The sequence below is a fragment of the Pezoporus flaviventris genome, unplaced genomic scaffold (genome assembly GCF_033815535.1).
Source record: "Pezoporus flaviventris isolate CSIRO_AGI_PZ_B2104156 unplaced genomic scaffold, CSIRO_AGI_Pfla_v1 ptg000001l, whole genome shotgun sequence".
NCBI classification, from domain to species: domain Eukaryota; kingdom Metazoa; phylum Chordata; class Aves; order Psittaciformes; family Psittacidae; genus Pezoporus; species Pezoporus flaviventris.
The window spans coordinates 32,125,419-33,278,851 of NW_026892549.1; the positions used below are offsets into that span (position 1 = coordinate 32,125,419).

Here is a 1,153,433-nt window from a genome sequence, read left to right on the forward strand (position 1 = left end):
AGAAGTATTTGCCACTGATACTGAAAAGTTCTGCTTATATGAAACTGCCAGCATTCAGAGCAAAAACATAAACTACTTTCATCTGGTCTCTTAGCACCACCAAAATATCCATCTAAAGAAAGGCTGTCTGTATTTATTTTCACTCAAATAGAAGCACATGAGCAGGAAGCATTCACAACTAGAATTTGAAACTTGCTATACAAATCTAGTATCAACAGCTGCTACAGGACAATGTTCTATTTCCTCTGTGTAGGAAACTAACAACATTAAAATCAGTTTTGTACAGGAACTGACCAGAATATTACAGTCAAGTTAATTTCTTTTTACTGCTGCAAATAGATTTGCTAGTGACCCACATACTTTATTCCTAACATGGCTCATTTTCTATGAGCAATGAGAAGCTACACCAATCTTTTATCCTTCTGCCTATGAGTGCAGCAGTCTTTTCATGGTATACTATGCCTCACTTATTTCAAGCCACTGACAGTATTAGCGTAATTTCTTTCCCTAAACAGTTGTTCTTAAGCCTGTTAGAAGCTGCTCCCTAGACAAAACCACCGCATTGCCCAGGTGATGCCAAATTTTAGCATCTTTCATCTGTATCACAGTTGTAATTTTCTATGACACCAAGACACTAATCTCTGCTCCTCCAATCAGACTCTGCTTCCCTGGTAAATCTTTCTTTTCTGTAGTTTATTTTGCCTTATAGACTACAACCACCTTCAGACAGAAGCCACCAATACCTGGCTGTGCCTTATATATTGACCTGAATACAGAGGTGGAACCTCAGGAAGGTGGACTGCTTGATCCAGGTAAGTCAAGCCTTAAGGCTTCTGCACAGCTTTTTAAGTATTTCAAGGGAAAACTATACTAGTCTAGCTACACAAGTTTCAGTCCTTCCTATAGGGGAAAAAAAAAACCCAACCAACCCAACATCTTCCATAGTAATTATAACCTCCATAAAAATCCCATACCATTCAATTTCTAGCTATTAAAAGTAAATAGAAGTCTTTCCATATATATCAATTTGAGATTACTCACTGATTTAGTTTAGAAGTTCCTGCTCCAAAAAGCCTTCACAGTCTAATTTGGGCTCCAAACTTGTCATCAAATAGATAAAATACCTGGGATATTGAAATAAGAGGGCCAGGCCAAAGTCTAAAAGCAGACAACAGTGACAAAAACTATTACCTACAGATGATGGAATGTGCCAAGATCAGCAGGAAATAAAAGGATACCTTCAATACACAGTAGGGGAAAAAAAGTGAAGATTCCTGTTCATCAATGCTTTCCACTTGATTGGTTTAGCTCCCACAGTAAAGAGGATTAACCTAGAGTCTTCACAGTATGACATGTGCATTAAACTTGTGAATTACAGAACACCTGCTACACATTGCTTGTATCTGTAGTGTATGAAGGCAAAATGTTGACAGAACAGAAACTCACACACAGAGCTGTTTATGTCTTCAGACTGTTGAAGCACCAAGATTTCAGATGACAACTACTCAATTGCTTGGCATTTTCCAGGTGGAATTATAGGACAAAATAGACACATAAATATATAATACTGCAGAATAGTGGGGGAAAAAAATCAGTATTAGGTCATCCGATTTGATCAGTTAATTCTAGATCACTTAATGTCATTTTGCCCCCCTCCCTGTTTTTTGTATTTAATGCCTCATACTGCACGACAAGAGTATGGCTTATAGATACGTGGTTATAGCTGAACCCTGCATCAAGGAACAAGTCAATTGTTCTGTGGATTCACTAGGTATTTTTTGCTGTCAATCTTATCACCAAAACAGGGCATCAAATACCAGATCACAGCACCAAGCAGTAAGACAGCCTATTTCATTCCATCTGCTTCAAAAAGTTCCTGTACCTCAAATGGGCCTGTAATGAACAGCATGCAAGACATTACAGAATTGAAGAAAGCAACCTTTATTGCTGCAACTCCAGAACTAAATTCTGTTTGAAGAGGTACATGCTCCCTTATAACAGTAGCTTTTACTATGTAAAGTCGAAACATCAAGACTATGCAAGGCCTATACCTTTATGCAAGCACTTATTTATAAATCCCTTGCTGACTGCTTAAAACTAAGGTAAGGAGGCTTCTGAAAAGAGCAACTAGAATTTGTGCCAGCACTCTAAAGCTTTAAAGTAGCAAACATTTGGAAAACACTAACTGTACAGTCTTCACTGAAACAGATGGTTTCCATTAAATTCAAAAAAAACCCATAAAAATAAAAATATCATTTAAAGCCTCAGATCCTAAACACAACTATTTTTGATGCGTATTTTCAAAGGAGTTGACCTCTTTGGCAGAGGACAATTTGGCTTTCTTTCAGCCTATTTTATGAAAACATGTTATCCAAGTCCTACTTGTATTGCTGTGTTCACATCACCCTCTAGTGATTGTTCAATTACATTTAATAGCATGACTCCTCTCTTTTAATGTTGAAGATTATGTACAGAAAGGATTTACTGAAGGTATTATCTTTAAAGCAGATCCAGTTTCTAACTCTATGCCTTACATGCATTACATTTGTTCCACATCCCTTACTATCTTCTCAGTTTCCAGAAATTTAGTCACCTACTCCGAACACATCTTTAGACTCAAGAGTTCAGTGCACATCCTGTACCTAAGCACACAAATCCCACTTTTAATACCCCTCTAGCAATTAATTCTTCAGAATTTAATATACTTAGAAGCTTTGGGAAGAAGATCCAAGAGGTACCTATCTTCGAAGGTCTGCCAAGTAAAAAAGCCTTTAACATCCACAGGACTTCAGAATCTGTTATTTCAGAAGAAATTACTGCTTTTCACCATCCTAGTCTAACACCACTAGTTCACATATGCTTAAGAAGAAACTGAAGCACCTACCCTTTCACAAGGGCTACTGCTTATTGATTCCAGTTACTAACTTCAGTGAAGGCAGAAACACCACAGCACAAGGTACTGAAAATTTACTGTACAGATAAAAGTGTGATGCTGCTGAATGCAGAATACAGCAACCTCACTAGTCCAAGACTCAGGCTGTAGTCCCCTTCCAAACACTTTAACTTCTCAGGGTTTCTTGGTTTTACCAAAAACACTAGAAATGCCCTGTGTTAAAATATGCTACCTTAGTACAAAGGCAAATACTGTACTTAGATAATAATCAAGTCAGAGCCTTCATCAGTTCAGCTGCTAGAGCCACACAGTCTGTTTCACAGCAACCTCACTAGTCCAAGACTCAGGCTGTAGTCCCCTTCCAAACACTTTAACTTCTCAGGGTTTCTTGGTTTTACCAAAAACACTAGAAATGCCCTGTGTTAAAATATGCTACCTTAGTACAAAGGCAAATACTGTACTTAGATAATAATCAAGTCAGAGCCTTCATCAGTTCAGCTGCTAGAGCCACACAGTCTGTTTCAAGTATAAAACTTCTATTTTGCTTGCTACTCAAAACACCTGCACCAGAATGCCCATACTTCTAGCATAGAGCATGCCTCACGCAGCCACTATTCCAATCTTAATGACTTCTTTAACACTACCAGATGAAAACTAAATGTATATTGCAGTTTGCAGACCAGAGGCAGACCCTAGAGCCTGTCCTCACAACACACGAACAAGGGACGTGACTGACTGACCCCCTCGTTAGCAAAAATCTTCACTGTGGAAGTATGCAGCTCTGAGTGTCTGTCTACATGTTTTGCCCTCCCTTCAGCTCCTTCTACAGGTCTACATAATACAGGTAATGAAACACGCAGAACTTAAAGGACCTTCCAAACCACAGTTTGAACACCAGGTGACTAAAGCATACCTATCTCCATGAACTTACACTGCCTACTTAGAATTAGGTTATACTACTACCTGCAGAAAGCTCTGATTCACTTAAAATTGATACTCAAAACAGGAGTCATTTAATTATGAAAAGATTTTAATATAGTGCCAGCAATGCACCAATCTTGAATTTCTCAACCTTTACAAAATGGTAGCTTCCAAATCAAAATTAAAGGGCAAACCAGCATTATATTGACAGTTTATTTGATGTTAATCCCAGATGAACATATTCTTTCCAGAGCAGTTCTTCATAGAATAATGTAGTCTGTAAAGAGAAAGATATATCAATGCCACATAATTAAAACAATTGTTACAGTCATACCTTTACAAAACCTGGCTCCCAAACAAGTGAACCACACTGTCTTTCTTGAAAGAACACGGGGTTCAAAATTTCACTGTTGTGAAAACAAGTGAGAGCCTGTATTACAGCATTTCTGCAGAAGAGCTCAACAAGCTCAAACTGCTTTGACAACTTCATGTTTGAGACATTATACTCAATCTATCAGCTCCGAGTTTAATTTTATTGAAACTGAGTCATTCAGACCATTTGTAGTAAACCCAGAGTTTTGTCTGTGACAATTACTGCCCTCAACATGTCCAACTCACTTATGATTCTGCAGAAAAGACATAAAAATATAGTCTAAGACTTGTCTACAAGTGTGATTTATTAAATAGGAAATTTACTTGAAGTATCTATGAGAAATTTGTGCTCAAAATAGAAATCATACTACTTCAAACTATTTGAGATAATAAAAACCAGGGTTCACTATCCTTTCCTTAGCATACCTACATCAGTGTTGGAAAAATATAAGCCTTGTTTACAATAAAACTAAATAATCAACAGTTTTAGCAACAATATATCTAAACTGCCCAATTTATTATTTCAGTCTTTATACTAATCAGTTATTTCATGTAAGTGGAAGCCACATAAAGTATCAACTCTGTAGCAAGCACAGTGAGTACTTACTGTACTTATTGCAGTAAGTGATTTGTAAATACTTAAGTCTTCCTTAGTCTTAAACTCTTACACTGGTCTCTGTATCAGCACAAATACCATGGTCTTTGCAGAAATGAATTAGACCTGTGTCATTGTAATGACTACAGACTACTCAATGTCTACCCTTACAAAGCATTTTAAAGTCATACCTGTTGTCCATTTTCCATTTGAAGGATGTTCATTTACTGAAAAAGAAATGACATTAATTAGAGAATAGTTTAATCTAAATCCTACTACTGCAGAAGATGGAGCTTTGAGGCCTTTTATGGACACTAACAATATGATTTTTTCAATTATTACAGTGAAATGTCACAGGAAAACCTCACAGTTTTGACACTGTAGAGAGGCTGAATACTTAGATTTCACACACTCCCTCAAACTCAAGATAGGACCTAGCAATAGTGTTTAGAGCTTAAATAATGCTCAGAATGCAACTGCATGTTCAGTTATACCTACAGGCTACAATGGCTTAAAATGCCTATCTGTCCACACTTCTGTTTGATCAAGCTGGGTTTTTTTAAAAAACATTTCTGACTGGGAGGCTCCCATGTCAAAGACAGTCATAACTACAGTAGTGACATTAAAAGGTAGGGAAGGGTTTGGGTTTTTTGCATTTCAATATTCCAGAGTATATGGGTCACTGCTCTGAATACAAACGCTACATTCACATCTACTTGCTGCAAACTTACGCGAGTGTTCTGCAAACCCTAGAGCTACGTAACATTTTAGGTAACACAAACTACTTTAAAATACTGTTCTTGAAACTACAGGAGAATGGGAATTCTGAAGTAGTAAGTGGAAGGAGACACCAAAGAAAAACTTTAACTTAAAACTTCAAGAAAAACTATTAAAATACAATTCACCATTTCAACAGTTTTCATGTCTATGTGGTAGTTAACTCTTACAAGAACACAGTCTTGCCTGAAGACATCTCATAAACAAGTGCCTACACATTTCCAAGATAAAGAGTTTTCAGACTGTACAGATGGAGTCCAAAACACACTCCTGGACTCCTATTAAAAAATCCTCCACATGGCTATGATAAAGGAGGTCACACCATTTTGTTTAAACACGCATTTTTCAAAGACAAAGCTTTAACATGCAAGTGGATTGCACAAGCTTTTTTCTGGGATACAGCACACAACTTCTCTCAATCACGCTTTCCAGAATGCACATAAATTATCTTTAATGTGAGGACAGAAAGACTATCAAAAATTGCAAACAAGATCTAAGCCATGCATGATTATCAACTAAAAGATCATTTTCAAAGACATTAAAAAAGCCTCTAATCAAAGCACAACTCACTACTGAGACTGCATGCTAGTTTCAGAAGCACCTGATACAGAAGCCGTATCTGCTCTATAATTATTGCAATGCTGATCTTAAATTTCTGAAGTCTTTATATGGTTTAAGATAATTTCGATGAACTGGACTGGCTTCAGTAATTCAAGGACAGTCATTTGACCATTCTGCATTAACGCTCAAGAACAGCTACCTTCAAATGCAAAAGTTCAAAGTGCGGAAGTTCCTCCATACTACCAGTATCAGTGCAAGATTAAAGTACTCCCTTGACATTGACAAGAGGGTGTGTATTAGTGTTACTACTATACTAAGTGCTAATTTCTGCTGTTATACTGTAAGCACTTGCATAACTTTAAAACCATATTAAAGTAGAAAGGAAAAAGTCTCCAAATCTTATGTAGCATAGAAGTTCTCTCATCTAGCAGTTTGCACTGGTTTATTTCCATCCAGTGATGGCAAGAATTTCACTTAGACCTTAAGAATACAATTTCAGAGACTTCCAATTTCACTGTAATTTGTCTTAACTTGGAATACTGCAGGGCAATAGTTAAACAAATTTAATGCTGACAATTGTCTTGTTTCCAGTCATCATCTCAAATGCACTAAACTGTGATGTGAGTTAGTTCTCATAATGATGCACATCTACTTTCACACAAAAGGTCAAGTTACACATGCAACGGCACTGTACTACTTTGAATCAGAACCTGGGGCATTCTAAACCAATGCCTCAAATCAGTAACTTTGAGTTTCCTGGATTTCTCCTCACCGAGAATTCCTTATTTTAATGTTGTTTCACTACTTTCAGAAAGTCTTGTTCACTACAAGCCAAATCTTATTTCTAGGTTGCACAGGATAAAGCTCATATGTGGTTATGTGAACCCTTACAGGACAGAAGCAAGTTTAAAGCAAACATGCACGTATGCAAGGCAGTACAGTGCTTTGATCAAAAGGATGAACACACATTTCACTGATGTACAATTCAGTCACCACATCCATGCTCTTTTTCAGTACCTGCTAGATACTTCATTTCTGATGGAGAATTCCAAGAAAGTAGAGAAAAAGCAAAGGTGAGGATTATGAAAATTCAAGATATCAAGGCATTTAAGCAGCTACAGAAATAAGGATCAAAACACATCACTCTCTCTCCTCATTAAAACACTTTTAAAAACCTACTTAGCTGCACAGCTTACTCAGTATTTTTCAGACAACGAAAGGTGCTAAGAAAATTACTGTCTTTACATTCAGGCTACTTTGGGTGGGCTTTTTGTTTAATGATTGAGGAACTCTGCTTCCCTCCAAGCTACTTGTATCAAGTTCCAGCCACAGCACAGGAAGCTCTCACCAGAAGGTAACTCCACTTAAACCCAGGATAAAGGTGGCATTCTACCTTTTTTTTATCTATATACAGTCCTCACTGCCTACATCACCACATTATTCTTAACAAAATCTTCTCTATAAGTAACACCAGAAATAGCAGTGGTGGAATAAGCACAAGAGTAACTTGCAGTGGAGTAACTTGGTGGAATAAGCATTATGTATCTAGGTAGTCTGAGTAACTAGTGTTAAGATTATCTAATGTGTATATTGTAAGACTAAGTTATGTGATTAGAGCAATACTGTTAGATTTATGAAAGTTTAACTTTAGCTCAAGTGACACATAAAAATCACATAAGAAGCACTGTTTTGTGTTATATCAACTAAGCTTGCAGCAGTGAGGAGCAAAACTAAGCTACTGAGCTGATTAACTATATGACACCACACAGATTACCTTCTGTTATCCAGTAGAACAGGTAAAAGAAATGGAAGAAAAATAATATTAATGTGTTGAAGAATTTCTGATCAACATTTCACAGGCAACACACTCACTCTAGCTTAAAGATATTCTCATCCTACCTTCTTGCCAGCACCAACATTTGCCTTGGCTGTTCCCCTCACTTTCTTCATTCTGTTCTTACGCTCCTTTCGCTGCTTCCTGGAAGTCTTCTTCTTTTCATACAAGCCATGCTATTAAAAAACAGTTAAAAGTTGCATTTAACATTGCTTCACTGATACCAACTGAATTTAAGTTCCACTTCTCGACTCTTCAAATACTTTTCCAATTTAAAATTTCAATTAAATAGTGAGACAAATTCACTACCTTAATGAGCTACTCGACACAGAATAGAAGCACTGAAGTAGCACATGGATCAGCCTCATCTCTCATCCTTCTTCAAGACCCTTAATAGGGGTCAGTTATTTATTACTACTAAACAACACTGGTAACATCAGGTTTGCCTTCCCAATTCCCCTATAGTACACAATAAAGAAAAATTAGCCTTTACTGCAAGCAGAAACTAACCTATGCTACTTTAAGAACTCCTATATAACTCCAAATGCACCAACAGTACTTTCACAAAGCTTCAGCTTTTACATCTGCACATCATGAATGACTAAAAACTTCAAATCCATCCTGACTGTTCTCAAGTTACTGGAAAAGAACCTACCCTGGCAAGCCTGTGCTTTGGTTCATTTTTCTTTGCATAGTCCAGGGAATCATAGATCATGCCAAAGCCGGTTGTCTTGCCACCACCAAAGTGAGTTCTGAAGCCAAAGACGAAAATTACATCAGGGGTTGTCTTGTACATTTTTGCCAGCTTTTCCCTGATTTCTGTTTTGGGGACTGTGGCCTTCCCAGGATGAAGAACATCAATCACCTAAGAAGAAAGGTTTACAAGTTCCATAAAAGGTTACTCTCTAGTACAACAGCCACATGTTACAGCCCCACCACAAGCTTAACACTTAAACTGCTTTACCTTAGGCGTATTATTAGTTTGATACAAAAACATTCTTAAGATTCCTGCTTCACAGGATAACTTAAACTGGAAGAGGCCTTTAAGAACATCTAACCAATCACTGCCAAGTCCACCACTAAACCATGTCATTAAGTGCCATATCTACATGTATCTTAAATACCTCCATGGATGGTTGACACCACCACTTCCCTGGGTAGCCAGTTCCAATTCTTGACAACCCCATCAGTCAAGAAACTTTTCCTAATATCCAGTTTACACCTTCCCTGGCACAACTTCAAATGACAATACAGATCTCTAGATCATCAAGACTTACTCTCACTATATATCACCATATTTAAACCTATAAACTCTAACAAGAATTCTGGAAGTTTTAAGGGCCCCTTATTTACAATGGCTAAAAACCCACCTGCAGCCCAAAATCAACAGACATATAATGAAAGACAAATTTCTGTATTATTTTACCATCTGCTTGCGCTGAAGAAGCCTGTTTGTCATGAACTTCCTGGTTCTGATGGTCACTGTGTCATTCTGCAAAAGACGATAAAGTAAAACAAAGCAACAGTTACACATGCAATCCAAGCTTAGTAAAGAGGTACAGCAACAGCCAGTAGCCTTTCAGAATAGATACTGACAGTAAACTAACAACCAAAGATGGACTGATCCTGGGCTACCAAAAACACCTATACACTGAAAACCTGGCAAACTCACCTCCACTTTCCAGGCCATACAGCAACATACCTCTACCATGCTGAAAATCTGCAGCAGCTTTTAATGAAGCACAGAGATTACAAGCCCAAGCAACACAGCACTATACATAAGTTTCCTTAACCAACCTATGTGGTACTACTTCCTTAATGCAGGAATTTCCTAAAAAAAAACTCTGTAAGTTATTGTTTCAGTAATGCTTTCAAACAATAGGCATAAAATTAAGTCGAGTATGATAGGTACATAAAAATACACAAGTGCTTTTAACACTGAAAGAGAAGCACGTTACCCTCCTGTCAAAGCCTAGGACTGCTCTTACAAGTCAGGAGCATGAACACGCAGCAGACCAATCATGCGTCCCGCCCCACACCCCGCAGCTCGCCACTGTGGACGAGCCCCAGCACACCTCAGCCAGGCCGCAGGAGTGCTGGCTCAAAGAGGTGGATCAAGCCCCCACTGAGTTTTACGCATACTCCCCCAACCCGCTACGGGGAGAGCAGCGTGGCAGTGCCCAGCACCTGGGGAGCCCCTTGGGGACAGGATGGCAGCAGTACAGGGCGGATTCCCCCAGATCCCCGTCAGATACTCACCATCTTGACAGCAGCCGCTCCGCCAGCGAGCAAGAAAAAGGGCGGACTTAGTCACGGCCAATCATAACGCAGTGAGGGGTCCTTCGACTTGGGGCGGAGTTTTGTATGGGGATGTCTGTCTCAAAGCCAGACCCAGAAGAAAATGGTGATGGTGGTGGGTGTGATTCTGACGGGTACTGAGGTGTCAGGCGGTTGTCTCTAGGCTGGTTCCACACTGTCTAGCGAGGCGAGCTTCCCCGCTGCGTGCTGCTGAGGGCTTGGTTTTGCTGTCTTCTCCCGCCTGCTGTTAGCTGAAGCCAGGGACAGGACTGCGATAGAGGAAACCCACTGTAGAGCTCTGAAGTGAACCAAGCGGCAGCAGCAGCGCTGGGGGAGTGGTGGTGGCCGGACTGTATCAGTACCATGGTGCGCAGCGAAGTGCTCGCCGGCTCTGCTGTAGGTCAGTGTGTGAGCCAGCCTTGAGGGACGGCCTGGCGCAGGCGGCGCTGCTGGCAGCGGGGAGGCTCTGCCTGCCTCCCTCAGGGAAGGAACCGGGCGGACCCTAGTCTTGTCCCAGCAGGCGGCGCTGCAGGTAGAGACAGCTCTGGCCCCCTGACGCTCTGTGCTGGCGGGCGGGCGGGCCCCCTTTGCGCCGCCGCGTGTCGCCCCGCCGGAGGGTGAGAGTCCGTGTTCGCGGCCGCGCAGCTCCTGTGCATCGCCACCATGGTGAAGGAGCAGTTCCGGGAGACCGATGTGGCCAAGAAGATGTGAGTGGGGTTGTTCGTGGGGCATTCTGCGCGGTAGGAGGCTTGTGGGCGGCGGCCGCTCCGCTGCCGGCTGGCAACACAGGGGACTGTACAGCTCCAGGGGAGCGGGTGTTGTCGTGGGTTGACCCGGGCGGCTGTGATGCTGAACCCCAGCCGCTCCAGAAAGTCCTGGAAAGAAGTTTAGTGTGCCGGGGAGCGGAGCCTGAGTGGTGTTATGGCTTGTGGTGTTACAAGCACTGCTTGTTGGGCTTGGTTCGAGCTGCTGGCCAGGGTCGGAGGGAAGGGGTGAAGTGGGCAGAGGATGCACGGGCACAACCGTAGGGCTGCCCAAAATATCCCAGATAAGAACCGCGAACTGGCTGCAAACAGCACCATTTTTAAAGTAATTGCGGAAGAACCTGCTTCGGCAATATTGTGAATCAGCCACCTTTGCGTTGCTTTTAAATATATATGTGTATGTATGTCCGCAGTTAAAAGTGTATCTGCATATATATGTGCACTTGTGAAATTTCCCGTTCTAGAAGCCACATCTGTTTTGGCATGAAATCTCCAGAAGAGATGCGTCAGCAAGCTCACATACAAGTGGTTAGCAAAAACCTGTATAGTCAGGACAACCACCACTCTCCACTGCAGTATGGAGTACTTGACCATCGCATGGTGAGAAATGTTTTGAGTTTTCTTCATACTCTCTTTGTAGAATTATTTTAAATTATTATAAATAAATTGGGATGGCTGAAATTTACTGCTCATCCAGCATAGGTGTAAATGTGTTTTTGCTTCATTTGCACAGTGTTAGTTGCAGTGGCAGCTGCTTTCTTCATGCTTTTGGAGAGTTCAGGAAAGCATCCTTTTGATGCAGGTGATAAGTTCTTCCTGTCAGGTTATTGGGAGGGTCAGGGACATCCATCTACAAAATGCCATAGTATAGACTAGTGGGCTGTAGATCGGTTGCAAGAGCTGTACAACTTCTCTGACATCAGTAAGGGCTGTGTGTGGAAGACATCCTTGCATTGGAATGAGTGTAATGCTACTGTCAAGGGGTAATGGGTTCAAACTTAAACAGGGGAAGTTTAGATTAGATATAAGGAAGAAATTCTTTACTGTGAGGGTGGTGAGGCACTGAAATGCGTTGCCCGAAAAAGTGGTGAATGCTTCATCCCTGGCAGTGTTCAAGGCAAGGTTGAATGGAGCCTTGGGGTGACATGGTTTTAGTGTGGTGTCCCTGCCCATGGCAGGGGGGTTGGAACTACATGATCGTAAGGTCCTTTCTAGCCCTAACTATTCTATGATTCTGGTGCTAGGGAAAAAGGAGTGAGTCTGCTGTGAGGACATTTGACTAGCTTAAAAACTCTTGTATTTTTTATGTGTTCAGTTGGTTACCGCTAATGTGTTTTGGTTTTGTTTTTCTGTGTGTGCATTCCTCTTCTCACAAAGGGAACCAGTGAAAAAGACCGTCCCTGTGAAACCTGTGGAAAAAATCTAGCTGATTGTTTAGGTCATTATGGATACATTGACTTGGAGCTGCCATGTTTTCATGTTGGATACTTCAAAGCTGTGATAGGGATCTTACAGGTAAGCGTGAATTATAATTTGTTGTCAGTTTCTAGCCTAGAAAAAGGAAATTATCAGGAAAGATGGTGCTTCAAAGGGAAATCGAGGAGACCAAATTAAAGTTGTATTATAAACTTTGTATTTACATACCTTGTATTTTATAAAATAGATGTTTTAAAATACCAGAGTTAGTGAAGTAACTACCTCCATTTTTTTAATGCAATCTCAGACTGGTTAATCTGTTCTTTTTCGTTAGGACTTTGAATTCAATGTATGCAGTATAACTTGCCTTTTAGGACATTCCAGTCAAGCAAAGCTGTTTTCTTTATATGGATTTTTAAGATCATGCAGAAGTTAAATAAGGATTTGTCTCATAGACTGTATTTTTCTTTTTCCCATGTACTTTTCTGTGTGTTAAAGTATATGAATTGGTCTTTCATCCATACAATATTATTTCACTTTAAAAAGCTGCACTCTTCTGAAGAACTTAAGTTACAGTAGAAGAGGTGAATGTGTCTGTTAAACAACTGTGTTTGTGTGTGTTTACATTTAAGATGATTTGCAAAACCTGTTGCCGTATCATGCTGTCAGTGGAAGAAAAGAAACAGTTTTTGGATTACCTCAAGCGACCCGGCCTTACATATCTTCAGAAGAGAGGACTAAAAAAGAAAGTGTCTGAAAAGTGCCGGAAGAAGAACACTTGTCCTTACTGTGGTGCCTTTAATGGTGAGTGCTGACATTAGCGGTTAGTGAAGTTGTCTACTTTGACAGTCTTTACCTTGGCAGCATCAAAATTATGTGCTTAATAGATGTGCTTGAATGTGCTTATTCATTCCACAGCTCATGGATATTTTCTCTGGCCTTCATTAAGAAACAGGTAAGGGCATTCTTAATGCCAGGTTATGTTTGTTTGCATCTAATTTATGTGGCTATAGACATTGTCCTATTTACTTGTTTTGTTTCATGGTAGTAGCCAGTATTTGAAATCTGAATAATGGCAAAAATACCCATTTTACATGTTTTTAAACATCTTGGGAGCTATTGTCAGTGATCAGTGCCTTAACATAGAAGTATTCATAGACTTTCTAATTTTGAGTGAACTTAATTTTTCATCATTGTATAAAGTTACCTTTCATAACATTAGCTGTGCTTGTCATCCTCTAGGAAGGTATGTTCTGCAGTTTGGCATTTTTTGATCTGTGATAATCTTGGATTATGCTGGAATTTGTTCTTCAGGGCAGAGTAACTTAATAAAAAAATCACCTTTGTTTTTCCAAATATTTTAATTTTGTTCACTCGTGTACACTGATCAAGTTATTCTGCTGTTAAAGGACTTACAGTGTTGCAGTTTCATAGTAGATAGTTAATTAATAATTTAAAACTTTGGGTTTAACTCATGAAAATTTGGTGTTGTTTGTGATGATCAACAGCCTGAATAGAGAACAAGCTGCTTCGTTCTAAGTGCAACTGCTACATGTAGGAGACACAAACAATAGGCATTTACAAAATTATGTGGTAGGTTAACATACTGCAGTAAAAATAGAGGTTGGAAAGCACTTGTACTAGTCTGTGATAGTTCTATGAATAAAGTCACCTGCATGACATGAAAGTATTTCTCAGATTTTTCTGACAATTCACTTTCAAAATTACTTCAGAAGGCAGTGGGATGATGTAAAATGGCACATCTTAGTCTTGGGTTTAGTGTGGGAACTCCTACTTTAAAAAAAACAACCTGCTGTAATTGAGATAAAGCTGAATTAGTGTAGGCAAAACTACCTGTATTCGGCTTCAGAAGCCACATTACAATCTAGGCACACCAAGCCAGTTATGCAAGGAAACATGACCTGATTGTCCTCTTCTTTTCTGAATTTCGGAAACTGGTTAATATAGCTGATGAAGTTTTATTTTGTTCTGTTTGTTGAAGGTTTAACTAGTTTTGGAACTGTAGCTTATTTGTTTTAAGTTCTGGGGGTTTCATTTTTGTTTGTTTTTTTTTTGTTTTGCTTTGAGTTGTTAAAAAAATCTAAACAACCTACCAAGCAAACAACAAAACAACCCATTTTTATTTGCTTTCAGGAACTGTGAAGAAGTGTGGTTTGTTGAAAATAATACATGAAAAGTACAAAACCAATAAGAAAGTTGTAGATCCAGTCCTATCTACTTTTCTACAGTCCTTTGAAACTGCCATAGAACATAACAAAGAAGTAGAACCCTTATTGGGAAGAGCTCAGGTGAATTTTATTATGACCTAATTTATCTGATGGTTTTTGTGTGTGAAATAAAACTCCTCAGAGGTTTTCCATGTAGCATCTTAAGCTTGTGGTGCTCCAGGATTTTCATATACCGAAAGACACTTGAAGAATATTTGCATTTATTGCAGTAATGTTATATCTTGCTAAAATGAAAATTTCAGTTTTAGCATGAAACGATACATATCTTTATGGCATAAACAAAGGGGTGCTCATGTGTTACGCTTCAGAACTAGGTAAGCATGTACATATAGGTTTACTGTCACTTCAAGATGGTTATAATACATGTTACGTTTGTGTTTTTTTTCCTTCAGAAGTACTTGATGTTGAAAAGGAGAGGCAAGATTTAATTATCTAACCTTTTTGTCTCATTTAACTTTGCAATGTGTAGTTTATTTCCTTCTGCTCTTTTCAGGCTGGGAAAATCTCAGGATATGTATTTAACAGAAAAAGTAGTGAATATCTGTAATTTCTTATATAGCAGTAGCAGCTGTACTAATCGAGAAACTAAGTTTTGAAAAATAGTCTAGAAAGTACTGTAATGAGTGTGAGTTTGGACAAATAAAATTATTACAATATACTGTAAGTTTGTTGTAAGAAGTTTTGAGATGCTTTGTCAAATAAGTATGAAATACTCTCTTTAGAGATAGTAGCATGATGAGAAGTAAACACTGATGTATAAGCAAAAGAAGGAAGGAAACAGTAAAGCAAGCTGTTATCTGAGACACTAAAAGTACTGATTTGGAATAAATAGACCAAAACTGTGTTTTGTTTGCATGAATAGTTTTACTGATTTGTCTTAAGATATTTTATTTCTGGGCAAACAGTAAATGAGAGGAGGAGGGAAGCACTGGAACTGTTACGTGATGGCTTGTTCTCCCCTTTCTCCAATTGATTTTACAGGAAAACTTGAACCCTTTAGTAGTGTTGAACCTCTTTAAAAGAATCCCAACAGAAGACATCCCTCTGCTTCTAATGAACCCAGAAGCTGGTAAACCTTCAGATTTGATCCTCACAAGACTCCTAGTGCCTCCACTGTGTATCAGACCCTCTGTTGTGAGTGACTTGAAGTCTGGCACCAATGAAGATGACTTGACAATGAAACTGACAGAGATAATTTTTCTCAATGATGTAATAAAAAAGGTGAGCCATTCTTCAAGCTCTCAGAGACTGTTGCCTTAGAACTGAATATAGCAAGAGGTTTTACTTCTCTTACTGCTTACAATCAAGCAGGTGGACTGTTGCCTTAGAATTGAATATAGCAAGAGGTTTTACTTCTCTTACTGCTTACAATCAAGCAAGTGGTCTGTACTCTACTATGTCATTTGGTATTTTGCTGAAGGAAGCTACCTTCAAATGGAGCTGGCTGACTGGCTAGAGATCTGTTGGTGGATTATGGGAAATGTTCTTTTGTATGAGTTCTGATCTGTAAACTTATCTCTTGGTTTGTTTCTTCTTTGGTTGGTTGGCTTGGGGGGGGATGGGGTTCCTTTGGTGGGTTTTGTTTGTTTATTTGTTTGTTTTCTTTTTTCTCTATTACTATCTCTTTTCTTTTTTCCCTTCCATGACAATGGCACTTAGGTCACTTATATGAAGACGTTATACCTATTTGCTTTTGTTTGGGGTTTTGTTTTTTTTTTTCATGTAGACCTTCCTCCTCTTTTACTGATCTGTAAATTCTTTTTCTTTCTTTATTTCACCATCTGTTCCTAAGAAATCAGGTTTCCGTTAGCATGGTTATCAAATTGAGACTAGAAGTAAATTTGACAATTTATCACTTGTTCAGAAGAGCACTTCTGCCAGACTCTTTTTAGGCTTTTCAAAAACTGGTCTTTTGTCAGGCAAACAAAATCAAGAGAGTACCAAGTCTTCCATGACTGAAAAATCTGCTAGCGATTTTCCTGGCTGTGAAGTTATATTAGCTTAACTTCAGTGGTTTGGGAAAAATACAATTTAAACAAACATGCAGTTTTGTGAGCATTTGTCTCAAGTCCATGCTAGTCAAAAGAATTTTTTTTGTTGGGTTCTCTTGTGAATGGCCTTATGCTGTAGCATATGCATTGTGTTACCAAGTTCTTGCCTTGTTCATTCCAATGTATGAAGGTTTCTTTAATGTTATTTTCAAAATAAGAGTTGTATCAGAAAAATTCTTTGCTAGTTTAATATGTGTTGTAATGTTTGCTTTCTAACTGTATGACTACTTTGTTTAGCATAGGATATCAGGAGCCAAAACACAGATGATTATGGAAGACTGGGATTTTCTTCAACTACAGTGTGCCCTGTACATTAATAGTGAGCTCTCAGGAATTCCTCTTAACATGGCACCTAAAAAATGGACCAGAGGTTTTGTTCAGAGACTTAAGGGAAAGCAAGGTGTGTCCAGAAAGTTGTTTTTAATGTAATAAAGCCACATATAGGCAAAGCGTCTCTCCACTACTACTGTATTGCGCTTAAGTGATGTACCTTGAAAGATATTTTAATGTGCTATCTTAACAGATAACATTTTGAAACCAATTTTTAACCAAGATTTTTCACTTGCTTATTTTGTTAGGTCGGTTTAGAGGCAATCTGTCTGGAAAGCGAGTGGATTTCTCTGGCAGAACAGTCATTTCACCTGATCCTAACTTAAGAATAGATGAAGTAGCCGTGCCTATTCATGTTGCTAAAATACTAACCTTTCCTGAAAAGGTAAGTAGTATAGAACCAAAACTTTTTCTATGCCCCCTTTTTTTAATTTTAGCCAGACTTCAGTGCTGGCCTGCTTTATAGCCTTGCTATGAAAAGGAATTAATGTAATGGGAATGAATGTTTTGCTTTATGTTCAGAATGTCACTCAGTGACACTTAGCCGGTTCAGCAGCTGCTGCTAAATGAATATATGTGGGTGCTGTGAAGGCATATAGTGTAATGTAAAGAAAAGAATTTTGCTTGTTGCTTTTTGAACTTACACATAGCTTCCCTGTTTGTTGATGTACCTGTCTGAGGAGTAGTTGGATATATTTATTTTGGAACTTACTTCCAAGATTTTTAATATAATTTCACACTGATGTTCAACTCTATGATTGGCTTAAATTTTCTTCCTGTATTCCCTCCTGCTTGTTCCCTTCAGCAGCTGGAGGCTGTGAGGGGAATTGTCAGTTGAGCCTAAAATTTGGAAATGCAAAAGCCACCAGCAAAAACAGGAGGTCCTGAGCCATGTTTCATTTGTTTCTGATTAAAATCTTTATGCAACAGGTGAACAAAGCAAATATTAATTTTATGAGGAAACTTGTCTGTAATGGTCCTGATGTTCATCCCGGAGCCAACTTTATACAGCAAAGGCACACACAGATGAAAAGGTATCATGTTTATCTGCAATGATTTGCTTTTTATTTCTCCTCATCAACTTGTTCTTACTGCTGTGTGAAAGTTATGTCTGCAAGGATTAAAATTTATGTTTAGAATCTTTGATAAAGAATAGGAACAAAAAAAATTACATCTGGTTTAGTATACTGTTTATTTTTAGGTAATATTTGGACTTAAGTGTACATAGTATTGATAATGAACTGCAATTAGATCGTTTGGTTTTTTTTTTTATGACGGAGGGTGTAGTATAGACATAAAAGAAAATGGGTAGTTAGGGGCACATTATACTATGTGTATTCATAGGGGAGCTAATCTGTAGTCAGTTAGTGTATGATTTAAATTTCCTATACTCCCTGATACAATTGAAGTAAGTTCTTTGGTTGTATAAATAGACTTTTTCCTTACTTGTACTTATAACTGTAGCTTTGTTAACTAATGTCATAAATACGTTCATTATTTAAAATAGCAGCAGGGCTGATGTTTAATGATGCAATCCACACCAGTTTTGTCTTCTAGTTATTGCAATATAAATGCTCCAATATCTAATGAAAGCTCTTGCACTACAAGCATAGAATTTCTTTTCAGTTGTCTTTGTCTTTCTAACATTATTTCTTCCAACTCCATTATTATGTGTTACTACATAAGATTTTTGAAATATGGAAATCGAGGAAAGATGGCCCAGGAACTGAAGTTCGGTGATATCGTGGAGCGACATCTTATAGATGGTGACATAGTTCTGTTCAACCGGCAGCCTTCTCTTCATAAGCTGAGCATCATGGCTCACATTGTAAGTGCACACACATACAGGTAGTTCTTCCCTGAATGTGAGGTGGATTCCATTTGCTATTGTTTCTCTTAAATGCATGAAAGTAAACAGCATTTTCTGCAACATTTTGTGGCAATGAGCATGAGTATGGTGCTATTGTGCTTTTGCCTGAGAATTGATGCTTAACTGGGTGGTGTGTCTGGGCAGTTCTGTTTATAAGCTGTTTGTGTGTGTTCTTGCATAAACATTTCATTTTTGTATAGTTGATGTGATGTCCAGAAAGCGTGTTTTGTTCTACGCTTTGTATAAATTCTTCATGTTCAAAGTTATTGGCTACATTTGTATAACGGAACCTGAGTACCATTTCTGTCAGTTCTTGGTTGAGTTAAAATCTATAATAGGAAATTTTGAGTCATGTCTGTAACAAAAAGAAAGGATAAAGCCTACAAGGAAGCACTTGGGTATGGCTTTTTGTCTTTTAGCACGCTTGGCTGCTTGTGCATCACATTTTTTGGTCTTTTTTCAGGCTAGGGTAAAACCTCACAGGACATTCAGATTTAATGAATGCGTCTGTACACCATATAATGCAGACTTTGATGGAGATGAGATGAACCTTCATCTTCCTCAGACAGAAGAAGCAAAAGCAGAAGCACTTGTTTTAATGGGGGTAAGGTAGATAATGTTGGGGTTGAGATTTTGCTAGTGACAGATGGGCTGAGCCCTATATTTCTGAACTTGCATGTGAAATATGAAACATTATCAAGATAACTGGGTATGGCTTGTGTGGCTGTGAAGCTGCTTAAAAGCTTTGCAAAGGGGAATTTGTACTAAATTAGGACTGTTACATAAAGTCAGTCTAATAGACATAGCATCTGTGGAAAAAACAGCAGTTTTAAATAAGTAATGTCACTAGTATGTTTGTGCTTGTCTGTCCTTAGTGATTGCTACCACATGGCTTTGTTACCAAACAGATACATACTCTGCTTTCTGGTCTGACAGCCCAGCAATTGCAGGTGGTCAGACCAACTGGAAATGAGGCAGCAATAGCGTGCTTGTACCAGAAAAAAACAGTTTGCCAGAGAAAGTAGGAATCGGTAGATTTTTAAAGCAGGGGAAAATGGGAGAAGGGAGGGTAAATAAAGAGGGATCTGTACTATGAAAGTAAGGCTGGTAGCATCAATATGAGGATTTTCCAGTACATTGCTCCTTTAGGGAGACTGAATGCCACTGCTACTTCATACGTACCAGCACAGCTATTGGCAGCAGCATGTATTGGCTTGCTGACCTGATTTGCAAGCTTAAAAAGAATCCATCCCCACTCCACCCCCTACCCCCAACTGTGTGATTTGGGTTTGTGCAAGCCTGTGAACAGTTCAGGAAATCTGTGCTGCGTAGGTGAGGTTGATTAATTGGAGCAGTATGAGAAAAATGTAAGAAAATGGGGCTGGTAGAAGAAGCTAGCTTAATTATTTTGCATCAGTAGGGACCACACAACATGCAATATTTCAGTGGCTCCCATGAGTGAGTGTAACCTCTTTTGTTGCTTCTCAGGTTCTCAGAGCTAGCTTCTTTTCCTTTCACTGTCATGTTTGAGAGGTAACTTCCCAAACACGTGAAGTTGATTGCAACTTCTGCTTTGGAAGTAGAACATGTAATATCCAGTAACTATTCTGAAATTACTCCTTAACTGTCAATACATTTTTATGGACTGTAGTGAACTGAAACTTCTAGTTTACTTTTCCTGTCTTTTTGAAGACAGCTCTACTTTGATTTCAAATAAGCTAGGACTGTTCTTGCTAAAATATCTATCTTAAATGGTAAGCTTCCTGCTGAAATGGAATATCAGTGTCTTCAAATGTGTATTTTGTTTGTTTCCTGTATAACATAGACTAAAGCAAACTTGGTAACACCCAGAAATGGAGAACCTCTTATCGCTGCTATTCAAGATTTCCTCACAGGTGTGTATATAAGTTTATTTTAGAACTGTGTGATTTAAAAGTTGTTCCTTCAAAATTGCTTCCCTCTTTTCCAGAATTTTTCTACATTAATTAAAAAGCTTTATTCACAAGTCAAAATGACATTATGAAAGTAAGGCCGTTGTTAGTCTAAAATATGATGTCCTTAGAATCTCTCCTGATACTGTTTACCGTAGTAGCTGCAATTATTATTACCTTTGTGTATGTTTTACAATGTTTCTGTGGCAGAAAATGGATGCTTGGGAATACAAGGAAGAAAGTGTACAGAAATTAATGCCAAAGCCTTATTTTTAACTATGGGATAGAGTCTGAGAGAGACAATAGGTTGTAGAAATGCACTTGTTTCAGGTTTTAGAAATTTGTGTGGACCAATAAGAAAAAAAAGGCAACTCTGGTAAGGATTTGCAACTGAAGCTGTCTAAACTATTATCTTTTTGCATAATAAGTAGGTAACTAGTGTTAGAATTAAATTGATCCTGAATATGCAATAGCTTTGAAATTTAGTCTTATTTTAGTCTGTCACATTAATAATTTTTTACATTCTAGGTGCCTATCTTCTTACATTAAAAGATACCTTTTTTGATCGAGCCAAAGCCTGCCAAATTATTGCTTCTATTCTGGTTGGCAAGGATGAAAAGATTAAAGTTCGTCTTCCACCTCCAGCAATTCTGAAGGTGTGTCAAACTATATTTTCTTATGTTAGTAAGACCTTCTCTCTTGTGTGCTCTTGACCCATGGTGATGTTCTGAGCAGAGACAGTTCTTGTGTTCTCTGACATTAGTTTTGTGTGAGATCTTTGTAAAGTGCAAGGATCAGAATTCAGGGTGAAATCTATGCGGAAGGCTTTTGATGGTTCATGTTGCTGAACAAAGCCAAACCTGCATGGGTGTAGTCCAGGTGCACAGTTCCTTCAGGGTTCAAACATAGCCTTGCCACTATCTAGGTGCAGTGACTTAGACCACTTAGCTTTTAGCAGTCAGAAGAAGATACATTGTTCTTAGTAACTTCACTGTTACTGGCTGCTCAAAATAATGGGGGTTTGTGCAGATTCATACTGGAGAAACTACCTTCTACCTTGGGTGCCTGTAATGTCCTGACATACTCAACAGTACCAGGCTTCAATGTCCCAGATTTTGGAGATATTAAACCTGTGAAATAATATGCTTTAGTTGTTAATCTGGCAATGTGTTAAAGAGGATGAGTGTTATGTGATGTGATTTTTTTTATTTTTTTTTTTTTTTATTTTTATTTTCTGTTTGGTTTTGGGGTTTTTTTGTTTGCTTGTTTGTTACATCATGTAGACAAAATATGTATTTTGAATGGCAGAATATTTGTGTATTTGTCACAAACTTTGAAGAGAGCTGTAGTATCACTTAATCAATTAGGGTCTGTTAAACATTAATTCACATATATTTTAGGGTGTCTGGATTTGATTTATTTTGTATTTGAGGCAAACAGTATTGTTTGGAAAGAGTTTGGGACATTTTTAAATGTATTAAATACTTCATACTGGTATATGCATTTTTATATGTTTTATTTAATTTCAAAATAACAAGTATAATAGGGAAATTCAGAAAGTCAAATTGAAATACTAGGGAATAATATTAATTTAAAACAAGGTCAAAGCATTTATGGGCGGTATCTAATGTGAATTTTATAAGCTGATATGAAATTTTGCTAATAGCCAAGAGCAGTGATTCTTTGCTGCTGTCACTGCAAATGAATAATTCTAGCACAAGCTGTGACAGTTACTTACATTTAAATACAGTTGAGGGGAGTACATAATTATATGAATTTAATCTCCTCAAAAAATCAAACCAAAGGCACTCTTTTCTTTTTTTTTTTTTTAATTTCTAATCAGGGAAGCATGGCAGTAAGAGGGAGCAATAGACCATGTTTCTCTAAGTATATGCACATACCCTTATGTAAAGGATAACCACACAGCAGTCAGTGGTTTTCTGTGTATAGAAGTGCATAATATTTTCCTATTCCAAGGAATGTTACTATGCACTTCTACAAGTATACTTCAGTACAGAAAGTTTCTGTTATAGAAAACAATTTTACAATTCTTGCTTGCTGTTTTACTGTAGTTGCAGTATAACCACTGTAATCCTAATTCTTGTCTTTTTGTTTTTCTAAGCCTGTAACACTCTGGACAGGAAAACAGGTGTTCAGCCTCATTCTCAAGCCCAGTGATGATTGTCCTGTAAAAGCCAACCTACGAACCAAGGGCAAACAGTATTGTGGCAGAGGGGAAGACCTGTGTTACAACGATTCTTGTGAGTGACATTTCTAAAGCTGTGTTTTGGAAGTCTTCAGAGAAATGTAGCTATTGTTTTGTTGAGTTTGTTCCCGTTGAGCTCAATGTAGAAATTAAAGCACTGCTTCACATAAGTATTCTTGAAATGAGAAATTAAATTATGCAGGGTTTTTTTCTCAGAAGTTGAAGTCATGATGCACGCTAAAGACATGTCTTGGGTGTGTTCTTGTAATAAAATCTCTTTTGAGTGATGCTAGGCTTGTCATGATATGTAGTATTTCAAGGTGGGAGAGAGATCAAAGCTTATAAAGTGGCTGCGCAGAGGACAAATGAAAAAATTTAATAACTTAAAGGGGGTAGTATTACTGTTAGTTTCAAGTCAAACACTGAAAAGAGTTATAGGTTATACAGATTATATATGGAAGATGGTAATACCTAAAATATCAAACCACCTGTATCCTTCCAGTTAGGGAAGTCAGAGTGGCAGATGGAATGCAAAGCGTCAGGTTTGAAGAGGCTATAGGAGATGAGCAAGGCTTTGCTTGTTGTTGGTTTAACATCCATGTGGTAACAGCTCGAAAAGAACTTCAGCAGGCAGGGTCAGCTTGGTTCCTTGTTGCTCAGAGGTGAGAGTTAGGGAGGAGCCATTGATATATAGTAATTTTGTCATGCAATGTTGATGTCATAAAGAATTTAACAAATAGGACTCAAATCCACTGTGCCAGTGGAAACTGTGCCATTTCTTTAGATTATAGCACAGCTCTGTGATTGTGAATTTAGTTATAAACATGGGGGCACAAGTAATGTGGAGTGAAAGGCAGCAAAGCAATCCTGTTCACGCTTGTGTGAACATACGCCATCTTCTTTAGTCTTTTCATCTTAGCAAGTATGGGAAGAATTTCTACATTTTGAGTTTGATGTGGAAAACTTCTGGATTTCATTGATGGCTCTGTTCTGTTCTGAAAAGCACCTGTAATTTCTGAAGCAACACTTACTCTCTTCAGAAAGTTCTCTGTGAATTCTCCAAAGTTTTAAGAAGTCCCGGTGTTCCATTTTGATTGTATTTAATAAGTGGAAGAACAATGACTTCTGGTTCAAGATGATGATTACTTAAATTCACATTGAAAATACTGAGCATAGAGTACACTGTGCAGACATCTACAGCGTTCTGCACAAAATTACTTAAATTGGATCCATCTACATATGCCAGTTCTTCAAAAGGTGCATAATGAAGTTCAGGATGAGCATATATTGTACTACTCTCATAGGAAAAATATGTATGAAGTTCAAGTCTAGAAGACATTTTTTAATTAGTTAAAGGCTAAAGCTTATAAGGAAGATTCAGTGCCTGAAATGGAAGGCTACTGATGAATCAAAAGGGAGTCATCTAAAAGAGGCAGTGAGTACAGGCCCACAGGCAAGGTGGATGTCTTTATTATAGGCCTGTTATTCAAGAAACATTTGAGTCCAGCATGTCTTCTAAATTCGCACTGTGCCTCCAGAGGTGATAGAGTTGAACTAAATGTCAGAATTTCTGAATAAGAGAACTGTAACTTCACTTCTGAAATTTTGTTGCGCTACTTCATTTATATATAAATAATCATAGAATCATAGAATCTTTAGGGTTGGAAGGGACCTTAAGATCATCTAGTTCCAACCCCCCTGCCATGGGCAGGGACACCTTACGCTAAATCATATCACCCAAGGCCTCTGGTTTACTTATAAATAAGTAACATCGGTTTATTATGTATGGTTGAGGACACCATTTCTGGACAGATAAGACTGATTGAAGACTTTATTCTGATTAATGAAGCCAAGGTTTGTTTGTTTTTCTTTGTTTGGGGGGGGGTGGGTTTTGTTTTTTTGTTGTTTTTTATTTCTTTTTACAAGAAGGATTATTCACAATGTTTCTTACAAGTCTTAAATTGGATACAGTTGCTTTTCTAAGGAGGCAGGGAAAAAAATTTTGAGTTCATAAGGTCAGGTTATAGGCTGTTCCCCTTACAAATTTACTCATGCGTTTCTACAGATACATTAAATGTGTGTTCTTCTAATGGAAAGAGCTTTTATTTAAAAACCTGCTTCATACGAAATTACTAGAGCTTAGGTAATGTTTCAGAAAACCAATGAATTTTTGTTGCCTTTTATTTCTAGATGTCACAATTCAAAACAGTGAGTTAATGAGTGGTAGTATGGACAAAGGAACCTTGGGTTCAGGATCCAAGAACAACATCTTCTACATCTTGCTGAGAGACTGGGGGCAGGTAGAAGCTGCAGATGCCATGTCACGACTAGCCAGGCTTGCTCCCGTCTATCTTTGTAAGTACATTTCCTGGAAAAATAGTATCTTAAATCAGAAACGGAACAATTGAACAACAATTTAGCTTCAAATATGATGTACAGTGTTAAACAAAAACAAAAAAAAACACAAAAAACAAAACAAAAACCCTCACACTAGTTGTGAAACTGATAGTGAAACATTCTATTGTGCTTATGATGGGAGGAAAAATAAAGTTCCCAATGATAGTATTTCCTGGGTTTAATCTGTTTTCTGTATTTTTTTTTTTTTAATAATAGCTAATCGTGGCTTTTCAATTGGAATTGGTGATGTAACCCCTGGGCAGGGCCTGCTAAAAGCTAAGTATGAGCTCCTGAATGCTGGTTATAAGAAATGTGATGAGTACATTGAAGCTCTGAACACTGGCAAGCTACAGCAGCAGCCTGGTTGTACTGCAGAAGAGACACTAGAGGTAAAATTTATATATTTAGACTAGAGACTTCATGAGTACATTCATGGAAACTGTGAAAGTCAAAGTTGTCTTTCAAAACCTAAACATACATGCAAATAGATATGCAGCTTTAGGCTAGTCTGTCTTTTCTTAACGTTTAGATGCTTGTATGCTTCTAAAAATGTTGGCTAAATACTTTACAACTGAGATCCTCCCTTTATCCTGGCTGGATGTATTGAGAGAATAAAGTCACATAGGTAGCTGGAATAGGATTAATTACATTTATCAATGGTCAAAGGTTAGGTGGAATTTGGTTATGCTGAGCTTTTTTAATTCTTTCTATAGAAATTTTGATGAAGAGCAGTTGCCATGCTTGCAGGACTTAATGAATTCAGCTGAAGAACATCTTTCATAGTCTTTAATGGTTTTATACATTGATCATCTTGACTAGTTTGATATGTTGATCATCTGATGTCTAGTTCTTACTGTTAAAAAAAAAAACAAACAACCAAAACAAAACAAAACCCCCAAAACAAACAGAAAAAACACCACCAACAACAAATGACCAGAAGACCCCACCCTGTGACGAAGTACTGTCACAGCTGTTCAGTTTGAAATGGTACTCTGGTTGAAAGAAGTGTTTTAGACTTTTCCATTCTTCCTCTTTTTGGACATCTGTGTATATCCTAGAATGTTTTTTTGATACAGTTGTTAAGTTCTTAACAATTGGATGTAACAATTTTTGGAGGTAATCTCTTGTACAGCAAGACGTAGGGCTTACGTAAGTGTTTAGTTTAGCTTAAGTTGGTGCTGCTGATGAAAGAGATTGTGATGTTCCTGGCTACCCTTGTCTTGTTGCAGCAGATTGGAAAATTAAGCAAGTTAAAAGTTAAACTTGTTTTTCCCAAAGCAACATCTAGTTTTCTTCTTTTATTATATTTTGAATTCCCTTTGACTACTGAAGGTGTTGCTGGTAGTGGTAGCGTACTGTTTCTGTATGGTATTTTTAACAAAAGCTGAATCTCTGAAATCTTGGATTTCAGGCCTTAATCCTCAAAGAACTGTCTGTTATCAGAGATCATGCTGGCAGTGCCTGTCTCAGAGAACTGGACAAGAGCAACAGTCCCCTTATCATGGCACTGTGTGGTTCTAAAGGTAGGGGTAGCTAAACTTTGGAAGTGGGATTGCTTGCTTCATCACTGTTCTCACAATTACATACTCTGTCTTTATAGGTTGTTTCATACAGTCAGCATTAAATGCATGCATAGATTTCAAGTGACCCTTTTCAGTAACTACGTGTTGTGTACAGGTAGTTAAAAGTTAATTCAAATAAGTTAAAGAAACTGTGAAGCGAAATATAAATCCTTAATACAAGACAGGATAGCATAAGGACTGTAGTTTAATGGTGGTATGAATGTCTATGACCCAAAGAAATATTATTTAGAAGGAGTTATTAGCTATATCGTGACTTAGTTGTCAGTATCTGTGAAAATGCAGAAATGCACAGAACAAGTAACAGAAAAGCTTCTTTAACTGTTGCAATTCTAAGTGCATTTTTGACAAATTATGAATCTAAATAACAGATCTTCGTAGAAGTGAAGACAGCTTACAAAAGGAGCAGCGATATTCCTCCATTGTGAGTGAGGTGTTTCTTGTTTTCAGGCTCTTTCATTAATATATCCCAGATGATCGCTTGTGTAGGTCAGCAGGCTATCAGTGGGTCCCGAGTTCCTGATGGATTTGAGAACAGATCCTTGCCTCACTTTGAGAAGCATTCCAAGGTAATTCTGTATGTTTACAACACACTGTAAAGAAAAGAGAAAGAAGTTGACTTAAACCATTTTAAGGAGGATGGACAATAGTATGTGTTGTTATAGAATAGTTAGGGTTGGAAAGGACCTTAAGGTCATCAAGTTCCAGCCCCCCCCTGCCATGGGCAGGGACACTTCCCACTAAACCGTGTCACCCAAGGCTCTGTCCAACCTGGCGTTGAACACTGCCAGGGATGGAGCATTCACAGCTTCCTTGGGCAAACCATTCCAGTGCTTCACTACCCTCACAGTAAAGAACTTCTTCCTTATATCCAAACTTCCCCTGTGTAAGTTTGAACCTCTGTTACCCCTTGTCCTATCACTACAGTCCCTAATGAAGAGTCCCTCCCTAGACATGGGGGACATGGTGAAGGAAAAGGATCACGTATGGTGATTTCGGAATTAACAGTAGTGTTATGAATTGGCATAGGATGTCTAGATAGCTTGAATTTTTACAGCTAAGCCTTCCTTAGACCTTTCTAATTTAATAAAAGTAACTCAGATGATACATTTTTTATTGTCTTGAGAGTTCTGAAGATAATTTGTTGGAGATTTTCTTTTGTTATGTTTCACTGCACTAAGACTTTTCAGGAAAATTTTTTGATGTGTGTTGGTATCTTTAGACAGGTGAAACATGCCAGGTAAACCATTGTCATGGGCTCAGCAGTAGCAGCCATCTTTCTCCTTCTTAGTAGCTGGTGCAGCGCTGTGTTTTTGACTTTCAGCTTGGGGACAACGCTGATAACACCGATGTTTTTAGTTATTGCTAAGTAATGTTTACTCTGACCAAGGACTTTCTGAGTCTCATGCTCTGTCAGGGAGGAGGGGAAGCCGGGAGGAAGCAGAGACAGGACACTTGACCCAAACTAGCCAAAGGGGTATTCCATACCACAGTATGTCATGCCCAGTATATAAATTGGGGGAGTTATCTGGAAGGCCCAGGTCATTGCTCAGGTTGGGCTGGGTATCAGTTGGCAGGTGGTGAGTGGTTGTATTCTCTTCCCTTGTTATTTCCCTTATTATTATTGGTGGTAGCAGTAGTGGTTTTGTTATACCTTAGTTACTGGACTGTTCTTATCTCAACCTGTGGGGGTTACATTCTTTTGATTCTCCTCCCCATCCCTCCGGGAGTTGAGGGGGGAGAAGTGGGGGGAGAGAGCGAGTGGCTGCATGGTTCTGAGTTACTGGCTGGGCTTAAACCACAACAACCATTCTGGAGGCTGCTGCTTTTTCTTTCTTTTTCCACTAAGACTGGTATCATGGGCTACTTTGAACATTCATATTTGAGGTTTGTTATACATGAAGCAATAAGGAGTCTTATGCACTTGTTAACATAATTAGTGAGATTCCTTTTCCATCGATCTTGTGTTGGTCAGATAACTCAAGTGTTGGGTGATGTCCATGACACTTGGGTTTGTCACTAAACATCCAAATTTCAACTTCTGTAATGTGAAATATCTTCTTTTCTGAATAAATTAAAGAAGAAATAATACTTCATGGATTAAATGAGAAGGTAAAAGTTAAATTTAACTCTAGATTTTTTACTGATTTAGAAAGCACTCACAACAAAAAGTGATTTAAGATGAACCTCTGTAGCCTATATGTTGATTTATGTGATCATGGAGACAGGTTGGCGTTACTTGACTTGAAGGGAGGACTGCATAAAGTTCATTTGGCAAGAACTCTTCTCAGAGGTGAGAATAAACCATTCAAAAGAATTAGTTACTTATATATCTCTAGTCTGTAGTCTTCAGCACTGCAGATACCTTTGCTGTACTATTGCGAAGTGACCATTTTTATTGCCTTTCCGTTTTTTGCGATTTTTAAGGGAGGCCAAAATGATGGAAGCTGGTGTAGTGTTTGCAAGGAATGGCTAGAAGCATGACAAGGCCTGTAGTGGAGGAAGAAAGTCTGTTACATTGGTTTGGAAGAAATAGGCAAGGGTTTTGAAGCCTTTATTTGGATCAGTATATAAAAGTTGAATTTCAAAACTAAATGCACCTGAGATGACTTCTCTTTGTTTGTGTATGCACTGAAGGAATTTAGATTATATACATGTTTTTCTGTAACATGAATATGCAAAATGTTCATTTCAACCTTTTTCTCCCCACTCTTCTCTGTAGCTTCCAGCAGCAAAAGGCTTTGTTGCTAATAGCTTCTATTCTGGGTTGACTCCCACTGAATTTTTTTTTCATACAATGGCTGGTCGAGAAGGTCTGGTTGACACAGCTGTAAAAACAGCCGAAACTGGATATATGCAGGTAACTGTCAGTGAAGTAGGGGATTTGTCAGCCTTGCAAAAGCAGGGTATTTCTTATGTGTATGTTGAGGTGAAGGGTGGGAGAGAAGTGCATACACTGGGTATGTGTGTGTGTTTAATGTAACAGCATAATTTATACTGTGATTTTGCTCTGTTCTCCAGTAGGCATGAGGTTTGTAAACCGGACCTCAGGCAGCGGTACAATAACATGCTTCTATTAAACTGATTCCTCTTGAATATGGGTGATAAGCCCTTGTTCTATGGAGTTATTGAGGACTACTATGCTATTGTAGCATGTGTTCCTAAAACCCAGGTGAATGATGGAAGTTTGTCCATACATGTAACATAGATTTGAGTTGTGAGTGCTTTTTCAGATACAGTATTTCAACAGTGAGAAGCAGAAAACACAAATCCTTTTGTGTTTGGGTTATTTTAAAAAAGACTGGATGACATAAATACAGCTAAAGCTCCCTTTTAGTATCTGACTTGGCATATAGACTTAAAGTTCTGTAAGACGTTAGTGTCTTTGGCTGTTTCTTTTGTGGAAATAAATGTCCCTCCAACAAAGCTTTTTGTATTATGAGCAGTCCTAAGACTTCAGTAAAGATATTTAAGTAGTATTTTAAGTATAGTCCTCTTCCCAGTGTAACAGGCAGTGGAAAAGCCAAGATAATTTGGGACTGTGCACACAGTCAGAGATAGACAAGTAAATCTGCAAAGACTGAAATAAATTCTTTTTGGGGTGGGTGACTAATTAGACCATTTGTTTCTCAAGCTAACAGAATAATGTTTGCATATGTGTAAGTATATAAAAGAATATATATAATAAGCAGTCTTCAAAACTTCTTTCCTTATCAACTTTCAACCTACATGAATAAATTGTAGCACTTGGACTTTGGAATTTCAAAACAAACAAAATAAAATGACATTTATTGTATTTTACCATTTTTCTCCTCAGTAAAAATAAGAATAAATTACCAATTTCTATTCTTTGCTGAGCTGTTTTACTGTTATGGAGCAATGAAGTACATGCTTAAAGTAAAACTGTTTTTACCACTATTGCTTCAAAGCATGCCTTCTTTTTTGGAGGCAGAGGAGGGAAGATCCTAGTAAACAGATTTCCCAATACAAGGAATTAATGTAAGAGAAGTAGCTAACACTGGTAAGAAACAGTACCTATGGGCTTTGACAGAAGAGCTCTTTGCTTTCCTTCAGTGAAAATAACCGTTGACTTTTTTTGCTTCTATATGAAAAAGGTATTGTAACCCTTGAGAAGTAAACCTCATTGGAAGAATGCAGATATTCTATCAAATTCTCCCCTGCCCACCCCCCCCCCCCCCCCCCCCCGGCAAATTCCTTGGACTGTAGTAGGTTCTTGCAGTTTAGCGTTAGCTTTCCTATATGTTCTAATTTCTAAATGTGGAGAATTGTGTTGTTGCATGTGAATTTTGTTATAGTTAGCTTTCATGCTCTGGGGAATGTACAGTAAGTCCCTAAAGATAATGTATGACTTAAAGTAGGTTTTCATGCCTGCTTGCTTCCTGATCAGTGTATAAAATTTATTTCCTGAGTTCAGTTTCTATACTTTTGTAATCCAAATCAATAGCTATTTTTGAAAAGTTCCAGTATACTTTCCTTGTAATTTTTTTTTTCCTTCCTTTTTCCTTCAGAGGCGGCTGGTAAAATCCCTTGAAGATCTTTGCTCACAGTATGATTTGACAGTCAGAAGTTCTACTGGTGACATTATACAGTTTATTTATGGAGGAGATGGCTTGGATCCTGCAGCCATGGAAGGGAAGGATGAACCGCTAGAATTCAAACGAGTTCTAGACAATATCAGGGTAAGGCTTACTGAAATCTGTTGGAAGTTTGAAAAGAGTATTAAGCATATAGATGAAGTAGTAAGTTATGGGGAGAATTGTTTCAAGTGAAGCATTTATTTTTAAATTGCCCGGTCAGTCATTCAAGCATGTATATAATAGGACTGAACTGTTTATAAGCTTTGAAAACAGAATTTTCTTCTGTGCTTAGACATAGTTCTATGACCTAATATCTAACTCACTAGATAACTTACTACTTAGTTGACTACTAGATTGGACTGATATTACACCAAGTAATTCCTTATTAAATGAAGACATTCATGTTCTTTGAGCTGTTTCTTAAGTTGGAGGCTTGATGTAAGTAATTCCAGATGTGATGTTTAAAGGACAGTATTTGGTTTTGTAGTTGGTTTTGTTGCTAAATACCTTTTGCTGAAAGAAGTATTCAGATTTCTGTACTATGAGTGTAATAAATTGATAGAATTAGAAATGTGTGTGTGTATATCTTCAGGTTTATGCATGTAAATAGAAGTGTATGTGGACCATCTCTTCCCATTAGTCTAGTATTATATAGAAAACCCAAAATAAACAGAAACCTCAAACTAAAACCCAAACAAAACTGACAAATGCTATTAATCCATGAAGTTTTTTGTGCGTATGGTTTATGTAAAGAATTAAATGTTTTTTCTTCTTAAGGCTGTATATCCATGCCATAGTGAACCAGCCCTTAGTAAAAATGCATTGGTGTTAACATCTGAGGCCATCATGAAGAAAAATGAATTTCTTTGCTGCCGAGACAGTTTTCTGCAGGTAATTACCTCATTTCCTCATCACACAGTGATTAACTTTTCCTTGTAAATTACAGAAATTAAGTGAAATGGTTTTATCAGTCTGTAGGAGCAATGTCTGAACTTCATGTGTTAGGAGTAGTAGTTTGTTCAGTAATATATTTGTGCAGCTTCAGGAGGTGGAGAGGTAGGGCTAGTTATTTTAATTCTTATTATGGTAGTTGTTCATGTTCACCGCAAGAACATAAGAAATGAGAGAAAAATGTAGTGATTTTCTGAGTAGAAGGTGCTGCTGCTCTGAAATATCTTGCTGGAATTTCTCCATAGCAAGATGGTACAGTAATTATGTGCTTCCCCCAGGATGTCAGAAACAAGGCGATTATGACTGTGTATAAAGGAACCACTAGCATTGGGTCTCATATTCTATTATTACCCATGTATTTTGATATTAACAACTTTCTGAGTGTCTGTTTTTACTCATTTGCTGGTTTTCCTGTAATAGAGCTATACACTTAGACCTATTTACCTTGCTTATGATACTAAACCAGCAAAACACTTGTATCGTATGAAAGAGCTTTGCTGGACAGGACTTATCATCAGAGGAGTACTTTTGAGCTTTTTAAGGATGAGTAAACAGTCACATGACTGCTTACCCTTTGAATTGTGGAAGTCAATTTGTGTGAAAGAACATTAAGCAATTTTAATATTTGAGAGCAGCCACACTTCAGACTGCTTTGGAAGACAGGAGTAAAAGCTGTAGAATTAACCTGCCTTTGGACATGTACAGTTGTTACTGTGATGAGCCTTCTGACTGCTGGCAGTGATGAGAATAATGTGAATTTAGTGACCTGCTTTTGAAGGGTTTCTTTTTGGTAGCTCAGAGTGCTTTGGAGCAGAAAGTGACAGAAATAATAACCCACTGTTTATAAACCTGATTTGCAATTCCATTGCCAGAGCAGAGTTGAAAAAGTAATTATATCCATACTTGAAATATGCTCTAACTTCTAACAGCATCTCTGAAAGGAAAAAAAAAAAGAAAAAAAAGGCAATATAATTATATCAAAGTTTGGAACTGAAAACTGAAGTTGTTCTTTGAGATTCACATATTTTTAAACATGTCGGGGAAATAATTGCTATTAATTTCAGAAACACAGATATGGCTACATCACCTTGGTGGTAATCAGTTTAACTTAAGATTTCTAAGTTTTAGATATTACTACATTTTCTTCTTTCCTTTTTTTTTTCTGTTCATCCTTGAAGACATTAACTGAGACAGGTTATGAAAAATATAATGAGGTAATGTAGCATGTGTGTGCACTGTGTGAGCATTAATGTTAGTGCTTTTTTAGCTAAAGATGTATGCATAGTGCTGAAGTAACTGATTAGCATATATATGTTACTGCCTGTTAAATTAGGATGTAGTCACTTATCACTAGAATTTACCCAATTCCTTTTTAATGGTGAAGACTGTGACACGTGAATAAATCTTCAGAATTCAATTTGAAGATTTTGAGGAACCTTTCTTTTAGTACACGATGTTCCTTTCTAAAACTCATTCTTTCAACCTTTAGGGATATTAGCACGTTATTCTGATGTCTTTCTATCTCTTCCTCCACTTTCCCTTCCAGAACAGAAATATTTCTTGTTGCTGTTATTTTACCAGGAGGTTCCTATAATGGGTTTATGCACTCTTGTCCAGAAAACAGTATGTCTAAATAGCCTCTTCCAAACAGACTGACATTCATTCTGCCTGCACTCTGCCCTCACTGTAATGAACTCAGCTGATGAAAAAGCAGATTGTTGGTTGGCACAATTTCAGCTGTGTTAATATTTGAACATATATGAGTATACTAAGACATAAGTTAAGGGATTTTTTTTTTTTTTTCTTACTGAAGTTGGGAAAATGTTTAGAAATCCTCATAATTAAAAAAGAACTCACAAACCTATCGTTTTTCTGTGGAGTGTTTTTTGAGATGATAGAATATGAGTGCTAGGCACTGTGGTGCAAACATGGAAAAGGGCTAGTGCTGGCATATGTGGAACTGACCTAATGGGTCTACCTGAACTTCAGGCAATTATTACTGAATCTTGTGGGATTGTCTACCACTCTGCTTAACTGTTAGGGTTCTTTTCAAGTGTATAAATGATCATGCTAGCTTAAGTGCTGGGAAATGTGATGCAAACATGCAACTGAGTAGGCTTTATACCCTGGACTGCTTGCTGCTTTGACTAATCACTGCTTCCGCATTAGTTGACAAGGCCCACAATGAGGCAGATCTTACTGAGTCAGTCTGATGCATTTTTGTGAAACAGGTCCAGAGTAAAAGACTCCATGGTTTAAACAATGTGAAACAAGCGATGGTTTCTTGAGCTTGCTCTGTAAATTATATTCCTGTGCTCACAAAGGACAGTGTTGCACTGAAGATCAGTCCATAGACTCAGACAGGGTCAGCAAAGAGTGAGTTACATTTTCATTCTGTTTGCAGCATAAATTAATCCATAGGTTAGATAAACTGCCAACACATAGTTGAAAGTTGAGAGGAATAGGTAATTTCCTCTTTTAGTTCTTGAGCATGAATAAAACTTTTGACAATGAAAAGTAAGGTCTTCAGAAATTTATTTCTCACCTTTTTTTGGCTCTAGCATGTGGAAATGTCTCTTTATTTTTACATTTCAGAATGTTATATAAATTTATTATGTTGGAGACTTGTAGACTTTCTCATTTTTCTAATACCACGTTATTTCTTAACACATATTTTAGGAAATAAGTCGCCAATTTTGTGCCAAGATTTCAGGGTCAAACCCTTTTAAAATAGCAAAATACTTCATTCATGAATTAATATGGCTTACTGTAGGGCACAGTGGGCAGAAATGTATGAATGTATCCTGTTGTCATCCAAGCAGGGAAACAACTTGAAGCATCCATTCCACCAGCATACTTCTGTTGTTGGTTCTTTCGTTTGAACTTTGTTCTAGTGGTCACAGAATATAACATACTGTCTGAAAACACATTGAATACCAGTAAGAATGTTGATATTAGGAGAATGAGGATTCTTTTGGGATGTAACAGAAGTGTTTTGATAATGATTTATGAATTCAGTTTGTTTTTTTTTTTAAAAAAAGGCAGTCACTTAAATATTTATTCAATTTTCTGAGTAATATTCAGCGCTGGGCTACTGTGGAAGGAGTCCACTACTGACTGAAGAAGAGATGATATATATGATCATCATCCTGGTTGTTATGCAGAACTAATGGGGTGGAAAGGGTTTAAAAAGACTCAAAAAATCAAGCTATTCACTTCTCCATGGAGGCTGTCTTAAGTCATTGTTTTAGTAGATCGGAAGGATTTCCTCTTCTTGTTTTCTTGTTTGTATTTTGTTTTTGATAACGTTGTGCTATGGTAATGAGTTGCACTGAGTCCACTTTTACGGAAGTTTAATCTTGGACCTTACATTTTGTGATATCTAATGTACCCATCTATATCCAAACAATAATGCCCAGATGATTTTTCATAGAAATGGTAGATATTTTTCTAACAATATTGTTTCAATTTATATTCCAATAAAGACTGTTAGAAGTAGTTCTGGGTAAATCTGTTACGAGAGTGAAAGGCTTATGTACTATTACATGTTATATGCAGTTATCTGCAAGACCTCTACACAGTATAGAGACGTTACTTGAACTACCTTAGGTAGAGACTGACAGGTATGTAGAAATTTTGAGAGATTTTTTCCTCCCAAATAAAGTACATCTTGAACCTCTGAAATCTATCCAGCAGGTGTTCTTTATATACTTTCTCTCTTGCCACAGTCTTTCCACGTGAACTTATTTTGAATACTGAGAAATGAGAGAGAGTGTGTTGCTATACTCAGAAAATACTATTTTATTTTTAATTATTTTTTCCCCTGATGGTAGAGTCAGGATCAACCAAGTCAAATACCTTAATTTTTCAGCGTGTGCTCAGAAAGGATGCTTTTATTCAGCATGGACAGTATTCCTCATGTACTGCTACTAATTTGTGATTATTCAAGAGTGACTCTGGTTTGCTGAATTCTGGTGTATGTGTGTGTCTAAGTTTTCCTGTTCCTCTCTTCATAATGTGTATTGTTAATTTATTATTGTAAGCATTCCATTTGGAGCTCTAAGTAACTTACTGCTGAAGACTTCAGTATGAAGGCAATGTCTTTACTTACTGTTTTAATGTAATTTCAGGAAATCAAAAAATTCATCAAAGGTGTTTCTGAGAAGATAAAAAAGACTAGGGACAAGTATGGCATTAATGACAATGGCACAACAGAGGTAAGTACCTTAAGGAGGTAATTATGTAGTTCTTTTCAGTCTTTGAAAGCTGTTGCTTTTTCAACTGTTCTCTTTTCAGCCAAGAGTTTTATATCAGTTGGATAGGATTACTCCAACACAAGTAGAGAAGTTTCTGGAGACTTGTAGAGACAAATACATGAGGTAAGTGTTTAGCCTGTTATTTTCTTAATTTATTCCCCCCCCCAATTTAGTGTTTGTTCACTTTGTTTGCAATCTAGGAGTACATTGTACTAATTTTACTATATGAAGGTTGATTCTGTTGTGAATGAAGTACAAATATAGAATAAGAAACAGCATTGCCTTGTACAGGTGGGCTTGTTAAGGCAGATTTGAGCCTCATATGGCAGTTCTATAGGTCTGACAGAGCTAAGGTTTTTACCTTTCTGTTTTGAATCATAATCAGATTCTTTCATTAGAAGACTCTTGGTAATTCTTTTGGTTCCCTTTTATATTTTAGAAAAAAAAATCCTTTATATTTCATTTTATATTTCCTGACAATGCAAAGCTATCTGCTTGGTTTTAGGCACCTCTTCTGAAATGGTAGTGAATGCAGTTTTCTTCTGTAGCTGTTTACTACTTAGAGCCACACATGGTTTTGACGGCAGAGTCTGGCAAAACCATAAGTGATAGGATTCACAGTGAGGTGAGAGAGGATATTGTTTAAACGCTTCTTTTTACACTCGCTGGCACACATGTTCCCTTCCTCCCCCTCTTGCAGGAGATTGTTCTAAACCTCTAAAGAGTCCATGCAAAATAGTGTCTCAATAGATCAGTTTTAAATCTATATGAATCGTTATAGTTACACTTGATCTACACAGTCAGTGAAGAGTTATGTCACATTTCATGCTAACATATTCTTGAATTTGCTATGCACTTGTAGGAGATTCGTGTTTGTAATTCTTGGCCTCTAACAAAGTAGTAATAGTATGGATACTTTCATCCCTTTATCCATTGAGAATTCTTTCATTTCTTTAGACTCACTGGATTTCATAATTGGCATGAAGCCATTCATGACACCTGCTTTGTGGCCTCACGCTCACCTGCATTGACTGTTCACTAATATTTTTTCTTTTTCTAGAAAATTCATGTCTATTTTAACTTCTTAACAGAACTACTTTAAAACAATTACCAGGTGTTTTGCTTTCAGTTACTAGCATTATTTGCTTGTGTTTGTCTTAAGCGTTCTTAAACATTAGTTGCCTATTTTACTGTAGTGAGTTGCTTTAGCATACTATATTATGCTGATCTGATAGCTGAAAGATGATACCTTTGGAAAGGAACTAATTGCTGTGATGTTTTTGTTGTAACAGTGAGAACAATAACCTCTACTTAAATATCTTTTTTACAGTCACCCAGAATTAATTCTTTAGACGTTACATGCTAAATCGCTGTCGGACAGCCATTTTACTTGGTAGGAGTTCATCATGGAAAATGCAAGAAGCTGCTATAAGTTACAGTCATTTAGGAAGTGGCATTGTGCCTTAAGTTCAGAGGTTACATTTGCTCTAGAAGAGCAGATCACATTGCACTCTGTGAAAGCTTTAGAATGCTTACTGTATGATCTGAACAAAGTCTATAGTCTAGGTATACCATCCCTCACGTTCTCATTGTGAAAGCACATATTATAGTGTAGTGGTCTTTGAGTTTTGTCCTGTAAGGACCACCAGTTCTTTGAGGATGTGAATTTTAGAAAAAAAAAACAAAATGTGGGAATGAGCACATTACATGCATAACTTGAAGGGAAAGTAGGTCATCAGTATAGGGCTTTTGAGTAAGATGAGAACAAGAAGGCATTAATATCTGGATTTTGCTCCAATTTAAAAGCAATCTGCGTAATAATTTTTGAAAGAAGACTTAATAAAGGTCTCTAGTGCTTAAACATGTGAAGGAGAGTTTTGGAAGTGTTAGCATATGAGATTTTCCTGAATGGAGAATCCTGAATCGAGTGCTTGATACTTTGGAGGAAGAGGACAAGCAGTTTGTCTCTATTATGGATGTTATACTGGATCTGTGTAATACCTTTGTGACAGGGAATCTGCTTGCCTTGCATGAGATCAGTCTTGAGTATTGGCAACCTCTTAAATGTTCTTCTGTTTGTTTATTTAAAAATAAAATAATTTTTTTTTAAATAACAGACTTCTCATCTACTTACCAGAATAGTTTCTGTCTTTGCTTACTTCAGATTTTATACCTTACTGAGCTCTATGTCTTTATTTTCTAATGGGAGAATTTCTTCATCAGGGCACAGATGGAGCCTGGTTCTGCAGTAGGAGCTCTTTGTGCACAGAGCATTGGTGAGCCTGGCACACAGATGACTCTGAAGACTTTCCATTTTGCTGGTGTGGCTTCAATGAACATTACTTTGGGTGTGCCAAGAATCAAAGAAATCATTAATGCTTCAAAAGCTATTAGGTACTAACATTTTTTCGGTTTGTTTTTTTTTTACCCCTTTGCCTATGTGAAACCTGGGGGAAAAAAAATATAGCATTTCCTAGTTCCCAGTAATGTATTAGACAACACTGAATGCATGGAATACCCAAACAAGAAAAATCTAATGTCTGTCTAACTAAGTGATAATTAAGGCCAGAGAACAGAGAAGTTTTATTTTTCTGAAACTCAAATGAGGTAGTTATTTATTAAGTTTAATATTCCATTAGGTGTTTCTTATATATTATGAAACTTTCTGGTGTTTAGCAGTATGCCCTAACCATTCTATGATTCTGTTCCGAAGTATCCATGAAGCTATACTTAAATAATACTAGAATAGTATATGTTATGAAAATAGTCACTAGTTGTTGTGTTATAATCTCATGTGTGTTTGCTTGGTTTTACCAGCCTGAAGCTGGTAAATGCATATTCAAAGCATTTTCTTAAATGTACCTGAGGAAGCTGAAGGTCTCTTTATCTTACGAAATACTGCTCTAGATAAGTTACATTCCATCAGGCAGGCTGTAGTTCAAATTGCTGTCTGTAATCTAGTTGAGCCATTTCCTAACTGGGCTTTTTTTGTGTATGTGTGTTTATTCTTTGTAGCACCCCTATTATAACAGCACAGTTGGACAAATCCGATGATCCTGATTTTGCCCGTCTAGTTAAAGGAAGAATTGAGAAAACTTTATTAGGAGAGGTAGGAAAAATTATAGTATTGTAATGTAATGTAAACGTTAGCCAATTGCTATGGGGCATTTTAATAATTTTCACATGCTTACTATTTCATCCTTATCTCTTAAAGATTTCAGAATATATTGAGGAAGTGTTTCTTCCAGATGATTGTTTCATCCTTGTGAAGCTGTCTTTAGAGCGCATTAGGCTACTGAGATTAGAGGTGAGTTATTCAGTTCTTATGCAGAATGTTACTTGGGTAAGATCCAAAGCGTCTCTTAATCCTGTCTCAGAAACACTAATCAGACCAGTGGAAGTTAAAAAAGAAGGTGAACAGAGGATGTTCTGTGGCTACATTATATCTGGATTTTACACCCCCCTCCTTTTTTTTCATTGTCAAGTGGATAATTTTTCTTTTATTTGGAAACAACATACATTCCTTTATTGCTGTCTTGCTAAATACAAGAATGCCACTTCCATCCATTAGTTAATGGTACCCTCACCAACTTATAAGAGTAACAATTTTTGCTTATTTTTCTACCTTTTGCATTTTTGTATTCTGTTGTAAGACTCTTGCATCTATGTGAGCAGATTTGTATATGTGAAGAGAGATACCCTGATGTTTACTGGCTTACTTTTTCCACAGGTGAATGCAGAGACTGTGCGCTACTCTATTTGCATATCTAAACTCAGAGTAAAGCCTGGGGATGTTGCTGTCCATGGAGAAGCAGTTGTATGTGTGACCCCTCGTGAAAATAGCAAGAGTTCAATGTATTATGTATTGCAGTCCCTGAAGGAAGAACTACCAAAGGTAAAAACAAAGGTTGTCTCATGCTTCTGTGGGAGGTAATCAGTAATAATTTGGGTTCTGTGGTGGAGGACTAAATTAATTCTTGTTAGTATTGACGGTGAAATAGGCTGAGTTTGTAACTCTTAGATTGCTATGCTACTACTTTACAGATGAAGCCCCTGTTACTAATCTTAATAAATCAAATTTAAGCTTCGATACTTTCCTTACAGTGTTTACTTAAGCATTCCAAATGCAGCAGTTACATGAAATAGTTATTTGTTCTTCCAGCTGCATCTAGAATTGTCAACCACATGACAGTATCTGCAATTTTTGCAGCTCTCTCCGAAAAGACTATCTACTTTGGGTTTTAAAAACAGTGATAAGAGAATCTGTTATTGGCAGGATGCCCTTTTCATTTGTGTGGATCTATCACCATTCAGAGACCCATGTCTGAGTGGGAGATGATCTGGCATCAAATATAAAATGCAGCTAGCGAGTAGGGTTTATAGTACAATGTGAATGTCACATCTGCACTAGCATATTTAAGAGCGGAAAATCTTATTTCATAAGTATTTTAATGAAGCATTTACTCCGAACTGGAGCTTCTAAATAGGTTTGAATGCTGATAAGGGTTACCCTTTTAATACTGCATTACTGTACACATCAAAGTTACTAGCATTTTTTTTGGTTTGTGAAGGTTGTAGTGCAAGGCATACCAGAGGTTTCCCGAGCTGTCATTCATATTGATGAACGAAGTGGAAAGGAAAAATACAAACTTTTGGTTGAAGGTGATAATCTGCGAGCTGTTATGGCTACACATGGAGTGAAAGGAACAAAAACGTCCTCTAACAACACTTATGAGGTAATGTTTAAATGGCTTCTGTGGGTTTTTTTTTCCCTGTAGCATCTTTATTACAAGTGCTTGTTTGTGCTCAGATGCAGTGGTTGATATCTAATTAAGCCTGATTTCATTAATAGTTGTCAGAATGCATTAACACAAGAGCATAGTTTGACTGGCAGCACTGTTCACTTGAAAAAAGCTTTTTCTATGAATATTTTTGAAACAGAAATGCAGAGGGATAGTAATGGAAATGAAGTATTAATCTGACATCAAATGGGATTTGTTCCAGGAATATATTTGCTCCAAGCATTCAATTCTTCATTAATCGAACATAGTCTTTTGTGTAGGTAGAGAAGACACTAGGAATTGAAGCTGCTCGGACAACCATTATCAATGAGATTCAGTATACAATGGTGAACCATGGTATGAGCATTGACAGGAGACATGTTATGTTGCTGTCTGATCTAATGACTTACAAGGTTTGTTCTGTGGGTTTTTTTTATATGTTACATGTGCTGTTTATAGAGACGAATTGCACCATGTTTGAGAAGAGTGAGTGAGCTAGGGAGATGGAAATCAGTTTTAAGTTTAAAGAATTGTGAGTTATATTGATCAAATACTGCTGTTTGCATATCAAACAGAATGCTTAATTTTGTTCTTGGGGGTGCAGGGGAGAAGGCTGTTTTGACTGAAAAAAACTTGAAAACAAGTTGATATAATGAGGTAAGGACTCATAATCTTGATTTTGAACAATGAATGCTAAAAATTGTGGTATGAAGATCAACTGTTTGGATAACCATGCATGCAATTCAAGGCTTGCTGTGCAGAAAACTACATGGGGTGTGGTTCATAGCAGCTGTGCTGTATGTAAGAGTCAAAAGATACAGAAATTAGAAATAGAATCAGATTACATGTACAGCATGAACAGTCTTCCAGAACTTGTTAGTAGAAAATCATATCCGTACTTTCCTTTTGGTTTTTTATATAAATACATTATTTACATTCATTATGGGTTTTAGATTTGATTGCACTTAGTGAAGTAATATTTTCCACTTTGCCTGCCAGAGTGCAAGGCTTTAATTTGGGTAAAATGAATGAGGGAGTTCTGACTTCGCCCCAGACTGTAGGGCTTTGTTGTACTGAGTTGCAGCAGTCCCCAGGGCTGGCTGTGTATAGCTGTGACACAATAGTGAAAAAGGGCATCAGTGTGCAGTGTTTTACACTTGTTGGGCTCCTTGCATGTTTTCTTTTGTCTGTACTTCTGACTTGTGCTTCTGTGCACAGTCTGTTATAATCAGGTTGTCTGTTAGAAACAGAGGCAGAAATAGTTTAAAAAGCTAATTTTGTTTGTTTGATTGATTTGTTTTTTTGGGGGGGTTGTTTTGTTTTTTTTTGTTGGTTGGTTTGTTTTTTTGAGAGTGGAAAAAAAGATTTAACATCTTCTGTAATGTTCTGGCAGCTTAAGTCAGTCTTATCAGTAGACAATAGGCAGTGGCTTCAGCATAATGCTGTCAGACCCCACTGAAGATTTTTAACTCGGCAACTCGTTTTTTAACTCTGCAACTTGTACTTGATAGTCTTTCTTTGTTTTTTTGTTTCTTTTTTCATCAATCCAGGGTGAAGTGCTGGGTATTACTAGGTTTGGGCTGGCAAAAATGAAGGAAAGCGTGTTGATGCTGGCTTCATTTGAAAAGACTGCAGACCATCTGTTTGATGCTGCCTACTTTGGACAGAAGGATTCTGTTTGTGGTATGTATTGCAAATTCTTTTGCATTTTGTGATTCCTACCCAGCACTTACAAAGATCTTCAGAGCACTGAAATGTTGTCCTTTTTAAGCATTCTGTTCAGTTTACAGGTCAAAAACTTCTTGATCTTAGAAGTTTGGTGATCTTTACGTATTTCTAATCTCAATCAGAGATCTTGCTATCAGTTGGACTTTGGTTGTATGTTTCTTAAGGCAGACTTTTAGTAATTGGTTTTACTTCTCATCACATAGCTCAGTGAAATACCAGGGAATTTATCTCGCTATCAGTAGTTCAGTTGTTTTTCAGCTGTAGAAGTTTGTGTATCTTCCAGCACCTAGAGCTGATTAAGGAATTTAGTACCCCATTCAGTATTCACGTTTCTTTTTCATTCCTACTAAGAAGTAAGAAGACTTATGTCTCAGCTATTATAGGTGGTGTACTGTGCACAGTGATTGCCTATGTGATTTGGCAGTTGTACCTAGAAATAAACAGGCAAAATTCTTGACTTTTTCAGTTGGTTCTAATCTAAATAGATCAAAATTATGTTTGGGTTTGTTTGTTTGTTAATTAGAAGCTGTGTTTCAGTACTGCATTCATTAACGTAACAGCGAAGATCCCTGTTAGGAGAATTTCCTTTTCAAAGGTATCTGTTCTTCAGTTTTAAAGTTAAGTTTTAACGTGCACTGAATCGTCTCACTGAGTTCATGTGAGAATCTGATAAGAGTTTAAAAGTACATGCGTATATGCACACAGTGCACGCATGCACATCTATGTGCAACCAAACTGAAAATTCAAATAACGGGTTTTGACATTGTTTGTCTCTTAATTTTGCATTTCTGACATGTACTCTAAAAAAAGAAAAATAATTTCAATTCCAAATATTAAACACCTTTGCTCCCATTCTTCCCAGATTTCATTCTCCTTTAAGCTACCTACATTTTGGAATGATTTTGTAAAAAGTCTCTATCTAGTAGGTTAAGCAGAGAAAAGGAGAAGTTGAGCAGGTTTCACCCTCATCTTCATTTGTTTATGTGAGACCTACCATCCTGGAGCTGTAACTGCTCATTGGAGTTTCTGGATGCTAATGAAGTAGAAAAATATGGATGTATTATGCTAAGGTTTACTAGTTTGTATGTATTTCTGGGTGATCTTAGAGAGTGTAGTCAATTTCAAAATGTGCCTTGTGGACCTTATATTTACTGAATTGGTGGAATCTGTTAGAAATGTTTGTATTATCAGCTTGTATTTTAAGAACTCTGCCACTTTCTGGCTGTCCAGCATTCCACATTAGTGGGATTTCCTTTATTTTAGTTTTATTTGTCCATGATTAAAGCAAAGATCCTATAGGAGACACTAAGGAAAAGAAAATGTTTTCTCAGAGTCCCCTCCGAGCTGGTAAAATCTGGTTTTGAATAATGTGGAAAGCAAAGATCTTTTCTTGTTGCCTTATAAATATTTTAGTTCAAATGAGGAAATGGAATGGACAAAACAGAAAATCATTGTCTGTCTTCCAAAACTGAAGAGATAATATTGGCTTGCTTATATGAAAAAGTGCTGTGCAGCTGCCTGACTTGGCCATTGCTAGTTATCTCTTTGAATTGCTATAAAAAGTCTTCTACACACTCATGGCTTTGCATCTCAAGAGCAGGAAAAAATTATGAACGTTGCCAAGAAAGATGAGTATGTACCCAAGATCAATTACTTTAGGTGCTGCACTGAATGGCATCTCAAATCAGTGCTTCTCCTGAATGTGTGGGTGTAGTTTTAGACCATGTAGCCTTTGAATCCCTTTTGTCTTGAAAGATGTGCTCCCCCATCAGGAGAGAATGGGGAACAGCTGTTTCCTGCTTTACCTACATAAGGGCAAGCATTTTCTGTTGAGAATTGCTGATGCCATCTTTCAGTGGGTGGAGTGGATTGAAACTAGAGGAGTACATCCAGTTTCAGCAGCATCCACTGGATTCTGGAAGCAGGATCTGCAGGAAGTGCTACTGTGTGCAAGCCAGTGCTTAGACATACAGTCAGTTTACTTGCCTGTCTCCTCTCCAAAAAGCAGCCAACAGCACTCTTATTCAAACTTATGAGTGGTAACTGAGAGCTACAGATCACTGCTGCGATGTTCATTTATGAGCAGGTGGTCTGGAAGGGAAGTGCCAAAAATTCTGCAGTAAGAGCAGTATGACTGGCTTCATGTCTACATAGCTTCTTCCAGCTGAAAGTGAGAGCAGCAGTTCCTAGCTGTCAACCAGATGCTTAAATCTGCAGTAGATTACAACTGGTAGCATTACAAGACTATGCACTGGAGGAGGCTTGGATGGTCATTAGAACGGAGTGTAGTGTTGTGGCGGTTCTTCTGCCATCAATCACATCGTTATCTTCACCCATCTGATATTATTGTCCTTGGTCTCTAGTATACATCAGTCTCAGCAGATATGTAATGTACACTTGGTTGTTAGTGGCATGTTCTGCCTGAATGTTTCCTGCTGTACATAACTGCTGTCAGATGCTGCAATCTACTACTTTGCCCATGAGGCAAAAGGGAGATGAGAGAAAGGCTTCTGGTTATACACATGGAAGTACTGTAAGAGAAGAAGGATCCCCAAAATTAAATGCAGTTTCCATGGTTCAGTGATTGGCTCAGGTTGAAAAGTTATTGTGCAAAATGAGCTAAGTTTTATTCTGCTGGGTGTTAGAAAGGTTATTTCTTTCATCAGTTGTAACCTGCGTGCTATAGGAGTTGTACAAAGTAGTAGCCTGAAATGTACGTTAACGCCTAAGAATTTTATTTTGTACAAGGTTTTATAGTGCACGGTGTTGGTAAATACATAGTAGACATGCAGCAATGGTCTAAGAGCAAAAATACAGAATCTTCATTCATAATATATTTAAATAACCAGTCAAATCTTGCCAGAATTTTAAGCAAATTTATTTTTAACCTTTGTGTGATCAAATGTACAGATATTTATGGTTACTTTCTTAAACACTTGTGTGAAAGACAGATGTTCTTGTACTCCTCAGGATGTGTCATAGTGTCATTTGGATTTTAACAGTATGCCAAGGGAAAAAATCCAGTGGTATCTGATAATTTTCTTTTAATGTGGAACGTTCTATAGAAAAGTTGTGTACATCAGTAGATCAGGAACATTAATGTGTCAGCATCTTGCTGTGAAAATGGTACAGCTGTCAGAAATAGCTGGGACAGACTAGATCTTTAAATTCAAAACAAGAACTTTTATAATCATGAACATGCAAAAAGCAGTATAGGTAAAGCAGGGGTATGCCTCTGTCACTGGGAAGGTGTAGGGCTTTCAAGGGCACTTGGCCAGATGTGACTGATTCTATGATTCTGTGGTTCTTAGCACTGGGTCACAGAGTGAGCATGAAGTAACTTTGCCTTACGTGCTCTGTTTGCACTGAGTGGAATGTGTCTTCTCCAAAAACAGATCTTCTGAAGCTCTCCCATTGCTAGATCAATTTTTCCTGTCTAGAATGTAAGTAACATACTGATCTGATGACCATAACATTTAACTTTATCTGGTAAGGAGCCCCTGGAGTTTACATGTGAGGTTCAAGGAGATTTAATAGGCAAGACATACAGAACAGACAAATGAAAATAGTTTTGTAAATCCATGATCTTTGGATGTTCAGCATGTTTGTTGTTTTTCCCTAGGTGTTTCTGAGTGCATCATCATGGGAATTCCAATGAATATTGGAACGGGACTTTTTAAGCTGTTGCACAAAGCGGACAAAGAATCAACCCCTCCCAGGAGGCCACTGATATTTGATAATAGTGATTTTCATATTCCCATTGTTACATAGCAGTTGGACATAATAGAAGATAGCAAAACAAGAAATAGTCAGAAAACATACATTAAGAAATGTGTATTATCAGTTCTGTGTGTCTCTAACTGTGAATTGGTAAATGAAACACTCTCAAAAGAACAGCACAGTTTACCGCCTGTTGTTAGTACAGACCCTGAAAGGTGAAGCTTCTTTGCACCGAGAGTGGAAATAAATTTCAAGTGGATTTCAACTGATGAAATTCTTTCAAGTGCTAAAATTGGATCTCTGCATTAATGGGTGGAAATTGGTTTTGACTCAGTATTAGACATGTGTATTCAGAGTTGGTTAAAAAAACAAACAACCCAAACAAACAAAAGCGAAATAGCAAGACTGTTGAGTGAGCTTGCACAGAGTGCAATGTGAAAATGGCCTGTAACAGGAGCTGCAGAGGTCAATCTGAGGCTGTTAGAAACTGCAGGAAGCTGAACTGTGTGTCTAGTTAATTCTTACTGAGTTAAGGAGTGCTGTTGAAAGTGTTGGAAATATTTGTTCTCTGCTTGTTGTTTGGGTTGGTTTTGTTGTGGGGTTTTTTTTAATTGCTTTTTCTTTTATCCCACATCTTTATCCAGTAAGTGGTCTTCCTCCCCAGGAATTCTGCTTTGAGACATACCTGCAGGAAGCTGCAGATTGTAAAGCTGCTACTAAACTCTGAGAAGACTGTTACAATAGCATTTGAAATAGTAAATAGCTTCTCATATTATAGCAGCTGTTAAACTGCTGGAATCTGTCATTTACAGCACTCTTAGTTTTGGCAAAGTTTTACAATTGAGCAGGATCAGCTGAAGAACAAGGTTTTATTTTAATATATAAAGTAGAAATAGAGAAGCTGTCTTCATACAGTGCCATGAAATTATTTCAAATTATTTTAATCTTCAGCCTACTAGAGCAGTTTTCAGAATGAATACAGGTCTTAAATTATTGCAGTATAGTATATTTAAATTTACTGTGGTGCTGTCGAGGGGAAGTATCTTAGTGTTTTCTTCTCAGCACGGTTCCAACATTCAGTGTGCTCATAGCATAGGTCAAGGTTAGAGAGAAACAAAACACAGAGTGAAAAGATGAAGTTGTGCACTCACGTAGTAAAAAGCAGGCTGCTGAGTGCTTATGTGATTTTCATGTGAAAATGAATGAGTTTGTGCTGCCATTCGTCTTTATGTAGCAACCAAAAGAAAAGGGCAAGGCTGCATTCAGAGAATGTAATTTGTTGGTTTAAGTCTTAAGGTGCCACTGTGTTTATTTTCTACGTCTTCCTTCCTGCACAGAAAATCTAATGTGAAATTCAACATAGCTATACTCAAATTATTTTGTATTTTCAATGAGATGCTAAGGTACACTTTTGCCTAGATTTTGGCAGGGTAATGACTGAGAATGTAATGCATTTAGCATCTGCTCTAAAAGCCATAAATATTTTGTTGTCTCCATTTTAACAATAGAAATGTCAGCATATATTATTTTGATCTCAGTGAGATTGCCACTTGCTGAATTGTCTGTTCAGAGGTTTGGCTTTTCTGAAATGTGTTGAGTCTGTATTGAAATGAGTAACCATCTCTTTTTTTTCCTTCTTTTTTTTTTAATAGAGTGAAGCTATTTAAATGGTGGGTTTACTCTCTTGTATGTGCTAAAAGTATTCAGTAAATTACATGTTACCATTGTCTTGAATATGAAATAAAAAGAGGCAAAGATAATAAATGTAAACCTTGTATTTGTTTATTGATGCATTCTATTTGTACATAATTAATAAACAGATGACCTAACCTCCATTTCCTCATTTGCTTGCTTATTAAGACAGTTCAGAATTCTTGAGAATTAAATCTCAGGTATTGACAACTTAAATCATAAGTAATATAAAAACTTCTTGCTTAAAGTAAATATAAACACCTGTTGGCCTCTAAGCGGGCTGTGTGCTTTGTAAGTATTTCAGCCAAACATAGATTGTTTACAAGAGCACTCCCAATTAGTAATTATTGTTTGGGCTTTCTGTACAGTCGGTAAAAGAATTAGCTGTTGGCTTCCGCTCATAAGCTGCTTGTTTCAAGGGTCAGTTTTAATGGTCAAAGAAGTGACACTTCAGGATATTTGATAAAATTTCGTTCATTTTCTTAGCCATACTGCAGGTTTCATTTTTAAGAAACAAATACTGTTTTGCACATTTTCCTCTATTATACTGAGTGAAATTAACTACTAAGTTACATGTCAATTTTCAAGCAATAATTTCATTTCTGAAAATCACTAGGGAGCAGAATATCCCAGACAGCCACCATGTCTTTGTGTGGAAAAGCATCACAGATTCATTTATGATGTCTCAAGTGTTTGTGGACTTACTACAGTAAAAACACTTATGAAGTTAACACTAAAATCTTTAGCCCTTAGGTTAGGGGAACAGTTAGGTACTATCATTGTAACTGATCACTAGATGCCCTTAAAATTGTACACCTCCAGTTCTTGTAGAGCATCGGCACTGAACTTGGAATAGTCGGCTTGCTGAAGAATCTCAAGTATGAACTAACATGAAGTAACCCCCCTAGGCTATGAATGGTGCAGCAGGCAGGCAGCAACACCAGCTGCAAGTGGGTGCCTCAGATGGGAGCTCCGGTTCAGGTTGCTGTTGCTGGTGGCATGTGTTGAAGTAAGCAAGAACTGGCTACCAAAATTCATTGTTAGTTGTGAATATCTGTATCCTGCTTTCTCATTTTCTCCATATTTTTCATCCATTTTAAAACAAATGTAAACTTCTCCTTAATTGTCAGGCTTTGAAACTCCTCCATGGGTCATTATTTATAAATGATCCTGGATTTATTTTTTTCCTTCCTCCATGAGATCTACTGAAAATAACTACTTCACTGTGGGACTTGCACTAAAACAGTTTTCTGCCTCAATCTCAAGTAAATGGCAAAGCAGATACATTGTTCATTCCTATTCTTTCAAGATCAGTAGTTCTGGATTTTTATGTGGAGTGGGTTAAAAAAAACCTTCCATCCATACATTTCTGTGTATCAACAGGAATGGCTAAATAGTTACTACTAAAAACACTTTCGTAGATCCTTGGAGTTGGGGTAGCTTTTGTATGTCTCTCTTTGCCCTAAAAACAAACAAATGAAAACCCACCTTGGGTCCCTCAGATTGGAACACAGAAAACGACCTGCTAGTTGGGTGTCAACTTGGAAAAGCCCAGACACCTTGCAATAGGTAGAAGGCTGTAGTTATGGCTGAAGTTCACTGTTCGGAGCAAGGGAACTGAGACTGGCGGCGAGGGCAGTATCTTTCCAGCAGTGGAAGAAGAACAGAACATGAGAAGAAGTGTATGTGAAAGTGGGGAGGACGATGAAGGAATCAAATGGAGAAGCTACGTGAAGATGTGCTTCTTCAGGCTGTTGCAGGAGGGTGATGTATTGGCTGTAAAACAGACTTCTGGGGCAGCCCTATGGATGGCAAGATGCAGCTACGAACGTTCAGGAAAGACAAGCACACATCGAGGGGCCAACAACTTCCCCCGCCCCTGCAGAGCTGGCCAGGGCTGTCTGGGAAGGGTGTGCAGCATCAATTGCTACTGGATGAAGTTAAGCTGGAGTGCTTTTCCAAGCCTGTATAATATTACTCTGCTCTGTATGTAACCTACCTGATTTTGACAGAAGACTTGAAACAGACCTGACAGGGTTGTCATTTTTACAGAAGAGGTTTACATTAATTAGCAGTCTAATTAAGTGACTGCTTAACCTCGATCCTTTGACAAATTACTGTTCTCTCCCCATAGTATTTGGATTTGATGGGAAGAGTACTTCAAGTGGGAGAAGTATGCAGACAAAAACTGTAGTTAAAAATTAATTAGTAGAAAAATTAATTAGTAGACCTAGAAACCAATTTTTTCAAAGGTACTTAATTTGAAAAAGTAATAGAGTACTTTCTTAGTATGTTTATGAGGAAACTACCTTACACATGTCTCTTATCTGCAGAGAGCTAAGAAAACAGGAGCACATGCTAGATAGGTTTCCTGTTATGAACATGGGAAGCTGAGAATATATCTAGAATTGTGCCTCTTTGGTCTGTAACTTGAAGAAATTTAGTATGGAGGGCTATTTCGGTATTTTTGCTTTAACTGCACTTTAAAAAGTAGGAAAGCAAATGAAAGCTGCATTTTATGAAGTAACTACAGGCAGGATTAAATTTGGTCCTCCAGGACAAAGACTCCTTGATTGGAGTTTTTTAACAGTAATTTGATACTTGTCATTGTTTCTGTATAAGCTGAAGGAATGATTGCAACTGCATTCCTCAATTTTCTAGCACTATGTTGCAGACAGGAATGGCTTTAGAAACCCATAGCAACAGGGTAAAGATTTTCATAGTAATTTTTTCTGTGAATGTAACTGATCAATGTTGTGTCTTCAGAAAAGGCTAGTTGAAGCTATGTGTTCAGACCTAGGAAAGTCTGTCAGTAATTAAATATGTGGAAAAAAAGTAAGAAAATTAGAAAAAATAGCCCCTGTTTTTTCATATTGTCTAAGAACAGAAAAACTAAAAGGGATCAAATTAGAAAACATGTTTTCATTTTAATGTACAAATACCTGGCAAGTTATTTAGATGCGATTGTGTTAGTGATATAAACACATAGCAAATTTATCTTGAGGAATAAATACCAAAATGTCACAGTACTATCTGAAAGATTGAAACAGAACAAACCAGCCCCACTACTCTTATATGTCAGTGCTTGTGAAAATTAATTAAGGTTTCCTGTAACTGTTCAAATGAAAATGAAGATTTTTCAAACATTTTTTTCTAATGAGATTATATCATCATCTTCCACTAGAGAGCAGCGTTTTGTTTTGGGAAAAGAAGTGTTTGGGTAGCAATTCTTTGGGTTTTTATTAAAAATGGTTTTTGAAATATCAGGGCTGAAACCACTACGAGAAAGAAGGTTACCTGTTAAAATCACACACATGAGGAAGGAGGTTATAAGGGAATTCATTTTCCTAAAAAGGAGAAAACAAGAGACCAGATATTCTTTTTCATGAATCAGTAAGGACTTGCTCATCTTTTTCCCTATCTGGCTCACAACAACCAAAACTAACTAACCAAACTAGCACTGAAGAAGAAGGCTATAGTAATTCCCACAGGAACATACTGAGTGACTCTTGACAAGTGGGGGAACAGCGTATCTGTACAGTGAAAGGAGACATCTTTTGTTGCAATGCTTCCACACAGATGTGATTGTTACAATCTGCATTCACTCTCTATAGTAAGTACTTAACCATAGTTCCAAGAGCATTATTGAAGCAAGAAGTTCTGGCAGCTTACTGAGTAGCATCTCATACTGTTCAGGTGCTGCAGAACCCAAAGCACAGCTGTATTGAAAACACTTGAAGGTGATGCTTTGAGATGCAAGAGACCAACGTTTAGGACTGAAAATAACATGAAACAGGTAGTCTCTGTGTACAGACTGCTGAAAACAGCATGATTGATGAAAGATTACTTCCACTTTAATGTCTGAAATACACAGAGATGCCTGCAGCTTTATTAGTTCCTATCATTTGTGCAACTCAGTTCACAGTAGTCTTTTAACTTGCTGTACTTAGAAATTCTGTTGGTCATGAGCTTCTTTGAATACTACATCATCTTCACCACCACAGTTTCTTCTAGTTATACATAAAGTGACTAAATGCATTACGTGGTCAAAGTTATTTCTTAATCCAAAGAGTCTGACATGTGAGTCCAAGCCTACAAGATCAGGACTTATTCCATGTTCCTTTTGGAAGCAGCAGTGGTAGGTGTAACTGACTGCACAGGAATATATTAGTTTCTGCAGGTGTTGAGGATAGAGGGAAGAAAGCTAAAAAGACAGGGAATGCAAAGGTAAACAAGGGGATATGGAAGCACAGTAGAGTTGATTTTGAACTTCGTATCTATTTGGAGGAGAAACAGAAAGGTGCCAGCTGGGTAAAAAGATGCATAGGCATTTGTAATCTCTGCACGAGTCCAGCTGAAATGATGGAAGTAGCTGGAAAAAGGATGCGTATTCCTGAGAACTAAGATTTTGTCATTTGTACTGGAGATTACTGTTACTGGCTGTGACAACTGATAGTTAAATCATCTTTCATCCACAAGGTGACTATAAATAGTGAGTAATAACTGAATGCTTTCTTTCAGTTATTGTATCTGGTTATAATACTCTTTCAACCAACTGTACAAAATTACACATCCTTAACTATAGTGATACGCTATAGCTAAAACTGCTGTGAATGCTGGGTTCCGGTCCAGTCCATGTGGAAGATCGTATCTTTAATTGGGGGGCAAATAGGAATTTGTCTTTTAGTGTTGATACCGTCAGATCAGAACTGTTCCTGGAAAATCCTTCTCTGAGGCGTTTTTAACATGTGAGTCCTACTACTAGGCCAAGGTACAGAAATGACAGCAATTAAATTGCTGGTGTTTCGTGTTCCACTAGAAGACAGGCTGCAATGTCTGTGAAGATCAGATGGATAATTAACTAAAGTTTGAAAAGGAAAGCTGTTCTTTACAGATTTATTTGTTGTTGTCAAAGAAAGAAGACTATTTGGAATGAATGTCTACTGCCATAGTGCTATGATCTTGTTGATCTCAAAGCCAGATAGTGCAGAGGAGTTTCAGTCAATGGATAAAAAGAGCATATGCAGGTGCCTCTGTGACAGTGGCTGGGGTACTGCATGGGATTTCATTTCAAGTTTGTTTCTCCTCCATGATGGCTAGATTCTGTCAGTTGGAGACACTGTTGACTAGAAATGAAGCTGTTATGAAAGCAGTAGCTATCTGGATTATTAATCACAAGCATTTTAATCTCCTTTCTGTGAAACTGGGTGTTGGTTGGCTAATCTTTTAATATGTATGGCAATTTTACCTGCATGCACCCCTTTTAAATTGTATAAATTTTTAAAGGCAAAATAGAGAAAATCAAAAGCCAAGAAAGACAAAACCGGTAGTGAGACAGTGCTGGTAAACTTTAGGAGTCCCAGAAAAAGCCAGAATTAGGTGTGAGAGTAAAAAATATTTGACTTGTTTTATTATTCAGATTTTTGTTGGTTTCTGGGAAGAATTAGTTAGCAGTGGTGTGATTCATCCCTATTTGTAATCCTGTGACATTATTTTCTCTTCCATTACTTCATATAGGAGCTACTCCCTAAAGTCCCCTTTTCTACAGAATTAAGGCCTTTAGCCTGAGCAATACACAGTCACAAATAGAGGATCCTTTGACTCAGGCTGATTCACAGCATCTCTATTGTAAACTGCTGATTGTCTTTGGAGAGATGAGGAAGGCCTTAGCCACATCATGGTGCAGTCTTGAAGCACCAGCAGTGACATTGTGTGACTTACTGCTGAAGGGCACAGTGGGTAGGGATGGGGCATCTCTTTCATGCACACACTGGAAGGAAGGAAGCATGGACGGACACACCTTGCTCCTTACTCTACCCTGACCCTTGCACTTTTTTGATGCAGTGATGCTATAGTGCTTGCTGTATGTGTAGGTACCTTGACAAGCCAACAGAACAACTCATTCCCTTTCCCATATGGCATTCTACCAGATTTTCAGCTCATGCAGCTATTTTCCAGCTACATCAGAAGCTTATTTTAAACTTCCATTTCTAAGAAGATATTCAGTACTTCTGAGTTGTGCCACTGCTGTGCATTTTCTAGTTTACATTTATTTCTTTGCCCTTGTCCTTGTTTCTCACACAGATTCCTCCCTCCTGGGCCTGCAGTGACTGTCACTGCTGGTGACACCACTTCCCCGCAGCAGTTCTGTGTCAACCATACTGTGCCACTGGCTGGCTTCAACTAGGCCGTGCAAGGGTACTGTTATCCTTTGCCTAGAGGATAATTTAATCACTCAAGGAAAAAATATCTCCTCAGCACATCTGGATGTGGAAATTTACTGCCATCAAAATTACAATTATGGTCAAATAACTCTGGAAAAACAGACTTTATATAAGGGAATGTATTCAGACTCTGAAAGGCATCCCTGCTTCATGTGGCTCTTTGTCAGCACTGAAAACTCTGTTCAGCTGTTTAATTTTCCTCTTACTTTTCTCTTTAGCCTGCTTCTGGTCCTTTTCACCTACCTGACACCTGATGTTGTCTCCCTTGCTTATATTTCTACCCTGTTGAGAATAAAAATGAGAAGCGATGAACAGTGCAGCAGCTTGCTGGGGAGTTGGCACACAGGGAATTGTTAACTATTGCTGCCACACGCTTGTGTGACTTGTAGAAATCTTTAGGCTCTCTGTACTTTAGAATCAGTCTGTTAAAAACTAGGAAATTTAATAGTCTCTCCTTAGCAGCATGGTTGTGAGATGATAGAATCATCAAGGTGAGCAGAGAGACTGTGCCTGTGAAAATTTAAATGCTGTACAGAAGAGGTAGTAAAAGGAATGTACTTGTCTTCCTAGGATTTTATTGCCAGGATGTGTAGATTAATGTGATTAGCATCTGCCATGTATAGTTCTTTTTATTCTTTCATCTTCCAAAGAAAGCGGAAAAAGGCTACAGGTTTGCTGCTCGTGAAGTCAGCTGCAAAACAGACACTGACTTCAGCGGGAAAAGGGGAGGGCAAAGCACTGAAGCTCTTTGCTGCCATTAATATTCTTGGAGGGGGAGGGTATCAGCTCTGAAGATGAGTTAAGGGGAAAAAGTTCTAACAGTACAAATAGCCCATGGTAAGAGGATAATATTTAGCTTGCCTTACTGATGCAGTGTGTTTATCCCTAGCAGACTTGGAGACTTTTTATTTCAGTTATTCTTTTGCACAGTATTCTTATTACCAAACTGGGACTTAATCCAAGTCCCCTGGAAACCAATTAGAGAACTCTAACTCAGTGGAACTGAATGAGCTTTGATATATGCATTATATTACATATTTCTATCTATCTGTCAAATAGCCACCAGTTAATGCATCTTTGTAAGTTTCAAAGAGTTATACCACTTCTCTAAACATCACTGCTGCAGACTTGATCCAGAAAGAATCATTTTAACCTAAATCTTTTTAAAGGCTTTCATGCTGCTTGGGACTTTGTCTCAGATGTTTATGCTTATTCTGGACCATGTTGTATATGTTATTTTCCATTTAGTATTGAGCTGGGGATTTTGTTTGTTTTGGGAGGGGTTTTGTTTGTTTGTTGTTCAATTCTGACAAATCTTGGCATTTATACCAATAGAAATTCTAAATTGTTTTTACGGCATTTTTCTTTTAAGAAACCTAATGAGCTTGAACTGTTGAATGTTTAATTTTTACATTTGTGCTATGAGGGAAAAAAAATACAGATGTGTTGAAGATTTGTAGCTCAGTTTAAACTGGATGACCAAACCTTGTGGAAGCTGGTAATGGACCTGCCACTGTGCCAAGCTGAGACATTATTTCATTCTGGAAGTCTTTGATGGCTTTCTGATCCCTGCCAAGGCATGTAGACTGGTGCAGAGACTGTATTCTTTTTGCCTTCTAAATTAGAGTGTAACTTAGGAGTTACTTTATTTCATGTTAATTACTTTTTTCAGAACTGATTTTAATTTTTAATGACTTCTTTGCCTCAGTCTTCACTGGCAAAGGCTCTGACTGCATCACCCAAGTCTTGGAAGGCAGACACAGGGACTGTGAGAATGAAGACCTTGGGCCCACTGTAGGAGAGGATCTGGTTCAAGACCATCTTAAGAGCCTGAAAGTGCACAAGTCCATGGGACCTGATGAGATCCATCCGCGGGTCCTGAAGGAGCTGGCGAATGAAGTTGCGAAGCCACTGTCCATCATATTTGAAAAATCATGGCAGTCAGGTGAAGTTCCTGATGACTGGAAAAAGGGAAATATAACCCCCATTTTCAAGAAGGGGAAAATGGATGACACGGGGAATTACAGACCAGTCAGTCTCACCTCTGTGCCTGGCAAAATCTTGGAGCAGATTCTCCTGGAAGGCATGCTAAGGCACATGAAAAACAACAAGGTGCTTGGTGACAGCCAGCATGGCTTCACTAAGGGCAAATCCTGCCTGATCAATTTGGTGGCCTTCTATGATGGTGCTACAGAACTGATGGACAGGGGTAGAGCAGTTGATGTCATCTACCTGGACTTGTGTAAAGCATTCGACACTGTCCCACACGACATCCTTGTCTCTAAATTGGAGAGACATCAATTTGATGGATGTACCACTTGGTGGATAAAGAACTGGCTGGATGGCCACACACAAAGAGTTGTGGTCAATGGCTCAATGTCCAGCTGGAGACCAGTAACGAGTGGTGTCCCTCAGGGATCAGTGTTGGGACCGGTCTTGATCAGCATCTTTGTTGCTGACATGGACAGTGGGATTGAGTGTGCCCTCAGCAAGTTTGCCGATGACACCAAGCTGTGTGGTTCGGTTGATACGCTGGAGGGAAGGAATGCCATCCAGAGGGACCTTGACACGCTTGTGAGGTGGGCTGATGCCAACCTCATGAAGTTTAACCATGCCAAGTGCAGGGTCCTACACCTGGGTCAGAGCAATCCCAGGCACAGCTGCAGGTTGGGCAGAGAGGAGATTCAGAGCAGCCCTGTGGAAAAGGACTTGGGGGTGTTGGTTGATGGGAAACTGAACATGAGCCATCTTCAGTGTGCCCTCGCAGCACAGAAACCAACTGTATCCTGCACTGCATCAAAAGGAGCATGACCAGCAGGTCGGAGGAGGTGATCCTGCCCCTCCACTCTGCTCTCGTGAGACCTCACCTGGAGTATTGTGTGCAGTTCTGGTGTCCTCAACATAAAAAGGACATGGAACTGTTGGAACAAGTCCAGAGGAGGGCCACGAGGATGATCAGGGGACTGGAGCACCTCCCGTATGAAGACAGGCTGAGGAAGGTGGGGCTGTTCAGCCTGGAGAAGAGAAGGCTGCGTGGAGACCTCATAGCAGCCTTCCGGTATCTGAAGGGGGGCTATAAGGATGCTGGAGAGGGATTCTTCATTAGGGACTGTAGTGACAGGACAAGGGGTAACGGGTTAAAACTTAAACAGGGGAAGTTTAAATTGGATATAAGGAAGAAATTCTTTCCTGTGAGGGTGGTGAGGCTCTGGAATGGGTTGCCCAGGGAGGTTGTGAATGCTCCATCCCTGGCAGTGTTCAAGGCCAGGTTGGATGAGGCCTTGGGTGGCATGGTGTAGTGTGAGGTGTCCCTGCCCATGGCAGGGGGGTTGGAACTTGATGATCTTAAGGTCCTTCCGAACCCTAACTATTCTATGATTCTAATTAAGTTCAGTATTTTTGTCATGTTAAACACTTCCCAGTCTTTAGTTGTATCTTGGCCCATAGTCTGTTTTGCCTGAGCAAACTGACTACAGGAAGTTGCACAAGCATTTCTCTTTGATTTTGTTATCATTGTAATCCCTGTCTTCTGTTTGCCTTCTATTAAAAGAATTCCCCTCTCCCACTCAGGGAATATCCTGCAATGGTAAAAGTAAAAACATCTTCTCAAATTGGAAGGACATAGAATTCATGCAGTATTTATGTAATCAGAAATCAATGCAGTACTGTCAAATAGCAGTTAAAGTCTTAGCTAAGAGTATGATGCACAGGATCTCTTAAAGACCAGCTTGTTTTTCAATTTCCTGACCATCTATATTTGTCCAGTTTTCACAGACATTTAAAATTTTACACACCTAATGAAAGTACACTAGAAATTTTTCTCCTGTATCATGAAACAGATGAGCTCAGAATGCTAGAGCATTTCATTATGAAGCAGTAATAATCCCCTCCAGCTAGATGCTCCCCACAACCCTGCTCATCTGCTGCCGTACATGATAAGCTTCTCGAGTCCAAATCAACCTGAGCACTGGTCTATTCCAATATGCAGATCTGCTGGGTACTAGGTTTTTTCAGGATCTGGGCTGCCACCTCTGTTCCCCCCTTAGCTTAAGCATCGCAAAATGGATGAACTGTGGGACTAGCTTTTCAGGTGAGGGAAAAGACAGCACTGCACGATATCTAGAGAAACACAGGGGCCCACAGTCACATAAATATCTGTCTCAATTTCCTCAGGGAGCTCTTTGGGCTTGGACTGTCCTGGAACTTTCAAAGATTACTTACTCTATTTACCACCAGAACCCTTTTTCATCAAGTTTAGCTGTCCCACAATTAAAGCACTGCCCCATGCTCATCATCTGTAAAAGTGTGTGGTTCTGTGTGTCTCAGTGTTTCCTGTGGCTCTGCAAACATTCTGCCCCTAAGCCTTTCTAAAACTGTGCTTTGTCATTTCTGCCTGCTAGGCATGATGAGATAGTTTTTTGCTCTTTCTATATCCATCTATATCCCATCTGACAGGAATGATTATCAAAACATCTTCCCTTTCTCTCTGGCTGCAGGTTTTCTTTTATAACCTAATACATTTTCTAACGGTAGAATAAAATGTGTATATTTTGGTAGATAATGAACAAGACATCTGAACCAAAGCTGTTTAAAATCAGTAAAGGATACTATCATCTGCAGAGCCTTGGATTACTCCTTAGGTCCTTTCACTGACTTGGAGACCCTGAAAAACTTGGCTTGTAACTGACATGTATTCAACTCTTAAACCCATGCCTGTCAGTGACCAGGGGAGCTACTTGCTATTATAAGTACATAGGTAATTTTTAGCAGATCTGAGGCTTCAAATAGGAAATAGAGCATAAGAAAGTATCTGTTCTTCTTCAAGAGCCTTTAGATTCAAATCCACTTTGAAAACACTCATTGCTGATAGAAAAACAATGAAGATGGTGAAACTGTGTCAAGGCTTACTCTGGAGTCCTTACTGTTACATTTGTCAACCTCAGTCAACTGCAGTTGTTTATAGAAGTTACCCGGGAATGCTTAGGGCACCCATTTGCTTTTATCTCCTCATTAGCGCTAAAAGAAATAAAAGCAAATGATTGGTATAAATAGTCTCTCTTGGCTTGACTTGAAAACTGACCTAGAAACTACATGAATAACAAACTGCAAGTAACAGCTTTTAAAGGGGCTCTTTAACATCTGCTTGCTTATAGAAACTAACCACATCAGAAACCAGCCCAGTCTCCCAAAGAAAATTAAGTTGCCCCCAGTTCTGTTCTAAACAGAGGGGTACTTGGGATGTGCTTGCCGGGTGCCTTCCCTGTGAAAGCTGATATTCTTACAGCCCTGTAGGATCACCACTAAGCTGCCTCTGTTGCATTGCTCATTTTCTTTTGCTGCCTGTTTTTGGAAGCAGTTGTCTGAGAAACAGAAGTGATTGCATATATTCACAGCCCCGGGAGGAGCCAATCTACCTTCCCTTTTATCTCTCCCCACCCCCCACCCCCAAAACAAACAAACACCCTTGCTGCCAAGTGTTCTACCCTACAGGAAGGCCTTTTCTTCCTCTTTTAGAAGGCAAATCTTTAGTTGCTGAAATAAACCAATACTTTTTAATTTGCTTTTTCAACAGCCCCGGGGAATTTAAAACCTTCCGCAGACAGGGTGTTTTCTTTCTGCTGAAGCTGACTGAAATAATTGTCTGATGGTCTTGATTTTAATTTACCCAGAGCGGGAATGGGCCAAAATAATTAATATGTGAAAACCGCCTACTGCAGTGCAGGTTGAAATGACTGATAGGGTTTAAGGCTACAGAAAAAAAAGCAATATAATTCTCTGGTCTGTTTTTCTTCATACTCTGTGTCACAGGAGCTCACTTAAGAAAGAGCTAAACCATTTCCTGGAGTTCACAGTTACAAGTTTTCAGGAAAATAAATGATCCTTGTGCTTCTGTGAGAGTCTGACAGTAGCTCCCTTGGACCACAGCTTCAGCAGGAGGGCTGAGGACCTTGGGATTTATAAGCATAGCCTGTTACTGAAGGTGATACTGCCAGCTGAACTATTTTGCTTTGGCAGTGCCAAGGCTACTCATGTTACGTTTGAAGATTTTTTTTCCTTTTTATGGGTAAATGAAATCCTTTCATTTGCTGGCCCATTAGACCAGCACCTTCCTATTCCAAAAATGCTAATTAATTGTCTGTCAGCTACATCAACCTGAAAAAATAATCTGCTGCTAGTGTTTCATATAACACCTATTACAAAATCTCTTTGGTGTTTACTTATATCTAGACAGCTCTAATCTTAACTTGACAATCACTTGTACTTTTTCCTATACCTGTTTTGGAGACTGTATAATCTTCCTTCCCCAGATCCATGCAGTAGTGTCAGCTTCCATTAGCTTACTGTAAATCTCAATATTTTTCTCTAAACCCTTAGTTGCTTGAATCATATGATTACATGAGAAGCTTAGCTTTCATTACAGAACCATTTCTAGCATACATGGATGCCAATGAAGCTTGAAGATCTGTATCCTAAGGGCTCCAAAACAAAAGGAAATAAAATTTCTCCCATGTATTTAGAAAAACTCCCAATCCTAAAGAAAATCCTCTGCTTTTGCCTATTAGAATTTCTGACTTATTCAGACTGATGATATTGAAGAGGGGATTTACCAGTAAAACTAGAGCAGCCGAGCTGCTGCTGTGACTTGGGCAACAGTAAGCATGTAGGTGCGGAGAAGGAGGAAGTATTTGAGAAGGAGTGACAGGTATTTTTTGCACAGAAGATTATTGTCCTATTAATAGTCCTATAAAAGTGAGCATAAGAAATCTCTTTAAAAGCCCAGATGTTCCTAAAGGGTGCCTTACCGGAAAATACCAAGCTGAAATAACACGACAGTGTCACTCAGTAGGTGGATGGCTGATGTAGAATATAAATCTCATCACCTAATGGCTTTTAGAAGCAAAGATTTTGCAAGACAAAGGCACAGTCACTAGGTGCAGTCCCTGCCATGGCAGGTGCAATGTTTTATACTACTTTATGGAAATCCATCTGGAAAGCAGGTAGGCTTTTCTTTTCTGTTTTTCTTCCGCTGCTTCCTTTTGCACTTCTTCCTCTTTCCTCTGCTCCCCTCCTTCCCTTTCCTTTTTCTGCTTGTCACACCTGTAATGATATTCAGTCTTCCCAGTTTCAAACAGAAGTTTTCTGATCTGTATAGAAGGCAGATTTCTATAGTGAGAACTTTGTGCTGGATTATGTGAATTTCAAGCTCTTTAGTTTTTAATGTGAACGTATGACAAAACATATTTCAGGACGTGTTGAGTTTGCATACACAAGCATGATGATTACTGCACAATAAAAGAGGTGTATTCGCAATCATGAGGAAAAAACCTTCACATAGTAAAGGTTGAATCCTGCATTTGCTGCTGTTGATTATGATCTCCCTGTTTTCAAAGGCTTGCATGTTTAATATTGTACAATTTGCTGGGATTTCATATACTGCACACTTACATGGACTTGTAACAGATTTCAGCTGCACAACTGTGGTTTGCTGAAACCTAATGCTTGTGCTGAGAATGATCCTGTCTCTCAAAACAAAATTCTGCAAGACAAGGACTTTGTGAGTACTTCGCTGATCCCATCTTAAATCTACAAAGGGAGGCTTTTCAGGGTTAGATATACCAAACAGACAGCAACTAGATTTTTCAAAGTCTGATTTCTGCTTTTGAAAATCATTCCCAAGGTCTGATACATTTTCAAGCCTTGAATATTTTATCTGTATTTGAAAGACTTCATTCCTGCAAGGCAATACTAGTGTTTCTCCTTTCCTTTCTGAAAAGAAGGTACAGAATTGAATAAAAATAACCCTCAGTTTCTGCCTGCATGTACCCACCTTCTTCCTCAAATCTTTCTTAGACTTCAAAGGCATAAGTATTGCAAGCTTAATATGCTCTCTTAGAAAGTCAGTGGCTTTTTTTTTCTAATGCCTTCAGCATACATTCTCAGTAGCCAAGTTTTCAAATCTTATAAAAAAAAAGTCCATCAACCGACACCCCCCCCCCCAAAAAAAAAAAAATTGGAAAACTTTTCCAAAGCTTAGAATTCTGTAAATTAGTCAAGTTGTGGTTTGAATTCAATTTTCCAAAAGCACCCATGACATTCTGTGTCAGAGCTCTGCATTTACCTTTAAAAAAATCCTTCCTTTTGTTATAAACAAAAAAAACTGCCTCCCTTTTGGCACTGTGATAAATACCAGTTTGATTCTTGCACAATCTTTTGCACAGCTCATAAACTTTAATTCATTTGGGGGATCTGTCTTTGATTAATTTACATTTTCATTCTGAAAATGCACTCACAGATATATTCTTTTTCTGAAACTTGGCAAGAGAACCAAAGGGGGTTGCCTATTTATTTATTTGTTTTCTTCTGGGGGTATGGGGAATTTATTGAAAATTGGTTTTGCTTCTTATTTTGACAGTAGGGTTGTAGTTTCTAGGTACTGTGACGATCTGAAATTTGGTCACTTCATAAACTTTAGGCATAATAAATTTGTATATGTTTCATCGTTTGAATCTTCAAAGATAACATGTATGCTCAAGTCTTCTGAAGACTTCCCCTGCACTTGCTGAGGATGGTCTATACTGAGTCAAGCAGCTGAGGTAACAGAAAGGTCCCTCTCTCATGCAGGTAATTGCCTGCCAGATGAACCTGTGAAAAAGAAATTTATCTGTGCAATGAAAAATGTATCTAAGAGCAAAGAAGACTTGTCATTTTCAAGAGAAACAGAGTGTAAAAGATTCAGATGTGAGAAAAAGATAGAAACTGCATTTCTGGAAAGAAAGAAACCTGATGTGACATGGATTTACCTGCTACCTGATACTATTCTGAGCAATGACAATGGGAGACGTGGATTGGCAAGCAAAAGGCAAGGCAGGCACTGCAGGATAAGAAGACTGATGTTTTATTTGAAAGAGAAGGCAAAGTATTATGACACACCTTTGGGAAAGGCAAGAGGAAATCGAGTCCAGAGCAAACACTTGTCAAGGCACACCTCCCTCTAGACTTTGGAATGGGACTCAGGATACCCGAGTTATGCCCTGCCCAAACGATGCCATTCCTGTGTTACTGCAACCTCTGGTGAAGAGCACATATCAGGCAGAAGGTGAAAACCAATGCTCTTTATTATTTCAAGCAGCAGAGGACTGCTGGACAGATCTGAACTGCAGCTCTTATAACGCTCTGTAAAGAAATTTGGTTGTGTGTTTCCTTAAGAGGTAACTACCTAGGCACACACACAATAAAACAATATAGCTAAAGGACTACTGATATTAGAAAATCTTAAAAACTAGGATATGCTTTGTGCAATCTTTGTTCAGTCTTCTTTTGCATTGGCTTGCAAGTTTTCAATTGTGTGATTACTTGTCCTACGTTCTGTAGCAGGCACAGTCGCGGACAACTGCCTTGGTGGCAGCCTAGAGCAGTGCCTGCTTTGGCTGTGCACTAGGTGACAAGAGGCAGGTTTCACTTCTTACCGGTAGTTTTGCATTCTGTTCTGTTTCAACTCAGTTTTGCTGAGATGAAGACAACAATGAATGCATACTGGTGTTAAGCAGTACTGATGGAATGTACAATCACTTTACTGGCTAAACTTTGCCCAACTTACTAGAGAGAAATAGGCAGATTTTCTGACACATTTTAATAGTCTAGAAAAAAAAAAAAAATCAGTTTGGAGGGATTTACACTATTAGTCATTAGCCAACAAAGCTAATCTCTCTGCATTTTTTTGTAGGAAAGAAAGTTGCTAAGAAAACCGTGGATGCAAAATTAGAAGAAATTAAGCTACAAAAGGATAGGTAACAATGGACCAAACATGAAAAAAACTTGTTTCAAAATCATGCCATACTTTCAGGAATTATTTTAAATAATGACCTTTATGACCTTTAAGGTTGAGAAGAACCCCTCAGTTCCTTTGTTTCTGCCTCCACTAATAGCAGCAGAACGCATGGCACGATTACGCAAGTAACCCAAGGCCACTTTCACATATGAGAGACATCATCATCATCTGTACAGCTACATAATGTGACTTGAAACTCACTTCAGCACCTAATTCTCCAAATGCGTGTGTTAACAGAAAATTTTAGGGAAGAATTGCTTCTCCTTACACCTCACTGAGCCCAGGTCTCTGGACACTAACAAAAGCATGCCAAGTGCCTGGACAAAAGGCTTTCAGACAATTTCAGTTGCTATGAGGTGTAACGGAGTAATCACAAAGACCAGCAATGCTCTTTCTGTGCCATGACAGCCACTGTGATTTGTGCAGGATATCAGAAACACACCTACAAGTCTTTCATACAAAAGGTGACTTAAAGATCATAATTCTGCAGTCTGTTCCCCTAGGTGTTTGCAAATAAAGGTACCATTGGGTGCAAGTGATATTGGTAGGCTGTTTACCTTCAGACAGGAAAGTTGATACTCTTTTTCTTTGCTTAATAATTATATCCTGCTGCTGCTGAGTACAGACACATCCATACTCCACTGGTAAATTACTTGGTCCCTGGTTATTCATGAAACACTGACGAAACTACGGGGGGGGGGGGGGGGGGGGGGGGAAGGGGAAGATGAGCCAACAGATGCTACGAATGTTTTGATCTCTCGTTTGAAAACTCTTTTTCCCCAAAAACTTCTAATGGGCAAAGCCCCAAACGCTCTGTTATTATTACTTCAATGTTTTGCTTTTTCCGGCTTTGGATGAAATAAACTCTGGCCTTGGAAGCTGGCCGGTGCAGACCCCGGCCCCTGCAGCTACACCACCCGCTCCACGCGGGGCTCCCACTCTCCGGGAGAGCGCAATGGCACTGCCCAGCCGGCTATGGACACACTCCTACCCGCCGCGGCCGCCCGACCCGCCCGGGGTAGGCAGGCAGCCCCCGTCCCCGCCGCCGGGGAGGAGCGCCGCCCCGCCCGCCGCGGCGGAGCCTTTGTCTCACGGCCGAGACACCCGGGGCTAGTTCCTTCTTCTTGCCGCGGCGCATCCCCGCTTCCCCGGGGGTAAGAACGGGACAAACCTCCCGCACGCCGCCCCACTAACGAAGGGCACACCGGGTTCTTTCCCACCAGCCTGCCCCAGCCGGGAGCCGGCGCTCCGCCTCTGCGCCCTACAGCCGCCGGTGGGGAGCCCTTGACTGACGGCCGGGAGGAGGGCGGCGGCCGCCACCGGGCCGGCCGTGGGGAAGGCTGCGGCTTGCCGGCGGGAGGAGAGAAGCGGAACGGGCGGGCAATGCATTGCTACAGCTCCGTCTCGGCGCAGGCGGCAGCCTTGTGCAACCAATATGGCTGCATGCGCCCGCGAATGAAAGGAGGTGCTTGGAGCTGAAGCCGTCTCCCCCCACCCCCTCCGCTGCCGTGTGGCCTGTAGCTAGCGGAGGAAAGAAGTTGTCTGGGCTGCCCCACGGGGGGTGAGGGGTGTCGGGGAGGTTGTGGTCCTGCCCTCGGCTTCTGCTCCGGGCTGTCCCCCTCCGGGGAATAGGGGAGAGAAGTTGTTTCACCGCCCGGGGGGGCGGAAAAGCGGCAAGAGGGGCGCCAACTGGAAGAAGAAGAGCAGCAGCAGCTCCTGACGCCGGCTTGCCCCCCGTCTGCCTGAGGGGGAACGCGGCGGCAGCGGCTCCCAGTTCGGAGAAGGAGGAAGAGGCAAAGCCGTCCTCGGCCCAGGTCCTACCCGAGCTCCGCGCCTCCTCACCGGGACGAAGTTTCGCCGGGGGCCACTGCGGGGGCGTCGGCTGCCGGAGGAGGGCGGCTGGTAGCGTTCCGCCTCGGCCCGCGCCTCCCCAGGGGCGGCGGTGGCGGAGCTGCGGGGTCGGGGGGCGGCGGCGGTGCGCAGCCCCGGCGGGCGAAGTTTGGCCGCCGGCGGCCTGCAGCGGCCATGGAGCCGAAGCACAAGGAGCTGCTCGCCCAGTGCCGCCAAAGCCTGGCGCAGGCCATGACCGAGGTGGACAAGGTGGTGGAGCTGCTGGAGGCCGCCGGCGCCCTCGGCCCCCGCGACCTGCGAGACCTGGAGGCTGCGGGCGGCGGGAAGGCCGAGCTGCTCATCGCTTTGCTGCTGGCCAAGGAGCGGGACCACTTCCAAGACCTGAGGGTGGCCCTGGAAAAGACACAGCCCCACCTGCTCTCCATCCTCTACCTGAACGGCGTGGCGGGCGCGCCGGCGGCAGCCGAGACAGCCGGTGAGTGGGGTCAGGGGCGCGGGGCCCGAAGAGGGTTGTGGTGGGGGGGAGGAGGAGGAGGGCAGCGGCTGCCCCCGCCCATCCCCACTGGGCCAGGGGTAGGGGAGCGGCAGGCAGCGCGGGCCCCTTGGGGGCCCCCCTCCTGGAGGTGGGCAGCGAGCGGGCGGTGGTCGGGGATTCTGCTCATTCGTAGTGGTGCGGAGGGGATATTCACCGGTGTTTGCAGTTGGGTTCTCGACTTGTGTTTTGTGCTCTCGACTTTTTCTTTCTCTTCTGGCGGGCGCGCTGGTCCTGATCCCTGATAGGTGTGTGGATGCTGCACGATGCCGTAAGGAGAAGCCACCCCAGCCCTGTTCTTGCTGCTGCTCCCACCCCCAGCAGCGGGGTGCTGGCTAGGGGCTAGGGAAAGCCGTGCCCGCAGGGGTCTTCCTTTCTTGAGCTCACCGGAGCTGCCGGCGGTGTTCAGTAGTCTCTTCTTGACTGGGCAAAACTGAAACCCCCTTGCAGCCAGCCTGCTGGAATAGGCTGGCTGGCGGGACCTCAGCAGATGTGCGTCTGAATAAATATTGTAACTGTTTTCCTCCGGACAGACATACGTTTGAGGTTGCGTTATTGTAACTCTTCGTGGTGGTTGGAACAGGAAAACCATTGATTACACTGCAAATCCAGACGAGAAGAATTTTATTCTAAATCGCCTTCTTAACTAAGTTGGGCTTTGACCCATAAGTCTTCCCCTATTCTTCTTTCAGAGCAAGCCACAGTCCACTTTTATGTGGACAATACCAGCTTTAAGATAATAACAATTCAGTGGTAATACGTGAGGCCTTGTAAGTGCAGCTGTGTTTCTGGATGAGTAATAATTCAATTGAAGGCAATGATAATTCTACATTATAGATTACAGATAAAGAATATGCAGTTGACCAAGTGATGTGTAGGTGTTCTATTCCAGTGTGTGTCCAAGACCCATTCAGAAATGTGGGGACACTTTTTGGTTTTACCAGATTTGGGGATTGCAGGTGACTACCTGTTTATGTGAGGAACTGCATTGGGAGGGCTTCCTGGCTGTTAAAAACTATACAATTTCTTTAAGAAAATAAAACCCTTTAAGAGCTGCTTCTGTTTGGAAAATAGTGCTTGCATGTGCAGTTGCACCATGTACTCTGCACTTTGAGTTATGCTGTTGGTGCTATGAGTTTGGTAAACAAACAAATACTTGAGGGTCTTATGTTTTGTTTCATATTACTGTATTATAGTGTATGGCCTTTCTTAATGAATATATGTCAGGACCTCCCAGGATGGGGAAAAATGGACTGAACAATAGACTTCAACACTTCTAACATTATGTGGTCTGACATCAATGGGAGATGAGGGCACTCACTGCCTTTCAGGATGGTACCCATGATGTTTTTGCATTAGGTTAGTGCTTGGTCTTATCTTTTTGAGAAGATGCATTAATGGTACTGGGCCACTCACATTCCCCAGCCTTAAAAACAAAAGTGTAAAACATGAATGGCAGGAAAAAATGAAGTAGGCGTTAGATATAGTTGTACTGTCTTTTTTTTAAAACACAAAATTGGAATTGCAGAATGTCTCACGACATTGAGCTCTCAAGGGAAAAATAGTTTGATTGGCAAAATGAGCTATATCCTCCTAGACAGAATGCATTCATGAGGTTAATCTGAGTTAAATTAACATCTGTCTGGGGAAGGATGTTCCCCTGACTAGATGGGTTTTAAAATTTTATTGCTTTCATTTATCAATAGTAGTAAAAAGCTAACTTTGAGAGTTATTTGGCTTTGTTTCCCTTGTGATAAACATGTTTACAAGTACACAGGAGATGAGATGGCTAACACTGAGTTTAAGAATAAACTGTTGTGCTGAGAAGAAGGTAAAGGACCTGAGCTTTCAAACACTGTTGTACATATTCCAACTTTCCTCCTCTGAGGAAGTCTCATGGTAACTAGTGGTGAGGCTGCTTGTGTGCCCCCTGAATACCCCTGAAAACTGGTGTATGTGCAAGTTTGTCCTGGATGTGTTGTGCAAAGAGTTAATGGGTGAGGGTAACTGCAGTAGAAAGTTTCTTGTATGAGCCTATGTTCACATGTAATTGGGTTTTACTCCCTCTAGGAAGTCTGACCACCCGCCTGCTCTCCTCGTGCCAATTAGGAGTTTTACTCCTTTTCACCGGGGATGTTGAAGGCAGATGAGTCAAATGGCTCTTTGTTCTTTGGGTGTTGTAGCAAACTGGAGGCACAGTAGCAAGGAGAACTCTTGGATTCTGTACTTAAAATACTAAGTGAAACAGTCCTCAGTGTATATTAGGTGAAATGCATCAGTTCTTGAAGACAAAAAAAAAAAATAATGCATCTTAAATACCCATTTAATTGAACCTGTCCAGCTGAATTAATTTTTAAAATTACCATTAGTATATGAAAAATGGCAATTTACAGTGATACACTTAATTTTGGTATTGTTTGTAAGAGGAGGCTGATATGAAGCACCTCCCTTGAGTGCTTGTTGGAGATGAAAATTATTTGTAACTGATAAGTTCTGGTAGTAATGTTTGTTAATTTATTTTTCCAGTGTACTGCTGTTGTGAGGGAAATGGGAATGTAATCAGAAACGTATTTTTGTTCACAGTTGCAGAATTCAGCATACAGTTACTATTTTAGTGAGCATATGCTCACTATAGTGGGAATAGCGAGTTTCCTTCCATTTTAATATATGCAATGTGTAGCCTTACTTTGTGTTTTCTTCCTTCATATTTTAAATATTACCTCCTATTGGACTTTAAAGGTAGTACTTAAACTGGAATGGAAACTCAGACTATTACTTGTCTGAACAGTTCTTGTGGGTGGCTGGACAGTGTAGAGCTGACACTTCTATAAGTATTTATCTACACAACACAGAGGGAAGTAAAAAGCTGGCCTGACTGTGGAAGGAAAAGAACTGGAACTTTCTTTGTAGAATGAACACCAGTTCAGTCCCCATTTAAATATATTTGTCTTGTTATAGTAGCTTCTCATTGCTTGTTTTAAATCTAAAACTGTAGAGTGGTTAGTTTCTCCAGTAAAATGTGTATTAAGCTAGTTTTGCTTCTAATTTGAGAGTAGTATGCCTAAGAGTGTTAGTAAACTGCAAAATCTATCGGGAAACTACCCTCTGTCAAAGCAAAAGCTAAACAAAGTGCAGTTAGCTCTGTTTCACTTAGTCATGTTCAGAGATTTTTCTTCTTCCTTGAGTGAGACCTTTGATTACTACATTGCACTTCTGTTTAAAATTCTCACTGAGAAATTAGCTCTATGTGAAGGTGACTGTTGGCTGATTTAAAATCTCCCAGTACTTTGCACATAGGCTAATTCTTAAGTAGTGTGCCAAGTGCTTTTTTTTATTTATTTTGGACTGAACTGATGGATGATTATTAACTACCTGATTTGGCAAATTCCTTCTATCATACATATGAGAAATCCTATATCCTGACAGAATAATGTATCCCTTCTAACGTGGAAATAAATGACTTTTGAGCATTCAGTTATCACTTAGATATCTTTCTAAGCAGATAATATTTCATTCTTATAGTTGATATAATGTGAATTTTGTGACATAAAATATGTCCAATACAAGAATATAATGGAAGTTACTTCACTGTGACAGGTACTATTAATGTGTACTTTAAGTGTAATTAAAGGGCTAGGGCAGAAATCTAATGAAACTATATAGTCTTTAGACTGCTTCAGATAATGTAGAGCTTTGTACTAAATTTTGGTGATACTAAAAAAGTGGGAGAAAGGCGGGTTTGCTTGTCAAGCTTGGAATTTTTTTATTTTAGATGAACTTGTGGGACTGCAAAAGTGCTTCTAGTGTTTTCTCCTCAAGCTGAGTGGACTGTTGAAGTTCAAAAACTTCACTGCTGGTTTCACAGCTATTAAACTTTTAGGTTCAGTGTTCTTTTATATTAGCAGTTGGTCTCCTTTTTTTTCTGTATCCATGCAGCAGCAATTAGTGAGTGCATCTGTAGGCTGAACCATAACATAATGCTGTCTTTAAGGATTTAGCACCATTTTGGAAGTGTTAGGCTTCAGAGGTGTTTTATTTAACAGCTTCAAGACGGAAGTTAAAGTTTTAAAACTTCAAAATCTGAAATTTCAAATTGATTGCATTTTTAAAGGTCTTTAAAGAGACAGGAAGGAAAGAAGGTAGATGATTGAAGATTGATTTTTAAAGTTTCCCTTCTATTATTTAATAAGGCTTATTTTTCTAATGGTGTCGGGTGTTTATTTCTAGTCCAAAAAGTAAATTTGGGCATATACAGGAAAAGGGAAAAACTAGAATTCAAACTTTTATAGCTTTTTAGAGGGATTATATCAACTTCCTTCCTCTGCTTTATAAGAAAAAGGTCTCAGGATTGCATTTGAAATTTTGACATTTGAAATTTGAATTCTGAAATTTGGAAGTTTACCTCTGAATATTGCAAAGTCTTTTGATGTATTTAAAAACAAATGCAAAAGGCAAGCTCTGTATTTATGAATTTAGGAGATGGAGAGCTGAGATCCACTTCTCTTGCTGGCAGCACTGAGGAGACCCATAAGAAATACCGTAATTCCAAGGCAATGGCTGCTCAGGGCTGATGCTGGGACTTCCACATTGTGCCCCCTCTTCTGTGTTTCCTAGAGTGTTGACTGGTTCCCAGAAACGGTTAATTGATGACTGGCTGGAGTGAGCACCTGAGCTAGTGAGGAGCTGAGAAGTGGTATGGAGGAAGGATGCGAGATGTGGTGTCCTGTAGGAGTAAGTGAGAAGAATGCCGGGCTCAGGAGGCTGTATGGTGAAGTAGGGGAAGAAAACAGTAAAAGTGCTGGGAGATGAGGAGAAATAATGCTGGAAGTATACATTCCCTGAGAAGCAGAGAGGGGAGAATGAGAAGTTGTAAAAGCGTAATTTACTGACTCAGGGACCGAACTGACAATTTTGCAATTAAGTACAATTTATACTCCCTTCCGTCACGGAAAATTGAAGAATGGGAGAAGTAGAGCAGTATGTCTGGGTTTTCCAGACCTGTTATTAGTTCCCAGGGTAGCTTCACAAGCCTTGTTACAGGATTTCTTAAACTGTGCAGATGAAAAAGCAGGCAACATTCAGAAGTCGCATTAGGAGAAGTACAGGTCTTCAGCAGCACTAAGCAGTAATTAAAGTTGATAATATACCAAGTGCTAGTTTTTCAGTACCTGTGTCTTCTCATGACCTCAGATTTGTGGTATCTTTTGGAACTGCCAGGGTAAAAACACGCGGGAGGTTTTCAGCAAGTGTCTGGAGGGGTATTCCTAATGTCTAATAAGTGAATGAAATCAGGCTCTCAATCCCAAAGAAGGAAATGCATGTTTTAGTAGTTCACAGATCCCAAGGGTGGTAGTTCTCAATTACATTTTTGCTGTGCTTGGGAGGGGGGAGTTGGGCACAGTAAACTCATGGGGACATAATTTTTGTCAGTGTAAAAAGAATAATAATAATTTCTGTGGTATTGGTGCCTACAGCTGTCCAGTTGCTTTGGACACGCACAGGACTTGGGGTCTTACAAAATTACTGAAAAGAAACTGACACGTTTTTGAAGGGTTCTTTTAACTTGTTACTTTTGTGAATGAATATCCTGAAATGGAAGCATAAATTTCACTTTCAGTCATGATCAGTAAGGAAAGGCAATAACTTTCTGTTATTTGTTCCTTATTTATTTAAGCTAAAGGTTGTTTGTCTCTGAGATTTCAGATATTTAGCTTGATTTAATGACTGTTCTCAATGTCTTAACCTATGTTGGCAGCAGTGAGTATTTTGGACCTCTGGTCTAGGTAGTGAAGACCGTAGCTACCACATGGGTAGTGACTTCTTTTTTTTTTTTTTTTCTCTGCTGCTTGGTTTTACCACTTTCTCTTTTTAAACTTCTTTGTTTCTGTCAATTTGCTTCCTAACTTCCCTTGCTCTTGTTAACTATCTTTTTCCCTTTAGTCCTAATTGTTATTTCAATCGTTATTTTATAACATTACAATTCCTTATTTAGAACCCTTGCCATTAGAAAGATACCAGTAAGTCTTGACAAATTCATTCTACTTTTCACATTTTACCTGACAATTTCTTATGCTCTAAAATTACAAGAGCAGAGGTTTCCTTTTTCAGAGCTGTTGAGTCCCTAGCTCGTTTTGGATGTTAAAGTCTGAGGCAATTGCTTCCTGTTGTGTTTTGGTGGTGTGTGGTATTTGTTGTTGTTGTTGTTTTGTTTGTTTTTGTTTTTAATTAAAATTTATTAAAAAGCAAAAACATTTCCTTATGTAAAGTGTTTGTAGTATTGATAGAGAGGGAAAAACTTGTTAGTACATATGACATTGTTAGAAAAGAGCTGTAGTAATGAAGTTGAGACATAAGGCTTCTGTGTCATTCCAAGTTATATTGAGAAGTCAACACCGAAGCATTAGACCTTCAAGGTACAAGTCATTGGCTGCTTTTTTTTTTTTGTGAATAGTGATAATTTAAAGCTTAATCATTCTGATGTAGGAGCTGGAAATTTTGTACCATCCGAGGTTTGGCTTGGAGCTAGCCAATGCTTTTCTAATGAAAACATCATAAAAGGGTGCTGTCCCCTGAAGAGATGGGCACTGATAGTACATCTTGAATGTTGGAGCCTGGCTTTTCCAAAAGGGCCATATTTTGGAGTTCTCAGTGTTACTCTGGTATATTAATTCTTGTCAATGCAAGACAGAAGTACTAAAATGTTGAGGGACACCCATAGTACTTTAGCTTAGAAACCAGTTCAGAATACCTAGCACACAGTGTTTGCTGTATATTTGTATGTGTGCCATAGTTTGTGATGCATCATCAGGTATGTTGTTGGTGATGGGGTAGTACCAGCATCTCTTGTTGCTGTAGCTAACAAATAAGGTTAAAACTGGGATCTCCTGTTCTAAGCTGTTGTGCAAGAGGAGTCTCATCTCCACAGAGCACCCTTTGCAGGCTTAAAAAGCTGGTGACAGCAGTCAGGGTACCTAGAATTGATGTATCTTGAAGAAGCTGATGGAAAAACTTGGCCATTTGGGGTGAACATTTAAGGATATTTTTCATGACAATGTATGATTACCAATGTATGATTACTGGGCAATACAGAGTAACTTACTACAACTGGAAGGTACTTGTTACCCAAACTGGTGTCGGAGAAGTTGAGCAGGCTCAGTTCAGGAGCCCATCTCCTCCTTCCTCACAACTTCCAAAGCCTCTAATTTCATAATTCCTCAGTCTAGTGGCTTAGCAGTTTGCTTGTTCACAGCACTAATAAGTTCTGGAGAGCTGCTGTTTGGGTTTTAGAATTTTTTAGAATTTTTTTTTTTTTTTGAGTTGGCTGATAAAGGAATTGAATTTTGAATAGGCCTTATCACATATCACCCTGATTCAGAAGCTTTCTACAGCATGGTGGCCTGAAGCTGGAGAAAGAAAGAAAATGAGAATCTAAAGCTAATAAGTGTTTCAGCTGGAGAGTTGTGGGGGTTGGGGAGGAGCAGTATCAGGGTTGTCTCTTGGCAGACTTTTTACATAGTTGACAATTTATTGTGTACCTGGATGATAAACCAAAGAAAGTCTCCTTCTCCCTACCTCCCTCAAAGCTAACATTCTTTAAATTTACTTCTAAGTTAGTTTTCCTAAATAGCCAGTTGGGAACATCGACTTTTACACCCATTAATAGCTTGTGACAACTTTCTTGCCTCTTGTACCATGCCCCCTCTCCTTCCACCTTAGCTTTTTATTCTGCCTGCACATAATTGCTGATTCACGAACATGCTTATTACTCATGTATTTACCTTCCAGCATGTGAGTAATCCAGTTTATATGCATCAGGTTAGGTGTGCGCAAGTGTTGACAGGATCCAGGCCTTGCATACTAAGCACTTTGGATTAGACAATGTCTTAAGCACCACTTGTATGCTTGGGCCTCAGAAAGTGAGGCTGTTGGCTGTTTGCTTATTGTTAGTGTTCAAAACAGTTTGTGTGGGAAAACTTAGCTGTAGTGTAGGAAAAGGTATTTTCCTTGGGTAAAATGATATAAAATGTAGTTGGAACTGTGGATTAATTTGCTGCAGGTGAGCTGTGTCCTGTTGATGTTAGTGCACCAGAAGCCTTGCTTTTCAAGTATATTCTTTTTTTTCCTGTGGTAGCCAACCTGTCAGATGTGTGCATATGTGGCTTTCTTTAAAAACATCCCGCTTTTGGGGTGGAGAAATAAAGCTGGTTTAGTAAATAAAAAAATTACCAAATACAGCTGTTACGTTGCTGCATAGATCTTGAAGTGTTATTTTAATAAGCATATTTATCTCCTTTATTGCTTCTGTTTCTTGTTTCTATTTATTTTTCTTGTGGATAGCTTTCTCCTGATGCATGCTTTTGTGGAAAAATAACTCTAGGAAGAGATAGTTATTAGGCTTGGGTAACCATGTGATCTTGCTCTTTTGGAGCGCTTACATAATTTGAGGTCATCTTCCTCATTTATGATCCTGTGGAAAGAGGGGTTGATTGAGTTGTTGGGAGCTCTTCAACTAGAAGTCGACAGAAGATTGACAGATGTGGTTTTGGCAATTCTTTCTTTCGGGAAAGCTTCTTGTTATGCAGTTTTAATGTTCTCTTAAACACTTCATACAATATCTTCTGAACATCTGCAGTGATTTTTCAGATCTACTTTGCATTTACATCATGATGTTCTGTTTTTCAGGCGGTGTGCAAGTGAGTGTTTAATGGTGATGAAATAAGGTTATCTAAAAGGGGTTATTTTTGAGGCTCTAGGCATCACCATAATGAAAATACTCAGGTATTAACTTCACTTCTTAATCTTTAAAATAGTCATCAATGTCTCTCTTTTCCCTTCTGAATGTTTTTATGAGAGAGTGATGTTATTTGAGAGCTCACATAACCTTTAATTGAAGATAGGGTGTGTTGTATTTTTAACAGATTTGCTCTTTTAGTTTGTTAAAGGCCCTTTGACTTAAGTAGGCGTGGTTAAAAATAAGATAAAAAGTTTAAGTCTTAAAACCAACACCACCCACACCTCCCCCTCTTTCCCCCAAGCAAGCCTTAAAGAACAGTAGGCTTTTCCTTGTAATTGGTCAACTGGCTTCTTGTCTTCTGCTGCTCCATCATTTAGTTCTTGGCTTGGGCTGGACTTGGAATGAGCTATGTAGGTACAACCTGAGTTTTACAAAGAATAAAATCACAAAAAGCAGTACTAAACCCCTTCCAAATCACAAAAGAGCTACTCTCAAGAGGGAATTTAGTTATATTGTTTTCATCTTATAGTGTTGGTGGTATTTTTTCCCTTTTACCAGAAGGGAGTATTAAAAATACAACTTTCTTGTTCAGCTCCTTCACCACTTTCTGTGGCCATGGTCCTTGGAATGCTCAGTCTGTCTCATTTGTTTTCTATTTGGATATGCAGCAACAGCTTTCCTTTGCTGCTCTGCCAGTGCACAGGCAGCCTTTGGTGGTGTTTTGTTTTTGTTTTTTTTTCCTGGAGAAATTTAAGTTTTTAAGGCTTCTAATTGCCGTTAGGGCATATTAGGAGACTTTCAGTAAGATGCATGGACTACTTCTTTAGGCTAAGGGTCCGATTAGTTTGCGTTAATGTGTTAACCATTGCCTACCCCATTGAGTAACATGAAGCTGACTTAGGTATAGACTGCAGATGTGAACTTTGAGATATTTAATGAGTTATTTTTCTAAAAATCACTGGCCTTGAAAATGTGTAGGCCAGTGTTTTACACTACACTACACTAATACAAATATATTAATTTGTTATCCTGGTTCATGAACCTGTCTTGTTTTTCTGACATCTTTGGACTAATCAGGAGTATTTCGTAGGCAGCACTGCTGCAAGTGGCAGAGCAGTGTGTAAACTGAGCAGGAAAATGTTCCTTGGTAATGCTGAGAAGGAGTTTCAGATACGGAGGTCAGATAATTTCTGCCTCAGTTTTTTAGGACATGGTATATCAGCGGTATTGGTATCAATTGAAAATTTGTGAATACATGAAGGAAATCTTTGGCAAGGCTGGTTGCAGTCCTGTTCTGTACAGCCTTGTTTGGCTGAAACCTGTGTGTAATGTGTGCTGGACTGGAAGAAAACACAATGTGTAAATGCTGAGCTGTGTCTCTGTCTCTGGCTGAGTTGATCTTCAGTGATATCCTGTGCATATATAACTTGCATAAAATTTTATTTGCCAGGGAGTGTCCCATTATATTGTCTAGAATGTCAAATCTCAATTTAATTTTAGAGTCAACTATGGCAAATTCATTAAGTGCTGCAAAAATCCAGGTGGTTACTATGGTTTTGGTACTGAATTTTTACTTTTTTTGGTCCCCTGATTTCTTACTTTCCAGTGATAACCAGAAGGTAAAGGCAGACTGGTGGAACTGGAATGCTTGCAGCACTGCTGTTACCTGCCTAAGTTGAGGAGCAGTTTCCTTGTAAGGAATTTCAGTGTGCTACACTGTGTTGCTCAGCATCTCTGGAAACTCAAGTTCTTTATTCCTTTGTCTGCAAGTCTGCATTGCAACAATAGCGTCGAGTTTATTGGTTTTGCTCTGAATCTGTTTAGCTTTCTCACGGGCACATGAGCCAGATCGTATCTGAGGGTTTTAGTAGCTGTTCTAGGGAATCCGTATAAAACGTTCTGTGAATTCATCTTATCAGATGCATTTGTAGGTGTACATTTATGCATGGAAATTTTTAATACATACTGCATTTTTAATGATAAATGCCTTTTTTTTCATGAAAAAAAACCCTTAATATTGAAAATTAAAGACCAGTTCTCTCCTATCAAGATAATTTGGCTTATTCCTACAGTGCATTTAAGAAAACAATAAAAAAAAGCGCCTAACCCAAAATAAAGGTTTTGCTGAAATATGATTGCATACATTATTATCATTGTTATGTAAGACACAAACCCACCATAATCACTAAAACCATTTGATAGTATGTTATGGTGAAATAATAGCTTGTGCAAGATAATAAATGTGCCATGGTTAGAGCTTTACAATTTTTGGGGAATACTTCGCTGGTTTTATGCCAGTGAGAGAAAGTGACTTTGGATCATTGATGCTTTAGGTTTTCTGACCTTGCAGATTAGATTGAGATCTTGGTTTTGGATCTAAGTCTCACTAGTATCAGATGTTGTGTAGTATCTGCATTTAGGTAGAATTTTTAGTATTAAAAATGTTTTCTTTTCTGGCTCTCTTTCAGAAGATCACTAAAGTGTGCTTAATTTTCTTAATGATTTCAACACAACTTTTTAGCTTATGGAGGGAAGTCTCATTTGGCTGCCTAATCTCTGTTCTCGATTTTCTGCTGTCCTCAGGTGTTTTTCTGTTCAAATGCGGTGTGTTGTTAAGTTGCTTCTTGGCTTTCCCAGCTGAGCACTCGGTAGCCTTTCTTGATAGCGGTGTAAGGGGATCTGTTGTCTATGTTACTATTCATGCATTAGATTTGTACATCTTAACAGGCAATAAAATGAACATACCATTTTAAGTGATTTCTTTAATATTGTTTAATGCTACAGAATTTTTATCTAAATACATTTTTGTGTTGGTCTGCCCACCCCTCTTAGCAGTGTGGTCTTAAATAGGGTTTATATATTGTAAAATATCGTATGACACTGTAAACTAAAGAACATAGGAGCCACGTCTTTGATCCCCTCTTTTGCTTTGTGGAAGATAAATGCATAAGAAAGTGCTTAACAGGAAAAATAACTCTGCATTCCCTTAAGAGATATCCTTATGTTAAGGACAACTTTTTCAATAAGACTCAAAATAAAGATTACAGTTTTTTCAGAATTAAATAAATTCTGATCTGAAGAACTGACATAAACCCTAGATGTCCAGTGTTTGTTATGAACTCATGTTTGTTATGATCATTATTATGAACTTAAAAACAAAGCTGTTCTGAGCACTTGAAAATAAAGGTAATAAATAGGTGCGGCATGTTGAGAGGTTGTAATGAATCATTTTTTTCTGGCTGTTGGATTGCAAGGTATACCAGTGGTTAGGATTTTTGAAAGTTTTTCAAGAAATGAAGTTGTTCTTCAATTCTGTTATGCTGGACAAAAGTGATTTAGGCAAGTTAGTCTTTCTACACCACAGTTTCTTTTGTGGTTTGTGGGTGTTATAATAACTGCTTCTCAAATCTGTGTATCTGCCGCCTTCTGAACATAAAATTTGGGCTTGTCAAAATGCTTATTCACATCACAGGTCTTGCTGAACTTATGATTTGCTTTTTCTCTTTAAAATATATTTCAAATCAAATGCTTTGTGGGTTTTCTATCTTAATTTTGCATCAGCCTAGAGAAATTTACAGAATTATTTCTAAACAGGAAGTACCCAAAGACTAATTTTCATTAAGCATGGATTAATTATCATGATGAAAATAATGAAAAATACATATAATTTTCCCTATAACTTTTATCAGATCAAGAATAGGGTTTAAATAAAGTCACTTTGAGTCCTTGAAAGTTTCATTCTGTTGTCTCTTGCACATAGTGTATCTGTATTTTTGGCTGGAAGTGACATCACAGGGAAAAGCTGCTATTCTGAGTCTTCTAGACAGATCTGTGCTCATTAAGAATTCTTTTGAATGAACCTACTAATGTTTAAGAATGCTCATTTCATGCTAGTATAAAAAGCAGTCTCTGCTTCAGGTAATGCTCTGAAAACACGACCTTTGAGAGAGATGTTTTCATTGCCAACTGCCTTCTGTATAATTTCGTTTCAGCCGTGTTGTGGATGTCAAAGCTGAATATGCAACATTACTGTCACGGTTTAAATGCCAAAACCAGGATAATTACTGATGTTAATTGCTCTGTCTCAGTTTCCTAGTGCAGAAATTGGGAATAAACATTGTGGAGGTAAGTATGGGAATGCTTTTAGCGGAATGATCGTGTCTGAAGGGCTTAGGGACTTGTGCCATGGAGAAGAGGGAAAATGATGTATATTCAGAGCAGAATGTGAATAATGTATTGTTAAAAAGGTATGAGGCAACTCATCGAAAGGACTCCCTTTGTGATGAAAATCAGGTGGAGTTCTGTAAGGGGGGGGGGGGGAATAGATCATGGGCAATTATATGTGCTTGCTTAAGCCCTGAGCTTGTTTGCAGAAGTAGGTGACCTTCCACAGGCATGAGCTGGGGCTAGAATTTGGCACTTTTTTCAACCTGCCGTGCAATTCAAGTGTTCCGGGAGCTCTGGGTCTGAGGAGAGCATTCCAGCCAGTCTGTGCTTGGGGTCTCTCTCTGCTTTGTAGTGATCATGAGCTTTGCAGAGGTGTAGGGCGGAGGAGTGGAGTGGATGGCTGAGAGAAGTGAAATCAAACTATTTAACTTTTTCTGTAGTGGTGGTTGTGTCAGCATTCCCTGTTTGCTTTGGTACAAAGTCAGTTGAATTAGCTAGGATGATCCTCACTACCAGTTAGACTTTGCATGAAGAATTCCCTGACACATATAAGAAATGGCTAAAAAAATTGTTGGTTTTGTTTTTGTTTTTTTTTTTTTACCAGTACTGTTTCAGTAATATTGCTGCTCTGGTAAAATGTATTTGGTTTTGCCATATCAGTTTGAACACAAAAAATAAAGGTCAAGATGCTTGTTGAACCAAAGTCATGGGCTTGGGCATGGCCAGATATACCGTGATCCATAACTGAAAATGTGTACTAATACCATAACTCTGGTGTGTTCTTAAATTTATCAGTTCATGACCCTAAAGTTAAGAATTTATCTCTGAACATTTTACCAGATTAGACTTCTGTCATGGTTTAAGACCAGCCAGTAACTCAGAACCACGCAGCTGCTCACTCACTCCTCTCTCTTCCTCCCCCTTGCCCCCCCCCCCCCCCCCCGAAGAGATGGGGAGGAGAATCAAAAGAGTGTAACTCCCACAGATTGGGATGAGAACAGTCCAGTAACTAAGGTATAACACAAATCACTGCTGCTACCACCAATAATAATAATGATAAGGGAAATAACAAGGGAAGAGAATACAATTGCTCACCACCTGCTGACTGATACCCAGCGGTGAGCAGTGATCTGACCCTTCTGGGTAACTGCCCTCAGTTTATATAGTGGACATGACATGCTGTGGTATGGAATACCTCTTTGGCTAGTTTGGGTCAGGTGTCCTGTCTCTGTTTCTTCCTGGCTTCCCCTCCTCCCTGACAGAGCATGAGACTCAGAAAGTCCTTGGTCAGAGTAAATATTACTGAGCAGCAACTAAAAACATCGATGTTATCAGTGCTGTTCCCAGGCTGAAAATCAAAAATGCAGCACTGCACCAGCTACTAAGAAGGAGAAAAATGGCTGCTACTGCTGAACCCAGGACAACTTCTATTACATAAGGCTAATTAGTGATTGCATTTTCAACTGCTGTGTAAAACTCATACAGGAAGACCTTTGCACTGCAATGGGAGATTTGTTTGATTTCCCCATCTTGGGTGGGACAACTGTGGTAAAATGGTTAGTGCAAATTTACTGGTAATCTTTACTACTACTCTGATATGCAAATGGTTCACATATGATGATGGAATGTGAATTGTCTGCATTATATGAAGACATACTTTTTTCTTTTTTTTTTTTTTTTTGCTGTGATCAAATGCCACTTGCAGATCTGAAATGGTAATACTAACATTTAAAATGTGCATCCTTAATACTACTTTCAGACATAAAGCAGAAAGTATGTTCATGGGTTTGCAGTTAGTTGAAAAATCTCAAATTAGATGTCATATGTCTTGCTGCTGGATATTCCTCTTCAATGCTGATGCTGTAAAATAAATAGGAAATTATAGACTTATAGTTGAGTAGTTGTTGCTATGCCTTGTTTAGACCTGGGATTGTCAATTGTGTTGTCTGAGTATAAAGATGTCAGTTCACTTTAATGTGAAAAGTTGATTCTGAGGTGGGACGTGTTATTTTTGCTTCTCCTCAAAACTGGCAAAAATTGCAAATTTCCATCAATGCATGGATTATAGCAACTGTACTGAATTGAAGACTTTTGGAGAGGTTTTCTGTCATGCAGAGGAAATGAATATATGAATGTGAACTTTATGGCAGAGCAGATCATGCATTAAGAAAACATTATTAATGACTTTCCCCCTCTAATATAAATGATTGTCCCCTGCTGCTCTTGTGAGATCCCACCTGCAGTGCTGCGTTCAGCTCTGGAGCCCCCAGTATAAGAAGGACCAGGGGTGAGTCCTGAAGAGGGCCACAAAGGTGATCAGAGGGCTGGAGCACCTCTCCTATGAAGACAGACTGAGAGAGTTGGAGTTGTTCAGCCTGTACAAGAGAAGGCTCAGAGGAAACCTTAGAGCAGCTTCTGGTGCCCAAAGGGGGGCTACAAGAAATCTGGAGAGGGACTTTTTAGAAGGGCATATAGGGATAGGACAAGGGAGAATGGCTCTAAACTGAAAGAGGGTAGATTTAGATACAGGGAAGAAGTTCTTCACTGTGAGGGTGGTGAGACAGTGGAACAAATTGCCCAGAGAAGTTATGGATGCCCAGTCCCTGGCAGTGTTCAAGGCCAGGTTGGACAGGGCCTTGGACGATATGTTCTAGTGGAAGTTGTTCCTGTCAATGACAGCATGTTTGACCTAGATGATCTTAAGGTCCCTTCCAACCCAAACCATTTTGATTCTATGACTTGCCAAATTACATCTTATTTTTTCTTGGAATTTATGTTCAAAATAATGGCTTTTTTTAATTTGGTAAAATGAAGTTTTTCAGTTGGAGAGGTATGAAGCAGAGAATGGAGGAGTTCCTCCCAAAAGACAGGAACGAAGCTGCGAATGCAGTACCTACTCCAGTTCTCTGTTGGACAATGCAGCCCTCAGAAATAGGAGTGCAATTGTCATTATTTTCAAAATTAGTGCCTTAAAATACATGATGCAAACTCAAGCCAATATTTAAGTGCTGTGATTGTATCCTGGTATATTTTGACAAAAATAGCCTACCACTCGGTACAAAGAAGAAATACAGGAAAGCCTGCAACCTCTCCCAGTGACTTACTGCTGATGGAGTTTGTAATTATATCTGTCTCACTCTATCTGTATCCTGCCTGGCTCGAGGTTGGATTTAAGATTAATTATATGATGGTAGATCCTGGCTTACAGCTGTATCTTAATTAGAATTTGCAATGTACTTTACATAAAAATACATGAAAACTCTTTCCTAAAAGAACACTGATTATAGGGCAAATGCAGACATTTTGATCTTTCTTTTTACATGATTTGGAAATAACTTAAATATATAAATATGTATTCCCATGCCATCTGGTTTATTTCTCTCTTCATCTTACCCTAGGCTTTGGTTGTCTCGCTTATTGCTCCTTGCCTTTTTAATTAGTAGGAAAAAGCAAGTAGATTTTACTTTTGTGTGACCATAGTAACATTTCCAAGATTATTGAATGCTATGAAAAACAGTGCTTTTTGATCTTTTGAGATTTACTGCTGTTGAACATAGCTCTGATTTGATACGATATACTAAATCCTTTTGAGTCGGTTATATAATATTGTCCTTATAGTTAATAGCTTTTTTTCTCGAACATAAAATGTTTTTCAGAAGTAAGTATTTCAGTTCTTGAACTACAATGCTAAGATAGAGCTATGATAGTAAGGTTGTTGCATTTAACTCTTACATTTTCATCATATCCTGTCTGGAATGGATCTGCTTTTAAAAGCTCTGATTTGGAAATACTTAATTAAATGTGCAGGAGCTAACATTTACTGTATCCTGGGAACTCTCAGGATGCAGTCTTGTGAAGACTGGTAAGTTCTGTCTGCTCTAATGATTTGGGTAAGAAAAGAAAAAGAAGGAAAATACACACTTTTATTTGAGTTAGTTAAATCTCAAATGCCACAGTGTAACTTTTAGAAGGTTTCATTTGTTTGTTTTAAAACTCTGTTTTGGGCTGAAGAGATTTTCTTCGAATGAAGTGAGTTTCAGTAAGATAAACTCTTATGGGCTTTTTTTTGTGTTTTTTTTTTTTTTGGGGGGGGGGGTGGAGTGTTCCTTTTTAACAAAAGCGGAAAGTGGGAAGGGAGAAAGTCCTAAGGATCTTCCTAAGCAGCATTACTTAAAAGGTTCACTTCAGTTAAACAAGGTGCATGAGCATATATGCTCCTTTTAGGAAGGGAGCACTTCCTCTTCTGGGTTTTATAGTGGTATTGATGGTTGCGTGAGTTAAGATGATTAAGCATGGCCCTGATGTTGTTAAACTGGTGCCTGAGTTCCTGATATGCTAATTTGCAAGCAAAATCTGCTTTCTCATGTTGTCAGTTGTGTTCCAGTTTGTTTGGCAGCATTTGAAAGTTAAATGTTGTAGGTTGGTTGCTTCCTTCCTTCTACTGAAGGTAGGAGGAATGGTCTGAACTGAAGTAAAAGTATGAAAATAATTTGAGAACCTATGGGTTTCTGTATTTTTCATTGAAACTTTTTATTAAGCACCTGAATCATGAGATCATTTCTAAAATTCCCTTAAAAATTAGGAAAATGAAGTTGCTTTATACCCAAAGCACAATGTACATTTTTAAAATGAAAACATGTGGCTTTGTATACCAATTGTGTTAACAGCTTTGTTTTCCTATTTATTTATTAATGTCATTCATAACACCAGGTTCTTATGCTTTTTGCCATTTGGTAGCTATCTACACAAGGCATTTTGCCACAGAGGAAAAATAAAGCCAATTAACGTTGATGTTCTGTCTGTTTTACAGCTGGCCAGAGGTGATCACTGTGAGCTTCCCAGTACAGGATTGCGTTAAGTTCTGCCCTAAGACTGTGTGGGTTGATTCTGTGACTGTTCAGAGTAGGGGACCCAGGCTAATCTCTGATTAGTGAGTGATCTTTAGCCTTACTTGGAGCCATGCTAAATGTTGGTGAAGAAGTAAGAAATCTGATCTGATTTTTTACTTCTGCATCATCAAAGAACATTTTATCTTTAGTTAATGAAAAAACTGGTGTGGTATAGAGGTGTCTTGACATCTTGGCCCTGTTTTTGCATGCTTCAGGTCTGTCTTCAGTAGTTTTGCACATGCATTTAGAACTGGTGGTTAAAAGATTAAGTAGTGTTTTGTGGAGCAGCGTTACCAAGAGAGGAAATAAACCTTCTGGGACAGCACCATGGGATTTGGGCTGATGGGAAGGGCAGTGCTGTGTGGTGGGATGGATGGTATTGACACCAGTGATCTCTTTAACACAGAAGAAAGCACAACTGTGTTTGTTTGTAAGGAAGTACATCTTGAATTGTTCTTTGTAGCCTATGTACAAAACTGAGAAGCTTTATTTTGTGCTGTTTGTACTTTTTACAGGGAATGTGATACTTTACTGGGGCAACTTGAATGTCTTCAGCAACAGGGTGATTTTTGGCTTTGCTAATTACTCCACAGCAGCTTCCCCCACCTCTCATTAGTGTCTCGGTTAACATTGGTGCCTGGATATTTAAGGGAAAGAACAATGGTATCTGTCCTTCACAAACTAAAATTACATTATACCCATGTTAAAGCTACTTAGCTTGTCTTAGGAGTTGCACTTTAATTTTGCAGTAACCTTAACACAGGAAAAAAAGACACAACCAAAAGCAAACAAAACAGTGTTGCAGTTATTTCTATATTTTGGGGAAAACCTGGAAGCTAGTTTTGCAAAGAAGCCAATAATACTGCTTTATAGAGAGGTTGTACTGCAGTAAAAATTAATTTGTGAGTGACCTCTTAGAACTCTACACCAACACATCCTAATTGTCTGCTCAGGTCACAGCCAGCCTTTGATGTCCCACACATCATGGTAGGGTGGGTACTGGGCCAACTGGTTCGGCTGCCGCCCTGGTGCTGGGTTAGAACAACAGCCTTTTGTAGCATGCTGGGCTTGTTGTGCTGCTTCAGGACTGGGGAACCTGCCGGCCAGCCTCCTGGTGACTTGTGCTTCAGTAAAGCGTGCAGCTTGGGTTATGTTTCCACTAGTAGCACAAAGTCTAGGGGATATCTATGGCGTGTTTTGTTTGGTTTTCGCTGTGAAGGTGTCTGCTCTGTGCTATATGCACAGCTTGTAGTGCCTGAAGTGTGGCAGTATTTCCTGGGTACCTGGGTGGGTTAGCAGCCTTAGACTTTTCAGTCTGTCTTCTTGCAGGTATTCTGCTTATGTTTTAGCTTATACTAGTGATGTTTCTTGTAAAAGCTTACTAGGAGGGTTATTTTTTTTCTTTTTTTTTTTTTTTTTTACTGCTTCTCTTCAGCAACCCTTGGACAAAGAAGACTTCTACTCACTTATAGCTAAAACTAATTTTAGGATGCCTTCTCCAGACCTTTGTGGATAAATGTCCTGGTATCAAGACTAAAATGCTAAAAAAGATTTTGATAAATGCACATTCTCTTATGATTCCAAGGATTTGGAAAACCAGTAATTTGGGTTGTTACGGAGATGTTGCTTTATGAGAATATTGCCATGCCAAGAAGCATGTGGAGTATTTTGAAACTGTATCTAAACTGATTCACATGAAAGACGCAGAATCATGGAATCAACTACATTGGAAAAGACCTGTAAGATCCAGGCCAGCCATTACCACTAAACCATGTCACTAAGGGCGTCCTAGCAAGAATAAAGTTGAGGAAACAAAGTGACATATTGTAACAAACCCAGCATTCAAGAAAGTACAGCAAGTTTAACGTAATCTTTGCATGACGACTCCCAGTTCTCTTGAGATGGATTTGACCTCATTTTTATTTAAAAGTACAACAGAGATATTTATAAACAGCCCCTTGAAAAGGTATTTAGGTGCTATTTAACTATTTAGCATCTATAGTGATTCTGGCTTGGCAGGTCAACATAAATGCATGTTGCATTTGTTGACACTGGTCCTAGGATTAGTGCTGATTTTATATCTTCTTACCACTTTTAATATAAATACATTCTGCAGTTTGACTAATGCAGTACCAGTAATACTTGGTTGTTCAGTGTACGTAACTATAATTTCTTCAGCCTCCCTGCCACGCTGCAGCATTAACTTGTAATTTCAGATCACAAGGACTAAGCTCAGCAGTTTGATACAAAGAATACATGATGGTCCATGTGCCGTGTTAGAAAAAGAGGTAATGATTGCTTGTAACATTTCCCTATGTTTTTTGATAGTTTGTTATTCTCATTTTCTTTTTCTCCCCAAGCTTGCATTAACCCAAACTAAAGGCTCATTCCATTCTATGGGCATTTGCTTACTGGTCTCAGTCATTCCAAAAACTATGCTGGAGTGTAACAAATACATTATTGCTATAACATAGTGAAAGAAGAAAAAAAAAATAGAATGAAATGTTAATCAGGCAGCATTTGAAACCAGGTGATAATGACTGTGATTATGAAGCACACTTGTCTGGCTTTAATCAGAGACCTGTTTGTGGACCACAGACTTGGTGAGGAAGACAATAGCAACGTGATAATGACAAAGCTTTGCTGGGTTGGGAGGGCTTGGGAGCAGCATATATGAGATACCATCTCTGTGATCAGCCTATACTCTTTGGTGTTGAGACAGAAGATGAGTTTCTGGAAGAGAGCAGAAGCAGAAATGCGTTACTGTAGAGCTGCACTGAAAGGTATTGAAAAGTTGAGTGGTTGCGCCGGTGCTGAGTAGCTGTGTGGGCTCTTTGTTGGCTGTTCTTTCGGCTTTCTGCTTAGTTTTGGAAAAGAAACTGAAAAAGAAGCTAAGAAATTTGTAGTAATGTGTTTTGTTTTGCTTTGTTTTTCTTCTTTTATATTTCATTTATGCTACTCTCTGAGGGATTTGATTATAGTATTGATCTGAATCTTGAACCAGTGGACTGATGGATTTCAGCCATTCTTTACAGTAGTTTGGCTCTTATATAGAGACAGTTCCTGTTTACATGCTAAACCTAATTGAAATAAATTGCCAAAGTTCTGTCAAAGAGAAGAAGCATTTTTACTGGCAAATCAAGGAATCTGATGTCCAATCCAGCCATTACCTTGTATGGTTCCTAGTGAGAATTGTGCAGCGTGGAGAAGTGAAACATTCTGAGACCAAAATCGGGGTTTTCTTGTGGTTTGAATGTGGCAGTGGCTTAACCCACTTCCCTCTTTCAGTGTTCAGCAGCATGGGAAGCTCTTCAGCTGGTCCCAACCACCAGCCTTCCTGTGGGTATTTGAAGACTAATCAAAAGCCACAAGAATTCTTCTGTTTGTTTTTTCATGTCACACCCCCCCCCCCCCATCCATCCGTCCGTGCCCCCCCCCCCCCCCAATATATGTTCTATAGAGTAATTTCTTCCTGAGCCATACTGGTTTTTTAGCTTTGTACAGAACCTGCAGCAGGCAATCCTGTTACATGTCTTTTCAGATCTTACGTTGGTTTCTACAGAGTCAGCTTTCCTAGAGACAAACTGTTAAATGGTTTCTGGTGGCAGATTGACAATAGTTAAAACTTCTTGTTGAAAAAAATTCAAGAACGTCATTGGTATGAATGTCTCTCATACCAAAATCATAGTTTGGTAGAAGGAAAAGATCCTCCTCAGTGTCATGGTAAAGTTCTGGATGTGCAAGTGTGATGTATCAATTTATACTTTTCTCCACTGATAGTCATGTATAGAGGGTATAGTCTTACTAGCAGCTGAGACTGGAAAAAACGACTTTTGATAAGTAGGGCTTTCTACAAGTGACTTCTGTGTAAAGGGAGGTCTTGCTAGTCACCATCCTCATGCGTGGTGTTTTCATTTCTGTATCTCCTCTTTCCCCACCCCCCCCTTTTTTTTTTTCATTCTTTGTTTTAAAGGTCTTGTAACTTCTCCTGGAGAGGCGACTGGGAGGGTTTGTGTTGGTAGTTTTTCTTGTTTGTAATGAAATCTTGAGTTTGCTGCTGTGGAATCAGTGGAAATTGCTGTGTTTTGGACATGCTACAGCTTATATTTTGGATGGAGTGAGGGGCATTAATGCATAGTTTTTCCTGTAGAAGTTAATTTATTGTCACAATGTTGGTTCTGCACAGTGTGTGTCAAAGGCGGCGCAGCTGAAAGCAGCAATTCTGAAACTTGCCAGATCTAGAAGACCTGACTGAAGGTGTAAGTGTGGCTGTAATTTGGAGCTTTTGGTTTTTCTGAAACCCTTGTTTATACTTAAGCTTACTGTAAAAAATACTTTTAATGAGAAAAGTGAGATGTTCAGCTGATGTTGAAACATTTTCCGGAGCTTTTTTGTACCTGCTCACAGATGTAGGTTGTTAGGTACATCTGTAACGAATAGCACTGCAGGACCTTCATATGGAGATTCTGTTTAAGCATTATTTAGTGAAGATATGAAATCTAAATACCACCCATTCTAGGTCCTTTTACTTCTGCAATAGTTAGTGTAATATTTCAGTAGTGACAAAGGATTTCAGAATGAACAAATAGCAATAAATTAACATGGTTCTAAGTTTTGAAAAGACAAATTGTGTTTAACCCTGTATATCAGCTACCTATTCCACACACACACACACACACACACACGCACAGAGTTACTGAGGATGAAAATAAGAGTTAGGTGGTGCACAGAAGGTTGTCTTCTGCTTCGGCTTTGCTGAGATGGCAGTATGCCTCCTGCAGGTCATAAGGATATCTTGTGACTGTTTTGAGGGAAGATAAGCAGAACGGGGACCACAGTCACCTCTGTGTGCAGACTAGGATTTGAACTGTCAGCAGCGTCTTTTTCAGTTCACAGGCAAATGTAGGGACAGAGTCCTAGGGCAGCATGAAGAATGCCTGGCTTTACTGTTTGCTTCACCAATATGGCACTTAAACTATGAGATGTGCATCTTACAGGGAAAATAAACTTAGCCTTTGCTATGGTTTGGTGTATCCTGTTAATGGATTTGGTAAAAGATGAAATGTTAAAAGATACATTTGTCTTTTAGTCTAGTAAGTTGCAGTTGCACCCCCTTGGGTGGCACCATTTGCTGAGCAGACAGGAATATCGAGACAAACAAACTTTGGCTTCAGCTGTAGCTCAGGTTTCTCCAGATTCTCAGTTTCATCCCTTTCTCCAGCAGTCTAAAAGCACTCTCAGTGCTCCTTATAAAATTTTTGTTACACCCATTCATCTGTAGTATTTTATTCAGACGGTAAGCTCAATTATCTAGGCCTGCTTTTTTAACAGCCAAAGTAGTGCCATACAGGAGCTTCTGTCTTGATAGAATAGCAGGCTTTAGCATTCCAGTTTTTTGTGTGTGTATACAAGCCATGATGACAGCCTTCCTGCCTTTCACAGCTAAACACAGAAGCAGCAGTACGTTTTAAAACAAAAGTTGTGGTTTGTTCTTTAGGATTTCTGAATCATGCGTCTTATTCCTCTTAAAACATGCTGTAACAGCTTCAATGTCACTTGACTACACCTGTGGAAAGTATAGGCATGCTAAATTGTAATTGTAGACTGTACCATCCAGGTAGTTTTTGCTTTGAGGTTGCTGACATTTTTTTTAGTGGGATGAAGATCATGTACCAACATTAATTTCTGGGTTTCAAGTTGGTGTTTTACTGTCTAGGTTTTAACTTTGTATGGGTTAACATAGTAACAAAATGCACAGAAAAAATGTCACCCATTTAGAGATTTATTGTCTCACATGTCCGTGATATATTTTCTGTATTTTTCTAGTACTGTACCTGCTTCTTGTTGTGGATATGTGAAACTGAGAACTCTTTCAGGCTGAGCTGTCATGATGAGATCAGCAGTTACAGTGGCAGGAGAGCTCTTGTACCGTAACACAGTTCAGAGTGCATGGTTGAGAAAACTTCCCCACTTATCCCTCCTACTCTTGTTCCTTGCACAAAGTTCACAACAGTTGAGGCTATCTGTGTTTATACCTTCTAGTCACAGCGACAAAAAAGGCTCCTTCAAATGCCCTGGAAGTTTGGCGTAAGGAGCACAACATTGAAGAATGTGTTGACATTCACATTGCCCCTCAACAGGTGAGAATTTCCTATCATGTCACAGGATTTTCTCATACTGGGGGAATAAGAAGGAGCATGGTTGCCTTTTTCCATTGTATTCCAGTATCCTAATGGACCAAGAATGACTTTACTGATGCCAGTTTGGATTTCCTTACCCTGTTTCTGCTAATGTCACTAATTGTTTTTCTTCCCTATGTGATGGGAGGGGAATGGTTTGTAAGGTCCGCTGTACTTTTAAGAACACAAAGGGGCAACTTCCAGCGCCTCTCTGATTGTGCTAGTAAAACATGATGGCCCAGTTGTTTCATCTATAGTCTTTCTATATGAATGTTTATCTACAGCATTTCTTTGAAATGTTGAGTCTTCTGTGCTCTTTATTTGCTCATTATCACTTCTACTTACTTGCTGCATGTTGCTTTTATTTATAGTTGCTGTTAGTTTGTGGAGACGATTAATGTGTGATTACTTGTGTGGGAGAAATCAGCCCAAGTCCAAATCTGTCAACATATTTCTGATGATTGCTGAACCTCATTACCTCATTGGCCACAGGGCACTTAGTTGCCCTGCAGGCACGTATCAGTGGATAGTAATTTCATCTGTGCAAATATTTTCCCTTTTTATGTTGCGCTGAGGAACAAAGGAGATACCATTTTGAAAGCATGTAAGTTGTGACTAGAATCCTCTCGTCTTGAAAACTAAATGATGCTTATCTAGTGTGTCCTAACATGATACAACTAATAGTAGTGGTTACTATTTTCACTTTTAGGAATGCTTATGGGGTTCAGCATAAAAGTAGCAGGAGGGAGCTAAGTGCTGTAACTAGACAGGACACCTTTTTTGTCTTGTTTAATAAAACATACTTCCCTAAAAAATGTTTCTGTACAGCAATGTTGCTCACATACCCGAAGGGCCACAGTAGTGCAGATACCCAAGATTTAGTTTTTTAGAACCTTCCTGATGGCTTCAATTTCCACATCATACCTGCTTCTGGATGTCCTCACCAAAAAGCACTCGAGGCTGTGCTTTTTGATAGGGAAACTTCTGATGTCTTTACAATGAAACAGGTTCCAGATCTTTTTGGATACAACTTGAGCTCCGTTTTGAATTGTAGAGCCTCTCCTGTATGCCTGGGAGGAGCTTGTGCTCACTTTATCTTGGATAGTTGCAAAGACTGAACAATCAGCTCCTGTGTGTAATATGTGTGGAGCTGGTGGCAAGTCACCAGCTTCATTTTTTGGTGAAGAGGTTAGATAGCTCAGGGGGTCTGCCTAGGCAGGGTGGAGAAATTAGCAACTCTCCCTTAATTTACGCTCTTCTTTCTCCTAATAGTCTACCTGAAGGTAGCAACTTTATCATTTATTGCATTGTAGGACTCTGATGCTTGTACTTGTTTTTAGGGCAGGGCACTGTGATAGGCAACTCGGGTGGGTGGGGAGGATTTGTGTGGGGTTTTGTTTGTTTTCCCAAGTGTTAATTTACATTTGTGGATTGAGTTCCTTCCTTCTGATAATTTGTTTAGGGAATGGACAAGAGCATACTTTATGAAACTTATAAATGAGTATGACCAGCCTCCAAACTCACACCTGTATCATTACTAGATACAGAGAATGTGCTAAAAAATGAGTGCTTTCTGGATTAAATTTTGCTGGTTTATCTCATTGTCCTTATACTGAGGATAGTAGCATGAAGATCTGAATTTGTCCTTGAGCAAAAAAGGCTGGACCTGTCTGTAAGAGCTGTAAATACTTAACTTGTTTCCAACCAGAGGAAATATTTTTCTTTTCTTTTTTTTTTTCCAGAAACTCTACAGTAGCTTGGATTTCTTTTTTTCTTCCCAATTAGCTCCTTTCTGCGCATTTAATTTTTAAGCACTGATTTTATTAAATATTTCTGGAAGTTTCTCTGCATTTTAAGGAAAACAGGATTAGCATAAGCATCACTAATTATAAAACAGATTCAGCCCTTCAAGTGAAAAGTTGCAGGATTAGTTTTCCCAGCAGGATAAAGTATAGCACAGTAAGGGAAAGCTGCGGTGAAAAGAGCTACATGCTATCAGCTTTCTTTTCAGTCAAAGAATTTAAATTTTTCTCTGAAGTTTTCCATTGATGTTATTTATGAAAGAAAAGAGATGGTTACATGTTTTCATACAAATTACAACCCTTTTGGGATTTGTTGCATTGTGGATTTTGAAATGTGAACCGCTTTCTAATAGATCAAAACTAGTCTTCACGCTTGTTTCTGACAGACCTTCTAATGTATTGAAAATACCAGTTTTTGGAAGATACTACCAAAGCAGAGAGAAGATACAGTACTTCACTTGAGGAACTTGTGGTTTATAGCATGATTAGAAGAGACAGAGCTGTTGCTTTGAGGTCCATTTCACTAGTTTCTTTCCCATATTTCAGTTTATACAGTTAAACTTCCTTTTTTTAAAAAAAAAACAAACAACCAAAAAACCACATGTATTCTTAACATTAAAATTCCACAGCAGCATAAGAACAGATGGATGTGGCAAAATTGTAATTGAATCTAACCTGGTTGTTTGTAATTTAAGTATCTTGAATTTTCTTGATTTATCTAGTGGAAATGCAAAATAAAAATACTTCTGTGACAAGAGATGATGCAGTGCTATATGACAATAAATTAAAAATATGATGAAAATCTTTTATAGAAAAGAGTTGCAGTATCAAAAGATTGCTGTAATATGTGAGAGTAGATTTTAATCTTGAGCTTCTAAACAGTGATCCATCTCAACCTTTGTTTATACAGTCATTTTGTAAGCACTTTTCATATTAAAGCATAGTTGAATTTTGTCTTTATTGTAAAGTGCTGCAAACATTTGGTGGTTATGGGTACAGTAGCATGCTTATTCATCTCAATTTCAGTCTTCTGGTTTTATTTGAGGGGAAGCCTTTTCTGACTGTACAAGAATTGCATGGTTTTAATTTGATCAATGCTTGTCTTTCAGTATGAAACACTGACATACAGTTATGTGTATTCAAGGAAAACTATGGATGTGATGCATGTGTCTTCTCCACCCTCTGCCCCCCTTTTTTTGTTTTTGTTTTAAATCCATTGCTGTTCTGATGCTTTTTTTGTCCCCTGCACACCCTTGACCTCACTTTTGCTCATATGGCTACTCCTGAAATGGGAAACAAGATGAAACATTTGATCCTGATGGCAGCTGCTCTCGGTAACACCATCTCCTTTAGGAACATTTGCAGTATCTTCAGAACCTGCTCAAGGAGGAAGGCTGATTCACTGGAGCCTAGAAGCAGAGAAGAGGTGTCAAAGCCTGCCTACACAGGCTACATTAAGCCTACACAACAAAGCCAGTGTCAAGGCTACATACAGAGGCACAATTTTTACTGCCTCTTCTGTTGCTGATGTGGGAACAGTAAAATGTGGATGTTTACATGGTTAAATGAGGAGGTTGCAAAGTGTTATGCAGTCTGTCTGCTTCTCTGGAACACCTGGCATGCTTATTTAAGGCACGTCTCTGCTGGCACCAGTAGCTGAACCTGAATGTTAAAGTTGTCCTCACTCAACCTTCATGCCTGAGAAGTGGAGCTGATGGAGAGGCAGCATTCTCGTATGCTCTTCTATTCCCAGATGTAGATGAGAGAAAGTTAAGGGAAAATCACAGCTCTGACAAGCAGGCAACTTTCCAAGCAGGACAGGTCTCGACTTGTATTGGCTTAGTCATCCCTCTCAGGTGGGAGGCCACTCTCTTCCCTCAACAGCCCTAGCTTGTGGTGTTCAATATGCCATGTTCTACTTCTTGAGTGTTGTAGTCTTGATTCTTTTGTCTTCTCTCCTGTCACTGAGTGGACTAGGTCATTGTATTTGCATTTGGAGTAGCATGCTAGACATCGAGTGCATTTGCTGAATTTTTAGTCTGTGTCTCTTCTAAGGCAGACTCAGGGATGTCTGCTGCACTCCATTAAGCTGAATATGTACTGTCATGTAATGCTAATGCTACTGCTTCCTGATAAGAGTGTGATTTGAGTCTTTTGTAGATATATTGTCAGTGCAGTGAGCTTTAAAGCCTTTTCCAGAATTGATGGAGCTGATACCATTTGGCTGCCTGTATTGCAGACATTTTTTTCCTCCTTATAATTGATTCTGTGGTGAATATTTGGCTTATAAAAATCCTCCCTTACTAAGATTTTCCTGTCACTAGTACCTCAAGTTCCCATTTATTCTTTGTATGCTTGCTCCAGTTGCTTGCTTGGCTTAGAAGGTCATAGAGAAGCCACCTTTTAAAGCCATTAGCCACTCTGTCACTTGCTAGAGTTGTAGTAGTTGCTTTCTCCCAAAATAATAACCTTCAGAAAGTCTAAGAAGTCCATATAGCATATTGATACTCTTTCTATGTAGGAAAAAAGTCTTTCTAGACTCTGAAATAGATTTAGTTTCCAAACAGGGTCTGTCATCAAGGAATTCAAGGTAAAAGATGAAGCCAGAAGAAGGAAGCCCTAGGAATATCTGTGCTAAGGGGGCAAATGCCTTCTGTGCTGCAAAGCACTATGCTGGACTGCCTCACCACTCTTGTCAAGCCGCAGTGGAATCTGATGCTGTCTTCTTGCCCTGTCCATGAAAGAAGGTAAAGTAGCAGCATTCATGCTCTGCAGAGAAGGGGCAAACAGGAGGGGGAGAGGAATGCATGCCATAATTGCTTCCAGATGATTTCCTTTTTTTTTTTTCCCCAGCATTCTCTGCTTTTAGCTCCCAGGTGGAGTGAACATTTGTATGCATGAGCATCCTGGTACATGGGGAAGATGTCTTTTTGTTGTATTTAGTTATTTATGTTGCCATTAGGAAGCATAAGCAACTTACTCCTTGTGTGTGCCAGGGAACAGTCTGCTCACACACACTCTGGCAATGCCTGTGCCAGGGGAGGTGGTTTTCAGACTGTTTCTGCCATCATCACAGCCGAAGGTTACTCTGGTGAGGGATGAAAAATTCCTGTGGGTGGTGCAGCTGTAACCAGAAGAGGCACGAAGGTTACCCCTGGGGATTTCTGCAACAAATTATTTTTGTAAATAGTTCATAGGGAATAGACTTCTGGAATAATCACTCAGTAAAGCAGAGCACTTAAGGACATACTTAATTGCGTTGTTTAAATGAGGGCGTAGGTGTGGTTTCTTCTTTATATCTCTGTTTGTCTTCTGAAAAAGTACAGTCTATGGTTCAAATATATTTTTAATTTATATTGTTACCTTCTCCACCCCCTCTTCTGAGGTCGTATCAGTGCTTGGAACTTTCAGAAGCTGTCTGGTTAAGTTACTACCTTTGTGAAAACTTGTATGTTTCTAGAAAGATCCTGGTTAGACACACCCAGAATATTAGCTTCAATTTGTCCAGATTTAGAGAGGGGTCTCATTCTCTTTGTTGTGGATTCAATGTTTCTTTTGTCCGTGGCACTTGCTGTGTGCTAGTAGCATTCACACAGTTTTGATGACCTTTCTGTATTTTCAGATGTCCTGAAGAGAACTCAGGCCTAAAGTCTGTACTTAACAGGGACTTACCTTTTATAAGGGATTTACCTGAATAAATATATACGTATTTAATATGGAATTACTGCTGGCAGCAGGGTTTCCTGCTCTACAGCACTTGGGGGTGGGGGGTGGGGGGGAAGCTATATGTTTTATTCTTCTTTACTTTTGCTTTCATGAATAGAGTGTTGGGGAAAAAAAGTAAACTTGCCAACGAGGCAGGAAATCTGATATTCGATGGTTTAGCTTAAATGCATCTTTCCTATTACCATTTCAAGTAATAATCATTAGTGTAAACAGAAAGAGGCTTGGATATGAGCTGTGTTCTATATGAAAGTGCGTGTAGTTTTTTCTATTGTGGCAAAACAACAAAGTTGAATTTGAAGCCCTTCTGTGACATACCTTGGTGAAACCATCTCAGGATGCTTTTTGGATTCCTCCCCCCCCCCCCGTTTTTTTTCCTGAAGGGGGCTTGTTTAGAGGCTGAATATTGAAGCACCCTATGAAAAGCAGCATAAGGAGAATTCATCTTTTAGGGCTTAGCTGGGGAGTATGCATCTCCCTTCAAGTTTGAAAGGAGGTTACTTGAGCATTAATCCAGGTTTCATGCCAAGTGAATCACTTTATCTAGAGGTGCACGGTTTGAAAAAGTCAAATCTCGTAACACCACTTGAATTTCAAAGGTGTATTGAGTTATTGACTCCTCCATAGTTCAAGTTCGAATGATTGTGTTGATAGGTCTCTTGCAGTACTTATGAGCAGTAGATGTGATCTGGTTTTTAAGTTTTAGGAAAAGCGGCAATTCAGGCTAGAAACAACAGGCTGATAATTTTATTATTTATAACATTTAATATAGAGAACAGCATGTAAGGAGATACTATGTAACCTTAGCTTTTTCAATCAGTTGCTGGTTTAATTCTTGACTCATAACAGGGGCTGCTTTTTGAGAAGAGTATTATAACTACTTTGTTCTATTTCATGTTACAAAAAGAAGTTTGGTTCCTGTCAGTATTCTAGGGCAGTAGAAATTGGAAAGATATACAAAGAAGATAGCTTCACAAGATTAAGTTGTATGTGGGCAAGTTTAGATAAGGCAGATGGTATGTAGAGAGGGAAAAAAGCCTTTGGACTTTGAAACATTACTTGTCTGCTTGGAGTCACAAAGGACTGGCCTAAACATGTCTGGTTTGTTTTGTTTTGTTTTTTCCTGAGCTGTAAACAGCACAACCCCTTGGTGTGATTGTGCTTGTGTTGAGATGCGTTCTTGTGTACCTAGTTCTGCTGCTGTGCAAGGGTAAGGTAACAGTGTGTTAAGCCACTTTGTCCTTGTTTAAAAGTCTCTGCAGAGTAGGAAAGCTATGTGGCTTTAACTGTACCATTATCATTGAAGCCAGTCAGTTCCTATATTTAGACTATGTTTATGGATGGATATAGGTACATGTATGTTCTTGATGACTTGTCCTAAAAACCAGTTTGAAACGTAATGCTTCTTTGTTATGGGTGAAGTTTGAATTGCTAAGAAAAAGCTCGGCCTAGGCACCTGAGGGACGCTCTTGTCCGCCACGGTTCCAGGAGTGCCCCCAGATGCTCCTGCAGAGGAAATACCTGATTGCAAGATACAGGGAGTTAATGAAAGGACTGGGTGCGTTAAGAGGCTAATCTTGAGGAGCTGCTGCTTGCTTTCCTTGTTACCTGGTAGATTTCTAGCCTTTTGAATGTCTGCGGTTTTAAATATCTGTAGTTGCTTTTCCCTTTGTTCTTCCCTGTAGGTTTTTTTTTATGGCTTGGCCTCTCTACAGACATAATTCGGTGGTTACTTTGATATCATTCCAAAATTTAAATTAAATTTTAAATATAGTTGTAAAGTAAATGCTAGTTTTCACATTTTTATTTTGCCATTTATATTAACTGACTCTACAATTATTGGGTGAAATAATATGCTACAGAGTTATATGTATATCTGTGCAAACTAAATGATGTTCAAATTTCTTAATTGTCACTGTTGCAGATTTAGTAAGGCAGCTGTTGCTGATTGAGAATGCATTTGTTGGGATGTAGTATTTACCACTTTCATCCTACAACAGTTTCGTTCTTTTGATTGCATAGCTTGGTGGGGTTTTTTATGAATGTGATCTCCTTTCACTGAAATCTTCTAGGGTTAGTTGCAAATGGCAGACATTGTCATCCTCCAGAAATCTCAGTCAGATTACTTGCAAAGCTTCTGGAATATAGTTTGATGTAAAGAATTGTCCCCAGATACAGAAATTATGTTGCAAAGTAAGCTTTCCCTGGAAGGAGGACTGTGTAACAAAATGGACAATCAGCAAGTCTTTCTCTAGACTTTAAGAGCTAGAATGCTGGGAAAGATAGATGTGAATATATTATTATCTGGGGTTAAAAGAAGCTAGTAAGGAGATTTGAAGGTATTCAGAAATACTATTTCTGAAATATTTTGTACCCCAGCATTAAAAGGGGTTTGGGTAGGCTTTCCTGGACAAAGTATCATATTTCCCAATTCAGCTTTTACCTTCAGTTGTAGTGAGCAATACCACCCTTCAGTCATGGCCTAGGAGGAGTCCAGATTTTATCTCAGCTTCCTCAGTGGCAGTGCATCAAGCTGCCTGGCTAGCTCTTCACATACCATACATTTACAGCCTGGAAGAGCTCTAGTAGTCGGTATCAGGTTCAGTGGGTTTGAAGTGTGAGTTCCTGTGGACAGAGACCATTCATAGCAAGAGAAATGTACTTGGACAGTTCCTTAACGTACATGCCAAGATGTTTTGTTATACCCACTATAATGGGCAGTAAAACTCAGAAAATGGACCGGAAAGACTGAGTAGTGGCCTTGAAAACAACATTTTTAAAATGTCTGACAGATCAAAACCAATCTCTTCAGATAATAGGGCAGATGAGAACCCTTTTAGAATTCAAAAGGCCTCAGTTACCACGGTCTATTTGGACAGTGCTGATGAATAGGCAGGTGGGACCAAGCTAGGTGTGAGAGCAGGCAGAATTGGGACGGACTTTGAGCACTGATACAGAGAACAAGAAATGAAGTTTACACCTGCTCCTTGGGTGGAGTAAGATAGGTGATGTGCCAATGCCTCTCACTGCCATGTATGTACAGGAAGAACAATCTGTAGCTACTCACCGTTGGAGATGGCATCTCATTTATTACTGTAGGGACAAAGATTACATGGGTCCCTGAAGGCCTGCTGCTTGCTGGTGACTGCTCAGCTGGACAAGCCTTGGGCCTTTCAGCCATACCTGGAATATCCAGTGAATGGTCAGAATGCCATTTTCCTGAACACCATGCACATGGAGTACTCAAGGAGCATATGCCTGCCAAGTGGATTTAGGCCCTAGATTTCTCTTCCTAGAGGGAAAGGGATTGGCGAACATCCTCTAAGGCATTTTAGTCACCTGGGAGGTTTAATGAAAATTTACATCTCTCTACCTTAATAAACAAAAGTAATTATATCATTTTATGTGTAATTTAGTGAGTAATGTAGATTAAGAAGATAACTTTGAGAGAAAGAGTTTGAGATTGCAGGAAGCTTGTTAAAGTGCTATTATGTTTTGGTTTTTTTTTTGTTTTTTTCCTCCTTTGGCTTATCACAGATAATGCAGCAAACGTAATGTTCCTGATGGCCAGAAGCAAGAAAAAATTAATGGATACACTGGGCATTTTACCAGTGAAACAATAGCTTTTCCTAGAATAGGTTAACTGGCATTATTAAAGGAGCTATATTAAAAATAATTCATAACATTTATTTCTGTATTTGTTTGAAAAGATAGTCAGTTGTAATATCAGTGTGTAGAACAGAAGATGACACTGCTGTATTGCTAATAATATGGGGACCAACTTTATAATCCATATGATCTGAAATATGCGACAATCTGTTTCACCTACCTGCATTTCAGTTTTGCTAAGGCTTGGCTTTGAATGCAGCTTCTTCCCATCTGCACTGAATGCTGAGGTTAAAGATTCTGAAGCAAATTATTCTTTTCTCTGCCTTTTGAGTGTCAGCCTACAAAAGTATGCCGTTTTCTTGTAAGAAAGTCAGCAGTGAAGGCAGTCTGTGCAGCTCTATAAACTGAAAGTTGTTCCTTTGCCAGAATCTGAGTAATAGAAGTTTGCATGCCGATATTTTCACAGTAGCTAGGTATGTTGCTGTTAGCCTTAAAATAACTGTTGAAAAATGATCGCCCATCTCATTGCACTACCTAATGGAAATTCAGGGCTGTAAGGGGAGGGCACGGTCATTTGCTTTTGCAGTTCTCCTCGGCTGAAATGGAGTGTTGGAGACAAATGACTTGTCAGGACAAAATGCACTCACTAAAGTAGAGTTAGCAGCCATGCCATTCAGAAAGCAGGAAGACAAAGGTAAAGCAGTTGTTTCTAGTTCAGAACCTGAATTGCTGCAGGACTTTCTGAATAAGTAAATAGCAGCAGCAATTATGATTGCATCTTTGGTCCTTCTGCTCCAGCAGATACATTTAATCACTTCTGATGTGGTTTCACAGAGTGCAAGAGTTAAAGTAGTCATTTTACAAATGACAAAGACAAGTGAAGGTTTGGAAGGTAGCAAAGGGTGTTATTTCTTGCTGACCTGATAGACTTGGGTGTAGGTTTGTTCAGTTTTTTTTAAGGAGTTGTAAGGTTTTGTACCTCTTCGCTGCCAATTCTAGTTGGTAATAGCTGCTATCCTGCTAATAGAACTTCATGATAATTTGGCTCTTAAAAATTGCTTCTATCTCTTTAAGGCATTAGAGCATCGTATCCATGGGCAAAATAGTTTGAACACTGTCAGCTGAAGCACTGTCATGTGTTTTGTGAATCAAATGCAAATTCAGATCTGAAAAGATTTTTAATCTTTTCTGAGCTGCTTTGTGAAAAGAGGATGATTTGACCCAATGCTCAAAATGCAGTAAACAAGAACAAATAATAAACAAGAACACATAATAAAGTATGTGGACAGCACCAAATGCATCCTAATGGTAACGTGATTAGATTATTGAGAAAAATGAACTACCTCATTTTCTTATCACTTGCCCTTTCCTCTTACCTTTCTCACTGCTGCTTTTCTGCTTTTTTTTATTGAAGGCACCACTGTTTTCTTCCTTGCATAATTCACATTGCAGTAAGATGCTCAACAGTACTCCAGTGACTTAGATTTCTCTTACAGATAGGTTGTAAATTCTTTTCAGTATAACTCACTGTATTGCTTTCTGCCTAAAAAAAAATAAAAAAAAAAAAAATCTCTATAGCAATGAGTGTGGAAGTTGCTAGAGAGGGTACACTTAGGAATGCATATTTGGAAATACTAATCTGTGGGTTTATTCTACTCTGAAGTATTCTGAACAGATGTTGCTAAGAAAATAGGCTTTTTTACAGGTATTTGTCTAGCGTTTTTAATAGCTGAAGATCAAATGCTGTTAATTCAGTGTATGAATGACAACTAGGAACTTAAGCATCTGACCTCAGGGCTTCTTTACTGATGTCACTGGCCTCCAGCAGGTTACTTAACTTTTCTGAATCTAATCCTACACAGAAATTGTTATATTTATTCAAAATCAGTCTGATTGTAATTCTGTCATCAGTACTGTTTTTTACTAAATGTCATGGAGAAAGGTGCCAAAGTCCTTGTTCATGTGTGAAGCACTCTGTCCATAACAAGAATATCTTCCTACTTGCTTAGAATTTAGAGATGGCTTAAGCACTAAAGTACCTATATTTTCCAAACCCACACTTTTAATATTAATATCTTAATATTTTATAAATAGGTTGTTGTAAAACATTGCATTGCAAAAGGAAAATAAAATTTTTGACACTATCTCTGTGAGACTGTTATAGACTGAGGTATTTTGGAAATAAAAATTCTAAATTTTTAGCTGCTTGATTATTTAAAAAGATGCTTAGTGTTAATTTGGTTTTCATAGTGTCCTAAAAGTGAAACGGGTTTATGCTGCAGGGCACAGTATTAACTGTAGGTGTGCAGAATAGCGATAAAGCCATGTTTAAAAGCAGTAGAGTAAGAGACAGCAAGCTTTTGCTGATATGACACTGTTTTACTGCTAAGTATGTACCTTTGTTCTTGGAGTTACTCATATATATGTATCCTTAAAGGTTAAATATCTGAAATAAATATGACATGGATGGAAGCAAATACCCAATTAAAGGTTTTGTATGAAGTCAGAATTTAGCACAACTTGCTAGAAATTACTTATGTCTTACAGTTTCTGACAAACCTGGCTGCACAGGCTGCCAAGAAAAGAATAGCTTCTGAGATAGAGCATGGCAAATCCATGTGATCTTAAGGTCCTTGGGAAGTTTTATTTGTTGTAAAGGCAATGGGAACATTGTAACCTGGGTCATTTCCAGTTTTAATCAAACTTTTTCACTCCCCCACAGCAAGTAGGAGTCATGTCAAAGTCAGTTTGCATGGAGATGTGGATAAACAAATGTTTGTCGTGCTGCCCTCTCATCCAGTGTGCTGGATCTCTATCAGAAAAACCATTCGCTGACAAGAAGTTGAAACAGCTAGCCGTCATTGCTCTGGGAAGGGAGGTGGGAGGAAGAGCAGCGTCTAAGCAGCAATGGAAATTCACAGCAGGAGAACATGGAGAGTTATTTAATGTCATCCTTAAAAGCACAGACATAGTGAAAAAAATTGTGCAGGCAGTTGCACCTACTAGGCTCAGTCCCACAGTGATCTACATGGTCCTAGTTAGGAAATATGCTTAGTTTAGGAGTCAGCCATACTGCAGAGCTTAACGCAACCCTTGAAGATGGGTGACGTGCTGAGAACCGTGCAGCTAAGATCAGAGCACTCCCCTAGTGAGATGAAACTAGTGCTCCCTGAATTAAACCCTGGTACTTCACACACTGAAACAGGTTCGTTTTCAGTGTGTGAAGTGTCTACTGCTTTGGCCCTGTGCTGAAGGTGTATATCTGAGGGAGCAATATTGGAAAATGAAGTAGCTTTCTTTTGCTTGAATTATACAATTTATTATTTTATTTTTTCAATATTTGAGAGTAAGATATATATTCTGGGGAAAAACAAAATAAATTTGTGAATTGAAAGCATACGTGGCATGAATTTTGGAAAGATGAGTTCCTGTGTCTTATTTTGTCACTGAATACACTCCTTCGGAGCCATGAGCGGAGCCTGCATACATACACGTATTTGTATGGAAGAGGATGAGGTTATTATATGCAGCCATGGTGATCCTGACATTCAGCTTATCTCCACATTATGAAATTTGATCACAGTGGTTTTTTTCTCAGATGTTATTCAGTAATTTAGCATTTAGTCCTGGAAGATATTTTACTTGATCCTTTGTGCTGCTTTCTTACAGAAGGTACCAAGTACAAGCTTGTTTTGGAGACTTTACATTGAGATTAACTGGCTTGTCTCTTTTAGTCTCTCCTTGAAGTACAGGTGATACCCAGTGTTATGAGGTGTTTCACAACGCAAAGGTTAGAAAGACAGATGAGAGAAATGTTCTGTTTTAATTTTGTGCTAATAATTTAATTCCATCAATCTGGATTTGGTATTGCTGATGAGGAACTTGCTTGGTTAGACAGTTGACGTCTTCTTAGATGATATGTAACTCTTATTTCAACCACCCTCAATCCCTGTCATTGTCTGTCTTAAAAAGGAAAATAAATATCACTGTGTCTCTGTGGACATTGTGTGAAAGATGGAGCAAACTAGAATCCACTTCCTCTGCTGTCCCTGGAGGTGGCTTCCATGGTTAAGCAACTAGTACCTTTCCTTAACCTGTGAGGTTTTAAGTGGCATTCCTGTCATCTGACTAATAAATACGGTAATAACTTAAGGAAATTTGACTTGCTCTAATTGTTGAAAATAGAAGGAAATGGGATTCTTAAGAATCTGAAATACATACTGTAACAGGTTCTAAATCCCTCTGGTCTGCCAAAGCTGTTTAATACAGCCAGGAACTGATCCAAAGTTTAAATCTGGATGAGCCAAAAAATACTCCAAAAGCAAGTCTGCAATGCACAGATAGGATGCTTATGCTCTTTTTCCTCTGTGTAAAAATGTGTATCTATAAAAAAAAAAAAACAGGTCACTTCTTTTTAAATTAAGTATAAGTAGTATCTACTGTGTTTCTCAGAATTCATAGAATCATAGATTCTGTAATTCCAGGTTGTAATTTTGAATTTAAAGTATATGTCAGCAATTTTTACAAGTCAATGAATTGAAATCAAATGTAGCAGGTTTTTAAACTGGGGGTCTTTGGCATGCAAGGTGAGTACTAGAACAAAAAAATGAAAGGCAAATATTTGGAAAAGTATGTTGAAAGGCGTGAACCCCTAGGTGTTCATTAACCTGAAAAAGTAGTCATGGCTTCCCCTTGGGTTTTATGTTCTGGTTTTTATTGTTATCTTTTTTTTTTGTACAATTTGACAAGATGGCACAGTAATCTTGTCAGCAATTTTTAAAAATTTGAGATAAAGTGGAAGATTTCTTAGCAAGGGGGGTGGTGGTTTTGCAACAGATTTGTTAAAATAGGGTGGTTGTGTAGCTCATGAATGAACAGGGTGTTCTGCTGCCTTTGGTTATAGAAACTAGCTTGTGCCTTTTTTCTTTTCATTTATGTGAGGAGTCATCTTACGGAGTAGGGTAATGCTGTCTTGGAGCATTTTTAAGTATTGCTAGTTTGATTGAGCACAATATGTCAAGTACGATGCTGCTTTAGCCTGAATTGAATTCCATGTATGTATATCAGTTCAGTACCTACAAATGAATGTTAATACTGTGGGAGCTGTGTAGAGTCCTCTGATTATTGATTCTGACATTTATTGATGTTGCTTCTGATGACAAAGGTGGCATGTGTTACAGATAATGGAATCACATCCTTTTAGTTTGAAAACAAACCAAACCCAAACATACCCACAAACAGCCTTGGAAGCCAGACAAATGCTACTAGATGATCTTATTCTTATTATGTTTTATTTGTAAAAGTAAGGAATTATGAGTGGGTCAGATGATTCCTCCTCTCTTCACAGTTGTATGTTTTCTTGTGATAACATGCTGTCATACCAGATCTTGTGTTTACAAATCTAAGCTAATGTTTAAGAACATTGCTGGGGAGTCATGTGTCTCCACTGATGAAGTTTGCTTCACAGCAGATCTTTTTTTCCTGAATCCAGTGTGTCAGTGACATGCTTGTTGTACGTATTATTAAAAATCAGAACAAAACAAAAAACTTACATCAGGTACAATAATTAGAATTATTTGTAACAAATATATTTTGAATAATTTTTCACAGGGAGTTTTCAGGTTGAACAGTATACTTCAAGATTCAGTTCCTTTTTGGTACTTATTTTCTGCTATGTCTGTCTGCTGATAAAACCAGAGGATTTGCTTGAAGGGAGTTTTCCTTATTTTCAAATACGTGTTGAAGTTCAGTTTTGCCTAGACATCACTCCTTTTATCAAATGTGGGACCCTTATTCTTTGCCAGGATAAATAAACACACCCCATTAAAGTTGGGGCAATGGCACTTTTACTAGTGGAAGATGGGGCCCTAAGTGTCTTTGCTTTTTTCGATTCACTTTGTTGTTACTGCCTGTGTTGTAAGTACATTTACTTTGCCACATGCTGTCTTTCCTTCATCTAACTCCATGGTAGTTGCAGATGTCATGTCTTTTCTGGTAAGCAGCAGAGGAGGTGAGCTCTAGGACATCTTTCTTATTTTCCAGCCTGTCCTTTAACTGATTTCAAAGGTAGATCAATTCATTTAATCTTATGCTGCTTTTCAGCTTTCATTTCTTAATTTCAAAGAGATTTAAGGAAACAAATATTGAAACATAAGAAGGAGAGCTGTAGGAAAAGTAGCTCCTGATACTATTGAAACTGTCTTTGAGCTTTTCTGAAGACAGGTTTCACATCCTTGCTAGTGCTGAAAACAGACCAGATTCCAAATCACTTTTGCACATAATCACTCCCTTTCTTTACGGTGGTGTTTTTCCTACTTGTGAGGGATGGTGCAGCTCTTTAGTTTTTCAATGTTTTGAAGTAGGACCTGTTTTTCTAGTTCTTCTGGTGAGTTAAATCTAGCATACTTCTAAAATCACTAAAATAAAAGGCGCCTCTGTCTATTGATTTATTAATATGTAAAAAAATCGCTATTTTTAGTAATGGCGGATAGCTTTGTAGGTCCTTTTTTAAGGTCGGATACTGAAAGTTGAAAATGGATGGAAGCAAATTTTTTTTTCAGTAATGAACTGAAATTTCTAAGTCTGAAGGAAGTTTGAGGATAAGAGTATGCATCAATTACAGAATGAATTAGGAGCTGGTACATGTAACGAGAAAAGCAAAAAATCAGATTCTGACTATTGTCACAGGTATTACTCATGATCTTCTTAGTGTATCTGAAGTAACGATTGTGTTCTGTATTTTCCTGAACTCATTTTTAGCATTTCATCCAAAATTATTTCCTACTTAGCACACAGTGCAATGTTAATTCACAAATTATACTTTTTTCTATTAGATTTTTGTGCATTAGTGACGTGTGTTCTCTCTAATTTAGTGTGTTTGGCATCTGTAATATCAGGAAAATAAATTGTTAGCTTGTTTTGGGGCGAGGAAAAAATATTAAAGTTTTTTTTTTTCTAATTTTAGGGTCTACTTACAGTGTGCTGTCCATAATGCCTTCTGATTCTGAAAGCAGCAGTTCTCTGAGTAGCATTGGTGAGTAAAGTATTAACCTTTGATTAATTAATGAGTGTGTCTTTTGGTAGCTGGGAGAACCAGATTTTAAGGTTGCCTTTGGAAAGGCTAAACGGATTCTGGTCATAAAATAAAAGAAGTTGAACTATAAGGTGCAACCATGCATCTTCATCTGGAAAGAGTATACCCATTTTGTGTGGTGCTAGTTAACCCATTTCATGGCTGTATGTAGTTGTTGCCAATAAAACCTGTTACAGATGTGAAAATAGTAGTCAGAGTCAAAAACATCATAGAAATTAAAAAATATTATTAGCTAAGGTCATAGCCTTTTAAACTTTAGGATGTTCCTGCAAGCTTCAACCCTTTTTTTTCACTGCATGCAGTGAATTGCTTTATCTTTTCTGTTTTTAAAGTCATCGTGAAAGGCAAAATACTATAACAAAAACTGAAAGTAAAAGAAATGTGGACAAAACACCTCTAAGAACAAGCTGTATTAGCTGTCAGCTTTTCTCTTCTTTACTTAAACATTTAATGTACTTAACCATTTAATTAACTTCTACTATGGAATCCATGTAAAAGTCATTTGCCTTGGATTGGGTATGTAGGTTCTTGCATATTTAAAGTTCCAATGTTGTGTCAGGCGTCTGTAGACTTCCCTGACAGCACCAGGCAAGTCAGTTATCTAAGGATGTGGGTAGACATATGTTGCAGTCGTTGAGTTGAACTTTTAACTTCAGCATGCAGGAACAAGATTTTAGGATTGACTGAACTATTTGCTGAAAATACGGGAAGCTGTGACATGTTAGCTTGATTTTTATCAAGATCATGCTTGTATGCTATTACCTGACGGAAGACTATGATTTAATTTGCTATGAACAGATTGGGGCTGGTAATAGGAAGAAAAAAGGTCCTAAATTTTTAGGACAGTCAGACTCAAAAAGTAACCTTCCAAAGAAGGCAGTTGTTCTAAGATAAAATCCAGTAAGTTTGTGGGATAATTGAATGAAGTGATAGCTGAGACAGGAGATAATCTAGGTGGTCCTTTCAAGTTCCATGTTCCTTATTTTAAAAAGGAAAGGTACGCTTAACACTCCACATCCTCCCCTCCCCCTTCCCAATGCTTGTAACTTTTTGAATGCACTGTGTCCGACCTTTTATAATTTTCTAAGTGGAGGTAGGTAGATGAACAGCTAGTATTTGACATCACAAAGAAGAATTCTGCTTTAACAGTGACCACTTGCAAGCTACAGGTACATGGCCTCTATTGTATTGATTTCTTGTAGCATAGTGCCTTATGCAAGTGCAGGATCCCTCTTTCTGAACACTTTTATTTAGAATTTGGTATGTTACTTCCGAGACATCCATTATTCCCATCATTACATATGAGTCAGAACTTAATTTTTGCTAAACAATGTTCTGTTCATGTTTTAAAATATCGAAGTGCATATTGAATTCTGATCTGTGTATTTTACCTGAAGGGCTGTCCTTGAAAGTGTTTTATGTCTTTAGTGTGTGCAGCGATCAAAGTTATTTATAACCTTAAAAATAAGTGATCAGCTATTAAACAAAACTTGTGATCTGGTATTCTCCATAGTTTTGTTTTATTTGATGATTAAAGTGAGTTAGGTATTTAATATTTAATACATTAACAGCCAGAGGAATTCTTCGTTTGAAGTTGGCATTTTTGTTTTATAGTCTGGTTATAAATTTGTTATTCATGAATATAATTTTTTTTTTCCCTGACAATTTTCTCTCCCTCACATCTTGTTTTGCAAGAGATAATATTTTTAATGTGATCTACTATCAACAGCAAAATTTCTTGGCCTAATAATGAACATATCCTAATAGACATGTTTGCAAGTCACTTCAAAGTTGCAGTCAGATTATTTTAATGCTGCCTAATTTTGTTGAATGACAAACCATCATAACTGAAACTGTTTGCATGCCAGCTCCCCGAAGGCTTCGTATGACTTCTTTGAATGGAATCCCAACAAATACTGAGTTGCTATAGCGTTTCAGGAATTTTGCATACATCTTGCCCCTGCTCCATCCCCATCTCATTGGAATGCATTTTCACAAGGGTAATTCTGTGCAGTGGAAATGGTAAATTTAGCCTGTGAAATGAATGTATCAGTGAAAAAAATAGCTCATGGTTTGGAGGCATTGTAAACTTTGGAATATGTTGAGCTTGACATTGATATTTATATGTACACATGTATATAAAGGAATATTTTCATTTCCTTACACAAACCTTCCGCATGGGCCAGATAAGGGATCTATTTTATTATTCCTGAGTTCTAAACACTGTTTTTCATTAATATTTAACACATTTTTTATTTCTGGTCTACCTTGCTTTTGTTTGTCAAGGAGCTCAGATTCGCATTAGGCACATTTGACCTTTCAGAAGAAATGAGAAAGGTATTGGGGCCACTAATTAAGCCCAGATAAAGAAGCAAAGAGTAAATCTTAGCATCTGTCTAATTAGGGAAAGATAATACAATTTTTCGTTTGCATGAACTATGGAGTCTTTGAACTCCATAGTTCATAAAAGTAACTAGAGATGGATATGTTCATGTGCTTCATCTTAACCTTAATCACCCTAGCCGTTGTTGGAGATGGCTTCTGCTACCTGCGTTGTTAATTAAATGAGCTTTTTTCTGAAATGCTTCCAAGTAAGCCAGGATGTTGTGAAATTGAGATGACTGTATGTATTCTAAGCTATCCTGGTTTCTGAGTTAATTTATGAAGCTGATGTATGTAACAATGTGCTTTTTGTCCAGACCCTGGTATAAGAACTAAGCTTGAATAGTACAAAGGCAACTGTTTTTTAAAATGTAATTCTAAGAAAATATGTGCTCAGTCTCAGTCAAATAAATAAAACATGGTGTTAGGATTTGGAAAGAAAGAGGGAAAGATGAGAGAACATAATTTTATCACTATCTAAACCTGTGGTGTGCCCCATTATTTGTACTTCTGATTCTCTCATTGAAAGAGAAGAGGGCAGCAAGCATGGAGAGCAGTGGCATGGATGAACAGTTATGGAGCAGCTTTTGTACAGGGACCAACTGGATATGCTGGAGTTAATCTCGGTCTTCAGTAATGTCATAGTCCTAATATAAGAAGAGAACAAGGAGTGATGTAACTTGCGTAACATGACTCATAGGAGAATTTAGGGCTAGTCTATCCTGGGTATTGTGTTGTCATTCAAGCTTTTTTTCTCTTTCCTTGCTTAGATGGACTCACAGGGCATAAGGGGGGCAACAAGAATGAACTTCCAGCCTCATCTGCAGGTGATAGAATAAGCAGTTGAGTTGGAAGCCAGTTTTCCTACCTATGTGGCAGCCTTGGAGAAGAAACTCCATACATTTATCTGTCTTGACCATAGGTGTATCTGCCTTTTTTCTTCCATGTCTGTATGTAAATAAAAATACAGTTATTGCTCTTTTTAGGTTTTTCTTGTGTATTTCCCTCACTATTCAAAATTGGTTTAGATGACAATATTTTTTTTCTTCCCCCAGTACTTTCTTCCTTTTCATTTTCCATGTATTAATAAAAGTCATGCTACATATTTAAAATAGGTAGCTCTGGTGGTACTGAGGGCAAATAATCAGTTATTTCCAAAAGAGGTACAATATAAACTGCCGTAATCCCACCATTGTGCTTCAGCTCCACCTTCTTCTCTCCAAAGGAAAACAAACGCTCATTAAATTGTCACGCGCTCTCTGTATTTCCTTTCTCTTTGCTCTTGAGTAATGACAAAGATTTTTGTGTGTAAATAGAAGCATCCTACATCTGCCCACTCCCAGTGCCCAGCAGACTCTTTGAATGGAGCTACAATCCCACGTCTGTGACATCAGAATAATTATTTATGGAGATTCAGTGCCTGGTGTGCCAAGCATGGAACAACAGTGTCACTTAGGATAGAAACCAGTAACACAGCTGTATGTGACAGTCACTGGCTAGTCTCCCACTTGACTGGTCATGATAACAGAAAGGAAAAGAATGCAGAATAAAGATTCCCTTTGAAAGAAAAAGGGAAAAAAAAAAGTGCCAGTTTTTATAGTGCACTCACTCATCTGATGTTTATCATTTTAAAGATAAATGTTCACCAAGCAGTGCACTGAACTTACATGACATAGTCATGGGCAACTGGCTCTAGGTGATCCTTCCTGAACAGGAGGGTTGGACCAGATGTTCTTTCTGAATTCTAGCAGATAATTTGCTGGACTTGTAAGGAAAGATGGAAGGGCTGTGTTTTGAAAGATTATCTGCAGAAAATGATGTATCAATCAAGTATCACCTTACTTATGCAATACTTCAGCCTGAAATCAAATTTCTTTGCTATGGAGAGTAGTCACAGAGGATCCCTGTTAGTTTCTGTGCATTTCTTGGTTGTCTACTTCCAATTTCCATCTCTTACGTTTATACTTTCTCTTTTCTCCCAGAATAAGTCTTCTTCCATCCTTTTCACAGTAGCTGTGTAAATTATTTTTCTGGCCCATGTCACATAAAAAAAAACCCTTTGAGAATTGACTTAAAAGGATATGTTTCAGGACTTGCGATACCCAATCTTACTTTTACAGCCTTCAGTAAGGCATTACTGACCTAAGATGTATGGTGCCATGACAGGATTATAGAATTGAGCTATTTTTTACCTACCCTAGTACCATAATGAAACTTTGGTTTTCCTTCAGTGCTTTAAAAATGTAATTCTTCCTCCCCTCTTGAATACACTTTCTTTTTCTTTTCTTTTTTTTTTTCCTTTTTTTTTTCCTTGAGAGACAGAGATGTTGTTTAATAGAAACCAGCAACTTGCATGCAGGAGTGAGGGTATAGCTCTGGGGAATAGCCTCTGTTACTTTTTTTCATGATGAGTTTTTAACAGAAAGGCGTTGCATACTCTTATGTTCTTTGAAAATGTACTGAGATCCTAATGAGAGGTTTTGGAATGGAAGAGACCTTCTGTTTTTTCACATGTATAATTTCCTTCTTTCCATAGCCAGATCTCTTTGCATTGTTTTGATTACAGCTATCAGTCTTGTAACTTCTTCACTCCAGATTGCATATCACCACCTTTAAGAGTCTATTATTGTTCCAGCTGTTCAGTTCTTTGCAAATGGCATCACTTTTTCAGTCATAAGTGTTTTTAATTCTTCTTCACTGTTCATATCCCAGTACTGCCTTTTCCTATGGAATTTACATACCAGTCTATAACAAACATGATGATTGTCACTACAATTTTATGACACTGCAGTCTGAGGTGGTGAGGTATGTATCCCCACCAGGTTTGTCCAACTTTGACTTGAACTCACAGTATCTCCTTGCTTAATGCTTAGTTTATCAGTTTGACAGACTATTTACAAGTAGTTTTTCCACTAATTGCAATTCAGGTAACTCAATCTGAGAGCCTTGATTCTTAATCCAGAGCAAAACATTACCCTCTCATCAGATAATAATTGTTTCCCAGCAATATGCAGTCTTTCATTCCCCATTGTCATGTTGACTGTTTTTTGACAACTGTCCTTTTATGTTGTTGTGATTTCAGTTTATTGCTTCACACTTTCTACAGCTGTGTATAATAAAGTAATTGTTTCCACTGTTCATAGGAAGAGCACAGTTGCAGGTGTGGTTTATGACACCTTTTCAAAGATAAACACTCTTTCTTTGTCCAAAAGAGTGATTTAATTCTTTTCCTCCTGACAGCCTGTAGGAATCTCTTGTTGTATTTTTTGCCTTTTTTAACTAACATAAAATTTATACTTAGTAAAGATACCTCACCAGTTAACACACAGGACAAAGGAACAAGTAACAATATTACACCTGCTGAAAGGCCACAAATGAAAAAAGGTACTAGGAACGCTACTGGTACACCACATCAGAGTTCTGTACTGCAATGATTGCCGTCAGTGTTCTGACTTCTTGCCAATCAGTGTCTCTATTCAGCAGTAATTTTCTTATAAAATTTGGCCTTGATGATTGAATTAAACCTTTCTAAAATACGTTTATTTCCTATGTAATTTTCTTGTCCTCTGACCTGAATAATACCTCTTTGATTTGCTGGAAGTAAGACTTTTAAGTTAGGAAATAAACACCTTCTTTCACAGACTTAAAGGAACTTCACTCTCTTTCTATGTTATTCTGATCATGAATCACATAGATGTCTCTATGATTGATCCTTAATTTCTGTATGTAATTTTTAGTGTGTTTATTAATCAGCCATCTTAAGTAATAAGCACTCTAAGTAACTTTAAAATGTTATCACTAATTTCTATGGTGTCCATTTCTAGGCAGTTGTGGGTTGACAGGTAGCCATGCAGTGTTCTCTCAACTCCTGTTAACTTAGGAAGTACCAAAGAATTATTCAGTGGCTGTGATGCCCTCATTTAAAAACAGCAGCAGTAAGAACAAAAAAGTTAACTTTGCTGATGTGTACTGATAAAGAAGGAGTTTTTTAACGTTTCCTGTAATGAATCAGTTTGACTTACTTCTTGGTCTCTGAAGGCTTCTGCATACAAAGGGCTTGAGAACCACTAATGGATAGCTGACCACTTCATGGTATTTTATTTGCTGTAATACCCTAGCATTTTGCAGCTCTCTGGAGCTTCAGCTGTGTTTTCCTTGGTCATGGTAACAGATTTTACTCTCCATTGTATTTTAGCTCAGCAAAGTTTTCGAACTGACATATCTGCCCCTTCCCCCCCCCCCCCCCCCCCCCCCTTGCTGTTTTTCAGTAATAGGTTGTAGATTTTTCTTCCATGTTAATCTTTCTGGAACCACTGTTCAGTTCCTTCTAAAATCTCAAACTTACTGAGCTTCAAAGTTTGTTTTACATGCTGTTAGGTTTGTTTATCTTGTTATATTCTGCATTAAAACAAATACTGAAGTGCTACCCATTCTTTTGTCCTTGCATGTTACATGATCCTCACTGCTTTCGTAACCTATTAGGTTTTCTGTCTCTCAGATGAAACTGTTTCAACAGTTCAGTATTTTACCTTTCTCAGTTTCTTTTCCTGAGTGTACTGCTGCTTGTTCTTACTAACGTTTTATTTCACCTGCATGCAGTTCCATTCTGTGCTCTCCACTATTTCAAGACCACTTCTAAAGGCATATCCAAATAAATGTATCTAAATGGTAACTTCTGATATGTAATCCTATTCTAGTCCTCATAAATTATTAAAAGAAAGTAAATATTTCAGTACACATTTTCCTACAGCAGCATAAGTCTTTACTTCCCATTGCTTCCTGAGCTTCATGAGAAATCCTGCTGGTCATACTTTGCAATACATTTTCCAAGTCTTTTTCAACTTTTTCTGTCATGATTTACGAGGCCATAAAGAAATAATACCCTGAGCATCCTTGTTAATTTTTTCTCAAAGAAAGCAGTGAAAAAGGCTTTACTGTACAACGAATAGCCTCCTGTTTGCATGCAAGAATTGGCACAAATTCATACAATAATTTAAAAAAAAATCACCATAAAATTGAGGCATTCTATTAGTTTGTAACATATTGCCTTTTGAATTAATTTGAATCTGTCATACAAGTGCATTTCACAAAAGGTAATGAGTTTATTATAATTCAAAATATATTAGTGGCATTTCTTAAAAGTTGCTGTTTATGCATTGTTACCCATTTTCCCACCTCAACATTTTATTAATTCAACATTATGATACACCTTGGTCTGCTTAACAACTTTCCCAGCTCTGTTTCTCTTTAAATGTTCTCTTTTTTTTTTTTTTTAATTCCTTAAAAAAAGAATGAAGCTAACTGAACAGTGGTTTCTGTGTGGCTGTATTATCTCTTCTATCATTGATCATCAGAGTAATCAGTAAGAATCGTATTAGGTATGTACTACAATAGTAAATCTTTGTGGTTTCTGTGAAGTCCAGTATTTGGACTATAATTATGGAAGATATGATTTCTCCAGCTTCTGTTTTTAAGGCTTTTCTTTTATAGATGTATGATGTAAATTCTGCAAAATCTTGCTTTGGACTAATTCAGTGCTTGCTCAGGACTTAATGTTTGCAAAACAAAATGTGTTTTGCCCACATGACCAACCCTGCTGTCGGCTCTTTCAGGAGTTGGTGGTGTGCTGCTTCCCTGGAGGCTGGCCAGGGAAGTGACTTCCATATGGCTGCCTTCTTGGAGCCCAAATGCAGCTTATGTGAAAAATGAGTTCTGAGGCTCACTGAAGCAGATGAACGAGTTGCACCTGGCAGGACATGCGGTAAATACATTTTCACAAATCCAGGTTGCCTGAGAAAGGGGGTGTAATTAGGATAATGGAGATTTAGCCTTTCAGCTTGTACATTTTGAGACAGTCTCACTAGTTAAAGGGCAGAAAGGAAATACTGTTGTGTAAAATATTCAGTCAGATGGAGAAGACTGCGAAGCTTGGAAGCACAGGTCACTTTCCTTCTACTGCATCAGGATGCCAGATGCAATAAAAGGCTTTTTTAGCATTCAGCTGTAAAAGCCCCTTTAAAGGAAATGGAGAGTATTGGATTTTTCTGATGAAAGAGGAGTTTACTGAAGTTTTTTTTTTTGTTTTTTTGTTTTTTTTTATGAATAGGCATCCACAAATCTGATTTAACATTTATGAGACCTTATGTACAGCTATTGAAAATGCAAAACTGTTAGTAAACCAAGCACTGATAAACTTTTTGGCAAGTATAAGAGGGGAATATCTGGATCATACCGATCTGTGTTTTTACAGCACTTACAAGGCGTTCATCTTTTTGCTTTTATTATGCTTTGACAACAATTAGCATTGCACGTGAGATGAAAATACTTGTTGATGTAAAAAGTGTCAAAAATAAACTTTTCTGTTACTAAGAGAAATGGCTTCACATTAGTTGAGAAAGCTTCTTTCATAAGGCTAATTAGCCTGTCTATCTAAAGCAGTTTTGTCTTGCTTGGCACAGTTTAGAGACAGCGCACAAGCTTTCTCCTTGCCTGAAGAAGATTGACGTTGTCAAAGCTAGGGGGCGAGGAGAGGTGGAGGAGGAGAGGGGTATAATTCTTGCCTCCTTCTACTGTGTTTTAGATTTCCAGAGCAGCCATTGTGTGCTTTTGTAGGACTTACGCAGCAGACAGGAGCAGACATTGTCCATGGAACTGGTACTAGAGTTAACAATGATGTTAGTGATGGACTGTTATTAATCCAGCGCCTTTTCCTCAATGTAAAGCACACCAGCATTCTTGATTTATCTCCTTTATACCCTTCTTCCTCTTGTGCCCCTCACATCCTGTTTAACTGGGCTCACAAACAGCCCCAGGATGACATATGAGCTTTTGAATATCTCTGTAAGGATGAGAAGGGGACCTTTTCAGTGTTATCCATATTCTGATTTATCAGTTCAAGTGAGAAGATGTTCAGGTTACCACTGAATTTACCCAAGACCATGCAGCCTCTCAGTATCTCAGTTAGGTTTGTCTGCCTTTACCTTTTTTTTTTTTTTTTGTGTTTATGAAATTCCCACTCACTGATCTAAGGCAAATTGTATCTTGGCTGCATCCAAAAAAAGTGTGGCCAGCAGGTTGAGGGAGGTGATTTTGCCCCTTGCTTTTGCTCTGGTGAGACTTCACCTCCAGTACTGGCTTTAGTCCACCTGATACCTGAGGACTGGAGTCCTCAGTACAGGAAAGATAATGGACCTCTTGGACAGGGCCACAAAAATGAGCAGGGGGCTGGAGCCCCTCTCCTATGAGGAAAGGCTGAGGAGTTGGGGTTGTTCAGCCTGGAGAAGAGAATACTCTGGGAGATGTTATTGAGGCCTTTGAGTTCTTACAAGGGCCTATAAGAAAGATGGGGAGAGACATTTTAGCAGGGCCTGTTGCAGTAGGGTGCGGGTAATGGTTTTAAACTAAAACGTAAGATTCAGGCTGGATGTGAGGAAAAAGTTTTTTACCATGATAATGGTAAAATACTGGAACCAGGTTGCCCAGAAAGGTGCTTCATCCCTGTAGACATTAAAGGCTAGGTTCTGAGCAGCTTAACCCTAGTTGAAGATGTCCCTGCTTACTGCAGGGGGTTGAACTAGATGACCTTTGAGGGTCCCTTCCAACCCAAACTATTCTATGATTTTATGATTCTATGATTCTATTCCAAATGGATATATGTTCTGACTTCTTTTATCTGTCCATTTAGGGTTTTTTTCCTATTTATTCCCTCCTGTATAATGAGCCTAGGATAGCATATTTGCATTATTACTGGATTTTGTATAACCTTGCCTTAAAAATTATGTAGAATGGTTCTTATATTGGAAAAAGAAAAGGTAACTGCATTTTGAAAGTGTGAGATCTTTAGTTCTCATGGATGAATTGGCTCCTTCTGGATGGAGGAATAAAACAAAGTAGTAGGAGAAGGCCCAAATGCAGCCTTCATGGAGAATTATTTTGAAAGATGTGAACTTGTGTCTTTCTAGAGAATGCATTCTGTTCCTGCAATTTTTTATTTCTTCAGTTAGCTATTAGTGCATTAACATTTATTATTGCAATAGTTAGGTTAAAAGAACAGTCTGTGCTCATAAAGTCTCATTACAGAATTACAGTAACAACTGAAATGAATAAGAAGTGGGATCCTATTATTTTAGATGCTGTATGTATGACCTTGAAGTTATTTTGGTGTGGGACTTTAAAGCACAGGTAGTTCTACTTAAAAGTTGGAGGAAGTTTTTGCATTTTGCAATACCTTCCTGAACTGGGTTTAAAGATAAAAAGCCAGTCCATGCAGCTCATTATTATTTGATCAGGTGCAATAACTTTGTTAGAAAATTCTTTCTCTGAGAAGACTGTGATCAGAGAACATTGTTTTACTGTTGTATCTTTTGTTTCTTCGTATAGAAAAAGGCGTAATACAGGTGCTTCCAAACAAGTTAACACATATGTCAGCAACTTGTTTCAATTGTATAATTATGCAGACTATGTCAAGAATAAAATAGTAGTCTGCTGTATACATTTAGGCCTTTAACTTTCACATCTGTGACCTATATCTTCGAGTTTGCTCTCATGGTCTAGTGTGGAAGCATCCCTACCAATGGCAGGGGGTTGGAACTAGATGATCTTAAGGTCCTTTCCAACCCTAACTATTCTATGATTCTATGTGTCTGGGATTAAAATAAGCAGAATTAAAATTACAGTTGGATTAATTGTCTACATGTTGTGAAACAACATACCAGACTTTCATCTCTCAGGTGGAATAAGACCTCTTTGTATTGGTATAGCTGTATGAGAAGACAGTAGGCATCATCATTTCATCTCTGATACTAAGAAAGGTGCGAACAAAAAGATCCCACAATACTCTTTAATGTATGACTGCCTCTTAGAGGAAATTTGATATGTAGTCCAGTTGCAGTGGTGTGCTTGTTTTAGCAAGTGTGCAGTGTTGTTAAACATGAAGCCCATTTCTCATGATTTGTTGACAAGTCAAATCTTTAACTTCACATACTGGACAAATTGAATTGCAACATGTGAAAGCATAGAATTGCGTTAAAAATAAATGTTAGCAGTAGCACATAGCAGAATAGAGCCTCTGTGGTGTTGCAGTTTCTCAGCAGTTGCAGGGGTAGGTTGTTGTCTGTGAAATTCACTGGGGTTTGTTTTTTTTTTTTTAGAAATAAGACATGATTCTTTATTGGAAATAACTTTGTACCTGTGGCTTCTGTCACTATGATAGTTTCTGAGGTCTTTACAGTTGTGACTGCAAACTGGCCTTGCCTTGCCTTTAAGGCAATTTACAAGCTCTTGAGTAAGTAACCTACTCATGCAAGCCTAACTTGCAACACAGATGGGGCCTTTCTGCCAGCAAAGGGTCTGACTGGATTTATTTTTGTATCAACTCACTGATGACGTTTCGTTTTTGAACAGGTTTTTTTAAATTAACTTTTTTGGTGAAGTTGTATTCTTTTGAGGAGTTGCTGACTGCCATTTATTTGTCTCTTGGTCAGGTACGACTGGTAAAGCATCATCTCCACCGCCTGTAATAGACACAAGACAGATGAGTGAGAAGCTGGAGACTATATTGTATCAGCTCCGTCAGGTAACTCGAGAGAGGGATGAGCTGCGCAAGCGACTTGCACTTTCATCTCCTGGATCAACTTTTGATGACTGCAGGTAAAAATAAAGGAAATATAACAATTTAGTCCTCAGTAGATTTTCAAGTGTCCTGTCTCCTGCTTGCCTGTAAAGCAGCAAGGATATTGCAATTCATGTATGTTGCTTATTAACTAGCATCCTGGTGGTGTGTGTGTACGTAGGTGACCCCATCCAGGTTTAAGAGCTGCCTGTTGAATGCCTGTTCCCACTTTCTACACAATTTTACTGTGAGAATGAAGGGAGTCAGGCTTATCTCTGTGTTGACAGAAGCAAGCAGAAAGTTGTTTAGGCCTCCTAGGCTGTGTTGTGGGAAGAGAAAGACGGCAGTGGCTGAAGCATTTGCTGTTTTGAAAGCAAGGAGAAGAAAGAGAAATAGCTCTGAATACTTGGCTGGAGGACAGAAATTAGGAGAGGAAAAAAAACTTCAGCTATGTCTGTGCCTCTGCAAAGAGAGAGGTTTGGATTTCCGTTGAGGGAATAACATGATTTCTAGGAGCTAAGCCTTCTATTATACATGTACTGGGGGACTGTGTAGCATTAACATTTTGAGAGTAAAGAAATACCCTCCACTGAGAAGTTAATGGGTGATGCCAAATTAAAATGTGTTCAAAGTCAGTTAATGGCCAGCAGCCTTATGCAGCTCATTCTGATTTGAGGGTTAATAAGATATGAGGCAAATAGTATGCAGGGAGAGTATGGGTTAATTGTAGATAAGAGTTTTATTGGGTAGTAAGCAGAATTGGTTTATTTTAGAGGGTTAAAGATCTGCTGGTGTTTATAAATGTGACTTTAGGCACACTGAGCAGGTACTTTTTGCCTGCAGTAAGCACATGTAAAATGAAATTTTTTGAACCTTGGAAAAAATTGACACTGAATCTTAAATAAAAGCAAAGATGAATCTGAAATAAAAACCAAAGATTTTCTGGAAGGTGTTCCCATGATGCATAATTTCTCTGAACTTCAGTGTTTTGTTTTTGTTTGTATCTTACTTCATCAGCTCTATCTGTTGTGTGGTCAGGTGGTTAATTAGGCCTTTTGTCTCTATGAGATAAGGTCAAGATTTGAGCCATTGAACTGGAATTAAGAGAATCTGGGCATTTTACTTACTTCTGAGATGGTCATCTTAATGCCCCTTTCCTCTCCACCATGAGTTCTGAAGGCTGCTTTTAAGAGCATTGTGTTCTATCTGAGGGTCTCCAAGTGTTGGGACAGGAGAGGAAAAGGTTGCCAAATGTCAACATGTTTTGCATAGCTTCCAGTTACTTACTTATACAGAGGGATTTCTTACTTGAAGTCACTAGAGCTTAGATATTGAGGATTTTATAGTTTACAGTAATCTGCATAATCCAGGATGCTATTAATAAAAGTACTGATGAGCTGTCCTCTAGACTGCCCTAGTTTTTTCTCTTTAATGGTCAAATCGATCTGCTGCTGCCAGTGAAGGATTTGTATGTTGTGGAAAATGTGTTTACAGTTTAAAGAAAAACTCATCAAAATAAACACTGTATTTGGGCAGTGCGTGCACAGTATGTATTAGATGGAGGATGCTGTCCTCCAAGCAATTAAATATTTGAAGAGTGGGAAATGAAGAAAGATTATTAGTTGATGTTTTTTTCCTTCAGTGTAAAAGCAACTACTACTCCCATCCACATACGCATCTATGGTTTTTGAAAGCTTGTTGGTGTTTTTTTTTGTTTTGAGTTTGCTTTACATTCTTTCCTCGTGTAAAATCTTCAACCTTCCAGGAGTCAGAGCCCGGATATTACAAACTATTATGATGAGCTATTAGCGGAAAGATCACTACTATTTAGGTGGTGACATTTATTACCCAAAAAAATCACACATCATAATGGCATGCTTCAAAACATTTAGAGCTCACAACACATTCATTGTCTGGTCTCTGCTGGCTGTGAAGACTGGCAATTGCAAAACCAAGCATTGTTTTCCAAACGCAAGTGTTGACTAAGTCTAGAGCAGTGGAAGAGGAGCCACAGCAGTGGACTGTGATGTGCTGAATCAGATGAATATGTGTCATCCTGTGGGACAGGAGTAAGATTGTTCATGCTGTGCTCGTGTCACTTGACAATGACGATGTGTACATGTGTTGTGATTTAAGCAAAGATTTGCGCAAATCATTTAGTGTGCTCAAGGTGCGTTTTATAGACCTAAATATCCTTATTACTTATGTAGTAGTAGAAGAGACCTGCAATACAAATGAAATCCCTGAAAATTGCTTTTGAGAAGAGACTGTTTTAGGTGTAGTCTGTAATTGTTGCTGGTGGTGCAGTTGCAATAGTATGTGATAACATGTTTCAAGTTGTTGCATAGGCATTGCCCACAAAGTTGGATCTGCTGCTGCGATTAGTTTTTACGTTAGCATCAGGTACATGTAATGTCAGTCTCACTGTGGCCTTGATTTATGCTCAGGGTAATTGCACTGGAACGTAAAGAATTTTTAAAGTTAGTATATGAATATCAGAAACGCTCTTGGACCTTCAATATTACCATTTTAAATTTGTTAACATTTGAATCACTGCTTCCAAAATAGTAACTGACACCTCTCCTTCATTGAAATAACTCTGTATTTTGTGAGGTATTTTAGCATAAAACCAATGTTCTTACTTAAACAAGACTCAGCCACTGCATGCATTTGAATGGACTATTTTGTTGCAACAGTTTTGATTATTTATTTTTGATCAGTATTTCTCCTGTGTGTATACCTGTTTTTCTTATAAAGCCTCGGAACCAGTGCTGTGGAATATATGGCCTTGGCTATCCAGATGGTTTTTATTTCATGTAGAATAACTAGAATGCAGGGTTGTTTTTCCTTCCTCATTGAATAGGTAGCTTAATTTCTGTGGTTACCTACAGCGTATACATACGTTTATAGGATTTTTTTTTTAATAGTGCTAGTACTACTTCAGCACTATGTGATTGATGTTAGACTTGTATAACAAATTCTCACCATAGCTTTGAGACTGACCTGATAGTTATCCTTTAGTATAAATTCATACACTGAATATTTTGCATGAATATGAATTTATGATTACAGGCTCAATATGAACATGTGTTAATGGGTCTCGTAAATGTAACACTTCAACTGAGAGTTAAACTGCGCTTCAAGCTAATGTCATTTTAATGACTGGGGTGGACAGATGGTGTCTAATTTTAATAATTTCATCCTAAAGTCTAGTTAAACCAATACTTGGGGGTTTAGAGTTTCTGTCAAGGATGTGAACATTTCAAATTGAGTTTTACTTAAGCTAACTAAGGTTGTATTTTAAAAGAGTAACACTGGTGGTAATATGTCTGTAACACGGTATTAATAATGTACTACTTTCAGCACCCTAAAGTAGTGAATTAAAAAAACTTAAAAGACATCCTTGCAGGTGTGACTTGAATATTTGTTTACATCATAGGAATCTGGCTTTTGATTGTTGTAAAAGTCTCTTAGTCAAGGGAAGTTTTTTCTGGTTTTGTTTTCCCCAGGAGTACTTCTCTGGAGAAAGGAGAAAAATAGGAATTACAATTGAAGGCCTTACCACTCAGCAGCCCACATGTAATTGGATTGCTAAAAAACACCTTCATATCATACACACACTGCCTAGAAGTGTCTAAATCAGAAGTGACTGGCATTTCTTTTTTTCTAACAACCCTCACCACTGCGGTAGTGTGAAACCATTTTCATTTTGTTTCACTTTCCAGCTGCATTTCAGTTCCAGCATCTGTGTTGCTGTTTTTGAAGCAAGAATTCTGATTGATTTTCAAGCTGTGCTTACAGTGAAGCCATTTGGGAGAGGATGAGGTGGGAGAGAGAAGGGGTGATCTGTGCAGTACCTGAGCAAATCTGATATGAGAATAAACAGTTAAATGAAAAAGCAGTTGTTTTTCTTTGGGTTTGGTTGTGTTTGTTGTGTTTTTTCTTTTCATTGCCTGTGAACTTACGAGACACCTAGGAGATGACGCAGGGACAGCTGTCAGAAGCTTCGTTTTGAAACTACAAGGTTCAATGGCACAAAGATTGTGTGACTGTGTAGGAGAGGAACAGTTTGATTTAGAGTCTTAAAAGCTTAGTGCTTCAAAATAAGAAGGCATAATCCTGCAAATTGTTTCCTGCATGATTTGTGGTTTTTTTTTTTTCCTAATAAATACACGAAGGCATCATGTGCAAGGACCACGCATACTATATATAATCTCTGTTGGTCAATTGTTAGACAAGGTAGATTATTTTAGAAAATTTATCCTCTCCCAATCATCACGATATACTAAAAAAAAAAAAGTCAAAAAATTTCTTTTGAATGATTTTGTCTTTCACTTTGTTCATCCTGCTGAAAATTCCTTACTGGAGTTTATATTTGATTAATAATTATTTGAACAAAATTTGCGATTGACTTGTTCTTATATCAAGTGACAGTTCTGCTCTGTGGTAACCTTCCTGCTCAGAAGAGAGGTACATGCACACTCATTACTATTTTTTGCAGTTTTGGAGATAGACAGAATTGTCTCATTATTAGATGATACGTTTCAGTACAAAACCTGAAGCTAATGGTGTGAATATGCATGAAGCTAACATGTATTATGTTAGCTTTATACTGAAGCATAGCATCTAATAAGATAATTCTGGTAAAGCAATTTTCGTGGTTGCATCTTAATGTGGTTTCATCTTAATGTGAAACAGTATTTAAATTAAACATAATATAGCTTAAGTGTCAACAGTTTTGTGATACTATTTTTTATTGGCTATTAATTTCCTAGACTTTCCATTCTTTTTAGGAACTGATGTTTATGTTTGACTTTATATTCTTTTTCCATGCTAGGCCTAGTCCAAAACCAAATCATGATTATGAAAGGCTGAAGATACAATGCATGAAGGCCATGTCAGACCTACAGTCTCTGCAGAATCAACACACCAAGACACTTAAAAGGTGTGAAGAAGCAGCAAAAGAGGCAGATTTTTATCAGTAAGTATGAGTAAAGCTGTACAAAGTAAGAATTTACCAGTCTGTGCTAGGTCATAAAGTATTAGAGCATGGTAATCAAATATTTTTTTTAGGTTTTTCCACTTTAATTGCAAGATTAATGTTTGCCTGAATCAGATAAAATATTTCTGGGCTATTTGAAATGATAAAGTATGGATTGCTTGTTTTACTTTTAGGAATTTGAGATAAGAAATCCCTGATGTCTTGATGGGACCAACAAGGAAAGCTTAATTACTGTCTTGCAATTACAGTCCAATAGTTTTACTGTCAGGCTGGAGAGCAGAGTATAATGCAAGAGAATGTAATGACTTACTTTTTTAATATGTTGTAATAGCTCTCATGCTGATTTGTGTAAATTTTAACACAGCTTTAGACCAATACTAAGAATTTATGAAAATGCAATAAAATAGGGAGGAGATAGTGAATACTCCTAGAATGTATTTCTGTTTAAAAAACAGTTGTTGATGCAAGTAGAAACATGTTTTTCCTTAAAGGAAGACAGCTCTGAAATTGAAATGCAGATAAATTTTTAGTGTGAAGTCAGTTTCACTTAAATCTACACTATAAAGTATGACTAGTATTTAATGACAGCATATGTTTTCATGGGGGCGCTCCTAGCTCTTACATAGTGCTTATGCCCACAATTCTTCAAGCCTGCCAAGATAGGCACTGTTTCCTTACAGTCTTTTTCCAAAACCTGAAATTAGCATTAAAGGTTGTCGACAGGTGCAGATGTAGCAAATTCTGTAGCATCTTTACAAAGAGCCTTATTCCTAGTTTTATTTGAGGATTTTCAAGTGCTTCAATTTGCTAGTGAGTTCTGTGCAAAGCATTAATGTTCTGTACCTTGTAGATGGATTGTTTTGAGAGCTGAATTACCTATAAATGTCCAGTGCTGACATGAAGCACTTGTATTCTTAATACAAAAAAGAAAAAGTGTTTTGCTCGCCTTTTTTAGATGTTCTGTAGTCCCTGAAACCATACTGGTTTACACTCTGACTGTATCAGTACTTCCATGATAGTGTGAAAGGATTTACCATCTCATATCCGGAGAAAAGCTCTAGTTTTAAAAGATAGAGCAATTGATTGAAATACTCAAGTATACCAAGAATATAGGCATATTCCTCAGAGACCAACAATTTAGGCTTCTGCAAAATGATGCATAGATACAAGTTTTTGCATTTGTACTGTTGTACAGCCTAAGATTATCTGGTCAGAAGACAGTATAGCAAATTTTAACTGATTCAGAGGTAGTTATTTTTAGTCTAAGAACTTATTTACTTGGATTGGAATAATTCAGTTTCCTACTTTAAACTTCAGGGATGCTGAAACTCACTGTTGCAGTTTAAGTGCCTGAAACATGACAACACATATAGAAATCCATGCATGCAGTTACTGTTTCTCCTATGAATAATTTATGGGGTAAAGAAAGGAATTGAAAAGTATATGCTATTCAAATATTTTTTCTCCTGCAGTAATTTTTAAAACCCCAAGATTTATTTTATTTTTTAAAAGTTAGCATTCCAAAGAATTTTATAATTTCCAACAAAACCTGAATAACAGCAGATTAATAACTACATGTAAAAACTATGTCCTTTTACAAGTAAAAAACTTTTTTTTTTAATGCTTTCGGTAGCACTGTGTAGGAAATGGTATTTCAGTTCATAAGAAAGGAATAAAAAGTATCTTAAAATGTAAACTGGTTCTATTAATTTCTGTCTTGTTATGTGCTGGGTTTTTGGTTTTTTTTGGGGGGGAGGGGAGGTGGGGTTTTGTTTGTAGGGTTTTTTTGTTGATTTTTTTTTTTCTGTTTTGATTTGGGTTTTTTGTTTGTTTTGTATGAACTTTAACTGTTTTACCAGCAGGTGTGAGAGTCCATTTTGAAGAATTCTGTTTCAATAACAAAAATATTTGTCAGTATCCAAATGATACTCTTTATTTGATCTGCAGTAGAAAATATATTCAGTTGATTTTTCTACTCTTTTTCAGCAGTGATCTGGTCTAATTTTGGACTGCTACCTTGATCTATAACCTGAATGATAGCTTCCTTATGTGGCTGTCAATTGTTTAATTTTTGATAGCTTTTTACCTGCCTGGATGTAGTTGAAACATACATCATGTATTTTTGTTGCATGTGGTTTTTTTTGTTAGTTTGTGTTTTGTTTTTTTCTTAAAAAAACGCAGTAGCATACAAGGAGATTTTTGAGTTTTCATCTGTAATTTGGCTAATTGCTGCTCAGCCAAGGGGCCCAAGAGAAAGTGGAGGTGATTAATGGAATAATTCCTATTATCTCCAAGATCATATTGCTCTTGCATTACACAATTTCTGTTTGTTCATCTGCTTGCTTTTGCAATGGCTATGAAATGGCATTGATGGGTAGCATAAATCCATCATCTCTTCTGACGCAGTGTAAGAGTATGGTGTAGTTTCGCGTATTTTCATGCTTATGTTCCTGTTTGTTTCTGATATATATTTTCCCCTGCTGTTTGGTGTATTTAAATATGCAAAATTGAGTTAGTTTGACTTGCTTTCTAGGTATGAAACACATCCTTGAAATTACTTAGTCCAGGACTTTGTCTTTGCAAATTGGCCCCTAAGACCATTCTTTTGTATGCCGTGACAGCACATTGCACAGTCGGCTGCTGAGTGACCAGTCGCAGCTGAAGGAGGACATGGATACCTTGAAGAGGAAAAACACACAGTTGGTACGAGAACATAATCATCTCCAGCAGTCATGTGAGGAAATGAAGAGGCTTCATGATGAGGATCAGAAGGAGATAATGGACTTGCGCACCCAGCAGCAGCAGGTAAGCTACAGCTTGTAGTGTACATGATAGAAGAGATCATGAACTGTTCCCTTTGATAAATAACTCAGTAAAACCAAACGCACGGTGTCGCTGACTTTTATGTATTACTGATTCTGAAACATCTGCCTTAAATTTTACAGCACTAGGGGAGAAAATAAGATCTTGCATACTAATTGATTTTCTGTGTCTAGCTGAGAAAGAGGATAAGAGATATAGCATATTAGATGGTATTAAAAAATTTTGATGCAGAGATGAAAAAACTGCATGAGGGAGATTGTATATGCATGATGGCTTTTTAAGTGGGTGGAGAGGCATCAAAAACCTAGCTTGAAGTTGCAAAGTGATTAAAAAGGTAACTATTTCCGTAGAGTGTTTTGTGGGACAGGGCTATCTTTAAACTTGCATGCTATTGGTTTTGGTTTTTTGAAAAGAATCACAATTAAAAAAAGAGTGACAGAGACTTGTTTTTTTTTAAATCATTATTCTAGTGACATTGTAAAGGTTAGGGGAATGACTGAGCTAAGTTTGGTTATTTAGACTTTCAGACACTATTCAGTTAGAACAAAACTACAGGTTGATGAATGTTTTTGAACTTCAAACAAGAAAAGACAAACTTTTCAGGACTGGAACGGGTGGACATATCAGAACTATATAACAAGCTGTCTCCAGGCCAACTTTGTCACATGTTCTGAAGAAAGATGATCAATACTAAGGAGCAACTGGTCATATCATGGTTCACCTATCGAAAAGTCTGGTAATTTAGTTAGAATAGTCACAGTAACATGGAATGGTTAAACAGAATATCTTGGTTAACAGTGTAGGCTGATTTACAGGTCAAACTTGCAAGTCAAACATTAGGCTTCAGAAACAAAACAAAAATAATCATTTGCTAGGGTAGGAAGGGCAAAGGTCATAGCAAGCTGGATATGCTGAATGACACTTTGGGAGGTGCTTGAGGGCAGTGCAAAGAGGAGTGAAGATTTCTATTTCCTTTTGATCCCTTCATCTAATACTTACCTTGAGAATTCTGCTGTAAAATGATTTAGTGGCTTGGTTTAGAAGATGGCAGAAATGGTTTGCTGTGTAAACCTGGGCATTCATTCTTCTGTGCCTCAGTTTCTGGGTCTGTAAAGCAGGAATGTAAAACCTCTAAGAGAATTCTGTTATATTTTGAGGTTCCGGTCTGAAGTTTGAAACTATCTGGCAGCACGAAAGGAGGCTGAAGTATCACTGTCAGTATTTATTTAAAGAAATTCAGTCTAGTGTCAACATCATGATTAAACTTTTAAAGAAAACTTGTACATGCCACTTGGTGAGAAAGCTGTCTAACGCCAATTCTCAGCATGTCACAGTGAATCATAGTGTCTTGAAGGGGCGCCAAGAGTCTTTATCTTGTCTGTGTCATTTCTCATCTGTATTAGTCTAACTCTGTGTTGATCCCTCTGATGAGTTGTTTTGTTTTAAGGCTGTAGCAAAACACAACATCTTGGTGGCTTCAGAGAGCAAAAACTTTTCATCAGGTTATTCTTCGTGTTGGATTGTCATGGAGTTGCTAGGTAGCAGCTGACCAGCCATTAGGTTCTCTGCTTGTCTATGAAGTTTCCTGTTGCCATGGCTGTCTTCCTTGGTCCAGTTGGGACTATTTACTTTTTCTCAGACTGGGATTTTGAATGGGACACCTTCATTACTACACTGCTTCCTGTTTATGGTGTTTCTGTCTTCCTCCATCAAATCTCTGTTAGCAAGTTTATGCTGAATTCCATCCAGTTTCTTGTATATTCATTTTTTTTTTCTTTAATTATTTTATGTGGTTTAAGCAAAAAAAAAAACATTCCACTGCTTGAGGCAGTGAGAAGTGGCTTGTTTGTGTTTGGATTCTCAAATCTTGGTTCTCAAACCTGTTCTCAAATTGCTTTGGGAAATAGTCTTCAGGAAAACTGCTCTCTTGACCTGGTTTAAAACAGCGTCTATTTACACTTTACGTATGCCTACAGTTATCACGTTTAGCCTATCTGAAATGGTTCAGTGAAGCATGCCAGCTAATCGTCGGTCCAACTCTGTGCAGATTATGCTGCTGAGTCCACTGAGGATAGGGATGTATACGGAAATTGCCATGCCCCATGAGACTCTAGCCAAAGTGCAGCCTTGTTCCAGGACAGTTTTATGAACAGTAACTCGCCCGTTTTACATGTCTTGGTTAGTTAAAGGAGACCACTGTTAGGTGGAAGAACTTTCTCTCTCTCACATTGCCTCTGTAGAGAAGTATTTTCCTTAAAGCAAGCAGGCAGTCTCTTTCAGTCTTCTTTCCTTCTGGTCTGCAGGCATCCATGTTCTTCCATGTTCAGGAACTGGCTCTTACTCTGAATATAAGACACAAGAGAAGATGAGGAGCCCATTTGTGCACACAGGGTAGTCGCTATGTGTTTGGTTTCAACATTTTATAAAGCTTATGGTTTCTGTCCTTTTCTTCCAAATTTTTTAATGCTGTTTATTTTCAGATAGTTGGAGACATAACTTTTTAGGCTGATGTTAAGATTATATAAATTCTTGTCACATCTTTACATAGAACATTCCTGTTTCTTCCCAGCACTCTATCAAGGCCAGATTTGAATTTAAAAAACAGAAGCAGGAAAAAATGAGCATAGCATTAAATATAAAGTGTGGGGGCAAGAAAAGGTAAAGCCTCATTTCAGGTACTTTTTTTACCTTTGAGAAGGAAGAAGGGAGAGATTTGTTGAAGCTCATTAGAGGCTTCTGTTCTTGTTGCTGGTCATTCATGATCAATGCTGCTATTTACAATAGGGTTCTTATGTCGGTGGAAATTAGTTTGAAACAGAGATTCAGGTCAAAATTTATTAATAATTAAATGGATTTTCCTCTTCCTGTTCATATTTTATGAATAGCTTTTGAGACACAAACCTCTGTGGGTAGTTCTCAGATGAAATATTGTATGAATATTAAAATATATGCGTGCGTGTGTAACATATTTAGCGTAGATTTTATTCTCCTGAAGTTTTAAATTATTTAATTCGTTCATGGAGGATACAGGCAACCTGTCGTGAATGCCACCTCGTGGTCACGTCCTAAATTACCGCTATAGTTTTGGTCATCAAATAACGATCACCTTTTGCTGAAACTGCCAAGTACTTTGAGAACAACGTGGGTTTAATAGCTGCTGTTAGCAATTACCATTAGAGAGATATTTTAGTAAACTTGTGCACTCTAAGTTGTGATAGAGCAGATTTTTTTTTTTTTTTTAATCCAGGTAATGTTAAGCAGATGTAGTATGCTTAGAGTAACATAGTGCTTAGAAAAGGCTCAGTGTTTCTTTGGTCATTAAAAAGAATGATCATTAAAATGCGTTAATATATTTTTGCTCTGATATTGTTTCTTACATGTATTTTAAATCAAATTTATTGGACTGATTAAAACCAGAGTTTATTAATACATTTCTGGCAATTTTTTTAGGTTATGAAGCAAAATGGATCCTCAGAGATATTAAATAAACTTTATGATACAGCAATGGACAAGCTAGAGGGTGTGAAGAAGGATTATGATGCCCTAAGGAAACGGTACAATGAGAAGATTGCAAGTCACAATACGGATCTGAGCCGTCTAGAACAGGCTGAGGAGGAGAACAGACGTCTTCAGAAACAGATTGACATGTTAATGAAGCAAAGGGACACAGCAATACATTTTCAGCAGCAATATTCGTCCTCACTTAGAAGGTATAATCAGTTTTTTTGAGGGATTTTGTGAAGGCAGTGTCAATTCTAATGTAGCATTTTACTTTCTCCATGGTAGAATTACAAATACTTTTCTAACCTTTTCTCTGGTGTGTTTTATCATGGTGCAATGAGTAAGTATGCGTTTCTATGTAAGATTTTTTTTTGGAAGGACCTAGAATGTGTGATTGGAATGTTTATTTGGAAAAACAATACTTTTTTCTTGAGAAAAGGATCTTCCAATTAGGGTTTGGAATTGTACAAGGAATTTTAACCATTGTTTAGTTGATGTGAGAAAGGGATATTCTGCCTTTCAAGATATATTTATTCTTAGGTTTAGACACAGGGGTCAAATACAGCAAAAGTTTTGTTGTATGTCAGACTTAGTGTTCCAAACAAACACCTTAATAGGTGGTGACCACAACAACATATATGTCTTTATTCAGGTATTAAAGACAAGTCAGTAAGAGGATATAATGTCTAAAAGGCATTTAGCAAATGAAAATGTTATCAAGCATAAGTTACCTTCTCATGATATTAGAATTGCAGACTGTGTGGGACTCCCAGACAGAGCTTTGGCCTGGCAGCAGAGTTCAGTGGATGCAGGTGTCTGGGAGTCTTGCTTCATTGAAAAGCATGGCTTCTGCAAGTAGCATAAGTGCCTAAACAAAAGGGCACAGAGGCTATGTCACACCACACTTAATCTCTCTCCTTGATACTAAGCCTACACATATGGAGTAGAAAGAATGCTAATGTACACAAGGACTCCAAAGAGCATCTGTGGGCATGCTGAGAATGGTTTTACTGATATAAGTTAAGTATAATACACAGCTCCCACAGACCGAAGCCAAAAAATGTTTTTTTTTAAATACATTCATAAACTTGTAGTAATTAAAAAAGATGAGATTGAACATAGATAGTAATGTACACACAAAAAGTATGTACCTAGTTGTGATACATCTGATCAAATTATGGGAGAATATGAGTAATAAGAGAATAAGTTATGTAAGTTAAACTGCCATGGATTTCCTGGAGTGAGGGAAAACCTAACATACACTACAAGAAACACTGCAACCTTCTAATACGTACAGAAGCTTAGCGTATTTGTATATTGGATTGTGATTTAGGTCTTCTTGAGAGGAAGGTGTGGTTTGATAATGAGTAGATGTTGGTTTCAAGAGTTTCATGGAAGTTATTCATGTTCCTGTGAATCCATGATCCAACTAAAACATAACTGAATGTAAGGAATTTTTGTATTCTACTCCTTTGGCTTTGGGTCTGGACTGTTTTTAACTTGCTTGTATTTATAGATATTTATAGAAACCTTTATTTGTCTCATGTTTTTACCCTTTCCTTATAACCAAAGCCATATTTCTCTGGGTGACTGATGAAGAATTTTTAAAATGCTTTTCAGATGTGTATACATTCCAGAATGTGAGTTAATAAACTTGCAGTTTGAGGATTAATGGGTCATAAATTGCCACACTAACTTTTTAATTAATGCCAAGTGTAAACAGTCAAAATAGGTTTTAAAGTGAACAGGAGTAATAAGACTCCAGTGATTGTCTGGGTCTCATTTTGAGTTAATCTTTGTCCCTAAAAAATATTGAAGAAGTGTTCAATCTATTTAATTTTCTTTGTAATGTTGTCACTGTAATGCACAGCATATGAATGCTGCGAGGACGATTTAGGTAGTGATTTGTTTGCAGATTACAAATTAGCTATATTGGTTATCCAATTCCTGTGTGCTAAACCTTATGCTACATGTGTGCTGCTGCATTTTGCATGTGGGCTGTGGTGCTCGCATAGATCTGCCAGTAGTTTGAAGTTGTGGTGGAGACAAAGCAGGTAGTCCTGGTAGGGTTCTTTTCAGAACTCCTTATTAAACTATGCTTGCTGCTACAGATCCATGCAACTTTGCTACTCATACTAACCTGTACTCTACACTTGTTATAAGTGGGCCTTCTCTACAGAAGGCATCTGCAAAAATGTGATCCATTTCCTTGTATTTCCTCCCTAGGAAGCAATGCAAGGTCAGGCAGGACCAAGGTATTTCAGCTGGATCACTGCTTTCATGTTTTCACAATTATCAGTACTTAATACATACTTCTATAGACAAACACTTTCCTTTCTCTCTCTGGTCACTTCCCCATGCAATATGCTTGTTGTGTTGGTTTTTTTTTTATTTTCTTTTCCCATGTTCTTCCTTACTGATGATAATTTTTTTGCTTGGCAAACATTGCATTAAATCTTTGCTCCTCCTTTCTCCCGTGTATCTTCCTAGTGTTGTCTTTGATTTTGAACGCCAAATAGTTTGCCAATGTACTGTGGGTTATCACATGGCTATGAGGTTTTTTGGCACAGTGTTTTAGATTTCTGATAAATCCTTGTATACTTCTCCTGTAGTATAATCTTGTCTTCATGCTCACAGTTCTGAAAAGAAAAAAAAAAAAAGAGATCCATATTGTAATATGTTAGATCTTCTGTACTGTCAGCCAGATGATCTCTTAAATTGAAGAATTCCCCAAAAGGAGCAAGGTGATAGTCTTGAAAATACTGGCAGATGCTTCAGTAAAGCTATGGCAATGCTTTGAATACACTGAGGCTTTCAAGGAAGTGTTTGAAATTGAGTTTACAACTCTCCCTTGGGAAAGGTCAGGCAACATGCTGGATTACAAGAAATTGTGATTTTAAACAGCATGAGGGGTATGTGCGAAATTTGAATTACCCTAAAAGTCCGTCAGCTTAGGTACAGTGTTTCTATCAATGGCATTTACCTGTGAGATTTTGGAAAAAGCATTCAGGAAAATTTTAGCTTCCAGTCGCGGAAGCTAAACACTGCTCTCAGGAGTTCTTTTTCAAACATAATTGTGAATTTGTGTGTGGAATTATATTTCCACTTTTAAGAATGCTTTGTCAATACAAACACTAAAGTTACGACTTACAAATTAAATTAAACTTTTCAGATCCTTTTTTGATTATGCTGTACTTCAGTAGATTGTAGTTATAAAATACATGTGTTTTCATCTGTGTTAACTATCAAAAATAGTTTTTAAAAATGTGAAGATACTTTGCATTTCAGTTTTACTGGATTAAGCTACTGATGAAAACAAAGAGTAATGTCTGAATTACCTGGTTTTAGTTCCATTGTCAGCATTTTTACTGTAATCACGTTTTTTTTCTCTAACGTATCCATTACCAACCTTGTGGCATATTTGAGCATGCGGAAGTTGTTCTGTTTGTTTTCCAGTTTCTGCATTTTTTTCCCTTCTTCCACATGCCTGAGAATGTACGCTGGGAGAAGGAGTTAAATTCTAAGATGAGCAGAGCTTAACAGTGATTAAAGTCAAACGTTTTGTGTTTTTTTTAGAATCATTTTTTCAACATTTATGTTTTACAATGAAACTAATTCTAAATTATTTCTAACAGTTTTTCAGTTCATTAAAGAGGTTCTGTAATATTTGTGAAGGCTTACTAATATTCCTGAAGCAGTAACTAGTCCAACTTTTATTTTGCAGCACTGAAGATATGTTGTCTAAGAAGTCCTCTCCAGTTTATTTTACCAATGGATACATTTGGTTATCCAGCCAAATCCTTAATGTATAAAAAAGGAAAATAAGGAAAAAGTATCTTACTGGCATTTCTGCTTGGTTTTAGATTTGAATCAGTACAGCAGGAACTAAACAGTGCCACAGCACAAAACAAAGAGTTGCAAAGAGAGATGGAGCGATTACAGTCAGAGGTGACAAGGTTCAAAACAATGCAGCTGAAAGCAGCAAAGGATGCAGAAAAATACAAGGAAGAAAGGGATTCAGTTTTCAATGAATACCGCCTTATAATGAGTGAAAGAGATCAAGTAATCAAAGAGGTAGATAAGCTTCAAACAGAGCTGGAGCTTGCAGAGTCCAAACTGAAGAACACTTCTTCTGAGAAGCGAGTGGCTAGTGAAGAGATGGAAGCTTTAAGACAGGTACTAATCTATTTTTCAGTGGAGAAGGGAAATGAGTATACATTGTTGACAGTAGAATCAGAAATGTATGACTAGTGGTTAATGGCTAATAGAAATGCACTGCAAAGAGGAAATTGTGTGCTTATGTTTTCGTACAGCAGTCCTTTTTACTGTCAATCTGTTAAGCTTTCATGTTTGAATATTGTACCTGTCAATTGAAATTTGCTATTCCCTTGACTTAATCCTGTTCTGCTGATTATAAATCCTTCCTTTACTGTGTTAGTTTTCTGTGCCTTCTCATGTAATGCTTTATGTAACAATACACCTCTAAATATTCATTTTTTTTAACTTCTAACCTCTACAGGAACCACTGGATACTATCTACTATGACTTAGGACGGTATATGATAAAGTAGTCTCAAGTATTTATGCAAAGCCTGTGCTGACATGCATGTTCCTACTCATTTGCACTCCTTCTGCCTTTGAGTTAGATGATATTTTGAAGATTTTTCACTAGAACTCAGGCATGCCTTAAAGTGTGTGAAACCAGAACTTTGTCTTTTTCAGCAGTACGTTCTTGAAATGCTCGTCTCGTAACCATGTTATAATGATGCTGTTAAGATTTCCAAAACACAATTTGCTGCTGGGTTTCATTTCAGCTGACATGCATTCATTTGACCCTTTGGTTTACAAATACTTATTTTAGCATGAAATAGATACAAGCAAATGTATCCCATTGCCTATAAATCTCATTTTACCTTTTTCACAGCATTACATCTGAACAAAGTGCCCTTTTAAGAAAAGTTAAGGTGTGAAGCTTTTTCTAAATAACCCCATGATTGATGGACATAATGTGGACTGTAACACATTAAAAATAACTAATTTCTGGATTTAAGCATTCATAGTTTTCAACCCTGCATATTTGTCAGCTAAGTAATTTAGGTCTTCAGCAAGTGAGATCTTAATGTGTGTTTCATACCTGTTCTGCTTTCATCAGAGCCGTTAATTCAATAGAAATGTCTGTTGATTTCAGTGGAAATAGGGTAGCTAATAAGGAATACTGATGGAACACAATTAGTTGTTCTTGCTCCAGTTTATTCTATCTGTCATTGTGGCACTATGAGTAATTTGCCAAAGTATTTTATGGGGCAGGAAATTAAAATGTTAAATACATGGGAAATTCTTCCTACGTATCTGATTTGAAGGGGTGTTTGAACAGGAACCAGTAAGAGGCTAGGACTCATGAGTGAGATGCTTGCAGGGCACAGATACGCATTTTTCTTCACCCAGAACTGGCACATCCGAAAGTAGAAATAATCTTTTCTGTTATGTACTAAAAGGTGTAAAATAGTGTAAATTTTGTTCCTGTTTTCTTTTCCTGTTACTATGACTCTTCTGCATGTGAGCAGGTATGTTCCTGTGTCTTGTCACTGACTCTTAGCAGCTGCATTCAGTGTGTCAGAGATATCATAGCTCTGGCAAGGCAAACGTTAGAAAGATTAAAAAAAAATATTGATCAAGTGATACAATCATTTGAAATAGTACCCTGAAAGGTGCCCTTACTTAAGTGGGATTGATCCTGTCGGTGAAGAGTTGGTCTGGTGCTTGCTAAAATGTAACTTAATGGTTTTTGCTTTCCTTGTGATGTGTAGCAGCTTTAATTGCCCTTATAGTCCACTGACTGGTTGAAACAGCACTGAATCCATTCAGGTTGTTTAAAAATGTTAATTTATTCCCTGAAGCTTGTGTTTGCTAGCATACTTTTTATATCCCAAAGAAATGTAAAAGCAACTGAAATGGGTGAAATGGGGGAATAGTTGATTCTTTAAGCATTATGTTGTGAGCAGTTACTGATGAGGTCAGTCAATTTCCTATTTATTTAAGCTTTATTGGTCACACGTGCCTAAACATAATGGATTAATTTCCATCCAAAATATACTAAGTGCCTGGCATTTACAGATGGTAGAAGGAATCTCAGGATGTTGCACTATGGATAGTTCTGGATTAAGTTCTCAGGAGTTTGGCCACTCAAACCTGGAGATTTAAATTTACCCCTCTACTTTCCTCAGTGGTGTTTTTGTTTGGCGTAATCTTTCGCTCCAGCAATTACTTAGAATGTCATGTTTCATCTCAGTGGTAGTCAGCTTTCTCCTCTGTTTAATAAACCTGTTGTATTTTATCTTTATTGCAGTATACTCAGATGCAAGAACTTCTTTAAAACATAAGAATTCTTCACAAATTCAGAATTGTTCTTCAAACCAAAACACTCTGATGTTTCCAAACAGAAGCTGTTCTAGTCAGTGCCAAATGGCACATTGCCCTGTGTTGTCATGTTGTGATTTTGTGCAAATGTCACAGGAAAAAGACAGAGGTGAAATTTTACTACTGACCACTGGAGGCAATGGCTGCTCTTATTCAGACAGTTTTTATAGAGCATGCTGGAATAAACAGTGGCAATACATATTTTTCCAGTCGCCTTAAAGTAATGTAAATTCTTGTTTAATGAAGGGCTTGCTGAGAACTTTCCCTCTGCTTTGATACTTGATGACTTTCATCTCAGCTGCATGCGGGAAAAGAGTTTAATATATTTGTGTAAGTTTTATACACACATTTGAATGCATATTTAATACAGACTATAGTTAAGCCGTGCAAAATGTTGCTTCCAGTACTAAAACTTGCTTGCACCAAAAGATGGGTCAGGGATTTCTCTCTTCAGAGGTACTGAGCAATGGAAGCTCTTACTGATGTTGAAGAAATTTGATTGCTCTGGTAATTGACAATCAGTGATATGTTTAAAGTTCATCAAGTGAGTTATTAATCTAGTGCCTTTCTGTTATTCTACAGCAAAAATAACAGTATCACCGCAGAACTGTTTTAACAGCCTGACTGGCCTTAGTAAGATGCTGATTGCAAAACCAGTTATGTTAGTACAGCAAAATGCAATTGCCATCCATGTTTTAAATACTCTTTGCAAATTGTAGAGGAAAATAGAATGTAAAACAGTGTATGAAATTTTGACTTTCTATCTTAAAGTATTTGGACCTTTTCTTTCTTTTGCTTTTGAGATGTCAGCTGTGTCTGGTAATCTTTTTGAGATCAAAATATCAATAATTTCCAGCTAGGAGCACCTGTATGTTGAAGGACTTTTTTGTAGGCATTGGCTGAATGCTTCTAGAGAGTTGGACCATTTAAAAATCTAGTGGCATGAACTTCAGCTGTTTCAATACCTCATTTTTCCAATAGGAAGTCTAAACTATTTCAAAAGGATAGATTGTATTTTAGAACTACATTTTCCTCTTCTTTTTTTATCATGATGCAGTTAAATTCCATTTAATGGAATTACATTTAATAAGATGTACTGTCATTCTGTTTTATGGCAAACTGTACTGAACAGCATAATGAACATGCTGTAGTTTGCACATTAGTATTTACTAGCATATGACTTGAATGTCCCTTTGTCATGGTTTAACCCCAGCTGGCAACAAAGTGCCAAGCACCTGCTAGCTCACTCTTCTTCCCCCACACCACTGGTAGGATGGGGAGGAGAATCAGAAAAAAGTAAAAAAAGTAAAACCCAAAAGTTGAGGTAAAGACAGTTAAAAAATTTAAATAAAGTAAAATTAACAATGATAATATAACAATACTAATAGTAAAAAGAGAGAAAGAGGAATAAAATTCAGGAAACACAAGTGGTGGACAGCACAATTGCTCACCGTCTGCTGACTGATACCCAGCCTGACCTGAGGAGTGATTGGTCCCTTCCGGGTGACTCCCACCAGTTTATATATTGGGCATGACATGCTGTGGTATGGAATACCACTTTGGCTAGTTTGGGTTAGGTGTCCTGGTTATGCTCCCTCCCAGCTTCTTGTGCCACTCCTCATTGGCAGAGCATGGAAAATTGTGAAGTCCTTGGCTTAGCATAAGCACTACTTAGCAACAACTGAAACATCAGTATGTTGTGAATGTTGTTCTCAAACTACATCCAAAACACAGCACTATACGAGCTACTAAGAAGAAAATTAACTCTATCCCTGCTGAAACCAGGGTACCTTTTAAAACTTATGAGGGAGGTATAAGATACTTACATAGCTGGGCTGTCTACATGATTTCAGTCATTTAAAACTGAGGCAGTTGCTTAAAACTATTTGCAATATATTTTTATCTGTTGTCATACTTATGTCCTTTTGTTAAAACACCATGTCTGACTGGTTAATAACCTTCCCTTATTCAGTTTCCTCAAAACTGTGAGTGCTCCCAGATCCTTGCTTACTTTTGACTTAGCACTGTGCTAATGTGATGTTGTGATATCTTTAGTAACAGATTTAATGTTCTTTACGAGTAATTAACTTATATGTAATGTGAGCACAGTCTTGTACTGCTCCCGTTTTTCAGAACATTAGTGGTAAACGCTCTAGGGTTTTAAGGTGTCAGTGTATATCCAGTTGGAAAGAATGATCTATTTTCTTCTGTACTTAAACTCCTGCAACAATGGATCTTGTTTTAGGAGCTAAACTCAGCTCTAGTGGAAAGAGATCGAGCAATTTGTGAGAGGAATGAGTTGCTGGAAAAATACTGTCATGAAGTGAAGGACAAAGCTGAGGCCCAGAAGGAGCTTGACCAAGCTTGCAAGGATATAGAGACAGTGAAGGAAGAAAGAGATGTTGCCAGGAAAGAGAGAACAGAAGCTATCATCCAGAGAGACCATCTACTAAGGGAGTATTATCAGGCTCGTCAGGTATTTCAAGTCTTCTTAAATGCCTTTTTCTTTACTAGCTTAAAAGGGTCAGTAATTTTCAAAAGATTCGTTAAAGATCTGGGCACATTGGGTGTCATCCTCCTTTTTCCTAAGTCACTGTACCTACATATAAATGCATGTATGTTCTTCAAGACATAGTGACAGAACTTGTTTGTAAGAAATACAGTCATGCTTCATATTACTTTTCTGATTATAAAAATAAATGGCAGATAAAATACTGTGTTCAAGCACGTGGCTAAGCGGTTTATTACTTGCTGGTAGGTCTGTTGCTATATATAATATGTTGTTCATGCCTATGACCTGCTCAGGATGTTAGCTGTTTCTTCCTTTATGATACTTCATAAATAAAGTTAATTGAAGTGTGATTGTAAATTTTCTATTCTATACATGTTCTTAGTATACATATGCTGTTCTGACAATTTATGTGTCTGTATGAGTAGTAACATTCTTACAATTCTGCACACTTACTGATGCTTGTCTTGTGTGCAGTACTAAGCCTGAATCCACTTACAACTGTGAATGCTTACATATAATGTAGTATGAAAATGCAGAGTATCAGAACTCTCATGAACTCTTGCTCATGAGATAATACAAAATTATTTAATATTAATCTAGATAGTTAGGGTTGTTTTCATAAAACTTGTGTTCTCCTTTCATTGAATACCAACCCTTTACCAGTACAAAAAAGAGTTTTTTAGTCTTGCCTACCATACTGATTTTCAAATCCCAAATGAGTGTGTGTGGAAGCAATTCAACTATGCTTTCAGTTTTACTAGAAATTGAAACTAGAAACTGAAAGAGGGTAGATGTAGATTAGATATTAGGAAGAATTCTTTCACTGAGGTAGTGAGACACTGGAACAGGTTTCCCAGAGAAGCTGGGGCTGCCCCATCCCTTGAAGTGCTCAAGGCCAGACTGGATGGGCCTTTGAGCAACTTGGTCTAGTGGAAGGTGTCCCTGCTTATTCCAGAGGGGTGTAACTAGGTCTCTTCCAACCCAAACTGCTCTATGATTCTGTGAAATAGATCTTTCATTGGTTTTGGTTCTTCATGGCCAACCAGTGGGATTTTGGAAACTTGGTGTTTTCTCAAGGAAGCTGATTAAGTTTGGGTGAGCTTTGCTTTGACTTAGCAGTGGACCTGCTCAGATGCTCACCTTTGGCAGATTCCAAGTTAGAACTGACATTTCAAATATAAATGTCTGTTTGATCCTCTGTTTGAGTGGGTTTTTTGATTGTCTTTTTCCTGCCAGTGGACCAGAGGAAAAGAAAGTGATCCTTGGAAATAAGAGACAATCAATAGGCCAGACATGACTCTTACTAGCCTTGGTTTGGTCTTGTTTGTTGCAATTTTAATGTTTTCACATTGAGATGAGAATGTAACCTGAGGTTTAAGGTTCAGGGCTCTCTTATTTTTTAATACAACTAATTTAGATGGAAAAAAAAAGAGCCCTTGAAGTGTATTAATGTGACTTTGTAGTCTCTGATATACATGCATTCAGGTCTTAAAAGCATTCCTCCAAAGTTTAATCAAATGACAAGTCTAATCAAATTCATAATTTTTTTTTTTTATAGTCTTAACATTAATCACACACAGTTGTTGCAAGCCCATGGCATTCAATACTTGTGATGGGCTGTACTGCTCTAGTTGCCTTCTATTTATTGTGCTGCAAGCTTGGAGTATTCTCTCTATATGTCTTACTATTGTAACTACCTCTCATGTTCAAAATAGAGAATATTAGAGGAACAAGGTAATTTAAGAAGAAACTAGTTCTTACCTAAACCAAGAAACATTGAAAAAAACTTTTTTGGAATTCCTTTGCTCTGTTTTGCAGTTAAGGGACCTTTGTGAATCACAAGTCTGTGTTGTGAACATATATGTTTGGTTGTCCCAAATGATGTAACTCATAGAATCATAGAATAGTTAGGGTTGAAAAGGACCTTAAGATCATCTAGTTCCAACCCCCCTGTCATGGGCAGGGACATCTCACACTAAACCATGTCACCAAAGGCTCTGTTCAACCTGGCCTTGAACACCACCAGGCATGGCGCATTCCCATTCCATTGCCTCACCACCCTCACAGTAAAGAACTTCTTCCTTATATCTAACCTAAACTTCCCCTGTTTAAGTTTTAACCCATTACCTCTTGTCCTATCACTACAGTCCCTGATGAAGAGTCCCTCCCCAGCATCCTTAAATAATGCAGACATTAATGCAGGAAATATGTGTTGTATCTGATACCTAAATATTCTTGAAGGTTTTTTTCTGTCTACTAAACAGAACAAGGTAAAAGAATGGAATGTCTTTTCTGAAATACAAAATGCTCACTGATGTTATTTCAAAGTGAGGATTCTTATTCATATAGATTATATTCAGAGGAATTTATGTGCCACCGGATGGAAAATATTGAAGCTGTTTTTATCCCTTTTTTTAATCCCTCAGAGTTGCTGCTAAGATAAATTAACATTTTCCATGAAAATATGAGAATTGAATATATCAGGCAACACGCATAGAGTAAAAGGTGTTTGTGCATACTTACCTAAAAGTCATGCCTAAAATACTTATCTATGTTCCTTAATTCCTAGATACAAGATTCTGCTACCCTTGACATAGAAAGAGCAAACAAAGAAATTGAAATGCTTCGGAAACAGTATGAGGCAATGTCACAAGAACTAAAGGAAGCTGTCCAGGAAGCAGAAGTAGCCAAGTGTAGGAGAGATTGGGCCTTTCAAGAGCGGGATAAGATTGTTGCAGAAAGGGAAAGTATACGGTAAAGGAATGCTAGATGGTACATGAGTGAACTTTTTAACACCTTGTGTGCAGTTGATGCAATTCTGGGACTTGGTGGGTTTTGCTGGCACTTGCTTCAAGTTCTGCATTAGCTTTCACAGGGTGATTTTAATTTTTTTTCTTTTTTTTTCCCCAAGTTGAGGGCACCTTGCAGGATACTTTTGCTTTGTCTGTGCTTTCATACCCGTAATATGTCTCTAGTAAATACTGTTGAGCCTAACAGCACTGCTATGTAGGAACAACGAATTGCATGTTCTTTTAGACATAATACAACTAATCCTGCTATAGCTATAGTCCTGTAGGGGACTTTTTGCAAAAGGTACCCAGTGTCTTTGCTACTAAACATATGTAAGAAACTAAATGAACATAATCAGATTTTTTTTTTCTTGATTGTTTAAAGAAGGTTAGTAGAAACAAAGTTTTGAAAGGGATGAAGAAAGTTTGTTATTATGACAAGCTTTTCCTTAAGACCTAGCTAGTGTAATTTTTTTCTTTCATATGCTTTTGGGTTTTATGGAGATGTTTTGAAACTGCTTTTTTGAATTTTGCATTAACTATACAGTGTGGAAAAAACTTTGCTAGGTTTTTAAGTAATTAACCTGAAACTTCTTTGCTTATGAAGGACTTTGTGTGACAACTTAAGAAGGGAGAGAGACCGGGCTGTGAGTGACTTGGCTGAAGCTCTTCGCAATCTGGATGACATGCGAAAGCAGAAAAATGACGCTGTTCGTGAACTGAAGGAACTGAAGTATGTTAAGAGAAATGATAAAATTGTATGGAAGCTAGTGATAAAAGCTTTGCTTTGTTAGCTGTGTTCGCAAGTGAACCATATGTTGTTACAGCTGTGGACAGCAGGTATTCATGATAATGTATGTGGAAACATTACCTTTATTTTTAGTTACTGTAAAAATTATTTTGGTGGGCAGGATTCTAAGTCTTGCTATCTTAACCTTTTATTTTATTAATGAGATACATATTCTAAGCTTTGAACTGTGGAGATACACTTAAACAATATGGGATTCTTTTGCTGGAGCTGGATTAACCGCAATTTAGTTCCTCCCAGCTGTATCTCACTAGTGTATGAGTGCAAGGAGGATATGCATTAAACATCATCTCAGTGGGTTATAGAATAGGTTTTGCTGTCAGTATTTATCATGCCTCACTTGTCCTGAGCATAGTGATGCAGCTCATCTGAGGGTAAATTAAATGCATTTTGGGAAATGGTAGAGACCTAGTTGTGCACTTCAGTCATGTAAAAATAATGCAAAAATTGTAAGACTATGTTAGGACAATGTATAGAAAAGACAAGTCAATTTGATAACAGCCCAAGAACATCGGAGAGTTGGAAGCATGAGATGGATTTTTGTCACAGCTTAGTTTTTTTGATTTACAAACCAAAATACTAGGAATCTCACAACAATAACATTATGTCTCAAATTATTTCAAAGGGTTGTCTGTGTCTTTAAATAATTATTTTCTTTGCCTAGGGAGAAGATGGAGAATCAGTTGGAAAAGGAGGCCAGATTCCGTCAATTGATGGCCCATAGTTCTCATGACTCAGCCATAGACACAGATTCTCTGGAATGGGAAACAGAAGTGGTAGAATTTGAAAAAGACAGAGTAAGTCAAAGCCACAAACTGCATTGTTTTACATATCTGATAACTTTGAAGTAAATTATTTTGATACTAGGTATGATTAAAAATTAATCTGTTTTTTGGGTGGGTTTTTTTTTTCTTTTTAGTTCAATTTTTTTTGTGAGGAGCCACACATATATGTAGCAAGTGTGGTAACATCTAGATGAGAGTAGTTGGCAAAACTAAGCTGTTATACACAAGCTTTGTATTTTTTCTTGATATGAATTATAAATAAAAATAGTTCCTCCATCTGATCTTGCAGGGTACTCAGGTCCATGTGCTATAAAATAATGTTTTGAGTTAAACATTTAGTGTTTTTGAAGTTAATGATTCATTGCAGAAATGGCGGTGCTGAGGCAGTCAAAACTTTGGATGGATGGAAACACTGATGTCAGAGAGCTCAGTCCTCTACCCCAACATTCAGCACCACATATACGTGTAAAATAGTTAAGCTTTTACGTGAAGTTATTTCTTCTACTTTTCTTCAGATTTGATGATGAGAAATTTAAAAGTATTTGAAGTATTTATTAATGATCAACATATGTTTCAGGGCAAGATTGCACTTCATCTTAAAAATCTGGGATGAAAAGAGATGCTAATCTTTCTTGCTTGTCTGTAGAGGAAGTTAAACCCCTTTTCCATTTTGGCTGATAAAATAAAGTCCTTAAATTTAGCTTTCAAGATAACCTTCACAACCTTTCATTATCCTAGTAGTACTTTTCTCCATTTAATTCTATTTTTCTTCATTATAGGCTAGAATTTTTATTTCAATTGCTTTGTGTGCAAGTCTTGTATGCTGTTCTATTTGAAGTTTTTGGATGACACATTTGCTCAAAATCTTTCTGACCACATACAACTCACACATAGCCTTCCAGATTGTGTTTTATTTATAACAGCTTCTGCATATACCAGAATTTCTTTGTCATTTCTGAATGACAAAGCTTGTGATTTCGTGCTATCTAATTAAGTCCCTTTTATTTTACTGCAATATTTAGGGTGGTGTATTTTTATGCTCTTCCAATCTGACTGTGTTCTGACAGTGCATCCAAACAAAATCGCTAATACGTTCCTTTTCTGGCACTAAAAATATTATTTAGTAGTATTATATGTTGAAATATATAGATTGAAAAGACTATATGAACTGAGTACCGATGCTGATCAATCAGACCACCATCTCTTTCTGGGATAACAATTTCCCTTTTGCCATGCTTTTTCACCATTTTTGACCAGGTCTTTCATCATTAGATTTTGCCCGTAGCCATCTTCTCCATTTTAACTGAGAACTAATAATTTTGCTTTTCCATTATCTGTAAAATTAGTTGGCCAATCTAGGTGTGGTAAACAACATTCCATCCTGATGAATTTTCCATTCGTGTACAGTTATTTAGTTATTCTGTACTTCGGAGATTGTTCTAAATGTTTGTATTACTGAGATCAAATGCATAAACTTTGTAACTTCAATATGTTTCTCTTTCCTGAACATGGGGATTATACTCGCTGCCATCAAATTATGGTAATAATATTGTGCTAACTTTGATTACATATGTGGGAAAATCCTTGTTGACCTACCAGCATCTGAAGTCCAGGATGGAGGTTCTAGAGTTGAATACATTTAAATCCTTTTATTTTTGTTTCAACTTCATCTGTCTCCTTAAGATCATATTCTACATAATTGCTCAGCTCAAAGCTTAGAGAAATAAAATTCACTTTTCAGCTGTGAGGCTGTGCAACGGGTCTGAGATCTCTACTTTGGTCTTTATTTTTATGGCAGCCCTGTGCTCTTCCCTATGAACCTTTTTCTCACATAGAACATTTGGAAGAATAAAGGGGTTTAGTATATTTCTGGCAGGTTTAGATCAGTTGAATTTCTGGTGTATATTCATATATTTGAATGTTTTATCTTCAGTTTTTATGAGGCATCTCTTGCACTCCCTGCAGATCTTATGCTCTGCTGATTTTAAGGGGATTAGTCATCAAACAATGTCTAGAACCATGCCTCACATGTCTTACTTAAGTTCAGTTTAATTTTTGTATGTTTTTAAATTACCATCTCCCTTCAGTATGCTGAGATGGTTGGTTCAGTTGATTTCAAGTAGAGTTCTCTAATTTTATAACTGTATTATTTAACACTGAAAATAGCAATAATCAGTTCGTGATCAGTTGCTCAGTTTCTTTTCTTTTTTTTTTTTTTTTTGCCATTTACCAAAGCAAATACTAAATTTCCTTAAATTTTGTGTTTCAATCACTGATTTGTTAAAGAAGTTTAGCACTTTTTACATTGAGGATGATCTGTTTGGGGCCAGGGTAGAATATTGTCTCTAATCTGTGTTCCCCTGTAATGTTAGAGCTTTCTGTTTACTTGTGGTCTCTAGCTATGTTAAAGTGGACAACTTTCCGAGTTCAGCGCTAAGACACAATGCTATTGTCTTACATTTAGAATTCGTCTTTTTCCCCCAACTAATGCCCATACCTTGTTCTCTCATTTTACACATTCAGCATCATACCTTAAAAGAGGTTATATGAATCTGAACAGGCTTTCTCACATGCTCTTCTGCTTTCCAGTGCCTCTTTGGTGAAATTCCCCTTCTGCATTATTTCAGCCTTAATCTGAGAGAGAAGGATAATTTTAATGCTAGAGAACACCTAATAACTAATGGAATTGCTCTCTTATATATTGAAGGACAAAATATAAAAACATGGCTAGAACAGGTACCCTGTGAGTGTAAGTGCACAATACAAATATGCAGTAATGCTTCCTGCTAACAGAGTTAGCAGCAAACAGCAGCATAATGGTTGCCAGTGCAGTTAAGTCACTTATTAATAATATTTATTAGGAAGATATGGACTTGAAGGCACTTGGTTTTGATGTGGCAGAAGGTGTGAATGAACCGTACCTCCCTGGAGACTGTGGGATCTTCGTTACCAAAGTAGACAAAGGAAGCATCGCTGATGGTCGATTAAGGTAGAGTGTGACTTTTGAAGATACTTGTCTTTTGTTGATCATAATAAACTAAATATGAGCATTTCGTAAATTGTATTTTTTCCCTTTTTTAAAGTTCTTTTTTACCATTAGTCATGTGTATAATGCTGTTAATGTTGGTTGGGAAATCACACTGAGAAGACCGACGCCAAAAAGCATTGCAGAAACTAGGCACTAATTGACATCCCTTAAAACTCACTATGGTTTGAAATGTTTTTGTTTCTCTGTGTCTTATCTGCTTGGTTTATTATCTTCTCAAACTTTCATCTATTTATTTAAATTTTGGTAAAGACATGATTGTGAGCTAAGGGGGAGGGTGAGCAGAAAGGAGAGTAGAGTGAGGGAGAATTTGTACAACTGTTCCTGTTCTTAGTGCCAATAGAAGATTTTTAATAACTTCCCTCTGTCCAAGGCAGTGCTTTTAAATCAGGTGCAGGCATTAGTGATTTGAAGATATACTTTGTTTAGGTAAGTGCACACTGTGAGTCCTGGTTTTCATTTAGCTGCTGCTTTTTCAGGAATGGAGAACTCCAGATAATTAAGAATTAGTGCATTGACATGAGCTCTGTTGCATCCCTTCTAGTGAATGTTATTTATGTTCTGCATCCAGCAAAGTGTGCTTATAACACTGACCTGCTTATTTCTGTTTACCTACAGGGTAAATGATTGGTTGCTAAAGATAAATGATGTGGATCTTACTAATAAGGATAAAAAGCAGGTTATAAAAGCTGTTCTAAATGGAGGAGGTGTTATTAACATGGTGGTTCGAAGAAGGAAGTCCTTAGGTGGGCGAGTGATAACACCTCTTCACATCAATATTTCCGGACATAAAGGTAATGGCTCTAAACGATGTATGTAAATAGTATATGTTTGTTCAGCCAAAAATGACTCGACATAAAGGTACATGTTCTGAGCCTCTGCTTAAATCCTACTTAAACTGTTACTTTCTTCTAGATAGGGATTTTCATTAATTGTTAACTAAGTATGCTAATATTAATGATAATTTTATTCTATAAGTACTGGCTTTTGCCTTTTTTTTTTTTTGGTCTTTTTTTTTGTTCTTCAGTGGGTTTTGTTGGTTTTTGTTTTGCTTTTGTTTCTAATTTTAATACTTGGTTCTAGTATTTTCCCTCACTTTGTTCTTATTTCTTCAAAAGGGCTTCAGAATTTGAAATTCAGTTGGTTTCGTAGTTATATTTCTTTCTTGTGCAGGGTCAAACATGCTGTTTGAACAAGGTATTTGATTTGCAGGAGTAAATTACATTTTTGTGTGTGTGTGTGTGTGTGTATTTCAGATAGTGGGGTCAATCTAGAAAATGGAGTATTTGTTGCTGCTGTTGTGCCCGGAAGCCCAGCTGCCAAAGAGGGTTCCCTTAGTGTGGGAGATAGAATAATTGCTGTAAGTGTTAAGAATGCATTTTCCTCTTTGTTTTTGGTGTTTTTTTTATATTTTATTATTCATTTTAAAGTACTACAATTGTTGCTACTCTTTAAGATGCCAAACTTTCCGATTTATTTTTTTAGTTTTACTGTATTATACCATTTTTGTATATTACTTTTTATTATAAATTAATGTGTTTGTAGATTGAGTGATAAGTATAATGTGCAGGATATTTGCTACACTTCTCTCATGTGAATTTTTGGCAGTCGCTTGCTTACTCTTCACACTTGGCTTATATATAATGATACTTGTGATTTTTATACTGAGTAGGAAAGGTCACTTCCAAAGAGACATCCCTTGGTTGGACGAAAGGTTTCTTGTCTTTTAAATTATAGTATCACAGATGTCATTCTCCTGGAGAGGAAGTTTTTCCCTGTGTGCATTTGCAGCCTTAAACTCCTGTGTGATTTAGGAACTCCTGTGAAACAGAAGGTGGTTACTGTTGATGTGCAAATGCATAGAGGCTAATGTAGTGAAACAAACATTGTTACACTGTATCTCTAGGAGGACTAGAAGAACTGCAGTCAGGTGGGTTGTTTTTTAGCGGGGAATGAAAAAAGGACAAAGTCAACCGGACTTCAGTCAGCTATACATATAAAACTAGTGTTTTCCCTGACTCTGAGATGCTCCCCACCTGCTACCTTTGATTTACAGATGTCTGTTGTGTTTTGGGTTTTTTTTGGTGTGTAGATCAATGGCATTGCACTAGATAATAAGTCACTTACTGAGTGTGAAGCTTTGCTACGGAACTGTAGGGATTCCCTTACCCTATCACTGATGAAGGTGAGTAGGAGAAGCTAAATTTTCAGAATTTTCTTTGTAGAAAACTTGTTTAGTTCTTCAGGGAAGAGTATGTGAAATAATAATTATATATCATCATGGGAAAGTAGCTGCTAACAATAAGACCATCTTGATGCATGGTGCGTTCACTCAACAGTTATTTCTAAAGTAAAGCTATTGTGGCAGCTGGTGGGAAATTAAACTCCTTTATTACTCTTAACTTCTTTTCCATTTGTTTGCTGGCTACATGAAATGATTCCTAGCACAATTGCTTCTTTCTTAGCTTCTGCTTCAGAGCTGCAGCAGTTTTGTACATGAAAGATGCCTTCAGAGCACAGAAAGGTTTGCTTTTAGTCAGGAGGGAGTTGTGCTGAAAACTGAAGTCTGGCTATCATGAGGATTAAATACAAGGCTTTCTTTTCAGGGTTATTGAGTTTAGAATCCCATTATGCTGGTCCTGTCACATGGGCTTTGTGAGTGATAATTCCAGCTCTAGAGAGCTTGAGGTTTTAAGAAAGTAAAAATATGAAATGTTTGAGGGGAAACGGGCAATAAAAGATGATCTGTTAGAGTCACTTAACAGGTAAAAGTAGAATGCATGTTCCATTACTGTTAGTTCAGTACTTCTGCCACACGTAGTTGCCCTTTTGGAATTGTTCTAAATATGTTTCAAAAAATATCTAGTTTTCCTTTATCTCATGTTCTGTGTCTTGGATATGGAAGATTTTATTAAACCTTTCCTTACTGTATCTATACATATCTTGGTGTATATTCAGGCATAGGTAAATCAAGAAGGCTGGAATATGCCTCATGCCAAAGAGAAATCAGCTGTAATAATGAGGTGATCACATGTTTTTTTTTTGTTTTAGGTTTTTCCTCAAAGTTCATCTTGGAGTGGTCAAAATATATTTGAAAATCTGAAGGATTCAGAAAAAATATCAAACTGTAGGGTTCACACATCAGACATACAAGCCCAAAATAAAAGAAATCTAAAACTCAACAGCTCAACCCAAACTGACATTTTCAATCCAGATGTCATGGATGGCAAGAAGGACCAGAGTGATCAGGGCAGCAGTTCATTTTGTGATCACAAACCTTTCCCTAATAACACATTGCGAGTAGACTCTCACAGGAACACAGTGCACAGTTGCCACAGTAATTCAGAACACAGTCTCAGCTCCTTCAGCCCAGAGACATATGGAGACCGAGGCTATGGAGATGTTGACTTGGACAACACGAGGCTGCCTTATGAACCTACAGGAGCTGACTGTATGATGGTAGAGGCAGCATTTGACAAAGGACATGGAACTAAGCATAGTGGTGGTACCTGGCCAAAAGTCATGGTTAATATCTCAGCAACAGAAACAGAAAAGTTCTCTGTGTACAGAAAGCCAAAACAAAGGAAATCTATCTTTGACCCTGATACTTTCAAAAGACCACCAACTCCTCCTAAACTGGAGTATCTTTCCCCTAATCAGGTAACAGGCCATTCACCTCAGCCATCAAAAGCTGAAATGGCTTCAACTCCTCCAACTCCTCCTAAGAGGAGTGACTCTATCAAATTTAAACATAAACAGCAGGCCAGCTCTGCATCAGAGTCGACGGTAACAACTGGATCACCACCCACAAGCCCAGCCACTGCCCAAGCTCCAGTTTCCTTGGCACTTAAACAGGACTCTGCTACTCTCAAGGGGCGTGGCAGAAACACTGGGCATTATTATCGGGAGGAAGGAGTTGACTGCACTCATCTTTCTTCAAGGAAATCCTGTGAAGATGACATTGGCTTTCAAAGAGTTGAAGAGCCAGAGATTAAAAGACCAAGGCCAAAATCAGCTCCTGCTCTGAGGCATAAAATGACCCCTATGCCCATTCCTAATCCTGCACTTCAGGTAGAAGCTTGATACATTGACGCACAAAACTATAAACCTTAAAGTGTATTTTCAGCGTGGTTTTGGGTGCCCAGTTACATACCATAACAGGAGAAGCATGGCCTATTTTCAAAATACAGATCCCCTGAGCAGCTGCCCCAGATTTATGTCACACTTTGCCGTATCACAAAATACAGAACCAATTCATGGGGTTTCAGTATTTAACAGGAAGTGGTGGCTGCCAAACAGACTGATAAAGTTCTGCTTAGCAGCCACATCTTGGGTTATGAAGCTGCTCGCTGGAAAATCTGGGCTTGCTCTTGTAAGCTTTTGACAACCTGAAAAAAATTAAATAAAAATGCAAAGAGGCAGCTTTCCAAAAACTGAAAATAGGGGCTCCTAAGTTTTACCGAAGACATACTGGTTGCTCAGCTCATTGTACTAAGTAATGGGAAAAACATTCATGGCGGCTTTTTTTGTAAGCTTCTAAGGGTCTAAATAATTTTGTAAATCTAGTCTGGAATTCATAGGATGTTAGTCACATTACACTGTAAAGATGGTAAGTTTTTGAGAATATGATTTAGTGATACCATTAAAAATGAGAAAATAATTTATTAGAATAAAAACCTTGCTGGGGAGATTGTAGGTCCTGGCTTAACAGAGTGGATGGAAGAAATATTTTATGTGATCTAGGAAGAACCAGCTGTTTAGATGACTGTTATATAAAGTCACATAATCAGTAATGTAGTTTCAGGTCTACTGCCCCAGATCTGTCCAGCTGGCAGGTAGATTTTTGGTTTTTTTCCTATCTCTCCCCAACTAAAATCTGAAATTCCAAAAAGTGTTATTTTTGCTTGTATATAATGACTTAACATATCATAGTCTTTACCTGTACGTGTTTATACCTGGATAATCCCACACTCCTCGGGAATTTTTAGAAGCAACACAGACAGCAGAGCTGAATTGGAAGTAGTACAAGGTTTGGAGCTTTATTCTGCACAAGTACTGGTATAAGAGAACAACTGTCAATTTTGTTTGTCTTCTTCTGGCTGCTTCCATTGTATTTCTTCACATTCCGTTACATTTTTGGGGAAAAATAGTTATGGAGAGTGTTAAGCCTTTTTTTATAGCCATGTCCAGCAAATTCTGCATTATTGTTGTGTTTTAACTCCAGCTGGCAACTGAACACCACACAGCTGCTTGCTCATACCCCCTCTGTGATTCGGAAAGAGAAACAGAAGGGCAAAAGTGTGAAAATTCATGGATTGAGTTAAAAACAGTTTAATGGAAATAATAATGATAATAATTGAAATAGTGTTGATAATTGAAATAATAATAGTGAAAATAATTATGAAAAGGAAAATAATAAGAGAAATAAAATCCCAGAAAGACAAATGACACAAACAAAAAGAATTGGTCACTACCAACTGACTGATGCCCAGCCTTTCCCTTAATGCAACCCATGTGTTGGTTCAAGGTGAAGAAGAAAATCATATAATAGAATTACAAGATTGTAATTTTTGGTTGATGTTTTAATTTACTTTTTTTTTTGGTTAAATTAGGACTAGGTTCTGTGATTCTTTTTTCTTGATCCCTTAATTTTGCCCCCATTCTTCAGGAAAATAGAGTTTGTAACTCTGAAGTTGTTGACTGGAGAGCAGAAGTGATATTGTGCCTCAAAATGTGTATACCATTGTGTCTGAAAATTTCTCTCTGGTGGAATATCTTTGTGCATTATACCTACATACAGTGACATTCAGTCTGCAATGCATTTGTTCCTGAAGTAGTGTTTATAATATCAAAAATGTGTAGAGAACATGAAGTGTAGTTGAACTTGTAGCCCTATTAGGTGTTACCAATTTCCTTAGTCGTGTATATAAACAGTTAAGCTTTTGTATTTTGAGTTCATCAACTTCAAAGAACTTTCATCCCTAAGAGGTTGGTGGTACAATTACTAATACACGTGTGGTAGTGATCAAATACTAGTTCTGACAAGGTATCTCTGCATTTTAGAGTCTTTGTGCTCTCAGTAACTCTTCATGTAATTAAAATACTGCCATTATAGAAACTCTAAGTACCTTTTCAGTAATTATTTTTCACTAACTACTTACTTCAGTCTCATGTTTTGTGTTGTGCATTTCAGATGTGTAAATTCTGTGTGCTGAGCTCTCTAGCATCACTGTCAGTATCTGAGCTATTCTCCTGTTTCTTTATTGCACCAGTGCCTACTCATTATGTACAAAAGTTATGATGGTTCCAAAACCTGAATTGCTCTATTAAAGGGAATTTGCTCCACACATATCTGAAAATACAGGCTTAGAGGACAGCACTTTCTGGCTAGTTAGCTAGGTCTTCTTTAAAAAACACTTGCAGTAGTGGTTGAAATAACAGTTAAAATATGCTGTTAAAGTAGTATTTTAAATGAGAAACATAGCTAAATGCTGGGTGTTTTATTGTGAATGAAAGTATATCAGTTAAATGTCAAACATTGGCCTAAAAAGATTACAAAATAATAAAAAAATATAACGGAGCAGGGTGGAAGAAGAAAGGGCAGAAGTCAATAGCATCTTTGAAAGACAAAGGCACACCAAACATTATGATGGTGAGCGCATTCTGGAACCCATACTAGAAAGATTGAGGTAGCTTACTGCCTATGAAGTTTGGCTATTTTATTTTTCTCTTATGAATCTTCCTGTAATCCAATTTCTGTATTTTTGTAGGTACAGAAGTATGCTCCAGCTAGTGAGGAGCATCTCTCTCCAGAGCTACAGGAATGGGCACCATATTCACCCAAACGGTCTGCTAGGCACAGTGATGGCTTTGTGCCTGCTGCATTGTATGCTGGCAGCATGTCAGCAGGTGAGTTACAGAAGTCATAGTTAGTTACTTTCTGGGAATGCCCTAGGGAATTTGTCCATCTTTGATAATATTGGGTATTAGCCATAAGAGTAGAACAAACATGATTCACAAAACTTATTTCCATGGTCTGTTGTAAATCTGAACATGGTGAAACCTTTGCAGTTTAAGAACCATTAAAGAAGCTGAGAAATTCCTGGCTGAAGGGTTTGTGTTTCCTCAGTTTCTGCACAGAGGAGTTTTGAATATGTTAGTGGTGAACAAGGCACAGTTTATCCATTAGGGAGACAAGTAAGATTTCCAGTGTTTTTGAAAGCAGACAATAAGTGGAGGCATCCTGAGCTTTAGCGGCTTGATTTCTGAATACTTCAAAGGAGAATGATAGCATGTTCAGGAAGTGCAACATAGTAAGTTCTGCCTATTGGAAATCAGATACTTGGAATATCTCAAATTGAGTGCCCAAACTGTTTGTGATCTTAATCTAAATTATAGATTAAATGCCAGTGTGTTTAACATGCTAAGATGCTGAAGAGAGGACTCACAAGCAGCTCAAACAGAAATCAGTATAATCAGGTAGAACAGGAAATGGCATGTTGTCTCAGTTGACCCAAATAGTTGTTAGTGTTGAAATTCATGTTAGCAGGTTTTAAATTGGCACTGACTAAATGAAGTGCTTCAGGAATTAATTAGGCTATTTTACACTAGTTGCTTTGAACTAGTTGAGAAGCATTTAGTAAACCTATTGCCAAGTGGATTGTCCAGTCTTTAGTGTAGCTACCTTCGGCAGTTGCATATGAAACTTGGCTGTCGGAAAAGATAATACTGATTTTTGAGTTTACCCTCAATTCTTTGGAAAGCTTTCAACTCCTGTATATTTTAGAAATTATGGAAGACTTTTTCCTTACTGGAGACCACGAAGGAGGTAATGACTTATATCTGAAATAATGGACAGCTTCAAACCCTGTTGCCCCAGTCAATTTTTGGAATGTAAAGAGGTGCTCAAGAGTAGCTCAGATCAAAGAAGCTTTTGCTCTTCTTTGATTTCTTTTACTCTTTTCTCTCTCGCTCCTTTAATAATAGTAGAAAAAGTATTAAAAGGTATTACTTCTAACGAAAAGCTTTATCTTATGATACCTTTGCATAATAACCCAATGAAGTCAAACTTTCATTAGACAGTATGACTGTAGGTCTTGAAATGTGAACAAGTTTTTGCTCCTGTATTCTATACTACTGACTCATTTAAGAGAAGATGGTAGGACAGACTTTGGTTGAATACTGAAGGATGAGCGTACTTAAAAGAACAGCTTCCCTTTCCAACCCTAACGATTCTATGATTCTATATTAAGTTTCATAAATAAATATTGAAATACTGTAATTTAAAATTGTAGGACACACTAGAAGTGGGAATATTTTGAGGCAACAGAAGAAGAAAAAGAATCATTTTAGCTGCGGTCAGTTCAAGTACCAACTAAAAACTTGCATTCCTATTAGGTGACTGGAGAGAAATGTAGAATTTCTGTTGCTGTATAAAAAAAGTTTGATACTGGAAAACAGAGAAAATCTTTTACTTACCACTGCATATTAAAATGATGTACTAAGAATGAGTTTATTTTTGCTAATATAACCCACTTTTCCTGCCTTAGTACAAAATTATAAAGCAGATTTTAAATATGTTTGTACTACTTAAAAGGTGTCAAATGGTGCTTAACCTGTTTGTCATTTTGATGTTGTACATGAAAATGTTATAATACATATTTGTATTAATAAATATATTTAAAATATGTAGTTTATATTGTAATAATGTTGATAAGAATGTGTTTTTATCACCCTAAGCAGGTACGGTACCAAGAAGTTTAGCACCATGCCCTGCAGTAACTGCTGTCATGAGAAATCCAATCTATACTGCCTGGAGCCATAGAGTTCACACCAGCAATTGCCCGTCAGTCGCCAGCCAAATATGTCATCAGCATCTGCATCCCAGGTGTCTTGAAATTTATATCACCTTAAGTTTTTGTTTTCATTAGGATGAAATTGCTTCTGGTAGTTACTTTACACAGTGCAGAGTGAAACACACTGTTGTGTATTATTTTGACCCAGCATTCTCAAAACCATTATTGAGTAGAAGTGATGTGCCAGTTGCTTTCATGTCTTTCAGTAACTGATGGATTAGATTTCCTTCTGCTCCACTGGCTGATACTAACAAAGAAATTTAACTAATTTCTAATATTTTTTTCTCATCCTTGCCAAAGCAAATAAAGCCTTTCCCTTTTTTCTTATAACACTTCAGGCTATTTCTCCTCTGACTTCTCTTAACTTATAAAATGATGGAAAAACTGGGAAGTAGGGGCACATTCATTTTATTCAGTAACTCTGGAACAACCAAAATATTTTTGCTGGTCCAGTTTACAATTTGCTGAGGTGGTTTGCTGAGTTTTGCTCTCTTATCCTATTCTTTTTATGCAGTTCCCAGCATCAAGGTCGCCTGAGTTTGGACCTCAGTCATAAACACTCCAATGACTATCCTGAAAATTCACGTACAAGAGCATCTCATGGCTCAAATTCATTACCATCCAGTGCAAGACTTGGTAATTAGCTTTTCTGATTTATTTCCTGTGGGGCTCCTATACATTGCAGCAATACAATGTGTACAAAAGCAATCATGAAAGCTTGTGCATAAATTCAGAGGCTGTTTTAATGCCCATTGAAGAAGTAGAATCTAAATGTACTTTTTTGTTTGATGTGGTTGCTTTTACTTTTATCATTGTAATGTTTTCTTTTTGTAAAAATAGGTTCTTCAAGTAACTTGCAATACAGAACAGAACGAATTAAGATCCCTTTAACACCAAGATATCCAAGGTCCATGATGGGCTCTGACAGAGGTGAATTATTTCATAAGTAATCGTACTGTTTTCAGTATCACTAATCCAAAGCCTTTGCAGTTCTTAAATCAGGTTGTGCCAGATTCTAAATATGACTACAAAAGTCGACGGAGGCTTTTCATTAAGGCTACAAAATCTACATTTCACCACAAAAAGATAAAAAAAAAAAAAGAAACTTTCTAATGAAAGCTGATTTTTCTGTTAGTTGACTCTTGGATATGGCATGATAAAACACACAGCAATGTTACGCTTACGGTCTTGTACACTTTTACTTAAAGTTGTAGTTTTCTTCTACAATGACCTCTTAAAAGTTTTAACAGTGAGATGACTGGCTTTTTTTTTTTTATTCTTTAACTATGTTGTTTTGCATATTTTTTGTATTACTGGTTGAAAATTATATTTTGAAATGCAGTGAAATTATTTTAGTACTTCACTCAAAATTGCTTGGTGATGGAGGATATTTGAAGTCATGATACAAATACCAGTTAGGAGTGGCAGATAGCTGTGGAATTCAGAGTTTGATGACAGTAAACGGCAACTTTTTGCTACCATCATTGATCAAATGTTCTGTAGCCTTAATGGACCGCATCCAGTGGTTTTCCTATGTGGGCAAATATAGTTCTTACAAATGGCTTTAATTTGTAATTAGTAGTTTGAGAATTATTTTCTGTAGCTTTTTTCCAGAGGAAGCAAACTGAATGTTTCTGTCAGGCCACTTGTTCAGTAAATTACTCAGATAGGATACAACCACAGAAGAGCAGCAAACGGAGTCATGTCAAACTTGTTTGAAATTGCAGTGCTTTCCTGTTTATGTGTATGATTCATGCTGCTGGTTTATTGGTATTCTCAGGTGTTTCATAATATATCTCCTACCCAAAGGAAAGGGCTCTACATAAATAACTTTATTTGAAAATAAACCTACATATCAAATTTCTATTTTACTTCTCCTTTCCTGGTTTCCATTCTTTTTTTTAACTTTGCATTGTTAAATGTTTCCAGACATGCTTATAGCGTAGCTGGTTTGTAAGCTTCTCTGCTTGTTGAGAGTGGCAGTAGTTTTATGCACACTTAGAGAGGACAGATTTGGCATGTAGTTGTTAAGGACAGTACGTTTTCAGTGTCTGAAATCAGTTACCTCATTTCCCTAAGCTCCTTGCATGGTTAATGGAGTGCTGGTGAACAGTTGGTCCTCATTTTCGTCTCAGATGTGTATGGTGTCTCTCACTATGTCTGTGTAGGTCTCCAGACTATGACAGATGCAGGATACTAAAGCTCAGCTGTTGATTTTCCATAGGCTCCTTATCACAGTCTGAATGTAGCAGTCCCAGCTTGATAACTCCTCCACAGTCACCTCTCAACTTGGAAACGTCTTCCTTCGCCAGCAGCCAATCTCAGAACTCCCTTTCTACGTTACCTAGGATTTCCATTAGCCCAGTATCTATTGGAGAACGTAGAAAAGATAGGTAAGGTCTCCACATTATTTGTTTTTAATACAAATGTATTTGAAGTAATTTTCTACCTTTCTTTATTAGGCTGAAGGAATGTGAACTTTTAAATGACAAATATGTAGGCACAGAGGTGCATCTTGGATCCTGTTACTTAACGCTTTCATTTTCTTCACAAAATATGTAAGAGATCTTTGTGTGGATTTTTTCTTCAAGATTGAGAACTAAATTCTTGAATTCAGAAAATTAAGGAATTTCATAAGGGTTTTATTTCTTTCATATTAGATTAATGGCCACACAAAGTAAGAGTGGTCTATATTGGAATACAGTCCTTTAGCTGAAGTACCCCAGATGCTTGTTTGTGATAGGCTTGTTTTCTCCTCTGGAGAACTAATCAAGTGAAGACCTAGTAACATTTGATATAAATATCAAGTGCCTTAGTGTTACAGAATATGTGCTCTAACCACTGTTAGAGCCAGATAACATGGAAAATGGAGGGCATATCTGTGCAAGAATGCATTTATATGTACAGATGCAAATTTACTACTGTGACCAATCCCTTTGGCTGCACTTAGACCACTGCTAGCAGTAGCATTAAGTATATGTGTATCTGCTTAGCAGTAGCATTAAGTATATGTGTATCTGCTTGCAGAATTTGAACCTCATATGATAGCTTTCTTAAAACCATGAACTTTGTGTTTTAGCAACTTTCTATATCTCATAATGAATATTTTCAAGGTATGTTGCTTATGGTATGAGTTCTGGACATCTGATTTCATTTTATCCTGATCTGGCTAGACTGAATATATTAAAAAGTTTGAATGAATTCAAAGCATTGAACACTAAGACAGAAATCTGAATCAGGCTTTTATTTACAGTAAAGCAGCTGAATGCCATTGTGGGAATGTAAAGGAGCTATGATGTGTTGGAATAGATTACACATATGTGGATTTCAAGACCTCTTTGTGTTGCTTGATTTATGTAAAAGGACTGACTCTAAAAAATGTGAACGATAAAGTAATGAGGATATTCTGTATTCCAAGTTTTCTGGCAGCAATAAAAAAATGTTGTCTCATTTAAAGAATCCATAACTAAGTTATTGTAGGAACTCTAGAATATATATTGTGTACAAAGGACAGTGTTACTTTGAAAGGGAATATAAAGAGGTATTTGTGAATTTTCATTCTTTCTTAATTCAGTGTGACTTTTGTACTACATGTACTCAATTTGTGTTCTTGTATAAATGTTCCTCTAATTGTCCCTTGCAAATTCAAAGTCTGAATTTCTTTTCTCTTTCACGTGACTAATGATGTGTAATGTTCAGCTGAAAAAGATAGGGTTTTGACACCTCTATAACATGGTATCTCTGAGCACAAAATATGTGTTCTGATCTCTGGGAAGTAAAAACTTCTCTTACTGTTTAGTGATCAGACAATGGAAGTACAGTCAGGTTCCAGCCCCTTAACTCTCTCTGTGCATGTGTATAAAGTGTAGTCTGGACTGACTTTCTCAAAAGAACATAATTTGAAGTTTTGTTCTGTTTGGCTTTTTAAAAACTAAAACAAAAACCTGACAAATACAAACAGTTCTTAATTTAGGAAAGTAGCTAATTTAAGTTTCATCTAAGAAAATGTTTCAAGATACCTGGATAGCATTTTCAGTGGTTATTTAGTCTTACAATTCTTTCTGTTCCCCTTAAAATACAAGTAAATAACTTGCTTGGCTTTCCCCCAGATAAAAGTAATAACAATACAGATTAAAAAAATATTAAAAATCAGTGTTTCTGTTTGTTCTGCTGATTTTAATTTAACTTAAAAGATCTGATCAAGTAAGACTTTTTTCTAATTAGTGTTTAGTGGTTCTGGCAGGCAGTCTGAATGTAATAGAAGAGTGCACTTGATTTTAATAACGGTGCTTATCAAGTAAGACACCTTTTACATGTTATCATTCTGTTCTACTTCTTTATTGACTCTCTACTACATGCATTGCTAATTATCTTTCATTTTGTGTTTGCTAGAATTCTAAGATATGATCCTGTGCGGTTTGTATGGGTTTGATTTTTATTCCAATCACAAACAAGCGAACGAACCAAATTTAAAAATCATGTGGTAGATGGAAAATCAGAAAGGGTACAGTAAAGAGAGTTCAGAAAGATGTAGTTTTAATTCATAAAATCAGTCCTCAGGAAGTTCAGTTACAAAATGAAATGCACAAATAAAGATGGGCTGGTAATAAACTTACCTTGTATTCATTACATACATAGACAACCTCTGAGGGTGTCATGCCTAACAGGGATGTTGATGTTACAAGATTACTGAGCTCCAGAGTTACATTCGTATCAGCAACCAGTTTTTATCGTTAATGCATTTATAAGATGGTAAATTATTATGCTCCTGCTTCAGAAGGCTGCTAAGTAGCTGCCTTCAAAGACTGTGGCAAAAAGTATTTATGAATTTATGAAACCATGTCCTTTTCCCTCTGTCCCCAACCCTAAATCCTGCTTTTTCAAAAAATACTTCTCCTCAGCCTAGCTCACATTAGTAGCATTGAGAGAAGCCCAGTTAACTCATCTGGTCTCTGAACAGCACAATTAAATAGTTTCAGCATTTGGCACAATTTAGAGAATATCATATGGTATAATGAAGGGTTAGGAAAGAAAACATTCAGATTAGTGCATGAAAAATGTAGTATTTTATTAAAATAAAAAAATACAGCACACCTGGTACACAAGCTGCTTCATTCAGAACAAGCTCAACTGTTAGTATTTGGTGATGCCTTTTGCTATGTTGCCACTAAGTGCATAGTAATAGGAACCAGCACTTTTTAGTAGGCTACTATATGCTTACACACACCGGGGGTGGACCAGCCCTATTTGTACAAGTGGGTACATCCTAACTATGGGGGGAGGAAAATGGAATCTGTCAGGGTTTTCTTTTGTGTAAGCCATTCTCTTGTTATACTTACTTGTGTCTTACTACTGTGTGTCTTTTTCTAAGTGTTCTCAAATCTTCTACATCTTTCAGATATCTGTTCCGTAATAGGTCTTTTCTGAGAATCCCTGTGGCTCCTAGGCCTAGGTTCTCATCACTAAGGAGTTTGAGGTTGGCCTGATCTAAGGTTGTCCTTCTCAAGCATTATTGCCCACTTTGTGCTATTTTACATGTTTGGATAATTGCCCTGAGGAGAATTTGCATGGTAATTGTAATGCTACCATGCAAACTGCTGTCTTAATGGCTTGAGTTTGCAGCTGCTTAATTTTCATTACTAATTTATGTTTCCCCACTTACAAATATAAAATCTGATATTTGTGCATTGTTGTCCTTTGGTTTACCACCTTATTATTTATGATGTTTATTTTTACTGGCAATAAATACTCCCAGCATTTGTATTTGTAAAATACCTTTCTGGACTATGGTTTGTAAATGACATATGACATATTATATACAGTGGTTCAATTACTTTTATATAATATGCATCTGGAAGCTTCTTCCTGCCAACTTCACAACCATAATATTTATAATTCATATATACCATAATGTTTTAGAGCAGTCATGTACCTGGGATACATTTACTTCTGCCAATACATTGCATGATTTCAAAGGAATGCATTTAAGACAGTTAACAGTAAATTTTTTAAAAGTAACTGTGTAAACCTATTTTATTATTACATTTCAGACAGACAGAAAGTATTGCATGTAACTTTGACGTTGTAATGGTTCAAGTACAATTTTGTCCAAATCAGTTTTAACTATCTCCTCTAAAAGGCCCTACATGGAAGAGCCACGTCATGTTAAAGTGCAGAAGGGTTCTGAGCCACTAGGGATTTCCATTGTGAGCGGAGAAAATGGTGGAATATTTGTCTCTAAAGTAACAGGTGGGAGCATTGCCCATCAAGCTGGCCTTGAGTATGGTGATCAGTTACTAGAGGTAATTTTTGCTTACTACTATTCCTATGGCTTAATGAATCAGTTCAAATGAATCCAGCCATAACTACGTTCCCTAAAAGAGTATCTTGTGAAAGCTTGTGTACTGTGAGATGTAGCAAAGGGTACTCTGTATTGTGATATTCCAGTAATTGTGATTGTTGTGATATTTTGTCAGGCTTTATCATAAAATAATGTCTTTTGGTGGTAGATCTGCATTGCATCTTTTATAGATACAATTAAATTTTAAGCCTGTAAACAATATAGTCCCAACATCATACTCTGCCTGATAATGTGAGTAAATATTCATGTGACTGGCTTGTACCCAGTTTCAGGCTGCTGTTGCTGTGCCATATCCTTACCTGAGATACCTGGTTTAAAAAATACTCACCTGGGCTTTAGATTAGCTATTGTCGTGTTTCTGCTTACATATTAAATGTGTGGAGAAGCATTTTTAAAAGTACAGAGCTGCTTTGTAAATGTTAGGTCTGTTCATGCTTATGTATGCTAAAACATCATCTGTTTCACAGTGTGTGGATGATATTACAATGGACCTGAATGGATTATGGATCTGAATTTGTCTTCAAATCCTGAATTTATTCAGATCAGTGATCTGAACCAACTTGTGTTTAATCAGTGATACCAGCTATAGCACAGTTCTGAATATTTATGTCTTTCAATAGTAAAAAGATTTTTAAACTCACGGTCAGGTTACCAATGTTTTGAAATTATAATGATTCCTTCCAATGAGTAAACCCTAGGAATCATTGTATAGCAGCATTTTCATCTTCCTATTTACCCCAGTGGAAATAAGTCAGCATATAGACAAGAAACTAATTAGGAGAGTGAAAGAACAATTTTGTTAGTTTGCATCTGAAAACTTGACATCCTGGTTTACGCATTTTTTTTCCTTAGTTTAATGGAATAAATTTGAGAAATGCTACAGAGCAACAGGCTCGACTAATCATTGGACAGCAGTGTGACACCATTACTATTCTGGCTCAGTATAACCCACACATGTATCAGCTTGGCAATCATTCACGATCAAGGTAAAGTTGGCTAGACTTTGAAAAAAACCTACTCTGGTCCATGCTGTTAGATAACTTCTTTATAGTGTGCTTGCAAACATCAGCACATTTGTAGTGTGATTGCTTAGAAAAGTAAGGTGTGAATACCTGCTTGTCAAAAAGAAAGTAAAAATGCTTGGTGCACCTGCTAGATTTTCTTTCTTATTTGGGCATAATCTTTAGATACACTAAACTAAAACCAAATATTATGGATTAGGATTAGGATTATGAGATTCTGATAGTTCTGATTGGTTTTTGGGTTCGGTTGGGTTTTTTTTTTACTTGGAGTTTCTAAAAACTAACTGGAAAAGGCATATGACCATGTAATTCCATTTTGATGCGTGATCACACCTCAAAACTGAGCCTTATCTTTCTGTTAGACTTGGGGTGAAGATAGGTTATTTGGCATGTTGGTTTGAGTTTGTGGAATGGGTTTAGGGTTTTTTTTTTGCATGGGCTTTTGGGGGGGGGGGGGTGTTTGCTTTTTGTTTCATTTTGTGTCCTGTCCCACCCCTACCCCTCGCAATTTATGATCAAGTTAAATCTTTGACTGTGTGGAAAATATTTGGCATTGGTGAAATACTAACCCTCTAGTCTTTTATTCTTGTTTTCCCCTGCACCTCCTCCTTAGTTCTCGCCTAGAACCTGTGAGTAATCATTCCACCCCTCAAGGCAGTGGAGCTGCAACGCCTGACAATCATTCCGTAATCGATACTGTGAGTGAACAGGATGAAGGAACGATGACACCCCCGTCCAAACAAACCACACCAACTACAAGTCCCCGGAATTCTTTAAGGTCGAGAGTAAACTTTTTGCCTTAAGGAAAAAAAAAAAAAATACGGTCAGGGTGGGTGTGGGATGTGAAGGGTATTAAAAAACAAAGTCTTCTTCTGTGAATGCTTTGTCTGATTGAAATAAGTCAGCAGATAAGTAGAGGCCAGGATGCATGCTTTCAGACTGTTTTTGAGAGACAGGGTGTGCAAGGAGCAAAGAAAATTTTACTGCAAGATTGGTTTAGTTAAGAAGGTCAGCAAGGAACATGATGTTTGTCTTCAAGACTGTATTTGTAGGTGACCTATTTTGAAAAATGATGTAAATTCATATTCAGATGACTAGTTGATTGTATGCAGTGCAAGGTTTTAAATTGGAGTACATGTGCTATTTCTTCCTGTCTAAAGGGGCCCTGTGGACACAAACAAAAGGACCCCTGAACCTAGAACTGTTGTTGTTAAAAAATCCCAAGTTGATCTTGGGATACAGATATGTGGTGGAAACCTGTATGGAATATTTGTCTCAGATGTAGATGATGATAGCCCAGCCAAAGGACCTGATGGACTTGTCTTGGGTGACATGATACTTGAGGTAAGCTATTATGAAAAATCTGAAGTGTACTAACAAAATGTCTAGGGTGGTATAAAGAGGGATTTGTACAAAAAAATCATGTTGTCTCACAATGGGAGATGTTCTATGAATCTTGAGTTCCTGTCACAAAACGTGGGTAAGAATAGTGAGAATGCTGTGACATATGAAGAGCTGGATGATGTGGACCTGGAGAGCTACCACTGTTGACAGCACAAGTTGCCCACAGGTTTGAAGGACTAATGTATATCCACTTGGAATTGTGAACACCTACTGTCTTCATCTAAATAGGAAGCCTTGAACCTATTGCTGTACATAGGATAAAGGCAAGGACATGAAAGATACCGCAAAACAGGAAAATTCTTACAAGAGTTTTGGGAAATATGTCTTTGCAATATGTCTTTGTCTCTGATTTCTGTATCTGAAATGGGAATATTTATCTACTTGGCAGGACTGTTAAGGTTATAAACACATTTATTTTTATGACATTTCCAGGTAAAACTGAGGATTGATTCTCTCTGAGCACTGAGACTCTCCCATTGTGCATTACTATCCCGATGGAGACTGTGCTTTGTAATTGTGCTTTCTAATTCTCAGACCACTTGCTTTCGAAAAAAATACTAAATTCTTTCCAGTGTGAATTTTATGATTCTCAGCTTACACCTTGAAAACTATTTAAAGAATTGCCGACTGTCATGGTGCATGTCTGCTGTGTTCACTGTAGTTTGTTTTCCACCCCCATGTCTCAGTCTCCTGCTAGACATCTTAAGGTGCAAACTGTGCTAGAGTTAAGTAACAAGATTGCTTGTATATAGAGCGTGCCAGTGGTAAAAACAAACTTATTTTGCATGTTTTTCAAATTCACCTGATTCTGTTGCCCATTAAGATACAATTTCACACTAAAGGGTTTCCGCATTTTGTGTTTTGTAGTATGGGGCCATTGATATGCGAAATAAAACAGCTGAGGAAGCTTATCTTGAAATGCTGAAGCCTGGAGAAAACATAAAAATAAAGACTCAGTACAGAATAGAAGAGTTTAATAAGATAAAAGATCTTCCTGGAGATGGATTCTATATCAGGTATTTGAGCAAGACTGGTAATGACAGCATAAGACTTAGGATAATATGCTGACCATTATGAGAGAGATATTACATCAGTTTTATCACATTTTTAAAATTAAAAATTTACTCATTTATCCCAGGTAGTCTTTGACAGTGAATACACAATCTGTAGCATAGTGAGTCTGCAATGTTTCACTGTAAGCTTGTGTGCTTTTGAAATGTAACGTGCTGCTAATCTGTTAGCTTTTTTCAGTATAAATATGCATGTTCTTCCCTGGAGTTGATGGAGATCAGTTGCAGAGCCTCTTTATGTCTTCCTTTCTAGAGCACTTTATGACCGTCTGGCAGAGGTGGAACAGGATTTAAGCTTTAAGAAGGATGACATTTTGTATGTTGATGATACTCTACCACAGGGAAACTTTGGTTGCTGGATGGCTTGGCAGCTAGATGAGAATGCTCAGAAGCTGGAAAGAGGGCAGATTCCAAGTAAATATATGTGAGTGACCTCACTTATCTTACAGTCTTTAAAAGTCTGACTTGTGAGATGTGGTATAAAAGACTTGTTTGCTTCTATTCTCTCTGGGCGATACTAATTCTTAGGCATGATATTTTAGGGATGTCATATTTTAATAGCATTGAATTAAAAATACTGCTCTATCGAGTTGGTTTTAATGTTACTAAATAGTAAACTAGAAATGGAAATTACACATAACTAGTGTTGTGATAGATAATTCAATAACAAAAGTGAGGGTAACCACGGAAAAAAATATCCTTTAATCCAAGGTTATCGCAATCATTCTTGGGAAGTATCATGATATTAAGTTACTTGTGGACAGCAACATTGTTATAAGACTATGTATTCTCCACAATCTCCTAAAGATGGTAGAGCGCTTAAGAGGAGTATGCAGGAACTAAAATTTTTCCGTTGTTACTGAAATTGCATTAGTTACTACTCAGTGATTTTTAAAATTTTTTTTTAAGATTATTTGTTTGCTGTTTTCCTTTTCTTCTGTTAGTCTTCTCTCTGTGTCATAACTGAAAATCCATCCTAACAGTGGGACAGTGGTACCATGTGGAATGCATGGAAGTACAGTATATACATACAGACCCATACATATCATTGATAGGCTTCTTAATGAAGGTGGACATTAAAACCACCTACACTTTACATGTGTTATGTGGCCAAAATGTTTGTGCTCATTTAGAAGAAAACTTAATGTAGTTACTGTTTTGGATTGCTAATAATTAATTTGTAAGGATTAGTAGTAACTTTATAGAAATAATTGGATCTTCTGAGCAAGGCTGACTTTACTGGCAAGTACCTACTGCTGGTTTTGCTTTGACTGTCAGAGTGGTCACACTTTGTGCCATGCTGCTACTTATACTGTAAGAATCCTGAGGTAATTATGTTAGTGTGATGTTTTCAGGTGCTTGTTATTTGCTTTATGTTAATGTTTCTTTCTGATTAACTTTCTGTGATGAAGATACTCAGACTAAGGCTTGAGATGGTAATTTCCAGTGTGTTCCAGAAGTAGCAGTGATACTGTTTGTCAAAAAAATTTTAAAAAGTTAAGTTTAAATACCAACTCTTTAGTCTGTTTCATTATAGGATGGATCAGGAATTCTACAGGAGACACAGCTTATCTGAGACTAAAGATGAAAACAGCTCATCTAAGACATTGTCAGCAGCAGCACGGAGGTCGTTCTTCAGAAGAAAGCATAAACACAAGCGAAGTGGTTCCAAAGATGGAAAGGATCTACTGGCTCTTGATACAATCAGTACAGATTCAATTCCTTTCCTGGATGGCAAGTACCTTTGTTATACTTTGCAGGGCGTTGCCTTTCCTTCCCTTTTATTTTTAAGCAGTTGCAGCATGTCACAACAAATAATGTTACTTTCTGGTTGGTCTGAATACAAATAGTGATCATATGTCCCATGTACATTACTTTTAATAACAATTATTATTTTTTTAATTTAAATAACAGTTCAGAGTGTTTCAAGTTTGGGTTGCTTTTTTGTTTTTTTGAAGTTTATTCCTAGATCTATTAACAGTAATGTTTCATTTGCAGAGGGATATTGCTTTTTGATGCATGGTTTTGGTTTTCCTTTCAGCTGTTTAATTTCTGTCCAGGTTGCTTAGACTAGATAGAAAGCCTGGGCACCACTCAAATCTTCAATTCTGTTTCATTGCTCCCCTGCAAAAACCATGTTGGTTGCAATGCTTACTTCCTTGGAAAAGCTCAACAAACCGTTGCACAAGGAAACAATAGGAAGGATTGGTTTAAAGTGTGTGTATATGTGGGAAGCACCAGGTTCAATTAGAAAAACATCTATTTTCAGCTGTCGAGTGGAGAAAATTGCAATAATGGCTGGTGAATGTTTTTTGTTCTTGTCAAGACCCTTATCCCTTGCAAGAGATTTGTTTTCCTAATTACTGTAAGGGTGCTTCTCCTGATTTGAGGAATGTTGGGAAAATAATTTATATTTTTGTAAGTAAATCTTCTGTGTCTGTAGATTCTGCAAGTCTGGCATATCAGCGTGTACAGAAAGTGGACTGTACCTCTCCTAGGCCTGTCCTTATTCTGGGACCTTTACTTGATGCTGTGAAAGACATGTTGGTCAAAGAATCACCTGGAAAATTTTGCAGATGTCCTCTTGGTAAGTGTGCAAATATAACCAATTTATCCTTGCTTAGAATACATAGATAGTAACATCTATATACATAAACTAAACAGTAGCACAAACGTGGAAAAAAAACCCAAGAATCTGAATTTGCAAATGTTTCATTAGCCTTGCTCTGTGCCTAAGGAATAGTAATATCTCTATGTTTCTGTGAAATAGAGGTTATGAAAGCTTCCCAACAAGCCATTGAACGGGGTGTGAAGGATTGTCTGTTTATTGATTATAAACGGAGGAGTGGACATTTTGATGTGACAACTGTAGCTTCAATAAAAGAGATAACAGAAAAGGTGAGTGAATTTTATTACTGTACTTACTTGTACAGTTTGCAATATGTGGTCATACTATGTTTGCGGGAGTGAAAATTATGTTAGTATTGTCCTTCTTTAAGACATTCAGAGAATCAGTCTCTAGGCCACTGAGTAAAATAAAATTTACCTCACTTTGGCATGTAACTGCTTAAAGATTTAAATATTATGTTATGCAACCTCACCTTTGTAGAAACCAGGAATGTGCATATGCTTTTACAGTACTATTAAATAAAGTTAGAAATAATTTTCTTATTAAATATATTTTTCATAGATTCTATCCACGACCTCCTAAATCAGGATTTAAGTTTTCTAACCATTCCATTTAATACAGAGCATAAACATCATAATAATCCTGGAGACAGATGTTAATTAAAGTGTGTTCATTGCTTATAGTTTTCTCTCAAACCGCACAGAAAGTCTTATTACTTTGGCAGTTGTTTTTGATTACAGCTTCTGAAAGATGAAATTAATATAATATTTAAATTAAAAAAAAAAAAGTATTGCATATATTTCAATCGGAATTTTCATTTCATTAGTTTTTGAAATACTTTTATTTCTATCAGTGAATGCTTTTGATACTATGAATGGAATTTCTTGCACGTTTTTCATCTTCCGTGTTTTGTTATAAATCCTTCAGTTACAAATTGCTCAGGTAGCAATTCATAACTGAAGTAGCCCCAAAATGCTAAAGATGTAGCAAAATTCTGTTGGGTTGTTGTGATTTAAGTAGGGGAAGAAATGGGGGAATTGCACGTGTGCTTGTGCTTTTTAACTGAATGAGTGTTTTGCATTTACATTTGATCTTAGGATTGTCATTGTCTGCTTGACATCGCTCCTCATGCCATCGAACGGCTCCACAGTGTTCATATCTACCCTATTGTAATTTTTATTCGCTACAAAAATGCTAAACAAATCAAGTAAGTCTGTGAGGGGTATAGTTCAGGGATGTTTATTTTAGCTTAAAATAAGCTTGTTACCTCTATTATTTCTTTCATCCTAGTCATCTTAAATCTTTTAAAAATAATGTGGAAATTGACCATAGAAACTGCTGAGAGGTAAATGGTCTTAACTTCATTTTTGTTGCATGAGAATTAAGAGGATCTTTCAAAGAAATCAAAACAATGTACACTAACTGAATGTACTCCAGGCAGCACTCAGATCTTTCCTGCTCACCTTTGTATGAAGCCCTAATACAGTTAGGTGGTGATGATGCAAAGAGCCATTAATCCTCTCAATGGGTCCAAGTGTGTGAATGCAGTGCTTATTGATTTGTAACCTCGGCTTTCCCACCTTCATTCTTTAGTGAAAACAGCAAAGGGAAAGTTCCTTTTGCCATGGAGTTCATATACTGTGGTCTTCTCAGGCTGTGCTGTTTCAGCAATTGGGAATTTCCTGCTTAAAGAAAGCCAGGAGCAGAACGTGAGAGTTCCAAACCACAGTCTTTACCCTAATGTTTAAGTAAGCCTTCACATGTTTTGATAGATTGATTTGGGAAGAAGTGACATAATCTCCCCACAGAAATATTAAGAAAGTTTTGTTGAGAGCTCTTGTCCTATCTTCATTTTGCAAGTTGAAGACTTCTTATATTCTTATGTTACCTGTAGGTAAATTTGATTACTATCTATTTAATAAAGAAGATAGGTATCACCACTTTAAAGTAGAAGCAAGTCATAAAGCAGTGTAGTATATTTCATTACCACAGTAGGATCATGCACTTGAATGACAAATGGAACTGTCATGTCTTGCGCCCCTTTGGAAATGGAATGATGACATTACAGCTATTTGGTTTTTTTTGGAGAGTGACACAGAGTGAGTGAACTAGGCACACAAAGATTTCTAGCAGTCATCAGAATAAGATGCAGTGGCACATTGTCTCTGCCTGTTATGAGCACCAGAGGTTTTTCCAAACAGCCTTTATATAGCACAGGTCCTGTTGGCGTTCTCTGAAATACTACTCAGCAGTGATTGGTTAGTTCAGTGGTGATTTTTTTTTTTTTTAAATTTATAAAATCTGTGCTGCTTCTCTCACTGCTGTAATAAACTCTGTTTTTATTGTTTCAGTACCTATCTGTATGGCCCTACTGGTTGATATAAATTCCAGTTCCTTTTAAACAGAATCCTTTTCTGGGAACCCCAAGTCAGAATTGGAGGAGACTGTTACAAGCCTTGATAGGAATTAAAATATTTATTGGTTTCTTTTTTTCTTTCCCATTTGTATTTTGCCCTTTTTAAATTTTATTTTATTTTAGTAATCGAAAAAGTAATCCAAAAAAAGTGCCATATATAAGACAACATGGAAATATTCTATTTGCTTGATGCTCAATATTTCAAACCCATAAAAGAGCAGCACTTGAGCCCAGCTTTGTTTGGGAAGTACTGGAGTGTACATGAGATAACGATCTGATTCACATGAACTGGAAAAAGTACTCTTTCTCCCTTAACCCTCTCTCAATCTCCAAGACTTTAAATGAGAATACTGTCTTGATCTGAAAGCAGATAAACTTGTTAGCACTGCAGTGAATGTTTATTATGTTGATACTGCTGAAACACAGTAGATGGCACTCTATGCACAGTGTTACGCTTGCAAATTAGTTAGCCTTTCATATACACCCAATTGGAGGTAATAATTTCAAGTCCATTTAAAGAAAAAAAAAACAAACAACTCTTACATGAGGTTTTTCTTTTTTTCTTTCCTTTTTGCAGAGAGCAAAAAGACCCAATCTTCCTGAGGGACAAAGTTACACAGAAACATTCCAAAGAACAGTTTGAGACAGCTCAAAAAATTGAACAAGAGTATAGCAAGTACTTCACAGGTTAGTATTTCAGTAGGAATACAACGGCAATTTGAGCCTGCATTGTTATTCAGAATAATTAAATTCAATTTCAGAGGCCTTTTTAATGTCATAAAATATATGAATCTCGGATGAATGTAAAATATATGTCATAAAATACATGAATCTTGGATTATTGAAGTTAATACTTTCTTTTTTTACTAGAGGAAGATAACTGTCTTTGAAGATTGTCTCTGCTTATTTCAGAATGTATTACCACATGGTTCCACATACATTCAGAAGAATGGGGACAAAATTCTAGCCACCTTGATGTTAATGGCAGCAAAACTTAAAAGGAAAAAATGAAACAAAGCAAAAGATCCCCCTGAACAATGGGACTTTTGCAGAAATATTTTGAGGCATACCAGCCAAGTACAAGAGAGAAGAGGGGGGTGTATTTAGTATAGGGTTACCTCAGCACATACTTAGGGAAGCTGCACATTCTCAACAAAATCAGTTATGTGGTATCTAATAGCCATACAAATGCTCACTTAAATGTCACATACTAAACCTTCACAGACAGTGTGCATGGCCATCATCACATGTTATCTTCTGCCCCTTGTTAAGTCATTTGTTGCATTTTAATGTCACCCTCATAATGAAAGTAGCGCTCAGTCCAAGAGAGTCCTATGTGTATCTTCCCACATGCTCTATGGCAAGGACCTCCCTCTGTTAGTGCCAGGTACAATGGACTCCAGCTTTCAGCAACATTTCCAGATGCTGGTAGTCAGAGAGGACTGGTGTTCAAACTGCACTGACATTTAAGCTTGTAGAAATTATAATGTTGTGAATAAAATAAGCATGTAGATAGGTATGTTGGACAGAATCATAGAAAGATTTGGGTTGGAAGTTCCAACACCCCTTCTGCAGGCATGGACACCTGCCATTAGATCAGGTTATTTAAAGCCCTCTCCAGCCTGGCCTTGAACACTTCGAGGGATGAGGCATCCACAACATCTCTGGGAAACCTATTTCAGCGCTTCACCACCCTCACAGTAAATAATTTCTTCCTAATATCTAATCTAGATCTACCCTCTTTCAATTTTCATTCCCTGTGTCTTATCCCTACATGTCCTTGTAAAAAATCCCTCTCCAGATTTCTTATAGGCCCCCCTTTAGGGTACTGGAAGGCTGCTCTGAGGTCTCCCTGGAGCCTTCTCTTCTCCAGGCTGAACAAGCCCAACTCTTCTCTGTCTTCATAGGAGAGTTGCTCCAGCCCTCTGATCATCTTTGAGGCCCTCATCTGGACTCTCTACAGTAGGTCCATGTCCTTGTAGTAGGGGCCCCAGTGCTAAATGCAGTACTCTAGGTGGGGTCTCAGGTGAGAGGGAGTAGAGAGGGAGAGTCACCTTTCTCAACCTGCTAGTCATGCTCCTTCTTATGCAGCCCAGCTTATGGTTGGCTTTCTAGGCTGCGAGCGCACACTGCCAGCTCATGTTCAGTTTCTTGTCAATCAGCATGCCCAAGTCCTTTTCCTCAGGGCTGCTCTGAATCTCTTCTCCACCTAGCTTGTATTTATGCTTGGGATTGCCCCGACCCAGGTGCTGGACTTTGCATTTGGCCATGTTGAACTTCATGAGGATTGGACAGGCCCACCTCTCAAGCTTGTCAGGGTCCCTCTGGATGGCATCTGTACCCTCCAGCATGTTGACCACACCGCATAGCTTTGTTTCTGCAGCAAATTTGCTGAAGGTGCACTTAATCCTACTGTCCATGTTGCTGACAAAGATACTGCACAGCACTGGTCCCAGTACTGACCCCTGAGGAACAGCTCTCGTTACTGATTTCCACTTGGGCACTGAGCTGCTGACCACAACTGTTTGAGTGTGACCATCCAGCTAATTCCTTATCTACTGAGTGGTCCATCCATCAGATTCATGCCTCTCCAATTGAGAGACAAGATTGTTGTTCAAGGCATTTGGCAATGTCCTGCACAAGCCCAGGCAGATGATACCTATTGCTCTTACCTTATCCACCAGCATTGATAGAAGGCCACAGATTTGTCAGGCACAATTTTCCTTTAGTGAAACCATGTTGGTTGTCACCAGCCATGCCTTTATTGTCCATGTGCCATAGCATAGTTTCCAGGAGGATCTGCTCCATGATCTTGCCAGGCACTGAGGTGAGACTGAGCAGCCTGTAGTTCCCCAAGTCTTCCTTTTTTCCCTTTGTAAAAATGAGAGTTGTGTTTCCCCATTTCTGTTCATTGGGAACTTCACTGGACTACCACAACTTTTCAAATACCTTGGATAGTGGCTTAGCCACTTCATCTGCCAGTTCTCTCGGGACCTGCTGATGCATCTTGTCAGGTTCCATGGACTTGCGCATCCCTGGGTTTGTTAGATGATCTAAAACCAGATCTTCTCCTGCAAAGGGCAGTTCTTCATTCTCCCAGTTTCCTGCCTTTTCTTTCTGTGACTTGGGTGGTGTGGCTGGAGCTCTTGCCGAACACCGAAGCAAAAAAGGCATCGAGTATCTCAGCCTTCTTCATGTCCTTGGTAACCAGGTCTCCTGTTTCCTACTGAAGGTGGCCCACATTTTCCCTAGTCTTGCTTTTACACCCAGTGTACATACAGAAGCTTTTCTTGTTGCCCTTAATATCCCTGGCCAGATTTAGTTCTGTCAGGGTAATTAATTCTGACATGGCAGCTTTCTGATGAAGCTGTATGACACTCTTTCAGACCTGAGTTCTATGACTACTTCATTTTTTGACTCATGACCCTCTCGAGTTGGCTTTGTTTCCTGTACCAAGTTGTGAGCATGTTGTGTCATCTGAATCACTTCCCCACTGTCACTTGTCACCTTTCATAGGCCTTTTTGGTTACTGCGTTCTATATCCAAACTCATCTGACATGGTTAAGATCAAATTGCTTCTTTTCAGAAAAGTAAATAATACCTTAAGCCTTGTAAGTTTTTCTATATTTTTTCTGTTGTTAGTGGTAGCTGAGGCCAGAGGCTTCGCTGACATATTTCTCGAGTCGTGAAGTTCCTCCTTTTTAAGCCTTAAAGCTAAGTCTCCCCTCCTGTCTCAGTGTTGGCATTTTACTTTTTATGACTGTTACATTTAGCAAGGGTAGAATGCAAAGTGTTCCTTTATCTTCTGAACTGATTTTCAGGGAGTTGCTTCTTGTTGGCCTTTTGTTCCTTGAATGTAGTTGACAGTAAGAATCGGAGTAGGAACCACTGCTGCTTTATTTAGCTCAGCGATCTGTGAGCTGCCTCATAATTTACTTCTAATATTTGTAAATAGTTTCTAGTTGCTACAGCTATAGTCTCTATGTATATTACCACATAAATATGAAACTCCTAACACCACATGCTGAACAGAGAAGGTTTATTATAGCAGGTTCTGACCATCTTTAGACTTAAACTTTGCCACCTGATGCCTCTGAAAATAGTACATGGAGGCCTTTAACAAAACAGTTGCCTTAGTTGATTATAGCCATCAGTTCTGTGACTTCCCTGGCCTGTTTTAAGAACTAGCAGAAGAAGTTGTATATTGAATGCTTAACCTCTTTGTTATGTTTATTCTTTTCCTTATTTTAATAGAGTCATGCATCTGGCAAATATTGAATTGGGTAGATGAGTTCTGATTTGCTGATAAACATTTTGCAGAAAAATGCAAAAGACTGCTCATGTAATTAGAGTCACAACAGTTTGCTTCAGTCTCATTTGTGTGTGGGGGGGTCTTTTTCTCCAGGCATCGTCCAGGGAGGAGCCCTTTCAAGCATTTGCACTCAGATTATGACAACTGTTGATCAAGAACAAAACAAAGTCCTGTGGATCCCAGCTGGCCCACTGTAGATTTATTTTGCTGTGAAACTACTTTGCAGATATAAATAACCAACTAACTTTCTATCCAACGGACTCAGTCCATTTCTGTCTTTATAAAGATATCCGTAAGTGATTTCTGTTTCATGAAGGGGAATGATAACACTGAACACAAGGACCCAATGGAGGCATGTGAGAAGGGGTAGATCACTTCACCGAGCTTGTCTCTTACGTCATACGTGTACACATGACAGGTTGCCATGAGGGGTTGTGACCTGCGTGTACATGTCCATAAGTAAAGAATTTAACAATGCTGCAAAACCCTGTAGAATGGCAAGTTTACAAAAACCTTTTCGAAGTATTTGGTTGTTGCTGTTTACTTGAATGTCTTGTTTTGTTTGTTGGTTTTTTTTTAACTATGTCCTTTCATTTAATGAGGTAACTCTCCAACACAGAGTGAAATTTCTGAATATGAATGAATGGTTTATGCGCAACATGAATCTTAGTTACCATGTTGACCATTTCTAAGCACGTTGTTGACTTGACAAACAGTTAATAATAACATGGGATTGAATTGGTACGTCTTGGGAGTAAGCTCAGAAGGAAGTACACTCCTTTACAGGGCAGACCACTGTTTGTATCCTGTCAGCTCTCAGATATCGTTTCTTGTTTTATGCATGAATTTAATATTTAAACGTCATAATATCTCTGAACAATCCAAGCTTAATGTGTGTTGAAAAATAATAATTTTTGGTTGTTGGGCCTGGATTAAGTACTGGTGGGGAAGAGTCATAAGCTAGGCCTAGCATGCTGTGTTCTGTCACTTTTTAGATACTGTAAATATTGAAAGCTGATGTTGGTGCAATTTTGCAGGGTAATTCTTAAGCTTTGTACTTCAGTGTATAGCATTCACATAGATTGTTTTTATTTAAGAGCAGCCACAGTTTTAGGGCTTTGATTAAAAGCCTTTAGTAAGGTACTAAATTGTTAGTGTTCTCACTGTCAAAAAATAAGTGATCGTTTAGTTTTGGTTGCAATACCTACTTACATACTGTACAAACTCCATTGTATCAGTTCCTTTTTTGTTTTTTGCACTTCTGACTCTGTGTTCCTAACACAGGTTTTGTACCTGTCTCTTCTGTCTCTTGTGCCATGTTTCTTGGGTACTGTGTTTTAATTGTTTTTAAAATGTCATGTGAGTAGAACTGTTTCTTGGTCACTGTTCCTAACATTTCATTATGTAGGTTTCTAGTTTTACACTACAGGCTGTAGTTTTGCTTCTGTTCGCAGCTTTTTTAAATTGAAAAAAGGGATTCTTCTTGCACAATTCTTCAAAAGAAAGATCTGGTCTTAAATTTAAATTCTGTTTTACAGATGCTATTTTATTGTTCAAAATACTTCATATAGTGTCTATATAGTTATATCCTATATAGAGTATTTTGAACTATAATACATACTATATATATATAGTATTTTATATAGTAATGCCATACTATTATAATACTGTATATATATAAATTAAAAATAGAAAATTGTATGGATGAATTACTAGTCAAAGTACTTTTCATGGTGAGGGACAGAAGTTGTTTTTTTGTTTATCTCATTTTTTGTTTGTTTTTTAAAGTTTGAGGTCAGAGTAGACTCCAGTGGTACAACTGAAACAGACAGGTACTGTTCTGACATGGATTTTCTGTACTAAAATGAAAATGTCACTTTGTATCAAAAAAAAAAAAAGTTAAACTGATAACTAAATAAAGGTCAATTTCTGTAACTTGACTTGTGTATAAGAGGTGCATATAGCTAACGTTCTCTTTGTTTAGTTGAGTCCTCATATAAGGTTCTGCTTTCTGACTAAAACTGTCACATAGATTCAATTCCTTGACAGGAACAAGTTTCAGTTTTATGGTTTTGCCCAGCCTTGCATACATAAATACCAAAAACGTTCAAAAATCACAAGAAACAAGAAATAAGATTGAGGTGTTGGGTTTGTGTTAAGAGTTTTTTAAGATTCTGGCCCAGTGGTGTTAAGGATTTCGAGTGGAAATGAAATTGATTGGATGTAGGCTTTAACTGGAGAACTAGTCTATTGCTATTGGTTTTGAGTGAGTGTCACTGGAAAACAGGGAAAACAAAAATGTGAATTATTAGGCACATTGTAGAATTCTACATCTCATTACACTGCAGACAGAGCAGCCTCTTCCGTTCATAGAGTTACCTGAAAGTTTAGGGAAGCTAGTTATTTTGTATTAACTTAACTGCTTCATCACTTGCTGGATTCTCTCAGATGGCAAAGTCAGCTTCAGCAGGAACTGTGTTGATAGGTGGGCAGTTGTCATACCTAATAATAGCCTCCAGTTATAAGACAGGACTTGTACCAATCTGCTTTTCCATTGTTCCATCTTCTAATAGAGGATCAAGAAAATGAGAACAGGCAGGTTCTGGCAGGTTAGTAACAGCCATACCTTGCGTATCTTCTGATCTCAAGGAAGTAGAGTTGAAGTCTTGCTTAAATACTAGAAAGATACCTTAGTTCAGTTGAAGAGTTTCCTGATAAACCATTTTATTTTATAATACTACATGCTGGAGCTAGATTTGGACTTTGTTCCAAAAAGAGCAACTTTATCCAGATGTTTAAATAAAGAATGTAGTTATGTGGGTATTTAAAGATACCTTTTAATATAGCTAGCCAACAAAAGTTTGAAAGTGTCACTCTGATGCTTATAAGCCACCATAAATGCCTGCAGGTAAGGAGTTAGGTAGAAATCAGTATCTTTCAACTTTATTTTTCTGTAGATAAACTGACATAAAATTGCTTAAGATACTGAAGCCCATATGTATGATCTGTTGTTCATATGTTGACAAGCATCTACTTGCATTCAAATGTTTACATTCAGTCCACATTGATCTGAGTTGCAGGACAACTGTTTGCCGGATCCAGAATTATGCTCCAACAGCTGCCAAGCTTTCCACCTCAGACAAGGGTGCTTTTTCAGTGTCTGATAAATTTGGAGGCCATATCATAATCCCTCTTAATGAACCCAAACATTGCCTTAAGCAGTTGTGAACAGCTTTCCTAGTTGCATCTCGGATGTATTCATTGTTGAAGTACAGTCTTGTTATCTTCTCTACCCAACAAGGCTGACTTAGGTCTTCTGCAACAAGTAGTAAAGGTCCCAGATCTACAATAGAAACCGGAACTGTATAAAAAAAGGTTGCATGGCCTCTTCCAGTAAATTTTCTTATGGCTGCTGTGTCAGTATTAGAGTTTCTTATTAACTTGGTTGCTGTGGTGGGGAGGGGTTTTTGTTGGATTTTTTTTTTTTAATTTTTTTTTTTTTTTAGCCTGAATTCTGTGTCATTTTGCTTAGGAAACATCTTGGTGTTCTTTACTGAAAAAGTAACTTTTCATTGAACATTTTGTAGCAAATTGTCTATTCAGTTTGACTTCTTTCTGTGTTAGTATTCAGAAATGTTTTTGCTAGCACAACCCAAATGATGTGAGCGTAAATCCAAAACCCAGGTGAATAGGGGATCCTATTACTTAAGGGTAAATATGCTAGCTTTACTTGGGATTGTTCAACTCCATTTTAACAAACAATTCTTTCCAGGCTTTTATAAAAATGGTTTATTACAGTATAAATAATTTTAAATGAATGTCATAACTTTAAAGTTGTCTCACTGGATCCTTTTCTTCAAGTAATCTGTGCATTAAAAGCATACTGGACTAAAAAACCTGAAAACATTTTCCATACTAGAATTTATCTTGTAGACCTCCAGTATGGAAAATGTTTTTAACCTTTTTTGTTTTGTATTTATTTCATCTTGTACCTTAGTATAAAAAGAGGAGTTGTTAAAGGTATACTGATTTCAATATATCTTAATTTGTATTTAATTTCCCTCTACAAAATGCATCTAATCAAAGTGCAGTGTTTTTCTGCATGTGTAAAATATGAGATTCCAGATTATTTTTTTTTTAACTCACATTTTTAAAAGCCTTTAGAAGTTTTCAAAAGATGAGTCTTTTTTCTAAAAAAGTTGGAGGGAAAATGACAGAGGTTTAATCATTGTCTTAAGAAGCAAATCACCAAAATCTTTGTACAATGTAACTTAGTCACTTCATATTATGATGAATTATCTGTCATTGCTATGTTTTATTAATAGTATATTATATGCTGAATGTGTGTGTTCACTAGGTTAGTTTCTGTGTACATCATCTCAAACAAAATAATACCAATGGGTGAGAAAGCTTTCAGAGATGTGGTGTCTTGATCGGTGACCCTTTCCTTTGCTTGTTCACAGTACAGAGATCATGTCCAAGAGCTAGAATATTACTTCTAAACCAACCGACCTAAACCAAAAACAACACCCTGCCCCCTCAAACCCAATGCACAAAACAAAACAATTCCCTTTCCTCCCAAACCCTACTCCAGTTTGGACTTTTGTAGGATTTTAGGTTCTTCCCATCTTCCTAAACATCTATTAGAATTTCAGGCAGCAGTTTACTCTTAACTTAATTCACGTACATACTGCATATATAACATTACACTAATGTCTCAAAAACTGGAAACAAATCTGTCAAAACATTAAATACGTTCAAGAGCTTGGGGGGAGGGGGGAATAAATCATCTGTTTCTTGATAAAATTTCATTTATATTGGCAATGGCTTTTTTCTTTTAAATTCTTCAATGCAAATGTGAATGACATTTCTTATGTAATCTTCCCTATGCTCTTCCTCGGAAGGCAGAGGATGATTTGCTTTCTGAAGGCAGTGACTTGATCTTCAGAGGAAGTGACCATTTTCCCACAACTTTTGAATCTGGTTTTGCTGCAGGTTCATCTTACCTTATCATAAACCTTATCTGTTAAAATCGTCATGATTCCTTCATTTACCAAATCTGCCTGGCCCACAAATGCTTAGCATTTAACCATAGCATTTAGATGTTCGAATCATCTAAATATTAGGACCGTATTTGTGGCCCACCTGTCACAAACTTTAAGTTTCGAGCCTGTCTGATGACTAGCTAGTATAAGCAATAAAAGGCTGAAAATGCATTCTAAGTACCTGCAAGGGGTCTAAATGCAATTGTAAGTCTTATAGTTCTGTGATGAACTGTTCGTTATAGCATTTTGAGATGATAATTCTAGTGGAGTCAGCCAAAAGATCCTAAGGTAAGAGACAGAAACTTGTTCCCTTTTTTTGAGATTTGATTTGAGAGTGCTAGCAATTGCTCACATTATTACAGTAACAAGTAGGTTTGTGATGCAAAATTGAGTAAGTGCAGTTATGGAAGAAACCGAACACACAGAGCTGAATTCCAGGACAGTGATACAAGCTGCTTGTCCTCAGCAACCCTTAAGGTTGGTCCCACAGTGGCATATTTATCAGTTATATCTGAGGTTTGATGAACTGTGTGGCCTTCTGGCTGCAAATGTGCTTCTAACGTTCAAATGAATACTCATAGTTTTATACCCTGTCTTGTACTGTAGTAAAAAATGTGTGGTTAATAGCTGCAATTATAGTGTTATCTGTTAAGACCTGCTTTGACTGATTTGTGGTTCAGTTATTTAGAATTCATTTTTTCAGGGTGTTACCATGTATTTTGTGCCAGAATGACTATTTTACAACTGCAGAATAATTCAAATGGAGTTGTAAAAATCTATCACATATCCTCCTCATCCTCCTGGACTTACATGTCAGAGCTTCCCTCAGATTTGCATGGTTTGAACTCCAAGAGACACTTGAATTCTTATCTGATTCTGACACTGCTCTGTTGCTCTGCACAGGACATGAGCAGAGCTGTCTCGTGACAGTGTAGAGTAAGGACGTGTTGGGGCTGCACTGGCTTTCAGTCCACAGCTGTGCTTCTTCATGGTGTATTTCAGAGTGCTTCAGTCTTTGGATAAGCTAACCCTAGCAGGATGCTTCCAGTCCTGGCTCCGCATTTGTGGTTCTGTGCCTTCTGGAGCTGAAATGGGGTTTCTGATCTACAGTCGCTGCTGCATTTTTCTTTACAGTTGACATTTTTCTGCTGGGTAACCATGCACAGGTGTACAGTTTTGGCAAGTACTCCATGAAAGTACTGCACTGTTTCTGTGCAATAATTACTGATTTGATTCTAGACACTTGTTATATTCAGTGTTGATGATCTTGTGAACAGCAGTGGCTGATCCACTCCAGCATTCAGCAGCCTGCAGTTTAACATAATGCTTTAGCAAGGATTCCACGTCTGCAGTTTCTGAAAGTGATGCCTTGCTATGTTTCCAGCAGTGTCAGCGGTACATTTATAAAAGAACCTACTTGGTAAGCATAAGAAGATGACTTGAGAAAGTCCACACACCTGCTTTAGGATTTTATGACCTCTGCTGGGTTACAGAAGCTGCAATCTCTGAGTTAATTTGGATTTCCCTTTGTTCACTGTTCTGATTCTGTGGTAACACAGCACTGGTAAGGTATACAGAAGTGAACTGTAGCTGAACTGACTTGCTACAAATTATTGAAATCCACAAATGGTGCTTGACCTTCACTAGAAACAAACTGCCACTATTCAAATTATAAGCATTTTTGCTGTAACTTAGGATGTTAATGAGGTTATAAGAGGTGAGTTTATAAAAAGAGTTCTGAAATGCTGGAACTCAACAGAACTAGCCATATTTTTCTTCTTTCTTTCCCAACCTACTCCTGCACCAAATCCTAATTTTTAGTTTACAGTCTCTACTGTCAGTCATTTGAAGATGTAGGCAATCTGTAATGCATAATATGATGGAAAACCCAGGAACAGCAACAAACCAGTGTTGGATGTTGGAGGTCAGGGACCCTTAAAATGCTTTTCAGTTCTCTTAACTGCAGCAAGAGCTACTTAGAAACAGAAATCCTTTTGTGAAACAGTTAAGCCAAAGTTTGAAAGGAATTTTCTTTCTTGCTTTCAGTGCTCTGACTTTTAAAATCCAACTTCTTATTTTTAGAAATCATCTGATGCCCAGACCAAAGGCATCTGTGGCACCATAATACTTGTTCTTGTGAAAATAGTGTTTTAACTTCTTTGCTTCAGATGTACTACATGATGTAGAATATGTACTTTCAACTTCTGTTTTACTAGGCTAAACAAACTTGCCTCTTAGACTCTTAAATGGTAGGTTCTCCATTTCTGATGCCTCTTCTCTGCAGCTTTTCTAGATTGAATGAAGCTGCTTTGAATAGCCAAGGTTTACTGCCACATGAACAAATGGAAATGTTGCTTTCTAGGCATTAAAAGTAATGTTGGTAAAGGAAAAGGGCTTCTTTCTCCTGGCATAGAACAATTAAATTTATTGGATCAAGGAAGAATCAATTTACATAAAGTTTGTAGCTCTACCACAATCTTATCTTGCCCTTTAAAACAGAAACGGTTTGTTATTTTTCCGTTGAATTTTTTAAGGAGGTCTTTAATCTGGAGACAGCTTTCAAGTATGCCAGATATAAGCCTGGTTTCTTTCAGTAATTTGCTTTTTGTGGCTTCTTGTTATCCCATGCTACTTATCAGATACGTTTTTTGTTTAAATAAGGGTTTGTTCCATCATAATCCACTGAGTCCTCCTACTTCATGGTGTGAATTAATGGTTCTGTAGTGACTCCAAACTGAAGTACCCTACTCCTCAAGGTGGGGGTGGGGGAAGGAAGTTAGGTGAGCTGACCTACCCAGTGTGGGATTTCCCCTTGAATATATATTCCTTTGCTTTCTGACTGTGGTGGTTTGTTTTCTTTGTTGTTCTTCTTCTGGTTTTTAACAATAATTCTAATTCTGCAAATAACACACACGCCAAGAACACTTCCTGAAAATTAGTGGCACTACAGATAAGTAAATGACCAATATATGTTAGTCAATGTGAAATATGGCAAATTGTTTAGAATGAAGCTGATAAAAATCCTAAAAAACTGATGTTCTATTTTGCAATTATTTAGCCGTCTGTTTGATTTTTTAACATACCTACCTTAAAAAGGTATTTTGAGCCTGAAAATTATATTTGGAAAATATAATAAATTGGAATGGAATATTTAATTTGATAAACATTAAAATGAGGCATTAAGTTTCTGCAAAAGGATGGCTGTTGGCATGTTTTATCAAATTTCTTGGTATTCCCTGTTTTCAGGAAAATGTTTAGTAGTTTCTGGAAAAGTACCTTTTACAAAGTATCACAAGCCAGCTACTCACAACAGGAATTACATTATGTAATTACTCATCGTTAAAAGTTTGCTAGGGATTATTATTGCGTGTAGTTATAGAATGTAATGACTGGAGGGGAAAAAATATTTCTCGTATGTGAGACAGACTAAATCTGTCTTTTCCCAGTATATTAATATGGCCAGTACAAAAACTACAATGGATGAAGACATTAAAAATTATTTCTTCAGCAGGAACAATACTACATAGAAGATGACTTGCATTTACCAGTTTGTTCTTTTAAAATTTGAGAAACTCTTCCTTGATGCAACGGACATGTCAAATATTATCTCTGGCACTCTGTTTATTTTTCTAGTTACAGTGTCTCATTTACAGTCATTTTTAAGCACTGATTGTTTTTTTTTTGCAAGATTAAGAGCAGAGTTTTAAACTGTCATCCTCAAGGTCACAAGCCTGGCAGAAAATTCTTCTCTTGTTTTTTTGTAAAACATTAAGTACCTCAGTAACCAAAGAAACAAACTTAGGTTTAAGAAAATAGAAGGACGTGGATTCTATGACAATTTCTTCCATAAGACAAAAGTATTAGCAAAATGAATGGTGAGAACTTGCAGCCTTAGTGATGATTGTAAATCAACGTCTGCTACCTGTGGCATGAAAAACCGAAGCGACTTGAGTCTTAAAATAATGTATGCTGCAGTCTATAATGCGCAGTTAATGGGAATTCAAATAATGGTAGTTTTGAAGGGATTGAAAAGTATTGCATATTTCTTATCTGTAAATCCAACATTTCTGGTGTGTTAAATCCCAACACCTATTACGGGCTATTTTGTAACAATGACTCTGAATTGATGGAGGCATACTAAGCCTTGTATGGCCACAGATCTTTAGTTGAGACCAGACAATAATAATCTAGTCTCTAAAGTATGCAAAAAGCATGAGAGAGCATCAGGCTGACTGGCTCAGTGTCAAGTCCTACTTATAAAAGGTATGACTTAAAATGGAAAGCCTTTGTGACAGTTTATGCTGACTAACTCAATGTGTATAGCCTGTGCAGGGAGTTATTTTCCACCTATTCATGAACACACATGCAAGAAAATTGGCTTTAAACAGTGGGATGCAGACAGTTCTTTTGTTTAGTCAAATAAATATTTTCCGATGGATATTTAACTAGTTCTAATTTATGGGCAACAGATGGTTTTAGTTCATTAGTAATTGCTTTTCCAGAAGATAACTCTATTGAAATTTGTGAGGATTCATGGGCTCTTTTGTTGTAGGTAAAGCTCTTTGTTGAAACCACTTTTTTCTATTTTTTTAAAATGAAAAACCAAAGTTTTCAAAGCCCATTATTATAGTTTTCTCTTAGAGGCACAGGCTGTTAGATGTGCTGTTGCACTCTTCCCTATTAAGAAAATCCTTTAGCGTTTGTAGGATGCAGCCATAGTGGAAGTTCACTAAAACTCTCTCTGCTTTTAACTCTGATAAGATGCAGTGGCATCAGATCAAAATGTCAGGTGTAAGTCCTGAAAACTCATTTGAATCCACCTTGTGTTCAGAATTTACTGATAATGAAAAAGTTTTGTTCTTGTTTTGGGACTAGTAAACAATGATTTTTGTCTCTATCCTTTGCCCACTAAAATAGACACTTTTCCCTTTGCTGTAGGAACAGGAACTGAGTCGTCTCACATTCTAAATGCTTCTGCCAGAAACATAAAGTCCTGTTTGAAGCATATTAAGTGTTTTGAGTAATTGGAGCAATACCAGGAAGTTTCAACCTTAATAACTGATATTGCTGGTTTGACAAGCCTTTCACAGCAGAAGTCACTGTTGTACAAGCCTTCACAGATAGAACACTTTTCTCTATAGAAACACATGTACAGCCTTTTCCTTTTGTGACATATTCGGAGCTCTCTACAGTCCTTCAAGGTATATTCATATATGAATTTGTGGAGGAAGCCCTCTAAGAAACAGGTATTTGAAATAGCAGTGTCTTAGTTATGTTGACTTTGAGCTTTAAATTTTAGAGGTCCAGTATTCAGTGATAACAGTATTTTTTTCCCACGGACAGATGCATATTTTTAGGTACCAGTTTCCAAAGTTAGACATACAGAACTTCTTACTTGAAAGAAAATACAGATTTGCATATTTTTTTTTTGTTTAGGCACCAATGTAAGTAACACAGTCATTAACTTGTCAACAAACTCCTCTGCCATGTGTTGCTGTCTTGTATGCAGCATATGCAAATTGTCCCAGTGCCCCACGAGAAGTTGCTACATGTCTTTCCTTTTGCGATCCATGCATTGGGCCATGACCTTTCTCTTCTAAATGTCTTTATTCAAGTTACAGGCACCTCTGTGTATAGGTTTTGAAGCGTTCTGTGCCGTGTTGACAGTGCTAACCTCTACCATCAAAGGCCACAAGAAACAGTCTCACTCTGGCGTGAGCAGGAGCATGGCTGCAGTCCAGCTCTGCTTGCTCTGTGCTTGCTCTGTACTTTCTGGCTTGCTGTTTTTTAAGGGCTGAGGTGCTGGCTTTGTTTCTTACATCTCTTCTCATCCCGCCGGAGGCCTCAGATCCCCTGTTTGCTAACCTTTGTATTTTAATTTCCTTTGAGACCGTGGTCGTATTGTAAAACTGTTGTAATTACCAGGGTTTTACAGGTGGGTTACCTGTATGTATTTGTACAAAATCTATCAGTGTAGAGAGAGAATGAAACAGGAAGTTCAGTGAATGGTTAACTATTACTTGAAACAGGAAGATAATTAAAACACAGTGATCTGTGAGAGGCTGAGCACCACATTACTAGGTGTGATTGCAGGGACAGTGGTTCTTGGAAGAGCCTGTTTTATCCCAGATTAGAAAGTTCTTTATATGCAGTTTAACATCTTTTTACAGATGTCTTACAGGTAGGAAACTATCCTGTTTTACACTTAAGAAGTTAAGAGGCAAATAGACCAATTTTCTTAAACATACTAATATAATACTCTTACTGATGCTGTAAAGAGGAGAGGCATGTTACTCTAAGTATGTAGCTTAACAGGAGAACTGAGCCACACAGTGCTGTGTGAAGTTTCAAACTTCATCAGTGCTGCTGATGTCAGTGCACTCGGTGAGGCAGATAATTACTCCAGGAAATAACATTTCGGTATCTCACAATCAGCATTTCTCAGAGTTCACTCTGCACATCATTCTGTATCAGTTTATTCTGGTCTTCCAGAATGGACTTGAGCTCTTGCTCTGGTGCCACTGACAACAACAGTTTCTCCTGCAGTGGAGAGGCAAAACTTCTTGCTACCATTCATCATCGTTTATTAGCCTGATAATTCTCATCTTTGAGGAATGGAGGGGTAGGGGCACAAACATATTTTTTTTTAATTTTTATTTTTTAATGAAGAGAGACTGATGAAAGATAAATTGGGTGCTCTTAGTTGAGGGGTTTTTGCTTTGCTTTTTCTTCTTTTGAGATAAAACTGAGTTTATACCTGGGCAGTCCCCATAATGCATGTTGCTATGGCCTCAGCCGGAGTTGGAGGAGTCATCAGTCAGATTTAATCTGATGAAGGGCAGAGCTGGACATAAATCCCCCTCTCAAACAAGATGTAAACGTTTTTCTTTCAGACTGCTTGTTTTTTTTCTTTTGGTGAAACTTGTAAACAAAGGGAGCAGTTTGAAGGACAAAGGTCTGAACCACCCGAGTGCTTAGCGAATGCTTAGTTTGTCGATAGACTTCGTGCTGATTTACCACGCAAAAGATTAGTCTTTGTTACAGACACTATAGGGTCAGCTCTCCAGTGCTCTCCTCACTGTGTAAACGGGGCGTTCACCAAATTAAGCTTCTGTGGTGAGTCCTTTGTGCCTAGAAATGAGACGTGCTGGCTGCTCAGCTGCTGGTGTGTAGCAGCCTTAGACTGGGTGCGTGGCGCTTGTGACAATACGAAGGATATTAGGGTGCCTGCATTTACAGACATTCCGTACAAAGTCATTGCCCCCTCTAAGACAAGGATATTAATTACAGCTAGCGAGAAACGCTGTGACTCCAAGGTCAAGAGAGGAGAGCATGTAATCTGGAGTTTCCATCACAAGCTGATTATGCTTATATGCCTCAGCTATTAAAAGTTACAAGGTTGCATTTCTTATGTGGTTGCTTGCTTCTAATTACAGAAAATGCATGTGCTTTAACAACTCAAGAATAAATAGATTCCAATTTTTAACTTAATTTCTTAATACTCCTTTCATGTGAATGCTAGCTTATTCATTTTCTGTGCAAATGTGGTTTATGCATTTATTGGATGAATTTAAGACTGCATTTGTATTTGCCTGATACCTTTAGAGACAAGCCTTTCCTGCAGCACAGGATAAAATGAGCCGCCTTATAGTGTTTTCTTATTGTTTTCTTCATCTTTGGTACATCTCTTTTACCTTTCCCATTTACTGCCTGTCTGAATGGAGGTGCTTCAGACAGTTAATCTAGTCAGGTGAATTCAGCGTTCATTGCTCAAACCAAAATGGACAGTATGGATAGACTCATTCAAGAGCAGAGGCAGTTTGAAGTGAGTTACACTGCAGAAAAAAAAGCTCCTTGAATTCTGATGAGAGCTGTGAATGTGAGATGTGCAAGTACTTCAATTAAAGATAAATTCAAATTATTTTTCCCAAGTGACTCTTTGCAACCTAAGGGACTTGGTTCTTTAAACTCCAGCATCTTGATAAAAGAATGAGTCTATGCACAAACTTCACCTCAGAACCAGTCTCTTTTGTTGCAGGAAGATATGCACAATTTCCCTTATAGAAAATACCCTCTGCTTTCACCAGTAACCTTGCTGCTTTATTTGTGCTTCAGCGATATCATTTGTATTCCCTGCCTGCCTTCCTTATTGCTCTTGTATTTATGTTTTCATTATTTACTGTGGTTTACATATACCGGTTGATGGAGTAGTATTTCTTGACGCAAGCCTTTTATGATGTTTATTGATGAGACATTTGTGAGAACTGTGTCATTGTACCCTTTTCAGTTACCATTTCTGTTTTGTGTTAATATGCTGCTCTTCAGAAGCCTTTCTATAAGTTGCACAAAATGAGACTCCCAGCTGAGTACAGTTCAGAGTATCTCCTTTTGGCATAGTAGCTGCCTTTATATTTTAACTGAGATTCAGTGTATGTACTGAGACTTAAATAAATAAGCTACACTAGTTTAGGATGAAGATTACGAGGAATGTCATGTGTATGCTTCCAAAGTAATGCTCACCTATAGCTGTACAGTGTGCATAGTGTGTATATCTTATTGATATAAGGGGAGATACTCTTATCAGCCATGTGATTTTGAAATAGTTAACTTTTCTTCCATCCTTTTTGAAGCTCTTGATGGGTATCATGACTAGGAGGAAGGATAGAAGGTTATAGCCTGGTGTTCCTCTGTGTATAACTGCTGATATACTTTTATTCAAAGCTAAGGTTGCATTCAACGCACTGTGGTGTTGGAAGATGCAGAAATAAGGAAGGAAGTGATGATACGCTGCTAGGTGAGGACTCGGAAAATTACCTCCAGTTTCTGGGAAATGTTGACACTAATCCTAGGCAAGTCAGTTTGGCTTGTCATTAGGTATCCCATGACAATCTCGGGAGACTTGAAGGGGAAGGAGGAAAATATTACAGCCATAATATCCCTGAACTGGGGTAAATCTACCCCGACTTGAGAAACCTTGCCCAAAGTTGTATATATCTTGTTTAACTGCATTTTCTTTCTGGGCTATCTAGAATATCTAGACCTATCCCAAAGGAGTGACACTCTCTGCGTCACTTGGGTGAAGAATAATACTACTTAACGTTTCCTTGCCAGTCTTGTTGACTTCAGGTTGTAGCTTTTGATTTATAATGTTGTGTGGCACCTTGAAGAAAGAGGCTGTGATCTCATTTGTGGCCCCTGTGCAGCTCAAATAGGAAAACTTGTAAAACTGCTAGCTGTACATGGAAGAAAACATTAATGCAACAGCTTTTAGATAGAATGTCTATCTGGTGAAAGGGGGTGGTCTGGAGCTGCTGAAACAATTGAGACAAAATAGAGAGTGTTATTTATTGGTCACAGAATTTTCAGTGCTTTGCAGTACCCAGCTGAGGCTCAGGGATGAAGTGACGAGAGAAGTAGGAGTTCCCCCTGCTTTCCTCCCTGCCCTACCTTGCTGGTATTGAGTTCTTTGGGAGCCCGTAAGAATGGTCAAATGCATTTTCATTTTATTACTTGTGAAAATGCCTTACTATCAGTCTGCACCCACCATCTGTTATGAAATTTCAGTGAATAAAAATACTGCATTTGGTAAACGGACTTTAAAAGCAGAGGAAGAACAAAGGATGCAAGTTCCACAATGCAATTTCTGATTTATAGGGAATGAAACTTTGCAGGTGTATATAACAATTTCAAAGAGCTAAGCTGCAGAAAATTGTCTAATGGAATATATATAAATGTATTTAGTGCAAATTTTCAAGCACTTAAGGTAATTAGCTGTATGTCAGTCTTCCCAAAGTTCTGCTTTGGAAGTTTATTGCTTGCAGAGCAAAGACATGCTTCTTCAGTCTTTCCTAGTAAAGAACATAACTTTATTTGACATGCGAGAAAGTGGGAGTTGATTTTTGAAGAGTACCTAAAGCAGTGAAGGCAGAGGTCAGGTCTGCAGTGGTTAAGCTTTCCTGCCAGCTGCTGTCAAGTGACAATATTGACAGCTGTAGCATCACTGGAATACACATCTTTTGGCTGTTTCTGCCAGCATCGTGAACTTCTCACAAAGATGTTTCATACCTGCAGAGTCTGTAGGCATGTGCTGGAAAGAGCCCAGGGCTTTCACCTGTTGACCTTGCTATTGTGCTAGCTGTCAAAGGGCTCTGGTGATCCAAAAGGGAAGAAATCCAAGTGGTAGAAAAGTGAGCATTGCTGCTTAAGTGAGGAAAAAAAAAATACAGTAAGTGAAGACCATCCATGGTACAAGAACTTTGTAAGACAAATTAAAACAATTAGACTGCACACCTCGGACATCTTGCATGTAATTTTGGATAGTAGGTATTTATTTCAGGGGATGCTTCCTCACCAGGAAACCCAGGACATGGCAGGAAAGAGCACCCAAAGTGCTGTACACCGGTCCTGAACTCATGCTCCAGGCTCCCTGTAGGTGCAGACATCTCTTTCTTCGGAAGGCTCCTATTGCTTATTTACTTCTATTACTAACAGCTGTTCTGTTCCGCAAGTATGATATCCTGGCCTGCTATTCACACCAAATTCTAACTATAATCCTTACAGCCTGCTTGACTTAAAATAGCCCATACATTAAAATATGTCATTTCTCTTCTAACTGATGGTGGTGTTTTTAAACAATTTCCATTTTTCACCCCGAATATGGCTCTTTCAGCTTTGAATGTTTCTCTATTTCTAGCTTGTTAAAGTACTTGGAAGGCATTATGCATTGCATGCATAAGACAAGCTATTATAAATATTTAGCTAGTTAAAGCATTTGTGATTTTTTTAACTTCAAAGTTAGAAGTAAATGGGATACTTGTAAAGACTCTTGCATTTTTAATGGAAAGTTAACTCAGTAAATCTTTCGCAGTAGTTTGGGATGTTTCATGGTGTGCCAAAATACATCCTACGTCAATACTACTGGGATTCAGAAACTAGACAAAGTGTCAGAGACACTAAAAGACTTGTGCCTGGAATATTCCTAAGTCTCATGACAGCATCAATGCTCTCTGAGTGCCATTCAGAATGCTGTTGCATGTCCACTACTTTCTGCAGACCCTTCTCGGCTATTATCCTGTAACCTTCCAGGGAATGGAAGATGCAGGTGTGACCCCCACCTCTCTCAGTGGATCCTTATAGGACCTAGGGTTCCCATTTTCAGGATGAGAGTCCTTAATTGCTGTGGCACAGGAAACATGAATTCCACTTCTACCTTAGCAGCCTTGATTTAATGGGAAAACAGCTCAGTTCTTTCAAAGGACAGTGAGAGTTTACTGTGGATTGTGCTGAAGCTGAGTGAGCAGGACCCAGCAAACCAGAAAGACTTAACTCCAATGGGGAGTTTAGTTCAAGGAGTCACCCAGACATTCAGCATTTTTTCTTTTTCACTGACTATCTTTAAACAGCTCCCTTTCTCACGTTTGAAACCCCCTTTTGAAGCATCTGCCTTTCCTAAAGCACCGTGTCCTATCCAGGTTTTGTTTTCCATTCTGGGCAGTTGTCACCCAGAGGTCCACAGCATCTGTGCCTGATTACGTCTAACCATCAGAACTTCCAAAGTGCCAGGATGGTGTTCCTGGCTCCTATTAGTCCACTGAAGTATCTGTATATACTAAATGCAGAACACTACAGTCTGTGTTTAAGAGTTTTCACCCAACTTTTAAACACGGAGTATGCCACAGTAATCTCTTTTTTTCATTTGCTTCCATTTTGATGGTTTTGACCAAAGATATTGGTCTGTCTGGGTCCCTACTTAGTACTTGAATTGTATGTTTCCTGTTCGTCTGTGATTCTTGAAATACCACACCAGCCTCACAACTGGTAGTTTACCATTTGCACTCTGTTTATATGGCCATTTGCACTCTGTTTATATGGCCATTTTTGACAAAAGAAGAAAAAAAGCAGCTGTTGAGTTGTGCTGCTTGGAGAGGATCAATCAGTTAAAGTAGTTTTCATCTTTCCTCAGGAAAGAAGAGAGATTCTGGTGGACTTCATGGGTGTGTTTTCCATTCTGTCAAAAGCTCTGGGCTACCCGTAGAAGGCTGTATAACCTGTCCAGACCTTGCTACAAAATTGGAGCATCAGTACATCCTTTCTCTGTAGAAACATTTTCTGGATAAGATTGTGAGGTACTTAAATGCAGCAGTTCCAGAGTCTGCACAATAATGGAACAGATGCTTCTTGATTAATATCCTGTTAATACAGCTGGACAAATAACATTTTGTCTCTATTTTAAGAGAATGGAGAATTTTATCTATGTGCAGTATTCTCATCTTAACAGATATTTTAGCAAAGAGGTTTGAATAAATCTGTGCAAAGAATGTTTGTGAAACAGCTAATCTTAGACAAATAAAAGTAAAGTATTTAAAGAAGGCAAATGTTGAACTCTAAGGCATAACTATTTGCAAAAGGAGCCTGGTTTCACTCAAAGTAATGGAAACGGCTCACATGAGCTATTTATCAAGCTCTGCAAGGCTAAGGTTTCAAAAAAAAATCTAAATTGCGCAGTCTTTAGGCCAAAAACTTATTGCTAAAATTACTTAGAGAATATTAGTAAATGTGTAATGGCACTTCATAAACAAAATATTTTTCTAGTACCTTTATCTCCTAGATCATTATGCTATGTCTAAATGCTACTTTTTCCTTGTAGTCATGCACAAAGAGACAGGGAATAGATCTCTGGGAAAAAAAGTGTTCAAGATTATTTTACTTTCAGAATACGGCAAAGTTCCACAATAAAAGTCTTCCCCACTTTTCAGACCAGGTTTAGACCACAACCAACATACCCAGGATGGCATGAGCACTGCACATCCTCAAACCATCCTTATCTGCTCCTCCCTTTGTGCTAAAGGCACCACAAACCACTGAGAGAGCAGTTCACATTTTCATCATGTGTTTTTATTTTAATTGGACTGGATTTAAGCTATGTCTAGATGTGCTTTCAAGGAGCTGTGGCTTTCATATTTTTTCATTGAGGCTGACTAGAACTGATAATTTATGGCTCGTAGAGCTGATGACTTAGCACTTTCCAAGTTAGATCCAGAGCCAAGCACTGTGGTAATTATTTTGCAGTTGATTTCTAATGGACCTTTGAAAGCTCAGTTTGGGAATGGGTGAGGCTCGGAGGCAGTGCAGCAGACACACTGACAAAATGGCAAAGGAGGTCACTAGCAGTCTGTGCAAACATCAAATTTCACTTTTGCCCGTTTTCCAAGGGAAGCTTCCGGTCTGAGTGACTGATGTTCCTCTGTAGAGAACGGAGTAAAACTATAGCACGTATATACAGTTTGCTGAAAAGATGTGCTGAAATCATTGCAACTTAATCCATCATGTATTGCTGCTTGTTCCAATAACTGAAGATCCATAATCATGGTATTCAACAGCCTGAGGATCTCTGAATCTTTTTACTTTTAAGTGTCACTTCTTGATCATGCTATTAAGCTCAAAAGGCAAACTGAGATGAGATTTATTTCAGAAAAGAACAAAGGTGAAATGCACAAGGGAGTCAAGGCACTGCTAAAACTTGGAGCAGGAGTATATCAAACTGTGTGGTGTGATACTTATCTCTGATTTTTCCCTGGATCTCTGGCTGGGAGAAGACAAAAACAAAGGAGTTTCTAGCCATACTTGCATATAAGATGGAGTTGCCTGCCTTTCTGCCTCTGCTGTTTGCATTATATTCTAGGGTAGCTCAGCCAGTTTAATTTGCCCCATACTTCTCCTCAGTCATTTCATGGGAATGTTATTTCTTTTATAACCTGACAGCTTTTAAAGTAACAGTTACAAATTTTTCTCTAATTAGACATGAGCCACTGCCATCCCTCCTCTTTCTTTAAGTCACTTAAAAGTCAGCTCCCATACTGAGTTAATGCACCACTGACCTGTGTGTAGCTACACCAGAACTATACTATCATTTAGTATGAACAACAGTTTCAAAATACTGTGTATGTGCTGCTCAGCATGGCATGATGACTGATGGAGTTTTTCAAGTGTTCTTAAAAATTGCAGTCCTCCAGAACTGTTCAAACTCCACTGAAGGTACCTACAATAGAGTCATGGTAAGAAACCACGTATTGACATGGAATCATGACTTGCACCAGCACCTATGAAAAAATCTGAGATGCACATGAATGTCATATATTATATTGAGAAAGCTTAGGGGACCAGCTTCACATATACTCTAAAACAGTATATGTATATGCATTATATATATTCAGTAAGACTGAAATGCTCTTTGGCTGAGCCTTGGCATAAGGATCTATCTACTGGGTCCTGGGCTGCATGAAATGCTTTGAGAAGCTGGGAGTGTGAGTATGAAAGTAAGGAACAGATCTTTCAAAATGTCAGGTGCTATTTCATGCCTTTTAGGGTAATGCAGGGGCTACAAATCAAACTGTGATTGAAAAAGTCTTGAACTGCCTCTTTCCATGGAAGTCTGTATTAAAGTATTACAAACCTAAAAATAAGGGGGGGGGGAACCCCCTAAACCACAAAAAGCAACATCCACAAAAAAAAACAAAACCACAAAACCCCCCCAAAACAATAAAACAAACAAAAAATCCAGGAAAAATCTACAAAGTGTTGTAATTTCAAAGCCTTCTCATCTCAGGTCTATGTCCTGCTTCTGATGCACAGCCAGAATCAAAAAATGAAACTCGCCATCTCAGAACCCAGATCTTTTTGCCATATGTAGCAGAATACTCTTCACTTCCCTCTCCCCAATGCATTGCTTCCCCAGCTTCCAGTGTCTGTCTCTAAATCTCCTAGTGATATGTGTAGATTGACTTGTTTGGAGGTGTCTTGGTGTAGAACTTTTTCTGAAACAAGAGTTTATTCATAGTTTCTCTGTTGGTGTTAATGGTTACTCTTCATTGCTGTGTTTTTTTTTCCACCAAAGTAAGAGTTTTAGTTTTTTGGGCTTTTGTTTGTTTTAAAGTCCATCCTTCTCACCTGGAGTGTTTGCTTCTGGTCTTTGTCAGTGTTCCAGAAAGCATACTGTCATTTGTCTGCTACAGTTGACCCTTATTTCCATCTTTCCATGATGAACACTGACTTTACGTATAATTTCTCTTTTCTTGAGCTTTCTGTACAGCCTTCATTGTTTTTATCCTGGAGAGATCTGCTAGTTTGTTAAACTTCGCTCCTATTCTTGTCTGAGCAGTCAAGTAAAGGGAGGGGTTGATCTTTTTTCCCTTTTCTTAAAGGGGCTTGGTAGATATTGCAGCAACCAAAGAAGGGGTAGAGAGTGTAGTTGCCCTTTAACCCTATTCAATCCAGAAGTATCATGTTTTGATTCTTCTTGTGGTAGATATTTCCCTGTACGAGGATATACTTTCAGAGAGGAAGACATGCCTATGTGGCCACTTAGCTCCCCTAAGTGACTGCAAGCTAAAAGCTGATGATGTTCTCCCCAAATTTTCTTTTAATCTGGGTTTATTCAGTTGAAGCTGCTGCTTTCCCAGCCTCTACAGTGAAGCATCCTTATGTCTGCCAATCAATCTTATTTATGCCTGTCCCAATCTAGGTAGACAAAAAGGCATATATGGGGGAAAAAAAAACAACCCAGTCGTTTCCTAAGTCATGATGACACTATACTCCATCTCAGGTCTCTTTCTTACTAATTCTTGAATAGCTTCTTTCCAAAACCATCTCTGCTGTTGACAGACGCAGGACAGGAAGAACAACTCTCTTTCTTAGTTCAAGGCCCACTATATATACTTATTTTTTAACCTGACCCTCATGTTGCAGACTGTTTCCTTGCTTGCTTTCCTGGCAGTCTCTGTTCTTGTGCTGTAGGTCCCATAGTTTCTGTTGCCCAGTACCTCTGACATCTCCCCAGCTAAGAGATAGTATCTCATTATTATCCTTGTCTTCCATAGCTGAAAGCTGTGAATGTGAATGAAGGCCCCTTCCTCTTTAACTTCTTAGGCCACTGCTTCCCATGGACATCAATAGCACATCTTACCACTTCCTGGTTAGAAAGGCTATCATCAAGCTCTCTGCAGAGACAGAGTGCTGCTTTTTTCTCAGTGCACAGCAGGACTTTTATCTTCTGCACCTGTTCTCTGACAAACATGGAAGTGTGCTTAGGCTTATTAGTGACCTGACCATTATAGCTCTTTATGCCCTTTATTATGGCACTTCAGTGACTTCCATCTATCAAAATATAGCTGAGAATTCCTACTCTTCTACATACACTTAGGCTTGATGGGTGTATCATGCACGGACAATGAGCCTGCCTTGCTTAGTGAGCTGAATAATTAGTAATTTACAAATTCGGTAAACAGTAAATGTGCTCTTGACCTTCCACTTGCACCAGCTGCCTGATGAGGCACCCAGCTGACTGGTCCAGCTGCCTAATGCCTCCTCCCAGTGTAAAGCCCCCACTGAAGCTCTTGCTTGCTCTGTGCTGGTGTTTCAGAAGGCAGAGTGGTACTGCCTACGCTGCATTGTGCCTTCTGATTCATACTAATCTCCTCATCTTCCTATGGAACATTAAACATAATCACGATATTGAAAATGAAGGCGTTGCAGATTTAAAAGTGGGATCTGCTTAACTAAAAATAGCATTAAAGCAAACCATGTCCTTCTGTGCTGAAGGACTGGCTGGTATTTACAGTGCTGTACAGTCATCAGACTCAAGCATAGGAATAGGAAAGAATGCCAGCCAAGAGGGACCAGGAATTATAGGCTTGTCCTGGTTTATTCCAAGATCTGTTTCTCCTTTGCTGTGTGACCTTGAGCTTGTCACATAGTATTCCCCAAACCACCATGTATTCTTCTATAATGCAAGTATATGGCTGGTTTTGCAAGTCCTGGGTGTACATGAAAGAATTCATATTTGCAGGGTTCTTGAGGATCCTTACAGCTGTAGTAGTGATCAGAAGGATACCACAGATATATTTGCTACTCATTTTTTCTGAATTTTAAAAGAAAAATATTTCTTGCGTTAGAAAAGCTCAAATCATTCTTTGGGATGAACACATCTTTGTCTTGGCATACAAAATCAAGACACAGCTACAGTTCAGTCTTCAGCCTCTAATGCCAACTATCATGATTTCTAGATTAATTTTGGACAACACTATGTAATTTGAAGCTAGCTTTTAAATACTGTGTACCAAGGCATCTACAGTGGAAGAAAAACACAGTATTTTCTTCTCTTACTCTCATTTAGCCTTCTGCTATCCACAGTCTTGATGGTTCCTGTTATAATTCTATGGGATTCAGTCAAAATAGTACTGACTTCAAAACAAGACCATGTTTACAATAAGAAAGTTCTAGCTTTCAATAGCTAAACAGTATAAATGAAATGTCTCCTGAAGTTTTTCTCCATTTCGAAAGGATTCGCTATTTTCATTAAACTGATGTGTAAATTCAGGGAGTCTGTTACAAATTCAGTGTTGAAATGACCTGGTCAAGAGCTAGAAACCTTAAAATATTAAATCAGTCTCTCTTCTTAGTTCCTCAATTCTAAAAGCTGAGGCTCTAAGGAAAACACCAACTGTCACAAGTCTTGCCAATCTGCTTATGCATCTCACTATATCAGTTTTCTTTCCCTTCACTCTCCCTATTCTCTGCAGTTGACTCAGGGTTTTTTTTCCAGGTCTTAAAGCCTATTTAAAGCTCTACAGCTTGCCTCCTACACTGTCCTCTCTATACTAACAAGCAGCTACAGTCTGCATTCAAATGTCCTCTGATGTGCTTAGGGCCAAGGTCTGCAAAGCAGTCTGGATATCGTATCTGTGTATACTATGGCAGTACAGTCTAAATGCCCCAACCTTTTTATTCAAATCCAGTGAGAGTGTACTGGGTAAGCTAATTAGTGCAGGTGTCATTGGCACCAGTGAGCCAATTAAAGCTCTATTCCATTAGTTCCTTTTCCTGTTCTCATTTTTTAAAGCAACTAAAAAAGCTTAAGAAGGAGTTGGTTTTTCCTTTTATCAGAGCTAACCAGTCTTTCATAGACATCAGTAATCTTTGGGCTTTCAGAGCCTTTCTGATACTAGCTCGTTTGCTCAGCTTAGGCAAGCCTCATGATCAATTAGAATAGAATCATAGAATAGTTAGGGTTGGAAAGGACCTTAACATCATCTAGTTCCAACCCCCCTGCCATGGGCACAGACACCTCACACTAAACCATGTCACCCAAGGCTCTGTCCAACCTGGTCTTGAACAGCACCAGGGATGGAGCATTCACAACTTCCTTGGGCAACCCATTCCAGTGCCTCACCACCCTCACAGTAAAGAACTTCTTCCTTATATCCGATCTAAACTTCCCCAGTTTAAGTTTTAACCCGTTACCCCTTGTCCTATCACTACAGTCTCTAATGAAGAGTCCCTCCCCAGCATCCTTATAGGCCCCCTTCAGATACTGGAAGGCTGCTATGAGGTCTCCATGCAGCCTTCTCTTCTCCAGCCTGAACAGCCCCAACTTTCTCAACCTATCTTCATACGGGAGGTGCTCCAGTCCCCTGATCATCCTCATGGCCCTTCTCTGGACTTGTTCCAACAGTTCCATGTCCTTTTTATGTTGAGGACACCAGAACTGCACACAATACTCCAGGTGAGGTCTCACAAGAGCAGAGTAGAGGGGTCACCTCCTTTAACCTGCTGGTCATGCTCCTTTTGATGCAGCCCAGGATACGGTTGGCTGAAGATGGCTCATGTTCAATTTTCCATTAACCAACACCCCCAAGTCCTTCTCCACAGGGCTGCTCTGAATCTCTTCTCTGCCCAACCTGCAGCTGTGCCTGGGATTGCTCTGACCCAGGTGTGGGACCTTGCACTTGGCATGGTTAAACTTCATAAGGTTGGCATCAGCCCACCTCACAAGTGTGTTGAGGTTCCTCTGGAGGGCATTCCTTCCCTCCAGGGTATCAACCGAACCACACAGCTTGGTGTCATTGGCAAACTTGCTGAGGGCGCACTCAATCCCACTGTCCATGTCAGCGACGAAGATGTTGAACAAGACCGGTCCCAACACTGATCCCTGAGGGACACTACTCGTTACTGGTCTCCAGCTGGACATTGAGCCGTTGACCACAACTCTTTGTGTGCAGCGATCCAGCCAGTTCTTTATCCACCGAGTGGTCCATCCATCAAATTGATGTCTCTCCAATTTAGAGACAAGGATGTTGTGTAGGACAGTGTTGAATGCTTTGCACAAGTCCAGGTAGATGACATCAGCTGCTCTACCCCTGTCCATCAGTTCTGTAGCCCCATCATAGAAGGCCACCAAATTGGTCAGGCAGGATTTCCCCTTAGTGAGGCCATGCTGGCTGTCACCAAGCACCTTGTTGATTTTCGTGTACTTTAGCATGCCTTCCAGGAGAATCTGCTCCAAGATTTTGCCGGGCACAGAGGTGAGACTGACTGGTCTGTAATTCCCCGGGTCATCCATTTTCCCCTTCTTGAAAATGGGGGTTATATTTCCCTTTTTCCAGTCATCAGGAACTTCACCTGACTGCCATGATTTTTCAAATATAATGGACAGTGGCTTCGCAACTTCATTCGCCAGCTCCTTCAGGACCCGCAGATGGATTTCATCAGGTCCCATGGACTTGTGTGTGTTCAAGTTCCTAAGATGGTCTCGAACAAGATCCTCTCCTACAGTGGGCGCAAGGTCTTCATTTTCACAGTCCCTGCATCTGCCTTCCAACACTTGGGTGGTGTGGTCAGAGCCTTTGCCAGTGAAGACCGAGGCGAAGAAGTCATTAAGAACCTCAGCCTTCTCCAAATCCAGGGCAGCCAGTTCTCCTGATAGCTTCTGGCGAGGGCCCATGTTGTTCCTAGTCTGTCTTTTATTTGCAATGTACCTGTAGAATCCCTTCCTGTTATCTTTCACATCCCCAGCCAAGTTTAATTCTAACTGGGCCTTAACTGTGTCATCTTAAGCCAACAGGGTCTCTCTTGAGCACTTGTCTCCCATCTTCCAACCAAGACTTTAAAAATGGAAAAGTTAAAATATTAGGATATTTCTGCTTTGAGAAATGCTCAGTGAATAGGATGTAACTTTGGGCAGTCAAAACAATGTAGAAAGTAAGAATTGTCTTGACTGTGTTGTCATGGACAAGCCTGCACTGTGAAGAAATAAAACTGCAATACTTTTACCTTATGTAGAGCCAAAAGGAGTTAAGGTCCCGGCCATGCTTTTTATTGTGACTTGCTGGTTATTATTTTTGGGATGCTGCCCAAACTTCAAGAGACAGTATTGGAAACAAGGCTGTGCTTTTCGCTTCTCATTCTTGCTGTCCGCATTTAGACATGGAATGACCTGTAGTGATCATATGGGTTTGGTTTCTTTTTGTGTATGAAGTTGCCATTTGCCATACGGTGCTATTGTGTTTTTGTTGGTGTAAAAATAAAATTTTTGAGAGGTCATGTTTCATTTTGTGTTCTCTGCTGAGATTTTTTCTGGCTTAGGTATTTTTTAGGCATCTATCACTGCTGTCATGACTACAAAAGAGAGAGAAGGATAAGCAGACTACAGGAGATGTTTTTGAACTCAACGGAATTAGTATTTTTCCTTCTATCAGGCAGGATCTGCTCTCTTGGTAACATACCCGTAGTAATAAATCCGATTCTATATATAGTCATAGATGGCAACAGCCGACTAAATTGCATATAGTCATCACTGGGGATAGAATCTAGGATCCTCTATTTAAAAATCTACAGCTCTCAACCACTGATGTTAAAGAACAGCTCATGTTAGTTTATTGACTAGTAGTCCCTCTTCTATTAAGGGGACACTGTCACAGCCACATGGAGATGCACATGTTTTAACGGATCTGATGCCATCTGGCAGATGTATATACATAAGCAGACATTTACATAACAGAAGGTGGTAGAACTCATGTAAAGTTTGTGCTTTATCTCCAGTACAGTCAAGCGCACTCTTGGGTGTTCCTAGCTGAAACTCATATTTTCTGCTTCTAATTAAAAGAGCATCTGTTTTCAATATCCTAGAAAAATGATTCCAGGCTAAGAGACATATCCAGAAAATAGCTGCTCCCCTAATTAGTATGCTGGGTGCTTATCTGGTTTTCTTCTTCTTAGTGTTAAATGGTTTCAGTGTATTTGGTGTTCACTTGTATTGCAACCTATCCAATAAATCAGGTGGGATGTCAACCTGTACCGCATAATAAAATACAACATTTTATGTATTAGAAATGAAACAATGCAGTATTTCATGCTATATTATGACATTTTATATAAACAATGTGGTTAGCATAATGCAGCATATGCCATTCCATGCTATGCAGTGACTTGCCATTTTGTAGTGAGATGTACTAGTTCAAGATCTAATGGTAGCAGAGGTATTCTATAAGGAACTGCATTTCTTTCAGGGACAAATGTTGAAGCAAATCCACTGCAATAGAATTTTGTTTTGCTTTAATGACCTTCAAAAGCCAACATGCTCGCACAGCAGTGGAAAGGAAGTAATTAAGAGCTTAAAAAAATACATTTCATATAGAAATTATTTCCAAGTAAGCAACCACAAATAAGCCAAACTTTTTGCTACTTAAAGATAAAATTGGAGCCTCCTGTTTAAGATCTGAAAACTAGGAAAACCTGGTTTTATCACATCAGAACCTAGGAAGATTTTGGAGCTAACTGTTGATTCATGTGTAAAAGGAGCAGTCAGGGAAGAGAAAAGCCACTGCTGAAAATATAAATGTATTGGTTTTGTCAGTATTCAGGGAGTAAGTGATCAAAGATGTCCGTCCAGCAGTACCTTTTTTTTTTTTCTTTAGCCAGGCACTAATTGGAGAAATCTGAATATGAAGAAGCCGTAAAAGAGGTGCTTTTTACAGAAAATTGCCAGTCTTGGTAGTAAAAAGTGCTAGGATCTGTGATTATATACCTTCATGTTCAAAAAGGTGTTAAACTTGAAACTGCCTGTGTAGCACTGTGGTGTATTACCTGTTTCTCAAAACGTTGCCAGATGCACAGAAGCTGGGATGTCTACAACTTGGATACAGGATGACAGCAGGTTGAATTTTAAGTCTGACATACATACCATGCGTATCAATAGAAACTGTAATAGAACAATTAGTAGACACACAGGTAGTTATACCAGAGAAGAGGTGAGAATCTTTTTAAAAGGGATGTCAGTACCTCCAACCTTTGTTTGTTAACACTGTCACAGACCTCATGAGGAAAGGATGCTATATTATTAACGCATTTACAGAAAACATCTAAAAAGGTCCAAAGGTCCTTTGTGAGGTCTGTAAGGGCAGTTTAGTAACCCTGGGATGAGAGGAATAGTCGCCTTCCCAGCTAAAAGCCAAATAACAGAAAATAAGGTGGAGGACTAAGCACTTGGTTTTCCACCATAAGGATGTTGCCAGGAGCATACTCCTGTGTTATCTATAAGAGAGAAAAAGTGGGGTAACCAAAGAGCTGATTGACTCAAAAACTCTGTGCACAGAGTTGTGGGATGGAAAATGCAAAGCAATATACAAAAGAGAAAGGAATATGTGTGTGTGTAGCTAGTGTGATTAATATCTAATAGCTTAACTCTGTGTGTGTGTAAACTCTTGATTATCTATCACTACCTTTCTGAATGCTTTTGAACATTCAGTGTAATGTTTATTTTAGTTAAAATAGTAAATAAGGAAATAAAATAGAAAACATTTACTGTACAAATCCACGGAACACAGTCTTCAGCACTGTGTGCCTTGTCAGATGTCCTCAGCTTTATGAAAGGATATGTAAGTTTTCTAGTTCTAACAAGGATGATCAGAGATGTGTAACCACTGAGACACAACAGACAACGGAAATCTGTAGGGGAATACTGAGTGCCCCAAATTCATGAATGATGTAGAGAATGTGAATAGAAATAAATTGTCCTATGTCTCAAAATAAGAGTTAAGAGCCATCCTAAGGTATTTTTGTGTTTCAAGAAAACACAAGGAAGTACTTCTTTTATATAGCAAAAAAGTTACACTTCATTGTTACAGAATTTATGGAAATGAGAAACGTGGTTGGTTTTGCAAGCAGATCTTTGGAGCAGGAGTTCATCAGTGATTGTTGAATGTGAACTGCATGCACCTCCAAATCAAGAAGATCTTAAGCTACTAGTTCTTGGCAAAAAATGTATGGGGAAGGAAGCCCCTTTCTGGGCAGTGTTCTTTCATAAGCACCTACTTGCCTCTATGGGAGGGAGGATACTGTCTAGAGAGTCTGGTTACTGCTCTCGTCCAATATAGCCATTCTCAGGTTAATACTTCTGCAACAAATGTAATGAAATAACAAAGTCCTACAACATTAAAAATTAAATTCCTTGTGAAACAAGACATTAACCATTATTTCCTGGAGTAATTTAGTTCTTCAACTTTTTTTTCTGTCAGGACCTGGTCTGTGTTTAACTCATTAAGCACCTAGCAATGCGCCTGACAGGAGAATTACTTGTGTGATAAACTTTCATCCCACTGGTTCTCATCACAGGATTCTTCTACCAATTTCATACACGTACATGTCAGTATGTGCTAACTTTACTGCCATCCCTGTGGGCCTAGTAAACTCCACAAGTGGGTTTCCTGTATCATGTATCCCCAAGGCTTCTTGCTCTTATTTCAATGAGACAGCAGATAACTGAGCAGAGTTTCCTGTGTTCTGCAGAAACACCTGATGGAATGGGAAGAAAACAAAGCAGGTAAATATGAATTTGTGCACAGTATATTCCTTAGTAATAACAAAACACTATGAGACCAGCCCTTTGCAAACTGAATCCAACAAGTTTACATGCTGCTCTGCATAGTTAATAATACTTATGAGAATCACACATGGGCATCAAAAAGAAAAGAGCAGCTATCATGTTTAAATACTGTATGTGAGAAATATACCCATCCATGTACTAAAATAATTGCCTGCATATTTTATCTCAGCAGCCTTGTCAATTTGATAGCAGCTTTGACTCTATCTGGTTATGACATAAAAAAATCTTTGCACAAGGTTCATTGTCATTGCAGACATCATTGGTAGAGCTGTGACTATCTTTGTTAATGATAATAGATCCTTTCCAAGGTAGCTGAAGTTTGTTGATATTACTTGTTCTGGCTTGGCACACTAAACACGTACCTTATTAAAGGAGACTGAATAACAAAAATGAATGTAACTTTATGGTTGTCCTTTGCAGGTTTGCTGTTTTCCCTGTCTTTGATTAATGGGACATTTGGCATCTCCAGCTGGCATCATTGTAAATGATGACCCACATCTGCAAATGGCATGGGCTGATGAAGAAGGACCATACGCTTTGTATCTTTGTTGTAATAATGAACTTACTGTGGTCTTCATCAACAGAGAAAGAGAAGAACCTGAAGTGCCAGCAAAAGGCAAAATTTTGGTTATTTCACTCAGGATAACAAATCCAAAGAGTACAGAAACTTTAGCACAGAAATGGAAAAAATAACTTGGGTGAGAATAGGAGGAATTAGCCTTAATCAGTGCCTTTCTGTGACAGGGATAACTACATGAGAAATACTCATCATCATGGCCAAGATGTAAAATAATTAGCTTTATAGGCTTTTTTTTTTTCCTCACAGCTTCCCATGTATGTATATCGCTCCTTGCATCTTCCTTTAAAGCAGTTAACCAGAGTGCAACCTGAAACAGGATGTGTGTGTACATCTATATCAATCAGATGGCAGTTTGGATGAGATCCCAAATGGCAGATCCCCTGTAAACTTACGTAAATCCTATTGCATGTTTTTATTTAGAAGCTTAGGAGTTTTTCAATTTGGGAAGCACTTAAGGGGAGTGATTTAAAAAAAAATCTTTTTACTTTTTAACTCCAGGTTCTATTACAATTTTTAAAAATTATACTGTTTTGTGTATACCTGTGTTTGGTTACAGGAACTATAATATTGTGGGTGATCTTCCCTGAGCATGTAAGCATGAAAATGGGAAAATTTGCACTTTTGGAAAGGAACTGATGCTGACAGATAGGAAGTTTTGGAGTTCAATCTCTACATATGAACCAACCCAAAATCCCATTCTTCATACTCATAGAAAGCAAAAATAATGAGCAATAATTTAAGCAGCTTTACTTAAAAAATATGATAAAATGGCAAACAACATGCTTTATTTATCTACATGTAGAAAAGAGTCACCTCCTGTCTCTCCATGCCCTTACATGACAACTACTCAAAACAGATTTGTATCATACAAACAGAAATCATGGTTTAAAACATTGTCTAGTTTAAACTGGTGAGTATATTTCTATTTTGTATTTGTAGATCAAGATTTTTGATCTTGATTTAGCTAAAATAGGTTTGTCACTGGTCTTTATGAAATTCATCTGCTACCCCCAAAATGAGCATATGCACAGAGATTTACATCTAAATATCCATGTTATGTGCATTTTTCATTTGAGTTGGTATAAATCTGCGCTGAAGTCAGTGTTCAGATGGGAGAGAAACAACAATTCAAACAGTGGAACGTGTGTATTTCAGATGTGACCTTGTGGAGTGAGCTGGCTGGGGACATCAGCAGAGACTCATGCACTTGAAAAAAGGCTGAGCACTTGCTAGCAGCTGTTGATGTGGCAATGGAAAATACTAAGGGTTCCAGAAATTACAGAGGTATAATTTGGCCTGCAGTGAAAGTAAGCAGAAATGCTCAGTGAAATGAGCTGCTGTTGTAATCAATGAGGTTTTGCCATTAGCTATAATGAGAAAAGCACTAATGCTAATGGAGTTTTGTGTATATTATTATTCCAACAGCATTTTAACAAGAGGTGTCTATGCATAGTAGCATATGTGTTTTTATCAAGACAGAATTATATCTGGTGAGCAAAATTTCCCATTATGAGCTTTAGATATGTCTTAATTGTATTTAGAACATATCAGCATATAGTATATATTAGAACATACAGGTAAATGTTACATAGTTTACAATATCTTTAGAATTTATTAGTTTGGAATGCTAGTGAGATTTTAATATTTTATTTTTAATTTTGAGTTCACACTAAAGAGGACATTGTTTTAGAGAGCATTAACAAGCTCTGTAACTCATCATTTCATGCTATGTAAAGCATAGCATAATTAACACGAAAGCATTATTCCTAGTAGGTGTGATCCTGTGCTCTTTTGAAATAAAGAGATTTCAAAAATCTTGTTAGTAGATAATTAGATGCCACTCCTGAAGGATCCAGAACAATGATAGTTAAGGTTTTTCAACTTTTCATAATAATGCTCTCAACTATTGAGCTGTTTGTCAGGACTACGATCTGTATTGGCTCCATAAACTAGGTGGAACAACATTAATTCTAATATGTTTCAGGGGAAAGGGCAGGAGGAAGGGGTAGAGGGGTATCCTATCGTTAAATACAATTTCTGTGACAGTTTTTATGGATGTCTTTCTTTGCAACCAAAATGACTGATGGTAAAAAGTTAGATTTCTCCCACCGTGCTTAAATTAACCACATTGAGAAGCAGTATCTTTAATAGGCTTGAAGAATTAAGTTTGATGTGGCTTAAGCAGAACACTTCTTGAAATCCTGTCCTGCACAAATGTATAGTACAGCTGTAATAGCATAACTTATTTTGACAAAATATTTGACAGGCTGCATTGATGTGCCAGCTCAGCAAGGCTGTACAGGGAAACAAGGTTTCATGTTGAACTCAATATGGTCTACTCTTGTTTTGTTAATTCTACTCATTCTTCACTGGAGCCCACTCCTATTTTGGCCCTTTTCAGCAAAAGTTCAGTGTGACTTCCTTATGCCTAAGTTTGCTAATGGTATAGTTCTTAAGAACAGGCTGTAGCCAGACAGGGCAGGGGAATGTTGTCTCACCTCCATTCTGTGGAGTCTTAGTGTTTGTGTTGAGAAAGGTCAGCCAACGGACCAGTCCAAAGTAAGCCTATAATAGAAATTACTTATTTCATGGTGACTTTCCCCAACAGATAAGCAATAATGAAAAAAATGTTTAGGTTATTTTTTTTCTTACAAAATTTACTGCACCTTCACCATTACATCATTGTGATGGTGAAGTAGCAACATACCCACTTACCTCATGGTGTTTTCTATGGACTCATCCTATCCTTAAAATATCTCAACTATGTTTTAATATTAATTTGGCTTAGTACTGTCATTATGAAATAAAATGAATGCTTATAGTTCATAACTTATAGATGAAAACCCGAAGAAATTGGTTATTTATACTAAAGCTATCCCCTAGTTTTGACAATCTGGTTTTATATATATAGAAATAAAGTTTTTTTTCATAGCACTTAATGTTATGTAGCATTTCATGGTTTGACATAGCAAACAAATAAAATCTGAACTTCAGACCACAACATGTCAAATGCTAGATGAAAATAGCCCCTGCTTTTAAAGCAGTCACTTGGAGAGAAGGTCAATCAGCATGTAAAGAATTAAATGTCTCTTAATATGCCTACACTTTGAATCTTAGACTCTTTAAGGCCTAAGGAAAGAGCTTAATAGAGAAAAATCAGAAAAAGAAAGAATGAAGAAATCACTTAAACACCTGTTTCCCCAGCTGGGCTATAGCATCATACAGTTTAATTCCAATGGATTATAATAGTCATACCAGATTATCTGTATACTTTGTGAATGCCTTCAGGAATGTTTCCATTTGGTAAAAATACAAAACATTTAGGAAACACTAATCACAAAACTAATGTGTTTGCGCTAACCCCAAATAGTAACTAATACGTCTTTATTCTGCCTCTAATGATACGAATCAGCGTTATGGAAACAGCACTTCAGTGACATTTTCAAGCTGTGAGACATGAATTTTTATATCATGTATTATATAGTGTGATGTTTAAATGGGGCTTGGGGGGGAGGGCAAAAAGAGGTGTAATAATTGGAGAGAGACCCCAGCCAGCCAAAGAAGAGACCATTTTTAACCATCTTGTTACAACAGCTGGTTTCTTCTTCTAGCTCCTCTTCTCAGATATTCTTATAGCTAGCCGATGCTTACTTCCCAAACTTAATATCAGTATAGGAGCTGGTCTCATATGCCTGCAGCTGTTCTGATGCTCCAGAATGCATATACATTCTGCACATCTTTTTAACATCTAGACTAAAGTTTGGAGTAAAGAAAGTTAAAGTTCTTTCAATAGTTGCGTTGTCTTCCCACAGAAAACCCTCCAACAAACTCACACTGGATTCCACTACTGAAGCAGAAGTATCTCTTGACAATCAGAAGAATAGTGAACACCAGCTCTTTTTTTTTTTCTTAAAACTACCATCTCTGAGTCTCCAGCCAGAGGTTCTGCATCAGAAATACAGTACTTTCAGCCACAGTGGCATCAGCAGCAAGCATCAAATGAAAAGAGATTGAAATAGAGAATGAGTACTTTTATTTCTCATTCTCTTCTGTGTTTGTCATCATGCTGCCACTTCAGATATTGAGATCACTCAACCTTGGAATGAACAAAACCTGTCTCTGTGGACAATATGGCAAGTGAAAGAGCAGCTTTTAGATAGGAATCTTTTGAACACACATTATTGCAGGTGATTGTGAAAATTCAGCATCTGTGTTCTCCAACTAAAAGTTAAACATAATTTTCCTTCTCACTTGTATCATATAGGTGTATGCTCTTCCACCTTTGAAATGAGAAACAAAACAAAGCCTTGCAGCTTGTTTGAGAATATCTGCATGATCCAGCCATAAGTAGCCAATCTGTTCTTTGCTGGGAGTCAAATAGGATCATCCCAGAGATGGACAGAATCACACTAGATAAGGTACTGAAGCTAGTCAAAACACAGTCCAATTTGATTCAATATGATAAAACTTTGCTGACACTTAGAACCATCTCCATTCAAATAAACAGGAAGGTTCTCGTATATCAGGAGGCTCTAAACATATCTTAGGCTTCATTTCTCCTGCTCTTTTACTATTGTTATCAAGAGTCACTCACAGATTGGGGCAGACGGGGGGGGGGGGGGGGGGGGGAGGCACGAGGGGAAGAGAGAGAAAAAAAAGCTTTTTATGCACCAATGTTTCACATGGCATATTGAAATTTGGAAGAATGAAGCTGTTTTCCTCACTCTGCCAGTTTTCCTGAGCTCCTAGGTACAGCGTTAGGTGTCTTTTCTGTTACCTATCAATAGGCCAGTCATACCTTGACTGCATCCAAAGGAGCATGGCCAGCACTTCAAGAGAGGTGATTCTGCTATTCTCTGTTCTGGTGAGACCTCACCTGCAGTACTGTGTCCAGCTCTGTAGTCGTCAGTACAGCAAAGATATGGACCTATTGGAGGGGGTCCAGAGGAAGCCACGGAAATTATTAGAGGGCTCGAGCACCTCTCCTATGAAGAAAGGCTTAGAGAGTTGGGGTTGTTCAGCCTGGAGAAGATTCCATGAAAATCTTATTGCAGCCTTTCAGTTCTTAAAAGGGGCCTATAAGAAAGATGGGGAAAGACATTTTAGGAGGGCCTGTTGCAATAGGGTGTGGGGTAATGGTTTTAAGCTAAAAGAGGGGAGATTCAGGCTGGATGTGAGGGAAAAGTTCTTTACAATGATGGTGGTAAAATACTGGAACAGGTTGCCCAGAGAGGCGGTGGATGCCTCATCTCTGGAGACATTAAAAGCCAGGCCCTGGGCAACCTGATCTAGTTGACGATGTCGCTGCTCATTGCAAGGGGGTCGAACTAGATGACCTTTGAAAGTCCCTTCCAAACCAAAAATTCTATGATTAAAATGGGGAAAATTGTACTTGTGTTTGTTTGTCTGTTTGTTTCCCTGGGATATATCGATGATAAGTGCATTACAGATTTTAAGTTCCACAGTTACTTTAGTAATGGGCAGCACAGAAGAAAGAAAGACAACAGCTACCTCAAAAAAAGATGAAATTTAACAAGTTTAGCCAAGGCAAATTCTTAACCACAAGCAGACAAGAGTGAGGCTTAGATCAGTAGATGATTTTATAGTATATCAGCTTCCTGAAAAAATATTTTGAAGAAGGAGGGCCCTTTCTTGCTTTACAGAGCTTTAGTAAGTGCCCTTAATGTTGTTTGTGTCTTTATACTTTGACTTTGTTCTGCCAAGTGGGCTGTATTTGGGAGCAGTTTTCTCTTTACGCAGCAATACTGTGTGATATGTAGCGCAAGTGAAAACTCAAAACATTTCCTGTAGCTGTTTTTACCATCACCCGCTACATCTGAAAGGAAGACAAGAGCAAGTTTCAAGATCACAAGGATCACTGGTGTGCATTGTATGTCTGCCTTGCTGCACAGAGGTGATTTATTACATGTGGTAAAGCAGAAAGAACAATAAAGAAAGGGCAGGGAGACAATGATTTTTTTTCTTCTTTTTTTTTTTTTATTACCTTTATAGAAACAAGAGTTTCTGGAGATCAGAAGGTTTTGAGCCTTTCTTTGAGATAGAACAGAAATGTCTTGCTGAGACATTGAGCGATTTCTATCCAGACATGCTGCTTCTGCGTTAAGTTTCATGTGTCCCTGGGAGTGTTTTGAGAACATTAACGATAATGAGATTAGTTTCTGAGATTAAGAAAGGACAAAAGTTCTAAAACAAAAAAGTGCTATTGAAATTTCTGAAATTCACACTGAGAGCAACTTCAGCCTTTGACTGCACTTTTTATTTCTTTTAAATTGCAATTGATCCTGTTGCATTTAAAAATAAGATCACAAAGACTTTTATCCTGTTCAGTCTGGTTGATTTCTGTGTGTCAAGTTAGTTTTAATTGATTATTTCCTCTGACATTTTAGTAGCAATTGCTGATTGAAGAAAGAAATATATTTGGCCTTGCTAGACTGGTGCCAGGCTAGACATGTACTACTGCTACTGTCCAGAAAGATGAACAGAAAATCAGATATTTACATGGCTGGGGCCTTGGGAAAGTGCAGACAAAATTTACTTGAAATCTGGATCCAGGCTGAAATCAATGGTTAGTGAATTTGTCTTTCAGCTGGTTCAGTCTCCTGTCCTTTCTCTGTCTCCTGTTGAAATTAGGTTTACACGCTGTTTAGCTTTGAATTTCACAACATATTTCCTGTGTGGTATTGGACCAAACCATGGGGCAGCTCCTGAAAGCTAATCTATTTCTTCAGGGTCACACATCATCTCTGCTATCCCTTTGCAATTGCCACTAGATAAGGCTTTTAGTTAAAATAGCAGAAGAAAGGCTGTTAGACTTTGATTTCCAGTTTGAAGATCATGATTCTCAATAAATGTTAATGTGAAGGCAATGAAGGCAGCAGCAACTTCTTTAGTACAGTCTGTGTGCCTGCTCAGGTGGAGCTGTGTCCAGGCTCATCTGTCATGTGTAGCATCTCTGTAAATACCCAGCTTTATGCTCAGCCAATGTATGAGAGGATGGGATTGCTGGTTTTTGTAGTAAAAGAAGTGTGATGGGATAGAATGTTTTACATTTTTTTTAACCTTTGAAGCAATTTCTTTCCAAGTATACCAGAACAAATCATCAAAATCTCTTGTCTGTACTTAAAAGATACTAAAAATATTGGGACTTTTTCTAGATAGCTTGTTACATTGTTTAAAGACATTTATTAATTAACAGCTTAAAATTTTGCTCTGCTTAAGCTGAATTTTTTAGTCTTTCATTGCATGTCTTCTCAATGTTGGGATCCTGATTGCCATGTGGAACTGTTCTTTTTTTAACTGTTACAACTGTCTTATAACTGTTCTTTTTATGACAACATTTAAGGTTTTGAAAAATGACAATCATGAGTTCCTTTCGGTCTTTCAGTTTTTACACTGAACTCTTTCTAAGTTTGTCAAGGGTCCTGTTCCTCTAATCTGTTTGATGTTTTAATGTGGACTCCATGCACCTTGCTCACATCTTTCTCAGTGCATTGCTCCTGGCTCCTGTTTAAGACTGTACTCCACTCAAAGCTTCATCAGCATGAAGCAAGGAGGAGTATTTTATCGTGTAATGAATCTGGCCATTTTAATTCATACAACAGAGACCAGATCATAAAGTTCTGCTCACCCAGTTGTCTTGTTTCTCCTCTATTTTATTTCAGAGTTTCAAAACAAAACCTTTTTAAGCTCTAATTTATATTTCCACTGGAGCTCACGTTGCCAAGACAACTATAATAGATGTTCCCTTCTGGAAAAACCTCTTGTAGACATAAGAAGCTTTCCCAGATATATTCTTTAAGATGAAACGGTTGTAAAATGAAATGCACAGCGAAGTCACTAGCATTTTTGCATACGCTATCAATTTAATTGGGGATTATTCCCCACTCCATGTTTGCAGTGTATGTTATTCTTCATCTTAACTTGAATAGGATAAAAGAAAGAAATCCAGTATGTTTTCTTTTTCTGCTGTTTGTTGAGTTAAAAAGGAGAAGGAAGTACTTCTGGTCAAATATTTTAGGTAATAGAAATGCATGTTCTCTTTATCACTCTGATATTAATTATCAGTATCTTCATGAGGAAAAAGCGGGGGAGGCTTTGTTTCTGGCAGAAGTATGTTAGCTGCTAAAGCAAATGAAGAAATTAACAAGATTGTTGGGTTTGGTATTGATTTCTGGATTTTTAAAATAATTTTATATTTCACTTTCTCAGCACTATGCAACATAATGTATCTAGGGGTGACAGTACTAATACTAGTTAAATTCTGCAAATTTGAAAGCCCTAGGATAGAGAGAAATTATCTGCTGTCGTAATTTTTACAATTACATCAATTAGACCTGTGCTTTAGTTTACTAAAAGTTATTAGTCATTGATCTTCAGTTTGTTTAAAGGTTTGTACTTGTCTATGAAATAACCAAAATTATATCATATGAATTAGGTTACATATTGCAGCATCCATATTGAGTAATTTTATCACACTACATCTCAATTGTCATAGGAACAATGAGAAAATTCAGGTTGCACTAATGAAAACCACAGGAAGTAACCCATGTAATATTTTGAATGAAAACAGCTCTATTTCCATCTTGAAATGAATTTGTGTGCCTTTTGTACAGCTGGTATTGGATAAATTAAATCTGTGGTTGCACACCATAGTCTTTTCTTAATAGGAGGTCTTGGCCATTGCATAAAGACATAGTTCGGTGAGCAATCCTAGCTCGTGTAATCATAGAATCATAGAATACCAGGTAGGAAGGGACCTTAAGGAGAAATGAAATTGAAGAACACAAACTATAGGTAGTATGAAACACTAGAACAATGATTTAGAAAGACCTTCAAATGAATAATAAAAGGTATCCCATTTTCATATATATTTTTCAAACCAATCATAGGTCTTGAAAAAATTCTGTTTAACTGATTAGCTAAATTTTCCTGAACAGAATTGTTTGAATTGAAATAATTCAGCCATTCCTTTCTTTTCAATCAAGATAGAGACCTGAGGGAAAAAAAAAAAGGCAAAAAACAATGGACAGAACTTGTGTTCACAGGAACTATTTGGTCGACTAGTTTCCAAAATATTCCAAAACTATTCCAAACTATTTTTGCAAATGGATTAAGATGCAACTGATAAATGCAAAAAGGGCTTCAGTTCTCCATTGCGGGGTTTTTTGGTGGTTTTTGTTTTGTTTTGTTTTAACAATGGCTAATTCAGAAAGGTACAGAAATTTCAGAAGTAGAATCAGGAACTAAAGGGAGCAACCAGGAATGTATGTAATCCCTTCCTCCCACCAGCCCTCTAGAGGATACAGAATACCAAGAAGCTCATTTTAAAAATCTATCATTAGCCATGACTTTTCAAAAAGGCACAAGTCTTTACAATTATAGCTGTTCTTGTTCTAAACACGTTTCAGTCATCAGAATTTGAGAGATTAAGGGACATCTGAAAAGCTGTATAACATAATGGCTGATTAAAAATTCTGCATCCCCAAGAGCATGTGAACACTGCTAAGAGAGAATTTTCTTTCTTTTGTAAAAACACATACCAGTTCTGCGTTTATATAAAGTAACCATTTGAGATGGGTAAAAAGAGGTTCCTGGCAACAGCAAGGTCTTTGTGGAGGAATATGTTGCCTTCTGTAGAGTTCCATCAACATATTCAAATTTCCTTCCAAGAATCTTATTTTCAGAATTAGCATATTTTTTTATAACTCCTTCTCAGATACAGTATGTCACTTGCTCTGCAAAGTTCCCATTTATAACTGATATCACATGAGCTTCATTAAGGCTAGAGCACAGCCTGAGCTGTTATGACACAGGATTACATATATGGAAGCACAAACTCTTTGGTAAGTAGCTTCAAGATTTTTTTTTTTTTAATAATTATTAGTTGTAAGATCGCTATCTTTAAAAATCTATGCTAAATATAACTGCACTCAAGATTGAAATAAATGGGGTTCTGACAGTCATCAAGGTTTTGCTCCATCCTAGATCATCTTAGCAGATAGATATGGATGCAATTTCCCCCAAAATTGTCACTTTAAGTCCTAGGAACTAATAAGCTAGACACCAAACTGAAATATCTTCTATAGTAACCTGTATTCTCATTTTTAGGTAAGTCCCCATTCTTTATTTCAAGTAATTTTCTTCAATCAAGGTGGGGAGGGCCCAGGTCAGGCTGTTAAGTTTCACTGTAGGCTTCCACCTCCCTCTCTGCACAATCACTACTTCAAGTCATTGACAAGTTTTATTTATTGTGCTGTAGGTGTGGTTTCCCTTAACCCCTCCTGTTCCCTTCATGAGGCACATTCTGATTGAGACTGTCTTTTACTATGGTACCTTTATGGTGCTGTTCCGTGACCTATACCATAGGCATGGAATAGATGTGTGACTCTTTCTGAATTAGACAGACATCTATTGCATGGCTGCTTGAAACTGGGAGTCCTGGTTTGTGTCATGCACATGCTGCCCTACAGTCTGTACTTCTACACGCCGTGTGTCCCCAAGAACATTATCAATACTGCCGTGACTGGATCTAACACACAGGCGAAGAAACTAGCTTTAAACTAGACAAATGAAATACTGCTATCAGCAGTGGCAGACTGGAGCTTAGTGTGGGCTTGCTGCCTGAATATTTATTTAGCTTCCTGGGCGAGTTTTCTAGCTGATTCGGGCTGCAGCAGTACATGGATAGCAGAAGCTGAACTTAGCAGGGTGAATGCTTGCATTAACCTACAGTACAAGCTTAATGCTTGCAAATGAGCTGCAGGAAATGTAGAACAGAGATGATTGGCATGAACACAAGTATTGGATGCTCTTGGATGATCCCTCCTGTAAGGTGTTCTCCAGTAAATTACTGCATATGCTAGCTTTATGAGTTAGAAGGAAAAGCTTTCAATGAAAGTAAGGGGACTAAAAGGAATATGATAGATTGATGGAATGAGGCAACTTTTGATTTACTCTGGTGATTGTGCAGCTCAGCAAATCTGTATTTCTGTCATGTACAGGGTAAGATTCACAGCTTATATCCCTAACAAAATGTTGGGAATGTGAATCATACTAAACCTTGCTACTTCAAGCAAAGAAACTAATTCCAAAAGCCAGCTGTATTCCAGGAAAAGGCAAGAAAGAATTATATAATTACCTACTACTATCACATAGAATCATAGAATAGTTAGGGTTGGAAAGGACATTACGAACATCAAGTTCCAACCCCCCTGCCATGGGCAGGGACACCTCACACTAAACCATGCCACCCAAGGCTCTGTCCAACCTGGCTTTGAAATCACAATTGTTAAAATATATTATCTCTAATGAAAAGAAAAACCCAGTGCACCCTAATAAAAAGGAAAGGGATAAGCAAGTGAACATGAATGGGCAACTTGTAGATGGTGGTAGGCTCCATAAATCTTACAGCATAGTAGGAGCACAGTGCTGGGTAGTTATCAAAACCACCATGCAAGACCTGACCCATGCAGCCATTTGATTACTGATGCCAAGAGAAAGGGACAAAACAGCCTTTGGGGCAATTAGGATCTCGAATGGGCTGCAAATTCAGTAACAATCCCCCTCTTTCCTCAGTTGTGCTCTTATTTCTTCTTGTTTTCTTCAAACTCACGGAAGTAAAAAGTTCATGCAAGACAAGAAAGAACCCTTTCTGATGCCTTTTGCTCCTTAGATATTGCACAAAATGTATACCAGTGTTAGGGATTACAAGATTTTGTTGGCATGTGTTACTCTGGCACATTACTGTCTTTTTGGAAATTTTCCTTCCAGATATTCCAATAGCAAATGTTTACACAGTGTAAGATTAGAATGATAAATAAACATCATCCAGCTGGATCTGGAAAATCTCAGCTGCTTCACCAATGTGTGTATGTGTATATATGTACATATACACACATATATCAACAAAAAGAATGTCAAATGGAAACCAGAGACGTCAGTCCGAAACAAGCTGTATTGCTGGCTTTTTAGGTGGCTTCACAGAGTCAATTGCCTTCCTCTTTGAGTTTTAGTTTTTCTAGAATTTTTGTAATTCACTGTGGAATCCTTCTTGCTCAATTAAGATTTTGTAAGGTGCTTTTGCTTCATATAAATCTGTAGTTTCAATTTATCACCCTGTTTTCCCTGTAAGCAGTTTGTTTTGATGCTTTTGCTCACTGAATTCTCTAAGATTTAGGTAGAATGCCAAATACTACCTAGAAAAAGGTAAATCAGTGCTGTCTATACAGTGAGCAGTTTAGGGATTCCAAGGGGCTTCAGGGAGTGCTAGATTATATATTTGGACTGCAGGGCAAATGGAAAGTTTTGGAACAGCATGTATATCTTGATGGCTTTTTATTGACTCTATTCTGTAGGGGCCCAAGATCTTTGTCTGTTGCAATAAGGCCATAGAATAAAGTATTGTAGATAGATTCTAGAATGAGAAGAACTGTAGTGTGGTTTTCCTTTGCTGGCATAGCAAGAGAATCTATCAGCAGGAGCATTTCTCACATAGATTTTGCCACAGTCTAAAAAATATAAACTTTCATTTTAGCCGGAATGACAATACAGAACTGGAGCTGAAGAGTGAGTGTCTGGCAAAGAGCAATTCATCAGGCTAAAAAAAGGTAGAAAGAAAATATTTCTGTGGAAAAAATGCCATTTTATTCAATAATATGTTTTTTTTCATTTTCTTTTTAATCTGTACAGAAATTTATGAAGCACTAAAACAGTTGCTACAAAAAAGTGCAAAGCACTATCCAGATTTTGTGGAGCACTGTTGGCTGCCTGCCTGCCTTAGCCTCAGTGTGAAAGGAAGAAAAGGGGAACCTGGTAACCAGGAACCAAGTCAAGATGGACATTTTGAGTCTACATACCCTTGGGTCCAAGCACAGCTCCCATGCCTTGCCACATTCAGAGCTGTGAAAGGGGAAGCACAGAGCTCCACCAATATGTTTCTTATACGTCATTGTGCGAGTCTTAGCTTGATCTCAGAATTAAACTCAGATGCAGTGGTAGTGTGAAAGGGTAAGTTTTGCTAGACTTATGCCAGGCAGCAGAGAGTCCTGAATGACAACATTCTTTCCTGTTTGGTGCCTTTGTGAGAACTTAAACTTCTCTCTGTTTGATCTCAATAAGCCATGTGCAGCACAATTTGTCAGCAGGTCTCCAGAGCTTTTCCCATCAGAATGTGGAAAGTGGAGCTCAGGCCAGATCCAGGCTAATAACCACCAGTACAGGAAGCTGTTTAGGTTGCTGCCTTACGGCTGCCTTTGGACTAACTTTTAACCTTGCAACATATATCTTGAACATATTGATGTTACTGTGAAGGAAGTGGCAGAAAGAAGCTTATTGAAAGCTTGTCTAATTTCTCATACATCAGAGACTTCTGGCAGCACTGAGGACTAATCATCCATCAGTCCCATATGAATTACATAGATTTTCACTACACAAGGTTAGAATGACATCAGCAGACAGCTCATTTCACATACTAATAGCCTTTAATATCCTTCTGCCATATTTCAGAAACCAATTATTCATTTATTTAGCAAATCAAGCTGAAAGGCAGATGAAAAGCAATATGGTATAGAGAACCTTAGCCACAGAAATAACCTATATTGTAAAACCTGCCCCTTTCTCTCTCTATGTTTGTGTTTTTTTCTGTTTTTTCTGTTTTTTGTTTTTTTTTTTAAACAACTGGTGATACAACAGGTATAAAGTTTTGTAAGGAAGGGTCTTATCCGAGCGTGGCATCCTGCCTCGAATTCCTGTGGCCTGGCTGTTTTATTCAACCAGCCTCTTCCATAGCCTCTATTTTCAAACCCTCTCCTCTCTTTATTCCACGATGCTAGCAATATTCGTGCAGGCATTTAATCACTTTACTTGCTTAAGTCAGGTTTCATTAAAGTGACACATCAGAGACTGAGCTATGCTCAATGTAGTCATCCTATATATCCATTAGTTATGGGGCACTCTATCCTTTAGCTGTTCTTTTGCTAGATTTATGAGGTTCCAGGAGTGGGTTTCTTATTACCAAAGAGGTATTCTTCATTACCTTTAAGCTAATGCCTCCCTTTTAAAGTACGCTACAGCTTTTTTTTTTATTCAGCTTCACCATTCTGATACCTAGGTTTGGACCTGTTTGATAACTGTTCTGGAATAAATCAGCATCTTTCCCTCTCTCTATGAGAAGGGCACAGAAGGGAGCAAAGTGCTAGACAGAAAAATACAATAGCAGGTAAAACTTGAAGAATACCTTGCAAATGAAAATATGAAGAATAAGAACAAGATGATCCTGTTATTTCCTTAAGATTCACCACCAAGCAGAAGGCCAGAGAAACATGTTTTGGTCTAATTCCAAAATAAATAAAAAATAAAAAAATAAAAATAAATAAATAAAACCCCAATTCCTTCTCCCTATTTTGTCATATTTCTATGTGGAAGAGGGAAAAGAAGTCTGAAATCTCTTTTAGATTTTTTGTTGTATAATGATGCATGTGAAAAAGAAGTAAAACGCAGAGAATAGAAAATAAAATATGAATGCAAGTTTTATTGAGTTGAAGGAGAAAAATCTTAGACCCTTTCTGATTACTGTTATTCCTATCTATTACTAAGTGGAACAAGAGAATGACCACTGCTTGAATTCTGCTTTTGAATTGTTCATCACTTTTACTTTCATGTAAAATAACTATTTTTAAAGTCTTTAAACCTTGGGGTTTGGTTTCTTTTTCCACTAAATCATAGAAATCTAAGAAAGACTTTAAGATTTACAGAGACGTAACTCAGTTAAAAACCTTACCTAAATTGAAGAAAGTGAGAGAGACATCAAATAGAGCATAAATCCTGAAGTATGCCTGTAACTTCAGCATCACATTACTTTACAGTCTAAATGATCAGGAAGGTTACGGGGACAGAGAAAGAAGCATGAAAAGTGAAGATTATTATGATTATTGTAGGACAATGTCAAGGCCAGGAAGAGAACATTAGCTTGGGCCTATGACCCTTGTAGCTCATTCCCTTACATATGTATGCTCCTTGCTTCTGGCTACTGAATAGTTGGTGTTAAACAAAGAAATTACCTTTCTTTTCCCATCTATTAATTTAGAGTTGCTGTCAGCAAGATGGAGTGTCAGAATAATGTGAATTTTTTTATAAAATGTCTATGCATGTATTTTGGAAAATGCTTCACTGGCCTTCAAACATTTCCTTGTGCATTTTCATTTCAAAGCTCCAAATACAAGCAGTTATTGGTGTCTCACAGACTTCCAGTTTGCAGAAGATGTAGTCATCCACTGGTTTTATAGTCTGTTTTCCTAAAGGAACATTACTTACTATGCTGTTCATGTCCGCTTCCTGTGATGGCTGTCTCTCTCAAATCAGTTTGAAAACAGTTGTCTGATTTCACCCTCATTTGACAGAAGTGGAAAAAATTTAATTCCTACAAGTAAAAATATAGGGCTAAAAACAGAAGGGAGACCCTGCAAGTGCTCTGACCGATGCACAGACACAGAATAAAGATTTACTAGTTCTGCTACCCATAGAACTACTCCCCTAGCCTCACCTGTTATTCCCATTAACTCCCCTCAGGTGGTTTACTAGTGAGAAAGGAAGCCCTATGATGTAGGTGCTTTTCACATGAGCAGTCAGTATATTTGTTAGAAAATGTTGCTGGATTCCATATAAGCAGACCTACAGAGGGGACAAATTTTTTCTCAAACCTTGATTTTGTACTATTATTATTATTACTGCTATTATTTCATGGAACTCTTTTCGGCTATTTAGAACTCAAACATACTTGGCACTTAAGGTTTTAAAGCTGCTTTATTTCTTTTTCTCTACACTTCTTTTCTATAAGGGGAAAAATTAAACATATAAAAAAGGTGAAAAGAAACAGAAAATAACCCAAAGGTAATTTATTACTTTCTGCCATTTTTGTTGACATGTTCCCTCCCCCAAAATGTTCTAGTCATTTATAGAAGAGCCTTTAGTCATACCATAGTCTGACTCCTTGCATGGTTCAACCTATTTAATTTTGGAAGACCTGCTTGGCCAACCCAGCTTATTCATGAGAAATGACTATTATTAGGAAAGGTTAAAATTTTTACTTTTCCTCTGAGACATAAATTGGCAAACTCTCCAGTAATCTGTCTTGAGTATATTGATTTGTACTTCTAATTTGAGAACAGCTTTTGGTTAAAGTATTTGTTTTGTTTCAAATAGGATATATGGTAAAAGTCACTACATTTTGTTTTCTTCTCTGTTGCTAATGATGAAGTGTCCCTAATGCCTGAAATTTTTCTAGCAGAAATGAAATCTAAATCTGCCAGCTAATAACAACTCTCCCAGGGATTCGAAGCTTTTGAATCCCTTTACACAGTCTTTCCTCATATTATTTTGTTCTCTTCTCTTGGCAGGTGTTCTGAGGCTGAGATTTTACTTTTTAAGGTACTGTGAATAATGTTTGTGGAATCTAAATGACTTCATTTTGCTCAGGGGAAAGGGAAGCTATGGGCAGCAAGGCATCTTGTCATATTTTAGAGGGTCTGTGTTTACTATGAGAGTCATTTCTTTTTTTTCTAAGATGGATAAGATGTGACAGGGTATCCATTAGGGCTATCCCTTTTTAGCCTTCTTTATTGAATGAAAATGTGTAATGATCTTAACTGCTGTTTCTGACAGGAGCCTAGAAATCAAATAATACATCTCAGAGTATGCACACAACCCTTTTCAAGCATATCAAATGAATAATCAAATGTACCTCTGAAAATAGGGAACCATTAACTTTTATTTTTCTAGAAGAGGAATGCACTCCTATGTCATTGTAAAGATTAAAGGAGAAACCTTTTTTTCAATTAGGTCCATTACTTGAAGGAACAGATGCCTCAGAGTTTGAAATTGCATTGTGCAAAGAGCTCAGACATGCTGCACTGAATACTACCCGAATGTACAAAATGACCGAGTATGGTGTTTTCAGCTCTATTTTTTTATGACACAAGAAACCCTGAGAGAGAAAGTCTTTGTTTTGCCTTAGGGAGAGTATGCAGGCTTAGTGGAGGAGATTGCTAATCACACATAACACTGTAATGACTCTTGCCATAAAGTAGCTGGATCCACAAGATAATAGGATTAAAGCCTTCCCTTCTGGAAGAGCAGGCAGTGCACCAGAGCTGAACTGTCCTCTGCAAGTATGCAGTAAAAATTCAAGACTGTGTGGGTATGACAGGGGCACGTGGTTCCTGCTGCTGCAGTTGCACAGGCAGCTTTACTCTCTCATCACCTCTTACACAACCATGGAGTTTTCTGTAGCTTTTCCTGAGAAGTGCAGGGCTGGCTGCTGAAACCCTTCCTTTGGAGTGGGACAATAAGTGAAGCCTGTAAGTGAGTAAGCTTTTCTCCTACAGCAGATGGTTAGACCATAAGCCTGCATTGCTAACCTGAAGGGATTTGGTAATGGGATGTGGAAACTGTCACTCTCAATCATTGCTTCAGCTCTGGTCTAACGATTATTTCTGAAGATTTGACATCATTGACTCAGTAGTTTAAAGTCTGAGGTGCTCTGTGAGATGATGCTGTGGGTAAAGCTTTCCTAATAAAAGTAAAAAACAAAAAAAAGTCTTTGTTCCTTACCTCAAAAGAGGACCTTGAGTTAAATGGTCTCAAAGGACTGCATCTTTTGTAGGGAATACCACTCCAGGGCTTCCTTTGCTGCATCTTTTCAGTAGTTGGACAAAAGAGCTCATTTATTGTAGATATCAAATGTCATGTTTACATTTGTTGCAAGGCACTTGAGAAAGAAATGTGCTTGAAAACTGTATTTCAAAAGTTTTTCCAACACTGTAGTAATAGTTAAAATAATAAGGAAGGCAGAAATTAAAACATTCATACCAATAAAGCTAGTAACTTCCAAAGTCATCTTAAAAAAATCTGTGTGTGAAGACAACATTACCACTACTGAGATCAAGATGAGAAATTATTATATGTGAAATCACTTCAAGCCTGTAAGTTTGGGGTTTTGGTCAGTTAGTAGAAGGTAGCCATCAGAATCCATGCACGTTTTGCTTTGTAACAACGGGTCCCTGAATAAAAAGCTTGTAATAGGATGGATTTAACACAGTCAGACAAAATGCTCCAGACCCTTCCTACAGCATGTGGGTTGTCTTTTCTGCTTAGCACTATACTTCATCATTTGTTGTTATATTTTCCACAGTGGTATGTCAGGTAATGGGAACCACATAGGTCAGATATCAATGCATTACTGAGATTTTTAAAGCGTTAAACTGTTGAAATGTCTTTTGAAGAACAGGAGCCTTTAAAAAGGAGTAACTTCCATCTGCTATCTGGTCATATTCTGTGTCTTCTAGACTCAGTAATATTTTACTTACATTACCAGCTGAGAACAACTTGTCTTGACTATCAGCTGAGCAAATTAATACAAGAAATATAATTTGTCTGCTTCTGATACTATTTCTAACATTGATTACAGACGTAATGGAGGGAAGGGAGGATTAATTCACAAACCTTGAAGAAATAGGGAAATGCTTTATATTTACAATAGGGAGACATTCTTGTCCTCAGGTAATGGCTGGACTTGAAGATCTTAAAGATCTTTTCCAACCTAGTTGATTCTATGAGTCTATGATTCTAGGCAGTGATTAAGATAAACACTCCAATTTTGTGATATAGGCTGTCAGGTAAAGTCCTCAGGAGCATATTTTGAGCAATTGTGCTAAATGGAACTCTTTGTCATTAACCTGAGACCTGGCTCGTATGGCTTACATTGTGGACAGAAGACTGAGCCTAAACTCAGTACATAAATTTTCTGACACTATCCTATTTTGAAGGTAATGCAGTCAACAGCTGGGAGAAAGCCACATGGCTGAAAGCAGTAATTGCCTGCCTGGCAAAGAAATATTTTCTCTTCTTTGGTTAGAGGCATGCAGGGAGGAGGAAACAGACTGCAGAGAGTCAGTGATAATGTAGCCAGGGGCAAGATCTTCACCTGAAAGCGTGGGGTGACTCTGGCCAGACAAAGCCAGGCTGAAGCTGCCTTTTCTTTATCCCTCACAGTGCTAGTGCTACAGCTACGTTTTTTTCTAAGTGTAGCAGCTGAGGCGAGAATAAATGATGAGAGGATGTGAGGACGCCTGCTGTTGCCATTCAGAGCCTTGGTCACAGGACAGTGATGCACAAGTAGAGAGTTAATGGATCAAAAGTTTGTTGGCCATCCCCATTCTCTGTTGTGAACAGACCTGTCACCACTGCTTACACCTGCGTCAACAGCTGGTCTATCACCTACTACTTAACACACAAGGACTAGCAGAGATATATAATCTCTAAACCTGCATGGACTAAATTTAAGTTATACACAAGGTATAATTAATCAAAAGCTTTTTTTTTGTCTTGACTGAGAAACAGCACAGGCTGAGTCAAAAGTGAAAACCATCTTTTAGCAAAGAGCTGGAGTGTTACGCTGGCAAAACTTGAAAGCCAGAAGCTGCCAGGATGTGATTTCCATTCCCATTAAACAGTGAAACTAATCAATGTTTAAAGCAAATTAAATAAATGGATCAAAATCTGAAAACGTCTAAAATAAGCAAAAGCATTTTAATGTGTAGGCTAGTAAGACCACGGTGAGATTATTAAGGATGCCCTTTTGGACTGCATTTTATCTTTTTCTCTGGACATGGCAAACCTTTTTCAGCATTTCATTTGGCACAAGCTGATTCAAGTCAGATGGATGCTTCCACAAAGACAGTTACCTTTTAAATGCAAAATAAGGTTTTATTTTTTTTTTTACATTTGTTTCAGTCTAAATCTGCTAAAATTTTCATTAGGGCAAGAGTTTACAGAGGTTCTCTAGTTCTTTTTAGTCTTGGTAAGTTTAGAGTTCATATCAAAACTGAATGTTTAAAAGAAAATAGATGTCTGTGTTTCACTTGTAAATGTGTATACTTATGATAATGAAAAATATTCCCTCTTCTCATTAAAAAGATAGGACAGTTTTGCAGGGCTTAAAGAAACAAGAGAGCTAAAGTATTTGTTAATTGTTAATTTATTTTCCTTCTTATGTTAGTAATACTGGTATATGCTTTGCTGCATTTGTAACTAAAACATGCTAGAATTAAACAACAGATGTTATGTTTTGTTACTAAAATGTCTGAAAAATTATCTATTTCTTAGAAGGTACTTGGTAGAGGTTAATATTCACCATGTACTATTTTAAATTTCTTTGAAAGGTGGTAAAAATGGTGTTGACATATTCAAGATATATGAATATTTATCATAATTTTATATTAAGCTTAATTTGAACTTCTACATCAAAATTTAAATATAAGCTGCAACAAAGAATTGATGACAAATTAAGCATTAGCACGAAGTCTTAAAAAAAATATCATGTCATAATTTAATAGTTTAAGTTATTTTCATGTGCTAGACTATATTATCTTTCCCTACAGGAGTTTATATTTTTCAAAGACAGGCTGTAATTTCATACTCTGACTTTCTTGGAATAATGTCATTTCAAAACCTTTTTTTTTCTTTTCAACTCAATGAGCTAAGGTATATCACTATCTTTATACTTATTATTACAAAATCTAATTCTGTATGGCTGGAACAGACAGAAGATCTTGCCTGTAGGGAATATGTTGGTGGCCCAGTGACTCAACAGGATATTCTTTCTAGTAGAAATGTGTTGACTTAACTCTGCCCCAAAATGAAAATGCATTAATCAGTAAAGATAAATGTCAAGAAATCTAGACACAACCAATCAACTGGGCTGCTTCTTATTTTGGGGAATTTAGTACAAGATCCCATGAACTGATTTCTGAGGAGTTTACTGGAGGAGCAGTTGTCTCTTAACAGTGTCTCAGATTTGGCATCCTGAAGTGAAGGCATCCAGTCACTCTGGGGAACGTTAAGGTAATCTTTAATGTTAAATCTGTAAACTTTAAAGTTAAATCTGTAAAGTCTTTACATTTCAGATGGTGCCTAAAGACATAATTTTGTTTATCTTCATAAACTGATATTTTTGATGACACGACTTACCTTCATTAAAAACATACATGGTCTGTAAGTTTTACATGCGAACAAGCACTTCCTCCCACCTATATCTGCTTGAATTAGTATACCCTGCGTGTACCAAATACAAACCTTGAAGACTTGTAAGGACTCCACCCCTACAGCCATGCTGTAATGTAAACCTCTTGACATTTCTAAAACAGCAGTTCCACATATCAAGTCCATGCTTGCGTCAATTTGTTTTCAGATTTTTTCATCTGCTGTAACAGCTGTCTCTTAAGTAACACAGAATAGGCTCTGCAGAAAAATCTCACCATGGGAATTCTCCTCCAAGGGAAATCTTGTGCTGTGGCAATTAGCTCACATGTTTTGAGTGATGCATACCAAGCATGTCATGCTGGTGAGATGTTCGATGAACCTTCACATGGAAAGTTGACTTGCCTCAGTAATAGGTGTAGAACAGAAGGGTGTACCTCTTCTACATAGTAAAATATGCTAATACAGCACATAGAAAAATGTTCAAATAGGTTATCTACAAATGGAATTGAGAATTAGTGTTCTTAACTGCTTCGCTCACACTCAATTCTGTCATTTTGTGTAAGCTAGCTAACTCTCATTATTTTCCAACTGTGAGCAAGAGAATACTTCTCATAGTTTTGTACAGATGTTTTGGGTCACAGTGAGGCTTGGATATAGACACAAGTGCTGTTAGAGCTTTACTGAAAGCTCTAATGCAGGGGCTCTGAATGAAAGCTTTGATGTAGGGGATCTAATTTCAGAATGACCTTAACTTCTGTGTCATACTTTCCTTCTGATAAGCAAGTGGGGTTTTTTATTTTTCACTCTGTTCAGAAGCCATTGTCATAGCAACTTTCCCTTGAGTTATCTTCAGGTGGTTACTTTTCATCTTCAGGGCTTTCTGTATTACTGCTCTGATTTTACCTGAAATATTAAATGAGGACTTCAAGACTTAGCCTCCAACTTTGCTTACTTAGCTTTAGTGAACAAAGGAACTCCATCTAAAAAAGCATATTTGCATTCCTATACCCTGCAAAAGATAGGACTAGCTGCTTCTACTATGATATGATAAATAACTGAATACAACAGTCTTATTTAGAAAGATGTTATACTTCATGTAATAGTACAGGGCTAATTATAATTTTAGAATTTAAAACAGTTCTAAGCCACCGGAGAGTTTAAACCAGCTTGTAACAATCAAGGGTCCTTCTCCTGTCTCCCCACCTACTGCTGCTGCAGTTGTTCCTGCAAAAAGTTTGTTCTGCAGAAGTTGGAAAAGGAGACTAAAATATATTTGCTGTTATTAGACTAGATGAATTTCACATCTGTCTGTAAAAGAACCGGTGAGGCCAACAGCAGCCAAGTCACACATAATCCTTGTTTTGAGAATTTAAGGGAAACATAAACCCTGTGCTGGTTCTCAGCTGAAGAATAAATGCAGGGCAAATTCTGTCCCTTCCCTTTAGCTACGGGGATGTCTTGCAATAAATAGGAGGTAATAAAAGGCAATGCAATACATAGCAATTTGCAGATCATTGAGGCTGACTCAGCAAGGGCTTTTTCTGTATTACATGAAGTTCAAGTTGCCATTGATAGATGCTGTATCCTTTCCTCACCCATACGCAAAAGCGGGTGTTCAGGTTACTGTTCCTGCTGCTGCACTAAGGAGGTGAAAAGATCAGGCAGCACTGCATGGCCATAGAGTTCCCCAGTCCCTGGCTCACATGCTTGAACTGGTCTTATAGGGAGGATTTTGGCATGTCAGTTCAGGCTAATTGGCTTGACAGCTAATTAGAGCTAATGAGCCTGAAGCACAAAATAAACATGACATCTATGCTCTGCCTTTTATAATTTTGGCATTTCTCTCATTTTTGTGGAGCCTATTCATGTCAGATAGATTGAAATAACTAGTAGATCTTGTTACCCATATGACAGCCCCAAGCATGTGGTAATGCCTTTCCTAATGCCAAGAAATGTATGATGAATAAAACAATTTAAGTCACTGTAGTGTTAACATGGATCATCCCAATGGGGTCTCTCCCATTCATTGAGAAATGTGGTTGAGGGACCAGACTAAACCAATGGTTATTACTAAGTGGAAGGAGACACATAAGGAAGAACTGTCTTCAAAGAAACTGTAACATAGTGAAGTTTTGAACTGGATACAATGGGTATTGAAAAAGAAATAACTGCTAAAAATAATGAATAAAATTATGATATTTTAATTCATATGGCATTATGAAAGTATGAATGGATGATTCATGAGTTGTGGAAAGAATAATCTTAATACAGCTGAGCTGATTCTCCTGCACATTATGAAAAGAAATGCCGAGTTTTACTCTATCCTGCTGAAAGATAATAATTGTCATCACTGTTTTTAGCATGTAAAATTACTCAAATTAAAAAAGAAATATTAAATTTGTCCATCAACTCACTCACAATTGAGCTGCTTTTTTTTCAGGTCTAAACAGAATGCTTGAAAATGAAAAGGCTGACCTGAGGTCTCCTCATGCTGTTTTGGTGCCAAAACAGAGAAGGTGTACTGCATCACTACAGGACGTATTTGTTAGGCGGAATTGACAACCAGAAAGTTTTGGGGCAAGCATACTCCTGCAAGTCTTCTCCTTCTTCAGCTGATCTCCAGACTAGAATCTGTTTGAACATAATTGCACAGGCACTGCAGTTGTACGTAGGCTCATCTGTTCTGTTTCTGGTTTTAATTTTGCCTTGTAAGGGAAGGGTGGCTTTGGACATGTAATATCATCTCTTTGGCTGGGTTCTCAGTCTGTACAATGAGGATGGTTATCTTTCCATATTCAATTAATTATTTAGAAGGCTAGATGAAGCAGAACCACCTTTTCAGCTGTCACTTTTATTGTAGTAGTAGTGAAAATAATGCTACCATATCAGGTTCATTTTAAACTGTACATTGTTGGTATATAAATGACTACAAAAACTGCAGACAAATTAGAGCCTGTGCCTTAACTGCTCGTGAAAGACTCGATACCACAATGACAAACATAATAGAAAATGTTACAGTTACCAGCTTCCATTTCTTTACTTCAGCAGGTCCATCAGGCTTTATTTTCAGTGTATACGCTTTATTAAGTAAACTCATAAAAAGAATAGGAAATGCAAAATAGAGATTTTTGGATGCTTACAAAGCATTACAGCTCCCAGTTTAATGTGACTGATCCTGATTAGGACACCCAAGTCCCATAATAATACAAATAGATAACATATCTAGATATATTATCTATATAGGTATGTTTAATGTATCTTTCCAATCAAGATTCTAGAAAGAAATCCTCACTTATATACTTGTGTATCAGGGATGTACACACTCAGACAGAGGCCATAAAGAAGTATTAAATGACTTTTAAAAAAACCCAAACCTCCTTATTTTAAATGAAAATACTACAATTAAGTATGAAACAGCACCTTCCAAGCCAGCAAGTCACACTTCATGAGTTCACTTGCCCAGAAAAGTGTCATGCTTGTTCTTAAAACTATAGCTAGAAGAATGCAATGGAAAGATTTCTCCTATATGTTGATAGGATAAAGAATTGCTAAGGTTAATAAGAGCTTTTGAGGGGAAGGGAAGGAGTTGTCATTTTCTTGGGTAATTGTTCCATTCACAGAGATAAGAAGCATGTGTAAGAACCTACTAGGGATGAAGGATAGGTTAATCATGACCCAGAAAGCATTGTAAGTCTTTTATAGTGGAAAAAAATTGAAAAATTGCCCCACCTTTCCTTGAATTTGTAATCAGGGTTCCCATGAGCCTGGTTCATTCTACCACTGTAAGCAGGGTAGGAGATATTTGAAAATCATTTCTTTCATACTGCATGGCTCTTCCTCTTGGCATTATTCAACAGGACTTACAGTTCACATTACTGCCACAGCATCATAGCAGAGGTTATTTGCCCCTCATTCTTTAATACAGGATTGCATTGTTTCTGATGACATATTCGCTTTGATGTGTTCAACCAGTTCCTAAGTAAATGAAGGATGTTTGGTTTGTCCTTGTTTTCATTTATTACAATATATTATTAATTTTACCTACTAAAATGAACCCACCATTTCCTTGGATTAAATATGTAAAGAATGTGCAGGCCTGAAATTTAACAAGTTTTCTAGTGAAGAACCCTTCCTAAAAGTAGTAGATGCATATTTCAATGTTTTATATGGCATGCTTAAATTATAATAGTTTTTTGACTACTTTTCACAGTCTGTATGATTTTCCCTTTGTATGTTCATGCTCATGGAGAATGGTAAAATACTTATGATACAGGCTTTTTTGAGCCTTCGATTAAGCCACTTTGTTTCTAGTTGCAGAATTAAAAACGATTTATATGATATGGATAGGAAGATTCCAGAGGTCTATTTCAGGGCCTGTCATCAACCTGCAAACAAATTGTATTATTGTTATTATTCAGTATTGCCCTCCAATGATTCTGCAGTGCTCAGTTCATAAGCAAAAAAGACAAGACTTCATGCCAGAGATATTAAAGGAACTAATCTGTACGCCTACCTCATTAGAAGGAATTGCTCAAGAACATGTTGTCCTTATACACAGATTGCCCCTCTAAGACTGCCAATGTCAGCAAGACCTTGGGTGCATCTGTCATGGTAGTGACTGCAGACTTGATACATTTTCTTGTGTGTGTTTGTGCACGAGTGCAAAAAATTTCTGAACAATTTTTCTCCTGCAAGTTTATTCTCTTTGTTTCTTGGATCATATAAGAACAAGCAATCTGAAAAAGCAACTTTTTAAAAAGAGGTTTGATGTTAAAGTCTTTTTTCTTCTACCTACAAGAACCTTTTCTCATAACTGAGTTATTATTGAAAGTAATCTTTTTTTGTCTGAGATTTCAGCTCTTACATGTATTAGATAAATCAAACAATAAATTCCTTATAACATATTAATCAAGCAAAAAAATAGAATTTGCAAATGCAAGAACGATAATTATGCAGATTGTCAGGACCTGTTCTTTTACTATTTCAGTATATAAATGTCTTTCAGCTACTTTGCTAGAAAGGCTTCTTCAGGACAGGAGTTCTCTGTGGTACTGGTGGTTGCTTGCATTGAATTATTCACTGGTTCTCAAGGTAGTCAGTGACAGTTTTCTTCTCGCGACTGCTCTGAGTATCACTGCAGCAGGCTCAAATGCTCAATTTTGCACAAGAGTGATTCCACATTAAGATTGTTGACTCTGTCCAACTGATCTTGTGATCCTTCCTTTAATGGCTGCTATTGTCTTTTGCCACCTTCTATTTGCTTTTAATCTGCTTAATGTATGACTTATCCTGCAGTGTTCCAAAGTTAATAGTTTATGAGACATTTTTTTTTGTAGTAGGGCTACCTGACTGGCATAAATCTACTAAAATTGTAGTCTATTGCTTATTGCCTTCAAAATCTAATAAGCATCCAACTTTTTTTCTTCAGCCAGCTGGCAGACCTTTGTGATATCATTCTGATTTTATGATGAAACACTAATGTAAATCAGTGATAACTAATGCTAACTAAACTGAGATAACGAAACTGAATCAAGGAACCAAAAGCCAAGCAAAGGGTTATAGAGAATGACCCTAGAACCATGGAGAAAAATGTATGTGATGGCACCCATGAGGATACCACTTTGGGATCCCAGTCAAATCTGCTGAATTTGTGTACATTTATGTTCATTCTGATCACATGCCAGAAAAGGCTTGAGCACTAGCATTGTTTAATGTCAGTGTTTAGGGTGGTATCTGGGGTTTGCATGAAACTGCTGCTGTGGACAACACATGGGAGTTGAAATTATTGAGCCCTGAATCCAATGTCTCTGTTGGAGCTCTAGAAGCAATCTTTCAAAATGTAACCCATTACTCCCAGAGAGGATCCTCTCAACCAAACCCAAGTATGTATGTTCTTCAAATCTTACATTGTTAAATGTGTAAAAGGGAGAAGTCTTGTTCTTGAAAGAGGACAGACTAGTTGACCTAACAGATATTTTCCCTTGTTACTTCTGGACTTAATGAGAAAATGATAAATAATCTTTCCTAGCAATCCTATTTTTCAAATTGACATGCTGCTGCAGGAAAGAAACAAAGAGTCCCTTCAAAAATAGAGAAGCTGAGAGCTTTGTGATCAATGATATCCAGCAAGTAATGCCTGGAATACTAAGTCTATGTTTTCCAAAAGGTAATGGAAGAAAGCATAATGATAAACGGAAGGAAATACCATGCCTCACAAATGTAAATTCCCCCCAAGCAGGGTGTTTCAAAAGTGAGCCCTCAGGATGGCAGGTGTGTGCGCATTTTAATCAGAGTCAAATGGTTAATCACAGAACTGGTTCTCAGACATTAAGAGAATCAACACTGCATTCATCAGATTTCCAGCCAACCTAGTTCACAACTCCAGACTACTACCAGCGAGGGCTCTGATAGGCTGAACCTTGCAGGTTTCACAGAGGCAGTTCTGAATGCTATTAGAATGTTGTAATTCATAATGACATTTCCCTGTGCTGGATCAGCAAAGGTAAAGAGGAAATGTACCGCAATTTTGAATTTAAGAGTTACCTCACAGTTTTCTAAATCATCAAACAATTCTTTTGGCGATAAATAATAGCCATCCTTTTACTACAAAAGGGAAATGGATATAAATAAATGTCAGCCACTGAGATTATGCTTTGCTGTGTAATGAGAAGGTGTTGCTGGATTTGGCATTTGGTGAATGCTGTCTAAGTTTATCAGATGGTTAACCAAATTGAATACCTCTACTGGCACCATCTTCTGGGACAGTGATACCATCAGCCTTCAGATTGAAAGCAGCATCAACCCAGCTTTGCCACAGTGTTTAACTTCGATCTGTAAACTAATGTGGTCTAGAGTAGGTAAAAAGGCATTGCCATGATACCAAGAAGAGAAGAGCTCTTAGTCAGTGATATTGATTAAGCTCTGCCCTGCCACAAGTTAACTTTAAAAAACTTCTGGCAGTCAGATGTATTCAAATCGAAGTTAACTTGTTTCAATGCATGTGGGGGAGGGAAGAAACTAGTGTCCCTAGTGGGAAGGAGTGAGCTATCTGAAAAACAAGTGGTGTAATTAATTTCTGTATCCCCCTCCAAGACGGAACTGTTATACACCTGCTGAATTTTGTGCATCCAGAGATAGGCAGAGTCAACTGACTCTCAGACTTAGTGCTTTTCCTTTCCTTTTTTTCCCCTCTCTCCATCTGTTCGTATAGCACCTGTATCTCTATGCCTCGCTGACTCTCCATCTGTTTCTATAATTTGCATCTATCTTTCTCCTCTGCTCAAGGCCTTTAAAATTTATAATAGAGGTAGGGCGACATTAGCAATGAGTGCCTCAACATGTTCATCTTACAAAGTCTTTACACTAATGCTTTCAGTTCCTGCCTGCTGTAGCATCTCTCAAGCCTATTCCTGCTCCTCCAGGGCAGCTTTAGACTATTTCTAATAGTCCGCCATCTGGTTCCAATAAGCAGTTAAATCTTATTTCACCCAGCTGTTGCTGCTGATGCAATTTGTACCTTTATCCATATATGTTCTCTGCTAGAGAATACTATCAAGCAGCAGGATCACTGTAGACCACTGTGACCTGGTTTCTAGCTGCCAGTGACTGACTTAGCTCGTGGTATACTGACAAAGAAGATTTCTTTCTCAGCTAGATGTTACTAGGCCTAGAGAAAAAACAATTCCCTTTCTACACCAATATTGGCCAGTTAAGAAGTTTATCACCCATTGCCCTTCTTTTAGGAAAAAAAAAAAAAAAAAAAGCAAAAAAAAAAGCTGCCATTCAGCGTGAAAAATAGTGCTGGAAATTGATCCTGTAATATATTAAGGCTGCAACACATTAAGTGAAGATTTGGTTGCATTCATATCCTTCACAAAAAAAAAATAAAATTAAATAGACACACATAGGTGTATTAGAAATTTATATAGAGTGCAAATTCTCATGCTTAATAGTCCAGTAATATCACATATGCTGTATCAGTTAGACAAATCATTCAAATAAAATGATACTTTATTAAAAACCTGATAGTTGCTTAATCTTGACTAGAGAAATCCTTGAGACTGTACTTTGCAAACCCTCTTTATGTAGGAAACCAGCCAAAAAATGAAGAAAAGTAACCTGCTGTACCAACATAAAAACTCAGTGAAGTTTCTGTCATTTCAGCCTATCTTTCTTTGGACTATATCATCTCATGTTTGTTTCTCTACTTCTAAAGCTGCCAGTAGCAGCTTTGTCTGCTCCTGGCATTTTCTAGAAAATAGTATTTTTTATTTCTCTCCTTGTTCCACCTATATAAATACAGCATGAAAGACTTGTCTCTGATGCATGTTTCTATAAATGCTATTAAAGTAACCCACACACTTAGGTTCCGCATTGCGATACTCCAGAAGACAAGACAAGCTGCATAAATGGGTGGTGTTAAGGTCTTGAGAACTTCAGAACTCCAAATATATTTTAACACACATGATCTTAAATAAAGTCATTTATTTATTTAACACCTTAAATAAAGTAACAGTTAATTATAGGGTGGCACTGTATGTATCCTGGCCAGATGAAAGGTAGCTCATGTTCCTATATCACGTACGACCTGGTACGATGAGTATTTGGTTACAGCTGTTGTTGTGCTACTACTGGGAAAGTTAAGGATTAGATAATTTTTTAAAGAATGATCCAGGATCCATGAAAACCAGCAGAGCTGCAGATCATAACACCATTTTCATAAGGGTGAAACTATGTTAGATCACAAGGCTGTTTTTTCTAAACTAAAAGTCATAGCCATTTTCTTATCATAACCCCCCGTCAATCAACTGATTATCAAAATGGAAAATCTTCAAGAGTTATTATTCCAAAGGACTGAGTCTCTCAGCCATTTTTAGTTTATCATAATGCAATTCAATCTGTCACTGAATGTCATATACACTTCACTTGTAATGTTTTAAGTGTAACAAAATATAGTCGCTCCCACTATTTCTTAATCTTCTGATGGTATTCAGGCCATTTTAAGAAGGTGACCTACTATCATTCTCTCAGGCATTCAGTTAATCTGGTGCAAAAGAACTTTAAATAAGTAGCTGCTACAGTCTGTTCTATTGGAGAAGACTCGCAGCTCTGTACAAACACAAGTCCCCACGCTGGATACTTGAGACATAAACTGGAAATATATGTGTATATATATTATTAATAAGTCATACTTTGAGCCTTCACAGTGCCTCTCATCTAAAGCACTAAAAGTGCTGTAGAAATATTAACCCCTATAATACCATTTGCACAGAAGTGAACACGAAACCCATGGAATACATGTGACTTGCTCAAGGTAACACAGCCAAGGCTCTATGCACATCCTGGCTTCAGGGCTTCTGCTCTTATAACTAAGCTACAATCCCAAACCCTCAGGAAATAAGCAAATAAGCAAATAATCATTTTCAGTGGTCTGGTAGGACTGGCTGGAAATGAGGTGTAGTTCAGAAGAATATAAAATAACCTCATGCATGTGTGTAGATTTGAAATTTACTTTAATTTCATATGGAATTATAACAGTAATGAAAAGAGATTGAACTCAAACGAATAATGAATTCTAAATTGAGAAATGGTGTGATAATGCTTTCCATGGTTCAATTAGTCAGCCATCTGTAGTACTGTCTAGTAATAGTTACATTGCCTGGTTTAGAAGAGATTTAAACGCCTCTGTCTAGTTTTCAAGAACACATAGGCATTATACAAGAGATACTGGGCATCATGAGGAAAATATAACAGAAAATGTGTGTGCATTGACCCACATCCAATGGGTCTAAGTTTAATAGGAAGTCAGTCTGAATATTCAAACCATTAACTGGAAAAAAGATACCTGGATAGAACTGAACATGCACCATCTATTTCCTTTGTAACCATCTACTTAAAAAAATTATCTCATCTCAGACTTGAATATCTTTTTGCCTTCAGTCTCTGTTTCCATTGTGGAGCACCTGTTTGGGTGTTGCCTAGTATATTCCTGCTCAGTAAGGTTCAAGTGTAGAATAGTCTTCTGTCACACTGTAGAAGCATTGAAAAGCACTGACTCCTAACATACAGCTTATCCTCAGTATGGGATATTTTATCCTCAGTATCTTGAGTTCATAAGGATCTCATCCATCATCTAGTAGGGTTTATCTAGCTACAGAACTGGAATATTTTTATTATGCTTAGATGTAGATGATAAGAAAAGGCATTTTTGCACTGCAGAAGTATCAGTCTAAGATGAAAACTAGGATGAATTAGAGAATCAGAACTCCTGATGTGTTACCACGGGAGTTTTGAAGAAGTTGGAGCAATCTGAAGAAAGTAAAGCAAATCTGATCTGATTGTCAAAAGAAGAAATAGCTCTACCTTTAGTATTTCTGAACCCTGATATTAGTCCAGAGAAGACTGGAGAGATGACACTCCATGTTTTGAAATGGCTAATTCTGAATTTATTAGCATCCGGAAAGCAGGAATTCTTTTGCAAAAGGAAAGGTAAACCAACAGAAGAAGTTGGCTGAATGTTTTAGTTGGTGTTAGAAAGTAGTTACTGTACCATCTGGGAAAAAAAGCTGTGGAAATCCTCTCTTTTAAAAAGAAAGTTTAATATAATCTAGATTATGTCTTTCACTTAGTGATAAAAAAATGGTTAAATCTATTACTTTGTTATTCTTGCAATGCACACAGAAGTATGCTGCATTGACACATCAGTCAGGATTTAAATACATTCTAATTAGTTGGCAGTGCCTGTCACTGAAAGGGCACTAATCTGATGCACAATGAGCAAAGTGTATTGTCTAAATATTGTATATTAAAACAGTATTTATTTATATTAACGTTAACGTGCCCTTGACAGACTTTCATGGTCCTATTGCTCTGTTGCAGTTAGTAGATGATCATGATTACCTGTCTCTAAATAACTGAATCTTTCCGTAAACAAAAAAGAAAGTGTTTTATGAAGTTTTTCTTTAGATAAGGCAGGTGAACTTCCTTCTAAGAAAGAAAGTTAGTAGTGACCCTGTTTTGTCTATGGGAGTGAGTATAAGCATCCTTGAAATTCTAATTTATTTTTTTCTTTTTTTTTTAATTAAAATGAATACCCCACTACTAGAGCTCCTCCAGTCCCACATTCAGAACACTGAAATACTCATGATTCTACATTATAGCATCTTAATATGGCTGCATGGTTCTCTAAGACTTAAAATGCTGCCTTTTTAATTTTGCCTGATAAAAACCTTACACATCTTTGCAATTCACCTGTCTTGATCCTAGGAGGCGTAGATGCTTACAGAGGTACATCAGCTTACAAGCCTTAAAAAATTATAGGTGACTAGGTGGACATTTTGTGACTACTATGTCTTACATTTAAATATAATTTAGTATTCTATTCCTTAAAACTGCATGTTAATTAGTAATTAAAATAATCTAAAGATATCCACCTGTGAACACTTATGAAAATAAATGGTTTATTATGCTTTGCCCCAAAGATATTGCTACACTGATTACAACTTAGCCTGTGTCTAGCTATTATTAGATATGCACATGTAATTATTATTAGATATCCACATGTACTTTTCATTGATGCCACTACAAAGTTGTATTTGAAGGCAAAACTGTACTTACTGCACAAGACACAAACAATCCAAGTAACTTAAATATAAGATGAATTGCATTTAGCTGATGTCAGGAAACAGAAATTAACATCTGCCTGCAGATCAGATTAAATTAAAGTCATGAATATGTGTAGATGCAGCATATGAAACTATTCAGTTAACGCAGCTTCATTCCACCATGGAGGCTGCAGCTGAAGGCCACAAAGAGAGTTTCATTTTGTTGGTTGCCATTAAATATCCCAACATTCCACTGAATTTAGCATAAATAAAAAAAAAATCTGTCTTGTAAAATATTGCCTTTTAAAAGCAGCCATTCATTATGGCCTTGACTTCAATCAGCTTGAACTCAGCCTGAGGGTATTTTGGTTTATAGCCTGCTGCTGATTTAGTACTGCACATAAGACTGTTGCATTAGCAAAGCCCCGACATTTGACACGTATCTGACTCCTGATATATATTTGATCCTTAGCAGCACCATTGACTTGTGAGAAGACATATTTGGATCTATCAGTGAGAAAATAGAATATTATGTGTTTAGAATGTTATTCCAGGGATTCATCTTTTATCAGGAATAAAAAAACTAATGTCAGCTAATTACTGATACTTCCAAAATTGTGACCAAGTTCGGTATTAGGTTTTCATTATTTTCTTAATTGAAGAACATATAGTTTCAAACAGGAAAGCTATTTTCCTTCTGGAATTAAAGGTCACCTTTATTTTGCACACTAGCAAATACAACCTCAGTAAGATATAAGCACCGATGAAGTCAGCAAGCAATTAAGGACATGACTCCTACACAACCTCTTCAGCTTACTAGTCACTTAATCATACAAGGTGCTGAGCTTTGTCACCCTGGACCTAAAACACATGCTTAATTTTAAACATGTGACTTGGTTACAGGATTCTGTGAGATTACTTGTGCATAACATTAGACACCTGTTTAAACACTTTGCTGGATCAAAGCAGGAATGACTAGTATTTTGCAGGATTGTATGTTAACTGGATTTTGCCTCTTCCTCCTATTGGAAAAACTCTTTGGTGGATATATACTTACGCAGTGGGATGAGGAAAAAGTGTCTTGTGATTAGGTTGACATTTGGCCTTTCAAACCTTACAGTGTAATGATGGAAGTGGTCCTGATTTATTTATGTTCTAATTTATTTTCAGTTGAAAATTTTCTGTTCTCAGCTATTCAGTTCTAGCCAAGCATGGTAGACGAAAGAGCAAAGCAGATCATTGAAAATACTGCTTTTCCTGAAATTATGTTGAGGTTATTGTCAAATATAAACATCAAGTTCCTAAATGTGAATATGTCCTGAGGAGAACAAAGTGTAAGTGTCACAACGAGGTGCAAATAATGGAGTGGCTGGTTGTAAACATATGGTCTCCCCTTAATAGTTTTATTATGCCTGATGTCTGATTTTTCAGCATTAAGCAGATTTACACCTGGTGGACATTAAATTTGTTAGTGTTCAGAGCTGTTCTTCTCAGTGGTTGGTTTCAGTCCAGATACATCTCATTTTTCTTTGTTTTTCACAATTAGCTGACTTTTATGAAAATTTCTGTTGGCCTAACTGAAGTAGAGCAGCAGGACAGTTCTGCTACTATGACTTTGCTTCCCAAGTAATTTTTCTATAATTGTACAGCACAGACTCTGGAGCCCTACAGTCCTGTTCAGGCTGGCAGCTGGCTTCAGGAATGACTGGCAGTGCTTCCATTGTAGGGGCTCTGATTCTGACAGCAACACTTCTCTGCAAGTGCTACATGGCAAAGCTGGCTGCTGGGCTTAAAAGAGAATTGCCCAATGCAAACAGGCATCTTTAGCCACATCATATTTTAAAATTAAACTTCTTTCCCCCTCCTTTCCCTTTTAGTCATGTCTTAGAAGGACCTAGAGTCAAGGTCAAATGGTTTCTAGAAGTAATTAAATAAAGCTACCTGGCCTACAAACTTCCAGTATGCAAGATATCAGGTAAAGTGAATGGGAAAATATCAAAAGATGAGACAATAACCATTTAGTCCTCCAAATTAATTACATTTCCAAGAAAAATTAGCATTGGTCCTTGCAATCACTACGGCAACATCTGAGTAATTCTGGAATGCTTTGTTTGTAGCTAGTAGCCATAGCCACAGTGGGAACACCACTGTTGGAAACTGCAGTAAGGTATGGGAGACACACTTACACTGCTTTGTGTTTTCATGATGGTGGTACATAAGGTCTTAAGTATTTTCTGTACTACTTAAATATTTGCTGTATTACACTCATTATCATTCATTACACGGTGAGAGGTTTGCTGCTTCTGTCTGTGGTTTAGATGGGTGTCAGGGCCTAACCAGAAAAACATGTATTAATAGTTTAAGAGAGACATTTTAAAGGTATTTTTCTATATTTGATTTGATCTGGGTGTTGTTTTGACGCATTATCTAACTGCTATTTCTCTATCTCTTTTGTTAGCTTACCTGTGTTTTAACTACTGTGATACTCTGTCTTCAGAATATCCCCTGATATTTTCCTAGTCTCTTCTGTGGCAAAATCCCTGACTGGAAGGAAAAATCATTAGTACAAATGGTAATAAAAGCCTCTGATTCGCAGGAGTCAATAATGCTTTTAAGTATGTGGACTGATATTTATTAAATGCACTTACAGACCTCAGAGCGTATAATATGGCTTAATTAATATTGCTCCTGAAGTCATCATTTCTGTTGTCAACTTTTTTCAGATGCTAGCCATGTCTTCTTAACATTCCAGTAATGCACAAATTGTTCTTATTTTCCAATCAGAAATGGTCCTACTGGCAAGAAATACCACAGCTAACCAAATACTGTGTGATTCAGGACATTTGGTAAGAGGAAAATGAGGACAAGGAAATATGGTTAGGTCTAACTGTTAAACAAAATACAAGGATATCCAAGAATTACCTTATTTAAAAATAAAGTCCAAAGAAAATACTCTGTGTTTGCAATATTAATTTGTATTAAATTTATATTCATACCATATGGATTAATATGAACAAGGGATTTCCTTTAATATTTCATTTGGCTCGATTGAGTGAACAGGTTCCAGTACTCCGGAGACGATCACTCTGAATGACTAGGTGACCCATTAAGGCATTCTGCTGAGGTATGTTTTTCTCCTGCCAGCTGGAGGATTTTGCCAGGGTTAAGTGCCAGAATAGATCTCAATATGAAAGTTTTAACTAATTCAAGGGAATCGTTATGTAACTTCGCTGCCAAGAATAGTGGTCACGTATATGGTTAGAGATGTGATGAAGTTGAATGTATTCATATTTGCAAAGTGCTTTGCACTTTGATAAGAAGGTGTCATAAAGTGCAATATATTATCATACTAAATATGTATTCTAGTCTTTGAACGGGTATTGGGTAGCTGCAAAATAAGTTTAACAGGATTTTCAGTTAATATGCACTGAAATAGTTTGATTAAATTCTATGAAAAGGACAAATGCTGAAGACAAATTGTTATATGCAAATACATAGTTATATGCAGCCATGCTACTCTTATATGCACACTAGTATAACTTCCTGCAAATATTTCCTCTTTAGAATCTTTAAGACAAGGACAGCAGATCAATGCTTCCGTGTGTTTTACATCAGCACGGGATCTTCCTCAGCATCTCAGAGAGCAACCATAATGCATTACAAGAAAAATCTCACAGAATTTTACCATGATACGATTCTGTTTCCAGCATCTATCTAATCACTACTAATGCATTATTTTTCACCTTTCTCCCAGGTCAAAGTAGGAATAATAATAATATTAAAGTGAGGCTTTGAGTTAATTATTCAAGGCATCTGTGATTACATGTGAAATGCGGTTCGTATTTTGTTTCCATCATTTGAAGTCAAGACCAAATGCCCCACTGACCTCAGGAATACAGATCTAGCTCCTTGACTAGGAAACTATTTTGTTGTTATTTTATGGTACAGCTGTGTGTAAGTTCTTGCTCTGCCACAGCTACTGACACTGAGAGAACATTCTACAGGGACAACAAAGTGTAAAGAAAGAGGCTGCTGGTCACAAATAGTGGTTATTAATGCTGGTTACACTATCACACAACGTAATGTCCTGTTTTTGTCTGGGATAGAGTGGCTTAAACCATGAAAGGCAACAAAAGATTCCTATCAGGTGCTGGTTAACCTGAAGCCTGGTGTTTGCAGGGAGTAAAAATGTACCTAGGTGTTGGAACTTTGACTTTTTTACCTTGGAAAAGTATTTACCTTTAGAAAACTTTAAGCTGCTTGCTCAACATGTACTCTGTATCTTTAATCAAATAGGAAGGTTTTATATATAACCATTAAACAAATAAGTTGTGGCAAAAAAGTTTATGGTCTATTGGTAATATAAAGGCTTTTAGCCTTTTTTAAATATAATTTTCCTCAAGATAATAACATGCATTTATTTTTGATCATTTCCCCAGGCTCAGCCCAAATGCCTTCTGGCAATACTGGGGAGCACATGTCTACTCTCTCACTTTTCATTTCTTAAAAAATATAAATCTTTGTATAATGTAGTCATAATTTAGAGACCACATAAATCCTACACTGTTACTCCAGTCATACTTTTTTTCTTTTTTTAACTGTAATGCCAAAATAATCCCTGGTACGACACTGTTCCATCAGAAAAGCTGTGCCACTTACTTGCTTGGGCTTTTTACTTTTAATTGAAAGATTTATAATCTGTCTTCAGTACTCAGTGCATGAACCCTTGAAAATCCTGACCTTTTTTGCTGTAATTGGCTATTTTCTTTATATAGTGTGTTTTCCTTCTTTTTTAATCATGGTTTTCTTCACTGGAATGTGCAGAAGGTTTTCTTATATCAGCAAATTAAAAATATACCGTTGTGATTTATACTTGATTTATGCAATTTAGCTTTGTTGTGTTTACTGCACTGTAATAATTTGTTATCAATAATGAGTAATTCTGCACGTAAATTATACCTGATTAAATGCAATAGCTCATTCTTCTTTACTTGCATATTTAATTGCTAAACCCAAGATTATCCTGTGTGTTGAGATTATTGCTGAATGGAGGTTTTCTTTTTTTAAATTGCAAATATCCAGGTTTGATGAATATTTTAAATACTTTGTCTGTGATACTGTACACTGAATATCCACAAGAGGGAACTGTTTTACGTAAAGAGGAGTCATTCTCTTGCTACTGAAATACTGCTTTCTGGAACCAAAGTCTCTGGATTTATGTTGAGCTGGCCTGACTGTGTCCCAGGATATGCTATATGGTAGCAACAGGAAAAACACAGGTAAACATAGTGTTGTTATGTTCTGTAAATAGTATTTATTTAAATAAGTAAATTTTGAGCTCTTGTGTTGAGATATTAAATAGAAAACTAATCTGAAAACTAATCCACATTAAGTTTTGTGTTTGGAGTAGATCTCTCAGAAAACAGCTGGAAAACCTCATTTCATCTCAAATGCAGTTGTTGCCTCAGTAAATGAAGCATGCAGCCCCAGATTGCTTTTTCAAACACCACTTTATAAAACCTGTACTAGAAAGCAGGCCTTTCCTTATTCATAAAGGAGTAAGCTCAAATGGTGCTTGAGTAACACTCATACAAGTATTATTTGTATCTCTATGAATGTCTACAAATTGATGAATACAAAGTTACCTACTTTATATATTCTTTGTCTTTAGCTGGTAATTCCTATAAGCAAAATTTCCACTGGTAATGTTTCACCAGTTGATAGCAATGAGTTTACCTTTGTATATGAGTTTCATCATAAATATTTGCAGAACTGAAACCTATTTGTATAAATAAGAGCTTTGTTTATACAGATAACAGGAAAGGCTTTTCCCTGGATATATAGTGTGGAATGTATAAACTAGAACCTCCTAATGTATGTGTTGGTTGGTTTATGAACAGGCTTTGAGCAGCAGAACTTAATATCAGTTTTTTACAAGTGATCACAAATAAACCTCCTACCACTGTCAAAATCTGCATGTAAATGTTGTGTAAAAACATTCAAATAAAATTATTTTAAAGTATAGACTATATCCTGTGGTGCACTTGGTTTGCTTTAATCTGAATTTTTCTTTAGGACCATCCTTTGTATTTGTGGGTACAGTATTATGGGCTTGCTACTTTAGAAGTACCTAATGATCCTGTTTACACCTGGAATGCTTGTGAAACCAATGTCTGCAGCATCCAGCAGTACCTGGGGTCAAATAAATACTTTTCAACTCATAATTTCTGAATGTATAATGTGAGAAAACAATTTCCAGACTGTGATGTCTCTGTCAAGTCTTCTGAGCTTTCTCAACAGGAAGAGAAGATATAAGCCATATCTGTGGCTTCAGAGACCTCGCCTTGTTACCTATTTGACCAGAATACAGAAGAAGCTTCACCATGCAAAAGCCTTCCCTGGGACATGCTCTGCTACTGCTGTTCATTGCCAGGTCTTTCAAGGTGCACAGGGCTTGTGGTTTCCTTTAGCTGTAAGAGCTGTAAGTACCTGACACTTCCGAAGATCAGACACCAAGTGGCTGTGTTGTGATGCTAATGCCCTTGTTCCACTCCTGGTGTTTGCTGGTGGATAAAAGGGTCCATAGGTGTGTGTGCAGCTGTGTAAAGGGTGCTCCTTGAACACAAACCCAGGAATGCAGCACCAATGACTATCAGGACCAGATTCAAAGCCCAGGTTCTGAGGTGTGTGATCCTGTCATGACAACACTTTGTGGCCCAGGTAGTTTTCTAGCTGTGGGGAGGATCTGTAATGGAAGACATGGGAGCGGGTAGCAGCCATGGCAGCACGGTCTGGGGTGTCATGTGGCAGCTGTGACATGCAATGTCTTTTCAACCTGACTTGGTTTCTGCACCTAGAAATCCTCCATGTATTTCCCTCTTACAGTGGCCTCCTGGGAATGGGCTGCTTCAGGTGCACTATGTAATCGACTATCTGCTTTCCTCTGAGATACAGTAATGGAGTATTTTCTCACTTGCATATACCTCCATATTATTGTCTAGTGCTTTCTCTATACAGAGGTGCCTATTAATCCTTTCTTGAAAAAGGAAGCACTCTTGAAGGAACAGACTGGAGTGAGACATTGTGATAAACCCATGGAGTTCGGCAAATGGTGGTGTTGCACAAGAAAGTAGAGGCAAGAGGGCTAGAGAGCCCCACAAGAATCTTTGAGAACTCATTACCATCACTTAAGTAAAAAACAAAAATAAACCCATAGCAGATGCAGAAACAGTGACTAGTACTAGTAAAGGTTAAGAGACTACTATTTCACAATGGTGGCTCCGTGCATGTGTAATGACTAGATCAGATGGGGAAATGTCATGCTCACAAAGGATGTTGTATTTTACCCTTGGAAAGATGTCAAGAGATCCACATAATACTTCATGCAGACAATTGAGTGAGCAGACCATGTGCCAAATGGAAATTTTGATTCATATAAATATATAAATTCCTATGCTTTTCAATGGGAATCTGGAAAAAAAAAAGGCAGGAGGCAGCTATCTAGATTTTCCTGATGTCATTTTAACTTGCTATTATATTTCTAAGGGTTAATTTCAGGAATGTTCTTCGGATGTGCAGCAGTTCCCTGTGCGTTTGTAGAGCGTTTTCAGCATTTCCCCGTGTCAATTAAAGACAAACCAAGAATGCCTGGAGCGGAAAGACCCACGCCACGGTTCTCCCATATTTATTTCACCCTCCCTCACCGCATTTCCAAACCAGGCTCCCCTCTCCATCCCTCCTCCCCCCCCCCCCCCCCCCCCCCCCCCCCCCGGCACCTGCTGCTGCAACTCAGCCGCCTCCTGAAAGCCCCGAGCGCACCCTCCCTTCCTCTCTCCCTCCTTTCCATCTGCCCCCCATGTGCGAGCCCCGGTCCAGCCCGGTCGCCCCCGAAGGTGTTCCTGCTGTCCCGGCGCCGCCCCCCCTCCCCCCCGGTGCGCATCCTCCCCATCCCGCGGTGTGGGTGCGGGATAGGGAAGATGCGCACCGAGGGGGGAGCGCCGGGGCGGCGGGGGCCGGGGCCGTGACAGCGCCGTGCGTTAGCCGCTGCGTCATGACATCCGCCAAACCAGCCGCGCGTACGGCCGTGCACGGGGGGGTGGGGGAGACCGCTGCATCCTGCTCCCGCCCCACCGCGGCTGCGGGAGAGCGCTGCGCGGCTGCGATGGACCCGCCTGGGCCGGCGGGACTTGTTGGACCGACAGCTCCCCGGCGCGGCCGGGCACCGCCTCGCCGCCACCTGTGAAGCGCCTCGGCATCCCCCCTCCCCTTCACGTAATCCCCCTTGCCGACCATCCGGAGCTGTCGCTCGGTGCCTCGGCGGCACAGCGAGCGGAGTCGGGCGGCCGCGGGGCAGGGAAGAGCGGCGGCGCCGCACGGGGCTGTCCATGCGGGGCCGGGAGCCCTCCTGAGCCGGCGCCCCCCCACCCACAGCGGCGGCAGCGGCGTCCCAAGCCGAGCCAGCACCCCATCTCCGCGGAGCTCTTCAGTACCCCTGGCAGGGCCGAGTCTGCGGGGCCGTGGCGTCCCCCGGTGGCAGATAGGGAGGGGCGGGAACCGGCGGCAGCGGCGCCTCTGCGCGTGTGGGAGCAACAGCCTGAGCGACAGACTGGGCCCTGGAGGGAGCTCCCGAAGGATGGGCGAGGAGGCGGCGGCAGCGGCAGCGCACGCACAGATGGGCCAGCGGAGGATGAATTAGGAGCCACAGGAGGCTGCTGCCGGCATCGAGGGGGGAAGAGGAGAGGAAGAGGCTGGACTTGGAAGAAGAGGAGGAGGAGGAGGAGGAGGGTGCGCGGGGGGGGACTGAGTATCGCTAATAACAAGTTAAAGACTAATAACAATAATAAGAGATCACCTCCGGGAAGGTCCGCGGCGGAGGCTGAGAGATCCCCGCGGAGGCCAGCGGGGTTGAAGCGCTGGGTATCTTGGAGAGACGCTCCGAGGCATCAGTTTGTGGTGGTGGTGGATGATCTTTTTTAGGGGTGGGCGGGGTGGGGGCTGTGTATGCGGGAGAAGGAAGGGGTGGGAATCGTGAGGAGGAGACTACCTTTTTATAATTAATTTTTTTAAACATTATTTTCGCCGTGCAAGGAGGACGCTCGCAATTCACCGGCCTGGCTGCTCCCGAGGGGGACCCGGGGCTTGTTGCGGGCGCTTTTCTTCTTTTTTTGTTTGTTTGTTTGTTTGTTTTGATTTGGGGCTTTTCATTTCTATTACAATTATTTTTTTTTTCTCCGCTGAGCAGCGGCGGCAGCAGCAATATGGCTGGTGATGGGTTTTTTGGGGGGCGCTGGCGGCGGGAGGAGCTCTCGGAAGCCCCTGCGCGCCCGGCTCGCTGTTAGCTATGGCAAATGGCAGCGGCGGCGGCTCCTACCCGGGCGGCAGCGGCGGCGGCGGCATTAGAATGAGTAACAATATCAACGCCAACAATCTCAACACAGACTCGTCCTCCTCCCCCGTCAATGTGCCCAAGATGGATGCGCTCATCATCCCGGTGACCATGGAGGTGCCCTGTGATAGCCGCGGACAGCGCATGTGGTGGGCTTTCCTCGCCTCATCCATGGTCACTTTCTTTGGGGGACTGTTTATCATCCTGCTCTGGAGGACCCTCAAGTACCTGTGGACTGTCTGCTGCCACTGCGGGGTCAAAAACAAGGTAACTCCCCGTTCGCTTCCCCTCCTGCTGCCGGTGATGGTTTGGTGCGGTCATGGTGGTGGAGTAGTTGAAGCCCAGGCTGGTAAACCAGGACACCTGGGAGAGGTAGCACTAGAAGAGACACTGTGAGCTCCTGTTGGGTGGTGGTGTGCTGTCTGCTGTTGTGGTAGGATCGCCATGGACTGTTGGGAGCCGCAACTGGGGGAGCGTGGCTGGGGGAGTGAGGTGTTGGGTGCAGCCTTGAGACTGCCTCCCTGTCTCCCCCCGGGTCCCGTTGCCCCCCCCCCCCCCCCCCGAGGGGACACACTCGTTTTCATCTGGTGGCGTGAAAGTTATACCTAGTGTCGGCTTGCCCCCACAAAGAGGCACATGCTGGCATGGTGGGACAGCATGGATCAGAAGTTGATATACACCCCCAGGACTGTGTATGATGCAGAGTGGGAGTGGGTGTTTGCTGATCAAAACTCTCAATTCTCTTGTGGAATGACAAACTTTGGCAAAATTGAGAAGGTAAACTTCTCCAGTAAATCTTTTTAAAGCTAGTTCAACTCCCTGAGAATCTTTGACACTTCTGTTTGATAAATTAAATGTAGAGACCTAGAAATATTCAGTGCATTGGAAAATAACACACTAGAGAATTCCTTTAACCTAAGTGTGAAATCTTTGAGTCAACCTCTTTGCCCCTTTGATTTTTGTATGTTGCCAGCTGGAAGAAAGTGTAGTATGTGAAGTACGGTCGGCTCTTGGTTTGAAGGGTCACTTTTCAGACCAAAGGTAAGAACTTGCCCAGGTCCAGACTTCATTTTTGTTTGAGACAAATGGGATAGAAAGTGTTAAGACTCTGTATTTAGGAAAGTGGATTTTGACAGACCCCAAAATAGACAAGCAGCTGGAGTTTCTCCCCTTCCCTTTTCACATTTTTTGGATTACAAATGGAATAATATCAGCTTCAGTTATTCCTGGCACACAGACACCCACAAAAACACACACACCTTTTAATATATGGTTGCTAGGTTGCTGGCTTGCTTTGACGTACAGTGAGCTGTCTTCCCCTTTCTCCTGTCCCTTCCCCCCTAAACACACTTGATACAGCGCATAACCCAGCTGTATGAAGGATCTAACACTTTCGGGAAAACAGAAACAAAAGTTGGAGTGTGAAAAGTTATGGTACTTGTTTGTTTGTGTATTTGGGTTCCGTAAGGTAGGCGTCCAGTTTGGATTGCCTGAATGAACCTCCACGTTCCAGTTGGGAGTAGAACAGTTGCAGTGAACTTGGCCTATCTATGGAAGAAGTGATTGATAGAGATAAGGAATAAATAAAAGCTTTTAACTCAAACTTAAGCTTCAGAAAACCTACCAGGCAGCATCACTTCTCTACAGGCACTTTTTATTTTGTTCAAAACCAAGCCTGAACTTTTCTAGAGAGATGTTAGGTAGGTATGGTGACAAAGCTCAAATTAATTTGTGATAGTAAGCAAGCATGTCTTGTACCATTTCCTACAACAGTAAAAAGTGATTTTCAAGAATGGGTGGATAGTTAAGACGTACCTTCAGTTTCTTCTGTGTGTATTTAGCATTTTCTTCTCCACACAATGAGACAAATCTGCAAGGGATCTTGATGAAAAAAGAAAATCCCACAGGTTATCACCTCGTGTTTCTTTCCTTGAGAGAATGAAAAGTTAGAGACTTGCACACAGACTGCATATGCATGCTGTCTTGGTGGCTGTTGTTGGTTTGATAGTCCATTATTGGAACATAGTTAAAACAAATCATTCATTTCTTAACCAATGCAGAAAGGTACATCCAAATTGTCTTTAAAACCTCTTTGGCTATCAGTCAGCTAAATAGCAGGTATCATTGGGGGGTTACAACATTTCCAGTCTGAATGATTTGCCATACTGCAGCTATGTTGGATTGTAAGATATGAGTTTATTTCATGTTTGAGACCTGAAGTAGCTACGTCCATGAATATGATTGCCTGGGGCAGGAGGATAAAGGCCTCTGCAGGTAGGGGGAGGTATACATCTCTTTTTAGATTGTATTTGTTCCACTTGTAAGGCGTTTCAAGGCTCTGGTGAAGAACTTTCAAGGGCTGATACTGTGCTCCTTACATGCTAAAACAGGGAATTGGAGGGAATTCTGTGTGTGTAAGGAGTAACTAGTTACTGTAAAACACTTGTCTAGAATTTAGGGTGTAAAGGCTAATTGAAGTAACAACTGGAAATGCCTTAAACTTTGCTCTTACCAAACACATGCTTTGAGCTGCATGGTAACTTGGGAAAGGTAGCCGAGGCTGCAGGTGGAAAATGTGAATGCATATATATGTTATGTTGACTATATTGGACCTCATAGCAAAAGTGATTTTACAAGAAGTAGATCCTCCTACTGTGGGACTGATTAAGTTTTCTGCATGTTAGGATCTTTCCTTCTTTGTGCTGCCTCTTCTGCTGCTCCGCAGGTTGTAGCAGTTGTGTTATCCAATATTGTCTCACTATTTAAGTTTCATCCCCCCCTTGTCATTGAACTTAAGGTTTGAATTGGAAAACATGATATAAACAGTTTAACACTTATAAAATGTCACTTTTTTTATTTTCTTTTTCTGTGGAGATGGGAAAGTCGAGATACTGTAAGTCAAGAATATGAAATCTTCTGGTAACAGAATGATAAACATTGCTCCTTAAAATTCCATATCCAATTTATGTCACTGTATATGAATAGAACATGAATTTGAATAATGTATCCAAAATGATTGCTGTAGTTTTAGGATTTTTATGCTCCATGCTTGCTTTGTGAAATGACATTTTAAAAAATCTGTCAAAAAGAAATATGTAAGTCCTGACCTGTGTTGTCAGTCTTTCATGTAATGTAGGAGTCATTACAATTGAAGCCCTTGTATTCCTTTATTTAATATGGTATGCAATTTTAGATGCAAATCTTCCAAAATTAGCTACAGTCATATTGCAGAGACTTAACAAATGCTGTTTTTCTCTTCAGTGTTTACATCTACATATTTAGGAATTGTTAAAGAACTTGTCTTCTCTTTGTTTTTCATTTGTCCCTTGACCGACTCATTTCTCTTGGTGTATGAAAAGTGGAATGAGAGACTGAAATTCAGTAGGCTGGACTCTGACACCATTAATTGTTCTTGTTTCTGGAAATAACAGGAAAAATAGAACAAATATGCATGGTGAAGTACACAGTACACATAGTGGCTAGATGTGTATTTTACACTCTGCAATGCTTTTGATTATATGGATTTGCTGTTGCATTTTCTATGCTCCTAAAGGTAATTTTCTACAGATATTATCTGCTATATGTTTTGGGTTTGAACAAACTCTTAAACACAGAATGGTTTAGATCATCTAGTTCTAATCCCCTGCCATGGGCAGCGACGCCTTCCACTAGACCAGGTTGTTCAAAGCCCCATCCAACCTGGCCTTGAAGCAGCAAAATGAGAGCGTGCAAGTTTGGGGCACATCTGGCTGCTGAAGCTGGCTGGTGCCGAATGAAGTAAAATCAGTATGAAGAATGTGATACTGGACCATATATCACTTCTCCTTGGTTCCCAAACAGTAGTACCCCTGTGTACCTTATGCTTTCAGGGCTCTAGCAGGTAGAATGTATCTTTATCGTTGTGCTCCTGTTGGAATGATTCAAGTGTTTTGAACAGCTCCCCACAGCTCATATATGTATAAAATGAAATTACATTATGATTATAGATAGCCATTGACAGCATGAAATTACAAGCCATAATATTTATCTTTCTTTGATGTTGGACTGCGTATTTGGGAAGTTTAATAAGTTATACACTGCTAGATTTGGTCCGTGGAAACCAAGCAACATTCCCATTTGTTTTTAATAGAATTTTTTTTTTTTTTTTACTGGAAGTACAGCATTTGCAGACGCCTTCTTTCAAAAGTTAAGAATTTTCACTCGGATCTCAAAGGCCTGAGAAAATTTGTAAGTGGAAAAATTTAAATTTTCCCTAAAAGAAGGGAAACTGGCTCTTACATAACTAGGTTTGTTGGTTTCCTAGCAATACCTGTGTAAGCATCCTCTCCAAATAAAACTAAAGAAACGAAAGGCACCACTTACTGAAAGAAATCCTTAAGAGTGCATTGGAAGGCATGCGTGGACACATAACACAGGAGACCCTTTCATTTAAATGTGTTATGTGGGAACCTCACCTTGACTCTCTAGAAGATGTCCCAAGCAGAAGCGTATGAACAACTGGAAGGCTCAAGGGATTAGCAGTGGACTGCAATGCATTTTGCTTGTTAGTCACATGTGCAGCCTGGCTCAAGGCACTGAATCGTTCCTGTCTCATGGCTATCAGGTGGTCTGTGTGTAATTACTCTGTGAGCTTCCCACTGGACAGGTTGCCAGTTGAGACATGGACATGGTGGAGAGGTCAAAGACTGAAAGAAAAAGTCCTCGTAGCTCTTTGTGGATGGTGCTTCTGCAAGCAGAAAAAGGCATGGTATGGAGAGGTGTGTGCTGCTGTTTCCCATGCTGTGAGAAGGAAGACAGGTTCTGCTGTCTGGAGCTCATAATGGATTTCACATTTTATCAACACACAATAAAATTGGTTATGCATGCAGAAAAGAAAATATATAGACAAGGATTTAAGCTGTAAACCAAAATGTTATTTTGATACAGTATCATACACACTTTCAAGGCTTTGCAACACATACATTTAAGGAGAAAATCTGCACTCAGAAAGAATTTGCAGCTCTCACACGTTTGCAAATCTGTAAATGCTGGTTGGAAACCATTAGATTTCACAATATTTTCCAGTTTAACTCAATAGAAGAAATGTCTGTAATAGGGAACACAAAGCTTTTAAATAGCAGTGATAGATGTGCTCAGTTTTGATATGGTGGGATTTCTGAATGCAGTTTACAGCCCCAGAGATTTGAAACACTGAAAATTTAGAGCATGCTAGTCCTAAATATCATCTCTGCAGGGACAGGATCTCATGATTCTAATTAAAAAAGCAATGATGGTCCATTTCTATTCAACGATGGTCTTGTACTATTGCCAGAAAGTAGATTGCGAATCTTAGTCACTGAGCATCCTTCCTGGGACAGATCCTAAAATGAAGCAGTAATGTCTTGTTAGCAGGCAAGTTACAGAGAAATGGTCAGTGTTTGTTCAGTGTTGACACTACTATTCTGTGGATTCCAACTCAGAATTACAAAAGTTTATGTGAATTTCAGGGATAGCTGGTAATAATTGCTTGAAAAGATGAGGCTGTAGTTCAGCAGCTGTAAGGCATTCTGTAGTGTGAAGTTGTAGGGCACCAGTTCCACAGAAGCTGGTGAGATGTAAACATAACTCCAGGTGAAATTAGGAGATGGGGTATCCTTTTGGTTCTATTAAACATACCTAGTCACACTGCATAAAATTATGTATTTTGCATATATGAAAATTTGTGAATTATCAGAAGTCTGAGGAGGACACAGTGAATACACCTTATGGAGGTTTTCTAAAGGCAAGATTGCTGAAACATTATGTGTGGGTGTTAATGATTAAGAAATATTTTTTTTCCCCACATATCATTTCAGTGACAAAAGGTAGGGGACTACATTTTAAAAAGCTGTCATAAAATACGTGTTTCTTGTAATGAGTTCAAAAGCTAATGGTTGAAGGCTTAGAAGCATGGAATCATAGATTATCTCAAGTTGGGAGGGACCCATGAGAATCAAGGAGTTCATCTACCTGCTCCTAGCAGGAACCTGACTCTTCCCCTCAGCCTATGAACTGAATGCAAAACTCCGTTGGATCACAAGGCTAGGCTGGAGTTTATGGCAACTTTACACAGGGCTAAATACACGAATTCCACATTAGACCTCGTCATTTGTAAGTGTGAGCACTTTCTCTAAGGTAATTAGGTCACCTTTGATGGCAGTGGAAGGTGGAAATGCAGCAGAAGTTTGTTAGCGCTTCTACCAGTAATACAGCTGGATGAATAAATGAGAAAGAAAGATCTTCCATGCCTCTCAAAGATGCATTAGTCAGAAAGGGCCCATTTTGAATCCTGATGGTATTTATAGCCCGAGAATACATCGGGTTTGCATCTTTCAGAGGAACACTTTATTCCCATATATAGTATGCATGGTTCTGTTTAAATGAATGTGCTGCCACTGAAATGTGTTGGGTTCAGTTTGCTTTGAGATGATATATTGCATGTATTTGTCTGTTTGAGAGTTACAGAAACGGAGAGTGTTATCCAGAGCCTGTTGAAATAGAGGGAGGCAGGTTTTGGACTCAGGCCTAGATATTCAGAGTGTTCTAGATGAATCAGATATTTTTTTAAAAAATGATTCTTATGTTAACATTCTGAGCTTTTAAAAGCTTTTTTTTTTTTTTATTGTATTGACTTGGCTTGTGGCCATTATGTCTGGGATTTCAACATTATAAGCATAATATTTAAAAACCACACAAGGTGTGTTTCCATTCCAGTCAAGACTTACACCTTCTGCCAGGCCCCCGTTGGAAATCAAAATCTTAGTGCTTGAAATGCTGATAATAAATACCCTATCATGGCATCTCTCCTGCAAGCTGATGTGTAGTGGTAAATATTGGCTCTTTTTTTAGAACTGCAGTAAGTGCACATTTAGTGGAACTGGCAAAGGTCCCTTGCTACATGGATCACCTGCAGGACAGAGGCGCGTGTTCAGCCCTAAGTCCTGGAAATCCTTTTGCATGTCCTTAGCTTCACTACCTAATTTAAATATCAGAACTGCTAACATCCAATGGAGAAAAAAAAAACTAAATCTCATCACCAGACTGGAAGAGTGTTGGGAAGTACTGTAACATCATCAACAATTGTAGCGTAACACAACAGGGCCAGAATTTGAGTGGCTTGTCACTCTAACTGTTATACACCAGTAATACTGTGTTGCATTTTTTTTGCGCCTTATATACCTACAGTTATAATAGAGTTTTGTTTCCTTTTGTCCAAGCAAATGTTGAGTAAATATTTGGCATTTTCTTTCTTGTTACATTTAATACATTTTTCATTATATCTTTTACATTTTTATGTGATGGTTTAGCTCTTATTTGTTAGACTAAAAAGGTGACTCACTTTAAATTTGCTGTTATTAATGAGATTAGCACTACTGGTGTTGGATTAATTTTCTATTTTAAGTATAGGGGAAACATTTTATTTTTTCTGTTATTCCAGATAATGGCTTTTTAAAAAAATTGTTTGCAAATGGTGACTTTAATATTGCAAAAATAAAGTGAAATATATTGGAGTGTTTCTTTGTTTAAGGATCTTACAGTTTTTTTCTAGTATGAACTCTGTTAAACTCACTTTAGTTGTGATTATGCATGGGTATTCTCCTGGGCAGAAATAATTTGAAAGAGGTTATTAGCTTCTTCAACCTATAATGGTCATAGCTGGTGTGTAGCACTTCACATGCTTTCAGGTATAGTGAATCCTCTTGCTACAAGTGATTTGACATTTCTTTTTTGAAAGTGAGTTTGCTGATCAAGAGGCACATGTCGTGTGATGTTTTTACAGTTCTAGGTTATCGCACTGTAAATATTGTTTCATAAGATAGCTGATAAACCCTGCTTGGGTCTTAAGAACTGAAGGAAAACCCCCTCCTTTTTCCTTTTCCTTTTAGTCACAAGAACAGCCTAGTTAGGACAAAATATCTCAGGGTCTGTCCCCTGAGGGGTTTTTTAAAATACTTTGATTATATATATACACTTCTTATAAATTGATTTTGTTATGTGGGAAGTTTTTCCAACTTTTTATGTTAGTTTCCTTCATTCCTGATACATTTATATCCAAAGGCTGCTAATTGCTTTAGCATCAGAAACAGTGGACTGCTGGTTTTATGTTTGCATCATTTTCATATCACTTAAGGCTCTCAGCTATAATGCATACTCATTTCCTTGCATCCTTTACGGTAATGTTATTTTTCCGCTGTCTGCAGGATAAGTTTATAATCACCATTTGTTAATGTTGTGCTTTTTCTACAGAGACATGGATTACATGCTTAAGGAATGAGGTCTTCTTTTGAGAGAGGGTCTGGTTTTCGGTTTAAAGCCATACAAAATTTTAGCTCACTAAATGCTGGTTTTCCTCTTCTGGCCCTGTCTGATATGTGCAAGTTACAGTGTTGGCTTTTCATGAATCAGAAGAGGAGACTGTTGTTCCTAAAAGAAAATGATACTAAAAGCTTCACAGATTTGATACTTGCAAAAATAATTTTAGTTGCTTTGCTGGAATTTGTCCCACGTTTATAATAAAGTTTTAATTTACTAAAAGTGGAAAATGCTGTCCAAAGTGTGGAGCTTTGACTCTGCCTGTAAGATTTAAGTGATAAAATTTTAATGTCAACTTAAATGTTATGTACTGTAGGAAAACCTTGGTATTCAGTTGCCAACTGAATGATAAGATGTGATTCCAGAAATCGAACAAAAAACGTTATTAGATTTTTTTTTAATTTTTATTTCCAATTGATGGCATTATGTTTTTATGAAGTTATGCATAATATTTAAAGAAAACTCACATAGTTTAGGTTAATGAACAGTGAACAGCTAAAATCCAGGAACCTATTACTCTTTTTTAATGTTGACCTTACACATCATATTCTGGACTTGAGTAGGGTTTACCTAATCCCCTGGCTTCTCTTCTCTGTGTATATAAACATAGGAGAAGGTACTTCAGTGTCTGGAAAATTACATACCATTTTAAAGGTCTTTAAAGCAGCAGTGTCTCTTGCAGCTAATACTCTAATTTTCCTTTACCTAAAAGGTTGACCACCCCCCCCCCCCAATCAAAGTATTTCAAGCTGATTGCTCTTAGAAATAACTTTAATTAAAAAAAAATTCTTCATGCTCCCGTATTGAAATTGTGAGGTAATCAGAATACGCTACAATTTCTATGGCTACAGTTGCTTTAATAAAGCTGTATATAAACTTTTGTTTTCATTGACTATCCATGCGATTATTTGTCTTTATGTTCTTTAAAGTGAGAAATGCTAATGGCTTACAGTTAATAAATCTTAATCTTGCTTCTATACCAGCTGTGTACAAAAGTAAACTGTATTCTTACAATTGATTACAGAGACTATATTTAGAAACTTTCCTGTCTTACTGAAGAGTGGTTGAATGGGAGAACGGATATTCATAATCTGTAGAGGGGGGAAAATAGGTTGGCCTCTAGGGTAAAATGTTAACTTACTTTTTTAACTATTTTATAGGCTTGTCTGATTGCTTTTTGTACAGGAAAAAATAGAATATTCAGTTTTGAAACAGCCAGCATTTCTGCCTGCAATGGGTCAAGGCTACTGCAGGAAAGACTTGACAGACTTGCGTTGGACGCAGTAAGAGAGTAAACCTGCTGTGTTACTACTTGTTAAAATCCTTCACTAATGATCATCCAGGGTATGGCTGAGTCTCTTAAGGAGGTGTGTCACATCACACATGAGTTGACTTACAGGGTGTGGGTGGGTGTGTTGGAGGGGGATGGGGTATAGAGCACAAAGCTCCAGGCTCCCATTCAGTACTTACCTAGCTGCACCTGTGTGCAGGGGAACACCAGTTTGGTTTAGAACATACCTGACTGCATGATTATGTCTGTGACGGTCTGAGCCACATTATGTAGTGTTTGTGTCTACTTTATGACTTGGTATGAGGTGAAGGTGATGTAAACCATGCCAGATTTGACCAAATGCCTGTTGAAGCTAGTTTACATCACTTAACCACTTTTTAAAAATCAAGTTTTATCTGTCAGAGTGAGTTAAGTGTTTTGAGGCAGCAGTAATTTTCTTTAGTCTTCAAAGGCTGGACATCACCCTGAGGTGATGGTTTGACAGTACTAATAAATCCAGACTTTGAAGTCTGAGAGGTGACTTCCTTTAAGGTTATCTGAGCTGTGTTGAGACAGCCTGTGACTGACAGGTGCTAGTCTCTTCAGACCTTAAACCATTAGAATTGTTTTTAAGCATTTTTACTGAGCAGAAAAGATTTCAGAGGTAAAGGTTGAATACTGAAAAGTTTTTAAAATGAGTGTGTTTTGTTATGTCATTTGGTGAATATGGCTTTGTTTACTTCATCATTTTAGCTGGATGATGAATACACTGTTTAAGGTAAGCTCTAGCTTTTCCAGTGTGTTTAAGTGGATTCCCTTCAGGTGTAACTATGTAGGAAGAGGAGCTCCAGGAGCACACCTGATCTACTCCACCAGTTAATGGACATACAGTCACCACAGCTGGGCTAGATTAGTCTTGAGGGTATAAATGCAGAAGTACAGGACACTTGGAGCCCTTATGCTGTTATAGTGTATCTCACTCCTTGTAAATGTGAAGTTAGCCGTGTTTTTAGAGAAGAATCTTGGATGAGTTTTTTGGTAAGCTTCTGGCTTTTTTGTTTGCTTTTAAAACCATTGTACAATGTATGTACAGCTTCCTGTAACTGCCCTTCTAGAGAGCTCTTTCTTTTATTATGCTATAACTCTGACTTCAGTGTTAAGCTTGTGCTTGTAGGCTTTCTGTCTGTGCCCTTGGCAGGCTGCCTTGGGTGGGCTGGCTGGCTTGGCCTGGCTGGCTGGCTGCTGAGGATGGACGGTGACCCAGCAGGCTGGCAAGGATGATGGTAGGGTTGTAATTGTGAATTACATCTTATTGCCTTAAAATGTCACAGGTGTGGGGCTGTGATAGAAGTATTGATTAATTTCAGTGTAACCAATGCAAAATGATTCTTTTTTTTTATTGATTTTCTGAGAATCTTGGCAAGTGTCTGAATGTTTATATGGATAAAGGTATTATTACTTGTCTCAGCTGAAAGGGAGGAAAATGGGTTTAGGATAGGTTGTTTAAAGAAGTTGTTTCCTATATGATTTGGCCTGACGCAACAGGTGCCCAGGTTGTTTTCAGGGTGCCTTTCCTATCACAGAGAACTTGAGCTCTGGAGCTTTTTATTTTCAAAGCATTTATTAGAAGTGAGGAGAAAAGTAATGATAACTTTAATTAAAGGTAAAAGTTTTAGAAAAACTTCTGGCAATAAAATAAAATTCTATGGACTTTGTGGTGGGTTTTTATATTCTCTTAGCTCGATAAAAAATGTTTATGATCAGGAAGCAGAGGAACCATTTTAAGTGGGAGCTTTTTTCATAACTGTGTTTCTCAGATTGAATTGTCTTTCTGTTGGGAAAAAGTTTTCATTGTGGAAGTGGGTTGTTTTTAACAGTGTATGTAGGATTGTAACTTCTGCTGGTTTGTAAAATACTCTTCGGATTCTAAGTGGTATGTAAATGTAGGCTATTGTGTAACTCCAGTAGCAAAAACGTAAAACCTTTGAATTAAAATTGAAGCTTCTAACAGTTATAGGCAAATGAGCATGTGCTATGAGAGCTGAAGGAAATGATGGTTCACTTAATCTCAGAACAAATTATGTGTCGTAATACCATAGCAGTGTTTTGCCTGTTAATATCAGTGAAAGTAGAGTGTTCTCCTGTAGTTAAACTGATGCTGGTTCCTGGATTTTTTTTTTTTAACACAGTCAACTTAATTTGACTTAATTGGGCATGTTTCTAAGAATTTAAAGGAAGAATCTGCAAAACTGAAGTATTAGATCATACTTTTCTTAAAGAAAAAAGATTTTAAATTAAAATACTGGTTTAAATCAGTGCAGAACTTGTAGAAGATGCTGCATTGATGTAAAGTACTTTTAAAAAAATAATTAGATTCTTCAGAACTGAATTATAGATTGCTTCTATTTGTCTTCTGGCCTCAGGTTTCTGATTGGGATACGCAGTCTTGAGCTGACACTCGTTAACCGTTTCACCAGGCTTCTAAAGGCGAAAACCTGGGATTCTCGTGTACTTGAGTGACACCTGGAGCTAAAACTTTGAGAATGTTTTAGCATCAAGAGAAATGCTGTGTACCTGATATGGAAACAGACTTTAGACAGGTGGCAGCACTCATTGTTAACCTATTTTGTGTTTCATATTGATATGTTTAAAGTAAAATTCATTCCTATACTGTGTCAATGCTTCTGCACCATTTAAGTTCCATTTTGAGGGATTAAAGGCTTGTAGGTTTTGTAGTGTTTTCTGCAAGTAGGAGAATTCATTACTATGAATATATGTGATACTGTTTTAAAAGTGTTCTGCTCTATGCAGGGAGCATTGTGTATTCAAAATTGGACTTAGGAACTTAAAAGGTCTATCTGCACTATTTTTATTATCGTTATATTCAGAGGCCGGATGGTTTTGCAGGCTTAGTTATGCCAGATCCTATTACCGGCTTTGACAAAGGAGTGATTCTCTGCCTCATGTGTCTTATGATCTGAAAGCAGATAATAAGGAAGAAGCCAGGAGAGGGGAAGTGTTGTGAAAGAGCTGGTTTGCCCCAGTCCATATAAAGGAACCTAGTGATCAAGCTAAGCAGATGATTTCATTAATGTACATCCGCTCACCCCATTTGTTAAATTTATGAAGAGAACATGGTTTGCGAGTCCATTAGAGCAGTTACTATTTTTAAAGAACTACAGGTGGTTAAAACTTGTTGTGCCATACTAAGTTCCCTCCTTAAAGATTTATTTTTTACACAAGCAGAAAATAAAAGGAACAACAACTAAAATTTTGATTTTGGATGAAATGAAATACTAGTTGTAGTGTGTTGAGGAATTTGTAAGAATAGAAAAATAGAGTGGTAGAAGGAATGAAGACTGATGACAAGGTCATCTGTCTAGTTCAGTAGGCAGTGTACGGGATTCACTTCAAATGCTTGCTCCACTGCCATTTAAAAAAAAACCATCAGTTTGAATACACATATCCAAACTGGATTTAAAGAATAATGTTACTTTTATAATCTAGGAAAGTTACCAGTTACATATATGCTTGTTGATTGTACTATTTTTAGCTTCTTTGAACAACACGTGTTTGCCCTAGATACTTATTTGTGAATGTTGTATTCTGTTCTTAAAAGGAAAATCTGTCTGTGTCTAGATTCTTTTTCTGTATCCAAGAAAGGAAAGAATTGGGGTTCTTGTCAGGGCTTTACTACTTTGAAATTCTAGGAGATGAGGGTATTTAACTAAATCTAAAATGGACCCATCTGGTAGTGCTAACAGTGCCAGAGGAGAACAGGTGAAAGAACCTGAGCCAGAATAAACATATAGTGCGTTATATGGCATGTGGTGTACTTTGTAACACCTCAGAGGACTAATCCTGGAGTTAGGCTATTTAATATTTGTATAATGTTGTTTTTTAAGTCAGAGGGTTAATGTGGTAGTTTGAAATGCTTTTTTCTGGTGCACTGCTAAAAAGCTAAATATTTTTTTTTTCAATGTTAACACATTAAATTTGTTTAATCCATCCTTTAAACAACATAAAATTTCCTGTATGGGTTTATTTGAGAGTAAATGGGTCAACACTGGTGAAACAAAATGAAAACAAGTCACTATTTCAGAAAAATAGTACACCTGTTTAAAATTTGGAAAGCTACTATCCAAACTGAAACTTGTGAAAGGTATGCTGCCAAGCCTATTTTTGCCCCCAAATTATGTTTGTGTAAGAATATAAGATCTCTATGCAGATTTTTTTTGTTGTTGTTGCCAGAATTGCCTCCTTCTTTAAGTTTTCTGCAATACTTGCAATGTAGTCATCGCATCACTGGGAATAGGAATGTAAAAATTGACTGTAAAAATTGAATTATATTACCTGATTTGGGAGGCATACAGAAGGTAAACAATATAAATGCTGGGAAGAAGTGAATTAAATTAGAAAAGAAATGGCAATGAGGAGATTAAAAGATGGTGTCTGTGTGCAGTGCAGGGTTTATAGTTTGGCAGGGCCCCTCAGCACACATTCCCTTTTTATTATGGTACCAGTTAGACATGATTTCTGTGTCATTGACTATGTTACAGAGCATTTGTCTGATAGAAGACTTCTAAAGTACGATTACTGGGGAAATATAGTTCATGAGGGCAGGGCAGATGCCTGGACCTTTTGGCATGACTTTAAAATACGTGGAGAAAGTAGGCCATAGGGCTTTTTCTGAACTTAGGAGCTTAGTAGTTAGATCTTTATCCAGCTTAAGAAAAATAAATAAATCAATCTCATTATTTGCCTTGAAGTCAAATTCCATTGTCATCTATCAGTTTTTTCATCATCCTCTGTGCTTTTACTTGTAGTTTAAAAAAAAGGCCAACAAACCAAACAAACCACAACAAGAACACCTTATATAAAGGTTGGAAGGAGCTAGTCTCATGTCTCACTTGAATCTCCACCTCTCAAGTGAAAGATTCTCAGTGATTTTGTGAGATTGCGTAAATGTTGTTTGAGGACTGAATTTTGTTTTTAATAAATAATTTTCAGGAAAATGTAGTTCTGCCAAAGTTGGAATGCTAACAAAACTGTCAGTGTAACTGGGTTTTATTTACTGGGGGTAGGGATAACATGATTCTGAAACTTCCTTTATTTTTCTTTTTTGACAGGAAATCAAATGCTTGAATTTAGTCTCATATTTTATTTCATATTGTAAAGTGAAAGCCAAAGTGGGTTAATAATTTGACTCATATTCTTTCAGGAATATTATTTTAACAAGTCTTTATAGTTTTAGGGAGTTCTCCATATTAGAACTTAATTTGTTGATCTTAAATTTCTGTGCGATGCATCAGTTCTTAGCTCTGCCCAGCTGTATTCTCTGAATGTTTCTGCTCCTAGGGTATGGCTATATAAATATGTATATGTAAAATACATGTATTTATACATACAAATGTGACCAAATCTTTTATGAACAATTGCATGAAAGTTAGAAGTTTTTAAAATGCACTGTTCTTTTAGACTATGTGTGTTATGCTCCTTTTAATGCCATAATAGGTGGTGGAAAGTGTGCAAGAATTGGCAATTAAATATGTTTCTATTTGGTAGGGATAGGATAAATTCTACAAACCACCTCAAATCAATGTATTAGATGACAATAAGGAAGGATTTAGCACCTCAGAGACTATAAATGCCATGGTCAGCCATTTAATTGGCTTTTAATAATTCTTCTGTTTTCAAATAATTGTAGATTTGTTAAGAATTTTATGTGGCTTACTTGTTGAAATAGCTATTATAGCAGGGATGCGGAAGTACATTCTAACAGGCATACTTATTGAATGGTGAGCCTCTGGGAAATTTAGCAGAGGATTTTGAGACTGTACTGAAAGAAAGTGTCAAGATGAGAGCAATATACATCACAGAAGTAGCTGGTCTGTAAGAAGACAGCGAAAATAAAATGTTGAATATTACATAGGGTGGGCTTTTTTTTCTTTTTCTTTTTTTTTTCCCCTTCAAACCCCCCCCCCTCCTTTTTGTTTTTTCTTTCCTTCCCAGCTGCTTGGTGCATTCATGCTTTCCTAGGCCACTCCTACACTTGCCTTCAGTGCATAGTTTTTGGACTTAGATGAAAGAAAACAGCATTAAACAAACTGAAGTTCTATTCTGTCAACGCAGAATGAGGTATGCATGGCAGTAAATTACATGAGACTATCCTTGCATTACTATTTTTTAATTTTTTTTTTTTCCCCAAAGGTTAACGTTAGAATGTGGAAGCTGTTGCTATATCGAGTGTAATTTGTAGTTCCTGGTTAGTGGCAGAATCTTGTCAAGACTGAGTGCCAGAAGTCAGAGAAGGTTTGATGCTGTTTCTGTGTGCTTACATGAGAGATAAATTGACGATATCCCAGGCTATTCTACTTTGCAAAGAGAGCTCTTAAGTAGTTATTTGCAGTACCTATGGCAGGGTAAATGGGTAACGTTACTCAAAAATTTGCTACTCCATGGTGTTGGTCAGTTGATTTGGAAATGCATGCTACATTAAGTTGTGCTATAATGTAGCAGTCTTACTTTAACAATAGGTGCCTTCAGGTTTTGTGCCCACAAAAAAAGGGAAATACCTCACTTTCTTCCTTTGTTCCTTCCTTTATAAGCCTCGTGAGTACTTCACAGAGGTAAGTCTGAGCTAGACCAGAAATGGATTTAGGCCAAGAAGGAGGCTTCCAGGTTGGATCTGGTCGATCAGCGTAGCAGAAATTGACAGTGCCCTGTGGTTTAAAGGAACTTGGAAGTCTTTGACTTCTAAGAGTGCTGAGATGCCTGCAGTCTGGAGCTGTAAGTGCTTGCTTTTAGTGAGAAATTATACCTTACCTGGTTTTTTGTTTATCCAGATAGCTTTCTGATTACCTTTGTGCTGTACAATGTGATCTTTTTATCCTGTTTGAAAGAAACTCTGTTAGTGTAGAACTTAAGAAGTAAACATTCATTGTATAGGTACTTAAAATACAGCTCAGGGACCAGATAATGGTTAAAACCAGAAGTTTTCTATATTAACCTTTTCTGGTAAAAAATCGAGGCTAACCAAGTTCCTATAATAAATTTTACACACTGATAGTAACAACAGAGGTTAAAAAAAGCTAATGCTTTCTCTCTCAGTGCAGTTACTGGTAGAAATTGATTTTAAAAGTTATCAACTAATAGATTTTGGTAATTTCAAATAAAATGGTAATATCATTTCTTAACTTTTCCATATGGTCGCATGGAAGAAAAAGTAGTGTGCTGTTTTATCACAACCCACTAATGATACTACTTAAAGAACTGTGTAAGCACTTCTTGGAAGTGGCTGTTTCTATTAATCCAGAGTGAAATTTAACAAAATACCCACGTAGTCATGTGCTGGTGAAAAATGCAACTTTTGATAGCATTACCTGGAATGACTTTTATTCTTGGGCTCTTACTGAGATTTTAGTCCTCAGCGCCTAGTACTGTCTTAGTTGGGATCTTTGTGTGTGGCATTTGTACAAACATAACTGGCAAATTTACAGCCAAAACCATTCAGAGGGTTTTATTAGTGCAGATCTAGTATTTCCTTTTAGTTTGCTTTTATCCTTCATCTAAATTATAGTACTGTGGTATACTACAGTAAGAGAGACATGGTATAAAAAGCTGTGCTGTACTGATTGTGTTTGCCACTTCCTAGTATTTTTATTTTTCTGTTGCGGAGGCTACACACTTCTTTCTTTGTCTGAGTAATTTTCCAATGACATATTTATTTCATCATAGACTTAAAATCCCCACTGTTTGTGCAGCCAAATATCAGTTTGGTTACCCACCCTTTTCCTCTCTTCACCCTCTACTCTCTTCCTTTTGCAAATAAGAGCCATTCTGTGGCTTTGTACAAATACCTTCTTCTAGCATGTTGTTTTTGGATTATACTGAATGATCATCACACAAAGCTGTGCATTCTTGAAGTAACATACTCTCCCTGGGGACATTCAGGGCCAAGTTGGATGTGGTTCTGAGCAACCTGGTCAAGTGGAAGGAACCCCCCTTCCTGTGACAGTGGAGTTGGACTAGATGACCTTTGAGGGTCCCTTCTAAACCAAACTATTCTGTGATTCTGTAATATGCTGCTTAGTGCCAGCACATGCTTGTGTACAAGTCCGTCTGGTATTCTCCTAATGGTGTTGGAACCCTATGGGTAAATGATAAGTTCCAGGTAATGCATGCAGTGTGAAGGGATATCTGCCTGCAGGACATAAGGGTTTGGCTATGGAGATCTATTTAGCCTTGGGTGCATCCTCCTTGGCAGCCTGTGTATTACTTTGTCTAGAGAGTTGTAGGGTTTCTAATTCTTTGAATTTCTTCAATCATTACTTACTAATCTGACAGTTTGGTATGAAGTCTTATTATAATGGTGACTTAAGTCTCATTACTATAATAATAACTTCCCCAACAGTTCTAAGGTGGAAGTTCATCTTTGTGCAGGCTTCAGTAGAGGAGTCTTGCAGAGACCTTCTATGTTGTGCTGACTGTCTGAAGGTCTTTCTTGGGAACTGGAGGTGGTAAATAGAGGTATTTTCCTTATTCCTGAAGAGAAATAACTTTCTCTAGATTCAGAAGTGCTATTTTTTTTTTTTTTTACTGCATCGAGCAAGTATTCTTAGTCAAATCAGATTGAACTTGTATTGATTAGGACTGAAACACTTGTTCTGTGACGTTCTTGTAACTTTCAGTTCATATTGAAGACACTGTCAGTTGAGGTTCTTAAATCAGTATGAAATTCTTAACTACGTAATTTATTATTGTTAGGGATACGAATAGGTCAGTGCCAAAGCCTGAAATCCAAATACAGGGTTTTAGAATCCAGTCCAAGTATTCAAAGTAAATTCAGCAAATCCTTGGCCAGAAATGGAAGCTTTCCAGCACTCGGATCCAAAGCCATTCATTGTCATTGGTGACATTCCAGCATTTGAAAATGTTAGATGTTTAGATTTAAGTATTGAAAGTCCTCTGATAACAGGTGTAAGGAGGTTAAAGACCTTAAAGCCCCAAGAATGGCAGGGATTTTGTGATCTTCTGAGTAGACTGTTTCCAGAGATGAAATCTTCATTTTAAAGAGATTCTTCGGCAAATATAAATTTTCCACGGAGTTGAATAATGAAAGAAGGAAAAAAAAAAAAAACCCCGAAAACAAACCCCAAAACACAACCTCCAAACAAAATAGAAACCAAACCACAAACAGTAGTCTTAAATATGCCTTACAGGAACTGGCATTCTAGTAGTACCAGAAATACTGTAACTCAGTATTTTATTTTTAGCTACGTACAGATCCTGGAGGGTAACAAAGATGTATATGATGCTGGAATAGTTGTTTGGTTGGGGTGTGTGTGTTGTTTATTGATTTATTTTGTGGTGTTGTTGAGTTTGGATTTTTTTTTTATCTCTGATAACTTTTTTTTAACCCATTTTCCTTTAACGGTCTTAGTGAAACAACAAAATGGGTCCCATAAGCTTAGGAGAGATGTCTCAAATTTTGAGTAGCTGTATTTTTATTCTTTTTTTTTTTCCAGTTTGAGGGAGTCCCTGCTAAATAATTTCAAACAGAACATGTTTAATTAGTTCTAGGATCACTATAAAATACAGATCTAAACCACCCACATGTAATGCAACAGCAGTTGCCAAAATTTCAGTGTGTTACATAGGAAGTTAGAGCTGGGCAACAATAGACTTGCTGTCAATTTTGTGTGAGAGGGTGAAATGTGTAAGAGGGTGAAAAACATCAGTCATCAGTTAAGTGGAGCATAGCAGCTGTCTAATAACACATGAAGCCCTACAGGAAAGAAAGAACAGTAAGGAATATTATAGTTAACACAAATTTGGCTTCAGGTATTCAAGGGTGTTTACCCAAAATGAAATTTGTCAAGAAGCTCAAAATTCAAATAATCTCATACATACATGCACACACATAATTATTTAGAGTTGTAAATAAAACCTAGAAAGTAAGCCATTTTGGTATTTTGATGAGAAGTTGAGTTTTGGATAGTAAACTGGAGAGAAATGTCAGATCATGTAAGAGCCTACAAAACACTCTTTGCTTCTCCACCCTGTATCTATTTCTCACCCTATTTGTATCCCATAAACTCTGCCCCTTCAGCTTCTCTGGAGGCTTCCTTTATCTATATTACACAAGATCACATTTCTTTACTCTTCCTGTGTTTGCTCTTCTGAATGTGTGTATTGTGCAATGCACAAGAGGAGCAAGAATAACGAGAACATGCTTACAGAAAACTGAGATCCAGGGGTTATGCTTTAGCAGCAGGGTATGAAAGTCATCCAGGCATATGTGCTCCTATCCAACATCCCAGAAAATGGAGGAATACAGCAGTTGTATAGGGGGGCGGAGAATGCTGTAGCTTTGAAAGGGGAAAGCAGAATACTGTATGGAACAAGGAATGGCCTGAAAATAATCTTCAGGATTCAGTAAATGTAAAAATATCAGAAATATTAGTCACAGGTCTGATTGATAGAAAGATAAACTGCAATATACAGAGAAATTCAGCAACTTTTTTTCTTCCTGCGAGAATGACATCAAAACTTCAGTAGAAAAGTAGTGAAGAGCAGCTATAAACCTTCATGGGGTGGAGTGTTTTCATTAAAGGAGGTTGCCCTAAAGGAAGAGGAGTGAAGAGGGGAAAAAACCTAGCGGGTACCACATCATTCAGGATGATTAATTGCGTTAAAGAGGGTGGGAGTCTTGGCTAGACTGAAGGAAGCTTGTTGGTAGAAAAAAAGAACTCTTTTTAAATTTGCTTGGTCAGTGTCCAGTGCCCTGTTTTTATCCAGTGTAAATAGGAAAAGATTGTGGTATGTCACTATTGGTCTTGGTTTATCATCCAAACACTTCTTTCACTGACTTGAGTGGTAATTTTGTGTTCTATCCAAAGTCCAAATACTTCTCTCTGGTGTTAGAAAAACAGTTCCTTAAATAGATTGCCATTTATGTTTCTTTAGAGTATTTGAAGGCTAGCGGGCTGCTGTGAAAGTTCCTCTTTTTAAGGCAGGCCTGGAATACTAAAGGAATACTAAAGGGAACAAGTATTATATGTAGTAAAATGAGGGTAATTCAAGACCACCAGAGGAACCAGAAGTTTACTTCATAAAAATGGAAGCTGAAATAATGTAATCATTGTATGTCCCTTGAAAACACAGCTTTTTAAATGACACTTTTATAGCCTTTGAAAGGCCAGCAGTACAAGGAGGATATTTTTTCAGTTTGTTTTCCAGGCGTTTTAAATACAAATGACCTATGTAAATTCCAGGATAAAAGCATGAAGAAAATTGCTTATTTTTCTTCAAGCTTTAGGAAAGAATGTAAGAATATAGTATATCATGGAAAAAAGAGAAGCTTGTAGAATGCCAGAGTACATCGATGCTTCTACTTGCAGCTATCTCAACTTTAGTAGTTGATTTGAGTTCTGTTAAAAGAAGCTTGGCACAGCTGTGATCCCCTGCTGAAATATAAGTATCACAGTATCTTTTTTTCTTTATTAATCATAAATGTCAGTGCCTTACTTGCTTTTACTTTGAAGTAAGGTAATTAGGAAGTCTGGTGTGCCTTTTTGATTCAAATATCACATTTTCTGGCATTGGTGTGTTGGAGAGCTGCATAAAAGACTTTTCCATCTGAGATTTCCATCTTTTTCTGTGAGTTTACCACCAGTATCATTTAGACAAAATAAACACAGAGTGAATGAAAATCAAGCCTTCACTCCTATGTAGGCAGAGGCCTTAAGTCTTTAAAGCTTTGTGGTCTAAGAGATGAAGGGTAGATGATACAGTAAAACAAAGCAAACAAAACAACCCCAAACAAACAAAAACACACACAAAGAAATCCTTATTCACCAACAAACCTCACTCTGATGCCATGGGGAAATCTTAAGTAAAAGAGAGTGACAATTAAAAATCCTGCCTTACTATATGGAAATTCTTGGGTCACAATGCTGAGGCAGATGCTGCAGCTGTAGAAGGATGTAAGGTATACAGATGAGATTTACACTGTAATAGTCTAGAGCACTTTTTCCTGAGTGAATCACAGATGGTAGAAGCACTCCCAGCTCCATTTAAGGCCTCGAGCATGGAAACTGAAGTTTTAACTGTAGATCTGCAAGTGACCTTAGCATTTAGGAACTGGGCTATTCAGTATACCTATGCAACCAAAATAGCTGATTTCCACCCCCCCCCCCCCCCCCCCATTTCTCATAGGAATACTTCTAATGTGGTGGCATCTGCTGTTTTGTGGAGACCAAAAGATAAAATACTGGTGGTTCTGTCATCTGTAGCCCCCTGTAACAAAGTTTTTGTGTGTACAAAACATGAAAATGTGTGCTCCCATGAAGATCTTTCACAGCACATGTCTTCATGGATGAACAGTTACAGCTCTTAGCACTAGTTTTAGTGGGACAGTAAAATGGCATTATTGTTTCATTTATTGAGATATTACCAGCTTTTAAGTTTATAGTTATTTCTAATAGTTCATTTATTGAGTCATGCAAAGCCCACACCCAAGTCTGAGGCGGAGTTGTAGCACTTGTATAATTCAAACTATATTGAAAAATTTTAGATAGGTTTTTCTGCATTCAGTCAGGCTGAGATGATAGTGCAGTGGAAAACTAAATTTGCTTAAGTGGGGGAAAAGTGCAGTCTTAATTAAAGAAGGTGTAGGGTATTAAGTAGCTGAATATGATCGAATTGAGAAGTTGTCTTGAGTTGTCTTTGCCCATTCCCCTGCACCCATCTCCTGACTTGAGTGGACAAGGAGTTAATTTAAATGAGTGAAGCTCACACTCGCTTATATTGAGAAAAGAAGAGATCTGAGGTTTGAGTACCTGTACTGGTCTTTAATTTGTTCAAAATTCAGTTACCTCAAATATGAGTTTGGCTCAGTATGGTAAGCACTGATTGACCACAGTCTGCTACTGAGCAACATTCATCATTGCAGGAAATTTCCACTCTGCAAGAATATCTTAATAATAAAAAGCCTAAAGGTAGGGGTAGGGTGTTGTTGTTTTTCACTCCCTCTGTAAATGCATTACGTTGGGCAGCAGGTTCTGCCATATCTGTGACCAGCTCAGGGAGCTGTCCTGTAATGCTGCCTGAGTGACAGCTGGCGCTGCCTGTGTGACAGCTGGCATTGCCCAAATGAAATTTGGTGACTACTGTAATGAACCCACATGGGTCAGCGTGGATGAAAGCAAAACAGCTTGGACCCATAGCTGGGAAAGTGTAGTCTTGGTGTTCAAGGTTTTCAGGATGTAGATGCAGCTATAATGCAGAAATTCTTGCATTAGCTGGTTTATTTTGCACAAGGATGCTTGGTAATCTAAGTCATTACTAAAATTTAAGTCTACTTGGGACTGTATTTGGTGTTCTAAGATAAGCATGGATCTTATGGTTTGCTGGTCATATTTTGAATTCTTTCTGGTTTTGAAATAGAATCCAAACAATTCTGATGTTAAAATTGCCATTGTGTTTATTTTGTCTTCTCTTAATTTTTTTTTTTAAGTAATTTTCTAACCTCCTCAGAGTTTCTATTTCCTGAGGAAGATGTCTTTAAAATTTCTACAAAATTTCACAAAATAGGTTAAATATTGCCATTTTATTTTGGTAAACTTGGCTATAAAGGAGAGCTTCTTTCTGGCTTTCAAAAGACATAGAAGAGACATACAAGTGTAACCTTTCACAAACAAGATTAAAAAAACAAGTTTTGTAGAGTCTTACCTCTTATTGGCATTGTTAACTATTCCTCGCTTTATTTTTAATAGCGGCTTAATTGGGCTTTTTGCCAGCTTTATGTAGGAATATAGTAATTAATGACAGATAATGTCAGTAAATGAACTGTGGTGCTGGTGCTGTTTCTTAGCTTTTATAGTACCAGAAACCCAAGCTGATAACTTCCCTGCAGGAACTTAGAAGGATGTTCTTTGGCTCTGAACCACGTGCACATTCTCTACTCACTGTAACTAACAGGGATGAAGTGCAATTGGTGAATGTCAAGAGGGGATGTGAAAAGCTGGCTTGTTTGTGATTTGCCATTTTGATATAATGACTTGCATTGTGCTTTAAGTTCATACCAATTCCAGTGTGAAATGCTTACAGCCTGCAGGCTCATGACTCTCTCTGCTTCCAGGTCTTCTAGATGTTTATATGCTCTATACATGCTTGTCTAATAAGTTTTACTTAGAGGGAAGTGAAAACTCAGCTTTACAGATTTTGTTGGCTAAATTTTCCAAGTCTTAAAGCTGCCTCGCTAGCCTTTAGCGAATGAGTTATATTTTTTGGAAGGTCTATCCAGCACTGGGACATAGCTCACAAAGTGTATGTTTACCAAGTTTTCTTGAAAAGACTTATTTAAATGAGTAAAATACCCCCTTTCCATTTATTTTAATCTTATGTACTTGTATAGTGTCACTGTGAAGAAATGGCTTTGCTACTTCAAAGAGAAACTGCTGTTGTACATGTTGACTACATAATTGACTGTGGTGTGTGAACATCCTTCTTGAGTCTTTTTTTTCCATTTAAGGTTTTATCCTTTCACCCAGATGTTCTGTATACTGTTCAGTATTACTTAAGTAAACTGAAAATGACTCTTACGGAGATGTTTCAGAGAAATTAAAATTGACCAAGTACAACAGACGGGCAAGTTTAAGGATTACTGTAGTTCTCACTGTCTCTTATGTTCAAGAAAGATGCTTATGACCATAGAGGCTAAATCTTTAGGGCAGGTGCAGTAAATATTTATACTGCCTAGTAGGGCTGAAATTAATTAATCAGTGCAATATAAAGGTAAATACTAAACTAAGTTTGCTCCAACGTACAATACATCTTGAGGTTCCAACATCTTTTTACTTTTTTTTTTTTTTGGTAAGTTATTTTAGAGGAAAAAATTGTGTAATATGACAAAAAAGTAACTCAAAGAATAAAAAAGGTAAGTCTAATGGCATGGAAAGAAGAGAATCCGTATATTTTTCTTGCGGAGTGTGCAGTTCTTGCAGGCTAACACATTAAGTGTTCGTGTTTGTTTTGGAAGAGAATCCTTTGTTCTTGCACTTATGACAGTGTTGGATATACATGCATCCATGTAAAGATCTCAATTTCCTAGTCAGCAAAGTGTATTGGACCACCTTTGAAAAAATCTTAGGATAAAGTCTTGGTTTTACTGGAATCAGATTTTCATAGCAGCAGGGAAAGGAAATAATGATTTTCACCTTTGGTTTGATTCCTTGCTGCCCTGTTCCTCAGGCAGCTGTTGAAACTGTGGAAGAGCACTGAGTCAGAGGTTTGCACTGACTAGTCTGCTGCCGATAAAATTTCACATTAACTTTGCAGAAGTGTCAGCTAACAGAGAGTGGCATTTCCTGTTGGAGTGATCAGAACAAGGGCAGGAGGCAGGATTTCAGCAGCTGCCTAATGAATATTCTAAAACATTTTAAGTTATTTTAAACTGTGCCTCTGAAATTCCCCATTTAGCTTATGCACTTGAGGAGGTAAATATAACAGCCTGCAGCGCAGGTTAAACAATACTGAAAGTTGTGTCTCTCAGTTGAATTAGCATGTTACCCTCTGAGCCTCTGCCTAAAGGGAGTGGGTAATTGCTATTCACATGAAGGTTCCTGTCCTTACCCTGTCCCTTTTTTTAGTTACACATTGTTTTCTACTCTAAAACTCTTCCCATTTTATCTTCCACCTTTTGAAAAAATTTAATTTCTTCTTTTGCTAAATCCCAAACTCAGAAAAGATACTACCACTGGTTCCACTCTGTCATGAGAGGGTATATGTGATGCTGTTGCCAGTTCTTTTAATAACTCTTCATGACTTAAACTACCCAACACATAAGGGCAATTGCAGGTGGAGCAACCTGTGTGAAGGCAATGTATAGGTATATAATAAGGGGAGTGTGATCAACCCCAGACTTCTGCCAGTGCAGGAGAAAACAGTTTTTAGTGACACAGGTTAGATTTGATGATGAAAGGCAGCTGTGAGAAGTTTGGTAGCTGAAGCAAGAAGGATATTAAGGATGCAGACTAGCACTGGGAATACTGAAGAGGAAAGTGGTGGACTGATGTGAGCCTCGTTCTGAGGGAAGGGAGGAAAACATAAATAATAGTGCCACATACGGATCTTCAAAGTTTGCCAGTGTAGCAGGATGTGTGTGAATGGATGTACGCAAAAGGCAAACAGGACTGTAATGCTAAGCAGGGAGAAGAGGGCTGAGTAATGGGGTGAGTTTGCAGCTGTCATAACAACAGATATGCTGGGTAAAGCTATGAAAACATAGTAATGGGTGATACAGGGCTGCCTGTATAGCCTTTTTCTACATGTACTAAGTGGTAAAGTCTCATGCTTCATGGAGGTTCTTGTGTAATTTAGGCTAAGGAATTCTGGCCTAAAATATTTCCCTAGGTGCAAAATATGAAATAATTAGGTTGAATAAAAGTAATTTAGAAATATTTACTGTTTTATTCAGGGGAAGGGACATTTACAAAGCATGTAAGTGCTCAAGCTTTTGTGATTATGTAGTTAGGCAAAAGTCAAAATTGTCTAGAACCTTAATTTATATACACTAAATCATGAGTCATAGTATTTGGCTACATTTGATTTTTAATGCATGAAAATAGCATTAGTTAATATTTCCTTGAATATGTTCTTATTTGTATCTCATTTTTGCTTTCAGAATGTAATGTTATAAAAGTTACAGAAGCAAAGGGTTTCATGCATGATGTATGACTGGAAGTTGAGTAATTGAGTAGAAGGTTTAAAAAGGAAAAGCATGCTGTATAACCTTGGACTTGTTGATTTGTAGGATGTGTGTACCACAGTATATGGTTATGTCTGTCTTATTTTTTTTCTGTAAGTATACAGGTATTACAGGCAGATTTTTTTTTGTCTTTTTCTGTAGGTATTTGGCACTAGAATGTATGCTGATGAAGCACAGCTTTCTTAGTCCCACCTAGGAAGAAATTCATGGTGTTTTAAGGGTGCTCTTGTTTTTCTGTTATGCTTTTGCATTTGATTATATGCTGTTACACATATTTTACTTACAGAGCCCTAGATCTTTTGATGATCAGACAGTGGTTGCATGCTGAAAACTGTAACCTACAGCATCTAAAATGCCACTAGCAGCCAGGGTTCAGGTGTGCTGTTGGTGTTACCACTGAGTTGTGAGTACTCACCCTTGTTTTAGAAGGCTCCACTCACTTTTGCTTGCTGTGGATTAAGGGTGCCTGCTAGTTGCAGAAGGGTGGGAGTTCTTTCAGGAGGCTTGAAGGCAAAGCCATGCTGCTTCTAACTCTGGGTTACGTTGTCACAAATGTTTTCTGTATTAACGCAGCCTCTTGAGTCTTACTCCTTGAATCCAAATGGAAAAAGAAAAAAATGTATAGGGCAGACTAAAAGCATTGTGGGCTTTATTCATCTATGCAACGGGAAAACCACATCCACTCTGGCATGAGTTTGGAGAGGCTGTGGGCTCACATCCTGGTGAGATTTGAGTAACTGATCAAGAATTCATAGCCTGCTTCCTTATTACGCTTGAGGTGGGTACTGCTTTTATTCATGCTTTTCCATTAGATACCAGTTTGAGTCAGAGGGTGTGCACAGAGTGCTGGCTATGATGATATTTTTTTTTAAATTGAGACACTGGGCTACACAAATTCTTGATTGATTTCCTATGGACTATTTATTTTAGCATATTTTTGCAGTTGTAACCTGTGCAGCTTCCTATGTAGTTTTGTAGTTAGAGGGGTGTGTGAGGTGTTTCCCCCCACTCCTGTAGCTACACTGCTGACAACTCTTTTACTGTCTGCATTCACTGATACGTTTACCCTCCAAGGTGTAGTGGCTGGTTCTAGTGATTTGGAAGAGCAACTTGTTTACAGGGATGCTAGTCTCTAGATATAAGGCTTTATACATATTAGAAACCAGTATGATCACAACACACAAAATATGCAAAACCACACACACAGAAGCCCTCTCTTCCTATATGCCTATGCATTTCCCTGTTTCAAAGTGATGTTAATTTGCAGAATACAGCATAATCATTTGTGTTGCTATGGTTCTTTTTTTGCCTCCCTGATAGATTAGCAATTTTGAATATATGGGTGCAAACTTAATGAGAAAATAAATTACCAGTAATAGGAAAAGTGCAAACTACTTCTAAATAAATTACCTTTCCTGAAGTCAATAAAGTAACAGATACTGGACTTTCTTCAGGCAGCATGCATTTGTATCTGCTGTTGTAGGCTGGTCTACATTTTGGAAACAAACTAGAAGTTTTTGAGAGCTGTAGCATTTCAGAGCTGTAGAGGAAATCTCTTTATACATGTATGTGTAGAAGTAATTGATAATCTAAGCCATGAGCAATTGGAAGATGATGGAAAAGACATAAGTATTAAGTTACTTAAATAGCATCAATTTCTCACTAAAGGACATAAGGAGGACCACAGCCAAGGTGATATGATGTAACTGTTATTTTTGATTTTTATCAATGAGCATAAATGAGCAAGGAGAGCACTGATGACTGATGAGGTTGAAACCTCAAGTATGGCAGAATTAGAATAGGGTGTTAAAGGTTTGATCTGTAGTCTCACTTTTGCAACTGAGATTAAAAAAACAGTATATCATAGATAATCATAAACAAAAGCATTTTTTTAAAGGACTTGCATAACTAATAGCTATATGTTTAACTTATTTATTGTATGTGAAGGCCCTTTTTCATATTGTATATGCAACACAAGGCAAGGGGTAAGTTTGTGACAGGATACTGGGGGAAAGTGATCTCTGCTAATAATTTGGAGTCCAGAAAATCTTTCCTGTACATATAAAGAAATGGTTACAGGCCTATTTTTCCTTTCCTTTCTGGAGTATTCAGCACCCTTTATATTTTCAGTTGACTGGCTAAAATAAGAAAAATTACAAATCTTGGATCTTGGGCTACAAAGTTGGGGTAGTAAGGAACATCTGTAACAGCAGCAATATTGGCTACAAGCAGCATAATTCTTGTTATATGTATGGTGTAGTTTATGGGCAGCACTTTCTGGATTTTAATGTTTTCAAGTGTTCTGTAGTTGTGTCCTTTGCTTCTGCCTCTTGAGTTACTTCTGGTTTTCTTCCAGGATGTTTTTTTGCATAACTTCCTAGGAGTTTTTTTGTCCGGGGGGTTTGTGTGGGTTGTTTTTGTGTGTGTGTGTGTGTGTCTGTGTTGGGTTATGGTTGTGTTTGTTATTTTGTTTGTTTGTTTTGGTGTTGTGTTTGTTTTGTTGTTTGGGTGTGGGTTTTTTGTTTTTTTTTTTGTTTTACTTTTTTAAAAATTTTTTTGGTTGTTTCTTTCAAAATTGTGGCCCATAAGTCAAGTTTCTTTCCTATTGTTTAACAGTAATTATTCCTGAATAGACAACTACAAATAATTGTGCTAGGAATAAGTCTCTCGTCACAGAGTCCAAACTGTGTACTGCTGAACTTCTGGTTAGCATCATTAACTTTGTAATGTTATAGCTAAAATAATCTGTTCTGGCTCTGGGATTCAGCCTAATGGACTGTCTGAAAGTGGCTTCACAGTGCTCTTAAGTTTTCTGAAGTGTTCATTTTGTTAATAGCCTGTATTTACCTGATGATATGGAAAGTGAGGAATTAAAAGGTGTTTCCTTGGCCCCCAGAAAACAGTAGGACAAGGCAAAACTAGGAAGAAATCAACTCATGGCAATAGTAATGAAACAGCTTTGTCTTCAGAGCTTTATATACTAGAGATACAAACTTGTATGGAAGAACACTTCCATTCAGCAAGCAGAAGTATATATAGTCATCTGGCAAACTGCTTAAGATGGGCATTAATGAATCACCAACACTCCACCAAGGGACAATGATGATGGGGAAGAAAGTGCGTTGGAGGTGAGTCACAAGAGCCCCACCAACAAGCGTTTCTGAGTGGAAAGTGTGTATGTGGTGGTGAATCACCAAGAACTCCACCAGAAGTCTGTATGTGCCTGTCTTAATGTCTGTGGAATGGCAAGTATTGGTTATGAAAACCTCAGCTAGTAAAAATAAACACCTCTATAGAAACTGTAAGGTTCTGGGCCAGTGTTTGGTACTTGAATAGCTTGTTCTGTCTGGCTGCAAGAAAATGTACTTGTAGGAGGCAAAGTGGTTTGCTCTTTAATTCTTAAACTCTATTTTTTTTTTTTTTTTTAAGAGGTGTAGTAACTATCTGGCCAGGTTCCTGCCTGTAGAAGGCTTTTCTGCAGGATGGATGATACTTGAGGTTTGTAAAGAATTTGAGATTTCTGGTGTGCAAGGTGCTGTGGAAATGTAAGAGGTTTAGTTAACTCTCTTTTTGAAGAGGAGGAAAAAAAAAAAGAAGTGCAAAGTTCTATGTTCTGTTTATTCAGTGGAGTAAATCAAAATGATATCTAGATTTTTGGTCTGAGATTGTGAAAAATATATAAATGCTGATAAATATAAAGGGTGATGTAACACACTTATGAATCTATATCAAATTCAAAACCAGACTTGGGTACAAGAATTTCCTAAGCAAAGAGAGAATTGGTCAGATAAATACATGCCCCCAGCTTCCTCATTTGTCCTTTCTACTTCATAGGGCAGCTCTGTTGCTTCTCTAATAATGCTGTTTCTCCATTGAGTGGGAATCTTTATTCTTAAGGGCTGGATCTGTAGGAGGATTTCTTTCTGGCTCTGTACAATCTGGATACATGTTATTTTCCAAATTCTGAATTTGTAGACATATCTAAAAACTATAGTGTCATTCACATGATACACTTCTAGAAGAGCTGTCTGAAGAGTATGTTGGACTTGCCTCTTAATGAGTGGCGATATTGATGTTTTTTTCAGTTGTCCAGTGAGCTTTCCTATAGCTTGTTAAATGGGATGCTGGTGGAAGTTAGCCCCTTTGGGTCAAAGAAACAGAGTTTTGTTTTGTGTTTGTTTTTTTTTTCCTTATGGTGAGATAGAAGGTCTTGGATGTGTGAAATATCAACTATGTCTATTAATTATTGCTAAAATTCAGTAGGCCTTATTAAATTAAATTATATGATTAGGAATTATTACAAAAATTGTGCATGCTATACAATATTTCTTTCATGAGGAGGTACTGTCCTTAATATAAAAATTTTTTTTTGACTCACAGACCTTTTCCAGCAAAACATGAATTCAAATAAAGCTATGCTTTATGTCTACTGTTTTTTAATTAAAAACAAAACCAGCCAAAGAAGAAAAGGAATAGCTGCAACATGACCTCAATGAATCTCCTTTCAAGAGCAATGTGCTCATTATGAAAGATAATTTTTTTTGATCTTGGAAATTTTGGGGTTGTTCTTGGAGCACAGTGGGGGCTGCAAGGACTTTATTAATATCTAGAAAACCAAGAAGGAAGGATTATGAAGTAGAAGACTCACCAACGTGCATTTTAAGACATGTGACTCTCCTAGTGAGGACTTTGTTTTTACACAGAAGGGTTTCTGATAATCTTAGAGGTTTTGTAGTGTGACGTTCAGACAATTAGAGCTATGTCGTGCGCTGTTCAAAGGGAAGTTCAGTGTGACGATCTTTGTGCTTTTCTGTGAAGGCTGTCGTGAGTGCTGGCTGTTGAATTTTTAGGTGTGGGGAACTGAGAAGATGCACTCACCAAGTGTGCTACATTTTAGCTAGACGTGTAGCCTATGTTCTAATGAAAGTGATCTCAAAATCTAGGGGACAGTGGTGGTGATTCTCTTGTGTGTGTGTGCAATGTGCCAAATACTGCTTTGCATCACTTGCATGGAAGCCTCTTTCATCTTAACAGTCACCTGTTTCAGAGGCAGATGGATAATGCTTCCAGCTCTTTCAGCACCTCTGAGCTTGTGTAAACTGATTCTGGTTTGAACATTTCGCCAAACTAATTAGTAGACAGTGTCTGTCTCTTCTCATGTTTGGCAAGTGAATTATACTTTAGAACAAGTGGACCTGCTCTCCTGTCACAACAATTGTTTGTAGCAAAATGAGGGAATGGAGATGAACAAAATTCCTTTACAGGACACCTCCTTAAGGTGATTCTGCAAATGTGGAACATTTGTTTCAGCTTCTATTTAATATTTGAGTAATGATCTTTAGGTGTGTTTATGAGCATGGGGATATGAGCATAGCTGCACACCCACCCCCCCCCCCTCACTTTATATTCATGTATACATGCTGACTTTATATATATATATGTATAAAATGTGTATGTGCAAGTTATATATATATATATACACTGTACTTATATAATGTGTGGGGTATTCATTTCTATAAAGACAAGAGCTAATCCTACTAGCTAGCTTAGTTTCTTCTGAAGTGAGGCTTTGTGACACCATGCTTAGAAGTCTTTTGAAAGTTTTTGGGAAGAGGAAGCTGAAGAAAAAGATGGTTTCTATTTTCTTTTTTAAAGCATAGTTGTACAGGATAAAGACAATTTCTTTTTTCTTTAAAAAGAGAAGCCAAACCAAACCCAACAAGCAAAAGAGCAAAGTCACACAAGACTTGTGTTTGATCTCGTTTTACAATGATCACAGCTCGACTTTTTTTGAATTAAAAAAAAAAAAGTTTAAAAGACTGCTGTCTTTTTGAATGACTGGCATTGTATATTCCTAGCTTTATGTACCATAATGATTTATTTTCTGGAAATAGAAGAAAAAAAGTATGAGTATGTGAGAGATCACCATCTCTTTCTGTCACCTATACATATATATTGTTGAGGGAGTATTATTTGTAATAAAACTTTATTTGAAAACAGACAAGATAGAGTCAAATAATGGAGGTGATTTCTTTACACTTTCAATTGACACACAGAGCACTGAATTTTTAATGATTTCCCTCCTCTCTCCTTTGCAGTAAATTGTGATTAAATCAGCAATCTTTTAGTTTTTTTTTCTGTGCCCAGGTAAGATAATAGGGAAGCTTTTTTGAAAGCTAATGCAGGCTGAAACTCATCATGACCAACTGGTGAGTTCATATTTACATTCTTATTGCATAAACTAGTTAAAAACCACAAACTATGACATGCATTTTTATATCTATGCACATGCATATAAACCTTTCTTGGGCTTCAACACAGGTACTAGACCAGAGTACTGGAAGACAAAAGGTATCACCATTTCTGATGCATTTGCTTTGTGGGTACATTTTCCTTTAAGACCACAGTAAAACGACTGGTGTCTGTCACAGGCTACAAAGTGGCAGATACCAGATAATAATTTTCACTTGCTGTTGCTAGATTTAAACTGATAGCTTAAAGTGATCACATTTAGAAAGTGCCAAATTACATTTTTATAGAGCATGAATGCTTTTTCATTAGTGCTGCAGATCTGAAAAAAGTGAGTGATACAAGAGGTGGGAAGGATTTTATGAATTTAGAAGAGTAAGTTTACCTAGCCCTTTCAGGTAAAATGTAGAGTCTACTGTTGATTTGAAATTAATCTCAATCAGCAATTTTTATTTTTATCCTTTTAACTCAATAGTTTACTTTTATTCAAAATGCAACTTAACTGATTATATTCCCTGTATCCTAATTGAAGATGCTAAAAACGTTTGCCACCAGTGCAAATACCATCTCTGTCTTTCTCACTCCATTAACTTAGTTCTTGAGGGTACAGTGTAAATTGGGACACAGGAGCTTCTCTGTAGTCACTGGTATTTATCGTTTCCTGCCAGTGAAAGATAGAATCGGTGATTCTAAAGTTATCCTCAAGTCTTAGTGAAAGCTCTTTGCAAAAAAAATGCCCGTTTAGAAATAGGAACTTAAATAGTTCAGCATGCCCTGTCTGGGAGAGGTGAATAAACAGATGAGTTGCTCTAATTTCACTGTGTTTTTTTAGGTTGCTCTGAGCCCGTAGGTCAAACTGGTTGCCCTCTGGGTACTGCTTTGGTGTTAGAGAAGTTTGTGTAATGGGGCCCTTACTTTTTCACTTGTGATGCTGTTTCTCTTGGTACATCTTGGCACTGGACTGCAAGTCAAGAATCTAAATTCATTTACCAATGCTTCTGTGATATCTCTTCATCCTTAGCTGTAATGTACTTATTTCAGCTACCTCAAGAATGCTTTTGGAGATATTTGTGCAAGTCACTGGTGTTAGTCCAGCTAGCATTTCAGTATGAAGTCTAATGAAAACAGTGAAAAAAGAATGAAATAATGATTCAGAATGAGTAAACCCCTCACTAATCCAACAAAATAACCCTACAAAATAAAGTTGATAGCCACACTGGCATGTGGCTGTGTTTAAGAGGGAGGAAGTTACACAGTGTAACTGTCATGCATATAATATGTCCTTTAAAGATTTAAAGAATTAATAGATCTAAGAAGTTGTCTGGGTTGAATGCACTTAAAACAATATAAACAGCACAATACAACAGGCTGTATCCCTGTTGTCAAGAGCATTGTTGTAGTAGGCTTGTAATATTGTGAAGTACAAAATACACAACAATTATACTTACGGGATGCTTATGAAAAACCAGGTGTGAATGTGAGAAAAAGGAATGAAGGCTTGTAAACCAGCCTTGATCAGGGTTTCACCACCTCAAAAAAAAAAAAAATCTAAATTTTAATCAGAAATAAGCAGGTTGCACCTTCAGAGAAAATGAAGTGCTGGTCGTTTAATGGTTGTGCTGGCAAAGAACTGGTCATGGATGAGGGTAGTGCTGAATGCTTGTAGCCCTGCTCACTGTCAGCCTTTGAAAAGAGGACTCTAAAATTTACTGGTTAATTTATTTAAACCTTTGGGTTGGGTTTTGTTGATATTACTTGACTGACTTGTGGCAGGTTACCTTGGGAAGAAGCATAGTTTGGAAATGCTGACATGTTTTAGGTTTTTTGGTTAATATTTCATGTGTTAAAGCCTTTTAGGCTTTTTCCCTGAAGGCATAAGTATTGATTGATTTATTTAAACTAGAGATTCATGCAATCATGACTTTTTAAGGAAGTTGATGAAAATTTACCCAGATACCACCAATGCAGAAAGGTGACATGGCCAGACTGGATGCTCTAGATCATTAAGCCTCTCTAGATTGTAACACGTAAGTATAAAAAACAAAGTGCTGCCTCACAACTTCTTTCTCCAGTTACTGCAAAGGAGTATTAAGTCCAGTATCACTAATGGAGGGGCTGTGGAAGTGAAGTTACTCTCTAGCATAGTGGCTATAGAAGAATCTTTGTGCTGTTCTGGTTGCCTTCAATTTGTTCTTAAGGATATAGCTTTTCTTTTATGATTACTCTCAAAGTGGATCAGCAAAAGGCTAACTAATTTCTGAAAGACTATGCCTTAGCAACAAACATGAGAGGCATACTGTGATCTTCTGAATTGTTATTGTGGGTCATTTGTAAAGCATTTTATTTTATTGAGAGTAGGACAGGTGATCTGTCTGAAGCTTCTCTTCTGTATTACTGCTGATAGCAGGCATATTTTGACAATGGATTTTGCCCAGCTCTTGCATTGATGAGAAGATCAGGATTGATTAAAGAGCAGTAATTGATGCTTGCTCTGTGCTCAGTTCCCTCATATAGCTGTCTGCCAGCTGAAAGCTGCTTTGGCAGCTCTTGCTCTTTCCTGATCAGGCACCATTAAGCAATTAACCTAGTGTTATCAATCCTGCATATAATGTATGACAGGACAGAAACACACAGGTAGCCTGAAATGATACTGTTACAGAAATGTATCTCATCAATAAAAAAGTGTTAGAGCACTACTCTGGGCTTGATTTTGGCTGATACATTGCAGTGGGAGTGTTTGAAATAACAAAGACTTGTCAAAAAAGTGGAGCCAGCTTTAGCATAAGCTTGTTATAGCAGCAGTGCCAGCCTTTGCTGACAACCACCAGCAACCTCTAGCACAAGAACGCTTAAACAAATGCTAATGCCTGAATATCAGGACACTATTAATGAAGTTAGAAATAATAGTCTTCAAGATTATGTCCATTGGCCTGTTCCTAGTGCATTTTAGGAAGCATCAACACTTTATCTCAAAGGTTAGATCATCTTTATGGGAAAATGGGAAAAGTTGGTTTGTGAATAAAGTAAAGAGCATAATTTAGAAAACCAAAATTGCTGCTATTCAGAAAATAGGCTTATACACATTTCTACTTATATTGTCTCATTCCACTTAAGGTAAAATAAATATGCATATATGTATATGAATACTTATATAAAAATCTAGTAGCGGCAGCATTTTTGTGGGAATTATGAAGTGATAATCTAATCAGTGCATAAATCCTTCATGTTACATGTCAGTCTGTCTCAAGTGGTTTGTAGACCAATTGGAACAGGCAAGTGCAACATAAAGGGAAAGATCAGCAGAACGGAGAATGGTATTGCAGGCAAGTAGTGTGTTACTGCCACTTTGAGTTTTGGGGCAAACTTGTTTAGAAGAGTAAAAGCTAAAGGGGAAGAAGAAAGAAAGGATAAAAATAAAAGGTCTGAGACACCAGGCTGAGAAAGAGAGGCAATACCTGAATGCTGTCACTCTGATGCTGTGATTGAGCTATCCCAGAGATGAAAGGCCAGAGATGGGCCAGGGCTTGGTGGTTTGAGCTGGGGACTAGGAGAGGGAAGAGGTGGAAAAGGTGGGTGAGAGTGTGGGCTAGCACTGCTGTTGCTGGCAAAAGAGCAGGGTTAAGCAGTGGCTCCTGTTTCTTGGCTCTTCTCAGCAATATCTGCTGTTCTCTGTACTTGAACCTCTGTCACAGTAACAGATGGCAGTAGCAACCTGGTTTTACAGGGTCAAGCAGTCAGTCATGACTGTTTCCCTTCTCCTGTGTGTGTGCTGTTCAGTGCAGTTTGTCTGCATTGTTGCTGTCTAGAATTGACTCTCTCTTGGAGGAGGTTGATGCCCAGACTAACTTAGAGACTACCAGAGGCTCACTGATAATATAAGATTGAGATCTGTTTGAAAGAGTAGTGACCCTCTGTTTTTAGAAGCCATAAACCAATAAAACTTGGAAACCTTTTGCTTGCAAAAAATGATGGCAGTGTTCAGTGTGGCTGATGTGTAGTTGCTGCTGCTGGAATTTGAGCGTAGAGTGCTGGTGACAGTGTGACTAAAAGGACATGAATATTTAAAAAGTATTAAGAAAGATTAAGAATGTGATTTGTAAGTGCAGATGTCTTGAAGTCAATGTCGAAGGTATTGTAAAAGGCAGAAATGGGATTGCTTGGATATCAAACTCTCTGATAGTATGCCTTCAGACTTTCATGACAAGCTAGAAAATTCTCTTGAGGCAATGCTAGAACATCCAGGCTTGGTGAGTGAAAAGCAGTAAGTTATTTCCTGCCATCTTAAGACCTGCTTTGTGATACTGAGTATGACATAGTGAACTTGAGCTGAGAATGTGGTGACTGTACCTTATTTTACTTTAATTTGTATGAGATTCTGGATAAGATGTTGTATTGCATTTTCTGCTCCCAGTTTCTCAGCTGCGTCACATGTACCTGTTGAGGAAGAAGTGCCCTTGACTAAAAAGGTAAGAATGCACGTTATACTGCAAGCTTGCTGCAGTGATTACTTGATAATTTCTTGTGCACATCCATCTCTAAGGATTTAGTACCTTTATGTAGATCACCTGAAAAAAGAATATTGCTGGCAGGAGACCAGCTTAGCCAATGAAATATCTCACTGGATACTCACATAATGCTGCTAGTGTAATAGCTAAGGGTTTCTTCTTGTTATCTGACCTAGCTTCTTGCATGGCATATAGATTAGCTTTATCTGCACTGTGTGAAATTAAAAGTAACAAAACCTGAAATAAAAAGTAGCTTATCAGCTGCTGTTCTGCAGAGGCAGAAATAAAAAACTGTGTAAATATTGGCTATGTTTCAACATCCTGTATTACAAGCCATGTATTACAAGTATGTACAGGGAAAATGAATAGGGGCTTATACGTTAAAACACAAAAAGACTAAGGGAAGAGGCACGTATCTGCAAGAGTACCAGCTGGGAGGTGCAGCCATCCCCACTAGTGCAACATGGTGCCCAATCTTCAGCCTGTACCATTTGTGCTGTACAGTTTTTATGTAGGTTCCAAAGTTTCTAATGATCGGTGGGTTCAGCACTGTATTTTCAGCAATAATTCTCCCCTCACTTTCTAAAAGTATTATCGTCCTCCTGTAGAGAGTGTGATTATTTGCCATAAAGAAGCTTGTAAGGAGGACTTGGGCTTACGCATAGCTGTTGGATCAGAGAGAAAAGTACTGATCAGTGAACTGGGAAGTTAATGTTTCAGCAGTGTCCTTGCCTCTTATTTGGTTCTTCTAATAGGTTTCGCGGTGTTGGGGATACCGTTTCTGAACAGTGCTAGTTGCTATCTGGGTGTCTGCAGTTCAGGTGTTGCAGTGGTAGAGAAAGTGGTGCCTTTGAACATGATCAAATCAATTCTGTTTGTACCACTGCATACTTGTTTGTGATTGCTAGTAATCTTTATCCTGAAGATTCAGTGTAAATTTAGCATAATTCAGAATGAGGAAAGTCCTTTAATATCATTAACACCTACAGAAAAGGCAGCCCTGGGATAGTTTTCCATTGTAGAAGGTAGGCAGCTAGCTTCTTTTGACCCTTAGAAATGAACTGCCTCACTCTGCTTTTGAAAAATAAAATCTCTCATGATTTCTAATTATTTAAGTTTGTCATTCTTATCTCCTCCATAATTTCGAAGTAAGTTTGAGTATAGATCTCTGTCCTTCAGTTTGACGATCATTCTTCTGCTTGCAAGTTGAAGTTAGCCAATTTACTCCCTGGGATCTCATCATGCCACACCACTTCTATTTATACATGCACACCATCTTTAGAAGTTCAGTAGGGTGTTTTTAAGGAAATGACTGCTGCTTTGGCAGCTGGGTGGGGCGGAAAGGAGGAACTGAGCTGTGTGTTTCTGTAGATCTTGTGAAAATTACCCTTGGTGGGAGACCTGTGTGTTTTGTGTAGTTAGATTGTGTGTCACCGCAGCAGCCATAGGTGGGACTGGAGCTAGTGGGGACAGTGTTGCTAACTTTAAACCAGATAGTTTGAGTAATAACAGTGTAGCTATGGCAACACACAGCTCTGCTTGGATTAGCCACTTATTTTAGGCAGTTTTTGGAGCCCATGTTGAACTCCAGGCTGTCACAGTTATGTTCCCATCAGTAGTTGGCAGAGATGATTTTAAGCTAACTAGTTGCATATCCACCTGAGGGGTAGCTAAAACCTGAGGCAGTGAGCGGGGGATGATCTTCATACATTTGGGAGCAATTAGGTTTGTTCAGAGAGAGGATCTACTATCATTAAACCACTCCCCAGGCTGGAGGAGGGAAGAGGGGGTGGGGAACACTGTAAATGGTTACTTCTGGATATATTTCTTAGCTATTTCTTTAAAAATGAGTGTTTAATTTTTATTTTTTTTCAGGCCAAAATTTTTGGCTTTAGTTATTAAACTTTATTTTTTATAAAAATGCAAAAGTCAAAGGAAGAAAAATGTTCTCATTGGGAATGGGGAGTAGATTCTCAATCACTCTTAATACATGAAGAATTAAAATAAGTTGGAACTAAACAGGTTGTTCTAAGTTGAATTAGGAAATTTGTCTGTAGAAAGGTCTGTATCTTTGGTAATAGATGGTAGAAATACTGGTTATATCTATTTACAGTTTACTACTTATATTTTATGAATTGTTGGAAAGGGTATGGCTGGAAAGAAGGCAGGCAGCTGTTTTGTGCAGTCCAGCCTATGGTAATTTGGGTAGCTTGGATAGCTTAGCCCTTTGAGGCAAGGGAAGACTGTTTTTCCCTGGGAGCAGTGAGCTTGTTCAGGTAGGAAAAGCTTCAGAAGTACAAGGGGGAAGCAGAAAGACTGGAAGGACAGCTGCAGAGGTAGGAATTATAGATGCTGACTGCAGGAAAGCAAATTGGTAAAAGCTGTAGTAAAGAGGGACGTTGTCTTCCCATAAGCAGCAGACTTAGAACCAATTATAACACACTGTAGTTGGAATCCAGAGGCTTGGTTCAACTCCAGAAATGACCAGGAATAGATCAGTTGGAAAACAAGGTTAGCAAATAGTTTGTGACCTTTTTTTCCTACCTGGTGAAGCACATGTCAAGTTATCATCTTAAAGGGGGTAACTTTTTCCAATTTGTTTCAGTTACATCAAACAGTGCTTTAGTAGTTTTAAGCATCTTCCACAAATTCACTTTTGTAAATATAGTCATGAAGCAGTATCCATGGAAGCAGCCAATCTCAGTTGGGTTATATTTGCCTCTCCTGTGAAGTACTGTTAAAACCAAGGAAGAGACTGCGTATGATCAATGTTGAAAAAGCTATTTGTAATTTCTTGAGAGCTTTGGATCAGTGATAGGAAGCCTAGGTACCTTTGGTGCTGGTGAGGAAGATATATGCCATTTGGTCCATCTTACACTGTTGTTTTGCTTTCAAGAAAAGGGGCCATTCTGTCTCAAAGGTTGGACTAATTTCAGATCTAATCCTACTGATCTTCACTTAAATATTTTCTTGTAATAGTAATGTCATCTGCAAGGTTACTCTAGTATTACACAAGAAATGCAAAGGAGCAGCAGTTTTTGAAATACTAATTTCCACTGTATACAGCAAAATGGGAAATCCCTAGCTTATACATATTTTTATTGTATTGTCTCAAGGGGCATATGCATATTTTGTTTTACTTTTCCTAGCCAACTGGGAAAAGAAACTCCCATTACTTATTCAATTAAATTAGTTTCTATAAATTAATCAGGAATAATTGTGTTTTTGTGGGCCAAAACTTCCTCAAGAGGACATTAAATGGCAGGTGACTTAAAAGATATTTATTTAGAAATCAATGGTAGTGATTTGAAGCTACTCATTGAGATAAATGTGGATGGCAGTAGTGCAGCACTGTCAGATTTATTACAGAAGTTGCAATAAATCAAATGTTATTAATCTAGTTTAATAAACAACTAGCAAATCACAAGTGTGGTAGGTCTAATAAACTACAATATTGACTCTTGCTGAAACTAATGAAATACAGATATGATATTTTCATTAAAACACATATGAGTGGCTTTTTTGCCTTCTGGGACACAGAGCATGCAGTCTGAATTCAGATCACAGTTGGTATCACAGGAATCCCAATCCCATACTTATATCTGGTTTCTGTGTCAGTTTCTAGCAGTGTAGTTGTCCTGTTAGGTGGGTGTTTGTATGAAGGACCTAAAGCACACTTAAGGAAGTCAATTTTGTCATATAACAACAGTATGATAAATACAGCTTAATGCCCTAGATTCAGGGAATTGAGTTGTATCTGGTACCTTCTATTTTGCCTCTCCCTTTTGCTGGACAAGTTGCTCTTGTTCCATCTGATCCTCATGTGTTTCTCTATTATCCCTGCTATTTTTGCTGTCTGTCAATCACTCACACTGTTCTGCCTCGGTCTGTCATTTTGACTGGTGGGCCTCTCCTTTTAATAAATTGATGGTTCTACACAGTAAGTAACACTAAACTCAACTGAAGCCAAGTGAATTGGGTTATATTACTTACCTTATTCTTATGTACAATCAATACACATTTTAAATTATATCCAGCATAGAACAGAAAATATGAAATAAAAAGCAAGAAACTACATTCTATTTTATTTTTATCCCAAATTTATCTAGTCCTCTGACTTTACCAGAGGTGCTGTGTATTGGGAATTTGTTTGTGTTCTATTTCTTTTGATTATTGCCAGTTCATTAGGCTTAAAACATGAATTAGAGCCAACTTGAGCTTTTGGATTCATTCACGTGGCTCACACTGAAGTCTGTGAGAGGCACATGCATATTCACAAATCCGGAATTTGGCTCTTTGCCTGAGATTTTAGTACACCAGTGTTCAGTGAAGGCTCTGAGGTAGTAGATCATTTGTTATTTACAGCAGATAATGAAACATTACTCTGATTTTATTTGAAGCTTTGTTACAAACAGTCTATAAGTTGGTAGACGAAAAAATACTCTCCCAAAAAATTAAAAAATAAGTAAAAAAAGCTTTGTCTACTTTGTAAAGAAATTAAGATATATTTATTTAGTTATTTATTAATTTAAGAGATGTATTAACTCTAAAAACAGGATGAAAAAAAATGCTTGGAGTTGCATTGGACTCTGGCTGTATCTGTGTCTCAGGTTTAGTTGCGTTCCTTGCAGCAGCTGGCTGCTCCAGAAATGCCACTTGGAACTGGAAACTTTGAAAATACTTCACAGCTTTCTTCTGGCCAGAAGTGCATCTCTTACCACATGAACTTTTCAGATCACTGGGCTGAAGGATCTTACAGGAGTTTTCCTGTAAGGTGAAGCTGCCCTTGCTGATACTAGAAGCAGCACCTAGCTTCTTGCATGGAGAGTGGTTTTGAACCCTGCTCCTGTTACCTGTCCCCTGCATACCTTTAACTGTCCTTCACCCAGGCAGGGGGCTGTACACACCCCCATGGGAGAACCAAAAAGTCCCTGTATGCATAAGGGGATGTGTGGTGAGAGGCCAAACATTTCTTTTTCAATAAAACTCATTTTAAGTGTTTGAATTTTTCCAATTGCACTGCATTTCAGCAACTTTTTGGAAGTACAGATGATTGCAGAGAGAACAATAAGTGTTGAGCTGGGGAGGGAGAAAAGAGTGCACATTTTGCTGTCCCAATATGGAGCCCCTTAATGATTACTTTAGAAATAATTTGTTGATCAGTGAATGAAATCTGAGTAATTGTTCTCCATGGGTCAGCTCCAGTTTAAAGGAGAATTGATCTCCCTTCTGCCAGGAATGTTTGTGCCAAGTATGTTTTGAGTAATCTTGAAGAGGTAGTGCAGTATTTCATCACTTAGTACTGTGGCCATGTTATCTAAATAGGTGCTGAATCATGCATAATTACAGTTCAGCTTTCAATACACGCCATGCAACTGCAGCAGTAAAATTACATCATGCTCCTGTGTCAAATATAGCCAGTTATTTTCATGTGATGGGGATGTTTGTAAAAGCAGATGATTACTTCCAGCTCTTATGCAGGCAATTGAGTTATTTTTCAACAAAATGTATCATCTCCTTGCTACAACCAGAAATCATTTTAATGCTAAATGGCTTTAGTCTTCACTAGGTTTTCATTTAAGGAATTTCTCCCTCCTTGCCTGCACACTAGATAGAGCAATGCCCTAGAAATTAAAAATAGTAGTGTCCTGAAGGCAGTGTCTGTCTGCCAACAGTATGTATGGCTTGTTTGGTGGCAAGTGTTTTAGAATTGTGAGCATGAACTCAATTGGAAAAATGTAAAACTGATCTCCTAGCTTCAACACTGTCCTTCCTTTATTTTCATTCTTGCATTCTGCTCTATGAATTTTAATGGCTTTAATTCACATCCTGTGATAAGTGCATTTCTGGAGCTTCCTACCCAAAGTCAGGTTTTCTGCAGCAGATGTTGACAGACTTAGTGTTTTGCCCCGTGGAGATGTGCATCCTGCTATGCATTTATATTATGATCCAAAACATCCTTTTAGGATACTATTCTCAGTGCTGCTTTAAATACCAGTTGGTTGTCTTGAGATCTGTGAAAATGGGGAGATCCCTAGTTCCCCTGGCCCCACCAGTACTGCCTCTGAAAATGGAAACATTGACACAGGTAAAGCTTGTGACAGATGGAAGGTGACTTGGAATGTGTGGCTTTTTTTTAGGATGTTTCTCTTGGGGAGGACGGGTGGTGGGAGGTGGGTGGGAGGGGGAAGAGGGAAGAAAAAGTTTATTTTTGTGTATACTGTGTCTTGTATGAAACTTACTTTAACCGAAAATGATTTTTTTTTATTTTCATTATTTTTTATTTCATTATTTTTTTTAAAGAAGACCAATAAAAAAAACCTCACAAAAACAAATAACCAAAAAAACAAACAAACAAAACACAAACCAACCCACAAACAAAAAAAACAAAAAGAACACAAATATAATGCCATTTTGGGGGTCATCTGACTTGATATGGGTGGAAAGTCAATAATGCTGCCCTTCAAGTGTATGACAACCTCTGCATCCCTCATTAGACTAATAGCTGAGTCCAAACGTTAGTAGAAAGTTGACAGTTACTGAGAAACAGTGCAGGGTGATGGAAATGCTGGATGTCTTCTGTCTTTCTTCAGAGTTCCATGTTTCAGGTCATGGCTGGAGGGGGTGGGGGGGGGGACCCAAACCAAACCAAACCAAACCAAACCAAACCAAACCAAACCAAACCAAACCACAACCCATGGCAGCAGTTTTACAGAAACAGGCATGGTAATCTCCACTTACTAAATGACAATTTCCAAAGTTACAATTTGAGTAATGACAGATAAGCTAAAATTGTTTAAGAGGCAGTAATGCTAGACCAGGAGGCAGATTAATGCAAAAGGTAAGTTTCTTAAATGCAGTTGGTACCTCATACCAAAAAGCACAAGAACACCTATACTCTCCCCTTTCATGCCCTTTTTGTATTTTCTTTTAAAATTTAATTTGATTTGAGTGTTAAAAATTTTAAATTATACCATGTTGTTATTTAACTGAAAGCAAGAATCCCCCGAAAACCCAGCTTTTTAGTGAAAATGCTATTCACTGAAATGCTCAGAGGGAATTTATAACCTTGAAATGAATCTTTTCTTTTTCAGATGCAGTATTTGCATAGCACAGGAGCTGACAAATAATTTAAATTGAAAGGTAGCTTTAGTGTTGTTACTGGAGCTGAAATAATGCTCAGATTAAAAGTTTAAAACTAATACTTGTAAGACTGCTCCCTGCCTGACCTTTCCTTTTCTTATCTTAAATTGATAAGATCAATTATCAATTACAATTCAGGCTATCAGTAGCTAATGCATTGTGTGTGTGCTCACACTTCCATCTTCCAAAGAAATGTTCGTTTTCCCATCAACCGACACCTCCAAGTCCTGCAGGGGTGCTCTGAGTCTCTTCTCTGCCCAAGCTGTAGCTGTGCCTGGGATTGCTCCGACCCAGGTGTAGGACCTTGCACTTGGCATGGTTAAACTTCATGAGGTTGGCATCAGCCCACCTCACAAGCGTGTCTGGGTCCCTCTGGATGGCATTCCTTCCCTCCAGCATATCAACCGAACCACACAGCTTGGTGTCATCGGGAAACTTGCTGAGGGTGCACTCAATCCCACTGTCCATGTCAGCAACGAAGATGTTAAACAAGACCAGTCCCAACACCGATCTCTGAGGGACACCACTCATTACTGGTCTCCAGCCAGACATTGAGCCATTGACCACAACTCTTTGTGTTTGGCCATCCAGCCAGTTCTTTATCCACCAAGTGGTCCATCCATCAAATTGATGTCTCTCCAATTTAGAGACAAGGATGTCGTGTGGGACAGTGTCGAATGCTTTACACAAGTCCAGGTAGATGACATCAGCTGCTCTATCCCTGTCCATCAGTTCTGTAGCCCCATCATAGAAGGCCACCCAATTGGTCAGGCAGGATTTGCCCTTAGTGAAGCCATGCTGGCTGTCACCAAGCACCTTGTTGATTTTCATGTGCCTTAGCATGCCTTCCAGGAGAATCTGCTCCAAGATTTTGCCAGGCACAGAGGTGAGACTGACTGGTCTGTAATTCCCCGTGTCATCCATTTTCCCCTTCTTGAAAATGGGGGTTATATTTCCCTTTTTCCAGTCATTGGGAACTTCATCTGACTGCCATGATTTCTCAAATATGATGGCCAAGCACAAGAAAGAATTATTTACATGAAACAAAATACTATATGCTTGATATTGGATAACCTGCTGTACCAATTGCTTGCACTCTTCTGTTCTTGATTATAGGCCTCATTATGATACCATTCCTTTTGTGTTTTTTAGGGACTTTATTGAAAAATACTGCTTCTGCATATCTGTTTTTAAAATTTGAGGTCACTGGAAAAGGCTTCACTAGCCCGAGTTATAGTTGGTTCAGGGTTACCAGGGTTTCAAAGTTAAGCATGATGAAGTGATGCTTTAAGAATAAACTTTCAAAATTTACTTGTACAGTGATAAATTAAATAAAAAGAAATTTTGATCTGGAGTTGGAGGCCCAGAAACTTGTATACAACACTGTGTATACATTGTATACCTAACAAATACATGTAAAGTTGAAAGCGGCAAATACGTGAATCTCCATATATATATATCTATAAAAAGTAGTTTTGAAACTAAAGCCTAGAACTTCATACAAGCTATTATGTGTATTACTGCATTTTCACAGTGAACCTGTTAGTTTCTAGTGGAAGACTGGAAAATATCCATCTTGATACAGGTTTTTCCCAGGCATCATTAAAATCTGGATTCGCTACGTGTGAAAAATAGTGGTCTGCAAGGGAATAACTGACAAACTAGAGTGCTAAAATGTATGGGGCTTTGTTTTATTTGCCTGAAATGTTTCCTTTGGTCAGATCTGAACCATGAAAATAAAGGGAAGGCTTAGGGAAGATGAGATCTTGGCTACAGTTGACTGGCAAACAGCCTGCACGTTCAACCCCAGTTTATGGGTTATTGATTGGAGAGAAGATGAAGTGCAGTTCCTATTCTCAAGCCAGGCAGACTGCCTTACAGAGACTGCAGCTTAACTTTCTTAATTAGGTGGAATACGTAATGTGTGTGGAAAACAGGAGGGCTTAAGATCTTATTAACAGGTCAGAAGAAGTTAGGTTAGCTTCTGTATTGCCTGTCCAAATGAAGGTAAAGTCGGTGAAATGAACCTAGTTTTTTTTGCTTAGGGAAATGTATGTCATGAACTGCACATGTATATATACTGTGTATATGGATATATTTTTAGTGTAGTACCTCAGGTTTAAAAAATGAGGGGTTTATTGCAGAAGTCTAAATTCTCTTCAACAGAGAAATTCAAAGCACTGAAATACTCTAAACAGAGTGGGTTCTGCAGAGAACAGACATTAATACCTGGTTAAAATAACACGAACACACGCAAAAAACCCCAAATAAAGCACAACTCCCTTACACCCCTTCTACCCCCAAAGAAACATAACAGAAAGCAACCAAACGAGGTCTAAAAGTGATAAATTTGAATTTTATGAAAAGTAAATGATGAAGGGTTCATCTTGGGCAACATTTTGAAGTCATAACCGTTAAGGCAGTTTATTAACTAAATCCTTTTCACAAAGGGGACTAATGAGATGGCCCCGTAACCCTTAAACCTAGTCTTACTACTGTCAAGCAAGTGCATGTCTGTGGTTGCAACTTGAATATGTTACACTCTACATACTTTTTTTTTTTTCCCCCTATAATAGCCTATGGGATTTGAAATTACTTAAATCAAATTTTCATATATAGTTGGCAAAGAATTTGTGCAGAAATGAAATTAGAGGGCTCTGCTGGCTTCTGCCTGTCTGCTGTAGAGCAAGGGCAGGTAAATGCAAGATTGGTGATATGAAGATGATATGAAGTGGTGGGTTTCCCCTGCTCTGGTAATGCCAAAATCATGGGGTCACTCTTCTGGACAACTGCTGATTTTTTTTTTTTTTTTTTTTTTCCCTGTCATCCTGTGGAAGTCTTATGATTTTTGATATTTGTTAGCATGTTAAAAAGGCCTGTTTGTTTACTATCATTAAGATTTCAGAACCCAGTAGTTATCAGCTCTTGCACCTTATAGAAAAAGCTTAATTCTTGTATTGCAGTAAGGAAATTTTTTGAGCATGAGAAATAACGTAAATCACTGGCTAAAGTGCCAGCTGGCAAAGGAAGGAGATAGAACACAACACCTTATGTTTCAGGTTATAAACATGTGAGGGTTTACTTAGCAAGGGTGTATTTAAAAAAAAAACAAAAAAACCAAACTTACTTTCTTTTCTCATAAAGCTGCAACAAGAGGGGAAGGATGAGTTTCAACAATAGGACATGAAGTGTAATCAGGAAGGGAAATATTAAAGTATATAAAATATACTTTATAATAAAATATATTTAAATTTATTTAAAATATCTATTATTGTTTGTTACAGAATAAAATCTTGGCTGGCAAAGGAGAAAAAAGCCATTGGTCTGAAAAGTAAGAAAAGGTCAGGGAGTCATCTTCAATTTATGGAAATCATTAGAAAAGATATTCGCTTTATTTTGCGGCATCATGTTTTTAAATTGGTTAGTAATAACTTAAAATGATTTGACATCTGCAGGCCACTGCTGTAGGAAAATTGGTGGAAAAACTGTCAGGGAGGTTTATTTGGTGTCTGGCAGATTTGACAAGGGCAGATACTAGGTTCTGCTTTAAGCCTTATTTTAGCGTAAAGTCAGGGATAATTTGCTGAAGCTGACTGATCTAGAGGAATGTAGAAGCATGGTAAATGATACCTTACTTGCATTTTTACTAGTCCCCTCCCTCAAAAAAATCCCAACAAACCCACAACAAAAAGAAATATATTCTTTTTGTCATTGGAGATCCTATGGGAGGCTGTGTGACTCATTGAGGTTCAGCAACAGAAGTGGTTGTTAGCTTCCCAGCAACTTAAGCAGTAGTTATTTGTGTGAAGCGTAGCAAATGTAATGCATGGAAGGCCATAGGGACCTTTGCATAGCGCTTTTGAGTGAGCCAGTGAAGCACCTGGTCACTTCAGGAAGGGGTGATGGTGACTCCAATAGGAATAATCATGGTCTTCATCTAATAAGCAGTGTTTCTGTCAACTGAATGGCATGCACAGATTTTTCTGACTGGCTTGTACTGATTGCTAAAAGTAAACTCACATGACCGGTATTTCTGGACCTGAATAAACAAGGTGCTAGCCCTACCCTTTGCAATTAATATGGTGGTTGGTTCTTTTTAAGCTACTTCAGATAGATCTTAACTTGAACAAAGCTCATCAGGAATGCTCCAATGAAATGTTTTGACACAAAGCACCATTTTGTAAGAACTAAAATGTCTTGTCTTGGCCAGTGTCCCCTGAAAGACAGGATGACTTTAGAAAACCCATACCTTCTTTCTTGTCAGATTGTCAGGGCTCTGAAGATTTTGAATTTTCTAGCACCTGCAGCTCTGGGCTGAGAGCTGCAGCATTGGGAACCCCATAATATGTCCGGCTCTGAGGTATGCTTCAAGGTATACTTTCTAGCTTTGCATTAGCTTCTAGCCCACACTTGATATAAACCACAATGTTATTAAAAACCAAAACAAACCCAAAACAAAACTGTATGTAGAACCTTCCACAGAATCAAGTCTGAGTTTCAGATCGCTGCACATAATAAGTTTTTTGTTGATGCAGAATATATAGTGTTTGAGGGAATTTCAATACACCAAGAGGCTGTATGTTTTGAAGAGTGTGTTTATGCCTGCTTTGAAGAGTTGATATTTTAGTTTGAATATTTTGCATTTAGGAACAATTTAAACAAATGGTCACCTAATGTGACTTAGTTGCTACAAAGGCATGTAGGCATGGGAAGGAAAGCAAATTAAAAAGCATCAGGACAGTTGGACAGTTGTTCCCTCTGGTGCAGGGCAGAGACCTTTTATTAGGATGTTGTGTGGAAGAATATTTACTCTGTAGCCATCTTTTTTGTACTTGATCTGTAGATTAATAGAGGCTATATTTTCTAAAGCAAGCTTTTGATGTTCCTGTATTGCACTGGTTATATAGGCATTACTTTATACATATAGGCATTACTTTATACAAGCATCAAGAAAACACAGATTTTTCTGTGAACATCTTGAAGCATAATGGTGTTGAAATGACACCGTACAGCAATGGGAAAAGATTTCCTTTTTCCCACGCAGTGTGTGATTGTTGTTGTTGTTTATGTTTAGTACATTTGTGCATTAAAAAAAAAGCACACAAGAAAATGGCTAAGATAATTTAGGACAGCAGCTCATAAGAAGAAATCAGTAATTCAGATAATACTGTTTAAGTATGGAGAAGAGTTCTTTTAATGATAGAGCTAAATAATATATAGGTATTGAACTATTAATTAGTCTAATAACCTTTATAGAAAATGTGAGGCCTGGAAGGATGTATTTCTAGCTTATGGGATAAGTTTTGCCTATACACTGTGTGAGCCACAGTCTTACTTTGCTTTTACCACCTTTTTTCAGTCTATAATAACAATCAGTATGTCTAGAGCTGTACTGTCTCTGCTTGATTAATGCTGTGATAGTCAGCAGAATACATTGTTTTGAAATCTCTTTTGTATGGTTAAACTGTATCACTGACAAGGATTGACAGCTGCTGAGAATACAATAATGAGGATTTTGCTCCCACTGTCTGTGCAAATTTGTCACTGAAGTTTGTTTTCCTCATTTACCTGTGGAAGCATTTACCTCTGCTGATCCCCTTGTGGTGTAGAGCTCTGTTACTTCCTTTATCCAAATAAAATCAGTTTGCATAGTTTATATTCATATAAAAATGTACAGCTTGAGCAAGAAATCATGGTTATAAGGTAGAAAGGCACGGGAGGCAATCCTTAAAAATAGTTAGGATCGTGTTGCCTGTTCTGCAGTATTTTCCATAGGTTGATGAGACCTATGGAATGTGGTTTTAAAAAACCTGCCGAGCTTTGTGTGCCACTTGTTATTCATCGTGTCAGCAGCAGACTCTTTTTTTTTTTGTTTTCCCCTCTCACTGATACACATGTTGCAGGGGGACATCAGTAGCTGGGGTCGATAAACAGAAGGATTGTTCAATTCTAAATCATTTAGCTGATGTATGTACAGACCAACTTGTAGCACTTTGCTAGAAAGTATTCCAGATGCGTCTACACTTCCAACAGTATGAGTATGAATTTACTCGGTTTCAAGTGGCTTATAATTATAAGCTTTATGGAGCCTTTCAGAGGCTCACAGTGCTACAAAGGCACAAGCATTCCAAAGGTCATGCTGGTTTTCTTGGGAGGCTGTCATCCATACGTTTTCTCATTTCCAGGTTGTTACTGCCGCTGCTCCCTTGACTACACAGTAATGTGCAAAGCAAGGCTTCCTTTTGTCTTCATGTGGTTTGGGCTGTTAATTTTAATAAAGAAGGTGCAGTGTACAACAGAACATAGCTATTATTTTGCTGGAGTCACCTATCTTAACATAAAGCTTTGGATAGTCTACTTCTTTAGCACCTACTATGAGAAGACTTTTGTCTCTGCCTAGAATCCTACTAATGCTGTATATGGCATTACCTAAAAAAATCACATAGTGCTAGAAACATGTGTGACTTATAATTGTGGGAAGTAGAGCAGAAACCATAACAATATATGCAGAATTCTAGAAAGGAGGAGATGAACACACAGAGTAGCAAAGCCTTATTTAGCCCATAGACTAATCCAGGTAAATGAGTCATAAGGAGGAAAGAAAAACAGGAATCATAGTCAAAGGAAATTAGTCGTGGAAAGGGACCTGGAGTCATCCTAACTCTTGCTGAGCTGGACTTGCTGATTGGGCTTTTGTTTGTTTTTTTTTTTTAACGTTGGCAACTTCTTAGTTTTGTTTTACGTTGTCATTATGTCATGAGGAAAATCTTATTTTTATTTCCAGTTTTGATCCTCAAACACAAAGGAAAAATCCAGGGAACTTACCCTTCCTCACAAATAATTAAATGTTAAATCTTGTTAATGAAAGTCTATACAGGAAAAGTCGATATAAATCATGTATAAAGGAAGTATAGCTATATGGTACAGTTTTTCTGAATCTTATAGCTAAGTTCAAAAGCGTAGAAAGATTTCTTTTTATCATAAACTAGTAAGCATGCTGTTAACATGTACTTTTTTCTGTTCTTTAGTCTGGCTGACCTACTAATAGAGAACTCTTTCATATTTTTTATCACTTTTCCCTGTTTGTTTTCTTGTAGTGTGAAAACTTAGCTTTTGCTTATATCAATTATGTCAGTTTAAGCTAGTTTAGGTTAACATATTTGCTATAAAGTATTTCAAGGCCTACTCAAAATCCTTTAACCCCACCAAAAATTAGATGGCCTGATCTGGAACATCTTTCATAAACCAGCATGACTCATTATTGCTATGACTGCTTCACTCTGAAGAGCAGTAAGTGGAGAGATTCTGTTTTTTCTGTTTGATTAAACGATGTGCTTTAGCAATAGATTTGTAATGATACTTAGTTCTTTAAAAGTCTTTAGTTTTAGACTCAATTGGTATTTGAAAGGTAGATTGGTGGGAGTAACGGTTCTGCGAGGAAAATTAATGCTGACTTTTCAGAAGATATTTTGTCTTATAGAATACTGAAACTTAAATTTGATCTTGAATATTGCCTGAATAATATTGTTTTCAGATGCTCCATGAAGTTAATATTTATGAAAGCAAGAACATTTAATCACCTTTGTCTTAAACACTGAGATATTCCACTTCTATAAACAATCAACTTGCAGTTTCTTCCTGGGACCAAAAGAATGGTGTCTTTAAACATGGTAAGTAATAAAAATGGTGTCTGTAAAAAAGCTGGGATGGGGGAGCCCCAACAAAAAACCAAACCAAAAAAAAAACCCAACAAATGAATAAAGTAAAATTGCAACTAAACTTCCAGAATTTCATTTGGGATTGTGTCGTGGTTTAAGCCCAGTTGTAACTCAAAACCACGCAACCACTCTCTCACTCCCCCCTTCCTTCCCCCTGCTCCCGGAGGGATGGGAAGGAGAATGGAAAGAATGTAACTCCCACAGGTTGAGATAAGAACAGCCCAGTAACTAAGGTATAACACAAAACCACTACTGCTACCACCAATAATAATAATGATAAGGGAAATAACAAGGGAAGAGAATACAACTGCTCACCACCAGCCGACCAATACCCAGCCTGACTGAGCAGTGGTCAAACCCTTCTGGGTAACTGCCCCCAGTTTATATAGTGGACATGACATGCTGTGGTATGGAATACCTCTTTGGCTAGTTTGGGTCAGGTGTCCTGTCTCTGCTTCCTCCCAGCTTCCCCTCCTCCCTGGCAGAGCATGAGACTCAGAAAGTCCTTGGTCAGGGTAAACGTTATTGAGCAGCAACTAAAAACATTGGTGTTATCAGCGCTGTTCCCAGGCTGAAAGTGAAAAACACAGCACTGCACCAGCTACTAAGAAGGAGAAAAAAATGACTGCTACTGCTGAACCCAGGACAGATTGTAAGATGTACTTCAAGGTTTTGAGTAAACAGTTTTGCACTTTGTGCCTTTTTTCACTTTGTGTATATATTGTATACAAATGTATAATGTTGTCCAGGTGGATGCAGAACCTGCTTTCTCTGTGAATCTCTGGTTGGCTTCCATGGCATGTGTGATTAACTCCACCTTACTTCAGCTTTTCTTACCTGTTTGCAGAATACCAAATAACTTGTCTGTAGTGAATAAAAGGAATATGATATCAAGTGGTGGAAACTCCTTTGCATCTTCCACTTCACACTTATGGTCATCACTTCTTTCCTCTTGAAGTTGCACCTCTACCTAGTAAGCTATCTTACTGGAGTACTTTCTTTCCTCGAGAAGCATAAAGATACTTTCATGTGACTTGTAGCAGATTTAGAAATGCCACACAAAAATAGCATTAAAAAAATCAGAAATTTCATTTCATATTCTTAGTTTCACTGAATGATACTTTAATGCTTGTTAAGCTCTCATTAAGTCAAATTATGTTAAATGAAACTGTTCAGGGATGAAATATTACTTAGCATGGCTAAAGGTGGTACAATCTAGCCCAAATTCCAGTTTCCAGTTTGTATCAGCTGAAGAATAAAAATGAAATAGCTTAATTGGTACTTTTGGGATTCAATGAAAATATGCTACAGAGGGGTGGATTGAACTGTATTCAAAATAGTAAGACAAATATCTGTGCTGACATATTTAAATTTGTTATGGTTGGAGCTGAGGGACTGCTTTTCCCCTTCTTTTTCCCTCCTCCTCTTGGCTTCTCCCTCTGAAACTGTATTTGGGTTCTAGTGGGAAGTATGTACTTTATGATGGTAAATACTGTTTAGTGTGACTTGACATTTTTTCAGGGAGATAATGTACCCAGGAGTGTCTCTTCCTGGCCCAATGACTCAGAAAGCTCTGAAAATATACCACAGTGTGGGAAACTTCAGGAGCATTGCAGGAGGAATTGCTGGTGACTAATTCAGTGACAAAACAGTGGACATAAGATGCATTTTGTGCATGTTCATCCACACTTATTACATACTAACAGTGTATTTCTGATGGACATCAGTGTGATTTGGAATACCTGCTACCCCTCTATTTATAACATCAAAGTATATACCTGATATTTACCAATATTCATAATCTTTCTTTCATAATCTCTGTAATATCCTGTCTGTTGTATGTTTTCAAGAATCATACTGAAACTAACTTTTGCCTAATGTAAAATTTTTTTTTGTTTTTTTTTTTGTTTTCCCCTGAGATTAGCATTCTTTAAGTTAAATGGGAGTAAAGAATCTGCTGTTTAAAGTTCAAGATCTTAGTTGAAAAGAGAAGCACTGCCTCCTTTAGCAGCATGATCCAGTTCCATTTCCATGGAAGACTATAATTCGTGAATGCAAACTGAGGTGTAGGTTTGTATGAAGGCATGTAAAGACCCTCATTTAATCATTTTGTATAATTTACAAACCTGAGAACTGGATAAATTGATACAGTGGTAAGATGAGATCATCTTGTGAATTATGGCCCTGCTCTTTTGAAATATAAAAGCTCCATCTATCTGGCCAAATTAACCATATTATAAACAAGTTGATAAAGATGATAGTTCCATCCTGGGCCTTTTGTTGTTTTTTTTTTTTTGTGCTTGATGAAAACATTTTCCTTTCTGTTACACAGTTGGAAGCTGACATTAGGGTTCATTTTATGTTTACTTAAGTGTTTCTAAGAAACTTAATATTAGTTGAATTTTCTTTGGTTCCAACTCTTGAACAGACTATTGGAAAGAAGGATCTTTTGGACAATTGAAAGTCAGTGTCACACGCATGTAAAGAAGAAAGGAATAAATATAATAATAGTAGTAACTTGATTGAAATAATATCAGGAATTCAGTTCTAGCAATCACCAGTGAAATAATTTTAAGATGGACTTTGCAAAAATGTTTATGCTAGGAAAAAGGGTAGAAACCAAGAACTAGGTCTTCATCTTGGAGTGAGAAATTTTACATGGGATCTAAACCTGTCTTTGTCTTTCAGGAAACCAAAATTATAGCCTTAAGCAATACCTTTTACCCTCTGAATGTGTTAACCAAAAGGCTACTAGAAATGCTTGAGTCATGGCAGAATGAAAGAAGTTAAAATGGAAATTCTGAAAATATATCCAAGTAGGTGGTTAGCTATCATCTACAATAATAAACCATTACTTCAGGTGCATAAAAGCACAATGGTTTTGTAATTAACTTCACTCTTCCTGTGCTGTTTTAAGCATCTTGAGAAAAGCAGTCTCTGTTAATAAGTGGACAATGAGACATACATTTCATAAGAAGAAAACATTTGTCTTGGAGAAATAAAGTTGCACAAATGCATGTCTGGGTCAAGAAGCAAATCTTTGACTGCAGAGCTTATTTATGTTCAGATTTTAAATCTGCTGGAGCAGTCTCCTGAACTTGGATAACGCTTTCTCTATTAGCAGTTGTTATTGATTTCTGGAAGAGGCCTGCAAAGCTGGAGGAATTTAGCCTTTTATTTTGTCTGAACAAGTTGGTCGAAAAAAATAAAAAAAAAATAAAAAAAGAGAAATTCCTGTGTTAATCTAGTAGCAGATCCTTTTTAAAAGACAGAATTCCCTTAACAATTGTAAATGTCACTGTGAGGAGCAACACTTGGACCTGTACAGTGAGTTAGCTCAGGGTTAGTGCTCCTGTTTGACTCTTTAATTGAAAAGTATTGCGGAAACATAGTTGAAATGAGGTTGAAAAACAAGGGCTGTCTTTACTACCAGTGGTGGTGCCAGACAGGCAAACATTTATGTACCTAATTAAAAATGAGTAAATGTCATCAAGGAAAACTTACAAGAGGCAAATAATGTCAACTGAAGAAAACACAATCTCATTCTATTATAAAATAACGTGTTAGAACTGAAAACATGCACATTTGGAATAAAGAGCAGACTATACATCAGGTCATACCTCAGAGGTGTGTTGATGTTGATAAAATGTAGTTCTCACTGCTGTTGCGGTTAGAGACCAGACCCTTCAGTACATGTTCTGGGCCAGACTCTGGGAGCATTCCTAAAGGCTGTAGGGAGTTCAGCCTCAGTTCATAGTGGCTTTAGTGTAACCCACTGCAAAATGATGAGGGTATATAGCGTATTGTTTTGTTTTTACTTCTGAGGTGCTTGGAAAATACTAGTATGGAATCGAAAAAGCAAATATAAGGGAGGAGCCTGTAAAGTTCACAGTGCGTTGTCAGTTCAAAACCGAATGGTTTGGTAGCTGTATCTCAATACTGTTGATGGGAAGGGTATGACCCGTGTTATTATTTGATCAGTGTTAAGAATGTGTGTTACAACTGCCAGATAACTTGCTCTGTCATCACTAGAATTGCACTAATCTACTAAAAAGAGGAAGTAGCAGTAATATGTCAGGAGTATAGAGAAAAAATTTAAAATACGGAAATTGTAAAAGGTAAAAAGTGAAGATGTTTACTAGAACAAATGTCCATGTTGACCCTTCAGATTCTACAGAATTGACCTTCCTTGGTTTTTCCTGAATCAAAGGTAAAAGGTAACAGAACTGGGACGAAGCTGAATCCTTTGAGAGTCCCACTTCTACAAAGATTTCATTTCAAGCATTTTATAATTGATATCCTTATTCATCTTTGTTCCCAATCCTGATTTTTACAGTCCCTGTTTAGCAGAGGTCACTGTCTTTGTGTGGCTGGGATCCCAAATGTGCCAATCTTAAAGGCAAAGGAAGAAGAAATCTGATTGACAATGAAATAATTTGTCCCTCTTAAAGTCCTCCCTTTTGTTCCCCTGATACAGGGGAGTTTGGAGGTTAGCTGTAGAGGGCGGAAGCTTCCATAGTGTTTCTGGTAGATGAAGTCCTGAAGTGGCAGTAAACACAGCTTTTACTGTAGCTCTTTGGTACATGATAATGTTTCATAGGTTTTAGAATGTGTTTTGTTTTTTTTTTATTGAAAAGCTCTAAAACACTATCAAGGTTTCTCTAGTGTAATCACAGAACAGCTATGTACAAATTTCAGTGCACATGTCACAAAACTGTTAACCCTTCAAAGATGACTTTTTCCTCAGAGACAACATTATTTTGTTGCGTGTAATACAATGCTGGCAATAAATATGTACTGTTTCATTAGTGCATGGTGATCATTAAATTACATTTATGCCCATGAAGTTTGAGGTGTTTGTGGGGTGGTTTATGGTAAGTAAGTGAGAAGGCAGTTGTTTCTTTGAGAGATGATGATTTCCTTATTTACTTCATCATAAGCGCTATATACATTTGTTGTCCTCAACACATGTGACTGGTGGTTTAAATGGCATTTATTGGCTTGAGGAAAGGGTCCCAGGATGAATGGAAATACCCCATCAAACTCCAAAACAAACAAACAAACCAACCCTCCCAGCCCCCGCCCCCCCCCAACCATCACCACCAGAAAAAAACCCACAAGCCACCAGTGAAAAAAAACACACAACAGTAGGGAGGAGAAATGTGTCTAAAGTTCGTGCTGACAACAGCTATTATTCAGACCTGATAACTGTCAAACTTGAGTTTTGGTTAGTTTTAACTGTATTTTTGTGCATGCACATATATGTAAAGAAGCAGTAGCTTGTCTGTATAATTGAACCGAATTGTCTTTGAGGCTTGCACCTCTAAACAGTATACTTTCAAGGTTGGCTTTTCTGTCTAGATACCATTATTTTGTTAAGCAGAATGATTGAAATCCAAAAAATCCCAACAACAAAACCCACTATTTCCCCAATAAAGAAACTTCCCTCCAGAAATGCTTTGAAATTACATAAGAAATTTCCATTTGAAAACAAATCCATCCTGGATTCAGCTGAAACCAGGACAAAATCTAATGCATCTTCTGATTAGTGTTATAAACTTATGAAAATGGGAAGCATTTATTATACAAATGGAAGACTAGTTTGAGTTCCATAAAAACAGAAGTGTAACATAAAATAGTGATTGTTTGGGGTAGGTTGGTAAAATATACTGAATGTCTGCAAAAAGGAAAAGAAGTTACTTTTAAAAATGATTATTTATATGGGTATATATGGAAAGAGAGGATCCAAAAGAGTTAAAATTCCTCTCTAGGCTCCTCTATTTGAGCAGCACATCCTACAACTCCTGGGAAGAGCAACATTTTTCTAGTGGAACCTATTAATGTTAAACTTTTCATCTGAAGTTTTGAAGCAGATACAGGGAAAATGTTAGAAGCGATTTAAGAAACATGAGTTATGCCTCCTTATTTCATTCCAGAGTATTTCTGTGAGAACTGCTGTGAAACCTGTGTTTCATTGTATCTCCTACATTGGAGATATTCAAGGCCCGCCTGGACAAGTTTCTGTGTGATGTACTCTAGGTTACCCTGCTCTTTCAGGGGGGTTGGACTAAATGATCTTTTGAGGTCCCTTCCAACCCTTGGGATTCTGTGATTCTCCTGGCAAAATGGAGATAAGGTTGACCTATTTCACGGAGTCACCTCCAGGTACAGAAGCCTAATTCTTAAAAAGTGGGAGTTAAAAAAAAAAAACACAAAAACACCCAAAACCAAAAAAAAACCAACAAATCCAAATGAACAAAAAAAGAAAAAACTTGGAGGAAAAAAATTCCAGTGTAATGCAGCACAATATTTGTTGCACATTGTGTGGATTACAAGAGAACTACAAATAAAAACATCAGTAATTCAGAATTCTTCTGTTGCAACCATATCAGCAGTGACATGTTTTTAAGATCTTGACAGATGTTGTGGTGGCAACAGAAGCCTGCATACTATGTAACTAACATTAGAAACCACAAAATAGCTTTTGTTTAAAATATCTGGGAAGGAATCCTACTATAATTAAATGGCATTATTCGTCAGTGTTGTCAAAGACCCAGTTAAACTCGAGATTCTTCTGTAAATGTTGATCTGACTTTGAAGCTTCAATTAAAATAGTAGCAATGATTGGTCATAAAATGAAATTAGTAATTGCAGTGGAATGTCATGATTGTGTCAAGAACTATGCTATTAACCAATGAGAGACACAAATAACATGCTATTTGGCAGACACAAAATATTAATTATGTGGTTTTGCAATTATGTAATTTTTTTTTTGTGAGAAGATACAAAAAATTTAAAAGTTACAGCCACTTGGATTGCTATTACATCATATTAATGTATCAGTTTAATAAAAAAATACTTATTTTTAGCAAAACGTTGTTAAAAGCTTTCTTAAAAAAACCCAAGACAACACTATTTTTCTCTAGCGTAAAACCAGATCTTTCAGAGATTTTTGATTTCTGCATTAAAAATGACAAGAAAAAGTTGTTGATAAATTTATTTTTAGGCTTGTACTTCCCTTTCACTTGCTACTATTCAGAGCCTTCTTGGGAAACCTGTTTTTCATTTGAATTTTTAGTGCTATAGAAAAAAGCTTGTTTAGTAAATGCCAGCATGCATATATGTTAATGTTGACTCATGAGGACGTTATTTTGCTTCTCTTCCTTTCTATCCAGTTTCTTACTGGGTATGCGCAGTTTTGGACAGTGTATTTTCAGTAAGCTCCCAATTAATAAGCAAGAAATTATTTTGAACCCCCTGTTGCTTTTGCTACAGGAAAAATAGTGCTTAAATTTATCCCCATTAATTAACAATTTTCTCTCAAAAGAAAGAAGGCCCTCCCACTGTATAAAGAGGTGCTGAGTAATAGCTGGTAATGTTTCTCCATAGGATTTTATGAGCTACTTTATCTTTCATGTACTACTCCATTTTCGTGCTGCAAGTTATATTAAATGCTGATAGACTGAGTTTATTTTGTCCCTTTTAAAGTCAATTTATTACTTTGCTAATGGACCAGTTTTGGCAGTCTTGGAGACCTGACTCTCCAGGTCTATTAAGTTGTAATCTTTCTTCATGTTCATACATGTCTTTATGCTCTTCAAAGTTTGTGTTTTAACATTCTGAACAACTTATGTGCTTATTCAAACCTGGGGTTCTCTGAAGATGGCATTAATAGGAGTTTCCACTTGTGATTGCAGTTTCAGCAGTATTTTACTTAATAATTTTGGGAAAAAACTGATTTTGAACTGCTTTTGTTACCTGGTCTGGATATGTACTGCCCAGTTTCAGGGAACTGATTCTGAATTGTTTCTAAATCTTTGCGATAGCTTCACTCCTTAGTAGTCAGCATACCAGTGGTTTTTGTTGTATGTTTTGTGTTCTGCATTTCAGTTGTTATGCTATGGCACATCAGTTTTCATCTTTGATTTAGTTTTTATCTGTGTTTTTTCAGTCATTACTAAAACTTCTTAGCTAACTAGAAAATTATTAAGAAAAGTTTTGTAGGCTGAGCAATTTTAGATATAAGGCCAGTGGAGAAAGCATAGCTGTCCAGTAATGCCATTTGGGGAATAAGAATGGTTTTGTCCTTTCAAACCTCCTGGACACTTAGCATGCTCCTTTAGTAAATTACAGGTTTGCCATGGAGAAATAAACTTTATGCCAGTTTGGCTCTCCTGCCAGATGTCTTTGTGTAGTAATGGACTACATTAGAATAAGTTGAGAGGTACAGAAAAGATTAGTAAAGAGTAAGTAAATAGGGATTGTTGGAATCTTGGTAAACAGCACTCAAAGTGTCTGGTGGGGTAGGTGCCACAAAGAATCATGAATCTCTCCTGCTGTAGCTATTTAATGTCAATTAAAAAAAAAAAAAAAATCTAAAGACTGTCAGATTGGGCTGAGCTACACTCTTTCTGACTTGTTGGTTGATGTATACAGGTGTATAGAGGATGGCCTATTTTTAAATGCTAGATGAGCACTATCATCAAACCCTAAAAGAATATTTTTTTCATATTGTAGGTCATTCTCATGTTTTCCATGCAACTTGTGTGTCTGTGTAGTGAAGTTGTGAGATCTGTCAAATGGTTGAATTTACATGAATTTTCTTTTAAATACAGCATCTAATTTATTTTTGGGTGTATAGGTTACTAGACAAATTCTTGCAGAATCAATTTTTGTTTTGCTAAGTCTTACGCAACTGGTTTTATTGTTATCTGTTGTGTACTTTAAGATGTATTGCGGATATCTGCATGAAATAATATTTTATGTTCCTCCCCCTCCTTTTTCTTTGGTCATATAGCTCATAGACCAGGTTTAAGTGATAATTTAAGCAGTTCTAGAGGTGTGGGCTCTATGTTAGAGGCATAAGTACACCTTAGCCCTCAATTACAGTAAAAATCATAGTTGTGTTTCAGTAAAACATGCCATACATTAAATTATAATACTAAAATGCAGTTTTGCTGAGCCGGAAGGTGAGAAGGAGGAAGGGAAGAGACTGAAAAATACAACTGCTGTGTTGATCCTCCAAAATGTAAATTACTGAAAGGGAAAGGGGAGGATGTAGAAAGAAAGAAGAAATAGGATGGGGTAAAGAAAGGGATGAAAGAAATTGTAGGCAGGCCAGAACAGGGGAATTTAAATAGAAAGGTCCTTTTTACTTGATGGAAACCCCCCAGCAAATGTAGAGTTCTTTGTTTGGTTTTCTATATGTAGATAAAAGCCTGCATTAAAAACGGGGGAGGATTATTTCAGTGCGATAAAGTAACTTGAGCCCTGGTTACTTCAGAAGTCTTCTCCTCACCTTGGGCTGTATGACCATTTGGAGAATTTTCTGCTCTTTTGAGTTGTGAAGAGCACAATGAAGAGAAATCTATTAATAGTAAAGCTTAAAAAAAAGTCTTTGTATTTACAGAACCTTCAATTTGTTGGCTAAGAGAGGAACTTTGTATGTTAATGTATGACTGACCTTCTTTGTATCCAACAGTAAAAACTAACATTGTGAGATTTCTTCCTTTGTACTGTGTGTATCTGTATAAACTCAGATTAATTCACAACTATTAGGATTTCCAGAGTTTTTTGTCAAGTTCTTTATTAAACTAATACTGAAAATAAAGCTTCTAAGAACAAGGACGAAAAATCCTCTTTAGCTTTCATATTTGAAGGATATTTGTTTCTCAGCTTCTGACCATGATGAACATTTTAATACGTATAATTACCACACCATATAGTTTCCTACACACTGTCTGGTCTATCGACAGCAGCTCCATCAGCTATTAAGTATTTCTTTTTCTGAGGAAGCCTTTTGCTTAACATTTCCAAGAATTCTGTACCTTGCTTGTCAATGTCTTGATGGAAGAAAAAGTTTCTTAATATAGTAAGTATGTATTATTTAATCACTTTTAATTGGTAAGAAGGAAAATCTAACTTGGATTTGTACTGTGTCTGCACAGCTTTAGCTGGTGTCTGTTATTTTCCTCCCTCTCCTATTCCTCTGGAAACAAGAGATGTCTACAGAAGGTACTGCTGATAAGATGTAATGCATGTTTAATGTGTAACAAAAGTACTCTGCAAAACTAAAGGATTTAGAAAATGTTTAAAGGTACACAGATTGTGTGAGGGACAGCACTCAAGATGTTGGTAACTACAAGTGCAGCATGATTTAGTATAACCAGGTGTCGTGGTTTAAACCCAGTCAGGCAAGAGATTAGCTCAAAATAAAAAGGGGGAAAGCCATAATTTTTCCTTTCAAATTAGGCTGAGTGTTCAGAGAAAGGTAGAGAAAGGGTGGTTACAGATTTTAGAGTTGGGAATCAAACCAGCATGGTCTAACAAAACTGACAGTGCTTCTTGTGCAGAGGTGCACCAGGTTTGTGGCTTGTGCCTTGCGTGAACACTTCAGCAGGGGGGATTGAATGAGAATTAGTGTCTGAGCTTAGTGCTCAGTGTCCTCTTTTCACTCTCTCCAAGCTCCTTCAATGAAACAAACCTTGAGAGGGAAGAGTGGAGTTAACCTCATAGTCAAATACAATTATGGTGTTACTAAGAGGAGTCTTTAGTCTTGCTTATAGCTGTATCTTAATGTATCAAACTGCTCTTAGAGTATTCCTAAGTTTCACAGCAGGTTTCACAGAAATGCATGATAGCTTAAAGGGTAGTTTCCTGCCAGCAATATATTTTACCTTAAATACATCAAGGTGGCTTATACAGATTTCAGAGTTTTGTATATACCCAAGGCCAGGAGTTGTCTTTTTGCTTGCTCTTGTGTATAGTAAGTATAGTAATTTGCTGAAATGTTCAGTTCCTTGCTAGTGCTTATTCTTTTGTTATTGTTATCAACAAAAAACATTTGTCAAAACCTTAGTCATTGACTAAGCCTTCATTCCTCACTTGGGTAATTCTGCTGAATTTAACTGGAACAGGAAACTCATCAAAATGTTGTATTTTACAGCAAAGTCTAATTAAGAAATGCTGAGCCATGGATTATTCACGTAAGAGAGAGAACAGGCTATGGGCTACACAAAAAGGCTTTCTCAGGTTCATATTAATTTTAGACTGTATTTTGTTCCATAAAGTATAGGTGTCAACATTTTTATTTCTGTTTTATTCTGTAGCATGCTCTGAAACCCCTTTAAGAAAAGATGAAGTATCGTCTCCCTTTGGGCAATTAAGGATGTCAGTTATATCAGCTCTTACTGTTGGCCTTTCATTTTCTCCTGTAAATGGTAATCTCTTTTTGTTTGCTATGTAGTTAGTTCCTAGCAGTTAGGAGGAATCTTTCTCTGTCCCCTTGTATTAATATTTCTCTTAAAGATTATAAATAGGGTTTTCAGACTAGTTTCTTCTGGCTTTGAGACAAAGCGTATCAGGCAACTATTTTTCTTTTGCTCTTTCTTGAGAATGCTGCTTATTTCCAGTTGGAATAGCTGTAATAGGATTTCTCACAAGTTGGTTTATCATGCACTGTTTAATCCTTTACTTTGAAAGAACTCCTTAAGATTCAAACCTCTCCACAGGGTATTTCACATGTCCAAATGAATGATGTGGACTGCTGGGCTGCATAACTTTCATGCTGCTCAGAGATGTAAATTCTACTCTGATTTTTGCCTTATATGTTTCATCTCAGTTATTCTTCAGAGTAGCTTGAAGACTGAAGCTTGTATGAACTACTGGTTTTTTTTTGTTTGTTTGTTTGTTTGTTTGTTTTTTTCACTTAACACTCTGTCAATTACAAATAGAGTGGAGTGCGGTTGATAGGGTTTTTTGCATGGCATTTTCTGTTTTTTCCTATACTGTGTTTACATGCCTTTTTGTGATGCAATAAAACTCTAAAACACTGATTAAGATTATGAAAGGTCTAGGATAAGAGCCTAATTTTGATTTAAGAAGTGTGAGAAATTCTCTTTCTATTCTGTTGAAGGAGGGATTTTTTTCCTGGCTTGCCCTTTGATCAGATAGAAGTGTATGAGATACTTCATGTTTCATCCTTTCCCTTATTTTGCATTCCCCCAGTGCAAAATATTTAGGATTATGACATCAATAATAAATGCAAAATTCCCTTCAAATCCATTTGGCATTGTTTTTTCACCAAGCATTCTGGCTGCTCAGTGTGTTGTACACACCAGCTCCTGCAGATGGTGGCGTATTTCTGCCTCCAGCAGTGGTTTTGCTGGCTTTAGAGAGAGCAGCACAAAAAAATGTTTCTCAATCTAGGTCACAAAACAGGACAGAGTAAAGGAATAACCTGTGTATCTAGTATCTTGAATAGGCATAGGCCTTGCCTGAGGATTTATTGAAATATTTAGTCAAGGGAAGGAAATAAACAGGGAGAAAAAAATTATAAACTATTTTGTTATCCCAAGTTTTATAGGAAAATCTTTAATAGGGAAAGCTTTTTAGTTGTTGACTTTTTGTTTTAACTATCTCAAAATAACTTGGTGTTTTCTCTGTGGCTGAGAATAGATGCCAATTATAAGCTGTCTGTGAGCTCTGCAAACAGTAGTCATGGACAGTCATGAGCCTCCTTCAGCAATGTATTTCAATGTCTTGTTTTTATGACACCATAGTGCATATCTCTTGATGTTGAGTTACTGTCTCCCTATGCTATTATTTTTCTGACCTTTCTTTTTCTGTCTGTGTACTGTAGAACAAGCTGCTTGGGGGATGCAGTGGGTGCAATAATGTACACTGATGACTTCACCTCATTCAGTGTAGGTTGTGATTAAAGAGACTGGAAAGAAAAACAAGAGGTCACTTTTAGCTCATTCTTAAATTTTAGGCTTGATGATCTGCATGAGCAGTTTTATGCAATATGCACACTAGTTGGAAAAAAGAGGAGTTGCTCTAATTTTGATCCGACAATTGTGTTTGTATGTAAATTGTCTGACAGTTTCTCTGTGGGGCAAGGGAAGCCAGACAAAAATATTTACTTTATTATAACTTTGTTTCAAAGTTTCTTTTATTTATGGTTGCTGCCTTTCAAGGAAGAAAACCAACAAACTGGGTCCATACAGAATTTACAAGTGAATTACAATTTATAGCTTGGCTTTAGGGAAGGCAGTCACGGACAAGATGCCTTCTGGTATGATACTGCATGTTGCACAGCAAGACCTTTGTACATGAAATTTCAGCTTGGAACTCCTGGTTGCAATAAGTAGGAGTTTTTCTTGCTACTTAGAGTTAGTGATTTAATTTGTTTACAAATGCAAACTACAGAGTCGTTACAATATAAACATGTAAAACTCTGTTTTACAGGTGATAAATGTGGGCACCCCTGATCAAAATATCCTTTTAAAGAGCTTTTTGTGAAGATTCCTTTCTGAATGTAGCTCTATAATTTTCTATTGCTGTTTTGTTTTCTTTGGTGACAAAATAGTGCTCAGTAAGAATGGCCAGTATTTTAGATTATTCAGAAATAAAAAGGTACTGAAATTGAAAGTGAGTAATGAGGAAAAAACAGGATCTAAGCATCAAACTTTTCAGAAAAGTATCAACAGAAGAGAGTTCTGCATTTTTTTTTTCTGCTGATCTGAGTATTTGCTTGTCTTTAATGTAAGCAATACATTTTTAGTTGTTTGGGGTTGTTTTTCAGATCATAAATGTTAAAACCAATGTCTGTTAGAATTATTGAAAAGATGAAAAATGGTTGGAAGCAGTAATGATGGCTGGTAGACAGACTTTCAAAAGATAGCAAGTTGGTGTCATATAGTTGGGGTTTTTCCACTTCTGCTGTTGACAAGATAATAAGAATTCTTCCTTTTTTATATTTCTGTATATAGAGATGGTTCTTGAAATGTTTAATTCTTATAAATACAGAAGTGTAAGTGCATTTCTTGGTAATGAAGACTTACAGTGTTCAAGATGTTAGAACTATAGCATTTCTAATCTGCCATGACGTTTCTCTCTGAAGCTTAAAATACTTCATAATGAGGTGGAAAGAAGGTAAAGGTGAAGTAAGCATGGCAGTTCATGGTATCTGCAGTTTCTAACATAGATAACACATTCCAGATAACCTTGGATTACTGTTTCCAGTCGTTAAGCAACTGTTCAGAGCAATTGAGTGAGTTTTCGTTACCATATTTGTGTGTGTGCATATGCATGCTGTATTATGTATGTATGCATATATCGCTGTTCTGTGTATGAAGTGAAATTCAAAATTCAGACTCCCAACTTGGACAAAAATCATGGAGAGTTCAGATACACAATTCAGCAAACCATTCCCTGTCACTGCTGAACATCATAGCCATGTGACCGCATTGGCAGTTAAGGGATGGAGATGGGTAATAGTGGAGGGTGATTTTTCCCAGTTTCAAGGAAGGCAAGCAGAATTTGTGAGCAAACCCATTCTTTTCTCCAAACCCACTGTTTTTTCCTTGGAAAAACAAGTGTTATTTTTGTAGTGTTAAGTGGTAAATGTAGGAGAACTGCTTTTGCATTTGTACTAAATTTAGTTTGTTCTGTGTGGATATGTACCAGCCCCTTGAAAACATTTAACATGGGTAAACAGTGGTTTTGCACAAGCAAATAGAGAAGACACATAGCCATAGTTTAGCTGATCCTGAATTTTTTGAGAACACTAGGAAACCTGGTAGTGCACTTATTAATGTATATCAGTATTTTGACACGATCCGCAAGAAGTGATTTCTGTACATTACATCACATCTATAACAGAAATGCTGTAGCCTTATAGGATGTTGGTATTTTGCTTTGCTGGCAAAGCAATCACAAAGCTGGTACGGTTGTACTGCACAGTACTGTACTGTGTTCTGTGCTGACCACCAGCTATGATGCCAAAGCTGCTTTACTGCTGTGCTTCAGCAGCAGAGGCTTCCCTGATGCATTATGGTAGGGACTCTGCTTTTTCACATTACTCATTAATGTTGATTTCAGCTGTCAGAGGTGTGTAATATAGATCTTGCTGTTGTCTCAGCAATGCGTCCCAGGCCTCTTTTACACTGAGCTAGTTAAGTACTTTGGTGTTTCTGACCTGTGTAGCCACTGCATTAACCCAGTGCTTTCCTCTACTTGGTGCAATGGGAGTATTTTTCCTGGTTACTGTTAAAGATACCTAGTGGGCTAGGCTAATGCTTCTGACTTTCTTTAGAAATGTAGGGAGTTAATAATGAAAAGAAAGGAAGGACAACATGTTTATTAAAATGGTGCCAGCCAGGACACCAATATATTCTGTTTCTCCAGCATAATATGACTTCAAACTTTTGGGGGATACTAAAGTTTGTAAGTAGAAATGGAACCATATGCTAATGGTATCAAGTGTGGTTAGTAGTTTCTGTTTCCATATTGTCAGATGGCTACTTTAAAAATGTAGAAAGTTAGGCTGAAATATTTCATACTACCACTTCCAGAAAATTAAACTTCCAGTTCAGATTTGTATATAGTATTTTCTGTTTTCCACAAAGATACATCCTACAGAAATAGTTACATGGTAGAAAACTTGAAGTTTTACCAGGTTTGGAGCAGTATTAGAGTCATCCTTTGTCCTTGATATCTGCAGAGAGCTTGTCTATGACTGACTTGAAGACCGAGGCAGGGGATAAGTGGGTTAATATGCAAGTTTTAAGAAGTGCTGCAGTGTCAGCAACACATGAAGGATTTTGTTTGTAGTGAATGCATCTTCTGACTAGAGACAGACACGGGTAGGTAAGCTGACTGTCTGTGGCAAAAGAGATCTAGAGTAGAGCTGCTGATGAAGCTGCAGGAGGTGGGTACACTGCAGCCAGTGCATTTCCCTGCCTGCAGAATGACTAAAGATGAGAATGGATAGATCTCTGGTGGCACCATCTGGGATTCACAGCCATTTCACGGCATGCTCATTGCAATGTGGGAGTATGCACAAGCTGGCAATTTTGTATGTAAAAGGGACTGCAATATGAGGGCTAATACAGAGCTTTGAGTTGATTCAAGTGCGTAGCAACAAATGGTAGATATAATTACTAGTTCTAGTAGAAGAGAGTGGCTTTTGCCTTGTTCTTTGACATCTTCAATTTTTTAAATTGTCTAAACCAGAATATATTAATTGCAATATTTTGTTAGTTAAGAATATTGGTAAGGGATTTTTATTTGAAAGTATCCCTGTGGATTTAGCCCAATTTCCTTCTGTATACTTTTTCTTCCAGTTTGTGAACATTTAGTGCTCTTGGCATTATGACAATCTCCAGGTAGAAGCTCTTCAAAGTCTTATAGAGCACTGTGGTGGTGGCCAGCCTGCATCAGTGGTGTCATTTACTATCTTAAGTTTCCATTGGTCCACAAAATACCTGATTAGCAGATAGGTGATTCACTGTTAGTAAGCCCTCTCAGCCTTATATGTAAATTTATTTCTTCATGGGATTGCTAAAGATATAGCTTCATGTTACAAAAATGGACCATCATAATTCAGAAAAAGAACATTCTTATTTTCTCCATTTTGTATGGACATGTAATAGAGCATAGAATGTAATATAGATGGAGAATTCCCAGTGACATTCTGCAGTGTTTTTTAATTCTATTTACATATTTATTTTGAGGGATGCTCATTCACCTTATTTATTCAGTATTGACCTCTCTCACAACAGTTGTCCCAGTTTGACTGTGGGATGATCTGGGCGATGTTTGGAACTACGAACCTTCTGCACTGCTGAGCCCTTGTCAGGGGCTCTGTCTTCCCAGAAACCAGGACCTAGTGACACAAAGCCTATAATTTGCTCTTGCAGCTTGGCATGAGGCATATGCCTCCTGAATTCTTAAAACCCAATTTGAATTGTTGGTGCCCCAAGGTATTGCCCAACACCACACTTCAAATGGTTTCGTTATCACTTGGAAACATTAGTAGTGTGCTTTATATGCTGGCTTCACTTAAGCCACTCTCAGACTTAGACACGCTTAAAGGTAAAAATGCAATTCTGCTTTAGTAAAGCAAAAGATTTAATTTGCAAAGTTGCATGCAGGGTGTATGAACTAGAAAGCGGGATTACAGTAAAATGCAACCTCATGCTGTAGCTTGTCTCTGACTGTTTTTGTAACTGTCTGTTAGGAATCTTGGAAACTGGTAGAGTGACATGACAGCAAAATGCTACTTCTGAGAAGTAAATCTTTTAAACTGGATCAGAAAGAAATATATTTAAATTCCTTTTTCTTTATAAGCCATTTAAATTTGTTTTTAGGTAATTGAAGTAGTTTTGTATCTTAGATGTAGCTGTAAATTGTTGTCCTGGGTTCAGCTGTAAGTTGTTTTTCTTCTTGCCAGTAGCTGGTACACAGTTGTGTTTTGGCTTCAGTCTGGCAACAATGCTGATAGTGCACCAATGTTCTAGTTGTTGCAAAGTAATGCCTACCCTGGTCAATGACTTCAGTCTCTTATGCTCTGTCGGTGAGGAGGGGCACAAGGAGCTCGGAGGAAGCAGAGACAGGATGCTGACCCAAACTAGCCGAAGAGGTATTCCATACCACAGCACAGTATACAAACTGTGGGAAGTCACATGGAAAGCCCCCATTGCTGCTTGGGTCAGGCTGGGTGTGATCAGCAGGTGGTGAGCAATGGTATTGTGCATCACTTGTATTTATTTTTGTTCTTTTATTCCTTTCCTTTTTAGTTTTATAATCCTTTACCTTGCTATTTCCCTTATTAGTGGTAGCAGTAGTAATTTCATGTTATAGTTACTGGACTGTTCTTACCTCAACCCATGGGGTTTACATTCTTTAGATTCTCCTCCCCATCCTACAGGGAGCAGAGGGGAAGAAGGGAGAAAGTGAGAGGGCGACTGCATGGTTCTGAGTTACTGGCTGGGCTTAAACAGTTGTACTTTCTTCTTATTCAGCATACAGTTGCTTTATCTTGAGTTATTCACAGAGACTGTACACAGCTCATTAATACCCCTAAGTTTATACTTAGAGCACTTCATTGAAACTACTCCCCGCTTATTGATATACAGCTTCATAGAATCACATCTGGACAAATTACCGTCCTGTTCAGCTAGCCAGCAAACAGATAATACTGCCTTCAATGGAAAATCTGTGAAGGACTTCTGAGTTCTTGAGGTGTGCAAAATGTACAAGTGGTCTTTGAATATATGGAAGAGAATGGTTTATAACTTCTCTTGATACTTAAGTGCCTGATAACAGGTATCAAAACCTACTATATCACAGTTTCAGAACTAGTCTTGACAATTTCATAGATTTTTTATGGTATATGCTTAAAATGAATATGAAAGGATTGAACTGATAAGCTATGAAACATTTTGATCATTTTCTGCTGACTATTTAAGAATAATTTCCTTTTTATTCAATATGAGATATGCTAGTACAAAAAAAGTGATGAAGCTATACAACCCACACCGAAGCTGGATGATTTTGAATAAAGTAGCTGGCAGAGATAATGGCCTTGACTTTAGTGGGGGGCTGCTTCCCCTAGATAGTAATTCAGACAGTTATTTCTGTCACCGCTAGCTGAATGGCAATATAATTTTCAGTGAAACTATTGTAATTCAAACAAGCTGTGTGTATTGAAGAATTCAAAATGAAAAATGTGTATCTTTTTTTTTGACATAAGGTCAAATAAAAGATGGCAGAAACATGAGAAGGGAATACTTCAGAAGACGTTAGGTTATAGAAAATGTCATGAGCTGAGATGGTTTTAATTTTTCAGCTTTGTGTAAGCACTAACTGCTGTGTTAAAGGAGGTAGGTAGTTTTACCTAAAAACTATTGACAGATGATTTGAAGTAAAGTTGTCCATCTCTCTTAAGAATGTGTAGCTCTGTTTCTTTGAATTGAAAGTTCTATTCAAAAAGTACTTCAAAAGTATTTTTCAATATCTTTCCCTATGCCTCAATTTTACTAACAAGCAGCTAATATCCCTCTTTCATACATTCCAGTCAATGGAAACTCTCTGCCTGTGTTAAAGGGTTAGCCCAATTTCTTGAAATGGATTTAATTGAGGCATTGCTTGTCTTTTTGCTATACTTCCCATTACATTTACATCTTTCCATTCCTTAAAGAGCATCTGTAGCATTTGTCTGATTTATTACCTTGCTTGGGGAAAGTGAACTCCTGTAAAATTAATTTTTGTTCCTTTCCTCATGTGTCTGGTCTGTATATTTCACAAAGAGTCAGGTTAGGATTTATTTTTATCCAACTTTCTGAACTAGTTCGCTTGTTTCTTGATTTATCCTTAAATTGTCAGTGTTCTTTTCCCAGCTACCTAAATAGATTTGTGAATACTTTATTGCCTTTGACCCTAATGTATAGCAGCCCTTTGAGAAATATGTAAGCATACTATATGAAGCTAAGCATGTTCTATAACCTACAGTAAAATGAAGAAAAGGGAAAAAAAAAAAAGTTTCTCTCAAATCCCATATAACTCCAGTAAGTGAGACTTAAATACAATAAGCAGCCAAGCTCTGGCCAGGATAAATACCAGGAAACAAAGTGTGTGCATACAATAATTCACCAAACCTGTAGGCATGTAAATGTGGCCTGACTTTTGAGAGGATCACCTTCCTTGAAGTATGAGTGTCCATTATAGTGATGAACTCATCATGATGGTAGAGGAGTTAAACCTGTAAGTATTTCTCTTATTACCTATAAAGGCCTTATTGGGCAGAAAAGGGTGAGAGAAGAAAAAGAGAAAACTATGCTTACTGGGAGATCAGGAATTTTTTTTTCTGGAGCCCTACATTCAGTGGTAGGGATGCAAGAAGTTGGCCTGACTTAAAAATGTTGATATCATTCTCATGATTACCGTTGCTATTACACATGTAATTAGCAGGCCACTGACATCAAGCTTCCTCTTATTTTTGAGGCATCTTTTTAGAAGCCAGTTGGGATATATGATTTTTAATGCTGCAGTGGTTGGTACGTATATTAGACTGGCAAAATTTTCCATGTGGTTGAGTCACATAGAAGACTCTTAATGGTGTCCTTCTTTCTCTACCTTTATTTCTCTGGTGATGGTAATATAGGCACATTATGTGCATAGTGAATTTTAAGCAGTGCCTGAATGTGAAAGATTTGGAAATGAAACATTTGGGGACAGGAGCACACATTACTGTTCCCTTGCAAGTGTTCTTGGAATAGCTGTCAAGGACAAAGCACAGCTCCTTCTGGTGTCTGGCTTCTGTGGGGAAAATTCAATTTCAAGCATTCAAGAGCATGCTGCTTTAGTGAACAGTTTGGATTTTTACTGATGGCATTATCATTTGGTATGCATAAGTGGGATGTTTTAAGTGGGATCACTGTTAAGTTTCCTTGCTGGCTCATGACCGGTTGTTGCTAAGAGATGTTCACACGTATTTGCTGTGTGAGGGAGTTCATCTCTGTTATGTAGATTTTGATAGCACGATCCAGAAAATATGAATATGCTAATGATTGAGCAGTACAGAGTGGGGAAAAAAACATGCGGCTAAAAGCTCTGTGTTTTTTTAATAGATAATTTTATATTGTAATTGCAGCCATTTTCTCGAATGTTTCTTTGGTCTTCTGAAAGAGACCTTTCCAGACAACAGGTGAGGTGGCACCAACAAATCGGAAATTATTTCTGTATGAGATGATGGCGTCCAGAATGGCTGGTGCTGTGAGCCTTCAGCACTGGTGTGAACTGTGCCTTCACAACAAATAATAGTTCCGGAAACTATTAAGGTAGAATGGAAGAAATTGTTGAGTAGTTGCAGTGATGGTAAGGTATCTCTTATCTAGGGCGCAGTGTTTATCAGTGGTAAAATCCATGTGAAACCCCCACAACTTCAGTGAGTGTTGCTTACTGGATTCCATGTTACTGCATTACTTACCAGTGGGTAGCATTGGAAGGTTGTAGTATCTAACGAGGAAAATTAAGAATTGCTGGAAAAAGCATAAACCTTAAATAGTGGCAGTTTAGTGTTATTTGAAATGGAAAGTGGATAAATGAGAGGGTGCATTTTTTTCCTATACTTTTCACCTTTAAATATTGAAAAAAAGTAAAGCTGTGATGGTTTTTCGAAAGGGTAAAATGTGTTTACTTTTCTAACTTGGGACCTATCCAGTGAATGTCATGCCACTGTCAAGAATTTCAACAGGGCTTTCTGTATTCCTATAAACAGATCATGTTTTTCCATGTTCCTCAGCTCAAAGATGAGTTGAAATGGTTTATTTGAATTGGAACTAGCCTTCCTCAAACAAATGTTAATTGTGGCAATAATGGCAGTTCTTCATAGTAATTTTATCATAATGGATAATAATTTTAGTTCTGATTGTTGAGGCATGTAAATATTGCTGTTCAGGGGGTTACAGAGAAGGTTGTCCAGCATTGACCTTGTCTAATTTATGCGTACCCTTTCTTCTAGCATCTTTTTCTGAGTCATCAAAATACCTTTTCACTTCTGCTTTTCACTTAGAAATGCTTTCATGCTGGTTTTATCAATATAAATTCATTCAATTCCAGCAGTCAAGCAAAGCACTGTATTTTGTCTGTTAGTTTCAGGTAGGGAGAACAACTTTCTCATTGGAGGAGCAGTTTTTTGTTTCAAGGTTGCAAGAAGCCATCACAAACTGTACAGATATTGTTCTAATTAGGAAAAATTACTTCAGCTGTGTCCTTAATTATTCTCAGAATGTCAGATAGGTAATGAACAATGCAATACAGGCATAAAAATAACTTTTTACATTTCACTGGTTTGACTTTGAAATAATCCTGAAGTGCTTTGATTCTGGAAATCTTTTAAGTAAGAAAGGTCACTGCGGAGCTAGCCAATGAATAATGTAGGGTAACTTCAGAAGTAACAGGGAAAAGATGATAATTTACTTAGCTAGGAAAGCATTCCAGTATAATTTAAGAGTTGGGTAGGGTATTTTTGGTTTTCCTTTTTTTGGGGGGGGGGGGGAGGGGGTGTGTGTGTTAAAATTAGCTCTTTCTGTGCTGGTTCTGCTGAAATTCCAAAAAAGATTTAATGAAATTGTCATATTTTCTTGTGAAATTCTGTTAGACTAGAATAGATTATGGCTGCTAAGTGGACAATAGACTCATCAGTTCTGTATCACTTAGATGTTGCTTACTCATGGGGGTTATCCAGTAGGACTTTGACTTTAGTTTTAATAAAACTAACTGTAACACTGATACAGAAAAACATCTGAAGTGCTATTTTTGTTTCCATTGAACTGAGGGATTTAAACATCAGTTTGAGTTTTGTTCTGAAAGATGGCTGTCTTACACAGCTGAGGTATGTGTTGGGCAATATACAGTTGCTATGGTTTTAAATCTAGGGTGATTATAGGGCATTTGGTTTTTACATAGTCAGCTAATAAGTACACAAATCCTTGTGAGCAGAGTTGGAGCGGGGGAAGTGTGAATTTCAATCCTGCAATCCTGTGGAAATAACCATGACATACTCACTTAAAGTGATTGTAATGTAATAGTGCACAGAGAAAGAGGGAGCATTTGATCTACTTCAGTCAATCATATTGATCCTAATCTTGTGGACGATCTTCTAAACATCTGCTGTAGTTCTGGCATAATTTTAGTTTCAAGCCATTTAAGATCACAGTTTAGCCTGAACAGTTGCCTTGGTTCCCCTGATAGCTCAAGCTTCTGTTTTGTCCCCTGTGATTGGTAATTTGTGTTTGTAAGTGTCTACGCAAACTAATGTCCACCATTTATTCAGTTGCATGCATCAGAAATAGTGGTGCTTCAAACCCCATTCCTGAGATACGATGTGGTTTATTTGATAAATCGGTAGGCAGTACAGAGAACTGGGTACTTCGGCTCCAGAATCTTGTCAGTGAGGCAAGATATTGTGTGAGTAGTGAACAGATATTTGAGAGCAGTTAAAGGCCCGAATTCAGAAGCTGTCAAAAGTTCTTCAATCTAGATTGCTAGTAGAAAATTTCCAGTGTTCATCTTGGTGCACGTAGTAAGTTTTGAATGATGATCAGCATGGAATATCATATTAGACTGGATCAGAAGGTAGCATTCTTGTTCAGTAATGGAGGTCTGCTCAGGTCTACCAGCACAACAGAATGTTCCTAAGAAATACATATGATTAAAGATGATATTAAAAAAAAGTTGCCTTATTTTATTTTATTCTCCCTCCAAAGGTCTAAAGAAAAACCTGTTCTGTAAAACCTTAAGAATATTTGTTCAATGTTTTAATCTTCCAGTGTTACCCTAAGAAGGGAGAAACTATCGATGCAGTTCTGTTCTAACGTTCAAAGTGTGCAATACTAGCTCCTCCGGTAGATTCCTAAGGCTGGAGTCTCCTTATTGTTTAGAAAATGATAAGCGCAAGATGCCTTTATTCCTAATCTTAAATAAACTCTTACAGGTATTACTGTTGTTTGATTTTTGCCAAGATTAACCACATATATCTAGATATTAGAAAAATAACAGTACAACTGAGAATGTTATTTAAGGCAGTTCAACATAAATGTGATAACTCAAGCAAATGCCTTTCCAAGGGCAACTTCGTCTATGCTTAATACTACATTTGGAGGCTCAGTAACATTATGGTAAAAAAAATCAATTTATGTCAATATGGAAAGATCTTACATTGAAAGGTCTATGGGCCAGCATTGTTTTTGTATTTGTGCTTTGAGGTGCCTTGCTGTACAGCCTTGCGTTTGAAGCCACTCTATTACTGTATTTGGTTGCCTTGTATAATTGCCCCCCACCTCTCACTTTTTAGCTACACTATAACAAACAACTGTCCAAACCTAGTCCAGGGCTGTAACAATCCATCACCAAGAGGAAATTACACACTTGAGAAGATCAACTCCAAATCACCAGTGTGTGTATCTTCCTTAAAGCTAATCTTGAGTTTTCATATCTTTGCCACTGAATGTTACAAATGGCCCCTTCAAAAACTTATATCAAATATGCCTCCTGATTTACTGTGTCACCAAGACTTCTTGTTTTCCTTCATTATATTTTTTTTCTTGTGTGTGTTTTCCTTACCTTCTCTCCTGTAAACAGATTGGAGGCATTAAAAGCAGCTTATGGCATTATATGCATTTAAGCAGCTTTAACGCCTTAGGTAATTTTACATTTGTCTTACCTTCCTTGTCCTGTAAAATAAAACCCTGCCCTGACCCCAAAACCAAGAGCACAGTTCGAAAGTGAAACAGAAGCATGAATGCTAATGGATACAGATACTGAGATGAGGTCCTTTCAGGGCTTTTTCAGAGTATTATTCTTTTCATGAAGAGCACTCGCCTTGGTATTCTATTTAATTGTCCTGTGTTTATTGGCATCTTAAGATATCATGGAAAAATATAAGTTCATTCATATTAGCAAATGAATACTTTAATTGTTTTTTTTAAGGAAAAGCTTAAAGCATCGTAAGGCAGCTTTCTCTTGCACAACGTTGGTGTTAAAAATGAAATCATTTAATGGTATTATGTGAGGGGAATCAACAAGTATGCACATAGGAAAAGTAATTTGTACTTGCTTGATATATTATTGAATGTAATCTGTCTTGTTTTGGAAGGAACTTGAAGGAAACTTCAGCTTCAGGACTTGGGGAGCAATCTTGGACTCTGTTGAGTTTTTGCCAATAGTGGAAAGCTTCTGTGTGGATATACCTATCTAACAGAGTCAAATTAAATTGTAAGTGCAGAAATGAAGAAGAAAGGCCCAAGGAGCTACTGAAGTCAGAGAAAGGGGTGTTGGGGCGAGAAGAAACTCGGCTAGAAAAGAAAACTTAAAATTTCAGACTCTCCTAAGCTTTGCTGTATGAACAGCCATTGCTGTGGGACTTTGGAAACAGTGAGAAGTGACTGCAGGCACAGCTCCACAAACCTTTTGAGAGTTCTCCATAGTCTCACATGACAGTTAAGAAATAGCAAGAACTATTTATAGTATTCCGAGGTCTAGAAATAATATTTAGGTTCTGCTGAACTAAAGATGCAAATCCTACTAGATCAAAATTGTGTCAGCAATTAACTTCATACTCTTTCGCCAGGAGGAAGAAAGAATAGGTATGTGAGGGAACAAACTAGAAATAGCTAATAGCTTAATTTTCTTGCCATATCCTTGAGGATGTCCCAAAATAAAAAAGGTGGAATGTAAGGCATTATGGATTGTGACTCTTATGCAGTTTTACATCATTTGAACATCCTTACAAAGAAAGCTATTTCTCAGTCGTGTTAAAGCTATACTCTGAGGACATGTTACCATTTCTTTCTTCAAAGCGTCATGTAAATGGAGAATTCGTGCTTGCTCACCAGTGATTCATGATCTTTTAGTTCAACAGGGCCAATCTTTGTTAAAAAAAAACCAAGAAAACAAGCAAACAACAACAGCAATAAAAACAAACAAACAAAAAACCCAACAAAAAAAAAAAAACAAAACACCAAACCCCCAGAAGTGTTTTGTCTATTAAAATATAGAAGTTTACTGAAGGACATCATGTCAGACTGGAATGGAATTGAGAAATTCTTCATGTGTGGTTGCATATTCATTTCTCTCTTCCATGTAGAATGATCCATTGATGTCAAAAAGCAGTATTTGTATTTTATTGTCCATGAATAAGAGGGTTTTCAGACCTCCTTACAGCATTGTTCTTAGCCAAAGTGTCATTAGGATTTAGGTCATGTTTATTATATTTTAGCGTACACGTAAGGTTGTTTATGTGGTATGTTGATGAAATATGTAGAGACTACCGCTTTCAAGTTTTCATATTAATACAGACAAAAACATTTGTGTAGGATACTGTATACAGCAACTGAATCTTCTTAATCTTTGATCAAGACTTCTAGTTCCAGTTTTATATTTGCCAATTTTTATAACCCATTAACTAAATCAAAGTGGTTTTCTATTGAATAACAGCAAAGTCATTACTGTCATTTTGTGATACTAGAAATGCTTCTGTTAACATGTTCTTGTTTTTACTGTTTTCTGGAAGTTGAAGGCATTATAAAATACAGCCATATTCCTGTTGCAATGTAAGCTGATATGCTGCAGTTGAGCAACTCTTGTTGGGACATTTATTATGAATGAATGAGTAAAAGACAGTGCACTAAAGATAATTGCTTCAAAAAATCTGTTAAGGAAGATTACTGTGTAAAGCCCACAAGAATCAGGGCCAATAAGTGAGTGGTGAAATCAGTCGCTAAACTCTCAGTAAGTGGCCTAAATTTCTAATAATTGCTATTCAGTTGAGCAGACCAATGGCAACTCTTAACTTGAAGACTCAGTAAACTGTTCCTACATTATCCTCAATATGTTCAGCAGGAGTGTTTCCAGTCTTTTATGGTTCAGATATATAAATATTCTGATTTTGAAATCCACATTATGTCACAGTCAGATAACTGAAAGTGATCCACAGGAAACTAACACTGAATTGGTTTTATCTGATCAGAATTGTAAGCAGTAGCAGTTTCTAAGGAAGCATTTGCACAGTCATGTTTATGTCTCCGATCTCTTTAACATATATGGATCCAAGTGAAATTTAGAACTTTGTCTGTTTACTCCAACTTCGTGTACTAGATCCGCAAGCAAAACCACTGTAATAATACCTAGCTTGTATCTTTTAAATGTTGGTATAATAATGAATACCAGGCAACTAAGTACTGATATTATGAAACTTTGGCTCTCATTTGTAACTGTGACAAGAACAGAACTGCTGCCATAAATTACTAGATTTCTTGGCTGGTGGTTTACTTTGTCTTCTGTGGTCATTTTTGACCTGAGAGTGTCTGCAGCATTTTCCAGTTCTGTGTGTTTTGGCACTGCCAGGGAGTACAGATGGATTTCTCTGGCACCTGTTACACATTCTGCCTCAGCAACGTCCAAAAGGACTGATGTAACCTACTTGAAAAACAGTAATGGGCTGTGTTTTTCATCACATCTAAGCTACCCTTTCATTGCGACCCAAATGTGACTAAAGCTGGGGTACCAGTGTAACAGTGCCAGTGCAGGGAAGAACCTTTCAGATAAGGATGAACTTCCTCATGGTTGGGCAAACATACTCCTTAGTATGTAATGGAAGATTTCAAGCTGTAGTTAGTACTAGGCCCAAATATTGACTCAGAAAGGGATCTTCCATCTCAACCCCACATGCTATTTTATACTTCTGTTTTAAGCATTTCAGTAACGAACCCACTATATAATCATGATTGGCCTGAAGTTTTCATATTTTCCCTGGATCAAAGAGACAGGAGCTGCATTGTTGCTGTCTGATCACACCATTTCAGTGCTAAATTTTTCTGATATCTTCAGAAACATATAGGACTTTGCAGGCCCTGTTTGATACTGTATTATGGAAGAGGTTTTAATTCTTACAATGATCTAGACTATAATAAATAACTCATTTACTACTCTTTTAAGGATATTTTCTACTATAGAGACTTTTAATCTACTTTTCTGTCTTCTTCCTTTTCCTCACTTTTTCCATGGCAATTACTTTGTATCTGCCAGCTTGCTCAGCACATTGCTGACTTGAGAGCCTGTATAGTGGTCCCTCTTGCCATTTTAATGATATTAACACTGAAAACAATTACAGGCTTCTGTCTGTAGGACACCCTTTAACTCCAATTTCCTCATTCCCTGTCTCAGTTTCAAGTAAGATCCCACTTCTAGTGCATTTCCAGCCTAGCTATCCAGGATTCCTTCTCTAAGATGTAGACGTCCTGCATATACAGGCTTGTTTTAGTAAGAGAAGCACCAGTGGTCTTTTTAAAATACCTATTTGCATGAAAGTCATCAGTGTGACTTCTGAGTTTATTAGAGGATATTTGTGGTCAATCCTCACACTAGCCCTGGACATAAAACCCATCCTGAATGAGTTTGCTGTCCTTCAGCTGCCTTTTATTTCAGAGACATTTCTGTCACATGCAGGACAGTAAAAATAACATAGTGGTTAATAGCCATCTCAAAATAACAGCCAGCAAAGTGTTTAGAAAAAAGGAAATGAGAACTAAAATTATATTTCTGCAAAGTGTCACTTAATTACTGATTCATTTTAACTTCTGGAATGATTTCTGCTTGGCTGCTTAAATTTGCTGTGTGTTAACCTACCTCTCTTTTAGCCCAAGGCAGTACATCTAAGACTGAGCATACATTTGTCAGAGTTATATCTAGCTGACATCAGAGAACCATAGCCCTGCAAAATGTTGATCATGTTCTAGTGTGCCATTAGGCACAATTTTTCAGTATATAATATGTTTTTAGATTCCATTTAGAATATTTCTTCTATACTGCTGTCATCTTTTTTTATATATTTTTTTATTTTTATTTTATTATTATATGTCTGCAAATCATGGTAAAATTGAGGATTTAGTATGAGCCAACGTTGTTCTGTGTGGTAAAAGGATGGTAAAACAACAACCCAGTTAAAAATCCAGTCTCCAGAGTTTGAATGGTGTTTAGTTATAGCACGCTTTTCTTTGAAATGCATTGTGGCTTGAAAGTACCAACTGAAAAAACAGAATTTATAAATAGTAAAGACAGGCAATTTACCTGCAGCTGAACAAGCTTCCATGAGAAAACAAGCTTTCCCTTCATTCGTAATTCTAACTATACTCTGACTCGTTAGGTTTTTGATGAGGTATCTTGCACAGGGCTCATGTTCTTTCATTTACTAACTGTCTTATAGTTTTTGGAGCTTCATCTGCTTTTCCGCTTTGGAAAAAGTGGAAAAGTTTGGGCAAAGGAGAGAGTATTCTTAACTTGTTAAAACTCGAGCTATTTTCAAGAAGTTAGTAGTAGGAAGACTGGTGGAATACATGTGTCTTCAAAATGTGTATTTAATTTAATTGTATTTCATGGTTTTTAATGCACTGTATTTCAGCAAGCCCTAAAGTTTCAAGACCTAAGGATTAATGTTGAGGTTACGGAGTTTTGTCGTATGGTAAAATTTCTTCTTTTTGGATTTATTTTATCTCGAGTAAAAATAGCTCTAGCATGTAAAGGTTTAAGAATGGTATTGATACATATGGAGTCATTAGGATTATTCGATAGCCCTAATGCTGCTTTGATGTTTCTGTCAGTGGATCAAAGACAGGTAAGTTAAGGAAAATTCTTATAGTTGTACTGTGTGTTCTGAGCCATATGTTTCATTTTTAGTGTCCGTTTAATGAACCTTAAAGGAGTTTAATCTGTTTCTGGTTTTGACTTTTAAACTGGTCAGTCTTCGCAGGGGAAAAAACGGCTAACTCTGCCTTGAAAATAAATCTCTGCAAAAGCACAATATGATAGACATGGTAACAGTGCCCATTAATACATGCTCTGATTTAAATAATTCTAATCCTAAACAGGGTTGCAGTGGATTAAAATCGATACTGATATTTTCTCTGCAAGTAACACAGTAAAATACTCAGAAAAACATTTCAGCCATCTGTGTGATTTCTCAGTCTTATAATTCTAAGCCCTTTTGCTGTAGTTCAGTTGATTTTAAATGCTGTGCAAAACACTAGCTTTTATACTATGAAGTATTGATAAGGGTTTTTAAAAAATAAGAATTTACATTTCTCAGTGGTATCTCTGCTAAGTCTTTCAAGGACTCATTACTGTCAGTGGTCATCTGTCTTGCTGCATAGACTTTAATTTAAAAGTCACTCCTTGTACACATCACTTTTTCAGATTTGGTCATTTAATTAAAGAGAGTACATAATTGATATTAAGTGAATCATGTTAAAATAGTGGAAGCTATCATCATTTAGATTAATATTTCTAACTTAACTAGAAGAATGATAATCATGTACTGTTTTATTGAGTTTTTACTTCAGTGTATATCTAAGAAAATTTTGAGATCTGTGATGTTTAGACCTGGCTTGACTTTGCAAGAAACCCACCAAAATATGAGATCAAAACAAATGAATTATTGAATTTGGTAAACCTGGATGGCTTTCAAATTTGGTAAATAGACCTGTCACTTTACAAGAAGAAGAAGAAAGGTGGTGTGGTTGCTTGAGTTACTGCCTACTTCCTAGTAATGGAAAACATTTTAATGGAAATTTGCTTGTAACCTGATTGAAAATAGTTGCCTCTTTTTTTTTTTTTTTAGAGAAATGTTTTTGTACAACAAGCTTAGGAGGTCTGCACACACCTGGTGTGAAGGCAGATTATTACTTTTTTACTCAGTTTTCTTTTGGAGAGCATCTGAATATTGTGATCCAAAATCACGTTAAGAATCAGCTAGGATACTGATCTCCAAAATTCTTAGATTATGCACCCCTATCAGTAGAAATTTTCTAATCATGCATCCCAAATACATACATACTAAGTTTATAAATTATATGCATGTACTACTGAAGTGATAATATTTTTCTTCCTACGCTCCAGTGGATTGTCTTAAGACACTCCACTTTGGAGACCACTGAGCCTACAGCATTTACTGTTGGATGTCCACCCTTCCTTCATACAAGTTGCAAAAGAGGTTCATCACACTTTGAGTGAATGATCAGAGAAATGCTTTGTTTTGAGTTGGAGTTTCAGAAGATTTTTTTTTTACTTGTTTTCCAGTAATTACTAATATTATGAAAAAAATCAGTTTCATGTTTAGGAGTTGGGTTTATGCGTGGGCATATCTGAAAGTAAATTGGTATCTCTGTATCGCTATAGATCATAACCTGGGAAAGAGTCAGAGAAGCATGAAATTCTTTAAGCCCAATGCTCTTGGAGAAACTGAATCAAAGATGTATCTCAAAACTAGACATAGATTGTATGTGCTAAGATGTTGGTATGACACATCACTCATTACACAGTTCTTTTCCAGTAATCCATCTGTTACTTATTTGTTGTTCAAAATATACTGGCACTGCTCAGGGCTTTCAGAAATGGGATAGCGTAGTATGGCCCAGATTTGCCCAGCTTAAATGCCACGTAATTCTACCTAAGTCCTTTTGTCTAGTGTTTCCTACTGGCTACATGCCTTTGGAAGCCCAGAGCCAACCAATAAGAACCAACAGGCATGGCGCCTATTGTGGAATTATAGGGGATTAAAACTATGTAAATCTGAGCCATTGCTATGATCTTCTGTTTTTTTTTTTTTATTCTGGATGTACCAGTCAGTATCAGCCTTATCTGGCACTGATATGTAAACCGCAGACTGTATCACTCCAGTGAAAATTCTACCAAGTCTTACTGGGTAACTTCAACCACAATTTCAAGGTTTAACTGCTCCGTCAGCACCCGAGGTTGCTTTTTTAGTCCCACTTTGAGAGTATGGGGACAGATTTGCTAGGATACTTTCAACGGACGCAGGCAGCCTTAAGAAGGATGTTGTTTATATGTACACCTAGCTGTTGAAATATTATATGCAAAAATACTGTGTATAGCAAATAGTAAGATTCCTTTACAGGATATCTTAAAAAAAAAAAACAAGCCACAACACTGAACAAAACCAAAACAAAGAAAAACCACCACCACCAAAAAAAAACTGTTACAAGACAAGTCTTCCTTCCTACTTTGTTGGACGGTGCAAGAATTTGCAGAAATAGCTGACCTGTGGCTGGTTTTGATTTACAGCTAATGGAAATTAATTCTGCTATGTGTAAATATTGCGTTTTTGAAAGTTTGCACAAAAATGCATGAAATGCGTACTTGTGTAATACAAGATGGGCTGAATCTTTTCTGAGAATGCTAGTTTCATGTGTAGTATTTTGCTGGTGATACTGAGGAACTAGCAGTGCAGAAGTAACTCTTTAGTTGTCTATGGTAAAGGTTTAATTTTATGTCTATTGAGTGTAGTCTGTCTATATTCAGATACAAATAATGCTCCAGTATGGCAGGCCTTATGCATTGGGAACCAGCATGGTATCTCTCTATGGTACTGGGAAACCTGATGCAGTCCCTAATTGTTCAGATTTAGACATGTAAAATTCTTTGGTTCTTTAGCTTTATTATGGACTAAAAAGAGTAGAAAAACTAACTGCTAGTTTAGTGAGGAGACTATGAGGATGCTACATTTTGAATTCTATTAACATCACAAGCCAATGAAATTCTGTTTTTTCTTATGAAATACTAAAATTAATCCAGAGGTGTATGAACTGGAGATGTAAGTGTATACTCTCATTAGCTTTGTGATAAATTGAAACAGTAAAAAATGGTTGCATTCAGTTGTCTACTTCATAAAGCAGTCAACACCTACTGCATAGTCTGCTGCATATTCTGATGAGTTTCTGGAGAAACAGAGAAGGAGCAGGGATTCAGTATTTTCCTTGTTTAGAGTGGGAATTAGGAGGAGGTGACCTTCTGAAATGCCTGCCAGACTGAATGATTTTGTGAAAGATTTTGGAAGAGCTGGGACTTCAAAGATGCTTTTCGTGCATCATTAACACAGTGTTTAGTTTAAAACAACATAAAATGCAAATCTCTGCTATGTGAAAAAAAAACAAAAATGAACAAACAAAAAAACAAAGTGAACAAAAAAACACAAAACAAAACAAACCCAACCCCAACAAACAAGCAAAACCAAAAAAAAAACCCAAACCCCCCAAAAAAACCAACCCCAAATCTGAAACCAAACCAAACAAAAAAAAACAAAACCAAACAACCACAAACAACAAAAAACCCAACAACTTTTTTTATCATTTGGGCAAATTAATTAGGTAAATGCTGAATGGAGACTAGTGAAACTGGAAGCTTGTCAGAAAAATCAGACACATTTACCTCTGCTTCCTCTTCCTGACACCAAATAAGTCTATTTTGGGAGTAGCTGCAGTAAATACCATATAGAAGAAAAGAAATTTGACTGAGCTGAGAGACTGCTTTTTATTTCTTTTTAATTTTTATCTGTATACAGTCCATCAGTAAAATTGCATTTTTGCATACCATATTAACTAACTTGTAATAAGTTAAAGCGGATTTGACTTTGTAGATGGTAATTTGGTTGATAGGGCTACTGTGAGTCACAAACCTTGTAGCAGGTCCTTGTAGTAGGACATCTTAGTTCTAATGCAGTTTGTGTGACCAAGGGTGTCTTAGGAAGAGACTCCACAACTTTTTCAGGAGGTAAACAGGTGAAACAGTGAAATGCGAAGGTTAGATGCTTGTGTTGTGTCAAGTTCAGTAAATCTAAAATAGTTTTTGTAAATGTTTAATCTTGACGGGCCAAACATTTAATGCAAAAATGTCTGACCAAAAATGTCAATCAAAAGGTGTTCTTGTGATCTTCTGGGACTGTTTCTGGTAGGATTCTAGGTAAGAGATTATTTTTTTTGCATCAGGAATATATCAGATATTTCAACCCTCAAAATTAAATCTGGATATACTGTTAAGAAGGTTTGATTCCTGGATTCCATTTTTTGGTTCTGATAAGAATACAGAATATGCCAGCAGACTACTTTGTAAATACTCATGCTCAACCTGAAGTTTTGCGAATGTCCTGATATTCAGTATTATAAAGTAGCTGGTGTTTCTTTTTTGCCACTGTTTAGGCCCTTCAGTCTGGCTCACGGCATGGAAATGGGGAAGGCATAGGGCAAGCAAGTGAAAGAGCCATTATACTGCAGATCATTATGTTATGAAAAATTTAACTATAGCTTATCAAAAATTTAATTCAGTCTGATGAATGAACTGTGCAAATATAAAATGAATTCTTTGCTTAGATTAAATAAAGTGGAGGGACTTAAGAATTCATTCCAGTACTGTGGAATAAAGTGCTTTTGGACTTTCATAATAACCTCAGAGCTCTCAGTCTTTCTGTTGTAAGTGTATCGAGGACATGCATGTTCTTCCTCTCATTCTTAGATCAGATCCATCTGAAGTAGAGCTGAAATATTCTTGTTTTCAGTCCTGTATTCAAAGACAAAATGAAAAATGTTTAAATTACATTACTTGGGAAAATTGATTGTAATTTAAGAGTATTTTAGTTTTGGAATGCATCCTATTAAATTATTCAATACTTTGAAATTCAAGGTCCCATGATGCAGTTGTTTCTTACACTGCTGTGTGTGTATTTGCTATTTCATTAGCAAGCCACTGATTTAAGGGGAGGTCATTTCAAGACAGTAGTGCACTAATAGCTGGATCAAGTGCATAGTGAAGCCTTTAAAACTTAAAAGTGCCGTGGAAAGATAAATCTGATTATATGTACACTTTAAAAGGATAATTGCTTTATAATGAATTTAAACAGCTAAAACCAAGTATTTTGAAAGTGTTGTGTTAAATGATTTCATCATTAATTTCAATCTAGCAGATATACCTTCAAAGAATATGTAACCTATCATGTTTTTGGTATGACTGGTATGGAATGATTTGGTGCTGTCCAGTTGAGTTCATAGTGTATGAACTTCCACGTTACAGCCAACAGAAGTACAGCTATCCTATTCTATGTTCTCCCCAAAAGGTCACTAAAATGGGATGAAGTAGAAATTATTTTCTCTCTCTCCTTCTGTGTGTATTTTTCATATGCTAAGGTGCATTGGAAAATTGCTGACCTAGGTTACCCATAGGCTTATTAGATAACTGTTCTGGAGATAATACAGAGAAAATAGACTAAAAGTTAGTGCTGGCTTTTTGGTATCAACATAAATTGGAACAATATTATTACCATGTTGTCTGGCATGGTTCATCACTGAAATTTCCTGCATCATAGAAGGGATAAGAAGCAAAGGCCTAAGAGATCAAGGTAACATATGCAATTGCTTTAAAAAGAGATAGCAGATGGTATTGAGTTAGTAATGTTTTAAGAACAGGTGACACAGACCATTGAAAGAACATGAAATGGTGCTCTTTGAAGCAGCCTGCTGTACCTTTTCCTACTGCCTGAATTTGTCATATACGTCTAGTTGTCAATTCCATCCACTTAATAGTTAAGTGAAATTATGATTGTTCCTGGGTTTTGGTTGGTGGTTTTCTATTTTGTTTTTTTTTTTGTTGTTGTTGTTGTTGTTTGTTGGGGTCTTATTTTTGTTTGTTTTGGTTTGTTTGTTTGTTTAGCCTTTTTTGATAAAGATCACAAAGAAACATACAAGTCCCTGGGTGTATTACCATCTCTGTCCATTCTGTTTTTCCTTTTCTAAATCTGAGAATTTCTCAATGCTTATTGCTTCTATTGAAAGAAAAAGGAAGGAAAACATTCTTGTAGGACTATGTTGCCTTTCCATGCTGAACTGCAAAGCAGACTCTTAGAAGGGTGATATCTATTAATTGCCAATTTACTATGTTTCACTCCAATTGAAACCAACAAGTTCAGTATTCTAGATTATCCCATTTTGTCCTGCTATTAGCAGAACCTTTTTTTCTTGTGGTTTTTTTTTGTGTTTTTTTCCTTTTTTTTTCTCTTTGTTTTTTGTCAGTGGTAGCAAATAAGTTTCCCCACATTGCTGATGCCACCCCTGATGTTCTAAAGTAATCTCTGGATTAGTAATATGCTACTGTGTTCAGGGGACAAAATTAATTTTGTCAATAAATCATAGTAGATAACAGTAATGCTGGACCAAAAATGTATATCAGCGCTTGCAATGGAATGACGATCAGTGCTTACAGAGGAAAAGCTTACTCCTGTGAAATAGCAGTGTCTGGGGAATGAAATGGAATCAACAAAATGTGAATCAGATGACCTTCAACAGTCTGGAGGCAAGGGTTTAGGATTATGGAGCAGACAAGCATTAGAAATCTAATGAGAAGAAGCGTTTGCTGGATGGGAAATGCTGATGCCAACAGCTGAGTTTTAAAAATAGTAGTTAAGTTACTTTTCCTTGCATTCATAATATAAATTATTTTTTCTGTGTATCGCTGTACCTTTTGACATGTGATTAAATTTGTGATTAAAAAAAGTTTTGATGTCAACTTCTGTGGATTGCAGTAATTACAGTGTACATGTCTAGTCTACAAAGTCTGAGTGACATAAAACGGCTTTTCTGCAGAATATTGCTGGCAATAAGCTCTTGGTGTACCTTCAGTACCTTTGATGTACTTCCAAGAGACCTTTCTGTAGAATGCAAAGTGTATTTATCCTTTAAGACTAACCTGTTGAGGAACCTGCATGGCAGAAGAAGGATTTTGAACTAGAAATATCTGTGTTTAGAAAGACCAAGTCCAAGGTACTTTGGAAGCCCATTGTTTGATCTGGACCTGCCATTCTAAACAACAGTTCTGCTGTTGGTGATGCACATTAAGAACTTGGAAACAATTAAGGTAATTTTCTTGGGGTTTATTTTTTTTTCTTTTGTTCCTGCCTGTATTCCTTTCTCACTTCTAAAACTCAATGCATTTTACATAGACCAGTGTGAAAGTTTCAGTATGCTTGTTCTGGATACTTTGACAGCCCATAGAATCTGCATACATTTCTCAGAGGTGGGAGACTCCAGATGTCTAGCAATATTTAAACATAGCAGAAATGCAACCATGAGAACCTTGTAGGATTTAGTGTATACTGGATAGATATTTATTAAAAAATGAATAAATAAAAAATATAAGATTTTTCAAAGATTGTATATTAAAACTTACGACATACTACCAAGTGCTATTTGACAACTACTTTAGTAGTTTGTTTGAATGTATCATGCTTTGCAATTTGCATGTGTTCACATACACAGAAGTTATTTGAATTCTGATTTTAGTAGAATAATTCCAGTTGTGTCCCTTGCCAGAGACAAATTACTCCAACATGAGATGAGTTATTGTGCTTGCCAGCAGCTCACTTTACCCCATACCTAAAGACATAATTTGAGACTTCTGATCTAAATTGAATTCTTAATAGCTTGTCACAGTTGCTATAAATATATCTCCTTAAAGGCCAGTGAATATAATTATTTTAATTAGGAAATAGTTTTAGTGTGATTGCACTCCCTTGTTCTATTAATTGCTTATCACTGGCAGAACTGACTCCATTTTTCTGTAGTCCCTAATACTGTTATTTTCATGCTTTTCTCTTTCCCCTCCATCTACATCAGCAACCTTCTCAGATGTTGCAGGCAAATGGAAATGATGCTTATTGCCATGTTGCCTGCATAGGTGAAACAAACTTTCTCCTGTTGCCCCAGACCTGTGTGTTACTTTGCTACAGATAGTCCTGTCTTTTTCCTTTGTAATTCTTGGTCATCCCAGGAGATCTGTAGGATGTGCTGCTATTCACTTTCTGGTTCAACAGCTATGCCTAAAATGTAACAACTTCTTTTCACAGCATCTTTTGTTCACTGTATACTATCGCCTTGTGTACTGTCAAACTATGCCCAAACAAAATATATCATCTAAATGTGTGGCATGCTGCCTGGAACGTTTGTCGGTGTTTTAGAAGTGGCAACCGTGTAGTTATTACAGGTTGAGGAGGCAATGCTAGTTATTAGGCTGTGTCTTTCTGGGCTGAACAGCTACACTGCTGGTGTTCACCCTTGTTACAATATATGCACTTCAAGACAAGGACCATTTCAAAATCTACATCTACACAGGTAATTTATGCTGTTTTGTATACATGAAATGTCACATTTCTGATGGAGATTGGGGTGCAGAATGGACCAAAAGGAAATTCCCTCCCATGGAAGTTAATGACAGTTGATACTGGAGATTATTTTTGTCAAAGTTTATCAATAAAGCAGTTGGCAAGAAAGTAGTGAGTATAGATAACAGTCAGCATTGTGTTTTCCGTCCTGGAAGTCCATATGGGTTTCTGTTTGGTATTTAAGAAGAAAAGGTTTTTTCATTTTCTCCTCTGCTAGGTTCTGATCCCCTGGATGTTTCCAGAAGCTGTCCTTGTATTCCTGGAATACTTTTCCTCTTGCTCTGCTTATTTGAATTTTAAATTAAGGCAGTTAATTCTACTAAATGATGTATTTGGTGGGATGGGGAGGATGGGGGAGAGGAAGGTAGGGTGGGAAGTGAAGGTGACCCAGTTCTGGGTAGGGAGAATCTGCAAATAACCTTAAGGCTTTCAGAAGGAAAAGTTTAATCAGTTTTTATAATGAATGAATGTTCATACTGCTGCAATATTTCCCATGGGGTACTAACAGTTCAGATTTTGGAGCTCTGTTTGCATCTTGAATGAGGGTGGTATGCTAGCTGTGTATTTTGTTTAATGACTATGAAAAAGAAACTTCAACAAATTAAAAGATGTAGACATCTTTGGTGTGTACTTGTATATAAATATATGTTTGTATCCAAATATATGCAGAAGGGTGAAGGATAGAACGCAGTTGGGTTCTGGATTGTATTTGGAAGAAGTTATTATCATCAAACCCCTTGTGCTGTGTAGTTTCCGCAGAGAAGTGCTAATAGAGCTCATTCATGGAACTCTGTGTTCTAGGGTTTCTCCTTGTAAGTGAATCGAGTAAAATTAATAAAAATACAGGAGGATGAAAGCTTAATTTATTGTTGTATTATTAGAAAAAAAACACTGAAGACCTGCACGTAGGGATCTTAAAGGGTGAGGATGAGAGGTTTACCTGCAGGAAACTGAATTTTCAGAACAGCTTACTGCTGGTTGAACTCAAAATGATGTCAGCAATAAAGCAGACATTAAATTCTATATTTACTGAGTTAAAATAATTTCAAGTAGTTCTAGAAGACTTATCCTGAATTACTTAAAAACCTTTGAGGCCATTGAGCAAAGAGATAAAGATGAATGGAACACCAAAATGAGGAAATTGGGTTACACTGAGCAGGATTTTCCCTGGAAAAATGCCGGTGTCTGTATGCAACCTGCATATGGTTTGCCTGAAACATGACTACAGTATTTTCTGCTTGTTTGATTTTTTTTTTTTCCTACTTGCTAGAGCTTGCAGAGTGAGCACACTTTAGTAGTCTATGCAGTTTGAGAGGGAATTATGTTCGAAATAGTCCCTGTTGTTTAATATCTCTGGATTAAGAAAGTATTCTTTTTACATAATCATCATATATCTCTATTGCTTACACAATTTAAGTATTTATTCCTCATTTAGTATTTTTTAATTTTGTTCTTGTTGAAAGCAAAATATGAAAGATGAGGGAAGCCTCATACTTACAGTATAGTGTTGGACATGGGAGCCCTCAGTTAGAATCTCTGTTATGTCACAGGCTTCTCGTTGATGCTGGGGAAATCTGTATGGGTCAGTGACTCATTTGCAATTGAGTGTTACTATGATCTTCTTGCTGTTTTGTCAAAAAACATTTGTGAAGAACTGTAGAGTCATACCATAATGGAGGCCTTCCAAATGCCTGAAGTGAATGGAATTTGTATCAGATATTTGGCCAAGTAATTGATAATGGAAACATTGCTTCCAATTTGCTCCTGCAAATAGTTATCTGATAACAGCTCTTTAGAACAAGTTAATTTGCATATACTGTAGAATGCATGAATGGCATGTGTGCAGGAGAATTTTTATATCTTAGATGTGAAATGTAAACTTGAATAAAACTCTTTATCTACTTGTAACAGTAGACTGTCCTCTGGAAATCTGTATGGAATGATTTTGGTAAGGTTACAAGATGTTAATTATCACCAAAAGGCCCCTTGAAGTAGACTTATCTCCCTGTGTGGTTTGTTTAGGTGGTTAGGTGGTTTTTTTTTCCTAGGTTCTTCTTGTGTGTGTGTGTACCCACACATGTAAAAGTTAAGTCACTGATAAGCTTTATCTAGGTTTCTCAAAGCCATGCTTTATCCCTATTCTTTCCTTGACAGGCAGTTAAAGATAAGATTGATGGGAAAGATACCCATTGACTGGCAGTAAGTATGTTATGATTGCTTTGGTTTTCAGAAGACAGAACTGAGGAAGGAACACAATTCACTCAGTGATTCACTGTGACCAAACCTGGACAGAGCTAAATAGACTTTAAAAAAAAGTAAATAAAAAATAGGGTGTATTTTGTTCCTAATGAGCCTGAAAATAATGAAAACATTGTAAATAATATGTAGATTAAAGTTAGTTTATTTTCCTTGCATTTTTTAATTCCTTTGCTGTAATGAAAACCAAGTATGATGAGTGTTTCTGAAATCCTCAAATGCAGAGAAGTTTCTGAAAACTTAGAGCCGTGCTAGTAGGGATAAATATTGATCAGTCAGTATATGTTATTTTGTGGTTACTTTAACTTCATAGACAACAGAAAGGAAAAAAAAAAAAATCTTAGGTTTGACTTAAGAATGGAACCCCAAATTCTCATTTTATTCCTGGTAAATATGTCTGTCTTTACGAAAATGCACAGACAATGCTAGGGTTTTTTTCTATTATATAATCTGATTTTTTTTTTTTTGTTATCATACAGTTTTAATTAAGTGCTCCACAAGAGAACAAGTCCCTTACAGGAGAACTTGTCCCTCTTGTCGACAAGTGGACAAATCCCACTTTATCCTTACTTATTTTGGGATGAAGTGGCCCAATACCCAAAAGCTATCCCCAGATGTCCCTCTGGACATCTTTTACATGAAAAAAATGGTGTTTAATAGAACATGGGCCAGTAGGAAATATAAGCTGAACTTGGCAATTTAAGGTTGCCACTGTAAGGGATTCTTGGTGCTTATCCTTCAACACTTTGATACGACTAAACTTTTTGAACAAGATTACTTCCCTATGCTTTTCTGTTTGGTAATGGAAGTGATTTCTGAACTCTAAAAGTAACCTTGGTTCCATTTACTTTGTATGATTTTCTTCCTGCAATTCAAAATTGCCATTTAAGTTTATTTGGAGTTATTAAGCATCACTAGTCTTTAAGTGCTATTGTCTGAAATTATTGATTGTGGCTGGAGAACACTTTACCTTTCTTCTGGCCATAAATGGCTCAACAGGAAAGATCTGAACATATACGTAATTAGAGGGGTTTGGATCTCTCTTGGAAGTTGTTTTAGAAACATGAGCTATTATGAAGTTGTGTAACATTTCAATTCCTGCTTGGAGATGCCATAAAATAACTCTCATTTTAGGTGCAAAGTGATAGTGCTGTGGCAATGTAAATGACAATTATGAATGTAACAGTACTTATTTACAGTAGAATTAATTTGAAATATTGTTCCACTTAGAGAGTCTCAGCATGGAGCTTGTCCTGTTCTTGTAGATACTTTATTTTGTTATTCTAGTTTATAACTTTCATTGCTTTCTTCAGTGCTCATAAAATGTACACTTATATGCTACCTCTGTGCTCACTGACGTAAAAAATATTTTTTCAAAATTAATGCATAATTATTACTTTTCTAATTAGGTACAGCTGATCTGCATAAGTAAATGTGCAGATCATGCTAGCACTAATAGGACGTGACATGAGAACCTGTTAAGCCTCCTATTACTGTGAGTTTAATGCTTTCATTTGCCCCTTTCTCTAGTAATAAATTATTCTTACTACTAATTTAGTCAGATTTAGCAAGTATTTCTCAGTTCCATCTGAATTTTATCAAGTTGAAGAAATCAAAACACCTATTTTCTTGTATGTAATGAATACAATCATTCTAATGTAAAAGCCTCCAAAAATATAACAGACAAAAGACAAGGTTTTTTATGATTCCACAGGCAGCCATAGCACAGGCAAGTAGTTCTGAAAAATCCATAGGGTTATTCCCCTCATCACAAAGTAGTGCTTCCCAGTGTTCTGTATTTATCTACCTGTGCTAGCAACACAAGAAAAGCCGGGGAAAAAAGTCAAGTATGCATGGTCCTAACCACCTTTCTAAGGCACAGAAAAGTTTGGGCCTCATGGAAACCTGAAGGTGCACAAGGGTCCATAGGACCTGGTGAGATGCACCTGAGAGTGCTGAGGGAAGTGATGGATATAGTTGCTAAGCCATTATCTATCATACTTGAGAAGTTTTGGCAGTCTGATGAAGTTCCTGCTGACTGGAAAAAGAGAAACATAACCCTCATTTTTAAAAATGGAAACAAGGAAGACCTGGGAAGCTACAGGCCAGTCGCTCATCTCAGTGACCAGCATAATCATGGGGCACATCCTCTTGGAAGCTGTGCTAAGGGATGTGATCAGTACAGGGGTGGTTAGTCAGCATGAACACTAAGGGCAAATCGTGCCGGGTAAACTTGGCGGATGCCTACAACAGCGCCTTCTGGGTAAGGGAAGAGCAACTGACATCATCTGCCTGGATTTGTGCAAGGCATTTGACACTGGCCTCCATAGTATCCTTGTCTCTAAGTTGGAGAGGCATGGATTTGATGGATGGACCACTTGGTGGATAAGGCGTTGGATGGATGGTCACACTTGGAGAGTTGCAGTCAGTGGCTCGATGTCCAACGGGAAACCAGTGATAAGTATTTTTCTGGGGTAGGTACCAGGACCAGTGCTGTTCAGTATCTTTGTTGGTGACATGGACAATGGATTGAGTGCACTCGCAGTCTGATGATGACACCAGCTGTGATTAGCAAGTGAAACTACTTGTTAAGCAGCCAAATAATATGCCACAGAAGCAGTTCATATTTGGCTAAGAATTACCTACAAATAGAACACCTGAGTTGCTAACGAACTAAGGAACACAGAAAATGGATATAGTCCATGGATACGTCTACATGGTATGCTCTGTGGAAAGCCAATATTCCACATCCTTTCTTGTTTCTGTGCAAGAAAGACAGGAGTCTTGCAAAAATATTTTTTCATTTAATTCCTAGATGAGGTGTTTAGGCTGAGGGGGCAGGGAAGGAGACAACACTCAGATTTTGAGGATTTTCCATTGGAGTTATTCAACATCTGAGTCTCTAAAAATTCACGTTTCTGTCCTGTGCCCTAATTTGTCGCTGCTGGATGTTTGCCACTTTGGGTTTGATTCTTTAGAGCTTGCCAGTCCTATCACCAGGTGTCTCTAATTGAATTAGGTGATTCCACTCCTAGCCTTTTTCAGAGGAAGAGTTATTCTGGCTGTCATTTCAGAATATGATTTTGAACTATTTTTATATTAGGATGAAAGCTATTAGATACCTGCAAAATGGAAGGGGCTTTAATCCTGTCTCCATTGAAATATTTATGTGAAAGAAAAAATGTTTTTTAGAGCCTCTGAATCGCAGAAGCCAAGCTCTCAGTGGGATGCCAATTAAATCTATCCTGACTGGCTTTCCTGTTTGCCATTTGCCCTTGTTTATATGGACAATACAGATACACATGCTGCTTGGTGAATAAGTGCTGTTATTTTATTTATTGGGGAACATATATAATTCATTCTGTAGTTAAAAGTATCAGAGTATGGAGACCAAAATGCAGTTTTCATGCAATTTGTGATTACATATATATTCTTACTGCTGCTAATAATTTCTTCTGTGACTTTTAATATATGAAATTAACCTACAATTCTGGGATAATGCCCATGCTTAGAAATTCAGCTGTACATTTTGTTTATCATGGTATAGGCTTGATAATATTTTAGAAAGCTCAATTACATTTCTAGCTATTTAACAGGTATGATTCACATTTATTCTGCAGAAGCCTTATAGCATTTTCTTCTTTGTGACATAGCCAAGAATAAGGTTTTTTCCATCTTTATCATCCTGCAAAAAAGTACAAAGTTTCTTTCTGTATTTTTATTTTTTTTTTTAAACAATCTTTTGGACTAATTTTAAAAGACTAATTTCCACTCTATCACTAAGTGTATCACAGTGTCAGAAAGTCTGCCACAATAGCTAGATGGCTATGCTGTCATTATTACTTTTGCCTTGTTACTTCTGTTCAGATAAGCAGCAGTCTTTAGATACTTGAGACACTTACCTTGATCCATCTTTAGTAATCAACTACTAATACAAATAGGCAGTTTTTTAATCTTGCTTCTTAAGTAATTTTTAAGTAATTTTTTCCACCAATTGATGGCTTTGAATTTTTTTTTTCTGAAGGTCCTTTCTCTTTTGTCCCAGTTTAGGAAACACTCGAGAGGCAAAACATCAGGAACCTAAAAAGAAAAAGACGGAAAAGGCAGGCTTAAAAATAATTAACAGTTTTAAGATGCTTCATTCCTCTCTACCTCCCCCTGAAAGGTATATGCTTAGCTATTTCCATTTCTGAAAACCAAGGCCATTTAAAACATTACAGATTAAAACCTCAACTTTAGTGTACCGCTAATGGTTAGTACTTTGAAAATCTTAGCTAATAGTGGGGTTTGGGTTTTTGTGTTTTTGTGTTTTTGTTTTTGTTTTTTCCCCGTTGTAGGAGCAGAACTCTATAACTGTCCATCATCTTTGAAATAAGCCAAAGTTAATTCTGCTATCCTCAAGTTTTAGCTGATAATAAAGTAATCTTAGTGAGCTAAAGAAAATGAAGTTTTACTTTCTTTTGAAAGTGACAAAGCACTAATGACACTGACTGTAATACACTTGACTGTATTTCATCCAGTGTTAGTACTGAGGTTCTTGTAAGTTACATTAATGATTTACACAGTGTCAGTTTTACTTGGCAATAGAATAATTACACCTTTGACGATCACTCTTCAGTGCTATTCTGGAGAAAGTGGCTGTGAAATAGCCTACACCAGCTCCTTTTGTTGCAGCAATGTTAAGCATTGATTAGAAACTGGAAGACTCCTTAGACATAGTTTTGTTGTGAAAAAGATGTATTCTTGGCTTGTGTAAGCTGATGTGTTAATACATGTAGAGTTAAATTCTAATGAAGATAGTGCAGTTGATAGAATTTAATTGTGTTACAAGTTTAAGGCAAAGATTATGTTTAATCTTTTCTTGGTAATTAATTTTAAAACTACAGAAGACATTGTTTGAGGAGGTTCTATTGATTATTAGAAATCTTGAAGAAAGAATTTCTTTTTCTTTCAGTGGAGAAAATGCCTATGTTAGAAAAAATCAGAAGGGGGGGAGGAACCCCAAACCAAACCCAAAAGACTAATAAATAATGATCTCATGAAAGAATTGTTATAATACTCCACGTCTGTAACATTCTACACTTTGCACTGGACTTCTGATCCAAAATGGAAAGTCTTCTATTAATTGTTTCTTGAAGTATTAAGAAAAATGCATGTCATGTTGGTCGTTTTGAGGAGGACAATTGTTAAAATCAAAGGTGTTCTAAATAAAATACTAATCTGAGAGAACACGTAGTGGTAGCTGGGCATGAGTGGTTTGTTTGTTAGGTTGATGGTTTTTTTTGGTCAGTCTAGCATCAACATTCAAACACCTTTCAGAGGATTTTGTTTATAAATCATTTCAGACAGCATCTTTTAAGCTGCCAAATTTGAAAAGCTACGAAATCTTCAATGCAGCTTTTATTTTTGCTGTGGAGGGCCCATATAACATTGTGTGGTTTGTCTCTAGTTGTACTCTTTATTTGAAGATGCAATAACTATTAATTAGTTAAGCCTTGTGAAATAAGAGATTTGCATGCTACATTTCTGAATTGAGTGGTATTTAAATCTGTTTGAACTATGATTAAAAAGGTTTAGGTTCTGCTGTGTTCTGTAAAATAAGCTACAGTTACAGTGCTATGGACATAATAGTTTGCATTTATTTTAGGATCTTTATTTGGTCAGTAGACAGAAATAATGGAAATAGAAGAACATGGGCAAAATTAACTGTAGAAGATGATGCTGTGTTGTAATTCACCATTATAGTAAAGTTCAGTAAATAAACAATAAGCACCAGTGTCTTTACAGGTCAAGTAGGTAAAATAAGTTCCAACAAGTGTATAAATCTTCTGGCCTCAGTAATCTTAATTAAAAAAGTTAATCTCATAGTATCAATGATAAGGAGTAACTGCATCAACTGTTTGGGGTTTGTTGTGTTTACTGGTTTCTATTTGTTTGCTTGTTTGTTTCCTTGCTCTTTGCTTGTTTTATTCCTATTTTCCGATTTAGAATGCTGTCTATTCCAGTCTAGCTAGGCGATAAAATGATAATTCTTTACTGTAATGTCAAAGAGTGTAAAGTCCCTGACATTAGTGTTGACCAATAGATATAGTCGTATGTATGTCATTCTTAAATCTGGCTATAAAAAGAACACAGATGTTCTTCAGTGAACTGACTATTTGATAAATCATGTCTTAAAAGTTAAAGCTTCAACATATAATAAACTGAGCAACATTGAGTATTTAGTTTGATATCTTTAATATAAAAAGAAAACAACAAAAAACAAACAAGAACATCTACACTCTACTGTAGTTTTTAAAAAAGCTGATACCTCAGTCATTCAAGCCTGTACAGTCCATGAAAACTAGGTCAGGCCATGTAATTTCATTCATGTAATTCTGTTTTTCTCTTTCCATTCGATTTTTATTCTTTTGTGGCATCAACCCAAGGAAACTTCAAGGAAGAAATCGGAATGATGCAGTCTGATATTTTTTTTAAGTCTCTATGATTGGCTTAAGTACAAGCCAGCTTAAGCTCAGCAGACACAAGTTGTAGTAAATAGGGGATTCTGAATAAGAAAATAAAATACAAGGTTCTACTTAGCATTCTCCCCATGGGAAAAAAAAAGGAAGGATTCTAAGAAAGACTAGAGTACATGTCTCACCACTGTGCAGCTAACATTACAACAGCAACAGCAGGGGCAAATTGCCACATCTTCATAATCAAAACTTTCCATCAGGAGAACTTATAAAAGAATAAGATCTATTGATAAGAGTTTAAGGATTTGCTCACTAATACTTCTTCAGTTTAGGGAAGAAAATCAAATACTGCCTGCTGTCTAGCATAGGGAATCTGTCTTGCATTTTATTAGCTGAAATTCTAATTTTAATTTTAATTTATTTGTCTGTGTTTGTTTTGGCTCCTTGTCCTAGTCTCTCAATTGTATTTCTATGTTTTTTTTTAAATGGGTGATATGTTCTCTTAATACCCTTTACTTATTTTGTTAATATTTAGGAAAAGTACTGCCAGCACTGACCCACCATATTTGAGGACAAAAATAAACTTTAAAAGAATCAAATGACAATCTCATTATTTGCTTCTATGTAGGTTCATTGATTTTTCTAAGGCATTTTATTTCATTTCCCAGAGTATGACTGAACATGGTTCTTAGTTCTTCAGTGGTGTTTTCTATCAAACAGCATTTTCCTTTAAGTGCCACAGAAGGAACTAAATTTCAGAAAGGAACAGCTGATAAAACCTATCTAGCCTTAATCTATTTCTGAGCTAAGCAAGTTTACAGACTTTTATAGTTTTTAAAATAGAAAAGTTCTGGAGTTGGTCAGTTTTTATGTCATGCATACTTTGTATATGTCATAGTTAAGAAACAATTGCATCTGCCTTCTGATTTATCTACGAATATATGGAAATTACTTTCCAACAAAAAGGAAAGTAATTTTCCTTTTCCCTTTTATTTTTTCCAAAAAGTTGTGAAATTGGTATTAGCCAACTTCTGATTTGATTTTGTGCAGTCTTCTAACCACCCACATTTTTGAAATGTAGCATATCTTAAAGCTGTTAGATAGCTTCCAGTCCTGGAATCCATAAACTAAAACTCAGTTACCTGAGATTGTGTCATTGGGAAGTGTCTGAGCATTCTTGTGTTCCAGTTTCTTTGTTACTAAAACAGGAATAATGCTCACCTGAGAGGAACCTCTGAGTTTTTATTGTGTTAGGCTTCCTATTCTTACCTGAAAACGGCATAGAAGATGGTTGTACACTGTAACCAAAGCATATTGTTTGGTTGGGGAAGTGGTAAACTTGCCAGGAGAATGCTTTGCTGTAAGTTTCTGTATATTTCTTGCCTCTATGTACTGTTTATGGAAAATCATTGGTAAAGACTGTATTTTGGTTCATCTATCAGGGCTTTCAGTCTTGTGCATTTTCAGTTTATATAATGTCAACAGCTCTTACTATTTTTCATCATGAGAATTGCCATAGAGACATCTTTTAACTTCTGGTGCTATGTGGATGCATCAGGATTTCATCTTTCACTTAAAACGTATGTTCCTAGTCATTTCGATTCTGATTATTATTTTTTTTTAAATAAACCACAGAAACTGTTAAATCACTTCTGAGTTGATATGTGCAAGGAGATGTGGAAGATTATCTTCAAGATACCACAAGCAGTTTGAAAATGAAGGACCAAGTTTTTAAATATATATCTCTCCTATCTTCCTTATATATTTGCAGGGATGTTATTCTCATGTATCTAGTCTTTTCTTGTTGACAGAAACAAGCTTTGGATTTGATAAAGCAATATATATGTTTTTGGGGTTTGAACTCCAATCTGCTCCTCCATCATGGTTGTGTTATAATTCTTGTTAAGGGAATTTCAGTTTCAGTTAACTGTGCAAAATCTCAGTATACTAGTATTCATTAATTTCCCCTAGTGAGTTTTGTAATTAAAATGCAATACAAAAGTTTATAATATGCAGTAAAAGGTCTTTCATGTTCAAGACTGTACTGTTATGACTTAGCCCTTAAAATAAAAAAACAGTTATGCTACACACCATAACTCAGCTTTAGCTGCAGAGACCTTTTGTTATTGCATCAGAACCTACAGAAGGTTCTTAAAATAGGGAACATAAATTGCAGTAAACCATACCCATACATGGAATGAGAGGAGTGTTTGCTGAATAGTGTCCTTTTCTGTCACTTAGAATTTTCCTCAAACTTGCAGTTTATATGCTGAAATTTCCCTAACTTGGCTATGTGAAGGAATGATTTTTTGGTTTTGAAAAGTTCAAATGTCAGGAGTATGGGAGGGACAAATGGGAAGAGATGAGGTTTAAGTGATCTCCCCCACTCCCAAATCTCAGTAAAGACAGCTGAAATGTTGAATTATTATGGTTTGACATAAAAATAGCTCTGGTTGCTAGGCAATGATGATTTGTTCTATAGGAAACCAGATTTGTGTTGCCCAATATCTAAAATTGTCTGCCTTTTGTGTGTGTTTACTTTTATGTATGTAAATGCATATGTGTATTTATAAATTTGATAAATCCACGAATAAGGGTAAACTTGAAAGTCTGCATAAGCTAGGGCATTTTTTGCATTTCTTGGGTTTGATATGTGAGTATACCAAAGACTGACTTATTCCACGTCCTGTCATTCTTGACGTGTCTGGAGTACCTCAGTTCTAATTTTGTTCCTCATTTTCCATCTCTACCTCTTGTTTAACAAAATAGAAATTAAAGGGGAGGGGGGTGCAGAGCAGAGTCATTGCACTTAAATTGAGGAATGCAACAGTTATGGGTTCTTTCACAGCTAAAATATTACAGGTTATTTCTGGTATATCTGTGGTGTGAGAACATATAACCTTGCTGTAGTGTCTCAGTTGAAATAAATATGTATTTAAGTTGGACCAGCAATCTCCTCAGATTTTCTTTTTTGTTTTTTTCCCATTTATTTTTGATTTCACGACCATTCCTTTTTATCGTCATTCTCGTATGATCCCCTATTGTGTAATTATCTTGAATTAGATAGATTTCAGTACTCTTCGTCTCCTTTTGCTTTTTTTAAAGGTGAGATTAGAAATGTTGCTCTCACTTCATGGTGTTCAGATAATTCTTGGACCAGCCAAGCTTTATTTTTTTCAGCCATCCTTTAGGCAGTCCTACAATACTATATCTTCATCTCAGTCCTTAGAGCCAGGTACGTCTGAATTAACTACAGTAGCAATACTTGCTGTTCCTAGAAGGAATCTGAACCTCTGTTTACTCGTGCACATGAAAAAGTATGGTTTCTTCAGTGTTTATTTGTCCATCTGCAGAGAAATGTGCTGCTGTTATTCCCTTGATTTTTTTTTTAAATGTACAGCAGCGTGTACCCCCACCTCAAACCTAAATCCTCTACAGACACAGCTAATAAGAGGATTTCTATAAACAAGAAAATTAGAATTCCCTTTTGCTTACTGAATAAGCCAGGATGATATATAAATTTGGTTCAACAATGGCAAGAATAAGAGCTAAAATAGAGGACTCATTTAGACTTCATAATAGGAAAGCATAACAATAGGTGAGGAGTGTGTCAAACATTGCAAAGGGATGGAATACATATTTATCAGCCTATTTGAATGGGGTACTAGAGCTTCAATTTCATCTGCTGTTATAAAGAAGCAGTATCCAAGCATGAAATTAGCAGTCAAGAAATACATATGCTATAGCCAAAAGCAAAACAATTAGCTGCATGGAGCCACAGAGTTTATCTACTGATTCTATTGCATTTTCAGCTCCAGACTTGATGTTTTTTCACACACTGAGCAGTAAAGGCAGTAAAAAAAATTCATGTGCTGAAAAATAAGCACTATTCTAGCCTGCAGCAGCAACTCAGCCTTGTAAATTTAGTGGGCAATATGATGCATATAGCATCTGTAGTGAATGGTAAATATGTGGTGTTTGTATGTTACAGACTAAAATACATTAACTCCTGTTAAAATCGATTGGAACTTGTACTCCAACATGGATCTTCATTTGTGACTGTGATCGAGAAAACCATTCAGAAATTTGGGTCTGTGTTTGAAACTAAAGCTCATGAGCACTGTCTTGTGGTCTTCAGTTCCTTGGTGTGAACTGCATATAGGTAGGATTGGAATTTGCTATTTTTTAGATGTAGTGAAAGTATAGCGTATGATCATTTACACTGTGAACTATAAATATACTCTTAAGCACTGTAGGATTTTATAAAGTATCAAAATATGTTAAAAGACCAGGTTTGATTCCACTCTCCTTCCTATGCCTCCTGCTAAAATTAAAGCAGTATAAAATTGCAGTGATGGGTAAAGAAAATGCTTACTTTTGATTGCAGAAACACTGTTATAGAGCAGTACTTGTGAAAAATAAATATATGATGGCCAGTGGCATAAAAAGTGCCTAAGAAATCATTCTATTGCTGCAATCTTTTATATTAAGTAAGAAAATCCTAAGGCTTTTGGCGTTTTTCCAGTCATAGTCATTTTGCTAGACTGTAATAAGGTGCACAGCATGCGCTGTATCTCAGTTAACAACCATTTATGAAGATGTTCCCTGTAGCCATGTTTTTGTTATGTGTGTTTGCTCTTCTGGGCAGTTATACATTAGCATCCACCTTTGCGTGAGAACAGGCACATACGGAACACAAGTCTTAAGCTCAGGCTTTCAAATCCTTATGAATGGGGTTTTAATTCTGGGAATTTAACCTATAATCAGGGGTAGCAATATATTCCAAAGGAAAAGATCTTCATTTGGTATATGATTATCACAGTAACAGCCAGCTGTCCCTCAATTACAGGATGACACTTTCTGTTTCAGCCTTTCTAAAACAAAGTTAATTAGCATATTTCCCCTAGTGGTTGTCTAAGGACAATTTTAAAAGGGAGCCTACGAAGAATGGCAAATAAACCAAGAGCACCAGATTCAATGCAAATGTTTCGTGTGTTTCTTTTTTAAAGTAATCAGGCATAGACATTTCCATTCTGTAACTTTTATCCCAGGATGAACAACAAAGCAAATGTTAAGATAATGAAAACACAAATGTGTACATGCTAGATTTTGTTCATAGGCTTTAAGCCACTGGATTTCTTCAGCATTTTGTCTGTTGTCTTTTCTTTAGCTCTTTTGCTTCTACGTGTAAGCTAGATAATGAAATGAGCATACTCTTTGGCACAGCCATGTGTATAACTCGCAATTTTTGACACAATCCTTGTATGTGTGTTTTGTGGTGGTGACTGTAATCCTTTTAGCTTTGCTGATTCTTAGCATTTAACTTCTTTATGAGGGTTTGTTCACCTTCCTTTCTTCGTTTCTAATTTAGCTAAACCAAACCAAAACATTTTTAGTTATCTAAGTAACTCCCTTTTATTGATTAAGAACTTAACAAAAAGGTTTGTATCAAAGATTCACGTAGCCAAATATTCTTTTTCAACTATTAACCAAAACTGGATGTCTACACAAGAAATCTACACAAGACTGGTATATGTAATCATTCCTTCTATTCCTCTCCAAGACTTCAGTTGTTTGCAACTTTAGTGATTTTTCTGAGTCTAATCAAGTTGCTGTATATTAAACAAGTCATGGCTGATATCTCTTCTATAAGTTTATTCAGTTTCTTATTGAATCCAAATCAATTCATAGCAACTACAGCATCAAGCTTCATTTTTATTTATTTTTATTTTTTAATTGAATGGATTGCTGTGACCAAAAATACCTTCTATTTGTAACTGATCTACTATGTAGGTGTAGAGTTTGATTAAAAAAAAAAAAAAAATCAGGGCAAAGATAACAGGTACTAACATTCTTGAACACGAAGTTTAAACATTGAGAATTTAAGGTGGTTTAAAAAAAGTACATGGAATTTGTAGGTGATTCATAGACACATGGGTTTCCATGTGTGAGAGGAGAAAGTTTTGATTTTTCTCTTTTTCAGGGTGCGGAGATGCGTAAGATTTATCAGTGGTATGCAACTGTTTAAGACTTTAAGTTCAATATCTTCTTTACTACACAAACCAAATCCCCAAGGGTGCAATCAGACTAAGTAGGAAATTACTTTCTTCCTGCCCTTTTCTACACATGTATGTAGTTATTGCAGAACATCTGTTATCTATGCAAATTAAAACTGGATGGGATGGTATTGCTTGATCAATAAAATCCAACTGCTCTAGTTTTGGGGGTTTTGCTCATCCTATATGAAGAACTGTTTCAATATTTTCTTTATGTGAACCCAAATAAAATGAAATATGTTTCTTCCAGTATGTGTTAATGGATTTATCATGTCACTGTAGTATACTTTTCACTTAAAATTTCTGTTTGTCAAGTGAAGCTTCTCATGACCATTAGCTTACTTCCTTTTGATATGAATGCTAAGCCTGCTTTGTTAATAAAAATTAGAATTGTTCTGGTAAATTTTTAAGCACTTAGGTAAGTGATAGCTTGCCAACTGTAACTACACTGTATTATATAGTAATCTGTCACAGTTGTTGGGAAAATTTAAAACTGTTAACAGAAAATTTATATGTTTTCCCTAAAAATGTTCCTTGATGTGGAAATATATTCACAAAGAAGGCAAGGTACAGCTAATTATAGAAGAGGGAACTTTCAAGAATAGATGCACTTGGGTGGGATTTCTTTTGTTTGTTTGATAAACAGGTTCCTGAGTTGCTCATCAGAGAGAAAATGAACTAGAATCACTGTCAGTGTTCTCTCTACTTCATAGATTCCAAATAGGATTTTATTTTATTTTATTTTATTTTATTTTATTTTATTTTATTTTATTTTATTTTATTTTATTTTATTTTATTTTATTTTATTTTATTTTATTTTATTTTATTTTATAATAAAAAAGAAGGCTAAAGGGTTAATGTTCTATGATTTTTATGATCTAAGCCACCCATTGTTGCCTGTATGGCCAATGAATACAGATATGAGTAGAAGTGTGTTTTGAAAATGCTAAAAGAACGTAACTCTAGGAGAGTTCTCTGTACTTCGGAAGCATGAAATTCAAACGTGTTTTGATTTATATTAAAAAATGCATTGAAATGGTTCCTCAGTATTTTTCCCTATTAAGACATTCTTTATTGACTTCTCACAGACCCTAGTTTGTTTGTTTGTTTAATATTTACAAAGTAGCCATCATTAAGTGGAGTATCAGTGCTAGCTGCTGGGAAGGGGGTGGGGGTGGGGTGGAAACAAGCAACAAAACCAACAATAAACTCACCCCAAATAAAATCCTTTTGTTCATTAACTTTCTACATGTTGAGTGCTTGAGTTCAGTGAAGCAAATCTCAGCATGTGATTCAATCTGATGTAGATGCACTGTATTCCTGTATGCAGGAGTTTCTTAAGCATGAACTGAAGTAGCAGTTCTGGTTTTTTGACATAATACTTCTAGATAAACTTATCCCCAGAATGTTACGTATGTGAAAATAGATCTTCTCATAGCGGGGACAACTTTTTCTTGGGCTTACTAGTCTAGGATTAGTGTGTGTCATGGTTTTGAGCAGTTTTTGCTGTATATGGGAGTTGTCCATCTGCTCTAATTTTATTATAGTCAAAGATTGAAATGCTGCTAGCAGACACAAGAAATTAATCAAAGAATTATGTTGGTCGTCTGTTTTCTAAATGGCAAGTTTGCTGCAGGGATTCCTATGATGAGACAATGTCTTACAAAAACACTGCCAAAACTTGGCTAGAAGTACCTTGAAGAGGGGAGAAAAGAGGACATGGGCTAAATTTACAGCCCAGGGAAGTACTATGTTTTCTAGCCCAGGGGAAACTAATTAGAGCAGGAAATTGTCAAAGGACCCAGGCTATGAGAAACGCATTTTATGAATATATGAAGTAACATGAGGTTATTTAAAAAAGGTAGCCTCAAGGACACAAAAGATTTGTAAAAAAAGTAAGTTCAAGTGGATATATGGTTTATTTAGCAAAGAAAAGGATTCTGTTTACACATACCATGTGAAAGAGAAAGGTTAGTCCATTCATTAGTGCTCTAGCTTAAAACATAACACCTGATTTCAGATCTGTATTTTCTTACAGGCTTCTTGCATGTCTTTCAGTTTCTCTGTACCTGCTTTCTTAAATTGGAAAGCTGGGTCAAATAGCACTTCCCTGCTATTTTTTAAATAATCTGAAGGCAAATATTTCAAGGCTGTCAGTGTTCTGAGTAAATCCTGAAGTCTGTGAAGTCTACTAGTGTTAGTTTCAATGTGGTGTGGTTAGTAACATTAAGGTACTTCTTTACTAAAAGTAGTATGATGACATGCATAGTAGCAAAACATGTTTTTAAAAATCTAAGACTATTTTTTCTTATATAATGCTATATTTTTGCTTTGTATGTACAAGGAAATTGTCAGTTTTATTTTTATTTATCTGGTAGTTTCAGTACTGTTTTCTGCTTTACAACATGATGTTATAATTTGGGTTTTTGTGTGTGTCAAGGCAATAATTATAATAAATTTTTTATTCCTATGTAAGGGTGAGCTTGAATATGTACGTATTTATTCACTGAGAAAATAAAACCAGGCTCCAAAGTATTTTTCATGTTATCTTTTCTTGGTTTTCCTTTATAGGAAAAAAATATTTAAATTGTAATGATGCTTATTTTGTAGAGGTATGTGACCTGAGATGGATTAACAAACCTCAGCAGTTTGATTTGATCTCCTGACAGAGACTGAATTCAACTTCCCACATGCAAAATCCAAATATTTAGTTGAAATGCAAGAGTATGTCTTTAAGCTTATTTTGTCTCCAGATATGCTTTGTCTTCTATTTTTAGAAAAGTGAAATTAATTGAGTGCATACAAAGCTAGGCAGCTCAAAACAGAATAAACTGTCTTAAGAGGTCGAGGAAAGTAATCTGCACATTAGTTAATATGTATTTTTTCTGGATCCCAAGGCTACTGTTCCCATTCCTGTTACCAAAATTACAGAATCCTCAGACTCCTGTGTTTTCTCATCCATTCTGCACAACAGATCATATTGCTTAGGCTGATTTGAGTTTGTTGTAACTGTTTCAAAAGTGTCAGTTCCTTGACAGCTTTTTACCCTGGACATAAAATCCTTCCCCTAATATTGATCATACGTTAGCTTATGACACCAACTGCGGTTGAGTGAATGGTACCGTAACAGTGTATAGTATTGATCTTCTGTTAGCATTTTCAAGTGTCCGTTGATGCTACCAGGAGAAAGCTGTGTTCTGAAAGAATGAGCTCTTTCCCATATTCCAAAATCTAACAAAAGATCAGGTCATCACAATGAAGTGTCCAATTCTTCTGGTTACCTGTTCCTGGCAAGTGAAGTGAGTTATACATAATACAGAGTGAACTGAAAGACTGCTAAAAACTGGAAAGGTTTCCCTTATTCTTAAATAGGTTTTAGCATCTGACCTTTCTTTAAAACCAGAAATACAAGGTATTATGTAGTAAAACTTTTATTTATTATGAAAGAAAAGAATTCCCCATTGCATCTATCATGCTAAAGACGTCTGTGTTTTGATGCAGTTTTTTAAAGCTCATCCTTTGCATCTTGAACAAAACAAACTCAAATCCCACTCAATCAACCACAAGGAATTCGTGTTAGAGTTTCTGTGGATGTTTTAGGTCACAGGTAGCTATCGCTGACTTTTTTTTTTTTTTTTTTTTCCCCAAGCATGACCAGTTCCTGATCTGTGTTTGAGTATTTTTGTGCATGTTGATTGGCTAGGTATTTTTTGATAATTTTGTGCTTATGATATTCTATGTGTACTGGTATGGTATATGCTAGCAATCTTAAGAGAATATTCAGAAAATATATCATGAATAATGCTTTTGGATGAACTTCTGGTAGCTAGTTAACTTTATTAACTCCCTTTAACTCAGACATGTGAGTGAAAATGTGATAATTCTTTTTTTTACATATCTGTATACTGATAGCAGGAGAGGTTTTGCGGCTGTTCAAGCCCAGAGATGCTTGATTCAGTATTTTAAAATCATTTTTATAAGTAAACTTTGTAACTGGCTCCAAGTAACTTGGAGCTATTGCTGGCTGATTTGTTTGCTCTGCTTGTGACTACTTGAATGAAACTTAAGTCTTACATTGTTATTTGTTTTGATTGCACCATCATTTCTCTCCTGAAATAATTTGTTCATCATTTGTTTAAATACAAACCAGCTGTACTTCCGTGCCAGAAACAAATATAAATAGGCAACTCTGTTGTTATTTTCTCAGTGTTCTAAAAAAAAAAAAAAGTAAAACTAGTTATCCTATTTACAGCCCTGTTATTGTCCTACTGTCAGTAGTAACTTGTTGATAAAACAAGTAAATCTTGTTAATAATAGACCATTACTAAATAGAAGACTATGGGACCATTTGGGATATGGTGTTTTTGCATGTTAAAAATGTCTGTAAGGTTCTGGAGTGTGAATTAGCAATACTTTTGATATAATAAATGAACCGTAGCTTGTAGTTTTAGATTACTGGCAACTGAAGAAGAAGTTACAGCACAATAATCAAGATACAAGATGAGTTGTAGGGACTGGAGCTGAGAGGTGAAGAGATTTACCCAGGCTAAGGAAGTTTCCTTTTACTCTGCTATAGAGATAAGAGGAGAGGTACCCATTCTTAAAGGGTCTCTCCTCCTCATCCCTCCGGGAGCAGGGGGAGGGCAAGAAGGGGGGGTGGGGGTGTGAGAGACTGGGTGGCTGACTGGGGTTAAACCATGACATTAGGCAACAAGAGTGTTTATACAAAGTAGTGTGTCATAAAGGCTACACTTTCCAAGTAGCTTGCATTCTGTGAAACTGGAAATACCTTTGTGCATTGCATATATTTAAACATTTTCAGGGTTTTGGGTTTGTTTGTTTTTTTTTTTTTAAAGTTTTGTTTCACTAGGTACAGGTGGTAACTAGTGTTGGATTTGCTATAGCTTTATTTGTGATCTGTGTAAAGGCCGTTATTTATATAAATTAAAATCCCTCCTAAGACCATCCTAAGAAAGCGCAACAATTCTTCCCTCCAGGTTTTAACTCAGTTATCTGTTCTTGTTTGCACTAATAGCAATCTATCAGCTCTTGAATTGAGAAACAATGAAGCTGCCAAGTTATGCTTAATGAAAATTGGTCATGAGACTTGTGAATGTCTTCCAAACAGTTGTAGTAAAATTATCTAAGTATTTTAAATAGGTGCTGTGTGTAATAAGTAGCTGATTTTCCTTTGGAACTGAAATCTCTGTATTTAGTCACAGAACTTTTAAAATCATGTATACAAAACCAAAGACACTTCATTTACTTTAGTCCTACGGAAGTAACGTAGGCTAGTAGTCATTGCATAGCATTAGTTAACAGAACTACAGGGATTACTGTTGTAATTAGTATATACATTTCTGTTCCCAGACTGAATCCATGGAACTAAGTGAGCTTAATGATTGATCTGTTTCTATAAACTGGTGGGCACTTACTAATTTGAATTATTTTAGTTCTGAAAACACCAGAGAAAGAATATGGCAATTCTTTTGTGAAGTATTAAAACTAAAAAATTGAAACAATGTGAACTTTCTATATGATTTTATGACAGTGGCTTTTGTCCCATAAAAAAAGCGAAGCGGTCAGCAGAATAGATAGTTCTGAGTTGCAGTGGAAGAAGTCAAAATGCAACCATGTATATAATGTTTTCTGTGCAAAAAAGCAAGTAAATAGAATGCTTGTGATTTTCCTGTGGTAGAGATTGGGTGTATATTTTGCCCTTAGTATGTCTGTGTTGGCTCAAATACAATGTAGATAAAGAAAATACAGTTTATAAAGTTTTATGGTAGTTGCATGGAGTCATTTATTGAGCCCTACTCTTTGTCCTGTCTGGGGGGAATGTGCCTTTATACATCCTGGCCAAGATGTTCTATTATCTAATCTGTAAGTAAATCTATGCTAGAATCTCTTTTCATCCTTGAGAGTATCATGGTATTTTTATGGGGCTGTTTTTCGTAATAAGCACTTTTTGCAAGACTTGATTCAATAGGAATACCTTCTCAAAATCAGTCACTTCACTTTTGTTTAGTCATCAGTTACCAAATACAGAACTGGTGTTTTACTAACTTCAGGCTTAATAGAAGTCAGAAGTCAATTTTTGAAGTAATGTTTTAGTTTAGTAATGTTCTATTATGGTCTGTACAATTGGCAATAGCACCACTAGATTCTCTTTTGTCAGTTTTGTGCTCTGTATCTGTGGTTAGCAGCAAAGGTGATTGCATTTCAGTGAATGAGAGTGTTATCAAAAGTAGTTCATGTATCAGGATTTTTAAAAATCCCTGGAGAGTGCATGTATGTGAGAGTGAGTTAATTGTAAGAAAACTGACACAACCACAAACCCACACTGAAAGGATGAGGGAGAGAATGGTTGAAGTGACTTGGGACTTGCATGCAAGTTGTACATAGTTCTAGCCTTACGTTTTCTTGTGAAGTAGTCAGTTTATGTTTTTTCCACTGTTCAGCCTCTCATGAACAGCTTACCTAATAACAGTTTGAGTCTGGCTTTCAACAAGGCTCTCACTGTCATAATTAATATGTCTATATTGATGAAAAATTTGCCCCACTTGATTCCAGCAGAACTTGGTGATTACAAGGAGTGCAGAGCACATTAGAAAATCATGCATTTTTAAAAATATGGTTTTTTTTTGGTGACTGATGATGATTTTACTAGATATCACTGTTGCTAGGTTTCTGAGTAATGAAGGCATTCTTTTGAGCTTCAGAGCCTAGAGCACAGCAAGCCAGTCATGCCACCCTCACTGAGATGCTGGGTGTCGAAGACATCAGGAAGCAGACTCAAAGCTGTAGTCTAATAACCTAGAATTAACTGTTACAAGGTCTGTAAAATTTTTGCAAGAAATTGGCTCTTAATTTAGGTAAGTTAATTGTTAGTATGGGCTGTGGCGTAAGTTGGTAACCAGGAAGAAAATTGTATTCGCACCTCTGATACTCTTCCTACAAAGTGAATTAATTGTGTAATGTAGATAGGAATCTCTCTTGTGTTGGGAAGCTAATGCTACTTCTAAGATAAGTTTGTGGGGACTGATTATTCTATTGCCCTTAATTCTTCTAGCCATTTTTTGGCCTGTCTTAAAGCTTTTTTTTTAAGAATCTTTGAAAATGAAGGTCAAACTGAACTGAATAGACTGTTTGGAAAGCACCATATGAAAATGAAGTCTGTATGTAACTTAAAAAAAAACCACCCAAAACAGAACAAACATAGATATGCTACAGTTTGGTTTTAGAATAATACTGATTATCTGTTAGAAACTTGCTAGCATAGGAGTCTTTGTGGCTTGAAAAAATGTCACAGTGTATGAATCTTTCCTCAGTTTATCCCTTAGAATCACTAAGAAAATGTTTAATTTATTTTCAATAACATTGAAAATAGGGGCTATATTGAGTGTATGTAAAAGATTACAGTTTAATTTCTTCCAGAAATTGTCATTATTTCAAAATATATTTAAAAATTCAAGCTCAGTGCTGCATTAAATGTATCTTAAGAAAAACGTCCCTTCACCATATGAACTAAAACCACGTGCCTTGTAAACTGTGAGGATCCCTTTAGTGTTCAAGTTTCCTATTATGACAGAATTTGAATGCTGGACTTGCTAACTGAGAAGAAATCTTGCCTGTCAAAATGAGGCCTGAGTTTACTATGAAATTCTTATATTTTAAGTCTAAATTTACTAAGCAAAATTTTTTTTTTTTTCAGAAGTAGAAATTAAGCAGGCTTCAAATCTTACAAATTTGAATTTATTCAAATTTGATTTTACATAATTTTTAGAAGTTCAATTTTCTTCCTAATTCCTATTAGCTCTACATCAGCACACTGTGTCTGAGTATTTGTTTCAGGAATTCCCATACGTTTGCCTTTCCAGTTAAACAGTCAAAACAGTGCACCATTCATCATCATTCAGGAGTCTGGTTACTGTATCTGGTAGCTTTTACTATTCCAGTGTCCCAGTTGCCAAACACACCACTGGGTTTTAGACTCTTTCAAGTCATATTTCTTTATATTACAATTATTTTTTTTCTTTTTCCTACCAAAAAAAAAAAGAAAAAGTAAAGAAACCTTTTCATCAAGCTGAAAGGCTGTGTAACCTTTTTGGTAATTTGATGTGTATCCTCCCATGATAGCCTTATTTAGGTAAGTGGTGACTTTAGTGTCCATTGGACCATAATATTATTCCTGCTGTCATTCTTGCTTTCAGCTTTTGTCTCCTTCCCTGTGTATTAGTTCCTACAAGGTAGGAGAAATAACAAAAACACCTTCTGTCACCCCTAGAGGCTGGTGAGATTTCATCCAGGAGTATGTGTGCTACTGTTGATCGTATTTTCAGTACCCAGTACCACCACAATCAATGGCAATAATAGAAGATGCTCAAAAAGCAAGTGGAGGCTCTGAGCCAAACACCAAATGACAAACTGTTATGTATGTATTGAAGGTGGACTGGGGAGACAGAAAACCTCAGAAAAAAAACCCACACCCAAATAAGCAAATAGAAAGTACAGGATTAAGGATGATACCTTCCCATCTCCTGAATAAATGGTTTAGATGAAAAATGTGTCTCAGCATATTTTTCTTTGTTACAAGACACCTTCTACTGAACTAATGGGAAACTCAGAGGCTTCTTTCTCAGTCACTGCTGTGTTAAGATAAACATCTTAACAGGGTGAGAGGTCCTGGGTGTATAAGGAGAGCAGGATTAGAAAGGTGTATGAAATGTTTGGTTTAGAAAAAGGCTGGTTTAGATTGAAGATTAGATTAGTAATTGAATCATAGGCTCCTAGAAAATCTCAAGTTAGAAGGGACCCATAAGGATCACTGAGTCCAACTTCCTGCTTCTCACAGGAATCAACTGCTCCTTGAGAGCTTTCACCCTTTTGGTCACCTTACTCTGAACGCACTCTGATAGTTGATGTCCTTGTGCTGAGGCACCCAAAAACTGCACACCGTATTTGAGTTGGGGCTGTGCCAGTGCAGTGTAGAGTGGGACAATCGCTTCGCTTGGCCAGCTAGCGATGCTGTGCTTAATGCATTGCAGCATGTTGGTTGGCCCTTTGGCTGATTCATATTCAACTTGACATTAGTCCAAACCCTGTGCTTCCATAGTTCATGAAAATGTGGTACCACTGTGAATTTCATTTCACTTGGAGCTTTACCACACTTACAATCTCTTTTTTGAGGCTATAAACCTTTGAGATGGTAGTATCCAGAGAGGGGGCTAGTAGTGAAATTCATGCTCTTTTTTTTTTTTTTCCCACTTCTGGTTGGTGCTGTGCTTAAAAAAGACATTACAGACTTCACAGGGTTTGCTTTCATATGCTGTCAGGCGCTATAGCTGATTATTATAGGAAACAGACCCAAGACCTTTCTGGTGAGAGTAGAGCTGTGGGAGGTGGGAGTGTGAGGGTCCAGTTATTCTCTCTCCCCTTTCTCTTTGAATAGGATCTGTTTTCAGAAAGTTGTTTAGTGGCAAGAGGGAAACTGCATTTAGTGCCATTACTGCACAGATGGTGGTGGAGATCATAGAGCAGGAGACTTAATGAGGTGTTGTGTACTTAAATAGCCACTCACAAAAATCACTTTCTGACCTCGAGAGGCACTATGGATTTGTAGGTCTGTTGGTGCATGTGATGGACAAAGCTAATAGCTTTAGGAAAAAATCTGATAAAAAGGAAGATATCTCAATTACAGATTTGCTGCATGTTTTTCTTTTGTATTAACACTAGTTTCTGGTTTGGGTAGTTGCTTGGAACTTCATGTAAAACATTTTTTGCTTTAAAAAAATGGAGGTGGAGTTTGGAAAGCTTGTTTTTGTATAGCTTTGTTTCCTATGGTATGAGCAGAAATCAGTACAGGAAAAGATTTATGTGTAACTGAGTGATTCAAATTTAAATTCATATAGCAATAGTGGTAGGCTTTTAGAGAAAATAGAGTCGTTTTACCGTTTTTGAATCCTGTGAAAAAAAACCCACCCTGAATTAAAGCAACATATTTTTTCATTTGAATTTTTATAGCTCTTTCTGTTGATCCAATCTGTAATAAGGAGACTTTTTTTTCTACAGAGTACCCTTTAAAATAGATTTGAAGTCAAATTTTATTAAAACAGCACAGTACAAAAATATGATATATGACTTGGTTTTAGGTAAAAGCTTCCTTCTTCAAGGGAAGTTAATTTTATTGAAGGGAAGTCTTTTGCAACCTGTGGTGAGGACCACTAGATGCTTTTAGCTAGTAAAAGAAGGCAGTAATGGGTGTCAGTATGGGCATCAATAGTAATCAAAAGCAAGACTACTTAAGTATTACACATCACTTTTAGTATATTGAACATTTTACAGGTGTTAATAAAATCAAGCACTTGGATTGTTCACATTTCATTCCATTATGACGGGATTTAGAAAGTGACCAGGAAGAAAAATATCCCTGAATACTCTTCTTAGAGCTGTGTATCTGCAGAAAAACTGGGAATCATGTTACATATGACTTCTGCCTTTTTAACTTGTAGATCCCATTTTCCTTGATAGACTAGTCTGTGAAGATAAAACCCATACTTTTAACCGAAAAGAAAAATAAAGCTGATCTTACAGTTTGTGCTTTTTTTTGTTTTTTTTTTCTTCTGATTTCCGTAAGCTGAATCTGAAATACAGAGATATATTTATTTCTCAAAGTGCATTTCTCAAATGCATCCTCTTAGTATATTTATTACTTCAATGTCTTGTTACTGAATAAACTAGAGTTAGATATTTGGAAGATATCAATTAGTGATATATGAATCATTCCTTGTTTTTTCTTTACTAGGGCTTAATCAAGCCCTCTTCTAAGAAACAGTAAAGGTAAAATTTTTAGCTTCATGTAATACTTGGATGTGTTTGTCAATGAATCTCATTCACATTTAAATTATGGGAGACACCTGCATCTTTGGAAGCTGCATGAGATAATTGCTTGCACTGAAATGAAGAAAGACTAAAGCTTCAAGCTTATGAGTAGGTTCTGTAAAACACAGCTTGTGTATAGTGTAAAGTGTGACAACCTGCTTTGATGAGCTGTTTGATCTTTATGCTGCTTCAAACTCTTAATGGAATAATTTATGTAAAATTTAGAAGAAAAAACCCTGGAGTTCTAGGCCCTCAAATAAAGTTACCAGATTATTATAAAGTTGCAAGATATAAGCAAAAGGCATGGTTGGTTTCCACCTCTTTTTGAGATTGAAATTTCCATATTAGCATTAATTAATTAATTAATTTATTACTGATCATTGCCAACTTCTGGTCCCTTGAAGATTAGGCAAAATAAAACTCAATACTCTGTGATGATTTTAACAATTGTTATCCTTTAATTTGTTTCTTACTATTACTTAATTTTAGAAAAAGAGCTAAGAAGTTTAATTGACCTATCCTTTCACTTCTATTCTTTATCTGTCCTGATCAGTGGGCAGTAACTGCTTGCTATATCATGCATAAATTATAGAGAGAGTGACTATTCATAGGTAGCATATTTGTGCGACATATGCAGTATTTGCTGGTTGGATAAATCTTGAATCCCGAAACAGCAAATTCCTGAGATGGAACAAGCACTTCACCTGTGCAACTAGTGCAACTCTGCAAGGCCTTCTAATAATTCACGCCTCTGAGGAAACGAGCTGCTGTTCTCGTTTAGGAAATGACCTGTCAGAGTAGGAGATCCATCTGTAAGTTTTGGTACAGGCAGACTCAATCCTGCCAGGAGCATAAAGACTTAGATATAATTCTTTGTGTTATGAGAGCCAAGAATGGACACAATGTATCTTTATTTCCTAGCAGTCCAACTTCTGATTGCCCATAAAGGCTATGTTCAATGTCATAGTCATGCATCAGTTCCTAGCAGTGCATCACTGGTACTCACAGAAAAGGAGGTGGTGATCTCTGTGACAATTATTCCTGTTGCATAAAATGATGAGGTTAAGTCAAAGAGAATTCACTGGGCCTGTTCTCATTCTCTATGGCCTAAAAAAGCAAACCATTAATGAAACTTTAGTATGAAAGTCAAACAAAAATTTAGCTTTCCTCTCTTCTCTGCCTTAGATTTCAGTCTGTATGAAATTGCAGGAACTGGTATGTTTGTTTGCATCAAAAATGTATCAGCTGCTGTATTGGTAGTCTACAAGTACTAGCTTTGGATTATTTGGATGCCAATATTTAGTGTCTGAGAAGTGACACAAAACTATGTTATCTAAAATTATCTACAAGGAATTTTTCTTCTTTTAGGTCAAAAACTTTTCTGTATTAATCAATTATGCAAGGAAGTAATGAGATTCAGATTACACACAGTTTTTCCATAGCAGTAAGTGATGAATGAGGTTTTAGCAGCTTGATTAAATACTAGCACTTACACATTTCTTACAGTGTGACATGACTGGTCCTTTAGGGGAAAATGTTTAGTTTAATAGAATTATTACAAAGTATTCACTAAAACTGTTGTTTTGCAGTTAAATCTGCTGTATATATTTCCTCCAGATTCCTGCACATTTGTGTGCTTTCTGAATCATTCCCCTGAAAAGTTCTTCCAGCCTGAAAGCTGCATTACACTCTGTAATCTCTGTGGTGAGAAGTGTTGTATGTTATTAAGTATTTTTAATTACTTATTGGCTGACCTGCTGTTCCTCAAATATTTATCTGCTGCAGACTAGAATTTAATTTCCTACGTCAGTAAAGGCTTAGATGTGACTTTACATCATACAGAGAGCTGCCTTTAATTCACTGTGATTTCTTTTATAATTTTAATACTATAACAGTAAACAATACTACCCTTAAATCAAAAAAGGCCTTAGAGATGACTGGTTTGTCCAATTTGGCAGTTAACAGAATGATTCTCTAGCATTCTTCAAATTGTCATTGATCCATGTGTTTTGTGATATTACAAATAGTTATATTTGTGAATAGCTCAGTTATTTTTGTTCTGCTGTCTCCCACCTTCATCTTTTATCCTGTTAACTATAAAACCGTCTAAAAAATGATTAATCTCTTTATAAAGTTATAATTGCAAATAAATTCTATTTGGCAGGCTCAGTGTTGAGGAAGGTTAACAATTCCTACACAATATTAATAATATGTTATTTAGCGTAAAATAGAAACCACGACTGCTTAAGACTGTTCCTCCCATGTGAAAATATTTGATTCTAACCAAATCTGAAATTCCTGTCACCAAGTTTTCTAAGGAGTTCTGCACTTCAAGGAGGGGAGTAGTTAATTCCTTTATGCAAGGACCTAGATTCCAGTTTTGGAGTAGTTAGAATACCTTGTGCTTAGAGTCTCTGTCCCTTAAGCTGTACAATGCCTTTCCTAGTCCATGGAGACTTTTGTGATCTTGGGGCATCGGAGAGGTGATTTTGAGCAGCAGTTTTAGTCACTGATGCTAGCTGAATTCCTATCCTGTAATAAACAGAAGAGGGGAAGAATTTCCTTTCAACAATCCAGTCTGCATTTTTTTCAGATGCCTCTGATACTAACAAGTAAGAACATATCATGGAGGTAGTATAATGAAAGAAAGTGTACTGTTCGCTATGAGAGGAAAGCCTTCTCTTTTGTAATTGAGCAGGATGGAGAGAAGTATGCCACTGAAAAGATTTTTCAAAATTTAATTCTATTGACAAAGCAGTTTGATATTTTTTTTAAATATATTCTATTTGTATATATCTTATAGTGAAATAAACCTACTTTGGAACCTTTGAATGATGTTGAATATTCCTGGCAAAGAATAGTTTTTGCTGTAGTTTTCTTATTTGAGATTTTACCATGTAATTATTTTGCAAAGCTACTCACATAGTTTAAATCATATAGATCATAAAATATTTGCTGATGATTCTTCTTTTAAAACTGGGTACAATCAAGTGCATTATTTTTCAATGTATTTTTCATTTTTTCAGAGTAGTAAAATTAGTCCCTAGAGGTGATGATTGAAAACCTTGAAATGGAGTTGGGTTTTACTTCATGTTAACAACAACAAAATTATAAGCAATCAGCTAAAGTACTTCCTGTAATCAAAATAAATAACTTAGGTAATTTCCCCACTGTTGACTTTTTTTTTTTCTTTTCCCCCTTAATTTTTAAGACCTTTTACTCACATTCGTGATGCACTTTGAGCCTTTTGGATTGTAATGAATCATATATCATCACAAAAATGAGTGAAGTATGAAGACAGTAGGTGAAATATTGTCTTTATTTCTTTTTCAGGTTTTTTACTGAATATATATATTTAAAATGCTTTGTCATCTTTGACAGCAATTTCTCCTGGATTAATCAGTCAATAGGTTGTAGGTAATATGGAAGTGTTCATTTCATGATAATGTCAATTTTATTTTCAATTATATGCTTTCTTTTATTTATCTTCTATTCAGTGGGAAGAAACAAAATGCATGCACCTTTCTACTCTACTTTGTCCTTTTCCATTAAGGATCTCTTCCCTTTCTATAGTTTGGATAACTCATATGCTTTGGTTGTTTGTTTTTTTTTTGAGGTTTAGTTTCTATTATATTGAAGATTAGTGACCTCATATGGCTACCCTAAACTTCTTTTAAAAATATATATTGAAAGAATTCACTACAATATTTGAACTACAGAGAAGACAGGTAAAGAATAATATTCTGTCTTACATACTAATTGTCTAATCGTAAAATCATAGAATAGTTAGGGTTGGAAAGGACCTTAAGATCATCTAGCTCCACCCACTCACCCTCCCTGCCATGGGCAGGGACACCTCACACTAAACCATGTCACCCAAGGCTCTGTCCAACCTAGCCTTGAACACTGCCAAGAATGGAGCATTCACAACTTCCTTGGGCAACCCATTTCAATGCCTCACCACCCCCACAGTAATGAGCTTCTTCATTATATCTAACCTAAACTTTCCCTGTTTAAGCCCGTTGCCCCTTGTCCTATCACTGCAGTCCCTAATGAAGAGTCACTCTCCAGCATCCTTGCAGGCCTCTTTCAGATACTGGATCTGCCTGGCATACCTATTTTGACATTATGTAGGGACCACTGAATAATGACATGTCTGCTTTCCTTTAAACTTAGTGTCCCCATTAATAAAATGAAATCATATAATCATAGAATAGTTAGGTATGGAAAGGACCTTAAGATCATCTAGTTCCAGCACCCCTGCCATGGGCAGGGACACTTCACACTAGACCACGTCACTCAAAGCTCTGTCCACCCTGGCCTTGAACACTGCCAGGGGATGGAGCTTTCACAGCTTCCTTCAGCAGCCTATGCCAATGCTTCACCACCTTGTTTACCATATTATCTGCTACCTTATAATTGAACAAGGTATTCAGGGACTATTTAAATGTGCTAATTTGGTCTTTGTATAGGAAATTAATAAATAATGCTCTGACTGTAAAAAAGGAAACTAAATTTATGGATAGATGTTAGTTGGACAATTTGTGAAATATTTTCAGTGAATACTGTACATCAGTGGCTTGCCCTGTTTTAGTTTTTTATGTATTGCAGTGAGTTAACTTGCTATATAGTTTTATGACAAGTTCACTGCTTATTTCTATAAATGTGGTCTGATATAAAATGGGAAGTAACAAAGGAAAACTGAAGTTATTTATTTCTATGAATAAATGTAAATGAAATTATTCATAAAAACTTCTGAACATTTAGTCAAATCTTATGTAACTATTTCTGTGAACTGTTGTTAACTTTAATGAGGAATCATAAGTTACTGAAAAAACACCTCATTTATCCTCTTGAATGCATGCATGTTTGTAATGACTTTTTATCATCTGTTTTTACTTATCTGGTATCATTATTAAGACTAAGCTTTTTCATTCCCCTGTAATGCTTGGACTTCCTCATTGCTTCCCTTTTACACTTCCATCTTGTAAATTTAGTTATTTTGTATAACTAGTCTAACAATCTTTACCAGTATGTTTTTTGTGTCTTGCTTTATGATTCCTTACACTATACCTGCATCATCTGCCATTTGTGTAATACCAAAACACTTAAAATCCTAAATGTATTTGTCTTTATAAGGTCCCTATGCAACAGAATCAACTGTTTTTCTGTAGCTGTGGGGTGAAAACATGTAAAGAGTCTGAGGACTTTAAAAATTTGGTGGCAGAATAGGGGCTTCAACATGTCTCCCAGTTCTAGCATGGAAATCAGTCAGCCAGCTTTCCAGTTATTCAGAAATTGCTTTAGATCAATGAAGGTGTTAAATTGTAACACCTCAATTAGCATGTCTACATTTTTGAACTTTGAACTGAGTCATCTTATTTAGATTTTGGATAACGTGGGTATCTCTGTTCTGTATTCTTAAGTGAGAGCCATACCCAGGAACACTTCCTTAATTTCACGTATTTTATGTTGTTTGTGGGATCATGGCTGGAATACGTTATTTTACTAATCTAGTTTCCCTTGGCTCTTAGGTCAAGGTTTTAGAATTAATTCCTCTATTGCAGGAGTTTTTGTCAGTCAAACAATGACATGAAAAAGAGATTTTATACATGTGACCCATACCAGAAATGTGAAGGGCACAGGAAAAAAAAGTATCTGTCAGGATTACTGGAGTTATGCATAAATGCCATAGAGAAGCTGGTCACTGGTAAAAAAAGGGAATGTAAAAGGGAATCTAAAAAGGAAAGTCTCGGAACCTAGACTCTTCACAGTGAAGTATTTGTTTTTTTTTCCGATCAGCACAAAAAGTAAGGTTCTGCTTGTAAGGACTGGCAAGGAGCTTCTCAGAATTTCTGCAGGAATGCAGAAAACAAGAAGTTTCATAAGAGTTTACCATCTCAGTCTTAAGCTAATAAGAAAACTTTTGTAATCTATTTTGGGCTTAATTTGCCTTAACCTGCCAAATTTGCAAACACTAAATTACATAGGTTGTGAATATTTTATGAAAGCAAAATGCTTGGCTATTTCGTCAGCCATGTTTTCCACAGATCATTCTGTTTCCTTTTATTTAGTGAGAGGAATAATGTTTTTCTGGGTATCAATAATTAATGCTTTGAACTAGCCAAACCGTAGCTGCAGTGTAATAGTTGATGTCAATGTAACCTAATATTGACTAAGACCTAATATTCAAAGAAATGTTGTGGATAGGCCTGTTTAGAGGGAGTAGTTCTTAGTTCACATTTAGTTCTCTTAGCCTTTGCTTTCCCTTTCCTGTAAGACTGACTGTTTTCAAAGAGGTTTGTAAATCTTCATACAACTGTTTATTTCTCACATTCTCATCTGTTTCGTTTACTGTTATTCTAGTCAAATCCTGTGTTTTCTACAGTGTGGTAGAACAGGTGAACTGCTTCAGGTTTCTTTGTTTTGCTTGTTTTTAACACTGGATGAACTGGTACTTACTATTTATTAAGAGGAGAGCTACAGATGTTAACTTTACCTGATGGAGAACATCTGCTCTGGCAATGTATTCAGTTACCTGCCGTCTTGACATACACTGTACATTGCCAAGCTACTAAGAATGCAGCATAGTATTATGGTTTTATACAAATTTAAGACTGCTGTTCAGAGTTATCAGAATGGTGATAGAATGTATCAAGAGCATGTCATTGAATTACTGGTAGAAGTCTAGTAATTTTAAACTCGATGTTTTAGAGGTCTTAACAGAAACATATGCAAAACTATTCCTCTTCACATCATCTGTTGGTGGCTTTGGGGAAGCAGATGGATGAAAAGGAAAGGAACATAACCAGAGATTTCCAGTGTGTAAGACTGGACAGTATGAAAGTGTTAGTGATCTGATACAAAAAAATTTCTTAAAGCGCAGAGTCTAGGAATGCAATGCTATTAATTGAGGGGCAGTTAACAGAGATAAAATTTCAAGTTGCTGGCATCATCATCTAAAGTAATTCTTCCCTAACTTCCCCAAGCTATGTTTTATTACTGTATTATTACTGCTTCAAAACAGGTGCAACTGCTGTTCTGGCAGGCCCTTTCTCATCTCATCTCATGTTCTCTAGGCTGGTACTGGGCTTGCTCTGTTGGTATTACTGTTTTTAAACATATGCTTAAATCGAGCACACTGCTTCCTCTTGTATGATGTGGGTGTGACTGATGCCCTGTTATTATAGTTAATACTTCATGATTTTTAGCTATTCTTAACTACCTAAAGGTTAGCTCAGCAAGAATATCAGAAGTCATTTTCTTTGTTTCATCAGATGTTAACTTGGTTCTTTTCCCCCACATTAACTACTTGCTTCTTATGTTTTCTAACATGTCTTAGCCAGAGACCAATTGTTTTTTAGTACCATGTTTAGAGAGTGCTTACCAGGTTGTCTTCATTCTGTCCTTTTTTTTTATTTTTATTTTTTCTTAGGGCTTATAAAAAGGCAAATTATTCTCAGATGTTTTAAGTTTTCATAATAGTTACCTGATTTTATTTTGTTCTGCACTGTGTTGAACAGAGTATCTGTGCATTAGTTCTGTGTTTGCACAGATATTCTAGAAAGACATAAAGTGAAGCAGGCAGGACTACATTTTCAAAAATGAACTTCTTTTGGTCTGTCTTTTCCCTTTTTGAAATCTGCTTTCCTAAGGTAACTCTGTTTAAGCATCCCAGCACTTGTGTAATCTAAATTGATAATTATTGTTGAAAATATAAGGCGCAACACTGAAGTTTCTGGTCCAGGTCCATATCAAGCCATTCATAGAACAGTGAGCTCCTGATTCCTATACACTTCTTCTTATTATGCCTTTTCCTCCATTTTGTCATTAAGTTCAGGAAATATATATTTCACAAAATACACTGCTTCTCACTTCATATACATGAATGTTCTTGTCATCAAGTAATTAAAATAAGAAACTTTGTGAAGCAACAGGTAGGCAGAGTGGATAGAGGTAGTATTGCCTTACTTGTAGCAGCTAAGCCTGTAAATGATTAAACAATTACTGTCACTGCCAGGTTATTTTTTCAAGGTTGTGGTGTTGGTTACTCAGTGCTTTGAGGTGAACAAATAGGAATGGAATGGGACTACAGAGTTAATAACAGGACTGATTTGTACACAATGTGAATGAAAACAGCCTTTTTGAATCTCCTTTAGTGATATCTGCACAATTGTATCATGACTTGGGAATAAACTTTTCTTAATATTTAACTGCCTGTTTAGTAAGCTCAGAAGCTAGCAGTGTAGATGAAAAATAGAAAGTATCCCAACTGAATACAAATATTATATAACAGCAACTAATCTGCATATTAATTAGAGGTGCAGAAATGGCAAGAGTTAGGCTTGAAATGTAGTCAGTGATGTGAGTCTGCTCCAAATGATACTTGGCAGGAGATGATTGTTCTAGTTATATTTTAATTAAGAAATAATACGGATGGGAGATTTTAGTGGATTTAACTAAGTGATATAAATGCAGAAATACAACTGTACAATTGTATTACAGACTTTAATACCTTCAGAGAATCAAATATTGAATAGATCTGTTACATCTTACTGCTCTATTCTATTGACAACCAAAAGTCAATATAGCAAAAAGAACTCTGTGGTATTTGTGTTTTGAAAATACAAAAGCTAGTTTTCAACCAAGTGAATTGTGTACTAGGAAATTTTATTTGTATAATTGTGAATAATCATGTATTTAAAATTCAGTTTGTTATCTTGACAAGAAGGTTGGGGGTTATGTAAGGAGTATGTAAACAGTAGCAGAATTTTCCAACTTTGATACTTAAAAATTCACTACCATAAAACAAACTTTTCCATTCAGCTCTTTGTTTAATGATCACTAGTTCTGTGACTTCCTATACCAAAATCCAGGTCTATGAATCTTTTTAGCAAGGTATGCATCCCTGAAATTTTAAATAGGGGTTCTGGGTACAAAAATCAAGGGCTGTGGTTTCATCCTTGCTCTGGCAATGACTTCTCTGATGACTGAGTCACTTAATCACCATCTCAGTGTCTTATCTGAGGGAAAGAAGTGATTGCATCTCCTTTACTATGAAAACCACATCGATAGTATCTTGGAATGGTTTGGGTTGGAAGGGACCTTAAAGTTCATCTAGTTCCAAGCTCCCTGCACGAGCAGACACATGTCCCACTAGACCAAGGTGCTCAAGGCCCATTCAGCCTGGTTTTGAACACTTCCACGGATGGGGCAACCACAGGTCCTCTGGGCAACCTGTTCCAGTGTCTCACAACTCTCACAGTGAAGAATTTCTTCCTTGTATCTAACCTGAACTTCCTCTGTTTAAACCCATTACCCCTTGTCCTATTGCTACAGTCCTTGATGAAGAGTCCCTCTCTGGCATCCTTATAGTCCCCTTTCAGATACTGGAAGGCTGCTATGAGGTCTTCATGCAGGATTCTCTTCTCCAGGCCTTGTATAAAAGCCCAGTGTTATGCTGAGGACCTTTCAATAGAATCTGGCACGTACAATATGAAAGACAAGCTCTAACAGTTACAAAAAGCAGACAGAATGATTGCAGCATTGTGGCGCTTAGGGGCTCTCTGCAGGCTGGGGATGGCGAGGCTGGCTATGAGCCTTGTCGCACTGCCCCAGCTAAGGAGTGGGGCAGCTTGGGCCTCAGGAAACTCCTTAGGGCTAGGCTGGGCCCAGCCTGGGACGTGAGCCTGTGAGTAAGGACAAGAATCAGGCCCAATCAGGGGAACCAGCCACGTGTTGGCTGAGCTGGTGGGTCCAGCTCAGCAGGGCCTGTGGCTGGTAGGACAGGGCTGTGGGGAGCTGGTGGCCCTGGGCTTGGCTTAAATGGCATCCTGGGCAACAGGCAGGGTGTGAGGAGACTCTGGTGAGAGCGGTGAGCGTCAGTGAGGCCTGTGGATGCCCTCAGGGCCTTGGAGATGTGTCTAGGAAAAATCCAGGTTAGGTTTCTCCTTCCTTGTTTATATTTGAAACACTGATGATGGTAATTTCTTTGGGGCTGATCTGAATAGCCCCATGAAATGAGTCACAAATTATCCCTATTTAAGCATTACCCTTCTGGAAACATCACTGTCCTAAGCATTGAGCTCGTTTCTTTAAGTGTGCCATGCAGTACTCATCTTTTGATGCTGAGTGCAAAACATCTGATTCACTGTAGCTAAATTTGCCAGGAAATGATGTCCAGTTATGCAAATACAAAGTAGCTTTTATCTTCTGTCTGGTTATTTGCTTAGGAAGTACTGAATTACTGTTGCAACTCTGAATAATTTGTTGCTGTTGATATAGCCACATTATGCACTGTGCTATAATTGCTAGTAAGAAGATAGAGCCCACATAGAGTCTAACAGAGAATAATCTGATAAGCTAATTGAGTAGCAATACTGAGATTCTCCAAAAACAACTGTTGGTCTCCGTGTTACATTTTTAGTGTTACTCTGCTATCCCTTGCTGACAGATTCAGTGTGACTACTTTGTTAGTTCAGTACTGCTCTCGGGAAATGCCCTTACGTTTATGTCCATCTGTGTCCTTTAGACAGTCTCACAGCTATGTGTTTTGACCTTGATATTAGTAACAATCACTGAACCTGTGTCAAACATCCATTGCTTGTATAATGGATATCTAAAAGGGAATTAATGGCAATTAATTTCCTGCTTAGTGACTTGTAGGCAAATAATCTATAAATAAGATGTTTCAAGCTGTTGGTCCATACAGAGTGCTTGAAGAACTAATGTAAATCTATGGGTACAGTTCAAGTGCTTAGTATTTGCCTCAGCACCGAATTTTGCTGCCTCCCCTGTGCTTGTTTAGCATAACTAATCAAGTATTCAGGAAGTCATTACTATTATGCTGTTACTGAAGACATGGGTTATGGCACAGTCTGATACTTTTCTTATAATATGTTTTAAACACTGTACAATCTAGGCTGGCTTTTCCTATCGGTTCCAGTGACTTTTTCTGTGCAGCATCCATGACTGTAGGACATGGCAGGCAGTTAGAGAGCACAACATCCTTACTGCAGCATCCATGCAAGACTGATGTGAATTCCAGTGCATGTGACTCATCAGTTAGCTTAGTGCAGCTGAGGCTTCTTTTTAATTTCTACTTCTCCATTCTACAAGAGTCACTTACTGACAGAAGAATTCCTGTGATATATTAAACACTTTCATTGAAACATTGGCTCACGGATAGTGTGGAAGCTCCCTGCAGATTCTCTATGGTGTATTTTGTTCCCTTCACACTCGATAATTATTGTCTTGTGACATTGTACTTCTCAGTGAAGGTTTGCTCAGGTAATTAATTCTAGTGATAGTAAATTAAAGTTGTACATAGATTATGTTGATACCTAGTATGAACTGGTTTGAACTAATACATCAAAAGGTTCTTTAGTGTATGTGTGAAAAACTCATTTATATGTAGCTCTAAAATTGCATACATAGCTCTTACATACATAGGGACTGTATACATGGGCTGCATACATAGGGACTGTAGTGATAAGACAAGGGATAACAGGCTCAAATTTAAACAGGGAAAGTTTAGGTTAGGTATAATGAAGAAGTTCTTTACTGTGAGGGTGGTGAGGCACTGGAATGGGTTGCCCAAGGAAGCTGTGCATGCTCCATCCCTGGCAGTGTTCAAGGCCAGGTTGGACAGAGCCTTGGGTGAGATGGTTTTGTGTGAGGTGTCCCTGCCCACGGCAGGGGGGTTGGAACTGGATGATCTTAAGGTCCTTTCCAACCCTAACTGTTCTATGATTCTGTGATTCTTTTGGCAAATATGCTTCTTATATGGAAGAAAAGTACAGCCTATTGGATGCAAATATATGTTTTTAAGATGTAATGTTAAGAGGAGTATTATTATCTAGTAGACAGTATGGAACCTGATAGAACATTTCTGTTTCTGTTATTTCTAAAGAAATGTGGCCAAGTAGGTGCTTAATTTCATCTAGCAGTAATCCAGGAAGGCTTATTTGCTTTTTTCAGGGTATTTGATAACCACAGCTGTACACTCACTTTCACTGTCAAATTGCTTAAAATTGACTAACCCAAATACTTTGCAGGAGGCCCAGAAGATCAATGGTGGTGGAGATACACAGGCAGATGGGGCCTGCAAACCAACAGATGAAAAAGAGGAGAATGTGGCAGCAGAAGTGGGATGGATGACCTCCGTGAAGGATTGGGCAGGAGTCATGATATCTGCCCAGACATTAACTGGCAGAGTACTTGTAAGTTTTCTATGATTTTTTCTACATTCTTATTTTAAAGAACCTCTTTTTAACAAACATTATATCCCAGCAGATATGGATTGGTTTGATTTTTGATTGGTTTGTTGCCTCAGTGCTAAGTCAATCCCAATTTTCTCTTGTAGAAGTAAAATAGCAGACTAATTCCCACTGCAGGAGAAAAGCAGAGACATCAAGTAAGAGAGAAGCAGAGACAGCAAGTAAGAAAAACTGACTTCCAGCCCAACCCCCAGACTATTTCAGTATTCTGGCACCATGATTATGAGCTGTGCTACAAACACCGAGTTTAGTAATTTCGTATCATGTCACAAAAGTATAGGCCTATTTTGTCCAGAAGCAAAATTGTGCTAGCAAAAATGGAAGCCAACTTGGAAAATAGGCAGTGTTTGGAATGTAGGTAGTTGTCAGAAGTGCAAAACAAAGACAAGCTAGAATTGGCTATGCAGTGGGATTTGTGGTACTTTCAATAGATTAGTAATGATTTTATGTTCTCTTTATTTTTTCTTAACTTAGGAAGTCCTTCAAACATGTGAACAATTATGTAGTAAATAGTCAGAAATTGCATATTGATAATATGTGGTTTAAATTTCCACTGAAAAAACTTTATAGTTTTCACTTAATTTGAATATGATTATTTTATAGCATTGTCAAATCATACTCAAATTGTCAAGTGTTTTCTCTGGAGTTCACTGCATTAAATGGTGTCTCCTGTGTGGTTTTGATTAGTTTCCTTGTTAGAATGCATGTACTTACAAACTAACAGCTCAAGTGATTTAAATCTGATTTGAAAGTCCTAAGAATCCCAGTGGGACTTTGAAACTAGTTTGGGTTAAACTGAAAGCAGAATTTTTGTCCTTGATTGTTTGCTTTGGGGAGGAGATACATTAGTGTTAGTCATTTCTGTTCTATACAGTAATTATTTGGGCAGAGGGAGGCAAAGGAGGGAAACCAAAAGAAGACGCACCTCCCAGTCTAGTCTTTTACACTGAAAATTTGAGGTGGCTCAATTGCTACTGTCTAGTTTAATTCTGCGAGAATATTATTTTGATTTTTTTTTCTAAAAATACCTTTTGCCCATTTCCTAATGTTAAATGTTGTTTTATCAATATCTTGAAAGCATGCTCCATTGTTACAACTGTGTGACTTCTAAGTGAAACTGACATATTTATCATCTTACGAAAAGCAACATATCGATCTTTTGCATGTTTTCCTGACATCTTCAGCACTAAAATGACAAATCTTAAAGCCACACTTCTTATTCCAATTTAAGGTTTGAAGGCTAGAAATCACCCAAACCCATAGTCCCATGCTACCAGCTTTACAATCAGAAATTGGCCTGTGTTGTTTTTACTGAGTTGTATGTGAGCACACATGCAAACAATCAAGGTCAAATCCTAAAATATTGAAGACATTTTACTGTGTATGATACTGGGAGAACTTGCACAATTCCATCTGATGATCTGGTTATTACTTTTGGGTGTGTGTTGTTTAGGTTTGTTGGTTGGTTGTTTTTTTTTTTGTTTTTCTTTTTTTTGTTTGTTTTTTTGTTTTTTTTTTTTCTTACGATTTACTCTTGCATCTTATAAGGGACTATTTTTTTTCCAGAGTTTTTGTAGAGAGCTGGCCAACATCATCAGTCAGATTATTTCTGAGAGAATATTTATATTCTTTTCAAGGTATAATAGCAGGTACTGTACACATATGGGCTCATTAGTATGGGTAACCATCTGAGAAATAAGTAGTGTATGCAGTCATTTAATTTTACTCAGTTTAGAAAAGGAGGTGCATTTATTTTAATATAGCACTCATCAGTTTCAGGGTTTGAATTGACAGGATGTAATTTTAGGAGGACCATTTCCACTATGAACCTTGACTGTTCATTTTAATTTTACTTTATGGTTATATTTGCTAAAGGATAACTGCTTCAATGAACATTTGGCTACAGAGAATATTCACATAATTTGGAGATATAAAATGTAGCTAAGTAATATTTTTGTCAAAATATGTTTTTTGAAAATACTATGACTTACTCATGAATTCTTACTAACGTAACACAGCGTGTTCCTGCCAGCTATTAGATTTCTGAATCAATGTTGAGATTTTTCATTTCTTTCTTTTTTTTTTTTTTTCTTTCCATGAAGAAGAGTGAACTGGTGGCTTTACAGGAGTATGAAATAAAAATTTCAGTGTGAGATACCTGCAGCTAAAGAAATGATAGTTATTTACACTCTGAGAATTTAAAATAAGATCAATCTTATACATCCAGGGTTTACAAAAGAAGTTTTAAAAGCGGTCTTCTGAAAATGGTGAACTCTTGGGAAATGAGTTGTAATTGACCTTCATTTCAGCATAGTTACCTGAAGGCTTTTGTGTAACTGCTTCCTGGGTTTATTTGACAAGTGCAAGAGACAAATTACCTAAGTGTTGAGCAGATATCAGTGTAAAGTAGAATTTTATTTGTGTTTTCTGCTCATGGAAAAACCTCTCATTATTTCTACCTGGACAGTAATTTGCTCCAAAGAGAATATTAGTGGAATGTCAATTGTTTGTGGAACTGAAATGGAATATTTTTTTAGACCCCTCTCTACTGAAGTCTGTCACCATATCTTTGACATGTCTGGTAAAGCTTTTATTTCTTCCCCAGTAACCTTACAAACCAAGTTCCTAATTTATCAGATCAGTTTGTCCAGATGCTTTGTGAGTGTTGGAACAAATATTTTGTATAGTTGCTGCTCCTCTGGTTACCTCTTTAGTATTTAAACTTCATGGCTACCCACAGGTAAAGAAATTAAAAGCCATCAGTATGGAAAATACAGGACAGAATTTATTTTTAGGGGTCACAGCTTCACATCTGTGTAGTTGTAGAACAAAATTGGACTTTTCCAATACCATAAGACCATTTGCCTGATTCTGTTGTAAAATCAAACATTTTTTCTTTAGACAATAGGTGCAAATCAGTAGGCAGCCTTTAAAATGCAGACTGGAAGACGATCTTCAACACTGTAGCTGTAGAACTAATCCAAAATGTAAAAGTTTTTTTTTTTTGTTTTTTTTTTTGTACTTTGAAACTAATTTTGGAAAAGATATTTTTCAAATCATGTGTTTCATTTCATCTGCTGGAAAGAAAGGGATGTTGCTTGTTATTGAAGATCTGATCATTCAACTCACTACGGATAGTTAGTGAAATTATTAAACCCATTCCCAAGAACAATAGAGGCTCTGAAATCTTCGAAACAGATGATTTCCCTCCACACTAGTTTTCTTAAAACAATTTAATTCATTGGTGGTTGTAGGAGAGGGAAGAGTTCTGTAACTGACGTAATCATCTCAGTCTCCTCTCCCATTCCATTGATAAAAGAGAAAGAATTAAGTTTAAAGTCTAAACAAAGAGAGGAGAAATTAAAACTTTCTCAAACCTTGAAATATGTTGCTTTTGACTTCAATTAAATGTTCTGTTTCAAATAAAAATTAATCAACCAATTTAAGTGTCTGAAGCTTTCTGTAAAACTTGTGAATGATGTCTGAGCATGCCAGCAATATTTGCTGTGGAAAAGAACTGCAGGCTTGTCATTTAAATTTTGGCAGTAATTTTTACATACACATGTTAGAGCTAGCTAGGTGAAGCTAGTGGTAAGGGTATTGTGCAAATTAATCTCTGTATATAGAAAAAAGTCTCACACATTCTCTGTGGAAGTGATATTGAACACTGGAAGAATCACCTGTCTCTCTGGCACAGAAGCTTGTCATACTGGTGCTCTTCTGTAAAACACAGTACTTGTTTGCACCTACTCTTTCTATTTTTTTTTGAGCACAGAAAAGTTAGTGCTGCCAGTTTCAGCTCCTTAGAGTATCTCTGTATTAGTTCTATCAGAGAACTGTTAGGAAGCAGATTTCCATTTTTTTTTTTTTTCAGTCTCTGGGAGTAATTTTAATTTGTTTCTGGGGAAGGAGCCTCATGAGAAACAAGAATGGGAAATTTACTTGCTAAATAATTAAACTATTTTGAAACCAATTTTGGAAATTTTTTCAAACCATTTGACCATCAGTTATTTTATCATGATGCCAGCTACGTGTCTCATAGCATGTAATTCTTGTCTGTTAATGGCAGCACGATGAGATCGAATAGATATTAAAGTGTCATGCACATGAAATTGTGCTAATATTACGTTCTTACTGCTTTAGGAGCTAAATTCTACACTTGACATTTCAGAATTGGTTTATGCACAAAGGAATAGTCATACTACTCAGCTCTGTCTGAAGGGCAGGCTTTGGAGGAAGATGTTTGCAGTGTGATCCAGAATGTCATTCAGTTAGAAACCCTTTTGGTTTACTGAAGTAAGGCAGAAAACTGAGCTGGCTAGGCATGGTGCATACAGTTGTGTAGTCAGAATATCCTTTTTCTCCACGTTCTTTAAGTTTTAAAAGCACGACTGGAACTTAATGCTGTTGGTGGCACAGCATTTGAAAATATGACATTTGCTTTTAAGGAACGCAGATGAAGATTTTACATACTTTTAAAAAATGTGTCCATATTAAATTGCATAAGCGTATGATTTAAGAACATGCTAATTGAACTTATGCAGTTCTGTTTGCAGCTGATGTTGAGTGGCATAAATGTAATAACAATAAAAGGAAACAATGCACTTCAAAGTAAATCTGTATTTCCCTGAACAGATTTTAAGTGTTATATAATGCTGTAGATGGTGGAAATATCAGATAAAAATTTGTAAGCTGAGTTTCTTAAAGAACTGACGTATTCACAATAAATCTGAGGAATCAGGAAATTAAAGATGTTTATGAACTGATTTTGCTTCTTGAAATAACTTTTTTTTTAAGCATTTGAGTAAGAAGAGACTTCCTTAATTAGGTGAAGTGTTTACTAGATGAGGAAGTCATATATATATATACACACACACATTGTTGAAGTTACCACAGTTCAATCTATGGATAGTCCTTTAGACTGACAAAGAAAAATCATAATTTCAATTGCAAATCCAGGAGATAAAATGGTAGAGCAAGTTGTTCCATTTTTAACACGAACTGTATGATGAAAATGTTTTTAGATTGGGAGAATCAAAAGAAAGGAAGAAAAGCCGTTTTTGGGCGTTGGGGCAATTAGAAGAAAAGAGGGGAGGGAAATTAGTGGCTGTAGTACATTAATTTATTACTGTGTTATTTAATTAGAAGATCATTTAGATTCCTTTCTTAATGTTCTTAACACTACCTACATTGAAAAAATCTGAAGATGGGGAAGTGGTATATGAAGGTGCTTTCTTAAACTAACAAGTTACTGTAAGTTTCCCAGTATACATCAAAAATGAAGTAGAAATTTTCTGTAAGATCATTTGGTTGGAATGTATAATTGTTGCTACATTATCTTCATTTATAAAAGAAATAGAGCAATTATTTTTTTTTTTCCCACAGTTCTGACTGTCCACATGTTCAGAGGCTGAAAAATGCAAGTCTTACAAATGTTTTGGCAAGATAGAACAGGGTTTTGAAGCTCATGATAGAACCTGGAGCTAGCTTGGGACTTGTGACCCTGCTTGACGATTGATCTTATTTTCCAGGGTCTACATGTTACAGGTTCTGAGAAATTGGTGTCAGAACATTAGAACCATCCAGTGAACAGAGTGCATTAAAGGTTTACTGTTGAAAGAGTTAGAGCCTTGACTTCTGAACAGCTTGAAAATGCTGGAAGGCCCCACTGCTCAGTCAGGGAAAGAGAAGAGTGACATCTTTCTGTGACTCTATGAAAATATAAGCCTTCAGGTTTTCTAATCCGCCTAAAATGATCACAGTTCTATTTAAGTCCATGTGGTACTGAAAGACAACTAATTTGCAGAACTCTTGTTCAAACATTCTTAAGTGCAAGTCAGTTATTTTTACTTAGATGAGACAGGACTCGTCCATAAGTATGTCATAAAAACCGTATCAATTAAGAGTACCCTACAGGGAAAATAAATATGCATGATGCAATGGTATTAAAAGTACTGGTTGTTGGATATTTTTTTGCATGTTTTTGTTCATTTGTTTGTTTGTTTGTTTTTTAAATTTACATTCAAGTGAATTGCTTGAGAGCTGATGGAGTGTTTTGAAAAAATACAAATAAGGAAAACAATTGGAGTTTTAAATATATAAGTAATTATAGGAGATTTTCCTGTGAAAAAAGCAAGTGTGCTATATATACTGTGTGGTGGTTTTTTTTTTGGGGGGGGGGTGTTGTTTTTTTCTTTTTTTTTCATGAAGGAGAGGATTCACATTCTTGTAACACTGAAAGGAGAAAAAAAAAGCCTCCGCCACCTCTTGCAATAAGTTACAGTTGCCTAGCAGCCAAAGTGAAATTTAGCAGCAGGAATTATGTGGGGTTTCTGCCTGCTTCCAAAGGCAGTTCTCTTATGACTTTAATGAGAATAGGTGCTCAAAGGATAATTTGGTACACTCGACAGATAGGAATTTGGAGAGGACAGGTACATTTGTTATACATACAGATTTTTTCAGCAGTGTTCTTGACAATATTAGCTATTTTACTAGATTTGCAAATCGTGAGCAACCTTGAGTATGCAACATCTGTGAATTTGAATATGGAGTTTAACAAGCTTTCTCAAAGATAAACAGAGCTCATAAATTTTCTTTTTCTTTCCCTTGTGGGACCCTGTCATCCTGGTGATGTCTTGCAACCAGTCCTCTTGTGGAATCAACCTACCTATTTCTGTTCTTAGGATGCAGTTAATCTGAATAAGGCTTTATTTAGACTAAAATGTATTAATTGACTTGACAATAGAAATTGAATGTTTTCTTCAGTGATTTAGTCTTTCATACTCAAAATATCCCAAGTCTTTTACAAATTAAACCTGATATTGGTTTTTCAGCAATAAAGCATGTGCGCTATTGGAGAAGAGGATTTGTTTTGTAGAGTGCTGGTTATGACATTTTTTCTTGTATATTTAAGGAAAGTTTAGTGTGGCCTATAAACCTCTCTAGTGAGGCAAAAATAACTACTGCTATATTTTCCCTTGCATTGTTCTCTAGGTTTTTGAACTAGAGAAGGGAGGCTTTCTCAGCCTCCAGGTCTGACTGCACAGGCAGGAACCACAGGGATGTTCCACATCCTCAGTGATTTGGGTTATGTGTTTGACAATTTTACTACTTAAATCTGTATATACCCACATCTTAAGTACTGTGTGAAGTCCTTATTTTTATAACTTGAGTGAAATAATAAAGGGCAAAGAAAGGCAACAAAAGCAATAAGGACACAAACCAGGTGCCTTAAGTGAAAAATTGCCAGAGTTCTCATTTTGTAAAAAAGACTGGTGTGGGATATAGTCAGCATTCACACAATAAGTGGGTGGATAATCTGTGCTGAATTTATTAGCCAGATACAGAAAATAAGGGTGACTTACAAAAGTTGTCGGAGATCAACTTATGGGAGGTTTTGTCTTTTTTTTTTTTTTAAGTGGATTTTTTTGTTTGTTTGTTTACATGAGGATCAGTCAATGTCTGGATGCTTTAATTAATTTAATTTAGTTTTTATACAGGGAGACTGTGTAGACTCCGTCAACAGGTTAAACTGCATTGGTCAAATGTGCAACAGATACCAAACAGCTGTTATGGAGTATAGAAAGGGGTAGTCTCCCAAAATGCCTATTCCAAAGACTGTATGAGTAGAATGGGCTGCAGAAAGTTACCATTCTTTCCTGCTATTCCTAAAAAGCATCTCTTATTAAACATGGTCAGAGTTTTGCCTCTGTTCTAGACAGGCAGTTAAACTGATTCTGAAGGTCATTTCTTTTTTTTTCTTTTTCTTTTTTTTTTTTTTTCCCCCAAGTATTCTGAGATGGAAAGAGCTGCATATGCATTTTAGATTATAAATTATTACATCTGTATAAAAGTTTGCCTTTCCTCACCCTGGTTAACAAAGAAGAGAAATGTAAAGACTAAGTGGCATAGTCTTCTAAAGTTAGGACATGTATATAAGACATAAAGCTGTTGAGAATGTGCCTTTCAGTGTGTTAGTCTAACTGTTCAGCCCCATTAATTGCAATTTTTCAAAGATTATAAACTGTTTGTTAAATTTTTTTATTTACATACTGTTCATGGGGAATAGTTTGGATTTCTCTCTATTGAGAAATGGACTCTTTAAAGTTAATTTTAATCTTTCATAGGCCTTGGTGGCACATAAATGAATCCAAGAGATGTGTTCTAGATTGCTTTAATCTCTTGTGACAGTGATGTGGGCTATTTCCAGGGTTTCCATAGGAATGGGAACAATGCTTCTCCCTTTGAGTTCATGAGATAATGATAATGGAATAGAGTAGGAAGTGTTGGGTAAATCTTGCTGGTTTCTATGGTAACTGCAGTTAGTTTAAGTTCCATTTATGCATTTTCTTTTTCAGAATATTTATTCAGAATATCTGTTATTGACAATAGCAAGGATTGTTTTGCAGAGTGGACTTCTGCCTAAAGTCCTGTGAAAAGTTCTTTTAGTGTACATGTTTCTTTAGCACTGATCTATTCAGTTCTGTAGTGTAGCTGTAGCCTTTCTGGTTGTCACTACACCTTTAAGATAGCCACCTTGTGTTTGGTGAAACTGCTGTAATTTCAGTAAATCCTAAAGAAAAAAAAAAGCATAGTGGTTAAAATAATAATAATAAAAAAAAACATGCTAATTTGTCAGTATAAGGCAACATCTAAGACCAAGATATTACTTTATTATCAGCTATGAGATTGAACTATGTCAAGAAAGGTGGCATCAACTTGCATTTAGTGTTAATATATACTAATCTTAAACCTTCTTTTCTGTTTGGTCTCTCATGAAGTATATGTTTAGTCAAACATTAACAGTATTTTTTCTCTTGAATTTTACCAGTTTTAAATGCTGCTAAGTGGGAATGTGTTGAGTGAGCATAAGATAGATATACATGCTAAAATAAAGCCAGGAAAAGGATAAAAAGTATGTTTCATAAAAGAATGATATGAGCTATACTGAGAACTGGACTTAATTTGACTTAATTAGCTCAGGAAGTGGTGAGACAAAAAATTAAATGTATTCATCACGCATACAAGTAATGCATATTTAACCTTAGTTAAATTGCTATTTTTTAAAAGCCTTCTTGTAAATCAGATCTCAGTGTATTCTAATGTATGCAGTTTATGTCGTGTTTCACTAATTTTATAGCCGCTATTGTAGGAATTGCCTACTGTAAAGATATCTCAGAAACTGTGCTGCAGTGACTTCTGTGAGCTCCAGGTAGATTGCCATGTATGTAGAGTACATTCTGATATTATAATAAAGAATGCAACTTTTTCTACAGTGGGAATAAGCATATACTGCTAACATCTTTAACATCTACAACTTCCTTTTTTCTTTTTTTTTTTTAATTCTTTTAAATTAAGGTATCTTCATTAAAATGAAGAATAGCAAACACATTTAAAATTCGTGTTGTGTCAAGCTTTGAATGGTATGATTATTTGGAGGAAGTCAAGAGCATGGTTAGTATTCAGACAGTTACAGCAAAACTTGCTTGGGGAAACTGCTGTTGTAGGGGTTGACTTTCACTATGCAAGTCTTTTTTGTTGAAAAATATTTGTAAGACTGTATTGCTATATTAATGTAAAACAAGTTAGGAAAAGTCCTTACTACTTCTTTATTAGATACAGCTGGAAGGAAAATACATAAACACAGGAGCATTCTTTCTGATAATGCTGTGTTGCATCCTCATGATGAGAGTATGGTGCAGAGGAAGTTTGCCTTCCACCTAGGCTGCTGCCAATATTCAGATATCAAACAAAAAATGTGGACACAACTGTTGCAAAGAGAGCGTATTTCCAAAACTCACCAGAGACAAATGGTTTCCCCTTAAGGCATTTAGTTTGTTCCCATGTAAAGAAAGGGCTGCTCTGATGATGCAGTTGATAATACTGTTTGTTTAATGTTTTTTTTTCTCATTGCATTTAGAGTATTTGTGCTCATAGTCAAATCACTGATATGATAATGAATATTTTTGAAGGTAAGTCTGAACTGCTCTTTGTGCTCCTTTGCAATTAATGATTTGTCTGTGCCTTCTCATGAGCTGTAGAACTACTGACTATGGACACGGAGAGAGGGGCTCACAAAACTTAATTGAGGCAGTGTAGGTATAGAATGGAAGAGGAAACATAATCTTTCTCTATTTCTAGGCCAAACTTCAAGAAAATCTCATTTCAAACAGTGTATTTTTTACTGCTTAGAATGGGAATGCCGCATTAGGATCTAAGGTGAAAAGTGGAACCTTATCCTGCCTTGCATAGGGAGATACTCTTCACTGCATGGAAACTAAGCCTTCCAGTTCTGTTAGATGCCCACAGTCCTCTCATTGAAAAACATGCAACTCCTACGTACTGTTAAAAAAACAATTTATGCCTGTCAGGGTAAAATCTAGCAAAAATTACTTCTGTAGAGATGAGTAGATTTAGTAAGGCATCTGATTGTTCTGATACACAAAATGTTATACTGTCATAAGCCTGCTGCAGAGGGTAGCATAATGCTAGTCTTTTGCATGAAGATGCATTGTTTTCTTTGTTATTGTCAGCCATTATATTTCATCCCATAACATGCATTCTGAAGGCACTGAGAAAGTATAGCCCAGTATCTTGGTAACAAGCGAGAATATATTGTCTGCATTCCTGTGTAAATGCAAAATGCTTGCATAATCTTTTTGAGCTTTCAAATTTTATAATTTGTCCTTTTAAGTCTGTTCTTCAAGGAAAGGGATGAATTATGACCTTGTGGCTTTGGTTTCCTCGGTTTTGATTTTTAAAATCTATCCTACCCACATAATGTAAGGTTAAAGCTTGCATAGAGAATTTTGAACTGAAAGAATCAACAGACCACAGCAGGTGATCTGTATGTGTTTTGGATGTCATTAGACTGGACAGTGTTGCAAGCTGCCATTTTTACTCCATGCTACAGTTTAGCAACCACGTATATGTAAACAGAGTGAGTAGTTGGATCATTTTGAGTTTGCTGTTGTAGAAGGCTGTGAAAAGCAACTAAGAAAATCAACCCAGCAGTTTGTAGGTTTACAGTGCATATTTGGTGTTTGTAACTACAACAGAAATTTTTTACGGGTCTCCAGACTGGAAAAGATTGTCAGCCACTGACTTAATCCATTGGAGGAGTCAGTTGGGCAGAAAACTCTCTTCTTTATGAAAACGTCAGCTACAGGATGTACAATAGATGGTACAGTCCACAGTAGTAGCTCTTAAATTTCTAAGCATTTTCTGTCACCATGGAAAAATAATGTGACAATTTTCAAATATAAATACTCATTTTTGTCACACTTTTGAATTTGTATGCTAATTGTAACCAGCTTTATTACTTGCTGTTAGACTCATTTACAGGTACAGTGATTGGTGTATAGGAATCCTTCCCGTTTTAAATAAGAGATTTAAATAAAGATTTCAATGATATTTGAAATTTTAAAGATTTTTTAAATAAAGTTTACAGCAACATCTGACTCAGCATGAATATTGGCATTTCAGTGTTATTTAGGTATTTATAAATTTACCTTTATAGAAGGTAAAAATATAATATACTACAATTAGCATAAAGTGTGTTCACTGCAAATTAGGCATCACAATTTGATGTGGTTTACAAGGTTAGGATATCAAGAATGGCAGGTGTTTTTTTTTAAACAATTATGGTATTATGGTCAGGAAGTTCCACTGGTTTAATCAGTAACAGAGAAAGCATAGAAAAAACAGTTTAAGACATTGATGAAATACATACTTGTTTGACTAATAGAATTTTGAAACCATTGAGAGCTAAACTGATCAGTTTTCAACACTTTCCATAGTGTTATGTACTACAGTGGAAGGCTCCTTAACACTTCCTTCCTCTCCCAGAAGTAAAATAGAGGGGAAGTATTTTAAAAACATATACTGTAGTCAGTTCCAAGTGGTGTGGGTTTTGTTTGTTATTGTTTGGGGTTTTGTTTGTTTGATTGATTTTTTTGTTTGGTTGGTGTTTTTGTGTTTTTTTTTGTTGTTGTTTTGTTTGGGGTTTTTTTGTTTTGTTTGTGGGAATGGGGGGAAGTGTGGGTTGTGGTGGTGGTGTTAGTAATCTCTTTAAACTGGGCATCACCGTTTGATATTGTTGAATTCAGACTCCAAAATTCCCAAGCTTTCTTCAGCAAAAAATGGTAGCTAGAGGATTTAATATGTAATTGCCACCAGAATAACCTACATGAGAATTTTGTTAGCCATATAGAAAGCCCTGTGTTTACTGTATGGGAGGTTGGTATTGACACTATATTTCTCTAGACTTGTACATTACTCTTAATGAGTATTTCAACCAGCTTGCTTGTGTCAGGTTAACTACTTCACTTTTATTGTAAAATTGGTCTTTTAATTTACTAGTTTTTCTTATCTTAAATTTGTAATGATGAGTAAATTAGCAGCAGGGATTGTTGATTTAAACACTACTCCACAAAAGCATGATTCCTATAAATGTTGGGCTACCTCTGCTTTAGGAGAGCTGGTTGAGAGATGAGAAAGGGAGCTGCTTGTCAAGGAAACTTTTTTGTAGGGGATTCTAATCCACTAAAGTAGATAATCAAAGTTGTTTCTAGCTCAAAGGCAATAGCTGGATAGTGACTATTTTACTGTTTCCAAGCCTTCAGTTGTGGTGGTGTTGGAGGCTGGGAAAGAAGTAAACCTATTGTCTTGCATATTGTCTTAAACACTGGCAGACCCTAGGTAAGGACAACAAAAGGTACTACTAGCCTTGAAGATGCAGTTAATTTATGAGATTTATTAAGAAACCATCTATAAAAACTTGGAGAAACTGTGACTTGCTTTCATCTCTTGGGTTAGAAAGAAAGTGGTGCACCTTTGCTTGTCTTGCGCCTTCAGAAAAATATGTGCATGCCTGTTATTTCCTAACATAGTGAATTTTCTACAGATTTATTCTTGTGGATGATAAAAAGTCCTTCAATTTCTCTAAGCAAGTAGAAAGTCCAAGAGTTCTGTTTTAGACATTAAAAGATGTGATAACAAAGGAAGACAGTTCTAAGTGCCTTCTGATCTTCTTTTATTGGTCTTGGATGCTGGATTAGTTTCAGCCTGAGAGGTGTGAAAAGGTGGTTTAACACTGCATAAATGTGAATAACTGACTAGAAAGAATCCAGCTAAAACATCAGTTTGACTTGGGAAGCCTTCATTAAACATGAAGGTGTATACTTAGTAGTTCTGCTTTATCTTTCATGACAGACACATTATTTGAATTACCTTTCCATACCAGCGCTTACTGGTTTGGGTTAAAAAATGCATAGAGTGCTTCCATTAAGGAAATATCAAAAACTAGGTCAGAAGGAAAAAGAAAATAATTTAAGGACCTGTAAGACTGAAAGCATTATAAAACACAAAGTTAAATTTATTTCTAGCTTCTGGGTCAAAATTTGGTGTCATCCATATCAGTGTAATTTAATTGAACTTAATGCAGTCAGTGCACATTTACAGTGGTTTAATTGAGGACAGATGTAACCTGCTATTTTCAAGGATGGAGGTAACATATTTGGAAGACCCTGTCCTGTCAGGATGCCAAATGAAACTTTATTAGAACTAGAGACACCTGCCTTATTACAAGAAATTTAAAGACTAATTTATGTGCAGGCATGTTTTTCATGTAAAACTAATTGTGGGATCTTTCTTAAAGGAAGATGAATAGGCTTTAGAATTAAAACAAAGCAAGAAAGCTTGCTTTCCACAATCCTCTGGAGAATTTTCTGGGCTCAAGGTCAGATGGTATTGAATAGAAATGAAATACTGTCAAGACTTCCCCTTGGGAAGACCAGATGTACACAGACAATTTATATGTAACAGTAGCAACAGTTATAGGTTGTGCAAAAATTTGGCTGAAGCAACTTACATGTTTGGAGACATGTTTTTTATATGGTTCTCTATTGCACTTCCAGTTCTCCGGACATCTTTTCAGTTTTTGAATGCCATGCTTTTTATTTGCAGACTGAATCTGTATGAGTTTCATGATGGGAAAGTGATGCTGGAAACTTCAGTAAAAATTTTCAGACTTATCAGTGAGTTCTTTTCTCATGTGTGTCACTACAGAATTAGTTTCATTCCCAAGCTTTAATTGTATCTCATTCTGGAAGTCCTGCCATTTTTCTTCCCCCCCCCCCGGTAAATGTCATGAAATAAACAGTGAAATGTACAAATCTGCTTATATGGTAGTTATTCCCAAGGACACAAGTATATATACATGTAGTACTTCAGTAAGTATATTATCAAAATATAGCAAAGGAAACACAAACTCCTGTATATCTTCTATGATGCTATGATTCTTTTGATTTCCATGGGAGCAGGGTTTAGACATAATATTATCTGAACTGTGTGTATACATTTTAAAGTATAAGGATTCAGTTTGGTTAGTGTTCTGAAATGGTACTTGCTCATTTACGTTGAGACAAAAATACCTGCTTTTAATGCAGAATCTGATAATCTGTTTTTTGACTTGTTACACATTGCTAGATTTCTTCATTTTCCAATTATATATGTATAATGCAGAGATGATACATATAACTTCTGTGTTTCTGTAATGCACTTACTAGTTTGATAATAGAATACTCAACAGCAAATTTACTTGGATGAATAAAAGTTACTTTGAAGTTGCTCCATTTTAGAAAACTTTGTAGCTAATAATTGAATTTTAAAGTTTTTGAATATCTCTATTTTTGAATAATAGGTTGAAGGCAGGGTGTTGCTTTTCATTTACAGCTGTTAAAGGCATTGACATGAAATCACAGGAAGGAAGTGCTTTTGGAATAGCTTTAGTGCTTTACATCTTGCACAGAATTTTTATGTTGCATATCCTGTAAGAGTTGATATAGGACAGCAAGTATTTTTTTCTTTATTGCCATACCAGTTACTGTTAAACTGGCATGGATAAATGAATATTAGATAATAAATGAACAAAGATGTGTTTTTGTTTTGCAGTTTAAATGACAAAAACTTATTAGGTCTAATATCCCATGAGAACTTTTATTTAAAAAAAATGCAATTTTTATATGAAATATTGCCTACTTTTCTACTAGTGCACAGCATATTATCTATTGGTCTATAGATAAGATTTTTCCAGAAAACTTTTTGACACAGCCATTTAGAGAATTCAGTGCTGCTGTCTAATAAATCAATGTCAAAGGAAGTTGTAATGCAAAGGTTAATGCTTGTTTTTTGTCTTTTCTCAAAATACTTTCTTTTTTTACTTATACAAAACCTTGCTTTTAATGTGACTGCTGCAGCAATGAAGTCTCAAAGTACTTCACTGGATAAAGGCATCCGTTAGAAGTAAAAAGACTTTCTTGTGTGGGAGGCATGTTTTGGCTTTATTAATGGTAGTTGGAAAAGAAAAATTAAAATGATGTTTTGTTTCTCATCCTTCTGTGCTATGTGAGTCCCCCAGACTTAACCAGGTTGTTAAACCAATCTCCTGGAAAAGGTAATACAGTTTATAAGGAAAGCATTATGTTAGTATTAACGTTTTCAAATCAATAGAACTGGTAATGTATTAATTAACTTAGTAAATTGCAAAACATTTCTTTTGAGAAGTATTTTGAAATAGTAGCATAAAAAGACTATCAATTCACTGTTAATATTATGAAATATCTTGACAACATAATGATTTCAATTAACTGTGATTGGAAATTTAACTTGCACTGATGTAAAATGCTACAGAAGAAAAGTGGCATAACTTAATATTTTGACAGTTATGCAACACTCCTTTGAGTCTGTGTATGTAAGACACAACCTGGGAAATTGTTTCTAGATGGAGACAGCAACATTTGTCTTTTCAAAGCCACATTTTGTTGTATTCCAGCATTTATGGAACGTAGTAATCCACTGCATCTAGTTCAGCTGCTTGATGACAGCACACTGAGCCATCACTTTGGAATCACTGACTTTGTTATTTGTTTCCTTCTGCATCCCCAAATACAGGAATCAAGAGTATGATGGCTAAAATGTCTGTACTTACAGATGTCCTACTAGATGTGCATTAACTTTGACAAAAGTTGTCTTCCCAGGAGAGTCTATTTCTAATAACAAAACCTAGTACAAATGTGTTATTTTTTTTAACTAGTAAGGTATGCTAATGTAAGACTTGTTCATTATGGTAAGGATGGTTTGTTACTTACCTTCTAGATATTAACAATGATAAAGTTTTCTTGCATTCTTCATTTTGACACATGCTCATGTTAGATTTTAATTTGGAGGAGTGTAGAATGTTCAACAAAAGCAAAAATAAAATCCTTTTTCTTTTTCCTGAACACAAGGCTAATATCAGAATCATCATATGCAGGCTGAAAGTTCATATAAGAAGCAGAAATATTTACCAGCAGAAGAAAGAAAGAAAAAAAAACCCAACAGCTAATGGTTCGCAATAAAATAATTTCTTTCCCCATAGATCTTCCTTTTAAGTATGTGCTCAGAATGTAAAGGCTTCATTTCTTATTTATATTTTTTCTGCATATTTTTTTATTTATATATTATATAGCTACTCATTTATCATATCAGTCTTACTTAACAAACATTGAACTGTTGCTGTTCTAATGCAACAGAAATTTTTAAGCTCTTAATGGTTCACTAATGACCCATGAGCAAAAAAGGCCAGGAAAAGAAACTTTATCTAAGCTTAGGAAACAAATATATAAAAAATTTATAAGGTCTTCATGGTGTCTCATAAATCAGAGCTATGCTTTGTTAAGCACTGCAAAGACACATGCACATAAACAGATGCTTTCCTAGAGAGGTTTTAGTTCGATTAAGATGGAAAGAGGATGTGAGACCCAAACTCAAAGTCTATGCTGCAAGCTTACCCATTAAGTTAGTACCAACATTCAGAAGTGAATATTTATTAACACTCTACCTGACAGTTTAAAAAAGTTAAATTTCCCCTTTTAATGATCTTTTACTGCCCCAGTTTTAGGAGCTCATGACTATGTATTTAGTCATCTAGCCCCTACTAAGGGACAGAATCAGCTGGTAAAACTACTTAGCCAAATTGTGCTAATCAGAAGAAAAATCACATTTTGGTTGTTTTGTAATACTAAGGAAAAAGGAGTTATAAGTTCCTTTAATTTTGAAGGAGACCTTGCAGGGAAAAATAAAATCTGTGATACCCCCTTTCCAGCTTTGTGTGGCAGCAGTAGAACTTGAGAATAATTACTATTCTCTCAGTTCAGATCTCAGGTGGCTACTTTATGATTGACTTGGTGCGAAAATGACTTGGAAAGGGGGAAATAGGATCTCAGGATATAGATCTCAGGATCTATAGCTGAGGCATAACATCATAAAGGGTTTTTTTTCCTAGCCCTTTCAGAAAAGGTAACCTGCTTTCGAACAGTATTATGTCTAAATAGCATGCCTGGCAAGGTCCGCCAGATTGTATCAAGAACTCTTGTTTGACCTTTGTTTGGAAAAGTGATATTATTGCATAAGAGTAGACATGGTTCCTTTCTTGTGTGTGTGAAAAAAAACCTAATAAGTTTAGAACAAACAAAAAATATTGTTATTCCAACTGCTTAAATAATTTCTTAGGCTTTAAAATATAAAAATGAATTCTGCCCTAAAATGTTGTCAAATAAAAAAAACCCAACCAAAACCAAAAGAAAAAACCCACAAACCAGCAACCACCAAAATTCCCAGTACCAAACCCAAAACTTAAAAAAAACTTTGGAATATGAGCCATTTAAGCGAATCTATAAGTGTACTTTCATAGCTGACCTTTCTGCTTTAAGAATTTTATTCTCTTTCTATGCCTGCATTCTTGAGATGTTGTAATGAATTTAGCTCTGCTTGTAAATAATGTAGTAAAGGGTTTTAAGCAGTAGTTGTTATGACCATGAAGTAGAAATTCCAAGATTGTCTGTCAGGTTTTCATACCAGCTGCACAACTGATTTTGTGCTGTGTTGTGGAAAAGGAATGATATGATGGGGAGTGTACAATTAGTTTGAGTGGGTTGATGGGAGAATGGGAACTTTGTAATGTTTGCTTTGCAATACTCTTCAGCTTGGTTTTGTTCCCCTAGTTTTTGTAATGGTAGCAGTCCCTTATTTATCTTACTGGATGCTTCTTTTTAGCAGACTGTGTTTTAATGCTGAATTAAACACAGTGGAAGTGGAGAGAAATAACTGTCACCTTCTGTGTTGTGTCTATGTTAATGGGGAGGCTGTGGTCCTGACCCTGCTCTTGCCTAGAATTCCGGAACAGGAAACTTCAGGTCTTCAGGTTCTGGATTTCATGTTCCAATCTAGTTTTAATGTGAGATTTTCTTTTGATAGATTAGCACTCTTCAATAGCTACAAATTATTTTACTCAATTAAAATGCCCCTTTACTAGCAAGCTTGCAAGGCATATTTTGAAGAAGAGTGAAAACAATGTTATTTGACTTCTGCTCTCTCTACTTATAAGGAAAAATGAATCAAAGAAGATCTAGGGATGTTTCTTCTCTTGACCTGGTAAAGAGAATTTAAGACTTTCTGCCTGGTGTTTCTGTTCTTATTTAGCTGACATACTGTGATTGAAGACATGAAATACTGTGATTGAAGGTAATGACAGAAATATTAGTGGACTTTTCTGTCTGTTGGAACCACTTGCTAACTTCAATAAGGACTTGTCTGAAAATATTTTTTTTCCTGTGAACTCTACATCTGAACATGGAGTTACTAAGTAGCTTTTCGTATCTTTTCATATATAAAGTTGCTTTGTTTAGGCATCTCTAAATACTTAGGGCAACAGGTAATTCCTGAAAAGTGTGGATATAACTTTCATTTCCTTGTGAGAAATCCTGGCCTTCTTGGAAAAGTTTCATGATAATTTGTGAAGTAGATTTCTTCAGTTAGTCTCTTCTTTCTGCAGAAAAATCTTTTTACTGATCTCATCATTAAACAAAGTGATCTATTTTCTGCGGTCTAGTGGTTAGCATTGTAACAGAACTCTGTTGGTCAGATGTTTAATTATTCATTTGTCCCTTGGTAGGGTTTTGACTTCATTCAGGTATCCAGTTTCTTGACATTTATTGCAGGAGGATTGTATGGTTGTTTTTTTTTGTTGTTTGTTTGTTTGTTTTTTGTTTGTTTGTTTGTTTGTTTTTTTCCTTCACATGTGAAAGTTTAAGTTGAAGAACTGTTAAGTGACATCATAAAAAGGCACTTTTAATGTCTTTTTTTTACCTTTTACATCCTGTTTTGGAATGGTACACAGATTATACCAGATTTAATACTGGACACAGTTCAAATAGCGCAGCATGTAAAATGAAACACAAGACAAAGATTGTTTAGGGCACTTAACTCATTTATTTGTTTCTTTCATATAGATATACAGTATGACACTCTGGTGTCATATGCTCTATACTGATTAGACACTGGCTTGTCGAGCCCAGTTCAAATTACACAGTTCATGTCCATATTTCTTTAGGGATGTGATTCTGTAATTTAATAGTCTCCAGCAGAAGGATGGCCTTGTAATCCTCAGAATCTAAATTTTATCTGCTAGCTAAGAAATGTATGTTACCTGTAACTTTTTAATTAAAAGACTTAGTGGGTGTCCTGGGTTCAGCAGTAGCAGTCATGTTTCTCCTCCTTGGTAGCTGGTGCAGTGCAGTGTTTTGACTTTCGGCTCGGGAACAGAGCTGATAGTGATGTTTTGGTTTGGCCAAGGACTTTGTGAGCCTCATGCTCTGCCAGGGGGGAGGGGAAGCCGGGAGGAAGCAGAGACAGGACACCTGACCCAAACTGACCAAAGAGGTATTCCATACCACAGCACGTCATGCCCAGGATGTAACTGGGAGTTAGCCGGAAGGGCTGGGAGACGGCAGGGTTGGAGGAGGTATTGGTTGGAGCTTGGTCGGGCTGGGGGGGTGCGAGTTATCGGTCGGCTGGTGGTGAGGTGTTGTATTCCCTTGTTATTTCCTTTATCATTATTATCATTGGTGGTAGCAGTAGCGATTTGTGTTATACCTTAGTTACTAAACTGTTCTTATCTCAACCCGTGGGAGTTGCATTCTTTTCGATTCTCCTCTCCGTCCCTCCGGGAGCAGGGGGAGGGCAAGAAAGGGGGGGGAAGTGAGCGAACGAATTACCTGACTGGGTTTAAACCACGACAATGGGTTTGTATCTTTTCATCTTTGCATTTCTTCTATCATTGTCCTGGGTTCAGCAGTAGCAGTCATGTTTCTCCTCCTTGGTAGCTGGTGCAGTGCAGTGTTTTGACTTTCGGCTCGGGAACAGAGCTGATAGAGATGTTTTGGTTTGGCCAAGGACTTTGTGAGCCTCATGCTCTGCCAGGGAGGAGGGGAAGCTGGGAGGAAGCAGAGACAGGACACCTGACCCAAACTGACCAAAGAGGTATTCCATACCACAGCACGTCATGCCCAGGATGTAACTGGGAGTGAGCCGGAAGGGCTGGGGAGACTGCAGGGTTGGAGGAGGTATCGGTCGGAGCTTGGTCGGGCTTGGGGGCGAGTTATCGGTCAGCGGGTGGTGAGGTGTTGTATTCTCTTCCCTTGTTATTTCCTTTATCATTATTATCATTGGTGGTAGCAGTAGTGATTTGTGTTATACCTTAGTTACTAAACTGTTCTTATCTCAACCCGTGGGAGTTGCATTCTTTTGATTCTCCTCTCCGTCCCTCCGAGAGCAGGGGGAGGGCAAGAAAGGGGGGGGAAGTGAGCGAACGAATTACCTGACTGGGTTTAAACCACGACAGTTCTTTTTTGGCGCCCAACGTGGGGCACGAAGGGTTGAGATAACGACAGATTTGACTGGATTAATAGTCATTCATCACAATGCTGATTTATTGGGTATCAGAGTTGTTCTTCTTGATCTCACAGCTTCAGACCGTTGTAACTTACGTAGAGCCGGTATTTGCTGTGATAGTGTTTATCAAGTGTGGGGCCTGGGCTAAGGTTCTTGTCTCACTGTGCTTTATGGCAATGGCTTGTAATACGGGTGGGCTCCAGCAGCAGGGCGGGACGGACGTGGCCGTGGACTTGCACCTGGCCGTCCGGCTGCTCTTCACCGTCCTGGCCCTCACCCTACTCTCCATCTTCGTGAGGCTGCGGGGAACTGAGGGGGAGCGGTCCCGGGAGCCGGCGGCTGCTGAAGCGGCCCGGGAGAGCGGCCCCGGGGACCAAGCGGCGGCGGGAGCGGGGCCGGAGGCCCCCAGGGGACGGCTGCCGGTGGAGGAGGCCGGGGCGGTCGAGGAGCAGAAGGAAGCGGCTGCCGAGCAGCGGGAGAAGGCGGCGGAGGAGCCGAGCCCCGCGGAGGAGCTGAGCCCCGCGGCCGAGCCGAGCCCCGCGACGGCCGAGAGCATCCCCCGGAAGCCGCCTGCCGAGCCCCAGGAGGATGCAGGAGACCACGCAACACTTCCCAGCGAGGCAGAGGAGGAAGAGCTGGACTCAGGAAAAGAGAAGCCGGTGGTGGGAGAGCCGGCAAGCACAGCAGCTGCACCAGCCCCAGTGACAAGTACAGCAGCATCAACTGAGAGTTCTGAAGGCTCTGAATGGCCTTTGGGTATCCTTGGGACCTGCCTGCTGATTGTGATGGGGATCAGCATGTTGGCACACACACACACTGTGTTCTACCCACCACCATTTTGTCTGATCTCAAAAGTTAAGCAGAGTCAGGTTTGGGTCTTGTCTGGGGTTAGACAACAATATAGGGGGACCAAGAGATTTTCCCCAAGGCTGGAGAGTCATGAGTGGCAGGGTGTGTGGGACAGTATGGGCAAGTATCTAGTCCACTGGGCCCCTCCAGTGCTTTGGAAGCATCGGAGATGGAAGGCAGCTGTATGGAGTCCCCAGCAACAAGCTGCAGAAACTGCTTAAGGGGACAGTGAATTATTTTAAGCCTGGTGGGCCCATGGCACTTCAGGCCATCAGAGCAGAGATGCAACACAGAGATGGACTCATGACCGAGGGGTGGACTTAACAATGGACACTATTGCCCAGGTTATTCACGAGTGTGAACACTGCACACAGTCTCTCCTGCTCTGGAAGACTGTTACAAGAGATGGAGCCTGACATGGACCAGATGGACGCAGCAGCTTTATAGGGACTGGTCCATGCACTAAGATAAGAGTGCACCGAGATAAGAGTGATGGTATATTGAAAATGTGGGATCTGAGCATGACGTGAATGGTATGGAATAAGGGGTGGATAATGTCCTGGGTTCAGCAGTAGCAGTCATGTTTCTCCTCCTTGGTAGCTGGTGCAGTGCAGTGTTTTGACTTTCGGCTCGGGAACAGAGCTGATAGAGATGTTTTGGTTTGGCCAAGGACTTTGTGAGCCTCATGCTCTGCCAGGGAGGAGGGGAAGCTGGGAGGAAGCAGAGACAGGACACCTGACCCAAACTGACCAAAGAGGTATTCCATACCACAGCACGTCATGCCCAGGATGTAACTGGGAGTGAGCCGGAAGGGCTGGGAGACTGCAGGGTTGGAGGAGGTATCGGTCGGAGCTTGGTCGGGCTTGGGGGCGAGTTATTGGTCAGCGGGTGGTGAGGTGTTGTATTCTCTTCCCTTGTTATTTCCTTTATCATTATTATCATTGGTGGTAGCAGTAGTGATTTGTGTTATACCTTAGTTACTAAACTGTTCTTATCTCAACCCGTGGGAGTTGCATTCTTTTGATTCTCCTCTCCGTCCCTCCGAGAGCAGGGGGAGGGCAAGAAAGGGGGGGGAAGTGAGCGAACGAATTACCTGACTGGGTTTAAACCACGACAATCATGTTTAACAGTGACAAGAGCTGAAGCATTGACTGCATCACAAATTATATGTAAGCAAAAATATCCTAAAAGTTTTTACATTGTTGTAACTTCTAATAACACTTTATGAAATAAAAGTAACTTTGAATCTTTTAAAAATCTGGGGACACTGACAGTTTGAACTGAGTTTTTCTGTGCAGAACATCTGCTGTGTTTACTACCCATCTTTAAAGTTTTAGTAACAGATGAAGCATGAATGCAGTCTTTAGAACAACTTTCATTACATAGTCACTGTGAAGTAACAGCATACTATTTATCGCCTGAACTCAAAGAGAATTCAGAAAAGTTAATATCTAATTTTCTAATCAAGTAAAATATTTTAATGCATAAGTGCAAAAAAGACAAAGGTGTAAATTCAATAATATAATAGGAAAAGTTATGGACCACTAGATTTACGTGTTGGTTTGATTTTTTTTTTTTTACTGTGTTTAGTGTTCAACTGATGTTCAACAATAGCTCCATTGTCATTCTGTGTGGCAGGATGATAATTTGTTCAATTTACAGAAATCTTTGACAAGGTGTCTATTCTAAATAAGTAACAGAAATTTCCAAAAATCTTGGCAACTTGTCACTTTAATTTTTCAGCAGTCTAATATTATCTGTGAAGGATATCCCATCTGTGTAGTCTGAAACATTGACAAAACAACTAGGAGGAATCTCCTAGTTTTATAAGGAGGGGTCAAGTCAAGGTATTTTTTAATATCAGCAGCTTCATTTTGCAGAGGTTATCAGAGGTGCTTCTGGGTAGCTCTCTGCCTAGAGTGGTGAGGCAAAGTGACTAGTGCTCAGAAAATGAATACAGGTGCCTAATGTACTCTCATACATTGAGAACAAAAAAACTTCCTACCACATTTCAGTGGCTAAAAATTACAATGAAATATATTTCAAGCTTGTAATTTACATGCAAATACTAAACGTTGCATAGTCTTCAACAACAAGAAAATTGAAAGAATCAATTTTAACTATAGCATTTGCATTCCAGTTAAGTAATTAAATAATTTTGGCAGTATGTTTAGGACAACCTCTAATTAGAAAAAAAACTGTCTGCCTTACACTAAGGTTTATTTGATTTGAGTTCTGTTATTTTCAATTGTACAGAATTAATTTTGGTCAACAGGGCATAAAGCACATAATTTTAAAATTATTTTTATAATAAAGTTAGATATTTAATAACCCCTTATGTCCTTACATCTTTTTTTCAACATTTGATTTAGTTGGTAGTTCTCTGAGATAGCTGAAATGAGAAGAATCCCTCTATTGTTAAGTCCTGTACATTAAGGACATTAATGGTGGCACCTGGTATTGATAATACTATTTGCTTATTTCTTTAACCATATATTCAAATACTTCATTGTATACAGAGAGTTATGCTAGAATGTCTACAAGCAAAATGATCTAAACTTTGACAGAAATTATGGAAGTATAGGTGAGTTGTGCTCAAAACAAGTTCTTGAGTCATCAAGTCTTACTGTCTTCCATTAGCACTGTCATTCCCTCTTTACTAATCTAAGTACCCATCAAATATGTAATGACAGTAATCCTTGGACATACTTTACAAGTTTTCCGGCATCTCCTTTACTTTGCTGCAATAATTCTAACATTTAATTCTTTTGTTTCTGACCATTATAATTTCCATTACATTTTACTGTAAGGTGAGTCCTTATCTTTGTTATATTTTATCTTCTTTGGTGTTATGTTTAAGCTACATAACACAGTTTTTATGTTGTTTCTCTTTTATGAGTGATATATTTTTATAGTTTTTCCCTTAAAAAATTCTCTTTTTTTAATTTCTTGTAGAAGCTTCTGGATTAAAATGTGCTAAAAAGCGATAGCTCTGAAGCTGGATGATTTTAAAAATTCTTGCCCAATGTTTAGACTGAAAAAGAAGGCTTAATGAAGCTTGAATACTTTTAAACATTTGAGGTCCTGTTCTTTGTCTTGAGTGGGTATGGATGTGGGGAAAATGTCATGAAGAAAGGTGGTGGTTTGGACTTGCCAAAGTGGCAATACATCATGATTTAGTAAAGAATAATAAGTAATGGTTCTAGGAGGAAAAGCCTAACCTTATTTCTTTGGTCTTGATCATGTGCCTATTCACTGTGCTCTGCTGACAGAGCCACCAGCCACATCACTGAGCTGCACTGACCCTGAGAGACCTTTGCAAAGCTTGTGGCCAGTTACACAATAAAACTTGTCATGTTTGTCCCCTATTGCTTTTTGAAACCATCCACTTCTCAAAGGTAAGGAAAAGGGGATGGATTCTCCCAACTGAAAATAATTAATTAAAAAATACAAATGTAATCTCTTTTCTAATTCCATTATGATTTCTTTGGACTACATGCAGGTGATACCAAAAGCATGTAATACATACATGTATTTCTTCCTTTTTGGGGCAAATTAGGGAAGCTTGTGCAATTTCTAGAATACACTGCTTTATTTCCTTTCTAGTATGATTTCACGTCTTCAGTGGAACTAATTTTGGTTCGCAAACAGCTGGAGCATTTTATCAGTTCCAGCTTCTGTATTTCATCTTTCTTCTAGCTTGAAAAAAAATTAAACATTTTCAGCCCGTAATATTAGAGAAGGAAGGCAGAATTAGAATTTAGTCCTTAATAAGATTCTTAAAATTAAAAGTTTATGCTGTCACATTGTGTTTTCAATTCCTGATTAGCATTAAAAATTATTATGTCTCTGAGTTGGCAGAAAGTTTTCCCATTATGCTCTCTGGATCTTGCTGCTTGCTCTGGTGAAACTAAATTGGGCTTGATTCTTTTGATTATCAAAGCTGACGTAACTGCATGAAGGTGGAAATGCAAGTAATAGGTGCTGCTCAGAAATTCTTGAGTAGGAAATGACAACATCAAGACAGGATGTGTTAGAGGCTCACTGAGGGCATCTGAATGCATGTGTTTATCACACAGTATCACAGTATCACAGTATGTTAGAGATTGGAAGGGACCTCGAAAGATCATCTAGTCCAATCCCCCTGCCGGAGCAGGAACACCTAGATAATGTTACACAGGAATGCATCCAGGCGGGTTTTGAATGTCTCCAGGGAAGGAGACTCCACAACCTCCCTGGGCAGCCTGTTCCAGTGTTCCGTCACCCTCACTGAGAAGAAGTTTCTTCTCAAGTTTAAGTGGAACCTCTTGTGTTCCAGTTTGTACCCATTACCCCTTGTCCTATCATTGTTTGCCACTGAGTAGAGCCTGGCTCCGTCCTCGTGACACTCCCCCTTTATATATTTATAGACACTGATAAGGTCACCCCTCAGTCTCCTCTTCTCCAAACTATAGAGACCCAGCTCCCTCAGTCTTTCCTCATAAGGGAGATGCTCCACTCCCTTAATCATCTTCGTTGCCCTGCGCTGGACTCTCTCCAGCAGCTCCCTGTCCTTCTTGAACTGAGGGGCCCAGAACTGGACACAATACTCCAGATGCAGTCTCACCAGGGCAGAGTAGAGGGGAAGGAGGACCTCTCTCGACCTACTAACCACCGCCCTTCTAATACACCCCAGGATGCCATTGGCCTTCTTAGCCACAAGGGCACAGTGTTGGCTCATGGTCATCCTGTCATCCACTAGTACCCCCAGGTCCCTCTCCCCTACACTGCTCTCTAACAGGTCGTTCCCCAACCTATACTGGAACCTGGGGTTGTTCCTGCCCAGATGCAGGACTCTACACTTTCCCTTGTTATATTTCATCAAGTTACTCCCTGCCCAACTCTCCAGCCTATCCAGGTCTCGCTGGATGGCAGCACAGCCTTCTGGCGTATCAGCCACTCCTCCCAGCTTAGTGTCATCAGCAAACTTGCTGATAGTACACTCAATTCCCTCATCTAAATCATTGATGAATATATTAAATAATACCGGTCCCAGTACTGACCCTTGAGGCACTCCACTAGTTACAGGCCTCCAACTAGACTCAGCCCCATAGACTACAACTCTCTGGCTTCTCTCCTTCAGCCAGTTCGCAGTCCACCTCACCACCTGATCATCCAGTCCACACTTCCTCATTTTAGCCGCGAGGATGCTGTGGGAGACTGTGTCAAATGCTTTGCTGAGGTCAAGGTAGACCACATCCACCGCTCTGCCATCATCCATCCACCGTGTTATTTCCTCATAAAAGGCTAAGAGATTGGTCAAACATGATTTCCCCCTGGTGAAGCCATGTTGACTGCCCCTCATAACCTTCTTATCCTTGATATGCCTTAAGATGGTACCAAGGATAAGGTGTTCCATCACTTTCCCAGGGATGGAGGTGAGGCTGACCGGTCTGTAGTTACCCGGGTCCTCCTTCTTGCCCTTTTTGAAGACTGGAGTTTATGTATATAAACTGGAGTTTATGTATATAAACATATTAGAATATCTGTGTATATGTATATATTACATATACAGAGAAATTATCTGGCCTAAGGCTACAAACTGGGGTTGACTCTGCCACTGGTGTGCTATGTAACGTCAAAGTCTGATCTTGCTTGGCCTTAGTTTCCCATTTGTAAGTAGAAATTATTGCTGATTTCCACCTTCATCTTTGTTTTCTTGCTTCTCTACACTGTAAAATATTTAGGAGGAAAGGTTGATATAATGTGGGATATATATCTCCCATATAAAAGATGATATTTAGTGTCTGAAAGTCTGTTTTACTGTTTGCATGTGGTGTCGCATAGGAACTGAACATTTTTGCATTTCCTCTTAAATAAGTTCAACCTAGAATAATTTATTATTGTCATCATGTGCCTAAAAATATGTCTAAAATCTTTGAAGATTATGTGCCTTGAAGTACAGACAGTCATGGCAAAGCCCATTTGCACCTGTAGTCATGTCTGAACATACCTAAATGTTCAGAAGATTCTCAGCTTTTCAAAATTATGTAAATAATTTGAGATTTTTTTCTATAAATCAGAAGGAACACCACCTAATTTCACTCCAAACAAAATGTAAAATGTGATGATGTGAAGAGAATAGACTTTGGTTTGTGATGTAACTGCTTATATCCCTTATCTTTAGACTTCAATACATAATGTTCATGTTAAGTATCATTTATCATGTTGGAGTGACTCCAACTAAACTGTAGTTTAACTCAATTTATTTAACCATTTCAGACTTAGCTGGCAAATGAAGAAAGAGGAAGAAACCCAAGAAGTTTTCATGTTCAATGAAAATCCTATTTTTGTCCATTTTATGAAAAAATGTTACAAGGAAGACGCTGTTCTTTGTCATCCTTGTCAGATGAAACAAAGATGCATGGGCAAGTATAGCCAGCCATGCAACTTGTACTGTGATTTCTACAGGAGCCCTATTAAATTAATTTTGACTTTAGTCTGATTAGTCTTGTTTATATTTCTAATGCTACATTCACTGCTTTCCTTTCCACAAAACATTATGAATGATGTGAAAAAGAAATAAATTTTAATTGTTTATATCCCTGGATCAAGTAAGTTCATTTAACTTCCTTGATATTTAATTTAATTTGGGGAAGTCTGTCATGGTAATGATCAGAGAGTGTACATAGTTGCCTCATTATCTTGCTGTGATAGTATGTGGCTGTTGTATTATTTCTGTTCACTCATTTTCTTGATTCTGTTTACTCCTGGCCCTCAGGGAAAATGGTATTAAATAATTCTGCAATGATTTTTCCAGAAGAAAGAAATATCTTAATGTTTTCTTGTCAATGCTGACAAAACCCAGTGAAATTAAGCTACTTTATGGTATGACTTCAGCATAGCTGGGATATATTGTTTTGTATTTGAGTTGGAAGTCCCACCTTAAATTCTTCTGAAATATGGATTTCTAGAAATAACATCCTGGAATTCTCCATTTTCATGTAATGTATAAAACAGAATTTGAACTTTTTTTGTAAGTCATTAAAACCTGATGCTTTAAAGTTCCATGGGGAAGCTACAGCACTGTGCAGCAGCCGTGTGTGGGTGGCATGATGTGGGAAGAGAAAGCTGTAGCTAATGAAAAAGCTAATGCTGCATTAGTCCCCATGTGAGAAATCTGTGCTTGTGTATCTCTATAAGTTGCTGGTAGCCTAGTGTAACTGCTGCATTCCTATAATTTCTGTTGGTGTGTGACACAGAACAAAACCATTCAATATTTGGAAGATGTTGCCTGGTGTTTCAGGGTGACTCATAAACTGATTAAACAGAGACAGAGAGAGGTGTTCTACTGATACAATAATTTGGGTTTCCAGTTATTGCCGCTAAAATTTACAAAAGTCTTTCATGAGGTAAATGACAAGAGTTATTAAAAAATCCACTGGTTTTCAAGCGAGAGTAATACCACATCATTATAGAACAATTAAAGGCATTCAAACCTCAGTATTTGCTATAGACATGCATCACACAGACTTTTTTTACTGTATTAAGATGGATATTTTTAATTTCATGATCCTTTCAAGAGCTGAGGGTATGCTTTTCCTCACATCTTGTGGTACTATAAATCTGACTTAATTTAATTGATTTCAGTGGAGTTCCATTTATTTAAAACCAGGTCAATATTAGAATATGACTGTGATAACAAAATAAGACCCATATGTATAGAGAAATGCAATATATGCAGCATATGTGAATGAAGAGTTTGTAGCTTGAATTCACATGTGGAATTCAGAAAACTGAGGATGTTTAGCAGTTTGGTTTGGAGCAACTGAAGCTGCTTACTTTGCTGACCAGAATGGCACCTCATTTGCTTTAGCCCTTAGACATCTCATATGAGGTTTAGAGTCAGACCAAGAAATTTGGCAGATAACAGCATTTATTTTCATTTTGGAAGCTAAGACTGAAAGCTTGCACAAAATTGATAGTGTTGTGTTTCTATTGAATATTTTTTATAATAATTAAGAAATATAATGGTGTAGCTAGAGACCAGTTTCGAATTTCAGTGCTGACGATTGAACATCTGTCGCAGGTAGTCATGTATAGGTATCATAGTGTCAGTAATTGCTTTTGTAGTCCTAAGATAACATAAGATACATAACCCTAAGATACATAACCCTAATTTCAATTGGCCAGTATGTAGGGGGGTAGGTGGTAGAAAACAAACAAACAAACAAAAAAGAAACCATTGCAAATAGGTGAGACCAAACTTTATAGCAAATCAGGATGTGATTGTGGACTGTGGCAGAAAATTAATATTGTCTTCCAGACACTTTTGTTGGGTTTTGGGGGTTTTAGAGAGGTTTGCTTGTCTTTTGGTAACAATGCATTTCTTCTGCTGTGGTTTACTGTAATATTTGTAGGAAAACAGAACAAGTTTTTTCATATACATTTCCCAAATATGATTTTCCATTTAATATGACTCTCCTTCCTATACTCCCTCCCCCCAAAAAGAAAACCAGCTAAACCAGCAAATAACCCTAAACCAAACAAACACACCAAAATGCAAACAATTTCTCATTTTACATTTATATTGGGCATTAAACTATGGAATGTTTGAAAAGACAGGAAATCCTAGATCTTGCCTGATTTCTTTCATGATGACCTAAAATGGACTACATTCCAGAAGAATGCATGTGAGCATGATTGTCACAGAATGCAGTTTTGTGGCCTTTTTGTGGTCTTTAAAGGCACTGCATCCTGTCTGTTTCTTCCAGCTGGGAGTTCAGGAAATTAAAGGGTTTCATAGTTCTCTTGTTTTCAACAGCAATAAGTCGATATTCAATGAGAAGATCCTGTAACTACAATTTTTTGCAGCTCCTAGTTTCATCCCTAGTGTGGAAAAAAACAAAAGTTTGAAAGTTCTGCATATCCTGAATATGCTAGCTTTTTTTTTTTTTGTCATTGTAAGCTCTCAATTATCTTAAGAACAACAGCTGATACTGCAAAGGGTAACTAGATAGGACATGTACAGTAACTACACTTTATTCTTACTAGCTCTTTTCAGTCTTGTATTAGTACCATGAGGAAAATGCATCGCCTGCCCATCATCTAAGACTACAAAAATGTATGTATCTATCTTCCAAAAATCTGAAATCTTAAACTATTTTCACTTTCTAGAAATCAGACTAGAAATCAGTCTAGTTTGCATAGCTGTCTTTTTTATATATCTTCTAATATTAAGTGCTAGGATTTCAGTTCTTTTAAGAGCAATAATTACATCTCTGTATTACCTGTGTAATTTTTGTAAGACTATAATACAAGTTTGAGGACACTGAAAGGGGAGAAAGCCTGTCTAACCAATCTCGACAAAGAAAATTAATTCCATTCTCTACAACAGTATAGTTTTGCTACTAAAAGGAATATTGTTTCTAGTGTGTCATCCTCACAGACAGAATTTGATCATATCGTGGCTAGAGTAGTACCCAGAGATAATCACTCATGTCTACAGAATAGTCTTATTTTTTTTATTCTTAATTGCCAATCATCTGATTCTACTCACCATGTGTAAGTGTATAAACTTAGAAAAGGAAAAATTAGAAGCAAATAAAATGTCTTGAAAAGGGAGTGAATTTTCAATGAAAGAAAAAAAAAAGAAATATGTAAATTAGCACCATTTTGCAAAGCCTCAGTTTACATCATCATTCAGTTCAGGAATCTTTCTTCCCAACTCCCCCAACCCCACCTCTTCTTCTTTGGCCTTTTATGTCTTCCTTAAGAACTGTGGGTTTTTTCTAATACCTGTCATGTCAATAACAGAAATTATAGAAACATTTATTTTATCTTTTCCTTACTTCAGCGTTAGCATTATGATTCTCTACTTTTATTAAGGTATTGCAAAGGTGGGGACTTCTGCCTCAGTTAGGACATACACAGCATATTTTAGCCCTGTGTTTCTAGGAAGGAAAAACTCTCTGATGTTTTCTAACAGATTTGAGTATAGGAATATCGGCTGCGACTTCTCTCAGTCAGTACTTACATTGATGATAAATTCAATGTGGGATCACATGTATGCAAAGTCGTACACTATCAGGAGAGAGCTTGGTTTATGTGTACACACGTAAGGGTTCTTGTAAGGGATGAGTAACAATATTCCTTATTATGCTTGTGCCCCTAAATTTTGAATGCATTAACGTAAGTTGAGTCATGTACAAAACTTAGATGAAGGGACTGTAACAGATAATTTTTATCTATCCCACATTCCTATTTGAAAAATGAAAACGGACTGAAATACTAAGGGGCACATAATGGTTCATTGGCCGCACCCTTGGCCACCTCTTAATGAAAAATTAAATAATTCAGAGCGAATAGTGCTCTTTTTTACTTGGGTGTGTTCTAATAGACCTTTCTATTCATAGTGTAACTTTTGCCTTGGCATGCCCATGACCAGAAGAACATACGATAGCCTCCAACTGAGAGGGATATTTTGACAGATGTCTCATCTAAAATTGTGTTTTTAAATGAAAACCAGGAAAAAGCCCACCAGTTAAAGTTTTAAAGCCACCAGTGGTCAGCACTGTAAATCACTACTGTTATAGGGCTTCATGTTTTTTTTGGGGTGAAAGATTAGTTGTTTGTAAAACCTGTTCAGAGTGATTCAAACCAGTTTTTGGGGACTGGCCAATAGTGTTGCTAAGTCTGTGTATTTTTTGTATTTTAAACCAGGAAGCATCTAGCTGTAATAGCTAGTTGAAAATGTCTAACTCCTAAGACTCAATGCTAGAAATTGCTGTTTTGCAACTTGTGCAAGCTTTCCTAAGAGCACAAAATCTGCTCTGTTTTCATTTTCATATTGATTACAAAATAAGCAATTTCTTATGATTTAAAGATTTTTTGGCTTATATGATGAAGTACTGTTGATTGTTTGTTTTGTTTTGATAATTTAAAGCACCAACACTTTGAAGATCTCTCAAAATAACTCTATTGCTTCTATATGATCTGAAAATGTCCCCCATTGCTTGTTAAAATGTGAGGATATCTTTTAATATCATCCCACCAGGAGCATATTAGAGAGCATATACTAGTCCATAGGGTAATATGACACATATGGCAGTAAAATCTCACAGCATAAATGGTAATTTGAAGCAGTATTCACCCTTCATTAGCTCTATGTCAGTATGTTAGGACAAGATCAGTTGTTATTGAATGAGTGCCACAATTTAGTTCCTGCCTCCTTAGTCCTTGGTTACTGTCACTGGTAATTGTATTTAATCCAGCATTGTAGCTATATTATTTCGAAGGGAAGAGTGTTCCACTCTTGACACACTGCTATATATTGCATGCATATATATGTGTGCAAATCATCAGACATAACAGTTAACTTGGGGAAGGCTGAGCAGTGCTAATACTGCTATTCTTTCTGAAGATCTTCAGCAGGGGAAGAAAATTTTAATTGCTGAAAAGTCTTGTTAGGAGAGAATGCTTTGGAACTCTGCTGGACAACATTGAATGTACTGGTAGGACAAGATTTATCAAAACCTCAGTGATACTAAAGCAGGCATCCTCAAATATTCGGTTTTCTATCTTCTTCATTGATTTAAAGAAGAGTGGCATTCCTTGCAGAGAGACGTATAAGCCAAGTACCTTCGTTATGCTGCATGCTAACAAGCCTCTTGGTATTATGTAACATGGTAATGAATTATTACCTAGCTGCAGGGCAGCCTTTCCTTACCCGTGATATTAATATTGGAGTCTGTTGAGGCAATGTCCTGTTAATCAGAGCTGGGAATTTTAGATAAAACCCCTTATGAAACATAAATGTCAAAAAAATAAAATGAGTAGTGACACATACAGCTTAGAACCACCTTTGATAAGAAGGCTTTTGTGTATGAAAGTTCTCAGAAACTGGGTTGGGTTTCGAACTCCTATCTCTAATCGCATGAAGATTAGAGCCCATGGAGTGAGTTTTGTTTTGAATATGTAACTTCTTCTGCACTGTTTTCAATGTAGATGGCATTAAGCAGTTTAAAATACAGCAATTGCATCAAGAAGCCTTCGAAAATCTTTCCTGTGTATAACGTAAGTGAGAGCTTCTTCCAAAGCTTAGTTAAATTTACCAGACTGGAACCTATATATATCAGTGGTGTGCCCTTAGTATACTATGAATAGTTCTGATTGTGCTACCTGGAAAAAAGATTTAGCAGAAATCTAAAGCATGTAGAAACAAAAAACATACATAGAAACAAGTGCCAGCAGCTTGAGGAAAAAAAATAAATAAATTTATGGGTTAGTTATTACTATGTTTTTTGTAGAATTTCTCCTGAAGGCTTTGATGTTGTCAGACATAAAATAACAACCAGGTGAGATATGAAACTGACCACTAACCTAATCTGATTAATGACATGGTCCTTTCCTTATGTAAAATATCTGATTCTACGTGCTAGTTAAACCAATGTAATAGTAAATATGGATTGTGTGAAGCAAATGTAAAGTTACTATAGTTTAATAATAATAAAAGCATCGGCAAAGAGGCAACTGTGGCAGTGCACGGCTATAAATTCAAATGAACAAAAGTTTTTACTGAATAGGAAGGCAGTCATTTTGACTAGAAGGTCATTGTCTATTAATAGGGAACTAATAGGTTTTCCAAATGAATGATTCTTATTTTCAATTTGAGGAGAGGTGAGAATATGAGGTGATCGAACTGAGGTTGAATTAAGAGTTTAATCTATGTATCCAGAACCTTTGTCACTGAAAAGATAGGGAATAGGTGAATTCATTTACAAACTGTAATGAATTCTTACTGAGAATTAATTATCTTGGACTTAGTTCTTAAACTGAACACATATTTGACCTTTGAAATCAATCTCTTTTTTCCCCTCATAACACCATAAACTAGATTAATCTTCATAAGTTCAAAGTAATGAAACTTAGGGGTTGTTTTTCTTTGTTTTGTTTTGTTTTTTTTTTTTAGCATATTGTAATTCAATTGTGGATGTCCTTCTTACTTTTTAGTTTTAGTACACATATCTGAATTCTGATTGACGTTCTTCCTGAATATCCAGAGTGGACATTCCTGACTTAATTAAGTGAATGTATATGATGTTTTATACTTACTGAGAAGTGGAAAGCTCTGTTGAACCCTAATGTGGTTGAACACCTGAAGATGTAAAAGTAAAGAACATGGATGATCTCAGAAGTTAAGCTGGAGAACAACACTGAAAGGATAAAAGCCTCAGATATTGGCAGGAAGAGGAGGAAAATCGTGTGAGAACCAGTGTCAGTCATGGAGAGAGATTCAGAATAACAGATTAATTGGCCAGGGAGACTATCACTTTTGTGCATTTAGTTTCAAAAACATATGAATACAAGATAACTTTGTTGAGCATCACATACATTACATAAAGAGAGAAGCTCTTTTAGTGTCCATTTTACCTCTATCTTTTAATTTCTAATTCTGCATTTAAGATACATTACGGAATAAATCTGACCTTCTCTAGAAGTTTTTGAAAGGTTGAGTTACTGCTTTCTGAAAGATGTTACTTACATGGAAGAAGAAATATTGGTTATGACACTTTTGACAAGTTCCATTTTTTTGTAGGCCATCTCAGAAATCCTGTTGTTTTAGATTGTACTTTATTATAATTTCTTTTTATATTACTGGTTACTGAGCAACTGCAATGCAGCACACAACAGGGTGCAAAACTGGAAAAAAACTTCAGGAAAGAAAGAAGTACCTCTAGATGACCTGTCAGCATGTTCATCATAGGAAGAGTAAATTGTAAATTTCAGTATCCTTGTAGGAGGAAGTTGCTGAAATGATTATAACTATTTAATTATAAACTTACTGCTTGAGCCACACTTCTCAGAATAAATTCTGAAAACATGAGATTTTTAGTCAGCCTACAAAAACTAATGAACTTCTCACTAGCGTTTTTTCCTGAATGGCTAAATGTATACTATTTTAAACTAGCTCATTGGATCATGTAAATAGTGAGTGAACAAAAAAAAAAAAAGGACTTTTTAAACAGGTGACATCTGAGCTAGTCATGCTAATACTGTTTATCTTGTTTCCCTTTACTTCAGGTACACTGTGGTAGCTTCTAACAGAGAAGCAGTTAAAGATGCTTTGCTGAGGAATAATATTTCTGCTAGAAGATGCCTATAAGCATAATTGGATAAAAATTAATGAGGTTCTCTTACCAGATAAAAGTGATTTTTAACTGTAGACAGAAGGAAAAGTAAGGGCTTTTATTTCTTTTGGAGTTGTCAGTTTGATGGAGAGATCTTTTCCATAGACAAAACTAAACAGAATTAAGTAATAGCGTGCAATCTCAGGGGGTCGTTACTCTTGAAAATTGGGAATCTCTGGGCTTACAAAGCCACAGTGAGAAAACAGTTACATATGTATGCATTTTTATTTAGGAGTGGAGAAACCCTCAACATGAGAGGTTTGAAATCTGCTGAAGAATTGGAAGGCTCTGCAGAGGGATCTGGACAGGCTGGATCAATGGGCAGTGGCCAATGGTATGAGGTCCAGTAAGGCAAAGTGCTGGGTCATGCACTTGGGTCACAATAACCCCATGCAGCACTACAGGCTTGAGGGGTGGCTGTAAAGCAGCTCGGCTGAAAAAGACCTGGGGTTGCTGACTGATGGCCACTGAACATGAGCTTGTGCCCAGGCAGCCAAGACAGCCAACGGCATCCTGGCCCTTATCAGAAATAGTGTGGCCAGCAGGGCTAGGGCAATGATCGTCCCCCTGTACTCGGCACTGGTGAGGTTGCACCTTGAATCCTGTGCTCAGTTCTGGGCCCCTCACTACAAGAAAGACATTGAGGTGCTGGAGTGGGTCCAGAGAAGGGCAACAAAGCTGGTGAAGGGTCTGGAGATTAAGTCTTACAGGGAACAGCTGAGGGAACTGGGGTTGTTAGTCTGGAGAAGAGAAGCATCAGAGGGGACCTTATTGCTCTCTCCAGATACCTGAAAGGAGGTTGTAGTGAGGTGGGGGTCGACCTCTTTCTCCCAAGTAACAAGTGATAGGGCAAAAAATAATGGTCTCAAGTTGTGCCAGGGGAGGTTTAGATTGGATACTAGGAAAAATTTCTTCACTTAGAGGGTAATCAAGCATTGGAACAGGCTGCCTGGGGAAGGGGTGGAATCACCATCCCTGGAAGTGTTCAGAAACTATGTGGATGAGGCCCTGAGTGACATGGTTTGGTTGTGGTCTTGGCAGTCCCGGGGTAATGGTTAGATTTGATGATCTTAAAGGTCTTTTCCAACATAGCTTATTGTATGATTCTAAATATTTTTAATATTTTGTGAAATCTAGAAAGAGAGGGTGACAGAAAAAAAAAGAAAACAAAAAAACCCACCAAAAAAACCCCAACAAAACCAAAACCAGATATGATTTTAGGTATTTAGCTTGTCACTTTGAAAGAGCTTAAAAATTTACAGAGAAGGGATTAGCAAATCAAAGGATACTGCTGAGATTTTGCAATTTTGAGAGCCAATGTAATAATACACTTTTGATGGTGGAGAATCAAATCAATGTTTTTAGATTTTTATTGCACCCCCCCAATTCAGTTCTGGGTTGACAAGACAGCACTGAATATTCAAATAGATGTGTGAAATAGAGGATTTTGTTATGTGAATTCTGAGGCAAACTGGGCTGTTGCATCAAATTATTATTAGAAACTAGGTAGTATTTATAAGGGAGAAATTTTGGGTTTTGAGAGTTAATTTATTTCCTACCTGCCAGTTCACATCCTTACTTCCTCTTTTCTCTCTTGTGGTACTACTGTACTGAAGGGAAATTATAGCTGCAATTGCTGTGAATTCTATATAATCTCTTAAATGCTTTAATATTGGTTAAGCTTAAAAAATGTCAGCCCTCCAACATTTAGATTTTTTCTTATTATTATTATTAAAATAGGATTCTAAATGTATCTTATGTGTAGATTTTTTAATAGTTCAATTTTCACTGAAAGTTGTGGGTTATGCTCGCAGAAATTCAATTTAAATGTCAGGTGAGACTGATTTTCAGTATTGATTGCAAGCATTCTTCCTAAGTAACTGTGAGATATAATACACTTCAGTTCTTCATTTTTTTCCCCAAGAGTCTATAGAAAGTTGAGCAAAATTTGGATATTTGTGCAAACTTGGCTGTTTATGTTTTTATTGGGTTTTAAAGATGCAGTATTGAAGAAACTATTAATTTTAGCTTGTATGTAAGCATCTAATTTTCAGAGCTCTTTCAGAGCGTTCTTTGAATAGATAGCTTAGACTTCACAACCAGTAAGAATGTCACCTTATCCTGTCTTTGCCAAATTCATGAAATGCATTTCCAAAATATGTAGTAGATTTAGGAACTACAAGTGCTCAGTTTTTAAAATGGGTTCAATTGCATGATTGTCTAGTCAGACCTCATAACCTGGGAAACTTGCAGTGGCAGTTCTTCACATCCTGCTTTTCACTTTTTTCCTGAGTCACCAATTTGATGTATGTCCTCTGTCCTGATCGTTCTTAATTTCATATAGAACAAATTTAGTAGTTTTGATCCTGTTTTCAAATATGAAGGCAAACTACCATTAAAAATTGCAGAAATAATCAGTCTCATTACAGTGGGTAGTGTTTGAAAACATGAAAGCCTTGACTATTGTTTAATTCCTCTTAGCAATATCCAGATTAAGAAAATCTTTCAGAGTTTGCGTATTCTGTTACTGAAATGTTTGTTCAAATAGGAACAACTTTAATCTAATTGTGAAAGAACAGGAAGTTATGTGGTTGCCTGTCCAAGTTTTGTGACAAGTGGTGCTGGTGATAATCTGCCCTGTTTTCCCAAGTTAAAAATATGTGCAAACACTACAGTTGCCTAAAAAAAAAAAAAAAAAGGGCATTCTGGTTTCTTTTTCTTTTGTGGATGAAATTAAAGTCTGAAGTAATTGTCAGTTTATCAAATAGGTTTTTGCCATGTGTCTATTATGCTGAATAGCCTTCTAAAAGTGGAGAAAGACCTGTTTAAATTTTGGATTCTCCAGTTAGAATGCAAGTCAGTCTGTCTACAAAAAAACATTTTACCTCTGAGGTAATTGATATGCTCACATAAAACTGGGTAAGAAGGTGTATTTTCTATATAAACCCTGTGCAGGTTTATACCAAAAATTAAATTATTTTCTGACTAACAAGCTGAACTGCTAGAAAGGTCAGTATTTTACCAGTGTGTGTCAGTGACCATGACTAAACTGAAAATTGTGGTATTTTTAAAATATTTTTTAGTGTGGTGTTTGTTTGTTTTTAAAGTAGTTTCTGAATACCCATAGAACTAAATGTGAAAAACAGGTTATGGGATAATTAGCAAGGAAAAAAATGTTGAATATATTTCGATTTTCACATGGTTGAGATTCCAGTAATTTGAAACAAAAAACCCAGCCAAATACCTCAACCAAACCAAAACACACAAAACCAAAAAAAAGTGGGACTAAAGAAAATACAGATGTTGGTTCATACAAATGATAAATCACTTGGAGAACTCTTCAAGAAACAGACCCTTCCTAATGAAAGGACCAAACTTCTCTAACATTTTTATGAGGTTTCTTTAAGGGTAGAAATTAGAGGCATAAAAAAGTGACATACTATTGATATGTGAGATAGAGCTGATCAGAACATTTTGTATGATGCATAAGTACTTGTGAACACATACTTGCTTTGGGAAAAGTTTTGTCTGGCAAGATAGAGACCGTTTGTATTTTTCTTACAGTGTGGTGATTGGAGCATTGGTTTAGGATGTGGAAGACAGTGTTTAATTGGAATTATACACTGTCATTGATTTTGTAGAAGGGAATACAGTTCATGCAGATGCTGAAATTTGCTGTTTGGAAAACTCCCATTTAGGTTAGGATTTTTCAAACTCCCTAGAATGGCTCACTTTTGAATAGGTTATCCATCTAATCTCTTACAAACGACTGTGGAACTTCTCCTTCCATTAACCATCCATGATATGTCCAACAAGTATTAAAAGGAAAGATTGTATTTTAGTATTAGTCTGTTTTACAATGCAGCTTAGCAGTTGGAATCGAGGAATGACCTGTGACTGCGGAACCCTATGCAGAATGTTGTAAGAAGTTACTCCATAGCTACTAGAACTCAAATGAAGTAGAGTATAGAAATGTCTGATCTTGCAGGCATTTCCTTTAGTGAGGTTTAGGTAACAAAACTACTTAACTGAACACAGATCGCTTATTTCAGTGCTCATGTACTGAAATCTGTCCAACAGAATGAGCAAAACAATGGTGTCTTTCTTTCATCTTTACACATTGGTTCAAATGAAAGAATGTGTTAGTGTTTTTTTTAATTATATGAGTCCATTTTCAACTATTAAAAGCAATCTCAGCAGGAAGTGGAGAATATTCAAAGTGTAATGCAACAAACTAAGTATTTGCTGGGTTGTGCTAGGAGGCAGCAGCGTGATCAGGAGTTGAATCTGTAAATTGTCTCATGATCTAACAGTAATTAGTCTGCACTTTTTATAAAGGTAATATTTTATGTAATTTTAAAATTCCATTAAAACCTTTTCAGAGGATCAGAGCAGAGGTTGTTGTCCAGGAACAGGTACTGGGTTTTCCTTGTGCACGGTCTATGTAACCTTACTGTGTCCTTAGGTCTCTTGCAGCTGTGAAACATGCTTTCCACCCCTCCTGCTAGTTATACAACTGACGATCAAAACTGGTGGTTGAAGAAAAGAATTAAGATGTTCTCCCATCCACTGTGTCACTGGAATTATTAATTAATTTCAGTTAATGTGAATATATTTATTAGCAGTATTCCAAAATAGGTTTGCTAATCCTTGGTAATTGACATGATAGCTGAACAACTTCCCCAAAGTAGATATTGAAAGAAATATATTCTAGCTGCCTTGGGGATCCTGCCTGTTATGATGTCCATGCCTCATACTACTCTATCCTTTAAACTACTTTCTCAGTGGTCTGTTAAAACTTGTTGCACTGTGTTTTGAAATTTGCTTTTGCCAACCTGATAGAAAGTTTCAATTGAGAGGAGCAAAAGCTGAATTCAAAGAGGATGAGCATTGAGGCAGTAAATCCTTTGCAGTTTAATAAGCGTCTCTAGCACAGATCACTTTATTATAGCAACATCTGTTTGAAGCTGTCTTTAGATTAGGGATGACAAACATTTGCAGCCAAATGAATGCTTAAAAATAAAAGATATGTAAGTTTGAAAAGGATTAATGCTTTATTTGCTTGCTAATTTTTTTAAGATTTACAGTAGCACTTTCTGTGGGTATTTGATATGAATGCTCCTTATGTTTCTTGAAGTGTGTGATCTGCATCATCAATTTTTTCAACTTACCTTTTAAGTTTGATTAGTCTTTTGTCTGCTCTCTGTCAAAAGAAATCATGCGGGTCAGGGATACGATGGCAATATTTTTTCCATCAGGGAAGCACTTAAAAAAAAAATCAACTGGGTGACGAGGGGTTGTGTTTGTTCAGATACTTCTACCGGATCTACTGTCATTGGAACATCTATATCCAAACACAGCATGTTTTTATTCAAGATACCTGTGCTATTCCTATTTGCGCCCATGATCCTTCCTTTAATAAATTTAATTACAGATGGTTTGGTTATTTCTCAATTTATTTCAATTTGCTTCTCATTCACACCATTTCAACCTGGTAGGACATAGCAGTTGACTCCAGTGGCAACATCTGCCTACTGAACAGAGCAAGCATTATTTTGTTTCTATCTGCTCCAGCATCTACTCCTTTAGCTGTTTTTATTCCTTTTGCCTAGTCAAAGGAGGTCCATGTCTCAAAGCGTCACTCATATGCATAGATTTTGTAAGCGTTGGGGGTAACTTTTACCTGAGGAAAAAAGAAAAAAATTCTGATCAGTGCATATCAATAAATACCATGTATCAAATACAAACAGAAACCTAATGGTTTGTATTCCTGTTCATATTGGATAGATTCAGTGTGTTGGTTCATTTGGTGATAAATAGGTATTTTTAAGGCACATTTAAATACTGATGTGTTACAATTAACTCCTGCATCGACTCTATGGTCCTGCTCAAAAGCCACACTAGAGACTGGTTCCAGGTAGAAGCTTCAGAAAAATATAAGGAACTGTCTCTGCTCTGAAATGCCTTATATCTAAATATACAAAGCAGTTGAATGTTTGAAAGAAATAGAAATCCAGAAAGCTGTAATGCTGTGCTGGTAAGAGTGTCTTGCAGCAAATTCAGACAGAACAGTAATTCAGGTATTTCTGATATTTTTCCCAAACCATTGAAAGATGTCTGTGTTGACCTGGTATGAGATGTTTCCTCTTTTCACTGTTACTTCATTTTAAGTCCTGAGGCAGAAATCTTCCCTGTGTGAGCCAAGCTACATTATTGGTTGATGGGAAACTTAACATGAGCCAGCTTCAGTGTCCACTTGCATCCCAGAAAGCCAACCATATCCTGGGTCGCATCAAAAGGAACGTGACCAGCAGGTCGAAGGAGGTGATCCTGCCCCTCTACTCTGCTCTTGTGAGACCCCACTTGGAGTACTGTCTACAATTCTGGTGTCCTCAACATAAAAAGGACATGGATCTGTTAGAACAAGTCCAGAGGAGGGCCACTAGGATGATCAGGGGACTGGAGCACCTCCCGTATGAAGACAGGCTGAGAAAGTTGGGGCTGTTCAGGCTGGAGAAGAGAAGGCTGCGTGGAGACCTCATAGCAGCCTTCCAGTATCTGAAGGGGGCCTATAGGGATGCTGGGGAGGGACTCTTCACTAGGGATTGTAGCGATACGACAAGGGGTAATGGGTTAAAGCTTAAACAGGGGAAGTTTAGGTTGGATATAAGAAGGAAATTCTTTCCTGTTAGGGTGGTGAGGCACTGGAATAGGTTGCCCAGGGAGGTTGTGAATGCTCCATCCCTGGCAGTGTTCAAGGTCAGGTTGTAGGGAATCTTGGGTGAGATGGTTTAGTGTGAGATGCCTCTGCCCATGGCAGGGGGGTTGGAACTTGATGATCTTAAGGTCCTTTCCAACCCTAACTATTCCATGATTCTATGATTGCTCAAAAAAATCTGCCAAATAGCTTTCCCCCCACTTTTTTTTTTTTTTTTTTTTTTAACTGCTGAATGTGGTGTTAGTGTGGGGCTTTGGATATATTTTGTCTGATTAGTTTCTTCCATACACTTGCATGTTAAATGTCTGAACTTCAACCGTCATCTCAGTGTTCTGTTTGGGGAATGTGTTCCATTTGGAGAGTATGTTCCATCTGGAGAATTGTCAAGGAAGACATGATATAAATATTTTGCTATATAATCTCCAATCAACCATTGATACTCGATGCTTTTCTTGACTGATAGCATCTTGATAGCCTGTATACAACGAAATCTGTCCTTAAATTTCTTCTGAGCAGTGTCTGTATGTAGACCTTCCACCTTAAACTGGTACTGTTTAGTCTAGTATAATAATGTTATACACACTTAATAAAACAGTGTGAAATTTGTAAGGCACATTTATTTTTATCCTTTTCATTGAACTTTGTAAGTGAGCTTGGGCAAGACACTTAACCACTCTGTGTCTTTTCCCTCCTCCCAAATGTGTGTTATGGCATTTCCTTACCTTGTGGAACCTGCTGTTTCACGTAACTGGTGCTTAGATACTATGGTAACAGGGGCTATATAAAGTAAGTAGGATACTTAAATTTAATATGGGATTGCTGGTGCTAAAGCAAAGCTGTAGGACTGAAAGGAAGATGTGTCAGAAGAGGCTATAGATGATTCCTGGGGTGCTCTTTCCCTCCCTTACCTAACAATTTTTTTTTTCCCGTGACAAACTCCTCCTTGATTACGTGAAATTTTCCCAGAGGTTTTATTATTTCCCTAGTAATCCAAGTCTGGAATGCAACTTAATATCTGCCCTGAAATATTTCATGCTATTTTGCTCAGGTTTGTGCTCTATTTTTAGTTTGTCCTTCCAGGTGCTTCAAATGCTTTCTGTAAAGTGATAATCTTAACTGTGGAAGAAACCTAAAAACTAAATATACTTGTTCACTCAAAGATATACTTAACTAGACATACATGCCCCAACCCCACCTCCCTAACATCACTGTGATAGAGTGTTAGAAAAAATGATGGATTTCTCAGTTTTAGGTTTATAACAACAGGATCATGCCTCTAATATAGTTAATATCCATACTACCCCAAAATTAAGGCCTTTTTCTTAACTCCTTTTGTCTATCTGAGACACAAGAGGAGTGATGCCTTCATAAGATTTTTATATAGTCACCTGAATGCATTTTGCTTAATTGCTCATACAGAGTAGAAATGCTGCAGAGACTGAGTCGTCTTAATAACAGATGAGACTCCAGAGTGTTTGAAGCTAAGGAACATAAATATTGTAGCTTTTTGGATTAGTTTTACTTAAGTGTTTAAGGCATTCATTGTAGATGTATCTAGATCCTATACAGGATTATTCCTGTGTCCTGGGTTCAGCAGTAGCAGTCATGTTTCTCCTCCTTGGTAGCTGGTGCGGTGCAGTGTTTTGACTTTCGGCTCGGGAACAGAGCTGATAGAGATGTTTTGATTTGGCCAAGGACTTTGTGAGCCTCATGCTCTGCCAGGGAGGAGGGGAAGCCTGGAGGAAGCAGAGACAGGACACCTGACCCAAACTGACCAAAGAGGTATTCCATACCACAGCACGTCATGCCCAGGATGTAACTGGGAGTTAGCCGGAAGGGCTGGGAGACTGCAGGGTTGGAGGAGGTATCGGTCGGAGCTTGGTCGGGCTTGGGGGGCGAGTTATCGGTCAGTGGGTGGTGAGGTGTTGTATTCTGTTCCCTTGTTATTTCCTTTATCATTATTATCATTGGTGGTAGCAGTAGTGATTTGTGTTATACCTTAGTTACTAAACTGTTCTTGTTTCAACCCGTAGGAGTTGCACTCTCTCGATCCTCCTCCCCGTTCCTCCGGGAGCGGGGAAGGGGAGAGCCCCGGTGCAGGGAGGGGGGGGGAGACGGACACGGACCTTAATTGTTGTCAGCTCGGCACCACTCACTGGGAGTGAGTGAACAAGTTACCTGACTGGGTTTAAACCACGACATCCTGTAGTGCATATCACTCGTCTAACTCAACTACAAGTTATGGAGCTCTATTCTCGTCTAACTCAACTACAAGTTATGGAGCTCTATTCAGGAATGTGTGATGGATGAGGCTTGCATGGGTTATACTGATACTTTTGGATTTAGAGCATACATACTTGACTAAACATTTTTGAATTAGACATCGGAACTGTCTTAACACTTTTGCACACATGGTTCTACTGGAAAGCATAGGTAAGAGTAGACAGTGATATTAATGAGAGGACTGTATTTATGTTTGGAAAGAGATATTTTCTTGTGGTGGTAAAGAGCTAGCCGTTGGTTCCAGTCCTAGGAAATGTATGTATTAATGCCTCAATTCCAAAGAGAATTTGGCATAATACCTCTATGTGACAGCAGAAGAACAAAAATAGTTGCATCTTCTCATTTCAGAGTGAAGGAGTTGAGTTAAACAAAATCTATAGAATTTTAATCTACTATTGTATCAATTTATTTTGGGGAAAAACCCCTTCCAGCCCAGTTATGCTATACTAACGTATTAATTGATATCCTTTGATATGATAGTAAGTGATGATAACGTGAAATTCTTACCTCAGCCACTATGTCAATCAAGGAATTAGTACCAAGAAACTGCTAATCATTTCTCAGTTAAATCTTAAAAAGAAAATTCTTAAGTTGACCTACAGATTTTTATACTTTTCGCACAATATAATCGTGTTAATAAAGCCATCCTAATCTGATGAGTGTACGTAAAAGTCTCAAAATAAATTTACATATATTTTATAGTAATATTTTGTATTTATAAAATGCTACAGACTTCCTGGCATTCTTCGTTTATTGAGAACAGCAGCTTCTCTAGGGAAAAGTGTTATGCATCACATTTATGTAAGGCACAGGATTTGACTGTGAAAAGCTGATTAATCATGTATAGTTTTATGAGCAATATAAATGAATGTTAATTCTGTCACGTCATAGAAACACTTGTCTTACCTGGAGGGAAGGAACATTCTTGCTGGATTTCTGCTTTTGCCCTTGGGAAATTTAGATGCAAGACTAAGCTTACCTTACTTTGTATAGCGTACTGTTCTTTATAGACGTCAAATGGTAATGCAGTCAAGAAGAATGATAGACTTCTGGTTTTTAGAATTTTGCTTCATCAGGTATTTCAGTGGTTGTCATTACTGAAAACCCTTAGGCAAATACATACTCTTGAAGAAATATCATGTGAACTATTCCACTGTTTAGAAGATTTCAGTCCATGTAGTCTTCTATGTTACTGTAGTAGCTTGTCATCAAAATGTGAAGCTATTCCTATAACATAAGCAACCATAAATATTATTAAATCATTGCATAATTTTCATTCTCTAAAACCAGTTTTAGTTCAAACATAGTAACTTTTATCCCGTGGCCAACATAAGCATGAACTATGAAATCTACAAAGAAGTGTTTTGAATGCAGGTTGTTCTAGTGATCAGTGGTAACAGGGAAAATTAATGAATTCATTGTTACAGTCTGTTGTTGGCAAAGTTATAAGCATTAAACTATATTATGATTCATTTCCGTCTACATTAAAGGTTCTTTAGTTTATAAATTCTATTGTGCTTCAAAGAGGAGTAAGTCAAAGGTCTGAGATGGCTTAAAAAAATTGAAACAACATAAGGATATAAGGGTTGCATTGGATGTACTCTTGTAGTTTTAATACTGCTATCCTACAGGCTATTAAGCTGCGACCCTGTAATCCGGTGAAAGCCCAAGATAACAGCTTCATGTCCTCAGAACAAACTCTTGGTTGCCTAGTAATGTATTGAAGTCTTAGTATGGGCACTAGAAGCTTCTACAAGATCCTTTTCCTGAACCAGCTACTTCCTTGAAGTACACTGTTTTGAAAATTGCAGGTGAAATCAGACATTAACTAACGTCATTGATGTAATGAACATTTTGTAGTTAAAAATCTATAATTTTACAAAAAAATGCATATTACTAGCTCCCTTTTTTGTAATCTGTAATTTCTAGGTTATGAAAATCTGCTTTTTTCAGAATTTTCTAATTGACAAGTTTATATCTTGAATTTTTTTCTGGATCCTGTACTACAGTTTCTGCTACTTTTGTAAAATAGTAAAATCTTTTTTTTTTTTTTTTCTGATTAATGTTTTAGCTGTGCTGCAGCAGAACAAGATTGTATATGAGGTCACATCATTATATGTGCCTAGAATTCAAAGAAAGTATAAGCATCCACCCATTGTGAATTACTTTGATCTTCATCTCCGAGATGGCTTCTCTTAGCAGTTTTTGGTTGTTTTGTATTGCCTGGAGAGCTTGATTGAGTTGTGCAATTACCTCAGCACACTATTAAGAACTGGAAAGAGGGCAAGCAGCAATCTATGAATGTGTGTGTTTGCAGCTGGTGCTAGGAAGCACAATGATTCCAGGGTGCTGGCCTCGAGTTAATTATGAAAAAATCATATAATGAACTTGAAATTTAAGTATAAACCATCAAGTGAATTTAAAGGTTCTGACAAGGACTTTCTGAAACTGTATAGTCTCAGTTCTGACTGACTGACTACCATATTCTGACAGGAAAAAAAAAAAGTTGGAGGAAGAGCACCTTGTTCATCCAGAGCAAGAACTGGGAAGCTAAAAGCAGTGGTGTTGAAGCCTGATATAGAGGGGAGTTTGGCAGCTGGACTGAGTGTTTTAGCCTTGCTCTCAACCACAGATCCTTTTTGAAAATGTAAATACAGAAGCTGAGTTGCAGTGTAGGTTGGAGTTGTATGAGGAATTGTACAATTGAATGGTTAAGGAAATAATAATAACTGGGCCATTTTGCAGCTGATTTCTTTCTCTGTGATAGTTTAGATGCATCTCCTCAGTATCTCATGCTTGTTAATAGCCAAATAGTGGGCTGAATAGTGAGTTGATCTAAATTATACTGAAGGGAAGCCCCAGAAGAGAATTTGGCTTAACACCTTCCAAAACTGACAAGGGAGCAGTATGGAATATATAGCTTATGTAACAGTAAATCTTTTAATTATACACTTGTTTCAGCAGATGGATGTTCTATTTTGAGACTGAATAACAACTGAACATTCACTCTAGTAACTTGGTTCATGGAAGAAAAGCATTTTCAGTGGTGGCAATCTGGACAAATGTGCTGCAGCTTCAAGAAGCTAATGCAGCTGGTGGAGGCAGAGCTGCCTGCAGGCTTGCAGCCTGCTGTGTTCCAAGCCCACACCTTTTTGTGTGACTCACTTTTTGTGTGCTCAAAGCCCAGGGCAAATCACTGATCTGATCATGTAGTAGGAGCGGACAGAGCAGGTGCTTTCTGTTTTATCTGCACATCTAAAATACCAGACAAATGATCAAATACAAGAACATCCACCCATGTGTAATTGTTGGGTGGAAAACTTACAGACACTTAGGAATACTTGCTTGTATGATAAACTTGGCTGGAATGACTGTACGGTTTCACTGAAATCTGTCCTTGGTCTTACTCAATTTTACTGGTGAAAACCAGCAATACCCTTTTGAAATTGTTTGTAAATTACAATGACATTTGCAGTCTAAAATATCCAGCTAATTTTTATCTAATCTGCATGCTGATATCTTACTATTCTAGGTTTTTAATAAAGTGAAATCTAAATATCTTTGAATATGCTAAACTGTGTTATCAAATTTTGCTTTGGGAAAGGAAGGTATCTAGTTCAATCAAGTTTTGTATTATGAACTCATCATTTACCTTTCTTTTCAAACCATGGGCTTCACTTACATTTTCTTACATATTTTCAGTAACATGTTAGTTACGTTCTTAACTAACTTACGTTAGTTAGTTACGTTCAAGTCAATTTTGCAAGCAGCACTAAATAAAATCAAGGTAATAAAAAATTGCCTCTGTAAAGCAGTTAAGTGAATTCACTAGACTGGAAGGTATTAAGTCACTTCCTACATGTATGTTTTTGTTTAAGTCTAACCTGAAAAGTCATATAATGGTGGTCCTATTGCTTATTTGATTCTTCAGTTGGTTTGGAATTCTACATGACTGAGTGACTTCTAAACAATAATTAACCTAGCAGGTTTGAATGACAGTCTCAAAAAATTGACAGCCATATTTGTAGAATGTAGTTTTTCCTCCGTTGGGGTGGAGGGGAGTTCTTCCAAAAATAGATCTTAACAGGAAGTTAACTAGGAAGCTGTTGCAGAGATGTAATTTGTAGTGTTTTAATTTATCTGTGATCATTAATAATCACTTTATAATTTTTCATTATATGTCTTGGTGTCTCAGTTTCATGAATATTACAATATTTGCATGTACAGAATCCCCTTAATGTTCAGATTGTCAGTGATTTGCAGCTACTAAGTCCACAAGGCAATACTAAGTGTCTGTCAAAGATGGGAAGAGAGAGAATACAGTTAGTCACACTGAAAATTTTTCAGGACATCCGTGTCAACACCTTGATTTGCATGAAAATGGCAATAGCTTTTTCATGACAACAAGCAGTCAGGGTTGTGTTCAATTCAAAACAAAAAGCTCTTCAGTAGAGATTTCAGTATAATAATGCTACCCACACTGGGTAGAACTGGTCGAGTTTAGATTTGCAAGTGTGTGCCCTCCATCACAAGCACAAACAGGTTCACTGTTGGGTTCATTTCTTGTGCGTAATATTGTGATTTAGTGTTCCGGTTACCAGACAGTTTTTGAATAATTTTCTAATAAACCAAAATATTTAATACAGTATTTTGCAGAAAGAAAGGACCTACCTTCAAAGTTTAGCAGAATGAAGGATTTTTCTTTTGAATGGGGAAGGGCTACTTGTACTTTAGTGGCAAATCCAATGAACAATTCTGGAAACAATTTAAAAATTTCCCATAATAGAAATAAATCTGCCTCTCTAGAAAGCACAGGGGAAAAAGAAAATAATAATATTTTTGAAAAGGTAGTTTTGCATTGAATTATTAAAAGTTTTTTTTAAACCCACTTACTAATCATGATGGAGTGGCTGCATACAATAAATCTGCTGGATTGGGCAGCTTTTAAAAATACATTCACTTTTTATAGAATTATTTAATTAACTGTGCATTCTATGTTATTTTACTATCTTCTGGTGTATCATATATTTTGTGGGTATAATGTAATAATTTTGAGAAAGAAACTGTTTTCCCTAAAAGTAGGAATGTGGATAATCTGCAATCTCAAGATACCCAAGTCAGGGAGAAACTCTACTTGACAACATTTTCTTTCTGTCAACTACATGTCAATGTGATATATGTTATTGAGGTATTAAATGACTTTTCCAGTTAATTTGGTGGTTATCTGTACCAACATATATGAATTTTAGTAGAGTTTGATTTTCAAATTCTGGGTGTAGAAAGAATCCAGAACATGTCCTAATGGGCTATCAATGCCATCTTGATATGGAAAAAAATGATTTTTTTGTCACTTCTCCCTTCATAAAGTTTTGGACAACAGGACCGTTTTCCACAAAGTGCATCAGAAATTCATAAATTCAGTTCCCTGATTATTCTTATGAATTTTATGTCTACAACTGGAAGGGATGCAGTCTTGTAAGCACTAAGAGCAGTTCATCACCCTACATCTTTTAGTACTTCTCTGTAAGAGATTGGGAATTGCCATGATTTCTGCAGCCTTACTGGAACTTGGTATTAGGAAATAATTTCAGATAGCTAATTAGCTAAAGTTTAATTTTCCTCATTTTTTTACTGTTTTCTCTCATAGTGTAGACCCTGTAAGATATGGGTAGTTCCTTTGCTGTTCTTATATTCTGTAATCGTGAAAAAATACTATCTGTTCATATAAGTAAAAAAGTTTAGAATTTTATGCTGGATTTGATAGGTGACACAATTAAATAAAAACTCTTTTTAAATTTAGGCTTCTCTTTCATTTTTTGGTTTTCAGTAGTGGCATTTAAGTATGTTTGAAAGGCACTCCTTAAAGATTTTTATTGTTTGCTTAAAGTCTTCATTTTAAATCAGAGATATATTTCAGAATTGTTAAATTACTCAGGGTTTCTCTTTTCCATCTCTGTTTCAAAACTTTTTCGTGATAGCATGTATAGCTTTTAGAAATTAACATCTATTTATCATCACTTGTTTTGCAAGCGTTACACAGTCATGCTTTTGAAATGTAACAGTGTCTTTTATGCAGTTACTTTCACTCTTCTTTGCCGGGTTTTGATCTGTAATGATTCACACACAAATGAGTTGTCTATTTTACTCTTGGTTTGCTTGCATTGAAAAGTAGAGTTAATTTGCTAAGAAACAAAAGGAGAGCGTAAAAAGAAAGTGCATTTCACCTTTCTATTTATTGAATACTATATGAGAAGTACTTTAAATGTTTAATGCATCAAATTATTTTGACAGTATCTTCTTCTTGGATCTCCTTGCAGATGGATTTTGCTAATGTGTTTAACTTGCTCTGTAATTAGAGCAGTGGTCTCAAGTTTGTTCCCTACTCAGAGGTGATATTTATTTGGGTGGGGAAGCCAAAACTGTCATAACTTGTGGTTCATGATTTGCTTTCCATATACTTAGAAAGAACTCTAAGAGTGCCTTCATAGGCTCTATCTTGTTACTCTGTTTGGAGAATAATATCATAGCTTGAAATGTGGAAGAAGTGTGTGTGGAGGTGATTTTATTTATTAAATTTGACATTGATTTTCAAAGTGTATTTTTTTTGGATTTTAGTAAATCTTTTGGTACTGTCCCTCACAGTATTCTTCAGGACAAAATGTTCAGCATGCAGCTAGACAAGTCCATGATACATTGGGTGAAGAATTAGCTGATGGGTCATGCTCAAAGCATTTATAGTAAATGTGATTACATCAGGCTGCAGGCAGTCACCAGTGGCCTGGTTCCCCTGGGCTCAGTTTTAGGGCCAGTGGTCTTTAATGTTTTTGTACATTAGCTGGACACAGGAACTGAATGTACATTATGTAAGTTTGCCAATAATACAAAACTGGGAGGAGCTGTGAACTCCCTCTAGGGTGGAGAGGCCTTACAGAGAGATATATGGGAAGACTGGAGACCGGGGTGATCACCAACCATATGAAATTTCACAAAAGCAAGTGCTGGATTCTTCACCTGGGACAGGGTAATCCTGGTTATACATACAAACTGGGGAATGAGGGGCTGGAGAGCAGCCCCCACAAAAGAGATCTGAGGGTTTGGGTTGGTGGCAAGTTGAATATTAATCAACAGTGTGCACCTGCAGCCATGTCCTGCAGTGCATCAGGCACAGCATTGCTAGCTGGTCTGGGGAGGTGGTTGTCCTGGTCTATACTCCAGTGGTGTGCCATCACCTTGAGTACAATGTGCAATTCTGAGCACCTTAATACAGGGACATCGACTACTAGAGTGTGTTCAGAGGAAGGCAACCAAAAGGGTGAAAGCTCTCAAGGGCAGGACTTAGCAGGAGTGGTTGAGGTCACCTGGTTTGTTCAGCTTGGAGAAAAGAAGGCTGAAGGGTGAGCTCATGGCAGTCTACAACTTCCTTGAGGGGAGCAACAGAAGAGGAGGGCTGTTCTCCTCTCCATCATGACCAGCGACAGGGCACGAGGAATTGGAATGAAGCTGTGTCAGAGAAAGTTCAGATTAGACATTATGAAAAGGTTCTTCACTGAGAAGGTGGTTGGTCACAGAAACAGGGTCTCCAGGGGGAAGTGTTCACAGCACCAAGCCTGTCAGAGCACAAGAAGCATCTGGACAACATCTCTTAAATCATGTTGTGTAGTCCTGTGAGCAGCAGGGAGTTGGACTAGATGATCCTTATGAGTCCCTTCCAGATTGATTCTGTGATGTCCTGGTAATTCCGTGTTTAATATATTCCCAAATTAAATGCACTAAAGATTTTTCCAAATAGCCTATTCTGACAATTTGCATTTACAAAACCTCACTGTCAAAATCAAGTCACATTCTTTGTCATTAGTATGTGGTTTTGGCTTGAGAATAATATTCTCACAGCCTTTCCAAACAAATATAGCCTCTTTCTTTTCTGCAATATGCATTCAGGTTTTTTTTTCAGATTTTTCCAGTGTTTAGAATTACTTAGGACTTTAAATACGTTTATGGTCACTTTTCTTTCCTCAAGCCTTTTTTGCTTTTCTTTAATGAAGCTTCTATTCTGCTGGGAGCTAGTGTCACTCTACGCTTATTCTTAATCACCAGATGTATGATTGTACTGGAAATATACTTGAGTGCATAAACAAGCTCTGTCTACAGTTATTGATTAATGTGAAGTGTAATTTTTGGACTAATGTTGCTTAATAAATTAAACATAACTAAACTATCTGTAATAGGTATTTCTAGAATTTCCAAATGAGTAAGTGAATAAGAACTCGTCCACAGGACAAGTATGTCTGTCTTTGTTTTTCAGCTTGAATATTTGGCATCAACACTTGTTACAATAAATCTAAGTTATTTTCATCTTGTCACAACACTGAAAGGGAAGGCAACATTACAGCATCACCTATCCATTTGACAGACAAATTTGTTTTCTTAGAAGTCAGATACACAGAGATGTCATGATTTTCCTCTATATGTTGAAAGCTAGCTAGCTATGCATTTTATATTGCTTATATTAGGTACTTTTCAAATGCACCATTTTTAATAGAACTTTCTTAAATGCCTAATTATTTTCACTTAAATAGTGTATGAGAAATGGAAAATTATGGTATTTTAATGATTTTTAAAAGGGAAATGAACTCCTAGCTTTTTTGGTAAGTAAGAGTAGTCAGATACATTGAAAATGGTTTACAAGCATTAAGTGTGCTGAAGACAAGCTGACAGGACTGTTCCTGTCAAAAACTTTCCCCTAAGACTTTAACTTTTACTGCTTGAGAGGAACTTTCAGTACCTAACTGGAGACTCTCAAAAATGTGAATTAAATGAAGTACAATTAGTTATAGTATATTTTGTGGTGTATAAATCCCGTCAAAGACTAAAAGCATCTGATAACATCAGTTTTCCTTTACTCAGCTTGATCTCAGATGCTTAATTTTCCAAGGATCCAGAACTCCCAAACAACACTGACCCTCTTGTTCTGATTACAGTTGTGATATAAGTTACAATTTTTCTTTTTTTAGATGTTAGTAAAGCCGAGCGCCAACAGTAGCCCATTGACAAATCTGTTTTCTCCATACAGAAATACATAATTTAAATGTTAGAGTGACCTCTAAATCTCCTTATGAGTATTCAGATTGTGTTATGTTTACAAGAGAAAATACCCATCAATTTCTGTGTTTATACTGCAGTACAACCAATATCTAAGAATAATAAAACCAGAAATAGAGTTCTGACTTTTAGAGACCAATGGCAGGGAATATTTTTACAGAATAGTAATTGTCCGTCCTAATGGATCTAGTGCTGAAATTCTTATTTAGAAATATACCCTTAATATGATTTCATTAGTTTCTTGGTCTGTAAAAACTGATAAGGACTGGGATTGCAATGCATACAATAAAATAACCCCCAAAATGTGTATGACTGTAAAATATCTGTTTATCCAAAAATCTCAAAACACTTCCTAGGATAGCAAATACTAAAAAATGTTATGACAGTCTTTATCATATGTGAATAACCTTATGTTCAGAGGCTAAGGATTCAGTTGAAGATACAAGTCTTTATTTGTGCCATTTTTTTGAATTTGATTCTTGTGATTCTGGAGGGCAGTCTACCTTTCCTTCTATTTCTGCTGGATTCAGGTCAGCCAGGTTAATGAATGCTTGTAAAATCAGACATCTGAATACCAGCCTCAGAGAAATTTTGATTTCCATGTACTTGAGCCAAACTAAGATGGCAAGTGGATTTTGTGAAGTCTAGAGATATGCCACAAGCAGCATTATTTTTTCTGATTCAGAATAGGTTTGTTTGCAGTACTGAATATATAGTTTTTCTTGTATGATGTATATTAATTTGATTTGCATGAGATCAGCAAGCTTTTGATAAGCAGATTTATATACTAAGAACAAATGTGCAGCTACATTTAAGGTGGATTGGTCAGCAGTTTCACTGCTGTTGAGGAGGCAGAGACTACTCCTTGTTTGGTTTTAGTAAACAGCAATTGGTGTGATGGTGCCAATTCTGACCAGAAACAGTAACACTTAGGTGATTCCATTACTATGTGGCTTCACTTTGATTTGATGAAAAGGAATGGTAAGGGGAACTTGTTTGAAATGACTGATGAAGATGTGGATCTGGAGTAAGCTCATGGAGTCTCCATGTATGAACAGCACAGTGGAGAAAAAGCTACTGTGAAAGATGCAAAAGAAGTTGATGGGGCTTCCTCCACAGGGAAAACTTCATTTCCTGGTTTGACAGCAATGTCCCTAGGCTCCCACTGAGACAGCAAAGCCTCCCAATATAGTAAGCCCTGTCAATTTAAATACAGCATCAGGATGTTTTGCATCCTTTTACAGCATCCAGACACAGCAGCTGACATTGTGCATTTCATTATATAGGTCTGATGTTCTTTGTATGATGTGAAAAGAGGCACTTGGCATTCAAAACGCATGAATAAGTCTGGGCTTCTTGTTCTGTTCTGCACATGAACAGTATGGAGTTTTTATTTCAGTGTGTGACAAAGGAAATCTTCACAGATGTCTACTTTGACTAACAGTGTTGCATTGACAAAGATCTTTAGTGATGTGTATAATTAAGTACGTATTTGATATGAGGAAGCTAGATGCAGACATCATACTATTTTGCATCATTTTTCTTTGTTCTTAAGTGAATGTTCTTGTAGAGCATGAGATACACAACTGAGAAGAGTGAAGGCCTCATATCAGAATACAAATGCAATAAGGACATTGGCAGTGTATGCAGCTCAGTAACTGCTCCCAGCCATCTCTGGCTAATTTTCATGATTTGCGAGGATGCTAGTGAAAAGGTAGAGCACTAATACTTAATCAAAGATTGCATTCAGACAGGCAGTGTGTTTTACCAGAAAAGCTTAATTTGTCATCTTTTGTTTCCTTCATTCTTAAGAACTGAGTGAATACTGGGTGGGAAGTTTCCCAAATTTTTCTTTTATAATACCTTGTCGTGGTTTAAACCCAGTCAGGTAATTCGTTCGCTCACTTCCCCCCCTTTCTTGCCCTCCCCCTGCTCTCGGAGGGACGGAGAGGAGAATCAAAAGAATGCAACTCCCACGGGTTGAGATAAGAACAGTTTAGTAACTAAGGTATAACACAAATCACTACTGCTACCACCAATGATAATAATGATAAAGGAAATAACAAGGGAACAGAATACAACACCTCACCACCCGCTGACCGATAACTCGCCCCCCAAGCCCGACCAAGCTCCGACCGATACCTCCTCCAACCCTGCAGTCCCCCAGCCCTTCCGGCTAACTCCCAGTTACATCCTGGGCATGACGTGCTGTGGTATGGAATAGCTCTTTGGTCAGTTTGGGTCAGGTGTCCTGTCTCTGCTTCCTCCCGGCTTCCCCTCCTCCCTGGCAGAGCATGAGGCTCACAAAGTCCTTGGCCAAACCAAAACATCACTATCAGCTCTGTTCCCGAGCCGAAAGTCAAAACACTGCACTGCACCAGCTACCAAGGAGGAGAAACATGACTGCTACTGCTGAACCCAGGACATACCTGATTAATAAAGTTATACATTTTAATTTGTTCTATATGCCTCAGCTTTGTATCTGGATATTTTGAATGATCAGTGACTTTAAACACTGGATCAGTTAACTTTTTACATTTATTCTGTTTCTCCCTCTCTGTCTTAATTTTGTTTCTTGGATTTTATTACACTTGAGGATTGAATATCTCTGTAATGTTATAGCTTTTTTTTTTTTTAATCCAAGTTGTTAATGTTAATTAATTCTACTGCCTGGTATGAAGTGGCAAAAACTTGGTGTAAATAAACTTTGTAGTTGGATATGTGGACTAATATCAGATTAGAATTTTAAGATGATGTTTAAGGGATTAAGCATCCATTGAACGCAAGTAATTTGAATTATCCATGGACAGCTCTTAAAATCCCCACTAAGTCATTATTTGCATGTCAGAGCTTGTGGTTCCTGGAATCATGAGATGCTTGAGCCAGCACCATAAAGTAAATTCTTCGTGTTATAATGAAAGTGAAGAAACATTTCTCTTTGTAATTCCTCCCTCCTTCATTCCATTATGCTGGATACTGGCAATAGGTTTCTTGGATTTTTGAATCCAGATTATAGAATAAAGATAAGTCCAATGTAATACTAATATTTCTACAGTATGCTCCAAAGGGTAAAGCACTGCCTCAAGTGAAGGCAGGAATATGAATTTAGTCAATGAGATTTAATGTAATTTGCTTTTTCTCCATATACAGTGGATATTTACAGTTTAATTGCAATTTAGATTGCTTTCATGTACGAATAATGACTAGTGAAGAAGGTAAGGTTTATACTAGATTTTCAGTGACCATATATGGGCAGAGCAGGTGGTTGCTAGAGGCAATGAAATGTTTATTGGACTTTTTATTGTGTGAATGATTTTTAGGCTGTGCTAGACAGACATATTTCAGGTTGCCTTGAGCTTTAAAAATCCTTGAGCTGGGAGCAGTGGTGTTATCACCTTTGGCAAGGCCAGCCTTCTTATAAGTATTAGAAAAAACATCTAAGGAATTTTAAAACATTTAGACCTGAAAATACTAATTAGGGCGTCTTTATTCTAACTTGCAGAAATACTGAAATTCTTTCTTAAACAAGTATGTATATGATTAGAATTTGCAGCTCTCTCCCTCCCTTTCTCTTCAGGTTCTGCTAATGCTGTTTTAAAAAAGAGAATCTTCAAGGACTTTCTGTAGAACTTAGTACTTTGGGACTCAGCCTTGTTCTTTGGTTTTCCTGTGAATTTTTTTTTTACCGCGAGGCTCAATACATGTTGGGGATAATGTAATTATAAATGTCATTCTCTACTTTATGTAGTTTTTGGCACTTTTATTTTGGGAAAATAGATTGTCATTAAATACATGCCCTGCAGAGGAGGACCTGGGAGTGTTGGTCAATGAGAAACAACATGAGCCAGCAGTGTGCACTCACAGCCCAGAAAGCCAACTGTATCCTGGGCTGCATCTCAAAAGAAGCGTGACCAGCAGGTCAAAGGAAGTGATCCTGACCCTCTACTCTGCTCTCATGAGACCTCACTTGGAGTATTGTGTGCAATTCTGGTGTCCTCAACCTAAAAAAGACATGGAACTGTTGGAACAAGTCCAGAGGAGGGCCACGAGGATGATCAGGGGCTGGAGCACCTCCCGTATGAAGACAGGCTGAGAAAGTTGGGGCTGTTCAGCCCAGAGAAGAGAAGGCTGCGTGGCGACCTCATAGCAGCCTTCCAGTATCTGAAGGGAGCCTGCAAGGATGCTGGAGAGGGACTCTTCATCAGAGACTGTAGTGATAGGACAAGGGGTAATGGGTTAAAACTTAAACTGGGGAAGTTCAGGTTAGATACAAGGAAAAAGTTCTTTACTGTGAGGGTGGTGAGGCACTGGAACAGGTTGCCCAAGGAAGCTGTGAATGCTCCATTCTTGGCAGTGTTCAAGGCCAGGTTGGACAGAGCCTTGGGTGACATGGTTTAGTGTGAGGTGTCCATGCCCATGGCAGGGGGCTTGGAACTAGATGATCTTAAGGCCCTTTCCAACCCTAACTATTCTAAGATTCTATATATTTTCCTGCATTGCTCATTATATCAGCCTATATTAGTCCTACTCCATGGAGCCTGCAGGACACAACTGACTGGAAGGAGGATCCACCTTGGGCTTGTGCTAGATGTTAAAATGGAATCTAGCCACAATTATTTACTTTTTTTTTTTTTTAAGTTTAGAGAGCTCATTGGTCTGTAATCAATATTCTTAATAAAGTAAACATATATGTCCTTTCTGAAGACACACATTATTCAGTATAATAGCTTCCCCAAAATAAAACTTTTTATTACTGTACTTACAGTATAAGCATCAGGCATATGGGTTGATCTTTTCATTGTTTTGTGATTGAATTGTTTGTTGAGTGATTTACTTTGCAGTGATGCCTCACAAATCTTCCTAAAAGAGTTAAATATTTTTTTCTTTTTGCTTTAAAGTAGCTTCACTACTTTCATAGCAAATTGGATATTTAGTCACACAGTCACTCAAAAGAAGTATCGGGAGGTTATTGCTGTGTCTCTAGTACATGGGAAAACTAACAGCTGCTGTTGTGTTAGAGTCCAATTGCATACTTAATCCTTTGAAATCTTGAAAGTATTCTAATAATCATAGAATCATGGAGCAGTTTGGGTTTGGAAGGGACCTTAAATATCATCTGGCTCCAGCCCCTCTGCCATGGGCAGGGACACCTTCAGCTAGACGAGGTTGCTCAAAGTCCCATGCAGCCTGGCTTGAACACTTCCAGGGGTGGGGCATCCATAAATTCTCTGGGCCACATGTTCCAGTGTCTCACTACCCTCAATAATAACTATATTCTTATCACTCTAAGACATATAGAAATAGAAACACTATCTGAAAAGACCTGAATTATAGTATACTTTTAAAAGAATCAGGAGCTTCCTTCCCCCATTCTTATTATTTTTTTTAGCTGGTAATATTTGCCACTCAGCATTAGCTTAGCAAGCCAGACATAATGAACTTCCTAACACATTTCACGGTATATAGTGAACCGAACAGATGCATTAAAGGAAGAAATGGTAAGTTAGTAGAATAGCATCTGCAGGAGGCCAGATATTTTAGTTCTTTAAAGCCTGAAGCTCTTCTGAGCATTTCTTTTCCACAAAGCAGTGTTTTTTTTTCCACTGTGCAGTTATGTTTCACTCTAACCTATGTGGCAGGATTTATTTCCGGACCATGTAAAGAGTCTTGGAAGGACCAATGCTGATCATACAGGGGTTTGAAATAGAAACAGATCTACAGTCTGCCTCACACCCCGTTTTAATTGCTTGCGATTTATTCAAACCTCCAGTATCACCAAGTTCCTATTTTATGGAATAGATTTTAGAAACTTTTTAGACTTTATCACTGCTGTTAAAGGCATTATATAATTTCTGTTCCCAGTTAAAACATACTTTCAAGTTACCTTTTTTTTTTGAGGGTCAGTTGGAGTGCAGTTCCCAAGTTCTCTGAAGTACTTTGTTGCTGTTGCTTTGTTCTTGAGCACCCAGATAAACGGGGTGTGATAGGCAAAAACAAAACCACCACATAAAGATAAGAGCAAAAGCATAAAGGAAGGAAATTCTTTAGAGGAAATGAAATAAAATTCAAGAATTCACCCTTTTCTATTTCAGGATTTCCATATAAATAGACCTATGCATTATAAAACTTGACGTTTATGACTAGGATTTAAGAGATGTTTGGAATGGGTAAGGGATATTGCAAACTGTCTATTCTAGACTTGAAATTATGAATGGAATTCAAAACTTTTAATCCCCAAACACTAAATTGCAACTGAAGATCCAGTTATCTCACTGCTGCTAACTGACTAAACCAAGATGTAGCACTAACTGGAATGTACTGAAAAATTAATATCTATACACTTGAATATTTCTGTTGGCTATCAGGGTTTGTTAATGTAACTATTTGAGAAGTCAGTCTGTTTTCTGTGTCAGGTAGTATGGCATCATAGTGGAGTTGAAGTGATTGGCAGAGAAAAAAGCAAGGAATGAGAACAAGTATTGACCTCTGTTTTTTTAGGATCTGATCCATGGCCAAATGACATCAGTGGAAAGACTTCTGTTGAGGTCATTGGGCAATTAAGTCTTTAATTTTTAAATGTAAACAGTGTGTTAGCCAATTCAGGTATTGCATGGTGCAAGGAGAATCTTATGGGAAGAGTGTACTTTATACTGTATTTTCAGGCTTTTAAAAGTTTTTGCTATCTTTTGAACACGTTGTCTGACTGTACCTCAGAACTTCCAAGGTAGATCAGTAAGATATGTAAGACGGGTGGTACATATGCTGCATCAATGAAAGAATTTTGAGAGGAAGTAGGAATTTGATGGCGCTAAGGTTGTTTCAAAAAAAAAAAAAAAGGCATGATAAGACAGATGAGCTCTGATAACCACATCACTTTCAATAGTTCAAATTCTGGTTGTATAGCAAAGAAATATGAACAGAGAAGGATTGTATGTTAGCAAGGATTTTACCTTGCTGTTTCCTTTTGCAGGTGCATATACATGTTTTAGTTGTAAAAGTGGTTGCTAATTGCTTCTAGACCACTATCAGAGAACAAAATCAAAAGACTTCTATGTATTTAAAATACTATCTTAAAATAAACAGTATGTTTATCATTAAGGGACCTCTATTAATACTATTTTGTATAGAAACATGGAATAGAATCATACAATAGTTAGGGTTGGAAAGGACCTTAAGATCATCTAGTTCCAACCCCCCTGCCGTGGGCAGGGACACCTTACACTAAACCATATCACCCAATGCCTCATCCAACCTGGCCTTGAACACTGCCAGGGATGGAGCATTCACAACTTCCCAGGGCAACCCATTCCAGAGCCTCACCACCCTAACAGGAAAGAGTTTCCTCCTTATATACAATCTAAACTTCCCCTGTTTAAGTTTTAACCCATTACCCCTTGTCCTATCACTACAGTCCCTAATGAAGAGTCCCTCCCCAGCATCCCTATAGGCCCCCTTCAGATACTGGAAGGCTGCTATGAGGTCTCCACACAGCCTTCTCTTCTCCAGCCGGAACAGCCCCAAATTTCTCAGCCTGTCTTCATATGGGAGGTGTTCCAGTCCGCTGATCATCCTTGTGGCCCTTCTCTGTTCCATGTCCTTTTTATGTTGAGGACACCAGAACTGCACACAATACTCCAGGTGAGGTCTCACGAGAGCAGAGTAGAGGGGCAGGATCACCTCCTTTGACCTGCTGGTCACGCTCCTTTTGATGCAGCCCAGGATACAGTTGGCTTTCTGGGCTGCAAGTGCACACTGCCTGCTCGTATTAATTTTCTCATCAACCAACACCCCCAAGTCCCTCTCCGCAGGGCTGCTCTGAATCTCCTCTCTGCCCAACCTGTAGCTGTGCCTGGGATTGCTCCGACCCAGGTGTAGGACCATGCACTTGTCATGGTTAAACTTCATGAGGTTGCATCAGCCCACCTCACAAGCATGTCAAGGTCCCTCTGGATGGCATTCCTTCCCTCCAGCGTATCAACTGAACCACACGGCTTGGTGTCATTAGGAAACTTGCTGAGGGCACACTCAGTCCCTATACTATACTGTTAGTTCTGTGTAATTCTGTATCAGTGGTATATAAATGGAGTTACTTGGTAATGAAGAGCAGCTAAATGACTGAAATAACAACCCAACAGTGTTGCATTTTTATTAAAACCAGTCATATGCACCTGTTTACTTGAGCTTATATATAATATATGGATATTCAGTTTATTGCCAGTTACAGGCTTTTGAATTTTCTGCTTCTGTTTCATTTATGAGAGTTACCTTAGGAGGGAACTGTTTTAAACTCTTCCATTATGTTTTGCTCTCCTTCTTAAATTTGAGTTTTCTTCAGTTGATTTTTCTCAAATGTGAAAATATATCCATGTATGCATAGAGAAAGCATATCTCCATATGTATGGAACACTAATGTTCCAGTGTAACATGTTTTGATTTAGTTTACTTAAGATAGGAGGCTGGAATTTGAAAGCAGCAATGGCTAGTAATTCCAAAAGTACAAAAAAAAACCAGCTAAAGATGCTCTCGAAGCCAATTTATAATAGCAGGTATGATTCAAAAGATGTCAAAGTCCCAGTAGGGCAACCTGTTCTTGTGTGCTGTGAGGAATCTGTGAAATGTGATGTTAGGCACAGTATCAAGACATATTTCTGCAACTGTCCCAATTTATTTTTTTAAATAGGATGATAAGGAAAAATGTCTACATCTGTGCTATTAAATAATATTAAAGCTAAAAAAAGAAAATAAAAATAAATAGTTAACTGATGGCATACTCAGAGTGGAGATTTCCATCCTGGATTATTAAAAGCACAGGCATAACTTCCAGGTTACCAGTGCCTCTCAAGATCACCTGTTTGTTTTCTGTGACACTGACATGTTGAATCCACCTAATTTTACATTTGCTTTCTCAGTCCTGAAGGAGATGTAATTTGAAACCCCTTTCATATATCTCTGTATACTTATAGTTTGGGAATAGCAAAACTAAAGTTTTCTTCCCCTTTGGTTCCTCCACAAAAATTTTGTCATTAGCACTGACTTTGCTCTAGAAAGAACTCCCAACTTCTTTCATCCATCTAATTAACCAGCACACCTGTGAGACCTCAGTGTGTGACTGAATGATGAGCTTCTTGGAGTTTTTATGTGTGCAGTGTGTGAGGGTTCCCGTTATTCATTCAAAGTGCTATTTCATTATTATTCATTGTGCAGGTAATGGATATAGTGAAACATGTTTGCTATGGTGCATCTGTAATACCCTTCTCACTGCAATATCCTCTGGACCTCCCTGCTCCCCTTTTGACCCCAAACTCACACTCAATTTTTAGCATATCAGTGAAACTATCCCAGAAGTAATCTCTTCTGTTCCATATAACAGTCTCAGTGCTATCCCATTCTTCTTTCCCCCATGTTCCAAAATCTTTCTCAAATTTGTTTCATTCAGTTGTGTGGCCTATAGATGACATATATTGTGATGGTCTGGAATTAGATGTATGCTAATGGCCTAATTAGTTACTGCCTATTGCCCTATGAATAAAAGCAGCTAAAAGGTCAGCTTTCTGCTGTTTCCTCAGAAAGAGCACTTACAGGATTTCTACTGTCTCTCTAGATGTTGAGTATCAAGAATACAAGACATTAATAATTTTGAGATCTTAACTGTTTTGTCAAATTTGGTTGAACCTTGAAACACAAGAAGTTTTCGAAGCATGTAGGCTGGCGCTACTATAGTCAGCATAATGTCTTATTTAACTGATAACGGGATTAAAAATAAGATTGGGAAGGAATGTAAGCTTGGGTTATGCTTATTATCCAGAATTTCCAAAACAAAGAATAAGACTATAGTCCTAATGAATAGTTAATATATCTGCATGGAATTTTTAAAGAGGATAGGTAAAACAGTGCCTAGTTTATATAATCCTAAAAAAAACCTTCAGGGAGACAGGTAAACTGTTCCTTTTAATACCATGACATTTGGAAGGGTGTAAGGAGAAAAGGAGAAAGCAAGAGTGAGTTTCTCACTCCAGTGGTCATTTAAGAGTCAGAGCCTGGTTTATATGTCCTGATTTGTCCCAGGACACCTTAAAAATGTAAACCTTAAATGAAAGCATTTGAAAAAACATAAATATATTGCTAACTTTAGCAAAAAAGGTTCCTAAGTTCAAAGTTTTGAAACCTTTAGTTCAACATGAAAGCAGCGTAAAAATGCTTACCTTTTGGCCACAATCAAATGGGATATAACACCTTAGTAAAGACAGAAATGTGTATCTTTGGTCTATATATGATTTTTTAATGCTTTTTTTCTTAGTTCGGAACATTGAAATAAGCCAGTAACTTGAACATTGAACTTAGCCAGTAAGTCATGTGATAAAAAAAACAAACCAAAACAGTTTTAAGTAAAAATAATGTATGTTGCAGATCATTACATTTTTCCTTCAAAATAGTGAGCTAGGCATATGCTATGCCTCTCAGGAACAACATAGCCCATAATGATGAAGCAATCTGAAGGTCAGAATCTGTTGCAAGTCCAGTTATTCCTGTTTAATTATCAGTGACCTCTGCTGAGCATTAAAGTACAGTTAGTAAGTTTTGCTATTGAGCTACTTACCTTTTTATTGTACTTTTCCTATACTTTTGCATTCTGCCTTCTGTGACTACGTATGCAGTGTGCAAACTTCCCAAAATAGTCTTCAATTTTCAGTGACTTTTTTTCACTCCAGTAGATGCAGTAAAATGTAGGTTGACTTTTCTTGTTTATCTACTGGGATATACAAGGTAGTTGCTGGTGGTGTGACAGAAGTGGGAAACAACCTGAGACAGAAGCAGTGAATTTGTTTTTACTCCCGAGTGTCTCATTTCATGCCAGCATTTTGAGTATGCATTGTGTTTCATCATCTCTTAAAATTAGACAACATGTATCCTAAGTTTCCTCACAGTAAAAAATGGCCAGTTAGCTGCTTAATGATTTTTCTGGTCACGACCTCATTCTCCTGGGAAGGAAAAAAACAAATGTACAGTGAAACCCCAAGCATCTGTGTAAGCTCTGAGCAGACAGTTGTGAATGTTTGGCACTATTTTAGCACTATTCAAAGTACATACTTATGTTTATTTTGTTTATTGTTTATTATGTTTTTTGTTTTTTGAATTGTGTAACTTCAGCATGTTTTAGATATATTTCACTGTAATTGATGTAGACAGGTTGACAGATCTCGACAAGTACTGTCATACTTCACACAGTTCTAATATGAAGTAGTCTGTTCCACAAGAGTCTTTATTTTTGATTCTTTCTTGCTGCTACATTAGCCACTAGAAATTCTCATTACACTTCATTCTCCTCATTAATCAGGCTGGTGTCTGGGACCTTGTGTCTATTTCTTTTGTATAGTCATGTCACAGTGTTGACAAATCACCTTATGAATGTTATAGCAGAAGTACTGAATGCGTTGTAATGAGCCTAGATTCACTGGGGGAAAGGAAGCATCAGCAATGGAAAAAAGTAAGGTAGTATTTCATGACAAATAGGCAGTGAAGTGGAAGATACCTTGCCAGAAGCCCAAACACTTTGTAAGGCAGGAATGTTATGGGGAGAAAATTTACACATCACTGCAAGTCTTTGACTGTCACTATTCTTTATTATGTAAAATACAGTAATAGTTTATGCTTCGCACATTTTGCATAAGACAATTTACAAGCATACCATAAAAAATTGGACCTTTATCTGCAGAGCTTGTGATTTCTTATTGCAACTGTCTAAAAAGATTAGATGAGTGAATAGATACCATCACAAGAATCCTTTCTTTCAGTCTAGATATTAAGATTTCAAACAGTCCTATAGATACTTGTGAAATAACTGAATAGCTTCCAAGTAATTAGAATGATCTACTGAAAAAAAAGAAATGAAATCTCTTTCTGTCTATATTCCATAGTAATTTATTTCTCTACACTCAAAACTATGTTTCCCTTTAAATATTTTCTCTGCGTTAGGAGCATGACACTTGGGCTAGCTGGTTGCATTTTGTTTTGATATGATGTTTTTTACAAACCACGGGTAGAGTAAAAGGTGATAAGTTACACAATCAAACTGAGCTGATGAATTTGTAAATTCTGTTTCAAAATAAAATAGTATTATAAAATATACCCTTTAAAATGGAGGACACATGCATTGGGATTTGCTGAGATGGAGTTAATTTTCCCCATAGCAGCCCTCATATTGCTGTGCTTTGTATTGGTAATCAGAGAAGTGTCAATAAAACAGCAGTTTGGGCTACTGCTGATCAGTGCTCTCACAGCATCAAGACTCTCTCTCCAGCACTCCCCCTTCACCATTAGGCTGGGGGTGCGCAAGACCTTAGGAGGAATACAGCCAGGACAGAAGACCCAAACTGACCAAAGGAATATTCCACACCATATGACTTCTTATCAATAAAAGTTAAGAGAAAGAAGGAGCAAGGAAGAGGGGCATTTATTATTTCGTTTTTTGGAGCAACCGCTATTTGTACTGAAGCCATACTTCCTGGGAAGTGGCTGGACGTTGGCTGCTGGTGGGGAATAGAAGATAAACCTTTCTTTTTCCTTTGCCTCCATATGCAGCCTTTGCATTTGCTTTATTAAACTGCCTTTACCTTGACACACAAGGGTGTTTTCCATCGTATTTATTCCTTGCCTGTCTTGCTGAGGAGGGGAGTTTGGAGTGGCTTGATTGAGCTGCTGGCGTCCAGGCCAGGTCAACCCCCTGCAAAACATCACGTATTTTTTCAATAGTTTACTGCTGAAAAAAGTTAGAGAAATAATGTGTTAAGGGTTTTGTTGACCGCTGGCAGCAAAAATACAGATTATTCAGTTTTTGTTATTAACTAACATTAAAATTCCTCTGCTATTTGTCTCATCTGTTGTCTCCAAAAATTGAATGTGTCAGTTCATCCATCTTTACTGGCCTCCGATGATCTGCCTGTATTTTAGAGCTTTACATGTCATCCTTAAGTCATCTTTGATCAGTCAATAATTGTATTCACCTTTCAAAACCTGAGTTTTAAGGATATATAAATGATGGATTGTTTTAATCTCAGAATGCGCCTTGGGTGATATGGTTTGGTGTGAGGTGTCCCTGCACATGGCAGGGGGGTTGGAACTAGGTGATCTTAAGGTCCTTTCCAACCCTAACTATTCTATGATTCTATGCTTCACTAAAGAAGGCTTTACTTAAATACATATTTGTGGAAAAGCCATCCACAACTGTTTTACAAAATGACAATTTTATCATGTGTCTATGAATATTTTTTTTTTTCTTCTCAAGACATTAAAGGGAATTTAAGGTATATTAAAGAATCTCAGGGTCAAGCCTAGAAACATGATCTTTAGGTAATTCACCAGAAGATGACTACAAGGAACAGTGAATTAGATTTTAAAACAAGATCTTTTAGTTATAGATTAATTGATTTTAATTATAGACTTGAGAGGCTAGTACATTTGGGAAAGGTACTCTTAAAATGCTCAATATTGTTTGCCATACACAACATTTGTAAAATGAGTAAGATTTTAATGCTGACCATGTCACGTGATCATGTAATAAACTTATAGGGTGGCTTGTGACATTTTAAAAGTTGAAATACATATTTAATAACTCACAGGTAAGAGAAAATATAAAAGGAACAAAGGATATCTGTGCCCAAAGGGCTGTGTTCTGAAGAAGAATAATTTTGTGCTATGTAAAATACAGGTATTTTTTGTTAAAAGTTTTAAGGTATATTTGTTTATCTTGAGTACTTACTATGATTAGACTTGCTTAAAAAATTTTCAGCATATGTCTGCAAAGTAACTGTTGTTGTTTCTATATTCACTCACATAAAAGAGAGCAAAAAGGACTGAGGAGGCAAACTAGAGTTTTCACTGTGCTCTGTGCAAATGGCATGAATGCTTACATGTACAACAACATTCAGTAAGACATCACGGATAGAAATGCTTCCTTTTTTTTAAAAAATAGAATAATTTGAAGGCCCATGCGTCATGACTCTTTTTGCAGGTTAGAATCGTAACTATTGATTAAGGAAAAGTTTTCAATGATATGCCTTTACAGAGAGGAAGGAACAAATACCTTCATACACGCAGTTTGCCTGATCACTGAAGTTGGGAACCATAGATATGACTTCCTAGAGTGCTGTAAGACTCATGTTCATGGGAAAAGACCACAGTAGGATATGTGCATTTGATATGAAAAGAATTATGGAAAATGCAGTACACTCTTAATTATTTGCTCTCCTAAACCTGATAGGCTAATAATACTGTCTTTAACAGCCTAGGAGTCTAACCTGTGAGTAGAGTTTCTGGAGGCCACATTAAAAATTGGCCTGATTTTTTGAGAAAAAAGTATAGTTCACTCTATTAGAAAACAGTGGTGGTGCTCCTGGTTTTAGTTTGTTTGTTTTTTTCCTGTCTTCTTGTTGTGGTGGTGGTGGTGTAGGTTTTTTTGTTTTGTTTTGTTTTGTGTGTGTGTGTTTGTTTTTTTAATGGCCAAGTAATCCAACTCCCCTAGATTGATTTTGTCATTTTAATAGAATTAGGCATTACTTTGCATTTATCTTTTTCCTCAAGCCAATTATAATAATTGGTGCTTTTTACTTAATGAATATGTTCCAAAACAACCATTGTTCTGAGATTAATGGTATGAGTTTTCTGTTTTGCTCAAGACTAAGATTCTCTGAGTCTTCAAAAAAAAAAAAAAAATTGAGATGAAGGAGATATGTGTAATACTCAGCTGTCCATGCAATGGTGCCATGTTGCTTTAAATTCTATTCCTGAAGCAGGACTGAGAATTATCTGCTATTCATAACCACTGATTGAGAAAGATCTCACACCAAGCTGGTTTTCTAAACTTTTGCGAGTCTATATGTGATATTTTAGACTAAGTAAAATAATAGCTTCAAATCATACATATACTATTAAAATATATATATTATAACAAAAATATATGTTAATACAAGGAAAAGATTTTTCGCAATATTCTAAATTCAGGCAATTTGTAGAATTTTTGGCAGGAAGACCACCTGAAAAGCAAGAAATAAATAATCTGATGGTGCTGATGTATATGTGATACATGGAGTACATTCGTTCTCAGAATACCTTTACTGTAGTCTTCTTGGAGTTCTGAGGAGAAGATAAATGGTTAGGTGTAGCATTTCTTGCTATTCAAATATTAGACTCTGCTGGTCGTCTATCAAAATGTTGTAAGAGCTTTTCATTACAGCTGATCCCTAAAGGTGAAAGTAGGCACGGTGTAACTGGTGTTAATGGAGGTGCTTCTGCTTATGCCAGCTCTCGGTTTTGCATGTATTCCCCTTTAGTTAGGTTATTTTCCATGATCACGGGACACTGGTAAAATCTTTAACAAGCCCAGAGTGTATTATAAGTGTATAGAGGTGTTTGAAGTTGGACAGAACTTGAGTCAGAAAAGGCTATTGAATAATTACACATTTTTCTTTTCAACTTTATGAAAATGTTGAGATCTCAAATATTCTCTATGATCTTATAATATACAAATTGCAACTGTGATTATTTAAGAAGGTGAATTAGCTAGTTGCCCCTAATTTATCTGTTTATTTTAGTTATTTTTTACTGTGATACAGTCTTTCTCTGTAATGCATGTTATAATAAAAATGTATATAGGAAAATAGTTCTGGAGGATCTCAGGTCTGCTCATCATCCTGCCATTCCTCAGTTCTTGCAGTGCTATCCTTGATCTCCACAAAGGGAGAAGGGAAGGGAGTTTATAGTAATGTTCTATTACTTCACTTTCTGTCTCTTTTTTCTTAAGTGACCAAATTATTTCCTAAGCAACTAAATTTGTTATTCTAGATAAATTATTCTTCTGGCTCTCATGTCCGTTACTGTGTCTTGTTGACAACCTCCTGCTGACCTCTAAGAGCTAATGCCTGAAGTATGAACTGGTGTGTGATTATCAACAAGTTAGAGTAGGATGAAATAGAAGAAACAGAAAAAAAATTAATAAATTGGTGGACTTGGCTTCATCATAATCTGAGTTACTGAATTCTAATAAAACAAAAAAATATACATAGTCCCATATTTACAGAATAAAAGTGTTTACAAGCTCATAAATAGTTTTGGCAGCTTGTGTTTCCCCAAGCTATTGCTTCATGTTGTTCACAGTGACAGATAATCCTGTACTAATACACCTTTCTGGAGTAAATGGCAATGATAGTTAAACAAATCAAAGCTCAGATTTTTGGATCCTGGTTCAGCAACAAATGGTGATGCTAGGAAGCCATGAAATGCTCAGGCCTTAGTTAGAGTTGATAAATTTGCAAGTATTTTCAATGCTGTGTCCTCATTAATATAAAGTAGAATGGCCTACAAGTAAACAAATAGGTTTAACAGTATGTATTTAAATAGCCAAGTCCTCAACAGCCTTATTTTGAAAAACAATTTCATTTTCAAAGTGATTTCATAGTAGTAGTAGCTTTACTTTCTGTAATGCAGCTGGAGCTTCTGTAGCCTAGCTAAAACTTAGTAATTTCTCATCATGTTATTTTCTCCTCTTCCTCCATATTTTACCAGTGTTTTGCATCATATGTTGTTTACCCCTGTGCCCTATTTCACTTGCTATCCATGAAAGGATTTCTTTGTTTTCAGCACATATTCATGACAAATCAACATGGTTTGAAGCAAGGTGATTATGTTGCTTCTCTTCTGTGTCTGTGTCCAGCAGATTGATGCTCTAAAATGATGCAGTTAATCCATGGAAAAATAATGCAGCATTTTACTGACTCTGTTTACCATGATACAGTAGGCAACAAAGGGGGGGGGAGGGGGGATTAATAAATTTAAATAAATATTATTAAATTTAAATAAATATTATTAATTTTAATTCTGTTTTCTGATTTCTTTAGATTAAATTAGTTTGACATTCTCCAAACTCTAAATAAAAAGTGGTGCTTGGAAGATGAACAAAAATCTAATAATATGGAGATAAGGCAATTATTTTCTTTTTTGTGGGCTTTAGTTGGTGCTGCACACTAAAGCACAAGTACTATTGCAATCATTAAGTTGAATAAGAAGTGTTGAATAGGACTAATGAGTGTAATTAGGCTTCATTAACAGTGACAGAAGTTACATATGCATTAAGGGGAATACAGTCCTGTATATTTGTCTAGCTTTCCTATTCAGTGGAATGGAGCATAGCAAAGTTTCATAATACATGTCTTTATTAGGTATGGCACTTACTGAATGAAATCAAATATGCTGAGCCACGTGGTTTCAACCAGAGGAAGCTGGTTGGGAGGAGTGCTATTTTCCTTGTATGTATACCTTTCCTAAGTGAACATGACATTTGTGTTAGATGAAGGTCATAGCTTGGTATAAAATGTGACTACTTGTCTACTCTAATCCTCTGTAGGGAATGCTTTTAACTGTACCTCTTTAAAGGCTCACCTAATCTCAGGTTATATAGGTCAAGGTCTATTTATAAAAACTGTAACAAAGACATTAGGGCCACCAGCTGAAAAGACTAATTCAAATTAAAATAATTTAAGGTTGTGATTACTCGCAACTACCAAAAACCTGGATTTTACAGGAATATTAATATGCAAAGCTATGTAATACAATTTGAAAATATGAAACCACCCACATTACTGTCATTACCTTGAAAGGGATATAAAAAAACAAAAAAACCCCACCCCTAACTAAATCTTAATTTTTGGCCATTATCTTTTTGTTTCATTTTGTAGTCCATCTGTAGGGTAGTAAATTGGAGGTGCTCTGTTTTACTTTACAGTCATTTCAGTTTCTACTTATATTTTGCTGATACCAAATTCTCTTGGTCTCAGGTTTCAAGTTTATATTGTAAAATGTGTGCTGGTTTTGAACTGACTATGAAATTTGGCTTATCATGTTTGTTTTTGTTGTTTTGTTTTTTTCTTTTTTTTTTTTCATTTTGCTAAAACACAGTAACGTCCTAGTTCTGATATAAATGAGATGCAGACTGCAACTGTGTAATAAAATGAGCTTCAATTCTCTCTCCAGGTTAACTTTGATCATTGTGAGCTGTTTATAACCCTTCACTTAGCGGCACATTATTTTAATGTTTAAATTAGAGTTTCGAAAATTTTTGCATGAGTGAATCCTTGCAGTGGTGAACTACCAAAGAGATTAAGTCAGCTGTGGCTTATTTAACTGAGTCTTGAAAGCCTTCAAGTACAGAGATTCCATAATATTTCTGGGAAAACTGATCCAGTGCTGCGCTGACTTCTTATGAAAATTTTTTTCTTAATGACCCGCAGTGGCCATGTTAGAATGGTATTCAGCTTCCTGAATCAGCTTCCTTTCCATTTCAAACAGTATTTCAGTGTTTGAAAAGTAAGCAAAGTGCAGTAAGTGCCTAATTACTCTTGAATCATTCTTTTGTATGTATTCTAATCCTCTAAATGTAAATGTCTAAAAAACTGACAAAAGTCACAATTAGAAGGGAATTCCTATTCTGATTAATGCATGTTTATTTCTTCAGTATGTATATGTACCAACTGACATTATCAAACTCTAGAAAGCTAAGGTGTTCTATTGTTTTGAAGTAGTCTTATTTTTTCCCCCCTTAATGTATTTTCCTGTAATATGGATGAATGGTTGTTGAATTCAGTTAAATGTTGTGAGTATGGAAATCTGACTCAGCAATTAACGGCTTAAAATTCTCTTGTTAGAAGTTGGAATTGCAGTGTGGGTTGGAGGCGGAGGAAAAAAACACAGTGAAAAACATAGTAGGGTGAATGGAAAAAAGCCACCTGAGATTTTGAAGAAAGAACACAGAAGGAAAGAGATGCCAATTAAAGTGCGCACAGAATCAACATCATATTGTCTATAGGGGCATACTTTTTAAACTACTTCTGTTCCTCTAAAAAGGAATAAAACCACAAGCTTCACCTCAATTAAGAAAGCACAATTTTAATTGTCTGAAACTCAACAAAAAATAAACCAATAAAGGTGAGAAGCAAAGGCTTAGAAATTCCAATTGCTTTCACCAATCTATAGCAGTCTGCAAGAGTATATTTTCTTAAAATACATGCAGAAATAAATTTTACTGTTTTGTTTTGAATATCTGTATGTTTAAATACTTGTAAGTATATTGGGAGTTTGGTTTTGCAATTGTTCTAAGGCCCGTAATTTGAAATAGATTGAAGCACCTGGAAACTGAGGAGCTAACTTAGGATGTGTTATTTTTCTGCTTCTCTGGATATATGGGAGAAATGCTTTTCAGGAGAGACATTTCTGTCTCCATCCTCATATTTAACTTCACAGAGGAGAAGGTAATATTTACCTGTAAATAGATGAGGCATGTGTTTTCATTAAGAAATATGTTATACTTTGTTGAACAACTCTTGTGCAATAACTTTGTTTCTCATCAAACTTTTGTCTTCTAAGTGAAAGGCTGAAAATCACACTGTTAATTCTATTAGCTAGTTGATTTCTTAGTTTTAATCTCCATGTGATCTGATTCTGAGCATGTCCTTCTTCATGCTATAGAAAACTGTACAATAAATTTAAAAAGAATTGATTTCTTTAAAATTTCTTAAACTCAGTATAAATATTGTATGATGAACCATGACTCAAAGCTGTATGTCATCAATTGTATTATCATCTCTGGAATCAAAATTGTTTTCTTTCTGCTCTGGAAGTCATTAGACCACATTGAATCAGAATATCCACAGCTCACCCTAAAAGCTGTAAAATGAGTTACTAAAGCGGATATAAATTGAAATCAAAGTAGTGACACTCAAGAAGCCTGGAGATACGTTAGTGAGTTTATGTTTTGGCAGACATTTTTTCCATTAGTAAATGAAAATGTTCCTTTCTTCAATAGAAGAATACAGTAGAACAGAAATGATGGAGGCATGTGTGTGGTTAGAACTGAGGTTTTGGAAGAAACACTCATTGTACAGTACTTAGGTACAGATATGTATTGGGGCATGCTAATACAAATTTGTAAATACCGTGGCATCATCATTTTTCTAAAACAATCTTATTTCTCACTATCACATTTGTATTATTTTTAATGTGTTTTGAGTGATAGAAGCATAAAACTTTGCAGTGAATGTTCATGTAGGTTGAGTAGCTTTATGTGTGAACTTCAGACGTGCTGAAAAAATCCACATACACACCTATCCCCATCTAAGTCTTATGCAGCATCTTTCAAATAATTCTTTCTGTTTCAGTGAGAAATTTGGTATGTGAAGCAGTGGTAATAAGTAGGGTGACAGTCATCAGCAGTTGTTTGAGTAAAGATCTTTGTTGCTTTTAATTTATTCTGTATGCCGACTGAGACACACTACCATTATTCAGTTTGAGTAACACAAATAGAGCTGTACATCTATGTTACGTGCCCATTAGCACAGCTCAGATGTTATTTTCAAGTCAGAATGAATCAGATCTGTTCTTTAAAATTGGTAGTTTTAAAGTATCAAAGCTAATTTTATGAAAACCAGATGAGGTACTTAAGGAGAAAAACGACTGCTACTGCTGAACCCAGGACATGGCAGTAGAGAAAGAGCACACGGAGCTTAAAATATGTTAGGTGTCTGACTATTTAGCTTCTTGGGAAGTTTTTGTGTTGTGTATCATGCTGTTACGGACCTGCTGTCATCTAAAGCAATTTAGCTATACGAAATTGGCTTGGATATAGGCTTAGATAGGGTCTAGATTATTTACATATCCTGAAAACTGACATGTCCTACTTAGGTGTTGCTAATTAGGATCTTATTTTATAAAGGTTGATATTAGAGCACATCTGAAATGAAATCCTAATTAGTCTACTGCTAATCAACACTAACCATAAAAAGGTATACTAATATTATAGTTTTCTTTACCAGTAATTTCAGACTAGTCAGGGAAACACTCACCTGATTTCGCAACGCACTTGGAGATGTTTTGACAAAAAGATGATGGTAAGGTTCTTGTCTCTTCCAGTTTTCAGGCTGAAATATCAGGGTGCTTGGGAGGCTTAGACATGCTCCAAGGAGATTATACTGATGCCCTCACTTACATAAACATTCTTTTAAGGCAATTGGATCTCTGTGTACCAAAACTGAAAACCAGGTTTCATTTAATGGAGTACTTGTGCAGTGTCCACTGTAAAAGAAGCTGAAGTGCCTCCTTAGTGTTTCATAATCAATTAAACCAGGTCTTCAGATAAAATTTTCCTTAATGAAAATAAGAATTGCAAAATAAGTATTTGTCTATCAAAGTCCACAGCCTGTTTTACCTTTTTAAAACTTCATGGAAACCTCCTCTCTGCTTCTTTCATTTAAAGTTGCCTTTGTATCTTGAGTATGTTCAATAAAATAATCCTTATCCTCCAGTATTCTGTGTAATAGTAGAATGCCAATTTCTATATATTCAGCTTGCACAGAGACTGAAACTGAGTAGTGAGTGCTTAGCTTGTTGGCATTGGATGAAGTAGAAGAGACTGTGCTGAGATTGTTGTAAAGACCTTTCCTTTAAGAAGGCTGCCAGCTATTGACTTTTTTAAAAGGTGAAGTTCTGTTACTGTTCTGAGGTCAGGATATATCCATGGTAACCCATATGTTTTAGGGGTGAATAACTACATTCAGGCCTCAAAATCTAGTGTGATATATACTATTCCAAATGCTAGATACTTATTACTCCACTTTCCCAATGCGTTTATTAGTTATTCCATTCTCTTTTAGCTTGTTTTCTTCTTTAGGCTATATTTTATTTTTTCAGTAATTTTGCAGACTCTCATGAAGTTCTATTGGGAAGCATTTTAACATGATAAGATGTTCTTTACTGTGAGGGTGATGAGGCATTGGAACAGGCTGTCTGAAGAAGTGGTAAACGCTCCATCCCCTGCAGTGTTCAAGACCAAGCCTTGGGTGACATGGTCTAGTGTGAGGTTTCCCTGCCCATGGCAGAGGAGTTGGACCTAAATGATCTTTAAGGTCCTTTCCAACCCTAACCATTCCATGATTCTATGAAATGAAGCAGTTCATATGAGGTCATTTTAGCATAGCAAATGATGTCTGAAGAGCAGGAGACTTGACAGCTTGATTTAATGAATTTCAGAATAGTTTCAAATAAGGATTAGCAAATGTCATCTGCAGGGAAAATCTCATTCTCTTACCCACACTTCTTCAACAAACTACAAGCGGACCCTGTTTTCTTCCTTATCTTACTGCACACCTCCACATCCTCAAGTTAGGACCCTAGGCTATTCACCCAAAGCACACCTGGATTTCCTTCCTTATTTTCCCTATGTTACTATGTCTATGCATTCAGGTCCTTGCTTTCCTAACTGTTTACCTAGCCCTCTGGACCACAGAAAGGCAGGCTTGGGAGTAGCCATGCATGTGCTGCAGAAATATACCACTTCTCAGTTCAGGGCTAGTATCTATCTGTGTGCAGTCACTGATCCATGGCTCAGATAGGTATATGTACCCAAATAAATACTGTGGATAGGAGGTGTGTACTCCTGTCTCTTTTGTGAAAGGCAGAACAAGCACATTTGCCACAAGCAGTTATGGCCAGTAAACAGTAAACCAGGTTAGAATGTCCACACTGGGAGAGTCAAATGCTGTCCCTAGTCAGGCTGAGCAGCCCAGGCATACCTGTTTAGAGTGATCTGTATACATGGAGAACAAAACTTTCTTACCTAAACCTCTGAAGAACATCCTTCGTGAAGAAGAAAATGTCTGTGGAAAAACTTTGGAGAATGTAAAGGCAATAAAAGAAAGGAGAACAGAATCTGATAGAAAAAATACCAATGGGGGAGACAATAGAGAGTAGGCTGTCCCTTCCATCTAGCTCATGGAATGTAATTTAAGATGACAAGAAAGTTGCTAAATTATGTTGGTATGGGGTAAAATTCTGTAAATATTCTTTCTGTTTAAAGTTTTATCATTTTTTAGAAGGTATTTATTAGTGTATGCTTAAGTTAGATACTGCTTAAGAGGGTCATTACATTAGAAGAAAGACACAGTTGGCTATTCAGTCTAAATTCAAGTTGGATCTCTCAGGGGAACCAACACTTTAATGTCACTCCAAACATAAAAAAATCAAACAGTTATTTTCTCTTTGCCCCTGTATCAGCTATGCAGAGTTAATAAAAAGCTATGCAGAGACAGAATGCAGATACAGTTTTATTCACATAATGGAATGTGATCCTTTTGCTACTAATGCATTATACATTAATTGTCTTGTTATGCTGTGACACCATATTGGAACTAAGAACAATGAGCCAAACATGATAATGTGTTTTTTGTTTTGTTACTTATTCAAAAGATTCTCTGGAAGGTTTATTTTCCTTCCCCCAGCAGTACTTTCCAGTGTTTACTTTGGGAACAAAGGAGTAAGCCTTCAAAAACATGAATTTTAATGAGTGTCTTTGCAAAGTGGAAACTCTGTGAGGAGGTTAGTTATTGCTAGTTAGTAAATCAGCAAGGCCCTTGAGAGGAAGATTTAATTTCAGATGGACAATAACAGCAATAGGCAGCTGCACTTTGAAACAAAGCAGAGGCTATAAAAGAATAATTAGACTGATGGAAGTAGATAACAGGCCAGGTTATTTTTGTGACAGGTTGGTGCAATTAAAATTACATTTGATACTATTTTAGATTTTGCAAAAAGTAATAATTTTCTTATAAATTAAGATTTATCTTTGAACACAATAATTTCTGAAATAAAAATAAACCACAAATATATATATTTTTTTAAATGGTTGAAATAATACTTTGCCTTTTTTACTCCAAATAATAAGAAAAATACATAGAATCATAGAATAGTTAGGGTTGGAATACAGGTTTTCATGACTTTGGTTGCAGTAAATGCGTATTCTTTAAAGAAAAACAATAGTGGATGAACAGTTTATCCAGTTACTGAATGGAGAAGGACAGTACTTTATGCTGTGAGATTTACTTTAAACTATGGTTAAAATAAGCATTCTGAACTGATGTCTGTCTTATTTTTATTCCTAAGTGGACAAATAGCATATAAGTATTAATATTTTTGCATTAATTTTTCAAGGGTTTAAAGTGTTGTTGTGTTGAAAGTTCTGCTCTGTATCTGCTTCTGTTTTTTAGATATTTGGGAGCTTAATCTGTTAATTTATCTGAGCAAGTGTCTCATTTGTGCTGAACATGCACAGTTTCCATCATCTTCAGCACTAAAACTTAAACCACTTTGTTTTGTGTTTATTATTGTCATATCACTCAACTTTGCAAGCCTCTCCAAATTATAACTCCAAGAAGTCATTCAAAATTATAAATGAAAGCATGCAATATAATTTAACCAAAAAGAAGGGATATGATGAAGAAGTTCAGTTTTGATTGTCTGTTAATGAGTGACAAGTTGTTTCCATATAGTGTAGAAAATACACATGGATACATTATCAAGTCCATGAAATTGCAGCTAAGGGAGCTCTTGAACTCATGGCTAATGCAATTTTATTGTAGTGACATTAGAAAGCTGACTAATGCATGCTGCTACGCTGTTGGTCATTAAAGATCTTGAAGTTGTGAGGCCACTGAAAAATAGGATAATGAAGCTGGATGAGTGTGAGTTGTTGGTTCAAACTGGAGTTTGGTTTCATACAGGGAAAAAGATAATTCGGGTTCTCTTAAGTTCATTTTTTGAAATGGAAATTTAAAATTGTGGTGAATTTTAGACGAAAACACGATGGGCAGAAGAAATTAAAAATAAACATAAAGCTAATATTTTTTTTTAAATATTTGTAAGTTTTGAAAACAAGCTCAGTTTTCACACAATCAGCGTTACTTGTGGTCTTCCAAGAGGAAACAGATTCAAAAAATACATCTTACTGTACCAGGACCAGCAGAAAACAACCTGGCCCTTTCAACAAAGTGCCAGAAAAAAAATTTGAAGTATACAAGTCATGCAGCACTTGTATGGCCTACTTTTCAACTGTGTCAGCCCACATGGTGTGAAAGAAATAGAGGGAAGAAAATGTGCATGCTATAAACAGAAAACTTTGAGGTGTGTGAGATGTTCGTGTATACACTGGGCATCTTGTTTAGCTCTGTCTGTGCTTTTCTTCCTGCCTTTCCCCAGACACAGCCTTCTCCTTTCTGCACCACAGAACTATTTCGTACTTTCCCCTAACTACGCAGTTAGAAATTCAGCCTCAAAACTCTGGAGTCACTTGTGATACTGAAGCTCTAGTACCTGTAATGTTTAAATAGAACTGTAATTTGTGGAGAACTGAATAATACATTAGAGAGAATGTTCCGCCTTGTGCTAGAGAAAAGACATCCGGAATAAAATCAGAAGAAAGCATCTTGGAGAATTCTGAGATCTTGATACTGGAAGGTCATCATCTCGCAGAAATGGATGTAAACACAAGGGAATGCAGTAACTTCATTTTTGCTGTGAGTTGATCTTAGCTGGGTGCTAGCTGCTTACCAAACTTCTTTATCACTCTCCCTCCTCAACTGGACAGGAGAGAGAAAGTATAATGAAAGGCTTGTGGGTCATAATAGGACAGGGAGAGATCACTCAACAGTTACAGTCATGGCAAAAGAGACTTAACTTGGGCAAATTAATTTATTGACAATCTAATCAGAGTAGGATAATGAGAAATAAAATGTAAATCTTGAAACATTTTCCTCCTACCCTCCTTTCTTCCTGGGCTCAACTGCACTCCTGATTTTCTCTGCTCTTCCCTTCCTTGAATGGCATAGGAACATGGGGAATGGGGGTCGTGGTCTCTGCTACTCCTTCCATCTCCATCTCTAACACACGTTGTTTCTGCTACTCCTTCCATCTCGGGGGAGGACTCCTCACACTCTTCCTGCTCCAGCATGGGTCCCTTCCACGGGGTGCAGCCCTTCAGGAACAGACTGCTCCAGTACAGGTTTCCTATGGGGTCACAGCTTCCTTCAGGTATCCCCCTGCTCTGGCGTGGGGTCCTCCATGGGCTGCAGCTGGAGATCTGCTCCACCGTGGACCTCCATGGGCTGCAGAGGCACAGCCTGCTTCACCATGGCTTGTGCCACATGCTGATGGAGAATCTCTGCCCCAGTGCTTGGAGCACCTCCTTCCCTCCTTCTTCACTGACCTTGGTGTCTGCAGAGCTGTTTCTCTCACATATAATTACTCTTCTCTCCTGGCTACTCTTGTGCAGCAGTTTTTCTCCCTTCTTAAACGTGTTACCACAGAGGTGCTACCACCGTCACTAATTGGCTCAGCCTTGGCCAGTGGCTCTGTTGAACACAGGGGAAGCTTCTAACAGCTTCTTACAGAAGCCATCTTTGTAGCTCCCACCACTACCAAAACCTTGCCATGCAAACCCAATACAGTTCTATAGTGATGTAGGTTCTGAATTACCACATACAGTCTGAGCTTAAAAACCTACAAAAAGTAGTCCTTTGAATGCTGCCTCAGTCAGACAGCTTCAGTTGCTTAAGTTGAAGGCAAGAGCTTTTGTCCATGAAAATATTCTCTATTGGAGTAAAAAAGATGAAAGCTTAGGCTTTTCATCAGGCTGCTAGAGTGTCGTGATTTAAGCCCAGCCGGCAACCCAGAATCACACAGCCGCTTGCTCACTCACAGTATCACAGTATGCTAGAGATTGGAAGGGACCTCGAAAGATCATCTAGTCCAATCCCCCTGCCGGACCAGGAACACCTAGATAATGTTACACAGGAATGTGTCCAGGCGGGTTTTGAATGTCTCCAGGGAAGGAGACTCCACAACCTCCCTGGGCAGCCTGTTCCAGTGTTCTGTCACCCTCACTGAGAAGAAGTTTCTTCTCAAGTTTAAGTGGAACCTCTTGTGTTCCAGTTTGTACCCATTACCCCTTGTCCTATCATTGTTTGCCACTGAGTAGAGCCTGGCTCCATCCTCGTGACACTCCCCCTTTATATATTTATAGACACTAATAAGGTCACCCCTCAGTCTCCTCTTCTCCAAACCAGAGACCCAGCTCCCTCAGTCTTTCCTCATAAGGGAGATACTCCACTCCCTTAATCATCTTCGTTGCCCTGCGCTGGACTCTCTCCAGCAGGTCCCTGTCCTTCTTGAACTGAGGGGCCCAGAACTGGACACAATATTCCAGATGGGGTCTCACCAGGGTCCCCCCCTTTCCTCCCCCTGCTCCCGGAGGGATGGGAAGGAGAATGGAAAGAATGTAACTCCCACAGGTTGAGATAAAAACAGCCCAGTAACTAAGGTATAACACAAAACACTACTGCTACCACCAATAATAATAATGATAAGGGAAATAACAAGGGAAGAGAATACAACTGCTCACCACCCACCAAACGATACCCAGTCTGACCGAGCAGTGGTATATCCCTTCCAGGTAACTGACCCCAGTTTATAAACTGGGCATGACGCGCTGTGGTATGGAATACCTCTTTGGTTAGTTTGGGTCAGGTGTCTTGTCTCTGCTTCATCCCAGCTTCCCCTCCTTCCTGACAGAGCATGAGACTCAGAAAGTCCTTGGTCAGAGTAAACATTACTTAGCAACAGCTAAAAACATTGGTGTTACCAGTGCTGTTCCCAGGCTGAAAATCAAAAACACAGTGCTGCAGCAGCTACTAAGAAGGAGAAAAAATGATTGCTACTGCTGAACCCAGGACACAGAGACAGTATGTTGAGGCCATGAACAAATACAGAATAAACAAAACTAGGATTATGAAATCCTTATACTTTCAATCTATGTCAACATGAGAAAATGCTATTAATCTACTGAAAACACTTTAGTGTCACAGAGTAATAACAATTTCTCTTTTTTTTTCTTTTTTTCTCTCTATCAAACAGCAGTGCACTTGTGTAATGTCTTATGCTAGTTTGTGCATGCATTAGGAGACTACAGACTGAGCATCAAATATAAGGACATTGATCTGGACACAGAGTTTAAAAGCTTCAGGACAAAATGAGAAAATCCTGTAACTGAATCATTGCTGTTAAAGACTGTATTTTAATAAGTGCTCAGATACTAACTTTGCCAAGCATTTTTTAGTGTCAGGATTATTAAATGGGAGCTGATTCATATGAAAATCTTACTCCCTTTTTTAAAAAAGGGAATAAGACTTTTAAAAAGGTGGACTTTGTTGCTAACATTAAACATCTGGCCTTATGGCACCAGAGAGAGAGGGAGAGGTTGTTCTAGTCTACCTTTCTGTTACTGCAGGACTGATAGTTATAGCATATTATTTTCAGGTGCTTTGTTAAGCCAGCTTTAATTGTATGTATTTTAAAATACAGCTTATACTTTGTTAAATATGCTTCCTAGATAAAAATATCCAGAATATTTTAATTAATTAAATTAAAACCAAGGCCAAATATAATAAAGAGCATAAGTTCCATGCAAAATCCAGTACTGGAGGACACATGAATTAATGAGCAGTAGCTTGGTGAATCTTTAATTTGTTTGGCAATTGAAGGAAAAGCCTGTTAGCCAGGTCTCAGTTGTGCTTTTGCTAATCATTTTCCTACTCCCACACATGCATGTTCTTTGACTGATATAACTTCTCTAAAGTATTTAGAATCATAAAATCGCAGAATAGTTAGGGTTGGAAAGGACCTTAAGGTCATCAAGTTCCAATCCCCCTGCCGTGGGCAGGGACACCTCACACTAAACCATGTCACCCAAGGCTCTGTCCAGCCTGGCCTTAAACACCGCCAGGGATGGAGCATTCACAGCTTCCTTGGGCAACCCATTCCAGTGTCTCACCACCCTTACAGTAAGGAACTTCTCCCTTATATCTAATCTAAACTTCCCCTGTTTAAGTTTTAACCTGTTACCCCTTGTCCTACCCTTTAGACTACAAACATTTCATTTACATATGCAAAAGTTAGTTTATTTCAAACTGCAGTTATTTGTGATGGTAGTATCATTGCTTCCTTTTAGATTCTATGTGAAGATTAACAGAACACATTATTTAGCTCACAGCGTCTCTTTTCCTTTGCTTATTTTTATACCATATTATTTACTTCATTTATATATAATGTAAGTATTAGTTATTAATGTGATTTATTGTGTTCTGGAAAATCTGTTGCTGTCAGTAATGCAGTATTGCGAAACTGGAAAGTCTAGATTACACTGAAGCTTGACAGAAAGCCAGGGTGTTCAGCAGTTGGCTGGATACAGATAAAAATGAGAGAGGAGTAAATTCTGTGATGTGCCTCTGCTTCTCCATAGAAAGGCATAGTCGCTGTCCTTGAAGAGAGTAATTAAAAAAACCAACCAAAGCCAACAAAAAAAATCCCTTCTCAAAAATAACCCACCCACAACAAACAACCAAAACCCCAAACCCAACACGCCAATGAAAAATAAAGAAATTTAGAATCACAGAATGGTTTGTGTTGGAAGGAAACTTTAAAAATATATTTCCAACCTCCCTGCTGTGTGGTAGGTACATCTTTCATTAGATCAGGTTGATCAGAGCCTCATCCAACCTAACTTTGAATACTTCTAGGGATGGGGCAACCTGTTCCATTGCTGCACCATTATAATAGTAAAGAATTTCTTCCTAATGTATAATATAGTCTACCCTATTTCAGTTAAGAACCATTACTCCTTGTCCTATCACTACAGGTTCCCTTTTAGCATTTTTTTATTTTTTTTATCTCCTTGTAGAAACTCTTTTGGGCTGTCAGAAAACAGGCTATTTAGCAGTGAAGGTACTATGCTATTTTCTGTATTATAAAATTTAATATTACTTTTTAAATGATAAACTGAGAATTTTTTCTGGAGCAGTTTGATTTTTTTGATTGAAAAGATACAGCATAAAATAAATGTGACAGTGTAAAGGAAACACAAAAATTAAAATGCTGTAACTACCCAAATAATGCAGTTTGCACAAATCTGATTAAAATAGACAACTATGTATCAAAGCTTTATGCTGAAGGCATTAGACTTTTCAATTTGTTCCATAGTAAATGGAGTTGGGCTTAAGCTTCCTGTCTTTTGATGTGTAATGGATGACTTGGTTTTTGGCAGTTTTGTTGCAATTTGCTTTGATGAAACCAAGTTCTACATAATTTGCTAGCTTCAGCACAATGTCAGTGCTTAATTTTTGCCAGAGAAAATACAGTATAGTCCATTGCCAAAACCAGATAAATGAACAGAACTGTCAACTATAAAAAAAGAAATAAACTGTTTCTTCCTGTCACCTTTTAGGTAGTGCCCACAATTTATGCTTTGCTAATTATTACCTAATTTGAAACAACAGTTTGCATAAAGATCTACGTTTATAAAAGAACAAAATATGTACACATTCACATATATTTAAAAATTTAAGCAAAGTAGTAATGTTTGTTTGGAGATCTCAGAGAAGCAGCATCTTTCCTTTTGTGGGGGTGTTTGAAAATGTGGGATTTGGCCTGAAAGTCAGAACACTTACTGCTCAGCATTAGCTTCCCTGATACAGAATTGTCGTAGAATCCAGCGTGAGTCCTTGAAGTAGGGATACTCATATATCTTCAGACATTTTTGGTGAAAGTTATAAATGACTAGATACATGTCATATCTTGTAAAAGACTGCAACACATAAAATTCACAGGAGTCCCTACTTATGTTTGCGCCTGAATTATGCAAATCCCCCTGTCAAACCATAGAGGGTCTAATTGTAATGAGTTACCTTTGCACTGTCCCTAGGGATACACCTTTCCATAGGTCAATTTCATAGTAACTAAATAGTAGTAAAGTAAAAAATGTCCCAGTCTAAATGTTGACTATGCAGTCTTAAGCAAAAAATTAACCCAAAACCTGACAGGTTAGAAGCTAGAATCTCAGTAGTGAAGAGTTGAGCACTCGTGCAAAATTTCAATATGCTTTAGGCTAAATGGTATGACTTGAGAGTAATAATTCAAAATTAGAAGAAGGGAGAAAGGAGAGGGGAGAAAGGAGACTGTAAGAACTCTCAGGAGCAGACTAATTATAGCACATAACTTGGTTGTGGGAGATGTAGCATGTTCCTCTATCTGAAGGATATTTTATTATTTACACAAAATAGAACATCTTACATGAGAGGAATTGAGGGAGGTGCAGTGGAGGTTCATGTCTTCAAAAACAGATGTTAACACCCTCGTCTGATTTAATAAAAATAAAAATAAAAATAAAAATAATCTCATGCGTCTTACGTAAAAACTCTTCCTACTGACCATTGCTCTGAAATGGACTTTCCATCTCTGATAAAATTCTTATCCCTCTACATGTATGCTTCCACTGAAGTGTTTAATTAATAGATTTTTTTTTCTTTAAAATATAATACTACCACACATAAACAAAACTATTTTGTCTGGAAATTTCTAGGAGGACAAGTGGATTCAGTCATCATATATAATCATATATATTAAAGCATTCTTAATTTCTTGGTGTTTCTGTGAAGAAATGTACAAATTTATCATTGCAATCTGAAATATCTTTGTGCTATTCTCCTCCATTTTTTGGGTCATATGCATCTTTAGAAAGGTATGGATTATGTGAAGCAATATATATTGACAGTTGTTCTTCTGCTGAAGAGTTTGATTCTAAGTACCATTGTACCTTACTATTATAGTATATGTTGTTGTTCTTTATTTAAGCATGGAAAAAAACTACAGCCAGTAATTTACTGTGGTAAAAAAAGTGGTGGGAGGATTATTGCTATAAATTTAGCATACAGTACACCTGGTGGTAGATTTTGAATGTAGTAACTTTTTAGAGGTTTTTATAGTTTTATTTCTTTTTTTGTGTTTAAATTACTGTATAGACTGCACTATAAAAACTAAACGATCCTGTGAAAGTAGGCAATGATGTTCAAGACCACCAGCTTTGTAACATGTAATAACCGATTTTGTCAATAACACAGATTCAAAAACGTTTACCAGGCCTAAGTCTATATTCAAATTTAACATTTTAACACATTTTAACACCAGTGAGATTTCTTCATGCTAAACTCATGTTTAAACCATTAAAATGATTTATTTGGTCAGATTTTATTGCTTTCTAATTTATAGCTGGATGGGGTGAAAAAAATTATGGCGGTGATTTTATTTTTTTTTAATGAAATCAAAATGTTCATATTATCATGTCTCTGGAAACAGGGACATAAGCTGAAATGACAGACCAAGCTGCTACAACTTGTCAGGACTCATGATAAGCTACCCTGAAGGGTGAACTACAAATAATACAGAAGATATTAGTTTGATTTGTTTGGCTCTCTTTAATAATAATACTTGTTTCACTGAACATAGTTATGATGCAGTTGTACAGCTATAGCATTTCTAGCAGTTTACAGATGAGGGCAAAGTTTCTACAAGTCCATCAAGAGGCTCAGTAAGAGCTTAGCTCAAATACTTCTCGTCTGCATTTAATCTTTTTTTGAAAAGGCCATAGTTCCCAGATACCTATGTTTATAAACAATTTATGGTGCTCTCAAAAATAGTAACTCTGCCACACTTGGGTGCTTTTACAAGTGCTAGAATAGCTGCTTCAGGAGTCTTGGGGCCTCAATATAAAAAGAGTAATTTTCTCAAGCTAGTGGACTGAGAAATTTATAATTTAGAATGGTATTTGACCTTTTTATTACTTGGTACTTCTTGGATTGCAGTAACAAGCAAAAAAATCAGGATTATATATATAGGTTGTCCGTCCCCCCCCCCATTAAATAAGAGAGGAAGAAAAGCCCTTTTAAAAGCATGTAATTTTTTTTCTTTTTTAATTTTTTTTTTATTTTTCATTCTTCCCCCCCCGGGTTTCAGAATGCATTCCTTAAACTCTAATACTAACACAATAAGTTCTAGTCTTAAGTTTTGGGAGAAACCTTTAAAAACATGAACTCTGCATAAGTGAATGTACTGTCCCCTGTTGCTTGCAGGGAAGCAGAAAATGTTTAACGGAAAGTTAAAATTGTTACATTCTTAAATGAAGGGTAAGACATAAATTCAGAATTCCGAAGCAGTCAAGAGGAAATGTTGATAGGATTTCTGTTACATTTATATATAAGAAAGTTTTTGCTTAGAAAGTGTAAGATATCTCTAAAATGTTAAATTCTTGAAGGGCATTGGAGGACTTGATTTTTTTCCGCCTTCATTCTTTTTCATAGAATCATAAAATGGTTAGGATTGGAAAGGACCTGAAGATCATCTAGCTCCAGCCTCCCTGCCATGAGCAGGGTTGCCTTACACTAGACCATGTCACCCAAGGCTCTGAACATCCCCTGTTTAAGTTTAAACTCATTATTCCTTGTCCTATAGCTAGAGTCCCTGATGAGGAGTCCCTCTCCGGCATCCTTGTAGGCTCCCTCAGATACTGGACGGCTGCTATGAGGTCTCCACGCAGCCTTCTCTTCTCCAGGCTGAACAGCCCCAACTTTATCAGCCTGTCTTCATATGGGAGGTGCTCCAGTCCCCTGATCATCCTCGTGGCCCTCCTCTGGACTTGTTCCAACATTTCCATGTCCTTTTTACGTTGAGAACACCAGAACTGTAGACAGTACTCCAAGTAGTGTCTCATGCTGGCAGAGGGGCCTGGGATTGCCCTGGTCCAGAAGCCTGTAGCAACCGCCCACAGTAATGTCCCTAATTGCAGATCTCCCTGGCTGCACAGACTTGCTTTTTTTCAGATTGGCAGGTTTGAGAAGGTTAATTACTGACTACTGTTTTTTTGCAAATAAAGGGGCTGTGCTTAAATTCTGTTGAATCACACAAAGAGCTCTGTTCTGGGAAAATACGTAAAACAGAGTTAACATGGTCCAGACAAGTGCTCTACATGTTCAGCACAGTAGTCATTTGCTTCTAATCCACCAAGAAACTGGAAGAAAAATAAAACAGCTTGCTCTGTTAATGTACAGTTTGCGGCTCCACTGCCAGTGTCAAAGCACCTGTCTCAGGGTTGCCTTGTCTCTGCCACCTACTCTAACAAAGGCTTTGCTCATTCAAAAAAGCCTGTCCTTCTGGTCATGGAATAGCCCTGCAGCATGTACTTGTTATTAGTGACATCCTACAGTGGCTCTAGAAGTTAGGAAAAAGCTGCAGCTTTCAAGTCAGTTATGTAAGCAGATAAGGATGTGTGTTTCATCTTCCTGGTATTTAGTATACCTGGAACCATGGTAAGAAACCAAACTATGAATTGAGAAATTGCTTAAACAAGAGATCTCCAAGAATACATCGGTGCCGCTGGCAGTCATGTTAATGAATCAGTAGGTGGACTTCCTTTCTGAGTCAGTAGTGTTCAGTTGCTTTGGCACACTTTTACATAGGTCTTTGTCATAAGATTGTTTTGATCAGAGAGGCACTCTGAATTTTTAGGTAGTCAGCAAAAGGAATTTTAACTTAATTTAATGTTTGAAATTATGAATGCTGAAACCTCTTTCTCCCAGCTCTGTCTGGGAATCAGATAGGAAGCATGTTAACGAAGCTGTTGAGAAAACAATTTGTTAGTACTTGATACTTTTTTTTTCTTGTGCAGTGTCATCACTAGAATATAAATACTCTTCATCTGCAGATTTGGTATAAGCATTTGTCAAGTAATACTGGATTACATTTGATTTTCTTCTTGTGTTTTTCCACTTTTTGGTCTGGTGCAGCGGGTGCATGTATGTACAGTGAGCTGGTTCAGTGGAGGGGGGAGCCCATTGGCAGAGCCCGGGGTTGATGGGATCTTGGTTTGGTGCAAAACCAGATAGCCCACCGGCTGCTGGTACTCCTCTTTCATCTAGCACATTTTCCTTCACTCACTGAAATAGAACAACAGCAGTGTCTTTAGGGGAGGCTGAGCATCAAGGAAGTGGGTCTGGTGTTGCAGCTGGGCCTACAGCTGGGAGAGTGACACTTTTCATCCCAGACTTATACTGCTGTTACATCTAAAAAGCATGTGTTTAAAAGATAATTTCCCTGTGTCTTGCTTTCAATTTTTCTGCTCTAGAATCGATTCTATAAAGGTGACCTATTTTAAAATAAAACATTTTTTGAATAAAGCAACATAGGATGGAATCTGTGTAGAAGATCAATAGTAAGTAGAGTTAGAGGACAGAGGGTAGGAAAGCACACGGTAAAAAAGGGAAGAGGATTTATACTTCAGTGGGGTAATTTACTTGGCCAGAATATCAGTCAGATTCTGCACTACTTGCTCAGAGAAAACGTTTTTATTTCACAAAATCCGCTGCTAGATTTTTCCCTAGTTCATCCAAGGTATACTTTTCTTTTTTTTTCTTCCAACACCTAAAAAATAATTCCATAAATCCAGTATGTACTTGTACCTTCTGCTTATTCATTCTATAATATTTTAAAATGTGAACTAAAACTTCATACTAACATAAAGACTTGGAGTTGCAGCATTACCTCTTATAAATTTCTATGGCCAGGGTATGTGGTTACCTGGTGGTTTGTCCGATTTTGGTTTTTTGGTGTTTGCTGAATAAATGTCCTTGTAGTTCCTCAGAAAGAGAATATAGCCAGGCTGACTCAAGCATGCAGAAAAGGGGAAAAAATATGTACCACCTGACAGTTAATGAGGCAGAACATAAGCTGAAGTTATATGTTCCTCATTCTCCACCCTCTGTTTTTTATGACTGTGAATAAGACCATTCCAGAATGAAACTCAGTAGCCTTTACAGTCTTACACCTTCACAAGGGACCATGTAAAGCATGCAGGAAGACAGGCAGTTTGCTAGGTCTCCATCCTCAAAAATGTGTCAAGAAGCATGAGAATGCTGATGGGAGATACCACAGACTAGCAAAGCCAGGTAAAGAAGCAAAGACTCTGGACCCAGAGGAAGGGATGACTTTCAAAAGTCTTGGAAGGAGTCTGTAAAAATAAGAAGGACCTGACATAGCAAAAAAAAAGGTCAGGTGAGGTAACAGCTGGTTTCAAGGATAGATTTAGTGGTCACTGCTGGATCTTTTTTAAAAGCAAGGGCAGTAAACAAGACTATTAGGGAATGTAACACTGGAAGTTGGTTCTGCAAGCCTTTAATCATATGATTATATGATTTTTATCTTCAAACCATATTAAAAAAGCTCATAAAAATGCTTTCAGTGTCAGAATTATAGCCACATACCAACACAGAAAAAAATCCGTGTTTGCCGAATAAATCAGTCTTTGAATCCTTACAGAGAAACTGCTCTTTCCATCATACCCCTCAAAAAAAAAAAAAAGAAAAAGAAACCCCACAAGTAAAGGTTTGTTGTGTAAAAATAACTGTGTACCTTTGCTTGCTAAATCATTGTCTACGTCACTGCTTGCTACAGAATTTGTTTTCTGTGTTGGTCTTTAGTGATAGTTGCAAATCATTGATCCCATTTCATACCTCACATGAATTTCTCATCATTTGGCACATTACGTTGAATCATAATTCCAGATTAACAATACTCATACCATCCACATTTTCTTTATGATTACAGTATGGAGATCACCAGTGCCTGTAATTAATGGTATCAAAGGCTTCCATGCCTTTCTCTGAAATAATAGTGTGAAGAAACCTTCATGTAACAGTACAGCCTTGTAGCGAATTGTGAATCAAGATTTAACCTGTAGTAAATATAGCATTTAACTGTTTACACAGATTTTATATAATATAAAAGGAAAACTTATGCTCTCATTTTTAAAGGAGCAGAAACAACTATATGAACGTTTGTTCAGCTTGCTTCCAAAGCCTGTCACTCTTAACATAAGTGAATACTTCCCAATGAACCAAGACTGCCACAACCCTGAACACTTGTCTGCTTCAGTTTTATCTGCTCCAGTGAAATTGCTAAATTTTATCACCTAATTATGTAGAGATCTTGTATCTCATGATTAATGACTGTGTCAAAGAATTAATTGGCAGTCTTTTCAGTTCAAATTAGTCTAAAATCCAAAGAGCTCACATCGTCTATATTGCTGTGAGAAACTGAGAGTTCTGATTGGAATTACATTTTCAAGTAGCCACTGGAAAAGTATTATGATGGTCTTATTTTCTGTTTTCAGGTAAGCTGAGGTATATGCTCTTGTATAGAATTATCAGACAAGTCTGTACAATGACTAAAATTTAGTCAGTACTACAATTTACAGTCACTTCTTAGACTTGCTCTTTCTATAGTTTTCTTTGGTACACTAATTAAAGGCAGCTTTTTTGTATTCACAAATTCTCATATAAAGCTGGGTGATTACATAGGTTTAGATTTATTTCTAATGATCAAAAAAAGTCGATTTTTTTAGTCTCCAAAGCAGATTGCTATGAGAGATGTTTTCCTCTGGCTATCAGTCAAAACTATCAATTTTGTCAAAATGACTGAAGGACAAAACAATACCAGAGAAAAGGGAGAAAAAAACAAGTTTACAAAGGTGACTTTCAAAACTACTATGTTGTTTAACTTCAGCAACAATAGTTATTCCCCTTCCTATTTAGCATGGGTTCCTCACATTGATTTTGTTCATTGATGTCCAGGGTTTGAAATTTTGTTCAGTTGCCACAAAAAAGCCTCAGATGTAGTTAAGAGTAAGCTGTGCCTAATCACTGAGTAGACAGTGTGACTTGAGGTACAGTGAGCTTCTGCAAATTGTTGTGCAAATCTCTGAAGGTATAGTGGTCCCTATTAAACAGAGTCATGTTGTTGAAGGTTACCTCTCTTTAGAACAATCTGGAACAGTTACAGATTTTCCTAGACGTACAGTAGAATTAGACCGATGAATAGAAGGCTTCATTCACTGCCATGTCTCAGCAGTTGATATACTCTGTTCTGGAAAAGAAAGTAGAAATACTACAATTCTGGAAATGATCTTTACATTAAAAAAAAATTAAGGTAATGTTAAATGGAAGATGAGGGCTGTAGTGTTGAGTACTGCAGCAGAAAACCATTTTTGCAATTAGATGCATTTAGCAGTGATTCTTTTCCTTTCTGAAGACTGTGTGTTGTTTTCATACTGTTTCAAAGTACGTTTCTTGACAAGCATTCTAATGCTTGATTTTTTATGCTAAATGATTTGACCATCTCTTCTTCATTCAGTCTTTTTCTTAAATGAAATTTTATGAGGCTTTACTGACGCCAGGAGCTTTTGTTTTTGTTTCAGAGAATAATTCCACAGCTGCATCCTCCTTTGCTCTAGTGTGAGTTCTTGTGACTAAGAACCTAAACAATTGAAAGGGAGGTAATTTTTCTGAGTTTGTGGAGTTCTGCTATTTGAAAATTTAGGAATAGTAACAGCAAATCTGAGTAAACAAACTTACCAAACACATTCAATCAGAAAACCATAAGAAGAGAAAGTGTAGCACCTTTTTATTAGTACTTCTCTAATTCCTCTTCCAAACTCTATTGACATAACTGTCTGTCATGTAGGTTCATGTTAGACTCTAATGTCAAATGACAGGAATGTGGTGATTCCTTTCGTCTGACATATGATCTAGCATCAATTTGAATGTTTAAGGTAAATAATTTCATTAAATATAATTATTGAAGTGATCCATTCACAAAGAAATGTAGTTCCATTTAGTTATTTCTCATGACATGGCGATAAAGCTTGAAAGTTCTTTTTAGCAGTGTTAATATATATATAAAATAGTGTAACAAAAACTATGGATTGCAGGATAAGGCCTAAATTCTCCAAAAGTCCACATTTGCAACTTTATTCTTTCCTGACACCACTTGCTAGTCTCGTTTTACTCCAAAATGTCCAGAAATACGTTTCTGGTTTCGATGTTTAAAAAGCACATCATCTTCTTTACGCTATTATATTACTATTTTCTGGCATTTTTCCCACCGTTCTTTGGTTTCTGTCTTGTTTTTTCCTTTGATGTTCTTATATGTTGTTGTTCGTTTAACAAATTGCTCATGAGAGTACAGTATATTGAGGTAAAGAGAAGAGCAGCAGTGACATTAGTTTGCTTGGGATTGGGATTTTTTTTTGTCTTAAACAAATACCAATTAAGAGATAGAAAATAGCTAATTTAAAAAGACTGCATAGAATCATCATAGAGTCACAGAATGGTTTTGAAGATACCTTTAATGGTCTAGTTCCAACTCCCCTGTCATGGGCAGGGACACCTTCTACTAGACCAGGGTGCTCAAAGCCCCATCCAACCTGGCCTTGAACACTTCCAGGGATGGGGCAGCCACAGCTTCTCTGGGGGTTCCTGGAACAGGTGTGTTCCAGGGTCTCATCACCCTCGTAGTAAAGAATTTTTTTCCTAATGTCTAATCTAAATCTCCCCTCTTTCAGTTCAAAGCCATTCCCCTTTGTCCTGTCACTACAAGCCCTTGTAAAAGGTCCCTCTCCAATTTTTTTGTAGTCCTCTTTTAGGTATTGGAAGACTGTTGTAAGGTCTTCCCAGAGCCTTTTCTTCTCCAGACTGACCAAGCCCAACTCCCTCAGGCTGTCTTCATAGAAGAGGTGCTTCAGCATTTGCCCGTATATATATTTTTGTTACATTAAATTTCAGTTCTGCATTATGGCATTCCATATACAGAGGTGGATTAACTGTTGGCAAATGATTACTTTTTACGATAGAGACCTTATTTGATTTTTTTTTTTTGCAGGTGATTAATTTCCGTGATGTTGAGCTTTTGTAATTAGATTATCTTCTAATTTAATTATGCATATTTTGTTTATTATTTTGGGGGAATATCTTGTCACTTTTATTTTTTCCATAAATTAGTGCACTTTTGTGCTTTTTGGTGTTTTCTGCAGAGGTTGATATTTTTTTGTGTAGGCACTATGCAAGAAAATGCTAAAGTCTTTGCTTGCTTCTTTATCTCACTTACCTCTATCACGTTCTTTATCCAGAGGTGGGAAGAGGTATTACTATAACAAATTGTTCCACCTGAAGTTATTTATTTACAATTACTCATCTGGAGATAAAAAGCCTTCTGTCACAACTGAAACATGGGAACAGAGAAACAAAAAAATTAATTATCATATACTGCATTTCAGGGCATGAAACAATAAGCAGAGTCTTTCCCCAGGCCTAGCACTGGGGGTGGGATTGTGATTAATCAACCAGCATTATGAGTGCGGCTCTCCTGCTGTGTTGTATGTGACAAGAAGACCATGCTCTAGAGCTGTGAAAGAGAGCACATTGTGATAGAAAGTACTGCAGGTTGGGTGTTTTTTTTTTGTTTTTTTTTTGTTGTTGGTATTTAATAATGAAATTAAATACTGAATTGGAAAAGTTGCAAACACTTCAGTTGATCATATTTCCAGGCACTCTCCCAGCAAACCTAATTAACTTCAAGCTACAGAGTGCCATTAACAGATGGTACTTTTTGTCTTGTATTTTTTCACTAATTAGAAAATCTCAGTCTTTTTATTGATTGAAAAGAAATTTTCATTTTATTGTCAATATGTCAGTGGAAAGTCGAGGGGAAAAATACCACTTTGTATAAAGAAAAAATAGAGCTGAAATAGTAACATATATTACAAACATGTGCAGAAACAAACATAGCAAAGATACTTCATTTTTAAAAATTCCTTTTTAAAATTCTTTTTAAAAAATTTTTCCTCAAATGAGATTGGAAATGTGTGGATAACAAAAGTGCATTAAGATACTAATTTTCTTTAGTTTATTTTCTGCTTTGATTTTTCATATTCCTGAGTTTGATGTCTACTCTGATGGTTCCTGAATTTTGATCCCACCATACCCCTTTAATAAGAAAGACTCTTCTTAATTTCAAGCAGTCTGCCCAAATCAGAGGTAGTCCTTTAACGCATGCGTAAGGGAGTTGAATCTCTTATTGGAGAGAGAATAAAATGCAGGCGGTGGCAGAGAGGCTGAATTTGCTAATTTAGCTCACTGTGATTTTATTCAGAGATGCCACATATGCTACTAACAGTGACCTGTTATGTTAATTACTTACTGAGGTTATATAGTTAGGTACGCTCACAATGATTCAGGCCTTTACCATGCATCTTACCAGTACATTCCAGGTTAACACTCAAATTATTCTTCTGATGCCTAAATTCAATATATGGGAACTGAACATGTGGCTTAATACTATTATTGAGGCAACAGTAGAGGTTTCAGCTGTGCTAGATCCATTGCAAACACCTGTAATGAAAGATAGCTGTTGCCCTAATGAGTTGACATGCAGTATCCTTGACAAATGAAAGCAAGAGGAAGAACTGGAAGCCTGGAGAGGTCAAGTAACACCCTTTAGGTCACACACCATGTGAGTGGCAGAACTAGGGACAATAACCAAGCCTTCTGATTACTCATGATCATCTGGAGCTCATGCTGACCTATTTTAGTGCTACCTTTTGTTTTTAAAATGACCTCTGTGCTATGAATCTTCCTAGAGAAGTTCACTGGGACTTTACTGTGTATTGGTTTATCAAATAGTCACTTGTCACTTCCCTGCACCTCCTTTTTGGATAAACTTTAGCTTTTCTTGGTAAATGGTAAGTCTATATGAACTTTGCCAAAGCGAAAAATTTATATAGCAGAGTCTCTTAAAGCTTCCAAAGTTTTCCGTACTCTTTTTAACACATGTGGGTACCTAATTTAGTTACTATAGAATTTAATAGCCAGTTAACTTTTCAGTTAACTCCTTATAGTGTAACAAACATAAAGAAATTCAAAAAGTAGAAAATGTAATTGAAAGGATATATCTTGCATGCAAACATTTTCAAGTCTGCGTTTCTGAGAATTTTTTCAATGTGGCTATCAAAGTTGCGAAGTTTGGATTTAGTAATTTAATTGCTTCAGGGTCAAAACTAAGTTAGTAAAGGGTTTTCAGAGTTGTGTGCACTTGATTTCCCTGAAAGATGGGGTTGCTCACTATCTAGCTTGGAGGTGCTTAGTTCCTTCTAGAACTGGATCTTAAATCCTAGCTGACATTCAAAGTGTGGCAAAAATAGTAGAAATGTGGTTTTGAGGGAGGTTTTAAGTTTGTTTTTTTTTGGTGTGTTTTTTTTTTTGTGTTTTTTTTTTTAAGTCACCCTGGCACCACCTGCCTTTCTGTGTGCAAAATGGCAGGATCAACAAGTCATTGAGACAGTTTTTTTATGACCCATCAGGCAGAACCCTTAGGATTCATACCTGTTAGCATGTATCCTGTTGTTAACAGGTACTAACTGTAGAATTTGTTGTTTGCCTATACTTGCATAAGAACCAATACGTACATCACTGCTGCTTCCTCATAGTATGTTCCATCAAGCATGCCTCTTATATAGGGAATATATTAACTGCAAAATCTATTTCCCTGTATTTGTGAATAAAAGGTAAACAAACATAAAAAAATCACAGGTTTGTAGAATCCCTGTTTGAAATTTTCATTTATTATTTATTTCTAGTAGCAACAAGACAGAATCTTTTTTTATCTTTTTATTATTTTATCACTTTACCTTCTCCTGTTCACCCACTTCAGCCCTCATTTGATTGCATTTCCTGTTTTGCTCTTGAAAGGCCACTCATGACTAGTGGTGCATGGCTAGATAGGTTTCTTCAGAGAGAAGCTGGCATTGTATACAGTTATTCTGAAAGGTGCTAAGAGGGGATTTAATCAATAAGAAATGATTCAAAGCCAGTCTGGATGGAATCTTGGATGATGTGGTCTAGTGTGAGGTGTCCCTGCCCATGGCATGGAGCTTGGAACTATGTGATCCTAAGGTACTTTCCAACCTTAACTATTCTCTGATTCTATGATCTTGCAAACCTGAATGAGTGACCTTCTAAGAGTGACCTTCTAAGAGCACCTGGGAATCCATGACCTCATAGAGTAGGTGGTGGATCTTTTGTACTTTTGCCTTTATCGGTTTATTCATTGGCCTGGGAGGGACCAGGTAAAGAAGCGGAGGCAGAAGGACTGGAGACAAGACAATGTATTTAAGCCCAGAGAAAAGTGTGTGTACAGCTCCATCCAGAGTATAGTTCTAGCTCCTGCTGGAGGATTTTAGCCATCCTCACTCCTGCTTTACTCCTTGGTACCAGCAGGGTACAGTGGGAAAGAAATCTCCAAGCGGAAACTTACTATTGATTGCTATGAAAGTATTTATAACATTATATTTGTCTTAACAAATCACAATGTTCTGAAGACCATTTTGTTGGATCAGCTAATGAACTGTATAGTTTCATGTCTTGCAGCTCCTTTAGGTCACTGCAATATGTCCAAAGATAATGGTAATGAAAATATCTGAATGAAGTGCTACCAAAAACCCCAGTGTAGACCTCTAGGTTTAGAGCAAGAATCTATATTGCATTATAGTAAATATTTGTATTTATAGTAACCTAAGAGATATTTATTGTTTAGCTGTTTATATTAGCTGTAGTGCATAATTTCTTACCACTTATGTCTTTGCCTATATGGAATGCTGGAATTTTGTTGTTTGCATATAGGGTATCAGCTAGTGAGGCATCAATGTAAGTAAGCCATTTTGGCTCTTCTATGGTCTAGACTTGAGCAAGTCTTACTTTTGTTAAGTCTAAGTAAGTGCACAGATGCTGGTGCATATCCTAGAGTCTGCAAATTAACAGAGATTGCCCAGCAAGGATTAAGAAATTCCCACTTCTGAAATGTAATTTGCAGCTCTTGTGTTCTCAGAAACGCAGGTTTTCATTCCTAAGATGTCCAGAAAACTAAATTCTGTCTGTCTATAAAAGAAATGCAATTGGTATATATTTTTAGGGTTTAAGGAAGGTTGTGTTTTTTCAGTTTTATTTTTGTTTGGGTTTTTTTGTTTGTTTGTTTGTTTAAATATTTAAACTATATAAATTTTCATTCAGATTCTATCGAAACCTCAGGCTTTTGACATCTTACTAATGCAAACTAGTGCAAACTTTAGTGAAAATTTTAATGTTCTTTATGCAAATGCAGACTTTAGTGTTGTGAAGTAAGTGGATCCTGGAGGATGCAGCTTTATGTCATAAAAAATAATTTGTATTCGTTTTAAGTAATCTGAAATATAAAAGTTAATAGAGCTTTATTTTAAAGCATCACATGAAAAACCTGAGTAGGTCATTAACAAAATTTGCTGCATGGATGTAGAAATTAAAATTAAATTCTGCAAATGTTAATAATGAACAACTTAATACAGTCTAAGTACTGTAGCCCTAGGGCTGAAAAATTTAAACTGAGAATAATTAGAGTTTCAGTCACACATTTCTGAAGAGTGGTACATAACAACAGATTGTCATCAGATAACAGAGTAAGGATTCCCTGGTGCTGTGAAGTGTTAGGGGTTATGGAATTCCTGGAAGGTTTTTCTTTTCATTGTGTACTTTTTATTTTAATAATTAATGTTGAGAGAAAAATAACAATAGACACTTATTAATTTTTTATTTCTGGCTTTACCTCTTGAGATCTGTGCTACTTTGTATTAATGATGTTTAGATAGTTCAGTTTTTCAAGAATTTGCCTTTGAAACTAAAGCGAGTTCTCCTTCGTTCAGACGTTACAGAATAACCAGAGACTAAAGTTCCTGCTCTAGAGTCCTCGCATTACTCGTTAAGGGCGTATTAACTGTAGCTCACCTCTGTGACGGGAGCGGCCTTATCCCGCACCGGGCATTCTAAGCCCCGGCCGGACAGCACCTCCGTGCTGTGCTAGGGGAAATAGCGCCACCTCTTGGTCTGTCACGGGCAGCGTTTGACTGCATAGGCTCGATCCCGGGAGGTGGTCTCATCCGCTTTCGGTTAGGGTGGCTTATTTTTGAGAGTATTTTCTCAATGCCTGTACTTTCCCTGTATTTTTTAATTTTTTTGATTCTTCCTTTCCCCCTCCTTTTTTTCTGTCCTTAATATGGATGCATAAAGTTTGACTGCAGTTTGACTGCAACAGAGCAGTCAAAGCTCATCTGGAGCATCCTGCCAACAGTGGAGAGCAAAACTTTTTTACAGTTTTCTTTAAGTAGATTTTATATGCAATTTCTCTGACTCCTACCTCAAAAAAGCATTGTACACTTTTGTTGAAATATGTGGCTGGGTATGTTTTTTTTTGTTTTTGTTTGTTTGTTTGTTTTGTGGGGGTTTTGGTATTTTTGGAAAGATTTAAGAATATGCAGCAACTATTCTATGCTTTCCCCCCTCTGCCCTTTAATTAGATTGGTGTTTATTTTAAACTTGATACTAAGTGCTTAGTCAGTGTAGCTGTTAGCACATGACTTCATATTTCTCAATCTTAAACAAACAGTAAGTTATTATGAATTAAAAGATTCTTTCCTTCCAGAAGAAGAGAAATGATAATAGATGTGTAGCAATTGCAATGTTGTGCCAAATGCGTTGGAATTATAAACAGAGCAAGCAAGCTTCTCTCCATGGCCTGATTAACAAAAAAGGCAACAATTCACAACCATACATTTTTTTTTCAACTCTTAGATTCTAGTTGCTGTGACTTTGTCCATATCTCTTCAAGCACAGTCAATTCCACAAAATAGATGTTAACTCCCATGACAATTTAGCAAGGACTTTAATCTCAATCTAGAATAATTGATTGTTCCCTTGGATCTGAATAACCAGGATGTATTCAGCTTTTTTAGATGGTAATACAGCAAATAACTTCAATCTGAGACTCTATCAAATGTGTTTATATCGCATGGAAGGGTGTTAGTTTTCATTTTTAAAATTTTACTCTAACCTGATTGGTTCAGGCCTTGCTTTTTCCACACTCTTGATGTATTGAGGTTCAGCTTAATACTTCAGTCTCTTAGAAAAGGAAAAATAGGTTTCTCTGCAAGCAGGATAAAAATTGAGTTTAGGATTCTATTCTCTTCTGGTACCCTTTCTGTGATTTTTGGAGATGTTATGACTTGTGATGTTAGATGTGTGTTTTGGGGCAATAGAAGAGGAAATAAAGCCTTGATTTAAAATCAGATATTTATTATAGTGTATATTATATGGTATAGTTTTGCATACTTGTCTCACTCTTTGGTGTAGCATGGGAATCTGGAGCTTCTTGCAAAATTTAGATATTTGCATTTTAGTGATAGTTATATGAATTGTCATAGAACATCATAATTCCTTAAGTGTCTTGGAAGATCTTATCCAAAGTCTATGGAACATTATTTAGGCAGCACAAGCACAGTGATGATTAAGGGATTGGATATAATTAAAATGCAAAGCTGATTTACAGTCATGCTGGTTTTGTTCTAGGAGACTCCTAGGTGCTGTAACATTAGCCTTGTCATGTGAAATAGAAAATAAAGTCTAGATTTACTTGTGTACTTCACAAAATTTGAAAGAGTGAGAGTGTCATAGAGTCCCGAACAGATTACAAGTTTAGTTTCTCCAATTTCATTTTCAGCATTAAATGGTCATTTCAGCATTCTTCAGTTCAGTATATAAATGATTCCACAAAATGTAGGGTAAAAAAAGGACCATTAATATTTGACTTTAAACTGTGCAAGATTGAATAGCCATATTTAAAATTGGTTTGGGTCAAATCAGAATTTTCACCAAAAATATAAGCTCTGTATTCCCAGAGCCCACAACACCTTGTCTAACTTTTTATTTTATTTTAGTTTTTTTAATATATATGAAGACTACAACTGAAATGTATTGATAATACATTTAGAGCTAGGCAGCGGAATGGGTTTGATTCAGTTTCAAACTGTGGTTGTTTGTGGCTTGGAATACTGCAGTGAATGGGACGGGCTGTGCACAATCAATTTAATTTCCAGTAACTTAATTCAGAGAAAAACAGGCCTTGGGATGACTGCTGATCACAATTTGAGTATAATACCAGATGATAATTCACAAGTTCTAGTTCACCACATGAGTTTGTTATGAGATGGTGAGTCTCCTAATGGTTGATATGGATTTAATAGCTTTCACCTTGCACCACCTGTACACATCTGATCAATACTGTAGTTTAGTGAAATAAGATTCAAACTCTAGATGTTAACATTATTTTAGACTTTTGGTAATAAAACTGTTATTTGAAGAATTTCATGCTTCAGTCCTGACAGTCTGACTGTCATTATTTGAATGATAGTAGATCAGATAAGACAATGGATGCTTGTACTCAGGCAAAATACTCTTTCTCAGACATTTCACAAAGCAAAAACTTATGGTCAGCAGGATTTAAAAGGAATGAAAAATTAATTAAAACTTTCAGTCAAATACGATTTTTTTAACAAGTTCTAGTGATTACATTAAAAATAATGTTAAAAAATAAATTAGTTTCTTTTATTGAAAAACCTGTGCATGTTTGATTTTGGCCGTGCAGAGCTCCAGAATTTGGTTATATAATTATACTTTGCTTCAGATACTGCCATTACAGCATTGAGTGATAGCTGAGAGTAGAGAAACTTCTATATTATTGTTTCAGGAAGTCTACTTAAAATTAACACATTGAACATTCCCTTGCACTATAACTGTCAGGCTCCTTCATAATACAGCAGCTTCAGAAAAACCTCTAAAGCCTGTATTGAATGGAGAGTAATTTTATTTTATTTTTTTTTTTTTTTTTTTTTTTTGTTGCTTATCTGTTGCTTGAACAGTTGAGAGTGTCAAGAAAAGTAGCAATAGTGGTGGTAGTATGCATTAGTTATGGTGTTCATACAGATTAATAAATCTACTCATTTCAGAACTGGAATGGCACCACAACTTTATTTCACACATGCCGTTGTTTCGATAACATCTAATTTTATGTTTTAACTGGCAGTTTGAGGAGCTGCATGTCCCCTTAGTACTCTGGTTAACCCAATCTTAAGTGATCAGTTCTCTGGGTTTATTTTAAGGGTCATTACTTATAAGCAGCTACTTGAGATGTGCCTTCCAAAAGACTAAGGGACATTTTGTTTTGATTCTGTGGACCAGCAGATCAGATGAGTTGCAGGAGACAGTTTTCCATCTGTTACCCATCCTCAATGCAGCAGACAGGGATCTCTTCTGATTTCTTCCAGCACAATTGCATTCTAAGACACAAAAATAGCTTATTGGGTTCATGTTTTCGGATTACAAATTACCCAGTGGATGGCAGTATTCAAGAGAGAGAAATCTCGAGTAAGGATATCAGAAATCTAAGTTACAATGGATACAGAAACTGTTGTGTACTTCATGATTCCTCAAGCCAAAAACTGATTGCAGAAATTTCAGTTATGCTGTCCTGTGTAGATGTAGACCTCCTTTGGATAGGTTGTGAAACTAAATCTTCCCACTGTGTTGGAAAATCTTTGGGAGCAAGTAGAAGAGATGATTGTTTTGGCTTTATGTTCAGAAAAAAGAAATTAGAGACAGACGGAGATGTCATTAGTCCAGCTTCTGCTGCACTAGCCAGAAAAGCAAGTTCTGTCTTGCTAATGAGGGTTGGATGCCAGCCCTAACAAAATTATTTGGTTTGAAAACTGGATTCGGTGGGTGGAAATGCTGGGACTACAAGGTGCCCAAGGCATGTATTCATTGTATCAGGACATGCTGCATCAAGCCATTGTTTTAACCTGTTTGAAAGTTAACTATAGTCTCAGTGGACAGGATTGCAGAGTAAATATGTGATTTTTATAGAGCCTTACACTTCTGGATTTCACAGTCATGTATGTAAATGGTAATCCAGTCTAATCCATCATCTCTTGGTTTATGTACCAATGAGGAGGAATTTACTGCAGTCCTGAAGGATAGGTCTGATAAAGCTGTGGTTTGATTTGAATGCCATGTAGTAAGACTGCTTGCTGTTTGAAATGAAATAATATAGTTTAGAAGAGGTCAGGATCTAGGACCTAATTGTATACTGTGTTTCCCTGGTTTAAGATTAAACTAGTTTGTGTCTCTTTTTCAATGCAAGACAGCATTTTATGATAACATATAGCATTTGAAATTCAAGTAGGAGTAGCTTTCTAAGGAAAATGACAGCTGAAATTAAAAAAAAAAGTCTATTATATATTTTCTCTTTTTTTTATAGTGTAAAAGAATAAATGTTTCACTTTAACACTATTAAATAATGACTCTCTTTTTTCTTTTGTAGGTTGTCTTAGTCTTCGCTCTTAGTATTGGTGCTCTTGTAATATACTTCATAGATTCATCAAAGTGAGTATTCTAGTACATTTTCCTTTCCCTCCTTTCCTGCAGCAATTATACATCTTTAAATTGCTCCATTCATCTACATCAAATCAGTGCTTGGTGTTATCACCTGAGTGCAAAGAATTTTATAACAGTGCATGGTCTACCAAATAACTCGAGAATGGGAAAAATCTATAAAATGTATTGAACATAGTCATTGGATCTGTAGAATGAATAGAGAGAAACACTACTTTTGTTTGTTGAAAATATAGCTACTGTTACAAAATGATTGGGTTTATGTTCATTGTGCCTATGTGGAATCTTTAAAATTCAAGACTAGGATAAGTAATACAGAGGAAGAATATTTGCCAGAGGAAAAAGTGTCCTAGGACACTGACAAGAACACTTCTGAAAAGCTCTGAATATAATCAGACACTATGAGCATTGTATCACATATCTGTTCAGATTTCCAACTTCTGGGTTTGATAGATTTCTCCCAAGATAAGGTAAGTCAGTAAACATCTGCAAAGCAATCTCACTAATATTTTTACTTTTTATTTTTTTAGATTTGCACCAACTTTATCATACAGTATAATAGTTTTGGCCAGGCAATAGAAACTTTCTTCCTCACCTTTTGAGATATGTGATGGTTTGATACAAACTGGTGTAACTATGGGTATCTTCTCTTTGTTATCGTTCATACTTCACACTTGTTTTCATATCAAGCTGGAGAGTGTAAAGGCAAATGGGTAGCCTAACACAGAAGACTCTAAGAAAAGGGATTCAATAGAATATTGTTCTGTTGAATCCAGTTATTTTGGGAGGATTGGAAACAAATACTCTGAGGAATTTGCTGTGTGACAGCACAAGGGGAGAAAGTGTCATTAGCAAGTTCTCTTGGAATATTTGGCTTTACTGCTTGTTTGATACTGCTGCTGCTTTATCTTGTGAAAGGTATTTGATTTAGTGCAGCAAAATGATCTATAGAAATACTACAAGACTGATGAGGATTATTTATTTGAATCTTATTGCAGATCCAGACTGTCACTGCCCAAGAGAGTTCACATATTTCTCATACGTTTAGGCTATGTTAGCCCTTTTACAGATGTGTCTGAGATAGGATGTTTAACTGAGTACTTCAGTAAGTCTGTGTAAACACCAAAAATCAAGTATTTTTAGATACCAGTGTCATATTTTCATTACAAATCATCCAGCTTTTCCACATCACCTGAACTAATCTGCAGAACATTTTGACGAGTCTTTCTGTTTCACAGCCTTTAAGGGAAAAAGCAATTGAAATTTCAGTTGTAAATCAAACAATTCAATGCTGCTACATCTGAATTTTGATTGAATCCTATTAGCCTGATGTATAAAAAAATGAAAATCTGTCTAAGATGATCAGAAATACAGTTCTTAGAGATAGTTCAGTGGTTTGATCCTCCTCTCTACCCCCCTCCCCCAATATTTTAGCAAATTTTATTGTAAGCTTCAGTTTGTAGGGGGTTTTTTTGGTGTAGGGTTTGGTGTTTGGGGTTTTTTTGTTGTTGTTTTTTTTTTTTTCAAGTATTGTGAATCTATTTTTATTTTATATGTTGTGCAGTTTTAAACCAATTGGAGTTTCTGCTCCAGTAAACAGTTTTAGAGCTATACTGTATCATTTTGCAATTCAGGCTCCTATGCTCTAAGTATTGCATTTACCAGTATTTTAAGTGTGTACAGATTGTAAGTAGCATTTCAGTCTTCATATTTGAGGAGTTAAATAAGTAGGACTTAAATAGCACTAAGCTTTCTGTCAACCCTTCCTACTTACAGTGAAATTTACTCATGCAAAAGTATTATGTTTATAAAACTCTTCTTTGTATTACTACACTCATTGCCCCACACTAAGCAGCCACAGGAGCATTCCTTCATACTTTAAGTACACATTTGAGTTAATGTATATACTTCTTTTTATGATGCATGAATAGAGATGAAGAAGCTGACTTTAAATTCTGGGATCTGGTTCAAGGATATGTTGTTAGATGATATTTACCATTGCTGAAATTACAATAGTCTCTATCTTGGCAAGTAGATTAAAAAAGTATCATTCCCTCCATAATGAGAATTCTAAGGAAATAATACAGGCAGTCTCACACAGAGTATTCAAATCCACCATGGCACTCTGCAGAACCAGACTGCTTGTCAGTTTTGATTTTATTTTTAATTTTTGTTCATTTTAATTTTCTGTCCATTTGTGTGAGCTGATAAACCTTGTCCCAGGCTGAAGTAAATCTAGTTGGATTTGTTCTCTCCACCTCTCCTAAATAAAAAGAGGGAAAAATAGAGTTAATTCCAAAAAACAAATCTTGGTTTTAACTGCTCAGTAGTCAAACAGAGTGATAGGTGCCATTCTCCAGTATAAAGAAAATTCAGGTTAAATATGTGAACAAATGTCTTGAGTAGTTTTTTCAAATCACTTGGGGTTTACTATTATAACAGAAATATAACCTAAGTTGTTCCTGCTCCTGATTCTCAGCAAATGACAAAATGTGTGGTTTATAAGACTCTGTCACCACCCTTTAAACTGATAGAGCGTTAAATAAGGTTTTCAGTCATAAGTAAGGGTTAAATTTATCTTCACTGTGTTTGTAATAGATAACCGAGTGCACACAATTGTTGGTTTAATTGAAGAGCAATTTGCAGAAGGATGTCTGTTTTGTGGCAATGAACTTTAATTTTCTTCATTGCTCTGCAAAGTTTCATAGGAAAATGTCCATAGCTAAGATTCATTGCTTTCATAGCATGCTGCAGTTGAAGCCAGGTGGGTATGCAGTATAATGTATGGCCTCTACGGGCAATTGAATAGCAGTAAGGTAGAGGGCCTTTGTTAGGTATAGATGGAGTTAATTATCACTGAAATCCAGCAACAACAGGATTGTGAAAGAAACAAGCTGCAAGGGAGTGGGTGAGGGAATTAGATTATTATCCTCCATGTATTAGTATGCACTTAGCTGTCTAGGACAAAAAGATTAGGTATAATTGCATGTTTTCTATGTGTTTTGGTAGACATCTGTCCCTTAAGATACAGCAAGCTATCTTTTAAGTGTTACCTATCTTGAATTATTAAAAAAGTTGGATATAGTGGGGCATACTTGTATAAATTATATGCATGTTTTATGTGCTATCCATCTCTTAACGCAGTGATTCCATTTTTGATCTGACATGCTCAGAGCTCAAGTTCGCAAATTATACGCGGATAAAATTTGTAAAACACTACCTGAATAACTCTTCCAATTTTCTAAGTCATTGAGGAAGATTGTAAAACTCCTTAATAAAACTTTCTAGTATTCTTCAGCTAGATTATAATCATAAATAAAGATAATTCTCCTGTATTTATGATATTGATGAAACAACATTGGATTATAATTGTTTTCATTAGTTGTACATAATCACTAAGTAGGCGATATAAAAATACACTATTTTCTTCAGACAAAACAATGCAGTGAAGTTTCTATTAATCAATGCCAGGAAATTGTGTTTGCTTAATGGTCAAAATTAATTGTTGCAAATTAATTGCATGAGAAATACTATGAATGAGTTTCAGATAAAATAGCAAAAAAAAAAAAAAAGTTTTCTTCTATAATAACTGGCAACTCAATCTCTGGGGAAATTTTTGCCTACTGTTTTTGGCTTCTTGGTATTATGCAGAAATTCTTATCAAGCATGATACATAACCTTAATGAAGTGAGAAATTGTAATGGGATGAATTTTCTTAAGTGTTAGACCTTGTAAAAGATTTCAGTAAGGTCAAAATTTCTGGGAAACATCTCAAAGATGAAAAATTAATGAATTAATTTGTGGCATAAATCACATCTGGTTTCTACATGCAGTTCTGGAAACAAGCCATTATCTTCTGTTTGTGTTTTTTCTCAGTATTGTACTACTCAGCTTACATTTCAACATGTAACTTTATTTCAGCAGTCTTGGTGCAGAATCTCTGAATTACTGAGATTGGAAGGGACCTCAAGAGATATTTTTTAGTCCAGTCCTCCTGCTGCTAGCAGGGTTACCTAGACAAGGTTGCCAGGATTCTGTTCAGTAGGGTTTTGAATATCATGAAGAACAGTCCACAGTCTTTCTGGGCAACCTGTTCTTGTGTTTGATCATCCTCCCAGTAAAATGTGTGTGGGGGGGTTAATTATGTTTAGTTGGAATTCCATGTGTTTCAGCTGATGTAATTTCTTCTTGTCCTGTCATTGGTTATCACTGAGAGGAGTCTGGCTGCTTTCTTTACTCTTAAAGGAGGCTTCAGGAGGCTTCATCAGGTATGTATACATCTTGATAAGATCCTGAGCCTTCTGTTTTCCAGGCAAAACATTCCCATCTTTCTCAGCCTCCCCCATATGACAGTGTTCCAGTACCTTGGATCATCCTTGTGGCCCTTCACTGCTCTCAATCCTGTGTGACTATGACTTCATGCTGGAGACACATTTCCTTATGCAGCCTGGGATGCTGCTGACCTTCATTACTACAAAGGCTTATAGTGAACTTGTATATCAAGCCCCTCAGGTCCTTTTCTGCAAAGCTGCTTTCCAGATGCAGCCACTTTCATGCTAAGGAATGACTGAAGTTCAAGCTTGTGTAATTTTGCTTTTCCAATAATAAGTCAGTAATTTTAAATAACAAAACTTTTTACACACGGTGATATTTAGTGACTTTATTTTTATTAAAATATTGCCAGATAGGCCTTTATGTAAATATCTGTCACTTGAATTAATAGTGTTTATACTGAACATAGCAGGCTTAAGAGTTTGATCTTCAAGAAGCTGAGTCCTCATTTTTCATGAGGCAGTTCTTGCATGGTTTAATTTTTCAGTATCAGAATATTAGATGGACAAATAACGGTATTGTTTTTCAAGAATCTGAGATTTAGTTATTATTTTTTTTAGGGGCTAGATGGCTAAATTTCCTGTCGTTTTTTTTTCCATTAGTTTTCCCTTCCCCATGTCTACTGAATAGTCAGAAATTTGCTTCTGATATGGACACAAACATGAATTACTGACATGTAACATACTGCTCTCTAGTTTCTCTGTTTAAAGGATATATGGAGGAAATTCAGCTGTGAATAGTGTTTTCTAATTTGAATAGCCCGTTAGCTATATTTATATAACAAGGTTTTTCAAAGGAGCCAGATTTTTCGCTAAAACCTGGCTTCATATTTTTTGTGGAAAGGAAAATAAAAGTTTCACAGGGGTGAAATTTCTCAGCTAACAGCAGTAGAATAATATAAGCCTTGGTAAGGCCTCAAAGCACACTGCTTTTTCTACATTGTTTTGTCAGAAATATGTAGACAAAGTAATGAGAGGGTCTGGAGAAAAACAGGAATGATGAAAACTTCCTTGTAACAGATAAAGTAATGAAGAGTGGTTGTTAGAAAAGGATTTGTTTAGCACCTTGTTATGTAGGGAGGGGAGACGTAGGGGAGACATAGCACCATTATTTATGATGATAAACTCAGAGATTCTTGAAAGCCCGAAGTGGATCCAAGCACAAGAAAGATCTGTGACCCTTTCTGGCCCAAGGGAGACTCATTTTAGAAAATGCTGCTCTGCAGTTCAAGGTCACAATTACTCAGATTAGACTTTGGTCTTTCAGTGTAGCTGATCAGTGAGGGTTTTTTGTGTTTTTTTGTTTGTTTGTTTGTTTGTTAGTTTGTGTTTTGGTTGGTTGAGGTTTTTTAATATTTTATTTTTTTTTAACTAATCAAGAGGCCACAGGTAGGCACACAGGAGTGCTTCTGAGGATTTGATGTTAGATGTTAGCATTTTTAGAATTCTGAAAATGAATAACAAATCTAACAAATATGAGCAAAATGAACACAATTCATTTTTCCCTTACTGTGTCCTAAGTCAGTTCTGTCATCTCATGACAAGTGGTATTCATGGCAAGAAAGTTTATATCGGTGGTTCTGGGGCTGTTTGTAAGAAATGGGTTTAAAAGCATAGCTTTGCATGTCTGTTATAACCTGATTTTGAATCAAATTCTTTTGTCTCTGCTGGTTTGGTTTTGGATGCTGTTATGCTTTATGTGGGATACCTGACCCCTCAAGTGGTGGTGTAAGACAGTTGCTTGACAGAGACTGTAGCAGATTGTTGCCTCACCTGGCAGTTTTTCTCAAAACAAGTGCCTGTTGATTGAGTGCATTTGGGTACCACTAGCTGACATACAACACTCCTATGTGCCAAACTGCATTTTTTTTTCCCAGTGAATTATTTCTGCTTTTGTGTACAGAAAAATCAAAAGCCATGGGTTCAAAAAGGATTGCAAGTTGACAGCTGCCTTGTAGTTGGTACCTGGCAGTCTTTATTGCTTTCTTGCTCTGTTTTGGGAAGATTGTCCCTGTCTGCTCTAAATTCCATTAGTTTTTGTTAGGGCAGGATCTCAAAGTTTGATTTGTACAAGAGTAAAAGTCTTTCACCTGAAGGTACAGAGCAGATGTCAGGCATAATTAGGCATATATAGAAAATATATGCTTCTAAAATATGTTTTAAATTCTGTAGTTTATCCTCTGCTGCCCTGCTTGCATAAATCTTGCATTAGTTTTTATACCATGCTCAATTTATGTTTCTGCGTGAATTCATAAGTCTGTGAAGCCAGATAAATCAGAGTGGTGAAAGGATCTCTATTATCTCAAAACCCCAGAATCAATGTCCTTTTTAATTTCTATCCATGTCTATTCATTTCTTTTCTGATTGAAGGCAGGGACTGAGGCTACTGCTAGTTTTTTCCTTCCATAAATAGTAATATAAGATGTTCCTCCCTTGGTCACTTGAAAGTAGACTTAAAAATGCACTTCATGGAACAATTTTATGGTGTCTCCAGGAGATGAAAAAATTATTACAATAGATCTTCTCAGTTTCACATTCCTGTGGTTTGCTAGTCTTATAAAATTATTTTGGAAATGTATTCGATACTTGTGTACTACTTGTCACGCTGCATCTGAAGAGTAAATTGTTACATGGTGGTTTACGTTACAATCTACTAATTATTACTGTCTATACATCAAGAATAAAATTTTGACACCATTATATAATAATATAGAAAATACATATTTATACATATGTATACCTAAAATAAATTTTCATTGACACTATTATACTTACATACACATTCTTTTGATAGTGACTTGGATCTCAATTTAAGGAATATGGATTAAAAAATTTGTACTAGCATTTAATTGTGGCTTAAATTCCAGTAGCTCTCACTGGAAACAAGTGAGATTTCTCAAGAGAGATTTCTCAGGAAATCTGTCCTGTGTTTATTTTCACCACCTACTGTATGCATTAATTTGGCGGTCAGTTTGTGTAATGAAATTGTGTAATGAAACTGTATAGGTCACATTTATGGCTTGCTCAGTTCACTTCACTGTTTTTACAAACTTATACTGTGTTGGTTGATGTGTTTCCAGCGTTGCTGTGAGATTGTATTCTTCAATTGCTTCTAAATTCTTTTAAAAACCACGCCAGTATATAATTGATATACAGGTTAGAACCTTTCTTTAGTTTTCACCGTTTTCCTCTTTTCAAATTAATTTCTGCAGTTTTTGTTCTATCACAAAGCATCTGACAATGGATCTGCAAATATTTTCTTTCCATTTAGACAGATCATTTGTGCACACTGAATTAACAGAATTCTTGCTTACCACTGGACAAATTGACAATCTATCTAGTAAAAGAGGCGATAGCTCCGAGGAGATTTTTAAGATACCAAATACTATATAGCCATTATCAAAACATTGTTTGCATAGAAGATGGCCTTTCAGAGTGGAGTTTAAGGTACAATCAGCGTCTTACCCTCTGCCTCTTATGCTGTAGTTACAAATAAAGATGTGAGGTCTTTTCTTTTTTTTTCCTCCCTTTTCTCCTGACAGCTTGACAAATTGTAGCTTTTGGGACACCCCAGTAGTTGATGAGTCATTTCTGCTTAAATTAGAATTCCTTGCAGCAAGGACACTCTTTCCCCTTTTGACGCATATGTTGTTTCTGACAGAGTTGCAGGGCCAACTATGCCATGTTAATAAAGCAACCAGATTAAAAAAAAAAAAAAAGAAAAAGCTCTCTCTTCAGTAAATACGAGAGCTGGAATCCAACAACACTAGAAAAAAAAAGAAAAAGGAAATCCCATTTAAGTGAACATGAATACCTGCGTGCTCCCCATCCTTCCCCTGCTTTGTTGGCATTTTGAGTTTTTTTTTAGATAGGTGGTACAATTTAATGAACATCATTATCCCACCTTTCTTACCACCCTTCCCCCTTCCACCCCCCCGCCTTTTTTAAACCACTCAGACCTGACAGAACACCAGCTTCACAAAGGGAGTTGTAAGACCTGATTAGTGTGTACAGAAAGAAAGCTGTAATGGATCATTACAAAATTGTTATCCTTTTATTTGTGAGGCACTTGAAATACAGACAGGAAGAGTGCTTCAAGAGAACAGTGATGAAACGATTGCTTGTATTCAGCATAAGGTGCATGTGATAGGATACCCTATACAAACCTCAATAAGATACAGATGATAAAGTACAAATGTCTAATATTAAAAATGGCAATTTGTGTCATCATAGTAGACCTTGCTCACTTTAGCGCTCATAAAGTTTTTATTACTTGTATCAGACCTAGAGCAATTAGAGGGTGTGGGGCAGTCTCTGTTCTTTAGCAAAACTGGTAGCTCATGGCATGTTTATTCATCTGGTACTAACGGGAATTATTTGGCCTCAAAAATGAGGGCCTGCCACTGCTGTGGAACTATCTGATGGCACATAAATCCGTATCGACTGCAGACTTGATTTTTTCACGGGATCTGTACTAGAATAAGTATTACAAATAGTGGATTCTATGCAAGCTGATTTCTTTACAACATCCATAAAATAATTCTTAGAATTTAGAAAATTGCAGAAGTTTGCTAGAGACAATGTGATATCTGTAAGATTCATTAGGCAATTAGACAGTCTGATGCTAATAGTCCTAAAACATACTGCATTAGCCATATCTATTGTTTTCCTTAACATTTTGAATTTAATGTTTTCTCAAACCAAAGAATTTTTCTATCCATGTATAATTATTTAAATATCCATTAATTATATTTCATGTCTCCTGAAAAAAACTAAGATTTTTCAACAAAGATGGCTCAGGTTTTATGGATTGCCCTGATAAAATGGAATTATAAGAATAAAATTATATTGAGTATATGAAGTATGTTTTGATGTTTTTATATTATTAAACAGTATTGATTCTGACTAAAAGTCTACATAATGGAACTGAACTCAGATAAGTAGTTCTGCTATTCATAATCATATTAGTCGAAACACTCTTAGGTGACTTAGAGTTTGAAAAATAGAAGGCAGTATGGTAGTTGGTATACTATTATTTAAAGAAAATCCATTCTTTGCTGCCTATAATCTTTCTGAACCACACTAGTGCTTAAAAAACATTCTTTTAAAGCTCTTTTGATACCTCACTTTTTCACCTTTTATTTGAGACTTTTCAGTGGCATGCATTATGTTGTTATCATAAAGTTCAAGTGAAAAATAATTAAGATCCATAAACTTGTATCAGAGTTAAAAAAAAAATTCTATTCTGAGTATCAGATTATCAGTTACTAAACCCCTATAAAAATTTTACACTATTACATTTTTACTATAGATTTGAAATGTTGCAAACCTTTTGTGTAAAATTAAGAAAAAGACCAGAAAAAAGGAGGGGGAGGGTGAAAATAACTTCAGAGTTATCTTGGCTTGCTTTATTAAAATTATTTTGCAATCAGGGAAATTCATTGAACTGTGAACCCTAACTGGTGGAAACATCAGTTGAAATGGATTTTATTTTCATCCTGGTTTGATCTGGGATAGAGCTTTTTTTCTTTCAGACTATTAAATTTTACAAAGAAGAAATAAAACTAAGTTCCTCCTGACCACTACTGGTGATTGCTCATCTATTAGAAATGGGATTTTTAACATTTTTCATTTCATGCTTAAAATGCATTGTGATATTTTAGGTTAAGGATTTCTTAAATTGTTTGTTTTTTTGGTTTTCATAGAAACATAGAGTCAGCTAGGTTGGAAAAGACCTTTGAGATCATCAAGTCCACACATTACCTCAGGTCTGCCAAGACCACCACTAAACCATGTCACTAAGGGCCTCATCCACACCGTTTCTGAACACTTCCAGGGACAGTGATTCCACCACTTTCCTGGCAGCCTGTTCCAATACCTGATTGCCCTCTCTGTGAAGAATTTTTTCCTAATGTCCAACCTCTCCTGGCACAGCTTGAGGCCATTTCCTGTTGCCCTGTCGCTTGTTACTTAGGAGAACAGACTGACCCACACCTCACTATAACCTCCTTTCAGGCAGTTGTACAGAGCTAAGATCCCCTCTGAGCCTTCTCTTCTCCAAACTAAACAACCCCAGTTCTCTCAGCCTTTCCTCATCAGACTTATTCTCACTTATTCTCCAGACCCTTCACCAGCTTTGTTTCTGTTTTCTGGACCCACTCCAGCACCTAAAAAAGTGGAATTCTTCCAACCAGCATCCCAAAGAGGCCAGAGTCAGCCCTCCGGAATTCTTAAGAGTCAAAGGTGGAGGTTTTGCTGACCTTCTTCCTGACTTCTCCTAGGACTGAAAATTCAATCATTTCATGAGCACTTTGACTGATTTTTTTTAATTGCTGTGGTTGTAGACCAGTAAAAAGGGTAAATGAGATTGAGATTGTGATTGTAAAATACCACTGGTTTGGGAATTTAAGCCAAAGGGCCTATTGTGATCATTTAATCACATTTCTTAATGCAGCAGTTCCTACAGCATTTTCTTTAAACAAGTATCTTCTTAACAGAAAGATATTCAAACTTCATTTAAAAAATGTGATATGGTAGAAAGTCTTCCAGTTACCTAGAGAACTAATTGCAGTAGATAACTGGCGTTGCTGTTAAAAAAATGTATGATGCATTTCAAGGCAAACATTTGGCTTCATTTTCTTCTTAACCCTGTTTTTCCTGTTAGCAGTCTTTCTGCTGTAATATTCTGTAGAGCTATCTCAACATGTTTAATTGCATTTTAATCCCCCTTTTTTATATTAACTGACTTTACTAACCTCATTTTAAGTTTCTTAAAATAGTACTAGATTTTAGACCAATTCATTCTCACAGCTTTTTTTCTGAACTCTTTCACATTTCCATTTTATTTCTAACATTTCAGTTCATGCATTTTACACTCCCAATTGGATACTGTTGGACATCAATATTTCAGTGATTTTTGAGTACTTAATTTTAATGAAAACCTTGTATTTTCTTATTCTCTGGTTATTTATGAAAAGCATAATAAGCATTTATGAAAGATGAAGTTAATATAGCGTTCTCCATTTTTACTACTGCCTACTTAGCCAAAACAAAACCAATATCATGCTATTAGTCCTGAAGAAAAAAAATCCTTTAGTTTGCATTGTATTAATTGTGTATTATTTGAACTGAAGCACAATTTTCAGTTGCTTTCAAACTGGTAAAACCTTTCTTCAGGGATAGCTATAGTCATGCTCATGTATTATATGTATAGGTTATCACATATTACATAATACTTTATTTTTGTGTGTATGTGTGGAAATCCCATTTCTGAAAATATGCTCTTAAAACTTGAATTGATCTGAGTACTCTGCGTGCATAGATCAACACAGTACTTTGCTGAAGCTGCTTACATATTCTCTTTGTTCTCCCTGTTTGTGTCTCAACTCCTGTGATGTACAGAATATGAAGACAAAAGTACAAACCTTTTAATGAATAAAAAGACATTGTGTTTCTATTTTCTCTGAGCATTTTCACTGCAGTAGTTTGTGGCTGCTTGTAAAAGCCTATAAAAAGAAAGGAGCAAAATAGTAATGCACACTACAGTCAGAGAATGTACACATTGTCTTTGAAAAAAAAACCCAAACCAACAAATTTGGGGTTTGAAGTCCATTACAGAAATGCATATAACATCAATTTTTTCTAAATAATTTCACTTTCTAATCTCTTCTGAGAAATATTTATTCTATCTGCATTCATTAGTGTGTTTCAGTGCTACCATACCTGCCTAATAACAGCATCACTACATTAAGAAAACCTTTCAACTTTGTTTCATAGCCAGCTAATCCTACACATCTTTGTTTAAAATATTAGGGTGACAGAAAACAGAAACAAGTGCCTCCCTCCTGCTTAAGGAATTCAGTAGTTTAAGTGGAATATAGACTCATTTCCATTTATGTCCTGGAAAATATATCCTGTCAGTGTTCACAACCCTGTGACTTAGCAACAGTGTTTGGAGAACAAAAAATAAAAAACACCAAAACCCAAAAAACCCCTAGAGACAAAAAAAAAAAAAGCAACCCCCACAGCACACAGATTCTAAGCTGCAGTACTTTTCTTTATGTTCACTGGTCTACATCCCATATTATATTCGGTAATGACTGGTATAAAAGAAGAAAACCTGGTTCCTGTGTCTTAGTTTCTATAATACCGTGACAGCTTAAAGTGAGAATTACTCATTTGTACAGTTTGATGCTGTGAATGAAAGACATAACATGGAAAAAGGTGTGCAGCATTTAGGAAATTGTAATTAGGAAATAAATTTATCAATACAGAAATAATTGTTTGGTTTTTTTTTTAATAATGTTTAGATTAAAAATGAGAACAAAATAAAAAAAAAATATCGCTGGAACATTTTAATGTTGAGTGAGTGTTCTTTCTAAAAGCCTAAGTTCCCTTTCCTCTAGTTGCTCAGCCACTAGTAATGTTGGGACTTCCCAAAGAACTGAAGGGCATCTGTTTTGTGCTGCGCATTGTGACTCTGCGTGTGTATCTGTTGTAGCTTCCTTTTCCTTTTTTGTAGTGAAATAAAACTTCCCATTTTTTCAGTCTCTAAGATAATTAATAATAGAAGAGTATGAAAGTATTTAAGCTCTTGCTGCAAGCACTGTGCAGTAATGTAGCACCAGCTAGCAGTGAGTTATAACTAGTGCTATGTTGTCACCTGAAATATTACATAACAAAGAGTTATGTACAGTAGGAAGGGGGACAGAAATAAAGGATCCCTACTCTCTTGAAGACTGATTTGTGAAAAATGTCTGTGACAAGCATGTACATGTCTTCAAAACTTAGTTGTTTATTGGCCTCTGCCAGATGTTCTGCTGAATCTCCTTTTTCCCCTTTATTCAAACATATAGGTGAATCTTGTATTTCCTTGTCAAAAATGGGTGTTCAAACATAATTTTTATAGGATTTTTTTTCCTACTGATATTTCCTTTTTTTCTTTATCACCCTCTATTATCTGCCTCATGAGATACTTTAGAATTCATCACATAAGTATGTGACCTTGATAATCCAACGGTTCTATTTTTTTTTCAGAAAAAGAATAGTGGATCCTTTTTCTTTTTTCTATAAAGTAGCAAGGGACTTAAACTTTCCATGGTCCAGCAATGTCAGATAGATGTCACATGCAAAAGTCATTTAGGTAAAATCAAAATTCAAGTAAATAATCTACAACAGATTGATTTTCTATACAGCTATGACTAACTTACATAAGAGACAGTAATGAGAAGAGTGAATAAGAATCTCATCAAAACTTTATCCCAAATACAGCTATCATTTATGTATTTGTATGTAGTTTTATCTTATTTACAGACATATGTAGTATCAATGACAAATACTTGATAAATATTCTCAGCATCAATGAAGACATGAAAATTAAGTATTTACAGGTTTAGACATCTTACATTCATATAGTCACAGAGTGGTTATGGTTGGAAGAAACCTTAAAGATCATCTAGTTCCAACCCCCCTGCCATGCCTGTGTCCCATCTAGCCTCGCCTTGAACACTTCCAGGGATGGGGCATCCACAACTTCATGAACTCTTTATCGGAAATGAAGCAGTTAACCACATCTGCTAGATCAGCTTAGTAAGAGGAGACTTTACCACACTGAGTGCTTCATGCCTGATTTTGCAGAAATGTGAAACTTCTCTGTGTAGTTCAAAACCTAGAAAACTATTCATCTATAAAGAATGCGTAATTTTTAACATGATGCCAGTATGTCACATAAAACAAACTACAGCATGCTTTATATAATATCTTTATTCAGTTGTTTTTCTTCCGTGTGCTTAATTCTAAGTGTAATGTATAATCTCTCATTAAATTGTGCATGTTGAAAAGAATGGGAAAAATAGCAAATTTATTATGTTTAGTTAAGGCAAAATATTTTTACCAAAACGTTGCATTTGCACTGAGATACGTGATCATACAAATACTTAAATAAAAATTGGTTTGATTTACTCTTTACATCCCTATGGTGCTAGCCACAGATTCATGGCACCAAGAGAGTCTGCAGGAGCTTGGGTTTACTCCAAAGGTGAGACAGATGTTTCTTGTGAAAAGTCAGATTTAAGTTTTAGTAGGTATGGCATAGCAACTCTGGTGGTGCTATTCTAGAGGTATACACTAACCCATTAGCAACTTAGCTAGCCCCTGCCTCTGCTCATAATCGTGCTCCTTCCTGTCTCCAAGAGTTCAGGATCCTGTTTTCCTACCATATCAGGCATCATGTGAGCTTTACCTGACCATGGACTTGTTTTTATGTAACTCAAGATTAAAATGCAATATATTGCTGTGCTTTGACCAAAAACTGGTGATTTTGAGAAAAGTGCTGGGATGTTCTGTTCTCTAGTTGTGTGTTTCTCAGGATTCCTATCCTGATATTGGGTTCAGGGAAACTGTTGCTTGTCACAGCAGAATCTAGCCACCTTAGGCTGCTGTTTTATAGGAAACAATTTATTTTTAAATACACTATTCAGAACGTTCATAGCACATTATTTTATTGGCTTGATGTGATGTTTTCCTGCTTCTTTTTCTCTGCAATGCAAATTCTTGTTTGAACTGGCAACAAGGTACCATCAAGATGGCATGTGATGGCACTAAGACTCATCTGAGTTGTCTCATATTGTGATCTGTGATGGTGATTATGGTCACGTTAAAGCTGGTGCAAGGGCTGGATTATTAGATATAATTGTTGATCTAAACTCCATGCTCCTGAAGTGATAGAACTCATCTTTTATTTTCTTACAACTTTACAAAACTCAAAACTTTTGTAATAAAATTTCTGCGGTTGTCACTGACTGACACATTGGTCTGTGGAAAAAAGGAATGAAGATGCCATTTACTGAAGATGAGCTTCTTAGGTTAGTTGGCGAATTGGCTAGGCCAAGTAGGCCTCATTTAGGTAGCTACTCCAACAGTATATAGTTAGGTCCTTATTGCATGAAATGTTTTTCCACTCAATTCTAAACTGTGGTCAACTGGCACTACACAGAGCAAAATAGTCTGAAGATGTCAAATCTGAGGCTGCTCCATTTCTTTCTGAAGCATTGTAAATGTAACCAGATTTGCACTATGATAAACTTTAGGGCAAGTTGTGTGTTTTATTTAAAAAATGAGAGTAAACAACCTAATGCTCTTCCTTTCTCACTGCTTTATCAAACTTCAGGTAGTCTACTTTATAAGGAATATCCTGGAAGGTACAGTTTGTTTTTATGGAGATTGCTTCTTTTTCACCTGTTCTCAGTACAGTTCATATTAATGTCTCTCATGACCTATATTTTTTAATAAATAAATAAATTGGCAGATCCCAGTACAGTTTTAGGACAAGAATTCAAATGCTTTAGAAGGCTTAGCAATCATTTGGTGGACAAAAAGATGTACCTCATGTTTTATTATGAGATTCTAGTACATTCACATAAAAAATGTTGACAGAGTTAATGTTGCTGAAGCATAAGAGGCATTTGTGGTGTTGGGATGATTTCTGTTGTTGAGGATATCTTATACAGAAGATATAGGTTGATTAATTATTTTTTTTTTCCCAGTGATAATTATTTGCTCCTAAAGAAAAAAAGGTATAATCATTTCTAAAATGAGAAACTCAATTGACTAAAAAATAAAATGAAAATGAACACACTAGGAGATGTACAGAAGGTCAGGGACTGATTCTTCCCACTGTACAATATTCATATTTAATTACTAGGTGCATTACCACATTAACTTCCTCCTCTTTTGGCAAAAGAAAAAGTTACCTTGCCCACTCTAAAATGCCTGATGAGATTTCAGGGCTTGCAGATGACTCAAATAAACCCCCAAAGCCCCAGAAATCTCCAGCAAACCACCAAACTGTAGCAAAAGTCAGTTTAGAACACTAGAGTAAGTGGGAGAGTAAGTCTTAAAGCTGTGGGGTGTATATAGTTGATTGGGCTAGTTGATTGGGATGGGGTTTGGTTTTGTGTCACTGTTTCTTAGGTTTATTGTACTTCAGTGGTAATAAATCTGTTAGAATAGTTTCTGAGCCCTATAATTATTATCTTAACGGTATTATCTTAATGGCGAATTTGTTTATGCCCTCTTAATAGTAATAATAGTTTGCCTATGGAAAAGAAAGGTATGCTTGGAGACAATAAGGAGTAATAAATTTGAGCTAAAAATGAGTCAGGATATATATTGAAGGCCTGGAATTTTCTCTGTAAGCGCATGATTTCTTGATCAGAAATTAGCAGCCAAAATATCTAGTGTTAGTTTTATACTGGACAGAATTTTAAAGTATTAAAAGTTTAATATGTATGTCTAGTAATCTGTTTTCATGTACAGCTACTGTTTATACAAGTACGTAACTAAGTTTAAAAATGAAATTGATGTCATTAATTTTCAATGCATGATTGGTAAAATCTTACTGAAAAAAACCTCAAAGATTTTGTGTTTAATTTTCTTAAGTAAATATAAATTTGTTTGTAAATAAAGCTTAAGATAAAATGAGCTAATTCCTGAAGTTCTAAAACATTTGATGTGTGGTGTTGGGTGCAGGTACCTACTGTTTATTTCCTTACTTTGAATTTTTTTGAACCTTTGCTGAGCATGTTAAATTTGTTTTTAAGTGCAGTTTGATTTTTAAGTCATATTTAAAGTTGACTGGCAAATATGTATATGGGAGTTACGCTTCTAAGGATTATATTGGGTTTTATTTAGCACATACAATTTCATCAGTTAAGTGCTTTTTTTTTTTTCTCTTAAAAACGCTGTTAGCATTCAGCTCTGTTTTCATTTAGACTTCTATATAGTTCTTAGAATGACTGCAAACAATTTGATAAAAGCAGTGTTTCATTTTTCAAATTCACGTCAGACCATTTACAATTTCTTGTTTGTCTCCTTTGAAACTTAATACAGAGCCATGGGAAACATGGTGGGCTTTTTTTGGGGTGTGGATTATTTTTTTCTATTTTATAGGTATATAGATGATAAATAGCTATTCTGTTCTATATAGGTATATTCTATATAGGAATTATATTCTATATAGTATAATCTATAGATAGATACATATACATATAGGATAATATATATAGGTATAATATATAGCTGATGTGCCCATTATTTTCAGTTTCTTGATATTACTCTGGCTAGCTCTTTGTACAATGTATTATTCATTTTTCCTCACTTGCTATTTAAAATTATACAGCACAGGTGGAAAATACCTCTGGATATTAACCTCTGAGTGTTTTTCTGTTTAGAAATAACTATGTTAATATATTATTCCTACTCAAAACCAGTAAATACTTTACTGGAGTATTTGTGTAAAACGAATGACCCCCAGTGGTCATGTTGTAGATTACCTGCTGCCTTTTACCACTTTTCCTCCTAGCAGTGGTAGAAATTGTATTATTTCAGATGGGGCACCTTTGATAAATTATTTTTGTACTAAGAAATTACTTTCAATATGAAATTGCAACAAGGCTGTCCTGAAACACGTATTTTAACAGCTAAGGAGACTGCTACATAAAGAAGATAACGAGAGGACAATAAATATGGCTGGAAATTGTTCAGATAAGATTCATGTGTACAAAACCAAGATGTGTACTCAGTTACATTTAGGCATTTCACAAATATATTTATTTCTTCATGCTTTAAAATAAAAAATAAATGAAATGGCACCACGAGGACCCTATAGTAATAGGCAAATAATTTTGATGTCTGCACACCATAATGCTGTGTTAATGTTTTGAATTATAAAGTATTATTCCCTTAATTAGTTATCTATATTAATCATAGACACAGAACCAAGCATTTTCTCTGCAAACACTCCCTCATTTATATTAAAAGAATATTTTATGGTTCTGATTTTATTCAGATCAATAGGAATAAAAGATTATTGGGACCTTAGAGGCTCAGATGCTCTATACTTCATAAACAGATCTTCGCTTTGTAGGAATTTTCCCCCTACAACAAGTTCATTTAATGGGTCCTTAATATTCGTATATATGTTATGATACCTAAAGTATTGCTTTATAGAAATACAAAATATATATCAATACTTCTTTGAAAAAAAAACACAACAAACAGCTAAGCTTTTCAGCATGTAATACATAGAGTTTTCTCTTTTCTCTACTTCTCTAGTGTGTTTTCTGTAGTATGTGTGTTTACGCATACTTGTGTATATGTTTTAAGATCTTATGTATTCTGTAGGTAACCACTGAACACAAGTAAAGTAAAGAAGATTCACAGTCACTCAGCTCTAAATCAGATTCAGGCCTTAATCAAAAAGGAGAGGAACAATAAAACTCTTTAGGATGATAACTTTCCCTCCTTTTCCAGATATTAATGAGCCCCATTTGTACTAAATGTCAATTAACATCAGTGATGGAAGTAGCAGTAAGAAAGCATTGCAGGTTATAAATATAATTTTAAGCAGCACATCAGATGCTTTAGCAAACCCAGGCTCAGTTTCTGATAAAAATGGAAGTGTCATTCATTGCTGCATTTTGCACACTGTCCTTAGGCTGCTTACTCCCACTCATGCCAGCTGCCAGATCTTTTCCAACCCCCACTCAGCATCTAATGTAGGCTTTTTATATCAAATCCTGATAGAATGGAATATACTCTATGTGGACCTTAATCTGATTCAAAGGGAGATCGCCTCAAATTGTGGAACCTGAAATAGATTCCATACAACATGAGGAAAGAATCATGATGTAACTCACAAGGGATTGTCTGACATAAACACAGAGTCAGTTCAAAGGAACTAATGTAGAAGCACATTAAAGGGAGAAATAAATTCTTTAAATCCATATGTCTGAAAAGGCATTACAAGGAGAGGTGAAGGTTTGACAGAGAGATTTTATAGATGCAACAGAAACAAGATAAGCCCTAACACATTCTGTATGAGACATACAAAGCTATGAGAGGCCAACAGAAACAGGCAGAGGAAAAGGAGAAATTCAGGCCATACATTCATATAGATACATATACTGACAATTTAACCAGAAAGAGAAGAAAAGATGCTTCAGAAGGGGATGTATATATATGATATTAATTCCATGGTTTAAGAAGAGTAAGTGGTTACTTAGTGTTGATTGTATATTGGCTGTTAATTTATGTATTGCCAGTAGTGTGAAATGGGGAGCCTTTTACCTCTTTGCAGTAACCCAGAGAAGAATAACAACCCCTCCTCACCAGCTCCCAGTCTTTCCACTAGGCATGTGAATTTTATATATAAACAAAGAGGGCAACCTACAACTTGTAGCTCATTATGATGACTGGGGAGGAAGTCAGTGGTATTTGGCACACTAATATATAAATGTGAATTCATTAGAATATAAAAGTAAATTCATTAGGTACATTTCTGTAAGCTTTTTCCTGAAGAATATTTTCTGTGGTACAATTACAGTATTCATTACAGTTATTGAAGTTCTCTAGAGAATCCTTTGAATTATTTCTAGGAGACACTGTTGATGTTACAGTCATGCTGTACCTGTTCTACACATTAAAGCGTTAGAGGACTTGGCTCAATCTAACAACCAAATATTTTTCATAAACTCTATGAACAGAGAAAAGAGCTTTTCAAGGAATTATAGCTATGATTTACCTCAGCAGGGGTTTAGAAATACTTTTACAATATTTTCTTAAAGTTCTAGAGATATAAAGTATTTTCTTAAGTTATATAGATATATGTTATAAATATTTAACTTTATAAAAACTTATAAAGGATGTTAAGGGGCATTTTTAGTTTTTCCCTAGTCAGTTGACCTCAGTATAAAGCCAACATGCGTGCTGCTTGTTTTCCTAACACAAGTGACTTTAAAGAGAGCTAAAAATAATCATTTAAAGACGTAAACATTTTTGTATTACTCTCTTTAGTGTTATCCTCATCTTTAGTAATCTGAATGCTGAATGTACAGTATAGGAAAGCCGCACAAAACTCATGTACGTTAGTAGCAGCATCAGAAGGCAAGAAAAAATAATCTAGCCAGACCTACAGTGTTTATATAAGCCTTGATAAGTGAGCTATGGGAATTTTCTTTTACTACCTGGAGTTGTTATCATTCCCCTTGGGGCTATGTAGTCAACCACAGTGTGCTGCTGCTATAAAAATGCTAAACAAATATTCATAAAAGTGTAATAATAATTCACTTGTCATCTTCATGGGTCTCAATACATTTGCTTGATGGATTTTGAGTATCCAGATGCTGAAGTGTGGTTATGGCTCATCTTTAGTGATTGGAGTGCTCTAATAAAACTGATGGAACCTGACATCAGGCACAATAGGGTGAATGGCAACACAAAGCAAAGAGTTTGTTCTAGGAAGAAGCATCAAACATCAAAAGGAGGGGAGAAAGTCTGATCTGCAGTCTTTGTAGAGCTATGAGTGTTCAGACCCTAAGGGTCTGTAGGTATTTTAGGGGAACCTTCCATGTTTACAAAGGATTGTGATTTTTTTTTTTTTTAACCAGGTGATACATAATGTGATTCAAAACCTCCTAAATGCAGATTTCTTTCCTTATTGGGAAATCTAACCTGTATAATATAGACTAGACTTTGTAAAGTTGGTTATAATAACTAGGTTTGCTGAATTAATTAATTGATTCCTTTGTTTTTTTCACAATATCTTTGTGCAAAATTTGTGAAAGTGCTTGATAAATAGCTTCCCTACTTGGTAGTCTGCATTAATTATAAGGTTAGACCTTTTAAAACATCATATAGGAAAAGAATTAACTTAGAGTTTGTGAAGGGAATGTAGACTTATTAAAAAAGTTCATTTTGTTCTGGTCTTACATGAGATTTAATAGTTCTTAACATTTTATTTCCTTTGAGGCTTTACATCAAAAAACAAAGTTTGTGTATTTTTTTCTTAAGCTGTTAGACTGTTACAAGACTTTGAAGGTTTTTGCCAATTCAGATTATTAAGTTGTACTTTCACATTTCAATAAACTTGACCTGTTTCTTACTTAAAGAAGATCCTCTTTTTCCTTCTGTTTCTCTTTCTAATGTGGTAGTCCTTGTCACCCTAAAAAAAACCCAACATACGAAGTAATGCATGATACTCACTTTCCTCATTAGAATTATGAAGGGTACATTATCAGGATGTGAGTGAGGAAAAAGGACTTTCACTAGTATTTATTCTATATCTTTCACCTTTCAGTTTTATCCTGTTTTCAAAGGCTACATATTTCCTAACAGAAAAAAAAGGAAAGAAAAATGAAAAAGAGAGTGGACGAATCAGAGTGTGTTATAAGAGAGCCAGGCTGCAGTGGCCAAGGTTGGATATCAAATGGCCCAAAATGTCCAGCAACTACCAGTGTTTCCCAGTACAGAGTTCCTATTCCCAAATTGCTTCTCCCAGACCACTTCCCTGATCTTATGCTCTGATATTTCTTTTGGTATTCCCAGCATTTCCTACCATTCCCAACCACTTTGTGCCTGAAGGGAAGTTACCCATTTCTCCCAATTTTAGTTTAAAGCTGTCTGAGGCTTTACAAAGAAATTGATAAATTTTGGAAGTTAATTAATTGGTGACTAGAATATATACATGCATTAGTAATCAAATCAGTTCTGTTAAGTTCATTTTAATATTGAAGAATATTTACCATTTGAGAGTATCAAAACCTGCTTATAGATAAAAGCTTTGATGTAGTAATTTCCAGAAAGAATAAGAACCTTCAGTGGACTCTGGTACATGTGTGAGATTTTGTTTTTATGATTCCTGCTTTAAAACAATTCAGTAAAAACTTGTAATCTCTTTGCCAGTTACAATTTAAGTGAAAGCGTGTTTAGTGAGAATAGAAGCTAAATTCTTCAGAGCTGTAAGACCTTAAAGTTCATGGCAGTACTTTTTAACTCTCTCTTCCTAATATAAGCAGCATAGCAATAGAGTTGAGTCAAATCTAATGTAATTAGGTACTTTTCACAGCAATTTTTATAGCTGTCAGCGTAGGGAATTATATATCTCTATAATAAGAGATTCATACTGAGAATATGATACTACGGATCTGTTTGCTGGCAAAAGTATTATGTGAATTCTTTTTAATTTTTAATGTTGTTTTATAGGCTGTGTATTTTCAAGTGTTCTACTTACAATACTTTTCTTGTTCTTTTTAAGATGGTAGCTGACAGACTGAGCTTAATGTCCCTTTTTCAAAAGTATTTGAATAGTATTAATTTTTTTACGGATGCAGGAAATAAGAATTCACATACACATGTGCAAGTAACTTCAATTTTTATAGGACTGTGTCTAATTTTTTTAATTTTCTCTATTTAATGTTTGAAAGAGAGGTTGACTTATATCTATGTATTTATCCAGTTGTTGTGTAATAATTTTAGTCATTGAAAATACTTGTATTTCTCTGCCATTTCTGAAAAGTGCCAGAATGACTATAACAGAAGTACTTTATGCATTCCAGCTTATAGAGACAGATTTACTAGCCAGATCTCTAGTGTAAGATAGAAGCACCATAATGACCTAGCCAGTCATTTATTTTATTTACAACACTGTCAAAGGACTGCTGAGGTTCATGGGTATCTTTTCTTTAGAAACACTGGTATTTCTTGATTAGCTTCAGAGAGATCACCAAATGGCCTCCAAATGTTAACAGTATTTGGCCAAATGCTGATAGCCTATTTGTTCAGTAAAGTGCATGTTCTTTTCATTATTTTTAATTCACAGTGATCCTCCATGTGTGTATTATGTCTTTATATATATATATATGATGTTAATTTGTAATAATTCTTTTCAGCAAAGAATACATTTTATCTCTTGAAGTACCTTACAGGTTAATTTAACTGTAGAGTTCTGCAATCTCATCCAGTATGTAAAAAAAAAAGAAAACCCAAATCTGTATTTTCATGGACTTTGTTCTTGCTTCCCTGCTTCAAGCAACACTGGTGGAAACATGAGTCCTTTAAACTGCACATTAATAAGTCATTGTTAACATGGTAATCATTTCTTTAAGTCCTCTTATTTGAGTGTAGCTCAGTGTTGTTCTTTGTGTAAACTGTGTATCATTTAAAATAAAATCAACATCTGTTGTTAAATAATTCATAATATTGATCAGTCATTTCAAGACTGAAAATTTACCTAAGTATTTGTCAAAAGGTTACCATTGTAAACTAAGCATCATTCTTCAGTTTTTCAAAACTGTTAGCCTTTGACAAATTATTTCACATAATTAATTGTGTATCACACTGTAGAGCTTATTCATTATTCGGCTGACAGCCTCTAAAAATTGAATCTTTTCATTGTATGGAGAATGGAATATTTTTTAACTAGGGCAGTAGTGAATAATTCTCTTCTGGTGGGAATATTTTTCTTTTATGTGAATAGAATGTTTTCAGACAACTGCTACTTTCTGAAAAGAAAAAAATAGGAGAGCTATTAAGTTACTTGAATGCAGCTGACCAAATAGCTGTGTACATTTCAAAACAATACCAGCTAAGGCCTCTTAAATTTTTAAATGTGTTAAATGAATTATCTTAATAACTGGAGTGTCTTAGACTGTGATCACTTATGTTATGGTATTGTTGATCACTTGAGGTCTGGCATATATGCAAATTTACTACCAAGTATATTCAGAAAATTATTAAATAGATTGGAAGTTATTGGTTCCATTTATAAAAGGATTAGATGAACACATTTGTTTAAATGAAACAGAATTTCCATGCATTTGATAGACATATGGGTAGTGCACACAGATGTTTCTGATCTGCAAACACCCAATATTTCTTGAAGTTCAATGTCTGTGGTCTGGAAATCACACTAGAACATTTTCTTATGTATGCATGTGCTATGTTGTAGCACATGGTGGATTTCAGTTTACTGTGAGCTTTGATGGTTTCACATTAGCGCTATAGTTAAACTACTAGAGTCTAGCTAGGGAAGTAATAGGTCACCATATCCAGCTGCCCATTGTGATATATTCATGGGCAGGTAGGAAGGAACAGTCAGTGATCTGTTTTAGTGGGTTGTTTGGGGTTTTTTGTTTGGCTTGTTTGTTTTGTTTTGCATTTTTTGTTTGTTCATTTGATTGGTTTTGGTTTTGTTTTTTTCCAATCAAACCCCTTTCCTAAAGGCAAGTTGAATCAGTTCACTTTAAAAGTGAACTCTGAAGGAAACTTCCAAAGCAGCTAGTGCACTTAGACTGTCAGAATGGCTGTAAGGGACCTGCCTGCATAAATACATGCTATATATCTTTGGAGGGAAATCTGTCAACTGTAGAACACATGTGTTGGCTCTTCTTGATGCATTACGTAAGATGATATCTGTTGACACTGAAAGTATTGTTAACAGCAGAAACCAGAAAGACATGGCATGTGAAGGCAGTTGTGGCTGCCAGCAGTTCAGATTGTATTACATGGCAGCCTTGGAAATCTCTATTAGACTCTGTAGGGTGTCAAAATGTAGGTAACTTGACAAGACTGGCTGAGAAGTTTGTGGGTAGAGAGCTGAAGAGTTTTTGACTGCTGAATTAATGGCAGTTATTTTACAGTGAGAACTTCAAAGCTATGGACTTACAGCAGAGCTGTTTACTATTAATGGTGATATGTGTCTTTCATTCTTGGGGAACCTTTCAGGCTTCCATTATTTCACTGACTAGGACCAAGAACACTGTTATCAAGAGAACAGAGTTATTCCACTTCAGTAAGCTGTCACTGTGATGGTTTATCACCCTCTAAGCATCCGGGCAATCCTAATATATAAAACACTGACAGAGAAGGAAAGATGCCCCAACCATTGGCTAATTTCTTTGTAACTGATTTTTGTTAGCACATGTTGATAATGATGTGTTTGATCTTAAAAGGAGTATGATACTGAAAATTGGAAGTTGAAGGCCAGACTACTTGGAGAGCTAAAAATTTTAGGTATTTCAAGAAACACAGCCAAGGAGTTGGTTTCTGTAGGTTTAATTTCAAACACAGCCAAGGAGTTGGTTTCTGTAGGTTTAATTTCAATGCTTGCCATTTAGAGGTTAAACTTAGATAAGATTCTATAAAGATTCACAAATCAAGATGTTAGGAAGAAAAAAAACCCTAGACATCTATATGTCTTTATGCACCTATGTTAACATTACATCTATGATAATATTGCTATTAGATTTTAATTTTCTTAAGTTTAACTCTAGTATTTACATCCATAGAGACAGCATTGCTATAAAATACTGGTCTTTTCTATGCAGCAAACAGTGGACCTATGATCTTTTGTCAGTTATTTCCAAAGAAAACCGTGACATAATTTCTGCAGCCTAGTTGTCAGTCCAGGACTTTTGTAAACTAAATTCAGAATATTTTCTTCCCACATGTATTCATGTAGCTTTTCTGTGTTATCAAAGCAGTTTTCCTTGACTTTCCTCTCTTTCATAGTATTGTTGTCTTTTAATATTAGAATAACATTTGATGTTTGTACAAATGTGTTCTGCAAAAATGCACTCATATCTAAATCACAGAAGAATTACTTTGCTATAATCTTGGACTTCCTCTGAAACACATCAAGTTTGCTTTATATTTCAAGGTGGATCAGAAAAAAGCAGCCCCTCTTTTCTATTAATTTTGATGTACAAACTACAACTCTTATGTTTGCCTTCAGAATGCATAAAATACATTATAGGAAAGGCATTTTCTTCATTATACACATTTTTATAATTACTTTTTTTCTTTCATGGAAAAACAACATTAGGTAATGACTACAAAACTCATTTTAACTTTGTTCCATCTCATTTATGTCCGTAGCATAACAGTCATAAGACTATTTTTCTTGGCCTCCTTTTTCACTGCTTAAATCCCTGTAAATTAATTTTTAGTGCAGAGGGCAATTTTGAGATTGCTTACTGGAGAGGGCAGATTAAGAAATCAATTTCACAAATAATACTTGGCAGCTTTTACTTAAAAGTAAAACCAGCAATTTATAATCTTGCAGCTTCTGGCCAACTTCCTATATATAAGCCTGATATAATATTTCCATCAAAAAATTCCTCTGTATCTTAGCCATTAAAATTTTCCATAAGGTTAAATATTCACTTGCTAGGTTTTGGCCTAGCAGAAATTTTATTCTGGCATCAACAGTCTTTAATGGTCTTGACAGGCTGCCCAGGGACTTCCCCTGCACGTAGCTCAGAGGCCGCTTAAACTCAGCGCTGACCAGGCTGTAGAGGTGCTGCCCAGCCTGGTTCCCAACTTTAGCTGAGATTTCCTGGGCCCACCCAGACCTCCTCCCTGCCTTGCCCATCTCCTGAGGATCAGGACTGTTAGTGGGACCCATTTCCAGCAGCACCTTGCTACACTGGAATGGACCAGTGGCACTGCAGAAGGCCTCTGATGCGGGTGATGGTCCTCCCAGGGAGCAGCCACCTTCACTCATCCCCAGTGCTCAGTGCAGAATGGGGCTCCTGGGATGCCCAGGCAAGGTGCCCCACAAAGCTGGTCTAGGCTGTGAAGGCTTACTGGTGCCCTTCGACCAGTATGAAGGCAAGCCATTCATCTACTTTTGTGAGACATGCTGGTGACACAAACATGTTTTGAATGTTCAGGCACTTTTCAATAATAATTAAAATTAAATAAAATAAAAGTTAAATTCCCAGCCAATCCCAGGAAATAACCAAAGAGCTTGGCAGTGGTTCCAGTCATCTTAGCTGAGAAAGGAAACAGAAAAAAAACCAAACCCACCCTTCTGTTTCAAAATCTGGTGATCAGTTTAAAGCTGAACATGTGCAGAGGTAACAGAGTGCTTTCCCTGAAATTTGCTAGAGGGTCTGTGGAGACTTGATTGCTTAAATCAGATAAAATGAATTTTAGGAATATCCACAAGTCAAGGAGATCTCAAATTTAAAAATTAATTACTTCCTTTGAAAGGGAATGGTTTAAAGCCATTCCCCCATGTCTTATCACTACATGCCATAGTAAAAAATCCCTCTCCAGCTTTCTTGTGGGCCCCCTTTAGATATTGGAAGACTGTTATAAGTCTCCAGTAAGCCTTCCTTTCTCCAGGCTGAACAAGCCCAATTCTCTCAGCCTGTCTTCACAGGAGAGGTGCTTCAGTCCTTTGATCATATTCATGGCCCTCCTCTGGACTCACACCAACAGGTCCATGTCCCTCTTATGTTTGGGGCCCCAGAGCTGAATGTAGTACTGCAGGAAAGGTCTCACCAGAGCAGAGGAGAATCACCTCCTCCAGCCTGCTGGTCTAATGCAGTCTAGATAGAGTTGGCATTCTGGGCTGCAAGCATACATTGCTGGGTAACATCGCGCTTTTCATCAACCAGGTGCCCCAAATCTTTCTCCTCAGGGATGCTCTTAATCTATTCTCTGCCCAGATAATCCCACAAATACTTGTACTTGGGATTGCCCCAACCCAGGTGCAGGACCTTGCACTTGGCCTTGTTGAACTTCATGGTGTTTGTGCTGCCCTCCTCTCAAGCCTGTCAAGTTCCATTTGGATTGCATCGCTTCCTTCCAGTGTGTCAACCACACCACGGAGCTTGCTGTTGTTGGCAAAGTTGCTGAGGGTGCACTCAATACACTCTCCGTGTCACTGACAAAAATGTTCAAAATACAGTAATTCAGACTTTCAGCAACGTGTAGTGCAGTAGTATTAATTGTACAGATAAACTTTGGTCAGCTACAGTTTGCTACAGCACTATGACAGCATTTATATTGGAAAAACTGAGATTGTGAATTCAGGAAATTCTGGGCTTGTATACCAAAACACACCCAAAGGTTTCTAGGTCATCCAGGGGGAAACGGATAGTTTTCCTGCTGTTCTGTATTTAAGTTGCTGTAGGCACTATGTCCACAAGATCAAGGTTCTAACACATTGGTTGTTAAGTAAATGCAAGGTAAAGTACAGAATATGATATGAGCATAGAGTAAGATGAATAACAAATGAACAAAACCCCAAAACAACAAACTAGACCAAAACCCAAACCTATAAACACGCACAGACAGAATGATTTGAGGAGAAGCAACTATATTAATTTGCTTTTTAATCATATGTCTTACATGCAGAATCAATGTTTTGTCTTAAGTTTTCATAGCCTCAGTTAGCATTTTTTTATTTAGTACTAGGCATGTTCAATGTGCTATGCCTGGTGATTTAACCTGTCCCATAGCAAAACTACAGTTTTGGTTGAATATTGTAGCTCAGATAATTCTTCATGGTTCAAGCTTTGATTATGTGTGTGTAAGAATTGGTTTTGAATGATAAACATAGGAAATGTAATCTTTTGTATGAAGATACCGATACAGCAGCAGTACTGCAAGCTATTTTTTCCTAGTGGTGTTTGGAAAAACAATCTCTGGTAGAAAAGACAGTAAATTTTCAGTGTCCTTGCAGCATGTTGATCATTCCAGTGGCAGTTGGTGTGATTACAAAATTTATTTAATGGATTTTGAGATTGTCATTGTTATTGTTAGTGGGAAGCCTGAGGCCTGTGCGTCTTAATCTTTAGAACCTCTCTAAAGATTCTCTGTACTTGCCCTACATAAAAAAAAAAAAAAAAAAAAAGAGGAAGTAATCTCTTCTCTTCCAAACCCAGAAGTAGTGTCAAAACATATATGGGTGTACAGGGCAGACCAACAAGCACAAAGGGGAAAGAAAATAATTGAAAGAAATGTAATATGCCTCTTTACCACTTCCCCAAATGATGTGATCATGTAACCCATGGAAAATAAATTAAGATCATTAAGCTTATTCATTTTGGGCAATATGCCACACCTTTTTGGATTGAGAGCTCTGGCTTAACATGTAATGATTATTGTCTTACTTGCCAGACTCTCAAAATATTTGGTACTCCCATGACTTTCTGTCACTTTTTGGCAGCAGCTCACAATCTCTTGAACAGCTGCTGTTAGCCCAGGAATTTCTGGCTGATTTTCTTGTGAGATCACAGTTGAAGCTCCAGCTGGCAATTTTGGGTTGCACACCTCACCTGTCACCAACATAAGTGTCTGTTCTCATATTTTATATTTCCTGATAGCACCTCACTAACTCACTCCCTTTCCTCTTAATTTTATTTTTCTTTTTTTCTTCCTCGAAAGGGAAAGACAAATTGGAGTTCTCCAAGAGAGCTATTAGGGCTATCATAGCAAAGGCAGAAGGGACCATAGGGACCATCAAACAGTGGAGTGACATCACTAGTGTTCTTCCCCCAAAATTGAGCTAGTATCTGCTAGAAGACTTAGTTTATTTTTCTCTTTGGTCTTTTCACCTACTTTTGCCAAAATAGAGTTGGGAAGGACAGATAAACAGGTTAGAAGAAGATAGCATGCATGATTTATAATGACAAAAGTGGGGGTGTCAGTGTTGGAATCAGAATTTTGAAAACAGACTAAGGAAGAGAACAGCCTTTGAATTTTTTAAAGGTATCCTTTGGTGATGCTTTTGCTCTGCTCTTGCTTTTCCTTGAATTAGCAAAATTGATGTTCGTACTCAACTGAAAATCATCATTAAGTTAATAGTGATATATTAATTACTTCAGGTGATAATTGAAACTAATTTCTTGGCATTCACAGTAATATTTTGGATTTTGGGGGAAAAAAAAAACAACAACCCAACAAACACCAAAACAAACCAACAAATGCGATTTTCATTGGTCTGTATGAGCTTAAGAATTTTGCTCAGAAGGTAACTCCATTAAAGACATCAGGCTATGATCTTCAAATCCTGACCAAAGGTCAAACTAGTGTCTCTTGCTAAGCCATTGGGACCTCAGAATCTTCTAACCCAGGCTGTAGCCTTTAGCTTCCTGAATATTTATTTTTCATCTTTCGTACTGGCTTAAGCAGTTAGTTTACAAGTAGAGGTCATAGGCAATTTGACTATGAAGAAATTGTGCCAGTTGGGCACATCTGTGGCAATAGGAGTGATAATTTCAAAAAGAACACCTTTTGGCAACAACAAGTGAAAAATAAGCATACTGTTCTGTAAGCTGGCAGAAGAACGATGATTTTCTCTGCCAACGAAACACTGCCATGGCTGTTTAGTACCAGTTAAAACAATAATCTTCCAATATTTTGGGAAGGAGGCATCGTGTTGTAGGATGGAAAGATGACCAAATTTGGCAGCAGACTGGTCAACATGTTCTTTCACCACATAGACGTTCCCTCACAAAACTTGTAGTTGGTGCTAAAAATACATTTAACCACGTTTGTAGTAAATTTAAAGAAAATGGTAGTGTTTAACTTCACTGAGCCTCTCCTAATTCTTAAATGTTAGACCTACCCTGTAACTATAATGGAGCCTGTTAGGGGTGAAAGAAGATTGTTTTAACTATAAAAATATTGTTTGTGGTGCTTATATTGAATGTCATACTTCTGTATCCTAGTCACACAGAGCATTGGGCGTGCTTATTCCCTCCTTCTTCCAGTTTATGAAGATGAGTTTCAAAAGAACTTTTTAAGAATCATTAAATCTGTATATCTGTAGAGTTAAGAGTGTGGCAGCTGGACTTAATATATTAAAAAGGGTGATTTCAGTGTGTCTTCCTTTATTGTACTTTCTCTTGAAAAATTCTCTCAAATGTGAGGAAGGCTGAGAAATAATTAAAACCATTCTCTTTTTCCTTTGAGACTTTAAATATTTAATTGACTGTTTTTCTACACTGATACAAAGAGTTGTATAGGTTTATTTTTTTCTACTTCCAGTCACAAGAGTTTCTTCATATATCTTTCTTGTTCAGAAGGTGGCACCCACCTCCTCTCTCATCTTCCCCCACCCAAACCCCCATGGCCTTACCTGCACAATTTAGCAAACTGTGTTAGTGTTAGTTGGATTGAATTGATGGGGTGGATTCTTGCTGCTGTCATGGAAGTAGGCAAAATTCCCTTTTGAGTATTAAGTATTTTATAAAGTTTGCTGAAGACCAGTAATGTCTACCCTTCTAAATATTGTCGTTATCAAGTATATGTTGAAAAATCAGGCGAAAATTCACAAAACACAGCAAGGTCTGGACCAATTGCTTGGAATTTTTCTCATTGACAGGGGCAAGCTGCATTAAAAGAATTGTTGAGCTGATTGTCTTATTTTTTTATCCTTAGTCATAATTAATACAGCTGTCAAGCGCAAAAAGTTTTTGCACTGTAGGCAAAGTTTGTGCTTGTCAACTACACAATCTTATTAGTAAATGGAAAACACGGTATTGGGATGAGATGATGACCCCTGGTGGTACAAGAATGAACATGATAATGGCAGCCTTCTGGAATTTTTGCACCAAAGCTCAATAATGAGTGGATGACTTTGATTAATCCTCCACAAATAAGTTTTCTGACTGCTTGTAACATAGATAAAACTTGGGTTTATGGACAGACAGAGTTTTGTACGTAAGTGACTAACAGTGAAAAGTAAATCAGAATTATTTGTATTGACTGGGATTGTCACTAACAGGTTTGGAGAGATGAAAATGAACCTACCTGTGTAGATTAATCAGTGGAATAACCTCTCAGGCAGGAGATAAATGAAAATAAATGACTTGCCTGCAGAAGAATAAAATCTGTTGAGACTAGCCTAATATCAGAAGTGTCTCACTCAAAGGCTACTAAGTGATGAATATCTGGATCTTTCGTTTTTTTTTTTTTTCTGTGTGCAAACAAAAAACCAAACTAACCTCCAAGGCTGAATGCCTCCAGAAGACAAAGAGGACAGGAAGGAAAGAACAGAATATTAAGTCTAAAATTTTAGTGAACAAGCAGACAGCTATGGGTTAGTGGTAAAGAAATGCCACAAAAAAAAGAAAGGGGGGGGGGGAGGGGGAAATAGTATACTTGGCAGGTGGACAACATTTATTTAAAGACAGATTTTTCATTTGTTGAGTTTTAGATCTTAAAATTGGCAGACATTACACTGAAGATTGCTTTTTCTCACATTTTTCAAAAGCAGTCTTTGGATTTATATTCTTCTTGGCATCCAGAGAGGGCAGCAAGAAGGCAATACAGTATGAAGAAAAGTCTGTGAAGTACATATAAATGCATGTATAGTACTTAAAAAAGCCTTTCCCAAAGGAACAGTTACTTGCATAGAAACAAAATTACGCAAGGAAACATTTCCATGCAACAAAATGTGGTAACCCACAATGAAAATAGACGGTAGCATGGCAGTAGCCCTGCTAAGCAAATTAATATTCTGAGCATTAACTTCACAGCAGGTGCCTAGTAAAAGTCCATGCAGGTGCATAACTATTTATATAAATCTTCATCTTGATCATAAAGAATTCTTGAAAAGATATTTTAGTAGAGGAGGAGAGGAGTTCAATGGTGGTTTGGTAAAATAAATAAAATAAGCTTTAATTTTTTTCAAACTACTGATTTTGGTGAAGAACTGAAGCTCATAATGAAATGAAAAACAGCAGATGGGAACCTGGAGTTGGGAAGTACTAATTGCTGGCACCACCATCATGATACATTGATCAGGAGATCACAAGATGAGTTTTGAAAACTTGGAGTCTTACTAGCTTAAGCAGAACTATTAATAGACTGCCCCTTTCTGCACCTCCCTGTTTTCTAAAGGGTTGTTGCACTGCTGAAGGGGACGAGGGAAGTATTAGCCTTGCAGTATCATGCTGTCATTGTGGAGAGCATGGCACTGACTCTCTGAGTAGGATCTTGTCTGAGAAAATGAGAAAGGAATTGAGCTCTCTTGCTCAAAAGTATTATATCCACATTTTCACACATACTTCAGTACAGAGAAGAGTAGCTGATCTGAATTTTAGGTAACAAAAGGAGAAAATATAAGGGCTGTTTTTTGTTCTTTTTTTTCACAGAACAAATGATGATATTTGCAGTTAGTTGTGACATTACTGACATAAAAGGGGAAAATGCAGCGAATAGTTTCAGTCTAGTTTCTGCCAGGGAATTGAAGTAGGTAAGCAGTTTAATTATAGAAGAGATTTATTGCATGCAACATTCTTTCAAATGTTGAAGCTATCATGACCTTAAGTATATTTATACTAGATAACTGAATGTCTGCATGGTTTTGTTTTTGTGGTTTTTTTGTTGTTTTTTTTTGTGGTTTTTTTTGTTGTTTTGGTTTTTTTTTTTGTTTTTTTTTTCCTTGTTTTTTGTTGTTGTTGTTTTAAGGCTGTCTTCCTTTTTCAGGAAAAGGAAAGCTTCAAGGTGTGAAATCTGCAATGTTTCAAGTTACATAGGTATCTGGAAGATTCTTTAGAATCTTCCATGTGCTTGGTAGCACATGATTTGAAATGTATGTCTAAGGGACTGCAACAGTATTTTCTAATAATAATAGCTTCCTGAAGCATATGAGAAGATGAGGTGCACACTGTAAAAAACATGCTTTTGATATCAGGTTTGACAGCAGTCTTCCACTGAAAAAGTAACTTCCATCAAACAGCATTTGTAGTGTAGAGCTTTATAGCTCTAAATACCCAAAGCTCTGTGAGACTCAGCTTATCATCTCAGTTCTTTGGAAACTTATACTGAAGATTGCAGATACTCTGTAGTGAGTATTCAAACAAAAAATGAATGGTGGCAGACAAAGAAAACTTGGTGGCTGGGAAAAAAAGTCCTTAGAGTAGCAGATTTAAAGAGCTTAATCACTTTGGTTTGTCTAGAATAGGATTGATGTGCGATTTGATTATACTGTAGTAAGTATCTTTGTGGAGGAAAGTAAAAGGCTGTTTAATGTAATAAAGGCTTGACAAGGGTCAAGCTGATTCTGGACAAGCTGAAATCGAAAATAAGGTGTAAAATGTTAGTGTGAGTGACTGCCCACTGAAATATTCTATCAAGAGAAAATGAGGACTTCTAATCTCTGGGTTTTTCATGTTGGGAATGATTGTTGTGTTTTTTTTTTTCCTGAAAGATGTACTTTATCAAAACATAAATTATACTTCAGTTAAAATGCCAATACTTCCTTTAGAAGTAAGCTGATGAATTTCAGTGGCTTGTGGTGCACAAGACATCCAGCTAAATTCATTAAGAATTTCCAGTTGAATGCTTACCTTTGGATCCTACTGTCTTTTCTTAATACTTCTGTGTAAACAGTAATGACAATCTGTATGTCATGGAAACATCTATCTGGAACTCAGGTATCCAAGATCCCCTCCCTTTTCAGGATAGAATATCTAGAGGCAGGAACTGTAGAGAAGTGGAGCTTGTGCCTTCTAAAAAAAATTTATTTCCTTTTTTTATTCTACTCATAAAAATCAGAGGGGAAAAGCCTTACCTGCTCTGCTTGTTTACATATCTAGGGTAACTTGTAAATGTAGAGCTAAGATAATTATAATGTTTTGTTCCTGTTCTGTTTTAGCTTCTAAAACGCTTTTCCTCTAGTCTCTCAAATGTCTGTTGTATGGCAAGTACATATCATGCAAGGATAGTGCATATAGGCAGGACTAAACTGGTTGGTGTTCCAATGTAGCCCAAATTTATTTGAATATGTATTTTAGATAAAGAAATTACTATTTTCAGTCATATGTAGAATTTTTATTTTACAAGTCTCCAGATGCATTAACTGTTCATACATTTGTTTTCACAAGTACTAGTATCTGTGTTTATGATCTTAACATGTGAAATTTCTATATACAAGTCAATCTACTCATCAATAAAATTATAACAGACTATCACATCACCTTCTATGGACTTCCATCTGCCTTCTCATAAAGTAAAAAAAAAATAAAGAAAATTGAGTAACTTCAGCTCAACAGATTTTAACTTTGTCAAATTGATTGACGAAAATAAGTGAAATCCCTCACAGAAAATACTGACCATGAAAATTGCTACTCATCTGGATCAGTAACCAATAATGTTATATTAACATAATAGCAAAAAAGTCAGTCCATTAGTACATCATAAACCTTTTGTATAGTTTTTTTTACAGTAAACTGGAAGGTAATGCAGAACTTAGAGCATAGGTGATATATATTTCTATCATGTAATTTATAGTAACGTAATTAAAATTGTTAGTAAAATGTAGTTAATATAAAAAAGTTGAAACATATTTTAAGTAATTTTAAATACCTCGTAGGCTCTTTTATTCTTCAGCTAAATATATTTGCTTTAACTCTTTCATTTGTTTATCTTAAAACAAAATTTATATCTGTCCCTGTACATTCATAATACGTAGTGTAAAATGTCTAGACAGATAAGTTTTTTAAATATGCGTGATCCTGAAGACAGAGACACCTTTACAGTGAAAGAGACACCTTTACAGTGAAAAAATACACTTTTTTGAATGGAGTGTTTATCTGTTCATCCAAACATCTGTATGAAAATCCAAAATATTTTGATTCCTAATTATTGTACAATGTACTCTTTAACATAAAATTATCCTTCTGCTCATTATAACTGCTTGTTACTAGTAGGAGAGAAAGGCATAAACAATTATGGCAAATGGCCTCTATATGCGAGTTCAAAATCATTATGACACTCTAGTAACTGAAAAATTCTTCATACTTTTCAAGTGCACGGATTATTTTAGCTGTGCATGTCTTTTAAATATCTATCCCTCTTCAGTTATGCATTTCCATAGTATTAAATTCTTAGACATTTTTTAACTGGAGTGTTCCTTGGTGCATGTACAGCATAGTAATGCTGGCATGAAAACTTTTCTCAGTTTTTCTCAAATTGATCAGAGGAGGGGATTTAAGATATTTTATTTTTTTTTTTATTTTTTACTTTTGTCCAGAGCTGCATTAGTAATACTAATGCATTTTGGGAAACGGAATAAATATGTGCAAAACAAAAATATTTCTTGAATAGAGCTAGTATAGCTTTTTAAAGTACATGAAACTGCAAACCTTGATACTTACAGAAGCACAAAGGTTGTTCCATATCTGTTTATTTACTGGTATGGATCTGAAGTAATGTCACAATCAGCTGGAGAGCATGTATCATAGAATGGTTTGGGTTAAAGGGACCTAGTTCCAAACCTCCTGCCACAGACAGAGACACCTTCCGCTAGATCAGATTGCTCAAAGACCTGTCCAACCTGGCCTCAAACATTTCTGGGCTTGGGGCATCTAGAACTTCTCTGGACAACCTGTTCCAGTGTCTCACCACCCTCATAGTAAAGAATGTCTAATCTAAATCTACCCTCTTTCAGTTTAAAACTATTCCCCTTGTCTTATCACTACATGCCATTGTAAAAAGTCCTTTCTAGCTTTTTTTGTAGGCCTCCTTTAGGTATTGGAAGACTGTTACAACATCTCCAGTAAGTCTTTTCTCCAGGCTGAATATGCCCAACGATCTCAGCCTGTCTTCATAGGAGAGGTACTTCAGCCCTCTGATCATCTTCATGTTCCTCGTCTGGACTCACTCAGCAGGTCCATGTCCCTCTTACATTGGGGGCCTCAGAGCTGAATGCAGTACTGCACGTGGGGGCTCAAGAGAGGGGGAGTAGAGGAGGAGGATCACCTCCCACAGCCTGCTGGTCATGTTCTGTCTGATGCAGCCCAGCCTATGGTTGGCTTTCTGACCTGCAAGCTCACACTGCTGGCTCACGTTGAGCTTCTCACCACTTAACACCCCCAAGTCCTTTTCCTCAGGTCTGCAACAGTAATTTCACCAGACTGGCATGACTTCTCAAACATGGTAGATAACGGCTTGGCAGCTACATTGGATGCATCTCACCAGGTCGCAGTCTTGTGCACCTTCAGATTCCTTAAATGACCTTGAACGTGATCTTCTCCTACAGTGGGCAGTTCTTCATTTTCCCAGTTCATGCCATTGTCTTCTGCAACTTGGCAGAAGTGGAATACATCTATTTGTGTTTCAACTTGTGTTTCCTGCGGCCATAATTCACTGTCAGATAGGGTGAATATAAAGGCATGCCTGTCGTTTATAACCTCCAATATGTTACTGCCATTGTGTATAATAAATACAACCCATTTTAAGGCCTCAGGGATACATGCAAGCTGCTAGGAGAGGCTGAATGAATTACAGAACTTTAGTTCCAGGTAGACTGTGTTCCATTTCAAAAAAGTAGCTATAAGAGAAGGAAGCCCCTGTGGATTTATAAAGCCAATATAATTCTATTCAGCTAGTGCCAAGATTTACGGCACTGATAGGTTGATGATTCTGAGTAATGGAGTTTGGAGATGATTTTCTCTAGTATTCAAAATACTAATTCTTCTGGCTATCCAGAGTGTCTTCTTTTTAAAGTGCATTAATATTTTATTAATAACTTTAGCTTTCCATTAAGCAGTTAAAATAATTTGATAGGTTCTAATTGAGTTTTCTGTATTATAGAATATAGAGATAACTGATAGTGAACTCCTGTGCTGGCTACCTATTTTTCAAAGCAAAAAATCCTGTGACAACAGTTTTACAGTAATTTTATTTCTAGTATACCACATGATATAATGTAAATGTAATAATAGCGGTTGATACATGTTTTTAATGTTAGAATGGTTGCAAGTCTTCATTGTAATTGTCAGGCTTAAGTGCTTCCACCATAGGGAAAATAGATTATCCATAGTCTGTTTTTTTTTTTGTAATATCACTTTATGAGTAAGCTAGTTTTTAGTAAATAACAATGAAATTATCCCTTGACATTTTCTGGCAATTTATACTTTTCATTAGAAGTATAGGTGTGTTTTATTGAACTCCTTCTTGAAGCAGTATGTGCTACCATGCATAGTAAATATTTATCAGTCTCCTTGATATAAATCTTTAATTTTAAATGCAGTGAGCTTTAATGTTTTGACTGTTCTTTCTAGGTTTAGGAAAACGAGGGTGAATTTTTAATTATATCTTTGTACCTTTGTTGAATTGCAGTTTCACTTTAACAGCATATCTGACTAAGAACAAGGAACTGAATTTCTGATATGTCAGTACAATGTGCATAGAAAAATGCAATGTATACATTTCATAGAATATGGACTATGCAATGAATTCTTTTTTTCAAAAGCAGTCAGGAATTTCAACCATCAGATGTCTTAAAAAGCTCAACTTTTAGTTTTAGCAAACAAGCAAAAATCAAACAAACAAAAAAGACAGCAGCTCGCTAATGCAGTGTTCTCTAGATTCTGGAAGCTTAGATGTACTGAATTCAAGTGCAGGCCAGGACATCAACATGTTAGAAACCTTCCTCTCCAGTCAGAGACAAAAATTCTTGTTGCCATAAACATTTTCTTCAATACAAATGAGCAATAAAAATAATAAAGACTAAAGGTTAATTATCAACACTAATGGTGTTTAGGCTTTTCTGTATTTGTAAGAGCTATGAAGCATTTAAACAAGTGATCTAGAGATGTGAAATCATTGTTCATGCAAGTTTTCAGAGCAGGTTAGACAAAAGAGTTCTGAATACAAGTGAGCTTTCTATAGTAAGTTAGATCACTGAATTTTATTATATTCCTACCAGTTGTAAGTTTTTATGGCATTTTTTGGTCACTATTTATGCAAGGCTCCATCCTATATCCTTAATTCTGTATGTGAATATCTAGCTGAGATCCATGGAGTATATGAGCAGAAATGTTTACAATGTTGAGACTGTAGTTTTACCCATCTCATTTCTTTGCTGTGCATCTTAGTATGCTTAAGAGAAACAGAAAGCTAAAATCAGATGCCCTATTTTGCCAGACAAAACTTTGCCAGTAGTTGGTTTATTAAATGGAATTTCATATTCAGGGACTGGGAAGAACTAAACTCCAGGGCAAAATATCCCAGCAATTTAGTTAAATTTGATAGCTCTGGTCATTTAGTTTCAACAGTACAGTATGCTTTACAGTGATTATAATTTGCAACAGACTTGTACAAACTACATAAAGTTTGTTATGACTTTTTTCTAAACCAGAAGGGGGAAACTTTGACCGTTTTTGTTTTTTTTGAAATTAATGAGTTTGATAGCTTCTCTCAAGCTGAAGCAGAGAAACTTTTCTAATGTGAGGTTGGTTTGTAGCAACAATCTGAAAACAGAAGACTGAATCTGTTCTTGCACCTGTAACATCCTACCCTCCTTGTTAAATAGCATGTAGTGGCCAAAAGTGGTACGAGTCACGGCTATAAGTTCTGCCCTTGTGAAAAGGATGGAAGTGTTTGGCTGGAAAAAGGACATGTATTTTACTGTTTTAGTACAGCTGGGGGTTCTATAACTGGAATATATAATTTTTGTTTACGTGTCAAATTCAAAAAGTTCTGACAGGTTTTTCTACAAATCCTTTGTGATATTTCAAGAGGTTAGAAAATAATTTTTACTGTCAATTTAGCTGATTTTATTTTGATGTAAATTTCTGTGGCAATGTGCAAAATAAAAATATGAATATTTCAAAAAGCTATCAGCATATAAACCCAAAAATACTGAAAGCAATAGTTCTGCAACTGGAATAAAAATAGATTCTATTAAACTTTATGCAGTAACTGAAATTTTAGTTTTCTTGATAAAACTGTTTTGGGTGTTCCATGAATTGCCATCCTGCATAATTAGTTTATATATTTGGGAGCAGTGATAAAAATAACATGACCACTTACAATTAAATGTAATTAGGAAAAATTGCAAAAACCCAGCACAGCTGTTGAAAAACATGAGGCAAACATTTTTGTAATGGAACACATATAATAATGTGTTATAGTTACAGAATCATACTTTTTTCATTGTCCTTCTTCCAGGTCATGTAAAAGAGAGGGCTTACAATCAGACTGTAATTTGGGATGTGCATTCTCCAAAACCCCACAATACCTAAGAAAGCTTGTGTTTCTTTCTTATTAGTTGGTGGAGATGTTGTTATCTTGTTGATGTCTTATGTGAGTGTTGCATTAAAATAAATTACCTGGTCAACTATTTCTTTCTGAGCTTACTGGAATCAGGGTATGAAGTACTGGGCCTAATGTGCATGACCTACAGCAGGCTAGGTGGTCACTGTATTATTCATGGCAGTTTTGCATTCAGAACAACTATGAAGGTGAGTAAGGTAAAGGCAGTTCAGAATTACCACAATTTCTGAAAAAAAAACCCCTGCTTTATTCCGTAGAAAGATGTCTTTTACTAGAAAAGCAGCAGAAGATGGCTGAATAAATCACTGATATAAATTAATCCCTTATATTGCCTGTGTTCATTCAGTCCAATGCACTATGCATTCAAATCAGTGAAAGCTGTGTGGTTTAGATCCTGTGCACTGCATTGAAAAAATCACCTCAACATCTGTGTGTTTATTGTCTTCAGTTGCTCATCAGTTACTGAGCACTATGGACATTTTGAAATGACCCTGTATCTCATTATTTCATCCATTGTTGTGGGTATTTTTTTGCAAAATACATTGAAATTCAGGTTTGCTTTAAAAGCTCAAATGAGATTATTTTGAATGAAGTAACAAAATGCTTATTGAAAAAGGACCGATTGGATTTCAGACTTGTTACTGTAATCTATAATTCCTCTTCCCTTTCTCTTTCTGATCCTTTTGTCCTCCTCTACAAGCATATCTCCTCCTTCTAGTCCCCCGTTGTTCCCCTTCTCCCATCCCTCCCATGTAATACTGGTGCTGTGTACAGTATTTTGTTTGCAGTAGTATAAACATTTTCAGCCTGTGACCTCATTGCTGAAATAACTCACCTCTTTCATATCAACTCTTACCTAGGAGCCGTACAGCAGACTCATTGATGTAGGTTTTTTTCTGCATGGCAGCCCAGGCCAAGCTGTGGTTTCATTGCATGATGCAACTTCACCTTTTTTGGTTGTCAATGGGATTAATGATAATCTATTCTTGTATTGCCTGTGCATGCCAATGTGCTTACCATAATGGTGTATACACTGAATGCAGTCTAGAGCATTAAGTGCATGAAATGGAATTTTAAAAAGCCATAAAATTAGAAAGTTTGAGCAAATGTAAAGTATGCTTAGCATTTTATAGAATGAATAGGGCATATGTATCAGGCCTATATATTTAAAATTTACGGAGTATTACAGTAGTTTATTGACCAGATAGACAATTGCAGTGTGGTCAAGATGTGGGAAAGAGTGTACTAATTATTCTGTTGTGACAATGGCTGAACGATGCCAGTAGTGTTCCTAAAGATAAGCCTTTCCCTTCTGCCAACTTTGGCAGCTGGTGGTAGTGAAAAGATTACACATAACCATTTAATAAAAGTCAAAATTTGTGAAGAATTTTGAAATGCTTTTTTATGATATTAAATTAAATAGTCTGCAAAATAATTTAAAATGAATTGATTTGCAAAACAAAATGAAATTTCATATGAAGAATTCTTACGCTGCTCTAGATTTCTTTTATAAATGACACTGTGACCATCCTAAGCAACCTGTTATTTACATGTTCTTAAATGTATTGAAATAAATCTTTCATTGCCACATTAGAAGATATGATTAAATGCTAATCCTATAGTTATCCTGATGAAATGGCACTTTGGAAAGTGAGTTGAAACACTGTATCCGATCCGAACACAATTTTGTAGTGCTGTTGATGAGTGCGAATGTTGAGTGTATGTGTTCAGATGTTTCATTTCATGCTTTTGGGGGGTTAAAAATTTATTTACAGATTGCAAATTAATACATACATATATATATATATATAAAGCCAAGAGATGCTCTTACTGTATATTATTAAGCAGGTAACTGAAAATGTGCGCTATATTCAAAAGTATAAAGCAAGTAATTTCTATAACTGTTGTCATGCCACTCACATGCTAATACTGTGCTGCCTTGAGAATGTTGTTTTTTTTTTTTTCATGTTATTCCTATATTCCACATAATGACAGTTAATTTTTTTTTTTTCTTATAAAGTAAAAATCTTTTAGGGACTGTAAAACTGATCAGAGGTCTACCTATATGACAACATGAAGTCATTCCTTCTGAAATCAGTGCAAAATGGATTACTTCAGCAGTCCTTTTGACTGTCCAGTTGCTCAGTGTGTAAGATAACTTACACACCCCTTTTTATATGCACAGCGTCCAGTATAAAAATGTGTTTGATGATACAATGCAACCCATGTTGAGATAGTGTTAGAAAAAAAGGCCACGATACATTAATTTTTAACATCATTATAATCCTTTCCTTACGTTGATGTAAAGTAGTTTGATATCAGGCTTGGATAATTTGAGCAACTGTTGCAGGTGTTGGCAATACCTTATTCCATTTGTTAATGGAGATGAAGTGACTGCTCAAAAAGAAAGGCATAGTGTCAGTAATCTGCTGAAAGGGCTTTGTCTTTCCCATTTAGAAAAGCCACTGTGATTGAGACTGTCACTAAGGCTCCAGGCTAGTTTTCTTGTCTGAAAAGTGGAACTAGGAAAGAGTCGAAGTATTTCTTTAATTTCTTCTTTGTCCGTTTAAACTGTTTCTGTTCTTCTGCAAAGTAAATGTGGTTATACAGTGAGTCTTTCATAGTGTCAGCATTTTGCCTTGAGAATATGGTAATTTGTCATTAAGACAGTCCTGGTAAATAATCAGGCCCCACAGCTGGAGCAGCTGTCACATGAAAATTTCTAAGTGGGGAAATTACTAGATTGGAGTTATATGCATGTGGAAAGTAAGCTGAACCAGAGGAGTATATGGGTAGAGAAATGTGTACGTTTGCTTTTTTACTTTAAAAAGGTAGGTGCTATAAGGACTTTCCAGGAGTCCCAAGAAAGAAAAAGGGAAACTGATAGAAAAGACTGCCGTGTTTATAGATACTGGGAGTGAGTGTTACCTGGATCATGCTTGTAGTTGGTTTAACATCGAGGAATTCAAACACATATACTGTGATGCTCAGCATATAGTCAAACATCTCAGATGGTTAGTCTTGGTAGTTGCAAGAGGTTTTTTACTTCAACTCGCTTTTCCTATTATTCCTACTAAAGTGGAACAAGTTTAAAAATAAGGCTTGTGATAATTTACAGGGAGCTAGATGCGTAATAGTTTGGATTGGGCGTAGTTGAGTTGCATGACCTATGCACCCTAAATGTATCTTGCATATTTAACGACTCAAGTGCTTGAAAGGGCCCTTAAGCTGATGGGATACATGGTGCTATAATGTCCTCATGAGGAATAAGAGAGAATCTGATAAAAGTTTGCTCAGGACTAATATATTTCCTGTTTTTATGCAGATTGTTTGAAGGAGTGAAGGTACATGGTTCATGTTTACAGTTATGCTTTCATTGGAAATATGAAACAATATATATTAGGATTGCTTTAGAATTACCATCAACACAATATGGATAGCTTTTTATGGTTAACAACAGATTTGGATGCATGCACTAAAAAAGACTGATGAAAAAAGCTGATCCAGTAATGTAATTTCAAGTTTCTACCCCTTTGCAGTACTTCTGGCTTTTATTGCTCAGTTATCTACTGACATTAAAGTCAAATAATAAACTAGTTTATTACTACTCAGTAAAAACTAGGTAGTAGCCAGATATTTTCATTAAAGTATTGCAGGAGGGAATTCCAGAAAAAACAGTCAGCTGAATGAAATGGAAATATTTTAACACTCCAATTTATCTTGTGTTTATGAAATTTTCAGTTAGGGTAGTTGAATTTAGACTAGATTTCACAGGACAAGATTAGGTTTTTAATTACAGCATGTAAGAAAGCAAGATACATATGGAAAAAATACTCAAATTCACCTGGAGGAATTTGTTATGCATATCAAGCAGAATATTAGACCTCAACTTTAGGATGATATGCAAAAGAAAAATTATTAATAATCTTAATTCAGAGTCAAATAGGACTCATTTTTTAAGACCGTATGTGTTTTTTTCAGAGTGCAGTCATATGAGGGAAATTTTTAAAAGTATCAAGAGAAGGATAATAAAATGCTGAGATGAAGGACTAGTTGGAGTTGGCAACTGACTATAATGGTGGGCTGTTGAAAACTGAGGAAAGAGGATAGCAAATGTGAAAAAAACACCTTAGGTGTTTTTAACAGAGAGTAGCTGCAAAATAGAATCACATAAAATCAAGCAAGAAGGAATCTCAGGAAGCCACTCTTCATTCTTCTGCAAGGTAAGAGTGGCCATACATAAATTTGTTCAGACACTTACCTTGCATCAATGGTTTGTAGGTCCTTTCCTACAGAAGGAGGAGTGCCATGTGTGTCAATTGTTCTGCTGACATACACAAATGCAAAGACTATAAGTGGTCCATATCTCTTATACTTAAAAGCATTTACCGCTGTTTTAAAAATCTGAGGTTTGGCATTCTCCGTAAAGAACCTATTCCAGTGTTTAACTATATTGTAATTTAGGAAGTTTTATTTTTCTGGTATACTCCTCACTAACTTGATCCATTTCATTTTCTCAATTCAGTGTCAACATGGGAAAGGTATTAAGTATTCTTTTTCAGAATCATATGACATGTTTGCATTTTCATGTCACCAATTATTGTGTTATCTAGAGTAAACAGAACAATTTATTACTCCTTGATACAATTTGATAAAGAATATTCAAGAGCAATTATATTAAATAATGACTAAATAAATAAGAAAATAAAAAACTAAGTAAGAACTAATAAAAGGTGTTATTATGAAGTGATACATGCAAGAGTGTCAACCTTAGTAAACAGGGTATGCAGTTTAACAGAATCTTTCTGTAATGCAGTCAGCATACTAGATACAACTGAGGTGGCTTATTAAATATTGTTAAAAACGTAATATATTGGTTGAAACTGTATACTGGTGTTTCTTTCTTTAATATGATAATAGTTGCACACAAAACCCTTTGATTAAAAATATTATCTCTGGCTTTGTTGCTCTATCATTCTCTTAGAATTGACTTGTCATCATGGTGATTGTTTTTTTCAAGGTAATGGGGTACTCTTTACAGTTGCCAGTGTTCTCAGTTTATGGTAAGCAATTAGCAAATCTTATGCAAAATAAAATAAAATTTTCTTCCTACTTACCTATGTGGTTCTCATTAAACCTTTTCAAATGCAATTATCAAAGTAGGATGATAATCTTAATGGTGTATTTTGAAAAAAAGTGCATGCTCTGTCTTCTGTACAGTACTGAAAGAACTTAGACTTATGGAGATGGACTCTGGGCCATTAACTTATGCCTGTTGTAGCATTAAGTTCCTGGTCGTTTAGCAGTTCTGCAGGAATCCTCCTTTAGCTTTTGTTTGTGATATCAGTAATTAGAGAAGACATGCTGCAAGCAATAGTGAACATATACACCCTGATGAAATTAAGAAATATGCTATTTTCAGTATAAGCAATTTTTATGTGTGTATTTTCTGCATATTCCAGCAATTCAATATAAAAATGTAAGTAAAAGTTTATTTTTATCATACTTGTGTACCATTTTATGTTTGGGCTGAACTATGATGTACTTAAAATTCATGAAAAACTTGAAAATGAAAAGAAACCTGACAACATTATACTGATTTTTACCAAGTTGTATTAGATAAAATTAGTTATTTAGATAAAATAAGTACTAATGATATTACCTGACTGTCACTTGGTATGTTGTCAGTTGAAAATAGCTCTGTAAAAGTCTGTAGAGTTATGCCAGGCAAAATATTTTGCTTCTGAGATGGGCATCAGTAAAGTATGCCTTTCTTCTGCAGTTGTACCAACTTAATTTGGCTCTTTATTTCATACATGGATATCACAGAAACTAAAATTAAGAGTCTCTCTTTCTCACTGGAAGACATTCTCTATCTCACTTTCTAAACTGAATTAATTTTGCACTAAAAACTGTCAAGTCACATCACTTAAATGTATCTTTAAATTTAAAATAAGTTAACATTCAAAGAAAACAAAAAACCCACCAGAAAACAACAACTAAAACCATCAAATTTTTGTATGCCTGTTCTTTTGCACATGATCTAGAAATGTGAATTAATCATAAGGAAAACCAGTATCTCTACTATATGATACTGTTGCAATGTTGTAATGATCAATCTGGTTTTGTTGTTGTTTAGTTCTTCTGACAGTGGTTTCTTTTTATTGAAGGAGTCTGAGAAACCTGTTAATTCTACCCCAAATTAGTCTAAAGTTGTAGAAAGCATCTGTAGAACAGATGAGTCATGGTGCATTTTTTTAGTTAGGTTAGAAATAGAAGGGTAATAATCTAATACCTGCTTATGATCTGTCAGAGTCTGAAGAATAGCAGATGATTTTGTGATAGAAATTAGGAAAGGGAAATAAGGACAGGCACTTGCATTGTTCCTGCTTTTTTTCTGAAAAGCAGTACCTATGAGGTGCTTGCAATTTATAAGATCTAGATTAAGCAATAGTCTAGGAAATCTTGGAAGATAGCTTAATTTCATGTTATTTGGCAGTTCTGTCTTTTATTTTGATCAGTTTTATATTTTCTTTATTTACTTTAAAATTGAACAAAGAGAATACTGATAATGTATTTCAAAGATAGGTTCATGTGTATGAGCCTAAGACCAGCAAAGCATTTTCAAAAGCAATGTGAATAAGAAAGTTGCATGTTGAAATGAAGAAGGGAGGCCATTCCATATGTACACAAGGCAGGCATGGAGATGGAAACAAAAGACAGTAAGATAGAGTAATCCGAAACAAATTCATCGCATACTGAAGTTGGGAAGTTTTTGTGACTGGAAAGGCAGATACAGTTTAATTCATTAAGCAAAAGAGAGTCAGAATAGAGAATTAAAAAAGGGTACTTATCAAAATCCTAAGGAATTATGCAGGAATATATATCTGATGCCTTTCTTCAGGAAAAGGAGGATAAACTAATAGGCAATATGGATTCCATAGAGGAGGAAGGTACAATAAAAAAAGGTGAGAGACAGACAAGAAGGCATGGGCAGCATCTTATCTATTAGTATAAAAGAACTTGTGTTGGGAGCAGAAAATTCTTTGTGTGTGTATGTGTTGGTGTGTAGGAGAAAGTGTTAGTTAAGGATTTAGACATAGGAGGTTGAGTGGTCAAAAAGGATTTAAGTCTATCTTTATCTGTGACAAGATAAAAAGATTCAGGAAATACTCACAACATCCTCTTTGGCTATTGGCTCATAACTATCTGCAAAACTGAGTGAGAAAAGGATTGTTCCTCCTTCACTCACTAGCTCCAAGTGCACAAAATCTCAGAAAATATCTAACTCCCATGCAGTTGTGTGGATCCAGAAATTTAGGACTGTGATGGCAGATTGCAGTGTACTTCTACTATTGGCAAAGTGGGTCTTCCTCTTGACTTCAGTAAAGCACTGTTCTGATCCAGCTAGCTGCACTTCCTGTTTTTTGAAGGAAACCAACTTTTCCTGCATGTCCTTCAGTGCTGGCTGAAAATGCTAGTTACAAAACTTCCCTTGTGGTGAACCATTTAACGTTAGGGGAGGGTGAAGTAATTTAGAAGGCATTTGACATCAAAAAATTAATGAGCTTATTAATGTTATGACATGGAGGCCTTCTAAATTGAGTTAATTGCCAAGGCCTCTTCCATTTTGAAGATCACTACACATACTGCAAGAAAATACTTTTTGTTTTCATATTGTGGGGCTAGCTTGGTTAGTAAATGAAAGGCGTTGAAATAGGAAAAATAATGTTATGCCTTGTCATTCTCTGAGTTGTTTGACACCTTTGATTCTTACTTAGTCTTGCTGATTTTTTTTTTGATAACAGTGTTTGTTTCATGATGTTGACACTTGATAGGCCTCCATGTTTATAATTTTGCTGTATGTTCATGCCTGTTTCAGTAAAGAAGATTTTAATTGCTTATGCCCTTCTAAACTGTACATCTAAACTATAGTTAAAGAAACAGAAAGTATTCTGCATTGAATAAACATTGCTTTTACTAAATGATACATCTGGCTTTTCCCTTAGTTTTACTTTAGTACTGTATCACTTAGACACAATTAAAAAGCCTAACAATAACCCCCCTTTTTTTTTTGTTGTATGTGTATTAAAGGAGTATTGATGGACAGTGTCGTATCAAATTTGTGTCAAACTTGTTTTTTGCTCTAAACTTTTTAAAATTGGGTTTGATCTATAAATAAACTTGAGGGAATTCAGTATTACAGAAAAGCTCGTATTAAACAAAATAGTTTGGAAAAAAATAAAAAGACCACACAGTTTTATGAACAAAGAATATTGATACATATCAACTGCATTCAAACATAATTCAAAATTGAGAAGTGAATAGAGTGTTTTCTGATTATGAGGTACTAAAGAGCTTCTAAATATTGAGTGGATTCATTTATTCATTGGTGTTTATATTTTAGAAGCTTCTACTCATATTTCTATGCATAATTACAATTTCATTTTAAAATTCATTCTTATCAATGGACATTCCATCTGATAGAAAATGCACATTTTAGTGGTTTTCATATAATGCACTATTGTGCAATCTAAAAACTATTATGAGCAAAAGAAATGAAAAACTTGTGATCAGTTTGTCTCAGACACATTAATTTTGAAACAATTTTAAATTTGAGTTAATATTAAGAATTCAAATGTATTTTATCTAATTTCAATAGTAGATTTAGCTTTTACTCCACCATTCAGAAGACAAATATGCTTCTTTCCAAAAATTAGAGTTATAAATTAGGAAAATACTCTGAATTTCTGAAAGTTTCAATAATTTCTTAAAGAGCCCAAAATGTAGCAGCAGTGGTACGATATTTACATCAGTACTTTCCTGAAGTTACAATAGAGGTGATTTTCTTTTGTGGCAGTTCATGAATACTTTACACAGAACTTATCTTCAAAACGCTTGGCAAGAAGTAACTAAAATAATATGTCTTAAAATTAGCCTTTTACATTTTGGTATATAATTATGCATAGGTAAAAATTGGCATCCATCTTAGCCCTTGCAGGCCCTGCCATTAAAAAGAAAAAAGAAAAAGGGCAGAAACATTAAGAGCAGATTGTCATGACATGTGCCAGAAGTACAGGACTCCACTTCCTTACACAGAAAGAAGAACTGTAAATTGCATATTCAAGTTATTTCAAGAATGAAATGGGTGTGCACAGCCTTTCCCGTTATTGTGGGGAGCATTTTATGTAAAATCATCCAGATAGACATCACTATGATTGCAAAGCTGGCCTAAAGTCTGAACAAATGTAGAATTTTGTCTCCTTACTTCTGCTTGGTCATAATGACAGTGATTTCACTGTGGCACAGATTGATATGTGATGCCAAGGCTTTAATCTGAAAGTGGAAATGGACTTTACAGCTCCTATCAAGAGGTGAAATGATAAAGGCAAAAACATTCAAGATGTTTTCAACTCTGTTGCAATTTCAGAATCCTGGAAATATTCAATGAAGGCTTCGTCTTTGGAAAGTTTCATATTAATATACTCATAGAAATAAGTAATTTCAGAAAACATTAAAATGCATACTATTTTTTGCCCATTCATTTTATGACTATTCGAAGAATAATCCTAGTAAAACCATTTCAAAGGCATTAAAAGCATTTCAAATGAACCAGATATAAGTAAGAATAATAAATACACAAAATAAACTTGCGACAAAAATTGTTATTTAAGCAGCAGGAAATTCTTTTGAATTAAGCAACAAGGGGTTTGTTCTTTTGTAAAGCTGTAGTGAAAGTGTCATATAAAGAGTTGTCTTCAGTGTTGATTTCAAAAAAGATTTAAGTATCCTGGGAACACCTTGTCAAAATTTTTCCCCATCTGTGTAAACTGGAGTAATTTTGTTATTTCTCTTGTAGTTGCTCTTGCTTGCTGATCTAGTTTATGCCTATGATACCTGTGTAACTGGGCTTTATAGCTACTAGCATTGCTATATAAATGTTGTAATAATAAACAGAATGAATAAATAGAAGTAATGGGAAACTGAAATGAATAGTAGTTTTTAAAGAACAGGAGAGTGAAGAAGAGAATTAAGAGAGTGCAGTCCATGCCTGAAAAATCAGATATGGTTCTGTCTTTATTACAGAGTAGGCTATGTCCGCTGTTACTTCTCCAGATGTTACTTTTATATTAAACTGTAGTACAGTTTAATAAAAATGCAGCAAATGATTAACTTTGTAAATTGTAAGCTTAAACCACAACACCTGATATAAATGTTGACCTGAAGAAAACTGTCAGTCTCCCATACCTTGCATGTGTAGCCCTGCCACTGTTCGTAGCATTTTATGTAATTTTATTACATAACATAGATGGCAGGGCAAAGGGGAGTTATAGTCCTTGATAGATTATCAGCACAATATCTCTACATTAAGTTAAATAAATTTGGTGCTATGAGTTTTACTTTTCAAAACTCAAGAAGTCAGGACTACAGTGGCTGGTTTTAATTTTTGTGTAGCAAATTAAAGATGCTCTTTCAAAGTACAGATAAACATTATAGAATTGTAGAATCATTTAGGTTGGAAAAGACCTTTAAAATGGTCAAGGCCAACCATTCCCTGGGACGCCTGTTCCAATGCTTGACCACTCTCTAACTGAAGAAATTTTTCATAATATCCAGTCTAAACTTCTCCTGGCAAGTTCTTGGGGCTATTTCTTCTTGTCCTATCACCTGTTACTCAGGAGACCAACCTACCTTGCTACAACCTCATTTCAGGTAGTGCAGAGAGTGATAAGGTCTCCCCTGAGCCTCTTTTTCTGCAGACCAAAGTCCAGTTCCCTCAGCTGCTCCTTGTGAGACTTTTTCTCCAGACACTTGCTTCGTTGCCCTTCTTTGGACTTGCTCAGTGTCTCTCTTGTAGTGAGGGGCCCAAAACCGAACATAACATTCGAGCTGATGTCTCACCAGTGCTGAGTACATGTGGACAATCACTTCCCTAGTCCTCTGTGCCACAGTCTTTCTATTGAAAACTAGGATGCTATTTGCCTTCTTGACCACCTAGGCACACTGCTGGCTCATATTTAGACATTGTCATCCAATACTCCCAGCTCCTTTTCAGCCACGCAGCTTTCCAGCCACTCTTCCCCAATCTTGGAACATTGCATGGGGTTGTGGCTAAAGTGCGGGACCTGGCACTTTGCCTTGTTGAACCTCATGCAATTAGCCTGAACCATGAATCCAGCCTGTCCAGATCCCTCTGCAGAGTTTTCCTACCCTCCAACGGATCAGCACTCCCACCCAGCTTGGTGTTGTCTGCAAACTTACTCGATTCCCTCATCCAGATCATTGTTAAAGGTATTAAACAGAACCAGCCACACTGCTGTGCCCAGGGGAACACCACTTTGAGCTGTTGGCCATCCAGCCAGGTTTTTTGACACAGTAAGAGCACACTTGTCTAGGCCATGATCAGCCAGTTTCTCCAGGACAATGCTGTGGCAGTGTCAAAGCCTTCACTAAAGTCTAGGTAGACAACGGCCACAGCTTTTCCCTCATCCGCTAAGTGGATCACCTTATCATAGAAGGAGATAGATTAGTCAAATAGAACCTGCCTTTCATAATCTCATGCTGACTGGGCCTGATAACCTGGTTGATCTGTATGTGCCATGTGATTGCACTCAAGATTATCTGCTCCATAACCTTCCCAGCACTGAGGTCAGACTAACAGATCCATAGTTCCCTGGATTCTTCTTCTGGCCCTTTTTGTAGATGGGAGTCGCATTTGCTAACTTCTAGTCAACTGGAACCTCCCTGTTTCGCCAGGACTGCAGATAAATGATTGAAAGTGGCTCAGTGAGCACTTCCACCAGCTCTATCAGTACCTAGGTGGATTGTATTTGGTCCTATAGGCTTGTATGTGTCTTGCTCTGCAAAGAAGGACCTGGGGGTGTTGGTTGATGAGAAACATGATCCGGCTTCAGTGTGGTGCGCTCACAGCCCAGAAAGCCAACCGTATCCTGGGCTGCATCAAAAGGAGTGTGACCAGCAGGTCGAAGGAAGTGATCCTGCCCTTCTACTCTGCTCCTGTGAGACCTCACCTGGAGTATTGTGTGCAGTTCTGGTGTCCCCAATGTAAAAAAGACATGGAGCTTTTGGAGCAAGTCCAGGGGAGGCCACAAGGATGATCAGCAGGCTGGAGCACCTCCTGTGTGAAGACAGGCTGAGAAAGTTAGGGCTGTTCAGCCTGGAGAAGAGAAGGCTGAGTGGAGACCTCATAGCAGCCTTCCAGTATCTGAAGGGGGCCTATAGGGATGCTGGGGAGGGACTTTTCATTAGGGACTGTAGTGACAGGACAAGGGGTAACAGGTTCAGACTTAAACAGGGGAAGTTCAGGTTAGATATAAGGAAGACGTTCTTTACTGTGAGGGTGGTGAGGTACTGGAATGGGTTGCGCAAGGAAATTATGGATGCTTTGTCTTTGGCGGTGTTCAAGGTCAGGCTGGATGGAGTCTTGGGTGAGATGGTTTAGTGTGAGGTGTCCCTGCCGATGTCAGGGGGGTTGGAACTAGTTGATCTTAAGGTCCTTTTCAACCCTAAGTATTCTATGATTCTATGATTCTAAGAGGTGTAGCAGGTCACTGACCATTTGCCCTTGGATTATGGGAGCTTCATTCTGCTCCCTGTCCCTGTCTTTCAGTTGAGGGGGCAGGGGACCCTGAGAACAACTGGTCTTACTATTAAAGACTGAGTCTTAAACTATTAAATACCTTAGCCTTTTCCTCAGTCTTCATAGATGTTTCCTTCTGCCTCCAAAAAAAAATTCTCCTTTAGCCCTCCTTTTGTTGCTAATTTATTTATAGCAACCTTTTTTATTGTCTTTTACAGCAGTAGCCAGATTAAGTTCTAGTTGGGTTTTGGTGCTTCTAGTTGCCTGACCCTTCTTCCAAAGGTCATAAACTCCTTATTTCTCCTGAGTTCCAGCCAAACCTCTCATTTCAGCCAGTCTAGTCTTCCTCCCAGCTGGCTCACCTTTTGGCACAAGTCTCCTGTGACTTCTTGTTCCTTCTTTAAAAATGTCCCGCCTTCCTGAATTTCTTTGTCCTTCAGGACTGCCTCCTGAGAAAGGGGCTCTGTCAACCAGTCTCCTAAACAGGCTAAACTCTGCTCTCTGGAAGTCCTTCTCTTGTTGACAAACAACAGGTCTAGCTGGGAACCTTCCCAAGTTGCCTTCCTCACCAGCTGTCAGGAAGTTTTCTTCCACACATTTCAGGAACCTCCTAGATTGTTTCTTCTCTGCTCTATTGTATTTCCAGGGGATATCTGCTAAGTCCCCCATGAGAACAAGGGCTAGCTTTGCTCAGCTGCTTACAGAATATTTTGTTTGCCTCTTTGTCCTAATGTGATCATTAAGCACAACTAGAGCTCTGCAATGAATGACTATAAACTCTTCAGAAGGGATAGGCAATGAAGAAAAGGTGGTGGGGTAGCCCAGTATGCTAGGGAGTGTTTTAATTGTCTAGAGCTTAATGATGGTGATGATAGAGTTGAATGTTTATGGGTAAGAATCAGGGGATAGGCAGATGTCACAGTGGGAGTCTTCACCACAGGGACTACCCAACCAGGACAAAGAGGCAACAAACAGGAGCTAGAAGCCATTGGGCAGTAGGAAAACTATGACATAGCTGTCATTTCAGAAACATGGTGGGATGAATAAATAATAATTTCTTTAGCCTCAGTGACATGCTTTTCTGCCAAAATAATCATTTAAAATAATAAGGAAAGGACATAGTGTTTGCCTTTGAAATTGATAACTAAGAAATGGAGAGATATCTGAAATGGAGGATGCTTTAGGGGTATGATCAGCAGAAGTTCTGGTCTTAAGTAAACAAAAGTCTAAATCAGGATTGTGGTCTACTGTGCTAAGTGTATTGCAAACAAGATGAAGATTTATTATGTATTAACTAATTTGCCATATTTTTAGGCTTTGTAAAGGACAATGGTACAAAAGTACAGTTGTTAGCTACAACTTTTGCTAACCTTATCTAACAATCATGACAAACACCACGGAAAGGAAGGTAATGAAGCGCTCTCTAGCCTAGTTAGAAATCTGTGCAGTTTCATTAGCTGCAGTGAATTTCTTCTCCTTTTACAGAAACCTAACCTGGAATTAAGTGTCCAAGTCTCTGTACTGGTGCAGGGTTGTTCCTTCTGCTTCTGCTTTACTTCTTGTGATTTCTGTCGGTAGGGTGCATAGTGACTCAGTGTGTAGCCTACCTTATTTTGACAAAATTCTTTTCTCTCAATAATGCCATACAGAAAATGGTCCTGTTGTGGTTTTAGACTACATCCACTGTTTTTATAGCTAAAGCTGTATTTGTAAAGTATGAGGTGCTGTCTGCCGTCCTCATGTGCTAACATATGCTTCTCTTCCCTTCTGCCTGTTTTTGTGAAATTTTATTTGAACTATAGCAGAAATGTTTCATAACTTCAATGTCTTTGCAAATAGTTTTTTAAAAATCATTTAAATATAATTTCCTATAGCACTGAAGCTTCTTAAAAGATAAAGCTATTGTACATCAAGGAGAATTTTGCTGTATACATTCATGCATCTAAAGGCAGGAAAGGGCATGCTGTACTTACCTTGTTTGACCTGTAATGTATACAAGGAATGGAAAATTTGGCTGCATGTGTAATGACCTGGTAGCCAGGTAATTTTCCTTATGCCTTAAATTAGGTAACCAACATTCATAATGCATAGAATCTTGCTTGTTGAGCAGTCTAGCATTATATTTTTCAGAGCTACCACTATACTAACTGGTATGATGCTCACATTGAGTGATTTATTTGACCTGAGAAGCCAAAAAATTTCTTTCCTCAAAGGATGTTTTCTGGGGCTCCAAATGATCTAGGTTCTAGTTTTTCACTTTATTACAGTCATGATTAATACATGATCATTTGCAATATATGTATCTGTATATATGTATATATGGTGGGACATTATGTATATATAGTATATGCATCAGCATATATTGGAACATGGTTTTCACTTTGGTCTGTGATTTCAACATTGTTCTGTGGCTTCATCAACCTACTTTAGAGACCTCACAAATAAATCACTAATCATACTCATGAAAGTTATCTCTTTTCTTAGATAAAAGTATATTTATAAAGTACCAGTTTGTATAGAGTATGCTTTGGACATGTCCCACTGTTAAATAAAGCATAATATAATAAGCTAGAATTTGCAATGGCTGCCTGACATACACAAAGGTATTTTAATTAATCTGCATGCAGAAATTAACCCTTAGAGTACTGCTTCAAATACCTCAATTTATTTTGTTATTTAATTTTACCAGTGGGCTATGCTGCTTTTCTACTCAGTTCATAGTATTGTGAATAAAGTACAATAAATAGCCATACACAAAAAAGAAGTGAGAAAAAGGAGAAAAAAAAACCACCCAAAACCAACTTCTTATAAACAAGGGATTCTACAAGACTAAATACCACAGGTTGCTAATGGGTAATGTATTCCTCAGCAACTACTTTTTTTAAGGTGTTGTATTATGACATGAATTAAAACCATGTAATGTTTAGCTGAGGCTTGTTAGGTTTCCTCCTAAAGTATCATAGGTATGTCTCCTGTAGAAAGAAGTCAGTTCTTTAAGGGTTAATGAGAGGTTAAGGAATCCTGAGGTATTATCCCGCTTGTCCTTTCTTAAAGGTACCTGCATGTTAATCCTCCGATATTACCCAAACAGGTGAATATAAAGACTGTATGAATGACTAACAGAATGAATGAAATAATTCATTTGAAATGCTTGCTTGTATCTTGTAAAAGACTGGAAAACAGAAATGTGATTTCTGAATCAAGGTCTTTAATGAAATGCAGAAAAATCTCACGAGAGTAGGAGCTTGTATATTGACAATTTACTCTGGTTTCTTTTTCTTTCAAATAGTCCAATAGAATCCTGCCAGAATTTCTACAAAGATTTCACATTACAGATCGACATGGCTTTCAATGTGTTCTTCCTACTCTACTTCGGCTTGCGTGTAAGTAGTATGTCTTTGATGTCATGAGTCAGGGAGTGAATATAGCTGTTAGATGGGAGTATTTCAAAACAGCCTAGATTTACAATGGCTGGACAAAATTAAGCTGATTTCTAAAATGCATGAGCGAAGAATTTGCTTGAGGGAATTTAGGTAATAGTAATGAGCATCTAAGGTCACTAAGGAGACCAACAGTTTATAAGCTGTCTGTTCCAGAATATTCTTGTGTGGCAGAAAGGGAAAACTATTATAATTCAGTGATGTTGAAGCTAGTTTCAGTGTTCTCGATAGAGTGGTAACTACCTCAGCAAGCCTAGTGAATACTTGATCTATTCCTCTACTGCTAGATATGTCTTTGACAGTTGAAGGTTGAGATAACAGCTGGTAGAGCTGCTGTATTCAGTTTTATGCACATCTGCTTTCCCAGACTGGTAATGAATGTTTTGAGGAACTTGAAATACTAGCCAATATGCTAAAGTGTTTATCATTGGAATTAACACTTTCTGAAAATTAAGTAATGATGGTTTAGGATCTAAAAGTTGGGACATCTGAAAAAGGTAGGCACTGTTAAAAGTTTGGGCCAGTAACGCTTGGAGTTCAAGCTGTTGGGTTTGGGGAATTTTATTTGTTTGTGGTTGTTTTGTTGTTGTTTTATTAAAAAAAAATAAAAAAAAAATGAAAACTAAAAAAAACCTGAAACATAACAGGACTAGCAGGAAAACCTCATTTGAGCAGAAAGTCTGCCACAGTGGTCTTTAAATTTGGTACAAGTACTGCCTCCTGAACTTTGTCCATTTTGTTCCTGAATCATAGGAGCTTCTATGTCACAATGATAGTTGAGTTCCTCCTATTTCACTTCCAACCAACTTAACCATCCTTTTCTGATGATCCAATGAGGAATTTTGTTGCAAATCTAGGTTATTTCATTACCTAGTCTAGGTGCAGTCTTTGGCTAAATAGATAAATTCCCTCAGTATTTGCGCTACTACGTACACATTCTAAGCTGTATTTTAGAAGCATACAGTGTAATAGACCCTTATGCTTAAGGATCTGTGGGGCTTTTGTAGTGTCCACTAGGCCTGCAATATAGGTTAACTTTTTGACATCACAGGTTCAATGCATAGTACTTGTGAACTTCCAAGTACCCTTATTTTAGAAGTATCCAAATGCTCTGGAAATTTTGTGCTAGTGATAAGGTTGTATGTTCTTACTAAGAGAGTTAAAATTACATGCTGGCCACACTTACTCAAGGCAGTAACTTAGGCTACATTATCAAGAAGCAAAGCACAATAAGAGAATATACAGGGAGTGGATGCTAATACTGTGATGTCCACTCTGCATGTTTTTTGGAAGGGGGAGAGACTTATGTAAAGTCCACTTGGATCCTGTGGACTGAACTCACTTTACCAGTTACAGTAGGTGAGATGCACTGCCAGAACCCCTTTTTCAGTTTTAGGTTCAACCAAAACAAATCTTTGTGTTACCCAAAACCACTTTGTGATGCAAACTGAAGTGCGGTAAGTGGAGATGATAAGGATTCATTTCAGATTAGTACTCCTTATCTAAGTTAAAGTGCTAATATACATGTAACTTTAGTTCTCCAAGAGTTCTGCTGAAACAAACAGGATTTCATAAGGAAAAGTTGGTACTTTTGGAGTAAGTAAATATACCAAAAAAAATTGGTACTTTTTTTGAATAACTGGATCAATAATGAATTTGCTAGATATATAATAAGCATCCGTAGCTTTAGCTATTTTACATTTTAACTTTTTTTTTCCTCCTATAAATATCTCCTGTGTGGACTCACTTGCAAAGTGAAGATTTTAAGAAGTATTTTGAAATCTCATCTTTCTCCGCCTGCTCTCCCTGAAATGATGTTGCAACTAAAATCATATAAATATTACCTTATTTTCCGTTCTGAAAGATGTCTGTGTTCAAACGTACATATATCCATTTTAAAATTTTTATTGACTAGTATCCAACTATATGAGAACTCAGAAGTCAAGTCTGCAAGCTGCTGATGAAGAATAAGTCCAAATTGCAGGATTTAGCACATAATCAAGCAATAGTGTCTGGCAGAGATACGGCAAATGTAGAAGTAATCCTTATTTGGAAGTGACAGAATTGTACTAGTGCTTCTGGAAGTGCTTCTTCAGGCATTGTAGGATTTATTCTGTAATGAAATGGGCTTTTATTAATTGCTAATTACCTAAATGAGTAACTGTTCAAATACTTCCACAGAAAAGTGTGAGTGGCCTTTACACTCAACGTATTTTCATTGTTGAATAACACACTTTAACCTTTTTGAAAGCCTAAAGGTTGTGCCCTATAGAAAGATAAAATGCTGACTAGCACACATATTGCAGGTTATGAATGTATTGATCTGACCTCTTAGAAAGCTTTTAGTTCCAAATATACTAAATTCAACAGAATGGAAACAAAAGCTTCTGGGTGTTTTTCTTCAGTTTTCATGCTGTTAAGTTGGTGCAAAGTAATACAGACTAACAAAAAGTCAGTTAAGTTTTAGCTTTGGGTCTTCACTGAGGCAGATGCTGCTCATGTTGCCTATCTTTTATTTAAGTATGATTTCAACACTCTTGACATCAGTAGATTCCCCCTTCCAATACTATAGTTGGGATTCCAGAAAACTTGGTATGAACATTATCTGTTAAAGTTTTAAACTCATTCTAAGGCTAGGAGATTAAGAGAATATCAGTGTTTGCTTTGGAAGAAAGACAATGGATATTGTCTGTAGTTCAAAAAATAAAAACACTGTTTTGAAATATGTTTTAGTTTTGAAATAGTCCAGGGTTTAAAACTTACATGAGTAAAACTGCTCCATTAAATGTCCTCATGATGCACTAGGTTTTTATATTTATTTCTATGTTTAAATTTCATAATTATAGAAAGCATATGTTTTACTTATTACTTGCATGTGAATAGTAATTTGACCTTGTTTAAGCACATAGATGAATAGACAAGTTCAAACTATGGTAATCCTTGGCATCTAAATTTCCCAGATTTCATAGGCTGATTTTGTAGTCAGGAGAGAGAAATGACCTTACCCATGGCAAAATTCAAAGGACTACAGTCCTGCTGCAGCCCTGAATTATGCCATATAGGAGTTATCGTGGTGATTACCTCTTGATAGGATGATAATGGGACTGTTTGTAAACTATGATGTATTTAGAAACCAGTGAACAGCAAATATGTGATGAGAGTGTTACCAACATGTTTTGTGTGCCAGAGCAAAGGTGATAGACTTTGAAATATTTTATACTTACCTACCTTTGTAGTATTACTGATACATTGTTATTAAATGTGGAGAAATTTTTTTAAGCATGGCTATTACAACTCATCATATAAATGATCTTCTTACTTAAGTTTTCTGTCTTTGATTTTAATCATAATGTGGTTATAAGCAATGCACAGTACAACATCAGTTACTGCACCACTAACCGTTGGCATTTGATATTTTAGAATAAAAAATATTCCCCATACTTGCAGGTACCATGAGCATAATCTGATTCTTTCATCCCTCCCCCTCTTTCTTTTTTTCAGTTCATAGCAGCCAATGACAAGCTATGGTTTTGGCTAGAAGTTAACTCAGTAGTAGATTTCTTCACAGTCCCTCCAGTGTTTGTGTCAGTATATTTGAACAGAAGTTGGCTTGGTAAGTAAAATAGCTTTTCCTTTTAATAGATGTTACAAAAATACTTAAACTTTGCACATTTTGATGGAGAATTTCATCTTGTGGCATTGTGTAAGCAGAAGAATGTTGCCAAGCTGTTTTTGCAGTGAATTTCCCATTTCAGCAGATGGCTGGGTTATGTCAGAAAAAGCACTTATTAAGTCAGTTTTCTTGTTAGTCATTAATATAATCTCCTACACTAAGTGGTGGTGAACTCCAGCTTGGAAATACTGTGTAACATGAGGCTGTTTTTATAAAATGGGGCATTTGATGCAAGTGTCTCAGCTTACAACCTGAACAGGTGATCCAGATTGTTTATTTATTCACTGAACTGGATTGCCATGAATCATTGTCAACAGTGAAATCAACAAATGTTCTTCACATTTGTTAAATTTTAAATCCACTGAAACAACAAGTTTGGACGATTTGCTCAGACACTTACTGAGCTTAACATTTGTGTATGACTGCTAGGAGTGCATTAGAAAAGAATATGCCACATATAAAAGGGAGTACAAAATTAAGCAGAGAAGACAAAATAAATCAATTAAGCAACATGCATAATGTGGCATAGGAAGTATCTTGTACAAATTGTATATTCTTTCCAGTTACTTAAAGTGAAGGTCAAAATTTGGAAGTTTTTATTCAGGGAAAACTTCCTAAAATTAGATAACATATGAAAGCTCACAATTTAACAATTCATTTCTTCAGAAATACAGGCACTCATTGTTCCTGAAAACTGAAGAGAGTGGTCATGCTAAATGTTTGATATGGAAAGAAAAATAGAAGGTCTTTTATAGTATTACAGTGTTTTCAATTTTGTACATAAGTGCAAAGATGCTAAAATTATTAATGAATCGCTCTTGTACAAAAAGAGATTAATAAATGTGTAACTATGTTTGAGTTCATACTATATGCATCAGCAGTTAGTAATATGCCAAAGAAGAAAGCAGTAAAACAGCCAAAAAAGATCCCTACATATCCTCATACAATTGCTGTCTTTATCGCATACTTCTGTTGTGTATTTAAAACTAAGTAATGCTTTCTGAAGTAGAAAATGTTATATAGTTCCATATTATGATAGAAAATCAAATAAAAAAAAGAAGGTATGTAAATAAATAACAAGCTTATGTTTAAAAGACAGTTGATTTTACTATCTATAACTCAATCCCAGATTCTTTGTATTATATGAATTAAAGGGATGTATTTTCACACTTGAATGCATATCAGAGTTTCCTAGAACTTTGAGATCGAAATCATTGGAGATGAAGGATATCTAAGAGCAAGTACTAGAATCACGGGATCCATAGAAAAGCATTGTGAGATGAGAAAATAGCAAAACCACAAAATTTGGGAAATGAGGCAAAGAGATATTTGAGATGAAAAGTGACTGCATAACTGACTGACTCATGGTGATACAGCAGTCTAACAGTACCAACAGGAGTAATGAGTTTGCCCATTTAGCAGTTTCTGCTGGATAGTTTTACAAGACTTATGTCATTTTGCAGGCGGAGTTAAGCATACTTATATTTATTCATAAGGTTGAAAGGATTTCCATCTCTCTTAATTACACCAATGTCACTTTTTCTTGATTTCTTGTTTATAGTCCCTCTTTATCTGTTTTCTAACTGAGTCATCCTGAGACATTTATCACTGGCTGAGGTGCAGATTTTTTTTATGTAGTCAGCTTATTTACAATGTTTGAGTTTTGCACCTGATTCCACTGTGTTTATTCCAAAGGGGTTTTCACCTTAGGGAAAATCATCCTTAGTGAAATAATGAAGTAATTAAAAAATGTGAATTACTGGGGTCTCTAACATAGCTAAAATTCAGATCAGCAAGTTATTATTTTCATATACTGTAATGAAAGATTTTTTAAGCAAATACACTGAATTGTATTAATGAAGATTGTCTTTTCCTTTACACCATTTAAAGAGATGGCAAAAATTACTCTGCCTGTGGAGCTCATATATTTTGGACATAATATAGATAATACAGTGGCAGAACTGGGTGAGTGGAGGTGAAAAGAGGGTATTCGGACCACATTTACAGCTTCAGGCTTGATGTCTACTTTTCCTTTGTTGTGGTTTAAGCCCAGAGTGGTTTGGTGCCCAACATGGAGAATGAACGGTTGAGATAATGACAGATCTGACCAGAGTGTGTCTAATTGTATTTGTGATAAGCATTCATTTCGGATTAATAGTCACTCATCACAATCCTGGTTTATTGGCTCTCGAAGTTGTTGCTCTTGATCTCAGTTTCAGCATGTCATACCTTGCTTACAGCAGGTATTTGCTGTGTTAGTGTTCATTGGCTGGGGGCCTTGGTCTAAGGTTCTTGTTTCATTGTACTTTATAGTAGTGACTCGTAGTACAATAGAATTATTAATCATGAAACTGATCTGGCTTGCATTCCCAGTGTGGTCACCACCTCTATACTTTGGGAGGTATATAATAGAAGTGTCTAGCAATTACACATCTTTTTTCCCCTCCTTGGGTGGTCAACCCATGAAGGAGATATTCCCTTATGTCCTCAGCCCCCCACCAGACCATTTACAGCATCATTTGAGAGTTCTGAAAGTTTTGAATGGCCTTTAGGTACCCTTGAGACCTGCCTGCTGATTGTAATGGGGATCACCATGTTGGCACACATACAGAGTGTGTTTTATCCACGACCATTTCATCTGATCTCAAAAGTTAAGCAGAGTCGGGTTTGGTCCTTGTCTAGGGTTAGATGATGATATAGGAGGATCAAGACATTTTCCCTGAGGGTGGACAGTCATGAGTGGCAGGGTGTATAAGATAGTATGGGCAAGTATCTAGGCCAGTGGGCCCCTCCAGTACTTTGGAACTTCATGATTAAACAAGTGCAAAATCCAGAAAAATTAGTTAAGCACTTAAATGAGGTGTGTTGTTATTCTGGCCATACTGGAGAGGGACAAATCATGGCAACATGCCTGGGCTTGGCCTATGCTTATAGGGCCTTGTTCAACACTATCCAGCACCTTCAAAAGGAAAAAATTGTCCCTGGATCTGAGGGCAAAGCAAGTCAGCACAGCTACTCCAGCTCCAAGCATAGCAGCTACACCACCCCCAGTGACAAGTACAGCAGCTACCCAAACCCCAACAACAGATACTGCAGACAGTCCAACCACAGTGATAATCACTGCAGCTAAACCAAAGGACCAATTCATGCCAATATCAGTTGTCCATGTATGCAAGGGGAAAAGCAAAGACAAGAAAGATGAAGAAACAAGATGAAGAAGCAATGGCAGTGCACTTACTACCCAGGACAGCATCTGATCGGGGTCATCATCACATGAATAAGAGGAAGAAGAAGAGGTGACTTCTCGACCTCAGACTTCAGCCGAGCTATGGAGTATGCGAAAAGATTTTACCCGTCAACCAGGGGAGCACATCATCACCTGGTTGCTTCGATGCTGGGACAATGGGGCCGATGGTCACAAACTTGAAGGTAGAGGAGCCAAGCAGCTGGGATCACTTGCTAGAGAAGGTAGGGAATTGACAAAGCAATTGCAAGAGAGAAAAAGTCCCTCAGCCTTTGGAGGCAGCTCTTGGCATCTGTGAAAGAAAGGTTTCCATACAAGGACGATGTTATGAGTCATTTGGCCAAGTGGACTACTATAGAGAAAGGCATCCAGTCTCTGAGGGAATCGGCCATCGTAGAGATGATTGATCACATCAAGCCGAATGCCAGAGATGCACCCATAGATCCAGATGAAGGCGAATGCACACGACCCATGTGGCAGAAATTTACACAGAATGCACCATCATCATATGCCCATTCATTGGCAACAGTAACCTGGAATGACATAGTACCACTAACAGTGGATGAAATGGTTCATAAACTCCGAGAGTTCGAAGACAATCTCACCCCTTCCTCATCTCAGCTGTGGAAAAACTGTCCCAGGACCTCAAACAATTGAGGGGCGATCTATCTGATCTATCCAACTCCTCAATTTTTCTCCATTCCTTTGGCAGCAGGTTGCAGGTCACAGTTCGCTTTTACTTGGAGGGGCGTCCAGTAGACTTGGAACCGACTGCCCCAGGGCTGGAAACACAGCCCTACCATCTGCCATGAACTGATCCAGACTGCACCGGAACAGGGGCAAGCTCCAGAACACCTGCAGTGCATTGATAACATTATTGTGTGGGGTGATACAGTGGAAGAAGTCTTTAAGAAAGGGAGGAAAATAATCCAAATCCTGCTGAAAGCCGGTTTTGCCATAAAACAGAGTAAGGTCAAGGGACCTGCACAGGAGATTCAATTTTTGGGAATTAAATGGCAAGATGGACGTCACCAGATCCCCACAGATGTGACCAACAAGATAACAGTATTGTCTCCCCCAGCTAATAAGAAAGAAATGCAATCTTTCTTGGGTATTCTGGGGTTTTGGAGAATGCACACCCCAAATTACAGTTTGATTGTAAGCCCTCTCTATCATGTGACCCGGAAGAAAAATGATTTTAAATGGAGTCCTGAGCAACAACAAGCCTTTGAGCAAATTAAACGAGATAGTTCACGCAGTAGCCCTTGGACCAGTCCAGACCTGGCCAGATGTAAAAAATGTACTCTAGTAACCAAAGAGAATGGTCCTACCTGGAGCCTCTGGTAGAAGGCTCCAGGGGAGACTTGAGGTCAACCCCTCGGCTTTTGGATTTGGGGATACAGAGGATCTGAGGCTAGCTATACCCCAACTGAAAAAGAGATAACTGCTCGGGTCGGGCTGGGTATCAGTCAGCGGGTGGTGAGTGGTTGTATTCTCTTCCCTTGTTATTTCCCTTATATTATTATTATTGGTGGCAGAAGCAGTGGTTTGTGTTATACCTTAGTTACTGGACTGTTCTTATCTCAGCCTGTGAGAGTTATATTCTTTCGATCTCCTCCCCATCCCTCTGGCAGCCGGGGGGGGGGGGGAAGAAGGGGGTAAAAGGGGGAGTGGGAGAGAAGCTGGGCTTAAACCACAACACCTTTTTTATATATATATTTATTTTTTATAAATATATTTATATAGATATTTATTTTATTTTTGGTAATTAATGGCATATCCTTGTGCAGAGGTTGATTCAGAATATGTGATTTCTGGTTCCTGCACCGAGTGTTGCTGTGGAAATAGGATTCATAAGGAGCTTAGCCTTTTAACAAGCCAAATAAATAGGGACTGCTTAATGTTAGGCAATGCAAAAACCATTTAGCAGGTTTGGAATTCAGTGTATCACAATAATTTTTTAACACTTTAAGAATTTATTACTGTTTAAGGACCATACATTTCAAAATTATCTAGGAGCCAAAATACAATACATTGTCTGGAATGTATTGCGCGTCAAGATCTTTCCAATTTATTTCACTATTGATTCACGTTAGTTCAGCTGTAATAAGTTCATCTAAATACTAAACAGAAGGAATGTCACCAGAATGTGGCTCCCTGAATTCACGAGTTCATAAGAACTGTCCTGGTTTACCTAACTGACAATAAAGTACAAACACACAGTTTAAACAGTATTTAAAAAAAACCAAGCTATCCTAACTCAAAAATAAACTTTGCCTTCAGAGCACTAAATGCTTGTAGAAACATATGAGGTATAGCAGAGCACATGTGGTCTGAACATACCATCTTTTAATGTACTACGGTGGAAAGCCAGTGGGTTTTTTTTTTCTTTTCTTATGCTAGTGGAAAAATGCCACCATTCATCTCTTATGTATTCTAAGTATGCAAAGCCTTCGACTTTCCCTGCTACCCGTTTGTGTCCATAAAATGTATTTTTGTATCTTAAAATGCTGTATATGAATAAAATTTTCTATCAGTATTCATAAATCTAATCTTCCACCTAGATTTCAATATACAATCAAAATTCAATGTGCAAAATGGGCCAGATTATGCTTTTCCATTGAAAGGTTTCTAGGAATGCTCAGATGTTCACTGTCTAATGTACAATTAAAGAAGCAATAGTACCTTAAACCTGTAAAATATAAAATTTTGAGATCTGATAAATCCTTCAGAAAAGATTTCTAGGGTATAATTTTTACTAGCATAGGGTAGCATGAGAAAGGGAAGTACATGAGTAGAATACTGCTGGCACATGGAATGATCTATATATTATTGAAAGATTGGGGGGCAGTAAGGAAAGGGAAGAAAATTTTAATGAATCTGTAATTCAGTGATATACGTTACTTCATTGCTTTGCAGTCAAATAAAAATTTCTTACTCTCTGACTTAAAATTGTACAGTTACAAACATTGCTGTGTTTTCTGATGTTCATTTTCATTTAAATCCCCTCGACATTTTTCCAGCACTGTTTTGCGAACAGTAACATTTTTGTAGATGCTTACACATAAACTAAAGCTATGCTTTATAAAATCATAAATATTTCTTGCACAACACTATACAACAAAATTTCTGATAGTGATAGGAGAAAGGTTCTCCTTATTGTCCTATTTCAAGTGCAGGCTTTTGTGGAATGGAGATAATCTTCCAAAGGGAAGAATGATAACAGAAAGGATGGAATTTCTGGCTCTTGAGATTTTACAGGTAATTTTGACAGTTAATTTCTACTGAATTACTTCAATGCATTGCTGAGTCTGGGTACTGTCCTTATAGTGTAAGTGAAGGTAAGCTAAAAAGGTTGTCGGATGAAAATAAAAAAACTGCAATGGGAGGTGTAATGCTATGGTAAAACACATATGTTTTTTTTAACAAAAAGTCATTATGATCTTAGAATCATAGCTAAGTTTCAGATTCAGATCTTTGTTCCTTTGAATAGCTTGCAGTCTGCCAAGCTGGAGAGTCGTGCAAGAAATGAGCATCTTCCAGCTATATTCAGTAATGATATACAAACGTTCTACGCACCACTTAAAACTGTTATGCTATCTTCTGTGATAACTAAAGCAATTCAAATAACTGAAATGCCTTTTATCATGTGCTTTTATGCTTATTAAAAAGGAAATACTGGTTTTATGAGCAGGCTATATTGGAATAAATTGCCTTGGCAGGATGGTATTGTTAGAGGAAGATTAAACATGTAAAATACGATCTTGGCTTCACATTTACAAGGACATGCAAACATGGAACAATTAGCCTTGGAACTACAGGGATTAAATAAAGCCTAATATATGGGTTTGATAGTGTCTCATATTAGTGAATCAGAGAAGTTAAAGATTGAAAAGATTCATTTCCTGTTTCTGATCATGTGATTCATCAATTCTACTGTGCAAAACATCGAGTGAGAGAAACTGTTTGATTCCTAATACATTCCATTGTCATGAAGAATTTTTCATCATCCTTCCCTGACATCCCCTTTAATCTAGGTTGCCTCTGAAGCTGTGCCTTTTTTTTTTTTTTTTTCTCTCCAGAAAATAGTTCAAGATTTGCAGTGGGGAAAGAACACAGACAACAGATGCAAATGTAGACACATGCACAGCACAGAGAACAAATCTCTCTGTGTGTGGTGGTTAGCACACTTATGGAAAAGAGGAAATAGTTTTTTCCAGGTCTTGCTCAAATTCTGTCCAGGTCCCATTACAGACATCTTGATTAATTTTGGATGAAGCTTGTGGTCTCAGTATCAATTCCTGGTCTCAGAAGACTGTTTACAACATCTCTGGTCGTCATTCAGCTATATTTGCAAGTTGGAGAGTGAAATTGCTTTGCCTCTGTGAAAAGAGATAGATAGCTTTAGAGAAAAAACAGTTGTGTTTTAAGATAGTTAAGCTGATGGTGTGATTCCTTCCTGGCCATTCAACAAGTGTGCTTCAAAATGAAGCTTTAGCTAAAAATCTCTGATGTGAAAACATTTGTTTCAATACCCTGTAGACTTTTTTTGATACAAAAAAACCCATAGAACAGCTCAGCTTGAAACCACATTTGAATCAGCAAAACACTTTTCCTTTTGGAAAACATACATTTTAATGGTATACCTAAGTTATACTAACATAGAGCAGTGGTCTGGTGATTAAATTGTAAGAATAGCAATGTGAGAGAGGAAATATGAACTCCAGGACTTTATAATAATTTACTGGCTTTTGATGCATCCACAGGTCTCAAAACTGCACCTTAAATTTGCAATCATTTGCAATTATTTTGTTGGTGAAATATTGTGTATTTCTGCCATCTATTGGCAAAAAATTTGCATACACATTCAAATTCTACAATATTTTCTTACAAAGTTTATTTTCTATGGCTTTCATGCATTTTGTGTCATTTTACGTACATTATAAGTTATTTTATAGGTAGTGGATGCTAAATTCTGTAAGATTTCATAGGAGAATTGTATTTTATATATATGTGATGCAGTACTTCTGTGTGCATTAGCATTTCTTTGTTCATTTCAAATACCTTCAAATAAGTGAATGAAATTAATGAAAATAGTTCTGAATACTCAATCTGAGTGGTGATTTGTCAGTAATATGCTATTGAATGGACTGTATCACATTTTTATTATATTGAAGAGAAGAAGTTCTTGCTTTCTTCTCAATACCCTTATCAGTTCAGTTTTCACAGAATGTTTTGTCAGGGTACCAGTTAAAGTGGTACTTCACAACAGGCTTTTGAGTTGTTACAGTATTAATAGCAAAAGGTAACCTTGTGATAAATATGTATTTGTCGTAACATCTGCAGTGAATTCTTGGGAATAATGTTGCATGCAGTTGTGGTAATATGCTGCTTCTCATTTCTCCACTAATAAGTCAAACAAGTTATCCAAAGGACATTGGAGTATGGGAGCACAAGGACAGTACTACTCTCAATGTCATATGAGTTCCTGACATCTAGCTGACATTTGTAGAAACTGTGTGCTTGCTTCCCTACAACTCTGAATTCAGAGTAAACTGGAAAACATAAATCATCCTCTGTTCCCAGTCCATCACTGTGTGTGAGTGATACTGAACGCTGAATAGAAAACTGACTCTAAATTTATTCTGTTTTCTATTCTACTCTGATTGGGAGTGACCATAGGTAGGGGTGTACCTTGATTTCTCCTTTGTGAATGAGTGGCAGGTTTAGCCCAAAAGTAGCCATACTGTGTAAATGTTGAGGAGCTATTGCAAGTTAATATCATAGCTGCTACCAGTTACATTGCTTTAAATTAAAGCGCTTCTTAATTTATCTGGATGGATAACTGACATCTTGCATCTTTTCTCCTCTTATCTCCTTCAGAGAAGAAAAACTTGGTTGAGCAGATATACATCTTTAGTGGGGGGGGGGGGGGGGAAGTCTTATGTTTATAGTTACCTATAAATAAATGTGTTCCATCCTGCTTTATACGTGATCTCACACCCTGCTTGTCACTAGCTTGTTCTCTTCATTATCAAGCATTACATCCTCTAGTATCACTGGTTAGCTTTATTAATGTGGATTTTACTTTTCTTCCAGACTACTAATAAAAGTATTAAATAATTTAAGATCAAGAACATATCCCTGACAAGATTCTCAGGGAACATAGCATCATAGAATCATAGAATGGTTTGGGTTGGAAGGAGCCTTAAAGATCATCTGGTTCCAGTCCCTGTGCAGGGACACCTTCCACTAGACCAGGTGGCTCAAAGCTTTAATCCATCCTGGCCTTGGACACTGCCAGGGATCCTCAAATGAAGACTACCCAAACTCTACAGTTTTATCTTTAATAGAATGTAGAATCATGTTCTAAAAGAAAAAAAGAAACATTCTCTCAAACTGCTTCAGGAAACCATAATTAACTTATGCTGTCTTTTGGCATTTGTATTCCTTTGCAGAAGGGATATTTAAAAATACTACTTGTAGTGTCCAAAAAGATCATTGCGTTAGCATTAGTCCATGTTTTCTTGAGCTACCTACAGTGCATGACTAACCTGCATACTTTCCTTAATGGTAATATGAGAGATAAGATGAATTTTTTTATTTAACTATTTGTTCTTTATCTTCAAAAGTCAGCTGAAAGACCAGTTGAATATACAATTTTGTGGCTTGGCTTCAAGATAGTGTGTTAACTTATACTTTGCAGGCATTCAATCTATTCATTATACATTATCCAGTGACTTTTCCTCCTGATATCTTCTTTCACTGAATTCTTAGTAACTGTTTTTTTCTTAAATACATTTAGTCTGAATAATGTTGTTGCATTCTGATCTTCTCAACTTTGCATTTTCAGTGCTTGTTGCATACACTATTTTATACTTTGTAAGCAATCTAGTTAATATCTGCATAAGCCTCAAATAAGTCCTTAAACATGAGAGTTTATATACTGGTAATTTTTACATAAATTATATGATTTCTGGTGTCTGGTTTTGGACATTAGTTCATTTTGTATTTCTGAGCATCTGACTTCTGCAGCATGGCTTAAAGCATCTCTTATCATCTGGCCTAATTATACTCAAATGTCCATGTAGCTCTCATTAATTCAGCATCAGTTTTTCTCATTTGTTCTGTGGTGCATGAGACTTGGTTTATGTGGAATTAAGAAACGCAGTTAAAGTAATTAGAAAAACACCCAACCTAGCCATGGAACTCCTGACCGTTCTGTAAAACTGAATTAGTCAAATATATCCTGTTGAAACTGAAACTGATACAAACTAATGCAAAGATAATTGGAATTTCACTAGAAATATTAGAAGTTAGGAATTCCATATGAGACTTTAGAAAGTTCATATAATGGCTGTTTTTATCAACTATCAGAGAGCTGTGGATGAGCTTAAGTACTGAACTGACGCTGGAAGTTCATGTAAACAAGACCGTTCATATCCTTTCAATAATATTTTGTCAATTCCTTCACTCAACTTTATATATAAAGTCAAGAGATGATTTGAGTAAGATTTTCACTCTTATAATTCTGAACTCAAATGGGAAGATTTCATTAACAAATTCACTCAGATGCACTGCTTGACCATCACCTGACAGGCTCAAACCCCATTGTGATTAGGCAAGATTTCTTCCTGTGCTTCTGTGCTTCTGGTATAAATATGAGCAAAATTCTGACCTTTTGGAAGTGGATGGGTAATATTATAACAATGTATAACAATAACAATTATAACAATGCTACATCACTCCTCAGTCTGTTGCTTGATCCAGTTAAATTTTTGCAATTCCAGTAATTTGCCATGCAAAATCAGGTGACATGTAGAGAAGGAAAATTTGGGATATAGAGAGAACTGTTCTTTCAGCTAAAGTATTTAAGAATATTTCTGAGGATTTGGACCACAGAATATTTATACCATCTGGCAGAGCTTCATACAATATTGACTTAAGTCAAGAAAGCAGTATCTTTCATGGTTTTCTACTTTTTGCCACTTGTTTCACATTAATTTTTGAATGCCTAAGGTTCTCTACTACTTCTGTATTTATAGTGTCCATGCTTATGTTATGCAGGGCTTATTCTTGATTCCCTTCTTACCCTAGACATGTAGCATTCATTAATCTTGTTATTGCCTTCAGCAGTATTTAATTTCGTACTGTCTCAAATTCTAAATAATAAAATAAAAATAGAACCATGGCAGAGAAAATCTAGTCCATAAATGTAAGGACATTTCTCTGTACCACAGAAGCGTCTCTGAAGTTACTGACTCCTGTATAACTACTTGCAATGCAGTGGTGTACCTGATGGACTGCCAGAAAGTCTTTGCCAGTAAAGCTAATGATGCTCAGAGGTCACTATTTGCTTGTTCTTTGTCAGTACAGGCTTTTGGATCTTTCTGCGGCTTTCCCATTTCTTCTGTTCAGAGAACTTTTTAATCTGAAGCAGTGTTAAATAAGCTGCTACTAAACTTTGGAATATGCTTTCTTCTGGTCAGGCATTTAGTTTTTAATTCTTTTTATTTTTTTATTTTTAATTTTTTTAAATGATACAGATTTTATGTAGTCTTATGTTAGTTGTAAAACATTTCATTTTAAGTCTATCTACCGATCTTCTTTGATTTGTTAGGTATATGAAGCCTAAGAATTTGAATTTTCTTGTTATTTAGGTTCCAACTATCGGACCTTATCTTTTGCTGAAATATTGGAAAAGCAGCCTATTTGACTTTATAATCTCTTTTATAGTAAAAATATAGCAGATGGCAGATAAAGATCAAAACGCAATAATAGATCTTTTAATTTAAAAGTAGCATTTAAGAGTAGAAAAATGTGGGTTGTGGTTTTCTACATAACCAAAGCTTCTAATATATAAACCTTTTTCTTTTTATTTTTTATCTTAAAGCTATTTTATTATTTCAGTTGCAGGGAAATTATTTTGCCTTCTTTTTAAATCAGCTTCTAGAAGTAAGGCAGATGGAAGCATGCTGTACAGGGGCAGGTCTAGTACACAGCATTTTGTTCAGCATTATCCTGCAAGAAGTTCTATTTTTATTAAAAATAATAGTATTGTAGCATCACTGTGGATGCTTAGCGGAAAAGAATTGGCCCTGTAGTATCTTAAGGGTCAAGTTCAATTTAAAGAGGTATGCATTCACATCAGGGTATTTGGAGATGATAATCTGCATAATCAAAAGGAAACTGTTGTAGTCTTTCATAAACAAAGATGACTGAAGTCAAAAGGGTTTAGTCTATTGTAGTATGAGATTTACAAGGTGCTCAAAACTTTCCAGTAGTTGTTTCTCGTTTATCACCTAGTTAATCTGCTGCTCGGTATAAATTAGCTATTAGCTTTATTGTCTTCCTAATTGCTGGTTATGTCTTTCTTTGAACAACTCCTTACTGTGTGGAATATTTTCATTTGGAACTGTAGGAGGTTTTGTGTTCGGGTGTGCTCATGTGTGTATATGCACTACAGAGATACACTGGTTACTTTTCAGCCACTGTGCATCCTGCCAGTAATGCCAATCTCATTCATTTGTACCAGCCCCTTGGTCATTCAAAGTGTCATGTACTTGAAGATGTTGAATTTTTCGGTTGTACTGGACACAGGGGATGTGGATGCATACCTCCATAGCGTAGCAGAAAGGTCTTTTACTGCTGTGAAATAGCTGTAAAGTTAGTGGCCCAGTATGTCATTGATACTGTGTGCTAATGTCAGAGTGAATATTATTTTCATATTATATCAGTTTGCTCACTTTTACTGAATTCTGACCTGGGAGGTTTATCTCTGAGGTACCTCAAGTGAGTCAATGAAATTCAAGAATATAGGAACTCTTCAGCGTTATGACGGATGAAGAAATAATCCCAGTGGGATAAATGTAAAATTCTAATAATTTGAATGCCTTTCACAACCTTCATATTTATTGTTTTTTTCAAAATTCAACCTTTGCAACCCTTTTGTATTCAATATCCAAACTCTATAGTTATTAAAATTCTAAATCCTATGAGGATTCTTACCAATGTTCTGTTATGTAAAGGCTGATTATTTAGAAGTACACTTTTTAATTATGTACAGAAGGGATTAATTATGTATGTAATGAAAATATTTGTTATTATTAAGTATAAAAAATTCTGTTGTAGATATAAATTGTATATACCTTTATATAATCTAATTGTATAAAATGTGAAAACTTCTTAAATCATAGTTAATGAAGTGCTTAACAAGGGCCAGATATGCAGTTAGGACAATGCTAAATTAAAAATCCATCATTTTTATAGTAGTGAGTTTGCAGGCAATATATATCATGAGGGTATATCATGAGGGTATGGCAGTCAGTGAGCATCTGAATCTCTACATGTAAAATATTGCAAGTATATATTCAAATGAGATGGGATAATTTGTAAAGAAAATAGTGTGACCTCAGCTTTTATTTTCTATTAAGTTCTATGGTAACACAGAGTTTGGTTACTTTTGCATTGGTTCGCTCTCCTTCCTATTGTGGGGAAAGTGTAGATAACAGCACTGTAGAAGAAGAGATATCTACAAAATAAAAACAAACCAAGATAGATCCTCTTTTTCTCTTGAAGTTCATCTAAAGAAAATAATATACAATTGTATTCATGGCAGATTGTATGAGAAATACAGTGAAAAATAACAAATGATACGTAGATTTAGAGAAATGTCATCTAGGAAAATGTCAGACACCTCCTTTTCTAGGCACTGGTTCTAATCTGTTCTGATAGTGTTTAGAAAATGTCCTTCTCCATTCTTAGTCATTTGGTAACATTGACCTATTTAATACAAGCATTTGTGTGCACTTGAAACTCCATGAGAATTTGCTTTACAGTAGGTGCATCACAGACAAATTCTCTGTCTGACATGAAGGAGGTGATCCTGCCCCTTTACTCTGCTGTTGTGAGACCTCACCTGGAGTACTGTGTGCAGTTCTGGTGTCCTCAACATAAAAAGGACATGGAACTGTTGGAACAAGTCCAGAGAAGGGCCACGAGGATGATCAGGGGACTGGAGCACCTCCTGTATGAAGATAGGCTGAGAAAGTTGGGGCTGTTCAGCCTGGAGAAGAGAAGGCTGCGTGGAGACCTCATAGCAGCCTTCCAGTATCTGAAGGGGACCTATAGGGATGCTGGGGAGGGACTCTTCATTAGGGACTGTAGTGATAGGACAAGAGGTAATGGGTTAAAACTTAAACAGGGGAACTTAGATTGGATATAAGGAGGAAATTCTTTCCTGTGAGGGTGGTGAGGCACTGGAATGGATTGCCCAGGGAAGTTGTGAATGCTCCATCCCTAGCAGTGTTCAAGGCAAGGTTGGACGAGGCCTTGGGCGATATGGTTTAGTGGGAGGTGTCTCTGCCCATGGCAGGGGGGTTGGAACTAGATGATCTTAAGGTCCTTTCCAACCCTAACGATTCTATGATTCTACGATTCTATAATATGAAGAGAGAAGTTTCAAGTGCTACAATGTTGCTCCCTTTACTGGATCTGTTCTTGATTACATGTTAGTCCTGAACTGACACTTCAGTTCTCGGACTTTGTATTTAAACATGATACAAAACTGAATAGGTGAAGGTTATTTATTAGTACTAGCATAGGGTGAAATAAGGGATATTGATAAGTGGTATATGAACCTCATGACAGCTGTATTTCTGAAAAGCAGTTAAAACATCATGATCTTTGAATTCTGTGAAATTTTGTGCCTTAATCTGACAGTTGGTATGAAATATTCTGTTTGTTGTTATTACATTATAAATTTACACCATGTGCAAAGAATCATTCTCTACACTGACTGGAGAATGATCCCTTCTTTTGAACAGGCATACATATTTTGTGAAGTTTGGCACCCATCTGGTCAGAAAACAGATTTTTTTTTTTTTCACTAGTATTGTTTTGTGGTGTGTCATTTTCATAATAATTTTTTTCCATAATTAATGCATCTATATATATATCTGCTCATATCCTTTAAATATTTTCTTAGTGCAATACAAGGGCTAAGGAAGATTCAATGGCTAGGATGTATTATATCACACCAGTTGATCAAACTGAAATATTTGACTCCTTTTCAAGCCTTATTTCATAGTATGCTCATTGTTTCTTCAGCAGTTATGGCCTGTGTCTTGTGACTCAGAGTAGCAAAGACAGGCAGAATTGCAAGTCTTTTTTTAAACCAGCATCCTGCAGCATGAGTCAGGCTTTAGATCTGACTTTTGTCCTTCCTTTGCCTTTGTTTTTATCATTTGTCCTGTTTTATTGTTACTGCCTCTCAGAATTGCATATTCCTGATTTTAGTGCGGTTTGTTTCTGATGAATGCCAGGGAAAATGATACAAGATACTAACCTGTCATTCTTCAGGAGGCAAAACTATTTTTTATTGAGTTGTAATGGGCACTTTAGAAAACAAGCCCCAAGTTTCCAACCTTCAGTTGCAACTCTCTGCAAGGTTAGCTGGCTGAGGCATAACCACTTATTTCAGCAATCACTTATTTCATCTTAGTTTTAGTATCATCAGCAGTAAAGTGTCTAAATACTCTATTCTTCAAAACTCAATTTAAAAAAGACATATTTTGCACACTTTTTAAGTATAGGGTTTTGTATCTAGAATGGATTATGCAACTGTAAGAATAAAAACATAGAAGAACAATAGACAAATACATTCCTTTTCTCTCTAGCTCTTTTTTTCCATGAAGTATGTATGAATATTGTTTATCTTTCCATTCATGCTTTCAGCCTTTTGTTACAAAAAGGCACCACCATCAGTTTGGTGCGATAATACTTACTTTGAAAAATATGATGTTTGCAGTATAATACAGTCTGATTTTATGTAAAGATCTGCTATTCATTCACTACTGGATATATTTCTGCTTGTCTCATGGAATACAGCAAAGTCATTGCCTGAAGTGGTATAAAGTGGCAAAGTTAATGTTTGCATACCTAGTGACTGGTTTTGTTATTGCTAGTGCCAAGTTTTGGGTTTTTTTTTAAATGATTAATATTTTTACCCTTTCTGAAACAGAACCAATGAAAATCTTACTGGTTATAGGGAAGTACCTAGCTCCTGCGTAGCCAAAGGTGAAGTGGAGCTCAGCTGCAAAAAAGCCTTGCTTTCTTCTCCTGCATATTTGAGATTGCTAGTTTCATATTTGGATGAATTTTAAAAGGAAGCTGTCATTTAATTGTGGCAATACATCCATAAGTATATCAGTCCATTTTGTATGGCACATTCAGGGAGGGTCATGGAGGGATATGCTTCAAGGATACAATCCTCTTGAGAATATTGAAAACTTCACTTGTAACATACTTTAAATAGCTTGGGTTCATTGAAGGTACAATAGGGTTTACAACTTTGTGTGGCTCTGTGATGCTGAATAGTGCTTCTCAGGAAAATATGTCATCATCCTGCTGCTGCTGAAGATTCATATTCTTTAGCTTGTGGAACAGGTTTATTTTAGATTTATTTCCCATTATATCATTTAATTCATGTTTTCAGATTTATTTCCCATTATATCATTTAATTCATGTTTTCAGATTTTGATGGATGCAACGGATTTAGCAGTGCACTGACAGAAAAAAAAAAAAAAGGGGAAAATTGGTAAAAATGTGGCTGTGCCAGGGAGCTGAGATAGTTAAAGGAATACTGTCAAATTACTAAACCCTAATGTAGGTTATGTAAGCTGAACAGCTCGGCTCTTGCTCATGGACACTGTTTTTCTTTAGATGTTGCAGGCTTGCAAGGTAAATGGACTTTACACCCTAACATTTGCTCTATTAAGTACAAAGGACACTAATGGTAGGTTTAAAATTGGATATTAACAAGATTATAATACTATTCAAGATAAAATACAAAAAGAAAGAAAAGTATGCTTTATATGGTAGAAAAGAAGTAGAGCATTCTCTCAGTTTGAGCTGTGCAAGATGTGGTTAGTAACACAGAGAAGTACTACCTTGTTCAGACCTTTCCAATTTGAGAGGAATTATTCAAATGCTCACAGATATATTAGATACGTGTCTCCATGCATACGTAAAGAATCCAAAACTATTCCTACTAGACTTGGTGGAATTATACTGTTGTGACTTTTAGGAACGCAATCAGGTTGTTTGTAAGAACCTAGTGTAAAGGTTACAATGTAAAGCAGTCACGGAAGTGGTTTGCCTCTGAATCACTCACTGCATATTACTTGAAATTTGTGTGTACTGTTCTCCACATTTCTATATTTGGCATTATCACACTTTAATAACATTTCCAAAATACTTTGTGATTCTGCGCATTTCCTATAAGCACATGGTGCAGTCTATTTTTGTTTCTGTTTTGCACTATAGTCCAGATGGCATTCATATATATTTGGCATATATGTCTTTGTGGCTCCTCTGGAGACAACAAATAAGAATGGTGAGCATATTCCTCGAAATGAAGACAGCTATTCAAGATAAAGTTTGTATGTTAAAGCAGGAAAGTTCACTAAGAAAGCATATCATATATCATGGAAGGTAATAGCTCACATTTCCATTTTATTTTAAAGAGCTTTTTCTGATTGAATGAGATGGTAATTCACTGAACAAAAATCCAGTTTTGTGAATATTCACAGAGCATGTCTGTTTGAGGGAACTAATGCACACTATTCTTTGTGCTCTTGCTTGATGGCTAAATGTTTTGGGGTGTTTTTTTGTTTGTTTGTTTGGTTTTTTTTTTTCTTCCTTCAGTAATATAGCTGTCATTAACTGGGATTAGGTGAAGGGTTGTTGTGTGTGTGTAAGGTTTTTTTCTATTTATTTCATCTGGGATAAGTCCTGGAAGAGTTGGCAGATTATGTGACCTCTGCCTTCTGCATACTAGCTTTAGCTGAAAGACAGATATGTAAAGCTGCCAAAGAAAATAATACACAGTAAACATGTACATGAAGTGCAAGAACTATATTCTTTATGGAGTACCTGTTCATTCTAAGTGAACAGCATCATGTTTGTGGGTTTTGGATCAATGGGTGTGGTTCTTTGGTGTATCTGAAAGAAGCTTATGTGGTAATATCCGGATAGAAGGTGGCTTTTAAGCTCTAATACATCACAGATCAGAGGAGCATCTGCACTGCCCGCCTGCTTCTGTAATTTGTTTTGCCCATCCAGTTTATAATACTCAGTCTGTTTTGTGAGGCTGAGTTTTGTGTTTGAATTAATTCTGTTTGCTTCATGCTAACAGAAGTGGACTAGATTATATTGAATTATCATTTGATAACAACATGTAAAGGTGAACTTTGCATTGTCCTGTGTTCAGTTAAATAAATCTGCTTCCAAAGAGAAGTTCTCTTAAAGAAAGAGCTCTGAGCTGTCTCTCCATATTGATACTGAATTAGTGAAAAGAAGGGTAAATGTATGACTGTCTTCGTTATTAGTGGATGCTGTGACTGAAGAGTGGACCGCAATACTTATGTGCAGTGTTTCTGAAGCTGAAGATAGTCATGATTTCCAGCAAGATTTTAGTCTACCACAACCCTTCTGGGGGCACTCGTACTGAAACTTATAAAAGTACTAGAAGGCGTAAAAAATCTCTTGGAGAATTATTCCAAAATGGATATCGTGTCAAAGCTGGGCATAATATCCCTGAAAAGGAAGAGCAACATACTTTCCGAAACTCCTTGGTGTCTTGCTATAGGGTCGGCTCGTACTGGGGTAAGGTCCAACTCTAAACTTTTCTTCAAAATTGTAGTTTGTGAATTCTGCCTCTGGTGCTTGTGTTATTCTCTTCTAAAATATGTATTTAATTTTTCAACTTCAAGATAATGCTACATCATTATTTAGAAAAAATCTTCTGTAATGTGCTTATTTCTCCCTCATCAAGGGGATTCCCCAAGAATCAAGTAATTCAGTCTTTATTGATGGAATTATTAAGATTTTTTTTTAAGAACTGATGTAATTATTCACAGATGTAAAAGTAAGCTAAAGAAATGTGCAGTGGAGAGATTTATTAGCAAGTCTTTGGTACAGCATTTTTTGAAAGTAACTAGAAAACAATCTATGTAGATTTGGAACTTCATGCAATTTTACTGTCCTGGTTTGTAGGATATTGATGTTTTCATGCTGTGGGCTGGTTTCCCTGCTTGTACATTGGCATAACAGAATATTCATAATCAGAATATTCTGGCAGCATTGCTTCCAAGGCATGGCAGATTTCTTTTCCTCCTATGCTGTTTCTTCTTATTTTGTTCTTTGAGCTTTCGTTTTCAAATCTATAAGGAATGGAATCTCAGGTTGCTCTGCTGCACTGTGTGAAGACATTCAGGATAGGATTATTTTGCATCCTAAAAATGTCTCCTCCATTGTATGTGTCTCAGAAGAGGTTCTGATTTCCTAAATATGGATTCTGGCTTGTTCAGTCTTCAGTAAACCATACAGTCTTAATGAAATAGAGGGTAGAAGTAGCCGTTGGTAGGTTTGATGAAGATACCATTCTGATGAGTGGGTGAATGGTTTGTCAGTAATAGAAATTGAATACAGAATCTCTGTGTATTGAATCCTTCTACAATATTTTGGATCTACTGTTGTCAATAAGCAAGAAGCAGAATCGTGGCAATAATAAAGGGTTTATGTTTATCATTGTTGAGAAACAATGTAAGGATCGGAGCTATTCTGGTAGATTGACCTCATGTCGAATGAAGAATTATCACAATTCCTGTTTGTGTTTTTGAAATCTCGTTAAAGACAAATAAGTTTAGTTGTTATGATTTCTCCATTTAATTTTTTTTACTTTTTGTGAGGGGGATGGGTGTTAACCTATGGGTAATTCGGATTCCTGCTGTATATTAATCCAGTAGAAAGCATCAGTTTAGCAGAGAGACTGAAAAACTGACACAGGAAGATACCATGTTTCAGCACATTTAAGACTGTAAAGTCAAGGAAAGCTTGAAATAATGTTTGGGGGGTTTTCTGTAAACTCTGTAGAGAAAATAATTTTCTACTGTAGTTGCATTGTTACTGGCACGTAGTTTATCAGTCATGTTTATATCACTGTTCTTGTCTAGAGTATCCCTTTTACTGAGTCCGTAGTAAAGAGTCAGGAAACAATAGCTGGAGAATATTTGCACCTCACAGAACTGAACAAGTGCATAGTGAAATTAATAAAAATGCTTCTGTTGTATTCTAGGTCAGTATTTCAACATAGTATATGTTTCCTATTGCAGATATAATTTCTGCAATGTTTAAGGCTGATTTCATGGTTTTGAGCAGTATTTGCCCTCTGTTAGTGACCCTTCAAAACTGGCCTGCAAGTGGATATGTCAAATTTTCATATTCATTCATAAGTGTTTAGACTTTCAAGAGGTAGGCATTTGATCTCCACCTAAAATCAGGTGCATTTCTTGGAGGGAGGGAGAGTTGGTGTTTGTTTGGGTTTTGTTTTCAGTTTGTTTGTTTTTTTTAATTCCAGGTTGGACACTCAGAATCTGAAATAATATTACACCCCACATGTTATCCAGGACATTACCTAGTAAAATTAATGGAATGTATTACACACATATATAATATATATTACACATATATATAAAAATACAATATTTATATGTATATGTGAATATGTATAATAAATAAAAATACTATATATATGTAAAATAATATATATTACACACATATCTTACATTCTTTTCAGTGTACTTTGAAAATAGTCTGTTAACCCTACAGCAATGCAGATAGCTAAACAAATATTTTCACAGTAAAAAAGTAATCCTGTGGTATACTTGGAGATTCATTTGAATCATCATACCTACAACTCAAATTATACTATTAGAAGCAGAAACTATTAACTAAAATTCCTTGTCTCATATTGTTAAAGGAATTTGCTTTGATGATCGTAGGTTTTTTTCTGGTATAGAAATCTATGAATCTCGTATCTTTTTCCTGGACATGGTAGCTGAAATAAACTCCAGCTCAAAAGCATTCTTTAGTCATCCATTTAGAAACAAAAGACTGACAAACTGAAGAGGCCCTTTGTTATATCTCTGTATTTTTCCTATGATTAGAGAGATTTCCTAGGTAAATTGAAACTTTTGATACTTTTTTAAAATAAATTGTAATAGATTATATCGTATTCCAGTCAGATTCCATAGGAACATTCCAATATAAAAGTTCTTGCCAAGAAAAAAATGAGTGACATGATGGAGACAAAGCAACAAGCACTTCTTGAGCTTTCCATTCAACAGTGTCCAAATAACTTAAGCAGGCTGGATTCTATGAAATGTGCAAAATTAGAACAAACTTTCCTGTAATGCATGAGAAACCCTATCTAAACTATCAATTATAGAATTTAAATGAAAACCAGTTTTATGGTTATTTCATATTAAAAGAAATTATTTCCCCCACATATATAAAATACATTACCAAATATTGCTATGGAAAGAAATGTGCATATTTGTATATGTAGCTGAGACAGCTTTAGGAAAATGAGAATTTTTGTTAGTAGTCCTATTACAGAATTTTGCTTGCTATTCTTGATGCACAAACAATCATCAAAAATTTCTGGTCTTGGTGAGTTGTTGGGCCTGAAAGAGATAATATCTTCCTACTTGTGAGTTATGCTAGTTATGTTTGATTTGAAAACTATGAGAGAGCATAGCACAGGGCATTGTGTTACTGATTATTTTTGATCAATTTTCTGACAGGCTATTTTTTACAGACGCTGTGTCAATAATTACTCTTGATTTATACCCATCAAAATATTTTCTATTTAACTTGGTTTAATTTTGATCTTATGTGGATTCATAGTAAGCTATCTGAATAATTTAGGCCATTTTTAGTTTGACAACAGTCTCATTGCAACAAGGTTATTGCTGTGAGGATTACTGTGTCATCAGTTTACAGATCCGTGTATGTTTGCAAGCCCACTTCTGCGTGTCATTAATTCTAGTACTAGATTGAAGTGCTCTGTGGACTTTTCCTCTGGGAATTATTCAGTTGATTCATCATCCCCTTGGTAAGTTTAAGGTGATACAAAAAAATGATGCATTTAGGAGCAAACTCATGTCATCTGAGTTTTATGCTTACACTTTATTCTCAGCAGCGGCTTTTTGTAGTCTATTTGAAGAATAAGGCTGAAAGCTCTAAATTAGATGCAGTCTTCCAAAATGCACATAATTTTCTAGATGGTCAAGCAGCCAATGCTTTAAATGTTTTAGAGTGACAAACAGTTTCATTCAAAGACAGAACCCCTTAACTGCTTCACAGTCAAGTTTTAGAAATAACCGTTCAAGAATGGGAATTTCCCTTTCTCACTTGTTTGGGTTCAGCTAGAATTAGTGGATGTTGACAGTAGAGTGCACAAAGTTCTGTCAGGAAGGTGTGCACAATGCTGCATTGCAAACTATATTTTGTCCCTACTATGCAGAGTTGTTTTGGCTGACTGACTCTTCATGTTAATAGTGTTACAGGGAGTAAACACTGCAGGCATAGTGAGTTTCACTTGAAAACACTGAAGTAACTGACGCTTGTATGTTCAGCCCCTGAGACCAAGATACTCTTAAGTGCCTGGAAATAAAGTTACTTAAACCTACCAGCTGCAGCCCTGACATTGTCCAGTACTTTTATGTGTTTTGTTCAGATCACTTTTCACTTTTTCTCTTTTTTACACTAATTTGCAATACTGCGGGGGCTTGCCTAGATGACCTTTAAAGATCCCTTCCACCCCAAACTATTCTATGATCTTATGTAAACCATATAAAATGACATGATAGGAATCTAATAACAGATCTCTTTGGGTCTTGAAAAGTGTTGAATACTTAATTTTTTATTCATTTGCCATCATGACAAGGAAAACTGATTTTAATTTCATTTTTGTTCTTCATATTCGAGCCCACACAAAGCAGGTAATACAACAAGGTTTCTGAAGATCAAAATTTTTATCCTTTCTGTGTAATAATTTCTTTAGAGATAAAACACAGCCCCACAAGTCATGTCCTAGACAAGGTGATTGTAAGTTTTTACAATTGCAAACCACTTCTATTTGTAGTTCAAGTAAACTGTTCAGGCAGACTCTACAGTTTGGTTTCTTTCTTTATTTTTTTATTATTTTTCTTTTTTTTTTTTTCTAATTCTGTTCTCTGAAAGGGTTTCTTTAAAATAGTGTAGATTGTAGCAAATGCAGAACTTAATCCAAATGATTTTCTTCTTTCACAAAAAATACATTGAAGCTATAGTCTTTCTGCCGTATCATTTGATGTCTCATCAACTAAAATATATCTTAAGCATTTTAAGAGTTTGGAGATAGGGGTTTTGTTGCTAACTTTTATGTTTCTCAGGCTTCTTTTTGAAACATTGCAGTGGGTAACTTGACAATCTTATTAACTTTGGATGCGATGCAAAGTGTTAGAAAGGAAGTAATTTTTCAGAAAGTTCCTAGGGAGTGGAGTAAGGAAGGTAGCTGGATGGTAAGTTTAGGGTTGCTAGTAAAGGTACTCTCCATGCCTGTCCGCCATATGTCTTTGGGCAGGAATAGCAACTGTGAAAACTACTGCAAGTGGAGCAGAGGATCATGTCTCATGGTTTCAGCACTATGATCCAAAATGATCATCCTCTAATTGCAAATGGCTCTGAAGCTTATAATTATTAAGCATAATTTTACTGCTTTTTTTCTAGATCCCCAAATCCACTTTTTAACTTGCAATTAATCTTTAGAGTTCCCTACAGTTGGTAATTAAAAAGAAACTTTATATCCATGTAATAGAAAGGAGTGAATTTCTACTTTGTTAAAGCTACTTAATAAGGCTACTTACGAGTCTTAGCATGACTAAAGATTTTATTTAACAACTCTCCAAGTATACTGCGGAAATAAAGCCATGATTTAAACACATCTTGCCACGTGCATCTTTGCTCTTGAGGGGAACCTCTCAGATTCAGAGATGATGAAAGTTTTGACCATGTTTATATATTTGCCATGATCAGTCTTTCCTTAAGATTCTAGAAATAAAAAGTAGTTCATAGCACTGGAAGTGTGTGTAAAATAAATGTTGATAAAGAGGATGTATGAGAAGCTGCCCTGGACCTAACTGCAAGAGTTGCAATGCCATGTTACACAACCTTATATAACTCCTGGCTGCACTGTCTAGTAAAAATTATCCTCAAAGCAGTATTTTAATTTTATAAGCTCTGCATGTGTATAATACACAATGTACTTTTATTCATATGCCAAAGATCTGCAGCCAAATTTTTTAGTATCAGCATAAGTCTCTTTTAATAATTTAAGCCCTTAATCTTCTACAGTATTTTCTTTTGCGCACGCTCACTGTACGTTTTGGTGGCTTTCTGGTTGTCTGGGAATTGTTATTCATGCAACCTGATATCAGCACAAAAATGCTGTTTATTTGTAAAAATAGTTTTTTCTTTAATAGCCAAAGCGTCATCCATTCCTATAGTTATGGTCTAATAGAAAGAATTATAGTAGTTTTGTAATTTTTAAGAGTGAATGTATAGTTTCTCTCTTCTCCTGCTTGAGTTTTTTTGAATTAGGATGTACATAGGGACTATTATTGCAATAAAAGACTTAATGTCATCAAGATTTACCAATTTAATCAGGCATATACACAGTCTACTTTATCCAGGTTATCAGATCTCTTGCCAATAATCTCTTATTTTTCACTAAGCAGTGTGAGAGCTTGGAGGACTGAGAAGTTTCAGATCTGTATGTGTCTTTGGCAGCTTGGAAAAGAAGGACACTAGAAAATACCAATAGAACCTCAGTGAGGGTTTTTTGCCCTTAGCTTTTAGTCTGCATGTCTTCTCCCATGGCACCCTAGATAAACTAAGGCTTTCTGGTAGGATACTTCAGCTATTAAGGAAGTAAGTTTAAAAAAAACTTGAAAAAGACCTGGAAAGGATTTTGGCATCATTAAATATGGAAGAGCATTTCAAAGGTATTTAGCATTTTGTATGCTACCTATGTTGATTTAAATGATTGCTGTCATTGTAAATGAAATGCTATAATTTGAATTATTCTTTACTAGATTTTTTTTTTTCCCTTTACTACAGGTTTAAGATTTTTAAGAGCCCTTAGACTGATACAGTTTTCAGAAATTTTGCAGTTTCTGAATATCCTTAAAACAAGGTAAGACCTTTTCTTACATATTGAGTTAGTTGCATTGGTGACAGAACATAAATGGCTTAGATTTGTTGTTCTAGTAATATATGATTTTCTTTTCTGGAGTAAAACTCTTCTTACCTGTCCTTTAAACCTTTTTCTGCTGATGAATGATTTATCAGTGTCATAATCTTTTGCAGTGTGATCAGTAGATTTTACTTGGTGTGTTGTTATATTTAAAAGATCTGAACAAGACTGTGCTGATAAATGAAAAGCAGAATGAAATACAGAACTCTTCAGTGATTAAATGTTGCTTCTTTCCACATAATCAATCCATGTTCTGCTACCTTGGAAAAACAGAAATCAAAATTCATTCAACAGAATACAGTTTAAAAGTATTTTGAGAAATAATCATTGTTGCTCTTTTTCATTTTTTTTTTTTAACCTATCCTTTTTTCACAACAAAAACATATTAAAAATGAATTTTACACTGAGATATCTTTATGTTGTGTTCATTGGCATTATCATTTCTTTCAAAGAATAATTAAAATACTCCAAGTAACTTTCTGGCTTCCACCGATTTTTGGGGCTATCAGTACATGAAAGTTGTGCAGAAGCAGCACAACTTTGACCAAAAGTTTACTTTAAAGTAAATAAAAAGGAACTTTCCCCATGCCTCACAGTTGGATGACATATTCCAAAATCCTATGCTTTCTCTACCAGTTTAATCATGCATGTGTGAGGGCTTTATATGCAAGTGGCTCAGTTTAGTTGCTACTTATAGTAGTGATTGAGAAATATATCCTTAAAATTTGTACATAGCAATGTCTTCAACCCATAATCTTGAAACTATTCTTTTTTGCTGTAAAACTCTTGCATTGTCTTGAGATGTGTAACTGTAAGGAATCCAGTTCCTGTCAAATAAAGAAATCAAAGAATGTGCAGCAAAGCTGTAGTCCACTAGCTGAGAGTATGATAAAGGAGAGTCATTTTTGCAGGAGCTCAGGATACCCAATGGCTTTACATTGAAAACACAGACAATCCCACCAAAAGAAATGGTAGTCAATAGAGAAGCCCCATAAACTCAAAAGATGTTGGATAAAGGCTAGAAGTCCCTTCAGGAGTGGTGGATTTGCAAGCTTCCAGATTCATAAATAAAGGAGTGCTGCATTAATCACGTTCAGTGTATTCAGAGCTAGCTTGTTCAAGATTGGCCTATTCATTTAAATAGTGTTTCTCTAGTGCAAAATTTGCTCTTAGATTAGATATCATTAACTCTATGGTTATTTATATGAATGTCCAAATATCTGTAAATCCAAAATGTTGATTATTAGAAAGTCTGTAAAGCAAAGCTTCCTTATATGACTGTTTCAGTTTCCTCAGATGATTAATTCCCAGCAGTTCATCACTAACACCATTTCACTTAAAATCTGTCAGTGCCTCAAACCAATTCTTTATTTCTCTCCCTGTTCCTTATTCTTCAATAGAAAGACATGCCTGTTCTCTTTTGTATCGTTGCCCATAAAACATCTTTTTGTAAAATAGATGAGTCAAATTAAATTAGCAGAATGCCATTTATTTTAGAAAAGTTTTAGTTACACCTGACAGTGTGTTTTATTTATTCTCTTGCATGAATTTAGCTGCAAACTTCAGTGAAAAATTTGTATATTTGTGTATCCTTGAGTACCTTCACAAACAAGAACTCTTGCTTCTTGTGGTTGGTACGGTTTTCTGTTACAGTAATTACATACTTTTTAATTGAGAGTTTCTATTTCTGCATTATCAATCTTTCTTAAACAAACAAACAAACAAAAAGCAACCCAAAAAAGCTCCCCCACAAAAAAAAAAAAAATAAAACAAGCAATAAACAGACAAAAAAACAAAAAGCAAAAAAAAAAAAGAAAGAGCAGTGTGCTGAGCACTGTTGGTTAATGGACAACCTTTGGTAATTTTGCAAGAGTTAGAGCAGCTAAACTGGTAGTCTCAATAAATTTCTATTTAATTAAATAGGTGGCCATTCCAAACACTGGAATCCAAAGATCCAAAGGAAGAAGCTAAACAATGCAAAAACAGAGGCAGTGAGAAGACTTGCAAAGTCATGTGGGTGTGTTAGACAGTTATTAGAGTATATGAAAAATTATTAATTATATTTTAAATGAACCCATAGGGCGAAGAAAAGTTTTTACATATTAAAAGACCGTACTCTGCCAAGGACCTCTTTGTTTCCTAATTTGAAATTAAATTAATTTTATTCAGTGTTTTTTGTTCCTGTGTTTTATGAAATAGAATGAATTGTGTGGTGTTCAGATGAAAATTTCTCTCCTTCACTGTTTTCTAATATTTTTCAACAAAACTGCAGAGGCTTGGGCAGAGCTCACAGTAAGGGATTTTGCACAGATGTTGGAAAGAGCTTAAAGAGGAGGAAAATGTTTGTGACTAATCCTTCATCTATATTTAGATTCTGGCAGAAACCCAGGGTGTATTTCATAGAGGAGAGCTAAGGTAAAATGTTTAATAAGTCTGCAAAAATAAAATGTACCAAACAAGTCATGTAAGAGTTGTTCTTAAGTGCTGTCATTTGACTATATAGAGCAATATATGGAGACCAACTGGCCCATTTTTGTATCAGGAGCCTGTTCTAAGTTCAGGTGAAGGATGATATTTAGCTTTTCATAACAAGAGTTTTGCATCAGCATGATTTCTATGATTTTGTGTAACCTAGAAACCAATTGGTTAGGGTCCCATTCTATGACTGAATATTATCATCAACAGAATATGAACCCTAAATCAACCGTACATAACGGAAGACAGGAATGGGGAATATGTGTTAATGTAGGTCAGCACTAAGTAATTGCAGAATGCTGGTACGTTATCTTGTTTTTGAGTACAGCATTGAATACAGTATCCATCGTCTTACCCAATTGTATTTCTTCCCTTGTACCCATAGATGCCGTCTTGACTAACTGTAACTCTTAAAAATATTTCAGTGGAGCTGGTTCATGTCTCAATTTTGTTTAAAAAATAATGCATTTGTATTGTGCTTGTATTAGTTAGAAATATTAATTCTACTTCAAAACTACTATTGCTAAGACTGATAGTGAATTTTTCCTGATATTTATGTTTTCAGGATGTATTGCTTTAGGAATAATAGTGATTTTTCTGAGCCATTATTCATTCTCAGAAATGTTTTAAAAAACATAAGACAGCTATTTCCAATACAGTTCCATGAATGGATAAGATTATTTGGAGATAGCAATACATGGACTTGAGTTCCTTGTATAGATACTGAATATCCTTCTTAGGTTTTTGAATCATAACGAATTTTGTAATTAAAAAGGGAGCAGGCTTTACTTATATTTCTTATACAGGCTTTTAAGAATGGCATTTTCCTGCTGAACTGAGTGAGATCCTTGCTTCAAAATCACTTCTGGCTACAATAGGGAACATAACTACTCAGTGGGGCTGAAAAGAGTTTGTTGTGCTTGACTGTTAAGTTTCAATCTTTTGGTTGGTTTTTTTTTTTTTTGTTGGTTGTGGTTTGGTGGGATTTTCTGTTTGTTTATTTTTGTGGGTTTGTTTGGTTTAGTTTGTTTTTTTTTTTGCCACAAAGTGATCAATTGGAGTTATGCAAGTAGAATAATATGAAAATTACTTGGGAGTTTACACATGGACTGTAAAATACCTAAGTTTTTTTAATTTGTGAATCCATGATGACAATTGAAGCATCATGACATTTACAGATTGGCTGCAGTAGTTCATAATTTGTTTACTATAACTGTAGGAAAATAGTCTTTCCCTGTGGTCATGTATATAAGTGTTAACATGTGGTGAGTATGCAACAAAAAACATTCTCTTGTTGTTAACTTTTAGAGCCTTCACAGGCCTGGGGTCAAAAGCATAATGAATATATAATAACAATATGAAAAATTAAATATATATTTTTTTAAATCAGTCAATTGTTTATATAAATGCAGTGTTCAGCAGCTAATGCTAATTGGCTTTGCTCAGATTAATTTATTGGCCCTGCATAGATGTATTCCAGGGTACCAGAATATTTGCATGCAAATAAATCTGAGGTGTGTAGCAATGAAAAATGGTAAGCTGAGTGTTTTGAAAGGCAACTAATTTTCTTTTGTGAAAAAGTGTTATTTATTTCTATTTGTTTGGTTATGAGTACAGCTGTAGCTAGCGTTTCTCAAATGCATGGGAATTTTTCTTTCAAGCTATCTAAATTATGCAAACGTGACTTTACAAAGGCAAAAAAATAGCTATTTTGCATAGACTTTTAATTAAGTTTTTTAGGGGCCTGCTTCTCTTCAGAAATCATCATCAGACACTTTCATTCTAAAGTATGCAGTTGTATACAAGTACATCTTGAAAATGTGTGATAAATTCCAGTCTAAGTTCCCATTTGTTGTTGGGTTTTGTTTATTTTCAGTAATTCCATCAAGCTAGTGAATCTGTGCTCTATATTTATCAGCACGTGGCTGACAGCAGCTGGGTTCATACATTTGGTAAGTATATTTGAAAATACTTGTTTGACTTTTTCTTATGGATCTTCTGCTCTCTGAGCTACCTTATTACCTGAAATTGCCTTACTCTGACTGATCCCTTAATGCATCTTATAGCATAAGATAAACAGAGGCATCAAAGTTTCCCAGTTGTAGGCTTCTACTCAAAACTAATTCTGAACAGTAAGTAACACATCATTAGCCTCAGAAATACGAGACTTGGACTGCAGCAACTTCTTGAATGATTACAATTTACCAGTAGGTGGCAGCGTTTCCTAAAGAACTACCCAGGTGCTTCCTGGAAGGGGTTGGCAGAACTACAATGATACTGAGGTCCTGGGAAATCAATGGTTGTGCCAGGAGAAAACAATTCTGTATTTCCACGGGAAGTAGTGGGATTGCTAACATTCCAAATGGCTTTTTATTTCAATTTTTTTTGTGTAAATTTCAGTTACTGATAATAGAGTTTTGTAATAGATTTATTTTTTTTTAAATTCTGCACTTAATGATACCTGAAAAATTAAAGATAGATAGTACAGAAGTACATATGAGTTCATAAATGTTAATATGCATATATAGGATAGGTATATGTCAGTTGTGTCTTTTAAACATTTTAAAGTAATAGCTTTTACTGATTTGTTTCGTAAAATAATTAGATATGGTTAAGTGTTCTTTAAGTGCGCTTTGATTTTCTTCAGAACCATGAGTATTTCAAGGTGCTAGAAATAATAAGTTAGTCAGGAATTGTTTTGGACTAATACTAAAATTTCTTAATATCAGTGTTAGTCCAGAGCAATTTGATTGACTTCACTTGAACTACCTTGAGCTGCATCCAACTATACAAGATTAAATTCAGAATGTTCAGCTTCTTGGTTTACCAAATAGTAATTTAATTTTCACTCTTATGAAGATGCACCAGAATTTTTAATGTTTTAGTTTATGATATACTTCTTAATCACTTATGACCATATTTTTACACTCCTCTTAGCAAACATAGCATTTTTTAGAAACATTAGCTTTTTATATTTCTGAAGAAAAAAAAGAAAAAGGCATTTTAAAATTACAGTGGCAGAAAAGGATGCTATTTTATAGGACCTGGATTTTGTTTTGGGATTTATTTTGCTGTTCAGTTTAAGTTCCTCTGTTGTAGGAATTCTCAGTGGTCAAACTCTACGGTGGAATGAACTTTAGAGGGCACACTCCTTTCCAGATGATAAATTTATAACTTTGTGAGATACAGGAGCTGGCTTCTTGGAATAGCAATAGTGTGTCACTAAACATGTCACTAATGCCTTTAATAGGGGTTAGTACTAGATCTTAAGGTCCTTTTCAACCCTAACCATTCTATGATTCTACAGTAATGCTTTAAAACAAAAAACACTCAGAAGTATAATTGCATTACATGTAAGATTTGCTCTGAAAATGTTCTAACAAATTGCTATAAAATGAACTTACCTAACTGCATTAATATTATTTAGTGCTGAACAAAAAAATGCTTTCCATAAATAGTATGAGTGGCAAGGCTATGTGTATTGGCAAAAGAACCGTAATGCTGTAACTGGACAAGTTAGGTTTTATATTTGTTCAAAATAAATCACAGGAATGGATCCAGAATTTATACTATATGCCAAATTTCATTATATATATAAGCGTATGCACACACATATATCAGTAGAGTTAATTTGTGGTATAACTCTATTAATTCATTGCATGTTTTCTTGTACATTTTAGGTGGAGAACTCAGGGGATCCATGGGAAAATTTCCAAAATAATCAGCCGCTAACATATTGGGAATGTGTTTACTTACTGATGGTTACAATGTCCACTGTTGGCTATGGAGATGTTTATGCAAAAACAACTCTTGGTCGCCTTTTTATGGTCTTCTTCATCCTTGGGGGATTGGTAAAAACTCTTTTTTGTAATTATTATTATTCCAGTTACCTTAATACTCAATCCTGTGTATCTCAATGTTGTAATTAATGAAATAATATCTGAATTAGTGACTTTAATTAGAAAACATTTAAATATGTTTAAAATACCCCTCCCCCCCCCCCCCCTTTTTTTTTTCTATAGATAAATATTTTGGAAAAGCATGTCAAATTAATCCAGTTCAGTAGACTCAGAATTTCTGTAATCTATCTGAATGAGTAATACATGTGAATACATGAAGTGCCTTAATATTTAAACTTATAATGTTATTTGTAGTCCTTTAGTGATTGACCAGTAAATTTTTTTGATGCTGCTATTAATAATAGTTAAAGGCATTTTGCGGTTTCAGAAGTCCTACCCATCCACCCTTCTGTGTTCCTTCCCAGAATTCCAACAAACACTGTGGCTTTGGACTGCCTTAGAGAGCAGCTTGCCTGATCCAGATGATGGCAAACCACATTCTCTTTAATTTCAAACATCCTTTCATGTCATGTAGCACAATTTTAACTTGCAATTTATCACATAGCTATAAACATTATCCTTTTCAGCAAGTTCTCGTGTTCTTTGTCCTGCATGTGCATAGCACCAAAGTTACTAATTGTCTGATGTCAACTTTTCTATTTAACAGTCTCAGTAATATAGGACTATTGCAATGTTATTTTCTAAACCAGCAAAGTTTATTTTCATATTTACACTGTGTAAGGTAAGTGCATTATGGATATTTTAAAATATATATTGTGCACATACATGCATATGTATATTGTTACCTTACTCTCATATATTGATTTCACATATACATACATCTTAGAGGTGATATGTATATATCTAATGTTATGAATGCCATATATGAGAGACACAAAGATACATATATATGGGCATAAATATATGCATTCCCATCTATGTTTATTGCCATATGAAGACAAAGACCATGTCAACCGGCAGTAGCTCTTCGAAGTATCCAGCCACAAGGAAGATGTTTGTTGGACTAAACATGGCAGAATAATTTTTATTTTCTCCTCAAAACCTTTTTTTCTCTCACGTTATTCCAAACCTTTTAAAAACATGAACTTTTGGAAAAGTTGTTTTTTGTTTTTTTTTTTTCAGGCGGGGGTTGACTTTTTTTTTTCTTAACAAGGGGAATAACCCCTGATTTAATTTTGTTTTCTTCTCTTGAATCCCAATAATGGGGGAAATAAGCCTGTCTTTAAAATAGAAATGTAATGGTAATGATAATATCTGGTTTTGTTTTTCTGCAGTAGAGCTTGGATAGTTTTTTCCCTTCCCCTCTTCAGAAAGACTTCGATATAACTGGTTTTTATGATTAGATACCAGTTTGGATTATTTTTGGTTTTGTTTTGTTTTGTGTACCTATTTTTTGTCTTTTGACCATTTTCTTAATTTATAAGGTGTGCACCTTCTCCAAGACAAACTTTTACATTGAGTCCTCTTGTTTTGCTTGATGAGAACTTTTACGTTTTTTAAATTTTCTTTTTAAACAACTGCATAGATCTAATTCTTTTGCATTTTCAGATCTTAATATATATCTTCTGAAAATATTCATCATCCCCCTTTCTTTGGCCTCTCTTTTTAGTCTTTTCTTCTGTCTCCTATCTTCTTCTTAGGCCATGTTTGCCAGCTACGTCCCTGAAATCATAGAGTTAATAGGAAACCGCAAGAAATATGGTGGTTCCTATAGTGCGGTTAGTGGAAGAAAGTAAGTATCCCAAGAGGCTCTGCTGCCTCTGCTGCAGTAGAACACTCTCTGCATGCCATTTTCTTTTTTTTTTTTTTTTTTTGTTTTTGTTTCATGCATGTAGGCAATGTTTGCTCGCTACGTGCCAGAAATTGCTGCTCTCATCCTTAATCGGAAGAAATACGGCGGGACTTTTAACTCAACCCGAGGCAGAAAGTAAGTCAAAAAAGACCAGGTGTGGTTGTGTGACTTTAGAGCCCCTGAAGGTGGTAATAGCTGACTTACAGCTTATAAGGCTGTACTCCTTGACTTCAGGTGTTACCACTGGAGAGTTGTCACACTATAATTAGAGATCTGGGCTATGCTATGGTGCAAGTCACAAGGTTTTGTCCCTACTTCAAGAGAACCTGGATACCACTAAGACTACACTTACGTGTCTTGTGAAAAATGCTGCTATTGCATACGCACGTAGCTTCTGGAAAAAGGTTGACTTGTCACTTCACACTTTGGGGATCAGATTATCATATCTCATTAATTTTAATCTCTTAACTAAGTGACAGTGGTAATTCACGATTTTCAAACAGCATAGTTCTCTAGAAAACTAGGGTTTACTGGGGTGCAAAATCTGAGATTTATGTTGATTGAGTTATTCCATTAGACTGACTATGTCAGAAAACTGATAGTGCTGTTTCTTGTTCAAACAGCAGATTAGTTCTCATGCAGCTCTTTTTGACTTTTAATATTGCAAACAGTTGTGATTTTAGGATCTATGACCAGGATTTTTAATGTGATTCTCTTCCACACTTCATATAAAACCTATCCTAAGAAGAGCAAGTAATAGCTTAGTATCAATATAGTTTGGAAAAGAAACCAAACCCACAAAAAAATACTATTTTTACCTGGTAGCAAAAGTTAAATTTTATTGGACCACATTAGCTCATTACATTTTTATTGAAACCCTCCTTGTTTCCTTGACCAAGTTAAAACCAGCTCTTTCTGGCATTTCCAGCACCTAGACATGCCAGGATAAAGCCGTTAAGAGACTCAGTATGCTTGGCAATGTAGTAGTTTCTCTTCTATGTCACCTTTACTGTTGCCATCTTTTGTTTAATTGCATATTATTGTGACTTTCACTGGTAAAGATATATTTACCCTAAAAGACTAGTTGTATACAATCCTTTAAAAATAGCTTAAAGAGGGGACTACAAGGAGACATGTAGTTGATTGTTCTTCTCCTTACTTAAAGATATATTTTTCACTTTATTCTTTTCAAATTACCCATGCATAATTTTATGAATGTGGATTACGGTTTTATCAAGTTGTTTCTCCTCTCTGTGGAGCACAAAGAGTATAAATGTCCCACAGAACTAATTCTAGAGTACTACTTTACGTCACTGGCTAGATACATCAAAGTTTTTTTCGTTAGTTATATCTTATACTATTGCGTGTCCAATAATAATCAAGCAATTAGATGATACAATTGCAAATATTTTGGTACTTATATTTTTTTTGAGATATCCTCAAATGTCTGAAGCTTTTTTACTGTAAACACTGATGTTGGAAACTTTTATCATAATTGACTTATGCAAATTAACAAAATGTCATAATTTATTTCTGAGATAGGGTACTTATCTTTAATTTCCAAAAATGTTTATTTGTGACAGAGGCCTACTCAGTTTCATATTTGTATTCATACCTGGTTTCTTGAAGAGTGAAGTTTTTCAAACACAGAACTTCCTGTGTCTGACAACTTTAAACTTCTGTTTCTGAGGCTCCAGAGGAGTTATAGCAGAGAAGAATGTGCTTAAAAACTATTTTACATAGAGTTTTAGTCTCTCCCCTTCTACATTGTCACTAGTACCCAGCATTGCTCAGATGTCTCAAAATTTGGACGTGATCTTCAGTCAGAACCCCACATCCTGAAAAGCTCAACTCCAGATTACAGGCTTCTGCTAGCTTTGGGGCGTGCTTTATTTTATTTTGTCACCTTTTATTTTTGTCTTTATTTATATGCACTATCTGTTTTTAGCTCACTCTGTTGTCAGTGCTTTCTCTGCTGTTCTTTACTGCCCATTAACTTTTTTGAAACTCAGCTCTGTCATCAGAATGCAAACTGTTCAATTTACTTTATGCATTGTTTTCTGGTTCAGTTATTAATTATGAAGTACTTTAAAGATGTCCTTTGCTCACATGGGTCTTTCATCAGAGAATCTAAGCTTGGGAACTGCACAGAAAAAAGCCATTATCACCCCTTGTTTGATGTTGCTGTTGCAGTCAGTAGAACAAGATTGATGAAATGTTATGTTTGGCCAAAATTTAAGTTTTCATTTGGAATTCAGTGTTGAAAGAATGGATTGTCAGAACCAATAAGTTTTCCTTTGCTTGGGATATGTGCATGTGGTAGTAATTAGCAATATAAGGTCTTTAGTTGAGCAACCAAGCATAGATTCTGGCAGCAAATATAATGAGAAACTACAGTTGTTCTATTCCTAACATCAGAAAGTTTCCAGATAAAATTAAATACATGTACAAAATGAAAGCAGCTAATGTTTTTGTGTTGTTTTTTTTAAGACGTAGTTTCAGCTCTTAAAATAGCAAATGTATGTACTCTTTATCTTTCTCCAAAATAGATAAATACATGCTTTGTAGCATTTATATATATGTTTATACATGTTGCCCCATGAACCATGTGGAATAATGTGCTTCTATATGATTATTAAACATTTAGGTGGGAAGTTAAAATTAATATATGATTATGTGTGTTTTGAAGATTACACTGCATTGCTTTAGTAATAAAGAGAGCCTTGCTGTGGAACTGTAGCTGTCAAGGCAGCTGGAATGTATGCATAAAAATTATTTCTACTAATTCCACTTACTAAAGAAGAGAAACAACCAACATGCCAGCAAGTTTGATCTCACATTTTATTTTGATTTTCAGCCAATCCTCAAAGGACTCACACTATGTAAGAATCATTTTTGTACAATAAAATAGCTGACTTCTGTCTTAGTTAGGACACACACACACAAGAGTTTGGAAGTGAAGTAGTTTGTAGGCAGCGTGCAATTATCTCTAATTACCTTCACTAGATACTAGCTACTTACAAAAGTCCAAATTATAAATTAAATTTATAATCTCCCCTTGGTAATATATTCCTGAAATGAGACTTCTAAAGTCTCATAGAACATAAAGCAGGAATTTTATTATAGTCTGTGATTGAAGTTTCCTCTGTTAAATAAACAACAGTACTCACTGTTGCTTATATACCAAAATGCATATGAATATATCTATCAAATGTGACCTAGTCGAAATTTGCACATCTAATGACAACTAGGTTAATGAGTTTGGCACAATTACAACCTAGTGCAAAAAAAAATCAAGATTTTACTAAAAACAATCCTTGCCTTGAATTTCAGATTCGTAAACAATAAGATCTCTATAGGTACAGAGATTACTGCTAAACAGCTGTTTTGCTGCTGTTTACAGATCAGCTCATCAGAAGACTCTCTAATGTTTTTGCTATGTGTCCTGACAGACCAGAATCAGGTGGTCAGTAGACGAAATAAAACCTTGGCTGCCTTTTTTAATTATTCTCAGAACAAAGTAACAATTGCTTTTACCTATAGTCATCACTAAATACAAATGATACATAGAAAACCAGATGAGTTACAAACAGGAAAGAGTTTATAGTAAATATATAACTATGTTGTAACTGTGAAAAAAAATTCATGTGTGAGAAGCAATTAGAACTGTAAAAAATATTCTTTTTCTAATATGCTGAGAGGTCTCTAAACAGTGATGTGGCTTCCAGTATTTTTCACATTGAGTCCTATGTGTTTTTTCTGTTCTTTCACATGAGCAACTCAGTCACTACTGTTTGTCCTTCCTGTGCATTTCCCTGAATGAATTCTATAGTACATGATTTTATGTTTTGGGAAATACTTTTCGCAAAGCAGTTATTGCACATCATATTCTTACATACTAGACAATGTTCTGATGATTTCTGTACAATTAAGTAACAATGTAATTTACTTTTTCTGTAGAATATTTGGCATATTCTCATTATTAATAGACTAGTAACTACCTTACGGAGTTTTTGTGAGATTTAATGAAGTCAAGGTTATGCTTTCTGAAGATGAGAAATATTTATGAAATGCAAAGTAAACATTTATAATGAAGGTTAACTCTTATTAGCTGCTTCATCACCAAGCACTGTGTCATCACACTGAAAAGCATCTGCAGTATTATGTCTTTAGTAAGATATCTTACATATCTTACTAAAACATTGTGAAGCTTACTAGATCACTATGAAATAACCAATGAAAGCATATACTTAAAAGAAGTTATATTCAGGTAATTTCATAAAGTAACGACAAGCAAGTGCCATTATGAACAGATAAATACTGGATACAAATACTGGAGATAAAAGCTAGATGTAGCATAGTTGGGTGAAGGGAAAATCTGACTTTTTATTACATTATTATAAAAAGTCTATAGTCTTTAGAAAAGAACGTAGAATTTTATATATATATGGCAGGAAAAGTGCTACGCTTTTTTGCTTGACATTTTTTCATCAGTTACAAAATAAAATGATATATAGCTGAGCGTTACATAATTACTTCCTCTTATCCATTCTAATTTTTCTTAATAATTTTGAGACAAGCAGCTGGTTTTGTACACCCTATCTACATTTAACTCTTTTCTTCTTAAAGCTTTTAATTTAACTTAATCTGATTAGGCTCTTTCCGTGACTTATCTGTAGAACCTATGAGTTAGTATTCTAGGGGTCTTTTTAGAGTGATATTTTTAAAGTATCTGCCACTGTATCACCATATCTGGTAGACTATAATTTTTAGAATGTAGCAGTTAGTCTACAGGTTATTTCATGCATCCATAACTCTGGAAGGTTTGAAGATTCAGTGACTAATTTAGCTTTGGAAGATTTTATGAAGTGTTCCCACTAACCTCCTAACTATAAAGTTAATGCTTTAAATCCTAGGGGGTTTCTTCAAGAAATTCTTGGGTTTGGATAAGTAGAATTCTGCTGTTGCAGTCTTTTTGTGATATTTGGAACTTACACATTCAATCCTAGCCAAATCAGGACTTAGAAGATCATCTGTGTTATTCCTTTTAAGAAAAAAAAAAAAATTAAAAAAATAAAAATCAAGGTTCATTATTTATAACATTCGTATTACTCAGGTCTGGTTTGAGATTTGGTTAAAGGTACAGATTTATTTTACCTCTACTAATTTATAATTAGCTTTTTATTCTGCATTTACTAATTTACTTGAGAATCAAGATTATTCTTATTCAATTATTTCATTTCTATGTTCATGTATTAATATGGTCAAACTGGGTTTTAATTTTATGAAATATTTTCCACTTGAAGACATTAGCTTATTGTAAATCATCCTGCACAAAGCTCTAGAAGGCATATGGAAAGAACATTTGTAAACTGATGAACTGAAAGAGAGATTGGATAACTTAACTCAATGTTAGGGTTTTTTCAGACTTTACATTGAATTATTGACTTAATTCCACAGACTAAATTCTTTTTCCTTTTTTTTTTTTTTTTCCATAAGAAACTGCTGTCATATCCAATGGAAGCTCTTTATGAGAGCAGCTAGCAGAACACAGCTTCACATGAATAGATAGTGGTAGAGAGAGGGATGATTATTATGTTATATACATCTATGTCTGCATATAAACTGCTTACCTGTTCCCAATAGTAAATAGTTATGATAAACTTTGTTAGATTTTCAAAAGTTAAAAAAAAAAAAAAAAAAGGTCCACAGGCATTACTTAATATGTTAAGATCAAAAATTGTCTTTTAATGAAATAACAGTTCTTTACTGTATAAGCTATTAAACTTTCTTGTTTCTCATGTCTCGTGATCTGCTCTGCTTCACAGAGATTTCTTCAGATTTCTTAAATTTAGAAGCCATAAATTAGCAAATCATCAACATATCAACAGGAATAATCATCTGCTAGAGATTCCTTCCAGAAGGAAACATGGGATTCAATAACTAAACTTCACAGAGAAAAATAAAAACTGTAGACAGATAGATATGGTAAACAGAAAGACAAACAGATAATTTAAGTTGACAGGCCATCTTGGACTCATTAGACATTTGAATTTGATAAAAAATTAGAAAAAGAAAATTTAAGGCTTATTCAGATACTTTGGCAAAGGTCCATTTGCTGCAGTAATGAGAGGCATAGCTCCAAAGAAAGTGACATTAGATTATTATATTAAATAATTTGATGCAATATGTAAGATATTATTTTCCAGTGGGATGAGAATGTAATAAGAGAATGTGACATGGATTGCATTATGATCCCCAGGGGTGTCTCTGTTTCCCATCTGCTAGCCATTCTTCTAATCCCACTGTTTCAAATGAAGTCTCACTTAGTAATAAAGAAAATCTGATGAGTGTTAAATAGACTGACAGAACTAAAAGGACAAAACTTTTTTTTTTTTTCAATATTGCATGCCTATTAAATTATATCCATTCTTATGAAAGCAAGAAAGGAAATGTGGGAAGTAATAACTAACAAGATTATGACTTAAAAATATAAATAAATAATTGTATTCCAGGTCTCAAATCATATTCCTACAATAACAGCACTAATTTTAAATTTCTAGTTAAAATTGCAAAATTTTCAACTTTTCCTTATCTCTGGCTAAACTTTAAACAAGCTTTTGGGTTTGGCATTGAAATAGCAGTTGTTGCTTTCCATTTTTTTACCCAAGAAAGTCTAAATCTAGTTTATAAATATGCAAAATGCACAGGCCATGACTTTATGTATAGACATTCCGGGAAGTGCAATGTGAGTTGGCAGAAGGGGTGAATTGATCAGCAAGTTTTAGTGAATTAAGACTTTTAGTTTATACTCAGGTTCTGTTGCAGAAAATTAGTCATGACATTTTAGAGTGATTTCTATGGAAAGAAATGCCCTGGCTCAGGTCATGAATAAAATGCTCAAAAATCTTAAAGCCTTTGCTAAATCCTGAATTGCTGAATTTTTTTTTTTTTTTTTTTTGACTCATTGAGCATTTAAAAAATGCGTAAGACAATTTGAAAATGAGTAATAGTGGGAATATAGAGAGCAATTTATTTAAGGAAAAATATTTTCAATTTATTTCTAAAGTAATAACAGAATGTCTTGTGTTTGATATCTGCTGCACAAAATATTACAGGAAGGAAGCCCAGGGTTTGGAGGGGTCAGAACAGTAGATTAAGGTCTGTTTGCAAGTGAGATCCTAATGCTGGAGCTGTGGTTTACTGCTGCATTTTACTGTAAGCTTTCTAGTATGGAATGCATGTGCATGTCATAGCATTTAATAGGTTTTACTCTTTACTTACACTAAATGATTCACTTATTTCAAATGGTGATATAGCTGTGTTATGTGTAAATGTTCTGGTATTTTGTGAAAGTAGAACTACTCTAGATAGTATCACTGAATTCAAGGCTGAATGAAAGAATGAATATTAATCCTTTAAGCTATGGTAGAAGCCTCTTAAATAATACAAACCCTGGCAGAAACAAATCACTGTGCTTTCTTGTTATTATTGCAGTTTCAGAGGTATGCATTAAGCAAAGAATGCTTTTATTTCTTAACTTGCTTCATAGACAAGTATTGCACAATTCCTTAGATTATAAAAATTTAAGATAAAATCATTCAGCTTTAAATGAGCAAGGAAGTTGAAATAAACAGAACAGCTCACAGTGAATCACTTATAGCATGCTATTGCAAACAGATGAAAGCTTTAATATGCAGTTGAAACAAAGGAGTGTGCTATTTATTCAGAATTCAAGTATGTGAAATGCACTCTGTCAGCTTGTTCTGTAGTAGAAACCTCCCACAGATGGGCATAAACTGTTTGAGGACCTGTGCAGGTGAGTTCCTCTGTACTGCTTCTATTCACTTCAGAAACAATTTCTAACATTTAAAGGTTGCCAGTGACATGCCACCAGTATTCACCGAGAAAGACTAAAACCTGGATTTATATAGGTGCGCTTGATAGTTTCATAGCTGCAATTATTCACTAATTAGGGTCTTGTATGTGACTGTATGTTTTTTATATGTCAATTTAATGTTTAAGAGAATTTTAAATGATTCCTCCTTTATTCTTTTTTTACATAATTCTGTTGGCCACAAATTAATATCTGCATTGAGGTGACTTTAAAATGCCTAGTATTAATGATTTCCCATTTACTGAATCATAGAATCAACTAGGTTGAAAAAGACCTTTAAGATCATCAGGTCCAACTATTCCCCCAGGACTGCCAAGTCCACCACTAAGCCATGTCACTAAGGGCCTCATATACCTGGATTTTGTAGCTCTTGAGTGTTTTCTGGTATTAACTAATTCCTTTTCTTTACTCACAATATAAGAGAGATTCTAAAGAGTGTGGAAACTTAGAAAGAACAGATAGTGCTGTCAGGTCCAATTTACAGAAATTAAAAGTACCTCAGACATGTTCTCATATACTGCAATCACATCTCCAGTCACAGTGTAGTCATATTCTTTTATATGTTTAATATTAATACATATTTAAAAGTCAGCGCTTTTGACTTCTCCGTAACTTCAAAACTTGAAATCCTTAATCGTTCAGGAGTAAAGTGAATAATGAAAAAACTCAAAGAGAAAAATGTTAAAATAAAATTACTGGGACATTACACACTTGACAGACAATTTACAATTCGCTTGAATTTATTTGACTTGTCTCCTTTAAGTTATCTTTCTAGAGCCTGATTTGAAAATCAGAGTGAGAAAATAGCTTACAGTTGATTTCTTAAAAAATATCATGCCTTGATTTAGATTATTTTATGCTCTGTCTTCACAGATATGAATGGCTAATGCAAAAAGGTAACTTTGGGAGTAATACTTTTTAATTTAATACTTTCTAGAGTTATTTCTTGAAAACCAACTGGGTGTGTCTTGTCTTTTTTTTTTGTCCAGAAGTGACCATTCTAGATGGGATGTTCTTGGTCTTTGATTTTGTTGTATATGCAATACATAGGCAAGTTTTTTGAATGATTAAAATATTAGAACTTACTGTTCTGGATCACTATACACATTGGCTAAATAAATGGTCTTTAGAGGACAATCATTTGGTTCAGGTCTTCTGTGAAAAAAGAGAAAAATGTGAAATCATGACTGTATAGCACCAATTACTCTATCTGCATTAATCTTAGAGAAGAGTTTATATTGAAATAAGGCGTCTGTTTAAGCGATTGAGAGACAGAAGCACATGCATAACGTTTTCACTTAAATGAACTGAATTAATTGAGCATTAAGTAATGTTAGGTAAGTCGTGAAAAGCATGAACAACTAGAAACTGTAAACTGGTATATTTAAAAAATGCATACCACTAACAGATAAACAAGAAGACCATATGCACAGTCTTTGTTGATGTTTATTGACTTTTCTTCATAAGAAAAAGTGACTGAGATCCTTTCTTTGTTGAGGAAAACCAGATAAACTTTACAAGAACCTGTTTACTTCAACCACAGCAGCCTGCTACTGGTATGCAAAGAAAGAATTTATATGGTTGATAGATGAAGGCACGATCAGAACACTAAGCAGGAAGACCATAAAGAGATCTGAGCATATGTATTTGATATAAATATTATAGTTTTATGGAGACATCTAGATCAATATGCACGACACATCATTTAGTTACTTGACAAGTGAACACCATGTATTCAACTGAATGCTGAAGAGAATTTGTATTTATTATCTTTGATTTATTATGACAGACTAGTTAGAATGAGTTTTTTCAAGTTCTTTATACTTGTTCCACTAAAATGGGTGTAACTTCTTTCAAAATAAACAGGCGAAAGATTTGCCTTTCGTATTGTGTCCTCTGAAGGAAGAACCATGCAAAGATCGTTTTTTGAAAAATCCTATTCACAGTGGATCTGTTTTCATTTACAGTGCTATTTGCATGGATTAAGTGTATGTTCTCAATTACTTCATGTCGGAATTCTAGATGTTTAAGGTTTTGCTTATTTCATTTTTTTCTTCCTGAAGTTGCTTGTATCTGTGGTAGCTTTAGACCTTTTATCACCATTTTTGTTTATAAGAAGCTAGTGTGTTTTTAGCAAATGTATCATTATGTCAGTACGTAAGTGAAAAAAATGTACTGTTGAAAAATTCAACTGCATAGAATCACAATTGAAATTAACTTTGTAGAGCTGTAATAATTTTTCATACTTGGTCACTGTAATTAATTTTGAGAATGATAAGTATGCATGGGAGAGAATGGATTAGTCTGGCTTTATTGATTGAAAGCATATGGCTCCTGATAAGCTTTTTATTCTCTGTAAAGATTCTTTTTGCAGTATCACAGACACATAAGATGGATTCTCATTAGTATATTGAACCAGTTTCACTGCTTATACATGTTACCAATGACAAGTATTACTTAACAGAAAACTTAGTCCTCCTGAATACCTATCAACAATAATATCAAAATTCCTGGATTGTGATTTTCAGTATTGTAAGGGAACTTCTTAATTTTTTTTTTTTAAAGAAAAAAAAAAGTAAATAATAATAATTTAGCTGAATATTGTGCTGCTTTCGAGGTTTTTCATAAACAAAAGCTTAATGCAGGGGTTAAACATTACTGTTGACCCAAAATTATTAATAGAATATTTTCTTACAAACCAACTCTAGAAAATATCTAGCAAAAGATATCCAGTATGTTGGCTTTATTTAAAGTTTTGGTGCATGGAAAAAAGATGAGTGGTACACGGTGGAGGGATGGTTATTGGAACAAACAGAGGAAGTAATAAATCTTCAAATCATATACAGGACAGATTGGAACAGTATAAGCTCTCCAAGTTTTCTTAAATAATGTAACTAATAACTCTCTCTGGGCAAGTAGGAAATCTGTTTTCAATTTCTTCTACTTCTAAGCAAAAGTATAATTTATATTAAATGGAGAATATTTCCTTTTTTGGTGGGAGTTTTCAACCCAAAATTAATGTAAGTATCTGATCAGAAAATGTTCTTTGAAAACCAAGAGGTTTTGTTGCATTCACTGCTCAGGACGCTTTTATAAGAACAGCAAAGAGAAGAATAGAACATGTACAGCCCCAAATCAGAGCACTAAAATGAAACCATGGTGCAGACGCCTTCTGACACTTCTAAAAGAATAAGTTCTGGTGATGAAATGCCAAAGAGTATTTAGAATCATAGAATCATAGAAAAGATAGGGTTGGAAAGGACCTTAAGATCATCTAGTTCCAACCCTCCTGCCATGGGCACGGACACCTCACACTAAACCATCTCACCCAAGGCTTCATCCAATTTGGCCTTGAACACTGCCAGGGATGGAGCATTCACAATTTCCTTGGGCACCCCATTCCAGTACCTCACCACCCTCACGGTAAAGAACTTCTTCCTTATATCTAACCTGAACTTCCCCTGTTTAAGTTTTAATCCATTACCCCTTGTCCTGTCACTACAGTCCCTAATGAAGAGTCCCTCCCCAGCATCCCTATAGGCCCCCTTCAGATACTGGAAGGCTGCTATGAGGTCTCCATGCAGCCTTCTCTTCTCCAGGCTGAACAACCCCAAATTTCTCAGCCTGTCTTCATACGGGAGGTGCTCCAGTCCCCTGATCATCCTCGTGGCCCTCCTCTGGACTTGCTCCAACAGTTCCATGTCCTTTTTATGTTGATATAGAATTTAAGAATGTGTATGTAGGTATATATTGTGCTTCTACCTTGTAGGGTCAGATACACCTAGTAGTAGAAAAGCGAATCAGTAGAAACCTTTGTGACATCTCAGCCTCTCAAAACTTTGATTTTCTAAGCAATTTGTTGCAGTGATGCAATAAATATTTTTTTCTTATAGTGAAGTACTTTCCTTGTAGACCCTTCTCTGGACCTTCTCCCTCGTGGCCCTTCTCTGGACTTGTTCCAACAGTTCCATGTCCTTTTTATGTTGAGGACACCAGAACTGCACACAATACTCCAGGTGAGGTCTCACAAGAGCATAGTAGAGGGGCAGGATCACCTCCTTTGACTTGCTGGTCACGCTCCTTTTGATGCAGCCCAGGATACAGTTGGCTTTCTGGGCTGCAAGTGCACGCTGCCAGCTCATGTTCATTTTCTCATCAACCAACACCCCCAAGTCCTTCTCCTCAGGGCTGCTCTGAATCTCTTCTTTGCCCAACCTGTAGCTGTGCCTGGGATTGCTCCGACCCAGGTGTAGGACCTTGCACTTGGCATGGTCAAACTTCATGTGGCTGGCATCAGCCCACCTCACAAGCATGTCAAGGTCCCTCTGGATGGCATTAATTCCTTCCAGTGTATCAACCAAACCACACAGCTTGGTGTCATCAGCAAACCTGCTGAGGGCGCGCTCAATCCCACTGTCCATGTCAGTGACAAAGATGTTAAAGAAAACCGGTCCCAACACCGGTCCCTGAGGGACACCACTCGTTACTGGTCTCCAGCCGGACATTGAGCCATTGACCACAACTCTTTGTGTGCGGCCATCCAGCCAGTTCTTTATCCACCGAGTGGTCCATCCATCAAATTGATGTCTCTCCAATTTAGAGACAGGGATGTCATGCGGGACAGTGTCGAACGCTTTGCACAAGTATTTGACAGCCAAGTGTTTTATTTTCACTAGAGCAGATTGCTGTGAAACACTACTGAATAAGAATCATAACAGGATTGAATAGTTGTACCAAATGCAGCTTATTTTAGTGGGGGCTTTTGGAATAAATAGCTTCTGGAGGTTTTTTCCAACAAGAATTATCTTATGATCCTGTGAAAATTTCTTCTGCAATAGAGTAATTTGGGTTGCACACCTGTCTGGCTTGTAGTTTTTCTCTTCAGCTTACCCATATTTTTAAAATGTGAACTCTAATTCATAACAGAAAAGAACCCATGTGAAATGAAGTATCCCTGGAAAGTACATTTTCTGCACAAAGTATGAAGTGTAGTACAAGAGCATTCAGGAAGAAACCCCACTAAAGCTGACAGCACAGGTTCTGTACAAAGGAATTGCCTACAAGAGCAAATTATTTCTGTTATTAAAAATAATGCATCAACTACACAAATGGAAAGTTTGATTTCTTAGATGGAAACATTTTAAAATAATACCCATAGTTTAAAATCAGTCATTTTAGAAAACATGTTTGCAGTCCAGGGATTCAATCCTCTGTACACTTTACCAAAAACGTTGGTTAAAATTGAGAAAAATCTTACTGAAGCCAAAGCAGACTCACTGGCTAGCCAGTTTAGCAATAAAAGTTCATAGTATTAAGTCCCATGTTAAATAAAAACCAGCATGATCAGTCTCATATAACCATATATTCCTTGCCTGTTAAAAAGAATGAAACCATTAAAGTTTTTGACTGCTGCTGTATCTGAAATTTCATTTAAGTCCTGATGATGTGGCTAAGAACTCATGCAAAAGGAGTGTTTGAGTTTATCATATTAGTAAATAAAGTTTTAAAACCCTGGGTTACAGTACTTATAGAAGTGATAATAATAGACTAATTTCATAACATGTGCTGGACTGGTATAATAGTTTATTGTGTTTTGCTTTTCTAGTCATCATCTGAACCACTGCAAAAGTAACAGTTTGCGATGGTGATGTTTTACACTGCATGATGCATATCACTGATTTATTCTTTATTCTGCATAATTATCCCTTCTTCAATGAATTCTATGCACTGTTCACACACATTTCATCAAGGATCAAATTATCAAGCAAGAACAGTCCCCTATTATAGCCCATTACATAAGTAATTATTGCTGCACTATTGTTTTCACCCAATGCGTTTTCTGTGTTACCAAGTGTTCTACAGAAAAATTACAAAGTGAGACATGAATGCTCTGCTTTTGCCCTTGGAATTACTTTCTTTTGCACTTGGCTGTTCAAGTTTGAAATAATTTTGTGAAATTCTGAAACGGTGTGTTTGTAGCATTTTTGTACTTTAAATGACTGTATATGAAGTAATTTGTATGACTAATGAAGTTGACTTTTTATTAGTTCTTAGGAATTGTATCTATACCACTTTGTCCCTTTTCCCAACTTCTGTGAGCAGTGTGGTTATTGGAATTGTTAGCAACAGGCATGTCAAAATCACCATCCTCCTTAAACACATGAAATTAATGGAAGCTGGGGTTGAGTTTATTCTGTGAAGGAAATTGTGACGCAGTGTAAGATACTCTAACTGCAGGTTTTTGGACTTTGCTTTACAATAATAAAGGTGCAAGAATCCCTTAAGAAGAGTGCAATTTTTTAAGCCTTATCTTCAGCCTCTCCAAATTTAAGATCACAGAATCATAAAATAGTTAGGGTTAGAAAGGACCTTAAGATCATCTAGTTCCAACCCCCCCTGCCGTGGGCACAGACACCTCACACTAAACCATCTCACCCAAGGCTCTGTTCAACCTGGCCTTGAACACCACCAGGGATGGAGAATTCACAATTTCCTTGGGCACCCCATTCCAGTACCTCACCACCCTCACGGTAAAGAACTTCTTCCTTATATCCAATCTAAACTTCACCTATTTAAGTTTTAACCCGTTACCCCTTGTCCTGTCACTACAGTCCCTAATGAAGAGTCCCTCCCCAGCATCCCTATAGGCCCCCTTCAGATACTGGAAGGCTGCTATGAGGTCTCCACGCAGCCTTCTTTTCTCCAGGCTGAACGGCCCCAAATTTCTCAGCCTGTCTTCATACGGGAGGTGCTCCAGTCCCCTGATCATCCTTGTGACCCTCCTCTGGACTTGTTCCAACAGTTCCATGTCCTTTTTATGTTGATATAGAATTTAAGAATGTGTATGTAGGTATATACTGTGCTTCTACCTTGTAGGGTCAGATACACCTAGTAGTAGAAAAGCGAATCAGTAGAAACCTTTGTGACATCTCAGCCTCTCAAAACTTTGATTTTCTAAGCAATTTGTTGCAGTGATGCAATAAATATTTTTTTCTTATAGTGAAGTACTCACCTTGTAGAAGTTATGGTAAGAAAAATATTTCTTTTTTGTTGCTTATGGCCTATAATAGCAAGCCTTGTACTGCCTTCCTTGGCATAAATGTCTGCTTTCAACCATGGCAAAATATCAAATCATTTTAGGGAGATTTGCTCTCTCATTATGTCATAAACCAAAAATTTAAACAGCAAAACTCATGAGGGCAGGTGAAGATGTGGAGAAAGATGTGTAAAATAGAAGACTATGATTTTGAAAGAGACCGGTTAATACAATGTATAAACATATATATAAATGATGCCACTTACTGTTAAATGTATAATACAGCTGGGCAAATGGTTTAATAGTAGTCTTTGCAGATGAGAGTGTATGTGTATTTGCAATGCCAAAATGATTTTTCTGGAACTGATGTTCCCCTCCTCTGACTTCTGGAATAGGATCTAGAGAAATGTCAAGAAGAGACTAATACTCTGGTTTGGCACATAAATTATAATTGCCTTCTCTGCTTTCTTGCTTGTTTTACCTTCTTTGCAAGATTAACTCTGATTTTTCTGCAACAGGCACATAGTTGTCTGTGGTCACATAACACTTGAAAGCGTGTCCAACTTCCTGAAGGACTTCCTGCACAAGGATAGGGATGATGTCAACGTAGAAATCGTCTTTCTGCATAAGTGAGTAAACTTTCGAGATTACTCTTATCATCTGTTTCTAAATCTCAGTAAATTAAAGCAGATCTTTTTTTTTTTTTTTTTTGAGAGAGAGGATCTTTCAAGCTCCAACTTACCATAAAAATGTTTGCAGTTATTTTTGTTATTAGTGTATTTTGACAAAGTGTTGTTTTCTGCCTTTTTTTTTTTTCAATAACCCATTGCTAAATATAGGTGTTTCAAGCAGGCTTCAGACTCAGTCATGTCAATTGTGAGGTAGATATCTAAACATGTACTTGAAGTGGGAATGATATTATGAAATAAAAAATAGGGAAATACTAATAAATATATGTGGGAATTTCTTTAGTGGGAAATATTTCTAGTGAAACTACCAAAATTGTTAAAATCTATAAGATTAGTAAAAAATACTGTATGTCCTGTGAACTTTTGCTATCTGAAAACATGTTCTCACCTTTGATTTCCCTAGGAAAAAAATGCTTAATTCATATAGCAGAATGAAAAATGTAGGTGCATGTTTAGTTTTAATGTAAGTAACATTACAGATACAGCGATGGTAGTAATTGTTTTCATGCTGATAATTGGTATTGCTCTTTTACCCCTATATGCATAGCTACACACACATGGTCTTTTGCATTTTTCTGATGTGGGATTTGGAAAGGTTTTGTAAGGTGATTGCTGTTTTTTTGTATGCTCTGCATTACATGAAATACAATATCAAATAGGTGTGCCTATGGGAGAAGCTTCTAGAAATAGCCATGTGTTAGACAGTATGAAAGGTCTTTTCTACTCTGGAATAGCATCTGGTTGGAAGTGTTGAAAGCTATAAATGAGTAATATTTTTGCATTAGGCAGCAAGTTCTCCACTTCTTGTCAAAGAAAATTATTAGAAAGTTCAAGAATCATTTTTGGGTGATTCAACAAAGGAAGCTGAAAAACTTAAGAATCAGCAGCACTTGCACAATTTTTTTACCTAGTTCTTTCAAGTTGAACTAGAGATATCCTCAAGTAACAACGTTGTTTGCTTCTTTCCCCTCTCAAAGTAATAACAAGAACTGACTGAGAGGAAAGCAGAGATCCAGATTTACGCAGTGAAAATGCATGGCAGTAGGAATCAGGAAACTGCGTATTAACATGAAGACTAGCACCTGGCAGCTTGTTAGTGCCCGCTTTCTTCTGTGCCTTCACAGACAAATATTTGCTTTATTTATTTGTTTTATTTTCTTACTAAATTTAGCATCTGGCATGATAAAGATCTCATGCACTTACTATGTATGTAACAAATTCCTTCTGATTTAATGTGTGGCATAAGAAGAGGTATTTACGTGAATGGTGCCGCACTGGGTAATACATCATGATCTATTAAAATCTTTTTGATCATGGCAAAATGCAATGAGACAGAAAGTCATAGCATAATTATGTTTGTTTTGATTGTAGCTCATGTAGCTCACAGGATCCCTATACTGTTCATTTTCCAACTTTCAGTGATTTTCCACTGAGCTCTCTTGATGTAATTAGCTGTTTTGAGAATGGTGGGGACATACAGAGGATGAGTGTCTTATTAGAGAATTTCTGTGGAGAGTGAGTGTTGCGTGGGGATGTTTTCCAGTGTTTGAACCAGTTCTTCTGAATCCATGTCTGTGAGAAACTGACACACGATGAACATGCAGAGTAGCACAATGAAGTGGGCCAGAAGCGCTGTAGACAGAAATAAGGAAGTAAAAGCAGTTATTGTGTGTCTTTTGGGTACTGCACGCTGTTTCAAACCACAGGAGAAGCATCAGCAGAAGTCTCAATACCTAAAATAAATTAAGAGGTTGATTTATAAATTAAGGAAATTTATATATAAGGAAATATGGAAACTGACTTCTCACTTGCTCTTTTGTTTTTTCATCTTCCCAATGCAGTATCTCCCCTAACCTTGAGCTGGAAGCTCTTTTTAAACGACACTTCACTCAGGTGGAATTTTATCAGGGTTCAGTCCTTAATCCCCATGACCTGGCAAGAGTGAAGGTAACAGCTCTGTTGTTCTGTTCTCCTGCTAATTGACTTTTCAAGAAGTACTCATTGCATTATTTGGAAAAAAAAACTCCAGTAAACTTCTTCTTAATGTAACACCACAAGACTCTTTCCATTTCTATTAGCTTACTTAATAAAATATAACGTGTATCCTTATGAATTTTGTTTTCCCTATATCCTAAGATCTTTAAAGCTACAGTATCACTGTACATTGTCTGCCATTTCATTGAATTCTTACGAATTTTTAATTGGGTTTAGTTCAAGAATCTATTACATTAATATTTGATATAATAGAGATTAAAATTTTTTGTCTTCATCAGAATGATTAGAAAATAAATAGAAAACCCCTTTTTCTATTGTCTGGGAGGAAAAAAAAAAAACAAAACAAAACCAACAAAAAAAACCACCAAAACCCAACCAAAGCAAAGCAAAAAAAATTCCCAAACCCCCAACAAAAACAATTTAAAATTTTTGGTAGCTAAATGAGATAGTTTTGTTCTCTGTAATTCTCTATGGTAAATTATTTTGTACTCTTAAAGAAAAGCATGAAACTTAAAAAAAAAAAAGATAGTAAACTCTCAGATACAGCATTTACTTTTAAGGTTTACTCCCCTTCGCCTCCCCCCCCCCCCAACCCCAGTCCCCCCAGAATGTAAACTGGTTACTTAAGCCAGGCATATTTTAGTCCAATGTTAACACTTTCTGAAGTACAAATCATGTCTTTTGTCTGTTTTGGCTGCACAAATTGCTTAACCTTTTGTAATCCAACACACACTGTTTCATTTCATCAGAACAAAATGTTTGAATTATAACCATAAATGTCATAGTTAGTGTTTTACCATAATTACCAACGTGTGTGTTGGTATTTTGTGTTCTGTATTCCACCCTTTTTTGTGTTGGTATTTAGTTGTATACACTGAAAAATAGTTTTGTCATCTGCTTTGTGTTAAATAGAGCTAAGGTTTGTGAGGACATAGAGGTCCTGTGAACAGATTTGTTCTCTTCCTCACGCTTTCTAAAACTGGTGCTCAGATTCTAAATCGTCAGTTCAGTCACCTCTTCCTGTCTTTAATGGGAAGATACTGAAATTCCCAGAGCTGCAGGACTTGTGGGAGCACTGTACTGATGTAACAGGAACTTCCTATGGATTTAGGGGTCTAAATTTCAGTATCTGGTTACAAAAGATATGTCCGTTAACAACTGAACTATTGACCTGCTCTGAACATCATAAACGAGTTTCAAGAAATTATGATGTGTATATGAGAGCTGTTATAATCACTCACATTAACTCACATTGTAACATTTTTAATCAGCAGTATTAAGAACTAACATTCACAATTATGATGGCAGTGTTGAATTCCATAGTTCTTTATGGTGAAGGAAGAGCTAGAAAGAGATGTTGCTATTTATATGTGTCTTTTCTTTGGTGCCTCAGATAGAGTCAGCAGATGCGTGCCTAATCCTTGCCAATAAATACTGCGCTGACCCAGATGCTGAAGATGCCTCCAATATTATGAGGTAAACTCATTAGTTTTTAATAGGTTTTTGGTTCTTAACTGATTAGCTGACTTGGTACTGTTAGTCATTTTGCAAGATCTAGGGTTTGAGTATTCACAGCTGAATGCACTCCCTGTAGAAATGAGGAGAACAGGAATGTGTTCATGTTCTTGCACAAATATGCCATGTGCTGCCTGGGCTGCTGTTAATAATGGGACAGAATGACCCTTAATCAATTCATATGTCATTGTGATATATCTGCTCTTACAAGCAATAGTGCAGCTTGGGGAACAGGTGTACGCTTCATGGTGGCAAATATACAGTGGTAATCTAGCTTCAGCCTCCTTTTTGAGGCTGATGATCAAGTATTCTTATTTTGATTGACAAGGCACTTACACATTTGGAGCCACCAGATCCTGTCCTGCTTTCCTCCTTATGTTCTTTGAAGGAAGGAAATTAAAGAGTCTGTCAATAGACAGCAGTTAGAGTTACAGCATACGTAAGCCATTCCGTTTCTTGTGTTAAACCCTTAGCTTTAATGGTACCAGTTTCTCCTTTTTAGAATTAAAATGTCAATTAACTGTTAAAAAATCTCTAACACAGAAGTGGCCAGTATTATAAACCAATTTTATTGGCCTGTTAGATGTTTGCATGCTGTGAATTGAAAGAAAGGGAGAAATCAGAAAAACAAAAATAAAATTGCTCCTCTGGAAAAAGTTCACAGTGCACAGGAGATGTGGCTGTCTGTGGAAGATATAGGCCTTAAATATGCCTAATTTAATTTTCCAAATATGACATTGAATTGCAATGCAAGAAACTTTATTTTGACATTAATTGTATAAATGCATTAAAGATACTCTGGTTGCAGATTAGTGCATTCTTAATAGATATAATTTATTTAATATCATAAAATGCAAAAGTGTAATTTTGAGAGTGGAATTCTCTTGTGTTTTCTCACATTTAAATTAATTAAACAAAATTGAATGTTTAATTAACTAATTCAGCAAGAAATGAATAATTAGAAGGAAGACTCTTTTCTCTTCCAAAAGATAATATCAATTAAAAGCATGCATACAACTTTTCTCATCTGTTTTATGCTCTAGCTTTTATATACATTGAAGCATGAACCAGACGAGCAGTTTGCAAGATAATTCCTACAAAACACTAGTGTAAACAGTCATGGCATTCCACGTCTTATGAGACTGATGATTCCGTAATAATTAAGATTATTTTTTGTTTTGATTGGTTTTATCTTCTTTGTATAACTTTAGTTTCTGTATACAGAACTGATTTTTACCCATTTCAGTCTTTAATTTTTGTTATTTTTTTAATTTTAAAAATGCATATTCCTTTCTTCATAACACATTATCAATTCACTAGTTTCTTATTTTTCTTTACAGCTGCTTTTAATAGGTACACAGTTGAGTACATCTTAGTTTCATTAAATAATGACGAATGCAAGCAGGCAAGCTGCACATTATGAAAGTAGCCCCATATTCTATAAATTCAGTGTTCAAATATCAGTTTCAATATTGAACTTTGGAATAGCCCGTAAAAAAATCATATAATTTGCATGTGAATTTATGACAAACAAAATTATTATTTAAGTTCTTTGATGATGATGAATGTCTAACTATAAATAAACGAATTGCTAAAACAAGTCTTGTCTTCTGCAAATTTCATAAGAGCAAACATTCAACTGAATAAATCCTGAAGTTTGATGTTCTAGCATTAGCCAATGGTTATTAATTGAATTTGTCTAGGAGTAAATATTGCATAAGTCTGACATCAATCAGTATGCTTAACAGCCAGATGAATAAGAGGGTACAGTTTTAATTGTTGGACTTGAAAATCCAGTAAAGTAGATGTACTGGCATACATTATCCAAATATCTTACTAAACAAAGTTATTTTAATTGTGTCGTCTTTTATTTTTAGAGTAATTTCAATAAAGAATTATCATCCGAAGATAAGAATTATCACTCAGATGTTGCAGTATCACAATAAGGTAAGCTGATGACCAAGTGTCTCTCCCCAGAGTTTTTTGCTACATTGCATTCATTCATACACAGTATTTCAAAAAAATCCCATCATAATAAGCCTTGTTATGTAATCCACTTACAAGTTAATTCACTTTTATTTATAAATGTAAAAACCTTTTAAAAATCTGGACATTAATTAATTGTCGAGGCTGTAATTCTCAAAGCTACACTGTCCATAGCTGCTGTTGATTCCAGATGAATCTCAGCTTCTATAAGTTTTGCTCAGCTTATTGTACTAGAGCTACCCAAGATGAATTGGTGGCCTCTAAAGAAGTAATCTGAAGTAATTTTTTGTGGATACTTAAAAAAACACAATAAAACTCCTTTAAGATAATAACCGATGGCAATTTTTTTTTTCGTTTCTTGCAGCATGACAATGTAGACCTGAAATTGCCAAGTAGCAGCTACAAAATAAATACAATTACTTGGTTTTTCATATAAAACATAATTAAGTTGTGGAATTTGTTGCTAAAAATGTTATTGAGATCAGAATTATAAATCTAAATCAAAAAGGAATTTGGCAAAATTTTTTATGATAAATCTGTTGTCTTTAAACACAGTGAAGTCAATTCATGCACTCCTGAGGTGAGAAAGTCCATAAACTGCTGGTTAACAAGGCTAGGAGGAATAACTCAGAGGGCAGACTACTCATATGTGACCTGCTTCTTTAGTTATTTCTAAAAGCATCAACCATTGCCCAGTGTTGCAGAAAAAGCTTGACTGGGTAGCCCTTCATTCAGTGAAAAACACAATGATCCTGGTTTGACTTAGAAGGTTTGAATGCTAAGAATTCCTTATATCAGTAAACTTTGTCTAGAACAAGAGAAATCGGTGTTGCTTACACTGTCCTCTTTCTGTACATGAATAGAAGGAGCCTGTCTTTTTATAGAATAAAAGCAAGGTGTTTCTCTCCTTTAAACAGGTTCAGAAGGGAAGATCTTTCACTGCATTTTTTCATTTGTATTTCCAGTGAAATCATCTTCAAGAATAGCTGTTATCAAAGTGCTAAACTGTGATCTTCATTTATGAAGGGAAGCAAGTATGAAGGCCTCTGTGTTTCCTTATGTCTATAAAAATGTACAAGGTAGATGGAAAAGAGAATCTGATAGAGTTATGCCAGTAACTGAACAATATTAATAGCTATCTAACTGACCAGTGTCAATACTGGAGGTGTATCTTGATCAGCTGTTTTCTTTTTCTATCCTTGTAAACAGCAGTCTCAGCAAAAGGTCTGGATATTTATAAAGTCAAGCGCTGTCCTTCAGTGTGGCAGGAATGCAATAGAAAAGACAGAGGATGATGTGTACCTTACTAAACAGCAATGTCCTATAACGGTTTTGCAGCTTCACATGAGTTGTAATCTAAGTTATATTAGATTCGTGAGTACTGTGTATGTGCCTTATCAGTCAGAGTAGCTCCAAGTACTGTAAAAGGAACATAGAAAAGCTAAAAAAACTTCATAGCGTTGTGTGGTTCATTCAGGTGTGAGGATGGGCCTGGCAGAGTGTCACAGCCAGAATAGGGCTTGAAAAATACAACATTTTGTCTGTAGTAGGTAAGATTGGAACATGTTTTTGCATAGAATTCTGCCTCATTAGAAAAAGTCAAGACAGTAACAAAGAAAATAATTCACTGCATATGTCCTTCAACACTGTGCTGTATTTGAGGAAGTATTTCTGGTTCTTCACCTATGAGGTATTTTGTTTGCTTGTTTTTCAGGCCCATCTGCTAAATATCCCAAGCTGGAACTGGAAAGAAGGGGATGATGCAATCTGTCTTGCTGAGCTTAAGCTTGGTTTCATAGCCCAGAGCTGCCTGGCACCAGGCCTTTCAACTATGCTAGCCAACCTCTTCTCTATGAGGTCATTCATAAAGGTAATGTCTTCTTTCATTAGAATGTATTTGTCTGCAATTCAGTTTGTCAGAGAGTCAAGTAAAGAATGTGAATCAAATACGGAACAGATAGGAACACATTAAGAGAATTTGTAAGACAAAAAAAATGCAGTGCATGCTTCCATACAAAAGTTCTTTCCAGCACATTGGGCACTATGCCAGATTCTGTCAAGTTAATGTTTTCATTTTTATTCAGCAAGTGTTTGGCCTTTATATGACTTTTCAAAGCATCATCCATTTCTAGGTAGATATATCTGGTGTTTTGTGTTTTGCTTCGTTTTAGACAAACCACATGTTTATCTATGAGAAAAGCCCTGCTGCTAAAACAAAAATATGATTTATATATGTCCCATATAGCAACAAAGTATGCAGAAAAATGGACTGATCATTTTGGTCTTTCATGTCAGGTAGCTAGTGGACCTCTGACTGTGAGAGTAAGTAAGGAACATGTGTTGGAAGCCTGAACTTCCTACAACATCATTCCTGTATATGTTTCTCTTTTTTGTGTATTTGGACTTATATGGCAAAATTTTAGTCCAGTTAAATCTAGACCTCTATGGCAGCTGTACTAGTTCAATGGCCCAAGGCTTTGACTGCAGCAGTCAGTAATTCCTTCTTCCTCAGGCCTTTCTGGGGCACTGATTCCAAACATAAAGATGGTCAGTTTCCAATCCTGTGAGTGTTAGTGGGATGGGAAACACTGGAGTATAAGGTAGGCCATGGTCCACTTTAAGTCCATCATCCAAAGGGAAATGGACTTTTCTTGCATTAAGCAAGAAAAAAAAAAACAAGCCTAATGTCATCCAATGAGAAAGCCAAAACTGTTCTCATAGAAGTGCACGTCATTGCAGGACACCGAGTCTTTATTTACTTCCTAGGAAGTTCTGGAATTCTTATTAAGGTATCCTTTGGAGACTGCAGACTCCTGTGTGTCAAAAATATTTCAGCCTATTATAGTAAAAAAAAAAGTCAGTTTTCAATATGGAAACAAGCCTGAACTCTGCACTTCCATTATTTCATTGTAACTATCTGCAATCACGATGCCTACATCTTCATGTTCTAGAAAAAAAAAAAACAAACAACACCCAAACCTAAAAAAAAAAACAAACCCCAAAACAACTGTTTTGCTCATTAAAGCCAAACTTGGGAGCTGTCAGTGACTCATTATCATACAATCACTTTGACATTAATCCTTTCTGCTTATACCCCAAAAGAAGTCTATATGTCTTACGAACTTCATTCTTGCTCTTCAGTTTGGTCTCCCTCACTCTTGCTTAGTATAGTAACCCAAGACTGTCAGGAGTCTCAAACATTTATAACAGTCACACTTAGGTATCTGAGTTACTGAAGCAATCTATTCTGTGAACTTGCTCGTGACATCAGAAGTAGGCATGAAACTTTTGTTCAATTTCCATCTTTCCAAAATCAGAAGGGATCAGTTTTCTCTCAAGGACATCCAAATATATGGGTATCTTCATAAGCCCCAGTCATAATTCAATTCTTTAAACTTGCAGTGAGAAAATGAAGAGATTCAGAAAGTGATAAAGTGTACAAATGTCTGTCTATAGAGGGACTGTAGTAGAGCTGCACACATTTATGGCTAGATCTGCAGGTACAATGTTTACACAGGTCAGAAACTGCAAATGTAAAGGTAGAATCTTTCTAGAAAATACATCTAACCACTTATATCATCATCTTGCCCACCTTCTCTCCTGTATTTTCTTATTGTATAAGATATTCTTATAATAATTTCAGGACAGTGACAGATTGTACTATTTCAGCAATGAACAGTTTTAAGATGAAAGCTCAGCTTTGCAAGGAACTACTCAGATTACATCTGAGTCTTTCTATACGCACAGAGTAAGCATAAAAATAGCAATGAATTTGATTTCAAGGAAGCTATCAATATCAGTTTTGCTCTTGTACCTGTGATTATATATAAACAGAACAGTGTGCAGAAATACCTTGACTTGTGTTACTTCAGATGTCATCTTCAGATGGCAGTGGGAGATGAAATACTATAAAATAGTGCATTGAAAGACTGCAAGACTCTATTACTACAGGTTAAAAAGATGTCTTCCACTTAACTAAGAATGAATTGTTCAGGCAAGTAAAATGTGTATCATAATTTCCAAGGATCTCTGTGTATATTTAAACTTAAAGCAAAATAATTGTATGAGAACTAAGATATATTTATTCATGAGACACCAACTCAGTTGGCAACAACAGAAGACTTGTTTCATTATTTAGCTGGAAGGATATTCTTCCTCCAAGCTGTCTCACTCTAAAAATCTGTATTTGAAAGAAAAGTATTACTGAGCAGTTGGTATGTATCAGCAGTGTATTTCAGGAGGGCAACTACATTGATTGGAATTGTTAAAGAGGGTGCTATTGAAAAGAAAGTTATCCATTCCCTAAAAGTACTTCCACCCCTTATCATTTATAGTACTGAATTTAAGTGCTGTCAGGCCTTTATAAGCACCTTGGGCAAACATTATTAGTGGAGTCTCCCATAAGTTAGGGGGTTGCCAGGAAAATGTACTGAAACTTCTTTATTTTTTAAAGAAAGCTTGAAATGTGTGTTTCTTAATCCTCCTTCATAGTGTGATTAGAAAGTGATTTAAAATGCCATAAATATTTGGTCAGTCAAACACAAATGAACATGATTGATGGCGACATTGCACACATTTAACTCATTGTGTGTTACTTTATGGCAAAAAATTATTTGTGTAAACGGTCTGCCTGGTATTAGGGGTAAAACAAACTAAGAAACCTCAAAATATTATATTTGTTCCTAATATTTTCCTTTTGGTTTTAGTGATGTAGTCTCATATGGAATCTTTTATGTCCTCTTTGGCACCAAACTGAACAAAAAGGAAATCAGCTCAAAAAGGTTGAGGTTCTGTAAATACTTAAAGGAAGAAAGGTAGATTGCACAACAAACTATATGTTAAGGAAAAAAAAGCTTTACACTTGTAAACTGTATTTCAATAGTCCAGTCTTTTTATAGCACAGTTATTTTATTAATAAAAGAATTGGAACTCATTATTTACATAGTCTTAGAAAAAGACAGAAATACAATACTGTGCTGCAATTTCTGTATTGTTTGGATTAGCAGATGTATACCAGAAGTCTATCCATATGAAAAACATTGCAAAAAGTAAGTAAATGGAATAAAAGGCAGAGGTGGTCGAATTGTCCCTGTATACAAACATGCAAGCCAATGTAAGTTAGCATTGTTGTGTAAATTAATAAAATGTGGAATGTGATCCTCAAGTGTAACACAAGTCCACAAACAAATTAGTTTTCTCTTTGCTCTGTTGGTAAGACAGTACCCCTCATTCTAGATCTGAAAAATAATCTAGCGCAGTCTCCATTCTCCTCTAAGCTAATTTGAGAGCTGGAATGTTCTGTGGGTTTTTTTGGCAGCTGTTGCTCACACCCATACATATGCAATGCCCACTTTTCGCACTACATTGCTTTCCAGTCCAGGCTAAAAGAGAGACATAATAAAGCCATACAGATTTACATTAGTTAACTGCTTTCCTACTTATAAAACATGCTCTTTTCACACCAATTTTAAAAAACATTCTTGCAGAAAGAACTGTGGGAATAGTTTGCAGAGCAAAAAATTTTATATAATGCTTTGATTTAAGCAGATGATGGAACTGAGTGAAGAGGTAGTTGATAATTTGTAATACTTAAGAAAATTAAATTAAGAATGTAAATCTAAGAAGCTTCACTCTGCTAGGAATGTATGAACTGCTTTCAGCCAATTACTTATCTGTCAGATTTGGTATCCATATCTAAATGCATAATAAAACCAGACATTCACACAAGAAATTTGGATGGACTGACAGGACATTATAGGTGAATATGAGGAAATGTTTAAAATATATTGCTTTCAATGTACAACTTCTGTTCAAATACCAGTGAAGAATGTTCTGTCTGTACTTTTTATTCGCATCTGTGTTTGTAGAAATATATGCACAATTCTGTAGAGTATTGTAAGATTAAATGTCAGGAACCCCTGGAACCATTCTTAGCCTAGGGGGAGGCAGGAGTCTCTGCATTAGACGGAAGTAGATGAAAACAGATTGGCAAGGGCTCAAGAAAATTTCTCCAGTGAAGATGTTATTTTCTAGGTATTTTTCGTAAAACGTTTCTCTACAAGGCCTTATGGGCATCTTTAAAGAGTAAGTTTTATCTGTATTTTAGAAAGGAACTATGTAACAACTTTCATGTTGCTTACACAACACTTTATTTAATTTTTTGGTACAAACCTTATAATTTTGGGAAAACTGTTCAGACTTTCCAAATTGCATGCACTTAGACAAAATACTGCATAATGGGATGCACATGGTGAGCAAAAGAAAAACATAGGACATTAGAATAAAGCAGGATCACTTTAACAACAGAACTAAAATATTTAAGTACTATTCTAGAGGGATAATCAATAGAATTAACTCATTAATTTACTGTAGGTTGGTTTTTTTTTGGGGGGGGTATTATTCAGTTTGGATTGTTTATGAAAGTAAGTATGTGTCTAAAAAATCAAATGGATGATGTTCCAAGCATCTGAAACTATTCTCAAAGAATTTCTACTGTTCTTTTTTCTTTGCTTTGTGATGATGAACTGAGCTTGTTCAATGCTAGGCAGCAGACTTTATATCTGCTTTCATTGTGCTTTAAAAGAATTTTCATTCTGCCACTTCCTCAATATTTATAAAGACATCCCACCATCCTTTCCCTGTTTTACCTTGCAAAATACAGTAAAAGCTCCTAGGTCACACTACAACTCTAGCATTAGTTCTCTGTCTTGATAGTGAGACTTAGATCTTGACAAAAAAGATTATATAGCACTATCAGGCTCAGATATACTCAATCTCTTTCATGTTACTCCTGATAATTATACTGCCAGGGGATAGGGGTGGGTATATTAAGGGTTTAGGTATTTTCTGCCAATACTAATGGTTGTGCATGAAAGAGGTACATAATTTTTTCATATCTCTCTCACCACGTCTCACTAGGAAATTATTATATTATGTAAATATATCTCCCAATAATAACTTTCCGTCTATATACAGGTAGCGGAGAGTAGAGCAGCATTGCGACTTTAAAAAAAAAATACAGATGAAAATTATATTTCTTCTCTTGGGACACACTATGTCATTTTCCATCTATTCGTCACATAGGCTATTGAATCAGTGGGTAATTTGTTTTATGACTATCCAAGAGACACAATTGCAGTGTAACGTAGAATCTTAGAATGGTTTGGGTTATAAGGGACTATAAAGATCATCTAGTTCTATCCCCCGTGCCATGGTCAGGAACACCTTCTACTAGACCAGGTTGCTCAAACCCTATCCAGCCTGGTCTTGAATGTTTCCAGGGATGGGTCATCCACAGCTTCTACTAGAAACCTGTTCCAGTGTTTCACCACCTTCACACTTAAGAACTTCTTCCTAAAATCTAATGTAAATCTACCTTTTCTAATTTAAAGGCATTACTGCTTGCCCTATCCCTACATGCCCTTGTAAAAAAAAAAATCCCTCTCCTGATTTCTTGTGGGCCCCCTTTAGGTACTGGAAGGCTGCTATAATGTCTGGAGCTTCCTTCAGGCTGAACAGCCCCAGCGCTCTCAGCCTGTTTGACCATCTTCATGGCTGTCAATCCATTCTCCTCCTCCCAGACTGTATTTGTGCCTGGGTTGCTGTGATCCAGGTGCAGAACCTTGTACATGGCCTTGTTGAACTTCGTGAGGTTTCCATAGGCCCCCCTCTCAAGTCTGTCAAGGTCCCTCTGGATGGCATCCCTTCCCCTCCAGCATGTTGACCACACCACACAACTTGATGTCACTGCAGACTTGATGAGGGTTCACTCAGTCCACTGTCCATGTTGCCAACAAAGATGATCAACAGTGCCGGTCCCAATACCGGATCCTGAGGAACACCAGTTGTCACTGGTCTCCACTTGGACATCGAGCTGTTGACCATAGCTGTTTGGGTGTGACCATCCAGGCAATTCCTTATCCACCAAGTGGTCCATCCATCAAACCCATGTCTCTCGAGTTTAGCAACAAGGGTGTTGTGCAGGACAGTGTTAAATACTTTGCACAAGTCCAGGTAGATGATGTGAGTTGCTCTTCTGTTATCCACGAATGCTGTAACCCCATTGTAGAAGGCCACAAAGTTCGTCAGGTACAATTTTCCCTTAGTGAAGCCATGTTGGCTGTCACTAATCACCTCGTTATTTTCCCTGTGCCCTAGCATAATTTCCAGGAGGATCTGCTCTATGATCTTGTTGGGCTTGAGGTGAGACTCACTGACCTCTAGTTCCCCAGGTTTTCCATTCTTCCCTTTTTAAAAATGAGCTTTATGTTTCCCCTTTTTAAGTCAGTAGGGACTTCACTGAACTGCCACAACTTCTCAAATATGATAGATAATGTCTTGGCAACTTCATCCTCCAGTTCCTTCACGACCTGCGGATGCTTCTTCTCAGGTTCCATGGACTTGTGTATCTTCAGGTTTCTTAGATGGTCCTGAACCTGATCTTTTACTACAGTGGGTGGTTCTTTATTCTCAGTCCCTGCCTTTGTCTTCTGTGACTTGGACAGTGTGGCTGGAGCGCTTGATGGTGGAGACCAAGTCAAAAAAAGTTGAGTACCTCAGTTTTCTCCTTGTCTGGGGTAGTCAGATCTCGTTTTCCTCACATAGAAGGCCTACATTTTCCCTTGTTTTCCTTTTATCACAACAGAGTCAGGAAAAGATAATAATGGGCTTACAGTACTGGAGAGGAACTTGGAAGATATAGATTCAAGTCACAGTGGTGGTATGGCACATTCTGTGTGAGGTCCAGCAGTTACCTAAACTCTCTTTACCTTTCTTCCTAGCTGTGATTTGTATAACTTAAATTTTTGTTGCTCTTTGTCTTTATAAACATAAAATTGAAACTACTATGGTATATCAGCAGTTCTTTAGATTCATTAATCAGTATTTCATGGTATCCTAATAGATCTTAAAACATTTCAAAAACTTAATTAGGTTTAATTTAACATTAACCATTATCTATGAAGCTTGATCACTGCTTACTGAATGACTGGGTTTTTTTTTTCCAGTTCTGTCTTGGTCCTTGACTAAGGGTGGGTACTTAACTATAGGTCTGATCTGCAGTTCTTTCCTCCAAATAAACTCCATCTGCCTAAAGAAAAGAAAACAACAGAAGAAAGTAGAAAGGAGAAAGACATAATGTATTTGTATATTTCAGGTGGTGTCAATCTAAGAAAAATCCAGAAAACAGACCATCAGTTACAGACATATCCTTGCTATCATTACTCTTATTTGTTACCAAGCCTGCACTTTGTCTGTTTTATGTATATAAAGAGTTGCTGATCAACAACATTTGCAAGGTTCACATGAATCAGAGGCTTATAAAAATGTGATATGACTTCTCTGTGTGTGGTGGAGAATAGCACAATGCAAATCCCTTTTAGCATCCCACATGATCTCTGAATGGTGAAACAATTTCTATGGAAGAAATTTCTCTTGATTGTTTGCAGCCCACTTGTCAGGGAGTGTATGATTTGGAACATCTCCATATCGCAGTTTATTCTTGCAGTTGTTTACTTCTTCAGTGCTAAAGTAACTGTTTACTTGGCACCCTATCAACAGGAGAAGGAAATGTAAAAGAAATAAATTCATTGTAATTTATATTTCACCGGTTTCTTAAAAAGTTTCCAATTCTTGCGTTCTTTAGAACATTCTTTTGAAAGGGTGCCTTTTGGCTAGTTTAATCTGGGGAAAAGATTGCTGAATCACAAATTAATACTCAGGCGGTAGTATAACAGTTCAGACTTACATAAAATACTATGCAAGTCCTGTCAAGATAGCTGTGTAATTCAAATTTTTTAATACTAGATTCCTTTTTCCCCAGAAAGATTTGTGTCACACCAAATACCAATGAAAGTTATGTTATGCTATAACATAGCGTCTAAAAGAAATATTATTATTCAATAATGTAATATAGCAATATTAATTTTATTTTAATATAACATTATCACATTAATGATATAATCTGAAATTTATTTTTTATTTTTTCTAACTGAACTCATTATTTCAAAATACACTGTTGTTTCTTTCTGCTCTGTGCTGTCCAGACAATGATCTAAACATGTCAGAATTGGTAGAGGTGGTTTGAGTGATTTAAACAAGCTGCGGACCGGCCTATTACAGGGAAGAGATAGTTTTGATTTTTTAAAGAATTCAAAAAGCTCAGCATTATTATGATTATGGTGTTTCAATACAAGCCATGTATGGACATGGTATGAAAATGCTTCTTTCAGTTAGGCAATCAGCAGAGCTGTAGCTTTTGTATATGCTGGTAGGACAATGTGCTTCTGCCACTGTAAAGGCTAAGCTCTAATTCCCTTTTTGAAGCCTTTTAATGTGGCTGTTGCTTTATTTCTTGGTAATGGATAATATAATTCTGGTTTTGCTCAGTGGGCTTGGTAGGTACTGCATCCCTCACTTTTTTGGTACTGGCTATCCATAAAATGCTACTTCGACATGGAACTGGTCTTGATGTCTATTAAAGCTTTTAAAGGTGAATTTTCTTCTAACATGATTTAGACTTTGTTTTTGGTTTTGTTTGTTTTTTGTGGTTTTTTTTTCAGCTTATCCTGATTAGCAGGAGACAAGGGGTCTGTACAATTTCAGTGTAGAGTAAATTACAGGGTTGAAGCAGGCAAAGAAGATAACCACATTATGAGCCTGAAAGAGAAGGTGGAAACACTGCTGATGGGGAAGTAAGAAAAAGAACTCTATCAGAGACGGCACTGTCAGTTGGTGGCTCTACATCCTCTGGTACATGTCAGTAAGGCAGGCTACTATTTCCATTTGGGTAAAAGAGTTAAGAAGGAAATAGCAAGATATACAGGACATTAGCCTAGAGAAACAGTTCTGCTGGTATTGTGGGTGATGTTAGGTGATGATATGGTAAAGAAGAGAAATAAAGAGGCAGAGTCAAGGGCAGAGACTTATGGAACTGCAGGCAGGGGAAGTGGGAATGAAGGCAGCTCTCCAAGAGGAAAAGGATTAGAAGAGCAACATCACTGCATTTGTATGGAATCCTTATTTTGTGACATTTTCTGGGCTTCATGATTTGCTACTGGAGTAGGAATATGGAATACAGAACTATAACTTAATTTTTTTAGAAAATATAAAGTGTTTAATAAAAATGTCTAAGAAGGAACAAGAAAAATATATTCTAGACCCTTGGGGAATTAATTGGACTCTATAACTGTTACAGCTTTTGTTTTAAAAATTTAGTTTACAGCTTGTACTCATACAACATTATTTCATAAATCATATAAGATTTTAAAAGCTCCTAAAGATTTAATTTAAAATTAAAAACTATCAATTATTTAGCTTGAAAGTTTTGTTGAACATTTAACGTTTTCATCTGATTATGCCTTGTTTAGAAGCATAATTTAGAGTAGAATAAGTACAAATACTGAAACAACAATATAAACAAAACAGTTAAAGGAAAAATAGAATTAATATCCATAAGAAAGTCATGAGTGATATCTATGTAGGCTTGGGTTCTTTTTTAAATATAAGAGGCAGAAGCCAGTTACTGGATACATTATAAATGCATAGAGTATATTGTTGGTCACAGACCTGACTGTCTGGTGATTAGCATTTTCCCATCTTAAATTTTTACTGTTTTTTGAATTTACATAGTGAGATTTCCTTGTTATGCAAGAACTTGCTGCTTTAATACTGTTTTAAACCAGCTGTTGCTTTAACACTGTTTTAAACTACAGCTGGTTTAATACTGTTTTAAACCAGCTGTAGTTTGACACAACAGGCAAAGATAAATTGTTGGTTAGAGATGCTTTTCTCAATTTATTGCTGAATATCTGAAAAATTATTTTGGACACTTACCCAGGGCACTTACATCACATGTATTAATTTATTTTCTTGAATACTGACACAGACGTAACGTTACCCTGCTTTTTGGAATATACATTCACAACAAACCCCACACCCCTCCTAACATGCCATAATGCTTTTACCAGAAAGAATATACAGGCCTAAGTTTTGTTACTGTAAGGCATTTCATACCATTAAAATCACTGACTGAATATTATCAAAGGCATTTGACATAGGGGATTTTCCTCGGTTCAGGTGTAGCAGTTATTTTATTTTCCTTCCTAGTAGCTGGTGCAGTGCTCTATTTTCGACTTTAGTCTGAGAACAGTGCTGATAACACACTGATGTTTTTAGTTGTTGCCACGTAATGCTTACTCCGAACAAGGACTTTTCAGTCTCGTGCTCTGCCACTGAGGAGGAGGATGGGTAGCCGGGAGGAAGCATGCTTATTACTTTAAAGTAATTTTTTTTTTTTTTATTTTAAAATAAATTTTAAAGTAATAAGCTGTTTGTCTTACTGGACTGAATTGTTTGATAAGAATTTCTAAAATGCTGAGTTTTCTGTAGAATGGAAAAAAAATAACGTGGCTCATACTTAACTGGTTGCCGTTACACTGGCTCTAGGACTTTAAACAAGAAAGATCAGCAGTGTAGATTAAAGCACTTGAGCCTCACCTACAGTAATTAATGAGGATGGATGTTCCTGAAGCATCCTTTTTCCCACTTCACTGGGCCTAGCTACAGCTGTTTCCTCCAGGATTAGTATCGTCATCTCTTTAGACAATGTGAGCTGAGCTTTGGGAAAAGCTGGGGATACCAGAAAAAGAGAAGTTGTGAAATGTTTAAGGTATATATATTTATCTAAGTCCTTCTGAAATCAGTTGGTATTTGGTACTTCAGCCCTTCAGGTAGCTTGCAAAACTCTACCAATAGTTTTAAAAATATACTTTTTTCATTCTATCTAAACTCAATGATGTCTCTTTTTCTGCTCTGTATGATGAAGACCATAATGGGGCTACCTAAACAGTGGAACGAATAGTTTGTTGTCTTGTTGGTTTTGGGGGTATTTTTGGTTTTTTTTTTTTTTTTTTTGTTGTTGTTTTGTTTGTTTTTTTTTTTTCCAAAGAATTAAATGTAGCTATTAGAAATGGTTAAATTACAAGATAAATGTTTTCATGATCTTTCCTAAAGCACTAATGACCATTGAAGAAATTCTTTCAATATTTTTTCTCATATTTCCTTGATAGCTATAGCTGCAGAGAAGAAAAAAAAATACAGTTTTAAATGTAAATAACTTCATAATGCAACAATTGCACCAGAGAATTTTCAGAAAGAGAAAATTGAGAAACTTTTTTCCTCAAGCTGTCTACAACCTTATTTCACCTCATGCTGAATATGCTTGACAAGAATGGAGTGTATTATTTTTAAATAGGATACTTAGTTTATTGACTACATAGACTGTTTTTTTTTTCCCAGCATTCCAGGAAATCCTGTAAAAAAAAAATATTAATTGCCATAACAGTCTACTGACTTAATTATTAAAATCTGATGATTCATGTTTAAGCAGTTGTTTGTAAATTTTAAAGAAGGCTTTTGGTTTTACTCAGAAGTCTGCATCTGTGTTGTTTTGTTTTTTTTGTTTTAGATTGAGGAGGATACATGGCAGAAATACTACCTGGAAGGAGTCGCAAATGAAATGTATACAGAATATCTGTCTAGTGCCTTTGTAGGTTTGTCCTTCCCTGCAGTGTGTGAGTAAGTACAAATGCGTATTAATATACATAAGTATTTGCCTTCTCTCAAGTGAAATGTAAGGTTTCTGCAGGATACTTTTTCACTTTGCTACAGTCCTAATGTTGCTACATCAGATGGGATCCAATAAAATAGACATTAAAGCAGTCACTGCTTGGAAGTATTCCAAACATTGTAATGCCTGTTTTCAAAAGAGATTTAAAATTAAGTGATTGAAATGAAAGCATAAATGTTTTCAGTGAAAAAATTGAACAAATTCATCAGCAATCCATTTAAATTGAGTTATTTACTCATAAGTTCTGTCCTATCATTTCTTCTAATGATTCCCATTTTTGAATAGTGGTTGTCAGTGTCACCATCCTGGCTTTTGTCCCATTTTAAGGAAATTATTCATTAATTGAAACAGATGTAGTAGAGTCATATAAGTAGTCTGGCATCCAGAGCTCTGTGGGACTGCTTGCAAACCACTTCTAACAAGTGAAATATGTCAGAAAGAATAAATCTATTCTGTAATGAGAAAGGAGTTTTTGAAGGATATAGCATATAAGCATATGTAAGCATGGCATAAGCTGTGCTACAGCTTTATTTCTAGAGACTGAATATCCTTATATTTGTCCTAGAATGATTCTGTGAATAAGAGATATGTACGCACAAGATTTCTGTGATAATTTCCATGGGGCCACAAACGTGGTCCAAGATAGTTTAGCACAGTCATATTTCACAGAATCATAGAATTAGCTAGGTTTGAAAAGACTTTTCAGATCAAGTCCAACCATTACCTCAGGGCTACCAACTCCACCACTAAACTATGTCACTGAAGGCCTCATCTTCATGGTTTTTGAACACTTCCAGAGACAGTGATTCTGCCACTTCCCTGGGCAGCCTGTTCCAATTCCTGATCACCCTCCTGGTGAAGAAATTTTTCCTGATATCCAGTTTAAATCTCCCCTCGTGCAGCTTGAGGCCATTGCCACTTGTCATATCACTTGTTACTTGGGAAGAGAAACCAGCCACATCCTCCCTCCATCCTCCTTTCAGGTAGCTGTAGAGAATAATAAGATCACCCCGGAGCCTTCTCTTCTCCAGGCTAAACAACCCCAGTTCTTTCAGCTGTTCCTCATAAATCTTGTGCTCTAGATCCTTCACCAGGTTTGCTTGCCTTCTCTGGACCTGCTCCACTTTCTCAATATCTCTCTTGTAGTGAGGGTCCCAGAACTGAACACAGTATTTGAGTTGTGGCCTCACCAGTGCTAAGTACAGGGGGATTATTATTTCTTGTGGTCCTGCTGGCAGCACTATTTCTGATAAGGGCCAGGATGCCGTTGACCTACTTGGCTGCCTGGGCACAAGCTGGCTCATGTTCAGTGGCAGTCAGCACCCCCAGGTCCTTTTCAGCCAAGCAGCTTTCTGGCCACTCTTCCCTAAGCCTTGAGCATTGCATGGTGTTGCTGTGGCCCAAGGGCAGGACCTGACACTTGGCCTTGTTAAACCTCATACTGCTGGCCACAGCCTATTGATCCAGCCTATCCAGATCCCTCTGCAGAGCCTTTCTGGCTTTCAGCAGATCAACACTCCCAGCCAACTTGGTGTTGTCTGCAAATTTACTGAGAGCGCACTTGACCCCCTCATCCAGATTGTCAGTAAATGTATTAAGACTGGCCCCTGAGGAACACCACTAGTGACCAGTTCCCAACTAGATGTGACATCGTTTACCACGTCTTTGGGCTTGGCCATCCAGCCATGTTTTTTACCCACTTAAGAATGCACACATCAAGGCCATGAGCAGCCAGTTTCTCCAGGAGAATGATGTGGGGGACAGTATTAAATGCTTTTCTAAGATCTAAATAGACAATGCGTACAGGCTTTACAGCTGTATCAAAAGGTCACAAGAAGGATTGTTGAACAGCTTTTGCTTAGGGACTGTTCAAATGCTTGAAAAGAAACAGACCCACTCTGAAGTGTTTGGTGCCTAACTAACTAATAGAAACACTTATACAGACTTTATTCTTAGAGGAGGAAATAGAGGAAGTAAGATATCTCTTATGTAAAGGAGAATGATTTTGCTTTAACTCCTTGCACTTCTCTCACCTTTTCTGATATGTACAGTAGCAGAAACATATAAGGCATAAGAATGAGGGAGAGACAACTGTTAGACAAATATTACCCATTTAAAAATCTTTTTCTGGGATGTAGCTATGACAGAGCCCAGTCTTAATTTGCTAGTAAAACAAGCATGCTCACAATCCATCCCTCCACTATGTTAATAAGACTGTGAGTAGGTTATTGAGGGAAAATGTTCATTACTATAAGTACAAAACTTTGTCTGAATAGCTTGAAATAGAATCTCATAATGTATTCTATACATTTGTTTTATATTCAGAAAAATGGTAATTTGTGCTGCTTACACTAACTACAATCATGAAAACTAAATTTTCATGCAAAACCATTATCAAACATAGCTGAGTTTCTATAAAAGTTCTTGGAAACATGCAACTGAGACTGCGTTTGACATATAGCTGACATATATTTAACTGTGCTGGTAGAGCTGAGATAATTGATAAAGAGAGGGTTTTTATTGACATCTATAGAAGCATGTCTAAACTTCGGAACTCTCCTCAAGCATTTGATTATTTGGAGGCTTAACTGTGTTTCCTAGTTTAAATTAAAGAAGATGATCTCAAATTTCCCAACATTTAATTAACACTATTAAATTCAGATTAATTAAAGCACATTAGAAATTGTAATGTGATGTTATGTATTAATGAGTTTGGTGCATAGGTATTGTCATTACTGTAAAAACTGGCTATTCAATTTCCAGAAGAACTGAAGAGCAGCAAAAATCTTTTGCACTGGCTTCTGAAGGGGAAATTGGTGGACAGACTTAGTGTGATCAACTACACACGTGTGGATATTCACAAGAAAATTATTGCCGAAAACTTTGTTAGATCTATAGAGTGAGTGTTTAAAAGACCCATGCCACATTCTTAGCTTCTGCACATGACAGGGCTGCCAGCTTCCATCCCCTGCCTCCATCATCTGTTACCGTGTTGGAGACAGGAAGCTAGTATATTGTAACTTTCAGCCGGAAGATCATTAAAGCCTGGGGACAGGAACTTTTTTCCCATGATGAGCCTTCAAAGAATAAATAGGCTCATATCGTGATGTAGCAAAACAAAAGAAAAGAGATCAAAACTTGTATATTGCATTCAGATACATCAGGGGGAATGTTTACTGAAGTACTAAAGAGCACTGAAACTGTTGCCATGCAGGTGCTTTAGGCACTGTTTATATGTAGTACTTTTCATCAGTTTCAAATATCTCCCCAATATATTTGTTGGTTCCTGACTGACTAAAGAAATTAAAAAGTGCATTCTTCAGTGTTTTGGCAGTAAGCATGTACAATATTTTTCATGCACTGAGCCTTGCAATGAGTATTAATTTGTATCCAGTGATTCATAACATGCGAAACACAAAATTTAATTGTATTTCATTTTACTGGCCAGATGGGAATAGACTGGAAAACATACCTTGAATATGTACTAATCTCTGTGTGTCTTCACAGCTGAGATTATGGTTAAAATTGTAAACTGACATGGAACTGCCTGCTTAATTAAATCCTATCTAGTAAACTAAACTTCTCTTTGGTATTGTTCACGTTCCATTAAGTTAATGATTCCATGATTTTAGTGGAGTTACTTCTGCTCTGCATCAATGTAAGATTCACAGTAATCACATATCTAGAAACATCTGCATGATTAAACACACATGGCATAGCTGCATTTTTTTTCTTTCATTCTTCTGTATTTCTGAGCTGGCCTGTTAGGGTATCTTATCCTTTCAAAGAATGCTGAAAGTTTTTACTGTCTTTCTGAGGTGTAAATAATAAGTCAATAGTCATCCAATATAAACAATATTATAAGTGGAAATAACTGTAATGGCAGTTAAGTACTCATTTTGAGCAAATTTTCCAGTACTTTTAGCAATACCGTCAGTGCCTTCTGTAGTATGTATGCGATAGATTTTGGCTGCTGGCTTTCCATTGCTTAGCATCTCTAATTTCTCATCCCCTTGATTTGTGTTGTCATCTGCTCTTCCATAGCATACTTAAGATCCAGCAATTCTAATGCAATTGTGGAAGTGCTTGTAACGATATAGTAAGACGCTTGTAAAGTACATCTCACGTATTTTAACAAGACTCCCCAGAATCTTGCTGACAAACTTGTAATTTTATACTTGATCAGATAACCACTAACATCACGGCTTTTTTTTGCCTTTTTTTTTTTATTAATTCTATGGAATTCTACTATTGGAGTATTTACTATTTTTTGTGCCTGAGCAGTACATGAGTGCTCAGATTCTGGAAGAACCCAGCTGTAGGTTGAAAACAGAAGGTCCCCATACAATTTGCCAGCTGAGCCTGGGATTTGTAGGATGTGATGGGCTAATTGAGAATTCAGTAACTATCAGGATTTTTTCTGCCCATTTCTGATATTGGCTGCAGTTCCGGAGGTACTCTCATGGTCCTCCTCTAGACTTGTTCCAACAGTTCCGTGTTGTTCTTAGGTTCAGGACACCAGAACTGCACACAGTACTCCAGGTGAGGTCTCACAAGAGCATAGTAGAGGGGCAGGATCACCTCCTTCGATCTGCTGGTCACGCTCCTTTTGATGCAGCCCAGGATACGGTTGGCTTTCTGGGCTGCAAGTGCACACTGCCTGCTCATGTTCATTTTCTCATCAACCAGCACCCCCAACTCCTTCTCCGCAGGGCTGCTCTGAATCTCTTCTTTGCCAACCTGTAGCTGTGCCTGGGATTGCTCCGACCCAGGTGTAGGACCATGCCCTTGTCATGGTTAAACTTCATGAGGTTGGCATCAGCCCACCTCACACGCGTGTCAAGGTCCCTCTGATGGCATCTCTTCCCTCCAGTGCTTCAACTGAGCCACACAGCTTGGTGTCACTGCAAACTTGCTGAGTGTGCACTCAATCCCACTGTCCATGTTGCCAACAAAAGTGTTGAATGGGATCAGTCCCAACACCAACCCCTGAGGGACACCACTCGTTACCCGTCTCCATTTGGACGTTGGGCTGTTGAGCACAACTCAGTGTGCAGCCATCCAGCCAGTTCTTTATCCACTGGGTAGTCCATCCATCAAATTTATGTCTCTCCAGTTTAGAGGCAAAGATGTTGTGCAGGATGGTGTCAAATGCTTTGCAGAAGTCCCAAAGAAATATTCTGAAGAAATAGCAGAAATTATCTGATCACAGTGATTTCTGAAATCTGATATAGAAATTGAATAGTTCAGTTCAGCAGCCATTTCCTTGTTTTCTGCAAAGCATGTTTTTGATGCAAAGTATGCAGGGTGTTGCTAAAATTGCATTAAAAATATAAATATTGTTGAAATCTATGCAAAAATATTAATAACACTGAAGAAAGGAATTTTGTAGCGAAGCACTGAACACTGGAAAAGTTAGTGTATGATATAAAGATGCCATCTATAGAAGGATGAGCTCTAGAGTAATTTGTGACAAATGTGTGGAACAGGAAGCATTGAATTTGCATACGATTCAATGACAAAATTGGAAAATGGTTTCTAGTTGTTTAAAAAAAAGATGGTTAGTTTCTTGTTTATTCTCACATTTTCTGTTAGCTTGAAGCAAATAGTGGTGTGCTACATCACAGTTCTGCAAGTCTGTATCACCCTTGAGTTCTTTTAATAGTCACTTGTACAAACTTCTACAACTGCAAAGTGTTTATTACAGTATCAGAATATATTTCCCGTATATTGGTCAGAGATTGCTTCCAGTCATGCTCTACATCTGTGACAGTAGTGGGCATTATTGACTTACTAATATAGTACTCTCATTTTACTTCAGTACATATCTGTTTTCTAAGGAGTGCACACTACAATCTACATATGGCTGAATTCCAGCAAAGATTTGAAAATATTCCTCAACATGTCCAAAGCTATAGCCAACTGCAACTTTATGTTGTGTATTATGACCTTTGTTATTATTGGCTGGACTTAGTAACATAGTGTGTTGGTTCTTATGTCTGACACTAAAACACTCATCGGTTTATATTTTTAGGAAAATAATGTGTTCAATATCTTCCAAGTAGAAAGACCTTAATATATGTTCTGTGTATACCTAACTGAAAAAAATGGAAAATATTGTAGTGTAAGTTCTCAGAGAAAATATGTATCCTAAAGCGATCCCTACATATGTAATATTTGTTGTGAAAAAGGACTGACTTTTGGCTGCTTCTTTTCCTGCAGGCTGGTGTTTGCGAAACTAAAGCTGTTAATGATAGCCATAGAATACAAGTCGGAAAAACGAGAAAGCAGGTATGTCAAATGCCTACAGATTTTTCTGGAATGCACTGTCAAGAATTGTGCCTGCTTTTTTTTTCAAAATGTACATGGCTATACTTATACCTTTGAAACATTTTAGAGTATAATTAGCATGCCATCATGTTATACCATTTCACATAGCACTGAAAAGCTTTTATTTCTTCCCTATTGCTCTTCTCTAAGTTTAATTCAAGTCAGAACATTCAGTAGAAAGTGGGCGAACAGTGATAGTCCCATCTCCAGAAGTGCAATTCATTTTTACTTAAACAAAATCTTCAATGTTTTTGTTCATAGTGTATCAGTTTTAATTGGAGGTCCAATTACTTATTTTGCTGAAAATCAAAAAGTGGTAAATAGATGTGAGATCAAAACTTGTTATGGCTATGTGTATTCTCAATAATTCCATTGAAATGAGTTTGGAAGAATCAATTTAACTAGGATACAACATAAAAAGGCATATCAGATAAACAGTATTTATATGGTCTGTTTTGACAAAAATGTGCATGTTTTAATCACATCATGAAAACAGAAAAGATTAAAATAGCTTGAAATTAGCAACTGGCTGACCCCTTTCCTCAACCAAGTAGAAAAAAAATCATTATTATTAGTACTGATTCACAGACAAAAAAAAAAACAAAAAAAAACCTAGAAGTATTTCTTGCAGTTTTTTTATATAAAGATGTATAAAAATCCAGGTGAACATTGGAGTCAGTCTTCTATCAGCTTGTGCAATGGTGCTTTACACAACATTGATTTTTGTATTAAAAAAAAAAAAAAGTTATAAATTTGGTCTGCAAAATATAGAGGGACATGTAATAAAAATGTGATAATGCTGTCTCTTAACTGAATTTTATTTTGTTTCTGTCAAAATTATATTCTGTACTACTCTAGTAAGTCTGGAACTATACATACTAGTTCATCTTATTTTTGGCCAGAAATTACCTAAAACTTGTTTCTCACAATTGTTTCTCATCATAGGAGAACCAATTCTGTCATTTGAGCTCATGCCAAAATTTCTGAGGTTTTGAAAGTTCATTTTAATGTTTATTATTTAATGTTATATTTTTTCTTTATTAAAAATATCTATAAAACCAATGCGGGATGTGCATTGCAATGCAATACCATGTTACAACTACTTACAAGAGTATTTCTACACCTTATCATTGATTTTGCTTGATTCTTTCCTATGTTAAAGTGATATGTGAAGTGGTGTATGTGCTATTGCATATTATTTTTGTCCACAGTATGCTGATAAGAAATCTTTTTTGTTGTGGTTTTTTTTTTTTAAATAAATCAGGATTTTTTTTTTTTTTTTTATGTTTCCAGCTCTCAAGCGCTCTTAGAACACTTTTCCATTTAATGATCTCACTCCACATTAGCCAATGTGAAGCAAATTATTTATTCTTTTGTCTTTGAACAGTTTAATATCTTCCTAGAAAATTAAAATAGAATAGTGACAACAATGGAACTATTTGTCAGATTTTGTATTTCCAATATTAGAAAATACTTGGTTTCTATTTTTTTTTCCTAAGAAGTATTGCCCAACTTTAGGTTGTCATTACTTCAATTGTCATTTTCTTGCATAAGCGCTAATATTACAGTCTTTTTCAGTAAGAACAGATAATTCATGGCTTCCATATCATTCTTTGCACTAACTTCAGTGGAAGTTGGATTGAGTTCTTAATCACAAGGTGATGCAGAGGATCCCACAAAAAGTAACACAATGTGATACAATCTTATATTACTTCTTACTTAAAGCTATGCAGGTAACAGTTCACAACTAATTAATTGGTAGAAAAAAAAGAGCCTAAGAATTGCAGAAAACAATACTAAAAAAGGGATGATAACAGCTGGATTTGTAAACACAATGTAACAAGAGGAGAACATGTAAGCTAGATATTCGCATTTTTTATAAGCCTGATCCACAGTAATATCTTCTGGCTTTCTAACCAGTGGTAATTTTACAGTCACTGGTGTATCACTGAGCTATTTGTAGCATACCTTTGCTGTTCTACCTGTTCCTGTGCTCTTCAACCCAAATATCTTAATTACGTACTTGTGGTTTTCTGAGGTGGAGCCTTTCAGTCTAAATAGAGAGGTAATGGAACAAAACTTCAGTTTCTCACTTCTTAGGTATGCTCACATTTCCATGCACTTTATTAAATTAGAAGGTGGGGAACTATGTTATACAGGTGCAATCTGTCTTCGAAAAAGATAAATATGTCATTTTCCAATTATGTATATTGTTGTTGACTTTGGAAATATTTTACTCTACTCCATATTTTAAGTTCTTCATTGGTAATTCTTCATAAAGCTGAGGGGAAAACTGATTATAGTACCCTTTTAGCTTTCATGCTGTAAGTGTGACCAACAGTAGATATCTGCTAATTATTTTATTATAGTTTAGATCCATATTTTGTAAAACTTTTTGGAGGTTTTACATTGTTTACAATTTAGAGCAACAATGATATATATAAATACAAATTATCTAGGTGGGACCCTTTTATTAAAAGCTAGTATTTCCTGCAATAGCTGAGGACAGGTCTAGGGCCAGTATTTTCAGGGGCAGAGGAAATTTTCAAAGCATTGTTTTCGCCTAGGGATAAGAAGATCTTACTCCCACCAGTTTAATTTTTGCTGCTAGTCAGAATATCTGTGTAAGTAAATTATGTATCTGAATTTTTTCACTTGCACAAGGAGTTGCCTTTTAAGTTTAGCTTCATCTTCCTTCACCACTTTGCACTCAGACCTAAAGCAGCACAAAGTGAATTCAGGAGTGTGTGCGGCTCTCAAAAGTAGTAATGTGTGGGCATTGTAGGTTTCCTAATGCCTTCTTCAAATTTTCATCTTGGTGTTAAGGATAAATACTAATACCATTTTGAGTCAATGGCAGACTTTTAATTGACTTTGTTAATGTCTTCATTACATGTAGAATAGCATAAATACTCATTTACCTATGCATCTTTTTTCTTCTTTTTTCTTTTTCTTTTTTTTTTTACCCAGGCAGTCTCCCACATGCCAGTTTTCTGAAGCTTTCTGATTTTCAGCCAATTGCTGTTAAAAATACCATAGGGAATTTGAGCTTAATAGTAGTTATATATCATCAGAATGCTACCCAAGCTAATATTAATGTATAAGTTAGCAGTAGCTAAGTTTCCTGCTTGCAGCTGGGTTTTCTTCTTTTTTTCCTGACTCCTAATAAAACTACACAAAATAGTAAGCACACCTTGATAACAACTTTACACAGTATTAGATCAGTAATTATAAGCAATTTATGATTTTACAAGATTGCTTAAAAGCAGAATTTAAATGTTTTCAAGCCTAAATGTAGGTAATGTAGATATGATAAATACAAACTCATTTTCAAATAATCGGTGAAATACCTACAGTATGCTTATCTTTTTAGGCAACTCTTTCTCATCAGGTTATCTTAAAGATAGCCATGATTAGCTTTTCTACTACCCTCATATTTGTATATTTAATAATGGTTAAATTACTGCTCACTTATCAAAGAAACCTTTGAGTTTAGAAAATATTACTGAATTTAATGGGTTTCTGACGAGCTATAGAGGTCTGCACTTCAGTAGTTCCAGATCACAATGTGAGTTAGCCATTCCTTGATATCTAAATAGTATCTGGGAATATTATAAGCAGTTATTAAGAGCAGAAAGCACTTCTTAAATACATTTTTGTTTCTCTGAGATTACTTTAGCTTATAAAAATGGTCTTTCTTGGTTCATTTGTAGAGTGGTTTTTGTTTCTTATGTAGAAAAAAATGCTAAAGGAACATGGAGAACATCAACCTGAAAATGTCCCAACAAAGCTTACTAAACAGATAGCAAAAAATGTCAGTTCAAAATGCAGTTATTCAAACTCTTTATCTGAAATTCCTTTTAGAAATGGTTTTGCCTTCCTTTCCCCCCCCCTTTTTTTTCCTCGACATCAGTAAACAAAAAGGAAAGCTTAACCAGGGTTCTTCCCTCCTGCACCCCATGTTTACTCCTCTTGTTAAATTTGCTCCTTGTCTATCCATATATTTGTTCTCATTCTCAGCAGAAAAACCTTTGAGCCTTGAAGACTTGTAAATAAAGGGGTTTTTTTGCTTTTGCTTTGGTGTCAGTTGATTTCTTATCGAAGTGTTTGATTTGCAATTTTTTTCTTGTCGTTTGCAGAAGCCGAAAGCGGTATGCCCTCTTCGTTACCTTTCCTTCCAACCTCAATCCTACCTCCACTCCTTCTAACTTCAGGACTAATTCCTTGCCAAGAACACAGGAAGATAACATCTTTGTCTATCTTTCTCTGTATATACACACACATATATGCATATAGATATATTTTCATCTGTCTATGTGTGTGTGTATATATATATATATATATATATCTGTGTGTATATTTATATATGAGCCCCCAATCTCAAAGAGGAGAGAAAATAGCATTTTGTCTCTCCATTGGTTCTTGTGACTCACGCACTAACTTCTTTGCAGGAAGTACAAAATAAAACAGTAGTTTTGTAGGCTTTTTTTTTTTTATCTTCTCCTTTTGTGGAGTCATTGGTATATCAGTTTGTTGCATTTTAAAAGCAGACTTCACTGTTAACAACTCCTCGTCTCTTTTCTCATTTGTGCTGTTATCGTGACGATGTGTATTTTGTCTTTACCAGCAGTTGTGCTGCCATATTGTCTCCATATTCATTGATGTTCTTTCCCCAGAGTCTTCCTTCAAAACATGTCTTAAAATACAGTAGTTAATGTTTTCTTGTCTCACCTTCCATTAGCAACAAATACCTGATTCTTTGCATCACTGGTCCTGTTTTGAGCCCAGTTACTCATAACACAGTACTCATTAAAGCTATTGTACTGTTCCAGAGAAAGCGCCATGGATAGTCTCTAATGTGTCACGTACATTTTGATGACATTTATTAAGCTCATTTATGAAGATGTTACTGAGTGTATTTGTTTCTCAGTTTTGGTTTTAATTTGGGAGGGCATGTTTTGTATTTTGTTTTAGTATACCATGCTGTGAGTCACTCCTTAGTCTACATTCTATCTTGCTGCCATTGGTTTTGATGAAGTAAATAAGGCATGCTCTTCCATATCCTCTTCTCTCCTCAATTCTCTTATCACTACCAGCTTTGTTTTTCTACCTGCTTATAGAAGTCTGTCTGACTGTCAGTGACTGTCCGACTTATAGAAGACTGTCTGACTGTTTTCATTGTCCAGACATTTCAATTTCCTTCTTCATTATACTCCCCAAACTTTCATTTCCATGTCTATTCTGTTGAGTGTGTTGTGTGTGATATATTTATTTTTTAGTCTTACTGTCCTGTGGTTTCTGAGTAGATGTGTGAAAAGAGAGGTGGCTTCCTGTCAGTTTGGCATTATTGAGATGATCCAACTGCAGAGAAGTTACTGCAACACTTAGCATCTTCAAGGATATGCAGTTGTTGCACCTCTACTTTGCTTCTTGCTTTAAGTATATATTATCTTGTGGTGAAGGCATGTTACTGCTGGCATGATGAGCAACTTGAAGAAGTGTTGTACCAAGTGAAGTTGCTTGCTCCCAGAATAAAGTATATTGTGCTCCTTCATTGTACTGATAATCACTTCTGGAACCAGAACGAATAATTTGTATTGAATTTATCAGCATCGTTGCACTAGTTTGGACTATTCCCCAATAAAATACCTCATGCATATCCTGTAGACTATGACTTAGTAGTTTCTATTGTAAAGAACTCCTGGGAGCAACCTTTTATATGCTTGTAGTAATTAAGCTTTAAAATACTGTAGCATGTAATGTGCACTGTGTCTTTTGCCTTGTATTCTTTTTAGTGTCTTACTGGATTTTTCTGTGTAGAGCAATATGGATCTGAATTAATGTCAATGATTGAGCCCAGAAGAAAGAAGCAATACTTATGACTTATATTCAGTGTGAAGCTGGTACGCACGCAATTCCCACTGTGGGATTGTGCACCTACCATCACACTCCACTTCAAAACGTACCCTGAAACAAAAAATACTGTCTCAAACTATTTTTGTAGTTCTAATTCTATAGTTGTGTAAATGACATGATACATTTTAAAAGGCTGTTATGCTAATAGTGGTGGATTTCATCTGGGCATGGCATGAAACAATCAATAATAGCTGGGTTTATTTAAAAATGTGGTAGCTATGTTAGTAATACCACACAGTCTTATTTAGATAATGTATTAATAGTACTTAAACAATATTATATCTTCCTGATTACTAGATGATATTGCTACTGTTTCAGTCACATGGGGAATGGTACAGTACATCTACCACAAGGTTTAAAATGGAGTTATGGCTTTTGTAATTTCTTTAGTCAAAATTTTTCTGGTTTTATTCATTTAATTCAACAATTGATCTTTTCTTTTGTTTAGACAAGGATGATGGCAGTTATAAGGGTAGCCATAAATATGAAAGGAAATATAAATAAAAGAAAAAGGGAGTGTTACTGAATCAGACAAGTTTCCTTGATGCAGGGATGAACTGTTCAATTGCTCACTGACAATGGGATTCATATTACCTAACTTTATCCATCTACATTTTAGATGTCTAGTCTCTTTTCAGTATCCAGACTTAGTGCATGATTGCAAGGGAAGAGAGAGACAGTTTTTGAAAGCAGCTTCCATTCTAAGTCAGATGAGATGAATCCCACCTTTACTGCTGTCTAAAATGTAACCTTGAAAGTACGAACAAATGAGAATAGTACATAACTGAGGCTCTGACAAGGAAAATTCTTAAATGAATTCTCTGTATCTTCCAGTTTTTAGTCTTCACATAGTGCTATTAAAATGTTATCATTGCCTATTGTCTGTGCTGTAGTCGCTAAGCATTTCCACATGCCTTTGTCAGCACAGTTTTAAGACCTTTAAGCAACCTTCCATATTAATAACATCCCTAATTTTTTCCAGAGAATACAGACAGTTATACAACTCTGAGAGTCACCTACTGTATAAATGCTGTGTCTAGATTAAGGGTTCAAAGTTATGTCCATTTACAACTTAAGCAGTAATGGAAACCTGCTCAGTTTCAAGCTGTGCAAGGAAAATTGTGTAGCCATGTTACTTAGCAAATGGGCTAGCAGTAAATACATACAGTGTCATGGTAGTTCAGACTAACTCTGATAGGTTGTTTCTCCATGTAGTTCAGATAGAAGATAGTTGAATATTGTTGAAAGCTAGAGGAATTTCTTTTCATCTCCTACTGAAATTTTTGGACTCTGAAATTTTATTAGAAACAATGTTTTATATATTCTAATAACATAAAAATATAGCAGCCGTCAAGCATTCTAATGCTCTTTCAACCCATGAAATACAATTGGAGTCCCACATGTATTATTCTTTGAAGCGGGAGGCAAATAAAAATTACCCAACAGCAGAAATGAGTACAAAAAAATTAGTTGGAGGGAATAGTCCTGCCCCAAAGTGTCAATCCACAGATTGTCCTGCAGTTCAAACCTGCAACTACCAGGTTCTCCATCAACTATCTTGAAGTGCAGCAAAACCTGGAAGACCTGCAACTAGTAATCAAAACTTTAGCTCACTTAATGCTTTAGGGGAAGATATAATATGGTATTCTTTATCTAGGTCACAATATTGTTGTATTGTGCAGCCAACCATCCATGCACTACCAAAAGGGTATTGAGCAATATTGAACAGATAGTTACATATATCTGTACTTTACTGAAGGTAGCATATATACTTAAAACATCAGAAAGATATAATCGAACAAGTAAGCAAATTGATCAAAATTAACACACTGTCAGAGATATCTGTAGTCCACTGAGATATGAAAAAGTCATTATGTCCTATCTTAACTTTTAGTTGAATAATCCATTTAAAGAGATCCATAAGCATTTGTCTACAATTTTTCTAACCACATTTGGATTTTTCATTTTCTTAAAAATTCTCAAATGTGTGCTAATTCCCATTTGTGCTTCTTCTGCTTATATTTCAGTCAGTCTGGAAACTCATTTTCAACTGTATAGATGCTATTCTTTCTAATTCTTTCCAGAGCTTTAATGTTCAGTGTCAGGTTGGAAGGGGCTTTGAGCAATCCATTCTATTGAAAAATATGCTTGATCATGATAGGGCGGTTGAAACTAGACAATCTTTAAAGGCCCCTTCCAACCCAAAGCATTCTGCAATTCATTCTGTGATTCCCGAGAGTACAATTGAAATCAAGGGTGATTTTCACATTTCTGATGTGTGACATTTTCATTGCTCTTACATGTGTGATCTTCTTGAACAAATGAACTAACTTTTGCTAGGTAACTGTAAAGCCGAGGTTTCCATACTGCTTTCTGTTCCACAGCTGGCTTAGAAGTTGTATTATCGTAGACTACTGGAACTGACTTCTAAGTTTATGCTGATAAAGTACATTAAATTCCTATTAAACACATTAAATCATATTTAATTTACACATATTCAAATTAGATGGCTTTAATTGCTATGTGTTCTAGCTGTTCATGCTTGAAGGAGCGAGCAAGCAATCAAGATAATCTTGAAATGTGACACTTGTCATGAAAAGCTTTGTCCTGAGGAGCATATTTCTGGAGCTGGAATTTTTAAGGAAATTATAACTAAAAGGTTTTTTGGCTTACTATTACCTGATTAGTTTCTGAAGTAACCTTAAACTAGAAATGTTATAAAATTTGCTCAAAAACTTAGAAACTTTTGAAATTTTTGGCATTCCTTGCTTAATTTCATGAGCTAAATTAGGAGATTAAAAAGAAAAAAAAAATTAAGATTTATTATAAAAAAATACTTTAAAAAATCGGGTGTGATTTTCAACAGCATTTTCTCATTTTGTGGCACAAAATTTGTATGGATTAGCTATATAGATTAATATTAAGTATAAAGCATTTCTGTCTTTTTTTTCCCCTTTTCCTACATCTTCCTTTATCTGCAAAACTCCCTAGTTTTGGAGATACATAAAAATGAGACATTAGCTGAAACTTTCTCACTCAGAACTGCAGTTTACTTTGCCATGTACTTATCATCTCAACTGTGGGGATATATATGAATATTTTCATGAGCTGCTTAAACAGATGCATGCGTTCTCAATATCTGATGGATGCATTATTCTTGGAATGTTCATAAGACTGCTAAATTTTTCTCTGTCCTCTTTGTTCTCTGTATTCTATTCTTTTAATTCAAAACATTTCCCTTGCTGTACATATTTGAGTGAGTGCTTACCAAAGCATAACTTTAGCTAATGACACTACATGTCTTATAAGAAATAATTCAATTGCTGCTTTAATAAGCAGCATATGTAATAAATCCATATAGACCGGTAGAAATTGCTCGTGATTTTTCTCTGGTTAAATATCAGTGTGTAAACCTAAAGCTTTATGAGTTTTTGCTGTAGTTCTTTGCCAGTAGCAGTGATGGTGCAAATTCATTTTTATTCCCAAAAGAAGACTTCTGCTAGGGTCGTACTGCATTAGCTTCCATGACATCTATATTTTGTGGCTATCACTACATTGTATTTGTGAAAATAAATATATGTGAATGAAGTATTAGATATGACAAAAATAAAGTCTATTCACTGACCCATCTGAATTGATTTAACGTGTCTCAGAAAACCCTGAGACACAAAATAGTTGTCACAATACAGTACATCCTAAATGGAGTCAGTTACTCCTGATTTAGGATTGTGTTCACTGTCTCTTAAAAGAACTGCTTAATTTGCTCATTATTCTGTCAAATTTTAAATTTGAGGAGGTGGTGAATGTTTGCATATCTAGTGATTACCTCAGCTTGTGAAGTTTGGGTTGTTGAGCTTTAGGTAGCATTTTGTTACTGTTTTGGTATGGTTTATCTATCTCCAAGAATGGGATGAGGGGGAAAAAAGAGGTGAGTCAGTGTAAAGAAATCTGTTCATCTGTTTATACTGAAAAGTTGTAATACTTCTGTGATTAAGGGCAAAGAACAAAATAAGGGCAAAGGAAGTATTTTTCTGACAGCATACCCATTTGTACCTAAGAAAAACAGCCAACCCTAATCATATTACAAGTCTTTGAATATTTTAGAAGGAACGGCATAGTAGAAATGAGACTAGCATCTGTAGAAGTTTAACAGCTAAATTCTCAGCATAATGGCAGACTAAGGGCTAGCAGACAGTGAGAGGGAAAAGTGAGACTGAAACATGGATGAAGTTACAGACATGATAGAAAGTTTTGGCAGAAAGACTTTGGAGAGTTAGTGACAGGATTCTGTCCTCGTTCTTGAGAAGTGACTTATCTAGGCTTACATAGGCTGGCAGACGTAAGATGGGCCATTCTCGACTTTTTTCTCTGAGTATACTGGTAGAGTGTATGTCTCATCTCCCTTAGTGACGTTAAGGTATCTGCAACAGCTAGTAAGTGCTGTGTTGGCTCAAGTGACAAAAGTTTGTGCAGGGAATCTGAATTTTCCAACCTGCTTGTGACTTGAATGATTAGTTTCATACGAAGAAATTCTTGTGGTTTGTGTTTTTTTCTTTTGGTTGGTTGGTTTTTTTTTTTCCTGTTTCGTTCCATTTTAAAACCTGTGAAAATGCATTTTAAAAGTGCATTAGGTAAATGCTTTGGTTGCAAGTGCAATTATTAAGCCCAATAGACTAAGAAAAGAAATGCCAGATGTGAAAAGTTTAGTTGTGCAACTTTCATTCATCCCATTTATCTGCGTGCATAATGTAGGTGTTATTTACACCATCACATTTCATTTTTGCAATACTACTTAAGTGAGCTGTTTAGATGAACCTGCTTTCTGTGGTGATGACTTCTGTTTTCTGTAGTTCTCCTCTCCTTTTTTGTTGCAAAGCTTGAAACTGTGAATGAAGGAAAAAGGAAGGATGTCTGGGTAAATGCTTTCTTTTTGTTCCAGCCTCTGCCACAGAATACCTCTGTGAGAATGAGCTAGTAATTTAATCGAAACCTTTTACAGATGACCTCTGATTAAGTGTTTATTATTTTGGGAACCAGAGGCTGGGCTTTTGGAAAGGCTGAGCATTCTTAACACAAAAGTCCCTAGAAGATGTATGTGGAGAGGTGCAATGCTAAATACTTGCAAAAAGTCGCCTGTAGGCATCCCAAAGTAATAGCTACTATATCTCATAGTGACTTAATCTCTCATCTGTAAAATGGGCTAATACTATATCTTCAGTCTTTTTGTAAAATAATGTATTTGTGAATCTTTCGCATGCTATAGTGATGAACACTGCAGAAAAATACATAAGAAAAATATGATGCTGATTTTAAAGAAAGACAAGCTACATGAAGCCATGCCTGGAGTAATGGCATTAAAAGACCACTGAATGAAGTTCCAGACTGTGAGAAAAAGTACTTTGTGGCTATTAGATTAAGAATCGTATTATAAAGTCTATATAATGAATTATGTCTGCAATGACCAACCTTTAAACTCTTAACTCAAGAGCACTTTAGTTTGCAGCCTGCATATTCTTTTCATAGGGCCCTGTGAACATATATAATCACACAAAACAATTTGCTTATTATAAAGGTGTCAGGTATATTTTTTTTGTCACACTAATTTATTATGTATGGATAATAAATAACATCTTGAATAAGAAATCTGCTGAGACCCATTTTCCCTCCTAGCAGTAACATTATAGGATATTTTTCCTTCACATTTTAATAACGTGTATCTCTTCAGAAATGTGCTTTATTTATTTTTATTTATTTTCATATATATGTGCTTCCCCAAAATCAATCTTTGCTAAATCCGCAAGGGTTTAAATTGCTGTTAGGCTTTATTTACTGTAAATTGCATGTTTGTCATTTTGACTTACAAAGGCTGAGCCTTAATAAAAGACAAATGAGAGAAATTTTGGCAAGCTTTAAGTTTTAGCAAGTCAAAAACTTACTTGTCTAAATTGTTGTGATGATTATTAATAGTTGTAAATGAAAGTTATCAGAGAATATATTTACATCCGTACCTGTATATTCATATTTAGCTTGGTACTTTTCAAAGTACCTTACCTAAAATCTAGCGTTAAACTATTATGAAAGTAAAAAAGATATTCGTAGAGAGGCATGCAGTACCTCATTTCTTGGAAGCAATTTGTAATTTCAATCATTGAATATAGCTGAGGCTGTTCTGTCAGTGTGGTTGGGTTATTTTTGTTCCTCCATGGCTGATTTAAAAATTTTCTACTCATTTTATGTTTTTTCAGCTGTCATGACTGGTTGTCTTGTACCATTCCCCTTGAGTGTATGTGTGTATTTATTATTTTAAACAGTAACATTTTATGTCCATATAGGGGTCCCATTAACATTCTTCTTCACTAGAAATTGGCAAAAGTTTACATCAAAGGGTTTACCTTCATAAATGATATCTTGTATTGTTATTGAGTGGTGGTTGCTGGTTCTTCTCTTTTCACCATAATGGGAATTTCTCACCACTTTGCATGACAGAGCAAGAAAGCTGAAATGCTCAGCTTCACACATCATGTTTCTGAGAGGCTTTGTTATTTTGTATAGTCTATATTTAAAGCAAAAACATAAGAAAACATATGTACACAGTTAAATGATGTGATAATAGGTGAAGACATGTGACTGTCTCAAGCTTAAGTTTTTGTAAAAAGCATGTACAACTGTTATTTGATTGGAAATTTCAAGGAAGAATGGCTTAAAATTTCCTTGCAGCCTTTCCTATCTAGTGGGTCCCCTATAAATAAAGGTATTTTGGAACATTCAGTTAAAAGTAATTTAAATTTATGGTTTTGTTGTTTTTGTTTTTGTTTCACTGAGCAGTATATTAATCAATCCTGGAAACCACGTCAAGATTCAAGAAGGTACTTTAGGATTCTTCATTGCAAGTGATGCCAAAGAAGTAAAAAGGTAATTAATATATTTTAATTTTTAAATTTAAACATCTAGGATTTAATTTCTGGTTTTGTTTCTTTGCATGTAAGCACCTAATTTTCATTAGTATCTGTTTAAAGATTCTCAGGGGGAACTGAGTTGCTACTGTAGTGAAGCAGCCATGCGTGCCACCCATTTTCTTAACTACAGCTCTAAATATCAAGGAAATTAAATAATTTTGCAGCAGATATGAAAAGAAATGAAGAAGGTTTTTTCTTTTCTGAGTCTTTCTAGAAAATATTTTGGTCTGATTTCTCTATAATTAATTAGTCTCAGTCAAATTACTTTGAGAGAGGACAGGGATTACAGTTTTGTCCAAGTTTCAGGTTTAGAGTACTTTTTATTTACATAGACTTAAGCAAATATTTGATGTGAGCAAACTACTCATTCCATAGCTTCATTACTAGAATAATATTTATTCTTTTGTAATTTTTCTTTACTGGAACTGCATATTCTATAACAATAAACCATAATAATAAATCAAACTACAACCATGCAGTATATCTCAACCACTGCCGACAATTTCAGAGGTTCATTGTGCTTGGCTGGGTTAGGTTTGGGTTGAATGAAAGGGGGGTTTATGCTATTCTATTTAGGACCAAATGTGTTTACTCTTGTTTATTAGAATTATGATAGGAATAAAAGAACAATGTGAGAAAATAACTTTTTAAAGAAATAATTATTCAATGTCTGTAAGATTAAGGGAATACTTGCAGCTGAGTGATTCCTCATAATTTCTAATTTTGTTGCACATTATATCAAGAATCTGATTTTTACTTGTTCTGCTTGAGCTTGATATTTTAACTAAATCCTTTACTTAGCATGATAAAGTATTCAGATGATGACCTATACAAAGTCCTAAGGTTTTTATAATTAAATTGCAGTGAAAATAATATTTAAGCAATGCATGTTTTCCATGAATATTTGAAGAAATTCAAAACATCAAAACAGTGAAATTGCTGAGATCTTGAATTCTATTTTTATTGTAAGAGCTAAGATAGTTTTGGGGTAGGTGAAACATACAGGAAAGCACAGGAGTGCTTCCGTCCTCTCATATTTCTAGCACCATCTTTGGAGTATTTGCAACCAGCATTGCCTCAGGTATGATGTCTTTCAGCACATAGCCCTTTTCCTCTCTGGTGCTTTTCTCCAGTTGAATATAGAGAGCTGTCTTCAAAGTCCTTTACTGAGGTGCTATCATTTTTTTTATTTTATCTTTTTTTTCCATTTCTAAGGCATTTTACACTTTCTATGAAATTATTTTAGACTGTAAGTAAAAATTACCCAGCATAGCATTTTTAACAGGGAGAAGTTCATGGAATCAAGAATTCAATAGAATGGTATGTGTTGGAAGGGAACGTAAAGATCATTCGGTCCCATCCCCCCTGCCGTAGGCAGGGACACCTTTCTCTAGACCAGGTTGCTCAAAGCCAGTTAATATGTTTGGAGAAATTTTATACATCACTGATCTGGCATGTTTTATCTAGTATCAAGCTGAAACAAAATTCCCAGTTCTCCTCTGCTTTTTGCCGAAAGCTTCATTTAGAAACTTGCTGCCTCCCTTAACACATTTCTTAGATGTTCTGTACAAAACAAATGATTATCAGATGTGCTTCAGCTAACAAAACCGGTATGAAAAATCTTGATTCCACCCTCTTGAGCTACGAATCAGAGTCAAAAAAATATTCTGAAGTTGAGGTCTTTTGGATGGGGAGGGGTGTTTGTGGAAATAAAGCCAATTAAACATATTATATACCAGAAATTTATTTTTTTCTGTTTTTTTGTTATATACTAATAGAGAAATTTCAACTCCTTTAAGCTTAAACTATTTATCAAATACATATTTCACAATGAAATATAACATGCAACGTTCAATTACTCTTTCTGCTAGAATTACTTTTGCATTTTTAGAACAGTAATTTCATATTAGAAACAATTATACCTAGAAACAATTATAACAAAGTTACATCTGTGGCAAACGCTGCCTTATTAATCTAAAAAGAATTAGTGGTTCTCCTAACTGAACTGCCAAATGCTGTGTTTATTCAGAGGATGTGTATTAATATTGTTTATTTTTCTTTTTATATTTTGGACTGTAGATTGTTCTGTTCCAGTGACCTCCCTACTGCTGTAGCCATCTAATAATCCAGTAGTGTCAGCAAAATTCATGGGTGGTTGCAGTGGTTGGTTCTTACTGACAATTTTTATTGAGAAGCCGTTCCTGCCAGTCAGAAGGGGTTGGGAAGGTAGTCATGGAGCTGACATAACCTGAATGTGAATAAGTGGAGGGAAATTTTCAGCAGTTAAAAAGTATGTTTAATTTGTTACGCCAGTAATCCTGGTAAACTGTAACTGTCCAGCTGGAGGCCAGCTGTGTGATCCTCATGAAGTGTGTCACAGCAGCCTTACATGACATTTTGACTTTGCAGGCATGATTAAACTCTCCTGTGGGCAGTCCGATGCATATTTACTATTTTGGAATTTTGTTTTAATCTTATATACAGTCAAATGTTTAACCTTTCTCACTTCCTTATTTCTCCTTGTGCTTCATCTAGTGGTGAGGCATTTGATACAAGGTTAGAAGTTCATAAGCAAAAATAATAAATGGAAACCTAGGTGGTTTATTATGTTGTTGTATATTTTTGTTTGTAATTTTGGCTTTTGTCTGTTCAGAATTTAAATGGTTCTGCTGTATTCAGATATGAAGGGTGGAAAAATAGCTTGAATCAAGATTATTCCAGTTTCATTTAGATGTTGCTTTATGAACTTGTTTTGAGTAGATTGTCTGTTTATGGTTTTGTTTGGCCTTTTGTTTTTTTTCTTTTTTTTTTTTTTTTTAAATGGCATATCTGACGTTACTGTCACATTGATACGGTTGCGATCTCTTCTTGTATCCAAAATGAAGTTCTACTTGTAGCCAGGCTGAACAATTGGCCCAGGGTGCTAGACAGTCTTTAAAAAAAGAAAAAAAAAATCTGGTATACCTATTTTGGTATATTCATTCAGTATATATATATGTGTACGTTAGTGACAAAATTCATTGGTTGCTCTTTTTTCTAAGATGAAAGACAAATGAACTGATACACTGTGTCATAATTATCATCTCCCAGTTACTTTTCAAATAGAAGTATATTAAAAGAAACACTAATTTGGAGTCTTATGCTTGAAATTAATGGTCTTGTAGCAAATATTTCCTTCTTTACATGTTTAAACCTTTTCAAAGATTAAGGAAATTAGTGCTGGCATGTTTCATTAATTTGGCACTGCAGCAAGAGGAAACATGGGACTAATTTCATTTATATGGATTAAGAAATGTGTCAGTATTTCCATTCTGTCTCTCTAGGGCATTTTTTTATTGCAAGGCCTGTCATGATGACATCACAGATCCCAAAAGGATAAAAAAATGTGGCTGCAAACGGCGTAAGTAATATTTCTATTACTCTCTTCCTCTCTTTTTCATGAACTGGTCAGCTTTGAAGAATCTATCTTTACATGTTTAAACCATGATACAGAAAAGCTAAGAAATACATGCACAGCAACGTAGTAAATCCCATTTGCATTTCTGAAGTCCATAAACTTTTATTATATTTTGCAACACTCACCTGTTTCTTCATTTAAAAGTCCATTAGGGTCCAAAGATAACAAAACCTGAAGAGATAAATCGAGCTAGATTGTGGAGGTTTCTGAGTTAAAAATGATGTAACAGTGAAGTTCTGTTCTCATTCATACCAGTGCTCCTTCTACCAGTGGCAGAGATCCATTAATTTCTGTAGTTTTCTATTTAGTGCAAAATTTTTGTCTTGCTGAATATGATTCTGTAAAAGAAGCTGTAGAATAATATTCAATCATGTAACTATTGAAACAATTATTATTGACATAAATGATCGATTTTACTGGAGGAGGGGATTGTCTGGAAAAAAAACTCAATATGAAGCTATTACATGTATCCTTTCAGAAGATTCCATAGTTGTAATGCTAATATTTTGTTTGGTTAAGTTCTTAGGGCAGCTTTTTAAATTGTTTGGAGAGGTTTGCATGAAGAAATAATTGAGTTTTGGAATTGAGATCAGACATCCCATCTGTATATTTATAAATGTATAGAAATTAACATTTTATCTATCTACACTTGAAAGGACTTTTTGCAGGAACTGTCTCAACCATGTTTTGGCCAAGGATGTGTTTGACTTATGAGTATTTGTAATACTGATATCAAAAGGATGTAGGGATCCATTTCTCAATAATTATGAATATTTGTGTGCATTCCATGGTATTCTGCTGTGAAAAAGGTCATTCAGTTCAAAAGTGCTGATTAGGTAAATTGAAAGATCTCAGAAGAGTTTGATCATGTGTATTTTACCATTACTTTTAGAAGAGAAATCTCTTATTTATAGATCCAGTCATAGTGTTATCACTGTACTGCCTTAGAGAATGAAAGCAAGCCTGAACCAGACATTCCTGCCTTTAAGGGATCCCTGAAATTGATGAATTCTTGAAAATTATTTTAAATAAGAAAAAAATATGTCACTGGAGGTTTTAAACAAATTCCTCTCACCCAGAAAAACAGGAGTACAGTTGAGAGAAAGCAGCTAAATCAGTGACATAAAATGGTATTTATTCTTCCGGTAGCCACAAGGAGAGCAAAGCACATGGAAAAGCATGCTGGATGTGGAAGGAATGTATGCATTGCCTAATATATTGGAAAAAATTGTTGAAGAACAGTCTATCAATGTGAGAATGTGATCTTTGAACTGCTGCAAAGCCAATAAGGCTGCTGAGTGAGTTCTGGTAAAGCCAGTTACAGGTGCCTTAGGGTGCCTGAAATTCTCAAACCCAATTATTTTTCCAAATTACCCAACAATTAAAAAGCAATAAATTTATACAGGTAACATATCAGATTCTAGGGAAAAAAAAAAATAAAAAATTTTTACTTGTATTTTCTCCTCCTTCACATACATATGCTTTTCACAAGTGCGCCTAAAAAAAAAAAAAAAAAAAATATTCCCAAAGATCTGTGGTTTTAATGCAAGATCAACACTTTTAACTGAAATCTGTTATAAGATAGGATTCAGAAATTCACAGTATAAAGGGCAAGAGCCCTTTATTGTACATTAAGGAAAATCAATGAAACCTCCTCAGTACTAGGAAATCAGGGAGAAAATAGTATCCTGTGACTCAGTGAACACAATGGATATATTACCAGCAGTAAGGCCATGGAGAGGTAAGAGTGACAATTTTTGGGTTTGGAAGTGTTCCAAACAGCATGGTCACATGTATCAGTCAAAAAAACGAAACGGTGTTGGAAAGATAAGAAACAAAATGATGGAATTAGTGAGGCAGAAGGAGGCGGCTCTCAAAGCTGCTGCAGTGAGCACTGAGCACTAAGAAGGGAATCCTCTGAGTCAGGTGAAAAACAGAAAAAAGTGGTAAGAGTAAAATCTTAAATTTCCCTTTCATTGTCTCCCCTGTCCCTCTCCCCCACCTGCATTCTCCCCTTTCTTTTCCTACATACACACATGGTCACAGATGCCATGATAGCTGGCAGCAATCACTGCGGCCGAGAAAGTCTTCCACTTAGAAGCATGCTCACAACTAATAAGAATAATTGTATTAGCAATAATACAATTGCTTTGCTTTTAAAGTTCTGTCAAAAAAAAAAAAAAAGAAAAATTTCAACAGTAATTAGTGATTTTTGTCTGTCAAATTTTGATGACAGTCTTGAAATCCCTTTCATTGGACTGATTTTTTTTTTTTGTTTTGTTGTTAAGGTAAGTCTTTGTGCAGTCTGTTATTCACATAGAATGTCTTTAGCTTTCAAATCGCTAATCACTTTTGAAAAATCTTAACTATGTTATCCTTCTGAAAGTTACACGAATCATTGGTCTTAAAAATGCAGTCTAACCAAAATAAAGCATAAATTGAGAAACTCTTTTGCTATTGAATTAGGAAACTGTCAACTGATACGTCAGCAGCTAATATGCGAGTTTGATTTTCGAAGACACTGCAAATAGTCATACGTGTGTATATGTAGTCCTATATGATAAATATATATTTTAATTAGTGAGTAACATAGCAATTAGAGGCAGCTGAATGTGGAAAATGTGTGAGATGAAATGAAAGTTTGTATGTAAAAATATTGACACAGGTGAAGTAAATGTGAAAGAAAACTTAATTATGTGGCATTAATTAATGCAGCTTCCTGTGACACTTGAAAAACACATTCTTTAATAATGCATCTGAGCTTGCACATCAATTTAGATACTGTTTGAACATTAGCTTGTGGTATTGTTGGGGTCTAAATCTGAGTCTGACCTACATAGCCATTTGTCCAAACCTGTTAGGCCTAATATTAATAATTCAGTGTAGATCAGTACATTTTTACAAGGCCGGGGAAAATTAAAGTAACCTTGTTTCCTTTTGCAGTTTTTCTGCCATCCATTTCTCCTTACCCTTACCACTCCCTGAATAACATATGAATGTTGATGTCACATTATCCAGAGAAGTGCTTGTGAGGAAATTTTATTCACAGATTGTTAATATTTTTTGTAATGTTTTCAATCTCTTTCCTATTCCATTTAACTGTAGTTTTTGCAGCAAGGGGCCTAATACATGTATATATTTATATAAAATGCAGCCACTTGGGGATGAAACATCTAAACTGGATGACCTACTCTTCCTGTTTCTTTCATTTTGTGCAACAGTTATGGTCTAATTCTCTATATATTTTTTCCAGTGACAGTGCTTGCTGTGATCGGTGGGTGTTGAACCCCGCAGGGAACATATATCAAGTGTACGTTGATGTGTTTGAAGGAATTTCTTGTAATCTGTGATCATTGACAAACTTTTGATTTATTTTTCCTCTTGCTGCCTTGGAACACGGCCCCTACTATATTTTAACTTCACACTGATAGTGATCTATTGTGAGTAAAAATGGGTTCCCTGTAGCCCAGAGTGCGGTCCAACCTGTCTTTCTAGCAGAGAGTATTTTTGTTCAGTATTTTGGTTCTTTTCTTTATTTATGTTGCATGTAGCAGTGACGTCATACCCACAAGTTTCTCATCGTTTACACCAATGGAGATTAGGGTGACGTTGAAGAAAATACAGCAGTTTTCCCCTCTTCCACCTTTTTGCCCCTTTTTTCCACAGCCTTATTTTTTTATCACTATTTGAAAATGAGATCTTGGCAATAGTATTTCCTTGAAATTACTCCAGCAATATCTCATGAATTTTTAGAGATACCAGTTAGGCTGGAGTAATTAACACTACAGCACTGTTTGCTGGGTTAAGTGCAACCCATTGTCAGACCTGCGTTCAATTCTTTTTGTACTTTGTCTTTTCCACTGCATAGCTAACACAAAAAGCAACACAGCAGTCTTTTACTTTCCTTATCTAACCTCTTTCTCCCTATTGGCAAAAAAAAAAAGAAAAAGAAATGAGATGGGGGGAAAGCCAGGCAATGATTTAAATGTGTGGCGAGCTTTTAACGTACAGACCTTATAGCTATCTTCAACAGGAAACAAGCTACAAGGATTGTTTTCCCCAGCATGCTTGTTTTGAAATTAATTGCATGAGTAGAGCCACACTGATTTTTCAGGACTTAAGATGTAAAGTTTTACATTATTACATATAAAATGTAAACTTTATAGACCACTTCATATCAACCTAAGTGATACCACTTTAAAGTGTACGGAATCTGTGAAGGCTCTCATCAGCCACTTCTAGTGCATACAATCACAATAATTTAAATAAACACAACATTTGGGACATGGAAAGAATTTGCTACTTAGAAATGTAAGCACTGCAAAGATGTACTGGTTATAGGGTAATGTTGGGATTTCATGAGCTAGTTCTTTCAAACAGTAAGAGAGATCAAATATTTCATACCTGCAGTGAAGCATTACTGTACCACATTGAGGCTGCTAACCGTAGTGTATAACTGCAGCTGTTCTAAATAAGTGAGGTTATGAAGTTTGTTGAACTTTTCAGCAGATATTCTAAACTTACTGTATGATAACACTTCAGGTCTTAATCAGGGTAGAGATATTTTTCCCTCTCAGCCGTACACACCATAGGATCTTGCAAAGAATCAAGGAAATCTTGACACTCCTGGAGATGCATGATAAAGTGCTAGCCATCTTGGAATTGAAATGGCCTTCATTATTACTATTTACTATTTATCTTATTGTGGTGCCTACAAACTGCACTACAGGGTTGAGACCCTCTTGTGGTAGAAGGCATTGAGAAATTTCTCAAAAGATCTGTTTTCAGCCAATAGAATGAAAAAGCAGAAATATGGGTCAGCACAGAAAAGCAGATTGTGAAACAGGTCAGCATGATAAGAATCAATAATAAACCAGAAAGAAACTAATATGTATGGATGAAATGATGACTCCTATTGACTTTGAGGCAAAATACTGGAAGTAATTTGGATTTATTTGGAGCAATATATTTATTTAAAACATGTTTCTGTGTTGAGGCCTTTCTGGACCAGAGACATTAGTTAAAATAGTATTAAATGAAGAAACAGAAGAGCACTTAATGCTAAGAGAGCATTAAAAAAGAAAAGGTCATGTAACTTTGACTTTTTTTTTTGCATTTCTCCAATAGCTTCAGTTTGTTCAGCAATGCAGTTACCTTTGAGAGTACACTGACTGAGAGTCTTCTGTAAGATAATGAAGGAAATGTCATGATCAGATTTTAAAATTAAAATGAACTGGTCTATAAACGTGCCATTACTTCAAAATGTGTGAGTAATTCTTATAGTTACTAAAATAGGGCAAAATTTCCACTCAAGTCACCTGCTGTTTCTACAGTTCTGACAAAGAACAGCACTTATATTAATTATAGACAGCAAGTAACAAATTGCCTTTGATTGCAAAAATTGCAAGATATTGAACAAGGTGACTTGGTGGTCTTGAAGTTGTCCATAAAAATTAAATTATGGAGAAATACCTTTGCCTGTTGTGCTAACAGAAAGTAACTTCTCACAAACAGGGTAAAGTATGCTGCTGTGCTTTTCAAGAAACTGTGTTGGGGAAAGGCCTTTCAGTATTTTAGTATTTCAGTCTCATGATGCTAATCAGCATTGCTAAGAGATGATCAAAATGGTCTGGTCGTCCTTTAATGCTGCTGATATTTTACACATAGCGTGTATCATGAGAACTCAATGCATTGAAATGACACTGTACATTTCAATTCTTAAGTGTAGTGGGGCCTTTTTTACCATCTGCTGGTCAAGAAACTTCCAGTTCTTGTTAACCGGCTGTTACCTCATAGAGAGCCACTAGATGTCCTCGGAGTTCTACTTTTTGTTCCCGTCGAGGTCACAAGGAAAACTGCTATAGCGATGGGTGGAATATGAGAATTGGGTAGACTATGGCTAGGAAAAAACGACAACAACAACAAAAAAACAAAGACAGAAACAAACAAACAAAAAATAAACAAAAAAAAACACACAAAAAAACAAGCAACCACAACCAAAACAATAAAACAAACAAACAAAGAAAGCCCACCAACCGCAACCAAACAGCAAAGATTAAGGGATACTTCTTTCTGCTTGCTGTAAAAACAAAAGGAGCTGTTCCTTGACATTTTAGGTACACAATAATCTGCAGTTTCCTTTGCTTATTTTTGCAGCTGGAAATATTTCCCGTTTCTGTTTGTGATCTCTAACTAGCACCTCTGATCCAGACAATTAGAAATTTTGACTGGACTTTTTGACATTTTTGAGAGCAGAAAGCAAGGTACTGCCAGAAGCTTAGGCATGTAAAGCACATTCCTTCCCTATTAAAATAGAAGGCTATTGCCTTCTAAGAAAAAAAGTTGTTAAAAGTATTTATTTGAAATTAATGGAAATTTTACTTTCCTTTTGCTCCTAGCAATCAGACTAGTTCATATAAGCCTTGTTTTGTCAGCAACTCATCTAAGTAGTCTGACTTCTGTATCACTGATAACTTCCCCTGATATTTTTACTAATTCATTTTACAAATGTTGTCGGATTGTCACCATACTAAGTAGAAGGATCTAATCTTCCTTTTTTTTTTTTTTTTTTTTTCCATTTATCATTCCTTTAAAAATAGGGAAGTAATTTTCTTTATGTCCCAACTTACATTTTCAGTAGTTGCAAGTAACAGTTCTATTTAACATCCACAACATGTCTAGGAATAGAAATGAGTTGATTCTTACGCAGGTGCTACAGGTGTCAAATGAGTCTAACACCCATCCTGAGGCTGTTCTTAAGGTCCCCCTGTCTGTCTGATGATTCCCATTTTTTTGTTAGTGTTTATAGAACTTTTGTAGGAAACGGTATGTGTGTGGCTGAACCATTTAAAATCATTTCTGTCTTGTCTTTGATCTTGTCAATAGTCATCCCTACTAATCCATGTTTTGTTTTATTTAAAAGTAAATAAGTATTGTATCTGGTATGAATGTTAAAATGACTGTATAAAAGGAATGAATAGTAACAGCATGTTTTTGGTTTTGGATTTTTTTATTTTTTTTTTTCAAAAATGTATTGCTCTGATATGCAGTTGCTTATATACTGGTTGAAACCCTTATAGCAAGTCCTTTCTGCTAATTATATTTCCAGGTCCAAGCCTGTTTTGTGCATGTTAATGATTTGAAATATTAAAATGATGCATGATTTCCAGAACAACTGATAATAATAATTATTAAACAGTCCCTGAAAGGGCATTGCTTTTGAGAAGTGCTATGGAGTCCTTCCCCTGTTGAACAGAAAGGGCTTAAATTTCCCACTTCATTGGTTTAAGTCTGATGAAAATGGTACTAAAAGTTTTCCTCCCAACCCTCTTTTCCTTTAAGGATAATTTCTTCTAATTTTTGTAAATGCATCCTATCCTATTATTGACTGTTGACAAGATATGGCTACAAGTAATGAAAAACAGGGACTGTTACTAACCAACGATATAGTTGAGAATTTCTGAGCAGTGTGTTTTGCTACAGCATTTGATTGGAAAAAGTCCTTCAAAACAGCTATAATTAAAACAAAATGGGCCTGCATTTTACCTCACCTACTGTTACCGGGTCTCACAAATGCCTGTTATTTTTTCTTCATTTCCTTAAAGTGAAACTAATGAAATAGTCATAGTGGAAAGACTTACACTTTTTGGTAACATATTTCACTTTTCTTTTTCTACCCAACTTTTCAATTTTAAAGAATGTGTTGGGAAGAGTTAGACGGAGGGAAAACATGGGAAAACAAATGCTGTTTTGAATTTTCTGTGTAGTTTGAATGTGTATGCATCAAAAGCTGCAGTGGAAACCTTCTTTCTAAAGCCAAGCTCTGAGGAATGATGTACCATGCAATGAACAAGCCTGATGCTGCATGATGACTTTCTGAACAGCTGTAAGATAACTCTACTAGGATGCTAAAAGAACATGGCATTAGTCATGTGAGCAAAGTTTTAGACGAATGGAGTCGCTGCTGAAGAGATCACTCATTCATCTCCCTCAATGCCTGTTTTTCACAATCATAATGTTACCCTTGCTTGACAAATATACTGTATGGCAAGTCATCAAGGCCTTAGAACAACAGGACTTGACCCATTTCAGAGATTTCAATCCTTCTTCCCTGGTGACTGTGGCATTAAGAAACTGGGAAAAAAAAAAAAAGAAGGAATAAAAAAAAAATATTTTTAATTTTATGTCATTACCATAATGCAAAAAGACAACCTAAACTGAAGGTACAGGCCAGAGAAACATTACCTTTGTTCTACATTTGCTTTTAAGGTTTTGTTTTTGCCTGTCAGTGTTCTGTTTTGTTTTTAGTACAACTGAGTCAGTTCAATCTAAACCATTACCAAAAGTGTTGGTTCAGTGCAACATGTGAAACAATCTAAGTGGCCTTTGCACTTCTTCAGACTAAACAAACCTGTGATTCAGGTAACACAAAATTGCACAGTGGTAGTTAAACATGCATTTATAAAGTAGGATGCTGTACATTTCTAAAAATATGTAACAAGGACATTCAGATGACTGAAGGATAAAAATATTCTATTCTAAACTGGCACTCCCTTTGGATTTAGCCCCTAATGCTGTATTCAGTTATTTGGTTTGTAATATACCTATGCATCCAGAGCAGAAAACATGCCAATGATTGGTTCAACGTGTTTCAGTGGACCAATGCTCTGTGTGCTTTTGGTGATGCCTTATTTGTGAACTGATTTTAATGTCAAGCATATTTATCATTATTAGTTGTGTCTCTTATATGGGCAAATTTTAGTATGCTGTCATCAGTTAATTTGAATTCCTGAAGATACAATGTATTTTTCAGAAAAATTTATGAACATTTTGTAACTCTTTAGTAATGTGTAATTTACTGCAATAAAGGAGTTCCCTGGCACAGTTTAATACAGAAAAATGATTAGCATATGTTTAAGAATAGATATATTTATATATATGTATCTATGTGTGTAATGTATATGTGCGTGTGAGTGTGTGTATGTAAGAATATATGTGTATGTGTGCTTTTGTATGTGTATACATACATATATATATATATATATATATACAGTTTAATTTTTACAGGAAGCAGGATAGGTCAAAAATATCTAATGGATAAGCAACTTCAGAATTTTGCTTTCATTTTTAGCCCAGTAGTATTAATTGTGCCAAGGGAAAAATATATCCTTAGGATTCTGGATTCTCTGCTCTTACTATGTTCTTTTTTGATCCAAACACTTGACTGTAAACAGTTACTCTTCCCCATGTCTGCGGTCACCTTATAACACTGAACAGAAATAAAGAACAATTTATCTTTTGCCCTACTTTTAATGTACAGCCAAAGTGTTATCAATAATCTCATTGCATTTTTTTTTCCTGGGTCAAGACTGTTAACAAAAACTAAGGCCTGTATTAAATCCCTTAAATTACCTTCCAGCTGCCTTGTTATATCTATAACCTTGCCATTAACCTGCTGCTCTTCCTCTCCTCCCATCCAACACATGGTTATAGCCAAGATGTCCATCTACAAGAGAATGAAACTGGCATGTTGTTTTGATTGCGGACGCTCTGAGCGTGACTGCTCTTGCATGTCAGGCAGTGTACATAGTAACATGGACACCCTTGAGAGAGCCTTCCCACTTTCTTCTGTCTCTGTTAATGATTGCTCCACCAGTTTACGTGCCTGTAAGTTCAACACCAACACATGCTGTTCCATGTCTGTGGTGTCTGTGATATCATCCCCGTCTTGTGTCGTGCATCATAGTTCTGTGAGTTTTACTGGGCTGATGCTTGTTAAAAGAGTCAAACCCAAATTTTAATATAACTCCGTATTCATATTTCTGTTTTATTTTTAATACAAAACTGTAATTCGTTACTTTGCTTTGTGTGCTCTTTATGAAGCATGCTGTTGGAATAGCATGCAGGACCGTAGTAGTGCAATCTGGTGACATCTTTTTTATTTAATTCATACAAAATAAATTGTCATTAATTATGTAATAAGTGCTGCTGTGGTGGAACAGGCCTGTATTTAAATCTGTGATGAGTGCTAAGTGAACAGCTATAATAGTGCTGGCACTAGAATGGCATAAAATAGGCAGTGAATAAACATACAGGATACAACTTAGCTGAACTGTAGTATCTGGAGTTCTATTCTAGACTGCTGCCATTATCTTCAGTTTTGTTTGTAACCCTTCATTCTCAATAAGACAAGAGCTTCCATCTGACACTGAAAACACAGAAATCATTGCATAAATGGTTGTACTTTTTATAGTATCTTTTTTAGAAGGGCTAGTCTGATGCAAACTTCCTGATGCAAACTTTTTGAAATTAACTGTAGAATCTGTCCCATAGGACAGTACCATTCTGGAATATGCCCTAAAAGCTATTCTGAAAGATCAGAGTTGAGAGGAAGAAGAGAACTTGGAAAAACTCTGTGTAACTATTAGTTCTTTGGGCAAATGTTAGGGATTCCAAAGTTTAATTTATCAGTGTAATGTCAACAATTGAGGAACACTGTTAATTAAAATGGTTAATTTTTTATTATTATTTTATTTTATTGTCATCTTTAGATATTCAGAATAGGCAAAACTAGGCCTTGGGACAGGAGCTATTTTCCTTTCCCTACCCAAATGACAAAAAAACCCTGTAACATTATTCAGATACATATATAAAGAGTATTAGGCGATTTTATCAGGAAGCATTTTTACAAGTCAGCGCAGATAAAAAAGCCTTTCACTACTAAGAGTATAATGAAGTTAGTAGATTATGCATCTGGTTGCCTTTTGATACCATATGTGTACTGCAGCATATAGTTCAAGTGGTGAAGGACTTTGCTTTAACTATTTTGAAATTTGAACTATTTTTCCCGACACAAATTTGGAGTATGTAACAATACTATGATTCTTGTTAGCATTTTTCATCTGAAGACTGTGTCCATTAAGCTGCTTGTAATAGGATTTCTTAGAAATTTTACCAGAAATCGTCTAAGTGTATAAGCCTTCTGAATGTCCTTTCTATCTACTTGGTGGCAGCTCATGTATCACCTCAGGGGAAATTGTTCACAGTTTAAGTCTTATTTTGAGTTACAGGAGTTTTTATCCTTTAGAAGCACCTTTATCAGAGTAAAATATAGCAAAACAAATTTTGTTAAGAAAAGTGTATAAGAAACCTTCCTGGATTAAGAATTACTGCAGGCAGTGTTACTTACACAGCCTAACAGCCTCAGTAACACAGTGCCTGGTATAGTTTGCATTAATACAGACTAGTACAGAGAGTATGTTCTTGGATCCCAGCACTGGTGTTAACAGCAACCAGAGCAGGCTAAATGAATATGTCCCCTACAAATGGGTAAAATTTCTGCCATTAGCACTGTTTGGCAAGGAAAGAAAACCGTAATTTGTAGGTTTACCATAGCTTTCAAGTTCACTTAAGACTCTTCAGAGGTAGATAAAATAAACATTTTTGATTGTGTTGCCTGCTGAGCCAGAAACCACCACAATAATGTAGTAATTTCCACCAAAGAACAATGCTTTAGGGAAACACGTTAGATCTATGTTATATTTTGAAGGATAAGTGATATTGACAGCCTTGAGGATTTTTAGCATGTATCTTTCAAGGGCCTTTTCCCTCCTTCATCACTTCATCAAATCAAAACAGATCTCACTCTTCCCCTTGTGAGACTAGTCACCTTTGACTGTTAATAATAAGCACAAAAATCAATACCAATTCACAGTCTTTGCAAAGCAGCATAAGCCTTTCTTTTCCAATTAAAAAAGATATATATACACACATGCAACGTTTCACTGGCAAGGCTTCAATAGAAATCAGTGTGTTTTCTTTGCATTGTACAGGGGTCTTATGATGCCCATCTTGACAGAGCTAGTTAACTCAAAAGAATGGTGGTGAGAGTCAGCTTTTCATTAAATATGAGCAGATGTGAAATGTAGAGTGTTTGACAATTAGAAATGGCAGCAGCAGGGCCCCAGAATCAAAGTGAGGTCAGATTGGTGGATCAGATTACCTCTCTTACATTCTTTAGTTGTTCTGAAAATCATTTTGAATTAGTGTCAGTGGAGCCATGATGGGTTTTGCCCTTTGTCTTTTATTCTAGGACTGTATTGTTTCCCCAGACACTCATTAAAGGTCATTATACTATTACAGGGCTTGGTTTGGTCGTGGTGCCCCAGTTGGGCTGGCTTGCTTCTACAATTGCTTAATGCATTTCTTTCTTTTCTCCTTTTTTTTTTCTTTTTTTTTCTTTTTTTAACTTTTGGTTATAAAAGCAGGCTTTTTTTTTTCCAAGGTAAATTAAATCACAGACCATTGTAGGAAACTTCTAGAAACAATGAGTAACTTTTGTAAGAATTAATGCTGTTTATAAGAATCTGATGTCAAGTAGAAAATATCAATTTATATATTCAATGTTGTACACAGAATTTAGTGTACTAATTGTATAATATGTAGAGAAAGTAACACTTTCAGTATGTTTTCCACCATGGGTACGTTTCTCTGTATTTTATTGTTGTCTGCACTTCCAGGAAATGAAAATCGTATTTTGAATAAATATAATCACATTAAATAGCTTTTGAGTTTATAGGCAGTTAGTTCTCTGGAGAAAAAAAAAAAAAAGGATCGTTATAAATGTAAGAAAATAATTTTTTTTTTTGTGTATCTAGAATTTTTAGTATTTAGGTGCTTTTGGTAGATTGATACATGAACAGCAGTCAAATGATCCAAACATTTTTTGCACCAGAGTCTTGAGTGAATTACAGTGATGAGAGGCACTTAGCCACTGAAAATCCTGGGGTGGTTTATACAATGAAATTATGTTACTAATAAGTGTGATGTTTCTGCTTAGGTCTGTGCCAAGTCTTGGGGAGTGCTATTCAAATGATTAATCGATACAGACAGAATCTTAACCTGAACCATTTAATTTCTGTGTTTCTGTATCACCATATGGCTGTGCTTCTCACGAACATCAAAAGTTCACATTTCAGAAGGAAACCTTTTCTAAACTTGTTGCTGTGCCCACTGCCATGGGAATCTAAACTTCCAAGGACATACTTGATACTAGGTCCAGGGATATATAATTCAGGTTGTGAAAAAACATGCCTTGGCATGCACTGATATTTCGAAGAACCTTTATGTGAAGATCTTGATGATGGTGAAGTAATCAAAGCATGTACCTACCTGTGTGCCAGGCCCAGTTTAGAACCATATGTTCCGTCTGGTCTTCTAGTGCCATCACATGGTTTATGCTGAGCAAGCAAGTTAGCTGCTGAGTCTTTCTCAAAGGATGTAAATCTTTTCCTGCAGGATTAAATGAACATTTTGGGTAGCTTGAATAAGAATGGCTGTTGAACTAAAGTTCACTGTGCTGAAGCTATATCTGGTGATGTGGTTTAACAAGTTAGGTCAAGGCAATGTAGATTCTGCCTGTATGTGTTTATAACTTAAAACTACAAATTCTATAATGAGAGTTGAAATGACATGACACTTACTGATATAGCCAGAAAGAAGAATGCATAACACAACACACAGATGCTCATCAGTTGTATAATTATGCTTGGGCTTTTCTAGATAAGTTGACTTTTAAGTCCTGATTGACTGAAAAGACAGGCTACATTCTCTTTCTTCTAGAATGCAAGAGCCATATCCTCAATTTCCTACAGAACAAAACTAACCTACTAGTTCTCTAGTTCTGCTGAAGTAGCCGAGACAACAAGAAATACTAGCTTTTATGTATCCTAAGATACAGGAAGGGCCTGCATGTGCCCTGTCAAGGCACAGCTTTCAGTGCTAGAATTTTTTTTACTCATTAGCAACAGAGGTTTCCCTTTTACAGGATTCTGTGGTGGCTAGAGACTATGAGATTATCAAACTAGCTATAAATATGATCCCATTTACATTATATTTATAATACTGTGAAGAAGGAAAGGTGGGGTACTAAGTCTCTTCCGCTACACAGTTTTTATGAGCTGTGAGAATTCTGTTGTGGCCACAAGTGGGATAAAGGCTCATTTGCTCTGAAATTCTTTCTTTTACATATGCTGCATAAGCACCTTTCTCTTTAATATAACTCACTGATCCGTCTGTGGTCATATTGTCTTGTCTTTGTCCTGCGCAAAAAGCCAGGAGCACACCTTTAATGTTTTGAGGAAGAAGAAGTTGAAGGAGTAAATTATGTGATCAGGTCTTCTTGGAAAGGAAAGACAGATGTTACCTCTTAGGGATAGCATCATAAGGTCATAAACAAGTGATTATAATCAGATTGTTATGTTTTTTGCAGTTTACGTCTATGGAATGACTATAGAAGTATACCTCTGTATACTGGAAAACAGTACAGCATTATGCTGTGTAAGCTGGTTTGTTTGTTGGTTTGCTGTTTTTTTTTTAATTTGTTTTGTTTGGTTGGGGTTTTTTTGGGGGTGGGGTGGTTTTGATTTTGTTTTGGTTGGGTTTTTTAAATGAGATTAATGAAAACGGGACATTAGAATGAGGCATAGTACCAAATAAGTTCCTTTTAATCGAAAGCCACAGAGAATATAAAAAGCCTGTGAAACACTCTGTGGGTGATGATTTATGTAAAGCTAGTCCCAAATATTGTTCATTTTTTTCAGGTGACAGGTTTTTAATTCATTTACATCAGTTCCCATTTATTCGGGGTTGTGTTCCTGAGAATTGATATGGCTGTGATGTTTATTCTAAATAACTCTACAAGACTGCATGTGTTCCCTTTCAAACTACTGAAAATAGTGTAAAAATGGACACCTGTGTATATTTTAATGTTCAGTTCTGCAGGAAAAATACTATTTAAGATAACTCAGTTAAGATACAAGTAAATACAGCTGGAAATGCATCTTAATGTAGTTTGTGGTGGTGTGGGTAATGAAGAAAACCAACTTGTCTTCCTTAGCCATCTTCTCAGAATACCCTAGTGTTAAGAAAGCTGCTGCTACCAAACCTGACCAGTGGGGTTTTGAAGCATATAAAATCAGGCAATGGAACAATTGGAAAGTAAAATCCCAATGTGGGAGGTGACTGTGCTGTTCTATAGAGATTCCATAGCATGTGGCAAATCAGAAGCCAGATACCATGAGATCTGCTTTTCTGAGAATGAAAATATCCTAATTAACTCTTCCACTTTCAAGCTTAGTTTCTATTTGCAATTCTGCCTTACCTACTTTCTTCACCTCGTCTTCTCCTTGTGGCAATTGTACAAAGATGTATGCAGGTGTTTCCACTAAATAGGATGAATTGATTCAATATATGTGATCACATTCTTAACTAGCGGTCAAGAACTGCTTGGTGGAACAGTGGTTTCACTGAACCAGCCCTTTTATTTGTCTGCCTTTCTTGCACTCTTGATGTGCAGACCTTCAGGTGATCCTCTTGTTGGTGCAGCTGTATTTTTTTTCCACATTGCTAGCATAGAGATAGAAGCAGTGATCAAATTGTGTTGGTATATTCCCTCGTAAGAGTCCAAGTATTTATTCCATCATTTTTTTCATGCGTATAAGTGCACTGGGACATTTTTTTTGCTTTTCAGACATTGAACAAATATTAATTAGAGGGGCACTGGGAACGTAATGTGAAACAATAGGTATTTTACAATAGGTGACTTCTAGTATGCAGTTTGACTCTTAACTCTCAAAAAATGAATCCCTTTTATTGTTCTATATCTTAATAAAACCTGAGTGCTGCTAAATTATTTAACTTTCTTTTGGGTATAATATAAACATATAGATGTATATAGGTGTAGAAAAGCAAGAATAAAAAAAAAAACAAAACAGCCCCCCCAAACCAAGCTTCTCCTTTTCAGATGGTAGAAAGGTAAAAGTGAGATAATCTGACTCATTACTCATGACCAGAAAATATAAATAATGAAGCACACGTCTTTTCAGGTGAGTTTTGTGATATAGAATATTCCACTAGACTGCTGAGAGGGAGCTCTGCTCAATTTGTGATGTCTGTAACAAGATGAACACTCACATCACCATGGGATGGAGGTACTGCTAAGTTTAGCAGCAAATCTTTTAAAGAATTGGAAAGGTGGAAGAGGGAGAGATCAAGAAGTCTGCATTTAATTCCTTTAGGCTTTTATGTTGAGTAGAGATTCTTACCAGGGTCACAGGGAAGAGACTGGTGAGTGGCTTGCTTTGATGTGGACAAGCTAGAAAAGATGCTGTCTGCATCCTGTGGAGTGAATTTAGCAGAGGGTCTTATGCAAGGTGACATGGAAATTATGTTTGCATTTTTAGTTCCTGAGTGTGGCTGGTTGTCATGAAACTCGCTATGACAGTTTCTTACCACCAGGCAGCAGATTCTTCCTGTTACCTCCTTGGTGTGGGATAGATGCTAGCCGGTTAGGTCTCCTTCTCTACTGTTTTCAAGCTATTTCAAGCGACAGATGCCAGAGCTGGCTCAGTTTCAGGTTGAGCATTTCTGTCATAGCCCTGCCTTGAGCCCAAATTCTGACCTTTACTGTATGAAATAAAGTATTTATGAACAAGCAGTGGCTTGATCCAGAGCAGGCTTAGAGCAAATGTCAAATGTCAAGTCAGTCTTCTGCCTCCTTATACCACCTGCATTAGGAACCTGGATTAGATCCTAGACTACAGCACTGACTGCCTTAGGCTTTATGGGTCTGGAGAGACATAACTTATTAACAAAGAGTTATTAAATTTTTATCATTTTTATAACACAATGTAAATGCCTTCTATGAATCTACATTGTATTCATTATCATTTAAAATGTTAATTAAGTCAAATTTGCATTTAACTCAGTTCTAAATGTGCCTTTGGGAGGAAGCTTTTAAAAACAGCTGCACGATTGAGAAGCATATTGATGCTGGGAAGTTGTTAGTACCACTTTTCAGGATAGGTCCCCCAGTTCGATTGCCATTTGAGTCTTAGCTAGTTTGCGATGATGTTACTGGGCAATGTCTCAACCTAATATTGAACCAGTAGCAGCAAAAAGCTATCACCTCATGCTAATCACAGATACACTTTGATGTGTAATTCATGTTTCTTTCAAATTTATTCCGAATTGAAACGAACAGTTGATTCATGAAGCCTGTACTTCTCATACTCATACTATGTATTTTTTTTTTTCTGTTGGTATACTTATTGGTTGGATCCTTTCATAACTCAGGGAAAAATGTGTTCACTGACTTGGAATGTTGTCTTTCAAATTCATGGAAAAATAAGTCCTCTGGCCTACATCCTCTACATTTTATGTGAACGGAAGTTATTGTAATGTATAGAAGGAGGTGCTTAGTGAAATATCAACAGACCGCAATATAGTATGAACATATAAAGTGGAATACAATATATTATAAAAAACTACAATAAAAGCCCTTCAAACCAAGTTAAAATGTGCTTGGCTTTTAGTGACATGGTTTAGTGGCAGACTTGGCATTTCTGGGGGAACGGTTGGACTTGATGATCTTAAAGGTCTTTTCCAACCCAGTTGATTCTATGATTCTGTGTGTGGGAGAGTTATTGATTTTGGTGTCTTTCAATGTTAGAACAGGAGAAAGAAGGAAAAAAATCAATCACATTGTTTCCAACATCTGATTATTCCATTGAGACCTGTAGCATATTTAATATATTCATACCTTTAATCAGGCAAATAGTCACCTTAGCTAGTGTCACCAGTAATGTGCATATTACATGATTCATGTACTTCTGGAACTGGAGCCAGAAGCAACCAGCTTAGCTGACCTAACCTAGGAGAGTCTGTTGTATTAGAACCAGACGTCTTCAGCTTTTGTCAAGTTCATTGTAGGTCCAGCAGAGTGGTCCAGCCCTCAGCTTCGTAGCCAGAAGCAACCTGCAAGGCATATTTCTGGGTCATCATATTTTCTACTGAGTACCTAAAACCTTTGCATTACCATTTGTATATGCCAGGATACATAACCTTATGATTTTTTTTATGTGCTACATGAAAAGAGGAAACTGTTGTCACGTAACTCCATATATGGTACTTGAAGTGGCACAAAACAAGCACCTATTCTGTCTACTTCCTTTGATTGATGTTAAAGTAGACAGGAGGGACTCAGATGAGGGAAAGTTTTAGTTTATTTTTAAGAAGTCATGCACATATTTATTTTAGTATGTAAGTTCTCAAATATGTTGATAATATGCTTTAAAATAGGTTAAAGTTCAGCTTTACTTTTACTGTTTGAGACTATTCTCCACCTTCTGTTAGCATTCCTTTTTATAATACAATGATATATTTCCTTGTGATATTTTACATATTACTGTATGCTATAATGCTGTGATTCACTTATTATCAATAATTTTAGGAAACCTATCATCTGCTATCTCACGCACACATACTTCATTGATACTGATCAGATCTTGTTAGCATAGTACAATTATTCTGAAAAGGAAGGGTGGAAAAGGTGTTATTGCTGTCTAAGATTTGGCCAGCACCATCTGGTTAAAAATTCATCTGGATGTTTTATTTTGAGTAGAAATTCTGTGTAGGCAAACATGAAACAAAAATGGCACAAGGCAAAGATCCCAATCTTGGCTGTGCCACTGATTTACTGCATGACTATAGTTCTTTTTCCACCCAGAGACTCAATTATATACTCAATTATACTACATTTTGTGCTAAGAAATGCTTTGAGTTCCTTACATTTTGAAGTACCGAATATAATCCTGGGTGTCCTTTTGACATATTGATTCCCTGCAGAGGCAAATTTTCATGTTTTCTGATCTTTGCTGAGTGAGGTCATAGATACGTGGCAAGGAGGAAAGTGAAATGGGGTATATGATCGAAAGGAGGAATGGAGAAATTACCAAAACTGCTTTGCTGCTGTCTAATTCAGGGAAGTTTTGAAAGAGGATACTATCTAGGAGGGTATGAATAGCTTCTGTTCATCTGCACCAGCAGGGAAGAATCCCTTTTTAGATTTATGGAAAAAAATATTTTTTAGATCATCTGCAGTTTTTAGCTGGTTATGAACTTTAATTGGAATGTAGACCTGATTTCCTGCTGAAGGAAATCCAAAAAATCATTATAGCATCTTTGATCTTTGTCATGAAATTTCCTTTGTTCGTTCTTGCATAAAAGATTTTGCTTGCACTAAGCATGTTGCTTTCTCCATTCCCATGTCCCTGACATTATCTTCACTCTCTGACTCAGTGGTGTTATGTGTTGTCTGACACGGCATGTCTGACAATATGGAGAGAGATTTTACATTACCATAGCTGTGCTATGGAGGAAGAATGGCAACAAGAAATAGAGGTTCTGTTCTTGAGCAGACTCCTTCCAGAATGGACTACCGTGTGTGCCATCACGCAATGTAGATGGTTTATTCTACAACTAGCCCCTCTTCTATAGTACTTACGTGATCCTATATGGCACATACTGATTGGACTTTCATTAAAAACAGAAGTTGTGACATATGGACAGTAGTTTAGAAGTCAAACATTTGCCTAGCTGAAAAGTTTCATCAGCTAATAGAACTAAGATTTTTCAAGCAAAGAATAAAACCAAGTTTTGAGCCTAATGTAGTGATAATGCTTATTTCTGCAACATGAGGTAAAATCCACACTTGCAATCTGATACCATGTTTAATTAACAGGCATTTGTCCAGTGATTTTTATTTGTGCTTTATCTCTATTAGAATTATTCCTGATCTACCAAAACATGCAAGAACTGTCAAGTTCTCTGTGATCAGTCAAATCACAAGATGGGTGGCAGTGATGTGATACAGTATTTATTTAGAATTGCAGGGTGTGAAAATGATTATCATTCACATGATGAGGCAGCAGAAGGGTGAAAAGAAGTGAGATGCACTGCTGAGCAGAACAGGATGTACTTTTCTGGCCTCCGCTACATAGTGTCTTTTGCAACATATGGGAAACATTTCCCAAATTTTCAGATGACATGCTAATATTTCTCACTAATACTGGAATTGGACTCCTAGCCATCTTGCATCGTGTCTTGCTTTTGGCATGAAATACTGGGTTTTTTACTTGGTTCTGAACAAAGCCAATAAGCTTTCCGATGTCAGAGAAAGCAAGAAAATAGCAAAATACATTTTAGTAACTCTTGGAAGCTAAGATCTGCTTTTGGTATTCCACAGAAAAATATTTATCTTATTGTGTGAGGTTGCACATTTTCAGAGTGCCATTCAAATTAAATTTTGAATGACGTTATTATGTGTAAATTGAGACGTGGAAATGTAGTTTTTGATTCATCTTATGTACAAACAATCTGCTGAAAATTAAGTCCATTTTCATTTGGTAAAATACTAAGTATTTCCATAGTTCTTAAAAGCTGAACGTTTTGCACCTCACACAGCTTAGAATTGTCTAAGGAAAACTGAATATAGATATATAAAAAGCATTTCAATGTGTATATTTTGATTTTTTTCTAGTCAAGAGTCTCACAGCCCTGGGTAACAAGGTACATTTATTGATTTCTTCATTCAGACATAGCAGAAAAGACAAGAGAGCAGTAGACTTGGGACAGATGTCTGTCTCAGCACAGATAATTGTAATGCAAGAATCTTCAGAGGCTGGAATCAGTAATCCTAGCTGTTTGACAAGATCCTTCCGTATAAGGAGTCCAACTTACAGGCATCGTACACTTTTGAGAGTTATATGACTCAGCAAAAGCCTTTTGTTATGTTTGGAAGAAAGAGAAGTAAATGAACACACAATTGCAGTGACAGAGAAGACTCAAGCCAAGATCTGTGATGGTGTAATTTAGATTTCTCTGATATTACATCAGTCTGAAATTCTGGAAGAGCAGGAACTGGCCTTCTTTTAACCCATTGGCACCAGAGGCTTTTGAGTATTGATTTATTTACTATGAATTTTGCACCATATCTGTGCACTTCAGTATGCCATTATTGTATAATTCTGCTCTTCTTAGAACTCCCTACACCTAACTTTGTCTCTTTTCAAACATGGGAGTATTTTAATTTTTGTTTCAGATCTCCCCTCTGCTCACCAACACGTTATTTTTTTATTATAGCATGGTCTATGGAACTTTTTTTCCCCTTCCTTTATTTGCTAGTAATTCCTGAAAAGACTATCTCCTACATGAATGAAAATGCATACTGGTTTTGAAATCAGGATTTCTAGGGTTATCATGTCTACTGTCTGACCAAGCTTTTTTAATGGTCTTTTTTGATTGGCTGATTGAATCTTTCAGTGCTGCAGCTCATTCATACACAGTTTTACTGGTATTTCTCATGCTAAATAGATAGCTAAGCTCATTTTACATCTAAAATTGTAGCTTGAGGGAATGTAAGAACTGTATCTCTAGGCTCATATATTCAGCCTCAATACTCAAGCCCCATATATTCCTCAGGAAATATTCTGAAGTTGTCCCTTGGGTCCCACAGATTTCCTCAGCAGTATCTTTGAGTTCTGGCCATGAGGGATATAAAATACACCAAAATATGCATTTGTTTTTAATCTGCCTTTAGCATATGAGTCTTTTGTCTGCCCTCTTCTTTCTCCTCAAGCAGGACAAAATAAAATCCTCAGAGGTAAAGCTCCAAGCAGTTCACTTTTGGAAGATGACTTTCTTGACAGCTGTCAGTGTCCCCTGAGCACTAGATTTCTGGATGCTTTCAATATCTGACTCTCAAAACATCTGGCAGCAACACTATTTCTAAATATACTGACATCCTGTGGCATTTGTGGTTGATATAGTTACTTAAAGGATAGTAACTGACCTGTAGATGTTATGAAATCTTATATATCAATTTTCTCTTTGCTGGAGAGAGTTCCTTCTCTTCCAGGTGATTGTGGACTTTACTGTGAAATTGATGTGATCATTGTAACAGAAATGCTGACAGTTCAGGGTTGGTTTTTTTTTCAGAATTATTTTTTTTAATCAGTCTTCTTCCTCCTTATCATGCAACCTGCTTTGAAAATGAGCATCATCTGTATTTAATTTTATACTCACAAACTATATGTAATTTCCTTGGTATAACACTGAGCACACCAAGCATTCTGCAGGACATTGCTAAGCAACCTGAGAGGCTAATTCAGCACTTTGAAGATCCTCTCTCAAAAATGCTCCATTACCTTGTTTCCTCTCCTCTTGTTTCAGTGCCTTGTGTACTAAGAGTGAAGGTGCTGCTGTCATTCTACTTTTGCTTCCTCTGGTAACGTCCGTATTCTCGTCGGGGTTTGGTTAATGAAACAGAAGCACAATACATTTACCTTTGATGATGTTTTCTTTCAAAAGCTGTACCTCATCATGAGTTGTGATCTCTTTATGAGATCTGCCTGGTCCTTGTCATGAATTAAGCAAGCTTGACATCTCTGTGTAGCTTTAGTAACAAAGTGAAAAACAAAAGGACAAAAGATACTTAATTATTTACCTTTTTTTAAAGCTGGCTGTCCATTTAGTTTGGTAGATCAAGTAGTATTTGCTCTCTTTCTCAGTTGTTAGTCTGCATACTCTTATACTGTTGTAGTCTTACATAAAATGAATGTGAGATGGCATGTGTTTGCATCTTACAATAATTATGAATAGTTCAACCTAATTTTTGCATGCATTTCAGTGTTATTAGTGCAGTATTTTTGAGTATTGGAGAAATAATCAGAGGGAATTTATAACAGTCATTTTTTAATTTTGTATGGAGGTTTTGATCCTTTTAGGTTTTATTTGACAAATATGATCTTTACTAAAGACATCCATCCTTTTAAGTATTCCTTCTGGTAGAGATCAAAACACTGTTGTAAGTAACATTGTTATTAGTTATCACCACTTTATTTTCCACCTTTATTATATTGCCATACCTTGCTTCCCATAGAAATCAATTTCAGCCGAAGAGCTGTATGCTTTGGCAGCAATATGAGTATTAATACTTTTGCGGGTTCTTTTTCAGATAGAGGTAGACATCACATTTCCATTTCTTTATTATTATTATTATTATTGTTTTGGTTTACTTCCTGTTTTGCCATTGTTTACTTAGAAGTTATGTGCTATAATTCCCTAAATTTTCATAGCAATGAATTAGGTTCTATCTCCATTTGTTGCTATCGCTATTTTTGCTATTATTTTATAGGTTTAATCTTAGTTATTTATGTCTCAGTTGTTTTTATATTAACATATGTTATCAGGTGATATTTTTTTGGATACATTTGTTCAGAGAAGAACAGGGCTTTACAAGAATGAAGTACATTGTAGAACTCACTAAAGTCAGGAGCACTTAGAAAAATAAAAATACTGATTTCGTAGTGTTGTGAAGTATATTTAAGTGATAAAACCAATATATATAACAATTGGGTTTTTAATACAACAGGTTCGATCTATTTGATTAATTTGGATGTCTAGCCTCTAACTTACTGTACTTTGCCTAAGAGAATTAGTTTGTCAGCAATTGACATTCCCCACTTTTATGAAAGCCATACTTTAGGTAACAGAATATTGTTAAACTGCAACCAATGTACTAAAAGTCTGTCTTCTAGCAAGAACATATTTACGTTTAAGAGCAGCAGGGAAATAGTGTTCTGTATATACTTCTGTATAGATTTGAAGACAAACACAGCACTGGGGCTTGAAACTCCGTGTAACCAGCAGGTGGTGGTGCTGGCTTGGAAATAAGTGACTGAAAAGCCTCCTAGAACTTTTTGTATGGATACTGCAAGGAAACAATTTTATTTAAAAAAATATTTATAATATTTCAGGTGACTCATTTTAATTGCATAAAAGTGTTTCCAAATAGGTGTATACAGTGTAAACACTTGTATATAGACCAGTGTGTATGCAAACATGCACAGCATTTCATTTTACATATGAAAATGGTATTATGACCTCACAGGTAACAGTCATGTGAAGACCTCCATTCCAGAGAAATATTACAGCTGAACCTGAAAGAATATTGGGGATCACTGAACCTGATCCTATTCACATTTAATAAGTGGAAGTTTTTCCACTGATGTGGATGAAGGCTGGATAAGACTGACAATAAGAAAGCCAGAGTTAAATGTCAAGATTTCAGTTCTTGTTCAGAGACACAGACACTTCTACACCCTTTTTTATAAGGGTAAACAGGAGCCAAAAGGGGAAAGAAATTCGATGGTAGTGAAGTTTTAAAGTAAACAAACAAACAAACACACCCCCCCCCCCCCATCCAATTTATTGGTGGCATATTAACCACCTAGTAAAAAACCCCACACTGAGTGATGTCTTCTAAATTGCATGTTTCAGAAATATGACAACTCCGTGCAAAGCAGAGGAAGAATTAAAAAATTAAAGTCTTAGAAGTTAAGAATAGAGTCCCCTAGATTTATAGGAAGTTTATGAAAATCTTGTGTTTACTCAGCAAGGCTGTACTGACACGGAAATGGGTACGGGGACGTAGTATGTCCTTTTTTGGGAAAAAAAATACTTCTATCACAAATTTATTTTCAAACTTGTCATAAGCAAGGTAGAGTAAAGGTTATTTCAGTTTAAAGTTTCAGGATATGCAGGTTGGAATTACACTGGAAATGTGTACTTCGAAGATGTTGAGATAAATTGGCACTTTGAACCAGAAAGCAAAGTAATAATTGTAATTAGATTTCTGCAGGATGAAAACTACACTTCCCAATGTTCACAAGAAGGAAACAGCTGCAGCAAGACCTAACTGAAATTTGTGGAGTCCTGTTCCAAAGAAGTCGGCATATATCTATGCCTTTCCCTATGCACTGAAATACTCTTTATCTGAGGAACAGAGTCTGTGCAGTAAATACAAGGCTTCTAATCACCAAGGGCTCCTCTGCTTACTTTTTCCCTTAGTAACTTCTAGGCATTATATATTTTCCCCACTGAATTTAATGGAGATAAGTGAATGTTAACAGCAAAGTGTTCATGGTGAGTGGCCTTTCAAATTATTGTAATTTATGTTTTTAATAATAACTTATTTTTAAGCCACATAGAGAACTTCACTGGTTTTAGTGTGACTGATCAGATTGTGAGTGTATTCAGTCAGGGGAAACTTCCTGTATTTTGTAAGAACAGGACAGATTTCCCCTACTGTTTGGTAGAACAACATAACTACAGTCTACCATCACTAGCACTGCAACCTCTTCATTTGTGTGCCTTTCAGTTGGTGTCAAAATCCTCTCTGAGGCAATAGGATAAAGGACAATACCTTTTGGATTGCTGTGTATTGAGGCAAGGATGGTCTAGGACAATGCACTGAATTTAGAGCAATGAGTATGGAAATACTACAATTTGCTGTGTGTTGCTCTTGCTCTTAAAGAATCCCCCAAAGATGTGCCTTTTGGCTTTACATGTCATGCCTTTGGGAACTGTCAAAGGACAACACATAAGGAAATCAGTGTTCTTAAACTGGCACCTATTTTTTTTAAGGAAAGAAAAAAACATAGAAATAAAAAGGATGTTTCCATTAAAGAGCTACATTTTCATGTCTAATTAAAAACCAATGAACCAAACAAAACCAAAAAAACACTATAACAATTTACTCTTATCATATATGCATGTAGTATGTTCTAATGGAATGTGTTCCAAATGTACTTACTTTACAAACAGTAATAGCAGCCACACGATCTTATACCTGGTAGATCTGAGAAAATTAGTGATTAACATCCACATTTTCAGCTAATTTGGTTGCTTGAGTCTTAGTAAGAGCTGTAAGTGAGGAACTCTGTTAGAAGAGAATTGACTGCAAGTGAGCAAGCCAAGGCTGTATAACAGATCAGTGGTAAAACTAAATCCCAGTCAAGAGATTCCCAGCTCTCTGTAGCCATGGGATCATCAGGTATTCTATTAAAAAGCATGTGCTTTAAGCAATCCTTTTGTATTTTGCTTCTGCTAGATGCAGCAGCTGGAGCTCTAAAATGAGTTCACAGCTGCATGTGACACAGTAGGATACACAGGACCTGAACAGCTCTTTTCTGACATGCAGGGGTAGTGTTTTGCTGTTCCTCCTCCTCAGTGTTCAGACAGCAGAACAGCTTGTCATAATAAAGTAACAGAATTTAAAATTTAACTCAGAGAATATTTACATTCACCATACCCAATGAGAGACTTTGACTTTCCTTATTCTCTAAAGTGCACTCTCAAAAGACAGTCAATTCCATTCACTTTGATGTTTGTCTGGAGAACAGACCCCCATGAACACAAACCGTGTTCTGTTTTCAATTCTACAATTTAGACACATCTCCCTTTCTTCACTCTTTCCCAAAATAAACTTTGCTTTACCCAAATAGTATTTTGTATGGGTAAAACATGTGGCGAAGTCAATTGGACAGTTAAGTGGACAGAGGGGAAAAAAGTCCACTGATGGTTTTTCTTAACTTTTCATTTGACAGTTTTCTGATAACAATATAATGACTTGAATAAACAATTACAGACTGAATCATAAACTTGAAAAGGTAATAAAGAATGGAGACTAAGAATCAAGAAAAATGTATGAGGGAATACTAAAATCTGAATCAGAAAATAGGTTCAAGGTTCATTGGACCTATGACTTAGTCTATAAATTTGAATTTGATTTGGAATTGAATAAAGTAGCTTTTTTATTTACTGTGCTCATTTGTCAGAGGAAAGGGAAGGTGGTTGTTACATACCAATCATGTCACATTGTATATATACTTCTGTATAAGAACAAGAAACGAGGCCCATAAAATCTGAAGCCTTTCTTCTCTAAATTGCCCAAGTGAATGTAAAGTGCTGTAGACGTGGGAAAGACTCCATTTTATCAGCTCTGCACACTGAAGCATGAGATATGAACAGTTCCTCATCTGAAGTCCACTGAAGTCAATGTGTTTTCTCTGACTTCAGTGGAATTTGAATCAACTACATCTTGCTAAAGTCAGTATAATAGAAAAGTAATGCCAACTACTATCTCTGTAAAGAATTTGTAATAATTATGCTCTTGAATTAAACTGAAGGAGCAATGGGAAAAAAAAAAAAATCCAAGTTCTACTGTAATTTTAGGCTGTTTCTCTACCCCTAAAAATAAATGGACTTTTTTTTTCACCAAAGAGTCAAATTAACAATTTACTGGGTTTCCAAACGTCTTTCTAGTCTGTTTTTCATTCTATATACACGTTACCCTAAAAGCTCAGGAACTTAAAGTTTATCATGGTTTCACACATTATCAGAGCAGCTCTATTAACTGTCCTTTTACAGCATTCAGGGAAAAGCAAGGGCGAGGAATATATCTGTATCCCTTATGCACGAAGAGAATTCAGACTGAAAGACCATGTATTATCAATGAAAAATTAAGCGTAGTATAGAATGCCAATAGAAAGAAAGAAAATAGGGCAATTCATTTGTCATTCAGTTTCACATGCCTTTAGCCACAATGTGCAAGCCTGAGACAAAAAGAGAAAAAAAAGAAAAAAAAAGATGTTTCTTGGGTGGCACTGTTTCAAAGACCATGTCTCGTGTAAGCACCATTCATTGTTTGCAAAATATTCTGAGATGGTGTTTTCTTGACTTTCTCAGATTTTGCCATTTTCTTATCTGCTTCAGATGGCACACATGGCAACTAAAAGCCAGTGAGCCTCACCTGCTTTTCTAATGGTGCTAGTAGTAGAAATACGCTTCATCTCTGATGCAGAAACAGGTATCTGTTACTCTTTGTATAAAGAAAAAACAATGAAATGCATTTCTCTCAGTTTGTAATGCACATAGAAACAAAACCAGCAATCTTGTTTCATTTGAATTGCCAGACACCAAGCAAACACTGCTCTGCAGTTTCTAAGATTAACATTCTTGTGTCTCATCAAGCACCATTGTATTCTAGTTTCTAGTCAACGATTTCATTACATCTGATACCACCAAAAAATCAAGTAAATTTGTAAAATAAATAGTTCATTAGCATAAAGTGATTTTTAAAGGGGAGGAATAATATTATTGTCCTAACAAATAACAAATGTTCCAATTAAACTATATTTCAAGATTATGCTAATTTTCAACCCAAACTGATTGGCCACATTTTCTTTCCTGAAACTATCTTTGATAAGAAATGCATTACAAACTCATCAGTTTAGCTTCCTGTTAACAAAGAGACAGCAGCCGTCTGGATTATTCTAGATCCGCAGTGAAACTGCCACACTATGTATGCTCAAAGTAAAGCTGTGCAAGTTTGACAAGGGGCAGATGAATCCAGGAGTTATTGTGCAGGGGTTTAAGTCTATGCGGCAGCTGACGGTTGAAATAATCATCTATATATTGCTCTGAGCTAGCTGGGGAAAGGTTGAAGCTGTATATTTTCAACATATCTAGCCTAATGGTTAATCTGTTGTCTTGTACAGGGAGTGCTGGGTGGAATCACAGCAATAGCTGACAGTTTGGAGGAATTGCTGTGGGTATTTTCAGTTGCCTGATTCACGAAGTGGTAGGTAGCAAAGCCTAAACAGGCTTGTCGTTGAAAGAGGGAAGTCATGCTCACTGTCACTCCCATCAGAAGAACTCTGGTAGCCAAAAGCTCAATCAGCATATTGATTATTTGCATTTAGTAATACAAAGCTGCAGCTTGTCTTCACTGACCATGTGAAAGCTGAACTTCATTGAAGACATGCCAGACTGCAGAACCGTGATTGCTCCTTTGGAGGTCAGCTGGGAAGATGCTGAGGAGAAAGAGAACAGTTAAGCTGGGGGGAGAAATAAAATATTTTTACACACCAGGATAGCTTAACTGTTAAAAACACTCTCTATACTCCTAGTGCTGGATCTGGCATATCTGTACAGCAACATGGCATTACTCACTGCAGAGATTAAGGGAGTGCAGTATGAATTAGACTGAAACAAAAATGAAGTATCTGCAACTGACAGCTCTGGCTGATGGCTGACTATGAAGGAAAACACTGTGCTAGTGTCTGGCGAAAAATGGTGCTGAAAGCCTAGCAGCTGATAGAGATGGGGGTGGAAGGGAGCAGTGGGTATCAGTGGTGGTTGTTTAGAATGTCTGGTTTTGGTCAGGATATTTTTTTCTCCTTTAAAACACATTTTCATCTTCCCTTCCAGGCAAATCATGCTGAAGCCAGTTTCAGCCATTTTGTTGAAAGCACTGTACTGGTATTCTGCCTTGTTACATTTAAATTAAAGCTCAGCCCAGTTTTAAGTTATGGCAAGTGTATGCTCACAAAGAATAAATAGAGATTGCCATAGGCATTAGATTAACTACATTGGTTGTTTTAAAAATGTTCAGGGACTTGCAGATTGTATTTAAAATTATCTTCATTATAATAAATAAAATGTAGAGAAATAGAAATAGGCACGATTCCATAATACAGACTGTAGGCAAGTGTATATTCATTGAGCTTGAAAGGGAGGTCTTGAGGGTGGGGAAATGAAATAAGAATGCATGCAGCTTCAAAATATGTTTGCATAAATTGCATTAATATCTCACATTTTATAGATATGATTTTTTTATCTGTCTAATGTTGACAGATTTCCTGGGCAAGTTCTGTACAGCATTTACCAAAAGTAGGTAGTGTCCACCCCAGTGGCACCCACCACAGTGCCATTAGGAAATACTACAGAAAACATGAATTCCTTATTCTTACTCTACTCTTATCCACTTCCTCATTGTTTGCCATGCTCAAAGAGCTATTCAAATTTGCTCTCAAAATGACCAGTAACTGTTTCTGTTCTCAGATAACAATGGTAAAGCCTTATGGATACATGACAAGTGTCCTGAATAGTTCTAATGAACTTTGGCAGAATAAGTAATGCAGGCAGCATGCTTGTCCTGTGACCATTTGCATTAAAAATAAAGGTTTATGTCATATTAGATAAAGAGAAACTGATCTGTGACTAGATGCTGGTGCTAAACTCATCACATACTTGGAAGAGAATGCTTGTGGATTTGGAGGTTGTGGTTTAACATTGCACAGTGGTACAAAAAATTAGCCCAATCCAGACAGTTTTGTTGCCAAACCAAGTGAGGCAGTGACAGCATGTAAGGATGTATTTAGTTCCATATAATTAACAGCAATCTTTGTTTCCCAGATATGTTTTCTGTGGAAGTCAGCCCACATAGTGAGGCAAGCACCCTATCAGATTTTTAATTATTAATAAAAAGAAACTGCTGAACAACAGGGTGCTATAAAAACCATTTTAGGTTCTGCATATTATAATATGTATCTGTAGAAGTGATGGTGTATTTCTCACTGAGTTGCATAATACTGCTTAATCTGAAAGCATAGTAACCTCTTGTGTTCAAAATTGCACATCTGTGCTGGTATGTGTAGTTCCATGTGTATTGTAACGTGCTTGTGTTTGTGGCACAGTGTGCATGTACAAATTGACAGACTATTTAGAACAGCCAGTTTTACTCTTCCCAGATAAAAAATATGTAATTTTATGAAAGGAATGGAGAAAGAGATAATTATGTCTATCAAAGATAGGTTATTCAGATATTATACTGTACTCTTTTCTTTTCAAGATTGAGTAAAAAGACATAAGCCATAAACTGTTGGAGTCAGAAAGAAACTTGTCCTATGAACAGGGTACTCCATACTCCTGTACTATGGGGCTTCTTCCATTTTCTTCTGAAGCAGTTGAGCTCTTTTCTGAGGCAGGAGGTTATTTCACCCTCTATGGGGTGAAACGGGTCATTAGAACTTTTAAAATCTGGAATAATTTGACAAAAATGGCAATTCTGTTATCCACAGTGTTTAATGTGTTGCTTTTCAGTGGTAGTACCTGAGTACACTGTTGGAAATAAAAGCAAGTAGGATGTATTTTAAGCAGCTCTGTCTGCCTTCATGCTGAACACGATCATGTGATGCTATTAAATATGATGCCAAGCTCAAGCTGTAAGACAAGGTATTTTAGTTCTGGCTCATGCTGTGACACTGCAAGCACAAATTCTTGGGAAAGCTTGCTTATATCTGCATGAAATATGCCATAAGACATACATTATTATGGAAGTTTAGTGCTTAATAGTCAGGTCTGGTATCTGAAACCATCACTTCTTGTACTCCAGAAAAGACTGTGAAAAGATTATGATGTTTCTTAAACAACTTAATTGGAGGGTGGATAAGCATTATTAATAGGTTTTGGTCTTCTTCCATTGTATGTGAAGGTACTTTGATGTAGGCGTGTAGATTTATAAAGATTATTTCAAATATTATTATATTAAAGATTATTCAAATGTTATTAAAGATAGAACTGAATTGATGTACTTCAAACTGTTCAAATACATGCTTGACCAGTGACTTATGTAGGGAGGTAAGTTTCTGCAGTGATATCTTACCATCTGAAAATTGTTTCACTAGAGGAATATCAAAGATAGAAGTTCAAGATTTGACAAAACCCCAGTAACCCCAAGGTAAGATTGATAATTTTCAAGTATTGTATCCAATATAATACACAGCATTTTGGTGGAAATTTTGCTAATCAGATATATGCTGTTCTCCAGTGATTTAAAATTTATGTGAAATGTCATGAGTAGGTATTATTATCATTCTACTTTAAACATTACTACTGTTAGCAAAGAACAGAAAAACACTGTGGGTTAGACACTAGTTCTGTTCTCACTGATTTTTGTATTCACTCAGAGCAGTAGCAAGCCATCAATTCAGAGATCGTTGAATGGGAATGGATACTTTGTCACCAAAAAATTGAACCTTGTCGAAAAGGACATCCAAATTACTCTTTTATGAGTGAGAGAGATTTTGTGCCTGAACATAAATAGAAAGCATGTGGATGCTATGTATGTGTCTTTCCCATTACCAGACAGTATTTCTAGCTGATGGTAAATGAGATAAAGATGCCCAAAACCGTGCCAACCTCCTCAAATAATTTGGAGCTACTGTCTATTCGAAGTTCTCCATGAAAACTTGAAGGCAATTGAAACACATGGAAGTAATACTGCAAGGTTATCAGTCCACAAACTACTCCCTACCTAACCTCCTCACCTCATTATATATAACAGAATATAAGGTCTTAGTGAATCAGTAATATACTTTCTTCTCTATAATATACTTATTCAGAATGAAACGAGCATTAGAAGATCATCACTACATATTTTTACCAGAAAAGCATTTTGTAATTGTCTTTTATGGAGTTTGTAATTTGTTAGTGGTATAAAAACGTGGGATTTCTTTGTTTAATTAGCTTTGTTCTATTAGTAATGGAAGACTAAGAATCACAGTTTTAAGATAAATCCATATTTAGAAATTAAATTTATTAGCTTTCTTTTCAGAGGTGCTATGTATGACTCCTGAAATTCACAATATTCAGCACTTCTGAATACCCAGCAACTTTTATGTAGGCTTCTAAGCGTCAGTTTAATTCCATAAGTATGCTTGCACAATTTTGAAGTCTTGGCCTTACTTTTTTCCACAACTCTTTATTTATTTTAGTAGCAGCAGAGTGCTCTACCTCCCCTGTCATTTTCAATGGATTCAAAGGAATAAACATCTTCCACAGCTAGTATATCTCAAAGCCTTCATCAACACGTGGGAAATAAGTGTTTCCTCAGACACAGTTACCCTAGGATGGGATTATTGCTTAAAGATGATAAGATTGTGGAATAATCCTTTTATAAGTATTCTTCTATAAAAAGGCATTTTTAGAAAAACACTTGAGTTAGCTGAATAAGCCTTTATTTCAAGAGCAGAAACTGATACTTTAAGGTTTAAAGTTTGTATTTCCACATAATATCAAAACTGATTCATGTTTGTAGTTTGAAATAACTTTTAATACAAAGACATTAATTTAAACTTTTTCTTATTGTTTAGAAGTAAAGAATGCAGCTAGATCAAGTTACCCAAAATGTTCATATCAATTCAAGAATGCAACTGCTAATGCATTGGTTGGTGCCAAGTCCACTGAAGGAGTCATGGAACCTGTTCCACTTGTTAATAACCGTAAAGGGAGCCTCATCCTACCCAACAACTTATTGAGTTCTGTTGAACAAGGAAAATCTACATACTGTAGATTGCAAAGGGCACTCAGCTTGCCTGTAAAATACCGCTACCACTCCCAAAAGCCTGGGTTGAACCAAGATCTCCGTAGGTAGCCCTGTAGCTGGATGCATAAAGCAATACATATTGGTTTGTGCATGGTCTTGCAGTCTGTTTTCAATGTGACTATGACATTACTAATGCTCTATTAAGTGCTTCCAGATGTGGATTTCTCCAGGTGTGGTGATTAATAAGTTAATCAATTCAGCTAGTCAACTAATGTTTCTGGGTGGTTTGTGCTTTACCTTTCATAAGGTTTATTTGCTCTGAAGCATTTACATGCTAGAGAGAATGAGTTTACCAGGTATTCCAGTCCATGAGATGTTCAGTAACATAGATGTTATTTCAAATCCTATCTCTTTCGGGTATGTAAAAGTGTCTGTAAACTGTTCTGCTAGTGACCTGGGAGAGGCAGTGAAGGAGACAGATTTATTTAGAAAATAGTAACAAAATGACAAAGAAAAAAGCTATGAACTTGTCGACTGTTTCTGAAAGACATTCCCTTTATTTTGCTTTAAAAACGGAATGAAGATAAAAGTCAAGTAGTATGTTGTTACAGATGTTCAGTTCCACATTAAGGCTGTAAAAATTACCAGCACATCTTAAATCAATTCATAGAGCATTGTCTGGATGTTATGACTTTGAAATTATGAATCCTCTTTACACAAGAATAAGTAAACATGTTGAAAAATCAGTGTAACTTTTAAATTAAACTCCAGTATAAACTGAAGCATCTGAAACCTCATTAGGCTTGCCTGACATTTTTCTAGCAGTGAGTCTTCCTGAACTGTAAACCTGTTAGATTCTTTGCCTATTAGACAAGTGAGCACTGCATTATTACAACAGTACGTAATGTGTTATTATACTTAGGGATGCACAAACAAGCTCTTGAATTTTATTAGAACTCAGAAGCTGGAGTTCTGATTCTATAAAATTCTGTGTCCAGCTCTTGAACTTATTTGAAATTTTGATGAAAGCTGGTGAAAAAAAAAAGTCTGCATACTGTAACTGTATTTTAATGGTAATCATGCCTAAAGATGTCAAAATACTAAAAACAAGGACTTATTAACAAAAACACTAGGTCAAGCATACAACATCAGAGTTGAGTTGTCATATATCATTTTTGAAATATGTTTGTCTTTCATATGAACAAGCAAATTTAGGACTCCATTTTTAATGAATGCAGACACAGGAACCATGAAAATAAAATGACCTTTTATGGCTTTACTAAAAATTTTGTTAGATCTGTTTCCTTAAATATGCAGGAAATTGCTAAGAGTATCTGAAGGATAATAATTAAATATGTTTTATATCTCACTTAATACTAAGAAGTGACTTGTGAGTTATCATTGCAACACTTTTGGGAACCAAGCCATAAGTAATGGTGTCCATTATATACCATTCACATATTTCAGCTGCATGGATTTCCTTCCCCCATTATTATGGAGCTGCATTTCTAATATGCAGCTGCCCTGTAAAGTCTATGCACAGTTTTCACATCCAAACAAAATATTGTTTGGATGTGATATGATTAAGATAGATCACCTTTCATTGCTGCAGTGAGAATAAATGGCTTCGTTGCTTAATCAAGGCATTGCTTTAGCAACAATTGAGATCTCTCAGAAGGCTTTTCTAACAGATACTAACTAATGAGACACATTAACCTTGGACTTTCCAGGCAGTTGGTGACAATAGCATAGTTTGGATATGAGAAGCATGTATCAAAAGAGGGAGCTTATTTGTTGTAGATGCAGTAACAAAAATAAATGCAGACTGCTAGAAATCTAATTGTAGAAATGGTTATTCTGTTTGTTGATACTAGTAAGACTTTGGTATTTAATTGGACAGAAGGGACAGGACAATTGGCCACACTGGAGAACACGAATGTTCGACCATGTAGTACAAAAGATACTTATTGTACAAACTTGCAGTATCTGTAAGAATCAGACAGGAGTTTTATTAGCTAGCTGAAAACTTGGAAAATTATTCTTTTTTAACAGTGTTTTCTGTTGTTCATGGAAATATTTCTGTCTGTAATACCATCTACAGTTGACTTGTGTTAAGATTTTACACACAATCCTGATGGCTATATATTTTCCTTAAACTGTTAAAATGGTGTAAAAATAGACTTTGCTTATGGTGCAGTACTAAATCTGTCAACAAACATTCTGTAATCCCATGGAAGTAGATTAAATTAAGTGAAATTTAGAACTTTTTACTACCAAGAGAGCAAAATGTATCAGTTGTAGCTGGCTTCTGGAAGGAACATTTTGCATGTTTCTTGTTTCTTTGGTCTTTTAAGTGGTGGATTCATCAGATTGGAGCTGAATATTTATATCCTATAAAGAACAAGAGAGAACAGTGTATATCTTGAAAGCAACATATTGTCTGTGTGGAGTAGCACAAAAATAACTTTTTGATAGACAAGTTTAAAACAAGACTAGGCCATTTCCAAATGAGTGATTTGCAGAGGGTATTCTGGTACTTTGTTATAATCATAATAGAAATATAAATATAGTAGAAATGGAAATAGAAAAATAGTACTAAGAAAATAATTCTGTGCATATTCACTTCATATTACAAATAGCTAACTGCTGAAGTGATTTAGCTTAATCCAAACAGTTACAGAAAGAAAATTTCAATTTGTATATTTTTGAGAATTTTCTATGGACTTATTTATCTCTCTGACAAACAAAAAATGGTTCTTGACTAATCAGCAGTAAGCATTTCCACTATAGAACCCTGACTTTGGAAAAAACAAAAGTCAGATATGAAGAAAATGGCTTTGTCTTTGGGGATGGTGTCCAAAGAAGAAAAGAAAGTTGAGTTAGTGAAAAAAAAAAATTATTATTAGAGACTCATTGCACCATTCTTGGGGGCATTTTGGGGGAGGTAGGTGGCATTTTTTTTTTTTGTTTAGTTTTTCTTCTGTGATATTTTCTGTTATTTTGATTCCCTTGATGTGTTAGATGATGTCAGATCAGTTAAAAAGTCAGCACATCTGCTTTTTCAGAGCCCAGTCCTTTGGTCTTGACAAAGTAAAATGAAGTGCCATAGCCAACTTAGGCAAACACATGATGGCTAGAATTCAGCCTGTAATAAAATAGTGTCAAAAGAGGGTTATAGCAGAAGGATAGTGTTAATTTCTTCCCATATAGGCCCAGGGTAGATGACATATATCAGGTTTTGTTGTTCTTCCAGCATAGCTTGTTGCAGGTAGAATTTTTTTTTTTTTTTCCAGCCTCTGCTTGTGCACTGCTAATGTGTCTTAAGCTCTTGTAATATAGCTGCTGTGCTACTACTACTAATAATAATCTCTTTCCTTTTAGCTTTAAAGTAACAGCTTCCTAGGCATCAGTTATATTATATACTAGTACATTTTTCAGTTAACAATAGAATGAAAAAAAGGTGTATTTTTCTTTCTTTTTATTTGAATAATTTAATGTTAGTATGAATTTGAGAAAGCAGGCATAAGATAATTCTGTTTGATAGCACATGCAAACCTCATGTGCAGATTATCAAGTGCAGTAAGAATCTTGAAGCAGGAAAAATGATGGTTAATTGTTACTGATGAGTAATTCAAAACTGCACTTCTTTAAGCAGTGTGTATTGTGACATAGGTTATCCAAGAGTAGTTTATGATTGGCAAAACTGTATCTGATTTTACATCTGGATCTGTCATTGAAAATGCACCTCATCTTCATTAAAAGATTGCATAACACATGCATCCTCTGTTATACAGGTATTGTGTCCCCACTTCCATTCAACCTCATTCTGTTCACTCCTGTTAAAACTCCCTTTTGTGAGAAGGGTAGAATGATGAGGTCTGACTTGTGCTGGAGATTTCTGCACAATGGCAGGCTGCATTCACATTCTCAACTAACTGAATCATTGAACATCAAGGCATTGAATATTTTACATCTCTTCGTGAAGACTCTATTGTTTGGCATGTGAGCAGCAAGAACCAACTGGTGTCTAGTTCATTAGCAAAAGCAGGCTGGCAGCTTTGTCTTTCTCTTTTAGTACTTTGTCTTTCTGGGACTATAGCAGAGCACTAATTCTACTTTTCTGTAGTGCAGATTAACTGAAAATAACTCTTAAGAATAACTCAAATGTTGTCCCCCCTCCTTTGTTTTTGAAGTATGAAACCAATTTGAAAGCCTGTGTTCAAAATCGTGATATTTTCCCTGCTTCTCCTTCAAACCAATCTCTTTCACTAACATGTATTTGATTTTTATTACTGTTGGGCCTATGTTAGCAATGAAGTATCAGTGCGTGAATGGAGATAGAGTGTGTGTTCTTTGCTACTTCACTTGTATTTCACATTGCACTTCGAGCAGTACTTAATCTCATGAGTTCCTTATATTTCCAGTTGAAGATGAGCAGCCGTCAACACTATCACCCAAAAAAAAGCAGCGAAATGGAGGCATGCGAAATTCACCCAACTCCTCACCCAAACTGATGAGGTAAGACTGTAAGAAACTTGTATCTTCATCTCCTTTCTTTCTTCCTTGCTCTTCTCCTCCCCCCACATCAAAAATAAGGGGAGGGGGATGGAAAAAAAAGATTGTTAGATCGCGTCTGAAAGGCTGAAGTATTTATTCTGTCAGCTTGTCAGCAGTTAATGATAGAGCTGAAAAAAAATTCTGTCATAAAAAACAGTTTGAAAAGCTGTTTGAAAAATACATAGGCTTTAAAGTCTTAGCTGTCACCCTGTCCTGTCCGTGTGTAGTTCTTAAACAGCAGTGGCACTAATGATAGCACTAACCAATCAGGGGAACTCATGTGGTTACTTTGCCTCAGGCAATTCTCTTTTTGTTGGATTCTCTCTGAGTACTGTTTTCTGTACTTAAGGCCATATGTGAGATGTATCATCACAATCAAAAATGAACCTGAATATTACCTTCCTTTTATCCTGTCGATTGAAATCAAATTTCTCTTAATTGATTTAGACTGATAAAAAAGTCAAATAATCTATGTACTTGCCAAAGCAAAGTTCAAAACTAATGCAATTTTAGTCAGGCTAAAAGCACATTAATTATGAAATACAGGCATTTTTAAGAGGGTAGTACATGCTCTGAAAGTGGGTGATGAAAACATCATCTTGTTAGTGATATTTTCCCACTGTTGCTATGTATATATCATTTTATACCAGTAGGCCTTTCTATGATTATGTAGTTTTCTTCCATAGGACAAACTACCTCTACCTCTACCTCTATGATTATGTAGTTTTCTTCCATAGGACAAACTACCTCTACCTCTACCTCTTAGAGGTAGTTTGTCCTATGGAAGAAAACTACATAATCATAGAAAGGCCTACTGGTATAAAATGATATATACCCCAGGTTCCAGTATAGGTTGGGGAACGACCTGTTAGAGAGCAGTGTAGGGGAGAGGGACCTGGGGGTCCTAGTGGACGACAGGATGACCATGAGCCAACACTGTGCCCTTGTGGCTAAGAAGGCCAATGGCATCCTGGGGTGGTTAGTAGGTCGAGAGAGGTCCTCCTTCCCCTCTACTCTGCCCTGGTAAGACCCCATCTGGAATATTGTGTCCAGTTCTGGGCCCCTCAGTTCAAGAAGGACAGGGAGCTGCTGGAGAGAGTCCAGCGCAGGGCAACGAAGATGATTAAGGGAGTGGAGCATCTCCCTTATGAGGAAAGACTGAGGGAGCTGGGTCTCTATAGTTTAGAGAAGAGGAGACTGAGGGGTGACCTTATTAGTGTCTATAAATATATAAAGGGGGAGTGTCACGAGGATGGAGCCAGGCTCTACTCAGTGGCAAACAATGATAGGAGCTGGGTCTCTATAGTTTAGAGAAGAGGAGACTGAGGGGTGACCTTATTAGTGTCTATAAATATATAAAGGGGGAGTGTCACGAGGATGGAGCCAGGCTCTACTCAGTGGCAAACAATGATAGGACAAGGGGTAATGGGTACAAACTGGAACACAAGAGGTTCCACTTAAACTTGAGAAGAAACTTCTTCTCAGTGAGGGTGACAGAACACTGGAACAGGCTGCCCAGGGAGGTTGTGGAGTCTCCTTCCCTGGAAACATTCAAAACCCGCCTGGACGCATTCCTGTGTAACATTATCTAGGTGTTCCTGCTCCAGCAGGGGGATTGGACTAGATGGTCTTTCGAGGTCCCTTCCAATCTCTAGCATACTGTGATACTGTGATACTGTGAAGAGATTTGGTAAAACTACAAAAGCAGCAAGGAATTGGAATCTATTAAAGTAGTATAGCATTTGCAAAAGGTGCTTCACCTTTTGCCTGCTCAAGTCAGTCAGAGCAGGATCAGAAAGCAGACATGGAGTTTCTACAAGGAGGGCGTTCCTGCTCTGGTTTTGCATATCTAAATAGCTAGGCTGGAACCTCAGTCCATAGTTGTATCCGGAACTAAATACCATAGCAGATATTTTCCACTGCACAGATATATATCTATATATCTATATATCTATATATACACACACAGAAAAATGTAAACTTATTTATATACATAAACAGACACATTCAGTTTGGGTTTTGGGTGTATGTATACATGTAACTGCTCTGTAGTCACAGAGGTTAAGTGAAAAAAAATTGTGAATATATAGTTCTTTCCGTATATAAAATCACTGATGAAATTTATTTTGTCCCTTTAACGATTCTGGCTACAGCTAATACCCTTATTTGTATTTCAGTCAGTGGACTAGAATTTTCTTTGGCCAGTTACGGAAGCATCCATTTTACAGTTTATTGTTACTGCAATATAAGGTACATTCAAGGACGTGACTTCTAGAAATCATCTTCATCTCTGTTTAGAGTACAGAACCGAACATGAGATTGATTCACAGAGGAAAATGCACCCTGCTTTAGTTTCTTTTTCCTATTGACCATCTACTCCTGTTTAATGTATCATTAAAAGTTTTCTGCCTTCCTGTTAGCTTAGCCTTGCCCATATGACACTGATTTACATGCTTGTTTACAGTTTATGAGGAAGAATAAAATGAACATACTGGCAAGCTTCTCATTTTTATGGTGCCAGTTGTCATGCTAGCCTCATTTTCAATTTACTTACCTTTGGACAGACTTCTTAGCTGGTGCTAATAGTTTTAACCACTTAAAAGTTTTAAACATGTGGGAGATTCATACACACACACCCACCAAATCCAAATTTTGTGGAAGAAGAAATAAAAAGAAAGGGAAAGAGAGAGAGAGAGCTGAACACACTGTCCCTGTTTGCTATGTAAAGTATGCCTCATTTCTTTGATCTTGAGTAATAATAATTCTGGGGAGTTATACTGTTTTCATATGCTTCAAAGCTGTGTCAAAGTTTTGCTGCTTAAGGGTACTTCTTTATTCTATTGGCTCTTGGGTACTGAGATGACAGGTCCTCTGTACTAGGTGCAGGCTTTTTCAAGTCATAGCCTTCAGCAAAACATCAAATTACGAAATACAGGGTAACATACTTCTACACAAATGCCTTTCCTGTAGATATATTATACCATATATATTAAATACTTTAGTGTTACGCGGTACATTTTATGTGCAATAGAAAGTGATGGTTTGAGGTAGCCTTAGGGGTACTTTTTTCCACAAGCAGAAAAAGCTAGTGTATACCGTATCAAGTATGGTTTTTACAGGACTTTCTGCCCGAAGGCCTTTGTAAATAAGTAATGATCAACAGATTGGCTGTGGGTTTTTGAAAAGCATGCCTGTGTCAGTTTGCATGATGGGGGAAGATTTTCAAAGTGGAGCCTGCTTTCATTGCCTGCTGAAGAGGGACTGAGGGAGAGTAGTCGTCCTGAGCCTGAGCTGTCTGCTCAGTAGCACATCAGAATTGCTAAACACAAGCCGAGCAGCAAGTGGAGAACTTGCCAGGCTTCCAAATCCAGACATTGTTTTCTTCTTCTTCTCCCTTGCTGCTAAATTTATTCACCAGCCCTGTGTTGGCACCCTCAGCCTCTCCCCAGACCCAACCTCTTGTCTCTTCATCTTACCCTTTATCTACACTGACTTAACTTTGGTTAAGGTGCTAAATAAGACAAAATGGATTGAATCAGAAGAGAACTCTGTTAAGCTTTGTGTGTAATTTTCTCCATTCTGATAAACAAAGGTGGGATATATTATCTGCTATTTTGTATCCTTGTGAATTACCTAAAGTGACAGGTACTTGCTTTCCTGCCCAAATTTTTTAGTGTATGTCAGCTAAAGAGGTACACAAGAGGTAAATCAGCTAAAGCACTGTCATGTCTGTAGATGATATTTATCTTTACAATATTTTTCCTAAATTTACTTTAAAAACTCCTTTTCAAAGCCAGCTTCACCCCCGTTACTCCCACAGAAACAGCTGGCTACTTACTTTCCTGAGTTATGGGCCTGGACCTAGAGGGGGCCTGGAGGACAAGAAGTCTGGGGCATATAAAAAAGTGAAATATGTGAAATAATTCATTTATAATAATATGTGTAAAGTTCATTTATAAATGATAATGTGAGTTGTGACTTTAGAATCCCTTTCTGAGCAGCCCTACAGTTAAGATAATGTTGAAAATGCTCATATTTCCACAGTGGGGGTGCAAATCAGGAAAGAGGGTATTATGCCATAGGATAAAACTTTATGACTTCTGCCATCACCAGAGTAGAACAGAGGACAGAAGCTATATCATAAACATTCCCTGGGACGTGCCGACAGGAGGTCTGACAGGTGCTTATTTAGACTTGGTCAGAAAGAGGGAATTTTGGGGTTTTACTCATATGTAAGTAGAAAGCTGTACTTTCTACTTTCAGATAGATAGATGGAAGACATCTTTTCAGTATAATCTTTTTGATGTTATTGTCTCTATATGCCAGTATATTACTAACTGAAATACATAGATGGTAGGCATACAAATGTTTGTTGTATACATCACAGATGCTCTCGATTCACATTTAGAAAGTCACTGTTCTAACTGAATCCTGCATCACATCAAATAACATGAGCAGAATCATGCTGATGCAATAGTGGAAGAATCTAAGCAATCAGAAATAAAACCGTCAAATTCCAACTATAGCTACAAATGCAAATTAACTAGAAAAATGCTCTGCATTGTCATTATTATTCTATCTGGTTTACATCAACAGAAGTCTGTCCCATTAAACCCACAAGAACATGGGTATTATTTAAAAATAGTTTAAACTCCAATAGGAAAAAACTGGTACACCTGTGGCGATGTGAACACAAGGACATCCTATTACAATGCAAAGTAAAATTTAAATAGGAAGTAGAAGGAAAATGAAGGAAAACTCTGAGTAGCAGAGTAATCACAAATCAGGTCTCCTTCCCAAGACAGAGAAGAAAGTTAGAACCATTTGATGCCTCTGGTGTCGTGCAGTGATATCAAGTCACCTGTTCATCATGTCACAGTCACAGAGTTTGGTGCATGTTATTGATGAACAGCCATGTTAACTATGAGGAGGCTATGTTGCCTGAATATAAAATAGCAAAGCTAGTTTTTGTTTTGGTTTAGGTTTTTTTTAATGTGTCATTTTGGATTCCAGAATGACCAGTAAACATGTGAAAAGGCCTGGATACGAATCAAAAAAGCCACTTAAAAGGACTGTTGCTGGGGCTCAAGTCTGCACTTAATTCTTTGGTAGCTGCTACTGCATGAGTGGAATACACTGACTTGAAGGAAACGTCAGCCCAGCTGAGTCAAACTACCTCTTAATGCAAGAACAAATAGCATATGACAGGGCCCAAGGGGCCTGAAGAGCAAACATAGTTTGTCCCTGTCCACTCTGAATGTAGTGGTGTAGTTGACACAGCATACTCAGCAAAGGGTCATTATCATTAGTGTCCCTGATCACATAAGAATCAGAGGCATCAGAGGACGCTGGGTTTTCAGTGTGTTGCCAAGGAGAATTTCATAAGCCTGAGGATTTTTCTTGATCCAGGATCTAAAATAATTCTCAACCAAACTATAAAACTTGCTCAGAGGCTGTCAAGACCCAGCTAAGTGACATGAAAAAAGTGACCTTTTTGGCATATGATTCCAGAAACCTGGTGATATTTATCTGAAGTTGAGGGGAAGCCTCCTGTCCTTTTTCTTCAAGTTGGATATAATAGTTTAAGTATATGAACAATGGCTGCAGACATTATCTCCTCTGCCCACCCAGCTACTTGCATTTAAATGTATATACACATTTCTGCTAGTGCCACTCAGGGTGAATTTGTATTTCCCCTGCCACTGTAGTGCAGCCCTTCCATGAGCTGAAGCGGAGATTTCTCATGGAAACCAAAAGACAGAAGATCTAGAGGGGGACATTTCTCAAGCAAAATCTGGTAAAATAAGTTCAATCTGATGATTTTCTATGACTCTCCAAACCAGGCATGAAAGTAAGATTTGAAGAGGTGAAAGCTAACTGATTAACCGTAATAATGGTTTATAATTATGTCCCTCAGCCTTGGAGATTTCTATGATGTACTCTGCAATTTGCATCCTTTGTTGAGGATTTACAAGACTAACTTTATGCAGTGCTAATATGCAATGATAACTAAGCTGCAGCACAGCAGGTATTCAGTAGCACTTTTAACTTCCCGATTCTATTTTACAAGTTCATTGAAGCCAACATGAGCAACAGGAGTAACTCAGTAGTTGCTATGTTATCTTAGACCTGTTTTTAACAAGGTTATAGAATGAAATGGTTTGAATGATAGGGGATAGTATAGCCCTCTGACTGTTGCTACGATTGGAGGTTGTGTTTTAACCCATGGGAATGAGGACAGTATTAGTTTTTCTTAGAGTACTGTGAAATCTTGCAGAAGTGTTTGTGAGATGAGAGAACAGCATCAGAAAAGAAAAGAATTTTCCAGCAGTAGAAATCAACAGGCATTTTTATAAAGTTCAGGGCAACAGAAGATCCACTTAGAAAGAAAGAACACTTTAGTTTTAAACCACATTTAAACTTGACTTGCAGAAGTGGTAGCTTTTATCATAAGGTATAAAAGCTACACACTTCATCTAGAGGCACTTCATCAAGAGGCAAAAAAGCCTCCTATATTTTATGATGCCACTTAACTGTGGTTTTATTTTTTACAAATGAAAAAATATTTTTTCAGGTACATTCTCTTGCCCCTCAAAGACTGATAGTTCTGCAGCTTGAGTAGATATCAACGGGAAATATTAAAACCAGAAGACACTCTGGCTGTGTGCCTTGTCTCCCTCTCATTAAGTTGCTCATATAAAAGTCTCTAAGTTAATTATTTTGTTGTTTTTCTATGTGAGAGTAGTCTTACTTCAGAACCATATTCTGAGCATGTCCTGAAGTATCAAGATACTTTCACAAACAAGATTCTTACAGTAAACATCTCTAGATCAATGTCCTTAGTAGTCTGGATAAATTAATGTGAACCCTTCACTAAGGCTTCTGAGGATAGAAAAAACCACCAGCGACATCTGTGCAGACAAAGAGGGAAGGAAGGATAGCTGTTATTATTCTTAGCAGCGTGATTCAGCCCATAACCTAGCACAGGGCACTAGGTACCAAACACTGTGTTAGGTGTATTCTTTGTAGATTTAGAGAAAAAGTCAGACAGTGTGAGATTATAGATAATATTAGGATAGCCTCTGAATATGACATGAAAGAATATAACAGTAAACTGCAGGTTTTCTTTCTCTTGTCATACTGCATTTTCTTCTCTAAAGCTCGGTGCATCTGGGCACTGAATCCTTATACATTTCACTGCTGATTAACCTGTGAAAGGAAAGATCAGTAAGAGTGTCATTAGTGTAACACACATAGGCAACAAATTCTCATTACAACTTAATGCCATCCAGACAGACTGCAGAGGGTCACAGGGAATGGCTAATGGTAGCCGACAAATGTTGGGTGTATTAGTCACAAAACATTTGCTGAATTCCATCAGAATGTCGTGACAACCTTCACAGCTAGTCCCCTGCTGGAGTCAGTGGAGTTTGCCTGTGACAAGCCGTCACTCTATCTCGGTTGAGCTTTATAGCACCAGTCAAAGCAGTCAGAGAAGATTGAAGTGACAGAGGCCCACTGAGTAAATAGTGAAACATGCAGCACATCATGAAATATTCAGCCAGGGTGTAAAAGCTCTAAATGCTTTTTCAATTATTAGCACCTGCACTGGCTGCATACATCTAACTCTAACAGCATGTTAATTGCCACAATTTGTTAGGGTAGTTGTAGGAGAAACTTCAAAGGCATAAGACATTCTCTAGTGTGTCTTCAATTCGTAACTTACCTTCAGCAAACCCACGCCTTACTCCTAAAATCAAGTGTGTGCATACACTTGCAAACACACATCCACACCCAAAGTCAGGTAGGAAAACTCAAAATTCCTGTACTGTACACAACATGAGTTTAAAGACATTGAATCTTGAGCAGGAGACTCCTAAACATGTTTTTCTGGGGCCAAATCCAGATATATTATACTTATCTGAGAAAGGCATAAGGGCAGACTTTAATGACCACAGCTTAAAGAAGAGTTGTGTTGTTCCCAGGAGTGTTTTGCCATTGATTTTATATAAGGAGAATTTTATTGAAGGGCAGACTAAAATGTAGCCAAGATATTGCTTTACTGATGTGCAAAGACTAACAGATTACAGTTCATTTTCAAAGAACACCAGGGTCCCTACTGGTCATGTAGTGTTTTTATTCCCGGTGCTCAGCATATGGAATAATTCCACTGCACATGAGTGAGGGTATAATGAAGACACACTCAATTGCATATGAATGATAAAGAAGATGAAGACAAGGGGACAGCATACAAGGGTATGCTAAACAATAGTAATTTATGAGGCAGGCATTTGGCCTGAATGGTCTTTTCAGTTCTGTCCATCTCCAATCATTACTTGGAAGTTCCAGACTCAGAAAGTCCAAGTAAGTTTGCAGTAGTTATAAATGTGTGCTAGGAAAGCAGTGCTCTTTAAAATGTAATGTTGACATACTAGCAATAGATTTGCTGGAAGTGAGATTTCTGGTTTTGCTTTAGGCTGTTGTCTTCCAGGCAGGCTTTTTGGGGTTGTAGCTGTAGCATGGCATTTAGCATCATTTTCAAGTTTAATTGCTCATAAGTGGCATTATATGCTCTTCAAAACCTAGAAAAGATCGTATTTTGCTCTTCATTTCAAGTCATGCGTATGTAATATGTGCCATAAGAACCAGAGAAGCTATTTTTAAACTGGGGTTATGGATAAGGGAAATTTAACTTTTACTCCTTTTCTCCCATGCATGCTATACATGCATGTCTTTCCCTAACTGGAATAACCAAATGCTTTGGAGATTGCAAGCCATAAAAGCCAATATCTCAATTTAAAAAAACAAACAAACAAACAAAAACCTAAACACCCACTATGCATTTTAATTGATAGCAGGTGATTTTCTTCCTATAATTTGAATTTTTCAAACATATGACTTTACAGCCCTGGAGAATATAATAGCTGCAGCTCTAATACAAGCATTTCCACAGTAAACTGCCAATGTGACTCAAGCATGGCTTGACAGGGCCATCTTGAAGGGGGAGGGGGCAGAGAGGCTCTAGAAAGAATCAGTCAGCGATTTGGCTCTAAGGGCAACAACTGTAATGCTTTGTGCAATATAAATTTTAATGGGAAGAGGGTGTCCAAACCCCTTAGGCAGATTTGACAGCCTTGGCCTCTGTGTGTCTGTCTTAATTAATTGTTAGTATTTGCAAAACAGGTTAGATCATCAGATTAATGAGAGCGTATGCGTCCAAACTGGTCATGCTGTTTTATTACTGTATTACTTCATAAAATAACCATGTTTAAAAAGAAACCCTAAAAACTCCAAAGATGAATCCAGTTAAGTATGTAAGCCAGTATTTCTTCTAACGTTTGAGGGCAAAGTTGGACCTTAGTGGTAAAGAGTTTTCAATCTCCATAGACATCTTCAGGGATTGCTTTACTGAGAATGAAAAATCACAGATTAAAAAGAGGCTAAAATAGTAGCTTATCCCAGAAGATTTAAATTTAAAAACACCTATGTAAACAAAAACAGATGCTATGTAAACACATATGTAAACAAAAACATATGTAAAAAAAAACCCAGACTGAAACAGAAAGCATGGCTAATCTCATCACGGTTTCTTTCTCTGGCAATAATCCATTCTCCTAGAATAAAAGTGCTGCAGTATTGTCTATTAGCTTGCTTACTTGCTATGTGACCCATCCTGTTTGCTTCTTTTAAGGCTGAGACTTCCTGTATTCCAAGAGTGAAGCAGAGGATCCAGGTTATTATATTGCAAATCAGTGCATGCATTGATTAAAAAAAAAAAAAATTAATTTTTTACATAAAATTTCAATAGGGAGTTATATCTGATGATTCACATTCTTCATTCCTTCTATAGCACACTTCCATTTAAACCTAAAATAACTGGAAAATATAACATTGAGGTAAATTTCTAATAAACCTTTGGCACAAGCTGTTTTGAATATTCCCTTTTAGGATGCAAGGCCCTTAACCAAAAGAGATCTACACTAGACTTCAAGCACTCACACACTAAAAGTTGCCTGAGATCTCAAGGCACTTGACCAGAATTTGATAACAGATATCTGTTATCACCTTTGTTATAAGACTCCATTCAAATTGTATCAATTCTGTGACTGGGATTAGACTATTGGTAAATACTCATTTATGTGAAAGCTTCAGATGATCTATGTAGTTTTAAATCTCACAGAAGAAAAGAAAGGTGATCTGATCACTGAACTTTGCTTTTTTTTTTCAGTGCTCTGCTAAAAACACTTGTGGAGAAATGTCTTGTGAAAGCTTTAGGAAAAAAAACACAAAACTACAAAAACACCAGAAAGAAAAACATTTTTCGGTGGAAGCTCCTGAAGTTTCCTGACCTTTTGGCAAACTTTCTGATTTTGAAACTCATGGCCAACATATTGCATCAGGAAAAATAGCTAGGACAGAGCACCACTAAATGTTGTCTGAATGTTATTAGTACAACCTTCAAATGGAATTGTATCCATGGTTGCAGATCTTACTGTATCGCATGCAACTATAAGCATCAAGAAATGCCCTATGAACATCACAGTTATCTCTCAGCCAAAAGTACCATGGCTGCAGCTTACCGATGAATAGAATAAGAGAATGCAGAATCTAGATATTTTTCTGGAAAGTAAAAATGCATGGACTTTCATTATTAAACCTGGGATTGTCCCCTTGAGGCTTTTCTGTGGCCAATGGGTTGATAGTGAAATGCACTGAACTGTATCTTACTGAACATGCATTTGCCATGTAGTGTAGTGCTTTTTCCTAAAGCATAAAAAGATTTTGGTTTAAATGGAACATTGTATTAGTAGTAGTTTCTCAACTTCTTTTAAGCCACTTTCTGTGGAGTTGACACTGAGTGAAATGAATGAGAATTTTCAACTGTTTTCAATGGATATACAGTCAGTGGCTATAAAATTACACAGATTAATCACCTTGATGGAATTAGAGATTATGCCTTTCTTTGGCTTTAAAAGGCAAACTGCTTTAAAATTTGGATACCTGTTTCAGAGTACTTAGTATATTCCTACACTGCAAATATTTTCGTCTTTGAAATGAAAGCTCTTTTCCCATCTTGAATTTTAAGATTTTAGTATCAGTTTATCCTGTGCTTTTTAAATACTGTCCTTCTTCTAGTGGTATTGTACAATGCAGTCACTGATGGGTCCTCAGTAACACCCGAGAGTGTTGGCGTCACTTAGGACTTAGCTTGATGCTACATTTTAGCATATAAATTAAAGAACTGTATATATGTGTCTGTGCTTAGATGTAATTATATAGCTGGAGAGCAAGTTTATAAAAAAGTCTTTTATTTGCTTCTCCATTGAGAAGCTTTGTCCTGTAAAATCTTGCTGCAAAAAACACTTCGAAGGTTATCACAGGTAGAGTTGTCAGAGAAAACAGACATTGTTGTTTAGTATTAAAATCATGTATTCCAGATGTGGGCATTTGTTAGTCAGTCTGCTCTAAAATGACATACTGTTGAATCTTTAAAGGGCTTCAGTTTGGGAAAGCAAAATATGATTGGGCAAATTGCTAAAATATTTAAAGTGCAGCCTGTTAAAGCTTTTACTGCGAAGAGCATCATGTCAGAAGTTGTATGTGGTAAAAGCAAGTAATTGGCTTTCCATACTTATGCCAGTCAGTCAGCATGGGGCTCTGTTCCTATCCCTTCTACTTCATTGCAGATGCCTATGGCAACTCTGATACATATTTCGGAGGGGTGGGAGTGGTAAGAAAAAAAGTCTTTCGTGGCTGTGATGGTGTCAGAAAGTCCTGCTTAAAATTAAATGTTTTTTGCTATAGGAAGAGTATAGAAAATCCTCTAAACTGCACCCAAAATGTAAAAATTAACTTCTATTTTATTTTCATCTTTTGTTTAAAAGTACCCTCTTTGAAAGCATATTCAAGTGTAAATACATTTCATTTTTTTTACTTTTACCCCTTTTTGTACACAGCTCTTGGGATATCTTTCCATCTATAATTCATAATATTTTCCACTTATGTTGTCCTCAACTTGTTTTTCCCCAGGCATGACCCCTTGTTAATTCCTGGCAATGAGCAGATTGACAACATGGATGCCAATGTGAAAAAATATGACTCTACAGGGATGTTTCATTGGTGTCCAGCCAAGGACATTGAAAAGGTCATTTTGGTAGGTACTGATGATAAGCTGTGTTTGAAAAGAGGTTGTTTGAACCACGGAACTGTTGTCTAATGGATTAATAAATTAATCTCTACTATCATTAAATCCAGCATATTGAAATCAGAAGCAAAGCATGGTAAAACCAAAGCTAGCATTTTGGTTAAAGAATTATCATTATATAAATCTGTATGCCAAAAGCAACAATAAAAATTGGTCCAAAATAGAGAATTTCTTTCTCATAAACTGAAATTTGTATATTTAAATCTTTAGAAGATTAAGATTGGAAATACTGAAATGTTTGCATACCCCATGTATCTCCTTACACAAAGCAATAATGACTCTAATATAGGCAAGTGTTGCTTTGCATTGTCTCTTATATGTTGATATGAACTTCACTCTCTTAGAAACTCAATTTCCAGCATTTCAAGGTGCCCAAATAGGCTAGAGTAAGTAGTGCTACTGCTCTGCCTTTCTAGCATGGCACGGCAAGCCTGGTCTATGTTTGTTTCATTTGTTTAACTAGGGAAACCATCAAACTGACTCAAGTCATTACAAATAGTTAGAAGGCCTATCACAGTCTATTTTACTTGCTTAAAGTTTGTGCCACTTGTGTTCATGTACTCATACCTAAGAGTAGCAACTAACTAACTCCAGATCTCATACAGAAAACTGATGATATTTGAAATGAACTCCCTGGTGGGTCTTCACTTTGTCACAGTTCATAAAGCCTGCTGTCTTAGATTTTCCTGCACTGTGGCATGGTGTAGCCGCCGATGGTGACAGCCCCAGTTTATTCTAGCAATCACAGGTTAAAAGCTTGTCTCCACTTCTCCTCAGGAGTTTCTGTAATAACCGTGACATTGCCTGCAATTGCAGTATTGTTGTTTAAACAGTCAAGCAAGTAAATTTGAAATTCTAGAGACTGAGCTGTGACACATAGTTTGACTGAACAGCTTTAAATAGTATGCATTTATATGTATTTGTGAATGCTTCATCCCTGGCAGTGTTCAAGGCCAGGTTGAGCAGGGCCTTGAGCAACCTGGTCTAGTGAGAGGGCAGGGGGGTTGGAACTAGATGATCTTAAGGTAATTTCCAACCCAAACCGTTCTATGATTCTGTGTAATCAAGAGGCAAGGAGAGGCAGCCCTGTTACACAGTACTTTGCAATAGACAGAGATTGATATCTGCCTTCATGCTCTAAGCACATTTTAGTCAACAAACTTTATGTGTTGTCCCACTTTGAAAAGTGTTTCTCAAAAAATGGTGTTGTGGAGTGCCTCATGTATCACCTCTCGGTGATGCTATGTCAGTTTTTTCCCTAGCCCATGAATCTATAAGTCTGGCCAAGTTCTTTCTGCTTCATGCATCATTACCAATAAAGACACTGCCAAGCAAAATGCTTCTATACACCTTTTCAAATTCACAGTTCACAATTTATGTCTACATTCATATCCATGCAAATTTAATGCTGTCCTTACAGACCACACAATTTATTACATAATTTGAAGACTATGGTATTTCCCAGCTTGTCTTCTAATTGATAATCGATAATGCTTCAATCTGAAAATAATTCCTTTTTCTGCTGAAGGTCTATTTTGGCCCTTTGTGATTCCAGCAGTGTCAGGTAGTAAGTTGTTTTGACACACCATCAACTCTATGTGGCTACATAAAGATCAATGACTACAGAGTGACATTTTTTTTACATAATTTCTTTCAAGACTTGGTGTCTGTCTTGTAAAGTGTGAGTATACCAGACCAGTAGGCAGAGGCATGGGACAACTTACATGCTTCACTTGAGCATTCACTCACGTCTTCTGCTCTTTAAAGGGCCAAGACCACTTTCTTGGTAGACTTGGAATAAATCAGTGCAATTGCCCCAGGGAAATAGAAAGCTGATGTATTTTTTAACTGATGAGAAAACTTCTAATCAGTTCCCATTCTTCTTACATAGTGAACACCTCTGCTGAATATTCCAATCTTTATTGCACGTCGTCATGCTTCCATAATTTAGAAAAAGGACAAGTGAGGGAAAAATTTTGCAGTTCACCATTGGTTTAGTTCTTTTTCATTGGCAAGGCTTCTGTGTAATGGTACTGAGTGTACAACTTCTTGGCAATTTATTGTCAGTGGATCTGCAGCTACTTGGTGGAGTGCAAAAATGATAAGACTGACTCCAGAAATGAAGGTAATTTTTTCCGAATAACTTTATTTCAACATCCTGGTGTTTGAGTTTGCCTGCTCAACTGACATTACCACTGATGAAATTAGTGCAAAAATTTATTCTTGTCACTGAGACAAGAAGATAATTCTGAACATCATTCAAATATTCTCCATGAGATTTTTTTTTCCTTCTGTCTATTCAGTAACTCAGGAAGTCCAGTAGACCTGAAAAGTTAGTATTAATCACAATCTTTCACACTAGCTTTTTCTTACTGAGAGAAGTTCAGTATGGAGGACTTCCATGGTAAAGCAGAGCACTGTTGAGCATTCTTTGACTGCTTCTCAGGGTAGTCACAGCTTGTTCTAAAATAAGAACTTTGACTAAGAGAATATGGTCCTCCATTCACAAGATATGTGTAATACCACAAATCCCTACAAAGATCTTTAGGCACTCACATTTTGCTTGTCAACTTGGTCCTGAAAGAAAAACCCCCAGGGATTCATCAGCTAAGGCATGGTTTTGCATCTCTTTTCTGTAATCCTTCTAGTGGCTAAATGCATAGTAGGTCAAATTCTGTTCCTGGCTAAATCCAGAGTACTTCAATTGCAATGAGAGTCTTAATCCACATATGTAGAAACATATATAGGACCAGAATTTGGTGCAGTACAACATCTTCTTGAACAATGAAGGATTTGCAAACAAGAACAAAATTTTCTTCTGCTGAGAACATTTAATGAAGGATAAATAAGGACAAAATGAACAGCTATTATTAAACCACTTCTTTGTGCATGAATGATATTGACAGCTGTGGGTTTTTTCTGTTTTAAAACTCAATATATGATTTAAGCTTCCCTTTGTTTCATTTTTTCCCTTGTCTTTTTGTTTTTGTTTTTGTTTTTTTAGACTCGAAGTGAAGCAGCGATGACAGTTTTAAGTGGGCATGTAGTCGTTTGCATATTTGGGGATGTTAAGTCCGCTTTGATTGGATTAAGAAATTTAGTGATGCCATTACGAGCCAGCAACTTTCACTACCATGAACTCAAGCATATTGTGTTTGTGGGTTCACTTGAATACCTGAGAAGGGAATGGGAAACACTGCATAACTTCCCCAAGGTTTCAATCTTGCCTGTAAGTCCAAAGCCATATTATTGATATTTTCTTATTTAGGACACCAACTGGACAGATTCGTGTTGACTTTGATCTTAGGCTTTTTTACTTTTGTCTACTTATAGGCCTGAGGACTTAGATTTTCCCTTTACTGTGTCTGTGAAAACAGAGCCCTGTGAGACCTTATTAAAAGATATTTGCCACAGTGTTTGGTTCCTTGTCATCCTCATCGGATGAATTTCAGCTGCTATCAAATGTATTAGCTGTGTTATATATTGAGCATTCACTGTAGTTCACTGCATGTAGCCAGTTCTGATGTTGTGACAGTAGTTGTTTATGACATTATTTATGTATTTATACCCACAAAACCTTTGGAAAAAAATATTGTTTCTCTATCTAAATAATATTTATCTATGTTTGTAAAAACTTTCTTTAGGCCGGCATGTTTTATAGGGAATATTGCCATAGCATTCCAGTTCAGAGTACTGCCATACTCGAGTATGGAAGTATGACAAAACGCTGAGCCTTTTAAAATCAGTGAAAAGATCCTATTGATTTTAGTAGGGACAGCCACTAAAACCACAATTCAGAGGACCTTTTTCTTCTATATATCATTATCATTCAGTCATGTGCCCAAAATGTAGATGGGCTCCAGGACAAATAAATGAAGCCCTCCAAGCCAGTGATCTTAGGTGGTTGCAGCTGTAAATGATCTACAGAAATGTAGGCAAGAGGGAAATGAGCACACAGTATAAGTACAAAAGAGGATGCTCTGTACATTACAGAGTGAAGTTAGATAGTTTTTATCAGAAAGAAAAAATACAAATTTACCAGTTCTTAATAATTACATTTCAGAAGTTAGAAATAAATAAATCAATGATGGATGTAACCTAAATTGACTAAGTGGGAAAATAGCTATAGAATGGAAAGACTGCCTTCACTTTTTGATTAATTCAGGCTGTAGGTCTTTGTTACTGTAAACGCAGTTTTAGTGTTAGCCCTTGGCTTTTTTCTGTAAACTGATCCAACAGATGGTGTCACAATATTCTCTGCTGTCACAAAAATGGTGTCAATATCAGATTTGGTCAGTTAATATCCTCCTCTTCCTGCCAATCCCTTTTAATTCCAGTCAATTTGAAGGATAAAGACTAAGAAATCAGAATTAAATTAATAATGCTGTTGAAATGTGGAGCAGAATAGAATCCAAGCTGCCAAGTACATAATGTGTATTTGTATAGTTTTGATTCTGAATTCTGAAGATGCATTAAGGAAATGTACACCACCTTTACATTCCCCAATGAGTTTGCATGCAAATTCAGAATAGTTTTGAACTAATTTCAACTTAAACAGCTTAAATAGTTGATGCACCTTTAAACATACAGAATAATTAAAGGAATTGTATCTTACACAGTAACCAAGGCCTGAAGACCACAGACTTGCTTTTGCTTTTTTTTTTTTTCCCCCAGCTTATCTGGTTCAGAATGGTGCTATAGGGTTAAAAATATCAGCATTATTCTGATCTAATTATGCTAATTTAAAAGTCTACTAAAGTTTCATACTGGTAGTAATCATGTGTTAAAGGGAGGCCACACACTGATTTCCTACTTTTCTGTGCTTTGGTTCACAAGGTAAAACTTGCTGCTGCTATCTGATGGGGATGTGGTTACAGCTGAATATAAAAACATCTGTTCTGAAGAAAGGTGGAAATTTTATTTAAAGTGTATTAAAAGTGCCATTTAAGCTGCTGACTAAATTCTTAAAAAGTAGGCAAATGCCAGTTTTAAGTATCCTCAGGCAGCCTTAATTGTGTCCTTTTGCATAAAATCATTAGGAGTAAGTCTTTAATTAATTACATGGTTGCATATTATTTTTCCCCACAGGAATCTTTCTTCACATGCTGACAGTACATAGACAAAGGGCAGAATTAAGGTGGCAGTAATAATCATATCCTAAGTTGAGTTTGAATGCTTTACAACTCAGTCATATCTGTTTGATATATACTGTTTTCCACAATGTTTCATGCCTCAAAATTATTGAAAGTAACCTGGAATAGTCAGGCTGGTATTTGGAATGAGGTGGCAATCACTGAAAAAGAACTGAGCTCTGCCTTCACTTTGTGCATTTTAAATTAATTTTTGCATTGAACACTCTCAGTGGAGTTCAGGAGACGTTCACCATGAGTGATCAGGAGATGGAAGAGTAGGGTCTTGACTTGGTTTTATGAAAGTTGCTGTGTGACAAGGGGACAGCTTAGTTTCTTCTTCATCATTAGGATCTTTGGATACCAAACCATGTAGGGCAGCAAAGCAGAATCTAGCTTCCGTAAAAAAAAAAAAAAGAGTATTCTTTTTTCCCTTGATCCTGCATCCCCTCTGACATAAACTTAATATTCTCTAAATAGAGATGTGGAATGTTAAATGTGAAAGGCAAGGGTTATCTTTAAACAAAACATAATGGGTTAAGTGTCATGTGTCATGTTTCGGTTGTGTTAACGATGAACTATGAAACAGACTACCACAACATTGTAATTATTGCAGTCACTGATTGAGAACTGTGGAAACAGGGACTCTTGCATGAGTTGTGCCTATTAAAATAAAGTCTTGGTTTTGTTTCAAAGGGTTTAGACACACAACTTCGAAGATCAGTGTGTTTTCCTTCTAGAAGAACCAAAAACATGCAGTAAAAAGGATTAACCTTTTCTCTGTATTGCTTCAGGTTGAAAAAAAATAGCTTTATCCTGATTGCATTTCAAATGTGTAGGACACATAATGCTTTCTTGTTTAAATTGCTATTCTGCCCAAGACCATTGTGGCTTTGTAGTAGATAAATAGACATTTAAAACACCCCCCTTGTTATATTCAGAGAGCCAGAGGTTGCAACTTAAATCAAGACAATTTCAAGTCACCGATGAGAGGGAGAATGCTGGCATTATTCCTGTTTCTTGTTTGTTAGTAATAGCTTGACTGAGTATTGAGACTGAACCTAAAATGCTGCCATCAGCACCAACTACCCTTTAGATTAGCACACATCTCCTATTCCCTGGCACATAGTTAGACCAGCTTAATGTCAGAGCATAAAAAAGATACTTGTTAAATAATTTCCCAAAGCTCCTTCTCAATCTTTAATTTGTTTTTCTTTTTTTTCCTTTCCTGCCCCCCCCCCTTTTTTTTTCTCTGTGCCGAAGGGTACGCCATTAAGTCGGGCTGATTTAAGGGCTGTCAACATCAACCTCTGCGACATGTGCGTTATCCTGTCAGCCAATCAGAATAATATTGATGATGCTTCGCTGCAGGACAAGGAATGCATCTTGGCGTCACTCAACATCAAATCTATGCAGTTTGATGACAGCATTGGGGTCTTGCAGGCTAATTCCCAAGGTAAGGACTGCCCTATAATACTTCTCTGCAGTGCCTACAGGGGACAGGACCTGGCAGGAAGAATATCCCTCACTCAGTAATTCAAAGAGCCCTACATCAGCTTGCTTGACAGTTAAACCTGCTGATTGGTATGATGGCTTTTAAAGGGACAGTCACGTAGTTTCTCTGCTACATCACAAAGCACATCTTGTAGAGGAAAAATGAATGAATGTGAAACTGGAATTTTTTGTCATTTAAAAATTTCCCTAAGATAGATAGATATATATATATATATAAAAAAAAAAAAAAATCATTGCTTTCTCACCCTGCCCTGCTCTGTGGCTTTCTTGCCAGGGCAGTTACTGTCATATAGCCAAAGCTAACTCATACTCACTTCAGAATACCTGAAGCTTCTGTCTTTATGTACATTGCAACCACAGAGGAAAAAAGCTCAGTGGTACAAGCCAAAAAGTAAAATAAAAAGAATAAGAATTTTAAGTTTTGTTTACAGTTCCTATGTTGTCTTGCTCAAAAAGCCAATTAAAATTAACTCAAAACTGATTTCTTCCTATGGTTTGACATGTACTCATCCCATGTGAGGACATTAAACAAAATCCTTCAGTCTTTGCTGAGAGTAAGGGACTGATTCATAGGTAGCCAAAGGCCATTTTACACCAACTGTGCCTCTGCAAAACAGCTGCAAAGCAGTTATAAGCACCCTGGCAAAGACCATCAGTGTAAAAACAATCTTCTTCTCATCCCTGAAGGGTCTTTCATCTTATGCAGCTAAAGTCCTACCTTTGATAAACCTATTAGGTGCTGCAGTAAATATTCCCCCTGGATCAAGCCCTGCTATAAAGGTAGGTGTAGAAAGGATAGTGCTTTGTTCTGCAGTTTCCCTGTGAGCCTGATCTAGAGATAGTTTCCCCGCAAGGACTGTAAGAAGTAAAATTAAATTCAGTTTTTCCTCTTTAGACTCTAATCAGGAAACAGGAATTATGATCCAAAAATCAGAGGCAGCAATGTTAACTTCTTGAGTATGGAAACTTCTTGAAGATGGAATTTTTTTTTTCTTAGAATTAGCAATAAAATTGTGGAATTTAATACTAGAATTAAATTGTACCAGGAAACTAAAAGTTTCAAATTTTCAAAGTCAGGTTGGATAGTTTCTTGGATAACAAGTAGATTTAGAGAAGAAGAAGAAGGAACTGTTTTTTCAATCTCATGAGTGTTTGAAGTTCCAATTCTGTGGCCTGGAAGTAATACAAATTTTAGAGTTCTTCCCTTAAAAATGTGTGAGACTGGTTTGCTCACCCTATAATAACTTATAGTCATGATTAGGAAATTCATTGCACAAGTAGAAGACAAGCATGGAGGTTCTTGTTTTGATGATTTAGACCTGGATTTGAAATTTTGTATCTCAAAACCAAATGTGTACTTTCATTACCAGGCTATTGGTGGATAACTCTCAGTCTCCTATCACTTATGTAATTGAAACCAAAACATAGAATCTGTTTGTCTCACCCCTTCTTCCCTTCCTTCCTGTTCTTGAGGAACAGTCTGAAAGAACTTCCTTGTTCTCCCTTTGCGCAGAGGTTAGTGATATTTCCAACACTTAACTGGTGTATTTTATTTCTGGGAGCAATGTAAGAATCTTGTACACCACTTGAACACTTGTCATTTTTTCATTCTTGATCCTTGGAGGTATTCAAGACCTGACTGCATAAAGCACTGAAGAACCTGCTCTGACCTCATAGCTGACCCTGCTTTGAGCAGGAAGTCAGACTAGAGACCCTCTGATGTCCCTTCCAGCCTGAATTATTCTGTGATTCTATAATATCCAGGTTGCTGCTGCAGCATAGCTCCTGTAGGTCATGAAGTGCAGACTGTGGCCATGGTCTAAATCCCTTCAGCGATATTCCATGTAGCTAATGCAGAGAAGCAGAGGCACAATAGATTAGCACATACTTAGAAATTTTGGAAATTTCTTCAGTTAAATATCAGTGTGCATGTAAAAAAAAAGGTGACTCTTTAGCTTTTCTGAGGGAAAAGGGTGTAACATGAGGCAGGAAACCAGCCGCAAATTTTAGTTGCGAGCACTGAATATGGACAGTGCTTTTTCTTCTAAAACCAGTTGCTTCAGAAAATAATTATCTTCCTAATAAATTCTCTGCTTACAGTATGCACAGCTCCTGTATTAGTTGCATTGCTTTCAGTACAGTAAATTTTCTTGAAAGACCTTGAATACAATGGTTAGGCTGTCAGAAGCAATTAGATCAGTAGATAGCACAAACTTCACTGGAAATTATATCCACTGTGACATTTTTGTCTATGAAATGCAGCTTTAGCATATGGTGGACACAGCTATCATGACTGTTATATAAATCAGGTGATTCAAATTTTGCTGGTCAAGAAGCAGCATACTAGAATCACCTCACAGCTCTTTACTGGCAATTAAGTACCTTTATTTACAGAGCAAGCTGTCATTTTACTTTTGCTTAAACATTTCTGCCTTATTTGACATAACAGTATTCTTAACACATCAGCTGGTACAAACCTTAAGTATTGCCAGTCTGAATTTTTCTAGATGTGAATGTATGATTTTGAATTCAGACATTCCTCACTACCACCATCCTTTGAAAGACTGTTCTGTGCTGTTCTTTTATGTGACTTCTATTACTGATCACAGGAAACAATGACATTAGAAAATCTGGGTGTGTGTAAGAGTGTCAATTGACCTTTGACAGGGTGTTGAAATGAGAAGAAACAAAACAAAATATGTGAACGGCCTGAGAAACATATGGACTAAGCTGTGAGTTTTTTGGTAAGGTGAATTAACAGTGTAATCTTACCTTTGCTATTCTAAGTAAATAGCTAGCATAATTCTATTGTCATTAAGCAGTGGAATCATATAAAAATGTGATACATCATTTAGGTTTATGCCTCTGAAAAAAAAGGAAAAAAATACAGTCATTTAATTCACAGGTTATTGAATGCACAAGTATATTTCCAGATTTTACCTGTAATTATTTCACTCCAGCATCAGACAAAATATGACATTAGTACAAGAAGTACACCATAGAAAGCAGGATGCAAATTTATTAACCATCAGATAAGCCACAGTTATTGGCCAGTGCTGAAGTACAGGACCATATCTATAACACTTTTGTTCTAAGTTGGTAGCAGAAAAAGAACCCAAAGATTTTGGGATTTCATTCCCTTTTCACTACAGCCTCACCCTTGTCACCTGCTTTAACACTGAAGTCGTCTTCTTTCACTGAACCTTCTGTATCCATCCAAACATGCCTTTTCCAATCAAGGACATAGCATTGCACCAGCAACTGAACCCGGAACTGAGAAAAAAGGCCTTGTAAAAGAAGCAAGAGGGTGGACATATGACAGCAAGGCTCCTTGATAAAAAAAACAGTATGTCCACCAATTCCCAATGGATTAAGTTAACTGCTGAAAGTCTACTGAATTAATCTAGTTTATATCAACAAAGGATTTTCTCATTACTAGTTCAAGATGAACTCAATACACACACAGCTGTTTTCATGCAGGAGCAGAATCTTTCTAACGTCTCACAGTGTTAAAATATCCCCAGACTTTTGGACCAGTAGCATTAATTATCTGGATCTTCTGTAAGAGTATGTACTCTGGTCTGCTCTCCTTGAACCCTAACTGATGCTGCCAGAATTGCATCCTGATCTCCCGAAGAAATAAAAAAACCCTCAAGAGTTCCAAGGCAAAGAAAAAAAGTAAAAAATTCTGGACCAGAGCCATAAATGAACCTGGAGTATATAGGGCAGATGCTAGTAAACTGTCTATGTTGTCAAATCTATGTCTAGCAACACATGACAACAGCATAACTATACAAATCTGTGAATGAAAACAAGGTGCCTTCCTTAGAAGGAAAAGCTTACTAACTGTTCTGGAAGCATTTCCTGGTCTCCTTTCCATAAAATGTGTAATTCTGCTCAAAAAGAACATGAAACTTTCAAAACAGATCTGTGTTCTTGAAAGCTTTCATGTTGAAAGGATTCTCATGGCTGTCTTCATTGAATATTTCAAAGCTGACTGGGCAACTCCTTAGACTTGCTAGACGTTGGTGTGCAGACTCTGATGTCCTGAAAATGAGGTTTTGGAACTCATCGATGCATTTTGTTGCCTTTATGATACCTAGATTCCAAGGACAGAAAGGCCAAAGTGCATTCCACTGAAGCTGCAGCAAACTATTACTTGCATTAAGACATCTTAGCTTCTGAGGTACAAAATGCTTTAAAGTTGGAGCTTGGCCTGCCTCTTCAAAAAATAACCCATTGACTCAGTCAGAGGTCCTATTTGTACAAAGGAATTCCTGGTTTTATCTTGGAGTGCTGCTTATAGCTGTTGAATGATTGTCTTCATAGAAAAGTTTGTAAAGAGGTATGTTTGTGGTGGAGAAAAAAGGTCACTCTTAGGTAATGGAGATTTGGTTTATTATCCCTTGATCCTTTGATCCTTCCTGATTCTTATTCTGTCCCCTCAAATACAAGGTGAGATTATTTTATCATCAATTATTTCAAAGAAAAGACCAGTTATGGCAGTTATACCTGAAGAGCTCCAGTAATTCTCCTTTCCTTCATTCTGTTGATGTTTCCATCCTTTCTTCTTCAAGTAGCATTTAGTGACTGTTCCTGTTTCATTTTTCATGAATCTTGTATTTTCTTTCAGTCTTACACTGTGAGAATTTTGCTCGTTGTTTTACCCACCAGATGAACAGGGCCCAACACAAAAAAAAATTTCAGTTCTAACTAAAAATCGTATTTTGCGTTCTTCCCCAAAAGCAGAAAGATAATTATACTTAACTGTTTAGAGATTTATAAATACTCTACCAGAGTAGCCTCTGGGTAGTAACTTCAGATGTCTAACTCAATACTTTTATTGGATAGTGATTTAGGTCTTACTTTGAGTCCTATATAATAAAAGCAGTACCTTTCATTAAAAAATGCTTACAAAACAATAAAGAAAAGCAATTTTACAGCTCCAAGAAGGTTTAAAATATGGAAATGGGAGGCTTTATAGTTAACATTTTCTCCATGGACATTACAAGACAGATCACAGTAGATCAGGGTAGATGTATTTCAGCATAGTAACAATTGTAGCTGTTTTCTGAATGACTTCAACTTACGAGAATTTTCCCTTGGAACTCTATTTCAACACAAGAGATGTGTTTAGGGCCTTCATTTACAGTACTTATAATAGATCCTCGAACAAGAAAAAATAAAGTGAAAAAAATAAAGAGGGGATGAACTCCTTGGTGATACATCTCCTACACAGTGGCAGGATTCTTCTGGGGAATAACCTATAAAACCAGTTAAACATACTCAGAATTTTACACACTGACTTTAAAGTGTAACAGATTACAGAAGCTAAAATAACCTTGTACAAGTTTAGTTTAATTTGATCCAGTTCCTTTAAAAATCACTTGTGACTTCACCATTATTTTTTGTTTGAGCTGGCTTAAACTTCAACTGAAAGGGAAAGGCCAGAACAGTTAGCCACTCAGTTTTACTCGCTTTACTTCACAATCTGTTAATTAATTCTTTGTTTATTACAATTTTTGATGGACTTAATCTTACAGTCTGCTGCAAGATATTTCTGAAATGAATTTGAGATGTACATTACTTTTTTTTTTTTTGCAGGTAATATATTCTTTTTCACCTCTAATCAATAATTTTCAATCAATTTATTTCTGAAATGTTAGCAAAAGAGAAGTAAAAGCAATAGTAGTATCAGGATTGGAAATGAGAGAAAATTCTTAAACAAAGGGAAAGGATACTGTCTAAGGTTAGCAAAGGTTTTATGTCATTTTCAGAGATCTGTGTGTTGTAGGAGATGTTTAAGTTCAAAACAATAGTTTTATTCCCAAAGAAGGGTTTATTGGTGAATGTTGAATCTTACTGCTCTTACTTTATGGTCATAAGGTGAAGTTTTAAAATTAAGATTTCAGAATATAGGGTTTGGTAATCATAAATGCAGTTACTTTTTAGACTGTTATGGAATTCAATATTCTATGACACTTCCAGTGCTGTTTCCTGTGTTTAATTTGTTATGTTACCTGAAAATGTAGAAATAAAGAGCCTCACTTTCACATACAGAAAATCAAACTCTGTTTAAGCCACCTAAATAATTTCAGAGTTTAAGGAGTTACTTAATCTCCATAGGGAAAGCATGTAAGTAAATGTAGAATATTAAATGTAGATGTAATATTAAAAATAAATAAATGAATGGTGCTGGCCAAAAGTCAAATACTTGGGATATTTTTAAGTGCTAAAGTGAGTTATGACACTAACTTTAATCTTTTCAACACTGAGATTCCTGTGTGCCTTAGCAAAACAGTGTAATTTAGGCTGTAGAATGCTTGTTATGCTTAAAGATAGCTCAGAATTTCTTAAATCATATAGATATTTAGAATTTTTTTCTCCTAGACAACATAAATTCTACCAATCCCATTTGCAAAAATGGCAACTATTTTGCATTGACATTGGTTTGTCATTATTGATAGTTTAGTGTAGGGGTTACATCTGATTAAGGACAGTTTATTCTGTGTGGTTTTGAATGCTCCTTGTATTTTTGATAGCATCAGCCATTTTAAGTGACCAAAACTAATAATCTAATTAAAAAATATTTGGTTGATTGACTATTAACTAAATGAATTCTGAAATGTTTGTTGTAGTTATTTCATTCTTATTTTCTTAAAACAAAGGCTGACCATCCTGATTAATGAATTTAATAACTGGAAAATGAGATAAGGGTACCCTACATTTCCAGCAAGTGTCACACATCACCATTTGCTCACAAAAAATCAAATTTTTGAAGATTAGGTCATTGTGATAAATGACCCAGTATTAGCTTTTTGCAACTTGCACATAATTTCTTATTCTGCTGAACTAGATGGATCAGCTGATAGCTGTTATTTATTTTATGGTAGCACACTGTAGCTCTAGATGGGATTAAGAGCTTTTTGTCATAGTCCTGATATAAGGTCCTTTCCAACCCTAACGATTCTATGATTCTATGATATATACAGGAATAAAATACGGCCTTTGCCCTGGCAAGTTTCCAATCGGATGCCTTGCTTGTTCCAAAACTTATGTGCTCAGTGTTACACAGGTTAATAAATCTCTCTGATTTCACTAAAACCATTCACCTGTGTAAAGTCAGATTATGTGCAAGTCTTTCTTTGTAAGATTTGGGCTTAAACTAAAGAGGCTTGATGGGAGAGAGGCTGTTCACTTAACTTAGCTTCCTGTGATATAGAAGCCATCTACATTAGGGCCTTACTAGCCTTCCAGTCTTCACAAGAAACCCTTGACAGAAAAGTTCCCATGCAGCACCATTTCCATTTCTTGTATTTTTCTTGCAGCTGGTCAATAACATTAGCTGCCATAATTTACACACACAGAGAATAGTTTCCTGTCTCTCTTAAAGCTTTCCTAGGAGGAGAGAGAAACTATTAAAGAGGTTTTCAATTCTGTGGCTTATAAACTAAAAGTGTGTTGGGGCATGGCTAGAGAGATGCATTTCTTTAACAGAATTTCCCTGTATTTGAGAAATGCTGTAAGGTCCTAGTCCAAATACCTTCAAGCTTTCACAATTGTCTCTTTCTCCTCTTCTTTCATAGTACCTTCTGCTACAGCCATGGAAAGATAAAACCAGGCCAAGGAGGTAGACAGTACAGTACATCAAGCACGTGATTTCACACTTAAACTATAAATATATTTAACCATCCCAAGACTGATAGAATTTCATGGTGCCTCTATTTTATTATTATTTGCTGTGCAACATCTTGAAAGCAAACCCCCTATTATGATGGTGTATTATTTTGTGCATTTCTGATGCTGAGGAATAAAAAAACCCCACTCTTTTTATGAGCATTAATTATACACCAGGCAAGGAAGCAATTGCCTCTATGTTATGAAATATTAAATCAAAATGCTTCCTGTTCCCAGATGTCCCAGAGATAAATACAGCAGTATTTTGAAGCCCCACTTGGAGCTGTTTTGCCTGCAAATTTATAGTTTTGTCTCCATTTTCAGAAAACCCTGTTTTATGTGAAGTATAGCACTCTTGGTAGTTTTTAAGGAGCAAACTCCTCTGGAGTTGCCTGTGTAGGCAACAACTCTTATGTAGATTGCACACAAGGGATCTGAAGTTGAAAGGCTCCTTTAAGATGACAAATGGGTTGAAAGTGTTATTGTCTTTGATTGCATGCCTTACATCATCTGTATGTAGGAACAAGAGAGCTATACTTTATCTTCAGCCATTTTATAAATATTTAAGTCCTTATAGTTGCCTAAAGATATTAAAGCATATTTTACAGTAGTTGGAATATAAATATTATATATAGCACAAGATACCAAAGTAGTTTAATGAATTCATAATTTTCTGTTCACTTTTATTGGAATGTGTTTTATGTTCCAAAACTTCCATTTAAAGAATAAAGGACCATTCTGCTCCCTGACAAGATGTGAGCCAACAGTGAATATTTTCAAGGTTGCTTTAAATGATGATATGGGACTTCAGTTAGCAAGAAGGAAGGGAACATGGGTGTTGGAATGTACTACACCAGTCTCTGTGGTTTAACTTTAAAAAAAGGATTTCTGAAGAAACCATTTGGTTTTTAAGTCTTTAAGAAACTGTAAGGTGTTTTAGTTTTCTGCCTCTATATTTTTTAAAAGTTCTTCATTACAGAAGGAGATACATCTACAAATCTAATTATACAAGTATTTTTTTTTTAAATTTGAAGTTTAGTTTCTAAAATAACCAATCATAAAATCTTGTGACATTAAATATATAAAAGGTCTGTATTTCATGGTCCCTTGAATACAAAGGTATGTTGAGGTTATAGTCGTGAATCTTTCAAATTCCCATCAAATAAAAAAAAATCTTTTTAATATTTCACAGTTTCACTATTTCCCAGTAGGAGTCCATGCTGGGTAATGCTTGCTAATTACCCACAACAAAAGTAGACACATAATGCTGGTAAATTACCTGACCCTTTGCATTTTAATGAGACAACAAGGATTTCATGAAGCGATGTTGTTTCAGTGGTTAATGGTGTCAGCAATGTTGTAATTGTAGGCTGAGGCACATTAGCTGCACAACCACATGTAGGAAGGGTTTCTCTCAACAGGCCCTTTGGAGAATAGAATAGGGTATTATCATTAAGCCTATGTCATTTGCATGCTGCTAATCACTTACTTTATTATCTTGTGTATCCATTGTCTTTCTATAATTGCTCTTTAAATGAAAAGTAAAAATAGTTCCAATGCCCACGATACTTGTGATAGCATCTTGATTATGAAGATACTTTCAAGAAAATGGAACATATAGATAATATATTAGAGGATTACAAGATAGTTTGAAAGTTAAATACCATAGCAGGCAGCCTCATGAGCGTAATTCTGGTATCTTTCTTTGCTTCAGTACGTATTGTTTGTTTAATAAATGGTTATTTATACGCATAAAGGTGGTTGGGTTTTTTTAAAAGACATACATGAATTCAGAGATCAATGTCACTGTTTCTGTGTTAGTGTAGAAGAGATACAAAACGTCAATATCCAGCAGATTCCACCAGTCTAATAAAGTTACAAGAGAAAACTAGGTTTTTTAGTTCTTTATTCTTTCCAACTAAATCCTAGTCTGTGATACCCATTGTAAAAGAGTAGAATCTAATATCTACTAGTGAGTTGCAGAACTACAACAGCTTTAGGTAAAAACTAGCAAAATACTTGGCACTCTTTTATCAAGACAGACCTGTTGATTTTAAAGTCTGACATGCTTAAATTTGAGGCAGTCCAGGCTTTCCATACTAGGCAGTCTCTAAAAACTTGGTAACTTCTGGTTATCAAGAACCTTCCAAACTTCAGTATCTACTGAGCTGTACATGCAAACTGAGAGTCAGTACTGCTGTGATCCTTATAATGTGTTTTTGCAGAGGACCATCTCTCCTGACCTGCTGGTCACACTTTTTTTGATGCAGCCAAGGATTCAGTTGGCTTTATGGGCTGCAAGTGGACACTGCCAGCTCATGTTGAGATTCTCATCAACCAAAAGCCCTAAGTCCTTGTCCTCAAGGCTGCTCTCAATCTACTCTCCTCCCAGCCTGTATTTGTGCTTGGGATTGTCCTGATCCAGGTGCAGGACCTTGCACTTGGCCTTGTTGACCTTCATGAGGTTTCCACAGGCCCACCTCTCAAGTCTGTCAAGGTCCCTCTGGATGGCATCCTTACCCTCCAGCATGTTGACTACACCACACAGCTTTGTGTTGTTGGCAAACTTGCTGAGGGTGCACTCAATCCACTGTCCATGCTGCCAACAAAGATTATAAAAAGTGCCAGTTTCAGTACTTATCCCTGAGGAACACCACTCATCACTGGACACTACTTCGACATCAAGCTGTGGACCACAGCTGTTTAAGTGCAACCATCCAGGCAGTTCCTTATCCACTGAGTGGTCCATCCATCAAATCCATGCCTCTCTAGTTTAGTGACAAGTATGTTGTGTAGGATAGTGTCAATAACTTTGCAGAAGTCTAGGTCGATGATGCCAGTTGCTCTTCTGTTATCCACAAAGCTGCAACCCCATTGTAGAAGGCCACAAAATTTGTCAAGCATAATTTTCCCTTAGGGAAGCCATGTTGGCTACCACCAATCACCTCCTTATTTTCCATGTGCCTTAGCATAATTTCCAGGTGGATCTTCTCCATGATCTTGCTGGGCCTTGAGGTGATACTGACTGGTCTGTAGTTCCCTGGGTTTTCCTCTTTTAAAAATGAGGTTTATAGTTCCCCTTTTCCAGTTATATCCTAGTTGATTTCATTGTCTGCCCCTTGCTACCAAATCTTCTCTAAGGGTCATAAAAAACAAATTTTACCACAAAATCTTGGAAAAGATTCTTGAAGTAGGAGTTTTTCATAGAGTTTTTAAACACAGATTTGAAGACTTATTTACAACATTTTCTTAGACATGTGGCATGTAATGTTTCCATTCTCAACTCCTCTTTAGTGTTTAGCTCCTACAGTAATTTTACTAAAAAGTAAAGAAAATTGTAGGCTTTTTGTTTATAAATTTCATTATTAGGTGTCGATGAGCCTATTATGATATCTAAAATTCATGAAAGGGAAGAAACGTTCTCATCTTTTTTCTTGTCAAACCATAGAGACCAAGTTGATAGCTAGCAATGTGGAAAGGACCTAGTGTTTTCTTCAGGTCTTCATGAGAGAATGGACTGGGGATTGACAATCTCTCTGCTCTCCCTTGCTGATCAGTGAAGGGAGACAGGGGACAGCAGTGCCTTCTTGAGCTTTTCCTCATAGGTAATTCTCTTGACTTGTTTCTCCATAGAACTATCCTCAAGTGAGTCAAACCAGGAGCTACTCTTTGATAAGCAATGGGAAGTCTGTCAGGAGAAAAAGGCTGGGGAGTGCTTATGCAACATAGATTGTAATGCACATTTCAAAATACTCTCCCTGCAAGAGAGGGAAGTGACTCCACTTACTTGCTTGAAAAGTGCAACATTACTGTTTGTCTCCCAGGTTTCTCAAATCTAAGAATTTAATTTTTATTAACTCATCAGTTAAATCTTCAGTTCATTTTTTGAGTGGCAATGTAAGCTCGTTTGTCTGGCTATATCTTCCATTTGGAGTGTGACAGCTGTATGCTGGATTAGGCAAAGAGGGTGCTTCTTAAAATTTTGAATATATTTTGAATTTTTATATTTTTTTAATTTATTTTATGGCAATATGCTTTCCTGGGTCAAATATAAATAAGTCTTAAAATTTGTCTGCAGATTTATGTTTCAAATTGGCCCTGCCCAAAACTACATCTGGAATATTTATTCTTAGCATCCTATCAAATAACACAAAATGAACTAAGGACACTCAGAAGTATTCCGAAACCCTAGTTGAAAGGACAGCTATTTCCACTAATATTGGTATTAATGCAATTCAAACAAGGATGTAAACATTTTATTTTTTATCAACCAATTTAAATCTCCAATAATAATGGATAGAAAAGTTAATGTGTTAGTACATAGAGATTATGCCATTTAAAAATATTTAGATGCATGAATGACAGTAAGTAGTCAACATAATGCTGAAAAATTAAAAAAACCCCAAAACAAACCAACCCTGCTTGCTGGACATTTTCATTTTCAGTATGACTTTATTATGCACTGGATACCACAGTATTTATTTTACGTTGCCACTTAATTTTCACTACTTAAGGAACACCACGTTACATTTTACTGTTGTCATTGTCTTTACCAGCTTGGCTGCTAGTGTAATGAGTTTTGGATCCCATATAAGTAAAATAAATAAGGAGCTGGTGTAGAGACATTTCTGCTGGTGCTTCTTTAAATATAAAAAGACATTTGAACTATGACAGGCAGGCAAAAACCAAAACCCTTTTCAGCCAAGTCCAATAAAATAATGAGTCATTCTATCATGACAGTGAGTTACTTTTCTCTTTCTAAGACTGATATTCATTAAGAAGGAAAAACAGTGAGCCAAAACAGTGCAAGCTGAGCAATGGAAAGTTCATCTTTTTTTAAGAACAGGCAGTATCTCACTGGTTTTGTGTATACTTTTTTTCTTGATACTTTCGAACAAACTATTTATTTACACTTCTGACTATGCTTTGGATATGCTTCTCCCTGGAATAGCTATCACGTTGCTTTCTGTCTTCTTGATTCTGGATTTTGTACTGATTGCAAAAGAAGTTTCCAAAATTTACAAACTGGGTGCTCCCAGTAGTGTCACTACTGTTCTTCATACAATTGTGTCTACACAAGCTTATTCAGAGGGTGGACATCTCTTTTAATGGAAGTACTTTCTGGAGGTACTTGCCTTCCTACTACTTCATCCTGCATAACAGGGACGGTTTTCATACTGGCCAGCAATAACAGTAATTCTGAAATGCAAATAATTATACTGATGGGATGATGTATATGTTTTGAAAATATACTGCAAACCCTAGAATGGCATTTCCTTATTCCTGTTACAAATTGAGCACCATATGTTATTTGCAAGGTTCAGATTAAACTGCAGCAGGGATGTAGTAAGGTATCTTACTGGATCAGGAGGATTTTGTTTGAAGAAGTATACAGATGCTCCTTAGGCAATTATCATTCCTCACAGTGGTAATTACACCTGGTTGCAAGTGATTTATTGTGCTTTCTGTGGAAAAGTTGATTGGGATAGTGCTATGCAGACTGGCATAGCTCAAAACAACTCGATACTCATTTTCACACATGATACCTACTAAGATGTTTTTAAAAACACGCTACTCTGAAGTTGTGTATATTACAGAAGGCAGTATTTGAGAGACAGAGCATGACTGATTTTTTTCACCCCTATTTATGGTTTTCAGTTTGGAGTTCTGGTAAAAAATGTTGGCTTGCAGAGAACCTTTGAGGTGTTGAAATCATTAATGCCAGAAGGAAATTCTTTATTAAAACTCTCTTTAAAAAATATATTCACATATGAACACAAAATCTGCGTTCCTTTCCTCTGAGAATTTAATCAAACCTGAAGCTTTTAAATGACAAATTTAATCTTTGGGAATAACCTACATTCTGTCACTTGTACTTTTATGACAACTTGTCCATTAAAAAGTTGTGGCAAGATTTGGTTAAAATCTGGCAGGATTGGACATGAACAGAATATGCCCTCTAGTCGTCAGGCTTTGCCAAGAGTTGCTATTCTACAATATGGAGTAAGATGGAAGAGGAGCTTTTTGATACTTGCAAATAGATTGCAAGAAATGTGCAGGAGCCTATGGAGCATACCTGCCAGATAAATTAGAGGTGGTCTTGATCTGAATCCAGCCTGCCTCAGAGCTCAGCTCTGGGAAACCAGTTCATATTTCTTTGATAAAATGAAGCCTTAACCTTCACAGTTAAATCTTTGATCCCCAAGACAGCCTTGAATGTGGGATTTTAGTTTTGACCCAGCCTATAGAGAACTTAATGACATTTTACCATAGGTTTCCAGCTCAGTTCCAGCTTGAGTAATTTACAAGTCTTATGGCATTGTTTAGCCCACACAGACCATGAAGTCGACCGTAAGTAAGTCCAAGTTGATGGAAAAACAATATTGCTAGAACAGAGTGACAGATGCTGATTATCACAAAATGTCTGTTTAAGCACTTTGAATGTATCAATTTCCTCACTGCACACACCTGAAATTTTTGTAGAAGTTATAAAGTAATTGTACTTAAAGATGTGGAATCATCTGCTAAAGAAATTGCTGGAATACACGTTGCAAATAATGACTGCTGTGGTTATTACTGTTGCAGCTCAGGGGAGCTATTCAGATGCCTCATTTATTTGAGCTTAATAGATTAAAAGTCCAAATTGAGTCTCATGATATAAACCTAATCAAATTCTAATCTGCATAATTTTTCCATAAGCAGCAATGGGAAATTTGTTTAATTTATGTTCCAGTAGTTGCCAATCATGTGTTGGACAGCATTGTTATTTTTATTTATCAAAATATTTTATTGATTGCTTACTGTGGCACCTGGCTTTCCTTTTCCTTTTTCACTAAGGAAGAATTTACTTTATTTACTGTAATGTGGGATATAATGACATAATGTAGAGTCTTGCCTAACATGCCAATATATCATTTTTAACGGTGAGCTTTCCATTTTATTTGTCGTTATTGAATACCTGTCTCTCTGAACTAGGTAATATAGCTTAATTTATTGAGAAGCTTTATTCAGCATATTTATTTATTTTAGCTTGAGGTCTAAATATGCAAGGTTGACTAATGATTAAACTGAAAAGAATTTGTTATCATTTTATACTAAATTCTCTTAGCTGCAAACCTGTGCTACACTTAGATGCTATCAACTTTGTGCCCTGGAAGTACCTAGTGTAGAAAGCTATTAAGTGGTAAATTAAGAGTAGGGACAGTTAAAAAATGAAGTTTGTAATGAAAGTGGCTCAAATCCACAAGGATTATGATTTCTGATGTTGTTATGAATTTAAGTGTTCTGTAATAATTGCTGAATAAACACGTTACTATTTCTTCTCTCTCTTTCCAAGTATTTTTATCATTCTAGTGGTTCTTTCTGAACAAAATAATAAAGAGAAAAACAGAAAAATAAATGTTAGAAGTAGCCAAACTACTCTCTAGCACTTGGACAGTAGTATTAGGAGTAGGTGCTATACCCAGTGGTGCAATCCACCAGCAAAAATGGATAGTCACCAAGAGATGAATTTCCACTAGAACAAGAATTAAGTTCTTTCCCAACAGGAGCAGAAAATGAGGTTCATGACATCAGAAAAAGTGGAGGGGGAGGGGGTAGAGAAAGAGGAGGAAGTACAGCTTTGGAAAAACCAAAGATAACATTACAGTTACAAAACAAGACAAATCTAACAAATCCAAAGCAAGTGGTATATTGGAAGGAGTTAAAATATTGTCTTACCAGTTTGTAAAACTTAGCATAAAATTGTGAACATGTCCCAGTCAATAGGGTAAGTGTGAAGTAGTTTGGAAACCAATGTACTCTGCATTCTAGAAGTCCTTTGTATTTTACTGTGTGTTGTTCTAGGTGTTTTCAATTAGAGAATTACCCAATAATACCTTTGGGTTTGGAGATGGCTCAGAAATAGATGCTTAAAGAGAGCTACAGGGTGGTGCTAACTGCCAAGCAATAAAGTCCTGATGGCCTGTCCTTGTTGCACAGTGGAGAACCTGCAGAGAATCTCAGTTTAATATTTAATTTCCCTTCTTGATAGCCTAGAAGCTTCAGGCAATTATCCTGGTTTGCTTGGCTGTAACCATTATGCCTGTCTGCATAGGTTTCTGTGATTTACATTCCTCTGTGCCATATGGTGCTTTAAAAAATAAGAAATTATTTTCTGAAGTAGTTTTACACTTTCAGAATTGTTTGCTTATGTACTGAATCAGAAGTCACTGATGTACTCCTAGAATACATTTTACATTCCCAAGGCAGATGTGTATAGAACAAGATGGCTGCATTGCATAACAGGAGTTCTAGTTCAACCTTGGCTTTATTGGCTGAAAAGAAAGAAACAAACAAATAGGATATATGAGGCCAAAGAAATCAACAACCTAGGCAAAAAGTTGCTTAGAGCTTTACAATATTGCCATAGCACTAAAAAAAAAACGGATGAAGACTCAAAAAAATAAAATTTAATTCTGTTTTCCCTTTATGAAATATAAAAATAAATTCAGCATAACTGTGCTTGATTCCACTGAGAGCTGGAAGTTCTTGTCAGACTAATACTGGCTAGGAATATTTACTGTATAGAGAAATAAATTTTCTATTCCAGCAGACATGAGAGAAGTGCTGTGGCTAGTAACTGCATATTGTCTCACTTTAGGTGAGTAAAACAGTAAGAAGAAGACACCAAAGCTATGCTCTGCAAAGCCTTAGTAAAGAAAGCCCTTTGTTTTGGTAGGTTTGGATTGTGTAATCTTGTGGTGAACTTTGGCAGAGCTGTCATTTGGGTAATTACCCCATGAGATTTGGTGGGAACAAAAAAAAAACAAAGCACAACACAAAAAATAAAACAAACCCAAACCAACCAACCAAACAAACAAACAAAAAAAAACCAAACAAAAAACCCACCCAAAAAAAAACAAAAACAAAAAAACAAAACACCAAATCCCCCAAAATCACAGGCAGCTTTCTTGGGAGGAAGATGGCAGCTTGTTCTCTGTAACAGTGTCTGTCAACAATAAGTGCTCCAGGGGTTGCTCAAGGGTTCATTCCAGTCCCAAAGCACTGAAGGTTTTTTAATGATTGAGAAAGCTATCCTTCTTCATCCTCCACTCTCTGCAGATTTATCTTGGCCTGTGTTTGAGCGCCAAGCATCTTTGAAGATGCTGTGGCCTCTTGAGAGAGGTAGGTGCTTACCCAGTCACATCTGCTGTCCATATTCCTCTCCTTTTCCAGAGATTTAGAGATAATCTCTAAGAGAATTTTAGATCTTCAGTCACAAATTACAGCAAAAGTCAGAACTGAAACCAGAATTTAGGTTTTCCAGGTCCTGAAGCCAAGCTACAACTCTCTGTTTCAGACCACATGGGACATTGAAGCTAGAATTGTTTCTAAATTGAATGGTTGTAACAGATTCCCATGAATGTCAGCAGCTCTTTAGCTGCATGACTGCTGCTGAACTTTCCAGGTATACCCAAGTGGCTGTACTTTGGAGAATAACAGTATAGTCTATCATTCAATTGAATTCACTGTAATATTAATGGACATTGTCAGCAAACAGTAGCAAAGGGATATAGCTGTGAGGTCCTTTTGTAAGAAAGAGAATTATTTCATTTCGGTTGGCTCTGCTTAATGAAAATCCTTGTTCCATATTCCTGCGTGATAACTTGGGGGAATGTTAGGCAGTTTACCACCTGTGTATTGTTCATATACGCTCAAAATATGATTGTTGTTTCATGCTTCTAAGATGAGCCAGAGCTAGTTAGTAGTGTGTATGCTTTTAAAGTTATATTTTTGAGGACTTCAGTGCGTACATTACCCTGAGAATCCCATGGCACCTTTCTATAGAACAGTACTATTTAAAGGGCACTATCAATTTACATGGCACTTTAATGACAAGGCCACAACCTTTAGGTCTGCCAAGTGGATTTTCAGTTTGGGAAAACGCGTTCTGCCTGCATAGTTTTGGTTTAGTAAAACATGCAGTTTTGAAAGGGAAGGGAGGTGAAAAGGAAAGGGGCAGAGGGGAAGGTGAAGAGGATCAAAAGGATCCATTATGATCTTTTAGATCAGAAGACACTTTGTAAATGTAACATAAAGATCTGGTTTGAGAATATGCCCCTTCTCTTAGTGAAGTTAGTGGAACAGAAACAGTACATATCAAAGAGCCAAATTTGTTTCTGCGTTAAAACCCCAGGAAACCTTTATTGCCCCATATTGCTATGTAGAGCAAACCTTCCTGTGTCTCATGAGATGTCACTCAGTCATGTGAACAAGCACAACCAGCAAATCACTTGGCCATCAGGCCAGTCACTCCAACCAACAGGTGAGCAGGGCAAACTGTAACTACAGCCAGTGCTTTCAGTGGACAGAAGGCATGTTAAGCCATGCCAGCATTCCTTGATTTTGAACTTCATCTCAGGGCCAATGGGTCTCTCAGAATACACGCACGTTAATGCTGAACCATAGTTAGTGTCCTCCTGAGTTCCTGAGAGGAACACAGATCAACCTGGCACAGGAGGCACATCTCTCACAAAAGCCCAGTACTGCTCATTGCTTTGTAGGTGGTATTTTGTAAGAGACAAGGAGGGCTCACAGCCAGCTGGGCCTGCTGAGCTGTGAGATGGGCAGCATCTGGATCCCCAGTAACTCTTCCAAAAGAACTTGCCTTCTTGTGGGGAGGAAGTTTCCACAATTTTCTCCTTCCACAAAGATGAGACATCTTAAAGAGGTAGAATCTTTCCGCTAATGCAGTTGTTTGGTTGTTTCACCTACTTGTGTGGGCAGTAGTATCCCAGAGGGAGCCAGGAAATACTTCCTTGCACAGAATCAAGACACTGAACCTGCTGCTTTCTGCAGAGAACTGCAGAAGGCTCAAATTCCTTCAGAGCAGGTAGCAGAGTTAGGGCACTGAAGTCCCTGCCTCTCAAAGAGGGAGGCTGCTGCTGGGAGGGAAGCAGTAACTCCCAGTTGCCAGTCCTCGCTGATTTTGAGCATATCAGAAGCCTAAAGCTTGTATTCCTCTCAGAGGCATGATATATTTAATCCACTGTTAGGCAGCATCTTGTTTCAGAGAGGGACAGGTACTTGTTACCTCCTGTTAAGTCTGAGCCGTTCTGTCATTTGATAAGGGAGGCCTTATCACTCTACAGCTACCTGAAAGGTGGTTGTAGTGAGGTACCCCTCTCTTCTCCCAAGTAACAAATGGTAGAAATAAGAGAAAATAACCCCAAGTAGCACCAGGTCTAGATTATCAGCGATAATCTCTTCACTGAAGGGTTTGCCAAGTGTTGGAACAGGCTGCCCAGGGCAGTGCTTGAGTCACCATCCCTGGAGGTGTTTAAAAGATGTGTAGATGTGGCATTTAGGGACATTCCTGTTAGGGTGGTGAGGCACTGGAATGGGTTGCCCAGGGAGGTTGTGAATGCTCCATCCCTGGCAGTGTTCAAGACCAGGTTGGACGAGGCCTTGGGTGATATAGTTTAGTGTGAGGTGTCCCTGGCCATGGCAGGGGGGTTGGAACTAGATGATCTTAAGGTCCTTTCCAACCCTAACTGTTTTATGATTCTATGATTCTATGGTTTAGTGGTGGACTTGGTAGTGCTACATTAACAGTTGGGTTTGATGATCTTAAAGGTCTTTTCCAACCTAAACAATTCTATGATTCTGTGTTGTGGTGGTTATCACTATAGCCAATGGTTGTGGATTGATCCTGGCTGGCAAGTATGCTCCTACGCAGTCACTTCCTAATTTCCCCGCAGTGGGATGGGGTAGAGAAGCGAGGGAAAAAGTGAGAAAAAACTCACAGGCTAAGGATTTTTTTAAGAGTTTAATAAGCGATGAGGCAAAAAAAACCAACAAGCCACAAAAAAACCCCAAGTGATGCAAAGACAATCACTTGCCCACTATAGCAATTTAGTATTGGATGTAGTGGCTGCAGGAGCTGATAGGATTTTGCTGCACCTTACCTCCTACTTGTTGGCAAAGAGAATTCCCTTCATCAGAAGGCCCTCACTGTCACTGTATTTCCATATGCAAGAACTGTGGTTAAGCTTGCAGAGGCCATTTGAATTTTACTGTTGAGGTTGATCCTGTTAAGCAATTGAAGCCACAGCTCCCTCAGTTGTTTGTTGAACAAGGAGACACTGTGGTTATAAGATCACAACTATCAGCCCTGTTTTACGATTTTTATGAGTGCTAATGGAACAAGGTTTGGGGACTGAAGGAGAAAATGGAATATGAAAAGGAAAATGAAAAGAGGCTGTGAGGAAAGCATGTCATTTCTAAATGAATGCTCTGTGCAGAGGAATTGAATCTTTTCACAGCTGAAAATGGATCTTAAATCTGATGCCTTAGCTTGTTTCAGCTTCTGTAATGAAATAGAGTTTTCCTAATATCCTGTGACCTGAATTTCTCCCTGCTTTATGGGTGCTATTCCTTGACGTACAAACCCATGTTTTCTCAAGTCAGCATTTGATGATGGATGTCAAAATACAGGTCATGTATTATGCATATAGCATTACCGATTTAAGGTGTTTACTTGTCAAGTTGAAGAAATTCAGAAATGTCACATTCACTGAATCTGCACAGCTGTCACTTGTAGTTTTTCATGCCTTTAAACCAAAGTTCTGATAAAGCAGGTTAGTTTTCCTGCACTTTTTTTCCTTCTCTCTCTCTCCTGGAGGAAAAAAAGAGTCCCTATGTATAGAATTTATGTTGTGACTTGGGAGCAGGAATGTGGCCTGAAGGTGTACGATGCTTTGTGACTCCAAATGTGGGCACACTAAATCCCCAAGTACTCCTATTTTCCTTTATCTGAAAATATTCCAAGATTTTTATATTTTTAAAAGTGGATTTGTAGGGGTGTCTGAATTAAGTTCAGGCAAGAAAATTAAATTAAAATAGCAAATATTTCTCACTTCTTCCAAGACCATAGGATAAAAAATATCAAGGCATGAGTCTATTTTTCATTCAAGGAGAAAACAAAATCCCTTTAACATGCTTCTTGCATTTCAGACTGAATGCACTATGTGTGCAGTGTGCAATTACAGAGCTCCTGACAGTCTGTCTAACAGAAATGCCACATTTACTTCCATCTTCTAACACCATCCTAGAAAGAAATATATTTGAAGGGCTAGGAGAGGTGGCTACAAATAGCCTTCGATGGAGAGTATGCATGTGTGTGCATCTCTCTGTGTGCACATTTCAGTAGCAGGAAGGCAAGAAAGATTTACACATATAGATGCAGTTATGCCAACTTTCTTCAATTTGCTTTCACCTAGTAGGAAAATACTGATGTGTTCTTAACATCTGAAGAGCCTGATTCACTAAAAGATATTTTAGGGACTGCATCCTGCAATAGGAAGAGAAAAGCCTTCAGGAAAAAGAGGGAAGCAGGGCCTCTAAGGGTGCTCCCAGCAGTACAACCCCTAGGGCACATGGGAAAAAGATTAGTTTGCTCTTGGATAAGTGAACATAAAAAGTTTTACTGTTGCTGTTTTGACTTGTAATTTTGCAGAGGACCCAACTGGGCCTGCCACTTTAACTGCCCAAGACATGACATGTGGTGCCTGAAGGAACTCCATTAGACTCTCTGTGTCTGAGAAATCCTAGGCTCTGCCATGCAGAAGTAAGCATTCAAAGAGCCAATACAGCTGTCAGTCACAGTGCCCAGCACAAGGAAACATCTGCAAACCTAGACCATTTGGGAATGCATCTCACTATCACCATGCCAGTCTAATTCAATTATTTTCAGCACAAGGGGTAGTATTAAATGATGGACATCAAATTGCCAACATTTCCAGTTGTCTCTAAAAAATCTGCTTTCTAAAGATTTTATATGCACTGGTAATATTAAATAGAATTGCTTTGCTGTCTTAGGTTTACTTATGGTGGTGTCTTTGTCTTGCAAGCTGTTGAAGATACCACATCGACTTCTTTTCTCTTAAGAAATTTCTTCACAGACTTTTCACTCCGTTTTTACTTATCCTGTTCTTACAGTCCTCATGTTGTATCTAGCTTTCACATGACAGTCAGAAGGAAATTCATAATGCTGCCTTCTGGAGGGTCTCTCTTCTCAGTGGTTCTTTCTAATTTTATTACTTATATATTTTATAGTTTTCTTGATGAGGGGCAGTTTAAAAGTGATGGTAATTCAACAGGAAATGAACCATAAACCTCTCAGACATTATGAAACTAGTACCACATGTCAACAACTACAGTTTAGTTTAGAGATTTCCTGGTTTGTAAATTAGTCCTTAAACTGAAGAAAGGTAAAATAGATAGATAATACCATATCATCTTCTTCTGAATTCAGTAGCAAATGAATGCATCAATTAATTTAACACAATGAAACAGTTTCCATACTGCAAGAAGATAATGAAGTTATATCAGAAGTTAATTTGGCTGTGATTAATTTGAATTGGTATATGGAGAATGCAAAACTATTTCAGACCAGTAATGACAGAGGATCAAAAGTCTGTCCCTGGATGATGTCGGGTGTGAAATCAAATAACTCAGTAATAATGTGGCAAAAAAGAATACTTTCTCAGAAATGTGTGTTTTACAGTGAGCTTGGCTCAATCCTATTCCAAGCAGACAAATATTTGCTTAAAAATACTGCCTTGATATTGATCCGTGTGAAACTCTAAAGTCAAACTCTATCTTTACCATCACTTCTGCAATAATGACATTAAATAAACATGCTTTCTGCAGCTTTAATGGACAAGGGAGATGGAATGCATTAGTCTCAACTGTGAATTTCCAGTCCAACTGTTGCATGGGCTTTTGTGTAACTGTCTATTTTTCAGTACTTACAATCAAACTCCAAAGGGCTTTGCCTGCATATTTTTTACTTAAAAAAAAAAAAAAAAGTGTCAAAAACACCATTTCAAACTGTGTAGAAAATCAGGATGAAAACAGTCTTTTTTAGAGATGAACCTTGCTGCTCTCCAGATCTCTTTTTTCCCTTTGAGTGCCTGCCAATATATTTCCTCTGCCACCTCTGTTTTCTTTACATCCCCAAAGGTATAAAACTCTTTCTAGTTTCTTTGCAAGCATTCCTCTTACATACATTTTGAAAACCTGTCTTTTTCTTTCTATCTAATCCTTTTTTTTTTGTTTTTATTTTGTTAAAATGGGCCCTTCCATCCCAGTATTCCTATAATTGTAATCCTTATAAAAATGAGTGTTATGGTACACCTGAAAAGAAAAAAAAAAACAACTATGTATGGGTTCTATTGCTCCTGGAAAACAGTTAGAAAATTTTAAATCCTGCATGTTGATTAAACCTAAAACCTGCCAATAAAAGCAACCTGTTCCTTGTGGTCATACTACTGTTTATAAACAGTACTCTTTCTTTAAAATGTTAATCAAGGTTTAAGAAAAGGTGCTTGTTTCAGGATTATTTAAAATACAAATAGGACAAAATTAAACCACTCTAATAGTGAAGTCTTTATTTTTTGCTCATATTTAAGTAATCATTACTCTTTCCACTTTGCATGTTTTGATACAAAAGGCTACCTAGGATAATAAAATAAATTTCAGTTTCTTCATTAGCTACCAAATATCTTACAGTAGAAATGACCTGCATAATTGTGAAGTATTATGCTTTGAAGAAATAATTGTTGAAAATTAAGTAAAGTTCGGTTTAAAATAAATTTTTTTTTGCTACACTTTTCTGGGGGAAAAAAACATAGAAAATTCCCTATTGGTGGGGATTTTTTTAATATAATTTGTGCTATGTAAATATTTTCCTTTTCTTTTTTTTCATTTAGGCTTTACACCCCCTGGGATGGATAGGTCATCTCCAGACAACAGTCCAGTCCATGGCCTTTTACGTCAACCCTCCATTACAACAGGAGCCAACATCCCTATTATAACAGAGCTAGGTAAGGAAAGCTAGTGTTTACCCTTTCATGTGTATTCTGATATCTATTCCCACTTTTCTTGTTATGCAGTCTCAGGAAAGTTACCTATACTGTATCTTATGCTACTGTTTTCTCTTCTGATAACTATTTTGAATTACCCTCTCTAACAAAAGATTAGTAACAGTTGTTTCACCTTTTGTTTGAATTAATGAAATATAGTTCTCTCATTCCTTTGGGTTTTCTCCATTTTCCTAAATAAACACTCTATCAGAGATGCTTTTTACGTAGTGGAACAAATAAGCAGAGGTATTTGGGCTAAGGTTAGAAAAGAAAAAAAACACAATAAGTATGAACAGACATTTCCTGTGCATTTAATCAATAGTAAGAGGCCATTTGTTTATTTCTTCATGGTCCAGAACTGTTTAATCATGTGTAACCAAACTCTGTATAATAGCATGAGACATTTTACTCCTGAGAATACGATGATGGTAGGTAACCAGGCTCTGATTTCCACTCTAGCTGTGGGTATTTATGTTGTCAAGTGGTGTGATGTGAAGTGCAGAAGCTGTTCTGTTTTTTTCATGGCAAATACAAACTTGATTTGTGGTCCTTTGTCCTTTTATTTTCTTTTTCAGTTTTATTTTTTAGAGCCTTACCTGTCTTTTTCCCTTACTTTATTCTCTTTCTGTACTTTCTTTTCCCCCTAAATACTTTACTTATTAGCTAAGCCTGGCAAACTTCTGCCTTTGGTTTCAATCAGTCAGGAAAAAAACAGTGGAACCCACATTCTAATGATAACTGAACTGGGTAAGAGTGCCTTTTTCCTTCACATCACTGTCTTATTTTCTGTTGTTCTTACTGTCATCAGCTTTTCCTTTATTTATCTGGCTGTATCAGAGGGGCTACCCTCATGGCACTGCTTTGAATGTGTTTTATTTGTGGTTCTGGTTGAAATTGACTGTCGTGTTCTGGCCTTTCTTAATGATTTTTTTTTCACGCAGCATCAGTAAACCTTTGATCACACTCGTCTGACCTGCCGGCTGTTTCCATAGCACCTTCTCACCAATTCATTTTCTTTGGCCTGGGTCCCCACCTCCTGGGCCTTCCCTCCCCCTCCACCAATTTTTCTCTCCTTTTCTCTCTCTCTTTCTTTTTCTCTTTTTGTTACCTCAGCCTGTTGTCAGTTTGGTGGACATACCTTAGCAATTCCACAGGAAGTCCAAGAAGAAATAAAAGATATCAGAACACACACCCCCAGCATCATATTTTCCCTTAAGCTATTTGTTTGTTTATTGTGGGAAGTAGGCCTTTTCTCAGAAGCTCAAGTTTTGAAGCTGTAGAAAAGCAGACAAGCTTCTGTGTTGCTCCCTCTCAATAAAGAGAGCTTTCACCAGCTTTTGTGAGCAGTGTTTGATGAGCATTTCCTGTGACGCAGCACCATATGTTTCAGCCTACCTCACCTAGCCCAGAGATTTTAAGTAGAAATCCTAGAGCGCTAACTTGCATCAGAAAGATAAAGATATTGAGGATAAGATCACACATGCAGAATTCACATTAGGTTTGTAGCAGCCTGAAAACTGACACCACGCATGGCTGGCAAGCTAGCATCAAAGTCAGGTATTGCTATGCCAGATATAAGTGGAAACAAATGCTACAATAGTGCCTACTGTCGACTAGCACATTAAACTAAGGCACAAGCTCTTCAAAAAGTACATTTTGAAATGATACATCAGACTCTTGAATACTATTTTGCTCAAGAATTTGGAGAATAAATTGATAGCCATTGTACAAAGAAAGGAATATCATGGATATTGGTGTTTGCTACAATGAAATTGTTCTGACTCCTGGGGCAGAACAATTCTCCATTTACAATGCTGAAGTGTTATGTTTTTATGTTTACATCAGGGAGTGGGGAGGCAGGAATTTTAAATCCTACTTCAACTCAGGTCCTGACTAAATGATCATGTACAAGTACTATCTCAATAGTGCTCTAGATGGAAACTTAACAATTCTCATCTCTATTAGGCAGCTATTTGTGAGACTTTATCTATAGTTACTCATGTTTTGTAAGCTAAGCACTGTAAGCACAGTAATATATACAGGTTGGAAAAGGAGTGGATAGAAAATTAAACTATATAGGAAGGAAGATATGAATAGAAGGCAAAAGGATTTCTAACCTAAGAAGTCCAGAGCTGAAACCAGATCAAATTAAAGGCAGCTCTCATGTTGTTTTCAAAGCTCACTGGCTGGTTCAGGAGATGTGTTCACATGGGAATCAGAACACAGTCAACGTGTGCAGCTTCAAATGCTGAAAAAGTTTTTAATTTGCTTTCTTTGCATGGGAACTGAAATTAATTTGTCATTTAATAAGTTAAAGGGTATTTCAATGGCATAACTAAGCAGTCTGTGCTTTCATGTCTGAGGAGGACTAATATGGGAATGAAGTATTAAATGAAATATGATACACTTGATACACTGATATCAAGGAAACAACTGTTTTCAATGGAATGAGATGTAAGCAGAGAGCTTAACTGTGACAATGAAATCCCAGAGCAAGTCTAAATGACAAATATTACTTTATTTGGACTTTTTGTTTAAAACAGTAGATTCACACTGGCTAATGCAGAATTTGTGGCTCGGGAACTGAAGTTATAGAGACAAATATTTGAACAAAAGGCAGTGCTGCAAGAAAATAGCTGGAGTATTGCTCATTCTTTCAGATAGATGCATGTTAACAGGACAGTTTATCCTCTTTTGAGCTGTAAGTGCGTTAACACCACCCCAGTAAGAATCAGAGCAGCATATTTAACAGGTGCCTGTGGGCTATAGCAGAGTTTTACAGCCTTTATTTTACAATGGGGTTCTTACTTGCTATCTTGTAATAACATTTCACTGTACATGTATACAGCCTTAGCCACTGTATTCAGCCAATACCAAGATTGTCTCAATATATAAAAGCGCATCATGTACCTCATTTTAAGTGCAGGCAGTTGGTGCTGTGAAGCTACTTTTACTGCAAAGAGGTAGTCACTTCCTAAGAACAAGAGAGTCATTTCTTACGAGCAAGATAATAATCAACAGATTTTTAAATGCACATTTTCACATCCATCTTGATTTCATTTTCAGTGACGTCAAAGACACAAGTCTGTGTTTCCAGACATATGCTGTTTCTTTTTCTTTCTGACTGTGTAATGTGTAAGGTCACATGCTTGTGACCCAGAAGCACCTTATGATTTGATTTTTATTATTATTTTCAGTAAATGATTCAAATGTTCAGTTCTTGGACCAAGATGATGATGATGATCCAGACACAGAACTGTATCTCACGCAGCCATTTGCATGTGGAACCGCATTTGCTGTCAGTGTGTTGGACTCTCTCATGAGCGCAGTAAGCAGACAAAACCTTTTTCATTCCCTTACATCAGACTTATTGTGAAAAAGTATGAAAGTGTAGTCCATATTCCACTGGATGTTGGGAAAAGACACTTTTCTCTTAGACGTCAAGAGAATTTCAGAGCCTAAACTTGGCTATTTTTTGGTTGGACACGGAGACCTTATAACAACTGAGGTATATAAGACAAACATGAGTCCACAATTTTAAAATCAAAAAGTCTCATGTCAGGCTTTAGAGTATAATATTTTCCAAAAATGTTGTCTCTTCCTCCTGAGAACCAGACCCAAATTCAGTGTGTTAGTCCCTATTCTTACCATTTATGTCAGACAGCGTCAACCATGTTTTAAGCTTTTAATTTCCTCTAGCCATGAGCAATGCTGTGAGTATGGGCACTGGGTGACAGTGATAGAGCTTTATGAAAGCCTTTGTACACATCACATGAACTCTACTTGTGTGAAGAGAGGTTATCTATCTTTCTGACACGAGTTGTCCTGTGAATCAAAACGTAAGTGCATGGCAGAAGCTGCAGATGGTGGCCTTTGGTTACATTTACATTAGGCTTTTTGGTTTGCATTCACAGTACAGTTTCAAAGCAAACGCCACAGTCATACTCCTTTTCATCCTCCCTTGCTTCACACTGGTGGAGTTTTCAAACCAGTCTTGTGCCATGCTAGATGTAGGAAGAACATAGTCTTCTAAAAATCTGAGCATAGGCTCTCCAAGAAATAATATTCTATAGTGCTGGGAATCATCTGCTATAAACCCCATACAGTATTAAGAAATGAGCAAACAGATTTCCTTGAAAGAGCAAAGTCTGACCTTCACCTAAATTCAGAATGAAGCTTTTTGCTTTTAAGAAAAAATGATAGTGATCTTTATTTAATATTAATATTTCATATTTATGTATCTGTATTTTATACATCTATTCCCTGCTTATTACTTATATGTTCTGTCTACAGATGAATAGTATCTGTCTACACTGGTGAATTATTATTCTAATGCAGTCTAGAATTTGCAATGAACTTAAAAAATACTTTTTTTATAATGTTATTTGCCATATTTTGCATAGATGGGAAATTCAGGAAGCCTAAGCAAGAACACTTAAACTCTGTACCTTCTCTAATTAAAATCTCTCTGTATAAAATATTTAGCATTTTCACATTATAAATGGGAATAGTTTAATATGTTCCAAATTGTTAAAATGGAAGTTGTCTGTCTACTCACACTACTAACTAAATTATTGTCCCTGAATGAATAGTTCAGTAGGGCACTTCCAGAATCTTGGAAAAAGTAAGGTTAATTCTTCTGATTGCCACTGGCATCACCACAAAAAGAGAGCAAAATGTTGTGGACATCACTGCTTTCTTGTGCAAAGGTGTATCATGTAAATAGTAGTGAGGCAATAAGAAATATGTAGAAAATGTCTTCAAAAATTTTTACTTGGAGCTCATCACATGATAGTCACGATATTTTTAGATTTTGCTTGCTTTTGTTAACTTTTCGTTTTTGACACCATGCCCCTCCACATCTGCAGTTCCTTTCTTCAACAGAGTCTTTTTTTCAAACATTTTCACATCTAAGTGGTCATATTATATGTCAGGGGCAGTGCAGCCTGAAGCCAGAGAACTAAATGTGATAACAAGAGTAGAAATTCTAACTCAGAAAAAGTACTAATCAAGAAGACAAGCCAAGGGTACAGTCAGTTAGTATTGTTCACCATTTTGTCTTTTCTTTCACTGCTTCGCTGATCGGTGGCAGTGTTATTTTCCCTTTCATTCCTCAAAGGCCTAGTAAAGAGTTGGAAAAGTACAATTCTTCCTGACCCTTCAGAAAGTGTAAGATGTGTGAAATGTTTTCCCTTTACTGTTCCTACTCTCATGGGAATGGTGTATTCTCCTTTCACTTCTTCTCCAAGGAAAAGTGTGTTTTCACACAAACTAATCTACTTGCACTATATTACCTCTTTTTTTTAATTATTCTTTTTTAAAAAATATTCTTTTTTTTTTTTTTTTTCCTAGAATAATCTTGGTTTTAGGGACCAGCTTCTATTTATCCTACCTGATTTAGAGCCAGTACTGGCAAACTGAAGCCCAAATCCTAACCAAATTATGAGATTTGCAGTCATGCTTTCGTTCTATTAATTGTGTAGACATGCAATGCATGAACTGTACCATTAAGAACGAATCTCTTCTTACAGTGGTGTAGTTTTATAGTAGAACTGCTGTAAGAAAAATAAGAAAAATAGAACAATACCCACATACACAGTGTGTGTCTTTCAGACTTGCAGGTAATTTGAAACATACATATAGATGTAAAAAACAAAAAGTATAAATTAAATTATAAATATTTTTTTGAAGTGTTCAGTTATTGAATAGTAGTAATTCAATAGTATTGATCAGTGTTGAATTATTTTTTTCTTTCATATAGTTTTTTTAATATAGAAGTAGTGGACTGTACCCTACTTATAAATCACAGATTAGCAAATGCTTGGTCACTTTCTGATTCAAAACTGAATGCTGAAGATCATTATATTCTTCCAGTTTTGCATTATTTCCTATAAGATGACAGTAATAGATATTATAAATATGAAATTGTCTCTTGTTTTCTTATTTCAAATATTAAAAGCTATGAGGTTTACTTTACAAAATGCTGTCTACCTGCTATCAACATACAGTTTGTCCTCTGTGGGAAAAGCAATATATTCCACAAGCATATGATTCACAGTATAGCAGTTCAAAGATCATTGCTCTGAAGAGAATAATGAACTCAAAAACTACATTGTCTTTTTGATGAGTTGGTAGCAGTGGCCTCTCCAGGCTTTGGTTAAAGTGTATTATTGTACTCTCTGTGAAGACTGTAAGCATGGTTCATGTTTTAAGTGTGGCAGTGACTATTGTTAAATAGCACCAGCTAATCATTATATCTTTGAAGAGATGTCTACTCGCATCAGAGGCATGAATGATATATTAATATTTGTTTTCTCATAGCATACGCAAACCTAGGGAAAGTGTATATGTAGTCTTTCAGTCTCCCGGTGGTGTCACTACTGAAAAGCAAAGCACATTCTCATTACCAAATTGAATGGGACTAAAAAACATGGGATTGGAAGCATTTTTTAGATAATGTGGGTGTTTTGTAAAAGGTTTATCTTCAGCTATAAGAAAGCTACATTACATAGGATAGCTTAAGAGAAGCAAATGTTTGAGAAGTACTTTTTCCTTTTCTGGGTCTTGTTGAGATAGTTATTCAAGAAAATCCTGTGCATGCAAGGAAACCAGTTTTATCAACACACAGTACCTTCAAAGGTTTGAACAGTTGGCCAGAGAGCCAAAGATTTTCTGTTATTCCTTTTGGCACTGAGGCTATGAGAACCACAGAAGTTCTGGCAGGTTGGCATCCCTCCCATGCATACTGCTGATAATAAACTTGACATACTGTTGGAGTGGTGTTGTTAGAGGCAAGGATCTCCAGAAATGGATTATACCATTTAGCATCCCATATCCTAGAATTTATTTCCTTGTGCTAGATCTTTAGGACTTAATTTTTGTTCTATAATACTAAATGCTATTTTTAATTCATGTAAATGGAAGCACAGAATAGAAGACAAAGTTAAACCAGTTAGTTAAAAATAACTTTTCAGTATACCCATTACTCAAGAGTTCTCCCTCAGGGATCCTTACAGTCTTATTTGTACATAAAAGAAACTGTTCTAATCTCCGATATGGACATTTTGAAACAAGACTACTTTTTATGCTAGCTGGTTAAGGGGAATAACAAGCAGCATCCTGTAACCTAAAGTGTCCCAAATTTCTTTAAAGCTTGAACAGTATCTTGATAATCAATGGATTTTCAAACCCTGAAATGCTGTTAGCTATTTTCTGCTGTTGATTCTGTCTCAAATGCTGTTTTGTTATTGGTATAAGGTAGCAGTGTTAGTTCAGTTGCCCATCAAGTTTGGATATAAATCATTCGTTCAACAGAATTCCTCCAACTGTAAAAGAAAACCCAGTTGCAGTATTTGTTTGAAAGCAATGTTAAAAACCAAATCTACTGGAGGAGGTGTCTTCTTAAAAGAAAACCATGAAAAGAATCCACTAGAAACACAAGAAAAAATGGCAGATATGACTTGGAAAATGGTAATTTTAAAGTAATTCTAAATGAAGGGCAAAGTGCTATTAAAGTTAAAGCAATGTTATTAAAAGATGTGATAATTTTCAGTTAAATTTTCTGTAAAGACCAATTAGTTTAAAAGACTTGACAGCGTTAACTGCAAAACATAAGCACTCTGATAATTATACTTTAAAAAATGATTGAACAAGTGGGAAAGCATGCCCGAAACATTTGAAAGAGCTGTGCTACAATTCTGGTGCATGGGCTAGGTGGCACTGCTAGCTCAAATATCTATGTCAGAATTTCCTTGCTATTTACCCAGTTCCAATGTCTATGATGCATTTCCTTTTTTCTGTGTTTAGACAATGCTTATTTCACATTCTTATTCAGGATGCCAATCATAGCGATGTCATACAGACGTCCAGTGTTGGGCTCAGTTAATGGCAGCATCAAACAAGTATTTCTTCAGTTATGATTTTACAGTCAACGAAAGGGATTTACTACCATCACTGGAAAGTGTCTTGTTACTTTAAGTACAGCAGCACCTTTCCAAAGACATTCTGTAGATCAGCTTCTTACAAGTACTGGCATATCCAGGCCATGTACCATCCCAGAGAGCAAGTAGAAGATCACTCTCAAATTAATTTCAGTGTATTATTATTCTAAAGGAAATGGATATCAACTAATTCTGCTTTTCAGTGTTCCCCAGTTCCAAACTGGCAAGAGGTAATGAGAGGAGTCTGATTTTTGTGGCAATCGAAATTATGGGTAGCTGGGTTTTTCCTGAGGAGTGTACTAGTACAGGAGGAAGCAACCCTATTCAGCAGGTGACAAGTTACAGCTTTCTAATTCACCCATCCTTTCTTGCTTATGGTTGGATGTTTTCTGATCTGTTGCAATGCCAGAGCAGTCTGTCCTGAAAGTTGGAATCTTTTCACTCATAGATGGCAAAACCCCAAAAACCATAATTTGGCTGCACTCACTCATCAATGGTGACATCCACATCAGTCATGGTGTGAAACTCAAATGAAACCACTGTTCCAAGATAAATGTTGCATCCTTTGCTAATAATTGTCTCAGCTTTTCCTTAACATTTCTCTAGCAGTGGGAAGCCTTTCTTCAGTGACAGCATTCTGTTCCATCAACAATAGACCTGATTCTTTTCTCATTTGCATCGGTTTTATACTAGTGTATGGCTCCCAGAGTTACTCCCGGTTGGCACATGACATAAGTCAGAATTGGGCCCATTATGTCTTAATTACACTGGGATTTGAGGAAGGGGTATTTTATTATATTTGTATTAATGAATTTGTGACAGGTGCCTGACTTGATACATTATTTTACTGCTGATTTCATTTCTTGGTTTAATATGAGATCTGTAGTAAAATGAGCAATATGGCCACAGCATAATTTTTTAGTAGATCATGCTCTATGGAGCTGCAACTGAATTTATAAGGGTTGTGAACTTGCATAGCACAAAATTCAGATGAGCTGTATGTGTTTATATCTTGGATTCTGGCTATATTTGACATAATTTGAATTACAGGATAAAGAGAAAGATAAAGAGTTGGAAAACTGAATGCTGGCCCAATGATACCTCCTAGCGAGTAATAAAATTCTTAGTACTATTTTAGACTTTTGCCTGTTTTACTAAACAGTCAGCAGTTTATAAAAAAAGGCTATTTTGCATGAAACAGCATCCATCAGTCTTAGAGCAGGTGAACATTTCATGCCATAGTCATTGCAAACCAGTCTTGAAAAATCTACCAGTGAAGATATGCTTTACTTTTTTTCATGTTCTTCTATCTTAAAGATGTAAAACTGAGAAAAGTTTTTTTGAATAATAGTAAATATATCACTATTCAGAGAAGAAAAAGAATCAAAAATACTGAATAAAAGAGTGGGAAAGGCATGATAAAAGAGACTATTGTATAAAATGGTATGCTTTTGTGAAGGTGTGTGCTTTAAGTAAGCGCCATATAGAATATGTTGAAGCCCATTTTGACTGAAAGGGCTCTTCCAGCTTCTAGAGTTGCAATGCCTCCAACATCTAGATCTGGCAGAATTTGGCCTTATATCCATGAAACTGATGTGAAGCAACATTACTGCCTAAGTGCAGGAGCAAAGGAATTGTGCTAATTATTTTAGTTCTGAGTGGTATATAGCATACGCTGACAAAGATTAAGAAAAGAGACTAAGTTTAATGCCAGTATTGTTTTTAATTCTGAGTACTTCCATGTTGGAAAAGCATAGTGCAGTGACAGTGCCTTGTCAAAGAAGGCAACTGATTCTCACCTCAGGGACGCCAAGGAAGAAGTAATTGAAGAATAAACAATCATTACTGAATGTCCTCTCTCTCACTGTGGCCATTCCTGTTAAACGTCATGTAATCACTCCAGACTTACATTCCTGCAAGGGGTCACATTGATTTTTCTATATGTTAAGAAAGGTTTGAGTATTGCACTTGAATTGTTACACAGTGCATTCAGAAGTGGAAGAGCTGATCTGAGATTAGCTGTTGTTTTAGACTAACTGAATCTTCCCAAACACCTGCTGATGTCAGACAACTCTTTACACTACACTTTGTATTTAAAATATGAAGTGCTTTACCGAGGCTAATCTAAAATAAATGGCATTGATGAGATGCAAATATTTGCTTTAGGGCATGTATAAAAATACCAGTAGGTTCCTCCAATTTTAAGTTAGTCAACAGGTGAATGGCATATATGTAAATAAGCAGAAAAGCTTGAAGTTATGAAACTTAAATGTAACAGTGAAAAACATTGCTACCCTTTTTATCTGTCATCTCAAGTAAACAATAGAACTGGTTTCATTATACAAAGAAAGAATATCAAAGTAACAGGGATAGGAAGCCAGTTCTGCTTTTTGATCTCAGGATAAAATATTTCAACCTGTACCTTAGTTTACCCATGTATTAAATACAATTACTTTACATGGATAGAAGAATGAATTTAATGAAAAGTATTATTTGAAAAGTATTATTTAAAAAGTATTATCTTTGGAAAACAAGTGCTGTTTGAGAAATCAGTATTCATTTTTACTTGATTGGATTACAGACATTTGTTCCAAGTCCTAAATTCAACAAAAGTCACAAATCTAATAATGGAATCCACAACTCCAGTAATGCCAATCCTGTGTACTTTACAGTGAGCCCATTTTCTTCTCACATGTCTCTCATGCTTGCAAGCTTCTGAAAACAGACATTAGTGACATTGTAAGTGATGGTGCCTCCTTTTTTTGTTCATTTTTGAATGAACAACAACCAAAAAAAAAGGCATTTTTTTGCCCAGTACATTACACTGCAGATATTTAACTGAGTATCTCTTAACTATACCAGTATACTTTTAAGTGAACTTGAAAGTCATTCATGTGGCATTAAATTAATATTTAAAATACCCATTGTTTGCATGACAGACCAGCAATGCTACAGATGCTGGCAAAATGTCACTGTGGAGTAAATCTTCCCTAATAAACCACACTTACCCTATACCCTAGAGTTTTTTAAAAGGACCACCAGGATCCCAGACTCATCGTACATGTATCTGGGATGAACTCAAGATGTTTAATTGATACATGCTTATGTCTGAACACTGTCAAGTCTCGTAATAAGATGTTTAGTACAATACATTGTTAGACTGCTAGAGTCCAGCCACAGTAATAAGTAATGACATTTGCAGCACAAAGGCAGCTCCCCAACGAATTGGTGACAAGAGTAAAAAGGCAGTCTAGTCTGTGTAAGCTTTAAATGTGGTCTGAATTTTACAATTACATGTCCTAAAGCCCATTATTAGACATGAAGGCAATGAGAAGGAAAGCAGTCATTGCATCACTACTAACACCAATTATAAGAAACATAAATCATTCAAATTTTTGTACTTTAATAAAAATCAGCCTGAATTGGTGTTTAAAAGGAAGGACCTAGTATAGGAGCCTAATGGGATAGAAGAAAATAGAGTAATTGGAGTCTGCTGTCTTTTCACTTTCTGTATAAAATTATTTGAAGAGACAGCCAAGAACTTTAAACAGCAGAAACACAGAAAAGTTGTAATTTGGATGTCTTCAGTTGTGACTTTAATGGTGTTTGCTTAAAGAGCTTTCTTTTATCTCTGCAGACATACTTCAATGACAATATCCTCACACTGATACGGACATTGGTAACAGGAGGAGCCACACCAGAGCTGGAAGCACTGATTGCTGAGGAAAATGCATTGAGAGGAGGTTACAGCACGCCCCAGACACTTGCAAACAGGGACAGGTGTCGAGTTGCTCAGTTGGCTTTGTATGATGGGCCGTTTGCAGACCTAGGGGTAAGATCACAAGGGAAATGTAGGACCAAGGCTGGTCTGCAATCTATTTGTTTTCTCTCAGACTGAATTAAGAATCTATCTTAATTAGTGTATAATTTCTATTATTTAATTTAATGGAGCCCAGCTTTGCTCTTATGCTTTTTGAGAAGATATATGACTTCCCAGACTGCTTGCCTGGCTATTTCCTGCAGAAAATCCTGTGGCTCTTAGTTGTCAGCTAGAAATAGATGAGCTGACTTGGAACAGAATCATATAGAATCTTATGACTTAGATGATGTAACCATTCTACAGTAATCTATTGTAAACATGAACAATATCGATACCTTTGTTGAGTTTTGTTGAGTTTCTGGATGAAGTAGCATTCTTGCAAAATCCTGTATTTTTTGTATATTTCCTCCATTATCCTAAAAATGAAATAAAAGAAAAAAACAAACCCAAACGCAAAACAAACCAATAAACAAACCATCTTTAAAAAAGAGAACAGTGGCATAAAGAGGTATGTAGAAATGTTTTCTGGATAAAATCTTGTAATCTTGAGTCAAATCCCAAAGCACTAACTTCACTTTGATGGTGATGCAGGATTTGATATTTCTTAAATTAAACTTGTGTTCACCGTTTCTGTTAAAAATGAACAGAGTGACCTTCTTCATAGAAATGACAGGAAATCGCAGTTTAAGGATTAGGGGTGAAGAGTATACACAGAACTAAATAGCCTTTTAGTTCATGTAGAAGTCCATTCATAGCTGAGATTAACAGCTCATCAGAACACTTGGGCAGCAGTGTTATGCTTTCACAAATAAAGCAAGCAATACCAGTCCTTCAAGTCCTGTTTTGCCAGAGCCTCAACTGCACTACATTGGTGAAGGCAGAATGCAGTAACACTTATTACTACTTAAGAATCAATATTTTAAATATACAAAACTATGAAATCTATTTTTTTTTCTAATAAAATTATTTTAGTCTGTGAAATATGACATACATTTCATCATTATTTCACAGTGGGAGATACATTTCCCTTTTAACCCCTCAGAACTCTAATTTCTGTTGTGCTCCCCATCAAATTTATTTCTCTAGATCACAGTATGGCTACTATGAAAAAAAGGGTCAAAAATACTAAAAAATCTTAATACCACATTTAATGTAATTTGTAGAATATGCATTGCTTGGTACCAAAGTTTGTATTTCTGCCTAAAGCAAACCACTCACTCTTCCCAATTTACGATCATTTCATGGACCAAGGATCTCCAAAATAATGATCACTTTACATCATTGCTTATTTGAAATAAAACATTTTAGATTACTCATTTTTTTTGAGTAAAAGATCCTTATTTGTGACATAATGACAAACCGCAGACTGTCTATACATTGTCCTTTTTGTACAGGCTTATACTGAAAATCTTGCTCCCTGGCATTGTGTTAACGAAGAAAAATGAAAAAAAAAAACCAGTGGTGTTCTCTTTTTTTTCCTCTCCTTGTTTTCTCCTAGGATGGAGGTTGTTATGGAGATCTATTTTGTAAAGCATTGAAAACATACAATATGCTTTGCTTTGGAATTTATCGATTAAGGGATGCACATCTAAGCACTCCCAGCCAATGCACTAAACGGTAAGTCTAGTCTTTCAGAACATCTCCGCTTCACTGTTCTTCAGTCTTCGAGTGAGGAAGATCCTAGTGCCTGGAATAAATCTAAAAACGAGCTTTCTCTATTTTTTACATAACTTTGCCACAAAAGCTAACTCTTTGAGGACTTAATGATGACTCCTCAGCTGAGCTTAAGAGCTCAGTTTAAGCTTAACCCAGCTTTAGGCTGGCTGTCATACCATGTGTTTTCAGCTAATTTTAATAAAAAAAATTTAAAGCAAATTTTCAGAACATCTATCTCTCTGTCTTGTTTGATTTATGATGCTATGCACTGCTTGCGTAGAAAGAAAGGACTTCAGTTTGCTTATCTAATCAGCTGTAAGTTACTGGGTAATAGTTTAGATTCTAGTAGCTAGACTTTCTTTTTTTTGTATGCTCAAACAATACTCCCATGTGTTTCCCCTTGGTACTATCTGTATCTGATCATCATTTCTTCCAGTAAATGGAAACCTTTCTCTTGCTAGGCTGTATTTTCACTTCGGTAGCACCAAGGCTGACCTCAGTGCTTTTAATAGAGCAGACACATTTGCATCTTTCAGACTGGAGGCTGTTTAGCAGCTTACTTGAAATGTGTCTTAATTAAGTTCCCCCTAGAAATACACAGCAGACCCATACCAGAACTATTGCAAATCTACCATCTGTTGCTGTTTCATTCTCTACAAAAAGCATAATTATGGGGTGAACATGGCAATAAACAACCCTGCAGCCTACCAGTTCAGTTTCTTCTGTAAGGATTTGGACAAATTGGGTAGAAAAAATTATTTTCAGGTTAGATTTACACTCTACTTGCTATACTTGGGATTATTTGTTGGATTAATAAGTGACTTCTGTCCCTGAGGCAGCTAAGCAGATTTCTTACCAGCACTGAATTAATTTGAAGAGAAGTTGTGAGCTTTGTGATCAATTTTTACTCATTTCTTGCTGGGACAGAAAATGCCCACTGGCTTACTCAAATATGTTTTTCACATGCATGAAAAAATTTAGCAGCAGGGTCCATAAGCCCTTCTTACCCTCAAAGGGAGTTAGTTGGAGGTGGGGAGTCTTGAAATAGATGTTTTTTATTTGAGGCTTGGCAATACTTAACAATGCTAGATTCTTGGATGTGTAGATTTCTCTTAATAAGTGCTTTTGAGGTCATGAATGTACATGTTGAATGAATGAACAAAATTAAGCTTACCGCAAATTTTCTGATATATTTTACTTAATTTGTTTTATGTACAGTCACAATCCAAACAAATAATTATATCCTTTGCTCTAATGGCAGTATTTATTTTTTAAATAACTAGTAAATATGTATTTAAATATAACTGCGTCCCTGGCTTTCAGCTGTTCTTTTAAATACCGTTGCTGGTGGATATGTTACTGGTTTGTCTATACGTAAATCTGTTTGCTACAGTCATTGCATTATGGTGCAACTAGTGAAAGGAACATGATTTGTATGGTGTCTTCTCTGACAAATCATGACATGATTCACCTGAAGAAAGAATATCTTAGGCAGTATGTCTGTGCAACAGAAAGCATACAAAAAGAGATATTTGGCATAAGAAGGTTCTAAATAATAATGAGTATTGTGTGAACTGAAATTAGGTACTCACTGAAGGAAACAAATGCAAAAATCTGGGTAAATGTTCATGAGATAACTTTAGAAGAATTTTTTTTTTAGTACAAATCTAAATGAGTTTTATCTCTTTTTTTTTTCTTTCTTTTTCTCTTTCTTCCTTTCTTTACAGTTACGTTATCACAAACCCGCCATATGAATTTGAGCTTGTGCCGACAGACTTGATCTTCTGTTTGATGCAATTTGACCACAATGCTGGCCAGTCTCGGGCCAGTCTTTCTCATTCCTCCCATTCCTCCTATTCTTCCAGCAAGAAGAGCTCATCAGTTCACTCCATCCCATCAACAGCAAACCGACCGAATCGCACCAAGACCAGGGACTCACGGGAAAAACAGAAGTATGTGCAGGAAGATAGACTTTGATACGTGTACCTGCTCCCACTGTGTGTGAAACTTGCATTCACCACCCATTCTCCCCAGTTAATGTTTCCAGCAGTAATGTTCCCCATTTTCCCATGGAGTTCTCCCCTTTTTGTACACATACTTTGCATACGTATGACAGTGTGCATGTGATTGTCATTTTTATTTCACCACCATAAAACCCTTAAGCACAACAGCAACAAAGCAGACGGACCAAAAGTTATTTATGATGCTAGGGGAGAAAAAAATTCTAAACCCATAGGCACACTGAAAACATAAATAACTCACTGCAGTTACTCTACATATGAGAAAATAGAGTGTATTTAACATGAACACTTGCTCTTGATGTCCGAGTCACACAAAGAAAGTAATTTAGTGCAGAAGTGTTGATGTATGTTTCAGTAGGTTTTTTTATATTCATATTTACAGGAGTTGCTAGATTTATTTGAAGCTTATAAAACTAACCCATTGGGGAAAGAAAAATCCCTACTGATTTTTCACTCTTAAAGCTTATATTGTATAGGGCTTACACTTGTATAGATAATTGCTACACACCTGCTTTATACCAAAGCAACATCAGGGACTTTCCTGCTTATTTAAGGACTTTCTCTAAAATAGTAGCCTTTTGGAGATAGAGTCTTTTCCCTTTAACACTGAAATTGTCTGGGCATGGACTTATAAAACTCCGGTGGTTTAATTTAAGTTTAGAAAGAATCTAATTGCATATTAAATTATTATTCTGTCTATTTATACTGCCACATGAATAGCTATATTTTCTTTCACTTTTGACATTTGGGATAAAAAGCCATATGTATCATAAATATTGGATGTAAGTCATTAAAAACTGCCTTCCTGGGACTTTTACGTCTTTAAAAGGTGAATTAGTCACCTTATGTACAGAATAAATAATGTTCAGAAAAGAGCAAGCATTTTTCTATGCTTAAGTATCAGATCTCAAGTGACTTAGTTCCTTTCCCCAGATGGTAGTTTAACTTTTCCAAGAGAATAGTAGTATCAATCTTCCAACAAGAGTCCTAATATGTGAAGAAACTCTAGAAATCCTGCTCCGTATTCTAGCTAGGTCTTTTCAACAGGTGCATGCCAGTATGGAGGAAGACAGGGGAAGACAACTGAGTGCCTTTAAGGTATTTCCCATTTACGAAAAAAATCGCTGTGCCCTAGCAAAGCAAGCGGGCTGGGGTGGAAATATTCACTGTGCTGAGGCATCATGTTCTAGACACTTGCTAGAATTTGGTTCTTGCAGATTCTCAGCAATGAAACACCTAGACAAACAAAAACTGGCAGGGAATTAAATACAGTAGTGAACAGGAACCTGTTCTAGATAATCATAGAAATGATACTTCAAGCTTGGTTTTTGAATTTCAAATGCCAACCTTCTGAAATATAGAACTACATCTAGCTGGTATGAAGAGTTTCCCAGCGTAGGGAGGCAACAAATGCGTGCCACCTTCCCTGGCTACCCAGCAAGAAAGCATGCAGACAGGGAATAAATACTTGGATGTGGGAATGATTAGCATTTTAACTGCAACCCAGACAAGGTGCTTTTATGGTTAGTGTTGTTTTCTACCCTTCCCTTCCCAAGCATGATAATTCTGAAGATTTGCTTGCTGTGTGAATTGACAATGAAGCCAAGCACTTTTACTGACAAAACCTGGAACCATATTAAGTGGGCTGCAGAGAGTATCACTGTGCAGTGTTAAGCATAATGATTGGAATACAGTACATATGTGTATGTGCATTCAAATGCAGCTGTATGTCCTATCAATAAACTACATTGCAAATTATGGATGCTCCCCCACAAATGAGTCACTACAGTTGCTCTTCACACTAAAGACAAATTCATGTATTTCTTTTCTCAAAGAAAGTTATCATGTTTTGCCCTAAGAATATTTATTACTACAAGGATGTGCCAGTTAAAGTGCTCAACAGGAAATATGACAGTTTAAAAGCATTGTAAAACTTACATAGCTTACTTCTTTTTCTAAAGTGCAACAAGGATGAATAGAATGGGCCAAGGTATGACAATTAATGGTTCTGCATGACCTAGCAACTGCTGTGGGTTTCCTTCTATAACTTTGTCCTTGTGAAAACTTGTGAAATTAAAAAAAAAAAAAAATTACAAACTTTATTCAGTTATTGGTTTGTTTGTTTGTTTGTTTGTTTTGTTGGTTTTCTTTTGCTCTTTTTTTCCCTCCAAAACAGAAGTGAAACTGGCTGCTGCTGCTGCTGCTGTTGCTCAACCCTGTTTTATTTTTTTATCCTCTCATCTGCTTGCCTTTCTAATTGCACGTGTCCTTTTGTGAACACCCAGGTTCCTGCTCAATGAAGATGCCTACCCTCATACAGACATTACTTTTATTTCCCATTCCTCATTCCAATTCCTTTCCTCCCTTCCCTCTTTACTCCCCTGTCCCCCGTGTACGTTCATGAGCATCTTTTTATGTTGGCAATATTGACTGAAGATAGTCAAGAGCAGTTATGCATTTTGGAAGAATGTTAATGGCTTTGACACCAAAATGCTTTTCCATTAATGTTTTATCTGTTTTCCATTTAGCAGAAGGAGGAAGGGTGTTAATATGAAGCCACTTGTCACACACTATGTAATGATTTTATCCAAATAAATAGTATTTCTATAACTGTGCAGCTCAAACAGAAAAAATATTAACAGTGCACATTACAGAAGCAACTTGTCTACTTTGAAAGCAACAGAAGGGGGATATGTAATATGGATGCAAATCTTGATTCTTAAAATCATGTTAAATTCTGATTCTCCTGTCTTCTGCCCTAAAGTCAGAATTCTTAGTTATACAATGTGCAACTGTATAACTTTTTAGTTATACAATGTGCAATTTCACTTTTAGTTATACGATGTGCAATTTCACTGCTAACTACATTAAATTGATCAAATAGTTAATTACTGTGATGAAGATTTCCTGATATGGGTATACTAATGAAATTGGGAGGTTGGATATTACAAGTAGAAGAATCATATATGTTATGAAGAATCAATCAGCTATGTTATAATTTTTTTTTAAATATTAAAAAGTCACAGGAAATCTCCAATTTGTTCAGAAACCTATCTCAAGTCAAACATTCCTAGTAACTACCCTTGTTAGTTTTTGAAAGTGTAAAAGCAGCATCAAGAGGTAATATTTTAAGGCTTTGAAAGGAGGCACTGCTACTTACGGTAGTCCTGGCATGGTTTTCACAATAGAAACTAGGTTCTTAGTAACTTTTTGATCTGAGTGTTGACACAAAACTCTATCTAGAAAGACTTAAGGTTCTTGGCATGGGTTGCCACTGGCCTAAAGTGGCAGAATCAGGCATTTTCCAGTGAAATTTCCATTATTAAAAATAAGAATTTTGCTAGTCTAAAAAAATAATAAAAAAAAGAATCACCAAGAGCAAGTCAAAAATAGCATGTTTGTCCCCAAAATTTAGTTGCCTTGGAGCAAAATAAAGACCTTCACAGAAAGTTAGGATAGTTTCTTCTCTCTTTCCCTGCAAATTCCTTACTGCCTGCTACACATAAAATACACATCTAGCAACAAAGAATTGCTGAGCGGGTGGTGGAGAAACTCTCATTACTTTTTTCTCATACAGGAAGAAATTGCATAGGAGAATTTTCAGCTTAGCCTAAACAAGCTACCTATGTGGAGAGGGGGAGGCACACAAACACATATAGACTCATTTGCAAGTGCAAGTGTCACAAAAGAAAAAAATGCATGCTTAAAACAATTGTAAGGTAAACCGGGATTATGGTGAGAATACAGATTTAGTAAAATCCTTGTGGCATGTTTAGCTAGTACTTTCTTCACCTCTGCTCAAAGAGAGGGTGTTTCACAGTGACATGTATTAAAATGTGATTACTTGGTCCAGAATTGTGATAGAAATTTTAAAGCAGCAAAACAGCAGATCTGTTGGAAAGAATTGCTAGAGTCTTATGCAACTTAAAGAAGGCTGTATTTTGATCATTTTAATTTATTTATATCTTTTTATGCTGCAGGGAACAGTCTTACACAAGATGCTAATTGTGTAAGTGTAATAAAAGCTTGAAGCCTTTAGCGCTTTCATGGCCATACTGGGATGCTGATAGCTTATTGCAAACAGAGGTGTTTGAGAGGAAAGTAAATGTTTTCTGCTTTGTGATACATTGTTACTTAGCTGTTCCAACATCTTTCTGATGATGCTGTCAAAACCACACCCACCAGATACTATGCCTATTCTCACTATAATGTAGAAACTTATCTGGTAAGGATCCATATGCATGTATGCTAAAAGGGAGAGAAACAGACTGAACATGACAGAGAAAAAAAAAAAAAAAGTTGGTGAATATAACAATATTTACAGAATTAAAAAGAGTTTTCTGAACTGATTTAAAGGAAAGAGTAGGGAGTTTGTTTAAGATATACAGAAGTCCATCCAAAGACTTTGGAAGACATGTCAAAGTCAGACTGTGAACATAAGAAAAAAGACCGAGAAGTCTGTAAGGGATTCATGAAGGACATTTAGTAAATGGCAGGAGAATATCTTAGTGACCAAGAGTAAAGATGAGGAGTGTCAGACTCACATTTCAAAGGTAAGTGTAGAGGTCAGCTGGGTCCAAGCATTTGATGCTGGAGATGCTAATGCCTGGATCAAGGTTTCAGCACTGTTAAAAAAAAACCAAAAAACCCAAACCAAAACAACAACAAAACAAAAAAAAAAAAAAAAAACCCAAAACTCAACCACCAAAAGAAATTTGAATCTACCAGTTTCTGCATTTATTATTTGTCTGTATTACTTCCCAGGTAAAGGCATAGAGACCTAATGGTGTCTTTTTAAAGATCAGCTCCCTGGATATGAGTTTCATTGTAAAGATTAACATATGCATAATTGCCTTGTTTTGAAAATTGCAGGGAAAACAGGGAAGATGGAAGTGCTTTTACACTGGCTGCTGAGAAACAGGGGGCAGTTCTGATCCTTAACACTCACACAGTTCTCCCTTTCTTGTTATAAGATTGAATTAACTTGCACCAAGTTCTGTTTGTAAGGAAAGTTTGTGCACCATATGTTAAAAGAAAAAAGGTAGAGATAAAAGTTCACAGTGCTTAACTTGCCTCAAAACCATTTTAAACACAAAACATTAGAAAACTGTTAGTTTGAAATTGTTTATATGATCTTGCAGGGCTTTAAAAACATGATAACCATCACACTTTACACCTCTCTGAAAGGTTAGTTTAATCGTAGATCACATAAAATTGGTTTCCTCAAATGCATAATGGCTCATGTGTCACACTTGAACTAAATGATTTTTTAAAAGGAGCTGAAATTATTTTGATGTGTACACATTCACGGATTATTTTTTTTCCCTACAACCTTTCTTAAACCAGCCCCTATCAGGAACCATTCCCTTAAAGTCTCATTAATAATTCAGATGTTCTGATTACTTTAAAAGATCTATGGAATTGAGGCGCTGCTTTTTTTTTTCTTTTTTTTTTTTTTTTTAGCTGCTTGACAAAAAGATAAATGAATGTAGAAAGAAGCAGTAGGAGTCTGGCAAGCTGTAGATCATCGCTGAACAGATTGTAACTTTATCATTCTGTCAGGAAGAATAATTTAAAGCACTTAATCAGTTAGCTTCAGTGTGCAGGATGTAACATTATGAATTCCTATCGTCCAATCTGTTCAAATCAAAGGGAACTTAATTATAATAGGTAAAGGAGACTGAGAGAGAGAGAGGGAGATAGGAGGCTGAATATTGTTCAGACTCAGGTAACTTTAATATTTAGCCTGATTGTAAATGAGTGGGATGTAAAATACATTTTAGAAAATCACAAGAAAAATAATACAGTAGTTTTATTTCAGTAATAAGCCACTAAAAATTAATACAATTTTTTTTTTCAATTCAAAATTTTTAAAAAGTTCTTAAATTTTTTAAAAAAGTTTTATAAGCACAGGTAACAAATATATATTGAAAAATATAAAAGATGTATTAAACACCCACAAGTTTGGGATTTGTTGTTGGGAAGTGAGGGTGTTATATGTAGATGCTTAAAATCCATATCAGGTATAAGTGGTTAAATTTCATATGCACAAAAATTACTGAGAAGTTAAGGAATTCTGGAAATCAATACACTTGTTTAGAGGCCCTAACTTTAAAGCTAGTTGCTTCTTTTTGTGCATTTATGCCAGGATATTTGTCCTTTATTCTTCCTAGTCTTCCAGTTTCTATTCTTGGCTTCACCTCCTGAGCTTTTGTGCTTGATCCTTGGGTTTCCAAGGTAGATTTTACTCTGCTTAGTTTTACTCATTTATTTATTTTAAAAGAGCACTGCTTCTACTCCTGCCCAGATTCTAGCCGAGATACGGCTGCATTTCAGGGGTCAGCAAAAGCAGCAGGTTTTATTATGTATGTGAGACACTGAAGCTTATGAAACATTCTGGATCCCCCATTGGGTAGTGCACTAGTAGTAGTGCATACATGTAAGTGGTGCATACATGAGTAGTAGTGCATACATGTAAGAGCAGCAGCTCTGATGTGATAAGCCTTGCATGTGATAATGAAAACGCACCGGCTGTAGAATCCCACCTGCAGAACCATTGCTGCCCACTTGCCTCTGGAATATGGGGAAGGAGAGTGAGAATGGAGACCCCTGTTCACAAATGCTTGTCAAAGCACGAGTACCTAATGGCCATAAGCTGCCCTGAGACCTAGACTCTCTAATTCTGAATAGTGCTATCTTGTAAAGTTTCCCAACTGTAATTAAGAAATGACAGCACCAATTGTTCTTTAAAGGGTTTAAGAAAATTATTTTAATTTTTTTTCATTTGTAAATTTTATGAAGTTTTTTGTCCAGATCTGCATATGAACACAATATAGTGGTCACAATGATAAGCAGCTAGGAAATGGCTGCAGTGCCACAGCCTCTCAGCATCCTCACTCATTCCCACTTTGTTCACAGCCCATCTTCAATCAGTCCCATAAAATTCTTCCTATGTTCATGGAAAAAGACACTGCCCAAAGCTATAAAAGGAACAGCTTCCTCTCCAATCTTCCTTTAAGATCTTACTTCCTCTGCCTTGCTGTCATGTATTGTAACCAACCCATTCAGGATTACTCTTGAGCCCCTCATCTATAGCATCAGGTGTGCTCCATACCACTTCACAAACAGGAGATTTCAGCAGTGCCCAAGCAGCCAGGTTGCTAAGTCGCAATGTAATGATCATCCCATGCAGGAAGGCTGCCATTGGGCAGCATGAATGCAAGCCCTATTTATTCTGGGACCAACTTTCACAGGAGATTCTTTACATTCTCCTGAACGATTTCTGAGCCAGGGTAGTGGCCACCCCAAGGCTGAAATGGTTCAGAGTAGCCTCTGACTCTTCAGGTGTTCCTCTGTATATGGACCCACATGCTTTTTTCTGCATTCCCCTTAGTTGGCTGGCTTCTTAGTTTAGCCCTTTATTTGTATCATTTTTTCAATAAATAAATCAGAGGATGTTCACCTGAGCATAAAAAATGAAAGCTCTCTTACATTCAACAAACAAACTATCATATTGAAGTTTTCTTTAGCTTCTACTATTAAATCTGCAAACATGTCATTATTTCATAAAAAGCATTTTCAGAGGTATTAATCTAATGCACTGCAATTAGTCACAGTCACCTTCTAATGATCACCTTTTCTCTGTAAACTTTACTGACTGCTCCCCCTCCTTTTTTTGTTTTTCAAATGTTTATGTGTTTATGTGTGTCACTAACTAAAACTCTCATTTTCCCTCCTTATTCTGTCTCTACCCGTTTTGCTCCTTAGCAGAAAAGAAATGGTTTACAGATGAGCCGGATAATGCCTATCCCAGAAACATTCAAATCAAGCCCATGAGCACTCACATGGCCAATCAGATCAATCAATATAAATCGACAAGCAGCTTGATACCACCAATCAGAGAAGTTGAAGATGAATGTTGACTCCTTCGAGGACAGAACTATTTTTTTAAAGCCTGACAAACTTCATGAATGGTGATGTGACATTTATTCCTCTTACATGCTGAATAACTGATGGAGAAGAAGGGCAAGCTTAACGGGAAAATAAAAAGTAGACAGATGATTGTTTGTCTGCCTTTAATATTGCTTCCACGTATTTTGGAAACTATTTCATTTATAAATGAACATAATCAAAACTAGTCATGTATAGCCTCTAGCATTTTAAATTATTTTTATTTATTAGAAAAAATATATTTTTCTTTTTTTTCATCGTCAAGTATATTCCCTTATAAAAACCTGCATATGTGGCCAGACTCCTAAGAATTCAAAAAAAAACAAACCTCAATCTTTGGCTTAAAGGAGAATGATGGCCACAGTTATAAGGACATGTAATTAAGGGAGACAAATGATATATTTACAAGAAGAAAAAAAAAAGGTCCAACTTGTATTTTAGTAAATCAAAAAAAAAAAAAAAAAGAAAAAAAAAGAAAAACCAGTTCACCAAAATGTTTCTTTACTGGAGGATGTGTATTTTGTTCAGCATTGACACCAGCTCTTAATAAACTGAACTTATTTATTTTCAAAGTTGAAAGTCATATTTTTGTACATGTAACATTCTGAAATATTCTTTGTTTCATTATCATGTACAGCTCTTAATTGCCAGTTATGTTAAGGTTCAATAACCCCACACAGACACACTGTGCCCCGCTCCCACACTACATGTCCACATACACAGACAGAAACCCAGCATCCTCAGTAACTTCCTGCAACACAAGCTTAGTAAAAATCACTACTCTAAACTGAGTGCCATATAGATCATGTGTTCATAGGCAGCACTTTCTATAAATGGCAAATCTGGCAATTCCACTCCACTTCCCATTAGCCAGCAGCAGCTGCTAATTTCCAGAAGTCAGGCTTGGCATTTCCTCTTCTTTTGCCATGCATTACAGTGCTTTAAACCAGAGTGTATAAATAGCACATGAAATCATAAGTTATAAACCTTCACATCTACTATCTTTTGCTGCTTGCTTACTTCAGAAGTGCAGCTGGCCTTGCATAGATTATGATTATTTAATTGGTTCAGATTCTTCCTGATATGTATAAATGTTTATCTACAGATCTTTGCACTTTGGTGATAGCTCATACCTTGGTAAAAGGCACACTGAATCTCCTTTTGGTGAGTTCAGCTGAAGATTAAAAATTGGTTTAGCCTCAGCTCTCTAATGTCACAACATGCTGTTCCCAGTTAATTCCTGAACCAAGTAACTTCTTATTTTAGAATTTGTGTTTGTTTTTTTTATTTTTTTTTTTTCCTTTGCTGGGACACCACACATAAAGTAAAGTACAGTAATAACCAAATCAAAATAAAGTTAATGAATGTATTTATTATGATAACCTACAAAAGGCCTTTGATGGGTGCCTTTTGTGTCAGCAGTTTCACAAAGTTGTCAACAAGCTTTATAGCCATCAGACAAAAATATGATGTTTCATATCTGTGCTGCAGTATCTATCCACCCAAGCATTTGCTGTTTTAAATGATTTAGTAACTCTCTCTGTCTCAAATTAGCAACATCTAACACAGTTGTGTGACCAAAAAACACCCCAAGCCAACACAAAAAAATAAAAAAAAGGCTGTGATAATAAGGATTAAACCAAAACCACAGTCATCAGGAAAGAGATTTTCATTGTGCAAGGTAACTTTAGGCTTTGTAATTTTGCAGAATTGTTAAACACCACAATAAAACATATTATCATTAGAGAAATATCGGTGAATCAAACAAATGCAGAGCAGATCAATTTATTGTGAAAACAATGATGTCCACTATATAATCCAACATTTAGGCTAAACTATCTCAGCTTTAATGTTTGTCCACTGGCTGCAGTACAAATATAACCATACTAACAAACACCTAATAGACTTTTTATTCTGGAGTGACTTCTTGGACTGTGACTACTTTGTTGTTATATTTTGTAGAATAGCTATTTAAAGACAATACAAGAATTGTTAATACACTAGCTGTAAAATTGGATTGTTTAAAATATTTCACTCTCCTTCAAAGTAACAAAATAATTTAAGCAGGTTTTGATTATTAGTTAGACCACGTTTAACCCATTTCACAGTCCTCAAAATAGAAGATTATTCTGGTCAGTTCTTCCGATCTATGCTGCTTCAGCTACTGACACATTATAATCTACATCCAGATTCTGTGTTGGGTCATGTTAAGCCTTTATTTTGAAGTCAGTGCTCCTTTTTCATTTATGAACTGCATTCATCTTATAACCGGAGTGAAAAAAGCTGGTTCTGAGTACAGGAGAATGTTTGAACTTCTTTGTGTTCAACTTCACCAAGCACATGTGACTTTTTTTTAATTTTTTTTTTCTTAGAAGACTAGTCTTTTGCTGTAGGGACATACATAAAACATTATATCTTATAGTTTCTCATATACGGTGCCATTTCTGAGTGTCCTTCTTTCAAAAGGGAGCATTCACTGGATAAAACATACTAATGAAGCAAATACAACACCCCTAACTTAGCTAAGGTTTGTGCGTGTCTCTGTCCAGTTTAACTGTCACACTCAAAAATATCACGCTGCCAACTGTACTTAAATATACTCATGTTTTTTTAAAATACACTTATGCTTTCTCCCAGCACAGATGGTTCTGTATGTAATGACAGACAGAACACCACCTGTAGAGAGCATGCAAGGCAGAGAGAAACTGGTACAGTTTGCATTTCCCATTTCTAGAAAAGCTAAGAGCAATCAATAATCTTTTCTCACTCCTCTTTCTGATGATCAAAGACAGAGGACTGACTTCTGGCAATTAGGTGGAGGATCATGGAGAAAACCTGTTGGAGATCTTTGATGTTTAGCCATTAAAGACTAAAATAGGGCCAGCACCAGTATCTGGGTTTTGGGTATATGGAGTTACACCAGGGCAAGTAGCTGGGAAAGTGGCCTAAGCAACAGCTGGCAGACCATGTGACAACTGATGTAGAATAACTTTTTGATATTTATTGATAATTCTTATTCCTTTCTCAAAAAACAATGGGGGTGGGAATTTCAGCTTTTTTGTTAATTGTATACACAATTATTACAGGCTAAACAGTTATTTTTATTAGCAACTCATGCACTGGATAAAATGTTTGCCTGTATTTGCATATAGGCATGTCTACACATACACACATAGACGTATGTGTGGATATAAACATGCTTATATAAGTGTTTGTGGGGTTTATGTATTTGATAGAGACATCATGAGAAGGTGGTCATTATTTTTATTGGGGTGGGGGGTGGGTGAAGAAAGACACAAAGAAAAAGAAAATGTATGACTGACTTACAGGAGAGCACAGGGAGGAATTGCACCTACTGTTTCCTCCTGGCTTGACCAAAAAGCAGCCATTCCTGTTAGCTACATTAGTGTTGCATTGAGAATACTCTACAGAACCTTTTCTTACTGCTGAAGTAGGTGTGTGTTCCTGGCCCCCACCTCACACCCATGAACCTGCTCCCACACTGCCAGAAAGCCCGCTGCCTCTCTGTCTCATGGCTATTATTTTAATTTGTTTCCTGAAGCCCATGAGCACTAAGATGAAAGGACAAAACTGTCCTCCAATGGGATGTTGTTTGCTTGGCAAGTGTCCAATACAGCAAAAGTTAAGGTGGAAAGAAAATAAGATATTCAGAGTCTAAATGCAATTTTTGAGGCCTCAATGTGACTGTCTTACTATGGATTCTAAGATGTTACATATATAATACATTTATTTAATGGGGAAAAAAAAAAAGAGATATGCAAACATTTCCTTGTGCTTTGCAAACACTTTCTAAAACTGTCACCTCCATTTTAACAGCTCCCCTTCTTTTAAATCAGCAGGAAGCATATGTGGTGGGAAGTAAAAATCCCTTCATCTAGCGTACAATCAATTATACAGTGTTATAGGTTCATGGACAACATTGCTATTCTACCTGTAACTCAAAGGAACCTTGTAAGCTCTACTTGCCCAAAAGCCAGGAACATACATAGGGATAGAGAAAGCAGGGAGGGTGAGAGTGACATGACACAGCCAAATCCCCATGCAAATGTAAGCACGTAGCTGTTTCCAGTTCATCTTTGGTGGGAAAGGCAGTGCTGCTTCACCAGGGTGAAGGCCATGAGGTTCAGGATAATTAGGATCCCAGGTGGCCTTATTAAGCCGCATAGGTGTCTTGAAAGAGACGATAAGTCTTCAGCATCTTACAGGCTGTACAGGAAGTCAGGTTTAGCCATACTAAAGATATTTTGTTCTCCTACTTTTGAATTCTATAGAAAATGACCACTCAATGACTCAGGCAGCATGGGTTTGAAAAGACTTAACTGGACTCAGCCAAATGTGGAAAGGGGGAAAAATAGTTTGCATACAATGTCCAGGAAACACTACAAAAATTTTGTCTATAGCCTTTTATTATAGATTGTTTGGTGGTGGCGGGCAAAGTTGTTAATTTGTTGGAAGTTTTGGCCAGTGTAAGGAAGATATGCATTTCTTGACCTCTTAGAGTAGAAGGAGAATGTGTACTAGTGTATTCTCATTCACAGAGGACTGGATTTGTTGGGATTTCTGTGTGCGTAAAGTACATCTAACACCTACTGCAATAACTGGATGCATAAACTAATGCATGACAATAAAAGCAATAATTTACAAATGGGCAATTATGCATCTTTCCACTGCTTGGTCACTCACTGGTGAATTCATAAACATGTTAGCAACTGCCTTCTTCTAGCTGGTTCACATGGGCTCAAAGTTAAGCACAGAGTAGGAGCTTAAATGGTTTTATCAAGAAGCAGATTTGTAAAGACTTCTAGATCACAATGCATTTGAAATGAACACATATTGAGGTCAGGGTGTTTGTGAGTGTTAGGTATTTTGTTTGCGAATTTCTTTGGCACCGAAAGAAGTGTGTGTCTCACCTTTCGTTTCTAGTTTTAACTGAGCTTAAACAAAATACACAAGTGTGTGAAAGGTGATGAACAAGGCAAAGTAAAAACAGAAATCCTTTCTCTGTTACAGTGGATTGGCCTGGGAATATATGTCAAAAAGTCAATGGCAGATGCACAGAAAAATTCAGGATAAAGTTCTTTGAATTCCTTCTTTTGTTTTCCTCTCCCTGCCATCTGAACCACCAATATCCCCAAAATATGAAGAAGCACCTTTTGAATTCTAACTTCTTTTTCTTTTTTTTTTTTTTTTTTAATTCTAAGGGTGTTTGAAAACTCCTAGTCTTAGGAGATATAGTTTTTGTGGTTTGTTTTGGTTTGAGGATTTTTTGTTTGGTTTTTTTTTTTTCAATTTGTTATATATACACAGCAGTTTTCCTAATATTCAGTTAGCAAGCACAATATTCATAGTACTTTTGTATTAAGCAATACTAGTAGGTGTGGGTATGGCCCCCTTCTGAAATAATCGAATGGAGCAGCTGTTCAGCTGTGGCCACTACCATGGATGGTACGTAGGCTTACAGTACTGACAATTCTGCCCCAGCATTTATCAAAGCTATATTTATATAAGTAATATATCTATTCTGCACAGATATTCACTGAGATAGAACATGCAGCCACTTTGAAACTGTATAGTCTATAATGTGCAGTAGTCTCTATAACCAAGTAAATTCCACTGAAGTTAATAGATAGGACTGCTGGTCTAATGTATCTGATTTATATAATGGTGTACAACTGTTAACTGTCAAAATGAGAAGGGGTAAGGGGAAAGAAGAAAATATAAAATAAATTTTTAGTACTTTGGGTCCAATTTAGAATGATATCTAACTTAAGGCGCTAAACATGGTAATGCTGCATCTAATTAGAACCTTAGTGAGGTTGAGAGAAAGCTTTTTACTGCTTCAGTCAATGCACTTTAGAGGCAATCTTTGTAACTTAAGAAAAAATATTAAACACAACATATACGCATTTTAATACATGTAATACAAAACAGATATTTCAGAAACCAAAAATCTGGCATATGAGCACTTTGTTGACTGGACAATAACTAACAGGAACCACATGAAAATGTCATCAGGACTTATCTTAAATTTTCCTTAAGTAGCAGTTAAAAAACGCTGCTTCTGCCATGGTACAGCTTGGGAGACACATGCTTAGCCAGTGTAAATAATCTAACCTCTGTCCAAAAAAAGAAAGTTGAAATAACTTTAACTTTTGAATTTCTGTAGAGTTCAAGCCTGATAGTTTTTTTTTTCCTGCCTTCAGGGAAAAAACTACACACACACAAACAGGTATATACAACATATTTTGATGCCTACATGTGTCTATTTAGTTATAATTTTGGAGTGTCAAAAGGGTGGGTACACTGAGAACCAGCTATCCATCTTAACTTATAAGTTCATCAAGAAAAAGGAGTATGACTTCATCATTTTACTTTTACTATTATGGGTTGGTGAGAGAGAACAACTGCTGGTGCTCAGAAATGATCTACCTGACTTTGTCATATGTAATATCCAGTGATAAATATATTGTCCTGTAAAAAGGGTTTGTACATAACTTGTACATGGTTTCATTTTGTATTTTTCTCAGATTAAAATTTATGTATTTGTGTTCTAAAAGAAGGAGAGATTGCCGTGTTTTCTTTTTTTTCTTTGTGACAGACAGGGTCCCATACAGTTATGCAACAGGTATCATCAAGTCATGAATAATACTTTACATGAAACCAATGCTATTAATACTTTGTATTAAGATTAATACAGCTGCCTTTTTATCTTATCACTCTCCAGAATCAACTACTTCCTAATAATAATACCAGCTGCTCTGGAGGATGCTGTGAGGGCTGTAAGTGAACAATTCTGGAGTAACAACAGACGTCACTTAAACACCAGTTATGTAGTCAAATACAATTACAATCTGGTATAATTTAGATGTTTTACACAGTTCAGCAGAGCATCTCATGGCACTTTTAGCTTTGATAGGTCACGTTATAATGGACTGATAATTTTGCTAAGCAGCCCAAAGTTTTTCTAATCTCTCATGAGGAGTACATTTGAATGTTATTTGCAAGATTTGGGCCATGCTGCTTCTGTTGCAATGCATGAACCAGGTACAATCCTACATGTAAAGGTATATTTTTAAGTTTAAATAAAACTTAGTCTCCTTTTGGAGTCTGTAAGATTGCATGCATGTGGCTGGCATTCTGCTATCTGAAATAACCTTGTCATTAAAGTTGACATCATTAATCTTCTGTGCAGCAACAACACCACAGTGAATTGTAAACAACCACAGTATGATAAACTTCATTTGATTCTGATCCATGGAGTGTACAGAACAGCAGAGCACTGCAAGAGACTCAGTTAAGCACCAAAAAACCCCAAAAGGTACATATAGTTAATTGGTCCAAACTCAGAGGTAACAGATGCAAACAACCTGGTATAAAATGGCAACACTGGTGTTTTCTAAGCAAATAAGAGTGTTTCTGAGCGGGGGAGGGTGGGTGTTGAGTGTCAGGGGGACACAAGTCAATGTACAACAGTATTTGTGCAAGACTATGGAGAACTGTGTAATAAACTGCCTTAGCACCAACGCCAGTGAAGAAAATTAGTCCAGCCCTCATGGAGTAAACCTGTCAAAGCTATCCTTAGATACTTTCACTGGGGAAGGGAATTTATGTGCCATAAGAACCATGACGTCTGCCTAGAATAATTCAATGAAAGGACTACTCTATGTTAGTGAATCCGCATGGAGATGAAGACAAGGTCTATTTTAGATGTCACTACTTGACCTCATCCCTTTGTGATATCAAGCACTAACTAGTAGGCTTGACTTCTAATTACTGAAGAAGAATGTTAACAAGCAAATGACAGCTATGTAAGTCACCATGACCAGGTATCCATTTTAAGATGAGAAGATGATTCTTCATCACAGGTTTAATCAGGTGCCTGATCCCTGCACAAAGATCCATATCACAAAAGAGATAATAATCTTCCACTAATATACGTGTGTGCATTTGCACATGTATATTTTTATCTACGCATTTATGACACTACACGCTTTGTTTAGGGTCTTGACTCCTAGATGGCACAGCTTGCTGTCAAAAACACTTTGATCAAACCTGGCTATAGAACAGCTAAGATAAGATGCTATTTTATTGTGTATCTACAGCCCTGTTACTCATAGTACAAAGGCTAGATTGAGCAGCACCCCATGCAGTTCCACCAAAATGATAACAGTAGTCAGCAAGCAGTTGCAGTGAATGAACAGGTTGTTCATATATTTTCTTAGACTATAAGGCAGTCCTGCTATTCTTTCACAATACTTTAATAAAGATGCAATTGCCTTTTGCTGTATATGATGATAAACATAAATTTTGTTGCTTATTTTAGTTGCAAATATATGATAGGAAGAGATTTTATAAGCATAGCTTTGTGCATTGAAGGAGTGCCACTGAGGGGCAGGGGAGCTGTGAAACAAACCTTTGCCTCACAGCCCAAAGGCAAGGTCAAACATTTGCCACATTTCTATAGCAATACAACACCCCTTTCTCTCCACAAAATGAGCCTCTTTCTGGTCGTCCTCCACTTACCACAAACCCACCTGGTTTCCCCACCTGGGAAAAAAAAGAAGCTATTTTAAGAAAGACTGTACATCCTCGTGTCAAAGGGCAGAGAATGTTCAGGCCTATTTCTAAGGAGTAAGGGAAAGGCAACCAAAGATCTTATTACATGGGTCCTTAAACAATTGTTATTATGCATTATGGCCATCCCAGCTTTCATCTTTGCAAGCTTACAAGTTTCACCAGCAGCATTGAATACTACTCAGTTAATGACACAAGTAGGGATGAAAATTTTGTGACATAATGAACTGCTTTCAAAAAGTTACCTGTATGTTTTTTTATTTTTTTTTTTTTCCTAGACCGTGGAAGAACTCTGCTTCCTTCCTAGATCTTACAGTTTAAAGGCAAAACATGGCAATTTAACAGGTGTGGGCAGTGTTATGTGCCAAAATTAGTTGATGGCACTAAACCGGAGACCATCACAGGTGGCCTATATATTACACATTAAGGGAACAACATAAATTGGAAAGCTAAGATTTATGTAGAATCAATTCACTTTCCCAGTACTCTGAATACCAGCAGAATGGACTGAGACACAGTATTTTAAATAAATGAATAAAAAAAAGACAGAACAAAAAGGCATCTTGAGATGAAAAATACGTGTATATAGAGTCCAGCAGCTAAAATTGAGCTGCTTTGTAGGGTTATAGATTTATTTTGTTTTGTTTAGTGGTGGGATGTTGAGCAAAAGCTGATAGTGGGCTGTATCATTGATATGTGCGACTCTGATAGAGGAATAGGTATGTGTCAGATAGGTTGGCAGTGCAGATATAAAACCCCTGCTTCTAATCAATATTGACTTGCATAGCCTAACTACAGCTATGTACTTCATAACTTCTTTGAAAAATTCATAAATCAATTTAATCCTGCAGCCTTTAGCTCTTAAGTATAAAGAACATCATTGAAAAAGTCTTTAAATACAAAGAATATAACAATAACAATACAAAGGATATTAGTGGGCATTATAGCAGGTGACAGCACACTACCTGTGCTATAGGTCCTAGAGTTACCTAGAGCTAACGTGGCTCTTCTTAGTCATGTAGTTAATCCTTGTCATAAGGATACTTTTGACCACTCTTCCTCTGTAATACACTATGGGGCTCACAGCACTGATTTTTTTTTTTTTTTGTAGCAAAAGCTTTTGGTAGAGGGCATTGGAACCTCTGCTTCTTTGTAAACATATCTAAAGGGCATTTTGTCATTTAGTCATTCTGGATTTTTTTTTTTTTTTTTTACAGACACATGTATCTATCTGTACGTACAAAAAAAGAACTACATATACCTTTCAGCTAAATGTCTGTTTACCACACCTGTAAGTTGACTAAACAATTTTTCCCCTTTGGAAAGGTAGCCAGCATAGGGGAAGGACTCAGTAAGAGAGCCTCACTTTAACAGCATAGCTTTCTTGGCTGGGTAACTGGGAGGACCTTAGAGATGACATGCACTATGGCAGGCAGCTATCCTGTAATGCAGAACCTGGCTAGCAGGGTAACTGAGGAGTGTGAGGGACTCAAATATTTTGTGACTGCCACAGTATTTGTCTTCAAGGACTACAGAGACACTTTATGACCTGAACAGGTTTTAAAACAAGGGATGAGGAGAAAGATAAACGTAAAGAAACTTGCTACGGAAATAAAGGCCTTTTCATCAGGTCCTGCCACATTACTCTTTTGAGGATATACATAAGAGCTGTAATATAACTTGCAGTGAAGTAGCTGAATAGCCTCAGAAAGCTGGACATGTTGCTGCCTCAAAAGCTATGCTGCAGGCAGACAAAGAACATGAGTAAATCCTGCTACTCATATTCAGTGAGACCTCTCTTGTCCTTCAGTCCAAGAGAGAAGTTACTCCTAGACAGGAGTCTGTCCTAGAATTGTCCTAAGCAAGCTGAGATGTGAGGCTTTTCCTGTGCATCTTGCTCAGGGCATAGGGTGGGTAGAAGGAGAGAGTCTTCGGGCCCAACTCAACAGCATTTCTCATCCACAGCCCTTTGTGAGGCCTGCTTGCTACCCGTCTTGCTGTTAGCTGGGTCCTGCATCTTCTTAGCCCGGATTTGCTACCAGAAAGAATATATTATGTAATTGTATCCCAAGGAGATAGATAAATCACAAATGTAAGTGAAATCAAGTGAGAAAATCTGACAGTGTAGAGGAAGAAAGGGAGTTGTGCCTTCATGGTGAGCACTTGCTAAAGCTATGCAGGTTTTGATCCTGGCTCTTCCCTCCCTCCACATCCTCTTCAAGAACTGTGACTGACAGGCATTTGAAACCTGTTACTATCCCCATCAAGGGACCAAAAGAAGAAAATACAGAAAGTGATAGCTTCATGTCTATCCTCTGTTACGCATCCGTCTCATAGCTTTCTTCTAAGGAGAAACCCCATTTCTGAAGCCAGAGCTTATTCTTAAAAAGAAACTGCGCTGCCATATACTGGCCTTTATGAACTTAATTGTTCTGAATTAATATTCAGACTTTCTTTGTTTTCTGTAATGGTTCAATGTGATCTTTAGTCTTTTATACAGCAAGTGAGTTCACTGTGCCTGGCTGTTTCATAAGCTAGTACAAAGACCTAAGGCGTCAAAATAGACATTAAACTTTAGCTGTGAGAGAAAATGGGGAAAGAAGGGAAGAGGCAAATAGATATACAATATCCAAACATAATAAAATGGGAAATAACACAGGCAGATTTCATCGGCAAAGATTTTGTGCAGTCTTGGTTAAGAGAAAACTTCAATTAGGTATCCATGGGGACTTGAAGTATGTACTGTTTCTGCAGCTAAGCTAGGTCCTAAGCATGATTTCTAGCTATATGTACTTGACTGGCCTCTTTAAAAAATATTCCCATTCCCCTTCTCCTGGGCCCCAGGCCTGAAAACACACATATGTTATTATAACATATTTTCAGAACATCCATTATGCAAAAATTTTTCATCTGCCTCTGGGTGTATTTTGCCTGGTTTCGCTTTCCCATTTATTTCCAGCAACTAGACACTAGTGTCCAGTAACCAGACACTTTCAGTCTCTGTCAAAAAGATCTTACAGTCAGTGGGAGAGTGAGTTCAAAGTGTCCCAGTGGAAGTTCTGGAGAGAGATGAACACTCTAGAGCACTTTTTATTATTATTTTCTGAAGTTTCCACTTTCTTTTCCTGCTTGGAAGAAGAAACTCTTATTTCCAACATCTTTGTCTTCTTAGACTCTCCACAGAGGTTTACAAATCAAGCCACAATAAAGACTTGTAAAATAATATTTTGTATATGAAACTTCTGAGTCTTGAGAAACTGTAAACAGTTCACTCATTCAAGTGTTACCCAGCAAATTCTTCTAGTTAGACATCAGATACAACACAACATACATATTTTAAAATGCATTTTTCTCAAGGGACAATAACTTAGTTGCATGTGCTACTTTTAATACTTGTATTACTATTTCCTACCACTAGGATACCCCTGAAGAATACAGAGAAGCTGTCTACAAAACAGGATCTTTTCTGCCTTAGCTGGCACAGGATATGAGCCCTAGAATAAACGAATGTAAGCTTTATGCCTATTTTCCCTTTCAAACACTGTGGTGTGCTCCACAGTAACCACCAGAGAGTTTATACGTGGCCCCCTCCAAAACAAACAGCAGAAGTGTTTTCAGTCATGATAATAGCTGTATCTGCAGTATGACTTACATAGTTATTAGCTGGATTTTTTTTTCTAGAGAGTCTCATGCCATCAAGTCAGTGCTGCTGGAGGCTGCAGGATCAGATCATCCTCCAGCAGTCCTCTCATTAAATACACCTCTGACCTAGAGGCATATTCCTAGTGGGACTGAGATTCTCCAGCCAATTAAATCACCTGTCCTTTATAACCTGTATAACTTATAACCTGTGGTTATAAGTGCTGGGAAGACATAATTATAAGGATTAGACTGAGGCCATTAATTTAGATCAAAAATAATACTGTCTGTAAAACTTCAAAGATTCACATCATCCGGACTAAGTGACACAATCCTGGTAAAGCTTATGTTGCTGGAGAGAGGCCTACTGCACTGTCCAAAAGCTGTGGTTGCTCTCCATTAACTCTACCACTGTCTCATTTCATAGTACCTTTAGCATGTTTAATAAGTATGTGGACTGTGCTCATTTCAGCAAACAGCCATTATTTAACATAAATTGCCTTTTGAGGATAATTATCAACCTTGATTGTCTGTGAAGGGAGCCTAATGTAACTGGCTATCTGAGACACTTGAGTTTAGGTGGCACGAATCGATGCCACATACTCTGTGACCCCTTCATGGAAGACAGTTCCAATGTATCATGATGCAATACCTTTTCCTGAAGTGGATGGCTTGCGGCCACATTCTTTTACAGCTCACCTATTCAGGAAAATACAATAACTGAAGCACAGAACATCAGCTTCTGTCCTAAAAAGTTGTTCTTCAGTTTAGAAATAAAAAAAAAAGCTCTAAACCCTATAAGACCTCTATACTTTCCATGCCTCTGTTCTTCTAAACTTGTGCTTTGGAGCCACTTTCCCAGAATCCTTTAATGTGACAAGGAAGTTCTTTCTAGTGTACTTATGGTTTATCCTCTAACAATGTAATTCTTCTCTTGCTATACAACCACTGGATTTTTTTTTTTTTTTGCTAGTCATATAAAAACATCTGACAATAAATTATGGCCCTCTATCTCACCCTTTTACCCTACACACTTAAAAATGTAGTTTCATTTACCTTTTTCTTGATCACATAGTTTATCTAAACGATTCCTGTTTGCATGCTCCTGTTCCCTTTTCTCCATCACAGACATATCATCATCTGAGGAATCAATATAAATAAATTCCTGTAGGAATTTTGGCAGTAGCTATATATGCTTCCCCTTATTTAAAGTCTTTACTTAAGGTGGAGCCCCACAATATGAATCCACTTATGAACTCAGGCCCTGGGACATAGCTGAAGGAACAAGTCTGTATTCCACATTTTACTTAAAACTAAAGTTGAAATTTAATTACCTAGAATCTGATGTTACTTGAAGAAGTTAGATTTCATATGCTTTGCAGATTAAAAAAAAAAAAAGTTGTAAAAGCCCCACTTTATGAGACCAACAAAGAAATAAACATTGCTCAAGACTTTTAACAAAGGGGTGAGAGAAAGTGGAAACATATGAAAAACATCATTTGGAAGGGATGTGTTGGGGAAAGTGGTATGGAGAAGAGAGAGCAAATGGATTAACATCAAAACAGAAAACCAAAAGTGCTATCTTGGAAAAGGAAACCAACTGAAAACACAAGGAGCCAGGGAAACAATGCAGAAGAGTTCAAGATTAGTGCAAAATGATCAGGCCAAAATTAATGAGCTTTTTGTCAGTCTCTAAAATCGACAGATCTACCATGTGCTTCAGCGAACTGTGGTTTCTTTCCATAGCAAGGCGGATGACTTTTTATCAAATGTGTCACTTGGTGAAATAATTGCCAGCAATAATGGTGCAATAGCAGCATACTCAGAGCACAATTTATCCATGTCTATTCTATCTTTCAACTTCAAAGCTTCTACTGCCTCACAGATCACTTCAAAATGACACCCCTGTCGTTAATGACAGTGGTCTAACGCAATACAGAGAAGTCAAATCACTTCTCCAGATAGGCAGAATGCTCTCATACAGAAAGTAGGCATGTGTACGGGTTCTGACTTTCATATTCAGCTTTGTATTTGTGGGGAAGAGGGTGGGTTTGCATACAGATTTATTTATATTTGAAATAGCTTGATTTTATAAAGCACAAAATTCACGAGAATTAGAAAAGAGGAGGGACAAGAATAGCATGCAGGGATTTAACTACTGTTAAATTAACACCTGGATGTAGAAAGTTTCCATTTGCATGTCTCTACAGCATGGGTTAGCCAGTGTCAGAGGATTTAAGTTTTCTTTACAGAAACAACAACAACAAAAAAAAAAGTCAAATAAAAGTAAACATAGCTTAAAATGCAAACATTGTCCTCATAGGCAAATCCACATATTTTCTGCATCTAGTAACAAATCAAGCTACTGTGAAGCCCTCCTGGTGTCATTAGTCATGCAAAGAAGAAAGCCAGTAAACCGCAGTTCTTAAAAAGAAAGAATTGTCTGTTTACATTGTAGTGCTGTTTGGAAATTACCATAGAACAATAAATCTGTAAGTATGAAAAGTATTTCTTCTGCTTTCATAGTATACATAAACACACATGCAACCAACATAGTGGCAGGAACACCATTTGTTTAGGTTTCATTAAGATGTGTAGTTAAAAGCCTTATTAAAAGGGTCCATTTCTCACTTCAGTGATTATATTTATTGCATGAGGGTTAAGTAAAGCTTCAGAGGAAAAATGAGGCTTAAGAATATTGTTGTATTTTACCAACTTTTCCAATGAAAACGTTTCCTGCAAAGACTGCTTGGGTGGAGGGTTGAGATTTCACCATAGTGGATATTTTTGCAGTATTTTATATTAAAAAAATAGACAAACAAAAATAAACCAGCTCTCACAACCTCAAAACACACACACACATACAAGCTTCTTAAGGAAAAAGGCAAATGATATTTAACAGGTTTGGCTTTTTTTCAGTTATTATTGCTTTCACAAACCTGATAAGGAGGACTTAGTTTTAAAGGTAAAGAAAGAAAAGAAATTAAAAAGTTTTCAAACTCCTTTGTTCAGTTTAAGTGTTTGCATGGTGAAAAGGAAATGTTCTTCCGCATACTTGTACTTTCAAGCCAACTGATTTATGCAATAATTTAGGAAGTCTTAATTTTTCATACTGCTTGTGCTTAATTTCACTTTCAGTGTTAACTTATGTCCATGACCACAGACCCTTTCCTCCCTTCCCAGAAATCCAATTTCACTCATGTGAAATAAAATTTGGAACAAGCTCTTTTTCTGTGCCTAGACTCCCCTCTGTCAGAAATAGCTCCTAGTTGTGCACTGAAAGGTTGGTAAGGCAGGTTCCTCCAAAGATGCCATGACCATTACTTTGTTGTCAGTCAGCAGTATTTTTGGGAGGGTAATTTTTTTTCTTAAACTGACCTACAATTATAATTTAAAGAGACTGTATTGGCTTCCCTTTTGGTTGGTTACTATTTTCTTCATTTGTTGCCTGAGTTGGCTTGCCTTCTATCCTATTTTTTTCATACCTGTTTCGTTAGGAATACCTACCAAAGCAGGCAGTTGGAGTTGCAACACAGCTCTTTTCTGGACACTCTCAGAAACCACACGGCAATAAGTTTTTTTTCTTCTGAGCCAGAATGTAGTCCTATCATATAAGTCCTTCTTTCTTTCCAGTATCTGTCATCATATTGCTGAAAACTAATTAAAAGATACACATACAAACCTGCAAGGAAACACGATACCTGAACAATGCTGTTTTCAGAGAAGCACAAAATTCTTTGCAATGCTCTATAAAGACCTGCCCTTCTGTGCCTCTTAGCTAATTATCACTGAGCAGATTGAGACTGAAACAAGAGGCCACACATTAATGTGACATTAAGCATTAAGTAAAGATCTTAAATTGTTTTATCTTGGTTTAATTTATTTAGAGAGGCCTGATAACCTAAAACCTCTGTTTTCTCACAGCTCAGGAATGGCACATAAGGAATTAAGTTTCTCCCACCTGCCCTGCCAACATAGTTCATGTCTTACCCATAGCGAACATTGTCCAAGGCCAAAGCACTAATTTCCCTTTGTTTGGTGTTTGTACTCAGAGTTTCTCGTTTAATGTTCATACGCGCCCCACACTGACACAGTGTTACTATAACATTCATTTAGATCCAACTAGATTGGGCTGGCCAATCTAGTTGGAACTGGCCACCACATTTCAGTACCAGCTCTCACATCTTCTGTGAAACAGTGGTGGAGTTCCATCCATTCTTAGCATCCTGTGTAAATGCTGAGTAGTAAACCTAGCGAAAAAACCTCTGGTTTTCCACATTCATGTTTTTTACCTATCATAAAACAATTTTCCTGTTTGTTTATATATATATAAATAATATATATGCTTTTTTTTTCTTTTTTAAGTACAGAAAAGCTTTTACTAATATACACAATGTAAAAAATCCAATTGCAGGGTTTCTGTAAATTTTCAGCATGAAGTTCTCTGGATAATGATTAGCTTAAAATGCCCTCCAGTTTTAATGCACAAAAATTGCTTTCCAAAGAAGAAAAATAATCAACAGGACTGCCATTTTTTCCTCATTAAAATTCATAACATTCTGGCTAAACCTGTATAATGCAAAATTTCTTGTCTTGAGAGATGTAACAACATGCAAAAGCATTCTGAGTTTTGTACACAAAAATCTGCACTCCATACTCAGGTACTCTCTCAATTACCCTCAAATACAGAAACTGAAGAGGAAGGCCCTGATCTGAAACCTTGGGAAGGTCAGAGAACATCTGTTTGCCCCTTAGGGCAGAATTCAGACCACTGCTGTACTTTTTATGCAGAATTTGAGGATCCTTTTGTACCACAATTTGAATGGACTTCAGCAGCTTCTGTGCTATTTTGTTAATTTTTTTTATATCTATACATGCAAAGACCCACTCTTGTAGAATAAAATGGAGATTTAATGACACATCATGTTTCTGACTGTGAGTTCAGTTTCCCTTTAGTCAGGAAATTCTCTACAAACTGCACATCAGAGCTGGCTTGCATGAATCTGTGTATTCACCCTTATTTACGCTAATTGCCTTTTTACTGTTTCTTCAAACATTAAATGTTGAGTTCTGTTCAAAGGAGTGATCATCAGTAGCTGCTGAAACAAGTATATTTTTATCTGTTTCAGGTTCTGGATTATATTTATAACAAAAGATCATTGTGTGAACAACCCATTAGATGTTAAGTTTTTCATTTTGCAGTACTGAGCATAGAAATGTTTTTCTCCTCCTGATGACTTTGTAAGAAGAAATACATCTAAAACCTCTGGCCCGTAATCATCCTAGGACCCTAACTAAAAAGTGCTTTTAGGAAGTGCAAAGATATAATAGTCCCAAAATGAATCTGCCCTACAGTTCCATTTTCTGCCATACAATCGTTTGGGAGCTTATCATTGAAGCCACATTAGTCTTGATTTAAGGTCTTTTGACACATTATTACAGCACACTGCCATCACTTCACACCTGCCATTCTGTCACTCAGAAGAGAGGGAGGGGAAACAATTTTCATGTCAATCAACAAATCCTTTGGGAGGTGTAACCTGTTAAGACATATTACCCTTTACCCATTGAGATTTACAGGCTTTGAATGTAAAGGACATATGCCAGAAATAATTAAAGACTTATTGTAACTGCTTATGAATGAAGGCATTAAGCACCATCAGCACTTTTACATTGTCCAGAAGAAGAAAGAAAGAGGACCTGACTGTAGTACTACTACTCTTTCTGTTTCTATTAATCAATTTTTCTGCCTGGATATTAAAATCCTCTGATCTTACAGAGCAAACATTTAGAATAGTAGCCATTAACACTTGTATTAATGTCGTAGCAAAGTATAGATGATTCTAGCATGATGTAACATTGCTTATGCAACATTGTTTATGAATCAAGACATCATTTTAAAAATAGAAACAATGAAATTACTGAAAAAAATTCTAGCAAAATAGAAAAAAAAAATTTATTCTGTCCCATACATTCTAATGGCCACAAAAAATCCCAGTTTCAACCTGGAGAATTACAACTTATATAAACACAGAACTGGAACACCTTGCAACTATTTTGTTGTAATTTACTGAGAGGCATCAAAGGAACAATGTCAACCTCAAAATCTGAGGACCTAAATTCTGAGCTGAAGGAGACTTTTTTGTTTTTATTTTCCCCCATGCTAGGTTTTCAGAATGACACAGAAGAAAAGAAGCATTTACACAGTCTACTTGTTCATGTTCACAACTCATCTCTGGAAGGAACATCTTGTCCTTTGACTGACCTTAGAGCTACAAGAAAAGGAAATAGCTACAAAACAAGAATAGCTATGGAGTAAATAAAACAGGCAGGGACTATATAGCCCAGACAGAGCTAGAATAAAAAAAAAAATTATATTGTAAATCTTTTTACACTATTGCACCATATTACCATACATACAGTTTGTTTGGACTAGAAATGGGATAGAACTGTGGAAGCTCTTACTTGCAGTTATCATGGCATATTGCCAAATCACTACTGGGGGGAACTTTGGGAGCTAATCTGAAAAAAACTTCAGGCACATTGTCCAACAGGCAAATCCTATATCATTAACTCATCATCACTGAATTAGAACAAGCGATACTCCTTTCCTCTAAGGAAACATGGTCAAAAGGAACATACTCTTTTCTACATCTTCCTGCCTTACCCTCCTCATTGCATACACATGCACTGGCAGAGAGAAGGTGGAGTTAGGGAGAAAAAAGCAATTGCTCTCAACTGTGCTGCAGATCTTTAGGGACCAATACATCACCCTCCTAGAGAAACAAATGCTACATGGCATGCTCTAGTGATAGTGTGGGTATCAATATCACACAACTGATTTGTATTCACAAATAGTTTTCCCCAGGAAGGTAGAGATTCACACGTGGATGAAAGTATTATGTACACATCTGTTTATTAATTGATCTGAAGGAACAAAAGGGCTAAATTATTCTTAGTTGGTGATAGTGACAAAGGCGTGTACTGGTAACTGTCAATATTCTATTTCCCAAAACACAGGAATCATATATGAAAGACTATACCTTCTCAGCTCTCGTAATTTAAAGTATTCTGAGGATGGTGAGAAGTTGAAAAACAAGGAAGTAGAAATGAGAGGTAGATTTTGATATACCATTTCACACAGAGGAAGGAAGAAAACAAGTGCTTCTTCAGCATCTGTCTCCCCTCACTTTTAAATATGCCATCTGTCTGACCGGATACTATTTGCCTCTTTTTGCATTTTCATGGTACCTAAGCACCTCTACTATTACATTTTTCACCATCTGCACCATCTGCACTGTGTTTTGCCCTCTCTGGAGGTGGCTCAGGCATCACCACATTAGCCAGTCCTTTTGCCTCAGATTCAGCTGGCTGCTGCATTACCACACATCAGCAAACTGTCCCTTGACTGTAAGCTATAGTGGAAGTGAAAAAAATGGTACACCAGTTCTTACACAAGAAGCTAAGATTTTATAGGACAGGCCAGAACTACTGATTTCAGGAAACATCAGCACTCATAGCCATGCATAAACCAGAAGCCAAATAACTATATCTAACACAAAAGTGACATACTATAAGCAGTGTCTTGTATTATGTAGAAATTATAACATGAAGAAGCTGTATGTTTCCCACTGGAAGCTGATGGCTGGTTCTGCTTTTACCTTTATAGGTGTAAAGCAACACTGGCAATGGAGTAAATCTGGTAGGAAATGTGGTTTAAGCTGGTAGAAAATGTTATTTGAATCAGTCTCCTAGTTTGAAGCTGGTCAGAATAGAGCCTTGTCAGCCCAGAAGACTGTCGAATATGCTGTGACATTTAATCAACTGACTACAGGCTTACCTCTAGTGTCTGTGGTGAAGTGAACATGATTCCCCTCACCTTGCTTCACATCACACATCACTATTCAGTGCACTGCTGTAGAGAGCTGGGTTATAGCCTTTTTTTTTTCCCCTAAGAGGAACACAGTAACAGAGGTCAGCTACAGTCATGAATTTTATGAAAGGTTTGCTGGGAAACCACATTAAATAGCAACATCAGTCCATACATCAGCTCTGCAGTGCTCTTATTCCAAGACTCTGCAGCTGAGTGATTTGCAATGTACCTGCATTTCACGGCCATCATTTTTAAGCAATGTCATTTACCTTGGTATCAGACACTTCAGCTGCACTGGAATCCACCCAGCTATTAATGATAAATTTCCCCCAAGAAAAAGATCTTCACCTGAAACACACTCCCAGGATCCCCAAACTCCAATCCTGAGAAACCTTGGATATAAAACCAGACACTTCAATAGAAGCTGGAGAGGAAAATCTGAGAACAAAATTACTATCCCAGGATTCAGAAATGTAACAAATTCGGATTCAAAAATGAAATAGGACCATTTCCTTGTATTTACTGTTTGGACTAACCTACTCTTAGTTTATAGCAGCCTACCAAAAACATGCAAAATAAACACTTGTACTTCTGATCAACTCAAAAATCTCTAACACTGTCACAACCCAGAGAAGCATATATTTTGGGCAAACAAGCAAATCTAGCATTATTATTTCCAGCGTATAAACCTCCAGATCAGAGGCCTACTACATTAGCATCCATGTGCACATAAAACAGAAGGCTAGATCTAGCAGAGCTGACACTATGTTTGTCTGTTGCTGTGATCCTAATCTTGCCATTTACAATACTGAGACATTCAGTTAATATGGATGAGGATGACAGAATGCTGTTAAAGCATAAGATGAGGTCTATATCATAAATATGGCAAATACGCTTTGTTTGTGAGGTTTTCTAAGGAAAATCAATGCTAGTGATATTTTTCCTAGAGAATATTTTTTTCCAACGATATTGCCTCTATTCTCATCATGATGCCACATACTTTCTTTTGTGTTGAATTATTTTATTGATATTAGTTCCCAGTAGAAGTTTTAGTATTGTAAAATATTTAGTTACTGAAGTAATCTTATGCCAATAACATCATAGATCCACTAAAACTGTCAGTATCCAAATGCGCTAAAAAACAGTCCTCTTAGTTCTCTCTGAGAAAAGGGTTACTCAAAAAGTAACAATAAACACATAAAAATTGTTGTGGTAGCATTTCTACAACATGGAAAGAGCCTCTACCACCATAAATAAGCTTAATGAAAGTATAATAAAAGTAGTACACCTACTGGAATGTTTCAAAGTACTAGACACTAGGTTGTGATCTTTATGGAGATCTTTGCATCTTGGAAACTGTCTTTACTGGCATATTCTAGAGGATTCTGCATGAAATCTGCCATGCAACTTACAGACTAACTCATTGTAACTGCAGACCATGACATGTGTAATGGCCATGTTCATTTTACACCTGTTTGTTCCTCAAGCTCTAATGCAACAGGCACCAAAATATTTTTAATTTGTTCAGAAAGCCATTATTCACCTAAATCTCATGTTTATTCTATTTTGTACCGACTAAGATGCATCTGTCTCCCCAGGACATGCAACAGTCCCAAACATCAGCTGAAACTGTGGTTGGGAAAAATTCATTTTTAGAAGCCAAAAAGATGATCTTACTGCCAGAAGAATTCTGTGTATTGAAGCACCAACATTCAAGGAGATGTGTTAGCTGGGCATTGTCATCCTGAATCAGTGGAAAGCACACAGACAGACTGACCAGGGAGGGCAGTCAAAGCATAGAGAAATACTAAAGGGAGTAGTAATGCAAATCAAAAGTCTCAAGAAGGTAGCAGTTAATTATTCTTGCAACTCAGGAAGGCTGTTCCCAAAGTGGCTTTATATACTAAAGTCTTAAATGTCAGATGTCTTGCAACAACAGCAATACTTATACCTGGATGCACAGCCCTACTAATTTCCCTTACAGATCCTGATGCCAGGAGTCTGTGTCTGCAACTCAAAGGAAACAGAGCAGTGTTGCAGGTGTGACAGCAGTACAGCATCTGGTCCAGTATTTAGGAAAAAGCTGAACTTTGTTTCCTTATTCAAGAAAGAAAAAGATGAAAGGCATCCAATAGCTATGGACCTGTAATGGCCTGGAGAAGCAGCTGTAAGGGTTTCCTCAGTTTTCCCACTCTCTGCTTCCACATACATAATTTCTATTGCGAATTTTCCAGTAATCACTGTAAGTGCCTATAACATTACATATCCACTACTCTGAATCAAAGATGCTCTACCAGAAGGACTTAAGTGGTCTATTGTCTCCACCTATTTAGGCAGGCCCTCTGTATCCATGACAAGGAGAAACTGCGCTGCTTGAACTACTGTTAACAGTATTACGGTTGTGAAATCCTACTTCTAGTTGACTCTTTTGCAGACAAGGTTTACTGACTCACCTTGCTTTTGTTCTTAAGACTCCACTTTATCTCAGTGGCATGGCACTCAGTCTACAGAATGCCTTCTTTTGCCCCAAATCATCTATTTATTCTAAGCAAAATAGCCCTGCTCCCAGGAGTAGGAGACCATGGACACTGAGGCAGTTGAATGAAGGGGTTGGTAAGATGGGATCAAAAATCACAGTAGGTTTTATTTCCATTTATACCTTAAGGAACTTTGTATAAATAGTAATTGATTGACTTAAATCTTATCTGTGTCCTAGTTGTGAATCAAGAAATATCAAGAAAGGATTGGCTGACCTCTTGGCAATTCTGGTAAAGATTAGGAGCAAGTGTTTACATAAGAAGATTGAACCTGTGTTATTTGAGCCAAAACCAAAGGAACTTGTACAGGAAATTTCAGTGCATTATAGCATTTCCCAGATGTTTAACTGTAAGTCCAAATCCCTTCCAGATCATACTAAAACCCAGAGGTTGTCTGCTGATGCCTGACAGGCACCCAAAAAATGAGTTCTTAGTGTCAGTTCAATGCTTAAGAAAACTCCTCAGAAAATGGCCACCAGAGTGAATACTATGTGTGGTACTTGTTAATTAATTAGTACTACACAGCAAGGAAATCTCCCAAAAAAACAGGCCTGGGAAGAAAGGCAGAGTTCTCTTTTCACGTCTTCTTGGTTCTTTACTTGACAAAGAGGACAAACTTCTGGGGCATCTACAGGAAAAAAAAAAAAAAATGTCCACCAAACACCTGCCTTGCCTCCCTTTACATTATAGCTCTTCTACAGAGTCAGAGAAACGCAGTCTCCAGCACTGCCATTGTGATGTTCTTTGTGAAAGAAAAAGTAAATACGCACATCCATAATTTCCAGCTATATTAAAAGCTTAAGAGTGCTGTCACCTTCTTCAATGTCTATATAGCTTGGTAAATAAGGAAGAGAGTATGCTTCTGGCAAAACCATTGGGCATTCTGTGCTCAGCCTTCCCTCCTGAAATAAAATGCAGCACTAAGTTTTTCACATCGGTTGTTTGATGTATGGCTCTGTTCTATCTCATCATTCTAGTATGAGTCAACAAACATTAGAGAGAAATTCTTCTGTTTAAATCCTTTACTTCAACAGAAGTAAATATCTTACTTTTAGAAAGCACATTTCTTAAAGATAAAATACAATTCTACAATACTCTTTCAGATAGATTTGCCATAAGTCAGATACCCTTGTTCAAATAATGGACTTTGAACCTAATTTATCTCATGCCTTCAAGAAGTACAGAAGTTGCTGTTATTAAGGTGCTCCATTATGAGAGTCTGTGACTGATACAATGAGTTGTTTTTCAGCTGTGCTGTGGTTGGCATTGTAAGTCTTCTGGTTGAATGAAAAGGCAATTAAGGAGGAAAGTATTTAACAAGAGACCAAACCAAAATGATACCAGTTTTAAAGACAGATCATTATTACAACAACATTTAAACTGTCATTCAGCTAAAATAAAATAATATAGAGCTGCAGGAGACGCTGACAAGGGTTATGGGAACAAACCTATTAAGTTGGGAGGAAAAAAATACTTACTGCTGTAATAATACCTTTGAATCAAGTACATTTGTTTTTCACTTCCCTTTCACTCCTTCCTAAATTACAAGTGCAAATGGGAGCAAACAGAAGTTCCTTAATCAGATGACCTTATCAAACCTATAGCTGGATGACTCGTATACCTATATGTAATTTTCTATTATTTTGGGGTTTTCTTCCAAATACAAGCTTTGCTCCAAAGTTTTAAATGTATCTTTCAAATTTTGGGGAAACTACTTCAGTGTGTAATAAATCCAGAAAAAAAAAAAACAGCTGAGTTCTCCTATTGTTTAGAGGTTATAACACAGTCATATGTGAGAAAACACTCCTTGTACTACATACAAATATAATATGCATATGCCAGTACTGGTAAGTACACTATAGTGTAAAATAGGTAAGTGGAAGAAAATAAAAGCAAAGCTTTGAAAGGCACTAATAATAGCTGTTTTTTCAGTTAAAGTTGGACTACACATTGTACAGTGTAGGTCTCCTGAGGTGTAGTTATCTGAGATTTTTAGTTTTCCACAAAATGTCATTAAATTATATCTAATTGTTGCTCTTCAACACAGTGTTCCAGCAAGGTACTTACAAGAACTGATGAACTTGATATTACCTGTAGTAGGGAGATGCCAATTTCAGGTCAGTCTGCTTGTTAACTATTATTTGACATATAAATAGTGCTTGCTCATTTAATTTGATGTTAGTGCCAGAAACTGGACCGAACCAGATCTCATCAGGTCACAAACTTTAATTATCTAAAAATTATGTCCTGGTGCAACTTGCATTCATCTCTGGATTAGATTGTGTTGCCCTTAATGACACTGTTTAGTATTCAGAGCCTCACAGGAGGGTTTTTCGGAAGAGACAGCAAAATCAGAGCTTCTGATTTTTGCTTCTAATTGTGCTGAAGGCATTAAATATCAATTCAGTTGAGTTGTGTCTGAAACTTTCCTTCCTTCCTTCCTTTTGCACCAGTATTTCTATGAAAGCCAGCTACAGTGCACTTAACTCTTCCAAAACAACAAAAGAAATGGCAATTCATGAACAAATCTCACCAACTGCCCATCTTTCCTAAACAATTTATCAAGGCTTTAATGTAAAGTCTAGAAAAGTTTCTTCTTGCCCTTCCCATCCTTGCCCACCCTAAAATTCCACTCAAGTTGTGAAACTGGTCTGCTGCTCACACTGAGTAGGGGTTATGTAGCACAGCTCTTAATGATTAACAGGCTTTCAGGTTTATCAAACTGTGTACGGTTGTTTTAAAAAACATCTTGCAAACAGCTTAACTCACAACACCATTGGCAAGAGTTTCACTCCATAGATTCTTAACCTGAATTGCTACAGAGCAAGCAAAGGGGAAATTAATCATGATCGCAAAAAGCACCATGGGACCAATTCACATCTGACATGAATCAACTTCCACTGCAAGCATAAGAGTATCTCTGTGAACACTGGGTATGGTATTTCATAGGGAGTAGAAAGACCTTTTAAAATTATTTTCCCACATGAGATAAATAATTTAAAAGTTGGGGGATTAGTATAAAAAAGGAACCTCATGGCTTCAGTCAGAAAAGATGCCTTATTTTTTGTTAAAGAAACTACAGATCAAAGTGGTGAGGGACAAGCCAAAATTCTATTTACCCTTATTAACAAAAAAATATACATTTAAAATGAGTTTTCTAATTATGTAGGGATATAACACATAGATGTAGTGGTTGTTAAATCTCACAATTTAAAAGGCAAAACCTGAACTGCAACCCAGAGTTTTTAGAGCAGTCTCAGAGCTTGGAGAATTCATAAACCAAGTAAACCTTCTGACATAACTATAAAATGTGGTATAAACCCTAGGAAAAAATAGCCATCTTGAAAGGGTAACAGCACTTTTATGAGAATTTCAACTGCACCATGGCAACATCAACCCGTCAAAGCAAATGAAGGGCAGTAAAAGTAAAATTAAAAATGATGAAGGGGACACCAGCTTGCTAACAGCTTTCCAAGCTGTAAAGCTTTCAAATGTTATCTCTTCATTGGTTTGTTCAATCACACATGCTGGTTACCAAGCTTTATCATATTTTGTATCTTTGCCATCACTGCAGGCTGACAGGTTCTGTTGGATTGATGCATAAAAAAAAAAAATAAATAAATAAAAAATTTCCATCTTGGTGTACACCCATCCTTCTTTCCCCTTATTGGTTCTTCTATACGGGTGCCAGCGGTGACACTTCCTGGTATTAACTAAAGCTACAAAAATTATGAGAGTTTGTCCATAGAGTCATAGAATACCAGGTTGGAAGGGACCTGAAGGATCACCTGGTTCAAATTTTTTCTAGGCAAAGTATGACCTAGAATACACATCCCAGCATCTTAAGCGTGTGCGGTGTTGGGGAATACATCACTTCCCTGGGGAAAGATCAAAGGACTCTTAGATACTTCGGCTTTCCGTTTCTCTCCTCCTTGCTACACCCACATGCCCCAGAGTCTGTGCTCATGGCTTTTAAACCCCAAACTACGAGTGGCTGCTCTCACAGGTGTGCCATGTATCACAGCACCTACTGCTTAGATATCCTCTCTTTAATTGTTCTATCAACTATATATGCAAATGGCAATTTATTAACTTGAAATGCATTCATTTCATTGTGTAGTCAGTTTGCTGAACTGTATTCAACTCCTTGAAACATTTTGAGATACGGTTTTTATGTAAGACTCAAATGCAAATACAGAGTCCCATGTATTGTATGCACCTAGTCAGAATCTCATTCCTCCCATATAGGCCTTGGTAAAGAATTACAACATTAGTCCCTGTGATTAATTTAATAGCATAATAGCATCATACAATAAATATTTCTACATTAAAGAGCCACAGCTTTCTGACTGGGTCTTTGCTCCTGTGATTCTTTTCAGGAATTTTTTTTTTATTACAGGCAACATGATTAATGTTTCAGTAACTTTCTCATATAAAAATGGCATTAAATCAGATCATAAACATTGCATATATGTTTCACTGTCATTAAAATATGCTGCAAAAGGAGGTGTGTTAAAAGAAGACATTAATAAAGTTTTAAGTAGAAGTCTTTAATTAAAATCAGTTATCAAAGGATCTCTACCTTTCAAAGTAGAGGATTATTAAAACGTAGATTTCTCAAAATATATGTAAGACAGCTCTCTCTTTTGGGCCAGAAAGTCCTTGGACTCTTTCATATTTAAGCTATCATTAATGGAAAGGACTTGTGATTAAGCTGTTGCATGCACACATGCTCTATTTCAAGCCCAAACCAAAAAGGTCTTTGACAATGTCATCACTAAACATGAACAATATTAGATCTATTAATTTTAGGTTTGTTTCTCAAGGGAGGGAAAATTTGTGATGTTTTCTCCAGCCAAACAGATTAGTATGACTACCACAGCAGGATGTGAATAACTGTAAAAAGCAACTCCACATGTTTACACAACTCCGTCAAACCCAACGGGGCAAAAATGGTCTTTTTTTCTGATGGTCCTATAAGGTGATAACTTGTGAGCCACAAGAAGGTATATTAACTGTAAACACATAAGAAAATAATGTAAAGTATGACTGAAAATTTAGTCAGGCTTCTGCCTCAGGCTGAACTTCGTTGAACTGAATTTTATTATACAAGACCTCCTCAGTGAAGTGTTGTGTTTTTTTTTTCCCAGTGCAAATTCAAAAAAAGACCCAAACAAACAAATGAACAAATCATCATCTCTAAAACAGCTGGTATCTCATGCCTATGCAGGCTGATTGTTGCTTGTCAGTATTTTGGCTCCACGATTGCTAAGCCAAATAAGACATACACGTAAATCAGCACCTGCTCCTTCATGATCATTCTGCCTCAGTAAAAACGTGAGAGCACCCCTTCTTATTATACCTGCCATGGTTCTGACCATGCCCTAAACAAACCTCCATGGAACTTTTGCAACAATGCAGAGCTAGAGAATAGCCCCTTCAGAGATTTGAAACACAACACAGTTCCTTTAACAGGTTACTGAAGTTAATAGAAGTTAATAGAAGTTTGTTCATGTTAATTGTATTTTGATCAGAAGAGGATCTAGAGGTAAAATTTCCAACTATTGGTACACACAGTCAGCACAGTACTTCTTGAGGGTGACTAGTATTCCAGCAAGGGTACTTAATGAATGCTTACTGAATATTTGAAACTCATGGAAAATACATTTAGGAATCTGTTCCTTTCTGATTTTCCATTGAGCTCAAGCTAGATAAAATTCAACTGCTTTTTTTTTTAGAGAAGCTTATTACAAACTTGCTGAAAGCCACAGGCATTAGCATTTTACAGCATGCTCTGAGTAAAAGGAAAAGTTTTTGGAAAAATTAATTGCTTAGAGATTAAACTGTCTTCATAAGGGGAAAAAAAAAGCATGCTTATTTACTACCTTTAGTAAAACACATTTGCTCTTTTGCAAGTACCGCTAATATCTATAGAAGTAAAAGGTATTTTCAAATTTGGGGAAGTCAAACCTATTTATAAGTTTTTCTGTATGAATGTTTGCTTTATATTGCTGAACAAAAGAATGTACTTCTTGTGCAGATCACCACTTTCTTTTTCTAGACTGCCATCTGGCATAAGCACTGTTTGCCTGGATAATCGTCTCCTGTTTCTAGTGAACAGTTTCTAGGACTGAACTGTGCTGCTCAGAATTCACACAACAGAGTTAATGCAGTCTGGACTGATCAGTTTGATGAAACTAATCAGTGGTGATGACTTCACAGACATCTTTGTTCACCTGGCATCTTTTCCACACAGTGCCTGGGTTCATACAAATAAAGATGACTGAAGGTAACAGATTGTTCAAGCAAACATGGGAGAATTGTCAATGAGTGCTGAACCTGAGGAAAAGGATACTGATGGAAAGCTCTATTGAGCTTATTACTTATTCATTGCACCTGATATTTGACACAGACATCCCACTGAGCATGGGAATGAGAGCTGGTTTGGGGTTTTTTTGTTTGTTTTTCTCAAGAACTGGCAGAGACTCCTACAGCTTCTTTGTCAATCAGTTCAGGGTTGAGACAGCCATCTCAACAATCTGAAAGGTTGGTTTTCATAGATTGCCAATCCGTGCTACATCTGAGGGACAGGCACATGGGAAGCTTGTAGCAGTTGGTTAGAACACAGGCATTTCCAGCTGCACTGGTATCACAACTGAGATACAAAGCCAAATCTGCTGAACTTCAGCCTCAGGGAGCACTTGATTCAGTTTTGGTTTGGCTGATTTTGTGTGATCATGATGCATAAAATCTCGTACAAAATCTGTAGCAGTGCCTGGACTCAGTGTCCTGCCAATTTTGTGTGTCTCTTTGTGTTTCATGGTACTGAAGATCATGAAGCACAGGCTTTGAGCCAACAAAGCTTTGATTTCTGCCTTAGCAGTTGCTACCTGTCAAGGAAACATGCTCTTGGTTGTCTGAAGGGAAGATGAAGGTTCTTTGGGGTCATTGCCAAGGGACTCCATATACTTTTCTCGTAAAATTTAGAAACTTGAACTCAGCTGTCAGTGTCTACTTTCTCACTGGTCTCAATTTGCTATTGCAGGAAGCTCTATAACTGTTCCTATTGCCATTCTGGAGGTACTACTCATCAGAGCTTCATTCTAGCTCTTTTCCTTACAGCATACGTATTTCAGAGTTCTGAGCCATGGACAGAGGATATGGTTGGAGCTCCCATTGCATCAGCTGCTGGTGAGACAGTGTCCATGCTGTCTAAAAGCATAAATGGGACAGGCTTAGATGTCCAGGAACAGTATTTGCTTTCTGTCTGAATAGAATTGCTCTTTCCAGACATCAGTTGCAGTAAAATAAATATTAACTTACGCTCAGAAGTATCAGTTATTGTTTCTGACACACTTTTCAGGACCTTACAGATCAAGTATTTCCTTACCAATGGAACCAGTAAAATCAGTGCAAAGAATGACACATTTAGAAATAGGGAGGTGGAGGGAGAAAAAGCAAACAACAATTATATTCTCTATTCAGGAAAGCACATTATTCATTACTTCAAAATCCAAATAATAAAATAATTACAATTAACTCCATTCAGGGTTCTCACAACAGATGTTGGTGTACACTTTCTAGCACGTACAGTAGGGGCTAAAGACTCAGAAATTATCTGAGCTAAATTCTTGCACCATTCCTGAAATTTAAGGCATTATTTCTGTAATAATGAATAACCATAGTCTCTAAATCAGTTTCAATGTACTGTTTCAGGCATCCCATTCTGTGCCATGCCAGAACAAATACAGAATCAGCAAGAAAAGAAATTGTCTTCAGGATATTAGTACTAGACATCTGAAGTAGATTTCTAGCTTTTATGCTAGACCTCAAGAGATGAAGGGGCTTTATTTTTTTTTCATTATGCTTTTAGGAATAAGGATCAATGATTTCCCTTCAATCAAGCCCACAGCTCTGTTTTATTTCATTTTCTTGTTTTTTTTATTGTGTGGTGCCTTGAGATGTTTGTTTGATAAAGGGCCCCATAAATGAGGATTTTTATTGTTATTGTCATTGCCCTTCCTAGGTCCCAAACTATACATTGTTGCCATACTAGTGTTTAGACTGTCTGATTTTTTCATTGCTGAGGAGGATTGATCAGTCTTGCTGCTCTTGCTAGTGAGACCAATATATTTTGTAATTAATAGAGTAGTCTTTTGTAGACTGCTATGTTGGCCTGGATGTCTAAGCAGAGTTATTCCTTTTCACACACAGCTCTGCATTTGGTCCAATAGTAACATTATATCAGTAAATAACAGAAATACAAAGCTTTGCAAGATCAGTTCTATTTCTTTGCTCTTTAATTCAGTGAGCAGTCAATCTCTTAAAAAAAAAAAACCCTTCCGGCTGAGACCTGAGAAAAAAACAAACTTTCCTCAAATAAGGAAATCAAAGTTCTTCAGTGAAGGTCTCCATCATAGATGTTTATTACATTCAGATTTCTAATGTAAGCAAAGGATACAATAGAAGAGCTTCTAAAGACAGCATTTGGTGCCCTTTTAAAATGAAACAGATTTCACAGTCCTTTTGTCTTATTCCCTGTTCTATCATCTTTATCATATCTTTAATTCCTCAGTCTTAAGTCCAAGTTCTCTTAAACCACACAACACTGTTAAAGAGTACAGTGCAAAAGGGATGTTGAAGTGGTCCATGTGAAGTCAAATTTGTTAAAATACAGCCTGTAATAAATGGTTACATATGCTAGACAGTAGTGTGGTTCAAAATGTGTCAGGATGTGAACAGCTCTGATAAGTTTATCAAGTGTTGATCAAAAAAGACACTATAGAATCACAGAATGGTTAGAGTCATGTCCTGCTTTCAGCTGTAAGCTGTCTTTCTCCTTCCTAGTAGCTGGTGCATTGCTGTGTTTAGACTTTAGTCTGAGAACAATACTGATAACATACCAAAGTTTTAGTGTTTGTTGTTAAGTAGCACTTACCTGATCAAGGACTTCTCAGTCTCTCATGCTCTGCCAATGAAGAGGGGGACAAGAAGCTGGGAGGAAGCAGAGACAAGAAACCTAACCAAAACCAGCCAAAGGGGGTATTCTGTACCACAGCATGTCATGTCCAGTATATAAACTGGGGGGTTACCCACAGAAGCAGATTACTGCTCAGGTCAGGCTGGGTATCAGTCAGTGGGTGGTGAGCAACTGCATTGTGCATCACTTGTGTTTTCTGAGCTTTCATTTTTTTCTCTTGTTGTTTCCTATTATTATTGGTATTCTATTATCACTATATTTTTATTTTAGTTATTAAATTGTTCTTATCTCAACCTGTAGAGTTTATATTCTTTCAATTCTCTTCCCCATCCTGCCTGGAGGGGGGAAAAGGAACAACTGAGCAAGCGACTGAATGGTTCTGAGCTACCAGCCGGGTCTAAACCATGACAGCTTGGAAAGGACCTTAAAATCATTTAATTCCAATCCCCTGCCACTGACAGGGACACTTCCTACTTGGCCATGTTGCTCAAGGCCCTGTCCAACCTGGCCTTGAATACTACTTGATCATTATAAATGATCAAGTAGTATAATTTAGATCATCATTCATGTCAATGCTGAGTTTTACTTCACAGACTTCAATGCAATCACAGTTATACTGACTAAATCCACAGAAATTCAGCTTAAATCAATATATAATCATAGAATAGTTAGGGTTGGAAAGAACCTTAAGATCACCTAGTTCCAACACCCCTGCCATGGGAAGGGACCTCCAACTAAACCATGTCGCCCAAGACACTGTCCAACCTGGCCTTGAACACTGCCAGGGATGGCGCATTCACAACTTCCTTAGGCAACCTCGCCAGTGTGTCACCCTCACAGTAAAAAACTTCCTTGTATCTGACCTAAACTTCCCCTGTTTACGTTTGAACCCATTACCTCTTGTCCTGTTGCTACAGTCTCTCATCAAAAGTCTCTCCCCAGCATCCTTGTAGGCCCCCTTCTGATACTGGAAGGCTGCTATGAGGTCTCCATGCAGCCTTCTCTTCTCCAGGCTGAACAGCCCCAACTTTCTCAGCATGTCTTCATACGGGAGGTGCTCCAGTCCCCGATCATCCTCGTGACCCTCCTCTGGACTTGCTCCAACAGCTCCATGTCGTTATGTTGAGGACACCAGAACTGCACACAAGACTCCAAGTGAGGTCTTACGAGAGCAGAGTAGAGGGGCAGGATCACCTCCTTCGACCTGTTGGTCACGCGCCTTTTGATGCAGCCCAGGATACAGTTGGCTTTCTGGGCTGCGAGCGCACACTGAAGCTGGCTCATGTTCATTTTTTCATCAACCAAAACCCCCAAGTCCTCCTCCACAGGGCTGCTCTGAATTTCTTCTCTGCCCAACCTGTAGCTCCAACCCAGGTGTAGGACCTTGCACTTGGTATGGTTAAACTTCATAAGGTTGGCATCAGCCCACCTTACAAGCGTGTCAAGGTCCCTCTGGATGGCATCCCTTCCCTCCAGTGTATCAAACGACCCACACAGCTTTGTGTCAACAGCCAACTTGCTGAGGGAGCACTCAATCCCACTGTCCATGTCGCTGACAAAGATGTTGAACAGGAATGGCCCCAACACCAATCCCTGAGGGATACCACTTGTTACCAGTCTCCAATTGGACACTGAGCCGCTGACCATAACTCTTTGTGTACGGCCATCCAACCACGTCTTTATCCACTTGGTGGTCCATCCATCAAGTTTATGTCTCTTCAGTTTAGAGACAATAATGCTGTGCAGGACAGTGTCAAATGCTTTGCCCAAGTCCAGGTAGACGACGCCAACTGCTTTGTCGCATCCATCAGTTCTGTAGCCCCATCACAGAAGGCCACCAAATCGGTCAGGCAGGATTTCCCCTTAGTGAAGCCATGCTGCCTGTCACCTAGCACCTTGTTGTTTTTCATGTGCCTCAGCATGCCTTCCAGGAGAATCTGCTCCAAGATTCTGCCAGGCACAGAGGTGAGACTGACTGGTCTGTAGTTCCCAGGTCTTCCATTTTCCCCTTTTTGACAATGGGGGTTATAGTTCCCTTTTTCCAGGGAACTTCACCTGACTGCCATGATTTTTCAAATATGATGACAGTGGCTTAGCAACTTCCTCCACCAGCTCCTTCAGGACCCATGGATGGATTTCATTAGGTTCCACAGATTTGTGCACTTTAAGATTTTTGAGATGATCTTGACCCTGATTCTCTCCTAAAGTGGGCCTAGGGTCTTCATTCTCACAATCCCTGCATCTACCTTCCAAGACTTGGGTGGTGCAGTCAGAGGATTTGCCAGTAAGGAATGAGACAAAGAAGTCATTCAGAACGTCAGCCTTCTCTGTAATCCAGGGTAGCCAGTTCTTTTGTTAGTTTCTGGAGAGGGCACACATTATCCCTAGTCAGTCTTTTGTTTGCTACATCCTTATAGAAGCTCTTCCCATTATCTACAGAATCCCTTGCCAGATTTAAATCTAACTGGTCTCTAGCTTACTAGACAATGGTCCTGTATTCTTGACAGGTCACCTGTCCTTGCTTCCACCTTTCATAAGCTTTTCTTCCCCCCACCTCTAAGTTTTCTCAGCAGCTCCTTACCCACCCATGGAGGCCTCCTGGCACTCCTGCCATATTTACTTCCAGTCAGGACAAAACATTCCTGAGCTTGGATCAGGTGATCCTTGAATATAAACCAGCAGTCTTGAGACCCCCTGCCCTCCAGAGCTTTACCCCATGGAACCTTACTAAGCAGGTTCCTGAAAAAGCCAAAGTCTGCTCTCTTGAAGTCCAGGGCAGTGAACTTGCTGCGTGCCCTTCTCCCTGTCCTGCAGATCCCGAACTCACCCATCTCATAACTGCTACAGCCAAGGCTGCCCTGTAGCCAACCAGCGTCTTCTGTTGGTGAGCATGATTTCAAGCATGGAACCTCTCTTATCGGCTACTCTATTACTTACAAGAGGAAGTTGTCTTCTACACAATCGAGGAACCTCCTGGATTGCTTGTGCTGGGCTGTACCGTCCCTCCAACAGATGTGAGGGTGGTTGAAGTCACCCATGAGAGCACGGGCCTGTGAGCATGAGGCTGCTCCTATCTGTCTGTAGAGTGCTTCATCCACAGAGTCCTCTTGATCAGGTGGTCTGTAACAGATCCCCACAATAATGTCTCCCATTGCTGCTCTTCCTTTGACCCTGACCCACAAGCTCTTTGTTCACTGATCACCTGTCCCCAGAGATCCATACTCTCCAGCCTATGACTGATGTAATAGCTACTCCCCCTCCCCATCAGTCTGGCCTGTCTTTCCTAAGGAGCCTATTACCTTCCAGTCACAGGAGCCATCCCACCATGTTTCTATGATGCCAATAATATGATATCCTTGTAGACATGCACACACCTCTAATTCCTCTTGTTTATTCCCCATACTACGGTCATTTGTATATAGGCATCTGAGCCAAGCCCCAAATGAAGCTGACTCATTAGCTGGAGCAGCTGAAATAGCTCTGCTTTATTTATTACAGGTGCTGGCAACTGATTGGGAGTGTTGGAACGGATTGATGCCCCCCTCCCCAGTACATCTAGTTTAAAACTTTCCTGACCAGCCTGGCAAGTCTCCTGCCAAAACCGCTCTCCCATTTGTCCAGCTCCATCAACCTCCAGTAGACCTGGCCTCCCAGATCGAGTCCCACATTCTAAATAACCGAACCCCTGCACTGCCGTTCTAACCATTTATTAACCTGCCAAATCCACATGGCCTTTTCAAGGTCCTCCCCTTTGACCTGGAGCATTGATGAAAAAACTGAGCCCCAGAGTCCCCATCCACCTCTCCCAGGGCTCTGTAGTACTTAATGATTCCCAGGCTACTGCTGTCTATGTCACTAGAAGTGACACACACATGGATGATCAGAAATGCATAACTGTCAGCGGGACTTACTACGCCAGACAGCCTCTCAGCTACATCCCTGATTCAACCCCCTGGTAGGCAACGCACCTCCCTTGAGACTGGGTCAGGGCAACAGATGGGTGCCTCTGTGCCTTTCAAATTAGTCACCTACAATAACTCGCTGCTTTTTCCTGGAGGCACTGGTAGTGATACCCTTTCCTGGTGCATCAACTGGTTGTTTATTTGGTTCAGTGGGTGCTTCCTCATTAGCCCCCTCCAGAACTCCAAAGCAGTTCTGGGTGGGGATGTTGGATTTTGGAGGAAGGCCCTTGCTTTTAATTGTCCTCTTCCTCCTTTGCTGTTTTTTTGTTGTTAGTAACTCCAAGCTTTCTGGAGCTTCCTCCTCCTTTTCTGTATGCCCTGTGGTAGACACTTGCACAGTTTGGCGGCCCCTGCACAGTCTGGGCCTGGAGCAAGCAGTCCAGATCCCTCTCAGCTTCCCTGACATCTTTCAGTCTATTGACAGTGCCCTGCAGCTCAGCCTCAGCACTCGTCAAGCGCAGCCCTGCCCATTGCGCACCCTCCCCTCACGAGACCAGTGCAAGGCACTCTACACCCCGAGCTCCGCGCTGCAGCCTCCCCTCCCACCGGCTCTCTCTGGTGCCGACGCTGCCACCGCCGGGGCAGCCAGAGCAGAGCTTCCCGAGCAGGCCCAGACCCCGAGGCGAGCACACCCCTCGCTGCCGGCTGGCGCTTCCGCACCACGCCTTATTCGCCACCCTCGCTGGGACGGGTTTTCACCGCTCAGGGCGCGGGCGCCCTTTGTGGCTCCGCCCCCTGTGAGCCCCTGCTCGCCTCAGGGGAGCTGCCGCCTGCTGGGCAAGGGCTGGCGAGGGCCAGAGGCTCCCTCGGGGGTCTCCCCGTTCAGAGCTGAGACTCCTGCGCATTCGGGGTTCCCCTCGCTCCGGGGCTGAAGGCTCCTGTCTGGAGCCACTCACCTCTGCAAATGACCATTAGTGGCCGACGATGATAGGTTTAAATCTGCCGCCGTCCCTCCTGGAACCACCCCTTATAATTATGTCAGCTGTTCATATGAATATAATAATAGAGGACTTCAATCAAAGTAACAGAACTGGATTTGGTTATCTCTTCTTGCGCATGTATCCTGAATTATATCTGTTCACTTGACTGATACACATGTATTTTAGCACTTATTATTGTAGCTCAACTGGCTCCGAAACGCTATAGTGGCTAGTGCGCAATAGTTCTTAGTGCACACATAATCCATCCTACTTTGAAATATCTTCTCTATTTAGACTTTGGGCCAGAGAATTGCTTGCACTGAGCTATGGAAATTTCTGCCAATTCTCAACGTTTATTGCCTGGGTCAAAATACAGTTCCAAAAAGAAACTGTTATTCCCAGTTCCCAAGTTGAATTTGCAGAATTGGCGTTTAAAGTAAATATAGTTTATTTTGCTTGCAAACTGAGCACAATTGATGCTGCAATGTAATAAATATAAAGTCCCAAATGGCACATAATGGAGACACTTTCAATGCTGTACTACATATGCAGTTAGAGTGTGGATGAGGTACAACAGACAGTGTTGGATCATCGATGGACTAGGAAAAAATATGGATAAATATGGATTAAAAGTATGGCAGTTTTGCACTGTTTCACTAAAGTGTCTGGGGACATTCAGGGAAATTATTTCAGTCCAGAGACTGGAAATCTGAGCAAGCCAACCAAAGGAACATACACCTTGCATGCTAAACGCAGTAAGAAGTTCATGACTTTTCTACTTTGGTTCCTTTTGGCATGAACAGATGACCCTGATTTTGTTTTTCAGTCCTTTGATCCTTTGTGCACAAGCTATCATCATGCTAATAACTTTTCACTGTGCCTGCAATGCAACTCCATTATTTTGGTTAATGCAGCTCTTCCAGGGTTTGGCACCTGTTGGAATGGCAGATGTACCCAGAGCTTCGCTTTATGTTAGATAAGTCAACATCTCACGCCAGAGAACTCTGATGTCTCAAGAGATCTGCACTCTATAGACAGACAGGAAAAGCCTCACGCTCGCAGGCCCTTGTTCTCATGGGTAACTGCAACCACCCTGACATCTGTTGGAAGGACGGTACAGCCCGGCACAAGCAATCCAGGAGGTTCTTCGATTGTGTAGAAGACAACTTCCTTCTGCAAGTAAGAGAGGAGCTGACAAGGAGAGGTGCCATGCTTGACCTCGTGCTCACCAACAGGGAAGGACTTGTTGGAAATGTGACTCTCCAGGGCAGTCTTGGATGCAGTGATCATGAGATGGTCGAATTTGAGATCCTCAGGACAGAGAGAAGAGCGTGCAGCAAGCTCACTGCCCTGGACTTCAAAAGAGCAGACTTTGGCCTCTTCAGGAACCTGCTTAGGAAGGTTCCATGGGATACAGCCCTAGAGGGTAGAGGGGGCCAAGACTGTTGGTTGATATTCAAGGATCACCTGCTGCAAGCTCAGGAGTGTTGCATCCCACCCAGAAGGAAGTGCAGCAGGAGGGCCAGGAGACCTCCTCGGATGGATAAGGAGCTGCTGAGGAAAATTCAAATGGAAAAAGAGGCTTATTTAAGTGGAAGCAAGGACAGGTGGCATGGGAAGAGTACAGGGATGTTGTCCGAGAAGCTAGGGACCAGGTTAGGAAAGCTAAGGCTCAGTTAGAATTAAACTTAGCTAGAGGTATTAAAGATAGCAGGAAGGGATTCTACAAGTACATAGCAAATAAAAAACAGACTAGGGAGAATGTAGGCCCCCTCAGGAAGCTCTCGGGAGAACTGGCTACAGGGGATTTGGAGAAGGCTGAGGTTCTGAATGACTTCTTTGCTTCAGTCTTCACTGGCAAAGGCTCTGACCAAACCACCCAAGTCTTGAAAGGCAGATGCAGGGACTGTGAGAATGAAGACCTTGCTCCCACCGTAGGAGAGAAACTGGTTCGAGACCATCTCAAAAATCTGAACGTGCACAGGTCCATGGGTCCTGATGAGATCCATCCACGGGTCCTAAAGGAGCTGGCAAATGAAGTTGCGAAGCCGCTGGCCATCATATTTGAGAAATCATGGCAGTCAGGAGAAGTTCCCGATGACTGGAAAAAGGGAAATATAACCTCCATTTTCAAGAAGGGGAAAATGGATACCCGGGGAATTACAGACCAGTCAGTCTCACCTCTGTGCCTGGCAAAATCTTGGAGCAGATTCTCCTGGAAGGCATGCTAAGGCACATGAAAATCAACAAGGTGCTTGGTGACAGCCAGCATGGCTTCACTAAGGGGAAATCCTGCCTGACCGATTTGGTGGCCTTCTATGATGGGGCTACGGAACTGATGGACAGGGGTAGAGCAGTTGACGTCATCTACCTGGACTTGTGTAAAGCATTCGACACTGTCCCACACAACATCCTTGTCTCTAAATTGGAGAGACATCAATTTGATGGATGGACCACTCGGTGGATAAAGAACTGGCTGGATCGCTGCACACAAAGAGTTGTGGTCAACGGCTCAATGTCCGTCTGGAGAGCAGTAACGAGTGGTGTCCCTCAGGGATCGGTGTTGGGACTGGTCTTGTTTAACATCTTCGTCGCTGACATGGACAGTGGGATTGAGTGCGCCCTCAGCAGGTTTGCTGATGACACCAAGCTGTGTGGTTCGGTTGATACGCTGGAGGGAAGGAATGCCATCCAGAGGAGCCTCGACACACTTCTGAGGTGGGCTGATGCCTACCTCATGAAGTTTAACCATGCCAAGTGCAAGGTCCTACGCCTGGGTTGGAGCAATCGCAGGCACAGCTACAGGTTGGGCAGAGAAGAGATTCAGAGCAGCCCTGTGCAGAAGGACTTGGGGGTGTTGGTTGATGAGAAAATGAACATGAGCTGGCAGTATGCGCTTGCAGCCCAGAAAGCCAACCGTATCCTGGGCTGCATCAAAAGGCGTGTGACCAGCAGGTCGAAGGAGGTGATCCTGCCCCTCTACTCTGCTCTCGTAAGACCTCACTTGGAGTCTTGTGTGCAGTTCTAGTGTCCTCAACATAAAAAGGACATGGAACTGTTGGAACAAGTCCAGAGAAGGACCACAAGGATGATGAGGGGACTGGAGCACCTCCCGTATGAAGACATGTTGAGGAAGTTGGGGCTGTTGAGCCTGGAGAAGGCTGCATGGAGACCTCATAGCAGCCTTCCAGTATCTGAAGGGGGCCTATAGGGATACTGGAGAGGGACTCTTCGTTAGAGACTGTAGTGACAGGACAAGTGGTAACGGGTTAAAACTTAAACAGAGGAAGTTTAGATTGGATATAAGGAGGATGTTCTTTTCTGTGAGGGTGGTGAAGCACTGGAATAGGTTGCCCAGGGAGGTTGTGAATGCTCCATCCCTGGCAGTGTTCAAGACCAGGTTGGACGAGGCCTTGGGTGATATGATTTAGAGTAACGTGTCCCTGCCCATGGCAGGGGGGTTGGAACTAGATGATCTTAAGGTCCTTTCCAACCCTAACGATTCTATGATTCTATAATTTTTTAGGTATTTGAAGTTATTACGGCATATGTAGAATTTAGCTTACATTTTCTGTAAGTGTATTTGCTTCATCAGATAATACAAACTACTTTCTGCTTTCAGACTCAGCCAACAGCTGGACCTGCTCTACCTGAAAATAGCATAAATCTGCTTAGGAGCAGGTGTCTCATTTAAAAGAAGCTAGCCCCGAAAGATAGATTAAATTCCTTTAAAGACAGGTGAGAAAGCCCTAACAACAAAAAAGTTGCATGGGAACTTGCTATACAGGAAAGAGAATCCTCCTGTACCTTGTCCTCCATCAGCCCGGAAGCAGCTCACTTACTTACCTACCTACCAAAGCAGTTTCTCTTGTTTGCTGACTTGGATTAGAAATCGATGAGCCCTGGCACAGCTTCCAAATTTAAGTCATATCAGTCCTGACACAGTTTCAGAGCATCTCAAGTGCATTACCTCAGGACATGATTACTGTGGCCTAAAAGCCAAAGGGAGACAAGACTTGGGAAAGGCAGGTGCACAGCTTTTACTCATCTCCTAACACATTTCTGAAGGGAATTCCTGCAATGGAGAAGGTAAGGCACTTCCCAAGAGAAGCCCATAAGACCAGTGGGCAAGGAAAGGCAGGATTTCTCCTCAGGAAGAGAAAGTGATCATTGCCATTTTTGGCAACTTTAATCTAGAGGCACAACCTGTCCCTTCAGTGACATCCAGTTGACACACAAATGAGTGTTAAAGTACATGTAAGACACATGTTACACAAATTCTTGATGCTCCACTTCTCATTAGTAATATGTTACATTTTGGGTGACATCCATATAGTAAATGAGTCAAAATATAATACGGATTACCAGCTGATATTGCCTTGTTCATATCACTTCTTAAAATGTGTAAATCTGGTTAGAGAGACTAACACAGAAGTCACGCATGTGGACTGAAAGACGAGGAAACATACACACATATTAAATATATGAAAACCCCTCACATTCAAACCCTGCAAGAGAGAGAAGCTGAAGCTCCAACTTGCTGTAAATACCCTACACTATTTGATAAGAGATATCTCACCAATGTCTTTCCTACCATAAATGAGAGAGTAAGTAAGAGGAGTTCAGCTGAGGTTAGTCAAAGATAGATCAGGCCCAGCATAATCTCAGTACAAAATTAGTTTCCATACAATCACATGAGGTCTCCCTGAACTTTTATTGTGACTGTATTTCCAAAATCAGGACACGTATTTAATATGCAAGTCTCTGAGAGGCTTTGAATCAAAACTGGTAACTAAGCAATTTACCTTGTAATCAGACACGGTGTTGACAATGCAATCATGTGGCAACATGTAATTACTCAGAATAATGTTGCACACAGTATTTTACACTATACCTTGCAAACTAAGTGCTGCCATATTTTTTCTCAAGCTGAATAAGACTCCGGAGATTCTAAACAACGCACTCAACCTGAAAACATGATCCTCACAGCTTTTTTGTTGACATAAGTGAAATGCCCAGACAGGCCAATAAAAAAATAAATAAATAAAATAAAAGTAGAATATACCTTCTCCACTCTCTTTTATTTAGGATAGTATGAAGTGTCTTAAAGAAAGAGTTTGGAGACCAAGCCATATATCTGTATCTCCCCCCTGGGGCAGCTTCTCCAACCATTGCCAACTGAAAGACCCACTCTCTGCACAGGCAAAATTTACCAATTCATCATGTCAAAGAATAAGGAGAACTTCTCTGACTCTGGGGATCAATCTTAACACCCAAGGGGCACAAAGGCAGGATATAAAGTCTCTGAGTTACTGTTAATGTTGCCTTCTAGTAATAAAGGCCATCCATTCCATCCATTGTTGTTAAAATTCCCAACCTATTGTTTTTTCCTACAAGAAAGCACCCACACTTTGGGAATGTCTGAAAAGGGACCTGATACACATCAATTAAAAAAAAAATAAAAAAATAAAAAAAAAGTAAAAAAAAATCACCACTAGCACCAAATAATTATGGGTTGTGGTTTAAAAAAAAATTACAACTTCTCCATAATTTTAGAATAAATGTTTGTTGCACTTCTAATTTCTAGAGTGCTCCAGACAGACAGCTTAAATTGATGGCTTGTTAGTGAGAACTGGCCCCTTTGTGAGATGTTTTCAGAATGATTGATTTACAATAAAGTGGCTCCTGGTGGGTGCATGCAGGTGGAACTGATTCAGATCGATTCCACAGAAGCTGACTAATCAGCTGTTTAAACTGGCAGAATGCTCAACGACAGAAACAGTGCAGCTATCATTTTCTATCTAAGATTACAAATTAACTTGTTCTGTTTATCCTGTATGCCATCAATATAGAGAGAAGCAGCTGAGAGGGAAGTGGAATTCTGGACTGTTGTTATAAAGCCTTCCCTGCTTTCAAACATTGACAGTAAAGGCACAAGGGGAAATTTCATTACATGTTAATGACACCAGTGGAGAGCATCACCGAATGAGGAGGACTCCTTTAATTAATTAACTGTAGTGGGAAGTCAACAATATTTTTAAAGTGTGACCACAAAAGGATAAGTCAATGTCAAAATGGCCAAGAGTAAATATGTATTTTTTTCTTCCTCCCTGTCCCACATCCTCTCACACACCCTATCAGCCTGACCCTCTCAATGTGTATTACACAAACACCAGAGGACTAGCATCTTTAGAGACTGGTATTTCCAGAAATGATTAATGCTAGGTAATCAACATTTCAGCCTCTACAGTCATATCCCTGAAAGTGTCGTTTTTACAAGATGAGAAACTCCATGGGGACAACAATATATGTGGATAAGTGAAAGGCGTCAGAGAGAATGTGGGAAAGTGGAAGAAGAATAGATATTCCCTACCTCAGAGCTGATAATAAGAAAAGCGGGGGGGGGGGGGGGGGGGGGGGTGTAGAAGGACACGTTTAACAAAATAATTCTAACCATCTCTCGTCCATAATGTTGCCTTTGTAAAACAACTCTGGCACTTGAAAAATCTGTGATTTTTTTTTTAATCCTTCCTCCCCCATCCCATATAGACATATCCCACATGTGAATTACATTTAAAGCTGCAGAAAAACACCTAGTATATCCCCCTGCAAAAGGGCAGTTCTTTTCTTCACAGCAGGAGGCAGAGATGGTGCTAGCAAATGAGTTTCAGCTAACCTATCAAACTTCACCAGCACTTGTCAGGCTTACCTGGAAAAAAGGAGAGAGACAGAAAAAAGTTTAGCCTCTTTGAAGTTATTCGGTCCTTAATATCTCTGCAGAACTTGAGTAAGAGGATGATAATTGTTAGCATTTTTGAGAACCTTTTTATGTGTCTGTTTATGGTTTGAGAGCAACTCATGGCACCTGGGTTTAAAAAACAAACAAACCCAATTCACGTGACAACTGTCAATACATACCTACCTACCTGATTCTCCTGGGTTCAGTTATTTTTCTCCTTCCCAGTAGCTGGTGCAGTGCTGTGTTTCAGCTTTAGTCTGCGAACAATGCTGATAACACTGATGTTTTAGCTGTTGCTGAGTAATGCTTACTCTCATCAGGGACTTCTCACTCTCTCATGCTCTGCCAATGAAGAGGGGCACAAGAAGCTGGGAGGAAGCAGAGAGAGGACACCTGACCCAAACTAGCCACAGGGGTATTCCATACCACAGCAGATCATGCCCAGTATATAAACTGGGGCAAGTCACCCAGAAAGCCCAGATCACTGCTTGGGTTAGGCTGGGTATTGTGGGTGGTGAGCAATGGTATTGTGCAGCACTTGTGTTTCTTGCCTTTTTTTTTTTTTTTTCCCTTTTTAGTTTTATATTCTCTCCCCTTGTTATTTCCCTTACCATTATAATTATTAGTAGTAAGTTTGTATTATACTTTAGCTACTGGACTGTTCTTATTTCAACCCGGGGGGGTTTACATTCTTTCTATTCTCCTCCCCATCCTGCCTAGACTGGGGAGAAAAAATGGGAGACGTTGAGTGAGCAGCTGCATGGTTCTGAGTTACTGGCTGGGAATAAACCACAACACTGATTCAAATTAAAAGTGGTCATTGAAAATTGCTGCACTAATACCAGTGTTTACCTTAAAGAAACATAGCATTTGGATACATCAGTCCTATAAGCATTGTGATGATTGTCAATCTGACTTACTAGTTGCAAACATTTAAGGAGAGACCCCAAGATGTGTCCCAAATAGAAACTTATTTTATTGTAACTTTTGAGATGCATAATGTACTGTCATACTGTCATCTGGTTTCCTCTGGTATTGGTAACATAGAAATTAAAATACTAAGCAGATACTGACATTAAATTTGGTAGCCTAGGAGGTAAATATTTTGACAGATGTACTGCTAAAGCTACTTTTTATTGCTACAGAAAGAAAAGTAAAGCTTGTCAGTAATGAAAGAAAATGATATATTACCTATTTTGCTACACACATGATAAATGTCAAAAAAAAAAAAGCATGTCTTTAGCATGAAATAAGTTTGTGAAGGGCAATATATTTGTGTTTTAAATGGAAAATTAAAACTCTTGAGCTGATCAACCACATCTCTGGATTCTCAGAGAATAAATGTTACTATTTGCCACAAAAGGAGAGGACTCTAATTTAAGAGAAAGCAATTATTGGATAAGATAATCGGGGGCCACACGCAACATCTGGATGTGTCACATTAGTTTCAATGATCATCGTTTTTTGAGAAGATTAGCCTCCTGACCTTCACTGTTTTAGCCTTGAATGCCCAGCATACTGAAGTAAAATTCAGCTGCCTCATTGCTGGCTTCCTTTTGAGTCCTCAGCCCTGACCTGAAGGGATGTTTTCTGACTCTCCGTCTCCAGAGAGAAGAAATAATTCAGTGCTCCTGCAAATGTAGGCCTAGCTCTCTCCTGAGCAAACTGCCAAAGCCAGCTGAATTATGTGTGCTGGTATTGTGATGTGGGCTGCCCACAGCAAATTGATCTGATAGCGCCAAAGTCATTTCACTTCAGACCTCAGGTTGATGTGCAGTCTCAGAGGTAAGATAGATAAGCTACCTGGTTCTGAATTGAACAAGACATGTTTCTTCAAGATAAGACTGGCAATTCAAAACCAGCTGCTGTTTGGACAACCAAGCACAAGCATTGAGCATGATCTATCACACAGAGTTTGGGTCACATGTATGTAGTACAGAAACAGAGGCACACTTTTGCTGCCTGAGTATCTGAGACAATATATGGATGAATTGTACACAACAAAATTTAGTGGAAAGCTCAAGAAACAGTTTACCAACCATCCAAGTAATGTGGGATGATAAGGTCATGAGAAGTGAAGAAGAATCCCAGAGCACAACTAGTTTCCTTCTGGCTTTAGATGAGAGGAGTAGTAATTCCAAACTGAGCAATTCTGAAACACAGTGCATATTGCCAGTTTCAGTTTTCTTACACCTTTATACCCTTCTGGACATTGGTGATGTCATGTATTCCCACACTGACTGCAGACCCTTCCCTGAGACTTCCCTAAACTAATTTTTGACTGAACTCAGACGTTTGTGAAAGTATTTTAATTTTTCAGTATGAAAAATGTATTGCAGTCTGAGTGACTACTATTAAATAAATAAATAAATAAATAAATAAACAGAATTCTCTTTTGCTGTAAAGCATATTTTCTAATCTTTTAGTCATTTGTCTAGCATTAACTTTTACGTTCTCAAGTTTTTCTGTTTTCTTCTTAATTGGCATCAAGTTCAAACATATATTCCAGAAGCAGCTGCATTAGTCTTAGCTAGCTCATTTTAAACAATTTGGCACAGACAGAAATTTTCCACATCTTTTATGATCTATACATCGTACATATATAGAAATTTATTGTAAATAAACTTATTGCCATAAACAAGGAACAGTTAACACTGATTTTATGCCACAATAATGTGTCTTCTCCATCATTTTGCCAATTAATATTTGCATTGCACCTGTTTAAGAAATTACTAGTATGCTGTGATATACCAGCACCAATGCAATTGCATTGCCCTTTACCATGTGTAATATGTATCAACAGAAGAAATGGGGACAGCATACAGTATCTCCACAGGTACTTTTCCCTCACAAATTAAAATGGATTTCATTACTTTCCTCAGAATATGATCCTATTTTTTGATTAAAATACATCTTTGGTCACCTCCCCCACAGTTATCACATTCTCTCACAACAACTCTTGATGCTCCAGGAGTAAAGAATTACAGGTATCTTCATTTCCACCCAAAAGTAAAGAGATGATTGAAGGCATGAATATGTAAAAATAAGCCACATTTATTTGTTAGTAACAGTTGTATGCTTTGAAACATGAATTGCAAATATAGTTGGTGTTTCAAAGTCTTTAATGCAAAAGCTTCAAATGCTGCAATTTTCCCTTCATGCATCTAGTGAATATCTTTCAAAGTGAAAAAGTAGTCAACTGAAATCACCAGTCAACATCTTCCTTACCAGATCTGTTACTGGGGGCATGATTATGAAGCCTGTTCTGAGCTGGCTACTAAGCCTCACTGTCAAACCAGTACCATGACTATGAAAAGCTTGTTTAAGCTACTAAAATATTCTTTTAAATGATTCAGAATTGCACAAGAACAAGGCATTACTAGTGTTGCTAGTGTGCTGTGGCTTGGAGTTCCTTTAATGTATTTTGAAATTGAATCATCATCAAAACAGTTGGAAACACACCATCACTTTCATATTTCACAGTTTACCTTACAATTTCTTACACTCTTTACAGCTTACTGTTTGAATATAGTCTATTGTGATTTGAGCATTCAAACGATAGTCCTGAGCATGTGAAGAATGCTGCAAATGCAAGCATGTGGAGCCCTGGGCTTTGCACTGTGTGTAGGTGAGGCTGAGGCTCCTCTGTTTGAGAGAGAGAGAGCAGAGTCCCCCAGACTCTTAATTCAATGCAAACGTATTCAAACAAGGATGAATTGTCTAGTCCTTATATCATTTACCCACTCCAGTAGTGTTTGAGCTGTATCAAGCTGCCATCAGAAGAATCTTATTTCAATGAACTTCAAATACATGCAAGGATACTCATGGAAAACCACTTAAGTGAAAGCCATGTCTTTTTGTTATTTGTTTAATATTTTGTCTGTTAAGTGTATAAGTACTGGTAAAATACACAAGAATCTGTTTGCTGTAGGTTACTAGCAATGATTTCCCTTGTTCAAAAATGCAACTGCTATGAATCCCAGAGGAAGATTAATTATTCTGTATTTATTGGCTATTTGCTAAGTTAAAAACCCAGACAAACTAACTAAATAAGGTCAGGAGAGTGTACAAAACTGCATAATCACTGTAATGAATGACCTAACCAGTTTATAACACTTGGCCACTTTAAACCTAGCAGAATCTTATTAGGCAAACCAGTTCTTGTGTTAACTAGCCTCTGAACCTGTGACTCTCTGTAAATGATAGTTTTAGAAAAGCAAAAATGTCAAGAAAACACATTCCAGTAAAACTGTATTTAAAAAACTGATTTTTTTCTTCATAGCTTTTTGCTGCAATCAAGAGTCACTTTGTCCTGCATTTTGCTTTCATAAACTCATGAAATTCGTGAGAGATGTGATGACATTTCACCAGTCTTTATAAAATTTCTCCAGATCCTGTGTACAAAGGGGAAATAACAAATTACACTAGAAAGTTTTCATACTGACTACAAGCCAGTGAGAAAGAATATTAAATAATGTGCATTTCCTGGCTGTTAATTTAGAAGTAACTTCTGGATTTGAGAAGATGTCAGCATTAATTCTTGTCTGCTGGTGGTGTTAACATTATAATCAAGAAAATAAACTGTTAAAAATGGGCAAAGAGGTAGATATATAACCAACCTAAACCTTTAGACTAAAATCCCGTTTTTACAGACCTGGCATTGAACTGTTATTTTCAATGCATCTCTTTGCTTTGCTACGTATACCTCTTTCAAGGTCCCAGACTGGCCAAGGTTCATGACCATGCACTGAGATTCATCTGCGTGAGCAAAACTGAAGGAGAGAAGAAGTGTTAGCCATAAAGATTTCAGTGAATTTGGAAGTGTGCTTTAAACTGAAAAGACCATCACATCAGTCAGGTGTGAGGAACAGGGCAGAAAGAGGGACTCCTTAAGCAAAATTCACAAGGGAAAGTAAAAAATAGAGATAACAAGTAACAGTGAAAATGGTGGAACTGGTGCAAACTCTGTTACTTTAATATTTGGGGAAAGTTCTGGGGAAGTCAGCAATGATTAAAATGATGTTGGTTCTCAACACATTAAAGGAAATGTCCTTATGATAAATGAAGTTTTCACTGACAGGAGTGTTGATCCTCAAACAATAACTGATAATTTATTTAAAATAATTTCTCAATAAATAAGTTTCTAGGAAGTTGGGGGATGAGTTTTCCTTAAGCTAGGAAGAGAAGGACATAAGTTAATTTTTGAAATAAAGAAAACAAAACTGCATGTCAGATATTACTTTAGATGTGTATAAACTGTTGAGCAGTCAATCATGACTGGGTTTTCAGTGCTGCTTTTAATCTTGAAATTGCATATGTACAGCTTAATTGCCCATGGGCAAGAAGTGAGGGAGCTGTGGGGTTTTTTATTTAACAGATGTCCAGATAATCTTCTGTATTCAAAGACTGTTGGTCAAATCAAACCTTTCATATAATATTTCTCACTGTGCTGTATGTACAAAAGACGGAAGAAAAAAGAGAGTAAGTATGGAATTTCTATCAAAGATTTGCACCCCAGGGAACCAGCTTCAGATCTAAATCTAGGCAAGAATGCAATAGAAGTTTCTTCCCAGGTGGGGAAGAGAATAATTAACATAATTCAGGGAAGGAAATTAATTGTGATAGATTAGAATATTTTACATCAAATGCAAATTTCTCATTGATTTTTGTACTTGAATTCTAACAGCTATAATATATTGAAGATAGGGAAGTATAATAATAATGGTGTCATTAATAGCACTCTAGTGTAAAGAATTATTAAGACATAAATGTGGTACTTTTCAATAATGGTAGAGGAACTGAATTTGAGGCATATTCAAGTAAAGCTTCAAGCATTGATTTAATTTAGTTTTATACCCAGTAAATTGGACTAATGTCATGTCTCTGTCCTTATGCTTAAAAAGTAAGAAAATTGAAGAATGTTTCTTTTTTTTTTTTCTTTTCCCACATAGCCCTTATAATTAAATTGTTTCTGGGCAATAATTTATATTTGGTACTACCTTTACTACAAACAGAATCATAACAAAGACATTAAGATATATTGCTTTGGTACCAGGAAGGGAAATATGCCTGTCTTCTCAGAACTGCCCAGGATGTAATATGAACTGGGACTTTAAGCGGGGACTCTGGACAGAGTTAACCACATGACACTCTCATGTGCTAGAGCTACAAAAAAGGCATTTGTCTGTTTGTGTTAATCAAATGGGCTAGCCTGATCGGGAAGGCCCTACTGTATTTTGGCAATAAGCATTAAGAAAGTTAACCTTACCATGGTCTTATAAGGCTCTAGGTATGTTACAGTTATTATACAAGAAAATATTTATCATATAAAGAGATAAGAATAGTAGAATAACAGAATTTACAGTTTTTTCATCCCCCTTGAACATTTTTTTCACATTTCTGCATAATTTAGAGATGGAGAATTTCTTCCTGGGATGAGAAGCAAAAGGAGGACAATTTTAGAAACAGAGCATAAGTGGACCATCAAGCCCTGAAAAAGGAAAATGAACATGAATGCCACTTTGAAAGCAGCAACAAGAAACACCACCTACAAGTCACTATTTTGATAGCATTTGAGTTATACCATATGAGCTTCATGAGAAACAAGTAAACACACACAGATCTTAAGACTAGTGCAAAAGTCTGTCTTTCCTGACATGGGTCAACAAGAGCAGTATGTCCCCCCCCTGGTGCTACGAGGCATTAAAACAAGGTGTCCCAGATATGCTGCCTTGTTTTATCCCAGAGAATAGATTTAGATTACATGGAAGAAAAGCTATGCTAGCATTAGATTTTCATCCATAGCATCAGCAACGAAAAAATGGAACAAAGTTTGCTACTCCACAGATATTATCCCAGGAGCGTGACCAGAAAGTCAAAGGAGGTGATCCTGCCCCTCTCTTCTCGTAAGACCTCACTTGGAGTCTTGTGTGCAGTTCCGGTGTTCTCAACATAAAAAGGACATGGAACTGTTGGAGCCAGTCCAGAGGAGGACCACAAGAATGATCAGGGGACTGGAGCACCTCCCGTATGAAGACAGGCTGAGAAAGTTGGGACTTTTCAGCCCAGAGAAGAGAAGGCTGCGTGGAGACCTCATAGCAGTATCTGAAGAAGGTCTATAGGAATGCTGAGGAGGGACTCTTCATTAGAGACTGTAGTGATAGGACAAGGGGTAACGGGTTAAAACTTAAACAGGGGAAGTTTAGATTGGATATAAGGAAGAGGTTCTTTACTGTAAGGGTGGTGAGGCACTGGAATGGGTTGCCCAGGGAAGCTGTGAATGCTCCATCCCTGGCGGTGTTCAAGGCCAGGCTGGACAAGCCTTGGGTGGCATGGTTTAGTATGAGATGTCCCTGTGGGGGACAGTGTCAAACACTTTGCAAAAGTCCAGGTAGATGACGTCAACTGCTCTACCCCTGTCCATCAGTTCTGTAGCCCCATCACAGAAGGCCACCAAACTGGTCAGGCAGGATTTCCCCTTAGTGCAGCCATGCTGGCTGTCACCAAGCACCTTGTTGATTTTCATGTGCCTTAGCACATGCTCCAAGATTTTGCCAGGCACAGAGGTGAGACTGACTGGTCTGTAATTCCCCGGGTCATCCATTTTCCCCTTCTTGAAAATGGGGGTTATATTTCCCTTTTTCCAGTCATCAGGAACTTCTCCTGACTGCCACGATTTTTCAAATTATGACAGACAGTGGCTTAGCAACTTCATTTGCCAGCTCTTTCAGGACCTGCGGATGGATTTCATCAGGTCCCATGGACTTGTGTATGTTCAGGTTCTTAAGATGGTCTTGAACCAGATCCTCTTCTACAAGTGGGTCTAGGGTCTTAATTCTCACAGTCCCTGCATCGGCCTTCCAGGACTTGGGTGTTGTGGTCAGAGCATCTGCCAGTGAAGACTGAGGCAAAGAAGTCATTCAGAACCTCAGCCTCCTCCAAATCCAGGGTAGCCAGTTCTCCCGATAGCTTCCTGAGGGGGCCTATGTTGTCCCTAATCTCTCTTTTATTCGCTGCGTGCCTATAGAAACCCTTCCTGTTATCCTTAACATCCCTAGCGAAGTTTAATTCCAACTGGGCCTTAGCTTTCCTAACCTGGTCCCTAGCTTCCTGGACAACATCCCTGTATTCTTCCCAGGCTGCCTCTCCTTGCTTCCACCTTTTATAAGCCTCTTTTTTTCCTTCGAATTTTCCTCAGCAGCTCCTTATCCATCCAAGGAGGTCTCCTGGCCCTCCTACCGCATTTCCTCCTAGCTGGGATGCAACACTCCTGAGCTTGTACCAGGTGATCCTTGAATATCGATCAGCAGTCCTGGGTCCCCCTGTCCTCTAGGCCTATATCCCATGGAACCTTCCTAAGCAGGTTCCTGAAGAGGCCAAAGTCTACTCTCTTGAAGTCCAGGGCAGTGAGCTTGCTGCATGCTCTTTTCACTGTCCTGAGGATCTCAAATTCGACCATCTCAATATCACAGCAACCAAGGCTGCCCTGGAGCCTCACATTTCTCACCAGCCCCTTCCTGTTCGTGAGTATGAGGTCAAGCATGGCATCTCTCCTAGTTGGCTCCTCTATTACTTACAGAAGGAAGTTGTCTTCCACACAATCGAGAATCATCCTGGATTGCTTGTGCCGGGCTGTACTGTGCCTCCAACAAATATCAGGGTGGTTGAAGTCCCCCATGAGAACAAGGGCCTGCAAACATGAGGCTTTTCCTATCTGTCTATGGAGCTTCATCCGCAGGTTCTCCTTGATCAGGCGGTCTCTAACAGATCCCCACAATAATGTCCCGCATAGCTGTTCTCCCTTTGACCCTGACCCACAAGCTCTTTGTTCACTGATCACCTGTCCCCAGACAGAGGTCCATACTCTCCAGCCTATGACTGATGTAATAGCTACTCCCCATCCCCATCAGTATGGCCTGTCTTTCCTAAAGAGCCTATTACCTTCCATTCCAATGCTCCGGTCACAGGAGCCATCCCACCGTGTTTCTATGATTCCTATTATATCATACCCCCATAGATGTGCACACATCTCTAATTCCTCTTGTTTGTTCCCCATGCTACGGGCATTTGTATAGAGGCATCTGAGCTGAGCTCCAAATGAAGCCGGCTCATTGGCTGGAGCGTCTGGAATATCTTTACATTGCTCCAAGCATTTATTATAGGTGTTGGCAACTGACTGTTGGGATGGAATGATGCCCTCTTCCCCCAACACATCTAGTTTAAAGCCTCCTTGACCAGTCTGGCAAGCCTCCTACTAAAACCGCTCTTCCCCTTCTTTATCAGACCAGCTCCACCAGCCCCCACTAGACCTGGGCTACTAACTCAGGTCCCGTGTTCAAGACACCCAAACCCCTGACTATGACACCACCCTTTTAACCAGTTATTAACCTGGCCAGTCCTCCTAGCCTTTTTGGGGTCCTCCCCTGTACCCTGGAGAATTGATGAAAAGACTATCTGAGCTCCAGAGGGCCTAACCACCTCTCCCAAGACTCTGTAGTCCTTTTTTATGTTCTCCAGGCTACTGCTGTCAGTATCACTAGCACCCACATGGATCACTAGAAGTGCGTAATAACCCGTGGGACTTACTAGAGCAGGCAGCCTCTCTGCAACATCCCTGATCCGAGCCCCTGGTAGGCAACATACCTCCCTTGAGACTGGGTCAGGCCGACAGACGAGTGCTTCTGTCCCTTTCAAAGTAGAGCCCCTACTACTACAACCCGCTGCTTTTTTCCTGGCAGCACCAGTAGAGATCTTCTTTACCAGTGCACCAGATGGTTGTTTCTGGTGCAAATGTGTTTCCTCATCAGCCCTGATGATTCTGTTGGATTTTTGGTTGGTTGGTTGGTTTTGGTTTGGGGTTGTTTTTTTGTTGTTGTTGCAGTTTCCCATCTTCCTGGGTTAGTGGCCTCCTTCTTTCCTTCATGAACTACAGTGGACATTTGAGGCCTCTCCACAGTTTGGGCCTGGAGCAAGTGGTCCAGATCCCTCTCAGCTTCGCTGACATCTCTCAGTCTATTAACAGCATCCCGCAGCTCAGCCACCTGCTGCAGGAGCACCTCCACCAGGGAGCACCGAGTGCAGCCCTGCCCATTGTGCACCCTCCCCTCACAAGACCAGTGCAAGCACTCCCTACACTCCGAGCTCTGAGCTGCAGCCTCCCCTCTCATCGGCTCTGTCTGGGTGCCTACGCTGGCCAGTGCCGGGCAGCCAGAGCAGAGCTCCCAGACTGGGCCCTGCTCATAACAGCTCCTGCCGGCCTGCCCGCACGAACCACCTCGACCCGCCCTGGTCCTCGTGCTCTCTGCGGCAGGTTTTTAACCAGTCAGGGCTAGTGGGGCTTCTCCTGGCTCCGCCCTGTGTGAGTCAGCTGGTCTAGTCAGCTGAGCTGCCGGCTCCTTGGCTGGTCTTGTCGAGTACTTGAGGCTTCCTCGGCGGCTCTTCCTGCTCTGAGTTGAGGCTCCTGGACCCTGAGCTTCCCTCGCTCAGGTGTTGAAGGCGGCCTTTCTCGAGCTACTCACCTCAGCAATTGTTTGATATCAAGGACAACCCTGGCTCTAGGCTATTGGGACTTTTCAAGCTGGGAATAAAATCCCTTGGCAAGATTTCCCAGTCCAAGTGAGAATTTACCTGTCTTTGTGTTGGCCAGGAGATGGCTGCGGCTCAGGGCTCAGTATCCCAGCAGACCAACTTTAAATAACAGGTTCAGATGCTGAGGTAGGACTAGTGTATTCTAACTTAAAAGCTGCATAGGAATCTGAGATTCTGAAAATGTATTTAGAAATCAGTCTTACCTAGTACTGTGATTAACAGCTTCCTGGAAAAGTACTCACTGGCATTTGAAACTTGTGATTTAACAAAGTGTAAGGAGTTGCAGGAGAAATTGCTCAACTATTTCTTAAAAATAAGCTATATGGTACAAATAGTGTATAATTACTATACAGTTTTTAAATAGAAAGCTTGCAATTTTTCCTCTTACTAGGTGTAAAAAAAGAAGGCTTGTACATTTTTCACAGTATAAGCATGTGGTGATATGGCATCTGTATGTGAAAAGCATCTCTTTGAAATATTGTAACACTTACTAATCAATGCTTATATAGAATATTCCCTTATGGCTCTGATCCAAAAAGACTACCTTGCTAAACATGTGAAAAAATTAATAATATAATTAATGGGTGTATTGATTCACAGCAGTTGGTCAGAGAAGTAAGGGGAGTAGTTTTTCAAGCTAGTGTTTGAGCTATTGTATCAACATGAATTAAATAAAAATCCAAGCTGTTAACTTAAATTACTTCCAACTGGGTCAGTTGCTGAGGTGAGTAGCTCGAGAGAGGGCGCCTTCAACACCGGCGCTGAGGAGGAAGATCAGCATCCAGGAGCCTCAACTCAGAGCGGGAAGAGCCACTCGACAGGACCTGCCCAGGCGCCGGCAGCTCAGCTGACGAGAGCGAGCAGCTGACTCACACGGGGCGGAGCCTGAAGCAGCAGCACCAGCCCTGACTGGGTGAAAACCTGCCCCAGGGAGCGAGAGCGAGCGAGCCGGCGAGCCGAGGCAGCTGGCGCGGGCCGGCGGGCGGAAGGGTGAGCAGGGCCCGGTCTGGGAGCTCTGCTCTGGCTTCCCCGGCGGTGGCAGCGTAGGCACCCAGACAGAGCCGACGAGAGGGGAGGGTGCAGTGCAGGGCTCGGGGTGTAGAGAGTGCCTGCCCTGGTCTGGTGAGGGGGGGGGTGCACAATGGGCAGGGCTGCACTCGGTGCTCCCTGGTGGAGGTCCTCCTGCAGCACGGGCTGAGCTGCGGGATGCTGTTAATAGACTGCGAGATGTCAGCGAAGCTGAGAGGAAGCAGGAATGCTTGCTCCCGGCCCAAACTGTGCAGGGGCCTCGAGCTTCACCTCTAGCTCATGAAGGAAAGAAGGAGGCCGTTAACCCGGGAAGCTGGGAATTAGTGACAAAAAAAAAAAAAAATACAACAAAAAAGAAGGAAAAGGACAACAAAAAGCAAGGGGCTTCCCCCAAAATCCCCTGTCCTCACGCAGAACCGCTTTGCTGTCCTGCAGGGGGCTAATAAGGAAACGCACTTGAGCCAGAAACAGCCGGCTGATGCGCTGGTAAAGAAGATCTCTACTGGTGCTGCCAGGAAAAAGCGGTGGGTCATAGTAGTAGGGGACTCTACACTGAAAGGGACAGAAGCACTTGTCTGCCAGCCAGAACCCGTCTCAAGGGAGGTATGTTGCCTACTGGGGGCACGGATCAGGGATGTTGCAGAGAGGCTGCCTGCTCTAGTAAGTCCCACGGGCTATTACCCACTCCTGGTGATACATGTGGGTGCTAGGGATATAGATAGTAGTAGCCTGGGGAACATGAAGAAGGACTACAGAGCCCTGGGGGAGGTGGTTAGGGGCTCTGGAGCTCAGGTGGTCTTTTCATCAATTCTCCAGGGTACAGGGGAGGACCTAAAAAAAGCTAGGAGGATTGGCCAGGTTAATAACTGGTTAAAAGGGTGGTGTCATAGTCAGGGGTTTGGGTGTCTTGAACACAGGACCCAAGCTTGTAGACCAGGTCTAGTGGGGGCTGGTGGAGCTGGTCTGATAAAGAAGGGGAAGAGCGGTTTTGGTAGGAGGCTTGCCAGGCTGGTCAAGGAGGCTTTAAACTAGATGTGTTGGGGGAGGGGGGCATCATTCCATCCCAACACACCCAGTCAGTTGCCAACACCTATAATAAATGCTTGGAGCAATGTAGAGATATCCCAGACACTCCAGCCAATAAGCTGGCTTAAGCTGGAGCTCGGCTCAGATGCCTCTATACAAATGCCCGTAGCATGGGGAACAAACAAGAGGAATTAGAGATGTGTGCACATCTATGGGGGTATGATATAATAGGAATCATAGAAACACGGTGGGATGGCTCCTATGACTGGAGTGTTGGAATGGAAGGTAGTAGGCTCTTTAGGAAAGACAGGCCATACTGATGGGGATGGGGAGTAGCTATTACATCAGACATAGGCTGGAGAGTATGGACCTTCGTCTGGGGACAGGTGATAAGTGAACAAAGAGCTTGTGGGTCAGGGTCAAAGGGAGAACAGCTATGCGGGACATTATTGTGGGGATCTGTTAGAGACCGCCTGATCAAGAGAACCTGTGGATGAAGCACTCCATAGACAGATAGGAAAAGCCTCATGTTTGCAGGCCCTTGTTCTCATGGGGGACTTCAACCACCCTGACATCTGCTGGAGACAGTACAGCCCGGCACAAGCAATCCAGGAGGTACCTTCATTGTGTAGAAGACAACTTCCTTCTGTAAGTAATAGAGGAGCTGACAAGAAGAGGTGCTATGCTTGACCTCGTGCTCACCAACAGGGAAGGCCTCGTTGGAATTGTGACACTTCAGGGCAGCCTTGGATGCAGCGATCATGAGATGCTCAAATTTGAGATCCTCAGGACAGAGAGAAGAGCGTGCAGCAAGCTCACTGCCCTGGACTTCAAAAGAGCAGACTTTGGCCTCTTCAGGAACCTGCTTAGGAAGATTCCATGGGATACAGCCCTTGAGGGCAGAGGGTCCCAAGACTGTTGGTCGATATTCAGGGATCACCTGGTACAAGCTCAGGAGTGTTGCATCCCACCCAGAAGAAAGTGCAGCAGGAGGGTCAGGAGACCTCCTCGGATGGATAAGGAGCTGCTGAGGAAAATGCAATTGAAAAAAGAGGCTTATAATAAGTGGAAGCAAGGACAGGTGGCATGAGAAGAGTACAGGGATGTTGTCCGAGAAGCTAGGGACCAGGTTAGGAAAGCTACGGCCCAGTTAGAATTAAACTTAGCTAGAGGTATTAAAGATAGCAGGAAGGGATTCTACAAGTACATAGCAAATAAAAAACAGACTAGGGAGAATGTAGGCCCCCTCAGGAAGCTCTCGGGAGAACTGGCTACAGGGGATTTGGAGAAGGCTGAGGTTCTGAATGACTTCTTTGCCTCAGTCTTCACTGGCAAAGGCTCTGACCAAACCACCCAAGTCTTGAAAGGCAGATGCAGGGACTGTGAGAATGAAGACCTTGCGCCCACCGTAGGAGAGGAACTGGTTCGAGACCATCTCAAAAATCTGAACGTGCACAAGTCCATGGGACCTGATGAGATCCATCCACGGGTCCTAAAGGAGCTGGCAAATGAAGCTGCGAAGCTGCTGGCCATCATATTTGAGAAATCATGGCAGTCAGGTGAAGTTCCCGATGACTGGAAAAAGGGAAATATAACCTCCATTTTCAAGAAGGGGAAAATGGATGACACGGGGAATTACAGACCAGTCAGTCTCGCCTCTGTGCCTGGCAAAATCTTGGAGCAGATTCTCCTGGAAGGCATGCTAAGGCACATGAAAATCAACAAGGTGCTTGGTGACAGCCAGCATGGCTGCACTAGGGGAAATCCTGCCTGACCAATTTGGTGGCCTTCTGTGATGGGGCTACAGAACTGATGGACAGGGGTAGAGCAGTTGATGTCACCTACCTGGACTTGTGCAAAGCATTCGACACTGTCCCACACGACATCCTTGTCTCTAAATTGGAGAGACATCAATTTGATGGATGGACCACTCGGTGGATAAAGAACTGGCTGGATGGCCGCACACAAAGAGTTGTGGTCAACGGCTCAATGTCCGGCTGGAGATCAGTAACGAGTGGTGTCCCTCAGGGATCGGTGTTGGGACCAGTCTTGTTTAACATCTTCGTCGCTGACATGGACAGTGGGATTGAGCGTGCCCTCAGCAAGTTTGCTGAAGACACCAAGCTCTGTGGTTTGGTTGATACGCTGGAGGGAAGGAATGCCATCCAGAGGAGCCTCGACACACTTCTGAGGTGGGCTGATGCCAACCTCATGAAGTTTAACCATGCCAAGTGCAAGGTCCTACACCTGGGTTGGAGCAATCGCAGGCACAGCTACAGGTTGGGCAGAGAAGAGATTCAGAGCAGCCCTGCGCAGAAGGACTTGGGGGTGTTGGTTGATGAAAAAATGAACATGTGCTGGCAGTGTGCCCTCGCAGCCCAGAAAGCCAACTGTATCCTGGGCTGCATCAAAAGGAGAGTGACCAGCAGGTCAAAGGAGGTGATCCTGCCCCTCTGCTCTGCTCTTGTGAGACCTTACCTGGAGTCTTGTGTGCAGTTTTGGTGTCCTCAACATAAAAAGGACATGGAACTGTTGGAACAAGTCCAGAGAAGGACCACAAGGATGATGAGGGGACTGGAGCACCTCCCATATGAAGACATGCTGAGAAAGTTGGGGCTGTTCAGCCTGGAGAAGAGAAGGCTGCGTGGAGACCTCATAGCAGCCTTCCAGTATCTGAAGGGGGCCTATAGGGATGCTGGAGAGGGACTCTTCATTAGAGACTGTAGTAACAGGACAAGGGGTAATGGCTTAAATCTTAAACAGGGGAAGTTTAGGTTGGATATAAGAAGGAAATTCGTTCCTGTTAGGGTGTTGAGGCACTGGAATGGGTTGCCCAGGAGGTTGTGAATGCTCCATCCCTGGCAGTTTTCAAAGCCAGGTTGGATGAGGCCTTGGGTGATATGATTTAGCGTAAGGTGTCCCTGCCCATGGCAGGGGGGTTGGAACTAGATGATCTTAATGTCCTTTCCAACCCTAACGATTCTATGATTCTGACTCTATAATATACTGAATATGCAAGCAATATAGGTGAAAATTCCTCTCACCTAATATAAGCAATTTAAAATTACTCATCAACTTTAAGGTAGTTGTCAAGTCTCCCTCCAAAACTGAGACATAAAGAGAGCTACCAAGGGCAATTAGTTCTCCCTACAACTTAAAAACCTCTTTTAGAATGAAGAAAATTGACTTTTGGAAACTCTCTCTTCTTATAGGTGAAACCTGAAATCAGCTAAAAGCACCTCACCTGTACAATAAATGGCACAAGAGTGGCATGTAGTTATTTCGTAACACCAAAACGTATCATTAAAATTTCATTTTAAATTCCCATGATGTCAAAATTTTTTACTTCTTACCATATGCTTGCAGCTCTTCCTGAGATAAAAGATATAATTCATAAGGCATGAAAATAAGCATCACATTTATTCTGCATTGATATAAATAATTTTTTAAATCATTTTACTCTAATTTGATACTTTAACATTCTGTGGCATGCTTTCCTTATGAAACAGGATTGAGCTAATTCTTAGGAGAACTACTCAAGTTACCTCCAAATACCTCTTTAAAACCTATTTTAGCTCATTTGTTTTACTGATATGGACTTCTATCTGTTAGTTTTGTATGTTGCAGTATGGTTTAATTTTATATAAGAATGTTATACTGTTAGTAGAACTGACTGGGGTATTTTCTGCCAGATTTATTTTTAATAAACAACAAAAAAGCTTTTACTGGAATGCAATTTTCCATTGAAACATGACCTTTTTAGCCAAAAGCCCTGCAAGTGTTTATGATCCAAATTAAAACCAAACCACCCAAAAAAAAAAAACCAAACAAAAAAGCTTCAACCAAACAACCAAGCAAAAACCCCCCAAACAAACAAAAAAATAACAAACCAAACCCTTGCAATGTAGAATAGAATCATTAGCTTTGGTTCAGATGGATCTAAACTGAAGCATTGCAGCTCATGGAACTGAGCCAAAATTCTTAGTCTTGGGTCAGTGCAAATATAAATCTTTTTCCACTTCTGTTCCCACGAAACCTCATGGAAGTTTGGAAAGTCTGGGTAAGGCACAAGACATCCAGATTCTATCTTGTAAGAGACATCACCAACATTCAGGAGAATTTTTTTAGTTTATCAGTGTTTGACTAGCCTTTTTTTTTTTTCTTTTTTTTTTTCCCCAGTTGTTACACTCAAAAATCTTGTTATTTGCAAAGAAGCAATTTGTTTTGCAAATAAAGCCAGGAATTAATAGTGTAACTAAAATAATAACAGTCTAATTAAAGAATTAACTCAAGTATAACTATTACAGAAAAAGTTAGAAAAAAAAAGGAAGAAAAATAGTAGTATTACAAAATAAATCTTAATAATAGCAATAATAATATAGTTGAAATTACACACACTCCCATATCTACCCCTTTCTCTGCTATCATACTTACTCTTCCATGTGCTGAAGTTGAGGATTTGTGTCAGCAAGATGTATTACGGCAAGATTTTGATGGTGCCAGCTTCTTCAAGGGAAGTAAGATGTTGATAGTGTTCTTTTCCTCTTTACTGTGAGGGGCATGATACTGGTACTGACATTTTTGTCTTCTTCATTCTATGACTGACTTGGAGGTGGGTTTTTTCCCTAAAATATTTTCACACCTTTCTTTGCTAGAAATTTCATGTTACATCTGAATTTAATACATACAGAAAAAGCCTCAATAATTTAGTTTTTTGTTCCCTTTATTAGCCCTAGAAGTGGTTGCATTCTCCCAAAGGTTCATTCATTTAACAATTAGCAGGTAAGTTACTTGTAGCCCTAACACCATTCCAGGACAGTACCTTTGCTGTGCTGCTATGCTCAGTCTACTGGTGATGATGCACCTTCTAAGTGAGGACTCTTCCATGCTCCATTTTGGTCTAGGGTCATAGATGGTTCATTCTGCCTAGAATAATTACTTGCTATTTCTGTCTATCAGTTACAAGTTGATTGTAACAAGAAAGACCAACATGGTATTTACTGGGTTACAATTTTCAACTTCTAAAACAAATAAAAAAGGAAAACAAAACAAACAAAATAAATTTGGAGACGCTTGAGTACAGTTGACGAAAAAAGTCTACTAAAAAATTCAACAACTGTCAAGACTTTTGCTTGTGCAGTAGCCTTGCCAGCTAACACACTTTGCTCAAACTGTAAAATCAATGAAATAAAAATGTGGGACATCGTATAGTACATACTGCCTACTCTCACTCAGAAATACTCCCTCTCCTTGAAATAACAAATAGAATGTGCTGATATTTGTAATCTGTTCCAGTAGGAAACACTGGACTTCCACATCCACATTTCTTTAAAGGATACATAGCCTGAACCAATCACTACCAGCTTAAACTGACTAGATTCTTTCCTACTGTGATTTTTTTTTGCGTTTATGCTTTAGGAAGACTACATGCTCCCAAGATTTTTGAAGATTTCCTGATTAAAAAACCAACACCTCCCCCCCCCACCCAGAACACCCCAAAACCAACAGACTAGCTATCATTGTGCTTCACCTAAAGCAAGGAAAAAAATGCACATTAACTCAAAAATCTGACATGGATCTGAAACAGGGACTGCACTTTGTATAAGACATTCATCATCATGAATGTCTCAATCTTCCGTTAACTATGCTTGGGCACTGTTATGAAAACCACCAGTGTTCTTCATGAACTTTGTAAAACTTAATTAGCAATTGTTAATATACAATAATGAAGTTTTAACTTGGATACTCTCAGTCTCAGAGTCAGATTTGTACCCCAATTTAAGAAGTCCTTCAGAAAGTCAAGATTTTGTGCTGAATATTTGGTAGATAGAATATGATTAGGATATCTGAGGAAGATATTCTCTTTCTAATTATAAAACTTTATGGATTTGAAATACCTTGCTAATAATAGTCTCTATTAGGTCAAATAATAATTCATAACACAAAGCGTAATGAATTTTGAACATACAGGAAACAGGAAGAATATTATTCTTTTGGAATCTGAAAGTTTAGCAAATGTATCAAATTAACAGCACCTTTAAATAGTAGATTCATTGCTAAATTTTCATAAAAAATCGTTGAAAACGAGCAAATGAGATAACTTCATCAATATTAATAGAACATAGTCCTTAATATGTAGGGTGCCTGAACAGCATGTTAGTGGGATGATCCAGCTTTAGCTGTGGAATTGCAAAAATACTTCCATTACTCATAACCTTTTCTAAGGCACATTTTTCAAGTGTAGAATATGTTTTCTCACATGTAACTTTGTCTCACAGGGTTTTTTACATATCTGACTCTCAGAGGTTAAAAGAAATCTGCAGATTTATATCTCATTTCCAAGAAGGTAAACTCATTCTTACTGTGGCTCCAGTTACCTAAATTTGCTACACGATTGTCAAAATTATTCAGGACTGCATTTAATGTGTATTTCAGAATCCCTCTGACAAACACTAATTTTAAACATCTCATGTAATTCCGTAAAACAACATGATCTAAAATTCCTAACAAACTTATTAATGAAAATTTAAATATTCATGTGTTATGTGGTTTTCAGTTAATTATACAGCAATATTGTCTCATACACACCTTAATTAAATTAATTATTGATTACTTCACTTTCAACTGATATTTCATTAACACACAATAACTGTCTCTTTATATCTGGATAAAGTTTTAATTAATTAAAGTGCGGCTTGAAGTGCAAAGATGAGGAAACAAATTCCGCAGCACAATCATTTAAATGCAAGTAACTGAATAAGAGTTAGCATGTTAATTACATTATAAATTAAGAATTAGCCATGAACCTACTTCAGCAGTTTAAAGTAATTGATTTAATAAAACCATATGAACAGTAGTAAAAGTAAATTTCTCTATGTGGCAAAGTATGAGGATTCTTGAAATATTATTGTTATACTTGTTAGATTATGTCCCTGTTTTATTTCAGACAGACTCTTTCATATTTTAAGCAGCATCATAGCTTTCTGAATATGTCATTATGACTGTTTATTTTCACACTGATCAGCTATGAGCTATTTCAATAGCTTGACGCTGTAATTCTCACATGATCTGGCAAATGATTCACAGTACTTTCATGTTGTCATTAACTGTCACATTTCTTGAGTTAAATATGAGCCCTGTCACTTGAAAGTCAGAAAGCTGCTTCTAAATTTCTCAATTTCATTAGCAATTGACTCAAATCACTTCCATAAAAGAGACTAGATTGACATAAGAATTGCAGTTGTTCCACAGTTTAGCGATTAATTAAGCAGGCTATCAGGCTCACATTCAGCTATTTAATAATCTTTAAAGTCTTGCTTGTTATGCAAGGCTTTCTAATTATTACATTTAATTACTGTATTTATCTTTTCTGAGTTTTGAAAAAAGTTAATTGGTGGAAAAAATAACCGTTTCTGATCGGCAAAGCTGTAACATCAATAACAATAATCTATAGGCAGACCTGAACTCTGACAAAATAGACTGTGAAAGGAACCGTCAACATAAAAGTACATATTTGTGTAAAAAATGGAAAGTAATGTCAGCATGTGATTTTCAAGGTATATATGGTGCAGTGGTAGAGATTATACGCTAAAACATGTGCTTTCTGCTTGGTTGTATATCCTTCATTATATGATGCATAATTTGAACGTAAATAAGGAAACATAAACAGCTTTTTGCTGTCCTTTCCAGTAAAGAAAACTCGGGGGAAAATGGGTTTATGGTCAACCACACAAAAGGCATGAACAGAAGATAATATACAACAGAGTAGCTTGATTATTTGACAATAACTCATTGACTGGAAAATAAAGTTAAATTCTTATTCCTTGAAATAATATAGTCTTTGTGCTTTATGAAGAAGGAATCAACGGATATAGTTCTGCACCTGAGTTCTCTCAACTTCCCTTTTCTTAAAAGGATGACAGTGGGTGTGTGGGTATGTGGGTCATGGCTAAATTGAGCAGTTTCCTATGACAACCTTCTATTAGGAAGGTATACAGTTTGACAGTTTGATTTTGGTTTTTGTTTTTGGTTCTGGTTTGAGTTTGGGTTTTGTTTGTTTTGGGGTGATTCTTTGTTTTCTTTTGTTTGTTTGTTTACTCCCCCTTCTCCGTTTTTTAGCCAATATTTGAGTTATGTGCAGTTAATTATCCTACAAAGTTCTCAATTAATGTTCTGAAAGAGGTGACAACCTCTAGTCCCTGATTAATTCTTCTCAAATTGACGTTACAAGCATATTATGTCACGCGTGTTGATCACATACTGACTGCTGAAACTGCTGTGCAGTGACAGAAACAATGCCCCAAAGAATTTACTTGTTAGTTTGAACAACACTGCTGGAAAGCTAAGACCCATGTTCAGCTACTCAAATTATTGCAGATACTAGGTAGGAATAGTGGCTATGGCACTAGAAGCTGTGAGAACATGTCAGAGGGAGAAAACTCTTCAACTGAAGGCTTCGACATGAATGCTCATGCAAAGACCAGGGAATGTGGATGAAGGAAAAATGCAAACAAGTCTATTAACATATCTCTAGTTCAAGGTTAAGTGTATTCTCAGAGCAGCACAAGAAGATGGTGGTTTTGGTTTTGTGGGTTTTTTGCGATGTGACCACTTAGCCTTGAATGACCAGTTTTCATATAGGCCAACACAGAACTGTCAGGTGATTATTAGGTTCTGTCAGTAATCTCAGAGCCAAATTCAAGGTAGTGGCCTTGAGGTTAAGTACTTCATATGCCATTATGTGTACATTATTGAATTAATGCTCAAGTAAGATATATTCCTGTATGACTATGAATCCATAGACCACTAGCATAGTAATGGGACACAAAGCATATAAGGATAAAAAAAAAATTGTTAGCTGCAATTAAAATGATTCCATCAAATAAAATCAATGTCTTCATGTTCACAGAGCAATCAAAGCATCTTAATCTCATGAAGAATGACAATGTTGTTTGAATTGCAGTTTTATTCAGATGCTACAATCAAAATGCAGGTCCATGCTGCACCCATCATAAACCTATTCTATGACATAGCCTTCACTTTTTGAAACTGTGCAATCCAAAGCTGGTCTCTTCAAAAGAAACACCCAGGGATGTATGGGTATTCCATCACATGTTGTAACTCCAGAAGTCATTGAAAATTCCTGCCTATATAGGCCAATATAGGATGAGAGCTGCAGAGAGAGCTGAAACAGCAGGCCCACAACAGCAGGTCATAGCTGAATCAGCAGAACTTAAGTCCCAGTAACAGTCCAGAGTTCTATCTGGTGAAATTGGATTTTTTTAATCAAGCGCCAGAGGTGTATAAGAGCTTAAATCCCACAGACTTTTAGTGTCGGTTATGTTCCTAAATGCCTTAATCACTTTTTGAACATTACACCTTAGACTATTCTGTCTATTGGCTGTTCTAAAAAGCTCCGTATGTGGTTTAATAACTATGAGCAAACTGAATTTCAGCTCATCATCTCAAGATGTCTTCTTGAGAGAACAAATTGATTTTAAGCTTATGAAGACATAGTTATAGGTTCTTAGAAGCATGGGGATATGAACAGTTAAGTAAGGCTATGCTGAGCAAACTTACCTGCTCAGGACTGAAAGTCCCATGGCAGCAGTGATTTCTTTCTGCACCCTTTTTGGAGCAGAGTAGGCAAGGCTGAAGTGAACAGGATGTCTCAGCACTTGTGCTTGTTTTACTGTAGCAGTTATATGGCTGCTGTAGCTTTACACATCTGTACCATTTTACAACCAGTGATGGACTCACTCAGAGGAATAGGTTTCACCATGATTTCATCATCTTCAGTAAAACTTTTAAGAGCCTATTGTTTTCAAGACATTGTTTTTATTCAAATGGAGATATCAAGTCAACATGTCTTTTCAGTCGGAAACTTGAGTTGGACTTTTACTTCTCCTAAGTGAATCCAAAATGAGTCAGGCCCACTATTTTGCATTGAAATTTGAAAGTTTTAAGTTATTTTACAGCCTCAGAGAATGCAAAGAAATAAATTCAGGAACTCATCATTTAAAATTACAATAATCACATTTGCTTGAAGACAAAAGGTATAAATTCATAGGATTCAAAACATTACAAGTAGCTACGTGTGGTTAGCTTCAGGTGTCAAAACACAGTGCCATGGCCTACAAGATTGCCATTTCCACCAGATATGTCCCCGGAGAACTAATGCAGTAGTTTCATTTAATTGGTCTATATACATTATTCATGAGGCATAGCTTTGTGGTAATTCTGGCATTCATTAGAGGGGGTGGGGCAGCGGGTTTTCTTACTATCAAACATACAATATTGAACCTAAGTTACAGTGTCTTCCTAAATGTGAGCAATTACAGCAGTTGTAATAAAGAAGGAACTGGCAAATCTTTTAGGGAAGAATGGTAAAGAATGGATTCATTACTTAACGGCAGAAACAAATTGCTGAAAGTCATGAAAGTGCAGTATCAAGCTTTAGTACAGCCTAGGATCCTCAAAGACTCGCATTTATTAGATGTTTGTGCTCCAAAAGGAATACTCAGTTAAGCATGAGCATGATGATTCCATCAGTGCAGTCTCTTTCTTCCTGCATCGTTTTTGACTACAGACAGCTTCAAAGATGTTGGTAGGGCATCATAACATCTATTGGCAACTGGAAACACTTCCAACCACTATAAGATATATGCAGTTTCCCAACCTCTTTAGTTTTCTACAATGCTGCAAAGGTATCAGAAAAAGGGATGAGAAAATGTCCTGTACATTTTACTAACTCTGCCTGACTTTTTTAAAATGAATAAACATGGTGCATGGCAGACACCCAGAAATAGAAATTACAGTGCTATAAAATTCATCTAGTAGATAGACCACTTGTTGGTCCTTATATATCAAAAAAACCTCCAAGAATTCTGTTTGACAGAATACTTGTTTGACAGTGGGTCTCCACAGCTTTGAGAGATCACATTCATGAGCTGTAACTCCAACTACTGCAAAGTAAAAGCTTCTTCCCCTCTTGATTAAAATACAATATTTCATGGCCCTTTACAAAACTTGCCATGATTATTTTAGTGTACAATTTTACATCTATCATGGACATGTGATCTACCTAGAAAAATGCAAGGTTAATGTACAGCTGTATGCCTTAATGAAAGACATTTTAAATGAGTCTGCAACTTGCGCACAATGATCAAACACAACCAAGAACTGGAGCACACTCTGGTTGTCATGAAGTGAACTGATTGTCATCTAAATAAGAGTTGGATTTATAAGAAAGCATTAATAATGAAATACTTTCTGCATTCCAATATAAACATATATTTAGATCACAGGTGGTAATCGTTTCAACTGTTACAATCGAGTGAATAATGCAATCTATAACAGGTTTCACAGATGAAATAGAATCTGTAGTTGTTAATTTTTACTAAGAAGTCAAAGAAGACTTGCATGTTGAAAAACTGCAATAAAAATGACTTCTCATTGCCTCTCTGTATTAATTCATGCTCATATAATGAAATAGAAAAACGTATTTAGTTTAAATGGGGGAAGGGGATAGGGAGAAGTGATTTGGAGTCAAGAGTGTGCATCAAGAGTTAAGAGATATGCATTCTCAACAGCAATGTAAAACAGACTTAGCTCTATTTACTGCCACTGTCAGCACAATCAATGAATAACATTTTCTGTGATACAATGTGATGAACTACAAGCAGCAGTATCAGCAAAGGCACTTTTCTTTTCCTTGCTGACAGGTATACCACTCTTCGCTCTGTAGTAGTACACAAAAATTCTAAAGGCTGCTACATCCCAACAGAAAATGTGAAAGGCCTATCACAAAATGGTAAGACAATGTCTGTTCTCTAGATTGTGCAGTATAAAGATGTATCTAAAGAAAAGTCACCAAAATTATTCTCTCACCACAAAAAAATTTCAAAATGCTGCCAAAATGTGTTTGTATACCACATTAATCTAAGCCAGTTTGCTCTTCAGAAATTTAGAATATTAGAAGCTGTTGAAAATATTCTCAAAGGAGACTTTGAAAGAGAGAGCTGCTAATTTATGAAGACAAGGCAACTCAATAGGAAACACAGCAACAAACAAAATGGAAAAATAGCAAAGGAAACAGATCAATGTAGTAACGAGACATTTACATTAATAAATCAAATAGTATTATTCACCCATATAGCTAAAGGAAAAAAACCCCAACACAATCCTTACCATATGTAAAATATGATTGAGTGACCTTAGAAGGAATCTTGCAAAAGGAGGAAATAAGAAAATGACAGAAATTTTGCAGTTTCTCAAAAAGCATGCAAGCAAAGGCAGTAACATAAATATGGATTGAAACAATCCAAACTTCATCTTGATGAACCTATTAGTTGTTCACACTGACATGAGGGGGGAAAGTCAAGCCAGGAATGCTGCCACAAGAATGATACTAACTCTTGGTTTAAAAAAGAGTTACAGCAGACCCTTGGCAACCTGAAAGATTATTCTAGCAAAAATACTTTAAGGTCTCCTGCTTGAAGAAGCAAAGGTAGCATATATAAAAAAGTTACCTTAACATGAGATAGCACATGTGCTTCTCTTCTCTGTAGCTACAGCCACAGCTGTGGACATTCTGCTAAAGACCAAATACATTCTCACCTGCCTCTATCACCCAGAGACCTAAGCTATGTCCCACTTGCCAAGTATGCTGTCAACTAGCACAGTGCAACTGCTGTTTCAGGAATGCAGTCCTGTTTACTTTCTGGACACCTGTTGGTATGGTCAAAGCTTAGGTTTAAATAAGCAAATGCAAGAAGACTTAAGATGGCGTGTTGTGTCCTGCTGAAAGAAAACTAGCACTGTATTCACCCTAATGATATATGAAAATTAACCTGAGAAGCTGTGTCATAAAGGTACAAGCTGAACTACAGTCCAGATTCTAGATGCACACTTGTACATAAACTTTTGCAGTTAAATTGCTTGTGCTGTCCCTTTACATAAGAGAAAAATGCAACTAATGAAAAGTGCCAAGTGTATTGAAGGAATCAAAAAACTTGAACAAAAAGACCATCATTTTGAAAAAAGAGACAAAAATAAAGCTCTATAGAGTATCACTATTTTAGTGCTATGCATTGCTATGTAATTGTACTATATGCTGGCAAAAGACACAGGGAGACCTAGGTCTATTCCTGTGGCCACGTAAAATGATTCCTCACTGCAATGTTAATTATGGCAGGTCTGGTAGAACCACAAACAATTATTTATTTATATTTTCTCCTTAAAAAAAAAACAACCAACCAAACAAAAACCCCAACTCTCTGTCCAGCTCCCCTTGTCTAAACAAATGCTTTAAGTGTGACAGAAAAGTTACATTTTCAATGAACTATTCAGAGGAGTAATTGCTTGTATTTTTACTCTCCAAGAGCCCCACTTGACTGCTAACATATTTGTACTTTCCCAATTGCCTTCAACAGAAATGTCTTTGGGAAATTCTTTTTTTCTATGACTACTAAATTAAGTGCAATTAATATAAAATAATAGGTAAACCTAAAGAAATTATTTGGAAGATCTGAGGCTTGTTTGTACTTCACAATAGGATGCCCCTGTACTGTTTAGTTTTGCCACATCAGAAGTACAACAGAATGGAATTGAAAGATTCACAAACCAGAAATAGAGCTTATAAGCAGCATGATGGAACTTGCATCCATTGAAAACTGGTAAAATTCACAGTTATTCAGCTTGGAAAAGTTGGATAGTTACAGGATACTAGATAGCAAATAGCAAAATGAAAATTGATAAGATTTTAATGAGACTATTTGGTACCCTGCTATGAGAAACAAGAGGAAACATCGTAAAAGAAAATTCAGAACCAATTAAATTAGATATTTATGTGCAGCTCTGCTTGAATTATCGTTATATTTCATGTATTGTGAAATACTGCTAAAAATTTTAATCTTTGTATAAGGAATTTCTTAATGCTACCAGACCGTCAGCTGGAACTTCTGACTGAAAATATGGGGAAACCAGTTTCAGCAAGAAACTAGAAAAAAATACCTGTTGAAATCTCACCTGAAAAAAACTGTTACAGTGGTTGGCTAGCAACAAGCAGTTATTCAAACTGGGACTAGTCATTGCAGTTAGCACAAATTCTGGAATACCCCAAGAGAGATTTATTTTGGAAAACCTCTGTTGTCTTGTCTGTGGTTTTGTGTTGAATAGTCTGGCCCTTTGAAATTATATATTACAGAGAAAAATAGTGATATCAAATGGCTAGTGAAATTACAGTAAGTAGCCCACTGCCCATGCCAAGAAAAACTGATTAATCATTCTACATTTTTAAGTTCTTTGTCCCATCTGATTCTAATTACATAAACAGTCCAAGTGAAGATATGGTCTAATATATCTCATCACAAACAGAAAAGACTTAGTATCCAGCAGCCTATTTTTAATTCTTACCATCTTTACAGTGGCACAAAAACTGGCACGTTATGGCTGATCATATTTAAAAGGGCATCAGGGGAAATGGAATAGCCCTGTGAATACATGCATAATAACAGTCTTTTAAGACTGTTCTAAGCTAGAGCACACCTTTACAACAGCTGAGACGTGCCGGGTGAAACATAACCAATACAAGACCTGACTCATGGCTCAAAAAAATTTGGTGTTTTTTTGTTGTTTTTTTTAAAAAAACACACAAACTCTTTTTGTACATTTGGGAAAAAAAGAAAAAAAAAGATTTGCAATTCACATTCAGTCAAGACAAGTTCACATCTTTATTGTAGGAATAATCATCTTCTCATCTTCCACACTCATTCACATTCAAAGCAGCGGCTGGTCTGCTTGCAGTTTCTCTTACTTTGCATGTAGTGTCAAGTTATCTCTTTGTAAGCCAAGCCTTAAAGTTCACACTTTGTACCTAAGAATACCAAACTCTTCACCAGTGCTTTTTTTTTTTTTCATATAACTTTAAACTGTGGTAACAGCAAGATTGTATGAAGGGCAGAAATACCATGATGAATAAGAAAGCATATTGAACAGCTTTGTCTTGCTCTTTTCCCAGACCTTGCCTCTCCTTAACAGATCCATCCTGAAGTTTCAGTTTTTAACTTTTAGAGATAGTTTATGAAATATGGAGTTCTAAAAGATTAGTGCTTAGTGGTCACAGAATAGTCTTTCCACACAACACTGGTCGTAGAAGTACTGGCCTTAAAATGGCAGCAGAAATCTGATGGTTCCAAATCAATGTATTCTAGTCAAGCACAGGCACCAACTCCCCAAGAAGGGACTTGATTTGTAAAGAAATTCATTATGCATTAGTTTATTAAACTGGGTTTAAATTACAAAAAAGCCTCCTAATATACTAGAGCCATGCTGCCCCAATGTAGTTCCAGGCCAGACTGTTATACAACGCTACTGGCTGTTTTAATTGGAAAGATACTCACTTTTCTTTCTCCTCTCAATACCAAGCATCACCATCTAAGCCTACAAGGAAAAGGTTGAGGCAGACTTTAAAGATGTAGCATACAATCTTACTGATCTTGAGAGCTGGGTTTTAAAATTAATCTCTAAATAAAACTATTTTACATAACTCACCTGTGCATATTGCTCATAGGAAGAAAAACCTCAAAACAAATATGTAGAATAAAGAGGTATCCTTGAAAAGGGTCAATTTTTTTCTAAAAAGGACAGAAGACCAACATTCTAGGGAAAAAATTGTCACACAAAGATTTTCTCTTTTGGCATCTAAAACCTAAGAATTTGATTTGACTAGGGAGGAGTTTTATTGTATCGGATGCTTAGCACTTTAATAGCAATTCTGAAAGGACTGCATCAAAAAAGATTGATAATGTCTGTTAGATCTTGCATTTTTATTAAAGTGAAACACAAACACACTGAGTGTTTAAACAGCAACTTAGTGTTAGGGGCACACTGATTTATCTTAACAGAATAGGCTTCAAAAATGCCTTTACTTTTGAAGTCTCACAAAATTAGCATGCAGGAAAAGCTGCTCCCAAATCTAAAAACATCTACTTCCTGAGCAAGACCAAGGAAAGTTTTAGTAGATAGGCAAGAAAAAAAATATTAAGTCTAAATATTTTATTTTAGCCTAAAGCATCTCATTCAAGAGTATGTCTTGGAAAACAAACAAAAAAGCTGATAACACTGCTAACTTCAATGTCGTTAAGTGCTATTTTGGCTGCATGCAGTATCCCTATTTGCTAAATCAACATTCTGATGCCATATAGGTATTCTTCAATTATGCTGAAATATGTTTCAATTCAAAGTGATACAACAACTCAGCATCCGCTCAGTCTTCAATTAGAATTACAGGTAATGCAAGATGGATACAGCAGACAACATACTGTCTGCTAGCAGTTCTACATTGAATCTTTTCTGGAGTCTGTAACCTTAATATTTAATTGAACTCCACATAATTTACTTCAACATAGTACATATTATTGTCTTTTCCTGACTTCACTGTACAGAAACACATTTTAATTAGTACATGAAATACATATATATCTTACACATAAATACATTTCTAAATGCATGAGATTAGCCCATAAAGAATTTTAAAATATGGAATACTACCAATTGCATTTATTTAATGCCTGGTTATTCAATGCTGACAACATAAGGCTGTATTTTACTAAGCATCTAAGTGTGTGTGGCATAAGAAAACTGCCATTTTGCTTGGATCAGGGAAGGTAGAATTCCTGGATTCAGTTTTCAGTTTTATGTAACAAGCAACTGCCTGTAGATTGGTCTGAATGCAGGAGATACAGGAACCTTTTCTTGTCCCAATCAGATAATTCTATGTAATGGAACCAAGTACTCTTCTGCACCTTTAAATATCAAACAATATGGGCAGTGCTTCCTTACAGTCTCAGACACTGACTAGTACCAAGGCTTACTCACTGCCTTTGCTAAGTAATGTTTAAACTACTGTTATCAAGATTTTTCATTATAGTGAAGGAGGATTGGGAAGTTCCAAGCAAACAAAAGCTCAGAATCTGAATCTGACAAATATTTTCTAAGGCAGAACTCACTTTATAAACTTAACCTAGCTCAAGTAAACCAAAGAATTTTCTTAACATAAAAAAAACATTTGCCACATTAAGAATAACCCCAGAGACCACCAAGAAATAACTATAAATGTGAATAGAGGTACACATATTCTGCCTCTCAAGAATAGCTCTTCTGAAAAGACTTTGGGGCATCCTATACTTGCGAATGATTATTCCTCTCCATAGAAAAGGAAATGTAATCATAACCGCCTTTGACTTTATAACAGCATTTCAAATAGTTAATCAATAGGAAAAAAAATTTGACAGAATAGGCTTGTTTGTGTATTTGATTCCAGATGATGTTACTGGAAAACCTTCCTAGTTTGTGTTCTAAAAAAAAAATCTTTCAAAAACTGTGATTTTTGCACATCTTTCTTAAAGGAGAATGCCACAAAGAGCATTCAGTGCACTGTACCACGCAATGAAGTGCCAAGAAAGTGAGACAATACCTTGCCAAGAAAATGTAGACTCAAGGCAGAAATATTAATGACTGTGTGATCAGATGAAAACTGATTGCATGGTGCGGGAAATATTACTCAGTTCTTTCTTAAATATTGTGAAAGGCATTTCATTATTCATTGGGTTAAACAAGGAAGTCAATAAGACACATCTGTCAATAAGCCAAACTATTAGCTGATGGCTGGATGATTGTGTATTGGACTGGAGAGAAATGGTAGGTATTAGTGCAGTTAGGTACTGATTTCAACCTCTCATTCAGACAGATATCTTAAGATGTAACAGGTCCTTAGCCGGGGAAGCCTTGCAACATGTAAGATGAAGAGTGAAGAATAAAACTGAAATAATTCTTAATTTTCAAATAAAACCCCTTTTCGTAAAGTGCTACTTCTATAGCATCATTCATTCATTTGCAGCTCACAGCCACTAGCTAAGAGCTCGTCTTCTATCGACATGTTTTCAAACAGTATTTCCCAATTTCTAAGCCGTGTATGAAAGATGATTCTTCACATAAACACTTTGGAGATTTTCTTTTCTTCTCATCAAAAAAAAATCAATGTACAGGAAATTGTTCAAATTTGTCAGAACAACCACTTCTGTTGCAGCTCAATAATTAGATCCAGACTACAAGAGAGGCTGCTATACTACCTTTTCCAAGAAATCAGATATCATGTCTTACAGACCAACCTGTTAGAACTATTTGCTTCATATCAGTGGCTCTTCTTCACTCTTTTTTACCTAAATCATGGGTGAGGCCATGCTTGTTTCAGCCTGTTTGCAAATGTGATGTACTAAGAAACTAATTTCTATTACACATTCATATAGCAAATACAAGAAGGAAATGGCTAAGAAAAAATTGCTTGCACTGAACAAGGGAAAATTTAGAGTTGTAAGGTGTGAGATATGGCTTCCACTTGCCATTATTTTAAAGCTACATGGAAATAGGAAAAAAAATATTAGCTATAGACTGCTACACTCTCAGTATGATCCAGAAAATGTTCAATACATCACCTAACCCTCTCCTCCTCAAAATGCTGTTTTCCTTGATGGATATATATATATATATATGTCTCAATTATAAAGTTTATTTTCTTCTCATCTTGATTTTGTTATTGCTTTCTACAATCAGAAGTACACTAAATTACTGGCAAATTACATAAGTCAGTGAGCAAAAATTAGAGAAGAAAACAAACAAACATTCTGCCTTGAAAGTAAAGAATCTACCTAGGCCTCATACAATACCCAGACAAGGCAAGAAGAGGCCTTAAGCAGCCATGGTCTTTTAATTCCTGTTGGCCAAGCTATCCAGAACTAGCTGCAAATTTTGTAATGAATGTTCAGTGATTAGTATTATTGAAGTGGAATGTACTTCATTGAAATTTTCAGTGTCTCATATCCGTGTCACACACCACAGCATTAATGGGATCAAGATGCAACAATAATAGTTTCCATGACAATCCAGCACATGCGCTCAGCACCACCTCCCTGGGTAAACAGTAATCCTTCAGAAAAACAAGAAGGTCATTACAGCAACTTGTCAAATCAATGCAGAGAGTGTCTGAGCCGATTAAGGCATCTTCTCTCAGCTCTGACACAGTGTCAATAGTACTGGGCCACTAGTGCTCAGTCAGATGACTGAAGTGAAATGCCCATCAGTCAGGGAGCTGAGGTGCACTAATGATTCCCTGTGCTGCCTATTAGAACTACATGACAACTCAATCCTGTTTACTTAAAAAAAAAAAAAAAAAGTGACCTTGTTGCTTTGTTTGAGGCTGAATTAAATTGACAACAGCAGCTAATCTTTACCTAGGGCGATTAACAGAATTAAAGCACAACAACAAAGGCACACAAGGTTTTATGGTTTATATTCTTAGTTTAAGAATGCTTGCAGTTTACCAGGTTCTGTACAATCAACTGCAATGTAAATACGTATTCTAAGCCATGCTATGTTTGAAGGGTCTGAATTAATCTATTTGTAAGAGGACACTATTTTAAGTGAGTGAATGTGCAGAGACAAAGTATGGTCTGAATACAGTAATAATCAGGCATTGCTTTATATATATATATATGTACGTATGTATGTATGAAGTGAAGGAAATGTTCAAAGGAGAAGACTATTTGACACGTGCCAGCCTGCACATGTGGGTTCTACTCCAGGTAAGGAAAAGATATATTCAGTATGAACATTACTTTAAAGATAAGCTGTAGCTTTTAGTGTCACATTATGTCTCTCAAAATACTTACCTTATTATGAAAATGTTTAACGAATAGTCAAGAAAAAGCAAACATATATAAACATGTACATATACTTGCTTTTCACCTGAGGCCATTCTAAACTGATGAGCTTGATGAAAGTTTTCATGTCCACACCATGTTTCTCAGCAGTTTATCAGTTTACATTACTGACCTATTCAATCAAGAGGAAGACAGAAGTTATGAGGAAAGAAGAATCCTGGGCAGAATATTTTATCTATGTCACAGAGAAAATTGGAGCTGCTAGTAAAATGGAGAGATTATCTTTCTTTATTCCACTCATGCCCATATTGCTTTAAAGATGTACACAATATTAGCAAGAGGGTTGACTTTAACAAGTTAGATTTCTGAGAAATACGCACTGCAACACTGAGTTTGAGGTGTGGATTGCACATGAACAAAACTGCAGCTGCCCAAATTCTTTTTACTGAAGGCTCAAAAACCAGCAAAGCCAGAGTTAATTGATGTTGGTGGACTTTGAAAGAAATCCTCATTCCAAGAGCACTGGCTTTGGTTGGTTGGTTGGTTGTTTTTGTGTTTTTTTTTTTCAAATTATATGAATGAGAATGGAATAGGGTTCAAATCTACAGAAAATCTACTATAAAGATATGATACAAAGCCACTACAAAACCTGCTGCAGAGTAACAAGCATGATGAGGACAAAGGGGATTTATATTTACCAAGACATAAGTCATTGGAAAGACTAAATAGCTCAAGGGACTGGTACCGAGTCTGAAAGCTTTTCACCTCTTAGTATCAAACTGAAACCTAGCCCCAAGCTGTAGCTATTGAAGGTCATTATCATCCAGTGGCTGTTCAATATTGTGAAAACAGCCCAATTCTCACTGGACAGGGAGTTGCATTTCAAAGACAGCAACATTTCTGAGGTTCATTAGAACCCATAATTTTGGTTTGAGCATAGAGCACTTTATCAGCTGCTGAGCGTCCTGCCCTCCAGAGGTTGACAGGTCAAAGTTTACAGTGGCAGCCGTGCTGCATGTGCAAAGGACTTCTATTGCTATATCTCAAATCTAGCAGGCTTTAAACTGTAACTGCACAAGTTTGAAAATATAGAACACATTTAAGTATTTCAGTGATTGATTCTAGTTTTATTCAACAGGAAGTGAAAAATTTAAAGTTGTACATGCATACAACCTCAAATAGGAGATACCAACTTTTTAAAAGTGAATTCCTAGTAGGATTTTCAATGAAAACAAATCTTAAAATGGAAATATACAGAATGTTAGAATTCCCCCTGAAGTTCTCAGTCTGTGCTCTAAACGATTTATTAGTGGTGTATCATATGCAGTCATATGTGCAGTGCTTACTCTAATTCTTTCAACATTACGTTTTATGATTTTTGTGGGTTTTTTGGTTTTGTGTTTCTCTACAGCAGCTGACAGTTGTGCTCTTATGATGACTATGGTGCACAAAAAGGTGCACATAAGTGCTCATTATTTTACATAATTGGGTAAAGCACATACACATCAGTAACCCTGTGCAGATTGATTTCATGCAAAGTAAAAATTTGTTGTTCAAGTAAAAATTTACCATTGCAGCATAAAATTTCCATTTAAATATATAATCATATATTATTATTATTTATATATATTTTACAATAATATTTTGCACTAAAGATTCTCTGGAGAGATTTTACAGATATATTGTCCATGGTGTTCCAGCATGCTTTGCTGGAGTTTGACGAAGGACAGCTAATGCTATTCACTGTGTCCCTGGTGGCAACGTGTGTTACAGGTACTAGATCTATACAACCGACTAGCAAGAACTGAAAAGTATTAGGGTCTTTCACTGGGGAATGATTTAATTGTTGGTTGTTAATCAATCTGACCATGTTTCACTAATCTTGAATTACTTTCTAATCTGACAGTACATGCATTCATGAGAAAAAACATTGGGGAAAGACAGGATTTTATAGATTAATTCTGAAATGTGACTAAGAGCTTTCTCATTTCATATGATGATTGAAACTCTACTTCAAGTTAGCCAAAAAATAATGAGGTAAAATAATCTATTTCTACATGCAAATTAAAGCCGACATGATGACAGAGCATTCTAAAAAGTGAGGGGTAGAAGGCAAACAAACTAAAATTCCAGTAACTGAAAAAATAAAGCTGATATTCTTCAAATTAAGTTGCATTTTCCTACTAAACACAGTAAGCATTAGTTCCAACAAGACAGAAACTTGAATTTGTGATACCACATGAATCTTGGAAGACAACAGTGAAGAGTCATTTCTTTCAGGTTTCTAACAAGTGTAGATAACATCAAAATTGAGTCATTTCCTGATTGTTAGGCAGGAACTCTTCTGGGTAGTTCATAATCAGTGATGACAATTACTGTCTCTAACAGGAGACAATATTTTAATTTTAATTCCAATAGTGCCTTCACCAACTAGAAGAGTTAGTGAGAAAAGAAATATACCTTTCCTGATATTTGTGTATAAATAAAGGTTGCAATTATTATTAAACTATCCCCTCATAGATCAAACAAAAACTAAAAACCAAGGGAAGCTGTAAAGAATGCCTATTGGAGAAAAATATTGCGAACAATGTGTCTCTTGGCATGATACTTTATATATGCTTATCTAAAGTTCTTATTCAAGCAGTGTTGCTATCCAGAAAATAATTGTAAAAAAATCAGTAGTACATAATTCCTACAAAATGACACCCTTTAAGGGTGATATCCTGTCTTCCTTAAAAGCTTGAACTGACTTTAGAGGTTTAAATATTCTTAACAAAAATAATTTTGAGTATATTTTTGCTTCAGGAACCACAAATCTCGAGTTCTATTTCAAAAGCGTGTCAGTTTTTACTTTGAAGTCACCAAAAAAAGTTCTCTAAACAATAATTTTCTCTATACACACATGTATAAATGTGTATGTGTGTGTAAATATTTGATAATCAAGAACCATATTTTTTTAAGTAAGTAACTTTTTTTTTTTAATTTTATAATTGTAGAACATTTAGGAGGCTTGCAAAAAAGAGCAAACTAAAAAGACAAAGAAGTAGACTAAAATTATTAGCATAATAATCTGTGTACATCCAGCGAAAGCTAAAACCAAACATCGTCTACCTGCAGCAAAGTCACACTGATCCTGAAGCACTGCCACAGACTGAAAAGCCTTCAGGAATGGAAATTAAATTATGTTCAGGAGATAGAGAGATGGCAAGTCAGAAAAAATAGGAAGAAAGGCTGTAGCTTATTGGGGTTTCTATGGAGTAAAGAAAAAAGCTCTGCTTCTCTTATATAGCCATTTCAGACTGTTATGAGATGATATAATCATTAAGCACATCCCATATAAAAGGTTTCTCCAGTGAGCAAGATCTCAGCCTGAGGGAGTAACATTGGAATGGTTTTGTCCCATAACCTGAAGTTTTACAAGCCTCACAAATGTTCTTGAAAATTCTGTGAAAATTGTGACTCAAAATGAATAAAAGTTCTGACTGGGAAAAAGGATGTTTTTAAAACCAACAGCATTCTTCAGAACTATACATTTGCTTAAGTCTCTTAGTTTCCATAGGAAGGTGTCAAAAGCCTTTACTATTCTTTACTTTTTCAGAGTTCTGTCTCAATTCAGAGCTCTTTGCTACTGAAGCCCTCAAAGCCTCACAGTGGAGGCAGAAGAACTATAAATACTGTAGCATCTTGAAGAACCAGTTTATGGTAAGTGACCTTGTATTTTTATCAAGTATGTGCCCATGTGGCAAACAAAATTTCCTCAAGGTGGTAGTGATAGTACCAGGGAAACAGAAACTGAATGTTCTCTTCATCTTGATGTTCAACCTAAGCGACATACTAACAACACAGTGCCTAATAAAATATAGTAAGATGCTACATGTAGCCCCTTCAAACACTTCAAAAATTGGTCTTTCAGAATCATGAGGGCTAAAGCAGAGATTTCCTTTGTCATGGGAGAGTATACCTTAAGGTTCAAAAGGAAGGATTTGTTGCTTCACAGAAAGACAGTGGAAAAATCATAGCTGATCTATTCTGACATTCTTAGTACAACATAATTTAGCTTGTCAGCATCCTGGTATATCCACATAAAGTTAATATAAATTAATAAAAAATAAAGGGATAACACACAGAAATTTATGATGATAATGAAGGTATATCTTCATCTTTCACAGCTCCCAGCTTTGCTTAGAGGAGAAACTCCATCAACTGGAGTGCTTCAACTGTGAGAGAGAGAACTGTGGTACTCACAGATTAGTTTGGACTGTATTTTCGTGACCACCACTGCTGCTTATTGACTGTCCATGATATCTCTCAAGAATTAGCTGTTATTTTTAAAGTGTTATGAGCTGTGTGGTCTGACCTCCAAAGTGGGGCTCAGTCAGCATTAGAACAATTATGCTGAAATTCCACATGGTGCTTTCTGGTACTTTCTTCTTTATTTCTAAAAGTATGGGTAATGCTCCTGAGAAATTTCATCACAATCAAGCATTGAAGGAAAGGAAAAAAAAAAAAAAAAAAAGAGAGAGAGAAATGTGTACAGGAGCAACTATTTCATTAATTTTACTTCACAGAAAAAATGATAGTTCCTGTGAATTTTATAAATCCCAAAGTACTCCAAAGCGAGAGGAAACTTTCCCAAAAATCTGTTTTCATTACTTCTTTGGAGCACTAAATCATATTCTAGGGAATAATGTCTTCTGTGGAAACAGAATATAAGCTACATTGTATGTGGACACTCAATGAAAAATTGCTGGAAATGAAGATTAACCTATGAGCTTACAAAAACTAATGATGAAAAACTAATGATGAGGAACACTTCTCATGAATGGTCTTCAGACCATTGAAGAAAGAAGAGCTTTTAAAATGGAGAGTCAAATTTCTGTGAATCATCAAGCGTTCTGTTAAAAAAAGTGAAGAAATTACAGACATTTGGTCCTGACAAATATATCTGGTATGTGAATGTATGAGGAGTGTAACTTTTATATTAAAAAGAACTAAAAATGAAGTCATAAGAACTTTCTGAACATGTCAGCCTAAGATGCAGTCATACAAATTTTACTCTTCATAATAAATCCTGATATGGTCCCATAGGATGTGATGTAACAGACAACAGTGCTCATGTCCATGAAATAGTGCAACCCAATGGGAATCACAACAGAGAACTTGTTAAGCATTGGCAACATTTTGAATGACTGTAATTAAGTAACCTACTTCTCCCCTTGTGTTCCACCATGACAGCTGAGGTCAGCTGCAACACTTGAGTCCCTAAACATAAATGTCAGGGGATGTTGACAGGAAATTCTCAGCAAAAGCCCTTCACCTCTGGAATTTATTTCTCTTATTATCGTTTTGACAGAGACCAGGTCAGTTGACAGTCAAGATGTACAGCAAGGACTCTTTCATAATATTTCCCAACAAAGACATAAAGGCGTCTTTTACTATGCGAATGTGCCTAACTACTTACTTAAGCAAGCTAAATTAAATAACAAACCATATTCTAATTTCCCTTAACATGCATAGCTAGAAACATGGTTGGTTTTATTTTTTTATTTCCATCAAAAATCACTGAGAGAAGCTGTATATTAAAGAGTTGAATGGAAGGGTGACTGAAAACATAACAGACATGCAGTGTTTACATCTGTAATGAGAAAAGCAAATAAAATGTACAGTAATGAGGGGTAATTTAGAGAATAATCAAAGTACTATTGTAATGACTACAACCAGCATATCATGCCTGAAGGAAAATATCCTGAAGGGGTATCTTGCCTAAAGGGGTATGGTCTATACCACAAAAGCTTGGAGCCATTGAACCTCTAGAGAAAGACGATAATGGCTGTACATAAAGTATAATTTATTTACAATTTGAGAAGGGCTTCCATCAAGTCCCTAATGACAGACTTACTAGTTACATTAAAGCTGTGCTGATTCTCATAAAGGCACAAAGTCAGTAAAGTAAGCAAAAGGGATCTGCAAAACAAGGAGAAAATGGATGCTTCTTACTAGGCAAGAACAGAAATAATAATCTGTGTGAGAATACAGACTTTAAAATGTCTATATTAAAAGAACTCTCAATACATGATCTCATGGCAATAGACAGACTGTACTGACTCCTCATAAGGAGGCACGATCTAATGTAGAACTAACAGCTCCATTATCTTGGAAATATTGAGAGAACATTAATTTGTCTATGCATTTTTCAGTATTTTTTTCTTACTCATTCTTTGCTTGTGGTTTTAATTGTTTGCAGGAAAAGGAAACTGAAGGCTTTTTAGGAATAGAAGACTTCTAGATATTTTTCCAATATCTCTGAAGAAATGAAAAAAAAAATATCAATAAATACATGTGTAAGGATAATAGAAGAGAAATTTTTAAATTACGGAAAAAATTATACCACATGGAATAAACAGCAATATGAGGTAAGTGAAAAATAGCACATGAATTTTATTTTGTATAAGAAACAAGTTTTCTGTCTTTCAGTAATATAAATCAGGAGATACTCCATTGAAACCAGCCTTGTTGTTCTGATGTAAGCCAGCGAACGAAAAGGATAACACCACCACCAAATCCAGACTTGAAAAGGTTGTTACAATACAAAAAAGTGAAAAATTACTACCTACTTGATGGAAATTGGTAGAGTTCATATTAACTTGTGCTTATTTCCTATCACCATACTGCAACACATCAGACCTGCAGATCCCACCAGTCTTTCTTGTCTTGAGATCAGTTCTTCATGGTACTCAAAACTCATTCTAAATTAGCATTGACATTTTAAAACCATGCCCTGCTCTCACAGTGATCCTACTTCTGTGTCATGTTTTTTGATCCTTATTTAAACATCTATCATGAGATGCTAACAAAGACCATTAAAAAATAATAATAATTGAAAAACTTCCAAAACAAACCAAAACAAAACAGGACAAAGTTTCAAATATGTAAGTACATTGTTTTCAATATACTATGATTTTATAAATGCGTACAGAGTAATTACAAACTACCACCATTGCAGCTGCAGACAATTCATCTGAACCCATGGAATATTTAAGATGCAAAATCTGTTAGTTGTATTGCTCTGTAGACCACACCTACAAAGGGGATTTCCTTGAGGGAAACAAATGTATTTTTACAGTCATAGGTTGCATCACAATTTCTTTGTTTTATTTAATTAAATAGTTCAAAAAATTATTAGAAGAGAACCATCAAGGCTTCCATCCATGGTTTTGTTTTAGTTTTTCACTACTGAATACTTTTTGTAACAATAAGCAAAAAAAACCTTCACCTGCCCACTACACAGGGTAGTCCCGGTAGAGAGAGGCTGGAACTGAAACCTCACAACTTCTGCTATGTGCGACCATTAAGCTTTCGGGACTGAAGGATCATATTCACTGAGTGCACCAGCAAATCTGTGATTATACAAAACAGGTGCTGTATACTTCGGGCCAGGAGGGTGCCTACAGGCTAGGAAATCCTATGCAGGACTAAGGACTGGGAGATTCTGGTAAACTCTGTGGAGGTGGGAAAAGGGGGTTTGAAACTATTATCACCAACATTTGGGATACATATAGTTTTAAAGGTATGTTCTTCCTCTATAACCCAAAGGATTTAGGACATCTCCACATGCGTTCCTTCTGGAGATGCATATCTCCATGTAAGTCAGGAACTCTTCTTTTCTGAACTTCCTATACCTTTGTGTTCTCATTCAGTGGGGTATGCGCTATAGGTGCCACAATGAGACTTCTGATATTTCCCATGCATTCAATACAGAATTTATAGATCTTACTTAAGGCTCTCCATACCAGTGTAGGCAGGAAACACCTAAGGATTAATTAATAACTATAGCATACAGCATATTCCCATCTATGATTTTAGTCTCGTCCATCAAAAACATATGCAGGACCTGAAAACTAAACCTAAATTATTCAGATGTCTACATCTTGACAATATTTTTCATTGAGCAGTCAGTAAATTCTAGGTAGAGAAATTTCAAAGGCATAGCACAGGCTGAAGGACAAAAAACTGTGGGTGCATAGCAGTGGAGCTGTAGCAATTGGTCTCTATGAGGAATGTATCATAGAGATATGTTACTTTTTCCAAGAATGTTAGTCGTGAAACAAGAGCAGAAGCATCAACTGCAAACGATAAGTAGTAGTGAAACTTTAAATGGAAAAACCAGCAAGATAAGAAAAAGGAGTTTATTCAAAGGTATGTAAGCAAGCTGGAAAAAACCCACCCTGATTCTAAAATTCAGAAAATGAGAGCATGAAGGAGACATGGTTTTCAGAGGAAAGAGATGTAAATGAAATATTGACTTCTCATGATATCAGAAAAAGATATAACATATGTAGTCTAGCAAATTTGTGAGCATTCATAAGGGCTTCTTTAACTCATGGGAATGTACTGTTTGGAAGCAGTAAGGCAGCAGGAAGCAAGGGAGACATTTATTTGAAACTGTAAAAATTGAGAATAAAAAATATTGTAATCTTGAGCATCCATCAGAGCATAATTGTTGTTTTCCATTTAGTGGCAAAGTATGACTTTCCAAGGGCTGCTAGAAGGATCACCGTTTCTCAAGGACAGCTCTGATGATGAGCAATGGTCCTGGTGTCCTAGTAAGAAGCTTTATTATCTTTTTTCTCCCCTTGCTTTCTTCACTTGTTATGCCATGCTGCCAGTTATAAAAGCTCGGTGTAATCCCCAGAGTTTATAGAAAAAGTACATTAGACGTAAGGAGAGCAAGGCAGACATCGGTTTCGGCAGTTTGTGTGAACTGATGAATAGCAGCAGCAAACTTGTTGATGGACCAAGAGAAATGCATTCCCCTTTTGAATCACTATTCAGAAAGTACCAGACTAACTAATCTGAGTTACAAATTCACCATGTTTGTATGTAAAACTATAAATTCACATATACAATGGCAATGTAGACTTCCACTAGAAAATATTTTCACTTTTTTCTTGGTCTGCATTAATTCTATACATATGCCTGCAAACTTCCCCAAAGTCATTTAGAATTTAAAAACCTGAGTCTAATCAAAAGAAAATTGAGTTTTCTTTTTATAGTTATATGCTGAAACAGTACACAAAGTGAGAGGCAGTAAACTTAAGCATTTGGGATTCTGACTTTGATACACTTTTGGAAATGAAATCTCTCAGGAAAGGAGCACACAATTAAAACAGCTTCTTTTGCATTGGTTCATTCACATTAAGTATGGCGAGTTATACAGCAGAAAAATTTCAGCCTAGATTAGCAATACCATATTTTCATAATGCACGAAGAAAGGAAAGGGCACACAATTAAAACAGTGCAAGCAAACACAATCAGTTAGATATGAAAAAAAAGCCTAGTTTTAAAAGTAAAATAATGCTGCAAACCCACACAAATAAACATTTGTTTTAAAATTTCTCGTTCTTCTAATAACACAGCTTCCTCCTATAGCATTGTTATGAAATCCTTTTCTGTTCTCTTGAACAGATGCCGTGATGTATCTAAAAACTTATAAGATCTACAACTGAGTTTTTGCTAGATTCATTACAGTTTGATGTCAAGTGGTGAAATCCACATAATTATTTTCTACCAATATCTGTGTGCATTTTCTCTGCCATGCTACACTGTACACCACAGCTAGTGAATGTGTGGTATATTCAAAGGTATATTCATGCCTCAGTAAGTTATGATATAAATACTAGAAATAAAACTGCCTAGTAGCAAAGTGAAATTAAAAAAAAAATAAAGACCATTTGTTTTTAATCCTTCTGACTAAGAGAATTTTGAGCCAACAGAAATTACCCCACCCTGATAATATTAATGAACTAGTACTGACAATGATGCTATTTCACTCCAAAGTAGGATCTTCACTGAACTCTGAAAGCAGCCTAGCAACCCGTAATTTAAAAAAACAACTCAACAACAACAAAAGCGATATATGGATTATTCCTTAATAATTCCCATTTACATCCAGCAAATTTCTTGAATATGATCCTCAGTAGCTTTATTGTCATGCTGTAAAGATATATTTTTTTCCTCTCGAATCCTTAGTCACAGCATTACAGAGGTTGCTTTGCAAAGATTCTGTATAGGTGCAAATGCAGGATTCTTTCATTTGCAAAATAACAGTGCTAGGAGACACTAATCATGGACAACACAAGCATAAACAGGAGTGCCTACTCTAACTGCATGACTTTAAAGCAAGCTCAAACAGGTAGATAGCCACTTACTTCATTAGTACCGCTTGGCTACAAGTGTGGAGACCCATTAGCTAAATAAATCCCTAGTAAAGACAAGAATGCTTAGTGTGTAAACTGTGGCTTGTTAATGTGCTTGGATGGTTCAAAACCCTATAGGATTGTCTGCCTCTGATGATAAGACAGTCTTAAATCAATTCTACTCTGACAGTATTCATCTCTTCCCACAGTGACCCAGAGAGTGATTTCAGATCTCTGGAGGGTATCCAGACATTCAATGGTAGCTCTATGTTTTTTTCTGGTGGGAATCTCAACATAAAAAATTCCAATACGTTTAACATGTTTGCACTTCCACAAGTGCACAGACGCTTATAATTCGAAAGTTTTAAGACCTCACTACTGTACCCACCAAGACAGTATCAGTTATTCTTTAACAAGATATATTTGGTATATGCTTGAAAACAGGAGAAAAAAAAAAAAAAAAAGACCCCCCCCCAAAAAAAACTCCATTACCTTTTAAACTTTTTCCTGCATGCCTCCTTACACATTGTTCTTGTTGCCAAATGCATACTTCTGCAAAGAAAAACCAGAAGGCTACAATGCACACACACTTCACAAGAAGTCTATAACTCAGAGTTAACTGCAGTAATGACTGATTTTGTAATTCTTTACACATTCTCACATAGTTTCCTCCATCATACAACAGACTTAAACCTCTGCAGCAGTAACCTGCCACAGTGTGCAACTGCTAAGGCAGAACAGCAGCAAAAGGTTTTAGCGAGGCTTCTAATATTTTTGTGTTGATGAACACTATAGCTTCCATGATAAGAAGTCGCCATGCTTCTTTGCAAAGCAGACTGGTGCAAATAAGTAGGTTAGGTCAGCTGTAGCTGACCAGCTCTAGGTAATTGCTAAAAGCCTTCAAGCAGGTTCTCCAAGCTCTGCCAGTCATCTGTTCCAGCGCTATGCTACCTGCCTTGTAAGGACGTTTTCCCTAATGACAAAGCAACCTGAAAAGCTATCTGACATGATAATGTGAAGCTTTTTATTTAACGAACCCCAGCTGATTGCATTCTGCATAGCTACAGTTTTACTATGGCCTGTAGTGGTGGGTCAGCTAATGAGTGATTGTAATGACTGAAACTAAAGAACAGATGCAGTTTTGAATATAATTGCATTGTGTTGCCCCATTTAGATTAGACTTAATAAGAACTTAAGATGCCCACACTTACCTCTGCCTATGTTTACGACTGTGTTATAACCATTGATCTGTGGGACTAAACAGCTATTGATTACCTTAAGAAGTAAGGGAGCTACAGACAAGAGCTGTGAAGCAAGATGTATTCTTCCCTTCACTGGTAGAAGTGGTATATGAGGCAGTGAAAAGTAACATGCCAAAGGAAGTTTTTGGTTGTACTTTTACAGTTTCATAGCATCTAATGCAGAATTCCCTGTTTTCTTACTCCCTGATTAACTAGAGGAAAAAAAACCCAAACCAATAATATTATAAGCAGTGTGAATGCATGTTTGTCTCTAAAGTATGTGATAATAGCTTTCCATACAGGAAAGCAGTAGGAGTCTTTTTGCATGTTTATTAATACAAAATCATAAAGTCTGCACCACATAACAGACATTGACTGACACATTGTAAATATGTTTTAGACTACAGAGAGCATTTAACATAGGACGCACAAAGGGGACAAGCAAGGCCATGGGAACTACAGCCTTCATCACCAGTACCACCATGTGGAACACGACAGGGCATATAATGCTCTTGAAGTTATTCTCCCTGTGTCCCAGTATGCAGGATGCCATACCACACTAAACTAAGGTATGGATATGATCTCCCACTTGAGTGATTATTCACCAATCAAAGATCTTCTATAGCTGGAAATCAAATATGTTCAAAAATTATTTAGCTACTATAGATATTTATGTAAAAAATACAGCATTTCATGGGTTAAACACAGAAATCTTTCTGAATCTGATGGCAAAGCTAAGTAGTGCACCACTTGCCTTGTTTCCACCACCACACTTCCGAGTGTTCCTTCCCTTTAGAGGTTCCAGAAGATTAATGGAGGACCCTTATCATTACCTCATTTACCTCAACTTTATATATATTTAAAAAAAATGCAAATAGCAATGTTATCTGTAGTCCTCTGATGCAGCACAGCACTTTCTACACAAATTTTCCTATTCTTCTCGAAGAAATAGCTACAGAATCTTAGGATGGTCATCCTGGCAAAGGAAGAATACCCAAGAATTTTGATTATCCCATGAAACTAAATGATAGCTCTTCTAAATTCCATAGGTAAAGTTAATTCTCCTTGCAATCCCCCAGGCATTAACCTGGAAAATTAACTTAAATAAGTTTTAAACCTACTAGCTGACATTTCAGATTTGCAAATTATTTTAATTGAATATCAAACCCACGAAGCTCAAAAAGTCAAATTAAAAAAGACAAAACAGAGGAAAAAAGCAATGTGTAAACAATGATTTCACAAAGTATATATGCAATTAGGAATTAAAAAAAGAAAAAAAAAAAACCAAACCAACTGTAACATTTAGGAAGCATAAAGAAAGACAACATTTGGCATGGATGAGTTACACAATCTTGAATGGGAAACTGAGGAGCACACATGTGTAATAGAGGCTAAGAAGGATCTTGAGTGATGGGAGTGGTAAAGTTCTCTCTGAAGAAATAATTATAATTTGATTTATCTTTATGTAAGTCACAGATATCTGTACACAGATAAAAAAGCTGCAGCAGATGTGAAAGTATTTAAATGCATTGTGATCTACCATGTGGTATGGAAGTAAGTGCTTGTGTTTACAGCAGAGAGTTGAAAAAAATTATGAAGCCTGAAGATGTGAATATTATTTACAAGAATTGTATGATCATATTCACCTCAGGAACCAAATGGTTGGTGTCAGCCTGTGAGATTCATCTTGAGATGGCTATAAGTGCTAATAATGAATATAATCTACACAGCCAACAGCTTTACTAGTAAGGTAAATCACATTTAGCATTCTCCATGTTTGAAGTATGTGCCCTAAATATTAATTTACAACCTTCCATTTCTCTTATAGGCCAATATTATTCATGAACTAAGGTTTGGCCTTTATATTATCATATTATTTTTCTGGATATTTTAGCAACACTGAGCCAAATGAAGCTTTTTAGATGTTACCAGACATTACCTGTGCAATGACTTCAGGATATGCAGTAAATTAGACTCAGGCCTGACAACAAAATAATTCCCAAACTTAACTAGTTGAACTAAAAGATGTAGCTATCTTCTAAAAGGGAGACAAGACAAAATAAAAGGACTACATTACAGAAAATCTTTCACAGAATCTGAACCTATTCTTTTACATGTCAGAGGAAAAAAGAACTGAACTCATAATCAAGTAACTCACATTTACTACCATTTTCTCAAAATAATGCACAGCACATAAATATCTTTCCATCATATTCTTTCAACCTCCAAGAAATCCCCAGGCTAGAATTGTCATTGTTGGACTTCATAGAATTTGAAGAACTTTTCTTTCGTGTTCTCAGGTAGCTTTTAAAAGCCACATGTAGTTCAAGGAGTTACAATGGTCTGTGGCAAAGAAGTTCCACTGGTTAAGTTTCCTTTGCGAATAGAAATAATTTTTATTTATACCCATTACTTTCACTTGATGGAACTTTAGTCTCATATTGGAAGGGAGAGTGAATAATTACTAATCTTTCTATGTCTGAAACAATTTGACAAGATTTTTTCATATTCTTCTCTCTGCACAACTTTTATTTTTTCTCATTCCAGGCTGAAAATCCCCACTCAGTTTAGTTTTATCTCACATGAAAATTGTTCCATCCCTTACATCATTCATTGTGACTGTAGTTCGCTTTTTTACGCTGAAGTTTCCTTAATTTTACTTCATCTTTTTTAAAGTGGAAAAATCAGCACTGCAGACGGTACTAAAAAAGCAGGCAGACCTTGGATTTGTACAGCAGCATTATAACTTCTCAGTTTCCTTTCTAATTTTTCCCTAGCAAATCCTAATATCTTATTGTTTTTGAGCACTACTTTTTTGTTTAACTATCATAAACCCAAAGATTTGATTCTGAATATTGTGATATTTTGTAATCTATATAATTCATGTTCTTCCTTAAGAAATATTCTTAAAGAATGAACAAGCTGTTAGCTTCTAAATGTAACCAAAACTCCCAACCAAATCACCTGTTTCCTTTATAAGAAATGTATTTCACTCTGATTCTTAATATAACTTTTTTTTCAATGACTTTGTTTCATTGCTTGGGAATTTTGCTGTATTTACATAGAAATTCATATGTATAACACAGACATCTGGATCTACTGAAGATGGCAACTAAGAATTTGCATGACTTTTTTTTTTAAATAACATTCAATGCAAATTCATTATGGTTTTTTTTTCACTCTTCTCTTAGAAACATAACTAGCAGATATGTCACTATTTAAAGGTGCAATGTTAGACCTGATGAGTACCTGTTTGTCAACTACTTATCTAGTGCTAATCAGTCACCTTTTAAAAATAAACAAAAAAACTGATCAAAGATAATATCCTGACCTATCTTTACCCTCTTGTGCTCCCTTCATGTATTTATTGCTGTTGTTATGAACTGTATTATCTTTATTGGCATTTAAATGAATACCCCTTACAAGAAGGATGCTACTCTTCTTCACTTGCTTATTTTGCATAGTCTCTGGAATTTAATTCAAAACTTGAAAAGAAATATTTCTTAATCCCTTTATCTTTTTCAGAACCCTTCTTACCATTTTGACAAGACTAGCATGCCTAATTTCCCTAAAAAAACCATTGCAACAATTCTTTTCACCACATTCTACCTCCTGAAAGATCACATAATCACTGAGTATTAATTTCACTTAGGCCGCTGGAGTTTAAAGAAGCAGCAACTCTTTTGATCACAGTATATCTAGACAATATCTGAAAGTTTAAACTATGTTTCATCACCAGGTCTTCTGAAGGTTTGGTTCAAACCTTAGGCAGAGATCAAAATTTGGAATGTGCTTCTTTGACTCCACACTGCGTTCTCAATGGCTACATAGCAGCAACTATTATAAAGTGAATGCAAAACTCAGGACTTACCCAGTTACTACAAGTACATATACCATATATAGAGGGATTACAACAGGACATTACTGATGATTAAATGAATTCTTACTGCGATGACTATACATCAGTGTCATAGCAAAAAACCACGTGTATATCTATATAAGGAGACAAGATAGTTCCTTACTCTTAAATCTAATAACAGTATGATTCAATGTAAGATAATGTATCAAATAGTGTATCCTACTCTTTTTAGATTTTAATCTTGGCAGAAAAATGTTTAGCTTTGTATGGATTAGTCAATGCAAATTCATTAATTACTTGTCATGCTTCTAGTACAATCTACCCTGACCCTAAAGACTTGACAGGGTAGTGTTAATCAAATCTACACAAGATGCCATACAGACAAAATGATCTGTTTCAGGTTAGACAGATATTTTTTCCCCTCAAAAAAAGAAAAAAAAAAGTAAAAAAAAAAAAAAAAGGAGTAAAGCATGTGAGAAGAATATTGAGAAGTAGGTGTCTGGTTTATATTTTAAAAATCTTTAATTTTAATAAAATTATCCATAGCTTTCTACAATATAAGGAAAAAATAAAAATCAGGGACAATTTTAGTTTGGTTATTTTTAATTTAGATCAAGAAAGCTGCTATTTCTTCAAAGTAGTAAATCAGAATTCTACCTTACAAATAATAAGACAGAAACATATTTTAATTTTAATTGACATGGCTTTTTCCCTTCCTCCCCAGGAAAATATTTTGGGGAAATATTGTGAAATTTATATAATTTCATGCTACCCAGCAATTTCCGTATTACTTTGATATTATTTTTAAAAAATATTGGTTACTGAACGCGAAGGTACATGAAGGAATGGTATAGCAAGAGTGCATAATATCTGTCTGCCTTGAGCTCCTAAGCCCAAAAGATCTGATACCCATTTACAACTAACAGCACCTTTTAGCTCAAGTCTGGCTCTCAGACTTGCAATCCAAAGTGGAACATACTATCCATCTCTTCAACTTCTGTATCTCATAATAAAAAAGTGTAGTGTTACCAGTCTTTAATAAATGCAGCTTACAGGCATATATTATAGACTAATGTCTATGTTTAGTTTTGACCTGAACCTTTTTTAAATCTTTTAACAATCATCAACAATATTTGTCCATTCAGTTTTCTCAGATGTGCCCAAAAGTAAACAATATTACCAAAAAATTCCACTTAATACAAAAAATATATTTTTCTGTATTTTGGTTTGCAGCAAACTTCAATCAGAATACTCATATGCAATGGCTTTTCTTTCAGACTTTCATGTCTAGCTGCTGATGCCAGGCATTTTGTTTTACCTATCTGACCATGACTTGATATACAAAAGCTTTCTAGCTTAACTGACCCCTACCTTTCTTACTCTTACTGAAGTGATACATTTTAGAAGCTGAATACTTTCAGACTTGTTAACAACAGCTGTATGTACTGTTTCCTGAAAGGCCTCTACTCCAGATGTAGGTAATTAACAAGGAAATATGCAGTCAGTTACACCACACAAAGTTTATTGCTCCTTATTCCATTGTAGCTGTTAACAGTTTAGACAAACCTAGAAAAACTTAGAAAAAGTATAATTCTGAACCTCCTTCAATGTACAGCTAAAAGAAATCTGTGTAATACACATAAATAATATAAAAAATAAATTTTCATCATGTAATTATTCCTATAAACTTCTCTGTAACAAAGTAAATAATACTTCTGTTGTTGATTCTTGGAATTAAAGGAATATGAGAAACTTTATAATCCAGAGTTATTTTTATCATCTTTGGTATCTTTAAAGGCACATATCAGGTATGTTACTTTTTTCAGCTGTATCAGATGTGAAATCAAGCAATCAAAAGTCAAAATGTGAGTATCTTAGTTTTCATGAAGAGCATTCTGCAGTCAGTAATGGTATCAATAATGGTAGTTCTGTATTACCAGTAAGAACAACATTCAGTACTGACTCACGATATTTTGGCCTCAGAAATTATGTGGCTTGGATTGTCTGATAATTTCTTTTGTCAACTATTAAATGAAGCAATAAATAGCAAGATAAACAAATAAATTCTTCCTAAATTACGCATAAATCCTAGCAGATAACAATAAAATGAAAACCTGAAAATATTACTGGATATTTTAACTGCAGATGATTATATACGTCTGAAAATCTAGTGCAAGAGCATATGAGAGAAACCTGTTAGCAGAAAGAAACATCATTTAAAAAAGTATGAATAATAGAAACTTAAATAGTCCTAATTCTTCATTTTAGCTATAATCCTTGACTGTGATGATACTGAAATGCCACTTTGTCCATCTGCTTGAACCTGGAGATCAAGACCAATACGTTAAGGCTCCAATTTCCAATACGTATTGGGGAAACTATTTTATGCCATAAATCATGCAAGGGAAAAGTCTTTAAAGAAAAAGTAACACGCTATGGGCACTCAGCCTGTAGTGTCAAAGCTGTGATGAGATTTGTTTGCTTGGAAATACTATATCTTAGTACAAAGCATGACATTTCAGGATGGTGTGTGGAGATTCATTACCAGAAGTTTCATATGATTTTCTTTATGACACGTGTGATCCAGTACACTCTTCTTGTCCAAGTGCTAAGCTTTTTCCATGGAGTCAGATAACTTGACAATATCAAAAATGTGTCACAAAAATCTGACACAAGAGCTTAAGTAAAACAGGGTTCACTAGAAAATCAAAACTCTGCTTAAAAACAATTGCATGTTAAAAGACCGAAGAAGCTGCTTGCAGACAACATGAATGAAAAAAAAAATATTGGCTTTGTACCTACCAAATTAGTTTTAATTTTAACAATTAATTTGCCCTTTGATGCATTTGTCCACAGATGGAATTCACCTTCTTCTTTGCATTTTCATCTTTTCATTCATTTTCCCTAGTTTCATTTCCTTTTACAAAAATCTTCAATTAGCTCCTTTTTGCCGATAGGCTGTTTATGGATTTTTTTTCCTTAACTGAAGACTGTATTTCTAAAGTAATTTCATTCATTTCTGACTTGTTTAGGTTTGGGGATTTTACCTTTTATGCTACCTCCTTACTATCTCTGCCCCCCCCCCCCCCTTTTTTTTTTTTTAAATATTCTGCTAGTTATATCAGCTATCTTAAGACCGTATTCCTCTGACTGTAATACATCCAGAGCTTTTCCTGGAAGGGATTAAATGTATAAATCTCAACCTTGTTATCATCTAATTTCATGGTTTGTTTTACCTTCAAAAAGGAGTGTCTTTAAGACCAGGAAGGTAATTTCTTGCATAGTCTTGCATTAGATATGCAGTTAATGATATGCATGGTTTTAATGCTTCTCTAACAGTTTTTCCTCACTGCCAAGAGATATCTCCGACACTGAAGCCCTAGTTAACATGTAGACATACGAGGATTCCTTTTCTGAGCATTTAAAAGATCCATGTAAAAAACACACAGGTGATGCGACTGCTGAGGGATGTTGAAGGTGCATACCATGCTTCATATTTAGATCAGCTAGTTGTTGAGGGATGAAAGGCCAGGTAGAACTATTTGCCATTTATAACAACAATTAGCAACTTACTACTGGCAAATGGTGCTTCATAAGTATAAAAAATACTTAAAAGTAATAAATAATACTTTTTTTTAAAGTATTTAGGTTATCCAGGAGTACTTTATGCTCAATCACTTATGCGCTTTTGAAAAACTTCACCTGGATAACTTCTGAAAAGGCTTTAATAATCACAAGTAAATAAAGTACAATATAACAATTTTGCTTGCTTAATTAAACTGAAGCAAGCAGACAATATTGTCCCAATTCTTTATACAAACACTTTTAATTTGTTTCTGGGTTGTCAACTGCTAACAATTCCCTTACTCATTTACCCAGACACCCACTCTGAACTCACACAGAAAATATTAAGGGCAAAGGAACTGATATCCACTGTCACCCCTTTGCTATACAAATTACTGCCACACACTCATTCTCACTCAAAGTCCAGAGATTCAGCCTCGGATATTGAGAAAAGGTTTTGGTCTCTATGTATAGAATCTCAGCAAATTGATACTAATAAAACAACACCTCTAACCTGAAGTGTGCTTTTTTTTTGACAAATTAATTTGCTCTTCTAGAATACTATTTTATATACCTGGTGTTTCCTTTTCCTTTTTTTTCTTATTTTTGTTAACAAAGATATGTCTGAGAGTTATCTTTTCATTTGTTGTTCCTGCTGTAATATTAGTGACTGAAATAAGATATTCTTTATTACACCAAGTACTATGATATGAAAGAGGATGATATCAGGTCCACGCCATGAGTTAGATACTGATGTAAACCCTAATCAAAGAATGAAATTCCTGCTTTGCAAAGCCAATTGCTGTCATAAGGCCATCTAAAAGCTTATTATATGTGAATTTATTCAAGTGGTGAAGCCTTAAGAAAATACTATGCTCTGAACATCCATTATGACATACATATCATGCTCCTACTCTGCTTTCTGAAAGAAACAAGAATGTTGTAGTCATAATTGGAGTTTTAGATTTTACAATAGTTGCATTTGATATCAAAATGGCTACAATCACTGTGGATACATTTCTGTTTTCAGTTTTGTGGAGGAAAAGAAAATGCATCTTAGTCTCTCTCTAATGTATATACATTTGCTTCTATTTTTTATATTTTTAATATATACACAAATATGTGTATAAATAGATTAAATTGATAGCAACTATAATAATTTTTTTCTACAAAAACTTAGTAGTGGGAATATGAAAATATTCAGAAAAATTTAAAATAATAAATTTTCAAGCAACTGTGTTTAACATACAATATGTTTGAGTTTATTCTCTACTGCATTCTGTCTTCTCGTATCAGCCACCAGCTCAGAAAGTAAGCAGCTTAGTCATTGTCTTCTGAGTTTAGGAAATCATGTTTAGCCCATTTAAAGCATATTCTTTTGGTAAAAAAAAAACAACACCAAAACCAACCAAGCAAACCCCTTTAATATAAACTCTAATGTTTCATAACCACAATGACTCTTCAATGTTAGTGTTAAGAGGTCAACTTCTTTTGGAGGGGTACTGCAGCATGTTGAGCAAGGTGATTTTCTCTCTCTCTACTCTGCCCTCATGAGTCCCCACCTGTAGTACTGCGTTCAGCTCTAGGGTCCCCAGCACAAGAGGGATATAGACTTACTCAAGTGAGTCCACAAAGGGCAACAGAGATGGTCAGATGACTGGAACAACTCTCCTGTGAAGACAGGCTGAGAGAGTTGGAGTTGATCAACCCAGAGAAGAGAAGGCTCTGTGGAGACCTTAGAGCAACCTTCCAGTACCTAAAGGGGGACTACAAAAAACCTGAAGAGGGATTTTTTTACAAGGGTATGTGGGGATAGGACAAGGGGGAATAGCTTAAAACTGATAGGGGATATAATTAGACTAGTCTTTAGGAAGAAATTCTTTACTGTGAAGGTGATAACATGCAGGAATAGGTCACTCAGAGAAGTTGTGGATGCCCCATACCTGGAAGGGTTTAACACCAGATTGGATGGGGTTTGAGCAACTTGGTCTAGTGGAGGGTATCCTAGCCTATGACAGGGAGCTGGAGCTAGATGATATTTAAGGTCCCTTTCAACTCCTGATTCTTTGATATTGAATCAATTCAACTGAAGAAATCACCACAGTGTGTCTCAAAGCAGGATTGGGGCCCCAGTAGTATAACTATGAAATTTGTTAAATTAGCCCAGACATAGCTGAGGTTTGGAACAGATATGCCAATGATGGAGTTATTTAATGGTTAATGAGGGATGCCTAGTTAAAAATTAACAGAGAAAATACTTTATACAATTATTAGCTGAAGAATAGGTAATGATTTTAAGGTAGAAAATAATTAATCTAGTGAATAATTATCAAGGAAATTAACTAGTAATTAACTCAGAAAATAATTAATTTGCATATGTTATCTTAAAAGTAGTTAAAGTGTGAGTCTAGTTATGGGTGGCTAATATAGAATGAATTAACAAAGTGATCAATGAATGAAAAAAAAAATGATTGATGGGAGAACACCAGTTAATCCAGGTTGCTAATTAATGAGTCATTAACTAGTGAAATTAGTTAGCTTCGTGAAGAACTGCAGCTTCTTAACTGAACAAGTTTCAGGGGGGCGTTATCATAGCTTGAAGTACTCTCAGATTTATATTAGTTCTGCCAATTTTAAGTAAACATTTTAAGTTTTGGAGTGCCGAGATACATAAAGACTTTATTTATTTATACACATCACAGCTCACTGTTCACTCCTGGGAAGGTGCATTTGATAAACGAAAAAAAATATTTTGAAATACATGTTGTTATTTTCCCCAACCAAATTAGAAACATCCTGCCCTTATGTTCAGCAAACACAGTGGGATGTTCATGTTTAAAGATTCCTTCTTGCATATGTACAATTTTTACGGAGTTTATTAATATTTACATATTAATGGACCTGACAGCTGTCATAATTGCATATTAATGATTTTTGTTTTAATCAGATAATTGATTCATTATACTGCAGTCTGCAGTTCAAGACGAACATTCCTGGGGGAGGATGCAAGTGTAGACACAAACACGGTATTCTCCCTACAGCACTCTACTGATGATCTGAAAAAGTTTTTTGCTGTTGTTTATTTCATAGAAAGAGTTACATTTTAGAATTTGGTCCAGTGCTTGTTAAGAGTCAACTGAAAGACTTCCACTGACTTCAGTGAACTTCAGCTCAGGCCTTTAGTCAACATAAGAAACCATTTCTGAAACAGCAGTATGACAAAAATCAATGGCCTTTTTTATTTTGAATCAATGGAGAATTACAGTTTCAGTATATAAATTATACAGGAAGAGGTGATTAGGTTACAGAAGTGGGAGAGTTAGCAGACATTGCATCTGAGAGATGTACTAATTCTGCATAAAGATGGTAAACTGAACAAAAATAGCATCTAGATTCTTAATTCATACACTTAGTGAATTCTTTTAAAATGAACTTCAGTAAACTGTACGTACTCTCTCTGAGGAGACAAACATATTTTGTGCAGTGTCAGAAAAACGGATCAAGCAAATATACCACTACAGTGTAGCAACAGGCTGTAGAAAATATAGCAAGGAAAACTCTTAGCATGAGAAAGAAAATGCTAGAACCTCCTTAAACCAACCCATCTCAGAAAAAAATGAGAGCACTGGTTCTTCTTGTGCGCCATTGCAAGCAGTCAGGTGCGGGAAGGCTATGAGAGCACTGTGACATGATGGCCCCTTGTCAGAAGTATAAACATTTTTAAAAGAAAGTCCTTCCCCCAAAATCTGACTACTTTCTACATGGATAATTCCAAATAGAAAAGCCTGAATTGTTAGCACCTACCCACCCATGAAAGACTGGGAAGAAATAAGTGGGGATTCCTGGCACAGCAAAACCCACCTACTAGCCACATAAGAAGCCTGAGCATGATGTTCACATGACATAAGGCAGACTGGGGTGCCCATTTCAAGCAGGATATCCCCTTTGTGCTGGCAGGGCAAGCAGAAGAAGAAAACACCATAGGTGATCCTAAGCCACAGCCATGAGTAAGCTAGGCCAGAGGAGGTTGGAGAACGAAAGCAAATTACTTCAGTTAGGGCCAGTTGCAGGTTCAAAGCAATGAGCATCCATCAGTTTGCCAGATCTGGTGTGTCAGGTGCCTAACCCCTTCCCTCCTCCTCCCCTCCTCATTTTTCCCCTCAAAGTTTCATTTTATGCAACATCACCCTTATAAAAATAAAGCGGACTGAAGACTGCACCATTTAAAATCCAGATACACAGCTGCTTATCTGCATCTCCACAGCCATATTAAAGGCAGAAATGAGAAAAGCCTCAGATGATTTTCTGTCATTACCACATGGCAATAAGACTACTATATATTTCACTTTACGTTTCATTGATATAGTCACTTCCAGTAAGTTATACTACATCTTTGAACTAGCCTAGTCTAACATGGATTTGGATTGGTACCAATATCACTTCAAACCCTGCCAGGTCCCTTAGCCATACCATTTGTAACTTTCACATCATTTCTCATTCACAGTTTAGACCTTGAACAGAAAAGGAACTGCATGGCAGCCTGCCAAAAGGAGTGTTTATTGTTTATGAATTATGAACGACGTGAGTATTTCTGCAATTGGCAGTTTCTGTCTTAAAGAAAGCAAGCTTTATTAAAAAAAATGAGAACATCTTGTTTTGTTCTGTGTTATGGCAGATTGTCTTAGATGATAAAAAACACATTATGTATGAGCACATTAAAAACTAAGGCTTAGTTTGTTCAGACCCAATGGGTATGTTCTAGTTCTTATATAATTAAAAGTTATTATCACTAATTAGGATACAGAACTCAAGCAAACAGCTTCAGGAAAAAGCTTCATAATATTTTATAAATATCTAGTGTGAACCTTGTTACTTTTCATGGCATCTGCAGTTTTCCTAAATATTCCTTGGTGCTTGCAATATCACCTGACTTTAGTGCAACTCCACAAATGGAACATGACAAATCAGATACTAAATCTGAATGCTGAAAATATTACTGAAAACATAGTTTTTTAAAAAATTCAGTTTTCTGCTGTATTTCATGGAAAACCATCACATTTATTTTGTCTAAGAGTAACATGAGAAATCTGTGGACACAAAATAAGTTCATTAATTTCCTGATATTTTTAAAAAAATCTTTTCTATTGTTCTGTTTCTTATGAAGAGATTGTAAAGGATCAGAACAGAGATCTGTTCTGAAAATAGCTGCAGTAGTGATAGAAATATTGAGTAGCTCTGAAGTGTTCATTTCCAAATAAAAGCTTGAAACAGTGATTTCGGTCCCTGAGAGCAGAGTCTAGTAATATTTGAAAGTAACGAGAAACAATGACTTGCTACATTGATAAATATCTTGGGAACATTGCCACAAAGTATTGTGGCTTTTTAAGAACTGGTACAATATGTATTTTTTTTTTTAAAAAAGCTGACTCATATCTAAAGTGTATCTTGGCCACATAATTCAAGTTTAAAGCAATCACCTATACAAAGAAAGAGCTGGAGCAGAAGTGGGAAACAAATGAGATAGAAGGAAAGGGGAGAATAAAATGGAGAATGACAGAGAGAGAGAACAAAAGGGTATCTAAACCACTCTTGCCCTGTCTTCCTTCAAGTCTTAGAAGACAGATGATCAGGAGAGAAACGGAAGAAAGAAGGACTGGTTTGGAAGTTTATATTACCCAATGTGAAACAGCCAAGAATAGGAGTCCTCAAAGAGTTCTGTTAGGAGACTGCTGAGACAAGTGTTTGCCTTCACACTGTCAGGAGGCATGGGCACACACTGATGTGCACCTCAATGGCATGCTTTTCCCCCCTCACTGCATTACCACTGTTTGAAGCTGCTTGCATAGACAAAAGCAGTGCTAGCCCCTAAATATTTTTTTTTGGTCCATTATTAAGGAGACTGAGGGGAATGGTGAGTATGGGAATCACCTCTATGATGATAGAGGGGAATCCGTGATTACAAAGGAAATTTCACCCACAGTTTCAGAGCTGAAAGTTACCCAGCCCAGGAGGTGAACGTGTTGCTAGCCCAGCCAAAGCAAGGTTTAGGAGCAAGGAGGGCAGCACCACACCATGCACAGACCCTCCCATGAAGGGTGCTCTTACCTATGGGCCTTGCATGCTCCCTTGGATCATAGAGACAGGCCCACCCAGGCTCTGCTCAGGGTGTGAAGTGGGGCACAGGGAATGACTGGGCACAAAGCACAGGTGGCACTGGCTGCAAAGCAAGTGAAAAAATAAAATGGAGGAAAGCAAAAAAAACCCACCCAAATTAAGAAGGGAGTTAGAGAATGAGGGAGAAGATGGGAAAGCAAGGTCTGTGGAGATGTAAACACCATGCCACAGCCCTTTTTGTACCTGTATTATATTTTGTTCTCATTTAGAAAAGTATTTCACAGCCTGTCCCTTGTATTAAATAAATCCAGATATATCTTTCCTCTATTCTCTACAACCCTGACAGCTTCATTTCAATATTATTTTCACCTCCATCTGGAAAGCAAACTCAGAAAGTAGGTGCTCTGGCATCTTCTTCCAGAGATTATTTTGGGAATCTTCTAACACTACCAGGACTAGAAAAAAAGGATCTGACCTCTCTGAAGTCAGACAACCCCAGTAGAAAGAAAGCAAATAACTCATTAGTCCTAGTTAAACAAAAAGAACAAGGACAACAAGTAATTTTGTATGATATAACACACAAAAACAAACATACATGTAAAAAAGATAGATACATACATGTAAAAAGATAAAAAAGGTAGATACATACATGTAAAAAGATAAAAAAGGTAGATACATACATGTAAAAAAACATGGTGTGATTTATATAAAACATCGCTTTCAGAAAGACACCATCATAACAGTCTGACTTTGCAGAAGGCTTTCCAGCCATACACACACATACAGAATTTTCTCCTCCTAGCCTCTGACAAAGAAAATTTTAAGCAACTTAAAGACCAGAATTTTTAACATGTTTTAATTTCAATGTTTAACAGCTGTGCACACCTAACTTGGTGTCCTGGTTTTGGCTGGGGTTAAACCATACCACTTCTGAGTGCACATGGAGCTCGAGAGTAAACAGCACTGAGGCAGTGACAAGTTCTGCCTGTTATTCTGACATGGCATGACTAAAATAAGTATGCAATTAAATGTTTGTTTGGCTTTTTTTTTTTTTTTAAATACTATGGCATAGACTTCCTAGATACCTCAGAATGTTTTAGTATCTCTGTTAGAGGTTTCTAAATGGCAGCTATTTTAATTCAGACAGCATATTTGTAGCCTTTATATCTCCATTTTTCTGCGTGTCACATTCTCCACCAAAGGTAGCTTCTGAACATATGTAGACTTTGGTCCTATTTTGGCCCTGTTTGATTCATTTGATCTCCCAGTAGCCAGTAATTATAGCTGTATGTATAACCTTTAGCTTTCCAGTGATATGTGTAGTTACACCTCTCCTCTCTTCTGTAAAATCCTTTAGCTGAGTGTTCAGAATTCATTCCTCTTTCGGGGATAATGCATGTCTCAGTGTTTCTGCAAGGGTACAGATCAGGGGCTATGGTGCTAATTTAGCATCAGCATCACTACCAGAGAAACAGTTATACTCTGTATTGACTAATTTTTCTCCTGTGACTGTATTGAACCTACTTCTCAACCTTTTCTTCACAGAATGCCATCACCGTCTAAGTAATACATCATCAGTGCAGTTCACTCTGATGATGTATTATACTAACATATCATTAGTGCAACAGCAGAGCAAGGCGCTTTGATGATGTATTAATGTAATACATCATCAGAATGAGTCACTTCGATGATGTATAACTCAAAAGATGGTACTATCCAGGGAAACATGGACATTCAATAAATCAGGAACAACATTAAAGAATAAAATCTAGGACATATAAGGAAAAACAAAGCTTCAGAAAGCTTTGAATGAGTATAGCATGAGGTTTTCCTTAAAAATAATAAAAAAAATAAAGAAGAAAAAGTTAGAATGCAAATTGTAATTTTATCAGGAGTGTAGATTTCTATTGAGTGCAATTAACATGATACTCAGATTTGAATTCTCTTCTACAATGACACCAGATATATGCATGGCATTTTAAGATAGTGTAAGATGGTATGATACAGTTGGTAACACAACCGCTTGATGCTTATCTTATCCTATCCGGAAGCAGAGAAAAAGCAAAACAAATGAACAAAACCCCAAGTCCCTTCCTCACAAAAACAAGGTTGAAATTTTTTTCAAACTGCTGACCAATTAAAATTTAGTGTTAAGATTTACTACGCACTTTACATTAACAAATCATTATATTGACATTAGTGCAAGCAGAAATGGCAAACTTTAAATAAGTAAAGCACTGAGGATTAAAAGGCACTTAGCCATAAATATTGATATAAATACGCTACTTCTGGTAGAGACACTTCATAGAGGAAAAGGAAAAAAAAAAGTGCATATCTATCGATTTACATGACTGATTTTAACCTACCAAAGCTCAAATCCTAAATACAGTAACTGCATAAGAAAGCTACTAAATGCAATTATGAGTTACTCATAAAATCTTATAGGAAATTCAAATCGCAAAATTAAAAAAAAAAATCTAAATTTTAACATCCTGAACATACCTAATATAAAACAAGAGGGCTTTCACTGTCAAAGAAATTACATATTTAAAGAAAAGGAGAAAAGAAAAAGGACTGATGTTCTTTTTCACCTGTCCTTCAGGTTTTATGGCAGGGACAGAAAATAGCCACCATAAGAAGTATCAGATGGCACTCTGATTAAGCAATAAAAAACTCTTATGATGTTACATGTTTATTTCTGGGTTTCTTATTCAAACAAATGCCCTTAGTTTCACATGCTTGCACACATAGACATCCTACTCACCGCACACCTTAACGTGCTTATAAAAGGGTAACCTCCAAGCACGTCTTTTATACCATTAGACCTATTGTTCAGAGAAGAGCCCTGCAAATCCCCATTTCCCCCTGCAATGAGAACAGAGAGGTTTTATTTTTTTCTGTTGTTGCTTTGTCTTAAATTGGCCTCAGCTGCATTTGATTGCTCCAAGCTTGTGGAGATTCTCCAGCTGAGGCCCTGCAATCCCCATTAGGATTTAACTCCTCAGTCTCACTTTCTTCAGATCCCCAAATCCCAGCTCTGCTGATACAAATAATGAATGTGCTCATGTATGTGTGTAGGAGACGGAGAAAGAAAATCTCACTGCTTAAGTTGTAACCCTGAGCACTTGCTTTCAGAGTGAAGTCTGACGCTCCCTGCACATGGTGATCGAGTCCTCAACATGGCGCAGGCATGGCCCCCGCAGATGTTGCTGTTGTTGCTCAGAGAGAACCTCTGATATTTCAAGGTATCCCAGTCACTTTACGAAAGAAACCACTTTTCTTGAATCATTTCCATTAACTGCAGTCTGTAGAAGGAAAATACATTTAACGTATATTTTAGACACCCCTGAAGATGGAATGGAGGCTTGTAAATACTGATGAGAGAGAAAGTAAAGCTGCTTTGCAGAGGCTTGTTTACATCAGCTTACTTCAGCCTACAATCGCTGCTTAAGGATCATAGACCCCAACACACCACCTCTACGTGCACAAAATCAAAGCTGTAGGTGCTCTGTGACTGGAGAATATCGCCAAGCAGCCCTGGTCAGCTGGCATCCATTACAGAGGAAACATCTGCCTCAGGGGGCACAGTGCCCCCCTCCCCACCATCAAAAGAAAGAGCAGTTTCTCCCTCCTATGACCCTTTCTGGCTGGTGATAATCATGTGAGTAAATGTCATAGGCTGCAGCAAGCTGCAGCACTGCTGTTTGTGTTTAAAGTCAGGCATGCTGATTCAGAGCTCCAGGCCAGGCTGACGTTAGCCACAGCACAGTGTACACTGGGGTTAGAGAGGAGTCCACTCCATCAATAAAACAGAGTCACCCTGAGGGGTATAAAAAATATACAGGGTTCTTAACTGCCTCAGCAGTAGTTAAGAAAAAAACCAGTTTTTATTGTTCTTAACTAAAGAACCTTCCTATGCTTAGACTGAATCAAACGTATATCCTGCCAGTATTCTTAGGGACTTTCAGTTCCTTATAAGCATCTAAAAGCTTTCCTAAAACTCACCAGTTTTCTAAGTGCTGTTGCTGTTTAGTTTTCCCTTTCCTTTCACATCCTTGTGCTTTCATGCCACCATATAAACTAAAACCACAAATTTTTTGTGCAAAAATCAAACAAACATGGAAGAAACCAGTTAATGTCACTGTGGTTTAGTGAATAGCGCCAGGCTATAACTTACCATGGAGCAAAGCATGCTGAGGCAGCTCTATCAAATGAGAAAAAAAATGCATAGAAATAGCTCCCTGTACACTTTACACTAATACCTAGCCCCTTTTCTATGTATGGAAGTCAAAAATACAGAAAAAAGCAAAGTCTGATCTAAAAAGACAGTATCAACTCTGAAGTAATATCAAGGAATAAGCCTCCTCAACTCATTTTTTCTTAATTTATGTTTTTTTCTTGCAATTAAAACTATTGTAATTTGATGTTAGAAAATTGCTATTTTAGTGAGACTTTCTTTTTAATACCCTTCTGAGATAAGGTAAGAAACATACAGAGCACAAAGTGTAACTCTCCATCCTATTCAGCATTATTGTACTTCCAACTAAGCACACTATATAATTGTGTACACTGTAGGTGGTGAAAATTGGCTTCAAGGAAGGGACTCCTGTATATATATTTAATTTCAAACAATTCTGCAGGTAAACTCTCTCTGAAAAATTTTTATTTAGACTTTCAAGCTGGCGCAGTAATTTCTAAGTCGTTCAAAGCATTTAGTTCAGCATAACTATTGGCAGTATGATGCTTTGTGTCAACAAGAAACAGTCTCATGATGTCAAATCTCCTCTCTGGGCGCTTGTACTTAGAGGCTTAAAGAATTATTATTTTTTTTTTACATCTGAGCAGAAAATATTAGGGACCCTACCCAAAGCTGACTTTAATTCCCAGAGACTTATAGCTGCAATGGTATTTATACTTCTTATGAAATGATGCTATGTTACACAATATTTTACTACTATCTTTCATGTTTATCAAGACCTCTCCTGTGATACTCAAACAGAAATGACTCCCCACTGCACTGGCACCTACATTGGACTGTAAAAAGTTTTTTCTCTGGAAACTGTACTTTTAAAAACAGGAAGTGGCATTGGGTCCAATAAAAATGTAAAAACTCAAAGGTAAAAAGAGCAGAAAGGATCTCCTAATTCCACTAACTGTGAATTTCATTACAAGAGAAATCTCTCTTTAGTGAGTTAATATAAGAAATTGTGTGAATTGATAAGCATATACCTGATTCAGTTATGGTAATACCAACCATAAAATACACAAAGTGGTTTTATGGGAAAGTCAACTTGTTCAAGAATTTTCCCACTTCTGTAGCAATAGTTAGACTGTAAGTTTTTGAGGCTGTATATTTGTAAGTAAGCTATCAGGCAACAGCAATATGCACATCTAACCCTGTTAAATTTTTCTAATGCCATCTTAAATTCAGCTGTAATAAATAAAAACCCCTCTATATTATTTTTTCCCAGCAGTTCTACAAGATGGAAGTGCAAGTATTAATAAAATGTATGGTTTCATTAACTAAACTTATGCTGTACTGTACCGTAGAAGTGGATGATTTACACAGTGTTATCCTCTTCAGGACAGAATAATGCAAACAGCATAATTAAAAGTTGATGAGAAGTGTATTTATTGAGCACACAGGAAGAATAGACACTTAGATTTATGGTACACAAAGTGTACCTTTCATTTGCAGTATTAACATTTTAAAGTCCAAAGCATCAGCGTAATGCACCCAAACTGTTCTGTGCAGCATCCATATAATTTAGTCCTGTTAATCCTCACACCGCTGACAGTAAATTATGTGACCCGAACATATCCTAGTATAACATGATAGATTGTGATATCATGATTATGTTCATTGAGATGTCTGTGGAAGCCATATATCACATTTGCCTGTCTGTAAGGACATGTGAAATAGTTGAAGAACCAATCATTTATTTGTGACACGAACTTCAGGGCTATCTATCAGAGACCCATCAGTGCTAAAGAAGAAGCCACTGTTTAATAATGAAAGTACTTTTAGAAAATTGCAGCTAGCATTCATGTGGATCAGGGCTTATTGAGGTCTGGGTACTTGCGTTTTATTTTGAGAGTTCAGAGAGTACGTAGATGTTCTGGAAGATAAAATGTATATCTGGGAATTTTCAAACTAGGTAGACACAACATCAAGGACACTTATTTTCTCTTCTGTCCTAATATTAAACCCAGTCCATGATTCTCATATTTGGAAAAATCAATTTTGGGGTCTTCATGTACTATGTACAACAATTATTATGCAAACATCAACACTAATGGATTCTTTAAAGAGAGCTATGCTGGGTAACGTACAAAATAACGGTTTTTGTCAACATCTAAGTCATGAAGTAGATGTACTCCCAACCACCTGTAATGTCTCAGTTATGAAGCAAATATTTGTCTTCTTTTGTGTTATATTTTGAACAATTCAATGCACAAAGAATCTCTCAGTGGGGGCTTGAAAATCCACATTAAAAAAAAACAATAGAAACTTGTCGTGGTTTAACCCCAGCTGGCAATGAAGTACTATGCAGCCACTTGCTGACTCCTCCCATCCTGCCCCGCTGGGATGGGGACGAGAGTCACAAAAGGTAAAATCCATGGGTTGAGATAAGAAAAGTTTAATAATTGAAATAAAATAGAATAATAATAACAACAATGATGAAAAGAGAGATAACAAAAAGAGATTAATAAAACCCAAGAAAGACAAGTGACGCAAAACACAATTGCTCACCACCCAGTGACTGCTGCCCAGCCACTCCCTCAGCAGTGACTGGCAGCTCCGAGCCAGCTCCACCCAGTTTATATATTGGGCATGATGTTCTATGGTATGGAATAACCCTTTGGCTATTTTAGGTCAGCTCTCCTGGCTTTGCTCCCTCACAGCTTCTTGTGCACATTTGTCACTGGCAGAGCATGGGAAACTGAAAAGTCCTTGACTTAGAGCAAGCACTACTTAGCAACAACTAAAATGTCAGTGTGTTATCAACATTATTCTCACACTAAATCAAAAAAACCCACATCTGTCCAGGCATCTATGAGGTTGTTTCAGAAATGAGTCCTGTTGTCTGACTTCTTTCTGTCACCATAAGATTTGCTTTTTAAGGGCCAGGATAGGGTTCTGGGCAGTGGCATGGGACACAGCATATATTTCTAATCATCAGGTGGTTGCTTCCAGTACTATAAGCACATAGTGCTTGCTTCCACCACTGTAAGTACATGATGCTTGCCTTAGCAGATTTGTGGGGGTGCGACATAGTCAGTCTGCCAGGCCTCCCCTACTTATATTTTAGCCACTGTCCTCCATACCAAAGAGGCTTTAACTGCCTGGTTTGCTTAATTGCAGCACATGTTTTACATTCATGAATAACCTGCATGATAGTGTCCACGGTCAAGTCCACTCCTCGATCACCCCTCAAACACCAGACTGTCATTTTTAAATTGATAGAGTCCGATTATAAATTAGTGAGTAAATTATAATTACGATGGATTGTTTTGCCCTTCTCTGACTCCAGCTGGTTAGTGGGCAATTTCCTTAAAGTTTAAAAGACATGTCAGAGTGCTCATTTGTGCATGATAACTTCATCTTGAATTCATGTGGGTTTGTTGGTTTGTTGGTTTTTATGCATTTGGGGGGTGCATGTGTAAATGCATAGAACTGCAAAATCTGGGTCAGAAAGAAAAAAAGTACCACAGATGTCAGGCCAAGTACTTCCCACCTAAGCAAACTGGGATTCCCCTTTTACAACATTTTAATTTCTTCATTATAGTTTGCAGCTAATAGTTTATGGTTCTGGTATGGATTTCCTGTGAAACCTTGAGTAAACCACTTTAAATTCTTTACTATTAAGACAAATATAAAACTATTTATTGTTGATGGCATATTAATTGTAATATTATTTTCAGCCATAATTCATATCAGGCACAAAATTAAATTTAAAAATCCCCAAAGTAGTGAACAACCTCAGGAAAGAAAAATGAGACAGCTAAATTAAGTACAGAGAACATAATATAAACTTATTTACAACCTGGTTTATTAACCTTTTTCTGAGTTTATTTAGTCTTTGTTACATGATTTCTATTCTGTTCAGAAAAGTATAAGAATAGTGATGGTAAGGTTTACATTACTAATCAAGTTAGGACTTGAAAACTAATTTGTCAGTCTTTTATTGGGAATGGTCAACATCAGACACCTAACATATACAAGCTTACATTTGCCTTCTCAAAGGGTGTCATGGTTTAAGCCCAGCCGTAGCTCAGAACCACACAGCCACTTGCTCACTTCCCCCTTTTCCTACCCCCCAGCCCCGGGCTCCCAGAGGAATGGGGAGGAGAATCGAAAGAATGTAACTCCCATGGGTTGAGATAAGAACAGTTTAGTAACTAAGGTATAACACAAATCTCTGCTGCTACCACCAATAATAATAATGATAAGGGAAATAACAAGGGAAGAGAATACAACCGCTCACCACCTGCCGACCGATACCCAGCCCGACCCGAGCAGTGATCTCACCCTTCCGGGTAACTGCCCCCAGTTTATATAGTGGGCATGATGCGCTGTGGTGTGGAATACCCCTTTGGCTAGTTTGGGTCAGGTGTCCTGTCTCTGCTTCCTCCCGGCTTCCCCTCCTCCCTGGCAGAGCATGAGGCTCAGAAAGTCCTTGGTCAGAATAAATATTACTGAGCAACAACTAAAAACATCGGTGTTATCAGCGTTGTTCCCAGGCCGAAAGTCAAAAACACTGCACTGCACCAGCTACTAAGAAGGAGAAAAATGATTGCTACTGCTGAACCCACGACAAAGGGCAAGTCATGATGTAGCAAAGGACAGAATGAATTATGTTTAGTGATGTTCCCTTTGAGATAAGGCTAATTTTTTCCTAAAGAGATCTGCAAAATGTATGTATATTAATGCAACAACTAACTCTATGAAATTTCTCAGGTTACTAAGTTCTCTATTGAAAGTAGTCTCCACACATCCATTTTAGTGGAATACTCTGATGCTGTCTTTTTCTGAGGTTGTGACATTTTTCATGAAACAGACCTTTAATAAAACAAAGACTTCAGCCAAAGTTTAGAAATTGACTGTTATTCATTCTGCAGATTTGGAGTTTGGCATGAGGAGGCTGATTTATAGCATTCTTTTTCACTTAATTTTCTTACAGAATAGCAGAATATTTTGGGTTGGAAGAGACCTTCAAAAATCATCTAGTCCAATGCTCACTGCAATGAGCAGAGACATCTTCAACTAGATCAGGTTGCCCAGAACCACATTCAGCTTGGCCTTGAATGTCACCAGGGATGGCACATTCACCGCCTCTCTGGGTAACCTGTTCCAGTATTTTACTACCCTCATTGTAAAAAATTTCTTCCTCACGTCTAACCAGAATCTTCCCTTTTTTAGTTTAAACCACTACCCCTTGTCCTGTCACAGCAGGGCCTTTTATAAAGTCTCTCTCATTTTTCTTATAGACCTCTTTTACGTACTGAAAGGCTGCAGTAAGGTCCCCCTGGAGCCTTCTCCAGGCTGAACAACCCCAAATTGGTTTTAAACATCCAGTATTTGGCAGTGACAGAAATACTGGGCTTTCCATGCTTTCTCTTGTATTCCACAGCTTATGAGTCATGAGATTCAATTAAAGGTTTAGGTATGCCAGTGGAGATAAACTCACCTATTATGTTACAAATAGCCAGTATTGCCCATATGACACCTGCTTCAAAACCAACTTAACTTCAGGTATACAAAGGCTGTTTTTGAGTTTCATCTTTTCACAGGTGGCACGCTTAGGACCTGGTGCAGCTTGCTTTCCCTGTGTGTGTAGCTGAAGCTGTATAATATTTGTTCTTCTCTATGAAGTATTTTACCTTTTCCGTTGTGCCAGGAGTCATCTTCCAGTCAGCTACTACTGATGTCCATCCTTATCGGTGAATATATCATTATTTAGTGTGTGACTGCTTTCCTTTGCTGCAACCTTTCCTGGCTTCCATCCATAACCTGATGTGATAGTGGTGCCTTTTACCATATCTCAGTGCTACAATGCAAAATTTACAGACATGCAGAACTGATCTACAAAAAATAGGTGGCCTATAATAGATTGTGATAGCAAAATAGTTAGACGCAAAAGCAAACAAATTTGTCTATGACTGAATGACTTTTTCATTCATATGTGAAATTAGGCTATATTATTATCTCATCTGTGTAGGTTAATAGAGTTTCAGTAACAGACAGATGATTCAAAAAATATTGTAAATAGCAACTTTTGCCATTCACTTGGCAACATCTGAGTTACAAAACAGAAGCAGTAGAGATAAAACTTTTAAAATGTTGATAGCAAGAGTTATTTCTGGCAACTGATTAGCAGTATTTGACAGGAAAGGAAGTTTCCAGAAAGAGATAGTAAATAGAGCTACGTCATACATTTTCACTAAGGCAGATTTACTCATATCATGGTGCATATATCATTTTAGACTTTAGTCTGAAAAGTAATATGCTGTTATGAAAGCATCATAGGAGGCATGAACAAGAAAGTACAGGCAAAGATATAAGGAAAAATATTTGGAGGTTGGGAAAGACAGTGATGGAAATAGATATCTACTGCCAGTGGAAATCAAGGGGCAGCCATTCTGAAATAAAAGCTGGTGTGCAGAAGCAAGGAAGGCAGTCCATGTTATCCTTGAACAGGACAATAAAATGGTTCACTAATTATCCAGATTAGGTTCATGTGGTTTTGCATGTCCTTTGATACAGATGTAGTGTTTAGCAAATCATGTATGTATTTTAGGGGCCTGATGTTGCAGTTCACCACTAAAAATGAAGATCTTACTGCATTATTGGGAAAAGGGTAAATACAGAATTGCCACATACCTAAACCAGAACAGGAAAGACAAATGAAAAGTTCTACTGACTCAGCTAAAAAGGCTTCTGTTTGTGATCATCTGGCATGTAAAAATGTAGGATTCCCCCGGTAGTCTACTATACCAAGACTATCATTCAGTCTTTCTAATTACACCAGTAAAGTATCTTGCAACTTCTATAGATTGTGACTTTGATTAAATTTAGTCCTTGATATTGGTAAAGCAGTTCACTCTTCCTTCTTTTCTTCATTTGTTAAAAATTTCCATACAGAAAGTCAATAGTTCACACATTTCATTAAGCATCAGACCTCAAATGAGAATTGGCGGATAACTAAAGAGAGAAGAGACTTCAAAGTGCAAATAATTCAACCTAATTCTCTCTGCTTTTCAAGAGTCACACAAAAGATTTGTATTTGTATGTACTTTCAGTTTACCCAGAGAGCACTGAATCAAGAAGTACATTTTAGTTTAAGAATGCAAAAAGTACCACAGAAGTTAATTTGGACTTACTGCATCAGGATTACAACAAGCATTATTCATTGATTATTAATTTTTTGAGTAGGGAGCCTTCTGGAGGTCAGATGCAGCAACAAGATTCATACAATTAAAATTCTGTAGAAGAAAACAAACCCAAATTAGTAGAAGCTGCTTCCAAGATAGAATTTTACATATACATACAAAATACTTCTAGAACAGTGTAGACACACTCAGTTTTTGTTTATAATGTCAATGGTGACAGCATTGTAAGTGGTGTTATCATGTTACTGTAATCCAGTTGGGAATATCATTTAAAAACAACTGTGGAAATAACACAAGTCCAGCTGGTGAGCAATACTTTTATTTTTATTTTGGTCAAGAGAGAAATGGTCCAAAAGAACACTAGATTCAAGTACCTGAGATTTTTCTGACAAAGACTGCTCACAAGTCTGAAATCAGATATGAATCTGAATGTCATGGATGGCTCTTGCCTGCTTTTCAGACTGAAGTCCTGAAGGCAAAGAATGCCTTTACTCTTTGAAAAGTTCAAACTCTACATTAATTTCTGACAAAAAGGGAAGTAGAGATATGAACTCAAGCCCCTAGTTCTGTTTATCCTCTCAGGAGATAGATAGACTTTACTCTTCCTCACATATGTGCTCTAGATTTGGTTGATTTGGGCTTTTTGAGATTCCACAACAGACTAAAGCATAGTCACAAAGTGTGCTTAGCCCACAACTATTTGTTACATTCTTCCTGCGAACCCATAATAAGTGCCAAGTTTACCTTCTGCTGTGATCTTGCAGAAAGCAAACATCAGTCTATGCTTCTGCTCCCCATATTTATTCCCATCTCCTCTTGTAGCTGGGGCACAAAGTGTGCTCAGGGTCTCCAACGTGACAATCCATTATAAATGCATTCCCAGATGGAAAGGATTTAAATACACATATATATATATTCTGAGCAAATCTGTGATTTAAATAACATGGGTAGGAAAAACCCTCCTTGTAAAAAACTATAATAAATTAATGATCAGATTTGTATTGTCTAAAGCTAGACTGACTAAAAAGCCAAACGATATGAGAAACAGAGCACTTCTGAATGAAGCTGAACCATTTAAAAATATCATGGGGTAGAAGACAGAGTTTCATTTTTTTTTTTCTACTTTATGGCCTTAAAGGCCACTGTGTGGCTATGGTGACCCTAACCAACAGCAAAATAACTGAAAGGAAAAGCAGAAGAAAAGGAAATAAAGGAGTACTGGGCTAAAAAAACAAGCAGCTCCTCAGACTTGCTAAATTACTGTAGGTCTGTTATCTACCACCAGACAGACTCTGACAGTCAGATAGTGGGAGAGGAGGAGAAGAAAAGAGCTCATCCATTTCAAGGCTTGCCAAACAATCCTACCACCTTGTGTAACTATGCACTTCTTACACTGACTCCCTACAGTTTGTGTACATTCAGCTTTTCACTTTCAAGTGTTTCTTTTACCAGTCTCTGCATAGCCCCTTCCCTCTCACCCCAACTTTCAAGCCCAGGGAACTGCTGTGAGAGGGAGAGAGTACATTTCCCTTTGTTGTGGGTTTCTCCCTACAGGCTCGTCCAGCTTAGCAGATGGTAGTATACCAGATCTTTTCCTTTTTTCTTTCTTTTTTTTCTTTTTATTTTTTTTTCCCCTCTGATGCTAAGCTTGATTTACAGGCCTGAGTTATTATTCATCATTATTCATTTTCTGTCACTAGTGCATTGAAGGTTAATAGAAATGCCAGCATGCTCACTGATTTACTTAGTAAAATATTTGTTCCAAGGTTTAGGTCAGATGATTGGTGTCTGAGAGAGCTTCGGGTTTATGCATTATGAAAAGCAAGCTGACTTGACCTTGAGCCACTAGCACTAGCACTATATATTACTTTAGTGGAGTGACCTTCAGAGACCCAAGACACACTAGATGTATTCAACACATGTTTTCCTCTCCCATACTGCTGACATTGTATACATTCCAGCTGAACTTATGTAATGTAAGATGATACTCACTTTTCATCTAATGAATGTGAGTAGGATGACACGTTCAACTAAAACACCCACCTCAGAGGTAACAAACTGTCTTTGAATCCCAGACGGACTGGGGCTTGGCAAGAACTTCAGGCTAATTGACTCACTTTGTCACACAGAATATCCGGTTCACAGACCCAAGCAGGGCCTAATTCTGACATTCACCACCCTGGTACAAGCCAGGAGTAACTCCAGTGACATCCAGTGAATTAAATGAGAGAAATACAAAGCCTTTGAAATAGCAAAGGTGGTAATTCAGAAACTGGCAGGATTTGTGCCTAGATTGTGATGCTACTTAGTACTCGAGTTAAAGTGGCATAATCCAGCCCTTCATGCCTCCTCTTTCTTTCCTGTCTAAATGGACCCTTAAGTGTGATGTGGTGTTGCCAAACAAGAATACACATATGCAAACAATGGTTACAGAAACTATTTTCTTACCCTTCATTTTCACATTGGCCCAGTCTTCTTTCTATTCTCATTTATGCAGCAGTATATAAGTATCTTCAGATGATTTCCTTTTGTTCTATTTGTTCAAACAAACAATAGCCACTATAACCAGAATGAAAATTCCTAACAATGCTGAAATTTAACCATTATTAATTTGGATGGTTCTCAGTTTGCTGGCAGCCACACAGGGACAAAGCCAGACTAATTCCAGAGTCTTTAGTGGATCTACTCCAGATTTACATCAGCAAAAATAAGACCAGAATTTGGCACAACATATATATGTATTTTTTCCAGCTCTACTTTAATTCTTCCCAGGTATCAACCAGAGAAATAGTATCCCCAAGAATTAAAAGCAGAACCTTTTGTCTCCATACCCTATTAGGACAGAAACACCTTCTTAATTTTTCACTTCTCCCAGACATGACATTTTGAGATAGCTGAGATTTATACAGTCAGATTTGGCAGCCTTTTCATATTTACTTACACTCACAGATAAATCAAATCCAGGGCACTCTCTCCAAGAATAAGTTATTTATTATCAGACTAAGTATGTGTTAGTGGATCAGAAATAGAAAAGGTATTTCTATTATAACTGTGGTTTTGGCTATGATTTAATGTGGTAGATAATATTATTTTTCATTCTTGATTATACAATGTATTCTCTTATTGTCTTATGTATTTCAACACAGTTAGTTACTGGGGAGGGTAAGGAGAGAAGGAGGTGAACTGGTGTTTGACACATTAACTGAAGGAAAGAAACTGAACCCCATCAGCACAAGGTGAGAAATCTTAATTCTGCTAATGTTGAATCAGGAGCAATTAACCTCACCTGGAGTCTGCCAAGAAAAAAAAGGTACCTTAGGAGAAAACACGGGTGAAATTCAAATTTATGACTGTATATCTGCACTAACGAAAGGAAAATGTTTAAATACTCTGGGTAGTAACCTAACACCCTTCTACCTTCTACTCTGAAGAGGAACTGGATAAGATAACATCAGTATGTTTTCAGGGCGCCCTAATTCTTGTAGTGACTTTACTACTCTTCCATTTAGAATAGCATTGCCTCTCTTGAGAGAAAGATAGCTAGCACTATGTTATCAACAGATTCTACTTTTAATAAGAAAAGATAGTCTCAGCATCACTCTCGCACTTTGTATACCTTTTGACTGTGCTGTCTTGGGTTTTTTTTTCAGTTCTGGAAGGTATGAGCTCTCCAGGTTCCAGTGTGGCTTCACTCGTGCGTCTTACCTCAGAGCAACAGATTGCTCTGCCATAAGCAGACTTAAGATTTTTACAAGATGCTATCCTTTTCATCTTTCATCCAAGCTGACATTGCTTCTCATCCAGATAAATGCAGGACTGCTGATTCCCAGGACTGCTGCTTCTGTTGTGGCGAGTTACTCCTCTTCAAAAAACAAACAATAAAAATTTAAAAGTTGTCTAGCAGCATTAGATGGGATCTTGTGGACAGGCATGGATTTGGTTAATTTTTAAGTTTTCCTTCAACAACCAAGAAAGTCAAAGCAATTACAAACCTAAAATTAAGAGCAGAGTTTTGGTGAGGATGTGTAATCTCATAGCAAGAGTAAATTAAATGTCCATCATCTTTACTCAAGAATTGTGTAAAAGAAAACAAATTGCAGCATTTAATAGTATGATTCCCTCAGCTCTCTGAAGAGCCTACACTATCAGCATCAACGGAAATACTAACATCATGCCCCATAAGTTAGCTGAAACAAAGTCTGGTATTTGGCAGACAACAGTCTTTGTATGTTGCAGTACACAGCACTATACATACTTGTCTCAATTTCCCTTTTTCTTCAGCAAGACTTATTTTCCACTTGTTTTAGCCACAGATAGGTTCACCAACCTGCTGATATTATGGTACATACTAGGCTTTCCTACTGTGAGTAACTAGCACGCTCTAAATTAACCTGTTCTGTGTTCCTCTTTTTCTTTGATCTGTTTCCCACAATTCCAGTAACTGATCTAGAAAGATTCAGAAAAGTAAAGAAAATATATACCAAGAGCGAAAACATTTTTAAGCAGGCCTATCTACCAAAGCCATGAAGTATGATAGATGCTTTAAAACTAAATGTATGTTAGCCTGGCTTCTGGAGACAACATAGAAGATAAAACACTCCTCTCAATAACAAAAGTGCTAGGGAGAAACTCATATCCTGTGTACTCATGCTGTATTATTTACTGTTTTTATTAAAGTTATTCAGAAATATCCCTTCAGAAACAGTGCTGTACAAGCTCACGTGAAGTCACTGCCCCTCAAGCTAGTGCTCCAACAGTATTACTTCCTCACTTCCAACTTAAGTCTCTAGGGAAGGCAAAGTTTTCAAACCACCAGAATTAACATCTATGATATGTACAACCAGATTTCAAAGATCTAGATATGCTGAAAAGTAAGACTTTTTCTCATCTATCATCCCCCATCCCCCTTCCCTTCCATCCTCTGCCCACCATCAGCCTGGCTTCTTAATTAGCTGCATGATAGAGAACTGAGCTTCAGAAAAATCTGTCATTGTTTGGACATGCTGGGCCCTTCTGACAAGCAAGATCTAAGAAATGCAAACAGTGCTGCAGCAAAAGAGGGTCTGAGGTAAAAGGCAGGGGAAACCCAACTCTGATGTGAATGGCAGCTCATTAGACCTAAAGGAAAGAGGAGGAGTATGTTTAAAAATTTACATGATTATGTAAATCAGCCAGCCACTAAAAAAAAGTCACTGAAAATCACATCAATTATATTGATGTCTGTGAGCCTCTTTCATCTACCTACTGAAGTTGACTTCTTGGCCCTTCCCCACTTTTCTGTTTCTCTGTGTTGTGTTATTCCACTAAGACCACTGCCGCTGCATTTGTGCTTAAGACACAGGGCACTATTTTTTTTTAAATACCCCAAGGTTAATCCAAAAAGATGTCTGCGCTAGTTCACAATGAAAACCCAGTCATTATTGTATAATCAGTGTGAATTCAGTAAGTCATCATAAGTACTATGATTTCAATGGTGGCAGTAGTAAGTAGCCATAAGAGCTTGGAATTTTAATGTGTAACTTCAAGCAACAGATAAAAACATATAAGACCCTGACACACACAAAATAAAACTAGATAACATCTCCCATCTGGAGATAAACCAGGGTTCTAGGGTCATTGGATTTTGCATTTCACCTCTATAATGTGCTATTTTCAGGCATTTAGAGGATAAAGAAGCAGCAAAATATAAGTACGTAGTGCATTAGGTTACCCTATATTTGCCTTCAGGACTATGAAATATCTCAGGATTTTAACTTCTTTCTTTAAGAATCATTAAAATATACTTAATAAAAGATATTATTTAAAACTATTTAAGAACAAAATAAAAACTCCTGTATTTTTATTAGAAGCAATGATACTAGAAATCTTAGGTAATATTAATTGCTCTTGATGACTTCTGAATTGGAAATCTGTTACATGTTTCAAACACAGTAGTTGTTCACTTAGCCAAAACTTTCTTACAATATCATCAATGATGTTGGAAGTTAGAATAGAAAAGCAGAATTATTGGAGTAGCATTGCAGTTGATGGTAGGTAAATTGAGCTCATTGAATTTGCCATTTCATGCTAAGTCACTTGGCTTATTTATAAAGTCCACTTCAACATAGAACTGAATTTCCCCTGCATGGAGGTCAAGAGGAGCTCTGCAGAGAAAACAGAGAGATTACCTGCTACACCACTCTTTCCAGACTAGATCAAGCTGATTTTACTTTTATGCTTCTAATCATTCTTAAGAATACAAGGAAAGTATTGAAACATCCTTTCTATTGAAAAGAAAGTATGCACTGAATGATGTGAGGATTAGGATAGTCAAGTACTTTCCCTAGAAATGCAGGAGCATGACAAAGAAAATGATGACAGTAAGACCACTGAAGGGCTACAGAGCTAACCTGCAAAGATTCTACCAAAATCTTACCACTACCTTTTTGTAACAACCCCTGTGAGCTCTGAAAGATGTGTCATTTGGGCCAAAACTATGTTTAGTTTCTATATACTGTAGTTTAACTAAGGTAGTATTGTTTAAACACAGCTTGTTTTCAGGCTTTGCTGGGCTGCACAGTGGAAAGAAGATATAGTTCTTAATGAGATGTGAAACAGACAGTCTATTCCCTCAGTAATACTGAATTTCCATCACCCTTTCCTACAGATAATCTCCAAGTGCTTAGAAAGACCTTGAAGGTGTTAATATGCACGCCACCTTTGTGAGGTGAGCATTCTCTGTCCCTCTGGCATGAGGAAACTGCGATGACAGACGTGCTGATTTCCCAGCAGTCACTCAGCAGCATCCCTGCTGAGTTTGGAAAGGAACCCAGCTCTCCCAGCTTTACACTGCTGCACGGCTGGGCTTTGCACAACACAGATTGCTTGCACTCTCCCATTCTTTCTGCTAAAACAGTGAGCTGTATATCCAAAATGTAAAAGCCTTTGCTCCTTAAAATCTTGATTAAACTAGTTAGGGCTCTATTGTCATGGTCTGAAACAATGTACAGACACAGCAGACATGTTTCTGGTTTTAAGTATGGTAAATGTCAGTGTTTCTGTTTTTCTTAGCTGGCCTAATTATTGTGTGTCCTCTAAAAGCCTCTGTTGTAATTACCACTCACCATACTGACACCTACTGCTAGGCAGAGACCTGATCGGCTGCAGGATTTCTTTACTCCTGGACCCAGCCAGCGAACTGCATGTGACACCAACAGATGTTTCTAGTTTTAAAACAGTGGGAACTTCATGAACTGTTTTCTCCAACCTCCCAGGAGTAAATGCCACCATAGTTGAAAAGTTGGAAACATTTGTCAGGCTCTGAACAAAGCTGTGAATGAATGCTACAGTAATTTACTACTTCTACAGTCCTTTTTTTTTTTTTTTTTTTTTTTGTCTTAAACACTGGATGAGACTACAGAAAAGAACATTAGCAAAAGCAGTACTGTGGGGGTTTTGCCAGTACAGCCTTTGTGTTATCTACATCTGTGTTACAGCACATGGAGAAACAGCTAAGGAGAATATTACTCTGGAGAGTGTTTGTAACTTGGTGTCTTTTGTAGGAGAATGCCCATTAACTCACAGGGCTGTTCTGAATTGTGTTTGCAGTATAAAGGGAATAGCTTGGCTCAGATTCTGTAGCTGTAACTGGACAAGGAAGGAAAAAAAAAGAAAAATCAATAAGTTCAGTGTAAGCAAGTCAGAGCAACCTTTAAAATAATAAGACAAATCAATTTATTTTACAAATGTCTTTATTTCCAAATGCTGTTGTTTGGTGCTTTCTGCTGTCATTGTCCATGACATTTGAGAAAACTTGGCTCTTAATCATTTAAGGTACAGCAGAAATTATCATGTAACAACCATGTGAAAAGATTATACATTCACCTCGGTGAAGATCTGCTGTAATAACGTTGTCCTATGGGGTAAAGAGTGTTGAGGAGGCGGGGGGAAGTCAAGAAAGACAAGTTTTAAATATGGACAGAAAAGCCCTACTTTATTGCTATATACAATGAAAAGTAATTACAGAGAAAAATGAAAGCTGCTTCTTGCTGTTAGCAGGAAGAATAAGGGAATTCTGTTCCTTTTTAAAGCTTGGAGTCCATTTTGATATAATTGGTTCCAGAATTATTTATGACATTAATTGCTGCATTATCGACTGCCTGTCAGCTCTTCTGGCAGTTAGTCCATCTTTCTTACCACAGAAAGCCAGCTCAGCCCAAAGTAGACTGACAAGCTAATTATACCCATCTTCCCCTTCAATGACAAATGCTGCTCATCGGAAACCTTTCTAGAAATGAGCTTTCATTCTTTCCCCTTTTTCCTGAGCCAGACATAACCGATATCTCAAGGTACAGATCACAGCTGAAACTCTGCTCACAGGGCTATTAGCTCTGAACATCTCACTTGAGCCAAAAAACCTAAGCATCTTATGTTATCAAACTGTATGTCAGTCCCTGATGCTAGTTTTCAGTGAATGTGCACTGGGCCATAGCTGTCACTCAAAGCTGTGGCAGATGGAGCAAACTCGATTGTGCTAGCTGGGTCCTTCTTAATAGCTGAGGCAAGCCTCTGACAGCCATTCCAAGACTCATAAGAAAGGCTTTGTATTTTCCCTCATGTAAACTTCCAAAATTAGTATTTTACAAATTTTCTTTCCCTTTATTCCACAAATGGAAGGTGACATTGCCCAGGAAAATTTTTAACTCTGGAATAAGGAAATCAGGAGAACTGCTGTGAAGGGGAGACATTGTGGAAATGAGGGGAAATGTCATAGGAAAGGAAATACTGGTCAATATAGCACTCTCACCTCTACTGGAGCTCAGGATCATGTTAAAGCAGCGTGGTGTCCTGGATGCTCACCTGTTCAGGACCCGAGTCCCCTTGCCATAATATGAGCTGGTGTAAGCCTTTCTGCACCACCTAACCCAAACACAGTTGCTCTTTTCTATTTTTCAATATTTTATATATATACAGAGTATATATATTAAATATATATATATCAAATGTTTTATGGTAACTGTAAAGGTTTTATTTACCTCTTTTTATGTGTGTATGTGTTTTTAAACAGCTTTTTCTGGAACACCTGTACTGCAACAGTATCTGACAATTCTTAACAGACCTGGGTCCCATTCATATAGAGACCAGAGTTGGCCTCTCACCACTCCTCCATACCTATTAATTTGCCCTCCAGTTCAGTTTCTTGTCTGTCAAATAATTTGAAACTGATGTGGTTGCTGCTAAACAGGGCAAGGGTTAAATGTCTCTTTTGGATGGAAACAACCATACGCATACTGTATATATACTATGTAAAGCTGATATAAAGTGAATTTCAGTCCAGTTTTTACAGAAAAGGGCTAAGCATTACAGCTGGTACTAGCAGGCACCCTCTTACAGGTAGTCTTGAAATAAAAGAAAAAAATACCTTGGCTAGATGAAGCTCTTTCAGGTCAGAAACAAGGAATGTAATACATAGTAATATAGCTAATCTTACCACTACCTAAACCTGCTAACCAATGCCTTCAATCTGACAGCTGTCAGCAGCACTAAATTTACTGAAATTGTACTGTAAATTAAATTGAGGTCAATATTCCAGCAGGTCTATAACCAGAACTGGCCATGGATGTTACAGTTGCTGTTGTAACGTCTCATTTTATTCAATAAGTTTCATGGACTTGCATAAACAGTAAGAATGCCAATTAAAATGACCACAGGTCTGCCTTGATTTACATCCTGTCCACTTATGTCCTTATTTCAGGAAACAACTGCAGTTCCTTGCTTGGAATGAACAGGGGACGTAGTTGAGTTGAAGTCTTGTGCACTTACACTTTTCTAGGTAAAGTCCACAAGAAAAATAGCACATAAATTGAACTTGAAGCTTTACAAATTGGCTACTTAAACCACTCCACACCTGTGAATTCTGCAGTGCTGTAGGCCATCATTCTTTAGACACTATCTTTCATGACAACAAGTCCTAGAGGAGAGAATTAAGAACCCGATAAACAGATTAATTGTTTGCTAAAATGGTATGGAGAAAGTAAGCAGAAACGTAGTCATGTAAACCATCTGCTCAGTGGATGATGCAGCAAAGTTTTTCAGCGCTCTTTGTTTTTCTGTAACACTTTACACACTATTGTAAGCAGAAAGCTACTGCATTTTGGGGATTTTCAAGTTTTTTAAAAGATATGAAATCTGTCCCTAGTATTTTGAAAAAAAAAAAAGAAGACCCAGGGAACTGCAGACCAGTGAGTCTCACCTCAGTGCCCAGCAAGACCATGGAGCAGATCCTCCTGGAAATTCTGCTAGGGAATATGGAAAATAAGGAACTGATTGGTGACAGCCAACATAGCTTCACTAAGGGAAAGTCATGCCTGAGAAATTTGGTGGCCCCCTACAGTGGGGTTACAGCATTGGTGGACAGCAGAAGAGCAACTAACATCATCTACCTGTATTTGTGTATAGCTTTTCACACTGTCTCACACAATATCCTTATCTCTAAATTTGAGAGGTATGGATTTGATGAACGAACCACTCAGTGGATGAGGAATTGGCTGGATGGTCCCACTCAAAGAGTTGTTGTCAAGGGCTCAATGTGGTGTCCCTCAGGGGTCAGTACTGGGACTGGTCTGTTTAACATCTTTTTCAGTGATCTGGACAGTGGATTTAGTGCACTCTCAGCAAGTTTGCTGACAACAGCAAGCATGCTGACATGCTGGAGGGAAGGGATGCCATCCAGAATGACATGGACAAGCTTGCGAGGTGGGCCTGTGCAAACCTCATGAAGTTCAACAAAGCCAGGCTGTACATAAAGGAGATATTACAAGAAATCTGGAAAGGAACTTTTGACAAGGGCATGTAGTGACAGGACAAGGGGAATGGCATTAAACTGATGGAGGGTAAATTTCCATTAGACATAAGGGAGAAATTTTTCACTGTGAGGGTGATGAGGCACTGGAAAAGGTTGCCTAGAAAAGCTGTGGATGCCCTATCCCTGAAAGTGTTTAAGGCCAGGCTGGATGGGGTTTGAGCAACCTGGTGCAGTGGAAGGTGTCCCTGCCTGTGGCAAGGGGTTGGAACTAGATGATCTTTCAGGGTCCTTCCAACCCAAACCATTCATGACTTGCATACAGTATTTGGAATCAGACAAAAACGTATCTCTTATAAAGTTATGAAATGCAAACCTGGCAATTTCATTTTGATTCATAAAGCATCTGCAATACATTGTATTTCTGTATCCTTTGTAAAGAAATTTTAGTTCTAGATCATGCTCATATTAAACACAAATAAAACTACAGTAAAAACAAATGACTACTCGTGCTTGAAGTAAACTCTGAGAGATGTAAATTGTTTAAAGATGCAGCAAGATTCCTTTTTTTTTTTCCCTTAGTTTTTGGCACTCTCAGAGCATGTAAACCACCAGAAAGTAATTATTAACATGATATATTATAACACTACAGGTTTTGTTATTGCTGACTAACCCTAGATTTTTTTTTTTACCTTTATGATATCATTTTTTTTCTTTCATCTTCCTGATCATAATTCAGCATAGCTTACAGAAAAATGTCTACCTTATTTGTTTCCCTATTGCTGTGGTCTTTATAAAGCTTGTTCACATAAAGCACTAAACACCTTTGCAGAACACTAAATATTCCAAAACAGAAAATTATGTTTTCCTGTAAAACCATCAGTAAATATATTAATACTCAGATAGCATGTAAGCATTTCTGCACACTAGCATAACGAGGTGATAAGTTACTTCAAGAGCACTAAGAATAATAGCCTACCGGATTTTCATTTGTTGAGGTTAAATTAATAACCTTATGTTTTAAAAGACTACTGTCCACCACCAAAATCAGTGTATGCTTTAAGGACTCATTGACAGCTAAAATAAAGTCACTAGAGCTTGTATACTGCTGACCTTGCTAACTTTTTAGTTTAAAACATTTTAAAGGTACATGTAAAACAACAACACTGGCAAGGGAGGAAAAAAGAAAGCAAATGCCAGGAGATCTAACAGCAGCAAGATGCATTTGTTTTTGACTTCTAATTAATCAAGATAACATCTCTTTCAGCCATTAAACAGTAAAATCAATAACCTGGGCAGTCTGACTGCCAGTTAGACTTATACACCAACACCTATTATTGGCAAAACTGTGATGTATTTAACCATTTCATCCTTTATTATATTAAAAAAGGTAACCAACCTCTTTGAGGGAGCACAGGAAAAAGTCCAGAATCATAGTAAGCTGCTTACCCATTTGTTGGCATATTTCCCACTAGTGCCCATCCAGATGCTTCTCATTGAAATCTTTTTGTAATGTCTACTTTCACTTACTGGAGAGACTGTTATAGAAACAAACCAAAACAAAGAACACCAAACCTCAGCTGCATCACTACCAGATCTCAAGGGAAAGTGGACATTTGATACTTCTGAGAATCAGTGATATTCTGATCTAAGCAGAAAATAATACACGTAATGCTGCTTAACAGTGCTGAAGAAAAAAAGAAATGGCACCTGACCAGAACAAGAGGTAGATCTCAGAAATCATCACAGCAGTTTCATTCTAGAGACAAGTTAAATGGTTTCTTTTACCTAAAATGCCTACGGTGAGGTCCCTCAACCTCTCCCCTGGTCAATAATCCCATTAAGTCCATGACATTCCTACAAAAGTGCCAAATCCTGAAATCTTTTCTCATTAATTAGCTCATTTCCCAAACAATCTCATTGAATTTAGACTCTTTAATCAATGCAGACAAAAATGCTTAATTCCCCAAAGAAGAAAAGATCCAATCTATTTTATCTAGTATAAAGAAGTCTTTTAAGCTTTGGTACATCTTAAATTTATGAAGCTTAATGGGGAAAGTTTTTTCTAAGACTGACATTTTGAAGGCCACAAAAACTTTGGAACTCTATTACTTTTCACTAGCCAAACAACCAGTGCGGGTATCAAAGGTCCTCAACAGACCAGTAAAACTAGGAACTCCACTCTGGGCTGCAGTAAAGGCTGCTCCATTAACCTATAGAATCTGTTTGACAATGTTGTGACTTATTGCTGCATAGCACGGCATTATTTTCCTTCCTGTTCTCCAGCAAAGACTGTCTTCCAACTCAATTTCTGATGAAACAGATTTACCACTGGAATTCCCACATCTAAAGATTAAAAATATAAATTGATTAAAAAGAAAAATACCAGAAAGTAGAAGTCTAGGAAATGGTGGACATTATTAAGTGGTTCCAAATAACTACATGATCGCTTGTTTTCATTCCTTGCCACAGGTTGACGTTAAAAAAGGTCTTGAGCCAAAAATATTCCTAGAAAAGTTTGGGTCTTGGCAACCAGCATAGGGTAGGCAAAGTGCAAGATAGCTGAACACATTAAATGAAATTATTTAGCATATATATTTATCAAGGCCAATACAAATGGACAAGTAATTATGATATTAAAGTGTTTTTGTGCTGTATTTGTCTTCTATTCTTCACAGTGATCAAATGTACAGTTAATTACACTTAGTAATGATAATTATGGCTTTATTCTACAATGCAGGAAATTAACTCAATCAGGCATTTCATAATGTATAAGATGCTATGAAAGTTATTATAGCAGAAAAGAAATATTTTAAAACAGCATTGCTTTCTAGGTTTTTTTTGACTTATCTTCCTTTGCTCTTCCACCTGTCTATTGTACAGTGCAGGGTAACTCCCATTAAGGCAAATGGTAAATCCCTAGCTTACATAAATCCTCTGGAACTACCTGGCAGAAAACAAAGCTGATTTTCTGTCAAAGAGGAATAATGAAATTATATTGCCATTGAGTATGAAAACGTGTTCTGTAATGACATAAAAATGAGTGGATGGAATTCAGCATGATAAATTGAATGAACAATGCTGAGTGGCGAATGAAGTTGCTAAGCCAGTGTCCATCATGTTTGAAAAATCATGGCAGTCATTTGAAGTTCCTGATGACTGGAAAAAGGAAAATGCAAAAACCTTTTGTTGGAGGAAGAGGTAGATGCACAGCCACATTTCCACAATCTGAGCAGCTCAAAATCAGGATTTTTAGGAGTCACCAAAAAGAGCAAAGAATCGACCATCTCACCTTACACAACTCTTCCACACTAAGTCTTTTGTGCATCAACTGTCACAACACAGAAATGGTCCACAGCCTCTGCAAACCAATTTCTAATGTCATTATCTCTCAGCAATGGAACCTTGTGCCACTGTAAATGAGGACAAGGGGATGTTGTTTGCCTCTCATGATGCAATTTGACTTGTCACAGTACAGTACAAATTCACATTTTTGCTGTTAGTCAGAAACATGACCAAGGCTTATGTCCTCTGTGAGGTACCATTAAGTTAGATACATTGCCTGGGTTTTACTCTGCTATCTCTGCAGGCCTCGGCTACAGATCTTCCAGGATAAGAATTTTGGAGGTGAGCCCAGTGTTCCACGGAAGTTCCAATTTACCTGATGCATGCAGAAAGGACAGACCTTCAACTAATTTTCCCTTCATTGGTACTGTGGGGGGACTATCTGCTCTACACAAAGCCTCTGTGGGCAAGTCAGCAGCTACCTGCTCTGTGCCTCGGCAATACTGGTGCTTGCTGCAACCTCCTTACTGAATTATCAGCCTCATCATTCTCCGATTTAGACATAGGAAGAGGTTCACCAGGCGAATACCTCATGAATACCCTCCAAGGCATAAGAAATCACTTGAAATGGAGACATCCAATTCTGAGCATCCTTCTCTATCAGAGGGCAACAAAGTCAACCAAATTTGAATGTCAGTGTAGTTAGTGTTTAGGTTGCCAAAGGGAGAACCTCAAAACATTCAGAGTTCATATCTAAGTTAGTACACTCACTTGTCTTCTCCAGAAGCTGTTTTACAAGAGAGAAAAAAAAAAAGGGGGACTTTTGTGATATATTTTTTTTCCTATTTCTGACCCAGGATAGAAATATACCAATATATGTTTTTCACAACGCTTTCAAGCTTTTGTCTCTGCTGTTGCATGCCAAGATAAAGAGAAAAAAGATTGCTTAAAAAGTATTTTTGAACTTCAGACAACAAAATGATACAACATTCTTTCCCAAGTATGTGATGGATAGGTAGGTGGTAACAAATATATTTGTCAAACCTCTAATAAACCTGTACAAAAAAGTGCGTATATTAAACATTCCTTCATTGAACCTTCCCTTCCACCACCATAACATCCATAATGTTGTGGAAGACTTACAAGTCTGTTTTAACATACAGAAGGAAGTACTGTTAAACCCATACTTGATTTATCACTATGCCTAGGTAGCCAAAAGATTTAAGTAGAAACCAGTCCAGTAGCCTGTAAGTACCACTGCCTTTTTTAATACAAAATATATATATATATTTTTTTTTAACTTGCCAGGGGATTCACATTATCAGAGCCTGATTGTATTTCAAAAATGCTAAAATTTAATCCTCTGTATTTACCTCTCAGGCTGCTAAATGGAAAAGTATATCCCCTATGTTAAACTCAAGTTAGATGAGGAGCAGGCACACATCCCCTGCAATCAATGACAAGCTAATGGGCTGCTGACTGTAAATTCTCTGGAAAACTAGATGTGAAGCTCCTGATTCCAGTGCTGTGCTGCAGTCCTGGAGACACTGTAGACAATCAGTTTTATGCACACAAACATTTTGGGCCAGCATTAAAAGACACCCTACTTGAAAGAAGATGACAACATGATAACTCAAAAAGAATGTTATTTTCTGGTGCCTGCACCTCAGCTTCACAAGGATGTAATCAGAAGCGAAGGTTATAAAATATCCAGAGGTAGTACAAGCAATAAATTATCAACTCTTTGGTACAATAATCATCATTATTGCTGGATCCTAAGCTAGTGTAAATAACATGGCCCATATGCATGACAAGTTGCTTCATCAGAGGTTGAAGTTTTTTGCTTTATATGTTTTGATTATTAAGGAGTATCTTTAGCAAGACAGTGCTTTTTCTGAGTAAACAGTTCGTGTATTTGGGTCACCCTTAGAGAAAGCTTGAAAGACTTATCCTTCTGACTAGGGGAAAATTGCAGAAAAAAAGGGTGCTGACCTCCTGTCTGTCTACTTGGTGGCTGGTAAATGTTAGCACAGCCTGATAATATCAATTAGACTGGGAAGCTTTATTTTAAGTTTTTTGAACTATCACTACTGCCTGTGTCCATTTGTCTATTTTATCCTCTAGATGTGCCATGACAAGGATTAAATGCGACACACACCAAACTTTGAATGTCCCGCAGCCAGTTCCAATGGCTTGGATGCTGTCATTTCGAGCTACATCAGGAACAGTGGCTCAATGGCTGCATCTGTGACACATGTCAGAAACTTTTAAATGTCTGCTCTTTTTTTCATCAGGATGCTTCTGTATCCTAGCTAGGGAAGAAATGACATTTTGTATTTGGGTGGAACTTGTTGTGGCTCCCTCTTCCTACCTCCTCTAACTGTCAGCCTGAGTTCCCCCTAAACATATCAAAATACAGACAAATAAACCTTGTCATTTAGAAATATATTCAGTAGTAACCATGCTTGAAAACAATGTTTTAGGAGGAACTTGGGCACATTTTCTCCTAGAATTATGAGCTACACAAAACACAGCGCTAGGCTATTTCTGACCTTTGTTATGCGCCGCCTTAGAAGACTGATGTGCACAACTCAGATACACATGAATTCCTTAACATTTCTGTTCTTTTTCCATTAAAGTGGAATAATTTGGCATATAAAGTACACAGTGTATCAGTATGTTATTTTCAAGGCTTGGAAGAATTAACATTTTGATAAGAATATGTAGTTTAAGGGTAGAAAATGGATCTGCTAACGGACACTAAGGGGTATCAGGGCAGGACTCCAGGAGCTGAAAACACAATTCAGAAGAAGAGAGCAGTCTTGTATCATTACCATTCACTTAAAATAAATACACGTCATTTTTAAGATCAGATTAGGATTCCTTTGACTTTCAAAATTAAAAAAAAACAAAAAAAAAGGCCTAAAACTCTGAACTCCTTGATGATGACATTTTTTCCTTTGGGTTTAATTGATATAATAAATAGTCATTTTTCTTCCTTTTCCCTGGGGAGCCTGAGTTTTTCACATTCTCCTAGAGTTATCTGTGACTGTGTATGGACAGCCAGACATGTTTCACACAGTTACACACTGTGTAATTTTACTCTAGGGCTCTCTTTGCCCATTTCAACTGGACATGTTTCAGCTGGATTTGACTAGCAGTCAAGAAAAAAAAAGAAAATAATTATCTAGGCTCCTTGTTAAACTTATTTTTAAGACCGTAGAGATATGCAATGATGGCACATGAGCTTGCACATATGTGCAAACATGCAGTTTCATTTCATTTTTTTTCAAAATATGTTATATATGCCTATTTCCTTACTAGCCCCAGAGGAATCCTAGAGGGATTGATTGCTTTTTAGGGGAAGGATTCTGCCTATCTGCATCTGACTGTGGAGAAAGCTGAGCTCAGATGGAAGATGCTCAGTTAGCAGAGGGTAACCTGAGATACTGCAGAGGACACTGCCAAAACTTCAAGTAAAATGCAGTTATTCTCCCTTTAGATGGATGAACATTACAATCCTCAGTGAGTGCTAAGCCTTTGCTAGGTACCCAACACACTGTGCATTTAATCGTGACACTCAGGGCCACCAGGATTTTTTTGTTTTGTTTTTCCTTTGAAGCATGTTTCACCATTTATTTAATTGGTAGATGAAAGGCCATAATTCCAAACATAAAAATTCACTAACTTCTATTCTAAATTCAGGACTATTAACTCCAGGTAAGTTACTTTAAAAGCAAATGCTTCTGCAGTCACCTTTTTCTTTGCTCCACTGAAGGCTAAATGAAAAAGTTAATACAAAACAAATCATAGAATCATATAACCAGAACTATTACTGCACAGTGTCAAGAATTTACTTAGCATTCCATAAAATTAGGAAATCAGTGACTCAGTAGCAGAGAGAAAGGTGGAAAGGGACAGAATATATTTATTATCCTCAATTACACAGCTACGGTTAGTTGAGGACAAACAAGTTTCCCAAACCTTTCATGATGCTACCTTTTTTTTTCTGTCGGGATGAGGAGAGGAAGCCTACCAGCAGGAGATGAGACTTCTCATAAAAGGTAGCATTCTGTATTCTAGCCAAGAACTACTACAATTCATGCAAGCGTGACACAGCTACGATTAAACAAGAAACCATAGCCACAGCTTTCTGTTGCACTTACAGATACACCTTCAAAAACACAAGCAGGACAGTTACATGAAAATAGCTTTCAGAAAATATGGCACACTGTGGCCTCCAATTCAAACTGCTCTAAAAAGATACAACTGTAAACATTGCTGTTTATGTTGAAATGCCCTTAAGGATGAATTTTAACAATGGTATTAACAGTGACATTCATTTAGGATTTAGTTTTACTAAAAACAGAAAAAAGGTCATTTCAAATATAGCATTTTGTAAAAAATAAAACCAGAGTGAGAACACAATTCATTTTCCTATGTTATAGCAACAGAACTGGGAATATTTTAGTTAACTAAGGCTCAACATCCTCTCAGGTAAATTTATATTAGCTATTTTATTCCAATAGGGAAACGAGGACCTATATTTTTATTTTAGTAACTTTAAAAAGTAAACTACTGAAATAGGCAAAGACTGAAACTGCCTATCCTGTCTTATGCAACCTTCCTGTAAAATATCCATTAGCACAATCTGTAAGTCTGTTTGGTCTGATTTCAAATATTTCAGTAAAGCTAAGACTTACAGCTAGGTAAAACCCGAACCTACTAAGCCTTAAAACCAAAATGGCAAATGCAGCAGAATGCCTTATAGACTAAATGCTTCATGTTTTGATTTGAGAAAAAACAAAACCAAACCCATCAGACCTCACTAAATGCTTAAATATAATTAATTTTGGAATAGATTAAAATTTTGTAAAATAATATAAATTTCCATTTTGATAGGTAACAGAATTTTTCCTTTGCATAAAGCTCCAGAACTTTACCAGGCAGCAGTTGCTTCAAAATTAATGACTCTGGGTTGCTTCTTTAGCATGGCTGATAAACACTCATTCTTTACACCATATATTTTGATTCCTTATGTCAAAGGTTCTACTTTGGTTTTGGATGCCCCATAAGAAAATGCAAGCCTGAAACTTGTGAAGCAAGTTGAAGCTTGTGCTGGCTTTTATAGTGCCACTAGGTATTTCTTGGTGCAAAAGTAAACGTGGAAATAGAGCAAAACATTCAAAGGTACATCATCCTATTCCTGGCTTTGTCAGTTTAAGGCAGACTTTTTAACTTTTGAACTGGGTGTGCATTTCTATATTTTGCAATATTTCCTCCTACTGCCATTGATGTTGAAAGCTTTGCAACTGGTATCAATGGAAAGAGGGTAAGACTCAGAATGTGCTCATGATACCAACTTGTGATTAACAGCTGGTGGGGTTTGTTTGTTGTTTTTTTTTTTTTTTTAACTCTTAAGCCTCATAAATACAGCTGAAAGCGGAAAATGATGGTTTAGCTAGAGCTGTGCAATTCTTTCATAATGAAACCCAGAACTAGCCTGATTTGGGAGAGCTGCTAGAGGTTTGACATTCAGACTGGGTTTGCTAAGACCTCAGTGAACGCAGTGGATTTACAAGTTTCATACAAAAAGCACATACAGCTCAGTAGTGGTTTTTGCTGAATGACACTTTCAGCTTTTGCTCAAACTTGAAACTTATTGTTTAATAACCAAAATAACCAAATAGTGTGGCATAAGAAACACATGGACAGAAGTCACCCAAGACTCAGAAACCCAAGTGCAACAAGCAGTAGCTAGGGGGTAAGATATGTTGAGCATTACAGATGTTGAGATACTGCAGGTTCACCAGCATCTGAAGTAATAGTCAAAGAGGTGTGCAATCACTGGAGCTCAAGCTAACCATATCAGGCATCAGTTGATAACTGCAGTTTATCCAAATAATTCCCAGTGCACTGACATTTTCATTGGTTTTTACAATATATGCTTTGTATAGTAAGTGGTGATTTGGTGGTTTGGGAAGTAGCCAAGGAAGGAGACTCAAAGTATAGTGAACTTTCTTCCAAAATTGATGTTGAAATTTGGCTACCTGAAACACATTACAAGTCATGGTTAAATCAGTAGGGTATTAAAAAGGAAATGACTCTTGAGCAGAGAAGTTTTGCTTTTCCCCTCTCTTGCATTGTAATCCTCTGACCAGCCCTAAATCGACTACTAAGCTAAAGGAAATTAAAGAAAAGATGAATAAAAAAAATCTCAAGCTGGGCCAAATTCATCCCCAGTGTAGCTTAGCTCAAGTAGAGTTAAATCAATGGAGTTTCACCAGGGATGAATTTGGCTTATTGTCAAAAGGAAATGAAGCAACTGTGCCCTCATTTACAGCTATCAACTTAAACAGAAATTTCATTATATGGGAATTTCTGAAAACAATTCCTAGGTAAAAGAAAATTGCAAAGGTTGAACAGCATGTGTGTTTGAAAATTCCCTGAAGTCCACAACTGTCTGCTTACTTGATAGATACACTGAATGCTAGATAATTGAGTGCACAAAGGTCTTATAAAATCAGAGAAGCCTATAAAATGAATGAGCAGATTTTTGTCAGAAATATTTCGTTGTTTTCCCTGTACTGAATCTTACATACTCAATTGCAAAAATAGCGTTAATTTAATAATAGGAGGCCAATCACAGATAAAAATTATGGCAAAAATATCAATTTCAGTTATCTTTGTATTCTTTATTTGATTTTCCCCATTCAAATATAAAAGTAATGCAGAATTTGTTAAGCTACACTCTTCTGCCACTGATTTTCTTTGGAGTATGATCTGAAGAGATATTGTGAAGCTCCTCTTCACACATATATATCATATATATTATCATATATATCCTCTTCACATATACATATCCAAATATAATCCTGAATTAAAAATTACATTTAATACCCACATTTCCAAACAGATTCATTTCTATATATTTTGCAGATGCATTTCTATATATTTTACTATAAAACTTTAATATCATAAGGCTGTAGTTCTGATTTATGAAGATCTACAGATGAGAGGTGAGATGATCTGTTAAACTTCTGGATTGTGATAAAACTAGACTTTACAGTTTTGTTTGTGAATTGGCAGCAGAACTTTCAATCAGAATGCAAAATATTTGCAAGAAATTTTAAGCTCATGCTGGGAGAATGTTTTGAACACATTAAGGAACTTGCACTCATAGGACAAACATTGCATGTAATGTGATACTGTAGAATATACGTTACATTAAAACCTATAAACATGACAAACCTAGAACTAAATATATTTTTCAAGATGCTGTTTTCTTAAAATGCTGAGATGATGATGATATTTTGTGAATGTACTATAACCACGACTTAGCTTGTCCTTAAAAATATCTGCTCCTTGAAGGCTTGTGAAAATCCTGGTCTGAAACCTTAATCTAACTGTCAGCAACTCTAAGAAAGGGTCAGCTTTGGGTTGACAACCCCACCAGAGGCAAGTCCATCAGAGTCACCTAACCTAAAAGGTAACTTTTAGAAAGATTCAGCTGCTTTAGTACTGCACACAGAAAATATATTAATTCAACCAGCTTTGATGAAGTAGTAGTGCTGAATATATCTTGAACATTCTCACATAACAATCGCCAAAGAAAACACTCTAAAGACTTAAGAACGGGCTACAAATGACTGGAAGAAGCCATTTTTCTTGGGCCTAACTCTCATATAATCCAAGGTCTTGATAGGTTATTTGGATAATATTAGAATTAAAATGAACATTAATTCATTTAGGTAAGACAACATTCTCTAATGACCTAATACTGCAAGAGCGACAAAAGGAAATCAAAGGCTATACATTGGTTGTTCACAACCACAGCCTAACTCCAAGAAAGCTCCAAAGCAAAAGAAATTTCAGTCCTTCAAGCCATTTAGCAGTGTTTGTGTATAAAAATGCTCACCTGTCCCACAGAGTTGTTTACATAGGCATGGTCCCACAGTAACAACTTTAGATGGTCATTTTCTCACAATGATATCTTGTTTTAGTTTATTCCCATTACTAAGAGTAGAAAGGAATGCAGAAAACCAATTTTAATGGAACAGCAGAAAAAGGCTAGTTAGAGGTAACAGTTACTAGGTGTACATACAAAAACTCTGAAAAAGCAAACTATGCGTTTCAATTGTTATACTACAAGCAGCAGTGAAGCAGAAATTTCACTTTAAAAACAAAATGGGAGCACTTACCTATTTCATGCCATCACTTGCCTGCAGAGCAATGACATAGCAATTGAAGCAGACAAGGACACAGCTAGAAAGGAAAGGTCTGTTCTTTAGGAACAGAAGACAACAGCTAGCAAGTCATGCAAAACCCATCCTGCAAATGGATACTTAGAAATCTAAGTGCCAAACATGCAGCCTCAACCTCAGCTATATGGTTGCACCTCTGGAAAGCTGAATTTCACCTCTTTCTTCCACATATGCCAACCATTTAAAAAAGCAGAAAGACAGTTGTACAGAGAGTAAAAGGAATAAACTTTCCCAAAATGGGCAAGCAGAGACTCATGTGCCAACTATCACACCACATAAAGAAGAATTATGTGGCAAGACTCAGTGTGAGTCAGTATAAAATGGGCTGATTCAGAACTTCACCACAATGGCTGATCTAGCAAAGTTCTACTGGGGGTAAACATTTCCCAACATGCTTATATTGTTGGCAGGAATGAAAATATATTAATATGTCCACTGGCAGCAAGTGAACCCTGTAATGAAAAAGAAAGAATTTTCAAAAGCACAGACAGGTTTGTTTCTTTCTTCTGACTTAAATGGGAGCAACATTAGACCAACATACAGTGATTTTTCACCTGTAAAGATGTGAGAATTGAACATTCAGCAGTCATGCAATGTCCTGCTCAGGGAACCAAATATATTAAAAAGGGACCTGCGTACCAGCTTTCCAATACCATTACCCCTACCTCTAACGGATAAAAACATTGATTTCAAAGGGATTCATAGTTTGAGTAAAGCAAACACTAGAAAAAGTATTGGAGACTCAGCCGTAACAAAGGAGAAAAAAGTGGTTTCAGTGGTAACATACTTTCAGCAATCCCATAAATCATTTATACATGCAATACATTCAATTAGAGCCAGTTTGCTATAAAGTTGGGTCTGTGTATCCATAACAGTAGGATTTTCACTGAAGGTCATTAATCTTAGAATTTCACTTCAATATCGTAATTGGGATTTTTTTCCTTATTTTTAATTAAAAGGTTAGGAATTAACATTTTCATTGCATAAAGTTAGGAGTGCAGGAAGCACAGCTACTACAAGCAGCTCCAAATAAAACCATTTGCCTCCTAATCTTCACTTAAGAAGACATGATATCTACCAAAACCTAAAGTACTGGTCATGAGTAAAATGAACATAAGACTGAAGTCTGGGTTTATTTAAAAAGGTTTCAGTATTTGAAGATGACCTATTCAAGCACACCTTCAATCTCAAACCTTGTTCACAGCCACAGAACATGGCTGGCCAAAATTTTTTCTTGCAACAACACAACAAAATAAGAATGCAGTGGCTCCTTGGAAAGATACATATTTTAAAATCATAGAATTTTAAAAATTTTAAAATCATAGAATAAATCCTTATAGATTTGCACCAAATCTTTTATTTTTAACAGCCTAGTTAATCTTGAGAGGAAATGATGCACCCATGCATGGAGAAGGGGGAGTAAAGGAGAGAGAGTGGAATCTCAGGTAATTTCACCGCAACTTTCATCCTAAACAATGCTCAGTTCACTTAAGACATTCAGCTGCAGTTTCCAGTGAGGAAAGAGCCAAGTGCAGATAGCAACCCCAGGTTTGAAGAGTTTCCATCTCTTAAAACTGAACTTCAGCAGAAGACACCTGAAAATTAAGTTACGCGCTTATTAAAAAAAAAAAAAGTTAACATAAAAAATATAATCATCTATGCTTGTTTCTAAATAATACCTTAATACATGTTAGCAATATAATTATTCATAGACTACTCTTTTGATCTTCCAGAATCAGAGGCATTTAATGTGAATTCCATTTGAGCAAATTTTAATCATGCCTTTACCATATTATCTATAGGTATATAATCACCAAAATGAAAACAAAAATAAAATTGAAGTGACTTTAATCACGTCTCATTCCAAAAATATTTTTGCCTCCAAAGCTTTTCTGGGAAGAAAACACTCCAAAAAATGATACAAACGGTTTTGACATTAGGAAAAGTAAACAAGCAAAATAAAGATGGAAAAGTCATACGGTCAGTTTGCAAGTGCTGTTTATTGTTTGAGGCAGGGTTAAAGCCTTCTATAAAGACAAGAACACATATGTAACCAGACTGAAAGTGACATCAGATTATTTTGAACACCCCTATTCATAAGCCTGCTGCCTGTACTATGCCATGGCCAACATGTGTGGAGGCTTCAAAACACACAGTATGATAGGAACAAACTAGGATTGCTGTTATTTTGGTGACCAAGTGACAAGTGCCCTAAATATTTCTAATAATATTTTTGATTAAAGAGATGCATGTAGTTTTCCTTTATCTAATATCTCCTAGGACTTCTAATGTGAATTGGCATTTCATTTCTAGCCATTTATGACAATAACAGAGGTGTTAAAAGTGGACAAAATGTGCTTCCCAGGCACCAATTTGTATGGCAAACAGCTCAGAGCTCAATTTGAACCACAGGTGGTGTGAACTGGATCCTTCTACATTCATCGCTGATTTTAAGTATCTGTTAAAGATTTATTATAGACTTTCAGTGTGAGTGAAGGCTTACGTTTACTGAGTAAGGCCTGGAATGTTCAGCAGCATCAAGCTTTCCTTTGTCCCTCAGCCAGTGTTTCATTCTTTTTCAACAGTCAAACCTGATTTAATGATTGGCTTCAATATCCAATTCACTTCCACCTGCAACACTAGCTCAATAGCCCCCCAAAGTAGGCGACTTCTAAAACCTGACGTTTTTTTCAACCAGGTACGTGAATAAAGACCACCAAATAACTTCAAAGAAGACAAGAACAGCAGACATTGATGGCTCTCGGTTGAGAGCCAATATGCACAGGTTTGGAACAGTTCAAAGGTCAGAATTTTTGCATATTTGTTGGCTAATCCCATTGTATCTGGTGGTACTTAACACAAGATATACATCACTCACTGGGATATTTTTTTATACACTATCAAGTTCAGCATTCTAAATATGTCCAACCCGTTCATCAAAAAGCAGGAAATATGCCATGCATTTTTATTTTTTCCACCAAAAATTTTACAATAGCCTTTCTTACAAAGATATCAAAATGGGTTAATAATTTGTCCCTGTAACATATTAATAAATCTGTTAATCATGTTAATTCCACCAGTTACTTTTACTGACTTTTTCTCCTCTGAATAATCATACCTATTTGGTGGCAATTTTATTTTATATCATTCCTTTTAAGCACTTTTTTCTTTCCAAATTTAAATATTTAATTCTAAATGCTGTCGCTGTACAAATTAAAATTATCTTGTGCAATAAACCAGAAATAATACACACTGTCGATACCACAACTGAGGGCTTCTTCCAAGCATGTACAGTTAAGCTGTGCCACTAATCTGCAGCACTGAAAAAGATGATTGCTTTTCTGAAGGTCAGACTTGGTGAATGTTGAGATGCAATTAAAGAATTAGCAAATTTTATTTGTGAAATGGCTTAAATCTGTTTTCTTTGCAAAAAAAAACAATTATAGAAATTGATAGTACTTTGCATGGCCAAAATATTTTCAGGATTTTTTTTTTTTCGTGTTGGAAATAAAAATAATCTATCTAGGCTCATTTAGGGGCGGGAGGGTTGAGGAACACCAAACCAAAAAAACACAGATTTGTCTAAGCACATACATGATGATAGAAACACAAGCACTTAATTCACAGGGAAAAAAATGAAACAACCGATAAGGGCTTTTTCATCTGAAATTATAGCTTCTCTTTTATAAACACTTTGATATCACCAGCCACTTTCACTCAACAGGCAAGCTGGAGATAAAATACGCTGCTTTTGCTAAGGCACCAACCAATGGAGCATGCTCACTGAAGCACCAGGTGTGACCCCTGCTCTTCTGCGAGCAGCAATTGGACCAGGCAATCCATCATGGTACTCCTCCTGTCAGGCTGGGTGCTCCGCTGCAGCTGTCTGTCACACTGGTGGATGGGACCTGCTTAAAGGCAATCATGTCAATCTCTATGTGACTACTCAGACTAAGATAGGAGGATGATCTTGACAGGCTTGGCAAAGTCAGCAGAAGGCACTAGAGGACTTTAGTTACATGCTTGAAATTTAGATGCAATTTGTGCTTCTTATGTGGAGGGACTAGAGAGGCACAAAATAATGCTGTGTTTTATAGCTGGTCATCTCGGATGAATCTGTTGCCCTCAGAATGCTTTCCATAGTAAATGTAGCGACATTTTCCCAAAACACCTGCAACAAAAAGAAATAAATTACAATTAGGACAGCAACGGCATAATATGCAAATAAAACACATAACTAGGGAAATTTGAAGGAGGGAAAAAAACAATTTTCGCTTGTCCTGCAAAAGAGAGTTTGTGTATTTGTATTCAGTATTACTAATTCAGTCGGCAGTTTTGAATCCACTGGGAAAACATGTGTTTAAATACATGCATGACCCATCCTGTTAAACATACATCCACAAGTGTCTTCAAAAATGGAATGACATAACAATGAAACATCATACACTGTATTTTAAATCAAAACACCTCTCTCTTGCTTTTGAAAACCAGAAAGTCTGGGTTAAAGTTGCATTTTGTATTCTCAGCAATCTCCCTGCTACATGTCTACAGGGTTTTCCTGATAATTAAAGCAAAACAAAAAAGTAGCAAATAGTTACAGTTTCATGTGGACTCAGGAAAAAACCATTCGAACTTTCACAACGTCATCCTGCAAGCACTTAAAGCCATCCCTGCTTTAGAGAAATGATCGGCTGAAATCCTTGTGGGAAGTCATTGGCTTCTTAGAACATAGAACTTGAGAATTCCTAACAGTTAGCCCTCCAGACTCCAGTGTTTTCCCAGACATACAAATGAAAATTTCATAAAAAACATTTCTGAAATAGCTCTTCAAACAATATGGAATGATTTGGGTTTGAAATGGACCTTAAAGACCATCCAGTTCCAACACCCCCCCCCCCCCCCCCCCCGGTCACAGGCAGGGACACTTTCCACTACTCCAGGTTGCTCAAAGCCTCACATGCCATACACAAATGACAATTATAAATTATGCTAAATATTAGTACATAGAGAATGCTTTCAAAATTTAATCAGAATACTGCTTTTGAGAGACTAGGCACATTATTCTTAGTGTGTACAGGTAGCAAGATGCCTGAGGAAGGTTTAACTGCTGTGAGTGAAACACATACCTGCAGATCTCACTACCTTATTCAAAGCATCCCCTCTGGTGATACTAAGCAATATATAAAAGTGTCAATTTAGTCACATCCCACCTGTGAACATCCTCAAAGATGCTAAATCTTACTAGCTGAACTGTTCTTAGTGCCCTGATGCACGTATAGTCAAATTAAAGTCATCTCCCACGCACGGAAGGGATGTGAAAGGGTCTCCTCTACTTGGGAGTGTCTCTTAACGCAGCAGACACTGAAGTACCTAGCTCATCCCCATAAGAGCAAACATAACCTAGCCCAAAGGAGACAAACAGTCTTACATAAAGGATAAAGATGGGGGAGGAGCAGATCCTCAATTCATTGCTGTTTTAGCTTTCCAGGACTCAAATACCAAATACTGTGCCATCTTGCACTATGAATTCAGTATAAAAGCTTTTATTTTCTGTGTCTATTTTTCCAGTATAACATGCATCAGATAAGCAACTACAGTCTTGGAAGGAATGGGCTGTGCAAGATTAATGTTAACCCATGCTCTTCTTTCCTTCTAAGACATCAGGATAGAAACATTCGGGGGGAGGGGTGGAGTGGGCTGGAAGCAGAGGAACAGATAGGCCTGTTATTCGTTGTGAATAACACATCCCTCTTAAGTATTACACAAATGGGGACTATATGGTGCAGTGCCCAATCCCTTTTCCCTCTTCCATGGAACTTTCTTGAATAATTTCACTAGTGGAACAGTTTCCACGTTCAAGGGCTGATATTACCATTCCTAACCAAGCATCTAATGAAAAGCAAGGTTTTCCCTCCCCTCTGCCCCCTAAACAGATGATATTCCAAGTCTAACTGCAGCAGGCATTAGATCGGTAACAAGACCATTTAGAGCTCTAAATGTACAGGATACGAACAGTTTATTAATGGCATTCTTCAGACTCCTTTTTCACTGGCATTGATAAAAGTCTCGTTTGAGGTCTGCCACAGTTCTTAAGGACTGGAAGCAAGACTGTTTATAGAGATGCTGGTGAGAGAGTGCTGTTTGATGAATGCTGGAGACTGTGGCTAGGTGTCAGTGCTTAGAAAATGAGGCAAGGACATGAGGTATTAATATTGTCAATGATCTCTTGACAGGAAAACAGATACTGCATTCACCGTCAGATTTAAATAGACATCAAGTGCATTAATGACAAAAGGGCAGACTTCAAACAAAGGGGGCTGTATGGTGCTGCACTGAGCCAGTCTCTGAGTTGGCAATAACCTGATCTGAAAAGACACTGTCAGGGATACAGACAGGCCCGGGATTGTGTGCAGTGACAGAAAACAGAGATGCTGACAGAGATACCGGTGCCATATTATGCCAAGTATATTCTAACACTGTCTCCAGCCCTAACTAAATCTGACATCATTTCCTATCGCTTATAGTATCCTCCACTGCTCCAGCAGAATATTTCTCCCCAGACATCATTACAAACTCCACTGTAGTTTTAAAGTTACTGGCAGGCCTGTGCTGTCATGGAGGCTGGGTCTAGAGGCCTAAGGATAACCTCAGTCAATCTAAATTTGGAGTTTGCTGGAGAAGTGCTCTCATTTTCACTGATATCTCAGCTACTTGAGGTGATCTGAACGCTAAAGTGTGAGGAGCTGTCACCTTGAATAAAATCCTTAAAGTAAAGACGCTCAGTTCCCGGGATGTTCAGCAAAGATGTCGGACAGTCTGGCAGCAGGAAATGAAATCCAGCTGCTGCTGCTCGCCTGGGGATAAAGGTGCTTGGGCTAGTGACAGTTAAAGTCAGCTGAAATTTTTGAACTCCTGCAGCCTACAATTGTTTAAATTAAGGAAGTGTTGTCTCCGCAGAGATTCCCTACCCAGGCACGCAGCTGTGATTCAATTGCTCGGCATATTATACACACCGCTCAGAGAGTCTTGATAAAAGCACGGTTGAAAATGTTGCCATGAGATATTACTTATCATGAAGGTTATTTGTAAAACAATAATCTTGCTCATAAATTACATGTGGTGACTGGTTGTTTTTTTTTTGTTTTGTTTTTCCTCTCCGTTTCCCATCGCCCTTTGGCAACCACAGAAAACTCAGAAAACTACAACAGGCTTGTGTGCTGTAATGAGAATTTTTTTATGCTAAGATATGTCACATATGAATTTAGGAAACCTACTGCTTCTCTCCTGCCTATCTGCTATGACATTAATTCCTTCCAGTGGAGGGGCAGGAGTGTACTTGTATTTTTGCACACAGACAAGGGGAGGAATAAGGGGGAAACAATACATCTGTGGCTGTTGTGGTGTTTTTTAATTAAAATATCCAGCATTTGCCATAATTAGCTAACTATACCCCCTATACATCAAAACAACACACAGCATCCTGAATGAGGTTTCTGCTCGTGGTTCTTTAGAAATAACAACACAAGGTCTCTTGAGGGATCATCTTTCCCGAATGAGGCTTCTAATTTTTCTTTAGTAGCTGCTTTTACCATCACCACAAGCTGTTAAAACTATAATTATGGAAAAAAAAATACATTGGGAAGAATAATTTTTAAATTTACTCTTTATCTTTTAAATGTTTTCCCCCTTTGTAATGGATGTTCTAATTATGCTGGGTAAGTAATGACCTTGCCGTTGCTTGCATGTGTTGTGGTATCAGTCTTTCTTCACAAACACATTGTAATGTCAGCAACACCAGCTTTTCCTTAGCTGAGGGAAAACCCAATTATCAAAATAAATAAATAAAGACATACATGCATACTAAAGCTCATGAAAAATTATTCAAGTCATGTTTGCTCCTTTTAAATCTGGCGTGCGTTGCAGAGAGCTATGGTGCAGTTGGACCTCCATATACTTTCCTAGAGCAAGAGAAGTTTACAGATCTTTATTTAGTATGTGGAAAATGGTACAAAGAAGTTGGTCTAGATGTGCTAGACCTACAGATCATGCAGCTTCAGCCACAAGCCATAATTTAGCTCAGGCCAACAGGGACTTAAGGGAATGCTGTCTGGAAGCATCTTATTGCCTTTCTTTTCCTTAGCAAATAAATGCTCTCCATCTATTAAAAAAAAACCCAAACCAGCCACCTCTCAGCCCTCATACCTGGGGAACCTCTTAGCAGCACAGCCTTCTCCAGTAGCATGTAGTTTTTTTGAAAAGTAATTACTAAAACTATGTAATTGCGCCAACACTTTTGCCACCCCCATCAAAACCTATTGCCACATCTGCCCAAGATTCCCCTCAGGCATCCATTTTAACATCAAATGTTTTTAATAAACCCCTCTACAAGTGCAAACAGCAAAGTATTCACAATTAAATTTGTTTGTCAAACACACCGGTCTACAGTATACATCAAGGATTGCATTTCAGCACACAGTCTTTTGCCTGTCTTCCACACAGGGAGCTGTGGTCTGACAAAGTGTAGCACTTCATAAACAGACTCAATATTCTAGCAGAATTCCACTTCACCTAACTTTAATTTGAGTACAGTACCTAAATCCTCCACTGCCAATTTGTAGTTGATCCATATTCATCTCTTTTTCCACAACCTGCTGTTATATAGTTTTGCTATGGGCTATTAAACAGCTGCCATGTTCCACCAAGAAGCTGGGTGCATTTCAGTGTGGTTATACTACCAATCTGGAAATTGTTTTGAGACCCTTCAGAATGAAATATCAATACCATTATCATTTTTTTCATAGGCACTTGGCCATATTCTACAATTAACGAACAGAAGTTCAAAGATTCCCTTAAATATTAATATAATATTCCTTTAAAGGAAAATAATTCCCTACCTACAACATTTAGAGGAAAATAAATACCTATCATCAAGTCTGCAATGCTACTGGTTTAGGTAAAAGACCTCCTTCAGTCAAATTAATTTAGAACTCTTAATTTAGGGAATATTAAAGCTGGTTTGAAGCAAAAATTCCTTTTGTATAGGAGCTTACTAATTTTACATTTTATATTTATCTTCATGGAAATTCTAACAATTTTATCTAGTTGTCTAGGTGACAACTTACTGTCAATTCTACCTTCATTTTCTATGAGAACTGAAGTACTAGAGATTTGCAAGAAATTAGGAGCCTAATCCTCTCACCTTCAATAGCACATAGGTTATTCTTTTCTACTGAATCAGAACTAAATCATACATACTATCACAGTCATTTTAGTTTAAAAAGAAAATCATTCCATCTAATTGTACCTGAGCTATCTATTTTAATATTCAGCATTAAGAATACTGAATCAACTGAATGCTGTAAAAAAAAAAAAATTTCCAAGTGTGCTCCTTCTAAACATTTGCTCTGTAATCCTCAATTAATCATTAAAACAAAAAACAAGGAAAAAAAACACAACAAATCCACAACCAAACTAAAAACAAACAAAAAAACCTGCAACAACAAAAAAAACACCAAAACAAACCCCACCCCTGCTTCCCTCCCCCCCCCCCCCCCCAAAAAAAAAGGGGAGGGGGGAGCGGAGGAACCAAGCAAAACAAACAACAACAAAAAGCTCCCCCCCAAAAAAACAAACCCATAAAAGCATCAGCCTAACATCCAGACAAATCAGCTTGAAATTCAGATCCATGCAAAGCCTTGAAGCAGGCAAGGGTGGGAACCTGTAACAAGGTGGGAGGAGACGGGAGAGTCTAAGTATTGAACAGTGATAAGAAAAAAAGAAAAAACAGCAAGTTTGCTTGGACCCAAGTAGTGCACTTTTAGTTTTACTGAGTCTCGCGGCTCTAACATCAAGTAAACACAAATGCAGAAGAAAAAAGGATATTTTTTCTTCTCTCCTTCTGTTCCCTGCCCCCCACAAATACTGAGTGTTGTCCAAGTCAGTTTTCTAAGATTCATTCATCTCCTTTGAGTTGCAGACATTTATTTATTTATAGGTGGGCCTTCACAGTTTATGTAGAAATAAATTTTTATAAACAAGAACAATATTTTGACCAATTAGAATCAAGAAATCCTTTAATGTTGGATACCTGTTAGAGCCAAAAATGGTTGAGAGTGGTTGTTATGTTGTTGGTCCATGTTCTGTAAATTAGATCAAATTTAATAGAAAATTTAAAACTATAAATTTATAGGACAATAAGGGAGGGAATTATAGGCAGATTTTTGTACTTCATGTTGACTTTTGGTGGAACAGAATCATTCTTTCTATTGAATATGATCCAGTTTATGAACTTTCTGACACAGGAATCTGAGAAGATCACATGGAAGATAAGAAAAGGTGTAAAGGATTATGTGGGTCATTAAGTCCTCCCAAAAGCAGCCAAGTATGTAATTTAGAGAGGTCCACTCCTCTGCCACAGGAAACAGACTATTGTCAGTATGGGGGAGCTTGAGCTCAAAACCTGCAATGTGGTGCAGGAAAAGAACAGGATCTGTTTGTTGCAACCAAATTTTCCAGAATGCTCCAGGTTGGAGTCAAGACACAGGATCTAGACTCCTTAAATCAGAACAGAGGGACCAATAGAAAGAGAAGCATACAACAGCTAAGGGAGTTGTCCATCTTTGGCTGGGACACAGTTGAATGCTGTAGAAAGGTTATCTTATAAAGACCTGAAATTACATAGCAATAAACCAAAACCAAACATACACACCCCCCCCAAAATAGTACCATAAAAATCACAAAAGCTAAATAGCAAAACACACAAATACTAACTTCCTTTATAATAAATGAATTAATTATTTTTAAGAGGATAGAAACATTAAACGTAAGCAAAAATAATGCATAATTCCTATGGAACTATATATCCATAAAGGGATCGGGTTGTGCTTGAGAAGGCTGAGGATAGAGCTCACTTCAGCAAAAGCAGAATTCTTACACCATGACCACAACACTCACAGAGTGGCCCCCAGATACTCCTACAGGGGTCTGCATGGATTAGGGACTGCAGATTTCCTAGAGAAGGAGGACATTCCTTAAGTAGCAAACTGCTGATCCTGATTCTCCCCTCCCTCTGTGGGTAACAACAATAAAAGAAGGTAACCTTCACATCCAGGGGAGATGAATTACCTCTTTGCTCTGTTCCCTGCACAGGGATGCCAAAAAGTGATAACACTTTCCTCTGGACACCCTACAGCACGCGGTACAAAGTGGTCTTTCACACTGAAAGGAAATACAGATTTGATTTTGTGCCTTTCAGTATCTGTCTACAGCAATGCTGTTGGAATTATATAACTAAGCTAGAGCCGAGTGGAATCAGAGCAGGCAAACTAAGACACTGAATTATTGCAAGTATCCTGCACAGACAAGTACTGTGACATGTCAAGTCTCACTGGCATGCTTGTAGGAAGGGGGGTGGGGGGGTAGGGAAGAGGGAGTATGTGGGGAACTGAGAGTAGGGGAGGGGAAGAAAAGCAGTCAACAGGGAGAGGATGTTGGAAAAAATTGCAGTGAAGGTGATAGGAATACAAAGATGTGAAGTTTGTATCCCAGGCCAAGGGAGCTGCATAAATGTCCAGTGTAAACTAGCAGTCAAGCTGATGTGTGATAAAGTGCAGCCTGCTGTAAATACACTTCAGGGCTCCCAGTGCAGCTGGGGATGAAACTTGTAATTTGGAAGAGGGGGAAAAAAAAAAAAAGTACAAGAAAAAGAAAAGTGGGGGTGAGGGGAGAGAAAAAAAAATGCACTGCAAGCTTTTTCTCACATAATCTGTTACTGGAAAATGGAGAAGCTTGTCCAAATCCGTGGGAATAAGCTGATGAGCTGATACTTAATAATAAACCATATTGTGTCATGGTGCGGAGTCATCTAGATCCATTCAGGCCACAAACTATATTACTTTATACAGCCCTGGCTGACATACATTTAAAGCCCTCTACACATTAAGGAGCCATTAGGCTGACAGATTAAAAGTTATCTTGGAGCTAATGTTTCCATTATGCGTATCCTGGCAGTGGAACAATCAACACACTGTTCCTCAGATGTCATACTTTGTTTTAAAAAAATGGGTAGGGGGGAGAGAAGGGGGAAACGAGGGTATCTCTCCCTCCTTGAATGACATTGACATGATCAGCTTTGATCTGGGCATGTGCTGTCTACAGATTCTCTACTGTTGGCTAAAATAGGAGCATTTGGGGCATAATACTTTAAATCATTAACCAGTTCCATACTCCTCCGGGTATCATTGTTACAATTTAAGGTCCTACACTTGGGATTGCTTTGGAATCTTTCCATGCTTATTGTAACCATCATCAGAGAAATATGGGGGGGGGGGGGGGGGAGGGAGGATGTCTCTCTAGTGAAAATGAAGCAAAAAGCACCAAACAAAAAACCCAAATGCTTTTGTCTCTTCACTGCTTCTTTACCATTTTTGCACTCTCAAATAATGTTATGGATGGAATTAATGCTGACTTTACAACACAGTATTTCTTGTTGAATAAGGTAAAAAATTCAAACAGTTTTTTTTTTAATTACTCAGACACATAAATTGGATAGTCAGCTAGACATTGCAGTCAAAGAAATCCAAGTGTACAGAAAGCATCAGCATGCCAATTATTATGGGTGAACTGATGCTTACATTTGAATGCATACAATACCCTTGAAAGAGATGGAGGGAAGGAAGTATGGGTTCTTTTAATCTATTAAAATACTTCTTCATATACCTCATTCTCTCATATATAGTCTAAATATAAGTAGTAAAGGCAGAACAAATGTCTATAAATATCAGTGCAAGTCAGGTTATATGTGTTAAATACCCTTCATCTCTAAACCAATGTCACGAGGGCTTAATTACTTTCTATTAATGACCAAATACCCTAAACTGGACTAGTAATTTTGTAACCAGGCAAAAGACCACTCCCCACCAAAACAGACCCTCACCCTGGCTTCCCTCTCGCCAGTCAGCTTCAAGCAGAGAGCATCAGCACTAGAGGGCAGCATGCATTTGTCTAAAAATCGGACCACACCAGCAAACTAAATATTCCAGAATGACAATTAAAAGCAACACTGTTTGTTAGTTTTGCAGCCAATTTCTTGTTCTGTCATGATCAAAGCCCATATTTATACAACCCCTTCTTTCAGCCTTTGTCCAGGAGCTTGACTTCTGGTGGACTAATCTCAGTGAGCATCAGTTTGTGTATACAGATGGCTACAAAAGGATGTCACTGGGTAGTGGTCTGAACAAAAGGCTCAAAATGTTGTACAGGGGGAGGTGACCAGTCGTCTACACCACTGGCTTCCACTGCAACTGGGGTGGCACTTGCTATTCTCTCACATTGACAACATAAATTCTAATACTGTTTTGAAACATCTTTCTATTACATTTGATAATGCAACAGTGTTGCAGTGGTAAGAGACACTTTTAATGTATTTAGAATGGTGGAGGAAAAGGAGGTTGTAAACTCCCATTCCTACCATATATTAAAGTTCAGCTCTTCAGTGTACACTCACCACATTAACTTACAAGATTTTCAGTTAATTTGGCTAGCATATGCAAAAATGACATTTCTTCAGGCTGCTCTATACTTTGGGCTACATTCTACTAATAATGCTTACATTAATAAGCAGTGGAGTTAAATCATGAAGAATGACAGGGTCATTAAGAAAACAGAAAGTGAGTATAATTATATTGTACTTCACAAACTTTAAACATACACAGATTGCATTAGCAGTAAAATGTAAGGGGGGGGGGGGGGAAGGAAGTTTGGGCTTTTAGTAACTGTGATAAAATTAAACAAATGTACCATGATTTATGGGTCAGAAAGCAAACTTTTGGAATAATGGTTCGGAAAGTCTGCAAGCATTCCAATAAAATTATAAATTCTTATGTGAAAAAAATCTGAGCAGCAGGGCCTTCTGGAGAGTTTGGACATAAATTTGGCTCATCTCATGAGTAAAACTTGTTTTTGGATCTCAAATGTGTTCCTGCTGTAGGAGTTCACATTAGGAAAAAAAAAAAAAAACAAACCATGCAAAATTCAGTCTGGCTCAACTGGTTTGAAATTTCTCAAGAGAGTCATCTGAAATAAAGACAAGTTGCTTTTTATTTTTAAAGCTGGGAAAGAAAGTCTCTCAAATAAAATTAAAGAGCATAATGAAATAGTGTTGCTGTCACATTACAATACAGTTAAGGGAACCTTCTTTGCATTCCATTACTTGCTCCTTTCCATAAGCTTTTCCTCAGAAACAAAGAAGACGTTTAACTAATCGCTAATGATAGGATTGCTGAGATTCTTCCTAATATAAAACCAAACATTTTTAAGAAGGTGATACTATAAGGCCCTGGATTCCCTTGATTTCCAGTGGAAGCTGAAGGCATTTGGCACTTTGTAAGACACATCCAGACCCCACATAGATCATGAGCTCTTTTCTCTCTTCTATAGCTATTGCTATATAGCACCAAATGAAATCAGAAATGCATCCGGATCCAAACACCCAAAGTGTTCAGCAAATACCTAGTTATGCGGACTAAGTCTGTGGCTTGCCTCCTGGCAGAATTTTGTTCTATCGTATAGCATATAACACCAGCTGCTTTTGCTAAATACTTACTGGCCATAGTCTATCTCCTAAACACTGACTGCCTCTAGTGCTGAATGCCAAAACATTGTCGTTGTTTCCTATCCTCAAATCTTTCCCCCCTTCCTCAGGCTCCTTTTAAAAACATGCTAATGAGAGGGAGGCTGAAGGTTAAATCACAGTGGACAGGAGAACATAGTTTACAAGCGCACTTTTAGCCTCTATGGAAGCTTTTGCTAAAGATAAAAGATAGGAGGCTAAGAAACAGCAAGAGTACGGCACATTAAAACCCCTCCATTAGAGTCAGAGTCATTAAAGCTTAGTCAAAGCACCAAAGACTTTCTAACAAGTATTATGCTTAGTAAACATTTTCCACTGGAGCATGGATATTGGTGAGAGCTTTTGGAGTGTGTCAGTTAATCAGTATTCACCCGCTTTGACAGCCTGAAATATTACTCACTTATTTGTCTGGTTCAAATTTGTCAAACTTGACTATGTTGTAAGTTAACATGTCCTCATATTAAAAAGAAGCCAACTGGCAAACGTGCACATTGGACCTAATAAACCACATCTGGCCAAACAATCAGGCAATACTGATCACTGTATCACTCACAAGCACAAATTAACAGTGACTGTCTTTGAGACTATCAAGCTATACAGGAAGCAATAACCTGCTATCTACTACTTTGCCAAATATCCTTTAAATGGTTAACTGAAGGATAAAAACTTCACCACATTCTGCTTCTGAGATATTCAATGCAGCTTGGTTAAAGCTGAATAAATATTTTGGATGTCTTGGGCCATTTGCAGATACAAATACAAGAAATGCTTAAGACAGAAGCTGTCCCTCAATCCCGAGAATGTTTTTCTGTCAAGGAAGCTCCCTCTGCCACCAGAAGGTCATTTAGACAATGACTCTTACAGGTACTTCTCTTCACCTTCACTCTCAGAGTGGGTGGTATTAAAATGGAAAGTGCTCTGAAAGTAGCAGGTAGTTCAGGATTAGACCATTGCATGAATTCACAGTGGGAAAGCTAGTTACATACAGTCACTGTTTGGTTAAATATAGTCAACAGCAGGACACAACTGCTGCTGTTAAACCTGGGGCAGCACTGAACAGCCTCTGTCCTGAATGAGCAAATACCGGGCACTCTAACTTCCACAGCATCCTTTGTGCTCTCCAACAGAAGCAATGCACAGCACAACTGCCCTGCTGAAGACCTCAAAGATCTCAAAAGCAGTAACTAAAAAATATACAAGAAAGATCTTTTCAGGGATAAGGAAAGCTTAACCACTTACGTGTGTGCAGTGAACTCTCTGGTCCTTTCAGAGAGGCTCCCAGGAAGCAGCTATAATGCTACTTAAGTATTTCAGTCTTTGGCCAAAACAAGCTTGACATCCCTGTTGGCATCTCTGCTGAGAACAGACACTAGCCTTATTCAAAAAACATCAAATGTGACTTTCTGCTATCTGTGGCTGTGGCAAAGCGGAATACTGAAGGCAGGAGGGAGAGAGGTCATGAAGGAAGCGGTAGTTAACGGGCTAAAGTGAGTGTTATAATCCCCAAATAGCAGCTGGACTGAATGTTTTCAGACAATTTGCCTGTCTAAACCAAGGCAATATCATTTTTCTTTCTTCTAGGAGAGGGTTAAGAATAATCTGAAGCTTGGAAAATGGCTGCTGTTGATATTAGTGAGGCCTTCTCTTTAACTAGATCCTTCAGGAAAAAACAAATTAATCAACAGCCAGCTGAAGTGGGTTTAATGATTGCATTCTGCATACAATCAGCTTTTCCCTTTTCAAGGGCCATCAATATGTCAAGGGAAGACATATCTGAAGGATATAGCTCTTAACATCAAGGTTATCTATTCTCCACAAGGCTCCCACTCCTTACTGGGCTGATACTTTACGCTGCCTGTGTCTAACATTTTCATCAACTCTGCAATCAATCAAGGTAATAATGTTGTGCAAAAAATCAATTAACAACGCAATTAAACTTTCCTTATTATCTCAAAGGGCTGAAATAATACCTAAAGGGAAGATAGACTCACTGAATGCAGACATCCATAACCCAATGTGAAAGTGAATTATGAGGTTAGACAGATGCAGGCATGTACTCGCGCTGTTATTTTCAAAGGGATATATCTCATCCAGGCAGTGTATCAGTCACCACCAATCCCATACCCTAAAATTCCAAATTACTTTTAAGAAATATACGATGCGCAATATCCATTTCATATTCTCTTTTAGAGATAAACACCCCAAAATCCGAACAGGGGTATTATTCAAAGACAAAATGATCTTTCAGAAAGAACATAAAATATAAAAGCTATAATAACATTTACATCTGTATACCACCCCTGTCTGTAAATGCAGGTCATCAATTATACATAATCTGTAGTGAATAAGGAACAGAAGAAACAGCACAACATTTAAAGCCCAAAGGCTGAAATTTGCAAATACCTTGCATCGTGTACACTGAAGGAAGAGCCCCAATATGAACACATGCAGCAAAACCAGCAAGTATTACTCACTGAAAATAAGACAAAGTACCCATATTATTTTGCAATTACATTCAGCCCTCATGGAACCATCATTCCCGAGAGCTTAGAGTTTTAAACCACACTGAAAGCAGACGATTAACCCCTTGCTGTTGGGAAGATTTGCGTTTTAGCATAAAGACATAAAGGATCAGGTTCACCCAGCACACCACTATAACGGAGTCCATACAGTTAGTTAGGCACCCAGGTGCTACAGTTTTGTGTCAGAGATGCGTGGATGAAGATCTGGGGGAGGGAGAAGAAAAGAGAAGACTAGGAAAGAATACATCTAAAATTAACTCTCATATGAGTGATCTTACTAGTCCTCAGGGACAAATGAAAAAAAAAGTGTTGTTATACAAAGAAAATGACCATGACCAAGCTAGGTCTTTACTGTTTTGTTGTTTTTTTTTTTTGACACCTATCATTTTCTATCACACAACTTGAGCATTCTCCCTCAGTCCCCTCTTGTTCATTTCCCAACACACATACACAGCCTTCAGCCTCTGTTGTTTGCATTTAACATAGACAAAAAGATAATGAAAATACAAAATATTTAAGGGAAACCTATGTCATAGTGACAAGCTAGGATCACATCCTGTAATAAGCACAGGAAAATTTGGAAGCGGAAAAGGTTTCCTTAAACACTGCACTTTGAATTCCTCTATTAAAGGGCACTCTGTGCGTCTGTGTTAGCAGAGGTGTTCTACAAAGCAGTTCTCCCAGCAGGGTTTGCTTAAGCACATAAAAGCTGCAATTCAGAAACAGTCTATTCTTATACTTAGCTCATGTAGTGCAAGTAGCTTGTTTGGACCAAGAACATCTTTTGTTTGTTGATAATTCTCCCAGGTTTTATCTTTGCCTTGCACTTCATGCTCTTCCCCTGCCACTCCCCATGCTGTGGAGTCAGTCATGGGTGAGATACAAATAAGTGTGATTAAATTTTCCACAATTTCTAAAACGTTACACACTTTTCCTGCACAGATTTGAGGCATTAATATTATTCCAGGATTAGAGAACTTAGCCATTTCTATCTTAACCTTTAGGAAGGTAATTAATATGTTTTCGTTTTCAATGACTTCATTGTGTGTCTATCAACTGGAACCATTCCTGCTGTGTGTGTGATTCCACTGACGATGGGGTGTGTTGGATTTTAAATGATGTGCTAGCACTTCTGTTCCCTATATACGCTAGTTTATGTGTTATTCATGACTTGCATTTGGAGACATGGATACACAGATGTAAATGTTATTAAAGCTTTTGTGTTTTAGATTCATTGTGAAAGACTTCTTTGTTTTCAGATAATTCTTTTAACCATCACAAATAACCAGCAATACATGACATTGTCTTGAGACTTTTTTTCTTTCCTGTTAAGGTTTTTGATTAAGCGGTTTATTTTTTTTTTTATCCCTAATGTTCTCTCTTCATCAAAATAAAATACAGGATAAACTGACAGACAGCAGAGTTACACCTGCAGGATAACGTAGAAATAAACCCCTTTTTATCATATGCTCATTATACAAAATCAGAACAAAAAGTTACTTCATTTTTTAATAGCTGTCAGGTCTGTGGGTCCCAGTTCAAGAAGGCTGCAACTGGCATAATTCTCAAACTGCTTTCAACCTTTAACATCACATTTGTATCCCTGAGGAATTCAAAATTAACATGGCAAAGAAAAAGATACTTTCCTAAATCATGCTCTCGTATATTTTATTTTTTTTTTTAGGTTAAAATTAGTTTAATAGCTTTGTATCACTATTTAAATATTTTGACTTTTTGATATACATACGATGAATCTTTGTTGCACTGGTACAATATAGGAAAAAGTGTAACACAAGTATGTACTTAAATGCATGCTATGTATCAGCCTTGCAAAACATTACCCAACCACTAGTAAGAGGCAAGATTTCTGACGGACAAATAAAACACCACAAAATATTTTAATCATCGCATATTAAGTCAAAGGGTGAGTAGGCAGATTTGTGTGTCTGGGCTGTTAAACCTTCAAGACAGAGAGGCTGCTCTATTTAGTTACATATATATACCCATGTAACTTTGAACTGAAACAAAAGTACTCTCAAAAGGCCATGTTTAATCACTTATAATTTTGTGATTTGCCAATATTTAGATACTTTCATTTGAAGTTGAATCTCTCTTCAAATATGGAGTCTTGGAGGTCTCACATTTTCTGCCTTTGTTTTAAAGGAAATCTTTTACAGCAAATATTTTCTTTCCGCCTATATTTTATCCATGAAGTCTATAATACATAGCAGCAGCCTCTCTACAAAGTTTAAGTATTGAGAAACCATATTATAAAGGACGTCTATGACTGAAATTTAAGCTTGTAAAAATCTAACTTGGCATAATTTAGTCAGATGGTATAATGGGTTGACCAAGAAAATAACTTTATTATGTTTTCAGCTGTGGGAGTAGTGTGCTAGATAGCAGCAGCCTGCACTCCCCAACGTACCATTTTACAAAGGACTTCATATTCTGTTGTGAATAGTTACTGAAAAGAGAGTTTTCCATCTGACAGAGAGAATCAATCTAATGTCACACACTCTTTACCTCCAATTTTCTACTAGAACCACCTCTGTCTGGTGCAATCTTGTTAATGTTTTGCTGTAGATAGCTGCTGGTTTACTTCACATGCCACTAAAGCTTACTGCTTTTGAGCAGTTTTGGAAAACTGCTTCTGAGCTTTATGAAATGGAAGACAATTTTTGAAACTGAACCAAACTGTAACTTAATTCAGCAGGACACTGCAACCCTGCTTCTAAGTCTTTGATGCTTAATTATGACAATAACAAGGCTTCAACCCTCCCCTTCACCAGTCACATTGAAGTCAGCTCAGAACTACTCCGCAGACCATTTCTAATGACCATAAAACAGTATGTCATTGCTCAGTTGCCTTACACTGCATTCCAGGTAAATCCTAGACAATGTGCAGTATGGCCATACAATGGAAGGAGCAACCGACTCTCTACTGCAGGAGGTAAGATCAGAAGAAAGCAGCATGTCTGGAAGCTTCATAGGATTAGGCCATATTAGCTCTTTGAGGGTAGGAAGCCACTTTTTCTGGGACAAGTGCTGGGACAGCAGAAGAGGTGGAGAAAACGCCATTTTTGCATTATTTCAATGTTGCATTGCACTATGGGCTCTTGAGCCTTCACAGACTGTCTGGCCAATGTACCCATTTTATTATTTTACTTTTCATGGTGTAAACACATATTTATTTGTGGGCTTGCTCAAAAATGAAAATAGTTCTTCATCCAGGGAGTACACAAGAGTAACATTTTCAAATGCTTCTTCAACAATTATTTTGTTATCAAGAAGCAGTGTATAATCTCTTATAAACAAGACACTATCAATCTGCATTATTTAGCCAAATCTGGCTTTATTTACAATATTAGTAGCTGTCTTATCTGAAGTAGAACTTGATGCCACATAACAAGGAGATGTTGAGAGAAAATAAAATTATTAAAATGATTGAAAATAACATTGCCTGCCTGCCAAACAGAAGTTAGATATTTAGATGCCTCTCTAGTAAGAAATTTTTGCCACTCCTGCAATGCACCCTCTGCCTTAAAGTCTTTGGTAAAGCCAAAAAAAATATGCTTGGAGATCATGAAACAGGAGGTCGGTCATCAAAACTCTGCCAGATGACTCACTACACTGTTATTAAGAGCAATTATTTAACTAAATGAAATATTTTAGAGAGATGATGAAGTCAAGAGAAAATCAGTTCAACCAATCACCAAACAAGCAAACAGGGACCCATAGGCTTGAGACCACCTTCCCTTTCTGAAGTAGTTCCACAGTATAACTTACCAAAAGGTTCATGAGACCACACTAGACCATCGAGGGTCTATTCAGGAAAGATCAGCCAACACACAGGTATTAAAACTGATAACAGAAAGATGGTAAAACATGATCTTTTCCCGTTTGTTAGAGTTCTTTTTCTAACATGGAAGAAGCTTGTCTTTTTATAAGACCCAGTGATATGTCAACAACATTTTTCTTTAGGTAAAGAAAATAAATTCATGTAGTCTGTCACACAGCCAAGAAACTCTGCAGGCCTGGTGAATCTGGCAATCTTGTAAAGCCTCTTTCCCCATTTATAGCAATGATGGGTAAGTTCTGGACACACATGGCTCCAAAATTTATTGACTTCAAGTGCAATTAATATCCAAGCCTCTGGGAAGCTTATATAAAGCTATTACTCTGTTCAAAGTTGGGGAAAAGGACCATCAAATGGTTATTCTTAAAGTTATTTTTTCTGTTTTTCTTTGTCAAGAGAAGGAAAGGGGGAATGGGGGGGGGGGGGGAGGAATGACTGCTCCATGATTATAAATCTTCTGAAACTGTAACTCAGGAAAAGACTTTTCAAATAAAATGTTTCCCAGAAAAGCATATTTGGCAGCGGTTGGCTCTTGTTTTCTCTAATAACCATTAAAAGTCTGCCCTAGTAAACCATTTTACTGCAACGTTTGAAATGGTAGAGTTTACATTTTATTTAATGAATAGTTGCAGAGCATTAAAGCAACATCTTGTCGGCAAAACAGCTCCTTATCCTCGCTTTGTCTCAATTGGTTTTTTTACATTTCATTTTCAATGACATGTCAGCCGTCTCTCACCAACCTCAAAGGAAAGTTGAATGCGGGGCTTACAAAGTTAAGCTGACATTTGCTCTCTTCCAATAAAAAATATTTAGTCCATTAAACATAAATACCTGTCATTATGATACATGGACTGGGTACAAGCCTCCCGTTTCCCTCTGATGTTTATTACATCCAAACAACTGCAGTGCCTGCATGTTTTCAACTTTAGTGTATTGATTAAACTTTTAAATGGCTGCCATATAACCCAGGGACATCAGGAAGATTAATTTGCGTCAATGTTCATCTGTAATTCATTAGCCATTTATTCTTTACAACCACATGGGCTATCAAGAAAATGCAGGCCATTTTTCACTCTGCACAGGCTTGGGAACAGATCCTGAAATTTGTGCTGCATACAAATAAGCTCCCCAGGCCTGGCCACTTAAACTGCTTGGCTTTTCAAAAGTTAAAGTTGGGAATAACAGCAGAAAAAAAGGAACATAAAAAAAACAGAAATGGACAAAATATACATCCTCAGGGTACTAGGGATTTAACTGAGTTTGTCCATTGTCTTTTCATCCATGGATTATGGTTTCTTATTTCAGTCAGATTAAAATAACTGAAACTTGTTTCTGTGCAAAGGCCATAAATAAAATGAGTTGCACCCCCCTCTAATATCTTCTAAGATGCAGTTACTTGGAGAAAGCTAGAAAGCACCAGTGAAGTGTAAAAAGCTCATGCCTCAAGGAGGTTGTAGCTGTGAATCTAAGAAAAGGATGCAGTTTTAAACAACTCTCACATTTATTGTGGATTCCAGTTCTGCCTTTATTTGGTAAAATGCCCAGCTAAATATTGGTATGTTTCCTTAGGGCAGAGGTAAGCCATCTGGCTCCTTCATTTGCCCTACTGACCCCTTGGCACAGTATGAAGTGCATATTAAATAAGGAAAAGGAAAGAGAACAGCCATAAAGCAAACAAAAATGCACATGAATTTTACATTTACAACATGGAAAGATCAATGAAACTCATCCTGGTTTCTTTACTTTTCGCTACTTATAAACAAAGTAGCGTCACTGCCTCGGTAAACACACAGTGGTAGGGCATTAGACTCATTGAGCCTAATGGCAGTAATCTAAATTCCAAAAATGAAGATCTCTAATCAGACAAATCTGACAGGTTCCCTGTTGCAGACAGGAACATAAGCATAATAGCACCCTGTAACAGAGAAATCTCCACATAGGCCTAATACATCATTTAGGATGTAACGATCTTTACCCAACAGCAACAGTCATTGTGCTGCCATTTTAAAATGTGGAATTATGCATACATTTGAAAACAAGGAAGAATGAAACAGTTTTCTTCTAATATCAGTGATCACCTTACTGTTAAATATAAACCGAGCTGAAGAGAACTCTGGAGAGAGCACCCCAACCCATCATAAACCCAGCCACAGCATGGGTACAAAAGAACCAATGTAGTAAGCTCCACACAGATGTCACTTCAGAAAGTCTGTGAGACTGAAGAAGATAATCAAAAGCATGGCCATGAAAGTCTAGGAAATGATTTGCCAACTTTGCCAAATAAATATTTCTACAAAGATTTAGAAAAGGCAAACAATATATGTGTGAATTACAAAACATATGTTGTGAATGTGATGTTCTGTTTATTGTAATCCTCACGGCGCAAAGCTGATGCCATGCTCAACCTGCCTACACAGTCCAGCCTGGCCTCTTTACATCTATAGCAAATTGTGATCCCACTGCAGGATGTTCTGTGCTAAGGCACAGAGGGGAGTAGCAGGCTCTAATCAGGTCCAAGGAACACAGAGGAGGTGATGACATGTCTGAACAACTTGATCTGTGGAGCAGCAAGAGATTTTGGCTTATATCTTCCAGCGCTGTAACTCCAAAGAAATAAATACTGCCCTGCTATTACCTTATCAGCCAAAAATCTGCCATTTGGTGCATGCCTCTGCGATTTGTATACCAGTATGTATATAGGTAATCTACAGGTGGGACTCCTAAATGGCATTTCTCCGCCAGTCAAACTGGCTCATAAATGCCCCAAAACAAGTCACCTAAAAATAAATTACCAGATACAGAAGAATACACTCAAAGTGACTTTTGGATATGCTTTTGTGTTTTATTACATACTTGAAATTTAGACTGAGTTCATTTAAAGATTCATTATGGTTCATCAATGTTGCAAGCAAACCCAAGCTGATTTGTGGTTTCATTTTGCACAAATACCTACTTCTAATAGGCAGGAGAAAATGAAATGAGTTTTGGTCAGATATTTGGATTTCTTTGAATCTGGAAGTGGAGTCAAAAGGAATGTTGGGAAACAAGCCAGTTACAAAGCCATATGTACAAAGAAAAAAATCCATTTATCCAAATCTGGATAGTTTTATGCTGTACATATAACCCGAGTCTCTCTGGTGTGTATTTTGCCTCACTGCGCAAGGAAAAGATGAAAACTTAGCTTCAATTTTTTATTTTGTTTTAGTGTCGGCTTTTCTTAGACCCTCAATAAAAGTTAAAGATAATTTGGCTTTAGTGAATTAATTTTCTACTGACAGGAGATATATGAGGAACAGCAATGAAAATACCCAGGTAACAAGGGAGCTGTAAAATTTACCTAGCCTAAGTAGAAAAAAGATGCAGTGCTAAAACTGTAACTTCAGTTAAGAAAAGCAAACTGTAGCACAATGATGGTTTCTATCACAAATGGAAAAAAAAAAAATTCTTAGTATACAAAGCAATTGCAGGTGTCATAGAATGGAGCCATTATAAATTCAGTGGAAAGTTTTCCAACTTTATTTTGACATCAAAAACTACCTCATGGTGCTCACTGAAGAGAGTGTTTCCTTAGAAACTTTCACCTTTATATTTGCCTGCATTAACATACAGTAGAACTCAGTTAAAATGCAGAAAAAGCTTGGGGGATCAGCTCTTTAATGTGCCCAGGATAACATATCTGCAACACCGGTGATACAGTAAAGGTGTAGAAATTCCAACAGGACCCACTGATCCCAGGATCTAATTAAATGTTGACAATTTTGGTACAGCAATCAAGGGGATCATTTGCCTTTGTGCCCACACTGTAAAAGTTCTTTACTGGGAATGTCCCTTACAGGCTGTGCACCACAGAGGCAGGTTATTGTGGCTCACCATCACACCCTGACTCTCATGCTGCAGGAATCTCCAAATGGGAAGTCTAGATGGCTTTGAACTCATGCTTACAACAAGGGGGCCTAAAGCAGCAAGCTCAGGACTCAGCCATTTGTTTTCATTTTCATATAATGATGTGTCTAGCTCTCATGGTTGCACAGAAAACTGTATCAACTCGAACCATATGTTAACTGAGGCAGCAATATGTTCTTAAATTGGCAGATAGCTTAAAATGACAGTTCAGCAAGATGTGAACTATTTTCAATCATCTCAATAGGGTGTTAACTCTGAAACCTAAACATTGCCTGTATATATATTTTGTTAACCATTTCACTTCTAAATACTTTAAGCAAGCTAGTTTATCTGCTCCTCCACACTTCTCTAAGACAAAAATATCCAAACTTCTCATTTGAAAGCATCTTTATGCATAAATTGGCCTAGCTGCATACTTGGCTCAATCATTTTGAACATCTCACAATCAATGTATTCATTCTTACACAATCATGAGGCAGTGAAGTGCTGTCATCTCCTTCTTACAGATGGAGAAAAAAAAGGAAACAGAACACAGATCAGCTGAGCTTAAGCCTTTTGTCTGAACCAGTAGATTAGCCTTTCCTTTTACGTGGAAGTTTTGTGCAGACAGCAAAAAACTACTGAATAAAAGTAAGTAACATAGGCTGAATATTTAAGAAGTATTATCGATATACGTAGCAGATTTAATTTTTTAAAGGTTGTGTGCACCTCAGTTTAAATTAATTCAGTTCCTTCACTGAACACCATAGAATTTCCAAGGATTTTCTTGAATTTAAGGCCAACTTACCACAAAGCATAGAATTTTGTGCCTTTACCTCTAGCTGGTCAACATTATTAATAGAGTGTCTTAGCTTTAGGCCATAGCACACAATAAAATAAATATGAGACGAATGTGTAAAAAACAACAGAAGTTGGTCAAATAAACTCAGGATCTTGATCAGTAACACTTTTTAAAATCATACCCACTTAAAACAATGCATATAAAGAAAAAAATAAGACTTGGAAATACATTTGTTTAGGTCTCAAGTTCCTTTCTTCTTCTTAGTTTTGTGGCCAATCAGGCAAACAGGGTGGCAGCTAGTATAACTGAAGCTGTTTTCCTATGCAGCAAGTACTTCAGGTTTTGAGTCACAGCAGTAAATGTATCTGAGCCAGGAAGAAAAGCTGGCTATTTATTACTTACTTGACAATATAGGTTACAAGAAAGTAGATAGCATGATAAAGCAACAGCCTGGCCAGGATATATAGGCAAAGATGGCTGTGTGTCCTGGTACAGGCATAAGTCCTTTTCAAACAACTGACTGCAAAAACTCTACCTAGTTTGTGAAGTATTTTGTGATGAAAGGCACTCTACACATGTAAAATATTATTACTACATTTGCAAAATGAAATTTCTAAGAGAAAAAGCACAGAACACGCCAACAACAATAAAACAATCAATTGCAATAGGATGCAATAACTTGCAATAAATTGCTTTGTAGACAAGGATTAAATTGTTTCAGCACCAGCCACCCAATCCAACTTAACTAACAAAGAGAAAAAAGAAATGAGAAACATTTGCTTAAAAAGCTCATAACTGTCAGTGTGTTCAGAACACCAGCATGTCCTGCTACACCTAATACCTTTGTCAAGGTGGCCTATCTGGAACTACTCTTTCGCATTCCCTGCAGACTTCAGTTGCAGAGTTTCCCCACAGACTCTTGCTGTACTTGCCAGCACTGGATCTCTGCTTGGGGTCTGAGTTTGAGACAATCCAGACCCAAACACACAGGCCCCCCTTCAGTATCACTCATCACAGCTTAAACTTGTCTGGTTTGCACTGCCAGTGACCTGGATGTTGCACATGCTACAATGCAATAAGAGAACAATACCGGCAATAAGCCCGCTCATGCGATGTTGGTTTTTCATAAAGATGTGCTTAACCTTCTTCCAACAACATTATTGTTATAATATTTTTTCTGTGCACTGATTCTACAAATCAGCATCACATTATACTGAAAAAGCGTATTTAGTCCTAAACCCTCGTATTAAGCATTCTGTTTGAACAAAGGCTTTAAGAGCTTTGGCTTGCTATTCCACAAAATCTTTTAATAAATCAGCATCTCAATTCCTAGTACTTTATTCTATTAACATGTAAGATTGTAACTTTCTCTTCACACAGTTGCATGCTATTTTAAGTGATATAAAAACTGAGCCTCAAAATTAGTTAGAAATTCAAAAGAAGGTTGATTGTCCATTTGTGCCATGGCCTTTGCCTTGCAGCACATGTTCTATGTCAGACTGGAAAATAACTACGAATAACATTTGGTAGCAGACTGGAGAGTTACAATTCATCTTCATTTCCATGGGACAGGTCAGTTAAAGCTTTGGCTGTTGTATACGAAACATCCAAAAATGCTTGTTGATGCTTGTTAAGTAACAACATGTCACTGTGATGCAAAGTGATGACTGAACCACCTTTTGGGGATGCAGTCCTAGGAAGGCTCTACACTACCAAGCAGGATTGCATACATTTTAATGGTTACTCTTCTGTGATATGACTTACTAAAGCAACTGCATATTATATCCCACGAGTGTCAAAGAAAAACTTATTAATGTTCATATGGTGATATTTTCAAATTAAATTAAAGTATTTTGTGATTAAATTTAAAAAAGTCCTTAAATCCCATTTTTAACAAATTTAGGTACTTGAGGGTTAAAAAAAAACCCAAAAACATACACAGGCCTAAAGTCACAAAGGAAGCAAACTGGCAACAAAAGAAACATTACACCTTTTTAAGTTAACAGCTAGCGCTTAAGATCCTTGTAACACAACTGTAGAGAAAAGTAAATATCCAGAGGCTAAACCCACGTTCTGCAATATACTGCAATCCTGATCCCCCATACACATCCCTATTGGGAAGAAACAAGTCTCTGCTCCACTTCTCTGACCATCTGGGCAAGAAGCTGCTGCACAGCCTCCAGCCTCTGGAGTAACAAGAGGAAACACATGGGGGAAACACATTCTCCCAGCTGGGGTGTGATCCGGGTACGCTTGTTGAAGTCAGGACAACTGGGTGCACCACCAAGCATCGTGATCTGCAGCATAAGGAAGAACTAACAGAGGATTCTCAACAGAATGTGAGAGATGAAGATGAAAATAAATGGTCAGATTGCCCTGGAGAGGTAGAGCAAAATCCTCTTTCTCTCCTGGACATTCAAAATGCACTCTAAGCATGTGACTAGTGTGCCATTACCCTTCTGCCTGGTGTTTTGGAATGAATACATCTGACTGCCATGACCTGCAATGAATTGTATGCTGCCCACTCAGACACGCACTATTACTTTCAAGGGATTTGGAACTTGCAAACCTCAAGAGGCCAAGGAAGGACTCAGCCATCAAAGCCTCTGCACAGTCAAAATGGCAGCCTCTGCTGACATGTGCAACAGCAGAGCATGAAATACTTAGGCAACTTCACTAATGAAAACACAGACAGCTACTTTCAGTCAGTTATGCACCTGATCAGCATATTATGTGTTGCTCTCTTGCTCTTAAGAGCTTAAACCACATTGCTCTTGCCCTTAGAGCCTCGCTCTTAGCCACTTTAAAAAACACCTGCCCCAAGAGTTTAGATGTATATCTCCAGAAATTAACCCTGCATACTTAGCTGCTTCTGCTGCCCTCATAGAGGGTAGATGCTACCACTGGAAAATAAATCCACTTCATTAGTTGACTAGAGTTGGGATTTACAGTTGGAGTTTTCAAAAGAATTTAGCACTAAGACTGTGGCTGGATATTCAGGAGAGCTTAACTCCTATGAGGCAATGAAAAGAAGCAGCCAGCATCTCATAATACTCTCTGTCCAGCAGCTTACACTTCTCTTCATTGACTAAAGAAATCAGAAAACTGGCTCCAATAAAATTACAGTGTTCTCAGTTAGAGCTTCTATAATAATTTAATTTGAAAATACAATCAGACAAAATTAGTTTTAGGCTCACATTTTGAAGGACTTAACCTCCAGACACTTAACAGACTGAGGGAATACTTTACTACAATAGAACGGATTATGTCTTAAAGCACAGTTAGCCTCTCCTGCACCTCTTCTGCATACAATGGATGGGACAAACTGACAGCCTGGGGTTCACAAAAGACACATTCTTAGATAGTATTTTGCACACTTCAAGAACATCCTTAAAATGACAGCACTGCAGCACAGATTCAAAAATTACGAAGACATTTTATGACATATCGTGTCCCTGAAAGTAGATTTACAACTGCAAAACTTGTATTGTACAGAGTTTTGCTTTAAAAGTCCTTTTGATAAGTGTCTGAATAATTTGAACCTTTTTTTTCCAACTTGAACACCTTATTTTACTTTTTGTAAGAAAAGAAGCCTAATCTCTATTGTAACACAGCATCTTTAAATATTTAATTTCAAACAAGATCACAACTGAAAACAAACCCCATCCCAGAAAACAAACAAATATTTATTTCCTGTATTCCTACAGAATGAAGATGTCAGTATCAAACAAAATGGAAGTTGGTAGAAAAATTCCTCTTTTCAATCAAAATTTTAACTTCAACGAAGCTTTTGAAACAGGAGAAATATTTTTTTCCTAAACAACTGTGCATAAGAAGGAAAAAATTAACAATACAGAAATAGTTGGGAATTGGAGCCAGCACTTTTCATCACTGAATTCGATTGCTTAAACACAGCATGTTTAGTAATGTAAAAATAACTACACTGAAACTTAATGGCAATCCAACAGCTTCTAAATACGATTTTGCGACATTGATATGGTTTCTAGGAGAAATTGAGCCAGTTTTGCAGACTCATCAACCACCACTGATAGTAACTCTCATTACTGGGCTGAAATTACTGGACATGGACCCCTGCCCACAGAGGCTGTCCTTGACATCAACAATTAGAGCTGTCTATACTGTTACTAATTTTGTTATACCTGTTCAGGTTTAAAACTCATTTCAAGGCAGTTGTATCTCACTTTCTATATTAATATAGCAGTGTCACAAAAAAAAACCTGATGGGACAGTAGCTGGAACTTAATGAAGACCTCCACAGCCAGATTGTGCAATAAGCAGTTAATAGTCATTTCGCCACAAAATTTAAATGATGAAAAGGTATCAGAAAGGTTTTTAACACCTCTCTAGTACTATATAGAATAAAGTTCTAGGGACAATGCTTTTTCTTCTAAGGAGTCCTGCACATTGTACACTGTGGGCAATGATTGCTAGTTGTGTCCACACATTACATCTTTCACACAGAATATTTTATCTACATTGCAGACTACATATTTGAATCTAAGGCTCAGAACACAAAAGCCCATATGGACTTTTAGTCCAAGTCCATTTTGCTGATAGGTCAACTTGGTAAAAATTCTTAAATCAGGTTGTCACAAAATAAGGTGGCCACTGTAACATTACTTTGGGAACCAAGGGTTTGTTTAAGGCTCAAAAACTATTAATTTTTTCTTGCCCTTTTTTTTTTTCCTTTTTTTTTTCTCTATTTAAGCTACAAAAAGCACTCTCAACTTAGGCTGAGTGCTGAACCGTAAATTCTAGGAGTCTGATAAACCTCAACTGAGAAATAAAAAAATATAGGATTCTGCTTCTATGAAACTTATTTTTCAATTTTAAACAATATACATAGAGGAAGACAGAATTCTACTTTTCTATACTTCCTCGCAAATGTCAGCTAAGATTTAGCAGTTTTCTAATCTTTAACAAAGACATATAACTGAAGTCTTGTAGGATAAACAAGAATTTTCTTTCGACACATGCTAAAATTATCCTTATTCATATGAATTCACTTTGCAAATATCATCCAATATTTATGTATTTCTTCGAAGAAACAAATTATTTGGATAACTTTCCCACAAAACATTTTTTTTAGTTTCATCTGAATTTCAAGGTTCAGAATCAACTTTGCGATAAACAGCAACTAGAAGAGGAAATACCAGAATTCTTGCATAAAAGTGTATTCCATTCCAGATTTAAGAAAAACTGCAGGAAGGATATGTAGTTTGGCTGTGGTCTCAAGTATCTATACCTAAAGATTCTGGCAGAGCCTAGCGAGTATTTCCAAAACTCAATATTAAACAGCCAAATATCACCAGCTGATAACCTTTCAATGGTGCAAAGAAGCAAGGTAAAGAAAAGTGTCACAGGACATGTCATGGCAGAAAGAAGGTAGATGCAGCATTGAGGATTTAAAGCATCAAAAATGCACTTAAAAACTGAGTGTTTCTGTGGTATCAGTGATATGCTGGTGCTTAAAAAGTGAGGAGAGAAAATACTAGTGAGCCAAGACTGGTCTTTGAATCCACTTTCCTAAATAATTTGTTTTGAATTCTGCCACAGTCTTACATGTGAGAAATGACATTAAGGGCAAAGGGTGATGGTGCAGAGATAAAGCAACAAGAAGGTATTTAAAATATTTGCCAAGAAAAAAAGCACTCATCTGATAAAAATTTAGACAGGAAGGATGCCAAAAACCAGGAGAGACACAACAGAGATTTAATGAGGTGATTGCTGCTGCAGTTGTCAGGCCTGTCAGTAGAAAGGGGATGCCAGATTTTAAGTCAAAAATAGTGTCAACTTAGAAGTTGCCTCTTTTTTCACCACATGTTTCTAATTAAGATGACATTAGGAACTTACTTCTGGCAACTATAAATGAAACTGATTGAGATTTAGTGTAATAGATAAGGTAGAAGTGTTCTTCAGTATCTTAAAATAAAGAAAAAGAAACCTGTTATGAAGAACAAATCCCCAACAACTTGTACAACTTCGGCAAGCCAACATTAATTGCAAGATGCTTTTGAATTTGCATAAAAGAGCATTAAAAAAAAAATAAAAAGTAAAAACAAACCAACCAAAAAACCAAACCCACAAGACACTTGTTAAGTGAAATTTGACAATGTTAGCAAAGCCATTTTTCTGGTTTAGCTTAAACAAATTTATGAGATGTCTTCAGATTAACAGAGTACTTTAGAAAACTATGAAAATGAAGCTACTCATGCCACTCTCAATAACGGGACAGACTGAAACCTAATCTCACTTAACATTTACAATTTCTCACTTAACGTTTACAATTTTTGCAATTGCAGTCTTCAACACTTTTGCATATTATCCTACCTCTAATTCCTCCTTTGAAGAAATTTATTGCATTACATCTTGTATGCGTCTGCCAAAGTCTTCAATATATTGAGAGACTACTGATTTAACAGAAAGAAGTAACAGAAAACAAGTTACTAAAATGCACTTTTATCTTCGTATAAGGACGTTTCGAACACCAGGGCCAAACTTTGGGATGGGAAGACACAACTGGGAAGGATAGGCTTTTAATTTACAGCCTGGATCTTCAACTGGGGTTAGACACAAGACTTGGCTGATTTACACAAGGCAAAGATCTGAGCCATCTTTTCACTCTGAGGTCATAATTTAAAAAATAAAATAATAATAATAACAATAATGATAATAATAATAATAAAGAGACATTTCCAGGCTAACAAGAATGAAGACCCTGGAGACTAATGAAGTCAACGAGGTTCATAAATCACGGATTTATAATATATGCATAGAATCATAGAATCATAGAATAATTAGGGTTGGAAAGGACCTTAAGATCATTTAGTTCCACCGCCCCCTGCCATGGGCAGGGACACCTTATGCTAAATCATATCACCCAAGGTCTTGCCCAACCTGGTCTTGAACACTGCCAGGGATGGAGCATTCACAACTTCCCTGGGCAACCCATTCCAGTGCCTCACCACCCTCACAGGAAAGAATTTCCTCCTTATACCCAATCTAAACTTCCCCTGTTTAAGTTTTAACCCGTTACCCCTTGTCCTATCACTACAGTCTCTAATGAAGAGTCCCTCCTCAGCATCCCTATAGGCCCCCTTCAGATACTGGAAGGCTGCTATGAGGTCTCCACGCAGCCTTCTCTTCTCCAGGCTGAACAGCCCCAACTTCCTCAGCCTGTCTTCATACGGGACGTGCTCCAGTCCCCTGATCATCCTCGTGGCCCTTCTCTGGACTTGTTCCAACAGTTCCATGTCCTTTTTATGTTGAGGACACCAGAACTGCACACAATACTCCAGGTGAGGTCTCACAAGAGCAGAGTAGAGGGGCAGGATCACCTCCTTCGACCTGCTGGTCACGCTCCTTTTGATGCAGCCCAGGATACGGTTGGCTTTCTGGGCTGCAAGCGCACACTGCCGGCCCATGTTCAATTTCTTATCAGCCAACACCCCCAAGTCCTCCTCCAGAGGGCTGCTCTGAATCTCTTCTCTGCCCAACCTGTAGCTGTGCCTGGGATTGCTCTGACCCAGGTGTAGGACCTTGCACTTGGCATGGTTAAACTTCATGAGGTTGGCATCAGCCCACCTCACAAGCGTGTCAAGGTCTCTCTGGATGGCATTCCTTCTCTCCAGGGTATCAACGAAACCACACAGCTTGGTGTCATTGGCAAACTGCATAGTAAATCTCTTCTGTGTAAGAACTGAAAAGTCATTGTCATATCATGTAAACCTCTTCAAATTCAGCAGCCAGCCAGTATTGGGTTTAATTGCTGTGAAGCTATATACCACCAAGCCTGTTAAACTTCTATTCAAAAATTCTGTAAGCCAAATGAAAACTTTCAGCACTGCAAGAAAGAGATGTCTTTTGTCATAGCGCTTCTCATTTTTCATGCAGTGAATATCCACACCTTCACTAAGCATAAGTGATCTGGCTCTGGACAGAATTACAGGTGGACTGAAACCACAGTGGAAATGGCTAAGGACTGGAGAACCATTAAAATGTGGTAAGGGGCCTTACAAAAATTAAGTGCATAATTCTACTCCTCTGATTTCTCTTGGGGTGATTTAACAGCAGTAGAAACTATTTTATTAGCATATGCAAGGAATGGCTGGTGCCCAGAGGTTTCACTTTGTTGCATGCTACAGTGAGGACATATGATGTCCTGCCTTTCAGGTTAGCAGATAACTTTGCTGCTGGAAATAGCAAGCAGATAAGGAAGCAAAGATTTGTCCATAGCCTACTCACCTACGTTTAAAGGAAGAAAAGGAATGTACCAGGAAATTCAGGTTTCCTTCATTATGTCTGGAAATGAGGTATGTGGAGACAATTCCAGAGACTGAGGAATCACCTGCAATCACCAAGCTCCAGGATAACCCTGAATGTTGTCAATGGCAGAAGCAAATGTATTCTGATCAATGGCATAAAGGCAGACTCAAAAAATGTGACTCTTTTCATATTTCCTTTTTTCTGGAGAAGCCATAAGCACCATATAAAAGGAAACAATAGTAGACATAATTCTCAATAGAGTAAGTGAAGGGAAAGCCTAGCTACACCTTGCAACAGACTATACGGAAGATCCAGGTTATCATGCTATTACAGAAACAGCACCAGTTTTGACATGCATCTACACTAGCTAGTCTGTCAGTGAAGAAAAGCTTTTACCTTTGGTGATGTTCCATTTGAATGCAGCTAAAAAGCTTTCAGAAGTTGGGCGGATTTTGACATACTTAGAAGAGCACCATGTATAAAGGCTTGGCATATCAAGATTTGAGCTAGCTGTTAGTCATTTTGGAAAGTGGCTTAACTGAGACACCCCCTACAAGCCCTTATCCTCTGACATATGCCTATTGCTAAAAACAAATTCTCACAGCTATCCCTGCACACATGGCACAGAAAAATCAACACACAGAAACAGACCATTTGATGATATTCCACATTCAGGACAATATTGAATTTTATAATGCAGTGTTGTTGCTGAATCTATCAATCCTACAGGCCATGACAAACGGCCACTAGAGAAAAGCCTGTGCCTATTTAGGATGCTAATCCCCATTTCGGTTTCTAACTGCTTTTGACATCCTTTTCTGAGGGTCACTACCATTACATCTGAGCTAGTAGAACAGCATGTGCAAGACATGTCAACTGCTCCACTACAAAGTCAGCTGACTGAATTTGCAAAATCTTCAACAGTGAGCTAAGCTAACCTCTTCCAGTTTAGCTGTAACCCAGTTTAACCTTCTGACTTTGCCCATAATTTGTAACATTGCAAACCAGTGCAGGCGTTTCTGTGGTGACCATCACACAACAGATTTAGCTTATATTGTTCAAGGAGATGCTGTGCCTAGATTAGCAAAATCCCATCTGTTGTCATAGGCTGTCACTTACCTAGAGAGATACATGCATATTTGCATAGCCATATCACTATACTAGTAAACGCAGGAAAGGCTTCCGTTACAGCCTTGCCATGAAAAGGTCAAGAACTCAAATAGAACATAACTCTCAATGTGATATAAAGTAACTCCCACCTGAAAGTAAGAAGGCATCTCAACACAGTATAATGCTGCATTAGCTGGAAGGGGTAGGAGTAAAAAAATAGCAAACTTGCAGTAAGTAGTTATTGCTATTTGCTACAACACGTGTATTACACAATATGCAATCTAACATTCACTCTTGAGGACTTGGGTTTGGCCCCGTTTTCTTAGTTTCACCACACACTTTATTTCCTTATTACTACACAATTAATTTCCCTTTTTTCACACCCCCAAACTGAATAACTCCTGTGTTTGTTGCATATATTCATATAGCAAATCAAAGAGAAACATACTTATATGATCATACTTGCATGAACTTTACATGTTCTTCTGTGAAAAGCCCAGATTTCCATAGGCAAGAAGGCAATGTCCAATTTTTCAGCATTCGTAACAACCTTCTCAATCTTCAGATATTCTTAGCTCTAAATATTTAATAGTCCTTGTGCCATCACACTACCAATCAGTGTTCACCCCTTATCTCCTGCAAACCCTCACAGCAATCTTTAAAGATGCTAATGATGAAAAATTAGAGGCTTTACAGAATGAGAAAGAGAGCTGACCTTTGCCAGTGTGAACTGCCCATGCTTGAATGGAGTTCTGTGCACATTCAGCAAAACTTTTCAAGCCTGTACAGCTTTGGTAGATGGCCAGTATTATCCTAGCATTGCTTTTGAGAATAAAATTGACAATCTTTAATCCTAATTTAAGTTCATTGCCCAGCACAGACACTTAGGATTGTGCCATTGTGCAGTAAATTGTACTCCAGGTATGTGAAAAGATGAGAGAAAGAAATACTTACGTTTGGATTTTAAGGCCAAAACTGAACAACCTCTTTTCTTTACAATCTAGCATGTATAAGGATGAACAGAAAAACAACTCAAAGGAAAGGCTAAAAAGGAGCAAAGGATAGATGACTAATGTAGTAAAGATTACTTATGGTCACTGTAAAAGGTATTCTTAGAAACGATGACACATAACTCAATCCAGAACATTTCCTGGGTTAAAAATATGCACCTAACTCTTATAAAAATGATCTTTAACTGAACATGACTATAACTAAATCTAGTTGCAATTAGAATTTGGAGGTAAACATTTAGCATTTCCCAAATTAGAATGATTATTTACAACCATGAGAGCACAGTAAACACTTTCTAATAAATAAGAATGCTTTATTAAGCTATTAAGCTAGAAATCTATTTTGGGAAATTGCTCTTTTGAGTATGTTTTAGAACATGTAAGAAACATTATTAGTTATCACAAGCTGTTTGCAAAACTTTGCTATACCTTGGCTCTCAGGCGTAAATTGAAGTCATAACTTCAACCTGCAGTTTCATTCCCAACCTTTACTTTTGTAGCCTTTTTAGATTCTCACTCCAACACAGCCTTCTAACATCTTTACCATTAATGGTAAAGACTTCAGTTTTTCCAAATTTATATTGCCTCCTTCCGTCTCTATTGAGCAGAAACACCACATTCCCCCCCCCCCCCCCCAAAAAAAAAAAAACAAAACCAAACAAACAAAACCAAACACAAAGAAATATTTGGTTTCTCCCATTTACCAAGGGAGAAACCTCTTTCTATTTTCGGAATCTGTGTCTGTTGGTGTTAGTTGCATTTCTGTTTTTATATAAAGGCAAGGAAAAAGGCCTTTTATAAAAAGGCAAGGAAAGCAGGATTTGAGAATAAGTAGCAACTGACTAATGAAGAGCCCTCCTTTCTACCGCATGCAGTATCAGTGGCTGTAGAGGCTGATTCAGTTCAACTATTTATTCTGGAGGTGGTACTCTAGAACCACAGCCCTCTTTATGTAAATAAAGCTTGGTATTAAACAAAAAAAGCCAAACAAAAGATGAAAGAAATTATTTTTTTTCCCAAATCATACATATAGGGTTATGTCATATAAAAATTATTGAAGGACCACATATGCTAAGTTTGCCAGAAACCCAGGTATACACATGTTCAGTATCAATATGTGGAAATCTTTCCGTATTAGGTTTAGGTTTAAAATTACTGAAGGTCTACAGAAGTGAAGATGATTTAAAAAAAAAAGAGTTAAGAGAGATTAAGTTTTAACTGCCTTTTTCAGTTAAAGAGCTGGAGCTCATAATGAGAAAGCACTTGGAAACAGATTCAAAACAAAAGAAAGATATGGGTCTTTATATAACAAGAAGTAGACTTAGGAAATTCATTGCCAAAGTCATAGAAGCTTATATGAATTCCAACTGAGACAGGAGATCTGTTACAGGTTGATAAACAAACAGCTGAAAAGTGTCCAATGCTGGAAGAGTACTAAGGGGAAGTACCATATACTTGCTCAGTTCCTGTCCAGGCATTTGCTTCTGGCCCTGCTTAAAGACAGGATTGGGCCAATTGGGTAGCCGGTCTGAACCAGGGAGAGCATCCTACTTGTTCTTATGTTCTGCTTTGGGAAGAATATGGTTCAACAAGGTCCTCTACTCTTTATCAGCTTATTTCTTCTTAATTTGTGCAGTTCCCCATCACATGTGTGATTGGTTACCAGTATGAACACGCCATTTAGAGTCCCTATAATGCTTTCTCAAAAGCATTGAAATTGTCTAACATTTGGTTTTGTACTTTTAACAAGAAGTTATAGTTAATTCTATTTCTGTTTTCACTTATTTTGGTTACTCGGTATCATACAACTTCTATGAACGAATTAAAAGTCCAGTTCATCAGAATATCCTTCTGTTTGCAATGCAACCTACCATTTAACCAACCTGACTGGTATGCCTTCTTTTTTTTAGAAATGGCAAGGTAGTAACAGTAGCCATATTTCTGCAGAGGTTCTTCTCTTCAGCCATCTTGCAGACAAATATGATACAGATACAGTGCTGTGATACAGATAAATATCAATACTTCAAATAAAAGTGGAGATGACAGCTCTGCTATACACAAAAGCAATACTGTCCTATACAGAGATCCCCCCCGTGCTCAGAAGAGTGATAGATACTTCTAACTTTCCACCCACTGCAATAATCCAGCAGTGACTTTTTAGTCCTACGCAATTCTGTAGGATGCCACAAAGAAATGCCTGATTACAACTGCTACAGCTGTTCAAAGCTGATAGAGCATTTAATAGATTATTAATGTGTATGCTCTGTTTAATTTTCTGCCCTGCTGGCACTAGTATTTAACCAGATTTTGGATATATTCTTCTCTACTAATTAAGTTTACAAAACGTTGATAATCATGTGCATCTGACAGAAGAAATTATTACTTTCTTTCTTCTTTTTTTTTTCTCCTTTCCTCTAGTCATCCTTATTCTTTACTCAATAGATTCTTAGACAGGAACATGTTTCCAAAAGGAACTCATAGCCTTTTCATAGTTTTCACTATTTGACCCGCTATACTCCCTCTAGATTTCAATATTTTCAAATTGATTTTGTGAGCATTAAAAATCCTCTCCACCCCCCTGCACCCTCATTTGCTTTATATATCAATAGCTGTGATAACTTCAGATACAGCCTGTCACTTCAGCTTTATCTTCTGAATCCTCCCCTTTTCAATTGCCTCTTCCTTTCAATTCCTTTTCTTTAACAGAACTATTACACTGTAACTTTATAGAAAGTTTTTGATTGAGCTCATCTGAACCAATAGAATGGTAAATATACTAGAAAGCAAATAGCTGCATTTTTTAATTATTTTAAAATTCACATTTCACGGAAAATATTTAAGGATGCCAGCAACTCAGACAGAAATTGCTGTCACTGCACTGACAATGCCAACTCTCAATCCCTACTTTTCACGGCAGTATTTCTTCCAGATATGTTATTTGTTACATTAAGTATATTTTCCTTCACTTTTATGTGTCCTTAATATGATTAAAAACTAAGAAATGCAACTAAACTAAAAAATCTAATTACAACATTCCCTTGGATCATCCATCAAATGGAAAATCTTGTATTCACATGATTAAGTGCTACCTTTCCTTACAAGGAGGATTTAGCCCCCTTTATCTTTTAGTGCCTTGAATATAGCCAGGATGAACTAAGCAGAGCCAGTTTAATTTTAAGTATACACTGACTTAAAAAAACCCTCAGTCCTGCAGGGGTCAGCAATTATTAATGAAGGGTAAATTTCAAAATTAACCACAGAATGATTTAAAAGGCATTTGTTCCTGAATGTTCTTCCTCCTCTTTCTCAAATAAAATAGATTAAGAAGGAAATTAAATTCTTCAAGAAATAAATTTTGACTGAAGTGAGAAATCACACTAAGAAGCTAATTTAAGAAAGATGAAATTAATTTTGGTGACATTTATTCTATTTAGCCAAAATGGCCACAAAACATATAGCAGCTCTGTTACCATGAGATAAGAGGTTAGTAATTTAAGGCTGGGCATAGCTACAGTCTACAACGATTTAATCCTTCTGGTACAACATCCCTTGTGACCCATCATTAAAGGTTTAGAGTAAAACTGACAATTATTATTAGCTGGTAATTGGATTTTGGAGATTCAGTATAAAGTTAGGGTAATTTAAATGACTGTTGACATTGGAAAGATTATGTAAATGCTCTGAATCAGCTGTATTTATCAATTTATTTGGTGGGATAAAAAAGCCCTATCTTACACTATTGTCTGAAACAGAATGCAAAAATGTGCAAAATTACTTCAGCATTCTTTTCCAAATTAATAAATGAAAGCAAAAAAAAAAACAAACAGTAAGAAACTCTCCCTTAAAGGAAACACAGATCACATTAGCATCTATGAAAACTTTTAACCACTAACCTCAATCACAGGAGGTAAAAAGCAAGTTTTCATAGACATGCTATTCTTAAGACAGAAATTAACAATTGTGTGCCAAAAGAGAGTATGTTGCATCATTAAATTGCACGGATTTTTAAGTATATATCCTAAGTTCTAGAAACTAATAAAAGAATTGAAAAAACAGCAATCTACAAATTTTTAAGTCATTAAAAATGGATTTCCTTATGGCTTTAACATTCTAGTTTCTATAACAGCAACATATATGTGCATGTACCACTCCTGCCTCTAAGTCTGCATGCTGGAAAAATCAAGCTTCTTTTCAGGGCGAACTACATTTTCTGTGCTTGGTTCATAAACATGGTACCATCTAAGATTTTCTTTCATGCATCAATACACAGTCTCACCCAAAAGCATGATTATCCATCATTCTTTAACAACACTTTCTTTAAAAAACCCTTTAGCATCATTTTGAAAATGTATTTGTTAATATCAGACACCAAAATAATAAACCCCAGCCTCAGAACTTGAAATTTTATTCCTTTTTTACTGATATTTCATTACCCAGTACTTTTCCCCCTCCTGCTACTATTGCTTTCTACATGAATGTTAGAATAGACCAGAATCTCTGGGTGCCATAAATCATATCTGTCCTCCGAGGGGCAAGTACACCATTGAAGAAACACACTCTGAATAAAACTTTCAAGACCTCAGGATCCAAGGCCTGTTTTAGAACACCATACACAAGTCAAATACATGAATTCACTCTGCAAAACCCAGAACTACTCCTTTAACAGGTATAAAAGAGCCAGTATGTGGGTTATACAGTTGATTTTTATTTTTTTTTTAAATAGTGCTGGTGGAGTAGATTACAGTGATCTCCATTAAAATGCCAACATTCACAAAAAGGTATCACATAAAGGTGTATAATACACTAAATCACTACCTACCCCAACTGCCACAAAAAATGATGCTTTTACAGATACTGCTTAGACCAAAGTGCTCTCAAACACTAAAACCAGTCACCATATCCATTTTGCTGAAGAGTTCAGCTTTCTTTTATTCCTGATATACTCAAAGCTGGTTTGTTTTTTGAACAACTATTCATTTACAAATATTTTATTTATTTTTTTTCAGGCAACACTGCAAAGCTGAGTGCTTAAAACTAAGCTTTTAAATCCTTGGTTCGGTGACCAGCAACTTTCAATAACTTAGCCAAACTGACTAGGCACTGCTGAGTATCTCATGTCTGAAAAATCAGCCTGCTTGTTTAGGTGTCCAAAAGAGAAAAAAAAAACGTGTGTGTGTGTGGGAAGCATAATTTAGGAGCTGTTAACAACTGACGTAAACTGTTGCTGGAGAAGGCATTTGGAGTACAGAAATCATTTTATTCACCCTACAAACCCCAGAAATATATTCCCTGTTTCTAAACACTAGTTACTGGCACTTTCTCTATTAACAAATTACTATGGCTGTATGGGACAAAGCCCTTTGGTTTGGAAAGGATTTAAATATCCTAAGATCTGTGTTCATTACACCTGAAAACATAATCTATAATACTGGTGTCTTCCATGAGAAAAAAAGAGTCCAAAGTTAATCCTTTTGCATTAAAAAAGAAGTAAAGTTAGTTTCCAAAGTATGCCAAAATGGGAGATTTCAATGACTTGCTGTGTGAATAAATCTAAATTAAATAGGCACAATTACCAAAGCACTATAACTTCAGAAGAATTTAATTCTCGTGTAAAATCACTTATTTCTTTAACTAATATGCACCACTTTTTTAAATGAACATAAGTGGTAATCATCTAGTTACGGCCTGATTCAGTGAAGATCTAAGGCAAAGTATGGACTTGTCTTTAATAAGGCAAAGACATATATCTGGTTATATAGCTTGAAGACAATTGTGTCTGTATATGTATGATCCAATTTAATTAATTTATCAGATTTCATTATGCAGCATTGAAAAGTGCTCAGATGAATGTGGCTGTGTTACTCACAGTAACAAGTGTGGGAGGAAGACATTTCCACCTGAGTGATCTTTACATAGACTGATAAGCATGAAGAATAAGGTAGTGAAAACCCTTCCTGGAGAGGAAAAAAAAAGAACTGTAGCCAAAATTGAGAGCAGAATACCAGCATGTTTTTTTCTCTATCACCTAAGAAGTCACTAGTAGAAGAGTTTTCAGACAGACTAAGGATGGATACAATGGTGACTAAACATCCAAACTGCATTTGTTTTTTTTGAGGAACTGAAGGAAGGAGATCACACAGATATAGGGCAAGACATGCTACTAACAGCTGTCAGAGGAGAGAATATAAAAAGAAAATATGCAATTGATTTAAACTATCCTTTGGTTTGGACAAGAAAATGATTAGGAGGAGCAGAAGAGGCCTATTTCTGGAAAAGGAAGCCATATGAGGTGTATACTAAACTGATATATGCAGCTATGTTATGGATATCCCTGATGACCTCACACTTGTAATATGTATATTGAAGAAGGTTGGCAGGAGGGAAAAAAAAAAACCACCAAAACAAAACCAAAAGAAAGTGCTGGAGAGTCATGCATTTCCATACTAAAATAACAAAAACATTCAAACAATCAAACAAGCAAGGCCAAAGAATTTCAACATTAAAAAGCAAGAACTGTAAATCAACAGACAAATTGTAGATACAATCTGTACCATTATGAGCTTAAAGCAGGAACATTCACACTAATATAAAATGCCTATAATGCCTTCAGCCAAAAATATACTGAGAGTAAAAAAAAAATTTGGGTGAGAATATCTAAATTTTTGGTAACTTAAAAACATGGAAAAGTGAGTATTCAGATATTGACGGCCAGTAAAGATACAGATTTTGAGGAAAAAAGTAGAACTGGTAAAAGGAGCCAGTTGTTCAGGTCCCAACGCTCCACCCCCTTTATTTACAGAAAAGCAGATCATTGGAAAAGTGGCACACTGGAGGATATGGCAAATGGTCTGAAAAGGGTAGGGGTCATACTGAATATTCCTAGCTTAAAGGGCTGTCTATTATGAGATGGCTAATAAGCATATGCAGCATTGGATTCCTACAGTATCTTTTGCTTTTAGATACCCAGCAAGCTTTTTCTGCCTTTATCTTTGTTTGGCAAAAAGACAATGTCCTCAGACCTTACCATTGTTATTCCAACCTTTGTAACTTCAGGGTTGTATATCTCACCATGCTCCCCTCAGAAACTACTCAAGAAGATCTCATCAGAAACTACAGACTGTGTGGAAGTAGGATGCCTGTGTAATTACAGATTCTGTCAATAATTTCACAAACTAATCATTTGCACTTTGCAGAGTCCAGTGTGTACATGCATGTGCATCCTGATCCAAGCAAAGGTGCTGCCTTCATCTGCACAGTTCGTGGTAAATGACTGTCCTACAGGCCCTCATTCTATTTGTGATCTATAAAGACAGGTGATGAGAACTTCTGCACAAAATACAAAGGAATTTTAAAGTCACTTTCACTGCACAGAATCTGGCACCAACCTGTCTTTTTTTTTTCTTTATGATCTGTTTCTGCTTGCCTAATTCAATACCAACAACAAAAATTATCTTCCAATGGGCCTTTATTGCATACCGCATATCTTAAGAACTAGTGATGACTTTGTCTGTGTAGCTATATGAACCTCTGACTTGTCAAACATCAAATGATTCATGATTATTTTTCTTAAGCAGGTGACATGCAGGTTCAGAGGTAAGAATACTACTCACTTTATTATGGCCTTTACTCATTTAATAAATTCCAGTTGGCAAGTATAAAATCACTGTTTCAGTTACTGTCAGGAGGAAAGAGAGACTAAATGAAAACATTCAATTAACCCAGATCAGTCTTTCAGTGACCTCCCACAAAGTACCTAGTAACTATAATTTAGCCATTTACAATTATGCAGATAGTTAGCAGTGTTTTCTGAATTCAGTAACAGAAAGGACTTGCTCCAGATTGGGAAAGGGAGTCAGGTAGACCTGTATTTCTCTTCCAGCTAGTGCTGTTATCAGTCATGGGCAAAACTTCTCAGTTGTGAGATCAGAAATATCCTTTGCCAACTTATCTTTATGAATCTGCTTTAAAATTTGGAATTTAAAGTCTCTATACCTATAACATGCACAGACATCTGCACCTTGAGATTAGAAGACTATGAATTTAAAACTGTCACCACACCTTTTACTGCTATGCCCCCATGTGCTTGCTGTCACATCCTAACAGTCAGTAGGCTGGCGCTCAGTGGAGATTTCAAAGAAACGTGGATGTAAAATTTAGTCAGAAAAGCTATCCATGCAGCTTATGAGTCCCACCTTTTCATTTATCTTGGTTTTCCTGCTTTTTCAATGTATTCCACTCCCATCGGAATCTTATTTCACTTATGCAGAATTTCCCTCCAACTTTCTACAGATTCTTCATAGTTCTAAAACATTAACAATGTCATCTCTTTTCCCTCTTCTTTCCTTCCCTCTGTATAGAAAAGTTCACATGACCCCAAGAAATGTCGATATTTGGCACCAATTTCAATATTTGTCTTCCTTCTTGATATGAGCTTATAACATTCAAATGTCTTAACAACACTCTCTTTAGTGCAGTATAAAGGCTGCTATCATGAACAACATTAAGCAATATGGATTTTTTACTTTGTCCTTAAGAAAGATTATGTGACCTGTGATCGCCTTTAAAATCTCTGTTGGCTTAAGGATATCAGGAGTTATGTTTAAATCTTAAATCATCGTCAGACTTAAATCCCATTTTGTCCCATCCAAAGCATGCTAAACATAACTGCAGAAACTAAGAAATGCGTTGGGACACAAATCAATCTTAAAAGACCTTTTAAGACACCTTGAATTACTGTCTCTTATATTTTAGATACTGCTGTTCTGTTTGCAGCCTCCATCAGGAAAAAGAAATTAGACATTTTTAGGGTTATTAAACATAGCATTTTCACAACAGATCAGCATGAAGTTATTTGGTTGGGGCACAGGTGTTTCTCTAATTATATAACATTTGGAAAATTCACTGCACTCTGTGACCTTCAGATCACACTCCTACTTGTGTGGTTTTCTAGGCTCACACAAAGTAACAACATAAGGACACAGGTTGTTTCTGGACTTGATTAAGTGCTTTCTTATGTTTCTCTTTATTATAGTTTTCAGTGTTTCTGGGAGCCGCTAGCTCTTTCAGTATTCCTGAAACATCATACATTTAAAAAGCTGGTGACTCCTAGGCAGGAAATTGTGCTAACTATGAACAAAGACTTACAAAATTGAGTCCTATTTTATGCTGATGAGATGAACAAGATGAAGAATAATCCTACCTGAACAAATATATATATTACACCAACAGCTGAGAGCATAATGATGGAACAGTTCTTACAGCATTTTGATCTTTAAGTTCTATGGTATAGCTTTAGCTGCTTCCAACTATTGAGGTGGCAAGCACGCATTCTCAAAATACTCTAAGCAGAGGTTCTGCTATAATAGTTAGGGTTGTGTATCACTAAATCCTGATCAAACGTCTACAGTGGACTAGGGGAAACCCAAAGATTTAAAATTAGTTAACTGTTCTATCACTAATGATCTTTACGTCAATGCACACTAGCATGAAGCTAGATAAAATACAGGTTATGAAGATTAAATTTAGTACAAATTGAAAATTCTTAGAAATGTTTTACGAAACATGTTAGGCGAGTAATGTATAGCATTCCGTATAAGCCTCCTCATATTAACCTCAACCAGATAGCTTAAACAGATCCGATGAAACTGAGCTAAAGCCAACGAGAAACCCACAAAACCAAAAAAATTAAACTGAGACCTTGCCAACAGGTAGGCAATAGCTTAGCTAAACACAATGAGATATTCCTTAATGTGCTGCTTAATTTTAAAGGTTTATGTACAACAAGGCAAGATTTAGCAGAATTCAAGAAGCCCTTCCACCCTTCCCTAAGGTGGCATTTTTCTCCCTTTGAACTTCAGCATATGTAGTCTAGAAGGTCTGCGCTTCAGACACTTTAGGCCAGACAAGGCCAGCTAAGGGATGAAATCAGAAACAAAATGTCACCATTAGGGCTGTGTAAACCTGACAGTAATGGTGGCCCTTGGGAAGAAATCTCACATTTTAACGAGAACTCACAAGAATGAAAAGGTTCGGGCTACAGATGTCACAAAGTAAACTCTTCCTTCTCAGTTACTAGTTAAAGATCAGCACCAAAAAAGAATTACTGAACCTCAATGCCTGACAACCTGATATATTCTCTAGTGCTAAAAGGTTCCCCCCCAGTTTGAAATCACTAGCAAAGATGTTCATTAAGAGTCTATTTCAATACCATTATGCAATAACACCAAAACAAATAGAGCATAACAATGAGTGGAAAGATTTGACGAAGAAAAGTTACTGAGTCTTCCTGAGGCAGATACAACATGAAACTGCACCTTAATTGTGAAACAGGCAGCAGAAACATTCACTATGAATGTTCCCTCTAATGTTTTGCCATAGACAAAAACACATAATGCCTTTATTAAACAGCATGAAATCTATTTAACGCTTCTTTGGACGCACTAATTAGGATTCGTATTGTGGGACAGAGTGATACAGTACTACGGGCAAAACGCTTCACTTAGTTTAAGTTCAGTGCTGTTCCTGCTCACACAGCACAATATAAGAGAAATCAGTACATTCTGAGAGACAGTAATCAGCTTTTCACGACTATTTTCATCCAATATTTAAACACACATACTCTTTTTAATATTAGGAACAAAATATTGACTTGCAGGAACTTAACAGTCAGTGGAACATCTCCCCTCCAGTGTGTACCTTTAAAAGACAATCACTACTTCAGCACACAGGTTAGCCTTAGTTCTGAAAACTGCAAAAGTACATGCTTAATTTTACGTCTCCTTGAACTCACTGCATTCCGTGAGTGCAGATGATTTAACTCATGCACCTGAGGTTAAACTTTCAAAACTTGACACTTGCAGCTTCACTGTCTCCTCCATGAAGTTCTGATATAGCAACAAAAAGAAATTCCGGTTGCATTTAAATGCTTTTATTATTTTGTCTCCAAGTAAATACAAAAAGGCAAGTTCAGAAATGTTGACTTTAACATGTTATTTAAATAAATAAATAATCCTAAGACACTAACAAGCAAAGGGTCATTGCTGTACTGATTTAGGTAATAAGCCCATTGCGTTCTTTATTTAATATACTAAAGATTAAATTCAGAAGGGAAAGTTTTCTAAGGAAATCTTCAATTCAAGTCAGGAGGCTGCCACTTTCACATACTCCATGACACTGAGGCAGCTGCCCTGAAGTGGGGGAACGTATACTGCAAGGTGGCACAAGCTGTTACAGAAAGGGGGTGGCAGAACTTGCCCAAAAACCCACAGACATTAAGTTTTGCACAGACAGGTAAGCTTGCCTACACACAAATAAAACAACCCAAACTCAGATCAGTCTCCTTTAACCATTCAGTCCCAAAGGAGATTAGATGTTCCTTCAAATATACATTAAATTTCAAAGTCACTTGTGCAGCCTATGGTAATCTTACAGTGACACACATTCCTGGCATTTCTTTGCAGGAATGCACCTAGCAAAGACTGTGGCTCCATATTCAAATTGGAACACATTTGTTTATGACTATATGTGTTTCTATTGTCTCTAAGTACATATTTCTGCACACAGTTCTGCCGCCTGGGAAAAGAACACCTTAAGTTTCCTCGGGTTTTGGATGGTTTAGTGTTTTTTTTTTTGTTGTTGCTTGGGTTAGTTTTTTTGGGGTTTTTTTTTGCAAAAAAACAAAGAAACCCGAAAAAACAGAAAAAACACAAACTAAACCAAAACCAAAAAACAACAACAGCAAAACAAAAACCAAAAAACCCCAAACAAACCACAACAAATAAATGGAGCTATTAGCAAATGAATATTTTATGAAAACTGAGAAAGGTATTAATAAATCATTCTGTGTATAGAAAATCAATAAGCTCCTTAATGTTCATCTAAATGTTTATGTGTAAGTAAAAAACACAATGGAGAAGTGTAGTATTGGAAATACAAACAGTACTGAATATTACATAATGTGGTTTTGACTTAAGATTTATTTTAGCACTCCAAACCTTAACTTAGATCTCAATAAAACCCATATTATTTTCTTATAACCCTTTCCTGGCATTCAGGTTTCAAACGTGTACTGAACGTGGTCTGCATGTTGGTCACAAACAATAGTTCTTTCTAGAAGTAACACAATAAGTTAAAAAAGGGGGTAGAAGAGTTGCCCCTGTATCCCCCATTCTGATATTTTTGTTATGGGGCAAGCCCATTTTTCCCGTTTTGCAAGGGATCGCAAAGGCCTTCATGATTTTAACTATATTGCACTAACTTGCTGTCGTGGTTTAAACCCAGTCAGGTAATTTGTTCACTCACTTCCCCCCCCTTTCGTGCCCTCCCCCTGCTCCCGGAGGGACGGAGAGGAGAATCGAAAAGAATGCAACTCCCACGGGTTGAGATAAGAACAGTTTAGTAACTAAGGTATAACACAAATCACTGCTGCTACCACCGATAATAATAATGATAAAGGAAATAACAAGGGAAGAGAATACAACACCTCAGCACCAGCCGACCAATAACTCGCCCCCCTCAGCCCGACCAAGCACCGACCGATACCTCCTCCAACCCTGCAGTCTCTCAGCCCTTCCGGGTAACTCCCAGTTACATCCTGGGCATGACGTGCTGTGGTATGGAATACCTCTTTGGTCAGTTTGGGTCAGGTGTCCTGTCTCTGCTTCCTCCTGGCTTCCCCTCCCCCCTGGCAGAGCATGAGGCTCACAAAGTCCTTGGCCAAACCAAAACATCTCTATCAGCTCTGTTCCCGAGCTGAAAGTCAAAACACAGCACTGCACCAGCTACCAAGAAGGAGAAAAATGACTGCTACTGCTGAACCCAGGACACTTGCCTGCAGAAAAGGGAGAAAAGGCTGAACCCACCTTTTACTTCCTAAAATCAGCCAAAGCCTGGCTAACATACATGTAAGTGTCCATAATGAGACAAGAACATTGGTTTAGGAATAAGATATTTAAGTTGGCTTAGAAAGCAAATGAAATTGTGGTGAAGACAGCACACAAGGCTCATCCCGGCACCACTGGCAGTCCAGGTAAAAAGCTGGAGCAATGACTGCTTCTGGTTCGAGTCCTGCATTTCTCACTATCCAGGTACATCCCCGCTATGAAAACTTCATCTAGCTTGCCCCCATGACTTTCTTATAATAAATCCCCAAACTAGGACACTGATCTGCCTGCTACAGCATGCAGCTCCCAGCACCTCCTTGGCCTCCTGTGCTCTTCCATGAGCTGAAAGCAGGGATCCTGGCACCCTCTAGAGCTCCTATTTCAGGTGGTCTGGGGAACAGCAACACAGACTGGAGAGGTGGAAGCAATGACTGGTCTCTGTACCCTCTCCGAGGTAAAAGCCCTCATCAGCGCCTCTCATTGTGCAGATGAGTGCTACCATAGGTGATACTACCAGCCAAACCGTAACAATCTCTGTATGAACTTAAGCACTTACACACTTGCAAGTCTATGATTAATAGATGTGATTTCTGCCCAGTGCTATGAATGTCAAAGTGAAGAAATTCAATGAAGCGCGGGTAAACAGCAGGAGTAACTATGACTTTCTTAAAGTAGCCAAATGCCTCATCATCTGATTAGTGATGCACATGAATGGATGAACAAGATTCCTACTGTCCCTACCTACTATCCAGCGAAACCGCAGCCAAGGAAACATGCTTGGCGGAATCAGCAGGGAAAGAAGACCCTGTTGAGCTTGACTCTAGTCTGGCGCTGTGAAGAGACATGAGAGGTGTAGAATAAGTGGGAGGCTGGGCACGCACTCGGGGGTGTGGAGCAACCAGCCTGCTGGTGTCCCGGCTGTTGGTGAAGTACCACTACTCTGATCGTTTTTTCACTTACCCAGTGAGGTGGGGGGGGGGGGGGGGGCTCTTGTTTCTGGTGCCAAGCACCCAGTGCACACCAGGCACACCATGCTTCGGGGACAGCAGCAGGTGGGGAATTTGTCTGGGGCGGTACACCTGTCAAAGCATAATGCAAGTGTCCTAAGGCAAGCTCAGGGAGGATGGAAACCTGCCACGGAGCAGAAGGGAAAAAGCTCGCTTGATCTTGATTTTCAGTATGAATACAAACCATGCAAGCGGGGCCTCGCAATCCTTCTGGCTTTTTGGGTTTTAAGCAGGAGGTGTCAGAAAAGTTACCACAGGGATAACTGGCTTGTGGCAGCCAAGCTTTCACAGCGATGTCGCTTTTTGATCCTTCAATGTTGGCTCTTCCTATCATTCTGAAGCAGAATTCACCAAGAGTTGGATTGTTCACCCACTAACAGGGGACGTGAGCTGGGTTTAGACCGTTGTGAGACAGGTTAGTTTTACCCTACTGATGTTGTATTGTTGCAATAGTAATTCTGCTCAGTACAAGAGGAACCGCAGGTTCAGACCCCTGGTGCGTGCGCTTGGCTGAGGAGCCACTGGCGCGAGACTACCATCTGCGGGCTTATGACTGAACGCCTCTAAGTCAGAATCCCGCCTAGACGTAGCGATAACGCAGCATCGCCAGCGCCTCGGTGGGCGTGCAACAGCCGGCTGCCTGCCTCCCTGGGGCAGGCCTGGTGATCCTGCCCCTCTACACTGCTCTCATGAGACCTCACTTGGAGTATTGTGTACAGATCTGGTGTGCTCAACATAAAAAGGACACAGAACTGTTGGAACAAGTCCAGAGGAGGGCCACGAGGATGATCAGGGGATTGGAGCACCTCCCATAGGAAGGCAGGCTGAGAAAGTTGGGGCTGTTCAGCCTGGAGAAGAGAAGGCTGCGTGGAGACCTCATAGCAGCCTTCCAGTATCTGAAGGGGGCCTACAAGGACGCTGGAGCGGGACTCTTTGCTAGGGACTCTAGCAATAGGATAAGGGGTAATGGGTTAAAACTTAGACAGGGGAAGTTTAGATTGGATATAAGGAGGAAGTTCTTTACTGTAAGAGTGGTGAGGCACTAGAATGGGTTGCCCAGGGTAAATGCTCCATCCCTGGCGGTGTTAAAGCCAGGTTGGACAGAGCCTTGGGTGGCATGGTTTAGTGTGAGGTGTCACTGCCCATGGCAGTGGGGTTGGAACTAGATGATCTTAAGGTCCTTTCCAACCCTAACTATTCTATGATTCTATGATTCTAATATGGTGCTGAGTGACTTTATGGATAAGGGCTTCTACACTTGCAATTAAGTCATGACAGACATAATTGTGACCCATCAGACTCTCTGCCCAACATGTGAATAAACACTTTCAAGCTTTCACAACCACAGTGTGGAGACTTTCTGCCTGGACTGCTCTGCTCCAGCACATTTGTCAGAGACTCCTGGAAGGAAGAATTAGAATAAGAAATTAGGCCAAGCAGCACTGTAATAACACACAGCTCTTTGTCATCACTCCATTCCCTCTCTCTGTGCATACCAGGTAGGAGAGTTATTCCTACACAAGAGGGAAAAGTGAACTGGTCTCATCACAAAACTACTATAGAAATGGCAAGAGCAAAGATAGACTCTGAAAAGAGAAAAAAAAAATAAAAATAGACCTCCTAAAGTATCAAAATTCCACCATCCCACATGGCACTAAGCAAACATCTTCAGCTGAACGTGTCAACTACAGCAACAGATTCCAAGGGTTGAGAAAAATGTCACCGATCAAAACAACAAAAGAAGCTTTTGAAAATACATACCATAATTACTGACAAGAACTACTATAGGAACAGGAAAAAGTAGCTCATCTGTGTGTATGTTTCTTTTACTCAATCTGAAATCATATCTTACCATGAATTTGCATTGGTAACATAAACCTCATTGAAAGGTCACTCAATTAATAAAATGCCTTTTTTAATCAGGGTTATTTTAATTTTATCTATTATAAATATTTATCAAAACATTAATATATAGTTATATATTATATTTTATATTTATAACTTTAAAAGTATAGATGACTAAAACACAAACATTGACTACCATTTCAACAATTTTTTTTATTAAACTGCTATTGGTATTTTCCTTATTTTTATCAATTCATCCAAATTGGCCTGGGTGAGAGGAGATTCTTTTTCTCATCATGTTAATACTGCTTTTTAATTTCTTTAGCAGTTACACTTCAAAAGGTTAACGCATCACCTCTGCTACTTCAAAGAATCATAAGTAAAAAACTTGGTCTGCTGACTGAAAGCTTTGATTTTCACAACATAACTTTTCCAAGAGCAGATTTATACATTGGGAAGTTTTCTGTCCCAGGACTTGATTTTTGGCCTAAATTAAGGTACTGGAAATGTAATTACCCCACACAAGTACTTTTTTTTCCTAGGGATTGGGAGTTGGGGGTGAAGAAGTAATTGGAATACCACTGAAAAAAACCTGGCAGAGAAGAGAGATGTGACCTTTCTAGCAGCCACAGCCAATAATCTTTCCTCTCTGCTGTAACAAAGTCTCTGCACTTCATCCTATCAAAGTTCCTTTGGGAAGGAAGCAGTTTTGATATTGTCAATTCCTGCTCAGTTTATTGCTCCTCATTAAACCTCAACTTTTTGAGTCATGTGGTAACAAGGAATTATTTGCTTTCACTAGAAAGGATTTAGGACTGAACTTTTTAGGACTGTGAACCCAGAAGTTCAAGACTCAGTAACCAAATAAAAGAAACTCCAAGTGCACTTGTTTTAACTCCCAGGAATTTAAAGACAGAATTTTCAAGAGTCTGGCTAAAGCGTTTTGACGATCAGTGTTGGCGAACTCCTTTGTCAACTCCAATATAATCTACTCCCCCATAGTCTGTAGTTATCTTAGCTAAAAAGCAACTTTTTTGTCAAAATGGTAAGTACAGAGCAGTAATAAAAATTTTAAAATAAACTTTTAAATATCCAGCTAAACTAAGTGGTGCACACAAGGAAGCAAAAAAGTCTGGTAGGTTTTCTTAGATCACCTTATCTGCATCTATCCCTATTCCCAAACAACAAATACATAGGAATGTTTCACATTTCAAAAAACATAGTTTAAATCACATATATTTGATAACTTTTGAAAGACTTACACTTTACAGTAATTACTGTGTATTAGCTAAAATGATATAATTTAAGCATGTTTATACCTAAACAGCAGCTTTTAAGGAAGAATCTCAAAATAACTGGCTCAATCCTCTAAGCAATTGAGCTGGGCTGCTTGCACAGGAAAGATGCAGCACAGAAAGCTTTTATTCTGCTCCTGCAGAAGCTGTCAGAACATAAGTATCTTCTACGTTGTTTAGCTTGCACACGTTCCTCTAGGAACCTTAAATCAATTGAGAACTGACAGAGCACAGTAAAATTCTACCATATCCCCCCCTTCCTCCTGCTATTAGAAAGCCATGCCCTGAACATTGACCTCAGCCACTTTACATCAACATGTGTTCACATAAAAGGAATTCTCTACTGGCCCTTTACAGCAAGGATCCAGCTTCTTTTAACAGCTGGACTCATTGGTGAAGGCCTTCTGTTTTAGCTGATTAAAAAGCTAACAGGGAACATTATAGTAAGTTATCCAGAGTCTCCCCCTACCAATTTCCCATTCAAAACCCCTTTTCCCATCTCTGGTATGTGCACATTCGTTTTCCTTTTTAACTTTAGCCTACCTAGAACAGACTACAAGAGAGCAGCGTACTTTCACATCACTGGAAGACAGAATAAAGAAATCTGCATCCAGCTTCGTGTGTTAGAGAAATACTGCATTAGGTTTTGCCCAGTCTGTTTCGAAGGAGGAATGACTGAGGAGACAAGCTATAAGAAACGGGGGAAAAAAAGACCCAAAGCCAGAACCATAATAAGAAAGATACCCAAAGTACTCCAAACCAAGCAAGAAGATGATTCAGCCTGCCTGAGAAAATTACTCCTGCTGGTTGGAGAAACTCAATTAATACATAATATAGCCACACTTGCCTACTTGAAATATGTGTTCCATCTCCAATTCTAGCCAAGTAGCTAAAGAGATAAATCAGTAGCTAAGATTAAGGGTGTGAATACATGGTTAGGAGGTTTCACTCAATCCCAGACTCATTCCAGCATTGACACTAACACACCAGATTTGTGCTAATATTTGACATCTTAATATGCACCATGTCATCCACACAAAGTCACATGCAACACATCAAAGGAGAGACAGTAACTAATGGCTGAGAGGCAGCAGCAGTTGCCTTACATCACCTTGCAGCAGCTGGGGAAGCTAACAGTTAAGCATTGAACTTGATATCCACATTTCACAAAGCCAGTGGTTAGTATTAGGTGTAGAGTCCAGATTTACTTTCTCCATTGAAATCCTTCATGCATGGTGGACTTTAGCCTACATATGCACCAAAAAGTTTACATATTCTTACAAGATATTTTAAGGCTTCACTGGGTTGCCTTTGTCAAGGTATTCTGAAAGCACTGAGCCCAGCAGTGCTGGCTCCAAGGAATATCAGAAGTGATAGGGTAACAACAATACCAAAGCACCCATATGACATCGTCAGTCTAAAAATCAGTGCATAAACTGTCCTGTAGAATGCATCTTCTTATGTTGCAGAACCAGCAGACTCTGTTAGTTTGACAGATGTGGCCAAAAGCATACTCCACTCTTTAAACATGTTAGTACAGATACTGTGGGAAAAGTGGACAAAACTCAAACACACAAACTACTACAGCCTGCTCAAACTTAAGCATCTCCCCATTGTTTTGAACACAAAAATGTTTGTATATCCACCGTTCTGTGGATATATGAAATATTTTTGAATCTATACAGAGAATGACAGTAAGTATTGCAACTAGGCACGTGACTTTGCAACATGTGTCTTGAGGCTACACATGAAAAAATAACTCTATCCACATGTACATTAGACCTCAATCCAGTAATATGAGAGCACACTATTTCTCAAATAATAAAATATGGTATTATTTTCTGAATCATGGTAATTTTTTTCCTTTGTTTTTAAGTCTCAAGCTATATTCTTATACTTACTAATATCGGGCACTCTTGGGTTAAAAGAATGTCTGGTGCCCATGAGCTTAAATACTGGCTTAGAAATGCAACAGGCGGCTTCTTTATTTAAAACATAATTTTTTGACTGTCTACAGGAAAAATCACAAATGCATAAATTTATGTTTTAAACCAAGTATAAAACATACTGTGGTGGTTACCAGCGCTATTCACCCTGCATGATTTATTCATAAACAGTGTAAGACCAGATAATCCATAACACTGCAAACAAATGTGGTCTGGTTTCATTCACATCTTTCATGCAAACGGATGCTTATCATATTTTTCTCAAAATAAAACAGATGTTCCACTGTTGAAATCATGGGGATATGGGTTAAAAAAGAAAAAAAAAAAATTTACAGTAAGTAATAGTTTGAGTATTCAATAGCATTATTTGAAATATTTTTGTATCAAAGATAAAACTAGAAAATTAATCATTGTGATCACCCATCAGTAACATTTTATTCTTTGCTTACATCTTCATCAGCATAATCATTATTTTAGTAACAGCTCTGAAGTGCTGTGAAAATACTAAAAAAATATCAAAAATAGACTTAAGATTTATGAGTAACTGTTTAACATGGAACCTTTAGAGTAACAACCCAAAGCAGTAATGAAAAACTTAGTTTTGCAGTTTTTATAAAGGTGGCCAAATCATTAAACAAACAATTAGTGCTTGCAGATCTTTTAAACTCTCTCAGGGACATGAACTTGAACATGGTCCAGAAGAAGTGACTGAAAATCATTCCTCACTTTTACGGTAGCCTTTGCAAACCCCATTTAATAAAATCACATCATTCCAGTTTTGTTCTGAGCAAGTACTTTGTACTGATTTACCAGTCTGAGCCAGATAAAGGCCCTGAAATAAAGAGAAAAGAAGTAATTGTCCTTTGAGACAGCAAAGGCTTTCTAACATGACCACACTAGACGAAGGTGACCTGGCAGAGAAAGGGGAAAAAGCAGTTCCTTGATACAGCATCCCATAACTCTAATGACAAGAGAGGGGGAAAAAAAGGCAAGTGCTATTGTATCATTAACACCCTGGGTAACTATTAAGGACCAGATATTAAGGACTAGTAGTATCTAACTAGGGCAACTATTCTTTTTTCCTCATGTACATTATAGATAAATCAAATTATACAGATGTTTTTCTGTTGTTTCTAACACAGCCCTAAAGCAGACAGGATATTGCACTCTTCGAATCAGGGAGACGTATGTATTTACCAATACGGACAGAAATGGTAATTACTGAAGTGCCAGGTTTGTTTTGATTTCTCACAGGAAAGAAGTCTCAAGCTGAAATGCAGATGGGTACAAAGAGAACACAGTCACATAAATTTGCCTATGGGACCTTTATATTAAAACACCTCCCCACCCAAAACTGCCTCTGCTCTCTCATGCCCCCAGGTCCAATTGTAGTAGTTGTTCAGGATACTAACTACTATAGTGTAACTGATGCTGAGGTGGCAACGCATGGGCTAGATCTTATTCCTACAGTACTAAAACCACTTCTGTCAGCCAGAAATGTGCTAGCTAACTGAAAGAATAAAAAAAAAAAATACAGCAGCATAAGAGGTAGTATTAGCAATAAGGTATGGACCCTGCAGTAAGTCTATGTGGCAGATTAATTATCAGGGGTCCATATCAGCCTTCAGCTGCAGGAATACAGCTTTTAGTTATTAGGGAACACATTACAATGAATCTTATCAGTTCTTGCCTCTATGCTTCACTAGAAGTATATGAATTGTGCAGTATTATTCATACAGTTATAATTGACTTTATAACTTTATAAAGCCCCTAACCTTATAAGTTACTGTTAGTTTTTAAGATCCAAGCCTGCATATACGCTGTAAACATTGTATAAAACCACCAGCCACCAACTCAGTTAAACAAGAAGATGCAAAGAACTTACTGGAATAAGTAGAAATAATACCACTTTTGATTCAGTTCTATAATGAACTGATGAGCAGAGAACTGATATTAAAGATGATGTATCGTGTTCAGCTTTTCTGAATAGCTGAGACAGCAAGATCCTGAAGGCAACAGCCCTAGCTGAAAGCATCTTCAGTGGATACTACAAAACAGAGCATTAAAATCACCAGTTTTGGAAGTAATCAAAGCAAGCATTTAAAACTGTGTATAATGAGTCCTGTGCAAAATTACATCACAACTGTGGAAACTTTATATAAGTAATGAGGAGAAATCTCATCATTTAGAACAAAACAAGAAGCATTTCTAAAATAAGGAGGCAGATTGATTGAAAGAGGCTAAACAAAACTAGCTGTGATAAGAAAGAAAGTTTACTATGGAAATGAAACAAGCAGAATCCTGATCGTGAAGCTATAAGAAAAACATGTGTAAACAGCCAAAAAAGCTAATTTGATCCAATTTCTTTTATGCCCCACCTATTATTCATATGGGAAAACAAGCATAAAGCTTGAGAGAGTGGTACACATATTTCATATAAACACTAGTAAATTATGCAGTATAGACCAGAAACTTGACCACAGTTAGAACTTTTAGACAACTAAAATTACTTTCAGATATAAAAACTTTAAGATGCTTAAATTAGCTTAGCCCATCGAGGCCTGTGTCCCTTATTTTATTAATAGCGACTTAATCCAAGTTGCAGATTTGTAACTAGCAATTGCATAACTTAAAGTCTTAAAAATATCAGGACACTCTATAGAGTCCGCTACAAAACCTATCCTTTGTTGAAAGTCATGAGAATTGAGTTGTTGCTGCCTGTTTGCACAGCTGACTATTGAGTTTGGGAATCCAAAAGGAAGTTTTCACACAAAGGCAATTTTAATATAATAACAATAATTCTAATCTTCTCCCAAATACAGTTTTAAATGCGAGTTAATTTTTAGAAATTTGCATAGCCCTAAAGATTAATCTGTATCCAGTCATTTTACTGAATCCAAGATCAGGCTTATGCATGTGGTTCCATATGATTTAAGGCATCCTGAGACCCAACAAGATAAGGTTCAAATTTAAGCTAATTTCTCTTACCAGAATTCCTCTCCTTGGAGAGCCAGCTGACTTACCCAATACCCAAAGAGGGGTAAAGACTGATATACACTAGATGGCTGAACACAAATTTCTAGCAACCTCATGATACAGCATAGGCATGTAAACTCAGGTTAAGTCCTCTGTGACACAAGATTTCACACGCGTGCTTTATGAAGCCCAGCACAAGGATCTGCGAAATGAATGATAATTTTCAGCCTGTAGTAAATCAGATCCAAACCAACTTCAGAACTTCCAAAGGTGATCCCCTTAAGAAAAAGGATTTTCATTCTGTACCCTGAATTCCTTCTCTTTTTATATATCAAATTCTTTATATCTCCATGTCAATAAACTTTTAAAAAACATTTACCTAACAAAATGCTTACCTTTGGAGAAAATGTAATTTAAAAACAATCACCCAGGCTTGTAGATATTTTAGTTCTGACTAACTGAAAAGAACCACATATAATGGAATTTGAAGTTGCTGTCACCACTTTGCACTATGCAAATATGAAAATAAGTTTTTACAGATTCAACTACATACTGCCACAACAGTCTAAGCATGGAGGCATAACTGTAAAACACGGTATTTTAATAACAACAACAATAATTATATAGGTATTTTCTGTATTTAATATCTAAAAGACGACTAAATTTTATAAGAACAGGCACTTTTCACATTTCAAAATATTGTAAGGATTGAACAGGTCTGGTATGTTTCTTACCGCTAGAAACTTGTAAATAATATACACCTGTCTGCTGATATTTAATTTTTTACATATCCTCCTACTAAAACAGGCACTGAATGGCATACCTATAGTTTAGGGATAGTCAGCATTTTTAAATTGAAGTAGCAATAGCACTACTTAATAGAACTAAAAAGTTTCTTCTGCTAATTACCCTGCTATGAGTAATTATTTAATCAAACCATTTCTTCTGGCATGTTTGAAGAAATCAAACACAATAAATCACCTTCAAGCTATAACACAAATCAATAAGTTTAGAATTTTTTCCAAGCTACAGATGTCAAAAATTAGTCCAGTCTTCCCAGTAATGTTGTACCAGGACACAATCACTTACTACATAACTTAACAGACTACAAGAGATAGTGCAAAATAAAAGACTAAAAAGAAAATTAAAAAGATACAGACCAAATTACCTACAATACTGCAGAACTATATTGGGGAGGTTGAGGGAAGAAACTTAATTACAAGAAGATCCTTCTCTCCAGGGTGATAAAGAGAAACTTTGACTGAAAGGCAGAGCAAGGAAAAGAGAGAGATTCTAAACTGCTCCTGATTGGTCACCCAGGATCCTCCCCCCCACTTGACTTCAACTACAAACCAGAAGACTTATCTTTCTGAAAGTATAAAGTGGCCACTCCTCAAAACATTTTTCTTGGGAATTATTTAAAATTGAATACATATTTATGTATACATAAATAATAATGTAATTACTTTTTGTCTCTATTTCAGCAACTTTCTGGTGTTTTTTAAGAGTGTTGTATAGTAAAGGATGTCTTTTATCCGTTCTGACTTTCCATACATACTGGAGAAGTCCCAACGCTTCTCCAACATTTTTGCCAGCTGAAATCTGATGAAATACATAATGAGCTTTTTCATTCCCTTTGGCTTCTCCAACTCATCTTAAACTGCATTCAATGTAAATTCCAAAGTTAATTTTAAGAATAGTAGAAGCACTCTCCTTTTATAGGATCAGATATACATTAAAATTTCAAAGGAAGACTCGAAGCTATGACATCAGTATCTGAAAAATAAACTTTCTAAAGTTCAGAAGGGGGCATAATATATATGCAGTTCAACATAAACACCAGGAGATTTGTAAATAAAAAAAAAACAAAAAACAAAAAACAAAACAAAGAAACAAAAAATAATCAAACAGTTCTCCATTTTGAATGATTCCAACTGTTGGAAAAATGAAGTTTGAGTCAATCTTAACTTTGAAAATGCTTTTTGCCACTTCAATTCATAGGCAGCAGCACTATCTATCTAGGTTCTTCACAATATTAGGATCCATGGAGATATACCACGAGAATGCTAAAGAAAATACAAAACACATTAGGTACTATGTACTGATATTATATACTACTTACAGAGTACTTTACAAGGAGGGTAACCAGCTCCATTTTAATGCACAGTTCTTATATATATAATGAAGAACAGAAATAACTTCGTTTAAATAATTTAATTCAGCGTGTTTCTATATACTGCCAAATTAAAATGACTACTTTCTAATTTTTCTATTTTTCAATTTATTTTACTCATGAGCTGCTAACACTGAGATGGATAAACCTTTGCCTGCTAGATTCCTTGTATGACTTTTTTTTTTTAAAGAACGGAACAGGCGAAAGAATCTTAAGCAATCTGGTTTCATCCTAACGTTTATTCCTAGTTTAAGATTTGTGTAATAGCCTGAGGAATTGCTTTCTTAACTCTTCAGTAATAATGAATCAAGAAACAGATTTTTTTTCCTATTTCTTTCCATTACATTTTATGTCCGCATTTAGATGTATCTGGCAAAATCTGAAAACTGACACGAATGTGAGAGTACCCAGGGATTCACAAATATAATTTCCATGCCACTCTGAAAACCGAGAAAAAAAGGAAAATGTGAGCTGTTATAAATTTGAGCTAATCTCCTCCTGCCATAACCTAAAATGATCGTCAGCAGCCAGGTAATCTTCTGGTATTCGGCAGAATAAGAAAAGCTTTTCTATCTGAGCCTCAGTGGCTTCTAAGAACATCGGTATCTCCTAAAATACCTGCACAAGTAAATTTCTTTGCAATATTTCAATTCTGCAGCTGTTTGCTTACATAGAAAGAAAAAAAAAAAAGAAAAAGCAGCTGCAGAGTAAAACTCCTGATGTCGGCAAGCAGCTCCAATGTCATAACAAAGGTCAGTGACGAGACCAATAATCACATCCCACCTCCAGTAAGCTTGCTTTACTCTTCTATTTATGTATCCTAAATATAATTGATTATATATGCAGAAATTAAATCAAATCTCATCCAATAGCCAGCAAGGCATGGGAAAAGATATGTTTAAAACTATCAAGCCATTTTTTGATTGGTCCCATTTTCCAATATGCTGTACATCTTTAGTCTTACTGGAAGTTAATGGGATTTTGTTTTCCTGTAAAAATAAGGTGCTTAAGAAATTTCAGCTAAGGATAGAAAGCAAAGATGATCATTTCAAACTATGTTAAATACAAAACTAATTACTGTGATACCACTATTTTTAACTCTGAATTTCAGAATTCCAGCTGTATAGCTATGATATCCAAAAGCTTCATCTTATTTATATGCAGTAATTTAAGCTCACATTCTTAAAAAAAAAAAAAAACCACACAAAAAAACAACACCACCACTTCCTCATCTGCACAAATTTGGCATGCAGGGTTTATTTTTTTAACCTAATATTTGAACGAGAAAATTATATAAAAACGTGTCAATGAACACACACATTAATGATTCTAAGCCAGTAATATGGATGTGTATCTGTAACACTAGCACTGTAAATCCTATTTTTTTCCAAGTTTGTGTTTGTCTTTAACCTCCAGCTACTGGAATTAAGACACCATTTTTATGACATATCTGCGTGAGCTGCGAGCCTTCAAAAATTTATCTGAATTACATTACAATTTCAGAAACAAATTTAAAGGGAAGAATCCTACATACGAAGTTTTTGTGGTTTGTGGGAAAGAGCGTAATTTTGTTCTTAAAATCAAGACTAATTTCAGGATCTCAGGGTTAAAGATTTCTCCATTGATTTTAAAATAGTATCAAAATCAGATTTCAGTTAATTACTCTATTTTGCCAACCCGTATTATGCTGCCATCTATGTTAATTTTGACATGACCTTTCATTTCCTGTAATTTTGTTAATGCTGTTATAGAACTTGCATGTCCTTAGTAGATATAAGACTGATGTCGTGTACAAACTAATTCATGAGTCTTTGTAATGCTACAGTAGTATGCTCAAGCAGCAGTATTGCAACACAAGCAGCAGTAACCTACTCCTAAATGTAAACAACGAAATAAAATAAACCAGCCTAAAGTGACAGCAGTACCATGGTGAAAGAAGATCAGGTTTATCATAGGCTGTACAGTGACATTTTTTAAAACCACTTTTGCTCAACATAATGCACCTAGCAATTTAGCAATTCCATCAGAATTTTAGAAAACTTTTAATTTCTATACATGGATGTTATATGCCATTTACACACATTTGTCTCTTCGATAGGAATTCAGGTATTGGTTTTTTGTTTTGGTTTGGATTATTTTTTTTTAACAAATAACTGGGCTCACAGTGCTGGTACTGTTTTGTCATCACCGTTTTGCTCATCTTTAAGGCCAGATGGCCACCAGTCACAAAAGATTAAAGACAATATTGGGTATCACCATGAACAATGTTTCAGAAGAGAGAAATAAATTTTAAAAGGCAGTATGATCATTAGACTAAAGTAACTTCAAGACAGAATGAGAAGAAAAGAGTTGAAAAAGGCAACAACAGCACAATAATTGAAAAGATTCACGTAACCAAGGAGAAATATCACTAATTTATGATGACCATCTTATTCTTCCAATATGAAGGCCAGTACTACTAAACTGCAATTTCCCAGAAAACACATACAAGACTACAATCACTGAATCAATATTTTTCTTAAGCAAAGAAACATTGAAAGCTAGGGATATTGTGGGTCAGGCAAATCTCTCCCCAGGTTGCCAAACTAATCAATGCTCCGAAATAGATAAAGTGACAGCATTAACTCATGACTCCATTATTATAAAAAGCATTTTGTTGAGGACTGTCTTCTTTCGCTAAGTATATATTTCTAATGAGCCAAGGTCGATTAGGAATACTGAACAATAAAATAGACACCCAAATGTTCAAATTTTTATTCGATAGTAGGACCTTGTTGAGGTAAAAAATAATAAAAGTTGAAGTTAACATGCATTTTTAGTCAAATTTTTTTATAAACCTGAATTAAATAATAGAAATCTCTAACTATCTTTTAACTTTTCACAACACCTGAAACTATGGCTTGCTTTACAGCTCCAGCAACAGCAATAAAATAACCTCTCATTTTCCAGAACCACCTCTCAGGTATGTCATACATGTTTACTAAGCAAATGTCCATTTCAGGTCTCCCATATTAAGCTTTTAACTTTGCTTGAGAGTAAACAAAGGCTCAGAGAGATTGTCATATGTCTAAATAGCAAAAGAAGTCATTAGAAAAGACTAGAACTCATTAAAAGTAATTTAGTGTAAAGCACAGATGATGCTTCTTGCACTCCCAAAACAGTTTCTAACATGAGAAAGTGTAACACACAAGATTGGACTTTTTATTTCTTTTAATACATTTTATTCTTCTCTAGTGCCATCCTGGTTTTACAAGTTTGGTATCACAGCATCATTATTAAAGAAAAAAAGAGCTACTTCTTGCTAGCATTGCCCTGTCTGAAACAGAGCCCTATCACTAGCTATTGCAACAACGGTCTTCAAGTTGTCACCAAGATCATGTAGCCTTTTCTTTCCAGTAAACAATCTTGTTGAAAAATTGAGCTTCCTAGCCCTAGGCTGCTGAAAATAGGTCCCCCAAAAACCTGTGCTCCATCATTACTGAAACAAACTGTCAAAAAAAAGGTAGTGTCATTTAAAATCCTGAACGACAGCAGTCTACCCAAATATTCCTCTGAATGCAGAATGACTTGGTTGAAACACAAGAATAGAAACAGTCCATGAGGCATCAGACCCATTAGCTACCTAATCTAATGAAAGTTTTTCATGCTCTGACTGGTTCTGTGAAAAGTGTTGTCTGTATCTTGGGCAGGTGGAGTACAGAATACTGTGTTGCACTGAGGCTGGATTTCTTGACATCACTTCCCTTTGAGAGGTGTGTCAGGTCATTTTAGGCTTCTCTTTTCTTTTCTGAATTCTGGATGACAACTGTGTCTTCTAATACCCCCTTTCCTACAGGTCCTTTCAGTGTGCTGTCTCAGATTGAGTTTCCTAGTTCAAGACATTTATTAATACAATTCTTTGTCAAGGTAGTAACCTGTCCAGTAGCTAGAGAACACTAAGCAATAAGGTTTCTATCTATCTTATAGAAAATCCTTTGCTTCTTAGGTTTTATTATTTCTTTGCATAAGAGATTAATAATAATAATGCAACACTATTTTCAATTTATGACAGCTAGAAAGGGTCATCTTAGCCAGGAAAGATATTTTATGAAGAAGTGAAAACAACTAAGGAAGAAGTCATCTTAGCAGTGGATTGTTTTGTTAAGATAGAATTTTGGGTCTTTTTTATGCTTTCTGCTTATCTCTTAATATATTTTGATATTTATATTTGTACTGTAAGTCAATACATGGAATTCACTGTAACATTTTTTTTTCAAAATTTAGATTTCCAAATATGGTTTCAGAATTATAATTTTCTACAGATTTCCAATAGCAAGAAACAGCATCAAAACCCACTAAATTATCTCTGAGGTGAATTACAAGACCCGACATATGAGTTGCCATTATGTTCTCCTTCTCTTTATACAATATCAGATACAGACTGAGCCCTCATATTTACCAGTAAGCTTAATGTGCTTACTCTACAGTAAGGAGGATTAACTGCAATATACCTAATCAATATTATGGGACTGAACACTCTCTGAGAAAACTGTTTGCCACACCTCTCACGGATGGGAATCATTCCCAGTAATGACTTTTCAAATGAAATATGATTGACAGGAGAAAATGGGCAAGGAGGTAGAATAAAGGACCACAAAATGTTACAATTTTTGACATCCCAAATACTCAAAAAAACAAAACATTCACACTCTTTAAATAAGGTTACAGGAGCCCAGCTAGTTAGAAAAAGTGAAATTATGGAAGGATGCTTCCACTCCATTTCCACTTACAAATTAATACCTTTAGATTTCCTCATCAGAGTTTATTAATACCTTCTCTGAAACCTGTTTCTCATAACCCTTTTAAGCAATTAATTAAATATTATACATTTTAAACATACTCTTTTTAAGTTTTCAGTCACAATGAGAAATTCAGCTACCTTCAGGTAGCACTACACCTGGCAAGGCTACATAGCTTTTACTCTACTGTAAACACACCAAATTTTATTTCAGGGCTTGCTTTTTTGGTCTGTCTTGTTTGTTTTTCTTTACACATACAAATAACTGTATTTGTACTAGTGTCTTATTGAATAATTTGGTAGTTTAATTGGTGTAAGGAACAAAAAGTATCTTAAACCCAATGAGGAAATAGTGATTCTGACACATACTTCTATCCTTACACTTTAATGTTCTTGTAGGAAAGAACCCTGTATTGCAAGATATTACACATAAAGATTTCTTTCTTCTGATTATTCCCACTTGCAATTTATCTGCCTAAAACTTGCAACTTAATGTCATATTTATCCTCTTGTTATGCTTATTTGCACTATCCACTGGTATTGATAAATGAAACAAACCCATAAACTAAGATAACCCGTTAGTAGTTCTGCTGTATTTGATTAGCAGCAATTTTGTTCAAATCTCTAGATCTGAGGAGGAAACAGACTGGAACTAAGCTGCTATTTTTGCAAGCAACATCAGCTTTATGAAGAAACACGCTCCCCCCACTCTTCAATCCTGCTACTTCTGCTCTGGCTATCAGAATATCACCCGTCTTTGACTGAACAGAGAAGCTACACGCACTCAGGTGTCAAAACATCACGGTACTTGTGCTTTTTTCTGCTGTGCTGGAGGTTGGGTAAGAATGCCTAAGACTTCTAGCTGGAGCAAGCTTTTTAATCTTCATGGGCGGAAGTCCAGAATCACTCTTGTCTTTGGGGCAGTTGCTGCTAGACACAAAATATTTCAGATCGAGTGGTTTAGAAGGTCCACAGTGAGGATAATGGGGCCCATGCTGATGAAAAAACAATTGGAAGTTTCAGCTCAAGTTCTGAAGCTTAGGAATTGTGTTTTCACAAGTCACTTCTGCAGACATTCTTCCTGGTAGTCATAGTTACAACAGAACTCCACTGAAAAGAGATTAATAGCTATATGACATAAAGTGTGAAGATTTTCTACTTCTCTGCATACATATTATAGTACTATGATGACATGCCAGCTGGTTCTATTCCAATCCATTGGAAAAAAAAAAAAAAAAGAAAAAAGGATAAATTATTTCTGCAACCTAACTAACTTGCTGCAAAAGGTTCATGGTACAGGACTCCAGCTACAATTCTTAGTTTGCATGACACAGAGCTGACATACTATACACTTTATAACAAAATTACCAGAAACAACACCAGTCAACATCAAATCTAGAAGTATTATTTCTAGACTGCAAAGTATTTTGAGAACCCTAAATAAAAAGAGCCTTATAAAGAAAAAGTATTATTTGCCCATGTAAGGGCCCTAACACAGGCCCTTGAAAACACTGAACAAAGTTGTGACTATTCTGTTCTACATGTTAAAACTGTGTAATAATAAGAGGCCAATGGGATTTGTCAGATACGTACCCAAGAAAAATGCTGCATTAAAAGAGTCCCATATTACATATAAATATTTGCTGATTAATTATTTGTAAAGTTCAGCAGAACAGATTCATCTCACTGATCAGGACAAACACACACTGAACAACATATATTTCCATTGTAATATGAGCTTCTCCAGGCCACTTTGAAGAGCAGAAGCTCTTAAAGGTTGGAGATACATTTCTCTCACTATGCTACAGATAGACAGAATGTCTTATATAAGTCTTCAGAGGACATCCTCCCCAGCATCTCTTCCCAAGACAGTATGCAAAGAGAAGAAAATTGGAGCATATATTCTGGGGCCAGTCGCAGGCTTGGTACATTTCACATTTTAAAATAATCATCAGTCTAAGGTCTGGCTTTAGCTGGCTACCACTTCAAGCAGTTTTGGTGCCTCTTCATATCTTAGAGTGAAGGAACTCCGTTATCAAAGAACTGACAAATAATGCAAACACATGAACAAGATCTGGATGATGTTACAGCTGGCAGGCCACAGAGGCTTATAGTTGTAATGTGTTTTCATTAAATCAGATATTCACACAATACATTTTCTGATGAGTAACTACTCCAGCAGGTATCAAAGACTATCTGTGAAAAAACTGGTTAAAACCTAAGATTTTAAATGGAAACAATAGAGTAGGAACATTTGTGGTTTATTTCTTTCTAAACCACAGAAGTACTTGGGAAGTAAGGAGCCAAGAACACATGGAGAAATACAAAGCACCAATAAAAACAACTTCTTAAAGAAACGAAATTGTATCTCCACTGTTAACTTTTAAAAAACATTATCTATGTTTTAACAGTTAAATGCTTCAAAAACACGACTTTGGCTAATAATGAAAATTGTACTGAATTCCAGTCAACAACTGTTAACTGTTGTTACACAGGGATACCTTTATTGACAAGGTATGTCAGAGCCACCAAAATTTGCTCCTGTTAAGGGCTGAATTCCAGTGCTAAGTCACGCAAAAAGATTGTGCCTGGCCCTATGTGAAACTGATTCAGCTGAAAAAATTTGCAAGTTTTCTTTGATAACATCTAAAATTTTCCTGCAGATACTTTTAGGTGGTCAGCCCAACATCACCTTTCCAGCAGCTGTTTTTTGCAAATATTGAGTATTGGCCAGTAGAGGATATTTAATTGAAAGACATACTCGAAAACCCAGATATACACTTGGCATCCAACATATTCTTGTTGAAGAAATGTCCTTTGGATATCATTCTGCAGCTCAGACAGCTTAACTACAAGATGTTTAGGAAAATGTCATCACTTTCAATGTTTTCTGGAAATTCTTCTGGTAACATCCATGAAAATTAAAAAAAAAAAGTTATAAAAAGATTTTAAACTACAAATGATAATATAATTAGCAAAATTTAGAGAAAGAAATAAATATGGAAATGTAAATAAATTCCCAGCTAGCCTTTTTTGCATTCAAGATCATCATCATGTAGAAGTCATTCAGTTTTACAAGGTACCCACTGTCTTCTAGCAGGGACACTTAAAAGATATCTCTAGGTGGAACACTTCTGGACCATACAGATATCACCTCTTTAATATCAAGTAACTGTAAAGCAGACTTCCTGTCACCATCTTGAAAACTGCTGGTATCTCTGCATGCAATTATAACTCCTGACATGTGAAAGGCAGTTGTGATGAAGATCAAGATTACAAAGCAAAGTAATTTATAAGTAAATTGATTTGTCTCAAAAAAGAAAAAAAAATCTAACACGAAAGTTAAAACATTTTATCCCTAGACTTGTCTGCGTATAGGCCAAGAGTATTTGATTAATTTTTATACATTTTCTTTTTCAAAATGCAAATTAAAAGTGACCTCCGAGTTGTGCTAGATTTAATGAAAGAGTACATTCTTTCCCCAGCACTAAATGGCAGAAAAGAAAACAGATGGGTGTGAAGAAAACATTGGTAAGCCATCATTCACTTTTATTTCTGTTACAAACTAATTACATTAAAGACTAAACCCAAGGCAGGCTGCAAGTTCAAGGTAAAAGAAGCATAAAGGATTGGAAGAAAGAGCTGTTTCATTAAGGAAAACCACATAAATATATTCATAATTTAAGAAAACACGTTACAGTATATACTTACATGGAAAGATACATGCTGCTAGAGACAAAGCAAAACAGATTCTCATTATACATTTCCTCAAAATGAAGAGGAGGCAGGAATTAAAAATAGCTTCAAGGGTGATCTCACCCCAAGTACAACCTATCTAGCCCCCTGGCACAAACTCTGGGCACTTCTGAAAGGTGAGTAAATGAGCACTATGGTTGCATTATGCCCACATCTCCCATTTTCCTAATTTACCTGGGCACAGTATACCTCCCAGGTTTCAGTGGTGCTGGAAGCACCTGGTAGAGACCGATTACAAACAAAAGGTATCCTTGTCCAAATCACTAGCAATGGATGGTTTCGATTTTGATGAAAAAGCAAAAAGGAAATACAAATTCACTTTGTATAACTATAATAACCAATAGTAAATCAGTATCATGCATTAGCAATAAAAGTTAAATACATTAGAAACTGGCTGAAATGCCAGTCATCAATGTGTCATCATCATCTAAGGGTATTTATCAGGGAGTGAGAAGGGACTGGCCATATCCATAAAACGTGAGACTGAATAACACAAATAAGTGCCTCTGAAAATAATTTAGAGAACATCGTGGGCAAGCAATTCAATATAGTCCAAACATGATGTTAATGCAAGATTGGCTAAAGAGATAGGGAGAGGAAATTAATGGAGGAACAGAGTAAGCACAGAAAATTATTTTACTTCAGTTCACTCATGAGACTGGATTTGTACAAATGGCTCTGATGGCTGTATTTTTTAAGGCACATTAAAAAAATTAGAAAAGGTGATTAAAAAGCCACAATCCATACTTAAGGATTGGAGAAAAAAAAAAAGAATAAAAATCTAACAGTGAAGTTTTTCAGTCACACAGTGCTTTTAGTTTATATTAAAAAAAAAAAATTACTGGAAGGCTATTTCATTGCACCGCTTAATTTCTCTACACAAGGACAAAATACTAAATATTAAAGGGCTAATATTCAGTATTAATATTACAAAAGTTGCTCTCAAGGCTGAAAGTGGAAGCCAGACCAAATTAGACACATTTTTTACCATACCATGATTAACAATTTGAACAGACCATCAGGTAAGTCGGTGGAATCTACGTATTTTAATCAAGCCAGTGCTCTTTTGGAAGATAGGCATTAGCAAACACAACTTATTGAGTGCAGTTAAGGAAAAAATGTGTGAAACGCAAGGCTTGTGAGGTACAGAACATCAAACCAGTGTGCACGAATCTATAAAGATGTGAAATATAATGGGATTGTCTGATTAAACATTAGAAAAGAAAAAAATACTGAAAGAACCTTCTCCTCTGGACAGAAATAAGGCACTAAATTATCTCTTATAGCTAAAAATGTCATAATTATAAGCAAATGGAAACACTTATGTCACATCAATCATTGCTGTTGCTGTAAATAGAATTATTGTCATGCAAGCATGTATATATGCACATCAACACATATAAAATTAGGCTATAGCTGGAATATTATTCAAACTCTTCAACCATGTCAAGCTTTTTGAGTTAGACAAAATGGAAAAAGTATCTAAAGTTCCATCTAAAAGCTTACAAAAATCAGAAAGCAAATTTGTAATCTACTCTCCAAACAGGGACACACAGAAAGCACCAGTAATTGATCCGAAAGCTTGAGTGCCATTTAAATGCCTAAACAGTCAAAAAAAAGAGCACCCATTATGCATGCATGTAGATTACATATGCACAGATCTAGACAGGGATCATAAAGTAATAAACCTAGTAAAAGTAACAGGGGAGGAAAATATAGATCTATTCCCTTCAAAGAGAATACAGAAAGCTGAGCTAGCAAGACATACATAGAAATCTAAAAGGCAGTACTTTCTCTCTCTCTCTCTCTAAATATATGTATATATAACGCTGTTCTTAATACCAGGTTTGATTACAAAATTACCATTGACTATTCTGTTTTCTCAAATAAGTATCTTGATTTGTACAAAGTGACAGACATCAGCACTGATCTTCTCAAAGTGACTGTAACTGGACCCTGAGACAAGACAGTCTACACCAGCTTGTCCACAGGATGCACCTCTGGTGGTTCTCCCCAGAATCCACTAACAACACTTATTAGCTGCCTTCTTCCCTGCGAAGTGGGTTTATGCTGCCTTCTGGTTCTTATTATTATATTCACTTCAACGTGGTTCCTGAAGTCTGATACTCTGTACTTGAAGTCCTGCATGTGCTACTGAAAAATGATTCAACATGACATTGTGACAGAAAACAGGGAGAAACGATATAAATAAAAGAACAAGGGATCAAAACAACTGCATTTGGCTCTCTGTGTGGTGTGTGCCTATCAACACCAATAACTTAACAGTAAGTCAGATGTCATATCGATGGAGGAGTCAGATCACTCACATCAGTCTTCCATTTGACTGGAAGGTATCAGTCTTCCTCTCTTATCTACAAGGACATATACAAAGATAATTGGCTGATAACTCTTCTTTTTGCATTGCTGTATAAGTTAGCTTTGATAAGTTCTTCATTCCCCTCCAGTTTCATAGTGAATCTTGTGCATTTATGATCATTTCAAGACTTCCAATGCTTTAAAGACTTTGCTATACAGCCACATCAGTGAAAGCAACTAACACTCTTGTTAATGCTGTGGCTGACTTAACAGTATATTGATTTGACTAGAGAAAACCTATGTCAAGAGACACCAGCTTTAAGTATGAAGTATGAATTTTGTTTGGTTTACTAACAGTAGTATTCTTAATGCTACATATATATGCAGAAAGAAGAGGAGAAGCAGTGGTCAGTTTATCTAACAGAGAACTCAAGAACTCAAAAGACAGACTTGTGCTCTTGACTGCCACTTACCAATAACATGGTAAGGCATATTAAATATTTGTAATTTTCTGGGATTTTAATTTTCTTACTCAAATATCCATTTTATCTTGGAACAGAGAGTATCACTTTTAACACAGTGCACAGAACAACAGGGCCTACATCACATCAAACATTGCTGTTCAAAAAATCATTTTTGAACAAAAACAGTGAAGATGAGTTTGCAAACAAACTTGACTTTGCATCTTTACAATTATGTGCTACATTAAAAATGTGTCCCGAAGGAATTTTTTCCTTCTTTTTTTTCCACTTTTCCTACAAAGATTTCATTCTCTTTTTCTGATGTTTGTGTTTATAAAATTGTCTATATGGGAGTCAATCCTGAGAAGATGCAGTGGCTAATTTTTAGTTAATAAATTATTGCTTTACTATGTATAGCCAAAAATCACCTGATAAGCTCTTTCTCTGTCAGAGCTTCTATAACTCAGTCAGTTTCCTAACTGAAGATTTAAAGACTTCTGAAACTAGTTCTTCTGAAGAGATGTGCTTCTGTTAGAATTCTCCACTCACTAAAAGCAGTGTCAAGTTGTTTTGCTCATCAGCCTTCCAGAACCTACATCCACATTTCATTAGATAGCATTTGCCAGTAAACAGTATTCTAGGCTAGTTCTGGGGTTTTTTATGCATACAAGAAAGGTCTGCCACATATATAAATCATTAGGCATTATAATTAAGTTATTCCATGAATAATCTGTCTTAAAATATATTTCAGATACTTCCAAGATAACGTGCAACAAAATGAGAAAAAATCTCAGAGAAATATACCATGTTTCAATCATAATTTCTGAGCTATTTAAATATAAAACAAAACCTGTCAAGCTACAAGTTTCCAGCTGTTATGATGTCATAAGATAAATTTACAGATACAAAACAGCTTGGTGAGGAAAAAAAAAAAAAAAATTTGCTGTTATGAAGGATGGAGATATAAATGTTTCAAGCACTGCAACTGTCCAAACAAATTAGTACAAGCAAAAATAGTTGAATTCAGTATGGTTTGATTTTGTACCAGCTTCATAGCACTTGTTATAATTACTTAAAGCTGTACACAAAATGTGATTTAAAGCTTAGCATGATACATTTAATGTTAATTTAAAACAATATGATAAAAATATGCAGGTAGTCTCAGTGTCTAGCATTTTTTTTGCATTTTATTAACTGAAATAATAATTTATTTCCCTAATCAAGCAATAATGAAGCTGGATAACTGGGCTCTGAAAGCCTGCTACGTGCTCCTATTTAAATTCCCAACCAGAGCTAAAATGAAAAAGGAGTTTCTTTCCTCCATGACTTTGAAAAGAATAGAGTGGTGATTAACAGCAATATTTTTTTTAATGAAACACAACCTTTCATCCCTGTCATCTTCTGACCATCCTCGCTTGTATGCGGCTCTCTGACAAGTAGAATAATAACGGTCATACATCACTGCCCTGAAAGTCCAATCATCTAAATCTTCACTCACTGCAGCCTCTGAGACTCAATTACTTTATTGACATGCAATCTTCATAAGGAGAGAAATATTGTGTATGTAAGGTCACTTGGTTATGAAGACATATTATCATATTATCTGCATGAGGGTTGCAGGGCTAAGACCTGACAGAGCTAATTATAATGGTACATGATAGAGAGCTCAGTACACATGATTTGCTTGGCTGAAACTAAAGGTGAGGTAAGACCATGACATCATGGTTTCAAAAGAAAATAATTCCCTTTCCCTAAGAGGCTATTACTTTTATTGCTTAGTGTTTTATACATATTATAGTCATACGCTCCTCATAAGCAAGCAAGCAGTGAGAATTTTTGAATGCAAGTCTGCTTCTATTTGGAAGGATTTAACTCTTGAAGAAACCAAATAATAATCCATAATAACACAGTTCCTTTTATTGCAAGACTTAAATCACATCTTCCCTGTCCTTCCATCACTCCTTACATCACTATATGCATAGATACACTTTTGTGTATCTATACATATACATACACACAGAGCAAACTGAAAGTCCAAAATTTGAACACAGCTAATGCATACTGCCGTAGTATTTTCTACCTAATCTAACACCATGCAAGCCTCCAGTGAAATGCTGAGCAAAGTATATTAGAAAGACATCCCAAGAAGACAAAAGAACTTAATTTTCATCTTCCTTTTCTCTGTATCCACTTTTTTCCCCCAATATAACTCCCTACTTCATGTAATGACTACTAATCCTCGGTCACCTGGCACTTAAGACACAGTCCATTTCTGTCTCAGGGTGACTGGCACAAATGCAACTTCTAATCTATTCCTGGTCATTCCCTTACATAAAAAGAGGGCAGCCAAAAATAATGCATCTACTGTGTCTTTAGATAAGCAACATAAATTACTAAATTTCTACAATGAACTAGTAACAGGCTTCTTACAAGTGCAAGGTCCTACACCTGGGTCAGAGCAATCCCAGGCACAGCTACAGGTTGGGCAGAGAAGAGATTCGGAGCAGCCCTGCGCAGAAGGACTTGGGGGTGTTGGTCAATGAGAAAATGAACATGAGCTGGCTTCAGTGTGCACTCGCAGCCCCGACAGCCAACCATATCCTGGGCTGCATCAAAAGGAGCGTGACCAGCAGGATGGAGGAAGTGATCCTGCCCCTCTACTCTGCTCTCATGAGACCTCACCTGGAGTATTGTGTGCAGTTCTGGTGTCCTCAACATAAAAAGGACATGGAACTGTTGGAACAAGTCCAGAGGAGGGCCATGAGGATGATCAGGGGCTGGAGCCCCTCCCGTATGAAGACAGACTGAGGAAGTTGGGGCTGTTCAGGCTAGAGAAGAGAAGGCTGCGTGGAGACCTCATAGCAGCCTTCCAGTATCTGAAGGGGGCCTATAGGGATGCTGGGGAGGGACTCTTTATTAGAGACTGTAGTGACAGGACAAGCAGTAATGGGTTAAAACTTAAACAGGGGAAGTTTAGATTGGACATAAGGAGGAAATTCTTTCCTGTGAGGGTGGTGAGGCACTGGAATGGGTTGCCCAGGGAGGTTGTGAATGCTCCATCCCTGGCAGTGTTCAAAGCCAGGTTGGATGAAGCCTTGGGTGAGATGGTTTAGTGTGAGGTGTCCCTGCCCATGGCAGGGGGGTTGGAACTAGATGATCTTAAAGTCCTTTCCAACCCTAACTATTCTATGATTCTATGATTCTTGGAGTTTTTGTTGTTCTTGGGGGGTTTTGTGTTGTTTTTCTCCCTGCCTCCCTCCCCCCCCTTTTAAGTTATAAATGGATATTTTCATTTCTTCTTAACTTTTTCTTAAGTTTTATGCACATCTACCTTTCAAGTGAGAAAGGCAAACTTCTCTCTTACTATAGTTCCAGAACTGTAATATATAATGCTAGTGCCATAGAGTAAATTATATTGTATACTTCTGTTGGGGGGCATCTCATATTTTATAAAAGCACTAGTCAGTATGACTTAGTGATTCTATGTTAAATCATGCTGCCATTTTTCTTGTTTGAAGGCAGGGTATAGAAACCATCCCAGATAATGGATCCCAACTCCAAGTAACATTTTTACTCTCAGCAAGTCTTTGCGCTGTTGTCTGACCACAGTGAGATTCAACATGGGCATAGCCATTAACTTCAGTGATATTGCCAGACTGACACCTCACATCTAGGTAGTTTCAGTTGTCTAATTACTGAAATTGATTTCATGTAAAAAACAAAAACAAAAACCAAACCCCAAACCAAAACCAAACCCCAAACTGTTACTTATAACAGTGCATTTACAGGCTATTCTTTGTGGAAGGGGGAGGCGGAAGAAAGAAAAGAAAAAAAAAGTGCAATGCAGTGCTAAGTGCACTCCTACAAATGTATTTTCTTTTTTCCAATTGTATTAAATTTTACAAACTATTATGTAAACAGATATTATGCCACTCTTTCACCCTTTTAACTATAGCTTAGTATGCCATCTTTTTCATAAGTTTACATCCTGGTAACTTTGTCTACCCTGTTTTGCTTCAGAAAGGATCCCATCTGAAGTTTGGTAGCATGTCAAAACTTTAAACAATTTTGTATTTAAGACCTCCCACAGTGGGGTATTTCAAAGGAATTTGATCCAAATGTTCATCTTCAGACCAGCAAAAGTGTATAAAAAAGTTCTTGGAGAATGACTGCAGATGCAAATAGAAATATGTTAGGCCTTGCCTCTCTCCAGGAGTAACATTCATGGTTAAAAGCATCTTTTGTGAGGTTAGATTCCAGCAGCACAAAGGAGACAGTGAAGTAATCAAGACCCAGAGGAGTGTGGGCGTGAGGGTGGAAAAACCCAAAACAAAACACCCCATCCTATAATAGTGTAACAACAACTGGCAGACCAGCAGTTATTCAGCTGGTGAGAAACCAGTCAAGTAGTGAGCCATTAAACTAGAAATGATAAGAAAATATTTTGTGTGACAGCTGTAAAATTCTACCTCTGAAAGTGAGTTGTTAATTTAAAACTTCCCACTCTCCTGCAAGCTTCTGGTAACTGAGATATGATTGACATGGAGAGACCCTAAGATGTATGCAGGGAAAACAGGGTCACCAAAACTCAGCCAAAGCATTGAGAGTAAAATGGAGATTGTGAACAGGCGAGCTACATGCACAATTTCTTAAACAGCTACGTGAATACTCAATTTATGGAAATATGAAGGAAAAGGTTACCCTGTTGGGCATCAAAGACTTTTTTATCAAGGTAATGGAACAGGAACTAAGGGAAAACAAATGTTAATGTCTTGCCCAAAACCACAAAACATTTTTATTGCCAAAGTTGCTTTGAAACTAACAGGGCTAGGCACATGGTATCAGCTCAATATATTTCAGACCTATGGTTTGCAATTCAAGTAACAAAATGTGAGGTACACATGGCCAGGTGTTTTCCACCTAGCAGTAATTAATGTGGACAACATGACATCAATATTATTAACCATAGAAGAGATGGAACTGGGACACTGTCCAGAAAACACAACAACAAAAAAAAAAGAATGACAATTAAGAGTAGTAGCCAAAAGGGGAAATGAGATCCCCATACTGTGTATGGCAAAGAACCACTAATAAGGGGATGACCTGAAAGACAAGGAATAATTACAATTGATTATAATCGCTTTCCATGGATCTTTAGCACTGCCATTTGATACTACTAAAAATACTATTCGTGAATGAAATTTTCAATATTGAATACTGAGTGAAACATGCAAAGGAGGCTCTTCATCATGTACTGGTAACAAAAACTTTAGAAGGAAGCTTTGAAGTTGGCAAGAACATGTCAATGAGAAACAAACTGGGCATATTATTTAGGTACAGAATTGATTAATCTATCCCACATAAAAAAAAAAAAAAATGGGACTTTAGCCTACAGTGGGAGAGAAGTAAATAAATAATCAAATAAATAAATAAAATTGTTTAGCTGAATATGCAGAGATACTGTATAAAATACAAAAGTGTTTTCAAAGTACAGCTGGAGAATATTGCATACTCTCTAATCTTATCCTTAAGGAGAAGACTGGGGGAATAAAAATAAGTATTTCAGCTTTTAACTTTAAAGAAATTATCAGCTACTGCTACGTAGGATGTAAAATTTGGTGACAGCAAATGTAGCACTTGAGACTTTTCTGAAACATTGGCTACCAAGTGATGGTCAATACACCATAAGTAGTGAACAAACAATATACTGGTACTGTAGAAAAGACAAAAGAAGAAAAAAAAAAAAAGAACTACAAAAAGCCCACCAAAAAAAAATTTGGCCTTTTGCTCTCCTTTCCAACAATAAAAGCAAGCTCAGAGATAAGTAAGACACAGCTTATTTTTCCATTTCCTTACCTTACTTTTCTATAAATTTAATTATTGTGTCACCAGTGCTCAACGCTGAGCAAAACTTTTGACAAAACTCATCTGGCAACAAAATAGAGACTAAGTGACACTAACATGTTTTGTGAATGCACAATTTTGATTTAAATTTGGTACAAAGAGGAAGACACACTGAAACAAATAGTGATACAAAACATTGGGGTGGTTTTCAGTATCTTTTAACCATTTTTCAATACTGGTTTAAAGCAGTTTTCAAATTTCTGAGGTAGTTCAATTAATTTTAATTGCCAATGAATTGAAAAGGTACTATTTTACTTTACTGAGACATTAGTGACTTGCAAAGGAGAGAAATATGTCTATAAAATAGATTTCTAGTCCAGCTGGGACTCATAGACCATCAAAGAGAAGGAGGACATGATGGATCCAAATTACAATTTCCATGGGGCACTATTCCAACATACCTTAATGTATTTCTTGGTCTACCCCACTTTCCTTATCCACGCCATCTCACATACAGAGATATTAAAACCATCATTGTGGGAAACACAGTTTCCAAGAAGAGTTATTATTTGTTTGGCAGAAAACTATTTTTAACATTACCTAAAATTTGCCTGGCAGCTGGACATATCTCTGGAAATGCATACTTCCAAAAAGAAAAATTACTAACATGGCATGGGAGGGAGGTGGAAACCAAGGGTATTTGGCATATCACTATTGAAGGCCTGACAATGGCAAAAAGCTGTCTGGATTACACCTTAAATCTAAATTCTATTACTAAAAAAATTGGGATGTTAATCAGGAATGTCCATTGTAGCTTATCAAGAAAGTGTTGTAAATAAATCAAACTGAAAAATTGTATTAATTTTGGTAATACTAAAAATAGTAACAGATGCATTTCTGCTTTCCCAACTCTGTAGGTACACTGACCAATTGATTAATCAATAAGGTCAATAGCAAAACTCCTTATTGACTTCAGACAGCAGATTCCAGCTCTTTGGAGTGCCTCTTTGGAGGCACTTTGGAGTGAAAGTCTAAGATTTGAGCTACGATGATTACTTCAAATAGTTTCACCAATTTGTATTTTTGGAACCCTTCTGGCAATAACTCCTCCCTTTAGACCATTTCCCAAGTCACAGCTTGTTAGACAGAATGTTAAATGAGGACATAATGTTTTGGGAAAGGCGTAGGGAAACCAAAAGCCATAAGGAATAAATAACAAATAAAAACGTTGTTTTAGTGACCTATGGTCTATTAAGAATTTGTCCAGCATATATTGTCAACCTTTTAGGATTTGTACTCTATGATCCCTTTTGTCATGGCTTCGGGGTCCCATGTGCCTATTTCATGAGTTTGCCTTACACAAACCAGTACAAACTGTAATAACACCAAAATAAAGATATGGTAGAAAGTGATCTTAAAAACAAATAACTGAACAGCATAAAATAATATATTGGAAATAAAACTGATAACATCCCCTGTTGCCAATCTCTGCATATGTACATTGCTTCCGTATTGTTCCTCAGATTGCTGTAAAATACACCCACTTACCCTGTAACTGACCACAACAGATCCAAAGTCAAATCTAAACAGCAGTAGAGACCAACAGAAGCATTTATCGTACTGTTCCACACCCAGGTAAAACAACTTTTCTATAGAAATTTAAAGCTTGAGTGGACAAGTACCACACAAAAGTTTGTTTCACACATGCAAGCCCAAAGACTGACACACAGAATTACTGCAGCAGTTTAAAGGAAGTGTGCTAGGAATCAAGCTGCTTCCTCCCCCTACCTATCCAGACTCCAGTTATAAAAATATAATAGTTTCTCCTTTTGAATATGTTGGATTAATAGATACTGTAATGCATCTCCCCCTTTTTGGAACCACCTACCAATATACGCTTTGGCTGCAGATCCAGGAGTTTTCCACTCCAATCTAATTCTTACATAAATAACACAAGACTCTAAACCACATCCACCAGCACGATTTTTTTGTTTGTTTTGTAATGTATCGAGTCCAGCATTAATCAGATGGGAGTTTTATAAGGATGAAAAAAGGAAAATCTGAGGTTCTTGGCTGTTCTGATCACCTTCCCAAATTACTGGCTTGCAAAGACAGCAAAAATCCCTATGTGTTAAGGTTAACCACATAATCACATACCATTTCTTTCTCTTTTTTTTTTTTTTTCCTGTTTCAAATAAATCCATTACTAGGCAAAGTTACAGTACTTTGGAGTCAGCTGTTAGGTCTGACCTCTGGAATTCATTCATCTGAATCTTCTTGAAGTGACACTACTTGTCAAAGCTCATCAGCCAATCAAAATCTTAAACTGAAGTGAGTTGTCCTCTCAAATTAAAAGGATACTTTACCCCAATTTTCCATACAAAAGTTGCATTGTGCTTTTCTGTCAGGACCAACTTCATTTTCAGGAACTTTATCACAACCCAAGTATTTATCCCTTAATCTCCCACAGGGCAAGGGGAAGGGAGCATGTGGTCAAAATTTCCTTTGATGAATTGACACAATTTGAGTGAATGACAAAGCATCAGAATAAGAATATTTCTATTGTGATCTAAGATGTCTTCGTTTTAAGCCAGATGGGAAACAGAGAAACACATACCAGTTTCTAAAGCCTCGGGAATTACTCTCCCTGAAGCTTCCCCTTTCTTCCCTTGTTCCCAGTCATGGCCACATATTCAACTTCATGGCAATAAATTCTGTCCTTTTGAAGGAAAAGTGCTACAAAACTCTCTCTTTGATAGAGATTTTACTGTAAGAATGATAGACCTGCATGCTGGTCCCATTCCAACAACGTTTCTTCCATATCGTTAATTGAGCCCAAAGAAAACTTTTCTGAGAAGTGAGATCCCAACCCTCTATCCAGGCTGCCAGAAAACACTTATGAATCTTATTTTGAGCTAAGGTAGAGGAGGGCCCAATTCACCAGGAGCAGCAGCTGATTTTTCAAAAGAAGGAGTGTAGTAATATCTGTCTTTCAGTTTGTTTCTCCACCTCTTCACTTAGTGGTGACCAGGATGTTATAAGTCTAAGACTATTAAGACTGATTGCATTTCTAAACAACAATCCTAGACTACATATTTCTGCATAATTGCAAAGGCAGAGAAAAGACTGAAAAGGCATACAAGGAATGTTTTGTCAAAACACAGTCTAGTCCATCTTTGTGCCATGGGACTGGAGGAAAGGGGAGTTTAGCATAACCTTCTACAGCTGAAGAGAAATCCTACTGCAAGTATTAGAGACCTGGCTGAGAAATGTGGATATGGGCTTCCCAGGCTTTCACTTTGCCCTACCAAGAGCCATATAGCCCAGTAGGTAGAAAAGGTGCACTTAAAAAGGTGAAGGTAAAAGAGCATCTTGAATACAGGGTAAAAGTTCCTTGTCTAAATTACACATACAGGTCTGCTAGAGAATCCTGAAATACTTAAAGCTGCAAAAAGGACACCAAACAGTAAAGCCAAGTACCAAGATGGATCATCAGTAAATAAGTGTCAACAAGACTGGATTATGAAATTAAACAAGTATATATATATTAATGTCTGCTAAATGTTTATTTCAGGAAACATTAGGCACTAATAAAAAAGAGTGCCTTCAGGCATCTGCAGCACTGGATATATCAAAGGGGGGTTTTACTAACAATTTGGGGAGTTTATGCCTCTGGGTGCTACTGCTGTGATTTCAAAATAGAATTATCTGATGCTATGTGATTTCTTGAATCATTAGTTTTCCATCTCTTCTAAGTTATTTTCCATCTTTCTTTTATTTATACACACACATACTGATACAAGCTGCCACAGTGGAGCAATGAAGAGACTCCTGGAAATAAAATAATATATTTTAAGAAAGTATCACATAATAAGTATATATACACACCTGACACAATTATCTAATGTGATATTCCTGATTACTGTTTGCGTGCCAAATTAATCTCTAAAACATATTGAAGGAAGCATTGCTACCTCCATGCTCCACTACACTACTGTCGCAAGACAAAGTTGTGCATAATACATTCCTGTCCAGCTTCTAAATACTCTAACAGGAATACCTATATCACTTACTGAAATCAGCAATCATCACCAGTTTTAAAAACTGCATAGACAGCTTTGTGACGCTGTACAGAACGGGGCTTTAAATTACTAAAATTAGGATTAAGATTTTCATTCTTTTCTAAATAGAAGACTTTTCCAGAAAAAACAACTCCTCCTGTTAAACAAGTTCTGTAAGAAAGGAAATGAAAAGTTAGAACTTAAAGAAAAACCACCAAGCAACTACACCACAAATTTATCAACACATTTCTTATTTTCTTTGAAGAAGAAACTTTTGCTAATAAACAGCACACAACTTGATTTTCCATTCAGTTCCTAAAACAGATTTAGCTATATAACACTGGTCTATACAGAAGAAAAATACCTGCCTTTTAGGGGAAAATATAAAAGAAATCAAATCCTGCTACTTCCTCTGAGTAAAAAAAAAAATAAAAAATAAAAAATTGGAAGGAAGCTTTGACTTAAATATAGATGATCAACCTATAGGGATGTGTTATCATATCTTCCATATATCTTCCAAAATAAGAAATATATATTTTTCTGAATAGTCAATCTCGTGTTGGTTCTGATCCAACAACAGATTTCACGTACAGTCTAACTCTGCTCTCCAAGACCACAGAATTTATAAGAAGGCCTAAGAAGTTTGGAGAGCTATGGAGTAATTTTGATTAAGAACAGATTTAATTTCAGTCAACTGTGGAACATACAGACTCTATCTTTGTGAAAGTTTGCAATCTCATAGACCAGAGAGACTCAGTTCATATGACAAATTTCTTGTGAAATCGGAAGATTACTTTCACTACCTGTCTGATGCCATTTGTCAAGATTCTGTAAACTGTTTGATATAAAAAAAAAGAAAGAACAATACCCTTAAGGCTGCATTTTAGACATCAGCTGGGACTTCATATGTCCTTTCTTTTATTTCTAGTCTGGGATCATGCTATATAAAGAGTCTTTCTAGGCAACAGTCCCATTTCCACAGTGAGGTGTGTCCGAAAGATGCAAGGCTGTAAAGTTGTAGTATACATCAGAGTATGGAGAACACTAGGATTAGAATAGAAAATTAGGGAACAATGAATAATGTAAAATTAAAGGGCAGAAGAAGGAGCAGGGAGAAACAATCAGATTTGAACTTTTACTTAAATGTCACCATTGCCTGTTGTAACAGTAGCGTGGTTGCAGATGTGACTGCAAGGATCTAGGCAAGATATCATTTGTATCAGTAGATAATACCTTTTATTAGAACAACTAATGTAGAAAAAGAGAGCCTACAGGCTTTTGGGGACAAATGCCCTTCTTCAGGCTTTCAGGCTTGCTCTTCCTCCAGACCTTGTCTATTTTATTCATTTTTGTCAGTCGATCAAACAGATAAATTCTGTGGCCTGACAAGAGACCTGAATAAGGGCATGTGTATCCAAAAAATTCAAACATTTTTTTTCTTCTACATCAGTTGCTCTAATGAAAGGTATCACCTGTCATTGTAAACCTTGCCTCAGTTCCTTTTCACACCCTGTACACTGAAAATTCCCCCAAGTAATTCAGACACAAGGGAAGAAATACCTGCTTCTCCTTTGATCTCTGCATTGCTTAGATCTCATGCAAAGATCAGAACCTAAAGTACCAAAATGCTACAGGAAAGGATACTATCATAATACTTCTGCTTTGCCAAGTACCAAGAAGTACTAGAAATCTCATAGGAAATAGTCTTCTCTTGAGATTTCCAAACTGATCTACATCTCTGAGTCAAATAAGTATTCTCATCTTTGTTAGCAACAAGTACCAAAACGCACAAACAACTGAAGATTCTTCTAACTTCAGCAGGAAAATAGACAAGAGTCTAGTGTTTGGTCTCCTCAGTGTCTTACAATAGCTTGCCTCTATCATAATCAATGACTTAAAATCTGAATATAGTTTGAATTAAAGCGTTTAAAAGCTCACAGGGCTCTGTTCCCAATAAGTCTTGTCTTTATGCAATGAAATGCATTCCTTCTGGCCTAATGCTACAGACTTGGCAAAAGAAATGCTTTGGTATGAGCAAAAATTCCAAACTTGAGTCTTGCAATTGCCCCTTCTGAAGGGTCATTTATCGTGCATGTTGTTTATCAGCATGTGTCTGAAATGAATGCTGCTTCAATGCAAGGCAACAGGAGGTCACATTATAATTGCAATGTAATCAGTAGAATTGCTTATAACTTGGTTTCCTTTCTAAAATGACAATCTCTGCCACATCTGCTATTATATTAATGTTTTCTGCATTACTAAGAAGGAGAAAGAAAAGCCTTTCCAGTGAGCAGCTGATGTAGGGTTTTTTAACTAAAATATCACATGAGCTAACCAAGACTCAAACCTTTAAAAAACCATCTGGCTGTCTCTCCCATGATAAATCTTCGTGATAAATGTCTCCATTTTGATGTTACAAAGGAACCACAGACCTGCTCAGTTTTGGCACAGCTGAAAACACACTGGCAACAGTAGTATAGAACTCAGATGTCCAAATTATAGAAGTAAACAATTTTGACCTAGAGGGCTCAGTATATTTAGAGAAAACCTGACTGCAACAACAGCAACAACAACAACAAAAAAAAAACAACTTCAAAACAACCAATCTACCAGGGAAAAAAAACAAATAAAGAAACACCACAAAATTAAAACCCACCATACACACACAAAAATACAAACAACAGAACAGAGATGTTTGGACCTATCAGAATTTCTCTCTAGAGAGAAACTTAAATATAATTTTTTTTTACTACAATTTACCAGATGTACAGCTTCAGATCAGTTTGCTGATGTGCAACTAGAGGTCCCAAGTTTTCCAAAGAAGCTTTGCAGCATGTTTATTTGTTGTTTGAGTTTAAGGATTTTTTTTATTGCTGGTTTGTTTTTATCTCTACAATTCTTCTTCACCAGACATCCTTTAATAATTCGTATTTTGTTGGTTTGTGATGATTATTAAAGACAGACTCCATTAGACTGGATAATCTGTGGGGTTATGGCAAATACAATTTTAAAATCGGCTCTAGTTTTATGAATCTATTGTACTCCTGTGGACTGCAAAGGGTATTCCTGTTCCTTTTCATTGTTTAACCGAACAAAATAGGAACCGTAAATAAATTTTCAAAACTTCTCTCTGATATCTCAGGCGTTTAAGCAGTCTTAAATGAATTCCTTTTCCCCTACACACTGACCTTTGCTGCCTAATGTCCATTTCAATGTGAAGGTTCTATGAAGCTTTCTAGAAGGAAGACTCTTTTTTTCTGGCCAGCCGCTCTTTTCACTCTTACATATATCAGTGGGTCTCATGACGCATACTTTCTACATTTGTCTCTGTGAATCTATTTAAACCGTTCACTTTCTCCTAAAATTTTAGTTTGCACTCTTTTCAAGAGTAATTCTATTTTTAGCCTATTTAGTTCCGCTGTGTCCTTCTCAGATAATTTTCCCCATCATCAACAAAAAAATCCTAAGAGGCTCCTAGTGTTATTCAAAAGGATTAGGATGCTAAGGGATAAAAGAAATGGAATTACTACAGGATCTGGCAGAGAAGCAGAATTACAGGAAGGAACTAAGCAAACACCATCAAGATATGAAGTTGTGAGGCAAAGCAATAGGGCTAATAACTAAAAAAGGGCAGTCTGCGCTACTCTGACATACAGCAATACTGAAATAGGCATATGGGAAAGGACAACTGAAGATATCAGCATGTGGGATTTCACAGGTTGACTCATTCATATTTCCATTATTTATTTCTACTTTTCCATTGGATCCAAGTGAAGAAGTCAACGTGCAATTCGCACTCAATTCATGCTCATCAGAATGATATCCAGGCATTCCAGCAGGAAGCACATAACTTCAGTCAAACTGTGATATTATCTTACCTCTATATGTACTGTCGCTCTGGGAATTGCGTCCAGCAGAAGGTAGTAGAGAATTGAATCACATCTCTTTCATTGTTCAATTTGAATTTCAAGGTGCATGCCATGTGGGTAAATACCAAACATCTCTCAGAAAACTACAATAGGATAACTCCTTAGGGAGGTTAAGTCATTAAACTGCTCCACTGATTACAGCATGCCTGTGAAAGCTATAATCCAAATGGGAAGACACTTTTTCCTCAGCAATTACTAGAATATAAAGAGACAGGAGATCAATGTTTGTATTGATGCTCTTTTATAAAATTTACATTTTTATCTTATTGTAAAGACCTGTGCTTTTTCATACGCTTCAGAAGCCAATCGAACTTTTAGTATACAAACTATGTTATACTTTATAGGCAGACTTTGGAATACCTTATGAAATGCTCAATACACTGCATCTTTTATAGGCATTATTATTTGAAAGTAGGGAAAATTATTAGTGAAACATAGAACTCTTTTCCCTACTTCCAGTTAATAAGTTCCATTTACTGAAATGTAAGACTGTAAGACTTCCACTAATATTTGATCACTTGATGTACAATCAATCCCTCTCACACTTCTCAAAAAATACAGAGAAATGAATGACAGAATGAACTGCACCACAAAACTATGATAACAGTTTAGACCACCAAAAAATTAGACTAAATAAATCCCTGCGGGTGGGGAAGGAGGGAAAAGAAAAAAAAATGAAACAACAAAAACCAAATAAACAACAAAACCCAAACAGTTCAAAATTTAGAGCTGAAGGTTATTTTTTACTTTTCATTTCACCAAGACCTAAAAGTTCTTAACCAAAATCTTTGCTGGACTAGAAAGGATCACAGCAGCTGCAGCAGCTATGCAAGGCGAAACTTCATTACTTCTCTACTTGAGCACAAAAGTTCATCAGTAGTACTAATTTCTTGAGTGTTCTAAACCTAAACTTACTGATGTTTACTATCTATTATAAAATCCAGTATGAATATAATTTCCTTTCATAGTATACCAAATGTTGTAAAAGACGGACAGCCAAATACTACCGGAACAACATACCTGAAATTGTCCTTAGCTTAATACCCTTGCCCTTAAGGAGGTAAAAGCCAAAGCAGATAAACTTTGGTACTATAACTCAGAAATAACCGTAAGATTGCCCTTACACCAAAACCAAAGCAAAATGAATCCCCAAATGCTGGTTAAAAAGTTGTTGGAGTTTTTGTTTGTTTGGGGTTTTTTTGTTGCTGTTTTGGTTTTTTTTTTCTTTTTTTTTTTTTTTACTCAGATAATGTGAAAGTACATGAAAAAAGCAATGAACATTTCTCTTGATATAAACGATACCTGGGTACGATAAAGTTATTACATACCTAGGGTATTTTTAAGACTAAGATGCCTCAAAATTTGGATAATCTTGTAATTTTTGCAAGAAAACATCAGCAAGCTAACAGCTCACAAAGTTCTGTATCAATTTTTAAATGCTTTATTCCAAATTTCATTTTTATCATTTATTAATTTCACAATGTAAAATCTTCATTACTTACATTTTTAATGTTACTGAACTTGAATTTATTGTATTTAATGTTTTAAGAACTTAATATAATTAAATCTTAAATGTTTTTCAAATTTCAAAGACTTCATCAGAATTTTCCTTTTTAAGATGGAAAATGAGGACAATACACAAATACATTCCTAGAAATCACTCCCTAAACCAGGAGTACTCATCCTGCTTTTCTGTGGCAGCAGTTAGCCCTAGATCGATCAACTTCTCTGCAGAGTGACCAGACCAACAGCATATACATTGTATGCTAAGTTGATCTGTACACTAGCAGCAGGTCCAGACTTTCAGTGTTAACTTTATGACACATTTACAGGTGAACTCTTTGCCCATTCTTGAAGCACTCATGGGAAAAAGCCTAGCCAGGAATGGGCTGTCACTACCAGAACAATTCATGAGAGCTACAGAATAGTCCATGCCAGCATTGGAGGAGTTCCTACAAAAGGGAGGAGCCAGAAACAGAGGATGGAAAAATTGGTCTAGCTGTCCACATATGGCTGGAGGCATCATTTGGGTACCACTTCTGGAAATCATAAAACTCTGTAAGCTTCATGCAATAAGTACTATTGCATTCACACAGTAACGTATCACACTATCTTTACAGTTGATGTTGCTATCAATTTGAGATCAAGCACAGAAAGGTATATAATTTCTTTGATACACAGATCAAGAACATAAACAACCAGAAAATAAACATCATCCTTAATTACACTGCTTTTCAATTTATTTCTTTAAGTATGAATGCTGGAAAGAGCACAACCCACCCCTGGAGGTACCTATATTCTGCTGCCTGCAGGTCACAGGAAGTTCCTCCTCACTTTCTCATGGTGATGGCTGCAGTAGGATTTGAAACTAGAAATGCCTCATTTGTCCATTATCTCTTTGAAAAGTTATAGTCATAGCTCCTGCTAGGTTAGATGGTAGAAGGTGATAATAATTTCATGAATGTCACACTGAATATCTACTTTGGGTGTGATAATAATAAACTCCAAGGAGATTAGCACTGTAGAATACAATAAAAGGAAATTTCACTATGGTTTCCCACTGCCATAGAGGGAAACCCCAGTATAAAACTAATACAACTGTGAAGGAATATTTTGTAAAATTATCATTTTTTTTCCAATGCATGTGTCCTATCAGCAAGCTTCTAATTAGCTTTCACACAAATGAAAAGGAAATTTATACCAAATAAAGCAGCGTTTTCTGAAAATCTGCTATTTGCAGTAATACGGAAGAAAGTCAAAATATTAGCTGCTGATTAAGAATTTGCAGTCTAAGAGAACTATAATAAAACTATTGATTTCATGTCCTCAAAGCAGTCAATATGCTATCTATATTCTTCATATTGATGCATTGATAGCAAACTAATCTTGAGAACAAAATTAAGTTCTTCAGAAGTTAGTTCAGATGAGTTAGCTCAGGCAAAATATTCAGAGACTAAGAGCCTGGAAACCTAAGTCTCAGAGGTATGGCCTAATGGATACAATTCCACAGGGACAGCTTCTGACCACTGTCAGATCACATTGCATATCACAGTTCTGCAATTTCCAAATCCTCCTAGGTTAAAAAAAAAAGACATTTGAAACAGACTGGGAGAAGCCAGTATACAGTGTCAGAACCCAAAGGGATGAGACACAAGCATTAAGTTTTGGTCTAACAGAGACGGGAAAAAAAAAAAAAAGATAGAAAAAGATCAACAAAATAGATCTGGTGGAATACACTAATACACTTGACTAAGTGGAGCAATGTGAGGAAACTTTCATTCTATTTCATAGATTTCAAGAAGGAATATGAAACCACAGATAAAATTAATCCTCTCAAACGTTTATTGAAGGTGAGTATATTAATCTCTTACAGTTTAAGAGCTACATTTTTAATGTCCATATTAGTAAGGCAGCAGCATCTTCATGCAGCTAGGTATCTTAACCAATTCCATGTTATAGAAACAATAACAGCATACAAGACTACAGATGGGATAACATGGGTTGTCTGAGTATGAGCATTTCAGAATGGACATAGAACATGGGAACAGCTGTTCATATGACTCTTCAGACCAATATCATGGAAATTGTATGAGAAAGAACATATGAAATTCTCATGAAATAACAAGGTGAAATTAAAAACATTTTTGAGTAAATTTCAAAATAAAAATTCATGGCATTTTGAAATCATACCTAAACCATTATTCAGGCTAAAGCCTCATTTTGTTCATTTAAAAACAAATACAAGCCACAGAAGAGAGCTCATCACATCCAAGTCTTAGCAGCCAATATAGAAAACCCTACTGGCAAGCCACAAGGAAACAAGCATATCTGCCAAGGGCAGTGAGCATCATGAGATTGTAAATGTCCACTAACTCTTCTAACTGATTTATATTTCTGCTTCTCAGGGTATGGTTGAAAATGTTGATCATAGAATCATAGAATGGTTAGGGTTGGAAAGGACCTTAAGATCATCTAGTTCCAGCCCCCCTGCCACGGGCAGGGATACCTTACGCTAAATAATATCACCCAAGGCCTCGCCCAACCTGGTCTTGAATGCTGCCAGGGATGGAACATTCACAGCCTCCCTGGGCAACCTATTCCAGTGCTCACCACCCTCACAAGAAAGAATTTCCTCCTTATATCCAATCTAGACTTCCCCTGTTTAAGTTTTAACTTAAGACTACAGTCTCTAATGAAGAGTCCCTCCCCAGCATCCCTATAGGCCCCCTTCAGATACTGGAAGGCTGCTATGAGGTCTCCACGCAGCCTTCTCTTCTCCAGCCTGAACAGCCCCAACTTTCTCAGCCTGTCTTCATACAGGAGGTGCTCCAGTCCCCTGATCATCCTCGTGGCCCTTCTCTGGACTTGTTCCAACAGTTCCATGTCCTTTTTATGTTGAGGACACCAGAACTGCACACAATACTCCAAGTGAGGTCTCACAAGGGCAGAGTAGAGGGGCAGGATCACCTCCTTTGACCTGCTGGTCATGCTCCTTTTGATGCAGCCCAGGATACGGTTGGCTTTCTGGGCTGTGAGCACACACTGAAGCCAGCTCATGTTCATTTTCTCATCAACCAAAACCCCCAAGTCCTTCTCCTCAGGGCTGCTCTGAATCTCTTCTTTGCCCAACCTGTAGCTGTGGCTGGGATTGCTCCAACCCAGGTGTAGGACCTTGCACAATTCCTTGTGCCACAGACTACTTAATTATGGTAGCACAGAGGCAAGAAGGAAGACTGATAATACAGTATGCACATACGTCATGATACTTATTATTAGTTGCAATAGTAAATATGTATTAGATCATTATGCATAGGCTTCCAGGCAGGAATGCAGAGAAATGGGAAACTGAATTAGAAAAGTACGGAAAAAGACTTATCAAAACTTACTGACATTTTGTCACTAATTAGTAATGTGAAAACATTGCTGGAGTCCACAATAACAATACAGAAATCCTCTTTTCTTTTTTTTTTCTTAATGACTTCTAAATACTCTGGATTAAAATTTAATGCCTAAAAGAAAAGTTCTTCCTGCACAGAAATCATATCTCTCTGAATTTTAGCTTCTTCCTTGCAGATTAATAACTCAGTTTAGTATATCCTGCACTTATTGATGGAAACTCATTTTAGAAATATTGGCCAGCATAAAGCCAAGATTTCCTATAATGCCCCAAATTAGTTGGCTACCATAGGTTTATGGATTATTAATGCATCTCCTGTTGGCATTCAGCCTTATATTATTTTTCATTGAAATACTGAAGAAAATTCAATCTTTTCTAGATTTTTAGTAACATAAAGCTTGCAAACAGCATTAACCCCTGTTCCAATAAAAAGTCTGTCACTCAGTAAGTCTTTTATACATAAATTTAAAACCATCCATATTCTGCAAAAGACAAAAGCACATAATGGAATTTAAGTGACAGTTCATATGTTTTTCTGGATTAAGATAAATAATGTAACATTCTATTAAATATGTTAAAATCTTAACAATAAGGAGGAACAGCTTTTAGATAATTGTGTTTACATCAGTAAAATTAATACTGATTTTTATTGGAATAAATACTTTGAATAATTAAGCATAAACATTTATAACTGGCATATTTTTGGAACAAGAAATTAAGACTTGTCTTGTAATTCAGACAATGCTGTATAATTGAATAGTAGGTGGGAACTTTTCCTAATTCAATTCACTGTTTAAAAAAAAAAAAATCTTTAATTTACAGTGAAAATTCTATTTTTGTCTGAAGTATTACTAAGGCTTCTAGATCATTAAAAAGGACAATTATATTCAACAGAAGTAGGCATCTATGTTTTGTTTAACCAGAGTGCCTGATGAGGTTAAATAACACAGTGTTAGCACATTAAATAGATAGACAGAATTAACATCTATTTCCTCATGAAAGGCTCAGCGAAGTCCTAATATAGTTACTGAAATCTTTAATGTTAACAGTAACAAGTCTTTCCTAATATTTTTATGCTCCCATTGTTATTTTTATACAATAATTATTATTATATTTTACCATTAGAAACTGCAATATGAATGTATTTTATAAATTACGGCATTTTTAACCTGTCATTGTCAAAAAAATTGAAGATACTAGCACACAGTTTAGAGAGGTTAAATCACTATCTTAACAATCCCTTCCTACTGAAATAAAAAAGCAGCAACATTCCTTCCAGATGTGCAATAAGATGAGAGTCACTCTGTTCCCAGAGGATGCAAGAACTCTTAGAATTTCAAAGGCTGATGCCAAGAAGCCCTGCCAGATACACTTCACAAAAAAATGTCTGATGAATTACTATGGTGAGCATCAACTTTTCAGATAAATGACTGAAAATAAACTAGTTTACACCTCAGTGGAGAGAATAAATTTCCTTTTTGCTTTGGGAACTTGAAGTATGGAGAAGGCTGCTGACCATTCCACCTCTCACTGAACTAACAACATTTTACTAAAAATGAGTGGCTTTCCAAATTTCCTTTCATTGTGGCTCAATAAATTTTGTCAGGGGGAAAGATGATGTCCATGAAAATTCTTGCACAAACGTATGACAGCCAAGTGATTTGTAAACTGCCTGAATCTGTAGAGATCTGTAATTTTACACACATAACTAACTTACAAATTCTATGAAACTTTAAGATAAAAACTTTGAGAATGAAAGGAAGCTGCAAAATGTCAGTAAAGTGGTGTGGTTCCAGCACACACAGACTCTACTAACTTATATCTGATTACAACATGGCCTGTGACACAGATGAATGTTATTTAAAAATCAGCAGTGTGGCTATTTTTATCAGTCAAACTCTTCTATGATAAAGCAGAAACAAAGAGTAGGGCCACTCTTTGGGCAGAAGCTTTTAATTGCTTAACTATGAAATCTCATCTTAAAATATCTCCTATACTTGTGAGTACAGGAAAAGCTAAACTTCACTCTGTAGCCCAAAGTACTTACACTCAGTAACATGCCTCTTAAAAAAGACAGACACAAAGTCTTTCTCTTTTTGACTGGTGAGAACAAACTGAGAGAGAACTTTCAAGATTGTAATAAGAATTGGTGAGCAAACGCACAGATTCATTTTGCATGTCTACAGTAATCAAAGATGATTTCTTATTGAACAGAAGTGAAATAATTACAACTGCTGAGAACAGACTTCAGAATGGCATTAGCAGCTATGAAAGAGTCAGAAGCAATATAAAACAAATATGATAAAGGACAATCAGAACTTAAAGTACTTCTTCAAAATAGTGAAGGCTTCTTATGACTTATGCCTTCATCTTCCTTTTGCCTTGGTCTTCATCTTGTCCCCTTCATAGTCCTAAATATTTCCTGGACTATTTAAATGACATAAAACAAATAAAATTTGTGTTACAGAAACTCTTTTGGCTAAAAAAAATAAAAGAAAATAAAAATGAGGGCTTATGACCACATTTCTTTACTGGCACAGAATCTGAGAAAAGCCTCAAGGTGCAAATGATCTGCAGTCTATTTAACATCATGGTTATTTATTTTTATGGGTACTCATTACTATTCCTTACCCTAAATTATAGGTACATTCCTGGCTCCGTTTCCCACTGCTCTGTAATCTTTAGTAATATGATTTTTCAGATTTCCAAAACCTCCTCAATACCTCATCAATCAAAAATGTGTGTAACATCCACTAGTTGTTATACTGGGCAGAAACAGTAAACTATGGAACCATAGCTTGGACACCAGATAAAGACCTTACTCATATCCCAGGACTGGGATATATGCCATAGCTTGGGTAGCATTTACTAAGAAAACCTGCTTTTCAATGTCTTAAACAGAGTCTTTGCATACAAAGCAATATGCACTGAATTAGTGTTTAAATACCACAATTCCTATTTTATTATGGATTATGTGCTGAACTAGTTCTGTTAAGTTTAGAACAGTATGCCATAACTTTGAGTAAAGCTAAGCACATGCATCTTTTTCCATGGAAACAGTATTATAAGTATGCCCATTTCTTCTGTCACAGAAAATTTTCATGAATATTTTGATAAACAGCTGTTATACTATAGCAGTTTATAGCCATAATAGCCTCAGCTTCAGCAAAGAAATGACAGCATTAGAAGTGATCACATAACAATTATTTTTTGTGAACAACTCAGAAAAGTATAGTGTGGATCATTTCAATTTTTGGGTTTACTGGACAGGAAAAAACTTGTGTTTTGATGAAAAAGCCCTTTGCTTGCTCATCATCCACCTCTTAAAGCTGAGCTGGGCTGCTGTCACTCTCTTCACAATACCTTTAGAGAAGAGTGGGTTTTAACAGACTAAATGATATAGTATTGCTACTTTCCTAAAACTGTGTTTTGTAATTACTGAAAAGAAAGGCTATTGCAAAAAGAGGGATGGATCATAGAATGGTTTAAGTTGGAAAAGACCATTGGTATCATCAAGTCCAACTACTCGCCTAGCACTGCCAAGTCCATCAATAAACCATGTCTTTCAGCATTTTAGTAAAATAAAAAGTCATTTTAATGGCACTATATCACATATGCAAATGATAATTTTACATCACCAAAATACTCCAACTCACTGCAGATTAATTTCTCCTACAAAGATCTATATGATTTAGAAGAAACTAACCTCTACAGGCAACTTTGAAAATTGTAGCCTATCTGCATTGAAAGCTCCTTGCTGTCTTCAGGAGGATAATGATGTCAGATGCCCAACATAGTTTATTTTCAGCTGCCTGTCTACATCCCCTATCACCTGTTTCTTTTAATTATTTTATACTTCATGAGATTTATTCATCATGATTGACAACTCAGTGTTGAAACATCACAGGTGGTAATGACTATGCAGTGCTTCCGATTATGCTTAATATGCTCATTTTAACATGCGGGAAGTTTTAAAAGACATACAAATATAGTGCCAGATTGCAAAACCAGAAGATAAGGGAAAGTCAGAATGATCAAGGCAGGAGAACTAACTCTTGTCACCATGAAAACAAGCATGATAAAGATCATATTATTAAAATTATTTAAGAAATGTTCATGCCTTTGATGAAAACATTTGTATCGGGGTATTCTAGTTACTAAGTCCATGGACCAAGAATTAGGATACTTAAGTCCATACAATGTCCCAGACATTTTGGATTCATCACTCTACATGGTGCTTTTTGCCTCACATTCTCAAATACAAAAGTAAGGAAAGCAGTACTTTCTTTCTTTTATTAATAAAAAGAGGCCATTTATTTATGGCCTATCTTGTCCATTTAACTAAGTAAATGCACTGGACCATGGATAATTTCTTGCTACACACACACCTGACAATGGCCCCATACAAGATTTCACGATACTCAAATAAGGTGACAATATAGGTGTAAGAGAAAACTGTTCTTGTTTATACATTCAAAACGAGAAAGCATAACATCCTCAAGAAAAGTAAAGGAAACATAGTAGCATTCAAACTCCTCAATTTTTCTCCAAACAAGCATATACGTCATAGAATTCTCCCTGTGTTTCAGAAAGCAATAGTAGTGGCCAGCATTGACTTTTTAGTAGGCATGCCATTTATATCAGATCAGATAAAGTGAAACTTGGTAGTTGCACAATAATCCTGCTGCAAAAAGCAGCATAAATTCCTTTGTCCATTTTCTCTTAGAACCACCTTGCTGATGTTAAAAAGAGGTAACAAAAAGTGGGGGGGACAGCAACAAAAAAGAAGGCAATTCTCTCATGAGCCTTTAACTTAACTTACTTAACTACTTAAGTAAGTAACCCTCTCCTACTGCTCTTACCTAAGTCGAGGATGCATATGATGTTATATCACCACACAAATATTTAGGGCGATTCTGAGCTATGGTGGACTGAAATCAAGAAAAGGAACCAAGCCCCATGAGTAAATTTACTAAACCTTTCTCTAAACAAATACAAAGGCTGGAGACAGCAGGTGGCAGACCCTTTGTTAACTGTGCCCTAAGGCTCCAAAGCTCCCTGCCTTACGACATTAGATCAAGCTCCCTTCTTTCTCTGCTTTCAAAATTCCCATTCTTTCAAGCTTTTCCTCTTACTTAGCCAGCCCCCACAGATTATTGCATTGTAAGTGCCCAGAGACACTATATAAAAGATACTCTGTGAATGCAGATTACTTTGTTAATCAGAATCTCTTCACTCTGGCTTGTTAGCCAAAGCAGATCTTCAAGCCTTTCTCAGTGCTGCTAGTTTTTCTCCTACCCACACCCCTTCCCTCTTCTCTCCCCTTGATTAAGCATCAAGGCAACAGCATATGGGGGGTGGGGGGAAGGAAAGAACCTAAAAAACTTCAGTTAGGCAATGAGCATAAGAAAATGTAGGAGGAGGCATTAAATTGGTTAGAGAAGTTATTGTAATTGCTCAAAAGCAAACCCAAACTCATTAAATGTAACCCTATTATTTCCTGGGTCATACAGGCATCTGTGGGATTGTCCTTAAAGTTCCTCTGGATTTACATACTCACATGGAAATTCTTTTATATTTGAGAAAACACTCGATTCTGCTTGTCTAGGCTTCTCACAGGGTATTGAAGTTACATGAGGGAAAAGATAAAAAGCATGAGCTGACTAATGAAATCTGCGAGAGAACACTTTTTTTGTCTAAATATTGGAGTGATTGTCAAGGAGACAGAAGCTCTGACCATATTTCATCTTCAAATTATGACTGTCATTGTTTCTAGACTAAAAGAAATCTGACAGGCATCCTAAGATTTAAGATTCATAAGTATCTTTTCAATGACATTTGATTACTGAAATGACAAAATTATCTTTTTCATACTGCCCCCCCCCCCTTCTAATTTATACATGTTATCTATCACGCTCTCATTAGAGAGGTTAAATCTTATAAAGCTGTTCCTTAGGCATCTCCAAATCTCTTTCCAAATCAAGAATCACAAAATATTAGTAGTGATGATGATCAACTGAAAAATTTAAGCTACTTAAAAAGAGGAGCAAAAAGTTTGCATATACCTTGGACAGAATTCACTCACAAGCTTCCATTTCTTTTGTTGCCATGTAGAGTTTGGCAAACAAGATCAAAACACCCAAGATCAACATTTGGATGAAGACTTCCTAGTATATACCTAGGCATTACAGGAAATGCTCACGTTTATGAAGTAATTCTCCTTCCAAGTTGCTCTCATAATACACTGTCAACAAAATTTCAGTCTACTTGGGGTTACACTTTAGGATTCAATAGAAAACTGACATATTGTCTAGCTGTGATGCTCAAAAATCTGTAGCCAGGTGACTATGTTTTACTTACAGAGAAAGGAATATTTAGATACTTCCACACTGACCAAAATTTGTGCCAAAGATGCCTTTGCTTAGTAGTAAGGATATAGTTACTGCTTAGCAAGTAAGAAGCAAAGGTCTGTAGAGATGAGATGCTCTTCTCAGAAGTTCAGCAGGCAATGGCTGAATGAAGACCTTAGGCCCACTGTGGGAGAGAATCAGGTTTGAGATCATCTTGGGAAACTGCATGTGCACAAATCCATAATGAACCTGATGAAATCCATCTGCGGGTCCTGAGGGAGCTGATGAATGAAATTCCTAGGCCACTGTGCATCATATTTGAAAAGTCATGGCAGTCAGGTGAAGTTCTCAATGACTGGAAAAATGGAAATATAATCCCAGTTTTCAAGAAGGGGAAAATGGAAGACCTGGGGAACTACAGACCAGTCAGTCTGACCTCTGTGGCTGTCAGCATCATGGAGAGGATTCTCCTGGAAAACATGCTAAGGCACAAGAAAAACAACAAGGTGGTTGGTGACAGTCAGCATGGCTTCACTAAGAGCAAATCATGACCAACCAATTTGGGGGGCCTCTGTGATGGAGCTACAGAACTAATGGATAGGGGCAAAGCAGTTGCTGTCATTTACCTGGACTTATGGAAAGTGTTTGACACTGTCCTGCACAACATCCTTGTCTCTAAACTGGAGAGACATTTGATGGATGGACCACCAAGTGCATAAAGAATTGGCTGGATGGCCACAAGCAGAGAGTTAAGGTCAATGGCTCAATTTCCAAATTGAGATTGCAAAGAGTGGTGTTCCTCAGGGGTAGGTGCTGGGACCAATCCTGTTCAACATCTTTGTTGGCAACATGGACAGTGGGATTGAGTGTGCCCTCAGCAAGTTTGCCAATTACACCAAGCTGTGTGGTTCGGTTGATACCCTGGAGGGAAGGAATGCCATGCAGAGGGACCTGGACACATTTGAAAGGCGGGCCAATGCCAACCTCATGAAGTTCAACAAAGCCAAGTGCAAGGTCCTACATCTGGATCAGGGTATTCCCAGGCACAGCTACAGGTTGGGCAGAGAAGAGATTCAGAGCAGCCCTGAGGAGAAGGACTTGGGGGTGTTGGTTGATGAGAAAATGAACATGAGCTGGCTTCAGTGTGCACTCGCAGCCCAGAAAACCAACCGTATCCTGGGCTGCATCAAAAGGAGCGTGACCAGCAGGACAAAAGAGGTGATCCTGCCCCTCTACTCTGCTCTCGCGAGACCTAACCTGGAGTACTGTGTGCAGTTCTGGTGTCCTCAACATAAAAAGGACATGGAACTGTTGGAACAAGTCCAGAGGAGGGCCATGAGGATGATCAGGGGACTGGAGCACCTCCCGTATGAAGATGGGCTGAGAAAGTTGGGGCTGTTCAGCCTGGAGAAGAGAAGGCTGCATGGAGACCTCATAGCAGCCTTCCAGTATCTGAAGGGGGTCTGCAAGGATGCCAGAGAGTGACTCTTCATCAGGAACTGTAGCAATAGGAAGAGGTGACATGGGTTTAAACAGGGGAAGTTCAGGTCAGATAAAAGAAGCTCTTTACTGTGAGCATGGTGAGGCACTTTAACAGGTTGCCCAAAGAAGTGGTAAATGCTATATCCCTGGTGGTATTCTAGGCCAGGTTGGACAGAGCCTTGGGTGACATGGTCTACGGTGAGGTGTCCCTGCCCATGGCAGGGGGATTGGAACTAGACGATCTTAAGGTCCTTTCCAACCCTAACCACTTTATGATTCTGTGAATACAGAGAGCATATTACATGCATGCATACGTAGCACCTCTCAACCTCAAAGATTTTAAATTACTAGTATAATCAGCAATTGATTTGGAACAAATTTCGGGGACGTATCAACGCAACAGTAACTCCATATAACATCTTAACCTCTACATGGACATGTATCCTATTTCCCCGCTCCCTCAACATTTAATTACTGAACAAGTGAAGACTTGGCTGAAAATCTGAAAAGCCTCATCATATGTCCAGCCATATCTGCATGGCCAAAACACCTTCATGTAGTTATTTTAAAGCACAGAGATGCCTAGCATATGTATGGATTCTCTACCCATAATTCGTGCAGGTGCAACTACAGCCAGAGGGAGAAACTGCTTAGAGATTCCCCTCTTGTACTAATATATTTGCTTCCAACATAGTACTTCTAACCTATGGAAAACATTCCCTGGGTTGATGCAAAATGAAAAGCAAGTTTGAACTTCACAAATCAAAATTATTAGAAATTGCTATTGCACCTTTATTTATTTAAAAGTACTTTCTGAGGAAGGAACCAGTTAAAATTCAGTGTTATCACAATAATTCTATCTAGATTTCAAATCCTGTAACACCAACCAAAATAGTTATATGGATTTCAAAACTAAGTTCTTTAATGTCAAGACCGTTTTATGAATCAGACGCTGTTTGCCTAATGGGATTGAACACTAAGCTAACTTAGAAACTGGTACCTTCTAAAATTTCTGCAGACTAGCTCTAGGTTCTGTCTCTGACATACACAAGAAAAAAATCCTGAACAACCTCTAGAACTTCACAGAAGTAGTATTCATGATTCACCTTTCTGTTTGTTATAGGGAAAAAATGAACGACAGAGTAAGATTTAACTCCCTGGTGAAACAATGTAGCTTCTTTAGGAGGTAGGTTGACAAAGAACGATTTTAAATGTTAGTCTGTCAGGAAAATACTGCGTCTACGCAGGATGGACAATTATAATTACATGGTTACAAGTATATTCCTCCTTGCGACATTTGTTTTACATGGATCTCCCACTCAATGCATTTCTAGCTACTGTATCAGCCACAGAAAGTAAACAAGTGACCACTAGAACTCTTTCAAGTTTTCTTTGTGTTCTGTAGAACATATCCGCACTTTACATTTTTATTTTACCAAACTGCATTTTGTATTTTAGCTTCTCATAGGAACTTTTTCTGCCTGAATTTTGTTTCCTGTATCTCTGAAATAAATGGTATTTAAAAGTCTTGAAAACTATTTTAGTTAGTTCACCCAGATCTGAACAGCTATCTTCCTTAAACATGCAGGCTGCAGGAAAAAAAGCACATAGGGGTTGGCAGACATTAACAGTATTCCAATCCCTTTCTCCTTTGTATCATCACTTGATGTTCCAATTCCACTCATTTGTGGGACCACTGAATCAAGCTATTATACTTCTTTATTGCAAACAAACAGATTTTTCAACACACACACAAAAAAATAATTTAGCTCACAGCTTCTCTTTCACTTTTTTATCAAGCTCAACTTGGAAAAGAGATTACTTTTTATAATGACAGACTGTAACAAAAGTGAAAGAAAAGAAAACAGAGTGATGATTAACACTTAGGACAGGGACTCCTTCAGATATCTTCCACATTTCTACTGTCATTGTTATCTAGCATCAGATTACAGGGCAGATGCAAACTTTACATCCATAATTAGTAGTTGAGTGGATGTCTACATATCTTCTTTTTACCTTACTGTAATTTCACCTGGTATTTCTTTTTCTTGACATATCATGTACTTTATATTAGTAATGGTTGGCATTAGACAGCACCAAATTGCTTCTGAATGATATAATAGCTTATATTTAATCTATTTATTACAAAGTTGCTCTCTTTTTTCCCCCCTCATGAAATTTATCATTCACTGCATTTAAGAAGAAGGAGACAATCTGTCAACTGGGTGGGCTTGGGAGGGTCTGCGGGGTGCATCTGGTTGATCTGGGGGGCAGGATTGCCAATCTTTTTGCTTTAAGATAGATTCTGGCTCTTCCACCATGGCCCAAGGGATTATTTCCATTGAGCCTGTTCCTTTTATTTAATGGAATAAAATGACTGTCAAGACAGGCTACTCCCACTCACAGTTCAGCAAAAATACCATCAGGGAGTTGCCTCCCTCCTTTGAGGAAGAGGTAGAGATAGGATAGATGCAGTTTTTCTAAGCCTATTTCTGACTAAATACAGTGATAAAGCTACTAGAGGTGCCACTAATGCAGAACCTGGTGGTGAGGCTGCAAAGCTATTGTGGGGAAATTAAGCACCTTGGCATTTTGGTTTGGTTGTGATTTTGATACGCATATATCCTAACTTCACTCAGACAAGACACGAACCTTAATTTAGATCTCTATTAATTGTGGGAAGCTGTGTCTACTACTACAAATGGTTTTGAAAGAGTCAACTCAGGCCATGTGCTCTTTCCACCTCTCTGTATGTGACCCGACACTGAGAAGAAGTATAACAAAAGAAATTCAGGGATTGAAGTCTGTCTTGGTCTTTAAGTAGACATCACAAGTGTAGCTTGCATCCCCCTCTGTATAGCTTTCCTGTGAAAGGATTCTTATTCACTAGCCTTACATTTTTTCAGCCTACTGTGCTAAATATCATCATTACATTTGGTAGGCATTCTAACAGAACAGCAATACAAATCTGTTTCACTTGAGAAGCAAAGCCTGAGGTTCTTTAGGTTTTATAACACAGTGCTTAGTACAAATTCACAGAATTTTTCCAGTGCTTCACTGTGTGATTTTAGGAGTCTATTTTCCCCAGTGGCACACAAGTACTAAAATTGCACTGCATTGCATTTTGCTCTCAGTAGGTGGGAAAGTGCGTAGTCAATGGGTTATTTTCCGTTCTTTATTTCAGTTTTATGCAGCCACAGGTGGGGGGTCTTTCAGGTGGTTGCCTACGTTTACTAGGCACTTTAGAGTCATAGACAAGCTTTCTTAAAAGGATCTTGCAAAACATACCAATGTTGTCAATCATGCAGTAAAAGAATTTCATCCTGTGTAAATAGGAATAACTTTCAAAATCTCTCGAACTGTAAAAGGCATCACAATGAATGTCAGCAGAAAAGGGATCAGCCATCCTCTGTTTGGTAAGGGACATAAAGCAATTTCACTTGTTTATTGTTTACTTGTCTCCTCCCCTTCTCCCCAGATGTGATCTCTCTGTTTAAAGGCATACAAAGCTAATGGAGGATGTCATGGTACTTCCTATCATTTCCTTTTCTAGCACTGAGGCTACTGACAGACCACAAAAATATCTTAAAACAGGAAAAAAGGGGAAGTTGTCAACCTATTTAATATTTGTTTTCAGGCCTCTGAAAGGAACTTTGATCAGCAAACATCATTAGATCATGAATACAGATGTTCATATCCTATAAGACGTTGACAGCTTTCTCTTCATGCATAAGAGAATGGAACGAAATTGCACAAAGATACCCCTTTCTTTCCCAAAGGCAAAACTAAAGAGAGGAACCTTCACCCACTCCTAATACAGCACACACACTGAACAAAGCAATGCAAAATACATCACATTTTTTTGACCATTCACAGTTTGCAAGAAATGTACACGTTATAGCAAGACGTGAACACTATAAAAAACCAACACATAAGGATATAAAATAGCTTAATCGCTGTTACGCAGACGGCTTCCCTTCTGACTGTGCAAGAAATATCTCCCCCTCCCCAGCTTTAAAGTAGGCTTTTACATATATTCACTATGTGGGAACTGGTGCTTTTGTTTCTTATGACACACGTCCTCTTCTCTTAGCTCGGTAACACTAACCACAGGACAGCAGCCAAGGTCATGTAAGCATGCTATCCTGCTAAGTAGTCTAAATCCTCAGAGAAATGCACTCTAAATGGGATGTCCAAATTATTTTAACCATAAGCAATAGGAAGAATTGTGAACATTTGGATGCAGTAATACTGTCTGCGTTATATGATTTTCTTTTTCTCAAAAGAGGGCTCAGCTGTTTAGAGACTGAGATGTACAAACTAAAAATAAGATTCTATGTCCCATATATTCAAAGGCCTATATTTGTTCACCCAAAATGGTAGCAGTTCATTAGGCCAAGTAGTTTTCATAAATAATAAACCTGGTCTGTACAATGTATTGATACACTAATATTTCAGAGGATGGCAAGCAGTTTCACCTGCAAAAGCATCAAGAATCTCCTGAATTTTTCCTAAAAAAATGCATTAAATGAAACAATGAATATTTACTTTTTCATTATATACTCTAATTTTAATGACAAAACACTGCCTTTCACCTTTCCAACATTTGAAATAGACTCAGCATGGGGCAGGTATTTACTCCCTCTGGAATGAAAACATGTTTTCATGTGACAGAATATTCTAATAGAACAGGTACCATAATGATTTATTTTTTTTTTTAACCAACAGCATAAAGCTTTATCCAGTCCGTGTACTATAGAACAATATAGGCTGTATGGAATATAGCAGCACATGTCTATAAGTTATTAAAACCAGAAAATTCCCATTTAAACAAGGGTTACAATCTGTGCACTAAACAGTCATTAATGGTTATGAATCAGAATAAAGGGGGAGGCCTTGTAGCAGGTGTGCATATCTATGAATTTCAATATATTGTAAAACTGTCTGTAGCCAACAGCTTCATCACTTGGCCTTTCTGAGCTTGGAGACAGGCAATTTTTCATGATTTTACTATTCTGGCCAAACAAAAACTTTTTAATTAAATATACCACATGATTCCAGATGTTTGTTTATTTGTTCCAATGAGGCTATAAAAAATGCCTGAATGATAAAATTGGAGGACTCCTGCAAAAACAGGCTAGGCTGGAGTGCTAACTAAACATGAGAATCTCTCAGGAGACTGCATTTGCACAGTACTGTGTATGCTTTGAACCCAGTTTCTCTGGAACTGCTGTAATATGTCCATGACTGGACTTCTTTCTTGTTAAAGATTATAAGGCCAAATAGCAAATTTAATAGACTTTTTTTTTTATTTTATTGCCAGTTGCAGGCTCATTGCATCATTAGTTCTCCTACATATCTAAAGAAGATTTTAGATGGGTTTATGGTTTTGGATCCCAAGTTTCCACTTATAGAAGCCAACGTTTTCTATGTTTTTCTGCCACTTTACAGTTATGCTGCTTGGAGCTTGAGCATTCTCATGGTTTCTTATTGCCAGCATGACAAAATGAGCTATGTTGTGAAACATCAGACACTTTCTAGTCTACTCAAAAATATGAAGTTATAGTTTTTTCCTCATTAATCATATTCCCGCTGATGTGACACTCGTATGGGTGACTGGGGGCCAAGCTGCTAGGTTAGTTTTGGCAAATATGGGGAAAAGTTTCAATGAAAACCTCAGAAATTATGGGTATAGCAACAAAATATGGAGAACAGTCAGGTCTTCATCAGTCAGACTGGGGGATGTGCACTGTGGAAAAATGAAAGTCTCGATAATATTCAGAAAAGAAAAAAAGTTGACAATTTTTAAAGGCTGCCTGTGCCTTGAATTCCTAATTCCCGTTAGATGCAGAAATGGGAATTGTTTGCCCAGCTCCTTAGATATTTAATAAAAAATTAATCTAAATTAGATTAACTAATTAATTACTCTCTTTTTGTCTTTTAAGGTCTTGCTGCAGAGAAACATACTTTATTCCCACAGAGACTTAGCACTCCAGGAAGTGATTCCCTATAGCTTACTTCTGGTCAGCTTGGTCACATCCCTTGGGTTCACTTTCAAACCACAGAATGCAGCAAAGGCTCATAAACTAAAATATGCTGCCATTTAAAACCAAATCTTACCTTTTCTGACCATCAAGAAAGACTTTGCACAAAACTGCAAGCCATTGTCTATATCATCCCTTACTCATTCACCCCACCCCAGTTTCACATGATGATTTGCTCTCATCATTGCGATACACTAACTAACAGTACATTTTTTATGTTGAAGTTTTGATAATCTACAGTATCCCAATACAAATCCAACATTCCTTGTATACACAGACAAGATATTCTTGACCCTGTAACTGACAAGAACATGAATCCAATGACCTAGAAAATGTATCTCTTGAACCACATTAGTCAAGGTCACACTCAAATCAAACCAGAATTTATTCCACATATGGGAAAGTCTTTGTGCTTTATGGAGAAACATACAGGAGCTGACAGAGGCTATGACTACTGAGCAATTGAGGTAAACTGGTCCAGAGAAGACCACAGCTCTTGGTGATGGTTCTATTCCAGGAAACAACCAGATTAGGGTTTAGGAGAGAGATGCTACCCAATAACCTCCTTAATCTTTTATTACTGCTCAGTAACGAAACCATTCCATGTCTGAGAGCTGACTGAGTCATGCAAATGTGTACTAGACATCTTGAGTCCTTCAAAATGCAAAATTTCTGACTGTGTTTCAATTCACTGAAGCAGGATAGATGTCTAACGCATTTTCAGATTCAAGGCAAATACCACTACTGGTGGCCTTCTGTTATCATATGGAAGCATTTCATGGCAGTAAGCCTTTCTCAGAAAACACACTTTCTAGCATTTCTCCCCACATATGCTGTTCAGCCATCTCTCCACTCTCCCCAAAAAGGAACCATATCGGCAAAACTGAGGAGGCCATAAACTAGAGTGCTGCTTGAAGGGAAAACTCACAGTTAAAGGTATGAAATCAGCTGCACCACTGAAGAGATATGGGACAGTACTGCTCATTTGATCTCCAAGTGTGAGTCTGGCAGGTCTACAGGCACAACCAGGGGCTATGAGAAAAGCTTGCTTTTCTCTTAGATGCACCAGAAACAGGTCATAACAGAGTTCTTTAAACGTCCAACATGATGTTCTCACACCTCCAGTATGCAAGGACTCTAATCCACCACTGACAGAGTTTCTCTTTGCAATTCCTTTAACTAAGGGAAACTTAGACAAAATCTTTTCTTAACCAAGTTTGCTCTCATGCTGGCACTCATCTTTACCATCACTTCCCTTTCTATGTTTCTCCTATGTCTCTTGTGCTTCCATTAACATCCATTTCCCAAAGTGAAAAACTCAGCAAGGCACTAGATCTCAATTTTTCATTTCATACAGGCAAGCCAAATGAGATTTTTTTCCTTTTTTTTTTTTTTTCCCCCTTCACAACAGACTACTTATTTTAGTCTTCTCACAAAGTGCCAAAAGAAGAGGATTTCCACCCACTCCCCTCAAGGCTAAGTGATGAGCATAGCACAACTCAATGTTGGGACATATTTTCTGGCATTAATAGAAAATGTCACAGCTTATTTTTGAGTGTTCCTGCCCCTGGAAAATATGATCTTGACTGTTCCATGCTACTGAGAACATTATTTGCTCATTTTTTTTAGGTTATTCATCTCATGGTCAGAAGATCCTGGCCTAAGACCTATGCAATCCATTATTCAACATAACATTATGCAGCTTAAAATCTATTTTCAAAGGACACCTCATGTAAACTAACAAAGAAAATTTCTCACTATTCACAGCATCTCTGCCTGACACAAAACTTCCATATACTGTCTGAAGTTCTCTTATTCATTCTATTCTGAGTTACTAGACAAGTTAAAGCAAATACTTCTTATATACATATATAGACACATTTTATTAAAAAAATATTTTAAGATGCCTAAGATTAAATGAATGATAAAGTACTACCCACAGGTTTTTTACTATTATTTTCTTTTTGGACAGCATACAATGAGCTGCTTTATGCAGATATACAGAAAAATCAATTGATAAGCATAAAGTGCAGCTCACATTAAAAAAAAAACAACCTGGTTATGATAAGTTGCTACATAAATTGCTTTGCAGCTTTCCCAGCAGCTAATTTCAAACTCTAAAGAAGCCTCTGGCTCACAAACACAATGCGTACCTAACAATTGTTAAAATAAAACAATAAAATAAAATAAAATGTTGAAATAAACCAATAAAAACAGAGAAGACTGCAATGATAATATAAACATGGTACTTACTATTCTGGAAGTAAGGTTTTACGCAAACCTCTTTTTATGTTGCTGATTTAAGGACAATATGACTTTTCAGAATGCATATGGAATAAGTTGAAAGCCTTCAAAAATAAGAACTTTGTGTATTAAGATTTCTTATTAAGAAGTGCATGTCAACTTTATAATTTTACTTCAGGAAGTAAAAAACTCTAGACCAAATTCTTGAAAAAACAATAGACATTAATAGTTCCAGATGAACCTGAGAATATTTATTTCTAAAGTATGAGCAGACTGAGCAAACTGGCACAGAACAGGTAAATCCCCAGAGAATACTTTGGCACTTTCACACATCATATCAATCATATTACTCCCTCTGGCTCTCCAAACTTCTACCTTTCTCCTACAACACCAAATCTTGCAAATAGTAGGTCATCTTCTACATCTATTGGATTGTCAATTCCAGCACAACTAGATGGCTAAACACCTGTCATGCAGCATAAATTACACTTCTGTCTTGCCCTAGTGCATATCTCAACTCCTACAATGCTAGTAGCTAGTTATGTACGGTACACCCTAAAAATGAAACAGAATGCATTCTTTATACTCATACCAGCCATTACTGAAAATTTAATATGCCGAACAACAAGGAAAAAATGAGAGAGATAAAATTTAGGTGTCTCTCTAAGAGATTATATGCCTGCATGCTTTTGCTTGCTTAGCAATGCAAAAGTTTGGAAAGATCTTAATTCCAAATTATATCTTCAACACAGTCCTGTTAAACAGAAACAGAGCAGAAGGAACCCCTCATTTCCTTTGATCAAAAATGCTTTATAAAATTACCTTCAGAGGGTTAATAGGAAGCTTAAAAATATTCTGTTCTTGGATTTCTAGGCATTACTTCTGAATGCAGTTTTGACTTTCAAACTCAGATTAGACCGTTATAAAGAATAAGAAAATGTGCCTGTCAGTTGACTGAAACATAATACTAGAATAAATAACTTTTCATTTAGGCACTCATCATTCAAATATGAAATGAGAAAATGTAACCTCTATACATACCAGAACACTTAGATAATTAACCGAATAGGCACCAAAACTGGACAGTGTATTTGTTCAGGAAGTTCTTACAAGCCAGAATAGATTGGAACTATTAAACCTTGGCATAAATCCAAGCTAAGGCTCTAAAAACTACTTACATAAATACAGGCTTAGTTTTTAATGGAAACTACTTCTTCTTCCTTTTACCAGTAAGCCATGGGGCAGACTTACCATTGGTTGTTCCAGGAAACAAGAGCACAAGAAAAGGAATCATTTGTAAAATGTTACTGGAAACCAAATGACTTTGGCAAATGACTAGATTTTCAAGCAAACCAGGTAATCGGCAATGTTACAAAATATCTGTTTATAGAAAAGGCATCCAGAACTTTTTTTTTTATGGGAAAAACAGATTTTCATGATAGTCATGAGAAGTAATATTACTAAATAGAGATAGAGTGATAAATTACTATTTTCGACACCAAATGGAAAGCGCTGTTCTTTTCAGAAGGCAATTTGAATTTGAATGCTTAGACATAGAAAGGAACTTCCTTACCAAAGATGCCATTATAAAAAAAGGAACATACACCCTGAGGGGGAAGGAGGGTGGAAGCCTTTTTCCACACATGAACCAAATTTTCCTTATAATTACATTATTACTATTTAAAAATTTCTTTTCCTATCAATTTCAACTATGTTAAGAATTGAAAGCTCTATTTAAAGATTTCATATGTACTCAGTTAATAAATTGTCTATAAGGAACAGGAGGGTACCTGTGCCATACACAAAAACCACTTAAAAATACACTACATTTCATCACTTTTGTGTATTGGGAGCATGGACATTTCCATTTTAAATCAACAATAAGTAATTGATATTTTATTTCTTAAAGATAAATGCCAGCAGAAAGAATGGTGGGGCCATTTTATTTTGTTTCTCCAGAAAATTTAAAAACTAGAACAATACAAGCAATGGAATTCAAAAATAAATGTAGCACCTTGTATGACAAAAAGATTTGTCTTTTAACAAAATTGTTTTATCTGGGTAAGAGAATTGTATAGGTTTCACACAAGTAAATCACTGGTGCCTAAAACCATATGAAATTAAATACCAAATGCTAGTTTAACAAAGACCAAGAAGAGACCCTTAGGAATTTGAGATCATTGTTTTGGAATCAAAACAGAAGTAAAGCTAGCTACAAAATTACCACTTTGGAAGGCTTGCCTAATGGGACAGCAATTAGATATCAAAGAATCACATCATATTACTGTCAGGTTCCCCAAATGTGCAAAGAAAGCCAATACGTTTTCTGCTAAAAAACATGAACAGTGGGACTGCGTAAAGGTTCAGCTTAGAAAAGTGGGTCTAAGCAAAGTAATTTAATGGGGAAAAAAAAACAAAAACCAACCCAACAAACAAAAAAAAAACCCAAAAACACAAGCAAAAATACAAACCAAAAAACCAACCTAAAACCAGTTTCCCCAAATTTCTAGAAATTTTCTAAAGTTTAAAAACCTTCATCCAATATTTATTTCTTTCTTCATGTATTTATTGCTTTTCTTCACATGTCTCAAGCATTATAACACTTGATATAATATTTGCACTTATTCCATACATTCCACACTGTTGCCACACCGCCATATGCTGTTTCTATTGGTTCTGTAAGTGCAAGAGATATTTTTGCAATTCCTGAATACTGTCTGTGCAAAAAATACAGAATCAACCCCAAAAGACTAGATCCTGTCTGGAAATAATACACTGTATTCTTGAACATGAAAGCTCTAAGATGCATAGTGCAATGCATACAGAATCACATGGTTTTGCTCTCCCTGCAAAATTCATAGTTAAACAGTGTGAGAAATTGTCCAAGTAAAACTACCATTCAAACACATATAGCTTGCTCAACCTCTCCCACATAATCTCTCCCAAATCAATTTATAGTTGCACCAAACCACTTGCCAGACTTTCAGATTCTGGTAAACAAGTTTCTCCAGGGACAAATAAGAGCACTCATAAACTTACAGCATTCTTTCCAGTTTGCATTGAAAACTGCCAATATTTACATATGCAACAGCTGATTCAATCATATTTTACAACACTGAAAGCATTCAGTGAAGAAAAAAGATAGAAAATATTCAGAACTTCAATAAAATAGCATGTTTAAGTATTTCATTCTTTTCTTGGAGATTTGTCTATTGACTCCAATTAATCTTTTATGGGCTTGTGAACACAGAGATTTTGCTTTGTATAAAAGAAGTTGACTGAGGTAATGGGCCCTGCCAGCAGGTCAGTCCAAACTTTTCTGACAAGGCCTGGAATTCTGGAAAACCGTCTTAATTATCTTGTGCATATATTCTACAAATACAGATAAAAACTTAGTGGATCCAATAACAATGTATCTTTTAGGACCAGTTTTACCCTTTTTTTTGGATGACACTTCCTCATTTACTTTATTTATAACTGTGCTTAATCATCTAGGAAATTTTCAGCATGTTTAGCATGCACAGCAGAATATTTCTGGTAAAAGACAGAAGTAATAGAGAATTATGTGAACAGCTAAGGGTAGAAAGTCTGGGGAATATAATTTTCCCTTTTCATAGTAAGCTAGCAGGCATTCCCAAACCCTAGTGAAAACCATGATACTTAGAAACTGGTAAGCTCCCACTCTAAATGGGCACCCATATGGACATGTCTGCAATGCCCACTAAAGACACATAATTGCTTTAGTCCAAGAGAAGTCAATCGACAATGGGCACGCACCTTTTGATGCTTAATGTTACTGGCATTTCTTTCACAAAGTTAGATCCCAAAATCAGCCCCACTTTTAATTCACCATCATCTAAATAAACAAATTGGGGGATACCTGGCTTTTAATGTATTTTTTTAGAATTTAGGCACTGACAACATTCTTTCATTCTACTTATTATGTATAAGCTTATCTGAAAATCAAAGCCACAACACACATCTTGGAAATTAGGGGGCAGTGGGGCGCAATTATTTTAAAATCCAGGATTTCGGATTAGTCCTTTATCTTCAAAAAGTTCCAGTTACTACACGAGCTCAGTGTCAGAACACAAAGCACTATAGCACTTTCAGGATATCCTATTTCCAGTACACCATATCAATTTACACCAAGACCAGGATATAGCTTCACACCCATCTTTAGCCCTAGCACAATGACAGTGAAATAGGCTACAACAAATTAAAGTCTAATCAGTTGCTTTCCTCATCCTTCCCACTTGAATCACAGGTCTTTGCTTGGCTGCATTGCCTGCCAGATTCTTTCAGAAGGTTTCAAGTAATAAGGCATTCTACTAATACCGCCTCAATCTTCTTCAGTGCTCTAAAATTTCAGCACACACTAAAACTAAGCTACCATCAATTCCTAAATGTAAGGCTGACTTTGATTACAGTATCCTATACAAAATGTGCCACTACACAAACGGTTTCCATGATGGAATCATGGAATCAATGTGCAATGTGAGAAATAAATATCAACATTACTTTCACTGTAAACTGAAAAATGCTGCCAGCTTTATGAATTTCTCGTTTTTAGAATACAGATGAAAGAGCTTGGAATGCTCCCTTCCTGATTCAGTTTTTCACCCATTCCCTGAACCTTTTGCCCCGTAGGTATGCAGAAAGAATTTGAGAATTTGCCCAAGGTGCTTTTTAAGTTCAAGGATTGGTTAAAAATTAAATACTGATCTGCCTTTAATGTTGAAAACCAAAAAAAATATCCTTTTTTACTGTAACAAAAATGTGTTAACACTTCAAAATTATAGACCTACATTGTTGAACTACCAAAAACCTCTCTCTTTACAAATATTAGAAAGTTTACAAATTCTCTCAGAATTACTATTGCTGTATGTAATCATCTACTTAGCAACATTTAAGTACTCTAAGCTCTTTACATTTTTTTCTCACACACACAAAAATATCATTGAATGTTATTATCCATAGGTTTATTTGCTTTCCCAGTAGACTACCTTTAAATCGTATTTAACATGAGTTAAAATCTGTAATCTTGACAGGTACAGTTTTCTCATCTAGCGCTTGAAAGGCACAGTGTTTACTGCAAGGTGTCAAATGCAGCACTCACTAATACAGAGAACACCTTACAGCAAAGCTTACTACATTGCAGCAGTTCTCTCCAATACAAAGTTTAGCTCATACCTCTGTGATTGGTGAGATCTCTAGATCCTGAAGGCAGAGGTGTATAGTGCATCTCTGGAGAGGTAGAAGCAACATCATTGGAGGCCTGTGTGATAAAACAAACATTATCAGTCTCTGAGAGAAAGTCAGTGATTATGCAAAGAGGATGCACCTGTGCTATTATGTGGTTACAGGTGCTCAGAGTTACCAGCCACTGAGGATTAATTGGGTTTTGTTAAGGCTGCCCAGTCCTTCAAGATAGCTGCACTCACAAGAGTTTACATAATGATATTAGGTATCATTACCAAATGAGTACACACAACTCACAGCTTCAGAAAATTACCATTTTTATCAGAAAATCTTTGGGCAATGTTAAAAATGTTCTTCTTGGTGAAACAATTTAATATTTTGCTGAAGGAAGTTATGAGTGAGTCCACATATAAGGAGACAGAAAATAGAATGCTGGGATAAGGTACCATACTTTTTAAGCAAAAAAAAAAAACAACCCACAAAACAAAACCAGATTCTGCCATTCAACTGTTCTGTGAGCTAAATGAAGGTATGTCTTAAAAAATTAAAATGCCTATAATGCAAAAAAGCAGACAAGTATATAGAATTTTAATAATAAACACTTAAAACCCACACCAGAAGTCTAATACGTTTAAAGAGGTGAGTACCAAAAAGACTTGCGCAGAATACTTGACAGCAAAATATTAGGAGAGGAGAGCGGAAATCACAATCTTTCTCTATAATAAAAGTTTCAAGATCCTATGGTCCTGATTTAAAGATTAGACTCTGGAGCTATAGTTTGCAAGAAACTGATCATCAAGATGGATGTTTCATCTGAAGGGAAGAGCAATATAAAGTCAAGATAAGCCACATTTACCATCTTACTTTTTAGTTATAGAGCAGCAGCCTTGCATTCTTAAAAGGAGATATGAAAAAAGGGATCATGTAGGTGAATATGAATCATCATCACAGTTTTTAAAAGTCAGTTTAACTTAGGTGGATGGATACCATGATAGTGATATGTTCCGTTTCAGGTACAGAGTTTGCTTAAGTGTTTACAATCTACCCATTGCAACATGCATAAAAGATTATGCATGTTTAAGATACAAAAGATTTAATAAAAGACACAAAGGACAGCGTTCCCTAAAAGTTACATGATAATTCTAATAGAAAAGATAACGCAAATAAAGAGAAGACCTACAAAAGCTAAACTATTTCTTGAATTTCATGTTAATTTTCTGAAAGGAGTCTTCAGAAAATAATTGTTATCTACAATGCAGGTTACTCCCTACTCATACCTTGGCTTATAAACTGCAAAAGTCAATCAAAGGAATACACCTCAAACTTACTTCTTATTTTGGAATTAATCATATCCCCAAAATGTATATATTTTTTAATTGAAATTATTTTAAAACCAGGTTTACAACAGCCAGTCAAGATAAAAGTGTAAAATATAGCTGTAATGTTTTGGAGAAGAAAAAGCCTAAATAGCAATTCAAATCTTGATTGCCAAACTAAACCTGAGACCAACAATCAGAAATCCACAATAATGAAAATAAGTAACGGTAATAGAATAGAATAGACTAGAATAGAATAGAACAAATAGAATTGTTATGGACGGAAAGGCGTTTAAGATCATCTAGTTCCACCCCCCCTGCCATGGGCAGGGACACCTCACACTAAACCATCTCACCCAAGGCTCTGTCCAACCTGGCCTTGAACACCACCAGGGATGAAGCATTTGCTTCAGGATACAGTTGGCTTTCTGGGCTGTGAGCACACACTGAAGCCAGCTCACGTTCATTTTTTCATCGACCAAAACCCCCAAGTCCTTCTGCGCAGGGCTGCTCTGAATCTCTTCTCTGCCCAACCTGTAGCTGAGCCTGGGATTGCTCCGACCCAGGTGTAGGACCTTGCACTTGGCATGGTTAAACTTCATGAGGTTGGCATCAGCCCACCTCACAAGCGTGTCAAGGTCCCTCTGGATGGCATTCCTTCCCTCCAGGGTATCAACCGAACCACACAGCTTGGTGTCATCGGGAAACTTGTTGAGGGAACACTCAATCCCACTGTCCGTGACACTAACAAAGATGTTGAATAAGACCGGTCCCAACACTGATCCCTGAGTGACACCTCTCATTACTGGTCTCCAGCTAGACACTGATCCATTGACCACAACTCTTTGTGTGCGGCCATGCAGCCAGTTCTTTATCCACCGAGTGGTCCACCTATCAAAGTGATGTCTCTCCAATTTAGAGACAAGGATGTCATGTGGGACAGTGTCAAACACTTTGCACAAGTCCAGGTATATCACATCAACTGTTGTAATAGTCTGTTAAAGGCTGTAATTTAAAAATCTTCTTTGTCATAGCTGTACAACTCCAGATCACAGAATCATAAAATGGTTTGGCTTGGAAGAGATCTTAAAGATTGTCTAGTTCAAACCTCCCTGCCACAGGCAGAGACACCTTTCACTAGACCAGGTTGCTCGAAGTCCCATCGTACCTGGCATTGAACACTTCCAGGGATGTGGCATCCATTACTTCTCTCGGAAACCTGTTCCAGTGTATATTAAAATGTTAATAGGTGACTGAATAGTTTACTAAGCTTTTGCTTGTATGTCAGACCATGGTTATAGATCCATTTTTGTCCCTAGCAAAAATCAGATCATAACATGAAGACGCATCATGCATCTGTCGTGGTTTAAACCCAGTCAGGTAATTCGTTCGCTCACTTCCCCCCCCTTTCTTGCCCTCCCCCTGCTCTCGGAGGGACGGAGAGGAGAATCAAAAGAATGCAACTCCCACGGGTTGAGATAAGAACAGTTTAGTAACTAAGGTATAACACAAATCACTACTGCTACCACCAATGATAATAATGATAAAGGAAATAACAAGGGAAGAGAATACAACACCTCACCACCCGCTGACCGATAACTCGCCCCCCAAGCCCGACCAAGCTCCGACCGATACCTCCTCCAACCCTGCAGTCTCCCAGCCCTTCCGGCTAACTCCCAGTTACCTCCTGGGCATGACGTGCTGTGGTATGGAATAGCTCTTTGGTCAGTTTGGGTCAGGTGTCCTGTCTCTGCTTCCTCCCAGCTTCCCCTCCTCCCTGGCAGAGCATGAGGCTCACGAAGTCCTTGGCCAAACCAAAACATCTCTATCAGCTCTGTTCCCGAGCCGAAAGTCAAAACACTGCACTGCACCAGCTACCAAGGAGGAGAAACATGACTGCTACTGCTGAACCCAGGACATTATCCACCCCTTATTCCATACCATTCACGTCATGCTCAGTTCCCACATTTTCAAAATACCATCACTCTTATCTTAGTGCATGGACCAGTCCCTATAATGCTGCCGAGTCCATCTGGTCCATGATGGCAGGCTCCATCTCTTGTAACAGTCTTCCAGAGCAGGAGAGACTGTGTGCAGTGTTCACACTCGTGAATAACTAGGGCAATAGTGTCCATTGTTAAGTCCACCCCTCGATCATGAGTCCATCTCTGTGTTGCATCTCTGCTCTGATGGCCTGAAGTGCCATGGGCCCACCAGCCTTAAAATAATTCACTGTCCCCTTAAGCAGTTTCTGCAGCTTGTTGCTGGGGACTCCATACAGCTGCCTTCCATCTCCGACGCTTCCAAAGCACTGGAGGGGCCCAGTGGACTAGATACTTGCCCATACTGTCCCACACACCCTGCCACTCATGACTCTCCAGCCTTGGGGAAAATCTCTTGGTCCCCCTATATTGTTGTCTAACCCCAGACAAGACCCAAACCTGACTCTGCTTAACTTTTGAGATCAGACAAAATGGTTGTGGGTAGAACACAGCCTGTGTGTGTGCCAACATGCTGATCCCCATCACAATCAGCAGGCAGGTCCCAAGGATACCCAAAGGCCATTCAGAGCCTTCAGAACTCTCAAACGACGCTGCTGTGCTTGTCACTGGGGCTGGTGTAGCTGCTGTGCTTGCCGGCTCTCCCACCACCGGCTTCTCTTTTCCTGAGTCCAGCTCTTCCTCCTCTGCCTTGCTGGGAAACGCTGCGTGGTCTCCTGCATCCTCCTGGGGCTCGGCGGGTGGCTGCCGGGAAACGCTCTCGGCCGTCGCGGGGCTGGGCTCCTCCGCGGGGCTGGGCTCCTCCGCGGGGCTGGGCTCTTCCGCGGGGCTCGGCTCCTCCACCGCCTTCTCCCGCTGCTCGGCAGCCGCTTCCTTCTGCTCCTCGACCGCCCCGACCTCCTCCACCGGCAGCCGTCCCCTCGCGGCCTCCGGCCCCGCTCCCGCCGCCGCTTGGTCCCCGGGACCGCTCTCCCGGGCCGGTTCGGCTGCCGCCGGCTCCCGGGGCCGCTCCCCCTCGGCTCCCCGCAGCCTCACGAAGATGGAGAGTAGGGTGAGGGCCAGGCCGGTGAAGAGCAGCCGGACGGCCAGGTACAAGTCCACGGCCACGTCCGTCCCGCCCTGCTGCTGGAGCCCGCCCGTGTTACAAGCCATTGCCATAAAGCACAGTGAGACAAGAACCTTAGCCCAGGCCCCACACTTGATAAACACTAACACAGCAAATACCGGCTCTACGTAAGTTACAACGGTCTGAAGCTGTGAGATCAAGAAGAACAACTCTGATAGCCAATAAATCAGCATTGTGACGAATGACTATTAATCCAGTCAAATCTGTCGTTATCTCAACCCTTCGTGCCCCACGTTGGGCGCCAAAAAGAACTGTCGTGGTTTAAACCCAGTCAGGTAATTCGTTCGCTCACTTCCCCCCCCTTTCTTGCCCTCCCCCTGCTCTCGGAGGGACGGAGAGGAGAATCAAAAGAATGCAACTCCCACGGGTTGAGATAAGAACAGTTTAGTAACTAAGGTATAACACAAATCACTACTGCTACCACCAATGATAATAATGATAAAGGAAATAACAAGGGAAGAGAATACAACACCTCACCACCCGCTGACCGATAACTCGCCCCCCAAGCCCGACCAAGCTCCGACCGATACCTCCTCCAACCCTGCAGTCTCCCAGCCCTTCCGGCTAACTCCCAGTTACCTCCTGGGCATGACGTGCTGTGGTATGGAATAGCTCTTTGGTCAGTTTGGGTCAGGTGTCCTGTCTCTGCTTCCTCCCAGCTTCCCCTCCTCCCTGGCAGAGCATGAGGCTCACAAAGTCCTTGGCCAAACCAAAACATCTCTATCAGCTCTGTTCCCGAGCCGAAAGTCAAAACACTGCACTGCACCAGCTACCAAGGAGGAGAAACATGACTGCTACTGCTGAACCCAGGACAGCATCAAAACAAATATCTTAACAGAGATAAGTTTGCCCAACTAGCAAGGATGCTACTTATTAGATATGAGTAAAAATCTAGAAAATCTACGTTCCCTGACTCATCAGTGATAACATGACTTTTCAGGGTACCTTCTTTCCAGAGAGATTATGCTATGGACACAACTCTCACCTTCAGGTGCAGTGAATAATAGTTTGATTTCAGTGAACTGTAAACATGTGGCTCAATCTGCTATGGTCTATGACATACTGGAAATCTTCTGTCTGATGACCAATATGAGCTGATGGAACATAACATCTCAGAGGATGAGATAGGTGCTCCTAACACCCAGTAATGTGACATCTGAAATGAATTCCATGGACAGGCAACTGTTCACAACTACCTTTTTTTCTTTGGGACAAGTTGTTCGGGCAAGACAAGAAGAAAAATGTCACTAACTATTTAACATAAGACTTCATCTCTGTAAATCACTCCAAAAGCTGGAGGAATAAGTGGTCTCATACCGTACACTCTAGATGTTATCTGCTTATTCAAGTGTACTTATTTGGGACTCTGATAACAGTGAAGGTTTCTCTTTGGTACTTTTAATCTCCATTTAGACTGTTGACAGCTTGATGATAGCTTTTCCTAAAATTACTGGAAGAGACTTTGCCTTTTCAGCAATATATCACTGAGCGAGCAAAATTCAAGAGCTTCTAAAAAGGATATTGGAGTGAAGGGGCAATTTAGCTTTATTTCCAATTTTAGGAAAAGCAAGAAGAGGAGGGTTTGTTTATTGGTGTTTTGCTGTTATTTTATGTACAGTATATAATTCCCTGTCAAATATAGAACAGCTTTCATTACCTTGAGCTAAGCATTCAGTTAGAGGAACTTTAATTCTATGGAATATCACCCATGGTTAGGAGTGTTTTGCACAAGCACTGGCTAAAGTTCTGAATCACATTTCTGAATAAGCCTGTGCACCAGCAGAACAACTATTTGTTTTCCCTACCACGTACTGATACTTGGCCCTAAATTATTTTCCAGAAGGATTTGTATAGACTGCATTACATTTAATGTTCACAGGAATATTTTGACAGTGATGGCATTGACATGTGACAGTTATGTCTTCAAGTATTGGTGACATATGCATCAGAAGTTCTTGTTGCAGTGGAAAGTAATTACAAATACACGTATCTTCAAGGAAATCTGGTTAAATGAGTGGTAGCTTCAATTTTACAGGAACACCAAATAGCTCAATAAAGAAATTCTAACAGTATTATTACAAGAAAAGCTTGTATTCTTGCAAGCATTATAGTCATTCAAGTATATATCATAGTACCGGGTATAAAATTTACAAGGCCAGTAAAGTAATAAGGTTAGGCTACCCACAGCCTAAGTTATGCACATAACCTAACATTTGCTGAATTGAAGTATCTCTGTCTTCATATTAACCTGTAAGATTTATCTGAGCTAAGAATTGTAGTACTTAACACTAAATAGATTGTAAGAGTACCAGAGTTTCAATTATCATCAAAGTTACAGATACTTTAGAAGCTGCATTAAAAAAACAAACAACAACCAAGCAAAAAAAACAAAAAAACGAACCAAACCAAAAATACCCCAAACAAACAAACCCCTTATTTCTAAGGCATAACACAAATTTTTTACACACCTATACACATTAGTAACTGCAGTAGCCATTAATGCATTATACCTGGAAAATTTTACAATACAGGAAGAACAGCAGCATATTGGCATGCTCTTACAAAGGTTCAATAGATATGCAATGTACTTATGGAAAGATGGAGTTAAGTAAAATTGTTTAAACAGACACATACATTACAAAGGAAGATTTCCTTAGCTAAATACATTTAATTCCAAAATATTTTCAGAGGATATCACAGAGAGCAATTTAAGTTTGAACAAAACATCATCCGAAAGAAAGATGGCAGATTTCCAAATGAGATGTGGTAGCAAAATCAAAAATAATGAAGAAATTATTTACTACAGAGCTCAAGACATAGACTAAGGATTCTCTTACACATGTTACATCAGAAAGATTTTAAGTGTTTGGGATTTTTCCTTTGCAACATGCTTGTAATCTAGTCTGGGAATATCTCAAATCTCCAAGATCTCACAGTTTGACTCATTCATTTTTTTTTTAAGGAACTGATGAAGAGGCAAATTTCTTGGGGACAGCATGATACTCATTCTCTAAGTCTGACCCACAATTATCAAGAATGCTTGTGTTCTGTTATACTGTTGTTTATTTTAATTCATCACAGTTCTAACACTTGTCAAAGTCATCTAGTAAGGTCACAGAGAAATAACCTTAGCACTTTAAGAGCTTGCTGCTTCTCATTTAGTGATTTATATTCAAATAAAACCAAAACCAATATTGTGACATTGCAGTGATCAGCCCAGTGGTATATATCACATTATCAGATGCAAAACTTGAATTTATTAAGAAAGTATGATTTATTTTAAAAGATTTTTTATGTATCCACAGGCAAACTGCTATTAAGAATGAAGGAAAAGATTGCATTATCCATTTTTTAAACTGACAAAAGCATTTCTCTAGAAAGGTACATGATTAACGGGACAATCTGTGGTATAGTTCCAACTTAAAGGATTTGCTTTTCAAAACCTTTTCCTTTTATGTAGAGAAACAGTAATATTTTTCCAATAAGCTTGTTCTGTCTCAAATGTACTCGGTACTCTAAAACTAATCATAATTTAACAGATACATAGCTTATTACAGTTTTAATAAAAGTCTGCACAAACATCTGCTTAAGCTAAGGAGTTATTTTGGATCTCTTGGGCATGCATATCTTCACCAGAGATACATTGGCAAGAGCCTTCAATAATTCATATATATTTTGAAACCTTCCATGAGCCAGCAATATGTGCCAGCAGTATGTATTCACAGTCCAGAAAGCCAACTGTATACTGGGCTGCATCAAAAGAAGCATAACTAGCAGATCAAAAGAGGTGATTCTGCCCCTCTGCTCTGCTCTCATGAGACCCCACTTGGAGTACTGCATTCAGGTCTGGTGTCTTCAATATAAGAAGAACATGGAGCTCTTGGAGCAAGTTCACAGGATGGCCATGAGGATAAGGCGACTAGAGGACCTTCCATACAATGACAGGCTGAGAAAATTGGAGCCGTTCAGCCTGGAGAAGACAGGACTGGGTGGAGACCCTATAATAGCCTTCCAATACCTAAAGTGGACCTACAGGGATGTTGGAGAGTGACTTTTCATTAGAACCTGTAGCGACAGGACAAGGGAAAATGGGTTTAAAATTAAACCGGAGGTACTTCAGTTAAGATATAAAGAAGGAGTTTTTTACTGTGAGGATGGTGAGGCACTGGAACATGTTGATCCAAAGTGGTAAATGCCCCATCCCTGGCAGTGTTCAAGGCCAGGTTAGATGGGGCTTTGGGCAATATGGTCTAGTGTGAGGTGACCCTACCCATTGGTAGGGGTGCTGGAACTAGATGATCTTAAGGTCCATTCCAATCCTAACCATTCTATGATACTATGATTCTATTTGTGCACCAATACATCAGCAATGAGTTGATTCAACCCCTTGAAACACTGACAGCAACAACTCAGATTTATTAACCCATGAGTATATCAGACCATCATGATTTGTTCGCATTTGCTATAAATTGTACAGAAAGTTGCCATGGAACTTCTCCTCAATATTTTTTTCCCCCCAAAATTAAGAAATAACTAACAAGAAATTAATTGTTTACTGACTAATTAATAAAAAAACATGTTTAAATGTTTGATGTGGAACACAGTCTGCCTAATAACAAAGAAAAAGAAAGATTTAAATGCATTAATTTGGGGTTGAATTTATGACATGCTTGCAGAGAATATCAAAATACTACTTTAGAGGCACTGCCTCTTCCCATAAATTTTCAGAGCATCAACCACAATGGGGCTTTGATTTCACTGTGAGATCTTTGAGAGCTCTGTGATAGCAGAAAACTTTACAGGAAGCAACAATACACCAAGACTTTAACCATTCCCTTCTAGAGGATGGTTAGGGAGGAACACCTTTATTTACAATGTATTTGCTTTTCTACAAACTCAGGACCTGTGAACCCAGTGAAAGAAAGGGATAAAGTGTGAGAGAAAGGATAATACAGAGACTAGAAAATATGCAGAAGCAGGACCTGACAGTACCACTATATATGGCAGGCTACAAAAGGCCTTGATCTCCCTAGCTGTGTACTAAGCTAGAGCAGTCAAATAAGCCCGCCTGAGTTTGCAGCTGATCTCAATACACTGTTATGTTCTGGAAAACCAACAGGTGGCATGGCATGCTTACATGGAAAGACGGCTTTCCTTGATGAAATGGGATTTCCCAATTCCCCTGCTCCACATCCAAGCATCATTAACTACAAGTTAGCAGTTGCCTTTAGTAAACCTCCAGCATAAATTGAGTCACATTAATTAAGGGGAAGAGGCAGAAACAAATACATGATGTCTATCACAACTTGTCCGATCTTTATAGGCTTATTGAAATGACCTCCTAACCTGGCATAGAAATAGTGCTTATTTTAAAATGTGGTTTTAGATGTTTGACCATGGCACTGAAAAATATAAGAACAAAGCAGATGAATATTGAATGAACGGGGGGGGGGGGAAGGAAAAGGAAACTGTGTTTCTCATATTTTGATGAATGCCACAAAGATCTGAATGACTGTCAGCAACAGCCAGTTTTAAGAAAATTAAAAATAGTAATTTAACCAGTCCTAATAAAGAAGACAAACACAATCTGATTATTCTGAACCAATATGACATTTTTATTTATTTTTATAAAAGTATCTCATTAGAAAGAATTTTCTAGGGAAATAGAGGGTCTTTTTCTCCAGTTTATTTTTCTTATTAATAATAAAGGGAATTCATGAGACACGAAAGGAACTTGAGGGCAGGTATTGGTAAGATAAGGGAATTTTTTGGCTTTATGTTTCTTTTGCCTACTAATCTAATACTCATAATAAGAGTTTCTCATAAAATCATCAGGAGTCTGACCTTCTAAGTCTGTGACGCATAGCATTTAGTATGATGTGGAAGTGAAAAATGTTTTTCTAGTATGCAAACACAAAGAAAAGCATGAAGCACTAAAACCAAAACAAAACCCTTTGTAACATTTAGAAGAAAATGGAGTCAGCCACAATCTGGCAACTCGTTCTCAAATGTCTGGGAATGCAATTATACTAAATAAAAGCTTCATTTGTTTAATCCCCAAATTCCACTTTTCAGGGAATAAAAACCCTAATATTTGGATGGTACAAGTAAGGGAACATCCTGTGTAGTATCAGGATATACTGTACATCTGCTGCATTAAAACAAATTTGTAGAGACCAGTGGTTTGAAAATACAAATGATCTGCTATTTTTGGCAATCACATACATTCCTTCAAATATTTTCAGCTGCTGAAGGAAGTAAATGAGGGACTGTAATTCAGATAAGCCAATCCTCTTTGAATCATGGTTTGAGAGACAGTAAAATTTAAACAACTCTCCTTTCCAAATTAAATCTCTGTATTGGATATTTCCTTTTTATGTTTCTAAACACATGAATAAATGAAAATTATCTAATATTTATACCTATGTTAGCAAAAAATGCTGCACCCTGTTTCTGACATTTTTCAATTTAGTAAATAACACAAGTGTTTCAGCTATAACCAAGAGTGTGACTTTGAACTTAGCAAATATTCATTCTGGACATTTTAGTAGCCTATTTTCATATGTGATGCTATTAATAGAGTAGGCCAAATTATTATAGTACTAGGACATGAAGAAGAACAGTGATCTTCTATTTCGGTTGGCCTTCCAGTTCCAATAACCTTTAACAAGAAAAGGCAAGAGAATTTTGCTTATTTAACAGAAGTGGTGGACCTTAAGAAGATTCAAAGCAGTTCAAAGTATATTTCTTTATTCTCATAGGAGAGAGATTATCATTTTTCATTTGAATTTATATTTTGGTTTTCACTTAATGTTAAATTGCAAGGTTGAAAGGAGGGCACAACTGGATCAAAAATGTAAATGAACATCAGATAATTCTTATGCATTTAGGCTTAATTGAGTGTAATCGATATGTCTGGTGTGCAGCCAAATTCAGCTATTGTGAAAATCAGCTAATGTATGGACATTATTTTTGGACTACTGAATGCCAGAAAATAATGAGCTGGCATTCAGCACTGGTGAATCAGACCTTGAATTTTCATCTAAGAGCAGTTTTGAATTATTACTGAAGATAAGGTGTAAATGTGCAAGGGAATTTTATCCATGTTTCTCCCATGAATCATAAATGAGGAAAAAAAATGCAGTCTAAATTGCACTTAAAAGGAATAAAGTCTTTTCATGTCATACATGATTTATCAAAATGATCTCATTTTAAGAGTACTGTGTTGTATCTTGATTAATAACATTAGTAAGCATGATGAATGGCCTCTTTAATGGTAACACAGAATTTATTGGCAGAATCCCTACTTCTACCAAAAAGGGTGGGAAGTAAAACACACAGCATCTAGTAACTTGCAGAAACAGCTTAAGAAACTCTCTCCTATGTATTTTGCATTTAGACAGCTTTGAAAATTCTTAGAGTTTATTCTAATGTTCATTTTGAAAACAAGTAACAGGTATTACCTAATCTGGCAGCTCTAAAGTTGCTCTAAAGCACTACAAAGTCACTTTGTAGTTCCCTGCAAAACAAGCTGAACTCTGCATGTACTGTAAGGGGATGTAGTGTATTAAGGTCTTTCAAGAACATCAGCCCCATCCCCTTATGACCTTTTCCAATATCCTCTCCATTTTGCTTTAATATCCTAAATGCTTCCCTTCTCCCATTACTTCATCTTCTCCCTCCCACCCCCACCCCCCCCCCCCCTTTTTTTTAAAGCCTGCTCCAGCCTGCCCTAACTAATTTCCTTTTGGGCTGACAGATCAGAGGCCTTCCTACCACTGTTCCTTTTAGACCTGCGAAGCCCTCCTCGTAATCCTGCTGCTTGTCCACAATTAATCTTTCCAGTTGCCACATTATTAACACTACCACCCACAGACAGAGGATGCCTGAGCACGGCTGGACACTCGCTCCCCACTGGAGCATCAAAGTTGTCAATCACACACTAGTCAGAAAGTTGCCTGCTGTCAACATCAGAGGTTTTCATCCTCTCCTACCCGCTGATCAAACATTTTTCTTCAGAAGATTAATTCTGTGTCTCCACCCATTTCCTCCCATATCCTCTTTCCCTTTTAGGTTTACTCAATGATCCATCTTCTGTATGGAAAAGGAAGCAGTGTATAATAGAAATCCTTTCAAAACAAAAGTTCAGCAAAACTAAATTTAAATCCCAGCTGTTATCAACCCCTTCCCCCCCATGAAAGTTAAACACCTTAAAGAGCTTGGATTAGACCTACTCACAAATGCCTTTCTTTGATCAAAGGCTCCAAGACTTTACACAATTATAATCACAAGGCAACGACTGTATCTAAGGAGCCTGAATTGATTTGTTCTACTGTAACATATAGCATACAAAACTACCCATTAGGTTTTCTGACTTCCAAGACCACTCTTTTTCAACTTATATCATTCAAAAGTCAATAATTTTTGCATCTAAACACTATTTTTTTCAATCTCAGTAAGGGAATAAATGACTTCTTATTTTATGCTACTTGACTTGTATCTTTTTAAAAATAGTACCTTAGCTATCTACATTTAAAAGCAGAAGGATGCAAGACATTCTTCTGCTCTCAGTCAAGTTTAATGAGCTGAAGGAAATCAGCCATTGTTATCACCTGTCCCTAATCATATTTTCATTTGTGATGAGTTTAACTGAAGTGCTCAAGTGGCTCAGTATCTTTCATTATCATATATAACAGGATCTATCTTTAAAGCCACACTTAAACATTCTAGCAACACAACAGTGAATGTAAGGAATACCTACTAATAGAATCCACCAGGCAATCTACTCATTGCAAAACTTAATGTTACGTTTTAAAATATGAATAAATTCATTTAAAATCAGAGTGCAAAATAAATTCAAAGTTGTTAAATCACATTCATCTCTAAGACAGATTTCTGAATGCTTTGTTTGGTATTAATGAAATCAGAAAGTTGACAAAAGACCCCCAAAAGTATAAAACAATAAAGGAATACCTGCTGGCTTTGACTCCAAGCCTGAGCTTGGGAAAGTAAGTCCAAGCACGAAGTATACTTTTTATATTCCATTTCTTTACCAGTATCTTTACCGTCTTCACCCTCTGGGAATACACATGCTACCTTCTTTTAATTTACATTATGCAGGATTCAACAGACTTACAAGTTAGTAAAATAAAGTGAAAGAAAAAACACCAAACCAAACTAATACAAAAGCCAACACATAAATAACATACCCCAAACCAGAAAACTCTGAAACTGTTCCTAGAGAATTTTGAGTTGTCATAGACAACTGTTCATTGAAGTGCCTGGTAAAAGTGAATCATAAATGAACTTCTAGCTGCTAGCAGGTGCTAACCTTTTTATAAGTTCCCACCTCACCAATGCCCCAAAATGCCATTTATTGCATTTCACTCTTCACTCAATGGCTCTGAAGAAGTCAAAAAACAATACTGAGTTTTTAGATATTATAATTTCAACAGAAGGTGCAAAAGCATAGGCAAGTCACTCACATGAAGTATGCTGATAATGTATTAGATTGCAGGTTTCTTTCAATCATTCCCTGCAATATATTTCAAACATTATATCACAACTATAGAACACAGCATATTGGAGTAACTGCTGAGATTTTTGCTATGCTATAGCATAGCAATAGTATACAAGCTACATATAAAGACAGATGCAGACCTGAAACACACATTACATGCAATACAGTAATATCTTACTTTTCTGACATGTATTTTGCCATACAGACTATTTAGAACTTCTACACTTCTTTTTGTTGAGTTGTAGGGATCTCCTTGTTTAATAGGCACAGGAATTAAGAAATAGCAAGGTTAAAAATGCTTTTCATAAATTATCTTCATTCTGTCATGTAGGAATGAATCTCAGCTAAGACCTCTTGTCACACTACTTAGTCAGCAGAAGGGGGTGCTGTAGTGTAACCTATTTAAAATGCAAATAGAGTAACTTTTGTAACAGCAGATTAAAACTAGCATTTTATTCACTTGGCATCCCCGCAGCATACTGAATGCTGGAATCAGACTTGTCACTGCACACCACAGGTTATTAATAGAGCTCAGAATGGTGTTGCTAAATATGCAAGTTAAAAGCAAGTAAACAGAAATGGATTTATCTGTGGTATTTGTTCTCTGAGAGAATTCAGCAAGGCCTGCCTTACATTGAACATTTGTTTATCCAAGATAGCTGAGGCTCAATTTTTATTTATTTAATTATTTGATTGCCAGTCACTTACCATCGCCAGAAGTTCTGGGGTATGTGATCTGTAACATTAACATTCTAGACAGAAACAGTTATTTTCAACCTGGACAAATAAATTTATTAAATAAGACACACAGGGAAGAGTCTATGATGCACAATCGTTACTTTCTAACAGGCCTTTCTGGACTCTCGTGAACTACCAGCACATGTGAAAACACAGAGTCAAAGGCGTCAGCAGAACCAAATCAACACACTGTGCTATGGCTTTACACTTCATTTTCTTACAGTGTCAGGTGTTAGGGCAAGCAAGTGGGTTTCCCCTCAATATTCAAGCCAATTCCTCTGTTCTCCATCTCGATCTCTCAGAGATTCATCAAAAATGCGATTTAATTACATCTCCTCCCCACCCCCCAAGAGTGTAAACATGACTCCTTTTTATCTCCTGATACATCTGGACAAGTAGACAATGTGCTAAAACAAAATAAATCTGCCCTGACAGTCACATCAAAGGGTTCAGCTAGGGGCTTGCAGCTACTTAAGGCACAGGAATGTTGTTGCTAAGCATCGCTCTACAACCTATCAGTCCCTTAAAGAAGAGCTTTTTTCTTTCAGAGGGAGATGAGGAAAGCTGAGAGTGGGAACCAGACTGCAAAGAGAGATTGGGGATTTTTGAGGATTTTGAAGCTTAAAGTGAATTGTGTGAAGAAAAGGGGGTTTGGTTTGGTTTGGTTTGCCTCTTGACGTATAGTCTAAATTGGGCAGGAGGGAAGTAGGGGAGGAAGGAGAGATTAAAACTTGATGAAACATCTTCTGAATTTTCCCTATGGATAAAACCAAGAAAAGTGTTTGATATCCTTTTCAAATCCCTGTACTTACTGTAGATTCAAAATGGAAAGATTGTGACCAAAAGTAATGGGGCTGGAATGCCAAGCTTGTTAAAACCGTATTGTGAAATACATCTCACACCCTGTTTTTCTGTCAAGCATTTGATAAGTAATGTATGTGTTCCTAAATATGTGCATGTTCCTAAATACAGAAAATCAAGAACAATGTCCATATCTAATAAACATGCTCTACAGAGAAAGGAAACTTGTGCCACATATGCACATAACACAATTTGATGCTCAATTTACTAGTAAAAACCTATTCCCTTTATAGACAAGCTTTCACTGAAATCATCAGTCTTCCACACTGTGCCCTGCAAGACTTGATTTGTTTATGCTTAGTGATTAAAAGTTCAAACGAAGCCAAAGGAAGGTAAAACCACGATGACCTTAGATCTATACTAATTATAAACAGAGCTGTGATGAAATGGACAGCTAAAAATTCAAATTATGCTCTCCTCTCACAGACTGAGAAATATATCCAGGGCAGATAGACAATCCAGTCTAAAAAGTATGAAATAAAGTTTCAAAGGTTAATTATCCTGAATGTGAACTAAGAAAACCAGCAGTTTGTTTACAGGACCACTGAGAGGTGAATGAACGCTGATAACACATCTTTGGCCTTTAAAAAACAATTTAAATGTTTAAAATAAAAAATTAAATAAATAAATAAATACACACACCCCCCCAAAAAACCACCACCCCCCCAAAAAAAAATAAAAGAAACACCCAAAATGAAACAAAAACCAAAAACACAACCTCTTTCCTTTTTAAGAATTAAACAAAGAAAATGTGAAATGGGCTCATTCTACATGCAGGGTAACTATCAAGAACATGAACAATTACTGAGCCCATGATATTGCACAAATAAATAACACTTAGCATTATCTTCAGCACTATCATATTTATTAAACAGTGACTGAGGGCAGCAGTAACTATTTTTATTGTCCCATATAGCTCTTATTTTCTAATTAAACAGAAGGTTATTTCCACTGCCAATGCAGCTATTTATCTTATTTGAGCGTTACATAATATTTTTTGCCAGCCAAGCCTGACTATAAAGTGTTCTGTGTGGTGAACTGTGGCCCAACTTGCTTTCCTGTTTGGTAATGATAGAAATGGGCCATTTTGTGCTGTGTTAATAAATAAACTTTTTGCAATTTCTCCTAAAACATGATAAAGCTTATACTTTGTCCTACCCTCTAGCTTCAATACAAGGGCAATGAGCTGTATTATTAAAGATATAGGTCAAGCAAACCTGATGATTTCAATCCTGTGGGGTGCTTTAGAAACTGTTGTCATATTACTGAGATCATTCTGCTGTTCCTAATTATTCCTCTTGGTTGCTTCACATTTCAAGAGATTTCTCTCACACTTATGTCAAAATTTATAAGCTGCTCTGTGTAACAACACTACATTATTTCCTCACTTGTTATGGTAATATAGGACAGAAACTAGGAGAATGCTTTCATCTAGCTGACAAGGATAATGTAGTCTAGAAAAGTAATAAACTTTGTATTCTACTACAGAGTTGTATTTTTTCCCTACCATGAAACATTTCATATATTTAGACATCTTAGAAAAACTAATTGCTACAATGACTTGGATATCCTCTTATCTGAGTCGCTTTTATCAGAAAAAATATATCAGCATTAAAGTGTTCAGTCCAATAGCTTGTGCATTCTCCTTATTCCCATAATTGCTATTCTGTAGCATTCTGTTGACTCTACTGTAAAACTACACACTGCCGAAGGAAACTTATTTCCAAGAAATCTGTGCATCACACAAATAGTGCAAAGCATTTGTAATTAACAGGCTGGGCTTTAACAGTCCTGTAACACGTCTTGGGCTGACTGGCATAAAATTTTATTTGCACTAAGTAGCTTGAAACTGGGAAAACATAAAATACTTTATATGATAACTTCATGTTCCTCAGTGTCTTTTGAAGGATTTCAGAATGTAAGGAAATCTGACAGTGGAAAAGGTAGTCTCATGAAAGGTTTGAATTTTAAAGCTAGCGTGACCACTGCTTACTGTGGGGCCTAACCTCTGGAAGCATCATTTCCTTCAGAACATACTAGAGGGTACAAAATGATGTTAAACCATGACCACACACACACAAAACCAAACACGCCAAAAAAACCCACAACTACAGTTAGAAAATGTCATATGAATAACTCAAACACAGAATCAAAGAATGGCCTGGGTTGGAAGGGACCTTAAAGATCATCTAGTTCCAATCCCCCTGCCATGGGCAGGGACATCTCCCACTAGACCAGGTTGCTCAAAGCCCCATCAGCCTGGCCTTGAACACTGCCAGGGATAGAGCAGCTACAGCTCCTCTGGGCAACCTGCGCCAGTGCCTCACCACCCTTATAGTACTTTTTCCTAATATCTGATCTAATGTCTCCCAGTCCCTACCCTTGCCTTCTGTGACTTGGGCGGCATGGCTGGAGCTCATGGTGGTAAAGACTGAGGCAAAAAAGTCATTGAGTCCCTCTGCCTCCTCCATGTCCCAGGTGATCAGGTCTCCCATTTCCTTCTGGAGGGGCCCCAATTTCTTCCTTTTTTCCCCAAGTTACCTACGGAAGTTTTTCTTGTTGTTCTTATTGTCCTTGGCCAGATTGAGTTCTGGCAGGGCTTTAGCTCTCCTAACTTGATCCCTGGCTGCTCTGACTATTTCTCTATGTTCTTCCTAGGCTACTTGTCCTTGATTCCACCCTCTGTAGGCCTCCTTTTTATATTGCAGTTTCTCCAGAAGCTTCTTGTTCATCCACACAGGCCTCCTGGCATTTTGGCCTGACTTCCTCTTTGTCAGGATGTATCGTTCCTGAGCTTGCTTGGAGGAGGTGATCCTTGAATATTAACCAGCTTTCTTGGTCTCCAGTTCCCTCCAGGGCTTTATTGCATGGTACTCCACCAAGCAGATCCCTCAAGAGGCAAAAGTCTGCTCTCCTGAATCCAGGTAGTAAGCTTGCTGCACACCCTCCTCGCTGCCCTAAGGATCTTGAACTCCATCATTTCATAGTCACCTCAGCCAAAGCTGCCCTTCAGCCTCACATTCCCCACCAGCCCCTCCCTGTTGGTAGGACAAGGACCAGTGTAAACCCTCCTCCCCCTCCTTGTTGGCTCCTTTATCAGTTGGAGAAGGAAGTTATCATCAGCATATTCCAAGAACCTTCTGGATTGCTTGTGCCCTGCTATGTTGTGCCTCCAACAGGGTGGCCGAAGTCCCTGATGAGGACCAGGACTTGTAAACATGAAGCTGCACCTATCTGTCTACAGAGGGCCTCATCCACTCAGTCTTCCTGGTCAGGTGGCCTGTAGCAGACCCCAGCTGTAATGTCCCCTGTCCCTGCCCTCCCTTTAACCCTGATTAAGAAGCTCTCAGTCAGCTCCTAATCCATCCCCAGGCAGAGCTCTGTGCACTCCAGCTGGCCACTGATGTGGAGGGCAACACCACCTCCTCATCCCCCCAGCCTGTCTGAATCCTTCAATCCCAGAGCCTGAATCCTTCAATTTCAACACTCTAGTTATAGGAGGCATCCCACCATGTCTTCATGATGCCAATGAGGTCGTCATGCACACGCACACTTCTAACCCCTCTTGCTTGTCCCCCATGCTACATGCATTGGCATAGAGGCATTTCAGTTGAGCCCCTGATGACGCTCGGTTATTGGCTGGAGTGGCTGGAAGTGCTTTGGGCTGCTCATCAGATGCTCCACTGCTGACCTGTGATGCCTCTCTGTGTTCTGGGCATCTCCTACTGGCACCAGCATCAGACTTGTAGGAACAGGGTGCATTGAGGTTTCCCTCCCACAACAACTTTAGTTTAAAGCCTTCACCAGCTTTGTAAGCCTGTGACTGAATGTGAGATCCATCCTCGTTTTTCTAGGGATAATTTTGATGAATTAGTTTGTATGTGTAATTTGCTGTATTTATCAAATGTCCAGCGGGTTTCTAAAGTACTTTCATTCATGAGCAAAATGAAAAAAGAAACCACTAACAAATCTCTGAAAAAAGACCTACTGCATCATAGTTCTGTGCTGTATCATGACAAGAGTGAGTCCAGTGCACCCAAGCCATCATACAATTACATAGGATTAGGAGCACTGCTCTACAATGGCAACCTTTAAAAGAACTTTTCCCAGATGCATAATATTTAATTGATTATACTCCCAGAAAACAAACAGGAAGCAATCGTGATCTGAAGGGGCCTACAAGGATGCTGGAGGGTGACTCTTCATCAGGGACTGTAGTGATAGGACAAGCGGTAATGGTTTCAAACTTAAAAAAGGGAAGTGTAGGTTAGATATAAGGAAGAAGTTCTTTACTGTGAAGGTGGTGAGGCACTGGAATTGGTTCCCCAAGTAAGCTGTGAATGCTCCATCCCTGGCGGTGTTCAAGGCCAGGTTGGATGGAATCATGGGTGACATGGTTTAGTGTGAGAGGTGTCCCTGCCCATGGCAGGGGGGTTGGAACTAGATGATCTTAAGGTCCCTTCCAACCCTAACTATTCTGATTCTATGATGAAACTAGCAGTGTTCCAATTAGAAATACTCACCAGCAGCACCAGAGATTTCTGGTCTTATCTCTGTTCCTACTTCTGTCTTCCCTTACAAAGTTGATGACCCCACTGAAGTTAAATTTTGCAAGGTGTGAGGGTGTGGAGGTGGAGAGGGAGCGAGAGGCAGAAAAAAATATCTTCTGAAGTGTCTCACACCTGAGTCCCAATCAGAAGAGCTGGAGTACTTATCGTGTCCTGACAGTTGGCAGGGTGAACTGTTTATGCGTTTATAAAGTGAGATTTCCCTCTTCCATGGCTTCTTCTTTCCCAGACAGAAGACCCAGCATGTATGAAAGACACACTCTGCCTCTTCCTTTGGGCTTTTCAGCTACCACCCATCAATATGGAAAAATGTCTTGAAAGCTGCTGATTTTAAAACTGTGTCTGTGTTCAGATGTGTTTTCACAGTGGATAGGCAAAAGAAGGCAATGCCACAGCCAGTTTTAAAGCTGGCTCTAGTGGAAAGAGCACTTAGGCCTTAGGACTTACACAACATAATACAATGCAAATATAGGAATTTCAGGGATATAAATCGTGATTAACTACTATATTATTAATTTGTAAAGCACCTGCTCAGAAAACAGAAAACAAACTCTGATGGGAATGATTAACCATGGGGAGCAGGAATTAATTTTAGGTTCTTCACAAATGAAGCCATGAGAAATAAGAAATCATATACAAAAGGACTGAACTACAGTGCCCAATGAGTAGTGTTACAGTAATATTTACAGAGGTTTTGGTGAATAACAAAAACCTAAAAACAATGGAAGACACTAGACACCATAAAAGGGGGAGGGAATAAAAAATAGCCATAGAAGATATAATTATATAGATTTGTTAAAAGCAAAAAACACAAAGGCAAAACTGGAGTATACAAAACCCCCTGTCCTGTTGCAGTGCTAATGATTTAAGATTTCTTAACACTTTCTAAAATAATGTCCTATATAAAGCAGTCCAAAGCTGTCTGAGAATTCTTGTCTGTATTTATATATCAGAAACACATAATGAGGGAGATGAACTCTGCAACGTAATTAGCCTAATTAATTTTTATAACTACTTTTGTTAAACTTTTTAATAAGTGATGTCCATTGTTTAATTTTATTTGGAAAATACCTTCACCCTGCATGAGAGGAGAGAAAAAACAGCAAAAGAGGTATTTTAGTCCTTTTCCAAGCTCTTTCTGTGGGTTTTTGGAGTTCAGACTGGCCATGAAATACTAGAGAGAAAGTTTTGTTTCTTGAGGTGATGAACTTAATGAATACTGTCCTAAAATGCATTGGTTTCTGCCCTTTGAGAAACTTTCTATCCTACTGAAGAAAAGCTTTAACTAGTGGTCCCTATCCATAATAATCCAGAAATCATTTGCCAAAGTCTAACCCTCAGCTCTAGAAACTAATCCCTCAAATCTGCGTAACTTCAGGATAAACTACAATTCAGGGATGACGAGAGGGTTTTTTGTAAGACAGAGAAACTGCTCATGCATAGAACCATTGAACTTTTCTTGGTTTCAGCTGTTACTATGGTTACTTAGCTGACATACTGAGCACTTTCAGTATTGACTAAAACCCTGCCATCTATGTACAGTCTGTCACAATTCTAAGAAATATGATCCAACAAACTAACATTGACATTAAAATTTTTCTTTTTTCTACCCTGGGTACATAAGCTTCAGCTACAACAGCTGGTTCTTTTCATATCCACTGCCCATTGGATGGAAGCTCTGAATCCTATTCCTCATGTTGCTGTTCGCTTCAGGTGACGCTATTGACATACTGTGATCAATTTTCTTTTTCATGCCTTCTTGGCTACCCAAGATAGACAGAATCTGCTGGAATATCTCATCATAACTTATGTTATCCAGTCTTCTAAGATTGGGGAGACTTGCCTTGTCCCTCAGAATTCTCTCTTCAGTCTCATAGCAACTTTCTAGAACCACAGGCTTCTCCAAACCTAAACACAGTGTTCTAGCAGCAGTTGTAGCATAAGCAAATACAATAATAGTATTAAAATTTCCCCTTATACTTGGGAACTTAAAGGAGTATGAAAACATGTCTACTCTATCAACATAAAACCTGTACACCTGTATTAAATCCACTGAACACATGCCGTGTACTCTTCTAGCCTCTTAATCAAAATAATGTATGCCATAATTGCTTAATTATAATACAAAACCAAATGAAAGTCGTTGTTATCAATACTGAAGCTCACAACTTGCACTGACCAAAAATAAGATGGACTAAAGGAACAAAAACGTCCTTCTTCCATTCCTGTTCTCATTTGCCTTCTAACCAACAGCTTAATCTACTACTTCTAAGTAAAAGACTTTCAGAAAAAGCATACACATTTACAGAATGCAAAAAGTGCATTGTGAATCGTAATATCGTTCACGGAAGTTGGAGGTATTCTCATTTTATAATATTAGAAACATCAAAAGAATCCTGAAAATTATGGATATAAGCATGAATCATTAAACTGTGTGGGTAGAAAAAGTTGAAAGAATATATCTTTTTTCTTCACCGTGAATATACAAGAATTGGTAGAAACAATACTGATACCACAAGCAGACAACTCAGAATTACTTCAGACAATGTAGAACTACTACAGAAGTGAAATTAGAATCATAGAATCATAGAATAGTTAGGGTTGGAACGGACCTTAAGATCATCTAGTTCCAACCCCCCTGCCATGGGCAGGGACACCTCACACTAAACCATCTCACCCAAGGCTTTGTCCAACCTGGCCTTGAACACTGCCAGGGATGGAGCATTCACAACCTCCCTGGGCAACCTATTCCAGTGCCTCACCACCCTCACAGGAAAGAATTTCCTCCTTATGCCCAATCTAAACTTCTCCTGTTTAAGTTTTAACCCGTTACCCCTTGTCCTGTCACTACAGTCTCTAATGAAGAGTCCCTCCCCGGCATCCCTATAGGCCCCCTTCAGATACTGGAAGGCTGCTATGAGGTCTCCACGCAGCCTTCTCTTCTCCAGCCTGAACAGCCCCCACTTTCTCAGCCTATCTTCATACGGGAGGTGCTCCAGTCCCCTGATCATCCTCGTGGTCCTCCTCTGGACTTGTTCCAACAGTTCCATGTCCTTTTTATGTTGAGGACACCAGAACTGCACACAATACTCCAGGTGAGGTCTCACAAGAGCAGAGTAGAAGGGCAGGTTCACCTCCTTTGACCTGTTGGTCATACTCCTTTTGATGCAGCCCAGGATACAGTTGGCTTTCTGGGCCGTGAGCACACACTGAAGCCAGCTCACGTTCATTTTTTCATCGACCAAAATCCCCAAGTCCTTCTGCGCAGGGCTGCTCTGAATCTCTTCTCTGCCCAACCTGTAGTTGTGCCTGGGATTGCTCTGACCCAGGTGTAGGACCTTGCACTTGGCATGGTTAAACTTCATGAGGTTGGCATCAGCCCACCTCACAAGTGTGTCAAGGTCCCTCTGGATGGCATTCCTTCCCTCCAGGGTATCAACCGAACCACACAGCTTGGTGTCATCAGGAAACTTGTTGAGGGCGCACTCAATCCCACTGTCCATGTCAGCAACAAAGATGTTAAACAAGACCGGTCCCAACACCGATCCTTGAGGGACACCACTCGTTACTGGTCCCCAGCTGGACATTGAGCCATTGACCACAACTCTTTTGTGTGCGGCCGTCCCGCCAGTTCTTTATCCACCGAGTGCTCCATCCATCAAATTGATGTCTCTCCAATTTAGAGACAAGGATGTCATGTGCTAAAAAAAAATTGCTCATAATATCCTGTCATTTCAGCATTTGACTTTGGTCTCAGAACCCACGTTCTGCCATTACTTTTTATTGATATTGTAACTATAGGCTGCATAAAGTATCAAAGTTAAAAAGATGATGCATATTTTGACTATTGATGTCAGAACTCATTTTCTGTTACTCTTAACTTGAATTATTAGAAACAGACTGATGCATTAAATGTTTTACACTTTGCAAAACAATTGTTCCAACAGCATTATTTAAGAACTGAAACTACTCAGTTTCTTAAGTTGCAACTATTACATCTGGAGTTCACTTTTTTCTCTCATCGAAGCACTTTTGTGCTAAGGACACTTTTTGTCTTTCTGTTTTTAATGTTATATTGTTTCTTGCAGTGTCATCACCACAAAGAGTACCCGAGAAATGTGCAGTTATGTAAGAAATAAAATGCCCAAAATTTGCTACTTCAAATTACTCTCTAGGAGAAGCACTCAACAGATGGTCCCTTTTTAGCTGTCTCACCTCTATGCATTTTGGCTAGAGAAGAATGAAAGATATATGCCTTTCACTTGCAGGGAGACACCTTTCGGCGAGCAACACGACATTAATTTCCTACTGAAACACCAAATGAATTAAATTTATTCCCATTAGCATGATCCTTAAACTGGTGCATCATTTAGCAAATTATTCCCATGTTAAGACACAGAGATTTAAGCATTTGTACTTAGCAGAGCTGCAAGTACATCAGTATAAGACAAAAATGGAATGTCCTAGGTTGGTTAAGATGTTAGCTTGATTAAGACTCTTGCATCTTCTATCTAAAATTATATTATATATGTAAAATTCTTCTGTTTCTTATTTTAGTCAAGCTCCTAGTTTTCAAACTGCTCTGTCTGTATTAAAATTATTTTCTTTTTCCCTATAAGGCACATCTCTGAAACTGAACTGCTAAATGTTCTTCAGTACTACCAAAAATTACATGCTTTCTCAATCTATTTGTTAATTTATGGATATAATCTTGAAAGAAGAGAAACAACCAAGTAAGTTACGTTTTTTTGTAAATATAGTACTTCATATATGAACAATTTAATGTTAATTTTCATCTGATGGGGGACAAAAACCCAAACTGTTACACATTTGAACATATTTCCAAAGTTGTATTTTATTGGAACCACACTTGCCCTCTCTGAAATGAAAAGCCACAAGTCCAGGAACATCAGAAATCCTCCTGCACACAGAAAATAATCCTTCCCAGCTCAGCTATTTAAAATAAAAAGGCAAACATCATATACCACCATTACAACTAGAATAGAACCTCTTTCATTAGGCTCAGATTCATTGAGAAAAAGAAGCGTGAAGCTAAAATAAACAGAAGACTTTTCAATTAAACAAATACTCATCTACTGGGTTTCTCAACTTGCAGAATATACTCGATTTTTTGTCTCTACTTTTAATGCTATGGCATTACCTTATCAAGTTTCTTCCCATTTCCATCTACAGGGGAAAGAAGTTCCCTGTTTGTTTTAAAAACTCTTACAGTTTTTTAGTGAATGAATCTTAAAGACTTCTCCAGCTTCACAGAACAAGAGGCACTGAGTATGTTTCTGCATATTGGATACTCATATAAGAGGAATTAAACCAGCAAGGTCCATCTATCTCTAGCTAATAAGGCTCCAAAATACATTTCCTGGAATAACTAATAATATCAGAAGACTGATGAAAAAGAGTTACCCATGCACAGCAGCCACTTTCTGAAATAATCACACTAAAAGAAAAATTAACCAAGCCAATGAAAACAAGGACAAATTATTATTCCAGATGTTGGATTAAACGCATTGCAAAAAATACTTTTTTTTAAAAAAAAAGCAGTAAACTTTACATAATTATTAGTAAAAGTAAAACATGCAGAAACCACTTGGTAAGGGCCAGAGACCTGCACAGAGCTTTATTTTTTTCAGGGCAGCATTAACCATATTCTTACATGATATTCTGAAGTAAGGTGAGTTTAAGCATTTTTCTGAAGTAGGCCTGATAGAACAGTCATAGGAGCTACTGTCATTTTATAGTGCGCATGTCCCAGTGCGTCAGCTTCTGCAGATACAGTTTTAGCCCCCGAGATTATTTTTTGTCATGCATTATAGATTTTAACTAATATCCTGTGCTTTGCAATGGATTTTATACTTTTAAAATTAATTCAGGATTTGAAAATCTTGTTCTTATTCTGAGCAAGGCTGATAATAGTGTTGGACTGGCAACTTCAAGAAAATATTATTGTGATGTTCTACTCAGCAAGAATGGTAATGAGTGAGTTTTTAATCATTTACTAGTTCTACTTGACTGAGCTTGCACCCTGTAAATGGATCATGTGATCACTGATCACAAGTTAAACTGCTTTTGTTTCTCGCATGGCATGAACCAAGGATCTGTTGTACAGTACCAGAGGTTCTTGTGCAGCTCTGTGTAAGACAAGGGAAGGTTACATGCAACAGGCAGTTAATGGCTCATACCAGCAAGCCCTCAACTGAATGGAGCTCATGAGGTTGAATTTTAAAAAGGTAGCTGACCTTGCTTTAAGTCTGTTTTTACCCATTTATACCTGGATAAGTAAACAGTTACTGAATGCTGCAAGGCCTGAAAGCACTGTTTTAGCCAAAGGCTAGTCCCCATTCTCTGTGGATGAAAGGATTAAAAAAAAAACCCAAACCACTAAACAAACAAAAAACAAAAAAACCCTCTCTGCTTCAGGTACCATGAAGGTAAAACTGCAATAAACAATTCCATTAATTTTAAACTCAACATTGTTACTCTCCATTTCTAGTGAGTACTTCAGCCATTAGAAAATACTGAATTCTTCTAAAAATGATGGAAACATTGCAGTCACAGCAAAAAAATACAATATAAACCAAAATAGCTCATCTCATGTAGATAAAAATAAAAGAATAGGCGATCAGTGAACTGCTAGTTACATCGCTTGAACCTGATAGAAATGTTCATCTTTCAAATTGCAGAAAACACAAGCAATGTCCAAATGTACAAGACATTATAAGGCAGTGATCCTCAGCCCTATGCATTCACTTGGGGTTTAGTATTTTTGTCAGTACTGCTGTTGAAACTAATGAAAAATTAATGGATTCCTCCATCAAGTGTGGCTATTTCATCACATAAGGAACTGGCACTGGTTCTGTGAGGAAGGTCAGAAGGTTTTAAGGTCAAAACCAACTGCTGGACTAAAGACTTCTTACTCATTGCATAGATCATTCCACATGAATTTCAGCATACAACCCTAGGTAAAGGGGTTTTTTTAGGATCCCTAGGTTATTTTGTTATTTGTCCCTGCATCATGTATTTCATCTACTTTGTAGTCAACAGAAGAACAATGCCAACACTTTCATAGCTTCCATAGCTGCCCTGTATACTTCTACATGCACAGATAAATACATGATAAGCAGATGTTGGAGGAAAAGGAAGGCAGGCCAAGGGGGATGTAGCCCTCAGCAGCTATACAACTGAGTGACATGGTAGCAAAATTGCACTTAATTTCACAGATATCAATGCATTTTCTAGCTGACAGTCCAAAATCTGACATCTGATGGCTTGTTAATACCCATATGTTGCAAAGGCAAACCTTGTCTTCACTCTAAGTAAAGGCACTAAACCCTAGAATTTTAAGTTCTTGTCTATTTATTCCTCAGTCCATGAATTCAACCCAGCAGTAACAATGCAACCCCATCTCCCATCATACACCAGTCAGAATCCTGTGCTTAGTTCTTAACCCAAAAAGAGCATTCAACTTCCATTCATTATTTTTAAAATCTAGCAGACAACTACATTCCATTTAAATGGAGCGTTTAAGTTTTGATGATGTATCACAATAGAAGAGTCCCTTTCTCTCCTCAATCTTGTATGTCTGTTTGGAATGCATCCTACAAAGGGAATAACCTATTCTTGGAAAATCTGTTATATGCACCTAACACAATCAGGCATCTAAAACCAGTAATGCAAATAATATTATTTCTGATGTTACATGAATAACAGACAAGTCAGGAGACTGTTGTGTCAATTTATTTAAAATCTAAATGGAATATACATTTCTTAGAGAATTTAAATTTTAGTAAAATATAATTGCTGGTTTTTAAAGTTTGCCCTCAAACATCTAAGACTACTTTACTACATCATAGATTTTCAACAGGTTAAAGTGAAGAATCCTTAACTGGTTTTCAACTTGAAAGGAACACCAGTATTCAGTTTGAATACCTTCACATTAGGTAACTCACAGAAGTTAGACGGGTTTTAGCTGCAAAGCTGTTTGAAAATATAAAACCTGTAATGCTTTGTCTATCCCCCTGTAAAGAAACATCCCTCTAAAATACTACAGTAAATAAGGCCTGTTTGGATACTACTTCTTGCTAGCATTTACGTGTGCTTTATGATCATTGCTGAGCTTTCTGTTTTGCAAACGCAGGGGAAAGAATGAACTGTCTTGCAGAAGCAGGCCCAGGCAAAGCAACTCACGCCTATTATCCATGTGCATTAGAACTGTCTGTCCAGACATCAAGAACCTGATTAAGATTAAATGCTTAACTGATGTTTTGCATCAGATTTATTAGGAGTATGCTGGCAGGCCTCAACTGGGCCTGGAAGACTGTCCAGGTTGTGTGACAGATGAGGCCATAGTAAAGCTATGGATAAAGAACTCTTAGTCACAAAGCATCCAAAATCAGTTCCATTTTACTAAGTGATGTTTAAATCACCTACACTTCTACTTAAGGCCTAAACTCCTAAAAACACTAGAAACATGAGTCATCACGGCTGCAGCTCTAGATATGAAGTAGGAAAAATTCTTAGGATAAAAGAGAGGAAAAGTTTTGGAAGCATAGTGACCTGACCTAGCTTTAGAGAGAAGGCAGAAAATAGCATGTAGAAAATTAGTTTGTACCTGAAGCCCTAAAGAAAAGCCCTGACTGGATTCATCTGGGAGCTTCTTGGTAACAGTGGTAAAAGTATTCAGAAGCTAAGGAAAGACTGAGGCAGGAGAAAAGGAAGGCCGTACTAGCATCACTTGTAAACTTCATTTCCAGCATGGTACCTAAATGCTCAGCCCTAACTCTTGCTTAATACAGGTTTTCATTTTACCAGTAAGACAGTCTGATGTTGGAGAATAACTGTATCAGAGTGTAACTGTCAAACTGATAATACCTTTAGGGAAGAAGGAAATTCAACAACAAAAGCAGTGTTGCAAGCAACGGTGGGACATCTGCACAGTAAGATTTCTGTAGAGGTACCTGGGAACTAGGGAATGCTCTTGCAAAGCTGCAAAGACTCTCTGCGAGAAGCTGTTTTGAAGAGAACCAAGAGCTAGAAGAAATTTCCCCCATGAGTGTCAGAAAGGCCCTTGCAGAAGACATAAATAACAAAAAACGGTATTAGACAGAAAGCAAAAATCTATAAACCGATAGCAATATTTCATATCAGTAGAACCTGCTGGAATTTGACCACTCAATTATTCTGTTGAGCCATCCTATTATTTACTTTCTAATCAGTTGTAAACTGTTTGAATACAAAAGATATGATAGAAAAATACCTACAGTTAACAAATGTGTATTAAAACATTCCAAAAAGAAAATTAAAATCACATTTAATGATCAGAAATTAATAACATTTTTAAATAATTCATTTATTTGAATGTAGTTGTATAAATAACTCAATAGCCTAGTAATGCTAGCTGTTGTATGACAGTTTTTTGACACTTAAGCTATCAATGGCAAAAAATATGCACTTATATTTAATTTATATTTATCACTCTAATGTAGCTAGAAAATACTATGATATAGGAAAAAAAGTACCTCAGCTCAAATATAAATTTTTAATAAAGTTTATTACATTTACATTCATCCATATGCAAAAAAAAAATTGCTTACAATTAGATATCTGATACCTAAAAAAGACTATTGTCAAAATTACTTCTGAAACATACATCAGAAATCTCTCTATCTGACAAAAAATGCATCTCAGTTTCTACAAATCAAACGTCCACCTAATTTCTATTCCAAACTGGAGACCACCTCTTCAACAGCAAAGAAGAAAAGCAACAGGGAAATAATGCCACAACAGTTAGTATCATCAGGGCTGAGGCATGTGGAATTCAAACAGAAATAAAGTTTATATATTACACTCGTAAGAGCAGATAAAATGTCTTCATTATTGCATAGCAAATCACTCTGTTTAGATACTTTAAAAGTAAATGTGGAGGGGCATTCTGTGGAAGAAGCATTTGAACAGAGAGGATCAAAAGTTCACCATAAAACTTCTCCATAGAACATGAAGGAAAATGCAGTAGAAATCATCTGACTGTGACCATTAAAAACACATTTCTAAACACATAAGGTACTTAAATTTACAGAGCCCAAGTCTATCACAGACCAGACAGCTTGAGACAAAGCTGGATGCCTACTTCTCAAGTATTTCACATGAAGAACAAAGTGAGACAAGGAAGGTGCCAACAGTTCTAGAAACTAGCTATTCCTTCTCATCCAGTCATTGGCCTAAACAGAAGATCCAAAGGATAACAAATCTCCTCCCAAAATACATACATGAGCAAGAGAATTCAACAACATTTTAAAGCTGTTTTCTTCCTTGAGGTATGTGGCATACAATGTGATTGTATTTTAGAATATCATCTGGAAAAATAACAGTATAGAATACAACAAAAATATTTCTTTTTCTTATTTCTCAAATTATACATTTATTCGCAATATTTAATAACTGTTATTTACACCACAGTTCTCCCCCCCCCCGCCACCACTTTCCTGTTTATCACAGTGGCTGTGGTCTTCTCAGAAGAATGCCACTAATCATTCAACAGTTTATAGGTCTAAGTCTGCAATATCAAAATGCCTGAGAAGGCTAACTACTTAACTGGAAAATTATATATGAGACACTTTTTAAAAAGTTTTTAGCAGAAATTCATTAGATTATAGATATCACTAAGTAGAAAGACTGCTGAGACCATCAGTATTACATCGTAAAAACAACAGATAAATCCACCCAGAAGGCACACTAAAGCAAGAAAATAAAGTTAGCACAACATGAGTACGTATGTATGTGCACTTATCAAGACAAAAGTCTTGATTTATTAACCTAAGACAAGAAGTTGCAATTACTGTGATTTGATCTTTCTTACACTTTTTACACTTCAAACTTGAAATAGGGAATGGCTACAAAAATCTTAAAATGAATAAATGGAAAATGCATAACATTTATGAGGAAAAAGAGCAAGAAATAAAAAGTTACAAATACATTTCATGCAATAATAAGCGACTGCCACTAGAGTGATATTTTTTTATTTAATAACACAATACTAGATATTCTGTCTCGTGAAATTTGCATCTTTCATTGTTGGCATCTATGCATCTAATATACTCACCAGCTAAGAAGCTTGGCTGATGTTACAGATGATTTGAGAAGAAAATACAGATAATGGCACTAAAAAACAAAAGACTATGGATAGATCCAAGATTCCTCCACAGACAGAAGCAAAAACATCAGATCCTTTTGTAATCTCTCAAAGTGAAATCAGAAAGGGCATGAAAAGTGTGGCAATAATAATAATAAAAAAAAAAGAACCCACCTTCTTAACAGTCTTAATCAAGCTCTTACATTTAACAGCATTAATGCTAAGTATGCAAACGTTCATCCCACTGATCATTATGGAATCAAGAACTTATTTTCCTCCTTTTAAGAACTTATATGTCACATCACACCCCATGGGCCTTCCAGAGATGTATTTAAATGTCTAACAGGGAGAAAAGAAAAGCATTCCAGACAGCCAGGTGTTACTGATTCACCCATTAAAGCTTCAGTTATAAAATATCCCACACAATGGTAAAACACTTCAGTCATTAGCTGATCATAAATAGGTTAAAATGACATTCTAAATTATTATGACTATATGTGTATAAAATTTACATTGCTCATCACATTATCCCAGGTGTCGGTAATTCTGATTATCTGAAGTTAAAGATGAAGTGCATGTATTATTTGTTCTAAGAACTTAAGGAAAAAAAGGCAAAGCCAGATGTAGCAAATGTAATATTAATCCTGAGACAGAACAGAACTTCAGATTTATTTGTAATGATGCTCATTCATTTACTATTATATCACTGCAACAATGTCTTGTTTCTTTTTATTGTAAGCTTTAAGTCAGCCTTACCATTTCACATAATGAATGTGAACTAGTTAAAGAAATCAAAGATTTCCAAACCTTGCATTTCCTAAAATTCTGCTTTCCAAATAAGGAAAATATTTAATGAACATCCTACCCTGCACATTTTGCTACTAACTTCAATTACAAAAGATACAGATGGGCTTTTCAAATTAAATTAATCTCTCTCTTGCTAATGGTATGCTGGCTATTGACACAAATTTAGTTGCTTATGTACATGAAGACAATTTCTGTGTTTATTTGTTTTTTATTTATCTACACTTTCAAACAAGATTTGAATTTCATCATTAAAACATATTTCAATTCATTTCTCCCATTTGGCTTTGGCATATGATCAAATTTCTCAGTTAATAAATTAAGAAGCATCACCAGTATTCCCAGAACTGCCAGTGGGCAAGCTCTTAACCCACAGTCAGTGTGAATAAATTTGAGTCAACTTAATCTAGATTATAAGACATCTGATATAAGTCAAATTACGCTGCATTTACTATGAGCTAAAATTTTGTGCTGGACAGTCACATGCTAGAGATGCACAATAATGCTCTGTGCTAAAAAAAATAACACAACTAAACAAACAAAACTAAAAAACCCCAAAGCCCTCAAACAAAAAAAGCAGTTTCATAATTGAGTTAAGACATTTGCCACCAAAAGAAAAGGCTTTCCTGCCCTCCCAGTATGCCTGAAGTGCAGTTCCATTCTCTCATATGAGCTGGCACTTGCACATGGCATGCTAGATGACCTCTCTGATCCAAAAATAAGAAGGTTAATTTTCCATCAGGTTCACAAACTATCATCAACCAAAAACACAGGTAGAGGACCATTCCTTTGAGTTGCAGCATAGTCTTAGAGCACTCAACAAGATAAAATGGTGTTTGCAGGAAGAGGAAAGGCATGACAAAGCAGTGTGCTGTCCAGCAGTAGACCCACTGGTGACTAGATGTAGAAACGTTAATCTTACACTCCACTCCTGACATTCCCACTAACCTCACACTCACTGTTTCAGCTCTCTGCACGTCTGTTTTCCATTCCAGCATTTGGCAGTCTTGCCTTTTGAATTCTCAGTTGCTCTATGCAGTTCAGCTTGTCACTGTACGTATGTATACTATCTACATGCACAGAATGCAAACAGAATTTCTAATAATGCCACAATCTCCAGGTGTACAAAAAGCAAGCAGCTTACATCTCTGATTCACCCTATTTCCAGGCACAGCTTTTTGACAATTTTTTGCTTCCTCTTCTTTTTGTTTAATTTCAGGCTAGAAATGCTGCAATTTTTGCCACTGACTCCAAGAGAAACAGATTTTATTCTGCATTATTTTTAATGATCAAGATTAGCTAAACATGAACTATGGAAAATGCTGTCACCGAGTTTCATAACTCATGAAAGCTACAGCAATACATCAGTCAAAACCAAAGCATCAGCATGCTGCAAACATTACTGATGTTTCAAAAATATACTAGCAAGCAATGAGTTAAAATAATGAAATCTAGCCAGACCACACTCTTTTTAACATAAATATATTACAGTTTTCTAGTTACAAGATTATTTTTATTTAAATTGGAGAAAGGCAAGCACCCAAGAGAATGGAACTACTTTCTCTTGTGCTTGAGGATGAGAACTGACCCATTCTAGCATGTTTGATCAAATGTATTAGCTTGCTCTCAAGGAATGTTAGCATGAGACTGACTTCGAAAGACTAGAAGTCTGCATGACTTTTGCCAAACACCCGTTTCTGCCATCTGGGCTTCAGGAGTTTTCTGGGTTTCCCTGCCTTACAAGGCTCTGTCATGTTTTTTTAATGTTTTCTTTGCTGTGATACACTAGGCTGAGGCTGCTATTCACTTCAGAGAAGAAAACTTTGACTCTGTTTGCAGACCAAAGCCCACCGGAACATTGTTCTGTTTAAAACCCATTCAAAAAAAATTAATGCGAATCAAATCTCATAATTAATTCATAATTAGCGAGAAGAGTCAAGAATAAGAAAGAAAAAAGAAAAAAAAAATCAAAGACATTAAAAGAAAAAGAAAAAAGGAAATAAAAAAAGTGAAGAAAGGAAAAAAATAACATAGGAAAAAGAACAAAGAATAAGAGGAAGGAAAAAAAAAAAAAAGAAGCAACATAAAAGAAAGAATTTTCAACATGTTCAGAGGCTCAAAAATCCAGAAAGAATTTTCCACAAACAAGAATTTCTGAAGTCATTCTTACAGCCAAATAAACTGAGACACAAGAAGGTTATGAGATTTGCCAAATGGAGTAGATTTTGAAACTCAAGATGATATTTGAACCATATTATTACAGCCCATTCTGCAAACTGTGCTTACACTAATGCTTACCAATAAGATCTTGGAAAAAGTTCTTTCATCAGTTGTAACACTGCAAATGCTTGTAGCATTTCACCAAGCAACATTTCATCTTAACTCCTATGACTGAGAATAACACTGTAGGTGTGGCTTTAAAAAGTATACAAGTAAATAATTCAGAGGTTCAAATAAGTGCAATCACCAATCACCAGAAAAAGATGCAAACAAATAATCATGTACTCTTGGCCACACTTCTTGACAGATATATTAATAAAAACAGATACAAAAGTAGAAGCCCCCAAACAACTCCCCCAACCATTTTTCTCTAAAAAGCATAGTTGTTTAATACCATAATTTGTCAGAATCCTAATCAAGGAAACACTAATGCCTAGATCCAAAATAATTAAATTCTGCTGTCCTAAACCACCGAAGTCTTGCCAAAATTCAACTTCTACAGGACTGAATGCATGCTGATTATAGTTTTGACTATGTCAGGTCCTTTGAAAAGGCTAACTGGAAGTGGATTAGCCTAAGTTTAAGAAGACAAAATAAAATTTATTTTTGCAGTAGTCATCAAATATGTGCAGCACTGAGCAGCCTTTTCACAGTGTGTTTATGTCAGCATAAAAAGAAATAGGACAGTCAGAAATGGTAATAAAAGGATCTTCTCAAATGCAGATGTTTCAAACAGCCTGAATGAACCCAAAGCATCTGCCTAAAATCAGCAGAAGCCAAGCATTCCTTTTCCTTTCTTTAACTCCACTTCGCATAATATAATCTACATCAGCTCTTCAAACTCCTATGGCACATTCTGGTACACTGGCTTCCTCTAGGAAAAGTAACCCTGGGGGATAACTTGGCATGGCTGACTAGCAAGGTGGCTGGTAATTCATTTTGGTTGCAAGAGGCATTTTGACTCAGGAGCTAATCTTGATTATTCTCTAGGGATTGTCCATCACATGGGGAAATACTAAACATCCTACAAGGTAGTATTTCATTACATGGCCTCACCTATTAAAAGCAAGAGAAATATCTTTTCCCATTTTTAAAGAGACAAGGTAGTGCCCAGTTCTTAATACCCCATAAAAATGGCAGTGGTGATAAGTTGCCTTTTTCTCTATGAAACTCATTTTCTCTGTAGCTCAAATGCACAGGTTATTATAAATCTTATTTTCCTGATTATCCTGTCTTATTTAGAATAAATTTATCATCAGCTGGGGCAAAATGCGTTAGTAGTCTCAGTGACTGTGTTTGCAAAACAGGCATCAGCCTACCAGTGATGCCATGGGTTTTATTTTTCACAAATTTTTACAGTGTGGTTTAAAACTTCAATTAAGAATCATCTTGGGGCTTATCCAAAACCCACAAAAGGCAGCATGATCTTTTTATTTCAAATAATTTTGGCTAAAGCCCCACATACTTTCAAATGGGTTATGAAGTAGAGGATTTATCTTTGAAATGCATCCACTCATTTTTTGTGCATTTTCCAGCAAGCAATTTATCGACTGATTAAAATTTTTAACTTGGAAATTTGGTCAGATATTTGTGGAAAAAATATGCAAAGTAAAGAAAAATTCCTTGAAAGTCACTTGCTTTTTTAAGCTTAGTCCCTTATGAACACTTCCTAGATGCTATGCCTAAGACATGTCAATTTTTATCATTCCAACAGCTAACTCCAAGCTAACTGGACTGCCTGTGATGAGAAATGGGTGTGAAAAACAGACCATAAAACAATACACCTATTTGAGTTATACTTCTCATCATTAGGATTTCTAGCATCTAAACATCTGTAAAAGCATGCATTTACCTCTCAAGTGCCTTATGACATTTTACTGCTGACTTATTATAAAGCAATTTAAAGAATAATACCTTTTTGAAATTCAGTTCTCCCTCTATTGGATCCTGGAGTAGCATTATTGGTTCTATTTGTGGCACAAAAATTTATTCCAGGAAATGTGATGCATAAACAAAAGATTTCAGAATGCAGAAAATGCATTATGAAAAACTTCTCTACACCACTTCTCCCACTACAAAACTAACCTTGGCCTGCTGACTAGAGATGATAAGAGCCTTTGGGGAAAACAGATGGGAGCAAAGGAGCTGCTCACAGCCCCACAGGAGATGTTTGGCATATTGAGAAACTACGTCTATTATAACAGCAAATGGAGAAAGAGTTTGAATGATAACTCATCCCATGGCTTATTCTACTTTCCTGCTTTTAATGTGTTCACCAACATGAAAGTCTTTTTGTAGCAACAGCTGAAACCATTCAGCTTGACTGGGGATTTCATGTGGGACTCCAACCTGCTCTTGAGTCAAAAAAGTAATAAATGTATCCATCTAAGCCAAGTGTATCATAAGTATTTGATTTTGCTTTTGAAGCACTCAGACCTACAAATCACGGTTTAATATTGATGCAAATAGCTTTGCTGCAATATTTAGCAGAAGATGCTTATGGAGCATTGCAAAGGTGTCACTGATAATGCAAATATCTATTCCAATGCAAAGCAGGTTAACACTGCTAGAAGTAGTCTTGTTTTCTATTGTGTATAAAAACAAAGGAATCTAAAAATTCTCAGGTATAAAATAAAAACTGCAAGATACTGAAACTGGTTTCTTCTATTTTTCTATGTTTTATTTCTACTGTATTAAAATTTTATATGCATTTATTTGATTAGAAGTTGCCTAAAAGCATGATAGATTTTGAAAAGGATAGCAAATCAAGAACTGTAGCTGAACCCAGTAACTCAGTTCAGCCGAGATGAACCAGTAAAAGCTACTCTAAAATTACTCAAAGATACGTTTTTTTTCCTTTTTCTTTTTTTAATTAGAGTGCTCACAAGACAGGAAGAACATCAGTGACTTCAGTCTCTGGCCTTCTAACCAAGAAAGGACTTGTGAAGGTGAATGGTTTGCAGACGAAGGGGATATAAAAGAGACAAAACCAGGATAAAAATTAAATAAAAAGTAGCTGTCTTAAACTGTAATTGCACTCCTCTGCTGAGCATGCTTTCAGATATATAAATGTGATTTACCATCAGCTTCCAACTACAAATCAGGTCTTAAGAAACACTTGTGCTATGAAATTGTTTAATCTCATCAAGCTCTGCTTTCACAGCAAGCCATAAATCAGAAAGTCTTTGTTATCATAGACCTCCATGAGCGCCTCTCAGGCAGGCAATGGATCGTGGGTATATATAATCCTGACTGCACAAACACTGGGGTCGTCGCAGCCTGAAATACTTTCATAATAGCCACTGTGCAGCTGGTGGAACACAAGCCTATGATGGATATCTCATTTCCTACAGTCGGCATCTATTTCGAGCAAATTATTACCACATAAATTTCTTGTCAACAGAAACGGCCAATTAATTAAGTTAAAAATTTACTCGTGATCACATCTACAAACCAAATAGAACTGCAAGGCAATTTTACAGTTACTGAATATACTGCAGGTCAGTTTAATGAATAATTTTTAACTTTGTCATAAACTCAAAGACAGGCTAATATCTTGAGGAACCTGACTGCAGAGCAGCTGCCAACAGATTTACACAAAATATATTTATGCAGATTTTGATTGCTGACATCTGGGGACAGAAATAAACTTCATACAATTACAGAAGCTTCACAGGAATATGAAATTTCCTCCTCAAAAAATACACAACTTTTCCTCTAAAACACTGTATTTAAAGGTGAACAGTGTTTAAAAGGATACAGAATTGTTGTTGGGGGAAAAAAGGGCTCATTATCAAAGCTGAGAACTATAGTAAGTAAAACACTGTCAGGCTTGCTTGCAAAATTTCTTTGTTTTCAAGCTTCTAAAAGTGCATTTTGCATGCATATCTAACACATACACATAAAAACATATAAGGTAGACATAATTAGTGGGCGGAGATAATTGTACGTTTTCTCACGCAAACAATGAATAAAATTTATTCTTTCCAAGGTGTCTTCACATGAGATAAAACATTGTCAGAAGTGCAGTGCAAGAGAAAATTCAGAACTATGTCCCCAGTACAAATCAAAGTGGGCAGATTGACAGAGGCATGAATACAGCTACTTACTCTGGGTTATTATAGACATAAAACTGGTCTGCATGAGAACATGCACATTTGTAAGTACTTCATAATTTTTATTTTAACCTTCTTTCACCCTCTTCCCCCATACACACATTCTTCCTGAAGTGAAAGCAAATATGTCCCAGTCACAGCTAACGATGAGATGAAATAGCCTTTTCCAACAGGTAAAAATCAGAGTATTAATTAAAATTTGGAGTGTCTTTTGCCTCTTTGTAGGTGGCTCACTTTTACTAGAGATAGGCAATGATCCTAAGTAAAACCATGGACAAAATGGTTTGTCAGTGGTGCCTATGTGTGTTTTTTTTTTTATGTTTTGTTTTGGTTTGTTTTTTTTTAATTTGTATGCAATTTGGTTGGTCTAAGATATAAATATTATATCTTTCATTAATATAAAATGAATTAGCTGTAGAAAACTTTAAAAGGTTAATAATTAATGGTGTAATCAACCCAAAAAAACCTGAAATCCCTCATCATACAATTCCATGCGGGTAAAAATGCCTGAGAAAGAGTAGTCTAATAAACAAATATGCGAATACCACCTCCCCATTATCTTCCTGATTGCAAAGAGTTTGAGTAAATAGGTGGGCCTTATGGCATAATATAAAGTACAATTACGGCAGAGCAGTTCAAGCACCACTGGTCAGAAATGGAAAAACAAAGTACTCTTAATTATAGCAAGGGAATTCCAGCTTTAAAACCTACACTAATTGTACCTGCAGCAGAATGGGAAATCATGGTAGAAAACATCTGGAAAAGTTTGATCATTCAAGGGTGACATCAAAACTATTTGAGGAAATTCAAAGTTCCAAAAATGTTTTTATTGTATTCAGAAATTACAGAAGTATTAGAGGGGAAAAGTGAAGGCCTCTTTGTAGTCATTGTAGCCCTCTGGATTTGGACAGGAGGTGACCACTACTGCAACTGAGCTCATTCAGGAAGCTCTGGAGTAAGTTTCCGTAATGCAGGTTAAAGATGAAGGAGGGGGGAAGCTCAACCATCAGGGAATCTGCCACAGAAAAAGATTGGCAGATCACTAAGATGACTAAGCCAGGCTATTCATGTGACAGAAAGCAAGTTTTGCAATCAACCCTCAAGGTGTCCATGGGGGAACTGCATGGATTTGCTAAAATCTAAAAAGCCAACAAGTTGTGACATGGAACAAGCCTGAAGGAGAGGACCTGTTACAAAGAATGTGATGGGCTTTCACAATCTAATTTTATTTCTTTGCTTCCAGAGTTTCTTTATTCTGTGTTCATTGTTATAACTTATGAGCTAACAAAACCATGTGATTCACAAACTGATAAATGTTTTTTGAGGGGAACTCTGTGAAAGAAAGGAAAGAAAAATTCCCTCAAAGTTCTGACAGATTAAGGTCCCATCACAGCAAGGAACAAGATGTCAAGGTGCAAAATGTTCCAAAGATGAGAAGCCTTTTATAGCAGAATTGACCAAAATTAATTTAATTAATTTCTAAATCAGTCAGAGAACACAATCACAAGGGAACAGTGGCATTCATATGTTCCTACACAATTTCACAAGACAAAAAGCCATACTGTACAGCTTTTTTTTCAGTTTGAACTAAAACTACTAAAGTAAAATTATGACTTTCTCCATATAGTTGGGCCTTTTTTTTTTTTTGAGGCTTTATGCTTTTTTTATTTTTTTTAATGTTACAAAGCTACACTCTGAACCATAACCAGAGGTCTAAGGGTTCTGACCAAAGACAATGTGTAGAGGGTGGGAACGCTGAAGAACAGTTGTTTTCATTTTAAGGGCTTTTGTTTTCATTTACTTTTGAAGAAGAGTCAGCTTGGTTTATTTTAGACCTCTTGATAGTTATACTAGGCTGACATGAGTTGTGAACTCTTCTAATGACTGATTCAAGACATTTTTTTTTCTAGAGAGAGAAGAAAAAAAAGTAAACAACAAACACGAAGTCTAGGAGACAGATGGCTCATGGTGTTTGGAACTATCTTCAAATAATATACTAGGAAAACATTTCAAAATATTTTCCATTTAGTGAAGAGTAATGTAGGAATAATAAAACACTTAAATACCCCTCACTGTCTATCCCTATTTCTAAACTAGATAGATGTTTGTCTGAAGAAAGGAAGACTTTGGAACATGTTTCAAAATAAGCAGTCTCTTTAATATCTTTTTGAACTTACATTTCTGAATTATTTATGAAAGATGTTCAAGAATATTATGTGAATATTCTCAATTTTCTATAAATGGTTGCAAAAGACTACAAGGTAAATTTTGCTTGAGTTACTATCGAATACTCAGGGACTTCCAAGTACCTTCTCTCCTACCCGAAGAAAATTGAACTGTTCAGTAAAAAATGGAAAATAGCCAAAAAAATAAAAGAGGGGGGGGGGAGGGGTGTAAAACACCTAGATGTAAACTATACAACCAGACAGCTGCAGAATTTTGGGAAGACAGTACCCACAGAAAACCCTCCCAAAAACTGAGAAAAAAAATTTCCATGTAAAAGCGCTTTGATTAGCTGAGAGCAATTATGTTGAAAACTATCTTAGACTTGCTTAAGAATGAGTATGCATAAGTAACAAATCTTTATCAAAACAATTTCACAGTCGTGAAATGAACTACTATACTCCAGTGGTATAGAAAAAAAAAACAACAAAACTAAAACAACAAAACTTTTTAGGCTAAATCTTATAAACTGGGGTGGGTGGAGTGAGGGGTTGCTATTCTCCATCCAAACTACATTATAACAGTAAACATTAAAGGGCTTCTCCATTTTCCATGCAATGGATACATTTTTTAATTATTATTATTCCACATATCATCTACAACTCACTACAATGCTACTCAGGCTTTGGATATCCCATCTCATTCACTGAACATTCACTGAACGTTTTGCATATTCAAGGTTTCTGGAAGAAATAAATATAAATAAAATATAATTAACAAGGCATTTATATGATGAGATTACGTGATTATCATCTCTCTCTGCATAAGTTGTAAGATCACCTACAAGTACCAGCAAAATTTCCATACCTTCACTAGATAAACATTATACGCAGATCGAAGGGAAGACAGCTGCTCCAGAGACCTAGAAGCTAAATTTGCTTTTATATTACAGAAGACCCTCCATAGAATCAGCATAGAAAAGACTTTTAAGATCATCAAGTCCAAACTTTACCCAGGACTGCCAAGACCACCACTAAACCATGTCACTAAGGGACCCATCTACACATTTTTTGGACACTTCCAGGGACAGTGATTTCACCACTTCCCTGGGAAGCCTGTTCCAATGCCTGACAACCCTGTCAGTGAAGAAACTTTTCCTAATGTCCAGTACAAAACCTCCCTTGGCACAGCAGCTCCATTCATAAGAATATACTACATAACAGCCATTTAGGGATGATATTGAAAATAAAGTATGTCCTGGCAGAAAACAAGAAAAACATGGAATGATAAACTACTGATGTGATCTGTTACTGGTTCCACTTAATACTGGATCCATTACTGAAGATCTCTTAAGATTCATTAGTGTCCTAATGTCTCAAGTAAAATATGCCAGAGATTAATTGGAAGCAACACAAGTAATGCCTATCTTTATGAAGAATTAAAACAATCAGTTTGTAGAAATGGTCACACACTTTTTTCCAGAATGCAAATGCACTTCACTGAAGAACACTTTTTGAGGTAAGGTAACGTAATACAAAACATCATTTCTGGAGATATTGTTGTGAGCAGAATAGTCTTGGTTTGATTAATTTTCAGTTTGGTAAAATTACAGCTTGTTTAAAGGAGCATAAGCAATCTTTCAGAATTTTTCACTTGCTTCTTTATCCAGAAGAATAATTCATTCCAGGTGTAAATTTACTTAATTATGAAGCAGTAGCCCATCTTTCTCCATTTAAGTGGATAAATTTAAGCCCACAAAACAAATTACACAAATCAAAAACTGGCATGATAGTCCCAAACTCTGACACACTCTGCACAAGCTAAAAAAAAATGAAGGAAGGGTGCAGGGGGATATACCACACAAATTCTTTTTCACCACATGAACTGACAGACAAGTAATATTTTAGACGGTTTGTGTAATTGTGCTATATTATTAATCATCAGTATTCCTTTGCTTTCCATAGTGTTCATATTTTTTGCATTTATATTCTTCTAGCACTGTGTCGCAGGTCCCTTCTCTTTTTTTCTGAATCACTGAGAGAAGACCAGGCAACTAGATCATTGAGGACTACAACATGATGGCATCCTTAGAGGTAGTACAATGGCACTGTGCCATCATGGCAGTGGTATTTAAAAAAAGACAGCTAAGAAAGAGATGCCCAGGGTGGATTAGACTGTGCCAAGATAGGTAGGCCCCAACTTCTACATCTTTTTGATATATTCCTCACTGAAGTGAAGAAACTTCTCAGAAAATGAGAGACAAACTGGAGGAAGAATTAGAGGAGGATGAGACTGGTGCAGATACATAACCATTAAATATAGCCTTATCTAACATAAATAATCCTCCCACTACTGATACATATGAACAAAAGCAAAAACTATTTGCTGATTAACACTAAAAAAATATTGCCTAAATGATACATTTTTGATTTGACAGACAGTTAAAATGCAATTCTAAACATCTATATACCCATGTGTAAAATTTATAGCTAAGACTGACAAATTTCTTACAACTATTAGAACACAGGCAAGCAACTAGGAAAATCAGAGGTTTTTTTCAGGTTCTATCTATTTTCAAGCTTGTAGTTTAATCAAGCCTAAACTAGACATATTCACAGACTGCCAATTTTTAAATTACTGCACTTCTGGTTTTTTACCATCATTATACATATTGAGGAAGCAATGCCTAACAAATTATTTCAATAACTGTTTTAGGAAAAAGTTCCAATTACGTTTCTTCCAAGGAAAAAGATACTAATACAAAAGAAAAAAAAAAAAAAAAAAAAAAGGGTTGGGGGAAGACATCATTTTAGGGAGGAGGAGAAAGAATGAAAACATCCTTCCAAACAACTTAAACGATGTTGCAGTTCATGTTTTTGTTTAATTTCAGTGACTTGAGCCATGAGGAACATTCTAGTTAAAGAGTAATCCATACAAAGTCATAAAAGGCTGTATAGCATTTGCCTATTGTCTGAGTTTAGATATTACTACCAATATTTTGTTAATTTTATTATTTATAATACTTCATTCTTAATGTTACCTGATTAAAAATGTTCTTATAATAGAGAAGAACTCATCTCCTAGACGGCTGTCAGGGAATAAATTTCAATGTGATATCATCTTAAAGATCAACTAAAAATAGCTGGATGTTACAACAGTGATTTTCGATGACAGTGAATAGCAAACAATAAGAAATGTACTGGGCTCATGCAAATTTCCATAGGACATAAAGTAATTCAGAAATGAATAACAAGCCAAATAACAGCAGGTCAGATTCATACAGTGCAAATATAACCAGGAGATCTGATGTGCATGTTGCACTACTATTCAACGTCAGCATTAAGTGGTTGTCTTCTGGGATGATTGCTTTCAAAACATGAACTTTGACCTCAAAGAGCAGAGATAAAACCTTACAACAAAGGCAGGAACGGGAATTGTAAGAATCTGTAAAATTAGTATCTAGTAATACTGTAAAATGAACTCACAGTTCCTAGATCATTAATGTAAATCTGAGGCCTTTCAGAGCCTAGAAGTCACCAGAAGTTTCATTTAATATTTTTAGACAAAATCTAAATAGGACAAAGCAATAAAACCTATAATTACCAGCCATAAATAAAGTAGAAATAACCATGATGCAGTGTCCAAACAAAATAATAATCACATGCATCCGTTGTGATGGGAAGAAATAGGGCAGTAAAATGAATAACCAAGCTTCAAGCCATGAAGTCAAAGATTTCCCTGATGCAACAAAGGTTTAAGGACACTGTTGATTTACTCTGTGACATGCTGACATTCTTGTAAGCATAATGCTCAAAAGCTCATTTCAGCAGTTTTAAGCAGCATGGCACTTTTTCCTGATTTATGGATGGTTTATGGTAGTTGGAAATGGACATGGGCATTGTGGTCATAGTTTAAAATGAAGTTAAGTGATGTCCTTGATGCAGACTTAATGTCAAAAATGAAAACTATGAAAAAAAGAAAATGATTAAATACACCTTGATAATTTAGCCCAGTGGGAAAAAGGGCAAAGGGAAAAGATGACTTGTAGTGCAAAGATTACACTCTTTGTAGAAGTAAATTCAAGACTGGTAATACATAATGGCTAAATTTTCAGAGGTCAGCAGTCAAAGCCACTATAAGACTGGCTCGCAAAAAATATTACAACAGATGCATTACACTGAAGTTACATATGCCTTCTTTTTCTTTGTTTTCTTCAATCACACAACATTTTCATCTACTCCCTCAAGTGCTCCAGAAAAGATCAGTTAGCTCAGGACACATATAGTGCACACCTCAGATTAGCCTTAGAACAGACAATTTCTTAAAACTTCTCTATGTAAATTAACATCTTTCAAATAAGAGTTTATGAAAGGCACATGAAAGAGATCAAGCAAGCCAGAGGGGAAAAAAAAAAAAAAAAGTTTTGTTTAGTTCCTTGTTTTTCATCAAGAACTTACTAAAAATATCCAACAAACTTATACCGGAACTAAGAGATGCTGGGTCTGTCTTTGAAAGTTACTCAGTATCAGCCAGTGTGTTCATTTAAACCAAGAAGATTAGCATATCATAAGAGTCACAGTTAAAGTGCCATTAAAAGGAACTATTAGTTATTTAATCCATTACCTGTGAACTTATTAACTATTTTTTTCAGATTAAAAACATTTCCAGTATAAATACAAGTAGGAGAGATGGGGGAAACACTTCAATCAAAGAAAAAAAAATCACAAACTCCACATGAAAGCTGTGAAAGTTGAGAAGTGTGCGACTGCCTGAAATGACTTAAGGGATAACTGTCACTGGAATTAATACAGTTTGAATGTTTAGAAATTAAAAGAGACTCCTTTACATTTTGAAGGCTGTCTGATTCCTGCTGTGACAGCTTAATGTCCTTCCATCTGATGGAGAGTTGTGGCTGTTTCAGCATACAGTTGACTAATGCCTGTTTAATGGATTGAAATGGTCAACAAGTGTTGGAGATACAAGCACAAAAGTTTAAATTAGTAGTAGGGTATTTATTATATGAGCACACAGGTGCTTATATAATATATAAGCACACAGGTGGCTTTTTCACCCCCATGTTTTGATTGCTTTTTTTTCCCCTAGACTCTGTTTATTTTCAACACTTACACTTCCAATTTATTTACCCACTACACCTTTCAAACACAGCATAACCTGGAAAGACAAGGCAGCATCTAATGACATCATGACATCATGCTTATGTTTAAATTAGTACTTAATTATGTAAGTATATTTATGGGAAAACATACTCAAGAATTCTGGCTGAATTGATAGAACTACTTGTGTTCTATAATAAAGTTATATTTAAAATCATATGCAGATGAAAGAAATGTTCTGCAAATTCTAACAAACAGCCATTCAATATGGTGCACTCTCTATCCAGACATTACTCCGTGTGCGTATTAGAGATACAGAATATAAAACAAAGCTCTCCAACTTTCAGTTAGTCCAATGCCTGCAGTGGCAATACTGAGTCTTCAGCACCAATGATTTTGCTCCACATCCTTTTACGGTAGGCTATTTACTAACATGGAAATAGCATGCCAACTTCAATACTGAAGCTCAGGTATTCTACTATGATATACATTTTGATGTGCTTTGAAGATAAAATTCCAGAAACATAACTTTCCTTTTAAAACTTCGTGACCAAATAGCTACAAAAGTGAAATTCCTTCCACAGACAACAATATGAAACAAACAAAACTAAGCTGCTCTTGTCCCTCTTTTCTTAAACTAAGGACTTCCTATGTCAAGTATTACTTCACTAGAAAACTATCAAGTCATCATCAGCTGTGGTTAAACCAGAATGAACACTCCATTTAGAATAAAGATTACAATAAAATGAACTTAATAGGGCAAACTTCTGAAGCCAGCCTTGGCAGGAATACAGTTTTCATTTACAGTCTGAGATTAATAGCTAAGAAATAAAGCTAGATAGATAGGAGCTTGCTGGCCTTCCAACTTTCAAGACTTTTAATGGATAAATTTTAAAAAGAAAGAAGAGAATAAAGAACAGAAAAGAACACCTAAATGTTAAAATCTGTCTTGGCAAAGCTTGAAGTACAGGGCCATTTTTCATAAAGCTTGTGATATAATCAAACCAAAGAAAAACAATGAGACCAATGAATCTCTGTACTCAATCCAGCCAAAACATGGATCATACATTCGCAATATGGAACAAGTAAAATTTAAACCTCAGGTCTGATTTTTCTTGCTTCAATTAGAAATAAAAATGCTCCAATCAGACTCAGGCTCCAAATCTGAATTTAAACTCAAGTTCTGACAAATATGAAAAGAGTTGAGCAGGGGGGGGTGGCTACTCAGATGCAAACAAGATAGCCTTAGAGAGAGATGGGTTTTGTGAAGTTTCCAGTGCATATCATCACCACCACACAAAATACTGGTATTTTCACAACTGACTTCAAATCAAGCTTATATCTAATCTAGTAATAATGTCTGTCATCACAATTGTTTATATATTCAAAATATACAGAAAACCTGGACACAGGAATCATTGTTACCCATAAAACATATAGAAGAGAGAAAGAGATAACATATGAACAAGAGGCACAAGCAAACACAAGAAAGGAAGGGCATGTGAGAAGGGCGAGAGGACATGAGAGGTGGGGTGAGAGGAAGAGAGAAGACAAGCAAAAGTGAGAGCGGGAAAGTGTGCAGGCAAGTGAAAGAGCATGTGAAAATAAGAAAGACCATGTGCAAAAGGGTGAAAGGGAGGGAGGAGAGGAGGAAAGGGGGCAAAGGAGAAAATAAGAGGAAAGAGAGAGAGAGGCGAAGGGAGAGAAGGAGGGATAAAAAAAACACTGGAGAGAGAATAAGTTATTTTGATAACATCAAATTAAAAGCTTGTCTGGTAGAGCCAGATATAAATCACACATCTTCTTTATCTAAAACCCAGTACCTTAATGACCTTCTCTGCTTGTGGCACGCAGCCAAAACGAAATGAGTCATGTGACCCAGAGTTTTACTGAGCTTTATACACTCCATATTTTATTTCAACTCAACATGGTTTAGATACAGCCTTTGTGTTAGTAATTTCAATATAGTTCAATCTGTTATATTTTTATTTGATTCAATCCATAATATTGTTATGCTTTATTCAGTTCAGTACACTTTCTAATCAATTCTCTTATCTGCTTTATTCAATTCATTACAGTGTATATATTATGCTATGTTTTATTTATTTCAGTACGAGATCTATCAATTCTGCTCTATGTTACATTAAGCCCTCAGCATGCTGTATCCATTTCTTCATCTGTTATATCCATTTTGTCATGTATTCTAGCACACATTTTACCTTCTTTGATATGGTTTTACATCCTGCTTCTAATTTTTTTTAGAGCATTTGTGTGGTATTAATGTGACTTGTTTTTCATCTGCTCCTGCATTAATTTTCTGTAAGCTACCTCATATTTAAAGATCAGTGAGGTAAAATATAATGTGATTACTGTTAATAAGCATGAACACATACAATTTAGTCTTTAACTTTCTAAAGAATGATTCCTAGAAGACACCATAGTGTGCTGTTGAATTCATTTGAATGTGTCTGAATTTCTAAATGTCATATTCTGTGGGAGTTAAGACTATAATGTTTCTTTTGAAAACAATAGAAGACTAGAATAGTCCCCTATATGTTGTATTTCATCTTCATATTTTCTATGCTTTTCTCCTTCAGGAATTTTAGGAATAAGAAGCAGAATTCCATTTCATAAGGAAATAAACCAGCAAACTCCAAGCATTTAAAGAACATAAATCTTCATTTAAAGAACATAATCCCTGCAAATCAGGATGTATGATTTGAAACAGTTCTGTGTTTTTTAGCCTTTAGATTTAGTGACATTGAGCATTTAGATTAGTGACATTGAGATTCTGTCTTTTTTATACATTTGTTTAGTTTTTGGGGGGACAGTAGGCCATATATGAGGAATTTTTTGCACACATCAGAAGTAGAAATTTTAAATGTCTGCCTCTTTTAATTAAAAAGCACTTTGGATTCTAACAATAACTGTTGTATAAGAAATTGTTAAGTATCAACATAATTATTTAAAGCTATGTTGTTATTAATGAAAATCAGCATAAAAATACAAATTAATTTGCTATATCTACAGAAGATGAACTTTGGCCTTATCTGAAGAGAAGTCTCTGGAGAATGGATGAAGAGATGGCCTGCAAGACCATCAGACTGTAAATCAGAGGTTGATTTTTCCAATGTCTTTGCATAAATATGAAACACCTGCATGTATTACCTCTAACAAATGGTAAAGCACTTCCCTCTATATATCCATCTAGCCTGCCATTATCCTGCAATTATGCTGGGCAATGTCACAAACTGGACTCCACACTGTTTTTTCTCTATCCTAAATCATGTTTTTCCCTGTTTAGCACATGCTGATTTCCTCTTCCTGGAACTGACAGCCCTGCTTACCAAAATGGAGCAATGTAAGTTACCAATTTTGACACAGCCTGTTCTCTCCCCTCATTTTAATTTAGAATATAATCTGAAAAGATCCCTTAATTACTCATCATAGACAGGTTGCTGAAAAGTGATACATGTTGCCCTGAGGACAGAAATCATTAAATGTGCTAGAAACTGCTGTAGGAAGGCCCCCTGATCCATCCATACGTCCACAGAGGCTCCTATTCCCTGGCTGCTCAACATATGAAAAGCTACATTACTGCAGAGCCCCCCACACATCAGTGTGATGGCTTGGCTTTGCGAGCGAAGATTTGGGAAGGGCTTTAACCATGCTTACTACAAGCACGATGACTAAGGGCATGTGGGATATTCAAATCTGTTTGGAAAAGAAGGCTGCTTAGGCAATCAGGAAGTATCACTGTGCCAACAAGAATGTTGGCTTTCAGAGATGTTCACCTGGATCATCCAGGGAATTTTCAACCTCTCAACAGAAGAGAAGGCTTGAGCCTCTCCTTTTCTCACCATGCTTATTCCTTTCCTCTCCTATATCAGAAAAGTGCTGTATGATCTAGCTGTTAAGAGAAATAGGGAAAAGGCAAGTCCTTAAAGAATGTATATGGAGTTTCAATTTCCTTTCTAAATTCAATCTGTACAAAAATTGTAAGATTATGTCAGTGTACTAAAAGCAGACAAAATTCCAACAGTTCAGTCTTTTCAGATCTGTAGGACAATGCTTCTGATGTCACAGAAGGTACAGGAAGGCTGCTATAAGGTCCTCACGCAACCTTCTCTTCTCCAGTCTGAACAGCCCCAGCTATCTCAGCCTGTCTTCATAGGAGAGTTGCTCCAGCCCTCTAAGCATCTTCACGGCCTCCTCTGGACTCACTTGAGCAGGTCCACACCCCTCTCGTTTTGGGGGCCCTAGAACTGAATACAGTACTGTGGGTGGGGGTTCACAAGAGCAGAGTAGAGGGGGAGAGTCACCTCCCTTGAACTGCTGGCCACACTCCTTTTGATGCAGCCCAGGATATGGTTGGCTTTCTGGGCTGCGAGCACACATTGCTGGGTCATGCTGAGCTTCTCGCCAACCAACAGCCCCAAATCCTTCTCCTCAGGACTGTTCTCAAGCTGTTTTCCACCCAACCTGTACTTGTGCTTCAGACTGCCCCAACCCATATGCAGGGCCTTGCACTTGGCCTTGATGAGCTTTGTTAGGTTTGCATTAGCCCACCTCTCAAGCACATCAAGGTCCCTCTGGATGGCATCCCTTTGCTCCAGTGTGTCAACTGCACCACACAGCTTGGTGTCGGTGGCAAACTTGCTGAGGGTGCTCTGTCCATGTCACCGACAAAGATGACAAACAGCACCACTCGTCACTGGTCTCTGCTTGGATATCAAGACGTTGACCAAAACTTTCTGAGTGCAATCATCCAGCTAAATCCCTGAGTGTTCCATCCATCAAATCCATTCTCCTCCAATTTAAAGACAAGGATGTCATATGGGACAGTCTCAAAGGCTTTGCACAAGTCCAGGTAGATGACATCACTTGCTCTTACCTTATCCACCAAAGTTATAGCCCTGCTGTAGAAGGCCACAGATTTGTCAGGCAAAATTTTCACTTAGTGAAGCCATAGTGGCTATCACCAATCACCCTCTTATTGTCCTTCTTTTCCATGTGCCTTAGTATAGTTTCCAGGAGGATATGCTCCTTGATCTTGCTGGGCACCAAGGTCAGACTGACTAGCCGGTAGTTGAAGCAAATAATTTCATAGGCCTTTAACCATGGGAGAATTTTTATACTTGCACAAAGGATCAGCATGAGGACCATATACTACAAAAAACTGGTTTGGGCTTTTGCTTGAGTTTAAATAATGCTCTGGTTTTATGCTGGCATGATCTTCACATCAATTAACATTTTCTATTTATCATAAGTAATATAACACTTCCAAAGTTTTCATACTTCTGAAAGGTAGAGCAGTGAGGGAACAGAACTACATCCTTAAAAAAAAATAAATAAATGGACCCCAAATAATACCTGATTCCCTCAACCCTTCTAATAATATGAAAAACATTGTTTTGACTCGATCAACATATTTTTTTCAGCTACAGATTTGCACATTCAACATTTCTTAAGTGTGTACAGAACGTAGATTACATTACACTGTTTGGAAATTTTGGCTTTCAGAGAGACTGCAACACATATGGAGATATTCCACTGAATTTACTCCAGTTTTGGACTGATTAAAAACCAACCAAGATGTGGGGCTGTGTATGCTATTTACTTGTCTCCAATATTAGAATGTAATGTGCCCTGTTGCTGAGACATATTTGACTGTATAACATGATACCCATGTTCTGGAATAACACTAATGTATCTAATTTTAAATATTCGTTAAAAAAAATAAATGTGTGTGTGTGCTTGCATAAATACATAATCTGCATGCTCTAATTCTGTGAATCAGTTTTGAGAGCAAGACAAAAATTTTTTAAAGTTGATATCCAAACCACTCAAGCACAATTTATAATGGAAATGCTGACACCAAACTAACTTTGGTGCCATAACACTGCTCATATAACAAAAAAGCAAAGGTTGCTCAAAATAAACTACATGAACTTCAAATTCAGATAAAAAAACATACGAACCTGAAATCATTTTATTGATGACTACATTCTTTGAACTCAAGCAATCCAGAGTGAGATTTTGAGAGTCATGACTTTTTAAGGTTTTATTTGAAAAATTTAGGTTCTATAGAGTGTCTACCCTAACAGCTCTTATTTGTATTTACAAAACCACTATGCCTTTTTTATAGCACACATTTTGGCTATTGGTATGCACAGGCACATTCTAATATTGTCCCCCAAACAAAAGCCATCATTCTGGCAAAAGGAGACAGGAAAATCTAACACTCTCCTACCATGACCAAGATGGTAAGAGCGGCTGCAGTTGCCAAATACGATACACAAAACATTTAATTTATAAAAGTTAGAACTTGGCCCTTGACCAAGCCCAAAGAACTATGTCTTATTTCACTTGCTCTTGAATATGTCTCTTTCAGAGATAAATGACTGTGCTGTTTGCCAGTTCTCTCCTCTGTTTGGCGTTTTGTTTAGCTCCGCTTGTGACAAGCCAAGAGTTGATGCATCTGCTTGAATGTGTAATATACATCTTTGGTCAACTTAGCTTTTTTCCTTGACAATATAATGTCAAACAATCACATCACAAACTGGCTCTGATCTCTTTGTTGTTAGCTAATAAATTAAAGAGTATTTATTATCTGCAATCCTTTTTTCCCTTTTAATGGTGACACATTTGTGGTGAATTACAGGGCAGCTTTATAAACTAGGCTGTGGGCCAGTATCAGCCCCTGCGTTCATGTGAATGTTCCCTCTCCCACTTGGCCTCCCAGCCCGGTGGTAAATCAAGGCAGCTGTCACAGCACACTAAGTTAGTGTGCGTCATTGGGGAGAGCAGGAAGCGTTGGGGGTATAATTCTGTCCATCAAACTAATATGTTATATCAGTAGCTTTGTAATCTTCTGCTATAAGTTATGGGAAGTGACACCTAAGAATTCACTTTGAAAGCAATGTGTTCCTCAGACTTTAAGCCAAAACAGACCCAATCTGCAGCAAGAGTTCCTCTGTTTATACGAGCAGATTTGTAGCAGCTAGCTGCCCCATCGCTATCAATGCGGCAGTATTTTACACATTCCACTGCAAGCCTCTCTCTGTTTACAGTCTTTGCAGCAGAATTTGTAAACTTTTAAAACATGATTTCTTCCCTTCTCCTTTTTTTACCCTTGCTTTAACCTCCAGTAGCAGGATAGATAAATATACTCCTTGAATGTTATCATGACAAAGTGAACTCCTGACACATAGGAATGAATGGGAGACCTATTTCCCTTGTCCATACCCCCTTCAACCTTTGCCTTGACAAATGTGGGAAATAGCCACATAGGACAGGAGAAGAATACACACAGCACTATGACAGGAATGTCAGCTTTTTTTTAAATGTTCACATGATACTGAAATAAATGAGTGAAGATAACCTTAAATAGGAAGCGTGTTTTCTAAATAGCTTCACAGAGATTCAGTTCACACTGTATCTCCCCTAAAAGGATGGCTTATTTTCAGTGACTATTTTTAATGCTTTTGAAGAGCAACAAAAGAGGAACTTGGACTCAATTAAGTGTTTTTGCGAGGTGTGATTTGATCTAAAAGAAGCCTATGGGGCATCTTCAAAGAGCCTACACCAGAGAAGCATGTCCCACAGCCGTAACATGCTGAAATCAAAGTTATATGCAAAAACCACTCTTTGCCAAACTTTTAATCATTTAGTATTAAACCCCATAGAAGTTTGCTTTGATAATCTTTGTAATCAATATTAAATGTAAAAAAAAAGAAAAGGGCACTAGAAAACACTACTCTTTTCATGCCTAAATCTAATTCCACAGGTTATTACAATATAGAAAACTCTTCTTGAGAAAATCTAACTTCACTTAGTCTTAACATAAGAAGTAGTATCATAGTCTCATCAAATATTAATCCAGCTTTCTATTGATGAATGCAGTTTACAGTAGATTTTAAAATATGTTCAGGAAAGTTAGAGATATTTCTAATTCCATTAATCTGTGCAATATACAAATGCTGTTTTAGCTTGCATTTCAATGTCAACTTGAAAATCTCAAGTGATAATTTACAGGATCACATGGTATGCTACATTGCCTAAAACCTTAAGAGACTTTGGGTTTAATAGCATCAGGTCTTGTTCACATGCCTTAAAAATTTCATAATTTATATATCATACTTGGCTAGACATTAATAAAATGAAACATTTTATTTTTAAAGTTATCTAGTTATAAATCACTCTTCTTTCATCTGTTCATCCCAGATAATTAAAGCAACACTGATTTAGGGTATTTCCTCTTTCAAAACATTTCAAAAATATATTTAAAAAATTCCTCCTGTTTGTAACCAACATGATCTGAACAAAGCTGCCTCATTTTTAAAAGTCTGATTAAACCCACAGTTGATGGAATTTAAAATAAAAAGGATCCATTAACACACGAGATGCAAGAAACTGTAATTAACGTATTTGCACCAACCATCAGACCATACATCCATACAGTCAATGGCAAGACAGTAAGGGGTTACAATGCTATGCTTTTCATGTGGAATTTACTCACTTGGCCCCTGTCTTGTACTCTTGCCAGCTGCAATTCTGTTTCACTTTTTTTTAAAGTAAAAGTCCCTGTCCCATTGCACAACTTCACACCTCAGAGTGCTCGCTCCACCCCCATTTGTAATTCAACCTTATGTAGAGGTTTTCTGAACTAGAAAGTATGTGTCCATGATGCCGTCCACCACATCTCTCCTTTACATGGCCGATTCAACAACAAAGGTGCATACCAGCATTAAGATACCATTTATTAGGTCTTGTTCCATGCTGAATATTCACCATAACATGGTTATTTTCATTTGGAAAATGGACTCATAGCTGTAATACACTGGCCATAACCAACCATTAACTCAATAAAGTATCCAGTGATTCAATAGCGCCTGAAGAAACAAGGTCTTTTACTTCATGGCTTTTCTTCAGAAGCAGCTAAAAATTCAGTGGTTTTAGCCCATCTCCCAGGAATAAATCTCTCATTAAGACATTCTACAAATACCTCTACTTAAGACAGACCATGAAAGCCAGGATCTGAAAACACCAGGCATTAGGTATGAAAGGAAAATATCTCTGATCTTCTGAGTGCTCAAGAAAAGCTCCCAAAGAGAAAGCTAATGGTTAGAGTTTGGAAACCATGCTCAAAGATTCAATAGACTCTTCTGTTTTCTCCTCCTTACCAGTTCAGCCTTCTCTGAACAAACCTTCTTGCAGCTGCTGAAGACCAAGGCTCAGGTAAAGTTATTTGATGAAGTACTGTAAAATATGAATCAAGCATTTGTAATGTTTTTCAAAGTCAAAGGTATTTTTCCCACCTGTGACTGCTGACTAAGGTGTTTGTTCTAAATACCTCAAGTGCAGCCAGTCTAGCCATTAACAAATTCATTGCTCCCCACTGCTGGATAATAACTGTATTTCACAAGTCACCTAAAAATATTATATCAGTTGCACCAGGTTGGACACCTGAGAGTTGGCAATGAAATAGCATAGTCCTGTTTTCATGAGTACTCATCTAAAGCCATATAAAAATTCATCCAGAGTTCAAAGTATATTGGAGAGACAGACTGTCACTACTCAAAGCTAACATTTGGACTGAATCATCCATCACTAGCTAAGCACTCAGAAACCAGGTAAAGAACACTTTATATAGACAGGGCAGAGGTCTGTGACTTCCTCACTACATGACCTCCTAAAAACAAATGTCAGTGTATTCATCAGAAAGTTGTTGGCTTATTTCTTCATCTATGCACACAATCGGACTAGAATTTTTATAGAGTACACGGGAGCTGAACAGTCAAATTTCACTGAAAATAGGCACAAAGTGGACAGTTTAGCCACTCAGCCTCTTTTGTAATTCCTTGCTTTCACTTCTGTTTAGCATTTTGGACATTAAGAAATGAATGCCAAACAAAAAAGCATTTTCAAATTAAATATATCAAATTAGCGTAAGACTATGTCTGACACCAATACACATAAATCTGATCCAGCATTTTAGAAATAAAACATTAATATGGTTCCAGCTGATGCAGACTCCAAAGTCACATTATTTGAACAAGCTCTTTGACCATGAAGAATAGGTCACACAGGCCATACTTGAAAGGATTTGTCCAGCTTTCTGTATTAAACAACTGTTAAAATTCTGCAGTCTAAACTGACAACATTCCAAACTTTATCCTAGGAAACAATTTCATTTACTTGTAAGGCACTTGACTGTTCTAACTTAGTGCTCGTTGCTTTTTCTTGATAAATATGTTTTCCTTTCATGGCCTTCTTTAACAGCTCTTTGACAATTATAATAATTTAAAGAAGTTTTCAATGAAAATTTCTTCAGTAATTCTAATTTCTAATGTTTGAATTAGATTTATACTACAAATTCACAATAAGAGATTACAACGCTCTGCACCACAAGTGAATAATTTTCAGAACACATTTCACTTTAATTTTCTAAATCTAAGCGGTTATTTTTCCTACCACTTACCAGGGTGAATAAATATTTTACTTGTTCTATATTGGTTAAGATTGCTCAATCTCTCTAACTATACGCACAGGCGTTTAGTGATTTTCTTTTCTAAATGAATTAGAGGCTCTACTGGATTCAGTTTATGCTGCTCTCTATTTTAAGTCAGAAAAAAAAAATAAAAATCCAAAGTTATTTCTCTGTTGTAAATTATTGTCTTTTTCTCATTTAAAGCCATCTTGTTTCAATCTTAGACACTCTTTGAGACTGTAATACAAATGACAGCCTCCTTTCTTTAATATAAACAGCAAGTATTAGAAAGAACAAACATCAGCTGACCTAATCCTTTGCTCCACAGTTATTTTGTGGACTGAGTGATCCTACACTAACTGTTCTGATTTGTAAAAAAAGCATAGCAGGCTCAGCAGGGCTAACAGTGCATACTGGATCACAGTTCCATATTGAGTTTGGGGATTTTGATCACAGTTCCATATTGAGTTTGGGGATTTTGATCACTTTTTCTCCACCCTTTTGTTCAAATTTCAGTCCTAGAAAGCAAACCACAATCCCATCAGACAGATAACAGGCTCACAAGATGGTTTGTTTGAAAAAGCACTCCCCAGTAAGTGTGGAATGAAGACTGTTCATATACCATTTGATCTGGGAGATGAGGGCCATTTTCTTCCACATTATCTCCAAACATCATCACTTTAAGAAATGGCATATGAATATAAACAGAGCTACAGGTTGCACTTGTAAACAGACTGTTTCTCTGGAAGTGTTTAATTAAGACACTGCCATTTTTCAGTTTTCTGACTCTTTACTGCTGTTTTCAATTGGACATAAGCAGTCATGACCTTTTGTGTCTGATGTCAGAGAAATGAAAAGGCCCAGCAATAACTAGAGTTTACATTGGCTTTATTTTCCAGTCCAGAATTAAATACACACTGTATCCAGCGCACCATACATTCTTGGAGGCTTAAGATGCGATTCAAGCCCTCCTTGTGTGAAGAAAACAGATAACAGCTGGGAAACTATGGAGTAGTTCCAACAGGGACTTCTGCTTCCTCACAGAGTCCTGCTCAACGAATTACAATTATAATATCTCTACGGTTGTCAAACAACTACTTACTTTAAAAACTCCAGCTGTACTATGCCGCCTTTTCTTCTTTTCTTACTGCAAGACTTATCAAACAACTAAAATATTGTATATTCTTCAGTGAAACGCTTGCCTGGAAACTTTGAAGAAGATTAGAAGAAAACAAAACAAGACAACTTGTAGTTGCTTTATATACACTAGCTAAAATTATCTAATTCTTCTACGTTTAATGTTCAGCAACTGAGTAAAATGGTCTGTATTTGAGAGGATTTAAGTACCCACTTGGTGTCTTTTGGGATTGTGTGGATTTATCTATGCAAGTATACCATTGTCAAATCTATCAAAGATTTGATTATCGCGACAGCTTTTCACATGCCAGCTATATCCCAGTTTTCATAATCTTTTATAAAGAATGCTTACTTTCTCCCCCGTCTTGTTTAATGTCTCCAGAGTATATAACCTAACAAGAAAGGATCTAAATCCAAAAGAACAGAAAGTTGAATAAGGAAGTAATTACTTTTTTTTTACATAAATTCTATATTAATAACAGCAGAAAAACCAGGAGTCTTCATTTATATCTTCCACAGGATTCCTAAGAGTAAAAATAACTTAATACACAAATTACTGGTCCATTGCAACTGGGATCCTCATTACAAACACCACTACTACCAGGTACTTGAAAGAAGACACAATTCTAGGATGAAAATTAAAATCTCTATGGAAGATGCTCCACCAACACTTTATTATTTTTGAAAACCAAATCCTTCATCAGTTCATAAGGAACAGTACTTAATACAACAATCTCTGGGTTTGGCCAATTCCAATGCTTCTTAGAAACAATCCTGATCTGCTTCCACACAAATTTAATCTGAAATTTGAAATCCATCAGCCCTGGGTTTCTCTGAACTGTCTACAAGTAGCTATTTTGCTTCCTTGAGAACCATTCAAAATACATTGTGGGCTTCAAACTGCACATTTTTTGCAGAGAAAACAAAGCACATTTTATTCACATAAAGGAAAAAATATCCAAATAGGATGACAGTCTCTACCAATCTGCATTTGTTTCTTCAAATGTATTTCTAACATGTAGGTTTCTCAAACTCAGCTTTAGATGGTATTTTTGTACATTTCTCTCTTTTGTCTTCATAGAATCATAGCATGGTTAGGGTTGGAAAGCACCTTAAAATTATCTAGTTCCAACCCCCCTGCCATGGACAGGGATGCATCACACTAGACCACATTGCCCAAGACTGTTCAACCTGGCCTTGCACATTGACAGGGATTCTTGAACTCCATTCTTGGATGTTTCTTCTTTCCTTGTTCCACCTATTTTTTTAATACCTCCCTTTGCACCATTTCAGGAGACAAATAGGTGACAAGACTTGTTTGGGAATAACAACTTTTCAGTGTGGTCAAATTGACAGCCCTGGGACAGAGTGCTGGTGAAAACTGATAATGCTAAAACTTGGCAACAGATTCATTCAAAGCATTAAAAATACTTATTTTCCCCACAGAGATTTTCTTGGATTATTTTTTTTAATTACATTATCTCGGAAAGAAAAATTGTATTTTGGGAGTGATTTATTAATCACTTCTGATTAAAGTCTGTTTCATCCCATGTCCTATCAAGTCAGTCAAGATCAAAAGGCTCTTTTCATTTGCTGTGCCAGCCTCAAACTAGCAGACCCTTTCTGTGAAAATGCTCCATGAACATGCCCAGAGTCTCTGAGACTATTTTGAGCCATTATTAATCCTTCCCGAGTAATTTCTATGAACAACATTTAAACTTTTCACATTCTCATCTGTTCATCTGACAGTGACAGAATTTTGTGTTAGGGAACTGTAGTTCAAGCATTTGTCCAGTTTGTTATTTCTGAACCTCAGGATTGCAACATTTCTTCTAAATATCTTTTTAGTAGTCAAATAGCTTATATAAATTCATCTATTCCAAGTCTCTTCTTCCAAAAAAAGAAATTCCACCAAACAGAATGAAAATAACCCACAATTATTATTTTTTTTCAGTACTGAAATACTTGACACAGGTAGCAACATGACTGTAGACCTATCAGCTTTGCTAACTGTGAAGAATATCACGTATCTGAGTACAGAGCACACAGCTGACAGAGCAGTGCAACAGTAATTGCACAGCCCCGTGGGAGCCTTTTCTGACCACATGGCAAGAACTTCCCATTATAAATATTATAAGGGTTTCGAGTCACAGCTGAGCACAGAAATGCTTTGTGGTCATTTGGAAATAGATACTGATAGGTGCTCAGTAAGCACTGATCTCAAGATACTTCATTTGAGACTCAGCACCTATCAGGATGAGAGCATTTTTGCACAGCCTTGAGGGCCCACAGTGTCACGCTCTGTAGGTGAAGCAACTCCACAGCAGGTTTAGGCTTCAAGCACTCAGGCCACAAAAGATAACTGTGTTTCTCTATCCAGAAAGAAGCTGACAATAAAGAGTGAGAATTTTACATTCAGATTTCATGAAACCATAGAGTAGTCAGGGTGTGTAACATATTTAGGTTCTAAAAAAAACCTTGGGTTTATTGTCCCTGTAGTATTGTTTCACTATTTTTGCTATGATGCCGTAGCATTTTCAAACAGTTTAAAATGACAGCTGCTAGAATGATGTTTACATTACAGTTGCAAATTCTGTCTATATATCTTCCCATCCTATCTTAAAATACTCATTTATTCTTGTTCAAACTAGATTCACATTACATCTGTACCCACAATTATAAATGGGCCAAAGAAGAGCTTCTCCATGCTAAACTTATGCTGGAACATAAAAGATCAGTCCTTATAGAGCTCTAGAGAATTTGGACTATGTTCATGAAATAGCATACACTTTTCCAAAAATGGGGGTGCAAAGGGGGAAGAAGCAAAAAAGAAAGAGAGGGAAGAGGGTGAAGGACGTAGATCTCTATTTTTAAATGCTTCATTTCACCCCTCTTCAGCTTCAGTTTTTGCCTTCCACACTTCCATGAAAATTAAAAACTCAAATGCTCCATTATATTGTCATTGCATTCCCACAAAAGTCTTAAACCGACTTCCATTAAATAGAATTATGCAAAAGAGTTACCAGGCTCAGCAAATGAAGAAGCCTAATACCATCTTCTTGAATTAAGTTTGGTTAACCTATCATCAAAATTAAAGTTGGAAATCATCCCATGTTAAATTTGAAAGCAAATATCAGGGGGTTATTTTGTTGCAATATTTTTTCAAGTTTTCAGTAGAAATAATATTCATGCATAGAGCATAATATTGCAATTTAACCAATGAGTATAGAGCCATTTTAATCTCTGAAGGAGACAGTAAACAGTGTAGGCAGGGGTTCTACTTAACCCACACACTCTGCCAATACATTTTGGATAACAGGCCAGTGCATTTAAATAAAGTCCAGATTCAATTTAATAGTATTTGTTACAAAGCTTTACCTAATTATATTAGTCAATCTTTATTACTATCCTCACAAGTGCAGAGAACCCTATTATAATCCTTCTTTCTAATGATCTCTTCGCTATCATAGTAATAACACTCAGCTATAAATTAATCATCTGTTTGCAATCATGAGTAAACATCAACTCAATTAACAATTGATAAATAAACAGTCGACTCTGGAGGCTATTTCTGTTATAAATGCAAGTAATGAAAGATTCAGCACAGCTTTGCTATTTAACTCAAAAGAGCATTTCTGTGTATACAGATTTCTGTTCCGCACAGTTTAAATGAAACGTGTTACATGAGCTGTGCAGACTTCTCACTATAGTGGTGCCACCCATCTTTTGTGCTTCTAAGTGTGGGGGAGGATACTGTCTGTCTTTTCCAGGGATTGCTTTGTTCCTCTCAGGCTAAACAGAAGGTGAAGTTAACGTATAGAACTGTTTGTTTCTCTTGTTAGAACTGCTTTGTGAGCTTTTCCCTTTCTAAGCATTCAGCTCATTTTTGAGCCCAGCACTAGACCACAGTTTTTACACTTCAATTATTTTTTCCTCATTTCAGTTGTTTTGGTTTAGTTTGGTTTTTATTCCCCTTGGTGCAGGTGAACAGACATTGTTAAAGTGACTGTGAAAAGCAGGTAAAACATTTCCATTGCTTACCTACACTGACCTGAAAGCAGAAGCTCAATAACCATGGTTCTTTGTTTCAGTTTTCAAATTCTGTCTTTTAGAATGCAATGACAACTGAATCAACCCACAAGCTCAAGGATATCAAACTATTTTAATGACTAAAGATTCTGGCTTGGGCTGGAAGTAGAGGACTTCCACCCCACTGCTTCCTGTCTATCCACTGTTCTGCATTTCCATTTCTCCCATAACATTCCTGCTAAATTTCTACATCGAATTTTCTCATTTCTTCTGTGTGGCATGTATAAACTTGAAACACTGACAGCTCTCTAGAAGATGACACAAATTCTTGGGTCTATCTCTGCTGGCCAAGGCATAGGAACTACAGGCAAACTGGTTTACCTAAAACATAACTTCCAGTCACCTGTTATAAAACACACTATCCCTCAACAAAGACTGGGATTACTCTCATTTTTGCAGGTGTTCTGTGTATTTCTGTCTCAGCACTACAGCTTGACTTAGGTTTCTGGAAGGAGAAATAAACTGCAATCCTGCAGAAGATTCTGAGTTTCCTGCTCAGAAATGATGAAGTAAAGGAAAAACATCTCTGTCTGAAAACTGACACACAGCCAAGGGCTGATCTGGCACAAAGGTGCCTCTCAGACACCCGTCTGCTACAGCCTGGGCAGGCATTTGCCCAGGAATACGTTCCTGTTTTGACAATAAAGACCGTTTTTTGCTGTCATTAATTCTGTGCTTCTTGTGGACAGACACCTGGCCCACAAGTAAAAAAAAAAAACAAAAACAAAAACAAAAACCACCCACTGAAACCACCCCCAAACCAACTACTTTCAACACGAAACAATTCCCACTGGAAAAATGTAGTAGTACACATGGAATCCAGCAGGACAAACACAGACACAAGAGTGGAATCTGAAGAAAGAACAAGAAAACCTGTCTGCTCATGGCTGAGATATGTGTTACATAATCTATGTCGCATAAAGAACTATCTAATTTTTTTTAAATCAGTATTTTGTTTCAGATTATTACCCTTTCCTAATATATAAAATATTTCAGTGCTGGTGACCATCTATGTAGAGCCAGTGCCTGAACATACTTCTTATTTGCCCTACTCTGAAAACTGTCTCTTGAATGAAAGACTAGTTTTTTTTTGGGAACTCTAGCTTGACTAATGGTAATTGAGTTACCAAAGAGACTTGTCTTGAAGAAACACATGCTTTGACCATAATGCCTAAAGAATTCTTAAAGTTGCTTTGAGGGAAAGAAATAGTGCATCACATGATGAGTGATGAGTCTAGTGTCTGTGATGCTTTCAACATCATGACTGCATGTCCTCATAAACTGTGGAACGCTGTAAGGCTATGCTTGGTCAGTCCCCCAGCAATTCTTTCCCCAGCCAGCATCACTTCAGTCACTCTCAATGTTTGTCCTAGCTCTTGCTTTCAATTTCAGACTTTGTTGGGGCAATTTTAAAGCTGCTTTATTGCAATCTTTTCCATCTGCTGTATCAAAAAGACCAGCATTTTTCAAAGTACCAAGCAGAAACCTAGAAAGATTCACACAAGAAAAAAAGACTAAAATTATGACTGCTCATACAGTTTTTAATGAAGGAAATTAGGCCTGACAATTGTAGATACTGTAAAAATCATGTAATCCATGACAAGCCTTGATTGAAGTTTTTCTATGCTCACAATCTCCAGGAGGAAGAATGTCTTTTTAATCAAAGAAAAATAAAAGGAGTCATAATATCTATTAACTATTCTGTTAAAATGGCACTGCTGCATGTACACAGACATTGCAAAATAAAAATGGTGAAGTTAATAAGAAACTCACCAGAATTAAAAAGTAAGAGTAGAAGTGATAAATAAACGTATAGCATTTTTTGTTGTTTCTTACAGTGGGCTTTTTTTTTTTCCACCTTAATGAAGTCAGCACTGACTTCTGTTGATAGATAACAAATCCCTGTGTCAGTACTACATAAAACGCCCATTAGTAACCCTGAATGTTCTTATATTTCTGACATTCTAACTTCTTGTAAAATAAATTGATATCCCATTGTAATACATGGCAGTTAGTAAGCCATTCAGAGAAAATATTTTTTAAAACACTTCTAAGTTGACACTCCACAAATCTCAGAAAAGTAAAGCAAAGCTCGGACAGAGAAACAAAGGCCTGTTGATTCAGGATCTAATGCTGTAAGTCCCCCAGTCTCACAATTCCCAATGAATAAGAGTTCAGTCTCACTGAAGAATTCCCTCTGTAGGATGCTCTAATACATGGGGAGCTAAAAGTGCTCAGCCCTGAAATGGAAATTATCAGCAAGGATAACTCATAGGGTCAGATCTTTCAAATGTAGCTTATCTGATGTATTCCAGGTCAACCTGAAGCCAAGCCAGATCCAGACTTGTGAGGTAACTATAAACTTAAGCACATACCTAAAATTAATAAAGTAGTTTTCCTGAATGTAGCGAATCAATACCACGCTTAAAATAAGTCATGTGTGTGTCCCTTTTTTATTTCTTCCACTGCAGCTTTCAGAAGATAAAGGTGTTCTAATGTGAGAGTTTAGCTGTACCGATTTCAGTAGGTTACCCAGTGAACTAGGAGTCATTATGAATGATGACCTCCCTTTGTCCCTGATATGGGAGATATAAGGCATATAACTTGATCCACATAAACTGAGATGTTCAATGATGCAGCAATTTCATAACCTCTAAAGAATTCATATTCTTTCTGCAACACTGAATGAAGTGGAATTATACTAATCTTCCACCATCTTATCCTACATCTTAATCAACTGCTAAAGATGGCAATGGCCATTTTGTTCATCCATTAGCGTTTTTCCCTACAATAACTTGGAAGACAGTTATTACTAAGCTATAAAGTCTATATATTAATAAGAGTGCTACAGAATTCAGAGCAGTGACATGACAATACATGGTCTTCCCATCAGTTATTAGGAAGAAAGAAACATCAGCAAAACAACTTCTGTCCCAGTGGAGCAACAGTGTCTTCAAGCAGCAGAATTCCTCATTAAAAAGTCTGAGAGCAAATTGATGCTGTGTCTGGAAAAAACAGCAAGCCTGGCTTCCAAGGACTCCTTTTCCTATAGAGTAATATGCAGATCATGTACACTTCCACTTGGAGTTACGCTGGAAACTGTCTCTTGAAAATAAACAAACAAAAATCTACAAAGCCTTTTAAGATGCTTTAAAGATCTTGCTGATACAGGTTTCACCAATATGCTCAATACTTTTAATGCAGTTAACAGTTTTAAAATGCTTTCCTTAATTTCAGGATCATGGAATAATTTTTAGAAATAATCTCATTCTATGCAAAGAGGTTCCACCAATTCCTTAAGCAGAATACATTTCCTAAAATGCCTTTATGTTATCCTGTTTGCCTTCTTAGACAGTATTATCCTATAATCTTCTCAGCTAAAAAAGTAAATATTGAAAGCAACCACATAGGGCTATAGAAAAACCTACTGCAACCTATCTAGACATATCTTTTTCAGTCTAACCTTTCATACTGAATTGAGAGCCAGATCCAGTGAGAGGGTACCCCACCTTAAAGTCCTCTGTAACTAGATGGGTAGAAGTCTGCAAAGATGGGAGCTTATAAGAGTAAAGATTAAACCTCAGTAGGATTCACTGAAGCCAATATAGCAAAATTCTCTACCTTTAAAAAAAAATAAAAAGAAAAACACACTGGAAATTTTTATGCAGTCTACTGCAAAACACCCACAAGATCTCGTTTTTTATTTCTCCTCTGCTTTTTCTAAATATTTTAGGTGATAAACAGCTACTCCATTAGATATTTGGAGGTGGAACGGCATAGTAATGAGTCTTACCCAAATGTAGCTGAATAGTTCTTCCATTCAGATCTGGATTTAAAGTAATGATATAACAACCCCAAAACCTAATTTTTTTTTACATTGATAATATCACACACGGAATTTTAAAGAACATCAAGCTATGGCACCACATAGAGATGGAATCAATTGAAGCTCTTGGCTTAGAAATCAGGCTAGAAATCTCAGACTATCTTTACAACATTTTTGTTTCCAGTGCTTCAAAATAAGCAAGCCATGCTCCTCAGTATGTGTTATTTGAACAAAGGTTATAACCACTCTGCTCCATGAGTTGTCAGGTAGCCTTGTTTCTTTGTTTTCCCCCTGGAACTTTTTCTGCCTGCAGACTCTTCCACCTTTTACTTTAATCATTATTGTTTCTCCTCTGGCTGTTGATAGCAACAGCTGAATTTTACATAGCTTTGCAAAGAGCAAGATTTGTGGTCATTCTATCCTCCTCCAGAACCAGGTTCCACAGCCTTAAGCCAGCTGCTGAGAAAGCTCTGTCTGTTGCTCTCACAAGCATCATCCTCAAGGTTGACAGTTTCACAGCTCCTGTGAAATGTATCTGTCTAGGAATCTGTCACTACAGTTGGAGAAAGGCTGTTTCTTAGATAGTTTGAGACAGTTCCATGAAGAGCTTTGAAAATTATGGGGAAGAAATGTGAATTTAACCCAATATTCCAGCATCAATAAGGGTGGGGACCAGCAGTGGAGTCCCAGAGAAAAACTGTCACCAGTCCTTATTGCTTATAATCACAAGAGAATTGTTTCTCTTGTGACATATTGGCTCCTACTTTAAACCCAAATTAGGAAATGTGCAGGTCTACTGCAGAAAGTCAGGCATTTCTGTATATTTGAGTCTCTCAGAAAGGCTCCAAGGGAATCTGGGATAGTTCTTATTGTGTGAGATCCTATACCATATTAATCCCTAATTTGGTTAAGGAAAGAGGAAACACACATTTACAATTCACATATTGCCTATAATAGAAAAACTGTAGAAACTTCAAGTATACCGGTACAACAAAAAATGATACAATTCCTGTTCCATGCATGTAGTTGCATATTGAGTTAGATTCTTACACATTAGAGATGAAATAAAATACACTGACAAGTCATATTAACTCCTTCCATACCAGGGAGGAAATAAGCTATACTGATACAATTCTTTTTCAAATTGGTCAACTGTATCCACCCTCGTTTCAGTCCAGTTTATTCCTACATCAGCCCCTGGGCCTTGTCCGTTCCAAGCATGTAACTCCCCACTAGAATGAGCAGACAGGATAGCGACATATGTCAGTTAAGAACCTAGCTAGATGTGATCAGTTATTTTCTACCTTGTTACAACAGTGATTGAATCCCCCCCTCAAAAAAAAAAAAAACAAACCCTCGCCCCTTCCCAATCTGAGGAGACTCCTGAGCCACATATATAATATAAATAAAATCTCACATCCAGTTCTCTGCAGCACATCCCTTTCATTACACTGGCATTTCTGATAACAGCCACATGGAGACTTTTTGTTCTCCACTAAAAGTGTGATATCTCTGACAGCAGATGATGGCTTTATTACACAAACTTTTATAGTTTGGAAAGAGCAGTAGTAAAAGTTAGTTCAAGGCTTTTATGACTTCTTTTGTTCAGAGGAAACTAAGGGAGGAAAAACATTGGTGATGTATGAAAAGATTGCTTGTTTACAATCAGTACACAGATCCTTGCCTTTTTCATGAAAGGAAAGGAAACCAGCGGGAGAATTACAATACGAAGCACCTCCCAGGATCTCTTTCACCATTCTCCCCATTTGTGTATTAAGCAACAAGGCAGCTGTTGAACAAGTACTATCAACAAAGCAATCTTCAAGCCCTTTGATTTAGGCTATTCATATCTTCTGCCCTGAAATAAAATGACTTTCACAATTAAAACACCGAAATCAATGCTGTATCTATTGTCATGTCTGCAGGAGAAAAGCTTTAATTACGACCCTAGTTAGATAACACAATCATTACACCTCCTTAATCTCAAATATAAAACCAGTACCCTTTGAGTGCTATGCCACCCTTTCTTTGATTTTTTTAATGTGAATGGCTTTTTATCTGAGCACTTTAATTTGCATGCCTTTGCTTCGAGGCAGCTCCCCGTGATATGTTAATTGCAGAGTGCTTTAAGTACTAAAAGATTAACATAAAACCCTTTGCAAACAAGCTAATAGTTTATGATAATTTTTGCATGGCCTTTGTCTGTCTATCACTGGATTGCCTCTAGCTGTAATTTTATAAAGGAGCTGTAAAATATCATTTAAACAAGTTCATTTACACATAATTATTACCAGAATCACATTATTCAATTTAGATACTCCAGCCTATTAACAATCCATGAACTAAAATGTAATTAAACTATTTTCCTTTTATGAACCTATTCATTACAATGTGTGGGAGATGGATCTCTCAGTTTTACTGAAAATTTCAGCACTTTGTTGTCGGAATTGACAAGTCTGGCATTCATTCTGTGCTTTTAATTATATTAAAAGTATTTAAAGACAGCTAAGATAAAGAATATATTGATAAAAGAATGCTTAGAAACACCAAGATGGTGTCATCCAGAAACATGTATTTATTTCATCCCCCACAGTTTGCACCTTATTATCAGAGAAAATAAAACCAGGATATATCATTTCAATTAAAAGTTCTCAAGTCTTTAAGTTTTTGAAGAAATATTAAGAGAAAAAAAAATGTTTATCATTAACAAGATTAAGTATTTCAGTTACAGTTTTAGACTAAAATCTCACAGTATGGGGACTTGCATTCTGCACCTGTGGATATTTCCTTCTGAAAAAGAACACTGTAGTTCAAAATCTGAATACATTTCAAGTAAGACTATGAATTATGTAAGCTGCTCATTTGTCCACCATGAACTGTAGGAGTTGCCTTAATGGGCCCAGAGACTAACTGGCATTCATTTGCTCAGATGCTACACATAGCCTTTCATACAGCATGGGTGTTAGACCCTGTTCACTTATTGTAGTTTTATCCTAATTATCCTAACATATCAAAGGAAGAATCTGATCTGGATAAGGAAAGCTTCAGTCCTCACTCGATACAAACTACGGATCCTCCTACATAAACCACACCCCAGAAGCACTGCTGGAATAAATCCAATGGAAATCTAAAATGGGTAATTTACCCTTGATGAGGAAAAATATTTTTATTAGAAACATACAAATCAGCCTGACACTAAATATTTCCTTATATCTTTGAGGTTAGTAGCCAACACATACAAATCTCAAACCTGAGAAGGACAAAAAAGTTCGATGGACCCCACAATAACTATAAATACTAACTACCCTGAGTTGAAATTCTCTAACTGCTGTCTTAGAATAGGGAACTTATTCAAAATTTAAGCTGGGAATTAGAAGGTGCCATTCCTGAAACAAAGATAGGTCAGAGGCATGCTGCAGAGGAGGAGTGAAGCAAAAATCAGGTCATTCCTGTAAAAGGCATGAAGGCCAAGAATCTCTCTTACTTTTGGTGACCCTGTTCAAAATCCATTCTCTACAAATTCACTAATGTCTAATGCCTACCTTTTCAGCTGAATTAAAAAGCTGCAGCTTAACTGCATTATGGATACTTCTCTTAATACAGGTAAAAATACTGGCCCTAAATGTGTTAACAATTGAAGTTTCTTATCTGAAAGATACAGATGACCTTTTGCTCAAAGCCAGAATCATCAGCACGAATTAGCAGGGCTCATTTGGAGAGCTTTAAACTAGATTTAAAGGGGGATGGGGTTGTAGCTGGGCTTGCCCCAGTGGGGCAGCACTCCAGAATTGATGAAGACTGGGAGGCCTCCTATAATCCTAGGGTGAAATTGGTGTGCTCAGCTCACTCCCTGGAATGTCTGTACACCAATGCGCGCAGAATGGGAATAAGCAGGAGGAGTTGGAAACCTGTGTTAAGTCAGGAGACTATGATCTGGTGGCAATTACAGAGACGTGGTGGGACAGCTCACATGACTGGAATATAGTCATGGAGGGCTATGTCCTTTTCAGGAAAGACAGGCCAGCCAGGAGGGGTGGTGGGGTTGCTCTTTATGTGCGGGAGCAACTACAGGGCACCGAGTTCTGTCCAGGGACAGATGACAAGCAAGTTGAGAGTCTGTGGGTGAGAATTAAGGGGCAGGCTGGCAGGGGGGATACTGTTGTGGGTGTCTGTTACAGACCACCAGATCAGGGTGAGGAAGTTGACGAGGCCTTCTACAGGCAGCTGAGAGCGGCCTCACAGTCACAGGCCGTGGTCGTCGTGGGGGATTTTAACTTCCCTGATGTTTGCTGGAAGGACCACTCAGCAACCCAGCCGCAGTCCAGGAGGTTCCTCCAGTGTATGGATGATAACTTCCTCCTGCAAATGGTGGATGAGCCAACCAGGAGAGGAGCGCTGCTGGATCTTATCCTCACTAACAAGGAGGATCTGGTTGAAGCAGTAAGGGTTGAGGGCTGCCTTGGTTCCAGCGACCACGAGATGGTGGAATTCAGGATCTTGTGTGGTAGGACCAGTAGGATAGCAAGTAGAATTGCAACCCTGGACTTCAGCAGGGCAAACTTTGGCCTTTTCAAGCAACTGCTAGGGGAAATCCCATGGGCAAGGCTGTTTGAAGGTAAAGGGACCCAAGATAGTTGGTTGGCATTCAAGGATTGCTTTTTCCGAGCTCAAGATCAGAGCATCCCGACATGTAGGAAGTCAAGGAAGAGGGCCAGGAGACCTGTGTGGCTAAATAGGGAATTGCTGGGTATGCTCAAGTGGAAGAGGAGAGTTTACAGATCATGGAAGGAGGGGCTGGCCACCTGGGAGGAATATAAGGCTGCTGCTAGAGGATGTAGGAAGGCAGCTAGGAGGCCTAAGGCCTCCTTAGAATTAAACCTGGCGAGAAGGGTCAAGGACAGCAAAAAGAGCTTTTTCAAATACATGGCAGACAAAACTAACACCAGAGGCAACGTAGGCCCACTGATGAACGGGATGGGTGCCCTGGTGACAGAAGATACAGAGATGGCAGAGTTACTGAATGCCTTCTTTGTCTCTGTCTACTCTGCCGCAGGCAGTCCTGAAGAGCCCTGTACCCCTGAGACCTCAGATAAAGTCAGGTCAACGGAGCGGTCTGCCTTAGTCGATGAGGAATGGGTTAGAGACCAGTTGAGCAATCTGGACATCCATAAATCCATGGGTCCAGATGGGATGCACCCGCGGGTGCTGAGGGAACTGGCGGAAGTCATTGCTAGACCACTCGCCATCATCTTTACCAAGTCTTGGGAAACGGGAGAGGTGCCTGAGGACTGGAGGAAAGCAAATGTCACTCCAGTCTTCAAAAAGGGCAAGAAGGAGGACCTGGGTAACTATAGACCGGTCAGCCTCACCTCCATCCCTGGGAAAGTGAAGGAACACCTTATCCTTGGTGCCATCTTAAGGCATATCAAGGATAAGAGGGTTATGAGGGGCAGTCAACATGGCTTCACCAAGGGGAAATCATGTTTGACCAATCTCTTAGCCTTTTATGAGGAAATAACACGGTGGATGGATGATGGCAGAGTGGTGGATGTGTCTACCTTGACTTCAGCAAAGCATTTGAAACAGTCTCCCACAGCATCCTCACAGCTAAATTGAGGAAGTGTGGTCTGGATGATCAGGTGGTGAGGTGGACTGTGAACTGGCTGAAGGAGAGAAGCCAGAGAGTGGTAGTCTATGGGGTGGAGTCTAGTTGGAGGCCTGTAACTAGTGGAGTGCCTCAAGGGTCAGTACTGGGACTGGTATTATTTAATATATTCATCAACGATTTAAATGAGGGAATTGAGTGTACTATCAGCAAGTTTGCTGATGACACTAAGCTGGGAGGAGTGGCTGATACGCCAGAAGGCTGCGCTGCCATCCAGCGAGACCTGGACAGGCTGGAGAGTTGGGCAGGGAGTAACTTGATGAAATATAACAAGGGAAAGTGTAGAGTCCTGCATCTGGGCAGGAACAACCCCAGGTTCCAGTATAGGTTGGGAAACGACCTGTTAGAGAGCAGTGTAGGGGAGAGGGAGCTGGGGGTCCTAGTGGATGACAGGATGACCATAAGCCAACACTGTGCCCTTGTGGCCAAGAAGGCCAATGGCATCCTGGGGTGGATTAGAAGGGAGGTGGTTAGTAGGTCGAGAGAGGTCCTCCTTCCCCTCTACTCTGCCCTGGTGAGACCCCATCTGGAATATTGTGTCCAGTTCTGGGCCCCTCAGTTCAAGAAGGACAGGGAGCTGCTGGAGAGAGTCCAGCGCAGGGCAACAAAGATGATTAAGGGAGTGGAGTATCTCCCTTATGAGGAAAGACTGAGGGAGCTGGGTCTCTATAGTTTGGAGAAGAGGAGACTAAGGGGTGACCTTATTAGTGTATATAAATATATAAAGGGGGAGTGTCACGAGGATGGAGCCAGGCTCTACTCAGTGGCAAACAATGATAGGACAAGGGGTAATGGGTACAAACTGGAACACAAGAGGTTCCACTTAAACTTGAGAAGAAACTTCTTCTCAGTGAGGGTGACAGAGCACTGGAACAGGCTGCCCAGGGAGGTTGTGGAGTCTCCTTCCCTGGAGACATTCAAAACCCGCCTGGACACATTCGTGTGTAACATTATCTAGATGTTCCTGCTCCGGCAGGGGGATTGGACTAGATGATCTTTCGAGGTCCCTTCCAATCTCTAGCATACTGTGATAACATCTAATAAGAAAAATACCAACAGAAATTACTACAGGAGTAAGATGGTCTACATTGAACTCTTATTGCAAAACAGGGGATGGATAAGCAAACCCTAACAGATATTTAGTATAAATGACCTGGGATCTGTGAATCATCGAGGCTCATATGCTTAATTATTTGCAGAACTCTTTGATAGCAAGTATTTCATTCAAATGTCAATCTGAATTTTACCATTTAGATCAGTTCCTAGAGAAGTTAATGACTATAAGCTCAGTGGACGATTCTGACAGAAGACTGCCAAGGAAATGTAAGAGCTTTTAATTCTCTCTAAGCTCCTGGTCTATACAAAAGAGCTACATTGCTACCTCAGATCTTTGTAATGGACTTTGCAGAAGCTGTCAGTTACCATAGTTCAATTAAAAAAATAAAATTATGGTGTATACTTTTTCCTTTTTTTTCTTTTTTATTTCAATCTGCAATGGTACAGCTTTAACAGGGGACTGGCAGATTTTAAATAAATTCAAGTTTGATTGTCTTTCTAGAGCATGGTTTATCTCTACCAGAACTTCTTCTAGCTGTCTAATACATTTAAAGAGGCAAAGTGAATTGTAGTCTTCAGTGTTCTTGGTATTACATATTTTAGAGTCATTAAGAGTTCTAATTTTTTATTAATTTTTAAAGCATCAATGGAATATAAATTATTTTTGCTCTGTGAACTGTCATCATCTGCAGTTTATCTTCTTTGTCAGACTTGTAAATACTGTAAAACACAATTGACACCATTACTTCTATATACCTACTCAGGAGTTAAGAAGTCATTGGTGAAGTAAGATTAAAACAGTTTCACTGATGAGAAAAGGTGTTAGAAAGGGTAGTTCAGGATGTTTGCACAGTCTTAGATGCTTACACTTGCTTAGATGTTTGCAATTGCACAGAAGAACCTTTACTTGATTCCTATAATATCCATACAGTTGAGATAGAATTGACAACACTTGCAGTGTTATCTAAACACAAAACCAAAACGAAACTAGCAAAACACTTTAGCATTCCTGTTTACAATAGTGGCTTCACACTGGTTTAGATAATGGTCTAGGAATAAAACCACTGTATTTCCTTTTCACAACAATAGGCTTCATCCTCAAAACAAGTTATAAACTGTAGTTCAAATGTGTGGGGTTTTTTTTTGTTTCATGCTGCTTTAAATCAAACTTCTTTATGTAGCAATAAGTTTCTGAAGGAACCACAGCGTATGAAGAGAAGCATTTTTTCATTTTAGTATTTCCTGGTTCATTCCAAACTCCCATTATTTGGACTGTCACCCTGACACTGCCCGAGGTGCATTCCAGCTCTGTACAAGAGAATCTGCTTTCCCACTAATGGGGCTGTTCTTGCAATGGCAAATGTAATTTTCCACTCCATTACAAATAGTGTGCAAAAGGACCTATTTCTCACTGAGCACAGACCAGTTCCCAGTGAAATCCTATTCACCAAATATTACAATAGCAGAATCCACTTCAAATACAGGTGCTTTTTCAGGGCTGGACAAACAGCTCTGATCTAACCATAGGCATACCTGAACATTCACTGCTCTAATATTTATCGAAGTTAGAGAAAAATACTCAGCAGTTCCAGTTAAGAAGAAACTGAGAAAGCAAATACTGTCATGATATTTTCTCAATATACTATTTTTCCTACTGCTTTTCTTTAAAGCCAGACATAATGCAGATTTATATAGTGGCTGTTACTCTCTGGTGTAATTCATCTAGACTCAAAAATCTATTAAAACACCAGACAGTGACCTAACTACATTTTGAATATATTACAACATTCAAAATTAGATGCCTTTGCAGCAAAATAAAACTCAAGTGAAAGAAAATCAACATTTTTTGATACAAAATAGTGATGTCCAGCTACAGTTTACATTTATTGTCCTATATTTATTTATCTGTGTCATAACATCCTCAACACAATCTTACAAAAAGGAATAAAAGTTATCACAGAAGAACATGCTGTGTCTCATAATTCAATAGAAAGTTTTCTCACGCAAACCCTTCAGGAAACAGCAACCCTGTACCCACTGATTAAAAGAAATTGAATAGGACTCTGTAAAAAGCACTGCCTTTGGTAATGCCTAGAGTTCTAAACTGGGCATTAAGTTTACAAAAAGAATAGCAAAAAAAATTAAAAATGACAGCCTCAGAATGCAAGTTTCTGAGTTTCCCTCTTTCTACCACAGCGATTTTTAAATAAATTAAATAAATTTTAGGAATCTATCATGAAAGGAAAAGATACCTCCTATAGAGTCTACAGTGTGTGTTGTAGCACTATTTGGTAGGCAGAACAATTAACAAATCATTCACTTGTATTCACCCATACACACTTGCAGGACTGAGTGTACAGAAGGCTAAGGAAATACATTCTAAAATAAAGCAAAAATTAAAAATCATGTTTGTATTAATCAGGGTTCAATAAAAGAAGTATAAAGGTAATGCTGTACTATTCAGGACTTCATTCACACTTTCTAGTTCATACGATTGTGCTTGACCAAGATTTCCAATAGGAGCACATAGCAATAATCTCAGATATGCATCAGTATTTCCTGAAGACAAACAAAACTAAGTTAAACAAACAATTTTCTTCCTCAGGAAAGTAAATTTTGCAAGTAACAGGCTTTCTTTTTTTTCTTTCTCTTTTAATGTGATAATCTTTAAGCTTTTGAGTTTTAAAGTAAATTTTTATAAAGAGTACTTGAATTCAAATCTAGGAAAATGAGATCTAAAGTCTCAGGGTACAAATAAGCAAAGAACATTTCTTTATTTCTAGCCATCACCACTGAATTAGTTCTAGACAAATAAGTAGTCTATATAGAGTGCCTTTGTCTTGTTCAATCCCAAACATGCAACCTTGGATAGCATATTTTAGTCTAATAGTTTTACCATGGAAAATATTTTCATTGTAATTTTGAAGGTATGCAGAATCACCATTGTGACAGCATGGTGACATTTATGTAGATATCTATCACTGTTGACGGCTTTTTAACTAGATATTCAAAAGTTCAGAAGTATTAAAGAATAAAAATATCACATCTTTGGAATCTTCAAAGAGTAAGCATCAAACCGCTGATCTGAATGATAAAGGCAGATGACAGGTGACTATAGTAAAAGAAAGAATAATAATCAAGGGACTACAATGGATACTTCCATAATTTATCATGGCAAGGATAAGAAAAGCACCTTTCTGTAGCTTGTGCAGCTTATGCCATAAAGCTATTCAGATGCCTTAGAAGGTTAGTAGAACAATAGTTAAACACTTCAGGCAGGCAGTTCAGTGATTAGCTACCAATGTCTCCCAGGCAGACCCACTGACACACTCGGTGAAGTAGCATGGAATGACAAAGCACCAAATCCTTAAGAAACTGCAAATGCAACACCTTAATTTTGAATGACTACTCAAGCAATCCTAAATATGAACACTTTAAATACCTTTCCATTTTGTTGCATCTCAACATTTTAAAATGTTACAGTTAGTAGTATCTCTCAAATTGTCCCTGGCAGTTCTAGCCAAGAGGTAAAACTTCTTCTGTGAATAACACTTGGTTCTAAATTTAATAAGGGCAAACCTTATTCTGGAGACAAGAGAAATAATTTCAATAATTTCACATTTTGAAATATTTTTTTTAAACTTTACGGGAATATTCTTATATGAATGTGTACTTACAGTCAGCAGAATAATTCACTTTAAAAGAATCATTTGAAAAGGGTATCAGCTTTCTTTCCAAAGCTGTTGCCTCAAAGAAAGAATCTTTTAAAGACATTTCAAAGTCTTTTAATATGACTTAAGAAGCAAATTCTAATTTGATTAGAGAAGATGCTTAACATATATCTCAGCTATAACTTAGCCATTAACAAGGTGCCATCGCTTTGGTTTTAAGCAGTTTACAACTCAGAAATACTTCTCCTACTTAAATGAAACATACACCCGATTTTATTTCAAATATTCAAATATGTTTTTTAATTAAATGACAAAGAAAGCAAACATTCTTACAGGTCAGCACTATCAGATCTGTACAGTAATATAGGTGAAGTAGAGAAGTTATATTCACAAATATCTGTTAATCATTATTATTATAGGCTATATGACTACACTGAGTCTGCTTCTGTAAGAAGGTACAATGTAGATGTACCTAACTATGGTAAAAGAGTGCTTATAATTCCTAACTTTCATCATGTTTACTGGCAAATTGCTATTTTATATAGTCTTGCTTGGTCTAACAAGTTAGAAGAGACATAACTTCTCTGAAACTGCCCATGTATTTATACTGTTCAAGGGGAACATTACCTAGACTGGAGGCTAAAGGTTAGCAAATCTGATCTACTACACGGATCTACCACACTATCTTTAGACGTGAGTTCATATATAAAGCTTCAATACCTTAACGTAAGATAGTTGTGTTGCATCACAGAATGGAACAGAATAAGGTTCAGGTGCAGAACCCCAGAAAATTCAGGTTATTTTAGCTACAGATGGTTGCTGAAGATAGGGCCAAAAAAACCCCTCTAAATAACAACAGCAACAAACCCAAAGGTGTGAAAACATAGTGGAAATAGCAAGTTATTCATATCTCCACTCAGCCTGAGAATAGTCTTCTATTTATGTTTCTGGCATGCTCAGTTTGACCTCCATAATGATGTCTACTGGAGTTTGCTAAAGAACACAATCATGGGGTGGAACAACAAGAATTATATACTGTGGAGTATATATTTACAAATTACTGCTACTTTGCATTTTGCTAATAGTCTTAATTCTAACAGAATTGCTATGCAGCTAATTACTTAGGGGAGTCTATAATTTTTCCCCCTCTTGTACTAGCAATATTTTAAACCTTGGTGTAATTAATGTAATTAAGTTATTAATAAAGATTGAAGGGGTTGGACACTGTATGAAATACTTAATTTTGTGTATCTTTAACTGACTGACTGTTTAGGTTTGTATTTCAACTGTCAGCCAAATTATGTGTAATTAAGACAAAGCAGAGATCTCTCTCTCTTTTAACCAGTGGTGATGTCAGACAGATTTATAGTTTTGGGTGGCAAATATCTCACTCTTTTCTGTCTGTTGCACTTTCCTATTATGCTTTATTCATGTACTGCATGTATTAGTGTATTTATACTTTGAATTTTTCTATTTGTCTGTAGTGCAGAATAGATGGTTACGCCACAGAAATAAAATTCTCTGAATTTATCTAACAACAAAATGGATGAACTCTTGTCTTCATGCAATTTATTCTGTTACTGTGGTAATCAGAGCACCAGTGTGAAACTGCTTGCTATCTCATTGTTCTACTTTCTCACTGAACATCTGTACAAAACTACTTTTAGAAAAAAATCCCTAACCAGATTATTTGTGTCTTACTCTCATTAAGAACAGGTATCGCACTGAAGCATAGAGAACTTTGAAGAGATTGGCATTATTTGTTCTACATGCAATCCTGGAGTTGGAAACTGATGCCAAATCTATCTGAAAATTCTGGATCGAGTTTTGGCCAGGGCACAACAGCTAAGGTAATCTGTTCGTGTAATGAAGACATTTCTTGAACTCCCCAGCTGTGTGACAGCTTGCCATTATGTTAATATTTGGAGGCTACCACTGAAATGTGCACACATGACTCACATTGTCAGCAGCACTGGCCCACATCAGTATCTCATCTGGAAGATGTGCTGTATTTTGTTAAATGAACAGTTGTAAATTATTTCTGCAGGCCTAAAGTTGTTACTACACTCACTTAAAAATGCTGCAATTCCAGGTTTCTAGGGGACTAAGATATTTGGCTGTAACTTCTTGTATCTCATGGACTTTAATGATCCTTTTTACAATTTGTTTTTTTTTTTTTGGGGGGGGGTGTTGTTGTTGTTTTTTTTTTTTTAATGTCAGCATTGAAAAACACCTGAAGCAAAACAAAGAAAATATATGGATCAAGTTAATAATAGTTAACAGGTCTCGAAATCATTTTAAGTATATCTTCTGCAATCAAGCCTTGAAGGTACCTGGCATTAGACCATGTCCTGCCTTCTAGACAGTCAGGGTCATAAAGCCTTTATATTTATCAGCAGACAGACACTTCAAAGAAGTATGAAAGCTTATATTTGTGATCTTTCTATTGAGCCCTGATTTATAACTATATTCCTATAGGTCATTTACACAAGGGAAAAAGACAAAGATGATCCTAAATATGAGAGCACTGCCTTGGACACTTTGCAAAAACTAACAGAGATAAATAGCCTTACTATTTCTGTTCTTCCACCTATAGCATTTTATTTACTGCTATAACATTAAAAGCCATTTTCAAATTCACAAACAAAAACTTTATACACAGTTGCAAAAGGCTGTCAAAGAGCAGCCATTGACATCCCAACTCTTCTCTGTTAAACGATATTGGAAGTAAAATTGAGACCAGAGAGTAACCTAACTTAGCCACTTGTAATGGACTTGTAATAAGGCAATGTTTTTAAATGCAGCAATACTGTCAGTGACTACACAGTTCCCCAGACTGCTAAAACTTCTTCACAGACTTTGTCTTTTACAAACATGAGGAACATTTTCTACCTAAATTTATTGTGACAGACACACAATATAAATGCATGAAAAAAGTCAAGGCTGGGACATTTCAATTCAAAGTGACTGTAGTACAAATATCATATGTCGCTCACGAAGAACATTTTAAATAAATGTGTGATAGATTTTCAGAATATCCTTCTATTCAGTGAGAAACACAGCAGATCTTTACCTTGTTTATACCCTTGTAGTGATAAAAGGTTTATGAAAGACAGTCAAGAAAGCTAACTTCACTTTTGAGGCTCATCTATAAGAGCACTTTAAGCTAAGAAAACCAAGCTTTCTGTCCACCCCCACTGTAACCCCCACTATTTCCATTAAAGGCTCATGAGGTGCTCTGGTCAATAAAAGCAGTTGGAGATGTCCTTGATCTTTCTGTGGCTTTTATAGAAGCCAGATGGCTTGGCTCTGGAACATCTCATAATTTAGTGACATGAAGCATAAAAGGAAGAGTTCAGAATTAGTAAAATTAAGCTGCATGATAAAGAGTTACAAAGAGTCGAAGCTACTATTTTTTTCTGCTAGAATCTTATACATGTACTGCAGGATCTCAAGTAAGCTCAGAGAAAAATACTAATGGGCTGAAATAGTACATTTAAATAGTTCAGAGCAATGGATTTGAAAGGCAGGAAAACAAAAAAAGAAAGCCAAATATTATTTTTTTCCACTTAGCCATACTTTGTCCAATATGCCTACCAAGTCAATAGCATACATTTTGAGTTAGTTTGGTTGAGTCTTCCCTTACTCTCAAGACAAAAACACTGCTGATATCACAGCAGAATCATCAATATCATGATAAGACAGTTAGTTGGATTACACTATGTGCTAACAGAAATAAAATACTGTGTACAGGACTAAAGCAAGGATAGTGTTAAGAAGTCACCATTATCTAAATAAAACAAATAATAAATCTTTTGCACACGTATAAATCTTTTCACTAATAAATCTGAGAATGTTTATTATGCATTGTGATACCGGCTCTCCAAGACCCTGGGAAATATATATTTAAGCTGAAAGAACTTCTCAGCCAGAAGCTCAAATTGGGTTCTTATTTTATCATTATGTCTGTTTAGATCACAAGCTCTTGTAGGTACTTTGCTTCATATTTATTCAGCACAACATTAACAAACAATCACACATCTTGCCCACACTATCACAAATTATTTAATTATTCCTAAGACAGAGAGCTTACTGCAATTCCTTTATTTACTCTACAGTTGTGTTACATGTCATACATTGGTGTCATGTTTGAATTTCATTCCTGCCATACAGCAATATCCCATGTGATTTTCTCTAAGATCTTGTGATGGTTATTGAAGACTTTGTTTTCAGAGAAAACATTAGCCCTCAGTTTTGAAGAATTGCTTGAGGTGGAAAAAGAATTTGAATTATAGCCTGCTAAAACTGTCATCAAAGTGAATTATTACTATTTACAGCTGTAGTCATTAATTTTACCTGTATGCATCCATCTAGATAATTCATATAAAAACAGAATGAACATGAAGAGACTGCAAAATAATACATATATAGTTTTATATATATATATAACCCTCAGCAATTAGAAATGCCAGGATTAAAGTTGCTTGTGCAACTGTAATTGAAACCTCCTTTGTACTACTCCTCTTCACGTCACAACAATATTAGTCTAATAGTCTATAGATCTAATAGTCGATCACAGTACTAGACAAGGTTTAAACCTTTCTGTTAGGTTAATACCTGAAATACAAGAAGACAGTCTCTCTTGTTTTGTACTAATCTATTCTGTTTACTTCCTATACATCATGCTGAGACTTAGCAGAAGTCGGATATCTTGAAAAGGTCAAAAGTAATCCTGATAATTAGTACCCTGATATGCACAGCTAAGAGGTATATCATGAAGGCAAAACTGCAGTTCATTCACTTTTTTGAACCAGACAACAGACAAGAGTGTTTTGCATGTGCTGCTGTAAGACATCAGGAAATGTCCAAGACCCAAAAAAGATGGGGTCTATTAGCAACTTTGAAGGGGAATTTTTAGCAAACATCTACACAAAAGCACATTCCTAGATGCAATTAACCTGCATCTATGCTTTCCAATCAGCATGGTAAATGCTTGGCCAAGCCGTTTGCACTGAAAACAGGCTTTTAACAAAAAAGCAGGAAGTGCAATTTGTTGTTGACTTCACACTCTATCTGCACAAAGACATATGTGCTATTATTTGCTAATTATTACTTTGCTATTTTGTATAATGCTTGACATTGCAATATGATGTCTCTCACTGGTAGAGTACCTCAGTTGCATCCAGTTACATTAGGAATTTGTAAGAAAACATACCAGAAGCGCTCTGATATCCTGAAATAAAAAGTATCAGCTGATAAAAACACAAAGTGTCTATCTAAGAATAAACTGAAGAATAAACTACTCTTCACACAAATCCAAGTGAACTTAAGACACTAATATGCTATAACTGAAACCACACATTTTGCCAGTTTCAGGTGGTATCTCCAACATATGCAATTAAAAAACATATAAAGCTACCCAACAGAAAATACAGTTATACAGATTTACTTTTTATTTTTTCCAATGATCCCAATGTCTAAGCAGCACAGGGGCAAACAGTCTTTATTCATTAAGTATTATTCATCAGATTTCTCTAGGCCAGAACCCAAGGAATATTACTTCTGAGTTAAATGCAGCAAGATAATCTTGTCCAGATAAAAGTGTACTTCAAGTCTGAGAATTCTGACCTATATTTACCCCCAAAAGAACAAAAAAATATATAATTCAGGGTATACGCAAACCCAAATCCCTCCCAATGCACAGCACCAACAAGTCAATGTGACCAGTAAGAACACAGGCTGCCCAATGCACCACACTACATGAAACCTGAAAAATTAGAACTGTAAAGGTGGCTTGTTGCATTTTCTGAAACAACTTGTCTCTTGGTGATCCCATTATGTATTTCAAGACTGGTCAATTTTATTCCATCTATTAATGTTCATTTTCCATTGTGCAAAAATCAAGAGTGCAGAAGAGAGAGTCCTGTCTGCAAAAGCTAGCAGGAGGGCAGGACAGGCATGTTGCAATACATATAAAACATAGGATAGACTGATAAATCACATTTAAAAGCCTTTCTTCAACATTCACAATGCAGAACTTTCAATGTGCTTCACCATGTAAATCCAACACTATGTAATGAGGATCCTTTAGTCCAAATCTGAAAACCAGTCACCTGTGCCCTAACAATACTATACATAAATCTCTTCAGCTGTTAATAATTACACTTCCAAATGATGATGACTTAGAAAGCAGGAAAGATTTCATCTTCAGTCATCAAAAAATTATATCAAGGTTTGCAGTTAATTTTGGGGAAAAAACTGACAAGATATTCTTGGCATAATTATCTGACAAAGTGAATTATTTTCCCTTGGGTATTAAAGGTTATAGTTGCCATCTATTAGTACCATCCAAAGCCATCCCATACACCTGAAGAACTTAAAGGATTCCTTTTCATCTGTTAATAAATGGTCAACTGATACACTGCTCATTTGACAGATTTCAACATCAGTAACAGTTGTCTCATATAAACCTAAACCCTCATTATATGTTTCAGGTAAGAATATACATTCACAGTAAAACAAAATTCATAATGACAACACTAATAAACACCGAAGTTAAGGACTATGATGATGAAGTCACAAGAAATGCAGATGTATACTACTGTAATCAGCAAATTCAATGAAACATTTTCAAAACCCTCCATATAAATAAGGTGGATGTACTCCCACTTCTAACAGACATATTTAGATATTTGCAAAACTACTTCTAACTTTCAATGATACTTAGGGTTGGAAGTAATATTTTAATGTATGATTTGAATCTTGTCTACCCTGGAAAGTAACACAAGAACATAGGTCAGCTACTTGCTCTGAGACTGCCATGCTCCTGGAACATACACACTGATGGCTTCTTTGCTCTCAACACATGCTCTCACAGAGTGCACCACCAGCCATGGCCTCACAGTTCCCGATGCCATCCTGCTTCTGGACCCTATCCTTCTTGATATTTTTCAGCACTACATAGCAGATGACAGGCTAGGATGTTCCAGGATGACTAACGTATCACTTGTCAAGGCTTCAGCTTTAGTTTCAAAATTACAGAGCACCCCTGCATGAACCCTCATTTTTAATCATTTTAATCAAGCTGACTTAAAAGAATATTTAAAGGATAGAAAAGGAGAAAAGTACTTAGAAGAGGAAATAAGTGTAAGTGATAAGAGAAAATAAGGAGCTATTTCTCAGATTCAGTCCTTCATTTCCTACAAATACAAAGCCAGCTAAAAACAGCATACATATTTACACAGTGGATGTTTACACTATAGACCAGTGCATGTGGGAGGTATGAAAAACAAACCAATAAAAAAGAGATTGAATTATATGCTGCAAAAATACAATTTTCATAAAATATACTTGCTTCTGATTTGTAAGTTCCTTCCCGTTTCTGAAATTTTATATGGAATTTATCATATTCACATTCACAGAAAAAGATTAACATGATAAAATCTCACAGCGCTGAAGCAGGCGCTTTAGTCTCAGAGGCTAATATTTCATTAAATATACAGCATAACATCAAGACAAGTTTTTGGAATTGTATTGGTTTGGGTTTTTTTTCTTAAAAATCCCCAAACATATATTTTTATTTTCAAGCTTTTGTCTTAGTTTAAAAATACCCACACTCAGCTGCCAATAGTTTTACAGAAAAGTTCCCTCCAACTGCTAGGAAGAGGCAGCTTTATTTTAACAAGGAAAACAAAAAAGCACCGAAGACTATAAGAAAAAAAGCTTAACATAAAAATCACACACCTTAGCAAAGAACTTCAGCTCATCATTACAAAATATTAACAAAGGCAATAGCCTTCACAAACCCTTGCTGCACACTTCCCCTTTCCATAAGGTCCAGATTTACAAAGAGTGTTACCCTATGGCTTGGTACTTCTAATGTATAGCCTACTGCATTTATACCAAAAAAAATCTGATTTTGAATTGATGATAAAATCAACACATAGAATAATTTATAAATAACTGCAAAAGATGTGTCACATTGAAAAACAAACACTCCATTACTTGCGATTACAGTGTTTTCCTTTAGTTTTCATTACAGAAATGCTTTCCAGTTACAGTTCCCACATAAAAAAACATAGCTTCTTGTTTGGGTTTTTGTTTTGGTTTTTTTTTTATTGTTTTGTGTTTTCTTTTTTGTTGTGGTTGTTGTTGCTTTGGTGTGGGTTTTTTTCATTTTTATTTGCAAGTACAATGTTATAATTAAATAAAATTGCCTGCTAACTGTGTGCCATTTTGGGCTGAGCATCGTTACACCAGTCCATTAGGGGCTTTTTCTTTGGCTGCACTAATGCATAAATGACTATCCATGTTAATATGCCATAACTTGGAGGTTATTGTGACAGTAATCCAATCCAAAGGTGCACTGCATTTATTAAAAAAAATAAAATACCAGCTTCTATTGGTATTGCAATAAGGAAAGTTGCTTTCTTGAAAAGATTTTGAAGAATGAAGGGTAAGATGGTAAAAGCCTGAAGCTGGAACTGAATGGCAGGACCAAACGTGCGATTAAAAACATTTAAACTAATTGTAAAAAAAAGAATCGTTGGTGAATATCCTGACCTTCAAGTATGATCAGAAGCAGGAGTATCAATTCCTCACTGGATTTCCAGGCCAGTATCCATCTTCAAGAGATCGAAAACATCTTTTACACCGAAATTCACGGCAGAGCTGTACCTACAAGTCTGAGTTACCAGCATGGCTCCACCACAGGAAAGGGGCAGGTGGCTTTAGAAGTCTTTGTTTTCTTTAGTGTAAGAACAAGATAAAATTGTAAGAATAGTTTCCTTAGGTTATTTTTGTTATGCATAACAAACCTCACAAACTACAGAGGGGCAGACCCCGTCAGTATTCAGCTGCTACAGGGCTGGAAAACCAGAATGTAAAACTCAGTTTTCTGTGATAGCAATGAATAAATGATTCAGCACAGCAAAATGCTCCTGAAAGACAAGTTATTTGCAGGAGATATAAAAGCCATGCGACAATCAAGATAAGAACAAGATAACCTTTCACTTTTCACAACAGCTGTTTCCATTAGACCACTGTGACAGGGATCAAAAGTTAAATTCCAGCAACCAAGTCAATCTTTCAAACAGAAATATTCAGTAGTCCTCATCGGAACATGGCTAGGAGAGTAACTTAATGAAACTAACCACCACCCTAGCGATCACAGCTCCCAGGATTCTAACCAAGCACAGGTTACATCCTTTCATACTTAATCACATCTATCTGTTAACTCACTGCAGTGAATTCAGGATTTTATAAGCCTCACCTGTCCAAGATCTTCACAAAGTCTCCTCACCAATTCAACCACTGCTCAGTATTTGCATTGCTTTTCTGAGATTCTGTTTATTGTGCACATACAAATGAGGCCATTATAATACTTCTTTTGGTCATATTTCAGAACATTCCGCTTTGCAGAAAAATATCATTGCCTTCACATAGAAAGCTGGCAAAAGGAAATCTCTGTTTCTTTGTTAATGATGGTTTCACTCATAAGCATCGCAGTCCTAAACTGAGACCTCAGATGTGTTTTATCTCCATATTCAACTGATGTCTTTAGAGAAGTAGCCACTGAATACTCAAAACCTTATTTTAACAAGTTTTTCAAGTTGCTTGTCTTTTGGCTTTGAGGGGTTTTGGTTTGTGTGTTTTTCTGTTGTTGTTGGTTTGTTTGTTTTTTAATCTGATGACAAAAATTAGATTGTTAAATATTTTTTACCACTATTGTGAAGATTGTTCTTGAATTTCTACTTCTTAGGCTCTTCTCAATGTAAAAAAATGCCATTTGAAATGTGACAAGTGACAAAAGCAAGATACTAAAAATTAGAGGAGAGAGTTGCAAACCATGTGGAAATAACTTCTTTTGTAGAAATTAAATAATTTCTACAAGAAAAGAAGTTATGTAGGTTGGGGTGGGGTTTTTTTTGTTTGTTTGTTTTTTTTAACTTGATAAAGGTATTGTCACCAGTGCATGTTAACCCTTTCAGTTATGTCTGAATAAAAAAGAAGCGTTCTATTTGTAAACCTCTTTAAACTGGAAAAAAATATCCAGTTCAAAGTGTGCTTCTAATGATTTTTTCATGCAAGCAATTAACCTAAAATTAGATGGTAGGGGAGAGGGGGAGGGAGAAAGGGAATGTGGAGAGAATGGGAGGGGTGGAGAGAGAAGACAATGTCTCTTGAACAGAAGACAGAACAGAATAGAGGAAGAGATTCCAAAATTGTTAATTCTGCTTTTCAATGTTGTAAAGCTAGTTAGTCTGTCAGTTCAAAGACCCATTCTCCCATTCCTTTAAGTCCCTGGGATGGGTAAACCATAATTGCTGGATAATTGCTACTGACAGAGACAAAGTCATGGGATTAGACCCTCCTAGTACCACAGAGGAAAAGTACTACTTCCAGAATGCTCACGTGTCTCTTGAGAAACAGATGTTGAGTACATTTAATTGAGTGTTCTCATTTCCCCAGTAAAGGTACAGGCTTCACCAAGGCATGAAAGTAAGCTACTCACTTTGTTTCAAGGTAAGCAGGGTTAAAAGTTACTAGCTACTGAAGGGAAAATGGCAACATAAAAAGATATTCAGACTGGAATAGAGGAAAAACTTATTTAGCATCTGGTAGAGAATAAAGGTAGAATGCCCAAAGGAAAACAGATATGAATAATTTTCTGCAGAAATATGACCATCAATTAGTAATTCTAGGTGAAATTAGCAAAAGATTGAGATTCCAAACAGTCAGCACTGGTCTTGTTATCATCTCAGAAGGAAAACTTCCTACTCAGAACTAGGAAGCTGAACACAGGGAAAACGCAGCTGTCAAAACACACCTACTACTAACTTACAGAATGGAGAGAAACATGCAAAAACTAGAGATGCCCAAAATAAAAGCCTAGAGTCCAAAACAAATAAATAAAAGTAATTATTTTCTCAAGTCTCGGCATATTTTCTTTATTAAGAAAGATGTTATTGAATAACCATCTGTAAGCCAATATTACAATATATGCACACATTACACTCCATAATCTCTACCATACATCCAGATGGTGGACACTTGTAACAATTTCACTTTTACAGACAATTACACCAGACACTACAGTAGCTTCACATGGTAGTAACAGAAAACACTGGTGGAGTCCACACCACCTTTGTGTAGTAATTCTTAATGTAAAGCAGTGGGCTGCCTAGCCACCTTTGTCTTCATGTTAAAAGATATGTGTAACAGCTGTCGAAGCAACAGCTCACTGAAGCACTTTTCTGTTAATTTCTTAAATACACCTGTCTTGTCATTCCCAGTATGGGTGTGCAGCTGCTGATCTGAATACTTGGGCAGAACATCAAACCTGCAACTTCATATGCCAGTGATGAATATACTGCAGGCTCAGCGAGTTTAGTTCCTTAGGTCTTCCATCAAAACTCTTGGGACCAGGTGCTTAGGCTGGTGACCACAGTTCACTCAGTTGTTACAGTTACATTACAGAAGCACTGAGGGTTGTAGATTTTTAAACATTACAACAAATAATTTCTCAGTTTCCATGTGCCTCCAAAGTTGTGGTACTCACAGCAACTGCCTAAATAAGAAAGCAGCAGAACAGAGAAAGAAAATACTTCTCTCATGCACAGAATAGTCTCCCTAGAAGGGCGAGAAGAAACATTCTGTACGTTGTAAAATTCACAGATTATCACTTTGCCAGAAGGATTTAAAAGGCAGAAGATGCCCACCTCTTTGGAGAAAACGGTTCAATAACAGTCATTTTCATCCAACACGACTTCTTTTTAGCTGTCTGCAACTATTTGTGAATGGGATAACCACTGCTTTTACAGGGTTAACTATCTAAGCCCATCATCATGTTTTTCTTACTGGTTGGTCAACAGCCTTGCATAGTTCAGCATATAAATACCATAAGCCTTCAATGAGTCCTTATACTATAACTATCTTAAAAAGGCAATACACGGCATTCAAAATTATCATCTTAATTCAATATTAAACCAGTTCCTTCATCTCTAGCCCAATGGATCTTGATTCTTTTATCCTGGACCTACATTATCACTATAGAGTGAGTTCTCTTACCTTTCCTATTCTCAAGACCAACAGCATCAATGGTTCTCTAGGCCAAACAATTTCCTCTCTCTGAAGAAGCCTCCTTCTGTCCATCACATATGAAAGCTGGCTTTTTGTCTGTTCCTTGCTCCTTCCAACAGCCTTCCATGTCTTTATTCCTTCTGAAAACTCCCTGTCTGCTGCTCTTTTGCTCCTCACCTGTTACAGCTTATCCTTAGGTCTATTTTCTGATGACCACACCCAATCTCTTGCTACCTCCAGAAGGTCACACCTAATCAACAGTGAGTGCAGCACTAAGGAGTATAAACAAAGAGCTTTCCTCTTTCTGATCAGCCACACTGTCCCTTTGTTGTTTTGGGTTTGTTTTTTTTTTTTTGTGGGTTTTGTTTCCTTTTGTGTAATAGAATATATAGTCCACATAAATCAAATTCAAAATAAACCAAGTAAGCAGTTCAACCATGAATCAGATGGGTCACATTTTCAAAAAAGCATACATACTTTACTTCATGAACTGCTTCTTATGGTAAATGCCTCGTGTCCTTAGAAGATGCAACTATCATTCTGCCAGAAGTCTCTCTCATAAACCTTTTAAAACATCACAAACACCACTTTTTTAAAGTCATAGGTCACATGGCAATGTAAATATTTTCTCGTCTCTTGGATAATGCTCATGTGAAGCATTTTATTTTGTCTTTACTGCTAATGCTCCAAAAATATCAAGATCCTTGTATGAAATGCTGAAGTACAAAATGGCCAAACAGCAGAGGCAAAAACATGGTGTTTAACTTTATGGTCTGAAGCTTATGAAAAAAAGAAAAACATTTGGAATGAATGTGAGTGCATCAATAAAACCAATCAAACAATGCAGAAAAATGATGTGATGACAGAAAATCCAAGAAAAAGGTTTTCAGAAGGAAATAGACACAGGTCCAAATCCAGATACATGGAGGTCATCAGCAGTACCTCCATGTACTTTATTATCCACTGGATTGAGCTGATGTGAGTGACCTTTTTAAATGAGTGTCTAACATTTTGCTATAATTTTCAACTCAAACTAAAGGTGAATAGTAAGAAAAAATCCTGTGGCATTATGAAAGGATACTGTAGTCCTATTACGCATTTTGAGGGGGCAAGAAGGTAGGAAGGACAATTCACCCACAGAGCACAGATCTTTGCAACTGGTAATTATAGTTTGCTGCATCAGCTGTACTCACCCTGAAGGTCCACTTTGTTAACACTCTTAACCACATCTACCACTTGAGTACCTCTTGTAATTTACACCTCAGGGCACAGATCACAAGACTTCCTCAGCAAAACACTAACTGACATCACATGAATATGTTTAGTATCCTCTCATTGACATGCTGTATAGAATTTTCTGTAGTGTAACACTGACAGTAATATTAAAACAAATTTCCTACCCCAGTTTATTTAGCGACATGTTTGAAAAGTTGTATTAAATTCCACAGGAAACAGGTCATACATATCTACCAAGAAGGCCTTAAAAAGAGGGGGTAGAGTCACAAAACAGTCCTTTAACTCGCGTGCTTGTTCTTCAGATTCTGTACCTTTTTGGTTCTGCATTTTGAATAACTCAGTTTCTTAAATGAATAACTGAACACTAAACTGGTTTCTCTTGCATTAAAGTTTTTTCTCTTTTATAAGAGCATCTTGGACTTATTTTAGAGAAGAATGTCAGACTTACACCTCCAGATTGAGAATTTATGACAAAACATGTAACAAAAATTGCAGATACCAGAACTGAAAAAAATAGATGAAAATGAACAGGCAAGAGTAAGAATTGGAAGGGTCTTATATATACATAAAGGCTCAAATTCTAATTTCAGATACCGAACATGACAGTTCAAAAAAGTAATATCCCTGGAATTTGTTTAAAAGGCAGAAGATGTCTCCTGAGGAAGAGTGCTTGTGAGGTGAACTAATCACTGAATTATGACAAACCCTAGAGCTTCAACAGAGTAAATTTTAAGATCAGGGAATGGATTTTAGTCACATCTGCAGTGACTTGTCCCAGACATAGTCCCATACATACCTACATGAAGGAAACACACTGCAAGAAAATCTATACAATTCCTCAGAAGGTGAGACACATACAGCTGGTTTGTGAAGCTTGCTAAGTACCACTAAACAACAGATAGATGCCCAAAAATGACACAGAATTCTGAAAACCTGTAATTTTATGGGGGAATTTAATCCTTTTGTATCAAATTACTGTTAAACTATGGTCTCTCTTACACATTCAAATGCTGAGTACATCTTTCATTTTCAGCTATCCCAACAGCCTTGAATACATGCACAGTTAGATCAGACTCCAAAGGAACATAAGCTTTTGCGTATCAGTCAACAACTAACTGATGAGGTTAAGTAGAAACTTCACCCAGGGGCAGGTGATTTCAATAACTGTGCCCTGTGGAGTTTCTTTGAGTCTCTGGTCTGGAACTGGCTGGGATCTGATAACATGAAACGACTGTGCAAGGCAAACATCTTAACCACTTCTTGGTTAAGGCTGCACTAACCACGTATCTGTCTCCACTGACTGACACATCCATGAATTCTCAAACACCATTTTTCTGAAGACATATTCAAATCAGACCAGTTTTAGACAAGGTACTAGTTATAACAGAATGTATAAGAATTAAAAAAAAAACAACAAACAAAAGTGCAAATAATGCAGTGTGAACAAAATAACATATCTGAAATAGCTGCTGTTCCAGCAAACGAGTCTAAGACTGAAATCTCTTCAAAAACGCAATCAACATATTTAAAAATTAAAATGTTCTTTTTGTGTTTAAATTTTCAAGTGTCTCTCACTGTTTCCAGTTTATATTTAAAAATAAAGAAAACTTAAAATATTACTAATGTAACCCAGACACATGTTGGATTTCAAAAAACACAGTCTTATCTACAGCTAAATATTTATGCAGTGTATCCAAGACTGACAATGAGCAGCCTACAAGGCTTTTTATAAGACATGCTGAGCAGCAATAAATGTTAAAGAGTAAACCTCAGTTTTAAACATTTTTCCCAGCATTTGATTTGCTTTTAAATACATGTTCCAATATTGAGAATCACAAATAATAGGGAACTTACACTCAGTTTTCATGCTTATTTTCAAAATACACAGCCCTTTTTCATGAATACACACACTCAAAAGTTATGTATAAATTATACATCAATTTCAACTTAAAGTCAAACATACACCAGACCAAATTATTATTCCATTTATGATTCTGTCAATGAATCTAACTTGCAGAAAAAAATTTTGAAGGCTTCCTGACTATTGTTAAATACCATACTACTATTTAATACTGTTAAAACATGTAATACTACAGTAGCTTTATACAATAATGATAGATATTTTTAATAGTGCCAAACTGGATCAGCTTTTTTTCTAATTTTTAAACAAAACATAAATTTAAAGAATATACAACAAAGAAAAGATTATAGTAATATGGCCATAATTTATGTAATAATTCAAGGAAAGAAATATGTAATAAATTACTAATACCACATGAGAAGCATTTATTACATTTTAGAGTGCAGTATTCTGGGCAGTCCTCATTCGAGATCTCATGGAATGGATCAGTTCAATGCATTAAATCTTGTCCTCCTAAATGCCATTAAAACTATTACTACATGAACATTAAAAAATGGAATAAGGATTAATTGAATAGACAAAAATGAAAAAAAAAAAAAAATTACATGATACAAAGGCCTCTGTGTCTTTAGGAACCAAGATATGAATCAAGACTTTTCACCTATTGCTGGACTGTGAACTGAAGAAAAGTCTGGCATCTTCCATGCACAAGTATGAGAAAGATTACTACTGTGTTCAGTGAACCCTTGCCCACATATGTATTGAAACTCTCAAGGGAAAAGTGGGTCACACTCTAATCATAAAAACCACACTGACTTGGACAAGAAAACATTTTATTACCCTTTAAACTTTTGTTTTTGCAGCTGCAAAACAGCTTTATTAAGAGAGATAACACATGTGTGATCATCTGACATCGCGGTAGTGCCTGTGCAGTATTACACTGTTGACACAGTTTGTTTTCAATGGCGTTACTAAAATGGATATACACTTCTAGGGACCTCCTATCTCACACTATTAGTCTAAAGAGAACAGTCAGTAATCAGTAAAAGAGGTATATCTGAAGAAACACACTGATTCTCTAGCAGTTGAATGCTTTCAGAGGTGTATAAACAGCATATTAGATTTGTTAGGTTTGGTTGTCACTGCAAGCTATAAAAAAAAATGGACAAAACAGGAAGATTTAATAAAGTTATCTATAAACCAATCACAGAAACAAAACTCAAAAAGGCATATGGCTCTTCATATCATTCTTCCTGAAGAGAACTGGACCACATGTTTAATAAGGACCCTCACATAAAGTAAGAAACGCAGCAGCACTCTTTAAATATGTCCTTCAAATTACTTTAAAAAAACAATAATTTAGAAGAGAACACATTTACATTGACTAGAATGTTCTAAAAGGCCTAAAGGCCTTATTAGGTGAATAATTTCATCCTGCCTTTAAATCACTGCCTTGCATTCCACAATGAAATTAAAGCTGATTGTCATCCAAAAGCCTAGATCTCTCCAGCACGATTCAAGAGTAAAAATTAATAGCAGGTAGACTCTCCACGCTTGTCACACAACCTGTACACCTGCAAAACACTGAACATTCCTTTTTGCCATACATTTCCTTTAACAACCAGCAAAAACACATTCACTTTGCCACACATTTAAAACAGGTCAATTGAACAGGCGTATTTTAGAGAAGGATAAGGAGCTGAAAACGTCTCTCCTTGTCTTTCTCCCCTCTCCCCTTTTTAAATGAAAGTCATTCTAGCAAATATAACTCATGCAAGGTTTCTACTTTTCCAGTATCACTTCCAGTGTTAAATCAATTCTTAATATTGTGTGTTTTGTCTGCACTTTGTTCACTTAATCCATAACTTTAATTGAAATTAGTCTGTGAGTGAGAATAAAAAGGTCTTACCTGAAAAGAAAAAAAAACAAAACAACCAACCAAACAAACAATAAAAACGAACCCCAAACCCCAACAACCTAGAGAAAAAGAATATGAGTTCACATGTTTAGGATACGTCAGAGAACACATTTAACTGCTACGTACTGTTCCACTGTAAGCAGGCTGAATTTTTTCTTCAAAGCTAGGGATCCCCAAAGAAAAAAACATTCTGGCTATGTAGGGAAAAATATAAGGACACAAAAAACTATAAAGGATATATGTATTCTACCTGATTTATTCAAATTGAAAGAGACATAAGGGCATTTATAAGAGTTGCTTTAGCTTTGTATTTATCAGTGTCCTCAATCTTACTTCCATTACAGTCCTGACAGAATAATTAATTTCAGTCAATCAATCATTTAACACAAACTCACAGGTGACCTCAAAATAACACATAATCCACCAAGAACCAGTCACAACAACAATCTTTACATTCCCTTGGAAAGGAAAATTAAGTCAGCTATGTGTGGCTTGGGGCAACCTAAGCTGTAAATCTCTCTTTTCTGATCTCTTCATATAGATGAAAGACTAGTGCCGCTCTGGATTACATAGAACAATTATGTGTTCTAAAAACTCAGGGAATTGGGTTTCAGACAGCTTTAATCATTACCAATTAACTGCATCTTTTGCCACCCTGTAATAGTTCCACCAAAGCCTATGAACATTCAAGAATCACTTTAAGCAGCCAATCTTACATTTAGGTTAATGGATACGAAAAGGCCTGCTTATATTTGCCAACAAATCCAAACAGAGGTCACTTGCCCAACTGAAAAAAATACCCACCTTCTCCCTCGACTGCACACCTTAAAAAAGGTGGAGCAGACTTCAAACACTTGAGTAGGTTGTTATTCTAGTGTGAACACACGGAAGGAACAGTGGATGAGGGTTTCATTGTTTGCTCTGGAAACCACTCAGAAAATCTAGATATTGATATTTAAGTTACTGTTACCTTTTTTAAGGATATAAACTTGTACTGTCCTTAAAACTAGGAGTCATTCTCCTCAGTGGTAGCCTTTGCTGTTCCTAAGACTGACAATATGCTTTTTCTTCCTCCCTTAAAAGAGCCTTTCCTTTGAAATTTCCCACCAGCACACCCATCCTAATAGGAACAATGGTGTGGATACTAAAAAAAGAGAAGATACCATCATCTGCCAGAATATTACCACTACAAGGTCAGTCTGAGAAATAACAGATGACACAGCGGTAAAACTGCTGATGCCTTTTCTATACTTCAACTCTCATCATTGCTACCCATAGCAGTGTTTCACCAAGGAGAAATTTTATGAAAACCTTGGTGAAGATAGCCACTCAGGGTTGCAACAAGATATATATAAAGTCATAACAGTCCAGAAAATGTGAAGCTCCTGAAATACAAAAGGCTCAGCAGTGTAAATCCAGGAAGATAAACTGACTATAGCTTGTAATTCAACCAAGCTATGCAATTGTTAGCTAGACAAAAACCTTTAGTAAAATTTACTTTTGTTTTTAATTACACAAAAAACTTTGTGCCCAGAGGTACCACACTTTGATTTAGGAACACTAAATTCCTGTCCACATAATCCTTAGCAGTCAAAAACTACATGTTAGCCAAGCTTTCACAGCAAACCTAAAAAAAACCCAGAGAAATTGCTCTCAAATAGACAGCAGCAGAGGAAATCAATCCAACAAAAAAGATGAACCCCACCTCTTCAAGGCTGCTATTATACCAAGAGGCAACTGAGCTGTTGCAAACTCAAGGATACACAACAGGCAAGAGCAAAGAATGGTAGAGGTAATAACTTACTAGACCAAAGGATATAGTTACAAAAACTGGGCAAGCCCTTTGACATGCATATCATTCTTCACATCTGAAGAAGAATCAGCAACATTTGATCTAATTACTAGTTGAGGAAAGCTGCTACGAATTTAGCCATATAATGCTAATCAGTGAGATAATCTGAGAGAAAAAAAACAGTTAATATCTGTGGCACAGAGAGGAGTGTTAACAAGGAGAGGGTGCCTGGCTCACATGACTTAAGCCATGATTTTACCCTCCCTATTTGTCTGCTGCTCTAGGCATGTAACCACTTTGCCTGAAGCTCATGCGAGCCTGGTGAGACAGCTGAGCTAAAAACTGAGAAAAGATTCTTTATACCTTCATTATAAACACATTGGAACATCAGCAGAATGAGCACATGTTCTGAATTGGCAGGAAGCATTTCAGTATTCAGTTCTGTGAGGCAGAGAGATTCTTCCATGACAAATGAGTACTATGACTTTGACTGTACAACTTCATGACTTTAAACTGGGTTCTACCTGTCACTGTGTTCATACAAACACTAAGTACCACAAAAAACTTAATTGCTTGAAGCCGTTTCTTCTGCAATAAAAAGGTTGATTACAGCAGATGCTGAAGGTTTGTGAGTATATATGGGGTGTAAACCAGCAGCATATCCATATGCTACCTGCAAAGCAAGGGCTGTCTTTTTCAAAAGCACCCTAGAACCTCTTTCTCCCAGCAGAGGCATGTCCAGGTGGAAGACTATTATTTTCCTGAAGAAGTCTCCATGAAGGTCTGTCTTGGAGCATGATGTGGAGCTCCATTATCACCAGCACAGTTTTCAACCACCAATGTAAAATTAAGCCAAAGCCATAAATTCAGTAAACTTTATCATCAGCACACAGACACACATACACACACAAATTACTAAGCATTCTCCCCAGTTCATAGGCTGTATAGGCATATTTCAGAAACCGCATGTGGAGGGTATCCAGAAAGTTACTTTTGAAGCATCATCTCTGTTCTCTCCTGGACAATGAAGAAACCACTCATCAAGTACCTGAATGAAAAGTTCAGTGATCTTCACCTCCTTCTCTGGTGGAGAAGGAAAAGACAAGACAAACAGGCAGATAGATTGACCAGTCTGAACACAAGACAGCTTTGAATGTTAGGCAACTGTCATTTCTTCAGAACACAAATTCAAAATAAATAAATAAATAGAGAAAGTATATATGCTAACATTGATCTACATCATACACAAACACTTGTCCCATGCAGATTTGCTACAGAACTAAATTGCTTACGGTTTTGAGTCCTATGCACCATAGCCAGAGCTCTTACCACCACAAGATGTCCTTTATTCAGTCCAGTCACTGAGAAGCTGTAAAAAGATGCAGTCCAGATCTTAACAGCTGTATATTCTACACAGACCTTTAAGATTTTTATTGAGCTTCCTAGTTCTGTTTTTGCTTTTTTCTTTTTTGATCTGAAAGAGATCATTACAGTGTTTTTCAAGGATGCTTTTCAAATGTGTTTTACATTTTCCCCACAGCAACTCAACCTAGGAAGGATGCAGTAGACAACTGCATGTAAAAGTTGAGAAATCTTTCATATCCTCTTGGTGCAGAAAAATAACTTTCATATTGACCAAGAGCCCCATATCTGAGTTAAAAAAAAAAAATGCCTGCTATTTACTTGACAGAAACAGGTGATTTTATTTAAACTAGACAGGTTGCAATAAAACATTTGAGCTACCAATTGCTGACTGCTTACTTCTACATTCCAACCACAAAATGTTGGTACCTTGATAGTCATTAACCACTTCTAATGCCTCAATGAATCAGCCATGCTGCGACAAAAAGTGAAAACTACCACTTTGTTTCACTATAAATGTAGATTGCAATACCCAAGACAGAAATAAACTAAGCGGTGCTGCTGGGCTGCACTGCTGAAAATTAAGTACATCTGAGATGACTGAAAATTCCTGCAACATGGATTTTAGCTACACTATCACAGTTCCCTTTCTGTGTTACAAAAGACTCATGGGTTTCCACAGTTCTAGTATTTGTTAGTGGTGTTTTGCAAAATAGCTGTATCTTTTTTAAAGAAAAACAACTTGTTTTGAATTATTCCAGGAAATGATTAACCTTAACTCCTTTGGAGTGATATTTCAAACAAAAAGAACGAAAAATATATACACTGAAGGCCCTGCTAACAGTAGCACAAGGGATAATACTTTCTTAAGACCAAGTGCAAAAACCAAAGAAATCTGAGGACTGAGATGCCTGGCAATTAAAGAATCATCCCTGCCCCAGATCTCGACTGAGTTACGTGGGATTGAAGATCCACTAACACCTTTCCAATGGCTAAAGATGACTGCTGCCAGAAGCCTGTCCTGCCCATCTGACTCACAATAAAAACAGCCTCAATGTAGTAGACAGTAGTCTACATCTCAGGCTACAGATTTTTTGTTTATAAAATTTCTCCTTGATATGGCAACTGAAACAATATGAGTACTTTATAGTAATATGAAAGAGATCTGCTTAATAAATATCACATTAACTACAAGTATTTTTAACAAGATGCATATTGTGTTTGCAAAAGCTATACAGAGCATAAGATTCAACAACGTATTTTGTTAAGATGACAATAAAATCCATTTCAATAACTGATACTACATAGGAGCCGTTGGTATTATTGGATTGTACATATTTTAGTGTTCCTGGCAGTGAGGAAGCAATACAGTTCCCTCTCCCCGCCTCCACCTTAAGGATGACAGAAGAGATTAAGCATGTTAAATGCTTAGAACATCAATTAGAAACCAAACTGACTTTTGTAAGATTTGAGAATGCAGGTATTGCTCATGGGAGTAGGTATGCATAAGGTCTGTACAGGAGTAACACATATGCAGAAACAAGAAAGAGAGCAGAAGTAACTTGGTGTGTTTATAGACCTCTATTCCCCTTCTCTGTGCCTGAACTTTTATTCATGTGAATATAAATTTGTTATTCTAAATGCAAAATTCAGATTATATGAAAATTAAGGATATCATACCTCGTCTACAGTGCATATTTAGGATCTAACTTGCCCTCAAGTTAGACTTACTCCTGAGCAGAATATTTTCTTTTTAGACTTTAATCCACAAAAGTTGTTAGGCATAGGCCATTCAGTATACAAATATATGTCAATACACTGTATATACTGTGGTTCAATTGTACAATAATAAACAGCAAGACAAGTCTGGCCTTACCATCATTAATTATTCCTGAAGGAAAAAAAAAAAAAAAAGGAAAAAACCTCCCTCTGCACAACTAATTGTGATTACACTGCAAAAGCAAGAGATAACCTCCAAAGTTAAATAAATAGTTTTGTAGGCTGCAACTATAAAAACATAATATCTCTATGAAAACATATGTTGGCCCTAGAAACTGTACTGGACCTTTATCCAGCTTTATGCCGTGTTCATTAAAAAAAAAAAAAAAAAGAAAAAGAAAAAGGAAAAAACCAAGCCAAAAAAAAACTAAACCAACCAAACAACCAAACAAAAACCCCCAAACCACAACAGGAAATCTTTGTATATTTGAATAATATTTCAATATCTTACTTATGGGTTCCCTAGAATTTATCATTTTGCCTTCTCCTTTACAGATATTAACACTGTCTTGCGATATATGAAAGAAGTTTCCAAGTTTTTTGAGAATTAACCCAGAAAAGAGAGAGGGCTGACATTAACAAGTCTACAGGTTTAGAACACTTCAATCTTTAGCCTAAGGTGAAATAAGTTATTACTGGATTTTTGAAGGTACTGAGCGTCCATAATTCCATGTAGTTCATGAAAGATGCAGATGCAAAGAGAAATAAAACACTACACATCTCATAGCCAAAAAATAACTCACCAAAATTAGCAGACACTTTAAAACATAGGCCTCAGTGATTTGACTCTAATTAAATGGAAGTTGAAGTCAGAGCCAGGATTAGAAGCCACAGGGGGATCCTTTGATCTCAGTTTCTCAGACCAGGCTGCTTTTTGCTCTACCGCACTTTCCCCTCACTTCAGCAACTCTTATGCTGCTGCTTTAGCAGAAGAGCCAAATCAACTACAGGCATGTGGCTGGGAAGGAATTTTTGGCATCTCTACAAACATGCACAACTGGCATTATCTTCAACAGACGAAGACTGATATTTCCGAAGTCACAAGTCCTCCTAAAGCTTTGGTCCACTGGACCCTCACAGTCCATGTTTTTCCTAGTATTTTATACAAGTCGAGCATACTTAAAATTGTTTACAATTACACAACGGCACATCAGAAATATATGCAATATGGCATTTCAGAACACAACAAATAAAACCTTAAAAGGCTGACAATATACAGTTACTACTAAGCTAACACTCTATATAAATATACTCAGAGGGCATTTCATACTCTGCCTTTATAAATAACTATTTCTCCTGCTACAAAGCCCTTTTCGAAAATTAGTAGACATTAGCATGAGGAATGTTTAGCTTGTAAACTTTGGACATGCATTTTGATAATTTTGAAGGGACAAGTGTAAAAGTAGTCTTTAATTATCTCACAGCAAACAGGGTTCACTTTTTTGTCTTCATATGCCAAAAAAAATAAGCATGCAAAAATAGAGAATTTTAACTAAAAAGAATTTGTCAGAGAAATATAAACAGGTCATCAGAGAAATATAACATTGTAATACGTATAAAATTTACCAGAAAGTTTACACTTACTATTAAGGCCCCAATCCAGTGGGTGGTACCTTTTATGCCACCTCCACTATAAGAAATTGAAAATAGAGCTTCACTGAGCAGATAAGGCTACATGAGGGTGCTATGGCAGCACAGAATTGGTGCAGACATCTCCAGATCTGCAGATTGGGTGCAGACCTCTCTTCCAAACAAAGTGCAACTGTAAAAGAGGAGTGAAGAGAAGTGCCTTACCTCTTCCCATACCTGAAAGAAGAAGCAATTTAAAACCAAATTTAGCAGCTCTAAACTACACAGGAATATCTCATTGTGCTCCAGTAGGCCCAGAATTATTCACTGTGTCTCTCTACCACTGTCAGAGATGATGACAGCTATTTTTGAAAGTCATCTTTTTTAAAAAGTCTTGACCACTATTCTCAATCTACTAATGTAAGTGAACCTCAGTACATAATCATAATCCAATTAAATTAATTTCTGAAGACATGCAGCTTTTTACAAAGATTAAGTTACTTTTGAGGCTACTGAGTAATGTATACAAAGACTGAACAATGCACATTAAGTTGCAAGCCATTCAGTTTGGAATGGATCTCTGCAGGCTATTTAGAAATGTCAATGAACAACTCACTGATTTTCAAACCATTACTACATGATATGGACAATTCAAGAAGATCTTTTCTCAGTGGACAGAAATCTAACAATGAATCAGTGCTCTTTTCTTAATTTATTACAGAAGTCTCATTTTTTGCAAGTACTATAACTTGCTAGAAATGTACAAGAGTGACTAATAGCATAATTAATTTACAGAATTCTTCTTCTACTTATTGCACTGCTTCCATATGTAAAATTACAAAAAACAAACAAACAAACAAACAGATTTCCCTCTCAAGAAGTATATTAAACAGTCAACATTCTTTTTCATACCTTAAAAAACATATATTTTAAAGATACAGGGAAGACTGAACACTTTGATTGCCAAATTTTGCTAGCTTTGCAACTTCTACTGTGCTAAGCAGTAGAAGCTGTACCTTAAATTCAAGAAATGCAGATTAGTTTTTCTGGTGAAGAGCACTGATTGTTCAACTTCCAAAATATTTTGTTGCACACACAGGTGACAAAAGAATTTTTCGTGATCAACAACATTTGACAATGTCAGGAACTTTTTATGCAGTTTAAATGGAAAAAAATATACACACTCCTGAGAATATTCATCTGTTCTTTTGTAGACATGCTTTACACTGTTTGCTTACTCTGTACAGTACTTAGAAATCTGTTCCAACTCATTTCACACTGAAAACTTGTTAACACCTACATTTACAGATTTAGGTGATACAAAAAATAAAAAAAAAGTACTATTCAGATGCAAAATAAGTTGACTTCTGCCTTTAGAAATTTAAAGCTGCCTTCCCTCAAAAGACTAAGTCAAAGCTCAGCTAGCTGATCTTGTAGAGATTAATTTGTTTAAACCTGTACTAGCTCCAGTTTCTGACAATCTGTAGTGTAAATCTCTCATTAGCCAAATGATACTGAGTTTGAAATATTAATACCATGGTCGCGAAAAGGGCAACGGAAATTAAGATACTGCTAGCCTGCTGTGTACTTTTCTCTGAAGCATAAGCTGTTGCTATGGTTTTGGTGATTTTAAAAAACTGTCCTTAAAAGAGTGTTCACTGTATCAAATGAAATGCCTTAAAACTCTTCCCAACCAGCCCATTTCATTTGTTAATTATTTGTATTTTCCTTACTTGAAAATAAGAACATGAGTCTAAATGGTATTGAAAGCTCTGCCAAAAACATACAATAACAAAAATTAAACAAAAATAACAAAAATACAACAGACACAGACATTCTCCATAGCCACTAGTACCTGGATTTATGATAGAAGATGGCTGTATCCATCATTAGCCAGGGAAAGTTATTCAACCAACCAACACAGAAAGAGGGAGTCACCTTACAATCATTCTGTTCAGAATAACTTATGAGCAAAAAGGAGAATATGTCAAAGTCTTCTAGCTTGTTTTGGGTTGGGCTTGTTTTTTGCCATCACTTTTAAAGACACTCTTACTATCAAGGGTCACCTCTCTGAAAACTGACCTCTCTAAAGAGAAGTTTTCTTGACTTTGACAGTGAAACAAAGAAAGGAATGCTGCTTGAGAGGAAAGAGAGAAACCACAATAAATGGAGTTTAAGTCTGGTACTCTAATAGTTGTATTTAACAGTAAGAAATAAACTGGGTAAAAAAAAGAAAAAAAATAAAACGCTCTGATATGGTAAGCATTCACTAGAACATACTAGTAGGTGACTAGTATAAGGCAGAGGATTTTAGCACTTTATACAAGCACATTTATAAACATGGTTTGGATGCTCATTCTGTGATGCACCATAGCCCTTACAAAGACCTCACTTATTTTTGAATTACATAAAAGTTGAGAAAAAGCAGTAGTTTTGCTCATTATACAAGGTAGTATTTTTTAAAATACCAACCAGTGGGCAAAATATATTGCTGTAAGTAGTAGTAGGCCTTATGTTCATGGAGACAGAATTTTGAGAAGAGAAACCAGAACTTGGAAATATATTATGACTGCTAAGCTGCTTTTCTGGATTAGTCAAAATTTCATCTCCGCTGTGGGTAACATTTCTAGTTTTGTAGCTGAGTTTTCAAACAATGAAATGTTCTGTTTCTCATGACTCAAGGAGCTAAATCACTTATAAAACTCTTAGCAAATATAAGCGTTTTGAGTCAATGCTGCTCCAGGTAACACGCTCTGCTTTGGGACTAAAAATAAAATCACTCATTCAGAATACAAGTGAGAAAAAAGAGCAAGCTCTGCAGTTTTCAAAAATGCTTCTTCCTTCTGGGTTTGAAGCTAAGCTCACTATTTACATGAAATCTTGACAGAACATAAAAATTTGAAACAGCACAGCTGCAGAGTGTCAATTCTTTACCTTGTGTAAAATGATAGGTCCTTCACTACAATGACATTGGCAAGTTATTAAAGGATACATGTATTAAAAGAAAAAAAAAAGAAGAATCCTGTTTAGAACTCAATTACACAAGATTTCTTTAGCTACGTGAAAGGTGCTTAGCATAAAGTTCCCTATATTTGATAGAAAACAAAACTGCTTGGCACTTAACTGAAACTGGCTAATGAATGGTTTTAATAATCAAGTCAGGAATCTGGGAAAGATACAGTGAAGTCAAAGAAAATTCATTTCAATAGGCTTTAAATCAGAACAGGAGTCAAGAGGATAGATGACTAAACTTGATTATTTCTTCAGTTGTATGCAACTAACAGTACTAAACAGTCTCCTTGCTAATATTTAAACTTAAATGAGTGACTTATTCTGTGTGTGATCCCCAGATTAATCAAGAAAACAATAGAAGAATTGAAAACAGCCTTCTATCCTACAATCTTATCAGAAGCTATAAATCTACAAGACTTTCACATTATGCCCATACTACAGTAAAGAAAGCTTTACAAAAGGATCTGATCAGACTCTTCCAAGTTAGAACGGTAGCTTCTAACTTTAGGACACTTTACTGTCTTAACATGCCGTATGATATCCAAGCAAGCAGCTATGTAGTTTTCCTCATTTATTCCTATGAATTAGTGTCTGTGATTTTATCTCCAGCTTCTCCTGTGTGCATGCAAGTGTGTATGTTGTCATGCCCCAAGCAGTTCTGTGTAGTTCTCAGGGTTGAAGCAGCTCTTTTATTGTAATCAGTTTTCATTACAGTCCTTTGATCTCTCCCCATTCTTTGTATACAACACTTCATCACCTTTATTTTCTGTCATAATTGCATGTGAAAGATTTCTCCTTTGATAGACCCTGAATGCCAAATCAGTATCGAAAAGAGTGTTGAAAAGTGTCATGTGCTCTGTCTGCTTTAGAAGGCATCCCATACACCTGTGGAAGACAAACAATTTTTCAGTGATATGACATATCTATCATCCGTCCACAGGATATGAGCTGTTCTGTCTGTTTAATAGCAAGAGGCTATGCATAGCAAAATAGTAACTGCTGAAAGAAATGTGTAGCACATTGCAAACTGTCTGGCAGCCCTCCCTAAGCCTCATCTCCTTCTGGCCTGCTGATAATTCACAGACTGTTCCCGTGCGCTCATCACTCCGGCAGTAAGAGTGGCTAGATGGGGCCCCCTGTCTCTGCTCCCTGTCACACTGTCATTCAGGTGTGTCTGTCTGCCATCACCTGCTGACAGAGCCACATGTGTCTCAATTACAGAAGAGGCCTCCATTCGCACTGCTGATGAAGATGTTCAATCTGTACTGGCTAACAGTATTCGCCTATAAAGATGTGTCTTTTGGAGCTTGTAGAAACAGACACCAGGTGAAATCTGTTGACTGCTACAGCGTAATATTTCTCACCATAGTTTTGGTAACAAATTATCAGTGGCCAGTCCTTTTCTCCACAATTCTAGCCTCTGCCATTCCCTACTGTGGTACAAGACAGAAGGGATATAAAGATGTTTTTTTCCCCGTCTACTTCAGTGTGAGAACAAGTGATTAAACAGCAAAACTGGAAAGTCTGATATGATACAATGTCTGAGTAATTTATTCCTCTTTCATATTACAAACTCCAATAATTTTTATAACCAAGGAAATTTTTAACACTGCAAATCTATATTCAGCTTACTGGTGGAAAAAAAAACAAACAACCCACAACAGGTACAAGGAGGGAAAATTGCTGGAAGTCAATAACGTTAGATACATTATTGTTATATATATAAGCCATATAACCAGAGAGGATAACAGTCAGTGGTGTTTGACCAGCAATGATACATGAACTATTATTGTTGATATACCAGAATTTCCTTTTGGTGTTTTAGATTCCTCAGGGATTCAAGTTTTAATACCTGTGTGTGCTTCAGGAAGCATCATGTTACAAGGATTTATATTTAGAAGTGATCTCTGAACTAGGATTATGCAGAATATGAAAAAAATACATATACAACTACACTCTGCGGGGCCAAGTTTTAGCAGAACAGTATAACAATGTTATTACACTTATCATTGCTAATAGTAGTAGTAATAAGATGTTATGCAGTTTATAAGTGCTCAGGATAAAATGTGAGGTTTCATTCTCATACAAGGTAGGTTATTATGTGAGATCTTTCATGCATCTATGAAATACTGTAGCATGTAAGCAGAAATTATTTGCACGTAATCCCGCCTAAAAAGAACCTGGAATGAGAAGAGCGCACTATGGAAAGAAAGGAATCCACAAGCAGCAATTTCTGTTGTTAGGAAAGGTAAATCTAGATCTCTTGAAGTTAAAAAATGGAATTAAAACAAAATAATAATCATAGTTATAGAATAATAGAGTGGTTTGGTTTGGAAAGGACCTTAAAGATCATATAGTTCAACCACCCTGCCATGGGCAGGGACACTTTCCACTAGACCAGGCTGCTCAAAGCCACATCACACCTGACCTTGAACACTGCCAGGAATGGGACATCCACAACCTCTCTCGGCAACCTGTGCCAGTGCCTCACAGCACCCTCACAGCAAAGAACTTCTTCCTAATAGCTAATCTATATCTCACCTCTTTCAGTTTAAAGCCATTCCCCCTTGTCCTATCCCTACATACCCTCGTAAAAAGTCCCTCTCCAGATTTCTTGTAAGCCCCCTTTAGGTACTGGAAGGCTGCTATAAGGTATCCCTGGCGTTTTCTCCGAGCTGAACACCCTCAACTCTCTCAGCCTGTCTTCATAAGAGAGGCGCTCTAGCCCTCTGACTATGTTTGTGGAGTCCTCTGGACTTGCTCCAACAGGTCCACATCCCTCTTGTGTTGGGGACCCCAGAACCGAACTCAGTACTGCAGGTGGGGACTCATGAGATCAGAGTAGAGGGGGAGGATCACCTCCCTTAAACTGCTAGCCACTGTCCTTTTAATGCAACCCAGGATATGGCTGGATTTCTGGGCTGTGAGCACACACTCACAACAACACATGTTGAGCTTCTTGTCAACCAACACCCCCAAGTCCTTCTCCTCAGGGCTGCTCTCAATCCAGCCTCTGCTCATCCTGTATTTGTGCTTGGGACAGCCCTGACCCAGGTGCAGGACCTTGCATTGGCCTTATTGAACCTCATGAGATTTGTACGGGCTCACCTCTCAAGCCTGTCAAGGTCCCTCTGGATAGCCCAACTGCATATTGAGATTATAACATTAGGCTGTAAAAACTAATAAATAAGTTGTCAGTTTTGTTCAAGTTCTCAATTATCATTTGGAGTAACAGGCATCTACTCCAGTGACTGAAGCAACTAACATACACTTCTTTATACTTTATAGGGTGCATATAGAAAAATAGGAATCCTGTATGAAGCCCTCACACTGTCCCACCTTAAGATCTAGACATTTTCCCTTTTCTCTGGTAACTGGCAGAAGATCAGGCAATGTTAGTCAATAATTTGTTCTTAAAATTTTACAGACATAATCTTAGTTCACATAAAACCTTTTGAAAGGTATTCTGTTGTGCAGCTCAACACACTTCTTTCATTTTCCATCTTTCTCTCTATAATTAAAAAGCTTTTTGGACCTACCAGTTACTCCTCTTGAGCAGTATCACTTTTCTCCTTCCCTACTGACCATAAACTTCCCTTAAACTGGGAATTGTCTTCAGTTCTAGAAACACATTTTCATTTAATAGGACTTAAATTTAATAGCACTTCATGATTAAATTCAGATCCACATATTGGAACTTTACAATAAAATTAAAGTAACTGGTATTAGTAATAATAGTATTAATGCAATATTTTTATTTTTGCACAAATGGGTACATTTTTGTTCAGATTTGTCCATTTCCCAGCAGACACAAGTGATAAGTGTGATGTATAGCATTTAAACTGAACAGCTAATTTCTGCATCATCACATACTGGAATTAAAAATTTTTATTTCCATCAACAAGCAGCCCAACACAAGTAACACATACTGAAACTAAAGCTATACTTATCTTTTTTTTACAGTATTACAAGAAGACATAGATCTACCTGCCATTTATGTATAAATAACAGTTCTTGACGCTTAAGAGCAGCACTTAGCACATGTTCAGTTCTACTCTATCAAAAATCACATTTATGCACTTTTCCTAAACATGAACAAATTGAAAGAATAATTACTCAAAGTAGAGAACACTGATGCCTAGGGTATCCCTCCTTGAACTCAGATGAGTTTCCTGCTCAAACTCCTTCTAGATGATGACCTTTAAAACATTGGAAAGCAAGACTATTATTTAAAAACAAGGAATATTTGCAAGACTGAATACAGAAAATGAAACTCAAGGACAGTCATGTAGCCACTGCCTGGATTTAATCTTTTCGAGATTCAAGATATTAGATTAAGCTCAAGAGCATTCATATACAACAAGCAGAAATGAATAATTATAATTGGTATGAAAAGTGAAAGAGGAAAGTAAATCTAGTCCTCTCTCCCCATTTTTTGATTTTTAAAAACGCATGGTTTGTGATCTCAGCTCAAGAAAGTGTAAAGCTAAAATTACTTTGTAGTTAGATTCTTTGCTTCTTCTTCCCCACCTCAATGTGGACATAAATGGTGACATGCTAATTTGTTTTATACAGTCCTAATGTTGTCAAAGATAACTGGGCTAAAAAGCCATGCAAATAAAAATATCCATACCACAACTGTGTGGCTGCCTGAACTGAAAAGGAGTACAAAGAAGCAAAGATTTGGATGTATGGAAGAGAAGTTAAATCCCAGCTGACAACCTTTGTACATAGAGTTAATTCACTGTGTGCAGTTCTGCAATTTTTAGAAGTGAAAAAAAATAATAATTACATAGGGAAAGAAAGGAAACCCTCAAGTAAGTCAGAGCTTAGGGCTTTCCTTCCTACCTCATAAATAGAATTAGACTCAGTAAGAACCAGAAGAGGATGAAATCTAAGAAACTTTCAAAAAAAAAAACTTTTAATTTCTCTGTCATTGTTTATTCATGAAATACATTAGGACTGAATCATCCTCCATTTTATACTTCTCCAATAATCTTCTAATACATACTATCTTTTCAGAGCCAAACATTTAAGAAGTGTCTCAATTTTTGTCCCCAGCACACCCCCCTCATATGTGTCTCTGTTTCTATCTCAGCCGTTTCTCAAAACCGGAAGATGAGCCTCCATATTCTTGATCATCTAGTCCCGTATGGTGTATTTAAAGCACAAAACCTTCTGTCTATACCTTTTAGTAATATTAAGCACCACAGAAGATTTATCAGTTTTCAGTTCTCTATTTTAATATCAAAAAAGCAACTCTAAGCAATTAGTATCAAAGCAACTGTAAGCAATATTTATAATGACAATTGGTAAGATTTAATATTTTACAAAAAATTATTTTTAGTAATATTAATGATTGATTACACTCCTTAGAATACAGAAGTGTAATAGAAAACAGTTCTAGACTTTTAAAAGTTAAGAGCTGAGCAGACAAGACAAAAAATTAGAAAGAAAACAGAGGCAGACAGTGATTAAATCGTTTGCCCAAGGCTACATAACAGGTCAAAGGCAAAAATGTGAACTTGAAACAATTCCCCTAGCTTTCCAACACAGTTCCTGAACACCAGAATATCCTGAGCTTTTAAGTCTGAGGTAACAAAGCTCCGCAGTGAAAAATCTGATTAACCCCATTAACAAAAACTCAATGGAATGCTTAATCCATTGATTAGGAATTTTGCAATTATTTTAAATACTCTGTATGCACATGTTGTGCATGTAGCTGAAATCTGGTGGCTCTTGGCTAATCATGAGTGTTGCCTCACACTTCCATAGGATGAGAGAACTGTAAAGCAAAGCTGATCAAAACTGTCACCCCTGGGTCACAGGAGTCAACACTCTTGATTATGCCAGAGGATGCTCAGAGTGCATCTGTTGACATCGTCTAAATCATTGTTATTTATTTTTTAAAGATATTTCATAAATAATTTTAACATGAAAAATGTTCTCTATGAGAGAAACACTCCAGGAAAAAGGTGACATATTAGAATGATGGCATTTAAAAAAAAAAAAAATAATATTCACCACAGCACAGAGTATTCAGTGTGATATAATTTGAATTATGGACTCATCTCTCTTTTAATACAGATTTCTCAATGTACAGAAATGCCAATATTGTGTAGTGGTGTTGATGCAATAAACACAAATAAGAAAATGCAGTCTATAAGAAATGATGGGATCCATAACGACATAGCACATTCAAATAAATAAACATAATAAATATGTGAAAACAGGTTTCATCTACCTTGACTCAAAAGCAAAGCCAGCAGAGGTGTCAGTAGAACTGAACAATGTGTAAAAACTCAGTATCGCATACTGCTCCATCAACTCAATGTGCATGGCCTCATCTATGTGTTATATTCATGATTATGAATTATGAATACAGAGCTCCAGTTGCAACATCAGTCAACAGAAAAGCCACTTATACTTCCAAGTTAACAGTGCTGATTGTGACATTACCTAAATCCTGTAGTAATCTGTTGGAACTCACTTCACAGAGCAGCACTTTACTTTCAAGGCACAGAAAAACAGAATCTTGTTTGAAACCTGTAGCAAGTGATGGAATTAGGCAGACACTATAGCACAAACAAAAACGGTTACTGCACAAAAGATCTTGTGACATCACAAGTTCCCTCAAACAGCTACAACATATGTCTTTTCCAAGTATAACTTCTTCAAAGAAGCCTTTCCAGGAACTGCCTCCAACTAAATAGCAGCAATTTAAATCCCCGTGTCTGCCTGATAAGGTACAAACTATCCAGTTAAGCTGAGAAATGAAACTAAAAAACCTGACACTAGCAGACTCTGGGTTTAACAGAGCTTCTTCATTAATTATCTAGACATTGGCACTGCTACTATGAACTTCTGAGTATACAGAGCAAGAAAAATTCATCTGGCCACAAGCACTTGAAGGTTAAAAAAAAAAAAAAAATCCTACCAAGAAAAAAAAAGCTGCATTTCACTGGATGCAGCATTTGTATGCTTATCTACAGGTTTTTAATGTCACTTTATAGTTAATAATTAGCCCTCCTCTGGCCTGCACAAAGAGTGCCACTGAGACAAAGGAAAACGTTAAGTGTGTTAGCTATACTTGCCACTGGTATAAATAGTCAAAGGGATGATTAATGAATGAGGGGGAGAATTAAACAGAGCAGTGAACAAAGACAAAGCCCGTTTGCTTGGCTGCCCACAAACCAAGACAAGCTGCATCGATAAAGAAACTACAGAAAGTGACAAACAAAAAATCAGCTTAATAGACAGCTCATGAAGACTTTATTTAACCCCACATTATGACAGCCTCAGCGCTTTATTAACACTCTGACATGTTAAGATGCCAGGGTCATTTGAGGCTAAAACACACATTTGTTGGGGGGAAAGGCAGAGGAAAAAAAATGTACATTTTCATGCCACAGAAAGAAAAACAGAGAAGGCCCAAATAACTTAAACAACACCCTTCAGTTCTCCTTTGTGGAGCATGCCAAAATCGACATTTTTAAAGAGTTGTTTAGAGATGTCAAACAAAGCAGATGAAGCACTAACACAAGCGGCTCAGAAGAAGTAGCTTGACAGGCCTTATCCTTCTCTTCAAATGGCTACATTTTAGACAGACGCCTTTCAGATTTAAAAGAAAAAAACAAAATGTGATGGCTTTTAAATTTAAAGCAAGTTATAGTCGCTTTTTCCCCTTTATTAGAGCTAGTGAGCATTCTCAGCTACCCTGCACAGATTACTACAGATACGAGAAATCTATGGTTTTTAAAACAAACCATGCAATAGAGTTGATTAACACAGTATAGTCCAGCATCTTGATTGCTTGGGCCATTTTCAAACTTTGACTTTAACATAGTCAAATTAAATATATACTTTGAGTTATTTTGCATTTTCTTTTGTTAGGTAGAGTTGTTGTTTGGTTGTGTTTTTTATAAATAAAGATAGTCATTTTCACAAGTACTCTGTTTCTCTTCATCAGCTGCATTAGACAAACGCGATGCACTAGACAAGTCTAATAAACTTCTAATAAGAGATAAGATATATAGTAAAGTACAGAAAATGTTAAAAAGAAAACCACAGTGAAAACCCCACAACACATGAACAAGTGGAATAATTAGATAACTTCTCGTCCAGCTTGTAATGTCATAAGTTCAAAACTGCGTACGTAATGTCGTGAGTAGCTACATCTTCTAACATGACAACACCACAGTATGTAAATATCTTGTTGATACTGAAAAATGAGAATAGAAACTTCTTATTGCTATGAATTAAATATTGTGTATCCTTGCAATGTCAAAAAAAAATATTTACTCTCTCCACACTGCTGTACAACTTTTTACTAGATAAAAATAACTGACCTACAGAACTTTTTTAATTGAATTTTACATTTTTAGTAGAGATATTATCTTCTCAAATCATCATTAATATTCCCTTAAGCTTCGTGCTCATGCTTTTTTCACTGTACAATACTACCCTCTCATCCATCCTCCTACTGCAAAGCTTACTTTTGTATGCTTCACTGCTTGATTTTCTCACTGTAAGGTCTGTGAAAATAAGCTGGAGCAGAAAGCCAGTCTGTATTACTTAAATGTTTCTCTCTACCATAATGCAACATGTCCAGAAGTGATACCTTTATGAGTGGCAAAGACAGACCCTTCTAATAAACAGCTTAATGATTTTAAAATTGAACACGCTCAAAACTTAATGTGAGATCAGGTGCAAAAACCAGTCCACATTTTCTGCTAAAGACCCTCATGTTGCTGTGCGAGAACAAACTTGTTCAGGCTTCTGCTTTCACTTCCATCAAATATATACCATCTTTACAATATCTAAATTTCCCCATCAACTGCATAATATCTCCTAAGACACAATGCAAAATAATGCTTCTAACTCCATTTACAAAGAACTGTAACTCCATTTTTGAGGGGTGTCAATATCAGATGTGTTTTCAACAAGGCAACCCACAGTTATGACAGCAACTTGTAGAGAAAACAATGTAAATTTTCCATTTTGAAGGATTCATGTTTATCCTCAAATGTAAGGTTAGATCAAGTAATACAAGAGCTACTATAATACAACTTGCACCTTTTCACTGTGTATTCAGGATAGTGTTTTTAATACTCATAATGAGCCCTACAGAAAGATATTTAGTATGGGAAGTAAGAAGAGAAGCATATGACACTGTTCTCTTCCCTCCCATTTCTAAAGCATAGCAAAACTCCTTATATCAAAGCTGCTCTCTCTTTGTAAGAAATCTTCAGGCGTTTGTTTATTGCAAAAAACTTCAGCTGGCAACTGAATATGCATTGGTGATTCCATATCATATGCTGATAATATCCAGACCAACTTATACACTGTGAGAACTTTATGAATTTACTGAGGGCATTCAAAGGAGACTAAAGAGAACTCTCCCTTACTGTGCCCAAATTCTCTGAAGTTTTATCTCTGTTTTTTTTTAATGTTATTTCCTGTGTGAAAAATAAAGTAAAATCAAATAAAATAAAATAAAATCAATCACACTTTGACAGTCAGAATAATTATTTTATTTAGCATATTTTTTAGAAATGAATCAATTCAAAGTCAAAGCTACAATTAAACTTGAGTAGCTAACTGCTCTAGATTCCTCTGAAAGCTCCAGATGGATTATATATACTCTGAGCTAAAATCTTTCTTGGTATATATCTCAAAATACAGAATGCGCTATATATAAAAGAAACAGTAGAGTTTGCCTGAGCCTTCCAAATTTCAATTTCAGTTCTGATTGAATATCAACGATTTTATTTTAATGTATAATACCTTTCAGAAACAGTTTCCTCTCTTGCCAGTTGCAGTTTCTTTAAAAAGATTTGATACAACATTTTAACTGAGATGGGGAGGAAGAGGTAAGTGTTCTTCTCCAGATGTCTTAAGAGGAGAAAGATAACTTAAGAAAGTGTTCTGTATCAGTTCTTACACATGCCAACATATTGTTTTACTTTAGGAATGCAATGAAAACCAATCATCTGAGTAACTAAGAAGTATCAACTTCAATAGTGAAAGCTGTATTTTCCTGGGGGACCATCAGGAGGGAAATAAGTAATCTCCCAGTGTTCAAGTGTGATCTTTACAGGTAACTGCCACATGTAATCATATATCCACATCTAGGATGTGCAGGCATTTTTACTGCCCTGTTTTTCTGCAACTGCCAATAACCTCATTGTTGATGTCCTGTACTGCTGTATCACTCACAGAATCACAGAAGGCAGAGGCACAGGAGACACACCAGGTCATCTATAGATAGAAAGGAGCAGCCTCACACTCACAGGCCTTTGTCCTCATGGGGGACTTCAACCACTCTGGTATCTGTTGGAGGGATGATACAGCCCAGCACAACCAATCCAGGAGGTTCCTCAATTGTGTGGAAGACAACTTCCTTCTGCAAGTAATAGAGGAGCCAACAAGGAGAGGTGCCATGCTTGACCTTGTGCTCACCAACAGGGAAGGGCTCACTGGAAATGTGATGCTCCAGGGCAGATTTGGCTGTAGGGATCATGAGATGATCGAGTTCAAGATCCTCAGGACAGTGAGAAGAGCATGCAGCAAGCTCACTGCCCTGGACTTCAAGAGAGTAGACTTTGGCCTCTTCAGGAACCTGCTTAGGAAGGTTCCACGAGATATAGCCCTAGAGGGCAAGGGGACCCAAGACTGTTGTTCAATATTCAAGGGTCACGTACTACAAGCTCGAGTGTTGCGTCCTGACTAGAAAGTGCATCAGGAGAGCCAGGAGACCTCCTTGGATGGATAAGGAGCTGCTGAGGAAAATTCAAAGGAAAAAAAGAGGCTTATAAAAGGTGGAAGAAAGGACAAGCGGCCTGGGAAGAATACAGGGATGTTGTCCAGGAAGCTAGGGACCAGGTTAGGAAAGCTAAGGCCAAGTTAGAATTAAACTTGGCTAGGGATGTTAAGGATAACAGGAAGGGATTCTATAGGTACGTAGTGAATAAAAGAGAGACTCAGAACAATGTGGGACCCCTCCAGAAGCTATCAAGAGAACTGGCTACCCTGGGTTTGGAGAAGGCTGAGGTTCTGAATGACTTCTTTGCTTCGGTCTTCACTGGCAAAGGCTCTGACCAAACCACCCAAGTCTTGGAAGGCAGATGCAGGGACTGTGAGAATGAAGACCTTGCACCCACTGTAGGAGAGGATCTTGTTCGAGACCATCTTAAGAACCTGAACATACGCAAGTCCATGGGACCTGATGAAACCCATCTGCAGGTCCTGAGGGAGCTGGCAAATGCAAAGCCACTGGCCATCATATTCAGAAAATCACAGCAGTCAGGTGAAGCTCCCGATGGCTGAAAAAAGGGAAATATAACCCCCATTTTCAAGAAGGGGGAAATGGATAACCCAGGGAACTACAGACCAGTCAGTCTCAACTCTGTGCCTGGCAAAATCTTGGAGCAGATTCTCCTGGAAGGCATGCTAAGGCACATGAAAAACAATAACGAGGTTGGTGACAGTCAGTGTGATTTCACTAGAGGGAAATCCTGCCTGACCAATTTGGTGGCCTTCTCTGATGGGGCTACAGAACTGATAGACAGGGGTAGAGCTGCTGATGTCATCTACCTGGACTTGTGTAAAGCGTTCGACACTGTCCCACATGACATCCTTGTCTCTAAATTGAAGAGACATCAATTTGATGGATGGACCACTCGGTGGATAAAGAACTGGCTGGATGGCCACACACAAAGAGTTGTGGCCAATGGCTGAATGTCCAGTTGGAGACCAGTAATGAGTGGTGCCCCTCAGGGATCGGTGTTGGGACCAGTCTTGTTCAGCATCTTTGTCAGTGTCACAGACAATGGGATTGAGAGTGCCCTCAGCAAGTTTGCTGATGACACCAAGCTGTGTGGTTCGGTTGATACGCTGGAGGGAAGGAATGCCAGCCAGAGGGACCTTGACACGTTTGTGGGGTGGGCTGATGCCAGCCTCATGAAGTTTAACCATAACAAGTGCAAGGTCCTACACCTGGGTAGGAGCAATCCCAGGCACAGCTACAGGTTGGGCAAAGAAGAGATTCAGAGCAGCCCTGAGGAGAAGGACTTGGGGGTTTTGGTTGATGAGAAAATGAACATGAGCCAGCAGTGTGCACTTGCAGACCAGAAAGCCAACTGTGTCCCAGGCTGCATCAAAAGAAGCATGACCAGCAGGTCAAAGGAGGTGATCCTGCCCTTCTACTCTGCTCTCGTAAGACCTCACTTGGAGTCTTGTGTGTAGTTCTGGTGTCCTCAACATAAAAAGGACATGGAACTGTTGGAACAAGTCCAGAGGAGGGTCACAAGGATGATCAGGGGACTGGAGCACCTCCCGTATGAAAACAGGCTGAGAAAGTTGGGGCTGTTCAGCCTGGAGAAGAGAAGGCTACGTGGAGACTTCATAGCAGCCTTCCAGTATCTGAAGGGGGCCTATAGGGATGCTGGGGAGGGACTCTTCATTAGGGACTGCAGTGATAGGACAAGGGGTAATGGGTTAAAACTTAAACAGGGGAAGTTTAGATTGGATATAAGGAAGAAGTTCTTTACTGTTAGGGTGGTGAGGCACTGGAATGGGTTGCCCAGGGAGGTTGTGAATGCTCCATCCCTGGCGGTGTTCAAGTCCAAGTTGCACAGAGCCTTGGGTGACATGGTTTAGTGTGAGGTGTCCCTGCCCATGGCAGGGGGGCTGGAACTGGATGATCTTGAGGTCTTTTCCAACTCTAACTATTCTGTGATTCTATGGTCTAGTCAATACCTCTTCCAGTGGGTGGGATGTACTTAAATGAATAAAGACTGGAAAGGCCTTCCTTGATTTTTCAGGCTGTGACATTACCCTAACATTACTATCATCCTCTCACAGATGAATCTTTAAAAATGACAATCAAGTGTGACACGCACTCTAAAAGCAAATAAAATAAAGTGAAACCCATTACATTTATGCCACATCCACACTGTCAAGCATTCAAATCTCTGGAACAAACAAAACCTTCTTTTTGCCACATATATTTATTCTTGTTAACTCAGGCATGCATCTTTTTATGAGTAAAAGAACTTATGAGAAGAGTCACTGTGTCCAGTGAAGGGAATTGACTTGTATTTAAGAAAAGTGCCCAAAGGTTGTTGATGCTAATTTACTCTGTCACAACACTGTCATATATGTATGTGTACACACATATATAAACTAAATAATGCCCTTCTTAAAACAGCTAGGCAATATTAGTACCAAAGAATGCATACAAGCATCAATCCTCAGTACTTACAATAGTTATATGAGAATGTAGTTGAAAATAACAGGAAAAGTGAATAAAAACTTACTACTTATTTAGTAATCCCATAACACTCTCTATTGACCTATAACCTCCATTGTCAGTTTGCTAAACTTAGAATAAGCAATCTGTGTTGAGTCACTCCAAAGACAAAAAAAAAAAACAAAAAAAAAAAAAGCACCACCTGCAAAGTAAACATTTTCTTAGAAAAAATGTAATTCGATCTAACACCACATGCTTTGGCAAAGTGCACATGCAGGGAAGAATTAATAAATTTAACAATGTTTCATAGTTTTTAAATCCAATCAATTGGATTAATTGATGCTACTGATTTCATTGTAAAGTTTACTTCCATCTATGTTCTCTCCAATACCTTGCAAGCTCCCAGCCTACTTGTCTGGTGAACACAGAAAGCCTCAGTGCTGTGCAAGCACTGTTCAGCAACAGCCAAAACAGTGCTGTGCTATCAACACTGCCTTAGTCACAAATCCAAAAAAAAACCCCTAACTCCATCAAAGCCAGACTCAAGTACAAGTTTATATACTTAAAGAAATTAGTCAGTTTATATAGTATAGCTGGCTCTTGGGAAGGTATAGAAAACTGATGGGGAATGGTAAGAAGAAATCAGTCACTTGAAACTTAGTAGACAAATAGTGGCAGCATAGACTCTTCTTATGGTGCCCAGATTAAATTTAAATCTGCTAAATTCCAATTAAAATTTAAGATCTAAACAAGACACTGTATTCATAGCAGCTTATTTATTAGAAGACAGTGAGTATAAAGCAGTTCTCCAAGTCCTTCAGCAAGGCTGAGCACTCATTTTTGAATTTATTTTAAATTCGGTTATGTACACTAAGCAATTTAAACATGCAAAGGAAAATATATTTTACATCATTATTTATCATTCTACAAAACAGAACAGTAGCCTATAAAATGATCTACTTCCCTATGCATCATTTTCATTCTACTTCAAATGTGCAATCCAATTTTTTTATGTGTTAGATTGGAAGGTTAAAACTGCTCTCCTTGCATGCATCACAATAAAGAGACAATGGATGCTGGGTCCTGCAACTCTCTAAAGTAGAAACTAGAGACACCAAAAATGAAAATCGAATGAAAAAGCCATTATACAAACAGAAATACAGAGTTACTTCTACAAAAGTGATCATGCTGACTACAGGCACGTACGTTCTATCCAAATTTTCTTGAGCGAACAAAGAAAACTGCCTCTCTTGGCCATCTTCAGAAAGCAAAAAAGAAAAATTATCAAAATATAGTTCTCTATATATCTATCAACCCTACAGTACAAGGTAGTAGAATCACTTAGGTACAGTTAGGTATCATTTCGATTTCCTCATGAACCAAGTTCAAAGGAGCTGTCATCAAACAAGCAGAAAGTACACTCTTGCTTTTTGCAGTCCAATGTCATTTGTTTTCAAGACTAATTTAAGAAATTCAGCAAGAGTAAGTGTCTCTTTTTTTCTTTAAATATATTTCAGTGCCTGTTAATGCAGGAGTGAGACTAGCATTAAACCTGTACTTTACTTCCTTCCAAATTTTAACTAAAATATATACCGTAGACTTCAAGGCATAGGGTTACTTAACAGAAAAACTGAGATCACTTCAGCAGACTTTAATGGTGTTATACGACAACTAGATCCATAAAGTAAAATAGCCTTTTTCTTCTTCCCAAGAAATGCATTTCTGAAATACAACAATTAATTTTGTGCCACTCTCACAGAGAAGGTAAGGACAGCCCTGGACAGCAGGAAATTGCTCACTGCTCAATCACAGCATTTTGATTACCAGTCTAGTTCAACACAGCTACAATTTTGGCTTTTTCAGGCTCCTTAATTTGTTTTCATGGTTTGTTTTTTTTCTTCTTCATTTGATCATTTCTGTTATTTTTTCACTGAGATATTTACTTCTCCAATTTCTTCACGTCAATCTGCATAAAGTTATAACGTGAAAGAACGTAACCACCTCTTGTAGATGGCAACTGAGAGTGGCTTAATAATCTTGTGTCTGTTAACATCAATGAGTATGGCTTCACAGCCTGCCATTTACATTACCTCCAGTACTTTTGGACATCAGTTGAATGCCCAAGAAGAACGTCACATTTCTATTGTATTGTCAGCTTCATCAATACTACATTTTTTCCAATAGCTCACCTAGAATAAACGGAGGATCTGTTAACAACTCCATCTGACACCATTTTAATGCATATGGCCATTGGGACTGGACAAATGTAAGAATGCCGGGGAAACACACCACATTTTATAACAACTATCTAATCAGTAGGTTTTTCACCTATCAACACAGTGAACTTCAAATACATCTCATGAATAATTAGCAATCTTGTATCCTCTGGAACCAGGAGACAAATAAAAACTATCAAGACTAGTTCATCTAATATGATGACTAAAGCATTTCAGATATTGCTCTAACTTAAACGAGTTGTTCCACTTTGATGCTTACTGAATGTATTAAATTCTGGGACAATAATATGTAAATAACTTTCTCCCCCTTTGAGATTTGATTTAGGCGCAATATTAAAATGACAGAAAAATAAAGATTTATTCCCTTAGGAACATCTGATCTAGTTTGTCGTAATTATAGTTTGGGAATTATTTTCACTTCAAAATAGCTTTGTTCTTGCTTAGGAGAGGAGAGCAGTTTAAAAGCATTTCTCTTTTTTACAAATGCTGGAAAGACTTTAATTGCACATATTTCTAGTAATTTTTTTTCTTAGATACATTTAAACTTTGAAGACATTGAAATTCTATATAATTTTCTGACAAAGGGATGTTACAACTTTATCTCTTCTTGGTGTTTGTAGGTTGAGATGAACATACCAAGCGAAAGGGCAATGTGAAGATAAGTTTCCATGACATTTACTATAACTCTTTTATATTACCATCTGGCTATTTTATATGTAGCATTCAGAGGGAAATATAAAAAAAAAAAAAATGATGTAAAGCTGAAATTATTTCCTTGATAACACTTGTTTTAAACACCACACCACTAAATAGCTAAAAAGTCTCAAAAGTGAATGCACAAAGCATATAAAGGCTACAAGCCTACTTACATAAATTCTTAAGATTAAAGTAATAACTTCTAGAAAAAGGTGGGAGAAAACATACTACAATAAATCTATTTGTAATGGTATTTGGGTTCCAGGAACTGCTTTCATTGTTCTCAAGTGGCTTACATAAAAAACAATACGTTTGATGTATGATTTCAATCCCTTATGGAAAACTGTTCTATCTACAAGCAGCCTGTCAAACAAAACAACAGAAAAAAATGCAGCTCAGTACTAGGAAGAAATAAAATACTTAAAAACAAAGTGAGGACACTTTTAAAAATAAATAGATAAATAAATAAATAAATAAATCTGTTTCAGACATCTATGAGAACTGGTTTACCACAGAGAATGGGATGTGGGTGTGGGCTTGAGGAGAAATCGGGAGAAGGTAGGAGGGGCAGGAGTACAGGGAAACAGAGAGGTAACTATGGGAAGGTGTACCACACAGTTCAAAAACACCATTCACAGAAGCTGGATATGAACATAGGCTCTTATAATAAGTCATAAGTATAGTATTACCTGGCAAAGAATATTGCCTTCCGAATAAGTCAGTCTACGCCCAAAATGAAGGACTGCTGTGTAGAAGGATGAAAGAGTACAAAAATGAAACAAAGGTGCTATTTTCACAGCTTAGTAGCAATAACGCTAGCAATTAGACAAGATTTTCACAAAGCTGTTTGACCTTTTTCTTTTTTTTAAATGATAGCTACTGATCTGTCATACATAACAGCAGCAGTGCAGTTCCTATTACCCAAAGACACCATTATTGTTATTCATTCATATAAAAAAATCACCTGCATGCTTTATCCAAGGTCAGATACCACCAGTACTGGGCTCTTCCCAATCACATAATAACATGCAGGCCCTGCCTCGAACAGAATACAACCTAATATGACAAGACAGAAAATAGCATAAAGCACAGATATAAATATCTTGTGCAAAGTCATATAATAGGTTGATGGGCACACGAAGAAACAAGTGTTTGTCCCACATTGAATCTCTTGCCCCCACTGATTGCAAATGGCTGTCTCTTTAAACTGCCTTTGCAATATATATGCTTGTCTCTCAAAGTAATCTTGTATGAAATTCTGTCTCATACTGATCAGTGCATGTTAGTTCTAGGATTTTCAGGACTTTCCCTCTCTAAACAAGACTTCAATGTGCTTACATACTGCATTAAAGACAGAAAAGAACTTACCCAGTCCACACAGAACCAAAAAATGTCATACATCTATATTACTCTTGTACTATACTGAACCTAATAAATCCTGCTAATAAGCTGGATTCACAGGCCGAGGCTCACACTGACCACATTTAATAGCTTTTTCTCAGCTTGAAACATAAGCAGAGCAAGATTACAACTGCTCAGGACTTGGGCAAAAGTAAGTTTCAGTCTCACCACTTCATAGTCTCATAGGTTTAATAAGTTGAGCAAGCCATTCCTATTTTATTTTCACTAAAAGGGCTGCAGCAATGTTACAATGCTACTTGCAATAATCAAAATGACCTGCTTGATCAAAACTCTTAATTTGTTTCCTTTCATCCCAGTTTCTCATATTCTATAGCTAAACCTGTTTGGCATGTCACTATGCAAGGTCACAGTGCCAATCTTAGAATACAGTCTCTTTCTTGTTTGCTATTGCATTTACCAATTCTGAATTTTAGGTCTATTTTGGTAACATGGAAGCAAAAACACATATGCGCTGTTTTCAGGAAAAGAAAAGTCTTCTATTTAGTTAGGGGACATACAGTCATGTTTTTCTAGCAACTCTATTGATACAACTAAATAGTATTTTGAACAATTTTGAATTAAACAACCAGCGGCTATTGTGTATACTTAATTGTTTCTGAAGTCCATGCATGACTGCAGGTTTGGGCTTGTGGTAATTAATTTAATTCTTTGTGACTTGGTAGCCTGATACATTGTTGGATTTGTAAAGTGATAAAAGGAAGAAAACTGTACTGGAGCTGTTTAACTTAAAAAACAGACAAAATAGATTTGGTTGAAAGCTTTGCTCACAATTTCACTGTGTAAAGTAAAACTATTACTGAGAAAATTATGTCTCTATCCAGAAGCTTTTTGTTACACCCTATAATTCTTCAAATGCTGAGCTACAGACTAACAGCTTCTATACTAAACTGGTCTCAAGATGCCTCATAACTCCTCAGACATGCTGAAACACAGTGTCAGAAAAAAAAGTACACATAAGCTGAATATTTCTTAAAAATCTGGAAAACATCCTGACAAGTCTGTGCAGTTGCCTCTAAAACAGTAAGATGACAACAGAGGACAAGAGAAGCACCTGAAAATATGACTATACAAACTAATCTTACCAGTATACTAGCACTGGACTTGACATACCACAGAACTCTGTAGTGCACAGCATTTACTAAAACTTCCAATATTCCACAATATTGTATCATGAAATTTTCTTCTCAGATTTCTTTTGTATTAACCTGGTTTTTTAATCCTTCACTAGTACCATATATGTAGGTTCAGAACAGCACGGATGCTTATAATCATGCAGAAGGATGAATATGACTTGTAGACAAATTCAGTACAATTTTCCAAGCAAACACAGAGTAATACACCTAAAAGACTTTTTTGTTCCCAGCATAGCAGACTTTGAAGAGGTAGAATAGCATATCTTGTCCAGGGAGACAAATGATCACATTAAATTTCACTAAGATATTAAACTAGAAAATAAAAATTTCAAAACCCATACAGACTTTTGCTGTTCAATTTGAGACACTTGAATGACAGTAAATAGCATGCGTTTTGGAACTAAGCCTTGTTCACACCGTCTCAGGTTGGCAGTCAAATAAGCCCTTTCCCCCGTAAATAATATAACTATTCCTAAAAAGTTAGACTAGAATATGAGGATTATCTCGTATTTCTTAGCAAGTACTGAATAAATACTGTGATTGAAAGTGCTTCAAGAACCTCAAAGAGATATTTTATCCCCACCAAAATAATAAAAAAGTATTATTTGGGGTTTGATTACAATTTGAGGTTAAAGTTCAAATTTTGTTTCTATGTTACTGTAAGACTCACCTATAAAGCACATTCTAAACTGATGCCTGAATGTCAAAGTATCTGATTTCCATACTGGTTCTAAATGAAAGCTTTATAAGAAGACCCCACTGTATAAATTATCAATCTCTGTCACTGTGGTTAACAGCATGCTTTGAGAGTGCTGATTAAAACAAAAGGTCAGAGCAAACATCAGTGCTCTAGACAATCTTGTAGATAGTAGTGTAATTAAAATGTAACTCTAAACTACTCCATGCTTTCTATGTCAGCATCTTCCAGCAGGGAATGGAAAACTGAAGCGGCCGCAGTAGAAAATGCCAGGAGATGTCTGATGTGGGAGCAAACAGATAGCCATCAATGTTATCAGCTCACGCTACATACTGGAACCCAAACAGCCTTTTTTTCTTTCTTTTTTCCCCCTTTCCCCCCTCCCCTTCTTTCGTGCATGCTGTCCTGTCTTTTGTTCTGGCAGAGATAAGATGTATAAATTATGAGTGGTTGACAAAGTACACTCCAGTGCCTGAGGCAGCTCATCAATCATTTTCCATGTCGACAGGTAATTGATGCAAGCCCTGAAGGCGCATCTCCATCAGGTAGAGGGAGGAAGGAATTAAATCTGCTGTCATGGTTTGAGCAGATGATCTGTATTTAACATTCTTTTTAATTTAGAAGTTGTTTATTTTAAACTGTATTTGGCTGCTCTAGCTCCCTCTTATTCTCTTTCTGCCTTCCTTTCTCTCCCCGGGAACTCAGAGAGAAAGTGATGTGTAGCTGGTTGTACTCTGTGTGTCACGTGGAAAAAAAAAATTCAGCAGGGTGAGAGGGTGCTCAAGCAAGAGACCACCCAAGGACTGTTAGGGAGAAGCTAAGGAACTTTCTACTTCACTGAAGCTTAACATCAAAGACACTGTTTGTCAGACAATTACCTGTCAAGTGATTTAGATTTTGACCAATCTAGGATACTAAATATACAGACTTTTTCCTTTGGTCATTATCCTTATTCCTTTCTCAACCTGATCATCTTTTTTGGCTTTGGAGAGAGCATTTTAAAATTCAAAACTTACGGCAGGGGTAAAGAACAGGGAAGTAGGAAATTGTACTAGGTCTTACATATGTAGCTTACATAGTGCTGTGTTTTTGATTTGTGACCAAAACAGTACTGACAACACACAAATCTTTTAACTATTGCTGAACAGTGTTTGCTCAGCATCAAGTCATTCCCCATTTCTCATTCTGCCTCCACAATGAAGATCGGGTGTGCACGAAGGGTTGGGGAGGAGGCACAACCACACAGATGATCCTAACGAACTAAGAAGATATGCTATGCCATATAATATTATGCCTAGCCCAATTAGGCAGCAAGGAGGTGGGTTTAGGCATGTTAGTCATTTTTTGCTCAGGATCTACCTGGACATGGTCTTACCAATGTGAGGTGGTGAGTGACTGCATAACTTCTTTTGTTTTTTTTCCCCCTGTTGCAGTTAAACACTACAGCAGTTCTTTGTAATCTGAAGTAGTTACTATTTATTTTGGAAATCAGTTGGGAAATATAAACATGTTATATCCTGGATGATACGGAATCTCACAGCATTAGACACTGTCTGTAATGTAATTAAGCATTCTACATAGATTGGAGCTGAGCTCTTCTACCACAACTGAGACAGCATTTCTCTGCTTAACACCAGAATTGAAAGATGGCATAGCACCCATTGTTCTATTGTGGGTGGAGGTGAAAGCTAAATGATAAAAGAAGTTTAGTGCTGATAATGTTCTGTGTCTTCTTGATCTTGTATATCTTCTCGATCTTCTATATCTTCTCAGTTGGGACTGGAAATAGTGCAAATCCAAGCAAATAGTGCTTGACATGTTCATCAGCTTCAACACAAGAACTTCCTCCATGAATTACTCAATATTGCCAACTCAAAGGCCCTCTAAGTCCTTGATTTACTAGCACAATGCTCCCAAACACAGCACAGATGGACTGCAGGAGAAGAAAAGCTTTCACTTCATTTGTCACTGAAAACAGAAATACAAAAGGACTAGTCCAAAGTCCAATGGTTCCCATTAGTTTCAAAACCAATCTTAGTGAGGCCCAAAGATGATTGATTACATACTAGCTATTAGCTTTCTTTACAGAGAAGAAAGAAGTAAAAAACATGAAAAAAATTAAACTATGAAAGTATGATGCCACGCATAAAAAAACCCAAACCAAACCAAAAAACCCAGATCAAAGTCAAGAAATCCTACACTAGAAAAGCATAGAGGGCAGATCCTAAAAAGACCAGCTGAATAAAACAAGAAAAGAGACTACAACTACAGATTTCTAAAGGCATTGCATTACCTTAAGCAGACTAACTTACAAAAAAAAAAAAAAATTCTAGTAAGAATTGGAATTTTTCTAGTGTCTTGGTCTAAAGAAGTACCAGAAGTAAATACTCCCAGAACAAGAGAAATATAATTGAAGCTACTTTTGTTAGTTGCTGATCTAAAAGGCTTTAAATAGATCAAAGTATGTCTTGAAGTTCTCTTGTTATTCTTAATTTTATGCTGCTTTTCCTGACAAAGGAATTGAAATCTGCAGATAAAACACATATGGATTTTAAAGCCGAAACATCCTTATAAGAGCATTATTTACATTTTTAAATGGTAAGAGCTTTCAAGAGCTTTCTCTGTACTGGAGGAACTTACATACTTTTCATAAGAGGACTAAGATCACAAAAATCATTGGAAAACAGAACTCCAAAAAAGGACCTGCATTGCTTCATGTTTATGACAAATTAATTTTTGACAAATATGACAAATTCATTAAATAGTATCTCTAAAACAAAAAGCTACTTCAAATAATGTAGGTATTTAAAGTTTGGGATTTAATATAACATTTCACAGAAACACAGAATCATTAAGGTTGGAAGTAACCTCTGGAGATTCCTAGTCCAACCCCATGCCAAAGCCAGGCCACCTAGAACAGTTCACACAGGAACTCATCCAGGCAGGTTCTGAATGTGCCTAGAGAGGGAGTTATTTGTGTAATTTTAAATAGTGTTTCATCTGTGTAGGTAATTGCAGTAGTATAGATTTAGTATAGTCAAACATCTGTTTTCACTGATTAGTCAATTGCGGTATATCTCATTTCTACCACTAGTGGTAACAGATATGGTAACAACTCAGTAACAGGATTTATCCCTTTATTCTCAAAAAAAAAAAAAAGTGTGCTTCCTGTATGTAAGAAGAAAGTACTAAATATGAAATTTTAGCCTCACCATCATGTATACATGACATACACTGAGACAAAATATAAAAAATAGAGTCATTTCTAGGAAAACAGAGATCTTCCCTTGCAATCTAAGAAAAAAAAAAAATGAACAATTTCACTCAAGGTTAAAATAATCAGACTTTGATCAAAGTACAAAACCACTGTTTCTAAAATATTCCTGATCAAATTCTAATGCATTTCATAAATAATACACCTCATTTTATAGTATACCAGTGGTTAGTATATATTTCTAATTAATTTTTCAAGCCACAAGAGCATGCCTTTGAACCAAATTATATTTTTAAAAACTTTTTTGACACTGAAACTAATACATTATAATAACACTCCTGATCTATCTGCAAAACTTTCCAAGATCAGTTCATATCATGAGGCTAATAAACTTTAGTGCAAAATTATACACAATGAATTTGATGTAAGGAAAAGATAAAATCTAAAGGAAGTTATTACTTGAAGGCTCTTTTATATAAATGCACCCACACAATACAAAAAAACAGTTCAGTAATCTTGGTTTTGAGCCATTGCTGCAATATATCACCCACATTACCCATTGCACCCAACAAGACTGAACTTTTTACTCGGATAACAATATAGGGCTTGATTGAACGGCACACATACACAAACTCTTGTCAAAGTTAATATCAATATTTGTCAGTACAACAGAAGCCAATCAGCGAGTTATCAAGGATGAAGACTAAGAACTTTTGTTTAGCCTGAAGAGAGTCCTAATTAAAGTTCCCTAGCCCTAAGTGCTTTACATTGTTTGCCAGACTCAGACTGGCTGCTGACAACTTGAATCTCCTCCTTAGTCCTGAAAAAGAGCTTTTTCTGAATTCATTGTGATGTGGAAGCTTTAATGTAGCTGCCATTTCCAAAACATTTTATCAGTCCTGAAAAAGGCTTTTTGTTTATTCTAACTGGCAACGCTTTTTCTGACAATGAGATTTCAAGTTGGCAAATGTCAAAGGCTCCATATACAACTCTACTTTTCTTCACTTCTAACTTGACTGGTATGAGACTGTTAAGACAATCCCATATCACAGACAAGTTTTTACTGGCAATTTGACTGTTTTCTCCAGTCTGTTGATTCCCAGATGAACTCTTCCTCACAATTCAAGGTACCCTTGATCTCTAGCTAAAACCATCATAAATATGCATAGCCTCAAGAATGTATATACATACATATATTGATAAATATGATCATGATGAATAACTTTTAAAATTATGTTCACCATCTCAAATACACAGGTAACGAATGATATAAGCATTTGATGTGGAATACAAACATTTTATAAATACAAGAAGAGATATATACATAGCACTCTGCTATAGAGCACTCTCAGGATCCATTTACTGAATCAAATAAAACCACTGAACTCATGGAATTCTACCCAAACACTGAACAAAACATTTCTGCAACAGGCTGGCCAATAGGAATCGAACATGCTTGCATGATCTACTTCAGTATTTTAATTTCATTGCACATAATTTAATTATATATTTATGAGAGACTGTCCTTCATATGCTGATACTTCAAACTCCATGTGACTGACCTATGCCTTGAAGTTCAACTCAGTAAATCTGATTACTCCAGGAAAATTATATTTTGTCCATAATGATGCAAATTACTCAATAGTTCTAAGCAGCACAAGGTCCTTCTCATCAACTGCTGTACTCAAGTTTGTGAAGGCAGTTATTTTTCCCTACTGGTGTGAACCAGCTTTTGCTGGCACTTAAAGTAGATAGAGAGTAGAGCATCTCACTTAGAGGCCGTTCCACCTAGAGTCTGGTTCCTGAGCTAGTCAGATCCTCTATCTTATTACAAGGCAGCGCTGTGTTTACTGAAGTAGAGAATCAGTCTTTCCTCTGATATTAATCATTATAGCTCGTAAACTAGGATTCCACACCATTAATTAACTTCCAATTTTATTGAGCATTTGACTACTTAGCACGCTTTCTACACAACTGTTTTGGGCATCATCACCTTTGTTGGCAATTCTTAAACTGCATAAGTTTACTAATAAATTAAGCATTGCTGTGTGTAAAGAAGTAAGGGAGTGTGTTATTCTAATTTTATGCTGGTGAAACAAGGTAGTCACTTGCTCAAAACTGATTAAAATGTATTGCGTTTGACTTACAGTCTGTGCTCCAAACATATGAACTCTACACAGAATAAATGTATCACCATATAATGTAATTGATCAAATCATATAAAACCTCCTAAAACCAGATCATGAAATATCTCAAATGCAGTATCCAAGAGAAGCACTCTGTTCATTATCATACAACTACTGCAAATCAAAAATTATCATCTATGATTACCACTGATATAGTCATGCAAATAACTTAAAAATAATACCATGCTGGTGAAAATGTGCAGGTTGGTATCAGCAGCAATTATGCTTTCTTGTACTTTTATGAGCAGGTACAGTTTATGGGGAACAAGACTTAAGCTGGCCCCAGTTACTTTAACAGTGTGTCCCAAATCTGATTTCCAGACTGGGGGGGGGGGGGAGGGAGGGGGGATAAAAGGGGCATACAGGAAAGAAAGGAAAAGAACTGATTCCATTACTATTAAAGCCTACATTTTTATGCTGAAATGTAACACTCTATTTGTACAGATGCTTATTAGAAACTATATTAGAGTTATTAGCATTCATACAAGAATATTTAAGAAAAAAGAAATGGGAGATGGCTAGAAGACAAACACAGCTGCAAATGTTTTCCTTTTGGCATGAGGAAGGGAAAACCACCATAACTTTATGGAAAGAGACACCAGAAGTACAGGAGAAACTTTTAAAAAAGAAATATGTACATACAGAGATGTAGTTTGTAACCTCTTATTTAAATTAGTTTCTCCTTTGATTTATTAAACAATAAAATTATTCTAATGAAAAATTCAGCATGAATTTCCATGAAGATTACCACTTTTCCTTTAAATTTGCCTCAAGTCTATAGAGTAAGAGAGAAAGACAACTTAGTGAAGAAGACGCATTTTCAATGCCAACACTCTTCACTACATATCCTGAACTTCAGAACTGGTTCACAAAATGTTTCTGTCTGAAGGAGAACCAGAAAAGTTAACACATATGTATAGAATTCTGGATTTCTCTACAGTTTTGTTTAGAAGACTTAGATTTCCACTGCCTCAACAATCCTTAAAGGACATTGATGGCATAGGCATTTATGTAGTCATCCCAAAGAGAAAGCGAACATAACTCCAAAGTTACTTTATAGTATGAACAAAATATTTTATGAATAATTGTCTCTATTGCTTTTGTGCTGCTCTTGGGCCTACTCAGGTTTCAAGTTTACAGGAAAACGTTTCACAAATATAATGAAAAGTATTGCCTGAAATTATTATGCAGATAGACAGTGACTGGAGAAGACATCCATCTTCTAAGTGATTATTTGTCCATGGGAATTAAAAAAAAAAAAAAAAAAGGAACAGATCAGGAATAAACAAGATCATAAGAAAACCTGTATCTGCTTTTAAAGATGTCCTTGTTCAACAATAGTGGTATATTTTAAAAAATATGTAATAGATTACCTATAATGTGACTTTTTCTAAGCAATAGAATAGCTACTAAGCTATACTAAGCTACTAATAAGCTACTATAGTAGCATCACCTTCAATAAAACTCAAAAGATATTTGAGTTTAATGAATATAAGTGAAAATCACATTATTTAGGTGTGGACACACATATACTCACTTGAACTATTGACAATAAAATTTGTAAACTGCCCTCAAAAAGTTTGGAAAATTTTGCTTAACATTTTTCAAGTGTCTTCTTCCAAAATTAAAAGAAAAAAGACATTAAAGTTAAGGTCAATTGTAAACCAGTTTTGGAAAAAAAAAGGTGTGCATGTGAGGGGAGAGAGTAAAGAGAAATAGCACAGTAGCTTGAATGATTCATTTCAATCTATTACTTTATGTCCAGAAGTACAAACTAAGAAAATCAATACTATTCATATACTTTTCATGAAAGATGGTTTCCACCTGACAACTCATCTGCTCTCTTATTTGCTTCCATTCCCAATGAAAAGGCAATGAAAGCCTAGCAAATTTATATAAGAATATGGTTATAACAATCCAACAAAATACTCAAGAAATTCAACACCAAAGCTGACTAAAGCAATTTTTCTTCTCTGCCACACACAGGCTGCTGTTGCACAGGGTTAGGGGCATTTCTATAAAAAGAGTTAAATTTAAAAAACTAATCTTCAAAGAAGAAAATAAAACCAACCCCACCCCCTCAAAACATAATACACTATTGAACTTGCATTACTTACCCAAGAGACAATCTCTCAGATTTACAGTGCTTACTTGTATAAATGCATATTTCTGTAGCCTGAAGAAGGATTAGTGCATCTAAAAGGTCTCCTTTCTTTTCTATGTCAGCAGAGCTAGCAAAAGATACAACATTTCCTTATAAATTTGACCTGCATGTATCCTTAGATCATCAGTGCTACAATGCCACTACTGTTTGAAAGTCATCTTCTAAACTGTGAGCCATGTGATTAACAGGACAGAGAAGAATGCAGATACAGAATTTTAAAGTACCAGTTATCAACAAGTATTATGAAAAATAGAAATTAAAAATACTCAAAAAACCTAGAAGATAACAACTATCCAAACAAGGGTAAAGCACACCTGCCTCAAGAAATGCCTACTTTTGCCTAACGCTCAAAATTGACCACAACCTTCCCTACAATTCATCACATCAAATTCCACTATGCTACTCCATAACAGAGAATGTCATTCTTTCAGATCCTTTCAAAAACCTTACAATTTTCTGTTTTGAGACTAAAGGGATCCTGCATCTTTTCTGTTACTTCAGGGGACTTGGCCTCTGAGCAGCCCACTAGGACCAGAGATCAAGCTGAACATACAGCATTGCCCTTACTGACTAAAATTAGACATCTTTAAAATTCATCTTTTATTCCTGTAATAACCAGGACAGAAGCACACTGTGAAAAAAAAAAACTAAAAACTTTCACTGACCACATAATCAATTTTGAAGGATCAGAAAGCAATCATCTTGGAAAGTCAGTTCAAATTGTCCCTGTTACAGGAGAGGACTGGGCACTGCATGGGGCCAAATCACAACTGCCTGCATTTAGGTCTTCTACTAGAGTTGAGGGGGTGGCAAGAGATGAAGACAATGTCCTTGTTGCCTCATTGTCTTGTGCAGAAATTCAATCAAAAAGCCAGATCAAAGGGGAGGAAAAAAGTACTTAGGAACAAATAACTCTATAGGCTGCGACATCTCTAAGGTAGCTGCAATTACCTAAGCGAGATTCAAAATTAAGTTTTACTATAGTGATGGATGTTGGACACCGCCCTTACTATTCCCTGTACTAATATACTATAAAAAGAGTAAATATAATGTACAGTTAATGATTCATAAGGCAGCAGCTAGTGGAGGTACTTTCTACTCTGGTTTAGAATCTGTACTTTCTGCACAAGTTCTTTGCATTCTTTTGTGGTTGTTGTTAAGAGGACATAACAATTCTATTTGCATGAAAAAAATTCTAACATGTCCTTTGAGCTGCTGTATGGGTGAAAGCATACTTCAGCTTGCAAATCACAGTAAGCAGATGTTTACTGCTGAAGCCAAAATATGTCCAAGTTGCACACTTTTCCTGCTTTTATTTTCATTGCTACAGAAGGCCAGAGTAAACACAGTAAGGTGTTCAGGACTGGATGATTTTCTGACCAATAACACCATTCTGCAGTTATACTCGTACAATGACAAGGATGTTAAAATGTCATGATGGAAACATTAAGGAACAGGACTTCTAATGCATAAGGCTACATTAATTCCCTGTTGCATTTGGGGGTTTTGGGGTCATCCTGTGAACACTGGACAGCAATAGAGGCAAGTAACTGGAACTAAGGAACCAGACAGCTAACCTGTTAGTGTGAATTCAATAAACTCTAAAGAATGTTTGCTCATTCACAGTTAAATAAAACTACCCTTCATGCATTCATGAACATGAAACATATCCCATGTCCACATATAACCCATAAAATCCTAGTCCTTCTCTTTTTTAATATTTAATTAAACTGATATCCTGATTAATAATAATTAGTCAGAAACAAGAACAGACACTTTAACTGTTCCCTGTTTGCTTAAGCCCTTCCATAGGAAGGCCAACGCCTGACATATTCTTTATGGACTACTTCTGAAGCCCTAGAAAAGCTGTCTGAGACCTTAGAAACAGCAAGCACAAATGGCACCACTCTAGTATCAAAAATGTTTAGACAGAAACTTAAAATGTGTACATGACCAAGTCACATTTTTGCAGTTCCTGTCAATGAAGAAGAGTCATCTGAGTTTATGAGATTTATCTCACTGTGAAACTGTCACTTAGACAATAGTCTCATTCAACCATGTTTAGCCCTGTGAGCCAGTGAGCCCATAAAGGAGGCTGGGGATAACACACTGCTTTCATTAATGTGTTATTTTAAAAAAAAATAATAATAGCAACAGATGTAAAGCCTCCAATGTTTAGGAAAAAAATGGCGAGTACAGAAACACAGGTTAAGAGTGGGCAGTTCACTAGAACAGCTGTTGTGAGGGTAGAGAAGCATAAACTCTAACTATTTGGTACCACTTTGGTAGCTTGTCCTTCACTTTCAGGAATACCCAGTTTCTTTCCTTTGGATTAAATTTATGGTTTTATTGTGATTGCTACCAGTAATAACTATGTGTTTAAAAACTCTAAGCAAAATTAATGTTTGCTTACATATGCATCACATGTAACGAACATAGCTTTAGTTCTTCAGCCATTAGTTCTGAACATTCTCCTGAGCCACAGTTATGCTTAATGAATAGGACATTTAAGGAGCATTTTAATGGATTTTACAAGGATCCATGAAATTTCACCTTTGGTCTCCTGAAAAAGCATCTCCATCTCAGTATGTTAGATCATTTGCTCTCTGACAGTCTTGATCTATTTAATTCTGTAGTAGCCATGTAAACCAGATCACCAACCTGAGATCTGAATTAAATGTTTCTTCCCTTACTGACTATCCAGATAGAGCAGTTTTCATGTTCACAATGCAGTACTACTTTCTGTGCTGTGCTGTTATTAATTATTGTTAAAAACAATACAGATATGGAGTATAACAATCACAGAGTAAGTCAGGATGCAATTCAAGCCTTTAAGAGACTTTCTCAGTTAAATAAGCACTCTTAAAGGGAAACTTTATTTCACATCACTTGGCAGAGTATCACAGTGCATTAGGCACTTTAAAAAGTTATGATAAAACACTGCACCTCTTATCATTATTTACCTTTTGAGACAACTAACTCTTGAAAACAGCTTCAGAAAAATAACATACATAATATGGACACAGACTTTCAGAATTATATTCACACTCACTGCAAAACTCTTAGCTTGAAAGTAAAATTAATAAAAGATAAGTGGGTATGTTTCTGTTCTGTTAATTAATGGGAGTGGAACAAAGAAGGTTGTTTCTGATCTTTACCTGATGTGCAAATTTCAGGTTTGTGCCATATTTAGTTTTAAAGCATTGTTCTCTTTAAAAGAGTGCAAAATTTCTACAGTTTTGAAATGCAGCTTGGGACCGAAACTAGTATGAATCTTTGAATAAACATCTGAGCAACAAGCTACTGCAGCAGCTTTGCTGCAACATACTTCTGCCATTTCCATAAAACAAAACAAAAATATACTGTACACCTCAAGGCAAAACCTGTAACACTTTCAATGTGAGAATTAAATCTTTTACTGGTTAAGTAGGCAGACTAAGCCTTGACAAACACTTGCAGGTTCAATTCTAAGAGTTAAGAATATGTTAGAACTTATCTGTATTGCAAATAGGCCTTTAAAAGTTTTAAATCCACTTTGCCAACTTACCAAAATTTCTCTGAAGACTCTACAGACTGGTTTACATATAAACAGTTTCAACAGATCCAACACAGATCAAAGTCTTAGTTTTAATTCTTTCAAAGGACTCTGCTAACAAGAAAGCTAACCTATAATTGAAAAGAATAGTGCCAGTTATGACACAACTGTCTGAAACAAATGAGACAATTCTCAGTAACTAGAAAAAGCTAGTAATGTAATAGAGCAAAACCCATCCAGAATGTGACACACAGGCTGTATCCATATCAGCAATTCATTCAGCAATACAAGCAGATTGGTTACTTGAAGCAGTTATTGCTGTTATTGCTTGAGGCTTTTCACACTGTCTCCCAGTTCTTTCAACTGGAAGCCCTACAAACACCCATAATGCAGTTCAAGCAGCTTCAGCTGAGAGGACCTGACACTTGGATTACTTGCAAGTAGACCATAATCGATAAACAAATATGCAAAGATTTGTGCCAGATAAACCTCCTCTAAACTCAAACTGCTCTCTGTTTTGGTGTTTGTTTTTTCTTTTTTCCAAATAAAGACAAGTTATGAAAAGTTACATAGCTACTTTTGGGAATAATAAAGCTTCCTAAAAATAAGTATTTCATAAACTGAAACTCAAAGAAATGAAAATTATTCCTTTTTTTAAGGAATTATGATTGTTAGTTTTGTATACACACACAGTAACAGATTTTAGTGTATGGAAAAGAAGTTTCACAATAGCACAAAAGTTAAGCAATTTAAAAGAAAATATATGGCAAAAATAATAACAGGTACAATGAGTGCTGGAGACAAACAGCAACAAAAATTACAAGTAATAAAACTGTAACTCAATCAAATGTAAATAGTCTCCTAAATACATACATTATAAAAAATTGCACCAGATGTAACACTAACTGTCTTCTGAACATGACTTCATATTTTGTACAATAGCTATGACACTTAAGGGCAGTGTGCACAGTCCATAGAGATTCAATTTCAGAAGAACGTTTTAGCTGCAGCCATGATGGACTTGCACACTGCACTATAAAACACTGAAGAAACATTCCTGAAGGTGTTAAAATGAGTGATGGCACATCATGTTTCCTCTTCACATTGCCTCTGGAGATATTATGGATAAGATGCTAGGCAAGAAACACAAGTTCTTTCCTCCTATGTCTTCTCCACATTCCTATGCTGTTCTTTATATGACAGAGGATATTTAGACAACAAGCGATTGCTTATTTATTTGTTTATTTTTAACAAATGGTGGTTCTGAGTTACTGACTGGGCTTAAAACACAAGGGGATTGGAGGAAGCAAAAGAATGGAATTAAGAACAAAAATATACTGTTATATAGCATTACCAACAATGGGCTTGACAGCTTACAGGGAGGCACTACACAAACTCATGCACAGACTTTTGATATCAAATATATTCATCACAAAGGTACTGAATCTTAATTGATTCCTTTTACTTTGTCTAGAGAGGATGACAGCTGTTCAGGTTTATTTATACTTAAGCCAGTGTAGTAGTTTCCAATCCCAGCCACTGTCCTATGTAGCAAATATTGCAACATCAGATTTTTTCTCTATGTGGTTTGACCTGAGCTTTTGGCAACTTCAGCCCAGTTTGAATTCTGAGGTTTGGCCAAACTTTTGTCCAAGCCCAAAACTAAATGCAAATTTGAGGTGATGGAAAACTCTGAAAATTGCACATCCCAGAATAAGGTTACACAAGCCTCTACATAATTCAAAACATCATTTTTCACAGAACTCTATTTAGATCTCTAATTTGTTACTCCATTTATCCTTATTGAGAAAGAGTATTCGTCATCTCTTTGTCCATGATTCACAGCATATGTTTCAAGTAATGCCAGTTCCAGCGCTGAACTGTCTCATATGTTCACTGAATGTACCAGCCATGGACAACAAGAAAACAACATGACCCAACTACTACCAGCTTGTACTAGAATACACTAAGTCAACCTTGAAATGCAGTGGTCCAAATTCAATGCTAAACCTCACTCCTTTCCTAAATTATTAAATAATAGATTAAGCATAAAAGCAGCTGTAATGATCAAAAGAGGTCTATACAGCCACTCTCTAAAAATGACCTAAGAAATGAATGCCTTGAAAAGGTAGAACAGCACAAGTATGCGGTGATAACTTTTCCATTATAATCTCCAAGGCTTCATGAGTCTGTGGCTCAAGGATTCCCTTAATTATTAAAGCTCTTTTTTTGTGTTTGTTTACATGCATCTGGGGGGGGGAGGGAAAGGGATAAGGTGTCCAGGACTATCACAAGTCATGTTTTAGAACCCTCTAAATCTTGCAGCATCCATCACATCATGTGGCAATGGGATCCACAATTAAAACCAGAAAGCATATCTGAAAACTATCTCCTGGTGTTTATTTTGCACCTGTCATATAACCCTTTCACTCAAGATACATGCAAGTCCTTAGATTTGCCTCCGAATACTTCAATTCAGCAAACCAGAATTAGGACTCCACTTATGAGATCATATCAAGCTGACTGTTGCTGAGTATTGTACAGTCCCTTTGGAATATCACAAGAAGCTGAAGCAAACACATCATTGTGCAAACATATAGCTCAAAAATTCTGAACTCAATGAACTATAAAATTATCTGGGACATTTTGGAGACAAAGAACGAATAAGTATAAAAAATAAACTTTGAGAATCTGACCATCAAAAAACCTACTTATTAGAATATAAAATTAAGGAAAAGAAAGTGGCATGTAACAAATCATATTTAATACACATAAGAAACAAACGTATAAGCCAGATTTTCTTTTGTTTTACATCAGAATACTTTAAAGGAGGTTTAAGGAATACACTGAAGTTAATGAGCTTTCCCACCATGCAACACCTTGTACAGTACAATGAGAGGGTCACACTGAGAGCTCAGGACTCACAGTATGAGAACTTAGCACAACTTGATTAGTAAAAGATTTCCAGCGCCTCATGAAACTTTAAGATAGGAGCACCTTACCAGCCACCACAGCAAGTAGCATATCACCCAGAGCATGTCCGTGTGCAGATTAACCAGCACCTACTCAGTTTGTTTCAAAACAACACATACCAAGATGTTTTTAAAAGCCACTGCCATCTCAAAGTCACTTTAAATCAGAACAGCTGTCTCGAAAAGAAGATCCATGGGTACGGAATCATAGAATAGTTTGGGTTGGGAGGGACCTTTAAAAATCATGTAGTCCATCCCTACTGCAATGAGCAGGGACATCTTCAACCAGATCAGGTTGCTCAGAGCTGCATCAAACCTCACCTTGAATGTTTCCAGGGATGACGCATCTATCACTTTTCTGGGCAACCTGTTCCATTGTTTTACTGCCCTCATTGTAAAAAATTTCTTCCTAATATGTTGTCTATATATACCCTCTTTCAATTTAAAATCATTACCCCTTGTCCTATTGCAACAGGCCCTGCTAAAAAGTTTGTCCCCATCTTTCTTAAAGGCCCCCTTTAGGTACTGAAAGATTGCTTTAAGGTCTCCCCAGAGTCTTCTCGTCTATACGCTGAACAACCCAACTCTCTCAGCCTCTCTTCACAGGACAGCTGTTCCATTCCTCTTATCATTTTTGTGGCCCTCCTCTGGATTCACTCAAACAGGTCTGAGCCTGTTCTGTGCTGAGGACTCCAGACCTGAATGCAGTACTCCAGGTAGGGTCTCATCAGAGCAGAATTGCCTCCCTCAACGTGCCAGTCACAGTTCTTTTGATGCATCCTGGATACAGCTGGCTTTCTCGGCTGCAAGCCCACATTATTGGCTCATATCCAGCCTTTCTGCCACTAGTATCTCCAAGCCCTTCTCTGCAGGGCTGATCTCAATTCCTTCATCCCTAGCCTGTATTCATACTGGGGTTGCCCCAGCCAAAGTGTAGGACCTTGCACTTGGCCTTGTTGAACCTCAGGATATTCACACGGGCCCACTTCAGTTTGCCCAGGTGCCTCTGGATAGCAACCTGTCCCTCAGGCATGCCCCTCAACTGCACCACTCAGCCTGCTCTCAGCTGCAAACTTGCTGAGGGTGCACTCAATCCCACTGTCTATGTTACTGATGAGGATATTAAACAGTGCTGGTTTCAGTACTGACCCCTGAGGGACAAAGGGAAGCATCAAGTTATAAGAGAACACGTGACTGAAAGAGAAACTTTTGCTTAGAAATACTAGTAAACATGACTATGAGCCCCCCCCCCAAAAAAAAAAAAAAAAAAAAAGTAGGAATCAGTAGCAGTATATAAACTCACAAATGAAATCTGTATCTTATTGACAATTTCTGTTTTTTTCCTGTGTTGAGATGAAGACATAGCTCCAGAAAATAGAGGAGAGCTCTACACTTGGACTGTAAAACCCTGCTGCAAGAGATTAATCCAGCCTCCTTGACCGTAGTTCTGCTCTAAGTGAAGCTCAGACTTACAAGCAAAATAATGCTCTGCAATCAGTATTAATCAGTTATTTTTCAGCCAGCTTTCTTAAAATGAATTATTGCATGCTTTCACATACAGTATGAATATACACTGATTATAAAATCTATATGTACACACATTCCTCAAGTACATCCATAAGCATCTAAGCTCTACTGACTATAACCAAGAACTAGCAATGTGCTTTTTCCCTACACTTTCTCTCAGCTTTCCAGATTCTTCACCATAACTGAAATTTAGCTCTCTATTTTCCAGAAATGTTGAGCCTGCATATAATGAAACTTCAAGATATAAATTTTACATCTTATTTGTACAATAATCAGTCTCTTTTCAGGATTTCTTTTGACACACTAAAAATATATTTTGAGCACTAGACAGGCTTTGAAAAGCAGATTCCTTCAGGGCCATTTAAGAGTTATGGAATCATCTGTAACAAAGGGATTTAAAGATTCCTCAGTGTAAAACAGATCATATTTATAGTGAAAGACAGACTACTCTGTGACTATTAAACTGAAGACTTCACTCAGTTTCAGGATTAATTTGCCACATGGTCTTCAAGCATCATAATTGCAGCTGTCAATTTTTTTATGACTGTGCAATTATCACCCCTTTCAGGAGAGAGGCATGAGGAACACAATTCCCCTATTAAAATCATGTGGCTTCACAGTATGTCACAATAAAATATATATGAATTAATTGCCAATAGCTAAATCAGCCATCCACAAACAAAGCCACCAGCTAAAGAACAGCAGATGTTGCCCTAGTTAGTGGAAGGTGTCCCTGCCTGTGATCTTTAAGATCCCTAGATGATCTTTAATGTCCCTTCCAACCCAAACCGTTCTATGGTTCTATTATTCTAATAGATCTAACTTCACTGCTAATGTTAAATAGAGGAAGGGATGTAAAGAGTGAAATCTGTGGAAAAAGTCCTTAATTTCCAGAAAAAGCAAAGCAGGTCCCTCCAGTGATGGACCATGTTGTTGCACCATAGGAAGTGCTTAGAAGAAACACCAGGAGAAGATGAAAAGAAGGAAAAATTATCTTAGCAGGTGTGCAAAGGGTAACAGATCTGGCAAAGAAGCAACTAAAGAACAACTCTCTAGCTGTAGATAAACTGGAGTAATTGAGCTGCAGATAAGCTGGAGCTGCTGGGAGGACTGGATACACAAGACCATTTATCCAAAAACTGTCCTTGAATGAAGGAAGCAGAACACTAGCAAGCCTTAGTTACAGCTGTCTTTCAAGTGACATCTGACAGATAGAGAACAAGACACCATTTATGTCAACATTGCTGGACATGTACCATTGTGATGCAACTGTGTGCATGGAAATCTTTGCATGTAAAGCTTTACATGCCTCTCCCTGAACCTATGCCAACTGCCAGGCCCACCTGTATGACTTTCTGCTTTAACAAGTCTATTTTGGTTACCAGGTAGCTCTGTGAATGGCCATCTTTTGGAATAAGTAGTTCTGTGACTTCAAACATGAACCTTTTTGAAGGTTGCCAAGCTTGAACCTTCTGCTCCCATGTCACTTCATATATCTAATCTATGCCATGTAAGCTCAAAAAACTGTGCAAGTCTAATTTGCAAATTTCTCCTCTCCTACAAAGTACAGAAAGCAGCTTCAACAATTCACATTTCAAAAGCTCTAGGATCCTCTTATAAAAGTTGTCTACAAGATAATGAATTCTTAAAGTTGACACAAGGGGAGAAGGCAGAAGAGAAATACAATATTGTTTAATGTCAGCAACATTTATAACATTCAGCATTGCACATACAAACACTACTCAATCCTCACTGGTGTAAACATTCCTTGGTACAGGTGTTTGCTCCCAGAGCCCTACTAACACTTCATCTTGAGACGTTCAAAAATATTGACCAAAGCAAGTGAGAACTGACAAATTCCTGAAAAACAAGAATACAATCTGCAGTTTCTAGCGATGGTAGACTCAAACACATCACAGTAATATACATGATCATTCGTGATTGCATTGCTCACTGAGTTTTTGATAAATTCAAATGTGATTTTTCAAGAGGTAAGACTTGAATATTGGCTTTTTTATGTAGATGAAGTGTATCCCAAATATTTTCAAGTGACCGTCCTTTTTTGCTTTGCTCTTTTAACAGCCATTTCAGCAGTTTAAAATGATTTTTTTTTTTAAATCTGGCTTTTATTTACATATTTGTTCACTTTCTGCTTTTCATGAAGTGAAATATTTCAACTAAGTGCTTTTACTTTATTATAAAGGAGCTGACTAACTTCTCAGCATTTGTTTGTCAAACTGTTGGGAAAACAGTGTTGTCTTTCCATTTAAAACAGTTATTCCCATTAGATGCAGTAGGAGGGAAACACTGTGCACCTTTTTTTTTTTTTTTCCCCAGTTTTAACACCATGATAATAGCATTTAAAGTCAGTCTTTGTAAACGCTTCTTTTAAAAAGCTTGCACTTGGAGCCTACACTGATTAGGCAAAATCCATTTTATTTCTCTGAACTTTCCTCAGTTATATTTTATCCCAAATGAGCCCTAGGAAAAGGACCTACACACTACATAGACACAAGGATCCCAAGCCATTGGCTCTGCCAAGTAACCGCCTTGTTAAAATTATAGCAGCTTATTAATCTTCTGCTTTTTGAGAGCCTAATTATCTTTCCCTTTCATGCTTTGTTAGACTTTGAATTCCGGCTTTTCTTTCTATTCTACCCAAGAAATAACCAGCTGACTTCGAAATGCCAAGTTTTCCAGTATGTCTTCTCCAGAGGATAATATAAATGCCCATTGTGGAAGAACCAGATTTTCCAAATTTGGGTTTCAATGATGTTTTCCAAAACATTCCCACAGTAATATTTTAATATGCACTCAGGATGTATCTTGCACATCTTCATTTAGATTCACATTTTTTGTTTTACCTTTCTTGTCACACAAGATGCTCATTGTTTTCTTCTAATAACACCACACAAGCAAACAATGTAATGAAGAAACCTTTCAGAAATATCTTAATCTGATACATTAAACAGTTGCAATCACTAAATAACTAGAGTAAATTAAGAATCTCTTTTCTATATGCATACACTTTTCATTAAGTGTTGCCACTCAAGGAAATGTAAAATACTACATTGAAAAAAAAAAAAAGAAACTGTTATAGCCAGCCAGGGATTTTCATGGTACTATTAATGGTACCCAGGATCCACTGCATTTTTAACTAATTCCATATGCTTTAGTGCCAGCAGACCTAGCACCTCCCCAGCAGAAGCAATCTATGTTGCCCTGCCACTTAAGCATGAGGAGCACCAGTGCTATCAAGGCTTGTCATCTTGCCTATTAGCTTGATGTCTTTATTCACAGGCCATCTGCACCACTGAGAGATACTGAGGCAGCTAATGTCAATACGAACAAATTCCTCTTCTTTTACAAGAAATGTCAAACACAGGACAGTACAAGAATGACCCCAGGAACACCAACAGATGTTAGCTACAAGGCTTTAAAAGAAAAAAAAAATAAAAATCAATCTTTCCTACTGGGATTAATTAAGATGAAATGAAGAGCAAAAGTACAAAAAAAATCATGCCATTATCAGGAACACCATACATATTTTCTAAGCTTGTTATTGGCATACTGCCCTGTGTTCTTTGAATAACTGCTAAAAAATGGTATGGTAACAGGCACAGTTACCATAAAAAAAAGAAAAAAAAAAAGAGAAAGATTCTATTTTGCACAGCCCTGACCTAAATTTCACAATGTATTTGGCAAGAAAAAAATATACATTGTTATTACCACAGTACTGTTTCAGGTAGAAAAGAAATACAGCAGCATTCAGTCTAGAAATGTGTATATTAGAAAGAACTGCTGATATCAAGAAGATCTAGACATGTTACAGTACTTGGGTGCGCACGAATGCCAAAGCTACACTGCGTATCTCCATGTAACAAAAAGAAGCTGATGATCAAGGTCTCCTCTACTCACTACAAAGATTAATCATTAGAATACAAAATTTAAAATGGCCATTTTTATGTCCCTATTCAGAGGCTGACAATTAGCACTGGTCCTAATCTGGCCAAGTCCACAGGGACAAACTCATCTTCATTACAAAAGAAACTCTTCGCATTGTTATAGCACATTGTAAAGATGACGGGTGAGAGAAGATGCATTAAAATTACCTACTTTGGATTAAACAGCCAGAAACTTTTAAGTTATTTTCCACAGCAGTAGCTCAGCTAGAACTCAGATCTGTGGTTACAGGGAACCCAAGCATTCCAGCCCTGCTGATGGAGCATTATGCTCCATCACGCCCATACAGGCACATACAGGCTCCAACACGATGAAAATGCCAACCCATTTTCACTTCATATGCTCTCCTGGGATAGAAGGATATGGTTGTGAAGAATAGCTGAGATCTGTGGCAATGCAGCACTGGCAAGACAGACCTAACTGTATTTGAGGCTGCTTGAACATGCACACAGACTTTGTCAAAACCTGTGGCTCTGTTTGTACTAGAAAGAATTTGCAAATACAGCTATACCAGAACAACTCTATATTCTACACCCAAGTCCTCTCTCTGCAGCTATTTCAGCTCAAAGAATTACCCTGCTTGCACAGTTTCAGGTAGTCCTCAGTGAAATAGGGCTTTTTTAAGAAGCAGGGATGCATATTAAGTTCACTGTGGTCTTAGCTACACTAGTGAGGAGCATGATTTTTCTGTCTCCTCCCCTCCTGGTATTGCCAGTAAATATCTTGAATGAAAACCAGAAATACCTCTCCACAATGAATTCATTAGGCAATGCAGCAGCAATTCTCCACAAGGTTCAATTCAGGTCTGGAGACAGATATCACTACAAATTGTATGGAAAACATGGACAACCTTTTATGCCTTATACTATATTCACTAGATTTAAAGATTTAAATGCACCTTTTTGTAGAAAAATAGGTTTAACTCTATTACAGCTACATCTTGCATTTTCTCTGGATGATGATGTCCATTCTATTGCAGGTGCTCTTTTACATAAACGTTTAATAATCTTGAAATCATATGTCATAATTACAACTATTTCACAAAACCCTTTTACACTATCAACACACATCCTATGAGTTAAGGAAACAGAGACGTCTCTGTGACTCTCTACGGAAACCGACATTAAGCTTTCATTAGAGTTACTGATAACAGAAACACACCTGAGTGCATTTTGAAATATACCAGATGCACCCCTGCACCTCCCTGTTCCTAAAATCATTAGGGTAATTCTAAATTCAGATAGAGTGCTTCAGGCACTGAACTGTATAAGACAAATTACATACATTGCTAATGCAATCACATTCAAAAATGCAAAAGCTTGCAAAGCTCATTGAAGGACTTGAGTCACTTTGGAATATTCCACTATGATACTTATTTTCTGCATCTGGATTAGCAAACTACCCCTAAAATGAACATGTCCTTTTTTAACCTCTTTTGGATAGTAAAATTGCATGCATTTTGATTGCTGATACAGTTTTCATTTCCTCCCAGGTTTGCACAGAGGTTTAAAAGTCAGTCTTGTCTCCTCTTGTAGCTGACATGCAATTCATATCCAGGCTTACATTCTGATTTACTGATCAACCTATGGGAAAGGATACACAGTGACAAGAGTTTAAAAAACTGATAGCTAAGTTTGAAACAAACAATGGCAAGGCAAACTATTTACAAGATGAGTTGTCACAATTTATCAAAGTCTATCATTTTTGTGGAACACAGTAAGAGAGAAAACTTGAAAATGCCAATAAAATCTTTATGCTACGAGAGATTCGTGTGTTTGTGTATTTTTGAACAAATTAGAAAATAAAAATCTAACCAGTGTCAACATCTGGAGTGTTCAAGTTGGAGATTTTAGTTGTCTTCCTCTATAGTTTTTAGAGTTCATTCTTACCTACATTCTCCCTATTTGCCACTCTGTGACTATGCACAAGAGAAGCTTTGCCATCTACTGTCACTGGTCCACTGAAGTGTGTCTGTTTCCTCTATTAATTCTATATTGGGAAAACCACTCTGAAAAATGACCTTTTGGCTAGCCAATAAAGATTCAGAAAGTGTAAATTATAGCATATGGCAGCTGATTTGCTCAAGGGAGCATGGCATTTACCCTACCCAAAGCTTTCTCTGACAGCTTAAACAGTGGCAAAGAACAAAAAGTCTTAGAACCACAGAAATGAGATCCTTTATTCAGAATGGCTCCCCTTAAAGTGGTGAAAATACAGAAAAAAGAAGTTCAATTAAATGCAAAAGCCTAATGCTGGAGCACAATAACTTGTTCTACTTTGACTGTACTATATCGTATTTCTGTACTCCACATTTTCATCTGTAAAATGGAAAGAAACCATTCTTCTCAAAGATATGTAAAGCTGAGAAAAAAAAAACAACATTAATTACATAAATTTACCTATTACAGTTAAACTGAAAAAGATACTGTGCATATGCTAAAACAGAACCTGAAGAAAGCAGGATTATAAATGGCCAAAAATAGTACCAAGCACTAATAACAATGGCATAACAGCAATAAAGTTTGCACAGAAGAATCTTGCTTCACTTGGAGTTGGGGTGAATCTTAGTCTCCAGTTTCACTTTTGGTTTTGTTTTGAATATTAAGCATTTGCAGAGGGAATTCCATAAGGATGCCAGTGCTAACATTCCGTTCTCTGCCTCTATAGTACTACAAAAATATTTTATACCATTTCTGTGATAAAACGGTCTGTTTAGCTGACAGATGATACTTTAGCAATCCCCTTGCTAATTCTGTGTTGTGTGATATTGCAAGCTAGAGTACGTCAGGATACTTAAACCGCAGATTTGAACCTATGACCTAAGAGGTGAAAGTACTCTGAAAGATATAAAATATCTTACTAGATCACCACAACCTAATAAAAAGGAATGAGGACTTTTATAAACTATTTTAAATTCCAAGACTGTCTTTCCCTAAATGGAGCAGTATTGATGAGAATGAGATAGATTATATATACTAGTACAGGAAAATGCTATACTAAGCCATCAAGTCTATCAAGCCTTATCTGTACTGAAGCAAAGAATCTTCCCCTCTTGCCATAAAACACAGTGTGCGGTATTTTATCTAGTCTATACACACACACACTACATCTACAGTCTCCGGTAGCATATCAGAAAGCATAAACCAGTGGCGATAATATGATGTGTTGTACATTTTACCCACCCAGCTTGGCAATGCTATAATTCTTCAATAACTATGGAACATCTGCAGCTTTTTGATACTTACTATGTTTCATTCCCATGATGCTCTCGGTGTCTGTTCAGAGTACAGAAAGGTCAACCAGCCCATCTGGAATTGTCCCCATTCATCCATTCTTGCATGCTGCCTCTCTTGTAAAAAGAGTTTCTGCAGAATTTGTCACTTCCACCTGTTCTGACAGGTTCTCCCTGCCTGACCTGGAGATAGCCCTTGGGGACATTAATCATATAACAGTCTGAGCTGTGAAAGAAACAAGGCTTGGCTGGATACTGTTACAGTCTCTGTCACCTACTAATCATATCCTGTGACACAGAGGGGCTTAATCAGATGGCCAAGTTTCTCATTAATCATTGTGGCCTCACAATAAAACTCTTCTTAGGGAGATTAAAGTTTAGATGATCTTCTCCACCCTGTTCTTGCCCAACTGCCTAAATTTAGCTCAACTCCGAAGTACTATAATTTAAGCTCCAACTCCTATTTCCTAGAATCCAAAGGCTGATTTTTAAGTTTCTTGTCATGACTGAGAACATGAATCGTTCCAAGGAGACAAAAAAACACCTCACACAGGGGCAGATAGATGAAGAAATAAATTTACTGATAAAGTAATTATGTATTAATATGAAATTTCTCAGGATGCATATATAAATGATGATAAAGGTAACTGAGCCACTACAATAACATCAAGAAGCATTTATTTGTACTAAATCAACATGAAATTAAAGCAACCAACTTTAAAAGAATAAAAAAAATAGCCATTCTAACAGACATTTGCTACAAGAAACTTTAGTCCTCCCATTATAATCAATGTTAAATCTTCCACTACAGCATAATGAAATAACTTCAGGAGGTAAAGAATAAAGGTAATAATCAAGTGATTTTAAAACAAGAAACAGCAATAAAAAACCCAAAGCATCAACTTAATTCCATTGTGCACCTTAATCCTGATCTTGTTTCTAATTTTCCAAGTTTCAAAAGGCAACAAATTCCAACACAAATTCTGCTTTGTCTTGGCAAGTTGGCTTTGCACTTCCTCCTTGTGTTTACTTTCCCTTCACCATACAATTACAGGAAACATGTATAATTTTGCCTTCTAAATCATGAAACACACATACTTCATCAACATCTAAATCAGCTCCCATCTTGGCCAGGGTTGGGGTGGTGGGGGTGTCAACAGGAGAAGACAGGGTAGAAAAAGGAAGCTATAGCCATCATATGGTTAACACAATCTCCTACCTGCCTGAACTTGACCTGACAGTTTATTGCAACAAAGTCAGCAAAGAAACACTCAGTTCAAGAGTTACTTAAACGCATGTGCTTACCAGGTTCCCTAACAATACACCTCTTCTGAAAGCTACCACAAAAGACCTACAAGGCAGTCTGACTTAACTTCACAATGCTGAGCTGAGGCCTGGGTTTTTTTGTTGTGTTTGTTTCTATTCAGTGATCCTCCATAGCTAGCCTAGAAATGACAGTAGGTGGAAACGCTATCTTTCATTACACAAAGTATAAATAGTGTAATCTATCAGCACTGTCAATCAAGATGATTGATTACAGGCTGTCATAGAGAAGAGTGACATATTAGAAAAGTTTTGTTAACAATGCCTATTGCTAGTCAGCCTGCCACAGAAGCTGGTGATTAATGTGTTGTCAGCCTGTAATCCCACACCCCTGGCTAATGAGGCAGGAATTTATCATCTTTACAGAGTGGCAGATGTCAGAAGGAAAGGAATCCAAGTGCTGGAAACAATATACTTTTTCTTACCACGCCTGACAAGTCTGACAGGCCTAAAAAACCACAAAGAAGCTTTGTGTAAGCACAAACTTAAAACGAGGAACTTTCATTTGGCATCTTAGCTTTAAATAGTGCTGCAAATCAGCCTCTATCCCTCAAAGAGGGCACAATAAAAAGCCATATGAACTCTGAACCTATCCTTTACAACTAGGAAATCTCAGGAAGGGTTTCCATGGCAGGCAAACAGACAGCTTGCTTTGTGAAAGCAGCAGCAAGTAACTTTTAACTTTACCTGTGAACTTGTGAACTACTGCAGGACAAAAATTCTTCTGATGGGAGTGCAGAATGCACCCCACTCCAATGCTTTAGCAATGAAGGTCTCAAAAAATAGCTCTCCAGAAAGTCCGTACCAGTTTTGTATTACAGAGTCATGTTGGGACGGAGGAACACAGGACAGAGGATTGTAAATATTCTGGAAGCTATTTCTGGTGAAAAATAAAATGTGAGACAAGCGTCTGCAGTGAGAGGCAGCTCTACTACTTTATACTCAAAACAGTTTCACATCTGACTGATAAAGGCTCAGATTTGATAACTCTTCCTTCAGAGTATTTGAAAAATATTTGAAAGATTCTCTTTTGAGTGCCTGAAAGCCACACAGACATTCTATGCCTTTGATACATCTAAGTTACAGCAAAATCTCAACGGAACACTGGCAAGCTGCTTAAGTTTGCTTCTCCAAAATTACAGTGTTCAAAATTCAGGTTTAAAGCAATGATTTCTCTTTTGCCTTTAAGGCAACTCTTTAAGGGACGCTCATTTTTGCCTTTACTGCAGTGAAGATTATAAATTACCTTAAATGAGAGGAATATAGAGGAAAATTATGTGTTTAGTTTAGGAAAAAAAAAGGAAAGAAAAAAATCAGTCTGCAAATTTCAGGCAGCTTACACCACTATTGGCTGGCACTGTCAAAATCAACAGCTTTTCAATTAGGTGTATTAAGAGGTTAAATCTTCTGGTTCTGAAATTTCCGATATGCTGCAAAAGGGCTATATTTCGCAAAAGATTATGTGCAACTTAGGCTCCTGTCAGTCAGTAAGGAAACGGGCAAATCATCTGTCTTAAGTTTTGATTAAAGTAATCCTTTTTCAAACACAGATACCTCCAGTAACGCAGAAAAATGCAACATTAAGAAAGGGAGAGAGAGAGCAATCGGGGAATAAAAACACTGCTTTCCGTCAACAGTACCCTTGGGCTAAAAACACAGCAAAACATTGAGAAATTCAATCTCCAAAAGGCAGCATTCTGGAGTTAAGACTTATTTAAGGTTTATGAAAGGCTGGAACTTCCCACACTAGTCAGTGAAAGAGAGGTTTACTGGCCTATAATCTGTGCACCCAGGAGGAGACCAAATCAAAACAAATAGCAATGCCATGAAAACCAGACCCTTCCTTGCCAATAATGGGATCCAGTGACATGACCTCTGTGGAAGGCAAAATGTCCCTGACAGCTACACCAGTGCCAGCAACAGAGCAGCATTTTCTCTTCCTTTCAAACCAAAGCTCTCTCCAGAGAATCTACAAACAAGTGGTAGTTGGAAGTGCAAAACAAGTAAAGTTGCATGCGATTTGACCTATAAATGAGGACACAAAAACTGACTTTGAGCACATGCAGTTCTGCATGCTTCAATACATACTAGTTAGCCATTTCAACTGCTGATAAACTGGAACAACCATGTAGGTTTTCTCCCCTTTTAAAGGGAAAGTAAAAAGCAAGCCCCATGTCACACTTAAGCACAGGTTTGCAGATAAATGACTCATTAACTAATAATGGGACTGTGATGGTGAGCTTTAACTTTGCTTTTAGGGGAGGGTAATGTCAATGTGAATTCAGGTTCCCTTTTCTGCTTTGAAATATTCTGATAGATTCAGTGCAGACACTTCCGACCATATCAGTAAAGACGGTACAGATGCATCAGACATCTCCTGACTGTGGGAGCTCTTGTTCCCTCCTCAAACCAGTAACAACAAACCTCATCTGCTTTTCTCATGTGCAGCCTCTTCTCAACCTCCCAAGTTAATGGGAAAATATATCTCCTGAATCTGCATAATTCAAACTGTAATTAAATGTTCCAGTTGTAGCTGGAAAGCCTATTTCTTCCAGGGATTAGATGAGACTCATTACTTTGGTATGTGCTGATCTTTAAACCTCTTGGACACCTCTTGGCAAGCTGTGACACTGCACAGACTTCTTTGGAAAGAACCAACTGTTCATTGCCCCACGTTTTTGGACTCTTTCAAACTAGGTTGATACGAAGTCTTTCTCAATTCCACAACAGTCATAAAATTTCACTATTTCACTTCAGCTTCTATCTTGAAAAGTCTTAATTCAAACAACTAGGAATTTAGGATGAGTTTAACTTTTGAAGACATCAAAAGAACTATTTACAATATGCCGTGGTAATGTCCTGGATTATGGCCATGACACTCAATGCTTCATGGGATTTGGCCAGAAGCCTGTAATTGTCAGCAGTCTTGTTCACAAAATTTATACACATTAAAAAAAAAAAAAAAGAAAGAAAAAAACACAAAAAACCAAACTGGATTGGTTCTAGGTCTACATGCAAATTTCAGAATCTCCTATGGTCAACATATTAAATGCTATATTCTCTGGAAAAGCTATTGCCACTTCTGCTCCATGTTTATACAGCTCCTATTACATGCAGAAATCCAAAGAGTAGCAATATTATTGATTCATCCAAAAATAGTATTTATTGATGTTACAAACACAGGTGCCTCTTCATATGCCTTTTGAAAAATAAAATTACATACACTGCTTTTTGCTACACGTGAAGATGTGGCTATTACTAGATTTCTTTCCACTCTTTTAGCAAACACCTGCACAAATTAATTCTTTTAAGCAGTTAGTTCTAATAGCACCTATTATAACCCTGACGTCCAAGTCATTTCAATCAATGGAAAAGACTGTTCCTGTGTCTTAATACTGTCTCTAGAACACAGACCGATAAAGAAAATTAAAACATGTTTATGAGCTTGCTTTACGGAGTTTGGATCTAATAAATCATAATTTTCCACAGAATTATGGTTGAGCTCTTTCTTGCATTGAGTTATAGAAACTTTTTGAAAGTGGGAGCATAATGTCATTTTCTGAAGTTATGTTATTATTTTGGTCAAAGATTGTTTACATTAAACAAACCCAATTTACTAAACTTTGACATGTTAGCACAACTGGATATAATTTATATTGGAAACATGACTTTTAAATGAACTTTCTGTAGTCTAGCTCGCTGTTTTCTAGCCTGCAGTTCTAGATTCTTATACTACACCAAAAAGCTTGTCACTGGTGTAAATCATATTCTCTAAGAGGTTTCCAATAAATTAAATAATGACTGTAATTTCAAATTGTTTGTTAATACCTTCAAACTATTAAAAGGCTATATCTACCAAACAACAATTTGACTTTCTTGTCAGGTGCTGCAATCTCCAAATTAAGATTATGGAAAGCAATTCCTTAATGTTGCCATTTCCCTGTTAAGTTTATTTTAGATGGTTAGATAAGTGGAATTTAAATTAGGATTTCATCATCCTAAAGTATCAGAGATTGACTACAAAATAACCCTTACTAAATCCACATTGTCTCCTACAGGTTGATATACTTATTATGGTATACTGCAACTGTATCTGTATTGTCAAATACACTAGGTTGCTGGGTTTTTTTCATTCTAAAAGACTACATGTGTAGTAAATATGAAGCCAATCTATACCATATGTTTATGGGTCTCAACACATTACCTGCAAAGCATTTTGCTGGGGACAAAAAATGCCCAGTTCTTGGATGACTTTATGTGCAAGATACCAAGTAAAATTTAACACTGTTCCTAAAACGTTTGGTTCTCAAAGGACTGCACAGTTTAGCAGATAAATGTGGGAAGAAATTAAAGTTTGGAGCATCTGGAAGAACAATGTAAGATGGAAGAACAATTTTTTCTTTAAAAACTTGCCATCATTGTTTTAATCACTGCCATGAAGCCACCCCTACTAAAATTAGTCCTTTTCTCCCTTCACACAGCTTTTCTCAAAACACTTGCCCCACCTGCAAGTACGTAGGGGATAACAATAACTGCAATTACCTCTCCACTGGGAGAATTATTTACTAAGATCCACAGCTTTATAGATATTGAGGCACACGCCAGACAAGACTTCTAGTAACTCCTTGGGCAGATGGAAACACAACTTCCACTGACTTGGAATGGGTAGTGAGAAACCACTTTAATGTTTCTATTTAATAAAAATGAACCTTCCTCTTATTTGTATCTGATTTTTCAGTTGCATTCCACACCAGTGTCCTCCAGTATAAATGAAAAGTAAAATCAGATGTAGCTGATTCACTTTTACAGACAGAACATCAATTGCAGAAAGGTGGCTATTATGATTTTTTATTTTAGTAAAAATTACAGTAAAACCACAAAGCCCTAGGATAAGAAAGAGCAGTGAATACTTAATATTAGCCCCTTAAAACTGTGTGCAGAAAAGCAGTCTTATTTCAAGAAACAATCACATCCCTCTCTTCTGAAACTACAAACGCTGTCCAAGGATGCTTAAGTCCAGTTTACAAATAGCTGAAATAATAAACACCACCTAAGATTCCTAAAACATGAATCCCAAATTTAGGCTAAGCAAACACTGTATCAGCATATTATCCTTAGGTTACACCAACATAAGCAGCTCTGTAATGAAGATTGCACTTTTAAAAATTTTTGTTTGGCTATAACTTCTTTGGTTCTTAGTACCATTTAAGTTGCTGCTCCAGCATAAAGGAAGTCTTGAGGACCACTGGATGAGGTGACAATTAAAGATTCCATCAGGTTTGTAATGCATATGAACATACAACAAAAAATTACAATTTCTTGAAAATTATACGATTATAACTTTTTTTAAAGTGTACATTAAAAACAGTTTAATTTCAAAACTTGTCAGTCATAAAAGTGTCTGATAATACATAATGATTTCAATAATACAGAAATATTTTGTATGTATGTGTATATTTTTGTGGCAAATTTGCTTTACTCCACTGTCCATTTTGCTCCAAACCTTCTAAGAATTTTAAATTTTTCAGCAAAACAGTTCCAAATTTCACATTTTTAGCTCAGACACAAGTGAACTTGCATTCAAGGGAGGCAAGGCAAACACACATTTTTTTCATCCCAGTTTGTAAAGTCTAGCAGGCTGGACATAAAGAACCCTTGGAAAGGAGCCTCCAAAAGAAGGGCTAAGAGGGAAAGTCCTTGAAATACTGCAGTCAAAGGGGATAATAAACATAGCATTTATTTTATATGGCTCAAGTCCAACAGAAGAAACATGCAAAATAAATACAGATTATACTAAACACACCTTCCCCAAAAATGAATGGAACGCACTAGAAATGTGGCATAAAGCTCACATAAAAAATACCAAAGATGAACTCATTAATACAAGTAATCTAATTGCTTTTTAGGAAATGTTAAATCTCTGGCAAGAGTCTGGAATGAGAAAGAGAAAAAAGGCATGAGGAACCATTTGTACTGCTTTGATTTTATAATTTTGGTCTCTTTAGTAGATGCACTTCACAGGTACTAAATATTTTGCTATAAAGATATGACCAAGTCAGATACAATTGTCTACCTATATTTAATCTGTGTTCATTTTGATTACATCTCTTTGAGGCCTTCATTCTACAGACAGTTCATTTATAACGCTATGCATTTCAAGGAATTGTCTTATATTAGCTTTTTTTACCTAAAAAGTGGCCATATTCTTTCAATCTCAGTGAGTTGGTTTATGTTAAAGCAGAAGAAATAATTCCCTTGTTATTTCCTCAGGGAATATGCAAGCTATTTTTTTGCATTGTATACTTGTCCCACTCTGAGCACACACACTGCCACAGTTTGCATGCTTCTGTTTTGTTAAGCTCCACAACATATCCCCCCAATTAAGGACATATTCTCCTTTAAGCTATGCAAATCTAAGGAATACAGTGCTTTACTTGGGTTTGATACATAAAACGGCAAGTCATAATCGTGGAGGTATAGAAAGCTCTTAGTGCTCCTTCTCAGGTAAAAATCAGAGCTTAACTGCACACATACTCATTTGCTATGTCTGGGGGAAGCTGGAATAAGAAGAACCAACTTGGAATTAAGACCACTATGCATTGCTTTACAAGAAGTTCACTGTGCTTATATAAATGAACTCAGGTAGGAAATAGAGTTGCTAGTGCTGCTTCCCAAATAAAGACCATTCTGCTTTACCAGTGTCTTTAATCCAGTTTAGCTTAGAACAAAGCATAGCAGAGGAGGCATGGGTGCAGACATGAACCATTTTCTGCTGGGTAGTGAAACTGACTGCTTCTCAGCTATGACTAGCACACAAATCTTCAACCTCTGCTCCAACATTATTTAAACACAAGATGCTCAAACACTAGAATCAGTCCCAGATGAGTCTCCTGCCATCCTATGAAAAGTCATGCCTGCAATCAGATAAGCTGAGCCAGAAGAGTAGGGAATAACAGGGGCATGTAAAGAGGCACTGCTGACAAGGCAGTGTTTTTGGCAGAATATCAGTCAGCAGGACTTGCCTTTCAGCAGCAACTTAGAGAAGAAACTCACATGATCATAGCTTAAAAACCAAAGCCAAAATTAAGTCCAAATCAAAACTACAATGTAGGCACAGACAAAATTGCCTCTGTTATGGATATAGCAACTAAATGTATAATGATTTTTCCTTACAAAGTGAAAGTTGACTCTTGAGATTAATATCTGAGCACCATAAAGGTGGTACGCATCTTCAGAACATAAATAACAGATCCGAACAGCTAAGTAGATTCCAGGTGTCCTGTCATGTATTCACAAATATAGAAATTCTCAGTAACCATTCCACATTTACCAGCAATACTTATGCATAAATTAAACAGTAGCAATATGAGTTCTTAATAGTTCCTGCATCTGTGCATAACATAAATATTATTAAGCTTTTGAGAAGTAATAACATAGTCCCAAACACACAGAAAAATTGAGCAGGTTTCCCATAGAAATTGAGGCTTCCACTTGAAAACGAGTTACTTAGTACTACTGCTTTGCCCTTTTAGCCAGCGGATGTTATTTTTGAACTAGGAATATACATATATATATTTGTGTGTGTGCATAGTATTTTTTCCCCTTGAAGTTTTAAATCTCTAACCAGCTTTGATTTAAGAAATAGAGTAACTAACATAAAAATTGTATCTGTTAAGGTAAACAGTCAAAGGGAGAATTTGCTGTTAAGAATTTCTTTCCTTCCCATGCTGCTAACTTGATAAATCATAGGACTTGTCAGCCATGTCCAGGGAAAGTTTTAGGCTGCTTTGACTTAGGAATTTCTAAAGACGACCGTAGGCATTTCAACAACACAACACTCTGACTCACTGAAACGGAAGGAAGAAGCTTCAAAGAATAAAGTGTTTTGTCACAGGAATGTGGCTGCTGTTTCAAGACAGAAATGTTCATTACTGTTTGTAGTCCACATTTCAACCTGTAAAGGCATCAACACTCAAAGGTATTTGTACTGTGTGAAGTACAGGCACAAAGAAACAGACTTGCATTTAGAAGTCAGAACTACTGCTACTTGGAAAACTATATGATTCAGTGGCATTGATAGCATTCAGGTTTGTTGAACTCATTGGAACAAGATCATTTAATGATGCGTTAGATGTAGACCTGGCTACTACATAGCAAGACACGATCTCCCGACCTTACCAGCAGTGGGGAGTGAGAAAGAGGCTGTGTGGTGCTTTGTTGCCAGCTGCGGTTAGACCATGATATTGAATTATTCTTAAATTATTGTTTTTTCTGCAGCATATATCAAACTGTGATCACTGCTGAAATTACAAAGTTTTGGTTTTGTTTACTTCATTTAAAAGATGGACATGTGTCCTCATTGTTTGACAAAGTGTGATAATAGATGTTAGATCTCTCTAAGGTAGCATAAAGTTAATATAAAACATACATTAGCATTCTATTTGTGGCTAAAAAGAGGCACTTAACAATCTGACTTTTCATATTCAAAGACTTATAATTTATAATTTATGTTTCATACTCCTTTTTCTGCTGTCCTTAACTATTAGGTAGATATATCATCTAGTTGATGAAAGTCTGGGGAGACATGCAGTGTTTATTTCTTACCTATGGAATGATTATTTGTTTTTAATGTGATGAGATGGGAAGTTCATGGGTTCAAGTCTTCTAATGAAAAAAAAAAAATTAATGGAACTTCTGTATCTTTCTTGGTAAAAATTACTTTTTACTTTGTATTTTCCTATAAACTTTGATAAACATGACAATGTTCATAGTTTTCTGTCTCAAAAATAGCATCTTTTTTACTATACTCCCAAGTTTATGTTTTTAAGTAATATGTATCTGTAAATGCACATTTTATTTATATCAGATTTTACATTATTTTTTGAGCTTTCTTCACTATATGTACATGTTTTCATGGCTCATAACCATGAAAACAGGGTTTATTCTTCCAGCAATCTTACTGCTGGTTTATTCTTCCAGCAATCCTAGAATCACAGGAGTTTTCTCTACAGTTTTCTCTGTACAAATAAATAATTTGGGGTTTACATTTATTATTCAGTAATGTCTTGGGCAGTGATTCATGGTGGGGAGGGATAGGATGACATTTCAGCTCAAAATTATTTCTTATTGGTACATATAAAGCTTTTGAACTTGACATAACTGAAATCCTGACAAGCCTAACTACAATTTATTAAATTAGGTACAAAACTTTCCATTCTGCACTAGGTGGGGGCAGCATGTTTCTCCAAAAATAGTGATGTCCAACTATCTGCCAAGACGTGACCACTGAGAGCAATTTCTAGCTTGAATAATAGTAGGCATTTTCTGAAACCAATTGCTACTCTGCAGTTTGATCTTAATTGGTAAAGTAAACTTAATTATTTCTCTCCTGAGATGGAATTGAGACTACTTATGTATTTAGAAATATGAAAGCAGAATATTAACTCTGGAAGTTGCCTCCCATCAAACCTCAACATGTTGCCAGTGACACATCACAGTGATCTATCACAGCTTACTAAGACTATCACCAGACAAGACAGATTGTCTATAACAAGCATTGTGGGTTTTACTCAAGTGATTTACAGCAAGGTTTATAGGAAATTATTTTCTACTACAATGAGCATTTTGATGAACAATAGCTCTTCAACTCAGGAGTGTTATCTCCAGAAATGTTACCTACTTCACAAACAATGAATGTTGCACCGCAAACAGATCAAAGAAGTATTTAAACTATTATTCAACAGTCTGTGACACAGTTTTAATATTTTTAATATTGTTAAATGAAATTAATTTTTCAAATATTTCTTATGAAATGTAAATAAACTGAAGAATTTTCTGCGTAAAATGTTAATGTGTCTTGTATAATGTTAAATACTATTTTCTGTTGACATTTATCCCCGTCCCTGGATGTCTTCAAGGTCAGGTTGGATGGGGCTTTGAGCAATCTGGTCTAGTAGAAGGTGTCCATGCCCATGGCAGGGGGGTTGGAACTGGATGATCTTCAAGATCCCTTCCAACCCAAACCATTCTATGATTCTATGATTTAGCAAACCTCATCCATGACCACTATCAACTCTGAAAGGACTCAGTCATACATTTGTTTGAAAAACTGGTGAGGCTATTCTATTATGAATTTCACTGTGAGAGAAAAATCACTGAGAAATAAACTTGCAAATAAGCCAACTGATAATTAAGTGATTTCTTGAATTCTTTAGTATTAACAGCAAACAGACTTTCGAGGGTATCTTGACACACTATACCTTTAAAAAAAACACTATTTTCCATATAATTTTTCTGTCCTTTCCCCTCACCCCCAACAAAACTATCTTACAGACCACCACAAAGCTATTTCTATTCAGTGAAATTGTTATGCAACTACTCTAAAGTCAAGTTCATTTACATTAAGGATACGTAGTCCAAAATGTAACAACAGTACTTTAAGCAGTTAATATGTTTAATTAATGTATCAGTACAAATAACCTGCAATTACTAGCTTGTTAAATACAGATGGATTTCCTGGAAATACAAAGAATTTTGTGCTTGGTTACTTTAACAAAACTTAATCATAGGTAGAAAAAAAGAAAAATGAGGAACAATCTTTGATAAAAGGTGAATTTGTGGGAGATATGAAGGTCACTGAAGAAAAGTTTAGGAAAAGTGACACACCTGAAGGATTGAAAAGAAACATGAATGTAATGACATCATTTGTGAAAAATTATGTGTTAGTAATGGAAGCGTAGATTAAGGCATCTCTTTTAATAAGGGGCAGGAGGTTTTTTTTATTCTTAAAATGAGAAGATTATAAAGAAACTTTGAATCTTAAGAAGAGATTCTGCAGAGTTTTGCAAAATCTTCAGCAGTTGTGGAGTCATGCAATTGTAAGACAATCTTTGAACTGGAAGTGTTTGTTAATATTCTGTCCCATCTTTTCATATCTTTTAGTGAAGTTTTCTATAAAAGGAAATCATTATTGCTCACTTTAGTTGTTCTGAGAATTTCCATTCCTGTTTGTATTTAAAAGGACATAATGCAAATATTCGTAAATAACAAATAATAATAATAATTAAAAAAAAAAGCTGAAAATCCCATTATACTTAAGAATTCACAGAGGAAGATGACGTATGGATGCTTTTAGCTCTTGATCTACCTCTTGGATCCATCACCAGATCTCTAAATGGGCAAGATCCCACTACATAACTCTTCAAAGACCTTCACCATCTCTACACATGTTATTGAGAGTATTCCTAACTGTTCATTGCTTGACCATTATGTTTTTAACTTTTCCAACAGAGAAGCTAAGAACTGAGCTGACACGGCAGTTACAATTCTTGATGGTTTTACCAATATAGGACACAGTACCCCAGCAGACCCCATGTATACAGATCAGGGACAAAATGACATTAGCTATCGCATGTATGGACTGAATATCTAACTCCTCTTTGCAATGCTACCTGTCCAGTACATCTCAAAAGATGTGAATTCATTAGACTGTCTTGAAATTCCACTATTTTTGACATTTAGAAGAAGCAAGCAATGCTTTAACTCCAAAAGAGAATCTAACCTATATTGGATAATGTCATCAAACTAACTGATCTCCTTCTATGTGCATTAAAAGGCTGTGTTAATATTACACTTGGGGCCACTATAAATGTCTTACATTGCACACATTTAGGATACATCAAAGTTTTATCACAGTCATTACAAAAATGTCTCTTCAAACTATTTTTACACTAATAAGATGGTCTTCAATTGAATAAATTGCAGTTACAGAGTGATTACCACTGTTACAACTTACATTTAGTTCACAGGTTAGTACAGTGATGGATAACATGCAGAGAAATAAATTAATGTACGATTCAACTTTATAATTTGTCACTAACCAGGTTAAGTCATAAGTAAAAGTTGAAATGTCAAATCTACTTGGAAGATATAAGGCAATAGATGTTCCACTTGCTTCTGAAGTGCACACCCAATAACATAATATTATTTATGCAGACAGGGTAAACACATTCTCTTAGCCCACACTGCAACATATTTTGTCTCAAATTAGCCAGTAAATCACTACTGCAAAAGCTATTAACAATCATAAAGCCTTTTGAGTTTTACAAGGTGTTCGTGATAGGCCATTCCATATGATTTATATGAAAAACATGACTTAGGTCTTCAAATGCAAGTATCTTTGGATGTGGGGCTTGCTGTGCGACTTTTGTTATCTTTGAGATTATACGTAAAACTTAAATCTTTCTTAATATTAGTCAGGCAAATGTAGTGATAAAACACAATACTCAGAAGAATTTCTATTAAAAAAGTGCTTAATTTCGATGAATGATTCTTACATGGAAATGCTGTCTTTTAAATGGAACTTAAATAGGTTTCAATAATAGATAGGATTAAATTCATCAGGAAGTACTTCAAAACAGACATAAGCAGTTATAATCACCAGTTATGTGGATCTGGGGACTTAGTTCTTCAAAATACAGAATTTGTTAACTAAACTGGTATCCATTAAATTACATTTAACAGAAGTCTAAGACTTTGCCAAATGAGCATTAACATGGTGTATTTTAACTGTTGAAGTGGTAAAGAAACACAACACTTCTTTAACTGAATTCTGCTAGGAAGGTTTCAGAGAGGGTTTTCCTTCTGTTTAACTTCTCTGTAATGGAAACATCTGCATTATCTAAATTTTTCTTAGCTTCATTCAAGATGACGTACATTTCTGATCCCACAAGATAAACTGCTTTACACTTCTAGCTTCCTCCCACCCAGTTGAGTTGTGTCTTTTCTATGTTTTTTACAACTTTTTTTCTATCAATGCTTCTCAAATCAACTTATAGACATGCTGTTTTAAACAAAGAGGAAAAGTGGACTTAACATTCAGATTTTCCATCACCTACTCTCCACAGCTACAGCCTGTTTTCACTTCTCAAGAGCAGCTGCTGCAGCTCTAGTCTAGTCTATTCATCAGCTACCAAAGTGCAGCTCCTAAGTTGATAAAACTAAGCAGATCTACTCTTTACAAACTAAATTACTATATTTTAGAGCCAGTTAAAAAAGAGAGAGAATTAGAGGAATAAAAATAACTTTTTTTCCTCTAGAAGAACCTGGAGGTATGATTGTACCAAACTGACTTTAGAAGTGTCCAGAAAATTAAATTAAGCTAAATAAATTAAAAGTTAAAATTCTACACTTGCTACTTTGAGACTTACTTACTTCCCTTAATGACCTTAGTTAGAGAATCAAATACAAATAAAAAATAGAAAAAAGCGCCCAGTTAACAGAAGAAAACTCAACAGGAACTAAGAGAGGAGTTAGTTATAAAACTTGTAGTTTGTGATTCCAGAATTGTCTATAGGACATTCATTTTTAAAAAAATAAAAGATTCATATAGACGAAATTGAAGCAGTCTAAGGCATCTTTATTTAAAGCACATTAATCAGGGAAAAAGTTATTCTTGAAAACATAAGCTTTTCTAATACAGCCTGCATTTCTTCTTGAAGGGGTGGCAAAGGCAAAGGCACAACAAAAGGCAAACTAACCTAAACTGTAGTGACTGCAAAGTAAGGAAGTGTTTCAGGATTATTGCATTTTCTTGTAATTTGATCACATCCTTCTGACATTAAGATTATTTCAAATCCTACCACTTACATAGGAGTCAATCTGTTCAACTTCGGGAAGCAAGGACAGGTAGAGAAAGATAGAAAAGGAGATCCAAGGAAAAGAAATAATGCCTGTGGTGGGAGTGGTTCTGACCTGACGAAATGCATTCATCAATTCTTATTTCAGAGACAGTAATTAGATCCACACTGCAGTACTTGTCTCTCAACCCCTCTTTGTCTGAGTGGCATAGAAGGAATTTGGGACCAACATGTTCTATATACAAGGTGGGAAAGAGAACAAAGTAATAGCAAGAACTATTTTCTGGAGTGGATAATCTTCAAGGGTACACTTAAAAGTGACAATATGGTAGTTTCAGGAGCTTCAACTCTGAGAATTTCTATTACCGCTAGATTCTGAAGACGTACCAAAGATTCAGGGATAATAAATGTATAATATTAAAGGAAATGGTTGGTTTGGAGGGCTGTGGTTGGATGGTTTCTATAAATAGACATCTAAGCATGCAAATGCTGGTATGCATATGTCATATATGTACGGCATATATGTCACATATGCAGTGGCATATGTGACTGAACCCAAGTATACTTGTCCCTTATATAAGTCAGCAAGAATTACCAGAAAGTTATGCTACTACTGGGAGATTTGTCTCCAGTGTTGCCAGAGGTCTGTGCTATGCATAAGCACACCCTGGATGTTTTCCTTATTCTAAAAGCTATCAGCAACACAAGGAATCTTGCTCCTGCTAACAGTGTTGGAGCAGTAGCAGAACAACAGTCGCCACTAACACTACTTTGATACTGGTTCAATCCACTTCTACTATGTGCAATTTGTCTGTGGCAAATATTTATAGATTTACAGATATCTGCAGGAATCAACTATGAATCATAAGATACTGCTGCATGAATGCCATAAAATCATGAATTGTATGTATTAAAGAAGGAAAAAGAAAAAAACCCAGCATTAGCTGCTATACAATCTCAGACCAGCATTGCTTCATTAGGTATAAGAGTCAAAACAAGGCTGGCTGTGGATAACCTCATCAAGGGCCTGCACACATGAGAAACAGCTTCAACATTATCAAACATGCTAATCTGTCTCAAATCAAATGGGCAATTACTTTGCTACTTCCATGAATTCTGAGGCAAGTATAATTTGATAGTTAGACATTAATAAACCTGTTTCATGGATCTTACCACTATCTGATAAAAAAGCTTTTTTTTACTTAGAGTAAATTTAATGTTATTAAATAAAGTAAACTCATATCTGGCTAAATAGGCTTCAAGAGTGTTAATCTTAGCCTAAAGCATTCTAATGGATTGACTCTTCCTCAGTAGGTTATATAAATATTTATAAAGACATCACATGAAGAGCAGATCTGACACACGGCTTTAAAAGACTTATCATCATGTAGAGAACTTGGAGAAAGATGAGATTTTTGTGAAGACAATAAAGCTCTTAGCCCTCAAAACACCCTCTTTTAAATCCCAGAAGGCTGGTAATAGCACACAAATGTATGTCTGAATCTACACAAGATTTGCATCAATGCCATGATACCAGCCTTCCAATAGCCTTCATGCTCCACAGGCTGCCTTACAAGATTCTCTTCTTACCTGGCCCATTATCTTTTCTTGATAGACAGATTTTTCCACACCCCTAACAAAGTAAAAAGTCATTATGATATTTTTTTCTGACTTGTTTCTGAGAGGGGAAGAAAAAGCACTGAAAACCTACATGAAAGCCAAACATGCAGTCCATTCTCCCTTTAAATAAATAAGTCTTCGCCAATACAAATTGCATCAGAAAAGCAAGTATTTCTTTGAATAGTGCAGAAAAGAAAGCATGAAAGCCTGTCTCCACTGATAACACAGTTTATTTCTAGCCATTGCACTTCAGGCAGGATTTTCCTACGGATACAAAGTCTAGGTCTGGAAGTTCAGCCACAGGAAAAGTAAATTATTTATTTTATTCCCACTACAGCAAGTTTCTACCAACTTAAACTATTCCATCACACCGATATTATAGATCAGAAAATGACAGACCAGCAGTTTAAGCTCTTCTCCACCTTGACATCAAGTACCTATCATTTATAATTTACATGGCATATTAGTATTTGATTTGACTATTTCTTTAAGAGAGCATATATTTTCTGCCACACAGAACCAATATATTGTGTATCCAGCTTAACACTCACCAAGATAATTCAGTGTTTTCATCATTATTATCAGTAGAGGGATTAGAAGGGACTACTCTCATCTTCAAGTACCTATAGTATAGGCAAAATCTTCAGTTGAACCTCTTCTCCACATAGAAGCCAAAAGAAGATACTAATTTTTCAAATTTGCAGTACCAAATTTGTCTATCTACCTACATACAACATTTTGACATTCTCTGACTGAAAATAAACTTGAAATTAACTTCCATGATCACTGAACAGTCTATGCTCCAACGTAGCTGCTTTGCAGCTGTAAAACTGCAAAGAATATTAGGTATGCGCCTTGCTCTCCCAGACCACAGGAGCCCTCATGTTAACTTCACTGTATCAATATTAGACAAGATTTATAGGGTTGAATTAATGCATTTTAGGTTTAATTGGAGCTCCATAAATTTTCAGTAGTCCTGCTTCAGCCAGCAATTTTTGGTTTCCCATGCATTCTGGGCAGAAGGTAGAAGGCCAGGCTGCAAAGGGCAAGACAGCCACTGACTCTGTATACAGCAGTTTTTACAAGCCAAACCATATTTCACTAGGGGTTTATTCAAATCAAAAAATAGATTTCCCAATTGCCAAAATATGACCTCAAGAGGACAAACAAGGAAGTTCTCTACCAACAACATATCTATTCATTTCGACTTGGGGGGAGGTGGAGAAGAGGGTGGAGAAAAAGTGTACTTCACATAAATAACAGTTCTTCAGAGGTTCTTGCCAGAGAAACCAGTAAACATATGGGTGAGAAAAAGACCCCAAAGCTATGTTGCTGTTGCCTTGAAATCAAGAAGCTGTTATGAAAAATCAGATCTCTCTAGTTGCATGTCCAAAAATAAATCAGGAAAATCCATTCTATTCTTTTTCTTTTCTTACTTACTGACAAATGTCAATGGCTTCGAAGCAAAGCTTCCCAGAAAGTTAGGTATGTCCTCTACTGAGGAGCCATGCACCATTCTGGCCTGGTACATGAACTCAATTTAAAGATATTTTTCTATTCACAATCTGAATTATTTTCTCATCTTGTAAGATTTCTCTGCTGTCAGAGATAAACAATAAAATCTAGAGTACTACTCCTATCAGTGAATTACCTGTATAGCTGCTGCTGAAAATATTGCCAATGCAATATTTCTTTATATTTAGAGAATGATTGGTTGTTTTGAAACACGAATCATGTGTGCAGACATTTGAATGAGTTCTGCTCTGGAAAGACCATTTGACATGACACAAATCTATGTTTGTTAGCTGACCACTCCTTCAGAGTCTATCCTGAAAGAGTAAAAGTGGATTCAAAGGTTTTCTTCATATGAAAGAAGAATTTGGCACCACACTTACAGTGCTTTTGCCTAGTCCTGTTATAGTATTCCATCCTTAAAAACTGCACACTTCTTTGGCTTGTTATTTAGAAGTAAATAGTACTGTAGAGTCTTATTCAGACCATAAAGATATGAAACATCATCACATAAGGGAAAGGGAAAAAGCTGGGGGACATTATACAAAACCAACAGTTAAATTTAAGCAGACCTGAGGAAATGGATTAATACTGTGGCCTGTTAGACATCTCTGGAACAATATGCAATATGAAACAAAGCACAAAACTCCAGTAAAAATGCCTTCAAAGTGAACAAGTTCTCCAAGAATAGCTCTAAGACCCAGCAACACCAGTATTTTATGCTTTATGTTCAAAAATCCAATGGACTTGACCTGTACCTAACTGCAAAACATGCAAGTGACATCCTGTTTCAAAATCAGGAATGCTATTTTTCCATAGAACTATGTACAGTTTCTTCCAGTTCATGCTTGATGGGCATGACAACAACATGTAGAACAGGAACACTCATTGCCTCTACCACTCCGCTGTTTCCTAGAGAGACTGCTTCTCTGGTATTAGTACATCCACCTTTCACTTTGAAACAAACATTTAGTTCACATTTTCTCTTGCAACTAATAATGATAATAGCCTGACTGCTTACTCCTATTTAAATGTTTTACATAAATTTTCAACCCTTGGTGATTAGGTAACACCCATACACCATAATGACACATGCTTAGTAGAAAATTACAAAAGCAATGCAAAGAGCATTATTATTTTCATATAGATGCAAAATGCAACAGTGAGACTCACAAGCACTGTCTGGTATCAGTATAATAGCAGGGGTAAAAATAGGAGAATGCAATAATAAGAGACACACATGCTACAGTGGATCCACCTCCTTGCTTACAAGAATTACCAGTTAAATTCAGTCAAATTCATATCATATTACTGAAGCAGGATCCTGACTCCACAACATGACTGCAGATAGTTGTGTATTATTTCAATAAAATGTTTTCTTCCTCATTCACGTACTTTCTGTATGTATTCACACTAACAGTCCTTTTGATAAAACCCTCCAGAAAACAATTAACTTTAATAGTTCTTCTGCTAAAGCTGCACAGCGAGGTGGCAAATATGAATGAGCTTCCTACAGCAAAACTTAAGTCTTCAAAGGAATTATAAGAAAAAAAAGATTACAGGTTCTGCACTGCTTCTGGGGTGTAATGTTTATTTGTGATAAATGTACCAAATCCCCCCAAAACTACACCCATTGAAACTTCATATTTAGGCTGATTTGCTTTTCAATTCATATAGACAGCACAGTTGTGTACAATCTTTAAACAAGTAAAACCACAGAGAAATGATGAGAGATTTAAGAGAAATAAAAGCATGATCAGGTAGTTTGTAATCTTCTTTTCTCTTATTCTCCTCCCTACAGCTGCATTAAATTGCCTGTTGAGAACAATAACATATTTGTGCTTTTATAGGTAGAATGATTTGTATTATGTAAAGATTTGGCCAACAGAGTAAAGATGCATTCACACTGAGTTGGATTACATGCTGTTAATAATTTTCTGGATGCTCTAGGGGACCAATAATTCCGGAGGACTATAGATTAGCATTTGAATATATGCCTTGTAATACATCTCAAAGCAGACTTTTTTAATTTACTTTTTGCAATTTTTCTAGAACCACACTAACCAGAAATGAAATCACTGAAAGCATTTTGGAGGAAAAAGTATACCACGATCAAGTTTTTATCCCCCACCCCCATACAATCTTAAGAGTACACAGAAAATCTGTCTTTTCCCAACTCCCACACCTTTTCAATAGCTTTCATTAGAATGTCAGACTACCCAGAATACATGATCAGGCTTGCAGTACTGCTTTATGCATGTTGAATAAATGGGTAACTCAGCAAGCAAACCAGAACCTGTTGTTCTGAATAAAAGCTCAAGCTATCTAGAAAGCTGGTTTTGCTGTGGGCTAGCTTCTCTTTCAGAAAGCAATTTTAAAATACAGTATTTTATAAAATTAATAAAATCCCTCACATTGCAGAGAAATACTTCTCAAAATATGCTAGCGTTCTTTTCTTATTGAGTATAAACTTCAGCATACACCAGTCTTGTACTTCTGTTTTCACAAAACACTGAACTCTTTTGCTCACCATTTACTAAACATTGAAATGCTTTGTAAGCTGTGTATGTCTTTTCATAGTTTTTGAAATACGTACTACTTCAGAACAGTCTAAAAGTATATTCTCACACAAATTCAACTGGGAAGCATACTACAGTGTTTCTTATTTAATAAATTATTTTTCTTAGCATTATAAGGTTCATCTAGCAAGTACACATCCAAGGGACAAAATATATTTTTCATGACCTTTGGTCCTCAGTTATAATTAGTTGTCTGGTCCCAGTTGTTTACAGTGTAAACAACGACTGATAAACTCACACTGGCTGCATGTATTTATTACATTACAACACAGCTGCCAACTGTCTAACCATTCTAATAAAAAACTATTTTCTAAGGTTTATGTTTTATTGCATGTATGACTCCCTTATTGGTTAGCATTTTGGAGTTGTGGAAAAGGTTATGAATTTAGAAACTGACTGCATTTATATCATATTTAAAACTTAATGCCATTTTATTAAAGACATATGGGCCTCCAAAGTACACATATTAAATGTCATGTAAGAAAAGTAGCAGTTTAAATCATGGTCAAATTCATTTTTGACGTGACTCCTGAGGCTTCCCAAGATCTGAACTATTTCTTTGTAAATCTGGCAGTTTAACCACACTCATAAATCACTTTCAAAGCATATTATTTCTTAATTTTACTGCATTAGAGAGCATTTGGCCTACACAGTGAACTGTTTGTAACTGTTAGGTGAACAACGTTGTATATTTAGTCTTACAATGTGGGAAGAAAAAAAAAAGTCTTAATTTCTCAATCCTGAATTTACTTATTTTAACTCAAACGCTACATTTCCTAATAAAACTTGCCAGAGTAAGATATATAGGATAGTTTGCTGTATTGATGTTAAAAGAAATCTTAATCTCCTTCTCTTCAAGCTCATAAATTAGAAACACAAAGGCAATTGTAATTTTATCATTAAGAAAATATCCCACAGGCTCTTTTACAAGAAAGAATGCTTAAGGTTTTCAAGCCCCACCACGACTGAAAGAGCAACGAATCATCTCTGGGACAATGCACATGCATTTACTAGGTATGTATAATGATAAAATGGCATTTGATACATTAGAATTGAAGCATACCTTAAATATACTTAAACATTATATGCACTTAAGGACAGATTCTCTGCCAGCTAAAGTCACAAAAAACCCTCGCTCCAAAACAGATCATTCACAGAACAGGATTGAAAGCAATGCTATTTTTTGAGAAATTATTGATATTTTCTTTACCAGAGAAGTTCTTAATGGCAGAGTTAATGACAATTTTTGTGTTTTGAAATGCAGATTTTGTCCTCAGATGCTGTGAATAACAAAGATAATTTAGGACAACAACTTATTTCTTCAAACTGAACTCAAATCCTCAGTCACAAATGTTTTTGAACTTTCTGTGCATAACCAAAGTCACCAAATCTGTAATATTTTATGTCAGCTCCATTGTCTGAAAAATGGGCAAAATGCTCTTCAGTTAAGGTTTAAAAAAGTGAAAAGGTGGGTCTGTAAAATGGATATGATTTTTTAAAAGAAGTAAAAAAAGTAAGGATATTCAAAGTTCAGAGAAATCACAACATGATTTTGGTGGAAGACAAGCGCTTTAAAGGGCGCTTGGATCAGGATAAATTTGTGTATGCCTTTCGCCTAAATCAATAGAGATTCCAAGAGTGTGGAAACTGACTGTATAAAGACTATCATTACACTGCCCTAAAGTCTATTCAAAATCTGTTGCTTCATTCAAACTGGGTAATATTTTCAATGGCAAGCCTGATTACGACAAGCTATAATTAGCTCTGTATTTTTTAACCAGGCACAGAATTCAATAAATTATTCTCACCATATTTTAACACGATGAGGTTAGCATTCAACTAACATTCATGAACTGGAACCAGAATCTGTAACTTCAATATGATTTTAAGGAAACAGATGAAACTGTGCTGCGACCTTTTTCTTTGATGAAGGGGGCAGTTTTAGAAACTCAGGCAAAATAGCCCTTTGGCCTAAACATTACTGGTAAGGGTGGAGACAAGGGGAGAAATATTATTCCTTCTCTGAAAACAAATTATTCATTCTTTTTCCTGAAGTAACTCATAAACCAGCTACAAAACAGTCATGCTCTTAGCTGCAAATGATAATAGAGTGACTGGCATCCTTGAGATTTCAGAAGATGACTTCATCACTATCAGCCCTATCTGCCTCTTGGATCACATTCTAGCTGATGTTAGTGCAGGGGAGGATTATTGTTATAATGCTCTGGTGCTCTTTTGCAGCACATGGTCGCTCTTTCAGCACAACAGGAAAGGCAGGATTCAGCTACTTAAACACAAGCTGCTTCTGCTGTAGAAGCCTCCCGCAGTGGCTCCAGAAAAGTTTACATCTTCCATAGGTACTTAACTGCCATCCCTACAGGTACCTGCTTTAAACTTTAGGGTTTAGATACTTTGGGATTTAGATACTTTAGAGTATCTAAAATGACACTAGACTGCTATTTTTAGGTGCTCATGTTATTTCCAAAGAAATAGAAAAGTACCTTCAAATCCAGAAAAATTACCCTGTAAAGACTGGGGGAAGCCATCAGTAATTTAGACCCTAGGATTTGCCAACAATAGAAGAGACTACTGAAAAACAGAAGAGTACACAGAGATGTACTGACAACAATTGGATAATCTAGATGACTTGCGATTAGTCATTTCATGGATATTAAAATTGCGTATGAATGTGCAATTTAACAAATCTTATTATATAAAACTCTATAAACCTTTAGCTTTTTTTACCTTCTTCAAAATACCAGAAACCTAAAACTATGTGGCAATACAAGTTGGTGTGAAAGAATAAGTTGTAATTGTGAGAGCATGATATGCAAAAAAAAATATTTAAAGGTTCACACAATGTTCCTATGTATGTGAGAATCACCTTTCCAAAAACTACATTATAACCTCTGCTAGGGAGAATGCCTAGAGAACTTGGTTAAGTTAACGTAAAATACAACTCTGTTTACATCATGATCTCCCTGACAGCATGTCGTCCATTACTGCAAGACACAATTCTGGAAAGATCACAAGACAAATTATTTTTGTCTTCATATGCATGACCACATTTATCTCTAACAGCTGGTGAGCTTTCGATGGGTCAGTGAAACAGTGAAGCGAGGTCTTAACACAGCATACATACACACCACAAAGCTTGCTGTGAAACAAAAAAAAAAAATTAAAAAATTAAAAAATAGAAAAAGTCACCTGTGGTAATAGCCAAAGAATAGCCCAAGAGTTTTGCCAATTCCATATTAAGCATATTTGGGTTTGTTGGGGTTTTATTGGGTGGGGAAGGTATTTTGACAAAACGCAACATATGAACTCTTATGCCTAATAATGGTGTCATCTGATAATGAGATCCACTGCATTAGTTTTTCTGAAAAGAACCACAGAAGAGTTCATTAAGGTCTGCTTGTACAGCAGCAGCCTTTTGATTTCCAAAAGAAAACCAAACAGAACTTACAGGATAAAATTCTAGCCATATTGATCCATTGGGAATTTAAACCAATCACAATTCTTGCCATACTGTCTGATATCACAGTATTACATTCTGCTGAATAGCATTTTGTTAAGTAGACTGAATAAGCTGATCACAAGACAAAAGCCAGACCATATGCTTACAGCATCTACAAACTGAAGTTTCCATACTTCTGAACCCATGAAGAGAACAACAAAAGAAAGTATATGAAATAAGAGCAGTAATAAATGTCATGTTAGCTCCCTCGATTAAAAGGATGTGTTAATGAGATGTAGTACCTACTGCCATTCATCAGAGAACCTCTAAGTGTTTTACAAATATTAAATAAGTCTTACAAAGGGATTAATTTGCTCATTCCTACTGAAAGACAGACACCTTTCAGGTGCGAAGTAGCAGCTGGTTAACTAGCACACTGCAACACTACATAACAGTTTAGGGCATAAGGTGGAGAAGAATGCCTTAGTAAATTGAGACTGCAGAGAAATCCATGGAGGCAGAATGTAATTACCTGAATTGGAACCAGGCCAGGGCTCCAGGAGTAACACCACATCCTATCTGAAAAGTGCACTGGGATCATTAATAGCTAAATGGACATGGGCTTCGTGGCAATCATGCTCTCTTTTTAAAGGGATAATATTACGAAAGAGACATCACCTTTTGCATTCTGTACTTTCAATAGTAGTTAGACACTGAAATCTAGTCCACCTAATACATGTCCAAAGAACTAAATCTATATCAGTTTTTCAGGAATTATCCCCACAAGATCAAACAATGAAGACAACTCTTTCCCCCTATCCTAACACACATTAAACACACTTGTTTATTCTTCCGTTTTGACAGCTGGAATTACAGCAGGCTAAGCAAAGAGGATACATTCCCTTGTTATTCCAGCAGCTGCATATTTGCAGCTTAGTCCCCACTGCTTAAACTCACTGTGTTTCTCAACTCCCTTTAAACGCTTTTGCTTGCAGATTCAACTACTGCATGCAAGCTTCTTACTTTCCAAGCTCTTTGTAGCTTGGATTCCCATCTTCAACTTTACTATCATAACTGTCTTCACATCTATGGATACTGACCCTTCTCTTCCTACTGTTGGCTGCTTCTTCCCGAGCCTGCCTTTCAGTTTGCTTCAACACAGCTGTCCTTGCAAGCAGAAGGGCAACTCTTTACCAACTGGTCTTAGTAGACTGCTCTAGATCCCATTATTATTTCCACATTTTCCAGGAGCAAGAGCTTCCTCACATGATGCACAAATTCACAGACAGATCAAATATATTATTAGGCTTCTTCACTAGGAGGACATGCTATGTAGCAATGCAACACTAGTCTGCTACTGAACATAGGCAAAGACAGCGGGATCTATCGCATAATAACTTGAACCAAAGAAAAGAATCTATGGCTCTTCATCATACGCACATTTAATCTGATATATAACCAAAGGAAATGTAAAAGAAGGCAACACAATATTGCTAATTACTGAATTATTTCATTCAAAGATTATGTTAGGCAAGATCCAAACTACAGTAGCACTGCTTGCTCACCTGTATTGTTATATACTGTATGTTCACAGGTCTACATACCTTTTCTCACAGTGTCTCACAGGTTCTTCTGTGGAGTTCTATAAAACTCCATTAGCTGCTTGATAAACTAGCAGGTTCCTGCTTCTTAGTCTAGTATATACCTTTTCAGTCACACCTTAAGCCCCTTATCACTTGCACAACTACAATAATTAGATTTCCCATTTCTTAAAATTTCACGTTACTAATTTACCCTACAAGCACCATGAGTTGTGATAGCAGTTTTGACCTCTCAACACTAAATCAAGACATATCCGTATTTTGGCAATAGATTTTTTGTGGCTAAAAAAAACTGAGGACACCTTTGTAAAGTTTTCTGAACAGGGTATTTATTAATGGAACAGCTCAAATTCCATTTCTGGATTCACCATGCTTTGTGGTGAGTTCATGCACACAAATGCATACCGTTGCTCTTACTGCAATGTTATTACCCAAGGGACATATAGATATTCTCAGAGACAGAAAGGTAAAAAGTACTATTTGGTATTTCAAGAATTAGATCATATCCAAAAGTTTCTTCTGGTCTTCTTTACAACCAACTGGATAATAGAAACATAAAAATCTAAGCATCCAACTAAATTTAAAAAATTTAAATGTGGATCAGTATACCATAAGGAATCAGAAAACAGAATGAAAGACGTAAGATAATCTCTCAGTTCTACAACACCTTGATCACTTCTTAACACTGAAATTTCACAATGCTTTTCTTATTTACTATTCTACCACATTAATCATTTCACCTATTCCCTGAAGGCCAAAAAAAGCCTTACTTCAATATGTCACACTCCAGTTTTAGGCAAGTAAAATCCACCATTTTAGGGGAAAAAAAGCAAATGTTATTCACACACAATCATTTAATTTTTTTTTTTAATAAAAAATAGACTTAAATATGATTGCTTACATATGTTTTGTATCAAGGGATTTGCTTTAGATGAAGGGATTTTAAAACCAAAAAATTTTTAAATGACTGAACTTAGCTTTGCCTGTTTAGGTCTAGCAAGCACCACTCTTGTATCTCACAGATCCTACTCAGCAGTGTTTTCTTTTAAACCATCAAAGTGTTCATAGATAGAAGTATAAATTCTGGATTTATTTTTTAATTATTTTTTATTCCTCTTTTTGATGGGTCCTTAAGGCATTATAAGCCAATCATGTTATGGACTTTTGCTCCAAAGTGCAAAAAGGAAACTTCAGTTTGCCAAAGAGTAGCATGACTGCTACAATGTCTTTGAAGTCAATATTATTTACTGCATCACAGTCTAAGTTGGAGTCTTAAATTCATGATGTTGTTCTGTTTTAGTATGTGAAACCTTGATATTGGTCAATAAGAAATCCTATTATATAGAAGATCTCTTATATCTTACTAGCTAGCAGCTCATTGACGTAATGATTCTTTATATTTTAAAAGCCCTTTGCTCTCTATCTACTCCAAATGATGTATGTTCATAAGTCAAGATCTCTACACAACAGTGCTGGAAAAAAACTGAAAAAAAAAACCAAACAAACCAAACAACTGAGCAATGCAGACGTTCTCCAAAGGTTTATCTTTGGTCATTGTATTTACTTTTTAAAACTAGAGCCATTTTCGTAATTTAGGGAGGGGGAAAAAAGGGTCCATGAGATGCTAATGCCTTGCCTAAATTCTTGGAAGCAAATAGGATATATCAATTGAAGAAAAATATGATTCTTCTTAAATAGTTAAGGACAAAAAGTACTAAAATCACTCCATGTAACAGTGTGAGCCATAATCACATACATTTATTACATCAAACACAGATATTAGACTTAGCTTTCTGGTTAAGCATCTCCATCTTAATTCCTTAGAGAACAAATGTTATGTCATGTTTCATAATTATAACTTGTAATGAAACAATGCATCTAAGGGTAAAAAAAAAAAAAAATCAAAATACCTATACTGCCATCTTTTGTTGTACAGTTTCCCTTATACCCAGTGGACAAGATGCTCTTGGTAAATTTGCACGAAAGCAGAATGACTCCACATAATATCAAGTCAGATACTTAGAAGTATACCTGCTGATGTTTAGGTTCTATAAGATGCAAGAGTATTACATGTGACCAAATGCACACTGCTTGCTTTTGCCACTATAAATCCAACTGATAAAAATGCTAACCTTAAAAAATGAAGTAAGCTAAAAAATAGTTGCTGGGGAGAGGGGTTGCAAAATACTGGGAAATATATGTATCTTATAAAAGGAAGTGCACTGACCCATGTAAAGCAATATTTAGACACTGCAGTGTGTATTCATAGCAACACACTTTAGATATAATGGAAATATCCACATTTTATCATCTAGATTAAATGATCATGAAAATAGACCTATAAAATATGAAAATATGTGCTTTGATATATCATAATTTCATTTTGGTTATTTATATCATATGAAATGTAAAAATATGGAGCCTTAAAACGTATTCTCAAATCACATTCTGGTTTGCATCTCTAAGTTTTAAAAACGAAGCAGTTGGAAGCACAATTTATATACCTGTAAAGCAAAAAAGGGTACAGTTTTAAATAATTATGTCAAGAAATGACAACTGTACTCTTTGTAGAAGCAGGGATGAATAATTACAAAGCTGGGACATAATTAAGCAATTTTGACTGTCGTATTCTTGAGCTGTCTTTCTGATGTGAAGTGCTGTCATGCCCAGAAACACACTTCACACTGGACAGGCATCTTCCACTTTGATCTACACTATGCCAGTGAAATGAGGTCATGGTCTGGTCATTAAACAAGGCTGCCTCATCTGGCTTAGCGCCTCTTACCCAGCCAGGCTTACCCAATCTTTATTAAAATCAGGCATGATACAATGTTCAATATTTTGACAAAATAAAACATAAACATCACAGAATAATGAAGTTTAGCTCACTTACATAGTGAGATGGAACATTGCATTGTAACGTTAAACTGTTTTCTAATAAATGACTGCATCTCTCCAAAAGACAGTCATATCACAAACAGATGTATTTTAAACAAAGGATGAAATGAAGCAAAGCACAAGAAAGTACTCTGTTCTGCTAAAAAAAAAAAAAAAGAAAGAACAAATAGGGAAAAATGAGAGTAGAAAAATTTATACAAAATAAAGTATTTATGACTTAGTGACGACTGGTGATTGCTAGATACTTTTGCACTTGAGCAAAACTAGTCAGATGGAAATTTCTTGCTTTTATTCTCATTTTTGTGTATTTTTTCTTGGTGGGGTATTTTGCTCTCCCAAGTATTTCATGTCAAGACTAAAATGAAAACAACTCACCACATCACAGCCTCTTTAGATCATCAGTGTTTTTTATGCTGAATAAGCCATACTATCTCCTACCTACCATAGGAAAAAAAAAACCAACAACCTAACTTAAGACTTTCTGTTTTGTTTTGTTTTTTTTGGGGGGGGAGGGAAGGGGGGAGCTGTTTGTGTGTTTGTTTCATTTTCTCTGAAAAAGCAACTCTAATAGGCTTACTGTTGTTACTACATCTGGCAGAACAACATTTCCATGTGGCATCCACCAGCACAAATACTAACCACTCAACTCTTCCTGGCAAGCAGAGGCTGACACAGTGACACTACATTGGGGGAAAGAAAGAAAACATTCTTATGAAGTTCACTATCAGAAGGGTATCACTAGGTCGACTTCTTAAGGAGTTTTCCTGATAAACAAACCAGGATATGCTGCAGCCTTCCTCTTAGTTTGGATCAAGGTGCATTCTCCTCTAACTTGTTTAAGAAAGCTTGGACTATATTACCACTAGCCGTTTGTTAAATTTCGCTGAAGCTGGTCAAAAATATCAACAAACATATGGGAGAGGAACTGATGAACAGAGCACACAAGATTCAGAAAACCTGACAGCTGAAGAATAAAAAATATTATGTATTCAAAATGAAACATATGATAGAATTTGAAAGTACAGTTATTGCACACACCAAGTTTGCGATATATAGAGGAATGCTGCTTAGTCTTTGAGTATAGCTATAAATAGCCACATGTATACATATCTGCATCTAAAAACACATGCAGAGAAGACTCTATGAGTGTTCCTCAGGCATAAAAAGAGTTTGCATGCATGCATACTAAAAGCACGAATATCCTAGGAAACAAGCACAAATTTAAAACAATTTTAAGAGGTTTATAATATCAGCTCTGCATCCAATTTAATATTTATTTTAAATTAGCCACTTCTGTAATATGTATATAATATTGTATGATAAGGGTAATTTTGTAACACCTTAAAAAGCATTAATTCACTCCATGGAAAGCATTTACAATGATTTTACCATCAGCAATTTGTACCAAACCATTTGTAAAGAAGAAAAAAAATCTTTAGTGTGGCAATAACAACAGTAAATTTGAGCCTTCTGCAAATTTGCTGAAATAAATGTATGTTTTAACATAAGACTTAGTGGGTAAATAATTCAAAACTATACAAAAGGTTCAATTACAGATATAAAAGATAAAGACGTTATCCTCAAATTTGTGAAGTAAATTACCCTTAGCTATTGACTGGTTTCATCTAGAAAAGAAACTTCAAATTTAAGAAACAGAAACATTCTGCTTTCTCTAACACTATTAAGTTGGTCAAAATTCAAAGAACTGACTCTGACATGAAAAAAAATCTAATTGCTAATGAAATTTAAAAGAAAAAACTTCACCAGATCCAAAATCTGATTAGGTAAGTATTCTAAAAGAAGACAATGCATGTATGCTACATCCAACACAATTCTGTTGTTGCATTTGGCCAGATTCAGCAAAGATGGCTCGGTGTGAATAATATATCCACAACAGATTAGAAATAAATTATTTCATTTATTACATAACTAAAGGCAGTGGTAAATGATCTATCAAAGCTATGCAAGTACCAGAACTGTTAACATTTTAGTAGTTATAAGTGAACCAGCCTGAATAAATTTGTTATGCACTACGACTGTATTCATGATAATGCACTTATCTAGCAACACTGTTATGCTTCCAAACAGTTCATTTCCATAACTGCTACAATGTCATTCAGCATTATTGGAAATCTGCAATAAATTATTGATGTTGTATTTTAGAGAACAAAACATCAAACAGAAAGCAAGTAGACTGAAAACTTGAGTGAAGTTTTAAGGAAGGTCTTCAGCACTAAAAGACTCTGCAGCTCAGCTTGCTCTTATCGTGTATCGATCAGCAATGGAAAAAGAAGGTAAAGTGGGGAATTCTCATCTCATTCTGTTTGCATCAGCAGTATGCAGCACGCTCAGAGTTGATGCAAGTAGTATCAAAAGCTCAGATTACTGAAAATATCTCTCTGATTTTGTCAATGCTTGCTGCAAGCGACCACATTAAGAAACATCACTGAAAACTAGAATCAGCTGGTCCACTAAAAGCCAATAAACACTATAGGTGTGAGGTCTGCGACAGACATTTGTGTTTAACATACAAGGGAGGGGACAACTTGTCAGAAAAATTGCATTCTTTCCCAAAAGCATATCACATAGTTATATATTTTTAGACAGTGTAAAAATATCCTTTTAAGCTCAGTGACACATATTAGTCACTTTGTTACATGAAACAGAGGTTGGAAAACAGGAATTTGATAACATAACCACAGTCCATTAACCAAATGTAACAGTAAAGTTTGATATTAAAACACAGAAAAAATTACTAAGGACCCTTACCTGACCACATTTACCAGTCCTTTCATTTGAAAGATTTTGTTTGTTACTTTACTCAAAGACACAGCCAAGTTTTTGGAGTTATTTTAAAACAGTGTTAATGAATCACATTGTTGTTACTTCTAGTAACGCTCCTACCTTAGCATCCTTGGGCTTAACCACTTTCATGAAGGCACCTCTTACTAAGGCTTCCTCTCTCTCCCTCCTGGTTACTTTCCGAGCATCAAGAAATTTCAGGTTTGTCAATTTGTGCAGGACAAAATATCTAACAGATAGTAAAATGCACACAGTTAAAATCCACTAATAAACAATCACAAATTAAATTACTAAAAAATAACAGCAATAAACAGCAACAGTCTGTTTCCTCTCTCTGTTCACCTTTTTCATGCAATACAGTTTATGTAAAAAGTTGCAATACTTACTTTACTCTCTCAAACAAAACTTGTTGTAAGCTGACCAACAATTTAATAATGGATGGATCAAACAGATTTAAAAAAATATCACTGTGGGCATGTATGTTGCCTGTAGGTATTAGTGAGGTATAAGGTATACTCAGAAATAGAATAAATTGGAAATTGTCATATTTTCCTGAAAACACAATGATCAACAACATGAGAAATGTGAACAGAAAATCAGGGAGCAGTATAATTTGTCTTCCACCATAAACACTAAACCACCATTCTTTGTCCTGTAAGAAGTGTATGCACGTGTTCAAAATCTTTATTAACAAAGACTTTGTCAAGAGAAAGCACGGAGAGTTATTCCTGGTCTCTGCTTTCCAGAACTACATTTTGACACAGGCATCATTTGGAATGAGAATTCTCATTTGGTCCTGCTAGACAGACAAGGTGTCCTTATAGCATATGTATACCAGCTCAGGATTAAATGCAGAAGCACACAGGGAGAGACTGTTTTTATTAAAAATATTTTAAGAATTCAAAGTTCTTGGTAGGATCCATCTATATTCCATTATTCTATTTACCTTTTTTACTCAAAGTACAGCATCTTTTCAGCCTCAAAAAAGTACCATTGCCTCCTTGCTTGTAAAAGGAGAGAACATGGCAGATCAGAAACAAAGTAAGGCACACAACCATGGCAAATCAAAATATCCAACCACCTCAAGTACATGTTATTTACATTTAGTCAACCAAATGTGAAGCAGACATTGCAAAGTGAGGGAAGTGCCAGACTTTTCCTGGCAGGGGGTAGAAAGGTGATTGATAATGTTACCCATGCCTAGCTGCTTTGCATAAAACTCCAGTCAGTCAGAGAACCTCCTAACCATACCAATCTCTTTTGGC

General features: G+C 37.0%; 5 protein-coding genes and 1 long non-coding RNA gene across 60 annotated transcripts in view; 3 read left to right on the top strand and 3 right to left on the bottom strand.

The window, feature by feature from the left end:
• Window positions 1–3,905: 3,905 nt before the first annotated feature.
• On the bottom strand, window positions 3,906–9,536 carry RPS24 (ribosomal protein S24). 3 transcript variants are annotated; one of them, XM_061450484.1, is made up of 6 exons: window positions 9,380–9,536; window positions 8,609–8,818; window positions 8,019–8,129; window positions 7,137–7,154; window positions 4,973–5,008; window positions 3,906–4,091 (listed from the first exon to the last, which is right to left on the bottom strand). In XM_061450484.1, exons 1-4 carry the CDS (start codon window positions 9,485–9,487, stop codon window positions 7,149–7,151), a joined length of 435 nt encoding a protein of 144 aa, XP_061306468.1. In that variant the 5' UTR covers window positions 9,488–9,536; the 3' UTR covers window positions 3,906–4,091; window positions 4,973–5,008; window positions 7,137–7,148. The 3 variants fall into 3 exon arrangements, with proteins under 3 accessions (XP_061306468.1, XP_061306478.1, XP_061306459.1); XM_061450494.1 differs by lacking the exon at window positions 7,137–7,154; XM_061450475.1 differs by lacking the exons at window positions 3,906–4,091; window positions 4,973–5,008 and having other exon boundaries at window positions 6,668–7,154.
• A 1,281-nt stretch (window positions 9,537–10,817) lies between these two features.
• On the top strand, window positions 10,818–47,470 carry POLR3A (RNA polymerase III subunit A). 2 transcript variants are annotated; one of them, XM_061450564.1, is made up of 32 exons: window positions 10,818–10,958; window positions 11,480–11,615; window positions 12,393–12,530; window positions 13,064–13,235; window positions 14,586–14,740; window positions 15,662–15,901; window positions 16,969–17,131; window positions 17,310–17,446; window positions 17,992–18,095; window positions 18,748–18,889; window positions 19,395–19,535; window positions 20,757–20,826; window positions 21,391–21,518; window positions 22,985–23,123; window positions 25,259–25,423; window positions 25,682–25,854; window positions 26,877–26,988; window positions 27,496–27,614; window positions 29,768–29,905; window positions 31,575–31,745; window positions 32,421–32,534; window positions 33,773–33,808; window positions 36,725–36,811; window positions 36,891–36,973; window positions 39,074–39,244; window positions 39,866–39,959; window positions 40,065–40,157; window positions 40,581–40,745; window positions 41,422–41,586; window positions 41,913–42,044; window positions 43,182–43,314; window positions 46,982–47,470. In XM_061450564.1, the coding sequence occupies exons 1-32, from the start codon at window positions 10,915–10,917 to the stop codon at window positions 47,128–47,130; spliced, it is 4,209 nt and encodes a 1,402-aa protein (XP_061306548.1). In that variant the 5' UTR covers window positions 10,818–10,914; the 3' UTR covers window positions 47,131–47,470. The 2 variants fall into 2 exon arrangements, with proteins under 2 accessions (XP_061306548.1, XP_061306553.1); XM_061450569.1 differs by lacking the exon at window positions 33,773–33,808.
• An 18,719-nt stretch (window positions 47,471–66,189) lies between these two features.
• DLG5 (discs large MAGUK scaffold protein 5) lies at window positions 66,190–177,086 on the top strand. Of its 6 annotated transcripts, none has more exons than XM_061450507.1 (34): window positions 66,190–67,150; window positions 107,275–107,343; window positions 119,268–119,433; window positions 124,233–124,376; window positions 127,019–127,202; window positions 130,671–130,930; window positions 134,585–134,897; window positions 139,383–139,613; window positions 142,219–142,403; window positions 143,046–143,171; window positions 143,911–144,043; window positions 146,893–147,020; window positions 147,696–147,871; window positions 148,334–148,437; window positions 149,170–149,262; window positions 150,129–151,148; window positions 153,848–153,986; window positions 155,817–155,964; window positions 156,447–156,568; window positions 156,773–156,862; window positions 158,157–158,325; window positions 161,331–161,408; window positions 162,072–162,234; window positions 163,146–163,279; window positions 163,929–164,093; window positions 164,476–164,659; window positions 165,587–165,735; window positions 166,043–166,213; window positions 167,327–167,523; window positions 168,233–168,376; window positions 168,560–168,687; window positions 169,516–169,625; window positions 171,412–171,521; window positions 175,240–177,086. In XM_061450507.1, the coding sequence occupies exons 1-34, from the start codon at window positions 66,850–66,852 to the stop codon at window positions 175,341–175,343; spliced, it is 6,138 nt and encodes a 2,045-aa protein (XP_061306491.1). In that variant the 5' UTR covers window positions 66,190–66,849; the 3' UTR covers window positions 175,344–177,086. The 6 variants fall into 6 exon arrangements, with proteins under 6 accessions (XP_061306491.1, XP_061306498.1, XP_061306509.1 ...); XM_061450514.1 differs by having other exon boundaries at window positions 155,820–155,964; XM_061450525.1 differs by lacking the exon at window positions 161,331–161,408.
• Window positions 177,087–245,937: 68,851 nt separating this feature from the next.
• On the top strand, window positions 245,938–736,964 carry KCNMA1 (potassium calcium-activated channel subfamily M alpha 1). 47 transcript variants are annotated; one of them, XM_061450666.1, is made up of 34 exons: window positions 245,938–246,060; window positions 246,582–246,796; window positions 373,563–373,727; window positions 476,487–476,548; window positions 517,389–517,412; window positions 532,419–532,512; window positions 536,071–536,182; window positions 561,492–561,567; window positions 565,979–566,054; window positions 567,783–567,953; window positions 569,603–569,694; window positions 585,206–585,316; window positions 587,218–587,323; window positions 588,765–588,847; window positions 590,764–590,833; window positions 592,587–592,742; window positions 604,338–604,447; window positions 610,722–610,790; window positions 614,969–614,980; window positions 623,571–623,657; window positions 627,025–627,101; window positions 659,834–660,106; window positions 664,431–664,524; window positions 676,594–676,717; window positions 679,773–679,997; window positions 683,161–683,353; window positions 706,845–706,958; window positions 707,661–707,744; window positions 710,195–710,325; window positions 718,575–718,769; window positions 720,256–720,374; window positions 722,141–722,365; window positions 724,396–724,424; window positions 730,202–736,964. In XM_061450666.1, exons 2-34 carry the CDS (start codon window positions 246,614–246,616, stop codon window positions 730,354–730,356), a joined length of 3,897 nt encoding a protein of 1,298 aa, XP_061306650.1. In that variant the 5' UTR covers window positions 245,938–246,060; window positions 246,582–246,613; the 3' UTR covers window positions 730,357–736,964. The 47 variants fall into 47 exon arrangements, with proteins under 47 accessions (XP_061306650.1, XP_061306627.1, XP_061306633.1 ...); XM_061450643.1 differs by having other exon boundaries at window positions 245,949–246,096; XM_061450649.1 differs by having other exon boundaries at window positions 245,953–246,099.
• Window positions 736,965–749,539: 12,575 nt separating this feature from the next.
• LOC133265801 (uncharacterized) lies at window positions 749,540–750,570 on the bottom strand. Its single transcript, XR_009742122.1, has 2 exons — window positions 750,459–750,570; window positions 749,540–750,033 (listed from the first exon to the last, which is right to left on the bottom strand). It is a non-coding gene; the product is annotated as an uncharacterized LOC133265801 (long non-coding RNA).
• A 116,097-nt stretch (window positions 750,571–866,667) lies between these two features.
• Window positions 866,668–1,153,433, bottom strand: part of LRMDA (leucine rich melanocyte differentiation associated) — a 716,652-nt gene continuing 429,886 nt past the window's right edge. The window contains exons 6-8 of the mRNA XM_061450997.1: window positions 1,152,271–1,152,397; window positions 976,264–976,348; window positions 866,668–868,857 (exon numbers count right to left, since the gene is read on the bottom strand). Of these exons, the coding sequence (XP_061306981.1) occupies window positions 868,778–868,857; window positions 976,264–976,348; window positions 1,152,271–1,152,397 (292 nt within the window). The 3' untranslated portion in view covers window positions 866,668–868,777. The remainder of the gene's footprint in view (window positions 868,858–976,263; window positions 976,349–1,152,270; window positions 1,152,398–1,153,433) is intronic.

Coding starts and splice junctions, on each gene's coding strand:
- DLG5 (XM_061450507.1), top strand. CDS start 66,850: ATGGAGCCGAAGCACAAGGAGCTGCTCGCCCAGTGCCGCCAAAGCCTG. Junction 107,344..119,267: donor CAGTTCTCTGAGTAGCATTG/GTGAGTAAAGTA, acceptor TCTCTTGGTCAG/GTACGACTGGTAAAGCATCA. Junction 163,280..163,928: donor GGCAATCATTCACGATCAAG/GTAAAGTTGGCT, acceptor CCTCCTCCTTAG/TTCTCGCCTAGAACCTGTGA.
- KCNMA1 (XM_061450582.1), top strand. CDS start 246,485: ATGGCAAATGGCAGCGGCGGCGGCTCCTACCCGGGCGGCAGCGGCGGC. Junction 679,998..683,160: donor CCAAGGTTTCAATCTTGCCT/GTAAGTCCAAAG, acceptor TCTGTGCCGAAG/GGTACGCCATTAAGTCGGGC. Junction 706,959..707,660: donor CCCTATTATAACAGAGCTAG/GTAAGGAAAGCT, acceptor TTTACTTATTAG/CTAAGCCTGGCAAACTTCTG.
- RPS24 (XM_061450484.1), bottom strand. CDS start 9,487: ATGTGTAACTGTTGCTTTGTTTTACTTTATCGTCTTTTGCAGAATGAC. Junction 8,819..9,379: donor TTCTTCAGCGCAAGCAGATG/GTAAAATAATAC, acceptor CTTTCTTCTTAG/GTGATTGATGTTCTTCATCC. Junction 8,130..8,608: donor CAAAGCACAGGCTTGCCAGG/GTAGGTTCTTTT, acceptor GTTTTTTAATAG/CATGGCTTGTATGAAAAGAA.
- POLR3A (XM_061450564.1), top strand. CDS start 10,915: ATGGTGAAGGAGCAGTTCCGGGAGACCGATGTGGCCAAGAAGAT. Junction 21,519..22,984: donor CACCTCCAGCAATTCTGAAG/GTGTGTCAAACT, acceptor TGTTTTTCTAAG/CCTGTAACACTCTGGACAGG. Junction 27,615..29,767: donor ACTTTGAGAAGCATTCCAAG/GTAATTCTGTAT, acceptor TCTTCTCTGTAG/CTTCCAGCAGCAAAAGGCTT.